The sequence below is a fragment of the Anas platyrhynchos genome, chromosome 5, assembly GCF_047663525.1.
Source record: "Anas platyrhynchos isolate ZD024472 breed Pekin duck chromosome 5, IASCAAS_PekinDuck_T2T, whole genome shotgun sequence".
In the NCBI taxonomy this organism is placed as follows: domain Eukaryota; kingdom Metazoa; phylum Chordata; class Aves; order Anseriformes; family Anatidae; genus Anas; species Anas platyrhynchos.
The window spans coordinates 34,661,382-35,814,814 of record NC_092591.1 but is presented as its reverse complement, the minus strand read 5'-3'; the positions used below and the strand labels follow the sequence as shown (position 1 = coordinate 35,814,814).

Below are 1,153,433 nucleotides of genomic sequence, written 5' to 3'. Positions count from 1 at the left end.
AAACAATTTCTTGTGTGGTTTTTTTTTTTTTTTTTAAGGTAGGTTTGTGGAGACAGTGCCCTGATCTGTTAGCAGAAGCAGCATCAGCTAAGTAATTTAGAGGAGAAGCAACATCTGGTTTTTGGTACTGTCTGTCCAGAAGGTCGCTCCAAAGCTCAATACTAACACCACAGTGGAAGGATTTCTGGACATCTGTCCGGTGCTGTGCGCAGACCGGGTGAAGCAGGAGGTAGAGATTGTTCAGGAAAGGGCAGAAAGGGTTTGTGGGAAAACCAGGCTTGGCTTCCATCCCTCTTCTTAAAATTCTTGTATTTTGTCTCATGTTTGAGAAGTCCAAAGCCACTTTTCAAATGCTCTTGAAATATTCAGGGACTGGGAACCTTTGTTCCTCTGTGGCAGCGCTGCTCTGGCTGTCTGGCTGCCTGGTTTGAGGAGCAAGGCGGGAACATTGCTGGATATCTTCCAGCCACCATTTCATAAGCAGGACCTGCTGTTCTTGCAGTTCCATGGTGGACAGATACAAAAGCAACCTTGCAGTAACACCAGCCTGGTCCTGTGGTTGCCTGTGGAATAAAGTAAGCAAATTCAGTCTGGTGGGCGCTTCAGCCAACGGAGTGAGGGCTCACGCCTTGCTGCATAACATCCTACTTCTTGACACTGCCTGTTCCATGTAAAAGAACAGAGGCTGGCCAAAGCATCTCTTCCTCCCCAGAGAAGAGAATGCATTTTTTATTTCTTAAATGAGCTGAAGCAGCATCACTTTTCCTTGTAAAAATCTCCATATTGAGCAGTGGTGGGAGCTACTGAGCACCGCGCCGACCATCTCTCTGGCAGGGAAGTGGTTTCAGCACAAACACCAAAATCAAACCAGCTGAGGTGAAAATAGAGTGCCCTGATGATTTAACTTGCTTTTGCTTTGACAGTGGTGAACAACACAGGTTATGCAGTAAGCCATAGAGTGTAGTGTTTTCTGACAAAAATAATAAACAGAGGTGCCTGTCATCTGCTGTAGGAAACATTGCCGGTTAAATGGTCATCATAAAATGTCGGAGTTATTGATCTTTCCTGTCTGCCCTGGAGGTTCAAGGAGACATGTAACTTCAGTGCACGTAGTCATGTTTTCTTTAGTGGTTTTTCCTTCTTTTTTCTCTTAAGTCACAAAATTTCAGATAGGAGTTAGCGCTAACTGGCTGGTGCTGGATCCTTGGCAGAAGACAGGAGAAGGCTCCTGCGAGCCCAGCAGTCCCTCCTTGTGTGAGGAGAGGTGAAGGAGTTTCACTGTCTAGCAGGTGGCTATACTTTTGGAAATAGCTTCTTCATAAATTTTCTTCCCCTGGGTTTTTGTCTGACATGCTAATTAAGCTCACTGGGGGAGCGTGTGGCTTGGATTCCTCGCTTGGTCTCAGGCTCCTGCAAACATGCAACAAATGTAGATGTATTTATGCAATTGTGGCGAGGGGAAAGGCGTCCAAATACTTGACCTGTGAAAGTGCTGAAGCGTTTAATCTGAGAGGAGGAAAACAGCGACATGCTGTTCCTGAGGCGCTGCGGGCAGGGCAGGGGTGCTAATGAATTGGAAGAGGAAGACTTGATGCCCTGCAAGCGAGCGGCAAGCATGCGAAAAACAGATTGTGTGAGTAATTACTTTTGCATACCTTCCTGGCCATTATCAGCAGGGCAGGATTTCTGATGAAAAAAATTAATTAAAAAGTTTAATTTTTTTTTCTCTTAAGAAAACTGCGTGCAGGGGCTTGTTGGCAGGTGGAATTTAGGACACTGATTAATTGCTTTCAAGTGATCAGCTGTGTGAATCCTGCTAAGAAGAGCGAAACAAAAAAAGTCAGAGCTGGTGACCTACTGGGCTAGAGGTCCAAAAGCTCGTGCGCTGTTTCTGAAGTAAGCCTTTTCTGACTGCTTCCCCCTTGTTGCTGTTGCAGGTGGGTACCTGCTGGAAGGAGGGACACGGGGCTCTGGCACACCTCAGCTGCACCAGTTTCATAATCTTACGTCTCCTGACGTTCCCTGGTCTGGACTGGAGCTGTGGGAATGCATCCCTCGTGCTGGTTTCAACCTGTCTCCATATCCTTAGGAGCCTTCCCCAGTCCTGCCCCCATTGAGGTGCTGTGCAGATGCCGAGCTGTCTTTCTTTTGCACTAATGTGTGAGCTGGGTACGTGGCTGAGCATGGCAGGGGGCCTTGGGGCCGGAGCCAGGGGCAGGGAGCCAGCCTGCGGGAGGTGCAGCCAACTGGCTGTGCCTTGTGTCAGATGCATGGGATGTGACAGATCTCCAAACGCCAGGCAGAGATCCCCACTTGGAGATCTTGCTGCATAACAGAGGCTTTGAGAGACTGTGGGACACTGATTGCAGTCGTTTTCATGTCTGTATTAATTCTGTTGTAGTAATTAAGACAATTAATACAATACAGTGAGGCAGGACGCTGTATATCGCATGTGCTGTGGCTGCATGGTAGCATCCAGTCTTGAGAATTACGTTTTTTAGTTCCTTCCAGGGTTACGTGTTTGGTTTGTTTAAAACTCTCTGGCATAATTCACTCCTCTTATGGGTTAAAAAAACACGATGTTATAGCACAGTTGGTCTAGTGCAACTTTTTAAATGTTTTTTTCCCCTAGCACAGACAGAAGCCGAGAACTGAAACTTGTGCAATTGTTTACAGCTGCTCTGTTCCATCCACTCTATTTCTTGAAGGCATCTGAAGCAAAGCACAGTTGTCACTGACCTCAAAGCGAGAAACACAAACATTTGGCAGACTTCACACAAAGGAAGTGGCACCTCTGGTCCCCTATGACACTGGTCTCTCGCGTTGCCTTTCAGCTTGCCTAACTGGAAGGCAGCCGCCCCATGGAGGGGAGGGAATGTGAGTTGGCTCCAACTCCTGCTGCTGGTGTTCCCTCCCCAGCTCTGCTTCTTCATCTCTCATCTCTTCATGCCCAACCATTGACTGGCAGCCCTGTCCCTGCCACCTCTTCCATGCTAGGAAGCAGAGCAGATGCCTCCTCTGTTGTACCTCTGAAGGAAGACCCCACCCTATGCTATCCTTTCTCCCAGAGCTGCATTTCTAGAGTTCGCCACCTCCCACTATTTGCTTAATGCTTGATGATTTGCTAATTTATGTTGCAGATTTACGATCAATCGCTGTTACTCCAGAGCGAGGGACGCTTGGCCACAGTCCCACTTTCCTGAGTCTTTCTAAGCAAGCTCTCTGCTGACTGAGAGCAAAAACAGGGCAGCGTGGCCCTGCAGCCAACACCCCCTACGCTCCAATGGCAAGTCAGGGGCTGGTCACTGGCTGGATTAAGCTGTCATGGATTAGCCTAGCTCATGTCAACAGTGGGCAATACCCAGGAGCACATGTTCCTTGTGGTGCCAGAAGGGCAGGGTTCAGAAGATGTGTCTGGGATGGGCAGGGAGAAGACGTGGAATTAAGGTGGAGGAGTGCAGTAGTTGGCATTTCTGCCTTGTGAATAGAGAAACATCGCGATGTGAGTGCTTCGCATGAATGCTGTGTGCTGCTGTCCTGCACGCTGGACACTTATGGTCATTTCAGACATCTTGCAGGTCAGGTCCCCAGCTTCCCAATGAGAACAGGACACGTTACACGATGAATATCATGAAGCAGCAGAAAGGATCACAGGCTGCCTGTCCTGTAACTCATTTCAGCAATGCTTGAAAGCATTAGTAATGCAGCAGAGGTAAAGAATTACAGAAAGACAAGCTTTCTTCTGCTGCTAAACTGAGAAATTCATTATGATAAGGCCAAGAGTATTGTTCCTCAGGCAAGAGTCTCTCTGCTTCCCAGTAGAGAGATTAGAGCTGGATTTTTATTTTTTTTTCAAACTCCTGTGCATGGCTTCTCTGCAGTTTTGTTTTGAAATGAATGTGATTTTGGGATATTAATTTTTTCCTCTTTTCTTCTACTCTGGGAAAGCCTTGCTAAATGAGAGATGTTGTTTAGCACATCACTGTCCTTTACCTTCCTTTGCAGTTTGTGTCTGTGTTTTTCCAAGGCATCCTTCTCCCTGCCTTTGTGACTTGTCCTTTGCCTTCAAGTCATTGTGCTTTCCTTCTTCTGCAGTTACACATAAAGAGTAATAGCGCTCAGGACCCAGTGTGTTTGTAAGGTGAATGCTGTTGCTTTCATATCCTGTCTCCCATCCTCTCACTTGCATTGCTCTAGTAAAATATTGCTTTGTTTGGAAAAAGTTGATAGCATTGGGAAAGGATGTAGTCCATGGTATTCCAAATATTAGAATTATAGTCCTTTTCACTCTTAGCAGTATATGGAAAAGTTAAGAGAATTGCTGTAATGAGGACTAGTTTAAGATCTTAGTATTAAAGTTAGTGAGGTGAGCAGCAATGCTGGGTCAAAATGTATCCATCCAGTATGCATCCTCACCATATTCCTACCTCTCTACCTAAGTTCCCCTCATCAGCCTACAGAATAGACTTCAGCTCTTACACTGGATGAGCATTATTGTTGGTTAGGAGAGCGTTGCTTCCCTCGTTCTGTTCTTACTGATTTACAGAGAGTGTGCAGTATTCTCAGAGCTAAAACTCCTGTGTTTTTAATATATTTAACCTCCTGCAAATAACTTCAAGAGTTTAGCTGATTGTAGGTGAACTCTAGATCTGGCAACACACATGAAAGCTCAGAAAGGCCTTTTTTTGTGGTGAAAGCGTATTTAAATGAACTCCTCCTTCTGTCCTTCTCCATCCCTTTCCCTTCCATGCTCCTTCTCCTCATGATCTGCTTGTTTAGGGCAAGCCTGAGGAGAGAATAATGATTCCCAGTGCTTCGAGGGCTTGATCTGAAATTCTAGCTGCATAGATGCTTGTGTTAATAAAAGCAGCTAGGTTTAAATTCTCTGCAGGATGTCGGATGAAAAGCACATTTCAGTCACGATTAAGGATGCAGTTACATACAGAATAAGTGCACTTTGCCCCCAGATACACGGGGAACAAAACGACAAATTGGCAAATCTCATTGCAGCTTAAGTGGGTTTAGGGAAACAGCACTAAAATAGTAAATCTGGTACCTTCTGGATTATTTTTTTTCTTTTGGATAAATTGACTGAGTTCCTAGCTGCATTTTGCTCAGTAATTCAGGGTACAGAATTATCATAAAAAGCTTGACCAAGTTGCTGTTATCCACAGATACTGGCTAGCAAAGTAGTCCTGAAGATGTAAACACAAAGTTTCTTGTCTAAGACTTGCCTATGATGAAAAGACACGTTTAGGGAAATTGATGCCATTAATGAACTCACATCTGTCAGCACTTTCTGGTGGTTTCCCATGCAGAGAGCGTGGAGTCATTGCTTATAATCCTTGAATTCATGCTCATGGCACTGGGTTCAATGAAAAAACACAGACAAAACAGGATTGGTCCCTACCTGGAAGGAGCTGTGTGTTGACAACTCTCCTTGCAGAGTCAGGTTAAAAGGGGCTTCCAGAAGACATCTAGGCCACCTTCCTGCTCAAAGCAAGACTAACTTCATAGTTAGATCAGACGTATCGGGCAAGACTGAAGAAACATCGACATGTAAACATGTAACAGACTGGGCAACGCTAATATGCTAGCTGTTTGTGTTGTTGCCAGATTACTAAAACCCTGTTTTCTGGTGCTTATAATTTTTATTTCACTTCAGCTATTTAGGCTGAAGTTTTCCAGGTTGACTGTGGGTCTGAACGGACAGATGATTTCTCAAGCCCAATTAAAGAATATTTTCTCTCCCCCATGTAAATACTTTCATGACAAAAGTATTTTCAATATTTTCTTTAGGAACTCTAGCAGTCCTATGCTTTGGGGCAAGAAAATGACTTTTAGCTAAGGTTTTGGTCTTTATATCTCTGTCATCTAGGTAGAAATCCATACAGCATTACGCTATAAATTCACTGAATTTGGTAACTAAGGTTTCATAAGATTGAGCATCCCTGTCCCTACGTCTGCAGCCCTGGGCTCCTGTGCTGAGCCTAGCTCTAAAACCAGCACTGGGGATGGTCTGCTTTGTTCCTAAGCCCCCTGGGATGCCAGGAGGCATCTAGGAAGAGTCTGCCCAACTTGGTTGCAGGCACCACAAGATTTCAGATGGAATTGGCTATTGATTTTATGCCATATGATGGAATCTTTGGGCTTTTTTAAAAATTGCTGTATTAAAAGACCACAGAGCTTCCCAGATTGTTTTGTAGGTGATAAGATAGCCTTAACAGTATTCTTTGGAGCTACAAAGGCCAGTCAGTGCTCACAAGATTATGGAATGCCAGAATGAAGGGTGTCTCTATGACCTTACTTCTCCCCCCAATGTTTCTGATTTGTGATGCTGTCTCTGTAACTCAATGATTGCAGTATGAATTTTCCAATTTTCCACAGTACTTCAGTCTTATTGATTGCACGAGTAGTCCAGGCTAGAGACCAATCGGGGCTGTGTAAGGAGTCTGTTGCATCTTCTTTGTTTACTTCAGCAGCTGAGAAGTCCAGAGAGTGAAGCAGGTGACTGTGGGAAGAAATGGTACGGTGAAGGCAGGTGAGAGCTGCCCCAGGGAACTGCTTTCTGTTCCTCTGTTTCTGCCTGTTGCATCGTTTTCCTGAAGTTACTCAAACCAAACTCTTCACTAGGCAGCCATTAGGAGATCCTTCCTTACTGGATGAGACTTGGGTACGAATTTGCTGAGAGTTAAGTACTGCAACCTCAAGTCATGGAGAAACCAGAGAGAAGATCGTGTCATACGCTTCTCAGCTGGGGTTCCTGAAATTCACCGGGTATCTTTTTGATGTTGCTCTCCCAAACATCAATTGCAAGTATGTATAACATGGATGATAGTGCAAAAACTAATTAATATTTGTGAAGTAATAGGGTTCAGTGGTGGTGGTAAAACAGTAAGGGTCAGCAGGAACTCAGTCCTGCAGGGTGATGAGCAGAACTGGAGTAGTGTGCAGTGAGCAAGACCTGCGGCTAAATGGGGAAGTACGACGGGAAAGCAGTTGTACTTAATAGATGTCTAGCAGCTGCAGAAACTAGAGTTGCTATGCACTCACTGAGGGAAAGATTCTGAAAAAAAAAATATATAAACATATGAGCATTTAAATTTTGTATTCCAAAGTATGCTTTGTAGCTGTATTAAAGCTGCTGAAGCAACTGTAATTCTGAGATGTCTTTAAAGCTTTAAAATGCATGCTTTAAACTTGTGTGACCTTATAATATAGGGTTCTTCTAACAATGTTTCCACATATAATATATATCTGTGAGCTTTATAAAATAATGCTAATAAATTCTGCCCACTAGCTGTCTTCTACCCATCCTAGCTTTTTTTTTTCAGTATATAGACAGATTTTAGTGTTGATGGGTTTAGTTGTTTGTTTTTTCCCACATGTATGCCTTGCACCTTTTGAGACATTTACAGCGGTGCAGATGAAATACATCATGTAAGTAAAATGTTCCTACATCACAGAACAGTTCTTTATACCACTGATCTGCCTTGTGCTGATGTAAATGACTGCAGTAGAGACAAGGCCACAGGGAATCAAGCTCCGCACTTTAGCACAAAACATGTAATTCTGCTGAAAATGATTTACAGGCCAAGTTAGTTTATGCTTCCTCTGCCATAGGAAATAAATAGCAGTGTTCTGGATGCTCCGTCAAATGTTGTTGGAGGTTTGTGAAATATCGGGTGCGCTGTTACAGGAGACAGGTTCTGATTTTTATTTTGGAATAGTCAGCAAACTGGCCTCCTTCACAGATTCATTTCACTGCCTGTCTATACTTTTTATTTAAATGCTTTTTTTAGAAACTTCTTGTTATCTGGAGAGAGAGAAGCAGCTCTTGTTGCGTGTTGTGCATCATCATCTGCTGCTTAGAAAAGGAGACGGGCTTGAGCAGCACTGTCTGCCTGCCTTGGCTTCTCTGAGTACATCACTGCTTCTGCTTCCCATTCGGAAAGTAGGAATTATACTACTGATCTCACCCTGTTTTAAAAAGGCTTTGTTTACATAAAGGTTGGTGATGAAAAGCAGTTCCTACTCTTAATCACTGGCAGTTCCTTGACTGTATTAGACTGGCAGCTTCATGAAAAATCTACAGGCCTAGAAGAAGTGTAAAAAGTACAAATCAATCAAAACAGAGTATAAAATTAAAGGGGCCGATCAGACTCCTTATTTTCTTGTTTGGTCTTTGTAGATAGGTTAGGAGCTTTGGCATCAAGGCCTAGATGTCTTGTGGGTCCAGCTCCTTGTGTTCTCTGGACTGTTGCACTGCTTGCTTTTAGGAGCATGCTAGTTGCTAGCATGTTTCCTTCACAAGAAGTTCAACAAGAAGTTCACAAGAAGAAGTTCACCCATGCACTTCTAGTTGCTGGCTTCTCTTCTCGCACATGCAGAATGTAGCGCAAATATGAAATAAAGATGCAAAATGGAGCATAAAACCCAATGTATAATGACTGTAATGGTTATAGATTCCCTCCTGGTAAACTTGTATTTGAATCTGACACAGAAAACTTCACTGATTCTCAGCAACTCTTCAGGTGAATGGAGCACAGCCTTGGGGTCCAGGTACAACAAGTAGTGATGTAACAACAGGGAAACTTTGGGAAGTTTCTGCAGAAGAGAAAAGCACACTCTTAGTTTAAAATTAGGGCAGATCTATTGACTTGATTAGACCCGTGGCTGAAAAATCTGTCAGAGAACATCAACACAGATCTGTATCTTAAAGCATAATTAAAAAATGAGAGAGTATTAATTGTAAATGTGCCACTTGCAGTGTAAGAGCTCTTTTTTCATATATGCGTGGCTCACTGCGTGAACATGGGACTGAGCTATCTGGTTGGCTGCTTGTGTAGCAGAGGTGAAAAATGGGAATCTCTGGTGTGTCCTTTTGGTGCCTCACCCCGAGGATCGCTGCATCGTAGTGAGGTGGGCAGGGTGTCTGCTGCTGGCTGCAGCAGCAGCCCCGACACCAAGCAAGCCTGCTGAGATCTGGCTGTGCATCGTGCGGTCAGGTTCCTGTCTGCCTCGTTTACTTGCTCTTGTAAGAGCGTTTCTGCAACTTGAACTCTGAAGTTGCATCTGTACAAAGCGTGCTTGCTGGCAAGTGAATGCCAGCAAAAGGAGTTGCTGTTGGCTCTGAGTAAACGTTAGCAGGCAATGCTTGCTTGCTTCTTCTTGTTTGCTTTTTTTGGGTCTGTTCCACAGAATTCACCCAGGTCCCTTGCACAACTGAACTGTAGTTACAGCAGAGCAGAGCAATGGATGGAAAATAACATCACTTATTCACTGTCAGGAAAATGTCTTTTTGCTGAGGCTTTGAGTTGCCAAACCCACTTCTCCTGCTGAGAGTATGGCTGGGCTGTGATTGACCAGGTGCTCTGGGAGGACAAAAACGATCAACAGCAAATGAACGTTGATCTGAAATTCAACTCCTAAACTCATTCATTCTTGCATCTGAAATGTTTTCCTGATGGCTAACAGTGCTGGTTACAACAGACAAAGGTCAGTGAACAGCAGAAGGAGGTGTTTGGCAGAATTGCAGGTTCTTACATTGTAAGCTTTCTGGATCCAAACCTCTACTGCTCTGTTACCTGATTAGACTTAGGATGGTTAAAACATTGCAAGTCCTTCAAGAATTTTATTTCAAGGTGATCTAATTGACAATTCTCCTCAGACCAGAGGATGAGAAATATTTGGTAATGGTGTGTGTTTTTGTTAGTTTGTTTTTAAATTCTCTACTGCTGTGGCTGTCTAACAGTGCCCATCAAGTACCACGATATTTGCTCTATGCTGAAATTTTCCAGCTTCTCCTGTATAATTACAGGAAGAAAGAATAGCTTATAGATGTTTGAGTGCAATCAAGTATACAAAGACAAGTGTCCAGAAGGCCAAAAGGATGGGCACTGTAGTATCTGATCAGTTTTTGGCTGTTGGAGAGAGATATCCATTATTTTACCCCCACTGTTATAAATTATTGTATCGAGCTACAACTCCCCGGTAGGTCTGGGGTCCAGATGGAGCTATGATTCTAGTCGGAAACCTGCTTCTGTTCCTGACGGCTGTGCTGGGGTGCTTGTTTATGCAGGCTGGCAGTGAGGACAGGGTGACACACACTGGTGTGCCCCATAGCAGTGTTTTGGGGGGAGAAGGTGCTTTGGAGGAGAGGCGGTGACAGGGGCTGCGGGAGGCTGGGAGCCTGGGAAGCCCGGCATGCTTGGACGTCCCTGTTTGGCACAGCTCTTCCAAAGTGTCCACTGGCAGAGCTTCCACAACAGAAATGAAGGAACTGCCTCCTGTGAAATGCTGAGTTTTTCTCTGCTCTCCAAGGGGTCCCTGCAGCAGATCCAGCACTTAATCTTCACATGCCATTGCCACTAGAGTTTCTCCGTGCATATCTCTACAGGGGCTCCAGGTTTCAAAAAGTATTGCTCATGGAAGAGGGTTTCTGTAGATGTGCTGTGTGATCCACCCTGTTAGCTCAGCCGGCTGCTTTTGAAACCTCCTGAAACTTGATCATATTTATTTTATAGTAATACAAGATGCTTTAATTACTGAGACAGAAAGTTCACTGGTCAGGAAATGCAGTCAATTTTCATTGCATCTCTATTACAAACCTGGCAATTTTTAAAAAGCTTACTGCCTCCCCTCTTCCAAATGCATGAGGTCTCATTATATTTTAAATACCTTTTGTGGGACGTGACTCAGAAGAGCATGAACAGCACTGTGCCACTGTGCAGTTTTTGTTCCAGCTTCATCTAAGTCGATTTCATTTGGCATGATTTCTTCAATTTTGTTTTCAAAGTTTGATGAGCATCTAGCTAGCCATCCCAGTACATCATGTTAAAACTTTGACCTAGATATAAAATAAAATATACTTGTCTGATCAACTATATTCAAATAAATCAAGATGAGCAATGCAGGAATCTGCTGTGAAGCTTGTTTAGTGTGATGCATGCCACTTTCCAGATGTTCCTCTTCTAATAATCATTTTAATTCTTCGCCGATTACCACTAAGAAAAGAATTCATTAGAACTGAAGAGAAAGAAGGAAAAAAGGACAAAGGTAATAAAAGATGCTGAAACTAATAAGACTTGCTGCTAATGGCAGATTAAGGCATTTTCGTAAACTGCCTGGCTGTGCTCTAATTCTCAGACTGCAGAACAGAAAGAGACATGCTAGCAAAGGTGCCCTATGGAAATAAAAGGGTCTAGCAGGATGAAGGAGGTAGGGTGTCTGTGATCATTCCTTCCCTGTGCTGTCTGCTTTTTCACTTAGGGGTAGAGTAGGAGATAACCTGCCTCCAGCACACACACCAGCTTTCTCAGATGCATTAGTCATGTTCCAGCGCCTGGTCTTGCAAGCATAATGCCTCCAATTATGTCTGTAGTTGCTTGCCTTCTTCATTCCTAGCGTGCATCACTGGAGACTGCTTCTCAGACGGGGTTGCCACACAGCCCTTGGTTTCTCCCAGACCTGGTCTGTTTTTCAGCTCTCCAAGTTCTGCCCTGATGGGTCTTTCCTAGCAGCAGCCTGGCTTGATTTTCTGGAACTGCCCCAAAAACTGCTGCAGAGAAGGTCGAGGAGGGGATGGGTTTTGCTGGCCGCGTGGACCGGCTGGAGGAGGCCAGGGATGGAGAGAGCTCAGAGGGGACTGGAGGCAGGGGAGTGTCTGGATTAGGAAAAATTTAGGATTAAAAGGCTTGAAGGGGTGTAGGGGTGCTGGGTGGAGAAGCCTAGGTTCACCCAGGGGAACCAGCAGGGCAGGGTGTGTATTTTGGGTGCCAAGGAGGTGAGGTGGGTGGAGGCTTTGGGTAAGGAATTTACTGCGCAGCAAGTGGGCACTGCTGGGGGGTGCTGTCCTGGGGCAAGGTGAGCAGGTAGCTTCCTGCTGTTAACTAGTACATGACCAAAAGCAAGTAAAACAGTAAGTCATACAGAAAATTAATAAAGAAGTTTCCCATCTCTTATTCATTGTGGTTGTTTAGGGAATTCAGCACAGCTTCTAAATAAACAAATCTTTCTTGGGATTTGTTTTAAAGGCCATAAAGATTGGAAAGCTCTAACTCTGCTTTGGAAATGGGTAATGAGTCTTCTTTTTGTATTTCATTTTGCAGCACTAGTAAGATGCTTCTTGTTTCTGAACAAAATAGCAAGTTGTGTGTTGCGATGACGAACCAACCGGGATGCTAACTGCGGGGCCTTTTTCTCTTCCTGGTTAAACGGGAGAGTTGGAGAATGATGGCAGGCATGCTGGAGGCTCCAGCAATGGCTTAACATCTCGCCATTGCTTAGGAAATTATTCATGCTTGAATGTGAAGATGGATGGAGCTTGTTAACTCATCGCAGGTCTTGTTTTGGTGGTCTGTTCTCTTAGATGATTATATTGGCAGCTGAGCCGTTCTCATTCCAGTTCTGTGTATTGATGTTGTTCTGCCGTACAGTTTATTTCTGTCAGTATTTCAGATAACCTTGACATAATCCAGCAATTCTGTATGTCAGGCAGCGTCAATGTGAATCTCCCTAGAAGGGCATAACCTATTACAGATTGGGGGAAAATGACAAACCAAAATTTTTGCCCCCTAAAATACAAACCAAACCTTTGGGGGTTTCATTTGGGAAGTATTCACTAACCTTTCTTGAATATTTGCTCAGAAAGTATTTTCCCAAGAAAATAAGATGATTTCTTGCACAACTGGATCCATCCTTCAGCACAGAAATAAGGATGGAATACGTACCGAGCAGTTCATTCATAGTTTAAGTGGTCATGTCATCAAAAATCTTAAGAAAGTAATAGAGAAAAAAAATTCAGCCTTCCAAAGCTGGAGATTTTCAGGTGAGATTCTGTGTGGTGCCTCTGTGTAATCCTTATTTTGCACATTGATTTTATTCTTTATCTTTAGAATGTGTTGATACTAAATGACGTATCCCACATTTGTTTTCTTTGCTGGCTGATGAGACCCTACACAGACATTCATATAAATCTTGCAAGGAAGAATATAAACGAAAAAAAAGTCACCTTCCTCATAATGCTGTTATTGTGACTTGATCATTTACAGCTTGTACATAAATTCAGAAGAAAGGTGTGGAAGATTTATACGTTCCATGGATTTCATGGAGGTTAATTGCTTTCCTTCTTCAAGGGGTTCTTACCATGCAGAAATGGAGCAGTCCCTCTGAATAGCTAAGTCTTTTAGTCTAGCCTAAACACCAGCAGAATGCACAATGTTTTGGATAAAGAAAAATAGTGTGAGCTTGAACTCTTTGCGAGCTGCAGTCAGGCTCGCTCGGAGTAGGTTGCTAACATTATTGATCCACTGATACAGAGATAAATTAGGCTCTGTGCTCCTGCTGCCGGCATGGGCAGTGAGGACGCTGCCTCCAAGGGGTTTAGCGAGCCCAAAGTCACGCTCCCTGTGAGATGATGGAAGATGTTTGCTTTGTGCAGTTTTCAAGCTCAAATAATTGGGTTTAAAAAATGGGCTGTTAACATTTTCTGCTCCAGCTGGCACATGTCACAGGCCATGGAGCTGCATGTAGTGGAACCAAGTAGAGGGTTTGGGGTGTTATTACGGAATGGGGATTGAGGCAGGAGTAGCTCAGCAGCCCCCTTCTCTGCTTCCATACACTCCTGCAAGGCCAACCACAGCATCACCTTTCTGGCTTTAGAGATGGGACGAGATGTTCTTAAGTACTCACAGTCACTAATTTGAAAACTACTGTTTTTTAAAAATACAGGTTTTTTTTTGTTTTTTTGTTTTGTTTTTTTTTTTTTTTAATTGCCATTAGAAAAACATTTTTGTACTTTGAAGCCAAATGAAATTCCATTATTAAATGCATTTGACTGCAGACCCCAGTTTCTGCGAGGCATCATTTCCTTCAGCTGGCTGCAGGACTGGCTGCTCGATTCTAAACATTACGGCTGCTTTTTGTGCAAGAACTTCTAGCAAAAAAAAAAAAAAGACCTTTCTTTAAAAGCTGGGAGCCATCTTCCCACCCTTTCCCCTCCCTGCCGTGCTGTGGATATCATTAAAAAGTTGGAAAAAACACAGTGGAGCTTTTTTTTCTTTATGTACTTGCATGGATTTTTGATTAGCCATCAGCATGGTGTCTTCTGCAGTTCCGGTCATTTTCTGTTTGCCAATTTATTTTGTTTGAGCTCTAAATGCAAAAGGACCCTTGGTCAGGGGAGCGCTTCTGCTCGCGTGGACTGAACTCCGTGAGCTGCCCACCCTGCGGGCGGCAGGAGGCAGAACCGTGTGAGTTGGATTGCGTGAGGGAGGTATTTTTAAGCCTGTTGAACCGATGTGAGCCATATTGAGTGCCTTAATGGAGTCAGGCTGCCAGTTGCTGACAGTGTTTTCAGCAACCTGCCATCTCGCTCAGCCAGAATCATTTAAAATTGACATGGTGCTGAAAATGAGGAGGCTAAGGAGTCTGGATCTGCTGACATAGCCATATGTGGGCAAATCTTAAATACAGCAGGACAATCTTGCTTGGAAGTTGGGTACATCTGTGCTGTGTGTCTGGTGTGTTATGGGAGGGGACATTTGCTGCACTGGGTCACTACTTTGTAAGAGGCAGCAGAACAACCATCAAGTCTTTTCTAAGCTGTTAAGAAGTGCATAAGCTACCCTCTGCTGGCTGGGATGTACCAAATTGCTTCTCTCCAGTGATTATTGAATTTCTGGCTTCATTTTGCTAGGAAGAAGCTTTGGGGGCTAGAGAATCAGTGTTCTGCTCCTGATGATCCCATAAAGTCACCAGCTAAAAAAATATCCAACCTGGGATAGATACGAGGTCATGCACACTTTTGCCAAGCATGTGCGACTGTGAACTTCTTATCCTGTCTTGTGCACTCTTTATTCAAGGCTTGCTTATTTTATAACCCTCTGATTTTTTGCCTGAATACTGGCTTCTAATCTTTATGATGTTCTTATTCCAAAAAATGTGTCCAGTGGGTCTGCAGGTGACTATGGAAGTTTCAGCATGAATAGTTTTCAAAACACAGAGGGTTAAAATAGGCTCTCAATATTTCAGTAGGTCTGAAATAGGGCAGAAATACCTCTGCAGACGTTCCACAGCGAATCACAAATGCTGGAGTTTTTCTTCAAGAAATATTTCCAAGGGAAGCCTGGAGACTTGGGTGACTGATACGCCTTTGCTCATCAGCAAGGGTTCCTAGAAAGGGCAATTCAGAGAAGGACTAACTTATGTTCTGAACTTCCCCTTGGAGCAACCTTCCTCCGTTGACAAGAGGGGAAGCTGGCAGATTGACCGAAGTCATTGTGAATGCATCCCTCTGAGTCCTGAACATGAGAAATTGCACCGATGTCCCTTCGGTGTGACAGCAAGGAAGCTCATTTCAGTTTCTTGGCCATGTTTCATTTGTTATAGCATCATCATTGACTCATCTCTTGTTTTAGTCGATTGAATGAACTTCCTTTCCAGAATGGCACTGAATCACGTAACCAGAAAGCACAGAAAGAGTTCTGGGGTCTAAGAAAAGATGTATGTGACTACCCCTTTCCTGCGCTGTCGGATGAGGGTAAGGAAAAGAGTCCTTTAATCCTTCTCATTGCTTTTGGGGTCAGCCTCAGCTCTCTGAGGTTGAAATTAGAGGATCAGGTGTACACACATGTGGTTGCACTAAGCAAAGTGTAAGCTGTCTGCCCCTGCTCTAGTGCCTGCCTGCTTCTGAGTGGATTTCCTTATCCTCAGTAATGGATTTGAGTTATTTTCCAGTGGAGGACCCATGTAACTGAGCTGCATCCCAGAGGTCCTTCCTTGTTTCATGCTATTCACCTTGGTGCTTGTCTGCTGTCCCGTGTGAGGAGGTGGGAGACAACAAATACTTTAAAATCCCAGAGCGATATAAATGCTAGGTAGTTGTTTATTTAATATTGCTCACATTCTCAAGCAGCCCATGCTGGGAGGTATAAACTTGCCTGGCTTCCCTTTCCTTCTCTCTCCTGATAGCCACAGCCCTTGGACATGTCACCAAGTGACAAAATCAGCTTCTGGCCAAGTTTAGACAGCTCTCATCAGAAACGTCTGCATGCAGAAGGTGGGAGCCAAGATTGCTGAGGGCTGCTGAGCCCCGTATTTTGCTCTTACAGACAGTCCTGTCCTAGGGCCCTTTGGTTAGCTGGGAAGGTGGCAGCCCAGCAGTGTGAAGGGGGTTTGCTTCCAGCCATTGATGAAAGGGCTCTTTGGAAACTTCCCTGCTAATTGGCAGAGCTTGCCTTTGAATTCACTGTCGAGCTTTTCTCTTGACCTTTGGTCAGGTCCTGTCCATTTTCCTTTAGTTTTAGTTAGCTTGTTGCTGTCTTGTATTTATTTCTGTGATGCTTTTAGAAAGAGCAGTGTTCTTTCCCATTGGATTTTTCAATAGGCTGAACCAGCCAACTTCTTTGGTCTGTTTTCCTCAGCACGGACTTTCTGTTCTTCCCTACGCCTTTTCTCCACTGTGTATTCACTGATCCTGGATGTACCAGGATGACCAGAACTAACTGAGCACAGTGCTGCAGATGTGCTATTGCTGGGCGCACAGGTCGTGCTGTTTGAATTCACAACAAGGGAGTTACAAGGAGCTGTGGCTGTAGCAGACCCCGTATGTTAGGTGACCCTGCTATTTATTTTATATTTGTTTGTCTATCCCGTGGCTGCAGAGCAGTGCTTTACCTTCTCCCATCCCATGTAACGCGCTGTTCCTGCAGGTCTGCCTGCACTGCTACTGCCCGCAGCTGTCCCTGCCTTCAGGTTTTCAAGGTTTGTGCAGCACAAAAAGGATGCTCCGTGCTCTTTGAAACAACACATGCCACAGCCTGCTGTGACTTCCGACACATTTCAATAATTAAAAATCATTTTATAGTGATGTTTCTGTCATGTCACAGCTTGATGGTATCTCTTTCAAGCAAATGAGACTGAAAGGGAAAATGAGGCATTATAAACAGTTTATTTGGTGGTTTATAGGAAGGAGATTTATCTTTGCGTTCTTGGCTAAGCAGTTTCCCAGCCTGGTATTTTTAAGGAAGTATTGTAGCAAACAGCAGAATCTCCTGCCTGAAAAGTAAAGCCGAGGTCTTTGATATCAGCTGTTGTTAACGAAGCATCACAAATAAGGATGTTTTAAATCTACAGGTGGGCCTGACTTCAGTTTTGGATTGCTTTTCTAAAATCTCCTGGCACTTTAAATGAGCTAGGGTGTTCTCCAAACCTAATGCGAAGCTGCTGTGTAACAGCACTCCATGTAGCTTCACGCTGCAAGTAATTTATTCTCCTTGAGAGGTGACGTGGTACCTGCACAGCCCTCTCCTTTCTCAGGTATGCCCTGGTGTAATGCCTTTAGATCATTTGAGATTGCAGAAGGAAACTCATCTAGATGTACAAAACACGGTTTTCGTTCTCGGGGGATTTCTGGCAATTTCATGCCATAGATACAGCACTCAGTGCAGTACTGTGACTTTTTTGCTTACTGGACTCTGCAGGTCTGATACTGGGCTTACTGAGCATTACAGCAACAGGCAGTTCTTGTAGCATCAGTCCAGACAGTGCCAGACATGGGGCGGCACTCAAATGAATACAAACTTGAATTGTTTCTTTGATCTCCCCAGACTTCCCCACAGGCAGTTGCAGGGTTTTATTTTTCAAGGTCATCAAATGTTGGGCATCAAGAACATGTTGCTTTTTTCTCTTTCTTTTTGTGCCGGTGGTTGGCTGACTAGAAAACACACTAGTCAATAAGATGATGGAAAAAAAAATCTCTTGTTTAGATCAGAATGTCTTTGGGCATAAGGAAAAATAATTGAGGGCAAACTGCATCTTCTGCATATAAAAATAGACAATAGCAACCCAACTACTGGGGTCTTAATAACTGCTGAAATGAACTGTGATTTCTGGGAATCATGAAGGAAATGCCCCTTTAGCTTTAAAGCTTAGGTGGCCCTATGAGAATAAACATGTTTGGCAATACAGTCCAATTATTTTACTTGTTTTTACAGCCCTACAGCCTCAGCTGAATTTTACCCCTGAAAGAACAGCATGAAATCCAAGGTATTCACGTATTCCCAAACGTTGCTGTGAGATAACTTGTATTCCCAGTTGTTGTCAGTTTTAGTGAAATAGCCTTTTCATTCAACTCAGCCAACAGCCTTTAAGGCAAATGTGAGACTTGAGCTGCTTTATTTTTATAAAAAGCACAGGGACTGTGTCTCAGTGCTAGTTTGAAGGAAGACAGAGTAGTTATGTTAAACCAGAAGGTGATGATGCTGCTGAAGTCCCTCTCACTCGAGGGAAATGTTGTTTCCCAATCGAACCCCTGGGAGAGCTAACCCAGAGGTCTTCCAGAGAGAATGCATCAATAATTGTAAAGTGCTTTGTGATTCCTGGAGGAAGGACGCGTTAAAATTCATGTATTATTATGAGCAGCATTTATTTATGTGCTTTGAAGCAATCATTTGTCAGGATAAGGTTGCTGCAGGGCTGAGTTCGCTGCTGTGCTCAGAGTCATGAAGGGTCTGGGCATCGTCGTGCTGTGCCGAGCCCAAGTGCTTGGGACGCTGCTGCCCACCTCGGCTGCATCGCCAAGTGTTCTGTCACTAGTGAACCTGCCAAGGACATGCTGGTGCAGTGGAAGTGCTCTGCAGGAGGTCTCTTATGTCCTACTGTTATGTGGCTGATGAAATAGTTCCTCCTCGCTTTGTACAGAGATACCTGGAAATAACAAGGCTTAAAAATAGATATTTATGTCTCTCTTCAGTAGGAGAGGATGCAAAATTTAAATTTTGCTCTGATAGGAGAGGATACAAAATTTAAATCCAGAGCTCCCAGTGATTTCTGGAAATGCAGTATTATTTCCCAAGAAATTCTTGTCTCCTTCCCTTCATACAGTTTTCCAAAATCAGATGTAGAGCCTCTGTCATGAAGCATCTCTTACTGCATTATAGATGGAAGTAAAACACCTGACAGGAGACTTAGATGAAGGAAGAATGACGTAAAATGTTTTCTTTGGCTGAAATAATGATGATGATGATGGTAATAATAAGTGCTGTCCTCAGATGTGTTCCTAACAGGTATTTTTGGTGCAGTTATTGAAATAACCTTTTGTGCAGCACATGGACAAAAACCAAGCATAAGCTGCGTTCATCTGTCTTTGGGAGGATCCATAAGCAATAATACTAGAAAGCCAAAGTATATTTGTAAAGCCAAAGTATATCAAAGTATATACTAGAAAGGCAAAGTATATTAAAACACACATTTTAAAGTAATTCTCCAGTCACCAAAGAACATCTTTTCCTTTTAAGGGCATATAACTGGCAAATTTCATCTGTCTTTAATCAAATTCAAGATGATTTCTTCTTTGTTTTTAGTACAAGAGCCTTTTGCGAATGTCAGGAATTGGGAGTGAGGGAGGAATCCCTTTCCTCTCTTCTTCTCTTCAACAGCAGAAATCATGTTTTCTGGCTGCAGGAGCTTTCTCTCAGTGCATCCTGAACAGCTTTTTGGCAGCCAAGAATAGCCAATCAGCCATCTTTTGTAATACGTTGTCTCTTTATTTGCATTCAGCCAGTCTGCAGTTTGCTGCCGTGAGTGCAGCAAATTCTTGTGATGTTAATTCATTTCTCTTGTTCTGTGCAGTTCTAGTGACATGAATTCATTCCTTTGCCCGCTTCACTTCTAATTATGGACTGCTTCTTCCTATGCAGAGATGGAGGTTGAAGAGCTGGGATTTTCTTCCTTGTGAAGAACAGCTGTGCAGTGGGTCAGGAGAGTACTTGCAAGTAAGGGAAAGTCAGGAATACATTTCTGCATCTCAGCTAGTGGCAACATAGAATAGATATAATAAAATAGAGTTTCCTCAAGAAACTGGCTGCTCTTGGCTTGGACTGGCGCACGCTTTGTTGGGTTAGAAACTGGCTGGATAGCCGGGCCCAAAGAGTTGTGGTAAATGGAGCCAAGTCCAGTTGGAGGCCAGTCACTAGTGGCATCCCCCAGGGCTCGGTGCTGGGGCCGGTCCTCTTTAACATCTTCATCAATGATCTGGATGAGGGCACTGAGTGCACCCTCAGTAAGTTTGCAGATGACACCAAGCTAGGTGCGTGTGTCGATCTGCTCGAGGGTAGGAAGGCTCTGCAGGAGGATCTGGATAGGCTGCACCGATGGGCTGAGGTCAACTGCATGAAGTTCAACAAGGCCAAGTGCCGGGTCCTGCACCTGGGGCGCAATAACCCCAAGCAGAACTACAGGCTGGGAGAGGAATGGTTGGAGAGCTGCCAGGCAGAGAAGGACCTGGGAGTGATGGTTGATAGTCGGCTGAATATGAGCCAGCAGTGTGCTCAGGTGGCCAAGAAGGCCAACGGCATCCTGGCTTGTATCAGAAACACTGTGACCAGCAGGGCTAGGGAGGTGATTGTCCCCCTGTACTCGGCTCTGGTGAGGCCGCACCTCGAGTACTGTGTTCAGTTTTGGGCCCCTCGCTACAAGAAGGACATCGAGGTGCTTGAGCAGGTCCAAAGAAGGGCGACGAAGCTGGTGAGGGGCCTGGAGAGCAAGTCCTATGAGGAGCGGCTGAAGGAGCTGGGCTTGTTCAGCCTAGAGAAGAGGAGGCTCAGGGGTGACCTTATTGCTCTGTATAAGTACATTAAGGGAGGCTGTAGAGAGGTGGGGGTTGGCCTGTTCTCCCATGTGCCTGGTGACAGGACGAGGGGGAATGGGCTAAAGTTACGCCAGGGGAGTTTTAGGTTAGATGTTAGGAAGAATTTCTTTACTGAAAGGGTTGTTAGGCACTGGAACGGGCTGCCCAGGGAGGTGGTGGAGTCACCATCCCTGGAAGTCTTCAAAAGACGTTTAGATGTAGAGCTTAGGGATATGGTTTAGTGGGGACTGTTAGTGTTAGGTTAGAGGTTGGACTCGATGATCTTGAGGTCTCTTCCAACCTAGAAATTCTGTGATTCTGTGAACATTTTATCTCTAAAAAGCAATGTAAAAGTTACTTTCTTTGCCAGAGGGGGAAAAGGGCATGGAGAATCAGTTTTTCAGACTAATTGCAAAAAGCATACACAAACATACCAAACATGCAGAAACAACCCCCAGATCATTATGGGTGCATATCATCTAGTGATGTCAAAGAAATTTAGAATCAAGGTAAAATGTGTGTAATTCTGTTTGCGCAGTCCATTGGTGCTCTCCTAAGTTAAGTCTCATGCTTTTAGCAGGAAAGAAACTTGGAGTTTGTCACCTTTATTTTCCTACTGTTCCTGTGCTTGAGACTGGAGGTAGTCATATTCTGCCAAATGGCTCATACATTCTGTGATTTACAGAGAAAAGATAAAAACTAAAGTAGAAAACACATCTTTTAATGAGGTTTCTCAGCCATTGTTGCGATTAACTGATAGGGAAATTAAATTATTATCTTAACTTCATCAAATGACTGTAGCTTTTAAAAGTGCAGAAGATAAAAACAAGTTCAGCCTGCCCAGAAGAACCCGTGCAAAGGTTCCTGCAGTCTTTCTCAACCACATCTCAGCCAGAGCCCCCACATGTGTATGAGGAGCTCTCCCTTGAGAAGCTCACCAAGTGAGGCAAGCCAGGATGGAGCAGCTCTACACAGAAAGTTTGACTGCTGCCTGCTGTGCACCCCAGCACTTGGGGCAGGAGCTGGTAGGATCTCTTTTCTCTAATTACAGTTAGTTTTTGTCCTACTGAAGCTACGCAGTGTGATGACTCACACAGGGGCAATGATTTAAAGTCATACCCCAGATGAAAGCCTCTGAGGAACAATGATGTATGATAAAAGTGTTTTCTCTGGGAGCTGACAGTGGGGTTTAGTACCCTTTACTTTTCCATCACTTGCTTAAAGCTGCTGTAGTTTTTCTTTGACAACTGGTTATACCTGTATCAAATGCGTTTCATGGCTCTCAGCTCCTAACTCATCAGGGTAGTTGAGACTCTTTGAAATTAATTCTTCAGCCTATGACTCCAAGTAAAAACCTTTGACCTGATGTACTCAGACTTGACCACTTGAGAATTTTGACTGCAGATCCTCTTCTGCATCTTTTGTTGCCTTGCTAAGGTTATGCTGTTATCTGTTTAACACTCAGTGCTAACACTATGTTCTGAATTATTATAATGCCATGCTACAGAGTGATGCTGAAAAGCGAGGGCTGTTCAGTTAAAATGCTGAAAGCACATTGAGTCTTGAAAGAGAGAGCTAGTAATGCACAAAGTGTTGAAATATATGTACATTACTGTCTATTTTTTGGTTCTTAAATATGAGAGTAATGCCAGGCTGTATATCAGCAGCAGTTATCAGCTGTCATCATTTGTTTGACAAATTCCTAATTGCTCTATTTCAAGCAAATGTTTTCAGAGTAGATGACATAAATAACTGACTTTTGCTGTTTATTTGGAGGCTGTTTGTTTCATCACAAGTAATTCCAAGCACAGGCAATACTGGCCAGTTAAGACAGTAAGACAGCTGTATTTTGTGTAAAAGCTTTCATGCAGGCTGTATCCCCAGATGACTCGTGGTTTTGTCATATGGTCTGTTTAAAAAAAATAAAAAAGTGAACCCAATCTGAAAGAACTGGGTTTTGCTTTGTGTACCTGTAATGTTGAAGAGGGAGGCATTGGTTCATGGCAGCCGTTAGGAATTTGGGTATGATGGATGACAAACCAGACCTAGGTGCAGTGTTAGGTCATAAAGAAGGAAATTCACTTTCTAGCAAGTGGAGACAAGATATCTGGAAGCCTATCTAAAAGCAAGTGATTTGCTGAAACATATGTAGAAGACGGTTCCAGATGGCAGGATTTACAAATAGAAAGGCTACTTTGTTTAACAGCAACAAGATTAATTGAACGGGCTACCAAGAAGCAAATGTTAAATCAAAATGGAGAGCACAGAGAGACCGGAGGCGCCAAATGCGCAAATTGCCATGAGCTACAGCTTGAAATCAGTGCGTGACTCGTCAGTTAGAGAACTGTGTGACGTGGTTGTGCTTCTGCACAAAAGGAGGCTGAAAGCTGTGTCTATTTATGCATGCAGGGAACTGAAGTCTGAAAGGGGAATAGTAATAGGGAGAGGAGAAGAAGGTTGTGTTAAAGGTGAATGCTAAGACCTGAGGAGGTGCTGATGCATGTAGAGTTGCAAGCGTGAAAGAGGAGAAAATGGTAGCCTTTTGTGTCATGGGGACCTTTGGGAATTGTATCATTTAGCATCTGTAGGTCTCTCTAAAAATGTTCATGTAAGAGCCAAGGCAATGGCAGTTGTGCTCGACTAGGTCAGGGGAATGAAGGTGAGTGAATCCCTCCTCCTGTGCCTACACACACACGAAGCAGAAGCACAGAATTACATTAGATATGAGAAAGGGTTAAACATTTGAAATGGAAAGTTCTTATGTTAATGCCATCCAATATGAAATGCGCAGATGAAAATGTTGTGCTATGACAATATTTGCACTATCCTTGAAGTTTCCTTCTGTGCATTTATTTTGCTGTCTGGATCTATCTGATTTGCTTTTGCTCTGAAAAATGGCTCATCTCGCATGTCTGAACTGGGTGTTCATGTCTAGCTTAGATCCAAATGTTAAGTCAAAACCGTGTACTTTCTTGTAAATTTGGCTTATTAGTGGACCAGCAATTTGGCCTGTAACTGTCAGCACAGGTCTATAAATTACCATTACAGTAATAACAGGAATAATTGCAGGCAGTAAGGCTGGTAATAAACTACCTTTATATGTTACTCAGTAACAGCAGTGTTCTATCGCTCATTTATTGAGGAAAAAAAGACTAAGTAAGTTTCATGCCAAAGGCACAATATGCAATTCACCATTGATATGCAAGTAATATGTCAATTTATAGGGTTGGAGAGGACATGAGTAATCTAACAAAAGAGGAAAACAATTAAAAACAAACCCAGAGTGTAACAGTGGCCTTTGCAAGGATGCAGAGAGCATGCTCCTTTCTTCCTCAGCCTCAGTCTGCTTGGTTGTGAGCTCAGTGTTTCACCTCTTTGCCTTTGCAAAGCGTGTAATGATTTCTAAAAGATGCAACAAAGAAGACTAAAAGCTCAGGGAGTTTGTAGACATGGCAGCAATTTTCACTACAGGTGCTGTGAAGAATCCTGATGGATTTTAACACTCTTGCCCTCCCAGGAACGCTCCTCACATTACAGAATAATGGCTGGCAAGAGCTGATTATAAGCTAATATAAAGGGATTTTACATGTGCTTTTCTGATACATGGAACAAAAAAGCCTATAATATTCATGTGTTTTGCCAAAACGTGGCCATGTTTATAAAGAAAATGTTTTAAGTTGTTACCAAGTTAATGGTCTGTCTACAGAAATAGAGTTTGGAAAGGCATTGTTTGTGGCCAGGCCCTACATCTCTCTGAAAGTGTAGGCTTTGTTATGGGTTTGCTGAATGCATAACTGCAGTGTCAATAGCGAGAACCCAGATAATGAATTAACGAATGCATTTTATGAAAGAAATTATTAATGAAATGTTTCTCCGTGCTTTTTGTGTGTGTACAACTGTGCAGTGAGGAATCCATTCTTGCTTTCCCAGCCCCTTCTTCAGCTGATAATGCAGCAACTGCCTGGTACCACTTGTGTAGAGAGCAACTCCCACACCAAATTTATGCCTTTCTCTCATGGAAAAGCCTTGGGTTATCCACTCCACATTCTGCCTAAGTCATCAGTGCTGTAGATGACCACACATGCTCTCTGTAGGGAATAAAAAGTTGCTGGCTTGACCCAGGGCTTCGTCTTCAATAAATTTCCCAGTATCTATGATACAAGTGCTTACAGACGGACCACTATAGGGACTTCTTCATTTTCCTTTGTCTTTCCATCGAAACAATTGCTTTCTCCTGACTATATCTAGAAAGAGAGGCCACAAATGATAGACGCCATTTTGGACACATTTTGCTCCTGAACAAATATGTGCAGGAAGACCAGAAAGCTGATTAACTAATACCCTGTGTCTTGTGGTTGAGTGATAGCAATGCGTAGCATGGAAAAATTATTTCATCAGACCATGATTGGTGCCAGTCTGATGTTTGAGGGGATGTGTTTGCGCTTACAATAGACGAAGATAATTTTCACTGTGGAAAAGGGGCTCTTTGAACTGTTGGGTCTTTTGAATGCAGATACACTCAGTGATGCACCCCAGCTTAACTCCAAATAGGTTTTAGATGTGTTTCTGTGAAATTACATTAAAACAACAATATTGGGTAAAATCACTCTGGCTTACAAGTAGGGTAACTTCTGCATAAACTGCAGAGTGTGCGCTGGGCAACTGTGACTAATCAAGTATTTGGGGTAAGGTTTTCTTCTATGAGATGTCTGGAAAGGGGAACAGGACAGGAATTTTAAGCCCACCATTGTGGAAATGACAGAATTTGTTGTCCTGAATACAAATGTTCAGCTGTCTCGTAGCTCTGTTGCTGATGCTTTCACTCCTCTTGGCACAGGGCCTGTGCTCCAGTATTCCCTGGCTATATGTATAGTCTATGGGACGAGAGGCTGGAGAGCAGCCCTGCCAAAAGGGATTTTGGGGGTTTCTGGTCAATGGCAAGTTGAGTATGAGTCACCAGTGTGCCCTGGCAGCTAAAAGGGCCAACTGTACCCTGGGGGTGCATCAAGCATGGCATGGCTAGCTGGTTGAGGGAAGGGACCGTCCCTCTCCACTCTGCGCTGGCACGGCCTCACCTCAAGCACTGTGTGCAATTTCAGGCAACACAGTATAAAGAGGACTAAACTGTTAGCATCCAAAGGAGGGCTATCAAGATGGTAAAGGGTCTATAGGGCAAGATGTATGAGGAACAGCTGAAGTCACTTGGTGTATTCAGCCTAGAGAAGAAAAGGCCGAGGGGAGGCCTCTTAGCGGCCTGCAGCCTCCCTCACGAGGGGAGTGGAGGGGCAGGTGCTGAGCTCTGCTTTCTGGGGACAGCGACAGGACCCGAGGGGACAGCATGGAGCTGGGACAGGGGAGGGTCAGGCTGGGGGTTAGGGAAAGGGTCTGCACCCAGAGGGTGGTCGGGCACTGGGACAGCTCCCCAGGGCAGTGAGCCTGCCAGCATTCAAGAAGCATTGGGACAATGCTCTCAGATAACATGGGCTGATTTTTGTGTGGTCTTGTGTGGAAATAGGAGTTGGACTTGATCCTTGTGGGTCCATTCCAGCTGAGGATATTCTCTGTTTCTATGATTTGGTGGAGAAAAAAAAAAAAGAAAAGCAGCAAAGAACTACTGTCATTATAACATGGTAACTTAAAACTACTGTAGGGAGGTGTGTGTTGAGTGACTGAACGTATAGCTGTTCCTGATCCAAGAGGTTTCTGTCTCTTTCCTTCCAGAAAGAAGTGGGATTTCACAGCCAGCACTGGCCCACCCTTCACTGGGAAAAGCTTAGGTCCAATTCCATGTTAACTGACTCTTTCCTGCCTGGCTCCGCCAGCTTTCACTACTGTTTTTTCAAAGTCCTAAGTAAAATTCAGCCTTTGAGATGCTGAACAACTTTGTTTCGCTTTAGCTTGAGCTAAAAATGGGGAAGTGTTCTAAGATGACCTACTTCAGGCTGGAGAGCAGGACTATTTCAGCCATGCGTTCGTCAGCAGAGTTTGACCTCATTTTAACCTGGCAGAGCTGCTTAATAGTGAAACTACACCGTGGAGAGCAGCTAACTGGTAAATAAATGAAGAGAAACCCAGCTATCATGAAACAAATCTACGCAAATGCCTTCTGATGCAAGTTTCATACAGGAAATGGCATTTCTCAAAGTTTTGCCAAAAGCATTTTCCCCATGAGGACAGTCAGGCAGCGAACAGGTTGCCTGGAGAGGTTGTGCCTTGTCCTGGGAGATTTGCAAGGCTCCGTGGGACAAAGCTCCAAGGAACCTGGTTTGACCTTGCAGCTGAGCCTGGCTTGAGCAGAAGGTCATACTGGAGACTTCCCGAGATCCCTTCCAACCTGAATTTTTCTGTAATCCTATAAAATTCTCTGAAGTCAATCATGAAGAATCATAAGAATGGCTGTTTAGAAAGCCATGCATGTGCTTAATGTTCATGAACAGCAAAATTTCTCAGTGACGTAAAGACTTTCAAATCCTTTGATTTCATTTCTAATTCTCTCAAATCTTCTCCAATTGTATTGACAGCAATTCTCTTTTTACCACCCCTTGCAGATCAGTTTATTGCTCTAAGACACGACACAATACTCCACATAGTAGAAGAGCTGAGGGCTACTTTTTAACACTGGAAGTAGTTTAGAAATTCAGAAATTCTCTGGTTTGTACTCATCAGTTTGCAGTACATGCTGACTTGGTCTGTGGTGATTTCCAAAAGTCAGGCAAAGGAAGCTGCCGTGAAATGCATTTTAATAGTGGTTGGAGTTAATCCTTTAGTGAGGATTTTCAGGAAAGCATTTGGAGTTGGAGGTGTGTTGCTGACTTCTGTGTTTAAAGCAGAAAAAAGGGAAAAACCATGTGTGTGTCACCTACAAAGTCCACTTATGAAGCAGCCAGTTGGACCAGATTTTAGAGCTAATGGGCCCTACTACTAGGAAGATTTTCTAAACTGTTTGAATTCTTTCCTTTCTTCAATTCTATTTATATTTTCAAATCAGCATTTATGAACCATTTACCTTCATCCTAAGAGAATGGTCTGTTATGTGACCCTTGTTTTCAGGGATGCGTTAGGTCAAACTTTCCTTGTTAATTTTTAATCTGTCCTTGCCAGTTGATCCTTCTTGTGCCTTTACATCGTTTTTGTTCTTCCAGAATTATCTCAAAATCGCTCCAAAGCTGAAAACTCATACACAGTGCAGCCACCCTTAATATAAGCAAGTGATAAAACTGAGCAAGGCAGCTTAGAAATCCACAAAATATACAGGTTGTTGGCAAAAGAAACAGGCTGACACATTTCTTTACGGAAAATCAAAGTTGCATGGTGTTTTACAGAAAACTTGTATAGGAGCATAAAATGCCTGTTCTGTATTTGTTGCACCTGATAAAATTAGTGAGATGATCATGATGGAAGTAGTACATGATTATGTGCTTTTGCATTAGCAATTTTGTTCAGGAGCAAACTGGCCTTTTGAAAAGCTATTAGTAAACCAAAATGTCCTTTCAGAGATAAAATAAGAGCCACTGTGGCTTAATTTTGAGATACCAGTAAGAGTTCACTGCAAGTTTGCTAACAGTTCATATCATAGTGAAGGGACACAGAGAGATAATTTTCCATAACATAGATCTCGAAACAAGGCTGATGTTGCATACTGTGTTCTGCAGATGCCATTAGATGCTTTGCTTGAATAAGATGTTTGTGAAATCATTGCTGTCTGTCCTGGCTTGAGATGGAAATCAAACCTTACCACTGTCTGTAATGTTTCACAAAGTGTTTATCCTCTCTCTTCTACGTAGACCAGCACAGTTTTCTGTTGCATCATCGTAATCCTTTGGGAGCTGTGTGAGCCCTTACGGGGCTTTCACTTCATACACATCTCGTGTAAGTGTGTATCAGCAAAATGCTTCTCAGAAAGAGTGCTGACAAATCACCATCTGAGAAGCAGACAGTCCTGGGATAGTTTCACATCCTGCTCAGGAGCTCTGATTTAAGTTTCATCATTTACTAGTTTAAGGCATAAGGCATGACATAAACAAAACAGCATAAGCAATTGGGGAAATCCACTTGCCTGCCAACATAATGGGATGGTAAACATCCAGAGACCTTTCTGTCATAAAATATTTTGAAACAATACTCCAGCCTATGTCAGATCAAAGCATTTGTGTATGTCTGTATTTGTATATATATAATATACATATACATGTATATGAATACACATCCAAATGCATACATATTTGGATGTGTTTATATGTTCATTTGGAGACCCATAAAGTAAGAATTATTTGAGTATATAGCAGACAGAGAGGAAGTTTACACCTCCAGTTATAAAATTTTTAATAATAATCTCAGTGGCGGTTGTTCCATGCCAGGTAGAAGCAATCTGCCCACACAGAGAAAGGGCTGGTTTTCCTTGCCTAGAGTAGGCTCTTAACCGAACACACAGTGAAACTTCCACCCGATTTGCTTTGAGCTGCTTTGGAGTGGAACCACTTTTTGGGGAGCTTAGCTTTTTTTTTTCCAAAGAATCGGGTGGCAATCACAGTCAGAAAACGTTAATGAGCGAGAAAAGTGCTGGTGTGCCCCAGTGTATGATTGCTAGGTGCCTTGCCTTGGGATTGGAGCTGTGTTTGGGCTCCGATGATGATGATGACTGCTGACAATTCTGCTGCATGGGGTGTGTTTGCACCAGGGAGTTGGAGACACCTTTGCCCCCCTTTCCTTCCCATCAGACATAGCACCAGCAGGTAGTTGTGGAGATGTTAAACAGAGAGCACTGCTCATTGTCAGGGAGCCCGTGCAGCAGTGTGGTTGGAGTGGGAAGGATGAATTCAGTGGCTGTAGTTGTTGGAAAACAGGCTTTGTTATTTCCCTTACAAAAGTCTACTAGCTATTATGATAGAACACAATTTTCATTTGCATGTCCATTGAGTATAAAATGAGTCATGTATTTGTTTGGAAAAAAAAAAAAATATATATTGTGTAATGCAGAGCTAAAATTAGATATGTTGACAGTGCACTGAAACATGCAAAATATTTTGCTTAAATTCAGCCCACAAAATACTACATTAATAGTGGTAGACTAAAACCCATTAAAGCAAATAAATTCAGAGGTAGTACTACGTACTAGTTGTTACATTAGATCCTTTATGGGAATTGTGTGCCTGCTTTTTATTTTCTCATTTATTTGATGCACTGTTCTGTAAACCAAGGATTCAGCTAGTTTGTCACCTCTAACAAAGATGTCCTGAGCACAACTGTGAGATCTCTGCTAACTACCAGAAGTCCCCAAAGGGCATCTCACTTTTCTGCATGAGATCAGCCTGGTATTTTTTCAACCTGCTTTTCTGCCTTTCTTAAGCTTGTTGGGCAGTTGCTTGAGTGTTCTCCGCTTTTTTTATTTTCTGCACCCATAAAACAACAGTGCCTGCACACAAGGAGGACCAGATCTAGCAAACTTTGGTGTCTCCAAGTGTCAGTCTGTCTGTCAGCACAGGGGAAAGCAGACAGTCAACTGGATATTGCTTTCTGCAGCACCCTAGGGTGCTCTGGTGGACTAGATGCCACGGGTCCAACCCATGCTTATTTTATGGCAAGTTCTTGAAGGAAGAAAAGAGGCAGTCCTGAAAGCACGGGGGAGCAGAGATGATGATAGTAGTTTCCTTTTGTTGAGGACTTCAGCAGTATCGTCACTTCAGAAAGGCACATGTAGAAAGGCTTCAAAACAACTTATTAAGAATGAATGATTTGTACTTTTCTGGCATCTTTAACCTCTAGTGACGTTCATTTTATTGTTGTTCACCCATTTAGCCCCAAAGTGTTTTGGAGGTGTTGGCAAATATTTATTGTCCACATTTTTGTAGATGGGACTCGGACTGAGTTGGGTTTGTTCATTTGGTTTTATGCCCTACAGGAGCAGGTGCCAAGAGAGCTTATGCAAGTTCTGGCCTTGGAGACTTCCAAAGCTGATCTACCTTTGATGTTGGCCCTGCTCTGATGGCAGATTTGGACCAGGTATCTTCCACGGCTGTTCCCCAACATGAATTACTCTGGGCTCTTGTGTAAAAACAAGATCTCTTGGAGCTTGTTTAAGCATGCAGCAACCAGGGCAGCTGTCTACAGCCTCGATCTGGGGGGGTTCAGTGTCCCAGTAGGCCAAAATAAGTCTTATGGTGGTCATTGAGTGTGCAGAGGTGGGAAGGGAGGAGCTCAGGGACAACCATCACCAGGACCTTCTGTGAACTACATTGGCACCTCTTCTGTTTGCCCTGCCTACAACACGAATTGTCAGTTTTCTTTGCAATGTTTCTTGTACTTCAGGGACAAATCCAGCATCAATCTTCCAGTAACTGTTGCTACAATTTCATCTCAGGTCACTGTCACAATCCATTCGTTCCTAAAGACAACACCTCACAAACACGTGTATCTCCTCAGGTAAATTTACATGCTTCTGTTTTCTGAGAAATTCCTGCTCTTAAGTGCACAAGAAAACTGCTGAGGCTTGTTCCTTACAGAACAGTTATGATCTTATGGACTTACATTAAACCAGTGAATACCTTTAGTTAACTTTAAACAATGAAATCTTAATATTCTGAAGTAATAACCGAAATAAGTAGACGTAGTGCATAATAAAAACTCTTTGAAATATAAATTGTTTGTTCAAATGTGTTTCCAGTTTTGATGTACAAAACTAAGCTAAGAGCATGGGACTTTGCAAGCTGCTGTCTCAGAATAAATAAATGTCTTGCAACAAAATGAAGAATTTCATCTGTAGGAGGGGGGAAAAAAGGGGCCCATGCTACTTGGAATGCAAAATGAATGTGCAGTTCACTAATACAAGATCAATTTATTAAATCTAGAGCAGACTGAAATGTTTGGTCCATATTATAATATTACAGTTAGAATAGGGGGATTTATTTATTTATTTAATTCATCTTTGGCTTTCAGATACCTTTTCATTCTGAACTCAAAATCTTGCATGTTTAGCCCATGGAAAATATAATAATAAAAACAGAACCAAATATACCTCTTTCCAGTATTTAAAGGGGACCTTTAAATGGGGAGAGACTCTATCAGGGAGTGGAGTGATAGGACAAGAGGAAAAGGCTTTAAACTGAAAGAGACAAAATGAACCAAAAATTCATCATTTTTCTTCTTTGAAAGTGCTCGGATAGCTCAGTGAAATGTAGGTGTACAGTATCAGAATGCAGGTGAGAACAATGAGGAGTAATATTAGCTTTGAAAGGAGAAGAGGTTTGGGTGCAGATTCTGTTTTCTCTGAACCAACACATGCTAGCTGAGGGTGTGCTCAGATAAGCAGTTCCGTTTTGCAAACACATTTCTGAAATGAGGGATCTGTGCCCTTTGGATTGACACATACATGACGTATGTGGAGAATTTGGTCCAGTGCATCTCAAGCAACTTTGTCAAAGCTATGTTTAGATGCTGGTATGAAAAAAAGTAGTTCTAGTAAGTGAATATTGATTGTAAAGTCTGGTGTTCAAAGGGGTTCAGAAATAAAGGAAGCCAGCTTTCAAGAAGAAGTGATTGTGGCACATCCTGCTGATGTCCGTAGTAGCTGCACATATCTAACGCCTTTGACAGTTAGGCAACATCCCTGGTTTAGAATGAAATTTAGGAGCCTAAACTTTGACATCATTGTTTTACAAATCAAGTAACCTGTCCTTGTGAAAGAAAATTTATCTGAGTGATTTAAAATTAACTCCTTTTGAAGGAATAGAACTTTCTGAAAATTAAATAAAATTTGAAGCACCTGAGAGCTGCTGAAAGAAATATAAGAAATACAAGAACATGCAAGGTACTGATAAAAAATTGACGCTTTAAGTTGCAGTCTAGAAAAATCATGGTTCCTTTGGGTACTTTGGATGTTTAAGTCATTAGCATTCAGTCTTAGGCTTATCTTGTAAACTTAACTTTGGCTCCTACATAGTTCCCAGCTCATGATAATAACCTATTACATAAAGTTTGGAGCCTACAGTCCTGTGATTTTTGAGTCTGTGATCTATTAAGCAAGCATAACTGTAATTGCTATATTAACAAAGATGGTTGTATTTAAGTATTTATTTTGAAAAGTGTGTATTTGGGGGAGGAATACTTGCTGAAGCAATGTTGTGGGAGGATGAAACTACAAAGAAACCAGAGCAGCAACTGAAGACGGCTGTTTTTGTTTTGCTCTTTTATTTTGTAACCTTGCTCTGCAAACTCCTGATATCCTGTTTTGCAGAGCTTGGCAGAGGGAATAAGGCTGCTGTCAGAAAGTGTTATGTGAAGCTGCCAAGCAGGCAGAGCAATCCCTGCTTCCTGTAATCGCTGCCTGCAGACAGCTACCACGGCTGGTCCCTGCCTGGGTAATGTGTCCTGCTGCATGGAGAGCCTCCTGGTGCTGCTGCTGGTTGTTCGGATCACTCACTCGTCAGGGACAAGCTCATGACTACAAGGTGGTCTTGGGAAGTTAGGACTAGTTTTGGCAGATAACACTAGGCTGTTGCTTTTTTCACCTTCCACCTTTAGAACAGGGGAGGAAAAAAGTTTGCTTGTATTGTCTCTGACATTACAAGTTTGTATTGCTGGAATACTTTTTTATTGATTTATTTATTTTCCCAAGACACTGGCTGTCAAATATCTTCTGTTGAACACAGAATCTAATTTTACTCTTGTACAGGTTTATATAATTCCTGTGTCAGTGATGAGACGGAGCTGTTAAGACTGATAATGAGGTGAATACCATGTGAGAAGTAGGAAAACATCACCTTACTATGTAGGGAAAAAGGAAGAGAGGTAGCAGGTATTCGTTATTTGGGTTGAGTAACTGTAATGTAAAATATTCTCGGTTATCAACATCCTTGTAATATGTGGTTATATTTTGCTGTAGTGTTTGAAGTTATGATCACTTGTTAAAGAGGATTAATAAGAAATAATTGCAAGAGACAAAACCCACAGAACCTTTTTGATGGTAACTGTGTAATGATGCTAAGTTTGTCACTCCCTCTGTGCCTTTCCCTCCCTGTGGCACTAATGGGGCTTCCCAACTCTTGCACCTGCTCAGCTGTATTTTCCAGACACACAAACTTGGTATTTTTTAGACTCCTGCCAGTCTGCTTAACTGGGTTGAAATTGGCCAATTTATTGGAGGCCTGGAAGACAGACACAGATACATGGACTGCATTTCCACATGAGCTTTGCTTCCTCAGGAAAAATTAAGTCAGAAAATTACTCTTTCCAGGAACAACGCAGATTATGTACCTCCACTGCAATGTTAATGCATTTGATAAGATATGAAAACAGCTCATGTCCTGTTCTGACTTGCTAGAAGCACAGCCAGTGCAGGGATATCCTTCTGGAATGGGGACATCCTAACAGTGTCAGGAAATGAAACAAATGACATGAGAACAAAGCTTAGCGTTGGGGAAAAAAGCAACAAACTTGGACTTCAATATGAGGTCTGAGAAGCCTAATGGGGAAATAAATTCGCTGTTCTGTTGATACCACCACGATACCACCAGAGTGGTTCCAGCTTTCTCCAAGCTGCGTGTCCTTTGTCACTTGAGTGTGACCACTTCAAGGGGTGGCAGAGGAGGTCTGAGTGTGCCTGGAGCACTCCATATTTGAGCACCCTACGGAGACTGGCAGTCAGAGTACCAAACATGGAGATAGATTCAGAAATGTATCACTGTTCTTGAACTTTGAAGTGCTCCTAAAAATAACTTCTATCCACAAGAAAAAGTCTGATGTCTTGCATCTGGCACTTGCAACCTCGCCCTTTTTTGGGACATGGGCTAGCAGCCGAAACTGGATGCCTGGCACTCAGTGGGAGCTTCTCCCAGACATGCAGGTAGTAAATACATGGATTTATTTTTATTTATTTATTTTACCCAGAAGCTTCTTATCTTTCAGTTTTATACATATACGTAGTCACTTCTGTTTTTAAAAGTTGTCAGTAAGGCTTGACAGCATTTTACTGTAGAAGAGAAAGTGCATTGTTAACATCAGGAAGCCTCACGGCATGATGCAAGGCAGGATATCAGTAGACATAGTCTTGTGCTGCGTGATCACACCCCAAGACTGAAATCAAACTCAATTACTTACAGTCATATCCCTGCTGATATAACTGTAAAGATGGCTGAGGGTGCCAGTTCATTTCATGGGAGGTGCTGAATGGGCAGGGCTCACTTTTCAGGGGGCACATTCTCTTTGTTCATTGCCGCACGTTTCCATCATATGTGGGTACCGTGTACACGTGTGTGTGCACCCTTGAGGATCCAATTGGTATGTAAGAAGTAATGCCCTCTCCATCTCTCTAGAGGGTGGGCCTCTAAACCATTTCCGTAATAGCATTTTAACAATCCATTAAGAGCCTCCAATCTCTTTAGCAATGAAATCCATCACTTGCTCAGCATGTGTCCTTTAACGCAGCAGTCTTACTTAAAATCGCTACTTATCCAATTATTATTTTTTTTTCACTTGGTTTACAGCCAGTGTCAAAAAGTATAATGTCCACTTGCCAAATAAATAGAAAAATCCATCTGCCATGGTTTCCATTTGCCAAGTGTAGGGTATTATCATCCCATTTGAGCTTTTTATTTTCCTGGTAATAGCAATGTTTCAGTTTGCACTCAGGTTTAAATACAGATGTAAATTCCTGCGTTTGCCAGTGTTACTCAGTGAATTCTGTAGTAGCGTCAGTTTTATTCAGCCCAGCCAGCTACCTGGCAGTTAGCAAGCAGCAAACCTTTTCCTCGTAATGGTACCAACAGTTGTTGGAAGAGCTGAGCACCCCTTTTTCCAACAATCACGTGGCCATGTTCTGCCACGTATCTGATGCTCACTAGGCTAAGCCATAACAGCGAGACTTCTCTGATGTTTATCCATGCACTAGGTTTTGATTCTGAGATGGAAATAAAGAAGGGAGGTGGTGCATTTTCCCATTGCTTTGAGGATTTTTTCTCCTGCATGAAGGGGGGAAGAGTGAGTCCCCTTCCAGAGATGTGAGGTAGGAGATGAGCCAATGTTACTGAGCCATCCACGCATGTAGCTGTTGTTTTACAAGCATCTGGGGAGAAAGCATGGCTCAGATTAAGGTTCTGTTCATAACAGGTAAATCCCATGCTTATTATGACGTGTAAACAGAATATCAGATAAATGACAAGGGCTAGGACTTGGGACATAGGACTTAGTAAGATCATGGATTCCTTCGGGCTTCATTAAGTACTCAGCTGTTAAATTGGTTACATTTCCCTGCATCTCTTTGGCATGTTCTAGTGCTGAAATACTGGTGAGATGTTGTCATCCAGTGGTGTAGTCCCCCACCATTGAGAGTTTGTGTCTCTTTTTCCCTGTCCCTTTTACATGTAATGGACAGGGCTGCTAGGAAAGCCCTCATGGCAAAGCCTGGAGTTATTCCTTGCAGCCATCCATCATTTGTTCACTGCTGTCCCCCATCCCAGCTATACACCTTACCTTTGCCTCAGGGAAATGTTGTGGCAGCTTTTTCCTTCTAGCCTCATTCAGAGAAACCCCATTTGTCTCAGGTGGTTGCTTACTAGCAGGGGCTGCCAGGACAAACTGGCAATTTTAAGTACTGCAGGAGAGCAGTGAGCAGTCAAGAAAACAAGGTTGAGTGTATGAATTTGTTAAACAGAAGATCCAAACATTTGGCTTGGAATGCATTTTAACTGAAAGCCAGTGCAATTCAGTATTAACTTCAAGGAAAGCCCAGAGGAGCAAGCCTTAAATTATGACAGTTCTCAATCTGAGGAGTAGGGTAGGTCCAGTAGCCTGCATGTTCTCCTTAATCAGCATCTTGCATAAGTTCCTTTAGATCTGTCCCTTCCATATGTTGAATTAAACATTAAAAAATGACATAGCGTGATTTATCTTCTTTCTTTCACAATATTTTCTTACTGGGTATGCCTATTCATAAGATAATGTTTTTATCTATCAGGTTCTCGTATTCAGACAGAAATCTGGAAGTGAAACTGAGATGCTCTTATATATATATTTATAACACTTGTAGTTTTGCCAGTAATAAAATTAATACCATAGTATTTTGTGCCTCTTTACAAAAGATGTAGTTCTCAGATTTTCATAGCCGTTGGCCATCACGCTTGCTTGTATACAGGTCTGGAAGCTCTCACTATTTCAGATACTATGTGTTTCTTCACATCTCTAAAATGAAGCTAGAGAGAGTTTATTCTGTGCTTCTGCAAAATGCTAAGTGTTGTGGGACTGTGAGTTCAGGGTTTGAAAGCAGGCTACTCACTTGACCCAGTTGCAGATGATCAGTGCTGTGTGCTATAAGCCAATATATGAACCTTCGCGTTTCCTCGGGGTGATAAAACTATAAACAGTGTCACCAAAGTAATAGCTACTGCCTGAGGAAATACAGTGGGAGAGAAAGGAAGGAGTTCAAAGAATCATTCAACATCTGTTCTGGGTGGCAGTCCTTAAAGCTTTTGCTTTATATATTGTGAAGCCGTTCCCTGACTGAGTGTGCAGATACCTTATCTGTGTAGAAATACGAGGTGTTCAGCGAAACATGGGGCAACTCAGGCCATGGAAATGGGGGTGGGAGCACGGAGCTGCTTATGATGGCACATACTCCTTTTTCTAACTGAAAGGGAATTAGAGATTCCAGTGCTTCACTGTTCATTGCTACTTTCTGCCAGCAGTGTCCATTTATCTGTGTATGCTGAGCTCTCTCTCATTCTCTCTTTGAAGTTATATTGCTTTTGTTCTCACATTCTCTGTTTGGCTAGAATAAAAACTGCTCGGCAGTACTTCAGACCATTCTAGGTCTTTCCCAGATCACTTCTGTGGTGATAGGTTGATGTGAAAAGAAAGCCTGGTCTGCCTTGGGAACATTTATTAATGCATGCCGTAAGCCACTCTAATCAGACATGCTATGATTTTTTTTTTTTACCAGACATAGTGCTGCAGGACATGAAGAGAAAAGCAAGGCTTTGCTCTACAGTCACGCAATGGCTCTGAATCCCAGAAATTAAAAATGAGAAAAATCCACTAATCCAGCTCGCCAAGTCCCCTCCAGCCTGTATGTTTTGTTGCACGTGGTCTTTTTCCCTTGTGTTTTCTGTAGTCTCATCCTAAATGCGTCACGTGGTGGGCTTCTGCTCTTTCTCTTGGGAGGCTGGGGCAGAGTTCGTGGGTCTCGCCACTCAAGCATTTTCTCTGGTTCCTTTTGCAGACCGTACAGCATCTCCCCAGCTGGCATGCTCCTGCTCTGAAGCACTGCCTGCTCGTTTCAACCCATAATGGCATTACTTGCTGGTCAACCCACAGATAGGACTCCCCTGTTTAAAATGCAGTAGCAGGGAATGAGCTCACGATATGGGTGTTACACAGTCTGTGCACTTTGTTAAAGGTGGACTTCCAGTGCCACCTTGTTCATTGCCTGGTACAATTACTATTCTGTCGCACTTGTCATCGTCACTCAAAATGATCAGAATTTCACCTTTACTCTTTCTGTGCATAAAGAAGAGGGGCTTTTGGAGGAACCCTGCCAAAGTATCTGTAGCGATAACTGATGCATGTGTTTTGCAGGCAGTCTCTAAAGCCAGATATTGAATTATCTTGTGATGTCAAATGAGTGGAGACTGAGGGAGTACGTTTTCCTTCTCTTTTTGTATTCCTCTAATCTTTTGTGGAAGGAGGTACCACCGAATTTCAGACCAACTGTGTTTTCTTCTTTTGAGCTTTTGATGCAAGAGAAGTGCTTTGTAGTGATAAGGCAGAGTTATTTTTTATATATATTTTTTTCCCATATATTTTCTTTATATATTTTTCTGGGAGTAGGAAAAAAAAAAAAAAAGGAAAATCAGAATGGTGTCATCTGCTTGAAATTTGGATGTGTGTACCACTGAGGAGAACAGGACTGGACTAGGAGCCTGTTGTACTATGCACAGGACAGACACAGAGCAAAAGACAGTCCTTGACCAAGCAGCAACGCATGGCAATTTGGCTGTTGATGCTGTTCTCCACATTAGTTGCTGCAGAAACATCTCCCTGCTTAGGACTGCTGGTTACGGTTTCACCGCTTCCATTCCCTTCCTTTTCCTGGAACTGAGCAACCTGAGGAAAGGCCACCAAGACGTACTCAGATCAACAAATTTTGGCAGACGTTTGTCTAAATTGTTCTTTACAACCTCCAGAACATGTCATCCAAACATTCAGTGCTGTTGTTGCCACTCTTACTCTCCTTTCCATGAGCTAGTTGGTTTTCTGTATGCTAACGATTTGTGAATAATGCTAAATGGTGCTCATAAGCAGTATACTAGGGGCGTAAGAGATGTCTGTGTTTATTACCTCGTATTGTCAGAAGATTATTAGGTAAATCACACTCCCCTAATGCACTACTTTAGTTGAATGAAATGAGCTATAAAACAAAGAAACAAAGAGCCCTTTTATGCAGAGGCCAGAAAGGCAAAAACAAGGTGTCCTCGCAGAAGTTGTGGCTGTGAGCTATAATTTTACAAATTGCATAGCTCTGTGCAAGTCAGCCTTAAAATACAAGAGCATTTGATCAGAAACATGCTACTTTATTCCCAGACCCATGGAGAGCTAGGAGTTTTGTAACCTACATTTTTGTGTTTTGATTTCTGCATCAGTAAAGTGCTCTGGGAGCAGGAAGTGCTGCTGTATTGCTAATACTACTTAAAGCAGGCAATTCACTGTACCTGAAAATACACTGCAAAGCAGAATAGCTCGTGCAACTTTGCCTACTTGTCGCAGAGATTCAGACCCTCCATGATAATGAGGAAAGCCTGTGGTGCGCAGGAAGCGAGAAGCTGGTGATCAATTAGTTAGTCAGGGATTTCCTCCTCTGTGTTGCTAATTACAGGACATGTCGGTCAGCCGGCGTTAAACAAATGCCTCCTACTGAAAGAAATCATCTTTAGCATGCGGGCATAAATAATCCACAGGGCACACAGCCCTGTGATTTATCTTGGTCCAAGTGCTCCCAGCACAAGAGGTCAACGTTTAGTGATGTCCATTCTCACACTTCGGGTGTACTACACGCTCCGAGGACTAAACTTACCTTTTCCATATCAATTGCAGGAATACAAATACTTTTTTGATTGTCTCTCCTGGCTCTCAGAATTGCCATCGGGATGAAAATTCAGCATGAGTGTCTGTTACTTTAATTTGCTGGACAAACTCTTGTCATCAGGGGGCTATAGGAGAGTCCTGCTCAGAACAGCTGACGTCCTGATTTTGGTCTGTTGACCCCAAATAAATTTGTCACAGGATTTAGTTTCATTGCACTTTTTCCTTCAAGAGTGTAGGATGCAGTTCCCAGGTCTAGCACACAGTCTTGTGGATTTAAATGCCCTGGAAAGGTGAATGTCCTTTCACCCGTGTGCTGCCAGCAGCTCAGGAAGGGGAAAAGGAAGCTTCCTTGATCCCCCACCCCCTGCTGCCAGCACCAGTGACACTTGGCAGAGCAGAGATTTCTCAGAGGACAACAGGAAGGACAAGCAGAAGGAGGCTCAGGCCATGCCAGACTTTGGTCAAGATGAACGCTATACATCCCATTTCAAAACCACCAATGAAACAGGTACCATGGAATCCTCCTGCCCCACTCTGTGCAAATGAAGCTAATAAAACGTTGGGTCTAATTAACATTGATCTGAGCATGGACAGTACGTTGTCCAGTAGAGCACATTCCTTAGGTTAGCCAAACAACATATGGCCATATGTGACCTCCCACCTCCTCCTCTCTTCCCTGTCAAAAGATGTCACCCTGAGAAAACTTGCCATCATGACTTGTAATCTTTAATCTGAGCTCTTTGATCAATTTTATGGTCTCTGAGAACAGCCTCTCTGCTGTAAAGACATTTCTTCTTGAGGTGGAGAGTTAGATTTTTGTTCTGTGTAAATGCAGCTTCCCCTGTGTGGCAGGTCTTGTAGATTAAGAAACCTTTCCAGAAAGTCAAAACAACAACGCAGATCGGACTTCTATGCCCTGCAGTCACTGTAAGGGCTGATGGAGTTACCAGCTAGGCTTACCTGTGAGTACCCTAAGGAGAGCACTGAAGGCAGTGTCTCCATGTATGTCCAGCAGCATAACGCAGTGCCAGATGCAGTCATACCTTATCTTATCAAGAGAAGTAACAAGTGCTTGCTTATTTATAAGAAGAATCCAGAGGCAAATCAATCTGTTTACAATGTGTGCTGCGATTTGGTTGCAGTCAATAACCGTGTTTGTTTAACTCCGACATACAGCTCTGGATAAGGCTGATTGTCTCATTAAGGGAAATGAGTCAGGGAGAATATTTATAATCACTTGCTATTGATTTAAGCGGTGTCATTGTTAGAGGGGTAGCTGGTAGTGGTGAAATGAAAGGGTTTGTGAAGATTAAAGCACTTTGGAGATGCAGGGAATAAACAATGGAAACACTCACAGAGTTTACAGCTGCAGGGCTGTATTCACAGTAATTTTTACTCTTACCTGTGAGATGGATTCCCTTGGTGAGCCTGGGTCAACCACTCATCTCTTCTGTGCCCCACCTTGATAGTAAAAGGCAGGTGCTACCTAGGTGGTATTTCTCCTTAAGGTGACTAGTAAGTTTGGTGTAAAACATCTCTAAGTTAGAGAAAATAAGTTTTCATAACACTTTCCAGGCTTTTTCCCCATCTCCTTCAAATGGAGGTTGTTCAAAATGGTGACAATAGTGGCCATCTCTACGACTATTCAGATTCCATGGCACTTCAGTGTTGCGGGAAAGGGTAAATAACAAAAGACAAAGCAGGTAAAGGATTTCTAGGAGAAACAAACCTTTCTGTTTCCAGCATAAAACCATTATCATTCTGATAAGCTAGGAAAGGTTGTTCCAAATGACTGTGCTGATAGCAGAACATGAGCAGGACTGCCAATTTTAGAAAAAAAATCTACATCTTGTCTTTTTTTTTTTTTTTTTTTTTTTCTCCATTTGGTTAGATTTTCCATCTCTATCTTATTTGGAAAGCTGTAGAACTCAGTGTAGTAATATGGAGGTTTTGCTGATTTCTGACTAGGAACAGGCAGCAAAGGGAACGTGGTAGTTTCAACCACTTTTGGTTGTACTGTAGTCAGGATTTGTGTTAATTACAGTATTTCTTTTTGATGAATTTAAGCAGGAACTTAAGTAGAAAACACCAATATCTGTAAATTTACAGTCCTTCTTCCTCTTTAGAAAGGAATGCATATTCTGAATCATACATGTACAGTGCCAAAGTCCTGCTGTTCCTTGCAAACCAATTCCATCTCGCTTCAGTGTTGGTTTTAACCGAGACAGCAGTCTGTGTATAAAGCCACTGTGGCCTTCCTCACCCAGAGGACAACGCATATTCTGTTACATTGAGCGGGAATACAGGACTTGCTTTTTGAAGAACCTGCCCTGAACAACACCCGGCAGCTCCATTCTGCAAAAGGATCAAAGAGCTGTCTCCCTGTGAAGGCTACAGCTGGAAGCTGTGCATTCAGTGGGGAGGAGAGGCCGGGCTGGCTGCTTACAGCAGTAGCACCCAAAGACTTTCCTGGCCTCTTCAGACACCAGCAGCAGTCAGGGAACGGAGGAACCCCACTGTGGCGGTTTCGCCTTCTGCCTCAGCTCCTTTGTTTCAGGCTTAATGAAACATTTTAGATAAGTCAGTAACAAACGAAGAAACAAATACCAACATGAGGCTTACAGACACACAAATCAGATTGCGTGTAACCCTGACCGCAGGGAAACAATAATTAAAGCCTGCTGTCAGTAAGAGTGGCTTGGTTGCAGGAGACTGCAAGAAATTACAAGCTGGAGAACTGCTCTGAGTGGAGGGCTACGTTCTGAGGGTTTTTCTCCTCTCTTCTCATGCTGCAGGAGGAGAACTAAGGAAAGGTCCATCAGTGAGGGCAGTCTGACACCCAGCAGCGCTCAGACTCCCATGTTGATGTCTGCCTGCCTGGAGACAGTAAGGCAGAGCCTGTGAAGGAGAGGTGGACCTAGCAGCTGTCTGGGTTGCTCTTCAGGTGCTGGAGACCACCACGGGATCAGCTTTGTGTGGGGCATCTCCAGCCAGGGAGGGGCAGGAGAGGATGAGGCCAGCCCTGCTGCCTTGGGCTGCAGGAGCTGCTAGCCTTAGCATTGCGTTCCCTCTCTGGAGATGGAAGCTGAGGGGGAAAATTGCTTTAATTGCAGCTTTTTGCACAAATATGATTTGTCTAATAACTCTGTATGTTGTCTATAACAAGCAAATCTTTTTCTCTTCACCGTTAGCTAAATATAAACTTCCATTCCTTTAAACAAAATTCGGGCCTGTGTAAGACTAATGCAACAATTTGTGTAATAATGAGTTTATTTAAATTCCTCCCATGTATTATAAAGTTGCTGCTTTATCTTCGTGCTGTAGTTTAGGTTTTATATTTTCATATATCAAGCAAGAAACTGAATGGGAGAAAAAAAGATCTTACAACGTATTATCTGTAAAATGTTTTGGAGGGCAGATGCTTTCTGAAAGCCACATTTAAAGAATAATGTTTAAAATAATACAGTCTTGTTAAACTTGTATTTTATGGGTCAACTTAGAAAAATCTCATGTGAATTGCTATGCATATATAATGACTGATTTTAGAGACACAGAAAAGCAGAAGTCCTAGCTAAGGAATATGAATAGAAGCAAACTCTCTTGTGCCTCACGTTTTGACAGTCTACGTGAGTAACGCGGGTTTTTGGTCCCCTTGCCTCTAGTTATCTTGCAGGCAATGCTCTGAGCTTTCAGTTGAAATCATAACTGCAACTAAGAAATCATCTTTAGAGACTAATATAGTGGTGTGTAAGCTGAATTATTGCTATAAGTAATAGCCGATGGTTATGGAAAGTAAATTCTGCTGAGCTTGTCCTGTGATTTAGGTTCGTGTCCACAGGTAGTTTGTAACATAAAGTTCCCTTTCCTCTGGAGTCTTCCAAACCCAAAGCTGCACCTTCCCACTGCAAACGCGTAATGCAGGAGAACCAGAACAGGTCAGTCAGTTACTTGCTGTGCATTCCCTTGTACATTTTTATAATTGTGTATTTTCCCCTAGTTTTGCAAGGGAAATGGATATTGTGAGATTTTTTTTTCTTTTTTTAAAAAAGCTCTGGAAACTATTGGCACATGGCTATTGGCCAGAAGGTTTGCTTTTTGCTGGAAAAATGTTAAAGCAACTACTGCGTTAGGACTGTGTGGTCAGTGTTGACAGGGTTTCAAGGTGATGTGGGAGTTTCTGTTGCTTTTTCCAGTGGCTGCACTGGAAGAGGGGGATACAGCTGGGGCACAGCCCTGTGCTGGAGGAAGCTGGGGCGGTGGTGATTTTTGAAAAATACCATTCAGATGTCCTTGTGTTGTGTATCAAACCGTAACATTCCCCCATATTACAGGGATACCCAGCCTGCTCACGGGAACAAAGGGGAAGGCTTGGTGAGTGCAGCAAATTCTTACAGCATGAAATATTTGCCAAACTTGGTTTAGTTTAAAAATAAGATCAGTAAGAGGGGACATGAAGAAAACATACGGTGTTAACTGCAGAAAGGTGTCATTCCTGTTGTCTATAATGCTCCCTTTATAATAAATTGTGGTGTAAAATCGACTGGGTTGAATTGCCTGAGAGCACTCGCTGAGTGTGGGCGCTTTGGAGCTGGGTCTGACTGCGACTTTTTGTGGTGTCTGGCCTCAGTCTGGGAAATGAGATGATCCAAGTTACTGCCAGCCGGCTCCTGCTACTCTGGAGACATCACTCACTTTGTAAGTAGAGGTTCTTTGTATTTCTCTACCCCGTGCCAAAGGTGGAGGTATTTTTAAACAACCCATCCCATACCTCAGGCAGATATCTGGTGACCTCTTCTTGCTCCAGGATTTGGAGTGTGTGTGAAGTATTTGAGTGCCAGCAGTCATTGCAGTTTGTTCACTTCGTACGAATATCCTTGAGATCCTGCCCATCAAATTTTTCTGAGGAGGACCAGTGCTGGCTACAAGCCCGGGAGAAGAAGTCATGCTCTTGAACAATTTTACCTGGGTAAGTCAGCCTGCCTACGGTTACTGCAGGGACCGAAGGACGAGAAGCTCTTACACCTTGAAGACGGGCTGTCAACCACTTTCTTGTATCTGTCCATCAATCTGTGTGTGGCAGCACTGCCAAGATCAGTGCCCATATATAACTTTAAACAGAGTGTAGGAAGAGCAGAAGCTTCTGTATTTTCCAGATATGTCATTATTTTGACATGCTAAAGAGTAGTCGGGCCTGATGATGGCAAGAAGTGAGCAGCTGTGATTATTTCTTAGAGGCATGAACATGAGTGCTGTCTCCTTACAGACATGTGACAAGGAGGAGGATCAGCAGAGCAGGCAGCAGCTGAAGTTGGCAGGACTTTTTAACCCAAACTCCCTTTCTCAGTCTCTGTGCCACCAGCTGGAGGCTCTGCTGGAGGGCACTGAAGCCAGCCGTTCACAAGTGCCTCAGGTGCTGGAGTTGTCCAAATGTGTGAGCCACATCTGACCACCAGCAATAGCTGGTAGTGCTGGTAGAGCAGGAAAATGAAGGTGGCAGTGCCAGCCTCAAAACCTTGGTGTCCAATCCTCCTGCAACCACTGCAACGGCAGCTGGCAAGTGCCTGACTCACAGCTCTGGCCCCATTTCTGTCTGTCCAAGCAACAGAAATCCCCCAGCAGCATGGGAGGAAGCACATTACTTGAAAGTATTTCTTCTGCCTTCCCATAAGAGATTGCCACAGTAAAAGTAACAGGCCTAAACCCCACAGTGACCAGCCTGCGTTCAGCTCCTTGATATTCCCATGCATTTTTCTGAGGATTAACAAAGCATTTCAAAACACTAGCCATGGTCCCTTATTCCTTTTCTTCTTTCTCAGAAGAACCTTCTAAAATACAGAATACAGCAACTGCAAGGGGAGGCTGCCAAAAAGACAGCCCCTATAGGGGGTGGTGACATTTGGGGGTGCTGGGCAGGGGGTGCTGTGGCTGCTCAGTGCTCTGACCATCAGAGCTCCCACAACGCGTCTGAACAGCTCTCAGCATTTCAGCCTGTGCACACAGACAAGTTTTTATCAATATTTTTTTATCTCCATGCGTATACATGCAAATAAATTCTAAGTGCCAGGCAAGGAGAAATAGCTGTGGTGCCTGGTTGGTCATTTACAGTGTTATAGGGCTGAAGGAGCCTAGGATGTATGCACCATTTCCTCACTTGGAGTGCGTCAGGAGGGTGGTTCAGCTAAATCACGTTGCTTGAAAGCGGGTTTATTCAGCATGAAACAGATTTCCTGCTTACTGAAGGGAGGTAAATTCGTTCGTGTTGCCTCTCTCACTGCTTCTAGAAATACAGGCAGAATCCAGGTCCTGAGGTGTGGAGTTTGATGTGTTGAGTCCTAGTTTGTGCTTATGTAGGGAAGCTGAGCAACAGCTGGGTAGAGTGCATGAATTAAGATGCTTGAACTGAAATCTGAAAGCTACTGGTGTTTTTATCAGGGGCCTGTGGCTTGCAGGGCTGTGTCATGACAACTGCTTATCATCTAGTTCCCAGCTGTGGGTGCCAGGGCCTTTTCAGCTCAGACCTTCAACACCCAAAGTGGTCATCTGTAGAGTGATCATCTTGAAAACTACCTGTGCTTGTCTTGTTTTGCATCAGATCCACAAAGCATCAATGTGGTCAGCTGATGGCACTGGGAAAAGACTGACATGACCAAGCCCATGGCAGACTGTTGCATTCAGATGTGGAATTTCTTGAATCCCAAGATTCAAAGACAATGCAGATGGAAGCAGTCAGGGGAACACAGAGCAAAGCTGGGGAGGGAGCTGGGGAAAGTTTGCGTGGATCTGGTAAAGGCAAACGTGCTGGGGCTGGTGGGATTCTGCTAACAGGACCAGAAATCTGTCCTCTGACTAATTTCATCTTATATCTGGGAAACATTAATAAATGGCTGGGAACAATATTTCATTATTTCTATTTATGTTAGTTAATTTTTTCATTATTTTTTTAATTTAAATGGCTTCACATAATTTTTTGTGGTTTTTGAGGCAAACTGACTTGCTTATTTTGAAGCAGTTTACATTACGTTCATGTTTACACTCTGTTTAAACAGCAGTATTTCTTCTGTGTTATACATGCCTAGATATGCTTCAGTCATTCCTGTTTTGAGATTTCTTTGCCCCTTCAGGATTTTGCCTCCAGTACCTGAATGCCCCACAGTCACATTACGAGAGGAACAGAGATCTCACAGCTCACTTCTCCCTTTGAGGATACTTTTTCAGCTAGGCCAGCAGCATGTGCTTCCACCAAGCATGCGGAAATGTTGTGATGTATCAGAAGGTGTCATATTTTAGCAGCTGAGAGTGTTTAAGAAATTAAAGTGTTGTGAGGTCAGTTATTCTTCAGTCGGATACACAATCTTTATATCAACACCTCAGAATTTACTTTTTCTAATACAGGGAGTGTAAATTTGTCAAATCCTTGTTCAGTGTTCATAGCAGCTCACTCAGCTCTGTCTAACAGGTTAGCATGGGTGTTAGATGGTTTTTGTAATGTGTCTGTCCCTGGAGCAACCAGGAACACTGTAAGTAAGGCACCAAATCCCCAGAAATGGAAGCCCCCAAAACCCTTTTATATGAGTTTGCTTCGTCCAGACGTATGGACATGGCCTCTGTTCTGTATCAAGAAAGTAAATAGCTGTGTGTTAGTCAAGAACTGGTGTCACGATGATTTAGTGTATCCCAGGAAAATAAACTCAGAAGTGGCCCATTTCTGCAGTGCTGCAGAGCAGGTTTGTTGCTGTGCACCTCCCTGCCTGTGTGCTCGGTAGCTGGAAGGCACATCTCAGGTGACTGATTTAAAGAAACAAACAAATCCATAAATAATTCAAAATGTTTTTAATTTATAGAATTAAGTAAATTTTAATTCCATAATTACCAGCTTCCTTTTACTTAAGCAGTCTAGGATTCACAAAATAGAAGACCAGAAGGTATGCATGACAGAGGAACCTGAGTTCAAGCCCCTGCCTCTGGAGACAAAACCAGCCAGTGCAGCCTGCTGCCGAGCCCTTTAACAGCACACAAATCCCCCTCTGCAGGATCCCTCCAGAAATCTGGTAACAAACCTCATCATCCTAGGCTCTTCCTGGGCAGACAGGCTGTGGAGCCTCCATCCTTGGAGGTATTCAGAAGCCACCTGGACATGGCCCTGCTTGAGCAGGAGGCTGTGCCAGGAGGGCTCTAGAGCTCCCTGCCCACCTCAGCCACTCGGTGACTCTGTGGCTTGTACCTACCGACCCAATCCAAACTAATCTCTGCCTCTTTCTGCTGTGACGCCCGTTGAGGCCCAGGCAGGCTGGTGGAGGCAGTGAAGAAGGGAGGTGGAGGGACAGGATTTCCACCTAGCCCAAATGCCATCCGACATCCCCAGGTGCACTGCGGTGCCGCAGTGGGCTCGGGGCTACCAGTGCTGCAGGCAGCCCCACAAAACATGCAAGCCATAGAGCATGGCATTGTGCTGTTTTCAAGCCTAATTTATGCAAAGAAAGAAAGAAAGCAAAAGGCATCAGCAGTTTTCTGCTGTGGTAAGCGCTATGTAAAATCAAGCAGCAGCACAAGACGTGCTGGGTTCCTAGCCCTTTAGTAGGGAGACCTGTTGCTCCCAGAGTATGGCGAGTTACCTGGGAGCAGTAATAGCATCAAATGGACTCAAAGAAAAGCAGATTTAATCTAGCAGTGGTTGCTATCCTTGAAGGCAAAGCTAAGGTCAGTGTTACAAAAGGGCAATCTAAACCAGCCAAAGGAAGTTCTCAGTAGCATCGGCAGTTGCTCTCGCCCTGCTGCTGCAGTGGCTGAGCTGGCTGGGGGCTGCTCACTCCATTTTCTGCTCCGGGGCTGCTTTCTTCTCCTCACTTCTCTCTGGGTAAATGTCTTCTCCCTACCTTTATCAAAGGCAGAGAGCCTTTCCTCACTGTCCCGTGTGCAATTTCTTCTGTGTTAATTTTCTGAACCTTTTAAATTACATAAATGCAGTTTTAGTAGCACTAATTTCTACCGTGTTACTCTCTGCTCTTGCAGTTCCTGTTGCATGTCGTTCAGGATAAGTTTGGCTGGGGAGGTTACGGTATCCTCCAGATTACTGCTATCCTTCCTGTACTTCTGTAAAGTATTTTCTGTATCTAAGTCATCCCAGCACCTAATCAGCCTTTAATTTACTTTCAGCTCCTTAAAGTAACCACAGAAAAGAATAGTAATAGGTGGCTTTCTTGGTATTTATGTGTGTTGCAAAAAATATGCCTTCCTTACCATCCCTCTTACTGTTTTTCTGTTATTGCAGAGATCGGTGTAATCCCATGATAACCCGGCTGTCCTGTGTTACCCAGATAGCTCTGCCCGCACCTCTACCAGGACTGAGGAACTTTTCCTCCCAGTTGATCTTTGGTGCAAAAGCAGATACCTACTCTACTGAATCATGCGTTCTTAAGGTTGCGAAACATAAAATGCATTTACATCTTCATAGGTGAGGTCTTCAGTAAGCATTTAAAAAGACCTCTCCTCCCTCCTCCTGCCATGGATTTAGAAGTTGAACTAATCTAAGCATCATCAAAGCCGCCTGGGCAGCCAGCTCCAGGTGGCCTAGCTTGGGCAGTGGGGTGGTCCCAGGTGACCTCCAGAGGTTTGTCCAACCTCACCCCATCTGGTGACCCTGCAGAAAGGCTCCTTTGGGATCAACTGGCTTTTAGAGTAACTCTTACTAGAAGAGGATGTGCAGTGGTAGGGAGTGCTTTGGCTACTTGCATATGCAAGTGACACTTCAGTCAATTAAAATGACACTTTTTTCATTGCTGTTAATTGAATTTATAGCGTAATCGCTATAACTGCATAAAGCAGATGTTGTTTTTATTATTAATTATGTTGATAAAAACTTCAGTTGGTAACAATTGCCACTGAGAATTTGTAGGTTTAAGCATCAGTAGAAGCAAGAAATGTTTACGCCAATTATTTTACTACCAGTTCAGAGATTTTAATGCCTGGATGGTGGTTTGAGAGTTAGCTATTTCCCTCAGTTTATGACTCTGGTTTACATAGTAATTTTCATAACTCGAGGAACATAATCTTGCCAATCACCTCAAAGTGAATCTGTATTTACGTCCACTTGCAATGTATTTAGCTATAAAAAATTAAAATGTTTTAGGCAAATGCTTTAAGATAGAATAATAGCAACACCTTTGTGTCCTGCCCTCCTTGCAGAATGTTCTGTAAGGAGTGGCACGCCTTCATCCTTACAAACTGCATATATATCCCTTTGAGGGGGGAGGTGTGTGTATGTATATATGCTTGCTTATCACCTGCACTGAGCTGGGAGGTAAATGATAAATTCTGGGGGATTTCTTTTGAGTACAACCAATTCCTTTACATCCCTTTGTTGTCCCCTCACAATTTAGCACAGCTCCAAAGAGAGAACACTTGAAAGAGAGCTTCATTTTCCTCTCTTTCTCTGACACAACAGTCACACAACTAGCAATATTACATACATGTATAAACATAGTAGTGGACTGAATTTACATTTTTTTCTCCTAGCAGCTGGTTTTGGAGACTGGTTACCAGCATAACTGATGAATTGGTAAATCTGGTGCACTTACGTGGTAGTTATTATTTATCTTACGTATCGAGTGCCAATGATAACCAGTGGTTCAGCATCCTTTTAAAGTCAAAATATATTTTTTGAGAGCAATACAACTCTTGAAAAACATTTTTACAACTAGAAAACAGATTGTACCCTTTTTATGACATGCCTACCAACTTCCATGCTGCAGTTCTAACAAGGCAATTGTCCCAAAAAGGCCCTTTGGTGGGATCTGGCCTGGCTTTAACTTGGCAGCTTGCTGCTTCAGGACACCCTTTGGCTAGATAAATCTCATCTTTGTGAGCGTGAGCTCCTCCAGTGCTTAACTAGTGACTGGCCAGACCATTATATTGATCATAAAGACCTGAGTCCAAAAATACCAGAGTAGTACAGGTTATTAAAATAGCAATTCTCACCTTGTCATGGAAAGATAATTACATTTTTAAATGTCACAATGTCAGGTGGAAAGTACACAGTAAATCCAAGTATGTTCTCCTTGTGGGGAAGATAAGTATTTGGTAAGATGCTATACGGTGATTAATATGGATGGGGGATTTAGTTCCTAGTTTAAATTAGAAACAAATTAGTGATGAAGCAGTATGTGCTTCCTTATACCACCAATAAATTGTAAAACTGTGAGCACAAAGGACTAAGAGTAAGAAATTACTGGGATTGTTGCTTTTAAAAGCTGAGTCACCTTTTGTTGCAGAGCAATTGGGTTAAATGTAACCTGCCTTCTTCCAGTTAGGGAAAAACAAAGCATTGTTAATTAGGATTTTGAATTTTAAGGAATGAAAACAGTAAGCATCTTCTGATAACGTAATAATTCTGTCGTACCTTTCCATATTGCATTTTAGGTAGAGGCGGCTGAGTGCCCAGCTTAGAAGTATATCTATATTCATGGTTCTCAGTTGGCTGCTTATAGATGCTATCTCTAGGAAGGCTGATGGAAAGCAACTGCTCAGGTGAAATCAATGAGGCTGTTCTGACTGTGCATGTGGCTGAGAGGGTATTTATTTGCCTCTGCTGCTGCTTCTCCTCTTTTTTTTTAAGATGCTCTGTGAACTTATTGCTTTGAGCTGCTTTTCCTGGGACCTGAGCAGTCTGGACAAATATGCAGGTGAGATATGAGGACAGTCTTCTCATTTCAGTAAGCAATGTTCAAGCTCTCAGTTTTTTAATTGCAGTTAATATTTTCATGCTGTAGCTGATAGAACCTATGAAGAGTTTTAGCAAACAGAACAGATGTTTGCACAAAGACTGCCTAAAGTGAGAATGTGAGAAAGGACTGGAAATGTTCCTTTTAGTTTAGGTTGAATTTAATATTCAAGAAAGTCATCTTCTCTCTGAAAAGCTCTTGACTTGCCAGGAAATATATTTGCAAAGCAGCAAAATAGAATCCATTTCACTCAGTAATGTGTAAGTGGTACTATTGCATGTATGTACAGTATTATATAAAGTGTAAAACAACTGTCTTATAAAAAACTTTTTTCATACATTAGTATTATGGAAAGAGGTATGTCAGATGTGACAAAGTGGAGGACAAACTATGGAGAGGAGATGAGAGGAAAAAAAAAAGGCTGTAGGATCAAGTTAGTGTGACTGTCTAATAATTCAGGTAGTAGCACAGCTGTCAGTGGCTGAAATCAGATGCTTTTAAGAGTAGGGCCAAACTTTCCTTAGCCAGAAAGCCAGCTGTTAGAAATGGAAATTTTCAGAAGTATCCACTGAACATCTGCTGGAGTTTTTGCCTCCCAAACCCAGGAGGGATGGTGGCAGTCAAGTATCACTGGCTACATCAATAGAGCTGAACTTTTGTGACAGTAAAACAGTTTGAATTCTTCTGTGTATGAATATCATTACTGATTTCAGCAGTCCTGAGTTAAAACCAGTTGTTATACAAATGAATCTTGGTTCCTCCAAGCCCTTGATTTTTGCGGACAGCCTGGATTAGAACATCTCCTTGCAGCTTTATTTATAACAAAGTACACGAGAGATAATTGAAATGCCTGACAAGCAAGAGAATGGGGGACATACCTCACAGCTAAGGCTCATTATAAGTGACAGTGCCTCTCATTTTGGATCTCAATTAAATACAGGCCATATAAATCTGCTTCTATCCAGCTATTACAGTATCCCATTATAAATCACAGAAGCGCGGACCTGCTTTTGCATTTGTCAGATATGCTTCCAAATTAAGGCAGAACTGATTTTTTTTTTTTCCCTCTGCAAACCTATATTAATGCTTGACATAATAAAATATGGTCTCGTGTCTAAAAATAAGAGAGGATTGTGCTTTCCCCATGTAAACATCAATAGAATGAGCTTTCCATTTTCTGGTTCCCAGCCCCTTACGTTCATCTTTTGTTGCTGGGCAAATTATGGAGTTGTGCAAATAATGTCTGTGATAAATCTGAGTTTGAATTCATGCAGGGACTCTTTTCACATTTTCATTTATTCTTCTGGAGGTATGGGAGGATATAACTTATTTGCAATTTCTGAAATCCAGCTGTATGCAGTTTGTCCTTGAGACTGCTTTCATCCCCTGTTAACCTGCACTCACTGCTGACACCTGTTGCCAGCAGCAGGTTGTCACAGAGAAAACAGGACTAAAGGGAATTATGGATTCCTGACAGGTAACATCAAGGAAACCAGTTATCATTTCTGCCACTCACGTGAAGGCAGTGCAAGCTAACCTTCCTGGTGTCTGCACCTCAAGGAGGACATGGTGGGGTTCATGAACATACAAAGAGGGGCAGCTCAAATAAGGGGAAAGAGCAGCTGTCTTATGGGGAGATGCTGAAATGGGTGGGACCCCTCTGTTTGCAGAGAGGTGGCTGAAGGAGAACTTAGCATGCTTTAGAGACATGAAGATGGGATAAAGTGAATGCAGAGCTGGTATTCACATCCACATTGCTGTAACTTGGTGAATGGTTCCTCTAAGTCCTTGTGCTTTTTTCATGTGGCTCTGCTGCTTTCGTCGCTCTGTGCAGCACCTTGCGTGGGCTGGCATCCTTGGAGAAACTGATGCAGATGTGCTTTTGTTGAAAGACTGTGAAATGTTGCTGTGGGCAGTCCAATGGGAAACAAATAGTGTGAATAGAGTGAGTTTAACTTATGCAGAAGCCTATAGCTCTCTCCCACAGAATGAGATAGTAAAAGGAAGAAAAAAGTAGTAATTTTCAAGCTTCTGAAAGTTTTTCCAATGTGTTTGCTTGTCCACAAAGTTCTCACTGTCGTGTTAAAATAAACTCCACAATCCTCTACAGTTTAGGAGGTTCTAAATCAGTTGACATCCTAATTGTTTTAGGGTAATCTGTGTTTTCACATGCAAATTTAGTTCAAGATGCTGAAAAGGGATTTAAGTAGGGTGCCAGAAAACTCATGGGAAACCCACTGTAGCTTTCCCAAAACATTTAAGTAGAAGAAATTCTCAGGCAGTGAGGGAGAAACTCCCACGTGTATGTCTTCTAGTGCCAAAAAACCCATATCATTGGCCAAAAAGGATATATATATATATATATATACACACAGTGAGAAAACAGTGCAAATGTCCTACCAAAGAGCTGTATATGTGTAAAAATAAAAATAAAAAAAATTATGATAGCAAAGTTGTGGACTAGGACCTTGCATGTTGTCTTTAGTACGTACTGCGAGTGTTAGACTGGTGTAATAGAAGACAGGCTTAATGTGAATGAAGTAGAAAAGTAGGAAAATACGAATCAGCTAGATTTGGCTATGTGAACATACTAAAGCTAATGTATTTAGCCCAGCAGAAGGCAGGCTGTGGGCTCAGCAACGGGTGCTGCAGCCGCTGGGCACCGCTAACGCTGCTTTTACTGGGTGGAAGTTGGAGCCTGCAGCATTTGGGTTCCCTCTGCTGGTTCAGTTTAAGGCCCTGGCTGCTTAGCTTGTGTGATGGGAGGATATTATCCCTGAAAGGCTCTGAAGCATTTCCTTTCCCGCTGTGTTTTGGGATTTTGTGTAGTTGTTGCATCAGCAGACCATCCCTCTTTGAAAGGGGAGGGGCAGGAAGGTAAATATACACCTGACTCCCTAAAATAAGTGATTCAGAATTTAGGCAGATGCTTGAAGTTAAACGTACACCTGTGTGCTGTACCTAGTAGGAGTATGTGTGACTTAGGCACATGCTTCCATGCTTTTCAGGGCGAAGACCTTGGTGGGGACTTTGGCAATGGACAAAGCGGGCTGTGCTTCGAGTGCTTCACGAACCATTGCCTGAGTCTTGTCACCATCTGAAATGTCATCGGCTATACAGCCATGTGGGTTGCACTTATAGGTATAATGTGAAGGAAATAAGAGTCTTTGATTTTTTTTTAGATTTCTTTGAAGGCTTTCTCATCCATGCATTAAGTCGAAGAGTAAGGACAGACAGCAGTTATAAAGCACAATCAAACCCGTGAAGCCATGGACGTGCCTTTCGCTTTCTTGCTGACTTTCATAGCTCTGGGCAAGTGATTCATTCTCCTCAGCTGAGTTTTTTCATTTGTCAAAATAGCTTTATGAGCACAGATAAGTGCTGGAAGGCATACCTTAGTTTTGAAGTAGTGTGAAATTATCAGCTGCAATGTTATTTCATTATGCAGGGCAGCTGGAGCAAGGAGGGTATATGCTCAGTCGAGTGCACACCTGTAATTACGGCCTTCTGCGGTCAGCTGGAGAAGCTGCTGGTTTGTTGGGGTAGGGAAGGGGCAGCAGCTGCCCAGGGCATTTCTCTTTCAGGTCAGTGGGGGAAAAGCAGGAAGGTGCTGGAGGAAGGGGAGCTTCTTCTCTTGTTGTGCACGGCAGGTTTAAAATCATGCAGCCTGCATTCAATTCCCAATCTGATTTTTTTTTTTCTCAATTCAATCACTTCCAAGAGACCGGGTGAGAACTTGCACAGCCTCAGATGGCACAGCACCATTTCCATACATGATGATCCATACATAGTGGAACAAGGTCCCAGATCTACCCACAACCAGGGAACTGAGGCAGCAGGACATGGTGCAGGGCTTGTTTCCTCGTCAGCATGACAGTGCCACAGCTTGACGCCTAGATGACTGAACAAAAATCCCAGAGATGTCAGTGCAGAATAAGCCCTGGCATCCCAGTTTCCATATTGTGCATGTGCCCTAAGTTTTAGCTTGCTTATGCAGGCACAATTTTGGAGTCAGCGAGGTAGTAGTGACAGCGAACACAAGCATAAGCAGGGTCAGAATCATTCCTACCACGTTAGTAACTTTCTGAAACATCCTACCCACTAGGGCAAATAAAAACTGTGTGAGGAGCTCACTGCATTAGTTACTTATTCAACATTCAGTTCCAGAGGAGAAAAATGCATTGATTGAGAGCACAGTAACTTGGATGATGGATTTTTTTTAATATAGAAACTGAATTTGGGGGGAAAAAATAATTAGTGCTCATGTAAGTTTCTCTGCAAAATCCAAACCAAGGAAAAGTTAATAAAAGTTTTCTTGAAGCATGCCATGAGAAGATATGATGTTCTGTTAAAAGAAACTGTATTCTCGTAAAGGGTGACAATAGTAAAAAGAATGACCTTATTTCAGAAACTCTGAATAAGAAAGGACCTTAAAAGGCCTGCCATCCCCCAAAAGATCTGATCTGTGAGCTTTGACAGGTGAAGAAAGAACTCTTAAAAATGCCCATTCTCCAGGAGGTTAAAATTGTGAACGTTTCTCACACAAGTTTCAGAACTGCCAGACTTTTACAGGTGTTCTCTGCTGTCTTAGACTCTGCTGAGTGGCCTCATCTGCACTTTTTTTCAGGAAAAAGTGCCTATTCACAAAAATATGGATGTAAATGGAAAAGCTTCCTATATAACCACAGAAGAAAGAATTGTGAACTTTAGCTTCCCATAAATATGTACTAGGGTTGCAACTGCCAATGCACCTGAAAAATTTTTGTGTGATGTTTTGTGCAATGTTTAGAAAAAGGAGAAGGAGGAATGAGGAATGAAAAGACTTATCAACCATTGCGTTTACCTCTTCCTGAATGAAGGTCACTGGGTTTTTACTGGGTTGAGCCCTAGAAGCAGAACCACAATTCTTGAGCCTGTAACAAATGTAACGTGCTTTATGCTGAATTTTTCTACATTCATCAAATAGCAGCCATTGGGCAGGATTCCCATATACACAGAGGTCCCATGTACCTCTTGTTCTGGGTTAAGGCTTTGAAATGGTTGTGAATTGCTTTCACATCTTCTCTCATTCTCTTTGCAACCAGTGTTACTGTGCAATTTATTTCCTACAAGAGAGTCTTGCAAAACTGGGTCCAAAAACATCTGTAGTAAAAAAAATAAAAATAAAAATCACGTAAGTATTAGTATGATGAGTTCCTTGCACCTAGCACAGGATATTTTTTCCAAATTTGGTCAGGATATGAAGAAAAATTAGGTATTAAGAAAAATTTTTCCCAAACTTCCTCATTTTTACTTACAGATCAGATTATTACTAGCTTGAAGAAAGCCCCTCTCTAAACCTGTAGAGGACTGGAACCTCAGCATCCCACTGTGAAATCCATCTAAACTAACTTAAGTCATTATTTTTTTCTAGGAAAGTCTTCAGAGGTCTTAACTTTGATTTTACGCATGCAAACCTTTTGATGATTTGTAGGATGTGGTGCCAGTAAATAGCCTAGAAGAGCTTTATACAATATGTATTCTCTACTTTATCTAATTTTTCCTGTGAAACTAAAGTACCACTGGAGGTTGACTGGCAGCTTAGGCAGTAACTATGAGTAGTCAACCTTGGCATTCAAATTTTGCTCTTAGTTTTACATTATTGTGCAGATAATCAAGTATTCCTACTGTGACTAATAAGAGCTCCTTGCTATCTGTGCAGTGGTACTGCCACAAAGAAAAGACAGGTATAGTTTTCTGCCCCACTATTTCAAGCACTATTATTCGTGCTTGAAAAGTAAAATTCATTCTTTGAGGTATGCTTCCAATATGGATTTTATTTGTTAACCATTAGGGAAATTGGATAAATATAAAGGATCCTTGTCAATCTAGATTCTTCCTCTCCTCCGTCTACACTTCTGTTTAAAAGAAAAAGTTTATTGTGGCTTCGCAATTTCTGCCAGCACCCAGGACGGGCACGGCTGGGCCATGCTGGAGCCTGGCTGGTAGTGGTCCAGCTAGGAGGGAGACTTGGTTCGTGATGGATCAGAGGAAAAAAATGGATCACTGTTTTGAAGGACAGTGCAGAAAGGAAAGGCATCATTTTATCCACTTCTGAAAAGCTGCTAGAAACCACTTTATGTGATTTTTTTTTAAGCAGGAGCTTATTTCATGCTTGCTCATTTAGTAGAGGAGGAGATCTTCTGTAGCTTTGGCATGGCTAAATCTTGCTTCTTAATGTGAGGTGAAACAAACCTGCATATAAATAGTTTTAATGAACAGGCAGTGAATGAACTCAGGTTAAGTGTATGTTAAAAATAGAAGAGGCAGAGTCTGGAACATTTTTCTACCAATTTTCTGTTAATAATTCATAGAACTTCAGTCTCTTCCAACTATCTGATAGTCTCCTTTTACTTAGGAAGAAGCAAGTAGAGTGGTGAAAAGATTCTGGTAATTCTTATGTGCAAATTAGTGTCCTACGTGTGATCTGTCATTATTTGTATTATTTGTCCTTTGTAACATTTACTTATTTTCCTGTCTTGGAGAAAGGCAAGAACAACTGTTGTGAAAACCTGTGTCAGGGAAAAATGCTGTCTTCGTTCTGCAGGCAATTGTGTTTTGCCCTGAAGCATGAGATTTGATTTAACCTGTCCCATTGTATAAAATTGCATAGCTACAAATTTTATTGAACGGCAGCAGTGCTCGCTTTCTGTACTGCCTGGAAGCAGTTCGTGTCTCCTCCTAGTGCTTTGGAGAACTGGTAAGTCCTGTGTTGTGATGCTCCACAACACTGTATTGTAGTGACACGTGGCCGCAGAGTTTTGGCAATGCTCTGGGGTCATCGCACAGGAGAGTGCTCTGACCGCTTTGTCACACTGTTCCCCAACCCCTGATCCCTCTTTCCACAAGCTACGGTGTGGAGATCATCCCTGGTCTCTGCCCCTCCTCTGCTGGCTGCTGAAGGGTCTTCTCCCTTTCCTGTTTCCCTCTCGCTTCTTCGTATTCTTTTCTTCTGGAGGAGTGAGAAGCACCTTTGTAGCTCTTTTCTAAGGTGTTTCCTGTGCAGTCTTGAATTTCTCATGGAGTGCTCTTTCAATCAGTCCTCTGTGTATTATGTCTAACACTTAAACAGAGGATCACCTGCCAAATGCGTAGGCTTGAAGAGACCCTACTGTGATTGCTCATCACTGCCACTGAAATTATTACATCTCCAGGTGTAACAACCTGCTATATTGAATTTGCCAGTTTCAAGAAACTGAATTGCATCTTACAGAATGTAGGGTCCACAGTTGCATGCAAATAGAATACAAGATTGTTCTTGGCCACAAAAGGTTACAGATCAATTTAAAACAAAAAAAGCAATGCATACATTTAAAAGTAAAAGACATCGGCTGGATGAGAGGAAGATGGGGAGAAATACAGTTATAATTTACTTTGATAAGGGTTTTATGTTTCCTGATTTTAAGTTTTGAACTTTCATTTCCACAAGCAGTCCCTTATATTCACATGAAAGAGGGAGAAGGGTGCAAAAAGGCTTCTGCATCCTCTGCAAACTCTGAGGAAATGAAGTTCCTCCTAACTGCACCCTTCTTCAGGTTGAACTACCTGTGTCTTCTCACTGTGCTACTAATTATTGGTGCATCAAAAACCTGACATGGATATTTGTTCATCAAACACTCAATAAGCAGCACTCCCTAAGTTGCATTAGCGTGGTATTTGTACTTTCCCCCTGTGTATGGCCAGCATGACCAGAAGCCCTGTGTACTACCTACACGGTGAAAAAAACAGTTCTTACTTCATAGTTAATTGCTAGTAATAATTAAGATTGTGTCTGCATACCTGTGACTGGTAGATTTTTAGTTTTTTATCCCCAATAAATTGTAATGCCAGTGCACTGTAACTGCTTTCCTCCTCTTTTTATTTGGGAGTAAAGTTTTTTTTTTTTTTTTTTTGAGTCTGGGGTAACTGCAGAGCTAGTGTAAGGCTGGCACGGGCTTTCTCTGTCTCTTGCTGAGTTTTCATTTATAATATCTTTTCCTTGCCTGACAGTACTTCATTGTTTTGCATTGCTGTCATTTTTTTTTTTTAAAGTGTTAGCTAATAAACCGCAGAGAATACTCCAGTCTCAGCTTTGCTGTCTAGCATCATACACAGTGTGGGGACTGACATGGCTGATATGTTGCTCTCCCCCTTCCTGGCATCTGGCCATGTTTCCCTTTCCTCCATTTCTCTCAAGGTAGGAAGCATTAAGCTTTCCTGCAGTGTTACATACCCAGATCAGATTATCAAATGTGTGCGTACAGGAGGCTTTGAATCCTTCTGTCCCAGGCCTCCCCGTGCTGAAGGATACCCTTGCCTGATGTTGAGATTCACAAGTCATTTGCCTGCTCATACATGAAGAGGGGCTGTACTGCACATGTAATGCGTGAGCCTGGCTGGACGCGGTCTATGCTCAAAGGTGGTGTCTGTCCCAGCTCGTGAAATCTACGGCTGACTATGGTGGCAAATGATGGGTTTTCAGAGCTCCAGCAGGCTGATGGGGCATGGAAATACTCTTCTATGAGCGGTAGCGAGAAGTGGATGATGAACCTCCTACATATGCACAGAGCACAGGAGAAGATCCACATGCGCGTGGTCACCGTGGCTTCCTTTTCCCATCAATTTGTTGTTGTTTTTTTTTTTTTTTCCCGGGAGTGATGGGCACTAGTGAAATAGTACCAGCCTGCCTATGTGATTGTGGGGAGTGCCTGAGCTGATACTAGGAACTATCACTTACCAGGTTCATCCAGAAAGTTGTCAGCATTATTATGTATTTCTAACGTGGATCTGAGTTGCAGAAAGCGAAGAACCTCTGGGAAATCACAGGAAAATTCAAACAAGCCCCATACACATAGTGCTTTGTAGAAAGGTTATACCCGAACGTTTTTCAGTTCAAGGCATCTCGGAGCTTGCTGATGATGGATCTTTTATTGTGATGTGTGTTGGTAATTACCACGTTGTGGATAGGGCTTGTTTCAGTCTCAATGTGTCAAGCGCTGGGAGAGCAACCAAATTAGGTTAAATTGACTGCCTTGCTGTAATGGCCACTGAGGTAAGGTTTGATTGCAGTGCTGTGGGTAACGCTACAGATTGCTGTGAGGTCCGCAACCTTTTCGAGGCACGTATATCACTACAAAATGCCAGCTAAAGCATTAGCTGGGGTTTTCATTACTAGGATCTAAACATTTATTCTGAGATGAATTTTATTGGGAAGAAGCAGGATTTATGCTACCAAAAATGTATCTTCTGGGAACATGGTTAGCAGGCCAGCACGTACACCAAGAGAAGGATTATCAGATGCCATGGGCACTGGAGATAAACGTTTTGTTGTGAAGTCTTTTTTTTTGGCTTTAATTACAGCTAGGAAGACAATCTCAACCAAGGCATTAAATTGGGTCAACAGCTAAAAAGGCTTGAGAACAGATATTGATGACAGCAAGTGGTGTATATATACAGGAAATAACAGCAGTGTGGTGCTGGGTGTGACAGGCCTTTAAATGCTGTAAGGGTCCCATTAACATTTAAGTAATAATACATTAGAGAAAATATGGTTATCATGAGATGATGAATTATTCTAGGATGTTAAGGCATTAGGCTCGGCAGCCTTCTAATCCCATGGGTTTGATTACTCTGTAGTAGTCATATCCCCGGGAATCCTCTTGTACAGTAGCTGCTGTAAAATGTCTTTCTTACTACTGCTGCATGAAACTACGTGGATGACTGCTGTCATCGTTAAAAGATTGCAGGTAAAAGCTTTTCAGACACTTGATCGTCCTCCTATCACTACCTTCTAAAATCTTCCATTACCAAGCCAAATCCTGTTCTGTGGTTAAAAATTAAACAAAAATCCTGTGTCAGTTACTCATGTTCATACCCAGGGCAGAGTACAGCTGTCACTTCAGACTCATGGCACATGGTAACTGTGGGACTGGAAGGTTTGACAAATTATCTGTTTTAAAGGTGAGGAGGAGTCTCGTGCCTTTCAGAGAAATGAAGATAAGATTTTGTCAGAGGTACAGATTTGGAGGAGCCAAGCCAGGTGGGGTTATGTGCTAAATCAGCAGGACTGAGCAGGATCTGCCCGAAGGGTCTGATCCCTGATCCTACAAAAAAATAATTCTGTAAATGCAGAGCACCATGAAAAGCTTTCCTCCAAAATAATGCACGGGAACAAAAGAAGTCTTACAGCAAGTCCTTTAATGAATTTGAGTGATTATTGGGACCTGTGGCTCAGTGCCTAGTCCCCCAGCAGCTCCGGCACCCCCTGACCCGCACCCGATGGAGAACTGGGCCTCTCCTTGTTCTCACAAGGCTGGGCAGCCCTTGCCTCTTTCACCATCACCACTGCATGCCACGCTCTCAGCGTACCCTTTTAATTTGGTTGCTACCCAGTGGGGCCTTTTTTTTTTCTGCTTGCTGCTGATGTGTGTCTAGGGCTCATTAGTAAATGTAAATTTTACTGATCAGTAGAAGAAGGTGCTCAGAGCGATCTTGGAGAATAATAGATCAGGGGGAAGCATGCTGTGCAGAACAGCTTGGGCCAGTACGGCAGCATTCACTGTAATCCGCTCTGCCGTTTCATTTTTGTTTAGGTGCAAGAGTTAAAGGACCATTATCAGGTAATTTCTAATACCTCTGTGGATGCCTCTTGCAATATTTGCAAAACCTGCAGTGTGCTTCGATTTCAAACAGTACATTCATCCTGAAATTACTTGGGGAGGGGAGAGTCGCTTACAATGTTTGAATCAGCCCAGTCACGCTGATATTGTTCCCCAAACACTTGCACTTGTGATGGATTGTGTTATTCATACAAATGTGACTAAGAACGCTGAGTCAGACTCAGTGTAGGCAGCCTATGTGCAAAGCTTCCTTCAAGGCTCTGCCAGTACCTCTTAATCCTCATTTTTAGCTGTTCCTTGTGTTGTTTCGGTTGGAGAACTCCTCCCCACCCTGACCGTCCTCAGGCAACTAAACATGTCCATGTGCATGTGTGTCTCTGACAGTGTGCCTTGGTCACTGTGCCATGTTTTTATTCCAGCCCATGTTGCCAAATTGATCTGCCAGCACAATTCAGATCCGATCTGCAGCACAGCTTATCGCTGGCCATAAATCACTCTGCTGACGTCCAGTTCTGCAGTATCATGGCTAAAGACACAATGCAGATTAGCATGGAGGGGGAAAAAAGGATATAAACTGGTCTTACTAGCCAGTTAGCTGAAATGCACACATACTGTGGGGTTGCAGAATTATAATTGGGAATGACACGGCACTACGTGTGTGATAATAAAGGTGTCCAGGAAAAACTCAATGCTGAAATTTATGCTGATGACACAATGAAGCAACATGGCACTCCTGGAAATGTGCACTCCTGTTTGTTCTGTTACTTATGATCAGTGGCTGTTGCCCTGAAGATGGATGAGTAACACATTGACCATTTACAAGGAAAACAGTGCCAAGGAAGGAGAAGGTGCTGTTGAGTTTTCCAGGGCAATTTTGATGCTTTTTTTCTTCTGTGCTCTGACACTATGAGATATCTCTGTTAGGTATTTGTGCTTCAGTAGTTGGAACTGTAGAGCGAGAGGAATCCTGGTAGACCAGGCTGACTTCTACCAGCTAGTGGTGCCTTTCTTTATGCTTCCCAAGTCTCACTGAAAAACACTGGGTGAAATTCCAGCAGAGGACAAGAGCTTTATTTGCTTGACTATAGTGAGTATTGCCAGTAGCAACAGATCCATGTCATACTCGCTTAGGTCTTTGGTGTCACAGGAAGGTGAGTGTTTTCAATTATCTTTTTTGTTTGTTTGTTTTTGTTTTTTTTTTTTTTTTTAAATTGAATTATGTATTGCACTTAGAAAAAAAGCGAGTCTTTACTATTTTCCATTGGACTTCTTGAGTAGTTTAAAAACATTCTGTGGTCAAATGGGCTGTAGTTTGATAGTCTTTGTTTTGTTGCATATCTAAATACTTTGAAGTCTAATTTAAAACAAGCATACAGTTTTCAAATGCTGTTTCCTGTGAGGAAATGTCCATTACCTATTTGTTGAATAAAGCAAGTGTTGAGGGTAATACAATACATGTGGAAATTGAATTGTCACAGTCTTCCTTTAATCAGTTTTGGCTAGCCCTGAAGTGGTCAGGCAGTTGGACTAGATGCTCTTTGAAGGTCCCTTCTAACTGACCTGCTCTGTTCTAGTTAATCAGTCCCTTCTCCAGATGCTCTCACAGATTCTGCAGTGCTGCCAGACCTTTGCTGGAGGTGGCATGTACGTGGTACAGCAAAGATCCTAGATGTGTGACGTGGTTTGTGGTTGTAACACATGCACAGACCTCTTGTATAAGTTGGGTCAGGAGCCTCGTTGCTTCAGGAAGCAAAGGCCTGCTCATCCAGATCCCCATCTCCTGGCCTGTTGCTTCTCTTTTGCCCTGGGTCAAGGTCATTGTGTACAAGATGATGATGAAAACAGTGTCTGCATTCCTCTGGTTTATCACAAATGGAAATCTCACAGCTTCTGGTGAGAGAGGAAGGGGAGTAACTTCTTGGCTTTATAGCAGCCCTTCTTGTGAGCCCGCTTCATCTGGCGGGCTTCCCCCTGAGAGAGAAGAGAGGTGAAGTGTCCCACGCGGCAGGCATGTTTGCTCTGCCTTGATCTACCCAGACTTCTGAGGTTTTCAAGTTACTAAACTGGGGGGTTTAAGCCACTTGGCAGCTAAAATTAACGGGCTGACTGTGAGTCACTGCTTACAGGCTGGTGTTTCTAGAGTCTCCTGTACAGGAAGGGAACTAATAACCACCACACCTCCTCACAGCCTGAGGAGACAAGAGCTAAGGCTTTAACTGGTAAATTGGTACCCTGGAGGCCAGATCTAGAGGAGAACAGAAGACTCGTACCCCAAAATGGCTGTTTGCCAGCATGCCTGCAGGCTGTGACAAGGCGAGGGTGCCACAGGTGAGCTGGAGGGAGGGGAACCTTGCTAGAGCACCTTCAGGTGTGTTGACTCTAGATGTGAGGCCTGTAGGAGAGACCCCAGAAAGAGGGTGAGCCGTGAGCCCCTGAGTGGCCCTGCAGGACACTGCTGCAGCTCTGGGTTCCCTCACTGTGTCCTTGCCCAAAGTGAAGGCCTGGCCACCCTCTTGGCAGCTACCCCTCACAGCCCCCCAGGTAGGAGCACAGGGAGAAGATATTTAGGTTGCATTAGTTAGGATAGTTGCTATTAATTGAGCAGCGTAAAAAAGCCTTCGTGTAAGGTTCAGATTGAATTTTCCTTTTACACTCTAATGAAAGATACTTTCTAATTAAAGATACTTTGCTTGACTAGGTAGGAGCCATTTCACTCGCGATGTCTGCGCGGGAAGCTGCCTCTCTTTCCATTAGCCATCCCACGTGCACGTCTAAGCCCAACTCACTTTGTCTGCGCTACCTTATGCCGTGGGCTTGAATGGGACTGAGGAGGTGGCACAGCCTGTCCCTGGCTCCCCAGCTTGTCTGCAGTGGGAATAGGGTTTATTTTTGCATAACGTTTTGCCCAGCTGTGAAAAAGTCAATGACTTTTTTTTTTTTTTTAACCTAGCTGTCAACTCGTCTTGTGCACACTTCCCATCTGGTTAATTACAACAAAAATCCAAGGTTCTTGTAAATTTCAGTTAGAAATGTCACTGGACTAAGTTTTTGGTCTCTTGGGGATAATAGTAATGAGTTGCTTTTGTATTTGTAGCTTACTTATGCTTTAGAGTGCTGATAGGCTTGTTTCATAAATGCAATTTAGTGCAATATATGCAGCAGATGTTTGTACAAAACCACATCCTGTAACTTGTGGTTGTGTTAATCACAAGTTATTTCAAAAATTGTGCAGACAGATGTTTTTCTTTCTTTTCTTTCTTTCATTTCATTTCTTTTCTTTTCTTTTTTTTTTTTTTTTTTTTTTTTTTTTTTGGTGTCATATGTATTTACAGTTCTTAGAGATCTAGAATGGCTGCTACTGGTTTAAGAGACCAGATTGTGACCCGAACCTGTGCAGGAAAACAGCAGAAGATTGATCCCTCCACAGCACCTTTTGATAGGGACAGCATCTGCAGTCTAGATGTTGTCTGGGCAGCTCTGTTTTCCCTGCTTTGGAGGGCAAAGGAGGCCATGGAGACAGGGCTGACGGGAGCTGTGGCTCCATCCCCACTTGCCCTCAGCCACCACAGCTGGCTGGCTGAATATGATGCAGGGAACAGAGGGAGAGCATTTTGCTCTCTGCAGAAAGGAATTCTGATAAAGAATTAGCAGGCAAAGCAACAACAAGGCTGGGAATGCAGGTATAAGAGACTAAGTGCAGGCTTTTAAAGATACTGGCCCAGATTTCTCTGAAGCACAGTCTCTTTCAGTGTCCCCCTGAGGCGACACGCTCATCTCTGTGTACATCTGCAGCTGCTGTGCAGGTGTCTCTGTGACCTCAAACGAGGGGAGAGAAGGATATTTTATGCTAGTTCAGTGTTCTGCTCCTAGAGGAAAAACAGAGGGCTCAATCTGAAGAGATTAGGGTTCTATTCTGGCTTTCTTTCTTAAATATGTCCATTTAGGCTTTGGACAGAGCTATACAGTAATGAACCCCTGTGTGTACATCACGAACACTCATTTGTTTTGAGCTCAGCAACTAGGGCATGCCAAGATTTGCCTTTAGCAGCATTCAGATGAGACAAATGCACCAGGTTATACATAACATTTTTAAATGAGTGAAAAGTCATTCAAGTAGTTTCAAGTAACACGTAAGATCTGGAGAAAGCTTTAGTAACAAAAAAGTCAAAAAGCTCTTCAGAGTGATACTAATTATAGATTATTCCACTTGTGTATTTTCATGTGCAGAGCATATAGCAGTGTTGGTTCAAAGAGTTTCATCAGCCAAATCACAGCTATTAGCAGTGGCAACTGGTTTGCTTCACTGATTTTTGCATGAATATGTTTGTACATCTTACTTGTCACAGACCCTTTAAACTTCTGTATTCAGCTGGGCAATACTCAGCATACTCTAAGTGTCTATTTAATTGTTTGTCAGTGTTTTATCAAGAAATTGCTATGAAAGTGTTCTGCAGTTTCTGTTATATATGTAAGATTCAAGTAGGTTGGGGCAGAGTTAAAAGGAGTGAGCAAAGTACGCATACTACTTCAGTGGTATGAATTATTGCATTTTAATAAAAATGCTCCTGAACAAAAATGATCATAGAACTATTTTCTGCAGCTTTGCATGCAAAATATGGACAATATGAGTTACTTTTTAAAAATAACAAAGGCATCATTTCATAAAACATTTTATGGGATTTTATAGAGAAAAACAAATTCTCAATGAAAGTCCCATGAGCATGAAAACACACAGAATTAGGAAGAGTACTGTTGAAGGACACAGTCTGATACATGGCTCACTTGTGGGCAGGAAGGACGGCAATCTAGGCAAGCTGAACAACAGCAAATAAACATACCAGGAAAACAAGCATGAAATCCAATTTATCCTGAGGATGTAAGAGACTGCTGATACTGTGATTGTGTGCAAGCAAACACCGTGTCAGATGTGCTGAAGTGTGCTAGTTCTTAGTCCCAGGAAAATTGGAGAAAAGGCTGCCACTGACCTCAGGGAGCAATGAACCTAGGTGCAGGACAGCAACAGAAGTGCCTGGACCAATGTTGGGTGGAAGATGGTGGTGAATCTTTTGTCTGCATGAGAACTGTAAGTGACAGAAGACACCTGCCAGTTGTCTAGCTTTTGGAAAGGTGATGCATGTTCTACAAGTCTGATAATAGTCCGTGTTTCTGTAGCCAAGTCTGATAATAGTTGGTGTGTCTGTAGCCAAGTTCTGATAACTGTGGGCATGCAACCAGAGCTCCCTGCAGGGAAGAACTAGAACTGAATTTCTGGTAGAGATCGTCTCTCTGCAAGCATGTTGGAGAGCTGCTTGGGTCTGTTGGATGCAGCCTAGGAAGATACCGGTAAATACAGGGTGGCCACACTCACGGAAATGTCCTTGAATGCTATCAAGAGCGCCAGCTTTGAAATCACCATGCAGCATGCACTTCCCTTCTTCATCCCTCTGGCTGATCACACATGTATTATTGATGGCCTTCCACCACCCTCTCTTGCCCCCCTCCTGCAGCGCCCTTGTGCACCGCTGAGCCGAAGCAGGTGCAGAGACCAGTGTGGAGCCCGAGCTGCTGATCTCCAGGCTGCCAGGTCTTGTTTCTTTTCATGCACGCTTCCTAGCACTAATGGGGACCACTTGATAGTAGCACAGAAAGTGAAGAGGATTTGTATATTTTTTTTTCCCTTCTTTACCCACTTATTCAGTAGCTATTCTTTTTCGTTGTCATGTCTTACTGGTCTCCTAGATAAGAAATAAAGAGCTGGATCTTGCTGAGTTGATGTCAGGTGTAATGGTATTCCACCACCAACCCCTGCTATCCCATTAAAATTAACATATTTATGTAGACTTACATTTCCTGCCTTTGCATTTCAGACAACTGGTGTCATAGGATATGTTAGGTGGGTCTTAAGTGTCTGATTTCTGTTGGTTTTCACCAATGTTTTTGTTGAAGTTATCAGCATTAAGTACTAAATCCTGCTCACTCACCTCACTTAATTTACAGTAAGTCAAATAAGTAATACTGACAGGTTTTTCTCTTATTTGAAAGGTATTTTAAGTTTCTCATTTAGTCACATTTATATAGGACATAAAATGTCACTTTCAGTGGAATGCTTTCAGTATTAAAAATTCCTAAAGAGAAGAAGTAGAAGCTCACGATACGCCTTCTGTATTTAACCATAATTGTGGAAATCTGAATAGACACAGCATTCAGACATGGGTGAGTCTAAAAAATTAGTTCACCCGCACTCATTTGTACTCCAAGCTTTGTACAGCTTGTTGTTGTTTTTTTTTTTTTTTTTTACTGTGTGCACATATGCATGCATATATTTCATTAGAAATAACATATTTCATCTGTGCTCACACAGAGGAGAATTATGTGCATCTATGCTTAGAGGACCACTACAAGTAAGTATTCGTAGCTTTATGCAAATTCCAATATTCATGCATTAATAAATAGATGCGCATTTGGTCTTTCCATGTTCTACAGAAGGTGTTATCATGTCAGAGAGCAAAAAAAGTGCCATATTGCAAAGATAACCACTCTTAGATTGTAGACAGCAAGTGGCAGAAAGGAGGAATTGCTAAACATACAAATATGCTGCAAAAGTGAGGGGTTTTGTAATTGTCAAGCGTCATACATGAGACAGGGTGCTTAGTTGTGGGTCACCTCTAATGTGCTGGAGCCTGAAAAAGTGCACATATCATAAGGGAGCTGTAAGGGCTTTTAAATTTTATTTTTCTCATATGGTATTCTACAAGTGAAAATTGTTCAAAAACCATTTAAAAGAGGAAAGACAAATGACCCAACTATCTATAGATACAAGTGCCAGCTTGTGATATAGAAATGGGTAGCTAGCTATTTTACACTCTGGAGGTAGCTTGCTCTGGCTTGGTGCATTCACGTGTTGAAGCAGCTGTAGCCACAGGATGCAGGGTCTTTTGTGCTGTTCTTTCTCTGTAAATAAAGCAGCAAGTAAGCATTATAGTGCCCAGAGACAGTCTTTTATGTTGTCTGCAGGTAGGAGAGGTAGACAGAGCACCTCATGTACACACTAGGTAATTCTGCCGTGCCAACAGTCTTCAGCTCTCTCTTACACAAGCTCCTAGAGAGAAGGTAGCAATAAGCTCCCCAAAGTAAACGGTACCTTAATCTGTAGGATTTCTAACTTTCATTCTACAGTTTGTTTTTTTTTCCTTGAATGAAGAAAAATACTGATTAAGTGTCAAGAGGCAGATGTCTTTAAAACTGGTGTCTCTGGCAGGGTTCACAGAAACTGTACTTCGTAACAAATCGTAATACACAGCGTTAAAAAAGAACAGCAGAGGCTGACCGCATTGGGCAGTAGATGCATTAAATGCCAATATTACAAATGATGTTTCAAGCAGACAGCAACACTTCCTAGCTTTTCTCTCCCTCTAAGTCAATAATGTGCTTGCCTCCTGCAAAAGCTGTTTAGATACAATCCATGGTGGAGTACCGGTGCTGTGTTCAAACTTCTTCCCCTAAAAATGAGAGAAAAGCCAGAGCTGAATCAAACAGCAGTTTGATTCTGAAATGAGGGAAAAACAGGTATGGCATCACTCACATCAGCTGCTCCAAGTTTAGCTCAGGTGATGTGTTATTTGATTCACCATTTAAAAAAAAAAAAAAAAAAAAAAGAGAAGGAAGAAATTCTTCAGGAAAAGAAAATGGACGTATTTCTTTTAATATAAACAATGAAAATTAGTCTTTTTCCAAAGTGTTTTTGTACACAGCTGAAGTATTACTTTAAGTAAGTTGACAAGATTATTGTTACCAAAGGACAGAGCTAATAGAAGCAGAACCACTGAATAAGTCATAAAATCAATTTTGAAGTAAACAACTTCACCAATGGTGAGGATTGAAATTGTGTTCTGGTAGATCCTGTAACTGTTGGTGGATTTGGAAATCTTTTTTGCTGAGGGGAACAAACCAATTGCTTTTAGAATAATAAATGAGAGTTGCAGAGCATTAAAATTTTAATGAATCCCAAAATGATGATCACGTCATGAGAACCATATCATATGAGCATTTTAAATTCATGTCTTCCAGTTAGTGATCTGTGAGGCTTGGGTATTTTGTTTGTTTTTGGAGGGGTTGTACAGGGATGTTCTGTGTTTTGTTGAGTTTTGTGGGGGAGTTTTTCTTTTTTCCTTCATTTTTAGCAATAGCTGCTGTTAAAATCCAGGGTCAAAGCAGTTGAGTAGCTCAGATCAAGAGGCTCTGGATCTTTTAAGTTGTGAAAACTGGCCTGTCAGCATAGTTTACTGTATCTGAATAAATTCCTAAATTAAGGTAACTTTGGTCAGACAGTATCAAATCGAGTCTTACTAATGCTCAAATTTATTTTCAATTTTCTGTAATACTTCTACAGTTCCAGCCTTTCATTTTACTACTGCTCCATATTTGGAGAATGAAGTAGGACATTTCTAATTTATTTTTTTTTAATATTTGCCAAATCACCGGATGTTGTTTCCTCACTATGAAAATGGCACTTATATAAAAAATATATTGGAATTACCATACAAAGAAAAAATACAGTTAGCGGAGGTATGAAAAAAGAAATCAAATTTTACGTTTTTACTATTGAACAAACAGAAATCTTCAGAAAGCCCTCTTTCCTCAGTTCTGAAATTCAGATGAAAATAGCATTTCCTTTCGCAGTGGTTACCTTTAAATCCAGGCTGGCAAACTTTTTTTTTCTCTGTCTCTGCCTATATATATTTATATAATATATATATTTAGATATAAATGCACAAAAATAAGGTGACACTATCATGTGGGAAGGGACTGAAACAGAAAACTTGATCTCTTGAGGATGGCAAATAGGTTTGCCTCTGTTTCCTGTAATTTGGTGTCTGTTCTGCTTTGCCTCTACTTCAGAGCGTTTGGGGAGGGGGATAATCTGATCTTTATTGTGGTACGGCACTTTGCGGTGCAAAGAGTTAAATGATGCATTAAATGACCTGTCACACTGTATTATGTGCCACGGTGTTACATACAGAGGAATACTTTTTTCTTTAACAAAAAAGTCAAAAAAAAACACAATTCTCTAAGTACTTTTTTGTTGCTTTGAAGAGAAACGTTCATCGTATATATATTTCTGCATAATTTACTTAAGTTTAGCCATGGGAGCCCATCACCTACCAAGAAAGAAAGGGATGTGCTGGATGGTTTCCCTCAGCAATTCATTGGGCAAGCAAACAGCTGACATTTGGTGCCTGCCTTTTCTGTTAGAAACAAACCGAACTTCCATGCTTCATACTGGAAGTAGTTCTTGAACTGTTTTCTGAATGGCTTCAAGTGTCCTTGTTACAGTGGGAAAAGTTAGGTGTGTGTTTGGGAAGCCCTGCAAAATGAGGAGAAAATGGTCGTGCACTGCATTTCTGAGTTTATTGTAATAGTTTCCAGTTTCTTACTGTACAACATCATCTGGTTTTGCCTGCAGTTGGTAGTGCTTTGTTGGATCTCAGGTTGAAACAAGAGTCTGCCATGTACGAGTCCTGTCTTATGACTTGCACTGTCCTTGTTTTCCCTACAAATATCTTTCAGCCTATCTAGGAGGGTGTAGGCACAAAACTCTTCCTCGGGTGTGTGACCTGAAGTTTAAAAAATATATATTTCTGAATTAAAAAGGGAGAGCTTGGTGGTCTTTGAGCATCTGCGGTGATTCAATGACATTTAAATTAAATTCAGTGCACAGAATTTAAGACAACAATAGCAATGCCAAAACTCTGATCAGACAGCCACAAGCTCTATCCCCACCTTCTTCTGCTTTATGTTTATTCTTGACTTGTATGCTATGTCAATGAATGATGCACTTAATCAAATAAAATACTTCTAATGTATATATGATACTGGGAGGGTACACGTGGAAGTCTCTTTGACTTTGGGGATTTGGGCTGAAGTATCTCAGGTGCATTTTGTAACCAGCTCTTAATTTGTATCAGGAGTTGCAAGTTCCTTTCTGGAAACGGATCGGTGACCCACTGAAGTCCAACATTTTTCATCCGGAAGGGCCTTGTATTTGACGTTCTAGATAAAAGAGAATTTCCTCTACAAGCACTGCATTTATCACTCTGTAGTTCAACATCACAGGAGCGAGAGGTCATGCATACACCACTCCAGGTTTGGTTTAAAAAATGAATGTACGCTTGGCAGGCAGCAGTGACAATTGGGTCAAGGACGCAGTGGCAGCAGAAGGTCCGATTAAGTATTGCCCATAGTCTGAAGCATGGGCTGTGAGTGCTATCTGCTGGGTGACAAACGGGCATGTCTGTGCTCGTGACAGCCTTATCTCAGGTCCCACAGAGTGCATTTCTGCAGCCTCCTTGCTGGTGCCCCCCAGCCACAGTGGGGAGGGAGTGATGTCCTGGATCCAACGTGAGCCTTGACAATCAATGCCGGAGCCAGCATCTCCCTGTGGCTGTTCAGCTGTGGTGTCGCCTTGTCCGTTGTTTACTTCATGGCATCTAGTGTGATCCTAAAACTCCTGCTTCTAAGCAGGCTTGAAAAACTGGCCTCAAGTCACGTTATTCAGCCCAGTGTTGTTGGAGGGTTTACAATTCCTGGGGCTTTCTTAGTTGTTCCAGCACAAAGCCAGGTTTCAGCACAATTTTGTTTTGCATTAGGATGGTTGGTGCATGGCCAGAACTCAAGGGGATGTTCAGGCTTCAGGAGCTAAACCCCCAAAAGAATCACTTACTGAATCAAAGCTGTTGAACTAAAACTGCTCTTGTTGTCCTAATTGTGGCACTTGCTAATTGAAGTAATTTGTGTAATGTTGTTCTAGATGGCAGCTGGGCCACAGCTTTGCCTTTGGACAGTCCTGAGGTTGGGTTAAGGAGCTTCACCCCAGCGACTAGGGGTTGCATGCACGTGCCTGGAGGGAGTGGGCACAAAAAGGTGCTTTTTCGTGTCGTGTATGGAGTTTACTTCTGCGTTAGTCCACATGCGGGCTGTGGTAGGCACGTCTCCTTCACGCTTTCATTCATCACCGTGCGAACAATCTGGAGAGCTGCATAGTTTTGTTTTAGGTGCAGTGATGCAACAGAAAAGAAAATCTCTAGTGTTTCCAAGGCAACTTGTGCGTCTGACCCTGTCGGCAGTGAGGCAGCAGACTGCTGCCAGTCGCTGCAGTTGGTGACTTCAGTAAAAGCTCGTCAGAAGAAAGCATGTGCTCTTCCCCTAACCCCCTTGGTTATTGACCGAGCTGAATATATTAACATAAGTTCAGCCGTAGTTTCCTAATCATAACTTTTTTCTTCATATCTCATGCCTTGGCTTTGGTTTCATTCAGTTTCCCATCTGCAGATAGTCACTGAAGAGCCTTTTGGGATTATCCAGCCAAATTCTGCTGGAGATGGTTTGCCCATAAGGAGATGTTATTAGGTGCCTGGTGGCCTCTGTGAAATGGTGCAGGAGGTTTGGTGCTGTCACGATCTGACAGATCCCAACATCACAGGTAAGGCAGCACCTTCAGCTCCCCTAGCAGTGCTGCTTACAGGACGGGCGCTGAATTGCTGCCTTTTTTCACCAAAGTGGTTTGTCCAATTCAGCTTGAGGCGCACTGAGAAGCACTTTATAAGTGAGCCCCTCAAAGGGAGGATTATTAGTTCTGGAGCCTTTTGCTGAGTTTCTACAGAAAGAAAGAAAGTAGGGTGGGGAGAGAGATGAGAACAGCATAAACCAGATGCAGTGAACTGGAGAAAGACAACGTCAGTAGTAACAAAATGCACATTCCCATTGGAGCTGGAGCTAAGATGATAACGGTGCAGTGTTGCGCGGTATTTTTCCCGGCTAGAACAGTCTCCACTTTCATGCATGTACCTGTGCATAGGTTTGCTATGTGTGTGCATAGTTAGGAAGTGGCACAAAAGCCACCCATATTCATTACGTGCTGTCTGGCAGTCATGGTATAACTTTTTCTACCGAACTGTGACTTGCATCTCACCTTAGTGATAATTGTACAGCCACTTGGCTTCCAATGTAGTGCTTTAAAATGCACATCATCTTCCCTGGATGTTTGTGATACTTTCCTGCAGTCATAAAAAGCTTAACACTTCTGATTACACAGCAAAGTAAATATTTGATTTAATTTGCAGCTGACCTGAGAAGGTTTCTGATTAGAGTGGCTCCGCTCTACATGGCTCAAGAAGCTGATGTTATACATATATGTGATATTTTTACCATAACTATAAGAAGAATGGTCGAAAATGGATCACTTTCTTCACAAGAAACTTCTGTTATCCTCTAAACTGCAACAGACTCCCAAACATTTATTACTACAATTAAAATTGCATGGTCAATAAGCAAGAGTTCACTTTTAGTATTTTTATGCAGCTTTCAAAGCTACAAAACAGCCTTCTCTTTCATGTGATGATAACTCATGTAGAAATTGAAATCATCAAGGGGTTGTCTGTCAAAATGTTTTTAATGAAAAGTGGAGCTTCGGTAAACATTGTTTGACATCTTTGGCTTTTAACTGTTAACATTGATGGACTAAAAAGCTTGATTTTTGCAGGGGGAGAAAATGACATTAGTTCAAGTCATATGGAGAATTTCTGTTTGTGGAATTAATTTGCTAAGCTTTGTTTTTTTGTGTTTTTTGTGGTTTGGTTTTTTTTTTTTCTGATTATTAAACCATATTTTCCAACTGTGCATATAGTTCACGAGGGGAATAGCTGCAGCTCCTGTTTTCCATGACTACATTTTCTTATAATTCAAGCCAGGGGTGCAGTGCACACACAGCTGATAAAGTAGGCGATACCATGGGAGATGTAGACTGATCAAAAAGCTGTTGCAAGCGTACTCCCCAGACCCTGGTGTTGCTCCTCAGCAGCTGAGAAAGGGTCATAGTTTCTTAAACGTTGGTTTAGATGATCCTGGGGTGAATCCTATCCTTCCATGTGATGACTGCAAGTAGATTCTTGGTTTGGGAAGCTGTAGCTCTAGTAGCAGCACTATACAGACAGTTGCAACAGCTGCCTTTGTATACGTTCCTTCACTGCTACCCTCTCAATCTATTCAATATAGATATATAAAAATGCTGAAGTATACTGGCAGTCATAAGGTGACATTATCAGCTCTGTTTCACCCTCCAATAATATCTGAAAAAAGTAGTTGCTCTTTTCTGGCTTCCCTGCAACACACTTAAGCATGAGGAAACTGTGGCATACTCTGCCTTTATCTGAAAATTAGCTCTGAAATTTACGAAGAAGGAGAGGTAAAAGCTGGATCAGGAAGAGGACAAGTTGCATCACTGCCCCTGCTCTCAACAGCCATCGGAAATTACTCATGTGGGAAAGAGCCAAATGGTCCTGCCAGCTGATGCATCCATGCGCTGCCACACTTCGCTTTTGTTTCAGTTGTTGGGGTTTTGAAAGGTTGTCAGAGATGGGGATCGTATCTTTCACAGTCATGTAGCATCCGATGTCCCAGCAGCGCTGGCACCACTGAATTAAGTTTCAGTGCCCTTCTGTAATCTGTTATTATCTCTGCTGTACAGGAGGGGAGGCTCAGACAAAGACAGATGAAGCTGTTTGCTGAAGGTCACAAAGCAATTCTCCAGCGGTGCTGCTCTGCTGATTTCCAGCACTGTCTCAGAGGCAAGGTTGTCCTTTTTCCCTCGAGGGTGCTGAAGGGAGGCGTATCATCCCTTTTTTCAGTGTCCTTTTCCCGTGGTAGAGCAGAGTGAAATTGTCTGGACAGGTGAAGCAAGTGGGCTTCCAAAGGCTTGTCAAATCAGCCTTCCTCATCTGCCCGTGCGTGGGGCTGCCCGGCAGGAGCCAGCAGGTGGAAGGGGCACGGCAGCACAAGCACTGCCAGGTAGGTGGGCAGAGACACCTTCGGGCCCTGTAGAGGATGGCAATGTGAGAAGCATCATCTATTTTAAACTCATATTTCTGATGAGTAAAAGATCAAATGTATTTATAATTGTTAGCAGCGTGCTGGCTCACAACAGATTGATCCATTCCCCTGTGTATCATCCAGCTCCGCCAATATTCATGAGAGCGCTCATCCACCAGGGTGAAGAGGGTATTTGGCAGTGCCCAGAGCTGTCTGCCCAGCCCTGTGTGTTCGATGGTGGTGCTGATGAGTGATGCTCACACTGTCCTGCCACAGGTTAGCTGGGGGTGGGAATTCCCAAGAGCAGAGTACTTGTAATTAGGAACATCATGGGTACCCAAATACTCAGAAGCAGGCAGCTGTGCGTGCCTGCAGCATATGAAAAGGGCACTGCTTCTCCTAATGGCTCACAGAAATGAGCTGGAAAAAGAGGATTGGGGTGACCTCTGACATCATTAGGAGGTAGCTGCTGAGTAGCACTGAACCATGTTCTCAGGCAGGTAGCATCAGTAAGCTGTTACGGGGGTCTAAGCAGGGGATCTTATGGGATGGGAGCTGTTAGCTTCTCTTTTTTATGTGTTACTTGCTGTTCTGTCAGCATGTCATGGCCAAGGACGGGCTTGATGGTGAGCAGCATGCTTCCAGGGCTCAGCGAGGCTGCGCACACCAGTCACTGCCTTCTGGGTGCCTGCATTAATTTGGTGCTGGGAGAAAGAAAAGCCACTGCAACGTCAAGAGTCACTTTCCCTTTTCGAACAGTAACACTAGGGATGTGATGTGGCACTGACTCAGAATTGCCGGGCTGTGATCAGTGGTATGACTGGCATCATGGAAGTCTTTATTTCCTTCTGGAAACTCCTGAAAATCTTAATAAATAAATATAGAGATTTGGTGTAATCAGTGATATTTTTTAATAGCTTTGGCTTCCTTTTTCTTCAGTTGGTCTCTTTGTGGGATGGGATTTTTCTCAGTGTAGAAACGTACTTCATCCAGGAGCATGGTATAGAGAAATGGTTTATTGTTCCAGAGTCCATCACGGTATCTTTTCATCTACAGTCAGCCTTTTCTGAGATGGCTGGAACCACAATATTACATTTGTTGTTGCATTGCTATTTTTTTTATAACACGTTAATAAAAGTAATATATTATTTTCACCTGCCTTGGAAAAGAGACTTTCCATCATCAGAGCTGAGATGTCTATCACCTGATAAATCTACTTTTTCAGTGGAAAAGAAAGTCTAATACGTACTAGCAAATTCCCCCAGCAGTAGGATGTGTTGGGGATTTAGTGCATAACTGGATGCTTCAGTAAACTCTTATAATCTACATACTCTAGGGTCCTATCTGTGCTGACATCTCACTTATTGGGAAGTGAGAAATAGGAGGAACACCTTTTGCTCATTTCTGCCTCTTAGTGTGATTAAACGAACTGTCCAAGGACTTGTGTCAAGGCCAAAAAGGGAAACATAAGGCTTATTTAATGATATGCAGAAACTCGTCTCCACGCTTGAAGCTCTAAGATGATCACATTTTTCCTTTGTTTCTGTGTTGCTTACTCTGAGAAACATCTCCATACCTGGCTGGGTGTTGGGATCCAGCATGGCAACATCTGTAATCTTTGGGTGGATGCAAAAAACAAGAGGCTGGTGCAGGTCAGTTCTTCTCCTTGTAGTAGATTGAATAGAAACTTGTCCCAGGTTGCTATATGTATATTTATATCTCATTTTCAGCTTGATTTTGAGAAAGGATTAAATGACCATCAAATGTTCCTTCAAGGAGTCCAGGAATCTGCTTGCAAACACCAGCAAGGATTTTGGGAAAGGGAAGGCTGAGTGCAAGCAGAGCCTGTAGCACTGTGGGCTCTCAAGCAACAGACTCCAAATGCAGGGGTGCTGTAGGAAGACACTGCACGTAGTTGCTTCTGGATTGGATGAGAGGACAGGGAGGGAAGAAAGACATGAATAGAAAGGGAGGCAGAAAAGTAACATCTGACCCTTGGACAGAGAGCAGAAGCTGCTAGTAGTCAGGCTGGGAGACACGAGGAAGCAGCAGCTTTCAGAGCCTTTTGGGAATGAGTCATCTCTAGGGCAGTTTTGGTTTGATTTAAAATTGCAATAGGGTCTTATGATTGTGAGTGAAACCCAAATTAGTGGTCCTATTTAAGACACCAGTGCCAACTTGATTGCTTTGAATGAGGCTGGTTTAGGGAAATATATATATTTATTTTATGTATATATACACATAATATAAACATGTTTATTTTTATTCAAATTGAACTCTTCTTATGATGACATAATTATTATAACTTGGAATGAGATAAGTCATGGTTGGTGGTTTATTTGGCTTCCAGTGAGCAAAATAGCAAGAAGTTTATTTTCCTGTACCAAAACAATTATTTTAGCCTTTTTTTTTTTCTTTTTTTTTTTTTTTTTTTTTTTTTAATTATGACCTTTCTACTGGAGTAAAAAAGAGACCAACAACTTTTGGACAAACTGTTTGTGTTTTAAAATCTGTAAGTGTTCATGGAGACGGGGAACTCATTCCAGAGTATTTTCCTCAGAAAATCTCTCTCTGATTGCAATTCAAGCATATCCAAGGGAAGACAGTAGCCTTGTGTAGAGCAGGGTTTGGGACAAGAGGATCTGAGAGCCCTGCTCAGGGGTGCTCTGAGGTCAGGCACGAAGCACTTGTGAAATGCTAATTGTTGAGCCTGAGAGGAGCAGCTGCTCCTCCAGTTGTTCCTGAAGTGGAAAAAAAACTAATTAAATCAACAAATAACCTTGCATAAAGTTCAGGTAAAGGGAAAAAACAATGTATTATTTTTCCTAGCATTTGGGTTCGGGCAAAAGTAGCATTATTCTATGACAAACAGGCTGTAGATCAGACTCATAGATTCACGGGGTGGCTGAGGTTGGAAGGGACGTCAAGGTCATCTGGGCCAGCCCTCCCCGCTCAGGCAGGGTCGCCCAGATAACCCACCCTTCAGCAGTCGACTGAATTTTTCAGGATATTTTTGTCTTTGTGACTTCATTCCTGCTGAGAATCTGCTCAGGGCGTGTGTTAACTTAAAAATAATATGTAAACAAGGTGTGAACAGTTCAGTTATGTGATAGCCTGAGGTTGAAAACACGGCGATCAAATGCAGCGTCTGCAGTTGGCAGGGAGATGTTCTTACCGCCTCAGGAAGACTTGAAGTTAAACTTGTTTGGAAATGTAGGCGTTGAGTCTGTGAAACAAATTTACTTTCACATCTAAATGAAGAACACTCCTCGGCGTTTGAAGGGAGCTGGTGGAGCTCTCAAGCTGCGTTTAGGAGAGAGGGGCTGTGCTCCCCGCACATCTCATCCTCCTAGAGACAGTCCTTCTGGTGAGGTTATGTTTTCACATCATCTGTGAAGAGAAAATCTTTGGGAAAACAATGGGAGGTGTGATCCCTCGGAAGGGCTTTGCTCTCTGTGTGACCGCTGCCAGCCTCTGCCCCAAACGCCTGGGGCTGCTGCCACCATCGGGCAGCGGGCTCTGCTTTGGACCACGCGAGCTAACAGGAGAGCCAACAGCTTCTGCTGTATTTTTGTTGGGTGTCTGAGACCTTCGTGACTTGAAAGCAGAGTTCTCAGACGCCAGATTTCTGCATTGTGCTTGAGGTTCAGCCTTTTGTTCTCCTTGTTGTTGCCTCCAAGTAGATTTGGGGGTATCCTCAAAAGGAGCAAAACCCCTTCCTGTTCTAGAAAAAAGGGCAGGAGCTCACATATTAAGCTCCTTTCCTCAGAAAATGAAAGCCATCTACAGGTCACAATATTGAGAATTCCAGCAAATGTAGGAGAAAGGGAGAAACGGTCCTGGAAGGGAAGATTGTAGTTTAAGAAAACCAGGTGTGGGGTGAGCCCGGACTCTAGCTGGAGTGCAGTCACCCTTCTGGTGGCCGGGCTGCTCACAGGGGCTGGGCCTGGGGCCTGAGGGCCTTTGGCTGACCAAGCCAGCTGGTTGTAAATATTCTTTCAGAGAAGAGAGGGAGGAAAAAAATCCTTCCTCCTGAGTTTTCTGCTGCATGTGGCCTTTTTGCTTCTGACAAGAGGATATCTGTTTTTCTGCTATCAGACTTGGTGATAGTAAAAGCTCCTGAAGCTGACTGCAGTATGGAGTCTAACCTAGTTCACCTGCAGACCTAACAACATGTGTTCATGTCTATCACTGCTGGTCAGCAAAAAAGAATGACTGCAACAGGATTGTCAGTGCACTGGTACCACCATATTTCTATCCGGTCTTGAACCCTGTTGTCTCAGGATTTAGATTTGGGAGATGATGGCTGTTTCTCTAGGTCTGTGTTTGTACAGTAACATGTGCCATATTTAATCCCATCCTATCAGCCGGGCTCCAAAGCAATCAAGTTATATAGACATAACATTCACCATTTTGCATAAACCACTAAGTCTTTCCTTCCTTTTGACAGATTGAAGACATCATCACAAGAATGCAGGATGACAAAACAGGTGGAGTTCCCATCCGAACTGTCAAGAGCTTTCTGTCTAAAATCCCCAGTGTCGTCACCGGTAAGAACCCTGCTTAGAACAGAAGAGTGTGAGCTGGTGCTAGCTGGCTCTAAGCAAACAGAAACTGAACACACATAAAAAGAAGGAATGAAAGAAAAAATTGCCCATCTCTGCTGCTTTTTTCCACACTGTTGTTAGGCATGAAGTATTGAACCAAGATTGCCTAATTGTTTAAGCAGACATTGATATTTCCTTACATTGTGTTATATTTAAAGGTATGTTACATACTTTTTGTCTATCACAGTATCATCGGGCACAGTCATTCCATATGATGGGAATAGGACTGTTTTAGAGAAGAACTGGGGAAAGAAAGCTGAAGCAGTGTTTTCTCACTTATACTCAAATACTTCTGAGATTTGTTGTGTGTACAAGAATGTGAAATATCTTTTGTGCTTCTATGACATTTTGTTAAAACTGTATGTGCAAAAGTGTGGATGGAAATGGCTGTCAGTACAAAAACATTCCTGTCCATATTTTCAGACAGAATAGTTGCTACTGCAACAAAGAATTTTGCCATTATTATGTGCTGTTTATTCAGGGTGATGTAGTGTAAATGGTTGGGGGATTTGTACTTGTGTTTCCGGTACCTGCTTTTGCCAATTCTATAGTAGTATTCATGGCAGCAGTACAAAAGCACTTTCCTTTCTCTCTACCACTAGACTTCTGTCCAATATCCAATACCCAAATACTCCTTAAACTTATCTTATTTATGTTGTAAAGCAAACATAACTGTCACAGTCCTGCAGAGATTCTTTGCAGTTCAGGCGAGGTACACATGGTGATGCATCAGTTTAGGGAAGTTTCACCTCTATTTTCCTGAAAACTAAAGGACTTCATTCTCTGTGGCTGCTACTGTGGCATCTTCACTTCAGTAAAATCAAACAATCACTAAAAATGCAGGAATGCATGTGTGCATTATTGCAAAATAACGCACACCAAAAACCAAGAGACAGCTGGCAGTTCAAATGGATCTTTCTTGCTCTTGGGTACTTTATCCTGTTGTAAAATAATGGGATAATATCTGTAGTCAACAGGAATACTGGCAGTACAGCTGGTGTCAAGCAACTGCAAAGATGGTTCCCTGCAGTGGAGGATAGCTGAGCTGAAGCACTTCAGAAACGTCCTTGCTGTGAAAAATGTTGGATTGGGCAGAGTTTGAAACTGTGTTGATTCATTCAGGAGTGTGATTTGATATCCTTGTATCAGGAAAATAACATCCAACTAAAGCTACAGGAATGGAATACAAATCTGCCAAGCTCTTGGGGATAGGCAGGGAATATGGAAATTGAGGTTTTTACTTAAATAAGGCTCAGTCCAGTTAATCCCTTTTTATTGAGCAACAGGCTCTTATGTCTGAAATTGGTTTCAGGGTGGTGACTCAATATAACTGACAGTTGCAGGATTAGGGCTTTACTCTGGGAGAGAAACATGAATTTGGAATGAGATGTGAAAACTGATAAATTGCAGCTAATGACTAGAGCAGGTATGAGCTGGCTGTTCTTGAAGGTTCATGGGGAAAACAACCGTATATCTGGTTTGCAAATTCATTCCATAAATGATAGTCTACAATATGCAAACTGGATGTCTTGAGGTTTACTCAACTAAAACAGGTTTCTAGTATACCTGTTAATATTCATAACATTGATTAAGTGGTTGATCTAGTTATCAAGTTGCCATCTGTTACCCAAGAGGAAAAAAAAAAAAAAAAAGGAAAAAGAAAAAGAAAGAAAGATGGGAGACCTCACAGCATCTTTGAAGAAGTGATTATTGTTAGGTAGCACCCAGGTTGGCAGTACCCTGCTATGGTGGTGCCTGCCCCTTTTGACTGTTCTCTTGGAGCAGCAGCTGCATCACCTTCAAATGGCTGCTTTTCAACAGCGCAGGGAATAGCAAAAATCTGAAAATAAAAACATAACCTCCTTCCAAAGCTCACAGCAAATTCTTAAATTTGGAATGAACCAAGCTCAGTAACACTCCCTTCAGGTGATTTGAAGGCAGTTCCCTTGTGATGTGCTGCACAGTGCATGAAGCCTCTGAGTTTGAAAAGTATGGGAAAATAATGACTTGGCTGAAAGCCCAAAGGTGTCTCCTTTTCTTACTTCTCCCTTCAGATGCATACACCTGCTTTCTTATTGACCAAAACCAGAAGAAATCTGTATCTGATTTCACTGTTGGCTTTGCATTTGGCCTTGCTTTGAGTAGAGGTGGGACTCGGTGTGACCTCTAAGGAATCCTTGCAACCTGAATTATTCTTATGTCCATAGGATACTCAATTTTAGTGTTTTTCTAGTTTCGTTAAATTTCATGAACACAAGAGAAGAGCTTGTGTTTTCGAAAAATCCTTGGGCCTACCTTTACAGCCCTCCTCTTGGGAAGAACTTAATTTCCTGATTCTGGCATTCTTGCACGCTTGTTTCATTTTTTATTTATTTTTTTTACCTGAAAAGTAGAACAGCAATGTCGAGACATGATTTACTTGGCAAGTTCTCAGTGACTGTGATTAACAGAGGTTTATTTTTGCTTGACACTTCTATTGTAATGGATTCTCACAGGAGAAATGTAAAATCTTAAACAAAAAGAAACAGTACAGCAGCACCTTGGTGTTCTAAACCTGCAGTTCTGTTTATAGTACAGCAAAGTGGGTGTTTGATTTAAAGTTTGAATACTAGGGAAAGAACCACTTGTCTCGGTTTTGCTTTCATCTGTCCAGATGCCTAAGTTATGAATGAAGCATTCTGCAACACAAGGAGAAGGAGCCTCAGGGAATTATCATTAATGGTCCTCTCTAGACAACAGGAGTCTAGGAGAAGGATGAAAAAACCTTTTTTGAATGTATGATGAGTCTGTGTGAGGATGCTGTGCCAAAGGCACGTTTTAATCTGCATTAGAAGTAGATTTGTGTATCCTCTTCCCTGGCTTTTGGCTAAAAGTAGGTCAGTCAAAGGAAGGCACGTCACACCGTTATCGTGGTTCAGTCTTCGCTTTTGCAGGCAAACTGCAGAGAGTGGAACTAAGATGTAACCAGACCGTTTGAGATCTGCGTGCAGGTACCTGAAAGAGATTGCCCAGTACGTGTAGAGAACAGCACTGGCATGATGGACAAAGGGAAGGAAAGGCTGACTGACGGCAGGTATTGAGTAGTGCAGTGATCCATGCACAGACAGGGTCATCGGACGATGTCCATGATGGATGGCAGTTGTTGTCATAGACTTTGACATCTTTCAATAAGAAAACTACTTTCTCAGCAATAATTTGTTTCTGCAAATGAATTAGCAATTCTGTATTGTCCCGGTCATCAGGCTATTGTAAGAACATCTCATTACACTATTCGGCAACAAAACCATCTTTCTAATCTTTTTGATTTCCATACTCAAAACTAACCTCCTGTTTGGTTGGAGGACCAAAGGCCTATACTTCTACCAAAGACTGAGACTTTGCCCTGTGCAATGTTATTGAAACAAGTCAGAAGTCAGTGCTGACCTGTAACAGCTGAGCTTTCCAGTGCAAAAAGCCTCCTTTATGATTTCCAGTCTTCACCCTGCCCCCAACCTCATTCCAAATTTCCCCATCTGATCCTGTGTGCCAGCATCTTTGCTGTTGTGACCCAAGGGATATGTGCAGCCTATAAGTCTCTCACCATCCTGCCTTCATCTCGAGAAGTTTTGATACAACTTCATCGTGACCCATAACGCACTGACCTCAAGCAGTTCTTTCCCCACAGCTCTGTTTTGAGTGATACCTCTGTCTTCCAGCAGCACTCCCCTAGTTGTCACCTCACTTGTGCACTACTCCTGACCCTTACCCTTACCCCAATGCTTGCTTGCCTCCTTGCTCTGCTCCCAAAGCTGCCTGCATAGCTCTGAGATTGATGGGTGACAACCCAGCTGTACAGGCTTGGGTTAAGTGCCATACAAGCTTCATGTACGCAGCCCTGCCAATGCATTTCATTTGTGACCTACCATGTCTTTCGTAGTTAAGTCCTGGACCTCTCTGAGCAGAAAGTGCCAGTATTGCTGAAATCAGCCAGATGGCCTGTCGTTTCTCGAGACTCATGATATATACCAAGTTTAAACTGCCATGTGTCTCTGTCTGAAGAAGCCAGCGTGTATCTTGGCAAATGCTTATAGAGTTGTCCCAGAACACTTCAGAATGTCACGCACTCAAAGAAAATGCATTTGGCTGGGGAATTGAAATCCCACAGTGTCGTGAAAGAGAGGATTTATTATTGATAATGTTCTCTAACCGTGTAGTTCATGGCACCTAAGCTCTGGAATAGTTCATGAACCCATTGTGAGATGAGCTCCTCAGAAGCAAGTCTGAGGGATATTTGCAGCATTTTCCTTTCAGAGGAGCTCAGATGTATCTCTCATCCAGACATGACAGCCAAAGGTGCCAAGGAGAAGAGCAGATTCCTCTCTACAGTGTTTGAAAGGGCCTGGATCAGAAAAACTGTTCCAAGGAAGAGGTTGGTGGTGAATGGAGCAGGACCAGGACTGGCAGGGCTGACGAGCAGCAATACCCATCACCTGTCAGGTCCCAGAGAGCCAGCTCCAAGGCTGAGTGCTTTGCCTTAATGTTCATTCACCTTCCTCAGTGCCTCCCTGAAACTGCTTCATTGAGACCACATAACTCCACGAGTTGGCTGCAGATGGGTTTGGCTCCCCCTGGGCTGTCTGTTGAGCTCCTTTCATCACCTGACCGTAGGATTTTAACTGTAGTACTGACTCTGATGCAGGCTGCATTGAACACTTGGGTAGTTTCACTCTAGATCTAAAATATACATCCCTGGATTTGGGACAGCAACAGTTTCTCAACCTGAGCAGCTAAAACTCTTTTCAAAATGAGTGTGTGAATCAGTTTTAGCCCAAGTCAGCCCCTTTTTTTTCTTTTTTCTTTTTTTTTCTTTTCTTTCCTATGCAGTTTCACTTTGAGAAGCAGAGGACTTGAAATGCAGTACTGGCTCTGTTTCAGGCAAAACTGATAGATAGTCCCAAATCTAAACCAAGTGCAATCTTTTGCTAAACAATAATGAGCCCAATTAGTTAAAACACAAACAAAACAAGAAAAAAAATGTTAAAACTTAATTCAGTATCCCAAATAATGTGAGGTTGCTTACTGGGTCATAAATAATAAAAAGGACTTGCTCTTGAGTAAAAATTAATGTATATTTATATACATGTATGCAGTACTATATCATTTCTGATTGTTTTCCACATTTGCGTAGAAAAGGTGCTACACAGTAAATTCACCAGTGTGCAGTTGCCTTGTGGAAGTTGGCTTGGGAACACTGGTCAAGCATACAAATCCATTTATTTTTCACTAAAAATCAAGTGCTCTGAGCCACTTACATTTAAACTAATTCAAGCCAAGACTGGAATTCTTCATCATAACTTATATTTTCTTCTCTTATGCATCTGTCTTCAAATTGCACCTGATGGAAATGCAATCCATCCTTCCCTCAATAAGAAGGTCGTTATGCCTTTTAATCTAGTATTTCAAAGCTGCTGTGAATCACACAGTATTAGACATGTCAGCTATTACATGGGAAGTGCATGCCTTGCAACTTTTTTTTTTTTTATCTGTAGCGTTCTCTTAAGCTCTGTATTCTAATGCCAGGAGACAAATTAACCCAGTTAAGGAGCTGAAGAGTTATTCTGTCTTCATCTACAGCTCTCCCCTCCTCCCTTTTTTTCTCTTCAAGTGCATCCGGCTTTCTACCTTTCAAAGGGGGGGAATGGAAGAGATTGAAATCAGTTCCCTGCAGTGTTGTAATTCCTTGCCTATTGTTAAGATGTAACGGTGCCCTGTGAATCAAAAGTTTAAAGGATTTGATTTTCAGATCGGGGGATGGTAGATTAATTGAATAGGATATAGTTGTCAAAGAAATAAGAGAAAGCAACCAGAATTAATATTTTTTAAAGTGAACATTCAATATGTCTGTGCATCTGCACAAACCCACAGCGATGTGTGCATGCTCACATATGCATAAAGAGCATGTGATTATTCATAAGAACAAGCCGAAGAGTGGCAAGTGTTGTACGCTAGAGATAAGTAAGGGCAGGCTTCTGCGTTACTTGTCGGTGCTGTGCAGAATGATGAACGCTAGCATTTGTGTGTCACTGCCCTCTGCTGCAGAGAAGCTTCATTTCAGTGCGTGCAGCTTCACGTTGATCACAAGCCACACTGCGGGTGCTGCTCTCCCAGGCCAAATGTAGCTTGGCTGGTAGGTTTTGTGGTCCATCAGTGGTCCTCCCTGCCTGTGGGGCATGAACCCAGCTCAAATACTGCAGGATGTGTGACTCCACAGCTACTTTGACCTTTTTTGAGGAAGAATAGTTTCCATAGCTGGCTCTTGATGCCAACTCTGTGCATCTTATTCATAGTTCTCCCTTCTTGTCAGGGTTGTCTCCACGCAGAGCTTGCTCATGCATCATGTGAAGCTTACACAATCTTTAAAAATATGCACATGGATTATGGGATTAATCCTAAATGACTTAATGAATTTAAGCATAGTTTTTAAGTTGCAAGAACTGGACATTATACATAGCTATGTACGTATGCATGTGTCAGCACCTCAAGTAGCCAGACCTACGGAGGAGATCACTGGAAGAGAAGCCCATCACACAGAGGTGGACGTGTTAAAATTTGGTTTGGGTCACTGCAGAAAGCTTCTGAAACACATCCTGAGAGTTTACTATTTGGTTAGTAAAATGGTCTGTAAAGTGCTATCCAAAAGGCCCTGATACTAGGTGTTATGCAAAATTATAACTTCCTTGCATTAGAATTCTGGATGTCATTTCTGGTCCAATCTGTCCTTGCTGGATTTGGAACTTTGCTTCCATCAAGTTAAGATTTGATAAATCAGAAGCATAAGTTACCATGCTATGTGGATGATCCTGTGGACAATAAAAATACAACAAAAAAATCACCAAATGATCCAGCTTCATCTTTTTGCAGTGACTTATTTGCTCTTCAAGTTACTGGAGATGATGTCAAAAGGAAAAATAAAAACGAGAAAGCCTTCCAGCCACCTGGGCAGTAGCTAGAACAACACAAAACTATAATTTCTCTTGCTGAAGAATATAAGCATAAAAATCAGTGGGCTTGAAGGCATCACATGAAGGCTATGAGCCTGGAACAAAACAGGTCTGTTAAAAATGGTTTCATGTTTTTCAAGAATTGCTTGTAGGCCTTTTAGTCTTTCAGTGGAGACTAAAAGTGGGAGTAGAGACAGACTTGGTGATAAATTACCTGCTGAACTCCAGCATTTAGATGAATTGGTAATTCAGCCATAGTAACAAAAGTTACATATTAAGAGTGTTCTTGTTGCTGACTGCAGATTTATTCTGAAACACAACATTTAGCTGGTGGAATATTGCAGCTAATGAATAAAGCATTAAAAAGAAAAGTCAACAATATTTTAATGCCTGTAGAAATTCATACGAGTGAATGATTAATGCATTTTTGCATTCATCTCGCTATCTTCAAAAGCGCAGCGTTATTACAAAAGTTTATTTCCAGATCTGAATGACACAGCAAAAGAGCGGGGACTAATTACGAGAACTGTGGGGCTCTGAGCTTTGCATGTGACTGGGGGGCAGGCTGCACTCAAGCTGCAATGCTGTCACCTGTCTTCACCTTGTGGCAACCTGGGAGTTGCGTGGTGAAGGATCTACCAACAGAGTTTGTTTTTTCACACCTTTTGCCTTGTTTCTGCCCTGCCTCCAACACTCCTGTGGGCTGCTGATCATTCAGTACACAACAGAGCATCTTTGCTCCTGCTGTGCCTGAGGAGCCATGTACCCACTAAGGCATATGTGGAGATGCAGCCCTTAGGCAAACCGTTCCTGGATGTTCTAGCTGAAGCAGGTTGGAGTACTGCTAGAGAGGACACAGCGTTACCCGGCTTAAGTGCATACCCTGAATGGCTGATAAGTAACTTTTGTTCCACCTGTTCCAGCAGAATCTTTGGTCAGTTGTTTATTTGCATTGAGTACTATGTGAGAATAACATAGATTTGGCTTTAAAACCTTCCAATAAAAAAAAAAATAAAAAAATCAGACTTTCCATACATATCCATCATTAAAAATAACCAGCCTCTTTTTTTTTTATATACACATTTACACATTTTCTTTAACTTTTTTTTTTTTCCTGTGTGCATGTGGATAAATCTCTCAAAATTGCATGCTGGTTTCCCATGGATTTGTTTTGAGTGTGGTGTGAATTGATGAGCTGGGATATTTTTGATGTATGATTCACTACCACATGCAGGGAAGAAAATTATATTTTGGTCCTGCAGAGAAATAAAACTTAGCAATTAGGTCTTCGTTCGGTTAATTCCTGTTTGATGGCTGCTTGGTTTGTAAGGAGGGAATCTTTTTCAGGAGAGCAGAAGAGATGCTAATTCATTACAAGGTCACTTGCACAATAAGAATTTTCTCCATGCAGGTACTTCCATAATATGGCCTGAATGGTACTGTGTTAACTTTTACCCCTAAAAGAATACTAAAACATGCAAGAAACTTTGAGAAGTTTGTTCACGTAAAATGTTGGTTATAACACGGACTGACAAAAACATAATTTTTGTCTGCAGTGGTGGAAGACTGTGTGCTTTATTGTCACTTTTTCTAGTAGTTCTTGGTCCTATTTTTATTGCGGATAGAATTGCTTCCCCACCTACTTTTTTTTTTTTTTTTTTTTTTTTTGACTCCTAAGGGTATCAATTGTTTGCTGGACAATACCAAAATAATTTCCAAATTCACCTGAGTGAATAATTTCTTACAGGTTTTTGTTTTTTAGTACTTCACCTTTGCTCTAAGTATTCAGTTAATGTCATTACTATTTCCTGCATAGGTTAGAATGTCTGAAGGCTGTAATTTCTGGCAAACAAACATCTGCTAAATATTCAGTGTTGTTTTTTTTAATGCTCTGTGCATTTTCCTCTCACCAGACAGAGACACTGAGAGGTGAGAGTGAGAGAACTGGTACAAATGACAAAGAAATAAAGGGGTACTGTACTCTGATAAAATCTTAGTGACTGGTCTATTCAAGATTATGGTTGCTGGAAGTAATGAAATGGACGGTGGCATATAAATCAGTGTTATTTCTTTGCTCACATAGAAAAAGTATAGTCAGAAGGCTGGCTAGTTTTGCATTGTATCATCATTTATGTCATTGCTATATGGATATTATAATAGGGATTTTTTCCTTTAGGTAGGAAGTGTTGAATTTAAACATCCAAAGAGTATTGGGTCCTTGACACAAACCAGTAGCTTGCTTTCTTGGAGAGCTATAAGATGTACTTGGAAATGACACGTGCCTAGAAGATGGAAGAAGTGTAACAACCTGAAACGGCAAAAATAAACTCAAAATGAGCTTGTCAATTTACTGCTTTTAGGAACTTGCTTTGCTACAACATCTTGCTGGTGTACGTGGGCACTGTGTTGTGCCCTGTAGGAGCTGACAGTGATCAGTTTAGATGCAGCAGTTGTGCCCAGCAATAAATAATACAGATGTAAAGGCTCATAAGTCTTGATGCATGTCCTGGACCAGTGAGTGCAGTGCAGAGAAAGGATGGAGACCTTTGCCCATCATGCTGACCTGTGCAGCACTCAGGTTGAGAGGTTGTGGTGGTCCTTCAGTTCAGTCTGCTTCCCTGCCTGGAATCCTCTTCACATTTATGCATCTTAGAAAGTACAAAATTTTTAAAAATACTTGGGGTAAGAAAATCTACTGTAACCTTAAAAGAAGGTAGTGTCACCCTTAAAAAAAAAAAAAATAATAATAATAATAATATACCCCAAATACGTTCCTTGTTTCTGGTCTGATTTTGTCCAGATCACCTGACTGAACCTCATAGTTTTTATGGTTGACAGCGAAGACATCTGTCCTCTCCATAAGGATACTTAATCACTGCAATGATAGGGACGTAGTCACCTCACTTTCTCTTTGTGAAGTTTTCAATAAATTGTGTCCCAAAAAGGATGTCTGACTACAAAGCATGTTTTCCAGCCCTTTAATTCATCCTGTGCTTCTCCTCTGGACAATTTCCAAGTTTTTAACAACATTTTGAACGGTGAGCCCCAGAGCTGTCTGAAGTGCTCCATTAAGTGCTGTGCTAGTGCCAAGCGCAGGGGTAATACAACCTCCCTGGTCCTGCTCCGCAGCCACATCCTCCCTCAGAGGTGGAGCAGCACGCTGACACCTATTGTTACCTGTTTGAAAATTCACAACAGGAAGATGCCTATCAAAAAGGGGCCTGGTAAGCTTTCCGTCACCTTTGCTCTTATCTGTGATATACATGCAAATTAATGAATTTTTGCATTTTATGTAGTGTATGTGGTAGTTTAAGTAGTTAGCATATCTCAGCACCATCTGTGTCAATGACTTGCTGCTTGGTTGTTCCCCATTAAGATACTGCTTTTGTTACCAGCAATGGTCCTTGAGCATCAAGTTTGGAAATGTGTGAGGTTTTCAAAGGTTATTTCATGTCTTGGCTCCAGTAGGAGAGCACATTGCCATGCTGCAATCTTATTTTGCAGACTGTTCTTTCCCATTAACTTGTATGGGCTGTCCCATGGGGACCATCTCAGACATTGGCAGATGACTGAAGATGTCTGTGGCTTCACCTGATTTTTGTGCGGGATCAGCTGAGCAGACACGCTCACAAATATATCCATCTGTATTTGAATACTTTTATTTAAAAACACAATAGAACTTATTTCTCTGCCCCTGTGGAGAATAGCATAAGGGAAAATTAAAATAAGCCTAGCCAGAGCTTTCCTTTTGCAGAGTGCTGGGTTTTAAGGACATCTATTTTTAATAGAAAATAATATTTTGACTGACTCTGGTTAGCTTTCACAGAACCATTCTTAATTAATGTGTTACACTCCTCTGTATTGCGAATGCCTTTGGATTGCACCTCAGTGACAGGAGCTTGTTCAGTGCGTGAACACAGACTCCAGGCAGTAGCATTCCTCCACCTTCCCCCATTTTCTTTCTACAAGTGCTCTCTGGAAATGGGATGTCCCGTGGGCTCAGGTGCTTAAGGCATGAGGGCTCCCGTGGCCAGCAGCCCGAGGAAGCCGCCTGCCTCTGGCCCTGTGGCTCCAGTGACTGCGTCCTCACTCAGAGAGGGTCAGCTGGGGACAGGCCTGAAGGTAAAGCTCCCACCTTGCCAAGCTGCAGGGAAACTCTCTGGCTGCTTTGGTGCTCCCTCGGAGCTCACAGGTGAGGTTCCTCACGTGATTATTCCCTACTGATGCTCTCCTGGCAAACTCGTTAGCGTTGTCAAATTAAAGCCAGGGGAGAGTGGGGTGATCAGAACAGTACCAAGACAAGCAGGCAGTAAAGCTCAAGGACATACCTCTTGCAGTCTCTCAGCTGAATTCAGCCAGCCTGTTTCCTGATCCCTCTGCAAGTTAGATTTGAGTATAACTTCTAATTAGGTATCTGGGTCATGTTTGACACGCTCTCGGTTCAGTGCTGACGTTTCTTTGCTCCTACTTAGTTCTAAATTTGCCAGCTGTTTTCCTTAAATAATTCCACCTTCCATTAAAGGATTGTGTGTCTTATGTAATTACACCCACAGCAGTATGAGGGCAGTTGTAGGGACAAGGAGATAGAAATAGCTCCGTGTTTTCCACCAGTCATGGCTTTCTTTAATTGAGTCATTAAAATCTGGATTCCCACCTCTGCTGTGACAAGCTTCTCTAGCTCTACTGAGCTCTCATTCATAATGTCTAGACTCTGTCAATTTATCTACAGCTCTGGAAACAGCTGTCTTTTGTGCCACTGGTTCCTCTAGTCTTTGCTTTTCAACTGCTTAATCCAGGAATGTCAAGATTAAATTCTCTCTCATTACTTCAGCAAAGGATTTGCTATCACTTTGGATAGATTCAGGGATGAATCGCATGAATTTTCTTCAAAATAGTCTGAGGCTGACAAGCATTTTCTGAAATAGAGATCCATCTTATGCAAATCAAAGTAGTACCGACACTATAACAGCAGAAAGCTGGGGCCCTGGAAAAGTCCCATCAGGGTGCAGAATACCAAACAAAGAAAAAAAAAACTTTTGATGTGCTTTGTCAGGCTGAAGGTTTGTCAATATTTTGTTGTTTGTCGCTATTGTTGTTAAAGTAGGGTTCACTCTGTTAGGGTTGAAAGAGATTATCTAAAAACAGCTTTCTAGTTTTGTCACTACCTACTCCTCTTCCCTGGGACTCCAGGAGGAAAAACAGATCTCAGGTAAAGCCAGCAAATATTCAGTGTGCCTTGGAGCTGCCTTCTCTCCCAGCTTGTGTGGCACCTCTAACCAGTTAATCCAAGTACACAGGTGGTTAGGATTAACCCTGTGCTTAGAAGGCTTGTTGGTGCAAGCTGTGTTTCTAGGGGGATGTGAGGGGCATTGCAGGTTGGAACCAGCTGCAGGACGTGCACTCTGGTGGGCTTGTCAGGGGACAGTTTTACTGAGTTCGGTCCCAGAAGTGTGGGAGGATGGAGATGTGGCAGGCAGGATCCTGGTGGAGGCACGTTAGAATAGTACATGTGTCTCAGGGATCGGAGCAGATGTGTATGACAACAGAGCACATAGAAACAGGAGCTTTGGGGGTATGTGAGGACAGGTTGAAAAGTCATCTTGATTGTTCCGGTCACCTGGCATTTTGTATTTTCACTTCAGCCTACTGCAGAGTAGCAGTGGTCATTAACATGGACCTGGAGGTTTGCACTGTGGCAGGAGGGGACTTCCTTTCCAGGTGATGCTGAGATGCACATTAATATGTTTCCCCAGTGAGCGGTAAAACCTGCGGTGCTTTTGCGTCATGTCTGCGTTGGTCTGTTGAGCCACCTTGCTGGCTTTACTAAATTAAAGGAAAGCAGCATCTGCTCTTCAGCAGCTCTTCGGCACCATCACTTGGCTGGTTGGTAGGGGCTGATCAGCATGACTGTTTCTGCCTGCTTCTGCCTCTCTTTGCTAAGGATGCAGAATTCAGCATTTGTCCTCTTTTGCCATATTGCATAGCAAACTTTATTTCTTGAGAGGTATTACTGGATTCCACTGTCCTCTCTGACAAAAACCTATATAGGTTTATATAGGCTTGCCTATTAACATGAATGGCAGCTACGTTTGGTCTTGTCACACAAACTTATCTTTTTTATTAAACTTTCAGAGTTGAAGACAGATGCCATGATATGTTATGGGGAACACAGGATAGCATACAAGCTACTGTCTATAAATAATTAAAGCTGCCATGTAGGGCTGCAGTAGTGAGGATTATGTGCAATACTGTATTTGGGGGGGGAACTTGCTGAAGGGGCTTTGGAGTCCAGAGGAGCTGTACTGTATTTGTTTAGGGAAATCCTTGTAAGGCACTCTGTTGTGAGGTGAGTTTCTGCAGGACAGTCACAAGAGAGAGACTGCAGGATCTCTGCTGGCATTGGGACACTTGTTTTCTAAAAGGGTAGCTTCAAATGAAGCCAGGCTGCTTTGGATATCCATGCATGTGGCTGCCCTGGGAATCATTATGGTGAAGACGATACATTTGCAAACTCTCTCTAGGTGCTGGGAGGGACAGAAGATAAGATGTGTCCTTGTCAACTGTGTCCCATCCCTTCTGTTTCTGCCTTTTTCTTCGTAACTTGCAGATCCTGAGAGGACTGGTCTCACCTAATGAGAAATAATTGTACAGAAGATTTTGTAGAGGTAGGGCTCTTAACTAATGGGGAAGAAGTTAGCAGGTATGAACTGCAAATGGTAGGCTCTAAGTCAAACCAGTGCCCACCAATATTCTTACCAGTCACACATCCAGTAGTGGATACCTAGGGTTAGGATATAACCAAAAAAAAAAAAAAATGCATAGCAGTATAGTACCGGTATATTCTTCCACCTCCAGCCTTTTGCTACAAGGGACTTCTCAGTGTCTCAGTGGGGGACTCAGACAAATGTTTTGCCATTCTGTTTAGATTTGATTATATTTTCATTTCTTAAATATGCAGAACAGATGTTTTTAGCTTGCAGTAAAGATTAACAACAACAACAAAAAAAAAAGCCTTCTATATAATAGTTTGAAATATGATTGTTTCTTTGGCAGCATTTTGCATTACATAAAATCCTGTGAGTGTACAGATGTACATTTTCCTAGTGTGCGACGTATACAAACGGGTACTCCCATAGAACTGGATTTTAGCATGTGACTGAAAGAACATTCAGGTTAACACGTAGATATTTAAAGTAGTTATTTGCTACTAACCTAACTAAAACAGCAGGTGATGGTCAAGATATTCTCTCAGCTACTTAACTGAAGATGGAGAGGCTGGCTGAGAACATGCTGTCATAACTGGTGGTACTGCTAGCGACGTGTAGGAACCAGCTGCTCTGTGCAGGAGGATCCTGTGCAGAGCAATAAGGACGTCTCACCCTTAGCATGGCATGTGTGAAAGTTTCATCTTTTCCTCTAGTTTAAGGAAGTGATTTTCCCTTTATTATCCCAACACATCCCACCTAGACACACTTGACCTGTTCTGCGGTACTTAGCTTGCTTCCCATTCACTCTTACCTCTATTTCCTCCCCCCATTTCTGGGATGTGCTTAAGACACCAAGTTTTGGCCTTTTACGCTTGATTGGGATCACGCTGCATGGTGCAATTTGATGCAGTGCTTGTTAATTGCTTTTTAGGTTTAAACATGGAGTTATAGATATGCCTGGAATGAACAAAAAAAAAAAAAAAGTCCACTAGGGTCTGAAGTGTGTGCCTTACAGTTATTAGTCAAATATGTGAATTACAGACTGCTTTGTCCCTTTAATGTTGCGTTAGTGAGTACATTCATGCAAGAAATTACCCACTTACACTTAAAAAATAATTTTCATATATCATTGGTCATTTTAGAGCAAAGCTTTGCATTGCTAGAAGACTGATGTGAATTATATTGCTGTTTATTGTGTATGAACTAAAATGTGTACATATTTGGGGTGTTTTGTTTTTTTAAAATGCATAATGACCCATGAAAGTGTAATTGGAGAAAAATGAGCCCAGCCTTTCCCAGAAATGTTCATCTATTTTACAGAGTGCTGACTACTAAATTGTAAAGGGAAAAGAAATAGCCTGATGAATTATGGAGCTTAGTCTGGACTATATGCCAACTCGAGAAAAAAATGAGTGCTGGTTACCAAGGGTAAGGTCCTCCAGTATCTATGTGGCTAGGTGAAACACATGAAGTGACTTTGAAAAAACAAATCTGATGTTAAAAAAAAAATGGCTTTAACTATTATGGCACTGCATCTTCTTTTGATAGTCAACAGGATATAGCCTCTTAAGGGCCTTTCAGTTTTGAAAATGGAATAATGGGTAGGAGTAATTTTGGCATTATTGAAATTTGTGTCCACCATCATCTTTTAAAAATATGGAAGGGTTGCACATAGGACACCTTTTTGTTCCATTGATGTTTTATCTGAGGTTAACATTATTTACGGTTAAATGATGTAACGTATTTACTTGGGGGAAATTCTCAAAAGCGCACATGGCTATTAGGCTGCCATGGCCCAACAGTAATGAGAGAGAAAGATCTATGCCTTTTTGTATTCAGGGAGGCAAAGGGATGCAAACAGCTTGGGAGAAGAAAAGGAGAAGCAGGCAAGGAGGTGCATTGTTTTGCTTTCGGAATTAATACTTTACTGATTACAGACAGCACAGAAATACTCAACAATTCCCGTTCATAAAAGGGAGCAATCTAAACCAGCATAATGCATATCATTACTCCAAAATAGGTTTAAGGCAAAAATGTGCATTTAATAACAAAATGATAGAACTGAAGAGCTCTCCATGGAAGAAAAAAAAAAAGTCAAATGTAAGCCAACTGGGGTCCTGTTTATACCCATTCCTAGTAGCCACTGGTTATCCTTCCTTTGGAAAGGATGAAAACTAGATTATTAAAAAATTAACTATTGCTGTTATAGATCAACTTTTCTTTCATCATTTTTAATAGTAAGGAAGCAATTAAGCCCCATCAACAGTGTGACTGTTTTCTTTAGTACGTACTTTGGCAGGGGGTGTTGTGGGTTTGCATGGAGCATTCAGCCTTCTCAGGGAGGAATTAATTAGTGGTCAGATTGGTCTGTATTTATCGGCAATTACATTTTTCCCTAATACCAAAACTTAGCCCAACCAGCTATTGCTCTCCCAGGACAGCTTGATGCGATGGCAAAGCATTCAGTGGGCTAGCTAGGCAACTCTGGTGCTGCAGAGTAGGTAACAGGATCATGCCAACAGACTGGAGCCTAATAACTAATGTCCTGACCCCATTTTATAAGCCCCAGATGTGTAAGAACTGTGCAAGTGGCACATGGCATCCCATGGTACCAACCCATACAAGAGCCAAGGGAGTAGAGTTGCACATTTCCCCTTCCTTGAATCTTCAAAAAGTCTTTTTTTCTGTATAAATAAATTCTGATAGCTAGTTCTGCTTTGTTAAGGACTCCAAAAATAAGAGGAGTGACTGTTCTCTGTTATGAGGGTAAGATCCTTCATTCTTAGGGTTTCAGCTGTTTACTTCTAACTCTGCATAATAGGTGAGACAATAAAAATAATTAATAAAAAAGGAGAATTAAAGTCACAATTATAAAAAGCATCTCTGGCAGAAACACACGTGTCTTTGGCTAGACCCATATTGTGGGGTTTTGTAGGTGTAATCTGAAGAAAAGTTTTGATCTTTTATGGGTCACAGAAGGAAAACTTAAAATGCAGATTGTGGCTTGCAATGTTAGATACTGGAAAGGTATGTTGAAGGAAGATGAAATGTTACTTGTGTGAGAGTTGTATCTTTACAAAATGGGCCAATAGTTTGTCATGCTGTACTGCAGTTTATCATGAGGGTATCACCTCTGCATATGTGATGTGTCTCTGTGTTTTCAAATTTAAATGGTTGGAAGATCCTCATGACTTTGAGAAGCAAATATCAGCTCCTGTTTTGCTCTCTTCTCTCGCTAGACCGCCTCCTGACAGTAATTTGCTGGTTTTGCCTTAATGTGGGTGGCCTTTGCTTAACGTGTGCAGCACAACTAATGTGGTCATGAAGTGAAGCTGTGAGGCTGCACTCTTGAAGCATTGCGTGCTGTGAGAAGAACGGGCCAAATAAAGGATGTGGTCCTTGACCAAATGAGCTTGGTATCTGTGTGCCCTACAAAAGGGATCTGCCCAGTACTAGACAGGACAGAACAGAACAAATGCTGAGTAACATCTTGTAGTTGTAAGTTACTTGGTTGGGATCTTGGTTTGAGATTTGCATGGCCTTTTCTTAGACTGATCCTGTTTGCACAGGATGGTCTGTGAGTAAACTGGCAAGTGAAGGAGAATACTGGCCTTTTAGTTTGTTATCACAGCCCGGAAACCATATCCTGATTTACCTGCATTGGGATCTGCTGTGGTTTGTTCTGGGCATAATGCTAGCTAAATTTCCAAAGCACTGACAGGCTTAGTCTATGAAAGTAAAACCAGAAACAAGCACTTGCAAGGGAGGGGCTGCACAGGAGAGCAGAACTGGGGAACTCCATTGGCAGGAATTAGTATTAATGTTCGACACGCTGAGGAGCTGTCTGGTGTTTTATGTCTTCAGTGTGCCATGTAAACAGCAACTCATTAATCTTTACAACCCACAGAGACACCTGAATATTTTAATTACCTTTTTTTTTTTTTTTCACTCAGTTAATTGACCTGCACAGACACTATGTACGGTCTTTCCAAAGTTGTACGACTACATACCAGTACTGAAACTTAGACGTGCCTGATGCCAAGCTCCAGAATAGTAGGTGAGGAAGTCCAGATACGATGAGCAGTAGAAAAGGACTTTGTCATCTTTTATATTTCTGACTCACATTTTCAAGGCTTTGCTTTGAGAAAACTTTGAAAACGTTAGCCTGAAAAGGGAGCCTCAGCAAGTATCTGGGGGGTAGTGTGTTAGTGTATTATTTCTGTTTGGTGCACCGCATAGCTTTAGACATCTTAGGGTTCCTGTGGAAAACAGGGAGGGAAAGACTCCTGCAGAAGCTCATTCAGAGTAGGTGGCTAAGATGGGTGTCAAATGGAGGTATTGCCAACACTGGGGCTTACTGTGGAAAAGTCTTTGTTACACGAGGAAACCATGTGATACGTGATTCAGGGGAGTCAGCGCTGCTGTTCAGCAGACACACTAATTGAATTGCTATCCCTAATGACAAATGAATAATGAGTGACTAGTGCATCGGTGTAGGTTCATTAGAGGTAGTTTTGTGAACCTTCCTGATGCTGAAACAGAAAATTTAGGTCACGTCTTCTTAAACAGAGGCCACAATCTTTATTTAGGTATTTGCAGGGAGTGATCTTGTAGACTCCTATTCAGAGTAGCATTTGAACCATTTAGGTTTGGCAAAAGTAACTCATTTTTGCATACCTACTGTTTTCAACATCTGTGTTGTTATTCCTTGTGACTGGGTTTTACATGCATATCCTCTCACTCCTTGCATGTTTTCTTCCTTCAGTTCTACTCTCTTACTCTTTGACTGCAAGAGGGGAACAAATCTCAGTTGCTAGAGAGTGTGTGACTTAAACTCTGTGCTTACTGCATAAGGGACTGCAGGACTCTGCTTTCCAGTACGTCTGCACTCGTCTGTGCGTGTGCAGCATAAGCTACTGCTAATCCCAGTGTCAACAGGATAAAAAGTTTATTTTGCAATAAATCAGTGTAGTACACAGAATCTGCTGAGTCTGTGAGATACCACAGCCATAAATACTGACCAGCCGTGCTTTAGACTGGCATCAGCAGAGTCACGACGGTGTTATTTGCAGTACAGAATCCCAAATGCTGGCCCGTACTCTTCCCAAGGGTGGAGTACCTTTCCATAGAAAATATGAGGCTGTTTGGGAAGTCTTTACAATGTCAGAGTCGATTGGACTTACGATTTTTATGTGGCCTTCAGAAACCATATATTGCATTGAGATGTACATAGTATTTATAGTGTGTATATATATAACGTTACTACATGTGTTCAATGTAATTACACTCAGACCTCGTGATTAATGATCTCCAAGTTACCACGCACTTGTGCAGCTGGATTTCTGGTCCCACTTCTTCCACGCATCACTTCCATGCTCATTCTTGCAGCAGAGACCATACCGTGAGCAGTCCAGCTAATTACTCTCTGGCCTGTGCTCCAGGGGGGGAAGTAATGAGACAAAGACTTTTGTTACTTTTTTTTTTTTTTTTTTTTTTTTTTTTTTTTTAAGTTTATCTATATGGCAAAACCTTTTTTAGACAGAAGTGACTTTTGTCAAACTTTTTCCCTAGGTTTAACATAATGTCTTTTGGAACTGACTCTCTTTACTCTTTCTGTTGTACTGTTCTTTAGATAAACTTGCTGTAGTGCTTTACTTTGAAACTTTTTTTCTTTAAAACTTCTATTTCTCTCAATGCATTTTGTATCTTTTGCTGCTTACATTTCACCCCTCATAAATGATTCAGTTTAATTCATAATGTCAAACCTTTAACCCATTAAAATTTGGGTGGTTTCCTCTGGGAGGAAGGAAAACGTTCACATTACAGAAGTTCAACTGCACAAGTCGTCCTCCTTAACCCAGGCTTTTATGTGATTGTATTTCTGAGATCTGCAGAAGCAACCAATTTTCTTTTACCTCCCCGATAAACCAGAAGTGAATACATTTATAAAAAGCAAGGTCTGTAGCCCGTAAGACCTCACAAACACTTCTGCACGCTTCTGTACTTCTGGGGGCTGTTCCTACGAGGCGCTGGTGACTCAGAGACAAGGGGAGCATCGCGCATCTGAGCCTCTTCCTCCCAACTGCGTGGTCCTGGGGGGACAGTGCGAAGTAAACAGAAGAAAAACAAACCCTTTCCTCACTCTGCCTTTCCATGCTTCTTTTCACGTACCACCCGATGGTGTGACCTGTTGTGTTTGGCTGTGACGCTGTAATTCTGCAGGGTGATTTGTTGGGACCTTTCCGTCTCGCTTCTCTGTGACCCTGTGAGTGGCTTCAGCGCAGACATCGTCCCCTCTCCCCCTCGTGTCTCCCTGGGCAGGGCAAGGACAGTGCCTGCTCCCTCTGCTCCTCTCAGCCTGTTGATGGTCATGAGTCGCACCTGAACGTTGTAAGTGGTGCTGTCAGTCTGATTTGCCAGAAGCTGGTTGTGGTGCTGGGTCAGCAGGCTGGGAGCCCCTCAGGGTGCCCACCAGCCGCCCTCCACCCCATAGCTCTGTGGGCTGCCTGCTTCCACCAGGGGTGAGCTGGTGGGAAGGGGTTGGAGCAGAGGCAGCATGTGCTGGACGAGGTGTCAGCTGAAAGGATCCAGGGAATCATTGTAATCTGGCCTGGTCTGTCCCGTGTCTAAGGCAAGCTTTGCTTTTATTTCAGTAAGCATTGATTTGCCATAAAGCCCACGTGGCGGTGTGTCTGTTCTGTAGTCTCTGCCTGTGACTTTGTTAAACAGGTTTCCAGCAGGTATGCAGGTGTTTGCAAAAGCACCGCTTGCTTTCTGTCACTGCTCATTGAAATTTAACCGCTGCCCTGACGATCTGTCAGTCAGCTTACACCAGGAATGGAATTCAGACAGACTGACTCTGTCTGCTTTCGCACAGTGCTTGCTGCTGGCACCCTGACGATACTGCAGTCTGGATATGGAAAGCAAATACGGGAGACTTGTGAGCACTGGTGAAATGTATTTGCTTTTCTTTTCATTTTGATATTTACAGTCAGCTTTTTTTTTTTTTTTTTTGGTAAAGTATCTTATGCAGTTCTAGTTTCTCTGATTGGTTGTATAACTCTCCTCTGAAGACCTTTTAAGACTTCTCACTCTCAACATTGCAAAGCTTCTGATGAATCAAAATACTTCCCAAGGCATTACACAACGCAGTATAGCTCGCTATTCTTTTTTTCTTAATGTGTTGTGTGGAGAGAAGATTTGAGGTTTTACATATTTGGAAACTAAAAATACTAGAACATGGTTTGTTGCATCATAAGGTTGTTTTTTGTTTTTTTTTTTTTACAAATCTGCACAGGCAGGCCATGCCTGCTGCTAAGCACCACCATGTGGCATGGGAAAGATGCGAGTGAAGCTGCTGGGCCTCACGATGTGAGGCTGTGCTAGACCGGAGACAGGAGAGCAGAAGCGCTGCCTGCTCAGGGCATGACACCTCAAACAAGGCTGGTGGGCACTGCCGGCGTTACAAAGGCTGTGCCAGGTGCTTCTTGAAATCATCATGGCCTCAGAGCAGCACATCAGCTTTGTCAACCCCAAACCCACATTCACCTAGAAAGAAGTTAAATAAAATGCTGATCTTCAGCTTCTTAGTGGGGAATTAAAAGGAAGAAAAGTATTTTACAAGCTAGAGTTGCACTTAGAATAGAAACAAAAACGCCTTTTATAAATCATATAGATGGATATTTTGTAGTTCTGAGCTATGTGATATTTTGACACTGGATTCATTTGTTTAAACTGAATGGCAGTCATTTAATGTACCTTTCAGCTTTTTAAAATGCTGCTTATTTTCAATTATTCAGTAAAATACGCTCGGAGTACTTAACAGAAAATGTAGTTGGGGGTTATTTAAGAGAAGCAAGCAGACTGTTGACTTTAGTGGTTCTGTTATTATGTGCGGCCCTATGAAATCCATCAAACAGGAGAAAGGAAAAAATGATTTACCCATTTTGAACTCATAACGTAATTATGAATACTGACAGATTTGTGCTTGCTGATTTGTTTCAGTGTTATTAAATTGTTCTACACATTTAAAATCCACACTGATAAATGCCCGTATTTAAAATGCACATTTGAATGGTGTTGCCAGCAGAATCAGCTAGCTGCTGCTTGCCAGTACAAACACCTCTAATGCACAGCTTTGGGAGCCCTGCTTGAGTTATGGCCTCTAATGCTGGTGCTAATGTTACCTCTTTGTTTTGTATGGCGCTAAGTAAATTGTCAGCAATTGCTAAATGATCATAATTCATATAGAGTTACCCTTGGCTAGAAGTTATTAGACATGCAACCTTAATCCTGCTGGAGAATTGTCCCTGACCAACCGCTGCACCAGTGCAGAGGTCCAATGAGGCTAACTGCTCTCTGGTGCACCCTGCTTAATGCATGATTGAAAGGCCTGGCAGGCAAACGAGGGGGGAAAGCTGTACAGACCTGATTATTTCATTTTCAGGACGATGAACTCCTGGAGGGAAAAGAGCTTCAGATGTTAGGTTATTTCATTTTCCAGGTAATGTGGCTGTTATTGCATCACCACGAGCACTGCGTGTGGTTCCCAACCTCTCCTGAAGAATGGGAAAGAAAAGAGTAGCAACGTGTCAGGACAAAGCAGGTTTCTTAGAAAATTTGATGATGCTAATTATTCTTGGCTGTAATAGAGAGAAAACGTTGTCATAGTTAACACAGGAGTGTGTGAACTTGTGTAAGAGAGATTTGTCATGGCCTGAGCACTTCTGGAGGCTGAGAATTTGAGTGCTGCTGCAAACAGGTTTTCTGTCAAAATTCATGGGAACCTGGCTCATGCAAGGACAACAGGGTCAGATCTCCTAGCAAACAAATATAGTACCAGAATCATCAAAATGCTGTAGCTTTGAGTGCACTGTCCATACTGTCATAGACAAGTCAGTGACATTCACACCTCTGCAGGGAAACTGAGAACAGTGGCGAGGGCAGGGGGGAACTTCATTTGACTGCATTTGAAACCGCTTTGGGAGTGAGGACACAAAGTGAAGGGACCTGACAACCCCATGCTGAAATACACCAGTCAGCTCTGTGCACTATCGATCTTCCCCTTTCCTTCAGGAAAAGATTTGCTATTAAAAATATTAGTATGATAGAAATGGCAGAGAGATTGCCTTTGATTTGAAGACAGTGCGCATGAATTGCATAAGAGTAAAAATGTTTCAGCCCTAACAAGATCTGACACGGGAGCCTTCAATAGCCCCAATTCCAGCAGTGCTGGAAGTTGCTTCCCCGGCTGTTTTGCTGCTGAGTTGTTTTGACAGCACGGGGAACGGGGTCTAAGCGCTGCTGCATGGCACGGAGCCAAGCTGTGGAGCTATACGAGCCGCTTCGGTAGCTCAAGTAACGTAAAGGCAGAGCAGCCTGAAATGCAACTGTAAATTTATGATAAATTGCAGGTGTAAAGTTATGTCTTAACACATCTACAGTTCTTTGCAATTTGTAAAAGGAGGTGACTTCAGGTACTGTTGCACGTGGTAACTATTGCTGCTGGGAGACCGGGAATGCAGTTTTCCTGCCTCTCGTATACATTTATAATGCCTCTCAAGACAGCTTGCCTGTCTCCTGTGGGTGTTATAGGTACACATTTGAATGACATGGGTTGGGCACAGGCCGAAGTAATGCTGCACTATTGAAGGCCAGGGTAAGAACAAGGCTGATGCCGACTGCCAACTGCTTTGTGTTGGTGCAGGTCAGCTGGAAGAAGACCTTTTGCTGGTTCTGCTTTTTTTCCAGTTGAGGACTCAGGTTAAGCCGTGCTGGCAGACCTCTTCCACTGGGATTAACCGTGTGTCCATTAAGGGGCTCGCTGACACAGCCCTGCTAACGTGGCCACCGTGCGATCACTTCAAGGCCACTGCTCTCAGCTGCTCAGCACGGGCTGAGCCTGCCGTTAGGTGGTGTTGATGGGAGAGTGCTGAAAGCAAGATGCCTGTCTTTGGGTGTATCTCATGCTGCTTTCATTCAGGGTACAAAGCTGAACCACTTCTTGGAGGGCAGCATCATAACGGGAGCAGTCTAGGGCTGGTACCTCCGAGATCTTATGGCCTGGCATATGCCTGTGTTACCCAGGCGGGTCAGCCCACGTGGGTCTGTGTGGCAGCAGTGTGTGTGTTTTGCCAGTCTCACTCTCCCCAAATAGCAGTCCAGGAGAAGGAGCTATTAGCAGGGTGAGCCCGTGGCATTGCTTTCTCCTGGAAATTTTTCCTCTGTCCCTTGCCCTAAAACACAAGTGCCAACCCGTGGCAGTGCAGCTGAGGGTCATTGCTCCCTCTTGTGAAAGAATTTATTAATAGACTTGCTGTTAATTTTGCTTCAGGGCCTGGTGGCAGGAACAGGAACAAGCAAGAGTCAGATGTCAGGGCCATTAATTTTAATGGGGTTTTGATAAATCTGTAAGCAGATTCACAGTGTTTTGTTTACACAGGCATGGACACTCGTGTGACAGAGGCACAGCTTGCTTCTGAAGTTCAAAAGCAACATGCAAACACCTATGATTAGTATTTCTCTGGGACTTATCTCTGAAATATTGACATTTGATATAAGTGGACAAGCATGCAGAACAGCTCTCTGTAGATAACAGTAAAGGAGACAGAGAGGGGCTGAATAAGTGGTTGGAATGGCATATCAGCCCAAACCCTGTGATAAGTAACCCACACTTGTCAGGAAAATGTAGAGGACCTGCAGGTTTTAAACCCATTAAATTTACAAACCTTCTGTTCTTCTTGTTTTATCATCCTGGAGTGCCCATGCACAATTTAGTGCCACATGCTGCTTGCCACCCTACAGCAAGCAGCATCCTTGCTTCACACACGTATTATATTTTCCATTTTTTATTATGAGAAAAATGATTTGTGAATTCAAGCACTCAAAAGTTATGATGAATAAAAATAAATACTTCTTAAAACCTTTAGCTGCTGTGGTCAAAAAGGGGTAATAGTTCTGCTGCTAATGGATGTTAATAATTCACAAATGAATTTTAAAGAGAGCCTAATGTAAAGGGAAATTTCTGTAAGTAGGAGCTCGAAGCTGTTGTAGCTTTGATGATGCTCCTTGCTGACACTGAGTGGTGCAATTACCACATTTTCTGAGTCAGCTGCTGAGTGCTGGGTTTTTTACTCTGTTATTGGTATTTATTTATGTGCGTATCGTAGGCAAGTTCTGTAAAGTGTTTCCCCATTATTTGTAACACAATACCAGGGAGGGAGAGACCCAGATTTTTTATTTTTTTTTAATCCAGTACCGTAAAAACTAGAGCTTTGCATTAAATCTTTATTGTGAGCAGGATTCTGTGCTTCCAACCTAGATGAAATCACTGTGGAAGTCAGTGGGAGATCTGTGTGGGGAAAAATGGTAGCAAAGAGTGCTGAAGGCTTGGAGAAACTCAGTATAAAATCATTTTGCCTTTTACTATGGGTGTCATTTATTTATTTTCACAAACCCCAGTTAATTAGCCTTTTGTTCCTAGACTTACCGAGGACCCAGTGCTGTTGTGGAGAGGAAAAAAGAAAAAAAAAAAAAAAAAGTAAAAAAGAAACCATTTGATCCATTTATTGGTGTGATTGCCGTGTTCGGCAGAGTAGAAAGCAGCTCGAGTGGCTGCTCATACACGTGTGTAGGTATTCTTATAAATCTTTTTGACTGCTTGTGATTTTTTTTTCAGGCTTATTTTTCTGATAGAAATATTTTAAGATTGGTCTGAGTTCAGGAGCAAATTGTTTGGAAAATTTGGTGCTAAAATGGGTTCATCTGTTTTCAAAAACGAAGTGACAGGGAGGAGAACACATTTTCACCCCTGCATCAAAATGCTGTCTGAACCTTGAGTTTGTAGATGACTGATGAAAGAGGCTGGGCACGCAGCTTGTTTGCTCATGTAGCGTGTCATGGAGTGAGTAGATAATGTCTAGGAAAGATCTGAACATTTCACTATTTTTTTTCATATTCCTTTTTAAAAAATACTACTACTAAAACATTAAAATATGTCAAGAGCGCATCAGGGTTACACTAGCACTGACAAAACAAAGTCAGGAGATAACCATGAAATATTATGCCTGCTCCTGGAGGTGTATATATGAGACAAACTCTTCTGTAGCATGATCTGACACTGTTTTTTTAATTTATTGTAAGACCCCACTTTGTTCATTGCTAATATTTGTCAGTGTGCTGTGAGGCCGTGTAACAATCCTGAGGCCCGAAGCACCCTAGTCCTCATGCCACATCTGGGTGACGTGTGGCATCCTGTCCATGCCAGGTCACCGTGGGGCTCCTCTCCACAGAACTTACCAGCTCTGCCAACTCAGGATACTCAGCAAAAAATGCAGTTGCCCTGTTGGGCCTCAAAAGAAATGCAAAGATACACGTTTGCTAAAGCCTTAAAGTCCTCTGGCATTTTTTTTATTTCTTTAAACAGACATATACAACATTCATGTGTGTGTACTTTGTTAGGGACATGCCCAATCCGTTGGTCCTGGCCCCTCTGCCCAGAGACTCAGTCTCCTCTCCAGGCAGCAGATCTTTAGAAAGCACTGGAGGTGTTTGGCTGTTTCACACAGTGAGTAGAAGAGGGATGGCTCTATGTTTTCCGAGTAAACCCTGGATTTTCTGGCAGAGCTAGAACAACTTAGGTTGAGTACAGAAAGTGGTGGTGACTCACGTCATTAACTGCATCTTGCCAATGGCCTCACACCATGTGAACTTTTTTCTAATTTATCTTTCTTTGGCTGGCCAGTCGTTTGTCATGTTGACAGGCAGTGGCCTTGTGAGAACACTGGTTACTCTTATGGGATCACTGAGGCTGAACAGAAAATGGAGAAAATAGCAAGCAGTATAAAACTGCTACTCTGTCTCTAAACCAGGTAGGTGGAAAAAAATGGTCATTGTGAATCTGTTTGAGCATGAGGATATAACTATTCCGTTGGCATTAAGCAACCTCATCTACCTCAGCTTTAAAGAAAACCCTAAAGCAATGAGATAAATTTCATAATAGGTGAGGAGGAAATAGATGTTCCCAGGCTGTTGTCTATCCTTGAACTGAGCATACCGACTCAGAGAAAGCGTAGGTACATAGAGAGGAGCACAGAGAACATGTAAGCCATTCCTCTACCTAGATCCAGCAACACTATGAAAACATGCCCAACTATTTGTTTTCAGAAGATCTCAAATGCCCCATTGGGGTTTAGTGGAGATGTGTCAGGATCAAGGGTTACCCTTGGATGTCCTCTGAAAGCGCTTGTGAAATGTGGGATCTGAAAATCAGCCAGAGAAGATCTTTTGGGGAAGGTGAATTAAAAGGGGACTGTCAGTTGGGCCTAATCTATGGAAGAGATTAAGAATGAATTTTCTGGAAAATTTACAGATAAGGAGTCTGTGTCTTGATCTGATAGAGGAGGGTATTGTACAGGATTCATTCACATCTCCATGGCATCTTAAAAGGCTAGCTCTGAATTTTCTAGTTTGAGAAAGGGCATAAACAGAGTTTGTAGATGGGCAAAACCAGGTTGTGGTGATAGGAACAGCCACAAGCAGAAGCAAAGCCAATGTGAGGGTAACCCTAAAAATTGAAAGTATTGTGGGAGATGTCACCAAAGAGTTTTCATTATGATTGAATATTAATTAGTGACATGGCTATTAATGATGACAGTAATTAACAGAGGAAGGAAAGACTTGTCATTGTCCCGAGGGTGAGTAATCAGTCTTGGCAGGTGATAAATAATGGTTCAGCAAACTCAGCAGAAAGATAATCTGTCTGCCTCGGGACAACAGGAGAACAGCTATAAAATCTTCCAGGCTCTTGGCAACACTCAGGAATGACTTCATATTTTTAACAGAGAGGAATTAAAATCCGTGATCTCAAGTGTTGCCTATATGCTGCAGTGACTGATGGCAGTAGTTCTGGCTGAGCTGATGTTTTCAGTTTGCCACTTTAAACCTTTCTTTTTTTAAACCTTAACAAGCTGGGGAAGGAAGGCTGGTGAAATCTGCTTTCAGCACTGTGTTTTAGTTTGATGCAAATTCCTCAAAAGAAAAGTAGAGCTGGGGTCATGATCACACTGTGGAGAGTTAATTCTGCATTAAGTATTCCTGTATATTTGGAAAGGGATTGATCAGTACGCACTTCACCTCCCTTGCTCTTGAGCAAGACAATGAACTTCTCTAGGAGATTTTCAGATTTGAGCTGTCACATCACTTGAGAATAAAATGACTAAGAGAGTATTGCAAGCCTGTGATCTGAGGCCAAAATCAGAACAAATTGTGGATCTTCTTAGTCTGGGAGAACAAGAAAGATTCTGGTTTACCTTGAACCAAGACAACAATTGTGAGTTTTTGTTTGGTTCCTGGCAATACGGAAGTGCTTGAATTTGAGTCTTCTTGAAATATTCTTGTAGCCCCAAGTGTCTGTTATATCTTCAGGCTATTTTTGTGTTATAAAAGGCAAAAGGGAAAATCCTTCTTTGTTAATAACATTTTCTGTTTTATAAACATGTCAAACGCAACAGTTACTGACTGAATATTTTCCCCATATATTTTTCAGCTCCAACTGTTCACTGGACATGTTTTCATTTAGCAGGTAGTTTTGGCTCCCTCAGAACTCTTTTTCTAAGTAAATTTATTACTAAGTAAATTTTTTACTCAACTCTTCCTGAGTCTTTGCTGCTTAGCCAGTGTAACAGTATGTCTACATGATATTTCAGAGGCAGACACTGTGACCCAGCTGGGCTGGGCTCAGCTCTAGAAAGCACATCTGGGCCAGGGGTACTTCATCTCTGGCTGGCTCAAACCCTGCCTTACATGCTTTTATCTGCCAGCAAAACACCAAGAAAACGTCCCACGTATTGAACATGTAGAACGATGTCCGTGGACAAGTCAGGGCTCACTACAAATCTGGTTTATTGCACCAGACATTAAAGCACAACATTTTATGGGTGAGAGCCAATGCATTCTGTTATTCAATTGTGTAATGTTACTTTAGTGAAAGGATCGCTGATTTCTTGGCTATCTATTGTTTATGCAGGGTGTGAGAAAATGAGCTAAAGCAGTGGTCAGCTAGGACTCTTGAGGTCTGTGAGGCTGTAAATTAGTTCAAATGGGCTCTGTTGGGGTTCCACCATGTGAATGGTTGCAGGTCATCCTAGTTCCTTAGTGCCAGAAGAAGAAGAAGACATCACCAAGAGAGATTTACCACCAGCCCAGCCACGACACAGCGCTCCTAGGTGGCTCCCACCTGTGGAAAATGGCTCTAAGATCTGTCCAATGTTTGTATGTGCTCTGTGTTCTCATGACCATACAGATATTTCTTATCCATGCTCAGTGTGCTAAGCACTGGCTGTTCATATAGAGAGATCCTAAACCACTGTTTATAAGATCGTAACAAGTTTTGTTACTGCTTGATGACCCCTGAAAACCTAATTTAAAAATAGAAATAAAAAAAGGAACTTAAAGACCTTTTTCTCTGCTCCTGGCCACCATGCTGCTGGTGGGATCACTAACAAGTGCCAACTCAGCAGTGGCTTGGTTTCAGACACACTTAGTCCCGCTTTCTAGCACTTGTCTTTGACATGTGCTAGACTTTTCACTGTGTTTTTTTTTTGACTGATATCTCAGTTCTACACGTACAGATGATTGCCCCTGACATTAAAGGTGCAAGGTGACAGTAACTGCTCCTTTGTCCCCTTGCTGGGCAGTGCTTTCAGAAACAGTTCCCCGTATGCTGAGGTGACAGAAGCTGTTGGGGAAGAAGAGGTTACATGGAACCATTAGAGTAATATTTGACTTAAGGTGTAGCAAGTCTGCCATTGCACAGGGGAGTACTTGGGCTTAGTACCTATCAATAAATATATAATTAGAGTGTGGCACTGGAAGGACATTTTGAAATCTCAGTAGAGCTAAAAAGGAAAATGGAAAAAATTCATGTCAGTTCTTTTGTATCTCATCTCAATGTTATCTCTCTCTAGGGCTCTCAGAAACCTTTTGGTCTTGGTGTTCAGTGCTTTCTTTTCTTTTTATATTTCCTTTTTGTTTTGTTGTTACAGGTGCTGATATTGTACAGTGGCTTATGAAGAACCTCAGCATCGAGGATCCAGGTAAGGTGACTACAGCTGGGGACAAACAGACCCTTAATCTGTATTGTGTGTGTGCTGTAGGACAGTGGGTACTGTTTTGCTGCAGTGTATATACCAGAACAACAAGATGGATTTAAGCATTTGAAGAAAAGAAGGAGGAAAACAGATAAGAATCAACAACTTAATTAAGTCTAATACCTTGTTCTACAACACAGAGAAAGCGCTTTGTAGGAGTCCTAGCCTGTCTGTGAAACTGCTGCTAGCTAAGAAAGTCTGATTTATTCTAAGGCTGTTCCCAGACCTGGAAAGGAAGTTGGTAGATGTGTGTGGCTAACCAGGTAAACAGTGACAGGATTCCGTGGTGTGGAGAAAGGTAGCCACGACTAACAGGGCATGCTGGTCAAGGATGACATGGGCACTAGCACGGGATCAGATGGTGGCTGCTGATGTATTGTGTCAGATAGATACATGAATAATGAGCCATACACTGTGATCAGTGCATGGGTGCAGTCCAAATAGTTCACACTTCAGAGAAAACAAAATCACCTCAGCACAGCTGAGAACTATTGGAGAAAGAAAGAAATGATTTCTGCAGGTCCAGAAGTTTCTTTTTCTTTCCTGGAAAGACTAAAAATCAACAACTTATCTCGCAGTCTGTTTCTGCTGTCACCATGTAAAACCTGAAATAGAGGCAGCGTTGTCTCACACGGAGCAACCCTCTCCACACATCCCTTCTCGTGAATCCAGTCAAATCCCAAACCTGCACTTCAGCTGCCGACAATAGATTTATTATCTGCCTGGGCACACATGATCATCTGATGTGTATTTTGCAACTCTGAGAAAGTAGGTGCAGCTTTTGACAGTTGACATCAGTTGAAAATCTGTGCAGAGGTACCTCTGCGGTGGTGAGGGTTGCCTTGGCAGAGCTAACATATGCTAGCACCTCTTACCTCAGCACCGCTTCTTCTAACAAATGGCAGTGCTGCAGCGTTAGGATTTCTCTTTATGAACAAAGATGCTGAATAATGATCTGGTACTGCAGATGTTCCTCTAATTTGGCAGAAGCAAGTGGGGTTCACTGATGGAGCAGGCTTCTTGTCAGCTGTCACCTGTGGTGGATAATCTGTTTTGAAGTGAAATTCAGATTCTAGAGCTGAATTGGTGCGAGACATTTTGTATACACAAAAACAGCAGGTTAAATGTTTGAGTAATGTTTCATCTGTATTGTAAGGCTGCTTTCTGCTCTCCTGCTTTGCGTGACTCCACTGGAAGGTGTAAGGATGCAGCACGGGTACAACGTGGCTTGTGAGCATAAGGTCATATGCAAGTCATCACCAGGCCTGCTGCTGAAAGCAGAGGATTGTATGTTGTACATCATCCTGAGGTATCGCTGCTCTTTCCTCTTTTCCTTCTCGTTCACAGGGGAAGCAATACACTTGGGAAGTCTTATTGCTGCACAGGGTTACGTCTTTCCAATCTCAGACCACGTCCTTACCCTGAAAGATGATGGGACGTTCTATCGTTTTCAGGTTGGTGAGCCCTCAGCCTTCCTTGTGGCCCTTTCTGCTCTCTGCTGGCTACTGCAGAACTGAGTAGCCACCCTTCTGTCCAAAGTAGGCAAGGGCAAACTTTGGAGCGGGACATCTGAGCTCTAGTAGAGCGGAAAATTCATGTTTTTATCCTCTCCTGGTAACAGATTGAGGTGGGAGGGGGCAAACTTCAGGCTTCAGATCTTTTACAGAGGATGTGTGACCTTGTCAGTCACCTTCACTGAGACACCTTTATCCCGTAGTGTCTGTGCCCCCAGATTGGATGCCTCCAATTTTTAAAGCATCCTGTGCTGGAGTTCAATGCTCTTTCCAAAATCTGCTGCTGTCAAGTTCCTCAATAACCGAAAGCTTGTGCTGCCACAACTTATTTTAGACAGATTGGGTAACTTTAAAAGAAGCAGTAAGTTCAAACCTACTGTCTAATCTTGCTGGTTGAATTTGTTTTTCTGTTACATGATCTCTGTCAGCTCCCTTATCTTTCCTGTGACCTTTCTTCTATTCACTCTACCATTCCTCCTTTTCATTTGTTGTTGTTGTTGGTTTTGCTTATTTGTTTGTTGGTTTTTTTTAGCTTTTATTTGAAAATCGTGTTCTCATCTTTGCATCTGCTGCTCAGGCTCTCAGACCTACTGCTAATGTGGTTTTGTTATCATATAAGACCAACAGCACAGGGAAAAACAAACAAAAAAACCCACAGGAAATCGCAGACCTCCCCTTATCTCTGTGCACCTTCTGGTTACCTGGTGTCACTCAGACTAAGATTTTTCATGACAGTCCCCTTGCTTTTCACAAAGTCCTACTCCTCCTATCATGCAAGACTTGGCAGAAGCAGGGACACTGCTGATTGCCTATTTAGTTGTATTTTTGTTCATTTTAAGAGAGATGCCATAGGAAGTTAAGTTATCAAGCTGTCCCGTGCAGCTCTCAAAAGCCGGATTTCAAAAGCAGAGTATCATTTAATTTATTTTTCTTATTTTAAGCCCCTGTAAACAACGTCATCAAGTAGTCTTGACTGCTTATTGACTTTTCTTTTTTCTTCCCTTATCTTTTCCTGCAATTTTGCTTACTGCTTGCCTGTTGTCGTTTCCTGCAACAGTTCTCCTCAGCAGCTTTCTGCAGAAATAACCTGATAAAATCATTTTTCTTTTCCATTATTCCACTGTTGCTGCTTTCTACATCAACATCAGTCTATCCTTTAACAGTTGTCATGTTGTGAAGTTCAGGGAATATATATCAGTGAGGAACATTGAACTGTGTATTGCTGCATCCCTCTGTGTTTTCTCGCTGTGCCTTGGTGCAAGAAATCGTCTTTGTATACATGTGATGTCCTGTGCTCTTTTGTGGAATTGCATCAGTAATGCAAAACACTGTTCTGTAATTTATGCGGTCACATTATTTTTCATTTGTGTCAAAATTGAAATGCAGCTACATGTAATCTTGTAATTAGTTGTAGCAACTGCAATATGGAGACCTGGACAGAAAACAAAACCAGTAAACTCAGCAGGATTTCTGCTTTCAAAACAACTGTAATCAGAAGAGTTTTGAGCTCTGCCATCTGATTTATTTTAAAAGTGAATTGTTTTGTTGCCTGTCAACCACACTGGTAGCTGCTCCAAAAAAAACAAGTGGTATGTGGTGTATATAAAAGGCCACAATTTTATTTTTTTTCTCATGGTCCTAACAAAAAGAAAAAGGTTCAGGGTGACTGTGAATTTCTGGGGAAAGAGGAGGTTCTGGGGATAGAGAGTAAGAGGTCCATATTCAGATAAGATGGCAAGACTGTCTAAAATGTCATCAGGGTGGACATCCTCAATCAGTATTACAGTGCCTCTGCCTTCAGTGAGGAATATTGGTGATGATACCTTTCTGGAAAAGCATCCTCACTTTTCCTCAGACCTGTAGCAATGTTTCCCCTTAGAGCAGAGACTGGGCCTTAGACTTCGTGATTCTTCTGTTTGTACTCAAAATATTTTTCTGCGTCTGATTTGTTTTTCATCTCTTAAATTACGAACATGCATATGTTGTTTCTTAGGCACCGTACTTTTGGCCTTCAAACTGCTGGGAACCAGAAAACACAGATTATGGTGAGGCTATAATTATTTCATTGCAGAAAGTTGGTACACAAAGTTTGAGATTGGGGAAAAAAAATGTCCTTTAGCCTATGAGTTCAGTGGGGCCGGGATGTAAGTACTGTTGCCTTCGTTCTCCAATAGCTCTGTTCGTTTCAGCAAGATTTATGGCAAGCAGAATATTGCTCCTCGGGAATCTTAAATAATATCAGTATTGCTTTTGTGGGAGAATATACTTTGATCTGTAGCTGAATTTGATATGTTGATCAATAAAAAGTTACCTCATTTGGGCACTCATCTGGCTGATCAATAAGCCAGTATATAACTGATGACAACCCATAGTTAAGCTTCCATGATATATGACATCAGACTTATTCCTCCTATTTTTTTTTAAGATTACCAGCTGATAGCTGGTAAAAAGAGAAGACTGAGCGTGGTTTATGAGCTAATAAACTGCAGCATGGGGTATTAAACATGTGAATGCCTGCAGACAGTGATAATACATAAAGAAAATATGTCAGTATTGTTATCTTTAGCTGTCTCCGTGCAATATTGCTGTCTCTTCCAGAACTACACTTCTTTCACAGTTAAATGATAAAATCAATTGGTGCATCCTGGTGTGGCATTGGAAGAGGAAGTGAATCCATGTGCGTGCTCATAAAGCAGGAGCTTCTGGAAATGCCTCTTCTGAAATATCTCATAATCTAAGATCAGTTTATAACTCCTCCCTGAATAATAATTTTTTCTTTCCCAGGCAATAATTACTCACCATTATGGATTCTGGAAATCATTTGCTGGGGTGGGGAAGTAGCTTGCAATGGTGTCTGTCATATGATAGTTCATTTGCAGTCCTGATCTGCAGGGAAGCTAATACAGACTTATGTGTTTATCCCAGTGAGGCGACTGCTTAGGAGAAAATGTGTTGCTGTTCATTATGTGCAAAATAATTTCCAGATTTTACAAGCAGTCACCATATATGTGTCTGAACTGCACTAAACACATTTTCTGTAAATACCAGAATAACAATTTTAAGAGGGGAGTTCTGTTTTTTTCCCGTAGTGTCTGATAAGAAACTGGGTTTCACTGTCAGGTTATTGTGCTGCAAAGCCACTGAATAGAACAATACTCCTCAAAATCAAGCCCTGTATGAGCTGACCCACAGCTGGACAAGATGCAACTGCTCTCTGAGCCCTGTAGTGACAGATTTTCATCTATCCCACAAATCTCTAACATATGCTTATAATCAGCCTTTGCATATCAGGGGTCTGTGCAGATGGAGTCTTCCCAGGAAATAATCCCAAACTAGCAGTAGGCCCAAATAAAGCTGAAATCCCAGCAGTTCTTCCTACTTTTTTTATTTGCATGGATCTGCTCACAGGACAGGAATGAACTTGCTAACGGCAGGTCACTGCCTCACATGAGGAAGTACTGCGAGATGACTGGCTCTCAATTTATTTGATGGTGTAAACGGCTTACAAGTGAAGCTGTTTTTGAGAAGTTTGAAAATAAATATACGTGACCTGCTCCATTCTGGTTACCATGCGTAATGTAGGCTCATTATATGAATGTTAAAATTATAGGAATAGCATAGAGCAGAATTACACCAAAGAACCATTTTTGTCATATTTTAAATAGAGGAGGTGTCAGAAAATTTGCTTTTATCAGCAAATCAAAACTCCATGGTTTTCAAAGCTGAAGTTTTCTGAAAAAGATTTATTGTCGTTTTCTGTAGAGGGAGCTTTGCATTCTGCCCCTGTCCAGTTTGGTACACCTCACCATTTGGTACACTACATGATTTGTACCTGCCACAGCAACATGAGAGAGAGGGCCAAAACACAAGGCAGCTGTACAGTTTACTTCCAGATCCATCCCATAATGAGAGTACTGGACCTCTGTTATGCAATTCAGATCTGCCCGTGTACTCACAGTGTGCTGGGGACCTTGTTTCAGCCCCTAACAGAACTGAGCTGAGCTGGCCACCTAGCTGAGGCTGTCCAGGAGGCAGCCTGGGACTGGTTTGTAATCGTGCACTGGGCTCCTCTTGACCCTTGGGATCCCAAACCACATCAGTTTTGGCAGTGTCTGCTTATGGTGAAAAGGGAGAGGGCTTTTCCTAACAGTTTGAAATTTATAGAATATGTGGATGGGGCAGATGAAAGAATGTCACATGGTACCTTTAAGATATAGCCCATATTTCTGTTTTCATTCCAATATCCTGATTATTTATTATTATTATTATTTATTTATTTTAGGGGAAAAGAAATGCAGAGGTATGCAAGGCTGCTCACTTTGGCAGGCGTATTCCTAAAGTGCTGAAAAGAGCAGGTTGCTAACACTAAATCTTTTACCAGCCCCAGAAGTAATTGTGCCTTTCTCAGACGTCTCGTTAGGTCCTGGCATCTACTCTCAGCACTTTTAAATGAGATATCCCAGATGTTTGAGGCCTCTGAGATTGCTAGTATATAGTGTCAGCTGAGTATTCAGCCCTCTCACTCCTTGGTTTGTGTTGCCTTCTGATGAGAAGGAACAATACATGGACCAACATTATTATTGTTTTATTTTTTTAAGATCTTGTACTTATAATCTGTCTGTAATTGTTTTCTGTTCTGTTTCTCCCTTTAGCCATCTATCTTTGCAAACGGACCATGCAGAACAAAGCCAGGCTGGAGCTGGCGGATTATGAAGCCGTAGGTACACTGCTGCTAGAGTTTGGAGTGTGGGGGTACAGGGAGAGGGCTTTGTTTGCCAACTGAGTCGTGCAGTTTTATGCTTTGGGGTCAGCCTTTCCTGTGTCTTTTTTGTCTTTTTTTTTTTTTTTTTATTTAAGTTGTCAGAATTGTGTGAAGGTTGATCTGGAGACAACATAAGGCAGGTGAATGGGGAACGTCACTGGCTTTGCAGCATCTCCTGTTAAATAATCTGCTGTTGTAGCCAGCCCTCCAAGACTGCAGCAAATAACACAAAAGCTTACATAGGCCTCCTGTTTCCAGTTAACAGGTCCTGGTTTATATTGCAGATACCAACACACAAAATGGTGGATTTTCATGTGCATTACTAAGTAATTAAATTGCTAATGACCTGTAGCATACAGTTGCAGACCTTAAAGGGAAAGTCTTCAGGTAGTAAGCCTGGACTGTGTTTTCAGTGCACTATGTAAGAATAATGAACCAGGCCTATTCAGGGCGTGTTTTCTGTTATGAAGTTATTATCAAAAACAAACAAACAAAAAAAATCAGCTTCAGATAGTGCAGGGTTTGGGTCTATAGGAATAGGAAAATGGAGGCAGGAGGGGTAAGGTTGGAGTGGGTTTCTTTTCATGCTGGCAGTGTAATGCTGACCAGCTGAACTTTCTTTCTATCATACAGCCTTTTTCTTGCTTTCTAGTTCAGTGGTGTAACACTAGAATTTCCAGTGTGGAGTGTTTCAGTGGAGTCTTTGTGTACAAAACTGGTTCTAGTGGACTTGTGTGTTCATGTTTATTACGATGAACACATATTTATTGCATATGTTGCAAGTTGTTTGTTTTTTTTTCCTAGAGTAGACTTTTTATTTCTTCCATGCCTTCTACAATTTTAGGTCTTCTGTACACACAGATACGTATATACACCATTTGGTCCTTCCAGTGAAGAGCATGCAAAAATTGGCACTTGTCTAATGTATCCAGACTTCCCATGAGTTCTAATCTCAAAGTACAGACATAAAGGAATGAATATAATAGTCCATATGCATTTATACCTCATTTTGCTGAATTTTTCCTTCTGCATATTGTTGATTTCATTATTAAAACCATTAAAATTGCTCACAGCCAACCAATTAACTTGTAAGTACTCTAAAGATCTATCATAAAGCAAAAAAAAAAAAAGGCTGTTCAGCAGCACACACTCCCACACACATGCAGTGAGGCTATGACTAAGTACTTTTGCACATCATTGTCTTCTGAGAGTAGCAATGCACCAGTGATGGCAAATAATTAGATCTTGGCAGTCTCTCATTTTTCTTGTGAATATTGCATTGCACAATTAGAGATCGCTTCTGCATTCAAAGTTTGCTCTCTTAATTAAAGACAATCAGATAAGTGCGGCACCAACTCTTCCTAGTCATTATGAGAGCTGAAGCAGACCCAGCAGTGGAGCTGTAGCTGAGCACAAGTGAGAGAAATAGGCATACAGGAATGGGAAGGAATTCCATACTTTTAATGATTGTTTTGGTAATTTAGCGTAGGATGCTTCTCTGCAGGCATCAGCACTGACCTGGCATTTCCAAAGAGAATCACTAAAAAGCATCTCAGGACAGCATCTCATTTGAGGTCCTGCTTGAATCACTCATAGGCACCTACCCCCAGTTTATAGTGCTAAAGCAGGGTTCTTCATTATATGATTAAGCTTGCGTGATTGCATTTAGCTTAGTTTATAATTGGCCAAACATGAGCATGATTCAAATAATGTTTCACTTGGTGATGTTTCATTGGCTTCAGCATGTTTACTCCAGAGGGCACATGTGAACATGATTTAAAATATTAAAAAAATCAAACCCACAAAAAATTGTTTTTGCAGATATTACAAGTAGTTCACAGTAAAGGAAATCATCGCAGCTCAGTGCAGCTGTAAAACATTTGCTTAACTGCTTTCCTCCGTGTATAAGAATGAAACTCTTGAGTGGACTTGATGGTAACTGAATCAAGCTATGTGTTATATGACAGTTCAAAGTGAAAATTGGGAGAGTTCTCCTAGCATTGAAATGCTTGTGCTTAGGCATTTTCTTGAAACAAAGAGAATAGACACAACAAGAACAGCAGTAGAACTAACAATGTTCATTTTCAAGGAAAATTTGGAACAGTTGAACCAGCTGTAATGGTTAAGAGAGTCAGGTTAATGGTCTCGTAGGCCTCTTTCTCTAAGCAGTTGTGGATATGTGACTTTAGGGTGCCATTTGTGCCTGAAATTCTGCCGTGTCCTGAGTTTGACCTTGAGCTGTGAGAATGTCACATCCATCTCCAAATGTGCAGATCATGATGCTCTCCATAATGGATCCAGACCAGAGCTCTTATTTCAGATGCAGAGAAAGGCTGCATCTGGATCTGGTCCCTACAGTTAGCTATTTTCATTGTGGAGACAAACAAGCCATTTCCTTTTGTGAATCATCCTGGCAATTCCCGGACTTGAGTGCTGTGCAGCTGCGCAGTGCTCTCCACAGTGACCAGGGCTGAGCAGAGCGAGGGATGCTCGGGCTTTGCACCTTAGCAAAAGCCTGAAGAAAGCAGAGGGGGGAGCAAGGGAAAGTGGGAAGAGAAGAAAACGTGCAGGTGGCAGCCATCTGCTCTCAGAAATGAAAGTTGTCAGCTTTGCAGATCTTCTCAGTACTATCTTTTGGGAACAACTCCATCATTATTTTACTAATAGAGCTCAGGCTGTCTTCATCACACTCTATTACTTCTCCTGACAGGGTTCTCTTGGCTGCAGACTGAAAAGATGTGTCAAAACCTTGCTTTGCCTATGGGATAATTCACCTGAAACCAATGCTGATTTCCATGTCTTGAATTTTCCAGCTTAAAAAAAAAATAAATTAAAATAAACTCCCAACATGCTAACTATGCTCTCAAGCAATTGCTATAATTACCAGAATTAATTGTTCTCTACTATTTTCATCTTTTGTCAGGAAAACTTAGCAAGGCTTCAGAGAGCATTTGCAAGGAAATGGGAATTCATCTTCATGCAAGCTGAGGCCCAAGTGAAGTGAGTAGTCCTGGAGCAGAACTGCACCAGTATCTGGGGCTGGGCAGGGAGGGGGGCTCTGTGAGGATAAAACTTCTCTGCCACTGTCTTTACTGCAACTAAGCAGTGTGTAGAAATGTTGGTCGGGAGTTCCCGAGCCTGAGTTGTCTGTGTGAGGTTGGGCGATTCACTTGCACATTCTGCTTCTACTTTGGTATAGTATTTTTGTTTCGAATAAATGGAAAGAACAAAACTTCGTCATCTGTCTGTGTAACTCTGTGCTTAAGCATTTCAAAGTTCATAAATACTATTACTTAAAAGTACTTTTATAAAGGTAGTATGTACAGCAGACTGTATTTAGTTTTCTCATTTATACCATTCCCCAGTCAGCTCAGTTGTACGTCTGTTCTCTGCTCTGCAGCTTGTGCTCCTAACTGTGTAGAGTTGGGTGCTGCTTACATGAAACTTATTCATATATGTAATGCTTTTCTTCCCACTTTCTACGTATAATTGAAATCCACATTTTTTTCACATCTTTCTGAAAACAGTTCAATGTTTTTAGCACATTGTCATTAGTGCTGCAAAATGGGTATGGTCCAGGGTTTCTAGAGTAGTCTACTTAAAAGCCTGCATGTCCATTTTGTACATGTAATTGTCACCAGTAAAATTGAAAGGTTGATGAAGAAGAGAACATCAGAACACCAGTACTGACAGTATGTGTCACTAGAAAGAATCTGCACTTTCAGCATCAGGTGCTAAAAAGTTAAGGAATAATATTTCTTGAGGGTGTGGCTGAGGGATCGGTCTCTATCTTTGATTAACTCGTTGGAATTTTGATTAATTCTTTGCTTAATCATCTTGTAATTATGCACTATTTAATCACATGATAATTATCCTCAAAATAACAAGGTAATTAAGGGATTTTTTTTCTGAACAGAATACCAGCTTTCTGTTTAGAAGAGAAAATTAGAAGTTACAATAGCAATTGTACTTTCAGTTACGTAAAGGTTTGTTACCAAGAGGAAAAATAAAATCTAAGTCTAAACAAAATTCTGTATTCTGTCTACAGCACAAATTATCACCTTAAAGACATTTAAATTCCGTGTGTTTTTTTTTTTTAATATGGTCACCGTTACTTATTCATCTTTTCATGAAGAAAAGTTGGGTTGGAATTCATGGTGTAACGCATGGCAGCAAATTAATTAAAAGAGAAAATAAAAACACCTGGAAACCCTTCTCTGTTTATCAAGTTCTGCTCTGGCTCCCACATCTTTGCACACAGCATTTCCACTCATATACCAACCTTCAGGTTGTACACACTAAATGAGGGACAGCACAAAGTGAGGAGAACATCAATGACCACGCAGTATTTTCAAAGCAAAACACCTTCTGAGGGAAACTTGTTGTAGTGCTCCAAAACTGCAGCCACAGAGCCTCTAGATATGTTGTGTCTTTATCATATTTTTGAAATGCGGAACACTGAGTTATCAGTAAGTTTGGGGACAGAAGCCAAGAATCTGGGTCTAGCACAAAGTACCCACGTAGACAATTCTTGGAGCCTCTGAAGAGTGTCTCCACTTCACATGTGCTCTGCAGGGTGATGCAGGCAGAAGGCTTCACCTTCCTCTTTGGTTAGGCACTAAGGCTGCTCAGAAGTGGTTTTGGGCTGTGTGTCTGTGCTTGCTACTCAGCTCAGTACAGTGACTGCTGTCTGGTGGCTGCTCTGTCTTTTCTGTGGGGACAGAGCTCATGCAGAGCTGGTTTCTCATCTCAGCTTATTCAGAGAGGGACAGGTAATTGTGGAGGACTCGAGGTCTTTGTGGGGAGGGAAGGGGTGCTCAGAAACTTCAGTTTGTCCCCCATTTCCTATCCCCTTGATACATTTCTAGCACAGACTCAGCTGAGGATTACTGCTTCTCCAAGAGAAAAACAGGGGGGGGAGAACCTGAGGGTCAGAAATTCTAGATTGCGTGGTGGTTTTTTTTTTTGCCCTCGCTGCTTTCATTATGCCCAGTGGCAGCTGTGCAGGAAGGCAGCACAGGAACACTGTCAGCTTCTCAAGTCTGCTCTGGAGGTGAGGGCAGTTCCTCCTCCCGCGTCTCATCTAGTCTCTCTGCAGGCGGGTTTTGCAAGCGGGTGATGATTTGCTGTGCTCACGTGTAGAGCCAAGCACCAGATGTGAATGGCTAGATGCTGCTGAGACGTAGGGGAACAGATGCTTTGAACAACCTCCAGTGGCCTTTGATGTGTGCGCTTTGAGTGAGCCAAAGTACTGGCTGCATCAGGGCTGAAATTACCAAGTTAGGCCTGTGCCAACCCCATCACGTGTCTTTGGATGAGTGCTGGCTTGCACGGCGCCATGCGGCAAGTTCGGCTCCTGTCCCTTGGTGCTGGCGCCCTGCCCTCTGCCAGCACCGGGACAGGCAGAGCCAGGCTGTTGGAATCCCTGAGGTGACCCCAAGTGCTGCCTGTGCTGTCAGTGCGGGTGATGCCTCAGATAGCTGCCCCATAGGAGTCTGCAGTCATAGTAGTTGTGCCACTGGGTGCAATGGAGCCTCCCAAGGTGGGCCTACACCCGGAATAAAGAGGTGCCAACAGGTACAGACCAGGTGGTGTTGGCAGAGCCAAAGCCAAACGTGAACTTACAGATCTGGGGACAGTGTGTCAGGAAAGGGCGTTTTCCTCACCAGATGGGGGGGGAGGGGGGGGGGAAGAAAGAAAAAAAGAGATACTAAGGTTAAATTTTCCATTTTAATAGGAAAATTTTTCTTGACATGTATTGGAGTAAACATCAGTGACATATTTTGTTCATGACACATGGCCTTGCAAGACAGTGTGTGACATTTCTACACCAAAAAAATGTTTTTTGTCGTTGGGTTAAAAACCCCATCTAGGAAGTATAACAAGGAAGAAAACATTAGTTGTGTGGTGACTCATGTTTATGCTTTTGTTTTCAGAATCGACAGGAAAAAGGATAAAACAGAAAGGAAAATTTTGGACAGCCAGGAGAGAGCATTCTGGGATGTGCACAGGCCTGTGGTAAAGCTCTTTTTAAATGATGAGGCTTTCCAGGTTTTGACAGGAAAGTTTTAATGCTAGTAAACACTGTGCCATGAATTGCACAAAGATATTGCCTTTAAAGTCACCACATGGGTTTTCCTCACAATTCAAAACAAGTTGCCACAAGATTATTTCAGACATTTTAGGTTTGTGCATGCATGGAACTATTGACTTAGAAATATACAATAAATGTGAAGTTTTGAAGATGTTTTTTGTGCATATGAAAAGAAAAGCAGCTTACCCGGTTTGGCACAGGCTTCCTAGAAAAAGCTCTTCTCTTAGCTGAGGTATTTCCTCTTAGTGCCAAAGTTATGAGCAAATGGATTTGATGCTGGGATGCCAACTTTGGGTATATGCACTCTCTTATTTAGCAAGCGTAATTTATGGGATGTAAACTTAAGGAAAGACTTTCAGACAAGATCTAACTGTATATTTTAGGAAGGTAAGGTAATGTGTAGATTGTAAACAGAAAGTAGTAGCATGATAACCATCTTTTTTTAACCATCTCTTTTCAGCCAGGTTGCGTAAACACCACAGAAATGGACATTAGAAAGTGTCGTCGTATGAAAAATCCACAGAAGGTTAAAAAGGTCAGTTTGAGTTTCTGGTTTTCCTTATTTTTAATGTAAATCACACTTAACACCTATAGTATATCAGACTTCCATAACAGAAACGAAAAGTGGTTTGCAAGTGTCAGTTCATTTTTGATCTAATTGGTGAATTTACTATTGCAGTTTTACCAACTGAGAGGTACAGACGGAGTGACTGGCAAAGCTGAGAAGGTTATAAGAAACTCTGTGCCCCAAATGTCTGCTGGCTTTGCACTCCCATAAAACTAAAATCGATTGGCAAAAGTGCCTAGGTACCATTTTTCAGAAATTATTTGGGCATAGGTTTTTCAGAGCTGTTTACCTGTCTTAGTCATTTCAAAGGCTTGATCATTAGCAGCTTTTGTGCCTTTGACTTCCAGCAAGTCTTAGCTTCTAGATATATATTGGTTCTAGAGGTGACACCAGATTAGGGATCTGTGATTAGGTGTCACCAGATTCCTGGTAGTTAAATTGCAGAAGAGCTATTCACATCTCTTTTGAACATTAAATAAAAAGCAGAAGTACTGAATGACAGGGTACTTGGTATTACTTTCAGTGCAAGTCTCTGTCCAGAAAACAAATGGCTACAAGTCAATCTGTAGGTTACCTATAGACACTTGGTTAAGCTCTTTCTTCAATGTGTAGTTTTTTATGACGAGAAATTCAACCAAATGGAAGAAAATGTCCTGTGATTGAGTTCTAGTCCTTTCTTTCTCCATTCATTTCACCACAGTGATCATTCCCAGGGTTCATCCTGCAAATATTGGCAGGTGAAGCCCTCAGAGCTCCTAAAAATTATCATCTGTATCTTAATATTTAAGATAAATCTTTTTCTACTTACTGTGAAACAGACCTATAGATTGCAGCAGCACAGAGCAGCCACCTCACACATAATGGGAACGTCTCAGGTGAGAGAGTTTTGCTGGAAAGCAGGCTGTGCAGGAAGCCCCAAGCATCCCGCTGGCATGCCTGCAGATGTCCCAAGTGCAGGCATCTGCAGCGCAGTCAGATCTGTCAGTTTTGCTCCAGGCTGAATGATTGTTGACCTGCATGAAAATAAACAGTAGGAAATTGTTGGCTTGTTGTCTTACTGTTTTGCGTACTGCAATTCTCCTCATTGCATAACAGGGAAAAAGGCCATAATCTCTTCTGTTTGTTTGCTGCTTCCCTGCAGTCAGTGTATGGGGTTACAGAAGAGTCTCAGCCCCAAAGCCCCGTACACGTGCCCTCCCAACCTGTACGCAAAACTACAAAAGAGGATTTCCGGAAACAGGTAAGAAGATGGCTACATGGCAACTCTCTTGAGACTGAGTGCATCTAGAAAAATCAGACAGCTGTTATCGGGGAGATGGAGCATTAATGTTATTGAGAAATCGGTAAAACCAACTGTTTTTTTTAACTGCTTGATCCTTATGTGCTTTATGTAAAGCAGTAGATATTTAAAGATGCATATTAATTCAGCAGTGATGTGATGATACATGTTATGGGCAGTACTGATCTTTGACTCTAGTATTACTCTGTCTGTAGGCGAGTAGACAAATTCATTTCCAGATCACTGAGGATGTCAGAAAAGTGGACATCAACAAAGGCTAGGGAAGAAACCAGCATGCTCAAAGCACAGACTGGGGGTGGGCAAGGAAAAGCATCTTTCGGTGTGTGACTGTTACAGGCTGTACTGTCAAAGCTTTTGGGGAACTGGGAAAAATCACTGTGAGGAATGAAAACTAAGAATCACCCTGAGGAACAGCCAGACAACTTGTGTGTCCTTGCTCCTGCTCACAGAGTTCTTCAAAATTGCTTTCCTGCAACAAACAGCACTCGCTGAACTATGGGCAAGATTCTATGGGTCAGCATTTAAGTAAAGGCCATTAGACATGTTTCTTAGGCTGCCAGTTTTAGGGAAAACTTCTGAGCTAAGTTGGAACACTACATTTCGTGAGCTTTTACCGTTGTAGGCAATATAGGCTACAGAGGATTGTGAAGAGCTAGTTTATAGCACAGTAGAAACGTACTGTAAAACCATGACTTTCACAGAATCACAGAATTTCTAGGTTGGAAGAGACCTCAAGATCATCGAGTCCAACCTCTGACCTAATGCTAACAGTCCCCACTAAACCATATCCCTAAGCTCTACATCTAAATGTCTTTTAAAGACTTCCAGGGATGGTGACTCCACCACCTCCCTGGGCAGCCTGTTCCAATGCCTAACAGCCCTTTCGGTAAAGAAGTTCTTCCTAACATCTAACCTAAAACTCCCCTGGGGCAACTTTAGCCCATTCCCCCTCGTCCTGTCACCAGGCACATGGGAGAACAGGCCAACCCCCACCTCACTACAGCCTTCTTTAAGGTATCTGTAGAGAGCGATAAGGTCACCCCTGAGCCTCCTCTTCTCCAGGCTGAACAAGCCCAACTCCCTCAGCTGCTCCTCGTAGGACTTGTTCTCCAGGCCCCTCACCAGCTTCGTCGCCCTTCTCTGGACGCTCAAGCACCTCGATGTCCTTCTTGTAGCGAGGGGCCCAAAACTGAACACAGTACTCGAGGTGCGGCCTCACCAGAGCCGAGTACAGGGGGACGATCACCTCCCTAGCCCTGCTGGTCACACTGTTTCTGATACAAGCCAGGATGCCGTTGGCCTTCTTGGCCACCTGAGCACACTGCTGGCTCATATTCAGCCGACTATCAACCATCACTCCCAGGTCCTTCTCTGCCTGGCATCTCTCCAACCACTCATCTCCCAGCCTGTAACTTTCTTGGTTAGGGAGATGGAAATGTGTGTTATAAAATGGGGATCACATTGAACCTTGAGTTGTCTAGCAGCCTCAGCCCCGGCTATGTGCCTTTCCTCCTTTTAAATGTTTCTTGGGAAGCTCCCCTCAGGGACTTCGCCACATGAAATTGAGCCTCCTGGTGGAAGCAGCTAATAAGCTGCTTCTACTACCTAGGGAAGGGTCTTATTTCTTTTTGAGTTACTTTCAAGCTGTTTGGAATGAGAAATCAATAGTGGGTTGGGATATGATCAATGCATGCTGTGGAGTTCCCGGATTCTTAATGTCCTTGTCATCTCTCTCCTCAGATAACTTTTCTGAACCTGCAGATAGACAGGCATTGTTTAAAGATGTCCAAAGTAGCAGAAAGGTGAGTGTAGCCATTTTAATTATTTCCCATTACTTCCTCATCTCAAAACTGCCATTTCCAGAAACAGCAAGTGGGCAGGAACACACAAAGGCTGGTCCCATTTCTGTGCAGCAAATCCTTCTCCCTCATTGCTCAACCATACTGCCTGTCTGCTGACCACTGACACGTGGCATTCACCCTTCTGCCACTGAAGGCAGAAAAAAATTGGTGAAAAATGAGCATGTTGTACTGTAAAAGCAAAAGAAATGACTCACAAAGGAAAGAACCATTGCTGGGCTTTTGTTTCCCACCCCTTCACAAGCCTAGAGCTCATTTACAGAAAAGTCTTTCCTCTTTCAGTTCAAAAACATCCATTTTTCTTTTGTTCATCTCCTGTTAAACTGGTACTGTGTTTGCATCTTGCTGTGTGTGGTGTTCATATGCATACTGGAGTTTATTCCTACCGGGGTTGTAGGGCCAGTTTCTGCTCTCACTTACTCACATGAAACCCTATGGAAAGTACTAGGTTTGTATCTGGACTACCCAAGGCAGGGTTTTATAGAAGTAGATTTCTCACAGAGGCAAATCAAGGCACAATTTGGCTTGCAGAAAATTTAGTCCTGATAGGAAACTATGAACAAATAAAGAACAAGCTCAGATTTAGCTTCCTGAGAATGACTGCTCCTTTACTCAGATAGATACTTGTAAGTTCTGCACATTTGCAGTGAAATTGTTAAGACAGATGTGGGGATCAGCACGGTTTTCAGTAACTGCTTTTAGAGTAAAACGGTCTTGAACGTGATGGGCATGATAAGGGCTGATTTCTTATGGAGAAATAACAAAAGATTTTTTATTTAAACAAATTAAAATGAGATTACCCTATAAAATTTTGTGTTCTGCCATGCCTGCTCCTGTAATTACGATGTGTACACTGCACTAGGCAAATTACATAGCAAGAGCTCAACAGTAAGTTCCTAGTAGCTCATAAAGTTTAACAATTTAAATGAAAATTTATCCAGTTAAAAAGGAAATAGTCAGAGGCTTCCTGAAATCCTGCATACACTATTTTGTTCTATTGAATGTAGTGCATCAATATTTATGTTTTGGGCTTTTTGGTTCTGTTCTGATAAATTTTTCCTTTACCGAAAATGTAATTTTTGTATTGAATTCACTTACAGAGACCTTAATATACTGAGACTAATAATTTCCAGGCTGGTAATTTGCAGGCAAGCGGTTGTGTTTTGCTTGAATTTTTTCTAGGTAGGTATTTTTTCAATAAGAGGGGCTCACTAAAACTCACTGACTTCTGAACATCAGGTCCTGTCCACGTGGCAGGACTGATATAACTTGGACCTGTTGTTCAAGTTATACTGATTTTACAAATGTCAGTGACAAAAAACAAAAAATCCATTCATTTTCAATAAAACTGGACAGTAAATAATTGTCCTGGTCTGGAAGGGCTTGGGGCTCTTTATGCAGTGGCTGTGGGTAGCAGTGATGCTGGAGGGTCCTAGGCTGTAGTGTTGCAGGGCTTGGCATGAGGAGCAGCAGGGAGGGCAGCCTGGAGGTGGATGGTCTGGGAGCAGGAGGGAAGGGGTGGGAATGGGTTGATGGGTCAAGCAGCTCAGCAGTGGTGGGGATGGGTGGGGGGAAATGAGTTTAGATAGCCTAAGTTGATCTGTTGCCTGAAATGAAACCTGTGTGGACTGAAAGCTGCATGTAAAACATTGAATGCACACTCCATGAGCAGATTAAGGAGGTGTTGTTACTAGCAAGGCACTTTTCAGGCTGGGCCCAGCTTTTGGGCCAGAGGCATCCCTCACTTGCTCCAGGCGCCTGGGAAACAGTTTATCTTCCTTCCACATCCTTTCTGCCCATTTGGGAGACTTGGATGCTGTCAGGTTTAGGATTTGGCAATGAGATTTGACAACTTTTGAGCAAAACTGTGAATAAATTCTACCTACTATTTTCCCTGACCGCATCAGGTAGTGTAGCTGCAATCCCAATACACGAGGCATTATAGAAATGGCTGGGGAAAACCTGAGCATCTTCCTACCGGAAGTAATCTCAGCTCCCTAGTTGAAAATCTGTCACAAATCTCTGTTATTCTCACAGTTTCCCCAAATTATTATGAGGGCTTAGCAGGGCCCCCTGATTGCGAGGCAGTCAGGTTCTCAGTGCAAGCTCTGCACCCTTCAGCGAACTCTTAACCACCATCTCTTCTGCCAAAATTACATTGCAGCACCTGAAAGGCCAAAAGTCCAGGTTTGCATTTTGGCAGAAATGCTTTCCCGTAGGATTCCCACTGTAGCCTTGTTTAGACAACGAGACAATGATTCAGCTGCTGTCATTATACTGAATCAGCAAAATGTGTTCAGCAAATCCTCCCTTCTTTCATTTAATGTAGCTTTTTTTTTCTCCTTTTATTTTTGCTGGTACTTTTCTTAGCACCTCTGATGCCGCCTTATTATTTTATTAGGAGCAATTCAAAATTTCACAGCAGATACCTCCTGATTGATCCTTTTTGTTGTTGTTGTTGTTTTTTGTGTTTTTTTTTTTTTTTTTTTTTTAAACCAACCCTCTCTCTCATTGATGTCTCAGGAATTGCTGCTCTCTGAAATTGGACGCTGCTCTCTCCTCCAACCCTTGACCCACAGCAGTCATGAAATGTAATTAATGAAATGAGATGAGACAGCCCTGAGTGCCCTGAGGGGCAATGGGAACCTGCTGTGGTTACAAAAGTGTATGATTTTAATGCCTCATGATACGAGCTAGGACAAATAAAAAGAAATAATTACTGCAGAGCAGGTCAGGGAAACTTTCTGCCTTTTGTGGCCCTTTGTTTCACTGGGTATTTTCGTGCTCTTGCCTTTTTGAGATGTGGAAGACCAGAGGTAAAGTGACCATGGACAATCACAGTGAAAGTAGATTAGTTGTTCAGTATGGTGAGACTCAATTAACTTATTTAATTAGTTGTCAGACAGAGACAGAAAAATGAAAAAGTGCCTCAGAGTATTTCACATGTAGGCTAGGACAAATTTCTTTTGATTCTTTCATGTATGCCATCTACCTTTTGTAAAATTGCCCCCAGGTCCCAACCCCAGTGGAATGCCTGAGTCGCCTGTTCAAGCACAGCCTTTTTCCCAGGAAGCTCTTAGGATTAGAGCCTGTATTTCTTAACCAACTAGGCACAAAGCAAACCTAGTGTAAATGCTAGGTGGTTTTCCAATATCTATATAAGTTACAACATGTTTAAATTAATTATTGTAAACTACCATTGAAGTATATTGCAATAGAGCCTTTATGCTAAATAGTATACCAACACGACAAAACAACCTATAGGGTGAAGATCTGACACTCAGGACTGTGATCCTTCACAGGTGTATGTGTACTCTATTTTGATGAGTTATTCACAATGCATAAAGGTAAGTGGGTGCAGAAGTCTTTGCAAAAAAATAAAAAGGGGGCAAGAGGCAGTAGCGGCATACAACAAATGAAGAGGACACGTTTCGCAGTCATGTTGCTCCCTGCACAAAGTCCTAACATATCAATTCAGTTGCTGCCACATCAAGCTTCTTGTCAGCATCTTGACAGGGCCAAGCTTGAGGAAAATGCTGTAGTGAATTTGTGGGTGAAATCATTGCATACACCCTCCCTGGGAAAAGGGAATCCTGTGGGTGCTGAGAAACTGAACGATCCAAGCAAGGAAAAAAGGAAAAAAAAATCACAAAAAAAAAAGAAAAGGAAAAAAAAAAACTATAGCTCTGTGACTGAGTATTCAGGCACTGATTTTTATTTTTTTTTTAATATGTCAGTTTAATAGCCTACACAGAGCAGTACGTGGAATATGACCCCTTTATAACTCCTGCTGAGCCTTCCAATCCCTGGATAAGTGATGATGCAGCCTTGTGGGACATTGAAATGAGGTAAGAATTGGCAGTTTTAAGTAATATTAGAGTTGTCTTGCAATTTTATTTGTACGCTCTTCCCACAGGATAGGAAGTTGGACATCTGTAACTTCACCAGATACTCACATAGCTCAAGTTTAAACAGAAGCTTATACTCTATTACTTCTTCAGTGGATTATACAGCCCTTCCACTTCCATGTGACTTGATGTGTAAATCAGGTAATGGGTGTTCTCATGCCCATCAAGGACATGCAGAGACTGTACTGTGAGAGCCCGTGGATATGCAGTACTGCTCAGAGTTGCTTGTTCCAGCACACCTCCTGGGACCCTTGAGAGCCAGCTCTCAGGTCCTCCCCCAGTCCTGGGACCCCGTGCAAGACTCCACTGGCAGAACAGGAAGGGTTGGAGTAGTGGCCATACCCACTGCACAGAGGTAGGTTAGGTACAGGTGCCAGATCAGTGCAGCTCACAATGTATGTATGAAACTTGGCATGTCAGAACGATAATAGATTGACAAAGTGAGTTTGGGCCTCACCTCACCTTAGTGAACAAACTGGCTTGTCCCTGTTATGGTGTGTAGTGTTGGAGATGAAAAGGAAAAGGAAGAGCGAAGGACCTCCACTGCCTTGCACCCTAGAGAGTTTCTCCAAAAAACAAAGCGTGCACAGTGCTGCGATTTAGATCACGTTTTGCCCATGTGATGCTGTTGCAAGAGAAACCCAGCCAGCCTCTCTGTCTTGCCATCAGTAACTATCTGCAGTCCTTGTAGTAGGACTGGAATTGTCCCGTCTGCTTTTCTGTCTTGCAGCTATATGACAGCAGACTTGGATGAAACCTAGGGTTTGTCAAAGCCCAACTGATCTACTGGGTTAGCATGCGTAAGGTCAACCTGTTTCTGTGTCCAGCAGCATGCAAGAGAACAGCGTACCTGAAAAGCGCTACCTGGTTTCATTTGATTCAGGACAGTGCTTGCTTATGGCTTCTTTGGCCTTTAGCATAAGCCTAAAGCAAGATGAGCTCCGGGTGTGTAGTAAGTTGCTCTGATTCACCACGCTCCCTATCACCTTCGCTTCTCACTCACATAACCTTTGGCTGACTACTGCAAGTGCTCAGCAGCTTCTCCTGCTGTTGAGCTGCCATTTTTGAACTGAACTGGGAGCTCCCTTTAGCAAATCTTTGAAAATACCAAATCTAATTCTCTCTGTACTTGAATAATAATGTAAATTTTAAGATGCTGATAGCCTAAGGGAGCCAATTCATAGTGAATCAGTGTTCTAGGAAAAGGGCAAGTTATTTCTCTGTGTAAAACCCATGTGATCTGGGATGTGAAAGGTGTTGTCACCTGCTTCTCTGAAGGTCACAGAAGTTGGTAATTCGTTCCCTTATCTGTGCCTCCTTTTACATAAATTCAATATTTTGGATTTCCTTTTTAGTCAGTTTCTCATTTTCTCCATCCTCCCTAGCAGGGTTAGGAACAGATACAACTTGAGCAAAATACTTCTCTGGAGGAACCCTACCTACAACATAATCCAGGCATCCATTACTTCTGGGTCTTCTGAGGTAGCCAGAAATCCCAGAAAATATTTTTGTGTCCCTGAGGAATACAATTTACCCGGTGTCATGACCTTTGTGGGAATATAAAGTAGATGCTTGGCTTCTGCTGTGATTTCAGAGTTAAGGAAGATGATTCTCCTGCTGGTGAAAAGAGAAAATATATTGTTGAGAGACAGGAGAACAAACATCTCTATATTTCTATTTTATTTCCTATTGTAAGAGACCTCCATGCATCTGCATCTAGTTACAACTTGCATGAATAATTAAATGGGCCCCAGGAGCTACGGTAGCCCTTGTGCTGCCTGCAAGGCTGTTTCCTCAGTGAGCAGGGCAGAGCCCTCGTTCAGGAGCAGAAAACGCCTCTCCTTCTGATGGCAAAGGCAGCTTCTGAGCAGGGACAGCTCTGTGCCACTGCAGCTTATCCTTCGTGGCACTGGGGAAATGCCTTGGAAAGCCTTCGGATTTAGACAGCCCTTTGGCCTTTTCAGTTTGTGCAGTGGCAAGCAGAGCAGCTGCTGATCCCTGTGTTCAGCAGGAAATTCCCTGGACTTGGCTGGTGCGTGGCTGTGCACCAGCGCGGCTCTCGTGTCCCCATGTCCAGGCTGGCTCACACAGGAGAGGAGGAGCCAGCCTCAGCGCTCTGTGCCTGGAGTGAGGACGTGCCCATCAATGTTGCTTAGTCTTTATACTGAGAGGAAATCAAAGTGGGCATTTTATTTACCCCTGTGGCTTATTTGTCTTCAGCACAGATCGCCACTGTCCCTTAAGGCTCCCGGATTAGGAATCACTGTGGACATGACAAGACATGCAGTTTAATAGATACGTACTGTTTACAATGGCTCCACTGTCACAAATGTGAGCAGCTGAGCTGTGTTTTAGTGGTTGTCTCATAGTATGACGCCATCATACCAGAAGCTTTCAAACACTTTGTGAATCCAGATTGCACTCTGATGCAGACTGTCTTGTAGGATCCTCATTGTGATTCCCAGGCACTGCCTCTCCCCATAGGCATCTCTGCAACATGTCTGGCAATCCAAACAACAGCTTATGTAAGTGGGGTTGTATTAAGAAATAATGTAGCAGAAAGGTTGTGAGTCATTTTGGGTGCCTCTGCATCTCAGTGTCCCAGCTGAGACACAAAATGGTGTCTGATTATCATGGAGGGGAGGACAGGGGTGCTTTTTAGTCTTGGAGACTCAGGCATCCAAAAATCAGAGGCACTAAAAAATAAAAGACCACAAACCAGTAATCATTTTTAGAACTCTTGTCCTCTCTGCTTCTTAGTGAACCTGCTTTTTTAATGCAAATGTGCAACTGAAAATCTGAAGCCAGTTCCAAGTGACCAGCCAGTGCTGTGTGGGGCACAAGGAGATGCGCTGGAGCTCTCCAATGACCCAGAGAGCACTGCTGGCAAATCTCTGCTTCGACATAGAAGAAATCGTTCTTTATGTGAAACGTACAGGAAATGTCACAGAAAATAATATCATTCACTGTCTCTCTCGTTTTGCCATATAAGCAGCACCCAGATAATACAACTACCTTAACCATGACCTTTATAGCTTCTTTTTGTATGTTATTTGATAAATTGTATTTCTGCAAAATCTTGAGGAAAAAGCCACCACCATCTCCTCGTCTGACAATCTTCTTCCCTTTGCTGCTTAGCAGAAACAGCAGCAGCTGCTTGGACAGCAGGCAGAAATGCACATTCCATCTGTTTTTCCTTTCTCTCTACAAACAGCAAAGAACCTAGTCAGCAGCGTGTGAAAAGATGGGGTTTCTCCATGGATGAGGTGCTGAAGGACCCAGTAGGACGAGACCAGTTCCTTCGCTTCCTGGAATCAGAATTCAGCTCAGAAAACCTCAGGTGAAACCTTTTCTAACTTAAAGTAAACAAATGGGGCTAATCATAATGTCTCGTGTGGGTGAAATGCTAGAAAATGCAGCCCCCCCAGCCTTGTTGGTAACACTGTTTTAAACCCAATATCTGGCCTTAGCATATTGCCCCAAAATACAGCCCCACCAAAGAATTAATAACTAAAAAATATTGGGAGCACCAACAGCACATTTTGTTCTGGTATAGCAGAGTATGCATGTCTCTTTAGCCCTTCCAGATACAAAACTAGGTGCTAAACTCACACCTAACCTGTGCCTTAGGATTCACCAGAGAACCCCTGTGTAACTCAGAACTAACACAGTAAGGCATTTTCCCTTATTGATGCCAGGTACCTTCTCACGTTGACAGAAAAAGAGAGGTCCAGCTAGATACCTGCCATAGATCCTGAGCTAAACCCACAGCCCTACCTACATACAGCCACCTGGTTTGTGGTTGGCACCAGGGCAGGCTGCAGCCACTGACCTGTGCTGAAGGATGAGGGTTTGAGTTGGCGTGGTGTCAGTGCGTCTTGTGCATGTGGGATCCTTACCCTCTCCCCTTAACTGAGGTACAGCAGTGTAGAGGCACTTCACAGAGAACTGCAGTGGTCTTCGCCTACACTTTGTTAGTCTGGAAGACAGAAAAGGGCCCAGTAGTAACGTCATTTGACTGCCCTAGATATTGCAGTGTCCAGTAAAAAACACTTTTTTACACAGCCTGAGTTGAATCCCTGAGGCCATGTTGTGGTTCTCTGGTGCCATCTCTGCACACGGATGGGCAGAGGGCCCAGTGAGGGCCCAGTCCCATTCCAGTAGGCCCAGTGCTCCTTGGCAGATACAGCCAGAGCACTCCCAGTTCCTATTAGTGGAATCAGAATCGTGCTCAGGCGATGGAGGAAATCTGCTATCAGCTGAACATGCAGTTGGGTTTAGTGCTGCTGCTGTAATGAGAAGGTTTGATGCTGTTCTCACTTTACACCAGCTAAGAACTCGAGTGAACAGGCTTTCGCTTTATGTTTTGTTAAACTTCTTTCACTTCAACAATCATACGCATTAGTAAAGCATGTGAAGAATTGCCATTTTATTGCAGTCTGCTAGCCTGTGAGATCTGAAAGTGAAATTCCCCAGAAAGTGACTTTAAATGACATTGGAACTGACTTGTCATATTTATCCTATTTGCTTGCCCAGGGAGAAATACGGAAAGCATGCCAGTCACAAAACAATGAAAAATCAATGCACTTTAATGTTTGTCATTTTTAAAAACCCAAAAGTTACTTTGAAGATAAACAAGGGAGCGTTACTAAATTACATAAATGAACTTGACATTGTGTGGCTGAACAGGTACTGAACTTGTATATACTTACTGCACTTATGTACAGAGGTGCTCATTTGCAATTAAATCATAGTGATGAAGTGCAAAATTAAGATACTGTATTAAAATACTCCTCAAATGGTTTTTCTGAAATATGTGTGGGGTTGCACTAATGAAATCCATCAGGTTTTACCACTGGCGGGTGTCCCCCAGGCTCATCCTACTCAAACAAATGGAGGAATTTTCATTATTACCAAGTAAGCATTTGCCTTTTGTGGTCAATCAGGGCTGTTCCTCCTGCAGATGTGCATTCTTTTTGGTTATGAGAAAGCTTGTAGCAATGGGAGGCTGCAAATTAGTGGGCTGTGATAAAGAGGTTAAATCCCACATCCTTTTTGGAAGATTCTGGTATCATTATTGGTTAATATGGTACCATTACGATCATTCTTACGGTATCATTATCATGGTGTTGGCTAATGTGGTGTCATTATGACCTAATACTGGATCAGTATTAGCAAACCTGCTTAGGGCTGTAAATAATAATTAACAGGACGTAAAGGCACAAGTAGTCATAAAGTAAACTGGAATAGGATGGATTGTTAACAGTGTTGAGAAGCAAAAGGTGGCTCCCTAAGGCCCAGGTGTGGCAGAGAAAGCTCCTGAATTCCTATTAAGAGTGTGTAGTAGAAAGGAAAATAACTGCTGGATGCTTAAACATGCAAGTAAGGATTAATTTATGCCCAACAGCAAGGCTGGGATCTATCTCACCTAAGTAGTCAGCTTGGAAGCATAAACCTTCTACACCATCCACTACCAAGTCTCCTTTTCAAGTGAGAGAAGCTGAAGAGAAGTCAGTAAATTAGCAGGGAAAGTGGAATCTTTAAATGGAAGGTTTATCTTTAAGTGGAAACAAAATGATAAGCAACTAAATTACACAGTAAAGCACCCATCTTTCTCTACCATCTATAAGCCTGACACTAGTTGAAATTAAAATGTCTGCATGGTAGGCTTCTATAGCTAAGTGCAATGTATCCCACCCAAATTCTTGGAAGCTGTAAGGAACTTTCTGAGAGCACAGCACTTGCTGGAAAAAATACTTTTGGACCCTCTTCCCAGTAACTATCCAGAAATATGGGAATTGGTGCAGTGGGAACATATTATTTCTTGGGAATGTCAGGAGACTCTTCATTAATGTTGGCAGCAGTCCTGTAGGCCACTGTGCTATCCTCAAGACAGATCTGTGGAAGTGGTTGCTGGAAAACCTAGAAATTCCTGGTAGTGCTAGAAAAGGGATTTCATAAAGTATGCAACTGAGAGTGTCTTGAATGTAATTCAGTGGTGTAGCAAAGGGACCAAATTTTGCTTTTATTCCCAGTGGTGCAAGTCCAAAATCACAGGCTTGATTGTGGTGGGGTATTTCCATGTCTTCCTAGCCAAGAAAAATTGGGCCTGGTGGGGGTCTCAAGAGAGGCACTGCCTGAGATAGCAGCAGACTCGACTCAGTGACCTCCGAGGTCTCCTTCCAGCTGTGTTTCTGTGTTGTAATAAACTTGCAGGATCATGTCCACCAGTCTCCTGGGCTTGGCTGAGCCCTGCAACTTACTTAGTTACTGGCTGTCCATTATTTATGTGAGAGCAGGAAAGTCAGACAGTTGGATATTTTATGTTCTGTTTTTGTTTTAACTCTTTTTCTTGCTCTCTTCTCTCTTCTGTCTGTATTGCCATCTTTCATCTACAATGTGTTTTGCCTCTGTTGATTTTTGAAGTACCCAAACTATAGCAGAGAATATGCCAGGCTTCAATTAAAAAAAAAAAAAAAAAAAGTCAACGGAGAGTTCTATACATTTTTTATGACCTGGAAATCTCCCGAGACACCTTGAGATAGCTGAGATGTTCATCTAACCGGTGGATTGATTTTTTCCAGCTTCAAAGAGTGTCAGCTGGAAAGAGAAAGCTAGGTGGGAATATGGGACATGCTAATTTTACCCAAAGGGAAAGGAGACTGCACACCTGTTTATGGGCCCAAACAGAGAACACATGATCCTTTATAGGGCGTACTGCAAAGCCTGCAATATAGCAGCGCAGGCGGTGTGCGTGTTATTGTGAACACATGTTGCACGTGGAGTTAGCTGGGAAACAATTTTATCTGCAGAAAGCGTTTGTATCTTATAGGACACCTAATGGCTGAAACTTGTTGCCAGATTGTTGGTTTTTTTTCTTTAGTTTTCATCAGGAAATGAAATTCTGAGACACTGGGGAAAGCAGACCTAGGAAGAAAAAAAAAAAAAAATCTACAAAGCTTCTCCAAACCCAAACCAGTTATGCAGAGGGTTCCTAACTGCTCCGAAAGCCATCCCAAGCGCTCGCTGTAGGGTGAGTTGAGGTGGGCAGCCCTCGCTGCCTGCCCCCGCTGCCGGCAGCGCCCGGTGCCGGTGCCCGGGGAGCGGAGTTTGGGTCCCCGCCGGCCGCCAGGCGGCACGGGCGCTCCACGGCCGAGGGAAGCATCCCCGCTGCGAGCAGCTTTCGCGCTGCTTTGCCCTGGGAAACCGCACACACTCGGCTGGGAGGCAGGAGTGAGGTGGCCGCATCTCTCCGCGCCGGCTGTGGCTTGTGAGCCTTTGCTTCTCGTGCGCTGCGCGTCCTGGCGCGCATCCCGAGCTGTGGGAGCCGGGAGATCCCGGAGTTTGGAGAGCCGTGTCCTCACCCGGCAAACAAAAAGGCAGCAGTACGAGGAGCTTGCCGTTTGGAAGTGGGGTGCACAGCCTCGCTAGGAGGAGGGGGAGGCAGCTGGGCAGCAGGCAGCTTGCTCTCCTTCGCCCCGGCTCTGCAGGCTGCTTGGACGTGCTGCAGCAGCGATGGCCTGGGGCTCTGCTGGCCACTAGCACACAGCCTCACTACCTACCCCCAGCGCTGATGAGGACAGGTCTCAGCCACCCTACACTCCCTGTGCCAAGGATCTGGCCATCAAGCTATACAAGGGTGTAAGCGCCTCCCCTGTCTGAACCTCCTGTTGATTTGTGCTTATTACCTACCTACATTCCCCCCCCAGCTGTGCAGTTAAAATGATGGTTTTTCTCTTACTGAAGTGAAGTGAGAACAAGGTTGTGAAAGGTGAGAGATGCAAGGTGGGTTACTGAGGCAAGGAGAGGGGAGTGTGGTCACATTTCAAACTCTGCCAGTCACTCAGTGACTTTGCTGTCAAACCAGGGGTGTCGCCCCGGGATGGGGTCACAACGCTGTCTAATGTTGACAGTCTCTCCCCAGTCTCCAGAGTCATCCATATTTTGTGTCTTATCAGGTTTTAAAATTCATTTTTGTTTTGCACCGTACCTCGGGAGCAGCCCCGGTGCTTCCCCAGCCGTCTTTTCGCCAAGGGCCATCTGCAAACTGCCCACAGCGATGGAGCACCCCCGCAGCACCCCACGGAGAGGCAGAGCAGGCAGGAGGTTCAGGAGCTCTCTGTGCCTTAAGGAGGCTGCACGGGGTAAAGCACCATTACAGGAAATCTCCTGCAAGTGACAGCAGCTTAATTACATGCTGGATGAGGCTAGAATGCTTTGTGCCTCTGACAACGGTTTGGAATGCCTTATTGCCAGCCTTCTCCAGCTCTAATGTGCTGCTGTGTAAAGGGCAGAGAGCCTGGGATCAATGCTGCCTTCCCCTCAGCGCACACACCTCGTGCTGGTCCTGTTCTCCCCAGGACACCTGCAGAGAGGATGCGGGTGGGCATCTTCCCCCTCCCCTGCACAGGGTGACTGCTGCAGATCAGCCCCGGCACCTTCCAGGGGAAAGGAGGAGCTAGTGTGGTATCTTCTACTGCTAGCTCATGGGCGTGGGGCTAGGCTTGTGCCCCCAGATTTGCAGGATTGACCGAGGGAGTGCATTTGCACTTTGAACACAAATTCCAGGGCAGCTGTTGGTGTGTCTACATCCTTCCCGGGCAGAAATACCCATCGCTCCCTTGAAAATGCTCTAGAAATCTCTATGGAAGCCCAGCTTATGATTGGGTTTGGGGTGGTTTCTCCTGGCAGAGAATTTGCCTGGGAGTTGTGGCTGTGGGGCTGGGTACCCCTCTTTGATGTTCCTTGATTTCCAGATACCAGCTCTAGTGAGCAGCTTTGAAATTTTTACCGAGACAAAACTCCCCTTTGCCTTGAAGAGGCCATCCAGCCTTGGGCACGAATTCACAATTGCTTGCAGTAGGAAGAGCTCGTTCTTGTTAGCGTCAGGTTGGTTTGGTTGGGTGGTTTTCAGATTGAGCCAAGTGGTTATTAAAATGGATGGTGCTCCTGTGCTGGCAAGCTGTCACCTCGCGGCGCGCCCACTTCTCCCACAAGCATGCTTTGCCTGCCCGCCTCCCAGGCTCCCAGGGCAGAAGATACGCCAGCAGAAAATTTTCCGTCTAGCCAAGTGTTTGTCTGAAATGTCCCAGCTACTCTGGGTTGATTAGCATCTTTCTTCTCCATGCCTTTTCTGTGTTCGCTTGTTACCCTCACATCTGAAATTGAACGGTAAAATATTTGTAATGGAAAGACAGCCGCGTACGGTGTCAGATTTTCACTGTGAGCGCCACTCTTAGTGAGCATGTGATAGCTGGGGGTGTCACCGTGTTCAAATAATAAGGTGTAGCGAGGCAGGACATCACGTGCTCCGGGGTGAATTAAGTACCTCGCCTGGGTGACAGAGAGGGACGGCAGTGACAGGGGGAGTGCACAGGACAGGGCTGGTCTGACAGCAGCAGGGGTGTGGGTGTTGCGAGCATCCTTGCCCCCACCACACAGCTGCCCGGCAGGGCTGGAGCAGGGGCTGGGCAAGGAGGACTCAGCCTGGCCTTGTATGCAGTATTCATGTCATCAGTTGTGGTTTTTTGTTGTTGTTTTTTCCCTAAACAGGCACTTTGTATGTATAGCAGGTATGGGATGAGGCTAAACACGTACCCGTGTTTCCGTGGCAGTTACACAGAGCACCAGGAAACCCTGCCGGCAGCTGATCAGGAGACCGAAAGAGCACAGGAGCCACCAGGCTGCTGGCTCTTCCAGCCGTCCTCATTGCCAGGAGGGTTTTGCTTTAGGAGAGGTCGTCTTGTCCTACTACCAGCATTTGCCTCAGTGATAGCAGGCTGGCACCATTATATAATTTGGGATGGGAAAATAGGCTTTCAGTTAAAAGTTCAGCTGGCTTAGTAGTCTCCCCTAATGACAAGTGGGGGACATGGGTTTTTCAAGGTTGTGCAACACGTTCAGATGCCCTGAACAAGCAGCAACCTTGGATCTTCCTACAGAGGGCAATGGCATGGGCATAACTGGGTTCTATTTTCATCTCTTCCTGTGGCATCCATCTGAATGCAGGTCAGTTTACAAATCTCAAACAAAACAAAAGATTTCTTTAAGTGCCAGTGCTACTTCACCCTGGAAATGATATGAATATTAAGTTTGTTCTGCATTTTGCATCCCTGCCAGACGACAGATCCTGCAGGCAGAAATTACCAGCAGATTGCAGTGGGGCGGCAGGAGGCAGAGCCCACTCCAGCTGCATGAGCTCCGGAGGTTTCCTGTTTGTGTGCCTAATGTCACACTTCTGCAGGAATGGTTTGAATAAGAAATGTATCACTTCTTAAAGTCACTTTTCTGATCTTTGCCACGTTATAATGGTTTGGTGTAAAGTCTATCACACCTTCCCCTGAAATCATGCTAAAGGGAGAGTCTTCTGTGAATTCAGCTAGATACTGGGTTAGGCTTTGTCATTTTGGACTCTGCCTGGGCTTATCCACAGTCTTACTTATATCTCCCTTTGTCTTTTCTCTCCACTTTCAATTTTTGTCCATTACAGGTTTTGGTTGGCTGTCCAAGATCTGAAAAAACAACCTCTACAGGATGTGACCACCAGAGTGGAGGAAATCTGGCAAGAGTTCCTAGCTCCTGGGGCCCAGAGTGCTATCAACCTGGATTCCCACAGCTATGAGAAAACAAGCCAAAATGTCAAAGACCCAGGGAGATACACATATGAAGATGCACAGGTTTGTTTTTGATTGTACAGAACTACTGCTAATAAAACTCTCAGTTTTACCGTGATATTCCACTATCACATTGTCACTGCTCACTTGTAAGAAAAAGGAGAGGCACAGTTGGAAGTGACTTTGAGGATATCTATTCAAGCTGGGCAAATGATATTTTCTTTGAATCTATCAGTTATAACAGGGTAATGCTCCTCTGGGAACAGAAAATTTACAAGTCTGCAAGGCGCAGTGAGCTGGAGCCATGTCTCAAAGAAAGCAAAGATGAAAGAGTGCTATAAAGTTCAGTTGGGCTCTCTACTCCCTGTCACAACAGTCTGTCATATTTACAGAATGGTTGATATCATATCAAAATGCTGATTAATACTCTTGTTCTATCATTTATTCCTTTATAACTAATTGTATCTCCCCAGCCAAACCCCAAATGCAGCATCTCACTCCAACACGACTAGAAACTTGTCTGGCAGACAATGCCTTAGAATAATGATAGGACAGTAAGCAATGCAGTGAGCTTAATCCTTCCCTCCTAAGGGCCCTAGATTTATCAGGGAAATTTTACAGATAAACTGTATACAGAAAATGCCTTTAGGAAAACAGATAATCTGTGAAAAACTTTTACAAGCCAGGATAAAGCTGCACAACCTTCTGAAAAAGTGAAAATGTCATTTTATAAAGGCTAAAAATGGACAAAGGAAGAAGGGATCATTTGGCAAATATTACTAGAGACACAATTATAAGATATTCTCCTTAAAATATTCTTTATCAAAAGCATGTAGTAAAACCAACAACAAATGAAAAGAATCCTTGATCTTATATTTTCTTTAAATTTTCATTCAAAGGCAGTTCTTCAAAATACTCCACTAACAAAATATTTCTGTCTCAGGGGAGATGTTGAGGACCATTTATACAAGGTTAGGTAATGAATTTTTCAAACCAGCAACAAATACTATATTTTCCTGAATGCAATCCTGCTCCTTGGGGCCCGTGTAGAAGGAATGTACGCAGAGTCTCAAGGCAATCCCCTGTGAATATCAGACAACGTAAATGTTCTTTTTAAAGCTGAGAAACACAGGAGTATAAACACATTCTGGCTAAGATGTTGTGGGGTTTTTATTTTGTTTTTGTTTTTGCTTGCTGTTGTAGTGAACTAGAACTCCTGTAAATTTACATTACCTGAAAAAAAAAAAAAAAACGGTAAAATGCAGACTAAAGAAGATAGGTGAATAATGGGGGAATTGATTAAATAGATAAGAAGAAGTACTGAGAATAAGATGGATGTTTAGGCAATGAGTATTTAATCAGAAGAAGACACTGAGGATTTAGGCTTGAACCTATCTGTTCACAATGTAATTGCCATTCAAAGGGGAGTTGATGAAATCACGCCAGAGCTCTTGCAGTTCAACTGCAATTTTAGCTCCTTGGGTTAATTTTATTTCAGAGGATTTTTATGCTGACTGATGTCTTCAACTCATCTCTTTGGGTTCGTGGAAACAAATACAAAGCAAAGATAGACCTTCAGGCCCAGCTGTGATTGTCTCAGAGACAGTGTCTGCCACAATAGGATAGCTGGTGAAGGTGGAAGGTGAGCTTGGTTCACCTGCTTGTGCATCGCAGTGGACTCTGGTAGCTCCACAAAGGCCAAGCAAGGTGTTTCTGATTGCTTGACTGGATATCTAAGGCTAACAAAAGCAGAGACAAAATGGACATTGCCAAATTTCCTAGTGCACATTCTCTTTGTGGCAGCCCATGTAGGTCCTCCTAAGTCTCTCAGGTGTCCTTCTGGTGTGTCCCCCAGGTCAGCCCCACTGCCTCGAGGACTCCGCTGTCTCACGAGTCTGCAGCTGGTGGTAGCCCAGCTGCCTTATCTCGGCACGCTGGCACCAGGAGCCCATGGGAGCTCGCACACATCCCACATTCCTAGGGATTCAACCAGACACAACCAGTCAAAACAACCCTCTGTGGGAGGGAAAATATGAGTGTTGTCCCTGTCCTGTGTAGCTTTAGCAAAAAGAGGAAAACAACACAAATGTCCTTGTGAATAAAGGACAAGAAAAAATTAGTTTACTGAACAGCACATTCCTTAAATGCCTGCAACTCTGAGACACGAAGACTAAGAGGAAAGAAAAGGGTTGGCTTTTCCTGAGAAAGGAAATTGCAGCTCCTGCAGTGGAAAAATAGGACAAAGTGATGTTGCACCGTAGCCCTTACGCTGACCTGGGAGACTCACAAAATGCCAGTTGTATATAAAAGGGATTGAGAACGAACACACTGGGAAGGGGAATGTGCAGCAGAGCACAGTATTCTTCAGGCTAGTAACTGCCTTATAGCTCTAAGTTGAAAGCAAAGCAAAGCATCATCTGTTATCAGGTGTTTAACAGTCTGCAAGGATGGGCTGCTTTGCACAACCTTGGCTCCCAGCCCCAGAGAGCTCTCCCAGATGCTGTACATCCATGAAGGCCAACACAGAAGGCAGTAGAGATAAATCTGGTAAGACAACCTGAAGGAAACGGGGAGAAAGGGGGCTCCGGACAAACATGCCTCTCACGTGAAATCTCTTCATCTTTAGGCCACTCAAGCTCTGAAGGCAAATGGTGTCTATAGTCAAAAAAGTGACACTGAAAATCACAGCAGCACACGTTTTTCCCTTTCCCCATCTCAGGGTATGAGATCTGCCCTGTTTGGTGTCCCTTGCTGCTGCTGTGCCCTGCAGCCCTGCACCGCTCTGCTTGCCCAGAGCCACTTTCTCCTGCTGGCCTTGCCACCCCTGTGCCCCCATGAGCTGTGCCAGCCCCCCTGGCCACACAGCCCCTCACACACTCCTCATCCTCCAGCAGCACTGCTCCTGCTGCTGGCTCTGCCAGCTACCTTCACCTGCAGCACCTTCTGTCATTTGGGTGCTGGGCCCCTCCAGAGGAGAGCCTAGTCATTGAGCTGATTATTTTCTGCTCTTAAACAACTGTCCACTGAGTAAAATATTATGATTATCAAACCATTTTCACTTGGGAGTGAAGCAGCTTTTAATACATGGGGCACTGTCGGGAAAGGTCAGTTCAATTAAACATTGAACTACTTAGCAGGACTGGAGCTCCCCAGGGAGTTATCAGCATCGCTGTGCAGCCCATGTGGGGACCTGCAATATGAAGCAGGCACAGCCAGCTTTGGAAAGTAAACAGGCTCAGCTCCATCCAAATGGCCTCTTTCGGCTGATGGAGCTGCTGACAGACCAACTAATTCATCTTTAACATGGGAAACCAGAGCTGTATGATGATTACAGCTTATCTGTACCACATATTAATTTTTTAACAGTTTTTCCTCCCCTCTCCTGAAATATTTTTCTGCTTTTAGAATGTCTTTAATCCCTGCCTCAGTCCCATCAGTCCCATAGACCTTGGTACTGTGAGCTAGTATTGCAGGGATGTGTCCTGTTGCCCAATATTGATGTTTGCTTGTAGGGGCATCACAGCCAGGCATACTAGAATAAGGTAAGCCACGTAGTTGTCTTTGCAATAATTTTTCTACCTGCTTTGTTTATTTTTCTTCTTTAATAAATGAAATAATGTTTTAGATTGATGTTCCTCTACCTGAACTGATCGGCTATGTTTTCTGTGAAGATGATTCAGGGAAATTCAGTTCTAATCCAGGCTCAGTTAGGGATTTTGACTGTACTATGCAGATCCTTGGCTAATTCCAGAGCAGATTTAGACCATAATGCCAAATTATGAGCTGCTCAAACCAGAAATGTAGCTGGCCCAGATCTGGGCCCAGTTTGTGCTCTCAGCATCCCCAGGTGGTGGTCCGGTTGTCCTGGGCTGTAACAGGTCGATGAGCCCTTGCAGGATTTGTCAGCAGTCGGTCCTCAGGTTTCATTCTGGTCTTATCAAGGCGCTGTGAGTGTTGATGTGAGGTGACAGGACACTTGAATTTAAAAACGAACTCCAAGTGAGAGCAAGGATCTCTTGGAAGTGGAATGTCATTCTCTAAGAAGGCAAAATGAGGGGTGACCTTTCTTCCACCGACTAAGGTTTGTTTTCAAGCATGTACAGGATGTAAAAGCAAGCATATACATGTACAGCAGCACATGCATGGTGCCTACTCACTGAGCATACAGAACTCTTTTTGTAGGTCTTGAGCAAACTCCCAGCATGGAAAGACAACACGAAAATAATCATTCATTGTGTGCATCTGTATTACCTTTTGTGTGAGAACTTGGGGAAATGTCAGTGGTATTTTCTTGAAGTTTCACCTAGTCACTCTGGTTACCTGCACGTCTGTAAAGGAAGGTGTCTCAGGATGGCAAACGGAGGCAGCTCCAAGCAGCTCTGCTTGGCAGGAAGGCAGCCAGGAGGGGATGTGGGGCAGACCCAGGTGTCCAGCTTTGACAGATGTCTTGAGTCCAGTAGAGCCAGTGCTACTTAGCGACCTGGTGCTTGTGCTGCAGGGAATTAAAAGGGCTGCTGTGGTGTGGGCACAAAGCTGCAGTGTGGTCAGGTGTCCTGTGCCTCCCCGTGAGCTGATAGCTTTGCATGATGCTCATTCATGTGTCCCAGCAGGATGACTTTGACCTGAGTCTTGCACTGGGTTGTGCTACCATGCACTGGGCCTCTGCTCTGGCCAGCTTTGTGGCTTAATTTGGCCTTTTGCCCTCCTCTGAGCCATCTTAAGATTGCGAGTCCCAGGGCTTGGTGTGTGCTTGGGGCTGAGGCCTCAGCAGCCAGTGCATCACTGTTGCTGTTCGCTTGTCACACGTCCAAACAAGAATGCAAGTTCTTTTCTTTGTGGATTTCCCAGAACAACCTGCAACGAAACTGAATCTGAAACGAAGAGCCCCACAAGTACACCCATAAGAGCAATTAGGTGCCTGCAACAAAAATAGGAAAGCGATCGTGGAGGGTTTTGCTGGTGTGCCTGATGCTGCACAAAGCAGGAAATAAAAGACTCAAAGCAGAGGTCAATATAGGAGCAGGTATTCAGTGTTCCTACTTTACTGAGACTTTTTCCTAAATGTATATACACACCATGCATCGCAAAGTACCTCTTTTATTCTTTCTTTTCATTTTCATTTGTGCTTTAGTGGTCATGTGGTATGAAAAAAAAATGTCCTAACGTGCAGCCTTTGTCAGACATCTCCTAACACCAAAGACTGCCTTTAAATGGATGCCATGGGAAAGCCTCTAGCTCGCTTAAAATTGTATTCAGCACTCAGAGTCTGGTTCTCTGGGACCCCTGTGCCATTAATGTGCACTGTGCTTCTGGACTGCAAGAAATGACCATTTCTTGCAGAGCAAGGGAATTTCCTGCTTGTGTGAGACTCAGGAAGTAGCCGACACTATTCTGCTTCTCAGGCAGTGAGCAAAATGCTTGCAACCGCATCGCTCTCCACCGGCAAACAACAAGTCCCGTTAGTGTGCACAGTGGGTGAGAAGTCCTACAGATAGCTCAGTTCCACACCTGCCAAACCCATGTGCTGCTGGAACGCCACAGTCTCTAATTTTTCTAAGGCTTGTTATCTCTTAAAGTGTTCGTCCTTCTAATTTAAAAAAAAATCCCTGGGGAGATTTATCAGCAGTGCATTTCACTTCTCCCCTTCTCAGACCACAGCAGGTATGGATGGAGTTAATTGGCAAACAGATGCAAGGTTTTGATATGTATTTGTAGCATGGACAAAGAGCTGGAGCTCAATCATTTAAAGGCTTGTCCAAGGTGATACAACAGTAGCTACCCTACAGACAAAATGGTTGTGAGATTTGGAAGGCTGGCTTTGTGTCCAGGATGTATTCTCTTTGTCACCAGGGCTGGTCGCACCTACCTCAGCATCAGCACCTTCACTCAGAAGCTGGATGCTGCTTGCTTCTGTAAGGCTGCATCCTGCTGTCACCATCTCCTAGTGGGCATAGATCACCTCAGTTTAATTTCTGTTGTGGCAGGGATACTGCGTATCCCTACCCAGGGCAGAAGTCAACTTTGTGGCGGAATTTTCCCCAGAGGAATCAGAAAGGGGAAGCTGCAAACAGCTTCACAAATGTCTTAGCCAAAAAGTTGAGTAATTCCATCTCCTGGCTGTACTGCAGCATGTACAGGAGTGCAAAAAGCCATCTTTGTCGCTGTGTCTCCTCGATCCTGTATTGTTTGGAAAAGAGATGCCAGTCTTCCAAATGTTACATGAGCTTGTTCCCTCCTCCCAGGCAAAACCTGTTCACTTGGGCTTTCTGCCAGTAGCCAGGATTTGGCCCACATTGTGAGAATCAGCCTCTTAGCCACGATCATTGTTCTCAAAACCTAAAGCTGCTCATATGGCGTTAGGCTCCCGACAGCCCGCTCTGGTCTCCCAGGATAGCCCTTGCTATATTTAGGACTAAATCCTCCTGCAGTACCAAGCTGACCCCTAAACCGCACAGCGTTCAGCTGGGCTTTGCTTCTGTAGGCTTCTGCAGTGCGTCTGCTGCCACCCCCCCGGCAGCCCTGCAGTCCCGTTGGTACCTCCGAAGGTATGAAGCAAACCACTTGTCTCAGCCATTTCCAGAGGAGCCGGGGCTAAATTGATGTGTTACTTTTATCAATGCATTTTCACAAGAGAGATTTACATTAGGTTTCCAACTCTGTATCTACAGGGCTAAACAAAGGATTTCTGTGTATTACTCAAAATGAGCTCTCATTGCTTACAGTGATTTCTCCTGCTAAAGCTCTTTCTTATGTTACTGTGCCTTCAGCCTGGTGTAATTTCATTTGTGGTCTGAAAAGAGGTTTTATGCTTTTTAGTTTAGCAGGGAGGTTAGTCTATATTATGGTATAATTATTCATCTTTTTTTTTCTGTAGTAGTAAAAACAACTTGGTTGAGTGTGAAGAAAATGCACCAGCTAGAACTGTGAGTGTAAATAATTTTGTCACTTAAATAACTCGAGAGTGGACAAAAAGATATTGCTCAAATTTTCCAGAGCAATTCACACTTAGGCCAAGACCCTTATGTGTCATTTACCAACCTGAAACATTTCTTTCCTAAACTATAAATCAGGCAAGTCCAGCGCTCCAGCAGCAGCAAGAGCACTCGTTCCCCACTAGCCGTGCTAGGTGGCAGTACTGCTAGGTACCACTGGTTTATGCAGGCAGACAGCTCAAAAAAGGCAGTGCAGAATCACTGGGAAGAGTAAAATCCTAAGCGCAGGGACCACAGTAAGCAGACGCAGAGGTGCTTTTAGTGGGGATTTGGAGATGTAAGGGGAATTGGGGTAAAATCCCAATGTTTCCCCATCTCCTCCCCTCACTGGTGTTTTCCCACTGGGTTCAGTGAGGCTAACTATGAACATCTTTTCTCTGCTGGGTGCTGCATGCCTTGCCTCAGCGGTGCCTGCTACCAGCTGCTTTGAATTCCAATGTCAATATGGTGGGGTTTTTTCCACTTTCTCCAAAGGATGTTTTGGCACCAGCAGTTAGGCTGAATGGCAACTGATCAGAATTCCTTCTAAAAGCTGTTTGGAAATGGTACAGGTAACTGCTCCAAAGCAAGAGGCTGCTTTGCTTTGCTTTGCTGTGCTTTGGCATAGACCTTTTGGAAGATCCTGGTGGTGCTGTGATGGGGGGTCCCAAGGACAGGCTGGGAAAAGTATGGCAGAGCGAATAGGGTACGTCTCGTCCAGCCCTTGGCTAGGGGTTGTGCTGCATGCAGCACGTGTGCTGGTGCTGGGGCACAGGATTTGACCTGCCACAGATGTGTCCGTGTAGGGCAGAGGGGCTGGCCAAAAGGCATTAGGCTGCTGCCAAGCCTAATTTGAGGTGCAGCAGTCACACTTTGCGTGCTCAGAACAGCATCTCCCTGCTTTCTCCTTCCTGCATCCTCTGCGTGCAGCGGAGGCATCCCTTTGGCAAACAAACCCCAGGCAGGTCTCAGCTGGCATCTGCTGTCACCCTTCCAGCGAAGGCCACAAGGCATTCACTGAGGCTCTGCTCTCTCATGTGTGAATTTGCAGAAAATTCTCCCCCAGTGCCCAGCGCGCAGGTAGAACATTCATTATGGTTTGCTGTTGTATATTTATTTGTTTAGTCTACTGCTTTACATTGCTTTGGGGCTTTTCTTTGAATGGATTTGTCTGATGTGCTGCAAACCTGCCTTGTAGCTGCCTTGTAGCCAGCTGCCGTGTTTGCCTGCTTGCACTACAAAGAGGTCTCCAAAAAAGCCCTGACTCATTTAATGCCAGATCTTGGTGGCAGGGTGAGGGACGTGCCAATCCAATCCAGAAGATGTGAGTGGGAGAGAGCAGCGAGGCAGCTCCTGACCAGTTTGTGAAGGGCAAAGTAGGGCCATGGGGCTCGAGTGACTCTCAGCAGCTATCTAGCTGCAGTGTAATTCCCCTAGAATGGGCTAAAAATGTGCTAAATAAGAAGCCTGGGCTTGAAACAAGCAAAGAACTGGTGATTTCCTCCTCTTCCCCCTTCCCCCTCAACATCTAAAGCTTACAGCTGTGCTCAGGCACAAAAAGGGAGAACTTTCTATCAGCAAGTTAAAATGTAAGGACTTGCTGGAACGCAGCTGGTGTGCAAAGGGCGTGTTGTGCCTGGCCTTCACAACCCCCAAAATGTTTCAGACCTGTCCCAGAATGGCAGTGCGTAAGACAGAGGTGAGATTAGAAATGGAGATGTTTAACCACCAACACAGCTCTTGTCTCATGCACGTTTCCAAGGAAAGAACCAAGATATTGGGCTGAAAAGAAATGTTCATAGCAGACAACAGGCGTCCTGAGGTCTGCCAGGTGCTTTGGGAGAGCCACTTTCTGCTGATATTTTGTTGTTCAGGTTTTTCCCACATATTTCTTGGATCTTCCCAAGGTCCTGCTTGGCTGCCACCCCGTCCTCCTCAGGGTCACTGCGCTTTGACTGCAGAGGGGGAGAGCCCTGGGATCACGTTGCAGCACATTGATTTGAAGCAGGTGCAGCTTTGGGATGGTTTCTGCTATCTCAGCCACCTCCCACATTCCCGTCTGGATTGCAAACTTTCTTCTTCTTCTTTTTTTTTTTTTTTTTTTTATCCCCCCCCTCCCATTCCCCTTTTGTCAAGAAAATTTACAGAGCTTGTCCTTCATCTCCTTCCAAATATAGGGCTTGTGAATGGAAACAAACCAAGAGATGCTGCTGGAGCTTATCTGGCTTTATTTCCCTGTGCTTCAGCTGGAGCTGAGGTGGGATTTCTTCTTGGTTCTACTTAAAACAGTAGAAAATAAATTTGCTGTGCTTTACCTTTATGGTTCCTTTGCTATCTAATTCACAGAAGTCACAGCCTTTTCCCCTTTAAAATTTGCTGTTTGTCCTCCTTTATATCCTGCGGTGGTGATGGCAAGTGGGACAGCTGTGTTCTCCGAAGTGTAGCTCCCATTGTACAAGACTAAGGACAGAGAGCAGCTTTGGTGCAGCTGCACAGCCCTCAGCCCCTGTGCCTGCTTCTTCCCCCCACAGACGAGATGTGGTTCAGGTGCACGAGGCACCAGATGGCTCTGCCTTTTTCTAACAAGGAGATGCACACAGACCCCATCACCCCTGGCATCTTGGCTCAGGACCAGGGAAGCACCACTGAGAGCTGGCAGGGCTGCAGGGGAGAGCAGTGGGGTGTGTGGGGCCTGTGGACTCCTGGACCAATCTTTAAAGATTTTTTTTCCACCCTTTATTGGGTTTTAAAAGCAGGGTGCTACCTTGTTTAATGGTTTAATAGATCACTTAGGCAATTTTTGTTAGAAGATGTTATGTATTTTTTAATTTCAGCACAACTCCCATAAGGAGGGCTGTCTGAAGGCTAGAGCTGGGACTCTGAGCTCTGCCTGGGAAGTGGTACCCAGAAATGGCTGGGAGCTGCCGTGCTTCCGAGGTGAAATGCTTCTCCTTCTGCTGTGCACATGTGGCATAGCAGCTTCCCATGGCACTCACAAAGAAATGTCAGAGCGATAATTCTGGCCAGACTGCTCGCAGTGCAACAGACTGCGATGTCCAGAGCTGCAGCTGCGTTGTTAAAAATTACACAAATAGTCAATTTGCTTTGTGTATTCAGGGAGTCAATAATAATGAGCTCATTCCCCTATAATAAGCAAGTTTATAAAATGCAGAGTTCTCTCAGCATACGGATAGGAAGCTGACATTTCTTGCCAGCAGCCGCAGGTATGTCAAGGAGCATGCATGCATATCAAGTGCAGTCCTTGGAAATGCTGGCTGCAGTCTTTGGTGAAGTGATGCTCCCTCTTCACCGTGTGATAAAATGAAGAAACAAAAGCAGCTGCTCGGTAAATTAGGAAGTGAGAGACCAGTGGGTTGCAGCGATCCCGAGTGAATTAAAAATCTGTGATGCATGGGGACAAGCCAATTTGCAAAAGTTGCACAGGGCAGCTAAATCCGTGCACGCACCTCTGCTAATATGCCCGTTGCTCAGGCTGTCTCAAAAGATTATCCTCAGTTGCTAGACCTCTGGTGGCTTTCAGTGCATTTAAGAAATGAGGAGCTGCTCAGTGCTAGCCGTAAATTCTTGGAACATCGGAGCTGGAAGGAGCCCATGAGGATCATCCTAGATCCACCACCTCCTAGGAAGTTTTGGATTCCAGCAGGTGTAACAGAAAACAGCTTGGTGATGGAGAGTAGAGGAAGGATAAAGATGAAAATAAACATCCCGGTCAGCAGGGTTTCCCTGTCCTGCAGCTAGGCTGACTGTGTGGCAGCTGGACGCATACTGCGGCCACAGTTTCAGCAGGAACCTTCATGGTGCAGTCTCAGCGGGGAGTTTGGCTGCAGCAGTGTAAGCTGTCCTTTGCTTATTGGTAAGCAGTCTCTGCTGACCTGAGCAAGTGGCTCGGATTTCCACTAGGTGCTTCAGAAATGCAGTGCTATAAAACAAATGATCGGTGCCTCATTTGTGCCTCCAGCCCAGAGCCTCTCAAAGCCAGCCCTTTGAATTCTTGTGATTAAGCAGGAAAGTTTGCATCTGAAGCTGTACGTGTCCCTCCCTTCCCCTGTGCCTGGCCTTCTTTCTTCCTTAGCATTCAAAGCCTAGCAATAGCTATTCCCTGTTTGATTATATCATTGGAGAATGGCTGAAAGGTAGCAGTGCTGCTCAGTGGTTCCCCGATGTGAAAAGCAGAGAAATCCTTCATAGCGGTTACCTAGGGATGTGGCGTGCAGCACTCCTCTTCTTCATGGAGTGGCCTCACCTGAGAAGTTGGCTTGTGGTTTATTTCATCTCAGGATCAAAGTAATTTTTCCCCCTTCCAACAGTCAGCTATTGAGTTTATACTGTTTTAAGGTCAAGTACATGAAGGCATCTTGACTTGAGTAAGAATGATGGGTTTTGCTTGCATGCCGGTGGGTTATATGGCCAGCAGTCTCTGCTCCACTGTGTTCCTCTTTACATGAAAGCAGCTAACGTGATCTGCCTGGGCAAAAATGAAAAGTTAATGTTATTTTCAAAAAATATTCTCTCTGCCTTTCAGAGCAGACCCAGCTGTCTGACCACAGGTAAAGAAACCACAGGGAGTTCAAAGGTAGTCAAAAATGTAATCACCTGTATATCAAAATATCAATCATGATATCTCTGTCACCTGCTGCCTCATCTCAGCCCCACAGCTCCTTCCTCCCCACTTCAGCACCCCATCCCACCGGCACCCTGCACGTATGGGGTGTGGTGGGGGAGGATCACCAGGAGGAGGAAGACTCAGGAGACCCTTCCAGCCCTTACTCCTGATGGGGATGCAAGGTGGCTGCCCTAGTTACTTGTCAGTCACCCATGGGTGGCTGGAAGGAGGAAGGAAAGGCTTATTAGGTATGCAGTTAGGTGGTAAGCTTTTTTTTTTTTTTTCCAATTAATTACAAAGAACTTATTAGGAGGAGATGGAGTCTCCTTCAGAGATTTAAGAGGTAACAATACAGCTGAGCTGTTTGCACTGTGGCTGGGTTTACATCAACTGAATGCTGAGTTTCTACTAGTTGAAGTGCTTGAGAGAGAGCTGATGCTGAAAATCCTTACTCATACCAGAGAAATACAAACCTGTTATTGACCATATCCGTGGTTTGCGTTATTTTCCCTGTCCTTGTCTCAGCTTCTGCTTTGCTCATTCTGTGCTGATAAGTGTGGAGCTGTGCCCTCCCTTCTGTTTGTTTTTTGTGGTGAGAAGGAGTCGTGTTTGCTAAATGACTTTGTACAAGCATTTCTCTCATGAAATGTTGTGCTATCCTTCAGATAGTTTCACAGAAAGGAGGATTTGACAGGTCTGAAAGCAAATGTGGAAATTAAAAACTGTCCCACGCCAGGCTGTGGCTTGAGGGATACATTTTACTGTGAATCTGAGTAACGCTGGTGGCAGTTTTGTCCATCTTAGGGCTGACTCTACACTGAATAGTGCAAGAAAGCTGAATTAAGCAGTTCTGTGTACAGACAGGTCATCGCTAATCGGCCGTGATGGGGACGATAAGGGAATTCTGCTTGGCTTATTAACACCGTGAAATAAGCTTTGTGACTTGAGCCTGGTTTGCCTCTTCCAGAGTTCCATCTGCAATGTCCGTAGGGCAGGAGAGAATATTTCGTGTTGTATAAATCGGTATGGGTAAAACAACTCATAAACTCTATAAAAGTGCTTCCATGGGTAAAGTCTAAGAGAAACACCCAAAGTGCCTGTTTTTCTTTTGAGTTCCCTTAGCGTGTTCTCGGTCCTTACTTGGCCAAAGTATTGTGATCTGATTTTCTTGATGTTTGGTCTAATACCTGTTTACAAATCCAGGGGCAATTAGAAGAGCTGACTCTAATACGGGATTCTCATCAGGCAAGTAAAACTAAGCAAGGCAAATGGAAAAGAGTGGGCATGCAGTTCTGCTGCAGTGAAACACGCCCTCGTAAGACTGAAGATGCACGCCGTAGGTGCTGTACTCTCAGAGCAAACTGGTGAGAGCAGTTTGACTCAGGAGGAGAAAACAGACCCTGTGGTGATGAGGGACTCATCTGATGCAACTTTATACACACGATGCAGACGTTCACGCCTGAGCTAGGCCTATAAACTCCATGTGTAGTCAGCTAGAGATAGAGGCTTTTTCAGGACATGAACAGTTTGGCTTGTTTTGAGTGTCTGTCTTAAATGGAGGCGAAATGTGTCCGAGTATCAGTTCCCCTCTGTGAACTATATGGGGAGTGGTGGGGGATAGCGCAAGTATCTATGAGTGGTAAAATGCAACCCAGTCTATGGGACAAACTCTGACATTTATTTCCTCCTCCTTGAGCCATCCCAGTACTTTCAGTCTGGCTGGACACCTGTTTGTAATCTGGGGACTGGTGAGAGTTGCAGTCTTCACAAAATAACACTGATTACTGAATAATGTGTGCCAGCCTTTGGGGCGAGGGCCATCTTTGTGCTTTGTGTTTATGCAGCCCCAAGCACAGCAGGGTCCTGCCCCAGGATGGACCTCCTGTACGCCACCACAACACGCATAATCAATAATAGCAGACTTAATTAGAACTTTGATCAGTCTCTCTTCCTTCTAATTCATTGTGTTTTAAATCCCTGTGATGTCTAAATGAGGTTTGATAACAATTCTCTGTCTCTCATTTCCTCCCGTCCCACAGGAGCACATTTACAAGCTGATGAAGAGTGACAGCTACGCGCGCTTCCTCCGTTCAAACGCTTACCAGGACTTATTGCTGGCAAAGAAGAAGGTATCTGTTGGAAAGGACATGCTTGCATCTCTTTGCACGTCTTGATTCTCGCCTGCTGCTTGCTGCTAGTGTGAAAATGAAAATATTGTCTCTTCTTTTAAATTTTATTTATGAAAGCAATAAGAACTTTTTGTTTTCCTCACCAGGGGCACAGGGTATGGCATCCGTGTGCACAGCCTCAACATATGTTTTCGAGAAAATATGATGACCCACAATTAAAAAAAAAAAAAAAAGGATGTTTGTCTTGCACAGCTGTTTCCCAAATGCAGTGCAGGCAATTAAAACTGCATTGCCTCTTCCTCATGACAAAGATGGTGTCTGGTACGAGAAGCAGAACCCATCAATCTATTAATTGCAAATTTCACCCTTTCTGGTTTTCACCTCCCCAGCCGCCCCATGTGATCTTCCCTTTGGATGCCTTACCTCTAGACTGCCCTGTAGTGATTTCCATTCTTCTTTTCTCCCTTTCACTTGCTCTTGGCACCCAAGAGATGTTTCCTTTTCCTTGGAAACAAGCAGTAATTGCAACCCATGCAGTAATCAAGACTTTCAGCCACTTTTTTTCATGGGAGGACTGGGTTTGAGCTCTTTAGCTTTTCTGGTGCCCGCATGTGCTCTGCCAGCACCGCCTTTCTGCCAGGACCCCCAGTTCAGAGTAGCAGAGGAGCGGTCACCTAGATATGTGGCAGCTCCTACCCACATCTCCATCCTTCCTGAGGGGCTGGGAGGTAAGCTGCAGCTCTCTGCATTGGTGGCTTTGTTCAAATGCTTCCTGCACCTCCTGACTTCCATAAATCTGCGTGTCCGTGTGTGCATGTGCATGCATGTACACGTGTATGTGTCTCTCTCTTGTTTGATTTCCAGGACCACTCATAAGCTGGCACCTGCAGCCTGAGTGTGGGGTTTTCCATCACCATCTTCCCTGCTGTTACTCTGCTGCATTCTCTGTGTGCTGCCAAATTACATTTCATTGGCACAATACGATGAAATCCCAATGATATTTTTGTCCTGATTGTCACTGTGTGTCCTAAAACCATGAGTATTGTGACAAAAGGAGACAAACCCCTCTGTTCACTACGCCTGGGACTACAGGCAGGTGGATTAGGGAAGGTAACAGGGGGCAGCAGTCAGCCCTGTGTTTCAAAATGTCTGATTTGAGACAGCACAGAGCAGTGCTGCTTACATTTGAAAAGGTTAGACCTGACTTAGAGTTCAGAGGCTGTGGGGAAAGAAGGAAGTGCAAGGCAAAGTCTTGTGATGGTATAAAGCATAAAAACCTTTGCCTTCCTCTGAGCCCATAAGCTTACATCGTGCCATCCCCATCCTCCCCCCAAATCTCTGTTGAACACGTGAGGGTTCACGCGCTTCAAATCAGGAGAGTTTTCTCCTCACAGCTGAGCCCATTCATACCAGAGGCTTTTTTTGCAGTCCTTGTCTGCTGTCAGATCAAGCCCTGGATGTGTCAGTGTGAAATCCTCATCCCCCTGCAAAATGCCGGAGGAGCAGGACTTGGCGTCATGTTAACACAGCCATGAAAGCAAGAATCGAGTTTCGTTTAGAAAGATCTGTGTGTGCACAAGTAAACATAGCAAAGCACAAAAAAAAGGCAGTAGGAGATCAGTGTGGATGTGTTGTGCACCAACTTCACACCATGCAGGAGGGGACTGACGTTACTCTAGAATCCAGCTCTTCACAATCATGCTGCATTGTGCTGAGCACCTGAACATTTCTGAAGCAGCATAGGTACAGAGATGCTAACAGAAAGAACATGACGTTTCTATACATTGAAGTACATGGTAAGATCTTTAGTGCCTTTGGTGTTTGTTTGAGAGGCATCCCTTTAAAGTTCTTCTAAATATCTGGAAAGGAGAAGGAAGGGAAAGGGAAACACAGCGGGCTAGCAGAGCCTGCAGTGGTGCAGGATTTTGTTTAGGGCTTGCACACCATGTCCTGGATTCACTGCTGCAAGTAGATACACAATGCAGTTGTTTAAGACTTGGCAAGTACATCTCTCTGGGGCATGGGTATGCCTTGGCCCACACATATTATCCTAACACTGCCTGTATGCAATGCCAGTATGGCATAGCCTTAGCTTTATTATTAAATATAAGCTTATTGAAGGAACAGCATTGTGGACTTGGGCTAAAAGAGCTGCTTGCACAAAGCAAATGAACTTTGCTTTTGACTGTAGCTTGATATTCATGCAGAAATATTTCATAGGTATGTTTGTATCAGTTGGTATATTTAGTCCTTTAGCTCCAGAGCTGGGCCGTGGCAAGCTGTGAGGGCAGGCCAAAGGAAAAGGTTGGCCATGTGGCTAAAGCACAGGGCCAGGAGCCGGAGAATCCATGCACATCCCCTGGTTCCCCCACTTATTTCTTGTGTGGTCTTGGGGAAAAGAAAGTTCAGCTTTGCTCTGCCTCATATTCTTTTCTCTGTCAAATGGGAAGAATAAGAGTGACCTGCTCAGCGGAGACATTGCAAGGCACTAATGAATTAATGCCTCAAAAGATTCTTGACATTGTTGAGATGTGGAGTTTGGAAGGCACTATAAGTTCTGCATCATACAATAACTGCACATGTGGGAGCTTCCACTCCCTGCTCTGGGAGTGCAGCAATGAAGGGAAGAAAAAGAGGAAAAGTTGTGGGTCAACACTGAGATACAATGACAGAATTATGAGAAGGATCAGGGAGGATAAAAGGAACACATTGTTGACACCACTGATGCAAGACAGTGGAGGACATAGGCTGTGTACAGAGCAGACATACATACTTTGTTATTCCATTTTATTTTATTTTTTTCCCCTTCGTTCTTCACAGTGTCGTTATTACAAACAACCACAATACCATTGGCCTCAGTCCTGCAGATTCATGGTGCTCAGCAGGGAGCATGAGATTGGCCTCCAGCACGGGCGTGATTGGAAGCAGCGTGCTGGAGAAGAGAAGAGCTGGGTGTAACTCCCTGTCCCACACAGAAGCCTTCCTCCCCTGCCAGGAGGGAGCTGAGGGGGATGAGGAAGGAAGGGCCGAGAGCCTGGCCTGACCTGTACTCACTGCCTCCGTGCCAGCCTCGCCCTGCAACAAGGCAGAAGGCACGGGGCTGCTGGAAGCAGCCACCTCCACAGCCAAGGGCTGGACGGTGCTGAGATCCCCAGCCAACTCCTTGCCTTTTATTTGTGTATCTGAACATCATGCCCCTCTTGTGCTGGCAAGCGTCGAGCATTGCCCTGCTCCTGTTTCTGCTGATAGCATGCAATGCAGACTGCCTCGCAGCAGGTAATGGACCTCTGCACTGCCCCTGCCCTCCTCCCTGCTAGCCAGAGTGGTGGCTGAACATCCTGAGAAGGCAGCGAGCCTTGTGCAGGAACGTGTGCTGTGACAAACCGCCTCACTCAGGGCAAGGAGTTTGGGCTGGGCAGCTTGGCCACAGAGCAGGGATTTATTCCCTGGGCAAAGAGCAGTGTAGGTTCGTTAGTGCATCTGGGAAGGGGTGGAGGTGCACAGGGGCTTTGTTACTGGTGAAGGACCAGCCAGATGTGTGCTCTGCAAGGTGCTGGAGAAGGGAGACAGGGCACTAAGGGACATGGCTTAGTGATGGGACTGAGTAGATCAGGCTGACACTTGGCCTTCATGATCTTGAAGGTCTTTTGCAACCTAGATGATTCTCTGATTCTGTGAAAGGAGCAGAAAAGACCTCGAGCTGCTTTCTATTACTGTGCATGAAAGCAAGGTGAAGTCATGATGCTGGTGGGCATCTCCACGTTAGCTGCCAGCTTGAGCAGTAGCTGAGCTGTCACGGCTCCGGTGTTCCTAACTGCCTGGCACGGGGCAGCCTCCTGCAGGCAGGAGAGCATCCCAGAAGGGCTGCAAAGTCACAGGAGTGAGCTCCATCGCACCAGGGGAAGCACAGGTTGGTATTTGCTTGGCTTGGTGTGTTACTTTCCTCACCAGCTGGCTCGGGTCCTGTGTTCATAAACACAGAGCAGATGCAAGCTGCTGTTCCAGCCATTTGGTAGCATTGTCCGTGCCCTTCGCTTCCTCACATTGGACAGGCGTAAATGGCTGCCTGAGAAGCTGGGGACCTGATTCTGGCCTTCTCCTGAGCCGGTGTCAGGGAAGTGATTATCCATCCTTCACTCTTGTGCAGCATCGCCTTTCTGCAACACGCATTTTTCTCCTTCAATAGCCAACGAAGTGAATCCTGGGAGGGAAGAAGGGATTTCTGCAGACCTGCAGTTCAGAAGACCAAGCTCTTGGATGCATTTTCTTACCCTTATTCAAATCCCTGGCAAAAAAAAAAAAAAAAATGTCAGCAAGGCAATGGCTAGGAGCTTCATGCAGTGAGCATTTTTAGCTGCATTTTTAGCACATGCTTTTTGAAGCACTGTTTTTATCCAGAGCCTCTGTCCTGAGTGCTCTGTATTGTCCATTTAGCTTCCTACTGCAGATTCTGTCCCTTCCTCAGTCCCATCAGGGCACACATGGCCAGTTTGATTCAGCGACAGGACTCGGCTTGAATGTTATAAAGATGCTGAGCAATTTTCTCCTAATTACTTTTAGTAATCAGTGTCAGCTGGTTTTCATAAGATTTTCTACTTACGCTGCCCTGTGCCAGCAGAATCTGCACAAAGGAACTTAAAATTGGGATGGTTGGATAAATAATTAATCGTGGAAAAAGGAAAACTCGGAGGAGATGGTCAATAATTAGCGAATGGCTAATTAGCAAGATCTGTTTTTCTGTACCTTCCTGGGCTGAGATGTTTTCATCTGCAGTGGGGGTGGGGGTTTCATATTTTGCCTAAATACTCACGTCCTTTGTCATTAGCTGGTAGAGCTTGTTGGTGTGTTTGCTGGCGAGGACGGCCCCTTTCCTTTCGGCACCCACGAGGACTGCCTGACCTTGGCCGTGCACATGTTTCTCTGCCTGGGCACTTTGCGGTCGCGGTGTGTGCTTGTGCTAACGCTGCTGGTGTGCTGCAGCTCCGGGGTCCGCAGCCTCATCAGACACTTCCTGCACTGGACCCGAGATGTGTTCGCAGGGCTGAAAAACATCTGACTTGGTCTCTTTTCCTCTTTTTCTTTTATTTTTCTCTTCTTTTTAGTTTATTTTTAAATTTCCTTCCCTGTGCTGGAGAGATGCAGGCAGGTGAAGCTGGGGAGCCTGCACCAGCACCCACACCCGGTGCCAGGAAATCTGCTCGTGCCAGCTCCTCGCTCTGCAGCCAACCAGCCTCAGCTGCTTTTTATTTTATTAGAAAATGTCACGCCTTGACTCAGAGCTGGATGCTATGGCAATGGGTTTTCCACACGTTCAGCTGGTCCCAGCCTGCTGTCCCCATGCCAAAGGTGCGGGGTTGGTGCAGTGTGTGCTTGCAGGCACCTTCTGTGGAGCTCCTCAGTGATCTGGGGCAATCCATGCCTGCTTCCCCACACATGTCCTCAGTTGTGGTAGGAAAACAGCCTCAGGCGTGACCACCTGTGCTGGACAAGGTCTTGGCACCCAGCAAGGTGCTCATCATCCTTGAAGACCGCTGCCCTGCGTTACTGCTTGGTGGGAAGCTGCATCACCTTGCTGGCAGCAAAAGCAAAACCACTGAATTTCAGCAGCAGGTGCAGGGGTGCAGCACAGACCAGCTTCATCAGCTTGCTTTCCTTTGTGCCCTGTGCACTCCAAAGCTCCACTTTAAAATACTGCTGGGCTAGATGCCTGTTTTCAGCCTGCAGCAACGTGATGCTGCAGTATGCAAGTGCCTTGGTCTGTCTGGGAGCCTGGCAGAGGCTCTTCTGTCCAGGTGTTTCTTTTCCTGAGTGTAATTGTGCTCTGGTGGCAGCCAGGGTATGTTACTGCCTCCCCACCAGCCACAGAGCCTGCTTTGTCCCTTGACACGTGCCTTGGCTCTCTCCTCAGCATTGGCTGAAGTGACGTCTGCCACACAGAGCTGATGTCAGGTCCCCGTGGCCCCAGAGCCATGATATGGGGCAGCCTGGAGGTGCTGCATCCACAGGGAAAGCCAAGCTTGATCGCGATAACAGCACTGCTGAAAGTGATTGCCCTCAGCTTTTCCTCTAGCTCCCTGACAGAGGTCTCTGCATGGGGCTCTTCCCAGGGGACCTCATCAGCCTCTTCTGCTGTCTTGTGGTGAATTTTTAATGGCTGCTGGTGGTGCAGGTGAGCCAACAGGACAGCACACCCCATGCCTGTGGTAGGGGCCAGGCAGCATTCCCCATTCCTCCTTTCTCACACATCTCTATCCACCTTGGTAGTCAGAGGCAAGGTGTAAGGAGCAGCCCCTCTCCTTTGGATCTGCAGCCGCCATTTTATGTCATCTTTGTTACAAAGCCCTCATCTGACGAGTTTTAAATAGGTTTCTGGAAGTGGTGCTACAAGCCTCATGTGTGAACTTTGGTATCGAGTAAGCTCAGATTACTTCTATCCCTACAGAAATGTTGTCCTTACTGTTAAATGTTTCAGTATGCTTTAAAACAGTCTAATCAAGTCACTCGGCAGCTCTAAAAATCTGTCCTTGTAGCACCTCTAGCTTTCACTTTCAGTAACACTTCTGGGACACCAGAGCTGAAGTTGTGGCTTTCTCAAATGGCTCTAAGCAGGGAGACTGCTTGACTGCTTCTTCTGGTCTCAAAATGGCTTTGTGCTCTGCTCTTGTTTCTGGTGACCCACCAGGCAGAATCAGGCGCACCTCTGCCTGGGCCTTCAGACCCATCTTGTGGACACCAGAGAGGTGCTGTTAATGGCGGCTGTAACGAAGCAGAATCAAAAGGCTTTGCCTAGACTCCCCAGCACAAGTTTTCATCCAATTTATCTGATACATTTCTGGCTTCCTTACATCTTCGCTACCTGTTTGTGCTCGAGTGCTTTCTCTTGGGGGTTGTTGCTGAACATCTGAAGCCGTGGCAGATGTTGTGGTGGGTGGGCCCCTCTGAGGAGCTGGAGTGCAGCACTTATTTCCAGTGCAGTGTCATGCACCATGCACCACGGTGGCTTTCCTTTAAAAGTAGTTCCTTATCCCCCTCATTTCAGTTTTACTTCCATCTTATCATCTCCGTTTCACTGACTCACCATATTCAAATAATTTTCTCTCTTGGAAATTGCCAATGCTCACAGTTTTCTGACTGCAATAAGCTTTTCTTCATGTTATTGAGTTTCTTACTCTTCTCCATAGCATTTTTTTCTATTAGATATGCCAACAAACATGCCAATAAATTATTTAGTTCTTCCTTGTTAGTGACAATTAGATCTCCCTTGTGCCAAATGAATGAAGCGCAGCAGTGAGCAACCTTCTCAGGGATACTTTAATAAAGCCATGATACATACGCTTGTCTTCTCACAGTGAAGTTGAATATCTTCTTGCATATCAATAGTCCCATTCTCTAGATACAAACGTAGCAGTGCCCTAAATTTGTGTGTGTCTTTCCACGGCCTTGCACAGACATACATATGCTGCCTTATGGTTTGAAGTAGGGAAATGTATTGGAAATCTGCTTCTATCCTCTGGGTTAATAGAGGAATGTATAGGTTCCCTGGCAATGAGTTCAGCAGGATTTTCCTTCCAGCACTGTATTCACTCACACATTGCTTTTTAATGTTGTAAAAGTGACTGTGTGTTTTTTCATCTCTCTAAACAAGTAGATGGGAGCCTCCAATCAGCTGTTTGGCAGATGTTAACCAGAATCAGAGGTCCCAGCTCAAACAGCTACAGAAGGAAAATTCAATGAACAAGAAATCAATACCAATAGCTGTGAGACACGGCAATGCACAGACGCTGTTTGAAGCGTTCAAAAAACTCACAGGAGAAAAGGTGACATTCTCCAAGAGTAGAAGTAGTGATGTCTCATTCTGTAGGGGGTTTTGGTTTCTTATGTTTGCTGCTGCAAACATTGATTACTGGTTTTTACTTTTTTTACAACTTTTTCTTCTTGCTGCTTCCTCATATTTTGCTGCTGTTTTGAAAAACTGCATTTAAGCTGAAGGGTTTTTTTTTCTGTATTTTTTTCTCCCCACTTTTTTCCCCATTAAGCCAGAGAATGAGCAAGGTCGTAGAACTTCTCTAGAAAAGTTCACTCGCAGCGTGGTAAGTTCCTTTTCTTTTCCCTCCTCTCTTTCCTCAGAACTTCATTTTTCATTGGGGGGAATGCGGATGCTTAACTTACTTCATCTTTTATTTTTGCAGATAGCATCTTTGCAGCTTCTCTTTTAGTACTGTAGCTCATCTAAATAGCAGCTCTGAAAAGCGGGGGTGGGAGCAGAATTCCATCACGATGCTCATTCTAGCTAATCGTCATTGCAAAAGCAAATTGATTTTTGTCCTGAGTTAAATGGAAGGATGTCTCTTTGCTGCCTTCCCACTACAGTATTTGTTGTGGCTTTTCCTTGCACAGTGAAGTAGAAGAGCATGGTTCTAGTAGTGCCATTGCAAAAGATCCATGTTGACCTCCGTGCATGGTTCATGCTCCCTGTGTATATGCACATACATAGCCACCCACAGCACTGCAGATGCTCCTTCAGCTGCCCACGCTGTCAGTGCTCGCGTAAATAATGATGGGCGATACCCTTTGACTACCATGGTAGTGACACCCAAGAAGGAGTGCAGTGACAGTGAGAAATGTGATACTGTTAAACAGCTTAGATAAGGGGACGGTGGGACCTCAGAGGCAGCAGACAGGTGTCCTCTCCTCTTGTCCTTCACCAGACTCCAACCTCCAGCCACTTGGGCAGTGAGAGAGTTCGTCCTGCTCTAGAAGAGTGCTACAGCATGGGGTATGTTGGGCACTGCCAGGGCTCTGTGTTAGCCCCCAGAGAAGGACCCCAGGTGTGGGCAAGACACTCTCCTCCTGCTTGCTTTCAGGAATTCGTCTCAGGGAACAGATGAAAAAGGGGGCAATGTTTGATGCCTACTGCTGGTCCCAGCATGGTGTGTATATTCTGGGGTGTGCCTGTCCTCCCTGGGGTGTCCAGCTGTGCAGTAGTGCAGCTGGCTCATTGGGAAGGGAGGACAGAGGCAGGGGAAGGGTGCAGGATGCAACAAGCTGTGTGCATGGGGTGGCAAAGAGCTAGCACTGAAGACAGCAGCTGGGTCAGTCACTCTAGTACTGCTCAGTATCAAGTACACTTTGACTTGATACAGCACATGCTTTTGGCATACTGCTTTGATGTTTGTGTATCGCCCATCATTAGCTGTAAGGTGTTACCTGGACAGCAGAGTCGTCATGGGGTTGATTCCTGTATATGCTACTGTACAGAACAATATTTTGTAGAAAGTTCATAAACCTTGTCATGGCATTATAACAACTTTATAATGAAGGTATTGGGCTATATGTATATACGGTACATATGCTTGCATTTGTGGGTGTATTTATGTATGTTTATATATATATACATTTTATATGCACAGACAGTGTACAAATATAAAGCATTTGTACATCCAAATAGAAAAGGGGGAGCTGCACAGGTAAGTGTGAGCTATTATATAGCAGATAAGCCTGGAGGGGTTCTTTCTGATGCTGCCATACTAACTGCACAAGGAAAACAAATGTAGAGCTTTGTAGTATATCCACTGGCAGGCTTCCTGAGGAATGTATTTATATAGCTAATGCATATGCACACATTTAAAATATGTTGATACAAAATATATCACTATGCCCATCTGCATATTTACTACTTTCTAAGAGTTTGCCAGAAGAGGAGCAGACAAGATTTTTTTTTTCTAAACAAACTATGCAGAAATATTTACACTGAGTGGTAAATTCTGCTCCCAGATTCACCAAATAGAAGAGTAACTCTCACTTTACTAGGCTGGCTGAGTTTATAGCAACACTGCCAAGACCAGATTTTTCTCTTAAATTTGATTTGAAGGGCAGCATGAAAGCCACAGTTTGGGAGGGCAGAATTATAATGTACCTGTAAAGGTAATTGTTGTAGATTGGTCTGCCCTTTAGTTAATTTTTGTCGTATTGGCTAGCATACTGTAAACATTTTCTTTCACTTTTCTTAATACAGATATAAAATATCATCCTGTGATGACACAGTAGCCACAAGAACTAGGAACGGTCTGGAATTTTTATACTTTGCATAATGACAGTTTTTCACTACCATTAGATGAGAAAAAAAGTTGCCTTGTTGGCACGTCGTGATCTCCTCAGAGGCCAGCATTACCAAAGCAGTAACTTTATCACCTACTCAGGAGACCCAAATTAAGACAAAGTTAATTCTACATGCTCTAGTTCTCCGAAATGCACTGCAGTCCCCGGCTGCGCAGGAGTGAAGCAATTCAGTTCGTGTCAGGGAGGCTGAAGTTAAGCATGTGCTTGAGGCTGGGCTGGGAGCCCTAAGCCTGTTTCACAAATAGAATAGGTCAGATTTCCTGTGGTGGCTGTCAGCAGAACACCCAAAACAGCCAGGGCTTGAATTTATTTGTCTTTAGAAGCCATCGGCGGGATGTGGTGGCTGCCAGGGTGGCTGCACCATTAACTGCCTGTGCAACCAGGCCGCCTCCAGGCTACGCACAGTTTGGCATGGGGAGACCGTAGTAGGCCCCCAAGAAATTTCCAGATTTGACTGTGGTGTGTGACCCAGCATTTGGGGAAATGACTGAGCTGGGGTCACCAAAGGCCTGGTCCTGTATGAGAGGTCCTGCACCTGGTGATGCTCGGGGCCTGGGCAAACGTGCGGCCTCCTGGGGCAGCTGCCGGCTGCCAGGCCCAGGCCTGAGTGGCTGCACAGGATTCAGCACTGGCAGTCAAAATATAACACAAAATTTGGGGTGGGATTTCAGAGTTCCAGGAACTTTGGTTCTAGATAAAAATGTAAACTTTCAGGTAGGTTGAATGTGAACTTCACAATTTAAATGTGGATTGTGAGAATAAAATTTGAAGACAAACACCATTTAGGAAAAGCATCAGGAAATGATTCGTTGAGTAATAGCTCCCAGATGCTTACAGTGGAGAGTAAAGTGGCCATGCTGTGTTTGTTCTTTCTGCACCACCTTGACAATTAGTAAGATTATAAGGATATTCAAAATAGGTTTTAAAATATGGAGCAAATTCTCTTCCAGCATCAATAAGTTATTGTTTCCTGTGGCACTCTGGCACCTCAGGTCTATTGAAATCTCCCCCAAATAATCTTTACCTCATTGTTCCTTCAAATAAAGCAGTTACTGTTTTTTTCAATCTGCTATAACTTTTTACCTGTGACAAGCAACACAGGGAAACAAATCTTATGATCTTACAGTTTCCTTTTGCATCATTTTACTCAAATTTGGGGAACCCAGTTACACTAACCATGGAGGTGAAGTAGGACCAGAGCAGCCTGGTGGAGGTGGGGTTGGATTGCTTTGGGCCCCTTGTTGATGATGCTGTGTGTGCAGGGAGCTTTCTGTATCAGCTGAGACCTGTTTATAGGCAGAACATGCCAGGCTCCTTAGAAAGTCAATCTTCTCCTCTGAAGTGAAAAAAATCAGACTGACGAACACACCAAGTTTTTGCACCAAATCTTTCTGGGTGCCAGGTGTTATCTGGTTTGCGTTGACCAGGACAGACAGACAGATTTTGCCAGGGAGGCCCAGGGTGGCAGACATGCAGCCTCAGGACCAAATGTCACAAGTGGCAATCTGTTGGGCACTGAAGGGCCGCTTCTGTGTGATGGAGCACAACCCTACAAGGCACACATTGCTCAGCACTGCAGGAGCAGAGGGCTGGCAAATATCTTTTCTTCCCTCTTCAGGCTTTGAGGAATCCTCAAAAATAGGTGGGCAGTGCAATGGTAGAGTAGATACAGCAGTCTTTGACCGCTTCAGCCCTGTGCCTGCTGCTGTGTGTGAAGTCTCAGATGCAGAGCTGGATCGGCTCTTCTGCGTGCTTCAGGAGAGACAGGGCAGGATTGATCTGAGGCAGCTCTGCTCGCTCTGGGCGGCACGTTTGAGATCTGACAGTCTGTTGCACCAGAGCACTTACTAATCCACCTCATTTAAAAAATGATGGCACTGCACATGGTGGCAGGTTTATCTTATTACGATTTTCCTTTTGAATATAGCAAAGATTGACATTATGAAAGCAGAGTTAGTCTGTCTTCTCTTCCAAGTGAAGATAAATGGCATCATAAAAATCAGACATCATGTATCATATATGTTATAAATAATACCTGGTATTGAGGTAATAACTTAATTTTAAAGACACACATACACACAAATCCATATATCTACATCTTCCTCTTCTGTCATATTTGATCATCTTACTAATTAAAAGGAGCCTGCTACCCTATTTTTAGCTATGCAGTCTCAGCCTAGCTGTTTAAACCACTGTAGTTTCCCATCTGCTTTAGGAATGATTTAATAATCAGATAGACAGAAGCTTAGTTCTCATAAGCTGAGATGATCCTTCAGGGCCAAGAGTAGAAGGAAAATATATTTTAATGAGTACATTTAGGGAAACCAATGGCGTTCTTGTCTTGCAGAAGAAGCCACCAAGTCTCTGCCTAACTTGTGCTGGTGGTCATTTACATTTAATGAGTGGGAAAACAGGAGGGTTTATTATTATTTTCCTTTGTCACACCTTGCAGCATGTAGAGGTTTCACTCTAAAGCAGCAATGGTTACTCCAGCAATAAAATGATTAAACCAATTGATACCAGCCTCAGCGGGTACCTTCAAAAGATAAACCTGGGCAGTGATATTCAGACTTGATTTCAAACTTTCCTAAAACTGTAATATTTCAAGGAAGGAGTTTCCTCCGTAAGTAAACCAGTGTCTAAGTTTCCAACGCAGTGTCAAAGCACTAACCCAGTACTGAACAGATTTCCGCATTTTATTCCCAACTCACATTTGTTTATGAACAAAAGGCACTCACACAGCTTTTGAGAGCACCAGAGTTCTCAACCTACGTGCTTTAATGGACAAGAGAGTTAACAGATCAGGCATACAGGGTTTACCTGGAATTTCTATAACGTCTGATATAAGAGCTCCTGTGTGCCTCTTCCACTGATGGAGTATAAAAGAAGAGTGGTTCAGCCTGGCAGAGGGGAGGTGTTTGCTGGCAGAGTCCCCCGTGGACCTCAGCCCGAGCAGTAGCAGGAGCTGGCAGCTCCCAGGAGAAACCAGCAGCTGCTGTGGGGGACCAAAAAGGCAAATGGCAGACTTCTGGCTACAGAATGGAGTCTGTAGGGTACCCTTACCTGTTTTCTTTGTGCTGCCTCCTTCCATGAGCAATAGTAGGCCAGTGCAGCCTATGCTGCGGTGTGATTTGTAGAGGTGTGTCATAGCCGCTTGCATAGCTGCCTGTGTTTTATCTTTCATTGTTACAGTTCATAAGTGCAATAGTTAATAGGAAAAGGAGTCCTCCTGGTACATCCTAGAGGAAATGTGTGTATGTAGTGAGACTAAGAGAGTCGGGAAATTTATTTGAAAGTCAGCACAATAGAAGACACCAGATAGAGAAAAGTGATGCGCTGTGAAATGTACCAAGGAATTGGGTATGAAGAAGCAGGGAGCTTTTCCAGGTGGTAAATTCAGCTCACTGCAGCAAGAGAATAAGGTGAAGGAAGAGGTGGTCTGTGTTTGGGCTGCGTGAGGAGCCGACTGTAGGTTAGGATTACAAGAATAGAAGTTCTCTAATGAGCTTTCATTTAAAGAATCTTGGACATTATGGATGGAGCATTTTGTGCAGGACAGCAAGTCAATGAAGACCGAAGATTGTCTCTGTTCCCAGGCATAGGTGAATAACTGAATCGACAGAGAGGCTCAGCTTCATTAACCATATGAGACAGAACTGCAGTCGGCAACAGGCAGCGGCTGGTCAGCAGGAGCTGCTGTAAGTCCTTGTGCCTGCAGCAGCTGGGCAGTTTTGTATTCTCCTCCAGGAGCCTTGTGGGCAGAGTCCCACACATACATCCCTGGGGACTGTGAAGCCAGTACCCCACCATGGCTTCTCATGCAGGGATGAGTTTTCCAGGTACAAGAATATGACTGGAGATTCCTGTATTTTGATCTGTGTTTGGTATATTTGATATTTCTGCCTGGCGTCTGAAGTGCCCTCCTCCTTGCAGTGATGCAAACTGGCATTTTCACAGGAGCAATTCCTCTGCTTTAGTTTTCCGGTATCTTTTGGCTATTTCATGCTGAACTATTCTTGGCTTAGACCCGTAAGTGCATCATGATTCAGCGTAGTGAACCCACAGTACTCTGCAAACCTGAAGTCCCGTGCTTAGTTTCAGCTCCATGTTTATCTGTGCCCTTGCATTATGCAGCTATGGTAGCCTCAGTGTCTGTCCTGCCTGCATGGCTGTCCATTCCTAGATGCTCTCAGCAGTATTTTCCAGCTCCATCTTGTTACCTTTGTTTCTCCTTGATGCCAATTTCCCCCATTCCCAATTTTTGTTTTCATCCCTTGGCTACTGCTGCTGTCTCCTGCTGTCCTGGTTTTTACATGTATGTCCTCTCCTTTTGTCTGCTGTTGGATCAGAGTCCAAGTCACGCTCTGGCTGTCCTGGTCCCTATTCTTAATTCATGAGCATGGTGTCATACATGTAAAATGTCTTGATAGGATCTTACCTTTCTCAGGTGAACTGTGTGATATTTAGCACTGTGATGTATTACAAGAACTAACCATGAGCATAGTGGAGAAGGCATAAGGCTGGAGGAGGAGCTGCTGCCTGATATCATCAGGACTCTCTTTTTAACTGGGTCCTCGATAATCTCATAGAACTGTGACATACTTACCAGCTTTTCCACTTTTTCATTTCTGCAGCTCTACCTAATTGCATAAAGAGATAACTGCGTTTGAGGGCACGGAACGTATTTATGACCTGCAATGTAATAAAGCCAAAAGTTTAAGTTAGAGAATAAAGTCAGATAAACTGTGGATAGTAGAAGAAGGTGATACCCTGAGATGCTGATGAAATGGGTGTCAGGAACAGACAGCTAGAAGGAAGGATGTAGGGATGGATGCCAAAGTTTCTTAGATTTGGCACCAAGAAAAGCCATCTGGAAAACGGTTATTTTTATCTTTGGATGATACTTTGCTCTAAAAGAAAATTTGCTTGCTCCAGCACTCCAGTCATTAGCTAATGCTGGCTTTTACTGGGAAAGAGATAGCTGTGTTACACGGGGGGGGGAAGCACCAGCATGTACCTGAGGCACGAGGGGATCCAGTCTGCATTCACAACTTGTCATCTGTTGTGTGCAGTAACTAGCCGGTACCTGAGCCTGCGGAGGGCCGTGGGCATGGGGTGTACAGAGCACACAAAAACTCATGGCTGCATGCTGGAATGCATCACGTCTCTTCCTGGTGTCAGTGCAGTGCCCTCCCTGTACGATGCATGCGCTGTACGGGGTTGTGCTGCACGCTCTCGGATTGGGAAACAGTGGGTTGCATGTCCTGTATGCATGTCGCGTGTCTGTGCTGTGTGCAGGTCTCCTCGAAAAGATAAGTGTTCATCATTTCCCATGGATAAGTTTCTCTTCACTTCCCATTCTTAAAACAGTGCTGTGGGGCACTGCTGGTGCAGAACAGCAGCTGCCTTAGCCCCAGAGGTCGCTGCGCTCCTGCCGTGGGTGAGTGATCCCTGTGTGTACAGTCTTTGGGATCCTTCTGGACAAAAGGCACTGTGTGGAGTTCAGGATATACTTACTATGCATTTACTGCCTTTTATTCCAGCTACATGCAAAAAAAAAAAAAAAGGATAAAACTGTACCTTCCCCATGCCAGACAGTTCTAGCTGCAGACACTGAATCACGGCCTTAGCAAGGGTTTTGGGGGGAGAAAGGGCTTAGACCCCGCTGTGATTTCAGCCATGCTTGTTCTGATATCCCAGAGGGGTTTGATACTTCAGCGGTATTTCTATTTTCCTCTGACCATGCACGTTATTTAGACATCTGGTTCCCAGTCTGACTGAAGGGAGTTACACAAACCGAGTCCCTTGCACACGAGGAGAAAAATAGAATCACACCCTGCCCGAGAGCTGGACCAGCAACATACAGGGAGGGTATTTTGTAGGATGGCTTGAAAAAAGCACCTTACTACACCATTGTATCCTAGCTGCAGTGATTTAGCAGCTGAATACTAGGAACAGGTAAAAGGAATTTCTGCTTTGTAGAGAATGTTGCCAATTACCAACACATCGTGTGTGGGACCAAGCGTGCTGCTGGGGATGGCTGTGGGGTGGAAGGGCTGTAGTGCAGCCAGCTCCACAGCCACCCATTACTGCATAGCAGTAGGGTGTTTGCCCCAGCAAAGTCCCGAAGTTTGGGTACTCAGATGTCCCCAGGATGGGAACTGTTCTGGGCTGGTAATAGGGAAGGGAGGAGGCCAAAAAAAGGATGTGCTGACATCTAGAAGGTCCTTGCAAGATAACTGGGGATGGTGCACATCGCAGGGCAGGTTCTCAAGCACCACTAAGCTGCTTCTCTCTGCTGAGACACAGCCTGGGCTATCTGCCTGATGCAGCACCATGATAAAGACCAGGGCTTTGGACCTTGTGGTCTCTTACGGCCATCCCACCATGAGATAAGTTGAAACAGTCCAAAGGCTGCTTGAACTAATGCCAAAATGGGCTCTAACACATTCTCAGACACAAGGGGCCCAAAGTGCCCCTCAGCAGAAGAGGATCTGCCTCCTGGTGCTGTGGGAAGGCGGAGAGCTCCAGCGCTCATGAAGCTGCTCTAGGAGGGGTGAGTACTTGTGCAGGAAGCATGGGAAATTCCCAATAAAATGGGTGTGGATAATACCAGTTTTAGTTGGATTAAAAAAGCACTGATATGCTCCTATCGTGACATAAGGTGAAAAAGAAGAAAGGGGCATCAGTTGTAGGAACCTAACCGGGGGTCGCTCAGCAGCAGCATTTTGGGGGTAACTGGTGGGACTGTGCTGGTGGGAATGAGGCAGCATCCTGCACGCAGCGAGCAGCTGCTGTTGTGCTTGCCCTCCGCAGCCACTTTGCAGCTCCTTGTTCTCAGTCTGTGTCGGCATGGCATCGGTGGTGGTGTGCACCATGGTTTTTGTGTGCTAATTTATGTGATACGTGTTCAGAGCTTGTGTGTCTGTGCTTATTTTGTGTTGAACTAAGTTATTTTCCTTTATTGTTTATGTTTTCAACTCTCATATTTAACTTGGTTAATTTATGTTACTTATTTTATGTTTGCCATGTATCTTTTCATGAAAAAAAAGTCTAATAAAAAAATTTTTTAATTACACAAAAATAAAATTTCCTCAAGATCTGCAGTGTATTCTAACATTGAAAAAAAAAAAAAAAAAAAAAAAAAAAACAAAAGGTGCTGGCAGGGCTAGGGCCCTAGAAATCTTTCTTCAGGAGAGAAGTTAGGTGGCAAGGCATTGCCTGCCCACTAGCATAGTTCTTGCAGTACATTAGCTAAAAGGTACAAAATCTGAGTCTGTCCCCATGTGAAGAAAACAAGCAAACTGAATACTTTGAAGCTGATGGAAGTAAGATTTGCTCACCTCCAGCGGAGACCCAGACCAGCCCCTGGTCTGTGAGTCCTCTGCTGGGCTGTTACAGAGGGGTGGGGATGCAGCAGATGCTTCTGGCTGGGAAAGGGACAGCAGCGAGGGCAAAAGTGGGTGGCAAGCAAGCAGTGGGGTCCTAGAAAGCCCCAAGTCAGTGGGTGGGGAGCAGGGAGGGGAACAGCATGACAGCACTTTGGTCTGTGTTGATGTGGCCAAGAGGGGAGCCTGTGCTGGAGCACCAGAAGCGTCCCGTGTGCTTCCTCTCCCCGCGGCTACAGCCACAGCTCCCTGCGGAACAAGCACTGCTGGGGGCTCAGGTAAGTGCATGGTGTGCATGGCAGTGCCAACCCGTGCATGCTGGTGGTGGTGAGTGGCTGCATGTTAGACACGTGAGCTGCACTCTGGGACTTTGTGTGAAACCACAGGTACGAGGCAAATCTAAACCTTCTATTTAAAATTATTTAAAAAAAAAAAAAAAAAAAAAAAAAGACACAACAGCCAGATGGAAACTGGTGGCTCATACAGGAGGTTTGAAAGTAGCGCTGCTTCCTTTTTGTGTCAAATCCCAGACTTTCATTTCCTCGTATTTGGCTTCTTGCTTATATTAAATTGCTGAATTCTATTTCATTCAAATAATTGCTAATTGCATTTTACATTTTAGTTTAGTAGCTGCTCATCAAAGGCTCAGCCATCGAAGGTGCTATGCAGAACCTGCAACCTGCAGGTTACCCTTCACAACCCCTCTGGTCCCCAGGTGCATGGACCTGGTCCCCTGCCTGACACGTAGCTGAGCAGCAGAATGGGCTACATAACTTGGAGGCCACATTCTAGGGGGAAATTTCACATTTATTAAAAATTCCTTGACATTTTTCTTAGACTACTCCAAATTCAGGTTTTACACTGCCTCTAAAACTGAGGCTCCTGTGCTTCCAGTGGTCAGGGGTGAAAAATTCATTGAGCTGCATAGAGAGGACCAAAGGTTCTCCAAGACATGGTGAACCTGTGTGTGACCCCTGCCAGAAAGCTGTGTGACAGTGGAAATGATGAGAAAAGAAAGTGTTCCTGAATCCAACAGGACACACAGCATATGCCCTGCAACGTATGCCCTTCCGCGTGTGCTATGCTGTTTGAGTGACAACAGCCTGGATTTTTAATTGTTGTAACCCTAATTACTAGTGACAAGTATTTTGCAACTGGAGGACTGGGGATTTCCTCATAAGCTTAGACCCTCTGTAAAAAGTTTTCTCTTTACATCCACTCTAATTTTGCCTTAGGTTACTCAGTGTATGCTTATGGCAGAGTACAAGAAGTGCTGTAGTGTGCCGAGCTTAAAATCTTGTGCTTTCCAAATCCCCTGCCAGCACAGCTTATACACAATTTCTCCTGGAAATAAGGCAGGAGTTGTTGACATTTTCATTCAGTGGGGAAAGGAGAGGTAGAAACGTGGGGGCGGCAGCTGGCTTCCTGCTAAACAAAGACATGTGGAAAGAAAAAATAATTTATCCTGGTTGAACCTTTTTAAAGAAAAGGTGAGGTCTTTGGGCCAAATTTTCACATCATAATAATCTGAAACTTCCTCTCTCTGTCAATGATCTCACCAAAGGAATCCTGACTGAATGTCGGATCAGACCCAAAATGACTTGAGAATTTTTTTGGCACATATTGCACCCAGCTATGAACTGATGTGACCACATCCAGCTTCCTGGAGCAGCCTTCTGCCTGCCCAACCTAGGTGCTAGAGCTGCACAAGCCTCGGGCAGGACCAGCACAGGTGGCCAAGCTGCAGGTCCACCCTCCGGCCACAAAATGCAGGCGCGTGTCTCACTGTTGTTGTCTGAGGGGACACTGACCAACCTCGCCTCTCACCTGACCACTGCTGGTGCAGGTGCCCTTCTTTCCAGATATGCAAAAGCTCATCCCGTGAGAGGGGTTTGGTTTTACATCAGTAATACCGTGGGCCAGCCCCTCAGCTGGTGTAAATCAGCAGCAGTTCTCCGAAGACAACCAAGTTACAGTGACTGCCCTCAGCAAGTGGATCCCATCAGCATCTTCACCTGAGACACATTTTACTCCCTTGCTGTTCGTTTTAGTAACAGGGAACAGACACCAGTTCTCCTAATGAAGGGCATTTTTTTCCTGTTCCTCTTTATTTTTTTATGTATTTTTTAATGTTTTTGTTTCTTTCTTTCTTTTTTATACTGAGGATGTCTTCAAGGAGAGACTCCCAAACCAAATGCCTGCATCCCAGCAACCTCCAGCCTGCAGATGCCCACAACCCCACCCGTGAACATGCCTGTGGCTGGGGCCTCTGTGGCCAAAGCCAAACCTCATATTTAGCCCTTATATACTTATGGCTCCCACTCGTAGCCATAAATTTCACAACATCAACCCACACATGCTGGATCCTCTCACCACCTGCCCTACTGGGTGCTGCGCTGAGAGGGGCTCCCCCTGCCCTCCAGCAGGACGTGTGCTGCAGAGCTGGGCCTTGGATCCACAGGGTGGCTGACGGTGGAGCCCACTGAGGGAAATATTTGCCACAGAAAGCCGTGAGCAGGAGCTGGCATGTCCCCACGCCACCTGCCTCAGGGAAGATAACAGGAGAAACCTGCCTGCCATTATCTGCAGCCCTGGCCGCAGCTCCCAAGCCCCACAGAAGGCTTGGCCACCTCCTGGGGTTGCACCAGGCCCAGCTTCCCAGGGGCACATTCAAAAATAAGAATAACCAGGAATTTGATTTATGGTGAAGGAAAGCAGGCCTGCCTTAAATGGCGGCGGTGCTGTGTGGGCAGCTGGGCCCGGAGGGAGCCGGCCCTCGGCCTAGCAGTGCTGGGCAGGCAGGAGGGCAGTGGCGGTGGCACGCCTGTCCTTGGCGGATGGCCGTGTGACAGCAGTGCTTTTCACAGCAAAAACCCATCTGATCAGGCTGCGAGTGTTTGTGCAGCCAAGCAAATTGCTTGGTAAAGGGCACACATCTGAGCAGCAACTTCAGGCTTCTGCAGGGAGCTGCCGATTCCTCCCGCTGTAGCCCTGAATGAGAAATCAAAGGGGCAGGAGCAGGAGGGGTCCTTTTTTCTTGGAGTGCTAACATCTTAAATAAGGATTATTTCAGATTACTTGCTAAATTTTACATTTCAAATTTTCCTACATTTTGCACATGCTCATTTTCACTACATAACGTTTGTCTTTGCCTGGATCTTTTCTTTCAAACAGCAATTAGCAAGACTCTGGAAGGAAATCTTGGCTACACAGAGTAACACGCAGGAGGTTGGTTAAGATCTCCCAGGTATTGCATGACTCTCTGGTACTCCCCAGATGTCTATTTCAACCAGGAATTTTTATTTTCTGAGAAAAACAGCATTTTTCAAGAGGAAAGCTGTGTAGCACCTGGTGAAGTACCTGGAGCATCTTTACATTGCTGGAGCTGCCATTGCAGAGCCATCAATGTCCCCTGCACTCCTTTCCTACTGTGTGTGAATGGAGGAGACCTGCTCTTCTGCAAAAATGCAGTACCCAAAACACCCTCACTTCCAGCCAGACCATCCCACAGCCCCCATCCTGTGGCGGCAGCTTCACTCACACTCCAGGCTTCTTCTCACTGTCTGTCTGTCCCTTCCTGCAGGGAAAGTCTCTGACTAGCAAGCGCCTGACGGGCCTGATGCAGTCCTCCTGACAGCCGCCGACGGCCGCCCCGCCGGAGCCACAGCGTTTCGGGGAGAGCGGGGTGCTGCGGGGGAGAGCACGAGGAAAAGCAGGGAGCAACGCGCCGGGGGAGAGCCTGCTCATCACCGTTTACATCGGCACTTTCTTACCTGTACAGCCTTGCAAGGACACTGAGCTCGGCACGGGTACTTGGGGGCCTTCTTGCTTCTGGGGGAGCATGTGCCGCTGCACACAGGAGGCAACAAGATAAGCGCACGGTGTCTTGTTATGTAAGGAAACAGACCCAACTGCAGCTTGGAGGAAGAAGAGCTGAGAGAGATCGGTGTTTTTCCTTCACCTCTTCTCTCCCTGGCACAGACACGGCTGTAATAGATGCCACCGCAATCCCATTTGCTCCCTTTCTTGTGGCCATCTGGATCCAGTAAAATATCTGCTGGAAGCTCCTTCTCCTTTCCACAAAGTATCAAATGCATTTCTCCTGCAGATTCATTGACTTTAGCGTTGTTTTTTCTTTCCTATGTCTCTCCTCATCTAAAATAACAAGAAAGAAAGGCACTACTCAAGTTCGTCACTTGCTGTCCTTCCAATGGCATGTAGCATGTCCAAAGACAATGGCCAGATCCTCAGCTGTAGGCAGAAGAGCATGAGTGGCTTTCACCACCTGAGGATCTGCCTTATGGAGTCAGACTCTGATTTTGGTGCAAATCCTCTGACATCAGCGGGATTGCTCTGCATGTACATTTAGTGCAAGTGTGATCAGAGTCTGCCTGATGCTCAGAGTCATGTTTTAGATGTATAACGCACTTATGCACAAACACACAGACACACACATGCGGTATTTAAAAGTGAGTTGTTTTATATTGTATTTGGTTTTCTATTTATTTAAGGTTTTGCATACTTATTCAATGATGGATGTTCAAGTTTTACTGCAAGTACATAGAGTTGAACCACTTAGAGGTAACTCCAGCTCTAATTAGAGCCAAAATCTGTTCATGTGTATACAGGGAAAGGTAACTGCTGTGGGCAGGTGTGGTGGAGAGCAAAATTCAGTCCACAGCAAGGAGAGAACTGATGGAGACGGGCTTGGCAGAAGCAGCTTGAGACTGGGCAGGCACTGGGTGCCAGCTAACCCTCCTGAGCAGCAGCACCCCCGGCCAAGCTGCCACCCTCAGGTATCTGACCCAGCTGAGGAGCACCGCTGTAAGAGCGCACTCACCACTCGAGGAAATGAGTTCCCATCTGAGGTAGAGCCCATGAATACAACTGCAAGAGGTGACCCAATAGCTTGTGTCAAAACACTGGGATTTTGGAGGTCAGGATAAGGACAGAACTGAAGTGACTTGTTTAATGCTAAAACCCACGTTATACTAGCTGCAGATACGGAAAATGGACTGCATTCATATACAGTATATTGCCTATATACAAAATTTTCAAGACTCAGTTGACTTAGTGCCACAAAACCTCCTATATTTTACAAGCCGTTCAGATCTGAAGTGTATGTGAAAATAGACACTTGGTCTTCTTCACTCATGCCAAGCCAAGCTGGCTTTTTGTGCAGGTGGTAGAAATTGCTATATGGCTACAAGTCCGCATTCCTATCAAGGCAAAATTATCTATCTCGCTAAGTAGACAGCTGGCTACCAACAATATCCACTTCTGAGGCAAGTATTATCCTAACATTCAAGGCCTATGTATGCACAAAATCAGGCCAGCATAGTTTCTGTCAGTAAAAGGACTTTCCCTCTTTACCCATGAAATTTCTCATTTTGATACCTCAATTATTTTTCCCAGACAGCTCCTGTTAACAGTTTTACCTAAGGTCCATAGGACTCTCTACACCTGCATGACTATAAGTAGAGTACTGAGTATGATACTTGTTCTTTACACTCCCCTAATTCCCATAATCAGCCTGTTTTCTGAGGTCTTCAGGCCTAATTCATTGGCAAACAAGTGAGCTTCAGGACTGCAGAACCATCGTGGATGTGCCTGAACATTCAGGTGGTGTCCTGCCTCTGAAGGGGACGTTTAGTCCCCTCCAAATGGTCACCCAGCTGTCCTGGCAGGACCCGTTTGTTCTCTGTCAGCCCCCCAGCCACAGGTTCCCCTCTGGCAATGGCGGGGCTTTGTGCAACAGGCCCAGCTGTCCATCCAGGCACATTCATACATGCCCCCTTTTGTCATCCCGAAGAACAAAGGCTGGCTCCTCTCAGAGCTCGCTGATCATAGTGCTATCAGTGCTAAGCCCACCACTGCCACACGTTGCTGGAGGTCTGTAGGCCAACGACTGCTCACACCCCAAGCAGCTCTGGGCCAAGGCACTCCCCCAGTTCCTCTCACGGGAGGTCTGTCTTGTGAATCCCAAACCAGTTTGCAGAGCAATCCTGAGCAGGATGCACACATCAAGCATGAAACTGGTGCATAGCGAGGAGCAGCGCTGGGGAACAAAGGGTCACCTGCACACAGGCAGGGCTGAGGGCTGCCAGCCCCATTGTTCTGTGCAAGCTGCATATGGCAGTGGGATGGATGAGAGCGGGGTCCGGCCCATGCAGAGAGCAGCAGCACCAGGCTTTGACCCAGAGACGTGCCGCTGCCCTGTAAGCAAAGTACCCGGCTCCTCTCCCCTCTCCCCTTCTGCAGGACAGTCGTGTCAGCTGCCGCAGTGTTTTGCCCGCAGGGAACAGGCTGTGTTTGAACAGTTGAGAGCATGGAGGGAGCTTCTAGGACACAGAGAGCATGCATATGGGCGTACATCAGGGGGCCTGGCTGCTGAACAGCTTGCCATCTAAATGCACACTCGTGCAAGCTAATCTGCTCCGCAATGGCGAGCTGAGCAGACAGAGCTCAATATGCTCTGGAGACAGGAAAGCTCCCCTCCTTGTTTCCTGACCAAATTTCTCTAAAACAAACATCATGAGAGAAGACAAGGCGTCCTCCTGGGAGCACATATGAACTGCTCTTCACCTGTCTTTTACTTCACACATGACGATACTAACATATAATGACTTCCACATGAACTGCATCCTTGAATTATTGCTCTTTAATGACATTGCTTATTGCAAGTGATGCTTTTCTTGCACACTCACTAGTACCCCGCTGAGTGCTGCAAGCAGTAACCTGCTGCTTTATAAGCATCCCATGTCTTCCAACTACCTCATCACCCAGAAGATGAGTTAGGAAATCAGCTTTCCACCTCTATTTGTGTTCTAAATGGCATTGTTTCAAGGAAAGGCAGAACTGGAAAGCTTTTACAATCTTCACGCTGTGAAAGCTAGCCACCAGGCGTCCCATGCTTGCAGGGCTATGGCTGTAAAATATGGCTGTACACTGCTATTTGGATAATGGAGTATCCAAAGCATTCATAGCTACTGTGGTGGATCAGCACCGGGATGAGCACAAGGAAGGTTCGACAAGTCAGTGCAGCGCCAGGCTAAGGCAAATGGATTAATACACTCTCAGTATAACTCAGTGCTAGGATCCCATAGAGTACTGTAATAAAATGGTAGCAGGGCAGCCATAAAAAGTCACAGTAAGCTGACATAATACCAGGATAAATGTAGCAATAAGGTAACACAGGCCACTGCAGTGAAGTAGCATTTTGATAATGCAGCAATAAGACAACAGGGCGCTGCAGTAAATTAGTTTGGGGAATAAGGCTGTAGTATCAGCGTGTGTGGACAAACTGTGGTACATCTGTACCAGGTACTGCAGCAATAAAGATAACACGAGGTCTTCTAGTAATAAGTTACTACAGTAACAGCAACATGATGCACTGTACAGCTCTATCAGGATGCTTCCATGCTGCAGTCAAATCCTACAAGACATGGTAGAAAGACAATGAAGGCAAAATGTGCCCCATTTTGGACCACAAATAATGGGTCTGTTTTCTGCAGAGTAACCAAAATCCTGGAACAATCTTGGCAATACTGATCCTATCAGTCCCTGCTTTCAAGGAAGCTGAGGCAAGAAAGTTCCCCCATCCAGTCTATTATTTTGGTCTGAAAATACAAAATCAACTCGTTGTCTCTTTGGCCAAATTGTCACAGGCAGTGGCAAAGTTCTTTGGTTGGTCCTTACTCAGGTGACACCCCAGCGATTTCAGTGGTCCTTTGCCTTGGGAAGGATTTGGCTCTGTCATCTTCTGGCATGGGTGGTGCTTTCAGCCTACAACTCTTTCTGTTTTGGGGCGGGGGAAGGAGAACCCAGGTACAGGACATCCAACTGTACTGGCCTGTTTCCTGAAATGCACAAATAAATTGAGCATCCTGGAAAAGTCAAAGCAATGAGGCCCAAATCTGTTCTGTCTGTCATGCACACACACGTACATGAATAATCCTGCTGGGATCAGTGTGAGTCCCGTATGCACCCGTGGGACCTGTTCTCAGTGTGTCTCCAGCTGGGTGACTGAGGCAGGTTTTATTTCTTATTGCCTTTCCTGCTTTTTTTTTTTTTTTTTTTTTTTTTTTTAAAAAAAAAAAAAAACATCATCTCTATGTGAAATGTCATTAGAAAAAATCAGTCTAATCAGTCTGCCATAAGACAACATGTAGCACAGTGGGCAAAGAGCAGGTGTGTCCATGTGCTGTCTTTGTACCCTTCAGAAAAGGGTAAAGCGTGCTGGAAAGAAAAAAAAAAAAAAAAGCAGAAGCCACTGCTATGCTCAATAATAATCAGGCATAAGGTTTGAGCCAAAGCATCTATGTCAAACTGTGAAGCCTGACTGGAGTGTGTGTGCTAGATAACAAGCTGGTCTCCTGGGGAGGGGATGTAAATAGGGCACCACTGCAAATTATGAATAGTGGGAGCAGCTCACAGCTGGCTCTGGCTCCTTCAGCCGGTCCCAACAGATATGGGTTTTGTGGCACGTCTTTCCAACCCCTCACACAACAGCTTTGCTGTCCCTTGATATGGCTTCCTCTGTCTAGAGCTGACGGAGCTCAGTTCAGATTTTGAGCAGTGCTCTGATACGCCTTGGCTTGGCTTTTTCCTCCAACTCCTTGGCTTGCTCTTATTGTGGTTTAATGATTAAGTAGGATTATTAAAGTAGAGCTCACAGTGGGGTAAGATAGGCTGGGTTATCATGATTTCATAGCTTAAGCTGTGAGCAATTTTGCAGCTTCTCAGCACTGTTTATAACCTGAGATGGAGAACAAGTGAGGCAGCTGCACAGCAGAACAGCGAGCTGTCGAACAATACACTATCTTCATGCCCATATGTACTTTGAACTTACTGGTGAGGAGAAATGCTTTGTAGTGAGAAAAGTAATCTCACGGCAGGAGAGAGTCAGCCCTGATCAACTTTTTCATGTGATACAGATTTTGCTTTGCCAGCCCCTAACATCTGCAAAGCTCACCACTAAGAGCCAGCAACCTTCTAATCCTGCTGCTGAGCATTTGAAAACAAGCTTTTGAAAAGGCTGCCTTAGACAGCAATGCTATTACTCACAGCCTTTTAACGTGAATTTATGGCTATTGCCACAAGTGTCAGTGTGGCTGCCCTCTCGCATTTGCAGTAGGAAGCTGTGGATTCACCCTGCACGGAGGGAGGAAGCTGGTGGGCAGAATTTAGGGAGCAGCTTGCAGGCTCGGGGCTCAAATGTGTTGCAGGCAAAGGAGCCTAATGCTGTTGGAGAAGGTCAGATGTGCCCAAGCCATCCACACGAGGCTGACAGCGATGTCATTGGATTTACCAGTGCATCCTGACTGGAGGCCTACAAAGGTACCCTGGAACTCCTTGTGTGGCAGAAAACAACTCCCCATGGGCAACTGCATTGACCCCTGACTATTGCTGCCTATCAGAGACATGACACTGAGCTTCCATCTCTTGTCTTTGGGGATTTAAACCATGCTGTTCTTTCCCTAAACTGTGGGAGGCAGAGACCTGGCCTGATCCTTCTACGGCTGCACTAGGAAATCCTTGGCTGGGCTGGGACGTCAGGAGTGATCAGTCCCTTTTGGACCCTTGTCAAGACGTCTCACGTCCATCTGCATGCAGGTTGTTCCTGTGTGCCGCATAGCTTCACAGCCCCGTGCTGCTGGGGCCTGATTCTTGTCATACTCAGTGTCAGCCTGATGCCACGTGGGTTAAGGCACACCAGATAAAAACATTCAAACGATGCTTTACACGGCACAGCACTTCCCCTAAAAGCATTTGGGATTCAGAAATGCCCGACTGTGAGGTCATTTGGGGCCAAACACAGAGAAAGGAGTCACTGTGGGACATTTCTCTACAAGGAAAGCGCTCTGAAGGGCCCCGACCCACGTGTTGTGTGCGACTGAGGGCCTGGACACTGGGTTCAGGCCACGGGGACTTGCCCAGCACAGCAGGATCGCTGGTGCCAGGACCCGGGGGGTGTCCCATGGGGTGGTGGGGACGGGGCCTGCTGCAGGAGGAGCACGAGGGTGCAGGAAGGGGCGCTCCCAGGGGGCAGACGGGCTCTGTGGGTCCCTGCTACGGGTGAAATAGCCCAGGCTGGGGAGGTGGGAAAACGCATCCCCTTGCATGACCTCCCAGCACAGTGGGGACGTGTCACTGCCACTGAGTATTTTTGGCCTTGCGCAGGCATGGCAGCCGCTCAGGATTTAGACTTTGGACACTTCTGGGCAGGGCGGGCAGCCAGCTGGCCGGTGCTGGGCCGCAGCTGCGCCCACGGCGGGGAGCGAGCAGGAGCCTGCGGTGCTGCCGCCGGGCTGCTCAGGGCACCGTCAGGCTGTTTAACCCTTCCTCAGGCACCCCCCAGCACCTGTGGTGATTGCTTCAGCTCCTGTGGCTCCCAGCTGCCTTTTTGCCTCGTCACTCCTGTTTTCTCTGGCCCTCTCTTAGGCTCATCCGTGCGGCTCCTAAAGGGGCTGCCAGATTGAGCTTTCCCCGCTGGAGCCGGCTGAGCTCTGTACCTGCTCTGCAATTAAAGAAACAGGCGGAGGGTGATGCATACGTGGGCTTGGACTCACCCCTTCTTTGTCCCAGTTTCAGAGCCACAGGGCAGCCTGGCCTGTCAGCAGGATGGGCTTGTCCTGAGCAAGGGCAGTGGGAACACCTCGGCAAAGGCTGCTGGCTGTGTCCAGGACTGCCCTTCTGCCACCTCCGGGACATTTCTGCAGCTGCACATTTGTCTGTGCAGCCAGCAGCAGTCGATGGCTGATACCAGATGTTAGATCCTCCATGCTGGGGCACAGACATATTTTGGGCATGTGCTGGCTAATTCAAGCTAACTAGAGCTTTCTGCAGCCTAGAGAAAGCTTGCTTTGCCCATGCCAAAAAGGCCCCTCAGCCAGCCCTGCTCATACATACGTACACAGGCACAGATAACACAGGGAGGAAAAACAAAACAAAACAAAACAAACAAAAAAACCCTCTTTGTTCAGCATGACAGATAATCTGCTGTGGGCCACCTGCAAATTGCAGGTCCTTTCCTGGTGCCAAACTCCTGAGCTTCTGCAGGGCTCTTCCCTGAGTTACCCGGCCCCAAATTACCTGTCCTCCCATGTTGACCCACCACTGGACACCAAGCCATTCTGCTGTGATGCTGAAGTTCCCCACTGCGCCTTGCCTCTCACCCTGCAACACAGTGTTCACGGCCAACACCACGCAGGGTTTAGCAGCTCTCTGCAGTCCTTTACTTGAGAGAGCAGCCCAGGGGGAGCTTCGTGGGGAGCAGCCCAGCAAACCACAGGCTTCTGACCATGGACGTGACCGGACAAGTAGCACCAGAGCTACCTGCACCAAATTGAACATGACATTGGTTACATGGGCTTTCTCTCTTACCCTCGGTGTTATGAACGCAGCAGTAATTTTGCATTGCTGTAGCAGTGATGTGGGAGTGACCTTTTGATTCATCTGCCAGCAATTTGAGGTCTCTTTGGGTCACAGAAATGATGTGCCCTGGCTGCAGGTTAAGGGAGCCGGACCAGCATCCTCCTGCTGGCTCCCTGCTGCCCAGCTTACCCTTCCCTCCCTGACTTTCTCTTCTAACTAAGCCATCGGTTCCCAGAAAACAGCCGTGTTACTATATTAAGTTGATCCTGCCCTTGCTGTTTCTTTGTTTCTGGGGAGTCTTAAGCAAATCAAGTGGCAGAGCATATGCAGAGCACCACAGGCTCTGTGTCAGATGACAGGACAGTCCAAAAGGGAAGAGAGGGCAAGAGAGAAAGCTCTGTGTTTGTATTCATCTCTGACATGATGGATTTCCCCTTCCTGGAAGAAGCCTTGGCATAAATAAAACCAGTAAAGGCTTTTGTGTAAGAACTCCCTTCACTACCAATAGTCATGGAGTCATAGATAATAAAAGACCTGGCAGCTAATCTTGCATTGCTCTGTGTAATCAGCAGGATTTTCTCTACTGAATATTCACTGAGGTTGCTTTATGTACCATGCCTCTGAAATCTCCAGGGATGGGACCTCAAAAGATGCCCTCAAGAACACATTTTTCCATACTTGAAACATTCTTACTGCAAGGATAAAACCCAAACCTCTGATCTAAAACATAAAAAGCCATCTCTGAGTGAGTTTAAAAACAGTGAGAGCCATCTGTAGGCCACAAATAGCAAAGGTGTTCAGCACTGTGGATTTTTTCCCCAAGTAGTTCCCGTAATGTATTTTTTTGCACTGTCTTGAGCCTATTGTTCCTTGCACCACCGTCCACTCCCACCCTGCATCACGACGCAGAGCAGATGTTTGTGCACTGTCAGTGTAGGTACTTGTGGGCTATTGTCTTCTCCCCACCTCAGATTATAAATCTGAGTAAAGCTGTTTTCATATGCCAGTTTCTCAAAGATTGCTATCAACTTTGCTGCCCTTCTCTTTGTTGAAAAGATCAGTCAAGAAAAACATAACAAAGTGGGACAGAAGGGCTGTGCTAGTCCATACGGCACAATTACCCCATCATTTCTGCAAGCGAGGTAGCACCCTAGCATTGTGCATCCATGTGTCACACATGTTGTGGTGTAACACATTTTGCTACATCTATGGATTGCCATCTTTGACCACCTTGCCTACCTCCATCCTACACTGCCATCTGTTCTGTGGCTTACCTCCCCCAGTCCACACTCCTCAGTACCTATGGAGGGCTGCCAGGAAAATGGTTCCTCCTTTTCTTGCCAAATTTGGAATTTCAGTTGCAAATTTACCCTAGCAAGAGTGCCAAGGGAAGGCAGAGTCAATGCCAAACCCATTCCAGCTTTCCTGTTGGGCACGTTTTCAATGCTGTCGCAGGAGATGAAAAGGGGAGCAGTCCTGTCTGAAAGGGGCCATGTCCAGCACCACGAGAGGAATCAGCAGTTGTGCCCAGACCAGGAAGAGCAGATTTTCAAAGGCCTCCAAGCTGTAATATCTGTAGGGTCAGAAAAATAATTCTGTGTGACATGCATGACACCTTCAATACACTGTACACTTGTCCTCATGGAAACTAATGTACCTGGCTGCACTGAGTGAAGGTCTTTTTGAAATAGTCCCAAACAAATGTGCTAAAGCTACGTAAATTGCTCCTGGAATTGTTTTTCCACAGGACTGGCTTGCATAATGTACTCAGGGCTTCTTTGTTTGCATGTGATACAGCCATCCTGCAGTCATGTCAGGGAAAGCTTTATACAACGCCGTATTGCCATGCTTGGTCAACACATGCATATGCACACGCAGATATTTCCAAAGTCACTTCTATGGGCAAATTTCTTGTAAAATAAGGCAAATATGTCAGGCATTTTTTCCTGTAGTACCCCCTGCAGGTGCTCTTATCCAGGTGCTCCACTCAGTGCTGTGCTAGCACAACTGCCAGGCATGAGACATTGCTGTCACCTGCTCCTGGTGACCCACCCCAGCTGAGCATTTGGGTGGGAAGGCACTAGAAATGATCCACCTGGTCCCACTGAATACCCCAGGAGCACCTGGGCAGCAGGGTCTCCACTGACAAGGTGTACTGCAGAGGGAGCAGAACAGCATCACACCCTTACAGTACCATCATCCATACCAGGCTTTTTACCACCACAAAACTCCGAGGCTTGGCAATGCATGCAGTGGTGAGGTTACCGCCACTGAAGGCAACTTCCCCTGCCCCAGCCATGTCTGGAGGTCATGCATGGGGTGTCTCACCTCACACCTGGGCTGCTGCGAGGTTTTACAGGAGGCTTCAAAGCCTTGTGCTGGCAGAGGGGCAAAGTCACTCCAACAGGAAGCGTTTCTAGCCCCCGCCTTGGCTAACCTGTGAATGTAGAAGTGAATTAACTGTGACTGGCCATTTTCAACATCACATGCCAAAAAAGTGTCAAGGCCTGTGATACCAGGCAGAAATAGTGCCCAGTGTTAGAGATGGAAAATTAATTTCTATTAGCCCATAAGTCTGTTGCTCCTGGGCAAAGATGTCTTTGACAAATTCCATCTCTTCTTGTGTTAACAAGTTGCCTGCAAGTAGATTGCAGTATCTCCAAGATTTATTCGCTATTTGAGGATACTTGCCAAATATTTACTTGCCAGAGAGTTTATTCCTGGAGGAATTCTTGATCTGCAGCTCATTTGCGAAGCAGTTACTACTGGCATTGGATAGTTGAAACTCAAGGAGCTTTGTTTAGCTTTGCTTGGACATGCAGGTCACCTGGTATGGTGTCTGCCACCCAAAAACATGGATACAAGTGTTACAGTGGGGTCTGTTCAGACTTTCCCTATGATTTGTTTTAATTTGACTGTTTCTATAAACATTTCTCTAAGTCAAATTCTAACTAACTCAGAATATTCCTGGAAAGAAAAGAGGTGTGAACACAGCCAAAGCTAAATCATTGGGTTTTTGTTTGCTGAAAAAACCTGTGGTGTCATTCGCCATGCCTTAGACACAGGGTAGGTGCTTGCAGTATTTATGGAGCTAAAACTTCCATGGCAGTTGCTGGAGTTTCCTTGTTTGGGCAAAACCAGCAGGCCTGTATTCTAGCTTTGCCACCCAGCTGGTTTTTCATTCAGACAGATAATAATTGTATCTTAAGGCTACTAGAAGTAAGCAATCTGTAATTAAAAAGCTGTTGTTTTTAATGTACATAGAAAAAAAAAATACTACTCACTTTAAAGGTGTACAATAAATCAACTGCATTTTCTTGCCACTGGCTAGTATTTTATTTCTTCAGTTCTTAGGAGGCAAAGAGCTGTGGTCCCTGAACTTCATGGGAAATGTCATTGATTATTTTTGAAAAAAGACAGCTCCTTTGGTTTAAAAAAAAAAAAAAAAGAAAAAAAGAAGAAGAAGAAAAAAAAAAAAAAAGGTAACCTTCCAGTGACTTCAGTCATTTCTTTTGTCTTATTTCTTCCATCCATCCATCCCTTCTCTACTTCTCAATTCAGGACAAGCACTCTGGGAGAAAAAGAATCTATTCTCAAATATCTTAATCAAAAGCCTTTTTCCTTAAGTTTCTTTGGAGTTATTACCTCTGCGTTTATGTCTTAAACTATGTGTGTGTCAGGCTCAGAGTCAGTCTGAAGCTATGTGCAAGCACCGTTCATGTTTTACCAGAGCAGACAGAACAAAACGACTTTTGGTGTGCAGTAAATGTCTACTCCCATTTGTTACACCATTCATTAAAGGGCTGTAAGATACAGTTTTAATTAAGGTTGTGCTGAAGCAGCACTCGAGGTCTTGATGTTGCAATGAAGTTAAGCTTCAAGTACGAGGCTGAGACTCAGGGCCCTTCCATGCCACATCTGCAGGCTGACCTAGACCCGCCTGGCTGCAGAAGGACATGGCAAAACCAATACAGACCCACAGTCCCACTCCACTTAGCTGTGCCACTCCTGCTTTTTAGTGTGTTTGTAATTAGGTAGAACCAAAATGGCAAATTCTCCTCTTAATGCTAGAAAGGCATCACCCAAACTCCACGTGACTAGCCCCTTCCTGGAGATGCTGCTGCTCCCCAGGGCTCCCGGCTCTCTGTCAGCTTCATTAGTGAGGCAGTAGCCAGGCATCCTTGTCCTTGGGTTCACTGCTCACAAGCACCTAGAAGTATGGGAAAAATCTTTCCTTCTCAGCATCCCTCTTAGAAGTTGTATATTTAATATTATTTAACATTTATTATTAAACTTCTGTATTTTAAGATTTTCATTGTTAAACCTAGTACGGTCTTCCCTGTCTGTGTTTTACCAGTGTATGCAAAGAATTTCACTCCCTGCAGCCTGTTTTCACCTGGGCAGAGTCTCATGGTTAGCGAGAGCTGATCCCAAGGATGCTGGCTGGGTCCCACACCGCCTGAACTACCAGTCACCCAGCACGGACTGCCCCTGCCACACTCTCTCCCCGGCAGAAGCACTACAAACTAAATGCTGCTTAATATTTTTAAGGTTGTCTCCTTAGGCTAGGCAATGTGTTTGTTCCCGTAGCAGGACCACAGTGCTCTACATCTTCCTGACTGGAGCCTGAGGAACACTGATTTAGGGAGCTCCTTTCAATAACCAACACAGGTTTCCAAAAAGGTGCAGAGATCAATCAAAACCTAAAGAAAAGTCCTGTCAGTGGCACTGCTTGTGCAAGAAAAAAAAAGAATGAATGAATGAATAATAATGATGATGATGATAATAATAATAATAATAATAATTTAAAAATAATAATAATAATTTGTGGTAAATCTCACCACCTTTTCAGCCCCCCTCCAAATCACAAATGCAAGCTGGCAAACCATGTGAGAGGCTGTGCAGGGAAAAAAAAAAAAAAAAAAAAAAGCATTCAGGTGGTGGGCCAGATGGTGCCAATTTGGAGGGAGACATGCAAGTGCGTAATGGAGTCCAGCGCGCCCCGAGGCATGAAGGGCAGCCCGCTGCCCCCATCACTGCCTGCCCAGCTTTCTGTCTCCTACACAGGCATTTTCCTTACAGGCATCTTTGTCCAGCTGCAGCTGCAAGAGAGCTGGTAGGTGAAGGTCAGCATTCACATTTTTGTCTCCTCACAGGAGTCAGACAGGGCATCAGCTTGATCCAAATGCTGCATCCTTCTGTTCCCTCCTCTCTCTTGAAACACACTGCTGCTGCGTCCCACCTAAACTGTGGTGTGGGTCTTCTTCTGAACGGACCATTGAGGAGCAAAGCATAGAAGGCATCTTTGGAGATCACATCAGGGTGGTTTGTAGCCTTCCCCTTCCAAGCAGAAACCCAGTTAAATGAGAAGTCAGTATGGTACCAAAACAAGAACCACCATTTCAGCAGAAACCCTTGTACTTCATTTTGGGGCAAATTTCCAGCAAAATCACCCAGGAAAACTGGAGGACCATCTTCAGTGTACATGCCCACCTCACCAGGTTTCTGCTTATCTACTCTTGCAAATATACCACGTGTAAATCAGAGTGACAAAATTCAGATGCTGTCATTTAGTTTTTGTAAGAAAAAAGGTAAGAATCCGCTCACTATTTTTTCTAGTTTTATGCTTGCTACTAATTTGAAAATTTTTGAGTATTTTTTTTTTTTATTGTGTAAAATAATAAATATGAACTCTTTCTACAATCCATGTTTTTCCAGCAGCAAGCCTTGCAGTCCTCAGCAGATTCCCTGTACCTTTTACTGCAGCATCACAAATCTATCAAATGCCAATGGGACGACTCCAGGGACACAGCAAAGACCTCATATTTTCACTGGGAATCTTTTAGGTGCTGTCATTGCTCCCAAGAACTACATAGCAAATGATATTTTTCACTTGAGGGTAGGAGTTTCATGGTTCAAATATTCTTTTGTTGCAAAATTCAATGAAAAAAAAAAAAAGCCTAGTAATTCTGTTAAGTTAGTAAAAAAACTGGCTTTCATTTTGATCCAATGGTTGGATCAAAGAAGAAACTATTTCATTTTACTTTTTTTTTATTATATAATACAATTTTATATTAAATTATCGTAATTAAGAGAAAACCATTTAAAATATGACATTTAAGATTATCAAAAGTGATCGTTTCAAGTTGAAATATTTTTAAATCAGGTTTTTCATTTGTTTTAAAAGAGTTTGTTATTAATTGTATTGCCGTTTCTCTGTGGAAAATTTCAGTTTTTGAATTATCTTCCAATGGGAAAAAAATAAATCCACTTCCACAGGAAAATGTCCAATTATCTTATTTGTTCACTGAAAATTGTATCTTTATTTATTCTATTGGCAAAGACCTGTACTGCTTTGCAACTTACAATCAGGCATTTCTATAAAAGCTGTTACTTCTTTGCATGTGTATAGATTATCTGTAGTAACAGTTTCTTGGAATGAGGGAAAAAAGCAGAAATATTACCCCCCCCAAAATGCAATAGGTTATTGATAAACTAAATAAAAGCGTTGGTTAGTTTCACTATAATATTGGTGCTGTCCTTCCTGAGAGAAAAAAAAAATAATAATGATGTTGTGAAGCTGGTGTTGACTACAGTTCCAGAATGTATTATTAATTAAGCCCCATTTTATGTGGTTAGGCAAAGGGGAGTGTTGGTAAGTAAGATATGTAAAGGTTCATTTCGACCTTTGCTTCTCAGCTGCATCCCTAGCATAGCCCAGCCAACTGCCATGTACGGGACACTGCAAGCTGGAAAACCACAGCGAGTGCAGTGCTGGGACACCGATGCTCAGGGACCCGGCCTCCCAACAGCTCTACCAAATAACTTTCCTCCATGGGTAGAAGGTCATTTCTGGTCTGAGGCACACTTCTTGTGCTTCCTTCCATGGTCCATCGTGTCTGAGCAGTTAACTCAGGGTCTAGGAGGAAAAGACATTCGGGAACATTTGGGTTTTTTTAAAGGCATTCAAGAACATTTGTTGTTTTTTTTTTAAGTGCCATTCTTCCTTCACCCACCCACCTCTGTTGGATCAGGAGAGATCTTCCACTAGGCTGGACAAAGCCCTACCCTCCACCGCAGCTCAGCCAGGGAAGAAATGGCTCATCATCAGGTTAGGAAGCATTCATTTAACTGAGGTGTTGGTGAGTCTCAGCAAGTTCCTGACAAGAAAAATCACTTGTTCCTCTTCCACCACGGCTCACTCAATCCCTCCTCTCTGCTGAGCCCGGCTAACTCACTTCACAGTCACTCATGACTGAGCAATGATATGGAAAAATGTTGTATGTAATGGAAACCGTGACCTGTCAGCTCATGTGGGCTGGTGCCAAGGGGGCTTCTAATTATAGCCCGACATGTAAATACTCCTGGAAGATGATTGTACTTATTTGGACTACTGCAATATTAATTAAATACTTTGATTATTTTTGAAACATACTTTGGGAAGGAGGGGGAGAGGTTGTCAAGGGAATTAACCCTTTCACTGCTGAGAATAAGGTTGTTTTTCCTGGAAACTGCAGCAGAGGCTTAAATACGAAATTTCCCCCCTCGTTTTGTTTCTCCTCCTGTCTTTGGCATACTCCTGTAAAGCTTCCCATCATCAGCTGCTTGCCCTTGGTGCCCCCTGGCTCTGTGCTGGTGCCAAGTGCCCAGGATCCCCTCACCTGCCTCCTCGAGCAGGCAGAGGCCTGAAGGGGAGGGATGAGGGTTCCTGGCAGGGCACCAGGTGGATCTTGTCTGAGGCCAGAGTCCGCGGCTGCCTGACCTTCTGTGCTTGCGGTATTCCCAGTGGTGCCCATTTCTGGAAAGCCCAGAAACAAGACCCAGCTTCCAGCTCTTACCCCGGGTTTCCCAGCAGCTTCCAAGTACTGACACGGTGTGACGTGCATGAGAGGCACAGACCAAGAACAGGAGCTGCAGAGAAACCGAGGGAAATGCTTTTGGCTTTTCTGTTCATGCAAGAAACAAAGATGAACTCTGCTGCAGGCTCTCCAGGCCTGATGAATGTTTCACAGAGGTGCTGAGCTTGCCGGGAGCCTGGGGCTGCCCTACAAGTGAGGCAGCTCAGGCGGAGGCAGGTTGCGAAAGGCACTGGGCCACGGTGTTGCTGGGCAAAGCAGGCTTCCCAGCCTGGAGCTAGCTTCCCTGCAAGCCTCAGGCCACATTTCAGATGAGCTTCTTGTTACCTCTTGAACAAATCTATAGGAGGTGCTCAGCTATGGAGTCCAGCAACAACTCTTTTGGAGACAGTTTTCCAGCAAAGTAGGTCCTTCATTTCAAGGGAGCCAAAGCTTTGTGTAGAAGGAATCCTTTATGACAGTATATGGCCTTAGGACAGTCACATGTGTACGTCATTTCAGCACAAGCTAAACCTGCTGTTCTTGTGCCTTGCCTTGTAGCCATCGCGTGCCTCAGTTTCTCTCTCCACAGAGTGCCTGGGCACCTCCTCACTCCAAGGAGCGCCTTGCACACAAGCAGCACCAGAAGAGCAGGCGGCATGTGAGGCCAACTCTTGCACTTCCAGGGATTTTGTGCCCTGTGGAGGCCCTGCATGTTTGCACACAGTCAAACAGGCAACCGGCACCAGTCTGTCCTGGTTGTCAACATAACCGAGTGGAGCAGCAAGGGGAAGCTGCATCAGTGCCTCTGCAGGGTACACGACAGCTCTGCTTTACCCAGAAAACAAGGGAATACAACCCTGGTCTCCCCTTCATCTTTTCATTATGTTCTGCAGGGCTGGGGAGTCTTGTCTGCTGTCTGGGGGGGGATGAGTAAGAGATGGCTGTGGGTCAGAACTGCCACTAATGCACTCTCAAGGACTCTCTGCAGCTGGGCAGTGCTGTTTTGAAGATGCAGGGGAAGGACAAGAGCTATTTCTGCCCAAGGAAGGCAGAAGATGTTAAATCAACATAATGAGAGCTGATGAGAAACAATAGAGGCATCAGGACAGCACAGAGAAAGGGAGAGTTATGAGACCTGGATGCTGTGGGCCTGAGGCACGGGGACATGCATGCTAATTTATCCTTGTCCCTGCAGCCCTGCGGGGGACCATGACTCCATAAAAGCAGTGCTGCTTGGAAAGGTGGTGCTGTGTCAATGCCAAACACCCCCCTGCCAGGGCTCTGGTGCCAGGGACCTCCAGCAGGGCCATGTGAGGACTTTCCCCCCCTCCGTGCCCTCGCGGGAGGCACAAGGCCTGGAGGCAGGCACCAGGGGACACTCCCCAAGAGGCAGCAGAAGCTCCCCCCGCAGATGGCAGCTCTGCAGATACCCCAGGCAACAAGCACAGAAGCACCCCCCAGCAATATCTCGAAGGTCTTGCTCCAGCCGCTTTCCCCGGGGTGTATTCCCTGCCGGTTGTGTGCTCGCCAGCCCCCAAGGCACGGCAGACGTGCGGGCTCTTCATGCTCTGCGTATGAGTGAAAACAGGACAAAGCACAGGAAAGCAACACAGGCCAAAGACAAAAGCCTGAGCTCGGAAGGAGGTGAAGAAACAGTGAGATCACCGGCCATAAGCTCAGAGATGCTGTGCTAATCCTAAATGCCTGAAACGGGGAGGTGGAGGGGAGGAGAGGTTTCTCTGCGCAGCTCTTTTTTAAGAAACAGTGGCTTCAGTTCAATGGCTGGACTTGAAGCTAAAGGGTTACAGCTTCACATGAAGGCAAATGAACACACAAATTGATCAAAGCTGCCATTTTTTACCAATAACTTGTTTGTTCAGGGGCACTCGCTGCTCTTCATTCTGATCATCTCGCTACATAATCACCGTCACCTCACCCTCGCCAAGATCCTCTGCATGGATTTTTCGTTTCCTATCGCATTTCCGGGGACGATAAGAAAGTTGCAGCATAAATTAAACAAGGCGCCTGGAGACTCCAATTCAGAAATAGTGTAGATGAATTCATGAGTGAAGGGGGGAAGAAAGAGCAGAGCTAAATGCACTGCCTGCCTGATGGCTTCTCCCTGGCCGTGTTCACACCAATTAGCTGTAGCTGCACTGATAGGGTGGCCAGGAAGGCACCTTTGTGCACACATGCTAATTTGCTCGCGGGCTGCAGCGCACAATTAATAAAAGCGCCGCTCCACACATTCCTGAAAACAAAGAGCTAATGCCACAAGCATCCAGAGGCACAAAACCCCAAAGGAGAATGCACACGGCTGGATCAAATGCAAGCTGCGTTTTGGGGAGCTCTGCACTGCTCAGCCAGCCCTGGCAGCCAGGCTCACCAGGCACCACAAGTGCAGGACACTCTGCTGCCATCCCAAACTTTACATTGCTGGTACCAAGTAAGCAGAGGGGAGACTAAACTTTAGAAGGCAGAAGAAAGTACAGGGGCCTTGAGTTTAAACCTAGGAGAAACAGGCCTTACACCAAGTCCTAATGTCAGTGCGAGGTAGAGAGAGGGCAAGGAGAAATCCATCCTCATAATAAAATGCTGGATTTAGCTGTGATGAATGGATGGAGAGTCAGGTTGCTATTCCTCTACTCCCTCCCTGATCTTTCGCTGTTATTAGCTTAAATGTTGGCTTTTTTAAAGGACAGGAGCAAGCAGAAATTAAATGCTCACTCTCAAAATGAAGCTGACATGAGCCTCTGGCTTTGAGGATGGATTAGTTTTGAAGGCATGCTATGCACAAAATGAGGCCGGTGAAGGCTGGCAGTGGAATTCCCAGTAGGGACAGGTTCCTTTAAAACACAGATTAAACAGGGAGGAAATGCACAGCATATGAATATGAATTGGTGCTGGGCCTTGCGTGGTCTCGCTTCATTTGATAAAGCGCATTTCCTCATTGCATGTCAATTATTTACAGTGTTTAAATATGTATCATCAGGCGGACATGCCAGCCCTGAAACAGATACACAGATGCACACACAAACTCACACGTGCACGTCGGCACCGGGGAAGGAGGCGCACGCAAGTCCGTCGGGCAGATAACGGGAGGGCACCGCTGCGTTCAGTGAGCATCAGGCACCTCTCTGCTGGGTCCCTGCCACGTGTGTCCATGGCACTGCCCTGCCGAAGAGCCGCTTCTCCCCAGGATAATTGGGATGCAGGCCCTGCTCGGCGCTGCGGGAATGTCGGCACCCGGCAGGAGCTGCGCGCCTCGCCGGTGCCACCGCTAATCTCTGGTACGTGGAAATGCTTCTCTGTGAGGGAGTTATTATTCTGCCTTTCATCTGCACGAGTTCACAGCAAAGGAAACGCAGGAGAGCTACATTTAAATTGGATAAAATCCCTGTGCCCAGCAACTCTCCAAAGTTAGTGTTATTAGTAAAGATGTTAGTTGTCAATATCGCACTGTTGCAGCCTCCACCATCATATAAAACCCTGCTCTGATTTCTCCTGAAACAAAATAGTTTTCCTTATGTGATTACCATTCTTACTTCCCTCCTTGGTTTCTGCTGCAGGTATATGGATGTCTTTGTGTGGCACAAGCCACCTCTAGAAACACCAAAGGCTTGAGCATGGATGAATTATGGACATTTGGACAGGCTCAAGAGAAAAGTGGATCCACCTGAGCTTTACACTGTCTTTCCTCTGCCCCAGACTCCTCCCAGCTCTGGGAAGGTCCAGGACAACAGAGGTGTTCACTGTTTTTAACTCTGGTTAAATGTTCCCAAAAGCACAGGTAGGCCTGGAGTAACTGCAATGCATTACACTTCCAATAGCGACACTTCAGTAGGGAAGCAGTTCTCTGGTCAGCCTCCTGTTCTCCTTGGGGACTGCAAGAGTGAAAGAAGAACTAAACATTTATCCCAGCACAAAACCTGATGGGTCAGATTTTTGGCAGGTGTAAAACAGCAGATTTAATGGAGATAATCCAATATGGACCAGCTGAGCACTTACCAGAGGAGCTGACCAAGGCAATTACATTTACTCTCCTGTGTTCTTGGCCTCATGTTGTCCTCTGTGAAATTTCCTAAAGACATTTTTATGTTTCAACTGTAAGAGATGATGCTTCATGAGCAGCAGATGAAATGAAGCATTTTTTTGTATGGCTTTGCATTGCTTATTGGGATTCTCCAATGCCTTTAAGATGCAGGCTCTGATTGCAAATTTCCATTCAGCTGGGGCAATCATAATCTTTCTCCCTCATTCCCTAGTGTTTAATATGGTGTAATGTCATGCTGTGTCCTTTCATTTCAGAAGAGACTAACGAGAAGTTTCTCACTCTCTCTCCCTCCTCTGCTCATCTACGTGTTTTCATAAAAATTATAAGAGCCTAAGAACCATACAGTTTTATCATACTTAGCCCAAAATGACCAAGGAGTTTAGAAAGTATTCACTGGAAGTCGTTGATTTCATAACTGCAATTGGTCTTCTTTCCTAAATAATGGCTAAAAACAGATAAGAAATGCAATAGAAGTTATTTAATAACACTGGTAATATAGACTCTCCCCACATTTGCTCCCAGAGAGATAGGGATATTCCATTTTACTCTGCCCTGCTACCACAACCTGAAGATGATGTGTTACAGAGTGAGTCTCTGGATAGTTCGGGAAAGCTTTTGAACTACAGCTCACCAGGCAAAGCATACCTTCCCATTCTCCTTCCCCTTAATTTTGTTTTTAACTTCACAGACATCAAGACGGCTCAATTCATTTGCATCTGAATTTTGGTGCTGACAGCCAATACTGTCAGTACAACTCTGGGAAAGACATTATTTCCTTCAACAGTGGCAGTAGCAGCTGCATGGGGAGCAGCCAACCCCCCTACCAGCTCAGCAAAACCAAGAAAATGTTGCACAGTGGGTACATGTAATTTGTGTAACTGAAGCAAAGCAGCATCCCACTACACAAATTACCCTGCAGTCAGGTAATCTTCCTCCCCCATCCCCATCCTGCAGTCTCTTCTGTCCCACTTTCCAGCCTGTTTGGCTTCCTCCTACTCACCCATTACCATCCCTCATTCCCACACAGGCCCTCAGCTTCTCTTCACACCAGGAACCCGGTATCTCCATGGTGTCTCTCCATCTCTCTCCTCTTCCAGCCACCTACCTGTCACTCCCACCAGCAGAAAGATCTGTGGGAAGGGAGGGCATTTAACTAGATAAAATGGAAAGGGAGGAAGAGATTTCAGCGATGGCCATCAGCTATCCAAGCTGCCTGTCAAAACACCCAAACAAAATAGTGAGGAAAAAAAAAAAAAAAAAAAAAAAAACTGTCGATGGAGAAACTTACCTAGAAGCTGAAGCCATTGGTTTCATACAGCAGCAAGATGACAGCTGCACGTGGCATCCCAGAACAGGAGGCCTTGGCTGTGCCTGAGCACTCAAGCTGTCCACACAGGTGGCTCTAATTCCAACCACAGTCCTAACGTGGTTTTACTGGGTGAAAATTATCTAAGAAATAGCAACAGCGGCAGCATTTACGCTTAAAATTCTATGCAGTTACTGGCACATTAGGTGTGGAGCCAACATGCATCTCTGTCTACGTCTGTCTCTGTTAACATACATCTCTGTCTGTGCTCAGAGCCTGCAAACAGCTGGTACGTGCCCATGTGTTGCACTGACATCTGTCCACAGCTACCACCTTCAGCTGAAGAAGCCCAGCTCTCGTTCACATATAATTGCCTGACCAGCTGCTGGCAGGCTTTGTGGAAAGGACTCAGAAAGGTCACAAACAGAGCGAATGCATAGCCTGCAGTTGTAGAGCCCAGCACCTGAGCTATACGGACTCCTCCAGGCCTCTTGGGGGTATAACTCCCCTGCCCAGGGCGGTAACATGGCTGCCGTGTGCTCATCTCTCCCATTCCTTGTGTAACGTATGGAGGCAGGGTGGGACATCAGCTTTGCTGATGGTGGTGCCGCAGGAGGGTGGCCTTGGGGCTCCAAGCACCATCCCAGGCCATGCTGTCACCTCCCTGTGCAGCAGGTGCTCGAGGAACCTCAGGAAGACCCAGAAGGGAGGCATGGCGCTTCTTGCCACGATGTGTGGCTCGTGTGGTGACCCACACCAGGGAAGGTTGGTCCATGGTGGGAAGAGCTGCTACCTTCTCATTCTCCCCGGTGGAGCCTCCCTAGCAAAAAGAACGGGAAACATCTACCAGAGTGAAATGTGACCTCTGCTTTTCTTCTCACTACTCTGAACTTTGCTTGGTTCAGACTAGCTTGATCTCCTCGGTGGCCTTTTTTTCTTTCTCCTTTCTTTTAAGAGTGCTCATTAGTCTCCTGCTGCTCAGGGGAGATGCCGTGGCTGCCCAGGCAGTGGGCAGGATCTCACGGTGTTTTCTGATGGGGTCAGGCTGCCCTGCAGGTCCCTGCCCGCTGACTGCATTTTGGGGAGGAGCCCACAGGCCCGAGGCTTTCCTGGGCAGAGCAGATGGAGACCCTTGCTGCCGAATCCCTCCCTCGGGCCTGGTACCTCCTGGACGTGATGCTGCCAGGGGCCGGCCATCTGAGCCGCACCAGGTGCTGCCCAGCAGCTCAGCTCACCTCACAGGCTGTCAGAAGCGTGAGGGATTAAATACGCCGATGTGTGCGAGTCCTGTGTTTAAACAAACAATTCTCTCCGAATAACCAGCAGGCTTTTCCACATGAAGCAAGGCTGACACCTGACTCTTCGCCTGGCTTCTCCCGGGAGAACATTTTAATGAGGCCCACAGCTGTAATATCACACAGAGAACATTAACAATGCTAATTACCTAAAGTTTAGCCCATGAATACTCAACCAACCGTACCTTGGAGACGAATTGTTGTTTTGGCCCAAACGAAGCAATGATGGCTGCAAAGCAAGTCAAGGCTTGTGAGAGCACCAGGCACAAGACACTGGGCACAAAGACCTGGCAAGGGAGCCTCTGCGGCAGAGCTGTTAAACAGAAGAGGTGCCTGGACAGAAGGCAAATCTGAGACTGCAGAGAGAAACTGCCTTGAGGTGGCCAAATCCCTCCTGAGGAAACGCGAAAGGTGTTGATAGGTCTCTCAGCATCGTCTCATACAGGATCTGTGCAGAGCACAAGGTCGGGGGCGGGAGGGCGAGGAAAGGGGGGGTTTTGGAGGAATTCTTCTGCCAGGCAGCCGCAGCTGGCGCTGGCTGAGCCGTGCACGGCGCCGTGAGAAGCCAGCAGTCCACACAGACATGCAATGCGCGAGCGAGCGCTCGCCTGGAAGAGGTCCAGGGCCTCTGCTTCACGCCATATGCACAGTCATTCTGCAGCTCAAGGTCACTGCGGCGGTGCCCGGGCACGCTGGGATGACTGCTCTGAGCTGAACAGCCTTCCTCACTCAGGCTGCCCATGCCGGAGCTCGGTCTGCAACGCAGTAAACATAGTGATGTGTACTTTGCTGCACGAAGCTTAGCTGTCACCTCTTCCTTTGGCTCCTTATCGCCAGTGCTGCAGGGCGATGATGTATGAGAAGGGCCATCGTGCCGAGGAAGGGGAGGCTCAGTCCACCCAGGTGTCTCTCAGAGGGGGGAACGTGAATTTTTAGCAGCCTGTGTTGCTCAGCTCTAATTGAGCACAAAAACATCACATGGCAGGCAATAGCCCATTAGCAACACTGTGTGCTGAGGGGCCTTTTAATTATTTTTGCGTTCCCAGAGGACTACAGAATGCTCTTCGCAAGCATGGCACGGGAATGCCAATTAGGTGGCCTCCAGCCCCACTAGACAAGGTCCGGTCACATCACCTTGCGTCACAGGCTGAACCCTGCCCTCCATTTTCTCCCCAAGTCTGCGGCTCTCTGCCGTGAAATATTTATTAAAGGGAGCTGCCGCCTGTCGCGAACGTCGAGTCCCCTGTCTCCTTGCCAAGGTCAGGCTGCCGGGGAGGTACTTTTGCTCTCCGTAGCTTCACGGCGAGACTGACAGGTCTTTCTGCCGCTCAGCACCAGGCATGCAGCATCGGGGAGAAGGCTGGTTCCCTTTCTACAGATTCCTGCTTTCTGGGAATATGGTGGGCACGTAAAAAAAATTACTGAAGCAGAGATTGCAAAGCAGTGAGATATTGCAGTATCAAAACACATATTTGCACTAGGGCCTTTGGGGAGCACAAAATAAAAAGCCATTAAATCAATTTCTACTGTTGTGAAAGGCCTCCTTCAATCTTTGCAATCAGCCTCACAACTTCCTAGGAAGCTCCTACACTTAGAGATAAAATCCCGTCCCACACAAAGGGATGGGAGTTTCACCCTCGGCTTATGTGGTGCTAGCTTTCCACCCCCTGAATTTAGCTGTGGATTGCCGAGTTTAGACTTATTGTTTCATACATTTTTTGTGCCAGGAAAATGCTGAAAGCTTCAACCACAAGCTGTTTGATAACCTTTTATCAGCTGTGCTAAATTAAATAAGCAGGCACAGCATCACTTGATCAAGAAGGAGTACAGTTAAGGTGTTGAAAAGATCTTCCTCCCCCAGTATGGGCACAAACTAAGGTGACAGGAAAATGTGTCCAGGAATAGATATAAACTCTGTGGGTATAACATGTGAGAACCAAAGTAAAGCCCTATGGTGCCGGGTCACAGGGCCTGCTAGGGGATTCACTTTCCCGTACCGTGACCTCTGAAGGAAGCTTGGAGGCTAAAAACATGTGAGAAGAAAGATGAGCATAGAGCACGTACCCACAGTTGGGTTGTGTGCTGCAGGAATCCAGGTGCTTCTGGGGCTGGAGGTGACGCTAGTTCATGGTGGTGGCTGGTTCCTGGCAAACCTGAAGACCTGTCTCTCATGCTTTGCCATCTCTCTTGCCAGCCCACGAGTCCCACTGCATTTATTCCTTGCATGGAAGCTGCCCTGTAGCTCCAACGCTTCCTGCCTGTGCCTCTCCTTGCTCTCCTAACGGCTACCATAGAATTATGCAAAGACATAAAATTGTCTTCACAATGTCTTCTGTTTCCTCTTCTTTTCTCTCCCCTCCTAGTAATTCCTAACATTTAACTTCTTGTTGTTGTGGGTTTTTTTGACACCTGCTCAGCCTTGACCTGTCATTTTCTCAGAATTAGCGCCGCTGCCGAGATCATTTTCCTGTGCAGTGATGGCTGATCTAGAGCCCCTCATTATGCATGTATAATTAGTTTTTTTTTCCCAGAAGCATTACTGTGCATTTATTGACAGTAGATTTCATCTGTCATTTTAAAACCTAGTCACTGATTATCATGAAAAACTTCTGCAACTCTTCACAATCAACTCTTGTTTTGAACTGTTTTTCATTCTCAGTAAACTTTCCACCTCACTTTTCAACCTGTTTTTCCAAATCACTTGCAAATAGATATTAAAAAATAAAAATAACAATAAAAATAATAAAAATAAAAATAAAAATAAAAATAAAAATAAAAATAAAAATAAAAATAAAAATAAAAATAAAAATAAAAATAAAAAAGAATCCATCCAGCTTAGATCTCTGGGAAATTTTCCTCCTCTGTGAAAACATATTGGTTTTTTACACCTTTATACTTCACTGCTGCAACTACTCTACGTCTTTTATTGGAACTACCAAAGTGTCAATTAATTACACTGTTATTCAAAATAGGTGCATTGGAAAAAGGTCTAAGTGTAGATAGACATTACAGAAATACAAATAACGGTAGGCTCATTTTGAGGACTCAGCAGGCAAGATATATTTGTTTTGACCTGTGTTTCTATGCTATCTTTTGCATTCCCATCACTAAATTTAGTCTTTCACTGTATGTCATGTGCAATTTATCTTTTTTTTTTCTAAATGTATCACCACTTCAGAGTTTATTAAGCCATTCCAGAGCCGATTGCTGATAAAATCCTCATCTGGATTCAAGATATTAACAGAAAGACTAACTCCTCGAGTCTCTGGCACCAAGGCAACGTATTGTCATAAATCCATAGGAAGCCAGATTTCATTAGTACCCTTGGTCATGGAACTAATCGTTTGCTCCTGCACTGGGCACCTGATCATGGCTGTGGGCAGCACAAAAGCCATCGGCATTTTAATGTTGTTCCTTTGCTGTGCTTTACTTGATTTTTGTCTCAGGATTATGAGATGCTGGGGAGGTAAAACAGCTACTCAGAAGAAAACAGCTGCCAGAAGCACGGGCTTCTGTTTTTTTACTTTGAGACGTGCATACCATGTAGAGTTAAAAAATAGTGCTTAGAATAATTTAAAGCAGAAATCTGTTACGTTCCTTCAAAATTACCCGTGCTTGGTTTAATAGATGCTGGATTAATTGCGTGCTGTCTGAGAGCTTTTGTTCCTCTCTGGAGTGGCTGTGGTCTGTGCCACAGAGGTGAATGCTACTCCACTGTATGGCAAATTTGACATTGAAGGGCTCTTTGTAGAAATAAGACTGCCATTCTCTCCCATTGTCCCTTTGATTAAACAGTGCCAGCAAAGGAGACAGTTTTGATGGTTGTTTTCGTATTATGGGCATCTGGGTACTAAGAATTGGGCTGAGATCACCAGATCACAAGCCGCTTTAGAGATGTCTGTTTGTGCACTCTGATCCCACAGTGATGTGATCCAAAAAAGTATTTGGACCAGCACATTTCAAATTTGGAGGAAAAGAAAAACAATTTCTGGGAAGTGTAGTAAGGACCATTTCTTGCCTGCATGTGCAGCTGTTGTCCTGTACCCCTTTTCCTATACCCAAACCCACAACTTCCTAGTACTTCTGAAGTAAGTCTGGGCTGTGGACACTTTTCCTCCTCTTTAACATCAACAGGCTGCCAGTGACTTCCAAGGTACTTTGTGATAAAAATACAAGAAACCTAACATACTGCACAGTGGATGTGTTCATTAAAATTCCCCCTACTTACCAGGGCTTTTGTAGCTCCTCAGGTCCGTGAATCACTGCTAAGTGTTGGCTCAGCATTCCCTGGGACACCTGGGGCTTGTCCAGCTTAGGTGTCAGTCTCAGGGACAGCATGAGTTTATACCAGATACTGGACTAGGCTACTGGCATCTTCTGATTGCTGAAGAAACATTAACATACGGAGAACTTCTCCAGAGTTTGACTATCTTATTTTGTGAAGTACCAGAGCAAGCAGGAAAGATCTCGGGAAGCAAGCTCTCTCCTTCTCTTTCCACACATCTGTTTGGACATGCAACAAAGGATACAGGAACATTTTTGCGTGTACTTTTAATTGTAGTGCTTTAATATAAAAAAAAAGTACATACAAGTTCTAAACTCCTGTTTTCTGCAATCGTTTACACTTTTTCTAAGTTGCAACAAAATATTAGCTACGTAGGTAGTCAACACTGCTAACAAACTACAGTACAAGTTACTAATAACAGTACAAGATGCTTGGAATACATTCTTGCAAATGTGTATGAATACCAAAGAAATCCTGCAAAGTTGAGAGGTTTCAACACACATTGCCCTCTTCTCTCAAACCTCCGTAGGATTTCACTCACGGTTTTCCTAACCACAAAAACACAGAAGGGCTGATCCTTGGCTGGTGCAAACTGGGGTAGCTCCGTTAGCACCCACGGAGCAATGTCAGTTGTCGTGAGCGAAGGGTGTGATTCACTCTGTGCTCAGACAGGTGCCTTCAGGCTGGGGGGGAACATCACGCATGTCTCCACGCGTAACAAACCGATGGGCCTTCTTGATCAGTGCTGGCTTATAGCATTGAGTAACATGTCTTTTTTCTGAGGGTTTCAAAACTGGTCTGTTTCTGCTGGCAGAAGCCAGATCAGGACTACTTAAGAACAGTTGGGAGCACCCTGGATTCTCATACCACTCTGTGCAAAGCTGTGCAAATCTCCCTCGAAAAGCATCAAGTCTGAAGCGTAGGAACCCACCCCATCACCTCTCCTCCCCCACAAAAGGCTGGCAAAGCTATCAAGCACTTGAGAAAACTGAGTGTGAGATAAGAGGAGCAGAGGTCCTCCACACAAGCCATATCAAAACAAATCTCTACATACACACATTGTAACAATACAGTCACTTCAGAGTTCAAAAGAAAGGTTCACATTTACAAAGGAGGGAAAGAGAAAAATAACACAAGAAGCTGTCCTTATGATTATGTTCTGGTTCCTAAATCTGTAACCTTAGTCTGTGGCCACCAAAAGTAAATGAATACCAAGCAGCATCGTGTAAACTCCAATTAGGCCTCACATGGGGTAGCAACAGGCAACCTGGAGGTAGTGTACATAGCTGAAAATGAATTTGAAATAAATGACAGGCATTTTTATCCTATTCTTGTACATTTACATGATCAAAGACACTGTGGCAAATGTGCTGCAGTGAAATGGCTCTCCAGCCTTGTGAGCCCACCTCCTCGCCACCCCAGCTTCAGTCACAGAAGGGTGTTTTGTCTGAAGCAAGAGGGATGCCTGGGGTATTTGTCAGGCAGCAAGCCTTATTTTCTCACTCTGTTGTTCTGGCTTGCATCTGTACTTACCCTGTGACTAACAGGACAACCGGTTTCATCTGTGACTGACAGGTTTTCCTCACGAGCATTGATACAAAACCTCCTTATCACTATTGTCCTGAGCACCAATATTTCAATGGCACTCATCAGTCAGCAGCATCCCAGAACCCCTCCAATCTATCCCCTGACTGGTATTTAGATTATTCTGGTGGGAATTGGCAAACCCATGTCAAGGCCATTTTTTTGATTCATCTGGACATTACAAAAAGACTGAACGCCAATGGCTCCAGCTTGGAGCAAAGACACAAAAGTCAAGTTCTCTTCTGCTGCAAAGAGGACAAAAGGCTATTTAGGGGATACAAGGGTTGGCAGATTGTAGAAGACACGATGGTGGCTCAGGGTAAGAAAACTTTTTCAGCTGTACTGCCTTTTCACTGGCTGACTTTCTATTCACATTAAGTTTTAAGCATTCCTAATTTTCTCCAGCCATTTTGTCTTGGCACCACAGCCAACACATTACAAAAGTCACTGTAATGCAGCCATGTATATGTAGGGGTACGTACAGCCAGGAGGTGGAGCAGGCTCCAGCCCACATTTTGTTGTTTCTGTAAGGGTAGATCCCAGCTAGGTGAAACAGAGATAACCTAGAGCATCCTTCATGTTGAAAACAAGGCTGTGAGTATATAAATAGATAAAAACCTCAAAAACTAAACAGCGCAAATGGGCATTAATAGAACAGCCCCTGCTTTGCAGCTAACTAACCCAGGTGCTCTAAAATATCTCTCAGCTCAAATTATTTTACCTGGCAGAACATACAGAAGAAAGAGGTGTTGTGAATGCAGGGAATGGCTGTGTTTTCTCAGTATTGCCTAGAAATACCCAGTCTGCCTGCTCTTCCCTTGCTCCCTCCCTTTATAACAGCAGCTCTTTTGCTTCAATGGCTAGCTGGTAAGACAAGACTACTTAATTACGAACAAAATCCAAGGTCAAGGTATTAGAAGACTGAAAACAGATACCCTGCTACTTTTCTAACAAACAATATATTGTACACCTAATTCTTCTCTGAATCGTCTCTCCAAGGAGCATAGCATCACAAGGGCAAGATTTCCATCTATCATGAGCTGGCACAACCAGTTCTAAGAATTAAACGTAGATCAGGCCTCCCTCCAGTCTTTGTCTCCTGTGCCAGAAATGCTCCCTGCCCCCCCAGAGATACCAGTTATCGCTGAACATTTGTGTGAGATAGACACTTCTGCACCTGGAGCTCCAGGGTGGGTCATCAATTGCTCTTATGCTGGTGACACACCAGCCAGCAGGATCATTGTTTGTCTACTTCATGTATTTCTTAAACTATACACAAACTAAAATGGAAAGAAACTGCATCCCATACCCAAACTTGGCTATTAGACTAGGAAGGACTACAGGAATGTACTTACTTCTTCAGAAATTCCTCAAAGGTCAAATTAGGATCTTCTCATATTGTGGGATGTATTTTCATCTTCAGGCTGTGTTAAGTTTTAGACCACAACTGTTGTGTGTGTCACTGACCTTTCATTGAAAGGGATTTGCACAAGAAATAAACCTTGATGATTTCATCACTGCAGTATTGAGCATCGTCATGGGTAAGAGAGTCTCTGATGACTGAAAGAGCCTCTCAGGATCATTTGTCTGACACCTGGACTTCAGGACACTCTGGACCTTCCTTGACCCTCATAAAACACCTTCAGTTTTTTGCAGAGGGCTTCCAGGGACACAGTCTGACAGCAAGAGCCAATTGACAGAAATGGGTCATACAGTGTTTTGATGGTTCTGCTCATTCTAATGATGAGAAGCGGGGTAGGAAGAACCCGGCTGGACCCCAGAACTCAAAGCTAGACATTGTATAAATACCTTTTTGCTTCCAAACTGAGGAGACTTGATAGCAAAATCAATAAGGTACTGCAAATAAAAGCCCTTCGGTTACTTCTTGAAGCCATTTTTAAGGATAAAACAGTGCCAGATAAAGGAGCAAGCCTCTTAAGTCAGAACTTAGATGTTTAGCTCCCAAATTGAATTATACTTAAAAGAGGAAGGGAAGTAACCTAAAAGCCTTTACAGTCTATTTTTAAATGAGAGGATGTTTTTCATTTAATTCTCAATAACGCAATAACTTGAAAATAACTGAGGAAACCATGTACTCCCAGATGGTCTGTGTTCTGTGTGCTCTGGTGAAGCTGCTATGACTCCACCGCATTAAAAAAAGACATACATTATTCTGTAGCAATTGTCCATGACACTGAGGCTTACAACATAAATATTGCAATACCTCATCCAGTTTCTGTATGACACACCATGTTTTATTGCAGTAATGTCTCATAATAGATGAAGGTGCTGCAGGGTCCTGTTTGGCCAATTGCTATAGGACCCTGGAGTGCACTACCATAAGGAGGGAATATCTCCCACAGGAAGGGAGTTAAGATGAGGTCTAGATGTCAGGAGAAATGGCTAAAGGCTTCACAGACAATGCTGGGCAAATCTTTGCTGTGCCTTTCCCCCACCCCCAGCCCCTCCATGCAGGGGGAGGTTTGTTTCCTCGCTGGCAGATAGCGCTGGATGCAAGGTAATGGAGCACAGCCCTGCTACGCGCAGCAGAATGCCTCTAAATCAAGAAGCCAGTGTTTTTCGCCAATGTGACAGATTGAAAAATGCTTCTGGTACTTCCATGAGTGGGTTACTAAGCAACACTTTCGCTTCCAGGGAGTAGCCGTGCTGGATGTGATCTCCTGCCATCAGCCTGACCACGTCCCCAGCTGTGCACCGGGGGAAGGAGGGCACGTGTGCCAGCAGCAGCGCCGCGTGGCTTCCCCCGTGCAGAATGGGCTCCCTCGGGATGAGCTGGCACCAAGGAGGGAAATATCCCAGGGGTGACCTCGGGACCACTCATGGGGCGGCTAAAAAGCAAAGATATTGTCAGGAGGTACCACTGGGAGGGAAGGCGTGCTTAAGAGGTTTGCATACCGCTCAGTAAACCTACGGCATATCTCTCATGCAAACTTCCACTTCAGCTCCGTTTGTTCCACGACAGCCTGAAGAGGACTGACTCCAGGGACAGGTGCTAACAATAGGGGCTGGAGAAGATTTCCACATGAGGAGAGAGAAAGGGAGATTAAAAAGCCTGGAACAGATTAGAAATGGAGAAGGGAGGTGAGCTCAGAGCCAAGTGAAGTGAGGCCTGATAAAGCAGAGGAAAATCATGTGCTGTAGTTCACTGTTTGCTAATACAGCAATAAGGGGGTTACAGTAAATCAAAAGGCAGTATACTGGAAACTGAGCAGCAATCAAGTCCAAATTCTATAGAGTTAGGAGGAAATTTACCCTGGTTGCTGACTGCTCCGTAATCATCTGCTGCAGTGTCTCACTTTGCTTTGAAGCCTGTGACATGGCACCAGAACCAGGCTGAACCCAAACCCAAAGTAAACAGACCAGACCCATCTGGAGCAGAAATGCCTATTTTTTTGTACGTGCTGGGTGTTCTCAACTAGCAAGAAATACACATTTTTAAATAAAGACCAAAGACTAGGGCTACTTTGATTGGGCCTTTTTAAAACACCAGATCAGCCTCTTGGCTTAAAGTCAATCGAGGAATGTTGATTGAGCAGGCTGAGAAGCTGACCTAACTTTTAGTGAATTTGTGCTCTTTCATTTGTCAATAAAATCATGTTCCAAATACATTGCGATTATATTGTAAGGGGTAATGTTTTGTCTTATTTTGTTAGAATTCTCACACATCTTTAGCAAAACAAGTAAGATATTCTCCCTTCTTCTCTTTCAGGGTCAGAAACACTTGTTATAGAATTTTAGATCTACTCCTGGTTGGTGAACCATATTTACAGCAAATAACATTAAATACAAATGTATATGTATATGTCTATATACAACTTAAAGTCTTTCTAATTAAAATTAAATACTACAGCATCATACGGTAAGGCTCTACCAATGTATTAATGGGGATGTCACTATTTTGGGATGATTAAGCGAGCATTTCAAAAAGTGCATTAAAAAGCTGATGACATCACAGTTTTATCTGAGAAGCACTATGATGTCACAGATTTAGCCTCTTTCTTTCCCCCCTTCTGAATTGTGACAATGTTGAACGACTGCCAAATAAAGGTTCAAATGCAAAGATCCTAACTCAGTCTCTTCCACCCCCAGTTTTAGTTGATTTTTTTTTTCCCCACTTTTAGTGAGGAAAAAAAAAAGTCTGAAATGGCAGGTGAGGAACAGGTGAAGTAATCGCTTAAAAAGCACACAAAATTCTGGTTCTTAGGAGATCTGACTGTATAGCATAGATGACAATTTACTTGAATGCTCTCAAGCCTCTCTTACATCTGCAATTCAATGAAACAGATTATTCCTGGACCTGTCCCCGTTACTGCTGACCCAGGTTACGGTGTTGGAAGAAAGTCAGAGTAAACTAGAGGACTGTTGATCTCTGCTGCAGCACAAAAAAGGAATGCCATCAAGGTAAAGAGGGAACATTTCTCCCTGCATTTTTAAAGAACATTTTATGACTACAGAGGAGTCTAAAAGAACAATTGTATGACCTTAATGCTGAATTGGAATTCAGTCAGCATGTGAGTTTGATTCCCTGCAACGATGAAGGGTTTGTTAAAAACTTCTAAAGGGGGAGGTGAAAGTTGATGGTTCAGCTTGGACCTCCCTCTATCTCTGAATTGATCTAGACCCTCCATATCAGCTTTGGTACAGACTTTCTCAAATCCAGAAACATAATTCAGAGAAGAAAAAACATTAGGACGAACAATGAAGGATATTCTATAATGAAGCTCAAATGAGAGAACACTTGGAAATTCCTCATACACTTGTGATAGCCTTTGCAAAAGGATGCGGGGGCACATCTCTTGTCCTATACTTCTAAAAGATCTATGAAGGAAGAGTACATTGGACATAGTGTTCCTATGTTTTCCTTTGATATTGAGCAGATACTTCCCAATATACCCCGATGACCATGAAAGAGACTTGTTCTTTATCACCCAGAATACGAAGACTCAGAACTGCCCTTCTCTCACCTTCCTTCTGAAACGCGGGCAGAGGGGGAACATTTCCTGACTCACTGTGGAGGTGAAATCTTGGGTTTGCTGCAATGAACCGGACCAGATTGGTGGCTAGACTGATAGGAGTCTGAAAGAAAACATCTGGACCTGAAAAATCAGCAATTTTCCAGCACGAAGGGCTTTGTTGTTAACTTTATGCACACGCGGGGCAGTAAGCTGATCTGGAAACAGTAGCTTGTTCATTTCAAAATAACAGTACCAATGCATATCCTAAATGTACGAGTGAATACTGTAGTATAATACTTGGCATTTTCACCCAGGGTGGCAGAAAGGCATTGCAAACATTAATAAGCTATTGGCTTGATTCCCCAGCAGCAAAACACCTGGTGTTTTCACTTACATTTGTGAAATAAAGGGGTAAACACTAAAAAGTCTGTCCCTCCCCTGTTCCCCAGGGGAGCAGGAGCTGTTGTTTGCCATTCCTGCAGACACTCAGCTGAGTGCCTCGATGGGCAGTGGTGGTGGCACCTGGCAAAGGCTCCCGTGGTGCAGCTGGAGAGGCAGGACTGCAGCACAGCACTCCTTGGCCCAGGGCAGTGCCACAATCCCTGCTGCAAGTGCTGATGGTGAGACACTATGGACAGGTAAAATGAGATGAAAAGAGCAGCTCACTAAGTGGGGCACCTCTCCTGTCTGCCTGTTCCTCCCTGCAGAACTTATTTTCACAAAAACATGCAACTGCCCTACTGTTAACATTTCAGATGAGGACTTCCTCTTGCCAACATGCAGTCTCCCTCAACAAAACTGACAATTCAATTCATCTTCAATTGCCTCCTCCATGAGATTTGCATTTTCTGTCCTCCTAGACTGGTGCCAAAATGTTCCCAATATATTCAGTGTTTCTTTGTCCATATTTTTATATCCAGGAAAACATAAAACATTTTCCCCTTCTGCTCTAAAGACAGTTTTATAGACTAAAAGTTGGCATTGCTAAATGATGGGATAGACAGACAGACAAGATCAACTGATTAAAGATGTCTCACTAGGGAAGTGTCCCTAGTACACAAAAATTACCATTTGCTCTGTTATTTATCTTCTTTTACTTTTAGATGTATCCAGTCACATCATCTTAGATGATTCTTATTCCTCCATAGATGCTAACTTTCTGTTAAGTAGATACTGTTTGGGTTTTTTTTTCTTCTAATGCAAGGCTTTGATGTGTTGAAACACACAGTTTCAACTTTTCCAATATTTCCCCCATATTTTTTACATGAAATAATTTGTCAGATTGCAAATGGATACGTGAATAACTGTGGTTCCCTCAGAAGCACCTTTTTTTTTTTTTTTTTTGGAAATAAAGTTATTCCACACAGAAAAATCATGCCTAGCTCTACCTGGAATTTCCTTGCACACAATGTACACCACTCCTGCAGCAGTGGCAAGTTTAATTAATATTCCTTTCTACCCCCATCCTGTCCTCACCTCCCAGATGAACCCTGTCAAAATAGATGCTGTAGGCGTGGGGAACATGTACTAGACCCACAGCATGGCACAGGGCAGGAGGCTCTTGCTTTGGGGCAGAATTTACTGAGCCCTTTTTAAAAGAAAGGTGAAGAATAACAATTTCAAAGTTATTTTGAGTAATATTTCACAGAATCACACAGAATCTCTAGGTTGGAAGAGACCTCAAGATCATCGAGTCCAACCTTTGTTTCAGAACACATTTAACGGTGACTTTTCTAGCTCAAGGAGTGTCCTAAGGTACATTTTCTCAAATGCTTCAGATGCAATCTGAAGACTGAGACCATTTCTCTGTCCCTTCTGGCTTCCAGAAAACTGGACAACCCTGCATTCACATACTACGGAGGGAAAGCTGGAACCAAACCACGGTTCCACACAATGCAGGCTGATTTGTTCGTTCTCTGGAAAAGCCTGAGGTAGCTAGCACCAACAGCTGCCATTGAGGGCATGAAGGAGGTACTGCAATATTTACTGCTTTCATAAAGACAAGTTTCTGTAACTGACCCTTTTTAGGTTTACCCAAAATGAGTTAAAAATTAGAAGGGTTTCATGAATATGTTTAACTAACATATTTTAAGGCCATTACCCAGACACATCTTTATTTAAATACATCCCCTCAACTGGTAAACATCTGTTTTTATAATAAGGACAGGAAGAACAATTACATCATCTTGTCTAGCTTCCTCTACAACACGAGCCTTTTCCAGTCAGACATTCTTGTGATTAACTAAAATTGCATTTAATTAAAACATGTCTTCTGGGAAACTGCCCAGTCTTGATTTGAAGACTTTGAGGGATGCAGAATCTACCACCTCCTATGGTAGTTTGGCCTGATTTGTGCTAAAAAAATAGCTTGCCTTGCCTACTCAGAAGAGTTTTGAAATATGTCAGAGTTTGATCACCCTGAGGACTGCCAACGAGCTCACACATGGAGTGTGAACTTCACCACAGAGGGGAGCAGGTACAAAAGATGATTTACTGGGTACATCACTTAAAAAAAAAAAAAAAGGCAAAAAAGAGAAATCCCAGCTATCCCCAGAGCAGATAAAGAGCACAACACCTTGAATTTTGTCTCAGTTCAGTCTGCCAGGCTAAAAGAAAGACCAAGCTGCCTTCACTAAGAGCTTTCCCTGCCCACATGTCTTTGTCAGTGTTCAGGAAAAATATCCCCTTGCTGCCCTGCCCACTGCATGACAAACATACTTTCCAACAAATCCATTCAATTTTTAAAAGCTGATGGGATCTTATACTGATCTCCAACAATATTTTGCTGCTGAAGGTCACTAACCAATACTTACAACCACGAACAATGCCGTTCGCTACAGTGTGGGAGGAGTAAATGGTCAGTGGTATGGATCACAAGGGCAAAACAGGAAAGCAGGTGGGCAGGCAGAGCAAAGCTCCTTTGGTAGTGTCTCCATCACAGGACAGAGAGCACTGACCTTCTGCACCAGCTGGTCCCACCAACAGCCCACAGAGGGCTACCAGAGATTTAGGCGATGCATCCAGGAGGATCACACTACCTCATGGCCATGTCCCCAGGACCACCCATCAAACAGGGTGCCAGCAGACAGGGCAGAGGGAGTGGCACAGAAATCTGAATGGGACCACAGTGATGGGCAGTTCCTCAAACTGTGAGTGAGGAAGATGCTTCGTTTGACATTTTTTCCAGAGCTTTGTCCAACCATGTACCAGACACCTCCTGCAGGCCCATGAGCCTTACCCTCCTTGCATGTGATACTCAAATATCTTTGTATTCTTGGCTCACCCAGGGGGCTGTCACACAGAAACAAAGGTATTGAATGAATCCCAGGTAGCCAGCGCAGCTGCTCCAGAAGAAATTTGGTCCAACACGACTAGGATAAATACTTTCTAAACTCCTTTTCTAACAGATTAAAATACTCCCACTGCAGTCTGAAATTACTTCATGACAGCACATGGGAAAATCCAACAGCTGACATGGCTACTGTGCAAGCTACAAAACACAAAAGGTGAAGAAACTATCTAAATAATGAGGAAAAGTGCATTAGGTCAGTAAAGTTCATTCTAACTAAGTGTAATTAGCAGGAGAAGGAAGAAAAATTAGCTCACTGATATTCTTCCACAATGTCCTTTCAAGCGTTCAGGGACATTTAATTTTGCAGAAAAGTTTCAACCAATATAAATATCCCAAATATAATCTTCAGTGTCCTTACCTACTAGTACAGGCAACCTGAACGACATGCTGCTTGGGACTCTCATAACTTTATGTTTTAATCCCACTTAAATCTATGCATAGAAAGTAATATACATCATACTCAGGAAAATGATCTTTCTGGGCTACTTGGCAGTCTGGAGAGTTGCATGTTTTTAACCTTAAAGATGCATCTGGTAAAAAATGGTTAATGGACTCACTTGTCCTCCTAGCAACGTTGTAAGTTATTCAAAGGGACTCAACTGTAAAAATATTTTTTCCAATGATGCTCTTGCTTAATGTTTCTCCATTTCACATGTAGAGGTTTGTTTAAACAAAGTACAACTATTTCTATTTAAATTTTAAAATAACTATGAAAATCTTTCTTTCCATATTAGGTTCAGTAAAGTAGTCTTTTCTTGAGAGCTTGGGAAGGTTTTTGCCAAATTATCATGTTTGTCAAAAATGCAGTTGTATAGAATTGTGGGGCAAAATGATTAGAACATTCAGATAGATCCTGGTAACTATTTTCATTTAAAAAAAATAAAAATAAAAAAGTACAACTTTTCCTGATGAGACAATACCTAAAATAAAATTTCCATTTTCAATTGCAGAATATTTTCATTTAGAAATTAAAAAAATAGTAATAATCAAAAGTGCTTCATACCACCCTAAGCCAATGTTGCTCCTTTTTTTTTTCCACCTTACTTTACATGGCTCAGAAAACTGACATCTTTATTTTCTACGATCTGCTTAAAATGACATTTTGCTTTCATTCAGTTTTCTGAGCTAAACAGCAAGACAGTTAGATACATAACCATTCACAATTTTTTTGAGCAAAACAAATAAAATGATGAGTCTGAACTGTGTGATGGCACTGCAGTACGACAGTGTGCCTGAACATCCAAAAATACCAAACACAGTAGACTTTCCTAAGCATCTGCGTGTGTTCATAATGGTCCTACTCTTCTGTCAGAAATACTAAAACCAGATGTCTAAAGATCTGCCAAAGCAAAGCATTTGATCCAAGGGAGAAAGTGTCACCCCCAAAAATTTTGATCAGTGCTTCTCTCAGTGACAATGTGTTGTTCACAACCTGGTAAGTACTGAACTAATGCAACGCAAAGCCCCGTATGAATACAGAGTGGTTGCAGTAAAGAGATTTCCAGGCAAGCCCTTGAGGAGTAACTGGTGCTGCTCCCCACCAACGTACTCACCAATAAATCCTTGGGAGATATTTTACTATTCCTCCTTCAAGAAGAAGACTAAACAGAAAGCACAAGGCCACACAAAACTGACTTCTCCGTGTCAATATAACAACCCTCCCCCTTCTATAATGCATGTGAGCCCGTGACAGTAAGCAGCAACCATGCATAGCAGTGAAGAGATTTCATCCAGAGCATCAGGAAAGTACACGATCCTTCTCGTAGAGCCCAGCAGGTTCTGCATCAGTGACAGCGAATACGACAGATACCTCTTCCTGTACTTGAATGTCCATTCATTTTGATGTGGGTTGTGTCTTTGTGTTCTCAATGGGAATTGTGTGCTGGTATGACAACATGAGGAGCAAAGTGTTTCTTGATTGCTGGAGCTCCTCAGGCCTGGAAACCAAAAGCTGATGCTCTTTCTCTGAGCAGCTCCCGGCACAAGTGACAACTCCAACTCCCTGCAAATGAAGAAATCCTTCTTATGACACCAAATCCAGATACTCAGAGTTTATGTCAAGATTGGCTTGAATAGAATATCAAACATTCCTGACACTGGAATTGCCTCTATGCATCTGAAGCAGGCTCTGGTGCCCTTGATGTCATGCATGTAGACTCTCTACACAGCTTAAAACACAGCTGGGATGTGCATTCCTGCTTATAGGTGTTTTATGTCTTAATACATTCAATACACCACTTTCCAGTCCAACAGAAACCTTTACCTAATTATTAGCTCCATTTCGAATTTTTTCCCTCCTGATTTTAGTTTCCCATTTATCAAAGTTACAAACATTTAGCTCCTGCATGCATGATTAATTTGTAATTATTCTTGTCTCACCCCTCATGTAAACTGCAGTCATTTGTACCCAGACATCTCCTTCTCCATTTCTACTGCTCTCTGAAGACTTCAGTCAGAGAATCAATAACAGTAAGGGCCTACTTCTGCTCCAAAACCAGGAGGCAAACTGCAACCAGTAGCAGTATAGTCAGACAATCCCCTTTAGAGGTTTAACTGCATACGAATGTAATAAAGACCATAAAACCCTCACCCTTCCAAGGCAACGACAGGCCAGAGAAAAGGAAGAGTTTTTTTCTCTTAATCCTCTTTCCTTACAACAGACTCAGCTATTCCAGAGAATAGCTTCCCGTCTGGGGCTTTCTCTCTGGGACCTTGACTTCTTTGGAAGTCCAAAGTCACAGCTCACAGGAGCTCACTTCAGCTGCCTAAACTGAGGAGTCCAATGCCATCTGGGACATCCAAAGGTACCCATGACCTGCAGAAGAGCCGTGTGCTGGAAGAGGAAGTAGAGACTAGGGAAGATTGCACAGGACATCTCAGATCACACAGGCCCTCTAGGCCTACTCATTTGCTTTCTTTCCAGAGCTACCTGCCTCTCCTTTCCTACTGCTTCTTTAACTCTGCATGGCCCAGGCCACTTTTCTGAAACTCTTCTCCACGGGGACTTTATTGTGATTTTCAAAGCAGATTTCTAACATATGTTACCTTCTGGGGGCTCAAAGACTGGTGGATTCAAGCAATACATGTGATAGCCACGGTCACAGTCATCACAGAAGAGCAGCTGGTCCTGAGGCAGGGTTGTTGGAGAGACAGAGGGGGAAAGGGAGAGAAGGAGAGGAGAAGAGAGAGAAAAAATGATGCACATTAGTCTCATGCCAAGATGAAAACATAAGCATGGTAATCAGCATTGCTCAACTAGGAGCAAAGAGCTGCAACGTAGAGACTAAGGGGTTACTGGGAATGTAAAAGGATGTAAAAGACATCACATTTGTGGGTCCGGGATCAAGCACCATATTTCTGAGAGGCCACTGAGAGCCCTTCTCATCACAAAGGCAGTTTGGAAATCTCTCTGAGATTTCTAACTGAAATCCTCTGAGATTCCTAACTTCTCTTGGAAGATTAGACTCTTTTAAGAATCTCTACAAGTCTCTTAGATTCTAACTGGGAAATCTCTGTGAGAACCAGAGGACTTTCTCTCCAAAGTGGCCTAATGGTGCAGGACCAAAAGCTCTTAGGTCAGTACTGAGAGAAGAGGACTGGCTTCCCCACTTTGCTGGGCTCCTGTGTGACCAATGTTGGATCTCATTTTTTCAGCGGAATCCTTTCTCATCAAAAGCCTGGACTTTGCCAGTTATCAAAAACTTAACTGAGTAGCATATACTTTGTGAAGGAGATGTGAATAATGTGACCCTACCTCGTGGTCTGCAGCTCTTTCACACACTTTTGGGGATAAATTCTTCTCCAAAGTGCCCCTGGCTCCTAACACAGAACAGCTCCCTATTCTCAGATTTCCTCATTTACCACTAAAATTTCAGGCTTCAAATTCATTCTGCTATAGGGAATGCAGCCTTAACTACTGTCTCCAAAGTTCTTCGGACATGGCCAGTTCTCCAGGTTTCTCACAGACTATCAAGAGCCCTTATAATCAGATTTTAACTGAGGGAAGAAAAAAAAAAAAAAAGTTCAGCTGCAGACTCTGGGTCATGGTCTGGAAATCACTGGAAAAGGTGATTAGGTGACTCATGAGAGGCTCAGCCATCCCAATCCAAATGCTTCCATGTTTCCTGAATATTATATTTAAGATTAAAAAATCATGCCAACAGAGTAAATAAAATCTTGGACCGAAGAAACATACCTGTCATCTCTGGGATTATCACCCATTCAGATTTATTCCTGATTGTAATGTTAAAAACACTACTCTTATGCAGCTCCCTGCAACATGAGTGCATGGCCTCCAGCTAGTTCCTACTGAATGAGCACACCACCATCTTAAGCGGCCCTACTGGATACCCACGGTAATTTCAGCAGAGACCAGAGGCTGAGCGGGTCGCTGAGAGGAGCCCATCCCTGCTCTCAGGAGTATCTCCTCCCAGGAGATGTAGGAAAGCAGCAGAAAGGCAATGACCCACAGCATTGCCACCTGCTTCTCTGGGGCGGGCACGGCAACCCCTGGCTGTGACGCTTACTGGCACGAAAAGGTAGAAAAACTCACATCGTTCTCAGAGGTCCCACAAAGGCTGCAGGATTTGCACTCAATGCACTGCCACTGATAGGTTTTAACAGCCTCAGTCATGTTTGTGGTGAACTGCAGGCAGGTTGGGTGTCCTGAGGAAGATGGGAAACAACCGTCATTGTTAAGGCTCACTTACCCATCGTCAGCAAACCGGCATTATGTTTGGGAACAAAACGCACATGGACATGGACTGATCACAACATGGGCTGCAACTAACAGATACCAAAGAGGAAAGCAGGCATTAACCCTTTCGCTGCCGGGCACAAGAGAAAAATCAGAGTCATCCCCACCCTTTCCCCACTGGCAAAGCAGTTTTACTCAGAGCTCTTAAAAATGGTTTGGCTTTTTGTCTTTGGATTTGTTTTTTGAGATCGGGTTTAGGTTTCTTTGTTCATTTGTTTGTGCTTTTTGTTTGTTTTTGCTTGCTTGTTTTTTATTTTGAAAGACAACAAGAGAAAGGATGAAGTCGGAAACAAACCCAATTTTAGAGGGAGCCCATCCATCTTAATAGCAATTGGACTACAGCTTCAATGAGCGTTGTTTCGACCGGACTGAAGGACCTGGTGGAAATGAGGTTATTCTCCATTTCAGAACTTCCCTTCCTGGTGTCCAGATGGGCGAAGCAATTCTGTAAACTTTGCTTACATGGAAGCAGCAGCATACAGAGAAGAGGCAAGACAGGACGGAGGGATGCAGCTGTCAGGTTGTTTTTTTAAGAGCTCTGCCGCTAAAGTTTGTTGGCACAGAAGAAACCAAATTGCACAGCTAACCTTCCAGGATCAAAACAAGAAACCAAAAGGAAAACACCCCAAGCCAACTCCACAACGAACTAAGTGAAAGGAATAAAGAAGGGAAAGCTAGCAGAACAGTCACATCTAATCGGGGAGGACAAACTGCCAGTTACAACCCCCGCCCCTACATGCGTGTCGACTCCAGCTTTGCAAAACAGCGGTATCACAGTAGCGGGGTCAGCAATGGGCTTTCTGGAGGGGAAAATACAAACAAACAAACAAACCAAAGGTAGGATCAGTGTTCCTTCTGCAAAACAAAACAAGAAAAATATACCGCTGAAATAAAGTGCTGTAGTCCCAAACCACCCCTATCTGGCTAAAGCAGCCTCCTGCAATAAGCTATCGCTCGCCTGCTTGGAAAGCCCTGCATTTAGCATCCCTCTCTGGCACATACAAGCATTTGTACTGTGCAGAGTTGGGGCAGGGGAAATGGGACAGGACTATTCAATTGCTCATCTAAAGGCAGAGAATATCTAGAAATACAGGTACGCACATCCAACACTACTGCACGCTACTTCTAGAAACTTACGCCACCGAGTGTGTGGGCTTTTTTCACCTCTAGCAGATCTGTTCTTAGAAAAGAGCCAGTGGGTAGAAAGCAATTTTTGCCACCTCCACCAGCCTAGGTGTCTTTTTAAGAATGGAGAGGAAAAAGAAAAAAAAGCTGTTTCTCCGATAAGAAGAAAAGGCATGGCTACAGGAGTCATGGGCATAGATGTACTGTCTTCATTACCAGACCTATCAGCGGTACTTTGCTGTGTTATCACATTACCCACCACCAGCCTATAAGAAGCATCTATATTTTCCAGTTAGTGAAGCAAACAGTTGCTGAGAATTGCTGGGTAATGCAATAATGCTGTGGGAAATATATTTTCTTTATGTGCCCATGTTGTTACCAAGCGGTGGAACAAGGATTTTGGTTCTCCAGTTACATTTGCATGGTACTGATATGACAACCAGGCCCAGCAAAGAAATGTGTGTGTGTAAGTTATTAAGGGAATTGAACAGAAGATAAAGGAGATATTTAAGGAAGGAGGGGCCAACAACATTGTTCATGTCGCTTTTTTAAGCCTTTGAGCGAAGTGTTTTGACAGTACTGATGAGCTCAGACCTGCTAAGAAGATCACTAACTCTTGGAGCCCTTGAAATGTCAGCACAAAACAGAAGTCAGATTTTACTGAGATTTACTGAGAACCAAGTCCAAACTGAAGTTCTGGGGACCCTGAAGTCACAACTGTCCAGAAGGCAATTCCGTGACACGAGACCTTTTCTGGCTGAGAGGACCTCATGTAATTTCTGATGCTACCAAACTAGAAAACCTGACATGACAGTGAAACGATCTCCCAGATCTGATTTACAGCAAATGCAGAACCTCATTTCAACACCAGTAAATAGAACAAATGGGCCACACTACACAGCAGGGAGGGATTCATCCCTACAGCTGCAAGTCGGCATCCAGAAAGGTTGTGAAGTGCTGGAATATATCAAAGAAAACAACTCGTAGAGGGGTGCAAGTTAATCAGTTAAATAGCTTCAGTCACATTTGAAAAGAAACAGATACGGAATCAAACTTATAAATAAATCAAACTTTATTTATCAAACTTGATAAATAAATCAAAGTTAAATGCCTACATGCATTCATGTGCTCACTTGCCTGCATACTCCTATTGCTCATTGCAGACTCCAGCTAGAGCCTATCCCTTTCTCACACAACATGAAGGTCAGGTTCTGTTCACTGCTTTATCTCTGTCCCCTCGCAGTCATTCCTGTTCCCTTCCAGCTATCAGTCTTGACTCTCTAGTTCCTCGCTCGCCTCAAAAACACCTTGCACATTTTCTGCACATCTCATATCAGTGGTGCCCCACCCTGAAAGTGATACATCCAATTTTGTAGAGCTGTTTTTGTAGAGCCGCGCCCACCCCAAGCCTAAAAGGAGCAGGATGTTGTGAGCTGAGTATTCCCTAGAAAATATTATTAGTGGAGTGAGGGCCACCGTGGCTTCTTTTTAGAAGCAAAGAGAATATTTTGCAAAACATACTAACTTACTTCTTTGGTCTCTCTCTCCAAATGCTGTGAGTACAAAGAAGTCTGAAAAAAGTGGCCACAGACATGTCTGCATAGCCATAGACCACTCTCTGTTAGCCCAGGGCCCATTACTTGTCCAAAGCAAAAGGAACACTTCATGGACATCTCCTTCTTTAGCCTCCAAGTCAGATCCTCTTTCACATTAAACATGCCATGTGGTACCATGGCCCCAACCTAACGAAGTTGGAAAGACTATTTTTATTTATGCCAGCAGCTTGGTAAGTTACTGCAGTGTATGGCAAGCATGCCAGTAGACACTTAAGACATTAAAATCCTTTTTTTGATGAAGGAGCCTGCTATCCTTCACCATCCCTCTGTTTTCCTGTTATGTTGGTTGAAAAAGCAGTGTTTTCCATAACCTATCAGAAAATTCACATCCAAGACTTCCTGGAGTTGGATCAGTGAGCACCATCCCTGCTCCACATCACGGCATTCCCTCTGTAGTGGAATACCGGAGGAAAAAGCCCTATAGCTTCACATAACATACTTCTGTTGCTAGATCTGAACTCATTTAAAAAATATAAAAGTTAGTTCAGCTTGTGAACAATTTTACTTCACACAAAGAGCAGTCAAAAATGTGGCTCCAGTTACAAATACTATGGTAGTGCACAAGCCCGAAAGCTGGAAAGGCTTTTTAATTTACTTTCATCAGTTATTTGGTCAGGATGAAAAAAAAAAATACTACTATTTTGATAATCTTGTGATAAATTGCATTCAATATGTTAAGGTGTGCAGCAGAGAGTCTGCAGCAGGATTGTGGTTAATTATTTAGGTGGTGCCTCAGCCCTGGCAAACTCCCGATCACTCTCACATGTCTGTATCAGCTCCGCGGATCTAACAGAAGGCAGAAGTAACACATATTTATGGTGTCACTGAAGTCAATAGACAGACCTCTAAAATACATCCAGGGAGTAGTTCTGCTGAAGGAGAAGGTGATATGTTAACATCGACAGTTTCTAATCTACCATAACTATTCTCTACCTAAACTTTTGCTATGCTGCAATAGCTATAAACAACAGAAACAATAAAACTTGCAGCAAGCAGGTTTCCAACAGCTCATCCCTTTGTCTTAAAGCAATATTTTAAAGTATAGATCAGCCCTGAATGCTCCCCCATCTCTGTCAAAACTCTCATCTGGATCTGAACCCTGTGACTGAGACAATATTTTACAGTGACATCCGTGTTTCACATGCCGCTGGCTTTAATTGTACACTGTGTCCACTGGACGTCTGATCTGAGGAGTGGGGGGCAAAAGCATTTCAGCCACCATTTTGTGACTCCTGCGTGCGGCGCACTTGCAGGCTGATGGTACAGAGAATTTAAACAGAAATACCCTAAAAAAATCTAAAAATCTCTTCTGCTTACGCTGGCTGTGTAACACTAAAGACCAAAACTGACATTAAAGGGCAGGAGCAATCTGCTGCTCCCAGGCGCTCTGTGACCAGCGAAGGCCTGCGAATGGCTCATTAGTGCTTCTTCAATAATGGATTCTGCATCACAAGATTAATTGCAGCCATGTGCTCTGTCACACCCGCCACAGACTATTTAAGTTAACAATCCAATCAATAACCTTTTTCAAACAAAGGCAGAGATTATCTTGAGGGAAAAAAATAAGCAAAGACTCCTTTTTGAAAAAACAAATGTGAAATTATTTATACAGAGCAAAAGGAATTTTCACCCAGTTCCCAATTCCTTCCTTTATCTTCACTGTGTAGTCATAGGCTTTTTAATCAATAGCATAATGAACACCCACAGGGCTCCTGGCTATATCATGTCAGAATTTATTCCATAAACTATTCAAGTCTTTAAACAACCATAAATACATATTACAGATATAATGACACAGGAACCCCATCCAAACATGCATGCACAGAAACTGCAAGATTTCCTCTTCGTAAGACTGGATAAGCATTACTATGACCACTGCCATCATCAGACAGAATTATTAGTATTATTCATAAAAAAAGAAGGGAAAAGTAACTTGTAATTCTAATAAGGGATATGTTTTTACGGTTGTGATATAAAACTGTAGCCCTACATTGTCCATCTGAAAATGCAGTTCAGCATGCTTACAGATATCTGGTGTCAACAACCCCACACATTCAAAAACTCTGAGCCAAGTTTGCCAATCAGTAGATTATTAAAAGTACGTTTTATTTGCATTTTAATTCTTGAGCCTTTTAGGGTTCCTCTTTGAAAGGTTCCCAAGCAAATAGAAGGATTAGAGAAGGTCGTTAAAAAAGCAAGCCATCCAACCAAACCAAAAGGCTGCCAGAATCCCAGGGCTCCAGGAGCTGCAGCTCTGACAAAAAGACCAAGCATTTCTAAGGGGTGAGGACACGGAGCTCTTGGCATTTTCCTGGCCCTTCCCGTCTGGCAACACCGAGGCACTATGATGCAGGGACATATGCCTGCCTGCTCGAGTGCAAGTGTTCATAAACAGAAGTTTTTGGAAGTGTGTGTAGGGTGAGGATCCAGTGCACCAACTGCCTCGCTACTTCTGTGGTTTGGGGAAGCCGGAGTACTTCATGCAGAAAAATGTAACAGGCTTCCCTGAGGCCATGGCAGGGGCGGGCACCAGAAGCTGCAGCTGAGGAGCTCCAGCCTCCCCCTCTTCAGAGCTGAGCCCTGCTGAACTCAGCCTTTTAAGAAAAACAAGCAAACAAGAAACAAAGGAAGCCTCACTCACAGGCACCATTGGGTTTCACTACTAAGGCGTAAGAGAGGAGAGGAAGTATTGCCAATGTGAATTTCTACATGGAAATGAGCAAACCTGGCTGATTCCCCCAGTGTCCAAGGCTTCATGACCTGGTGCTGCGGGCGCTGCTATGGAGGTGAGTCCAGAAGGACTCAGGGGCCCTGCTTCATAGATTGGTCTGTCTGATTTGGTCCAAGACCAACTTTCCTCTACTCTAATATGCTGCAATATGCCAGTAATTGTGGAAGAATTAACTCCTTTAATAATTGATGGAGCTCTGAAACCATTCGGCTGTGGCAGAGCTTCTAGCTCCTATCACTTCATTTCCTGGCCCTGGAGCCTTCCTACCCAGTGTGGACAGGGCTGGAAAGGAGCGGGCCCAAGCACGGGGCACACCGCTGCATCTGCACGCAGGAGGCACTGCATCGCTCCTCGGTGCCCATTCCAGCAAAAACAGGCACATAAATTACAGACAGCTCAAATATTCAGCGCTGGTAGGAGAGAACCTGCTTTAATTGCCCACCCAAGAGACAAATAAAACCCCTGTGCAAAAGATACTGGGTAGGTCTCAGCCTCAGTTAGGCAGGTATAATTGGAGTCAATGGGAAAGGAAAGCAGACAAGCCTGGCGTTTGAAAGTGATTACACCAGAGATCTTGATGAAGTTAAAAAACATTTCTGTGTGCTGAAGGCAGCAGTCCCCACTGCAGTCCCCTGCTGTTGCTTTGGCCACGCAAACACCAAAGGGCACAGCAGGAGCAAGGTCCTGCCACAACACCCCGCATCTTGGGGAAGTGGCTGGAAAATTTCTCAGCCTTGGCTGAGAGTTGGGCACCAGTTTCCCCATGCAACTCTCTCCTAGCTCTGACTACACAACACCACCACATAAAATGCTGGTAAGCATCGATAACATCCACTGGGACAAAGAAACTTGACTACAAGAGTGTCAGGAGGAAAGCTGGGTGCAATGCCGGCATATGTGCCTAAACAAAACGAAGGCACTGTGCACATCCAGGCACAGCCGGGCCCACAGAGATTAGCTGAGGCCAGGATGGAGCAATTGTGCCTGGCACAGGGCAGCAGGAGGCACTGGGTGGGAGCTGGGGATGACCTCTATAGGGCACACACATCGAGGAGCAGGAGTGAGGTATGCAAGCCATCCTGAAGGTGTGGTAGTCCAGCTGAGTTATCCCACAGCACCCTATCAGTAGTATATGCCACAAATCTTACAGGAAAACTATTTGAAAAGAGCCTCCCCACGCTGCAAAGCTGCTGGTGGGGCAGAGCTGCAGGCACTCGGCTCCTACCTGAGGGACTTGGCTCTGCTTGGTGCAGAGAGGCTGCGATAAGGCAGAAGCCACGCAGCAAACTCTGCACCCAGGGGGTGCAGAACCCAGGGGGTCAGAAACAGACCCCATGCCTAACCCCGAAGGAAAAACCTCGTGCCCGCTGTGACCCACCAGACAGCTCCGCTCCCTCCTGCTCCACACTGGTCCCTGTCAGACACCGTTGGCTGCCGGACAAAATGGCAATTTCTTCCCTGAGAAGCATAATGTGGAAGCACTCAAATAACCTCGCAGCGAAGCATCAGCTCGTTAATGCACTGGTAAGTCATGCCAGCGCTGTACGATTCCTGGGGGTGAATTAGGTCAGAGTGACCTCCCGAAAACCCACCAGGCTGCAGCACCGCGCAGCTTCATGGGTAACGATCTGCTAATTGCCAGGAGGCACTTGGGCTGCTTACCAACACCAACAGGAAGGCAACCTGCCTGCGGGCACTGCACGGCCTCCATATGCCAGGGACGCAGCTTCTAATAACGAGAATAAACCCATTTATAAAGCACAAACTGGCCGGGAACCCTGGCAACGAAGGCGAGCGCTGCCCAGCAGGTAGGCCTAGCGGGGATGGCCGCCGGAGGCCTTCCCAGCCGGGCAGCCCGTGCCATGAGGGGCAGGTTTGCGCTCGGCTGTGAAGAGAAGCAGGGGTGAGGTAGATGGGATGAAAATGTGGGAGCGGGAGGGAGGAAGGCCGCTCATCCGGACAAGATGAATCACCGCAACCTGGAAAGCCAACATCCCCTTTTTGCCTGGGGGACGTTTTCGTTACCCTTCAACAAACTGCAGTGGAAAAAAACTCGGAGGCAGCTCCGACCTCGTCGCTATGCGCTGCGGGCTCCCCGGCCCGGCCAGCTCACACACCACAGAGCTTTCAATCAACTGGCAGGCTCACTAAACCCTTTCAAAATGAGCAACCAAGCAAAAATACTTGGTCATAAACACTAAAAATAGGAGTGGAGGATTGGGTTTTGTTTTGCTTTTTAACTTGGTGAAGCCAGTTCTTCCTAGTGCATTAAATCCACCTCCCTGGCAGCCCATTTAGAACATCTCCTCCCCCCTGGGAGAGCCAAAATCTCCCGCTATAATGAGAGGAGTAGGGTGCTATTTAAAATGCTAGGGAAACAGCAGCCTGAATAGCCTTCTACTAGAGCATTGCATGAAAAACTCCATTAAGCCTCCCCCCATAAAGCAAGATATAAGCTCTGCCCCTCCTCCCCTTCCTTTAAGGCGAACAAGGACTCTGCTACCTGCTTGAAACCTTCAGCCCCAACTGCTGATGAGACACCTGGTCCTTCCTCAGTATTCCTGGTGTTAAATGGCTCCTTGGCACAACCTGGGAGCAGCACATTTGCAGGGACAGCCGGTGCTGCCTAGCACATCATATTCTTGAGGCAGCACCTGCAGAGACCAGTTGCTGTCCTCCCCAGGCACTAAGGGCTTTGAGGAGAACTTCAGGGGTGACTTCAGCCATGGGCTGCTAAGAGCTACTGCCCATTGGAAATACGGCAGGCTGGGCTAACACAGGTGAGTTAAAGGAGGGGATGGGAGAGCTGAAAAGGAGAGTGGTACTGATCTCTGAACAAACTTTCTCTCTAGAATGATTGAAGAGCAATTCTAGGTTAATTCACTACCAGGATGGTTCCAGGAATTTCAAATCAAATGGCAAACTCCAGAGAAAATATTTGTCATTGTTTTAATATTAAATAAAATTAACTATGCAGAAGACACCATACCATTGCATAGACAGTGACCTCATGGCGATTGCATGAGGTAACTATGTACCATCCAGGTAAAGAAATTCAGCACATGATGAGTAGATGGTTGATAACCCACACAAACACACCACAAATGCAAGAGGCCTGACTTTCCCACATGAGCATAATTTACTCTGTTGCTAATGCAGTTGTATGATTGTATATTCAGACATAACTAGGACTGCCTCACTTAACTAAACACAAACAATTTAAAGCAAGCTACTTCAGTCCCCCATTGATTTAAAGCTCTTTCAGCTACAGAATAGGCAGCAGAGTTTTTTTTAACAAACTCTCCATTGTTTGCAATGCAGTGTTAGAAGCTGGAAAAATCCCACCGAATACTGATTTTTCCCTTCTCCATTTGCTAAACCCTCTGTTTGGTTAGGAATTTTTAAGCTCCAATGGAGATTTCATCAACATGGCAGCCAGTTTTCACTTCCCCATCAAAATGCCAGCAACATCAATACCAAAGGAAGTAGCAGCTCACTACATGCTGCAGAGCATTGGTACATGCCCACTATGTGAAAAAGTCAGCAAAAAGTATGAGTTTACTTTCTAAAAAATGTAATTCCAGGGTGATCTAAATATCTGAGTAAGTACCTGAATTTGAACAAAGTGCTTTTTGTCAGAAGAAAGCCTGAGGCGTTAAAGGGTTAAGAAACAGCAGAGGCAGAAACAGATTTTTCAGAAAGGGTGAGACATTTTGTGCCAGAATTTTACAAACAAAAAGCTTTACTTTCATTTTGGAACAGTACCTTGCTTTAAAAGTGAGCTCCATTTAATTGTTTTTAAGAGAGGAAAAAATACTCACAAACGAAATGTTTCATTCAAGTCAGAGCCCACTTGGCAGTGGGAAAGGAAGGAAAAGGGTCATTCCATTCAGAAAAATAGAACACATTTAGTTTTGAATCAAACCAAAATCATTTCTCCTCACCACGGCACTTTTCAATTCAGTCATTTCAACAGCCCTTTTGAGTCACTTTGTAACAAAATAATGCCAGAGACTCCAAAACAGTAGGATTTTTTTTGTTTTGTTTTTAAGTAGAAAAAGACCAGATAAAAATCCATCATTTGTTTTTGTAGACATTAGATTTAAAAAGCCCAGGTGCAGGGCACTCTTTAACCTGTAACAAGCGAGCAGCATTGCTTTTACCTACACAACCCGTATTTCATAGCAGCTAAATATCACTTCCGATGAAACAAGAAATTAGCTAGTTCCACTGCAGTGGACACAAGTGTCCCTCATTAAACAGTTCACTCATCCTGTTCCTTTTCAGCACCAGAGGAATTGCTTAATAGAGGCTATATGAAAGTAGAACATTATTCTATTTAATGCCAGAAAATGATCTTCCATAGTACTACTGGGATCTGTTCAGTCCTCTGCCCCTGCTCTGAGCTGGCTGCTGTGCTGGCTAGCAGGACTGCTGCTTGGTGATTCTGGCAAGGGGGCTGGGAAGTCCTCTCCTGCATTGCTGGTCTGACCTGGGCACCTTTCACAGCTACTGAGGGCGTTCATCACCTGCAACATTCACTACGAGGTGGCATCCACTTACCCAAGAGCTCCCTGGCAATTCTCAGTGATAGCTGCACTGAGCCTAATCAGGACTAGCTCTTTTCAACATAAATCCAGGTGCAAGCACCTAAACAATCACAGAGGAATCTAATGGGTGTATACATCATTAGGAGATTCCCCTACATTTTCTTCTATCACATCTCTAAATACCTGTAAAATCCCATCCTTAACAGAAGTGAGAATGTGGTCTTGGTGAGCTGAATAAGGAAGAGGCTGACCTGGCCTTGCAAGGGAACTGAAGCTCCCTAGCCCAGGGAAGATCCTCTTCTCCAGGTGAAGGAACACTAAGGCTCTGAACCATCTGGATGGCTGAAGAGTACAACAGAAATCTGAATTGAACCCAGAGAGAGGTTGTGGATAGTTAATAACTCTCCTAAGCCTCCAGGCTTCAGAGATGCAAGCAGAGTCCCTGTGTGCCTTCCTGAGAAGAGCTGGGACCTTCTTTAAGAAGCCCAAGCCCAGGTATCCCAGCAATGAACAAGGCTTCTGAGCCAAGACCCAGCTGCAGAATCCACTGCATGCTAAAATGAGTTGTTGAGCCTGAGGAAAGGGCCGGAAAGACTGTAGTGCAGTTTAACAGATTTAAGCCACTCCCAGCAGAGCACTGATGTGAAGCAACCATGATTTGCACCAACAGTGGAAAGTGAATTTCTCAAACATAGGCTCAAAAACACCCTATGTAAATTCCACCATACAATGTGCTACATGAACTGGAAAGCTAAGGCTGTCTTATGCTAAAATAAAAGTACCCCTCCAGTGACAGCACAGCTTCCAGCTGCTTCCCATCTAGTGATTTCCTCTCAACTTGAGAGTTGGCTTCGGTACTGGCCCCTGAATTCATCATAAGAAGGAGTTAATGGCTGTTGGTACATGAAAGAAATCTAAATTAGTAAGTTAAGTCTTCAGCAATGCTTGACAAAACTCACTCCAGCATTATTTAAAATTTCTGCTCTGATTAAAAACAAGATGGCTGTATCTGAAAGATTTGGTCATGTTCTTTTTCTTCCTGCAACCCACAATGAGCATCCCCAACACCAGGCCACTAACAGCAAAGACTGAAGAAGTGTAATCAGAAGGGACTTCAGCCCAAGTGAAGAATGACTCTTAATAATTGTGCAGTTCTGGAGATAAACTAGAAGGTCTTACTGAGAATTTGTGTTGGAAGATTAACAGCAAGATTAACTGAGAAACAAAATGTCACTCTGAAGAAAAACACTCAGCATAAGACATTAAAGGGAAGTTACGCCTGTTCCTGTTCAAGATGGATGGTCCATCAGCTGGGCTCCCAAAGAGGACGAACCCTTCTGCAAGCTCTCCAGAGCAGCTGCCTCTCTCCAGCAGGTAGCAGTAGTTCTGAGAGCTTCAGCCCACCACCTAGCTTTCAGTGTTCAAAGTATATTGCCTTTTCCATAATACTGAAATATTTGGTTTGTAGGCCATGCAGAGCTACTACAGCTATCTTAGACAACATCAAATAAAGCTGTATCTAGTTATATCCTGAGTGGCAATGACAGCAACAACAAACACTTCAGAAATCTGTACTTTTTAAAGCTAAATGCCATGCTTCTCCCATCATGGTGCACACATCATGGCATCACGAAGAATTATTGAATACAGGAACAAAAGTTCATCACATAACAGATATAATACTTTTTTTTTCTAGATACACAGCAAGAGCATACACTGAAACAGCAAAAAAAAAAGCAGTCAGGTTTTAAAAAATATACCGGTGAAATTAAGATGCCGCAGATGGATGGCTCTCAGCTTTACTCATTAAAATCAAAGACAGAACTAAACTGTTACAAGTGCCCAGCTTTGGTGGAACAAAGGAAATACAATTTTACAACAATTTCCAAGGGACGACAAAGATTATAACACATCAGGCCACAATTTTGACAGGCTCAGCCAAAGCAGAGGGCTGAGAAGTCAATGCTTGTATGCGCTCTTGTTTATGCATGAGGTAGTGGGTGTCCTACTGATCCATCTTCAATACTGGGGATGGGATGGGGAACTGAAAAGGCAATGTCACTGAAACCAGTGCAGTGTACTAGCTCAGGTCAAAGCAAAGAAGCCAATTCCATTGTCAGTTTACTCAGAAAACTCAGGACTGCAGCTCTCGGCTTTGTCAGCCTTCGGCTAATCCTCATCCCAGGGGGCCATGGCTGTGGGGACACCCAGCAGGTGCAGCAGGGTTGGTGAGCACTTTTACTTCCCCCTTCTGCCACACCTGATTCTCACCAGCAAGAGCCCTTCTCCATACAGGAAAATATGGCAACTTCCTAGCCAGCATGACAAAGAAATCAGCTCTGGGGATGCCAGAACAGTGGTATTTTTTTTCTGTCCAGATAATTTCTGCAGAATTAAAATTTTCCTTTACAACATTTGTATTTCCTGGCCCATGGAGAGAGGGGGAGAGAGAGAGAGAGGAAGGGAGGAAATAAACAAAAAGCACAAAAACATTTGAAGTAAGACCTATGCAGAGTTGTTCTGTGGAGTCTGACAGCCTGTAGCAATAGCTCCGCTGTGGTGGGAAGGATCCCATTCATCCAAACAAGGTGTTGACAGCCATCCATAAAGGCCAGTTTCAATGTACCCTTTCACTCCTGGTTACCTTAGCAGAAATGCTTAGCTCTGCCCTGTGTATCCATCACACCGAGAACAATGAATGTGACAACTGAGTTAAGAGTGGGAGATGACCTATTGAACAAGAAAAGTGCTCTGATGCCATGAGCCGCTTCCTTCCTTCATTTTTTCAACTTTCCTTTCTTTGATTTGTCACCATTTGTCCAGCTCTGCCCTCAGTCCAACCTCCATCTGGGTCTCTCTGTCCTGTGCAGCACAGCAGAAAGCTCAAGAGGAGCTAGAAGAAGAACAAAAGCAGCAATGGCCAGGGGCTCAGAATCTGTCACCACACATCCTCCCTTCCAACACTGCCTTAGGGCAGAAAGATTGCTTGCCCCCATCAAATCCCTTTGGAAAAGTAGTTCTGTAGGCATACAGTTTAGATTATTGTAAGAATATCTGAGAGCAAATCACAGAAAGGAAACTGGAAGTTGCTAGGAGAAGCTTTAAAACCAGCAACATCAGCATGCACTCTTCAGGAAGCATCACAGCTACCTTCTCAGCACGGCTCAGAAATACAGCTAGCACCTTATCCCACCTCCTCAGCTGTCTCTGGCACCCCACGTCCAAACCGTGCAAAGGAAAGGAAGACCTTTTTAGCTGCAGAACAGCTCAGGACAAGCCAGCAAGCAGCCCACAAGCTGCTCTACCAGATCCTAAAGAGGTTTCCAAGAGCCACAGTGATGGGACAGCAAGGGTAGCAGAAATGCATTTTAGATTCCTCCTCCTTTCAGTAAATCTGCAAAGGGCCTTGCACAGGTAAAGATAAGGTCTGAAGGTAGGCAGTGAAGTTTTCAAGTCATGTTCTGGCCAGCTGAGTGAAGAGACAAAACACTAATGGGAAGTAAGATTACACATGTGAAAAATAAAACTTCACAGGAAATAGCTAACTCTGCTGTAAAGACACACTCTGAGACAGAAATGTTACAAATCATGAAGGTAGGAGTTCATGTTCGACAATTCTTAGGGGTTTACTATAATTTCTATATTGCCTTATTGGATTCATTTCTGCTGTGTTCTTTAGGACTTATTTGTTGTTTGATCTGCTGTGGTTTTATTCCCCACTACTCTAAAGGCTCTGTACCCACATCAGAAGATCTCTTAAAAACTACATCCCTGCTGCTATTTTTGCAAGCAGCTGCCAAAATGAAAAGGCCCATCTATAGCCACTACTGGTAGCACAGCAATCAATGGTAAGGCAGAGGAAAAACAACAGAACTTCATAAAAATGACAGCAGGTCTATTAGGGAAGAGGAAACATGGCTTTTCTTAAAAAGAGGGCATCTAATCTGAAACAGTATTTCCTCCTTCTCTTCCCATCCTATACAACCACACTACTAATCTTACATGTGTAAAGGGAAAGGGAGATTTCATGCCTGCACTGTGAAATGCAGCAAAGGGAACCACAGCTTTGGCTCTGGCAGGCAGTTACTCCAGTGACTGGATTAGAAGTGTCATAGGTAGGGTCGTGGCTCCGTAAGGTGATGTCACTAAAATCCATACAAAGAGCATCATATAATTTAGACTCTACCTTTGAGTCTCAATTACCTCACTGCAACTCTATTTATCCCATAAAGAAGGTTATTAAAACACAAACACATTGAGAAAGATCTTCTACTACCACCAAGTCACAGGATATACTACCAAAATGAGTCCTACACAAAAGCAGTATTTTATTTCCTGCCTGCCTTCACTATAGCAAGTAACAGGACCAATTTCTAGGGTTAAAAGGAAGTATGTGAGAAAAAGGAAGAGAAGTTTTGGTTAACTTCAAGCTTCATTAAGAAATACAAAACAAAATCCAGGGACAAGAGTCGTAATTTACAAAATGGTAAAGAAAAACAAAATCAATAGAGGAGGAAGTTTTATTTTAAGCTTCAAGAGAGTATTATAAACAATGGAGAGCTTAGAAAAGTATATGTACAAGTACGTTATTCAACAATATCTCTTTAAAAGAAGATTATTTGCACTAAAAAAGACCCTGTGGAATCGGTTTGATAATGTAATATTTACAGAGGAATATACAGTAGGGGCATTGGAAGCAGAACTTTTATTTGAAAGGAATATTACACAAACTGGATACACACCCTACAGTTTGTAAATCTTCATTACAGTTGTGCGTTTTGTTATATTTTGATTAAATAAAATTTGATTTCTTTTTTCCTCTAGAGGCAGCTCACCACTGCAAGCCTGGAAATCAGCAAAATGAACAAAGCAAACCCATTCTGCTAAAGAGCCTGATTATGACATGGATTTTGCCATTTGACTTAGTGGGAGCAGGACTCAGGTTTCCCAAAGATTTAATATGGTTATTTTTGGCTCTATGTCTTTATGCAGGAGGGAGCAGGAGAAGGGAGAGGGAGCATAGGACAAAATCCACTGCTGACACATGGAAATCTCTCAATGAGGTGAGTTTGAGATTTAGGTGCACAAGAAACATGATGCAGGATCAGGCTCTCTGGCAGCTTCACCTACTCAGGATGAATTTTTTGTGACATCGCTTTTTTTCACTCAAAAAGCCAACATAATCCACATTAACAAAAACACTTTTTCTAACTATACACTGGGTCTATCCCAATAGGTACCCCTGGCCACAGAGGATAGGTAATCTCAGAGCCAAGTCCAATACCCTTCTCCTAAGACACAAGGCTATCTTGCATCCTTCCTACCCTGCACCACACATGACAGAGAACAGTCCTGCACTATCTGCTGTGAGCAGATTTGGCAGCCAACAAACTCCCCCAGTGCTCACATGAAGCAGAACTCGTTTCACTGAGAAGATGGCTAACAACCCGGAATGAGGGTTGTGAATGTTCCTCACCGGATAATTTAGGACTGCAGCTGTGGGGACTCAACATTCTTCTCCTGCTGAGCAACCCCTGTTGCTCACTGCTGAAATGCAGGTGCATCTCTATACTTTTCAAAGACCACTACTTCTTAATAACGGGATGAAATACACAAGGTTTCTACAGAGAGCATCATCCTTGACTCCAACAGGAAGCTCCATGCAAGAGCATTTGAACACTTAGATACTTTTCTTACAACCAACTCACAATCAGCTGAGGAATTATAAGGGGGGTAGGGGGATTAACAGAGTTGTTTTCATTTTTTGCAAAGCCCTCTTTCAGCAGAGGTATTTCACAGAATTGCTCAAGTGAAAACCTGCTTTTCTGTGCAGAAGAGACACATCAATCCTACTGGGAGAAGACAGTCCTTTGAATTGGACAAAACATATGGTAACAAAAAAATCCAGCCACTGAGCCTGATCTTTGCTCTTTCAACAGTTTTTGTTCAGATTTGTGCCTAACACAAATACAGCAAAGTAAGTTTTAAGCATCTAACAGGATATTATTAAGGAGAAAGTAAACCAGAACAATCTTCACTTACCACATCCAATTTGCAAAAAACAAAGATACCCAGCACATGTATGAATGGCTTCTTTAAAGTAAGAGAGAGAGCAGAGTTGATCTTTATTTTCGTTATTTAAAAAAAAAGTTTTTTCCTTAAAGTAAATATTCAGTCTTTATTTTACATTAAGTGCTTTTTAAAATTTCATGTCTTCACAAAATTGCATTTAAAATTTGAAGTAAAATGTATTTCAAACAAAAATACTGTGCAACTTCAGCACTTCTTTTCTCTCTTAAATATTGAAATAAATAAAATAGTTAAGTCTTTTTTCAGTTTGTTTGTTTTTCAGTCAGTTCTACTGTAGATCAATTCCAGTTTGACCTGGGTTTATACACATGCTTAAAAGAAAGTGAAATCAAGACTTTAAAAAAATTCTTTGTATTGCACCAGCTTAGGGCATCCCCAGAACTTCTCTGAACAGTTGGCAGCCGGCTTCCTGCAGTCCAGGCTCCTGTGCCAGATGAAACAGGTACAGAAGGGTCAGGGCAAGGAGAAGTATCAAAGCATCCTGGCTTCTCTCGGCCTTCTTCTGAAATGTCTTGCTTGAAGGATGCTGGAGTCCATGAGGGCAGGGCTGACTGCAGAGGGAAAGGCAATAGAAAGTAGAACTAAACAAACTCAAACAGACAACAAAAGCAAATGCTCAGAATAAAACAGAAAAAGCACAAACCAACCTTCCAACACTGTTTGCATTCTAGTGCTTTGAAAACATAGATTTGACAGACTCAGTTTCAACTGACTGGGGGAGCTACAAGTAAATATGAAGCAAACAAACGGGATATGAAGGAGCACATCCAAAAGAAAGGCACCAAATGCTGTCAATCTTTCTTACTGTGAACGTCATTAAATAACCTTCATCATTCAGCTTATATAGCTGTCTCTTCACTAGAGGTTAAGATTTTTGCTTATGAAATCCTGCTCTGATTACACTGCTATATTGCTAATTAGTTGTACAGAGCCATGAGTGTATGCAGCACTGCACAGAAGACATTTTTAGGATTCTGAACCATACGCACAGGGGCAGCAGCAACGTGATAACTTCTGGAAATACGTGAAAATTTGCATTTTGCGTTTAATTTAATCCGTGAATGGACTAAGTTGTATACCACTAAGCTCCTGAGCTTAAAAGAACTCATGGTTATTCCCACAAAATGGGAGGGCCTCCCCCCACACCTTCCCCGCACCTCTCGTATCAGTTCTGGATGACTTGGAGGTCCAAAATCTTAGGAGCTACCAGTGACAGGAAGAATAACTCAATGATATGAACTGGATGCAACCCCTTAACGAGATATCAGAACTTGAAATTGCAACATCTGTGGATTTTTTATTTTTTTCTAAATGTTACTATAACTTCCATCCTCTGAAGTTGGCAACTCAACACTCATGGAAATCATACAGGAACATGAAAAAAGTTCCAACCCAGTTTCAGTACTCTATGGTATTTATACAGGTTGGGCTTTTTCAACCCTGGTAAATATCTGGCAAAGAGAACAAAGGTTGGTAGGGTTTATTGTAATGGCTCAGTCAGCAAAAATTCAGCCTGGCTACATTCCTGCACTGTGAGGGTTTGTCAAAACAACCCCATGCCAGCATGAACACATGTATATGCCTCATACTTTACATATACTCATAGCGACACATTTTATACAAATAAGAGAAAAATAGAAGAAAATACAAAATGGGTGTTTATTGGAAACATCTACATATGCTGCAGCACAAAACACACTGGGCAGATTTTGCAGTTTTTATAATGAGACAACTCCCAGTGGGGTCAATACAATGTTTGCTTGAGGAGTCAATTCAGTAAAACTGCTTGCCATGTGAAAGAGGCAAATTGTCTGAGGATCCAGGTTTTGAAAGCGCCACAGTTTGATGGTATTTGAATCATAATTTCAGGATCCATCTCAAAACATCATTAAAAGAATTAACCAAAGAAAGGCAAGGCAGCCAGGAGAATGCTGTGGTGCCCCAGCACAGCCTGGACTCAGCGGCTCTCTGGGTGCAGCTCTGGTTTGCTCCACGCACCAGCAGGCAGCAAACTGAGTCTCTGTCTTCAATCAAGAGCCTAAGCCGAGGACTGTAAAATGGCACACTGGAACTCAAAATGAATAACTAATGTAAAAGCTCAAAGGCAAAACAATGCGGGGAGGGGATTCTAATAACACATTCTGTTGAAACAAATGGCCGTCTCAGAGCTTGTCTACACCATACTAGCAAGCGTATTAACAGGGAGGTTTCATTCAATAAAAGCAATAGCTAAGAAAGCTCAGTGCTAATCCTTCTGAAGCCAGTGGCAAAGTTCTCTCTGGACCGTGTTTCAGCAGCCCAGGCTCATCATTCACGACCTTACCACATAAGTGCAATGTTATCCCAAGCATATTACATATACAAGAAATAAATATCCAAGCCACAAACCCACAAACCTGGGGGCACCAGGGTGGAGGGAAGAGATGCAAAGTGAAGTAAAACAGATTCCATCTTCAACCCTATTCTGCCACATGCCTCATGGCCTCCCTTTATTGTCTGTAATGTCAGAATCCCTTTTCTTAAAACTTTCTCAATACATACCATCATGCTTAAAATTTTAAACTGCTTTTATGAAAGAGATAAGGTCTGCCCCTGCTAACATGTCCTCTAAGTATCACAGAATGGAATATGCTAAGGATCTGTGCACACAGCCTTTCTTCCCACAAATCGGCTGCTCAAGCAGCACGTCACTTCCTCACTTCCACCTGCTCCCATCTGTGAATCAGTTTGCAGAGGATGGCTCAGGAAATTCTGTGCCTTTTCTAAGATCCTTTAGTATGAAGCAGTAGAAAGGGGCCAGAGAACATAGCTCACATGATTAAACAAACACGGGTAAGCCTGAATTTGGGCCTGAGATGAAACTTTCCTTTATTCACATTCCATATTGGAGTAGTTTTATTTTGGGATGTGGTTTGTGTGGGAGCATATAAGTTTCAGGAGAATCTACGGATAGACTTGTGCTAACCTTCCTCTAATAAGAAGGACATCTTTGGATGTGGACTGCAAGAGCCAGGCTTGTGATTAGTTGAAGGACTGTACCTTCAAAGATCTCCTTCTTATAAAGCTCAGAACAGCAGGTCTCATTGAACTGCTGAAATCGCTGGGGAATACAGAGCATCACAGTTCTTTCTCATTTCAAAGATGACTTTATTTTTCAGGTATGACATAGAATTCACTTTTTTTATGCCTTCCTAGTTTGGTTTGGGACTTACGTGTCTTTGAGGATACAATTGGCACTGTGCAGTTTCCTCATTTCTGACCCGGCTATGCTGGAGTCAGCCCTCCCCCCCCCCCTTTTTTTTTCCTCCCCACTGCATTTATGAAACCTCCTCCTATGTATGTTCTGCCTCATTAACAGTGCCATTTTCTTGTCATCTGAGAGGGTCTCATGCAAGCAGCCCCTCGGCTTTGCTTTATCTTTGACTTATGAGCTGACCAACTTTCTTTCCCTGTTCCCAGTCTTCACTCCAGCAGTGCCTACCCTGACAGTATTTCATTTCCACACCAGCTCTCCGTTCGATATTCACAGTTAACACTGCTTTACAACCTAGTTTAAACAAGTATACCTTTAGCTTCCATCTCTACATCTTCACCTCCTCCTTGTGATCAATGCCTTCCTATGGCCAGTACCACTGCTCAGCCTACTTGATTAAACCATGAGAAGTAGATTTCTCCTCAGGTTGGTTATCTCAGTCTAATATGACAACCTGAGGAATTCAAAGACCACTCTGCTCTCCATAACAACAAATTTATTTTTCCTTCCTTCCTTCCTTTCTTCCTTCCTCAGGATTAGCTTCTTGAACTGTCCATTTACACATTACTACACATTACAGGACTAGCTTGACTGTCCATATACACATTAATGGCATAAATAACAGTAATGGGTGCTTTTGTATGCCATCTGTAATAAATGTCTGCTGGCAGCCTTATGCACTCTGTGAGCTGTGGCTTCTTTCTGAGGGCACTGCGCTACCCAGTTGTCACAAAGACGGGTGGTTAGGTTGCGAAAGGATTAAGACTGTATGCATTGTTATACTGACTGCATTTGTGAAACTAAATCAAGATTTAATGAATTATGGGCATCTGATTATTGTTTGTATTCCAGAAGAGCCCAGAATGTGTTAGGCATGGTTCACAAAAGACAATGGTAAGGACTCCACTTGGAAAAAATTATATTTAGAGTATGTCTGAAATTATATTTAGAGTATGTCTATTCTGCAGTTATTGCGGTGACTGAAGTTCTTCAGAAAGATATATCTGGATAAATTTCAGCTAGCTAGCCCAGGTGCTGCTAGGACAACAGTCAGTGCAGCAGCACAGAGCTGAGAATGGGCTGCAAGAGCGTGCAAGAAGCTGGGTAAACACAGCAGGCAGCAAATGCTGAGCTCTGTGCTGCCATCACTGCACCAGTAGCCACGTGCAGTTGCCTGGTGCCAACTGTGGTAAGTATCCACCTCTCAGACTGCAAAAAGTAGATAAAATTAACAAAACTTGGTGTTCCTCAGCTCATGAAAACTGAGCTCTCTTCAGTTCCTTAATAATTCAAGTGTCTGTTTCACCTGTGTGTCTTTCCATGCCAAAGTATACTTTGGCTGTATAAAATGAAAACTCTTTAACTCATCTGTGTGATATGACTGCTACATGAACACAAGAAATGGATGCAAGATAGATGCTAGAAATCATGTTCCTTGTTTGCTGTGCATTTGGCACATTTCTATGTACTGCTCCCTTTCTATTTTTCCTATTGTTCACATGGCCATGTCACAGACTAACAACAGAAGGAAAAAGAAATTAAGGGAGAGAATGTAATACTAGTTACATCGATGTAAGTGCAGGGATTGAAGGGCAGAGAAAAAGAAGCAATAAGTTTGATTTTTTTTTTTCTTTTTACTCTAAAGTATTTCAGGTTTATGGTATTCCTTTGAAAACTGTGAACAACTGCATCTCTAGACCAGATTCTGCTCTGAGTTACAGTAATGTAAAATTAGAGGAAATCCACTGGACTTTAAAGACATGACTCTGCTTACAGTAAGGTCAGTATGAAACGAGTGAGCCAACATAAGATTCATGCAAGTGCTGATTTCATCTATTCTTGGTTAGGAAGTGTCTTCTATCTTGACTGCTGTGCTCTTCATTTTAATGTCTGTATTGTCAATAGGTGTGCATGTAGCTGTGCACATGTATTTCTGATATATGTTTAACTACACACGCACAAGATGATACAAATGAGCCAACTACGTTCTCTCAGGGATTTTGGCAGATACCTGTATTACTGTGCCTCCCCCCTGGAAATTACCTGAAGTTTGAGCTTTTGGTAAATACAGAAGAATGGCAAAATATTATGAATTTATCTGCTGTATTCTTTCAGAGAAAAAAGAACTGGTTGTGGAATGAATGAATGTTTTCATCAGTTAAAGTACACTTCTCATTGACAGTGTTAAGTCAAAATATCATTGATTTGACACTTGATGGATTATAATACACCAGCAGGAACAGAACAGCAACAGAAAAAGATTGTCAATATGGAAAAAGCTCAAACAAGGCTTTCTCCTCACAGGTGCACATGACTCTTGCATTCCCTATTCTACACTATAAACACACGGAGGTATTTTGTAACATTTTGTAGCACACTTAATTCTGAGGGCAGATTATTAATGTAATCTAAACATCAGTAGCATCATTCTGGACTTACATCTACGTACCTAAGAGCAGAATCTGGCCACTGATTATTCTAGGCCTAAAGTCAATAAAGAATTTGAGGTAAGCTCTATGACTGGATCCCCTTTTTTTTTAAAGGTTTATGGAAAGAAAAAATTGTTGAAAGAACTCTCACAGACAGTACTGTGCCCAGAAAAAGAAGAGGAATCCGTTTGGACAGGCTTCATTCACATATTAGAACAATATGTATCCAAAGTCTTCATTACAAGGCTGAGATTTTTATTCTGGTATCAAATATCTCCAATTTAAGGACTACACACTGCCCATATAAAAGTCTATTTTGCCTTTGATTTAAATGGGGTCATGATTTCACCCTATATACGCATCAGTAAAAACACAACCTTAGAACCTAATTTTGTCTCTGCTCCAGGAGTATTTTCACCAGCATTAGGACAGGAAAACATAACCTACATACTAAATCTTTTTATAGACTTCACTTCTGACTGTAAACAAGGCTGGATCCTGCTCCCACATAACTTCAATAAGTTTCATAAGAGGCACATACTCATATTTTGAATGTGGCACATACTCATAAAACAATTTAATCCACAGGATTTACTCCTACAACAAAGTTCAATCAAGGGTCTCTTGAAAATCCAGGGAACAGAGATTTCACAATCAGTGAAAGACGTTTCAGCTAGGACATACCTTTTGAATTCTGCTGCATGCTTCCTCCTTTCTGGGAAAGTCGCTGGGAAGGGAGTCACTCTTCTCCATTGCCCATGGAACTTTAATGAGTATTGCTTTGGTTTATTTCAAGAGAAGCTATTGAAAAGCAAACAAAGTGTCTCACAAGACACTACAGAGAGAAAAATCTGGGCGACACAGAAAAAAATGCTGTGAATTAAAATTTAAAAATGGAAAGAAAAGTATAGGTGAGGTATTTTTCCATATCATTTCTTCCATGATTCTGCTTCTCCATCTGTTTTGTCTTTGATGTCTATGACTTGCCATTCATATGCCGTCCCTATGCTTGGAAATTGCTATCCATGAAGTGAAAGGTGAAGGAAAAGTAATTTAATAATAATAAAAAAAGGTAGAGCGGAGTGAGGAAAAGATGCAGGGGTGCAGGAAGGAAGAGATCTATTGAGTGTAAAGGTATCCAAAGGACGGATGATGGAAACGTGTTCCCCAAGGTCATGGTCTTCAATGGAGCTGCTTGTGTCTTCAAGCTGTTAAAGACAAGTGTAGCAGATGTACAAGAAGAGCCAAACTCCACATGGTACAGTAAGTGCAAAATGCAGAAGCCATCACACCAAGGGTTTCCTTGTCTTCGGATAGAGTCCGCCCACAGTGGTTCTCTAGAAACAGTTCTATCATCAAGTAGACATCCATTGCTTTTTTGTGTTTTTTTTTTGTATTTTTATTTAAAAAGTATCTTTTTTTTTTTCTAATAATATATAGAATATATAAATAATAATAATTAAAAAAAACTATTTGGGTTTTCTTTCATGCTCTCCAACCCATCTGTATTTTTTGTGGTTTGCTGATATATATATTAAAAGACAACAAAATCAACTCTGCTCACTATTAAAAAAAATATTAAATCCACCTTTTATGTTTCCAGAGAGAAAGAGAAGGGAGGGGAGGTGGGAGAAAAACAAACTAAAATGAAAAAAAAAAAAAAAAAAAACAGGAAAATCAAAACCTTCTGTCTCTTCAAAGTAGTTGTCAAGAGCTTTAAGCGCTTGTGCTTTCAGTGTACACCCCACAGGAAAAACAACAACAACAACAAAAACAAAAACAAAATAAAACAAAACAAAAACCAAGGACCTAAAATTAAAAAAAAAAAAAAAAAGAGAAAAAGGTAATAATAATCCTAGTAGTAAAATGGACAGCAAATTGCTCAGAGTTTGTGCGTCTTTTTAATTATTTTAGCAGCCGCCCTTTTTGTCTGCAGAGGGAGAGCTGCCACCACAGCCACCTCCTCGGCTTGAGAGAGGCTCTTCTGCATCGTCCTCGTCAAAGCCGTGAAAGGTCGAGGTGTCGCTTTCTGACGTGGAACCGAACAAGTCCTCCGTAGTGCGTGCTGGCGCTGCTTCGTCCCTCCTGCCTTCTCTTCCCAAATGAGCTGACATGTATGATGAATATATCAGCACATGGGTTAAGCAACAGGCATCATTATCATCATTTTTTTTTAAGCATCATTATTATTAAACAATACAGACTATCGAGCTCAGAGGTGTGTGCTTGTACGTGCCCACACACCTCAACGTCATAACTTGGGAGAACTGCAGTAAGAAAATAAAAAAGGATCAGTTTCTCTTTCAAAGAAAAAAAAAAAATCTACAAATAACACAGGTGCCCATAGCTATGGCAGCGAAAGGGTTAATCATATTTTCCTCTCTTCAAAAGACATTAAAATATTTTCTCGTGATTACTTAGATCAATTTAAAAAGAATTTTAGACCGTGTAAGTAATTAGACACCATTAGAGCTTCTAAGCACAATGACTGTCCTTCAGACTGGCATCAACTGTCACAAATTTACTGCTATAGAAATGTAACCCATTAGATATCTCATCAGCCTCAGGACTTTTATTCCTGTCCTTCACCTGATCCTAAACAGCCTCTTCTATGGAAAAAATGAAATACATTTTGAAAATTAAGTGGAAGTAAACTAAATAAATGCTTTTATTCCGATTTCATGTCATCTCCTTTAAAAATATGCCCCAAACAAACAAACAAACAAACAGACACAGTTCAACAACTAAAACAACTAAGATGAGAAGTGACCTGTCTTGGGGAACACTGAAAAGTTCAAAAGTGTGCATTAATCCAACTTTCAGTATGCAACAGGAAATTCTCCACACAGAACATCAATGTCAACAACAACAACAAGACTCTTGAAAATAGAAGTCAAATACTGGTATCTGTGAAATTGAGGTTTATTTTCTCCCTCAATCAAACACATTATGTGATTAATAGCATAACCTTCAGAATCCCTCTCCAAGAAAGGTAGAGAAAAAGATATTTCTTGTGCCCCAGCAAAACGAAAGGGTCAGTGTGTAGGGGACAACTGATTTATTACTCGGAAACACTAACATGACATTAAGTAACCGACTGTTTGGTCCCCACTCCAGCTACACCAGTCAGCCATATAACTGCGTGGTTAAGTACACTGCATTGCTTGAGAAACGAAGAATTAAACCCTGTTCACAAAAATAAAATGGATATAACAAAATAATTGGTAGATGAACCACCTTACAGGGATGTGGTATTACTCGTTTTGTGAAGGGAAGAAATAACATAATTTCCATGACCTCTCTTTCAGTATAATGAAAATGTTGCCCATTATCAAGAAAGAGAAAGATGGCAGCCACCAAAGAGTTTTCATTGTTTTAGTTTACAGATTAGTGTGTGGTTGTACCTTAATTGCTTCCATCACACATCAGTCACACCATTGCAGACCCTTACGAATGACCCAGGTGGGTCAGAATTTGTACAAGGATAGCATTTAATGGAACTGATTTTGCACAATTTAGGTTACATGCGGATCTACTTGTTCTATCACACTAAGCCATCAAGGGATTTAATGTATTTGTGTTACATTCTGATATAATCACCATAGCAATGTTTAAATAGCAAAAAATATGGATCTGTCTCACTGCGCCGTATCAGGACAATGCTGAAATGAGTTATATAGAACTACAGCAATCAAGGGGAAGAGGAATGCTCTTCCAAGATGGCACCACAGACCACATGAGCTTCCCCCTTTAGTTATTAAGAAGCAAATGCATATACACTAAAAGGTCCATGCCACTGACTATGCAGGATTCATAAGGATGCCCCTGGAGAAAACCAAAGGGGTCACCAGTGGTCCTCTGGTGACCAGTCAGTATCACTTCAGGATATCTTCAGAGGTCACAACAACTGCAGAAGGCAATTTGTCAGTGAGAGCCTAGTCCTGCTCCCACTGAATCTGGTAAGAGGTTCACTATGAATCTCAGCAGGAGTACGAGAAGGCCATTCCTTCATCACGAGAACACTTCACATAGCATTTCAGCATCACGCAACAGACATCTTCCAGTGACCGCAGAACAGAAGCAGCAGTGGCAATACTGAATTTCAAGGTCTCTTTGGTTTTCAAATTTATATTTTATGGTTTTATCACCACTAGTATTACCACTGTCCAGAAATATCACAACTGGAAACTTGACCAAAGCTGGAATATGCAGTTATTAGAGGTCTCCCATTCCCTCTACCGTTGCCACCACCTCCCACACAAACTCTGAATAACTGCTCAGCTGGGACAAAATTAAAAAAAAAAAAAAGAGAGAAAAAGAGAACAAAAGGGAAGAGGGGAAGGAAGGAAGGAAGGAAGGAAGGAAGGAAGGAAGGAAGGAAGGAAGGAAGGAAGGAAGGAAGGAAGGAAAAGAAAGAGAAGGAAAAGAAAGAGAAGGAAAAGAAAGAGAAGGAAAAGAAAGAGAAGGAAAAGAAAGAGAAGGAAAAGAAAGAGAAGGAAAGTGAAAGAAGAGAAGAGAAGAGAAGAGAAGAGAAGAGAAGAGAAGAGAAGAGAAGAGAAGAGAAGAGAAGAGAAGAGAAGAGAAGAGAAGAGAAGAGAAGAGAAGAGAAGAGAAGAGAAGAGAAGAGAAGAGAAGAGAAGAGAAGAGAAGAGAAGAGAAGAGAAGAGAAGAGAAGAGAAGAGAAAGAAAAGAAAAGAAAAGAAAAGAAAAGAAAAGAAAAGAAAAGAAAAGAAAAGAAAAGAAAAGAAAAGAAAAGAAAAGAAAAGAAAATAAAAGAAAAGAAAAGAAAAGAAAAGAAAAGAAAAGAAAAGAAAAGAAAAGAAAAGAAAAGAAAAGAAAAGAAAAGAAAAGAAAAGAAAAGAAAAGAAAAGAAAACTGTCCAGAAATAAAGACAACTAGAAATGGGAAAGACACAACTGCCTACATTTAAAAAGAGAGAAGAGGAGAAAATGGAGAAATAAAAACCTCTTTAAACAAAATTAATGATAGTCATCTTGTAAGAGGATAATTCCTGACAGCTACCCCCATCTCTACCCTGTAATTTCCTCCCTCTTTCTTTTTTGGATGAAGAAATGCATGAAATGTGTAATCAATGGAAATGCTTGTCATGCAACTTTCATAAATCTTGTAAGTAATTTATAGTTGTAATTGCAGCATTTGAAGACAGAGCCCATTCTTTAACATTGTCATAGGATTTTCTCCTTCCATTTAAAGAACAACTAGTACATGTACCAATGTTCACAGAAGCCAATAAATACATTAAAACTTCATTATTTCGTAAGAACCCCATTAGCTTAAAATTGTGAATCCAACAATGGGTTTTACAACAGAAAATTTCCCAATCATCCATTCCCACAAATACAGGCAAGAGGTAAGACCTCACGTCCTATTCCCTCCCAAATGTGCTGCCTTTCTTCAAAATTTTCAGGAGGAGAAAAAATGAAAACACACAAATGCTTTTGTACAAGAAAGTTGCAAGAAGGAGTCACCTACCAGAGCGCCCACAGTCTGAGCACGATACAAGTTCCTCAGGCCGGCCACTTTTTTTGTTCATATTGGAGCCTCCGAGGCAGAAGTCACAGTAGTTATTGGGAATGATGACCCCGTCTGGTCCTTTCTGGGCTGTAGTCGGGTTAGAAATCAGATTTACTTAAAGAGAATTCAGTTCGGATATTTCCCACTTCTCTTTGATATAATGCTAACTGGGTGAGTTTGCAGGCCACACAAAATGTTGTCAATTAAAACAAGAATTAGGCTGTATAAATCACCTCCATCTTAAGTACACTGTATGCTGTAACTATTTTGCCTGAAATGCACTTCACCATTTCCCTTACAATGCAGCTGAGCTGGTCCCTCACCAGGACATGCTGCCAGAGATCCCTGTGCAGTTCAGGGAATTCATAATACACACAAGCATATAAACATACCCTAATGCAGAATCAGGCCTAAGCTGTTGGTAAGCCAAGCCTGCTTTTTCAGACAGCAGCCATAAATGTAAACACACAAAGCACAACTTCAGAAAGGAAAAGCATGTTCCCCAAAACTCAGAAACCTACAGCAGGGAGATGGAGGAAGAGGCACCCTCACTGGTTTTATTTCACATATTTTCTAAAAAAAGAGGGAGGTTAGGTTCTTACTTTCCACCTAAGAATATTGGAAAGGAGCAGGCACACAGTGGGGCTCAAGTACAAGGGAAGGCTTTTCCTCTAGAAGGGAGAAAAGGACAGAAGTCTTCAGCATCTCTAGTTGAGCAGAACATCACTTTTTTTTTTTTTTTTTTTTTTTTTTATCCTCACAACTGCCATTTTCCTCCTTTGCTTTCCAGAGAGAGAAAACTTCTTGTTCCTCCATAGTCTGACCAGGAACCATGAAAGGGTGAGGGAAATGGGGGAAATGGTTGGTCTTGGTTTTTCCTTTTTTAAATTAAAAATAAAAATTCCAACGGTATACCTGGCCTAAGCCTACCCCATGTGGATTGCTACAAACTAGAAAATGAAGACCTTTAAACTGTGTCATCTATATTTAATTATCCTTTTAATGCATATTTTGTAACTTGCAGATTTTTAACAGATGTTTTGACAGCCTTTATTAATGATCTTTTTGTCCACATCCAAATTTCCCCCACAGAACAATGACATTCTAAAGGGCTTCTGGTAGCAGTCCAAGACATACAGTTAAAATTAAAATTTCCTCTGAGTTCCATCGTTTTTTTCTGGTTTGGGTGCATCTAGTTACTCATTCCCTTCCAGCTGTTGATTATTTGAGCTTTTTGAAGATTGGTAGCTGAAAGATTGCAAGTAAGGTGAAATTAAGAAGAAAAATAAATAAATAAATAAATAAATAAATAAATAAATAAATAAATAAATAAATGAATGAAACCATAGCACTGCAAATACAGCATTATCTTCCTACATGATCATCAAGTCCCTGATGTATTTACTAAACAATGGGTTTTGCTCTGAAGTGGTGGTCAGCAGATCCTTGGTTCTCCCAAAACCAGCCATAAGCTCTCACTGTTAGGTTAGTATCCTGCCAGTTAGCAGAGAGGCATTTAATACGCGAATGCAAGATAAGCAGAAAAGAACTGTAACCAGGTGGAAGCCTAGCACACAGACTCATTTTAAGAGCTGGAACAAAATGGTCATAAAGTTGTTACTTGTACTTTTTTTATTTTATTTTTTTATAAAAAGCAGATCTCTCTAACATTTATTTTTCCCACTGCAGCCCCACTCTGAAAAAGTTAAGTCATTATTTCTGTATATTTTGCTGCATCTACAAACAGGTCAAATGCAATACAAGCTCAGCAAGCCCAGCATCCAGTGATTTTTTGTTCCTTATTACTTCACTTTTCATGCGAGTTTCTTAAAGCGCCTTGCAGCTACTAGGAACCTAATATTAACCCTCAGTGAAGTCCAAAGTGCTTTTTGCCATCTAGCCAAAGTATTACTGGGCCCTAATTAAATTTCATGGTGAAGAGGCACCATGGCATTTTACAGCTGGAAAGACTTGGTAGTAGGGTCATTAGCTGGCTTCCTCAAAAGCACAAGAATTCTGTGGTGAGGCCACAAATAAAAACAACCATTCAAGGTGCCTGCCAGTGTACTAAGCAAAGAGCTCTACTTCTACATGGTGTAGGATCACATAACTGGTTTAATGTGCAACATATACTGACTTAAATTTTCCAACGCATCTCACGAACCTAAGACCCACTAACAGTCGAACTGGAAATGGGACAGGGGAACTCATGAAAACACGTACACCGACCAATTCATCTACGGCGTGTGGCACATGTGGAGGGTTTTCATCGGCTGTGATGAAGCTGAAGGGATTCTCCTAGACTACTGGCAAGGGGAAAAGCACACTTTTAATCACTTCCTTTTACTTCTTTTTTTTTTTTTTTTGTCTTCCACTTTCATTGAATTTTTAATGTCAGTGTCTATGTGCTCATCTATTGCTTGTCACTCATAATATGCACCTGGCTCAGCTGACTCGGGTAAGAGATGTCAGTCCTGAAAAGCTGTACACAGATTAAAATTCCTGAAGTTACACCAATGTTGTCTTTAGTGATGCATCTTCACAGCCAAATACACCAGTACAGGCAATGTCTCCAATGCTTTTTCATTCTAATGGGTACAAAAACTGGAATGAAGCCTAACTCAGGCTTATTTTCTTGATCAGTACTGTACAGCGAATTAAGCCTCAGGCTAAATAACAGAAGGCTTAAGAATAAAAAGATTTGCAGATGACAGTAAGCAGAGTTCTTACTTTCAAAGGATTTTTTGTGTATGTCCTCAGTTTTTACTTCAATTTTCCTGTAGTTCACAAATGTTGAGGAAATTAAGAAACAAAGCAAAGACAGAAAGATACAATGTACAATATTCATGAGAAGCATATCATACACCAAAACCCAACCCTAATCCCTCCCCTTTATCAATAAAAGTATTTACAAAACTATGGGAATGGATGCACAAGTGAAAGCAAGTAAATTACTAGGGACTAATGTGTTGCTGCTTTTCATCTGAGACAGAATAATTAACTAGGTATACACTTTTTGCACACATTAATCACAAAGTAGAAAGTGCTTGCTTAAGCCACATGATAGCTCAGCTAATGAGAAGTAACTCGCCAAGGTGTGCTAGCTAAATCATTTTGCTCAGGTGATTACAACCAAGGATTTTGTCTGAAAAACGTTCACCCAGAATCAGAAAGAGTTTTAAAGCAAAGCCGTGAAAAACAGCTATGGTCTTGTCCTAGCTTACACAAAACTCCTCTGATTTTCTTTTACATTACAAACTGCTACAACAGATCAAAAGCTTTGTGGAGCTTTGAGGAGTACTGCCTAAGCTAAGGTGTTCTCATAGGGGGGATACTTAAATCGCCGCCTCTTGCAGTTTCAACTTGGTCTCACTTTCTTGTTTCATCAAAGGCCCTGTCTTCATCTACATCTGCCCCCAAATAAGCAATGTATACTGGCTTTAAAAATCCTTTTAAAAATGCATTGAGTAAGATCTACACTGGTCAGATGATGGTTTAACCGTACCTGAAAGCTGATTCATGTGAAGATAGGATGCAGACTGAAAACGAAGTCAGTATTCCCAAATAACTTTGGCTTGCTCTTATTCTGAAATAGATTTTTTCTTCTCAGCCTAATCAAGTGAATTTCAAACTATATAATGCTAAGCTGAATAAATTCCTTATTAAAAAATAGTAACATCATTCACAGGAGTTTTCCTACAAAACAAGTATTGAAAATTAAATTAATGTTGTAGTATATTACAAAGTAACTTTCTTCTGTAGACAAAACCTTAAATGCTAAACAAATTGACTGCGTTTAAATATTTAAAATAAGTTCTATGCCTTCTTGATTTTGCAGGTAGGTGGTCTAGCCAGAATTCTAGCTTCCTTTCTTCCCTCTCAAAGTAATCAAAGAATCTGGAAATTATTTTCTTGTTTTAATGATAAAAGAAAGCTGCTTCTAGTGAAATAACATCAAGAAATAAGGATTTTTATTTTCTCCTGGAGCCACGTGACACAATAAGAATCTCAGGTTCTAGCTCTCATGGCTGCAGAGAATAAATAACCTGAACGGAAGGCAATTCTTGTCCTTGAAAGGAAGGCAAAAGAAGCAATTCTTGTCCCTTTTTTTAACCCAAAAGTTCAGAACACAAATATTTTCAAAAGGTTTCCTTCTAAATGACACTCTTAAAAACAAACAAAAGCAAAATAAGTAGAACACTGTATTTTCTCAATTTTCTGATTTCCAGCTGAAGTTATTTTAATGATTTGGATAATGATCTTTAAACACTTGTAGGTGGAAACAGCACTGAAAAGAAAAACTGGTTTCTCTGCTCCTTAGTACCGAATCACAGCCACATACATTTCTTCAGCCTGTGGGTACAGCAGCTTGATACTGAGCCATGGTTTAAGTGGTATATCCAGGTTTGCTAGCACTTCATCTCTATTTTGTATCTTGTCCACAGGACTGGAAAGGCAGTGGAGGAGGAGGACTAGAGCGTGTGCCTCAGGGTCAGGGTGGGGGCTTGTGCCTTGTTTATTTAAATGATTACAGTGAATTGGCTACAATCAGACATAAATGCGTTCCCAAAGGGATTTTTCCTAACACATTTTGTCCAGCTCTTACCTTTTTCTTCTGGGCTTGATCCAAAACCAATAAAGTCCATTGGAGGTTTTCAATTCAATTTGAAAGGCTTTGAATGAGGTCATTTACTCTGTTTGCAACAGAAATTTCCAGAGCACAATAGAGACCACGGGAACCTGCGTGCAGGCCTGAATCAAGTCAATGTGCTTTGCAACAGAGAAAAAGGGGTGGATTTGCTTTTTTTTTTTTTTTTTTCTTTTTAAATCTACAAGACCCTTTGTCTGCAGCTGGGGCCCAGTTTTCCTTTCAGACACCTCCCTTCTTGAAGTGCAAGCCCAGCGCTCTGCCGCATGTGGCCTGCCTTGGCGGAGCCCCTCGAAGGACCCACCTCATCCCAAGGCACTGCCATCCCGTCCCAACCCACCACCCAAGTGCCCCCATGTGCCTGGGGCTGCCTTCCCCCCCTGTGCTGACAGAGCTCATCCCTCGCAGTTCTGGCCCATTTCCATGGTGACCGGCGTGCCAGGCCGGGCTGCCTCTGGTCTTGCCACCTGTTATGACTCCAGCTCTCCAGCGCAAGGAATCTCCGCGTGGCCCCTTGGCCTGCTGCTCAAAATTGCGATGAAGTAATAACAATGAAAAAATGGTACTGAGGAGAGGGGAAGGAGAGTCGAAGCGTGGACCCTGGCCTGTCTTGAAGCATAGCTTCTGAAGGAGAATGGAGGGCGATGCCTGGCTGGAGATGCACCCACATCTGCCTCATCATTGCTGGGGTTAACGAGCAATGGTGGAAGTCACAGAGGTGGGCCCCAGAGGTGCTTCTGTGCCCAGCACCCAGGCCCAGACCCTGCCCTGGAACCACGCTATAAAACAAAAATATATAACCCCTGGTGTGGTGAGGGAGAGGCCAAGCAAAGCTCAGCTGCATTCAAGGCTCTTGCTCTCACTTGTACGTGGCCAGGCAGAGATGTGCACAGCCATTTTTGCACTGTCCTCACCAATGAATTAAACACGGGGTTTTTTCACTGCAGTTTTTCAGGAAAAAAACATAAATCAAATTGAATGAGAGGAAATGGCGAGTCTCTTTGGGCATGTTTCCTCTATCATTAATAGCAGAGATAAGCATGTGGGCTAACCCCAAACTGGGAAGTGTTGGGGCGCTTGATACAGAGACCCTCCATCTGGCTGCAAGCACAACTGATAGTTGGTAGTGACACAGCTGTGCTGATGTGGCACAGCATTCAACCAAATAACCTCTGCTCAGTGTGTGTGAAGCGGGGGTAGCACTGGGAAACTGCTGCTGTTGTGTTCCCGGTACCAAGCTAATCGTTCTGCACAGCCCCATGGGCCCCCAGGGGCCCCACCGCACATTGCGGTCATGCCCTTTGCTGGCAGCCAGAGCTGTGCTACTGCGAGAGGTGCTGCAAGTTGCCCACTGCAAGTATTGCCAGTTCTCCCTAGTAACTGGATTTTGTCTCCTCTTTGGGTTAGCTGGTGCTGTGAGGAAAAAGGAAGCTCTCGCCTTCACATGTTTTAGCAGCTCTGACAGGCTGCCTTTCCTACATACCCCCTGCTCATGGGGAGGCACAGCCAAGGAGCGCTACAAGCTGCAAGAAGCGAATGCTACCAGCAGCAGGTACTTCTGTAGGAGTCAGAGGAAGCCTCTGATTGTGGGGGGAGGAATAACATTCGATCACATCTTTTACAGGAATTGGTATGGCCCTTTAGTTGAACAGCTAAGGAATGAGTTGGGAAGCAGGCAATGGAAGGTAAGCCAACGAAATACAGCATCAGCTATTGAGATCTAGCAGATTTGGGGTGTCAGTGTTCCTGCACCATAAGGCACACTTCATACAAATGTCTGTGTACTGATCTCAGAGGGTCTTCTGCAGGAGCACATAAGACACTAGCCAAAATCCCACTGCTCACAGTAAATCAATAATAGACCATACTGTAATTGTCCAGCACCCCATGAGAATTAACAGTAGGAGATAAAGACTAGGCAAGCAGACAAAAAGTCCAACATGTTAAAATACAGATTTCCTGATTTTGAGGGGCTCCTCTCCTGAGGCTTGGCTTCTGGCCATCGAAGTGCAGCATTCCTGTCGGATCAGGGAACTCAAGGAGGGGTCATGCTGTCCAATATATGGGGCAGATCAACAGCATCCCTCAGCATTCATATGAGGATGGCCATTGTCTTCAAGTTGGCCCCTGTCACATGTTGTAGACTTTGGCTCTAGAAATTGTTCACGGGAGGAATGTCAGAAGGCAGAGCACCTAAGTTCAAATTGAGTCAAATCTTTGAGTTTTACTTAGTTTAAAATCTACATGAGGACAAAAAGCATGGAGATAGCACCTCCACAATAACAACACAATAACAACAACAAAAAACACAACTTCCAACAAACAAACCAAAAGACCCCTATGGGTTTCTGTACATAGGAGATAATTTTGAGATTTTCCAGTATTCTGCCACTCTAAACATCTGATTTATTATTTCCTTAACATCTCAAAACACAGGCACAGAAGTCTGAGAAATTTACAACTGCAAACAGAGTTTGAGTGGAAATCGTTATGCATCTCCAAAGTCTGCAATCATTACAGCTTCTTTTAGTATCCTGACTTTTTTTTCTTCATTAAAACTAGCCCTGGGAAAAAAAAAATAGATTAAACTAATGAGAAGTCAAATCAAGGCAATGTACATATTTTCACTGAAAAAGCACCTGCTGCAGGGTGTCTTGTCACAAGGTGAGCATTGATGCACCCTTGCACTCAGATGTGGCTCCTATCATGGCCCCAGCAAGGATCAGCACTGAGGCAGGGAAAAAGTAGGCCTGATGTAGCTTTCAAATTGATGCTGCTTGTGGAGAGGAACAAACAGCTCGTCTCCAACTGAGGGGCTGACTCTCGTCATTTATTCATGGCCAGCCCCCTGCCTGGATGGAAATAAAAATGTTTCAAAGCTGACTGTGTGGGGGAGCTGGAGGACAGCTTGGAGGCACACTGAGGTTAGCACATTAATTTTTTATCTCTGGAGACTGGGTATCCAATTATGCTTAGAGTACACAAACAACTTTGGCTGGTCTCTCCAGTAGAGATTTATCCACATCATAAAATCGGCGATGCAACTGGGCACAACAGCCTGATGCCACGGAACAACATAAACAGGTGGTTTTATAGGTCAGATGTGCAAGCTCGCAGAATGACAGGAGCTCGCAGACCTGCATGCTCATTAGCTAAGCCTACTGCAGGTATGGCCCAACTTGCACACCACAGCTAGGCCAGCAACAGCCAGCACAATGTGCTTTATTTAGGAACGTCATTGGCCAAAGTGCTTGTGGGCATAAGTTCAGTTGCTGTTTACGACACAGCTGCCATTAACCAACGTTTCACACAGCAAAATACCACTGAAAATTCTCCTCCTTTAATGGGGAGGAAGTTTTTCTCCATGTAGACAGACTATCCTATTCTCCTGGGAATTAAGGAAGCGCATTTATACTCATGCACTCATTCACACACACATTTCAATAGATAGAAGTCTAATGTAATTCCTATATCAGAAGTGTCTCCAAATTTGAGCGCCAGCTGCCCCCAGAGCTGGCCTGTACCCATAGAGTGAGATGGAATAAAACAGCAGGTGTTTTGTGGCAGTCTTGGATGCACCCTGGGCTCACAAATCTCACGCTGTCAGTGCCAACATGTGGAGGAAAAGGCAGCAGAAAAAAATAAAAAAAGGCTGAGAATGGTGTAGGATCCTTCCTTTTCATTGGCGGACTTGAGGAAAGGGGAGTTGCCTTTTTAAAAGGTTTTCTATAATCTCCTTTTCACAAGTCTATACTCATGCCAAAAATCAGAACGTATGTCAGCAATAAATGGGTGTGTAGGCAGAGGCAAGACTAGGCACCGAGGAAGGGCTGTTTATCTGTGTCAAAGAGCTAGATAAGACATCCAAACAAAGCAACTAGAGCTCAAACAAAGCCCAGGCTGAGGTGTTTTAGGAAAGGCAAAGGGCAGAGAAGACTGTCAAACTATCTTCCCTGATGCAAAAGATAATCTATAGGAAGAAGGACAGAAGGAGAGCTGTAAATAAACAAACCATCTACACCTGCCAAGGACAGTGAGACGTGCCAGGGAGATGAGACCTGGGGCTTGGGCCAATCCCCTTCTTTGATACACATCTATTCAGCGGCTCTCAGTTTCAGATAGATCCCTCCTATCTAACTCTCTTTTCCAGGATAAAAAATTCCTGGATAATTTACTGAACTGCCTGAACTAGTCTGTGCATGAGGAGAAGAGCAGAGGTAAAGGGGTCTGGGTGTGCAGCAAGACACAGAGCCATCAGCTCCTTAGCTGGCACCAGCCAGGGCATCTGTAGCTGTACCCAGTAGGAGCCATGCTCCAGAAAGCTCGCTCCTGCATCAGCAAGGCTGACATTGCTGCGGGTACCGCAAGGAGCAGAGACTGCAGAGCAGACGTAGGTACAAAGGAAGGAAGTTCACACTGCAACTGCCCGCCTGAACTTCACTGACCCAGTGCTCACCTCCCACAGCATGAAAAATTCCAAGCGGCTCGTTTGAATTTGCCTTGCTTTTGCTAAATCAGGCTGCTCATATCTCTCTGACACACTGCTAAGCAAATAACCAGACCCTGCTCTATACCATATCTCTGGTCCTCCTGTGCAGTAGGTTGCGGATTAGCTGTTTGGATTAACATCCCCCCTCCTCCCTCCCTTTCCCCCCAAGCCCATGCAGAGAGGATTCTTGAAGCCCGAGCCCTGCGACACTGCAGACCTGTCAAATCTAATTCATAACACATGCCTAGCAGTTCTTAGGGGAAAGGAAAGATCTGATGCTCTGGCTCCCCACCATCCCCCTGTACAAAGGGACCATTTAATGACTGCACATTAGCAATGTGGACAATTAGCATTCACATGGAAGATAAATGGCAGCATAAATTAAATATCGCCAAGTGAAAGAGCAAAGATGCAAGATCTGAGCTCAAGGCTGTAAACAAATAAACAGGCAAAAAGGAACAAACAGCCACTGCGACAGCTAAGCCATTTGGGAGAGTTACCTTCCGGCGTCTGGGACTTTCCCCAGGGGTGATCTTCACATTCGCATGGCTGTTGCCTGTACCTCACTGGCTCCTGGCTGGTTATTAAGCAGATTCTTTCCACTCAGGAGGCTAGATGTCAGAGGGTTTTACCCCACTGCTTTTATACTTCTGCCTATTTGGGGATCAGCATCAGCAGCTTCCCTCTATCACACGCATTACATGGGAGCTCTGGGGGAACACAAGCCGAGCAGCTCCCATTCTACCCCTTCCCATAGTACGTAACAAACCTTTCTTTCCACGGGCCAAGTCCTGCTGCTGCTAATCTCTCCACAGCTCTTCTAGCTCTTCTTCTTGCTAACTTCTATCAATTCCTAAGCACCAGAAACATGAGGGCTGAGACTGCCCTTGGCCTCTGTGACAAGCTGAAGGGTAATGGATGCTACCTTTCTTTGTCAGGGCCCCTGTGCAAGGCCGTTATGAATAGTAACTCAATACAGACTGGCAACACACCTCTCAGAAACGCAACTATTACTAAATACTGCAGGCACCAAAATAATAATGATGACGATGATAAACAACAATGGCAAAAATCAGAGGTAATATAAATGCTAAGTAAACAAGAGCTACTGGCTGAACACTGACAGTCTCCAGTCTGCCCAAGCAGTCACTCTTAGTGCATTGACAGCTCAAGTTTATCAACAGCTGGAGGAGTCAAAATTACCTTTGCTGTGAACCTACCAAACACATGAATAACTGAAAGGTAGAGCATAAAAGTGACAGAAACACAGAGACTGCCAAATGGGATCACACTAAGTGGCCCTTCAAGCTCAGACAGTGGCTAGAAGCAGATGCTTTGGAGGAAGGAAGCCCTCCCCCCCTCCATCCCTGGGGACAATTATCAATTATCCTCCTCAGAAACAAAATGTTTTCCTACTTCCATATTTCTTCCAGTTCTTCTTAATATATTCTAAATGTTTGTCTGGGTATTTTTCCCCATAAACATTTTATTGCTTTGTCTGCATTGTTCCTTACTTTGAACTAAAATGACAGTTCACACAGTGATCTGAAAGGACTTTTCATAAGTGAACAAAGGTATCAACACAAATCCCATGGTAAAAGCGACTATCACATAGTATTGCACACTGGAAAACTGAGAAACAGGGGCTTAGAGACTTGTCAGTCTCACAAAAATCAGTAATAAAGCACAGTCTCCTTGACCCTTCATTCTGTGCCTAAGAAGCAGGGGAAGGACAGTCAAACATGGCCATCTGGGCTATACCTTTTCTTTCAGCCCTGCATTGGTGTGGAGAATCTAGGCATGTAACTGATGTCATGCTCCAGCATTCCTCCTTGCAGATGAGAACTGATACCTTTTCATAGATTTTTTCAAAACTGTAACTAAGAAGTGCATTTTGGTAAAGATGAGTGTAAGCCTTCTGAGGAGGAGATGCACGGATAAGGCAGACAGATGCTGTAAATTTCATAGCTAAAAATCTGAGGCATGGATAAAGGTGTCTTATTCAAAGGCAAAACAAAGACAGCCCCCTGAAACAGAATGTGTATTTCCTTGACATCCCTGCTAACAGCCACTGGGAGGCTGCTTGACGATGGGTGGGTTGGGCATCTCTTCCTTTCCCCCCCTCTCCCTGCCACCTCCTCCCCACAGGAGCTGTAATGGAAAAGTGACTTGCTGCAGAGATAATGCTGGGTTTGAAATGAATTCCTGACTAGCTGAGCCAGCACTGGTGTGAGCAGTGGCTGATTAGCTCCAAGCATCCAGGTACCAATCACTCACAATGGAGCCAGGCAATCACGCCAGCTTCCGCAAGGCAAAGAGCAGGTGGAGGCAACATCCCTGAAAAGGATCTCAAAGGCAAAGAGAAAATACTACTCACGTTTGTGGTTTTCATTTCTGTGGACAGGGGAAGAGCGGGTCTCCTGCTCGCGGGCTTCATCACCCTCTTCGCTGGCAAGGTGAGTGTGGGCATAGTGGTAGCTCAGCCCGGGCCTGTTCTTGTAACGCTTGCCACATACTGGGAGGAAAGGAAATACGAGGGAGGGGAAGAGAGAATGGAAACATCAGAACAACCTGCAACAATGACAGCATCCTTTAAAATAGCACTCCCTTCTCCCCTGGCAGTAGCACCACAAACTCCATATTCCTGCTTGAAATGCTACCGATGGGTGTCAGTGAAAGGTGACAGATGCCAGCCCTGCAGCCCCACGGCCCCAGACAAGCGCTCTTCCCACCATGCTGCCAGCAGCCCTTCCTACTGGCCTAGACAAATGCACATCCAGTCTCCGCAGCTCATACCACCCTAATCCTCTCTGCTGAGATTACTAACAAGATTGCCCATAAAATTAAATGAAATGCCAGTTCTGATGTTGGTGCTGCACAATGCACAGCAAGGGGAACTGGACCAAGAAGAAAGGGCATTATTTTCTTGATTACTGATCTCTCAGAAAAGGAAACAAAATTACTTCTTTTTTCTTTTTTTTGAAAAAGAAAATAAAGTCTTTCTTTAAAAGGGCAATAAATTGCTTTATTCACAGATTGCCAGTCAAGACAAGGAGATGGAAATCATCCATAGTTTCTTCCTAGAAGAACATTTAACAAACTTCACATTCAGCAATCGCAATAAATAATACAAAGTGTGACATGGAATCCTCCTTCTGAACATTTGTTTGCTTTAGGACTAAGCCAACAGGCATTAAGAACAGGATCAAACAATTCAGGCTGATAAAAGGGCTACAAAACATAGAAGCTCAACACAAGGGCAAATTTCATCATAACATTCATTACATACAAATTCAGCTTCTATAAAGATTTTAATTCATGGTATTGTTTCTAAAAGTTCTCTCTTTTCATCTTCAAAGCAGTCTCTGAATCAATTATTGCCATTCTAAAAGATTAGGAAACAAAAGCTGAGAAGCTTAGTGCCCTTCCTGCAGATTTTTTCTCCCAGCCACACTTTCAGTTGCTGTACTGGCTTCACTGACCTCCAGGATATCACACAGAAATAAGTGGTACTATGTCCCACGTGGCTTGCTTAGGAAGGTGTGTCAGAAGATAGAGCAGAACCCAGCAGCCTCTAGTTCTGTCTTGATGTTAGATCTCTTGAAAAGATCACCGGGGGGGAAGTAACCATCCAGTCCTAAAAACTTCACTCAACTGTGATACCTAAAACGTATCTTGCAATATATATAGATTCCATTCCCCAGACACCTGAGTCTGGGAATGTCATTAAGCTCTATAAACAAAAAATCTTAAAAAGACCCACTGCAATTATTCATTTCCAGCTAAGTTAAACTTCCATTATTTCACTTTTCTGCTATTGCTCACAAAAAGCTAACTGGTGGTCCACGTTGTGGAACAGAAGAGAGAAAATTGTAAATCAAAGCCTAGTATGGTAACAGATTTCATTCTCTGTCTCTCCTAACTGATTTGTAAACTCCCTCAAGGAAAATACTTTGCCTTATTATAAACGTGTAAAACAACCTCATGATATGAATAAAATGTCTGATCTGGAAGATTAGATACTTTTATCCCAGTTTTCTCCATTCTGCAAGATGATGATCATACAGTTACTGTAACAGAGCAGATTTTTTTTTTTTCCAAATGTAATGTGTCCTTAGCACAGAGTCTTAAGTCTTTAAATTCCCTTGATTTAGAAGTGAAAATTCCTGCAGGAGACAGGGGAGAAGTAGGAAGGATTAAAACACGCAGATGTATACGCTCACCCATTCTTTGAAGCATCTGCCTTTGTTACCTATGTAAACCTAACTGTGCTGCCTGATATTTTGAAGACCTGTTCTTGGATGCACACTCTCCTCAGAAGTTCAGTTTGGTCTCCCTTCTTCTGGTACCAACCATGTATTCTTCACTGCATTCTGGACTGGGAAACTACCTACTGCTCATCTGTGGTCTTACAAAGCACAGGACAAGCCATGGAACACACATTGACAAGGACCAAAAAAAAAAAAAAATATATATATATATATATTCACAGTTAAGTACAACTTTTGAATACTGGAAAAAGTGTAACTCAGAAGTAATCATCAAACTAGAGACAACTACACAATGTTCACTGTTAAAATGATTTTGGAAGGATAAGTCCCTCTAATTAAGCAAACGTAATGTCATTTTTTTAGAATGGTGAGAGAGATTAACATTTTAACATTCCTAGCAGATGATTGGAGCATCACACTAAGTGTCGTAGCCTATCCACCTTACTGTGTTTTTGAAAATGGAAGTTAAAAAATTTTACTTTTGCTAAGAATTACTGATATTCTCCAAAACTTCTATCTGGTTAATTTATTTTCAGAGCACTATCAGATGATCAGTGCTGTACTGACAGTGGAGGAGGCACCTGGAGCTTGCAGCTACACAATATATACTATCTGACTCTATCTTGCTCTTATACAGCTTGATCCTGCATTACTGCTAATGTAGGTGCAAAATCAGATAAGCTCTAAATCCCAGTCCCATTTACTTCTTGTTTTGTCTGTTTTAAATTTCAAAACAAATTATGTCTAAAAATTCTAACACACTACATTTCATTTAGGTCTACCTGAAAACAAATACACAATTCTAGCTCTATAGGTGCTACCTTGTAAAAGCACAGCATCCTTGAATAAAGGTCTCATACAGCTTTCTCCCTCAATGTACAAAAGGAAACTTGCATTCCCTGCAGAAATACCCAAGGTTGTGGCCTTGTCTCCACTCCCTACAGGATCCTGCAGGGATTTTAGCTGCAGAGTTTGGGATGGCATAGGAAATCAGGTGGGTTTGCAGACTTTTTGGGATGGCATAGGAAATCAGGTGGGTTTGCAGACTTTTCCTTCTCCAGAAAAAAAAAAAAAATCCAATAGAAACAAACAAACAAACAAACAAACAAACACACAAACGAACAAAAAAAACCAGCAAGTATCAATATAAGCTAAGGCAGTAGTAATTCTGCAGCTGGGCACTTTCCACTGGCAAAACTCTTTGAGATTGCTTTCAAGGGTGGCAGCAAGCTGAGACATTCCTAGCTACAAATGAATTTAGAGGACTTCATACCCAGAGCTGAGGCAAAGAAGTTATGTTTACAGAGTTCTAGCAGATCCTTTGTAGGACCAAAGATTTGTAGCTTCCAGCAGCCTTTTTTCTGGGTGTCCAGACATTTCCTCCATTCAATGTTCTGACATGGAAAAAAGTCTAAAGCAAAACCATGAGTTGAACTGCTGGGATTTCCTATTCCCCAAGCAGATCAGACTTTTATAGGGGAAAAAGGGTATCATGATATTACTCAGGCAAAAGAACCACTGGCTTCAGTGACAATTTCCTAGGATAAAAGCTAAGTCAGAACTTCATGGTTTCTCCAACAGACTGGAATCTTCCCAAATTCACCCTAACTTCTTATTTTCCAGATAGAGCACATTTTATTAATCTACCATATCACTGTGCTAAGAAGGAGTTTCTATAAAAGGGTGATCATTAATAAATGCTTAGCTCTTATATAACTCTTCCTACTGCAAGACTGGCTTTTCAAACATTAATTAATCTTCCTCCACATTCCTGAGTGGGAAATACTACCTTCATTTCACTTCTGAAAAAAGAGAACCACAAAGGGGTTAAGTGGCTTGCCCACACAGTGATCTTTCATCATTACCAGGATTAGAATTCATGAGTTCCAGTACCAGACCAGTGCTCACACCACATCTTTCTCATTCTCGGAGCTGACAAAAGCATAATGGGAACTGGTTCCCCCAGTCAGAAATGTATGCTGGTGGTTATGTTCTAACACTACACAGCTCATACATAGCAAGTGAGAGTGTGCCTTCCATAAACTTTGCTGGGTGGCCTTGCCTTTCTTTCAGTGGCTTTGGCTGTTCTATCTTTAATTTTCCATGCTGGGTAGGCTCATCATCCTTGCATGTGTTAGATTTCACCCTGAATCTCAACACTGGAAAGTTGACAATCTTTAATTAGGTAGCCAAACCCAATGAAAACAGCAGGAGTTTGTAGAACATAACCTCCTCCATTTCTGCATTCAAAGGAGATATTTTGCTACAACCTGATGCGAATGCCATCTTAGAAACAAGCTGGGTAATTAAAAGCTAACATGGCAGTGCAGATCAAACAGCACAGATGAGGAAGATTTTATTAGGCCACCAGACGCTCTCCTATGATGAACCTACATCCCTTCCAGTTTGAAGACTGAAGTGAAGAAGTTACACAACTATGTTATGGGGAAAAACCACAACTTGCAGACAGCTTAATCACAACCATTGAGCACTTCATAAAAGAGAGCTCTGTTCTAAGTTATGGCCTGTAACAGCCTGTAACTCTTTGGATAAGCAAATTTTCTCTCTGTTTACGTTTCTCTATGAGTAAAATTAATATAAAATACTTCCCCTGTTTTCAAAGGAGGTTTGAAATCTATGACTTAAAAGACTTCCTCATCAAATATTTAATAGCTGTGCTGCTGTCATTTTCAAATTGTTACACATTTGGTCCTTGGCAGGCTGTGAGGTATGTTCCAGCCAGCTCTCCACATACATTTTACACAATCTGTCACCAGTATGACACAGAAGGAAACAATCCGTGTTTTCAGTGGCAACCGGAAATTGGGGGAGGATATATGCTTTTTTCTTTTTTCCCTGGCTGAGTCTTGCCCCCTCATTGTTGTTGCTTTTCTCCTTTGCCTCCTGTTCTTTCTCCTCAATGGGGCTGTGTCAAAAACAAAGCTTAAGTTAACTGATGGCGGGCAGTCATTCCTCAAAGTTATCTTCCTGTCCCCCCATTCACTCCAATCCAAAAAAAAAAACAATAAAAACATTCCTTATTTTGCATTGGTTTGGTAATATAACCTCCACTGTCACAGTTATGTCCACTCTCTGGTACAGAGAGATCTCAAACATTAACACAGTGTATATTGACCTCCACAGATGGAAAGGCATTACGCTTGTCCCTCTTTGATCAGTACTGTCATGTTATACACCTCTTTTATCAGAGCAGTTATTTATTAACCCATTTCTTATGGGATTTTCTGTAGGTAGTAAATAGTCTTTGTTTCATTGCCCCCAGAGGGACAAGTTCCAGAATCTATCTTTTGCATTAAGATCACAGGAAGGTTGAACTCCAAAGCAAACCACGCACAGGTCAACAATGCACATATATCCAACAATATGTACATCTACATTTCAATAAATAAATTGCTAGCAGGAGCAAAGCAGAAAACAGATACCCTGTAGGATTAGAATCACAATTCTATTCCCCTCTTAACCATATGACCCACTCCACAGCTGTGTTATTCAATATTAAAAAAAAAAAAAAAAAGTGTTTTTGCCTCTCTTATGTTGGCTTTTCTACCAGTAATATAGTCAATGAATGGCAAGTACAGCAGCTATGGTGGGAGAGATGTTTGTTGGGTTCATCTGAACAATCATCTTATTCTAGATCTTACTGCTTATTACCTACTTAGAGATTCACTAGAAAGGATAATACCAGGAGATGATTTAGGGCTTATGCTGCTAATAGTTTAAAGGGAAGCTGAAGACATGATGGAGATTTATAAGAAGCAAGTAAAAACATAATGCTATAATCAAAGTATTTTAAAATAAGCTTGCCAGCGTGGTATTTAACCAAAGGTCTAAGAAGCAGCAGTAACAGTGTTAGATTCATTTGTATCTGTGAGAATTATGATAACAGATTAAGTCTTGGAGAACTGGTAAAAATCAGCCTACATCATGACTTATCTTGCAAGCCTTTGGTACTCCAGCAAACCTTACAGAGAACAAATGAGTTGTTTCTTAAAATGAGTATGGCAGGATCAGGTCATACTCAGAGGAGAGGAGAAAGAAGGCAGGTGAAGTTATTAAGCTAATTACTTGACCAGTCACTTCGTGAACATATACAGGAATATAGTTCCTAAAGAATAGGCCACAAGGAGTTATAGTTGGCAAGTCATGCTAGAACAACATAAATTAACTGGTTTTTTGTTTTTTGTTTTTTGTTTTTTTTTTAAGGAACTTAAAAGAGAGAGATCCTCAATTCCCATTGAAGCTCAGTGGAATCTGTTCATCTTAAATCACTCAAACTATCCGAAGATTCCAGCCTTTTGTTGGCAGAACCCGTGATACATTTACTGCAAAAAGGGAAAGGAGAAGAAAAAATTAACCTTAAAATAGTGAAATTTCAATACCGTGCTGGATGATGAACTCACAGAGAAATCCAATTGTTTCAAGCTCTAATGATTTGAATGTAGGATGTTCTGATTAATTATTATTAGTTCAAAGTCAAATTCAAAGTGTTCAATAAGGCACTAAACCTTATACAATCCAGAAGGCACAAACAGATAGGCTGGGATATTTACAGAAAACAGCTTAAGAGGTTACCTTCAGCTGAAATCAGTGAGAACTGGGAGCCTAATCTTTTGAAAACTTCACATGGCACTTTTCTGCATCTTCAAGCACCTGAGAGTGTATTTGGGGCTCAACATTTGCCTCTATTTGTACAAGTAACTTGAAGGGTGGAATTGAGAATAAAAGAATCAGACATGAAGAGAACTGATTCTTGGATAAAATATTGGAATACTAATAAAAATATACCATACAAGTTTCATCAATCAAAGAATTTTTTTTCAAGCAGCACCATAATTTGTAAATATTAAGATGACATCTTGTGTAGATCAATAAAACATGGTATAACAGGGGAGGACAGTATAACGAGGAAACTAAGGATGACAGATATTCAGCCTGGATAGAAGCAGGTTGAACAGGGAAGGAACAAGAAGTTACAGCAAAGGGTCTATTAAATATGAACTCGCATGTCAGACACAGGTGAAAACTGTTGCCACTGGAAAGGAGTGTCTTGCATTGAAAAAGGGTTTATTAGGCAACCTAATAGATCAGCCACCTCTCACAGATATATAACAGATCAAGTTGCATACATCCAATTTATATAGGTAAGTATAAATTACATATAAATGTAACAGCCATTTGCCTTTCTTCGGAATTGTTTCTATCTTCAGAACAGCATCTTCTACTTAGTGCTGGCCACTGTTGTTCAAAGAAGAATCTCTGAGGATTTTTCAGAGAAAAGAAACAAGCTTATTAAAAAACTGAAGAAAACAGAGCTGAAAGAAGCCACAGTAACTGTTTTCAGACATAGAGAGAAGACATTGTTATCCACTAAGAACAGAGCAAGGACTTCTGTTCTTAGACTGAAGCAGAGGAAATTCACTATAAGTAACTGGAAAAACCTGAAAATAAAGTTTTTGACAAAAGAACCAGCTTCTGCAAAAGACTGTAGGATCAGTGTCTCTGGGTACATTTAAGGTTGCATTAGTCACTGATCCAGCAGAGATCATAAGACGGTTTCGGTCGATTCTCATTTTTGGACAAGGAATGGATCTAAATACATATCTCAGTCTCAGAGGGACCATGAATAAAGGATACAATGCAAACATAAGTTGTTATGCTAACATTGCATTTTATACAGGAATAAAACTAAAAGGAGGTAAGGACATATTGGTTAAAGGAAAAGAGAGAGAGAGAGAAGCAACTCATTTAGAGATGGGCAAGGGAAATCTCCCATAGATGGAGGAACAGAAAACAAAGGTAGAAGTAGGTAAGTGTGTAGGGAACTATCACTGGGAACATGAATAAAAGTAGATACATGTAAATAAGAATGGTCATGAATGACGTTAATAACTCCTGGAGATTCAGGACGAACTAATGAGTCTGGCTGAAGGAAGTAGACATCCAGAGTCATGAACCTCTGCCGCTACAACTGATTGCAATTTTTAAAACAGAATATATTTCTAGATAAAACTTCACATAAGCTCCCCCTGCTTCGCCAGAATGAATGAATAATAATAATAATAACAATAATAATAAAGTAAATATAAAAATAGCAAAATGATTCTCTAAGACTGCAGACTAGCAGGATAGTTGTTCCTCAGCTGATCATTTGACAGCCACATGACATCACCACACAACATCAATTCTTGTTACATACATAGGCATTCATACATTCATTCACTCTGTTCCTTCTTTACAAACCACATGCCAAGTTCATCTTGAGCAGTATATTCAGCTTCTCTGGAGTAGCATCAGAGGCCGTGCTAGCCAGGTACTTAGGCTACATTTGGGGTCTGCTCTGATACAGTAGCTGACCATCCCGCTGTGATACCATCTCCTGTCTATACTCACCTTACACCAGGTTTCCCTGCCACTTTTCATATCAAGGCTTCTTTCCCAATGGAGCTCAAGGCACAACACTGACCAAAACAACTGGGTAAAAATCTGGCTAACCCATTTCCATTTGCCAATTTAATGAAATAAAGCATTTCAAGATTTTATTAGCAATTTTATTAATGCTTTGAATGGCCAAATATTTCATTCTGAACTTCTGATACAGTATATACTCAATAAAACCGACTGAAGTATGTTAGAATATTTAATTCTACAAAACAGGCAAACAACCAAACAGAGGTTTCGTGCTCTCCTAACACCATATGACACAAAATTTGAAAGCTTTGAAAACATCCCTGAGTATAGAGGTTCCATATTTCCAGTCAGCTTTAATACTGGGATGAACTTTAATATTGGTGCATAGCTGAATGTTTCTTCCACCAAAGGCAAGCCTTTTCAGAAATAACGTTGCTATTTTACAACACAAGGGGCACTGTCAGCTGGATATAACTCTTGCATCATCTTACTGACACACAGGCTAGGTATTTCACATAACCTTCTTACTCCTGATGAAGCCTGGTGATATACTAATTTCCTACAAATATGAACGCACAACTGTGAAAAAAGGGCATTCTTCACCACAAGTCATTTTTGTGGTCATACACTTAAATACCAAAATTAGTTTTAGATATGCTTATGCATTCTTGTTTGTGGTCACATTCCAAATTCAAATATCAGAACACATGCAGAAAAGGCAACCTGGAAGTAAATTAAACAATATACAGAAAAAGTAAAGTGTCCACCTACTAAAGTAATTATTCATACCAATAACGTAATTGTAGGAACCATGTTCTCCAAACCATGGAACAGATTCGCTATTTTTGACCTGCATATGGCCATGTAAAACTAAACTATCTGCCCAAAACACCTCTACCTGGAGTACTGCAAACCAATATCTAACCTACCATGATCAGATTGATATTTACTTATAAAATTATTTAGCAAATCATTTCAAATAAAAAAATCATTAAAGAAATCCTTTACTGGCGTACTGATCACCCAAGCAGGAAAAAGGTCTCAGAACGGACAAGCTAATTATTCACTATGAATTGTATGCAATATTTCTACAGAAAGCTAACATTGGCATAGTATTATTTCAGGAGGATGGCACTGCAACTGGGACAGTTCTTCTGCTCCACAGTCAGGTAAGACTTCTGCTATCACATAACCCTCTTCTCAGCTATCTACAATGGAAAAGGAGGAGTTACTGTGTAAAGTCTGGATTCCAAAACTCCTTATGACTCACCCTCTGACTATATGTTTCTTAAAAATGAAGGGTATCAGCCAAATGAAATAGGAAAGTTTATACTTCCAAAACCAAAGAGGAAATTTATGCTCCAAAATGTAAGCCAAGGCAAAATTCCATCAGTACAACAATGTACCAGAACATAGACTTCAGCTCAGATTTCTGCCGCCTGCTTTGGTATCTTAGATGTTTTATCTACTCTGTTCAAATCACTACTATGCGTGTTGTGAGTTCTCTGTAAGATCCAAAAGCAGAGCAAGATCAGACGATAAAGAGTCATTATGTTCAAAATGCGTACATCATTGGCAAGTGTCTTTGGATTTAGAAAGATGTTCCCAAAAAGTGATTAAGGTAATTATGCATATACTAGCAGAGAAAAACTGTGTCTTTCTACAAGATATACAGTGGCTCCTAGATAAGTCTTAGAAGACATATTTTAGTTCTTCCAACATGGAACGACACCTATATAACTACAGTAGAAGTCTCCCAACTCTTCAAATCCTAAGGAGCTCTTCATCCTTGATTATGTTTAGAGACTCCCATTCATCTGCAAGTCTCCCTATATCTACTCATTCCCAGCAGCCCTTATAATATTCACATTGCTGAAGTAATATACCAAACATGTCATATTGTGCTATGCACGGTCATCTGGTCTTGCTATAAAAGAATATGATTTAATCATATGGAATATAATTTTCATTTACCACACATGCACCATATTTCTTCATGTTTTTAAAAATTAGCAGAAAATACCCAGAGATTGACATAGTAATGGTTGGTCTTTTAAGGTCATAGAATCATTAAGGTTAAGGTTGGAAAAGACCTCCAAGATCATCTGGTCCAACCCTCCTCCCCCTACCACCAATACTACCCACTAAATACTTACTGTGTCAGTAACACGGTAAAATAGTTAAACAGTGGAGAAAGGGGAGTTCTAACTTTCTCAAAACCACCAAACATTTTTGGGTCACAGAACTGAAAACTTCCTGTTATTCTCCTATTTCTATTATTTTTTGTTAGGTTATTGTCTTGTAGTATAGAAGGCACTCTAATAATACTCTTCGCTGCACAAACACACTGCAGTAGGCCTTAAGATAGGAAGTCTCAAAAGCATGTAGGTAAAGATGAGTGTCCCTCATGGAAATGACATAGCGAAGCAAAAAAAATGAATATAAAAAGAAGAAGAAATGCACCAAGTAGTAGACCTTAAAAAATACAGTGTGTAACAAATATTGTACTCCTTCATACTAGGACTCTGATATCTTTTTTCGGTTTGGGCAATGCTTTACTTCACCTGCAGTCCCACTGAAAGATGTCAGACAGTATTGTCATACTCAAGGGGAATATGTATCAAAACAGAGCATTCCAGTTTTGTTTGTTTCTTAGGAGGGCTCATCTCCTGATGATGCCACAAGAGTCCTTTCTGAATAAGGGATGAGAATAAGACCTTCAAAATTTAGCCCAGTGAGATTTTAAAGGACTGAAGGAAAGAGAATCACCAAATATATGAAGAGATACAACAAGGGTGAAGTACCTTTGTCGGAGATTTTTGAGTTATGCTTTTGTTTGTAACTATCTGAAACAGAGAAAGAAATAGAGGGTGAATCTTACATGGGGGAAAGGATGACAAAAGGCCAAGAAGCCAGAAAAAAAGGAGAAGGAGAAAGAATGTAAGAGATGACTTGTTATAGCGCAAAGGGAGGTGGAGTCTTGCCGAGGACTTAATTATATTTCCTTCATGCAAAAACACCAAGAGCAGCAGCAGCAGGTTGCAAACATGCAAGTCAGAGAGCAGCAGAATACTTTGCTGGAAAAGAAAAGATGAACCCTGAGTGCACCGAGCTGGTAGGACCAGGCTGGAAGCAAAGTCATTTGTCTGGGTGCTACTTACTGTCACAGACATAGGGTTTGTCATGATCATCCTGGGAGGCAGCATCATTCCGTCTCCTGCCACCTCCAGATCCCCGAGCCTGCAAGGACAAGAAGAATGTTAACATTATTCCATTGCCCCTCGGGTCTCCTTGTGCCCCTCACCCTCCTATGAAAAATGTGCAACATAAACTAAATAAATCCTCAGCTTCCACATAGGTTTATCAAGGGTAGGCTTGACCCTTCAACTCCTAAGATATGCACTATGCAAATGGATCTCATAATGCAGCAGAGATCCCCTCCACAGATAACCCAAACTGTTCATCCATAGCAGTATGCTACTGCCAGCACATATTCAGTCAAGTATCATCAAACTTTCATTTCTGAAGATGTCCAAATACCTGTCATACTGAATATGAATGAAAAAATAGATGAACAGGTGGTAAGGGATAAATATAACCTTTAAACCAGCCAGAAAGCAGTTAACAAACAAAGCAGAGGTAAAATGACTACCGTATTTTCAGAGGTGATGGTGGGCTATTTTGTTTTGTTTTCTAGCTGGAAAGCAATGTTTCAAGGGCCTTCTGACTGGGACAACGATACCATGGTTCACTACAACATGGAGCTTAGGTCAGTTAGTGGAAAAGATTAGGTAGAATGGCTACCTGCAATAGTGGAGAACTGGAATTACCCAGAAAGGTCTCTGCAGTTTTGTGTTCCTAAAACACAGCAAGTTGGCAGCCCTGGAAAACCTCTGTCCACAGCCCACACTGCTCTGTCTGAGCTTGAGAGGTAAGAGTGGAGACTTGGTTCTGACCCTTCTCAGGCCAGACAACAACAAGGGGGCAGTTCATATCTATCCAACAGCAGCAGTTTTGATGTGGAACTGGAAACTGAGCCTAGGCCTTCAATTCTTTAATGATAGTTAATGTACAGTCTGCAGATGACAATAATTTTAGACTTGATCTTCATATGAGGAAAGTGATCTGGAGGTGGATGGCTACATAGCCCTTTAGTAATTCTGCCAGCTAATCTATTTCCTGGCTAAAAGCAACAAAATTGTTTCTGCTGCACATCTTATTAAACTGTTGATGTCTCTCACCCTAGGCAAGGCCACCTGACTCAAATCTTTCAAGCGTTTGCATGTGAAAATAAGAAAGGAACAGAGCTTTATCAAGTAAAGCTGGAGAAGATGTAGAAATTCTGAGAATATCAGTGCCCCAGATACTAAGCAGTCAAATAATCTCTGTCCCTCATCTGTGGATTTTGGACTGAACTAGCAATATTTGAGCTGCATTCCACTGGACATCTAAAGAGAAGGAATAAGGAACAGTTTTACACTCGCCTACCACAGTCTGTCAAAACAGGGATTTACAAAAACATCATGTATTATTTCCTCGGGATTGCTCAGGTCTAACTCTTAACACAGTCCTGAAGGAGAGACATGGATTTGCAGCTCTCTGGATGGTGTAAATACTATTAGGTATGACAAGTACAGCTTTGCCTTCTGCCAAGACCTCTGTGCAAATCAGTACACACATGCAAAGTGAGATTTGTAAGGGTGAACTGAAAAGCAGTTTCACCCTGGAAAAGGACCCATCAACAATTGTTTGTTGGAAGCTACTTCACTGACCATATCACACAAAAATCAGCTTATTAGTCTACAATATTTTTATTTCTGACTGCCAGCTCTGTAAACCCCCTCTGAGCTATGAAATCAATCCCAGGCTAGTTCCTTTCTTCCATCACCACTACAAAATGTGCTGCAAGCTGAATTTAGGTCTGTGGCAGCTCCTGTACAACCCTCAGCTCATCACAGTTTTCACAGAGACAAGTGATTGGCCCTTAATAAATATTTCTGCTGGTACCTGGATTAGAATCCCATTTCCTTGTCCTACTAGGCTGCATTGGCTTTTCAGGGCTGTTAAAAAGCTGTAAAGCTTGTGGGTTTTTTTGTCACTAGTCAGTAGGTTTGTCTGTTTATACACTGAAAACAGGTCTGTTGAGTAAGAAGGTACAATTTTTACATTGACACCTCTCAGAAGAGGATGGCAATTTAAAGTCTGCTGCTCAGAGTTTCACTAGTCTTGCAGCCAGCTGTTTCCCTTCAAACAGTTCTCTACAGAAAGGCAAGGGTACAGCATTCATGTCATGACCACATGTCAGATATACTTTTTCATGCACTGAACACACTGGGAAATTTTTCAAGTCAGTGACTTTCACTGGGAGCTGGGCTCCTAAACACCTTCAGTGCCTTTGAAAATGTCCTATGGGATATTCAGCTGAGGAACACACAGTTGTACAGGTGCAGCTGCGTTCCTCTCATACCACCTAACAAACTCTCTCTCCTAGCTCCTACCACATTTTCCCTGTCCAGCAAAGATACTAAAACCTTCTGCAAATCCATCTCTTCATCTTTCAGTGTCCTTTCTAATGCTCCCATGGTCTCAGGTCTAGCTTTGAGAGGGTAGCTAACTTAGCAGCTGCACCAAAGGCTCTCAACTGAGTGCCACGTGCTTGCTGTCGGCTCTCCAGTCCGTTGCACTCAGTCATCTTCATTCTCCTGAATGAAGACTGTCTTCATTCTCCTGACAGGATGCAGCAAAGACTATGAGACTTGACATGTGAGGCCTGGGAGCTATGGCACAGCAGCCTTGAAGCAGTCCTGAAGCAGCCAGAGAGAGTAGCCAGAGGGACAGATGGAGAAGTTGAGGATTAAAAATAAAATTATGCTGTAGGAAAAGGAAGAGGCATGTGCAATTTGGAATGTCCAGAGCAGTAGTTCTGCTGCATTCATTCTAGATCAATGCCTCCAGCCCTTATTCCTTCTCTGAATCCCCAAAGGCCACACTCTGCAGGATCTAGTTTCCTATGGACATCCTTTCCCCACTTTTGTTCTCTAAAAACACCCTGACAACCTCCTTCCCAGAAACGGAGTGCTGCTTAGGTTTCATATCCCCTAATTTGAAATCCTCAGTCACGATTCCCTACACTGAGTCAGGCTAACATTATAAAAGGGTTGCTTGAAAAGCTGCAAAACACTCATAACCAGACGCAATTCAGGCTTCAGCTCAGGCTTACCAGTTTTCAACAGCTAGGGTATCTGGCCCTAATTTTGAAATCCTAATTTATACCACATTTTACTTTGGTTATTGATGCCATTAAATAAAAATGAAAATTGCTCAAAGTATTTGGCACTCTTCAAACTTCTCTTTTTTTTCTTTTTTTTTCTTTTTTCTTTTTTTTTTTTTTTTGTACTGAATGAAGCCAGGGCACTAGCAGAGTGGGTGTTAGTTAGCAACAAAAAAGGCTGTTCCTGTTCTTAATAGGGGGCCAGTTCTAGGGCAGAAAATAAGTAGTAAATTTACACTTTAAAATGAATGGGACATCTACTACCCTCCAACTCCTCTCCCTACAGTAGCAGAGAAAAAAAATGAAACAGTTTCCTGAGCAGGGGAGAACAACATTGCACATAACAGTAACTTCAGAACCCTGTTTGTGTAGGCCTGGGATATCTGCATACTGCTAACTCCCTTCTCCCAAGTAGTATGTTTCTTCTAGCTGTTCACTCTCCTTCACTTACCCTAACCAGCATGCGCAACTTAAGTGAGGGCAGCTTATAAGAAAAGAGTTGTTAGCCTGGAATATTAGTTGATAGCTACAGTCAAGCTTGTGTGCACATATCGACTCTAACTCCTGGTTTTGGTTACTGGTTCATACAAATTTTCTGAAACTTACATTTTTCTGGAAAATTTTTTTCCAGGTGGGGGTCTTTGGCTAAGAAAGAAAGAAAGAAAGAAACTGGTTCAGGTGATTTTGAGAATAAGGAAGGTGAAATATATACTTATCCAGTTATTAAAGTGCTTTGATCTTATATTAAAGGACTTAAGCTCCAAAATAAAGAGGAGCAGAAAACTGAAACAATACAACAACAGAAGAAACCAAAAGAGAGGGTTTGATGCATAAGTACATTGTAGGTATTCAATGTGGTTTCATGTCTCTCTCTTATTCAAAAGCTATTATATCCTGCTCATTTGGCCTAAAATGTGGCCCTTCTTGCTTGACTCCTATAAACACATCAAAAGGTACTTCTAGAGCTCCTGTGCCCCTGCAGCATCCACTGGAACCAAGGAGAGATGAAAATGCTTGAAACTTCTGAGAATTGTGTTCCCTTTTATTTAGATGCCTAGCTTCAGGGGCCACAATTGAAAATATTGATTCCAAGTATTAAAATGTTGATTTCATTACTTAACTGGCACCCTACTGAAATTGTGAAAAGACATCTTAGGTAAGAGAAGGGACACGGACTCCCCTAAAGATAAAATATTGCCCATTTTAAGCAAATGGATTATTTGCCATTGGGTTCAAGAAGGCCAAAATATCAGCCACAAAGTGCTACCTTAGAGAAAGCTGCAAGACATAATAACACAGTTCAAGTTACTCTTACTAACACTTTTTTTTTTTTTTTGGCTCTTGTGACTGAATATATTGCTTTTTTTTTTGTAATTAGTAAATGCTGTTTTAAAGTAAGAGCATTGTAATAGCAGGATGTCACCATAATTGTTACAGTTCACATTAAAATTATAAATACAGCACTATAATAAATGCACCCCAACTTTTTACTCTCAAAGAAGTCTTTTTACTTGATAATTTGCAAAAATAAAGTAAAATATATTTAAAAATCTTTGATGGTATGCCTGAAAATTATCTACATGATTATCATTCTCATATATCCATGGATATACACTTTGCATATATAATACATGTGAAAAATAAACACTAGAAAGCAGAGGTTTGCTCCCTTCCTTCCTATTCCAGTACATTCTCAACATACCCGTCCTCTAGGCCTGTTCTTTCGTTTTGGAATATCTTCTTCCAAATCCTCTTCCTCATTTACTTCATCTGCATTTTCATCGTTTTCTAAAACCCTCTGTGGTTGAACAATAAATAGGAATGGTTAGAAGAAAAGAAGATGACACATACAAACAACTGCTGCTTTTTACCACAGAGACTGTACATTATTAAATTACAGTTGATTAATGATATAATGCCAAATCAGATCCCAGAACCCCTATTTCTTTCTGCTAAAGCAAAATTTGCTTTCCCTTCCACCGTCAGTTCTCCAAGGAGTTCTTATTAAAAAATACCACTGATATCAGTCAACCAAGGAAAAAAGGTTCCCAGGAAATAATAGTGGCATTGCTGAGTGTTGATGCCCCAAGACAGCACAAGTAGTATCCTCATGCAGGCCCTTTCTGGGGGATGGTTTGCATGACTTTTTGATTTTTGTTTCTTGCAACTTAAATTGTTTTGTTTTCCTCTAATGTTGAGCATGCACTTTAAGAAGGTAGAAGTCAGTACTTGTTCTCTCCTTGGCAGCTTAGAATTTTATCTGTTTTGCAAAAATAGAGAAAATTCCTCTATATATTCCATCATCTTTAGTGCAACTAGAAAGTCACATCTTTCAGGGCTTACACCATAGGCTCTCTAACCTGGAAGCAAGGGTCTTGCTGTATGAGAAGGCTGAGGAAGTATAGGTCTCATTGAAGGTAATAGGAATAATAGCTTCTTCAGTTAATTATTTAATAGGAATAATAATGAAAACAATAACAATAATTCATCATCTCACATAGCAGTCAGGGAATTTCAACCCTTTTCCCTCAATCTTCTGAAATGTAACCTCTAGAGAACAAACCCAGGCCAGACACCCTGAAAACATGCACAAATCGGACATAGCACAGACAAAGGAAGACAGACCATCACAACACTAATGTGGAAAGATGTCTTGCTGAAATCCTCTCAACCTTTGGCATCCCTGTAGCAAACAAAGAAAAGGGCCCCAGCCACTCCTGCCATTCATGATATGGATGCCATTTCATAAGGGACTACTCTGGAACCACTGACTTATCTTTGCCACGACACCATCCAGTTAAACCACAACAACATTTAGCCAGGATGCAGATTCAAAAGTGTAACTTGAAACTGATGGGGAGGTGTTGCTTGTTTGTTTGTTTTTTAATCTTTCACTGTGTTTGTCACTTCCCAATAATTTCTAGTTAACAGATATTGGAGAGCCAGCAGAGGGAGAACAGGAGCAAATCATAGAGGCTTTGTCTCCTTCCTACATACCTCAAGTACTGAACTCTGCATTTGTGGAAACAAGAGAGACTTGACTTAAAGAAAAAGCCTGCACTTGGAAGACCAGCCATAAAAGTTTATTCTTATTTTATCAGCCATGTTTTTAAGACTAATATTGGACAGTGTCCTTTTTAAAAAGAATAGGTAGTTCTTTGAACCTGGTAGAAAATCTTCAATTGATAAAAAACAAAAAGAGCAAAAGCCAGATGAAGAACTCTTCATTTGAAGAGTGAATAATTCTTCATCTGGCTTTTGCTCCTTTTATTTTTAAATCTCGGGAGGCTATTAATGAGATTAGACCATCATGAAATCTAATTTCACATAATACTGGACTTCTAAATACTAGAGTGTGGAAGAGTTAAGCAAGTTCCAGTTCTACATACAAAAAATGTTTTTTCAAAATTAAGGTATTTACGTACATCGATCAACTAGGTCTTAGAAAACTGGAGCACTCCGGAAATGTTGTACATGAGGAGACAAGTGCTATGTAAGAGAATATGCAAGCTTACTGATATGAATTTAAATTTTCATGGTGCTTGATGTCCTAAATGTTCTCAAAAAAAAAAAAAAAAGGCCACCACCATATTGCATGTGGAATAGGAAAGAACTAGTTTATACTAATAATGCTACACAAGAGCAGTTAAGAAAAATATCACAAACCACTTTCTTTATTTTAAATTCCAGCATTAATTTGAGACATGGAGAATAAGTAACCATGTGTGAATTTGATGATACTGCCAGTATAATGGCTTTAATTCTCAGTAGAAAGGGCATAGCCTTTCTGATGCTTGGTCAAAAGGCTATTCTGTCTTCTCCAGCAAATGATGGAGACACACATTCAATACTAATTTATAGCAGGACAAAATCCTCAACTCTGTTAAATACCAGCTGTACAGCAGACCCCAGTGACTGCATCTATTTAGCAGGGGCAACCCTTACCGTTTTAGCAAAGTAACTGTTATTTTCCTATTCTATCTTTCTAAAAGAGTTTCCCAGCCCAATGTACTTCAGCACAGCTAAGCACCAAGTCTTCTACTAACAGATACTGCGAGTTTGAGGGTGGTATGTGACTGGGACTGAGGTGGGAATTACAACTGTGTCTATCCCACCTGCTCATGTTACCACCACTGAACCTGGGTCCTTTCAAGTTACGGCATAGAAGAGCATGCAAAGTAACAAAAGAGATATCTGTATTCTCTATTTGTGATATGGATGAAGGACCCTGATCATGAGTTTGATCTGTTACAGTCTAGCTGTCAAGTGATGAAATACACACCGAAAGCTGGCCACTAGTAAAGGCTCCAGTAATCATTGTGCAGACTGAATCCAGCTAAGCTGTGCTTGCATAAGAAACAACAGCAAGACATGCCTTTTGTGGCTGTTCTGATGAAACTAGTATATGGGTGACAGGTCACAGCTTGGGCAGTTTAGCGAAAAACTCATGGTATGTTGTGGTATCCCCTCTCTGCTCTTTAATGCCCAGACTTGTGCTAGTTCTACCATCTCTGAAGTCTCTTTCCTTGGACTGATGTTGGGGATAATTTGGGAGCTCATTTTGCAAAATAACATCCAAAGGCACCTGTTGATCTCATAATGGTGCTGCAATGTGACTTCTTGTGACTTTGAAAGTAGATATGAACAGGGCTTTAGGGCTCTCACCTCATTAGAGCCAGATACACCACTGAGAAAGGAAACACATATGGCACCTTGTGCAGAACTCTTCCCCACTCAGTGAACATGGGACACTTCTTCTCTGATGGTGCTCTTTTACCTGTGTTACTGGGAACAGGAGACCTAATTTACTGCCCTTACATATGTGAAATTTCAGTGGAGCAGGACTGATCTCCAAGTAATATCGATTTGAAGCCCCACACTCTTCTGTTTCATTTGGCATGGGGTTGGCCACTCAAAATTTTACTAATTCCAGGTATAGATGCCATATCTTAAACTAAATGGTCCTAAACTAAAGACGGTCTTAAACTACAAGAGGATAGATTTAGACTAGACATTAGAAGAAAATTCTTCACTGTAAGGTAGTGAAGCACTGGAACAGGTTGCCAGGAGAAGGTGTGAATGCTCCATCCCTACAGGTGTACAAGGCCAGGCTGGATAGGGCCTTGGCCAACCAGATTTAGTCAGTGGCATCCCTATCTGTGGCAGGGGGAGTGGAGTTAAATGATCTTTAAGATCCCTTCCAACCCAAGCCATTCTATGATTCTGTGATTCTATGATCTTGTATTTCAGCCAAAATAACCAAGTTTGATGCATTGCCAATGGTTCTTCCTAAAAATCACTAACAGAGAATCAAATAACACAGTGGTGTTTTACCATCACCAAAGATTTGCTGCTGTTCCCATGGGAGAGGCCTGTTTTCCCATCAATTTAAGATGTCTTTATAAAGTAAGATGCCCTTATATAAGAAATATTTATATTAGCTGACTTCATTCTGTGACAGACCCACAAATGTGTTTCTACTTTTAACAGTTTTAAAGGATGAAGTGGAATTTTGACAAATGTAACTTTCAAACCATAATGCATGCAAAGAAGCAATAGTTCTCGTACCTGCATCACTAATGATAACTGAGATAATTAACATTAGCATATTTTTAATTATTTATTTTGTTTGCATACTTCCTGAAGACTTGTCAGTGTAAGCAAAAACAGACACAGCAACAACATATTTTTCTTTATAGTCAGCAGCTGTGAATACAACTTCAAACCCATGTCCAAACTCATTCTAAATCTGAGGCAATAAAACTCGGTTTATGGTTGTGACCCATCTCTGCTTGGCCATTCCATGTGTTACTGTCTCATACTGCTGAAAATCCCAACACACAAGCCACGCAGAACACAGCCAAGTGACCAAGATTCTTATGACAGGAGAAGTGTGTGAGATCCCAAGTTCATTTTGAGCATCACAGTATAGCACAATGGTTTGATAACATTTTGACAGTAGAATGACACAACTATCAAGAGATGAACTATTCTGTCACAGGACAAAAATTGCTAGGCTTAGAGACAAATTGTAAAATTCAGCACTGCTGTCAAGGCACAGGGATCTCCTTTACCTGGATTTCTTGTATAGTGTCTTCCTCTTTAGTGTCCGTTTTTTTCTCTATTCCCTCTCCACGTAGCAAGGCTTCCAGAGTTGTACTTTCTGATGTGAACCCATCTTTTTTCAGAGGCAGATCAACTTCTGAAAAACAAAACACACTGACTGTATGTATCTCCCCCGGGGCAGCTAACAAGCAGAAGGACAGAGCTGGCAAGCAGAAGACTGACAGTCCTTCAAGCTTGTTTCTATCTTGAAGGAGAATTCTTCAAGTTCTTTTTTTAATCTCTATGGATCCCCTTATAGGATTCAATTCTATTTTGCTGAAAATTTGCTATCTTTTCAATTACTGTTTGCTTACAGGAAAATAAGGCTGGGAACATTGTATCAAGAGGAAATAAAAGGGGGAAAAATGTTTTTCCTTTATGTAAACTCCTTATGCTTCAAATAAAAAACAAAACCAAGGCTTTCCTAGACACTGAAATAACAAATATGAAGATCTGATCTTTTGAAGTTATGAAGTAGTTTAGTGCAATTTAGCATCTGGCACAGTTTATATAGAACAGCTACAAGCAGCACTTCCCTACAGCAGGGCATGTTCTGCATGTGGCGAACTGGAAACCTAGTATGTGGGGCTAATGCTGAGAATTAAAATTGAAAAAAAAAAAAAAAAAAAAAAAAAGACAAACAAACAAACAAAAAAGGATGTGCCTTGAATTTTCATTGAATATCGACTCCCATACCCGGGTTGATTTAAATGGGATGACACAAATGAAAAACCATCAGCCAACACAGTTACAAGTGCAGAATGTAGCCCACAGAACAGGATGAACCTCAGCCACTGCAGTAAGAACCCAAGTGTGGCTCGGGGGGAGGCTTGGGGCATGGGACTTTAACTGGCAAAGAGGGTTTATGAGGAAGCCTGATGCAACTTGCCATGCAAGTGAAGGAACAGAGCATACCTCCCCTTTGGAATTCTGTCACTGGATTATGAGACGGTGCAGTAGGCATGCAAATACAACATGTTAATTTTAGCAAGATGTTAAAATACACCCAGGAAAGAATTACATTTTCCTTGTAGATCTTGGCTTCTATCCTACTTGTGTAGGTGTTCATTCAGAGCAATCCTGTGGTAGGGAGACATCCTGAATGTCTCTGCTGACAAGGCCAAGGTGTGGATTTCTCATGTACTCCCTCCCTTCTAAAATGAATTCCTTCTTCTTGGCCAATAGATTTATAAAGTAATAATGCACAGGATCAATGCTTACAAATCAGCATCTGGTGTGCTGATTTCACAGCTCTGTCCACTTTTCATCTTTTAGAACTGTCTTGTGTTCCCCAGTCTGCTTGAAGCTCCCTGCTTTTCTATCACCTTGAGTTGTAAACTCTGCAGGGCAGAAATTCTTGTGTTTATAAAGCCTCAAATCACTCCTGCAATCCAAATAATGAATGAACACTTCCACCTGGGACAGTAAAGTGTAATCTGCTTCCTGGGGGCAATTGTGTCCCAGGAATATGTTTGCTCTATATGTGAAAACCTCTAAGCCAGCAAATGATTCAGGGTCCCTGATCAGTGCTTCCACAACATGCTTGCTCAAGTCTTCTAAGTGAGAGAACACTGCTCAGCCAATAACCACATAAAATCCAGCAAAATTCCAGCAAAAGCTATTCTATTCATGGAGGGAGAGGCCGAGTAAACCCAAACCACTGGGATTTTCAAAGGAAACTCCCAGGACAGCCAACACAATGGGAAGGGGTCAACAGTGAATTGACCCCTTCTCATTGCAAGGAGGTCTGTGCAATCAGGCCTCTGTTTTTAGCATCAAGCTCTGCACACCTTCCTCCATTATGCCACTTTCTCCACTTTTTCCCCTTTCTGAGCTATAAAAAAACTGACAGAGAAGTCAACAGAGAATTCCCTGTATGAACACCTAGTACCTCCCTCCGGATGCTAAATCCAGACATTTCAATAGAAAGAAAGGGTTTTAGACTCAATTTATGTGCAAGTCACAACATTTGAATCTAAAGCCACTAAGGAACCTCCAAAATCATCTCTAGCTGCGTGTTCACCTTTGTTTCAAAGTCCTGTGCTTAGGTGCAAAAGGGCATTTGTTTTGCATTGTGAACCTTGCAGGACTGTAAAATCCAACAGGTCATCATACATTCAGCAAGAGAAGAAGCTTCAAGCAAGCTCAAGGGCATCAGTAACAAACATTGCTTCACTGTGACAAGCTATGCCTGCCTCTGATATACTCAGCAAACAAATGCATTTGCAAAGGGAATGAGCAAGGAAGGGAGGGGATAAGTAAAACATATATGAAAGGAAAACTAGTTCCTGTTTCTTCCAGAGATACTGAACATTAAGTCAGGGGAAAAGGTAGGCTTAAAGATAGCTGCCCTTTTTTGACCTTAAAAAAGCACAGTTGTTCTGTGTGGTGCTGCCACCTCCCACCAGCAACACTCCAGGAGGCTTTTCATGCGAAACTCTCAGAGCATTTTTTAATTATTAAATTTAACATCCCACTGACAAGGCAGTATAAGGTAATACTTTTATTCCCAGTTTACTGTTGAGGAGATTGAATAACCAAGAATTAAATTAGAAAGGAGGAAAACTGGGGAAAAGAAACTCAGGGCAGTTGCCTCCCATCTGCCCACTAAGCTAACAACTATTCAACCGCTTTATTTCCTTCTCTGCTGGTAGATTCTTGAGGCCATTTTCATTCCTAAGCAGCTCTACAAAGTGGGAAATGGCACAATCTCCTCCCTATCTTATCTGAAATGTAAACTTTACAGCATATAAACCTACAAAGGTCCATAGACAACACCTTTGTAATGAATTCAGTCTCTGTAATGAATTCAATCTTTCTTGGAAGATGGCTGGTCTATAAAAGGATACAGTAATGAAGTCAGGAAATTTTATTTCCAAAACACTTTTTGAATCCTCAGAGATAAAAACCTCCAAAAATCTAAAAGACGGTTCAGTTTGCCTAGAGAAATGGTTAAACGCTATCTAATAGGTCAGTCCTGAGGGATAAACACAGTATCACTTCCAGTTATCCTAAATCTAGGTCCTTTGGAAATACACAGAATAGCCCATCCCTTTCTGAATTTTGATACACTTTTGTTCTCAATGTCCTCCTACCAGAGTGAGTTCAACAGTTGAACCATGGCTTGAAATAAGGAGTGTTTCGTTTTATTTATTGCTTGCTTAGCAGATTTATTTATCTTCTTGCTGTTAGATAGGGAAAATAGAAGTTCCTGACCGAACTTCTTTTCACATTTCTTTTTATTCCTCTCCTTTTGAAGATAAACAGTCACAATCTTTTCCATCTCTCTGCTGTGAGAGCTTTTCCATATGGCTTTGTCATGTTAGACCTCTCTGAACTTCCTCTCATTCTTCAATAATCTCCCCAGGATAGACCAATACTGCACCTGATATGTTCAGATGAAGCCACAGCCCCCATTTAAACAAATGTATTACAATATTCTTTATATTACCCACAGTATTATCCCTCGGGCAGCATCCAGGGTCTTAACAGTCTCCACAGCTGCATGCTAGCCAGGATTATGAACCTTGTAACACGGACAAAAACTTCCAGCAGGCAATACTTTCAACACACAGGTAACAAATTAAAATGTCTCTCCCACTGCCCATTCCCAAAGGATATTCAGATGCCCCCCAAAGAGGCCAGCACAGACCTCACTAGCCACGACTGCTCAAGAAAACTTTGCACTATGTGCAGACCTTTGTACTTTACAACGTACTCCCTCTCTCTCCAGTTTTTTCATTACTATATTGCACAACACTGGACTGAACACCAAACCTTGATGCACCAGCTGCTAGCCTTTTTCTATAAAATTCTTTGTTTCATTTTTTCTTTGCTTCATATTTTATTCTAGAAGTCTTGATCTGCAACAATGCTTTGTTCCTCTTTGGAGAAGACCAAAGGTTTTCAGAAAGTCTAAGTAAATTGTCAACCTCCTTATCTATTAATTCTTTACATGTCATGTAAAGAATTTTAAGAGAGTGGTGAGACATGATTTTCCTTTTGGAGGGTGGGGGAAGTCAGTAAGAACCTCCTATATCATCATTTCTGAGGTGCTTTACTGCTTATACCTAATTACTGTTTCAATCAATTTCTCAAATGTTCACGTAGAATTTATGGCTCTTTAAATTCTTGAATCACATCCAAATCCTTTTTAAATATAAGTAATAACATTTTCTACCCACAAATTGTTCTAAATTCTTTCTATTGTAACTCCTAGTTTGTACCACAAGCTCTTCTTCAGACATTGCAATTTCAGAGAACATAATCTTTATTACAAGTAATAACTACTAGTAAAAGCAATATAACTAAAAGCTCTCTCTTTTATACATAACAATTTCAAGACAGCTTGTAGGTAAATTTCCTTTTGATTAGTATTACAAATGCAATAGCACCTGGTTAGTGTAGGAGATGCAGGAAATAGCACAGACCGAAAGCCAGAACCATACAAAATAGGAGTCAAATCACCAAAGATCATCAATGAAAAAGAAGACGTTATTTCAGAGTCCTTCCTGTTTTAATAAACCAAGCTATTATTGGTGTCTCAGCTAAATGTTGTGCATATAGTATAATTCGAATATGTGTGTACATATAATTAAAATTTATGTTTCTTAACTTGGCAGAGTCCTTTCCATAGTGATTAAATTAACGTGGTTATTTCTGTTTACCAGCTCAGAGCAACAATCTCTCTATTTATCAAGGTCCTTAAACCACAGTGGTAGGATCTGAACAAGCACCCAGGCCGGTACCATGCCAGTATCTGTTTTCTATCGACATGCTGCCTCCAAAAGAATCACATTTTCGCAAATCCTACAAAATGGTGGGCTTTTGCAAGTTTTGATTCACCGAAATAGCAGCACATGCCTGTCTTTAAATATACCACATTTGGTTTACAACGCATTGGGAGCTAAGCAACTTTTCAGTGTCTCTTTGAAACATAAATTAAAAACAACCATCCCTTTTTCTATACAGTGAAACGTATTTGTTTTACAATGGATCATTTCCATCTCCACAGTAGCAGCTGCCACCCAAGCCATCATCTCTGTGCACTCGTAAGCAGCTCCATTTCCAGTTCTAATTGGGAACAGAGATACTTATTGGGTGAGTTCCAGCATGATCTATCATGCCAGAGACAGCTACTATGCAAACCAAAGCAATCCGGCTTCCAAAAACCCTCTTAGACAAACACTGACTTTGCACATAGATTCTTGTGTTTTTGTTTCTTGGTTCTGTTTTTTTGGAACATAAAAAGCGCCAGAGGAAACTATATATTAGGAGTCCATGAACTGCTCTTTAAAATGGACAAATCCAAGGATATTTACCTTAAGAACCGCTGGCTCTTTAAAATCATATAGGTGGTCTGAAAAAGCCACCTAATTCACAGCAAACAGAACTACTGCTGAGCGAATGCAGCCACTAAGCTCATTAAGAGGATGTGGCAGGATGTGTCTGAAAGTGCAGTGCAGTGGCTCAGCAAGCAATTAAATCCCATGACAGTTTAAAATGAGAATCTATCAGTGTCACAAGAGTGTGAAGCCTCAGCATCTCTGCTGCTCCCACCCCCAGCGTTTTATTTATGATGGTGTATTGGGAACATGGGAAGTCAAAAAGATTATAATGAAATATGCCATATAAAAACCAGATTAAGCCTGCTCTTCTTTTGGGAAATATGCAGAGAGAGAAGCTGTCTGTTAGCTGTCGAGTTTGCAAAAGATACCATCTTTTGGGATGGTGCTCTCTGCCAGCAGACAGAGTGCCCCGGGGGAAATGGTGGTGAAAAACCCAGACAAGCAGCATCCATCCATCCATCATATGCTCATCTCCACATCTCCAAGGCACAAATATAGCGTTAGAGTGCAAAGGGTGGGGGCAGGGGGGATGGAATCCCTTAAGAAAAAAAGAGGAGACAATGCTTTACGTTGAATAGCTGGATGTTGTAGCTTTTCTGTGTGCACAACCAGATCCTCCTTAGCACGTTTCCTTCCTTGCTTATAGTGATATGTTACTGCCCTTGGAAGGGATGCTTTCACAGCAACCACCAGAACCAGGTACACTACAGGCAGGGCTCTGCAAGCTTTTCTCTTAAGCATGCATCTGCCAGCACAGCACAGTAACAATCTTCATTCCTCCTGCAGACCTGGATCTTCAAAACTCTTCTTTCCCTGCACTGTCACCTGCTATCCCAGGAGCAGATGCTACACGTTACTGCCATTACGCTCTAATCTTCACCTTCCACGGTCCCTACTATCCCAGCCTGTTCTCCCAACATCACCGCAATTCAGCACCCATCTGTAGCAAACTTTTCAGTGTCAGATCTACACTTAAGAGTCCTCTGCATCCCCAATCCACAGGACCTTCAGCCATCCCAGCCCTGGGTGTTCCCCAAAACTAGACTGCTGATAACATGGATTCTCACAATGGGTCTGCAAAGCCAAACAAATGACCCTAGAGGCTAGTAAACATCAAATTTGCTTTATTTTTAATTCAAGTCAGATGCAATAAAGCCATGGCTGGACTGGAGAGAAGGCTACTCCAGTAACCCTTTGTCTCCCCCTCCAATTCCACCCTCAAACCTCATGCCTAATATTGCAATCTCAAGGTAAATGGTGCCATGGTGAGAATGAGAATTAGGTTAAATAGAAAGATAAACATATTTTAGAAGCAAGGTTACTTGAAAATGAGAGGTTATTTGTTTCTCTGTAACTAAGTCATTTTGCACAGAAAGAATAGTTTGGAGCACTATCCTCCACTAAGTGAAAGCTCCTCTTTAGGGGCAGAGCATACCTCTGCTCTGCACCCACACAGTGCAACAGACTGAAGCCATGGGATCCTATAATGCTCCAAAATGAATCTTATTAAACACTTGTTGCAAATGTTAGAGCTTACTGAGGTTTGTCCTAGGGAGCACTGGGAAACTGAAAAATCCCAATGCCTCCTCAGCACCTCTTACTGCAAAGCTGCCACTCTTGTAAGATTGGGGGAATGGGGCAGTGGCAGGGAAAGAAAGTGAAGAGATGAAAGACAAGAAGCTGTGGTATGGGGGGGACTAAAACTTTCTTCAATCTGAGCACAAACTGTAGAAAAAGCAGAGGACAACTTTGAATTTTAAAATCAGGATCCAGTGGAAAGATTCTATCAGCTCCTGGCTAAAATATGTCTCAGGGTGCTTCAACACAAGGGAGAAATAAAATTGAAGAAAAAAAAAAAAAAAAAAAAGAAAGAGCAGAGACCCTCAAACATAAGGTTAGGTATTGTTTAGCTTAACCCATCATCAAAACATGGACTTTACAAGCAGCTGTATTTCTTTGGCAGACTAGAATGCCTCTATAAAATCTCACAGTAAAAAATAAAAATAAAATAAATAAAATAAGATAAAAAACAGCCCTCTTGTTGGTTGTCTTTCAGAAGTTTTTTACGGATTTATTTCTCAGCAAACACAAATCATTGTCACATACAGTTATACTGTACCTGCTTTTCAAAGCCTGACAAATTACAATATCAGGCTAAATGCTGGATCATATAACTACCCTCAGTGTTCAAATCATAAAGGAATATCTCCTGTCAGTAACATTATTCTAGCACTCCCTTGCATTCATGGTCGCTCTTGCATTTGCGCTCTAGATCGGCTCAAACCACAACCAGGACTTAGCAGAACCAGAATGAGCAAACACAGTAGATAGCATCAGGGGACAGAGTCTGGGTAACAACTACAATTTAGAGAAAATTCCTGCTTATCTTTCCAGGCCACGCATCACCCTGACATGGCTTCTGGCCTGTATGGCATAAGAGAGTAACTTGGTCAACCTATCTGCACGTGGTCATGTAGATACACTCACACAGATGGATGGGCCTTTGGCCTCTTGACCCATCAAAAGAAGCAAAACCCACTCGTTATCCAGTACCAAGAAAGCCACCAGAAAACATGAGCCACTTCGACACAGTACAGTCTGCAAACTCTAGCAGGGAGTGGACCTCCATCGCAATCGACTCTACCATTTCCATACATGACAGCACCGAATCCAGCCTCATACATAAACCATACATAAGGCCAGCCATACCTTAACCTTGCTACAAATTCTGTGGGTTTTTTGCATAGCTTCTCCTCTCCCTTATCGAGGACAGTGGAGGGGATACCTTTAGCAAGAGATAAATCTCTGTAATGCAGTTATCTCTCAACCACAGTGCGCAGGCATCCCAATTAATTCAGACTGGGCCTAGCAGAGCCGGCACCAAGCCAGAGCTGATAAACCTGCCAAAGCCAATCTGAGTCCTGCAGTGGTTCCTGGGAGCCTGCACCGCACTTTCTCCTGCACCGGAATGAGGAGGGGGATTTGCTTGAGCGCAGTACTGAGCTCTAGCTGCCTCTGTATGCTCGTGCGATGCTGCAGCTCAGTTAACGATGCCCTTCCAACACCCAAAGCATCAGGGAGCAGGCAGAGGCACCCCGGCAGCTCTAAAGGTAATAGCACAGATGCGGCAGGGTTTATTAGTGCTGCACAGCCCGATTACAGGTGTCCTGGCCCTCATCCTGCATTTGTGGCTGTGAAGCTCCCAGTTGCAGGAACAAAGTGCTCTGCAACCCAGGCAGTGTGGGGAAGCAGGACAGCCACATTTGCATGGCACAGTGTCTGAAGAAGTCAGCCACGCCATGCCAAGCAGAACTGGCTCATCATGCAAGGCTCAAACACGTATAAACCACTGAAGAACAGAAAGGCCACAGCAAAGTGATCAACGATTTTAGCAAGGATAGGGAACAATCATCCACAATCATCCTAGACGCTGCCCTTGGCATTGCTGCTGCCTCCCTATGTGATCTTGGGCCAAACTCTAACAAAGGTACCCTCTGTGTTTCCATCATCTGTCAAAAGGAGATAGCCTTCATCTATCCTCTAGGGTTTGGTAGGACTTGTTTAATATTCATAGGCATTCAGACATTCGAATAAAATGCACCAAAAAGCCAAGGTGTTCTCACAGGTTCTCACAAAAACAGGTTTAAACACTTTTTTTTTCTACTCAAGAAAAACACTGAACTATTTTCACAGATACCAGGCTTCATTGGCCAATTCACAAACCCCAAAGAATAAGGATAATATTTACTCATACGGTAAGATGCATCTGACAGATGAAGCTATTTAATTGAAAAATGTTATTATGGGAAGGAAGGCTTGTAATAGAAAATGGCATGAGATGCTAGTAGGTATCCTTTCAGAAATGGGAAAGAACAAAGCAAATCATGTACTGAGATGCTCAGATCTGTTGCCACAAAAAAGGCAAGAAATTCCAAGAGGCCTATAAAGCGTTTAAACAAAAAGGTGAACTCCAGAATTAATAACAGAATGGTAAACAGGAAGATTAATGGCACCAGAGAAAATGCAGATGGTGAAGCCCAGCCTGCAGGCTCAGCAAGACTCTGAATAGGGAGGGGGAAAAAGGCAAGGTGTAAACAAGGTGACCTTCAGAGCCACTGGAATGCCTGCCAATAGGCCAGCCAGAGGGCATCCCGAGACACAAATGTGCCATCTGGGGTAGGCTGCCTCATGACAACATGAACAAGATTTGTCTTTCTCGAAAATTGCAGGGAAGCCGCAGAAAATCTGAGCATTCGTTTAAAAGGGACACAATTAAATACACACATTGGGAAATGATGCTATCGCTATATAAGGAAAATATGAAAGAAGGACTGTGAGATTTCTCTGAATATCCCCACTCAAAGAGGTCTTGTGTCCACTTGTAAAGCCTACACAAGCACGGTGTGGGGGAAGAGAAACTGCTTTTCACCAAATATATGTTTTTCTTGAGGGTTTTTGCTTCAGGTTTAGAATAAAAAGAAGACAAAAAAAAAAAAAAAAAAAAAAAAGCAGCCCAAACTGCAAAGCAGCCCTTTAAACCCATGATGGTATAAATTTTCCCCATCTTGGCATAAGCCTGTTCACTCCAGATGGCACATTTGGGTTGAAAGCAGGTAAAGACTCCTCAGATAGATCTCTGAGTCCAGTATCTGCTTTTACGGAGTTCCCTTACTCTGTCTTAGTGCTTAGTTGGGTCTTGAATCTCCTTATAAGCTTTGTGCACAGCTGGGAGATCTCAGTTCTTTGCCTCCAGTAAAAAGTGGGAGAAAGAAATCTCCTACCACAGTTCTGCAGGGGAGCCTGGCTCTTTCAGACCTGGTGCTTAGATCATTGGTGTTAGCCAGGAAAATTAAAAAGTAAATGTAATCACACGTTTATTAAATACGTCAATCACACACCACACTGGGCAGTGCTAACAGAGCAATGCTATCTCTAAATAAAGCTTCTACAAATTAAGCCAAACATGTTCTGCTATGATATCCAGAGGCAAGATTTTTAGGGGAAAACAGTGAAAGCAACCAGGTTGCAACCCACCATGGAAAAAAAAATCAGACCATAGCTCTGGGAATCCAGCACAGGCAGTGAATTCACATCCCTCTTTTCCTCCCAGCCTGGCTCGAAGTACATGAAATCTGAGGATTTCAGGCAAAAGTGGCCCATCTGAGTTCAGTGCTGAATTCAGTTAATTCAGTGCTAGGTTTACAAGCAGACATATCTGAATGGTTTTGATTCTGACGGGCCGCATACCAACAGCAATGAAGACATTGTCATGACCTCCAGTTTCACAGCATGAATCACAGGTGCTGGATGAGCTCGGGCAGTTTGTGCAAAGCTTATGCAGCCCCGGCGCTGTGGTATCAAGCAGGCAAACTCAAGTGAGCTTGCATTTGCTGACATAAGCTGCCATCATGGCTCTTGGATGTCAGTACATACCTTTTTCCAGACAGCCCCATCACAGAATCACACAGAATCTCTAGGTTGGAAGAGACCTCAAGATCATCGAGTCCAACCTCTGACCTAACACTAACAGTGCCCACTAAACCATATCCCTAAGTTCTACATCTAAACGTCTTTTGAAGACTTCCAGGGATGGTGACTCAACCACCTCCCTGGGCAGCCTGTTCCAATGTCTAACAACCCTTTCAGTAAAGAAATTCTTCCTAACATCTAACCTAAAACTCCCCTGGCGCAACTTTAGCCCATTCCCCCTCGTCCTGTCACCAGGCACATGGGAGAACAGGCCAACCCCCATCTCGCTAGAGCCTCCTTTAATATACTTATACAGAGTGATAAGGTCACCCCTGAGCCTCCTTTTCTCTAGGCTGAACAAGCCCAGCTCCTTCAGCCGCTCCTCATAGGACTTGTTCTCCAGGCCCCTCACCAGCTTCGTCGCCCTTCTCTGGACCCGCTCAAGCACCTCGATGTCCTTCTTGTAGCGAGGGGCCCAGAACTGAACACAGTACTCGAGGTGCGGCCTCACCAGAGCCGAGTACAGGGGGACGATCACCTCCCTAGCCCTGCTGGTCACAGTGTTTTTGATACAAGCCAGGATGCCGTTGGCCTTCTTGGCCACCTGAGCACACTGCTGGCTCATATTCAGCCGACTGTCCACCATCACTCCCAGGTCCTTCTCTGCCTGGCAGCTCTCCAGCCATTCCTCTCCCAGCCTGTAGCTCTTCTTGGGGTTATTGCGCCCCAGGTGCAGGACCCGGCACTTGGCCTTGTTAAACTTCATACAGTTGACCTCAGCCCATCGGTGCAGCCTATCCAGATCCTCCTGCAGAGCCTTCATACCCTCAAGCAGATCGACACACGCACCTAGCTTGGTGTCATCTGCAAACTTACTGAGGGTGCACTCAATGCCCTCATCCAGATCATTGATGAAGATGTTAAAGAGGACCGGCCCCAGCACCGAGCCCTGGGGGACGCCACTAGTGACTGGCCTCCAACTGGACTTGGCTCCATTTACCACAACTCTCTGGGCCCGGCTATCCAGCCAGTTTCTAACCCAACGAAGCGTGCGCCAGTCCAAGCCAAGAGCAGCCAGTTTCTTGAGGAGAATGCTGTGGGAAACGGTGTCAAAAGCCTTGCTGAAGTCAAGGTAGACCACATCCACAGCCTTTCCCTCGTCCACCCAGCGCGTCACTTTGTCGTAGAAGGAGATCAGGTTCGTCAAGCAGGATCTGCCTTCCATAAACCCATGCTGACTGGGCCTGATCGCCTGCTTGCCCTTCAAGTGCCGCATGATGACTCCCAAGAGGATCTGCTCCATGAGCTTCCCTGGTACTGAGGTCAAACTGACCGGCCTGTAGTTCCCCGGGTCTGCCCTCCGGCCCTTCTTGTAGATGGGCGTCACGTTTGCTAGCCGCCAGTCAGCTGGGACCTCCCCCGATAGCCAGGACTGCTGATAAATGATGGATAGGGGCTTGGCCAGCTCCTCTGCCAGTTCTCTCAGTACTCTTGGGTGGATCCCATCCGGCCCCTCTGTTGATTGCTTTCTGAATAGAACGGGAGTGAAGAGATGAAGTACATGCCTGAAAACACTAAAGTGGCGTGGAAGAAGGAATTAGGAGGAACAAGGAGGAAAAATAGCAAGATGGAGGGAAGATACTATATTCCTTCCCCTTGCCTATTGCAGCTGTACTATGGCAGGCTTGTTCTGAAAACTGCCACAGTAAACTGAAAAATGGAGGCTCCGGGCCTTGAATTATGCCTTTTCAATATCTCCCTCCTTTCTCCTCTCTGCTAACAGAGAAATGCTGTAAACTTCTAGATCCTAAAAATGTATATTCTGGGCCTTCTCCACACCTTACAAAATATGGCAAAAATAGATGATAATGGGGGAGGTGGAGAGAGAGAGCCATACGAGGGGAAAATAAAGTGAAATAGAGAATAGTTGCTCTTCTCTCCTTTCCCCCTGCTCAGCTTTAATTTCCCTTTGTTCATCTAATGTTGAGCCAAACTAAGCCAAAGGAGCTGCCGTGCTGGGCTACAAGATTGATGGCTGCAGGCAGACTCCACAGTGAAGAGACGGATGACTGGTCATTTCCCCTGATGCACCGAGAAACATCCATCCTTGCAGCCATGCTGAGCCCATTCGTGCTCCTTTTGAAAAGAGAGATAAACAAAGACAGCCGGAGGCACCTGAGTGTCCTTCTCCCTCAGAAGGACACAGTTACACTCCTCTGGGTTCCTTGAGAAGGTCGCTCTGTCCATCCCTGAACATCTGGTTGTGGGATTTGCTAACTCTCTCCCTCCCCCAGCAATCATCCATCTATTAGAGCACAGTGCAGGTCGGAAGAAAACGGTGAGGAGAATGGTGTGACAACCTCATCAATCTACAGCTACATGCTTGGCTATTTAGGTTTTTTTATGCTGTTCCTAAAGCGGGGAGGGGAGGTTGCCACTGGTATGAAAGAGTGAACTGTGGAAATGGCAAAGTGGATTGGAGTGAGTCCTTGTGACTATTAAAATGTTGTACATGTACTAAAGCAGTAGGGAACTAATTATGATTCAGGATTGAAAGGCAAAACAAAAAAGTTGGATGCACTCTGGTTCCATCTGTAGCACTTGCTGAGAGATCAGATGTACTTGGGCATCATCTTTAGCAGACAGAGGCTAATTTTTTTATTGTTATGATGATTTTTCCCATTTAGATATAAAAAGAAAGCTCCCTGGAAGAATATACTGTAAGCATATTTAAAGTGCCATCCCTGGTATAGCAGCTTCAGAGACACAAAGCACTTAATCCTGACTCCTTCCTATTTAGTTAATAGTTTCTTTGTTTGCTGATACTGTCCCGGTCTATAGTATTGCTCTCAGACACAGGCTCCGCATTGCCATTTCTCCTGCCGTGCCGCTATCTCACTTAGGCAATGAGCATTGCATGGCAGACGTACCCATCGTTTACAAAGGCAACATCGCTCTGAAAAGTCCTAGAGCTATGAACTTCACTTTGTCAGAGTAGCACCTATCTGTAACTGTCATTCACAGGCACTGCACCAAGGGTATCGTGAGAAGATAAAAGTCTTCAGCATCTCTTAAAAATACAAAAAAAAAAAAAAAATAGCCACTTGCTTAGTGTTTAAATGTAGTTTCAGTGCACTAACTGAATGTCCCATCTTTGAAAATTTGTCTTTTATTCCCATCATGCCATGCTGTTTGTTTTAGGCCAAGAACAAAAGAATTTTCTCCACAGTGTTGGAGGACATGCATAGGATATTAATCATGACCATATGTGTTTCTAAGACATCCACTCCATACTTCCCGAGGGCAATTACATGCATTCAGAAGTGCATCATGAGTGAAGTTTTCATCCTTTCTCCTACATCAAGAACTACAGCTTTAGCTGATGGAAATTGCTGCTCACCGTAGTCTTTAGGGAACTGCATCCACCTCCAGCAGCTAAGGTACTGGCCCTAAGTCACCTTGTTAGTTTAAGGGGAATCATGCTCCAAGTGCATCCTAAGTGAAATCTCTGGTCTGGAAGAGGTTGCATAGAAAAGCCATATATATCTGTTCTGTACTTTATCCCCCACCAAACATACATTGCATTGACTCTCCTTCCCCCAAGGAGTTTATTATTGGGAATGGACTCCATGGCAAACACCAGCGGTGTCTGAATTCTAAAGCATAAAATATCTGTGGTTTATCAGACAATCAAATACAAAATGCAAGAAATACTGAAATGAATTGAAATCCAGTAAAAACACACTTAATACCTCTCAGATATACGATGGTGATTTACAAAGGGGTAAAATGTTTACATGAGAATGAGAACGACAGACAAAACACCAACCAGGAAAGATGGTGGAAGGTACAAGGATGGGGGAGAGGAAGCCATCACACTCTTTATTCTACTCTCAGCAAATCTGTAAAGCTTGGCTTGTAAGATTTCATAGTGGACTTTATATTAACATTTATTGCTCTTTTCTTTATATATGCACCAGAAAAATATCACCTGCTATAAATTTTATAATATTTCAGACTACAAAACAATTTAATTTTCTATGTGTCAGAAGAACAATAAAATTAAATAAAAGTTTTTTAACAATATTATTTTGAATGCAATGACATTCCATAACCTCTGCTATTTTTTGTTAATATTTTCTTGTATAAAATGGTACACAGGTTCTCCTAAATGGTTAATCTAGTAGCCTGGTGAATTTACGGGGCTCTGTCTTGCAAGATGCTCAGGACCAAACCTGCAAGTCTGGTCCAACCAAGTCCTTTACACGTGGATTTAATTTTAAGCATGTGCCAATTCCCATTAATTACAAAAAGATCACTCATGTTCTTAAAGCCCAAGCTCAGGTGCTTTCCTTGTCCGGGGATAGACAGCTTGGCATCTTAGAAGACTAAGCCGTGGGGACTTGATCCTATAAACTCTTGTTCATGTGATTACCAAAGAACTACAAGGATTACTTACACAAACATACAAAATAGAAGCATTGCATTAGAGAAAATATACCTATTTCCTAGGATCCTGTGTCCAGCACTTGCATCTAAACTATTCTTGTGCTTTACAAAAACACTTTTGCCAATACAGCTTACTCTTTTTAAGGAATTGGTACTGCTTACACCAAGAAAAGTGCCAGGAGGCTTGCTGCCAAAGCTGCTTAGGCTCAGCTCTAGTTGCAAAACTTCTACGGGGCTGCTTCTCAGCTGCCCTCCCCCTTTTCTGGAGAGCAGACAATTTGTGCCTTGGGGAAAACAAAACCTCCAGGTTCCAGTTGTTCCCCCATACACCAACCCCTGGCACTTCCCCAGGAGTTCCCTTACCTCTTCCTCCTAACAAGCCTTAGGGGGACTGCTTTGACAACCCACTCCTTGGCCCCCCAAGGCCCGCTCGGGGAGCACTGATGCAGTCTCTCAAAGCCACCTTTCCTTGAAGAGGAGAATCCCATCCTCAGCCCACCTTTCAATGTTAAAAGCTGTTGATTTCAGCAATAAATAGTTCTAATGGTTACATACAGGCATCAATGTTAACTTCATAGAAAGGGGATATATTTCACATCACTTTACCTCTCCAGTAGGAATAATGTCTCCTAGAGACATTGCATTCACAGTCAGGCCTTGGCAACTTAGGAGGCACATGTTGAAAAACCTCTTCTCAAAGATGCTTCCTAGCAGCCAGACATAGGTAAAGACAGAGAGTGAAGAACAGGGAAAGAACAAAACAATGGACTGGATAACACAGAAAGGGTGATAAGACCACAAGAAAGTAACCATGCAAGCAGCCTCAGGTATTTCAAGCCAACACCATCTCAGCTGCCTGAGCCCTCCAAACTTTCCTCATATCTTGCAGATCAAGTCCCAAGAGATGACCTACAGACACATTGCAGAGGCTCTGACTAGTCCATTGGCACAGCTCGTTCCTTTGATTTAGTGGCCTACTACAGTGATACAGTTGCCCCAGATCATTTTCAAAATGGCCTGGCTTCAAAGTTACCATAACTCTGTTTTCACATGTACATTAAATACAGCTGAGACTACATGCCAGTGGAAAAGTCACCTCCAGGTGGCTGCATGGCTTCTGAAATTACAACAGCCTGGCATGGGGGGGTCACTGTACATGCAGTCTACATCCTCATTCTCAGGGACAAGACCTGGAGAGCTCAGAAAGAGAAGAAATTAACAGTTTCCAAAACTGCTTTATCTTGTTTAGTTGTTACTTCTGCTTTAGTTTGACCACTAGAGCCAGAGGGGTTTGGCTTCAATAGGCTTTTGATCAAAATCCAGAGAGATTCCAAAGCACAGTGGCTTTTGCAAGCAGCTTTCTCCCAATTATGCAAACTGGCTCAGCCACACAAGAACCAAGAGTAAACCCAGGTGATTCATATGAGCAATCTTAGCTAACCAACACAGTTCTCATGGTAAAACTGTGCGTATAAAATACTTGTAGTGACCTGTTCCAGATCCCACAAATGAAAGAGAAACTATTTACACAAAGTTAATCCTGTAAATTCTAGTAGCATGACGGGAGTGAAGCAGCAGAAGCAATGTTTTTGTTTTCTTGACTAGACTATTTATAGAAAATTATTTGCTTTTCTAGAAAGGAGTGTGTTTTATTTCCATACCTGTGAAATCATGTAATCCCATCTGGGAGAAAATACACGTTTACTTTTATCCTTGAGCTGACTGAACTGAATTAGTCTAAGAATTTGCACCTTAGCAGACGTAACAATACCCAGTGCCGGTATGTGAAGTAAAGGAGGAGTTAGAAGTTACCACAGCCCTGTCGGCCACAGCAGTTACACAGGGAATATGTAAGGCCAGATTGTCAGGGGCCAAAATGAAACAAGAAGAGTTAGTTGCACTGTGCAAAACTTCAGATATCTTTCTAAAGTTTACACTGCTCAGCTAGCCTTATGAAATCTGACCCAACAACTCACCTATGTTGAGTCTCTCTATTTGGATAAATGGGTGTGTAATAAATTACTTGTTGTCTTGGGCACCATGGGGCAGATAAGTCCAGGTTTTGCACCAGAGTTGATATACTTTCATACCACTTTTGCAAGGCTACATGATGATGGCCAAAATGTTTAAACTAGCACTTTAAAGTCTTGGCAAGTGTCAGGCTTTATTCAGACATTCCGTTTTATTTAAAGATACTCCCCTACTCCTCCCAGGCTCTCTAAAAAGATTTATTAACTAACCGTTAGGCACTTCTCTGAGATAGACAAAGTGAGTAAGTGTTTTAGCACCTCCATTTTACAGACTGAGAAGCAGAGAGAAAAAGAAATATTCCATTGGCCTTGTGCTGTGTAGTCTTGTATGGCACACAGACAATATAATTATGTGATAGTGTGGCAGAACATTAAATGCAGAGGTTGGCATCTCTACTGTAGACTGGTAATGGGACAAAGATATTTCACTGCAGGACTTCCACATTGTGATTCAGTGCCAGTGAGTACATGCAGAAAGGAACAGGTTGTCTGGTTTTCTTAGTGTCACATGAGAAAAGGAAAGCAAACTTTATCTGACCAGAGATTCTGACTGCAGAAAGTCCCCACTGTAGGAAGAATTTAAGGGTGGTGAATGAATAGAGTCTGGTTATATATGTGTGTAAAAGGAAGAAACAGATTCAGAAGAAGATCCCACACTTACATTTTTTTTCTTGGTAAGAGAAAGTTACTTTTTCTAACCTGAGTCATAGCTCGATGTGTAAAGGCCGCAGAGCAGCAGCACTTTCCTGTGCTGCCATGTCCTGCTGTGAACAATCTGAAGGCAAGATTAGTGGAGAATTGGAGCCCACTGTTTTGATTCGGTAGCATTGATGGACTCATCTGTAAGCTGCAGGCTTATCTGATGAATAAACACCTACTTAAATTTAGGACAATACTTAGGTACTTTACTGGATAAGAAGCCAAAAAAAAAAAAAAAAAAAGCCCAGCAGAAATCAGTATTTACTTTGGTATAAATAAAAGCTAGAGATGGTTAAAATAAGAATTTTTCTCCCAATTTTCATGACAAGTTCCCAATTTGCTAAAGAAATTATAGGGAAAAAAAAAAAAAAGTTGGAGTGTTTAGGGATTCCTAAAGCCATGATAAATGTTCCCTTTCTCTTAAATAGTGAAATTTCTTATCTAACCCTAATTTAAAAATAACATCAATAAACCACCTTTCCAGAATCTCCACTCCAAGATTTGGATTCACAATGTAAAGCTTTGGTTTGTTCCAAAGTGATACAGACGCGTGACATATATAGGTACATGTTACACCAGCCTCAGGATTCAGCACTGCCGTTGTGCAGATGTGCACTGTAACACATCAATTGAGAACTGAACTTTATCCACCATCCCTGCTACAAAATGGTAAGTACTTTTTGTTTTCTTCTACATGAGGTACAAAAAATAAAGACTGATGGGAGTAGATGAAAATGAGATCTGCTCCATTTGTACCAAAATACATGTGGGAATTGCTCTGTAAAATTCTTTTACATGGGTTATGCAGCTTCTTCAAATATGAAGGTCATCATTGTCCACACTTTGTAAGGTTATTTGATATTTCACCTTATATTTGCCTAACACGTGACCTAAATACAGCACACAACTGTTGCTTTGGCACCACCTACCAAAAATACAATCCCGTTTCTAAAAAATGAAGAGTTAAAAATAGCCTATTCCTGCTACAGAAGAATGTTTCTTAAACGTTGACTCATGCAGTAGGCTCAGTCCTTCTCCTCCCCTAATTTTACACCTACAGAGCTCCATTCATTTCTGCAGAGGTAACTCCTGACTTACTTCAGCTACGTGAACCGGAGTCAGGCCCTGCCCTTGCAAAAAAAAAAAAAAAAAAAAAAAAAAAGCACACTATTCAATGCTCCCTCTGCTGGCCTTGAAGCACCATCTGCATGTGCAGATGCCTGAATACAGAAGCAGTTATAGGCAGAGCCCATTTCCAGTCCTCCCACAACTAAACATCTAGCAGGTGGAGTCAGGAATAACTATGTGAGAAGGAAAAAGAAAATCCTAAATAAACTAAATTTTAAAGTACTATAGAATATATTATAAAAGATGGGCAGTGCTATTTTAAAACCCAAAGTACTTAAGAAAGCAGAAGTATTTGAATAAAAAACAGATTTTCAAAAACATTTTAATTCCAAGACTTTGGCAGGAAGACAGCAAAGGACACACAAGCTGGTATCAGCAATGAAACTGTCTTACACGAGGAATCTAGACCAAGTCATCAGACAATAGAAGTTCCTCCTATCTGCTGGCTGTTCATGTCACATCTGCCCCAAATTTAGGTTTCATCACAGCAAATGCTTATAAAAGCCATGGAAAATAAAAAATAATAATAATTAAAAATAATGATTCAGTTCTTCACAGAAATATCTTTGGTTATTCAGATATGCTGAAGCCTGTGCAAAGCCTGAACAACTGATATATTGCTATTATAGACCCTTCAGGAATATCTTATCCAATTCATCTAAACTTTACAGAAGTACTCTTGTTTGGCACCAGAGTTATCCTGCTGGTTTTGATCCTAAAACAGTCTTCTTAGATATCAAAGAGGTACCATTGGCACAGGTTCCTGTGACGATAGGAACCAATTTTTCCCTTAATCACAGAGAAGTTTAAATATATGTTAAACAGTAGAGCAAAATTTTTTGTTAAGAAAAAAAAAATGTGTATTTCCATACAGAGCACATAGAGAAACAACACTGCTGTCTTGTAGTACTGAACAAGAAACAACATGTGATTTTGTACAAAATGGCTGAAATCAAAAGTGAAACTAGACAATATTAATAGGCCTGTTTGACAAAAATGCTAAAAAGAAATTCTCGTGAAATTAGTGTTTTGAATTATTTTTAGGGTCTAATATCTTTGAGTGACAATAGACATATCAGCCAGGGAAAGAAAAAATAATATGGAACTCGGGAGAACTGAGTTCTTTGTGTTCTTGGGTTCAATTTCCAGCTCTACCACAAGTCTCTGATCAGATCTTCATACAGGTAATTTACTTTGTCACTGGTTTATCTGTTTTGGAACAGGAGGAATTCCTTTATATATTTTATATATTTGGGCTGTAATATATGCTACAACACAAGACTATAGCAGATAGTAGAAGGAGACTTCACAATGATCACAATGATCCCCGGGATAGTGGTCTAACTTGAGTCTCTAGATGCTATCATATAAGTGATACTAATGCTAATTCTGTCCTTTGCTTTTTAATTTCATCTTAAGTTTATCTTGGTGAAGTGCCCCATCTTAAAGAACACTGATTTCCATGGATATGCTGAACATCATCCACAAGAGCTGGGGGCACTCAGCACTTCCCAGGATAAACACCGCACTTTGTGCAATCAGACACAGTCTCTACAAGGTAAGTCAAGATGCTTTGGAGAGATAATAGCTTATCTGTAAGGACTCCATTCATTTGTTCACAATCACAATCACAGTGGTCTGTTCCATATGTCAGATTACAGACAGATCAGGCACTGTTTAAGGGCCATCTAAAAATCTGATATTGGCACTTGCCTTGAACAATACTACCATGGTCCATCACAGCAAATGAAAAATAATACTTTTGTTTATTTTTACCGCTTCAAAGCTGGTAACAAAACAAAACAAAAGCCATTTCTGTAGTCAGCTGAACACTAGACTGCCCAGAGATAAGTAACAGAACAAACTCTAGCACAGCTCATTCTCACCAGAGTGGCAGCACACACAAACTGTACTCCACACCCACAAAATGGGTGGGAAGGCCGCCAGCTCTGAGACCTCGCTGTTGCCTTTCAGTTCAAAATCAAAGGACAGCAGTGAACTGAGACAAGAACTTTCCAGTCATATTCTTCACACTTACATAGCACGTGAAATACTTGAAAGCTCTGTGTGTATTTTATGTACGTATCTATATTTAGCCATCTTGTAAATTTGAAGTGGGACACTACCAATTTAAATTCCACCAGAGTTTTTGGCCATAGACATCCTATCTGTTCTCATCCACATAGTTGCAAAGCTTCTGTAATACCTGATTGTCAGCAGGGTTTACTGTAGGTAATACCACTTTCACAATATTGATGTCTGACCCAACGCAGAAACATGCTATCACCCAGTACCACAAAACCACCAAGCATATTGCACAGGGAGCAATTAAGATTTCCAAGGTACTTGTGTGTAATCAGGATGTAATCTCTCTTCCATTTCTAACCCTCATCTTTCCAGCTGCTCTGATATTACTGAAGACCAAAACCTTACTGCTTGCCTTTGTGGCACCTGCAATTCAAGGTGCTGGTAGGAGAGTTGGGGAAAATTTTCCTTCTCACTTTCCTGTAGAATAAAAAGCTCCGCAGTCCAGCCCAACTCTCTCTCACACCCATGCCCAGACTCACAGACCTCCCATGCACGGGAGCTCTGCTCTGCTCTTCCTCTTACTGGTTAGAAGGAAAACAGCCAGATAAGGAGTGAGTGTGGAAACATGACCGGCTTCCAGTCCTTCCATTGTTCCACAGTGAGACCCCATGCAAATACCACTGCCCAGTTTTGCAGGGAGGCAGGCTTGCCCATACTTAGTTGAACAGAACAAGGCAGAAGTCCAGTTTCATGAATATCACGGAAGTATCAACACCTGATAACTTTAACAATCTACCTAGAAAATCATAGTATGACCAAGATATCAATATATTGCCCACAACTGGGAATTTGCTTCAGATCTATACCACTGTTCATAGGAGTCTTGGCTGCTACACTACAATGATTCATGTAACAGATCATATCCATTACACTGATGAAAACTTGGCTGCTCTTGAGGCATAATGTTTAGTTGTGATGATATGAATGTACCACTGAAAGATGAAGACCAGTCCATGTGAAATTAAATGTCAGGAATACTTAGTGTAATTCCTAAAGGTCTGGTAATAATATTGACTGAATTGTCTGAGGCAGTTATCATAAGTAAGCTTGGGTGATACTTTATTTCTACCTCATATCTATTGGAATGGGATGGAGGATGCTTAGAAATAGTGCTAACATGAAAACTGCTAGACCCTTGATCAAAAAACTTTACTAGGGCAATCCATGCACTTAACTCGGAGTACAGGGGCAGAGGAAAATGGACGTCTAAAGGCTGCATCAGCAACCTCCATTCCACTGTTCTGATCTTTACAACTTTAGCTGTAACTATGCTTAAAATGGAACACTTCACAAATAAGAGCAACAGACCAAGACAGTAAAAGCAGCATGTTCTATTAAGAAGCAGGCAGCAACTGACCCCAAGAAAAATATTATAGCGCACTTGCATCTTACAAAAAAAATGATTCTGTCTTGGAACACAATCTCTTGGAAACAGAAAATGTTGAGATATTTTCTTCATTAACTTTTGGTATTACCAAATATGAAACTCTCAGGCACTGAGCTGCACCACATACTACCTACAGCTGCAAGGTACCAACACTGCAAAAGTGGGTTACAGCTATGAATGCTGTATTATTGCTAAATGATTTACTACACCCTTAAGTTGCTAGCAAGACAATAGTTTGATTCTGCTTACTGACCAGCTGCTGACTAGCTGTAACTTACATAGCCCTAGGATTTTTGTTTTGCTATCCCCAAAATGATGTAGAAGTCTTGAACTTCTGGATACAACTTATCTGTATAATAAGCCACTCCAGAAGCCCAAGCAAGCATTGAAACCCTCTTGTATTGATCCCACTAACTGCTGGATTGGAAAAATCTTGGAGCTAAGATCCCCTTCTGTGCTGTTGCAGTGGCAGTTTTACTAAAAGTACTTCTAAGAAATTAGCAAAAGTAAAACACAATAAAAATAAGGTTTAACCCTAATTTGATGTTATAGAATTGTACTGCTTGCATATATTGTATAACATATACCCAACTCAACAGACTCCTATATAAAAATCAGCTACTCTCATATTAAGCCAGTACAAGCATGGCAGACAGTAGCTAGCTGTTGAGAACAGCTCGAAGCCCTGAGTCCAAGACCTAGGCATAATGAAACTATTATATATTTAAATTAGAATTTTGCCAAGTGTATTTTATATGTTCTATGGTTGTCATCTCTGTACTTCTCAAGGGATCTTAAACTGCCGTATCTGTGCCCCACACAGACACCTAATGTTTAACTGCAGAACAAGGAAGACAGCATGAGGTAGATTCCTAGGTTCAGCACGAGGCTTTCCCATAGCATTTTTCACCAAAAATGAACAGTATTTCTACTGTCCATGTTGCAAATAACCTAAACTATCATTTTCTAAAATCATCAAAAGCTACCTTTAAATGAAATTCCAATGTTTTCCGTGGCTTTTGTACTTTTAAATCCAAGACGGGAAAAATCCCATTTTTTGCTAGTGAGTCTATTCCAGATATGCACAGATGGAGTGAAATTATTTCGTGGTGTAACTGATAAGGAAAGTTAATCACTAGATAGAAATTGGTTGGAAAATAGATTTAAATGGCAGAGCAATATAACTTGCCTTATTTGGCTGCCACTGGCAATGCAACAAAAGTAGCACTCCTGAGATGCAGAAGAGATGTTTATAGCAGGGAAAACAACACAGAGACAGACATGCTGAGGTCTCTTTATCTGATAACTTTGTGGTAATTGCCTTTCATGCCCTGTGGCATGTAGGATGCACTAATTTGGCATTCAGTGAGTACAGCAAAGAAGCATAATGCAAACAAAGAAGCATCAAACTCAACATTACTGCTTTACCTTACTAAACAACCAAGGCACAACAGTTTTTGGAACATCAAAAAGTCTGAGGTAGAGATTTCTATGAGCTAACACCATCCTCTTCCTCGAGTCCAGTCTCACTGACATCAGAGTAAACTGACCGATTTTAACAGTTCTTTCTGACTGACTCAGCCACGAGGTCTGGTTCTATCTGCTGCCTGAGACTTTGTCCTTGGTCTGCACCCCAAATCAGTGGTTACAGGCATCTCTTCATCTTGTACAATAGCCTGTTGACATCTGCTGTCTTGAAGATAGGGAGCTTTCAAAAACCTGTTTCTACCAAAATCAATGAGAATTTTGCCTCTGATTTTACATCAGTATTGCTGAGTATAGCTCAGTTCCCAGACATCTCGTTCCGTCAAACAGGTTTATTTTTGTTTTTTAAAATATCCTTAATTTACATTTTGGGGTTTTCTTCTGTACTTTTTATACTAGCAGTGTCTTGCCTCTTAAAAATCACATACAGCTGTGTGTGCTCCCTCTTTCTCATAATAGCTGACCACAAAGACAGCAAACCTTATTACTAACTGCAGGGAAGAATGCACAGCACTACACTCTACCTGACAGCTGCAGCTCCTCCACATCTGCTTCACAATCACTCGCTCAGCATCCAGATTCATCACTTCACATAGCTTAATTGTGGGGGAAGATTACCAAGGACAACAACACTGAAAGAAGAGTGGACTAGGATACACATATAGGCATACACACACATATGTGTGTGGCATATCCTCACCAATTTTTAGTATTTGGTGTTCATAATCTGATCACACCTCTGGTCCCTTTACGAAAAATCTTATCAGTGTACTATTCTCTACACACAGCAGTCTTCACAACGACTAGGCAGCAGATGCCAGGGTGAGATTATGTATTAATAACAGACTGAGGCAGTAATTAGTAATAAATCCTTTACATCCTTATAAATTTGTTTGTAGATGCCGGGATTCACCCCTGCAGAAGGTAAATTCAGCTCCCATTTCATCCAATACAAGCCGTGCACATTTCTGCAAGGGGTGAGCTAAGTACAGAGAGCTTGGTGGTTACTGTTACAGCAAACTGAGATAAGATGCAACAGATGCAAGGAGAAATGGATAGACAGGGGCAAAGATGGAGTCCAAGGTCTAAATGCCAGGCCTGCATGTATGCCAGCTGCTCTGCAGCACAGGAGAGAGAGACAAACAAATACGTACCAGGTTTAATTTCCAGCAGCTTCAGCCTGGAATCCTCGGGGGGATGCAAACGCCTCTTTTTGCGCCAGCAACGTGCCGGGTACGTGTACAGCTGACCTGGGGCCAGGCCTGAAGATTAGAGGCAAAAAATAAAATATAATCACATTTCAGTTTGTAAACCACAAGCACTGTCTCTAGCGTCTTTGCTCTTGTCCTTTCAGCATCTCCTTGTCAGAAGGTTCAATCCTGCAAATTGTGAGGCAGAACTATGCACTCCAGGCATTCAGTGCTCTGGAGGCTCCTAAGTACCTCTTGGGATCAGGCCTACAGAGAATCTAGGTCTCACTCATACACTTCACTCAGCTCACTGAAACCAGAGCTGCACATAAATAATTTGTGATTTCTTCAGGGTAAATAGAATTTCAGACTCTCCTGGGTCACAGGGGCGATGCCTCCTCCACAGGCAGTGAAAGCCCCCTGGGAGAGAAGAGATGAAGTTCCGACACACAAATCATAAGGCCCTGATATGCAGACCTGCTCACAAAATTTGTCTTCTGAGTGGAAGCAAACAAAGATCCATGAGGTTTGGTTATTGGGACACTGCATTTTTGCCTAAATTCTGGATTTTTGCTTAAAGACAGATTCTTCATTCTGGTTATTACCTTCCTCATGCCCACATCCTGAATGAGGGAGGAGATACGGCAGTAATGTTTATATTGCTGCATGCTCCATTGATTCACATTTGGTGTTGCTGGCTTCTGAGCTGCCCTGGCTCTCCTGGCAGCCCCCCTTAGCCAATGCTCAAGCTATGCTTTGTTCTCTAGTACTGCAAACGCAGCAGGGCATCATGAATGCATTACTACTAGGGGCACAGAAGCACACTGCCAAGTGCTTCTAAGTATCCTCAACTGCCCCAGCTATTCTTGATACCCAGAAAGACCCAGAATTGTTGGAAGAATGTCATTGTCTTCCTCTGCTTCCCTGCCCTCTCTGTCCACCGCTTCTGCTTTGACTCTTCTATCCTTCTGCTGCCGCTATTAGTCTTGAAGAGGGTACAGAGCATCGGTAAAGCTCCAGACTCAATACCCTCAGAAAACAGGTAAGACGACATAAGAGAGAGGACAGGAGTAGCATTACCATATCTGAAATAGCACCAACAGTGAACAGCTGGACATCATTAAGGCAGTGTGAGTAAAGCAGAACAGCTTGAGGACAGCAGGATGGCCCAAGTGCTCTCTGGCGTCCTTTCTGAAACAGCCAGGAGAGCACAGCAGCTCGAGTACAAAACTGGTTCACTGAACCAGACAAGAATAATAATAATAATAATAAAAACAATATCCAGTTACTAGGCAAAAAAAAAGAGGACACAACAAAATTATTCACCTCAAGGGAATGGGCTGATCAAATTCTGTACGCTCATGGTTTGAAATAGTTCTGCTGTTGGGAATGCCAGTGCAGACCCCAGCACTTTCCACCTGCTTCCAGGTCTTGGTGCATAAACGGAGGAACTACAACGTCCTAGCTAGGTATGGCTGAGTGATGGAGTATTCACAGAGGTCCTGGCTGTTCTGGGGCACAAAGCACTATTGGCCTGGGGCTTTTCACACCCTTCTTTCATTGCTGCACAGCTTGCTGGGCATTATGCCCACAACAAGAAGGATATATTTTAGAAAGGGGCACATGTGACTGGTTTATGAATAAAATACGAATAACCAGTACTTCTACAGTTCTTGACACACTTCTTCATGACACTTTGCAAACATTAACCACTGCAAACAATTGCTATTATAATGGGGTAGATTTTGCCTGGCTCTGGTGTGAGTCATTAAAGAGGTGGAGCCAAGAAGCCTCACCCTTCAACAGTAGGTCCTGTGCAAGACCTTGCTCACAACATTCAAATGAGGGGTTGCTAGATGAAAGAAATAGGACAGAGGATCAGACTCCCATTGAACAGGCCTCCATAGAGGAGTCATTTGCATAAAATGGGCACCACAGCTTTGAATGTTTGTCCCAGACAAAGAGAAGCAAAGATCCATTGTGGTTTTGGCGGAGTATCTGTTAATGTGGGTTCAATTATTGAGAATTCACATAAGAATTAGCAATTCTGGATTCTGCCAGGACAGTGAAAGCCAACCACAGCTGCTGAGAGGCCAACAAGAAACAGAGCAGGTATCTTTGAAGAAATAGAGGTGGGAAAGGCTCTTCCCTAGAGGGAATATAGCCCATGCAGGTGGCAGATAGGCTCTTAAGTTCCTCCAACACCTATGTCTAAACTGCTTGAGGCAAGCTCTCTATTCCTATTCACAATACCCTTGCTCGTTGATATGAAGCTATCCCGTGAACTTGAGACAGATATTGAACCTCCACTTGATCCAAACCCATTGAATACTATCTTCAGTCCTCTATCCTGGCCCCCATCTGTCACTGTGCTGGCTCACACGAACTGTGCATCTTTGATTGTTTACACAGAAGAGAAGCAATGAGAAAAGGCTCTGTTCTGGACGCTTTCAATCTAACCCCCACACAGTTGGTGCATGTGGAAATAACACATATACAGGTCTTACTGTCTTCAGCCCTGGCTGAGCTGTCTCTCCCTCTGGTGCCTTATAGGGCAACCAGAGAAGGTTCCAACCATTTGCTTACAGAGGAAATAGCAGAACCTGCAGTGAGTTATGTTGTTTATCTCATTAGTGTAGGAGAGTCATAACTCAAAGCTCCTGTGAAAGGCTGGGGGAGGAGGGGAAAAGAGGGAGGGAGTTCTGTGCAGTATTGTGTGAAATTAACCCTGAACTGTTTATCAGGAGATGCAGTTTTCTGACTCCTTTAACAAAGAGGACAGTGAGAAACCAGGTTAACACACTGAGATCCTGGCTCTCCTCTGTTTTCCAAACCCTCTGTAAGTAAAAAGAGGTCCTGGAGCTTTGCCATTTGTCTTTATACATTTTTTCAGGTTAGAGATAGTAAATGGCAGTGAACACAGCACACAAGACAGATACCAAGGTGGTTGGCAGAGAATTTTTGGAGATGTTCAGTATGGACATAAGCACATTGTGTACAGCCTTAAAACAGGCATGCTGAAACTACAGAGGGATGGTCTGACCCACCATAATGATACTACAAGAAATAGATGATGCAAAGAGACCCAAGGGAGCACTAAATGGGCTAATAAAAATCAAGAAAGAGCAGAGCAAATATGGGGGAGGAGGGCTGCTTCATTTCACACTGATTATTCTAATTCAAAATAACAAAGGCATCAGATTTGGTGGCTGAAGCAGATGCAGAAGGCCTGATTCACTTAAGACTCTCTATGAAGAATGTTCCACCATTAGTCCCCACTGCAGCCCTGCAGGAGAAATGCCACTGATCCTCTTTTGCAGGGGAAGCTGCAGAACAGGTCAGTATCAGAAGTGAGGAAAGAAAGATTTGCACAGTGAATTTTCTGAAGGTAGTCCAGAGAACTAGTGACTGAGAGAAGCAAAGTGTTAAGACCTCTCAGTTCCTGGTGTGATGCCATAACTCTTCTATGATGATTCCCTCTGTAAGTGCAGAGACACCAGTGAGACCCATTCAAGACTGTCTGTGCCCACCTTTGTAGCAGATGCTCTTGCCAAAACATTACTTGTGCATATAGTGGACGTATTCTTGTTTATGACTGAGTTCAAAAGGATAAAAATAGCATCTCACTCATAACCAGATGCTACAGAAATTACATAGGTAAACTGATTAGCAAAAAAAAAAAAAAAAAAAAAAAAAAAAAAAAGGAAAGCAAGCTAGCTTTACCAAAGCATAACCTCTTAGGAATGCAGAGTTTTAAATGGAAAAAAAAAAAAAAAAAAAAAAACGAACAAAAAAAAAACAACTGTGGTCATGAAGGAACCTTCAAAAGAAGGGTTAGCCCAGAACCTCATAAACCACATTTAGCAGTCCCAGATTACCCAAATAGTTTTGGCAGATGAAACCTTCTTAGGGTATTTTTAATGCTGGTAAAACACCTGTTGTCTCCTGCACCAGAACTGGCTGCATTTTACTATTGAAAGAGTTTTCTGGCCGTATTGCAAGACAAGATACTACATCTATTTTGGATTCTTTAGGATTAGGAGCAGTGCAAGGATCTGCCCCTCAGTAAATCCTAGGAAAGGGAGAGGGAATGTTTCAGCTAAGCACTCTTCAGAGACATCAATTGCTTTCATAGTCTGCCCTCAGGAGGGGAGGGAAATGTCCTCTGTGTTCCTCCCACTACAGCTGTTGCAAACTGGCTGATGGAGGAGGTAACAGCAGCCTGCACCTTCCCACAATTCCAGATCTGGATTTTTTCTTTGGCTGCTTTTTTTTTTTTTTTTCATTTTTTTCAGTATAGTTTACAGGAACTGCCAACTATATATATGCACATGTGTACACTGTGCTTCCAGTGTGTATGTACACTAGCCCCTCCCTGCCTGGATTCTCTGGTATGCACTAGAAAACAAACAAACAAACAAACAACAGAAATGCAGTTTGGTGTTCTCAGAAAATCTGTGCAAACTGTGGATCAGATACTGAGCCATACTCTAACAAAATTTCCATTGGGTTTCAGGAGGAGTTCTGTCTAAGCAACGTCTCTAGCATTTAAACTGGTGGTTGTCCTTCACCTTCCAAATAAGCACTTCAGATGAATTTACTCTAACAAAGGAAAGACTGACCAAAGTGTACAAAAATGATGGTGGTCTTTTCCCTTCAGCTTTGCTGAGCTCTGGAAGAGACCTTAGCCAAAGCTCTTTAAGGACACGTTATCAATTTATTTTTTGCAACTGAAGAAACTGAGGCTCCGGAGCTGGTATCCAAGTACCTTGTCCAAATCAAAACTGGAAGTTATACCTACATCTCTAATCATCAGAACAACGTTCATTCCTGTAACTGGACCCTCCTGAATTTCACCTCCAGTGTATACGCTTCCCAGTATAATCCTTTATTTTCAGCATTCACCTGAGACTTCCACTTCTACCTCTCCACCCTGAAGATAATTCCAGTCCTACTTAGAGCAGGGCATTGTGTCTTCTGCTACAGACTAGGATCAATAGCATTAAGAGAGCTACAGTGATACAGTCTTAGAAACTACCATGTCAGGCACTTCTTTGGGTAGAGAGAAAATAATTAGGATCAGCTCTCTGCAGTTACCAAAGGAAATCCCCTGCAGGCACAGAGGTTTAGGCAGCTTCTCTTCTGTGTGGCCTGTAGCAGGTTTGAGTTCCTATTAATTAAACCCCATGAGGGTTCAGTGGCCAGCCCTCCATACATGCACATGCATTCACAGACATAATGCTACCAACCTGGTCCTCTGTGCCGCTTCTCCATCCAGATGTAGCAGTTGTTCTGAGCTACACCAGTCTGCGAATCCAGGAAGGGAAGGCGGACGCTCCGTTCAGCACACAGCCGAGAGTTGTAGCTGCGACAGTGCTCAATCGCTTCTTTGTAGAACTGGTCCCCAAGTCTGCCAAAAGAGATAGGGCGGAGATTAAAGAAGACTGCATTTTCCCTCAAACAAGACTAGGAAAAAAGGGGACATGAGGTTGGTTTAAAAAAAAAAACCTAAGAACCAGAACTACTTTCCCTGAACACATGAAAAAGGCTGGCTGATGCATGACACTGCTGAAGCGGATCATGCAGAAAGTGTCATCAAAGGCTAAGACTTGCAGAAAGCAGACACAGATCTTTTCAGTAGGCAGAGATACTGAACGAGCAAACGGTGCGACCACACTGGCCATGACCCAGGGTCAGCCAACTTGTGCACCATGGTGACCTCATTCTATTGTTTCCCTTTCCCCGTAGCTTGTTCAGCCAAGTTAACAAACCAGTCATTTCAATTCTATGCTATAGGAACTCCTGCAGGATATTTTGAGCAACCAGAAAGGCAGCCAAATTTAGAAGAACTTCACTCCAGCATTTCTGATGTCAAAGAACCCGTACGAGCAAAGGACACGGTCTTCATATTGTGCGCTTCTGAGGCACGAAAACACACACATTAACAGCTAGGGCCATGCCTGCAGTGACCAGATGTTTTGTCTTTACCCTTCCAGAGGTTTCCACAGGCAGGCTTTGGGCACCAACAGCAGCTGGTAAGATCCAGCATGGCAAACTCTTTGTTCTGGGGCGCAGTGGGAAGAACAGTCAAATGTTCTGAAACAATGCCACTTGCTTCAGAAATATTTGTTCAAAAATTCTGTAGAATCTTCCTACTCCCTTGAGAAAGGTTTAAAAACTCTGCCTGCTGGAGATTACCAAAATCCTCCCTCCAAATTCTTCTAAACAGGGAAAAGCATCAAAGTAGAGCTACCCTGAGGACACAAAGCAGCTGTCATGCTGGAATAGTGCAAAGTAGGTGGGCCACACTGCTCAACCTCATTCTTGATCTATTGTCAAGGTAAAATTCAGTCGTGACATGAATTGCTAGGAAAGCTACCCATCAGGGGTAAGTTCATTAGAAAATAGGAGTAGAATGATATATCACATAACTTGCTCTGACTCTGATATTCATTAGTGTGCAAAAAGAGTATAACATGCACAGCAAGGGAGCTGAAGGGATGCATGCACAGAGATAAAAGAGGCTCCCTTCCCTGCTCTGTTGTTTCCCCGCTACCCTCTTGCACAGACACAATTGGCATTTTAAAATTATAATCTTTTTGCACACTTCTGAATGTCAAATTGGTGTAAATTGCTGATTTACTGTGTCTTTTTCTGACTCATATCTTTTAATTCACTCCTCAGTTTCACCTCATGACTTCCATAGGAGCCATACTCTTTCCCCATGGGCTGCACTGGCCCAATGTCCTCTTGTTGGCAGGGGCCAATAACAGAGGCTTACTGAGAAACACCACTACAGAGGCAGGCATCTCTAGTTCCTCCTTCTAGCTTCTGATAATCAGAACTTAATTTCCCTAAGCCTCAGGCTACCCAATGGTGGGTATGTTGTGTTTAAGAGATCTTGATGAATCTTTCTTCTGTGAATTTATCCAGCTGACTTCAACCCACCTTTATTTTTCACACCTAAAAAACTGTAAAGCAATGAGTTCCATGGCTAAAATATAATTCAAGTAAAGGAAAGCATTTTTTTATGCTTGTTTCAAGCCATATCTCATTTATTTACAATTTTAAGTCCTCCACTAAGCTTCCACCAGGTCATTTCTCTAACAAACAAAGGTGATCCAGCACACCGAGGCTCTGGATGCGGAATAAGCATCACGGATGAACGCTGAGCCCACTGGCTTCCTGCTGTTCTCAGCCACTGACTTCAGCTGCTGCATTTCAGAGCATCCCCAACGGGGAGGACTGGGCAGCCCTCAGCAGGAAGGAATTACACCCAAGAGCCAGTGCGTCCTTTGGCTTCACAGATTTTCTAAAGGTCATTCAGCTGTTTCGTGCAGCAGAACTCAGTGTGAATCCGGCATCTCACAGACCTGCCCCCCCCCCACTGACCACCGGGCAGCAGCTGGTGCAGGGGGGAGCTCTTTGCAGGGCAGCTGGAGGAGGGAGCTCTCGGGGCTGTACAAGCGAGCAGAGGGCAGAGCTGCGGGCAGGGACATTGCAGAGGGGTGTCTCTGGACACAAAACCCCCCACAATGACCTCAAACCACTTTTTCCATCAAAGGCAGGGGGGAAGGGAAGGGGAACAGCGGAGAAAGGAAAAGATAAGCCGCACTACTATACAAAGAATGTGGCTAGGAAAAAATGAAAGCTTATTAAAAGCTGTAATTAAAGTTGTACACTTGTGTAATCAAAGTCAGTAACAAGGAGACTCCAGTTGATCAAAGATTAACAGCTCTTTCCACAAACACTTGAGCTTCCGCAGAGCTAAGTCAGATTCCCCCTACATTAAAGCAGAAATGCTCGCTAACTCCAAGGAATTTATTGACAAAAACAGTACATCTCAGCAACCTGGATATAACATCTGGCTGGAGGTGGCCACAGCTTCTGTCTTCTAAGACTACAAATAAGTACAAATCTTCAAGTGTTAAATATTTGGCTTTAACATTATCAAGTAGGGTGTCACCATCAAGTGGCATGTACAATTAAAATTCAGATTTTTCTAAGTGGGAGAAAAGGGTTTTTGGAATCCCAATGTGTTTAACAACCACAGAACCTGCCAAGTTAACGGTCAAATTCATTCTTCACTCAATTTTGTACTCTGATTTGTTATATTTATTTTAAAGATTATATATATGCACCTTTTGCCTTAAAGAAATAATAATTTAGGAGAAGCATTTAGTCATTACCATACTTTAGGAAAACTTGCTTTGGATCCACTACAGCAAGCACAATCAAAAACCCACCCCTAAGTATTGACTGGGAAGGCCAGTATTGAAGTACTGGGTCCTTAAGGGCTTGCCCTGACTTTAATTTTGAATGGATTTTTTTTTTTTTTAAGTAACAAATAATCAGATATTGGAAGATTAAGAAACATTATTTCCTTGTGATAGTCATATCCCAGTGGAAAACAGCTTCCCTGCAACCATTTTTGGAAAGTTCACTGTTTTGTTTTATCATTAGTCTTCACTGGAGTGAATCTCCATCAGTCAAAATTTCAGTTAATATTTTAAGGAACTTTAGATAAATTTTTTTCTTTGTTTTCAGTGTGGTGCTACATATCCAAACACAGCATATTTTATCTTGTACAGGAAAAACAGAAAGTGTTATTAGAATCCAAGCAAAAAAAGGAAAGCATGGTACCAATGCACTGATCGCTGCAAAGTCACAGAGGTGGGATAAGACCCAGCCCTCTCCCAGGGAACTGGAGAACACACGAGGGCAGGAATAAGACTGGAGAGGACAGGAGTTCAAAAGAAACTCAAACAGATCAGCTGAGTTTGGCTGAATGAAGCACATGAAGAGACAAAAAATAAACAGACTACATTGATAGTAAAAAGTGTATCACATGTCAGAAAGATTAATTATCTGGTGCTACATGCTTCATAGTTTTCCCAAGCTATGTTGCCATGGAAGACTTACACTTCACCTCCTGAAAAAATATCTGTAAAAACTATGGGGAATTTCTGCATTATTTCTGTGAGAAGTATGTATGACTCAGTGCTGTGCGGCAACCCACTGCAAGGGTCGATTCTTCCCTTTGGACATGAGAGCGAAAGGTCACACTGACTTGTCTGGATTTATATTAACGATACAAAATCACCAGCATATGCATAGATTTCAACAATACCGGGGAAAAATCAAGGGGCTGATGTTAATAACTGCCGGTCAAGGGAGGCAAACCATACTGAAAATAGCCCGAGTGGAAATACAGAACAGAAGTTGTCAGCGCAGTGCAGAAAGAGTGCAGGCCGCCAGTGCAGGTCCGCAGGTGAAATCCTGGGGGCTTGGGACCGGTGGGACAGGTGACACTGCTGGGAGAGGTGCAGGCTCCGCATCTGCATTCCAGCCTGAGGACACTAAAATAACCCAGTTCTGACTAATAAGAGCTCTCTGGCTTGGAAAAGAACAGCCTACACTATTAAAATCTCCTGCAAGACTGCACATAAGCAGCCCCTTTTCAAGAGGGGTATAGCTCCAGAAGGAGCTAGGGGCTGTTTTGGTGGAAAAGGGTGGGACTGAAACTGAACAGCAGGCTTGGAGCAGCTGAAGTGCAGCAGGAGTGGGGCGAGCACGCTGAAGGATGCCCAAAGCACCGGCACCCGCCGAGTCCTGGGACAGTGATGTGAGACTGGTGCATACCTTTGCAACTTTGTTGGTAGTCACTGGCGAAAAAGCATGTGCTGGACTGGAAGAGCAGACGGTGTGAGTTTCATTAGGTCACTCTCCTTTGACACGTTAAGAAACTGAGGTTTTCTGACAAAGAATCAGGTCAACTTACAACAAAGTCAGTGAACAACCCTTCCCTTTCTCTCAACATTTGTCTGCCTGCTCTGCCTAGACTGTAGGATTTCCAAGCAGACTCTGACTTATTGCTTTTCTCTACCATACCTGGTGCCATCCCTCTGCCTAGGCATGCCTTAAACCAAAGCCAACAAGAATTGGCCTGATTTATGAGCAGCTTACAAGTCAGCTGCAAGGACTGAGAGCCTTGCTTCACTTTGAGACGATTGTGTCTCTGAGACTTCTGCCTACGAGGTAGCCTCGTGGACCTGAAAGCAGTGGAGCAGCTCTCCACCACCTCTTTCCAACTCAGTCTGCAAAGTCTAGGCTATTTGAGTGCACTACACCCATTAAAAAAGCTACAAAATGCGCAGAACCTAGTGCACCCTTCCTCTGCTGCCTATCACTTTTCAGATTAGGATCCAGAGAAGAACACTCAGTTAAGACATATAACCAGCCAACCTCAACCATGGTTACAGGCCCATGCCACCCCAGAAAAACTCATACAATTAAGGGCCAGTCCTCCTTAAGTGCAGCTCTTACATTTTCAGCCAATACTATGAGTGTGAATCTGGACTGTCTCCGGTTCCAGAGGCCAGGACCCTTTCATTTTCCTCCCAAACCAGGCTCATTACATGACTAGGCAAGTAAAAAGCTGATAGCACAGAAAGAAATGATTAATCATGTAACAGAAAGCAGCAGACTTCCTTTGGAAGTTTACAGTGGTCCCCAGCTGATCAAAAATGTGGAACTTCTCCCCAAGACTAGGACGTTTTCATTTACTATACTTTTAGCCTCTAGTCTTACATTTCAGATCATTTGATACCGGGAGGAACACTGAGGAAAAGTGAAATACATTTTAAATAAGAAATTGTTCTTCAGCAACACAACCGTCCAATTTCAAACTGAGTAAAATCTGGGAAGCGTGGTAGGTAAAAGCAATGTGATGCTGCTTCAGAAGACATTCTGGCCTCTCCTGCTGGAGATGTTCATGAATGAGCCTGGAAATAAAACATGTGGAGTGTTGGGCCTTCTTACAAAGATGGACAAAGACCAAGTCATGCAGATGCTACCTGAGCTATCAGCTGCCTGTGATACTGCCAATGATGAGGTACTGCTGACCAACTGCACATCTTGGCAAGAGCTGAGAGAGCTGCACCAAGCAGCTATACTGGATCCCTCTAGCAGATCCCACAAGGCTCCTGAAAGGCAGCTGCTCCTCCTCTCCGTGAGCCTTGACATGAAGAATACCACGTGGTTCAATTCTTCCAACACTCCTATTTAATATCTATGCAAAACCTCCAGGGAATATGATGAAGTGGTACAGGCAGCAATGCCAGACAGTATGTTGACGACACATGGATCTGTGTGCCTTTTTCCCCTCATGCAGACAGCACTCTCCCAAACCTCTCAGTGTTGAAAGCAAGGGTGGCATAGCTGGCAGAGGCAGAAGTCAGAAGAGACAGCAAGGAGGCTGGCTAGAAGTGGGAAACGTTACAAACTGTGAGCTAATAACATTTGTGATTCAAAGACAGACCGCTGTGGACAATCTAATAGAGGCAATCATCACAAGGGCCTTTCTCTCTCTCTCTCTCTCTCTCTCTCTCTCTCTCTCTCTCTCCAGTCAGCATAATTCTACTTTCAAGCAGTGGCCTTGCCATGTTCATGTGTGTTTTTCACATCTGGAGTGTGCTACTATGACTCTACCTTAGACTAGATAAGCAACAGAGATGGAGCTAGTTGCAAAAATGTGGTATCGACCCTATCACAAAGCAAGCCAAAGAGATCAGTACTCCCCAGCCTGTGCTCGTCCCTTTTCCTCATGCACTCTAACATCACATTTATTGCAAAGGGTGCAGTGAGCTAAAGTCAAGCCACTTGAAAAGCTGCTTCTCCCGGAGCTGAAACAGCAAATGCAACTGGAACTCTGTGCGTAACAGAGCCCAGCATCCGCCAGACTCCAGCAGCACCTTTGGACAGCAGACGCACAACTCTGGAGCATCTTCCCAAAAGAGATAAAGAATTCTGCTCTGCTCATCCTCACATTACATTGCAAGATGGTCACACAACATCCATCAAAAGACTGAAGCAAAAGAAAATATGACTCTGGATTTTCTAGCCCATAGGGAGCACCTAAATGCTACAATCGCATACCCTTTGTGACTGTAGAGAGGTAGGGTAACAAGATGCAACAGCAATACAGAACGGCTTTCCTGACGTTAGGTGAAGCAGAACAGTGTTCCAAACCCTACCACAAACTCCGAGGGCAAGCCAGAGAGTGCAGGAATGTGCAGATTCAGTTCTCTCACAACGGTCAGTTGAATCTGTCCCTGCACAACATCTTCTAATGATGTAAGGGGTGTGAACATGAGCAAAGGCAAAACAGGATTTCCAGATGGGCTACAGAGTGACTCAATTTTTTTTGACCTTCATTTTTTAACATTAACTTGTCAGCTTTGTGAAGACCCACATACACATACCCCTGACTATCCTAAACTCTCCAAGACTCTCAAAGAATCAGAGTTGCTCATACATCCATTTTGTTTCCATACGTATCAAATAGTTTTATCTGGTGCACAAAACAAGGCCTGTACAACTTTCTCAAGCATGAGAGTCAGAAAAAGAAATGCTAGCAGAATCATTTCAGTAGCAGATAAAATACACAAATTGGATCACAAAGCAGTTTACAGACGCAAGCAGAGCCAGTGTTGCTGAAGTAGCAATGATCTGAGGGTAAACGCACTGAAAGGCTTGTAAGGATAGGTAATGCCTTTCATTGGAAGAACTGACACCGTCAAGTCAAAACAGACAAGCTTTCAAGCATTTGTTCAAAAGTACTGTGCCAGGTGCATAGACTGTATGTGGCACAAGCGATTAGGAGCCATCAGAGAGCTGATGACAAGTTCCTGAGTCAGCACTGGCACAGCCCAGACATTACAGCAGTCAAGGAGATGCCCTGAGCTATGAGTCTAGGTTTAATCATAGAGCAGCAAAAGACTAACGTGAGATCTTCCAGCATTCTCCTATGAGCACCCAGCACCAGTCTATCCCCTGCATGTAGAAGGCAGAGGAATCCCCTTTTGCCAGCTATTTATCAGCAGACTTCCCCTTGGTGGGGGTGGAAATCCCTAGTGGCGATTTGTGGCCAGAATCTACTGACTTCTCACTGCTTGAATCATGGGGTGATGCTGAATCATAACAGAGAGCCTGGCCTCACTGAGTGAGCTAAATTCACTACTCTGAAAACAGGTTTGGACTGTAATTTAATCCAGTGTGAACCTACAGGCATCTCACGAAAAAAATCTGACTGAATAAAAATGACAGAAAGTAGGCATACCTTACAAATTGGGCAAAATTGATCTGATTAGTCCCATCCTCACAAGTATTGTGGAATTACAAGAGCTCTGCCAGCATTTCCATTTAAAGAAAAGAAGCATCAGCAGAAGCTACCACTGCCAAGAAGAGTGTGGTACATCAGGGTGCTTCAATAACAGCAGCCTGCTGGCCAAACCTGGCTTTAGGGTCAGGAGCCGCTGCCATCTTTGTGCAGGAAGGAGCAGAGCTGGAGGTGCTCCTTTTTCTGCAGCTGCACATGGCCTTCGCACAAGGCCCACAGCAATATTGCTGCCCTCACAGCCAAAAAGGTTCGTGTTAAGTGTTGGGCATAGAGATCCCAGAGTTGCTGGCTAGATACAACAGGAATCTGTGTATGGTACAAGATGAAGTGTGTAAGCTTATCTCAGAAGATGAAATTCTTGGCCCTATTCATGTATATGGGGCTCTGAACAATCATATTATGGTGCTGGTGGTTATTTGCCGACTTCTCCTCTTACTTTTCCTCCATTTCCAAGGAGACATAACAGCAGCAGTTTCTGTGTCATACACCTGACCATCTAAGGTGTTTCCAGAGTCAGACACTGCATGCAATCTCTATTAGACTCAGCACAGTGACCAATTAGGTTAATCTCAGAGGCAGACTCCTTGGGGATATCACAGAGCATCTATTCTTTCTCAGGCCAGGGTTTCTGTTTTAAAGAGATGCAGCATCATCCAATTAAATGAACAACAGGTGCGAAAGGTAATAACCTAGACCTCTTTTTGTATCTGAAGACAGCAGTCAGAATTCAGCTTGGTCCTAACCTCCCCCAAAAGGTCAAAAATTCTCTCCAATTACTAAAAGAATGAACTAATGAAAATTTCAGCAGTAATACTAGATTAGACATGACAACATCCAAGAGATTTTTTTATTTTTTTTAAAGAAGTATCTCAAGCTGCTGTCACTTGGAGTCACCAGAAGCCTGTTTGGCTTAGAGCATTCTTGGCTTTAGGGACAGATGTAGCCAAAGACAAAATCTATCCACTCAGCTTTCAGGCCCAGTTTCCCACAGTGGGACTATCTTTTGCATTCCTACACGTTAGGGGAAAGGCGGATTAGTAAAATCCATGATCTATTGCCTGACCTGGCACCTGGAAGCCGGCAAATGAGAGTTCTCCAAATGACTCTGCCTTGACTCCCTTCTTAGCTTTAACAGCTCACCTGCACGACAGCGGTAACACCCAAGACTTACCTCACTAATAAATTGTGCAGATTACTTTAGGCACTGTCTGTACTAAAAGATCCTCAGATCATGAAGAGGCATCCTCTCCTCACTCTAGCTGTGCTGGCTAAAAATATCGTCCTTTCCCTCCTACCCTGCTGCTTTTCGCTGCTTGTCTCCTACAGCTTACTGCTGCTGCACCTCCTGCCAGTAGCAATAATTGTGTGAGTGCTCCCTGATCCACTTCGGCAAGGCCATTCGATGTGTTTGAGCAAACCCAGCTGACATTGCCTGGGGGAGCTGAGAACAAGCTCGCACAACCCCTTCTGCCACCAGAGGTAGTCACCAGCAGCACAACCAGTTTGGGTAAGACTTCAAGAAGGACGCTTGTTTGTAATGGGAAAAAGCCTGCCCACATCATGAGCAGTAGGGCTATGTCACTCCTTCTGCACAGCCCTCTATGGAGGCACAACGTATACAAACAGAAGGAGTTTTTCCCCACCACCATAATTACATCATCTGCTTAAACAACACTACCTAAGCTGCCAAGAGCATTCCTCTTCATGAGTCTCCATGCAACTTGCCCTTCATGAAGTCATGCATCTCCATCAGCTCTCTACAGGCAGAGAGATATCAGGAAAGAGCATGAGGGTTGTGCATGTTGCTAGCCATGTCAGAACTGTACCTGTGAAAGCTCTACAGCATGGTCCTAGTCAGAAAGACCTTTGTTAGCCCTCCTGGAACTTCCCAGGCTGGGATTTCCCCTGTGCAGTTATTTAGTAGACAAATATAGAGTGCCATTCAATCCAGATGGCACAATTTAGAAGAGACTGAAATTAACATGCAAGTAGAAGAGTAGTAGAAATGATCCTAAATGACAGGGAAGGCTTCCCCATCACACAAAACTGAAATTACATTAACATCTTAGGTATTTCCTGTCCTTTGACTATAAAGAGTTAATGAGCTAACTGACTTGCCTCTTTTGTGGGAACCTTGTATCGCCTTTTGCAAAGGAAATCCCTATACAGGAAACAATCCATTTTGCTCAGGTGACAATGATCACAAAAATAGCAAAGCAGAGAGAAATTTATATAGATCTAGAATAAAACCACATAATTAGTAGAGTTTACTTTGCTTCTGAGGTCAACCTTGAAAAAAAAAATCTCAGCAATAGTCAATATTTAAAAGATAACACTACTAATCCTGAATGGGTAGCACTTTCAGTTCCTCAGTCACAGTATGTATGACAAATAGACCTCACATAACAAAATATAAAAATCTACTCGACCAAGTTAATAATCATTAATCACATAAAAAAAAAAAGTCATATTTTCTGTTCTCTACAAAGCCATCCTGAGTCTAGATAATTAAGGTTATGCTTCTTTGAGTTGTTATTACTATTGAACACATAGGAACAATCATTCTCTTACTTGTATAAACCTACTGACTTAGCAAACATACAGCAGGGATACACTTGACTCATGATATGTAGGGGAATTCACAAGAGGACTGTGAATTTTATTTCCTTTTTTCACCTCCTTCCCCCAGTTCTACCCGCAAATGGAAGCAGGGCAGATTACTGGCTTTCCTCTGGTAAAGTATCATTATTACTGCTCAGAAGTTAGAAGTAAGAGATGAAACATGCATTGTGGCCTCCAGCACATCATCTTACAGTTCCCTTAGCATAAAAAATACCCTCTATTGGGAGTGCACTTCAACTAAGTGAAAAGTCTAGGCACAGGATCTTCTGCATGAGGAGCACAGCCCATGGAAACAGAGAAAACCACCATTACGAATAGACACACTGCTTTAACTCTACAATGACATGTTTCACACACCTGTGTCCTTGCTTGTGCAGATACTTACGTAGTATCTAAGAGGAACTGTCTGATAAAGTCAAGAAAAAGCACACACCACAAGCTTTTAGAAATTCAAGTATCTGATGGTTGTTCCCCTATACGCTGACTTTCCTTGTAAACGTTTTTCTTCTGGATTCCCTTCTGTTCTCAGTACCACCTTAACTCAGTTATCAGATCGGGGTGGTTATTACTGCAGAACAGCTAAAGGGAAGAGAGGAGTCTTGTAATTCACTTAGCAGTTAGCAAAGATTGCAGAAATGTTTGCTGCGATTATCGCTGCGCCATAAAAATCCTCTGTTCTGTTCAAACAACTTACTCTTCTGGCAACAGTTTCACTCTGCTTAAGACACCAGTTGTTTAATGCACATCCCAATCATGCTGAGGCAAAAGATCTCAGATCCATCTTTAGCTCCATGTGTTCACTGAGGTCTTCAAAGACTCTTGATGAAAGCCTGCCTGGGACCAACCATTAGATCCCAATTCAGCAAAGCACCTCATTGAACGTGTAGGACCCCTTCAGTTCAAAGCCCTGAAGATACTTGAATGCCTTCCTGAACAGAGATGACAGCTGAGCAGACAGCACATGCTTCATCTCACTGCTAGGATGAGGTCTTAGAAGCATGTGGGCAAGCCTGTTTAGGTCAGTCTGTCATGTTTTCCTAGCTGGAACTAGCCAGAGCCAACACTTCCATTTTCTTTCTGGGATGCAAAGCACTGCAATAGTTAAAGCTGTAGGTCACGAAAGTGTAATCAAGGGATCATGAGGCAGTCATTAATCAATCAACCAGTGGAAATAGGAACTGGGTAGATATCATTATCTCTACATTACAGATGAGACACAGACAGTTTGCATAACAAAGACAGAGAGAAGCAGAAGGCCCTTTTCTTATTTCCCAGTTTTGCTCCATCTTTTCTTCTGAAATTTGTTATCTCACACTTCAAGATTTCCTTCTCCAACTGCAATCCAGCAATTTTCTTCATTCAGAGGCAAAGCTAATTCCATGTCATCCCTGAATGCTAGCTGAAACTCTTCTACACCCAAATCAATTGAAGAAAGCTCCAAAGAGCAACCTTTCTTTTTTCCAGACACGCTGTAAAAGCTACCTGAACACCACAGTGACAATGGCGAGCAAAGACAATGACTAGATTCCAAAGAATTTAGACATGGAACTAAACTGCATAGTGAGTCTCCACTTCTCCTCCCCCAAATGGGGCCTAGCACCACAGCGGTCTATAAACAGGACCACGATAAGAATGGCAAGCAGCTGAAGGAAAGGAACCGAGGGAGTCAACTGTCAGAGCAAGGGAAGGTTACAGAAAAAAACGAGACAGAGAGGGTAGCCCATTGCCCTGGAGTAATGGCTAGCCTTTAACACATGGCCTCTGCTCCTGTCAGTATTTCTTCTTGGACAGGTTATCTCAGGAATTTATGCTTTCCAATAATTACCTTTCAGAGGGCTCTCACTTATCTTGCAAGAGGAATACACCAGTAACCTGACCTGCATTGCTCATGCAATCGCCATCCACCCCCTCTAGCCTTTCCTCCCATCTCTCAAAGCAGGAGCGAGCAGTTCTTCCCATACTTCCAGTGCTGCATCAGCAAGGGCTGGGAAGTTGATAAAATAAGAGTTTTAATGCTTAATGCTACACAAATATCGATGAGCTTGTGAGCAAAAGCAGTAAAACATTACAGCAAGTTAAAATACCTCAGGTACTCATGGTCTATTATCCAGAGCTGACAGATGAACACTAGTTTTGCACCATCATGAGAAGCATTTTGTCTGAGAGCAAGTTTTACTATTTTATTGCAGCAGACATCAAAGCCAGTCAGTATTTGTTTTAATAAACTTCTGGGATTTGCAGGGCCATCTAAGTTCTTTTCCTGTTACTCTTCCAAACTACCTTTGTTCCACTACGTGAATTGCTTTTCTTCTTGAAGCATCAGTGCCAAAGAGAAGCTTTTACTTCTTGCACTCGCTCCAGAGCCATTTCAGATGAACTTGTCCATCTCTGCTAAAGCATGGGTTATTACACTCAGTAGGTTATTACACTCCCACTCATGCTCTGATCAAGGCCCTCCTAGGTTGGCTTTTTCTGTAAGGGACTCCATTACATCCAGTACAAGCGGGCTGGCATTTATTCCCAGCACCACAGCTGGGACAGGGAGAAGGATTCTTATTTTCTGTTCTGGAAGTAACAAGACATCTCTTCAGCCAGTCACTAATCATAACGAAATACTTCATCATGAAGGTCCAAGAAAACATCAGGCCTGACATGAGGAGTAAAAAGTCATATATCATCCTACATGGGACCCTGTCGATCCAGAAATGGATGGTCAGAGCATGTGGACATGCCTCAAATGGGCTTGCAGCCACTTCTGACAGGTACCCAGAGGAATAGTTCTTTTTCCTGCACTGGCAACACAACTATCTTTGCCCTGGGAGAACATCTGTGCCTCACTCTAGCTGTATTAGTTTAAAGGAGTCACACACTGCTTCAGTCCCGTGAGAACTCTGGGCCAGCACGCACACTCCGCCTGGAGTTCCCATACTCCCATCCGAAACAGGACCATACCACAAGAAAGTGCTTGATGTGGGGAGAGCAGAAGAGGGGAAGGCACGAGAAAGCCGTTCTTCCCTCATTAAACTTCAATAGGTGCCTAGGCCCAGCAGTGCTGCACTACAGTTTGGATTTATGTTCCCCAATTAACACATTTCACAGCATAAAGTTCTCTCTTTCTGTTTTGAAGGGGGAAGAAGAGGAGAAAAACCACATTCCAAGCCTTTGGCACAGCAAACTTCCCCAGCTATCCTCTGGGAACAAAAAGGGAGGAAAAAAAGGCTTGTCACCACACAATTTAAAATAACCCATCTTTGCTGGCTCCACTCTGTCTCAGGGGTAGATCTGAGCCATAGCCCCCACCCTTCAGGGCTGCTGGCCCAAAGCACTTGACATTCATCAGGAGAAGGAAAACAGCTCCGAGGCAATGGAAGGGGAAGGGAAGAGTCGCTCCACTGGCAGGAGTTGAGATGGGAAGAAAGAGGAAGGATCTGCAAAAAGGTTGCAGCATATGGAGGGTATGGAAGCCTCCTGCTTCCAAGGAACGACCACAGACGAAACATCTTGGTGCAGCTGCTGCTGAGCATGAAGCAGGCAGGTAAATGTCTCCTCTGCCCTCATCCAGGGGTTCTCCACTGTGGTTAGCTTAAGAGTTGTTATTCTTTGACACCCACGTTGTTGGCTCTATCACATGCACAACAGAATGACTGTCTCCTTTCTCTCCAAACGTCTCCCCTCTTCTTCCCAAAGAGAACCACAAGTCATACGCATTGAATGCTAAAATGTATTGTCGTCTTTGAGGAGAGTTATGAGAGAAAAGCCCTTCAGAGATTCTTTGTTCGGAGTTTTTTTGTGTGACATACACAAAACAGTCATAAGCTGAATCGTTCTCTGCATAAAGAAAATTGCTAGAAGAAAGCACTGTGTGAGCCAGTGAAACACAGGACGTTTTCCCAGAAGTCAGAAAAAAAATCTAATGTATTACATAGCTCAGCAATGCTCAACTTGAGTTCCTTAAAACACCACATGTGGATTCTGGAGGAATCTGTAGGCTTGATCAGAGCCCCGTTGCTCAACAAACAAGAAGACTTAGCCAATATTTCAAAGCATTTGGGATTGTTTTTTATTCTTTGATGCAGTTGAAGAGAGGCAGAAAGACGGAAAGATGGGAAGCAACTCATTTTACCAGTGGTCAGAGTGGGTTAGAAAGAAAATACAATTGCAGAGTTCCACACGCTAATCGTGGTGTGATGGATCTGACACTACACTAAGGCATCTGCTCATAGCTTACCATCAACATGCAACAATGATGACAAAGCAACAAAGCACATCACAGCATAGCATCAGGTTTCCACACCCTGGTGATTATGTTGCTTCCCTCTGAGTCCATTCCAGAACCAAACTTTTCAGGTTTGACTGTCACTGATCTATAGTGATGTCTATACATAGACATATTGGATATTCTTACAACTGAGTCACTGCCACATTGAGATTCTTGGTTATAAGACTGCAATGTATGACTTGGAATGGAATACTTTATAGCTATAAGAACTTGAATGTTTGGGTTTTGAAAGCAGAAAACGCATTTATTTGTTTATCTGACATTTTGTATGTTTAGATACAATCACTTACAGGGCATTCTTGTTGTGGGGGCAATGAACAGCTCGAAGATCCCTTGTCTTGCTTCCCATGTGACATCTCTCCAAGAAGTTCAATTAAAAAAGAATGATACACTTATATGAACTGTAAGTGCATGGCTCTCTTTCTTATACCCTTTCTTTTCGTCTAACAAGACAAAAGACTTAGGGAAGGAGGGGAAATACAAGTATAGAGAAAGAAAGGAAAATGAACCTTCAATCTGAAGCCATCTGATAAATTCCTAGCATCTAGGTCTTCAGTCAGTATCATCTTGGATGAAATTCTATTTGTTGCCACTTCAGCTAAGCAGCTTCTACTTAGGTCTACAATTTTACCCTTCATGGATTTATCCATCAGCTGATTAACTCTCTCAAATTTGCCTGGTGCATCCAAAAGTGGAAAAACTGCTAGACACTGCTGCAGTCACTGCTGCAGCATCTGGTAAGCATCTGTGGCAAGAATTCCTTGTGGATTTGAGGTGATAGCAGGTATGGTTATGATTTACTACAGGTTAATGTCCAAAATCTCCCACTTTTCAGAATATTTGTGCTGCATGCTTTTGCTTAGGTTTGTTTGCTTGCCTGTTTTCTTTAATTCTACCTACACAAAAGAGAAAATCTTGATGAAATACTGAAGGATGATCCTAGGGCTCGTGGTTCTGCAGAAAGAAAATGACCCAATTCTAATGACACCCACTTTTTAGAGAGGTGTAAGTGTTAAGAAAATGACAGTAAAACTATAGCACTTTATTTCTGTAATTACACGCTTCCTTCAGGGTCGTATGTTGTACACTCACTTGAGAAACACACTTATGGTATGTCCTGAAGGACCAAATTGGCTACTGTAGTAATATCTTTCCATGTGGTTGCGACTATCAATACATTTGAGTACAGCAACATCACAGAAAAAAGTGGAAGCAGGAAAAGTACAACTTGGCATATGAAAACACTGCAGTGTTTTAGATACTGCAGTTCAATAGTGCTCTGACAGGTAAATTAAGACAAATTATTTTTTAACTGCAGTCTGGATTTAAGGCCTGAATCTAAACTTCAGAAACATCATTTCCCCATGTGATCTCACACTCAGTTGCCATTAAAGTTTGCATGTACTGAGCACTCCATTCTCATTTCTACTAGTGTTTTACATTCCCATTGCTCAAGGAAAAAGACTGCTCGAGGTGGAAGAAGAATGATGCTATAGCTTCAGTGTTAGTATTTGCCTACATATTGAGGGATTTGTTCAAAAACTGACGGGTTGAAAAGACAGGTGTCAATCCAAGTCAGTCCAATGCGGAAATTATTAACAGCAGCTCCCACTGAACAAAACAGTAATACCACTGGGAATGGGAAATTTGAATATGGGAGGAAAGATGGCAAGCAAAGAGTGAAAAGGGAGTGGTAAATGGAACAGCACACAGCAGGGACTGTGAGTCTTTGAACAAGATAGGACTGGAAATGACAAACTGAAATACTGAGCTCAGACTCCAGCAGCCCCAGGAAACAATGTACATGAGATTTAGCTAAAAGAGATCCACAAAAACCTGGGTGCAAATTCTTAGTATTTTTTTAAAACAAACAAACAAAAACCAAAAAACCTTAAGATCTATACTGAAAAAGAGCAGGAATCTCAAGTACCTCCCCAGTGTCCTAGGGCATGCAGAATTCCAAGGGTTTCATGGGATGAATGTCCCAGGAGGTGACCCATATCCTCCTACTGAGAAAGACAAAGGAAGAGACCAAGAAGATAGCTGACAAGAATTTCTAGGGCTATGGATTCCTCCTATGTATCCTTCTTTTCAAATCACAATGTATACATGAGATGATCAGACCTCAATACAATATAAAAAGGCCCAAGTAAATGCTAGAGCTGAAACATCATCATAGAAGGAAAGGGGAAAACCCAGGTCAGGCATGACCCAGGTCAGGCATGACATTTCCCTAGGTTCTGGAGCTTCACGATGTATCCTTTGATTGAATTCTTTACCAGTAGATCTCAACTTAAACTTTAGATTCAGACACATCTCTTATTTTAACAAATAATAATAATAATAGGAAGGGGATGAAGTCCAAGTTTAAGAAGCTTAATGCTGAATTTATGATGGAGAAGTCTTACTCTGATATTCCTGTCTTCCTGTATTCCAGCCACTACCTGCACCTGGAACTGCAGGCTCACAAACACCTATATTTCCAAATCAAAGCACTCAGAAAAATCATGACTTAGGTCCTGTTACTGAACTGATAGACGATACTCAATTCCTATTTCTACAGCCAGCAGAATCAACAAAAGCTATAGCTATCAAAATGAAATTTTCATGTAGTTCCTGGCTTCTAGGGCTGGAGTTGCAAAGAAAGCAACACATTTTGAAAGCCTTAACAAAATCACTATCAAATGCCTACAGAATAATTTTGGAATGATACCAGTGTGCTAGTCCCTAACACAGATCTTCTCAAAAGTCGGCAATTTGAGTTCTGTGAAGCTTCTTTCCCTACAAGCCGGGTCTCCCTTAATTAGGCAAACTCTAAACACAGCCCGTTTGTCTCTTGTGAAGAAAGTGCTTTTCTGGAAGAGGGCTGACTGTTCCTGCCTACCTCAGAGTACTTTTGAGTTCCATCAGTGCAAAAGGAGAATCAGGACACTTTGTACTGTTCTTCCTATAGTTTTGTAACAATGGAAGATATTTCAGAGGGGCTGGCAAGACTTTAAAAGGAATGTATTGAAGAAGACAGTTTAGGCTACTAGACTTAATAATTAAGTAATTAATCAATTGAAAGGTAATTCTCATCATTTAGCCTGTTTGTTAAGTGTTTTGCCTTCCTGGGTTTGGCAATGAAACAAATAATAAATAAACAAATAACAATTTGCAACCTACTGCAGTCCCTGGAGCTTGATTCTGTCTTCAATAAATCAAAAAAACTATGGGCAGAGACTAAAGCAGCACTGGGAACCCTTCCTGTCCCCACTTTTATTCAGCCAGCACACTCCAAATCTGGCTGATGAAATGGAAGTGTCAGGACACAGCAGAAGTCACCTCTCAGTACACCCACCAATTACTTCTCCCAGGCCATAGAGTCAAGGCTGGAAATAAAAATGGCTGCCCTATTGAACAAAAACAGGTCCTAAATTTAGAACACAAACATATCTTTGATTTGCTTTCTCCCTTTCTTGACTTATCTCTAAGGGAGAGGGTCTGAAAATATGAGTCACCCCTCATTGCAAATCTAGATTTTCCCAATTCTACCCCACTAAAAATCCACTGAATACCACAGGGCTAAAGCAAGGGTGGACCTTGTCCTACCTTTCTGCTACAGATAGCATTTTACTGTCACTAAGGGAATAAAATAATCATAACAGCATAATGATAGCATGTGTTTTGTTAGCCGCTGTTCTTCACGTGGGGCAATCACTGGCAATTCTCAGATTTAATCTCTCTCCTTCCCCAACTATGCAGTTGATTACCGCTCTCGTTCCCAGTTAAAAATCCTTGATCAGAGTAAGGCACATAAAGGAGTCTCTGACCCTGGCTAAGGGAACAACAAGAGATGACATTTGGTTCTTTGAGAGAGCAGTAGATAAAAAGCAAAAATGACAGCTGGAGTCAGGAGGAGCTAGTTAGTGGATTGCAGACCCAGGAGGGTGCGGGGTGGGGGCCCATAAAAGAGGAACAACAAGAGACTGCAGCCAGGCTGTTCCCTCTCCTTCTCTAGGTGTCCTTTGCATCAGTAAGAAGGGTTGCAGCAGATGTCAGGGCCCATGGGGATCACTCCTTTGGCTATTGTATTTTTTTTAAAAAGGTTACCTAGAAAATAGAAGAAATAGGAGGAAAAAAAGAAAAATGAATCAACATTCATACTTAACATGTGGGAATGAATACAAAGGTAAGCGCCAACTTGTAATGACCTGTGGTATGTAAATACGCTTAAGCCAGAGGGAGGAATTTTTTTGGGTCCAGTCCAACAGTGCCAATCATTTACAGGATTTGACTGGGATTAACCTGTGATTTCCACTTCAGGATACAAAGGAGAAATACAATAGGCAAGTAGAAGGCAAGCAGCAGTTGCGTGGAGCATCCCTGCTCTTCTCCAAAACACACACCACAGTCAGACCTGGCTTGCAAATACACCTGGCACGGCTGTCTCAGCTCTGGGAACATCCCCAGACAGCAATCAGTGCATGTGCACATATACACACGTGTGTGTGCTCACACATGTCCATGTGCCTCAGCACACTGCACAAACACACAAGATGTCATCTGTTTCTAAAGCATCAAATCTCATTCAACATTACTAGAACGCCAGACACTAAACATTTCAGTCAAAGGCATTTTAGGTGCAATTCACTGCCACTGGTGTAATTCCCTTGAAGTCCATGGAATTACACCAGGGAGAAAGAGGTTGGCTGTTCAGTGTTTGCAGCTTGCCAATTTGTGCATCTGTGCTGGTTCTTTTGTTTTGGAGACACGGTTCTACAAATTATCATTTTGAAAGATTAATTTTTGTTTTAAAAAGATCACATTCTAGGGGTAGAGTGAGAAGCCCACTTTCATCCACAAAGTCCCTTTTTCTCAACTCCACACAGACGGATGGACATTACATTTGTTCAGATTTGCAAATCCACAAAGGCACACAAAAGTGGGCAAAGACATTGCAGACGTTAACGGCTTCACAATAGAAGTCGCTTTCTGTGGCAGAACAATCCAGTAATGACAGTGCTGGATAAACCTTCCAGGTTGTCTCCTTTCCAGGATTCGTAGAAGGTATTTCAGAAGAGACATTCAAATGAAGACTGCGTGTTTTGGCTTGGTACATCTGGATCAAGAGGAAGCCCAAATGCTGCAGAAGAGACGAAAGAGCTCTGACCTCGGAGAACACTTTTGTCCGATTTTCCAGGAGGGAAGTTGCATGTACTTGAGGCACACTCAATGCTAGCTGAGGTTTTTTAATACAGATTTTTGCAAAATCTGTAATTCCCTCCTTTACAACAAAAGGTTTTAAAAGTGCTATCGTTTGGAGATTTCCCATTTCATTATTCTGGTAAACCCACATTCAAAGAGGAGGAAGTTGTGTGAAGTCCTGAAAAGAAAAAACACCTTGCTATGGTTCTCCTTTGATGGGCTAGTCAGGAACCATCTCCCCAGACCACTTGTTTGACTCAAAGGCAAAAAGTAGTTTTCAGCAAAATAAACAGCAGCTAATCAAGATGAACCTATTTGCTTATACAGCTTCATTGGCTAAAATACAACACCAGCCCTGAGTGTTATTTATCTTGGAGGTGGCAACAATAGAAACTGAGCAACTGATTACACAGCTTCTCAACCAGTTATGCACCAACATTTATCTCCTGTGTGCAACAATGGAGATTTAACCAGCTCTTCAGCCTTACTTTAAGATTTTACAAGCACCCAGCGATATACTTAGCACCTTGTCTAGCAAAATAATAAAAAAGCAGCAAAGCCCCAGCACCAGAAACACTCAACGGCAGTCTCCCACACCTGCACCTGGAGGGCAAAGACGAATGCTGTAGTAGAGAAACGTGTGAGCATTCAGAGGCAGGGACTATGTTGGTACATGTTTATGAAGTGCCTTGTGCAGCAGGGCCCAGAGTGGAGACTGGGCTCAGCATAGGTTTTTTCCTTCTTTTTGAGTCTAGGGAAAACCAAGCAAGATAATAAAAGAGACTCAACTGATAAGGTTTTGGGAAGAATGATTTATCTGTTTTCTCTGTAAATACCAATTGCTTGTTTCTTGGCATTCGTGTTATTTTCATCCAAAAGGCAAACCTGCTGTAATATGAACTCAGCCAAAACCCAAAAACAGAGTACTGGTGTACCTGGAAAAAGAGACCGACAGTATGGGAAGTGCTTAGCATTCACTAAAGGACTGAAAAAATAAAAATAAAAAAGGAAAGAGAAGGAAGAACACAAATTAAAGACACAGTGTGGATGCAGGAGAACACACAAAGATTCCCCCTGCTCACCCCTGCATCCGTATGACAGTGCAGCTTTGTGGAACAGAACAATAGGTACATTATGCTAACCTATAATTATCCCGAGAAGAATGATAGCAAAGTCAAGGCATTACATGAACATTGGAATATTGGATACAATCCCATAAGAAGCAAGGGGGTGGAGGAGGAGCACTTTGAAATGAGATTGAAACCTTCCTAGCACAGAACATCAAAGGAAATTTCATGTTCTCTTCACGTTTATTTGGGTGTTCCTTATCCTTGATTTGATGATTTAAACACAATTCCCTTTTTCATGCACTTCTCGGCTTTATGCTGCAATTGGTTCCAGCACTGTAACACCCTCCTTTGACAGCACGGTGGATTTGGTGCAAGCAGGAGCTCAGCCCAGTGCATGCACCATGTGCATAAGCCGTGTGAGACAGGAAAGGAGGATGGAGATGTACTCCAGCGCTGGACAAAGAAAAGCGAAGGGCTGGCGATTCAGTGAATGCATAATCAAGTGTTCCCAAGTGAGCACAGGCACTCGATACCTGCAGCCTCATTCCAATCAGATAGCAGGCACTGAAACACAGGAAGCAGTGAGGCACAACTCTACACCTGCTTAAAACATGCTGCTTGCATTTGTAGTATTATGCAATGGTGGGGAAATGCTGGAAGGAAAACTCAGAGTTGGAGATTTCGCTTGTTCTGTTTAAGACACGTTACGTTGCTTCAGACACTTCGCTCTCATCCCAAAATAACAGAAAGGACTGGAGTAGCCTACCAGTTCTACAAAATCTGAATGGTCTTCCTTGATTTTTTTTTATTTTTTTTTTTTTGCAAGAGTAGGTAACTATGACAACCTGGTGTAAGCAACTGTATCTCTTCATCCACAGACTGCCCGGTAGGAGGCAGGGAGAAAAAAGACTAAGCACCTTTTCATTTGCTCATTCTGCTCCTTCCTGTAGGCAAGAACCAGCCTCATGCCCTCCAGAAAGCATGGCCAAGCGCCCCAGCACACCGTGACTCCAAATGATGAGCAAAGATTAAAATAAATCCTAGCAAAACAAAGATCTGCCTCTGCGGGCTCTTGCCGTGTCACTTCTGGCTCCAGCCCAAGTGTTCCTAGCAAAGCACCCGCACCTGTATCACGGGCAGCCACACTTCCTCCCAGCTATGAGAAGTTTGTGCTGCATAGATAGGAGATGCCAATTTGAACAGTTATTAAAGTTATTTACGGCCCAGTAGTGTCAGACTATTGCTGGCCAGCACTCGGAGCGCTGCTCCCTAATGGGATTTGGACCTCATCTAGCGTTCAAAGGAGCCCAGGAGCCCCCGCTTTACACAAAGCAGGCTACCTCTGATCACCCAGTTGGTAGCATTAACCTCTGTGAGGGAGCTCAAAACAGTTGCCAAGTTCATGTGGGCCCAGAAACCTCTGTTGCAGACTGGAGCGAGATCCGAGCGAGATCTTAGCAGGAAATACGTGGCACTGCTGCACGCAGGAGGCGGTCAGCAATATCTTGCCTTTGTGAGAGAGGGGAGGAATCCAGGCAACGGGAACTGGAAGGAATTGCTTCGCGTGGAGGCAAAAATCCAATTTGCCCTGTTCGAGGGAGGAAATCACAGGCTGGAAACAGCTTGGGACTGGGCCACTGGCTCAGAAGGAGCAGAATACTGCCCGTCACCTGCGTGCCCACCAGCTCTCTGCCTTTGCAATGGTGCAGCAGCTGCTGAGCCAGCCCACTGCGAGGTCCTGCAAGGGAAGGTAAGAGAAGGACTCTGCCTCAATCCAGACACTGCTCTGAAAGCAGTCTTTGCACACCAAAAGCTGTCAAAGCGGTAACTTAGGGAAAAGAAAGCAGAGGCACGCACTCTCTCTGCATATATCCTCACTCCTAGCCCTGCCTGCAGCCCCAGCCAAAAAGTCAGATCCTGTGCTCAAGAAAAAAAGGCAATTATTACACATTCCCCCACTCGCTTTGCTAATGAGTCCCTAGTCCCCTCTCATTTTTGGCTGCCCCAAACCAGTAGGGAGGGGAATGGAAAGGATATGGCACATTCCTGTGCTCCATCGTGCCTCCTCACGCCGAGGAGACAAAAAGCGAGGAACATCTGCAGGAGAGATAAGCGGCTGTCTGGCTCTGTTCAGCAGCACGTGGGGCTCCCTGTTCTTGTTAACAGGTGTTAATACAGCCAGTGACCAAATCCTGCTTACGGTTGCACCAGGTTAAAAAAATCAGCAGATCACCGTTGACTTGGGAGAAATCATTCCTGGTGTCACGATCCTGAAGCTGAGAGCAGAATCTGGCACACAGGCGATTACAGAAATAAATTAGAGGAGGCAGGACTTATCCAAGACAGCCAAAACAACGGGGCATAAATACTGCTTATTTACACAGAGTGCTGGATAAGGTAGTGCTGACCCTTTTTGTGCTCTAGAAGAGATAGCCTCAATAATAACAACCATTTTTATTTGAACGCTGTGTAATGGAAAACTTACCCTTGCCATTTCACACTTCCCTCACTACAGACACCCAGCTGATCTCATAACCCTCCTCCCTCTGCCACATCCACACATATCCAACTGTCCTCCCCATGCAGCACAGTAACTCGTATTTCATCTGTACCACGGGCTTCGTGAGCTTGTAACCCTGCCCACAGAGCGTTGTCAAAAAGCCACCAGCTGGAAAGGAGACTGGAATGAAATCTATGCGGCTCTGCGGCCTTCGGAGTGATTACAACTATGACACTTAAACCCGCTAATGTGCTAAGCATTTTCTGGCAAAGCTGGTGGGTTACTATGGTATTTTGGGAGGGGGCAGGAGCTCGAAAAGATGTCTTCCCCGGGGAGGAGCAGAAGGAAGGAGACAAAACGTAACAAAGCAAATTCCTCGGCAGTCTGCTCTTCAAACTCCTCAAACTTGCCATAACAGGGGTTATATTTCAAAGATCCAAAAACAGCTTCCCAGGACGAAAATAAACTTGTGTGTTCCTGCCAGGTGGATGCACAGGACTGCCTTTTGATGAATGTGTTCTGATTTCCTAGAAGAAGTAGCAGCTTCCCTTCCTCCTGCCCCTGTTCTGGCTTTGGTCAAAGCACTGCCTGGTAGTTTTATTCTCAGGCTTTCCACTCTTCCAGCAGAAATTATTCTGTCCCTATCCCCTTTTTTTTTTCTTTTTTTTTTTTGACAAAATCAGATGAGAACCAGAGAGGAAGTCGACACAGGAGTGCCACAGGCTTTGTTGTATGGAAAACCTCAGGGCCAAAGTGCTGACCAAATTCTCAGCATTCCTACTAAAGTGGGGGCCCAGGCAGGTTTGGTGGGGAAGGCACAGGGATCCCAGCAGCACCCCAGGCAGACGCCTCATGTGGGATGTCCCACTTTTCTGCTCCCAGCTCCTCTTTCAAGAACTTCTCTGTGTTTGCTTCTCATCTATTGTTCCTTCACCCATGTAAATCGCACTCCAAAAATGCCATTAGAGTAAACGATGTCAAGTGCCGTCATGCTTACAACCTGAGGGTGAAGATATTAAAACAAGTTTTTTCTCAACTAAGGCCATCTTGGGAACTACTTCAAAATAGTGGTAACAGGTTCTTCCGAGCCAGAGCTATGACTTAAGTTGATACTCTTATAAGAATCAGAACAATAAAGAAAAAGTACTAAGGATATAGAGTTATGACAGAAATGAAAAGCACAGCAAATACTGTGCTATTTGACATCCCCTCCACTCACCCATGCATAGCACTGCAAGTTGGAAACACCTCCAGAACAAAAGAGAGGTAGACACAAAGCCAGATCACACTCAGGTTACACCAGCGAGCTGGACAATTTTGCAAAACAATTTCATGCTTATGATATTGTTATGGTCTCCTTGACCATGGAAAGATAAAAATGTGTCTGTTTTATGCCTGGTAAAGAGACAAAAAGTAATCTGCCATAAGGAAGATAGTTTATGACAATCAACATAATGTTTAAGAGCAGTTTTTGAACTAATAATATGTTAAAATAGTAAAATGACACAGGACTTAAGATGTATCAGTAGTTTTGGAAATACAAGGAAGCAGACTGAAGAATCAATCTTCTTTTAAAACATAAGCTTCTGCTTTTGTTCTTAACCTGGCAAGTTCATGGGCATCTAAAGAGAGCAAAGAGAGACCACGAACAGAAACAGATTTAAGCAAAATTATTGCATAGTGTTATCAGAAAGATGTCTGCTTAGCAGAGCTATGAGGAAGCAAATGAGAAGTAGGCTCCCTTCTCCAGGCTTCTGTGCACTTCCCTTAATGTTACAGTAGCCCCCATTTTATAAGAAATTAAACACCACCTCAACAAATTTTCCCTGCTGTCGCTGTGGCTTAATCTTCCCCCTCTGGATGGTGTGGAGAATTGACGGCACGGGGTATATTCCAAAAGGAAGTAGCGAGGAGCACTAATGTAAGCAGCAAGTTTCACTATTAAAGACCTTTCACATAACATCCTGCTCTTGTCCTCCCAGCTGAGAGGCTGCTAGATAATTGCTCTGCACCCTGTCCCCTGCTGTGCACGTGCAAATGCTACCCGATATAATCTCCTTATGGCTAGGGTCTCACTGGAAGTGAACACTCCGCAACGTACACAGGGACATGTGCGAACAGCAGACGTCACTAAGGACAAAGTGCCACTTCTTTCCCCGCGTGCACTGTCACTCTGAACGCATACAGCTTTCACCCTACTTCCCATCACTGAAGGCTGCCAGGCAGGACACACAGCTCAAACCCAACGTGACAAAGCTGGGACCCCCATTTCTGAAGGAAGGCTTGCACTGAGCCAGAGAAACTTGTACTGCCCCAGACAAGGACAAACGCTGCAAGCTTTGTAGGTCAGTGCAGCCACCTGGCTACTATCTACCAACACTGCCTATCTCTGTGAACCTCCCCTCCTGAGGACTTCACTGAACTGAACCCCCCAGGAGCCCCTTGAGGAAGTTATCTGCACTTCTGCTGATAGAGAAGCTAAAGGCACGTGGAGGACACAAACCCTCTCCAAGCACGGGACCTGCTACATTAGCTGTAACACCTGCACTATTTTAATCAACCAGACATGCTTTATCTCCTTCCCTGCCCACTACATGGCCACTCCATGCCATAGTCCCACAATCAGTTTAGGCCAGCAATAGCTAACACTGACCTTAAAATAAATGTCCTCTATCCTTCTCTTGCTACAGGTCCCAGCTTCACACTGTTCCCCCCTCATGCCAGCAAAGCTCTTGCATAGTCACAAAATGTAACACAGTAATGCTAAAGAAATGTTTTAAATCTGACTGTTTCTCTGGCCTGAATATGGCTGGTACAAGGAAAGGCAGGATCACAGCTGGGACACGTAGCCAGGGACAGCCAGAGGACAAGACTGCAGCACTGGCTAAATCCATTATGGAACTATGCCACCACTCAGCCAGTCTTACACTTTCTTCACTGAAATTATTATTAGTTATTTTTTTCATATTTTGAAAGAGGCAGAAACCAGGAGGTTATAAGAGTTGTGTCTATTGTTTCAACAGATCTGATGAATGTTCACCCTTGCCCGCAGAAGTCACGAATGTTATTTCAGTCTCATTTTACTCTGTTAGCACCTTCTAAGTCACTGCCATCCACACTGGAAATTAATGTGATTGTATGAACACTGAGGAGGAACAGACAGTTTTACCAGGAACAGACTACTCTGTATTGCTGTGCCTGCTCCGTTGGGCTTTCCATGAGGCCACATCGTGCAACTTTCCTCCAATTCTTCCTGCAGCACTGTTACTCTATCACCATCTTCACCCATCCTGCATTACCAACCATACATCCTGCTATCCACCCTGTCCAGCTTCTGTGCTTGGGATGCTATCAAGTCGTTAATGTGCTTTCTGAGAAGTCTTTTCCAACCTGAATGAGTCTACGATTCTATTTACATTTACTTTAAAGGAGGTTGTAGCAAGGTGGGGATTGGGTTCTTCCCAAGCATCAAGTGTTAAGATGAGGAGAAATGGCCTCAGGTTGAACCAGAGGAGGTTTAGGTTGGATGTTAGCAGAAATTTCTTTACTGAAAAGGGTCTTCAGCACTGCAATAGGCTGCTCAGGGCAGTGGTTGAGTCACCATCCTTAGAGGTCTTCAAGAAATGTGTAGATTTAGAACTTAGTAGCATGGTTTACTGGTGGACTTCACTTAAAGGTTGGACTGGATGATCTTAGAGGTCTTTTCCAGCCTGACTGATTCTATGATTCTACTTTCACACACAAAGATAACAAAAAGTATGGATAAGTCTCCCATTAAGAGATTAAACTTGATACAAGTCCAAATGTAGTTCCCTGTTCACATAATATTATGAAGATGTCCCAATAGAAAATCCTCCAAACAAGAAAAAAAAAAAGCAGTGTTTAGTGAGAGAGCACCACCTGAGAGACAGCACAGAAATTCTTTCCCAATGGATAGTCTACGTGTAACTCATAAACCATCCTGTCAACAGGAAGCACAGTTACTCCCATGCATTTGCCAACAAAACATATCAGCAAAAAAGGGCCCATCTTTCAAAAAGATCATAACATCAGCGAGCATAACTCTCGTGCTGTTATTCACACCAGATACACCATTGCAGGACACGATGTAGCTTCATTCTGCTTAGAAGCAGAAATGCATCGCCTTTGACTTCTCAGCCCCTTTGCCTACTGCAGAAACCCATTACACTCATCCATAATGGTGATTCAGAAGGAACAGGTTATGAACAGTGCATTCCAGTTCAATTAATGCTGCTGCCAGTGGAGCCTACTTAGGCAAAACAGGACTTAAACAAAGAACTATGAAGGGGAATGCCTTTGTCACATGTCCCAAGTGCCACCATGGCACGTGGAGGGTCTGCTACTTCCCACCTAATCCCCAGCCTCCCTGCCAGAAGCCACTTTGCCACTAGTCAAGAGGCTTGTGCAAGCATTCCCTCACCTTTACCAGTTGCAATAAACCCTAGCAAAGAGACCTGCTGTTTAAATTCTTTGTTTATGCTAATCTTGAATATTTTTAAAGGGAGATCTAAAAGGAGAAGCATAGCTGGCACACCAAGGGGACATTAACTTTCAACAGAGAGGCAAAGACAAGTTGAAAGAGACAACTGCTTCAGCTGTACAAGTGCAGCTCAGAGTGCGTACATATATTGCCTTGGCCTGCAGCCATCCAGCGGGAGGCAGATAACTACGGAGTCACATGTTCAGTCCAAGTGTAATGAGTTCAGCCTTTCATCAAGCTATGATATGTAAACAGCATGTCTATAAATAAATAAATATTCCTCTCCAATGCTCTTGGTAGCCTCAACAATCTTCTGTGATACATTAAAACAAACAGACAAGACCTTTGCTCCTTCTGGATCAGCTCACACTGCATCGGATACAACCACCAAGTACCATTGGTGCTATCTCAAGCATGACACTGGCAGGAGGAGGGTCTCAGAACATGACCCTAACTGCGAAAGCCCTGTTGGCTCCAGAAATACATCATAATCTCGCGGGATGCACCACAATTATAAAAGATTGTTCATCAGTATGGTAACAGGTCTTCAATATTTGTCATCCTTACACTGCTGTATTGTGCGCTACTTGAACGCATATTTCAAAGGAGGGCTGTGTTCCTGTGACTTAGTTTGAAACCCCAGGCAGTACAGAGCGCCTGGCTGGTAGTTCATGAAGCAATGCTCTGCCCTCAATGAGTCACTATTGAATTAAAGCCCAAACTTGATGTTAATGGAACAGTGTGCGGGTGCCCAAATCTGCTCTGATGTGGAGATCCTGATGGAGGACGATTGCTGGAGATCCTATAGAATCTATCATGTGGGTAAAATACACGCTAGGGGCAGATCTCACACTCCATTAAAATTGCAGTGTATTTGACCTCATGAAAACAACAGAGAAACTTATTCCTGAGGGGAGAAAGAATAGGAGTTGTGTGATGATTTTGTAATACTTGTGCTAGGCTGTGAGCTCTCCTGGGAAAAGCTCTCACCTTCTGTTTCAGCCACAAGAAAAACCTTACAGCACTACCAGGTCTTTTTACCATGGGATGGAAAGGCTGGGGGTCTCTTGTAGCAAAGCTTTCAGTAAAAGGAACATGACTGACTTCAAAGTCACATTGTTATCAGAAGGTTTTTTAACATCCTGTTAACACACATCTACTGAAGGTCACTCTAAGGAAGACACCAGGAAGAAAAAACCTAATGCTTCTCTGTTTGCTTACACTGCAGATTTGATTATTCCTTGCTTATCTTTGGACCTCCCCATTTTTCACACCTTTCATAGAGAACAGATGAGAAAAAAAGTGTATGAAAAATAGAAATAAATAAATAAATTTAAGTATAAGGCAAGTGTAATGTCAGTCTTCTACTGAATTCAAGTTTCATGCTGGTAGTCCCTTTAATTCCTCCTATTCAGAGTACTTTTCCATCTTCTTCCTCCAACACTTGTGCAGCCAGAAACAGACAACATGTTTCCATGTTGTAACCATCCTTATAAATACTTCATAATGTACATATACTCATGCTTTAACAAGCCCTATATAGGAAACACATAACTAAATTTTAGTTTGTAGACAGCTCTGTAAGCTAACATGAACAGCTTCCCCTCAAACATCTGCATTTGAGGCAGGCACACAAAGCAGGCTAATAGTTTCTGAACTCAGGCACTGCTTTGGGAAGCATCCTACAATCCTCTAGCCAGCCACCTTGGAATCTCCCTAGCAAATCTGTTCAGTTCAGGTTCGGACACAAACTGCCTGGTTTGGCACAACTGAGCTAAGATTCCACTTGCGCACAGCTCTTCTCCAGAACAACAGAAACGCCCGCCTTCCCAGCTGGCTCGCTACTCCACAAGAGCACTTTCACTCTATTTTGGCTTTCCTATTCCTTTTTGCAAGCTGGAATGCGGAAGTGACAGAGAAGGAAATCTTTACTTTGCAGAAATTTGTCATCCATGTTGCTTCAATCCTGGAAAGGCTCAAGTTGCTTCTTATTAAATCTGAATTTGTTTGTACTATTCTTACTGCGACTTCTTCTGATGTAGAGTGCATTAACCAGAGTTTGTACAATTGCTTCTGAATGTAACTTTCGTTCTTTATTCCAGTGGGATAAGTGAGGAGCAAACGTGGAGTTAAACTTCTTCAGTTATATGCTAGATTACCATCAACTGCTGCAAGGCAGCCTACAGCTTTACCATTACGTGTTCTCTATGAGGTTCACAGATAATGATGAAAATCCATCAACAAAAAAATTATTGGTAAGTAATACCGCTCTTGTGGAGTTCTGTATTATTCAGATCTGTAGTGAAGACTAACAAAATTTCTGTTTTTCTGCCACATTTTGAAATAAAGGGGTATGGGGAGAAGAACCAGAAACACTTTGAGAGAATTTCATTAAACTTGCATATTAACATAGTGGCATGGGAGCCTAAATTCAGTCAACAGTGGTCAGATGTCAATCTCATGAGCACCGACACCCCAGTGAGCAAGTTTTTCTGAGTCATACATGCCAAGAACTTTCCTGAAGAGCAAATCACCTAAGGAAATTGTATGGATTTCTGCCATGCACAGAAATTCTCAGCTCAGCTCATCTAGCTTCATCTGGAGTGGTTGCAGCACCACCATATCTGAGGTTACTTCCCAAGTTTTACCGAAGAAGGTTCCTAATTTGCATCAACCAAAAAAAGCTGAGATAGCTTAAATAGATCAAATTGGTGGTCAGAACTAAACTAGCTAATTTTCCCTGAAATGAAAGCAGTGGGACACAAACTGCTCTGTTTGGAGGTTGGGGCAACAGCAATTTCTGGAAGAGGGGAAGTCACAAGTGGCTTATAGTAGCAACGTCACTCATCGAAAGCTGTCCATTTCCAGACTAACTACACTGAATAAAACATGTATGTGTTTAACTCAGTGTCTTTCTATATGGCTTGATTTTGCTTTAGATGAGTAATATACTGATTTACATTAAATTCCTTATCATTTTACTTCCTAACTGAAAGAATAAGAAGGATCAAGCTGTCTCACACAGTCAAGGACTAGAATTGGCATAGATGGGCAGGAGAGCCTGTGGGACAGTTGCATTGCTGCTGGCAATGTTGGACAGGCATCAGGAAGGAGATTTAAGTCAACATAACTGGAAATCCAGCAACAAGAACTAAATTCAGAAAGAAAAAAGCCTCCGTGGCTACTATAAGCCTACAGTAAAGTGTGCTATCTCATTTATCCTAATGAAGACCTTACCTCTGATGTGGAAAACATTTACAGGACCACAGGGTATGAGACATTCTAATTATAAATCTTTGATCCATTATTTGGTTTCCAGAGACAAATTTGTTTCTGGTGTAACTCCAGCGAATTCAGAGACATGCCAAAGATGAATTCTGTAGTTAAAAACCATTTGGAGAAAATCTCATGTTGCAGAAACAAAACGAGTTCACACAATGTAACTGGTAGGTATCTTTTCTTGCAGGAAAAACAAGATTGTAGAGAAATTAAAGTGGCAGCTGACCTCGGGAAGAAAATCAAGCTTCGTGTTACAACCTCAGCACTTATTTTGCAGACTATAAAAGTTGCTGTATTTGTTGTATTGACCAAAAATATTAGGTGAAAACACTGTAACAGACCCCTGTACTCTCAAGAACATGAATTCTTGGCAGTTGGAAAAAGAAAGACACCTGTTCATAGCAGTTAAATGAATGGACTACTGATGGTTCAAAAGCAACAGGAATGAAACCAAGCCTGTATTTTGCCTTTGCTGTAATTCCCACAGTGGTCATTCCCTTATCCTGGGCACAGACTTGTCCTGGAGACTGTAACTGACTCCCACTAAATCTCCCACATAGCAGTCCATCCCAGCCTGGTTTAACATTTTACTCACTCCTGTGATGCCTTCTGTTCCAGAGGAGGTCCTAAGGACTGACAGCAAGTGAAGCTGTTTCTCAGGCTCACACAAACCCACCACGTGGAGATCCCTGGCTTCCCAATCAGCCATCCAATGCCTTCACTAGTATCCTTAGAAGACATTGTACGGCAGCATCTTCCTGCCATATGTCCCTGCCTGCAATCCCCCTTCAGCGTGATTCTCATAGGCTTCTCTATGCTTCTGAGAGATGTTCTGAGCTTCCTGCCTTGAACTGCTTTCCACCATCACTTCTTAGAATAAAGGATGCTAAGAATGGTCTAAGAATTGACGAACAGAGGATTTCTTCTCCAAGAGACTTGTTTGGGAATGGGATAGATGAGGATTTCTAGCACAGAAAAGACAGGATAGAAATAATAATTGCAGAATAGAGGATTGATTGGACTGTCCTTTCATTGGCCTTAGCAAAAGGTGGGAAATCAGTCACTTGCAAAGTAGATTCTTTAAGAAATGCAAGAGTTAATGTGTAAATGTGAAGCATTTTGTTTAAGTATATATTTCTTTGGCCAACCTTGTGCTGTGCCCTGTCATCTAGGAAAGATGGATCAGATTCCTGTCCTTTTTTATTTTTTTGGTTGGTTGGTTGGTTGTGGGGTGTGTTTTTTTGCTCCCTGGAGTGGCAGGCTAATTAAGGAGTGGCAGAGACAGGCTCAGAAAAGTCCTATTCAAATATCAAAGAAACAGATGCAGCAAGACAGACAGACCTTCACTGCTAGCTGATCCTCAGAGCAGCTCTCCCACTGCACTGTGCCACCACTGGTTTGTCACATGACATGAAAGAGACTGGTTTGCTTTTATCACCTCTCTAAACTACGAGGACTGTGCAAGTTGTAAGAATTAAGCCAGTGAAATTCAGGAGCAAGAGGAGATTCATGTCTTTGGTGTTTTAGAGTGAACCATAAGCAAAGAGGGAAAAAAAGTAGTCTCGTGCATATAAGGCAGGAATGTTGGCTTTGTTTAGCCAGTGACTTCAGTAAGAATTAAATTAGCTTGTGATATCCACAAAATAAAATTGAATCCATTTTACCACTGTAATCAGGCAATATCAGAGCTTCATGCAACTTGAACGCAGTGCTCTGTGCCTTACAAAGGCCGTGGGCCACTTACTAATGAGCAGAGGGGTAGAGATGGAGTCATGCAGCTCCCCACGAAACCCAGCCTGCTGTGTTCCCCCCCGCCAGTTCCAGCCCCAGCTGTACACAGCGCTTCTTGCCTGTTTCATTTCGGACATAACCACCACTCAACACATCATTAGGGCTGCCTGGACCAAACCCAATGCTCTCCACAAAACAGCAGCTACTCTGAAACATTATGTCACCAGGACAGCCTAGGCCTTTAAGGGTTCACCTGAGAGGCTGACAGGAGATAGGAGACTGGAAGAAAAAACACATGCAATGACAGCTTCTCTTCTCTCATAACAGGGAGCCAAGGTGTGCACTTGCTGAAGACCCTACAGAGGTCACCTCTGTGTGTGTATTTGTGTGTATTTTCACAAGAAGACTACATCTGACCATTCCAGGGATTTTAAGGATTTATACCCCTCAGCCTGGCAAAGATACAAAGGTGATGAATAAAATGTTCCTCCACAGGCTTCTGTCCTGCCCCTTACTGTGGTCATTGCACACCCCGTCACCCAGTGAAGCTGGACTTTCCACTGCCGGTCTGACCACTGCTCAGAGGTTTCCTGTTTGGTACTGTGAAAAGATAGTTGTTTGTTTGTTTTTTGTTATTATTTTGTTTTTATTGTTTAAACTGGGTAAAATTGTCAGAAGACTATACCTGCTCCTTGAATAACTACATATGCACAATGCCATAGGTGGGCATACCACACTAAGGAGAAATGAAACAGGAGGAGTCTGCTGTGAGGAATTTACAATCTCCATTAAGCATAGCACAGCGAGGGTGACAAAAACAGTGGCACAGGAGGACACATACCACAATAGTGAGAGCTCACAGGATGTGTTCAGAGGGTGTAATGAGCTTAATGACTCCTCTTCTTGTGTCCCTTCATTCCCCACTTCCCCCTCATTCATAGCATTTAAATCCGTAGACAGTGAACGCAGTCTTCATCTCAGTGAGGCAAATGGCAACATTTCAAATGACTTCAGTAGCGTCAGGATTTGGCTTCATATCTGGCATAAAAGACAAGGGTGGAGAACAGCAAAGGAAGGCCAGCCTAAAAGGAGTGGATTTTGTGAGTGGTTTGGAAGAAAGTTGAGTACAATGCACAGGGTCAGGGGAAACATCATTATATGATACGGGAAAATGCACAGAGACATTTATGGCAGGAGAATGCTGGAGCAATGCAGCAAGCTGAATTAGGAGAGAAGCTGGCACAATTAATAAAGCAAAGACAATCAGATACACAAGGTGAAATTCTATTCCGTGTTTCACCAATATAAAACCACCAAATTATAAAGAGCATACTATACGGTAAGACAGAATCAGAAGGGTCTGGAGAAAGAAACTGAGTGTGTTATAGACAAAGACGTGGTGCTTGAATCAGAAAAGGAGACTGAATGCCAGCACAGGGAAAGGTGTGGGCAGCACACATCGGGAGCCTGTTGGAGAGGAAGATGATTTTTAGCAAACATCCTGTTGTATATGTATAATACAAGAGAGTGGGAGGCCTGAAGTCTAAGAAAATGGGCACTAAAGAAGGGGCTGATTAGAAATGGCAAATAGCGGTGCTTCAGGCTCTGAGTTAAAACAGAAAACAATAGCAACCCTTGTTATATGGAAGGGTCAGAATTTCTGCTATAAAAAAAATAAAAAGTAAATAAAACCACAGTTGTTTACAAAGGTAAATATGTTGTGGATAGGTGTCTGTAGGAATGCAAAATAATGTAACTAACAGTAATGAAAAGTAATTTTTCCCAAGTGAGATGGGATTTCAGACCAAAGATCTTCGGGACAGGTTGGAAGGTGGAAGAGAACAGCAAAAAGAAATATAATCCTAATAGGATCTTAAAAGTCATAAACAAAAGATAATAATCAGCTGTGTGTTCTCTTCTCCAAAAAGACCACAGGGAGTTTCCATGACACAGTAGAGGCATCAGGGAAGAGACCTCAGCTGCATCAAGAGTCTCCATGGGAATTAGCACCATCTGCTCCACACGGCGGAGAAGGAGGGGGAAAGGGAAGGGATGGGCAGCGCACACCAAGACGCGGTAACACGCCGCATCTCTGCCGGGCAGAGCTGCTCACCACAGGTCAGCAGCGCCACTGAGAAGAAAAACAGGCAGCAAAGGATTTCCTCTAAGAAGGAACATCAGGTGCACATAAATACTACACAAAAATATACATGGTGGTGATCAGGAATACAGAAGGAGAATGATCCCACTCGTTTCCTGGTGTACGCTGGCACACTTCCAGCAAGGTCCATAAGGTGACCAAGATTTACAACAGCGTGAGGATCTGATCCAATGAGCTAATTTTCTCGTATTGCTGCGTTATGAATTTGGCAGAGTAAGTTCCCACTAAGGGTGCTGTCACCGTGACTTTATTTGGAATCAGCAGCACTGGTACAGAGGTTCCCCAGTCGGTGTAGACGTGGTGTTTACACCAGAAAAGGAGAACCTACAGAGGTCACATTTTGTTTAATGGAAAGAACACAACTCTCTACACACAGAGCCAAATGTTATTAGCCTTGCTTACTTGAGTAGTTCCAGGATTGCCAATGAGAGCAAGGCACCCCAAAAATCCTAGTCTTGCTCTCCTGAAAAGTTAATGCGATTAGTCACATGAGTAAAATATGCAAGATTTGTCCCTTAATGCTGAGCAAGCTAGATGAACACTGAGTGCTCATCCATAAATTAGTTACTCTGGATGCTATTTAAATACAAATAGCAAATAAGTGATGATAACAGTTATGTATCTGATGCTGGGTCCCAGCTGCCACGTGGGAGTTTGAGCATTCTTCACTATCAGGCATCCGACAGCCAAACACTTTTGTTTGCAATTTTAAATGGCTGTACTGTGTTAGGACTGTTAGCATCTCCAGATAGTCCAAAGAAACTTGAAGAAGTTATAAACCTGCAGAAAGATCTGCTCATTACTTCTGTCCCCTGAATGTCTTTCTGTAAGTATCCAGTTAAAATATAGATCTTTCTCATCTGTTTCAGGAAGCGCGCCAGCCTGCACAGACCAAAGTCTGATTCAGCTTAATGTAAGTCATGTGAAAGGAACAGAAAAAGTAAAATGTCACAAAGAACTTCATTTTTGGAAAGCTTGATGGCACTGCACAAAATACCAGCCTGGTCATTCTTTGAATTTGAGTTACCAAATACTAATTAAAAAAATAAAAACTAGATCTCAGTTTCAAGAAAAGGCCTATGTCAAATAAATAAAAGTATATGCACAATGGACCTTGCTGCATCTTGTTGACACATCCCTTCTTCATTATGGATTTGAAAAATGTAATGTTAAGCTAAACTATCCAATTCTACAAGCCATTTCTTGTTGTTTTTTTTTTTGAATTCCAAATCCAACTACCACTAGAGTCTGTAGAAGGGCCAAAGGAGACAACCTGTCCATTCAAACATGGCCACAGGTTGAAAGAGCACTTTGAAACACCATGGGTTGCTGCAGGGAGAGCAGCAGTGCTCAACGGAGCAACAGGAAGGCTGCTGGAAGTGGAGTAGCTGCCATGCCAGTCAGCGTGTCTAGGTGGGGATTGCTTCCCTAGCCACTGACAGCGATCTTAAGATCAGGTTTTCTCTCTGGTGTTAAAACACCTATGGCTCTGAGGGAAATAAAACAGGATGTAAACACACAATGTGCCGAAATCAGCCAAGGGATCTAGAGAATGGTTCACATGCCAAAAAACTCTAGTGCTAGAAACCAAGTGAACGAGGGAAAGCCCTCGGGCAGAGTCCGGAAATTGAAGCATACCAACTGCTTTTCTCCCTGCTACTTCATATCTTACACAAAACAGTCTCTCGGCTTAAAAGACAAATACAAAGACGGCTGATACTGGTAATTTGACCAGCCAGAGAACTAAACTGTGCTACTTGCCATGTTTGGGTTGCTCTGAAACACTTCAGAAGCAGTTATGAAATCACGCTAAACTTCAAGGAATGCCAGAAATGAAACTTCAGGTTGGCCCCAGTTTTCCAGGCTGGCCCCAGTCTGTGCAGGGGGAGAACCCAAGCCCTGCTAAAGAAGCGAGATACTAGTACTACGATTCAAGGTTATCTTTAGCTCCAGCAAACTGAGAACTATTTTCTGGTTATCAAAATAGTGCATGCATAAATGAGAGAAACAGGATGTGGCAAAACGACCAGAATCGTTTAAATTTTATTCTGAATCAGGACTCTGCCAGCCTCCACACCGTATATGGAACATTTCCCCTGCAGGTGCAACAAGTTTCTGTAGGATTTGCTCTTGCATGTAGCATCCCACATACTAATATTTTAATAGATGCAACGGCTGATTAGTTGAATTGTATTTTCCGGTGTGGGGGGCAGGGAGGAGAGAAGGAAGAAGAGGTGGAGAAAAGATACGTAAACTGCAGGTTTAGGGGGGGGTTCTTCCCCTCTTGGAGGCCCAGCTGTGCAAACCATATGTGGTAATATAACAAACCACCTGGCCAAATCATAAGCAAGTTAGAGTAAGAGTTTGAGGGAGAAAGGCATGAGACATTTCACAAGGGAATAGACCATTCTCAAAGAGGGATGGGAGAATTGATTTTCATGACAGGAGATAAAGCACAGCAGATAAAAGCAGATACTGTTTGATCTGCCCAACAGAAAACACAAACTGGAAAAGTGACCTAGCTGAAGGAGCCAGGGAGCAGGCCACGGGAGCGACAGCCAGGCAGGTGCCGCTCCAGCAGCACAAAGCGAGGAGATCCAAATGGCCTCTCCGAAGGGCACAGGGGCGTCACTCGCTCTGTACAAACAGTAGGTCCCCACCTCAGTCTCCACAGAGGACCTAATCTTTAGCAGCCACTCTAAACTAAGTTGCATGCAGTGGAGTATGTATGTTCCTAAGAGAGCCTTGTCAGCAGGAAAAGGACATTAATCATTTGTGTTCGCCAGACCCAATGTAAAAAGTGGATGGTTTCACAGACAGCCCTTTCCACAGGTACTTCCTCCGTCCTGCCAGGCATATCTGAAGGTTTTACTTCCATGACTACTGAAAAGCTTCTATAAGCCCAGGCCATGTGATGAAGATTTAACCGATTTGTTGATCCATAAATGATTTAGCTGAAGGCAGTTATTCTCTGCCCACTAGACTCCCTGTGACCCCCTGCCCTCAATGTAGTTTGGGTTCATTTGGGTTTGGAAGCAGGATTGTCACTACCGTTATGAAACACTCTGTGAACAAATGCCCCCTTTCTGATGGCTTTTGGACCAAATGACAAAATCTAAGCAGGAGATTCCTGACTACAGAGAGGACTGATTTGTACGTGCTGAATGGGGAAAAGGAAGAAGAGGATAAATGCTGCTGGTCCTTATTTGCCTGACCATGAGTCTGACTGGTCTACAGTACTAAACTCAGCTAAGCAGATAATTCAGTGGATGACCTTGTGTTAGCCACTCATCTTCCTTGCATTTTTATTTACTCATCATAAAGTGGGGCAAAGCAGGCACCTTTCCTGAAAAAACAAACAAGCTAGCTTCCAAACCAGGTGAATAAGTTATGGAAAGATAAATATATTCTGACAAACAAGAAAAAGCCTCACTTGTTCCAGTTTGAGGCTATCATCACAGGGAAGGAAAAAAAAAAAAAAAAAAAAAAAAAGGCCCAGCTAATAAAATCAGCACAAATCACGTCCTCTTTGCAACTTCAGGGAACTCTGTAACCAAGAGTTCACTTTCACATGACGGCTGTGTAGTCAATTGTATTACATCTGTTCCACAAGCAGGGATCTGGAGCAGTCAAGCTCACACCAAGATTCTTAGAAGTTGCCACTGGTTCTCAACTCATTTGCAGTATCACAAATGATGAGCTCTTACCAGTTCTCATAGTTCAATTGCACATGTATTGCAATGTGGTGTTCTTCCTCAAAGTTCCAGAAACATGATTTACACAATAGGAGCATTCATAGGCATTGAAAGTGTTTCTAACTCTTGGATTTCCAGAAAATACCTTGGATTGGTACCCTATGTGCTCTAACCTAAAAAGTAAAGACAGGCATTCAAAAAGGTACCATTAAAAACAATCAAATCGTAATTTTTAACCTTTAAGAGGAAAAAGCATTTGCTTATATTGCGGTTTTCAAGATTAGCAGCAGTAGTCATAGCTATACAGGGCAGGCTTCTGATTTGTTCAATGCAGCACAGGCAACTATGATTAGAACTTCTGGGGCTGACATCTCTCACTTGCTAAATCTTATTGATTTATGGTTTCCTCACCTTATGTCATCTGGAGGAGATCTGTTGTCCTCTCCCATAACAGCACAAGAATTTAAAAATCTTAAAAATACGCATAAACTGACAATATATCAAAAACAGTCTTTAAGTCAATAACGGGGCTTCACTTTGATTTTAACCTTTGTGGTCTTTTGAATTATTAAGTCATTTCCACATAAAAGAAAATAAATTAGAAAATACTAAATGTTCCTACGCGCTCCAATGCTTTTCTGGAAAACAACAATTCACTGATTTAAGAAATTAATCAAAAATCTGCTGAGTTCTGTGAACTGGATTGATTTTGATGAATTTGCATACTTTACCCCAAAACAATTAGTCAAAAAATTCCCCTATCTTCTCTAGTTTCCATATCATTGCCCTAGAAACTTCCTTTTCCCTCTACCTACCTTGCCAGTTGAGCCTACACCATTCTGCTTTTGAGCAACAACTTAAACAGAGTCAAGATAACTTTCTTCAATTAGAAGAGCCAGTTCTGCATTTATATGGATCTTAGACTTTCTGATTATAGACACATGGCTAGCTAAAAACTCCAGGTAAAAAAATGTTTCACTGAGATCTTCATTATCCTTTCAAAGAAGCAAGAAAATTAAGAATGCATGGGAAATCCAGAGAAGGACGAAGCTGCCCTACTGAAAGACTTCACCCTCATCCACACTAATCATTTATTTTTACTTCTCATCCTCCCACCCAGTACAACAGAAGGAAAGTCAGCACATCTCTGTTAAACATCTATTGTAAAACTAGTCATCAAAATTCACCTTTACCTTTTTCCACACAGCTCTTCTTGACAGTGACCTACTCTTATATGTACATCGTGGATGGCATTTATGAAGGGGAGAGGGGTGGTGTTTCAATTCGGTCTCCCGTGGACAAGCTGCCATATAACTTGACACACACCATAGAATTACCACCCTTGGAGAGAAGCCATAGGCTTTAAAGTGTTGTAGAGCATAAAATATCTTCTCATTCCTTTGAATGAATGATCCCTTGATCTTTTTAGGCAAGATGAGGGAGTCTTGTAAACTCTTGCCTATAAACATGCTGAGATAAAGGAAAGACGCTGTAACCACCAAAATACAAGGAAGAGTACTTATTTTCCTTCTTCACCACCACCCCCTTCCCTAAATTTAATACCTCTGTAAACAGCAACTCCCACTGAAGCAAGTCATTTAATATTAGCAGAAGACTTCTCCTCCACCTTCCAAATCTAAGAACTCCTTTGAATCCACTGTTGGTGAGGTGCCCTCAGCAGACTGTGTACCCAAGTCAGTTGCGTGCACATATATACACACAGAGAAGCAATCTCTAGTAATCACGATGCATATGTCATAATTACAGTTTGTCACTCAATAAGCCCTTTTAAGGTTTTTTATGAGCATTCATCAGCTAACCCTGAAAACACTCCTCTAGTGCACGTAAGATTTATTGTTCTCCTTATACAGGAAATGAAAGAGTTTCTGAGTAGTTAAACAACCTGTCCAAGGACACTCAGGATGCAACAAATAAATGCTGGGTGTTCTGACTCATTATGCCTGAAAACTAACTGCAAGGCATGCTTCTCATGCTTGTTTCTCCAGGCAGCTTGCAGAGTTCATTAACATTTTCAGGAACCATATAATCTGAATTGTCAAAAGGACTTCCCTGCCCAACTTGACTAGACAGAGAAGAGGAAGGAGACTCTTCTTTTATACACTTATATCTCAGCCTCAATCTTCCTGTCCTAATGGCATTCTCAGAGTTGAATGAGAAAGAGAGACAGGTTACTAAGCTTTCTGGAGCCTCAACCTAGCAAAGGAGAGGTATCCTATTACAGCTTCAGGTGTTCTGTGATAAGTGGAAAGTCTCGTGTTATCTGCCTTTACCAGGTGTCAGGTGAGAGGGTCAGAGGTTCTGTTTCAGCTAAAAAGCCTCATCTTCACAGAAAATGAGAACAGTTAAGCAACATGTTCAACAGGTGACACCAAGTAGGGTAAAGAACTGTGAAGGGAGGGGTGGTAAGGGCTTCGTAAAGTTCTTCTCATATTAGAAGTTTCTGACAGAAACCATTATCATTGCATCATTACCTACAGTGTCTCTAGCTCAACCACTATTGCTCTATAAATGCCAGGAAAAAAAAAAAAAAGTACAGCATGTTTTTCTTAGATTATTACTATTTATTTCTCCATACAGTTCAGTTTTTCCTAGAAAAGCTGTTTCAGACTGAAGTCTTGGCACTTCAGAATAAACGATCAAAAATGAGAAATACAGTATTCTATCCCACACAAAACCTACTGCTTCCAGCACTCACTTTAAGTAGCTCTATTGACACAGTATAGTGCCAATAAATCAGCAAAAGTGGAGTCTACAGTTCTGAGCAAAGAAAATCTAACAAAGTTAAACATACTGCATGTGTTCCTTACTCTCAGGAAAGGGTGTTAAGTGATTAATATTAGTCTGTTCCGAAAATGTAAGACTTGCAAGCACTCCATTATTTTCTACTTAGTGCTCCCATTAAATATCTCTCCAGAGCATATTATAAATTCCCCAAACAAAACACGTGTGGCCTAGACAGCCTTCACTTACCATAGTCAAAAATATAGTTTAGGAAAGAAATTGCTTCTTGAGAATGTGTATTTCATACACCACAAACCATGGTCACTGGAAGTAACATGGGTTATAAGCAAAAAACCTGTGTGCTCTACCTGGAGAAAGGAACTGTGAGGACCTTCCTCCAGCTGTTGCCAAATCCATGAACTGTGATACAGAGTCACTCCAAGGGCAATGCTTCCACAAGAAAAGAGAGAGAAGGGGCAGAGTGAGCTAACTCCCATTGACACTAGTAGGAGTTATGTGCTGTCTGAAAGAGATTCTTTCCTCTTTACAGCTGTGAAGAGCTGAAGGAAGCCCTCCGCATTGCTTGTTCTGGGATACAAGTTTGTCACCAAGCCTTTACCACCAAGCTATTGTGTTATTTAAATACGTACTCCCATTACAAAGAATGAGACAGAATTCTTTCAGAAATAGAGAACTTTTTACTCTAGCATCCCTGCTGTCACATTTGTTCCATTCAGATTCCTTTCCATACCTTGGAAAGCGTTCTGAAAATTCAATATGAACACTAATTTGCAGCATGCCACAAAATATTGCATAATAATCCAAGGATAATTCAGGTTGGAAGGAACCTTGGAAGGTCTCCAGTCCAACATCCTTCTCAATCCAGGGTCTGCTGTGAGGTCAGACCAGGTTTCTCAGAGCTTTGTCTAGCTCAGCCTTGGAAAAATTCCAAGGATGGAGGCTGTACAACTTCCCTGAGCAGCCTCTATCCTAACGATCTCACCCAATGATACTAGATGGTGATGTCTCAGAACATTGAAAATAATTGTTTCTCTTGTTCAGTATTACATAAAAGAAATTGAAGAGACAAAATATCAGTAATGCCACCTTTCAAATGAGGGTAAACTCTGGCATATCCTAGGTTACCAGTGAGGGAGGAGCAGCTACCTGTAACAAAGGTCACAGAGAGGGCCAGAATGAAATGATGCACACAGGTGATTCTGTATTAGGAACATCTGAGTATGACTCTTATGGAGCTGTGTCTCCAAGAAGACTAACCATCATGAGGAATCGTAATACACACACACATCTACATATAGCTTTAGAGAAACAATATCCAGACAGGTATGTTCTGTCATGCTTAACACAAGCATAGGGGCCAGCAATGCCTAAATGTTATGTAAATCTTTCTAAAGTCCCAAGCCTGTGACTTCACCCCCCTCTCTCAGTTCCCTAATTTCAAAAATGGGAATAATGTCACTTGGACCCATCACAGGAATTTCCAGTATTAGCACTGATGCAATGCTTTGAAGATGTGAACTGCTATTCTGTGCACCTTCATTCAAAGCATGGAGACTGGACAGTGAGGTGTATCATAATTACACACCTTTTTGACTATTTCTGTACTACACAGTCACACAGCAGTGATTAAACATGCAAAATCCTGTCCAGTATGCACTGGATTCAGTATAAAGCCTGGTAAGTCTCTTCATTGGCTGCACAAAATTCCTCAGCGCTGTTCTTTAAACTAGAGCTCCTTTCAGGAAACTTCTCTCCCACCCACAGCACCAGCGTAAGTACTGAAACTCCTGGTAGGACTTAAGCTGTGACTGTAAGACAGGGTGCCTCCTTACCACCAAGTCTGTAATGACCAGAAGCAAATATAAGGCAGGTTGTGGCTCCTTTCTTCAGGAGGTATGTCAGGCCAGTGGCAGCAGAGAAAGGAGTCTCTGCAGCACATTATGCAGGATGCAAGAGGCCTCCTGCTGCAGAACCACCCTGGCCTTCAGCAAAATGTCCAGTGCCAGCTTTGAAGCCTTGTCCTGAGCAGAGGACAGAACAAAGCAAAGTAGTAAAGTCAGCCACCAGATTCCTACAAGGAATAACATAGCATTTCCTTGTACGTTTTTTGTGCACAATAGACAAGCACTACTCCAATTCATAATTGAAAGGGGATGTCCTTATGACATTGCAACACCAACTGTAAATGCTGGCCTTCTAGAAAACTTTTCCTGCCACTGAACTGCTTTTATTCTCCACCCCTCAAGATGAACAGTGTGATGTCTGTGCTCTACTTCTACGCACTTGTGAGTCAAGGGCTGGGCTTTTACATCATTTTGTCTCATATCTATGATGTGAAAGGAAAGAGGATGTTTGCCTTGTATTTTCTACTCACTGCTGGAAAAGTGAAAAAGCAAAGGTGAAACAGTCGTTTAGGATGACATGAAAGATTCTTAAGCCTATATTGTATATGTCAATAAGGCCCAAGGCCAGTGTGCCCTTTTGGCACACTTCGTGCTGTTGTTAACACCTGGTCAAAATGTTACACGTTTTAAACAGGAAGATTTTACGTGCTCTCTTGGTGAGCAAATCACCATATAGGGAAGACAACAGAGGCTGAGGCTCACTTACTGACTCCTCACTTGTACTGATCAATTCAGAAAAAAAAAATCATAAAATAGGAAAGTACTCAAATTACTATAGTACAGATAGATTGACGGTAAAGGTGGGAAAGTGCCTTTGTTTTATTTGGGGATGCTGTACGTTGAGAGCTGTTGAGCAGTTATGACTAAGTGCTTTCAGGTCATACAAAGGCTGCAAGAACTTTAAGAGAATTTCTGTCAGAAAAGAGCAGGGAGGCAAAAGAGGTGGTCAGATCAGTTTAGCCACTTACCCGTAGGCAGGCAGGCACAGAGGGAGTTACCCTTGCAGGCTTCCCCTCAGTGCTTCTTTGCCAAATTCAGTGGGCACAGAATCCATTCTGTACCCACAAGCAACATAAATAAAGGGATTACATTTATCAGTCCCTACACATTCCCAAGAGAATTTTGGGATTCTGGGAGCGGGAATAGCACTGGAAAGTGGATCTGTTGGAAGCGAACAGCACTACTGAGGACAGCACACAGTCTGTTCAGCCTGTGCAGTTGAGCTGTTGTGATAAAGCTTCTGCTGAAGAATCCTAGAAGATGCTGAAAATCCAGCTTTGAAAGGTGTTGCCAGAACAGGATTCTGAATGAGGCAGATAAGAGGTCTGATCTGGCATGACAAATCCTGAGTAGCAAGCCAAGGGTTAAGTCTATGAGCCAGAGCAAAAGGATCCTTGCTTCTGCTTCCTCCCAGAACAGTAACCCACAAACTTCAAAGTGACAGTTGTGCAATTTTTTTTTCACATTGCAATGCACTGGTGCAGAGGCATCCCTGACGCTGTCTCTTGCCCTTTCCAGCAAGGCTGCTACCACCTCATTTCCTGCCTCCACTCTTCATTGGTGGGAGGAGGAGGAGGAGAAGGGATTTCTTTCTATCAACAGTGGGAGGAAAAGTCACTAGATCCCCTGAGCAGCGTAGCCTCTAAAAACCCAAACGCACAGAGGGGTCCCATCTCACACTTCTCCCCTCGGGAACAGGGATACAGTTCTCACCAGCTTTGGCACCCACAGACAAAGCTGTATGTCATTCCCCCTTGCCATGAATGCCCTCCTGCTCATCCTTCCCAAACTCTCCCTTACCACGTCTTCGCCTTGGGCATGAAAAGTCACTCTTGTTCTGCCAAGTCTAAGCCTTCTCCTCCAGCAACCTCCCAACATGATCCCCAAGGATGTCACACCAGGCCCACAAGCAAACCTCTCCTGCAAGGAAGCCTGTGGATAGCCAACTGCTCTCATGCTCCTCACTTACTATCAGTGCCCATCCTGCTACTTAGCAGTGACCAGGGCCAGCAGTTACTGCCTTCACAGCTGCAGGCCTTTCCTCTGACTTGCTCTGAAAGCGAAGCAGCACACACATCACACGTGTACACACAACATAATTTCTTTACAGTGCTTCTCTCAACCTTAACCTCTTAGCCTGCTTCATCAGTGGTAACTCATCGCCTCACTTTGTTGGGGGTTTGCTTAGCTTCTCCCATCTCGCTTTGGCCTTTCCAGGAGGTAAAGAAATAGAATATCCTAACAACTAGAAATATTTCTCTCTCTTTTTTTTTTTCCCTTTTTCCCCCCACTAAAATAATATCAGTTCAACAAAAAATGACACTGAGCTAGGAAAACTGGCAAGTCACTCTTGTAGAATGTCCCTGGCCCCCTTAAAAGAAGGATTAAACTGCAGTTAACACCTTCACAATGCTATCAACTACCTTAAAACTGCCAGAAGACAGTTTGCAGATACCCAAAGGGTATAGAAAATCTTTAACTAAGACCAGAACTGGGACTACACACAGAGAAAGGTACAAAGTGGAACTAAAGCACAATACTGCCATAAGCTGAAATACTGATATTGAATTAGTTTGTTTTCTGTTTTAGTATAACATATTTTGCTGCATTTTCACAGACACTTCAAGCGTTCGATACACCCCTCAGTATTTTGCTCTAAAGGTGGCATATCTCAAACTGGACTGGATGTTTTCTTCCGTGTGTTGAGAGTTTTTGTTGTTTTTTCATTTGTTTGTTCATTCATTTTCTAAAATCAGTTATTCTGTTTCTTAACTGGCTACCTTTGGTTCCTAGGCAGGCAGAGCAGCAATGCGACATACACAGACAATCAGAAGTAAAGTAAGGCTAACAAGGAAAGTCTGAGACAGGACCACCCTCTGAGCATCATCACTGACAGCACAGGCCGGGGTAAATGCCCTTTGGCCAGAGTTACTGTTTGCATTGCATAGGATAACTGTTTGCTGAGCCGTGTTTAGGTACCTCTCCACACTTATGCAAAGAACAAAAGGACACAGTGGCCTTCACACGGAATTTACAGAGAAACTACATAAAATCAAGACAGAGATGGCCGTTTTCAAATAACTGTTTTTATCCCAACGAAAAATACCTGTAACCAGCACGCGAGAGGCTTAGAGCGTAAGTGGAAACAAATTCCGAGATGAATTGCATGAATGAAATAGAACCTGTGCGGGGGGTTGTTGTATTAGATCTGGACCGCTTACTAATGCGATCTTAGATGCAGAGCACTGGCAGAATTCACTCAAGCATTATCCTGAGACGGGCAGGGTTTACTGGGGGTGAGAATGGCATTTAGGGACTGCCAATTAACACTGCCCTGTGTGCATCTGCTCCATGCCGCATGACTCTGCGGCTCTGCAGATCACGCCTGCAGACAGCCCTATCTGCTGGATGCCATTTCTTCTTTTACTATAAGCCTCTCCTTTCAATCCACAGACTTCTTCTTAGTGGCCATCAGTGATGGTCCTGAGAACCTATCAGGGAGCGTTGGAAAAAAAGTAAAATATAAAGAAGCAATGACACAGCTCTTGCCTTCACATTTGGAATGGAGACTTGCATTGATATTGTAACTACACCGACACCCAACAGGACAATTCTATATACAAACACTGAGCAGATACATTAACAGGAGCTGCTACTTTCTTTCACTGTAGTAAGGTTTTCTGTAGGAACCAGGCAGTGCTAGTTACTTCATGGGAAATGTGTCTGGAAATTTATTAGTGAAACTCAGAGAAGGTTTGCACAAGCACCTGGGTCTTCTCCCCCACTTCCTGACCTGTAACAGCTTTGAGGCAGAGGACTGATGCAATCCCAGCACTTAAATCCCCATAGTAAAGGGAATCATGTAGGTCTTCTTGGTTGTACTGCCAAAGTTAGTGTTTCATTTCCAAAGAGCTCCCAGAAATATGATGTCTAAGAACTCAAATGATGATATACGAAAGCAGCACCCTGGAGCATCCTCCTGAACAATGAAGTGTGTTAACACCCAGCTAGCACACTGACGGTGGACTTTTTCCACATCTTCTAGTGGATGTGTAGAGTGTCCTTGAAACATCTACAGGTGCCTGATCAAGGGCCCAATATGTGATTATTAATCATTCTGTAAACCTGCAGCAGCAGCAACTCCTGCGTAAGGACAGGTCTCCCGCAGAGGAGCCCCGCTGTGGGAGCACAGCAGATGAGAAGGCTCCTGCCCTAGGAGCAGGAGTGACACAGGACTTGCAAGCAGGGAAGAGGAGCTGAAATATCCCCACACCCCAACCATACCGGAGCAGCATGAGGACGACAGCAATCAGATGTAATAGCAAACAGAGCCAGGAACCAAACCACTTCCCAGAAATTCAGAAACCAAGCAGACTCAAGTCACCTCCTTGCCAGATTTTAGTCAGTCCAAAGGAGGAAAAAGCCTTACATAATCCATTGCAGTTTTACACCATGTGCAGAGAAGTCAGAGATCACAGTGTGAATTCACAGTGTTCACGGCAGCACACCTCCCTGCTGAAACTCAATTTAAGCAGGTAGCGTTTTCCTGGGACACAGTAACTGGACACCAAGAATTTTTTCCATGTCTCCTTGAAATCTGGTACCATCTAGCTCAGCAGCAAGTGCCGAGGCAGGTTCTAGGGCCTTTGATATGTTTAATTTTGAACAAGAGCATCTCTTCACATTCTCATCAGGATTCAGGTGTGCTACCACACAGCAAAGGAGAGGACAACCACCTTATGTGAAAGTGCCATCAGCTGCCTTTCATTATAAATAACTTATACAACACATCTGCAAAAGGTCACGGTAGCAGAAAGAGAGCAACATGGAAGTGCAAAGGTCGACGGTGACTGTGAATCTGAGACATGACTTGAAAATTCATCCCATAAACAGCAACCTAGTGAGAGCACAAAAACAAGGAGAGACTGCAACAGGACAGATAGGACAAAAAATGATGTTTCTCCTAGACAAATCAGGCCAGTGCATATTTCCCATGTGTTAACCCTGCCAGTATTGACATATATACCCCCAAGCTAATGAATAAATAGTAAGTATGGAAAACAATCAGATTTTTTCCTTTGGAATGAATATAGGTTTTACTTCCTACCCAGTCTGAATTAGAGGCCTATAAACAGACACAGAAGAGAACAAGTTGCTGAACTACACTGTCCATTAAACAAAGCAGCATCAAACAAAGTTTGCATTCACTCACAACTTTTAGCACTTACTTAGCACTTTGCAACCATTAATCTCAAGCTGCTCTTCAAGGGAGATAGGAAGGGTTTTATTCTTTGGCATAGAGAAACAGAGGGACAATAAGGACTTGGCTAGAAACACACTGAAAGTCAATGGTGTAGGCAGAAACTAAACGCAAGTCTCTGCATTACCAGCCTGGATCATGCCATTTCCTCTGTATAGCAGCCAAAGCATATGTTTAATAAACAGGTTGTCTCAGGTTGTTGCAAGACCTGGGTGAACTGGCACACAGATTTACCCCTAGGGTTGACATGAAGGAGCAAACCTTGCAAAGAGCAAAATAAAGCTCTGGTTACTTAGCCAGTAATCCTAATTCCATCTTGCATTTCTGGGTCTCTTATTTTGAAACTTCTCAAGGCCTTTCTTGCAACACCAAGTACTGTGTGACTGCCAGAGCCCTTGAAATATAAAATCGGCCATACCCGGTCCGACCAAAGGTCCATCTAACCCAGGACCCTGTCTCAAACATCAGCCGAGAAGGAATCCCTAAGGAGGTGCAGCAAATATGGACAAGATAGAGTGATATTCTGCAGGAAATACACTGATACATCCTCTCAACCTCCAGAAAATTGCAATGCAGACATCTGGTATTCAATAGCCATTGAAAGATTTTTCTTCCGTGAAGCTGACACTTTTTGGATCTGGGTTCACTTTAACACCCTGTATATCCCATTCCGCAGCTTTATTTAATATTTTGTGGAAAAGTGTCCTTTTGTTCATTTTGAATCAGCCCATTGATAATCTCATTAGATGTCCTAACTAGCTTCAAGGGAAAGAGAGAACATTCATCCCATTTGCCTCTTCCATGATGCCCCTGATCTTATAAATCTCTCTTAAGTAGCCCTCAGAAATCTTTTTACAGACTGAAAAACCCAAATCAATTTAGTATCTCCTCATACAGAAGTTGTTCCTTTTGATCATCCTTGTTTCCTCCTAAGCACATCTTTGAGCTTTTTGTATCCTTTTCAAGATAAGGAGATCAAACTGCTCACGCTACTTAACATGCAGCAAAACTTGGGTCTATATAGTGTCATAGCAATGATGTTAGGAGTTATTATGTAAAGGAAAGAAACCAAACATTCAACCTGCCTCTCCTCCTTTCTTTCTTATTACCTTATTATTATCTTTCCCAGCTACGGAACACAAAGCTCATGTATTGGTGAAACTATCTATTATAACTCCCAAACCTTTCTTTTCAGTGCCACTTACTAGTTCTGTCCCTATTGCTGCGTATGTTGAGATTGTTTTGCCCTGCATGCACTAATTTACATTTATCTAGCCTGAACACAATCAACCAGTTTCATTAGCCCAATTATTCAGGTTCATGAGGTCCTTTTTCAATACTTCACAGCAACCCTATGTTTTTCCAACCTGGAATATACTTAGTGTTACCAGCTAAGATTGTTACCTCCCTCTCCACTTTCTTTTCCAGACTGCATGCCAATATCAAGCGGCACAGCCCCATTCACTGAGCCAGCTGGGCATCCACAGGTGACCTGAGAGAAACAACCAGTTGTTCCTAGCCTGCATTTCCAGGCTTTTAACCAGCTACTGTGCCTCTAGAGGACTTCCTAAGGCTGTTTAATTTCTTTAGAAGTTTCCACAACATTATTTGGAAACCAGCCTGAGTGTTGTGGTGGCTGCTGAGAGTGGCGGCCACTGGAGGAAAGCTCTGGCCCCCAGCTGCCAGAACCATTCCCATCCCTCCTGTCCTCCCAGCAGGTAAGGGAGAAGCAGGCCTCATTCTCACCCTGTTCTCCATCCCAGCTCTTCCTTCTTTTTCCTTCCCCGTTACCAGAATAGCACTGGCCTTGGCCCCTCACCCTCAGAAAGGCAAAACGCAGCATTACCTGTAGCAGCATCAAAGCTCAGAGTGCAGGCATCTGCGGTCCCAGCACTGGTGCAACGAGAGCAGGCAACACCTGTACTGCTCTATAAATGTGCCGCCAACTTAAACCAGAAGAACAAATATCTCACACAAGCACTGTCCCCCACTGCTTAGCTACAATTTATTACCTTCCATCACCGTTCAAACAATCTCCAGCTAAGCAAAGGTCTACCAACCCCAGGACTCTATTTAGCGGTATCTTGGAACAAATAAGGGCTGTCATGCAATTTTATAAGCATGGGTCTCATATCAGTCGTGACAATCAAGTTCACCGTAGCATTATGTTTATAAATATGTAAAAGGAAACACTGAGTGAAACTCCAAACAGGCCTGTCAGAAAACAAAACCACTCCACGTAGCTTATAGGTAAATGGCACTTCTTGGGGACCAGCTGCGCTTTTGGCTCCTCTCTGCTTTGATGTTCTCCTCAGGGTGAAATCCCATCAATTCCCCACTCTGGGTTCAGGTCCTAGTCTGAACACAAACTCTTGCATGTTGATTCACTCCTACCTACTGCATGTTTCTCCCCCACCCTTGAGAAACCATTACAGAAGTAAATACAGAAAACAATAACAACCTTCCTAAAATAAAGTGTGGTTTTATTGTAACAGTAGGTACGAGGCAGAATTCAAAAGGCTTTGAAATAAGATCTATTTGTGCCTATTCCAGCTGAATTCCAACCTTGTGGGATGATGCAGCAGCAGGTATATCTGTACATCAGCTTGTTCCCTGCTCGTAACTACCCAAGGGAGCACCATTTGACCCGGGGAGAGTTCTTCCCTCCTCCCATACTTGGCATCCTTGGTTTTGTTAAACCAAAGCTAGTTTAGCATGAGCCAGTGGAGACTTCCCTGCCAGCTGCCCACCTGTTACTACGTAGCACTACTTCCAGTGTTCATTTATGGATGGATGCCCTCAGTCTTGTTTTTGCCCTCATGATTTTGTTTCTTTTTGAAAATCAAAAGCCTGCTATAAAATTGAACTGAGAATTATACAATAAGCATCCATCACATGCAGCAAATAACCAGGGAGAATATACAGCATCCAAAACATTGCAGAGTAGCTCCAAATCTCCCACTAGGAAGATGAAAATTTCTGAATAGCACCATCCTGAAATGGCTCAGTGAAGCTAAGTGGCTATAACAAACTTCTGCATAGGAATGTGCTGGAAAATTTACAGCAGCTGAAGAAAGATTCCCGCTGCCTATCTCAAGACTGCTCTTTACCAGCTCAAAGTACAGAACCAGCCAGGATGAGCACAGCTTATCTGGCAGCAATGGCTTTGCAGGTATCCCAAAGTGGGAAGTAACTACCGTGCATGGTTGTAGGGCACCGGAGGATCATCTGAAAGCAGAGACTTAATCGTACAGTTGGTATTAACATATGGATGAAACATTGCTTTAAAAAGTTCAAACAGCAACTGTCAGCTGAACAAAGTTGGCACAAGGGTGACAAATGAGTTTTGCAATTGTGCTATTTTTACTACGTAATACCGATACTGTATAAAAGAACAAATGTTGTGTATATGTTCAATGCCAAACCTAAACCGTTGCTAACAGTGTTGTTATGATATGATTAAAATGTCACCGTCACTACTTGCTGAAAAGGATTTTATCCCCCCCTCCCCCCCCACAGCAAGTGTTTTCATTACTGGAGTTTTACCAGACATGTTTGTGAGAAAGAAAGGTGAAGGAATAACCCAACTCAAATATTTAAAAGCATTTAACTGTTCTGGCTCATTGACAACTGTACTCTCTCCCTGCGACTTTTAAGAGCTGCTGACGCCTCATGGAAAAAACTTTGAAAAACATAGTATTGAAAAACAATTTTGCCAATGTGTCATATTTTCTGTCTTATCCCTTCCCTTGCTTCTCACCAGTAGATGAATCTAGATGAAAACAGAACCTTGATTCTTTAGGTAGACAAAATTTGTATTTGAGCTCTGCCAAAGCATGTGGGTGTTTGGATCCTGTCCATTAAAGACATTTAACTTCAGATCCAGGTTCAATCTTTGAAGCTTGCAAGAAGTGCTGAGATCCAGGATTTTGTTCAGACCCATCCCTGTTACTAAGAAGTCATCTTGCTGCCTGTCCTGCATGTTAAGCTATAGACTTCTGCTAAAGATCTCCTAGGTGGCAGCTAATGGCAACAACTGCTGCCAAATTATAAGCAGTGGGCGCTGCTGAATATCCTACAGGGAGGGAGATTCTGAAAATTTAAGGTGGAAAAAATTTGAAAAGATTTTTTTCCTCTTAGTTCTAGTAGCAAGGCTGTCTTGAAATAACATGTACTTGATTCGTCTCTCATACTGGCACAACTTTCTGGACTTCAGTGAAATCACATTGGCTGAGTACAAACAAAAACCATAGTCTGTATGAAGCCAACCTGTTTTTTTTTTTTCACATTCAGTGTCCTGAAACAACACATTCCAGTCCTCCAGTCCAGCCACAGAAGCTCCTGCTCCCTTGTAGGCACAGAAAACCGAGGTTCATCCCAAATCTCCCACTGCAAATTACTGTGAGGGGAGAAGGAGAACAAACCAATCTTCCTCAGGTAAAAAAGATGCCAAACTTAACATAATCACAAGAAGAAAAAAGAATCTCCTTTCAGCATAGCCTTGGCTCTCGTACCTCCTGATTTAGCTGCACTGGGCAGAGTACTGGAAATGCTGGATAGATACCTTCCTTGGGAACGTGCAGGAGGACATGCTTCTTACGTGACCTTGCCTCTCCTTTAATCAGAAGACTTCTCTCACTTTCACCGACATTTACCCCATGGACATCAAAGCAAAGCATGATGGAAAGGTTAGAGAACAGACTGCCCATCTGCTCAAGTAAAGCTTTTCATCAATGGATTTGCCAATGACCAGGCTATTTGAGGAAGGCTGACAGATTCATAAGTGCCCAGGGTTTGTGTTTCACTGTTGGTAAGTCACAAGACAAAACCACAACTCTAGCAGAGGACCAAAAAACTACAAGCTTATGAGGGGTGAGCTAACACCTACTCTCACCTACCCAGTCCTCTCACACTGCATAGTATCACAGGATGGCACACCCCAGCACGCAGACTTCAAAGAGGCTTCTTAGTCTGAGCTGAGAGAGCAGAATTCGCTCTCAAAACACCACAGTCCCTTCTGCCGAAGAATCAGAGACAAGCAGCAATTGCTAGATGAAATGGAAAAAAATAACCAACAGCAATCCAGGCCCAGATCTCCACTGTCTTGCACTTCATGTGGTCATTTACATCTGGGCAAAGTGAACACGAAGCACTTCCAAACCACAGAAGCAGTAATTTACACTCACTTCCATTGCATAAAGCATGAGATTGGTGAATCAGGCCCTCTTCTACAAGCAAAACGTCCCTGACAATGAACGATGAATAAAATATAGGATGTTTAATTCCACTTGTTTTGGAAAACAGTCAGTCAATTAAAAAAGGTTACCAAAAGACAGCAGCCAAAATCTGCTTCTGAACTCCCAGCATTCTCAAGCCACAGCCTTGTCAATAGCATACAGGGTGCACAAGATTATGACCAGCTCAGGCCGTTAGTTTCCTTTCTGGGCAGGAATCCCAGCATAACAGATACTTATGCATATTCTGTCCTCATTTTATCTAATTACAAATATCTCTCTAGGGATGGGGAGGGGAGAAGAGGTTTGATCACACAATTTTAGGTCATTTGTGCAAGGGATTGCTGGGATATGCATTGATCCAAAGAGTGCTGTAATACTGCAAAAGTTCCCAGAGCCTTCTCTCATTACAAACAAACAAACAAAAACCAATTTATATGAGGTTTTTGAAACTGTCCAATAGGAAAGAATTGAATCACATACTGCTATAAATCAGTAGGAAGTGTATGGAAATGTTTAAAATGGCAAGGCATTGACTAACAAACAGTATCATGTTTTCCTAAACACCACTTATAGGAAAGAAAGAGTGGTATCTATATTATACAGACAAATATTTTATATATATATATATTTATATATATATATTATTCTGCATACACACAATTTTCTCTGGATAAGATCAATAACATCAGGGGAAAAAAAGTGAACAGTCATTTAAGAAAAAATTACTTTATGTTGCTCATTTGGGGTTTTTACTTAATGGTTGCAACTCTGCTGAAAGAAACAACATAGTTTTATATTGCTGAACTTTTAAAAGCCACATCTAGACATGAACTAATTAAGTGAAATACCTTAATATTAAACAGAATTGCTTCTGCTTGCCCTAGATCAGCATGGCCTCAGTCTTCTGCAGTCCAAGAATAGGTACAAAATTGTACACTTCCCATCACCAAAGTACTCTGAACCTGGTTTTGAGTGCTTCAAACCTGCTCTTTAAGCATGGGAGAAGTGGAATACAGCAGAACTTGCGGAATTTCTTTAAGACAAAAATGCAAAAATTGTTTGAAACTCGTATGGAAAGACTGGAGAAGTTATTGGCTGAATATTTGGAAAAGGACATTAGAATAAAACATACACCCTTCAGGAACAGAAAGCCGTAGTTACAGGGAAAAAAAAAAAAAAAAAAAAAGATTTTAAAAGGTCAGGAAGTAGAAGTGATAAAGGGAGAATTGCCAAAGTCAAGAGCTGGAACTTCAGAAAGCTATTAAGAAACAGTAATATTCTTCATACATCAAAACAAAAGTGATCAAAGAAAGATCAGCTGTTTTGCAGTGAGAACGGTACTTAGATTAAACATAACGTAGGTACGGGCCAAGAGCTAAAGGAATGTCGTGCTCGTGCTTTAGTGGGATGACTGAGATAGAAGCCACAGACGCTTGTGCAGCTATAACACAAACACTGAAAAATCTTTGAGCAAGAACTGCAACATGAAATCATACATCTACGGGCAAGTTCTTTAGGCAGATACTAAAAATTAAGGTTAGTACTATACTACTGTAGCATAGCAAGCAAAATAAAATGCCTATTTCTTTGTTAAGTGTTCTAAAACCTTGCAAGTTATTGCAGCAAAACTAAATGAGCCTGAATTTACTGACATAAAGTTCTTTAATTACAAAACAAGGAAAAAGAAACAAAAGAAATTACCAGAAACAGAGAAGATGAGGATGAGCACAAAATGATGATATGACTGAAAAACTACTGAGAGAGGACTGGACACAGTTAACATCCTGAGAGAGAAAGTAATTGGCCGAAGGGAGGTTACTTACAGAGTTCCAGAAAGGATTGGTCTGGGGACTGATCTTGTTCAATATTTCTGCTAATGACCTTGGCACAAGAAGTGCGTGTGCTGATAAACGTTAGCCACTTCCACAGGCTGAAGGGTCATCCAGGAAGTTAAGAATAACGGGCAAGAATTAGATGGAGTGAATTTAGTAAAAGTTTCAGTTGACACCCTGCAGATATCTCCTCAACAACAACAGTTGAAAAAGGACAGAAAAAACAGAACAATACCAGTCTTTCACGGGATGACTTTGAACGACCAGCACTATACAACGGCAAACAAATGCAAAGGCAAAATGCTTCCAGAAGGGGTAAAATTAAAGTTCTGGAGAGGAGGGCACTGGCAAAAACTACTCATGTTCAGGCGAGTTAAATGGGAGTAATCCAAGCTGAAGTAGAGAAGGTAAAGGCAATAAATACTCTGGTGATCAAAGGAAAGGAAGAGATAGTGCAGATAGTTTAGCTTAGCAAAGGCCAAGAGGGCTTGTAACACTACCATACAAATGCACAACAGTGGAGAGGAAGACTTGGAGGGAGCATTACTATTTAAACTAACAACTCCATGCTGGCACCAGAACAAATGGGTATAAACTGGTCACAAGTAGGGCTAGGCTAGGGATTAAAATGCTATTTCCAGCCATCAGAGCAGTGGGTTCTGGAACACTCCCAAGAGGAGTAATGGGAACAAACAGTCCAAGTGGGGATTTAAGACAAGGACTTTTCAGTTTATGAAAGGGATTATCTGACATGGTACCAGGGGACTGGACATAAGACCCAGGAACCTTCTTTTAAACCTACACTTCTCTTAATTGAGCCTCTGTGGCCAATTTGGTCTTTGTCTTCTCATCTGAAAGCACCCACATAGGAACCAATTAGTGCCAACTGGGATGGCAGCTTTTATGATATAGATACCTATCCACCAACTAGGATCACCCACACACTCAGGGCAACAGATTAAGCACAGTGTCTTACTTTAAGAGGCACTCTAGCCCAACCTGAGCTTTGAAGACAGCACAGCATGCAAGAAAATCACGTTCAAGCTACTGCTGTAGTCCCCTGAGCACTTTGCCAAGAGACCACCAGTGCCAGTGTCCAAACTATTCCTCCAGCCATGGAGGTGTGTGTGGGATGCCCTTCGGAGAAAGTCTACTTCGGAGCCCATAGGCGAGCACCTCTCAGGCACTTCAGCCTCCAGGAACATGCTGCTCTCCTGTTCTGCCTGGCCACCCACTCAGAAGAGGTCTCTAAACTCTGGGTGCTGCCTGCAACACCCCATGAGAACTACTGGTCAGCCTAATGGGGCTTTTTTGACAGGCAAAACCAAAACCCAAGGGAAGCACAATGACAGAAACCAAAAGAAATATCCACGTTCACCAGAATCCCCTCAGATTAAGACAGAAATTTTCACCTAGCTTTTCTATCAGCGTAAAGACGAAACGCTCAGCATTTGAGCTGGCCCCTCTTGGAAAAAGCAGTATTTATAAAGACAGAAGCAAAAGGTCAGAGTCCTGCAGCCCTGAAAACAGATGCATTGGCGGGAAAAACCTGACAGGTCCTAATTGATAACCATGCTTGAGGGAAGCTGCTGGAGGAAAACTGCTGCAGCAAAGGCTGCAGGGAGTTACTGTTCCAAAACCCTGCTGCAGCAGAAAAGGCACACATGTGGCTGCTAGAGCGGGAGATGGACATGGTTAATTGACTGGGAAAGTTTAGCAGAGATGGAATTAATGCAAAGAGCTCAGAGCCCAGGCGTGCAATTCTGTTACCAAGGGAAGGAACCATTCGGCTGGAATTGCAATCCATTTTCAGGTCAGAGCCTTTCCCAAAGGCAGAGTGCTCACCCCTCATCTGCTCCTCCTCTTCCCCTCCGAGGGGTGCACGGAGAAGGTAGCTGCTCACAACAGCCTGGGAAACAGACTGCCTTGTGAGGGCCAGACGGGTTTTGACTTCGCATGCTGTGCGTTCAGCAGTCAGGAATTCAGAAGACATTATCAGGAGAGCCAGCTTCTCCTAGCCCTTGGATTTTGCGGATAAGTTAGTTATGGAAACAAAGCTAGAAAGCTAATAAGAGGGGAAGAGGGAATTTACTTTCAGATCAACTCAGCAGAATGAATACCTGAAGCAGACACATCTGCAATCTGGTCAGATGAGAATGCCAGGAGTTAGTTACTGAGGAATCCCAGCAACAGCATGGGAAAAAAAATACACCCAAATAATTACTTTTTAAAATTAAAGTGTACTGCAGAGGAAGACAGAACAGACACAAACCGCAGACCAGATGACATACATGATCTTATGCAGTGATGCACTGCCAATATTTCCCTAAGTAGCACCAACGATCGTGATCCTCCCAGCTAGCTCCTCGGAGTTACCTTCCTCAGTAAGAGAGGACTAGATCTGGGAACCTCTTCATTTCTTTGGCCATTTTAACAAATAGGCTTTAAATACACTCACACATATTTATAAGTAACCTTGTAAAATAAATTGAGTCAAACTGTTCTCACACCAATTACTTTGAATTCAATGCACAAATGATACCGAACAGGCTATGTGGTGTGCAGCATGTATATTCTGCACCACAAGGGGAATATCTTCTTAACTACTTACCACTTGCTGTCATCTGGTTTGTTTCAGTGGTACAATCTTTGCACCCCAAAAGATGCTTTTGCTCTAGGCATAAACCACTTCCATAAAGGATGGCTTAGCGATATTTATCGGTGGACTCTTTCCATCAGCACCAGGCAGACAGTCTGAAGTCACTTTCCTTCACGCCCCCAGTTTCAGCTGGACCATCAAACTGCTACCCAGGAAGGATTCCCATGCACTTTCAACACTCAACACCAAAAGCAAAGAAATGCAGCTACTGAACATCCAGTTCTGTCAGTGGTTGTTGGTGCAACCCCAACCAAGTCACTCAGTGCAAGTCATTCCTCCCATGAGAGGAACAGAGAAAATGATCCCACAAATGGGATTGTGATGCTACTTTGAGCATGATTATAAAGTGGTTTCCTCCTCTGGCATGAAAACGCCATACTTAATATTATAAATAGCATTTTCCCTAATTCTTTTATCCTGGACCGCCTGAAAGCTCACTGTAGGATACGTAAACAGAGAATTCCAGGTGGGAGAAGTTTTGTATAGCTGCTTTCTGATCAGGCTGAAGAAATCTCACTCGGTAGAGTTACTCACAGTAGGCAGAGTGGTTTTGCTGGTAAACAAGGACTCCCATTTTGACCTGTACTCACGCACAGGAAGCTAACTACATTTTAGCAACAGTTCATTCCATTAGTGCCTCCTGTACTCAAGCACGAGAGTCATACCTGGCTGTGAAAATTAGCTTGTGACTCTGACCATGACAACAAGTCAGGGGTCAGATTTAATTTGGTAGGCTCTGATCTGCCATGCTGCAACCACAAAACAAAGCTGCCGCTCCCTGCGCACTGAGGCACAACACTGTAGTGAGTCCTGCTCTGAGACAGCACCAAAATGCATCACCTCAAACTCCCCATCCTCCTCCAAAACACCGTGGTAGACCATAGGGAGCCCAATTCTCCCAGTCCAGATGCCATTAAAAACACTCCTCCTCATCCCGTGTGATGGAACTGAAGCAAATGCTTCATTTTGGGAAATGACTCAAGAAGAACATGTGAGGAAGCAGAGCAACAAACAACACATAAGGTGGATATAAATCCAGATAAAATATTAAAATCATTAAAGGGTTGCTGCTCCCTGAAGGTTGGAAAAAACGAAGAGAGTTAATTAAAAGCAATCTCCACACAGTGCTGAGCTAGCCTGCCCTGATAAATCAACAGCTAGGGCTGTGCTCGTAGAGGTCAATGGGGGAAAGAGGTTGAGAGGCGGGGGAAAGGAAAGCTAAGGAAAGATAAAACATTTAGCTGAGCTTATCAACAACAATGAATCAGAGCTGGAGACATGAAATTGAGAAGGGTTTTCCACATATTTCCCCATCAATATTTTTTGGTCGGATTTTGACCTCAGGAATGCCTGTTTGCCACCAACATAACACCAGCTAACCTGCTGAAGTTCCTATTCCTCTCCATCAACGTAAGAGAAGAGAGAAAAGGGAGAGGTCTTTGGGGCCCCATTCTGCCTGGGGAAGCATTAACGTCACATTCATCCACGTGCCATTTGATCCTTGGGGACTAATGTCACCAAAATGAACAGAGGGACACGTCCCTTTTTGGAGAAGCCCTTCTAAAAGCTGAAGTCTGGGTGTCAGTTGGATATGAGGAAGCAGTAAAAGAAGTATCTCAGTGCTGCAATCAAACCACACCTGCAGAGAAACTTCTCACTGCGGAGTCTTCCCGGCACGTCTCACATGCCTGTTAGCCAGCACTAGCCCCAGCCCAGCTATAAAAGGTGCTGAGCTACGAATCGGAGCTGTGCTCCTGATCTGTTCCCTATTTCACATCAACAGGTACGTGTGAATGAACAGGAAACTGCAAGGATAAGGAGTCCATAGAAAACACAGAAACCTACAGTCTTCAAAATCCATTCATAAAAAAAAATAAATAATAATAATAAGCAGTAGCAGTCAGTGCAACTTGTAGATGTAAGTGGGTTCGTGTTAAAATTTCTGATACTGGATTCTGTTCTTATTCATGGCCAAGACCAAAGGAGATGAGCAGTAAAACATCCTTCTGACACACTGTCTCCATTATTCTTTATTCAGATTGCATAGGTTTTAAAGTAATCACAAGCATAAAATGTGTTTGTCCCCATCATTGGCTACCCACAATCTCTCAGGAAACCGTACGGAGGCCAAAATACTTGGAAAGTCACAAATCCATGGATTATTTTCTTCAGGACTGTTCTTGAAGAAAATGGAAATATGAATATATTAATTTTCCCTTGAAGAAAAAATATTAACTCTGTTGCCTCCGTTAAGTTTCCCAACAACACTGTTCACTGGATAGCAAGCTATCTGAGATCTAACTCCAGACATTTCAATTTTTCTCCCGACTCTGACTAATCACTTTAGGCTGTGGATCCACAAGACAACAAACACTAGGAACTGCAGAATTGCTAGAACCAGACCAAAAACTCCAGAGCTGTGTGACACAGGCACTGAACTGGCAGTCACTCACTCTTCCAAACATGAAAAACACTCAGAATGTTTCGAAGAGGTAATTTTGTTCCAACAGGCATAATCTATCTTCCTGTGGCTAGCATGAAGCCAACCCAAAGCATAAAAGCAGCATAAGCACTGTACTTTGTGTTTTGGCAGGAGTAGCATGCCCGCATCTGATCAGATCAAATCAGCACTGCCAGCTGATGCGGTAGGGCAGGCTGGAATTAACCAACTCGGGACATGGCCTTATTTCACTGCTCTGCACCTGATTTTCTTTGCACTGTCCAACCTATTTAGATTTTTGAGCCCTACGAGGCAGGAACCATTAAGCCATGTGTTTGTAGAGAATTTAGAGCAATGTCTTAACCAAGACCTTCAGGAGCCTAAATAACAACTGATCATTGCCCCAGCCAGAGCGCCCTTTACAACACGTACAGGAGCCAAAACGATGGGGGATCTGGCAAGAAATGAGGGGGAGAAACTAAATTATCTGGAGTTGCTTTCTTTTTCATACTTAGATTTAATATGCACCCTATAGTGGACATTTTATTGTGATTTATAACAACAAAAAAATATCAGAAAGCAAGGGCAGCGTTATCAGATGCCGAAGACTGATCCGACTCACAGCGTTGTGTGAATGGTGAGATGAGCCTCAGTTAGGCTGGATCAGCTCTGTCAGAAGGGACTGCAGTATTAAATGTCACTTCCAGTCTTTCTCCCCAGAAGAACACTGATGTAGTCAGTGTCCCCACCAGCACCTGAGCAGGGGACTCTTCCCTGGCTATAGCTCAGCAGAACAAAAAATGAATGAGTCAGGTTTTGGCAAGCACATGCTGCTGATCGCAGCCACCCAGCGCACGCTCATCAGCGCCCGTCCCTGCCCTGCTCTCGCTGCTCCGGTGACTCCCTGAGAAGCCTCCCCCCAGACAGCACTGGGGTGCCAAAAAACCTTCCATGCAGCTGGAATTGCAGCTCTCCTGCTGCGCCCAGCTCAAGCAGGTAACCTGAAAACCGAGACACGTGCTGACATAGCCCTGCTAGTCCCATGCTGGAGGAGATGGGGGTGTGAGAAGGATATTTGCCAGCAGCTATTGAGACACTGCATTATTCTTCTCCGAGACATCTGCTGGGAATCTGTGGTTAAAATATGCTCTTCTGGGAAATAAACCATATATAACAATAGGAAAAAAGAAGTATGGTATTTCTAATAATTTAGGCCATTAAAGATAAATAAGAGTTTTGAACATTCAGTATTCAAGCCATCACTTATGTTATTTGTTGCATGTCACTCAGTTTGGACAGTAAAAACACAGTGGTCAGTTTTCTTCTTTCTTTGGAAAGTAAAATCACTTTCTGCTTTTCACACAGTGCTCCAGCATATTTGGGATTGTTCCACAAACTGCTGAGAAGTTTATGAAGAGAAGAAAGGAGCACTTCCACCTGACAAAAAGTTGCTAAAAATGGGCATTAAAGTACGTTTTCTCCTAGATTGTGTTAATGATATTGCTTTTCTTAAAAGAAACAAGCCAATGGTAAAACTGGGACCGGCACTAAAGAAGCAATTAACACACCTCAGTCTGTGCACCCTGGGCAAAACTCCCAGGCAAAGCCAGAAGAGCAGCACAGTCCTAATGAAGCCCTCAGAACAGGCCTTGAGCAATACTGCCTCGCTGCCGCTTCCCTGCATGAGGGAGCATGCCACCCAGGCCAGGGAATCCTCAGATCAGAGGTCTGTTTGTCCAACGGGAAGAAAGCTTCAGCTCCCAAACCAGATTCGTTCTACTCCTACAAGTCCTCGGGGATAAACAATACAGGAATTGTTCTTGCTCAAGGCAACATCACATACAGAGACAACACAGTGATGAGCCCAGAATAAATACCAAGATTGTAAAATTGATCTACCAAGCAAAGAAATTCAGCTCTGACATGAAAGGCAAACCAGAGTGAGAAAACACCAGTCTCAGCAAATGATAATCCTAAAAGATGCATTATTCCAGACAACAAACACACTGGGATGTCTCATTTCTGGACAGCAGTGGTACAGCCAATGAGATGGACAAGGTCTATTCTTGAGAGCAACCCCAGAAAACCACACTTGCAGTTTCAGGAGAGCAGAGGAAGAAATTAATTTTCATGAGGCTGCACAACAGATGAGCCGCATCACCTTCGCTGGAGTCCACCACAGCTCCCTCTGAAGACAGAACCCCACTGTGCTTCATGTGCTGCACTCGTGCATGCTCTGGTAAACTGTTCCCAGTCATACACTGTGGATCCAATATAATGGGCATCATGAACCCAGACCACTGGACACATGCTTACCTTTAAACGATTACACCCTCCAAAATAAAAAATAAAAAAAAAATTGGCTCTTTGTAGCCCACCCCAGATAGTTCAACATTGCTTTCACACACCACAAAGAGCATGTTTTAAAAATCTTTTTTTTTTTTTTAATGACAATTTTATGGCACAAGCTCCATCCATCCACACCAACAAAACAAAATTACAAAAGACCTACAACAACTAACCATGTACAAGTTACTCATGCAACCAGACAAAACACTGTAACTAGTAACATATTTATCAGACTCTCCCATATTCAAGCCAGCATATCCTCAGGTCTTCATAACTTGGCTTCTCTATTCCCCCTCTCACCCCCAACAACTTTGTTCTTATGCTCATGTTTCCCTGCATAAATACAAAAACATTCATCCATCATTTGCTCTGAAGACTGGTGCTGGGATACAGAAAAGAGAACGTTCATGTGGGCAAGAGTTTTGGCTCAAAATGTGTCACAGTAGGGTTCATTTATGTTTTTAAGTGACTTCAGAGCCATACTGGAAACATTGTAGAGATTATGGTACATGATTTAATGCGTCCAACAACCCTGTTCTGTCAAGCAGAAGAAAACTCCCTTCTGCAAAGCCATATTAAAATCACCTTCACATCACTTGTAAACACTGAACTGGCAACCTAACTGTCCATCTATTTCTCTGCTTCCACCTGCTGATAAAAGCACAGCACATTATACTTTCACTTTAATACTAAAAATTAGCAACCAGATGCTTATGCAACAACATTCAGGGGAAAAAATATGTATATGTATTTACATATATATATATATATATATATATATATATATATCAGTCTTCACAAGCACTTAATCACAACGTAGGGTTGTTTCAGGGGTGGGTAACAGGATGTGGAAACAGTTCTGAGTCCCTAGCTTGAATTCCAGCCCAAGTTAACACTTACGAAATACTCTTGCCATACAAGACCCAAAGACCTACCCTGGTCTGCTGCTGACATTAAGCAAGGATGTGAGCACCGAGCCTTTTTTCCACAGGTGCCTCATGCCACAGAATTCATCACAAGGATGGCCAACTGGCAGCCCAGGGGCCAGAGCGGGCTGTCAAGGCAGTTTTATCTGAGAAGGCACAGCAACTGAAAAACCACCCTCTGCTGACTCTTTGCAGCAGGAGCGCAGACACACAACAGGCCTGGTAGAGTTTATAAGGTCAGCTCCGGCGCTGTACACACCACACCGCACTGATACGCTCCCCGAACACCTGGCTGGGAACAAAACTCCTCCCGCACATCAAAGCTGTCCAGCAGCACGGCCAGCAGGTAGGTGACCCAGCCTCACAACGGGGGCGCAGCTCGCCTCTTCTGCCCCACGGGCTGTCTGGAGCGAGAGCACAGGAGAGCACCGGCACTGCTACTTACTCTGAGGCCAGGCTACGCAGCGGCAGCAGCTCCTCTCGTGCGCGCTCAGGCAGAGAGCTACAGCATGAGGGAATCTCGCACGCAGAAAAGGCAATAGCCTAACATATGTTGCAGTGAGTATGTTTAATTGACAACCTGAAATAAAAGTCAGCTGTGGGAGTAAAGACAGAGAAAGGGTGGGGGGAAATCAGCTCCGCTTCTAGATAAGACTCTGTAAATTACAAGATCTTAATTACATTAAATGCATTATGGAACCATATGCACATCACTAATAAGGCAGAGATGGGGAAAACGTGACAAGGTGCTAGGGCTGGAAGCCGAACTGCTGCGTTCTAGGCTCGATCTTTGAATTAGAAAGTTTCTTAACCACTCTGTCCTAGTTTAGTTGCCCATAAAACAAAGGCAATAATCCTTTCTTCACAGGGGTGTTGAGAGGTTTAATTAATTAATGTTTACAAAGTCCACTGAGATTTCTGACTGACATTTTAAGTCACTCAGAATACTATTTAACAGCATTTGTTTCTTCTATTGCCCTGCTCAAATATCTCCACGTTAAGATATTCAAAGGAGTGGAAGATGGAAAGAGAAAACACTGAGATAAGTACTCAGGCTACTGGAAAAAACAGCCCAGCAAATCCAGCATTTCAAACCCGCTGCTGCCCCACTGAAGCCCTCTGAGTACTGCCTTTTCCACAGATAAAGAATGCATTTGTCCAGACGCTTGCTGCCTTTCCCTTGTTTCCCAGGTCGGTTAAACTTAGATCTCCAATATTTTTGCCTGTAGCACTGTGTTGGTAAACCAGGTATTAAACGGCAGAAACAACAGGCAGTTGTGCCAGGTTGTTCGGATCACTGGAAGAAGTGAAGAGAACAGCAGAGGGAGGAAAGCCCCGAAAGAGAAGTGGCAACTGAGAAGAGGTAGAGAAAGAGGCGAGCTGAATGTAGGGAAGTACCCATCATTAATAGGGACTGAGCTGTTCTACCTAATGCATTCCCCCAGATGTTCAGGTACACTGGATTACCCCGAGGGACTAGCCTAGCATGAACGAGGCCACATATGTGTCCAAGTGCCGGAGAGAGACTGCATATTGGACACACTTAAATGCACAAGCACACACAGGGAGCTGCTCGATACCTGAGCTAGGATTTCTCAGTCTCGACATTGTCCCCCATCTGAGAGCAAAACCTTTGTGTGGCCAGTTTCTGTAGGGGGCGTTTGTGGGTTTTGCGATACAATCAAAACGCAGACAGAGGAAATGCAAATGTCATTCAGCTCCCTTTCATTGTCAGGAAGGACACATGAGGATAAAATACTGTACACTGCATCCTTCACCCTATTATGTGTCCTACCGCTTTTGTCCTAATTTAGCCCATGCATAATTTATTTACATGTGTATTGTTTCCCGATCAGCAACTTTCAAGAATAAGTGAAAACGATAAAATGTTTTATTAAACAACTTGTTAATAAAAAATGCAGATGGTGTCAGGCAGCCAGCACCAACTCCCCCACGCGCACCCCGCGCGGCGCCGGTACTTTGGGAGGCGCGGGGAGAAAAGCGACCCCGGCAGCGGGTGCCTATTGTTCCTCCTCTGCCCCCCGGGGAGGAAGGGGAGCGGATGGGACCCGGCCTGATCCTGCCCTCCCCGACCCCAGCGGGGCCCGGCCGGGGTCCCCGCGGCCCTCCGGGGGGGCAGCCCCGCAGCGGAGCCGCCCGCACGGCGGCGCCCGCTCCCCCCGGGGGCTCCGCGCCCCTCGCCGGTCTCCCTCTGCTCCCGGGGACCGGCCGGGCACTTCCGAGGGCCCGGGGCCAGCGGGCTGGAGCCTCCCGGGGCGGAGCGGCCGGGACGAGAAGTTGCCGGCGGCTGCAAAGTGCGCGGCGGGCCGGGACCGGGACCAGCGGGGCCGGGGCCGGGACCGGGGTTGGGGCCGGCAGAGCCCGCTCGGGACCTGCGCTCCCGTTCCCCGCTGGCCGCGGTGCGGTGCCACCGAAGGGCCGGGCGGCAGGCGGGAGGGCAGCTCGCTGCCCGCCGGGGACCGTGCGAGCCCCTTCCCAGCTCCTGCCCTCCCTTCCCTCCGCGCTGAGGCAGCGGCAGGAATCCCTGGAAAAAACCTCCGAGGGGTTTTCCAACTCCAGCCGGAGAGACTTGAGTCAAAGAGAAAAAAAAAAAGAGGAAAAAAAGAAAAGAGACTCGCAGCCTCAATTTCATCTCTGCAAACTCAAAGGCATAAAAACACCCACTCGGTGCAGCCGGGAAGTGCAAACGAAGCGGCCCCGGCAGGTACTCCGCTCCGCGTCGTTAGCGAGAGCGCTGCCCCCGTTGGCGAAGTGGCTCGGGCAAGGCTCCGGCAGCTCCTGGCCCCACGGCCGGGGCCAAATCCCCCTCTCCCTAATGCCGCCGGGGATTAGCGGTGCGCGCCGCGGACCACAAGGAAAATAAAGGACGCGAGCCAGAAGACGGCGGCCGTCCCCGTTCGGGGCTCGGGAGGCCGGCGACGGCCGGGCACCGGCACCTGCCCCCGTCCCCGCCGGTGTCCCCGTCCCGGTGGCTGCCCCGGGGCGCTCCCCGCCCGCTCTCGCCGCGACCCCGAGCCGCAGACGCGCCCGAGTCCCCGCCGCTCGGGAAAGCGAAAGCCCGGCATATGCAAAGCAGCCCTCCGGACTTCCTGCCCCAAACCCGCCGGCGGCGGGCCCGAGTCATTCATTTAAGGCGAGCCCGCCGCCCTCCCTCCCTCCGCTCCCCGCCTGCCCTCCCGCTCCCCTCCCGCACAGCCCCGCGCACACCGCGCTGCGCCTCCGGGGCGAGCCCCCCTCCAGCCCCAACTCCTCGGGGGGGGCTGCAGCGGCGGAGCCGAGCCCCGACCCCCCTCCGGCTCGGGCCGGCCCCGCGGGACGCTGTCAAGTGCGCGCAGCCCCGGGGCCGGGCGGGACGCGCCGAGAGCCGCCCGGCGGAGCCCCCGCAGCCCCCGGGGAGCGCAAACTCGGGGGTCGGCGGCTCCCGCGGGGCGCACGCCGCGAGCGGAGGAGGAGGAAGAGGAGGAGGAGGAGGGGGGGGGGGGGAGGCGGGCGGCGGGCGGAGCGGCGGGGCCCGGCGGCTGCGGGCGGGGGGCGCTGCGCGGGGCGCGGCGGCGGCGGGGGGCGCCGGGCGGTACTCACGCTTTGAGGGGGTTGTGAATGACAGTCGCCATTTTGCTACAATGTAACCGAATATTGGGGCTCGGAGTTCTAAAGCTTGGCTCAGGGCAAGCGGCCGCCCAATGGGCGCGCGCCGTGCCGGCCCCACGGCCAATGGGCGGCCGGGGGCGGGGCCGGCGGCGCGGGGAGTCCTGCGGGGAGCTGTCAAAGCCCAGAGGTCGCTCCCTGCCCGTGCGCCCGGCGGCCCTTAAAGGGGCAGCGCGCCCCGGAGGCACCCCCCGGCCCCCCCCGAACGGGAGCAAACTCGAGCCGAGTCCCGCTGCCAGGGCGGGAGGCAGCGGAGCCGCTGCGAGCCGCCGGGACCCGCCGGGACCCACCGGGACCCGCCGGCCGGAGCCAGGCGGTGCGGGAGCCGCAGCTCGGCCGCAGGTGGGCGGCACAGCGCAGCGCCCGGCGCTGGAGGGAGCAGGGAGCAGCGCAGCGCTGCCCGCTTGGTAAATTCCAGCACGAGTTGGCAAAAAAGTTCAAATTCCTAAAACGTGGTTTGCCCGAAGCGCTGCCGGCTCCCGCGCCGAGCTCTGCCCTCCGAGGCAGCCCACGATACTGCTCCTAAACTGATATCGCTGCGTACAGCAGAGCCCGGGTGCCACGGGAGGCAGCGTCAGCCCCTGGCGTTAGCACCCTCGCAGCGCTCACAGGAAAGGCTCACCGCAAAGTGCCGAGCCCTCGCAAACGCGCAGCCGGTGCACGGGCTGCACCTGAGCTGCCGCCCCCCAGCCAGGGACCTGCACCCCGGCCCGCTATGGGGAGGGTTCCTGGTGGGACTCGCTGCCCTGCTGCAGAGCTGTGCTGCTGGGAGAAGGCAGCACAGCTCTGTTCAGTTCAGTTGTGCTCTAGAAAGCCCCGAGACGCTCCGATGCAAAATGGTGACGCTCTCACAGAATCAAAAAAAAAAAAAGTTTGAGGTCAGTTTTAGAAGTTTAACAAGCCTCTGATCCTGTTGGGCTGGGTGTATAGGCCCATTCCTGCTCAGCAGGCAAGGGGATCTTGCAGCTTTGCGGGGAGAGAGGCTTGATCCCATCTTGGCAAACACGCGTACTTCCCTCGCTGCCCCTGTTATTCACATGTTGGGCCTTTATCCGCTAGCAGCAACCCCAACAAGCAGCGGTATCTGCCACAGGTGAGCCTGGAGGGTTGATGAGCCTTTTTCCCAGCCTGATCCCGTGTTACCGGCCAGGAGAATTTATCAGAACTGCCTCGCTCAGAGAAATCTCCCAAAAGCCCAAGGCCAGAGCTGCCTTATCAGCACAGTGGGAAGTCTCACCCGTGAGAACGAAGACATGCGGCGCTGCTCATACCTGGTTTTCCTTCAGCGTGCTTCCCGGAGAATTCCACAGCGTTTGGATTACTGGTCGAGCCGTAAAAGAGGCACGGAGCACGAGTGGCATTTCCTTGGTAATGCCCTACATAACTTATTCGTGGATTCACCATCTGAAAGTAAGGGGACCATCACAAACTCATGTTAATAAAACATTTAAGTCATACCACAGAGAGCTCCATATCCACATACACACACCACTCCAGCATCAACTGATCATTTATGATTTTTATTCTGGTTTTAGGTTACCATAAATCACTAATAAATACCGTTAATGTGGATTTACACCACACCTAAGCAGCAATTCAAGCCCCACACATCTGAAACACACTCAGTTACACTAAGTTCCAAGTTTAGGAACTTACTTTCTCACTCAGCTGCTGATAGTTGTACTCAAACCTACTCAGAACATTAGAAGTAAGCTGCAAGAATATAAGTCTACCCTAAAAATGTTAGGTGGGCATATTTTTAATAAATGGTTGCCAACTGTTTGGACTGTCAACATTTTTTATTTTTTTTTAGTATAAAAGGAAGGCAGGATTTGACATAAAACTATTGCAGTAAAATCTGAGGCATCAACACAAAGCCTAAGCATTCTGCCCCTACGGGGCTGGAGTGAACAGGGCTTTAGAAGATAGAATCCACATCCTCACCCCAGGCCCTGCAAACACAACTGCAGCTGATCTCTACCCAAGTAGAAGAAAAACAGTGTCCTTTCTTTCCACTGTATTGGAAGTGTCATGTCGCATACATCATATTGTTACCATCCTGATCCACACTTCTGTTATTTACATAATGCAACTACATTGATACTTTCTGTGAGGGGTCAAAAATATTCCTGCTCACCCTGCAAAGCTCTATTTTGGCTAAGGACCTTTCCCTGTGAAAGAGTTTTTACCTTCTGCTTATTGTCTCCTGTTTTTCCTTTTATCTCGTTAAGTTTTATCGTAGAGTTGTGCTTTTCTGGAGCGAGGGAAGGTTAGGTTCTTGCTTACACATTCCACAACTCTTGTGAATTGGAAAGTGAAACAAACTAGACAGCAACACTGAAAGCCACTGATCTAATTTTGCTGTGGAGGGAAACATAAAAGAAACAGTTGGTAGTCTACCAGAAGCCACATGCTTTTTTCAGCTTTAATATTTCCAGATATGTCCAGTAATATACAACTGTGTTTTGTCCAAATACATTAATACTCAAAGGACCAGATTCATACAGATAAAAGTGGTCAGCATGCTCTGTGAAAGAAGCTTTAATTTGTTACAGCAAAACAGGGCCCCACTTTCACAGATATCCTGCAACAGATTTGAAGTCTTAACCCCTTTTTATTTATTTAAAGCTTTGCAGGCATCTCTCATACACTGTTTCTTGTCAGCCCTCCTCCTCCTTTTCTTTGATCTTTACCAATAGTTGAGTTAGCTGAAAGGGGAGGGAACAATATCAGAGTGTCAATGTTACAGACTCAACACCAGCTCTCTACAGACACATCACCAAAAATCTTACACAGTCAGCATAACAAAGATAACCAGGGAGCTACACAGCGTAAAAATTGGCGCCAATGATTCATTCTTTGTAACTTTGGGAATCACATTCTTAAAAGGTGACCTCAATTTCTTTTTTTCCCCTCTTCCTCCTTTCCTAAAAGCAAAACTCCCCTCTACAGCTACAGCAACAGTTTTCAGATGCCTTCAGACTCACTTCATTCCGGGCCTGATTCTGACTACCCAAGGTTTTCATTTTGTATTCACTATTCAGTTTTCTATCATATTACTCCTGGATTACATATTGCCAAGATATGGGCTCAAGCCTCTTTATTTTTAAATGAAATAAGTGACAAAAGAAGTGTATTTTTCACACTAAAGATGAGTCTCTGCTGCTAGATAAGTACACTAAGGTCTTGTTCTGAAGTTTTCAAAAGTTTGGGGAAATGGAATTTGTTTGAGGCTCCAAGTTTTAGTTTCCGCTCTGACAGAGTGCTGAAAATCTATTTAGGGTGGTTAGAAAATCCTTTTATGTTATTATGGATTGTTCTTTAGTTTCCCCCAACTGCCTAAAACAAGCTAAAGAACAAACTGACTCTGAAGGAAAATGCATATCTTTATCTCCTGAAGAATGCATATCTTTATCTCCTAAAGCGCAAGATTTAATATCCATGCTCACAGGTTTGTCTTCCTTGTAATTCCTTAAATGAATAGCTAGCTAGGGAAAATAAAAGAGATGTGAACCATTTCAGTGTCCTTTTCACTCCCCTCCATTAAAAGGCAGGGAAAAGAATTTCTACATCTACATCCATTAGTGGGACATGGAGATGGTCCTCTAATTCATCTGAGATAATGTTATGCCTCCTGCCTCCACCTATTCCTGGTGCAGGGCTAAAAGCAGTTTATAAGGTGCCTTGAATCTCGGAGGTAGCCAATGGTACACATCAGGGCAGGTGCAGGCTGTCCCACAGCCCAAACTGTTGCCGAGTCAGTTGGACCAGATGCTACAGGTCTGGTACCCGTCTGGTAACACGGATGAATCTTACCTAAGTGACCTGAGTAAAGGAGTAAAGTACATAAAGTCTGATTTGACCCTCCAAACAAGTTACACATCACCACTGTGGATGGAATCAGGAGGGTCTGACTTCATACAGTTTTAACCACTTTTTTTTTTTTTTTTTTAATTGAAACAGATTTCAGCTGAGGCCAAAGAGCACAGTAACATGATGACCTCCTCTTGCCCAGGAGTAGAAAACAGAATGTATTACCTTGCTGCTCCATCTTATCTCTAATAAGCACTGAGCACACACCGTAATTCTTATGATTCTAAGACAGGTTTAACATTTGGATTGAGCATAATGAATAGTGATAGCGTTCTACCTGAGAAAATTAACAACTCGGAGAAAAAACAAACTGCCACATTCATTCAAAGAGTGTTAACTTTGAATTTTGCTCTTGATCTGAACAGCTTCACCTTCATTACTAATGGGACCACCTCGAAGAAAGGAATGAATATTTCACTGACTATCTGGTGACTCCACTGTGGAGATTGGTATTTTTATTCATTTAAACTGGAGGCAGAAGCGAGCTGTGCAGACACAGCTTGAGAATAACAACAACTTTTCTTTCAGTATCCAAACTTCTTTTTTTTATAAGATGTATTTCAGATTTTATAGGGCCAAGGGAACAGATGTTATCATAAATACATTAAAACAGGTTACTTTTGTAGCACACAGACTACTTATACAGTTTATAATAAAACCAATCTATTTCAACTACATTAAAATTAAACTTACCCAGAAAATTTCCCACCTGCTAATATTTTTAGTTAACATCTGTCAAACATTTATTTTCAGTATCTTAATTAATAAAATCTTTAATGCTTTCAGTTCATCTTCCATATAAATATGGAAAAAATACCATGCCACTTTTTTTTTTCCTTTCATTCTGTTTTGTTCCATTACTTTCAAAACAAATTGGGTACAAAAAGATTAATCTTGCCAATCTATAACTTAAAATATCTTTCACTTTGTAAAAGTTCAGAATGAGAAAAATAAAACCTGAAGGGTTGGTCGAGGTGGAAAGAATAAAATCCATGTAAACTGCAGACTGGAATTAGTGAGGGGATAAGAAGGCACTAGTTCATTTCATTGCGCTGATTGGCCAAATGCCAGAAGAAAGCACAAGTAAGGGGGAAATAAAATACTTCGGGTTTTGTTATCTTTTAAAACTTGCGAAATAGAAACAGCTTTAAAAGTGTCATGCAATTGTTTTTCCATTTCCCATCCAGCTTTACTTTGGTAGAGGAGAGGAACAACAAAAAAGTACTGACTGACCTGCCTAAAATACCAGGTTTGGACAAGCCTAACTTTAAAGTTGGCAGACTCCTGGAAATCTCAGTGGACACAAGGTACTGGTGTAACACAGAATAGATCTTGGGAATTTATTAAAGTAATTGCAGCCTAAGTCACAGTACAGCCAGTCCTGATTTACTTGCTCCCCCAAGTCTCCTCAATAACTTGCAGTTGTGAAGCTAATTTGACATACATTTCCCTAATCCAAACAGGCTCTCGGGCCAGAATTCTCTCCTTCAGAATTTTGCTGATACACTTGAACAGAGAGAGCTGCAGTGGTCAAATCCCTTACACAGGAACAGCTTCACCCAGGGTGGAGTGCTGGTTGCTGGGGGGGTTGTTTTGTTGTTGTTTGGGTTTTGGGAGGTGGGGTGTGTTAACACCCCAAGGTGTTCCAAGGGTGGAACAGCTTTGCTGTCAAGGCCACCTCCTTCTAACACAGAGGCCACCTCTCCAGCAGGAAGCTCTGCCATACAACTCTTGCTCCATCCATTTCTGTACCACATCTAAGCCTGTGCGTCAAATCTTCCACAAAAGCTGAGGCTTTTGCCTGAGTTGACAGGCCTTTGCTAACACTGGTACTGTGCTGCCTCAACAGAAAGCAGCTAAGAAGAACGTGTCAAAGATTATTATGAAATTCCAAGCAAAGAAAGTGGCTGACAGGATAATGCTTGATTCAAAGCCCATATTTTTGCTGTTACTGATGCTACTTGTTAGGCTGTTTCTAGGACTATCCTCTAGAGTCCTTGTGCAACCCCAAGAAATACTGCCTAGTGCAGGATTTGCTTGTGTGTCTGTGTGTGCATGTATGTGTCTGTATCTATATATACGGAGCCAGATTCTCATCTGCATGTGTGTTGCAAATATGGGACTACTCATTTCATCACTACTACTGCTTCTGATTTATACCAATATCTACAAGTGTAAGTTTAGACAGGCATTGTCCCAAAAATCACAGTTAATAACTGCTACGAGTGATCTCAAGCAGACAATAGAGGCTCAAGCTTGTTCACTGGTATGCCTGACAGCCACATACTCTTTCCCCTACACTGCTACAAGTAGCACTCATGTACACTACATATTTAACCCATCTTTGGATCTTGGTAGGAGATAGAAAGGATTGCTACCCAAGAGCTGAGAGTAGAATGCAAGTCTAAACATGGCATGATCACAGGAAGTTTACAGTCTATCATGCCAGCTGTGCCACATGCAGAAAACCCAAGTGCCCTACCTTGCTCTTCTTTCCAGTGTCTTTTCTGTTGTAAAGGTCAACCAGCTAGGAGCATTCCAGCATCTCTTTCTGAAAGAGAAAGCACAGGCATCTTCAACATCAGAAAAAAAAAAAAAAAAAAACAAAAAACAAACACAGCATGCCACCAGATATACCTGAGGATACCTTGTAACATTTAGAATATTTTGCTGCCTATCATGTTCAGGAGCAATCAAGCACTACCGTTTTAAACAGAGCAAAACTCTGTAGAGTTAGGGTAAGACCAGTCACCTACTAAGGTCAGTGTCTTCTACGTGCTGAATTCTACACTCACTTGCAAAACCCAAAGGGTTTGCCCATCTCACACATAGCAGAATGCTCCCTCCCATCTGGTGTCTATTATGACTAAAGCCCTTATGAAATACGATCTAAAGGCATTAGAACAATTTTGTTAAAGTAAAAACATTTACAAAGAACAGTATTACAGCTGCTGCTGCAATGCTCCAGCCTGCACAAAGTAGACTAGTTTACTAAATTATTTTCTTAGGGAAGATTTTCCCTGCCTGGCTCCTGCAGGCATCAGCATCTCACCACCAAACATGAGCAGTGGGAATCCAGCTTCCAGGACCTCTATGCAGCCAACAGCTACAGAAGAAAGCCTTAGGACTGATCCTTACCTGATTCTCTGTACAACTCTTCAGTAATTGTACCAGCAAGCATAACTGACCTGCATTCTTTGCTGCTCCCTTTTGGCCCTGCAATAGCTTCTTACCCTCTCCTAGCCACTGGCTAGTTCTTCCTGAATTCTTTTATTAAAACATTTTCTCTCCCTATGTAGTAATAATTTCTCCTAGCAATCATAACCATCCACTCTCGTCATTCTTCTAGACAGAGCCATTGGCTAAATCCATTTAGGGAGAAGGGGAAGGATAGCACAGAATGGTCTGAAATATACTTGCATTTGCTGTGGGTGAGAGGTGCTTATTGCTTAAGATCATTCTCACATCAGACAAGCGATGGATTCCCTTACTCTATTTATATACTTGGAATAATTCACCAGCTAACACTTTTCCCAGCTAAATAAATGCCCACCTCCTGAAATGGATTCAAACTTCTGGAGCACTGAGGTTACACAACAAGGGTCAGTATACAAAGCACGGTGCCAGAGACATGCAGCTGTTTCCCTCACTCACGCTCCCTCCTTCTGATTATTGAACATGAGAATCCCACTTGTATTCCAGATACAAACGTAAGCATGTTATATTCCAAAGCTGGGCGCTATTCCAGACCGGAGTGCTGGGGACATCCAAGCCTGGCCTACTTGTCAGCACAGCATCAAGGAATGCTGGGAAAATAGACATTCATTTTGCAATCACTGCATATTTAAATTCCACCCCACCCCCAAAACATACAGACACACTCTAACCCGCTAGCAAGGTTTCCTTTCCAGGCCCTATCCTTACACAGATACCCTAATTCTTCTCCTTAAATGAATTTGGAAGACCTACAGTGCTTTCAGGGAAGCTGTATCAAGAGAACACATTTGTCTATGCATAGTCACTGACGCCATTCATTCGCTAAAGGTGAGCTATACTGTCAAAGACCTTGTGGGAAAAAAGATGAGGAGAAGTAGCCCTTCAGGTAACTTACAGAGAGTGCTGGGGTGCAACAGGACCGGGGCATAATTTAGGAAGCAACGGCTGCTAAAATCAGGATATTTGGAAGAAAGGATCTAGAATCAGAGTGGGATTATATAGCTAACGTAGAGTCACTACAGACCAAGAGCGCACAACTACAGGACACCCTGGAAGAGCAGACTGAAGGACTTGGTGTGCTGCAATACAGCTGTGTAAGCCACGCAGCCTACATTCCCCGCAGGTCCCTACGCCTGGTGGTTCCTGTTGGGTAACTCCGGGAGTTAGTGGTTTTAGGGACCTAGTTTTAGTCTCCTTCATGCTGAACGCCTGGGCTACAGGCATTAAAAACAAACAAGCAAAAACCTCTGCCGGTCAGACTGCTCCCATGTGAGGTGCGCAGCTCTAACCCAAAGGCTCGGCTCTGACGGAGGGCTGTGGGGCTCTGCCACTGGGTTTCACCCCGCACCTCCTGAGGTAAAGCAGAGCCCTCTCAGCGCTCAGCTGGGAGCTGGCAAAGGCGTGCTTGCTGCTCGGAACTTTCTGCGGACCTTTCCCCGCGTGGAGCCTTGAGAGAGGCGGTCTCGCCTCAGGTCAGAGGTCCCGGTCCCAGAACCAGCATTTCTTCACGTCCCCACGGGCCTAGGCCCACACGCGGTGCGCCTTTATCATTGCGGGGCCTTAATTACCAGGCACCGGGGGCAGGCAGCTCCGAGGGGGCCGCCTCAGCCCGCCGAGCCCCCCGGCTGCCCGGCGGCAGCGGCCCGGCCCTACGGCGCCCCCTGGCGGCCGGCCCCGGCCCCGGCCCGGCGGGGCGGCTCTGAGGGGACCCCGCGGCTCCCTGCAGCCCGCCCAGGACACGGGCCGGGAGGGGAGAAAGGGGGGCAGGAGGGTTTGACGCGGGGCAGTTCAGGCATTGCAAAAGCAAACGTGATGTATTAAAAGAAAATCTGATGAGTTTGAGTGACTGTACGCCTTCACAGCTTTGAAATTCAGAAGACTCAGTCAATTTGGTAACAAGCTGTGTCTTCACAATTTTTTTCCTGTATAAAAAACAAACAAACAAGTCACACAACTGCGTGGTATGTCACTGAAAAGCACCACCAGAAAGCTGTGGCGATGAAGCACCTCAGTTCCCCAGCAGTCCAGCAGCTTGGCGTGGTTCTGTCTTTCAGTAACAACCTCTGGATGAGGGACTACTACAGCAGGTAGCAGGGAGGAAGGGCCGGCACTCCTCTGCATTTTCTCTCCCCATGCACAGTGGAAGGCAGGGCAGAAGACAGGAGAGTGGGAGAAAGCACTCGGCCCTGCAACTGAACATTATGATAATGCAATCCACATAAAGGAGCGGAATTCAAACTCTGAAGAAAACCTTTGTTCTGGCTTCTCCCACTTTTTGAGGGCTTGACTTTGCAGCCTTAATACTACTTTTATTTCTCTTTAATCTATCATATATACACACGATATTAAATGTACATAGCTGTCACGGATGGCTGTGCGCCACTCTGCTTTTCCCAGAACACTGAGCACACGTCTTGCTGCTAGGACAAAGAGGTTACGTCCCAGGACTTTTATTTTGACCATCCTTGGTACACATGCAAACACACAAACATGCAAACAGAGTCCCTCTGCGGCATCTGGGCATGCACGTGCAAGCATGAACACAGACCTACCGAGTCTCATTTAACCTTTGAAGTCAGGCTGGAAGCCCTGGGACAATGTCAAAACTACATCCAAAAACAACTTAAAAAGATAGTGCTATACACACAGCATTATTAGTTTTTCTTTTCACTCTGCTTTCTTAGTACAGAGATGCTTCTCAAAAGGCATTTTTTGAAGTGCTTTATCTACTTTTGCTCTGTTCACTTGAAATCATAGTTCTGTTTGTACTATTTTAATTATTCATACAGGAGCCAAGTCTGATTTTATAGGGATGATGATGATGCTTCAGGTGAAGAACAAAACAGAAGGATCAGAGGAACACCTACACAGAGGTAGTGCTTTCATGCCAAAATTTTTAGTCAGGAAAAAAATCAGGTAGGCGAAGGATGAAAAAGCATGCAGGAAGTGTCATCTACATGAAGGTTAGCATTTCTTCACCATACAGTGATCTTTCAGGAGAGTAAACCTGACCCCAGTGACTGATTGTGAATCCGTGTGTGTCTATCAAATAACATGAGACTTGTTAAGCACAGCCTATAGAGCCAAAGAAGCATATGAGACATTTACTTTGATAGTCTTACAACAAAAAGTCATTTAAGTAGAAGTATTTAAACAGATTTCTTTCATAAATGCAAGTATCACTCAGTAGCTTGCCACGCTCCAAACAAAGCCAAAGTGGACACCCTTGACAAAAGCAAACTGAGAATTTCAAGATCAGATATTTCTTGTGTTAAGAGCACATACATTACGGCATTGTTTCCATTTGTCAAACTTAAAGTACGTTTCAAGCTTATTACAGATAGATCTCTCCTTATAGCTGAAACAAAGATCAACAGGTAAGGCATTTCTTCAGCCTACAGAAAATGTCCTCCTCCAAGGAGGAAGCGTAAACATAACACTCAGCCCAAGTAATTGTCTCCAGAAAAAAAAAAAAAGCCTTTAGCAGCCTAAACATCTTAAATCCTTCCACTTAGCCCAACTTGTGCTGAAGTGGAAGGAGTTTGATGGATTGCCTGGGAAAGGGACACAGTGGCGAAATGGTTTGTCACCGGCCTTGGCATCAGTGCACCCGACATTACTCTTGAGCATTTTGAAAGCGGGGCAGGACGCTTCTGCTGCCACACTAACACAGCAAATTCCCACTTTTCCACCTTAACCCATCCAATCCCTCACACCACACCCAGCCACAGATGGGTGGCAGGGCAGAATGGAACAGCCTGAAATAAGCCAGTGGCAGAAGCTAATACCAAATAGCTGCCCATGAACAGAATGCACACAGAGAGCCTCCTACAAGAAAGAAGGTGCTGTGGCAGGTTGAAACAAAATGCAGTGGAAAAGCCAAATAAATGAAGTCTTATAATTTATCCATTACCATTAGGAACATTAAAGGACACGATCCAATTGCTACACCCAAAATTAACAAGACTCTGCTTGTTTCATTCCTCGTGTGAATTTAGGTAGTCACATCACACATCTGATCCAGAATACTTATAAATAACCAAAAACTCTAACAAACATATTTTGATATTTTAGGTCAATGGCTCAGCAAGAAGATCCAAAAGGTGTACCGGAATCTCTGAGGGAAATGCAAAAGGTTTTTAGGTAAGGAACCTTTAAATACCTTTCCAGGATTTAGCACCTAATCCAAATTCCATAAAAATAACCCTACAGACTTAAATAGGCTTTGCATCAGATCTTCTGGGTGTGTCTTTATACTCCACGGCCAGTCTTGCCTACCTGGTAGCTACATCATGACACAGTCAACCTGGAGCTGTCTGCAGCTAGCTTGGGTAAACTGGGCCAAATTACTGCAACAAACTACACTAGCCAAGTGCCATGCTTACTGCATGCTTTACAGGTGAACAAAGCTGTGCACAACTTGGCATGAGAAAGGAGCTGCTGGGCCATCCTACAGGACTTGGTGTCTCAGGCACTGTTCCATGCAGGTGAGGCATTACAGCTCCTGGTTCTGCAGACAGCCATGGACGCTGACTTGCAGCCCCTCTACAAGCTCCATCATTACAAAGCTTTCACACAAGCACACCACAAATGCTGGTCACAAGTCTGAATTTCAGAAATGGAAGAGGAAAGATAGTTTCACAAGGCAGCATAGTCTGTCAGTAATGTTTTTACAAAATACTTAGGAGGCTACTTTGAACTGGAACACTTACGAGTTCACTCCTCCTAATGGGTAGGATACATCTAACATGTTAAGACTGGTACAGTTTAGATAGATACAACAATCTCTTAATGGCATTGCTTATATCCTTAGATTATATCTACTATAACACAACCAATAGAACCTATCTGTGGCACACATTCAGCAAGCATTTGGCAAACTATGCATTTCTTCTAAGCCACACCTTGCATATCGTAGCTTGACACAGGCCAGCAGCAGCACAGACCCCAGATTCTGCAGCAATAGCCAAGCCCTAATAAATTAATTTGTAACTGCAAGTACCAAGCTCTTGCCCTCATTAGGCACAGCCACATCCTTTGTGGCTGTGCTGCACACAAAACTTTTAATAACATCATTTCTAGTTCCTGTAGCACTGCTTGTCACTAGCAGCAACATTGAGAAAGAAATCGGGGCCACTCAATAAACCCTTTCCATTGAAACTCTTTCATTGCATCAAACCATCTTGCACTAATTCAGAAAGGCTGTAACCATTGACTATCAGACAGTACATTTCTAGTGCATTCCAAGTCATTTCATCAGCAGTAAAATCGAGGATCTGGAAGTAACAGATTTTTTTTCTGAGCTCTGCCCTGAAGCAAGGTCCCCTCAGTCCCCCAAACGAAAGGACATTGAAAGTAAGTTTTCAGGAAGGTCTCTGTGACAGTTTCCAACCAACTTGCAGAGAAGCTTTTTTAGGAACTGAACTTTATTGTTCCCACACAACTGAACCCAGCAGGAGAGACGCTGAATCATAAGACACTAAAATGGCAGGTAAAGCATGTGACAGACATGGAAAAAAGCCTAACTTTCCATATACAACTTTAGTCTCTGAATTACTTATTATGAGTCAGGAAAAAGATTTTAGGGTATAACCAGGAGCTGCCTGAGAACGGCAGCTTGCTATTCAGCCACAAGTCAAAGTCAGCACACTCTAGGCACCATGCCACAATGGAAGAATCTATGGTGTGCCTGATTTCTCAGTACTCTGTACGGTTTGTTAGAGCTAGAAAAGACACAAATAAGGATATCAAGGATGGTCAAAGGTATAGAACAACTTCTGTTGTTTGTACAAACAAAAGGACAGGGCAGGGGGGTCAAATGTTGGAAGAGATGGAAGAGATGGTCAGGGTGAGATACACTAGAAGTCTATGGCAACCACCAGAAGGAGCATAGCACTTGCAACCCATCTTAAAATAAAGATGTCACGTGCCAAACAATTTCTAAAAGGCAGGTTCAAAATTAACACCAAAGGGACTTCTTCAGGTTGTTAACAATTAAGTTATGGAATGCCTTGTCAGTTTATTTTGAGGGGGGTAGGGTTTTTGTTTGTTTGTTTGCCTTTTTCTTTCCTTTTTTTTTTTTTTCTCCTGGCTAGGCAACTGTGGTTTTGATTATTTCGTAATACTTTTAAGGTTTTCAGTGATTTTCTTCAATGAAATTGTCATTACCCTTCAGTAGAGCCAGTTTACATTACTTAGTCTATAGCTATGCCTGCAGATTTCTAAGCAATCTACACTTGATTGCAATGTTTATTTTATCTCTAATGTCCTGCTTTCAGCCATCTACCCAATCTAAGCTTTTTTTTTTAGCCTCCTGTCATAGCGTACTACTGAACAGTAAGCATTTCTCAGGTACAATTATCCGTGGACTAATTATTCAATAACTTGGCCAATCTGCCTCAAAGTTCAACCCAAAGAGATGATAATAAGCAGGTCAAAGGATTCAAAAAAAAAAAAAAAAAAGACGACCCTCAGAATATTTTCTGCTATTTCTTTTACCTCCATTTAACATGATACATTTATTTTTAGAGGAAGAAACTTGTCAAAACAGTATACTAGGAAATTCTTACCAAAAAGGGGTTATTCTTCATTTCAGGGGGCTGAGACTGACCTTATATTCTTATCTGCACAAATGCATGCAACTGCCACGTAACGCTGGCATCCCTCTTAGAAGCCATGTTTAGAAGACGGACAGTCTCCTCAGGTCAGAAGTACTTCTCTGTTGGACACTGTATACATACCACGTGAAAACATTCACCACTTATTTTAAATTTATCTAGAACCTACAGGAGCAATTTTACTTTGCTTACTTATCATCATACAATTCCTCCTCCCCTTTATGTTGCTGTTCTCAGAGAAGTTCTCCTAGACCTTGACCTTACACACATGCACACACCACATGAATTTTTCTCTTCTTTCAGACTTGGCATTCTGAACTGAGGTGATAAAATAAATTCAGCATTCAAGGTGAGGATGCTCTACCAGCTGACATAATTGCACTGTCTGTTAGCTGTAGGAAAGCAGGCACATTTTATAAAGAAAGAAAGTAAATGCTATTAGTCAGCATACACTCAATAGTTACCCAGGTAGAAAGAAAGAGAAAAAAAAAAACACAACACTACATCTTGCTGGGTAATTAATACAGCACAAACCCCATGGTCTGGTAGCATCTTAAAGTCTGTGGAAGGTCTTAACCATTTTATATTGAGGGCTCTGTCATCCTTCCTGATTTCCCACAAGGTTCTAATACACAACTTGTATTATCCTACAGCCAGTTACTTCAGTTATTCTTTCTTTGCAACCTGCAGAACTTTCCAGCTCCCAATTAGGAAGTGCTTTGCTCAGGAAAATGATAGCTCAACCAACCCTGTACACCATCTTCTATATCCTACTTCCTCTTTCAATTTCCATCCAATTAATCTGAGAGCTAAAGTTTGCCTTCTTTATTTTTTTTTTTTAAATTTCAAACTGATAAATTTGTTCTTGTATTTGAAACAATTACAGTTTCAGTTCCACAAAGAAGACATGCCATTTCAGTTGTCTTTATACTTTTTGAAGGCCTTACAAAATACTGCTAGGGGTAAGAGACTATCCTCATCTGCAGTTTTGTTTTAATTCAGTGATTTATGTAGTATCCCTTTTCAGAAATAGTTAAATATTTCCCCATAACTGTTGTATATCTCGGTCTACAATACCTTTTTTTTTTTTCCCCAGCTACAGTGGAGGTGACAGATCACGGACAGCACAGAATTCTATTAGTTTGTAGATATGGGACAGATCCTGCAATGCCATTCCCATGGGCAGACTTCTTCACTAAGCGTATGTACTGAAATAAACAGGCTGACATCCACACTGATAATTACAACTGCCCACAGTTCACTGTTCCCCAGCTTCCATGCAATGAAGCAGAGTGTCTGTGGAGCCATCTAGGAGATGTGAAACAGGCACCCCAGCAGGGTGAAGGCACTACCAAGACCAACCAAATACCAGTGTATACATGCAATTAAGATGACTGAAGGCACAGTGGTCTAAGAATAAAATTTAAGACTGAGGCCACAATGATAGCTCTGGAAGTATCCAGAATAATGAAAGGGTGTATAAATAGTAATCAAGACATGAGTAGAAGATACATATTATCATTTTGAGCCTAGGTATCTGCAGATTGATCTCTTACTTCCCTTCAAACCCTTATCACCAAAAAAATCAAAGAACCCACACATGCCCTCTACAGAACGTACTGATATATGGAAACTAACCTTCCCTCCTCCCACCCTTCTTCCTTCAGGATATACTCCTGAAAGACCTCAAAAAAAGCAACAACTTACTCTTGATACTTTACATCTCAAAAACCTCCCACGCTAGTCTGTAAACACTGGGCTGAGCTTCTTCCTCCTCCTGCTCTGTTCTTCCCGAAAGAGGATTGAGAAGCAAGAATTCTTACTAGATAAGACTTTCAATCCCTTTTCTCTCTTAAAAAAGAGACCACTTGAAACAAGAAATTCCACCATACATCTTCATAAACAAGAGAAGCAGGGTGGGGAGAGACACTAAGCAACTAATTTTCGTACTGTTCAAACAATACTTTTACAAGAGGGTACATCTACAGCACAGAATACAAGATAATTGAGCTAGCTCATGCTCCAAGACAGCACTGTTCATTTACTGTGCATTTCTGAGAACCACACTCACATGATTATAATGCTTCCCGCACTCAAGTCTTACAAATTACTTTCCTTTGGATGCAAGCAGGATATAGACTGAGAAATGAAGCATTAGCAGCCCTGTGACACTGTGTATTTAGCTAAGTTGCTATGAACTTCAAAGATAAAGCGTTGCTTTCTGAAAGTGAACCACTGTTTCCAGATTGACATTACTGGAGATATGTTGTTTTTTTTTTCCTCTGCATTATCACAGGTCTCTACATCTGTTCAAAGCCTTTGTATTTAATATAAAAAAATCCGCTAAAAAGATGATTCCTGTGGTCTATGCCACCAATTTTTCCTCCAGTGGGAAATCATCTGTCAGAGACCTGACATCCACTATTGATGCGTAAAGCAAAACAGTTCACATCTCTGTATAATAGTACAACCTCACATCCAAAGCAGACAGGGGAGAAGAAGCAGTACACAAGATTTTGACCCCAAAAGAAAATACTTCCTAGTAGATTCTGACCAATGCTTCTCACTGACACATTTTTAAATATGACACTGAAAATCAATCTTGTAATCGCAGCACTTGTGTATTAGATACCCATAAACTGAACAAATTAGTCTGGGAGAAAAATGAAAGAGCTGCTAGCTGCCACTATTCTAGAAATAACATTATTTATACCATGAACTTAACCTGCCAACACAGAATCCTATTTTTTCCCCTATGAAGAGGCAGAACAGCAGTATTCAACACAGCTTTCTTGAACAACCACACCATAGGTATACTGTATTCTACAATGGCTCTGCAAGGAATAAAAAGTCCAGTTCCAGTTCTGCGTTCTGGCAGTGTAAAACCTAGTTACAATCCTTACCTGCCTGACAGATGATTTTACCACCTACAGACAGGATTTTTATTTTTTTTTAAACCAAAAAAAGTTCACAAAAGCACTAAAATTATTAACAAATGGGTCAAGTTTTGTTCTGAAGTTACAGACATAAGACCTACAGCACCACAGGAAAAAAGACAAAGCAGTCACTTCTGCCCTTAAAAGCACTTGCAAATCCCATGCCTTCAAACCAGCACTCTCTCTATGCATACACAAAAATGCAGTATGGAAGTCCTGGGTTTGTAGATTGAGGTATGTTCATATATGTGTATGTACATACAAGGTACATATACCTACATCAGGATAGGTACACGGACCAGGAATCTCCCTGCAACCACCCCCTTACTGAAGTCAATAGCTGGGGGAGAATCTTAATTTTTTTCTCCTTCTCCTTTTTTTTTTACCCCCCTCCGCAACCAGCTCCAAGTGGAGGCAGCAGCACCGCAGCTCTGTGCACTGGGCTGTTGCAGTCGCAGGAAGCAATCTGCAGTTCCTGAGGCAGCAAACACAGCCCAGCCACCTGTACTCCCCACAGGAGAAAGTGGAAGGTGAAAGTGGAAGATCTCAGAAAGGGGCTTTTACCAGAGACCACCTCCTGGAACATACCGGCCTATTTAATGAGACCCATGATACAACAACTCCATTTCTACCAATATAAATTGTTGGTACCTACCTATGCTTGCATAACCTACGGTAAATCTTCTGACTACACCAAAACTCATGAAATCCCTCCACTAAAATCATCAAAAGTATAACCTAAATATCTTCACTACTGTCTTTTGGTGAAACCTTCCTGTGCACGTGTGTACAATACTAAGGCCTGACAGATGCAGAGGCTACCACGGGGTTTCCAGGTGCCACTCACTGGCATAGAAGTACTTCTTGCCATATTAACAGCCAAAAGTATTGGAGTTTTTTTTTCCCCATTATTCTTTAAAATTCCTCTTAGTAAATGCAGTGAAGGACTGTGAAAGTGCAGGTGCATTGCCAGCTTTCCAGTTTTAGCCACCCACTCCCTCACGACCTGCAGGGGAGACAAAGCTGGTATGTCAGGAGAACAAAGTTTCTCCTTCCTACTTGGAGAGAACTCTGGTTAAAATATGTAACATCAGCGCCCCTGCACCTTACAGCTATAAATACAAATAAACAGACTAAGTAGCATTGCAAAGGGATTTGTTGGTGTACTTCTGCTTTTTAAATCGATTTTCATAGAAATTCAATACTTGCTACAAAGAGATCAAAACGAAGTGTCCTACAGAGCCGAGAGGCTGCAGTTTTGTGTAAGTGCTCTGCTGCTCTCTGCTGGAGCTGATCAGATCTTCTCCCCTATCTGTACACCACCTAGCAGACCCTGAAGGGAGTTGCATCTCTAAAATCATCAGGACTGCTTTGGGAGCTCCAGATTTGAAAATAAAATTAACGTAGCATATTATTAATCCTTATATAAATGATAATGATTCATCACCTCAAATGCTTCAGTGGTACAGTGGTTTGTTCCTTCCTCCATGATCTGATGCAGGAGAACCCAAAAACAATTTTCACCATGGACAGCAGATCTACCCTGTGGGACAGCAAAATATTCTAAGAACTAAAATAAAGTCAAGCAGCAACTTTCATATGCAAAAATATCTAAAGCTCTCAAGAGTGCTGCTGCAGAACTACTGCAGCACATAAGGCAAAAGGCATACAAGGTTACACAGGATCTTAATGTAACTGCTTTGATTTCACTGGAATTAAATTAAGGCTTAATTGTACCATTAGACAAAATCCTGCTTTTGATTACCCTACACACTCGTGGGCCCCTGTACACATTCCAGTTACCATAGCTTAATGAGTTGCCTTGAGTAAGCTAAGCTATAACTAGCAGACCACATATATTTAGCCCCCAACAAGTATGAGATAAAATACATAGCTTAATCCTCAGCACAAAAGACATTTGTGCAAACTCACCCTAGTTCTCACAAGTGACTATTAAAATGGACACAGGCTCAGGTATTGCAGCTCAGCTGAGAGACAACACACTGAACTGCAATAATCCAACCCGATGTCTGAAGCATAAATTCCAATGTCAATAACAAAGTTTGTTTTTTACAGAATGTTTTAATGCAATTTACAATTATATTTAATTAGCAAATGAAGTACAGACTGAAAGCTGGGCTACCCAGGTATAGCTCTAGTCCCAAGTGACATAAATAGAAAAAACACCAGAGCAAATGGGGGACAGAACTTGAGGTCAGCCTGCATGCTGCAGAGCAAGACCTGGCTGAAGAAGAGCAGCATTCAGTAGCAACAGCCCCAGCACAGCCAACTGCACAAAGTCAGACTGAAAATAACCGCTTGTGCTGTGCTTCTCAAACTGAAACTTTCCCCTACTTTTTGATCGTTAAGCTTTGTGAAAGTTGGGCCACTATAAAACATCGCAGAGCTCTCTACGTGAGTACAGGCTGCAACACAGCCAGCACTAGGAAAGCCTTTGGGGGAACATGACTCAAGGGAAGTTGTGTTCCCTGTGGAAAGGGTCCAAAAGAGGAAGCAAGAATGACTGGAGCTGGGAATCGTCATCCATAATACCTGAGTGAACTGGCATTCTTTAGCCAGCATTTAATCTAGAGAAAGACTCAAGTGGGACACCATAAGCAATTTTCAGATATGTAATATGGTTGCAGACAAGAGGGAAAAAAATGTTTTCTACATCCATGAAAGGCAGAAGGAAAAGCAGCAATGATTTTAAATTGCAGCAATAAGCACTCAGGTAACATCTGAAAAATCTTTCAGTGGGCGATACAACAAAATAACCAGAACACAGTGAACCAAAAGGCTGTTTCTGTTAATCTGTTCTTAAAACAGATTAAACAAACAATTGCTAAGGAACAATGGAGGGGTGGTAAGCGTATGTGTGGAAGGGGGTCTTTTATTTGTTTTATATATTTTATTTGCATACATACACACACAGGGCAACCCAGTGACCTCTGAATTCTCTTCCAGCCTATTTACAAGTACAAGCTTCTATAATAAGCTTGCAATACAAGTGAGAAAACAGATCATTTATCATACTTCTCCCCGAAGGTAATTCTATCTTGGTGGAGTCAAACCCGCAGCTTACAAACAGCGCATTGGTCACAAAACCTTTAACACTGCTCGCTGGCATCAGAAATTAAAAAGCTGAAATAAGGCTAGCAAAAAAAAACAAAAAACAAAAAAAAAAAAAAACAACACAGGTATAACATTACTTGTAAAACATTTGATGTTCTGAAATACTATGTACAAGTCAGAAACACCAGGGAAAACTGTATTTCCTAGACTCCTGGCCACAGGCATATCATCAAATTTCAGATGATCAAGTATCAATACCTTCGAACCTGTCATTCTGGATCCAGTCTACGGCATTCGCAGGATTAATGGCTTAACAGCTCCTGTTCATGCAGCTTTCTCTGGGCCTTTTACTCTACCCTCCAGTTAATGTGTGCAAGTTCAGAATCACCTTGTGGAAGCTGAAAAGCCGGTATTGCTAAACCACCTTGAAAAACAGGCCTAATCGATGAAAAATGCCTTAGAGCCAGACCACACTGGTCCTCTGCCTTTTAAAGAGGCAAATAAACAGAGTTCACAAGCTGCACGAGCTACAAAGGAGTTCCCTGACTGTTCCTACCCCTAAAGGTATATTTTCACTGGCCACTTCTATTTCTATGCATTTTGAACTTAAAACACAGGCCGAGTGAGAGAGAGAGGATTTAAGACCCACAGAATGGTTTGGGTTGGAAGGGGCCTTAAAGATGACATAAATCCAATGCTCCTGCCATGGTCAGGGACACCTCCCACCACACCAGGCTGCCCAAAGCCCCATCCAGCCTGGCCTTGAGCACCTCCAGGGATGGGGCACCCACAGCTTCTCCGGGCAGCCTGTGCCAGGGCCTCGTTGCTCTCTGAGTAAAGCATTTCCTCACAGAGCCTAGCCTCAGATTGCCCGTATTTAGTTTGAAGTCATTACTCCTTGATTACCTCACCAAAGTTACTCTCACGTCAAGCACCATAGCAAGCTTGCTATGTAAAAGTAAAGTGCAACCGTTCCAGCTGGGACGTCCCCTCAGAGCCAAGCCTCCCAGAGCTGAGGAAAGGGGCTGCTGCGGCGCCCAGCCCCTCAGAGCCCCCTCAGAGCCCCCTCAGAGCCCCCTCAGAGCCCCCTCAGAGCCCCCTCAGAGCCCCCTCAGAGCCCCCTCAGAGCCCCCTCAGAGCCCCCTCAGAGCCCCCTCAGAGCCGCGCGCGCCTCCCGCCGGCCGCCATTTCCCTCCCGCCCCTCCTCGAGATGCAGGCAGCGAGGCAGGCGGAGCGCTGCCCTCCTATTTGTTGAGGGAGCTGCCTGTCAGGCGGCAGGGCCCGCCGAGAACCAATCAGCGAGCGTCCACCGGGGTGGGCGGGGCGCCTGTGTGGAAGCGGTGAGGGGCGGCGGGGGGGGGCTGCGGCCCCGCGTCAGGGCGTGCGGCTCCGGGCCGGCCCCGGCCCCGGCCCCGGCCCCGGGGCGAGGCGCTCCGCTGGGGCTCCCACCGCCGAAAGCCCCGGTGCGGAGGCGGGCTGGCACGGCGGGCACCCCCACGCGTGTGTGTCCGTTGTCTCCGCAGGCAGCCATGCGGGGAGGCCGCTGGAGAGGCGAGGAGAAGTGGGGCTGGAGCGGCCGCGGGCACAGGCAGCGGCCCCGCGGGCGCAGGCGGCCCGGACACCGCCCCGACAGGCGAGTGGGGGCGCGGGGGTGGGGGGGCCGGGCCGGGGGCTGTGTGGGAGCTGGGGGGGCCCCCTCCGGGCCTGCAAACGTGCCCCCGCTGGGAGGGGGCTGCGGGGGGTCTCATCTCCCCCACAGCCCGTCAGCAGCACGCAGGGGGCTCAGGGAGAAGAGAACCGTGGGTAAGCACTTCCCTGCCATCCAGCTCGCGCCTCAGGGACCGCCGGGGTAAAAACGAGCCTTAAATCGCCCTGGAAGTTTAAAGACACGTGAAGTATTGGGGCGATAGTGCCGCACATAGGTCAGGAAACTGGGACGAGGTCTTAGGAGTTGTGTTGCCTTGAGAGCCGATGCTTTCAGAAAAAGACGTTTTAAAGTTTAGAACCTCTGCTTACCTGTGTTAGGGCTATGTGGATGGCTCTCGTTCTCTGCTGTGTTCTGTCATTGGTCTCTTACAGGAGTAAAGCAGGCCAGGCCTTTAATACTACAAGCATTTCTTGTAAAAAGGATTTTCAGGGAAAGATATGCACACGTGTATGAGTTGCCCCATTAATTCTAGCTGTGTAAAACGTTAGAAATGCAAATGGCCCCTAACTCACAAATATAGAATAAAGTATTTCACTAATAAGCTTTAGACCCAAGTGCTAGAATTCAGTGGTTCCCCGCCCAATATATCAGTTACATTCTTTAACAATTGCAAACTTGTATAACTGAACAGCAACAGAGCTGGTATTAAAACCAGAATTGCCTTGTTATTTTGTTTCAGTAAATTATGACTCATGAAAAACATTTTGGCCTAATGCTTTTAAGATGACCTGTCTCAAAAAGTGAGAATCGTAGGGGCGATTCAGAAAACATCCCAGTGGAATTTCACCCCTCAGTACTGACTGTGCCTGTTTAAATGGCTTCTCAAAGAAGAAAGCTGCAGTTACTACTTCACTGTGACACTGATTACATTTTTTTTCTTTCCTAGAGTTTTCCTGAATTTTTTCCTTGGTTTGCATGCTTCTGAAGCTCCTTCATGAGCTTCCTGTCATGAAGACAATAGCAAAATACTTCTGACCTGATGTCATTTTTTTTATCCATGCCATTTCTTTCACTTCATGCTCTAAAGCGTTATCCTACTTTCAAGGACGTGCTTTTCTTTGAAACAGAGGGTATGGTAATGTGCCCAGAACTAATCTTTTGCTGCAGAGTTAACTACACATAAAGAAGCAGCAACCACCTCTAATGTTTTAGCAAGTAATTCGGACTTTAAGATACTGTTATCTCTTGTGTTCTTGAGAGGTTTTAAAGCTGAGTGTTTGTACTGTTCCTTTTTCATTGGTTGGCATACAGTGATACACACAGTGTGCTTATCACAGACCTGCAAAATTGCACTCTATTAATGTGACTAACAAGCTGCTTTAAAGAGGCTTTGCGGAAAAGATGTGTAGGGCAATTGTGGGCCTGTCTTGAAGGCAATGCTATTATTTTTTTTAGGTCTGAACAGGAGGAACCACAAACCTCAGTGAATGCAGACCCCAGCAGCAGTGGAAATCCTTCTTCATCCAGTTTGACGCAGAACTCTGTAGTACCAGGTAAGAAAATCAGTGTCTGTACGCTGATCTTATGAAAAAAAATGTGGTAGCAGCTGTGTTAATAGTATGGTGTTAAAGGATGGATATAAACAATAAAGTTCGTAGAGAAAATTAGTATCTGAAAAGGTGATCTAAAAAGATGTAGTAAGTGAAAATCTGGAGAGCAGGAATAAAACACTTTCAGGCCCAGAACTCCATCTTTTGTATGAAAGCTTGTGTGCTTAGCCAAGCTATTATAAACTGACAATAATAGAATTTTGTTTTTCTCTCCAGAAATCTTGGTTTGGGAAGCATATGAACTTTTTTCTTATCTGTGATGAAGATGTTATATATCTTTCAATAAAAATAAAAGGACAGCATATAAAAAAGTAATGTAGATCAAATTATTCAGTCTTCTAAAAGACACAACTATCCACCACTTTGGAAAAATACAAACTCATCTCTATGCCTTCAGTGTGTTTATAATCTGTAAGAAATACTGTCTGGTTAAATCATCTGTGCATTCGTTATTAGGGAGTCAACTGGCAAAACCAGACTTGATGCAGTAGCAATGCTATAAAAGATGATGTTCCGTTTGCATTCTGGTTTTCTGACTCATTAAACATCCCTAGGAAAAGCTAGGCCTGTGGGAACATGCATAGCTCCACAGCAGGAGAGTCCTGAAACACCACTGACTCTGCAACCTCTTAGCAACAGACAAAGCCAGAGCATAAAGTGATTTTTTTTTTGTGTGTGTATCACTCTTGTGCTTAAGAGTTTGTGAGCCTGTTAGGAAATAATACATATCATTCAAAACATTTATTGCTGCGTAAACAGATTCCGTATACTACATGCAGTGTACTCTTACCAACTAACTTTAAATTTTTTCAAGTTGAATAAATCTTGGTCATTTATTGCCAAGCTGAAACCTAAGACATACTGACAGGGAGATGAATTATAAGCAGCAGCAAAAAGAGGTTACTTCAAATGCAGGTTATAGTAGTAGATAAAGGTTTAAATAAAAACCCTCAAAGATGTTAGTGTTCACCTCTTCTGAATAAAATCCTTTTTTCCTCTAAGTGGCTGCCATCTATTCCTGGTCTGCCTATCATGCTTGGGACCAACTAGGAGCAAGAACTTTGAGCCTTGTGAGCCTGACATTTCCATGAAGATGTGGGATGTCAAAGAGTAACAAATAAATTTGGCTATGCATCTGATTTTGTTTATTTTTACTACCTTTTAGAACTGCCAGGATTTTACTATGACCCAGAAAAAAAACGCTATTTTCGCCTACTGCCTGGGCATAATAACTGCAACCCACTCACCAAGGAGAGTATTCAGCACAAGGCAATGGAGAGTAAAAGACTGAGACTCTTAGAAGAGGAAGAAAAACAAAACAAGGTACGTTCTGAAAGAGACTGCAATTATCCTTTGTTGTGTTCAGTCTGAAGACAGATGATGAGCTAAAATCCTTAGGTTTTTTTTGACTGTAGTACAGTCCCATAAGCTGTCTGAAGAAGCAAAAAATTCTTTTTGCTGAGAATTTATATTTCTTGAAGTCTTTTGTTTGGTTGTTCCACACAGGAATGAAAGGAAGTCACTTTCAAACAAACAAAAAAAAAAAAAAAAAAAAAAAAACTTGTAAAGAGACAGGAACTCTCAGAATAACAAATTGTCCAACAATTACGGTTGAGTCAGGACATTGGATGCCAGGTTTCAGATCCCTGCTGTGAACTGGCAAAGTGGGATCTCAATTGTAGGCTTTCCATGTGTTTAATAAATATTTAGACTGTGTACCTAGACCCTGAGGAAATAATACTAACGATGTTTTGGGGAAACAGTGTTGTAACAAAGAATTTCCTTCGTACAGGTGACATCAAATTTAGTCTTATCTTTATACTTTCAAGTTTACAATGGAAAGTATACAGGCTTTTCAGACATAAAGTGTTACAGCAGAGTTGATAGCAATAGTACACGTCTGAAACCTGAGTAAAATACCTAGGGAGGGTGGTTTTAATTGCTTGAAAGCCAAGTCTTATAACTTAGCAAATCAGTGTCTGAAGCTCACCTTAAATATGCTGTTGTTTGGGAGAGGAGTATAGTATATTTTTCCTTAGGTAATAAAGTTCGTTCTTCAAGCAGCAATTCAGCTCTTCCATCTTCATTATGAAAGTGCTGGTTTTTGGTGGGAGGATGGTGGTGGTGGAGGGTTTCTCTTAAGCTGTTTCCATGAGAAGTTTAGTTTTCATAGTTCCTATACAGCTGCCGGCCATGTAATTGTTAATGGGAACTGTGAAGATACATTTCTTCTCAAAATCTGGTTATAGAATCAGACATCTGAATCAGCCTCCTGGATATGAATGTTCTGACTCTTCAATACTTTGACAGAGCATTATCAAAGAGATTTCTTAATCCCTAACACTGCAAAGTTCTCTATCCTTTGCTCTCCCTAGTATTTATAAAGTGTTCACATGCAATTTTAAAAAGTGATGAATGGAAAAGAAACTTAGTGCAGCAATAAGACTGCACGTTAACAGCAGTCTTGTGGTGATAGAGCTTTGCTATATAATAAGTTTTAAGGTGTCAGAGTAAAAACACAAGGTGACTTCACACCTCAAGCTAGTACCATTGATTGTGTTAAGCAAAAACAAAAGATTTTTTCCCAGTTTTTGTATTTATAGAAGCACTTGAAATTCGCAAGAGTAGATTCACAAGAATACTTCTCTTTCTTGTGTACTTTCTGTAGTAGACCAAGGAAATGTTGCTGAAATGCATTTTATAGACTTGAAAATATTATTATACATAGGCTCGAGGAAGAAGTTACCCGAATATCCCAAATATCAAAGACCAATGGCCACGGTTGAATCATAAACAAGAAAATAACTGAGAACACTTTCATTTTATTCTCTTCCAGAAAACAACAAGGCCTGGACTAAATTCATCCATGCTGTTACAGAAAAGGCAGCTAGGTTTGCTCAGCTCCACGAGTTATTGCAGGTACAATAATCTGAATTGTCTTCTGTTTGCAATATCAAGTTCTGCTACTCGTACAACCATTCCTGTCAGTTGTTGCTTTTTTTTTTTTTTTTTTTTTTTGCATCCCTCACCCTTCCACGTAGGACAGAGTAATGTTATTTATAATAACAAAAAAGTTATATTCTTCTATCATTTCCGAAGTGGTGAGAATTGAGATGAGGAAGGTATGTCCCGATCTCAGATAACTGGAGTTTGAACTTTCACTTTTTTTTTTTTTTTTTCCAATACATGCTGTTTTACCACATTGTGCTCTATGAACACAGTTCAGCTTTTCTTTGGATCAGTGCTCTTCAGCTGATGTGGTTGTTTTCCCCACCATTAGAATCTTTATGCTCAAGTACAATAACAGTGTAGAAAGGAAGTTAGTGGCTTGCTATGTTGTTGTTCCTGCTACTTGAGATGTGCTGGGGTTCAAAATGATGGGATGAAATTCAATGGTTATGTAAGTGAAATTGTAGCATGCTAATTTTCAGGCATTTTATCTTCTGTGACTGAGAAGCAGTTCTGACTGTCTTATCAAAAATTCTTAAACATAGGCTTACCTGAATTCCTTCTCTCCTCCTGCCCCACCTGCTTTTACAGGATGGTCCATGAACTAAAAGTGAACTGCATGCAGAGGAGGAAGATAGAAATTCACAGTCCAGATTCCTCGGTTGCTGGAACCAACAATTTTAAAATAGTTGTGGTACGTTACGATAACTCTTAAACTTTTAAGATACAGAAAGTCTGTCTTCAGTGAAAACTGAGGATCTTGAGATCAAATCCTATATGTCACATTTTGCTTTCAAAGGTGCATTATTCCCATTGGGTCAGGTCTCAAAATCTGAGCTCAGTAGTTTTTAAACAGGTAGGAAGAGGGTGTCCTTCCTTAAAGAGGAAAATGATGAAAAGGTTGGATATGTAAGCGATTTGGGGAGCTGATCAATTTGTCCTATTGGAAATAAACAGGAATTGAGTGGATAATTAGTATGGTGGGTTTTTTGAAGGGGAAGAAGAGGAAAATTGAAGAGAACTGGGGAATAGCAAAGCCTGTAGTATAGGGAATCTATGTAAATGACTGTAATGATTTTACACCTCATACTCTGAAGGCAGTTTCTACTGGTTTTGGTGGCGTGTTTGTGCAGAAAAGGTTTCTGGACCAAATATAATTCCTGTAGGAGGCTCTCGAGGATCAGCTCCTAGGCTTACAAACAGAGCACTGCATCGGTAGCTGGAGCCAGAACAGGGTTGGAAACTTAGTGTTATAAAAGTTGAAATACAGCAGCATCCTTTTTACTGTGACGTGATCCAGCAGGAGGAGAATCTCCTACACTTAAGCAGCATAGGAGAATTCCACATTCATTTTGATAAGATTTAATTACTATTTTGTTCTTTGAGTCCTCTACTGATACCAGTCTGTGCTTACTAATAACAACCAGAGAAGTATCTGATATAATGGGAAAGAGTTTTTATTATTGTGTAAGGACTGAATAATTTTATTTTTTAATGATAATTTTTCTATGCCTGCATTAAAAAAGGTGTTGACCACTGTTTTAAGGATGAATGGAAAGTTGATGGTGTTAAAGTGACTAATTAATGTTTCTCCATTTTAGATCTAATGCAGCTGCCTCAAGCCATTTTTTCCAGCAAGTTTCCACTAAGTGCAACGATGCTTTTATTTTACAGGCAGATGTTGCTTGTGAGCGGATATTCACCGTGAACGACGTAGAGCACGGAGGGTGTAAATATGGAATCATCAACCTCAGTGGTTTGGGGAAGGAGTCTCTCACTGTAGAGATGTATGACAACCTCTACTTCACAAACCGCAAAGTACTGTGTTCTGTTCCTGCTTCCTTCAATTGCTGCATTCTCAAAACGCTGTTGCTTGGTAGGCACGTGGGGAAATGCATGAGGGGAAGGGGCTAGTAGGAGAGAAAGGAAGAATCTAGCAGCGTGATGTCACAGAATCGCAGTAAACTTGCCTCGGATAGTCCTGAGGACCAGCATTATTTATCAGGAATGCTATGCTGCCATCGGAACAGAAGACCATGTAGACGTATCACCTTCCAAGGATAGCGCTTCAGGGTTTCGTTCAGCCATAGCTGAAAACACTATGTTGAGAAAGTAAGATTTGTATGCTTCTTTCTTTAAAATAACTTCGGGAAAATGTGTTTATCTGTATACATGAAGAATATTTAAACCAGATTTGTGTAACCTCTTCATGCTCAGATTCTAGTAAAGATGATCCCTTAAATAATAGGATGTGCTTGGTGCCTTCCCAGCACTTCCCAGTGCTGCCCTCTCTTCTGTACACCTAAGAGGAGAATAGGGATAAACTGCTCGTGTGCTGCTACCACGCTATTGCATGAGCTAAGGAAGTGTGCCCAGTGCGTAGTTTCATGCCATCTTTGCATGGAAATGCCCTTTCGTGAATTGTGTATGAGGTCTACACAAACACCATGTCTTCTTGTGTCTGAAGGTGAATTCTGTGTGCTGGGCATCACTGACACATCCAGACTCTCATGTTTTATATCCTTTTACAAAAGCAAAATGTCAGTGCTGCTTTGACTATTCTGCATCATGCTGCACAGAACAGAACATTTTCAGAAGACATCTCACGTAGTTGCCCCAGAAATGTTGTTTTCTAGAAGACTGGGAAAGTTGTCCAAAATGAATTAAATTGGAAGCTGTTGGGGCTAGTGAAACAGATGTATCATGCTGTTACAGATGTATGGAGTTCTGTTCCAGTGTAATAAAACAACAAAAGAGAGAATCAAGACAACTAACTTTCTTTTTAAAAAAGCGGAGCTCTTTGAAAGGGGGTTGTTTGGTTTCTGTTGTAAACCATTGCCATGTTGACTGGAGGGGAGGAGAAGGGCAGCAACTCATTGAAAGTGGCAGAGCTCAGTGCCAGAGCATGTCCTGCAGCTTTATCTCAAAAGAAAAGAAAAGTTGATGTGTAGTAGAGGAAGCACAAATGGATGACACAAAGTCACAAAAGAGAGGAAAAAAATGGAATTTTAAAGTGGGAGATGACAAGCAACAGAAGGTCTATCGAAGTGGCATTAAAAGTGGCTATTAAAAGAGGAAGGGATACTGATAGTTATGTAAGTTATGATAGTTATGCAATTCAGAACTGATCCAGAAGGTGGCAGGATTTCATCAGTCTTGCTTAGAGATGGTTAGGAGTTGGAGATTGCTTGGTTATTCAATGTTTTTCCCTATCTATGACACAGATTTACCACACTAAACTTGAAAAGCAGTTTCAAAACCTATTTATACCCACTATAATTTTGTTGAATTATTTCAATGCACTCTAAATTGACTCTTGCCTCCTCAGTGTATGTAACCCTTTCTCCAGCTCATCTCCGTCAAAACAATTCTATATCAATGCAGTGTCATCGGCATGTATGGTGTATTTACATATACACAGTCATGTTCTTTCTAGCTCATCCTATGAAAGAAAGGAAGTGTCAAGAATTAATTGTGAAGCGTAAGGCACAACAAAGTTCTTGGAAGACATTACTGAACGGGAAGCATTATGAACTACAACTGTGTCAGAGCATCTTACTTTTCCCAGCTATAAATATTAGGCAGCCTGTTCCATTCTAGGAAGAAATTTTTGTTTTCCTTAACTCGCTCCAGCAAGCTGTGCCTCATGGGAATTGCAGAAACTCCAGGCTGTGCCAGTTTGCTTCCAGCATCATTGTTCAGCAGCACTAACCCAGGTGGGATGTGTTGTTTTTTTCCAATTTTGGATAGTAGTTATGGTAATGCAAAGAGCACAAGAGAAAGATGTCCACATTTCAGTAGTTGGTTTCAGTAGTTGTATTCTTGTATAAAAAAAAAAAATAAAAATCTAGAATGTCCTGAAGAAGTCCAGTATAAGAAATGAACAGATGAAAGAACTTACCTTAAGAATTAATTAGCAAGCAGTATTCAAAGCACTAGTTTATTTTTAGTTCCTGCTGATGTTGCACTTTGGCAGGAGAACGTCCTGCTTGTAAAGTAAACATTTGAGATTATTCATATGAGTAGCTTGGCCTTTTAAGTAACATGCAGAAACAGCACACAAGAAGTACTCAAATTTCCTTATAGACTCCCTAGAATCATTGCAGGATATTTTATCACCGTAGGTACTCCCTGTGCTTAGTGGATTAATCATAGGTGGAAAGCTGGTAAATGTCTCAGCCCATGGCTCCTTGTACTAGACATCATGCTTAGTTTTGTGTAAGCATGATTGATTTAGAAAATCCTTTATCATAAATCTGATGGCTGTAGCTGTATTATCTATATATTTTTTTCTGTGTTCTTGGAGACAGCAGTCAGGCTGGTACCTTCAAAACAAAAGTAAAACTTCCATCTGCAGCATGGTTTTAGACATGTCACCTGTGCTGCCTGACATCTGTATGATTGTGGCAGACATGCCATAAAGTGAAAACTGTGCGGTTAAAGTACATGGGTTGGTAGGCCTCGTGCAGGAGCTACATGAGTAAGAATCAAATCTAGAGTGCTGTTACTTCACTGAAGACTGTTTTAAAAACACCGATGGGCCAGGAGAAGCAGGGAAGAGACAGTATTAATTTGTGTTTTGTTTTTTTTTCCCCTCCATACTTTTTTTTTTTTTTTTTTTTTTTAATTCTTCCATCTTCATTATTTATAGAACTTCTAAGTTAGGCTTTGGCTAAACTACAGCTTCTAAAGAAAATGTTTTGTGTTTCCAGCCCACTTGTCTTTAAAAAATGGCTTACTTAGTGCTGTAAAGCACATGTTACTTTCCTCTTCTCTGATCTTTACTATCATGGTCAGACCTCTGACTAATGAATAAATTTCACAGTCGTGTATATGTGTAGGCTGTAAGTCTTCAGCTTACAACAGTGAAGTCCTGCTTTTGTTTCATGTCTCTTGAGTAGCACAGGAGTATTAACTGGCTATCATTGTCTCTGCTTCTAATTACAATGTTCAAAGAAGCATGGAAGTCCAGAGAATCTTCCTGAGTTATCATCCTGTCCTTACATTTTATGGATGTTTCATGTGGTATTTATTTCTCCTAGGAGATCGACCTGGAATGTTGTGCAGCTTCAAGATATCTACTGCCTGGTCCTGTGCTTGGTGCCTGAATCCACAAGCAGACAACTGCTTCAGCACAGGTGATCTGCAAGGCTAGCAACCACTTTTATCTCAGCAGGAAAAACTTCTTGCTTTAATCTCCCACCTGCAGCTCAAATTACAACTAAATGAACATAATCTGTCTCTCTTAGGCCTGACACGACGAGTTCTCGTGACCAATGTAGTGACAGGGCATCGACAGACATTTGGAACCAGTAGTGATGTCTTGGCACAACAGTTTGCCACTCAGGTAGAAAGAACCTTCATTTGTGTCAGAGCATTGTCATTAGTGGGTACTAAGCCTTTTCAGATGCTATGCAGTGCACCTCTTTCTTTTGGATTCTTCCAGACCCCAATGCTGTACAATGGCTGCCGTTCAGGTGAGATTTTCAGCATCGACGTGCGTCAGCGCAACCGCAAGGGCCAGAGTTGGAAAGCAATCCGCCTCTTCCATGACTCGGCAGTTACGTCTATTCGGCTTCTCGAGGCTGAACACTACCTGATGGCAGCAGATATGGCTGGGAAGGTAGGTTTCTGCTGCTGTGGGATACACAGTTAGTTCCTTTAGGTATCTGGGCAATGACAGGTGCTTACTCCAGACCTGAGGGTGGGTGGCTGTTCTTTGGAGAGCGGCACAGAACTGGGTGGTATTTCCCCACTGGGCTGTCTTTGCTCCTCACTACTAGATCCACTTATTTACCAACCAGCAGGTGATCTCTGCTTTGTTAATGTATCCTCTTGTGAAAAAATACTTCAACTTTCAGATAAAACTCTGGGACCTGAGAACAGTGAAGTGCGTGAAACAGTACCAAGGTCATCACAACGAATATGCTATTCTCCCTTTGCATGTAAATGAGGAGGAAGGACTTCTTACAGCAGGTGGGTTGACTTCTTCCCTTCTACTTGTAAGTGCAGTGATTTTCTTATGCTTGAAGGCTATTTCTTAGCTACAGCTGTTGCAAACTGGATAGCTGTTAATTCTTCAAAATTCATCAGAACTTTTGCTTTAGATGTACTGTAATCAACTACTAAAACTAAAATGTTATGGATGCACACCTACTGTAATCGCTCCTGCGTATCTCTCAAGTGCTTTATCCACTATGTTCAGGAAGTCCCATTATCCTTTCCACAGCGTGGCCCAAAAGTAGAGCAGAAAATAATGGATTTTGAAGGTCAGGGAAGCAATGTATTAACAGGAGACTTGAAGTAATATCTCTATATAGAGACCAAAGACCATGTATAGGCTTCTTTGATGCTACAGGGCGTAGTGTGGTGATGGACTGAAGTGCTGGCACATACGCTGAACTCCCTGTAAAGTTCCTGTCACTCGGGTTATTTTGAATACTCATGGCTACATCTTGATTTTTTTTTTCCTAAAAGGAAAGGTAACAATAAATGAAGCAAAATTCCTAAATCCTTATAGTATAGCTAGACTTATTGAAGTTCTTGTACGTGTAGTGTCTGCTGTCCTTGGGTTTTTCAATGAGTGATGGAATAATGAGAATAATTCTTAATTTGACAAGCTGTTTTTTTTGCCTGATAACGAGTAAAGCATTCTAAATACTGATTTATTATACCTCTTATAACCTAATAAGAAATATGTATTCTTGCCACTTTTGCAGTAGTCAGTATTTTACATGTATATCTTGTTCTGTAAAGTATTGATAAGCACTTTGCCCACAAGATGTATAGAAATGTTTACGCTTTGTTCTCTGTAGATCACCGTCTGCTTCTTTGATGATAGTCTTGCAGAGCCACGTAAAGTACTTCTTGTATGATGCTGACTGCTGGTGTACTTCCTTTCCAGTTGGTCAGGACTGCTACACCAGAATTTGGAGCCTCCAAGATGCCCATCTGCTTAGAACCATCCCTTCTCCCCACCCCTCCTCCAAAGATGCTATCCCCAGCGTGGTGTTTTCTTCAAGACTGGGAGGTAGACGAGGAGTCCCTGGCTTGCTCATGGCTGTCAAACAGGATCTCTACCACTTCTCCTATAACTGACACAATTGATACTCTTCTCAGAACTGGCCTACAAAGCTGCTAGCCTATACATGAATTCAGAATATTTACACTGATCACCAGGGACCTGTTTTAGTGGGTGACAGTGGTAGTAGGGTGATGGTTGGACCAGATGATCATGAAGGTCTTTTCCAACCTTAATGATTCTATGTTGTTGAGTCACTTGTGCTGCTGAATCTGCTTTACCCATGAACTTCCAAACCTCCAGTAGGTTTGGCAATTTTTGCTGTATATACGTCAGACATCTTGTAAATAAAAGGTGACTGCTGACTACTGTCTTGTTGTTCTGCATCTGTACTGTTCTCTCAAACCCTCGTGGGTTTAGGGCCAACTGGGTGCTAAAAGGGGGTCAGGAAGGCATCATGCAGCAGAAACAGGGGAGAGAAGACCTGCATCCAGGCACAGGCTGGGGATAGTGGTAACCGTAAGTATGCTGAAGAGCAACTGTACTGCCATTGCCCAAAGGCAGTGATGGATGCACTGCAACAGCAGGCAAAGCAAGCCTGTCCCTGCCCTCAGGGAAATCTTCACTACCATTCTAGGCATGATGCAAAGGTTTCTGGCTTGTCTTTCTTTCTCAGCAGAAGTTATTAGTCTTCACCCAAAGCTTTTAGCTCATCAGGGTTGTGGTGGTGCAGCCAACACATCCCTCTGCATCCCTGCTCAGCCTGAGCTCACTGAGCACACTCTGTGAGCGAGTCTCTTGGCTTCCTCCAGAAAGGAACTGCATTCAAGCATCCCACATGCTCTGCAGTACACGTCTAGTACAGGAAGATTCCCCTCCAGGAGCGATATGCAAACCTGAGCATCCTGTAGTTTTAAAGTTTTAAGGTTTTGTTTTCTTGGGGGAAGGGAGGGGAATGTTTCCTTCCATTTTTTCAAGTGAATTTGGGTAAGAGGGAATTACTCTGAAGTACCACAAAGGGTCCTGCAAGGCTCCACCCTCACGTTTCCTGTCTTTTCACAACTTTCATGCCTAAGCAATACACTGTTTAAACTGCCTCTTCTCCTCAGCAGCTCCTTTTGTTCATCACACTTAATTTTTGTGCTGTTATCTCCTTGCCTTTTTTTTTTTAACCTATTAATCAATACAAAAGACAAAATTATAGCAGGAAAACTCTCCTTGTGGGAACACTTGTGGGAACAGTGTAACATCTTTTCATATAGAATGTATTCATCTTATGATAATTGTTGCAAGGGGAGTTAAGATACATCCCAGCAAACACCCAACACAGTTTCTTCCCTGAGTATACATTCAACCAAATCTTTCCTGTATCCCATCAACAGCCAACTCCCCTTTCCTCAGACGGGAATTGAGCTGTGAATTCCTTGCAGTTATAGCTCCTCTGATGCATCTGGCTTTAGCATTTCTCTGCAGAGCCTATTTTAACCCTCTCACAAGGCAGAGCAGAAGCTGCTCACAGCATACTCTGTGCTGCCACTTCTTTCTACAGAACTTGTTTATAAGGCTGAGGGGCCTCTGTTCCCAGTGGAGGGCTTGCAGTCTGACACTTACAGGCTCTTCTCATTTGCTTTACTACCCCTTGGACAATCAAGGGACCAGCTTGGTTAGCATAGTCACCAATTCCTGGCGTGCCTTTCTCTTTAATTTGGGAAAATACCCTGTGATTTATGGTCATTTAGGCCATATTACGTCACACGCACAGTGCTTAGTACCTACAGCACCAGTTGCAGAAGAGTTTGCATTGGCTTACTTAATGCATGCTACAACTAGCATCTGGTCACAAAACAGAAACCTAACCAACCCCCATCCCACCACAAACCCCAGATGTTACATCAGATAATCAACTCAGAGCTGGACAGGAACATACTTTATATCGATATTCTCACTAGCAAACATATGTGATTCAAATGCTTACAGGTAGCAAAACACATCATAAAGTCCCTTTATTAAGAATTAATTCCAGAACGTCAAGTTAGCATTTAACCTCTCTGATACTCTTAACCCCAGTAGTGCATGTTCTGTGAGAACAAGACCCTGCAATAATTGTGCCCAGTTCCTGTGGGAAACACAAACTAAGAATTGTGGTAGAAAGGCATCTTACGTAACTAAAGACAGTTTATTTTCTTTGCTCCTTTTTAGCCAAAGCTCACAAAACAAAAGGATACTCATTTGCTTTCTGTTGTTTTCAGGAGCCAAACACACACGTCCTTGCAAACCCATTTACCCAACTAATGCTTTTGCAGCCAATGCTTCTAATTAAGCCTGTAAGAGCAGTATGAAAGGAGAGGGGGAGCAGGGTAAAAAAGGTAATTTGGCTTCAGTGACAACCAGCAAGCAGTACGCAGGCAGTAGCTGACGTATTAAATCAACCATTTCTTTATGCAGCAGTAGCTAGGACCACAAGGTAGCTTAAAAAACAAACAAACAAAAAGGAACTGCACGCTCCCTTCCCTTGCTCCAGTATCAAAATACCCTATTTCTTTGCCTCTGCTTCTCAGCAAGCACTGAACCTAGTAGAAAACTTTCGAAAGGCCAAATCTGCACTCCAAGCTAGGCTGCAGCATCCTTCACCCAGCAGGCACAATTTGGTCCTTTTTGCCCACTGGAGCAAGGCTCAGAGTGGACAGCCAGGCTCTCCTTACTGACAGGCTACAGAGGAAAAATTTCAGGGCTGTGGAAGAACACTGAGCACCTTTGTGCTTTCCCTATTAATGCCACTGGAGACGTGCTGCACCTTTTCTCTAGAAAGCTTGCCCAAAACAACTACTGAAGAATGCTCATGTCCTGGACTAGTTATTATTTCTTCATACACGCCAGTTATTTGGGTTTACCCAAACACTGGGTTGTTTACCGTACATGCAGATCAAGAGCTCAGCAACAGGCACAATGAGGTTCCTACAGCCTAGGAAATCAAGGTCATCCTGAGCTCGTAACCTCCCTCAAGCCAAAGTACAGATCATTATTGACTCTTTCCCACAGTCGAGCAAACCTTTTACTTTCCATCTGTTGTGTACAGCCCTTTACTGCTGTCCCTCTCTGTTGGGAAGGAGGCTATTATGTTACTCCTCTCCAGTTAAAGCAGGATGGGACCCATCTGCTGCATGAAAGAGCAGCATTTTCCTTGCTCCCTGCCCCCAGGGAGACACAACAGTGGTTTTGCTCTAGTGGGAGTCCTCCAGGATGTAAGAGAAGAGAGAGGAACTGGACTGCCTTTCTGTGCTAAGAGCAGAAGCATGACATTGGAGAATCCCAAAAACAGCCTGCCACATCCTTCTTCCCTGCTCCATTGCAAGAAAAGCCCACAAGTATTTTAATAAGTGATAAAAACTTGCAAATTGCCAGTCCCTCTCATCACCATGGGTATTTCAGAAGCCGCAGTGTCTCAGCCTTCTAATTGTTCCTCCTGTCATTTCTTTGCACCCTTTAAAAAGGCTTCTCTAACATGGGACCTTGTAGGTCACACACGGTGCTTAGATGTTAACAGGTGGAAACTTAACCTTGTATAGGTCTAAGTGGGAGGGGATTCACTTTTGTCCTCCTGCTACCCCTGATTTACTGCAATGCATGGCTTCATGGCCATTCCTCCTTTACCAGCCCGATGAATACTGAACTTTAAGACGCTAAAAAAGCGAATCATCAGCCACAACTCCACTCGGATATTTTTACATTTTGAGTTCAATTGTGACCTATTCTAACAAAACCAGGAAAAAAAGTATTTTGTTGCAAGGAAGTGGGATTTTAAGATGGAATGTGTACATAGTCTCCAGCTGTCCCCTTACAGCAGCTGCTTTCAGAAAAGATGTAATTTGGCAGTGAACAGTTCAGACTGGGTCCCCAAATCCTGAGCTGTTGGTGACTGCCTGCATGTGCTGCCTTACACAAGTATCTCCATGAGCTGGAATAAGCAGTCAGTACCAACCCAAAGAACTTTCTAGGCAGGGATTTCTGGGGAGAGCAGCTGGAGGTTGAAAGATAGTTGTCCAGAGAGTTTAAAACATCTTAAAAACTGGCTTCACTTTTCAAAAATGGAAGCAAAGGCACAAAGCAGATAAATCATTTTAGGTAAGGCCTGAAAATATCATCAAAATCACCTGCCTTTTCTTGTTCAAACAACTGCTTTCCTACCTGAAGCTCTATTAATACCACTGTAGCTGTGAAGCGTTCTGATGCTGTCTTGACAAGTCATCTGTACCTTATCATACCTACACCGCTGCTTCCCCCCAGTTCTGCTGTAAAAGTGCCTTTTAAGCAGAAGCAGAAAGATTTAGCCTGCATGTCAAAATGTTAGAAATCAACTCTGAACGTTCTTGTATTAGAAATTCTCTAGTACTGCAGTTGAGACACTCGCTACGTGAGGATTTGCATATACATACACGTGTGCATATGTATGTCCATATCCACACCCTTTATCTGTATTGCTTTGTGTCAACTCAAATTATACACAACATAAGTGAAGTTAAAAAGCTGCATGCATTTTAATTTTGCCTTTAAATAACAGACTAGTTGTCATTCTGCTACCACAGTGGCTTTCTTATTGTCATACCACACTGATCATTTTGAAAGCCCTCGTAGTAAATTTTATTTGTTTTGGCATTGTCATGATTTCATGGTTGCCGTGCCAGCGCTATGAACAAAAATGTTCTATGACACACTACTATGTGCTGTTCCCACAGAATATACATGTTGACATTGCTTTACCAAGAAAAAGTGCTCAGCTGAAGCAGCAGGGAACAAAAAACAGACAGCTCTATCGCTTGTCCAAATCACTCTCTGTTCTCAAATTACTGGCAAAGACGTATCTGTTAGTGCCAACTTCTATTACAGCCATCAGTGGCAAATTAAATGCAAGGACAAAGCCACAATATGTGGCGCTAGAGAGACTGAAAACAGCAGTCAACAACGGAACATGAAAACAAGAGGCTGCAAAATCTAAGTGAGACACTAGTACTGAAATCTGGTTATGGCTGGCTCTGCTGGAAGGCAAACGGACCAAAAAAGGAGCACAGTCTGTATGAGCAGGTGGGAAGCCAGACTTCTGCAATGCCCAGGTTCCCCAAAGCAACAAGGGAACCGGTGAATTTCTCAGCAGAGCCACAGCAGACAGGCATCTTACATACATGCCAGGCAGATGTAACACGATGAGGTTTTATTTCAACAAAACCCCTTGTTGCCATCAAAAGCTACTGACGTCGTTGTGTTTTCCAGATCATGAGCAAAGGTCCAACTGAGAAGCGACACAAAGGGGAGCACACATGATAGACACACTGGCAAACTTCTGCAAGTGCAACTTCACCTGTGAGGAACTGGGCAGGAGAACAAATGAGCAGGAAAACCAATAGAAGATAAATATTTAGAGGGGAGAAAAAAAAAAAAAAAGGTGAAAGACAAAGGCAGTTTCCCTTGTGCAAACCCCCGGCAGTAGCTACACGTTACAGCTCTGCTGTTCAACCATCTGTTTCCCTAGCTGCAAATCTCAGGTGCACCTGGTGTGCATTTAAGCCAAGTCTGGCCCAAAGGTTTTGGGTAGAGAGGAACTGAATCGTGCACTTCTATATGAAGCTCACATATATCTGCTTCAAAGGAGAAGAAAACACACACCACAACACACACCACCTGTTTGAATGGGAATCTTTCTGCTGAATTGTCATAGGCATCTATAATGGGCACAAATCCATCAGAGCAGTCATATCAGACATTTCTTCCCCTATAAATCCAGATTTATTTTGTGGTGTTTAGGAATTAGTTTTTCACCAGGGAGTGCTTTGGGGAGGATTTTGCACATCACTTAATTCCCACAATTCATATTTTTAGTGTTTTCTCAGCACAATTTCTAGTCAGAAGAGGTGCAGATGCTTGATCTACCAATGATCAGTCTGACATCATTTTTCTGGCAATAGATTTACATCAAACTGTCTCACTCACTAACTCAGAACACGCTTATATCATGCCACATCTCAGACCAAGTGAAATCGTTATCTTCCCAAGACAGTGCACTTGTTTTAACTACAGATATATTAACACTGCAGTGAACTCCAGTTGATCCAAATGACATACTGCCACCTTGACTGACAGGAATTTATTGGTATGTCATTAATTTGTCTTCAGTTAGATACACAATTATCTTCTAGAAATTTCTTGGAAAACAGCCCCCCACCGGCAACCCCACCCTTGGTAAACAAACAAAGCCATTTTTCCAGCATTAGAATTTCTTTCCTCAGTTGCATCTTGCTAAATCTAGCAGTCTTCACATCTCGCACAGAAGTTGCATTAAAGTGTCAGATCTGTCTCATAACACTGTGCTGGCATTATGAAACACTCAGTCTGGGCTTCTGCAGAGCTCCAGAAAGGAGCTGTTACATGCAGACAGATTTTGCAAAGACTCACTCTGGTTAGATGCTACCAATACCTCTGCAAGTAAAGCCTCTCTCCTAAGAGTTCAGGAATAAAACTGCCACAGGTTTCTACTGCTGCTATTAATCTTTGTCTTCAGGCTCGGTCCCACTCTGAACACAAGATGTTGCCCTGTTAATTGCTTTAGTGAATACCTCCCGCGGATTTCTATTTCCTTTATTTAAGTTTCCTGTGCTTTCTATCCAAAGACATTGTTTAGAGCCTTTTTTTCCCCAGATAAAATCCTGATAACCTTAACACGTCGACATCAGGTAGCACTGCACTCTGCAAAAACGTGCAGCTATCCCTCTTAACTAATCCATGCAATACCCATATTCTATGCTTAGTGTACTCACAGCACCCAATACAAGCAGAATAAGGAAAAGCTCTTGTTTGCAGAAAATGGCAGTGAATTTAAGCCTCAGAGATAATTTTTTCCCTCATTCTGGGAAACAAAGAACCCACATAATCCTCTCAACATTGTCTGGAAAAAGTAACACCAAGCCTGCTGCAGGTTAAGCACAAAATAAGATTTTGTTTTATCGAGCAACAGCATAAAAGAATCAGCTCCAGGATAATCAATCAAGAGTGGACTCTGCATACCAACAGGCTGCTAAATTACTAAGGCAGCATATACACTAAAAATGTTTAGACAATATTTTCACTTAGACTTGGTTGTAAATATGTCTGTGACAAGGAAAAAGTCAGACAAGGTGCTTAAACAGATGCCAAAGATTTTATACAAGGAATGTCATGGCTGTCTTCTTTGTGCATTAACATGGTAGTAAAGCCTCATGCATTAACAGCACACAGGGCACAGCCTACAAACCAAGAACACGTTGCTCACCTGTTAAAAAAATAAAAAGGCTTTGAAGCACAGAATTATGCTGGATGTGCAGAGTGTCTTTTCAGAGAGAATTTCTACCTGCTCATGCCCACCCTTGGGCAACTGTCAGTTTATGGCAGACTTTGCGTATAAAAACATGAGATAGTCCCCAGCAAGCTCGGCCAGAACAGAAGGTATCCTGGAATGTCTTCCAAGTCTACTTCCGTGTGCAGGCTGGATGTAGTTGTGAAGGGGCAATCGCTTTCTATGGTCTTTCAGAAACCAAGTGAGAACTACATGTTACAAGGAAAAAGTCGGTACACTTGCTCAGAAGATAAAGTCTTTTATAGTAGTTAATTTAATAATACAGTCCTAAAACAGGGTCTTGGGCACTCGTCTACACAAGAGCACATTTAATAAGCTGGGGAAAAAAATACCACAGTTCCAGGACATTGCATCAAACTCCAAGAGGAGACAAGCCTCCTGTTGTGGAAGAATTCTTGTCTATGTAAGCCAACAAGGGAGAATTTTAGGCAGTTCAATCCACAATGGTCTCTTCTTACAACTGGAACCACAAGTCCACAGTACAAGGCAGTATTAGTTAGGTTAAGTGGTGGTTTTGATAATAAAAAAATAAAAAAAAAAATCAATGAATTCAATGCAGTCCTTTAATAAAAGGATGAAGTCCAGTGAATGCCAGTTGCTAGGAGCAAAGAAGAAAGGTTCCCATTTTCCAGGTGGATTTGAAAGTTCTTATTATTAGAAAAAAAAGAAAAGATACGTCATATCTGTGCAGTTTCTACGCAACCATGTCTGAGAACACAGAGGCTCCATACACTCAGGGATCACTTAAAAAGTGGGAAAAAAGAAAAGTCATCACAACCCAAGCAACTCAAACTTATCTCAGAATTGCCTACACAACTTGTCCTCTTGTTCTGCTCTGGACAAAACTTTTAATTGCAACAAGCTGGCAAAGGAAGCTGAAAAAAACCTGAGTACATGAGAACATTGCCAGGGAGATGAAGACCCTGTTGTTACCTTTTGATCTGGTATTGAACTTGAAATGGCAAACTCGGAATGCTTTGCCTTGTGCCATGATTTGCTTTACCTTTAAAAACTCTACTGGTCTATCCCAGGGGGTTATTTCAACTTAATACCTCTTGCACTGCAAGACCACTGTTCATATGACAGTTCAAACAAACTTGCTAAAGAATCTGAGTTTAAGCTTCCACGGCCAGAAGTATGGCACCTCCAGATGTAGGGCTGCTCGAATTCCCAGGTGTAATTCGTATAACCAACACTGGAGAGGCCTGTGGTTTCCTGGCAGCACAGAGTCCAAACCTTCCTCACAGGACATCATGATCAGTGAGACATTCCAAAAGAAGAATTAGAAGGCCATAATTCTGATCCAACATAGCAAAGAACAACACTATCCATCATTTGAACTAGGAATACTCAATGCTTCACTAGCCACCTGCATTCTTAATATACTGAATTATACATAGATATATATATAGATATATATATGTACTTAAATTGGAATAAAATACACTGGATTTTGGTTCACTCATTTACAAGGGAGTTCCCTCCCTTCTCCAGTTAATTTGAAATTAAAACCTAAAGGCTGAAGTTAAGCTCATTCCCAGCGTTCCAAGATGGATATAACACGAGAGGAGGCCAGAAACTGGAAACATGCACTCTGGCTGCAACAGGTTAAGAGGTGAAAGGGAGACCAGATATTTTCATTTGTAACCCTGAGAACATAAGGAATTGCAAAGATTTGGAGAAGAGCCTGGGGTTAAAGGTCACCAGGCTTTTTATTGCAGTTAAAGCAAACTCGGACTGGGTGATCCCATCCACGAGAAGGAACCGCTCTGCGGTCATGTGAGCACTCGTCACAGAATCCCTGGCCACAGGCCCGACAGTGGTGTTTGGAGAGCTTGATGCTGAATTCCTTCCGGCAGTTGTGGCAGTGCAGGATTTCATGGTCTGGCACCCAGTATGCAGGTCGGGCAGCATCTTTTACCAGACCTATGGGGGAAGTGACGGGGCAGGGGGAGAAAGATGAAGAAAATTTGTGAAAACGAGCATGTCAAGAACGTCTACATTCCTTCAAAGTTCCTCCAAAGGTGGAAGGCCTCACGCACAGCAAGCCGTAACACTGCCATTAAGGGGAAGACAACCTTCTGACAATACTTCAGCGTAACAGACAGACAGAATGGATGAAATGGGTAACGGCTTTCTCCCGCATTCTGCCTCTCTTCAAAGGAACAGATTGTTTTTCCTTAAATTGTGGCATCTTCCCTTACTCATACTCTTCCAGAAGGTGAGTATGATGAGACAGTTGCTCTTTGCTACCTCCAGTTTCAGCTGTGGCCAAGAAAACACAGTCACCAAGCCACACATTCAGAAACACTGAACTGAGGAAGAGATTTATTCTTCCTTTCATTGAGTTGTGCAACAAACAGCCCACAGAGGTGATGGTGGGACACACTGCAGGCAAAGCAACAAAACAATGATCTGAGCAACGAGGAGTTCAGCTCCAACAACAGAAGGTTCAGATGCAAAGCGTTTGCTGACATACCTGAACTGCTACCCAGCACATGAAAGAGCAGCAACCTTTCCCTGTACTAATCTCAACATGAAAGATAACATTACTGATCATTTTCCATCAAAACCAACTTGGACAGCTTCAAATTCTCAGCTCTTCCTTGCAGAAGTACCAAGTGCCAGCAGTCTCCATGAACATACACAAATGCACTCAGCATCTCTGGGAGAAAACCAAGCCTGACAAAATGCTTTCTAATCGGCCAGTCCTTAGGGAACTTCAGCTGGTAGGTCACTGAGGTGATGCATCAGGGCAGCATGAACTACTTGCAGTTTGGGGCACACAAGTTTGAGGAACAGGTAGAAAATATGGAGTGCAAAAATAGCATGCTGAAAATCAAGAGGAAACATCAGCTGCAGGGGGCTCTAGAACTGTCAGCCAATGGTGGCATCATAGTGGAGTTGACGGTCTCATCATACAACCTCTTGAAGTTCAGTCAGAAGTTTTGCCCTGTGAAATCAAAAATACCTCTAGGCAAATCCATCAAAAGAGAGCACAGCTCACCTAAGGGAATGTCCATGGCTGTCACCACTGCTCCAAGAGTGTTCTGTACGGCTTCCCCCACCTTCCTGGCAATAAGCGTCCCCCCTTCTTCATCTGAAGGCAGCTCAGCCACATCTGCATGACACAAGAGTTAAGGACTCAGCACCTATTTCCAGTACAATTTCTGCCAAATTTATTCTTTTGCATCAGCAAAAACCCAAAAGCAGCAAACCCAAAAGACAGATAGGGACCTCTCCTCAGCATCTATCTCCCACATCCCCAGTCTTCAATTGCAGGGTTTTCACTTCATTTCAGAAATTAAGGACAAAACAAAGGTTGCTGCAACAGCAGCATCCCTGCTCTGATGCCAGCTCCACACCACCAACAGGCATTGGGAAAAGAAAGTAGAGACCCAATTAGAAAATAATCCTATCAGGGAGTCAGATATCTGTTAGATCATTGCAATCTTCCTGCCCAAAAATATAAAGCTCTTGAGCTTCACTAGAAAAAAAAAAAAAACCTCTAAACCAAAGCCCAACTTGATCATTGCTGTCTACACCCACGAGCCAAGGACAAAGACTCCAGACTACTACCCAGAAATAATTCTGTCACAGTCAACTCGAAATTACCTAACTGGATGCCCCTGTTTTCATAGCAGTTGTCACACACGCGCACTGGTGCTGGTCCCCAGCCTCGCTCAGGCACAGGACGGGTCTTGGAAGAACAGCCATCACAGAAGCCCTCTCCACAGGCCCGGCAGTGATGTTTAGTGTCATTATCTTTAAAAGGCGTGTTGCACTTATTACAACTCTGATCAGGACAACGTAGAAAGAAAAACTGTTAGCTTAATCTTCCTTAATGGTCTCACGGCAGAAAAATAGAGCAGAATTCCAGGCTGGCATCACTCAGACTGAGATTATGAAAACTACAGTTACACCTGAGACTAGGGTGATACCACCCCCATACCTTCACCCCAAGGAAGTGACTCAGCTGGGTGTGTATATAACTATACGCAAATACGGGGGTTAAGCCAATAGATTGCTGTGATCCCTTCAGTCCCAATCACCAATAATTACAGCCACATCATATGCAGGACTGAATGGTGGGTATTTGGTCTTGGTGGGGTTTAAGATTTCAGAAGGCTGCTTTCCCTGAAGATGTATCTGTTTCTGCCAAGACATACAGAATTCCTTTCTAGTTCAATTGTTGGGTCCGGATTTTGGCATCTGGTATGAAAGCAGAGTTAAATCTCTGCACCTATAAAAGTACTACTATCGACCACAGAAACCAGACTTAAGATGTAGATTCATGGCTTCTAAGAGCAAGTTCATGCAAGCCAGGATTTTCAGTGGTGATACTGCTGGGAAAAGACGTAACAAGAAGTAGGGAGGGAACAGTCTATTTGGCAGAGCTGGGCAGAGTCTGTTCATTCTTACTCTAAGTCAAGAATGGGAAAAGCTGAAAACCATTCAGTTCTGTCAAAATTGTAGGAGAAGGACTTGCTGCAATAAAACAAGCATTTAGAATCTGCAAAATCCTATATTACTTAAAGGGTAAGGAAAGATTTTTAGCTATGCAAAGCTTTTCTCTACAGTATGGAAGTACAGTAGCTGCTATTTACCAGGATCTGAGAGTTGGGTCTCCAGTAAGCCGGGGCGATCTGGTCCGTCAACCAGGAGGTCACAGCTTTTGTGGGTCCCAGGCTAAGTTCAGATACTGATTGTGCCATGAAATTCATGCCATCCAACAAACGCTGGGCTGCATTGTTGTTGTCTTTCAGAAATCCATCAGTCTGAAATAAATTTCATTCATTTGAGAATAAAAACAGGAAAATCTGATTTTTCAAAAGCCGATTGCTCTGCGACCCTACTGCTCCTTGTTAAACTGCTAAATTTCACCAGCCCTCCTTTGAAACACAGGGGTAGCTTTCAGTGATGTAATATTCACACAGAGATTTCATGAAATGGCTGAATTGCCAGTTTAAAAAAGCTAAAAGATGACCAAAAGCCCTTGCAAAAGTTGTTTTAAACAGCAGACAGGGGACCTGCTCGAATCATAGTCAAACCATTTTCTCCATCGGTGTCTCAAATAATTGACACGCTTGTGTGGATGCGCACATACACAAGGACTATCCAGCAACCAGACTTACCCCTGGCCAGACATGCTCAATTTCTGTCCTCACCACAGTGTTCACAGGATCCTGGTTGCCAAACCAGTACTGTCGGCTGCGGTACACCACCCCACAGTTGGGGCACTCAATCACATATCTGCAAGAGAGGATTAAAGGAAGACAGCTCGCCTCAGCGAGATGCTGGAAGTCTAGAACACTAGGTGGAGTAGAAGCAACAGAGAACAGAACAAAGGTCGTAGCTGCAGTACTCACCCTGACCAAGCATATTTGGCAAGGCCCAGCCAAGGGGAGTCAGTGGAAGCAGAGGTTTTTGGCACCACGCTGACCTCCATTCCTCGTTCATAACAGGCCTATAATATAGTAACAAAAAGGATCAATTAAAAACACATTCTTCGGAATCCCAGGCTCCAGGTCTCGCAGCTGTTTGGTGCCATAAAGCATGCAATTGGCATACAGTGGTCTCCACAGCAAAAAGCCACTCAACAAAACCAAATAAAGAAACCACTACCAATAATTACATCTGGTAAATATTTCTACCATACTGAATACCATGACAGTGGCTGAAAATGTTCCTGTCTCCTGCATACACCCCATAGAAAAATCAGCTAACATCAAGCAATAGGCACAGGCAATTACAGAGAGTAACTGCATCCAGCATGTAGAAAGTCAACATCAGCCAAATTTAGAGCAGCTGAGCTCACAATTTAGCCAGCGACACACAGCACATAGTGGAGAGGACATCTCCAATCAAAAAATGTAAGTTCAACAGGGATTAATTTTTCTTGCAAAGGCTAGAGCACCTCTCCCATTTGAAAGAAAGCAACAAAACAGGCACATGCCTGTGATGTTCCTCATTCATTGGGCCATCCTTTCCTTTCTTCATTTTTCAGATCTTGTCCTTGTGTGTCTCTACTCACCTTACAAGTATAGACTCTGTTATCATACTGGTGAGAATATCTGCATCGACTTTTGGATTCATGCGGGATTCCTTCCTTCGCATGATTCATGCTCTTCTTGCAGCCACACCTGAGTATGCAAAAGCAAGCCGTGAGCTGGTACTGTTAGATATGGGACAGATGTCACTAAGAGTTCATTTATATTACTATCTTGCCTTTGCGTAGGCGTTCTAACCCCAACAACTGTACATAAAGCAATGATGTCACCTAATACTCAAAGGCAGGCTCTTTGGAAAGAGTCGTAGCAGCTGTTTCATAGCACAAAGCAGCACTACAAAACAACTCAGCGTAGGAAGTGATCACTGTAGCCAATTTAAATTTCACAGAAAATTTTAAGTAGGACTAACCGAGCTTGGAAATTTGCCAGAACAGCGTTAACACTGCAGCCGGTACAAGAAGCTGGTAGGAATTTTCTAACGAACACGAAAGAGTGTGAACATGGCACTACAGCGTATTTGGGAGAGAATGTTTGCAGAAGCATAATCAGCCCTAGCATCCTGCTGCTGGAGCACTTTACAGACTCAGAGCACTTGTGGGCTCAATCTCTGTGCTCTTCCCACAGAGCTACAAACCAAGCTCTAATCAAACTTGGGGGTACGCTTGGAATTAGCCACAGGGCACAGTCCAGGCCCATAATGTGTGCTTTAGTATTGTTCATGTAATAAAAACAGCAGGTAGATATCATCATACAAGGCTTCAGGGGATTTCCTTAGACATTCCCTTCTTCTAGCTCTGTCTGCAATTCTCAGCCAAGTTATTCATGAGCCATCCAGGGAAAGGATATGGGCAAAACAGATTCACAGCAGTACACAAAAATAGAGTAGGCAAAGGCCACGTATCTAGCTGGGACATGACAATAACAGCCATCCAATTCCACATAGGAGTCTAATTTCAAAAAAAACTCTGCCTGGAAGTACTACCTGATGATAGATGCCAGGTGTCAAGACATCACAAAAACTTTGTTTTACTGCTGTAGACCAGAGCAGCACTAACTTCTAGAAGGATGAAGGTACATTTCTCGTCCACTTACCCACAACTGAGGCACACAGAGGAACACGTGAAATATTCATCTGGAAAGAAAGAGCTGTGAGCCATCTGGTCATCAGGGATCTCCCCACTAAACCGATCACTTAGAGCCTGGGAAACATAAAAGAATCAATGAACTGAGAGCAACGCAGACATTTTATGAAACCTTTTCCAAGCAAAAGCATGGGCTCCTCTTCTGGAACCAGATGCAGAAAGAGGGCACGCAGCTAACAAATGGTGTCTTGCAAACCTGGAAACCAAGACAAAGATTAGAAGTTAAGCAAGACAGACAATCTTGCATTTGTACAGAAATGACCTGAATGCTTGTAAGATACTTTTCTCCTCTCCTCCTGCCCCTGCCTTGAATTTTACAGCAGAAATGGGTGGTTGAATTTCTTTAGGCAACCTGTGCTCGGTCACCCTCACACAGAAAAGGTGAGGTTTCCTGATGTTCAGATGAAACCCTGTGTTTCAGTTTGTGTCCATTGCCTACTTAGCTAAGAGGGGGTTGTATTCTGGAAACTTCTAGGAGTTGAAGAGCCATTTCACACAGTACACAAGGACACATTCTTTGCCCTTCATTGAGGAAGCGCTGCCGAGTGTTCCTCTGGCTGTGTGAACTATTGTTCTTCTCTAGGCTGGTGAAACTGCAAGCCTGAGACAAAGGGTTTTGTTCCCCTTCCTGGGAGCATCTGTTCTTAGATTAATCCAGCCCTTAACCCCGGCACACTTTTTCAGTTCTTCTGTGTGTTATGGTAAAAACAAGTAGATTGGTAACCACTGAAACACTTTTTTTTTTTTTTTTTGATGGAGATCTTTGAAGGCATGAGGTCTATCTGAATCTCTTCCTGCAGTCGAATGAACTATAATTACTACCTTTCTGGCTACTCTTCCCTTTTCCCTTCCAGGATAGGCAGGGGGAGGAAACATCTCTGCTGTCTGACAGGGATTGACAGTGTGTATGCACACACATACAGATCTCTCTCACCACAGCTTCTCTCAGCTAAGACCTCTACAAACAAATCTTCAAGGAAATTATCTTTAAGGTATCTTTCAAGCTAGGCTGATACTGGCCAATGGATTCAGAAGCCACATGGGATAGTCAAAGATGCCTAGCAAGCCTTAAGTCCCCAGCAAGAGAAGCTAAAATGTTAGTTTGCATTCAGTAGTGATCTGAACGCAGCATCCACCCTTCTGGATGTGAGCTCACATAGAGTGACAGCTGTATCTGAAACTTCCTTACTTGATTATTGTGGTAAGTGTGCGGAAATTAAACCTGAATTAACCACTCCAGCTGTTTCTTCCACGCTGCCTGTCTGCTCCCAGAGCAAGGAACGGTGTACCCACTACCCCAACACTTTCTTCTGGGCTTCAGTTACCCCAAATACAGAGCAGCTGGAGTCCTCTGTTCCAGTGGCTGTGACCAACATCAGGAAAGACTGCTAACACTGCCACCTTCTGCAAATACGCCCCTGCTTCCCGCTCCCATGGTGAGGCAGATGTTTTTCCAGGCCAATGAAAACATGCTGCTAATCAGGTAGTGGTAAGCAATGTGTAGAAACTCAGAGGATGGACTGCAATTTTTTAAGACCTGAAAATCCCTCTGACATTCTGGCGAGGTAACCTTAAAAAAAAATCACCAGCTGCTCTCTCCACCAATTCCTTTTCATCAGCCTTCTGATCTAATGCTGCGCCTCTGAAATGATACATCCTTTGGCTTGGTCCCATCTGGTTCCCTAGCTACCAACACATCTTTCTTCTTTTTCACCACATAGCCCTTTGGCTACACTACGCTCAATGCCAGGTTTGCCAACCATTAACTCCCTCCAAGTCTTTTGCATTCCTTTCCCTTGCACTGAGGGGCCTCCTGTTTGTAAATCCCTCATCAAGTGCTCACCACTCACAGCATTAGTTACATTTTCTTCCCCAGTTAGTTTCTTCCCAACTCACTTTTTTTTTTTTAATCTGTTTTGCTCTTCAACTTTTCTAGACCTTGCAATCTGTTGTGTTTTTTTTTGTCTGCTTTTTTAAATGTAAAAATTATCCAAGCTACCTAGTTGTTACACAAAATCATTGTCTTTGCCAAAACTTGCTTGATTTCCAATTCTGTGTCACTGGTTCACTTGCTCCAGCTTAATTAGCCAGACTGACAGTTACTAGCAACAGCGATACAAATACAGATTGTACCAAACTGATTTCCAAACCAGAGGACTTACCTTTAGTGCTTTGTAGATAACCCCAGGCTGTCTAGGTGACCGAGTTGTATTGTTCTCCAGCTGCTGCTCCACAGCTCGCCGAAGTCCAGAGAAATCTGTTGGAGGATTGTATGTCCTTGTTCCCTTGTAGTGGATTGAGCTGAAAGCCTCAGGAAAACAGCTTAGCTTCCGAAAGCGATCCTGAATGAGCTTCTCAGGAACCTCTGAAGGATGATCTGTATGTAAGAGTATCAGGAAGTATATAAAAAAAAGATGGTTTAAGATAATATTTAAATTGCACACTGCTTTCATATGCTACCTTGTGCTAGTTTTCTTAATTCTTCTAATACATCCGAAATGCAGCTATCATTATATTTCACAAGCAAGGAAAGAAATACTTTTTCCAAAATGCAGTCTTTTTATTTTTTTTTTTTGATATGTAGCTTTAGATCCTAATACCACGCTTTGTAGAGACTGCAAATCCACAGGTAAAGCTGGAAACATCTGGGTTTGGAAATATAAAAACAATTTATAACATAAGGCAACTCCACGTCAACACACTAGCTAGCTCCTCTCAGCAGACCAGAACTTGGTATAGTTACTTCTAACACCTGATAAGTGGAGGACACAAACCTTACATGGGCTGCTTATTCTGCACGCCAGCTCCATAGCGAGGAAGACCAAGTTTGTTAGCCCCTTGTACAAAGGGGAGAATTTTAACTGGCCACGTACATTTCAGAATTTCATATACATTTTAGAATAACACAGGCCTCTCTTCTTCCCTGCCCTAAAACTACACAAATACATTTATCTTGCCATTACCTCCCAAGATGGGTAATTGCAACTTGATGTAAATCCACGCGCTAAAAGGTTTCTTTCCTATCCATACCATGATCAGGAGGGATCATAAAACAGATTTTTTTACAACCCTGACTTTGAACACAGGTGCCAGTATCATTGTGGGTCACAGTCTGACTTGCTGAAATAGCAAATTTCAACAGCTACAGAAAACTCCCCATTGCTGATCAGCAAATTGCTATGGAAGAAAAGGAACTGCCATGGCAGGTAAGTTCAAAGTAATTAAGAAGGCACTCTAATAATCAGCATAAAGAATGCCACATTCTACTAGCTCAAGATCTCACCCATTAGGAAGGCAAGAATGAAAATATGGGCCAGCAGGGTGCTACTGTGGCATTACACAGAGGGCAGGACTGAACCTAATGCATTGTAGTCCATTCATTAGGGCTTTTGCTCATCAAAGAATCAGACAGAATGAAGGAGGGTTTCACCGTGCCTTTTGAAGCATGGAAAAAACAGGGCCAGGAAAGACATTTACATCCTGTATAGTCAAAAACAAAATTTGCTTTGACTTCCATAGGACAGTGCCTTTCACTCAGACGTGCAAATAAACCACACAATTTAAATACGCATAATCCAGTACGACATGAGCCAAGTTAAAAATGTTGGTGAAGAACACTGAAAGCGATGGGAATAATACTGTGCCAGGCCTGCTGCTTTGTCTGCATCAAACGTGGCTGCAGAGAAAAGCAGCATCAGCCCTGTGCCACCAGTCTCAGTCCCAACCTCACACCAGCCTCAGAACAATCTTGGTCCACAGAAATTAAAAGAGTTGGTTGAGGGTACCATGAGTACTGATGTTCATCAATTTCACTGTTCTTGCTCTTCCTATTTCCTACATATATTCTGTTTCTGGTTTTTGTTTGTTTTGCTTTGCTTCTCACCTCCTCCCCCCTCTCTCTTTTGCAACAGGACTCTCTATATCCCTGCCAAAATCCCAGGGTGTCTCAGTTTTCACCTTCGTCTGCCGTATCATCCATACTCCTGATCCTGTGCAGTGACCCTCCCTGTGGCTGGCACAACTCCCATGGTGACCACTCAGTGCCACCGCTCAGCTGGCTAAGAGAATCATTCCAGCTGACCTAGGGTAGTCAGACCACCATCAGAGAACGCTCTGCTCCTTCCACAGCCTGGCTCACAGACTGGGACAAGCACGAGCAAAACTCAAACCACATCTCTTACACAACAGCAAAGAGCACTGAACAATCAGTGCAGCCTGATAACCTGTAGGCAGCAGTTACACAGCAGTGAGCAGTTTTTACTGCCTACTTACCAGAGCCCAGTAGCTTGGTGTACACAGTCTCGTGGAAGATGATGACACCTGGACCCAACGTTGACAGAGGAACATCTAGGCCGCATCGGGCTGTCGTAGCTTTTAGTTCCTTAGTGAAATGTTTTAAATAAGCTTCCGAGGCATCACCAAGGAATTTGAAGAGATCATTGTGGAGCCTGTCAGCACGAGTACGGTAGATGACGAGGTCAGAGATGGCCAGGACCTTCAGCAGCAGCCGCGTTCTCTGGCTGAGGTTCACAGTGGCCCCCAGAAGGCCCTCTGTGTCAATCACCACCACTTTGCGCACAGGGTCGTACGCTGCCCAGACTCCGACTGTGCAGGACTCTTGTGCTGGAGATGTCTTGAAGACTTCCCGGCCATAGAAGAAAGTGTGGTTAAGGGTGTGAGACTTGCCATCCCCCGTGTTCCCAAAGATGGACACCACCTTTAGATGCTGGTCAGGACTGCAGTCCAGTTTCTTGATAAATTCTTCCTCATTCCTTACCTTGAGGAAAAAAAATAAATATTATAACCATGCAATTAGAGTAGACAACTCAGAACACAGCTGGCTTCAGGAGTCATAAGATTAACGAGAGCAATAACTTCCTGTTCAGATTTTGTATGAAGTTTTTGAAGCACCAAAGCAAAATATTAGAAAGCAGCTTTATAACACATACACATCAATGGGATGCAAGCTGGTCCATCACGCAGCCATTCTGGAAGTGATGCCTCACCGTGATTATCTGTCCAGTGTAACCTCTTCTATAACATTACCCAATTCCCAGAGGCAATCCCTTTTAGAGATGAGAGCAAAACCTTTCTCCTATGTCTGCCAAAACGGCTACTTGCAGCGTGGCAGACACTCTCAGCAGCATTGGTCTCCCTGGCAAGTCTCTGAACTCAAGCACAAAACAGGTGAGTGCTTTTGTCGCCTTAACTTCATCGTGCACAGAGTCTGAGCACCGGTGACTGAAGAAGGTCAAACTGTCTTTGACAGAAGTGCCACAACAACCTCAATGATTCATTTCATAATTTACTGTATCGTGCTTTCATTTAAAGAACAAAAAAACACACTGCACACAACAAAAACTCCTCTTCCCCCAAAAACAAACATACAGCCAAAAGACAGTAGACAGACCTCAGCAGATCACCTTTCTTTGGCTTCACATAGATTAAGTGACAAGCACCGTGCTATTTAGGGTAGAGAACAGGGCATTTTCTGTTTGGATCAGAGAGCAACAGGGAACAGATACCAAGCAGTGCAACAGGGTAGGGCTCTGCACGAGGGCCTATCTTGCTTTCCTTGCAGAATGCAGCCTTGGCTATCAAAGGTTTCATGCTTCTGGCTACAGTTGCTTATCACTTGGTGTTCTGTCTCCCAATGAGTTTTTACCCCACACGTTATGTGACAGAGAAAAACAGGACAGACACTTCTTGAGAATAATTCAATCTACTCCCTCCACCGTGATCCCCTCGTTGCAGAATCCCTGCAGCCAAAAGGAAGGGGGCTTCCTTCCCCTCTTGGTGGCTAGAGGCAGCTTGGCTACTCGCCCTCTGCTCCTCAGAGAGCACTGCTGGCAGGTCTCAGGATACAAGATCCAGAGAGGCCACGGGGTAGCAAATGATTTCTTCGAACAAGTTTATTCTTAGATCAGTAAATTAGTTTAAGGCTCATCCTATCTCACTCGCCCTGGTCAAATCTAGCAGCAGCCTCCAGACTTGGAAGGAAAATAAACAGCCAGCACACCGGGCTGTGGTTGGGAACAGTGCTCAGAAAGAAAGGCTGGGACTGCAGGGCTGCAGCACCTACTCGCTGGCTCAAAGCATTCAAGGCAGCCTCACAATGCGGAGAAAAACAGGAAATACAGAAATCAGAATGCTTTCAATAGAATCGTTTGTGGGAGACCATCAAGACACTCTCAAGACCTATGTGCACAAGAAAGGGTCTGCCTTTCTGGCAGCTGTGATTAGCAGTTTGTTGTCAGGAAGGTGGTTCAGATGACGGACTCAGTCTCATTTAGCGCCTCTGGAGATGAAAGCAAGTTCTTGGTTCATGGGATGGCTGCTAAAAGCAGCCACTGATTACATAATGATGTTGCACATATGTAAACACAAAGGAATATGATTTTTTCCTCCAGATTTTTTTCTTTATTCTACTGCCTCCCAAACTTCTTACCGTAAGGGCAGCAGCAGATTCTTTGCCAGAGTAAGCGCCTGATCAGACCCAATCACTCCAGTTATTCACTCTCGTGACAGTGCAAGGAAGTATCAAACAGTTGCTCAAGCATAGGCAGGGCAGCTAATAACTAAGGTTGTTTAAGCAGCACTGGTTGATATTCTGGTATCAGTTTGGGAGAGCATCTGCAAGGGGTTGAGTTGGTATTGGCATAAGATACAAAGTACAGTAGGGAACACAGGGATAAGGGTAGCTCTGCAGTGCGTTCCCCCCAGTGAGAAACAGGAGTCAGATCATACAAATTCCACTGAAATTGTCCCAGGCTGAGCTTCCCAGGTGAATAAACCTTCCTTTTGTTGAGGATGCTGGTATCTCATGAGGTGGTCCTTGCTCTTGTGAATTTGTCTTCTTTAATTACTGCGGAGCACAGGGATGACACACATAGAACCATCCACAACAACCCCTCTATCAGTGGCCAAATATACTTCCCTCAACCAAGTTTATTTAAGACATTTAAAGACAATTAAAGACAGGCTGGGAGTGTGCTGAAGCACTAAACCATTCGGGGTTCATGTCCTGCTTCTTTCCCCTGTCTCTACAGCAGTTTGTTTGGTACCACCTTCTGCTATACACGCCAATGATTCACATTTTGCCATGTACATTCCTGTGCTGCCCAAGAGCTCCACATCTGACACAAACTGCAAAGAGTAGATATGAAGCTTTCCTTAAATCATGTAGCAGTGACGATTAAGACTGAAAATTTTTGAACATCTTCCCTAAGAGACATCTCTCTCCAGCTCCTCCTTTATTTGCCAGAAGTATTTTGTCATTTCTAGTATCAGAGACTCATTTACACTTGTGTTATGGATCTTAGAAAAAGACTTCCTTCTAGAAATAATAATTTTTCTCCACCACAGGTTAGAATCTTGACTAGATTCATTTTCCAGTTTTAGCTACGTTTCTGTTAGCAATGGTCATGCACCCTCCATACAGTCAGTCACACCACTTGAGCTGAGCTGAACTGGAGGTGGAGGCTTTCAGCAGGAAGAACTAAAAGCTTTGCAGCTAGAGTCCTCTCTGAAGAGGACACAAAAACCTCATACCACACAGCTCTGGAATGCATGTGGATGTCCAGCCTCCTCATCACTCGTACTCTGAAATGTATCACTCCTAACAGAACAAGTTACCTAGATCCAAGCCATAATAAAAGTAGAATTGTTTAGGAAAAGTCTGGAAACGAGAACTGATAAAAATGACATTCCTGCCTATGAATTTCTTGGAAACAACGTTATTCAAACAATAACATTTAAAGCTTAGAAACAAAACCCATAAAATAGAAAGGGGTTTCCAATGAGCTGTACTCATACAACTTTAACTTTGCCTCCAGGCAAAACAAACACATTAAATGAATCACTTTTTTAACCACAGTTTTCTTCTTTTAAAGCTATCCATGAAGCCTTGAAGGCTGGCTAGCATTCATGGAAGCGGTGCACAAAGCTAGAGCTGTGCCATGACACAACAGCTGAAAACAAAAACCCAGAGTGCTTGGCATAGGATCCCTCAGTGCTTTCATTTGTTAGTGTTACACCATCACTGTGAGTTATGGTGGTACTTTTGTTGGTGTATTTTGAAATCTTACTCTTTGCTTAACCTAATTTTAACAGAGTGTTTTTAATAACAAAAATACATTTTCTGCAATCAAGAAATAAATATATCATTATATTAATCATTAAACATATGAGTCACTAGACTTGTCTGAAAACCAGAACACCACACTATCTGATGTTTTGTATCACAATGTACACAGCCACTGTACACAGCCATAACTCCAAGGGAAGGCAAAGGAGCACAGCTGGCTTATCCCAGAAACTCAGGTGTGATAGGCTATTAAAAAAGTTGCTGGAAACAACCCACTTTTGCTCCAGGAGAAACCTTTGCTGATACTCCCAAATGCTTCTTGCTACCAAGTGAGAAAAAGGACTGGATGGCTCCCTGTAGAGAAGGAAAACTCCTATGAAACCCGTCACATCAGTAGAGGCACAAGAAGTGCCTTAGACTATCTCGATTCAAACCCTGTTTCCAGTACGATCCTAGACTAATTCAGGCTGGAAGAGGTCCCTGCAGCAAAGGGCAGGGGCTGCCCACAGGTGAAGCCCGCGTCTATCATTTAGAAAACTCTTTCCTGAAAGAGACAAAGAGATAAGAGTTAAATCCTGTTTCTCAACCCTAGCTAGGGGAATAGACCCTATGTCAAAGGCTATAGGGCAGAATACCCTGGGAGGGGTGGAACACAACACAGGTGGATGGGAGGTAATCTACTGTGAGCCCTCCCTAACCCAAGAGACAATACTGACTGAAATGTTTTTATTAGCAGATAACCCACCCTTGTAGATGACAGCCAAGCTGAATGAAATTGCTGAAAGCAGAAGACTAGACACCTCCCTAACCTCTTTGCTAGCTGAAATGTTACATTTTCCCTTCTTCCTTTTGCAAAGTCTCAAAACTAATACAGACTTCAAGGTAAATGCAAGTATAGTTGTCCTGCTACTTCATTCTGAGGACAGAAAACCAGCGCACTGAATTGTAGGAGAGGGAACTGCAAAATTGGTAACAGTAGGATGGGCAGAATACTCAAAACTAGCAAAGTAGTAAGAAAAATAGTCCTGGAGTATAAGACAGCAAAGTACTTTGGCAAGAAAACCTCTCTGAAGCACAAAAAGGAGGAAAACTCATCAATAGCACAGCAACAGGAATCAGGGGCAGAAATTACAAACTCTGATCCAACAGACCACACTGACCTAAAAAAACAAAAAAACCTTGGATGTTTCAGCATTTCTTCTTCCTCCTTTATACCCATAGAAAATATACCAGCTGCAACTCTTCAGGCTACAGGGATACGGAATAAAATCCCACAAAATTCACAGGAGGCAGTAAAAAAAAAAAAAAAAAAAGGCACAAAACAAAAATATTCTCCCAACAGCAAGTCAAGCAAGAGTGTCACAGAAACTAGTAGTCTTTGTTAGACAACTGCTTTTTTTTTTTTTAAGCTACGGAGGCAAGTAATGAAATTTAAGAGATTGTGATCTTCTCTTAGAAGACATACATTAGCTAGCATTGACCCACAAGAAACATTTAATTAGAAAAAGCATTCCTAGTGACTCTCCCTTCTCTCATCCCTAGACTTGGGCCAAGCTCACGTCAGCAGGTAATAAAGAAAAAAACCACAGCACTTTCATCAGGCTTACAGAAGTGACAGAAGCAAAGCAGCTACCAGTCCTGAAGAGTTACCATTCTGTGCATAGAACTTTTAAAAAGAGGTGACAGAGGAGGACATGCAGGCTGTTACACTGTTAGAGGCTGCTTATTGCATCAACTGCTCTGCGTTTCAATAAAGGCAGTGGGTCATTCTCAGCCATCCTGGCTGACTGCAGAGCAGTGTATAGATCCTGCTCAGTACTGGCTGAGGGGAAGAACTAATAATCCTTCCAGTGTCTAACCCTGCTAACCTTATTTTCTTCCTGCCTCCATGATAAGACAGGCTACAAAGCCAGTTTGTTTTTATTTTTCTTTGAAACACAGAGAATGGATAATTTCTTGTGACAGGGATTGTTTCTGGTCAAATATCAGTGAACTCAGAGACAGCCTTGTAACTATCAAGCATTTTCCCTGTCTGCTGGGGTAAATGAAAGACTTCCTCTCCCCTTGCATAGATTCTATGTGCTAAGTCCTCAACTACAGCTTTGGACAAAGCGTTATCATGGAAGCCACTGATGCCACTAAAGCGGAGTTCTGATCCTGTGTAACCCTCAACATCTGGTCCCCAAGATAACAATATCAAATTGTGATGCCTCGTTAAGCATTTCTCCCCTGCCTCAGAAGTAACAGCAAATAGAGGTCACCACACAGCTGATGGGTAACTCTCCACTCCGCTGCAAAGGTTGTGTAACAACCAAGCAAAGATGGCTGCTGCTTCACTAACTGAATAAACATTAAGTACATCAAAATGCAAAGGCAGACATAGATCAGTGGAAGAATTCAAGAGTATCAGGACCCGAACCAACTATCCCAACCCTTGTCGTGTTTTCATTGATGTGTTTTTCTTAACAGGTCCAGGAGTAAAGGAGAGTTTTAATGAGACCAATGAACTGTTCTCTAAGTTCCTGCGAGAAGTGCCTCACACATGCAAGGGGCAGCATTAGAGATAGCACAGTCGTGCTGGCTTGGAAATTCAGCAGGTTTGAGGTAGGAAAGGAAAGGTGACACCTTCTCAGAACGAGATCAGGAGATTCAGCTGGGGGATTTACATACATAAGAAAAGAAGACACAGTGCTGGGTTTTGGCCTACCATGGCAAAGAAGAGATGTGGAAGACTAATAACAGCAGTGACGAGACCAAAGCAATTGGCTGAGGAAATAATTCCTGCAACATCACCCTGAGTAGAGATAAGCAAGTAAGAACGAATATATCAAAACCAATTAACAAACAAATGCTGCTGTTATCAAGAACAATTTGAAGTTTCAGCTTCAGATAGGTGATAGACAAGGCAAAAAGTTTAATATTGTGCAAAGAAAAAACGTAAAACTGTAACACAGCCTGAGAAAAGGAACATAGAATGGGATCTAAACTGCAAGTGATGTCAGTTTGTAAAACACCAGCAAGATATTTTATTTTTTTCAGTCCTGGAGGAAGTGAAGGAAAAAAAAAATATCTGTGGAGTAGGTCAGGATGGCTGGGGACTAAGTCACAAGATGCCACGCTGTGTGGTGTGTGAGACAGCAGCAGTTGGACCTCCCTGAGGAACCACCTCTCTGCTTCTTCCACAGCCTTGCAGTGAGCTTGGATCTTACCTTTAGCAGCATTTTTTTACTGAGATAACGTCTTTCTGAGGTGCTCAGATAAAGTGCTGCGATGAAGAAGTCACAGAGAAGCCTGCATTTTACAGGGATAAGCTTAAGCTGCTGTCGGTTCTCTACAAACAACTGCTGCACAACTGGTGGCTTAAAATGGGACCTTTCCAACTCCAAGCAAATCTGAAACAAGCCTAAAAAGTCCTCAGCTTTTTCAGCTTATGGCTATGTCTGCAAAGGGCAAAAAGCTCCAAGCTAGCTCTGAGCAGGCCAGCGCATCTGTGCAACGTGGCACAAAGACAGTTATGAAGATCTTGGAATTATCACAGCTCTAACAGTGCAGTGCTGAGCCCAAGCTAAGATGAACACCTCTCAGCTCAACTAATTTGCTGAGGCCCAGCTCCTTATGGGTGAAGCTACACTGCTTCTGGATTTGAAGCCAGCTGCTGTTGCTTACACACTATAAATATCCTCAGGCTTCAGAATCACCGGCTCCTAGAAGCCAAAGGGAATGATGAGATGGGACACAACCACCTGAGCTGAGCAACTTCAATTTCCACAGCATAACAAAAAAAAAAAAAAGTCTTTGTCCCATATTCCCATCTTATTGTACTACTTCCAGGTCAGATGTTAGTAAGCCTGTATACATCAGCAAGTATCTTGATCCATCCCATTTGTTCAGGAGCATAACCTGTTCTGCCCAATTTTGTAGGACTCGCATTTAACATTGGTAGGGCCAAATGTGCTGCTGAGAGCAAATCAGCAGCTTTCTCTCTGCTTTCCTAACCAAGATAACAATCTTCAAGTTCCAAAGGTCAAAAATCAGACGCCTGAGGACAGCTGCACTCTCTAACTCTGATCAAGCCTTCTCCTGGCTGCTCAAGCTTAAAAAGCCACATGCCCTCAAACCCTGGATCTTCACATTTCAGGTTATTACTGCTTTGGTATTTTTTTTGGACAATAAGTTGGTTTAAATAAGGAACTAAAGATTTCTTCTTAAGTAATCAGAAATCATCTTGCTAATGATGAGCACAAAAGACTTCAAATCTTTCTTATACCTGCATTGTCTGTTCAGTATTATCAAGGGCAAAAGATGCTACAGAACATGTCTTGAGAGCTCATAATCTGACAACGCTCTCTAAATAAAGGTTCTCGTGCTCACTAGCAGAAATATCACCATAATAGCAAGAACTCAAAGTTTCAGCTGCCAGAACATCCTGTAATTGAAAACTCTCAGACTGCTCTGAGACTGGCTGTGAGTTGTCAGGCAAGCAGTCAGCTATGAGGAAGAGAAAATCACTTGAGATGGAAGAGCTCTTGACTCAAGATCCCAGTAAGAGGAAGGATCATTTTCAGAGAGCTTTTCCAACCATGTTCAGATCTAATTGTTATGATCTGATAAAGGACCATTGCAGTCCCAATAAGGAAGCTGGCTTTATCACCCATGATATTGAAATAGTAATGCACTTGCTCCCAAGAGGCAGCCAAAAGTCTGCCCCAGTAAGGCTTACAGATTCTGGAGTATAAAAATAACTTAAAACAGTACAAACACACCCAGGCACAGCTTGTGAAGAACTTTCTAGGACAGCCATGTTCTGAAACACTTCAGAGCTTGCTCTAGTGGCCAGGTGAAGATTATTGAAGAGCCTGCATCTTACAGCAATAGCTGCATCTGACATGCATTATATGGCAACACATGTGCTGAGGGAAAGCATACCAATTTAGGACTGCTACCACACCTGAAACCGTGATGATAGTTCACAGTCACTATCATCCTTTCTCCCCTTTTGCCTCCGTACACATCTTTTTACCACCAGCAGCATGAATATGTCAAATTAGGGCAACCAGATATTGAGCCATCAGGTGACTACGTTTTCTTTCAGTATCTCCTGAGCAAGGCTAAACATGAAAGCTGCAAATTGGAAGCCCAAAGATGAAACCAAGTTTTTAGTTGGATAACTAATCTGCCTTGTGACTTTCACATGTTGCTGCTTTTGTATGCACAGAATATTTTTACATTTGTAAAGTGCTTATGCTTACCAAATATAAAAGCCAACAGAAAAGTTAAATAAATGCACATACTGCATGCTAGACTCTAAAATCAAGTCGGAGAGGCTGTTCCTGAGAGACTGCCAACAAATATTTAAATCATTATTACCAGCAAACCTGTCCCAAATTGATGGCCAATCTCCCCCTCTTTGTGTAAAAGGCTGACATAGAACAGTATCTGTGACTAGCAACACTGCTTAACCACAGTGTCTGTAGGACCTGGATGGCACACAGTTATGATTTTCCCCACAAAACCCTTATTTATAGTTTATCCTGTTCCTAAAAATCATATGGATTTACTGGTGGTGAAGGAGGGTAGCAGGGGGCTTCAGTTTTCCCATTAGCACAGCTTGGTACAGTGCCCACTCCCAGTCATACGGTAGGAGATTGGCAGCCAGCACTCCCATTGCAGGATACCTCCTGCAATCCTCTCGGTTCAGTTTTGTTCAGGAATGATCAGCATCCCGAGCTCTTATCTTAGTTGTGCGTGTCTCAGCACAGTCCATTCCTTCACCAGCTTCACTTACCAAGCCTCTGAAAGTAGGCTCTTACCACACAAAAGGTCTTCGTGAACTTGCCCTTTGAGGAACTGGTGAGCAAGGCCAGCCTTAGGCTCTGTCTTTTTTGCCCAAGATACTCACTGAGAACAGGAGTTCCTGGCCCTAAATTTGTTACTGTCAGTTACACTTCAAGAATTAACCATGCATCCCAGCACTATGTTAAACTAAGGCAGAACTGAGGATCTCACCTGTCAAAGAGGCCACAGCAACTCTTACCTGAATCTCCTCAGTCTCATCCACCAAGAGGAAACTCACAACTTTCTCTGTCATCTTCCTTCTCTTGGTCTCCTCATCCATCCCCTCCTCCTCTTCCTGCTCTTGGGCTTTGCCAGCATGGTACACGGTGACAGGGTGCTTCCTCCTGTTCCCCCCAGCATGTGTTCTCTTCTGGCACTCCACGCAGAGGTTGATTTTACACACCTGGCACCTCACAGCCGCTATCTGTCTCGACCCCGTCATGCTGGCGTGCATTATATTCCCATTGGCACCTTTGCAGGAGTCACAGTAAGGGACATGGCCAGGTTTTATACGGGTCCGTTCGTGGTTCCGTAACCTTTCCGGCTGATGCAGCTCTTCTTCGCAGCGCTGGCACTGTAGGCTCCTGCACTCGTCACACTCAAAGATTGCTTCATCTGTCCCACTGCAAACATAGCTTTCCTGGCACAGGAGTGTCGTGTTTTGCCCTTTCTCTGCAGTTTGTGTGTGGGCGCTCATCTTCAGATTTCTTTAAAGCAGCGTTTTTCCCCTCTGCTTGTGCTTTACTAATGATACGTGTAAAAGTTGGCTGCAAATTTAGTATTTTTCACAGGAGAAAGAAACACAACAGGAGCCCTGTCCGTACTTAATTTTAAATAATTAAGAGATGTCTCTGTAAAGTTTACAGGCTGACAGCACCTTGCTTGCTGCAGGTGAAGGTTTCCTTCTGTCTCATATGCTTAAGCAATGTGGCTGGTTCTTATCGTTATACCCCAGTGCCAGCATCCATTCCTCCTCCGCTCAGCCGTGCACTGTGCCTTCGGTGGTGAGAAGCAACCAGCCTGGCGTACTCCAGCAGCTCAGGGCGCGTTGTTTTCCTAAAGCGGGGCACAGACAGAGACAGTCGGTACCGCAGCAGGCAGAGAGGCACCACAAACACACACAGACAGACAGAGACACACACACAGACACACACTCACGGGATTGTGTCAATACTAGAAAATTCTCCGCTCGCACCCCGCGGCCAGGCTCCTCCCTCGGTGTTTACACGCGGGGCGCTCCCTCAGGGGCTCCCCCCGGGTGCAGCCGGCTCCGGCCGGGTCCCCGTCCCCCCGTCCCCTGCCCCCCCGTCCCCCCGGCTCCCCCCGCACCCACCTCAGCGGCGCGACAAAGGCGGCCCCGGGCCCGGCTCCGCGCCCAGGCCGGCGGCCGCCCCCTCCCTGCCGCCGGCACCGGTGACTCAGGGCTCGGGGCCCGGCCGCCGCTGCTCCCTCAGCCCCGCTCCGCCCCGCCTGTGCGGCCGGCTGGGCCCGGCTCTCCTCCCGCAGGGCCCGACCGGGCCGGGCCGGGGCCGCTCCGCCGCCCGCTGCCGCCGCCGCCGGCCGGGCCCAGCTGGGCGCCCCGGGGGTATTTGCTTACCGCGGAGCCGGGAAGGCGGCGGCGGCGGCGGGAGGGGCCGAGGGAACGCTGGGAGTTGTAGTCCGCGGGGAGGAGGGGGTGCGCGGCGCGCTACCTCGCCGCGGGGCCCGCTGGGAGATGGAGTCCGCGGGGAACCGACATCTTGGGGGCGGCTTGGTGGGGGGGGGGGGGTTCAGCGCCTTTTCCTGTCTGAAAAATAAAAATAAATAATTAAAATGTAAATAAATATTTGTTTTCTTTGCCTTATTTTCGTTCTCCACCCCCAGCTGGTGGCTCTCCTAGGCAGCGGGAGTCCCAGCAGGGTGCAAATAGCCCCCAGCAGGTGTGTGAGGGATAAAACCCAAGCGAAGCTCTTGTCCCTGCCGTTTCTCGCAGAGCGAAGCTCTCGTCCTTTTGCTTCTTGAAAAGCCACCTAGGGGACATTTCGAGGCCTTGGAGGCCCATCATCCACCAGGGTGCCGTCCTAGCCTGGGCCTGGCACTCTCTGAGAAGAAGGCCCAGCAAGGAGTACCACCGTTCATTATAATTCTTGTCACCCCTTTTATTTATTTCTTATGGTAGTTACAGCTAATGTGTGAGCCACCACCACTTATTTTAGTGGAAAGAGACCACGGATCCAAAGTACATGACTGCCAAAAAATGGCAGACAGGCAGTGAGAAACCGGAGCTGTGGAAATGGGTGGTGGAGGCTGTGCAGGGCGTCGGAGCAAGAGGTGCCATGGTGAGGCAGTAACCTCAGCCAGCCGCGGCCCTGCGAGGTTTTGGCTTGGGATACAGGCTGGAAAGGGCAGGGTGCTACATGGAAGGCTAAGTCATCTTTCAATGGCTGCGTATTTAAGGAAGGTATATGATTTAGGTAACATGCAGAAGTATTTTTGTAGTATTACAGCCAGCACACCAACAATTTCTCTTTCTCTTTTAAAAACGTTTTTGGCTGGCTGGTTGTATCACGTGCTAGTGGCTGTCTCACTGGGGGACGATGTGCTGTTTCACTTCAGTGGGTTTACACATCAACAGACATAGAAAGGCAGCTAAGAAGTGCTTTGATATTTTGTTCCCTGGTTTGGTTGTCTACCAATAACTTCAAGAGGGAGGCAAATTACTTAACTGAATATCTGCGAGACAGCAGTGATAATGAATTTACATTTGTAAGATGAAGTACCTTCATTTCAAAAAAACTAAGTCAGCAGGTCCAACTACCACACAAAAAAAAAGAAGCATTCCTTAAGTTTCTAACACTAGGAATAGACAAGGCCTTGTCAGAATTCAAGTATATTGCTGAAGTACTTTTATTCTACTAAGTATTTTTGCATAGCTAGGCATATATATGTTTTATCTATTTCTCTTCTATGCAGTTTAGTGATGTGAATGACTAAAGATTGGCATGGTGGCCGTCTTCCATATTCCCTATCACACTGTTACAAAGATGTATTTTTATTCAGTACTTTGCAGATAAGAGTAAGCAAAAAGATTAAATAGACTGATGTCTGGAAGAATAAACTGTTGTGAGCCAAATTTCTTCAGAGTAAAAAATTTCTAGATAGTGCATATAATCAATACAGAGGAAGTAGAAACTTTTAAATCTCACAGTGCTATTCATAGGGAGCCAAGGAATCAAATCAATGAGAGCTTGGCTTCTAAGGGATCTTCCTCAAAGTGTCTGTATTGAGACTGGTAATGTGAGAGATGGAGAGATTAAGTCCCACGAGGAAGAGAAGACAAAATAGTTTGGTAGTATTAAGGAAAGTACATTTGAAGACATTTACAATACTACAAAAAGTAAGAAGTTATACGAAGTCACTTTGCACAACATTTTTAACAGTCTTTTAATGTCTAAATGCTGGAAGTAGATCAGGAAAACTATCAGAAGTAGAGCAGTGGACCAGAATTCTATTCCACCCATAAAACATTTAAAATGTTGCACACTCGAGAAACAATCTGACCTTTGTACCCTAAAATTCTGCCTAGCCTGTTTGGAATGATTTCTCTCGCTTGAAATGCAGAAAAACTTGCAGACACGAAAAAGGCCTCAAAATGTTGGGCTTAATTTGAAAGCCCACAGACCAGACTTTTCTTGACTGACTTGAGCATGAAACTTTGGAGACAGCAGTCAAATCAGGTTAGCTGGGATCAATGACTGGAAAGTAGCATCTAAGTTTCATAACTGAAGAGTAAAAAGAAAGCACAGATAGGTTCAGGGACAGTTAATTCTAAAATTCAACAGCAGATGGAGTAGAGATGTGGAAGTAACTACTTTCACTGTATGTTTCTGATGTTATTCTTCCTTGATTAGGGATAGTGGAAGCTAAAGTTCAAGACTTGCATAAGGAGAATAAATGCAAAATGGTCTCTTTGGCTAAACAAAACCAGATGAAGTTACATCAGGAAAGCTTTGGTGATTTTTCCTTTAAATAAAAGGGCTAGTTACCACAACATTAGTGACTCTAGATATCACATTTCTTTTTTTTTTTTTCAAGCAGGTAATAGTTTCAATCTGAGAACTGTGTAGAAACAGAAAACTCAGAAGATTCTTATTCTGCCTCTTCTCTTTTCCTTGTTTTTCCTCCAAGCTGCAAAATGAGTGCCATTTTTATCCACATAGGTATAAAGACTTATAAATTATTTGGAAGATTAATAATAGTCAGTATTATTGAATCATAAAATGGCTTGGGTTGGAAGGGACCTTAAAGACCATCTAGTTCCAACCCCCTGCCATGGGCAGGGATGCCACCCACTACTAGTACTGTAGTTACTCAATTTGTATTAATTGAAAGGACAAATTAAAGATTTCGTCTTCTTTGTATGGAGAAGTCAGTGTTTAGCTTGGATGTTTTTCTTTCCAGTACAGGTGGCAGGGATTGCGTGTCATTAGACTCTGATCCCTTGAGTATTTTTATTTTTATACAGTGTATGTAAACATTGGAAAACGTGGCATAGATAGCAAGATTTTCCTCCCCTAGCTGATCCAAAATGTTCGAAACAGCTTTGTTCACATACACTCATGTTGTGGTCTCTACTGCAACCATCTGCGAGACCACCTTTCTTTCACTCAGTTACTTCCTTGTTCTGTTTGCAACAGCTTGCCATCATTGTGGCAACGGCAATTACTCTCTTATACGTAACCTTACGTATGGGGAGGGGAACCTGTATATTTTAAACATTTTTTTAATGTAATTTAAATGCTAGAAGTAGACTGGGGAAACTACCAGCCACAGACCATGCCTAGACCCAGTTTTTGTACAGCACACATACGTGTATATATATTTTTTTAACTGAGGATGTGGCTGCCTGAAGCACTGGCACTTCCTCTTTTTATTCTGTAAATCCTCACGAATTTTTCAGGTGAGACAGTCTTTACATGTACCGACTGCTCTTTGTTTTAGCTTTTTATGCCGTTAACGCTCGCCCAGCTGCAGCACACCCAGAGGGAGCCCCGCTGTGCTCTCCACCGGGCCGGGGCCAGCACCGTCTCCGCCACAGCCCGGGCGCAGCCAGCGGGGCCCGGCGGAGCTGCGAGATGGCGGCGGGGCCACGGGGCGAGAGGAGCCGCGAGGCCCCCGCCGAGCCCCGCCACCCGCACCTGACCTCAAGATGGCGGAGCCCCGTGCTGCCCGCACCAAAGATGGCGGCTGCCCACACTGTCTTTGCCTCACGCTGCCCTTCTAGCCGCCGCTCTATGCCCTGGCTCCTTACTATCCAAGCGCGGGAGCTGGGAGGGGAGGGGGCGCTGCGTCCGTCCCGTCTCTATGGTAGGGCGGCGCGGTGCACGCCGGGCCGCTGGCGGAAGGGGCGGCTCACGTGACCCCGCGCAGCGCGGCGGCGGCTCGGCTCGGCGCGGCGCCTTCGCGGCCTAGCGGCGCCTCGGGGCCTCCCCGCGCGGCCCCCGGCGGCCTCCCCACGGCCCATCCCCGGCCCGCGACCCCCGCACGGGCCGCGGCGGAGCTCTGGACGCGGCTCCCGGCCTGCAGCGAGCGACGGTGAGCGCCTGGGGGGGCGGCGGGAGCGGGCGGCGAGGCGATGTGAGGCGGCGTGAGGCGAGGCGAGGCGCCCGGGCCGCCCGCTGAGGCGAGGAGGCCGCGCTGAGGCCGCGCCGCTCCGCTGAGGCCGCGCTGGCGGGGCCGGGCCCGGCGGCCTCAGGGAGGCGCTCGCGGGGCCCTCCCGGGGCCCCCCCGCTTCCTCCGCCGCCCGGCAGCCCCGGGGAGCGCCCGCGGCTGCCCCCCGGCCGCCGCCGCCTCGGCGGGGTGTTGTGCCCCCCTGCCGGGCCGCTCACCGGCTGCCGGGCGGCCTCGGCGTGCCGCGGGGATCCCGTCCTTAAACACGTGTCGGGGGGCGGCCGGCGCGCTGCAGGCGGCGTGAGCGGTGTTGGCGTGGCTTCCCCTGATCTCCTTTTTCCTTTGTGGCCTGAGACTTTTGTCTGCCCGAAGGAAAATAGTTTTGTTGGATTCTATTTTTTACTTTAACTAGAGGCCAGCGAGCATTGTGATCACGACTAGCTTTTATGTATTTTTTTTCTCCTTTTATAGACCATTTTACACGGGCTTGCAGAAACTACAATCTAGAAGTTGTATAGTCCTCATTCAATTCCGATTGAAATATTTACTTACTGATTTTTATTTATTTATTCTTTATTTTTTTTCGGGGCAGGAAAGCATTGCTCCAAGTATTGCATCAGCATTTACAGAAGGTGGTCCAGAACAGACTAGAACAAGGAAGCACTTGCCAGTCATACGGTGCCCATGAAGGAGCTGCCTCGTAGGTAGTGCTTCACGTTTCTCAATTCTGTCTCTGGACATTCACTTAAATTTTGTTATGACACAGCCTTGTTTGTGTTTTGAGAAGAGACAATAGCAAAGTTATGGTGGAAAGCCTCTTATATGACTGACTGGGGCTTTAATGGGCACAGAATTAGGAACAGAATCAAAGATATTAAAGTTTTGGTACAAGTTCAGTACAGCCCTAGATAAGGAGTTTTCAGGCTGAAGCTTTGATTTGGATAAGAAAGTTACTTTTTAGTTGCTACGTTTTAGTAGTTTGGGATGCAACTTGATAGCACTTACTGAGCTTTCAAAAGACCATCAAAAAAAACAGACTTAAACATGTGCTAGTTTTGTTCAGAAATATGTTTACAAAAATCTATATATTTTCTTCTCTCCACATGGCTGTTGTGTTTTCTGATGCCTTGCTTAGCTTGCAGGCCATTTTGGAGAAAACTGTAGAGCTTTATATTTTATATAAAATACTCATGTAGAGGATCTATTAGCTTGAAGTGAAAGACTTCTTCTAGGCACCTGTGTATCTTTTTATGAGGTGCAGTAATGTCAGCAGTATCTCCAAGGGGTGACTAACTGTAGGGTTAGTTTTACAGTGGAATGGCTTAAAAGTCCATACACCATATGGAGACTGAGGTAAAAACCCTGTGTGACAGCAATGACTCTAGTAGGTTGGTTTAGTGCATATGTTTTCTCCAGTTGTTTCTGAAAATGTTTCTGTTGCTCAGCTGCACCTGTCTTGACACAAAATACAAAATAATTTGTCATGAATTAGAGGCAATTAATACCTAGGCAGCAACAAAGAGTGAGCAGTAGACATTCTAACCAAATGCAAAAGCCTCATAAGACTAACATGGAATACTCTCATCCTTAAAAAAAAAACATTGGAAACACTAACGTTGTTTATTTTTTGAGTATGCAGGTTTTTCTGTAGGGAAGTTTCAGTGAAACATAGTAACATGGGCATTCAAATCAAATGTCTTAGTGTAACATCTCTTTAACTGGGGTGCTACTAAACAACACAGTGTTACCTCTTCACAATAGGCATGGATTTTGTTAGTTATTTTGTACTCATCTAAAGATTAAGATTACAGCCAAAGCTACATTTTAGTTAACTTTTTAAAACATTTTTTGCTTAATGCTCCCTTATTTGAGGGACCAGCCTGTGTAGCTACTTTGTACAACTGTCTAGAATAACTGTAATGATTTTCTTGTGGTGCAAAAGAATGGTATTAGGAAATGTAGGTGAGTTGCTTTCAGACAAACTGAAATCAAGCTAGGTCAGTCATGCAGTTGCTGCTATGATACGGCATGTATTTGGCCCTAAAATGCATTAAATTTATGCATTAATCATAACTTTGTTCAGTTAATGGTACTTCAACAGTAAATATTGTCACTGTTCCATGAGGAACGTGATTGTTTTGAAAATCATTAAAACATTTTGCAGATTTTTTAATAAATGTTATAATTTGTAAACACAGTTATAAATGCTAAGGAGATTAATTCTGTGGCTCGTAGGATGCTGTTCTGAGTAGGTGGTACAACTGTCAGTTTGAAATATGTTACTTTATTAAAAGGCACTGGTAACTAGTGTTCTGTATAACTTATCTTTTCATACCCATATTAAAAGAAAAAAGAGTAAATCAAAAATAGGCTGAAAGAATGCTATGGAATAGCTTTTAAAAACTGCCGTTCCAGGGCAGTCATGCCAAACTATCTTCTCATATATTTACTCCCCTGGTATGGGGAATTGTAGGAGTCAGAGATCATTCAGATCCATGGGGCAGCAGTGTCTGAACAACAGTGACTGTTTGTTGGCACTGCTGAGCTGTGGGGGTTCCAGGCACTGGGGTCCCGCTGCCCTCAGGCCCGCCCCGGGCACTTGTTGAGTTTGGTGTCAGAGCTAGCGCGCGGCTGGCGCATGGAGCTCCGGCCCGGGGGATAGCACTGAGTCAGATTTAATTAGTTTCAGTGGAATTTGCCAAACCTTAGAGCCATGAGGGTATTTCTGTGCGTGCTGCAGGTTTCAGAAGGTTGGGGCAGTCGACTCTGCTTGGTGTTTGGTTCTGCCAGAACTTAGTAACTTGGAAGAGCATTGAGTGAAAGCAACTAAGCTCCTTCTAGGCCAAAGCTGAACCCGAAATATTAACGCAAGTGCTAGACAAGCACAGCTCTAGTTAATAGCTTGGGCAGGATTTGAGCTGGGCCTGCTTAGAGTAAGCTGAAATGTTTTGCTATCCATGGCGTTGTTAATCTGCAGCTTATAAAAACTGTCTGAGGGTAATCAAGTGTGTGTGGCCAGTACTGGGTTAGCTCAGATCAGGACTGCGCAGTTAAGGCAAGTCTCGCAGTCAGCCCTGCTCAGGAAACTTTCTCACATGGGTTGTACTGCTGCAGTGGATGAACTGGATTCCCTTCAGCTGAAAACACACTGAACATTTCCCTCCTGACCTGTAAATGGGCATTTGGCCCACCGGCGTGCACCTCCTCAAGGTGTGCAGTGTGGGCATCGGGCTCTCAGCTCCTGCTGCAGCTTGCTGACAGACACAAAAATGACTGCACTTCCAGTCTGATGCAAGGCCATCATTTGGGGTTTTGTAGATGCCATTATTTCAGCGTTTTTAATAGTGTCAGGCTAGATGCTCCCTGTTTTCCTTATACCTGTGTTTTTGTGGTCACTGTTAAACTCATACAAATGAACGCCTCCCTTGAAGTGCTGCTAGTTAAGCAGCATTCTTGATAGCTGTGTTATACAGCTGACTTAGGGAGGGAATAATTCCATAAATCAAATAAGAATTTTAAAATATTTCAGGACCTTAGTTCTTTAATTGCACATTTGAATATTTGGGGGAAATCTGAAAATCACTGCCTATAATGCTGAGACCACAGTAAATAGACCAGGCAACAATCGCTGAGCTGAACTCGTGGGGTTATAAGACAGTCTACAGAGAAATTAGATGCTGTTTCTGAGATCTCTACAAGAGTATTCTCCATAGGCCCAGCTTAGAATCTCTTTATTTCCCATACTCAACTCAAGCTTTGTCGTTGGTTATAAATTTGAGACCCCTCTGAGTGCTGGAAGAGCGTGTATGTTCCTTGTTCTCCAGCTGTTGAAAGAAAAAATGTGCTATTTGGTTTCCTTCGTTGCAGCACCTCGGCTGCTGCAAGGAACTGGAGGCATCTTCCTCTCTCATCTGGCTCCCTCACTTTTCCAGCAAGCAGTTTGTTGGGCTCCCACTGATTCTCAAAGTTTTCATAACGGAAACAGAACTGAACAGTTTTTTCTGGTGGTTTCACACTTGTAGTTACAATAGGAGAGAGCCCAAGGCTTGCTTTACTGTCGATCTTCAGTGTCACAGACAGCAGAGGTACTAGCACTGCTTCATCCAAGATTTAAGTCAGCAGCAGAGCGGCTTTCTAGCTGTGTTGTGAATAACCATACAAGCATGGAAGAAAAAATGAGTGCTTCAAGTAAAAAAAAAAAAAAAAAAAAGTTTTTGTAGCTCTGCAGGTAACAGTATGTTCCCATCTGACTAGAAGACAAAGACTAAATTTGATCCATCTTACAAACTGCCTTGTTACTTTTATGCAGTAATGATTACTTGACTGCTAATTTTTTTCAATTAAATAAAAACAACTTAGTTCGTTATGTTTCAACGTTTTTTAATTCAAGGAACTGTTTCACTTCTTAGTCTTTTTTTTTTTTTTTTTCTTTAAGCTTCCCCAAAATGGTGTCTCAGATTAGTGCTTCTCAGAGCAAGAGGAGGGACTGCACCTACTGGCAGCCTGGAAAATTACTTCCCCAGTTCGTTCTTGTTTTACAGCTCACTCTTTAATGTCTTGTGGACCTCAGATTGTGTAATGCTGCTGTAGCCCCTCTGGAACCTTCTCAGGGTTAATTGTACCACAAGTTAATTGTGCCATCCTGTCCCAAAACTGCTTTGAGTTTTGTTTAGGTAGCTACCAGTGTGCAATATAGATAAGGGCTGAGAGCCTTAAAGATCCCAATTTCCTGTCTTTCCTGTGACCCTTGCCTGGTTTGGTTTTTGTTGCTGTCGAAATGTTTTAGAGCAGTGGTACAGAGGTGGGCCAGGGAGTCCAGGTCTCTTCTGTACCACCCCAGCTTCAGATTCTTGAGGAATGTCAGCTGATGTGCACCTAGTGCAACGAGACTAGAAACAATGTTCCTCCAAATCAAAGCTTTTGGCAGTACACATTTGCTGCTTTTGCTTGCCCATTCAGTTTAAAAAATCAAGGGTGACAGTAAGGAGGTAGTGACTATAAAATACAAAAAGTCTTTCTGTTTATTGTATAAAATCTTTATTGAACTGTTGGAGGAAAGCTTGCATTTGCTGTCTTATCTTCCACCAACCTAAGATGGTGGTTAGACTTTGTGTCCTTGTGACCCTGCGTCCCAGGAGTGTTTCTCTTCTCCTGGTGAGATGATGAATGCTCTTTGGGCCCAATTAATGAATGCAGTCATCATGAACCTCTTGTAACTGATGTAATTGTAAATCTGTCTTTGGGTGAATTATGCTATAGGATCATGTATCCATTGTTACATCTAAATGCATAATTTCTGCAGTTCAAAGGCATTACCAAATACATATGGGCTTCCCTTTCATCCTCTCCAGTCCACTGTATGCATTGATCTCACAGTTGTTTCCCTAGTCTGTGGGAATAAAGTTTTGTGTTTGATTGTTATAATTTTTGAACTTTTTCAAATGCATCTCCCGTTACGGCACAGTACTGATACTACCTCTTAGCTCTAGTATTGAAGATGTCATTGCCTACTTGCTGTTGTACATATAAGGAAGGTACATCTCTCTCCAGCAAAGCTCATTTCCTGTTCCAGTTGTGCTTGGTGCCAGGAAACCAGGGCATGCATCATCCAGTCTACAGGTCTGTTTTAGTTGTCAGAATTTTATTTGTAATAATTCTTGTACTGAGGGCCTCGGTTTTGATTTGTGGTTGCCTGTTTGGAAAAGAGCTGCAGTGAGGATGCAGACTGTGCTGCATCGTGCAGTACTGTATGGTCCTTTGAGAAGGGAACATGTCTGCACAGAACTGCCAACTGGGCTATCGGTACTCTCTGATACTCATTGTGATTTGTATCTGCATAAACCAGCATCTTTGAAGTTCCTCTCTGCAGGAAGAATGTACCTATGCACTTGCAAGGAAATAACAGCTATGCCAAGTTACTACAGAGTAATTTGGTGTGTTTTCACAAGCCGAACTGCAAAGATTTAAGCTGGGTGTGACCAATTACGTGTATTGGTAACCAGTGCTCCATTTCCTCTTTAGAGCTGGGGGCCAACCATTTTTGAAAACTTGACTGTGTAAGGTTGCTGGAAGCAAGAACGTTAATTTTGTTCAGGGTGATCTTGAATCTTATGAGGCAGTGTCTGTGACAGGGTCCGTAATATCTACGTAACAATAACCATTTGAGCAGCAAGTGGTGTTAAAACAGCTCTTACTCTGTGATAGCATATTGACCCTTAGCTCATGGGCTATCATCCAATCTGAGCTCTAGAAGATGTGTGAACTGGGATGTTAAAAATAGATCAGATCTTCTGAGCGTTTAACTGTCTCCGTGCTGGAGTTTGGGGCTTTCCCCAGTGTCTGTGTTACAATCCACAATTCCTGCCAGTGCGTGAGGATGGATGTCCCAGTTCTTTCCCTCAAATTGTTCCACAGTTAGATCATGTGTGATCACTTCTTGTTCTGGAAAGCTACTTTATTGAAAAAAAGTTACCAAAATTAAATAGTTCTGTTTCCAGATACTGGAAAAAAAACCCACACAGCTTCATTTTAAAGAAACTGCCAACTATCAAATGCCATTTAATTCACATTCTTTGCAAAATACTGTTATGAAGAGTCAGGTATAGTTCTGTTTTTTTAAGTTCCTTCTGAAACACTTTTGTAGAAGTACTATTTTTTCATTGTGAGGGAAGGTTTACTATGGAGGAAACTTAATGATCAGCTGAGGAAAGAGGAAATCAAAAATAGTTTTAATTTGTAGCTGAATGTCCATATAAAGGTTTAAAGTCATAGATACATATAATTTGCACCCCTTTTGTAATATGTGTTTGGGAATTGACTAATACAGTTCTCCTTTTCTATCTTTTTTGACAGATTACAACTGTAAGAATGTCTTTTCCACCTCATTTGAATCGCCCTCCTATGGGAATCCCAACACTACCCCCTGGGATTCCACCTCCACAGTTCCCTGGCTTCCCTCCACCTGTGCCCCCTGGTAAGTTACATTAGCGCATCAAGCTGCTGTAGAAAGCAATTCCTCATTCCTCATTATTCTAAGCTGCGTTATTTATAAAAGCTACTGGGTATTAATGTATTTCAGTAACACTGATCCATGTACGTTGCAGTTGAGTTTCTAGTGCGCCCATGCAGGAATTCATGTGAACAAACTGTTTGGTCTGCCAATAGCTGATTACTTCTGACCAAAAATTAAACCATTAGAGTTAACACCAGATTTTTTGTCCTTTCTTTCAAGACTGGACCTGTGTAGTGATTTTTGTTAATCTGAGGTATTTTAATAACCACTGCTTTGACACTAGACAGGTTTTAATTCCTTTCAAATAAACATTGTAATAGCCTTTGAAAAGGCTTGTCTGCACTGAGAATGTGTGGTGTGAGAATAGAGGAGCAACTTCTGGAGAAGCTCCACCTTTTCACATTGTTTTCTCTCTTTCTTTTTTTAAATCCATTTCATCCCCTTTTTTTTCATTCTACTTTTTACATGCTTTACTCCACATGTCTTAACTTATTTTTCTTATTCTTTCTAATCTTCCCCAAACTAATTCTACTTTTTCTCCTTTCTTTATCTCTAAGCTTAGGTTCTGTTTTTGTGTTGAGACTTTAATTTGTTGGTCTGGAACCACCTTTTTTTCTGTATATTGCCAGGATTGAAAGTGACTGGAGGCAGGAGATGAGGGAGAGTGAGAGAGAGGAATACTTTAGAGAATTACCCCTTTAAAATTTATCATAATTTAGAGGGCTGAACAAAATTTCTGACTGTACGGTCTTGAGCTGTGTTGTGCACAAGTATTTTGTAGACAATAAAGGCTTTCAAAAACCAGATAGCTGAACTCAGAAATGGTTTGTGCATATCCATTCATGCTAACATCATCGTGCTAAGCCTTACTTGTGGGTTCAGTTTTCCCTCCCTCCCCCAAGATCCATGAGATGTTATCTGTACCTCTGATCTTTACTAGTTATGATTTATGTAGACTTCTGTGAAAAGCACTAGATAACTTTTAAAATGCCTTCCTGAAGAATACTTTAAAAGGCCTGATACAAATTTCTGCTCTGAACACTTAATTCTTAACACATAAAACAAAGATCTTTTTGTGCTGTCACTGTTTGACTTTTATAAAAGTAGTCTTGTTTTAGTATTAGTAATCCAAATAGATGGTGGATTGGAGGAGCCTGGTGTTAGGAGAGAACTTAATTTTTCTCTGCACACCAGAAATTTGATTTGCTTGCATGTAGAGATAATGTCTTATGGCACTTGGATAAGGATCTCTCATTTCTCAGCCCAAGTGTGTGAATAGAGTTGAAAATGCCACAATGACCTTTTGAAAATCTATTTTGAAGTTACTCCATGTTATAAGATCACAATTTTACTAGTTTAAATGTTATCTTTAGCTAGCTGTTGGGCAAAAAATTGTGCCAGTTATCCAGCCTCCATTTTTTTATTGAAGAATTTTGGCTAGAACAGTGTGCTTGTGTAAGAAGTTAGGAAAATGTTTTTGCTTTGCTTAAAAATATGGTTGTTAAAATAAAAATTTTGGTGGTTCTGGTATCTCCTGTCATTTTTGAAGATTAATCAGATACCATTAAGATATAAAACTCAGTTTTTATATGTAAGAAATGCTCTGTTGGGTCAGACCTGCAGTCCACATAGCCTGATGTTTTGTCTGGGCAGTGGGATGATTTTTAGGGTGCATGTTTACACCTAACTGCTTTCCAGGTCTGTTCCCTCATATAACTGTGGTTTTCACAGCCGATATGTTAGGGATGTGTGATATCCTGCACTTCCTTTTTTCTGCTAATGGACTTAGGATTCATGAGCATTTTAAGCTTTTGAACCTGCTGATACTGTTGCCACTGTCACCTGCTGCAGCAGATTACAGAATTTCATTACCATAAATACTATTTACTGTGTAAAGTGCTACTTTTATGTCAGTCTTTAAACCCCCTGTCTCTCTGAATTCTGATGTGGGAGTTTGGCAAATGTCATTCAGTGGTCTTGTAGACCTCAGTCAGGTTCCATGCCTTGCAAATGTCCCCATTTGAAGAGTCTCAGCGTGAAGTCTTTTCTTGTAAAGCAGCTGCCTCAAAACTCAAGTTATGTAGTTGTCTTCTCTAAGGCCTCATGCTCTTCCTGCGTTGCAGAGTTTTGGTCTCTAGGCACTAGCAAAGATACGGGTGCACTGAGTTTTTATATAGCAGCAAAATGATTTCCATAGTCTTGATTGTCAGTATGTTTCCTGACGATGCCCAACATTTTATTAGATTTTTTTTGTATCAGCTGGCATGTAAAGGTAAACAGCCTTTATTATGACTGAATATTAGCTCACATTATAGTATTTAAGGCCATCGGTGAACGTTGTAATAGTGGGAAGGAGGATATGGCATGACTTCACATGATTAAATACTGTTTTAAGTTAAGTTTTAAAGATTTCAAGTCAAGTGTTAAAAAAAAAAAAATTCATCTGCTTTTTTGTCTATGGAATTTCCTGCCTCATTTGTCACATAAGTAGAGCAATACTGTGGTTTGAATGTGCTTTGAAAATAAATTTGTTTGAAGAGCAAATGTGAACATGCTGAAAGTGATCAGGACGTTTATGTTTTTTAGTGTGCTCAGAGTGTGTTTGAACGCTTAGAGAATGACTGGTAATCAGTACACTAAAAATCTTGTGACCACTGGTTTGCAAATCATACCAGCAATCAGTTCATTTGTATTTATCAATAATCTCAACAGGACAGATTGATTGATAGCAATGTCTTGTCTTTCTCAGGGACCCCTATGATTCCTGTGCCAATGGGCATTATGGCTCCTGCTCCAACTGTAAGTATTACACTAGGGATGAGAGGCAATAAAATGGAGAGTAAAAATTTCATAGGTAGTAGATACCAACAGTGGTTTTATTTTATTTCATCAGAATTCATACTGTGAAATGAAATACATAGTTTTTATTGCTGCTATGTCAATATGCTAATTGAAGCATGACGGTTACTTCTTGATGTGAAGGTGAATTACCGTTCCTATGATTTTGCTTAAGTGAAATCTCCCCAGAATACTGAATACTGAATTTTTGGATAGCTTGCATTATTTATTACAGGAGGATATATTCATGATAATTGGTGTATTTAAGATAAACAAATGCTGGAACAAATTCATTATTCACTTTCCTGATAAAATTATTTTTAATAGAAGTTACACATCTTGAAGGGGTTTTGAGAAGAGAGACTCAGTGCATATTTACCATTAAATCCTAGGGTTAATTTTAGGGTTTTGCTGCAGAGGTGCAGCAAAATGGAACAAATGATTATGCCTAGCTCTATACACTCTATTTCACAAATGGTTGCTCCTTGCCTGAAAGCAAGTGGCTAAGAGCTGTTTATTGACTAAAACAGTAGCATTTATTCACTCACTCTGTGAAAGCCTTGAGACCTGTCATTTGTCCATTGATGCCTTCTGAGGTTTGAGTCAGAGTTACTTTTCTATTTGCAGCTTGTTGTTTTTTTTAAGAATACAGTACACTGTTAGGTGAGATGCTACCACTTGTGACTCAAATGTTGCAAATGCGTAAAACAAGTGATACTTAATGTTTCTGTATGCTCGCCTTGCGGCCTTCCAGTAGCCATGTTCAGGTACACCTTTTTTCTGTCTCTTTGCCAGAAAAAGGCATTCTCTTTGTGTTGTATGAAGTATTAAAGTGTGAACTACTTATTGATGTCTCACTCCATAAGCCTGACTAAGGTTCATCTGAAAAAATATTTTTCAAATACATGTCTATGTGCAATTTTTTTTTGTCTTAGAGATTTAAACACAGAAAAACACAACACTATTTTATACCCTTTTCTCCTCTTTCTAGGTATTAGTTCCTACCACAGTGTCTATGGTTGGAAAACATTTAGGAGCCAGAAAAGATCACCCAGGCTTAAAGAACAAAGAAAATGATGAAAACAGTGGTCCCACTACCACCGTTTTTGTAGGCAACATTTCTGAGAAGGCGTCGGACATGCTCATACGGCAGCTTCTAGCAGTAAGTACAGTGGGGCTGCTTGTTAAATTTCATCCCTGGCTAAAGAATGAGGTTGTGACCCCCAAATAGTGAAAGTAAAAACAGAATCGGTCTTACTCACTGGAATAACAGTCAATTAGGTTTGAGTTTAAAGTCAGTAATTTAATGAAGAGTAGATCTTTTTTTAGTTGTATGTGTCAGTGAATGTAGACATGTAGCTTATTTTTAGTAATGGTTATTCTTTTTACCTGTCTTCCTTTGCAATGTATTAAAGGTTTTGTAGTGTTTAAAATAGTAATATTTAATAAATATTTGAAAACAGTGGTATTTAATAAATATTAAATATATATAACACAGTAATGAAACGTGCTAATACATAATGAATATTAAATATAAATATTTAGTCAATTTTAATAATGGCAAAGGAAAAAGATCTGGGGGTGTTGGCCAATGTTTGCCTGGACATGAGCCAGCAGTGTACCTAGGTGGCCAAGAAGGCCAACAGCATCCTGGCTTGTATCAGGAATAGTGCAGCCAGCAGGACCAGGGAGGTGACTGTTCCTCTGTACGCTGCTTTGGTGAGGCTTCACCTCGAGTATTGTGTTCGGTTTTGGGCCCCTAACTACAGGAAGGACATTGAGGTCCTGGAACGTGTCCAGAGAAGGGCTATGAAGCTGTTGCAGGGCCTGGAACACAAGTCCTGTGAGGAGCAGCTGAGGGAACTGGGGGTGTTTAGTCTGGAGAAGAGGAGGCTCAGGGCAGACCTTATTGCTCTGTACAGTGCCCTGTAAGGAAGGTGTGCGGTGTTGGGGGTTGGCCTCTTTTCGCAAATAACTAGTAACAGGACTAGAGGGAACGGCTTCAAGTTGAGCTAGGGGAAGTTTAGGTTAGAAATTCTGAGGCATTCCTTCTCAGAAAGAACAGTCAGGCATTGGAACAGGTTGCCCAGGGAGGTGGTGGCATCACTGTCCCTGGGGGTGTTCAAGTAAAGGTTGGACGTGGTTTACTGGGTGATATTGGTAGTAGGAGGCTGGCTGGACCAGATGAGCTTGGAGGTTGTTTTCAACCTTAATGATTCAATGAAATTTATCTTTACTGCAGAAATGTGGCTTGGTTTTGAGTTGGAAGAGAGTACAAGGAGCATCTGGAAAACTTCAAGGTAAATGTTCATGCTTTCTGAAGTCTCTAGTCAGACTACTGTTTTTATTACTTGACGGATTTTCAAATGTCTGACACATTGCTATCCTACTACTTAACATGTTAAGGTACTGCATACAATACTTAACTGATAAATGCTTCCTGATAAAGAGTTAGTATTTTCTGTCCTTGGAATCGAGACAGAAAAATAAATGCAAAAAGTTTATTTGGTGGACTAATATTCGTCACTTGTCTGTTCTGAGACTGACTTGAGAGTTTATAGACCATCCCCAAGAGATATTTACTGGTCTGGACTTAAGTGTTGCAAATTTGCTCTTTTGGAGAGTAATTGTCTATTCTGTTAGTATATGTTATTCATACTGTTAAGGAGGTTTTCCAGATTTAAAATTTATCTTGTTTCTGTATCCCCAGATTGAAATGATTTATTTCTACCCATAAACTTTCTCTAGTGGATACAGGAAATAACAGTGAAGCCTAATAAAAATTATCTTCCATAGATTGCTTTTTTAAGATGTAATTTTCTTCATCTTTGTCATATATCATTCTTTCTTTATTTTGCTCTCATAAGGTGTCTGTCTCACAACTTTATGTACTTGTTCTGAAGAACCTAGTTTGAAGTGCTCTCATTTAACAATGAAGTGTTGATTGACATCCTTGGTCTTCAGACAATTGCAAATCTACCTGAGACATGTCTTTATATAGACTACATTTATTAGTTAAGGTCATGTCAAAAGCCATATAAACATAGTGTATTCATTGCTTATATTTTATTCACTGGGCCATTAATTATTCCGAAGATTCATGCAATGAGTTGTCTTGCTGTTTCTTGTGTATTCCTGGTTTTAAATAGTGAAATGCCTGTGTTCAAAATGTATTGACTCAAAACACATGGGTTGTTTGTTTATTTAAAGTTAATTACCTGAAGAGTTTTAGTGCTTCTGTTTCTCATTTCAATCATTCATTTCAGCCTTTGGATTTTGTGAGTACAAAGAGCCAGAATCCACACTACGGGCATTGAGACTACTTCATGACCTCCAGATTGGAGAGAAGAAGCTGCTAGTCAAAGTTGATGCAAAGACAAAGGCTCAGCTAGACGAATGGAAAGCAAAGAGAAAGGCCTCTAATGGGGTACGTATATAATGTATGATTTGTATTATTTTGGCAGGAGGGCTAAGTAACATACTTGCTAGATCAGACTGTGAGCAGGTCTCCTGATTTCCTTTCTTGTCTCTGCTGTTTGGTTTTGCCAGAATCACATGAATGAGTCTAAAAATAAGTTGAAAGGCAGTGAAGTGTAAGATCTTAGTTCAGCAGCACTCTTGAAAACTTTCACCATGTTTACTACAACTGTTTGAGTTACTCTGCGTATGTGGTTAATACATTTTAAATAGTTTTCTCTCTTCCACGTAAACTTACAGAGCAGTGTATATTTTAGAATGTCAGTGCACAAGTTAGCTTCATTTAACTTTTATGATCATAGAATTGTAAAATACCCTGATTAAGAACAGACACATGAAGATCGAGTCCAATTCCTGATTTTGCACAGGGCAACTTAAGAGTTAAATTATGTATCCACAAGTGTTGTACATACAAATACTTTTTCAACACTGACAGTATTGGGGCCATGAGCGCTTCCTTTGAGGAGTCTGTTCCAGTGCCTTCCCCACCCTCTCATTGAAGAACTTCCTTTCCTAGCATCCGATCTGAACTTTCCCTAATGCAGTTTTAAGCCATTCCATTGCTGGTCACCAGCAAGAAAAGATGTATACCTCCTCCTGTTCTCCCACTTGTGAGAAATTTGTAGATAGCAATGAGGTCACTCCTCAGGCTTCACTTCTATAAGCTGAACAAACCAAGTATCCTCAGCTGCTCCTTCATAGCAATGCCCTCAAGTCTGTTCATCATCTTTGGTACCATCCTTTGTACGCATTCTACTATTTTTTATGTCTATTCTGTATGGAAGAGAATAAAAGTGTGAACAGTACTCGAAGTAAGGCTGCACCAATGCTGATTATAGTGGGATAGTCGCTTTTTCTGAATGGTTAGCTAGACTGTGCTTAATGAGCCCCAGGTTGTCTATTGGATGCCAGGGCTCATTACTGATCATGACTGAAGCTTAATTTATTCAAACTTCTTTGTAAACTACTACTGGATATCTAGAATTAATTTCTAGTTCATTCTAAAGTCCAGTAATATGTGCCATCCCTTATTCTGTTGCTTTAGTTTGGTTTAGAAACTCTTTAAAAGTTTATAAATGCTAGAACTAGTTACTCTTCCAGAGTTAGCAAAGTAGTTGTTTGTTCTTTCCCCTCTGCTGATGATCTTCTGGAACAAACTAATGAAAAGGAAAGGAGCACATCGTTCAGTAGAAGATGCAGTTACCAGGCAGTGGGCAGTCAACTGCCAAATTTCTGTTAAAAAGAATTCTGTCTATTTTTGCTGAAATAATGTATCGCACATCACAATCAAGTTGTTGAACTTTAAAATAGTTCCAGAGCAAGCCCTATGGATGCATTAAGGTATTTGGTACTTAAAATAATTACCGACTGTAAAACAAAAGTGAGAAGAAGCTCTTGTTCAGGAAAATGAAAATACTAATTACACTAGCAAGTCAATTTTTAGAAGTCTTAGACTTGCTTATAATGGTGTGTAAAGTATAGTGTGAACACATGTACTTTCATTTTATTTTATTTAGCCAGAGCTAGAGGCATAGTGATGACTGGAAGCGCTTCGTGCTTTTACCCGTGTACCCAGCATATGGTATTAAATTCAGTACCTCAATAAAGGAGAGTGCTAACTTCATGCATTTTGAATGGCTTAATATATTAGCTGTTAATCTAGATAGGGGTTTGATTTGGCTGCAGGCTTCCTTTTTTCTTGTTGGCATCACTTGTAATACCATGCTTCACAGCTGAAGCTTAAAGCACCAGTGAAGCTTTTTCTACATTTCATGAACTTTATTTTCTGTGAGCTCCTGGGGGTTTTGGGGCAATTGATATAATAAACTGGAGGCTACTGTTTGTAGCTTTGAAGTTGTATTTTGCGGAAGACATCAGTGGATGGTGATTGTATGGAAATGTAGAATTAGAGTGAGATGAGCACCATCACCATCAAAGAGCCATTTGGAGCCAGGAAAGGCTGTGAATTGCTGAGGAATTTTGATAAACGTGTATTTTAATCATCCTGCTTGTGGTTCCTTTCATACCATCATTAGTATCCTGGTGCCACACATCCGAAAGTTGCAACATTTTTCTTTAATCTATTGTTTTTTAAAGAAATAAACGTATAAAAAAACGTGATTTCTTAGAACCTTTATCAAATTAATTCCTCCCTGTGATCACTTCTCCGTGGAGCTCTACGGTTCCACACCCTGTCACTGCCTTCTAGCTCTTTTCAGCCCCGTTCTCCTTGGCCTGGCAGCCTTTTAAAAACCAACTGAACCCTCCCTTTCCCCTCATTCTTAGCTGCTGCTCTATCAGACCTTTCCCTCCCCCTCACTCCATCTACCACCTGTTGCTTGACAAGATACCCAGCTGGATTCTCAGGTGAGATTCCATTTTTTTGAAAGGTTGAAGGGATTGAGAGGTGGGTTACCTTACTTGGTATGCAGATCGGTGTTTTACCCTTTCAGATAATGTTTAGTGAAATGCACGTCTTGTTTGTTCCTTTCCTTGCTACAAGGTGGAAAGCATCAAAAAGATGAGAGAACCTATGAAGTAATTGATCAACAATACTAAGAAAACTGTTTGTGGAGGAGTAGTTTCTCTAATATAGTTCTCCATTTATAAGTTGCAATTTTAAAGTTACAGTTAGACATTTGTATTGCATGGTGCTTAAATAGCAGGCATTGAGGAACTGCTATTGAAATAACTTAAAAGTTCTGAAGGAAACAGGGCAGAAACTTTTGATCAGGAGTTGGGCTATAGTCACTGCCTCACTGAGTGTGTGCGCTCTCTCCTCTTTTCCTGTCTTCCTCCTTAATCTGTTCTGTTTTAGTATGCAATCCTATAGTTGTTTTCTGCTGTCATTCCACACGTAAAGCTGTGTGGTCCCCGTGTTACTGCTTTTGTGAAAATGTCTGAGTAAAATAATGCAATTGATAACTACTTGTAGAGTCTTTAGTTGTTCACCTATAGCATTTGCTAAATAATGATGACCAAAGGTGAACTTCTGAAATAAAACTAGTATTATTCTTAATTTGTTGATTTCTGTTACTTTGCTGTTTTTCCTTAGAACACCAGACCAGAGACCACAAATGATGATGATGAAGCACTGGATGAGGAAACGAAGAGAAGAGATCAGATAATTAAAGGGGCCATTGAAGTCTTAATACGAGAATATTCCAGCGAGCTCAATGCCCCCTCCCAGGAATCTGACTCTCACCCCAGGAAGAAGAAAAAGGAAAAGAAGGAGGACGTATGTGTTTTGATTTTGGACAAAACAGATTTTTTCTTCAACTCACCTTTATATAATGGCCAAACCTTGTTCAAACACTTTAACCCTAAACTTCTGATGAGAAAACAAATCAACAAGCTTTGATGTCAGCAGCAGTTTCATGTTCTATGCTGAAAGCTAGTCAGTTATAGACACCATCTCTTTGGGATGGTTTAGGGATCTAAGCAACTAGCCTTCTTGGACTGCCAGGTTTGAATCTGGGCAGGTTTGAATCAACCTTTCATCCCTCTGAAGGTGGAAATGCTGAATTTAGTGCAGTTTAAACTGTATGTGCATGTAGGCTTTTCAGATGAGAACTTTACAAAAAACTGTAAAAAGTTTCTGCATACCTTGTGTTTCCATTGAAAGATGCCAGGGCACTTTCGTAATGGCAAGGATTTGCTCTGGTAGTTTTTGATGAAATTCTTCCTCTCTTGCTTATAGTGTGCATTCTTGTAGTGCGCCTTGATCCAACTGCCTGCAGCTGTCTCTCCAGATGTGGATGAACTTCATTAGCTGTATATATGTATGCCTCACAGACTTTGGAGGGATCCTTCAGGGATGAAAGGCATATTGTTATCTTGCTACTTTACAAAATTACTTTTACACGCATGTGTCAATTTGGCTGGATTTGATCATCTGGTTTTCCTATATTGTGTAATGCGAAAAAAATGTTAAGCAGGAATGAATGTTCTGGTTTAGACCTGCTTCTGTGGGTGAGATTTTTATGGATGAAAACAAACTCTGGAGAAGAGGGAGTAAGAATGAGCAAACTCAGACTTAGCTTTTCCAGCCAAATTTCTAACCGTGGGAAAATGGGCTCTGACACTTGCCATTTGCACCTAATATGAAAGATTGGACAATTCTTTGACCAAGATATTTACTCACTAAAGCCTTCTGCAAAGTACCTATTCCAAGGCAATAATTCAGTTTCAAATGCTTATGGGGTTTAAGCATGGTGCAAGAAGCAGTATCTCCCTTAGGGAGTGAGTGTATCTGCCCCACAGCATTGTTAGCTATGGCTAACCTGAAGTACAGGAGTGCTGAGCTGAGAATTTGTCTTTCTTTTCTCTCCCTTCCTTTGGGAGAAGATGCTTTCTTGGTTGAGAACTTACAAATGAGTTGCTGTCTAATGATACCAGCTGTGTTTTTTGTTACAAGCATTGTTAAAATGTTTATTGTTCTGTGGGTACATATATGGCCATGAATGACAGATAGTTACATACTGTAAGAGGCCATCACAGTTTTGAAAGAACTGAGTGCTGAGTCACTGGGATGGAGAGTTTCTGCTAGCTCTGTATGATGTAGAATTTGACCAATCTGAGCTAGTCAAGTAGACAAATACGTTCTTAGCGAATGTGGGTTGCAATTACAGCCCATCATCCCTCCCATATTGGGAAGGAGGAAAAGGAACTTGAAAGTTGCCATCTTTGGCCTGTGTGGATAGAGGTGGGAGTGAAGAGATGGTCCTAGCTCATCGCTCTCTTGGCCATAATGGGGAGAGGAGAGAAGGACTGTGGGGTGGGGGGAAAGGGAAGATGGATGCACATATATATGTATGTTAGGGGGGTGGGGAAGCTTGCTAGCTTCGGGGCTGTTGTCCCCTGAAGGGCTTGGGGGTGAAGAAGACTCCCAATGGTGTTAGCAACTGAGTCTGTTGTTAGTTCTTCTGGATGAAGGCATGACTGATGTGGGGGAGTTGAAAATGTGTGCGGGGAACAGAGTGAGTGGAATCTGGTCTTCTATTTCAAGCACGGGGGAACCTCGCTAATTCGCACTATTAGTTAGTAGGTGCAATTTACCAAATTTTGCGAATTAGCGAGTAAATAAAATCAAGACTTAATGCACCACAAGTATCCTGATTGTTTATATTGGCAAGTGTAGTTTAGTCTTGCTTGTGATGTTCTCATAGCATACTAATATCCTCTAGTATACTTCACAATTCAGTGAAGTCTTCCTAATATGAGACCTCACTATCTATTGAGGTAGTTCAGAGAAGGGAGAATTAGCGAGGTTCTTCTGTAATTTTGTTGAATCAAGAAATAAGGTCACAGCAACACAATATTGCTTTATAGTACAAACATACAAAACATTGTTTTTCAGAGTAGTGTGCAATCTATTTTTAAAAAAAAAAATCTCCGTGGATTTTTCCGCAGATTTTCCGCAGATTTCCAGTGGCCCCACTGATACCTTATCCACTCATCACCAAGGTTCGTTTACATTGTAGGCTTTGACAATGACTATGTTTACTGCTAGTTGCCAGATTTGTGACTCTTGTCCATCTGATTTTTTTATTTTATTTTTTTTTCACTCATTAACATCAGACTGTCAGGTTTGGTACTGCAGAAGGACTTTATTTATCTCTTACAAGACTGGTTGAAAACTTCTAACCTTCAGCTTTTCTCTTGTTCTCCTATGTCTTTACAAATGGCTCTTAATGCTTTTCCTCCTGTCCCCCTTGTTTTTTAGGAGGATATAAATGCTATAGAAATGGAGGAAGACAAAAGAGACCTGATATCAAGAGAGATCAGTAAATTCAGAGACACACACAAGGTAGTATTCTTGTTTTTGCGCTTAATACAAATTAGGCTTTTTCAAAATCCAAAAAACCACTATTATAAAAATTTAGCCGTACATTGCAATGTCACTTAAAATGATGTTTATATTAGGTTTAATATACATGTAGTTCTTTACCAGTCAAAAGACAAATACCACGTTAAAGTGGCCCTTGACATCTTTATGCTAAGACTTCTGATTGCTACTGATTATTTTGCAGTCTTCTCACTTTATCATGAGTAAAGGCGACTTAAGTTTCTACACATACATTAAGTCAAGATATTTATAACTAAAGGCTAAACGGGGCTGCAGTATAAGACATACACTTGAGTGTGTTTCTGTAGGTAGATTTATAACATAATCCAAGATTTTATGAAGAATTGAAACTTGAATAAATTTAAGTCTTTTATTTTAATAGTTCTAAGTGTAAGAGTGGGGGAAAGATTAAAAGTAGGTCAGTGGTTACCAGACTTACCAAACTTTAGATGCATGGAAGAACTGTAAATTCCCATAAAGCTAATCTATTCATTGACCCCCACCATTATGATAGAGATCATATGGTGACTAATGCAAGATGAAACTCACAGCTTGGAAAGTAACATGGAATAGGATGTAAGTATGAGCTTCTGTTTTTTATTATACTTATGGATGCCCCCTCAGAAAAATATGCAAAGGGGTAACTGGCTTGGAAATGTTTGTGCACATCAAATCCCACCTCAGTTCCCACGTACAGAAGTTTCCATTAATGCTATTGCATCTGTGAATGTTTCTGCTATGGAAAATAGTACTTATAGGTAGTAAGGAAAATATGCATGTAATGTTCTTGTTTTAATGTTCAGCTTAAAGTTGGTATTATTTTTTCCCCAATGAGACTGGAATGGTCCTTGGTGTAGGGAAATATCAACAAGCTCCTCTTTTGAGCACGTGCTTTTATTTGAAAATATCCCTAAATCAACGTTAATGAAAACCTTGAAGCTACAGCAAGGTGGAGTATGCCCGTGTTATTCAGCTTTACCACATGCAGTCACTGGGGATGGTACCATGTTTTCACGCAACTTTATCCATGTAAACACAAGTGACTACACATTGTTGGATGTATACTTACTCAGTTTTTCACTTGACTGAAGTTGTTGGAGATGAAAATGTGGGGAAAAACTCTAGAAGAAATCATCTGGAGAAGTTCAGCAATTGAATGCAAAACTGGTTCATGGTGAAACTTCAGTAGAATTGTGTTAAATTCCAAGCCCCAGCAAGTCACTGGTATTGACATACAAACAAGTTATATGCTTAACAAAAACAAGCAAACAAAAACAAAACAAACAAAAACCAAAACAACAAAACATGCTTCATTGTTTCAGAAGCTTTGGGGCATTTTACTGCCTTTAATCTTTATTATTATTGGAGGGGTATTTTGGGGTTTCTTAACATCAAAAAATCAACTGGAAGTAGTCATTGTGTATATTGGATATGTTTAAAAGGGGCTGAATCTTTAGCAGCTGGCTAGTGAGCACAGTGAACCTTTGCATGTTTTTGGTATGAGTTTATAAAACAATAACCACAGACTGTCAGGGTATCAGCATTGCAGGGGGCGTCCATTTACAGCACGGACGAGTCTGAAGAGAGCTCAAGGTAAGATTTATAATTCTTCTACCTGTTCATTTCTGTTCATTACTTCAATATACCTGATACCGTTCCCATCCCATTACCCTTTCAGATCCTCTTGTTTAGGCTGATAGAAGTTGAGGTCAGATTTTGATTACAAAGTAAACGTTTTTTTATTGGATTTTAAGAAAGCAGGTCTACAAAATGGATTTTAATTCAGAACACTTTGTGTATTTACACATGTGTAAATATATTTTTTAAAAAGACAAACAAAAACAACCTCTCTTGAGAAATGCTTTTCTCACCACAAAGTTTTTGAATGGCAAAAAAGCAGGAGTTCTACCAAAGAAATTTCTATTGGAACACCTAAGATAACCTGTAAGTATCAACGACTTCAGTATATAAACTTTTCTTTAAAAGTATTTGAAATTTGAGGTAAGTTGTATTTTTAAAAGTTGACAGCCTAGGTTAGTATCTGACCGTATTGAGGTTTAATACCGTAAAGCTCCTGTAAAATACAGTCCTTTACAAATTGGTTTTCAGCCCCGTGTACCTTGTAGAACCTAAGTTTTGTTTTTCATATCAGTTTTCTACCAATTTCCTACCATTTTTAGTCCCTTTTTCCTTTTGTGATTTCAATGTATCCAACCTTGGTTTGCCTGTATTGTTCTATCAATGCAGTATAGTTTCACTGGATACATTAATCACTAGTGAATTAGCTTTATTTCTGTAATCCTTTGTCGGTTCTCTGGTCCCTGTGCCTATGGCAGAAGAACACTTATCAGGTAAGATTGCTTTTTAAAGTTGTCTTAAATGCTTTGTTTAAAGAAAAGAAAAACAAAAAAACAGAGAAAATGCTGTATGATTGTTCCAGTTTTTAATTTCATTTCAGTGGTGGTAAACGTGGAGCCAAAGGGGATAAACCTGTTTATTCTGCTCAATATGTGTTCAAAAAAAGTGGTATTCTGGCATCCGTCAGGTTGAAATTTGGTATATTTGGTTGTTATTTGGTATATTTGTGAACCGTGTACTTGCTCTTCCTCCCAGAAACATAGCTTATAGGCAAGGTTAATCCAGTGTTGGCGGTCCATGTCCTAGCACAGCATCTGTAAGTTAACACATAACAATTGCTTCCAAGGATGGATTTATCTATCATTCTGTTGATGTATTTTCTATTGTCTTATAGGAATTCTGGTCATAGGAACTGTTTCTAATTGAAAAAAAAAAGTTGCAATTTTGTACAATTTTTAGTAAAACTGTAGCAGGTAACCCTTTAGTTTCTGTGTTTCGAAAGAGCTATTTCCAACCTTTTTTTTGTAACTCTTTCCATCTTGCAGTGGTGGAAGTTAAGGATTCCATTCTGCAGAGTCCAGTTCTTACCAATGAACTGTTAGAACTTTTTTAGGGAGGGAAAAGGGGAAAGGTTGCAGCTCTCTTCACTGTTAAACCACATGCACGATGTGTAAGTGGATAAATTTCTTTACCCAACTTTTCATATAGGATAGTTTTGGTCTGCCAAGACTTCTTGCGAAAACAAAACAAAAAAACCCCACACTGTCCAGTAAGCATTCCACTGAAATATATTTTTCTAGATGAAAGTTCACTTTGTTTGTACCCAAGTGGCTTATAGGGCCAATGGAATTCGTGGCCCACTTGAATCATGACTGGCAGTGCACTGTGTATGTGCAGTTTAGTCAGCTTACAATAAGAGGCCAGCCCTGCTCTGCTAAGGTTGGAGATTGCTGGTCTGTGTAGATCTATGCTTTTGCACGAAATCTAGTCTTGTGATTGCTGCATTTTGATTTCATACTTATGAGTTCCAAAAGATACCCACCAAACCCTATTTAATATTTTAAAATCAATGGGCGGTTTTGGTATTTCCATTACCAGCCTTGTGTGTTGCGCCGGGAAGATCCAGTTCCTATAACTGCAAAATTAACTATGAAAGTTCTCTTGTTGGTTTTTAGAAACTGGAGGAGGAAAAAGGCAAAAAGGAGAAAGAAAGACAGGAAATTGAAAAAGAACGCAGAGAAAGAGAAAGGGAACGAGAGCGTGAACGAGAAAGGAGGGAGCGTGAAAGAGAGAGGGAGCGTGAACGTGAACGAGAGAAGGAGAAGGAACGGGAGCGTGAACGGGAGCGAGATAGGGATCGTGACCGAACTAAAGACCGGGACAGAGACCGTGAACGGGACAGAGATCGGGACAGAGATCGTGAAAGGAGTTCAGACCGCAACAAGGATCGGAGCAGATCAAGGTAAATACACTTTAATTGCTATCTCTTTCATTTTTTTCACTAGTGTTCTTTTCTGAATGTATATAGTTCACGACAACAGCTGCCATTCAAAAAAAAGAATGGTCCTTTTGGAAGATTAGTGTAAAAAAAGGAAATCAAGATTTTAGGAAATAATGTTTTTATACAAATCAGAAGAATACTTTATTTCCTGCACAGCACAAGAATATAACAATTGTAATATGCAGTAAGCAACCCTCCAACTATGGCTTGGATGCTGGTTTTATCAATAATTTTTTTATTTGTCAGGAATTTATCAAGATTTTTTTTCAATTTGTCAAGATTTTTTTTTTAAATCTTTTGGTGGGTAGTTTCATTTCTCCTTGAAGTTCTCCAGTGTCTTTACTTCACTTTTTTCTTACCTTTTTCTTGGGTGTATTTTTTTAATGCAAGGGTATTCCTCTTTCAGTCTTAAACTATGACTAATTGTGTCGGGCTCTATATGCTGGTTTTTTCCCTCTTCAGTGTAGGAAAAATAGCTGCTTCATGTTAAGTTTTCTTATAGGCAGGGTTCATGTTATCATGCAAGCCATGAAGGACTTACTTAAGCATACCCTTTTTGTGGTATCTGTAGCTGTTACTTGTTATGGAGAACTACTAACATAATGAGTTGCAATGTGCTCATGCTTAATTTCTGTAGATACTTGTATTTAATGGTTGCAGTGTTCAAACAACTACGTTTAGATAAAATAGGTACTAAATATATTAAAATATTGATCTGTGCCTATTGCTGTATTGGCTAATTATAAAGTCTTGTATAATCTCACAAGACTGCTCACAAGACTATAGCGTATTATGCATTTGGAGAGGCATCATTAGATTGAGTGGACATTGAGGGCTCTACTTAAATTCGGTCTTTTTGCTTCCTTCAGAGAAAAAAGCAGAGACAGGGAAAGAGAACGGGAACGGGAAAGAGAACGAGAGCGGGAAAGGGAACGTGAGAGAGAACGGGAAAGAGAACGAGAAAGAGAACGAGAGAAAGATAAAAAGAGAGACCGAGAAGAAGATGAAGAAGATGCCTATGAACGACGAAAGCTAGAGAGGAAACTGCGGGAGAAAGAAGCTGCATATCAAGAGGTAGATTGGAATTTCTAAGATTCCTTAAGGAAAAAGAAAACTTCTGCTGGGTGACACTAACTGTTCTACTGTGAAATACACCATTCCTTCTCTCTTCTTAATACGCTTTTAATCTCTTGACTGTATGAACTGGGGCAGGTGTGTCAGTTAATCAGAACAACATTGGACTTATTCTAGGGTCTTAAACTATAAATAACTAATTTTACCAAATTTTAATGTAAACTTTTCAAAACATTAATTCAAACTAACTTCAATGTAGTAGTGCTGTTTTTAATGTTGAGACAAGTGTGTGTCTTTTTCTTCTGTTGTAGCGTCTTAAAAACTGGGAAATTAGAGAAAGGAAGAAAAGTAGAGAATATGAAAAAGAGGCTGAAAGAGAAGAAGAAAGGAGGAGGGAAATGGTAAGGCTTGGTTTTACCTGTGATTTTTTTTCTCCTTGTTCTTTGTGTCCTATTTAGAATAGAACAGTCTGCTGGTATCTTTATGGATAGTGATAGTGTCAATCCTGTATACATGCAGATTTGTTTTTATACAAAAATATCAGTTACACTTGAAAAAGATGTCAAACAAAAGCAGGAGTACCGTTGAAAGTCTAGAAAACAAAACCTAGCAGCTTGATCTTATGAAGGCAAAAGAATGAGAAGTAGGCAGCTGAAAATGCTATGGTTTGATTACCATGTACTACTCCTTTTGTAACCTGTATTTTTGTCAGATTTTTAGCAAAACCTACTACATTTTCTATGCCATACCAGTGGAACTAGAACAGTCTTTATTTCTAACCTGCTCGTGTGCCTGAACCTTCTATAACATTTAAGCACTGCTAAATTTATGGGTTCAGTTCATTAGTTGTGAAATTACCACAGTTACCAATTTAATACTTGAAAGTCTAGTCTGAACTGACAGCTTTAAAAAATAGATGCTTCTGTAGGCTAACAGGTTTTTCCTGAAGATATTATTTTAAATGATGGTGTTAACATTTCACTTCATAATTGTCCTAGAGAAGGGGAGAAGATATGAGAGAGTTCTAAGTAGGAGGTGGAGTGGGAATTGCTGCAAAGCAGAAATTGGAAAGAGATATGGGGAAGAATAAAACAAAAATGAGAAAAAAGACATTTGGTTTACATGCAATTTAACTTTTTTGCCCTAGAAGCTTGGGAGGTGTTCTGTTTTAACTCCAGAAGGCAGCTAAACCCCACATAGCTGCTTGCTCCTTCCCTCCCAGTGGGATGGAGAAGAGAATTGGTAGGGTAAAAGCGAGAAAACTCATGGTTTGAGATAAAAACAGCTTAATATATAAAGCAGAAACTGCAGAAGCAAGCAAAATAAGGAATTAATTTGCTGCTTCCCAGTCGTAGGTAAGTATTTAACGTTTTCCAGGGAAGTTAAGCTTCATCATGCATAGCAGCTACTTGGAAGACAAATGCCATAACTCCAAAGGTTCCCCCCCACTGCCTTTCCTCCAAGCCTTTAATGTTGAGCATGATGTCACACGGTATTTCTGTGTCTGGAAAACTGTACTTTGAAGCACAGCAGATAGTAATATTAGCAAGTTAATTTATTACTAGATTTTAAACCAGAAATAACATTACTTATGCTTCAATTTGTTGCAGGCAAAAGAAGCCAAACGGTTAAAAGAATTCTTAGAAGATTATGATGATGACAGAGATGATCCAAAATACTACAGGTATGTCTTTGTATAGATTCCAGGCAAGAAAATATTAATTGACCATTTTAACACAATTGTGGGTTTTGTTGGCAGAGGTTCATGAAGCTTACATTTGAGTGATTAGGTGGTGATGTAAGGGACATTAATTATTTTGTCATTACTTGATTAAGGGGCAGAGGGAAAAGGAAAAGACCTTTTATTGCTACTTGCTAATGCTTGGGAGCAGCTGCTCCTTCCTGCCACTTCAGTGATCAATTACAAAATAAGGTGGAGAGGGCAGGAAGAATGGATGAAATGTCTCTAAATAGTTCACTACAAGGAAGCTCTGAGTTGTATCAAGAACAAGTGTATTAAGGATGGGGAAAATCCTTCAACATGGTACTAACTAAAAACTTGGAACAAATTAGTCTTACAGAAATACGTACTTGTCAAGAACCAATTCTGATAAATCTGATTCTTTTCCTGAGGTGATTGGCAGTCATATTTTCTCTTTAACATGATGAGGTAAATTCCGTATAGTAATGCAGGGAACTTGTATTTTTGCAACAGAAAAATACAGGACAGTAGATGCTCTTAAAAAACTCTTGTTTTTAATTAGTGGAAGACCTTTTTATCGGGTGTTTCTTGTATTGTCATATAAGGTTCACATTTGGAATGTTCTTTGAAATGCCAATTCTGTATCTTTTGTAGGGGTAGTGCTCTTCAGAAGAGGCTACGAGACAGGGAGAAAGAGATGGAAGCAGATGAACGGGATAGGAAAAGGGAAAAGGAAGAACTAGAAGAAATTAGGCAGCGCCTTCTGGCAGAAGGACACCCAGATCCAGATGCAGAACTCCAGAGGGTAAGTAGCTGTTGATCTGACAGGGGAAAACATCCCTTAGTATTCTGCTGGTATTCAGTAAAACAAAAATGTATTTAGCAAGCAAAAATTTGTAAGAGTTGAAGGTTAATATTTGTTGTATTTTCTTTCTTTAAAAAAAATAAAAAAATCCAGGAAAGCAGTAAGAATATTGGAAATGAAAAGTAACTTCAGATCTGTGCTTAGATGGAGCTCAAAAACAAATGGTGGATTGACTTTTTTTTATACTAAAATGGCAGTAGTTGCATGTATTTGTTAACAGACTGCCAGGGAAGCAGTGGGCCTTTAGATTCTCTTTAAACAGTGCTGGTTTTGAGAGTTTCTTTTTTTCCTAATTCTATTTCATTGTAGATGGAGCAGGAGGCTGAGCGGCGTAGGCAGCCGCAAATCAAACAAGAGCCAGAGTCTGAGGAAGAAGAGGAGGAAAAAGCAGAAAAAGAAGAAAAAAGAGAAGAGCCAGAGGAAGAAGAGGAGGAGCCTGAACAAAAGCCCTGCCTTAAACCAACTTTACGACCAATCAGTTCTGCCCCATCTGTTTCTTCTGCTAGTGGAAATGCAACCCCTAACACACCTGGTGATGAATCTCCCTGTGGCATTATTATCCCTCATGAAAATTCACCTGATCAACAACAGCCGGAGGAGCATCGGCCCAAAATAGGACTTAGTCTCAAACTGGGCAAGTTTACATATTATTTTGATTTTCTATATGGGTTCATAATTAAAGAAAAAGCCAAAATGAGCAGTCACAGAGTTCTCTAACTATATTGAACATTTTGGCATATTCTATCAAGTTGTTGTTATCCTGATGATCTGATTGATTTCTACTGTCCAGTAGATACCTTTTATGGATCACTTCTAAAATCTAGGGGGGGAAGAGAGAGGGAAGTTCTGTCATCCTCAAGGCTTACTATTTTTTTTTAAGGAAAGCTCTGAGTTGGGATTAATAATTCTATGTGAAAGCTCTTTGCTACTCTTCATTGATGCAAGTATGTTAATTAAGGTACTAGAGGTACCTTAATTAAGGTACTGCCTTTATTTATTCGCAAATACTATTGATCAATTTTCAAAGAAGAAAACTGAAAATGAGTTTTTTCACCTCTTAAAGTAGAATTGATGACAATTGCAAATAGAGCATGAGTGCAGAGTTTCTTAGCAATTTCCCAATGTTCTTAAAAAAAAAAAAAAGTTCTGAGTAGCAGAATTAGCGATATTTATTTCAGAAAGCTTGTGCATTTATGATTTCATATTTTGATTGAACGATATCAGGGCTGCATTTGAGCTCACACTTAAATCTTGAATGAAGAGTGACTGTGTGCTCTTAGGTTGACAGATGAACACTTTTCCTAGCATTAGATTCAGAGTAACCTTTCATCTCTGTGCTTTGCCTCTGGTAGAGTTTGAGCTCGTGCCGTAGTCCCTTTCTCTTAGTTAGGGATGCTAATTGGTTTCAGAGTAGAAAAGAGCAGCCTGTTTTTCCTGGAATCTTGAAGAAGCTCAGTTTGAGCTTGGCATTTTTATAACAAATTGTGAGAGATTAAAATATTTGTTGGCATTCATAGATACTTATATAACACAGCTACTCCTTGAGAAATACATGAAGAGCAAACTAGCTTCAGTTGAATTTTATGAATATGTAATTCTGTCTTATGGTTTGTAGGTGCCTGCAATAGTCCTAATCAGCCCAATGCTGTGAAAAGGAAGAAGCTTGCTGTGGATAGTGTTTTCAATAAATTTGATGATGAAGACAGTGATGATGTGCCCCGGAAAAGGAAACTCGTACCCCTGGATTATGGAGATGAAGATAAAAGCAATATTAAAGGCAGTGTCAATACAGAAGAAAAACGCAAACATATTAAGAGTCTCATTGAGAAGATTCCCACAGCAAAACCAGAGCTCTTTGCATATCCTCTTGACTGGTCAATTGTGGATTCAGTAAGTTAATTTGTTTTTAATAATTCACAAAAAGCAGAATTTTTTCCAAACAAACTTCTGAATTGCATAGGAACACCTCATTCCTGGGACTGCAGTGGATTAAGTAGCACCATCAAATGGAATCAGACTTGAGTACTATATTTCTTTTCCACATTTAATACTTATTATGAGCATGCCTATTGTTTTGGTCTCTCCTGAATTGTTTAGTAGTGTTATAGAAGGTGTCTAGTAATGACTCAATTTGTCTAGTAGTGTTATAGAAGGTGTATGTGTGTGGGTCATCTAGAAACATTTCCGATCGGATATCAGAAATACTGATTCTAAATCACTATGGGTTCTTTCTAAGCTAGTAGCAAAAGGTATCTTTCACTAAACAGTAGGGTTTGTTCTAGCTGCCAGTATTGTTTCAGGGAAGTAAAACTTATGGATTACGGTGTGCTTTTTCTTCAGACACTAATGGAACGTCGAATTAGACCGTGGATAAACAAGAAAATAATAGAATATATTGGTGAAGAAGAAGCCACGCTAGTTGACTTTGTTTGTTCAAAGGTTAGTATCTTCTTGGTCCGTTGTTCCCTTTTTAAGCTACAGCAATGATGGCAATACCTATTTTTGAAGGCAGTCTGTTATCTTCTCTATATATAATACTGGTGTGCAGTTGTCAATGTACTTGAAGTTAGTATGTACTCTGTTTTACAGATCACCTCCTTTCATGCTTTCATACAATTTGTGTGTGTCAGATGCTGTTCTCTTAGATAAACATATGGACTGGATTGGATTGATGAAATAAAAGCAGCTCTTATGCTTGATAGTTTGACCATTAGATTTCAGAGTTAATAATTCATTTGCTGTTAACACTTAACTTAAAAAAAAAAAAAAAAGATGCCTGAATTCAGGGAAAGCCCGTAGGCTGACTTTGCATAATTTTTAGGTTAACTAGATTAATTTCTTAAAAAGCTTTTTAGATGCTTTGTTTCTTCAGTATTAAACAAATACTGAGGCTTTAGACTTAGAATTAGATGTCATTCTGCCATACCTTTTAGCCATTACATGACTTGTTTAAAGTTAACTCTGCAGAGATTATTCCATCAAGTTAGAAACTAGAAGTCTAGTAACTTGCTTTCTTATACATCACAACATCTTTATTGATGTTTCATAGATAGGGAATTTCAAAAACCACTTTTGTAGCATGGGTGGTTAGTAGAAAGTGAAAAGCAGAAGCTGAATATTTGCAAAATTTTAAATTATATTCAAAAGAAACATAAAAATAAAATTGTTTTCTAGTATTAAATGATATATTACGATTCTGAAAAATGAAAATACTATGAAATGCTTAAAAAGACAGATTTGAAATTCAGTTAAAGTGATACAGGGAGAATTTTGCTCAAGATTTGGCTTTAGTCTTCTATCAGGAATGTACTGTTGGATAAAGGGGAGCTTACTTAAATTAGGAGAGCTTAACTGATGCACAGATAGCCAGCAAACAGAGGTCCTGTTGAATCTCTGAAGCTTGCTGGATCATAATCCTCAGTAATGAGCAATAAACTAGTACTCACTATGATTGAATCTGATGTAGTTTAATATTAATGTTACCCTGGCTAATACTAGAAACTAATAAATTGGAAACACTTCCTCATGTACAAAGTATTCAAAATCCTTGAAGTACAGACTGATTTTTTTTTTTCCCCCAAATATGTTCAAATAATTTACTTTGAGTTTTCAAACTAAAAATATTTGTTCCTTTCAGGTTATGGCTCACAGCTCACCACAGAGCATACTGGATGATGTTGCCATGGTAAGCAAAAACTGTATAACTGAGATAGCTTCTGTGATATGCAGAAGGTAGCAGTCAGTGTGTGAATTAGGAGTCCATAACAAATACTTGGTGTTCATAGAACGTGTATATTGTAGGGTATTATGAAAGCTGTTTTGATTAAACATGTAATGCTAAAACAGACATGACTTTGTAGTTGTGGCATCTAAATACAAAATACTGATCGCTGCTGAGGGCTTCTTTGTATTTGGAAGTGTTGAAATTCTGTCCCTAACATTAGAGAGAGGTTTCTGGTACAGTTCTATTACTGTTGAATCTTGAACTTCTATTTATTCTCATTCTTGTAACTTGATTTTTATAATTAATGTTATGGTAGGTTTATTCCTAATTAATGAGTAAAAGGTGATCTTCTGTAGACTATGAAAACTTGTGGGTTTTTGTTGTTTGCTCGGTGTTAGAAGGAGGAAACTTTATGAAATAAGGCTACTGCTTCAGCTTGTCTTCATAGATTGAAAGGTGATTAAGTAGTGATTGTTTCCTCTCTTCTGGAAATAAAATTTAGAGGCATCAAGTTGGTAGGAGTCAGATTCACAGCACAAGTCAGTAGGTGGTTTTTGGTTTAATATGAGAAACTTCCTGAGAAGTTTTGTGTGTGTTAAAATTCTGTAAGGACTCAAAAGAAGCCTGGATAGTAAGCTCAAGGAAGAGAAACCCATCAAGGGATTTGTTACTAAATAAAATAGGATCCAAGGAAGTTCCAAGCTGAAAATGAGCAGAGACTTACAGAGAATTAATAGAAAATTCCATGTGTCCATTTTTTTACATTCTTCCCAGGCTTATTTCTCTGCCTTTTCCCAAGCCATTATTAGGAAGTCATTAGTGGTGCTTTTATATCTTTGTGCTCAAAGCTGCCTTATTCAAGTACGTAATTAAAGTCATACTAAGGTATGAAGTATATAAGATATATACTTGAAGTCAAGCCAGGTGATAAATGCAGGACAGACGAAATGAATAAAATCTGATGCCACACTCAGATGCTTAACTTTGATTTGATCAGCTCTACTTTGATAAAAATGGTATTGTCATCTTTCTTTTGACTACAAATGGCAGACTTTGATATGTCTACTAGGATTAATCTTTATTACTACAATGCCTAACCTAAAAAAATAATCTGTGAAATGTGTATTTCCCACAGGTACTAGATGAAGAAGCTGAAGTTTTCATAGTCAAAATGTGGCGGTTGTTGATATACGAGACAGAAGCCAAGAAGATTGGTCTAGTGAAATAAAGCACTCTCCTTGCTTCTAGGGTTCCATTTTTCAATTTTTTTTCCATCGTTCAAAGACTTTGAATTTTCTCTGTTCTCAGAGACTTGAGACCTGTATTTTTTTATGTAGAAAATGTGAATTTTTTTGTCCTCTGCTTTGAGGCCCCTTTTACCCTTCTCAGTTAGTTATCTGAAATCCTGCATTGGTTCTCTTTATAATTCACCAGGTACAATTACCGGTATGTTTTATAAGCTGCAGCTACTGTACACGCTCTCTGGTAATCTTGTTATGTTACTTTGATTCTTGTAAATATTAAAAAAAAAAAAAAAAAAAAGGCCCATTTTGCAAAACACTTGCACTTAATGTGGAACTATTATCAGTTACGGACGAAGACAGATGATTTTACTGCAAATTTAGCAGCTTTTTTTTTTTTCTCTATTCTCCCTCTTTTTATTTAAGGAATGATCAGAATACAGTTTAAAAAATAAGCGGCTTGAGCTGCTTTCACAGAACAGCTTTGCGTGTTCTTCTGGTCCCTTACCTGCCTCTGGAAAAGAAGTTTCCTTATACTTCTGATTCTGACATGAACCAGAAGTAGTCTTGGTACTTCATTGCTCATTTAGAGTTACTAGTAAAGCTGGGAAGTTAATCTCCTGCAGATGCTCTGCTTCTTTCCTATGAAGTGCAAGTTGCAGGAAGTTTTTTATTCTCAGCTCAGTTAAAACAAGAGCAGGACCGTAATTCAGTAAGTGCTATTTAATTTTTTTAAACCTAGCTTATTTTCTGCTGAATTCATTTTATCCCTTCTCTATTAGCCCTTCTGTCTCCAAAGTAATCAGATTTTTTTAAAGTTATTTTTAAAAACTTTTTTTTTTTTATAGAACTTAAGGAAGAAAAGACACCTACTTGGGAAGCTTCAGAGATGTAACTGAGTGTAGCAGTTGACAAGAACTAAACCATAAATTTTCAAACAAAACTGAATTCTTGTTTTTATCCATACTGTTAAAACAAGCCCTGACTTTTGTTTTCTACTGTAAGCAGTCTATTGTCCACAAAGAGGGTGATATTTTCCTGCATCGTTTGTATGGATTTTTATAAATAGGCTGATGTGATACAAATGATGAGATGTACTGTAAACTGCATTTTTTATCTCATACCCAGGTAAGAAGACAAATCAATAATGTGCTATGAGCTGTCTTGATTGCAGGAGGACTGTGTTCCAGGGAGCAAACTGTCAAACATTTTTAATTTTTAAACACAATTCTTAATAGCAAACAAATTAAGTAAAGGTGTTCCAGTATCTCTGTATTGTATTTAACTGAAGGATACAGGTTGACCTGTTCAGAAAACATAACTGTGACCTTGAGTTACAAGTTCTTTGTATCTGGAGAGGACACTTGAAAACACTGTTCTTAACAAACGGGATCGTGTAAAGGTTCCACCATGTAAATATTTCAGATATTAAAAATGTATATATTTGATTTAAGGACTGACATTTTTTTGAGTCTTGTGCAGTACAGCATGCAATTTTAATTAATGTTTGCTTTCTGAATCCAATGAATCAAGAAGTGTTCACAAATTAGGGGTGTTTCTTTTAAACTTGCCACTTTGGGTCACTAGAAGCCTGCAAATACAGATGTGATCCCAGTGTGTTCGTTCTCATCCCTGCAGCAGAATGCTGTTTACCTTGAAGTCTAATGCTTGGATGTTCCCTTTATGTTATGCTTAAGTTTGCATGAAGCGCGCACACTTACATGCTGCAATCTTCCTTTTTTTTCTGCAACTTCCCCATTCTCCCCATAGTTTTGGATCAGCACTTACCAAAAAAATATGCAAAATTCTAAAGTAGTTCAAAATATGTTCTGTTTTTAGTATACATAGAGAAGAGGTGAACTTCATGGGTGCTTTTTGTTCTAATGCATCATTCTCTGTCATAATTGGTATTTAAACAGACTAAAGACAACAGATGCTTTCTAATGCTACTGTGAGACAGGTTGCCTGATGTGCTTGTTGAGATTCTTCAGGGAAAGTTCAAGTCATGAAACTTCAGCTTATTTTCTTTTGCCCTCCATTAAAGCTGTATATTTATCTTCTACTACTATTTATGAACTGGACATAAGCATGTAACATTCCTAAGGAGACCAAAGGAAGAATCTCTGTGAGGAAGACATCTATGAAATTAAATGCCCTGTTGCAACATACTAAAAAAATTAACATTCCAGTTTAAATTTTAGAAGTTGAGGCTTTCATCTGTAATGGAAGGAAGAAGGAATGGTCACTACACTGTCTGGTTTTTGCAAGTACTTCAACAAGGTTTTCCTCTTTTCTAATGCAAGCTGTTGCTTTAAAAAAATCACATTTTGGTGTCAGCTATTACTCAAATTAGTGTTACTGCTCCGCATTGATAACAATATAGTGTCTGTGTGTGAGGTTGCAGGGTAGAATACAAATCTGCATACTGCTGAGAGGTTCTTGAACTAACTTCCCTTTAAGTGTTTTTTCTTTCAACACACAGGAACAGAATTATTTCAAGATTAAGTTGAAAAAAAAAAAAACAAAAACAAAAAAAAAAAACAGACTTGCCAATTCTAAATTACAACACTTTACTGCCTGAATGTGCAATTTAATATTGCTAGTATGTTAATGCACAGAAATAATACTGGTATAGTGAAAACAAACCATTAGCAAATTGTGTGTTCAGTGCAATATGCCACAATGATTCATTTTATGATAGAAACTAAGTATCTCAAAACTTAATGTACAGAGGGGGAAAATACCAGTTTCCACAACAGAACTAGATGTGCTAGTCATTGATCTGGACTTCATTGTTGTGGAGCTGGGCTTGGGAGTTATACCATAACTGAACTTGTCTCATAATCACGTTGTGCAACTGCCCTTCTGCATACTACATACTCTAAGCAATGGTATGTCACTGAAGTACTGTTTCCCTTGGCGTACACTGAAATGAAGTGAAGAAGCCTTGAACAAGAAACATTAATTACCAAGAATGATGTATTTTTACATTACTGTTGTTATTTTGGGACTTTTTTTGTTCTCAGAATACTTAACATGTTCATGTAGTCTTTTTACATTTCTAATTTAGGGCTTCCTGTCTTCTATCTGAACAGGAGCCTCTGCACTAAAAAGCATCTAGCTACACCATTGTGGCTCTAAATGTGGGCAGGGGGAAGGCCCTAAACTGTAAGTTTAGTTTCTCATTTAATTTGTATTTCTCACTACTCTAGAGCTTTCCTATTACTAAGAGAGAGAACACTTGGACTTTTTTTTTTTTTATGCTTTTATTAACGGAGTTGCTAGATAGCTGCTTGCAGGAGGATAGCTTGCTTGTAGGTGGATACACTTAAAACTAGAAGCTCTTGCCTTATACTAGGGTCACACTTTCCAATATTCTATACGTTTTCCTATGCAGGAGCATAGGATGTCATACCTGCAAACTTACAAATTAGTACATAGTCCTGTAGCATAACCAATGTAAGGTATTGGTAATAAGCATTTTATCTTAGGTCTAAATGATATTAATAACAAACAGAGACTTGTGTGGTGCAGTTGAATGCCCATGGTATTTTTCTTGAAGTCAGAAGTTCTATTGCACAATTCCAACATGCCACCTCACTTTCCCATAGATCGTCCCAGAATGTGGTTGAATAATAAGAAATAGAGCTGTTTTAAACATGCACAATTCACCTGGGTCTCTCGATGGACGTTATGCTTTCACAGTTGGAGTGATTGCAACGATCATAGCGTTTCCTATATGTGTTAGTTGCTCAGTGAGGTTATGTGCAGCTAAAAAGGAAGCATCGATTTCTTGTCAAGTACCAGGGACAGCAAGGTAAGTTTCAAGGTTGAAGTGTCTATTTCTTCTGTGAGTCATAGTATTACTGGCACCTTTGCGAAAAGGTTCCATGTAGCTGAAACAAACCAGCGTTTGTATTTTGAGGTACGAAATACAATTTTTTTTCATAATCTTTTTATTGTGGGAGCACATTGAACTAGAATCACTAGTTCATGCCTTGACGGGGTGCTGGGGGGGGGGGGGTGCACCCTTGAACCCCCTGTTTGCTGAGCTGTCGCCTCCTCACGGAGGTAAAGGAGCCCCCGCGGCGGGCTCGGCCCGCGCTCCCCTCAGCGCCCGGTCGCGGCGCGAGGCCGCCCCTCAGGCGGCGGCTCCCCCGCTGCGGGCGGGCCGCGGCGCTGCGGCCCCGGGGCGGCGGACGTGAGGTGGCGGCGAAAGGCGGCGCCTGGGCCGGAAGCGAGCGGGGCCGGGCTGCGGGGCGGCGAGGAGCCGGTGGCGGGGCCCGCGGGAGAGCGGCGCCCTCCAGGTGCGGCGGGGCCGGGGCCGGGGCCGGAGCAGGGACGCGAGGGGAGCGGGGCGGCTGCCGGGGGGTCGCGCACGGCGGGGCCGTGGAGCTGGGGCCGGCCCGGGAGGCCCCTCACGGCCGCCTGTTGCGTGCCGGGAGGCGAGGAGGGGGGCGGCGGCCCCCGGGCGGTTGGCGGCGGTGCTGCCCCTGCCTCTGCCCCGGCCCCGGCGTGAGGGGACGGAGGCGGCCGGGGGCGACGAGCACGGGGAAGCCGCAGCGCTGGGAAGGGGAGGGGAAGCGAGAGGGAACTTCTTCAGGCAGGCTGGTTTTAAATCACGGCTTCGTTGGAAAATTAGATGTTTTTGAGAGTCGCTTCTGAGGTAAAGGTGGTTAAAAACTCGATCTGCTCCTGCCCACGCGCGGCTTGCTTGTAGGGCTTGTTCGTTCGTAGGTAAATTTCAAACTTGGGGGCGTTCATTCCTTTAAAAAAAAAAAAAAAAAGGTCTTTGAAGATGTCCTGAATACAATTTCTGAGTTCTTGAGTTTTAAAAAGGGATCATTTTAGCACGCTATAATTTTTGTCACCTCTAAGACACGGCTACTGAAGCTGTGGTGCCCCTCTCCTGTCAGTTACCTCAGGCGCCCTTCACTTTCTCTCAGCCCCTCAGTGCCTGGTTTCGTTGGATGGCTTTGTGGTGGTTTTCTTTACCGGCCTTTAAGCAGGATCCTGTGGTGGCATTTCTTCTTGTTGTTTTCTTTTTCGATTTTTTTCCCCCCAGTTTATTTAGGATTTTGATATGATGCTATGTGGAGGTCTCGTTTTGCTAATCCACATTTGGATAAAAAAATACTTGAACTTTTTTTCTCTGTAGCTGCCCTGTCACTGAGGGTTTTCACTGATGGCAGCCTTAAAGCAGCACTGTGTATGTTCTGTAGTCCAACTAAAGAATCAGAGCAAAAACTTTAAAATAAGAGCAATGTAATACCTTTTTATTTTCTTCTAGCCTTACATTTCATTAGATTTTAAACTAGACACTCTGTTTTTAATTAGAAGCACAGAAGAGAGCCATTCTCCTAGCGAATGCTATGTTGCCTTTCCAGACGGGTAGGATGCTCCCACTAGACCTGTTAAATTGGTGTTGCCTCCTAATGGCCCTTGAGCGTAAGCTGCATCCCTGCAGAAGTCAGTAAGCACTGCAAGCTAATCTTGTAAGAGATTTACTTACTTGTCAGTGAAGAAGCAGCTTCTGTGAATTTGTATGTATGAAACTGAGCTTAACTCCCATTTGAAGTAAGATGCTGTCTCGTGGCTTTCTGCTGCCAAAAGTGAGAGGCCTTGCCTTGTGCAGTGTCTGCATGTCCTCCATTAATACGATTTTTTAGATCCTTCCATTAACTGGTTGAACGCACTATAGCAGCACAAGAAGATTGTGTTCTTTTCCTGGGTTTGCTTTCTTCCATTTTATTGAGTTAAACATACTGCAAAGAGGACTGATGAGTGCTGGAGTTGGCACAAGGTAGGAGAAGGAGCATCTTGGCGTGGAAGTGGGGACTGGCACTTCCCTCTTAGCAGCAGTGGCTGTTATTTCAGTTCGCTGTGTTTTGTGCAACCAAGCCAGTGATTTATGCAGGCCTACTCATTGTTTCTTTAAACTACTTTTTTTTTTTTTTTTTGAAACTTGCGCTTACATCACTCTTCTTCCTTTTTCTGCTATAATTATTTATTCTCCTTTGTTACAGAGCAGCTGCTTAGTTCTGGTTTATTCACATTTGCTTAGGAAAATATTAGTACGCAACTTTTTTGTGTAAGGACACTTGAAACTATTAAAGCATAAGGAATTTTAGGTACATTTAGCTCATACATAAAACCTACTGCTAGGAGAACGCATACTAGTTCTTCAGGCTCAGATGAAATACTGTTTTGTGTAGCTCTAGGTCCCTCTTTGGGTATTACAGTGGTAAGCAGGTGTCATGCCCAGATTTTAAATGATCAAGTGTAACTTGATCATCGTGATCATCCTTGCTTGAAGATTGCACTTGTTCATCCAGAAATGAACGACTTGGAGCAATTGGACTCTGAGATAAAGCACACAAGGTGTGCTCTGAGAAAGTATGCAGTACTTCACAAGATGGAGTGGAGAACTGTTTGAATCTTTGGTTTGTTGCTGACTGACTTCCGTGGTTGATGAACTATTTTGATAACACCCAGACACTCTTATTTTTGTGCTGGAAAATCCCTGTTATGACCTCTCAGTAAACACGTGATACAGTTTGGTAACATTGTGAAGAGAGAAGATGGTTATCTTTGGTCTGTGGGAACTCTAAGAATTGAGGTAGGGAGGGGATGGCAAATTTGCTCATAAAAGAAAAAAGACTATTCACACATCTTTTTCCTTCCAGCATCTCAAGAGGAAGGATCCATTTTGTATAGAAACAAGTGATTTCCAGAGGACAGCCTCAATGACAGAACTGTCTGCACATTTACCCCAGTTTCAGCATGGGCAGCTGACAGAAAACTTCCCTGATAACCACCTCAGCAACACCGTATGTAATAAACAATTTTATTACCTGATAGCAGTTAAATTGGGATGAATAATCAGTGTGGATGAAAATACAGTTCAGAACTATAGAGATCTGTTTGGGAGTAATTTTCTCCATCTGACTGTTGTGATAAGCAGTGCTGAAAGAAATACTCTGTAAATTATTTAACATCCTAAACTTGGGTAGACTTCTCCCAGTTTAAAAGGATGCTGGAGTGACTAGGCCCTCTAGAAAAAAATTTAAAAATGAGGTGGGATATTCCCGTAACAGACTTTGATTTCCAGGTGATTTATTGAACTCCGGCCATGGTCTGCTTGATTCAGGGGGTTCAGTCTTGGAGTTAATTTTAGTCTAGGTAGAGCTTGGGTTTTGTCATTGTTGTTACCGGAATGCTACTCCTGTGCAGAAGGAGCAGAACTGTCTTGTCCTAATTTTGAGTAATTGTCAGGGTGTTCTCAGAGTTCTTGAGGTTCGGGGTGTGTGGGGGAAAAAAACAAACCCTAAAGCTCTATATCATTCCTTAGAAAGTGCTAATTGTGTAATAATTGCTAATACTATGCTTATTGTAGCGCTTGTGTTTTGATAAAACCAAGTTTAGTTGGTCTACTTGGGTGTGGTGCCCAGGCTCTTGGATTTGTCATGCCCAGTTCCTTGTTCTGCAATAACTGTTGAGTGTCAGGTTTCCTTATGACATAGAAATGCTCCTGGGAGATTGAGCCACTAGTAGGTGTGTTTATGACAGATTCAAGACAATATTTTGATCCCTGTTCTAATTTCACTATGCAATCCAACAGGTTAAATGGAATTTTGAAAAATTCTTGTATTTATCTCAGGTCAACATCCTGTAAAAAGCAAAAATACAGAACATTTGAAAATTATCTTTGGAGTTTAGAAGTAAGACTGATTTAAGACCTTACTGATTATAGAAACTGTTGCTAAAAATAAAAAACTGCAGCAGGAGAGTTTCCATGCTTTATGCTTCTACATCAGAGGGAATGAAAAAAGTTTCTTTTCATCTTGGACAGGTGGGAGCTTAACCTTTATTGAACGTTTCTGCCGGATTAAAAAGGCAGAGCTCTATGATTAGCTCCAGGCTCACTGTCCTTGAAGAAAGCTTACCGGAGCTACTTCCCAGCAATGGGGGGCAGACTGTTTTATTTACTTCTCACTGACAGATTGTACTATTGCTTTTTCTTTCAAGTGTAATTCTAGGTCTAGCTTCAATACTTAGGTGTAATGATTCTTCTGCCCTACATATGTCCGCTGTTTTTGTACAGAGGTATGAAGGTTCTTTCCTGCTTAGGTAATACCTAGCTTCTGTCAGCTAGCACTCAGCATGAGAAATCACTAATCACTGGTATGGTTTGCAGTCTCTTCTGGTTACATACCAAGAGTTCAGCCCAGTCTTCAGTGCCCTGTCACTGTATAACAGCCTTTAAACATAAATGGTGTATGTGAGAACTGATGAAGAAGCCTATGCCCACTGTCAGGGTCTGCTAAATAATACATCAATTTGCATTCATTAGGTAAAAATATTTTATCAAATACGCTGGGTTTTTTATCTGTTGATTCAGGGGCTTTGCTCTGGGTTTGCTATTAACTATTTTCCTGATAGGAAAGAAACCTATCAGTTGCTTTTGATGTTGCTTATTCACCTGAAAGCGCGTAGTTCATAACTTACGTTTGCTTACGGTGTTACAACAGGTGTTACTGACTTTTTAGCTTCAGAATTTTCACTTTTAACTATGTCTGAGGAAAGTGAAGAGTCTGTTCCTTTGCTTCCACTTCAGCAAGAGTCCATGGCCTCTGCTCTCTTTAATACTGATCAGGTAGGATATGAGTGTACTTTGTTCTTTTAAGCAGAGGGGCACATGCATGTCACATTTAGCTACACTTCAGTTCACTAGACTGATGGTACAACCTTTTTCTATTTTTGAGCGAGAGATTAATTCTTATAACATCTTACAGTATTTCTTGATGCTGTTCTGATTTTCTTGCACTGTGCTTTAATTGTGTAAAGACATTTTGTGATTGTGTCTTTGTTCCTAACTGGTGCAGGAAACAGAGTGGCACGCATTGGTCTAATTTCTTCAGGTTTTCTTTGTGTTAAATTTTGCAGTTTGTCTGTAGTGATGTGCTTAGCTAATCAGGCTTTTCCTTTCCTGTTTTTATATTTTCACTGCAAAATTGTAGATTTAGATTTTAGTTTTTGTATTTCTGTGGGTGAGAGGGGTAAGTGCTCCCTCATGCAGAACTGCTTTTACAGCAGAGAAAGAGCAAAACATTCCACAAGTGTGCAGAAACCTACGTACTAGGTCTGCTTTACTTGTGAACTGTTCTAAGACTCTCATCTTGTGTAATATTACTTATGGTCATCTTAGGCAGTTTATTTAGATAGATAAGCTTATTGTTGTCTTGTAAGCTGAGAGAAATGGAGCTCTTTCACTAAGAAAGTGAAAAAATGTTAAATTTGAGCTATAATCTGTACAGAAAGAAGTTCACAAAGATGCACACAGCCTTTACAGAATGATTAAAGTTTCAGAACACTGCATTCTCCAATATTCCTGTTTCTATCTGGCTTTCAGTAATTGTATGTGAAGATTTTATACGAAATATACCAAGTAGTTTATAATGAATCTTAGATTTAGTAAGAAATAATCTCGAATCTGAAATCTTTCTTAGGTCATGCATTAAATTTGTCATATTAAATTCCATTTAAGGCTAAAATTGAATACTAAAAATCTGGTTGCTTGCTATTCTTATTTGCTTAAGACAATTTTAGATTTTTTTTTCCTTCCCCTTATACTCAGTTTCCTCTTTGAAAAGTAAAAAAAAAAAAACAAAAAAAAACAAAAAAAAACCAACAAATTTTCTTAGAGGGCAGTTCTTGAAACCCTACTGAGCCTGATCCTGAGGATACAACAAAGAAAGAAGTAAACAGGTAAAGCGTTTGGTATGTATTGCTAGTGTGTAAAGTTCTGTGAAAGTAGCTTTTTCATGAGTTAGGGAAGCTGTAAAGCATCAACCAGGATTTTAGCAGTGTCAGTGTTTGCAGTTCGAAGTCCAGGGACTTGTACTCCTTAATCACTTAAGTGCTTTTGAAACTATGAGTTCCTGACTGTGTGTTTAACGTCTTATCTTTTCTGAGGGTGGGGCTGAGACAATTCTATAAAAAGAATCTCCAAAATGACTATGAATTTATCAAAAAAACTTCAATTGAGTTAATTGGACACAGGCTAGCAGTTATGTTTGGAAATGCTGTTAAGAACAGGTAATGGGACTTTAACATAGCATGTTTAAGGAGGAAAAATTACCTGTGTAACAGTTCTCAAGTAGAAATACATTTGGTTATTTTTAATGTCTTTTCCAATGTCTAACGCAATTTTACTAAATGATATTTGAAGGCATTACAAAAGATATCTCCCCTCAGTTTATTGTACTTTTCAGTAGTAAGCTGCTTGAGTGCACTTACTCAAACTGAACTGTTTGTAAATGAAGTAATTCTGAAGTTGTAAGGTTTATTTTGCAAGGAATCAGAAGTCTTTATATTACGTCTCATTTATGTTGACCCTCTTGGGTGGAGTGAAGGGAACAGTACAGCATCGACTTAAACATGATAATAGAGTGGGGAAAAAAAGACTAATCTGTATAAGCTTTTGCATTTTATGGCTTGTTTAGAGTGACTGAGAAACGTAAAAGAATTCTGTTGCTATGTGGTCTAGAATAGGTGAAACGTAGCTTACTCTGCTGCTGTGTTCTCTGTATGTGCACACAACATAAAATGTTAAATGCCCCCGTTACAGAATGTAGGCTTGATCATTCACTCACAGACAGTATTTCAGCTCAGAATTTTGTAAAAGCTGAGTTCGTAGATCATTTTTGCTTGTGGTTAGTCATAATTCTTTTGAGGGAGATATGGAAAATCTACCTCTGTCCTTGTGTTTGTATTATAGCCTTGATGTTTCACTCAGCAGTATCAGGAAGGCCAGGAGGCTCTTACATTTTTTGACAGGGGTGGTGGAATTTCTTCAATGTCAGCAAAAGGACGTGGCTCTAGCATCCTTGGGAGAGGAGAAAAGGAATCTGCACACTTAACTCATCACAGTAAAACTTTGCGATCAAATCTCAGTGTAATGAGCAAGAATTATCTGAGTTTGATCACTGTTTCTGTGTCATTCTTGCTAAAAATGTGTAAACAATGCTTTGTGAAACTCAATTTTATTATATATTCTAGTTAGTGTACTGTAGCGGGAGTAACATGGTAAGGAAAATAGAAATTTTCTTTGGATTTTCATGGAATTAGTCTAATAAATGTCTCTGGCATTACTTCTGGAAGTAGACAGTTAATTGTTGTTAAGCTATGAGTAATCTACTGTCATGCACCCTTGTATCAACTGTAGTTTGGACAAAGAGAGTAAGTTGTCTTTTTTTACTTAGCTTTTTCTTCTGTTTGTAGAAAAGATGGCATAGCAATGTTGGTTGCATCTAACAGCCTGCTGCTGTTTTAGTATAAGTGCTTCTAATATAACCCTGTGCTTTTATTCTTGTGGTAACTATGTGAAACACTTAATGATTCCTGTTTATGTCCTCAATGTGAAAAATGTTTTTGACAGTAAATATTACCTTACACTTGCCCCCCTCAAGACCATCTTAATACACATTAATATGATTATGGATAGTTTCTGATGGAAGTGTTTTATATATTGCAGAATGATAACAGTGAAAGACGGCGTCATGATAACAGTGAGCGCAGAAGAAATGACAATCCTGGGTCTGAAACCAATGGGCAGCCACAGAACAACATTCAGCAGGTGGTGGAAGATGAAGAAGAAGATGAGGAGCTGACACTGAAATATGGGGCAAAACATGTGATTATGTTGTTTGTACCTGTCACACTTTGCATGGTGGTCGTTGTTGCAACCATCAAGTCTGTCAGCTTTTACACACGCAAGGATGGACAGCTGTATGTATCAATTTTTTCCCCTGTCTTTTTAATGGACCCACTTAGATCATTTTCTTTAATCTCAATTTCTTCAGGATTTTAATTGAAACAGTGAACTTCCTCATCTCCCTTTTCCTCTTCACCAACCTAGAGATAGCTTTATTTTATTCCTTCCAGAAACCAAACTCTATCATGGTACTACTCACATTTGTTTTATATCTGTCAACCAGTCTGGATGACATCTTACTTGTAACTACTTGATTCAAATCCTGATCCTCTTTTTAACACTTTGTGCTCTCTGGTATTTGCAAAATAAACTCAATCAAAATATTGATACTAATATTGCCAAAAAATAACAATTTCAGTGAAAGCTGTTTCAGGAGAAAGGAGACAGAAAGAACACTGAGCCTGTCAGAACCTGAAGCAAATCAGTCTAAATGTAGCCCCATAAAAACATTTAGACAAAATGATTCAAAGTGTGTTTGGCTTTGAAATATTTGTGTAACGTAAGAATGTCATAAAATGGTAGTGAAAAGGAACTTTGTGTTTTGATGAAACAAAATTGTTGATCAAAAATATTTTTTCTTGGGATTTTATTTATGGTAAGTATTTTCTTTTTGTCCTGTCATGTAATGAAGTGCTTTTTTCCTCCCCACCTTGTTTTATTGATGTAAGAAAGAGTTGAGCTCATGCAGTGTTTTTGTTGGAATCACTGGGGGACACTTCATTGTAAATCCACTAGATGGTGTGCTTATAAAGGTCTAGCTGCAGTAATAGTCTAATGAGTCATAGCACGTGAGCAAATTCATCAAACAACCTAGATTTCTTAGTTGTTTGTTTTACAAAGTGGAAATTAGTTGTAATCTAAGAATATAGGAAATGCAGGTCTTCTATTCTTCTAAGGAAGAATAATGTTTTTTTATTAAAGTTTGTCTGATACAATACTGTGCTGCCTTTCAGGTTTTGGCTAAGTAGAAAATAGCTGTCACTCTGAATTGAAAGATTATTGCAATTTCATTTCATGTTGGCCTTGCATATCACAAACATTTGTGGACTCTGCAGAGGCATTTCAGTTGACTTTTTGTTGTTGTAGCATCTACACTCCCTTCACAGAAGAGACAGAGACGATTGGACAACGGGCCCTGAATTCAATTCTCAATGCTGCTATCATGATCAGTGTCATCATTGTCATGACCATACTCCTGGTTGTGCTTTACAAATACAGGTGCTATAAGGTGAGTGTAATTGTGAGTTGAGTAATTGTGCTAGTTTTATTTATTAGTACTGATTATCAAGGATGGAACAAAATGAAGGGTTATCAAGGATGAGCGAGCAGAAGTTACAGGATTGGGTATTTTAAGTGTTTCAAATTTGTGGCTTCACATAATAGGGAGACAGTAACCCCATGCTAACACTGCTGGCTGTTTTATCAGCTAGAATTAGGGTGGCATTGCTTCTTATTCCTGTGAAATGTACTATGGACTGAAATCTTCGTGTGGTCAAGAACTACGAAGCACAGGCCTGGTCCTACACCTGGAAAGCTGTTCAAGACTTCAGGGGCTCTTCAAGGGCTCTGCTCTCCCCTGCCCTACCTGCAAGTATAGAAGTCTCCCAAGACTGATATGTGCATGGCTATACATGCTAGGTGATATCCTTACGGCAAACACAGAGGCTCAAAGGCTCTTTTGTGAAAGACTTCAATCATACAGTGATGTAATCTGGGCAAGTCCAGGCTTAGAATAAATAATTGCAATGTCACCTGCCTGGGAGCTGTTCATGAAAATTCATTGTTGTCTTTTGGTCTTAATGACCAATTTGACAAAGCTTGGCATAACAAAAATTCCCCTTTACAAAGTTTCTGTGGAATGATTTGGGCAGTGATTTCTGCATGTATCTGTATATGGCTTGGAATAGTGCTTTTTTAGGGATAGAACACCATTTTTATCACAGTGTGGTGGTAACTCTGAATCAACTAGGTTTTCTAACGAAGAAATCGACTATGTCATTCTAACAAAGTCAGATAATTGATGTGCTTCAGCTAGCTTCCTTGGCTGCCACTCAGTTCTCAGGTGCTGAAAGCATCAAATCTGTTTATATTTATATTTATAAGTTTCTCACACTTACAGCTTTCCTCTTGACCTTGCAAAGCATGGGGAATTCTTTTTACAAAAATAATTATTGTATTTAAAAATTAGAATGATTAAACAACAGAAATTTCTTGTAGTTTTATGTTAATTAAAAGAAACCATTACGATTTTATTTTAAAAATTGTTTAAAGGGTATGTTTTTATACCAGAATGCTGTAAAATCTAGTTACCTGTACAATTTTGTCATATCAAATTAAAGGGATTATGTGTAAAGATTATTGGTAGAGGATATAGGAATCCTAATATCAATGAATTTATAATTCTAGCAGATAAACACTGAAGATCTTCTATGTTTTAATATTTAATGCTGTAACTGTGTTCTGAAAACTATTTGAAATGACAGCAGTGGTTTTATTAGCACAGAAATGAACCATGTTTTCCATCTGTGTTAATGCTTTATATTTCTGCTATATTACAATGCCGTTGTTTTCAAAGTGCCCTAAAAATAAAAGTAGTTTGCATTCTATATAATCTCTGTTGAAGGACCACAAAGCACTTAAAATCCGTAAGTATATAGGCTGTGTATAGGCTAAATATGAACTTAGCAGCTACCAAAGAGAGAGGGATCTGAGTATCATTTTCTCACTCTAATCAGAAGGGAAAGTAGCATTGAAAGCACTTTTAAGTAGACATTAACTTCAAAATATCAAACCTTAAATAAAGTCTGTGTTGATATTTATTTTTCCAGGTGATCCATGGTTGGCTTATCATTTCTTCTCTTTTGCTGCTTTTCTTTTTTTCGTTTATCTACCTGGGGTAAGAGAACTAAGCATTAATATGTTATTTTTCATGTATGATGTTATTTGCTTGCGTGTTTATTTTATAACTAGCCCTTGAATCTTAACAAGAATGATACTGAGTAAGCTATTGCTAGTGAGGTAGAATTCTTAGTTTTATATAGCTTAATAGAGAGATTTATGGGTTAGTAGTGCATCTGATAGTGTACTGCCCATGGCAAATAAGACATCTTTCCCAGGGCACTGTATACTGTTAGCACAACTTCTGATGTAATTTTTCATAACCATATGACTGAAGAACAGCTGTTTACATCATGGCTTTGAAGCTAGACTTTCTTTGCAAAGGCTGTCTGTATGGGAGTGGTAGAAAAGAATCAACTAAAAAGAATCTGCTCTGTCACCAGAATATACCTCCACTACATGTTTCAGTGTTCTTTTAAAATTCCGAAGCATGTCATTAACCAGACTTAAAGAAAAGTTGTACATAATACTCAGAGTTCTCTAAAACAAGCAACCTGACCAGGGCTTGTAACTCGAGTTATGCAGTGAAATTATTGTAGGATGTGTATTTTTGCACCATTTGATATCAGATACACTTCTCTTTGAGGAATCTTTTTTAACTTGGTCTCCAGGGATAGAAAATGGGGTTCTTTCCGTCACTAATTTTTGCCAGAAGTGGCCTGTGGTGCCTTTTTTGGTTAGTGTTTTCTTCTAACGTTAATAACGACTTTCCTGTAACTTCTGTAACCAGGCAATGTGTGCTGCTCAAAGGCAGTGTAGACTGGGTGGAGGCAAGTTGCTAGACTCACTTCCTTTGGGTTTGGGTTGGTGCTGGCACTCCTCAGTGAGTATGTGTGAGCAGAGGGACTGAGGGGTTTCCTGGCCCTCTGCTTTCGTTCACCTGTCTCTGCCGCCTCACAGTGCTTCTGGTTTCCTTTTGCAGAGGACCAGTGAGGGGGGAGTTTGTAGACAAATTATAGTTGATGGCAATAAGGGCCATCACGCTAACACTGTACATCTCAAAGGCTAGCTAATGGCTAGGTAAGAAAAATTTCCAGGAGGAAAGTATCATGCAAATTATGCAAGGTTCTTGGTGACTTGATGAAGTGGTAGTAGCAGAATTTGCAAATAGCCATTGCAGCCACTTCTCCCTTGGGTCAGTGAAAATCACCTGTGTCTTGGTGACAACATATTTCTCTGTTTTGGTTTATTACTTACTGAAGGTCTTAACTGGTTTATAATATCAGTGTGACAGAGTGGCATGGCTTATCTTAAAAGCAAGGGGTTTGCTTCATTGTTTGTGGCAAAGAATAGAATAATGACGTATATTATACTTGGGAATTAGCGAAGTGTTTCCATTCCATGGGATACAGGAAAGTAAGGAAAGATCAGTTTGTATGGATTTAAAGATTCTTTATAACCTCATAAATTTTTATTCTGACTTACAAATCATGAGCATGGTCAAAATGACTGTTTATGCAGTAGTGTCCTCTCCTGTCAGTTTCTGATTAAATTGACAAGGTAATAGAATACAAATAAAAATTTGCACAAGGATGAAATAGTTGGTATGAAGTAAACATCGGTAAAACTGTCTTCTTTGTGAACAGTATTTTTTAATTAAATACTAATCGGAGATAAACTTTACATTTGGGTCACTACATTGAGCAGTAAGATGTAAAAAAATCTGAAGGTTGCATCTATGACTTGTTTCCATTGTTTTAAGCAAATGCAGTCCATAGTCTTCTCCCTTTTTTTTTTTTTTTTTCTTCAGTGAGGTTTTTAAGACGTATAACGTTGCCATGGACTACATTACGGTGGCACTCATGATCTGGAACTTCGGTGTTGTGGGAATGATCTGCATTCATTGGAAGGGCCCACTCCGGCTCCAGCAGGCATATCTCATTATGATAAGCGCTCTCATGGCGTTGGTGTTCATTAAGTATCTTCCTGAATGGACTGCGTGGCTTATCCTGGCTGTCATTTCAGTGTATGGTAAGGTCTGGGGCAAGTCGTAGAAACAGAAACCATGTTGGGAATTTCTTCTATTTCCTGATAACTTGTTTTCCACTGGTCTGACTAGATCTTAAAAAAAGAAGTGTATGTGGGGGGGAGGTCATACAAAGTAGTGGATAAGGTGATTACAGATTCAAAAATAGCATAATTACCTAAACTAAAATAAGTGACCTGCAGCTAAGGACTTCATGTGGCTGTGTGATGCCATCTTCCTTTGCCTTTTCTGGACTTCCAGGATTCTTTGAGGAGGAAGAAAGGTTAGAATTTAAGTAATTCAAGAAAGGAGATAAGAGGCCTATGTTACCAGCTTGATCTCTTCTATGAATGTGGAGAGACTTTGTACTTCCCATTTTCCTCAAGAATCCCTGGAAACCTACATACAGTGTATGTTCAGAACTTAGGACTTCATTGTTTGGGTGCAGTCCTGTATAGGTATAGATCTGCCCAGCCTACAAATTACTCAGATTTGAAGACATAACACCCTCACCGTGATCCATGTCTAATAATGAGTAGCAATTCAAGGCAATTTTCATTTGTTTTCAGAATGCTCAGTCGTTTTCCATATAGAAGGTTATAATTTAGAGATCTGTTTCCTTGTTCTTAAAATAAAAATAAAATTAATCTGAATTATTGCATATTATTTTTTTTTTCAGAATAGTGACAGAAATAGAATTATCTAGATGTAGTTTTTTCATAGAGCTCTAGAGGGCACTGGATGCTCGAAAAAAGCTGCTGGTTTTGGTTTTTGTTATACTAAATGTGCTTTCAACATCTCTCATCTATGCAAACACAGCTTTTTTTCTGCAAAGCTTCATATGCCAGTTTTTTTCCTTTTCACTCTCACACTCACATTTTTCTTTTGAGTGTGAATAAACTGGCAGTTGTTTCTAATCCTTAGAAGTTACGCGTAAGCTCCCCTTACCTATTGTCTTACAATTTGTTTTAGCATTAAACTTGGGTTAAGAAAAATCTTTGGCAATAGAAAATAAACTTGGTTATTTCCAGTGTGTAAACTGAATACTATTTTTTGTGAATTAGTTTTCTTTCAACTTGCAAGTTGACGTAGTGACACAGCAACATTTGCAGTTGCATAACATCTTAAGTGAGGAACTTCATACTTTATTATTTGTATATTACAATAACACGTGAAATCGGTTCTACAACTACAAATATTAGTAAGCTCTTGGTTTCATACTGTTGCTGTAAGACTCCTTAAATTTCCTCCTCTGATTAGTACGCATCTGATTGAAGTGATGAAATTGCGCAAATGGCTGTTTGTTGTATTCTTTCTCAAAGCTGGTAAACTTTTTGCAGAGAAAGCCTTTGAAAATCAAAGAATGAGTATCACAGCAGTGATATTTTTGGGAGTTCTTCATGATTACTGAAACCAATATTGTCAAGTTATATATTCTTAGAAACTAAAATACTTAATCTTTACCTCAATTAATTTTATCTGTAAACTTCGTGGAGGGTGACGGAGTACTAAAGTTCCATGATAAGGTGGTGTTTTTTCATTTGGCCTGAAGACAATTAGTTCATTGCTTCGTGGTCTGCAAAGGTGTGTTCTGTCTTGGAAGAAAATGCTGAGGCTTATTGAGGTGATTCAAGCCCATGAGGACTTGCATGTAATGGAATATCAAACTAAATGTCTGTAGTGTGTCTTCTAGATTTCAGTTTGCCACTGAACTTCTTACTACTTGGGAGAAAGACCAACTATTTAAGGAAAGGTCAGCATACCTAGAGGACGTGGACAGGATCAAATAAATTAATTTATCACCTTAAGTTTTATACGGTAGTCTTTGTCTACCTGGAGGCCAGGTATTATAGGTGTGCAAGACCTAAGACTAGGAGGACATTCAAGTGTTGGTAAAATATTGCCATGCAGCTAGGAAGGGAGAAAGAGGTGAAAAGAGATGAAGAAGGGTTTTGAAGAGTAACAGTGGTCTGCAGTGACATATTTATGCTAAGACACTTGGTCTAAAAGTAAGATTGAGGGAAAAATTTAACTTTCTATAGGATGCTGACCTGTGACTGGTTAGTGTCTCTCTCAGAAGTCTCTGTTCATGGTAACATTTTACCTTATTACTGGTCTCTGCAAGTGTTATATATTAAAAAAAAACAACAACAACAACAAAAAAAACTTATTCAAAGTATGTCTACAGTGATGTAAGACCTGTTTACTTTTCCTTCCAGATTTGGTTGCTGTCTTATGTCCTAAAGGTCCTCTTCGTATGCTAGTTGAAACAGCTCAAGAGAGAAATGAAACTCTCTTTCCAGCACTTATTTACTCCTGTGAGTATATTCTATTAAATACTTTAAACTTACAATCACCCACTCAGCTGAAGTTATTTTCTCATTTTTCTCTGTTTTAACATGTTGCTTGCCAGCTGGAATTCCCAGTCTGTTCGTTTGGGTCTCAGTTTTCCTTTTGCTGTTGACTCAAAAATGTGAAACATCTTCTGGCTAAGATTTTCAAGATAAAAACCAGCATGTTTTGTTCTTACAAAATAGGAACAGAAAAAAAAATGTTAATACACCAAAGCAAATGTCATTAGGCTGTGAATCAAGCATTTCAAAAGGAATACTTTTTCAGAAAATACTTATCAGCTTTTTATGCTTAAATGTCCTTAAATATCCTGTGTGTTACTGAAAGAAAAGGGAGAAATTGCCACAAAGAGATTCATTTGCAGAGCTATTTTTGCAGGGCTTGTCCTCTTTTCATATGTTGTTTCTTCTTTCAGTTGCAAAAAAATAACTTACTGAATGCATGTTGCTGTTATGACCTGTGTATCAATCAGTAGATAATTCCACTATGCACAAGAATAAAACTTGTGTTCATCAAATTCTGTATATGCACGTTGTAGCTGGTACTGGCTGTGTTCCAGATTTCACTCTTGCTGTGTTTTACTGATACTACTCGTACGTAGTTGCTTGACTGTCTTTTTTGAGGGAGGAAAGGCTAATGCTGAGAAACCACAAATTGAATTAAAATATACCATTTAAGTGTGACAACATTTAATTATCTCAAGACTGGAGAATTCTTGGTGGTGGTGGTGGGGGACACAGAAAAAAGAACTTTGATGCAGATGCTGCCTCTCATTTGAAGTTACCTTTGCACCGGTCTTAATAGACCTTTTCACTTGTAGATGAAAGAATTGCTTAATGGAAAAAAGTAAAGAAACCATTGATTCAGACTTTCAGAGTGGGCTTCATATGTAGAAGTAATTTCTCTAAAGCTACACGCAGCTGCTGCCATTTTTTCCAACATCCAATAAAAATAAAACTTGTGTTCATCAAATTCTGTATGTGCATGTTGTAGCTGGTACTGGCTGTGTTCCAGATATTACTGTGATTTAATGAGAGTAAAATTGCCTCATGCGAAAGATAGCTGTACAGAAAGAACAGAAAAATAATGGATTGATGCCAACACTAGCTCAGAATTGCATGCATCTGAAGATAACATTAGCTATGCTGTTTGTTTTTAACAGCAACAATGGTATGGCTAGTGAACATGGCTGAGGAAGATCCAGAAGCGCAAAGGAAAGCTTCTAAAAACTCCACCTATGATAAACAAGGTAAGTTTTTCTTTGACAAGTTTTTTTTTTTTTTTTCATAATTATCATTTTATTGGAATACATGTTTATGGAGACATTTTTTTTTTAGCTTTTTAAGATTACTGGCTTCTGTAGGAGAGTGAAAGAGTATAAACCTTATTAGGAAAGATGACTGAAAAAAATCCATGAAGACTGAAAATAATTCCTCATTTACTGTGCAATTAGTGTTCCTGCATTCATCATTCTGGAATACAGGATATTGGTGGTGAAATGATTCTTGGTAGACAACTATTGACTGAGCTCAATTGGTTGTCAAATTAGGTTACTGTAATATAGTATCAACTCACACTTACATTGATATCACATGGAAATGCGTCTAGCCCTCTTAGCTATGGAGTTAGTGTTTAAAAACATGGTTTTGTTTGTTTATGTATATATCTGGGAAGAGCAGAGTTTCTGAATTTACTATGCTTGGAGGGAGTGTATGTATAATATGTAACGTTCAATAAAGTTCTATGTTTTACTGTAAAATCAAACTGTCAGTAACTTTCTGACTAGACAAGCCAATAATAGATGGCAGTTAAATCTTTAAATTAGGTCACCACACCATCCTGTTTCATCAAGGTACTCTTGAGTACTAGGACTTGCATGCAACATGTAGTTGCAGTGACTGCAGAGTGCATGTTGACTCCCAAGTGTTTAAAAAAGTATTAAAATGGTGAGAATCTCTTGTAATGGTGTGCGCCAATATTAGATGTTGCTAAATAGCACAGAATACCTCTTTTCTATCACTCTTCAATGATGTTATATGTGGACATAGTGTCATTTGTTATAAGATGTATTTTTTTTAAAAGTAGATTTTAAACATTTTAAATGCCTTTATTATTCCAGCAAACCAGACTCAGAATGGAGATGCTGAACCAGATGATGGTGGCTTTAGTCAAGAATGGCAGCAACAAAGAGACAATAGAATAGGGCCCATTGAATCAACACCTGAATCACGAGCTGCTGTTCAGGCTTTACCCAGTAACTCGCAAACCAGTGAAGACCCTGAAGAACGTGAGTATGGAGTAATCTCTGAAAGACTCAATCAGTCTGAAGCTAGTTAATCTTGGTCATTCTGACTGCACAGATATGCTATGCTGTGAGCTAAGAGCAGCTGAAGAGTACTCTTGCTCTTGATCAATACTGACATGCTTTGCAGAAATAGGTTTTGGTTTTGTTGCAAGAGTAATACTGGCCAAATTGATCTCCCATTTGATATGTAGATTCAAAACTTTAACTGCCAAACTGTTTTCAGACCATTATGCAGTCAGTTGTATTAGCTTCTGTCTCTTTTCATGCAATGTTCTGCCATGTATCAGCCCTTTTGGATCTGGGGCTGTGTAAATGCAGTCATTAATGTTTTTTTGCTTCAAGAGTAAATGACTATAATCCGCTCTGGACAAAGCAGCGTTTAAAGACCTGTTTGGGGACTGAAATGAATTTAGAATGCTACAGGCCTGAGTATTTTTCTCTAGCACCTTGATGAAGTTCAGTATCTTTGGAGCACACATGACATCAATACTCAGATACTGGTTTTAACAGACTTAAGATTTCCAATTCGAGTTTAAGCTGGCATTGGATTTTAAGAGCTCTAAATAAATTACGATCTGCCTGTCTAATGAACTGTTCTCCTTATGTGATGCTGCCATATTTATTTAGCAGGTGCACTTGCTTCCTCTGATTCCTAGGTGTTTCTTTGTTTAAAAATATAGGCATCTACTTTAAGAAAACTTCAATTTTTGAATTTACCTCAAAAATTCCAAATTTGTTTCAGCAATTAAACTGTATTGTAATTCTTAACAGCTTTTAGTGAATGCACTGTCACAAAATGGATATTGGAGGCCTGCTGAAAAAGAGTAGGGTTGCATTTGTTTGTTTATTAAATGATCAACCAGGCATAACCCTCTGCTTTGATGCTGAGTTCCTTGCAGAACTCTAAAGTGTGAGTTTGGGGCTGGACTGTAATCAGGTGACAAAGCAAATGATAGGCTAAATGAAAACATCTGGTGACCTAATGTTTGCCCTCTCTAGCTTAGTATCTTGGACTAAATGCTCAGAAACTGAAGTGGTGTTCAGGAAATCATCATTCTTTTGTTTACAGAAATAATTGAATATTGTGCTTTCACAGTTGTTGCTATGGTGGCAATTACTATTTAAGAAATAACACATTAGCTCATGAGTTTTAGTTAGACTCATATCTTAGACTAAATGTGTCCTTTTTGGCTCTAATTTACTCTGTAATTTTACGCAAGTGCTTTTTAGAACTACCTTAGTTAAGACTTCTGTAGGAGAATTGGTAAGGAGGTGGAGCATTTTGCTGGATATAGATTTCTAACTGACAAACAAAACATAATCTGCAAGTGACTCATTTGTTTTCCCCCTGTGATGACCAACTTGAAAGAATTATATTTCCATGTTTTGCTGAAGGACTATGACACAACAATCAGAAGTGGGAAAGAGAACCCTACAAAATATAATTAAAAGTTCTGAGTTTGTATATACTGCATCTGTATTTACAGTAGACTAGGAATACAGAAATCTTATTACAGGATAAATTAAGTGGTTTAATGTTCCTCAGCCACCTTGTTTCATAAGAGTTTTTCTTTATTACTTGATTCAGGAGTGGTATTATTTTTGAAATTATTATTAATATTTTTATTAGTAAGTTTTGGTACTTAACGTAAATCTGTCTTATTCTCTGACAGTTACTGATACTTGACAATATTAGACTGTGTGATGCTTAGCTCTGCCATATATTCACTTCTGCAGGAGGAGTAAAACTTGGTTTAGGAGACTTCATTTTCTACAGTGTCCTGGTTGGCAAAGCCTCAGCAACAGCAAGTGGGGACTGGAATACAACTTTAGCGTGTTTTGTAGCCATATTAATTGTAAGTATAATGTGACAAGATGATAGTGATCATTTTTTAAGTTCATCAGGGACAGAGTTATAATCACAACTGCTGTGTTTTTGTTGTTGTTGTTGTTTGTTTGTTTATTTTTTTAATTTGGAATTTGTTAATTTGCTGGCTTGACTAAAAACTGATGAGAGTTTCAGCTGTGATTCAAGTTGGCTGTGCATCCATCACACCTTTTAGTTTAGGAAGGCATTAAAATTCCTTGTATTTCTGTGGGATTAGTGCTTTTATATTATAATCTTTTGTGTGTCAGAGTTCCATAATTTCTCCCTATCTTTTTTTTTTTCCCTCAGGGTTTGTGCCTTACACTTCTGCTTCTTGCCATCTTTAAGAAGGCCTTACCAGCTCTTCCAATCTCCATAACTTTTGGGCTAGTTTTTTACTTTGCTACAGATAACTTGGTGCAGCCTTTTATGGACCAGCTAGCATTCCATCAGTTTTATATCTAGCACACTTGATGCTCACATTCTACGGATATTTGTATTTGTAGCAAATCTGGGAGGAGGAAATATTATTTCCCTCAGTTCTCAAGTGAAACTGAAGCTTAATACTCAAGATTCCAAGCCTGAATCATTACAGCTTCCTCCATATTTTTTTTTCTGAGACAACTGCTGCACTGGGCACCATATGACTTTTCCTGTTTGAAAGTGGTTTCTTCCTGATGGCTGGTCTAAATTGTGTGCTGTTATATCAGAGGTAATCTGATATACATATCTCTGGTAAGGACCACCTGTGTGAAATTGCTAACGCTTCCACCAGCAATGTGATCTCTTAGCACAGGTTGATTATTTCGAAGCATTAAGGGTGCTCAGGATTTCCTTCATGGTGACGGAGGAAGCTGACAAATCAAATGGAACTTGTCCCTGTAAGCCATTTGAAGAGAGAGAACCCAATTCAAACTTCTTCAACATTCTTGTGACAGCTGAATACGACTCTGCTTTGTGTAAGGAAAAAGGACTTTGTAGCAATTCAACAAAGGGAGAAAGTACTGTCACTCTTACAGAGTGCTCCACCACTTCATAGCCTCTGTGCCTGAGTGTGCTTGGTTTAGTCAGTTTAAAAGCTTTTTTTTTCCACACTGGAACTAGAGCCTCTTCTGACTTTCAATACTTGGTATTCTCAAGCATGGAGTGCACCTTCTGTGCATCTACTCCAGTTTATGTAGCTACTTAGACTTGGACTGAATTACATGGCATAAGGGATCATGAAGTCCCAATTTGGACCCAAGATTCTAAAAGGTTGGTAAACTACACTAAAGGCAGTTTTAGGACTTACTGTTTGTGCTCTTGCAAATGGATTTGTTATAACACCACTTCAAACCCTACATTTGAGAACAGCCACTAACAGCATAGACTGCATTATTACCATATATTCATTTTGTTGAAGTTTTCATGAAATAAGTAGACATTCACAACAGTCCCAGATGGATTTTAGCCTGCCAGATCTAGAGGCCGAAGTACTATTAGTAGCACTTGTAATGTTTCACTGAAATTTTTCTCTTCAAAAATTTGCTTTTCAGTTCTGACCTGAAGTGTTGGTCTTTCAACCATCTAAGACCCAGGTTAGGCAGGGACTTTTTTTTTGGTGTAGCTACTGAAGTTAGGTGAGATATTACTTAATGTTACAAAGGAAAAAGATCTGTGGCCCTCTTCAATTTAATTACCTCTCCTGTGAGGAACAGAAGACTGGAGAAATGAAAGACAACTCAAAATCACCAAAAAAGAAGAAACAAGATCTTGAACTTCTTTCTAACAAGATAAAGAATTGATTCTAACCTTCAAACTGCTAAACTCTATTTTGTTCTTCATTTGAAAGAACTTATTTATGCGTAATTGCTTGGAAATGAGATCTGTATGAGATTACATTGTTTTTGCTGTAGGCTGTTAACTCTGTACAAGTCTTTTCTGAGGGAAGTGCACTGAGTGGATACTCTTGATGGGCATTCCGTTTTACTTGCATCTTGATACTGGAGTTCTTGCTGAGTAGGACAACTGTCAAAATCCCAACACAAACTCTTTTTGCCCTTTTTTCTGTGCCTATAGATTCAAAGGACTGAGACACCACAGATGCTCACCAACCATTGCCCATGTAAGGGAAGAAAGACTGTGATGTATAAATCTGTTTTAAAACCAAGAAAGGTTTGCTTTCTTTGATTGTCCTTGGCAAAAACATCTGTCTCTTTCAGTATGAGTTGCTAACTGTAATGTTAGCACTTTTGTTTGCATAAAATATATTGTCGTCTCCTCTAAAGTACTTCTATTCATCTCATTTGTGTGCTTATTCATCATGGATAGCATTAATAAAGTAACCATATCAAAATTCCTTACACTGACTTTTCAAAGCAAACTTGCTTGTGTTTTCGAGCTTAAATCACTATTCCATGTTTTCCTGAAATGAAGCCTGACTTAAAGCAGGCTTTTTTTTCCACTTACTGAGACTCTGAGGTTTTTTATAGTATTGTAAGTTGTTCTTTTCCCAAGCATTTTATCTAAGAAAATTTCCCTTGTATGTTTTATTGGGGATCCTAACTAATTTTATTGTGTAGAATAGGTTTGCTAAGAGTCAACGCCACTAGCACCTGTTTGCATATCTGAGACAAGTCTCAGTTAAGAGTTGTTGAAATGCAGAAGTTGTCTTCATTGTTTGTTTTTATGGCTTAAATATGTACCATTGGAGTATTGACTCCAGTAAGAGTTGATTTAGAATCCATAGAAGTATGCAAAGGTCTTCCCACATACTTGAATGGGAGTCAGATGCACAACCCAAGGAAGAGCTTGGACTCTTCAAATGATAAATTAGTCTTCCTCTCCCTAGAACTGTTTCTCCTATCCTGAAGTTTTAATTTCTGAGCTAGTGTGACATTACAGTGCTGGAGATTAGAAAATGTGTTTTTACAGAAACTGTTGTTCAAGTTTATGTATTTGAATTTCAAATTAAAAAGGGAAATCTGCTTTTCAAGCCAAGGCCAATGTATGTTACACTGCTTATTAGCAAGTCTTATGTACGCCTTTAAAACCAGCAACATCAAAAAACGGTTGACATTTTCGTCCTCTTACAGTGAGTCCTGGTACCTTGTATTCCAAATGAGACCTTGCAACTAAAGATCATCTCAAGTACTTGGGTCCATAAGGTGCAGTTAGGGAAAGTGATTTTTTGCATTTGGATTGTTTCCACATAAGTGTGAAGGTTGTGTAACTTCTCTCTCCTTTGTCTTAAAACACCAATCTAATTTGAGGTTGTGAACCATTTCAACTTGGTTAGCTTGGTTTAAATGAAAGAGTTCTGATATATGTAGTCTGCATTTTTTGAGAGAGTAGTTTGCTATTATTAAATTAATACATTGATGACAGCACATTAAGCTGTAGCTCTCAGTGAACTACTGTGTAGCCCCAGTAGCTAGATTCATCTCTTTTGTGCCCCAGGTAGACTAACTGATAACTGTTGTGTGACTTCTTTCAGTAGTCACTGGGTATCTTGATACCTTTCTCTCCCCTTTCAGCTTAAATTAATGATTAGTCTCCTTTAGCTACGTTTCTGCAAATAAAAAAACGTAGTACTGAGTTACAGATTTGACTAAAAAAAAACAACCACTTTTCATTTCTCCTTTTTTAGTGTTGAGGATTTAATACAGCAAAAGAGAAACAAGAGATCCCCAGAAACTGTTCCTGGTAGCAAAGGTGCATGACACTGCCATGTCTATGTATGGCTATTAAGATGGCACTCAAATTCAAGTGTGATCGATGTGAGGTGAGTCTTGAAGGTGTGCACTTGTATATTGCATCACATTCAGAATAGTTCTGACTAGGCAGATAGTTTTTACTTTGAACCAAATATTCAAGGGCTGTGCTCCACTAAAAATGGCTGATCTCCTCAAGGTACAAAGCAGACTCTGGCTTTTTCAGGCATAGGAGACTGGTGCTTCTTGGTTATATAGATACGTACCTGTACTTACATATATTGTATGCACTCTGGACCTTTAGATGACAGCTGTTCTGCCATTACTGCAGTGAAGAATTAAATTTGCTGGAGTATATTTTAGGTGGACGGTACTGTATGAAGAAACTTCTCAAAATGCTTTATTAAAAAAAAAAAAGTATTACTTTTGGCAGTGATGCTATTGGAAATGAGTATAAAAGACTGTGGAACATGTCTGCACTGTGATTGCATCTCAGTGGTAACGTAGTCATTGGGAGCTCTGAAACATGAACTAGAATGGAATTCTTTTACACTCAAAGCATTTGCAGTTTTCATTTTTACAAACACTGGTTTGTACATAATCTGAATTGAATGTGAATGTTTTTTAAACACCTTTCCGGTTCTTGATAAGATACATTTTTGATAGATTATTGCAAAATTTCCTGTATTTGTCTAATTATTAAAATAAAAATTGCATGGATCTTGACTTACCTTGATTTTACTATATTATTTTAAAGCCTTCATTTAATGCTATTAGAGGCCCAAACTGTAGCTATTTAAGAAGTAAGATTTCTGTCAATACAGTTAGGTAGCTTCTTTATCTCCCAGTGGAATATCTTCTTAAAACTGGTTTCTATAGAAGTACTTCCTCCTAAATGCTAATTTTCAAGTTAAAAGAGTTGGTCAAAACTTGTTGCAAAAGCAACCGTAAGTTATAATTAAGGCATGAAAAAGCTGTATGAGATTATATTTAAACACTACCTTGCACAGTGAAGCTTAGTGTTACCTAGGAAAATGCATAGGTTTTTCAGACAGAAAGCACTTAGTGAACTGTATTGTTATTTCGGTGCTGATTTCATACCAATGCTATAGGAAAAAGTTCTTTACCTTAAAAGAATTTTTTGTTTTATTTTGGAGAAATATTCACTACAAAGTTAGACTTGTCATAGCTGACTGACCACTGTTGAAGGTATTTCTCTGGAGGATCGCCTTGTCTCTGTGTAGAAGATCAGCATGGAAGACCTCAAGGTCCATCTTGACAAGCAGAAAATCAAGTACAGGAGGCCTGTGGGGATGAGCAAGGAGCTCCTAATTGAACTGAAACATAGAAAGGTAGTGTACGAGAAGTGAAAGCAGGGGCAGATGACCTAGGAGGAGCACAGAGTTGCTGTCTGGTCTTGCAGCAGTAGGGTTAAGAAAGCCAAGGCTCATCCAGAGTTAAATCTGGCAAGAAATGTGACAGGCAACAAGGAAGGATTCTACAGCTATGTAAGTAACAGCAAAAGAAAGACTGAAATGGAAAAGAGGTGGGCCCCATGATGAATGGGTCGGGAATTAATGACAAATTAATTTCTTTTGGCCATGTCAATGCCTTTGCCCCAGTCTTTTTTTTGGTAAGACTGGCCTTAAGGAATCCCATACCACTGAGACTACAGGGAAAGTCTGGAAGAAGGTAAACTTCTGATCGGTGGAGGAGGAGGAGCAGTTACTGGATGTGCAATCTGAGACCTGGCAGGCTGCATGCATGAATGCTGAGGGAGCTGGCTGATGTCACTGCAAGGCCACTCTCTGTAGTCTTTGAATTGTCTTGGCAGCTGGAAGAGGTTCCTGAAGACTGGAAGACAGCGAATACCAATTCTATATTCAACAAGGGCAGGAAGGAAAATTTGACGAGCTACAGGCCAGTCTGCCTCTCCTCAGTCCTTGCGAAGGTGATGGAGAAAATGATTTTGTAAAGCATTTCCAAAAACATGAAGGGCAAGAAGTTGTTTGGGAGTAGTTTGTATGGACTTCAAAGGACAAATGTTGCTCGAGTAATGTCACTGCCTTCTACAGTGTGGTGGCTAGCTGCTGGATGGTGGGAGAGCAGTTCATGTTGTTAACTGACTTCAGTAAAGCTTTTGATGCTGTATTCCATAACATCATCACCAGGCAAGCAGACAATGGTTTAGGTAAGTGGATAGTGAGATGGACTGAAAACTGGTAGAACATCCAGGTCCAGAGGGGTGCAATCAGCAGCACAAAGCCAACTGGAGGTGAGTCACTGGTGGTATAACCCAGGGCTTGATTTTCCTCCAGAGGAGTGGGTGATACACCAGATGACTGTGCTGCCATTTAGAAGGAACCTCAACAGACTGGAGAAATGGGCCAAAAGGTACCTCATGAAATTCAGCAAGGGGAGTTGCAAAGCCCTGCACCTGGAGAGGAGGAATCCCAGGCACCAGAACCTGCTGGAGGCTGACCAGCTGGAAAGCAGCTCACACAGAGGGGCCCTGGAGTCATGGTGGACAGCAAGCTGACCATGAGCCTGCAGTGCACCCTTACAGCAAAGGTGTCAGGTAGCATCCTGGGGACTGCATTAGGAAGAATGCTGTCAACAGGTCAGTGGAGGTGAGCCTTCCCATCTGCTCAGCACTGCTAGGCTGCATCTGAAGTGTTCAGTTCTGGATTCCCCTATACAAGAAAGATGAGATTTACTGGATTGAATTCAGTACAGGGCCACGAAAAAAGGTTAAGGAACTGGAACATCTTTAATTTTATGAGAGTCTGAATGAGGGAGTGGAGAAGAGAAGGCTCAGGGGGATCTTACCAGTGCATATTAACATGTGATGGGAGGCAGTGAAGTCAAGGGAACCAGGCTCTTCTCAGTAGTGCCCACTAACAAAAGGCAATAGGCACAAATTAAAAAAATAAATCTAATCTGAGCATAAGAAAACAGAACTTTTATTATTATTATTATTATTATTATTTTTTACTTGGAGTGTTGTCAAACACTGGAACAGATTGCCTGGAGCAGTTATGGAGTTCTTGTGGAGGTGCTCAAAACCCAAGTGGACACAGTCCTTGAAAACCTGCTGTAGCTTGACCCTGCCTGAGCAGACAGGGTGGGCTAGGTGATCTCAAGAGCTCCCTTCCAACCTAAGCAAATCTGTGATTCTGCATAAACATGATTCCATTATATGATAACAAGAACAGAACAAATAATTGTGAATCACCTGTCATGAACACAAAAAGGAAGCTTGTAGTTTTTCAAATTGTATGAAAAAAAGTATTCAGTAAAGATCTGCACTATTTAGATAGTTTCCTCAAGTCAAGCACGTACTCAACAATTTGGTGATGCAACTGCCTTCGTTGGGCACTTTATTCTAGGGAATAGATAAACCCTAAAAGATTTTTAATAGATGAACCCTAAAAGATTTTTAAAAATACATTGATTTTAAGTGGTTTCTTCCTTTACTTACTGTAAATTTTAAATGCATAGTGATTGAAGGACACAACTGCATTTGGATCACAGTGCCAGAATATGTGGATTGCTTAATTTATCTTACTGAGGTTAATATTGAACTTCAAGATACCATTCCAATATTCTAACTTAATTACCAATTTATTTTCTTACTTCATTACGTTTTTAATGTAATCTTTTAGGGATAGGTAAGTAAGTTTCTTTTATTGACAGCATTGGCTTGCATGGAGAATTCAGCTTGGTCTGAGTATTAGTATTTTTGAATTACCTATAATTTGCAATTGAAAGTGTGTTTAAGGACAAATTCTGGTCTATAAATGTCAAGAATTTGTGAACTCCAGGGAGAAAAGAACCAGCCTTCATTGACTGGAGCTAGCAACTGTTTTTCAATAAAGAAATGATCTATTGCTTCCTTAGTCTTAAAAGCTGAATTTGATCTGCTTTTTTTAAAGTTTTATTTGCTATAGGAAGATGATTTTAGCTTGGCATCAAGAGACACTAATGGATGGTACCAATGTAATTGGATTAGACTTGCTTTTTCTTTGTTTTGAAATATGTTTTTAATCCGAACTGTCTAGAGTAATGAATAGGCTTCTGTATTCATATTAATTTTCTGATTTCAGTTGTTTTAGATAAGGGTTACCCACTTTGATCTGGGTAGTGTTGCAATCAGAATTAAGCATTGTACTTCTTATCGTTTCATTGTACAAGTCAGCATGAACATACTCGGAGAATGCCTTAGAGCTCAGCTGGATGTTCATCGTATGTAGTAGCTGCATATCCAATTGAATCCAAACTTTATTTAGCCATGCCCAACAATAAAATGCTAATTACTGATAGAATAGCATACTCAAATGGAGGCCATCCTGGTACCATCAGGTTATTGTTAGACTTCAGCCCTCGGCACAAACTATTTGAGAACAAACAAATTCTCCATTCGGTTGCAACCCCTGAGGAGGAGCTAATTTAATGTGAGATGCAGCAGAATACCTGCAGATGTCAAGGGGAGGATGTGTAAGAAGCTCAGAAATGGCTGGTATCTGGCAGCACCGAGCATGTGGGCTGGTTGGTCCCCGATGCGTTCTGTTCAGTAAGGGACTGGGTACAGTGAGCGCAAGAAACAAACACCAGATTGGGGCAGAAGTGAGAACGCAGTGCCTCTCCTCCCGGTGTCTACAGCAATAGCACTTCTAAAAGTGTGATCAGAGCCACATGGCAGCGCAGTGCCTTTTTTACCACTTTCTATTCTTAGCGTTCAGAACAACGGATTAAAGAGCACGATAAAAATATGTGTTTAAAAAAAGTAGGCTGTTATAAAATATGATTTCCTTTTGGAAGACTGTACTTAGTACATGATGAATCCGGCAGGAGAGACGTACACATTTTCAGTCACTGCTAAGGTTTTAAAACTATTTTAAGAACAGTGGGACCTGGCTGTTGTCATAGTAGCAATAAACCTTTTAATCCCACTTCCTGTGGAGATGAAGCTGTTGTGGACTTAATCTACTTAAAGATGGTCACGGCTGTTTGTATGACAGGGAACTAGGGATACAGCACTGAAAAGATGCTGCTTGTTCTCAGAAAGTTGAGTGCTTTTGTCCATTTAGATAGTGCTTGATTAGGATTTGCTGAGAGATGGATCTCATGATAAGCTAATAGGAGGACTGTCACCTGGGAAGCTAGCCTTCATTTATATCAGTTTTTGGCACCGACACCTTGTCTTGGTGCCTAAATGAAAGTGTTCCTAGGTTGTTCTGGGCAAGAGCTTGCTGCTATCATGGATCTCCCATAGTTTGAAAGCATCCTTTTTAAGAAAGCCCTTTCAACCTGAATGCTTCCATTCCTTAGAGTCTCTGAGGCTTTACAAGCAGTGCTGAGTCATTTCTGTATACTGCTGTGAAGTCTGCAGCCCTTGAAAAGGTAATGCAATTAAAAATTTCTTGAAGTATTTGGATAATACAAACTGATTTATCTTTAAATACACAATTAGCAGTGGTGTCAAGAGAAACCAGTGGAAAAATGACAAATTCTTCAACTTTTTTTTGAAAGTCATTCTAGCTAGGTAGGGAGAATTTTAAATGTCGTGTCAAAATAATCATTTTAATAGAACTTTACATTTGAAACCAAAAATACTGTGAAAGTGTTCGTATGTATCTAGAAGTAAACGAGACCTTCCTTCTCACCAGATCAGATTTCCCATTAATTACTGAAATCTCTTCCATTGCTAATTTATTTGGTTTAGTCTGGCTACAGTACTGGATTGCATAACCTCACCTCCTAAAATAAGAAGCAATATGCATGTTTTGTTTGAGCCAGTATTTTGATTCATACGTACTGAATAATAGCAACAGTTTGGAGATTTTTGTTTGTTTTCCTCAAGTCCACATGTTCTGGCTAGATGGACCCTCAGTATTTAGGACAAATTACATGGCAGAGTAAATAAAAGAAGGTTCGTTAGTTAGTTGCAAGTTTAAAAGAATAAATATTTGATATTTGATGGCTCCTCTACAAAATTTTGATCATGGGTGATAGGGTTTTGCTCCTTTCCATTACTTCGACATGACATGGAAAGATGTGTTTAGACAAACCATTGACTGTTATTCGTGTTTCTCTGTCTATGGGTGACTTCTTCCTATTAGAAGGAAGACAGCCAGTTTCCACAGAAATTCAGCAATACTCTCTTGAATGAAATGCCACCACGGTTTTAGCAGTTTGGAATAACCAAATACCACTTTGGTGATTTCTGTTTGGTGCGTGGTGCTGTCACTGAGCCTTTTGGTCGGATGTAATTATGCCTCAGGGTGCCTCACTTGCTGAGTTACCTGACCATGATTTGTCTCCTGTGCATGACTGTCCTTGCAGGCTTTGGAGGTGCTGGCTGGCCCTCATCCACGCTGAGGCATGGAGGAGGATGGTCCCTTCCTCTTTCCCCTGCCTTTTCACAGCGTTTGCCTCAGGCACTGTGGGGAGGGGCACAGCTGGGGCACAGGCCAAGAAGCCTGGTGTGGTGCTATTTCTGGGGATGAAATCCCAAAAGCTGGTTTTCTGTGGTCCCTAGCCTAGCCCTGCACTCCTAGCCTCTGTAGGATCCCACAGCGCTTCCCTTTGGCCCCATGCACTATCCAACCTCTTCTCCTATACCTGCCTCATGGAGCTCCTCAGAGCTGGCTGAGCATTGTCACCAGCAGTATATGCTTTGGTTTGGTCTGTCCTCCTGTCTCTGGGTTAGGGTAGCCAAAAGAGTTTTTGAGGGGTGCTGTGCATGCTCTCAGGTTGAAGGCTGAGGCATGCAGGGATCAGCGCTGGCCTTCACAGAGGTGAAGTCTGCTAAAGATTAAAACTGTGTTTTTACTTTTTTCTTCATGAAGAGGATTTCTTCAAGCTGCTTGTAAAGCGCTGGGCAAGTGGGTATCCAAATATCCCTCTCCGGTGGCTTTGCAGAGTCAGAGCAGGAGGCTGGCTTGCTGAACGTGTAATGTCCTTGCCAGAAGACTGGTTGGGTGGGATGGAAGATGCCTTCCCACCAGAACTGTTTGGAGGGGCTTGAAACCTTTCCAGTTTGACACTCTGAAGAAAACACTTATTTTAAAGCAGCTTTTATTTTTGAAACATCCCTAATGTATTCAGAAATAGTAATTCACATTTTTCAGTGTTTCATTTAATCTGAAGGTTTCAACACTTTGACCCAATTTGGATTTTTTTTCCCCAAAAAAATCTTCAATAGATTTTTGGCATGATATGACTTTTTCTTCCTCTTCTTAGATGGTAAAAATGCTGGTAGAGTGGGGTTGTTTTCAGTTTATAGAAGCAACCTGTCATTGTTAAGTATTTATTTACATTACCCAGTTGGTTTCTCAGATGCCATTTTGGGGATAGCTCTGTTAAAGGTATCATGTTTTTTTTTTTTTAAGTCAGCCATATTATGCTAAATTGAATTTTAAATGTTTTGTTCTGACTGGTGAGTAGATGGGGGTTGAATGGAAAAAAGTTCTTCTGTATCCAGTAAATCTGCTCTACAGACAGTTGTAAAATTGAGGCATCCTATTCTAATTTTTGCTGAGCATTTTGGTCAGAATTTTGGGTGGGTATCCATTTAGTACAGTGCTTTAAACCAAAGTCTGTAAATCATGTAATTTTACATCAAGCTCAGCACAACCTCTGCCAAATACTGCGAGATATGATTAATACTTATAATAGTAGCTAAAATTAAATCTCATGCTTTAATAAGAAAGCAGATTTTCTCAACAGCCTTTAAGCTCTGCAGGGTGAGATCATCGTTGTATCAGTCTTGCACAGTGAATATTTTGACACATTCAGTAATGGTGTTTTTCTTCTCTTAGAAACAAATGGAGCAGCTGGGTACAAATGTCTCCCACTCCCTTACAGGAATGGTCAGTGTCTCCAGGTGCTACTTGCTGTTTAGTGTTGTTGTCTGTTGGTTTTTTTTTTTTTTTTTTAATGGTTTTACTATAATTACAGAGATGAGAGCTCTTTATACTTAATCTTGTAATGAGTTTGTTTGCGTAATGCATTTACCCAAGTGGACTTCCTAGGTGGTGAAGCACAGAGCTTACGCATACTGTACCGGCTGTGAGACGGGTTGCTGGGGATAAAGCAGGGATAAGTGAAAAAGCTGCATGAGAAAACAGTATTGAGAGCTCTAACGCTATCACTAGAGCTAGTGATATGCTGAATGCATAAATAAAAACCGCTAAAGTAGTGATCATTACTAGCTGGGGATGATAAGCTTAAACCAGCTACTATGAGGCAGTAAATTGCTGTCTCCCACTGCAGCTCTGTGAATGTTGCATTGTTGTCTGGGGCTGATAAAAACTAGAAGCAGAAAGAGTATTATAAGGGTGTGCCTGAGATGATGAGATGTTAGTTTGTAGCTGTACTTCTTATTCCTCAGGGTTTATACTGAGTGGTTTGCTTTGTCAGCCTGAACAGACGTTTAAAAGCCTTCCTTGTTGGGGTTAGCTGTTTTTTCTTCCCATTTAAAAATCTAGGTTAGTGAGCTGTCCCCCTTCTGTTGCTGAGAAAACCCTGGAGAGTGAGTGAGATAGGTTACTGATTTATTCCACAAATGTTCCCAGAACCTCTCTAAAATAAGCTAGAAACTGGAATGTCTGCGGTCTGATTTCAAACAGATATTTAAAGGGTATGCATTTTGCATCTCCTCCTCAGAGTCTGTCAGAGGTGTGCACATGATAGAAACCTGCATTTCTGGCTTGTGCCTGCCTCTGGGTAACAGGAACAGTTGGTTCTCTGGCCCAGAGACCTGTGAAGAAGACACAAGCATGCCTCGTGTGAACCATGCTCAGCTTGGCAACCTCATATTCTCACTTGCTTCTAGTGCTAAAAGCAGCATAGTCAAGTGTGGTATGGCAATCAGATGTGGTAGCTCCCAGCCCTTATGGGAAAACACCATCGTGCTTTCTACAATTTTCCTGCCCAAAATAGCAGGAGTGTTCCCAATGGTTGATCCCCTAGTTTGTTCTCAATTATCTCTGCCTTTCCTGCTTTTGTATATCCATGTGCATGAGGGAATAGTGGAGTAGAGGAAAACATGCAAGAGAGGGTCAATAGGTTTTAGGAACGGTGTCTATCCATGTAGTCTATACTGTAGTGAGAGGTTTAACAGTAAGTTTTCCTGATTTAATATGACTCTGAAATAACCAGACAGGCACCATTTGGCTGAGTGCATAGAAGTCACTGGTGCTTTGATAGTGCTGATTGCACAGTCAGGCCCTTAATAATTGCAGAAGCATTCTTTCAGTGGAGCTATCTTCCCTAGAATATGCAGAGAACCTGGGCATGACTGGAAAACTGTCCTGGAAATACCTTGTCATGAAGTTTTCAATCCTTCTTTCTAAACCTGTTTCCTAGCATCCCCTGATTTTTTGAAATCAGCATCTGGTCACTTGTCTCAGTTTCAAACTGTTTTGTTGCCCCTTATAATAAGATGTCCAGAATGGAACATTAAATTTCCTCTCCAGTGGGGCAGAGAGAGGGAGAAGATGATGGGACTTCCACCCCCTATGGTGCAATGCCTCTGTATAATAGAACCTAGCAGTGCTTTATTATTTTTCCCTGATACGTTGTATCATAAATTACCATCTAACATGTTATTTCCCTCTACACTCCAAACTCTGCTGTTTGCTGTATGTGTCCTTGTGCACTGAATTCTTGTGGTTTGAATTGTTTTTCCCAGGTATGCTGTTCTGCATTTTTCCCAGATGAATCCACTCTTATTGATGTTTGCCTCTGCCTCCAGTTCTTCTGCAAGAGTTGAGTCCAGCATTGACTAAAGGTAAAAAAAGAAACCAAAAAACACAAAATCAAACAAAAAAACACTATAGTTAGAATCTCATTGCTGTATTTCTCTAGCTCTAGTGATTTTTCATCGTTCTTCCATTGCAATTTACATGAGCATGTTTTTAATTTCTATTCTTCCTCCATCAAAGAATATTTTGAATCACACCAATTGTAATAATGATTTCCATCTTTCTTCATTAGAAACTCCTCTCATGCTACTCCTTGTTTTCACGTTACATTGTTATTTTGGTAGTGTCTCTTACCCAGATTCTGTTGCCAAGATTCTGTCTGTATCCAAGGCAACTTAAATAATTTTGAGAGTAATATAGTGTGAGGTGATGTATCAATTACTAATATCCAAGTAAATTATCTCTATGGCACTCCCTTTATACATCATTGTAATTCTGCGTGATTTAAAATGTTTGGGTGCCGTGCGTACAGTTGTGTAGACAGGGAAAATTCTTCCCTAATGAAGACCTGCTGTTTTGTAATGCTGCAGCGTGTTCCAGCCTGTTCCAGTGCCATGTGCATCACGTGGGACCTGGGCTGACAGCCAGTGCAAATGTTTCTTCAAGGACTTTAGGACATACTCTAATTACGTTTAGAATCTTCCACTCTCTTTTCATCTGAAGGATGTCACTCTTTCTGCTCATTTCAAAGTGCAGTGCAAAGCCCTCCATCTGCCATTATGAGAGGGCCCCACTGGTGCACTTGTGTGAGAGGCAGTAGGATGGCTGCCTTTGTGAGTGACTCTTTAACCTCCAGCTGTGAGAAGTCCCAGGCCTTTGAATGCTGTCAGAGCTGGCCAGTGTCCAGCAGTGCTTTCATCCAGTGCTGGAGATGTAAAATTCCCTGGAAGAAAAAGCTTCATTTCTCTGAGCCTGGCAGGGGACAAGGAGGGAATGAGTTGTGGGATGAAGCATCTGAAGGTCTCTATACTTGAAAAGAAAACAACAAAGCCTTGTGCCTAAATACTAAAAACTGGAGGAAAAAGGTATTTGTGGGAGCTATGTATGTGAACATGTGTATTCTCTATCAAACTGGTATTGAGTATATATGATCGGACTACAGGATCTTACCTAGGGGTCTTTTTTAAGGGAATTGCCTGCAAAAAAGTATGGAAGAATAAAGGCCCTCATGCAATACTGTGCACTGGACTGCAACTCCTGTGAGATGAGGACAAGTCTGTGTTTGTGTGTAATATATGGCAAATGAGCCTGCATTTGTGTATGTATATAGAACAGGTTGGGGGCTTTTGAAAAGATGTAGGCTCAGCTTGGAGTAAATGTTCCTGATGTGGGGAGAAAGGAGAGAGCCATTCTTGTCTGGCCTGCCTTAGGCTTGCACTTGGACAATTTGCTGTCCTCTTCTCTTTGCTGTGGTCTGCACCCTCTGACCAATCAGTGCTTAATTGCATGGGTTCTGTCTCAGAGAGCCACACACGATAACACCTTCTTTTCAACTGAATTAATTGTTCAAGAATAGCATTGTTACATCAGATCTCTGATGAATTCATGAGCCTTATTGTCTAGGCAAGTACATTAATTAAGTGAATACAGAAGAAAGTCTGGGTCAAACTTCAGAAAGTCAGACAGACTCTCTCAATCCCTTGTGGCTGCTGGGATCATCCTGATGCCTGGTGTGACCTGAGTAATCAGTGTATTGCCGGGCTGGCATGGCTCAGTCCTAATTCTCCCAGGTTCACAGAGCAGTGTTCAACAGCAGTTTGAGGCTGCTGTGGGTGGCGTGTGTCCAGGAAGAAATTTGTGTGCGTTCAGGCTGCACCCGGCAATGTCTTGGAAGTAGCTTGGGAGGTCTTTTGGTAGGTCACTTGGCATGCCACCTTGGGGGCTAGGGTCACTGATAATGCTGAAATGACTTCAGGAGAGGAATGAAACCGGAGTTGATTATTTCTAGCCTGCATGACATTAGAGGAATACAAGTCACCTTGAAGTGGTACACGGCTCAGCTACTGATGATAGTGGTAACTGGGGTAGCCACTGATTGTGATAACCAGGAACATAAAGTTCATGAACTCCTTTAATAAAAGATTGGATACAGGCGCATGTGAAGTTACTTGTTGGACTGAGCTTCTTCTGAAAGAAAGGAAGCCCATTTTTTTCCTTCCATCTCCTCCAAGTTTAGGATTAAGAGCAAGGAAAAGAAACTGACACTAATTCTCTTCTTTGCCTACACTTGGCTTATATTGCTGTAAGCTTGCTTATCTCAATATATGTAAGATGAAAGGCAGGCTGTACTCTTGGGACTGACTGTGCAGGACTGGAGTAGGTGTCTGGCTTGAAGAGTTCTCTTTGTACTTTAATGGGCACTACAAGGGCTTCCCGAGAGAATTCTTCAGATGAAAGCTGTTTTTTCTATGGCAGGCTGTGTGGAGTCTCATTATTGCTCTGGCTTTTGCTGCACAGCACATATGTTACTGCGGGGTTGTCAGCCCTTCTCCAGCGCAATAAAAATAAGTAGATTAACGAAGCAAAGAAGATTAGAGACACTTTGGGGAAGGGAAGGGAGGAGGATGAGCGGGAGGGAGTATAAAAAGAGAGCACAAGACTGAGAGCTAGGCTTCCCCAGTGCATGTTACACAGGGTGGCTATCTTTGTCCCTTTTGGGTTTGGGTTAGGCCGACTGAATAGAACTGATCCTGACACCATGTCCAAAGAGAAGCTGGAGTCACTGGTCAAGAACATGGAGATCATGCTCTCTGAGGTAGAGCAGCTGAAGATCCACTGCACCAAGCAGACGGAGGAGGTGAACCAGGTGGTGCAGGAGCTGCGCCGAGAGAACAAGGAGTTGACAGAGAAGTATGAGCACATCTGTCAGGACCTGAAGGAAGCCAAGGAGGCGATTGCCCAGTTGCAGGACACCAAATTTGCCTTTGAGGCAAAGGAGCGGCAAGCACAGAAGCTCAACCGGCAGCTGTGAAGCAGCAGGAGAGAGAAGGAAGAGATTTAACCTGGTCTAAGAATAAACAGAAACCTTTGACTGCTGCAACCAAACATCCCTGGACTGGTATTTTAAAGCAACCTTTTCCCTTTCTCCTCAGACTAAACCTGTGCACTGGAAAAAAAAATCTTTGTGGAGGCAAGATCTCAGACACAGCTGGAATTCTGCCCCAGAAGGCTCTTTGTTAATGACTAAATACCTCATTATGCTGGGAGGGAAATCTCATTCCAGAATCCGTTGTCAGAAACATGAGCCATAGGCGTAGAGCAACAGCTGCCAGGATCTGGGCACCTTCTCATGCCCCATGGGGGTTGCACAAGGACAGAACCTGGGAAAAGAACTGTTTCTGCCTTGAGGCACTGAAGAGCTGTGCTGTGAGTGTCTGTCAAGACAGAGAGAAGGATCATCATCATCTTGACAGCCTCTGTTGCTCTGTTTCATTGCTAGCTTTTCTCTGTGCACAGCCTGGCTGTGATGCTGCCCTTAGCTGGGTGTCAGCTTCCTTGCTGCCTGACACTGGAAGACCTTGATGAGAGCTAACATTGTGCCTCGTGCTTCCAAGTTCTTTCTATCAAGGGCATGTTGGTCCAGAGGATCTTTTAATGCTCTTACAGTCAGTCCTGTCGTCTTACAATTACAAAGTGAAGTATAAGAACTGGAAAGGTTTCTGTCTCAATTTCCATTTCAATAGAGCTAAATCTTAATGACTCCATGTTTAGCATGCTAGAGTTAAACCTCTGCTGAATATAACAGTTTTTTAACCAAAGAACATGTTTTGGCACTGGAATTACTTTTCTTAAGCAGAAATAATGTGTATAAATGGACTGGGAGTTAGAAGGATAAATGTATTTGGGGCATGGGGGTGGGAATTGCTTGTCAGAAGTTTTGCTTTCAACTTTTCTCTTCTGTCTCTCCTAAATGGCATTTGGGGTAGTCAGTGCCAAGCCCAGCTAAGAGCAGGTGACTTTTGACTGCGCAGTGAATAGCAGGAGATCTCTGGGGGGAGTCTGGAGAGATTGCTGGGAGAAAAAAGCCTGAATGTTTAAACAGAGGAGAGCTGGAATAGTTCCAGGAGGATTTTTCTTCATGTTAGCTGTGATGTAGTCAGCTTCCTTCTTCCCTTCAAAGCTTTGCTGTATTGTTATCTCTTCCCGGCAAGCTCCCTCCCCCAGCAAGGGCCAAAGTTTGGGAGAAGCAGGGATGCTGTTTCTATTTTTGAGGGACTCAGGGTCTGTGTTTCATCAGGAACACAGGCACACTGTGCTGGAGAGGGGGAAGCTAACTGTACTGAGAGCAGGGAGTCATCACCGGGGGAAAAGGAAGCCTGGCTGCTTTGGTTACCCTGTAGAGCTTCAGGCAAGGGCAGAAAAGTTTAGCAAGACCTTTAAGGATTCAGTCCACCATTAGAGAAAATATAGAGAATACAGTTTTGTCACTGATTATCAGACCAAGATCAGGCCTAGAATTAGCTAGTTATTGTTCCTTCTCTGCTCTGCCTTCTGCCACTTCAGTCTGGGCCTGATCCAAAGCTTTTGAAAATGAAAATCTTCCTATTAATTTGACTGAGCTCTGGGGCAGACCTGAGTAGAGGGCTGCTTTTTGTTTGGCAATCAGAGTACTGGGACATCCATAAGGAACACCTTTCTCTGTGAATCGCTGTAAGTAGGAGCTGTGACAATGTAATTTGTTACATCCATGTACTCTAAACTTCAATTTTTGCTTTTTTGGGTAGAGCAGATTGGAATATCTATAAAACATTTGGGAGATCAAAGACTGTCCTTTATGTTTCCAAATCTAATCTGAATATAAATGATCAGCCTTGACCCCTTGCTCCTTGCTCACCAGTGACAGCTTGGGGAGCACAAGAAATAGTTCATCACTATGTTTGTTTGTGTAAGACCTAAAAATGTTTTCTCTGGAAATTAATTTTCTAGCCCATATCTTTTTACCACCTGTGCTTTCTTCTACTTTTTATATATAATTAACATGTAAAATCAACAATAAAAAGAAAACAAACAGCTGAGGGAGCGTCTGTTCTGGATAAGGCATTGCCTCAATTAATGCACGTATGTGTTATTTTATGTGTGCATGTGTATGCTTGCTAAATATAATTATTCCAGTTTAAATCCTCTGCAGCAAGGAGTGGACTAATGAAGACCCTCCAGATCTCTCTGTGTCCTCAGGTTAATCTCTCTAAATGAGATTCTCTGTGTGACTGCCAAGTTCGCCCTACGCAATATTTAAATCCATGATACAGAAAAAGAAAATGAGATTACAGTGGCCTTCTAATGAGTTTCTTAATAATTAGCAATGTTCTAAGTGTCTAATTTTAAGGAAGGCTGTGATTTTATGTAAATATCCTAAGATCTGAGGTGAGACTTTGGGAAAACAGAGGATGCATTATCCAATGCTAGAAAAAAAATAATATAATCCTATACACCCTTCCAATAGACTCAGTTGTATCCTGGATTTGCTTACACTGGTTAAACTTGGGAGCAGTCAGGCTGATTTGAAATCAGTCTAAGTTCTATTATGTGTAGGCCCTCCATTTTTATATGCAAATCTTTGTGCATCCAAGTACAGTCTTACCAATGGATCAGTGCCTTTGCTTGGATCCTGAGGTGCAGCGTATTGGAGTGTCTTTCAAAATGGTTTGTCTGGAATTAGTCACAGCACATGGAAGCTGTTTTCTTTTTGAACACCAGTGTTATCAGTGTGTGCTTCTTTTCTTCTTTAAATGGCCTAAGGATGAAGAGCTGGAATGTGTGTGTAGTATCATCAGCTTATTCAGAAAGTTGGCCTGAATAGAAGCCATGCGTGATTTGGATGAGAATAAAAATAAATACGAAGTGACAGGCTTACCATTTCCTTCATCTTGGAAAAGGATGAAGAGAGGTGCCTCGTTCTTTGAATTCAAAAAGCCAATTTATCTTAAATCTGCCCTGGAGAGCACAGAACAGTAATTGGCTTAGTTGTCAGGAAGGGACTAAGAGAAGGGCACCCATCAGGCCAAGCGTCTGTGATCAAGTGTTGTTCTGTTCCTGGAACAGATTATAGCAAAATACTGATGACTGCATTGTTTTTCACTGTTCTGGGCTGTATTAAATGGAAGTGCCCGAGAAGGGTGGCTGGATGGGAATGAAGCTGGTACCTTAATGACAGGAAATCTCTGACAAGGTGAGTGAAAAAATGGCTTGGAGAGAGTGTGCTTGGGTGAGGGGGAGGGAGCTGGATGATTCACATGAGTACATAAACTGATAGATGGGAATCCTGGGCTAGCAGCTCGCACTGAACAAAAAAACATGTTGCTGAATAAAAATCAAAAGCTAGAGGTAACCTGGGATTTTTAAGGTGTACAAATAAAGAGGAGCACAAAGTTGTTGCTTACTGACCCTTAGGGCAAGGAAAAGTGGGCTTCTTCCTGGAAAACATGAGGAAAATCTCTCAAAAGTCACCTAGAAGCCCCCAAAACTTCACAAAAGCACAGCTCTAAGACCTTTGTGTGAAAGAGGTGGAAGAGCCCTGTATGATACTTATTTCATTACATATCAGCATTTCACGAAAACCTGCCTTTGGAAAGATCTCCAGATTTCAGAAATACAGTGTCTCTAGCAGAACTTGTGCAGAACCCAATGCTGGCAAACAACAACACAATTATTTCTGCTAGTAGCAGCACCTGTACAGAAGATGCACTGGATAATTGCTCTACAAAGTCCTCAGAACTTGAAGAGTTCTTGGGTCTCTGGAGAGGAGAGAGGGAGCAGTGCAAGAGTTACTGCAAGGGGATGACAGGCTTTGATGCAGCTGAGTTGTACAGCAGAGCTGACTGGTGTGTAGCCTTGTAATGTAATTTCTGGCTTTCCTGTCAGGACCTCACAGTGTCTCTTGGACATGAATTTGAGCCTTCTTTCCTGAGGGATTAGCAAGGGTTTTCATTCTATGTACCAAGAGGCTGTGATTCAGAGGGTTAAACAACATGCCTATCCTGTGATAGTGAGTAGGAGGCTGGGAAGAACCGAGTTACTAGTGCTCTATTATTCAAATTTGAAAAAAAAGTTCAGATTGAATCAAATTTGTCTATTCTGCCTTTTCTTTAAAATATAAGAAGAAAAGAATTTAGTATGTCAAGAGATGCTTTCTTTTCAGAGTGAGCTGAAGCCTCTTGTTTTCAGCTCCCTGTGCACTCGATAGGAGGAATGACGTGCTGTGGTGTCCCTGATGGCAGTGGACTTGGTTTGACATCCCTTTGGCATTCAGGTATCAGCACGCTTACCCGGAATGTCAGATTACAGCTTAGTGGTATCACGTGCTCAAAAGAATTTGAGGATATGTCCTGAATAAAATGCCCTACAGCACTAGGCCGAAGTATGTGAGTGGCTGTCAGTTTCCTTTGATTTGGCTACAGCGCTTACCTGAGAAACTGCATGTTAATTTGAAATCAAAGTGGAAGCAAATATCCTGTTCCTAAGTATGTGGCCTAACATAACCATAACATCACAGAGCCTTTCTCTTTGGCTAAAGGACTAAAGGAGAGATCAAGAAAAACAGTTTGTAATGTGTCTCTGTGCTGTGGTCTCCTGATCACAGTAGTGTCCTGGAAGGTTCAGATCTCTTAAACAAACTGAGCACCGATCCTTCACTTCCTCAGTGGCCCAAGCCACTGAGACGAGCTTCTCTTCTGAGGCTTTGTGAGTCTCATATGAATTTCTTGGGTAACAGTGCTTCAGAAGCCAGCCTGAACTGAATTCACATTATCTCATTGAGAACCAGCTTCTCTGAAAAGTATTTTGCCCGGTAAGTTATGGAATACCTGAGAATGGAACCTAAATTTCCTGACTTGAATCCAACTGGGTTTCTAGTTGAAAAAACAGAAATAATGCTGCTTGCAGATAAAATAAAACCGATGATGCTGTAAAAGTGCTAGACAGCCTTAACTAGTTAGAGAGGAGCTGTGTCCAGCATAGCAAGATAGGTATCTTTAGATATTCTTTGAAAACAGCCTCTGGCAGTAAGGAATCTTGGTGGTTTCTTTCTGTGAAAGGTAATTCTGGAGTATAATAAAAGAAAGCAGAAGTCTTACTGCTGACCTCTGTGTAACTGTTGAAATTCCAGCATCACAACTCCTGTAGAGATTGCTTCTTGCCAGAAGCACTTCACTGCTGGGATTAGGAGGGATATCTTGGTCAGCAACACCTATTTACTGTGCATTCACCTTAACTGATTCTTCTGGATGATCTCATCCGTAACACCCAGATGCCATTGCCTCTGGGCTAACCCCTGGCTAGAGCTAGTGGCAAGAGGGAAATGCCTTTGGTCCTGCCTGTGTTCACTCCATAGAGAACTGTGGGTGTCTTATCAATTATCAAGAGACAAGAATGGTCCTGAATCAGTGGATTATCATACATAATGGCACATGATGAACTAATTTCAACACAGGGATAATGTCCGTTCTGACAGAGAAAAGGTACACACGCAAAACATTCTTTAGAGCTGCAGGGCAAAGATTTACTTCGTATTTGCATTGTCTTTTTCCTGATAAGGACGGGTCTTGAGTTCAAATCCCTCCTGAATAGGTTCTGGTTTTGTCATGTCTCTGCTGGAACCAGGAAGTATGAGCAGACTTTTCCATTTCTTCCCTTAATAAAAGGAGTTTCATCAGTGTTTCATGCTGCTTAGTTGCAGTAAAACTCTGGTCACTTCTTGTTATTTTAGCATCTTAGCAGGTTATCTATTAAGGTTTTATGGGGTTAAAAATAAATCCAGATGTGTTTACGCAGTATCTGCTTTAGTGCAGTAGGCACAGCTGTTGTTCGGATGTGTCCTGGCTAGATTTCAGCAGGGACAGTCACATTTTCCCTGTTTCTAAACTCCTTTGTAGCCTTATAACTATCAGCAAGAACAGGAGAACCACAGGGACACTGCTAAACTTGGTATTTCCAAAAAATCGTTCAATAAGGGTCCTGCTGCTGCTAGAAGAAATTTTAAAGATCAGGTTTTTATAAATTCATCTGGAGTTGTGGTTTTTTCCCTATTAACTTTCAAAGCTTTAGGATTCAATTTCAAGTCTTTTCTTCCTAATGATACACGCTAAAAGCTTTGAACTAATCTGAAAGCGTGGTTTATTCGTATCAGGCCAAGGGTTCAGACTGCTATTTGTGGGGGCTGGATATCATGAACCTTGGAATATCATTGTGACAGCTGGCAGCATGGCAGTAGCCAAGAGCCAGTTAAGAGTAAAGGGTGGGTAAAGCAAAAGCATAAGCTGCTGGAGTGTCTTTCTGATAGAAAGGAAGGGCCCACAAAAATTTTTCTTATAGAAAAATCTGATTCTAAATGGGAAAAGCAATAGTTTCTATATTCTTTGTTAGATGTTAACTGTGTACAATTGTTGACTCTTCTGACAGGGGGAACATAGGTAGCCATGCATCAGCACCACCATTAGACACTCCTCTGGGGTATGTCATATCTTTAAAACTTTGGAGCCCCCCTTCTTGTTGTTGGAGGTACTGACCTTTTGTGCTGGTTTTCCTGTTACGGGTTATCCTGTAGGCTTTGTTTATTGTGCCAGAGCTAGCTGGGGCAGGAAAGTACAGGGTTGCTTTTGCATGTGTAAAAGATGTGACTTTGTTTGAACTCCGTCCCACATGGCATGTGTAACCATAGGATCTGAGTACTTTTTGTAGCTTGTACCTTTTGTAGCTTGTTGCCAGACAGGGATTGACCAGCAGGGATTAAAACAGCTGTAGCCCTTGAATAAAATTGCTTGCTGTAGTGTGTGTGCTTCTGTGTCACCTGGAGCATTTTTAACATTGTTAGAAGCTTCTTTTCAGTTTGGAGCTGTCTAGGCTTGTCAACAATTGCCAAGGTTATTGTCTCTTTTTATCATTTAAAGTAGTAATGTGGTCAAGAAGAGAGCAGTGATACCAGTTCTGGATATTTCATTGCACGTTTGATGTCTTCCTTGTAGATCCAGCATATGGAGTTACCTGAAGGCAGAAGCTTCAGCTTTCCTTTTGAAAGCAAGGTTCTCTTTCTTACAGTTTCAAATGAACTGCTGACGAAAAAGGACTCTAACACTGGAAGGCAAGCAAAAAAACAACCCAAGAGACTTTAAAGATTTTGTCATAATCTTGGAGACTTCTGTCATAGTATTTTTTTAAGCAGGGTTGAAATGCTGACAGCTGTTATAATTGCTGGCCAGAATCTATTTTTATAGATCAGTGACCTTTGTATTTCAATATTTTATACTAAGCAGAGGAAAAAATCAATAGAGGGGAAAAATAATCTGTTTTCTGGATAAAACAACAACAGCAACACGTAAGTTGTTATGCAATGATTTCTCCACTATCCACATGATTAACAGCACAAGTTTTTCTTGTAATGCATCCAGCTAGATTTGTGTTCCCTGTACGGTTTTTCTATTGCTAAATTGTTCCTTCATGGGATTTTTCAGAGGGTATCTGAATTGCATGGCATTTGTTAGAGGCAAAAACAGAGAAACCTGAGCTGCCATTGTCTTTGGTTAAATTCATATCTGTATCCAAAGTGCTGGTATTTTCAGACCTTGGGAATCTGCTTAACTCTGCCTAGAGCCAGATCTAGCTGTGAATTGTATTTCAGTTCAGACTTTCTTTGGTCAAAAGAGTATCTGTGAACTGTGAGTCTGGCTTTAGTTTTAAAGGAAATGTTAAATTAACTAATAGAGTTAGGAACTTACAGAAATGAGTACCAAAGGGATCTGTAGATAACTGTCTCACTTTTGATATGCTGCCTGCAGCTAAAATACAACTAGTTATAAAGGGCTCCACCCCTTTAATAACTTAAGGCACAGTTTAGAGCCAACGTGTGTGCTCACAACACAGACTACAGGAGCTAGAAACAACTCCACATCATGCATGCACACATGCATGATTACAACTCTGGCTTTTCCAAGCAAAAGAGAAAACACTTGTGAAGAAACTTAGAGGCCGAAGGGGTTAAATGAAACCCAACTCTCCTTTTCCTGTGCAGTAAGGATTAGTAACCAAACAGAAGCTGGAGAGAAGAGCATGTTAAGAGCCACCGTTTGAACCAGAACGATAAGAAAGTGGTTTTTGCAGCTTGACTACAGTGGTGTCAGTCCCTCCAACTTTTGCACTCATCTTGCACAGGTACACACAGAAGGTAAGAGTTGACTTTGTGTCCTGGGCTGTCTCCTGATTCTTGTCCCTGGACATCTATTTTGTTTTCAGTCTTTTCAGTGCTGCTTTTTTTTTTTTTTTTTTTTTTTGCATGTGTTTTTAATATTATTTATATATATATGTTTTGTTCTTTTTTTTTTGTTTTGTTTTTTTTAAACTGTCTTCGATTTCCCACCATTTTTTCCCTTTGATTCAAACACGGGAGAGGACAGACCAAAGTCCCTGTGACTGCAAAACTGGATTTCCTAGTAGGGAGGGAAGAAGACACTTCATGTATTTGGTGAACATTAATCCCTTTCACTCGCAGTTAATTATACTGCAACTTAATGTAATCCAAGCTGTTCCTGACATTGTGAGTGGGCAGAGCAGGAGGTGGAAGGGTCAGGTAGCAGTTTGATAGGATGCAGGAGAAGCCCGCTGGGGGGCAGACACATGTGCTCTGCCAGCAAGAATGCAGAAAGACACAGGTAGCAGGGTATTAACTGGAGAAATATGACTTTTGCTGATAGGAGTAAAAGCCTGTCCAGGTGCTAGGACTAAAACCCCCTAACTACTACTCCTGAGTGCTCAGCTGCTTCTGATGATGTGCTAGCAGGGCAGGGTGCTGAGGGGAGGGATGTCCTGATTAGCCAGCATTGCTTTCAGCTGGGTGAGGCAGGATCCATTTTGGAGGCCATCTCCAACCAATGATGCTGTCCAAATCAACGGGCCTGCTTGTGAAAGGGGATGTTTATAGGACTGGATCTCTCATCCCTGAGGACGTTTGGCATGGGAGGCAGGCCAAGAAGCTGCTTAAGGGATCTGTACTGGCAAGGAGATGGTAACGGGTTGGCAACAACGTGGCGGGACAGTAGATTTGCCTGATGTCCAGGTGTTCCTTGGGGGTGGCCAGGTGGAGGTGAGTAGCTGTTGCTTACAAGCTCAGTTTCAAAGCTTTGACAAAGTTAATGTTGGTCTCGAATTGAGTTCCTAGGGCTAGGAATAACTGCTGCTAGTACCAAGGTCAGGGAAATGGTAAATTTATTTAGGTCTGTCTGTAGAGACCCTAAAGAGGGCTTGTAAACACCTTGTCTATTACTTTTTGAAGTATCTTCAGAACACTTTTAAAGTTGTTTTTTTGTTTTGTTTTGTTTTTTAATCTCTTCTGCTTTGCACTTATGAGGGCCCTTCACCAGCTTCTCTGCTAGCTGGCTTGCAACTTTTATGTTCTTCTCCTGGTCTCTTAGAGATGTGCCATCCTCCGTAATGCCGGCACGTTTCCTAGGCTCTGTAAATAGAGCAGCCATGAAAAAAATTTCTTTTGGAGGTGCAGCTTGAAATGCTACACAGTCAAATGTGTATTGGACAGCCTCATACTTGAACTTTCAGGACAAATTTTTACTGTTACTAGGAGCAAAGGGAGGTGTTTGTGATGTGCGATGAAAGTAGATAGGACCATGCATCTTTGGCATGGCACTAGCTTAAACTAATGCTTGTTCACATTAGTAAACAGAATGATTAATAAGATGGAAAAAAAATATTAAAGCATGTAGCGTATTTGCTGTCTTCAGATGTTTTGCTTTCAGCATTTTTTCCTTGTCCAGTGTGAAATAATTGAGGCTTCTTTTTTCATGTGCACTCTCAGGTTCTTACACCCTAGGGATCATCCTGGCACCTCAGAGGTGTTTGTTTTTAAAATATTTTCTGTAGCATGTGCATATTCTGTTCGCTAGTAAACTGTACAGTCTGTCGCTTTTGAGAAAAGGTTTTTGACAAAGGATTTGAGGTGACTTTCAAGAAAGGGGATTGGCTTTTGTTTGCTGCTCTCTCCATGGTAATATATTAAAAATGATATTAAGTATAAAACAAATGAAGTTGCTTTCATTTTAAGGGGAAAGAAACAATCGTGGATATAGAATGGGTGATCTTAAATGCTGCTGTTCAATGAGTGATAACCTTCTGATGCTGATCCTCTGTCTCTGTTTTGGGGATTCTCTCTCTCCCCCTCCTCTTTTTGATCCAGTCACTTACCAGCTTGGTAAAAGATCTAGTTACTTAAGGGATTACTTGCCTCACAAAGTTGGCACCGAGATTCAGTTGGCATCTCTGAATGGTTGTGTCCTGACTTGTTGGAAAGGTTTAGGAAATGGGAAAGGAAGTACGTTGTTGCAACTGTTTTTCATGGTAATTGAGTTTAGTTATTAAAGTATTTTTTTTTCCTAAAGAAACATGGATGTTCTTTTAAAAGTGGGAACTTGCAAAAAAAAAAAAACAAATATATAAATAAAAATCCAATCTTGATTGAGGTCCCCTTCTTCTGAATGTAATGTAAATAAGGCAAAATAATATTCTTTGTCTTAGAACAGGTAGGGCTTATGCTGGCAAAAGTCCTTCTCTTTGTTCAGAGGAGGGTTTCAAGTGTTACCCGTTTTATTAGATCTTGTATGTACTTTGACTCATTGGTACACAGAATATAATAGTTTTTTTTATAAAGGGAGCTATTTTATAAGGTCTGCTATTTTGTATAAGGACAACACCTAGAATCCATCAGATACAATTTCAGGTGTTCTCATGATTCATGTTATAGCCTTGTCATTAGCTGATCCAAGGGGGAACTGTTCTTCTAGGGGCATACTGATGCTGAGTTGAACTACAGAGGAAATCATTTGCTTTGCTCTTAGGTCTGTGAGAAGTATCATATAAAACTGACGATGAACTCCTCAGAGTACCTAGCATAGCTATGAAGACTAGACAGTGATGGGTGATTGCTCTTACCTAGTACAGTCATTTGTGGTTATGCCCATGGTGTGATGGACTTGTCAGAATAAATTTCACATTTCACAAATCATTTCACTGGAAATGATACTCTGTTGGATAGTTTCACTGTCTCATTTTTTAATCTCTGCTGTTGGATTGGAAATATGATTTGTTGTGGTCCAGTATCTTGTCTTGGCTGATGACTAACAGCAGTTACTAGATGTGTGAGGAGGGCCTTTAATACTAAAGGATTTGAGTGCGTAGGTAGTCATACGCATAGTCTATGTACAGACCAGTTGTTCATGCTTTCTCACACAGTAGCAAGCTCAAACTTTCTTGACATGCAGACATGATGTATGGAAAACAAGTACTGTCAAAAGATTGTTTATTTCTCTGCTTAGCTCTTAAAGCAGTAATTGGAGGTTCTGGTTTGGGTATCTGTGGGAGAAAACAGCTTGAGAGCAAGGAACCAATTTATTTTTAGATCCTACTGTTGTCATTTTGCTGTGATCACACAGTTGAGCATGTGCTTCCTTTCAGTTCTCTCCAGGCACTGCGGTGTGATCACACTCTCCTAAGATCATTTTTATGAAGTTAATTTTTAGTGACAGATGAAAGATGCTTGGCTATGTCTTTAGAGACTGCAGCCCTAATTCCCCTAGTACAGGTTCTGCTTCCTAAGTTTGTTAGTCAAAAGTTTTTTTGCCTTTTTTTTTTTCCCCATTTCTTTTGGTTCTACTCACTTTCATCATCTTTCCCTTGCATAGTAATGTAAGTAAGCCCACTGACTTCTCCGGGGAATTTCCTGCTTCATACAACTGAAGATATGTCTGCATCACAGTCAGCAAGGTTGGTTCCTTCAGGAACAGTTGTACCCATGCTAGTTTTGCATGCTTGGCATGTTTGCAGATATTTACAGGTAAAACCGAGCTAGCTTTTTCTTCTTTCTTTTTTTTTAAAGTAGATTAGATGTGGAGGCAGCAGCAATCAAAACATGCGTGAGGGTCAGGGTAAATATTCTCATGTTTCCTTACTTACACTGTTGTTAGTCCTCAAACAAATTTATTTAAAGGTAATGCAAATGTTCCCTAAGTACACTGCAAGCATACTGTTGAATGTGGCGCGTTAACATACTTTCAGAAAAGAGAAGCATATCTTGCAAAAAGGCAATAAAAACTTTGTATTGTTTTACAGATTCCTTTTAAGATAACCCTGGCTTTTTTTTTTTTTTTTTTTTTTTTTTTTTTTAAACAATCGTACAACTCAGAAGATCGTCACATTGTTTATTTGGGATGGAATGAATTTGAATAAAATTGAAGTAGTTCTCCAGCATTGAAATCCCTTGCTTTCCTAAGAAATTCTCCAAAAATTCAATTTGAGGGGGTTAATATCAGCTGGCTAGTGTGCTTATAAACAGCAGTAGTGCTCAGTGTCAATATTTCACATCAGGCTAAATAATTCATATAAGCAAAGCCTGAGCTTTAACAGGGCAGTAGTTGATCCAGAAGGTCATTAGACATTCCTCTTCAGTTGTTAGTGTCTGGGTTATTATATCCTTGTCATGTGTTTTCCATAGGCAGAGTGTGGCTGCTTGTTGCAATGTCTAAATCAGTCTGCATGCACTTGTCTTTATCCCTATTTGCTCACACATTTAATTAACAAATAAGGACAGTGAGACTACCAAAATAGAAGGCAGAATCCTATCTTCTTACAATGAATTTCTATCTGCAAACCTAATTGGGGAAGTCTGGACGCAGAAAATTGAATCTCAACTGATATTAATTGGTACATAGCTGTCTTTATGAAATACTTCATTATTTCCTGCAGAGGTCTAGTAGAGTGACTGCGTTTACTTGGAAGATGCAGCTCCAATAACAAAAATTTTAGATATTTCATTGTGGATTTTGGAGATTGGGAAAGAAGCAGATGTACCTTTTCCCCACCCCCTGATAGGGTGTGGTGTGATACCTTGCTAGAGTTTGTGTGGTTTGCAGTCTGATCTCTGCAGTCTGATTTTTCAGCTTCTGTGATTTCCGTATTCAAGATAAAGCCATATGGCACAGGCTACTGTAGCTTCCCTGGGTGTTGCTGAACTTGACATTGCTTTAGAAGACCTCTGTAAAAACAGTTGGTCAGTCTGAGGCAGTGACATTAAGCAGTGGCCCAGTGCAGGTTTTATGCCTGTTCTGCTTTAGGCAGACGGCTGAGACAAAAGTCTATTGATAGAGCAGTCTAGAAGATGCTTGTGCATTGCCAGTACTCTTGGCTGATGCTCTGCTACTGTGCTCAGTATGTTTTTCTCTAACTTTTTTTTTTTTTAATTTAACAAGGTAAATTTTAAAGTTATGCTAGCTGAAATTTTAAAATGCATAATATGGCTGAAAGTATATCTCAGCAGGAATACTCTTGATGAAGTTTACTTAATCCCTAGCACATGTTTGGAGTGAATTAATAAATTGGTGTGTCAACGATAAAGATATCTCTGTAAAACCTTTACTCTGCTTATGTTGTGTTTTTCTTTATTTTCCCTCCCTTCCCATACCACGAAGCACCTTCAACTAGTCTTGTCTTTAAACACACGTTTAATAAACATTTATCCACTACTTTGTATATAAATGCTTTTTTTAATAAATGTGGCTTACTGTGTGGTCAAGACAAAGGAAATTCAGCATCCTCCCACTTTAATAGGCATATGCACATTAATTAGTTTATTCACTGTAGCCCAAAGGGCGTCGGGCCCAGGATTTTCTTTGCAAAAATGTCCGAAAAAAGATGGTTCCCTGTAGTCAGGGAAGAAAACAGGCAGTCACCTTGGTTAGAATTATCTTGAATGTGATGTCCTCTGTCTAAAGGCATTACCAGTTTCTTTGTTCCTCTGGACTTCGTGATGTGGTCCTCATGCTCCCCCAAAGCTGCTCTCAGTATAAGTAAAAGGAGCTTTTTCCTTACCCTTGGGCCTTACTCCATTAACATCTTTTCCTCCTTGCTTTATGTGCTTATTTTTCATTTTTAACTCTTCCACCACAAACTTAAAAAGTGCTTCTCAGTAGACAAGGATAGTAAGAGAACAAAAGCTGGAACCAAGCTATGCTGGATGTTTTTAGAGCAAAGCAAAACCCAGTAGCATCTTCAGAAAACATTGAGTCTTAAGAACTCATCAAGTGACTTTGAGTCAGTGACTAAGAAACGTGATGCCACTGGAAAACTGGACAATGTAATATCCATTATGATTTCCCACCTCCTTCATCAGGCTACTAAAAATAAAGTAACTGAGTAAGATACAACATATAAAGGGCTAGGGGTAGCAGTAGTGGGGAAGGGGGAAGGAAATTCGGAAAATGTGGGAGTAGCAGAGTCACAATGACAACTTCTGCTTTAATGCTAGATATGCTAAAATTTACAACAAGTAATTTAAATCTATATTGCAGTGAACAAATATTTATTGCAATCGCTAATGTGTACCTCAAGCTGTGAAAAGAGCTTCTGTCAGGGCTACCTTGGATGAGAACAGTAGATCTGCATGGGGAAATTCAAATCCTCATCTGGAAGATGAAAAGAGCTCTAAGTGGCTGCTCAAGCTAGTACTGCTGGGTGGCTTATGCGCTTAACTGCTTGCTCAGCCTGGCTCTACCTTGTCTGGCAGTAGAAAAGTGGCAACCCTGAAGGGGTTTTTTATCTCCCACCTATGAACCACTTCCAGAACAGTCCCCATCCCATGTATGTGGTGTGTGCCTTTGGCCAAAACGTTATTTAGAAATGCAGTTCACAGGCAAAAGATTGTCCCATCTTATGTGCTAAACAGAGAAGAACCACATAGCACTGGCTGTTCAGTTATGCCCCCCAAAAAAGTGAGAAGCACATGCACACAGACCAATACATCTGTGTGCAATGGAACTAATGAACCCAGTTTTCTTTGGACTGCGTGATTTGATGCTGTAGCATCTAAACAGCTTAAGCATTCGTTTAAACAAGGCTGGGTTATTCATAACACCACTTTCAAGTTTGGATTCCCTCCTGTTGAAAAGAAGTCATCATCTAAATGAGATAAAAATCTAATATATCTCTTCATCTCAGCCCTGTATTTATTTTCCCTCCAACAAAAGTTAACTTTATGATTTTGAAACCTTGAAATTAGCCAGCTGTTTCAAAGTTATTTTTACACTTACACGCACACACAGGCAACGTAGGTCTTGTTTCCCTCGGAGCATGGATGTTGAGAGGTGATTTGGAAAAGAGGCCAAGTTGAAGTAGGCAATCCTGAATGTTGTTTGTGTGTTGCAAGGCAGGATTTGCATGCGTGAAGAAAACAGAGAAGTCATTAAAATTGTCCTTTATTCTCTTCAGTTTGTCTCAAGTGTACTCCTGGTCTTAATGAATAATTCACTGATCTTGCTAAGCCTGCATGGCCCTGGATAAAGACTTTGTAACTAAAATATTTTTAAAGCAGTTCACTTGGCTCCACTATAGAGAAATCTCCAAGACTGCCCATCTGGCTTTTCCAGACTTTTTATTTGTTAAGGCAAAAGTTTATTTACTGAGTAGGTTCATTGTTAAGCCCCAAAATGAGGATCCTTATCCCAGTTTTCAGTAAGGTCATTATCTAAATAAGTTAAAAATCTAATATATCTCTTCATCTCAGTCCTGTATGCTTCTTTTCTCAACCAAAAGTTAACCGTATGTGTTTGAAACTTTGAAATTAGCCATCTGTTTCAAAGTTATTTTTACATATATACATATACATACATACATACATACATATATATATATATATATACATATACACACACACACAGGTGATGTAGGTCTTATTTCCTTAGGAAGGTGGCTGTTGAGAGGTGAGTTCTGTCCAAGTTTCTGAAATTCCAGCTATCTCCTCTGTAGCACTGTGGCCCTCCTGTCCACAGCACCAAGCAGAAGTAGGTAGAAAAAGGGCACCAGAACATGCTTGATGGATATCGTCAGGCAGAAGTTTCTGAAACTTCCACAAAATATTTGATCCATATTGTTTTGAACAGAAGTAAGGATTCTAAGTTGCTAAATTCAGTTTCAGGGTTAAACTTCTCCCATGTTAAGAGCAATTTGGGTTGTCCCCATTAGAGAGAAGAGCTTCATAGTTCAGATGTCTGCACAGATGGCATGAATGGTGATGGGTTCCAGCTTTTTACTCACCTAACCTGAGCAGTTGATGACAGATGTGGATGGCTAGAAAATTTTAATCTCTTCCAGTATATTGAACTGAGGTTTCAGCTGTGCCTACCTCTGGTTCTTATTGAAGATCCAGGTTGCTCCTTACGTATTGTGAAGGGATTTTCATAATTCTTGATATAAATTCAGATTTTAGCACTGTGGTAGGAATTCCTACACGTGAGCCTTCCAGCAGCTGTTCCATCTTGAGTCACCATTTCCTCTCGGATCCTGCTGCTGTTTCAGGGTGGAAGGCAGTGGAGGAGCTGTTCTAGCACAGTACGAAACAGAGCTGGGGAGTGTTGAAAAGTGTTAAAGGACAGAGGGCACAGAGAGCAGCAGCTGGTGTTGTCACAAGTGAAAGCACTGCAAAACACTGTCCTTTTCTTTCCTTCCCCCACACACCCAGGCTTCAGTGAGAAGAATGGCAAACAGAATAACATATGCTGCTGTGTCCCAGGTCATACAAGGAGAGCAAGAGCCATTAAATCCAGAAACAGACCTTGACCCCTGTTTTGTGAAGGTTTCAGATTCACCAATCCAATCTGTGTTGTTTCTGTTTGACAGGGAGGCAAAAAGGATTAATGCTGAATACTGCATCTGGGGAAGCTTTTAAAATAACAAGTTTGTTGAAGCTCAGAGAAAGACACAAGATTTGTTTTGCAGTGGAAGATTTAATAGGCTGCAGAAGGCCCTGTTCCTCCTGACCATTTTTTCCTGGAATCTGTTGACTAATTTAAGGGGGCTGGATGGTCTAAACTTTTTAATGCTAAATTTAGGCCAGATGTTAGACATATGACAGCAATTTCCAGGCTAGTGCAATGGCACAAAAATGCAAGTGAGCACCAGAACCATAACCTGTTGCTTTTTGTAGGGGTTTGTCCCAAATGTTTAATGCTGTTCCTCACAGAATGTCTTCATCCCATCTGGCTGAAAACCTCCAAGATGCTAATTACTTGGAGACTGGGAGCACTGCCAGCTCTGGTGAGCTGCTTGCTTCTCTAGCCTCTTCTTCAGGAGCATCACGAGGTTTGGGCCCAGCTCCTTATCTGCCTCTTGATGCCAGGAGTTGAGTGGGCAGTACGTTACCAGCAGCAATAGGCTGTTGGAGCAAGGGATGTGATTCCCACAGCTGTCTGTGAACCCGAGAAGTGCCTGGAGTGGGAGATGTGAGAGAGGAATGCTAGGGAAGGGAGAGTTTTTCTGGGCAGTGGGAAGAGGAGACAATCAGTCTCAAAGATCTACCTCTGTCTGACACCAACACCACCCAAAAAAGATACTTTTCTTACAGCTTACCGCTTTGCTAGTGGTGTGAGGATGTTATAAGCTGCTTAAGAAAAGCTTTGCTGTTTCTGTGCATGGAACTCATAGCAAAAGGGTTGTTTCCTCATTTCTTGTGGCTGTCCTACCCATCTGAAAATCATTTCACAGTCAAATAGGGCTGTGACGCAGATCTAGCCTATGTTTCGGCTGTTGGCCTCAACTACATAGAGAGTGTACTTAACCTCTTATGTAGGGCAGCACTAGATTGTTTCTTCCTTGACTTGACTTGAAAGAGAGCTAGTAGCACGGGTGTGTGATAGAGGCTACGTAGTCTTTCCTCAATTTCTTCGGAAGGCTAATCCAAAGTGAATGAAAGTCTTTTCATACAAAAAGCTCCTAAAGCTTCATTTTCTTATGAGTCACATGACTGGCATTCAGTATATAGTGACAGAAGCTTATCTCCCCTGCTCCTTGATAGTTTGCACAAAGAATTGGGTGCAGCTGGGTTTTTAGCACTTAGTGGGTTTTATATCCAAAAGGAAAAATAGTAAAGAGCAAGATTTTCATCCCTAGCACTCGGGATACTGGGAATGTCAAAATATGTTGTATACGGACTTACAGAACCGTAATGAGCTGTGTGGGTTCAGTGAGGCCTAGCGCTATGAGGGAAGTGGTTGCTTGACATAAGGTAACCTGAAATATCCAAATGCTATATCAAGCGTGTTTCATTTCAAGTACTTTTTATTTCTGATCTGATATTCTCATACAACAATGATTTTGTATCAGTAATTAGATTGTTATCAGTGATATACATTCTTCAGTTCATTTGGATTTAATAGGCCAGGCCAAAGGAGCTGTATATTAAGTTTTAATATTAAATAGGGGTGTTGTTACAATGACTATTAAGATAAACATTTAATTGTTGATGCTTTTATTTTATGCACTGTGAAAAGAAAGTTTCTCCCTCTTTTCCTAACTTTGAAAGAAACTTGGACTAGATAAAAACTATGCTAGGAGTATCTAGTCTCTCTCTTCTTTCTGGGCTCAGTAAACAGGTCATGAGGTCATGAGAAAGTGGTCATGAGAAACAGGCAGTTTCTAGTGACCAAAGCGTCCTTTGTCACAGCTATAAACTTTGGTGAATGGTGCTTCATGTGGGTTCGGTTGCTGCAACTCACAAGAGGAAAGATAAAGTAGCAAGAGGCAATGCACCAGTATAGAACTGTGGTCACAAATAAGCATAATGGCCCAGTTTTTAGGAACTGTTGTATCCTGTTGTATGCTGCCTTTCCAGTTTGTGTGGCCTAAACTCCTTTCTAGCTCTGCAGAAGGGCTGTAACTACTGGTGGCTGAATCTAGTGATATCTGCCCAGGACAAACGGTAGGATTTTAAACAAGCACAATCACACAAAGAAAGGCACAACGCTTCACCAAGTCATGAAGGATGAATATAGGGTACAGAATGTTAACTGTGGAATTTCTTACCTTGGGTCGGTTGAAGTCATTACAATCTTCAAGGTTTTGTCATGTGTATAAGTAAAAGGGTGGGAGGGCAGACAAGCAGCAGCATGCATCTTCCACTGTGCCCGGGGATGGTGTTCTCATAATATCAGAGGAAAGTTCAGGGAAATATTTGTGCTCAGTAATTACATTCTGGCTTTCTGTGCAAGGTAATTTCAGTCTTTGCAGTTGCCTTCATCTATCCAGGGAGTGTAGTGATAAAATCGCTTTTCTTCTCTTGCCTTCATTTTAGTTCCCCCTCAATTTTTCCTTTATGGTATCTTAGCTTTCCAACCTACAAGCAGCAAAGAAGTAAGTAATTCTTATCAGTAATTTTTCTATTCCCACAAACAGAGATGAAGAACTTGTTCCTTCTGCTCATGCTAGCAGTGATGCCACCTTCTGCATTTTCAGTAAGTAAACTTTTCTGAATACTTACAAGAAATTAAAGATATTTTTGCTAAGGACTGTCAGCATCTGTAACTTGAGTATTTTGTAGAAAGTACATGTTATGAAAAGTCTAATGTGGCAATTAAATGAGAAAATTTGTCTCTAGGGTTGTTATCTGCAAAGTAGTAATCACTGCTTCAAAACTACAGTTATCACTTGAAATAAGATGAATAAATCTTTGCTTGACTGATTTAGACCACTAAGACCACACAAAAGAGAAAAGTCAAATGGTTTAGCTTTAATTGGGGAGGTGATATTTATATCAAACCAATTCAACAGAGGCAAAAAAGGAACATAGCTATTAGGAGCTGGGGTTCCTGTTCCTTTCTGAGAGAGATGTGGGATCTTTCTGAAGTAAATGCAGTTTGAGAACAGTTTCCCTGAATTTAACTTCAATATATATATATTTAACTTCAATTATATTAATGAGTTGGACAGTCTGAGATAAAATGTGACCTGCTGAGTAGATGGGAAGTGTTAGCAAAGAAGAAGTGATACATTATGTGTAAAGGAACAGAAAGGAGGAAAAAAAAATAAGGAGAGGTAATTATCACCCTGAGTAAATGTTTAGTGGGAGTAGTGAGGAATTATAAATATGTCACTGAAATTAATGAGTCCACAACTTTTATTCACCAGTACAGTTAGGAAATTATATTCCCATATTCATCATTTGCAAATGCTTTGTAGGCCGTCTTTTGAAGATCAAGGACAAGAGGCCAAGAATCAAGCAGAATTCATTAGCTGTCATAGACTTTGCAATTTACAAATGGAAATATGCTTAAATAAGATCTTGCTATCTTGCATCTGATAGAAGATGATGCTGTACGTTAAATGAACCAGAATATACTATATTCAGTTCATCTTTTTACCTGTCTGTTTGCAACCTCATGTTTTTTTGGAAGGGAAGGACTGAAACACCCTGCAACTACAAAGGCTGACATTTCTCTGTAGCATTAGACTGTCCCCTGCATGCAACCAGTAGCTCCTGTTGAAGGCATGCTGAATGAAGGGAAAATATTTTGCTTGGCCGCTACTTAATTTCAGCTTCCCTGACATGGTGTCCCAGCCCTGACATCTGTCCAAGATATAAAAAGACAGGATGATCTAGCAGCAGTTAGGCATTCTGCTATGGTGATTCTCCATTTTTTTCTGGGAGGGAAGAGAGAAATGGTTTAGGTTTTGAATGGGCCATTCTTTACCAGATGTTAATGTGTCTGGGCTGGACTGTAGTAAGAAATGGTCAGCTTGTGAGAATTGGAAGGACTAATTGTAGTGATGACAACTCAAGTTTGTGCTAAATTGGGTTATGCACCAAGCAAACAGTGGGGCTGTGTGAACTCCCACAGGTGGGATAGCTGTGGAAAAGCAGTACCTGCATGCCTGTTTCACTGCTACAGAGAGGAGTGGTAGCCCTGCTGCTATAAGTAGCACAATTTTGCACATAGATGATGGAAGGAAGAAAGAAAGAGAAAGAAAGGGTGAGACTGAAAACTGAGACAGGGAATACTACAAGGGAGAAAAATAAGTTAGAGAATTGCATACGTTTCTGCACTACTATGTACTCCTTAAGGGCTTCACCTGCAATGGCAGACTTATTGAAGAGTAACTTTAATTCATGCCACATAACATTGAAAAAGTCTCTTCTCTATGCCTTCCTTTTATAATTCCTCGAAGCAGAGGTATGAGATTATTAAGTGGCATGTTACATTTCCCCACAATGAAGGGGAAACACTTCCTTTAATGCATAGGAACATTTCTTTGAAAAGGTGAGTCTCTGTCACTTTAATTCTGTTAAACATTGGGCCCAGAGCAGCCTTGCAGCTGAGACAGATGAATTTTTATATCAAATGAACTGCCAGTATAGCAGCACACGGGTGAAAAGGTGGGTCACCTCCAGGTTTGCAGTGAATAGTGTACACCCCAGGAAGTGTTTGGTGGTGGAAGAACTGAAACCAGCAGAAAAGGCACAGGCTAGCATGTGTAGGTTGTATTCCAGAACGAGACATTTACCTTTAGATCCATCCTATGCACTTATACAAATTATTGCTTCTGGACACCTTTTGTCCCAGAAGCAGGAAAGCATGACTTTGTAAACACACAGACTGATAGTGATAATGGGAGTACAACTATAAATGTCTGAGCTGCAGGTTTACACAAGGATGGAGAAGATAAGTCTACAGGGATTCGTGTCTGCTTGTGATTAAAGGGTGTAGATGGATGCCTGCTGTTTTTCATCTCTTTTCCTATTTTTGGAGTGGAGTTGCTTGTTTTTGTTTTGTTGATTGTTAAACTAGGGAGAGCAGCAAGTGAAAGAAGGGAAGAGATGTGGACAGGGCCAAGACTGTCAGAGCAGTTGAGGCCATTGCCTGAATCTGCTGTGAGCTTGCAGTCTGAGAGTGGCTGTTTTTTCTGCCAGACATGACAGGCAGTGTTAAGGGCCAAAAAAGGGACTCTTGTTTGTAAAAGCCACGGGCTGCAGAGGATTTCCACCCCAGTGCTCCATCCTTGGTAGGATTCACCAGGCTCTTCTTCAATTCTTTACTGGTAGAATATGGAGAGTGTGGTACAAGGCTGCCCAAGGAAGTTCTGGAGTCCCCATCCTTGAAGTTATTTAAGAGACGTGTGGACATGGCATTAGGGGACACGGTTCACTGATAGAATTCAGTAGCTCAGGTAGGTGGTTGGAGTTGGTGATCTTAAAGGTCTTTTCCAACCTAGATGATTCTGTGATTATTGTGCAGCACCTGTGGTGTCTGTCCCTTTACACCCGGTTTAAAGGGTCTAGAAAAGGAGGTCATCTGTAACATGTAGCTCCTTTATTGCTTCTGCTGTGATAGTACCTGGAAACTACACCTTGATGGCCAGGAGGAGTTTTGTTAGTGGCTGTTACAGACAGAAAGCTAAAACAGAATAGTCTAGTGCAATTTCAGGCCATCCTGTCGTTGCTTCTAAGAAAGTTGGGAACAGTGGCAATGGAAAATGCCAGGTTCCGGTGTTTTTTTCATGGCTCCTATTGTGTTTTTGCAGAAGGACAAAATGATGTAAAGGTAAAATTGCCTGGGCCCTGCCTGATAGCGTTACTGCTGAAGGAACAGTGCCTCTGGTGATTTAGAGAAAATGAATGCTGAAGATTTTCCATGGGAATAACTTATTTTTTTTTTCTGTTGTGTGCATGTATTTAGCATGGTTGTGTATGTATGTTGTATAATTTGGGGTTGCTTTCTGTTTAGTAAACATGACATTCATCAGATTTCTCTGCCTCAATTTCATTTTTACAAGTGTGGTTTCACATTGGCAAATTTTTACAGCTAGAATTCTTCTTTCCAGATTTGAAATGTCTTAGCCACACATATCATGTTACTATTTCAAGGAAAAGCTTATTATTATTATAAGGGAAAGAGTTTAAATTAATGCTTTGTTATCTGTATGTATTAGTTGTTAGTTAGATCGTGTCCAACACTTATATTTGTTCCTAGACTGTACTGCAGGTGTGCTTAAAGTGAAAGCTGGTCTGAAGCTTGGCTGAAAATCATATTCAAATGACTTCCATCTGGGCAACATTGCTTTCTATGGGTCTGCATTTCTAGGTTAAAATACCGTTTTTAATTTCTTCTGAAGCAATGAAGGTTGTTATTGTTTAACCATTGTTAATCTGTTGATTAAACTTCTAAACCCTTGACCAGATCTGACAGAAAGGTCGAAAGGTATATAAGGACCTCAAAGTTAAGGTCATAAAGAAACAGTGAAAATTACTGTGAGAAGAGAGAAAGGAAAGGAGATTTTATTAATGTTCTCATTGAGGTAAAGGTAGAAAATAATTGTACTGAGTAGGACCAAAGGTTTAGTTTGCTCTATATCCTGTCTCCAGCTACATCATAAACAAATGTTTAGAAAAAAAAATGTAAGAAGAATGGCAAATATGTACAGTTTTCCCTAATGCACTTCCAGTCTCCAGTTACTTGTGGATTATGAACCCTTTGAACTGGAATCTATTTCACTTCCCTGAATTTGTTCTGTCTCCTCGAAACCACGTAGACTTCCAACAGCACAGCATTCATATAAAGACAAGATCCTGTTCTTGTGATTAGTTCATACATCATCATTTGATTTGTCCTACATTTGTTTTTATCTTTTGGTCACCTATTTGTCATCCATGCAAGGACTGCTTAGCTTCCTTCAAAGCTTTAGGTGAATGATTTTGTTGAAAGCTTTTTGGAAATGTGAATGTATCAGACAGGTTACCTTTGCTCACGTTTGCTAATCTGTCAAAGAACTGTAGTAGCTTTAGAAGGACATGCTTTTAAAAATGCCTGGTTGACTCTTTCCCAAATATGCTGTATTTATGCAGGTGTCTGCTAATTCTGTTCTCTGTTATAGTTTCTATTCATTTATCTAGTAGCTGTCGGTTTTATAATATGTGGGTATACAATTCCTTGGGTTTCCCTGGGATCCTTTGGTAAATTAGTGCCAGACTTTCCGCTTCCCAGTAATCACATACGGAAGTATTTTTAGCTGAAGGGGTTGTCTGCCAGTATGTAATAGTTTATCCATTTCAGTCTTGAGTTCCTGCTAAGTCCTTTGGATAAACAGTTTCTAGTGACTTCGTACTGTTTCTTTTGATCACTTTTCCAAAATAAGTCTGTGGTTATAAAATGTTCTCACAATCCCCTTCTTTGTGGAGTTTTCTGAATGCCTCCTGTTTCTTCCACAGGGATTCCAAGATTTAATGTAACTTCTCTGCAGTGGCTGTATGTTTTTAGATTGCTTTTTTTTACACACTAGTCAGCTCCAAGCCACCCAGACCTGTGGACGGCTTTCAGTTTCTGAAAACTATTACCTGCTCTGTCCACTAGCCAGCAAATGAGCACAGTCTAGTGAGGAAGCACCTTCACAGTTCTGCGGTAGGTGAGGCAGTTGCTGCAGCCTTCCCAGCTAACAGGAAAGCAGGGAATGTGGAAGGAGCCAGCTATATTGTGTGACAGTCCATAACAAGGTAGAAAGAGTGAGGAGTGGTAGGGAGTGAACATAGGAAGTGTGGGAATGAGTTGAGAACTATGAGGGTGTGGGTTAAGTAGTGTAGGGAGAACCTGAAGTGTTTTGGGGAGCTGAAGATGTAGGGGAACTGATGGATTTTAGTGAGTTTGCTAGAGGGCATATACTAACAAGCCAGGGCTAAGGTGGTAGAGGGGAGTGGAAGGAGATAATGCAGTGAGTGTAAACCGCAAGCCGTTAAAACTAATGAAGCCTTGTTTTTTCTTCTCCTCTTTGTGAAGCAGTTTGTCTTAATAAGCTCTCTTCTCCTGTACCATTTTGTGGTTCGCTTCCTGCTGTCACCATCTTATTCACTCTCATTCTTGTTTTTCTAGGTTTGTTCAAATGCAGTTCTTTGATTGCTTATTCATTATTCATAAAAAATGGTACTTGGCATTCTTCACCTTCAAAGCTCTTTGCGAGCCTGCTGTGTCTGAGCCAAGATCAATGGTTAAGACAGAATTATAAAAAATGCTTTGTTCATGTGGTTCTGATTCATTCACCTATTTTTTTTGTTGCATTTTAGGCTAATAGCGTAGCTGGTTACATATAGATTTATCTTGAAAATACTTCTATTGAATAGTAGCATACATCTACATTACAAATGGCTGAGATACACTGAATGTTCTCAGCTCCCTGACAGTTAGGTACAAATGTTGAATACCCCATCTTGCTGGGCTTAGCTGCGTGGAAACGTTATGGGTGGTCATCCTAGGAGAACAGGGCAGGTCTTCTGGATAGAAAAAGAAGGAAGTCGTTCACATCCTGACTTAAGCATATGCTCCAGGCCTGTTGTTCTTTCAGGGCCGCTAGGCTTTACTGGCCCTGGCCAACCTCCCTCCACTCTGCACGTAGCCTGGGAGGCCATTTGAGCCCCCAGGGTTGTCAGCCCTAACACAGTGACACCACAGCAGGGCCAGGCTCCAGCTCCCCACAGCCCTGCCCTGCCTGGGTGCAGGCCCAAAGAACCAGGCCCACCCACAGGCCCATGTCTTGGCCTTGGCCTGTCCTGTCCCTAGGGATAGGCCCAATGTTTGGGCCTGGGCTTCCCCTGGCCTGCCCTTCTCCCTGTTTGGGGAGGTGGGACAGGCCTGGCTGTCAGGCCCAGCCCTGCCCTGATGCCCCTAGGAGCCCTCACTGCTGGCCCCCTGCCCACAGGGAGCAGCCAGCTAGCCTGGCACCTTGACAGTTTTTATTTTTTTTTGCCTCCCTCATTAACCTTTCTGTTAGCAATTAACTATTCTCTAAGCAATTATTATTCAAACTTAGCAAAGCTGCATTTTTCCCTGGAGACTTCCTATTAGCAAAGGCTTTGGCAGTGAAACCATTATGGAATAAATGACCGCAGTGATAACTTTCTTTTGTAAAGCATTTGTTTTCACCCTTCTTTCACAGATGTTTCAACAATGGGGCTACAATTCAAGGGTGTGTTAAACTAAACATAAACCTTTCAGAAACTGTAAACCACAGAAAGCTGATGTTTATCAAGCAACAGTAGTGTAGTGTTATTTGAGAAACAGTGAGAAAGATTGAAAAGACGCACTCTATTTTGACTATAGTTTTAAACTACAGAAGTGCCGCATAAAATGACAGAGACACTTAGGGAATCGATTCCATATTACTCATCTTATCATAGGCAGCTGTATCTATTTTCAGTGGGTAACAATTTTACAGGGCCTTGTACTTCCGATAGAAAGAATTTCAAATGTTAACTTGCAATGTCAATATTTTCCCACAAGTCTTGATGTTGGCACTGAGATTTGTTATCGTATCTGAATGGAATCTCGTAACTGTGTGATGCATTTCCAGAAGTCAAAATAACAACTTTTCAGCATACAAATAGATGCTTCAATTGCAGCTCAATGGAATAAAGGTATGTGAGCTGCTGGGCTAAAAGTGGGCACTAACCTCATCTAAAACCTCTCAGGCATAGCATGGATATCAGTAATCATGTGCTTTTAGCAGTGACCATTGGAATGGTATAACATGATGTTTTATTGATGCTTCTCAGTTTGGAAAGGCAGCACAAAGAGTCACGGAATAATTTAGCTTGACTATCTCTAGGCCAGTAAAGGTGCCCACTGAGCAGGGAAAGACTGGGTGGAAAAACCTGGCTGAGATTTAGTTTGCTTGTACCTGTGACTACAGACCTTCACTGCTCGCTTTGGACTGTACAGTAAATTGATGTTTGTTTTCATAGCTTAGTGATAGCATTGGAGTTGTATAAAGTTATTATTTTAAAGGATGTATAAAATTATTATTTTAAATTATAAATTATGCTGACTTGGTAGTCCATGTTCAGGTATATAAACTTCGTAGATCATCTCATCCCTGCAATGCATGACCGGGATGCGCAGTCCTCTGTCGCGTGTAGTTTCTTATCCATCTCATCAAACTGACTGAGAAGTGTTCCAAGGGCCCTCTTTGAAGTGTTTCTGCATACTGCCAACATTTTTAGTCAAATCCCATTCACAGCACCTTTTCTAGTGCATGTTTCATATATAAAAATATATATTATATCCTATATATTCTACTATTTAATGCTATGTTTAGTACTGTTAATACTGTTTAGTACTATATATTGTACTATATGCTGAGAATCTCTTTAAAGGCAAAGTCTGTGGTTCCAGTGATTCAGAGGCACAACTCTTTTATTTGCTTGTTATATCAGATTCAGTTGGCCTGATAACTGCAGATGCTCCAACTGTATCAGTATTGTATTTATCAAGGAATTGATGAAAACAATGCACTGTTCATAAAAATGAAATCATTGACCTTCTAAACTTTTGGACCACTACAGCCTGTTTACTAAAGAGCACTGAGAGCATGCGGTGCCAGGGTCACGTGTCTCATCAATGTTGCCAGAAGACAGACATTTCTGTTGTTTTAAAAGGCAGTAGAGCTAGACGTTAACTGACTGTCCTTTCTGAGATTTTCAGAAGTCAAGTAAGATGCTTGTGTACTTTGTCTGGCATTTCCTGAGACGTTAGAGTATATACTTACTGCAGATAAATAAATGGTCTGCGTTCTTGTATGCATGCAAAGTTGAAGTGAGGGGAGAATGAAGCCAAGTGAATTGGTAACAGTCATGACGTTTTTAGACTTTTAGTTCCAGGGTCCAGCAGGGCCTGGGATTTAGTCATACTGGCTGACAATGGATAAAAGCATTCCAGAGTCTGAGCAAAGCAGAAACAGAAATTAGCTGATAGCGTCTGAAAACATCTTGTTATCAGATTAAATAATAATAGATTTCATATGTATTATAAATATTCTGCTTTATATTTGCCTGTACGTGCAGGCATGCAGTTCCTGAAGTAATGAGGACTCTGCACAGATTCCTAAACGTGTGAGTTGAGTCCCTATTATAAAATGTTTCTAACACCATACAGCTTTGGAAGTCTTCTTCTGGCTGACACTTCTTTTGGGGTGTACATAAATGGAGTGATACTGAGAAAATGATTGTTCCTGCACTCTGCTTATGCATAAGCCTTACAACAAAGAGTCCCTGCAGATTTTGCTCTCTATAGAAAAATAAAGAATGCTACTTCTGTAGGAGGGATATTGGAATATTTATCACTTCGGTGTGTGTTCAGGGAAGGGTTTTCTATCCTAACTGCCTTCCAGTAATCTGACTTTCAAATGCTCCTCCTCTGGATTTTTATCTGCATGTTTTCTTCTCCCTTATGCTGACTGAAAGGTTCCTTGTTTCCAGGGTGAGCTAATACTGCTCCTAAATCAGTCAGCTGATATAGAGGAGTAAGACTGCAGAGAAACGGAGTGGTAGCATGTTTCATTCTTCTGGGAGTAAGGGAGGAGGGATTACAGGGGGCAGAATTAGGTGCCTGAAAGAAAAACTTGGGAAAATAAGATGCTTTTCTGAAAGCTAAAACTCTATTGATGGGATTACTCCCGGAAAGGCAAATGAAAATGCAGAAGACTAACACTGAGCTGAATATTTGGAACAAAAGAATGGGAGAAAGGTTTGGCAAGGGGTCTGGGAGATGTTGACATGGCAGAGAGAAGGTATGTGGAAGTGGCTGTAACCTGGGTAGTGCCACTGAGTGAGCAGGGTGAAGGCAAACAGAGTTAGTCTGAACCAGAAAACTGGTCCTGAAGGATTTTGCCTACAGGGGGTTAGAAAGAATTGCACAAAACTTGCAAAAAACAAAAGGAAGTCAAATAGCATGAGCCAAGAAGAAAGTGCTTCACATTAGAGTAACAGAGGCAGGAATAATAGGGGGTGGATCTGGAGCTAGATAGCTGTGGGTATTGTGGTAGCAACTGCATAAATATGGTAAGATGATATCTCTGAATGTGTTGCTCTGCCAGCAGCAGGGAATTACTCCTGAAAAGAAAGTGAGAGAAATTAAAAACAAGGCTGTAACTCAAGGACTTGGAGTCAGGCAGGGAGCATGTGCAGAAAATTACAAGAACTGTCTGAATGACAAGGGAGGGTTAACCCATGCATCTTGCCCAAGCTGGATTCATTGGATAATATATTAGGATAGTTCCTATTTCTAGCAGAGACTTAGATGTCTTATGGTTAACTGAAGTAAAAAATATGTTTGAAAAGTGAGGAGCTTACGCTCTGCAAATAGATGTTGTGAAGTGATGCCTGATTGCAATACCCACCTCTCAGAAGCTGATACTTAATGTGCAAGAAAAGAGACACCTGGACCTACCAAGGCCACGTGCAAGTCTCACTGCACAGAGTTAACAAACTTTTGCTGTCTTTCAATGCATGAATAACTACTGCAACTAGACGACCACATGGATTCTTGTTTGAATAGATAGATTCTTGTTAGTATAGATAGAAAACTGATTAAATTCCCAAATGTGCACCTATCTTTGTAATCCTTCTACCAGAGCAGAAATGTGGCTTGTTGTCCATGATGTGAGTTCTAGAGTAATGTACCACAAGCAATATCTACTCTGGATCCTCACATGTTACTGGAAGAATTTCCAGACTGTTAAAACGAGAGGAAAAAGGAGAAGGAGATTGTAAAGGTGTATTTTCTGACTCCTTTCTGTGTCTTCCTCTGCCTTTCTGTTCCATATTAACCCAAATACCTAAATGCCCAAATGTTATGCATTACCTTCTCAGCTGTATAATGCATAAATAAATTGCCCTAACTGGTGCAGCTACACAGCAAGCCATGTCTACAGCAAATCCCCTGCAGTGTTGTTCCCCGAATTTACTGTCTTTTTCTAAACATTGCATCTTGCAATTTTTTTTTTTTTTTTTTGAGACAAGGATTTGAGGTTCAGGGGCTCTATTGATATGGTCTGGAGTGACAATGCTCATGGTCCCTGAAATAAGTTTGTTTCTACTGCCTTGCCAAGAGGGAGATGTTATCCTTTTTCAGATGGCTATTCCGAAGTGCTGAGATTCTCTCTAGGAACAGACAAACAGTTTAAGAGAAATTATAAAGTTGGACGTGCTGTATGGCTTCAGGAAGCTAATACTACTAGTTGTTAGGGGCTTGGCTTTTCTCGTGTATTGTTCTCTGCCATCTTTCATACCTAGGAATAGAGCTCAGCAACACAGTGTCTTTTGTAAGAGAACAGATTGGAGCTCTAGTTCATTTCCATTGTTTCTGGTTTTCCTGTGTTGCCATGTCTGTTTGATATGTCTATGTTTTGTGTTATTTATAGGGACGCAGGATGAAACGGCAGACTGATGTCTGGGGAAGCTGGGGTGAATGGGGCAAGTGCAGTCGGAGCTGTGGTGGTGGAGTCAGCTTTCGTCAACGGCGCTGCTATTCCCAAAGGTGAAAGATAACCTCCTTTACTGAACTCCTGCATGTATGGTCCAACATACATTCAGAACCAAAATCGCTTTGTGTTTGGTTCCAGAGGAAAAAAGTCACCTGCGTCCACTTTACATGATCCTTAACTTCAGTCACGTCACTGCTCTTTTGAAGACACTCTTTGATATGTCTTTGCTTTGCCTCCTTTGCTAGAAGACAGTGGTCTCTCTGTGAGATCTGAGGCTGTATAATTGGTATGGCAGCAGCTGTTCAATCAGGTCTAGTGTGGAAAGCCTGGGGGAGTGGGGAGAGAGCTCAGAGCATCGTGTTTCTCTCCCAAGAGCCAGTGGCTATGCCAAGGCTTTCTCAGACTTAGCATTTCCAAGAAGGTAAATTTCCCCAGGAGAAACAGAAGAGTGGAGTTGTCTCAAGCAGTGATAATGCAGTGCCGTCTCATTTGCAGCTGGGTTAGATGTAGTGAAGACAATGACTGGGAGCGCACATGTAGGGAACAGCAGATGTGAGAGCTCCTGTTGTGGACAAAATGCAAGAAAATGGAAAAAAAAAAAAAAAGAAAAAAAGAAAAAGCCAGAGCCTCAATAACACCTTGAAAAAAATATCAGCCCCTTTATATTTAGAGAAATTAGAGGGGGGTTGTTTGTCTGTTTGTTTTTTAATAGAAGAATTCAGTGTTATCCAGAACTGCTTCTTCCCATCCGACTTAAAGAAAGGTCTTTTTTAAAGGCTGTCTGTCATAGGATACACCTATGTCTTGTTGCCAAGCCAGAATCCCATGGGACCTGTCTCTTCATTTTAGAAGTGCTGAGATATTAGACATTTGTTGGCTTTTCAGATCAATTTCCTCTACAGCTGTTATTTTCCATAATTGTCAGCTGGAAACATTTGACCAGAACCAGGGTGTTGCACATTTTTCATGGGCATATTTCTCTTCCCTACTAATGGGTCTAATATGTGCATAAACAGCATGGTAAGTGAAGTGCATACCTATTCTGAATTGGCTACTACTCTCCTGCTCAAAGCACGTGTCTGGGTCAGGTAAGGACACATCAGCTTGTGCTAGTGGACTAAGGACAAAAAGCTCTGCTTCTATTAATTAGCAAAAAAATAACCCTGAAGAACTATCCTGCAATTGTTCTTGGTGAGTGTCTCATTCATGCCAGAATGCAAACCATAGCAGAAAATACCACTAGCAGATATAAATTTGTTTTAATAAAAAAAAAAAGTGCATTTTAGTTATATTATTATGCTACTTTGGGAAACTGTGTGAGTACGATATGCTCAATGTGAAGGTGATTTGTATTGTCTACCATGAGATGATTTTTTGCCTGTATATTCTTCAAAGAGCTTCATGTTTTTTTTCTGTCTTTCAGGACAGAAGGCGTTTCCAGTTGCATTGGACCAACTCGAAGCTATCGCTCATGCAATATTCAGGTACAATACTTGTTTGTAGTCTGTGGTTTTTTGTTTGTTTTGTTTTTGCTTGCCTGTTGCTCCTTTTCCCCAAACAAATCGTTCATGTTCAGAAGTAATTGTTAGATTCTGTCTCTCTGGCATCACTGAGGAATGATGTTCATCAGCAGTACCTCATCAAAAGCATATTGGTCCCAGACAATGATTTATGCTGCCGATTTTATATGGGAGCCAGGAGGGACAGGTTTTAGTTGTACACTTAGTTGTCCTCCTTTTCATAATGGCCCTGAGCAAGTGTTTTCTCCTCCAAACAGAGCTGTCCAGAAGGCTCCAGGGATTTCCGGGCAGAGCAATGTGCAGAGTTCGATGGGACAGAATTCCAAGGAAAGAAATACACGTGGCTTCCGTATTACGGAGGTAATAAGTCTTACAAAGTAGAGTTATTCTTCATCCCTGACTATCAAGTTTGTTATGAAGTGACTGTAATGTATTTGACTATACTTTTGTAGTAGGTACTTCCTCAGCTGGAGTAGCAGGAGGGTTTGAGGCATGGAAAAATCTTTTTGCCAGCTGCAAAGCGTTGCTCTCACAAAGACACAATGGGCCAAGAGACACAAACCACTGCAGCAGTATATAGTTGTCTATTGTAACAGTCGTTCTTTCAGAAACATTGCACAAGAAAGCTGGAACTGCCTGCAGCTAGATCCTAAAATAATAAAGAAGCAGCAGCTCTGATGTATTTTTCAATATTGGTGGAAATACCAGCATGACAAATGAGAAACAAATGCATATGATTAGTAAGTCCTTCAGAAGACATGACGTATCTTGTAATTGGCCCACACTTTATGATGAACCAATTCAGAAGGCAGGTATAGGAAGCCAGAGGTCCTTGATCTGAGCTTTGATATAATTAACAGTGGCTTAATGAATTACGAGGGATTTCAAGATGGATTTAAAGTTTTGCTTGTTGACTGTTAAAGTAACAGCTCTCTTGTGTTCTGTACCAGCACTTGTTCTCATCCTAGAAAGCTTTGTACACAGAACTAAGGAACAACCAAATATCTACCAGGCCCAACATCTCCTCTCCACCACTGGCCAAACAGGGTGCCCAAGGAAAAGGATGCATGTCCTTAGGCTTTTTCAGGGTACTTTTCTATAATCCAGCAGTTTGTGACCCAAAAATTCACTCAATATCTGTCACTTAATATTAGTCCACCCCTCTGTTTCTGCTCTTGTGATATAATACTAGGCTCCTGATGTATTAGCAAGCTGTGGTATGTAATGTTTGTTTTTTCTCTCCTGCCAGCACCCAATAAATGTGAGTTAAACTGTATTCCCAAGGGAGAAAACTTCTACTACAGGCACAAGGAAGCTGTGGTAGATGGGACTACCTGTGAACCTGGCAAGCGGGATATCTGTGTAGAGGGAGTTTGTCAGGTGAGTCATCCTGTTGTTTCCTTCCTTTACCATTGCTTCTGTAAGTCTTTTAGGTGCTTTCCTTTGTTCTTCTTGGCCCTTCATAATAATACCTGGAAAGTGCATTCATTCAGTTTCTGAGGTGCTGAGGGACATGTTAACAGTTCTTATCTCTCTGTCTCTGGAAGCAAAACAGAAGATGCCAACTCTGTCCTTCCACTGACAGCTCCTTCCCTGACTTCCCAGACTCCCTAGACTCATGTTTTCTCATTAAATCAGTCCAACATTTGACCATTTTTTCTTTCTTTCCCTCATTGTTATGGTTTATTCATATTGATGCCCCTGTGCTCTGACAGGCCGTTGGCTGCGATAACATACTGGAATCTGCCAAGAAGGAGGACAAGTGCCTGCAGTGTGGAGGAGATGGCAGCACCTGCTATGGTGTGAAGGGCACTTTTGATGTGCCCAACCTTCCCAAAGGTACAAATAATCTGGGTAGTTCAGGCAGGTGACAAGGGAAGAGTTAAACCTAAACCGAAGCTGCTGCAAGGGCTGGTGGGAACACCTGCTCACATTATTGATATCGGCAAGCTTGAGTGTTCACTTGAAATGTTAGTATGGCACGTGGCTCTTCAGCTGTTCTACCATCAGAGAACGCATTGATTGCCTCACCCTGGGAATCACTTCCTTAGTCTCAGTACAGCCTAATGTACTTGCCATGCTGCCGGTGTCTTTCCCTGTTCCAGCAGGTGCTATAAATGTACATATGAATATTTCTATATATCTCCTTCATAAGACTACCCCCCTACCCAGTGCCTTGACAGTCCCACTGGAATTTCAGCAAGGCTAGAAATGGAACTGCATCTTCTGCATTTGGCCAATTTTGAGTCATTTCAAGACAACAACTGCACCGTGCTCAAATCTCTCTGGGATGAGCTCCAATATAGAACTTGATGAAATGCTAAAGGATTTAATATATAAAAAAAAAAGACTTTGCACTAGCCCCTGTGATTACTTTTCTGAGGTGAAGTTGCAACTTTATGCACATGAACTGGCCTCTTGAGACTTTTTGGTGAAACTATTCAGAATGCAGACAAAATGGCAGCTGAAATGCTTCAAGCCACCACCATAAAGCTCATCCAGTTGTTCAGGCACTAATGAAACTTGGAGAATTATTGGCACAGAAGTGTAACTTTTTGATATCCGCAGATAGATATTGAATAATCCCTTTCATTTTTCTTCAGGGTACAATCAAATCTTTATCATTCCTGTGGGAGCCACCAGCATCCAAATTAAGGAGGTTATGCCCAGCAGGAACTTTTTGGGTAAGTCTGATATCAGAACCTGTGTTTCAGTCTGTTTGGACTTCAGACTGCATTAAAATTTGGTTTTCAGGTACAATGGGCTTTGGGCCTTGAGAGCTTGATACAGCAGAGGAAAAAATACTTCAAAAATCATGATCTGAATATTGAGTATCTTTGATGTTACAGTGATGCTCAACTCTGAGCTTCAGGTTTACCTCATTTTCAGTGACTAAATGGTAAAGGTAGAGACAGGACAGGAATATGCTGAAGGGATTTGGCTGTGCAGCAAGAGACTGCTTTCTCTGCAGCAGAGCTAGCAAGAATTGTCTGAACATGGAGCTGCTTCTGGCAAGAAAGCACTAGAGGGCTTGATGTTAACCTTTATTTGCTGTGTGTGTGATTCAATATTAAGTAAAAACAGAAGCACACTTGTTGAATTCTTATAGTCCTCTTGATATATGAATTTTTGCTGTGTTGGTAGATGCTGACATATTAGACTGTCACCACACTTTAGAGGATTGCAATACTGTTGCAAAGGAGCTGGGGCTCAAATGGTGGAGCTGAGAGCTCTGCGGGTTGCCAGTACCCTGAAAGTCTAGAGCAGGCACTGTCTTGCAGAATCTAGAACCAGGATTCAAGTTATAGGTGTGTTAATTTACTTCTTTTTCTTCTCTGGTATGTGGGTTTGTCCAGCTGTCAAGAACGTGAGAGGGGAATATTATCTGAATGGGCATTGGACGATTGACTTCAGCCGAGCTCTGCACATAGCCAGCACAGTTATGCACTACGACCGTGGCTCAGAAGGTGATCTGGCCCCAGAGCTCCTCCATGCCAGGGGCCCTACCACAGAACCCTTAATCATTGAGGTAAGTGGCTGTGCCTGTCCCCACTGGTACTCGCTCTCTTGCTTTGCGTAGCAGCCCTTGCTTTGTGCCCTGGCTGTGCATTGGTGGGGACTACATGGGAAAGACTACAGAAGAGTAACTGGGCCCCCAGGAGTCTTGCAGAGCTGTAGACCCTTAAGCTAGGTGTTTTTCTTGTAGAAATCACACAGTGTTCTGCTCTTGTTCTGTTGCCCAGTAAGGAGACGTGCAAGGCTTGGTGTTGGCCTCTTGCCTGTTCCCTTGGGTTCTGACTTTAAGAGAAGAGTCAGCACAGAATGGGGTTGGGGGAGGGATAGGCTTTAGGGCGCTGCATGTTATGGTGTGCTGTAGGCACATGTGCTGTAGGGTCAGGGTATTACTGTTACAGAGCATGTAGATCTTCTGCCTATGAGAGAAATAAATGCACTCTTCTCTGAAACATGATGCTCCCTAGAGCATCACAGAAGGCAAGGAGAAAATACAGTCTAGAGAACAAGTACTCCCTGTACTGGAGGGAAGCAAGTCAGCTTGAGCCCTCAGGAACGATGGGGAAATGCTGTGAAGGGTAAAAGTGCTGCTGCTGTTTCTTTGACTTTATCCCATGCTTTCATAGCTCATCAGTCAGGAGCCAAACCCAGGGGTGCAGTATGAATACTACCTGCCCGTGCAAGGACAGACCTCGGGTTACAGCTGGAGTTACAGTTCATGGAGTGAGTGCAGCTCTGAGTGTGGAGGAGGTAAGGGGACAGCACCTGGTCGCTGTCAGCTTGGTTCGGGGTTTATATCCACGCCCTGAAGACACTGTGTGACTGTGTGCTGCCCTCTGCAGCTGCTTCTCAGCGGTTTCCTGCTGGAAGACAGCACAGATCTCTACAGGGGGCCATTAAGGTTTTGTCAAGGGAGAGTTGCATGTGGAATCACAAGAGGACTGTGCACCTTGCATTGTCCTGTCTTATCTCACATCTTAGTCCTCAGACTGGTTACTAGGATCTGTTAAGACTCTTCATGAGTTACCTTTGTTTTGTTTTGTTCAGCTTCACTTCTCCACGTCCTTTTCAGGCCTTTTCAACCACTTGAGAGGTCCTCTCCAAAATGACCTGGCCTACAAAACCAAGTTTCATCATAGCTCTATACCTCTGTCATAGCCTGAAAGATTCCCTCTCTCTGAGGGGATAGATTGTTGGATCTCCTGGGGTGTCACAACATGTTCAGTTTGCAGCTTCTTCTGTAAGCCAAGCTTTTAAGCTAAAAAACAAATCAACAAACAAACAAAAACAACAATCAAGCCAAAATCTCCAGCTAACTAGACTGTAGAGCTGCTCTCTTTCTTCTGGTCTTCCGTGCTGATGGTCATTTCAGTAACTTTTGCCATGCTGTGGTTGTAGGAGTTGATGTTGTCTTTGCTGGGTGCTCTCATCCTGTAGAAAGCGTGAAGAGTTTGAAGTTTTTCTCCGGTGTCTGCTCTTTACAAGATTGATCTTCTGGGTCTAACAGGAGGTCCACAGATCTGCCGCTGCATGCTGCACACACCAAGCAGCATTCCTTGATAAGCAATGTATGGATGTGGCACTTCTCTTGTGAGTCACAATCCACTCAAATAACAGGGAAAGGCCCCTAAGCTGCACAGAACTATTTTGTCTCTTCTGCATTTCCTGTGGACTGAGATATTGTGGGTAGGCATCATTCATACATCTAGTGACAGGCCAAGAGCTGCACCTGATTTTTTTACAGGTTGATGGGTGCAGGTGTGAATTCTGTACTACTTTAGGATCTTGTCTTGGCAACACCACTGCATTTCAAACACAGGTCAGGATACTCTCTTGTTTCTCCTTTAGGATTCCAGTCCCGTTTGGTGTTTTGTACCATTGACAATGAAATTTATCCAGACTATATGTGCAGGAATAAACCACAACCAGACAATAACCGGACATGTGGCCGTCAGACTTGTCCCCAGACAAAACGGTAAGGTTTCCTTTCCATTTGTGGGCTCTAACTTCTTCCTGAGGTGCTTTTGGAGCCAGGAAAAAGAATGACCCTCCCACTACCATCCTCCAGCATGGTGCTCTCCAAGGAAATGTTTCACTTCTTAGAGAAAGCCCAAGACAAAGGATAGTGATGTTAACACTATAACAAGCGTTTTTATGTGCAAAAGGGCTTGGTATGTCTTATGTTCATTTCACAGATCAATTACATTTTCTTTCTAGCATCTGATTGTGGAAGATAGTCTGCTAGAGTTAATGTGCTACCCATATAGGATGTAGGAAACAGATTCTGAGATTTTTGTTCTCTTCAACTGGAGCTTACAAAAAAAAGAGGAGTAGGTTTGAGCCAGTATAATTTCATGTCATTTCTACATTTTGAGTGTCCTTGCTCTTCAAAAGGGATGAATCCTGGAATCTATTCCATCTCTAGCGTTTTCAAATCCCTTTACTGAACCATTTCACCTTTGTCCCTTGCTTACATAGCTTTGCAGTTGGCTTTACTTGGCTCTTATGGGCATCCAGACAGGTAACCAGAGCCTCAACTGCATATCTCACTGTGTACCTGGTGTGTATTGTGGAGGCCTGTGAGTGTTCTGTTATGGGCCAGAGGGCACCTGAAAAACTGGGAGCATTTCTGAATACGATAGCCCATAGCTACTTTCTGTAAGTGCTTTAAATCCTTTGTTCTGTGTATAAAGGACTTCTTACATCTATGCACCACAAGCCTGGAGCCACAGTGGAGCACGGAGCTCTCAGATGAAGAGGTAACGAGGAGACTTTAGAAAGCACAGGAAGGCAGCTGCTCTCTTCTGCTCTCCACCTAGTTTCCTACTGGAGGATGTGGGGGCTTTCCTCTGGCACTGGTGCTAGCAGGTGGTGCTTTGCTTTTGATTCTTGCCAATGAAAATGATGGTGGAGGGTGCTGGCTGGCTAAGCTTTGCTTAGGTGATTGTGAGTGGTCCTGGTAACCTAACTTTTAGGGGACAGTTTCTTCATAGCTTTTGGCTAGATAATTATTGCATTTTCTCTGGAATTAGTTTAGAGAGGTAAAAAAAATGTTCTGGAAATTTTTGTTTGGTTAATCAAGATAAATAACAAAGGAAAAGGAGCATGATGGATTAGGGCCATTGAAACATTGGCCAAAATTCCAGTGTGCCGTGGAAAAGCCTCAGAGTTCTTCAAAAGCTCTTCTCGTTTTGGCATAGGCCCCATATGACACAGAAAATTGCCTTTATACTGTGATGAGCGCAAGGATGTGACAGACAAAATACTTACAATATACAGCGAGGTATTAGAAGTAAAAAAGATCAAAGGCAAAACAAGTGCTCCCTAGCAAACTGCTACTAGCTTATGACTTGCCTGTGATGATGGCCCTATCCTTATGGTTGACCTTGTCTTACAAAGGACTTGAAACACGTGTCGGAGAAGATGTCTTGGCTGGCAATTGAAGCAAGCTGTAGGTGAGTCCATCCAGTTGATGCAGCCTTTCTAATGCTGTATGCTTGCTTTACAGGAGGCAGAATAGAGATGTGTGGACTTTTTTAGCCCCTTGGGCACCTCTGAAAAATCTTAATTGACGAATTTGTTTTGAGCCCAATAACCATACCAATCTAAGTGGTTTGTACTTGAAGTAGTAGTTCCCTTTCCAAAGGGAATATCTTATTTTATGTTAAATGGTATTCAGTTCTGGTACAGTATGTGCATCGTTAGCAGTAGAGGAGTATCTTCAGGAGATGAACATCTGCTGTGGAGTTTCTGGTAGGGTGAGAATATGAATTGGCTGCCTGAAACTCAGTCCAGGAGTGATGAAAGCAGACCAAGGCAGGAACTTGAGAGGTAGTGGAGAAAACACGAACTGCCTTCACTCTCTGGCTGGGGCTTATGTGACGGAAAGGGAGGATAGCAGACCACTATGGTGTCTCCTTTGCATCTCCAGTGCCTTTTGACTGCACCCCACACTGGAGTCTGGAATGAAACATCATGCTGTCCCTGAAGCCAGGCCACACAAGCTGTGCTCCCAGCCACCTGGGCAGCACCAAGACACAGGAACAGACAAGGGCGGGTATTATAGCATCCAGCGTGATCATTGTATGGATATTTCACCTTCTGTTAGCAAGGGTGTAACATTTCCATAACAGCTTCAGTGACCAAACACAGAACAAAATCTATTTAAAGGATTTTTTTTTCCTTTTTTTGGTGTGCTTCCATTAGATAATTTAGCCAATGGGTGGAATAGACCAGCTTTCCATTGGTCAGTCAGTTTGGTGATGTTTTATCTTTCTGTTAGTGGCTGGAGTACAAATGGGTAGTTATGCTGCTGTGGACTGCTTTTCTTTTAGCTGATCCGGATTGTTTTCCTTTTGTTTGTTTGTTTTTGTGTTTTTTTTTCTTTCCCTTTGGTGTTCCGTTCCAGACCTAATATTTTTGCAATTGTCAGGAGACCAAAAGCCATGGAGAGAAATCTTTCCCCTCATGGAGAGCTCTGCAATTCCAAAGTAACGAGTGCTTAGTAGTTGGGGATTTGTCTCTGGGGCGAGACTACTCTGCATTGCCAATTAAGCTGGGCAGCGCTTGGTGAAATGGGAGCTTGCCTCTGATTCTCTTTTGCAAAGAGATGTTTTCCTTGTCTGACTGCAACAGAGACATGACACTGACTTCCTTTGTGCCTCTGGGCAGTTTGGCTGGGCCGTTATTTGTTTGCTCCATTCTGTGACCTGCAGGTGGACAACGGGGGAGTGGGGACCCTGCTCAGCTACCTGTGGTGGAGGCACCCAGACTCGCTCCGTTTACTGCGTGGCGTTTGATGGGCAGAGCTCCCAAGGGGTTGTGGACAACGCTGAGTGCATGGCCTTTGCACAGCAGCCTCGCAGCAGTCAGCCCTGCAACATGAGGCAGTGTGCAACCTGGAGCACAGGTCCCTGGTCAGAGGTGAGTTTGTGTGGGGGAGGCGACTGCCATTTAGCATCTATTGGAGGAGGATCTGCCAAAGCTTGGGGGTAAAGAGGCAGGCATCTTTGCTGGGACTGTAAAAGGTGTGTGCCCCTGGGTAGGTAACGGGCAGAGGTACAAGATTTGTCCCTGCTATCCTCAAAACAAGTTCTCCAGGTTGCTAGTAGCTCTGCCTTCCTATAAATTTGTTTGTGTTCCTCAAAGCTGTTCATGACCCTGCACCCTTGTCCCTCTCATCACATGATCTCTCTCTCCTCCAGTCTCCCAGTCCTTTCCCCACTTCTGTAATTTTATCAGATCCACCAGACCTTGCTGAGTTTCTGAGCCAGGCCTGGTGAAGGTGGAAGGCAGGCGTAAGAGCTGCTCTCCCTGAGCTGATGATGTGCAGTAACTCTCTCCTCTGTAAAACAGGAGCTCACGGCTCCCACTTGGGCTGTTTATTTCCATGCATATTGCTGCCTCAGCATTACTAGCCTCTGGACAGCAGTGCTAAATCACAACAGTCAGTAAGCAAGATGCTCCTGAACTGCCGGTGACCTGCTGTTTGCTGTAGGCTCTGCATCAGTCCAGGGCATCTCTGGACACAGCTGCAGCGTGTGTTTTTGATGCCTGTGTGAATTTGAATCTACAGGAGAGGAAACCCTTCATGCTGGATGTGCTCAGTGCTGCCAGCCATGCACATAGAAGACATCTTGCATTCAAAAATCTTAGAAAGTAAAGATAGTGTGTATGATTGAAGTGCATCTACTCAGTCCCTAAGGCACAAGAGAATTTTGGTCTTTTGAAGAAGTACATGCATTCTTGCAACATTTGATTTACAATCTTTTGGTACTTCTATGTCTGAGTAGTGCAGAACATAAAATGCAACTCTGAGGCACTATAACCTAGACTGCAAAATCTTTTTTTTTTTTTCCCCTCTCATCAGATGTGAGGTGTGAATACTGAGATGGATTCAGGGTTGTAGAATGAGAGCACTGTTTGAGGAAGGCACAAAGTGACATGCTCTTACGAAGTAATTCCTAAGTGATTCATTCTGGGGTTCCCAAAAGCAATCGAGTTTCATGTACCCTTGGAGATACAAGGTCACTCTAGTAAATGACTGATGGAAATTCAGCTGAGAAGCTCATATAAAGCAATTCAGATCGCTCCCAAGTCTTCTCTGTAGGAGATCTTAGTAATTCATGGAGAGACAGGCTGGATTCCAGCCAAAACCACTGTAAATTTAACAGGGCATTGAAAATATCACATTCCAGTTACCTTTATAAAAAGAGTCTGTCTCACAGCTACACAGCATAAAAAGGTGCACAAGGTCTTCAGGAAAAAGACGTGAGCAATACAAGAACTTAATCTTTTTATTTTCCCTTGAATTGTTTATTTTTAGCTGACTTTAATCAGGAGTAAATATAGTTACATTAGAATCATAGAATCACCAAATGGCTCTGGTTGAAAGGGACCTTAAAGATCATCTAGTTCCAACCCCCCTGCCATAGGCTGGTTCCAGGTATCTTCTACCATGTATTGTTCTCAGTGTATTGTGCAGTACTGTTATTTTTTCAAAATTATTCTCCATGACTTCTTCGGTAGAGAGCAAGAGAAATCATGTAACTAGGCCAAAATCATCCCGTGAGCTCTAAATACCCTAGATCTTACCCACCATGCCTTATTGTCTCTTCTGCAGCCTAAACAACTACTCTAATTCCCATCCAAGAAGATGATTTTTATGATGGTTGCTTGTTTTAGGCGTTCCCAAAATGGTATGCTGCCCTAATGCTGGGGACCACAGCCTGGGAGTGGAAGCAGAAGTTATGTGCTTTCTTTCACCTGTTGTGCCCCTTTCTGCAGTGCTCAGCCAGCTGTGGGGAAGGAGTCCAGACCCGGACTGTCACCTGCAGAACGCAGCAGGGCTCTCAAGCTCGGGACTTCGCTTGCCTCATGGAGCCAAAGCCACCAGCCACCCAGCCCTGCCTTAAGGAGAACTGCATCCAGGAGATCGGCTGGCACATTGGAGACTGGGGCCTGGTGAGCATCACACTTCTACGGTTCAGGGCTCACTGATTATATCACTGTGTTCCTTGCAAACAAGCTTTAATCAGGCAGTGTGCACATTGGCTGAGGCTGGGAGTATGTACTGCTTCATTACCAGTCCCTTGGCTCACGGCTGCATTATAACTGGCACTAGTAATGCTCCAGTTAATCTGTTGCCTGCTTTGTTTGCAGCTGCTACAAAAATAAATCCTTCTTGAAGGGGGGAGATTATAGTTTCTGAGACAGTAGCAAAATGCAGCCAATAAACAGAAACAATCCCCTCCTGCTGCGTATTCCCAATTCTTCGCGCCATCGATGTGAATAGCAAAGCTGCTCTCTGGCTGAGTATGGCTTAGAGCCACAGGCTTCAGGACTGGTCATCACATTGGATGAAATGTTTCAAACTATGTTTTTGTAATTGTTCAGATAAACTGTTCTTCAGCTGGATTAGTCTTGTCTTTGTGGAGGGAGCCAGACTGTTTTCAGCCTGGGAAAAGTGCTGGGAGAGAAGAGATAGGGGCAGATCCAGTGCACCACATTACTTCCAAACACGTTTGTCCCCTTCTATGCTAGTCAGACCAGCTAGTTCTGAGTTAAAACATGTTACATCTGGTTCTCTGTGTGATGTAGGCTGTTTTAATAACAGCTAAAAATGCAGCATACCTTAATCTGATCTTTCCTGGCCTCAGGCTTTCCAATATCAGAAGGGCTCCTGCCTGCATCTGAATAAAAGAAAGAAATACCTCCCCAAAGTTCGTAAAGCTTGCCCTGAGCAGGTTGGCTACCCAGTTACTGCATCCTCTTCACTGCCCTCCCCTCCCTGAGGTTCTGCTCATCCACAGCTTCCAGTGAGAGGAACTGCAGTTAGCTGCTTACAAGAAAGTCACCCATTTGCTTTCCTGTTTTAAAGTGGTGCCTGCTGTTTGGAATGCAGAGTTCAGAGCTGACCTCACAGCTGATGTATCCCAGTAGTACTGGAATGCCTTCAGGCCAGGCTGAAACAATTCACTCCTGCTGCTCATTCCAACTCCTTGCCATAGCACTGTTGGTAACAGCAGCTCATCTGGATGTTACAGAGTGAGCATGGCTTGGAGCCTAATGCTTCGGGGCTGAGTGCAACATTTGGTAAAATGGTTTAGAGTAACTGTTCAGATAAATCCAGCTGAAGTGTTGTTTGCCTTGTCTTGCTGGAGGAAGCTGTGCTCAGCCTGCAGCTAATCACACAGCTGTTCCACACTTCGGGGCTGTGGGGTTTCTGCATTCTGACTCTGGTTCCTGCTCACTTGCCTTGTCTCTGTGCCCAAGTGTTCGAAGAGCTGCAATTCAGGCATCCGGACGCGCCAAGTTATCTGTGCTGACGGTGACTCCAAATTCTACAGTGCTGAGATATGCAAAGCCATCCAGCCCCAGAAACCAGCCACCCTGGGAAGCTGCAACATGCAGCCCTGCTACCTGCCACAGCGTGAGTGGTATTGATGGACAGCCAGCTTTTTCTAAGATGCTTCTGCAGTAGGCATATAAATTCCCTAGAGTCTGCACAAGCTTGTGTTCTTATCTCCCTGCCTGCCTCTGTCCTGTACATTCATGTTTTACACACGTAACCGTAGCATCTTCAGTGTCCTAGTACCTGCACCATTTGAAGTGTATGTAACAGGCTTAATGTTCATGTGTGTCCATTTTGAATTCAGTATTTGTGATAGCTCTGTTCTAGTTTGTACTGCAGACTGACCCCAGGACTCCCAGAGTTAAGAAGGATTGACACCCTGGGCAGGCTCAGTAGTTAGAAACCATAGCCAACTCTTATCCTGTTGTGGACCACCTAAAAAGGAGGCACATCTGTTCAGAAGACTTTGTTTGCCTGTATCTAGTCTTCATGCCAAAGCCAAAATGGCAACTTTTGCCTGCCTGCATGTTGCAAATAGCTCTCCTGACAGTCCAATTGAATCCAAATGCTGATTGACAGTTGCTCCAGAAGAAGAGATGCATTTTCCTCAACTTTAGTCTCCTGTTAATTTCTGGATGCATTTGCAATTATTTGAGCATCATTGGACTAACTGCACTTACTTTGTGTCTGTCTCTGTTTGCAGAGGTCCCCAGTATGCAGGACACTATGGGATATGATGTCACTCGCCAGTCCTTGCTGACTCGTTACAACCCAAACAGCCCTGCCACAGGTTCAGAAGAATTTTGTTTGTTTGGGGTTTGGTGATGGTGGACTTGAAACAGGGTGTGGTAAGGGGAAGATTCCTCCTTTTCTTCCTTTCTCTTGTTCTTTTCACGGGCTTCTAGAAATTCCTGGAGCCAGGGATAAATTATAGATTCTTTTACACCCATAGTGACCAACATCTGATTCTGTGCATGCAGCAGACTCTGTACAGTATTTACATCCCAGGTTCTGACAGCATGATGTAAATGCTGCCTGAGAGAAATGCTGCCCAAAGCAGATTACATGTCCTGCTGCAAGGGAACCACAGTAATGTGGCAGGTGATTTCTCATGGGGCAGCAGGAAGAACACTCACAGCAGTGAGCAAAAAAAACCCTCAGGACAACCAAATCCAGAAGGCTGGGCTGGAAGACATATATTCAGGTGAAACCCTGATACAGAAAAGCTTGCCCCGTAGCCTTAGACAGGTAAAAGGAAAAAGAGCAGAGATGAAGAAAACTGCCCGGATTTTGTTGCTTGCCTGCATGCTCTAAGGATTTCTCTTCCCAGATTCTGGACGGATGCTCGCTGGGAGCTCCGCAGTCCACAGTACCTCTGCGAATCACCACGTCCAGCCCACTGAGGACCGTGGCATCAACTTGTTGCCTGTTCGCTGGGAATCCCAGTCACACCCATCACATTCCCAGCAGCTCAGCTTCCCTCAGTACCCCACTGCAGGGACTGGCTCTCAGGACTGTCAGCGGAGCCCACACGGCTGCTGTCCAGATGGACGCACTCCGGCTTCAGGCCCTTTGGGGAGAGGTTGTCCCTTCAGCAGCTGTCACCAAAACAGGTAGCTGGAAGTAGATAGGCCTGAGCAGGGAGGCGCTGCCTTTCCTGGAAGGCCTATTGAAATTTACAGCCTGTGCCTGTTGAGCCAGGCAGGTCAGGTATTGCTGCAGCCCTTCTGCCTTCTGTCTGTAGGTATGGATGTTGTCCGGATGGAGTAACAGCTGCTCAAGGTCTGAACAACATGGGATGCCCACAGTACAACCGTGAGGTTCAGATGAGCAGAAATCGGCCCGCTGCAGCTGCTCCAACAGTAAGTACAAAAGCCCTTTGGGTTTTAGCACTCCATCAGATAGGAGGATTCGTATTTGACCCTAATTACTCAGACCGTGGGTTTCTGTTGTGCTTCATCTCTGCCAGTAGTGCTGGAGAACCAATACTCCATGCATGGCATCTGGCCCTTTGGCCCACTTCATTCCTGTGCAGTTTGGGGCACCCACTTGTGATCCTCCGTCAGCAGGGGACAGAGTAGGTGGTCGGGAGCTGTCTGAGAAGGAGAGGAACATCTTGCATAGAGCTGGTTGAATAGTCATGAGTAATGAGATTTCTGTCTGTCAGAAACTTGCCATCCAATTTCTAGGAGAAAAAGCAGGACAGAACGTGCCATTAATAATTGCCCTTGTTAGTCGTCTCTGCAGACTAATTGAGGGTAAAATATTCAAGGAGAAAATTCATCACTAATGGTTTGGGGTGTGTGGAGGGGCCAGATGAAAAAGCTGGCCTGCTGCTGGCTGGCTAGGTGTGTTCTGCAAAGAAGTGCAGCGCTGTCTCCATGGCCAGCAGCCAAGTTTCTTCCCCCTTGCCAGCAGGAAAGCCTCCAGGAGGCAAACAAATGAGTAGCGGTTCCTCTAACGGCTGCCCCTCCGCAGCCAACAGCTTGGACACTGTCTTGCATGTCCTTCCGTCCTCATGTACACATGATAACTTTTGGCTTTCAATTCCCATCTCTAAGGCAAGCCAAGCCTTGCTGCAGCAGCACCCCTCGGGCGAGTGCCGCAGCTCAGTGTACGGCTGCTGTTTTGACAATGTCGCTTCAGCTTCGGGTCCTCAAGGGGAAGGATGTCTCAACAGGCCCAACTACCGTAAGTGATGCTTTGGTTTCTTTGGTTAGAAACATAGGAAGAGTCACACAGAATTCAGTAGCGTACGGAAGCTTCCCGTGTAGAGGTTTTGCTCTCTGTAAATTGTAGTAAATGGTCTCCTTGAAAAGGAATCCAGCCTGGTGGCTGGGAGAGGGGAATGTAGAAAAGCTGCCAAATGGTTCAGTTAGCTACCACAGAAATTCTTGTTGTCCTCTTTTGGTATTTGGACAGAACTCTTTGTGTGTAATCTCTGTCAGACTGTAGGATTTCTGGGGAGCTGTTTCCCCCTGGGAAGACAACGTGATACAGCCTTGAGTGCTCCAAATTCATTACCTGGGCTTAGGTGAAGTAAGGCCTTCTCTGAGGAACTGGGGCTGTGCTCAGCCTTCAGACAAGCTTGTCTGCCCAAGGCAGGAAAGAGAGCTACAGCTAAGGATGGCGGCGTTGGTCAGGGCTACATGGAGGCTTTCAGCCAGCAGCGAGCAATAGGGAACAGTGCCTGCTCTACTACCAGGATGCTGGAGCTGCCGGACAAAAGCACCTCTGCTCCTTTAGCTCGCAGCTGTATCTTTTGCAGGCTGATGGCTGCTGCATTTCTTTCCTCTTTTGCTACAGCACAGGGATTGCTTGGTCGCCAGCCCTGTAAGGCTGCCTTAGGGGGAAAGGTCTGAGTGTCCTCTCTGCTCAGCCACAGCTCTGCAAAGGAGCTCTCAGTCAGAGCTCTGCATCCGATGTTTGTCAGCATGTGGCTGTAATATGTGTGACTCAGGGCACAGGGGAAGGTCTGCAGACAGACTGGGCTGTGCTTCTCTTTGTTTACAGCAGTAATCTGTAGTGTGTGAGTCTTCACAACTGGGTCTAGTCCCCTTGCTCTCTGGGCTGGCAATGTGCAAATGACAGCCACGTGCCCCTTGCAGCATCAGGATTCCCTAGAAAGGCCGTAAAGTGTCAGTCTAGCATTTAGGCTCAGAAATGTCTCTGAGGTTGGCTTCTCTCCTACCAGTAGGAAAACAAGGGCTGAAGGAGACATCAGAGCAGCTGCCCAATTTAAAAGCAGAGCTGGATGCAAAGTTCAGGTGTTCCCACCTTCCCACCAGCACTCTGCCCACAAGGCCCATCAGATCATTTGGGTAGATTGTTGCAGCACCTGGACCTTTGTGTTTCACAGCCCTCACCTGTCCTTCTGTTCTGCTCTTTCTGGTAGCATATCCCATCATATGCCTGCTGCCCAGCGCCCATGGCCCCTGTGCGAACTGGACCACTCGCTGGTACTTTGTGACTGTCGTTGGCAAGTGCAACCGCTTCTGGTACGGCGGCTGTCATGGCAATAAAAACAGCTTTGCCTCGGAGGAGGAGTGCATGAGAGTGTGCCACAGCTCTGCGGGGGTCAGTCCCCTGGCGCACCAGCCCTATTCTGGCACAGGAGCCCTGCAGCAGCACGACGCCAGCTCCAGCTCTCACACAGGGAACTCTCGGGGTCAGCAGCAGCCACCACCGAGAGAGTCTGCAAGTCAGAGCCAAGAAGGAAGAGCCTATGGGGCTTTACAGCCCACACACAACAGACACAGAGGGGACAGCTGGAGGAGCGAGGTGCTGCCAGAGACCGTGCAAAGGACTGGCGTGCTGGAGAGCCAGCGCTGGGGCACCCAGCAAAGTCGATTGAACAGCCTGAGCCAGCTGCACTTGGTGTCAGAAACAGCCGCGCCTGGGCCCCCAGAGAGGCAGAGCCAGCAGGTGCTGCCACATGAAGGCAAGCTGTGGCATAAGGCTTTTGGAGCAGATGCTTCCATAACGGCGGGCTTGGGCCACCAGGTGTCTGCAGACTCACTCCCAGCAAGGGATCTGCACAGGTGATTTTTTTTTTCTTCTCTTTTCTGCCTGCTCATTGTGAAGCACCAGTGTAGCTTCCTCTGCAGTGGAAGCGTAGACCCAGCCAGGACCAGCTAACCACGAAACAGATTGGCTGTAAATGTGTCCCTCTGGTAAATCGAGTTATCCAGGCCCTGGAGTTAATCTGCTTTCCCAGTCCTTGCACTCTCATTGCTCTCTGACAGCACTGGAGGCAGCGTGTGTGAAAAGACTGCAGGATGCTGGGGCCCTTGTTCGGGAGGCATTCCTGTACTGTAAATGAAAATCCATAGGTGGTTTGTTTGTTCTGACCAATAAATCTAGCTGACTCTCTGACTTCAGAGCCTTTATGGGTCAGCAGGGGGTTGTTCCAGGAAAGACTTTAAAACGAATCGTTTGGGTCAGGATCCAGGCAGCATCACCCTGAAAATCAGGATTGCCTAGAGCTAGATCTGTTTGTGTCTGCACTGGATCTGTGTCTGTCTGCTGAGCTGAACGTAGTTCTCAGAAGAGAGGTTATACGGCTGGGTCTGTCTCCTTGGATTTCATGTAGCATTTGGTCTGTCCAGACCAGCCTTTGTCGTGTAGGAGAGTGCTCCCCATGTTACAGGGTGCATCTGTTCAGAGCTAAATAGGCATCCAGTCCTGCTTTGCACTTTAGTTTTGACTCACCCATCACCACATTAGGCAACCCAGAAGAGAGAAGGGCAGCAGAGCTGCTAATGGAATCACTTTCTCTTTTAAAGAGCCATCCTGGAGGAAGCCAAGCCCTCTCTTGTGACAGCAGTCCTGGGACAAAACATCCAGCTGGTCTGCAAGACAGGCACGTCCCCCTTCTCCAGAGTGGAGTGGATGAAGGATGGCCGGCCAGTTTCCTCTGACAGGTGAGCTCAGTTCCCTTTGTCATAGAGTTCACAGTCATTGCTGGGTAGAGTGCCAAATACGCTTAAATGTTTGCCCACTTTCTTTGTATTCTCATTGTTAACATTCTTTGGGGGCGGACAAAAAAAAAAAAAAAAGGAAAAAAAAAGAAGAAAAAATGAAGGATTAATAAAGGAACAAGCTCATGTAGTGACTTCAGAGCACTCTGAACATGAGCTGATGAGCTGTCCACCTGGCCTGTGCACGGCAGAGAGATGCACTCTGCAGTAATATTGAGGCACTGGGCAGTGCTTTGGGCAGCACTTGTTCTGCCCCCTAACAAGGCGCCAATGTATTGCCTTGTGGGCAGTTACACAGAAAAACGTCGGCTGTGTAGGATTCTTCTTGGTCAGCACTAAGTAGTCCAGGGTGAAGCTCATAGCCAAGTCAGTTCCTCTGGCTGGAATTTTCTGGTACTGTCATCTAAAATGCAATGCTTTTAAAAGCATTTTTAAAGCCTTTTGTCCTGGGAAGTCTGTTTCCTGCAACAGTTTGGTTCCAGAGAGTCACTTTTTGTTATGAAAATCACAGTTGTTAAGAAAAGCCAAGTTCTGCTTTTATGTTTGCAAATGACTGCTGGGGCTCGAGCTCCTGCCTGGAAGGGCAATTTCCCTCCTCATGGGAGAGGATCACTGAAAGCAGTTCCCTATTTTCCCATCTCAGTTTCCTCTCTGTTCCCGACCTCCTTTCTGCTGCAGTCATTTCCCCTGCCTGTGACCCCTCTGTGGTCAACAGTTTTGTTGTTTCTAAGCCGGGGAGGGCACTACATGCTGGTGCTTTATGTAACGTCAGCTCGAAGGGCGCTCTGCCTTGGCCAGGCAGAGGCCGTTAATCCCTGCTCCTGTTGCAGGCACACCTACCAGTCCGACAGCTCCTTAGTTATCAGCCACAGCAAGCCAGAGGACGCCGGGATTTACACGTGCCTCGTTTCTGATGGGAGGACGGAGAGACGGCAGATTCAGCTACAGATCATAGGTGATTTATCTTCTGCTTGAGACCAAAGAGGTAGCTCAGGGCCCCCTGATAACAGACACTGACAACAGGGGCAGTAAAGCCAAGCGCAGGAACAAACTTCCTCTGCTGCCACGCTGCGCTAGTGGCGTTGCCTTCGCCCCATGGCAATGGTGTCCCGAGGTCACACAGCCAGTCTCCTCTGCTCTACAGGAGCCAAGAGGGAGAGCAGAGGTAGCAGGGATTTTTCTGGCATTGTGTCATGATAAAGCCCTGGCCATAAAGCGCTTCCCGCCTTGTAGAGCCACCCCATGCCTGGAATTGTGGTTTGCCTGTGACCTGCCCCACTTCCAGCATAACAAGCATGTTGTTCTCCCTGAGAGCCATCAGTGGCCTCCTGATCCCAGGCAGGAGGCCACAGAAAAGGGCTTTCTGCAGTTTCCTGTGCCCTCCATCTCTCTCTGTAATGTGACCAGTTTGCCATAGCTGCCCTTGTTGGTGCATTTGTGTTTTGTGTTTTGCCAAAACAAGTCCTTCTGGGTAACAAATTATTCCCTGTTCCAAGAAAGCCGTGTCTTGTTTAAGAAACAAAACAAATACAAAAGACTGGTCTAAAAAGAGGGGTCAGCAAGCCACCCTTTGCAGCCTTCAGTCCTGAGATGTACCTTGTCACAGCAATGGCTCAGAGGGCAGAAGGCAACGTGGCCTAAGGGGTGCTGCAACGTACTCACTGACAGGGGAGAGAAAGGCGCCTACAAGTGCTTGCCTGCAGGTCTGCGACTCTCATTAGTCAGCAGCACAGGCTCACTGCACTAGTCAGTCGGAAAACAGATGGCTGAAGGGCTCCTTGGCTCCAGTTCAGCAAGCTCTCCCAAGCTCCCAGAAACCCTACGCAAGAGGTCACAGTAAGAAGGGTCTTTTTATTCACATATGGCATTTTATTTTGAATAGAGTACCAGAGTGCTGTTCTGGCAGAGGGTGAGAGAGGTCAGGTCCTTCGCAAGGAAAATCAGCAGCACCAAGAGCTACCCAGAGGCGGGAAGGTTGTGCAGGCAGCCAGCTCCTCCGTGCAGCCACAATTCGTGTATAGGTGAGTTCACACACAGCAACAGTTTGTCCCCCGTGCCCAGCTGATGAACCATATGGCATCTCTTCATGTAGAAAAACTGAGGATTGGAAAGGTCCCGGGTCAGCTGTTCTGGGGCACAGTTGGGAGGCAAGGAATACTGAACTGTTGACAACGGGAGCAGGCAAAGATCCCGGTTGCAAGCTGTCTTCTGTCCTCCCAAGAGTCCCTTGAAAGAAGCATGTCCTGAGCAAAGATGCCCAGGGAAGCTGACAGCAAAGGAGCCAGGTTCAAACAAATACAGAAATGTCAGGGGCAGCATCTTTAGCTGTTCAACTTAGTGCAGCTGGAAAGAGAAACCCCTTCTGGGAAAAAAAGCAAAGCAAGTGTGAACTGCCTAACTAGCACCAAATATACATATGTATATATATTTTTAAAAAGCTCCAGATACTTTAACCCCCACCCATTTACTTTAAATATTTTGTGAACAAACCAGTTTGACTCAAACTATCTTCTCATGTACTGGGTGGAATACTTTGTAGCTTCCTGCCTGTTTCTCAGATGCTTCTAGGTCCTGCAGAAATAAGAGTTAGAGCTGTTTTTGCCTTAAATGCAGCACGTTGGGGCTCCAAACTAAATGGGACTGTGATTTGATCCCTCTCTGTTTTTGACTTTGCAACCAAAAGCCCAGCCAATTTGCTGAACTCTCCAGTAACCTCCTTAGCTGCTTCTGCCTAAAAGCAGAAAGAAGTGATTCATTGAATTAAGAACATTGAATTAAGGCTCTTTGGTATTGTTTTTTGAGATCAAGAATTCAGGTCAGAGGATGGGGGCTGGGGAGATGATGTTTTCTTTGACTCTGGGAACATGATGGCTTAGTTCTCTTCCAAAATGGTGTTTATCTGCAGTTAAAAGAGAGCAAAGAGCATGAGGAGATGAGTGCTGTAAGAGCCTGTGTCCAGCCTTTCAGCTGCATACAGTGGATGCCTTTGCATGCAGTCAGACAGGTGATTGCAATGGGCTTGTCATACCCCTCCCCCAAAATATTTGTTTTTGTGTGCCAGACAAGCACTTTGGGGGAACCCTGCTTGGTGCCCTGTTCTCAGGGGCTTTGTGCCATTTGCTGTGTGTTTATGCTGTTAATGCTTCCAAGGATTTTAGCCAGAGAGATGCTCTGGGTTGCTGTCCCGCAAGGGTTAAGTTGGCTGGCAGGAGCACAGCACCATGCTGTGCTGAACTGGAGCAGGATTTGATAGAGGCTGCTTTTTTCTAAGGGTGGTGAGTGTTGTTTATGGCAAGTATCGGAGCTCTGATGGGAGCAGGGAGACCGCCCTTTCCCATTGGAGGCAAAAAATAAGGTTTGTGATTAAAAAGGCCTTGTGCTGAAGGTCAGATGCTGAATGGAAAAGCTGATGCATCTTTTACTGTGCTTGTGGACTTTGCAGGTTGAAAATGGATAAGAGCGAGTCCTCGGTGGTGGAGGCTGGCATCGGGGAGAGGGTCAGACTGCCCTGCACAGTGGAAGCATCACCAGCTCTCACCATCGAGTGGCAGAAAGATGGGCAGCCCCTCTCCTCTCCCAGGTGAGCTCCCAGATGGCTCTACCATACCTACAGGCAGGTTTGTGGGGAGGACAGCCCCAATCTCACCTTCCTTCCTGTTTCCTTCCCCAAGGAACAGCTCTGCTGGCCATGCAGTAGGGCCCATTGTGCTTTATGCTGGGCAGCTTCATTTGTTAGGCCCAGACAGTACTGCCTGCCTGCCCTAGCTTCAGTCACAGGTCAGAGCCTGAACATTGAGCTCGCAAGCGAACAGCTGTGATAGAGTCTACAGATGAGCCAAAGCTGGAATTTGTTTGCCTACAAGATTAGCAGAAAGAGGAAACTTGCCAAGAAATACCTGTTAGGCAAAACACAGCAGAGACTTGCAGCAAACAAAGAGATCAGGGTGCCTGCAGTGAACTTCCAGAGCTTCTTATGCTGCTGTCCTGCAACTTCCTTCACCGGCTGCTCCTAGGAAACCAGCTATAACCAAAAGCTTTTCCAGAGGTCACAGCACTGGTGATGGGATTTCAGGGGCCAAGGTTGTATTGCAGATTGAACTGGGCTGCTGCTAACCCTTCGCTCAGTGTTACTACAAAGCTGTGTCCAAGGCACAGCCTCAGTTCTGGTAGCTGGAGCCCCACCCTGCCCCAAGCACAGGCTGAGGGGATTCTGCTTTTGTCCCTCAGGCACAGGCAGCAGTCAGACGGAGCGCTGGTCATCAGCCGGCTCAGCGCTGAAGACGGCGGCTTCTTCACCTGCACTGCCTCCAATGGACATGACCAGGACCAGCGTCAGGTCCTGCTCCGGCCCCTAGGTACCAGACGGGTGGCGGCATGGGCTGTAAACTACGAGCTTCCTTCAGACTGGTGGAAGCTTGTAGTTCACAGCAATGTGTGTTGGATTCATCCCGTGAGGGAATGCATGGCATTGTCTCCTTGCTAGTGATGATTTCCCTTCTGGCCTAGGAGAACTGAGGATCTCTGGCCTTACGCCAAGCATTACGGTACCTGAGGGAGGAACCGCTCAACTTCACTGTACGGTGACTGGCAACAATGTGAATATAAGGTGGTCAAGGTGAGCAAAAAAACAGAGCTGGCCTTCCCTTCTCTTCTTGAGCCTCATCACTAATCCTCCAATTAATAATGCAGGGTGCCTGCCAGGTAACGGAGAAACCCATGGTTCTCAGCCCCAGCTGGCATCACCCACCCTTTCCTAATCAACTTGACTGTTCCCCAAAAAATCCTAGGCAGATCCTAGGAGAGTGGCTGCCAAGTCCACATTCCAGTCAAGTGAGGAGGAAAGCAGACTTTAAGCTAAGATTATACATTAACAAAATGTATATACATACACATTACAATAGCAAAAATTAAAATTAGAAACCAGAGGATGATTTTTGGTTGGTCTTTAGGAGACTCTCTGTGGCTAACCATAGCAAACATTTTAACCCCTACAATAACAGCATCTCTTCTCCCAGCTTTGTGCTGTGACAATTCTCCCCCTCTACTGTCAGGTGGGAGCAAATGGGAATTTAAAGGGTTTTGGCAAAGGTAAGGGTAAAGGCTGTGTCCTCTTCTCATGATGTTTTACAGTGAAAATGAGTTTGTGCAAGTATGTGGTGGGTTGGGTGGTGTTTTTTCCCTATTTGAAAATAATCAGTTCCATTTTAGAGCTTTCTTGCAAAGGCTCCACAGAGATGGATTAGTAATTGTTTCAATCCCTCTAGTCCCAGGGGTAGGACTGAAGTGGGCCATCTCACAAAGAGAGCTATTCTTCCATATGTGAGTTTGGTATTTGAGTCAACAAAATGATGCAAGTATCTGTATGAATGAAACTCTTTTCAGTGAATAAAATTTACTTTCCGTGGTAACTGGGAGTCCATAGATCAGGCAGTGTTCTTGCTGTGCACAGAGTATTCCAGGAGGAGCAGAACAGATATGATCTTGCTGATATTTTAAATGTTTTTAAACAGACTTATAGGGGAGAGGAAAGAGGTTGCATTGCTCGCTGCCCTGTACGTTCCTCAGGCACAGCTATCAATGCCTGCCAAACAAACCCTGCCAGACCACAACCTGGGGAGAGGGAAACGCACCCTGGATTTTCTCTTAGTTCCTCAAACCTCAAAAATGTGTCATACTGGAAAAAGCAAAGGCTTTACACAGAGCACACAGCTAGCTGCCTCCCACGGAGGCAGAGGGCTAATAAGCAGACTCACTCAGGCTCAAATTACTACCTAATCGCAGAGCCAGGTTATGGCAAAAGAAGAGGTCTTCCTTTGTACTGAATTTGTAACAATTCACCCCATTCACACAACATCAGTTTCCAAACAGCACAGAGGTTCCCATGGGTGGGAGCAGTGGTACAAAATGGTGGGAACAGAGGTGTACAAAACACTTTTCATTACAGGAATGGAGTCCCAATGCGGGCAGACGGTCACCACATCCACCTGTCCCAGGATGGAAGCCTGGTCATAAGCAATGTTCAGTTGGCTGACGAGGGATCCTACACGTGCAGTGCATACAGCAGCAGCAACTCCGTCAGTGCCAGCACCGAGGTGAAGGTGCTGAGGAACAGGCCCAGTCGTGAGTACAACTTGTCCTCCCTGCTTCTCCGGCACAGGGCCTGCCTCTTGGCCATGGCTGTAAGGCTGTGTCCCCATCCACCACCAACTGGGGAAGCAGCAGGAGCCTCTGGGTGAGCTCAAAAGCAGGGTGGTGGAAACAAATCCCCACCAGGGCACTGGGAGCAACGGAAATCAGTCCCAGAAACTGCATTCTCTTTCTTTGTCTAGCCAGAGGTGTCAGTTTCTCTCAGCCGTCCTTGATGCTGGACTATATTTAAAATAACACCCTTAGAGCTGTCAGGGTGGAGAGAGCAGGAGCCTGCTGTGTTTTTTCAGCGGGAAGTTAAACCTGATGACAAGCTCGGGGACTGTTTTCAGCTGGCTTTACCTTTTGCTTGGCTGCAGCAGCTGTGAATCACGTGGACCTGAGCAGAGAGTGCGTGGACCAGCCACACCTCGCCAACTGCGACCTGATCGTGCAGGCCCAGCTCTGCAGTAACGAGTACTACTCCAGCTTCTGCTGCGCCAGCTGCTCTCGCTACCAGCCGCAGGCCAGCCCTCCGCGTCACAGCGGGTGACAGAGACCTCTAAGGCCACAGGAAGGAACAGGTGACTGATTACAAGACAAGAACTCTGAACTCTGTCCTTGTACTGCATGAAACTGTTCAGGGAGGTCTGGCCTGCTTGAAAGCTCGAGAGGGTGAATGTAACACTGTAGGGGGTGTAACTGTGAAAAGGTGGCAGAACCACCATCCTCCAGCTTGCTGCAAACATCTTCCCCCTCCCCACCCCACTCCCTTATAGCAATAGCTAACCTGTGCCTTCACATAACAGTAGCTGTTGTTGTTCATGGAGCAAGGCGATACTGGGAATGTAGGGATGTGACTTTAGAGAGGGCAGATAACCAGCATAACAGAGGGAGAGCCTGATTATTCTTCACATAATGAAGAGAGAATAGTGTTAAAAAGAAAAAAAAATATGTCTAAAGTGTCTGTAGGCGGGCCTGAACTGTCTTAACTAAAGCGCTAATGATTGAGGAACATTTATAATCCTGGGGAGCATTTTCCATCTAAATGCAAAGAACTCGAGCCATTAGAAGCAGCTTGATGCATATAAAATTCGTGTTCATGTCCTCTGAGGTTACAAGCTCTACTGATGCAGCTGTAATGTCACATACTGTACCTTGTTATCGCAGTGCTCAGATAAATTTCTGTTCGGGTCAGTTTGGGTTCTACTTGAATGTGTTCAGCTTTGGATTGAAATGCAGAAGCGATGTTTCACAGAAAGCTTAGGACAAAATGGAAGAATACTTTTAGCCCTTTCTAAATTGTAGGGACAATTTAGATGGATATAGGATCATTATTGTCTGTTCTGAGATGCTGCAATTTAAATATCAATATCTCTGGAAAGGATTATCAGGTTTTTTTTGTTTTTATTTCAGAGGCAGAACAGTGCTGTTGAATTTAATGCAAAGATGGGCTCTATGATAGCATTGTGCTGCTTGGAGAGGAGAATGATATGCACATATAAAGAGGTGTGGAGGTACTTTACTTGCTGGAATAAAGTTAGTCTCAGTTAACATCAGGAATGCCTGGCTCTGCATGGGTCCTGGGCTGATTGTTGCTGATACGTGCTAAGAAATGAGGACTTCCAGATGCAGAGCAGCTATAGCTGAAAAGCATCTCTCACATCTGCACTAAGACAGAGCGGTAGCTAGCTAGGTATGAGGCTCTGAAAGAGAAATTCTCAGGCTTTAAGATAGGTGTGGGTGTGAAGGGTGATACTATATGATTTGTTGACCCAGGAAAGGCATGTGGTGTCTTCAGTATCTCAAAATGGAATTAAAACATCCAAACAAAACCATTTTTTTACAGCCTCCAGAAATACGGTTTTACCTGTAGCCCCAGCAGCAAATCCACTTTCCTTATGCCACACTCCCTGCTGAGACTTGGACAGGTTACTCATAATAATTAGCACCACGTCCCATTTATTATATGTATAGACGTAGCTGTACATCTATGCCAGTACACGGATGTGTAGTGTTGGTGTTGCAGGTGGATGGTGAGGATTTGTTTTGTGTGGTTGGGTTGTTTTTGTTTCTTTCTTCCTACTCTGCTACTTTAATTTACGGCTTCTATGGAAGGAATCTAATTCTGGGCTGTGATCACACCGCTCTCCGTGCCTTCAGCCCAGAACCAGCGCTCAGGGCAGCAGTAATACATGGGTGTAAATCCCCAGGCTTGGCAGCCTAAAGCTGGCTTGGACGCTAAATCCAGTAAATCAGTTTAGCTGCATCTAAAAATAAGAACTACTAACCTAATGACTGCACTCTCTTTGGCACAGGTGTGGCTTCAGGACTGGACACCACGCTTTAAGATGTGAGCACACCGAACAGTCTCGAAGCAATCCAGTAAAGGAGCAACAGGTGACACGGTGAAACAGCTATCTGGGGCATTTTTTATTTTACTTTTGAGGCCAATGGTGGAGTCTGCTTGCTAGAAAAGGCAAAACTTATTTTCAACGAAGACCCTTCAATTTGGCAATTAGGAAAAACTTTCTCTGCTCTAAGTCATAGAATGTTACATTGACAAGTGGTGACGGTGCAGTCATTGACAACTTGAGGACAACTCAAGCCCTGAGATAAATTCTAATTGTATTTGTACATAAATTTGCATTTAACATTGCAAAATGGCACTCTGTACAGGATGTTTTGGTATATAGTATAACTGCCTTTAGAGACAACAGACTAATATAAAATTGTGTAAATTCCAGTCATGCGTGGCAGGTGTAGAAAGGAGTTAAGGTCTGTGAACCTTTTCAGGAAGATGGTTAGCCGTTGGTTATGCGTAACATCAGATCCCTTTCTCCCAGAATAAGCAGTTGTTTCTGTAATAAATCTCTTTCTACTGTGTCAGAGGCTCTATTTTTATACTAGTTAAATAGTTAGCTTTCATCTGAGCTGTATGATTATATACCACGCGGCCAGGGAGTGCTATCTCAAGCCTGGTGAGGTCTGTCATGGGCACCTGTATTCTGATGGACTGGACTTTACAACTGAAGGTACTTTTTTTTTTCCTTGTTTATTCTCTGACCTCTTTCAGATGTGTAACCATAGCAAAAAGGATGGTGGTTGAAGGCATGTAGTTCACTGCTTTAAAAACATGCCATGACTATAATAGTTAACTACTGGGTGTTTGTATTCTTTCTATTTAGCAAGCTGAGCTTTTCCTTATATGTAGCATCACTTAACTTCCTAACTGTTTAATTTTTGATTTGCAAATCAAGATAGCTATGACCTTCCTACAATCCATTGTTTAGGGAGGAAAACTGCTATCTCCTTTACTGTTATCTCCTAGGCAAGGGAAGGGTGTAACTGCACTGGGCTATTTTCATCTGATTGCTGGACACTGCTGTGAAAGTCTAGGGAACTGATAGGTAAAACCAAAAGCAAACAAACAAATGTATAACATTTTATTATAAATGTTAGACCTCTAAACATGTATGACTAAGTATTTGCTTGCTATTTGACAGCTGATTAAGTATTGAGAGCAATTCCAATACCGTAAAGAGTGTTGGTCATTACTATTAATGCCATACTGAACACAGGTTGCTTAATGTAAGAACAAACCTGTGCAGGACAGAAGCACCAGTTTTCTAGACCGTGTCACCATGAGAATCACAGTGTGTGTCTAGAAATGGAAACTCCTGGCAAGCTCAAATGCTACGGCCACATCACGGGAGCATTTTTCCCCTTTCAGGTCTGACTTCTTTTTAATGTCTACAACTACGTCATATACATAAGACTGAAGTAAAAACCAATCATACTAAAAGAAAAGGGATCGACTTACTGGTAGAACAGCAAGGAGTGAAAATACGTTGTTTTCTCTGGTGGCTGTTAGGGTTTCACTCCTCTTAAAAGCAAAGGGAAGAAAACCAAACTGAGTTTTCCTTTTTTGACTGTTAGTGTGCTCATCCTTGTCTCTCTGTAAATTAGAAAATTCAGTGATGCAAACCCAGAATCCAATGTTTTCAGTAAAGCCCTCCTTTGCAGAGCTTTAAATAGCTATGGGTCAAAAGGATATTTGCAAGTTCGGGCCTAAAGTTCAAGGTACGATACCATGGCATACAAAATAATACATGTGCAAATACCAATAGCAAGCTTACAGGTTGGCAGGCAGGGCTTGTCTGCAGCCACCTAACAACAGAGAAGAAACCCAACAGGGCAAATCCTGAAAATTAAATAGAGAGGGTGGGAATAAGACAGGGCTTCACAGACAAGGTTTCTACCACCAACATTTATTTCTGTTAAAGCAGATTATAAATCATCAGTACAAATATATATAACTTACATTTGCTTGTAAGGCCAAAGTTTAAAAGTAAAGTTAAAATGAGATGGATTTCACGATTCACCGGAGGCAGAACCTGGACCAGCTGCAGCCTTAACCACAAGGTTTCACAAATCAGTGGAAAAAAAATAAAAACAAAAGTTAAAAAAACTCTAAGATCTATAGACAGACAAACAAAAAAATGGATTCCTAGGTAGCCCCAGGATGTAGATATGATTACGGTAAGTTGTCACAGTAGTGTTAGAACCAATAGATTAAGACAAGAAAACTGCAGCAATACATGAAAGAAAAAAACATACTATATATATATATATAATATGTAGCTTGATTCCAATAAAAAACAGTTAATTTTCCCCATGGTTTTCAAACCATGACAATACTGTTCTTTAATTTTATTTAAAACTACGATATAATGACTTACTGGTTGTGATTGTTGTTGCAATATGCTACTTACAATGAACAGATAGATACAAGAACAAGCTAGAGCCCCTTTTTCCACCCCCTGATATTACTTACAATAAGAATCAGAGATAAATCAATCTTATGTACAATTTCTTACATCCAACCCCCCCCTTTTTTTTTAAACCTTTGGCAAGATTACTTACAACTCATACGGCTTTTAATATCCACTATTTAAAATATCCTAAATGCATAAAAATAAAAATTTTGGCTTTACTTTATTCTTTACATATAATATTCACTTTGTTACTCAAAATGGAAGCTCAACTTTTTCCACAAACCTAGCTTTTGCTAAGCAGGTGACAATCTCCCACCCATAGTTCCCCCCCCAATTTTTCCACCCCATTTTTCCCTGAGGGGGAATGTCCAGGACTTGCAGGGCATCAGAAGGGCACTAATATAAGATCTGCCTTCCTTTCTGTGAGATAACTTGTTTCTGCAGAACAGGCTTCAGGACTGGGTGCCCACCTGTGCTGTGTTTGATGTCCAGCTTTCCAAGTAAGGAGGGAATGCAGACAGGGGCAGCTGCCAGATTCCTTTTATACGTTAAACTCTGTGTCTGTTTATACCCTCCCCATAACCGCTCCCTCTTTCTAACCCATTTTCACTTGAAGGGACCTTTGGGATTATCAAAGCAAACTGATCAGAAACAGTCCCCTCTGCTCCCTTTATCCCTCTAGCCTACTGTACAATTTATCTACCGCCGTAGGGCTGCTTAAAGTTCGATCTCAAACGTCTTCTGTAAATCACTCGAGAAGGGGTTAGTCGGAGAGGGATTAGTGCGCTGCTTTGCCTTGCCCTCGAGTGCTGCCCACTGTGCTTCAAAGGGGTCTACCTGCGGAGCGGCTGCGGGAGGCTGCAAATGCTTGTCCTCTGCAGCCCATTTGCCACCGTCAACTCCATTGAAAGCTGCAGAGCCATTGTGCTGCGCAGGCGGAGTGAAGAAAGGGCTGCTCGTGGCACTGCTGCTTTCGTACTGGGGGAACGTCTGCTGTTTGACAAGGCTGGGCGACTGGTGCGGGTGGGCGGCTGCTGGAGTGTGGCTTGCCGTACCGAAGACATTGGCTACCATCTGGGAAGGCGTGATGCCCACCACAGGTACGCTTGGGGCTGCGTAGGTCATCCCATTTGCTACAGCGTAGGGCTGAGCTGGAATAAAGGGCGGCTGCATGGGGGGTACCACGCCGACTGGCACGGGCTGGGGTGCAATGTAGGTGCTCACGGGGAAGGCTGGTGCCGGCTGGGAAGCTGCTGGAGGAGGCTGGAGTAGTGGCTGTGGGGCTGGGGCTGGGGCTGGGGCTGGCTGCTGCTGGGCTCGGACAGTCTTTGAGACCTCTTCCAACCAGCGGTCTGCTTCTGAGGGGGTACGTCTGTGATTTCCTTGGAAGAGACTTGGAGAGGCTGTACCCGAGGAGGTGCCGCTCCATTCAGTGCCTGAGAACGGAAGCACAGGAATGTCATTCATGTTTCTATCCCTCGCCCTTTTATCAGTTAGAAAAAATGGAGGATGCACACAAGGTCAGTTGGGCCTCCTCCCTCCACAGCCAGGAGGTGGTTACCCAGAGCCGGAGCACCTTTCTACAGCTGGTGCACTGCTCTGTCACAGGGAACGTTGGTCAAGAAGGGATGGGGAAGAGTTTCCTCCCTAAAGTGCAGATTTTTGTTTTGTGATTTTTTTTTGTTATTACTTTGTTCCATTTTGTTCTTTTGTTCTTTTTTTTTTTTTTTTTTTTTTAAATGACAGACATTTGGAACTTTAGGGCATGAAGAAGAGCTGCCACCTCCCTTCATTACTTAGTGGCAATGACCTAGTCCATAACCTCTAAAATTCCTCTACTGGGGAGTTTCAGTTTATGCATGTATAGCTCAGGAGTGGTGGACTGTTATAACACTAAGCTATACAAAACTTTTTAAGGCTCATTTGCCTTAGTTCCTCAATTAAGGCTTTACCCTTTGCAATACAGCAATGTGATGGTATATGAGTTCAAGGCAACATTTCTTTTTCTGTCCCATACGTGTTGAAGCAAATCATGAGCACTCGCTACTATATACATGAACATTTAAGGCAGTACATCTGATCAAATTGCCATGTAATATATAAACTGTACTTACTATGACTTCCTGTTTATGTTCTTTCTCCATCTCCATTCTTCCCTTAGTCTTTTCATAACTCATGCTGCGCACTTCTCAAATTCGTTTGCAGTGCTTAGTGCTTAACATCTCAGATTTTTCTTCTACAACTACAGCTCTATTTTAACTCATTTATCTTCAGTGATTAAAAAAATCACCATCATTCCTCCCATACTTTCAAATCCATCTTCCACTAGCTGAATTCTACAATCTTCCTTCTCCCTACGGTTTTATATTCTCTTCCCTTCCCATAGGACCTCATCAGCTTTTTAATGTGATGAGAGAAGCAACCAGGAATGCTCTGCAATTCACGTGTTATTTGGTGTTTTGGAAAAGTAGAAAAGTAACAAGAAAAGAAGTTACTGCTCAGTACTCTTCATTTAGTCTAATCGTAACAACTAGTTCAACTCCACCTAAGATCAGTTCGCTGTTGTTTTTTACAGTGGTAACTCGAAGACAGAGCTTAAAGTCTCTCTCTTACGGAGGAAGACTGACTGGTAATGGGCCTGGTACTGTTACAAGGACAAACAGAACCTATTTCACTAGCAAGGTTGTTTCTGGTGACGCTTGCACCAGGAAATGTTTGTTCATAGCTTTCTAGCGTATTTGTCCATACGGGTTACAGCCATTAAATTACCACCTTACATTGGATATGAATATAGACAAGGACTGTATGGACAGACTAAACTTATTAAACAAGAAATGAATTTCTAAAGTCTTCAGCCACCCAACTTAATCTCTCCTTATCTACGTTCATAGCAAGAATGCAAAAAATCATTTTGGGTAAGCATACAGACTCTTTCCTCTTGATTCTCCAACACGCTATTTCATTACTTCCTTTTTTAAGCATCAGATTTTCTAAAACACTGCCAAAATAAGAAACAGTCTAGATTGCAGACCCAGGACCAGTCAGTTCATAGCTTCCCTCCATCCACTTGTGCAAAAGGCTACTACTTCCAGCTTTTGTTATTGTTCCTTCCACTTTTCATTAAGTGCCACTGACAGCAATCTCAAGGGCTCAATTATGCTTTTGATCTGAGTTCTCATAGCAATGCACAGGATCTACTTCCAATCTTACCGGAGACCACGGCTGCAGCTCCAGTATTAGCAGCAGGAGCATGAGCCCAAGGATTGGTTTCACGAACTGGCATAGCTGTGGACACAACAGCAGCTTGGGATGGTTTAGCAGCAAGCACACAGAAGGCAGAGGCAGTGCCATTAACTAAAATGGGAGCAGACAACATCAGTGCAATTAATTCATGCAAGGCATGCACATGACTGGAATATTAGTGGGCCATGTCGTAACTATTAACATACAATTTTAAACACTTCCACATGACAGCAGTTTGTGTAAATTAGCCAAATTGGACTGACAGTTGATGAAGCTCGTAAATTCTATTTCACCAAGGCAACTCTTGTTAACAGTTGTGGGATGGTGGGGTTTTGTGTTTCAAGAGGCCTTCTATTCTCCTAACTGACCAAAGTTAAATTTGTTGGTTTTTAGAGAAGAGATATAGCTCACCAGAAGTCACAGTATAATTAATTTTAAACTCCAAAGAACAACGGATTTTGGATGCAAAATAACAACTACATTTAACAAGGAGAGGTTCCTTCCCCACACTATTTGTATAAAAGCACATCAGTGGAATGAAGATTAGAGGCTACTAAGAGTTCTATAGTTTATAGCTCCATAGGTTATCTGGGAGTTTCTGTGAACAATGGTAATCATGGTGGCACAAAATCTTCTTCCTGTGCTGGATTTGGTTTCTATGATGCATAATAGTTAAGATTTTTCCAGTTCAGGAGGCAGAATGATTAAAATAGCCATTCATCTTAACGCCAGTCCCTTTTACAGGTAACTATCGTGTGGTAGGTGCATGAACTTTTTGTTAAAAACACAGAAAAACTGAACAGATGAGATGAATAAAGCAGGATGCATGACCCCAAAATACTGATACAGAAAATTAAGATACAAGACCAATACAAGAAATTAAGACCACGTGTTACTGGAAAGCAACATTCTGTGCATTCAAGCCTCATCCAGCATGACCACAGCAACCAAAGAAATGACAAACCTTGAAAGGCAGGAGACTGTGGTGCGACTACTGTCACTGGTTTCGTCATGGGGGCTGAAGAGAAAGGATCTTCCGATGGTGTGCTGAAAGCACTGGTGATCTGAGAGCACAGGGCACTAATGCTGTCTGCTTCCCCTTCTACCTCAGGGACTAAAATGTAAACAAAATTCATTAAATTATGTTTAAGGGATACAGAAACAATTTATAAATACAGATGTTAAACTGAAATATATTTAGTTTCTTTATCTCTTAGATGTTTCGAATACTGACTTGGATGACAGCTTTTTTTTTTTTTTTTAAATTTAAATTGGGTGTTGAAGATGTGACAGAAATAGAAAGAACGGTAGAAATAGAAAAAACGGTAGAAATAGAAAGAATGGTAGAAATGCAAAGCCATATCACTGTATTTTACGACATAGTCAAGAGGGTGAGGAGATCAGTGTTCCACATTTCAAGTCAGTCATTACATCTTCTCTATGTTAATGCAAGAAAACGTTCATTTCATAAAATAAAAGGTTTTTCTATAGCTTTTAATAAGAGTTTTAATCTTTCAGTATTAAACTGTTAAACATACTGGGGATTTGGCACTAAGATTCGAAATTTTGTGAAATGAAAGTACTTATGATAATTTAACTATTCCAACACTGTACTCGTACAGAAACCAGATGAAGTGTAAACATGTAGACAGCAATACATGGGGGCAAGTTAATTCTAGAGTGTCAATTGCTCCAGTTCAGTGTAGCTGAGCTCACTAGCTCCTGTGTTAAAATTATGAAAGCAGAAGTTGAACGCACAAGTAAAATGGACCCTCAGTTTTAAACCAAATATCAGTACAGTGCAGATAAAGTAACAGTGGAGTAAAACTACTGACTTACCAGCTGTTCTCCTTATTTCTAATTGCCCAACTTTTCAGAAGTACTGCTCATCAGTCCTTCATTGCACTGAACTGACACGAGCAGGCACAATTAAGCAGAAATGGAACAGTACAAAAACCACAGGATGGGTGGATATGACATGCACTATATTGAACATATAGGGGGAGGCGTGCCCAAAAAATGATTCTTTGAGGGATGTTCCAATATAGCACCTATCGTGTGACATTAAACAGCACCGGCAGCTTCATATCCAGGAACATGCATCAAATGCTCTGAATTAGGAAGAATTCAGATTGTTGTGTGCTCAGCCAGCATAAGTCTAGTAAGCAGCACACCACTACTGTTAAACTGATAAACTCAACACTGGTCTTAAAGCACAGGTCACCAAATAAGTATTTTAAGAGAAATCAGATTAGGTATTTTGGTGGTTGTTTTTTTTTTTTTCCTTTGCCATAGCGATTTTTATTTTAAAGCTTAAACCCTAAAAGTAGCTCTGTTGCCAAGTGAGAGTACAGCTGTCCTGCAGGATAACCTAGCTAAAGGGATTCCAGGCTCTTATGCAAGGTACTGATCACCCCAGATGTTTATGTTGGGATGACTCTATAAAACCCCACTACCACCATGTGAAACCTGTACCACGCATTATTGGGGCAGCCAGTTGTGCCACCTAAACAGAAAAGTTCCTTTAACGCGAGGTGGAAAGCAGTTTTATTCCTGTCAGAAAGAAGAGCTCAGAAGGGCTGACAGACAGAAAAACGTCACACAAATCCACGACCTGTGGTTAAGGCCTTGACAGGATTTGACTCTCGAGATGCCCTGGCATTAAGAGGAGGAACTGGTTCAGTGACTCAGAGGGAAGTGCAGCATCTACTAACTCACCAACAGTGTTCCCGGAACACTTCAAGCTGTGCTCCAGTATTTCAGATAATGATTACAGCTGCTTGCCTTCTGCATGCGAATACAGTATTTGAAATTCTTGCATATTCCAGAAGTAGAAGTATTCTGACCTGACAATGTTTGCTCATGAGAAATGATTCACATGAGGCAGGAAGAAGAATTTACTACACACAATGAGTTATTTGAAGCCACAGACAAGGAAAGGAGGAAGAGACAATTTAAGGAAATGTTTCACTGGAGGCATTTGATTTTACCTGAGTTTTTCATGGGGAAATCAGTCTTCCTTTGCACTGTTGAAGGCAGTTCATTTATTCGCAAGGACAACTGGCGCTTAAAAGGAGACATCTTTTGACTAAGGGCAGGGAAGCCCCGGAAAGAACCTTGCCTGGCAAGCTGTTCTATAGGGGCATGCCTTCGTGGAATAGCGTGGGGATTGCTCATTTCTTTATCCAGAGAGGCAGCAACATCAGTAGTAGGAGAGGCTGGGGAGCCAGGAGAGGGGGCAGTATTGGTTGGTGCAGCACCTGGTGCTACTGTTTTCATTTCTGTTTCAACTGTTGGAGGAAATACGGTGAGGTTAGATGAATAAAGCAATATATTGTTCAACTGCCTGCCCCTACTCCCATTTGTTCTGAAAAGAGAAACTGCAAGAATTTGCATAGCTAGTACTCTTCCAACAAACAGGTTTCTAATGCCACTACAGAAAAATTATTTCTTTGTACTTTCATAGGCTTCACCGTGTCACTTTACATATACCCATTCTCCAAAGCAAAGCTTACTAAGGCTTGCCACTTCTTAGAAAAGACGGCCTTGTCTATGTAGTCTTCCTAGCTGTTCCTGAGACCACTGCCCTAGAAACACCTGTAATTGACTTATGATTAAGACTGAAAAGTGTACTATGTGTCTGAGGCGTTTATTTTGCCTCACATAGAACTAGAAGAATAGATCACGGCCAAAATCTTACTACTAACTTTATTCAGTTAATGAGGGTGGTGTAGCTCAGCAGCTGCAGGGAACAGAGCAGCCCTAGGAGCTTCTTTTAAAAGCCACCCTCCTACCCCTGCAGAATCAGCAGCAGTGGCCAAGCACCCTGCACAAGCTCCGGCAGGCCAGAGTTAGCACTTAACAGGTTAGGCCGCATTCAGTGCTCCAACAGCAGCTCCTCAGCAACCCCAGGGAATACATTACAGAGAGGTGGAAGTGAGCTGCAAAGCAGATCCAGCCCGAGCTGGCAGGCCTTGCTAGCACCAGCAACGCTTACAATGCTTTCCAAACTTCATACAAGAAACAATGACTGTTTTTGTTGACACATCAACAGAAGAACTAGAAGTCTGGTAAAAGCAGAGCTGCAGTGGAGATTTCTGAGGAGCTGGAGTGGTCAGAGGAACTAATTATGTTGTCTTGCAAGCTTCAGTACCCATGAGCTGCAGCTGCTCGTTCAAGTGAAACTTTTCTAATCAGTCTTTCTTGGAAGGGATTTCACACACCTTCATTGAGTCAAGACTTTGACTCATGCCCTCCAGTAACAAAGGCCTTGTGTTTAAGCTTCATTTAGCACATTCTGAAACTAACGTATGGGAACAAGCAGATGGATGATGAAAACGAAGATTAAAGTTTTGCAATAGAGCGGCAGAATAAAACTTGCTATGGAAAGTTCAACTCCACTGTAAAGAGGACTATAGACAATATTTATAATACTTACTTTTTGTTAGTTGTAGAATGACAAGCATAACTGTACTGGTAATAAAACCCGGGTAAGAAGTTCTACTTTCACTTGAATTTGAGAACACTGCCATGTTTTAAATGGCTAAGTAGTAAAAACTAGCTCCTCTCAAAACAGCCAGTTACTATTTTTGAATATAACTAGTACGTGATTTTTGGTGGTTTGTGTTTGGTTTTGGTTTTATTTTTAGAAAGCACACTTGTGATCGACCTGTACGTCCCTCATGCAATATAAGTATACAGAAACTTTGTAACACACTCTAAAAAGTGAAATAAAACTACATTGTTTTCTAAGAAAAACGACACCACTTCCTATTCATTTACAAAAACCTTTAGACAACAAAAAGGATTACTTCAAGTCTGGCAAAGTTCTTACATTTTTATAACATTTCTCTAATAAGGCCCTTTAGTACAGTGCCTATGATGCCCTCTGCCATAAAGCAGGCAGACAAAACAAAGCAGAAGCAGCTTTGTCCAGTCACTTATACATATGAAGCCCCTTGCACTTTTTTCTTGAGGAAATAGGGAAAAACGCCCTAGGACTGAAACTGGGAGCACTTTTCATCTTGCAAAGTGACAAGTGTCTGGAAATATGATTTGTACGTAACCAAGTTCGAGAGAGGGAATTTTGTGAGGATGGATGTTAAGCCCTGTCCTTGCAGGGGCTCTACTGCACCTCAATGCTTGTTCTGCTCACTATGGATGACTGTGTAAGTTGCACCCCGTACCTTTAGCATCCGGCATCTGTCTCATAATTTCCTCTCTTTCTGCTTGTTCAGTAGCTGTAGTGACCCTGAATGACCCTTCTCTAGTGAATGTGGTTCTGCTGGCATCAAAGGTGGCAGTCACTCCACACTCCTTCTCTCGCTTCTGCTTGCGCTCCAGGCACGCTGCAAATGCACAGCCCACGGCATGACTCAACCTTTCCCCCTGTACAAGACAATATTGCATCATACAGTAACTGGAACAGCAACATCCATGTGCTTCAAACATTGCAAACTGATAACCTGCCTTTACAAGAGAGATCTAATTAAGGCATTAAAGAGAACTACTGTAATTGGCCACCTTGTATGGCTCTAAAATTAAACATGATAGATAAAGACTCACAACTATGAATGCACAAGCACAAAGGCCACCCAGAACTGAAAGACTGTCAGACAATCTGTTTAGCTCAACTGCTACTACAATAGTAGTGTGATAATGTGCCTGCACCGATCCCTTGCCTCTGGATACATTTGTGCACAAAGGAACTCTAGTGAAGCCATTTTATGCAGGTTTAAGTCCTAAAGGATAGTAAATGCTATTCTCAAACAGAAAAAGTTTACAGAGGGTGCAGGGAGACAATACTGTTGTGTGCAAGCATGAAACTTGAAAGTACAACTGACTATTAATATCCCTGAATGGCCCTGACCAAATGCAGACGTTAGTATTGAGAGTGCCTTCCAGAAGGCACTTCCATGATTAACCAGTGAGGTCAAAAGGATCCACTGCCCAATAACTGCAATAAGGAAATGAAATTCAAGTCAGAGGAAGTCTGGCACTCCAGCTGATACAGAGGCCGCAGCTGAGTCAGAGGTGCTATTACTAGCAGTAGCTCACCTCATCTGCAATAATCGGTAAACAAACTGACCTGCTATGCGCAGAAGGAAATAAAAATGCTCCAGCTCTAACATACATTTAAATGGGAATTTCTAACTTCATTGTTTCTCTTTAAAGAAAGCCATTGTGTAGTAGTCAGGATTCCATAAAAAGCCACATAAGTAAAAGACTAGATATCAGGGAGATAAATGACTTAACTCTACACAGCAAAAGACTGATATAGGTAACTTGCTTTCAAACCTTCTAATGCAAAAATCTCTAACATTTAGAAGGAAATAGGACCCTAATTCAATTCATTTTAGCTCCATCCCTTAACATTTGCATACAAGAGGCTACATTCATAACCAGTCTGTATTTACTCACTATGATTTTATCCTGGAAAAACTGTCACTGCTGTTTCAGTTTTTGGCTGTATACATTTTCAGATGAGAGTATCTTCTGTCTATTTTTAGAAGAGTAGTTCCCTTCTGCTACAGATATCTGAGGCTGACTGCATTCCATTTACACACCATGCTGGGCACTGTTTCTCTCCACAAGAAGACATCACAGAGAAATGGCAAACAATTCAGATATAAAGAATTAGAACTAAAATAATTTTAAGGAAAAAGTAATATTTTAGCTGAAGTCAAAACGTATCGCAGTACTCTGTGCAGTTATGTTTTCTCCATGTAACTTCCAGCTTGAAGCAGGAAGACACACCGTAACAAAACTTACCGTGTCCTTTACGGCCATAAAGCAGTGGCATATCCAGCGTCTCGTAGTGCCATCTCGACAAATGTATGAGAATGCCCGGTCAAAGTTCCTGTCTGGTGCGCAGAAAGAAACCTTCTCTATTGTCTGATCAACTATAAGATCCTAGAGGATCCCCAAAAAAAGAAACATGAGGAAATGTGGAGAAACAATGGAACAAGTAATTTTCAGCGTTAGCTGCAAAATGCATTACATTAAAAAGATGATAACCTCACTTGGCTACAATTATCTATCAAATGAATTTGCCATTCAGAAACTATTCCCAGTATGAAACAAAAAAGGACAGACCTCTTTTTCCACCAGCCATCTTTGGTAAACGTGCAACTAGGCAACCACTTAAGAACTCAGGAACACAATTCTTAAGATCTCTCCTCTAGACTATGGAGCTAGCATGGGGAAAAGGAGAATTTGTTTCATTTTATTTTTATTGTGCTCTAGCAATCAAAAAAATCTCTACTGTGGTTAAAATACCATCTTGAAAATTAATGGGGGAAGTCTATAAATGTGAAAAGATCTAGCAGCTACAACACAAAAAGCAAAAGCTAACATGCCAATTACCTAAGCAAGGATAAAATGGAAAAGCACCGGCAGTACTCGTGGTATCAAACACCCCCTATTTGTTCCTACAAGCTGATGGCAGAAGTGTTTGTATAAAGGAGCTAGTATAATTTAAGAACTATGCTATCTTCATTAAAAAAAATATTTTTTCACCGTTTTTCGGAATTGTTTCTTTTGTTTGGCGGTTAGTACTTGGTATCTGTGCTAATGTACTCAACCACCAGGAGGCAATATTATATTCTCTTTTTTAAGCCCTATGCTTTTAATTACCTCCAAGGTCTGCACATCTTATTAAAATTAATTTTAAAGGATGAAATATACACAGTAACATTTCTAAGTATATATATTTGTTGTTTTTTAAAAGGCAATCAGTAGACCAAATTCACCTGCCTCAGTATGTTTGTATTTGATACTAAATTCTTAAAAGAAACTCCAGAGCTGAGGAAGCATACCCTAACAACAGCCCCGGAGATGTCTACCCACAGAGCAGGTGTTCATTGGGTAATTGTACTGCAGAAGGATATGAATTATCTCTACCCGATCCTCACTGTTGGCTTGCAGAAATCATCTTTTAGGTCAACAAAGTAAGCATTAAAAGACGTGAATATCGAACAAATTAATTTCAGACTAATTAAAATTGTTCTGATTGCCACGTCATCTTTTAAAATAGAAGTAACATTACAAAGGCAAGCCTAAAGCTCTTATTTCTAATTGCCTACATCTAGCTAAATCCAAAAATTGTTTGCTTTTACCTGTACACAGGCACTTTTGTGCTATACATTGTGCTATTTCCCAATGAAAAAATCTAAAACAATCTAGGAGGAAGCCATGAATACATTAGTCTTCGACTTGAGACCAACAGCTTAGATACTAAAATTAGGAATTACAGAATTTGATATCCATTTATCTTAAATTTGAAGGGAGTTTAAGATGTTTAGTATAGAGACAACCCTATTTCATTTATTCTCCTCCTCATATTTCTAGAAGCTAGTTCTCATTTATTCAGGCCTTTTCTGGGATTTGAATGCATTGAAATTATATCGATTAACATGAACTTCCTCATGTATTTCTCTCATGGCCTTCTGAAGCTGTACAGAACAAAAGCCAAGGGACTCGCTACAAGTTCACTGTCAACAGAAGTCATCAGGAAAAACGGTTCTTCAGGCAAATACAACAAAAATAGCTCCAAGCTTCTGCTACCTGCCACATTTTATCAAATGTGGTTTCAGAGTACTGTGACATTAATAGAGAAACAAAATTAACAGGCATACGTATGTTTACTAAGCAAGAAATGATTAAACCAACTATACACTTAAATCTTTCTTTCAGATACCAACTTTTGCATTAAGACAAAGGTTGATGGTCATTTAAAGTTATAGCATATATGTAATTATAAAGAAACTTTGAACTTTTGTCCAGGGAAATCTAACCTTTGTTTTCTCATCTACAACTCTGAGTCCATCCGCCGAAACCCATAGGACTGCTTTAACCGCCTTCTTCCCAGTCTTTCAAAAAAAGAAAAAGAAAGAGAGAAAAACAGTTTTATGTCAACAGTATCAGACTGCCACTCATTCCCCCTTTCCAAGAACCATAACATTAAGTGTAGATGAAGTCCACGTTCAGTGGGGTGCCCAAAGCCAGATACTCAATCCAAGTTGCAAAACATTCAGAGAACCAAGCCAAAGCCAGTATTTCAGAAAGAGCACATCATGGGGATGGGGAGAGGGCACGGAACAGGTGGAGTCAAAAATAGGGTGTATATCCATGTACAGTAAAGGATTCAAGACTGACCAAGTGGGTGAAGAGTTCCACTAAAGAGTCAGGTAACACTAATTCATAAGGAGTTACACCCCAGGTAGCTTGAGTGAAGTTTAAACACAGGAAAATTCTTACCTGGTATTTCCAACAGCCCTACCCTCTGCCCCTATACTCGCATGGCAGAACCATGGCATCACCTTAAACCAGTGTTAAAAGCACCCAGAAATCATTGGTTATGGTGTTACGAGCTTAATGTTAAGATCAATCATCCAAACACATTTTACTAATTTATTGAGAGGTGAATGTCACACCTTGGAGGAGAGGTAGAAAAATGTGATTTGTTAACCATCGGATGCGTATCTTGGAAAAGCAATCGTGTGGCAGGCTGAAGCAGTGGAGGAGCACTCTGGCTGTTATCCAAGATCTGACTGTGGGAACTTTCAGCTGCCACAAGCTGAGGGTGAGTAAAAGTGGGAAACACAGGAAGGCTTCAGGAGCTGTATCAACTACAGATTCTTTCTGAACTGTTTATGTTTTAAGGGAGAGTTGCAGAAAACAGTATAAACACAAGACAACATTCTTCTGAAACGAATTCATCGGATAGGCACAATGTGTCGACATATTCTGTGGGTTGTTACAGAGAACTACTACCACCAAAACCCCACTATTTTTAATGTGTTACTTTGATTCAAAGTCCCATACTCTCTCTCTGTATTTTTTTTAACCTTTAAGTTAATAAACTATTCTCCCCGTAACTTTTTTTGAAGCAGTAGGTTTAGTTAGTTTGGGGCTGCTAATGGCAGCTGCCACTGACCACTGCTGGAAGAGAACAGAGCAACAATAACAGAAAAAGAAGGGTGATCAGGGGGATATCAGCTAGTGGCTTTGTGCCAAAATTGCATTTTATTTTTAATAATTCACTACAGATGCATATAATTTATAATCATATGGCACTTAGCTGAGCAAGGACACATTCTGGCATAAACTACTGCATGTTCCAAATTAGCAACTCTGATTTTAACATTGTAAGGATGATTTTTATTATTATTATTACCATCATCATCATCTTGGGCTGATAAATCACCTGCTGTATCACATTGGTTTCACTCTCAGAGAACGCAGAAAGTGTGAAGAAAACCAGCCTGGCAGGACTTGTGTTTGTTTTTGGGGAGGAACTATCTGTCCCAATTTCTGAAGCAGCAATGACAACCAGAGCATTTTCAGACAGCTTGGTGAGAACAGAACTGCACTGACTTGTGCAGAACAGCGAATAAAAGAGACAGGAGAGAAAGCAAGCACAGTATGAAAACAAGCTACAGAAGTGCTTGCAGAAGCAAGTTTCTAAACGTCCATCCAGCCTGCTGAATATCCCAGAGAAGGTCTAAAGTAAAGCTTTCAGACTCTGGAATGCCTAATGGAAAGAATATTGTTCACAAAAGAGGATGTATTTAAAGTTACCATCATACACACAAAAAAACATTTTAGCATTTAAAAGTTGCCTGTAATTTTTGGTCTTAAGAGGCAGTAAACATCAACGAGCATAAAATACAGTATGTATTTTCAGTGCTTGGGTAGTTTTCATAGCCTAAAAATCCCTGTTAATCCTAACAAGAGATGGCTTGTAGAGATTTGTCTCAAACTGTTTTACAAAGAAGTACCAGTTTCTTACAAGCCATTAGTAGTCCTAAAATCCTCATTTCAAGTGACATGAAAAATTGCGAGAAGACAACGCCTGTGGGTAACTGCTCTGTTTGGACTACCATCATATCCATCATTTGGACTACCAACAAACTAGGATGTCTTTTCCCAGCAAATAAAACCAACCTTCTCTCTGCAGAGTGAAACATTGAATGGTAGCTGAAGTTTGCATTGAACAAGCTGGGTTTAACTCAGATGGATGCTTCATAAAGCAATACTGAACTTCTGCAGAGCTAGTCCTCATCTGCTATTTTACTAAATGAGGACTTAGAAATAGCTAACGCATGGAACTCCTTATTTCTCAGAATAAAAATAAAAGGCTAAATAATCCTCCTCTTGTACTGGAAATGTAAGCTTCCTCAAGCAAGATAATCAAATGCAGGTTTGTTACACTAAGAGAAAGCCAAAGCAAGTCTACCTTCCAAATCCTTTCTTCTAGATTTATGGTGGATGCAATGCTTAGAATAAATTCTCACCCTCTCTATCCTAAACCCACAGCTACTACCACTGGGAAACATATGATTTCTCCATCTACCGAATCCTCATTTTATCTGTGGAGAGATTGATGCATTAAAGAACACAGCTTCGCCAAATTAGTTTATATTGGCTACATAAATCAATGTACTACTCTATTAACGTGGGATATTGCCAAGGAGATCGTGATTAGAATGTAGATGTCTGCACTCCTGATATGGATAAGTGCATATCAGGACCCATCTAGCTGTCTGTATCAGTAGGCTGTCCTCACATACATGCTGTTGGATGATGACGCTGCTGGAGGGGAGCCATTCAGGGCACCAGCTCCCAGGAGCCTGATTTGGCAGTGCTGAATCAGCCACGCTAGGAAGCTCACTTAGCATTTTCTGTGAGGCTGCTAATCTGCTCCAGCACGAGACTCCTTCTCTTACTCCTTTCAGAGCCCTCAGAAGCCTCAGGAAGGCAGGTGAGGCACCCTCAAGAACAGAAGGCAAGGCTAAAAACAAAGCGTGATGGAAACCTCTCAGACAAGCAGGCAGCACCCTAGCCACGGGCATCAAAGAAAAGAAAATGAAGCTGACTAAAACTGAAACGCACAGCTCCTGAACTGCAGTGCTGGACGTGACAATTGGACTGTCAGAAGTGATAGGACATGGAATTAAGTAGCAGCTGCACTCCAAGGTGGAAAGTAAAGCTTTAAGGATACCAGAACAGAATGAATGCTGCCCAATAATGCATTTTTAAATACTTTTAAATCGTTTCTAGTCTTTTGGCTGATTATGGAGTTCTCGGTATCTGCCTATTTTGTTCTGGCAAGGGACTTAAAACCAGCTGTAAGATGTTTCTGGAGCCTGAGATATACAAAAAGAAAAATGTTCATCTCAGTCTCTGAACAAAACATTGCATGCCAAGAAATACATGTACTCAGGGGAAGCAAAACATGAGAAAGATCATTGAATCTGTACTACTATTCATTAACGCAGAAAAGGCTTAGTTCTGAAACACAGAGAGCTGCCTAAAAAGGCTGCTGATTCGGTTACTTTCTGTACACAAAACGAAACAGCAGAAATCTAACCTGGAGCTGGCAATGGACATCCTATTTTTATTTTAAGCTGCAGATGAAGTATTTTCAATGTCAGGTCCAGGACTAAATAACACTTCCTGACACAACTCATTCAGATTTACTTTTCTGGCAGAGAAAAAAAGTGGACAGGGAAAGAAGCAAATCTATCTGCATGGACCTTCTGAAAACCAGTAGCGAATTTCAAGCAACTCTGTGGTTTGGAATGTTATATTAATCCCAAAGCAAAGCATCTGGGGAGAAATTATAGATGAGACAGACAAAAGCTATTAGTTATAACTATTCCTCAAATACTAGTAAGAGAATAACTTTTTTTCTTTTATATTTTTCCCTAGATTTGGCCAGCTGTTGTAGGCTGAAGTGGTAGTAAAGACATACCAACATTGCAGGGATATCTAAACACTATGGATTTCAGTGGTTTCAGTACTAATTAATGTAACTTCACTGCCTGAAGTAGAAGTAGGTTTCTTTTTGGCAAAATGTTATAATAAAAGGCAAAAAAAATCTACAAGGCTATGGCAAAGTACTGGAGTTCATTAAAAAGTGACAAAGATGTAAAGAGAAAGCTGGCATTTTTAACAGATTAATTCCTAAAAAAGTAAAAGAGATTTTCAAGTGCTATGCAAACTCTGTCCTTTCATATCATTACTTTCAAACACATAATAGTACTATGTTGGCTTTCTTTTTCCTAACTGGTATTCGATCAGGTTGAGGTGGGTCTTTTATGTTTGTTTTAAACAAATTCTAAGAAGAAATTCATATTTTCAGTTGTAAAGCAAACAGAATGTTTCGCTCCAGTCTTTGTAGATCTCAGCTCTTAAATTTTGTTTCCATGTAGGAATGATCAGATCAATCTGACAGATTAATCTCCTACATACGGTATTTTGATACCCACTTCCACTCCCCTCCAAAAAAGAGCTTACTTCTTCACTATCTCTACACATCACAAGAGTGCTTTCCCAGACCATAGGAAGAAACCTGAACTGAGGAGATGCCTGTCCCTCTATGACACGCACCACAATCTGAGTGAAAAGTGAAAAAGGTGCAGCTGAAAAAGCTCTTAGTTACTTCTCAAGCAAAGCCAAGACAAATGTGTGAGCAGAGAATAACCCGCTCTGAAAGATTTTTGTATGTAAGTTACAAGCTTGTTAGTTTCTTTTTAAGCCAAGATTCAGCTTATAAGAAGATGTTTCAACAGCGGTATCTTAGATTTATTCCATACAAAAACTACACAGAAACATCCTACAAGAATTTTAAATGCAGAGGCAGTTAACAGATGGGAGGTCAAAGAGCTCTTTTAGAGGTTTACAAACACTGCCTTATGGAGATGTAGACAGCAGGAATAAAAAAAATAATAATCCAGTCTCCAGTACAGCACATTCTTAATAAGGACAAACAGTTGCTTCCCTTCACGTCTATGACACTGTCCGCAGGAAAACAAGAGCAATGATAAACAGCAAAGCTTTCTACTCTACAATAGAATTGCAATTAGAAAAACAAACAGCAGGTAAATGCCTGGTCTCATCTTCACGCATCTTTGAATTTGGACTGTGCTCCGAAAAGAAGGGTTTAGGAGATGGTACGTGTGGGCTCACTGCTTTCTCCCCACACTAACATTTGGGCAAGCGTGCGGTGCCAGGCAGCCAGTCCTGCAGTGCTTACAGGCACAGACACCGACTGTTCTGGAGATGTTTGCCCAGGTGATGTAGGCTGGCACAAATTTAAGGGATTAAAAGGAAAATTCACCTTTTTTTTTTTTTCAGGAAGACCAAATAATTTCAGAACACTGAATTTCTGATACAGTCCATACAGAGTTAAGTTTCAATTTCAGGACACTTTTTCAACCATGTTCTTTACTTGATCAATATACTTCCAAGTCCGGGAAGACTTGGATTTTAGAAACAAATATTCTGAAACAGATTAAGGAATTCTCAACACCCTAATTTTATAGCAGTGCTATACCAGGGATGTAACTCCTTATAGTGCAAGCACAAATGAGGCGTTAAACTTACTTTTCCAAAGAAGCCTTTGAAGAACTTCCTTTCCTGGAGGAACAGGGGGGACAAGTCGAGCGCTATTACTGAAGGTAGCTAAAATGTCCCAGGGTTTCAAACCAACAAGCACACACAAGAATAGGGTTTGGAGGGAAAGGAAGGGGTTTTTAGAGTTATCCATGAGAAGGTGCGACAGGCAAATGTGAAAATAATCCCATGAAAATGCAGATCAAAGGACACACACACGATTCTAATAAGCTACTGCCCTGAAATTGGTGGAAAGAAGAGAACCTCAGCCCCAATTTCATGCAAAGTGGTTACTTTATTTTCACTCTCCCTTGTTTAGTCCCCTTTAGTTGGGTTATAAACAAAACTTGGCAGCAGACATAGTGGTTAAACAATTAAAACACTGTGCAGGCTCTTGTGAAATGCAAAGTTCTAACTCCAGAGTTACGGTCAAATTTGCTCTGTATTGATCGCTTTTTCCCAAAGCAAGTGGAGAACGTAAGCTGGAGAAGCACATATGGTAGCTGGGATAACACAATGTTAAATGCTGAAAAAGCATTTTTGGTGCTTCATTTTATTCCACTTATTTCTTATTTTGGTTTACACGCTACTCTTACACTTTGCATTTTATATGGCCTTCTCTGACCAGTAAAGAATTTTTTCTTACCTTAACTAAAACACAAATGAGTTCCTTTTCTCTTTCAGTCTTTCAAGACTTTAAACACATTATGCGACTACTGGACATTCATTCTACAGCTCTGGGTTTATAGGTTGAACAAGAACCCTTGAAAGTCAGCTCTGAGAAGGAGTTAGGCCAAGGCAAAGATACAAAGAGCTGAACTACAAGTTCCTGAATTTCTTCAGCCTGAAAGTGATTATAATGATTGCCCAATTCATATTCAGGAAAAAAACAAAACAAAACAAAACAAAAAACAGGACTCAATTTTAAGCATATTTGCATGCAGTTTAGTTTACTAGCTTTGTTTTGTTACCAGACTGTGAAAAGAAAACTGCAAGATCTGTCTGATCTGATGAGAGAATACTTCTCTGGGCCTGGCGTCCTGCGTGCATCGCTACACACTGCTCAGTACTTGATGGAAGCCAGTGCTGAAGCGTATCACTGCTCTTGCTATTTTTTCAAATTATTTAGCTTGCAAGAAAACTGTGGTAGAGCAGTAACGGGGTGGAGGTGGAGAATTCCACATGAGACAGAGCGCGGCTTTCTGACAGCCCTGACCTCAAATTACCACCATGTCACTCCAGCATGTTGCTCGCTGATAACAGTGCTATATTAAAAATATTATTGCAAATATCCTGAGGCAGTGTCTCCAGAATTGATTGATAAACAAGGTTATATTTAAAACAAAGCTATGGTTCTGACGCAAGCCAACAAAAGCCAGGAAACAAAGTTAAGAAGGGAGTGTCAATCTCGACTTTGCATTTCCTGACTTTTGCTGCTGAGTGCTTCTCTCTGCCCGATGTCCTTCCACAGAGCTTCTCAACAAGTATCCATACGATATTTATGTCAACACAGGCACTGTATAAGAACATCTCTAAGTGTAGTCAGCTGAAATGCTTAACAGTTTTTAGAAACAAGAACGGTCATGTATATTTGGACAGGATATGCTGAACACTAGGAGGGGAACTAATGGATTAATCACAGCGTTGTATACATAATGAGAAGGGGCTGGATGCTGCTGCCAAGTTGAGCAATTACGCTAAATAACAGCTTTTTAAAGATAGCAAAAGCTAAAGAGATTCACCAGAAGCTACCTCATTTTTAGATGATGGTTAATTTTGCTCTCAGCAAAATGCTTGTTAAACAAGATTTATTTATTTTTAATAAACTAGAAATGTTAATGGAAAAGGCATCATGCAAAATGGGTTTTAAACACCACTAAGTTAATGTAGTTTAGAGATAACTAATGCATGTTTTAAAATATTAAATTATGTCTCTTTACCTGCTAAAACAAGAACATATATTAAAACAAATGCATAATTTAAAACAAAAAGTGGCAAGTTAGAAACCAATACTACACACTAAAGCTGATTTAAAAATCAAAACATGACATGAGAGAGAATACTTTTGTCTTTATACTATGTCCCCATACCTGAATCAAATACGTTTACAAAGCTACCTTACAGTGTCCTTACAAAGTAATTTTCCAGTAATTCAGGGAAATAGTTCTGAAGAAACCATTTAGTGCTTAGTATCAAAATATGAGGATCCTACCAGATATGAAATGAATATACAGTTAGTAATATATCCTAAGGGAAAAATGTAAGCTTTTTGGTAACATAAACTAATGTTAATAATAGACAGCGATAGCAGTTTCTGATCTATTAACAAAACTGCTGTATCATTTCATCAAACAGCAAAAGTGACATAACTAAAGTTTGACTTCATTCATTGTAAGCAAAATTGTAATCTGCACATCATAGTGCTGTTGGAATGCAGTTTGAGAGCTATAGAACTGTAACAACAGAATTGAGGATGGATGAAGGATTCTCTAGCTAAAAATGTCTTATTTTACTCAGTTATCAATTTAAAAATCCCTGAACAAAATGCTTACAATTATTTGGTTTTAAGTTCTGCAAGATGCAGTGCTCAAAAATAATTACGGCATACTAAACCACCAGGTAATAAAAAAACTGGAAGAACACTTCCCCACAATAAAGAGAGAAAATAATTTGTTTGCATCTTTTCTTTCAAAAAGCAAAGCAGAAATAAAGGTATTCCTAAAACAAAGATTAATAGTTTTGTATTCTTCTAGACAAATCCCATAAAATGTTTTATAATCAAATAATCAGCCCTAAAAAAGAGCATATTTCAGTTCCCCAAGTGAACTGTAAACTGTTGGAGAACAAGAATTAAGAGGAAAAGGTACCTACTGAAAAAAGTACAGGCAGACAGAACTTAGTTTTAGAAACTACAAGTATTTCAATGATTCTGCCTCTATGAGAACAGAACTATTATTTACTGACTGATTTACAAAACCTATATGTTACCTGTGAAGAAAATAATACAGATTAACATAGGCCACATACATTTAAAAATGAAGTCCAATTTTCCTTAAGCTAGTCTTTCTGATTGAGCTCAAACCTGTAGTCCTTCCAAGACCAAGAGAAAGCCCCAACAAAACAACCAAGCACTGTGAAAGGAAGAGACTACCAGAAGAACAAACTGTTTTCTTATTGCATTCCTTGTATGCTGAAACAACATCTAGTGGTCTGGCTTTTCCTAATTAAGAGAATATACTGTACAGAAGAGAACTTTAAATAAAGGTAGAATCCTAAAGAAAAGTTCCCAGTTTAAACCTACATGCTCAGGGTGGGGAGCTGACAAGGGGGGGAAAAGGTTTGAATTGCAATAAGCAACTCCAGACAAACCCTGGGCCTGATGGAGGCTAGCAAGTGAAGTGCACAAAGTAGTTTCAGTAATCTGAATCTTCCTCTTGGGGCCCACTGAGAATTTCACACCTGCTTCTCAACTTCCAGCACTGGCAAATGAGACAATGCAAGGAGCAATCTTAAGAGACCATTTTGTAGATAAGCAACAAAAAATTCAAACAGCAGAAGAAATTAAAATTATCTGGAAAAAACGTTGAATTTATGAGAATGGGCAACGAATTGATGCCATCCAGAATTTGGAATAATCACATAGCACAGAATAGGAAACAAAGCGATTTACTTCCAGAGGATGCACTATGGAAGCTAGATTTCTCACATCTGAATCAGTAATTCAGATGATCAAGAATCACAATCCTGGGATTATCTGGATTCCAGGATAAATTGGGTGCTATGCTTTCACTATGCCTCAGTATTTATAAGCTTAGCTACACTTAACTGACTTCTGGGCTTGAAGTTTATAAAAAGCCTAGAAAGCAAATACTTCACAGCATAGCTCCCCAGAGAAGACAATGAAAGAAGCTGCACAAAGTAAATACTGCAACATTATTTGGTGTGCTAACAGAAAGTATCCTGATACAATGAAAACCAGAACAGGACAAAAACGGATGCGATTCATTATGTGGTCAGTACTAGCATTTTAGCTACATAAACTAAATCCATAGAACAAAGAAACTCATTTATATTTTGTGTGGTCCTTTTTAATAAAAATCAATCACTAATCACTGTTGTACTCAATGGGAACAGATGGTATGCGGCTTTAACAGGTTGCTATACATTAGCTGAGAGAGAAAAGAATGAAAAGACTTGATTTTAATCAGAGCAGTAAACTAATTCAGAAACTTTGCAGCACAACAGAAAGAAGAAAAGATAATCTATAATCCTCTGTTATGTGCTAGGCAGAAGGAAAGAACAGGTTTAGCTGGAAGCCAGTTGAATTCTCACATTTGGTGAGGGGAAAAAAAATATATCCAGTAGCAGAGATCTTAAGTTAGCAAAGGTGCAGAAGTATTTGATTTACCTCCAGTAATTTTGCTGTGATAGGAAGATATAAGAATTTCTTCCACTAAAGGCATTACTGAAGACTGTGTATAGATAGCTATGACACATAAGAGAAGTGATGAAAAGCACAGAAGTTCTGTATCTTCATTCAGACTTTAAATTCAAATGTCCTTTCTCCTCTTCTCTTCAATGCTGTTTTAGCCTTGGACCCTCGATAGATTGATCTCTGACTTTCTGGAGTTTGCTACTTCTACAGGATTTTGCAATATTAATACTACAGGAAAGAGATGACAAGACCTCTTCAAATGAGCCATAGAAATACAAAGAGCTCTGAACGAGTGCCATTTACCCGAGCAAACGTTCACAGAAGCCAAACTAAGAGCAGCCCAGTTCATGACATATCAGAATTAGGCAGCCTCCAGGCCACTTTGAGCAGATGCAAGCCAGATTATTTCATGCATAACTACGATGTTGCAGTGCATTAGAAAAAAAGCAGCCTAAATCAAGTAATATTTTGTATAATAAAGGTGAATTAAGTCACTATTAAAGTGGCAGGCAACAGAGGGAGAGGGGGAGAAAAGAGAGAGAGAAAGAGAGAGGGAGAAAGACCTGTTAAAAAACAATGGCTGAAGCCCCATATGGGTACCAACTTAGTCTGAAAGGTCACAGAGGATTTTTACACATTTGTTTTGCAAATAGTTTCTGCAAGTAGAAAGAACAGTTGTAACTCTCTCCCTCGCATCATCAGATTAGCACGTCCCCCTAACCACCACAGCAGTGCTCTCAAACCAGCCAACTGTTCTCCTAACGTGGGTCAAAAGTTCAGGCTTTAGCTGGAGCACTGCTGCCGAACGGACCTTTTTGAGTAACACTCACAGCCCCAAAGCCAGCTTTGTCATGAAACAAATGTACATACAGATTTTAGTCTCTTCACAGCATCTTCGCAGATATGCATTCCTCTGGATTCGTCCACTTCGACATGTCCCAAGTACTGCGGGAAAGAGAAGAGGAAGGAAAAAAGCTTAATAGTTTTAAAAACTACCAGCTTCTGTATATCTATATTATCAACCATTACCTAAAAATAAATAATTCATTAATTGAATAGAAACTGCAAGTTCTGAAGTTTTAAAATTAACAACGTGACCCAGAATAACATTAGCCCATAGAAAAAGCATTTTCAAGAAATACACTGGAGTGCAGTAAAACTCAGGAAAAGCTCAGGAAACTTTGGGTACTTTCATTTTACATTCTGGGAAAAAAAAGTTCCTTATGTTTTCCAGTTTCCCCCTACCCTTCCCAATTGCAGTTCTTTTCGATAAGGGAAGGAAATGTTCTCTCAAACAATTGTATCCTTATTGAAAGTACTTAACTCCAGAAGAAAACTATAGGAACTATTAAAAGCATTCTGAAGTTTTATAATGAAAGGTAGAGGGCAAATAAATTTGCCCCAATTTACATAGCACTGTAAGAATTTTATGCAATTTGGCATTTGTATTGTAGAGTAGCTAGAGAGTGAAGAAAGGGTTTTAAAATACCAGAACCAGGACTGGTGACACAATTCAGCAGTAAACCTAGATTTTAAAATGTACAGAGAAGTTCCACTCCACCACAGAATATTCTGCCATGAGGTATCTGAAATTTCCCGGTACTTGCTTCCTTAATTAGGATACCATGCTTAATTAGACAGACAGAAAAAGACTTCATTTCTTCATTTCTTATTGAAGCGCTCTACCAGAATAACATAAGAGATTTCAACCTAGATTCCTTATATTCAACTTAAAGACAAACTTGGAAAGAGATTGTTTTCAAGACTGAATAGCACACAGAGTTGTTTGTTGTTTTTGTTTGTTATTTTGTTGGTTTTTTATTTTTTTTTTTCATGCAATGCAAGATGCTCCAAAAGAACTGTCAACACATCACCCTACTTAACATAAAACTTCTGAAAGTGAAAAGACCTTAAGTGACAGAGGGCTTTAACATTAAGTCTCAGTATGTGGCATGTATAAAACAGAGTAGATCTAAATCTAGATGGAACAATTCTGCAAGAATTTCACTTAAACCAGCCCTCACAGCTGGAGAACAGCTTGAAGAATAAATTTCACAAAACCTACAAGGTAAATAAAAAAGATCCGACACCTTACAGCTTTTTCAGAATGACTTCTATAGGGACTGAAGCAGTATAATTGAACGCTGAAGCTGCCAAAACAGCGACTGTACTCTCTTAGCTGAGCTTTCTGAACACTTGCATAAGATGTTCATTTCTCCATGACACTCCCTAACAAGAAAATTTTAATCCTAAAAATACACAAAGAGAAACAACTAAAGACGTATTTACTCTGTGTCTGGAAGCACATGTTTGCACCCACACCTACTGCAGATGGATCTGCAGTTCTGCCATATCTGTGCTGAAGTGCCAGAGATGCAGGAATCCTCTGCTTGTGCATCTCCCATGATGGGAAAAGTTTGGTGTCAGTAACCTAAGAAAGTTTGTCAACTTCTCCTTAAGAGGAGAGATACAGGCAAGAACAAGGCTGAGGTTTAAAGATGGAGGAAAAAAAAAAGATATATGCATGTAATGAGCCATCTAGCTTGCATTACTATTAAGTTAGAGGACACCTTCCAGATTTGCTGAGCTATCTGCACATCTCATTTACCCAAGTGTAGGCAAAACGTTTCCAACTGAAGATCCAAACCATTCAGTCCCTGTACTTGGCAACCTGCCTTTTGCTTGCAAAAGGGAGAAACAGAGCAGGGTAAATATTGCCTCTTGCCACACTCCAAAACAGACAACCGCTTTCCCCTGTGTTGCCAAACCTCTATTCAAGTCACATGCTCCAACTTTCAGCAATCAGTCATGCCTCTGCTGCTAGAGACAGCAAATTCTGCTGCAGTTTTCAATGCTGCTTCCACTCCAGTGAATGGGGACATTATTGCACATATCAAGTGCATCTACCCACAGCAAAAGGGTACAATCCCCAGACCTCATCGAGCATCAATCAATTCTGATTTATAAAAGAAATTACGCTGCCACACAATACTTCTTTATGATGAGGACAAAAGGTGCTTTGTTGGCAATTACACTTTACACTTAAAGCCCTTCATAAAAAAACCTTATTCTTCCCAACGCACCATTTTTGCAGAAGCCAGAAGCTCATAGCTATCAATATCAATGGCCTTGTACGTTATATAGGTGGTTTCAAAAGTCTTCCCTGAATATTGTTCTTTTTATTTTCTTTTGTGGTTGTGGGTTTTTTGAGTTCCCTATAGATCCCAATATATTTTTAAGTATCTTTCTTATAAAAATAACTTCCAACTGTGTAATCAGAATGCTACAGTCCTCTCTTTTTTTGCAACACCAAGTCAAGTCTCCTTTAAGCAGCTGATCCTTTCCATATCTTCAGGTTTATTTCCAAAACCCTTTTTCCCATCAGGCTATGCATAGATATACGCAGCTCCTGTATTGAAGCAGCACTGCAATAACTTCTACTTATCTGGCTTTTAGCTGGTACTAATCAAAGGCTCAAGTATTTCAAGAAACTTGGCAAACAGCTCTGCCACAGACTGAAACCCTGCCAGTAGCCTTACATTTTTAATCAGAAGCGTTAAACTGTAGTTATATCATTACCTACCCTTAAATTCGAAACATTAGCTGAAGTTGCTAGTTAGAAAATGCTAAGAGCATTTTACAAATGACAATTTAAAATTTAATACAGTAAGAAAAATACAGCTGCTAGTTAGATTAAGACATGGTCTGCTCCTTACAGCCTTAAGTCCTGAATTCTGGTGTTTAACGTCCACGCAACAGAAAAACAAACCAAATTCTGCAGTTCTGTCACAGCAAAGAGAACACGTGGAAATCACTTTAAAAAGGCAATACATACACCCCGCATTTCTATACACGGTTTTTCAACATCTCTGAAAGAAAACTTCCCTTTCAAAGTAAGAGAAGAAAAACACACTGTGAAGTGCCTGGACAGAGACTGCCAAGTATAAGCAAAACGTCTTCCAAATTCCAGCATGGCATATTACCACGAACACACTCAGTGACTGGGACACAGAACTACTGGTTACACAGAACAGATGTGACCTGCATAAGCCATACCATGGCAGCTGATGACATTGCAGAACAGTAAGGAAGGGGAACCCTGGACATATTTGCACAGAGCTCTCCACATCACAAGAATCACACTGCCGGCATTCCTGGAGAAAGCAAGTATATTTCCATCATGGAAGTGCAAATAATAGGAATGCAGTATTAATATTGAATGCATTCCTACTTAATTTCCATAGCAACCATTGAATGATAGCCATACTGGCGATTCTCAGCCATGAGATGTTCTGTGAGAGATTTAATTGTTTTATCAGAAACGAACAATGCTTTTACAGAAGGTTAAAATCCTTGTGGGCAGAATCCACATAAAGGGTAACACAAAATAAAAGCTCTAAACAAAATACCTTCAAGTTGTTGGGAAACCCCTTAACATAAACATTTTTAAAGAAAAGTTTTGCTTATATTAACATTTTCAGGAAAAAAAAAAACACACACCAAAGGATGATATGATAGTATAGTAAGTAAAAAAAAACCCTTCCCTCTCCACCTCTAGGCAACAAACTTTCTGTTCTCTTTCACAGATGAAACACCTCTTTCGGAGGTATTTGGTATCACTCTTCAGTCAAACACTACAAAGCAATCAACACAGGAACAAGTCAAATTGGCACACAGCAAAATGCCCTTGGAACTTGAAAAGTGCTTGAAAAACTGAATTCTTTTTCAACATTTTAAGCTTTTCCCAATTTCCGCTAAAAGTGAACAACCTGAGTTATCACAGCAAGTATTTTTGGTGAAGCTGTCCTACTGACTTCCCCCAAACATATGCAATGGAAAGCATTCCTAATTAAACATCAAGGGCTGATGTATCAGGCCACAAATGTTGCTGGTCAGAAAATTAAATGAAACTGCTCTACAGTTTGTGTCCTATTACAAAAAATAATACCTTGTACTTCTTTGTTTTCTTTTCTTTCACAAATACTTGGTTATCCCAGTTTTCCAAAATGCAAAGTTCAATAGCTGCTGGCAAAAAGAAAAGGTCCTTCACCAGAATTTCTTCCACCTGGCCAACTGGCTGGATCTATTTGCAGTTAAGGTCTCTCTTCCAAACAGAGGCAGATACACAAATTACTGTAGTTTTCTCTACATTGCCAGATGTTCACTTGCACTGTTTTATTTACAATAATAGATTAGGCTCTTCAGATTATATTTTAAACTACATGGACACAAGAAAAGAGCTTACCATAAGTCTTGGCCAAGGTGTCCCATGTTAGAGAACTAACTGCTGCTGAGAGCAGCACACTACCATTTCCTCGGTATTTTTCCTGGAGGCAGCAGCATTCCTCTTTCTTCCTCTGTGTAAATACTGTTCTCTCTACTGCTATAAATAATACTCCATTTGAAGACTGAATACTTGGAATCTGTATGCATAGATACTCTTCTAGAACAGGTGTTCTTAACTCGCAGTTAAGGTGTACTTAACTCGCAGTTTCAGGGTGAAATCCTGTCTTGCAACTAGATACCAGATTAAATCCAAGAAGCCTGGATGCATCTCAAAGCTGAGCTAATTTTCCACTGGCCTCAGTAAGATTTACATCCAAATATTCAATACGTTACTTCTCTCCTCTCTCATATTCATGCTGATGCTTTTTAATTTATTGGTTTGAAACAGATGTTTGCTTAGAGCTGTAGAAGCACAGATAATGACGAAAAAAAAAAAGAAAAAAGGCATGATTAAGCATCACCAAACAAACTAAGCTAAATTCTGCTTATTCAGAACTACAGGTTAGTTATGATGCTATACATTCCCTTGGGGTCTGATTTCTTCCACTTCCCTAAGTCACCAGAACAGAAAACGTCTCATTAATTTGTTAACTCCTCAGCAAATATGCTCTGTAACTGCTATCACCACTAAATGTCTCTGAATAGCATGGGCCAAAACAATTTAACTCTAAGAATGAAGCAATATCTGTACCAGTAGTTCTCAGTGTCCTTTCACACCACACCCATCTAAGAATCACGCTGTACATTTCTCTTACTGATTCTCACGTTATACTTAGCAGTGTGAACAGAAAGAACACTGTGAGGAAATAAAAAACATTTCCCGTTAGGACTATTGAAGATGAAGTAGCAAAGTTCAATGTAGGATACACAAATGCTGTATTCTTCGTCGTCTCACAAATCCCTGAAATGTGGCTGAGAAGGAACCCAGGAGGTTATGTAGGACACCGCTTGCCTCAAGGCAGGATCTACTTCCACATCTACATCAGAGAAGTCAGCCCGGTAGCACTACAACATTTCTGTAGCTGGAGATCAATAGGGTATGCCATCCACCCTGTAGCTTACATGACATACTGTTAGAAAGGGGGGTTGATTTACTGAGTTATCGTTGTGAATGCCTATCCAAAATTTCCCTTGATGAGGCTTAAAAGACCCGCTATTTTCCTAGCCCCTTTACAGCTTTGTGCATGTTTAATTTTTCAATCGTTCACTCTGATGTGCAATTCCTACACTTCTGGGAACTCAGTATTTGTAAATAAACTTAAAAGTCTGTTAAAAAACAAGTGATGATAACACAATGCACAGGTGCACATCGTACCTTTTCTTCAAGTCCTGCAAATAAATCAATTTCCACTTATGACATTGGAAATCCTCTAGCTCAGCAAAATAAAAAACAAAAACTCAAAATTAAAAAGGATAACCCAATAATAACTTTTTTTCTTTTTAATTTCCAATACTTAAATTATATTTAAAAGCTAAATTTCTACAAGGACATCTAAACCATTTTTACGGCTCTAGACATAAATACTCGTATCTTTAAAACAATTTGAAGTTTATTAAACAATGTAAGAATTTGACCTTGGCCAAAGACAAGCGGGTTTTTAAAATGAGTAAGAAGTTTCATTTCAAACTTGTTTGCAAGGCTATTCAAACTAAAGGCTATATACAAATCTGAAAAGTTTAAAGATTATGGATTGAATTGCATTCCTTTAGTCATGACAAAAGTGCATAGGAATTTATTTAAGATAAGTCTTACACCTTCTGTTACAATTAGCTGTCTTCCTGGGATCTGAAACGCTGCAGGAATTAAAAAAATTACATGCTGCTGGGTTATCATGCCATATGTATGCTTATTGTTCACTGCTAACATCAATTCATGCCTTAAGAGGTTGGGATTTGTAGTGTTTAACGTGTAAGGCTTTGCGACGTTTCAGAAATCAGCAGATTTGTCACTTTAACTTCTTAAAAATGCTTAACATAGTTCCCAAAGACTGTTCAAGCATCTCAAGCCTCCACAGTCAAAAATACCACAGGCCTTACTTAAAGGCACTGCAGCATCAGAAGCAAGTAAACTCCTTCACAGCTATTATTATTTCAAACTAAAAGTGTATGTATTAACAGGTGAAATAACAGCCAGTCACCTGTGCTGACTACCAGCCTTTCTGATCTGGAGGAAGGGAATGGCATGCAAGCTGTGCTTATAAACTAATTTAAAATATAAAAAAATATTTTTAACATGAGATTTGTATCTTAGACATTAAGCAATAAGGCTCACTATGTAAATTCCAAAACTAAAAACAACAACTGGGCAGCTATGAGTGGTGTGAGAGCACACAGCAAAGGGACAGCTGTGGCCTATTTCCTACTGAGGGAGGTTTCAGTGGGCTGCATACACACTAATTACGTAAGACACTGCTCCGTCACAGGGATCCCAGAGATGGAAGCCAGCACTCACAGCCACATTGACCCAGTGACAATATTCTATGAGGCCTAGAGCAAGTCATTCCCTCTTTTATCCTCTCTGCGCTTTTTAAAAATATTCTTTATTATTATTATTAATTATAAACATTATACTAAGTTATATATTAATATAAAGTGTTAGTGTCTTCCAAACATCTCCCATCAAAGCAAGAACTAGACAAAACAATCGAAGAGTATTTGATCTGAAAAGTTAATTCTCTTGTAAGTGAACGTACTACTGTATCCATTTGATTTCTATCTGGCAACACTAACATAGAAATCAAGATTCAGTGGAGAGGCTAATTCACATGACACCATGTGTTCAGTGCTAAACTCCGGACTTCAGACTCAAAACACAAGTGTGGTATGTTACTCTTCCCCACTGACTTTATTCATTGATATATTTAGTTTTTCTGTTGAAATAAGTGGAATAAAATACATACACAAGCAACCTTGCAGGCTACAGGCAACAGTAGCCTTAGACACATTAAGGTCAAAAGAGATTGACCCCCAGAAACTTGGAAGTAAGTGACAGAATAAAACTAATCCAATTAATCCAAGCTGCATCTGGCTGTTGAGTCCTCTAGAACCACAGGTAGGAATCAACTGTAAATGTTCCCTTTGATACATAAGTTGGTTAGAAGAACCAAGAACTTGCAAATGTTCAATTTGTTTAATTCTCGTAAGTAGGGGGAAATGACCTAATTTTCCTGATATAAATTTCACAGGCCAGTTACTCTACAGTGCACTTGTATGAACAAAAACTACTTACCCAGAGGGACATTCGGAAAGGCATTTCAGACAAAAGAAGCCCTAGTGTCAAATATTTTAGTCATTAAAACATAGAACAGCTGCATGGTCTCAGTGAGGTAGTGTCTGGAGCAAGAAAGCAAGTTGGAAAACGTGTATGTCAATGAACTTCATTTTGGACAATTATAATTTATAGAGATTGTGTAAAAATAAATTATAGCACTGATAAGAGCAGCTTTAACGTCCGTTAGAATAATTGACTTCTGAACAGTTGTAAATGCAATGTCTCTATGTAAACCTTTTATATATTACATAGGTATGGCACATTTTTTTCTCCTCAGAGGGAAGATTCACTACTGAAGCACAGTAGTTACTTTTTAATTTTCTAGAACAGTGAAAGAGAATGGTCCTGTCTGAGACCTGAATGCCTGTCGTATTTTCTGCAGCGACTTTTCAAGAAGTATTAACGGTTCCACACTTCATAAAGAGGCAGCTCTGCATGCATCTATAAAGGATAAAACCTATCATGCCTCCATACCACAAAGGTTAATAGAACCTTACAATTCTGTGCCTAATGGGATAGTAAAAGTCTGCAAGTCACACTTGCCTAAACACAAGTCTAATACCCTTTACATACCTCTGCTGACAGACGTGCACCTGTCTCTCTGCTGATGTGGTGGAGTGCAAAAAACCATTCAGTTGTATGTTCCAGTATCAAGGCTCTTCTTTCAATGCAACTTTAGCCAATTCAAAAGAGTTCACATAAAAGAGCAGAGCAGGCAAGTCACTGCCCATTCAAAGGCCCTGTTGTGAATGTGTCAGATTACCTCCTCAGGTGTGGTTAGATTTCAAATACAGCGAAGGGCTATGTGTAAAATCCTACGCACACTGGGATGACTGAGAAAATACAACCAGCAGCTTGTTACATACGACACAGACATCCTGCAAACAGTAGATAAGCAAAGATCACTAAACCAAAAACTGAGGAGTTATTGCCGAAAATTAACCGTACAAACCCAGAATTATGAGCTCCAAATTTATGAGCACAGCACTGAACAAACCATACAGCAAACCCACCTCCCTGAATTTTAAGGCAACAACGCTACAGGGATTTTGCTAATATTTTTCACAAAGCATTACCTCTACCAAACACAGATGTTCCTTAGATGCATCAGGTTTGCTCAAAATTCAACACCACAGTTAGAGACTGTAATTAACAAACAGGATCAGCTGAGGATGTAGCACAGGAATAGCTTCAAGAACAGTGCCAATGCAGAGAACCTTTAAATAATGTTAAATTTGTTTTCAATACAGCATCCTCAAGGAACAATGAATGAACAGCTACTGAGTCCCTGTCCAACACTAACAGAACAGAGCCTGGAGGCAGGATGAAATCCTATTTGCAACATGATTTTCAAAGTGGTTCCACATGTTCTGTAAAATCTAAAAAAGGATAAATCTGTGCTAGCACTCTACAAACACCCCAACTCTGGGCAAAAAAAAGAAACGCCTGAAGGGAAGAAGTTAAACACACCAACTTAACGCTACTTTTAACAGTGACATATCTTTCTTCCATCAAACTTTCATTATCTCTCTTTTACAAGAGAAACCGAGAGCAAACATTCCCTACTGTGTTTGCACTAGTCTTCTCTCTCTCTCTCAAAAAAAAAAAGAAGTCTTACCTGAATAAATTAGCAAGCATCAGAAGAAACAAAGCCCTCACAATGGCATCTATTATATTATTTTCCTGTATTTTTATTTCATACAGAATATCTTAAAGACAGTGTTAACAATTCTTGGGTCTTCACCAGCTATACAGCTAAAATCTTGTTCATCACTTCCAAAGGTAGACTTCCACTCTGTTTTTAATAAATAAGGCTGATGATTTTAGAGAGAGTGCAGGCAAGGCAGACCATAAAGAATAAGGTCAGATTAACCCCCGCAGACACACATTAAACTGTGGTTGAGAAGCCACACTACAGGCAACCACAGGACCACACTGGAATACCAAATAGGGATTTACAAAAAAAGATATCTTCACTGTTTCAGACTTGAGAGCATTCCTATGAGTTCACTATTCTTAGCAAGATCTGCTTATTCTGCTCCACTGAGAATATCAGGAAGAAAAGATACCCCATCAGATATTTAAGGTCACAGGTAGCAGCATACTTTTCCTGGAACGCATGTATTTTTGAATAATGCCCAAGAACTGTATGACAGGATACTCTCCTTCAAGAGCACAAAGTGCTATTCTTTTTGTGAGCAAAATACAGTACCACCCACTAGAACGATGACTCTACATCTGGTTTATCTTGTTCGCTCACAATGCCATACTTCCTGTCTATATCTATGAAACAACAGTTAACACCCGCCTGGCATCTCAAGCCTAATAACACTTTTCCCTAATGACCATCTCAAAGCACAGTATTTTGGAAGATAAATTAAAATTGAATAAACTAAAGTACCTCAATGCCCAACTGCTCTGATTTTAAGTTTTCATCTAATTGTGAGATTGCTAAATATTAGCAGTTGAACATCCGGACTTCCTGATATTCTCAGTGGAGCATTCTCATAAGAAGAAATGAGTTTACTTTGGAGTAATTTTTCCAACGACCAAATTAACTCAGTGAATTCTAATACAAAGCAGGCAAATAAGGCTAACAAGTCCCAGTGTGAGGACAGGATGCATTTCTATGCCTTTTCACCGAAGAATGGCCCCAAACCTTTTTTATTTTGGGTACATGTGCCTAGAATAGATGAATGCTTCATTTAAATACAGGAAGCATTTGTCACTATAAGTACAAGTCTTGACCGGGAGTTTAAAAAAAAACACCTCAGTCTTTAAACAGCAAAGTAGTTCACATCCTTTGTGTTCCTTGCAGGTCAGAGAGTTTTGAGTTAAACTAAATGTCTAAAAACTGGGTTTGATATTTTAGATTTTTGTAATGGGTAAATAATTAAAATGATGATCCTCAAGCTCACAATTCTGTTACCTTCCAGACACTGCTAACATTTTAAAAAGTCCAATCTAAGTTCAAGCTTCCGCAAAGCAGTTACTCAGTTTCAGAGTTCTGGCACAACACCATCTCTTTTTAGTATTAAATTACAATTCCTTCATTCTAGCAGAAAACTAACATAAGACAAAGACAAATAAGCAGCCAACCATAACAAACTAAAAAGCTAGCTTCCACATTGTATATCCTAGAGCATGCATAAAAGCACACACAAGCGAGTATGGTAGGATAAAATAGGGCATGAACATAGTGTGAAAGTTATTCTAAGTTGATGGCGCATCTGCACATACCCACAGGTTTACAAAAATATGCAATAGACAATTTCAAGAGTTTCACCTAGCAACATCACCTGTTTAATAACAGACTTACTTTAAGTATAACAGATAAAAACTAATAAAGGATTCTTAGGTGTCAGAACCATAGACATTTTCCTTGTGCACAGATATTTAAATGGTTAGCTTTCCATAAATGTCATCTGTTTACAGTCTACTGTAGAATTAATATTAGCGTACCTTGAAGAAGTGAGCTTTTGATTACAAGGTGAGCATATTGGCAAGACATCTTAAATTACTTGCTTATCTACTAATATTATACATTATTATAATTTTAATATTTATTTTATGTTATTTCTGAAAAAGGTGGAGGAGGAAATGGAAACAACAAAAGAAAATACCTATTCACAGTACTCAAATAATCTGGAATTATTTCTAGGAATCAAAAAAAGGCCATTTCAATTTCTTATGCATTAATAATCAGTAGCATACAAAAATAATAAATAAAAAAAATAACACAAAAGACATCCAAAATTTAACAAGTGCTCATGCATCAAGTACTGGAAGGAAGCCCATGTGTTTCTTCGCAACATTTTCAACTGTCAAAAGGGAGAAAGAATTCCTTTCCCAGTATAACCCACCACTTACCTTACAAGCAAAATTGTAACCATAGCTTCACTTTTAACAGACATAACCAAGTACATTTCCATGCAATCCAAGAGGTTTATCATTTCTGCCCTTCCAGAAAAATGATGTCGAGTTATATTACTCCTCTGCCTACCTATATGATTTATTTCAGCTAAATAATAATATAGAATATATCAGACAAGGCATTTGTTAGATGATTCATCTGGCTTTAAAAAACAAAAGCAAAACACATCCTTTGTAATGAGGGCTAACTGTAAAATAGGTCAATGTGTAATGGAGCATGCTTCTGGCTTATGCTTGCCAAAAAATAAACCAACAAACAATAATTCATGGCAAGAGTATCTCATGGATATCCAAAAGAAAGGCAGAAATTCTTACCTTAACAGGGAAGCTGCACTTGCCAGTACGAACACCTTCTTCATCAGTCTGCCACTGATGAGGCCTACTGGCCTCTGGGACATAGACATCTTTCTTTCTCCTAAAGCTTTGCCGTAATTTGTTCATTTCTCAGATCTTCACGTCCTAGAAGAATTAAAAAAATATTTTGCCAATAAGCACCAAAACACACATTGGGTTCACTAGCATCACCACAGATATCCCTGTAAAATATTCAGAGCTTCTGCAAATATGAATGGAGGTCCCCGTGAAAGGAAAGTATTTTGGATATAGATTGAGAGAAAGAGGGATATATAGTCAGTTCGAAGTGGAAAACACAAGTCCAACTTACTAGTTTAATATCTTTCTACAACAACTGAATAAAGCATTAGACCCAAAAATAACTGTTACTCTGAGAATAAAATTACCTAAAATAGCTGATGGAGAAGCTCTGAAGAGTGATGGGCATGAAATCCTGCCTCCCTGAATTTAAACACCTACAGCAATGAAGAACAGGATATGAATACCATAGGTTTCTCCAGCATCCATGCAAGACAAAGATTCATAGTCAAAAAGACGTCCCCTAAAATTAGGTATTTGCATTGTTCTTTAATTATGGGGTGATGGGCTCACGCTTTTTTAAGCCCCATGGAGGTAGATGATGCTGGTAGATAATGTTGGGAACATCTACAGTTGTGTTACATGTAATTGTGCCTGCATACCTACAAGAAGCCACAAGCTCAAGAAACAATGAACCCAAAGTGTAGCAATGGCAAGCAGTGAGTAGGAGATGGGAGCCCAGGTTTTGAGGGGCACAGTCCGGTTCCAGCCTAACCTACTGGTGCAGTACCTTATACTAAGATGAGAAATACATTTGAGGAAGGCACTGCATTGACTTCCATGTCCTGGGAAAATCTCCAAAAAAAATTCCTCTTCGAAGGGGGAAGAGGGTTCTCTAATTACACTCCCAAAGCTTAGGTTTAGATGTTTTTTATACGCTATACACTTATATACTAATTTCTGTATGCTAGCTAAACTACAGTTTAGACATGCTCACTTCTACGAGATTCAAACTAGCAAAGAAACTATCGGTGACAGTACTAATAAAAAGATCAATATTCAGCTACAGAAGTAAATTACATATGATACAATGCGGGGAATATAGAAAACTTGCCAAGAGACTTTATTACTCTTATTTTCTGAAGAATAAACCTTCTGACAAACGTTACATCTCATTTTGGCATACAAAAGATGATGCAGAATGCAAGGCAGCAAAATCTAACTGGATTATAAACACTTCTTTCCCATTACATTAACTAAGCTGCAGAATATAGATGTTTCTGGATGTCAACAGGTGCACTTAGAATGAAAGCATTTTTAAAATCAGTTTTAACACTATTTTAAACCCTGAAAAGAACTGCATTGCTTTCCAGTTAAAACTAGTTGGCAACTAACAGGTGAGAGAAATGAGTACATACGTATTTCTAGTACCTATTAAAGAAACTTAAATTCAAAATGCAACAACTTCAAAGCTGAATACAAATCAAAAATGAAAATCATTACAGAAAACACTGACTACTGATCAGCCAAATTAAAAATATTCAAGTGTTTTCATATCTCGGGAGGCACTTTAGCTATTCCAAATAACAAGTCTGAGCTTTGTCACCATCCCGCCAAGCTTTCCTTCAGCAATTGTTACTTTACTCTTCACATTGCAAGTCATTAGGCAAGTCAGTTCCCATTCATCTCATGGGCACAGCACTGGGTTATTCCTCTAGAACTCCCATCTCTCTGTACCATCTATTAATTAAAAGCAATATTGTAAAATACATGTAAGTGATGATTTAAAGGTAGGACCATGAGTAAAGAGAACAGCATTATGTCACTGAAATTGGGAAAATGAAGTTTGCTGAAGCTAATACTTGAAGTGCAAGTAAGTGTGCAACTTAGGTCAGGAGTTCAGTGACAAAATAATGCAATGCTACCTGGACCCACAGCATCGTGAGGCACTCTCTGAGCACGTGATAACTCACTGAGTATTTCTACATCAGCAAACAGCCAAAGCAAACTCCAACTATTGCAGCAACTACCTGTGCTCAAAGCTGCTTGATGTGTGTTTGAAAGCAGTAAGGTATAGCACCTCAAGCAATCAAAATCTCTTGGAAATTCAGTGAAGGTTTTTAGACATACTGCAAAGGCTGGGCAACTGTCCTTAGAAGAGAATCAAGGGCTTCAAATAGCCATGACATCTAAATAACAGTATTTTTATGAAATTTACTTCATAGGACATACACACGCACACAAAAATTAAAAGTATGCATATTTCTTATCACTAAACAAGCTGAAGCAGCTCCTCTACAACCACGGATCCTTTGGCTACCGCCATTTTGAAATGTCTGCACGTGCAAAGAGAATTCTGGAAGTTCTGCTAAGAGGAGCTGCAATTTTCCATTATCCAGAGAGTCATTAGAGCATTATTAGTTATATATTTCGCTTTACAAATTGCAGACAAAGGAGTCTGTGAGCCTCTCAGTCTACAGGAAGCAGAAATTCAAGCGGGCCTAGCAGTTACCTCAGGCAGGCGGCACGTTCTGCAGCAGATCTACACAGCGTACCTCAGCTCGGCAGGACAGACAACCACTCCTGTCCCTGCTGAAGCTTGGTAGTCCCACAGCCCCACAAGGAAAACCTCTGCTCCAGCTGCTTCAGTGCAAAGTTCACAGGCCTGGCCAGCTATGTAGCTTACAGTGCAACCACCAGACCTTGCACTCAGGTGACTGAGAAAGGGGCACACGTACTGTACTCCCTTCCGGCTGCTCTGCCAAAAACAGCGGCAGACTCTTCACCAGCTACAAACACACACAGCAAGGCTCATCTGCCAGCATTCTCAATATGACCAATGAAACAACATTGTTTCAAACCTACAAATGTCTAAAAACAACTTGTGGAGAAGTTTTCAAGGTACTCCAAATCTCAAAAGCTCCAGTAAGCAACAAAAGTTCAAAACAACACGCAGCCACTGTGCCACTTCTGAAATCACAGTTTCCTCACCTTACTGTAACACTTACATAACTAATATTTCATGGGAGATGTCCAAGGCAATATGTATTTGCCCATATGACTGGTATATTACCAGCAATTTACTCCTACCAGGAATCTCAATCCTCAGAGAAGCATGAGAATAAGAGTTCCTGAACTATGCTTCCTATGATAAGCTCAAGTGGCATTTTGCCCAAAAGTATTTCCTTTTTACTAAAAACCAAACCCATTTTCCTACTTGTTCTAATTTTGTGGTCACACTGGCAACAAGTAGTTTAAAAATAGCCTTCCTATTTAATAGAAGTGCTGACAAGTGGCAAGATTAACTTTCTCCAATTGCCATACTTGTATTTTCTGAAACATCAGACTGTTTTGAGTCAGTTGTCAAATAGTTTGCCTCACAAACAACTACTTTGTTGGTAATGTGCATGTCATCCCAATATAACTAGAACTGCCACCTGACGCAAAAGTGCTAAGTAAAACAATTCACACAGGCTGCATATTTGAGGATTCAGGAAAGAAGCACATGAAATGCTACAATTAAATGCTGAAATTCCTACTAAATATACCTAAGCTCAAAATCCTTACCCAGGAATTGTAGAAAACATCCAGAGTGAGCATTTTCTACTTCAAATCCCTGCAGAGCATTTCACATTTTCGCTTAAGTGTAGCATGTCTGCAGATACAATGACAGATGTCAACTGAGGCTGCGACAAGCTAGCAGAGTATTTTCCACTACACTGACAGCATTACTGACACCAAGAAGTATTGTACTCTGTTTTAGGATTATGAAAATTAAAAGTTCTGGCACTGAATTTTCTATATTTAGCAATCAATTTTTGTCCTATAATTAAAAATATTTTTAAAATGCACAAGAAGAAATAAACCAAGCCACTAACAAAAAGCTATTTCCTTTTCACTTTTACGACCCAAAATCCAGCTTGGACTAAGAAAAAAGACAGTGGAGGTATAGTATTTGAAGACAAACCTAGTTAAAAAGCAAGATGAGAAACTCAAAAGCTAATTAAAATAAAAAGTAACATCACATGAGAGTCAACCAGGTAACAAAGGCTGAAAGCACTGATCCTCTGGTGAGAGGAGGAAACATCCACTTCAAGTTCTTCAACACCTTAAGGTTATGTTTACCAGAAAGCTTATTGCAGGCAGCTCAGCATCTGAATGGTCATGCTTGTTGCAAAAAGAAACAAACAAACAAACCACCACTACTTTTGCAATCTAAGAGATTACAACATTAGACTAGTTCCCAAAAACACCACACAAGCATCTAGGCAAAAGTTATTCACCTAGTGAGTTTATAAATTTATGTTGTCATTTATTTTTATGCAAATTGATATATTTTGATATTCTGAAAACACAGCTCCAAAGCTCTTTTTCTGTAGCAAAACAATTTCAGGAGAGCTCTGGCACCATTGTTCTCTCGACCACCTAAATAAGTCTCATTTTAATCCATAGCAGTTCAAGGACAACTAAGGGACAGCACAATGACAGAATCATAGAGAAAAGTGCATTCTGAAGTGTAGAAAAATGCGGAGTTTACAATAAAAAAGTAGAAAGCAATTCAATTCAATTGGTTTAATTGCCTTGTGCATCATCAGGTTATGGCTACAGAACAAATTACTGCACGATAAACTAGTATGTTTATTCATGTCTTATTAGCTGCTCTGCTTTACAAGTGCATTCACTTTTACCCTTCTGTAAATGCAAACCAGCCATTTATCCTTCAGTAAGGGCCGGGTAAGCTTTCACATGCACTGAAGTTGTATCATGCAGGAGTTGCTGATGATGCAGATTTGGAGCTTAGCTTGCCTTTCAGGAGTTTACTCGTGTACCCATACCTTCAGATAAGCAGTTCATTTACATTTTGCATAAACGTTTCTCACAGAGCTAATTCAAACTACAGGATCTGCAGGCAAAAGGACACCGCGGCACCTGAACTGCATTCACAAATTGAAGCAGTTAGATTTTAGACTTGCTGTACTACAAATTTTGCACTTAGAGCAACCACTTACTGTTTCAACACTGAAGACAATAAAAACAGTACAAAACGATTTTTAACATTTTTCTGAACTTCAGCCTTAACAAAGTTTATTTAATCTGAACTCAGTTAAATAGATGGTATCTTTTTGTTGTTGTTTGTGGTAGAAAGGGATAAAAACAAATTTTAAGCAATTCCTCAGTTCAGACAGATCTTTTTGAAACCATTCAGAGGGCTTGGGATTACTTGCTGCGTTCTCTGACAGCTGAATACAGTTTCCTATTTACTTTACCAATAAAAAAAAAAAAAAAAAAAAGTCATGGGTCAAACAAGGGCAAAGCACTCCTGACAGCCTGCAACAAATGGAGTAGCCAGGGTATAGGAGAGAGCACCCGCCCTGCACTCTTCCTGCTTTGAAGTTCAGGTCCTCCCTACAAGCATAAAGCATGAGGAGCAGACTGAATTCACACATCTACAGAATTCCTGGAAGTATACATTCCAAACAATGGAGAAATCTGGGCTTTAGAACAATGTGCTATAGGTATCGTTCTAACATTTTAAAATAATTCATATAGCCTCCACATAAAACAAATTCAATAAACACATTACAGACTATTTAAAAAAAGTCTTGTTCATACCTCTGCTGTCTGCTGGCCACACACAGGTGAGGCAGGAGCAGCTGCACAACTATCAACTCCTACAGGTTTTTTCCCAGCGAAACTTATCTAATACTGCTAATACAAAGGACCACAACAAACAGAGCTCAAAACCCAGAGCAACAGGTTAATCATCTCTGGTTTTTGCCTAAGAAATACCAGGCATTTCTATATATCATAGGTTTGTGAATAAGAATGTTCCAAAGTTACCCAATATTTCAGATCTAAGAGAACATGTAAATTATCTGTCTCATAAAAGAAAATGTTAACTTAATTACTAGGAGAATACTTAACACACACTCCTCAGCGTGGCTGTAAAGATCTGCATCCTCAGAAAGTTTATGTGGCTTTGACTTCTTGTGCAAGTACAACCTGGTCACATCTGTCCGAAGACCCATGCCTAGCAGCCATCTTTTAGTATTACTAAAATTTGAATTTTACTATAAAATCCGTAAGGGCCCATCTGTACCCAGAAGTACAAATAACTCTAACATCCATATTTCAAAATAGTATTGCATATTATTATTATTTTTTTATAAACATCAGTTCATTGCTGATACTTTAATCTTATTGTAAATCTTGCTTATAAGCAGGACATGATGACATCAATGAAGGAACATGATTATTTCATTTTCTTGACAAGATTTAGTTTTGGCAGTCATAACTGCAGTATGAGTGCAAGTATGAGCAATAATTCAAAATATTAAGATCTGTTCTGGTTTCTAATGCACCACTTAAATCTCTACATTTATGACGACAATGTAAGAAAGTTTCACTTAAAAGGTGAGCTAGGTAAGCAAGCATATTGCAGACAAGGTAAATACATGTAGCATGTCATTGTCTATTACAAAGCTGCAAGAATAAAGTTTTATTTCTCTGAAAAATAAAAATCCTTATTATGCACTGCTGCTGAACAAATGCTCTCCCCTCCTCTCCCACTTACACAGCACAAAAACGTGCAATGCCCTATCTCTTCAAGACTACTGTAAAGGTTAGCCAAAACTTGCTGCAATTGCCCTGCAACAGCTTCACTGCAATTATTCACCAGCACAAGAACACAGAGTACCTTTATCTACCAAGGAAGAAAAGGTCATCCCACGTGTCAGGTTTTGAATGCAGAACTTTGAGCCTTTTTGTAAGTTTAGATCCCATAAAATCTAATTAAATCCAGCACTGTCACACTAAAGCAAATGAAGGCATGTAACCATATGAGCATTCTCACCAAAATGTTAACAGTTCAGCTTACGCAATACAGTATGACTAACCACATTATGCACCACATGGCTTTCCAACCCATTTACCCTTTCATTACCCAATTAAGATCTAATAATACAATACTACCAGCAAGCATTCTAAGACGTCAAAATACATGAGGGTGAAGCATGAGTTCGTTTGTTGAGCCAGTAAATACATTTCATCATTATTATTGTTGTTAATTAGAGCTTAAGTTAAGGGTTGATGCAGAAAAATAAAGCATTGGATACATAATAGAAAGACCACTAAAACCAGTGTATCAGCGGTAAAAGATTGCACATTTCATGGTTTGGGAAACTTGTGATGGTTTCTAGTGACCCACCTTCTGGTAGTGAAAGTAATGTTTAGACCATAGCTTGAAAATACAGCAGAAATTGTTGCCTTCACATGTTTACACAAAGAGGTTAGAGCTATAACAATAATACTAATTGCTCTGAGGCTGTTCTTAGAAATTGTGATGCTCTGACACCACACGATGCAAGGTACTCACTATCCTCTCAAAGTTGACGCTGGTCTGGGGGGGTGTAGAAGGGGGCACATTTAAAGGTTAATCCAGTCAGATCAGAAACACCTGTAGAAACACTGAAGATGTTCTATCTACCAGACTTCATGTGGTCTCATACCTGAGCTAAGGTAACTGATCATGTGAGCACTCCACAGCTGTTTCCCAGCACTCACTAATTTTTATCTGCATCACAGACAGGGGTGGAAGACATTGAAAAAATGTTAACACAACAAGGTCTTACTGGCAAACAACCAGAGTTAAACAAAAAATTGCACATAGATTATGAAATACCAGGAAATGAAATCATGAATTGTACTCCAACCCACTATTAACAGTTGGTGGCTGAAACATTCAGCTACCATAAGCCCTGTCCTAAAGCTCAGAATTTTTTAAGTTATGCCAGCCTGTTCAAACAAATACTCACAGGCTGCAGCAATTAAACAGTGTTCAGTATTCCACAACTGTATGCAACAGACGTAGCAGCACAGCAACCCCATTCCAGACTCTTAAAAGTTAAACTGTCAGAAAAATACATTTGATCATTGTAAGGCTGAGGTTATTCCTAGTAATATGTAATGCTCTTTCTACCAATCTTAACAAACCACTTGTCCCTCGCAGTGCAAAAATTCAATAAATACAAGAAAAAAAATCCTCATTTTCCCCATCAGCAACTATTCTAAAGCAAATGTCCCAATTCATCAGACTCCACAGCCATTACAAGCTCTGACTACAGTCCCATACAATTTGCTGCTATGCTTAAGTGCAGAGATACAAGGCAGTAAATCCCTTTGTTATATGGGCTCACTCTAAAAATAACCTGCAATGATCATCAACCAATAGCATAAAAGCAGGTCTCCTAAACACTCTATGTGATACAAAGCCAGTTGAGTTATACCACCTAAACCAACTGAAAATAAGCAGAAGTTTTCTAAAGAAACACTAGCAGTGCCTCACAGAAAGCAGTTCAAGCAATTCTGCTTTGCAGTTCATCTGGATGCATGTGACGAATGCTAACTAACCGAGCCATTCCGCTTCCAAGTGAATCATTTATTTCTAGGGCAGCTAATTCTTGGATAACTAAAGTTTTCAAAAATTAGCCTTTCAGGTTTAAAACTCATCAGTCCAAATACATGTTCAATTTAGAAAAGATCCTATTAAAAAAAAAAAAAAAAAGGTACAGAAAGGGCTGAAAGAGTGCGAAAAGATTTCCTTTAATCACCCAAATCCAGGAACCAAAGCTTGAAGTTAAATGTCAACACTCACAAAAATAAATGCATTTTCAGAACTGAAAGAAAATCTCTTTCACAAGTAAAATAAGCCTACTTGTTTGGTAAATCAGTCACACAAATCTAAGGCTTTACGCTGGAGTTACTTCACTAATACCTGTGAGCGTTTCATAACCAAGTAATCAATTTTTGAATAGACAAAGAACTGTATCCAGAATGGCAAACATCTCCTACTTAAGAATAGAAAAGACCAAATAAAAAATAAATAAATAAATCATACTTCCGTGCTACTGACCTGATCGTTACCTATTTACTGTTAGGTCTGAAACATATTGAGGAGGCACATGCTCATTTTGGTTCTGGATCTTAAGTGACAGCAGCAAAAGCAGAAAAACAAGCCACAGATCCAGGGCACACATTTCAGGAACCAACATGCACTCTAATCCAGATTATTTGGAGGGTCCATTTCAGGAAGAAAAAAAAAAAATAAAAAAAATGTATTTGTACTGCGGGGTTATGCAATGCTTTCTACATAATGGACATGACCAGCACAAAGGTGAAAACCACAGCATTTTGGACAACTGATCTAGCAGCGATGTTCTCCACTGAGAACATACAGCAGCCATAAGTCTAGTCCACAAGTTTGCATGGTCCACATTCTGAAAACATTTGGAACAATAAGCTATACATTTTTATCAGCTTTCTGAAAAATCGTCAGTGGAAACAGACACCAGTGTGGACAAGTCTGTCAGCAAGTATGGCACATAGAGAGAAACTAAGTAAATCAAACTAGGTAAATCTACAAGGACAGCAGCATACTGGGATGCAGCACAGGGATCTCTGCTGCAAACAGTGATTTTTATTTTATTCACATATGCTCTCAAAATGGAAGAAGGGTAAGAGAATGACATTAACTATAAATAACAATGAATATGATTTCAGCTATTACTATTGTTTAGGAAACATCATGAGTGACATGTTTAGTCCTCTATAAATAGAAAATGTAGCTGTCAAATAATCAAACATTATTAGAAGTTACTATGAAAGGAATAGAACAAAACCAGAAAGATGCCACAAGAAAAAATAGGCTGCAATCATTTTTAATACTGTGCAGTTCTTGTAGATACTCCATCATTTCTGAAATGAAACAAAACGCTGCAGAAGGGTAACAAGGACAGTTAGAACTACTTAACAGCTTCTGTACACGGAAAGGTTAGATACAAAGGTATTTACCTTGGAAAAGCAACTTGCTGGTGGGTAGAGCTACAGAACATATAGTACCACAAGCATCAGAAAATGAACAGGGAATGATGATTTTCCAGTTCTTACATTCTAGAAACCGGGGACAAACAACCGAATTCCTGAGCAGCCCAGGTTTCAAAATAAAAGAGTATTTCTCATATGATATGCAATTAACTTGCACAATTCCCTGCCTCAGGATGTTTTGCAAAGTACAACAGGATTCAAAAAAAAAATAATTTAATTATTTGATCAGAAATTCCAAAGGCTATTAGAAACTGCGATGGAGATGTCCAGTCCAAAATGACAGGTTGGCAAGGCTTATTTCATGTCTTCCTCCACCTTACATTTTTTCCTGGGATCCACTACTGACCACATTAGAACAGGGAGAATACTGTGCTGCAAAGCTCGTGTTCTGAACCAGCACAACTCGGGCTGGTCTCCATTCACCACAAATTCAGCTGGCCAAGATCTCATGCTACAGTTTTCACAGCATCCCACCACAGTTGTTGCCATCCGGCTGCGCTGTGACCTACAACAGCTGGCTCGCTCCATGCGGTATGGATCTCTCTTCCCCAAGCCCACAGAAGCTGAAGTTTCCACAGCTAAAGACATTTAAATGAAAACCAGCCCCTGAATTTGTATATTACAGATAGCTCACCAAATCTGAATTACTGTGGCAACAAGCCATGTGTGCACTAGTCAATCTCAATTAGAAAATCAAAGTTTGCTTAAACTACCATGAAGTATGTACGAGGAAAAAATAAGCTCAAAGTATGTTCACAAGATGACAGATGACTCCATTTTATACTGTTACTGCAGCACTCATGTCCATTACTGCTTGGCAGCTGTTATGTAGCAATTCAAGACACTTCACTCATTCCCATCCTCCAGCAGTTGAATAAATATAATTAAGGTCCTTTTATCTCTGCATTTTCTTCAGCTTGTTCACACTAAATCAGCCACACTTTTGACTGCAGCCAATGGAAGGAGAAGACTAAGTGTTACCAAAGGCATTTTTAATATTAATTTATAACTCAAAGTGAAATTGTGAAGGCTTTGTGTCGAGCTTTTGAGAGAACAGTGAGTTTGATAATGAAAACAACTCTAGAGAAAAAGTATAGCAACTTCTTCTGACAGTCAGAACATTTGACCATCCCTCAATAAGCTTAGCAATACAAAAAGTTCATTTTCATATGTAAGATAGGTAAAATCTTCTTAGAGAAGTCCCTGTGGTGTCCAACATAGCAACTGTGGTTGACTTATAACAACAAATCTTTCTTCACCAGAAATATGATTCTTATTTACTATACTAGGAATTAATGTCAACATTTGTACACCTGTTCAGAGCCAGTTTGAGTTGTTTCATAACAGTTTTCTCATAATAGCTCTGCAAAACATCATCTGGAACTAACAGTATTATTTCCTAAATCTGTTTGTTTTACACAAATGTAATCAAATCAGAAGCTAGCTTAATGAAATAAGATATGAACTATACGTGTTTTTAAGCACACAGGATGCAATGTTTTCTGAATTCTTCCTCTGGTATTAGTGAGAGAACCAGTTAAATACATTTAAAAATATTCTTCATCCTCTCTAGATTCTAATACAACCCATTATGTTCCTTTGCCAGAGAACTCAGAAGATGTCTAAGAAGTCTGTCACCGTAGTCCCTGTAAGAAGTGTCTAATCAAGGGATTCTTTAACACAATGCCAGCTTTTCGGTACAATTTTGTACATACACAACTTGTATTCTTTATGATTACACAGCATGTAAAACCTCATTTCATGCCTCATGTTTCTCACATCTGCCTACTGTGATAAATATTAAATCCAAGCACAACTTCAATGGTGCACTTAGTAATTTTGAGATTCAGATATAGCAACATAACTGAAGAGAGATGGTATCTTTTAAAAGTATTTATCTTCATAAAATTCTGGTCTACATACTTTATGGCTAAAACAACTCCCCAAGCCTAAGTACCATAGAATCAAAATCAACAAAATGTAACTTTCCTACAGTAGTAAGAATATCTTGACTTGGTGACTTACGTTTTTTTCCTCAGGTCCTGCAACAGTGCTTTTCTTAAAATCACTCTCGCAAAATTCTTCTCCCTTGGAGCTATAACCGTGACTCCATGGATACACGAAAAGATGAGAACCTATGGGCTGAAAGAAAACAGAGATGATAAAGTCAGATCCAAAATACATGTATGCTAGAAATGGCCAAGTGGCAGGGGGCAGGGAGTTATTATCCAGAAAGTACTATGAGATAGAAAGACAAATCAATCAGACTGCATTTAGGGTTGTGGGTTTTTGTTATTGTTGTTTTGTGTTGTTTGGATTGGTTTTTGTTTTGAAGAATTCCATGTCAAGGTTTTCAGATTGCCTCATATAAACTGATACATTCACCTCCCTACTCCTTTTTCCTATTGCTTGGCATTAGAAGCCCTCTGCTTATAAGGATAGTAATGTTTGTGTTTATGGATGCCAAGAACAGGTATTTAACAGCTCTTGCTACAAAACCTCACTGGCACTATTTTTTGAAATACTGACAGCACTCTCTCATTTCCTTTCACAGAAGCTACCAGATTTCATTATGATCACTAGAATCAGTATCACATTATTGCTGATGAGCAATAACATACTGTGAATCTGCAATTACATACTCGCTGAGAATTATCAAGACAGCTTGAGATGTCTATAAATCCAGGGGTCCACATCCGACTGGTTATTTAGACTCCCTTTAGCCTCAGTGGGGAGAAAGAAAACAGAGTTGTACTGACCTATTTTAAGTGTATCTGACAATGAAAATACATTTATCTAAATAACTAACTCAGTATTTAACATACAAATATTATTAGATCATTTCCAACCTTTTTGCCCAATACCAAATTAATAATTGAAAACTTCTCCATGATAGTGAAGTTGTTCTTTAGAAGAAAACATTAATCACAAAATGGGAGCAATTTAACAGTCTAGTCAAAATACTTTGCCTTTCCAGCACCACAATGAGAGCTTAATTCCAGCCTGTAGACCACATTGAAACCAATTAGTCCACTATGACATCCCCTAGTAAAAAAAAAAAAAAAAACAAAAACATTTCATTACCTGAGACAGACTGCTTCAAACGAGTAAAACTGCCTCACCTGCTACCTGCACTGCAAGTGCTCACATCAGCACCTCAACAACTTCAAGTCAAAATTAAATCTACAGTAACTTAGCACAGAAGCCAAGTCCTTGGCTTAGAGTATAACATATTCAGCCTCACCATGCTGCCTTCCTAGTCATAAGATAATGGAATTTTAATTCAGCTTTTTTCTGTTAGCTTTCCCTTGCACTTACTTATTCCATCTGTTAACATCCAAGCTTTATTATCTCTTTTGAGATCAGCATGGACTTTCTGCTACAATGCAGACAATTACTACAAACACACACATATGAAAACCAGAACAAGCCTCTGCATGTTTGTTTTCCTTGCAAGAAGTACTCATATCAAAATGGATTTTAAGAAAAGACTGTAACGTGCCCCCTAACATGAGCAGTTTAAATTAACCTTCACGTAGTAACAATAAACAATCTTCACTGGAGTTGTCTGAAGGATCTAGATATTAACAACAGAAGTGTTATTGTATTCTTAGTACAGTGAGACACTGAGCACTTATTAGTGTCATGAAATTTAACAGCAGGTCGACCGTAGATTGAAAAGCAAGTAGGATATGCACCTCAAAATGCTAGCGCTACCTTTCAGTTTCCCAGTCTACCATGGAAATAGCTGAGACAACCGCTTTCTTCCAACAATGCTGCCTTCCCCTAACCATGGATGTCCACAAAGCTCCTCATCCCCCATTACCCAGGAGCTGCTCTCCCATCTTCCAAGGGTTCCAAACTACAGTGCCTATTTTTCCACTGATATACAAGTAAATGGTCAATTTAAGGAAGACAGCAGAAGAATATAAAAAATGCCTTCTATTTCAGCAAAATCCTCAAATGAAAGGATAATTACAAGCAATACTTGCTGTAATAAGTGAGAAATATCTCAGGCTATCAGTAAAGATTTGTCAGCAAGGGCCAGGTGAGAGCTACAGAAATATAACATATTAGACTGCAACTGAGCACCTATCAACTTTATTTTAAAAAAGATGCCAGCTGAGACAAGCAAAAAGGCAGTCTTCAGTGAAGTGAGATGAACTTTTGCAGATTTTTTTTCTCCTTGATGCTAATTAAAATAAAGGTGTATGGCCTGGCCTAACCTGTTAGTTGGGAGAAGTGGTAAGTTGGTTGAAGGTATCAGCATTGTAATTGTCTAGTGTTTCAGGTCTCAATAATTACTACTGAACCTAAAGGAGAGATAACACAGGCCTGAATAAAAGCTGATTGAAAATTAGACCTCTAATTACTTGTTCTTCCCATCATTTCTCTCAGAGCAAGCCAAGGCACAAAGTCCTGGGGAACTCAGGTGGGTGCTGTAAGTAGACAGTGCTGGACAAAAATATACTGCTCGAGAAAGAAAAACTGGATTTATGGTTAAAAATCTCAACATCTCACAGAAAGTTAACTAATTTCAGCATCACTACATTCAGGCAAAAAAATACCATTAACTGAAAAACATATCGGGACTCAATTAATCCACCAAACCTGCTTCCAATAAAATTTAAGTTAAAGTTGTACAAATACCAAATATTGTGAGCTCTTGGCTTTCTTGTTTCTGCTGTTCAAATCCAAGAAGAAAGTCCAATATTAACATCACCCTGAACTACTGAGGTAAGTGCGGAGATTACAGCCCCCTAAAGCTGTCCTCGCGTTAGTTATGCCACCAGCACAGAAACTGCCTCCCTCACTGACACAATCTCAGGGAAAACAGGATCCCATTTACCACCCTGGGGATCACGCTTCCATCCCTTTCAGATGGTTAAACACATCCCACAGCCACGTGGCAGCTGATGTTGTCCCAGAGGGGGGTCAGGCTGCCCATGAACCAGTGCCGGAGCGCAGGCCGGGCTGCCAAGAACAGTGGCAATACAGCAGCTCCACGGATGCCAACAGCCCTCATGAGGACATCAGTGCCTGAATGACCTCAGCCAGATAGGACAGTGAAGTCCCAGATGCCTCTAAACTTTCTAAACCAACAATTTTTCACTTCAGTACAGCATCAATAATGATCTACTTCAGTATAGAGAGCACCTACCCTGCGCTGCTCGGAGCTTGGTGGCAGAGCGCGCCAAGAAACGCATTGCCCAGAAGTAACGCCTGCTGAAAAATCATATGGCTGCTGTAACCTCTTGAATCATACAGATAGCTGTCATCTGCCCAACTTTAAATTGCTTGGCAAAGGAACAAGAGAAGTCAAACAGGATACACCCAGGAAAATTGCCTTCCTTCTCACCCTGTCTCATGCTCATCAGAGCACTCAATGAAGCTTCAAGCTCAGCACCGACAGAAACATCACCTGACGATCCTACAGCCCTGCACCCAGAGCAGCCTTTCCATGCCTGCTGCTACCAGCCACCTTCCCTAAATCAGGCACAGCACAGAGCAAGGAGCAAATCAAAGCAACCAAATCACTGCTCTCAGAAGCTTCCTCTGAATATCTGAACGTGCAGGTCCTGTCATCGCCGTGTATCACGTGTTGCCTGCTGATGTATGACTGCAGTTGCAAGCAACCTATTTCACTCCTGGTACTAAGGTTTGAAACAGTTTGGGCTGCTGCTGTGCAGGTGGGAAGATGAAATGTCACATGCCCTGTTCCCAGTATCAGACAGCCACACATCGCCTTCCTCAGAAGACAGCTGCTTCCTGGGGTGGCAACTGAGCTGGGAAACAGAAAGCAGGATGAACAGGAGAGCACTCTAAAAATGCCCGCAGTGTAACAGCTGGCACCCAGCACTGGGGCAAGCATGATAGGAACGGGGTGCAAAGCCTACTGGATGTTACACTGCCAGATTCAAACCAGCATTAAAGCTACAACTGTGTTACCTTCACCTGTGACTAGTCACAGGTTTACACAGTGTAAATTGGTACAATGAACGAACTCAACTATTGTGGCAGGTGACCCTAGCATAACTACTCTATACACAGATCACATTTCTCAACAGTGCCTTCTGCCTTCCTTTTATTAGTCCAGAAACCATACAAAATTCTCTATTCCTTGCAGAACATGCAGTTGTCCTTCATACATCAGGCATTGATAACATAGATACCACCATTTACAATGTCATTAAAGTTAGGTGGAAAACAACACTGCCTTCCCTCACAATTACACATTCCTCAATTATCCTGTAATTCCCCCACATACATTACACTTTACCTTACTACATTCACAGGAATGAACTTAGGAGCAGGGGATGCACACAGTCAGCCAGTGATATAGGTACTGAACTGAGATAAAAGCCAACTTATGCCAAAAATCAGGTCTCCTCAGGAAATCATAATCCATTCACATTGGCAAGTTCCACAAGAGCAGATCTTGACCACAGTCCCTGGGGGACCAGCATCACCTTACATCCCTTTGACATTAACTATCACTAAAAACATAAGTGCCAGAAAACACAAGTGCACATGACAGAAAGTCCACTCAACCCACACCACTGTTCACCCCTGGTTAACTCATGGCTGCTACTGTCTTGTGACCATACATCACCAAGCACCGAGTTCAACCTGTGGTTGCCTACATCAGTATTTGTGGGCTCTCCCTAGGTGCATTTCCCAGCACAGATGGGTGTGAACACCTCCTGTCACTTCTTAAAGGGTAACTTTCATCGCATCCAAGGTTGATCATCTCTCAGGAGCCGCATTTATATTCCAGTGTCATCCTTCTGCCCTGCTCATGGTTTGTTCTTTATCTTCTCAGCTCCAACACACTTGGTTGCAGCAGCAGCGTACCATCCTGGCTAATTGCTGGAGCAGTCCCCAACCTGAAGACACAGTTATGTGTCTGAATTTTGTCTCCAAGCTTTGTGTCCAGCTACTGACTTTGGGAACTTCACCTCCTGAGTTCATCTGTGCAGCAGCACCTTCCCTACCATTTTCCTGGGCTGCACACATCACACCAGACAGCTGCCACTATTCCAGGCAGTGGTCTTCTCCAGCAGTATTATTTTTCTGGAGAGGAAAAGGGTTCTCAGATGAGGACTACAGAGCTTGTCATCTTTCTATAATAGTCTTCTTTCAGCATTTGTAGCAGCCTAACTTACCACTGTAGACAGAGATGCTGACAGCATTTATATAAAGCCTTTCCTTCTAAATATAAGCATTTTATCACTCTATTTTACCAGCATCAAGACTGAGAAGTTGGAATCCTACTTAGAAAGAGCAGCAGCAGAGAACTGGCATAAATTAAGAGAAAAAAAAAAAGCTAAGTAGCTATTGCATGTATGTTTCTTTGTCCAATTTAGCTTCATGACAGCAAAATTATGCAAGTGACTACAGGCATTTGAATTACATGCCTCAAAAAGACAGTTGGAAGCCACAAACCACCTTTATTCAGCCTTCACACCAAGGATATTTAAGAGTTATGCCAAACTGTTTTTTTCCAGTGGTTAGGCAAAGTGGTAAACTCACACACATCACACAAAAAGATCATTCATCTATGCAATAACATGCTCTTCAGTTATTTAGACTCAACATTTTCCAACCATAAATAAATTTCATTAAAGAAGCCTTAACTGAAAAAGAAGAATTTGCAAGGGCAGCCTAGTTTAGTCACTCAATCTTCCCTGTTATTAAAGAGCTTAAGTATTTGAATGAGTTTTATTTTTTTGTTGTTTCCTCACTGTCTATGAGAAAATACCCTATAAAGAAAAATGGCACATTTGCAAGCATCAGATTCTCTTCTTCCACCTCTCTCTTGCTCTCGCTCACCAAGTAAGAGCGCTGGAAGTTGACCTTCAGCACTGTTTATACAGGGATTATATAGAAACATTTCTATGAAGTACACAGTGTCTGACAACACAAACTTTCTTAGCCTTTGCAAGTCCTGAGTTTGAGCGATACCAACACTACGAAGTGACAACAGCTTCCAGCACACTCATATTCACGTTGTCTGTTGGGAGTTCCCTGTCATACGACGGGGCAGCAGTCCGTGCGTCATGTTTGACAGTTACTGGGGGTTTCCTTTTTCCATGCTCATTCCTCATTTGCTTTCTCATACTCGGTCCTTCTGCATTCAGTGTTAACTCGCAGCTGAGTCCTGTGCTGGCCGACCAATTTGCATTTTAGCTTCTCAAGATTAAACATTCACACTGGCTGAAAGTAGACCATTCATACCAATATTGGAAGATGAAACCTCCCAAACCCATAGTAGAAAGAACAGAATGAAATTCAGCATAAACAGGATTCTGAACCCTGAAGCTGAAAAGCAGAAACAACTATGTCCAAGACCAAACTTCTGCCTGTGACTCACAATATTTAAAAACAAACAAAAAATAGGAGTTTGTGAACTACACCAGGCCTACAAGTTACTCATGTAACTTCTCCCTCTCAAATCTTACCAAAAATAAATAAATAAATTGAAGACAAAGGTGACAAAACATTTTCAGTCTGGAATGAAGGGCTTTTCGCTGCCTATAATGTGAACCTCTATGCTGTGACGGGCTGCTGTAACAAAGCCAAGATAACCGAGGCTATCTTGGATTGTCCTACAACCACACCCAGGAATGCAACGCATGCCAAAACCCAACAGTTGTTCACTGACGTAGGCGCAAGAGGAATCACAATACGTACTCAATCAGCTTCTCACCGCTGGAATAATGTACTTAGGCTGGCTTGCTATAAATATCCAGCTCTGTAGATACAGAAGGAGATTGGAGCCATATGCAAAAGACCCAGATAATAACTGCACATAAAGCTACAGCAATATAAAATGAAGGAAGAGGAGGAGATTCGGGAAGCGGCCTACGCTGAGGCCCACGCACTCCGAACTGCCAGGAAAGCAGAGCATGAGCTGGATGAGGTTAGGGAAGAGATCAGGGGACGGGGCTTACAGGCAATTTTCCCTGTATATTACATACTGATGTCTGCAATCCCATTGCTGAATTATCTTTTCCAGACAGAAGAATATTTGTGAAAAAAAAAACACATTAACTGGCAATGGAGTGACTGGTAAGACAAGGCACGAGGACCAAGTCAGAAGAGGTGTCTGAGTTCAGGGTTTTGCACTGCAAACCCAAGTCTGAAGCAAAAGGCAATCCCACAGCTGCTCCACCTCATTCCTGCCCTGCTTCTGCTGTAAAAAAACCAAGTATAGGTTACTAACTTGACAAAGCACTCAGACTGAAGACATATATTTTATTAAAATGAATGTCTACAATATTTGATCTAGTGGCAACTTCCAGAATACTGAATTTAACCTTTAAAAGTTTTCAAACAACACAAGTTTAAACTTGATTTGGGCACTGATTCCATCCTTCCGTATTTACCTAATACAGCAAAACACCCCAAAAGATTTGAGTGACCTTATTACTCAGTTAACTTTACAGAACATACTTATATCTGCCCATACTTAAAAGATTCTACTCACAGACAAATATACATCTGATCAATGTTTGCCTAGTCTGTTTTTAATTTGTTTGTTTTTTATTCTCAGGGATGCTGTTCTGTCAAGAGTATTTTTACCGTTCAAAATATTCTCAGTAGTTAAGTGAGTTTTCTACTAACAGGGATTTTTATAAAATTTGTTACTGCTAAGGCCCTCTCTTAGAAACACCTAGAATTAAGAAACTCTTTCTAGACGTACAGAACAACTAAAATACAAATAGGAGGAAAAAAAATAATCTTACATTTCACAAGAATCAGGACATCTAAAGCAAGCTTGTAAATTTTTTTTCCTAAGTGGGTGGAAGGGTGGGGATTGTGCAAAACAGGGATATTTGACATACTGATTTCCCTGATGCTGGAAAGAAGGTCAGAAAGCATTCCTAAAACATTGGCTAGTCTGGAGGTTCACAGTAGGAGGGTATATTTCCTGCTGGATAGTAATATTACATTACACATAAAAATGGCCATGTTGGTAAGATTAAAATAGCTACAACATGTGAAGTTCTCAGCATTGCTGCCCTTCTCTCTGAAGGGGCACTCTGAAAGGGGCTATGAGAAACGCAGTGTATCAGCAAGGGATGACCAAACACCTCCATAAAACCTAAGCATCCCAGATTGATGCACTCTATGTAAAGTGAATCCATGCCCACTCCGGTGCAAAATCAGAGCCAAGTGCTCTAGCTTCAATTCTCCTTTATACAATTATTTTGGGGGTGGCGAAAAAAGGAAATAAAGTGTTTTTTGAATCTTTAAAATATACATTACCCATAGATTATGGAAGTAGCCAATGTGTGTCAGCATTATTGACTTTGCATAACATCCTAGGTCTGAGGGGAAAAACACTACAGAAATACAGACTGAAACAAGTTTTTTTAAAAAACAAACTACTTTATAGTTAGCACAGCTATTACTAAGTGCACCTTATCTAGCTTTAAAGTAGCTAATTATTGACAGATATCACAAAAGAAATGGATTTTGAATTATGGATCAGTGTACTGAGAATATTCCGTGGTGGACAAAATGAAATCCAAGCAAGGCTCAAGTTTTCTAACTACGGAAACATTTGAGGTTGCTCTACTAAATACAATGCTAAGATAAAGCATTTCTTTAATACATTTCAAAGAGTCAAACTGTTTCAACATATCAGTAAATAGAAAAGGGTTTTCTGACTACATTGTAAGTAGTTGAAGATTCCCGCTATGAGTACAGCAATAAATATTATTTAGTGACCTCATTAAATAAAACTTTTAGTAGAGATGAGTTCAAAGAACTTGAAAAGCATTGCTACATCATGTCCTCAGCTAGATTAGGATGCACATTTAAAGAAAGGAATAAACTTCCTAAGGGTGCCTAGAAATTCATGTACAAACTTTAGTAGAATTTCTCAAACTTTAAAACTCCCACAATCTTAAGGTAAAAAGATCTGGCATTCAGTTTTTCATAAATAGTTCACAATAGTTCACAAGTGTAGATCAGAAAATGAACACTCAACTGGTCAAAGAAAGCTAAGCAAAACTGAGACTACATGGTTGTGTCTATTTCAATGAGAAGTGCTAGCAAGTATCTTCTTTAGCAATTTGAATTCAGTATATCCAGGATTTGAGAAAAAAAAGCCTCCCATGAGCTCTCACTTTTACCTATAAAACGAAGTCCTGGGTTTCCATAGCACTTAACTTACCATGTGAAAAGTGTCTGTTGTTTTAAGAAGTCCCCACACAGTCTTGGCCGGCTGCACTATACACAAATAAAACCTGGTAATACAATTCTCAAAAATTCACAGAACAAAATGGGAAACCCCTGCAACAGACAGAGCAGAACAGGAGAATGCAGCTCTGAGGCATGCTGTGGTAGACAGCCTGAGACACTCCCTACAAATTCCCTACACCACCCACATCCCCTCATGCTAGGTACACAAGCGACACAACAGGAAGGGCCTTCACAGTCTTCTTTCTGGGTCAGGTACACCAAAATAGTTCTGGGAAACCTAAACAAACTGGACGTGACCCCAGGTCAAAATAATAGCTGCACTGACTATGCTACTAGCTATGACTAGCTGCTGCTTATCTCAGATCTCCGAGATACCGTGACACACACAAACCAAAGTCATCTTTGGCTGTCTGCTTTTACCTAGCTTTTGGTAGTGCTTCATCAGTTCTAAGACGCTTGACTGACAGGCAAACTTTTTCTAAGACACCGTTACAACCATACCACATTAGGACATCTCTGCTAGAAGCAGTAGCTATACCCTGCTATGAGAACCAGCAGAGCTTACTGTGACTGCCACTCACTACATTCCATCAAAAGCAGCATTTATCCTGTCTACCTTAAAACTAAAAATAATATGTATTATGCCCCTTATTTTTGTTTTGCAGTTAATATGCTCATAAACTCCATTCTTCTGTGATGGAGGGTGGAAACCTGTGTTTTTTAGCAAGCAACAACAGTCCTCTTATTGAGTAGTACACCCTATGAGAGACCTTCAGTGCCACTGTGCCTTTTCTTGCAATGCAATGATCAGCGGGAGAGGCCACTACAGGTTACCTGCTCTCTACGCTAAATACCTCATTTCCCACTGTGTCTTCAAGTTATGAGCAAGATTCAGCCAACTCCAGCTGTGCTCACTGATAGCCTAAGAAAACTCACAAAAAAACCTGGCAAGGAGCAGGGCAATGTACGGAGCAAAACATTTTAAATCAGGTCTCACAAAACAGAGTATGTTTACTTTTATAAACTGAGTCAAGTGTTATTCATGAATACTTCTTTCATCTGCAGTATCCAAGTTTGTCGTATGACTGATAAAGCTACTTTTATTGTTCAGCATGCGCCTACCAAAATAACTGCAGAAGAAAGGATATCTGGGTGCACTAGTAAAATAGTTATAAGCCTAGACAGCAGGAACCTTCAGCCCACTCCAAAGGAGTGTAATACTTAATGGAAGCAGAGAGGCATGCAATTACCCAGTTAAGTCCCAAAGTACTTCTTTACAAGATTACAGCTGGAAAAAAAAAATTACCTGTTCCAAGAAGGAAAGCAGTCAAAACACAGAAACAAGATTGAGATAGTAGGAGTAGTCAGGTAGATGTTCCCAGAATTTCCCATATCAGCCATAAATTACCAAAGTTAGGGTGTTTTTTTTGTTTGTTTTTCATCCCCAATCCCCAACCTCCCGCCCCAACAAATATTAATTCGACATGGCTTACCTAGACAGCAAAGACTGAAGCAAATATCTGCACTAAATACCTCTGGAATAAAGAATCTGCAATGTCCCTAGAACTTACAAATACTTTTTTTTAAGTGTCAGATGTAACTTTTAAAAGTAACTACCATGATTGTTCGATATCAGTATACATCAACCTCTGCATTTTTGTCCAGTTTTCTTAAATAAACTTATTCCATCATGCCAGGTGCAGGATAAGGTCTGTACACTGGATTAAAAGCACAGGAGTAGATCCCTGCATGAATGTATGAACCCTGCATGAGCTGTTCATCTAATACAAGAGAGTAGATTCATAACCTAGAAGTTACTTGTTTTAAAGAGAAGTAACAACGTGCACGTGTCCTAGAAGAGTTGGAACTAACTATCAGAACTAACATGCTGCTGCCATCCACTGATAATAGGCATCACCCTTACTGACAAACACGCTGCAGCATGGCAGAAAAGACACAACACGTAGCCCTCTTTTGCTACATATATTTTCTGTAATATATCCAATATATTCCAATCGCATACACAACTGTTTGATGTTAATACCACTACCCTGGATTACTATTTCTCATGTTAAGACATCATGCTGTCCCAAATTAGCAAAATAGTACAGCTCTAATTGGAGAACTCATTTTGTCTTATAATTGTATCAAACCTAATCTTTTGTAAGAAGCTTTAAATTCAACACCTCAACTTTGTTTCTAAGTAATGATTCAGACCCCAATCTTACATTGAAAAATGAATTCTTGCCACCATATGCATTAAAAAATAAATAAATAAAAAATTACAGCTCCCTAATTCTGAAAATGTATCTGCAGAAGAGTACACTGACATAAATTTATACCCACACATAAAAATAGGGAAGTACTTTGACATAGTGCTACATTGGGTGATACACTACATCTGGAATCTCAGGCCCTTTGAGAGAGTTGTCAATATTGAAAAAACAGCACAGAAAAATGCACGAGCTATACAGTACCAAGATACTATTCATAAATTGAGGGAGTACTGTGTTGTTTTTTCATATCCACAATTCTTCATCATCTACTGTATACTCCACATCTGGTTTATTTGACCAGTTTGCTTTACTGGCTGGTACAAAAATGCCTTATCCCATCTGCATGGTACAAAAGGCTTTATTCCATCTGCACCCTTTCCTGCAAGGAGGAGACACATCTTTATCTAAACTGAGCTAAGCAGGATGAATGGGATTAAAAAGGAAACATTACTCAGCCTTCCTGGTATTTTATCTTTCAAGATCTTTCAAATAGTGATCTGAAGTTCATCATGGCATATTAAACCATATAAAAAGACTGGCAATCCACCTTGAAAAAAGTCTGACAAGCTTCTGTAAAAATCTAATATAAGTCTAAAATGCTCTTTGCTATGATAGGAAAGAGTGTAATAGGCAAAACAACCATCATCTTCAACTCATGTAAAGGTTGTGGAGGAGGGAAAGGGGAGAGAGTAAACTGTGACGTTCTCTGATCCCAATACTTCACTGTCTGTCACTGGAACGGAAGTACACATAGGCACCAAGTTAATCTATAAACTGAAGAATGTACATTACTGTAAGCATCATCAGGGCATGAAACAATTCATAAGTCACGAGGAAAAAAATCCTTCCTGCAAGGTTCACAAAATGATCGCTGCCATGGGCACAGCAGAAGGTACCTGGTCAACCTCAAAGGAAAGTTTTGAACTCGAACTGAAGTGTCTTGTATTACTTACATATAGACTGCCATTGTGGTTGCCAAGGGGGGGAAGGCAGCAAGTATTCTTTAATTTGAGAATCTAAAAGGAAATCTTATAGTTACAGAATTTAAGCCAGGTTTTAGGCACCACAGTGTGACCACCTCCCAAAAGCTGGGGAAGTAGAGGCAACTACTCCACAACATAAAGCACACAGTACCCGCATTCCACTACTTATTCTATAATTAAACACCAGAACAAGCTGCCATTATGCACATAATGTCCCTGACAACATACCACATTTAGATGGACACTGAAATACCTTTAAAACATTTTTAAGATAACTGAACTCGGTCTAATCTGGAGTTGGTATTTCCTGACCACTGATGACTAACTCTTTTAAATCATCATTAAGTATCAGGAAATACCCACCCCCAGCACCAATTACTATTTAAACATATACCAAAGCGGTACGCTTAGAGCATGTTCACTCAGAGAGAAATATCCTATAGGCAAACGTGAGGGTAAAAGAACTTTATACCAGACCTGAGGCATCCAAAGTGCTGCTATTACTAGCAAAAGGTATGTTAGGGCCAGGCTTCTACCTCACTTGACTTGTAACCTAACGCTGCACTGCGGAATAATGCTGAGCTCTTAAGCTGTTATCTCCCTCCCTTCACCCCCACATAAAAAGGCTGCCTGAATTAAATCAATCCAAATTGCTATCATGCTTGGGGTTATGGGTTAAAGGAGAACTTGGACTGGTACTGCATGTACATTATGGTGAAGACAAAGGTCTTCAGAGCACCCAGGGCTGCAGGGAACGCGGCAGAGGAGGCTCCGGTGGGCCCTCGAACCTCAGCACTACGCAGGCCGCCTTCGGTCACCTCAGCAACCCACGCGACGGGAGGACAGAGCGAAGGGCCTCTGTGCAAACTCCAGGCTCAAGAGAGTTCTTTCATCTCCATTTTCCCTTCCATTAAAAACAACAGAGGATAGAAAACACTTCTCAGCTTGAAAAAAAAAAAAAAATAGCATCAAGCCAGTAAGTGGAAGGCAACATTTATATTCAGAAAAGCCCAGTCGTGGACAACTGTCCTCTTCACTTCTGCACAAAGCAAAATTAAAGACTCAGTAGGAAAGTCACAGCTATAATCCCTCCTTCCCCATTTCCCTGAAGGTACTAATAGAAAGTTTTCATCACAGTAGCCAACACACCACTATGCAGTGAATATTAAAAGCAATCCAAATAGACTACCCATCCTGTCTCCCATGGTTTCCTCTCCTATCCTTTGCCCACTTCCCTTTAAAGGGAAAAGATTTGCTTTGCAGCAGCTGCAAGTGCACTAGAATTATTTCTAATTTACCTAGAATTACTTACAAAATCATGATAATCCCTGCCGAAGCTGTTATTATTTTCTGCATCCCTTTTCTATTAGAAGTCTGTATGTTAGCTTAGGCCAGCATGTGGCTTTCTGCAAGTCAGCAACTTAATTAAATCCTAAATTCCTAGTAAGCATCAATACCAAAACCTTCTGCTTTGAAGGAAATCTATAGCTCTGTATCAACAATGATTTTATGCTTCAGAGGACATTATTGTCTACTGCCTGAATTGAGCAGCTTTTTTTCCCCGCATGAAAAACCTAACCTCTTACAAAATTGATATTCAATCGCAACACCACTCCCAAAAGAGCTAACCACTTATCAAAATACCATTAGATATTCTTGCAGCCCTTTTAGTTATAACCAGCAATCACATTTACATAGAGAATTTAGGGGAAAAAACATAGCATAACAATCCCCCACAAAGCTTCACCATTTCTGCAAAGACAGCTCCTCCTCCTCCCCATCTGAGAGCCTGTTATATGTCACAGGCAAAATGGGATTCAGCTTTTTTGAGGAATATTTTCAGGACAGATTTTCTATTCCAACACCCCCGCAGCAGAACACTACGCGTAAGAAAACCATTCAGCTGCTGGCTCGGAAAGCAGTGTGCAGATGTATGAGCAAATAACCCTGACGTTCATTAGCTGGCACGATACCTCCAGCATTCCTTGTGTCCAGTAGTTCTTGAAATGTTACATCCATGTCACTGAAATTAAACTGGTGACGCTGCTTCAAATTGGGAAAGCTATGTAATAAGCAGTAATAATGTAAGCAATCCAGCAGCAGTGCCTGCTTAGCACCGACACACATCTCCATCATGACAAAGGAAGGGAGGTGCTCGGCAGTAAGTTCACGATGAGGGTTTCAGCAAAAAACACATTTTAAGAGTAAAATGTACAAAACCCTTAACCCTCTAATTCTACTATGAATCTGTTTACTAGTCAGTCTGTATGGCCTATGTAAATTAGTCATGATTTGAAAAAAAATCGACGTTAATCTTGCTGTGCTTAAAATGGCCGTGTCACACAGCAAATCAACCTGCTAAAACTGTATTTGCAAAGCAAGCGTAGAGCTTTAAACTGACTAGTACAAAGGTCTTCAAGAAATCGAGCTTTCATAAATTACAGCTTTGCACACATTCCAGATTACAACATGGACTTTGTAAAGATTTGAGACCTTCAGAGTGACGTGTTTCTGAGTAAGCAACAATATGAGGAAGTGTTCGAGCTGATACCGCTCGTCTCTTCAGACAATCACATATCAAAGGTGCATCATTGTTTAAAATGGCTCCAGTTCTTAAGGATGAAGATCCGTTCCCTGTCCTGCCTTGACCAAAAGGGAGGGACACACTGTCCTACAAAACATCCTGTCAGGAAAGCAGTACAAGTGGGCAAATTTGGAGATCAGGATAATAAATAGTTTTGCTAGCTACTGACTTAGCCTTCCAAAAAATAATTATTGCCTAAGAACATGAAGGCAAGTACTGCCCACTTCAGAAATCCCAGTGAACAGTAGGAACAATATATTTGATAAGCTCTGTAGGGAATGTTTTAATGTGAAAGCTTTCATTTATTACCAGTCTGTTATGAAGTTACGTGTTTCCTGAAATTGGCTTAGCAGAACAAAATATTTATTTACTATTCCTTCAATATAGAGATTAGGAATTTATCAGAACATAGCCCAGGACTGCTCACTAAGAAAATTGTATTCCTCTGTTTTAAGAAAGAAGGTTGTTTTTTGTATGCTTTTATGTTTTTTTATGCATTTCCTTTTTTAGGAGTAGGTCCTCAGACCTGCAAGGAGATGACTAAGATGTAAGGAACAAGTATTTTGATCAGGCTTATTTTCCCTGTTCCTGAATTCTGGCACCGAGTCCTGACAGAACAAGCTGTTCGATGGGTCAATAACAAGCTGCAGGGCTCATAAGTGAACTGGCAATATTTATTTTTACTCATTCCTCCCCTTAGGTAAAACTACTGCTTTCCTTATGAGAGAATCTATCTTCATGCACACAATTACAAAAAAGACTGTCCCCGATCACATGATTGGCTATGTTAAATGTAGTTTAATGTGTTTTTAAATATTAGAAGTTGATATTGAGTTAACATTTCTCCCCAGGATGGTGTGTGTAGAAATCTCTGCCTCTTTCTTGAAGCTTACGCAAATGAGTAGCATCGAGGAAATACGCAAAACAACACCCATTTTATTTTTATTTGTTTGTAGGAAAACTACTGAAAAACACAAAAAAGTTTCACTCAGTGAGTTGTGCTTTAGTGCTACAAACCTTTAAAAGGTTTACTTGAATGAGAGTTGGATGAGCCTTGCTCTTGTATTTAGTTCAATCGGCAAGCGTCAGCAGTTTGCATTTCTAGGTGGTTGCATTTGAAACTGAGATGGGGAATGAAAAGATCTGGCAGATGATATCTCAAATAGTTATATTTTTTTTTTTTTACAGTTTAAGTTTTTAATGCATTAGATAAAACACATTACCTGATTTTTCAACACTGGATTAAAACGACAGCTACAAATTTTTGAAGAACAGAATGTCATTTTATCAAATACCAAAGAATTGTATAAGTTACAGACAGTAAAACAGAGCCAAATTACTGAGTCAAATTTGAGCTTGTGATATTAAATCCTAGTTCAAACTGTGAAATGCACTTATATGCTGTACTTTTTACACAATGACAAAGCAAATTACAGCTGGTTTCTTCAGTGTGGATTATGTGAAGATTCACAAATTCCATTTAAATTCCTGATAATATATACATTCCTTACAATAAAGCAAGGTAAGATTAAAGACCTGTTTTTTTCAGAAACTAAATTTGCTACATTCACAGATGTTATTATAAACAGTGATAAAATGTTACAATATGAAAGAGATCCATAAATACATTTTTAGAAAGTACAGTTAAGGTACAAGCTGGTACTTGGGCTTTGTACAAGCTTGCAGCAACAACAACAAAAAAAATCACTTCTTCAAAGACTTGCTAGAAATTTATTTTGTTTTCAGTGTATGTTTAGGGTTCAGTTTAAATTGTACAGAGCAAGATCTAAGAGAAAACTTTAGCTTTCAAGGACCAATTTCAGGTTGAGCAGAGTTTATCAAACACCTTCAGGTGAATTTTTATAAACCTCTTGGACCTCCTACCTACTTGCAACACTATGGCTCACACACTGCATTGCGCCCCTACGTTAAATGAGAAGCCAACTCTGCTAAGATCATGTTAAAATAAGCAGTATTGTAACTCGGGAATCTTCACCAAATTCCATCGCAGTCATTCTGCTGCACATGTTGGGGAACTAACTGACTACAATCCCTTTAAAAATGAAATCAACTCCATTTAATTCCTGCTTGGATCTGGACATCTGGAATCAAGTACATTCATGAGCAAGAACCATAGAGTTGCAACTGTACACATATTTTTCTTATTAATTCCTTGCCAAAAGCATCTCAGAATTCAAAGATCAATTTCATAGTGAAAAAAAAAAAAAAGGTCACATAGGCAGACTGGCTTCTTGAATTCAGGTACTCAAATTCTGGGTATGCGAGAGGTATTACAGGACCAACATAACAGTCTCATCGTGGATCAAATTTTCCAGATTGTTTCCTATGAACTTCTGGGGTGGAGCTCATGTCTCCTCAAATTGGCAGAATGATTATCACTGATTTTATCGTAAGAATTTCTGGCATCCACTTCAAACAACAACCAGCAGACAACACACATTCCAGTTTACATTATTAGGATTAAAACAGGAACCTCTTTCCATTGATACATTCCTTCCAACAAGGATTATCTAAGAGATTGCCAAACTGATTGCAATTGATTGCAGCTTGATGTATAGACATTTAAGTGCATTTGTCACCAAAGTGCTGAAGCAGATTTAAGCCTTCAGAAATCTGATTTTTAAATCAGCTTGAGAAGTTGCCTTTAGAAGTGGTTGTAGAACAGTGCGTTGGAATCCCCACAGTCCGTGGAATACTATTTGAAGATTCAGCATACTAGAAGAGATATTATTTAGTTAAACCTCCAGCCAGCCAGCCTGGCTTCTACCTCCTCAGACAAAGATGTGATACTGTGCAATTTCACTACCTAATTGAATACATGTGGACATCTAACACTGATACACTGTTAAAATTCACTCTTAGCTGTACTGAATCTGCCAAGCCACCGTAAGTAAAAACATAACCACAGATGCCTGTGATGAACCTCTGCAAGTATTAATGGCACTGAGTTTGGATTTTTCTTCACCTAATCGTATTAATCTACATGGATTCTCGTCACTGTTGTTTTGGCTTAACTATGTTGATTATCTCCATTCCAGAGACTGACTAAAATTTAGATGCTTGCGATGTTTGTTTTTCAGTCTTATAACACTGTTCAAGAAAGAATAAAACCATGGAAAGATGTCAGTCTCAGACTGCGATGAAGATGCACTACAGACTAACAAAATACTCCAAGTAATACAAATTGATACATTGGACTTTTTAGCAGAAAAGAGCATTATTTATAACATATAGCTATTCCAAACTTTCCTCCTGAAGCTTGTGAACTATTATTACCCGCTTTTAAGATCTGGCTCAGTGCAGATGCAATAGAAGTGACACTTGCTGCTCCTACATGCGACTGCGGTCACATTAGAATTTTGCTTTAAAATGTTCGTGAAATCCTTCCAGTATTCACACAACCCCTAGTTACTGTGTAAGTTTGGGTGTGCCAATCAATCCAGGTCATGTTCCTCAAATCTTTCCTTTGGCTTCCAGTTCCTTGCATCAAACTCTTTCCATGGTTACCTGTATGTATGTATGCTTTATATACATCCCAACAGTTCTGTTAGGGCTCTTTTGGTTATTCACCACAGACAATTTAAGGAGCCTGCTCCTAGAACTCCTCTTAGCCTTCATACACAAATGCTTTGTCTCCTCACAATCTACTTTTCATGTAACCATAAGCTCCAGCTAAAATATTTCTGAAGATGAGAACTGCAAACCAAGACTTTGTGAACATATGAAGTCTTGGAAAAAGACACGCTCAAAACAACAATAATGTAAAGTAGCAATACTAGTTCTGAAGACGTAAAGACAGCTGGAAAAAATGCTTCATTTTCACAAAGAAGTAACTTACAAACTGCATGAAACTTGTGCCAGCAGGGCTGCCTGTAACAGAAAGTGCAACATACTGTGGGTTCAGCGCAGGACCAGACAGCAGCGACCCTGTAACTTCTTCAGCTTGCAAGTCATTGCATAAGTTGGGCATTAAGCACTTTCACATTCCTTCATTCATTGAACTTTGGCATCAAGTTACATTTAAATAATTGTCTAGAGCTGTAAAAATTGTTTCCTCAACACTTCAAGTACCCTTAAAATAAATGCTTTAGTTTTGTTATCACATTCTTCTGTAGGACTTTGATAGCTCTCTCCAAACAGCTTTGCATATTTTTCGTCTAATCACCATGCTTAAACGGCACTACATTGTCCAAGCCTGAGTACAAGCAGTCTGCCAACAGCAGGCAATGCTAAGAACAGTGCAGCACGGGATGACAGTGCTGGAATGCAGGCACCTGCTAGTAGGTTTGCTTTGCAGAACCTTGATGAACATGAGGTTCCTGTCAACCTATTTCTTCAGCCTGTCAAGGTCCTTCCGAAAGGCAGCACCACCATCTGTTGTATCATCCCTTCCTCACAGTTCTGTATCACCTGCAACCGTGCTGATGGCGCACTCTGTCCCATCCTTCTGCACACTGAGGATGTTCAGTAGCCCGTGCCCTACTAGCAACCCTGAGGGTGCACCACTAGTAGTGGGCCTCCAGCTGGACTTTGTGCCAACACTCACACTTCTTTAAGCCCAGCAGCTCAGACAGTTTGCAATCCACCTCACCTAGCCTGTAGTTCATCACTTTGTCAACAGTATGGGGGAAGGTGTCAAAAATCAATGTCAAGAAAACATTAGCTGTTCTCCCCCATGGATAACAGTCTTTGCATCACAGAAGGCTACCAGGTTGGTCAAACATGACTTCCCCTTCATAAGCCCATGCTGACTACTCTTAATCACCTTGACCCTAATGTGTTTGAAAACAGCTTCCAGGAGAACTTGCTCCATCACCTTCCCATGGATCACAGATTGGTTTATGTTGGGAGAGAACCTCTGGAGGTCATTTGGTCCCACCTCTCCTGCTCAAGTAATTGAGGCTGATCAGTCAGTAAATCCCCAAATCCTCATGTGCTTCTTGATGGGGATACTGACATTTGCTTTCTCCCAGACCACAGTAATCTTCCCCAGTTGTCATAATCTGTCAAAGACAGTTGAGAATGGCTCTGCAATGACACCACCAGCGAGGTCCCTCATTATTCCAGGTCCTACAGACTTGCAAAATTTAAATGCTCCCTTACCTAATCTTACCCTACCAAGGCTAAATCTCCACTGCTCCAGACTAGTTGCAGAAGCCTGGGATTCCTCGAGGCAAATCCTTCTAGTAGACACCAAAGCAAAAAAAGCATCAAGTACCTCTGCTTTTTCCATGTCCCACATTTTCTCTACTCTTCCTCTGGCTGGTGATATACTTGTTGTAGAAGCCCTTCTGGCAAGAATCATGAAGGGCAACAAGATTTGACTTTGCAGGCTTTGGCTTTCCTAACCCTGCCTCTGCACACCTCAGGAGCTTTTTAAACACTGAAATGAACAAACTGCTAATGCAAACTGAAGAACAATAAAAGACTTGAGCATCTGATCTAGGAGAAGAAAGACATGACTTACCCTTCTACTCCTCTTCCTCAGTTATTAAGCACTAGGTAGAACAAAGTTGAGAAGTAAAGCGTTCCGCTGTTATCCAAAAATGACTGTAGTTTAACGCACCTTTTAATCAGGTTTGCCTCTGCAAACAGTACTCATCCTTCCCTCATTCTAGCTGTTATCTTCTACCTGCACCACTTTTTATGTACTAGCAGCCTCAGCATGTGCAAGGCTGCATGGTGGAAAGGAAGAGGGACACCAGCCAGCTAAAAAGCAGCTCTCTCCTGGCTTAGTACAAGGGCACTGAACAGAAAGCTGCTATTATCAGCAGCAATACTGGCTCAAATGCCCATCAAAATCACTACTACAACCAAGGAAGGCTCCTCCTTGTGTGATCTTAGACCTAAAATACTTTTAGAAATAAACACGAAGTTAGACTACTACATGCATGCTGTTTTAAAATACTTCAGCATTAAGTAAACCCAGCCCTAAGTGCCTGTATGGTCCTTTGGATATACAACTGCTTTCACTCTACTTCAGTGACCTCTTCTGATCTGCAATTGACTTACTGCTTGGTTTGAAGAGTATTACTTCACCTCACATTTCATTTAAGTGAATGCCTTCAGGCACTAACATAATATGGTCTTACTACCTTTGTTCTAAGCTAAACAAAGGGACCCTAAACATTTTGCTTAGAGTCAACAGTTATGTCAAAGCAATTAATGTATGCAGCCATACTAGATATATCCCACACAAGAGGACAGGAAAAGAGCTGCAGAAGTAGTCTTGTTTTTTCCTGAAGCCTTAGTACAGTATTAAGTTACCTCCATAAAACTGCAGCCACACATGCAACTGATGATTAGCAAGAAGCTTATGAAATACTTGCAATTAGGAGAATGTGATGAAAACACAAAAGTCTTGCTTTTACATCTCCAAACTCCAGAAAGCATCCCTTACATCCTTTGGCCACCAATCCTCAGGCAGTGAGTGGCAACACATTACTCAGGAGCAGTATTTCCCTCCCTTCCCTAGCCCACAGTGACACAACAGTTACCTCAACATGGAGGTCCAAAGACTCTCAGTCACACCTCTTCCACCCTCTGTTACTGCCATTCCTCACACACACAAGAAGCAGGTGCAGTTAAACACAGATGCAAAAGGTACAAAACAAGGGAAAGATTTCTTCCTGAAAACCTTCTTAATTAGTGTATTGTAACAACCTTTGTAATGCAATACAAACCTTAACCAACTGTTTAGAATTAGCTGCAAATTGCCTCTCTGCCCTGCTTAACCTTACAACACAAATATCACATTAATGATGGCTCCGTTTGCTCCTGCAGTCAAAAACAGAGAGCCTGACTGACAGCTGTGATATGCGCTGTAATGAACATGATTAGGTAGCAAGACAGCTGTCTCCCCAACAGCAGCACAATTTCCCTGTTTATAACCACGATGAAAGTGAAATTCTGACTTCCAGGAAACTGAAACGATGCATCCCAGTGGTTAGACATGTTGGTGTTTCAGAACATACAGCTCTTTCATCTTACCTGTCAACTCACACCTTACAGCCTGCCCCACATTTCTAGGGCACAGCACTGTCACACATGTCAAGAGGTGTAATGTTAGAATAATACAAACAACTCACTGGGTCCAAACAACATGCATTAAAGAGCCCTGACTGTACAGAACAAATGACCAGACTACTAATGTGAGCATGCTAAAGCCAGCTTCTATGCCAGAGGGTAGTAAATGTTACACTAACATTTAGAAGATGCTAGGAGCTGTTCTAAGAATGACTTATGAACCCTAATTTAGGGTGATATGGTGGTTTAAACAAAGCATTGTGAGCAGACAGCAGCAGTAAGAGCTTCAGAGATGCATAGGTTGGCTGACATTAACACCTTGGTAACTGTCAAGACAGACAAAAATGAGAACATCTTTACAATTATAGAAAAACTATTCCCATATTTTAGCCTCTTGAAATAAATCATTCTGATCTTCTGAAGTAGGACAAATAAAAATTTTTTGGAAAAATCTAGGTAAACTTTAATTTTCCATCAGAGTTTGTCAATTCCATTTAGCTAAGTTGTTTAAAAATTTAAAAAAAAAAAATGAATTTTCAGAAAAACTCTGACAGAGGCTGACAAGAAGTGCCATGTATCAGAAACTAATTCTTAGGGTAACAATCAGTGGCTGTCAGACTCCACACAAGAATCTTCCCTCCCTCAAGCTCACAAGCAACCCACCTACACGTGTACATAGCTTCCACTAATGCAATGAGTGTTCCTTTCCTACTGTTCATCTTCCTGCTATGTGTAGATAGAGACACCATTGCCGTTCTCTTGGACAATCCTCTTCTGACAGAGGCATCACAGCCATTTTTTAAACTGTGGGTCTTATGGTTACTGTTAAGGGGAAAAAGGAGTCTGAATGCCTGCAGAAACAGCAACAAAAAAGGAAAAGAAAAAAGCAGTATATCCTTAACCAGTTCCCTTCAAATCATTGGCTCCCAAACAGATTTAACAAGTTTACCCAAAAAGTCTTTGAACAAAACTTTAATTAAGTCTATTCCAAAACAAGCAACCACTTTGGCTCAGTGCTCTAGGTAAAACTCCAGTGCATTTACAAGTATAATCAGTTCAGTGCAGTCCTCCCTATTTCCAAAGTAAGTACTGCTATTTTTGTTTGACCCCAAACCACACAAACTGAAACAGCTAGCAGGCAGCTGTTTCATCTACTTCAACTGATTTCCACAAGCAGATGAACAAAAGTAGCATGCCAGATGAAGAAATGTTGGGAGTGGTACCTTCAGAAACGAGTTGGTGAGGTTTTTGTGTCTGCTTAAGTGTGCTGGTGAATACAAATTTATGCTCGAGCAAGTAGTTTTACTAGTGAAAATGCACCACAGCTGCACAAATTGATTTTTTTAGCCCATCAGATTCAAAACAAATACCAAAAGCAGAAGAAAAAAGTGTGGCTCTACAAAAAGTATCATTTATTAAAGTGTATGAAGAAATTTGCACTAAATACTATTAACTTTTCCTACTTCAAAAAGCAAAACTTACTTCCCAATACGAGTGAAAATCCAGGTATCACCATGAGAACCGTGACATCCAAAGTCTCCCTAAAGGCCAGCACACCCAAAGCTGTGTGCGTATCAACACCATTTTGAGTAAGTATTTGAAAACCTGACTCAATACACAACTATTGATCACAACACCTACGTCCTATGTCAAAAGCAGGCATTAAAGCATGGAAAGCAGATTGCTTTGTTCCACTAAAAGCTTTTACACACATTCACGGAAAAAAAGTGCCACTGACTAACAAGAAACACTTCATTAAAAAGATTTTAACAGAACTATTTTCCTCCAGAAGCCTGTAGCACCCAGTAATTTAGCAGATCCACAGCTCTAGTAGACTCACAGTATTGAGTTTCTTAGCAAAACATGCATTCAAAAAAGCTTCAGCACAGCAAAGCAGAATGCTTTTACCCGTGTGTCTCATGAGCTCTCTCTGACCTGGGGACAAGTCCACCTTGTCCTTTGCTACTCTGACTTCTAAAGGAATGGCATTTAGTTTAGAAAACTGAAAAGGTTAGATTAACTAGCATAAATGGTCACCTCAATGCTGTGAACCATTTCCTAGAATTACATCTCTTTTCCAAAGCAAGTCTCCACGTTTGCTACCAGATCTCACTCTATTTAATAGCCACTGCTAGCAATCACGAACACAAACAAGAAAGGTACAGCCTATCTGTTTGTGCTACGCAAGTCTGAAGAAAGACCATGGTACCTGAAGCTTGGGGAATGCTTTTCCTGTGAGTTGGTGTTAATTACAGCATTCCTGAAAACAGAACTGGGACAATAGGTTAAGGTCCTAATATTAGTTTCTTACTCTGTCTTACAGATCTCAGTATATACAAGGAAAAGCAGAGTATCCTTAACCGGGAATTTCTCCCCAGGGCTAGAAATATCATAGGTTGGTCTTCGACATGAAAGTCAGCCACAAGCTCATCATAGCTCTCCTGAGCACTACCAGGGAGCTCTGCTAAGTCACATTTCTCCAAGTGTTATAGCCATTGTTTTCAGGAGCACTGATAGGATCAGAACAATGCTACTGAACACCACAGTTTAAGTCTCCGCAAGGTCACCTGTCTGTATTCAACTGAAGATGAGCACACTGTGGTTTGTGTGCACAACTGATGAGGAAACAAACAGCAGCAGACACTCATAAAGAGGAAAAACAGAAATAAGAGGTCTTCACCTGCTGAATAAGGGAATTTTTCTGCTAGCTTTCCCAAAGCATATTGTTGGTTTCATTCCAGCTTTACCGTTTGAATTGTAAAGATTGATTTAAGCAGCGCAGCAAAACTTAAAACAATCCCCCAAATACTAGGTTACAAAGGAAAAGAAGGAACTGCAATGCAAATACAGATATTTTACATTATGCTGGTTACCTCTGAACAAGAAAAACTGGTTCGCTCACATGGACAAAAGAAGAGCACAACTTGCCCAACCAACGTTTCCCTAACTCAGCTTTAGTCAAGTGCACAAAATGAGTAGTCCTTCTCAGGAAACCCCAGTGACTGCAGAGGGCACAGCACTTCCAGCACTCCATGGCTTCTCTGTCTCAAGATTCAAAAGGCAGCAAAGAGAAGCAGTGGCCAGCAGAGGCTATACAACAGATCAGACTGAAAAGCCAATAAAGCCAGCTTACCACTAACAATGTGAATTTCATGCAGCTGAAAGGGTTGTGGGACTGCTGGATATTTGAAAACCTTTGGCCACACGAACAGCTTTGCAAATGACAAGAGCCAGCAAGATGCAGCACTTACCCAGAGGAGAGGAAGCCCCCTTAAGAATTTGAGCGTTCATGACAATTTCCTACAGAAAGTATTTTGATTTTTTTTTTATTTTTTTTTAATATTTGCCATCACTTAAGAAGCTATGTCTCAAAGTAACCAGATGGCTTTTCACCATCAAATTATTACCTATTTTGTTTTTCAGCAGTGCTGTCACTAGAGATAATAGCTACAACTGTAAGGCCATTCATGGATGACAATTTCCAATGAGTAAGAGCACAATGACGGCCAGAAACCTGGCTCCACAGAGATGTATGCAACCTACAGATATAGAAACATTTTCTTTTTATAACAAGCACCTCAATTACTCAGTTAGAAATGAATCGTCTGCAAGATTCAATGCTGCTCTGCATAGATGGACCCAAAACCTGCAGGATGCTGTTATCAGATATTTTTCTGTCCTCCCTCCAGACCACAGAGGCTTACAAAACTTGAGAAACTGCAACATTCACAGCACAACAGTCACCTCTCAACATTTCAGGCAAAAAATTTACTGTTTCATCCTAACAAGGGTTAGACCTACTTTCTACTGCAGGCATTACATAAAATTTGAAGAGGATATAAAAAGGAAAATTAGTATTACTGCTTCTGTCCCATTTTTAGACATTTTCGCTGTGAAAATTCAGCTGATTTGCTTTGGTTGTGAGGTTTCTTCCCCCCCCCCTCCATTTCTCACATCAAAGATAAAATTCTTCAGCCTCAGATGTCAATTGCCATAGGGAAATATCTTTAAAGCAAATCAATACTAACTTTATAAAAACAATTACTTGCTTAAATATTAGCCCTAAACTACTTTAATATCTCCTTAAAGGAGAACTTTGCTTTTTATGAATCCTTTTTAAAAATGTAAAAAAAAAAAAAAAGCAGCCTAAAGATTAATCAAGCTTTGTAATTACTGTGTATGTCTATATATAAACAGAGGCAGAGGGGAAGAGTTACTATCTGTTTGTTTTAGTAACAACCACACATGTAAAATTCCAAAGCTGCTCATAAAAGACCTCATGTGCCTGCAGCGTGTGGAGCCACCCCTGAACCTTGTTAACAGGGTTTTGCATATGACAAGCTTATAGGAAGCCTCTAAAGTATCAGTTCATGGCACGTAACTGTCTTTACTTTCAGCTATGTTCCAAGAGGCATCCACAGCTATAGGTTTAACTTCAAAAACATGTTAAAAAATTTCACTGTTCTGCCCCAAAAACTCATCCAACAGACTGATTTTTTTGAGTAAAAATTTGGAACAAGTTCATATTTGCTAAAAAAAAAAAAAAAAAAAAACAACAGCATCACAGTAGTTTTCATCACTATCATACACTTGTATTGCCATGACAAGTTGTTTTATGTATATACACACACACATTTTTTAAAAATATTTTTTTAACCCGCTGTCATCTTACATAGCAGCCCATTCTCAAACGAGAAAAACGGCACAAACACACACACACAGCAGGCACAATCAACTTTCACAGCAAATGTTTCTCAGCTCTGCTGGGTATTGGTTACAAAAGTCTGGGCAGTTAATTTCCTAGAGGCTGATCCTTCAGCTTTACTATATTTGCTCTTATTTAAATAGGAAAACAGAGCTCTAATTCTGCATATTTCTGCAGTCTGAATTTATGGTAACAATTTAGAGTTACGTCAAACCCAAACTCAAGTTACAGTTTCTGAGGTCTGCATGCGTACAGCATTTCTCTTCAAAAAGCAGATGGAGAAAGACAAAAGCTCTCGAGTGGGAGGAAGCAACAGAGAAAGAGAGGAATGTACCAGCTTGCCAAAAATGTGCCACAGCCTCTACAATACAATGTTAATAATTCTGGCTAATGCAAATGCAATAAAGGTCAGCGTTTTATATCCAGAGTCAATCCCTTTTCCTATTACTAGACAAAAAGCACTAAGGAATTTTTTTGTTGTTGTTAAAGCATGAGTCACTTTACTATCCCTTTAAATTGAAGAGTGCCATCTGAGGTTTCTAACAACATTTTTCATAAACTGCTTTCAGATGTATGCAATGAAATATTATTTTAAAGATTCTGGCTTGCTGTTTCTGGCTTTACTGCCAAAAGTTTGGACAACACTTTGCACTAAAAAAGCAGACAAGTACAATAGGTTTTTCAGCTTCTCTGGAAAAAATAAGCATGTTTTAACATTCAGATGCAACACTAAACTCCTTTTTCCTAAAAACTACTCTCAGGGAAGTTTAGATAAACAACTTAAAATAGACTAATTTGAAACATATTCTATGCATTACTTGGAGTAAATATGAATCAGTTCAGATTTGGTAGAGAGGAAACAACAAGTTTTGACTTGCACAATTCAGTCAGATCCACACGACAAATTTTATATCCTGCTATTTCTCCTGTGAGTCCTATGACATTCAGAAAATACAGTATTTTTAGAAGGAATGCCCCACAGATGTTTGCTTCACATTTTGGAACCTCTTGCCATGGCCATAGCAGCTACTCAGCAAATTAAAGGAAGTGCTTCAAAGCTCATTGTTATGCATGGTTTCTTATATTACTTACTTAAAAATGAATCTGATCATACAGTAATGAAATCTTTTTTCCTCTATATTCAGAAGTTTCCTGACCTCCATAATATTAATTTAATTACTACTACTAAAGAAATAAAGTGCAGTTTCACTCTTTCAAAAGCTCCAAGTTTGTCACAAGCAACCTCATAATCGCAAATTTGCCCTCATCATCACAATTTCACACAGTTAAATAAAGCTAGCATCCATAAATTTTAGCTGCACAATCTTCCATTTGAGTGGGTTAAATGTTTACTTGTGTGACCAACTAATTGGATTAAAAGGCAAAGAGGAGCCCACTAGGGAAAGGGAAAGAAGGTGCTTCTATTTGTGTCCAATGGAGATTAGCTTTAGGCTTAACACTGCTTGCATTGTACTTATGCCTGGGAAGAAGTAATTAATGGTAAAATCTGCAAATATCAGCAACTGACAAGTTCAGAGGTAGTAAAGGCCTAGTTACATTGACAGATTCCTTCTTAGAGTGATTTTTCAGTATGTGTTATGACAAATCAAACATACGATGTATACACTCACGAAAGAATATAAAGTAAGTTTCCATTATAGGGACTACCTTGGATTCCAGTTATACTGAGAAGAGAGCAAGGACTAGGTGAGTACAGGATGCTGCAAGTGATAGAAGGAACATGTGAACAGGGTAAGAGCTATCAGCAGCACAACCATTGTGTCTCCATCACGTTTATCACTGCAGCATTGCTCACATTGCTGGTATCCATGTTTTAAAGCAAGCTTTGTAATATTAAGTCTTCATTCCACATACACAAAAACCAAGTCCTTATACTCAGGATAATTGACTTATGAAATATGTAACAGAAAATTAAGTAATAACTTGATCGTAATCTAAATTACAAAGACTTCAAGCTTCTTTTCATCTTTTTTTCTTTTTCCCCCCTTCTAGATCAAGCTGTCATTTGATACTAGACTTATACTTGTAGCATACTTCTGGCCACTGAAATAATTTGCAACAGCATATGAGGTGAATCAAATATTCGAAGTTTTAATAAAAAGAAAAATAAAGCATAAGCTACAGTTCTAACAAAACATGGCTTTGCTGATTTAGGTCTATTTTGTGTAAGCTTTTACCATAGACGTCACCAAAAGAAACTGTATAGCATCTTATTTCTAACTAGAATATAGGTCAGCCTAATAAAAGATATGCAATTAGACTTCACTAGTGTGGTTGGAAATGCTACCACATAAGGAAAGACAGCAAAAGAAGGGAAAAAAAACACTCGACACCGGCATTATCTAAACATCAAGAAGGGAAATGCAGAGACAGGAGTGGATGTCTGCACACCAGAGACAAGACTTTGGAGTCACATTTTAAAGGTGCCTCCCTTCTCCTTTCTGCTGGGGTGGGGTGGCAAGCAGAGACCCATGCTGAGATAACAAACCTGGTGCCCTAATGCCACTAGGCCAAATTCGGTTTGCCTTTACATATGACTAACTCTTTTCTTCTCTCTAAGCACTTCTTAAGCATTACTCCTCAAAAAAAAAAAAAAAAAAAAAAGTACTGTAACTGGCCAGGTTCTTTAAGGACATCTTCCCAAACACACTTGGACCTTCAGATAAGAACTTACTCTATGCATACCAGGGTCCTTCTTCCAGACAACACGGGAACTCTGTACCTTACTATCTCGATAGGGAGTTTCATAAAGGCCAGCACCTGAGATGTGTTCCGTACAGGCAAAGGGCAAATGTGCACCTAGCACAGCACCTGTACTCTAGCCTGAATCCCAAACATCTGAAACAATGAGAGGTGTTAATTATATCAAATTTTGATAAATTAGTACTGCAGGTCCCACAAAGCTTGTAATTAAACAGAGCCTTACCCATGACTCAAACGCTGGACTAAAAGACACTTCACTAAAAGTCTAATGATTTGTTTTTGCTGCTAGGCTTTTGTTTGCTTCTGTTGTTGTTGTTTTAAAGCTTTAGTTACTTAAAGTATTCTAGAAACAGATTACTTCAATTGGAGATGTGCTCAAGTACATATTCCACACCACAGAGCTTTACAGAGCTAAGGAAACGAGTGCTGCAGTGCTCTGCCAGTACAGAAATACGACTCCTTTAAACTGAAGGAGCCTTTAGATGAAGAGGAGATACCACAATGCAAAGTTTGTTTTCTTTCTCCAGCAGAGAAGGGAAAAGTGTTACAGCAGCTGCACCATCTGAGAGTGGACAACGCTGTAAGCTTGGGACCCACTTTTACACAGTCACTGTTTGCAGACTGAATCAATACAAAGAGACAGACTCTCATTACCTAGGACAAAGGCAGGCTGAGCTACAGCAGCATATTAACCCCGGCAACAAAGCCTGGGACCCACCCAAGTCGAGTCAGCTCAGATCCGCTGCTCTTAAAGCCCAGGAGCTACAGAGGCTCCCCACGCCTCCCTAGGGTCTCAGGGGATCAGCAGGGTGCAGCTCCAGCCCCATGCTGAGCAGCAGTGCGGAGCCAGCAGGGACCCAGCACAGCACACACCTCAGCAACAACCCCTTCTCGCCTCCCCCAGCTCCTGCAAGGAGCAAAAGCAGGCAGGGAGCCCGGTGAAAAGACACATCCAGAGCAGCTCTACACAAGGCAGCAGCATCTCTGTGACAGGCCCAGCGCCGTGCAGCAGCTGAAGAGGACCAGAGCAGCACCACAGCACACAAGTCTGCTCTGCACACAACCAGCTCTGGGGGGAAATTGTAATTCTGCACGGAGCCTGAGAGCAGCAGCTGTGCTTGCACAGCCCAGCTGGGACCTGCAGGCATCACTGGTCTGGAGGCACAGTAATAAGCACTAGCTAATAGACTTGCAGCATTTCAGTTGACTTTGCATCTATTGCTCAGCAATCCAGAGAAAGTCCCAACAGAAAAACAAGTATTGGCTATATTTAGCCATAACAAAGGTTCAGAAGAAAAAAATAAACAATTTTTTTTTAAAAAGGAGAGAGAAATCCATCTTAAAGGCTGGTTTTGGACCCTAACCTAATAGCTGGCTATCTTTGCTATAGCCAGCAGGCTTCAAAGTACAGCAGCCACCGCTAGCTTAACATACCAGGATTAAACGACCAGTAACCTACAGCAGATTTTTTTCAGAAAGCACAGAGGATAACCTACAGCCTGTAAACTCAGACTTTTACTCCACTGCACCAAAAACATGTTAATATCCCCAGGAGAGCAAACAAAATCCAGATCTGCAGGGTTTGTTAGTGCTGACAATCTTTTCCACTTGGAACCTGAGAAGTCTGTCCTCCTTTGTGCGGTTTGTGACTGCCCTAGCACCAATAGTTTTTCCTAAAGCCAGTAGTTTTTCTACTAGGTAGATTTCATAAAAAAAGCTTAAAACACGTTACCTCAATTACTATAAACTGCATTTCACAATTTCTTTTGGACTTTGGCAACAACCTCCCCCGGTTATTAGAACAAACCTTTGAAAGACTTGAACCACCACACAGTTTCAAAGCAACTGATGTCTGCCTTCATTAAGATAATTAAGGCAGAAAAGCAGAAGAGATTGCTTTAATATGGATTTACGTGAACACTTGTACGTAACTGGAACGTGGTACTTTTTATTGCGTTACTAGTAATTGCTAGGCCTTGTCTTAGTCCTTCATTTGAATACACATTTTAAAGAATGCCTAGTTTAACAAAGCAAAGAAAACCTGTGAGAAACTCAGCCTCTTCTGTTCTTGACACCTAAATTGCCTTCAAGTTTAAGAGCACAATGGAAGAGATGATGACTAAATACAACCAGTTCTGTACCTTACTAGTCAAGTACGTCTCAGCTATGTTACAGATTACGTTCCTGTAAAGGATAATCTGCCTCCATAACCATTGACTGCAAAAGCAAGGAGATCCTCCACAAGTCTACAGGACTTAGGAATTCAACTTCTAATGGTAAATAAACATTTTGCGAATTGCTTGTTCCAAAAGTGCTAAATGTAAGAACAGCAAATACCATATTGTTTCAGTATCGGTTATTACCCAATTTCCAGACATTTCTATTCTTTCTACTATAGCTATTTTTTTTTATTTAAATTTGTTTTGTCACTGAAAGCTGCACAAGGAATGGAAGTCTGTTATAAAACGTATCCAGAGACAAAGGCTTCATGTTTGTTTACTGGTACTATTAAGACAAATATGTGTCCCTAAAATCATCTTACTCATCCAGAAAGAAATCCCTTTTCCTGAAAGTTGATGTTGTCAATGATGTTGCCTATTAATAGGCTAGCTCTCAAGTCTGCTAATAAATACCTTCTCTTGGGAGTGTCAGCTTGCATCCATTCTCCCATGGTCACAATGGAAAAATTATCACCACACACCTTTTAAGCATTTCAGGCTGGTGCTTGTGGTTAACACTGCTACAGTCCCAGCAGAGTTGAGGCTCAGGAGAGAAACTGGAAATGGCCATTTTTCCATCTCTGCCACTAACAACTGACCCAAGGTTCTCCTAGCAACTGTGTTGAAATTGCCTTTAAAGGGTTCCTACAGACAAGGCTTCGCATTTTAAGTTGTGGCAGTTAAAAAGCATTACTCATTTTCCATCATTGTTGTTTTCTAGCTTACCCAGTTTTCATGTTGTCTGGTTCAACGCATACATACTCGCTCTCAGCAAAGCTGCAGTCACAGGGGATTTTAGGTGTTTAAATCTACGTATTTTAACACAAGTTCTAATGGTTAGATTAATCATGAGCACTCCTAAATTTACAAGCCTGAAGAGCTTCAGCTGGCATGGCTGAAGTAATTGCAGAATTAAATTACAGACTTGTGACTTACCAAAACTGTGAGATCCTTCCCTCACTTCTGTATCCAGAGCTGATTTTAAAAGCATCAGGGTAGACCTTGTGACTCCAGGATCCATAAAGAATAAAACCACACAAGCTTAGCAAGTTACTTCTGTTTAAATAGAAAGACTTCACTGCTTACCTATAACCTCTAATTATTTTATTTCTTGTGTTCTTTATTCCTCCCTGAAGTGTCTTCTGGACACACCCTTATGTCTCGAGGAACAAATGCATTTTTTTAACCCCCCTAAATTAAAAGAGATCAAATTTAAAATAAGATCGTGGGAGGAAGAAAAAGCTCGTCTTATATCTGCCTGCTTCAAGATCATTTTTTATACTAACCTACCTTATGACCGAAGAACCACAAGGTAAAACATCCTTTAGACACATTGCTATTCAAGATAACACATTCCTCCACTTGTGTTGCTAATAACATCTTTGGTGTATAAACCAGTACTTCTGTGCCAATAAAAGAAAATGCCTCACTGGAAAAACACCTGTGCAACGAGACAATCTCGTCCTCCAATGCTTTTGCAGGAAGATCTTCACTTGCACAATTCAGTCACAGGCTTCCTACAGGTTATTGATTGCTCTGAAAACAGCACCTGAGCTTTAACTTGCAGCAGCAGGCAGCATTTGTGGGACTGAGAGGAAGGGTGCTGATGTAAAGGGACAAGAGTTGGAAGTCATATCCAGGAAAAAAGCTTCCTCTTAAGCCCTACCTGTTCTGAGCAAGCATTTCCAATTAAGAAATGAACAGGAAGTGTTGTTTCATCTACTCAACACAAAAGTGTGTCTTTCCAGGATAAGATCTGCCCTTTCAAGTTGTCTAGAAGTTCATAACTCTTAAACTTTCCCATATGAGGAATAATGGAAGACTGGGTTTGACAAGAAAATCAATTTTAATCATGATTAAGTCTTATGAAATGAGTAGAAAAGAAAAAAAAACAACTTTCCATATCAACTTTAAAAAGGTGGACTTTTTCAGTCCACACTATTTCAGAATCAAAGAACTGTTCTCCAAAAGCCTTCACACATTGTCTCTGCTAATATACATTATTCTCACTTTGAAGGTTCTCAGCCTTTTTTCCTAGTTTAATTTCTGTTAGACACTTCACTTTGAAAGAAACCTGTTCACATTCATAGTGAACAGCTTGTTCTGAGAGAAGTAGCACCAAAACAAGTCAGAATCTAAAATAACTGCTGTCAGAGTTAAACAAATTGGATAACCAGCTGGACTGAAGGCAACTCGTGGAAGACGATTCATCCTCACTATAATTTGAGAAAATCAGATGAGTTACACAAGTAATCATTGCAGGATAGAGGATGTCAATAAATAGCTTGGATCATCAATCACTTACTTTGTCCTAACACCTCCTTTGCATCAAACAGTGCTCAAAGGCATCCATTATTCATAGTTCTCCCCAGGCTCAGGCTTCTCTGCAGCCACTACCTAAACACAAGGCTCATACCTCACTTTGAGGCAGCTCACTGTGGCACCAAGCAGCAGAACCCTTGTACCCATGTATATAAACTATGAGGACATCAAGGCATGTAAAAAATAATAATTTTTTAAAAACTCAGTTTCATGAAACAGTGCAAAAGCTATTTGCCACATTCAGAAAGAATTTTGAAGTTTGTATCCAAAACAGGGACAGGATACCTGATTCTGCTTTGCTTGGAATTCATGTCTCTGATACACATAGGGACTTACAAGTTATTTGAAAAACTGGTAGAGCTTTTCTAGAAACACTAGAACATTTAATTTTGAAGACACCATCATACAAATAACCCCTCATTACTTCTGCCATAAAATAAGCTTTACCCAACACATATACACAGGTTATTGGATCTCCTTTACAGTAATATCTTGTAGGAAAACGGACAACTCCTCTAGACAAAAATCACAGCTGTGCCACAGCAAACAAACTGCTCATTTGGTGTCATGCACCAGAACAAAGAGGAGAAAAAGTATATACTCTTATTTCTCAAAATTGACTATAACTCAAGCCCAAATAGTATCCTATCAGTAAATTGCTAATACTAACAAATTTAGAGGTTTGTAGAGCAAAGAATAGGAACAGATGACAATGTTTCAATGGCAAAAGCACCTGGACTTTAGTATGGATGCAAAACCATACACACCATGGTTAATAACCTAGAACAGTTATGTTGGGAAGTTTGGGGCAAAACCAAACCTTATAGCATATATAACCCAATTAATTTTCTAGACTGACCATTCTCATGGCAGAGCTAGACAAACTGCGAACCTGCATATTTTGAACTCCGCTGCTTGCTGCCTATTCAGCAAGGCAGACTTGCACACAGCAACACTCAGTCACCACTCAAGAAAAAGAGACTACGAACTAACGGAGTGGGAAAATTCCAGGCAAATGTTAAGGATCAAGTGCTAAGTTATAGCTGAATAAACAAAGTAGACATCTTTACCAGGGAAACAGACCAAAGTGCACTTAATATTCAGTTTCTTCTGCTAAGTTACAGGTATAATGCAAGTTCACTTTGAAATAACGTTTAAAAACAGTGATTCAGCTTGGCATTTGGCAGCACAGAGTATTACAGAAAGTTGGCTGGAGCAAACTAAAATTAAACACTTCCTCCTACCCAAATAAATCTTACTGAGTCTATAATCATACAACATTTCTTTCATGGCTAGAATTCTTTAGCTCTTCCATAAATACAAAGGTGTTTACCTCATAATAACTGGTCCATGCAGTGCGTTTTCAAATTCAGTTGAGCTCAGCTACACTTCAGGTTTCCTCTCACAGGCTGCTGCAAGTTAACAGCTCTTCAGAAATCCCGTGCTCTCGGCAGAGCTGTTTGGGAACTCAGAGCCCTGGCGAGTGGTGACAACGTTCCCAGGCTGGATGTGGCCCCTGGCACTGCTACAGCCTTTTGCAATGCAGGGAAATGGAAATTAACTTTAAAGGCACTGAGTTCATACCTCAGTAACACGGAACACAGTGACAGAGTAACTGTGTCACAGCCATAGCCTGTAATGCATTAGATAGAAAATCTCAACGATTTCTCACTTCTAAGTAGTAAAACACAGGATTTTACAGATCATACTCAACAATTATGGAAAGTAACCGCACCTGCACACACAGTACCTCGGGGTTTCAAGCACGGAAATACAAATCCTACCAAGATGCAATTCAGTCTTCCTGAAGGCAGGAACCGATTAAATCAAGAACATTCAAAAACTCCTATATATTAGCACTTGTTTCCATTACAGCACGTCTCAAAAATCGATGCTCACTGAGCTCAGCATTGTAAGGGGTAGTTCCTGAAATAATTGAGGTCTCCCAGGCAGGCTACACAGACAAAAGGCTCGCCTCAGGTCTCGTCAGAAACACAGAGAATGGCAGCCAGCAACAGGGGGGAGATGAAAACAGACACTCAGGGCCCACAAGCAGTAACTTCCTTCCTCTCATGGCTTAAGTCTACCATTGCTCAAGGTTTTGTGTAAGTGAAGTTCTCTAAGCCACCTGGCTCCCACAGGCCTAAAACTTGATGGCTTTAGCCATGGCTAACGAGCTCAGGCACCTGAGAGATCTCCTCAGAGCTGGCACTCACTCACCACTCCTCTCCTAACATCAGCCCACCTTCCACATGACCAAGGAACCCGCATTCAAAAATGAAAACCCACGTGCCAAGTATCAGTGATACACCCATGCACAAAGGGAAAAAGAAGCCCATATCCAGTCCCCAGGACTTCTACCTTCCCCCAGTCAGAAGTGTCCTGAGAGACAGGCCTGAAGGCCATGCTTGCCCTTTCCCGCCTCTCTAGTCCAGCAAATCTTGTATTACATTTCTGCAATGAAAAACATCCTTGAAGAACTGACATACAGCACTTACCTCTCAAAGTTGAAACACTGTACTTTTGCACAGGCAACTCCGTTTTTGTTTACTGCTTTGTGCAACTTCCTCCCCCAAAACATAAACAACCTTCTTGGTCTCCAACCGCCCCAAAATCAGCAGCACACCCCTTTCACACAGGCATCAGAGCTAGTTTCAGCTACCAGCTGCAAGTGGTCTTGTTGATTCCCTGCACTGGAGGACCTGGCCTGAAGGAAGCTAGGATCCTGGTCATGTTTAAGACCAGGTTGCAGGAGATGCCAGTGCCAATTCAACTGCCCATTGCTCCCCCTAGTTCCCTTTTTCCCTTACAGCAGCATTTACCAGACAACTTAGAGATGATTTTGCTCTTCACACCAGCACAAAAGATTCACTTCTTTTTCTGTTTTAATTTCCTGCTGGCTTAATGAGTGGCTATGGTTTTATCAAGGAGTCAAACAACACAGGTGCTGCAGAAACGTGATCAGCAATGAGACTGCTTCTTCCAGTGGTGGCAAACAGGTTGAAAATTCATGAGACAAGGGCCACCCTTGGACTTCCCGAGTAGTGTCACTGCCAGGATGAAAAATACTTGTTAGCCAACAAAATTATCCGGGGAAATTCAATTTTGAGCTTACAGCTCACATTCTGGGCTGTTTCTCTGGATGTCATAATGCTGCCTAGAGGCTCATCTACTACCTCCTTCTGCGGAAGTTTAGAAGGAACGACCTGTGAACCACAGAAATGTTATAAACTTCAAATGAGGCTTAAACCCATAAATTCCAGGGGTTATGGGCATCTTGCAACTTACAGTGTGGCACCTTAACCCTAGAAAGCACTTGAGTCTTGTCTGGTTTATTTGCTAGACTGATCAGTAAATACTTTTCAATGTATTCAATGGCCTTCTCGCACGCATAACTTTCCACTGTGCATCAAAACAAAAAAGACTCAGACCTGAGCCTGACATGCCAGGAACCTAAAAGTGAATGAAGTAGCAGAATTTTAAGTTTTTTAGACATAACACCAAATAACATTACCAAATAGGAGATGCGTAGAACAAAATAAAATAAAATCAGATCTAAAAAAGTTTGTCTTTTACTAAAAAAAGTAAAATTTTATCTTTCCTCTTGAAGTTCTTGGGGACAGAATAGAAGGAAGATGCATCAACCAGTTTCCCCTTCAACAAAGCTGTTCCATACCACAGAGTGTTATTTTAATTTGCAAAATAGACTAAGAATTTGCAATTTTCTTCAACAGTCTTCACAACATTCACATCCTTCTTAAAACGTTCTTCACAAGAATTCTGTTTTGAATCAAACCTACAGACTGGATTTATTTCACTGACTGAACAAAGAATTATAAAGTCTGCTGCAGTCCTGCCTCTCCCACTTCTTGTTAGCCTGATTTTTTGATCTTACGACATCTGCTAGTCACAGTTAAAGAGAAGTTCTGCTACCTGGTTAAAGGCCACTAGACAATGTAGACTTATTACCAAATAAAGGAGAATTTCAAGCGCATTAGAAGAAACTATTGTGACGCCTTTCAGATAAACAGTAAATGATATCTCTGTTCCAAGAAGGATGAGTCACAGAAAAGGAGTTAACTGTGAAGAGCTACCCTAATTTTGTCTGGACAGCACAGAGTAAAGAAGTATGTGACAGTCTAAACAGTAACCACCGCACATATTTTCCAAGTATCTGAGCTTAAACGATCCAAACTCCACTAAAGAATTATAACTGTAGGAAAATAATGTACATTAGAGACACTTGTCTTGGGTTTTGCAAATGCTGGGAATACAGATGTATGAGGGTGGTGACAGGCCATGAATTCCTATCTTTTGAAAGAAATAAAAACAACTTCCAAATTGCATGGAAGGAAAGAATTAGAATAAAGATCTAGGCTCTCCTGTAATCCACTTCCAAACTTAAAACAGCAGATAATGAGGTCCCTAAAGTAAACACAGAATAATGTGATAACTAACACTACAGAAACGGGGCTTGCTTTAGCACCTAAGCCTACATGAGATGAATGCCAATGCCATACCAGAATTATTGGAATGGTATCTTTTCTTATTATTTTTAATTAAAAAAAAGAAGACTACATTGAATTTGAACACATACCTCGTGAGTGACACCTGATACGGTAACAACTATTTGTTTGCCTTTAAAAGGGGAGAACATTTACTTTGGTACTCTGAGGAAATAAAAAAAGACCATCCTTGCTACTTCCCTAAATTGATCATCTTCAATCATTTTGATGTGTCTAAAAGAAACAAAGAGCAAAGAATGACCAGGATGCAACAAACTGCTTTGCTCATGCCTTATGAGCTATTAAGTCCTGAGCGAAAGAGCTACTCACAGTTCCATGAAAACAGCTGTCTGGAGAAGCAATTCCCAGCATATTTTGTACTGGCACCATTCCCCACTTTCTGTAAACAATATGTCCCAAGAATTATGCCTGCAGCTTTAGGACAGTATTGTTTTAAGGCCTCGCCAGCTGTACCTGCCTTACGAACACCACACCACATGGTAAACCAAGGGATGCACAGTCCAAAAACAAACAAAGAAACAAACAAAGGTTTTGCTGGTGATATTCACAGAAGTAACAAGGTATATCTGAAAAAAAAAAAAAAAAAAAAAGTTCTGGAAGAAGGAATTAATTCCAGCATGAATTTCACAGTACCGTGGCTACAGCTATTTTACAACAGATCAGCAGTCCTGGGGGTGATACGATGCCAGCCCCTTCCCACTGAACAAACAGGGGCAGCAAATCACAGCAGATTGATCCAGTATCTCATTGCACAGAACTAGACCGGATATAATGTCATCTCAAATAGTCGAGTAAATAAATCGTTAATTATTTCATAAAGCTAAAAGGCAAACAGCAGAAAGACGCGCGTTAGAAAGTTGAAAGACCGTCTTTGAAAGCAGAAAGGGAGCTTACGCAGAATTTACCAAAACCAAACACCAAAGCAGTAAACTGGATAACAAACAATCATTTATGTAAAAGCCACATTAAGGAGATTGGAATAAGCATGTTTGTACATTTTCAGATAAAACTGGAGCCAGAGGCAATCACGTATAAGCGAGGGGGATAAAAAACCCAACACCACAGCCTAGCTCCTTTAAGCAATGAAGTTTTCCATTCATTGTTGAAGATCTAAAGAAATTAAGATTTTAGGACTAGATTTTTTTTCCCCTAAGGTAACCTTATAATTGGCAAGATGCAACTGTATCTTCACAATCACCTCATCAAACATTTCAGCATTTGCCTACATTCTGGCCACACCGACTGGTTCCATCTCCCACTTGATCTAACGCTGCAGAAAGCAAGACGTCCGTTCAGTTACTATCAGTTACCTGCGGTTAGAGGGCTGGGCAACCTTTACTTGCAGAAATCCCTACTTTTAAGGTTATTACGTGAGGAGGTTGAACTAACGTCTGGCCATTAGATTGTGATACACGATAGCGGGAGCAAGGAGCGAGGCGAAGAACAGAATCCAGTTGGTTCAGATAACATCTTGCCATCTACTGGAAGCATAAAGGAAGATAACGGTGTAGTAATGACAAGATCTACATTCATGGATGAATTTGAGACCTCATCTCATTTATGAGTTGTGTCCTCATCATACAAACACATTTCCTACAGCAAGACAACCCGTAGCTGACTGCTCATAAGACCAGAGCTATAGACCCCTCTCTACTGAAGAGGCACCTGTACCAAGTTATTGGTGGCCTCTCTCCTATGCAGAGATCCTTTATGCATCTAGAAGAAACTCCATGTAAAGAGCTCCCAAATGCACAATCTTCACCTCAGGTGGACCCTTGTGAGGGTGAGGCACGCAGGCAGGACCACTTCCAGAACAAACTAGCTCACAGCCTCATTGGCAGCACGCACCGGATCCATGTCACTTCCTTTTAACAACAGCACAGCCCCTCTGTTCTTGCTCCCCCACCCAAAGCTCCAGTTCTAGTGCTTGCAGAAGCAGAAAAAGGGAACTGATCCTGTTGAAAACAAACATGGAAAAAAATAATACTTTTTGTCAAGCTGAGCTCCTAGATCTCAAATGCATGAGATGACAACCCAAGGTGGATCCTTACTATTTAGTCAGGGCCTTACCTGAGGAGCTGAGTGACAACTAACCACCCAATAATACCGGTCTGGAAAACAAGCCAGCCTGCAAGAATAGAGAACCATTCTGGGCAAGAACCAATTCAAGGAAGAAATATACACTCCAACAGTCCTGGGATCCTGAACTGCAACTGAGCAGTGCAAGAAGGTCATCATCAAGCAAGACGGGAGATCAGTGACAATCCAGCATCTTGGACCACTCCACGATACATCGTATTTCCACAAAGCTTCCTACCTCTACATGGCTAAAATATTTTCTTCTGAAACATGGGAAGAAAAAGAGAGCAATAAACCAGCCAATCAACCAAATTCCCACAGATCAGAGACAACATCTAATAGGAGACGGCAGGCCGTTCTGCAGAAAACTTCTTTCCAACCAAGTGAACATGCTCGTTCACAGCAAAGCATTGCAGTTCATTATTAAGAAATTAAGACAGGAAATTGAGGAATAAGGAAATTAGGACTGACTCAGATTTTTTGCCCTAGATTTCATAAATAAATTAGATCATCATCTTCATTACCCTTAGTATTTTTAAAACAAGGGTAACGCTTCCACAGTTCACATGACCTCACCGCGTTCACTGCATCTCTATACTTCAGCTCTGCCTGCCTCAAACAGAAAGAGGGAGGAACTAAACCTACAGCATTAAAACACTAATTTAACAACTGCTAAGTTGCCACGTGCTGGAGCCAATTTTTTTTTTCCACTTGAATGACGAATACTGTTTACTCTGTAAGATTTGCAGAATTGGGTCCTTAGCTTAATTTTAACAAATCCTGTAGGCAGACAAGCCACATGGATTTTTCCAGCCCAAATTATATTCCTAGTTTGTGCACAGGCAAGATACTGAAAACACTATCTGTATGCAATTATGTTGAGAACAAACTCTCACATGCAAAGTGAATGATGTCCATTACACAGATAATAAGTTAGCACGACTGAAAATACAACTGAAATATAAGACTGTCTGAAACACAAGGTAACCAACATCAAAGGGCATTATGTCTGTATCAATGGCTAGCTAAGATTGTGCATTCGAGCAAAAATTGTCATTTTTGAGGTACAAATTCTGTACTTCAAAAAAAATGAGGAAAACTTTCACCTAGTACTAAGTACACACCTTTTTAAAGAGGCATATGCTACCTCACAGGTCAACAAAGAAATATATAAATATTTTGGCTGTTCAAATTTGTGCCAAACTAACCTTTCAAGCTCTCCTTTAGTGTCTTTGAACAATCACGAACTTCAGTATCACCCTATTGTGGAAAAAATAACAGTGACCTTATTCGGAAGGCTCTCAGACTGAGCACTGCTTATGAAAATCAGAGAGAGAGCATTCAGGTTGGTAAAAGGCCAAGAGAAAACCTACAAGTTGTTGATGCACCACTGCACCCTTCCTGGGGCCAGCACAGGAATGCCCTAAAGCAGTGACTGTGCCATTCACTACAAATGGGTAGAGAAGTCCCTAGACCACCTCAGCCAGCTGGTCACAGTTTGCCTAAACAAAACCTAAAGAGAAAATTGACTCTGCATAACCCTATTGCAGACATGTAAATGAAACGATAAGCAGCTCAGATTTTATCGTAACACCATGCCCTGAACCAAAAGGCAGCCATGGGGTTTTCCAGAGAATTCAGACACTCCCATCTATTCACCAATCGCATGTATTAAATCTAAAACAATGCTTAGATGACTAATATATGATCAAATACAGAAAGGCTCTTTTAAAACAAGCATTTTATGGAAGGATATGGATAACTATCTGGACAAAAAAGATGTAGGCTGATTAAATTGCAATCCTTCCCTCCCTTGCACTTTCTGCTACCAAGAAACACCTGGGGCTGACCACTTGCCCAGGCTGAATGGCTTTTTACAGGCCACTTTCTTTACATAGGCATAGCACAGTTGAAATGTATTTACATTCTAAACCATGTATTTACATACATGCATAGCACAGTTGAAATGTACCTTTAAATTAACAAATTGCCTCAGAAAAAAAGAATAAATTCATGCAATTCAAGAAAACAGCAATTCTAATACGTAAATACTATAAACACAAATGTCATGACACTTTTGAAGCTACCCCATGGAAATCCAGATAAAAAAACACAGGATAACACATGTTTTTCATGTAGATATGTTAACCCATGCAAAAAACACCAAAATTTATGGCCCCAAAAAGAATTGCACATTTAATATTAACCTGTGATAATGCTCAAGGGCTATTAAGAGAAGATAGTGAACAATTACCTCTAACCATTAACAAGACGACTGATAATTTGCTTTTGGGGGAAGGAAATCCAGAAAATCCCCTGTATTGGTAATTATCTGCCCAAACCTGAAAAGCAAAGCCAGTACCACAGAAATCTGTAACAGCTGGTCTGTGTGAGGTCCTTGAGCAGACTACTTCTTAGACATGATGCGTCCAGCTGGGTGAAGGGACTGCACAGCAGTGATGTGCTTGAACCTGACAGGGACAACCCAACGCAGAGGCAGACTGCATGGATGGGGAACACTGGGAAGATCCATGAAGGACTCTGCATCAAGCACAGACCACTGAACCATGCCTACCACCACCCTGATCATGATTAACTTCTCTCTCAGGCATTTTAGACGAAGTTAAGCCTCACAGGCTTTGTACAAACAGGATCCCTTCTCATCGTAAACAAAAAACAGGCAGCAGAAAGATCAAATGAAGCAAGCTTTGACAGCAACCAGCCTTAAAAAAAATAAAGGTACTTGCTTTACAAAAACATGTTAGTAAAGCCATCCACACCAGGGGAAAGGGCTGCAAAACACATGGCTCCTCTCAGTACTGAGGCACCGGCTGGTCGCATCCCCAGCACAGAGCCTGTACAGCTCCGTGGCACCACAGCGGACTGTACAATCCAAGGACCAACTGTTGTTTTTATGACAAAGAGTATCCAGTGATTATTCTCCACAGAATTTAGGTTATTACCTTGAGAAAGAAACACACATTAGAGGAAAAAGGAAAGCCAGTAATGAAGTTTCTAGGGACCGTGTATTTGGCAATTTGCTTCAAACTGTCTGAATGCTATAGAGTTCCAGAAAAAAATCCAAGAACAAGATTAGATGATTTCTGTTAAACATATTAGAAGGAAGGTACATGCTTTCTTTCCTCTCATACCATGCACACGAAGTAAAATACAAGCCCAATGCTTTTACCGTTAGTTACTAAAGAGTGAGGCCTGGCCTACCTCAGCTGGGAACCAAGCTCCATTTGTGTCATTCCTCTGTACCAGGAACTAACTCCCATGCCTCCACAGATCTTTAACAGTTAATGAATTAATGCCTTTGAAAGCAGACTATCCTCACTCCAAGTCTTAGATCAATGCACAAAGACATTAGCTAACCAAAGACTCAAGAGTAGCAGCCACGAAGCACTGGCTTGCAAGGTAAACTGAGTAACTAGGGACTTTGGCACTTAGATGCTCAGTTCTGCCACTCAGCAAGCAGCACAGCCTCGGAAGAGTCAGAGCATCTCTGGTCTTAGCAGGTTACAGAAATTAACTTAAAAAAAAAAAAACACTAAAAAATCAGTTCCCTGTTAAGAGTGAAGCCCAGTCACAGTCTAGAACAGTGCTAATCAAGTTTAAACAACATTAGAAGTAGAAGAGGGACCCTTAACATTTGTTTTTGTTTTTTCCCTTGGAAAAAATAAACTGAATAGAAGTGGTCACATTCAGATCAAGTATGGTTAAAATATGGTAGAAGTGGTTCTGGCCAAGTGCATCAGTATACGTTTTTCTCTTAAAAGCCTCCATAGTACTCGTAGTTCCAGATCTGTGCCCAATAAAGAAGCCCAAGCCAATGACTAAGTACCTACAAAAAGCAGCTCTGATTAATCTTTATGTATGCCCTGGGAGTTTATTAGAGAATATTGTTTACAACCCAATTCATCAGGAATTTCCAGATTGTTGCTTCCTAGAAAAGGAAAAGTAACCAGAAAAAATTCCAGACAGCTCAGTCCAAGCTTTAAAACACTGTATTTGACACCAGCATTTCACTTAGAAGGCAAAGAACTTTGGCTCTGCCTTCAACACCAAAACCCAAGAACCCTACGGATTGAGCACTCAAGGAAGCCAAGGAGTTTTTTCTGCCTCCCAAACTCTGCCACGGCTGCACATTTTCCCCAAGAGTACCTTCACATTCTGACAGCCCTGCTCCTGCTTTGGGCTCATACACAAATCGTTTGTCCTGCCACACTTCCAGTCACAACACTGCACCAATAGAAGGCGTGTAAATCACTCTCCAGAAACATCAGCTGTGATCACTGCAGAACATCACGGCTCCACACCGAATTACTCTGTAAAGACAAGCGCCGAACGGAGCAGTTCAGGTTTTCATGGATGCATCTCTTCCAACTCAGTTGAAAGGACTCTGGATGAATGTGTAACTGCGCTTTCACGTGACACAATGCCATTTGTAGTTCCACACTGATGGCAGCCTATCAACGTTCGTGAGTTTATCAGCTCAAGTCTCAATCAATGACAGTGAAAAAAGAGCACTGCCTACTGCACAGCGGAATAATCCTCCTGATCTTGTTTGTTACAAAAGTTTTCTTGTTTCTGATGCAACATCTGCTTTAAGTGCACGCTGAAAAGAGTATCAGTTCAAAACGGGTATTTGATGGATGCCACAATTAAGGTGAGAACAAACTTCCTCTTCCAGACACGGCTGTGTCAGTCCAAGGTTACTGCCCTCAGCCTGGCCCTAGCTCCTCACCCTTCCCTTGTTACTGTCACCACCCACACCAACATGTCAGCTGAGAAAAACAGAAGAACACTCTCCAGTTTGAGTTTTTACCAGCCAAGCCAACACAAAACAGCTTCCTAGAGGTCTTTGTTAACCCAAAACATTTGATGGAAAGGTACAGTTCCAGAGAAGCTCAAGCAAATTTAGGTCAGAACTACTACGGCCCCATCTCCCACCCTATTCCTCACCCACTCAAGGGGCAGCCAGTTCAGAAACATGATCCAGCCAAAACCTAACAAAGCAAAAAAGCAATTCATTACACCAGCCCTGTAACTCCCTGACATTAACTCATGGCTGCAAAGACTCCCATGCCAGCAGGGGAAGATGCATAGGCAAGGAGGAGGCAGTACCACTGCAGCCCCAGCGTAAACTGCCAAGATCTTGACAAGCTTCAGCAAAACTAAGAGAGCTGCTTTGGAGAAGAGTGGTCACAGCCTCCTCCTCCTGCACGAGCAGTAACGCTTGCATAGCCACAAAGCCAGCCAGTTCAGGCAGTCGATCCAACTCAAGTTCAATATTTTCTGTACCACCATTCTCAGCTGGATCAGCAAAGAGGGAGTGACAGAGAATAATAGCTCTTTGGGGGGAAAGCATTGCCAGAGAAATCAAAGCTGCTCTGGTGGTAGTGCAGTAACATGGCTGTGGAGGACATGTTAAAGTCTCAGCTTGATTGACTTTACACTTTGTGTTCTGCAGAAAAAGAAAGACAATATGCTCTAATTTCAGTTATTAAACATCCAGATCCCTGGACTGAAGAAGTATCTATTATTTTAATGCATTCACCAGTCATTATAGACTCCAAAAGCAAGACTAAAGCCACAGTTCCATATTAGCTTAAACCATGCTTGCTTGATAAACAAGCAGAATAAATAATGTTTAATCCCTCCCTAAATTAAAAGCAAACAAGGTCAGAGTGTCAGGTGAGTGAAATAAGCACAGTAGGACCCCAAAAGTTACCAAATACATGAGCTGCTACAATACATAGGCTGCTACAAGAATCTCTCACCTTAGAGATGCTGTAGAACAGCTTTCCTAGAGTGCAGGAAATAAACTTTTTTATTGCATTAGGAAAAAATGCTGTTTTTTTTAAATATTATGCAGCTCCACCAATATTAGTGGTGGAATAAAAGCAGCTACAGGCAGAATTGAAGAATTCTGTACAGTGCTGTAACAGGCTGCTAAGAACACGCAACTAAAACCTCACATTTGTATTCCTCCTAGCCCGTTACTGGGGAGGCAAGCACTTTTGGACTGACTTTTATTTCATCAAGTTCTTAAATCTGCCACTCTCATTCTGGTAGGGAAGAAAAGTGCGTAAAGATCATTCCAGCAGCAGGCAGCTGTATTGCGCTACAAAATATAGCGCTGGCAAGTCTTGGGAGTTTTGAGAGCCCAATGTGGCTCGCTGGGTTGTTTTTCTTCTTCCTAAATGCATAACGCTGCCAGGTACTAGTACAACACCAGAAGGTTTAACAACACCAGAGTAAGAAGATAAACTTGTCTACTGTCTAGTTTACACGCACCTTCAGCTTCCACACGTTTAAGAGAAGTAATAAATGCAGGGAAGTGATTCCCAGGCTGGGAAAAAGAAAAAAAAAGACAGCTAATAAGCATAATAGATGTTTGATTTGAATTGCATCTCTTATTTAAGCTTTAGGGAAAAAAACTTCTTTGAGGTGTTCTGCTTAGAGCTCCACAAATCAAAGTTTTGCTGAGGCTTAAAACCAGGGCTTTATGGAATTGCAGATGAAACAGAGCTTGCTGTAGGATAACTCCAGCTATGAAAACAATTAGAGAATCACCAACAAGGATGAACACGGACTCATTTTTTTGGACTTTACTCGCATCATCTTTTATTTCCTCCGTGAGATTTTCGCTAGGGGGAAGAAAAAGCAGCACGTCCAGCGAGGATTGCCAAGAGATGAAGAAATGGAAAACCCACACTAATGAGCCGAAAAACAATACCGCTTCTCTATGGCAACAATTAACTTCTGCATAAGCATAGAGCCCATTTCAGCAGTAACCACGGATCAATAAGTCAAACAGCAGCGATGAGTCAGGAACCCATTTAAATATTTACCCTTTTCCCTACGAGCCGCGGCCGGAGTAGTATTATGGCCAAGCAGCATGACTGCGCCTTCCATTTTACCCTCTCATTCAGCAGCCTCGCCGGCGAGGCAGGAAGACCGAAAAAATGAGGGAAAACCACCAGAAAACCCGAGCCGGGCCGACAATCGGACATTGTTCGGGGCCGGGAGCATCTCCCAGCCCTGACGGCTGAGCCCAGGCGCACGGGGCACAACCGGGGCAGGGCAGGCTCCCGGCACAACCCCCCCCCGGAGCCCCCCGACCCCCCGGGCCCCGTTCCGCGGCGCTCCCGGCACGTTCCGTAAATGAAACCCCGGCCCCGGGGGAGCCGCAGCGCCCAGCGGGGACCCCGCAGCCCCCGGGGGGGGGGTCCCGGGGCAGCCCCGGAAGCGCTGCGGGGGCTCGGCAGCGCCCCGGCCCCACCTGTGCCGCCCCGCGGGGCCCCACCCGGGCGCTCCCCGCCGCCCCCTGCAGCGGGGCGGGGACCGGGCGGCGCCCTCCGGTTCTCCCCCGGTTCCCCCCCACCTGAGGCATCGCCCCCCGCCGGCTCTGCCCTGCCCGGCCCAACGCGGCTCGGCTCGGTTGGGCCCAGCCCGGCCCGGCCCGGCGGCGCTCACCTGCTCGCCCGCCGCCGCCGCCGCCTCTTCAGCCGCCGCCCTCCGCCACCGAGCAGCGCCGCCGCCGCCGCCCCCCCCCCGGCCCCGCCGCTGCTGCTGCTGCTGCACCCGCCCCCGCCCATCCCCGCGCCCCCATTGGCCGCCCTCCCCGCCGCTCTGCCCGCCGATTGGTGCGCCCGGCTGCTCGTCCAAGCGCAACGCCCGCCTCCCCCCCCGCCCACGGGCCCCCGGTGTTTTATTCACTCCGAGGCTTTGGCGCCCCCACTCTCCAGCGGCCGCTCCTGATTGGGGGAAGGGGCCGGAGGGGAGCGCTGCGATTGGCTGCGGGAGCTGCCAGCTGAGGCGGTGGGCCCGCCCCCCCCCTCCCCTCCGCTCGGGCTTAGGCTGCGGTGGGGCGGGGGCGGCCGCGCTGCGCGGGGGCCGGGAGCGGCGGGGTCCGGCCCGTGGGGTCCGGCCAGAAACCGCGCCCCGGGCCCGGGGGCCGCCCGCGGAGCCCGCCCGGTCCCGGTGGTCGCCCTCACGCCGCGGTGCCCGGTGCCGCCGCAGGGCCCGGTGCCGCTCCGTTACCCCAATGGGGGCCCGGGGCGACGCCTCTGGCCCCCGGGGATCCTCCCGCAGCTGCGGCCGCTCGGTCACACGCTCACCCCCGTGCCCGGAGCTGAAGGCGCTCCGCTCGCCTGCCCCGAGGCCCCGGGGCAGGAGCAGGCCGGGCGGGGGCAGCGCCAGGTGCCTCGCAGCGCCTCGCCCGCCGCCAGCCCTGTGCCCCGCGGCGCTCAGCGGGCTGCCGAGCAGCGATTTCAGCCGGAATGCAGGCCAGAGCCCTGCTGGGGGCTGAGAAATAAAATAAAGAAATCAAATCAGGAAGTTGAAATGCAAAAAATTACGTAAGGTTTCGCTGTGTCTTTATCCTCGTTACCTTCTCCCTGCGTGCACCTCACACCTCTTTGTCTCTAAACCAAGCAAAGGGACAGAACAACAAAGGCCGAGTGTCACCCAGCGCGCATCCAGGACATACGGGAACTGGAAGCCGTGGTCATGTCACAGCGTCGCCCACAAGGTCATCTACCGAGTTCACGTGGAGGTGCTGGGGCAGAAGCAGGAGGCTGGCACAAACCCCAGCTATCAGAACGATGCTCTGTCCCCCCAGATCCCTGCATGTTCAAGGATTAAATTAAGAAAAAAAAAAAACACAAGAATTTACTTTACTTACCTTTTTTTTTTTATTTATTTTTTTACGTCTCTGCGTGTCACTCTGCTTGGAAAGCAAACCCAAAGCAGATAGCTGCCCTCCTTCTCACAGCTGCTTCTCAGAGTGCTGCTCTCAGCCACCAGCACAACACAGTTATGTTGGAGCCAGTGTTGCAAAATGACTAGACAGATATTTCTACCAGTCCTGAGTTTTCTTCTGTTGTTATGAAACCCAGAGTCATTTCTGACCTCGCATAGGTCTTAGTATGTTGCATGCCCAATATCTTTGGTTTCACTCTTCATCTTATTCATAATCTCCATATTTTTGAGTAAACTTTTGACAAAACATGGTGCCTTAAGCCTTAATTTCCAAGCAATAATCTTTGTATTAGAAAGATGCTCTGCTTCCAAGTGAGGATTTGAGGGTGGGTAAGGACACACTATTGTAAATGAAATTCTAATACATGCTTCAGCTATATATAGCTTTCACAAATATTTGCTGGATATTTAAATCCATTTGTTGCTATTACCACTTTTCTGCTGGACTATTTGTATCTCCGTAACTCCCCATGTAGTCGTTGGGAACCAAAGGGAAAGGGGGTTGTGGTGGGAAAGGAAAAGGACCGTGACCCTAGAGGTCACCTAACTGAACAAACTGAGCATGCAACACAGCAAACTGCCCATTCGCCACGCTCATCCGCGGGGCGCGTTCTGTGTAGTCAGTCTTCCTGTGGAGAGTTTCCATGAGAGGAGGCAAATGAATTCTCCAAGGCCTGATATTGGAAGCAAAGCTTCAAGGTTCTTTAATCCTGATGGATAATGGAGCACTGGGAGAGACTTCATAGCACACCCAAGATATCCAGCCCTTGGCCCTTTTCCACCTTTTAAAAGAGAGCTCCAAGACTAATACGCTGGATTAACAGCCCTGGCTGTTTACATGTATGTGTTGCCCACGTGCACCTGTCACTGGTGCTGTCTTAGACAAGAGATCCTTTCTGGTCTCACCAGGACAGTAGGATAGTATGCCATCCCCTAAGGACCTGAGAGTACATTACACGCGCACTCATGCTAATACAAACTCCAAGTCCTCAGTGCAGGTACCCGGAGGCTTAACATCATTCTTTCCTATTGGCTATCTAAAACAATGTTGGTGATTAAATCTCCCTTCTCTAATCACACTGTAATACTATCCCTTCTAGGAACAAGCCATACCAGTATAAATACTACAACATAAGCATTTTTATGCTGCTATGACTGTGCTCACCCCAGAGGAATTCCATCTTTTTGACAATTGAGGTAGAATGTGAGAGCTTGTGTGTGTGGATGAGCTCTAAAAATGTTTAAAAAATGTTTCAAAAATGTGCCTCTAGTAGCCTCTAGTAGCTACACAAATATACTACAGGAAACAAATACATAAGTACTACGTAGGCTTTCTGCTGTCATGCTCTGAGCAAACCTGAACAATATGGTTGCTAAACCAAGACATCCTGTTTGAACAGATATTTCCATCTGATATGCTGCGTCAGAGGTGAGCAAGCGATTTCAGAGTACTTCAGAAAAAAACACAGTGTAGACAGCTTTTTTGCCCACTTACCAGGAAAGGAGAAAGTCTTTTGCAACACCTCTGAAAAGGAGAAACGCACCGAAGAACCAAATGCTGAATGTCACAGCTGTATGTCAGAACTGCTACGTGTTCATTTTGAAATAGATGGCATGCATGTAGTTAATGAGCAAAGCTGTGCACTTGCCATAATTAATACAGAAAGGATATGAATAGAAAGAATCCTTTACAATCCTTCTGCCCTGGAAAAGCCTCACCCAAACAGCCTGTCAAGAGCCATCTCTGCATATCAAAAGCATATTCTCTACCACCAGATACACAATGCATGCGCAACAGCCTGACTGTACCTTCTGTCTTAATTGTCAGTATGTGAGCAATCTCACAGGGCACGTACTTCACTCAGATTCTTTTTGCTTTCGTTTTATGATGTGGATTTTCATGGTCATTTACCTCTCTCCTTCTGCTGAAAAGCAAGAAGGCTGGAGCCGTGGTGTCTGCAGCTTTGTGGTTAGTCACTGCCTACGGAGTCACTGCAGATGGTATCTGCTCAATGCTACCAAATGCTAGATGACATATATTAAGAACACAAAAAGCCCTCATAAAATTACTTTTGAAATGCCTACAAAGTAAACCCTGCGATTACAGTGGGCATGAGGTGACAGCTCAGTCAAGGGTCCTACTCAAATATTTTATGTAATTTCAGCTCCAAGTTACAGAGCTTGTATTTTAGTGTCACGTAGGACAAGAGGAAACGTCTGTGCTTCCAATTCCTCCAAAAAGATAATTTCACAGGGGAGCCTGGACCTTGTAATTATTATTTTTATGAATTTGTTTTAATTGGACTTTTGCATGGCAGGAACGGCTTATTTTCTCAGTGGGGCTCTGTGTGCCAGATAACCAGGATTAAAGACTACAACCAGTCACTGAATAAGAAAATCACTGAGAAGAGAGAAACAGCTGGAGACAGGCCAAAAACTCTGCCAAGAGATGCTTCAGTGAGTGAGTGCATTCACTCTGATGAGGGGGCCAGAGGATAGCTCTTGAGAAACAGTTCCTGAATTAGCTTTTAGTCTTGTTATCTGGCAGTGAACTTTATAGCTTTCACAAAGAGGAGCAGGCTTCACAATCCTGCCCAGTGTCCTTCCAGTGATGACATCCTGGATGTCACTGGGCTGTATGAGAAAGACTCTCAGGGCTCTAAGCTGAGGAAACCTGTTAGTAAAGGCTTGAAATGTTCCTTTTCCTTACCGGGTATTGCTTTTGGCACGAGAACAAAACTGACAGTGCGAAAGGAAGGCTGCCAGCAAAGTAATCATGAGAAAAAGGATTAAACCTAGTTTAACTTTCTAAAAGTGACCGATTTACATTAGTGGTTTTTCAGGAACTAAGAGAATGTGCTGGGCAGCTTGCACAATGGTGAACAATTGAGCATCCAATATACAGAGAAGTAAAAAATGTGGATTAGGCCCAATTGTGCAAATAATTTTGCCCTTTCCGCTCCTTAGTGAATATTGCTCATAGCTTTGCAGGATCACGCCTTATACAAGCTGTTCTTTAAACCCAAGATTTCAATTCCTTGAACCATGAGTGGAAAAAGGTTAAAATATCAAATAAGCCCTGCACCTCTTTGAGGTGCCATTTACTTATTTCTTCTGAAGTCACTTGTGGCTCTTTTATAAGTTGTACTCACCACATTTTTTATATCCTCTTAAATAAAATGTGTGTGGCTCTTGGCAATGCAGCTTATATGCTCATAAAATCTGAGTAACTTTGTGCTAAATTCTAATTAAGAAATTTAATTGAGCCTCCAGTTGCTACTATGTCTGTGTGAGCAGCAGCTGGGGACCACCTAATCATTCAGAGATCTGTGCTACTTTCCTTTTGTTTATTTAAAGAGTTTTATGTGACGCTCTACTTTCTTTTCAACAAATTCCCTTGAAATATCGGACAGTGAATGAAAACGGCATGTAAACCTCTTGGCTATTCCTAGAAAACCATCTGAGTACTCTGTAAGTGATATGAAAGCTCTCTCTTTGCGCCGTAGGTCAAAATCCTTTCTTGTGTGGCACAGAAAAGTAGCAACGTTCTTTATTCATGAAAGCCTTTACCATTGGAAAGGCTCAACTGTCAAAAGAAACATTTTGTTGTTGTAGAGATTTCACCACCATTATTTTCCACCATGTCCTTCACTTTGGGACTTTGGTATACATCAAGAAATCCAGTGTCAGTCATCTATCTTTCAGCAGTAGAAAGTGGCATTCGTACCAAGATCAGAGCCCCAGAGTGGGACTTTGAACCCACTGTACTGGTAAACACCCAGGACAGCACTGCTGAACTCATTAGAGATATTCCGGAGCAACTCGGGTCAGGCTCTGTACCAAGCTCTCAGCGTCTAAGAATTGGTTGCACTCGAGTAAATTAAACAGTAACACGAATAACACCTCAGAAGCCCAGAGTTTTCAAAGGTCTTTTTTCCCCCCAAAGCCTACTTAGCCATGCTTACATGCAATTCAAGCATACAATAGTCGAATTTCTACCCTATTTCAAAGCGTCTGCCTCTTGGTTTTGTTTAGGGCCCAGTTCTGCTGAAACGGTTTCAGCTGATAAGATTATTCGGGTAAGCAGGGCTTAACCTTGGGAAACAAAGAACGGTTTGAAATGCAGAGCTCACCCTTCCTTCTCTCCCAGGATACACACGAACACACAGCCTGCTTTCACTTTCCTCTCATTTTAAACCCCATCCAGAGCAGAAATCCTGCCAAGAAACCTCCCCATGCCCATTCCGGCATCTCTTCCAGCCTTCCCCAAACACCCTGCGGAGGAGCCGGCAGTGCGGGAGCGCCGGGCTGCCTCTGCCACCTGCTGGCAAGGCCGAAAATGCTCAAGAAATTAAACCGGAGGCAATAATGTTATCCACGCACCTCTAAAATGAGGCTTGCAATCGAAAGATATCTTAAGACAAGCCAAAATATCTTAAACCTGTAAGGTGTCTGTTTCCAGTTAAGACTGAGCAGCTGAGAGCACCCTTACTGGGCCGGGCTGGGGATTTCTGCTCCTGCCTCCTGGTACCACGTAAATGTAGGTCGGGGCTGAAATCCTGGCAATGCTAAAGGTGGAAGAGGCCAAGACTGGCTTTCCAGCTCCCTATCCTAGGCCCGTTACACTAAGTGGCCCACACGACAGATCTGCATGTGTCTTTGAATGTTAGCTGCTTACTTTATGTTAAATACATAGCTGTGTGAAGCTGATATTCAGATCTGTGAGAGGTTAATAACACCTTTGTAAACCGTAAGCTTCCTGAGCACACTCGGGTAATTGCTCCAGTTACATGCTCTGGACTAACAGGAGGTAAAATGTCCATGCAAAATCCATTCCCACAAATGATGTCAGTCCACCAGAGATTTTTCTCACACGAGTATTGCTCAGTGAATTTCTCCTATTGAAGCTTGTTCTTGATCAGGAAATCACCAACATAGCCTAGTGCCTGAAGCAGCAGCCTCGGAGGGGTCAGCTCCGAGTACCATGTACCCAGCACCACGAGGCTACACCCTGTGAACAGCGAGACGCCCCTGCAGCCTGCCGGGCCCTAGGCAGCACCGGGCTCGTTGAGGCCCCACGGCGGGACCGGCGCCGGGCGGCGCCACCGCGCCCACCCCGGCGGAAGCGGCCCAGCGGGGCGGGCCGAGATGGCGGCGGGCGGCGCGGAGGAGCTGCAGCAGCAGCAGCGGCGGCGGCTGGGCCGGCTGTCGGCGCTCTCGGTGTACCGCCGGGCGGCGGGGGCCGAGCGGCTGGAGCGGCGCCGCCGCGGGACGCCGCTGCCCGCGGGAGGCAGGCGGGCCAAGGCGCGGCCGAGGCGCGGCGCGGCGAGAGGAGGAGGCGGCCACGAGTTGGCGGCGCCGCCACCGCCGCCGAGCGCCGCCACCGCCGTGCCCGGCCGCGTGGAGCGGGCCGAGGCAGCGCCCGGGAGCGCTGAGAAGAAGCCGCCGGGGGGCCCCGCGCCGAGCCCGGGCGCCCCGAGGGTGCGGGCTCCGGTGGGGAGCACCGAGGCGAAGCCGCCGGGAGGCCCCGCGGCGAGCTCGGTTGGCGGCGGCGTGCCGGGGCTGCTGCGGCGGCTGGGGCTGCTGGAGGACAGCCGGCGGCGGGCGGCGGAGCTGTTCCGCTGGCTGGTGGCGCCGGTGGAGCCGGGGGAGTTCGCGGGGCGGCACTGGGAGCGGGCGCCGCTGCTGGTGCGGCGGGGGGACCCCGGGTACTACGCGGGGCTGTTCTCCACGGCAGACTTCGACGCCATCCTGCGCAGCGGCGAGGTGCAGTTCGGGACCCACCTGGACGTGACCAGCTACGCCGAGGGGGTGCGGGAGACGCACAACCCCGTGGGCCGGGCCCTGCCCGCCGTCGTCTGGGACTTCTACCAGAACGGGTGCTCCCTGCGGCTCCTCAACCCCCAGGCCTTCTCCGCCACGGTCTGGCACTTGCTCTCCGTCCTGCAGGAGTATTTCGGGAGCATGGCGGGGGCCAACACCTACCTGACGCCACCAGGCACGCAGGGCTTCGCCCCCCACTACGATGACATCGAGGCCTTCGTGCTGCAGCTGGAGGGGAAGAAGCACTGGCGCGTTTACAGCCCCCGGACAGACACCGAGGTGCTGCCCCAGTTCTCCAGCGCAAACCTGACGCAGGCTGAGCTGGGCAAGCCTGTGCTGGAGGTGGTGCTGGAGGCTGGGGACCTGCTCTACTTTCCCCGGGGCTTTATCCACCAGGGCGATTGTCTGCCTGACGCGCACTCGCTCCACATCACGGTGTCCTCCTACCAGAGGAATTCCTGGGGCGACCTCCTGGAGAAGCTCCTCCCGGCGGCCCTGCAGATGGCCCTGGAGGAGGATGTTGAGTACCGGCAAGGGCTTCCCATAGGCTACCTGGGGTACATGGGGGTCGCCAACTCCGATGCAGCTGACGCTTGCCGAACGGCTTTTGTGGAGAAGCTGCAGAGACTGGTGAAGAAACTTGTTGACTATGCACCCATTGATGCTGCTGTAGATCAGAGAGCCAAGTCGTTTCTTCATGACTGTCTCCCCCCGGTGCTTACCCAAAGTGAAAAACAGCTAAGCGTGTATGGCTTTCCAGCCCAGTGGCAAGATGGAAGTCCCCGCAATGTTGACATACTAATAACAAAAGACACAGAAGTTCGTCTCCTCCGTCATGGCATCATTAGGTTGTGCAATGAAGAAGCAGGTGTGATGCTGTACTACACAACAGAAAATTCAAGAGTGTATCATAAGGAAGAACCCAAGTACCTTGAGATAGATCCTGAGTATACAGACAGTATTGAATTTCTTCTGTCTTCCTATCCAAACCATGTCACTGTGGATACCCTCCCATGTGGAACGTTGGATGACAAGATTTCTTTAGCCACACTCCTGTTTGAGAAGGGCATTCTGACTACTAAGAAACCACTGGTGCAAGTGTAACTCTTGTTTTTGTACAAAATAAACATACATTTGTTTAGAAAGTATTCTCTCTTGTTTTCACTTTATACCTGCTTAGGTGTGAATGAGCAGTCTGATCACAGTATCTGATCTGAGTGAAGAATGACTTTGACCTGGACAGAAAAATCAAATGTTCTTATTAAAACAAGGATCCTCTCTAGAAGCAACTCTGCATGGCTGAGTGACTGGAGAGGTTTTTCTTTATTTGTTTTGTTTTTTCATTTCCCCTTTTGCCAGCCATATGCATCCTAGCTAACTTCAGGAAGCTAGTGAACTTTTTACAATCTGTAAATCTTCTATGTTTACCAAGTATTGTAAAGCAGCCTGCACTACTGTGGGATGTACTCTTATTACGTACAGACATACTTGGTGATGGGTATTTATGATCCTGGTAAGCAAGGCACTTAGACTCTGTGAGGTAACATTAAAAATGCTGTTAGAGCTAATGTTATGAGAAGAGAATAGCACAATCTTAGTTCCCTTTCGATGTGGAGCATCAAAGTGGACTCTAACACACAAGCACCATGCCATGCAGATAGCGCACAGCAGAGATACTCCCCTGCTGGTTATTCAAGCTATTACAGAGTTTTCTTAAAAGGATACAGCTCTGAGTATCTTGTCTACAGTCAAACAGAAACGTGCATGAGAACTTGCTGCACTGTTAGTATCTAACAAGACACTTGCTGCATTGTCGATACTATATTAGGAGGAGCTGTTGACTCCCTCGAGGGCAGAGAGGCCTTGCAGAGAGATCTTGGCAACTTAGAGAGCCGAGCAATCACCAATGATGTTAAATTTAACAAGAGCTAGTGCCAGATTTTGTACCTGGCTATATGTACGGTCTGGGGGATGAAAGGCTGGAGAGCAGCCCTACGGAAAGGGATCTGGGGTTTCTGGTCAATGCCAAGTTGAATATGGGTCACCAGTGTGCCCTGTCAGACAAAAGGTCCAACTGTATCCAGCATGGCTAGCTGGTCAAGGGAAGGGATTGTCCCACTCTGCACTGGTGTGGCCTCACCTTGAGTCCTGCATGCAGTTTTGGGTGCCCCAATAAGAAGGACATAAAACTATTAGAGTGTCCAAAGGAGGGCTACGAAGATGGTGATGGATCCATAGGGCAAGATGTATGAGGAGCTGCTGAAGTCACTTGATTTGTTCAGCCCAGAGAAGAGGCTTAGGGGAGGCCTCATGGCGGCCTGCAGCTCCCTCATGAGGGGAGAGGAGGGGCAGGTGCTGAGCTCTGCTCCCTGGGGACCAGTGAGAGGAGCTGAGCAAATGGCATGAGTCTGTGACAGGGGAGGATCAGGCTGGATATTTGGAAAAAGTTCTTCACCCAGAGGGTGCTGGGCACTGGAACAGGCTCCCCAGGGCAGTGGTCATGGCACTGAGCTTGTTGGAGTTCAATAAGTGCTTGGACAATGCTCTCAGACATGTGGCCTGATTTCTGGATGGTCCCATGTGGACTAAGGAGTCGGACTCGATGATCCTTGTGGATCTTTTCCCACTCAGGATATCCTGTGATCCTACCATAAAGGCAAGGCCATGTGGGTGGCATGATTGCCAGTACCGACTGGGAGCTGCACACAGGCTCCTCAGGTATGAAAAGTTTCCTGAGCTAATCCTGAGGCCACAGGATTTCAGCAGCACAGCACAGGCCTGGAGGCCATGCTCTATGCACAATGTGGCACAGGCCTGGTTGTGCTCAGGTTAACTCTTCTGTGGATCATTGACTCGATGTACAATGATTTTCTGATCAGGATCACAACACTGACTTCCACTGAGAAAAATAATGAGATGCCTAAATGTTAATGAAGACTTAAGACCTAGTGACAAACTGATCTCTCCCTTGCAACAGTGAAGTTGCCCTGCCATTTAACATTTCCCTGAGCTGCTCCATAAATTTCCTTTGCAAGCTTCCTGAGCCCCAGCATAGGGTGGCTGGTGCACTCTTGCATTTGAATCTTTCCACATCAGCTGGAAAATAGCTGCATAGGACCTGATTTCATTAGCTTATTTGAAATTTCTCTGGTCAACCTCTGCTCACAGGTGCACCAGTACAATACCACCAACATCCAAGGGAGGGGGACTGCAGCTGTGCCTTCCTCTGAGTCTATTCCCCAAGGATAACAACCAGCAAGCCTGAAGGCAGATTGTTATCAAGAACCTTGTGCCATGTGTTTGCACTTGCTATTTGGTAACTACCCCTGTGGCATTTGGCCTGACAGGGTTGGCAGGTACCGCCTGTTTAGCAGTGGGACACCAGGCCTGGGCAGAGCTGAGTAGTCAGGCTATTTCTGCAAAAGCAAGTTTTTTGTTAATCAATCAATCAAACAAAAAATGTCTACAATCTCAAAGAAAGAAAATGCTAGGCATGATCTCCTCCCCTTTGTTGCACCTTTCTTTTCACCATTGAACCCAGTGACAAAGAGTCCATTTTGAACCTCCTCGCCTCCTGAGATGTGGAATGAGGCTCACAAAGCTCATTCAGGTGGCCAGGAAGATGCTTGCAAGAGGTTTAGATTTTATTCTACCCCAACAGCAAGCACACCCAGGTCTGAAGGACCTGACTTGACAGGTGCTTTTCCAATTATTGAATTAATGTTTTTCTTTCACACCTGCATCAGTATAGCCCAAATAACATGGCTTCACATACCCACAGCTGTCAGCAGAATTGCATTCATATTTCCTGTAATTTCCCTGATCTTTTTCAATCAGGCATTGAAAAAAGGAATAGCATTTGAACTGATCTTAATTGAACACATCATATGCAATACGCTGTTATCTCCCTGGTGGTCAGTGAACTCCAGATAAATGTCTGTACTTTCCACATAACTGTGGTCTCCCCACGTAGATACCATCTTCGGCCCATAGATTAAATCAACATCTGCCATACCCACCTTTTGGTACAGAGATTTCACCACATTTACAGTGAATGCTTCATCTCACATGGAAACATCTCTAACTAAACTGCAAAAAGTACACAATGTGGTATGTTAGAAGTATACTGGTGTCCCAGCTTAAGAGCTCTCAGGCTGCTGGGAATGAGATTTTCCCTCTGGAAAAGCTGTGTCTTCTGTGCCTTGCGTTCACCTACCCCCAGGAAGGACATGCTCTGACTGGTAACTTCCACTTCTGGCCTGAATACGCTCTGGCCATCCAAGCTGTTCTGCTTTCTGTAGTCTCCTCCCAAAGGATTTAAGTACGTCTGCAGCTTTGTGTTTGGATTGAAAAATCTCTCTTGTATAAAAGAGATCAGAACTGATAGAAGAGAATTAGTAGCAAATGAAACACCCTTCCCTACCTAGTATATTTTGTAATCAGTGCTCCCAACATGTCCAGCCAACACCCATGGGCCCGCCCTTGTGCTAATAAGGTGCTGGAAGGGAGGAAAGGGAGGGAGAAGAGTAGGTGGGAGTGTGGGAGGGATGAAGGGAAGGATGGAACCTTGCGGCAGTGGCACACCAGATGTTATCATCTGGTGAAAGGTTCAAGACTGTCTCCATGCCTGCAGCTGGCTGCACATGATGATGCCGTTTTGGGTGCAGGATCATGTTGCTGGGGCAGCAGCTCATTGGAGTGGCAGAGCAAGCTGACAAAATGCTCCCAGTCTGTGGTGCCAATTGCGTGCAGGTCTGCATGCAGAAGAGCAGTAACCTTTCATGTTGGGAACCTACTGCTTGGCCAAATTTGGGAGATGCAAGTGAGAACCTGTGAGAAGAACTTCGGTATAGAGAGAAGGGCTGCAGCTGAGCCTCCTTCTTGGTCCGGTCTTGCAAGGATCAATAACAAACAGCCCTGGTTATGAGGACTACCAACACTGCACATATGCACACTGCTAACCAACAAGTGCCTGGGCAGAGGTGATGTCCCTTGGAAATGCTCCTGCAGTGCCAAGGAACTGACTGCACTGAGACCACCCTGCCAGAGATGACAACAGGGCTGCAGCCACAGCTTGAAGCAGCCTGGATATTTCCCAGCCCAGCGTGAGCCCATGCAGTCCCTGCCCAGCATTCTCCTCCCTGTGGGTGGGAAGCAGCATTTATACAAGGAGCTCCAGCCCACATGTAGACACTGTGAAAAGATCCAGGGCCATGGGACAGGTCGCTGCCTTCTCTGTGCGCCAAGTGAGCTCCCGCTGCTGGCAGAGGCAACACTGCTGGCATGGCCCCAAGCCATTGCTCCCACAGCGCTGGAGCCCCCCATGGATCCCCGGTGGCCTCCCAGCCCGCAGCCTGTCCTCCATGGCCGCCAGCATCCGCTTCTCGCCGGCCGCCCGCAGCCTCTTCGACGAGCCGCTGGGCATCGCCGTGCAGGGCCTGGGCCCGCGGCAGCAGGTCACGCTGCGGGCATCCTTGCGGGACGAGGCGGGCGAGCTCTTCGAGGCCCACGGCCGGTACCAGGCGGCGGACGACGGGGAGCTGGACCTGGCCCGCTGCCCCGCGCTGCCGGGAGGCAGCTTCAGCGGCCTGGAGCCCATGGGGCTGCTCTGGGCTCTGCAGCCCCGCAAGCCCTTCTGGCGGCTGGTGAAGAAGGACGTGCAGACCCCCTTCCGCCTGCAGCTGGAGGTGTTGGAGGGCCATGGGACCCCCCCCGGGCAGCTCCTGGCCCAGGCCGAGCACGAGCGGCTGTTCCTGCGGGACGGGGTGCGCAGGGTGCCGGTGCGAGAGGGGAGGATCCGGGCCACGCTCTTCCTGCCTCCCGGTGAGTACTGGCTGTGGCCATCCTGTTGTTTTTCTAAAAGAATCATGTTTAGTCAGTGCAAGCTGTTCTATGACCTGCATAAAGAGGAGCCCATGAAAGCCCCCATCCTCTCTTCCTCCTATCTGCTGCTCCCAGTGACCAGCCTGATCATTGTTCCCATTCACCTGGCCATGCAGGTGCCAGGACAAGATTGCAGACAGAGGAATAATCCATCTTTCCCAGAGCTTGAGGCCACTAATGTGGAGGAACTCTCAGCAAGCAACAGCGAGTGTGCCAGGAGGTGTCTGAGGCTGAGATGCTGAGGCAGTGAGTGGTGCAGAGAGGCTCTGTGCCAGCCCTGCCTTGTTGCCCAGAGCTGGCTTCATGTGAAAAATTAGGCAGTCCTCCTCCTGGAGGGTTTGGGGGAATCTTCTGTCTCTCCCTGCACAGCAGCCACTGTATGGTGAACATCATTCACCATGTTCAGGTTCCTTTGTTGGCACATGTGCTCTGTGGACAACTTCAGTAGGTGAAAGGCAGAAGAGGAGGGGCTAAAGAACTTTTATGGAGAATAAACCTTTCCAGACGGAAAAGACAAACATTAATTAATTGCTCTCAGAAAGGGTTTCCTCTCTGAGATGTATGATGTGCTCAAGAACACCACCAGGCTGCAGTACCTGCTAAGTAGTTAAACAGAGACTTCCCTGCCGGAGTCCATGGTGCAGAATGGCTGATTTCTCGTGTTCAGCATCCCCCTCGGCAGTGTGGCCAGGACTCCCTCCCCTGCTCCACCTCTATCCCTGCCTGCTGACCAGGAGATGAAGCCACTTGCATGCATTTTGTATCCAAACCTCCCTGCTTCCCTTCACTTGAGATGCTTATAGTAAATCAAATGCTGGCTCATTTTCTCAGGGTCCTTAGACACGCTCCTTTAACTAGGGTGTGTTTTAAAATTATAGACCCTTGCCACAGTCCCTGGTTCTTTGAATTGTTTCCTAGGCACAGGGAGGAGTTTATTCTCATCCCGCAGACACCACAGCAAATCTTTAGCTTCACAAGACTGCAAGCATGATCAGTATTTCTGTTGCACAGCTTCATTTGGAGTTGTATTTCCCCACTGTGATTTCACCACGTTCAAATTGTCTTGCACTGAGATGTCCCAGTCATGATTTTCCATTCCTGGCAGTGCTCTCCATACAGGACGTCTCTATGTTATGATTCAGAAGTTGGATACCAATCAGAAAACAGCCTAAGGCCATACAGAGATGGAGAGCCCAAAGAGCTTTTGCTACAGCACTCTCCCGCCTCCCCTGAGCACCGCCACAGACAGAATCACAGAATCATAGAATGGCTGAGGTTGGCAGCGACCTCTGAAGATCATCCAGCCCAACCCCCCTGCCGAGCAGGATCACCCAGAGCACGTTGCACAGGATGGCATCCAGGGGGGTCTTGAATATCTCCAGAGAAAGATGCTCCACAACCTCTCTGGGGAACCTGTTCCAGTGCTCTTTAACCCTCACAGTAAAGAAGTGACCCCTCATATTGAGCCAAAACCTCCTGTGCTTCAGTTTGTGCCCATTGCCTCTCATCCTGTTGCTGGGCACGACTGAAAAGAGACCAGCTCCATCCTCTCGACACCCTCCCCTCAGATATTTATATACATTAATGAGGTCTCCCCTCGGTCTACTGTTTTCCAGGCTAAACAGGCCCAGTTCTTTCAGCCTCTTCTTGTACAACAGGTACTCCAGTCCTCTAACCATCTTTGTAGCCCCCAGATTCACTCCAGTAGTTCTCTGTCCCTCTTGTACTGGGGAGCCCAGAACTGGACACATTACTCCAGGTGAAGCCTCACCAGGGCTGAGTACAGGGGTAGGATCACCTCCCCCGGCCTGCTGGCAACGCTTTTCCAAATGCAGCCCAGGATGCCATTGGCCTTCTTGGCCACAAGGGCGCATTGCTGACTCATGGTCAGCCTGCTGTCCACCAGGACTCCCAGGTCCCTCTCTGCAGAGCTGCCCTCCAGCAGGTCACCCCCAGCCTGTACTGGTGCTTGGGGTTATTCCACCCTAGGCACAGGACCCTGCACTTGCCCTTGTTGAACTTCATGAGGTTCCTCTCGGCCCAACCCTCCAGCCTGTCAGGGTCCCTCTGAATGGCAATGCAGCCCTCTGGGGTATCAGCCACTCCTCCCATCTTCGTGTCATCAGCAAACTTGCCGAAGGCGCTCTCAGTTCCATCATCCGGGTTGTTGATGAATAAGTTTAACAAGACCGGATCCAGTACTGACCCCTGGAGTACAGGCCTCCAACTAGAATGGACCTCTGAGCTCTGCCATCCAGCCAACTGCCAATCCACCTCACTGTCCCCTCATCTAGGCCACACTTCCTGAGCTTGTCTATGAGGATGTTTTGGGATACAGTCTCAAGAGACTTGCCCATTTTTAGGACCTTTTCTGTGTATGCTCAGTGTAGGCCGACAGTGCTCTGCTACACAACTGAGACATGGGTACGGGCAGCTGCAGTCCTGGCCTCTGGGGTACACAGCCACTGCTTTGAATCCTCACAGTCTGTGTAAAGCCAGTAGCTGTGCTGTCACCTGCATGCAAACTGCAGAGGAAGAGTCTTTTTTATCTGCCAGCACTACACAGCTGAGTGACTCGTCATGTCCCTTACATAAAATACACTCTTCTGCAGTTCATACTGTGTACCTGGCTTGATGCATTCTAAACCAGAGAAACATTTAAATGAGTCATTTCAGGCAATATTGCTCTTGTCTGTTCCAGGAGAGGACCTCTTTCCAGGAATCATTGACATAGATGGACTTGGAGGAGGCCTTCGTGAGTACAGAGCCAGCCTATTGGCCAATCATGGCTTTGCCACACTGGCCCTGGCTTATTACAACTATGAGGATCTGCCCCAGGATGTGACCAAACTCCACCTGGAATATTTTGAAGAGGCAGTGAACTACATGCTGCAGCACCCACAGGTAGGAGCACCCTCCCTGTCCTCTGGGATCCAGGGAGTACTGCTTCTTCAGAGCGTCTGTCCCTTCACCTGAGTGATCTCTGTGGAGGTGTCTGGATGCTTGCCTGGCTCCATGGCTGGCATCTGCAGGGTTTTGGGTGTCTGAGCTCTAGAAAGTTGGAAGGGTCAAACAGATATGCACTGGAACGTCAGTGGAGAGAGATCACAAAGCAATCTCACAGGAGACAGCTGAAATGTAACACGGTGGGGAGGCTGTGCAGGAGAGAGCCTTTGTGAATTGTCACCTAATGTCCCTCCTCCTTCGGGGCAGGTGTTTAGCACTTGTCCAGCAAAAAAAAACTAATTGTTGCCATCCCCTCCTTTGTACTGTCATGTAAACTATCAGCATTACACAATATCCTCCTCCGGTAATTAGCTGTTGTATTTTTCAGCTCAGTACTGATGCTTTTTTGTTTGTTTGTTTTTGTTTTTGTTTTTCTCCTGTCCACCAGGTAAAGGGGCCTGGCATTGGCCTGCTCGGTTTCTCTAAAGGAGGTGATCTGTCTCTCTCCATGGCTTCCTTCCTGAAGAACGTCACAGCCGTTGCTACCATTAATGGCCCTGTGTCCAATACAGTTATTCCTCTCAGCTACAAGGATAAAATCATCCCCCCTTTGACCCTTAAGCAACAGCATACTAAGGATTATGATGACAACATTCTTGATTTTTCTGATGCCAGTTTAGACCCCTTTCAAGTCCCTGGCAACCAAAGCCTGATCCCAATAGAGAAAGCTGAGGCACATTTACTGTTCATTGCTGGTCAAGATGACCATGTTATCAAGAGTGAGTATTTTGCTACTGAAGCCTGCAAGCATTTGCAGGCTCAAGGGAAGGAAAATTTTCAGATACTCATTTACCCTGGAGTAGGGCACTGCCTTGACCCTCCCTTTTTCCCTTTGTACCCGATAGGAAACCACCCTGTTTTTCAGAAGCGGGCAGTCTTGGGTGGGGAGCTCATGGCTTATTCTAAAGCACAGGTTCATGCCTGGCCACAGATCCAGGCTTTTTTCCACAAATACTTAAATGACAAGTAATGTGGAAGAAGCAATGTACAAGTAACACACAGTTTTGAACAACCAGATCTGATGAATTCTATTACATTTATCAGGTCAAATCCCATTCACAGCTGTACCAGTACAGCTACGGTGTCTTCCATGACTTTGCACATCCACTACTCAGAAAAGAAATAGTTTTCAATTTTCTGGTTTTCCCTCAACATTTTTGCTCAAGTGTTAAGAAAAGGAGTGGAGAATAGTTTCACATTAGCCCTTGATAAAATAGGTCAAACAAAAAATCCTCGTTATTTTTCTCACCTGTTTTCTACTTTAATATTTGACTGCACTTTGCAAATTACTGCGGTCTCCACATGCATATGCTATCCACAGCTCATACTTAGAGCAAAACCTCTCAAATACTAATTTTGGCACGTGGATTTCACCACAGTTATGGTGAATGTCTCATCACAAATGGAAATATCTCTGACCTCTGAGCTGCTGTAAGTGTGCAATAATGGATGTTATAATAAGGATGCTGGGGTGTCTCTGGTGAACTTTCTAGAAGAGTTGTTTGTCTTCTGTTTTCATCTTCCCTTCAGAAGAAAGGGCTCTGGATCATGAATACTTCTGGCTCCAAGATGTCATTGGAAAAGCCAAATTTTAAATGACTGTGATCTCCCACAAAATGGGGAACTATTAGAGCAATAATTTAAATAAAGAGAGAATGAGATTTGAAAGCCATGGAGTCATTTGCTGTGCTTTGTTTAGAAACAGGGATCTTTGCATCTGGGCCACCAGGCTGGAACTTGCAGGAGCATCGGAACCAGGGTTGCCCAGGCGGGGAGAAGAGATAAGAGGAGACTGACGTGTCCCTGTCACCTTCACTCCTCTGCTCTTGGGATACCAAGTGTGGAGGAGGAGTTGCATATGCCTTCAGGGCCCTCTCCCTTAGGATCCGCTCCTGCACACGATCAAGCTTGTGATTACACCCAGCACTGCATGCTGAAGGGTGTCATTCTCAGCAGCAGTTCTCATGTCAGACAGCAATACAGTAATGCTAGATGACAAAGCACCTGACCTGCTCAGGAGAGATGGAGCTCCCACCATGGGGAACAAAAGACTGCTGAGACTCTGCCTAATACCTCTGACATTCACCTTCTCTTTCAGAACTTTAATTATTGTAGAACAAGGCTCCTGCAACTGAGAAGGACTCTTGGCTCCACAGTGGTTGCCAGTTTCACCCAGATTCTTTATTGTGTTCTCTGGATGGTCCTTTGGTCATGCCTCACTCCATTTTACCCTGTCGTGCTCATGTGTCACACTCCGTGGCTCACGATAGCCAAGGGGGTGTGATTGCAGTCATACAGTGAGATTGGTTTGCTCCAAATTTTTCTGTGAAGCTCGGCAGTATTGTACCACTTGTCCCATGTGCCTAGTCCATAACATAGGCCGGTATACAGAAACAACCCCTGCAGCACATCTCTAACCTTGGAACCTGCAAATAATCTGCAGATATAGTTTCCTCCAGATGGCTAAATGTTGTAATCCAGAATATGTGTTTGTAATCCACTGCAAGTTCTCAGGATGGGTTGAGGCTTATCCCTGCAAACAAGCTCATGCCACTATTGTGGCCAAGAAACTTTTAAGAGACTTGATACTTTGATTTGGCATTCCTCTTACTACAGATAGCAATCAAGTCACTCATTTCACAAACCAAGTGATTAAAAATATTTGCACAGCTTTAAACATTAAGCAACACCAGCATTGCGCCTACCATCTCCAATATAGCAGTACAGCAGAAAGAAACTCTGACATGAGAAGTAAATTAGCTAAGGTATGTTAAGAAACAGGCCTAAAATGTCCAAAAACACAGCCACTACCCTTGCTGTACATGCAAAGCACAGCAAATAGGAAGCATGGCTGTTTGCCTCATGAGATCCTTACGGGATGGCCTACGAGCCTTCCCTGAAGCACTGCACAGACGACCTGCAACTGACTGATGTTTTAACATTAAATTATTGCAGGCCCCTAATGAAACATGTAATATCTGTACATTATCAAGTAACGCAAGATCTTCCAGAGCTTTCCTTCAAACTGTGCCACGCTCTGGAACCAGGAGACTGGGCTTACATCAGGGTGCACCAGAGAAAGAACTATGGAAGGGAGCACACCAGTTACACTGCACTACCCTCACTGCCATCAAAAGGAAAGTAATTCCCCACCAGGTATGTGAATCTCCCTGTAGGAAGGTACCACCACCCAACAACACAACACAGAGAAAGGTGCCCCCTCCAGAAAACACGATGCCGACCCTGAATCTTAAAACCTCTGCTCCAGGCCGGCTTTGTGACTGGACTGTGGTCACAAGGATGCACGACCACAACATGGTCTCTGACCATGATAATCAGATCCATCTTCAATTGCTCCTTTAACCTCTGAAATTAGTTTTACAACTATTTAGAAATATTATTACAATTAATTTGTATAATTTTACTTTATTCTAAGCCAAAGGTTGTTTATACATTAATAACACAGGAAATGAGGTTCCAAATTCTGACGAAAACATTTTTAGGCTACAGTCTGCATGGATTAGGAGCCTATGGAATATGGAGAGGTATCTCTCTTCTTAACCTTGCAGCTTAGGTAGCTGTTGTGGCAAACCTATCCAAGTGGTGGATTTGCACGTCATAGAAATCACAGAATCGTTAAGGTTGGAAGAGGCCTTCAAGATCATCTAGTCCAACCACCCCCTACCAATGTCACCCACTAAACCCTGTCCCTAAGCACCAGGTCCAACTTTTCCTTGAACAACCCCAGGGATGGTGATGCCACCACCTCCCTGGGCAACCTGTTTCAATACCCGACTGCTCTTTCTGAGAAGAAATGTCTCCTAATTTCAAACCTGAACCTCCCCTGGTGCAACTTGAGGCCATTCCCTCTACTCCTGTTGATTCCTGGAAGCACTCTACAACTCAAAGCAAATGAGTTATACAGTAGGTACGTGGTTTACATGTATTTCGGCACAGGACGTGTGCGTGATAGCTCCCAAAAGCATACGCATCCCAACATGGCAACTTGCCCTGATTATATGCAGTAAAGTGTTACATATATATGAAATTTCCCATTACGCCTATATATATGCATAACCTATCCCTGTTTTAAATTAAAATTAGCTCCAATAAGTCATTTCCATAAACTTCTCCCATCTGTGCTTGTGCAGTGCCTTGTGGTGGTGCTGGTTCAGGGGGCCTGGGGATGAAGGCTGATAACTCCTCTTCACCACCACTAGCTGACCCCCTGCCTTTGTACAGACTCAGCTGCTCCTTGGCTCTTGTCCAAACCACAAGGTCGGTCTCAGCTGGTTTTAGAGACAGGTTCCCCATTTCTGTCAGGAAACATCCCCTGTGAGGGGGCCCCGAAACTCCTCGTTTCGGGTGAATTTGCACAGTAGTAAACAAAGACGATCAGCAACATCTATTTTAATGCCTCTACTATGGAATTTATTTAATTTATTTAATTATTTAATCCACCTATTTCGGCCGCCTCACAGCCAAGCCCAGCCCCCCGGCCCGGGCTCCCGCGCAGCGCCCAGGCCCCTCCCCGCGCGGCGGGCGGGCCGAGGGCTCCCCAACCCAGCCCAGCCCGGCCCGACCCGGCCCGGCCCGGGCGGGCAGAGCGGGGCGGCGGTGCCCGGGGGCGGAATCGCTGCGGGGCCATGGGGCAGGTCGCTGCCCTCTCCCTGAGCCGGCTGAGCGCTCGCTGCTGGCAGAGGCTCCTCTGGCCCGGCCCCGCGCGGATCCCAGGTGCCCTCCCCGCCCGCAGCCTGTCCTCCATGGCCGCCAGCATCCGCTTCTCGCCGGCCGCCCGCAGCCTCTTCGACGAGCCGCTGGGCATCGCCGTGCAGGGCCTGGGCCCGCGGCAGCAGGTCACGCTGCGGGCATCCTTGCGGGACGAGGCGGGCGAGCTCTTCGAGGCCCACGGCCGGTACCAGGCGGCGGACGACGGGGAGCTGGACCTGGCCCGCTGCCCCGCGCTGCCGGGAGGCAGCTTCAGCGGCCTGGAGCCCATGGGGCTGCTCTGGGCTCTGCAGCCCCGCAAGCCCTTCTGGCGGCTGGTGAAGAAGGACGTGCAGACCCCCTTCCGCCTGCAGCTGGAGGTGTTGGAGGGCCACGGGGACCCCCCCGGGCAGCTCCTGGCCCAGGCCGAGCACGAGCGGCTGTTCCTGCGGGACGGGGTGCGCAGGGTGCCGGTGCGAGAGGGGAGGATCCGGGCCACGCTCTTCCTGCCCCCCGGTGAGTACCGGCCCTGCCGGGCTCCTTGCCCCCTGAGTTTGTTTCAGTGACTGCTGTTCAGCCCGGGCTCCAGGGTTGTTTTCGGCAGGGCTGCTGCTCGGGCAGTCACTTCCCAAAGTGTGGGGTTGCATGCGATTGCTCTGCACCCAGAAGGCACCTTCACCCTTCTCCATGGGTGAAGACTTAATGACCTGTCTGTTAGCCCAGTCCTTAAATTCACCAGAGCCCCCCTGGACTGAAGCTCACCCTCTGTGCTCTCTCACATTTACCCCCATCCACAAACCCAATGTCACGGTACTAGTTGATACAGAATCATAGAGGAAAAGCTCAGAGGAAAGTTTGTTTTTTGCCAACAGTTGCGTGTGAACACGTGTTTGTTTTCAGATGCCGTGGTGGCAGCGTGTGGTGCTGGCCGGCCCTCAACCTACCTTTCCCCTACCTGGCTGCTCTCCAGGGAACTCAGCTAGTCATTCTTAGGGCTGAACGTTGCTGTCCAAAAGTCTCAAGTCCTAACTGTGCTGCTGCCCATCCCAGCCTTTCCCCAATTCCTGAACTCAGTCATTTCAGAGTTGCTGCAGTCCAAGATTTTTGCTGCCAAATCTGCACCATTTCTCTCCGCTTCTGAGCAGAAAGTCAAGTAGAGCATTATACAGGTTTGCCCTTACAGCCTTTCTGTCAGCAAATTATCGGGAGGGTCTCAGAGGTTTCCAGATATCCTGAAAAATGCTGTGTTGTCCCAGCAATTGTCAAGGCTTGTGCTAGTTGTCACTAGGAAGCCTCATCTCTCGCCTTGACTTGGTCAGGTGCTCTTTAGCAGTCACGATCCCCCAACACATTCCCATCTTCCCTTCTCCCTGTGACCCAGAGGCTCTCACCAGGCGTGTCTCTGGTTTCATGCTGGAACCCCACAGAGTCAGAGAGCACTTCTACATAGCGTGCACTTTTCCCTCCCCACCTCCTTCCCTGCATGCCCTTGGTAGCTCCTCCATGAGAGCAGTGCAATCATACGTGCTGTCCCAGCCAGCATCCCTGCTTATGATTGCGTTGTAGCCCTGTGGCTGGTGGTGAGTTTCCAGTTCTTGTTGTTTGTTGCACAAGTTCTGCGCATTAGTGTGTGGACACCTGAGATTGCCTATATTCAGAGCAGGAATGAAGAATCTTTATGGCCTTATCCTTTCCATACTTCTTTATCAGTTTGTAGCCATCCCTCCCAGCTCTGTTCCATCCCTGTCTCCTGATGAGCCTAAGGTAGAGTTTCCCTCAGAGGGTAGCAAGACCAACTGCAAATATTTTCTTCCCTTAGTGCCCTGGTTAACCTGCTGTAGTACATTGACACAGGAACTGAGAAGCCCGGAACATCAGAAGATGAGATTTTTGGGTCCATCTTTTAAGAAATGCAGTGAGGAGAATCCTCCTGGGTATTCCTGAAGTAGAGCTTGATATCTTTGCAGTGAGTTTACATTATATAGGGAACTAGATGTGACTGTCAGGGAAGCCCTTCCCTTCTAGCCCTGATGTTCACTAAAACATTAGCAAGACTGCTGTTTTGTGCTGTCTTGTTTAATCTTGAAGCAATTTATCCATTTACTGAAAATTGGCACAGAACTTAGGATGCTTAGTACCATTCTTGATGCTTTTTTTTTTAAAAAAAAACCAAAAAACATTCTCAGTCCTCTCAATTTGGGATACAAATGAAAAGTGATGGGTCAAGGTAGCTGTCTTGTGGTCTGTTGCAGGAAATGGCCCCTTTCCTGGAATTATTGACTTGTATGGAACTGGAGGAGGACTCCCTGAATACAGGGCTTGCCTGCTGGCCAACTATGGCTTTGCTGTGCTGGCTCTGGCTTTCTACGGCTATGAAGATCTCCCCAAAGAGATGAAGGAGTTCCACCTGGAATATTTTGAAGAAGCCATAAACTACATGTTAAAACACACCCAGGTTGGCTTTTTTATTGACTCTTTCTCACTACTGGTAATTATCATTAGTTAGGTCCTGTCAGACTGCACACAGGGCAGAACTGCTTCATTTAAAATAGCATCTCTGCTCATGTTGGCTGTAAATAGTTCCTTTCATATCTTTAAATCCCATTACAGTGGCTCTCTGGCAGAGTATTCCAGTTTTTCTGAACTGGCCGGGTGACACAATGACATGTGGGTCACATACTGGTAATTTCTGCTTCACTCACCCCAGTGTTGTAACTAGGGAACCAGTAGCCTTGAGGCTTATCAGGCTTCCAATAGGGCTTTGAGGTTTATGCTCTGTAATATGTCCTTGAGAACTAAATGTCCTTTCCAGCCTTGGAGCATGTGATACGCCTCTGTGATCCAGGGCTCAAGAAGTCCATAAATACCCATTTGTCGCTGTGTATTGTAATAAGGTGTTGTAGTCACTCCAAATGGTGGTATGTGGTGTGTGGCTTTTAGTAGCTGGCTGTGAAGTCAGGGATCAGGGTTTCTGAGCTGGCATCTCCTGGAAGAGAGCGAGCTCTGCTTAGGTCTGCATCAAGATGGCACCACTTGGAAGAGAGCCCTGCTTAGTTCTGCGTCTTCTTCCAAATAGCTGTAGACAGCAGTAGTTAGAGTTGCACAAGGCAGTGTCTTGCCGCTCTGGAGAGCTCAAAATAAATACCTTCCTCAGCCTCAGAAAGATGAATAATTGTTAAAGGCCTTGGTTGCCTTTCAATTGCCTTTCCCCTAACTGCTTTTGCTATTCCTCTGCCCAAAAACTACTTTTCCTTTTTTTTTTATATCTCCCCCTGCCAACAGTATCTTAGCCTCTCATTAACACCTTCACTGATAGCTGCCACCATGTTTTCAACATTTTGCCAAGTTTGGGCTGTATTTTCTATTTTTCCCCTTTTCTGTGCTTCAGAGTCAGTGGGTGTGGAGCCTGTCATGCTGGTGCTAAGGTATGGAAGGTATTAAATTTTAGTGCTGTCTCAGAGCCTTTTTAGCCCAGAGAGGGTCTTTGGATGTTGGAGCAGTTGTGTTATTCACTAACCATCTTCCAGTGTCCTCTGTTAGGATGCTGCTGCGGTCTCTGCAGGGCTTGTGGCAATAAGTCAAGCACAGAGCAGTGCTCCAAGGTCCTTCAGACATGGGCCTTGCACACAGGACCTTAGATGCCTCTGCCTGGGTTCCAAATTCAGAACAAGGACTGCTGCGAACGTGGCAGCACTTCAAAGAAATAGCAAGCAGTGGTTTATTGATTGTGGCTTCTCTTTCTCTCCCATCCAGGTGAAAGGTCCAGGGGTTGGGCTGCTTGGATTCTCGAAGGGGGGTGACCTGTGCCTCTCCATGGCCTCGTTCCTGAAGGGCATCACGGCCACCGCTGTGATCAATGGCTCGGTGGCGAACGTGGGCGCAGTGCTCCGCTACAAGGATATCACCATTCCCCCCCTCGGTGCCGATACAAAACGCATCAAGATCAACAAGTCTGGGATTGCTGATATTATCGATGTACTGAACAACCCGTTAGAAGGGCCCAACCGCCGAAGCTTTATCCCTTTGGAGAAGGCCGAGTGTCGCTTTTTGTTCATTGTTGGCCAGGATGATCACAACTGGAAAAGTGAATTCTTTGCAGTTGAGGGGAGCAAACATTTGCAGGCACATGGGAAGGAAAAGCCTGAGATAGTCTGTTATCCTGGAGCAGGGCATTATATCGAACCCCCCTTTTTCCCAATGTGTGCAGCCTCAATGCACCTGCTAGTTGGCAAGCCTGTGATGTGGGGAGGGGAGCCCAAGGCACACTCTGAGGCACAGAGAGATGCGTGGCAGCAGATCCAAGCCTTCTTCCACAGGCACCTCAATGGCAAGCCCTCTGGAACAACTAATAAGCTGTGATGCGAGTTAGGTTACTTTCCAGAGGAAGATGCTAGTGTTTCAGATTAGTTTTGTTATATGGCTCTGAGTGAGAGCAAAGAACATCAGCAAATAAGTCGTTGAGTTTCTTCAAGGAAGATAGTGAGAGCCATGAAAGCTGCTTCCTTTTCACGCTGTCCTCTAACCTCAGTGACGTGTTGGCCTCCTTACTGTGTGTGGTTTGGGTTTCCAAGCTGTGGAAAAATGGTGGTGGCAAGGCTGGGTCTGTTCTGAATGAGCTTAAGTGGAAGGTAACTAAGTTGAGCTGAGAAATGGGATGAAAATTTACCTTGCAGGGCTTCCTTATAGGAAACATGTTGGATGCCGTTGTCCTTACCAGAGATGGTTTCTTGCACTATTCTTTCTAGAAGCAGCTTTTCTTTCTGCCTACCTCCAGTGATCTTCCCCTTCTCCAGGTGCACTTTCTTCTATTGTACTGCCTGTTCATTTCCCCTCTCCCACATCTCTGAAATGTATGCATCTGCCTTAACACTGTCAATTTTGAGATCTAATATTAATACGATTTTCACTTAGAAGTGTGGCAATAGCGTGCCAGCGCCCCGAAATACCAAATTAACTCATTTACAGATGACAACAGCCCGTTGCCTGACAGAATATTCTGGGTATATCCAGTAGAAAGGAGGAAACTTGGGGGTTTGGGAACATTCAGAAGCGTAAAGGGAAAACAGAAGTGGCGTGGAGGTGTCGGTGGTCACACCTGGACCCGCATTTGGTCACCTCAGCAGGTGACGCCCTCCCACCTTATGGTTTTTTCTGAGGGGAGAAAACGCGCGGGCCGTTAGCGGGTCAGCGCCTCACGGCTCCGAGCCGGGCGGCTGCACGGGACGGGCCGCCCCCCGCCTTGCGCCCGGGCTGTACTCGTGGCCCTCATTAAAGCGAGCCGGGAGCTTTAATTGCGGCCCTCATTAAAGCGAGCCGTGGGCCGGGGCGGGCTCCAGGCAACCCTCGGTTTCCGCGGGGCGGGCGGCGGGGGCGAGGCCGGGGGCGGCCTCAGTTCTCGATTGAGGCTGCCTGGCGGGGGCGGCGGCCGCCCGGCCGTTATTGCCGTGGGCGCAGCGGCCCCGCCACCGCCGTCATGTGGAGAGCGGCGGCCCCGCTGCGGGCCCTGTGCCGCGCCCCGCTGCCGCCGCCCCCCGCGCCCCGGCGGCGGGCCGTGAGCGTAGCCGTGACCCCCGCCGCCGGGCTGGCGGACGAGCGGGTGGACACCCGCGTGGCGGGGCTGGCGGCGGGGCAGGCGGTGACGCTGCGGGCCGTGGTGGCGGACGAGCGCGGCTGCCTCTTCCAGTCGTGCGCGCACTACCGGGCGGACGGCCGCGGGCAGCTGCACCTGGGCACCGACGCCTCGCACGGCGGGGACTACACGGGCGTGGAGCCCATGGGGCTCTTCTGGAGCCTCGCCCCCGCCGGCATGGAGAGGCCGTACCAGCGGCTCGTCCCCCGCAGCACCGGCACGCCGATGAGGGTGGAGGTGCTGGTCCACCAGGGCCACAGCGGGCCCGGCGCCATCCACGGGCCGGTGATGGCCAAGGCCGAGGTGCAGCGCTGGTTCACGGCCCCCGGCGTGCGGAGGATCCGGCTGAAGGAGGGAAGCGTCAGGGGCTCCCTGTTCCTGCCGCCGGGTGAGTGAGTGCTGCTCGGGACCCCGCGGCTCTTCTCCTTTAGAAGCCCTTTTTCCTCCCCGAGACGCACGTACGTGCCAATCAGTGGAGCAGCAGGGCAGATGCTGGGCAGTAGAAGTGTACAGTAGGCCGAGTTAATGGTTTAGTTAGTTCGTTTGTTCCGTGGGACAAATGCAAAACAGAATTCTGGACGAGTTCTACCTGTTCTGCTTGTGGGATGGCTGTGTTTTATGAGCTGTGATATTCCGATGGCCTGCTGCTGTTGCTGGAAAATGAAACCTTACCCCAGTGACAGCATTTGAACACTTGAGCCATGATTTAAGCTTCTGTATTCTCCTTGGTGTTGTTCTACTAGACCTGCAGCCCATATTGTCCCTAATTTATAATAGATCAGTTCTCCAAATCCTGCAAGTTATTAATCCCTAATAACTACAGTTATTAGGGATTAAAATCTTCTCGGTGAATGATTTCCAAACCAATAATTGTTTTTTATCCATTTAGATACAGATCCAAAGTCCACTGAAGAAGAAGAAAACAGCATAGATTGAACTTTGAATTTTGGATCAAATGTTTAGTCAGCATTCTGGAATTTCTACCACTGAGACGTGGTTATTTTGATATATCCCGTCTTAGAGAGTGAGCTGAGTTTCTGCTGAGCTCAGTGGGAATCCAGAGATCTGCAAGCTGGAACTGCATTTATCCCTTTACAAAGTCTGGTGTTGTAATGTTGTGAAAAAAGTCTGGGATTATTGCTTAAATGATGCTGGCATCCTTCTTGACGGAGGATCCAGTTACAGCATTACCACCGTATCTTTCTTTGCTGCAGGGATTGTTAAGACAGGAATCGTAAAGGTCAGCTGTCCTTAGTAAAAGTGAGATTACAGAAGGGGGCTTACACTGCAGTTATAATGTGTAAGGGATTTCACATTTCAGGCACAAAAGTTAAAGGCTTTAGTTGTGGGTTTGTTTTTTTGTTTGTTTGTTTTTTAAAGTATTGGTAAAGTTGTCTAGCATTTCATCCTACATTTTAGTGAACAATGCAGAATCTATACTTGTACATGTGCAGGCACTCAGGAAGGCAGTCAAGGATCCTTCTGTAAGTTGAAGTTGTATTTCTCTCAAGACTCAAGGCTTGACTGTGCTTTTATCAAACGTACTTGCTAGAAAGCTTTCCACGTGGGGATGATAAATAGAGTACTTTTTTTTTTTCCCTAGCCATCTAGGCTGAGTGTTCATAACTATAGGTTACTGCTGATCTTGGCATTCTGAGAAATTTGTCTGGACTGATCTTCTCTCACACAGAATATTGAATTTCAATGAAAAATTTTAGAACTGAAAGAAAAAGAACCTAAAAGCACGTTTCAGTGCTTTTCCAACTTTCTAATGCTTTGTTAGGAGGTTTCCATCTAGCATTTCTTTTCCAAAACTTCCTTTTTTTCAAGCACCTTGAAATGTCACAGGTCTTGTCTTTGCATATAGATGGGGACAGAGAGTTAATGCACTCTTGCACAAGCAGGTACCTTTTTGCCAAACTATTCTATTTCCATTCTATCTGAATGCATCAGTGGTGACATCTGGTGGCCAGACAAAAAATAATAATTGAATCACTTGGAGTCTTTATGGTTCCCAGAGCCTTTAACCTAAAATCTGCTAGGACGACAGACAGCAATAACACAACACAACCTTGGCTGCAAAGCCTGCTTGCTTAAGGTTGTGGTTCTCAATATTTCTGAAGCTTTGTGGGACTGCTGGTACACGTATATGCACGTTTTATCTGTGCATCGGTTGCACACATGTAACCGCACCCTGACAGTTTGATTCTGTCTTTTCACACACGCAATAGCAGGTCTGCTGGCAGCTCTTACAGTGCTGATGCTTTGATAGAGCTAGGAAGTTCAGCTGATTTCATCCAGCAGTGGGTGTCTCCGCTGTTCTTTTCTTAATGTGCCTTATTTCAGAGTTTGCATAAGTTTGATTGAATTTATTTATAGGCCTCTGTGCTATTGCCTCATTAGCAATGTGCTTGAACTTGCTAATTACAGTATGACTTCTTGGTGGGAAAACAGCTGATTTAAAGTATGATTGTTCCAAGGGTAGGAGGTTAAGACCATTGAGAAATACGTTTAGATTGAAATAAATAAATAAATACATTTAGCTGCATACATATTTTAAGAGGAAGCTGGGGATCTGTTCTTAGTTTGAAATAGCTAAAGTGGAATAGAGCACTAATTCTCTAATCTCAGCTGTGCAAATGGAAGAGTAATGAAGTTCTAGGAATAGAACATGTCTAATGCCTTTTATATTTTATTTTTCACTCCTAACTAGATACTTTTTAGTGTCTTGTTGATAACTTGTCCTTTGTTCCTCTTCTTAATCCAGGCGATGGCCCCTTCCCAGGAGTGATTGACATGTATGGTGACGAAGGAGGTTTGATTGAATTTAGATCCAGTCTCCTGGCTACCCGTGGTTTTGCTGCACTTTCTCTGCCATATTTTGACTTTGAAGATCTGCCCAAGGTCATGAAAGAGTTTAACCTTGAATACTTTGAGGAGGCAGCTAGATTTCTACAGCGTCACCCAAAGGTGAGTGTAATGAGAGATCTCTCCAGACAAGGAACTAGGAAAGATTTCGTAGTCATGCCCAAGGGTGGCTGTGATTTTCTTGGAGTGTCAGCTTATGCTGGGCAGGTTTAGGCCAAGTAATGGAAAAAAGTGCAGGTCCTGCATAGGCAGCCATGCGTATCTCCGCAGAGTGAATTTCTTCTGGCACAAACAGGCCATTAAATAAATTCACACTGGAAACTAGATGATTCCTGATCGTTAGGGCAATGAAGTGCTGGGACAGCCTCCAGACAGGAAGGAGCAGTGGCGGTACAGATGCTTATAGAGCAATAGTCTGTACTTGAATTTCCTGCTACCTGTTTTGGGAAGAAGAAAATAGTTGCACCAAAATGTGCAGTAGGTGAGGTCCAGCTGACTGTACTTGTGTCCAGCACAAACACGGCACCAGTGTTATTTGATGAGGTCTGACACTTGTTGCTCTCTGAAAAGTAAGACCCTTGAACAGAGGGGGAGTCTGGATCCAGGTTGTAGCTTTGCAACAGGCCACATCTATAATTATTATATATATATATATATTTTTAATAGCACAAGTCCAAAGGCTGATGGCTAATTCTATTCTATTGCATGTTTTCTTTATTCCTTTCTTCCTCTCTTCCCCACCCCCCTATCTTATCTGAAGGTGAAGGGGCCAGGAGTTGGAGTAATTGGGACCGGGAAGGGGGCAGAACTAGCGCTCTCCATGATCACCTTCCTGCCAGAGGTAGTGGCTGCTGTCTGTATCTCTGGCTGTAGTTCCAACACAGTTGCTGACCTCCACTATGGTGAGATGACTCTGCCTGGGCTGCGTTTCGATATGAATAAGGTCAGTGTTTCTGACACTGGTGTGTTTGACACCTTTGAAGCTCTGGATGACCCAACGAATCCTGCTAATTCGCCCTGCACGATCCCCATTGAAAAAGCAGAAGGTCACTTTCTCCTAGTGGTAGGGGAAGATGATCGTATGTGGAAGAGCTCCTTATATGCTCAGCTGGCAATTGGGCGGCTGCGCCAGCATGGGAAAGAAAACTTTGCACTTCTGAGTTATCCTGGAGCAGGTCACAGAATCGATCCTCCTTCTACTCCCTTTTGTCAGGTGGCCGTGGATCGTGTTCTGGGGGTGCCCGTTCTGGGGGGTGGAGAGAGCAAAGCACACGCCCATGCCCAGGAACACTCCTGGGGAAAGATTCAGGAGTTTCTGCACTTGCATCTGGGATGAACACTTAAGCACCTGTAAGTTGTTGCTGCTGAGCTTGAGCCACCAAAATGACTGGAGGGACTGGCTGAGAAAAGGTCTGAAATGTGAAATCACCAAATGACAGTTGCATCCAAACACACCCAAACAGGAAGGGATTTATTTGGACTAGCCAAAGTTATTTTAAGTAGGTACACGGAGGAGAAGTGACCCAACCATAAGTAGGCTGCATTGTAGTACAGATTTGATGGCCTGAATTGATCGTGGCACCAAGAAACAAGTGTCTGAAGAGAGGGGTAGGTACCGTCTGGCTTGCAGTAGCAGAGATTCACAGAACTGCACCGCAGCCTGTGCCTGTAGAAGTGACAGACCACTTCCGCCTGGCAGAAAACGATGGCAACCTGTGGATGACAGACCTGGACATCAACATGATGAATGGTTCTGGCTGGGGGCTGTCAGTTACTTCAGCCTGGAACTGATTTATAGCCCATCCCCTGGAGGTGTTTTCCATTTGCACAAAGCTGGAGAGCTGTATTTGTAGTGAGTCTCATGACCTCAGAATGTGGTCTTCTGGCAGCAGCTGGAAACAGTCTTGTTTTTGTCCAGCTGCAGTTGCCTGTTAAAGGGGGGGAAACAAAGACTACTTTCCCTGGCATCTAGGGGGAATCTAGGGGGAATGGCAGCACTAGTGCTGCCTTGTATTAGGGATGTCAATATCTGTTCCTATAATGCCTTGGATTGGCAGTTGACAGAGCATGAAAATTCTGTTAGGTAGCAGAGTTAAATGCAGTTATGCCATGTGCAAGTCTTACTTCTCTCTTCACCACTTGTTTTGAACTAAGAATAATTGCCATTATGTTAGGGATTGTGAAACTCTTTGATAATGATGTCAACATATGGTGACAGCTGTTCTTGGGGAGTTGAGAGAAAAGCTGATGAGTAGAAGACTGGAAGGTAGGCTGTAAAAAAAAAAAAAAAAAAAGCTGTCATCTTGTGGTGATGATTAACTTACAACAGTAATATGAAAAAACAACAACTAGGATTTCTGTCCCAGGACTGCCCAGGGTTGTTTTTTGATGTAATTTTTAGCTAGTGCCTTATTTTTCCCTACCACTCAGGTACAAAGAAACATTTCTTCCCAAAAGACCTGATTTCTTGCAAGGGTCTTGTCAGTGCTGAAGGCCTGGTTAGCAAGGGTTAAACTGATGCAAATCTCCTTCAAGGTCACTTTGTCAGACCAGTTTGAGAGCTGCCCAGGAAGATATAAAACCTTCACTTACGGCACTGAATTTTGCTTTGCTCTCAGGGATCTTTTCTCTCCAGTTGACTGCCAATTATGCTCAGGTCTCTTTAGCTTTCTGCAGCTCATGTTACTCCTAACCATTTGAGTGAAATCACACTCGCTCCGTACACCATCACTGCCTATTGAATAATTGATCCATCCACTCCTTAGAAGAGACGCTCCAGCCATTTCACTCCACACACAACCTCTTCACACCTCGTCTCACCTCTGCCTGAAGAGACCTTCGCAGAGCCCTGCCTGGTGCTTCAGCCTGCCCTGGTACTGCCCGCCCCAGGAGCCCTGGACCACAGCCTGCTGTGATGCGCACCTTGCTGGTGCTCATCCGTAGCACCCTGTCTTTTTTCCAAGTTGAAGCCATAGAGGAAAGGGTTGCCTGCAGGCGGTTTTTGTTTTGTTTTTGTTCTGTCTGTCTGTGTCGTGTATCCACAGCAGTTGGACCTCTGGGTGTGACTGCCTGGGGTAGAGCAGCGCTGCCTGTAACTCTTGTTACCCTCCTGGTATTGATAGCTGTCTCCTTATCACTGTGCTACCACACCGCATCCACTGCTGTGCAAGATGGCAAGCTGCAGATTCAGGAAGTAAATGCTGACTGGGAAATAACAAAAAACACGTAGCCTAAAAGTACCTAAACCTTTAAAAATAATTGTTAGGTATTGTCAGATATCTGCAGCTTGAAAGTAAACTGCCAAAAAGTTATTAAAAAGCAAGCCAGTGTAAGAATTCGACATTGGGTTTTTGTTTCTGTGTAGGTCACTTGTTTGGAAAGCTGCATGTTTTTTATCATCTTATTTTATTTCTTTAACATCTTTTAAACAAGGGAGGGAAAATAAAGTGTCAACAGGTGAGGATAGCCCTGGACGGAACAATCCAAAAACTGCCCTGTGGGAAACCGACCGGCTTTTGCACGGGCACTCTGTGTGTCTGTGGTGCTCCCGGGAGGCCGCGGCCGGGCGGCTGCTCCTCCCCAGCCGCTCCCGGGGCCGTGCCGTGCCGGCGGGGCGAGGCTGGTGTGCGGGCGCGGTTGTAAGCACGGCTTCACCTCCCCCCCCATTCCCCAAGCGATGAAATAAAGCGTGCGGACCCACGGCGTCATGCGGCTCTTCTTTCCCGGCAGAGCGCGAACCACCCGCTGCCGCCGGGGCCGGGCCCCCTTCTGAGGCAGCCCCGCCGCCGCCTCCCACAATGCCCCGCGGGCCGCCCCCCGCGCCACTTCCGGGATGGGACTTTCTCCCCGGCGGCCTCCCCGCTCTCTATGGTCGCCAGGTGCGGTCGCCTCCGTGCTCTCTCCCTCCCCTCCCCGCCCTGCCCCGCCCCGCCCCGCCGGCGCTGCGCATGCGCGGGAGGCGGCCGTGCCCTAGCAACCGGAGCGTGCGGGGTAGCAACGGCCATGGTGGGTGCGGGAGCGGCCGGGGGGGGGGGGGGCACGGGAGGGAGCGGCCGGGGCCGCGCTGAGGGGGCCGGGCGGGGGCGGCGGGGGCAAGCTGAGCGTGTGCCGGGCAAGGCAGCGCCCTGCCGGGCTCAGTGTGGCGGGGGCATGCGGGAAACAGCCCGCTCCGTGCCCGCAGCCGCCTCCTGGGGCAGCCAAACGCTGCTGTGGGGGCTCCTCGGTGCGTGCGTTGCTTTCTTCCCCTGAGGCGTTCCCGCTCCGGCAGCCTCTGGCGGCTGCTCAGGGTGAGGATCGCAGCCCTCGGGCGCTGGGCGTTTTGAGCCCGCGAAGCAGCAGCGCTTCGGCGTAACTGCCCGCAGGACGCTGCGCGGTGTGCGCCTTGCAAACAGCCTTCCCTGAGGGAAGTCTCCTCACACTAACCTACAAACCCCTCCCTGATCCATGTTCTCGTGATAACCCCCTGCTGGTTTTCCCATTTCCACCAAATTGGCTGTTACAGCGGGAGAGACGTGAGGGGAGAAGCCGTTCCTCGGTGCCCATGGGTCACTGCCTTCAGTCTGAGCTGGCTTTAGGCAGGAATCCGCAACAGGGAGATGCTGGGACTGAGCTCACGCACCCCGGGGCTGGTACAGACGGCTAGCAGAAAACTGTGACAAAACGTGAGGAAGTTCCATCAAAAAATAAAGATTAACTGGAAGCCAGGTGTTTTTGCTGGCACCCTGGCAGCTGTGGCACCGTCAGCTTCGTCAGGCTGTCAGAGCGTGGCCTTCTGGACAGCAGTCTCTGGGGTTTATCCCCACCAGGCTCTAAGCAGGCACTGTCCTGACGGAATTTTACCAGGTTAACTGCACTGGACCCGGAGCCAGCTAGCACGTGATATGGATGGGACTGAAACGGAGCTGAGCCCTTCCTCTGGTTGGGTCTCAGGCTGTTGCTGGGTGCCTGCAGCCGTTCTTCTGTTTGCAGCTGCCACGACCCTTGTCTTCTGCCTTTGGGTCCAAAATTTCCAGGGGTTTCAAGTACCCAGCAGTAAAGCTTTGTGACCTGAGGTGACTACCTCTGAGATTTGGAGCTGAAGTTACTTTGTTGGTTTTAACTTTTACGGTCAGTTTTTTGACGTCTGATTACCTGAAAAGCTCTGTGTGTGCTAGCGCTGCGGTGAAGGGCTGCATTGATTTTATAGGCAGGAGGCTGCTGATTTGTGAAAGATCGGTCTCTGGGGCCTTTTTAATTTGAAAACTTCTTGGAATATGTTTAATGCTTAGGATATAGGAGTGTCTGTATATACGAGTGTGCGTATAACTGTCTGGTTATTGTCATTTTGTGTTGACGGGACTGATGAGACAGAAGACTTAGAATTAGTGACGACTGAAGGTTGATCAGTGGGTCAATCCTTAAAAAGCCTGGCACAGGAGCTCTCAGATTTTTTTAACTGAGTATTATATGTATCCACATCTCATGATGTGACTGGACATAAAACAACCGGGGAAAAAAAAAACTAATAGTTTCAGATTGCTTTTGAATTTTGGCAAGAGGTACCTTATTTTCCTTGGTGGATTTTAACAGGCTTTATGTTTCTGTCTATTCACTGAGTCATTTTCAGAAAAGAAATTGCTAATGCACGTTAATAGCAAGTGTGTTTTTCTCAGAGCATTAGACAACATTTTTCAGTGCAGTAACCCCAGATGCCTTTGAGTTCAATTGAATTGAATTGTCAAAGCTAACAAGCAGTGCCCAAACCCATGGTGCAGGCTGGGCAAGAAGCAAGGTCAGGAAGATGATGTGCTCTTGTGAGTCCAACTGATTCCTTCTGAAAATGCCTCTGAGTTCCCCAGAAAATAAAACGGAGACACCTGGTGGGTTCCAGCTTCTTAGAATCGGCTAGAGGGCAATAAGGCTCTAAAGGGGGAGACGAGCAGGACTGAAAAAGGGAAGGGGGAGGAGGAAGGTTTGCAGTGAACGTGTTGGCTACAAAATTGCAGTGAATATTCATTTTAGTTTGTTTTATTTTTAGGCAAAAGCAACAACTATCAAAGAAGCTCTAGCCAAGTGGGTAAGTACTAGAACAGTATCTAGCTGCTTTGCAGTACTCGGTGGCGTGGATTTTGACTACATTCAAATAAACTAGTTTTTCAAACTTACTGTAACAAATATGTTTGCTTGAAACATCTGCCATACAAAGTTCCACAAAGTAAAAATTCTATTCCAGTAATTGAGGAATAATCAGTTGTGTTGGATTTTCTGCATGTTCTTGGTAAACTCATATGGTTGGTAAAGACAAGTCTGTTTTGCTCCCTTGCCTCGTTCTGCTGAATATGCATTGACAGAAGGCCCAAGGCTACAGAGAAATTTATAGTTGGGGATGTCATGTTTTAATTATGCCCTGTTTGTTTTACCTGAGTACAGTTCTTCCCACAGAGTAAACAGGTATGAAATGCTGACGGTACTGAAGTCAGTGAACCTTCTCCTATCGTTTGGTAGCAGACTGTCCCTTATTATATTGGCTGCTTGTCCCAGAGTTTCTTGTTTTTCTTCTTAAAGTACTCTGTTAATACAGTTATTTGGGGCAGTGACTGACCTTGTCATGGAGCCTTCTAGGAAGCTGTTTGTTGGAAAGAAAGTGGATATAATGTCAAATGATGGCACAGGATGCCTCTGGGGTTCAGTTGGCTGAACCCAGTGAGGATTTTTCCCCAGTGGCAGTGAATTTGAGATGAGGGCACACATGGTATATACGTGCTTGCACTCTCTAATTCTGGACAGCAGCTACAGTGAGAGCGAGAGTTTATAAATGTTTTTGTCTCTAGAAGATCAGGATATGTATTTCTGTGAACAGGTATAGCTGGAAGCCACATGATCTTTAGCATGTGTTTAGGGTACCAGTCTGCAATTGAAGATTACCTCCTTTGGGAATTTTGCTGTTATTTAGCACCTTCAGTATTTCACATTTTATTTTCAGCTATGTTGTTATACCCCGCAAACTTCACCCTTGCTCCCCAATAAGAATTAGAATGTAGCAACTTGCAGACAGTAGTGTTACCAGAGATGTGAGCTGAATTTTAAAAAATGCTATCTTTCCTTTTCTTCCCTCACTCTTTCTGCTCACCAAAACCTCTACTCCATGTTTTCTGTTAAAGATTTATTTTACATTTGCTCCTTTGTCACATGTTTCTTAGAAATAATGGATCCGTGTCAGTGAGTTTCCATTAATGTTAATTACAAAGTGCTGAACGTGCTTTTCTGTTCATGTTTTCTGGGGGGAGTTAAAGCTTCCCTTTACCACTCCTAATCTGGGTCCATGTGACTTGTAGAATTAGTTCTGCTGTTGTGTTGCATTCCAGCTGTATTTCTAACCCTTTGGCATAAGGGTTTACCTATGCCCTACAGTCAGGATGAAATTAATTAAATGAAAGCAACTTTAACTCAGCAAACAGGTAACTTGTTCGTGTCAAGTGCCTGTTCTACCTGTGGTTTCTCTGTGGCTTACTGTGGTATTTCATCAGACCTTCCTTCTGCTGGTGGGTGGCAAGCAGGATGAATTTTCTTTCTGCACGTTCTCACTCCTGGCCATATTCCATGTTAGGAGCTCCCTCTCTGTCATACTTCAAGAAAAAATGTGTTTATATTTGTTGGTTTAAGATGGTAGATTAAAAGTTAAGCGTAAATGCAAATAGATACAGCGTTATCCTGGTTCTTAGAAACGAAACTTGAAGTTTCACATTTGTATAGTGACTTAATTTTAATGCATTCGCCATGTTCTAGCAAAACATCTGACATGCTATTTACTAGATTGCTAATTATGAATAGAAATATTATCACACTGGATTTGGACAGAAACTGGAATATAAGTAAATGCATGTAGCAATGTAATGATTTTCTATTCAATTAAGTTGTCGGAAGTATTTTGGGCACATAAGAGAGAAAATAATGTTATCAAAACCTGATCTTGTTCTGTGGTATTCTTAAATGCTTCTGGGAAGCAATTAATTTCACCCAAAATTAGAGATATAAAAGAGAGAAACCAGGCCGAACCTCAGCCCTCTCACTTTTCAACAGCTGCATAAATGGGGAAGAAAACAAGACTCCTTGTTTTGCAAACTCCAAATAGATTTCTCCTTTGTTAACGGACCTCCAGCCCTCCCACTGAATGCTGAGGGAATCAACAAAATGTTCTCTTTGTGCTGGCAGGGAAGCAGCTGTCAAAACTAGTGTTATTACTGAAAAAGAGACTTGGCCCAAGTGTTCAGTCAATAATTACCATCACTTCAGAATGTGAAAAGATTTAATAGATTGTATTTTTAAATAAACACACCCAAATGATGATGTTATGACTGTTTTTCTGAATCTCTGGATTTTATAAAGAATATAATCTAGAAAATTATCAACTTAGGTTGTAAATAGGAAATTTGTCTTTTACTGGACTCTCTGAAGTGTGAAATTTTCTGCTCCTTTTTAATGACTAACTAGAGGTGATTCTTTTTCAATTCCTCATTTTGCGAATGGTAAGGATTTATACTTTTCTTTAAATTACAACTTCTCCATTATTTCTAACTGGGTTTTGATTCAAAGGTAGAATACAGCCAGTCTAGACTTGGAACTCCCTCTTTGTCCTATGGTGTGTTCTGTTTTTTTATTTTATTTTTTTTCCATTTTTCTGAAGAGTGTAAGATGTCTCTCTTTTCATGTACATGTTTGTTAGGAGGTAGAGCTGCCATGACGGAGTTACCAGTTTGCGGCTGGGTGCAAGCTATCACCTCAGACAGAGGAGCAGGAGTCACAGCTCTGACTTAACAAGGAGGAATATCTAGGGGCTATTCAAAATGGTTAAAAACATGGAAAGATTTGAGAAAAATGCTGTTGAGACTCTTCCCCCAAAGTGCACTCCCCTGCATTCTGAGTTTGTGCTGTGAGCTAGGCGTGAGTTCTGAGCTTTCTGGTTGAAGTAGGAAGGAGATTTTTGTGAGAGATTTTAAGAATGTGCTTCTGTTTCAGATTGGCTCTAGTTGAGGCTCCTACATGTCAGTCTCTGTGACAGTGCCTTGATGCAGACTTTCAGACCTCCAGTTATTCTCCATTTCTTTTCAGGAGAGGATGCCTGAATGAAATTGCTCAAGTGTAACACATCTTTAAAGAAAAAAGCTTATGTAATGTATACATGCTTTTAGTACCTTAGAATGAAGCTACCCTTCCCCTCTTCATGCTGCGCCAGCTGGACTCTATATCAAAAGAGTATTCAGAATGCTCCCTCTTTCCAGTAATTTCTTTTAGTAATATATTGGAATTACCTCTATAGTAATTACTTTTATAGGAATATTATAGTATAGCAATTCTTAGTAACTGCATGTAACAGTGTGCACATTCTTCACCTTCTCTTGTCTTTAGGAAGAAAAAAATGGCCAGAAGGCTTCAGAGGCAAAAGAGGTGAAACTGTATGGCCAGATTCCTCCTGTAGAGAGGATGGATGAATCTCTCTCCACCCTTGTTAACTGCGAGTAAGCTCAGCTAAAAACAATTGGAAACTAACCATTGTCTTCTATTTGTATTACTTGTTATTTTTTCTGCTGTCCACTATGTAAATACGTTTGCTATGTTTAAGTGTGGCCTTCTATGCAATACGTTTCTTTTCTTTTTTCTTTTCTTTCTTCCTTTCTTTTTTTTTTTTTTTCCTCAAATAAGCTTCTCTTTCTACCAACAGTCCCTGTTTTTGACTCCAAGATCTCTGTCACTTAATCAGGAAGATGTTATGATAGATTCTGTACTAATATTTGTCCCTAGAAAATTGCTGTATTATTTATCAGTATATAATTACAGGTCTATGCTTGGAATCTGTCAGCTAACTGACACATTTATGATGCATTCCAAAATTTATGCATGCCTGTTGCAGTTTAACATCAAAAAAAAAAAAAATATATATATATATGTAATATATGTATATATATACATATATATATATATATATATTATTATTATTTCTTTGGTGTTATAAGCCAAAGTCTGTAATATCCACTTGCTCAGGCTTTTTCTGTGTTGATTGGCAACAAATTAGAGTTTCTTCCTAAAATTCTGTTCGTATCAAGTCCTACAGCACTAATCTCATAACTGTACAACGCGTTGCCTTGGTTAATGTGCCCACGTGTCACAGTATAGCGGCACGCAGAGTTATCTAAGTAGCTCTGGGTACCAAATCAGTAAGGCCATTGTGTAACTGAGGAAAATGTAGTACTGCCTATGTAGGAGATGGGAGAGAGAGAAAAAAGGGGACTTCTGGAAGGGATTTCGAGCCATTTCAGAAATGGATGTCCATGTGTTTGTTAAGGCTAGGCATAAAAAGATAACCCCCTATGTGATGTTAGTAGCACATAGTACTATCCTAGAAGCTGAATAAATTTACAGAAATCATGAGGGTTTGTGGATATTTTGAGTCTCTTCACACATACAGTTTGTTCACTATCTAATGAGAGAAGAATAGACAGTTATTTCTAATGCAATGGTGTTTGGATGTGGAACTCTCCTGATACAGTGATTCCCTTTATACTGTGAGTTGATTGTTTTTTCTTTTAAAGGAAATTGTCGTTGTCTACAAACTGCATTGAAAGAATCGCCAACCTGAACAGCCTAAGTAAGTGACATACCAGTGACTGGTTGTATTTGTTTTCTATGGCTTGGATAGGACATCTACCACGATTTGTCATATGTGTCCAGCTTTATACCTATTTTATTCTTTTTAACTCCTTCCTCTTAGAAAATTACAACTGACTTTAAAATTACCAGTCTTCCTGGAGAATGCATGTTTAGTAGTACTGCTGTATTCAAACATGTACCTCTATGCAGTCTTGCCAGTTGTCTTGCTGTGCAAGCTTAACAAAACAAATCCATTCAGAAACACCTTTGTAACCTCCAGTGCCCTGAGTTATGATATTCAACACCTAATTGATTCTAGAATGATTTAACAGCCAATTTCCACACTCATGAGGGAGAGAGTCTGCAGTTCAACAGCTTTGTAATTGTGGTATTGTCTGCTGCTGAGGCTGGAGTGTTGCAGAGCTGGATGCACAAATGTCATTCCATTTTGCAGAGGGTTTGGATGTACTTATTTTGGCTTTGTTCTTGCTTGAAAGGTGTGTGCCAACTGACTAGAAGGTGGAACTGAACACCTCTGGGTAGCTGGCTATGAAACCCTGAAGCTCACTGGGTTTCTATTCTACTTTTGGACAGAAATCTGAAAGGTCTGTCCTGGAGACTCTGACTCGGTGGCATGAATGGCAAAGAGCTGAAGGTTTTGAGCTAGAGATTCCAGGCTTTTTTGGCACTATCAAACTGCCAGGCATACCGATAAGGAATCCAGAATACTGTCCTCCACAACTACACACTGACAGGGATGTCAAGGAGCCTGAGGACCTTAACTGTCTTCATAAATTTCTCAGACCTTCCCAGTCAGGGAAAAAATATTTCAGTAGAGACTTCCCAAATAACTATACTGTAATATTTCAATGTGGATAACTCTGTCACAAGCAAAAAATAAATAGGCAGTTATATAATAAAGGTGAATCCAATCAAGTCTTAAGTGGTTTAAAACATAACAAGTCTTTCAAAGCATCTTAAACATTTATATTAATAAAATATAGAATCAAAACAAACGTTCTGTGCCAAATATTTGATCTGGAGGCCAGACAAAATAGAACTATGTGGTCTGTCTCTTAAAGGTATGTGAGGACCTCACAATTTCTGTTGGCTTCTGTGAAAGAGAGAGAAATCAGCAAACAAGTAATTACTACAAATTTGCTTTTATTCATTGCAGAGGGGAAGCTGAGAAATCTGTTCAAGTTCTGATCACTCTTTTCAAACAGAAAAGATGAATATTAGTGTATATACCTGATACAGTGATTATGCTGAGTAGATTATTCTGTGTGAAGGATGACAGCCCTGTGTCCATACATGTGAGGAAGATGTTTTAGATAGCAACAAGTGCTGGTTATGTGTTTTAGTGTGTGTAAATATTCCATGAGGGAGATCTTACTTCTTCTAAAATATATAATATCTCAGAACAAGTTTAATAAAGAGCAGTAACAGCAGTTAGAAACAGTTTTAAAGCGTAGGTTTTCAAGTAATCTGTCATTTTTGTATTTGTAAGTATCCTCTCATCTCTTAGAAATTTCCAGAGCTAGTGCAAACTTGTGATTTCTAAATGTGAGTTACAAAGGGAGTGAGGATAGCTGGCTAGACCCAAAGGCTGTCCCATGTGGATGGGGATCCTTAGGGATATTCTGGAGAATATCAGCTGTGGTTGACTTTAGACTTAAAGATTATGAGTTTCCATATTTTGAGCCTGGTTGTGTTATAAACTTTTTAAGAATTCTGATAGTACCTCAAATTTTTAATGATAACTAGTCTTCCTGTTTTAGAATATTTGCCAGGTGTGCTTTTACCAGGTGTGGTTTCATCCCTACATTCTTTGAGATAGAACATATAATTATCTCTTCTAGATCAGCCTTGAGTCTTCATGCATAGCAGTCCCCAGCCACTGCATGTGCTATGAGTGCAGCCTGTTGCTACTTGACTGGAACATTCATTGTTCTTGCCATTAATTATTGCACAGTGTATTTTCAATCATTATACATACAAGAAGAAAACAAGATCATTAAGTATTTCATCCTTCAGCTACTGAGAAGTCTTGACATATTAGTGAGAAGTATTGATCCACACTTAACCCAGCTATATCCTGCAACTCAGTTTGCTTATTTATACCATCAAGAAAGCTTGTGTTAAAACTGAAAATGAGTTTTACAGAAGGACTGCTATTTTGTCATGGTTTGAGTTTAAAAATCCAGCAAGAACAGCTCACTTAAAAAGCTGCTTTGTCTGGGTGCTAGACTAAGTTGAGGTGTTTCTCACCAGACTTCTGTAAGGAAGCTTTATATTCTGTCTCTATTTTAAAAATCAAATCTGCTGCCTTAAAATGAAATTGGAACAAATTTTTACTTGGAGAAGAAGAGATTTTCACTATGTGAAATCAAACCTAGCAAGCTAGCAGTTAAGAGTTCAGATGCAAGATGATTTTTTTTTTCCCCCTAGTATTTATCTGGACTGAAATTCAACTAAATAACCAGCTTTGTATTCATGAGCATGTTTCTGAGCTGTCCACTGCGTCAATTCCTGTTCATTGTCAGGGGGTTTTGTTTCTCGTATGTCATTCTTTCTTAGGACAGCCTATTCAGAATGTGGAGTTTTTTTTGTTTTTTTTTTTTTGTTTGTTTGTTTGTTTGGTTAGTTTTTAGAAGTAGAATATGGAGTTTTACCTAACTTACAGCACCTTCTTACACTTTATAAAAAGTCATTTACTAACAAGAAATATTCTTTTATCTATTTCAGAAAATTTGAGAATTCTGTCTTTGGGAAGAAATAACATAAAGAACTTGAATGGATTGGTACGTGCTTCTTAATATTAAGTCTTTACTAACAAAACAGAATGCTGTCTAGGATGTGGATTAATTTCCCTATGTTCATAAAAGTCTGGCTTTATTTTGAAGTAATTCCTAGAGGCTTCTGTAAGGGTTTTTCGTCCAGAAAATCCATACTTAGGCTATGGTTCTTTACTAAAAATATTGGCAGTCCTGTGAACACACGCTTCATGAGAGTCTGTCCCATTTATGTTACCTGGCACACTGAGCAATAGGGCTTTGGGAGAGAAGGTGGTGGAAGAACTAAGTTTACCAGGCAGAGGAAGAATTGTTGGGGAAAAAAAATGGGATCAGTTTTGTTACATTTGTATGAAGGCAGAGCTTCTGTTCAATCAACTTTTTTTTTTTTTTTTTTAAATGAATGTAGAAGTTCTTTTCTTCCTTGAGAGATATTGTATGTTGCCCCCACAGAATATTCCTCCTACAGAATATTCCTCTTCAAAGCTATTGCTGCCCTCTGAGATACCTTATCTCTTAATTGTAAAATGCAGATGTAAAATGTATAGTGGTTGGTTTACAAAAACTCTTTTTTGAGGGTTATGAGCAACTTCTGTTCTTCAGGTACAAATGAGGTACAAATGTACATGCGCTTGAAATGAATCATTCTCTCATACTGCATAAAACCCCCTGAGTTGTTGAATTGTAGTTACTTTATGTATATTTGCAGTGCACAAACAGCCAAATTTGTCTCCTCTGTCCCTATGCCTTAAGAACAGCTGCTTCTGCCAACTATTCCTTGTCTTGTTTTAATATTGTGATTTCAGTCCTCCAAAATATACTTCATATCCTTTGCTCTTAATTCCCACTGATATTTGTAATGCTTAATTAGGGACCTGCTTAAAAGGAAATAAGGACCACTATACTTTAGTAGTTTTGTACGTGAGGTGGCCTGTAGGGGTGAAGAAGAGTAAATCTGAAGAATAAGCAAGACTTACTTCCAGTTACCTGAGTCGTCCTGTCATTTTCCAGGAGGCAGTTGGAGACACGTTAGAGGAGTTGTGGATTTCGTATAACTTCATTGAGAAACTGCGGGGTATCCGTGTAATGAAGAAGCTGAAGGTTCTTTATATGTCAAATAATTTGGTGAAAGACTGGGGTAAGCCATTCCTGTCTATTTAGCTTCCTATGTAGTATAGTGAATGCATGAGCAAGTGAAAAATAGTTCTGTGTGTTCTGGGGCTTAAATTTACTGATAAGCTTGCAGAGCTGCACTGAATCCCTAAACAGTCACTCATTCAAGAGATTAAAAGTAGTTAGAAAGTTGAATTTAACTTCTAAGCCTGATGGAGTTTGTTCTTTGAATCATTTTGCTTGGACTTATTTGAAACGTGTACCCATTCTTTAACCTGCTACCAGTTCAAGCCCCAACAATCCCTGTCCTCTTGTATCTCATGCTATTTATGTTTGCATGGAGTTTGAAAAGAAGGTTTGGTGAAGTTGTACTTTCCATGTTCCACAATCTGGTTGGTGTTTTCACATTTGTGGTTGCAGCAGAGTTTGCGAGACTGGCAGAGCTGCCATTACTAGAGGATCTGGTGTTTGTAGGCAATCCACTACAAGAGAAATACGCCTCTGACCAGAAGAACAATTGGATTGAAGAAGCAACCAAACGGGTGCCCAAGCTGAAAAAGCTGGATGGTGAGTTTGGGGTGTGAGGCAACTGATCTAAGTGAAGAGATTAATACAAAGAAGTCCACAAGGAAATGAATCACAACCTCAGAAACTCATCTGTGTGACCATGTAATGTTTCTCCCTCCTCTCTGTGGGGTTATTCAGAAGTAGGCTAACCTGTGGCAGCTGAGTTTTGCAGCACTAGCTGCAGGATCTTCTGAAAATGTCTGATGTGTTTTTGGACAGTTAAATCCAAGAAGTCTTGCAGTCAGCCCGCAGTTGGGCTTTACTCTTAAAGCTATCCAGTGAAATAGTTTTAGCACATAACTAGTAGGTAACTGACATATTTATACACACTTAATAGTGGTTTGAAGTTCTCTTGTGGAGTTCACATATTGATTTGTGAAATTATATACTTAAGTATTTGTCATTAAGTAAGTTAACAAAGCTTTTGGTCAGGCAGGATGAATTACAGTTTTCCCAGCAAATTTCTTTTTTCTTTTTTTTTTTTTTTTTCCAACAAAAGATGGTGATTTGGGAGAATGAGGGTGGACAGGGATATATATATATATATTTTTAATTTCTTGTACAAAGGCAGCTTTTCAAAGCTTCATGCAAGTTTCCCAAATGCTGGAGTATTTCCCTCTCTTTGTTTTGGTAAGCCTGAATTTATGGCCTCTCCTCTGCTGCTCTCCTTTTTAAGTCACTGACATGAAAATACATTAAAGAACGTCCTGAATCGTGAGTGGAAGTGAGATAGTTTTAAAATCTATTTTACATATCCTATTTTCTGCTAACGGAGTTGTTAACTGTTCTCTGTTAACCCCTGTTTGCTAAAGCAGTGAAGAGGAGAGCAGGGACTGGTAACGCTAATAACAGAGTAGCAGCAGAAAAGGTAAAAGAGGACAGCATCAGTGTAGGGAGCAGCAGATGGGCCATGAATTTTTTTAGGAAGTGGAAGCCTGCTGAGAGAAATATACTGCTGTGGAGGATGGCCTGCAATAGTCCATTTACTACTGTAGTACAAACACTTTGAGAGTAGAAAAAAACATAATAGGGCAAGTATCTATAAAGGCAAAGGGTAACCTTGTTCACATGAGGCTACGCCGTTCATTTCTTAAGCATCCCTGCATCCTGGAGCAATGGACAGCTCTGAATTAGGCAGGTGCTTTTCCTATGCAGTTTAGAAAGAGAGAAAGATACTTAAGAATGGAAGCCACAGAAAACAAAGATGTTGAGTAAAAGAAAGGTCAGAAATGCTAGAACTGGATGTAAGTTTCTTGCTGTTACACTGTCCCAAGATCCTGCTATTTTTATACACTTTATGTGAGGCACCTCAGAATTGGTGAAATGGTTGAGTATCTTCTGGACAAAAATAAGTACTGAAGGTATTTTCCAGGGCATAAACTGTACCTTTCCCTGCATAATCTAGTCATAAATCTTTGCAGATTTTTTTTCTCTCTCTTTTTTTTTCTTTTTTTTTTCCTCTTAGGTATCCTAGTTATTAAACAAGAAGAAGATGAAGAAGGAGGAGGAAACTGATGAGACTTTCATTCTGGGTATTTAATTATTTAAGTATCTCCAGATTGCTCAGCACATAGAACTTTGATAGAAACATTTGTTTTGAAGAAGATCTTTGGGCAATTTTTAGAAGACCAGCTTGTCTCCACCGTCTCTCACCCAAAGAATTATTTACCAAAATACAGGCACACCAATTTTGTCAAGCTTATGACATCTTCTGCAGAGACCAGTGGAGCTGAGTTTATCTGCTGTTTGGTTAGTAAGTAATCTTTACCTAAAATAATACCTAGCTATTCCTAATCCCTGGTTAGTGGTGCTTGTTGTCCACTCTCGGGTTGTAATACAACAATTTTAGCTTGTTAGGTGCAGCTGGCCAATGTTCGTTTGAAACACTGAGGCTAAACAATGTTGTGTTTTATAGATACATTACAGACTTTGTTAGGTTTAATTTTCTCATGGGAATCCCTTAATATTTTAAGTATGTGAATTTGCCTTTTCATCCCCTTAACTATTATGCCAAATAGGCCCAGTAGTTGTGGACGTACGCACAAAAAAGGTATTGGGCTCATGATCTCTTGTTACTGGCCTTAAGTTTTGAACTGGGCTTCTTGGGAACTCTGAGCTTCGTAGCTTAGAAGGCCATGTACAATGTGTATGTTTATTTATTTTAAAGAGGCAATGGGAATTCTTTGCATGGTTGCAGTGAGACTAAAATGCTAGCTTTTCATTTCTCATTAAGAAATTATTGTGATTGGAAAAATGTAGTTATTAGTCTACAGCTGGTTCCTAGTTAGTTTTGTTTTGGCACACTGATGGACATAATCCTTCTCAGCTCTGGAATTTTCCTGTAATTTCGTAGGCTAGTACTAACTCAAGCAGTGAACAAAGACCTGGGCTTGGGATTTAAAATTCTGATTTTGAGATACTCATTAGGTTTTTTTTTAAAGCACAGATGTAAGCAGTGAGTGGATTGTGTATGTAGTTACTGAAGAAGGTGAGTGGAGATGAGGTGAGATGAGATGGAAAGCGGGCACTGGAAAATAAGTTTTGAAGACATACTAAATGTGCTGTATTGCAGGTTAACCAGTTTTTATAAAGCCCCCTTATATGACAGGTAACTATTTTTTAGTGAAAAGCGTTAAAACAATGAAGACATTCCTGATTGCACTACTGGATGCCAAATGTTTTTTCTCCCTGTTTTTTTCTCCCTTTTTTCCTCTGTTTTCTTTAGAGACTAGATCAAGTGATCTAAATAGATATTTTGGCAGCTTTTATTTTATTTCATGTTATTTTATTATTTATTTATATTTTTTAAGGTTTTCTTCTAATTCTTGGCATCATCTTTGTTTAAATTAGAATGGCAAGAAGCATGCGTCCCAGTTTTAGAACAGGTATATAAGGGAAGGAGGCAGAATGCCACTTTTATTATTTTGTTTGTGAAGGTATGGCAGGGGTTGATATCCTGGAAGTCATGGTCAGAGAGAAAATGGTGGAATAGGCCTAGGTGACAGTGATACTGAACTCAAGCTCCAGGTATAATTTTAGTAGAAGATAGAAATTGATTAGCAGTAGAATTAAGTAAAAAATGTGAAATAGAAGATAACAAGGAAATCATCATTTAGTTTCAATATATTCTCTCTCATTGGTCTTTGAGTGTTAGAAAAATTTGTAAGCATTCCAAGTTAAGTTGGCAATTGCAGATAAAATTTGAGTTTGATTTAGAGCCCTTTCTTAATAAAAGGCCAGAAGAGCAATGGTGAATGCTGTTGGCATTCCTCACCCAGCATAAACCATTTCCAGACAGCAGCTCTGGCAAGCAGAAGCTGGTTCTTAGTTAACTTGATCACTGGATTTATTTTACAGGTTTTGTACCCACATGTAATGATACGGAGTCAACAACCATTTCACATTGTCCTCTTTTAGAACTAATCCATGAAGTTCACTAGCAGCCACTTTTGGAAAAGTGGACGTGCTCTGAAAACACCTATGTTATAGCACACGCAGTCTCTGCTGACTGCAACTTTTGTGTTAGGGTGATAGGGGATTGGCACGTGCTCCTGACTACTGCAATTAAAATGTGTTTACCTTGAGTCAGAGCTGGAATGGAATAAAACCTGACTTCTGGCTAATACTAACAAAAGGAGAAGTCAAATTCATATATGTGTGTGGAGATAGTTCCAGGATAGAATCACAGAGCTTGGCTGAGAAGCAATGCATTCAAACCTCTGTAACTGTGTTCTCCTAGTACAGTTTCTAATTATGGTATGTATGGCTTAATTAGCTACTGAAATGAAACGAGAGAGTAGGGAGATAGAGAGAATGTGCTCCAATGCCATGTAATCCTAGTGGCTGATTTTTTTAGTACCTAAATATGGTCTAAGTGCGTACGTTCATGAAGGCAGTATTAGATAGAGCAAAGACTCAGGCTATTTTGGGACAGTCTGAGAACAGAAGAGAAAGGTAAGTGTCCTGTGTGGTGACAACTGGAACAAAGCACAGCTCCATTGTCAAGACTTGAGGGGTGAAAGAATGATTCCTGGCTCTTGTAGGTGACAAGGAAGGGCTGGAGGTAATCAGGCTGGCTTCCGTAAGTGACAAACAGAGGCTATGCGTATGGTGATCAGTCCAACAGTAACTGGTGCAGTTGTTAGGTGGTGGAGCTGTGGGTATCATGTAGCCCACTGTCATCAGCTCTTTTAATGGATTAACAGCACAAATGCTCTAGCTCTTATTTTGGGCTACATTATAAATACTACACACACATACACAAATCATTATTGAAGGAACAAGGCATCCAGAATCAGCACCATTGTAACAGCAGTAAGGTACGTTTACAAACTTTCCTATACCATTCACCCTTCATGCTGCAGTATCTTAGTGTAGAAATTAAAGCCCTTTTGAAGTTTCAGCTTAATGCTGCTTTATCTGATGAATTGTGGTTACTGTCAAGAACAAAGCTAAACCCCATTAACTTTTTCTCCTCCAAAATAAGAAAAAAGTTTTCATAAGTTTTTAAAATTTGCACTTTAAAATTATGCACTGGATGTGGTGGAAGATGTATGCAGACGACAGAATTAAAGCAGCAGATCTGCATACTAATGGTGCTGATGCACCGTGTCATTTATAAGCTAACATGATCAGACTGCATGCCCCTGAGGCGTGGCTGAGTAGGATGTTGAAGGACTTGTCTTTCTGTATTATTCTTTGCGCTTCCATATCTCACCACATCCATTAAAGTCCTAAGCACATTATTAGTCATGGATGAAAAGAGCACCCATGTAAAACTTGCAAGCCATGTGGAATTCTGCTTTTCCCACTGAAATTATGGAGGATTAGCATCCACTTTATTCCTTAGAAAAATATCTAAAATTAAATTAGAGATAGGAAATAAGTATTTTACCTACTTGTTAGCACACTGATCTCTCTTCAAAGAGCCGATGTATGCGGTGATTATGTTGCGAATGGCTGGAAAGAGACCTGAGAACCAGCAAATGACTCAGGTTACACTAGAAAGTAGACTCATTTGGAAAAATCTTCAAGCAAGAGAGCACTTTTAACATCTACTTTTGATTACCTTTTGTATACAGTAATTTTGTAGCATGACCAAACTGTTAAAATTGCCGTGTTTAAATTATTTAGGCCTATGTTTATAAATGATCTTCTGTGAAACTTGTATAAAAATAATAGAATGTTATTTTATACAAAAAACTTTGGCTGTTGTGTAATGGAATAGTTCAACTTCTGAAGAGCTTTCAGAAATTAAATGTTGTTCTCATTAAAAACTTTCCTAGCTGCTCAGGGAGCAATTTAGTTTGTAAGTGCTGTCCCTTATTGCCTCTATATTTTAGAATAGAAAATAACTTAGACTTCAAAAGCATTGATATATTGTGATTGTTGTCATCTGATACATGAATATTTTTCGATCTTTTAAGAAAGATATTGGTTGTCAGATTTGTTCTTAGGTCCTAAGAAAAAATGTTTACTTTTCTATAGGGAAAAAAGGCCATGTTATGTTAAATAAAGGGTAAGTCTTACTTCAACACAAAATTGTTAATTTGCTTTGAATTTAAGCTGTGAATAGTAAGTATTATACAGTCAACTGCATTCAGCCAGGACAACTGCTCTGTACTAAACTTCTGTAACAAAAACTAGCTTTCAGTAAGCAGCATCACTGAAATACATTGTCAAAACTCAGCTATAAAAGAAAAAGCTTTCTACCCCGCAGTCCACAGCAGTCTCAATTACAAGAATATCATCCTGCAACAACAGCTGTAATTCTATTAAAAAAATAAACAAACAATACCACCTATATGGAATTACGGCAAAATTCATCACAATGCCACTATCTCAAAATGCATTTAAACTTGCTAATCTGTGAAGCACTTCGTAAGGTATTTCTATGCAGTTGAAGTGACTTCTGTAAGCTTGCACTTGGATCCACCAGTTAAAAAAAGAAAAGAAAAACAAACCACCCAAGACGTGTGGCTTTTTGCATTATCCAGACTTAGTTTACATGGCTTCACAGTTCTAGTACTAAGTAGTCAGCCTGAAACACTTCTGCCAGTTGGCTTTGCTGGTGAGGCCAACACATTGTCTGTGCCAACTATGCAACGTGCTACTTACTTACTGCCCCAACTGCTGTTGATGATTAACATCCACATCTGCAGGAGTAAATTAAAGCAAGGGCTCTTACACTGAGCTGAAAAAAATAAAAATATCTTCAGCTAAATCTTTCTTCTTTCAGCTTTGTCAGTCTTGGAACCTAAATTTGTCAGCATAAATGAGCAACTGAAACAAAAGGAATTATTTTCAGGTGAGCCACCTTTGGTCCTACCTGAAAGCTTGTAGGAAACCAGTCAGACATCGATACACATTTCTGCAGTATGCTTAACGTAGCAAAACATTTGCAGCTTTTAAAGACTTCATGCCCGCAGGTGCCAGATACAGTCGGCTAGTTATGTATGAACAGCCAACTACCAGAAGAGAAGAAACCTTTGCTTTGAAGATGGAAGGAAGTATATTAATATTTAATACCCACAGCAAGACATCCAGCTGCCAGAAGAAATTGGATTAGTGCTGTATTACAAAATTCAAAAAGAAAAAAGATCCAGGGTAACAGACAAGTGCCTTTAAGACAGTGTTCAATAATGTATGTAGATATACATACTAAATCCACCATTGGAAAATATGAGTTGCCGTTGTTTCTACAACCAGCAGGTTCAACTACTAAGCAGCAGGAAAGTGTTACCTCCTTTTCCAGCGGCTCTAGATTTACTTCAGTCCCTATTTTCTATCCCACCCAACAGCCATTCAGGAATTCAGATTTGATACAGGCCTCAAGTGCTGACTGACTTCATGCTGCCTTGAGGTTGTTTCAGAAGCAGAATTCAGCTGTCCTCATTTGCAGCACAGAGGTGGACCAAGGAAGCGTTCCTTGCATATTTCTAAGAACTCTTTCAAGACTCTTCCTGGCTTCTGATGTCTTCAGGGAAAATATTGAGAAACAGCCCTGAGGGCTGCTATGGAAAATATAGAGGTAAACGTGATCAGAGAGCAGAAGAGCTAAAAGGAACTCATAACAGAACCTGCAATGCTTCCTTTGCACAAACGTATCACTGCCAATACCCACCCCGAGCCCCGCAGCCACATCAACAAAAAAACTGGGCTATGAAACTATTTTTTAAACCTCATTTAATAAAAGGTTTTTTAGATATATAGAGGATATTAAGTAAATAAGTTACATAGTACATTACAATCACATCAGCAAGATTTCCTTTAGTGTATTAATATTTTATAAAAAAAAGCACACAAAAAATAAATTCAGTCCAGTCTATCACAACTGTACAGCAACAGGTAACTATATTTATATATGTACATTTTTAACATGTAACAGTCTTTTAGAAGGTGCCCTAGGCAGCAAACACACAAAAGGAAGTGTCTGCTCGCTTGTTAAAATAAAAGTAATATACTTTATTATAAAGCATTTATACAGTAATTACAAAGGCTGACTGCTCCTGTACAGTACACGAAAGCTTTGACTAAAAATTTAAAAACAACATAAAAAGAATGAACACAAAAAAAACCAGTTTGTATCAAATCTGAACTACGAGGGGAAAAATACATATGGAGAAGCTGCAAGAAACATTTTTTTTAAAATATACAATTACATTTCTATAAAAATATATGCTGTTTTATAATCTTGAGAAGTTAAGGATCTTTCAGGCTCAGCTGTCAATGGAACCCTAATCTCTGAACAAAAAAATCCTTAGACAGCTGCGGGTTCAAAGTTTGTGTCTTCCTAACACTTGACATTGGAGAGACTGAGCGCAAGTAAAGCAGCTGAACCCAAGTCATAGAAACTCACCCCCACGAATATCAAACACGGTTTGCAGACACCACTTCTTTGTCTCTTTAAAGCTTTATAAACTTGCAGACATACATTAGAAGAAAAAACAGGGAGAAAGATTACATGGGAAAACATGGCTGAGAAGGTGGTTTGTGGCAGAGGTAATCATTGGACTAAAAGTGCCGTTGTGTGAAAGCAGACAAGACTTCTATGGCTGTTGTCCTCCCCACTCGTGTTTTTTTAAAATAGAAAACATATTAGGACTTTCCAAGTCCGCTGCCCGAAAGAGAGTTAAGCGGTACATAATAGCTAAGTGAGAACGGGCACTCTTTCTGGTTTCGCAAACAACTTTTTTGTACATTGACTGTTAAGATAAGTTTGCTGCAATACACGAAATGACCTTAAGTATCAGGTTTGAGAAATGAGATGTGTTGTTAGCTGATTTGGACTTTGTGTTACATCACTAGTATGGGAGTAACAGAGGAGTTACCTTTAAGCTTCAGCATGTCCTTTTTGCCCAGTCCCACCAGGCCCCAGCTCTCAACACACCAAGTCCTGCAGAGGCAGGTCTGGGGGCCTGCAGCTCACAGAGGCGAGTTCCCTACGACACCGCTACCTGGTCAGCAAAACCGCCCGTGATTTTAAATGGAAAAACATCCAATAAATTGAGATGTAGAGTTGTTCTCCTTGCAGCTGGACTGCAAAACACCTGTAGCTATATCAGATATGCATCAGAAGTGCATGCATGTATCTAGTAATTATATACACACGGTCTTACAAAACTGAGATGCTATCCCATGCAGAGCACAAACCTGAAAGGCTGAATCTATCTGTAAAGGGCAGACAACACAGGCAGAAGGGCAAAAGCACGTGACCAGGCCAAAATGTGACAGTACAACCTTCTATCGTGGCATCTCTGCAACACCCAAAGCTGGCATCAAGACTCAAAACAGGTACTTGTTTGGAAATGCAACCACCTGACTACTGGCTATATGACCACATGAAGCCTGGTCTTGCACTATAAAAGGCAAAAGACATCAGCACACATTTACAGACCTGCAGTCTATACATTTTCTGTTTGTTCCCATAGAAAAGACAGCTAATGCAAAGAGACACCTTCCTTGTTCACACTCAGCTTGGTAAGGAAGCATACAGCGCCTTTTTCTAAATTAATGGCAAGAATGGAGAGAATGGAGATCTGTCAAAGTGCTTTTAAACAATGGAAAATAATTCACACAGAGCTTGAAAATGGACAAGTCATTAGAATATAAAACTTGTTTAAAAAATCGTAATTGGAACAACACAGCCTTAAATTACCACTGTGCTGCAGTAAAGAGCCACTCAAGTAATTTTTCCCCACAAAGAATACCAGAATTCATCCCTGATCAGACAAATTCAGTTCAAATGCTTTGTCTACAGTGACTGGGGAATTGTTTTTTGTTTTATTTTTATTTTTTGGAAACAACTCTGCCAACTTTTGATCTAATTCAGACATATGATCAATTCCAAACTGCTACTGTAAGCAAGTGGACAGCAGGTTTGGTTTTGCTTGTTTAAACAACACACTCGAAGGAGCATTTTTCCTTATTATCATGATAGAAAAGAGGTCTTTCGGTGGCTACTAGCAATATGTAAGCATGTTCAAAAACATTTCCAGACTAAGCATTTGTTACCACTCACTTGGAATACTTAAGCAATTTTGGTCAGCCATGCTAACCCATAGTTTTTAGTGGCCATCCTCAGAAAAAGCCCCTTTCTGATTTTCTTCCAGTAATAACCTCTCTGCATCTAATCTTCCTGTTCTACTTGTCAGAAACAAGACAGAACTGGTCATTACATTTGTCCCTACAGGAACAGCCTCTTGCCCCCTCGCCCCCCAAAAGGATTAAATATAAATTGATTTGCACTGTTTTATCAAGGATAGCGAAAGCATTTTGCTAAGACAGTGTGATTAGCCTCATTTTAGTCTCCATTTTTGCCCTGTACCAGGTCCACTCTATCTCTGTTTCTTTGTTCTGTGTCTCTAAGCCTTCTCAGTCTCTTAAGTAAGTGTGCGCTACGCTACTGCCGAGACCGGTACCCCAGGGAAATGCTTTCATTACAACAGCATAACAACATCTAGATTATTTAAAATCCTTTTTAGCTATACTCACCAGCCCTGCTGAATGGTTGCCCTGCCTTGCAGTTCTCAGGATCTGGGAACCACTGGCAACTTCCCAGAGACACACTTCAGGACTTTAATTGCTACATTGCTTTTTACTGGAATTAATCCCAGCACTACAAGTGAGCTGTGAGTTCCAGCTGCTTCACCTACTGTCTGTCCTGGCACAGTATGCTACAGCTTCTGCTCTCTCTAAGGGCCCTAGGATAATTTAATGGTAGCCTTTTCTCCAATTTACACAAAGAAAAGGATAATCAACACTGAGATTCTTAATGGGAAGACTGATAGGCTTAAACTTCTCTTTAAAAATATGTAGCTTTCAGTTCTCTGCAGTTTTTGAATGGATTTTAATAGTTTGACACGCCATCTGCTTCCGCAGTCTTGTCAACAAGACCCATACGAGCAGGAACACGGAACAGCCATCCAAATGCCAATAGGGATGCCCAACTGTGTTAGGAATGAAAAATACAGCACTGGCAGACACTTGCAGGCAAAAGTGTCAACACCGAAAAAAGTGCAGTCCTTAATGATAACGCTACTCATTTTAAGAGTAGTAACTGTTTCTACCAAGAAAAAGAAGTCTATGCAAAAGCATATACGTGTCAAAGAAAACGTGGTGCAATACACAGCCTTGCCGACATGGGCAGTGAAGTAATCATGGTTGCGTGAAGTTACCTGGGGCAGGAAAAGAAGGTGGCATGCTGGAATCAGATCCATTTTCCATGGATAACTTGACAAGTATATATTACCTGGAATTCATTTGGCAGCTTGAAGGGCCAAATTTTAAGGAAATCAGCCAGTTGGGAACAGCTGTAGTTCATGTGCAGTAACCCACCTAGGATTCCTGCTTGGTGCTGCAGGAGTGATCAGCTTCTTCGAAACTGCACCACGAGAGCAGCACATGCGTGGTACGGCACACTGCTGGCACCGGGGATGGAGGAATCGGGGCTGGTTGGTGTGAGGGAGCAAGCTGGGCAGCCACAGTACTGGGCTGGGACTGACGGGCCACAAGGAGCAAAGAAGAGATCTGATTCTTTACATCATTATAAAATAATGATAAACGTGGGCTACAAAGATGTGCAGAACAATCCTGTGCAGATCTAATGTGTCACCTGGACTACTTCTGCACGATCTTAACTCTCCTTCACCAGGAGGCTAGATGTTTTTTGGCTATTAGCATAGGTCAGTTCTGAAGGAAAGGTCACTGCGTCAGCAAGCTGAGAGGTCAGAGGGACAACCCAGCAGGAACAGCTGTCCAGCCACTTGTGTCGAAATAAGCAGAAAGCTCCCACTGCACACACAACCACACACTGACAGGAAGTTCTGCAAAACTAGGGCTCTGCCTAATACAAGCTCTCAATGATGGCAATTTCAAGGAATAAATGAGCACTGCCACAAGAAAGAAGTGGACGTGTTGAGAGGTAAAAGCCACTCGCCGAGGGATTTAAGGAGCTGGGTAGAGATGAGAGTCTATTCCTCCCATCTCTGGGGTGCACACAGTCTGACACACATACAAGGTCCTGGTTCATTTTCACTAAACAAGCTTGCTTCCCTACAACCAATGTCAAAACCAGCAGTTTTCATTTCAAATTGCACTTGTGAAGCCCAGACTATTTTCCAATAAGTTAATCAAAGGCTGACTGTTTCATTTTCCATGATGAGACAACCCGAAAGGCCTGTGGCTACTCTAATCCCACAGGATATCCTTACATCTATTGCTGCATTCGTAACAGCATAAAAACAAAAGCACCTCATTGTTCCTTTGAAAAGTAAATCTTCCTCTCAAAAGGAAGAAGCGTGTCTTGCTCACCCCACTTTTCATTTTTGTGAAGCAGAGGCCAAAAGTGCAAGCCATCTTTCCACAAAACTTGTTGGCAACCTGAATAAATGCTCAGAAAGAAAGGCAGGATAGTGTAACAGGAAGAACAACTTGCTAAGAAAGAAAACATCTAGAAATCACCAGTGTCACAGTAAGTGGATACAGTTAGCTCAGAGCAGAGCATCATTTTCTTGCTCTGGTCTGGAAAGCGTTATATCCAAGAGTCCCATTATCATGATTCCTGACAAGCACAAGAAGAAAGGTCTGATTGACCTGAGAGAGAACTTACTTCCACTGCAGGAGACATTGTTCTGTTATGTACCTTAGGTATGGTTATAAATAGAAATCTTGTTTAAAAAAAAAATCCAAGTTGAAACAAATCTTTTTGTCCACCATTCTGGCTTGGTCAGTACTGGCAAGGCAAAATGGAACATGTGGCATGAGGAAACTGCAGCACTGAAACTGATGGTTCAGGTAAGAAAAGTGCAAGCAAAATAGTGAAATCACTGAGGGGGAGATGGGTCCAGCCTTGCTACTCCCTCCACTTTGGGCCTGCTGCTATATTTCTCCATCCTCATCTGAGCTCCCGCTGCTACTTCCACTGCTGTTGCTCCCAGTCTCGCTGCTCTCTTCCTGCTGGGCCTCGCTGTGGGCTGCTGCTGCCGCTGCTGCTGCCACTGCTGCCTCTCTCTCTTGCTGCTTCAGTGCAGCCGCTTTCTTCTCCTGCTCCGCGTGGCTCTTCATGTGGGCACTGCGGCTCTTCACCTTGTAGAACACCCTGAGGAAACACGTATGTTAGTGCTGGTCTCTTACAGCCTCATTTCTTTCATGAATTCTCCCAAAGAGTTTTCTACAGCTCCAGCCTCAAGTTTGCGAGCTTCAGCACAGGAACCCACGCTGGCATTGCAACAAAGCCTTACAGCAAACACCGCTTCTGACTGGATGAAGTGCTAGCAGGAGGTGCTGAGCACCCTCAACCCACTCGCTTTGTTCCTTAATACACCTGCGGCTCCTACATTTTCTAAATTCAGGGCAGCAGTGCTGGTACTGAAACATGCATGTGCTGCTTAACACAACATGGATCCACTTTTTAGGTGTTCCCCCTATGCTGCAAAAATACAATAAAGAGGTGAACAAAGGCCAATTGCCACTCCTGACACTTGTCCACACAGCTATAAACACGTGAGCTCTTATCTCCCAACTCTGCACTTCCACAATCTCTCTCTCTCACCATTAACTATTTGGACTTGGCACCAAATGTTACAGGACAAGTTTAGACACCATTACGACTCCTTGCCTGGTTCTCATCTGCCAGTGACCAGGACCAAATTTTGATTGCCTGCCTTCTCACAGCTCTGCCCTTTCCAGTGCCACACACTCCCTGAGGACACAGAGACAGGGTAACTTGGCAGGGCCAAGTAAGCACCAGCCACAGCAGGAATTTGTCAACAGCTCTGATGATTTAACTAGATGGAGATCTCGTTTTCTTGCCATCCCCTAGCTTTGTGTCTTTCTTAAATAAAAGCACAGCCACTGGCATTACAAAACTCACTATTGTTTTAAGAATAAGCAGTTTATGTTTGGAACTGAATTTTCTTGGCATTTGTGAATCTGTTGGCAACAAGCCTACAAGAACTACTAGAACCTTGTAAGGAAAAACAAATGCATTTTATGGACACAGAAGATGGATAAAGTTTAACCAGATGAACTGTAAAATCACTAGCCTAACATCTGCTGCTGTAACAATGGTAGTGTTCCGTATTTCTCTATTTCGGTTCATGAGTAAATTTCTTAGTATGTGAGCTAGTAAATATATAGAAATCAATTAATACATAAATGTAAATGTTAGAGGGGCAATAAAGCAGATGTTTGAAAGTGCAGTTTAACACCAAATACCACACACAGTTGAAATGCAGGTGGCATCTCATTCCTTTAAAGAAAGTCAGCAGAAGGTAATTATCCAAGTAGTACTATCTTAATATCAATATACCCCTGACATGAAAGACATCTCAAAGCTGCAAGTTATAAAAAAACCAACGTAACCTTCCCTAATCTATGACATTTGTTATGGTAATAAGGGTAATAAAATCATTAAAATTACTGTCATTGTCTCTGGCCTAAACAGACAGAAAGCAAGCTTCCACGGGAAATGCCCTACTGTAATTCGGTGACTATTGCTGGAAACTAAGTTGCTCTTACCTGCCGCATTTTTTACATGGAAATGTGTTTTCTGTGTTCTGAGTTTTACTGGTAGCATCTGATTTTATCTTCTGTTTTCGCCGCCTCCTCTGCACTGGAATAGCAATAGGCTTTCGAGGCTTCATGGTTGTCTCCCTTGGCTTCCTTCCAATTCTGCCTGTGGCAGTTGCTTCTTGACTCCTAATATTGGCATCATTGGCCTTCAGAGAGAGGGAAAGGTAAGGCAAACAAATTTAAATTCACTTCTTACCATGGTCCTATGCATACATCAACCAAAATAACTGTATGGGGTTTCCTCGCCTTACTCATCCCAGTTCTTCCACAACAGCACAGTCTTATTGCCAGTAACGCTCTAAGCTACCTCAGCCCAGTCCCTTGCTCTGGGAGGAGTTAGAGGTAGAAACGTTTACATCTGAAACTGGTATTTTCTAAACTACATGTAGAGAGAGTGTGGTGTAGAAAGTACAATATGCACAATGCAGTACTTACTGTTACACCAGCTTGTAGTGTCTCTGCATCTTTGAGGGGAAGTGTGCTCTTCCTTCTGTTATCTTCATCTCCCTCCTCTTCCTCCTCTTCTTCCTCTTCCACGTGTCCCTGTTCTTCACTGAAAATGTCCCTTCTGAGAGGAAGAACACGTGCAAACCTATGGGAACTCTTCACCAGAAGATAAAGAAACTGTTAATTTTGGTGTCTGCAAGTAAATGTTATGTGACACAGGAGACAAGCTTGTTTATGAGTCTTTACCCCTCCACACTGGCCAGACTGTGTCTGCTCTTGATTTTACTAGCAAACAAGACAACACATAAAATCGGACTTAGCACCATAGCTCAAGAGAGAAGACACATATTTAGGAAATTACCTTGATGTCAACTTCAGCTTCATCTCTCACAGATTTTTCATTAGCACCATCAATGTCCCCAAAGATTAAGGTCCCATTCCGACCAATTTTCACTTGTTTCTTATATGTGTAGTAGAATTCCACGCACTGAGCCACTGTCTTGGTTTTTATCTGGTATTTAAAAAACACATCCAATGGATTACTTGATTTTAAAAAAGGTTTATAAATAATAAAGGTGCAGTAAATACACTTTGCATTTTTTTTCCCCAGAAGCTTCTACTCCACTACAACTGCTGTTAAAGCCTTCTTTTCATGTCATCTTCTCCCGTGTGCCCCGTCCCACAGCCCATCCCCTACTGCCACTGTTACTTTGATAACTACAAGACCAAATTTCCAAAGAAAAGCTGGTCAATGTAAAGGTGACAGAACCCGGCACTCTGTAAGCTTAATGCACCTTTTAGCCTCTGAAACATTGCAATTGAGCTGTCAGGCTTGAGAGCTGCCTTTCAGTTTTATGGGGGAGCTTTATTTTACAGCTGCACTTAAGAGAAGACCAGAGCAGAATACCGTTCCAAAAATGGAAAGGAAGGTTTGCAGCACTTTCCCATTTTGGCCACATGCATTTCATGCATGTATGGTGACAGAAAACTATCAGTACAGACAGACCGATGGCCATCTGCATATTCTCCATCAGTGATTTTACTTTCATTTTTTATGTTTGGGAGTATATTCTTTCTTTCTGTGCTTTTGCAATTTAAATGCACTTTGGTTACTTATTCAGAGGAAATATACATGCAACTCCCAATTGTGTACTTTAACTCCCTCAAGTGCTTTCCTCCTACTGAAGTGCCATGCCTCATGAAAATAAACAGGAGTGGTTGCTTTTACTATCATTGTCACAGAAAACTGGGAACAAAAGGATGCATCATTCACATATCCTTCTTTGGTTCTTTTCATCAGCAACAAGGATGTGTTTCTATTTAGTTTTATAAGCAAGCCATTTAAGCTGTGCTGGAACATTACCAGCACTCTATAAATATGCTCTGTGGAAGTGATATCTGTGCTGCATGGACTAATGGAAGTAATGCACTAAGTACAAGGGCTGAGTAAACAACAACAGCAAAACAAATACTATTGTTCTGGCTATCTCTAGTGAGATTCTATGCTTTGCTGGATAAAATTTGTCTAAAATCTGAGTGCAGGTCTCAATGCTTAATACTGATGTTTGAGAAAAATCAAGTTTGAACTTCCTGTATTAAATGTTTGAACACAAGAACATATTGCCATAAAAACCAACCAACCAAACAAACAAAAAGCATTTAAAAGAAGTAACTTACAAGCTTTTGGACCAAGAAAAAATCTTTCTTGTAGATTGCAATGCCTTTGTTGAAAAGTTTCTTTTCAGCAACTTTCCAATTGTCTGATCCTGTAGATAAAAAAAAATTATAACTGAAGCCCTTGCAATTCCAAATGTTAACTCTTTTATGTACTTTTCCCTCAAGTTCCCGTTAAATAAAACCAACGCACACGTACAAGGGTACAGCCTCACTGTATACCTAATCCTGCTTAGCTGCCAGCTGCTCTTCCCTACTGCTCCACTTTGGCCCTGCTCTCCTCCCTTCCTTTGTTAGATGTACTAGTGCTCATCACAGGTTAGCTCAGTTCAGCTTGCTAAAACCAGCTGGTTAGAAGAGCTAAAATGTGTTCCAACAAAACAGTAAACTTAAGAGACATTTTTGGGTGGCCCAGTCATCAGATTTGATAAAAGGGAAGATAAAAGGCAGGAGAACAGAATCTTCTCTTTCAGAAGCAATCCACAATAATACTAGATCAGGCGTAACACCAAACTGTACCTGAAGATCTATTACCTCCCGAATACGCTTACTATTCTAGTGCCCTTGTGTGTAATAATAAACACATTCCAGAATCTTCTCTTATCTTATAGATACTACCCAAGCAACAGCACTATAGTAGCAGTGTGTAATAATAAAGAAATACAATTTCTATGCTTTATGGCAGCTGGTATTAGATGTCACTCTACTACCTTGCATCAGGTCTCGGGTGGCTAGGGTCATTGAAGTTAGCTAGCACCATACAGCTTAATATTTCCTAATTAGGAACAACACTACAAAGGCAGTCTACAGCATTTACATTTTGCAGAAATAATGACCATCAACAGTTGGCCAAGCTCTGCATCTCTTAGCGTTATTCAGCAAGCTTGAAAACACTTCCTACAGAACCCCTCTTAACTCCACCACCTAGAAATCCATGGCAGAGAGTCTGTGGTTCTGAGGCTACCAGCCTGGTTGTCTTTCTGCATTCTCTCTGGCTTAGTACAAGGGATCAGATTCCTTTATCCTAATAAAGGAAACCAGAATACACATATGCAAATACACACATGCATATTCTGAGAGATGCAGTGTCTTATATTGTGTTATAAGTGTCATGTTTTGCACAGGCAAAATTCCTGGCAAGTCATCATCTGATTTAACAGACAGAAGTGTGACCTTTAAATCTTACTGTAATATTACAGAGTTCCCTAGAACGGAAGATGATGGAAGAATTCCTGTACGTCAGACAAGCAGCACAAAGTTAATAAAGTTTGCAAACCTGTGTAGTGATAATCTGCCAGAGGATGGGTAGGTGATCGTACTGGCCTCTTCAATAGCAGCTTGGTCAAAGCTCCCTAAAATAAACACAAATAATTAATGTTTGGGGTATTTAAAGCAAAGATCAGGTGATTGCTAATCCTCTCCTTTCTAGTACGCTAATTGAAAAGAAGCTCTTTCCCATAGCACAATTAACACTTGGGATGTGGAATGGGATACAACTTTAAAATCACATTCTTGACTGTCCACTAAGTTTTGGCTATCTTTGGCAAGTGGTAAGCCTCTCAGTACCTCAGCACCACTCTGCAAATTGATGCTTTCCAACCCAATCACCACGGTGACAAGAGAGAGTTAATTCCATATAGACAGAGACCATGCAGCAGTTTTGTCTCCTTTACTGAAAGCCTAAGTTACATATTTTCATCCAAAAACCCTGCCCTAAATGATGTCTGTCAAATATCCAAGTCATTAGGATCTTACCTCACTATTTAGAAACAAAAGACAGCAGTCATGTGACTGAAAGATTCTACACACATACACAAAAAAATCTTCTCAATGTGCTTTTTACCCTGCATTTAAACTGCAACTACTTCCAAAGCTAGCAGAAGAAAAGAACGGAGCCACAGTTCCACCGCAAGCAGTTTCTGCTTAGCCATGAGCTCCAGCTGCAAGGGGCAGTCCTTTCCTCCCTAAGGTCAGCAACAGCACTCACAATGGAGGGCTGGTTCTGTGAACCTATCTGGAAGAAAACTAACACAGGAAAAAACGTTTTTAATTTCTTCCTCTTTCCCAGGGCAGGTCAATATAGAGTCTCACAAATGCCAGTGCTGGCACAGTAGAGGGGATGACCAACAAGCAGCCAGGAAAAAGGGTGGGCTACACCATCTGACCACAGGGCTGATTTACGGCAGGTTCAGTCAATCACAGAACTCAAAAAGGCTGATGATCCTGTGCTGAGTGCTATGCTCTGTTCTTTGATAGTACCTCCCAGGAGTGTCAAAGGGCATTAACTGTGTGTCATATCTTACAACACTGGTGCAAAGTTAGTGAGCACAGCCACTTTATAGACATGCACAGAGAACTAATACGGATTTGCCAAAAGTAAGAGAAGCAAAACACTACATGTTAAGTATCAGCTTCAGCCCCAGCCTCTCATTTTTAAAAAGCCAATTATGTCAAAGTTTGAAATGTGCACAAGGAGTGAGCACGGCTGCACACACCTGGCAGAACACGTTACAGACAGCAACATCTCCAAAGAACACTAAACAGTATGAGCTAGATGCATAGGAAGGAGTTCACAAGGCTTTCCTTTCATTAAATAACAGGTTATCTGGCCTTTATTAAAATCTTTTATTAAAACCAAGGTGAAAAGCTGGGAACACTCACCAGAATGCTTCCCTTTGCTTCATGTAAGAAATGCAGCGCCAGCTCCTGGTTGGTTCCAGCCCCAGGAAAAATGCTTGAACAGGCAGCAGCTAGCAGGTTTTCCACTATTTCCACAGAGATACCAAACATATTTGGATTAGAATATTAAAATGGAGTTTCCGACATGATTCACATGATTAACTAGCCCTTCTGAAGCAGAATTAGACATAACAGAAGCTAAAACTGACATGCTGAATGTCACTGCAAATGTATCTGGGTCAAATTTGGACATTAGAATTTATTAGACTACAAGGTCACGTAGCACAGCGCTGCATCCAGCACTATTTACATGTGGTGTTTCTTGCTAGCCTCCTCTTTTCCCCCATGTAATGTCTTCCCATCTCCATTCACATCAGAGATTTCCTGAATCCCCCCTCTATTAGCTTATGATCTTTAAAAAGTTTCCATTTCATAACACCCTTTTTTCTCTTTACTCAGAACGATTTCTTCCAGGCCTGCCCACTTCCTCTTTGCTTTAGCGAAAGAAGCATTTGTACATGCCACAGCCTATGTGCACCAACAGCAGACAGCTCCTCAATCTGCTGCTAGCTGCCACAGCTCCTGTTTCCTCATCCTGACTTCTGTCTACAACTTGATTTTTCCAAATATTATTATGTTTAGAACATCTCTTGAAAATATAGAAGTTGACTGCATGAGGCATTCAAACATTACCAAAGACAAGGAAAGCCTTGCTGAGCTCAAGGCTGCTCCCTCCTAGCCTGACCAGGCCCCCTTTTATCTAAAAAAAATCCTATTAACCTCCCTGCCACCACACACAACCCCCCATACCAAGTTTTACTCCATTTAAATATGGAGTATTCAAGACTATTTAAATATACCACGTGACTTGCAGCTTTAAGACATTTTAAATTATGCCTCCAGTAGATGCATGGTTACTTCCACTAAAGCTGTGACATTCAGTGCTCTACTGACCAGCCTTCCACATTCTTACCATTCTCCTGGGTGACTTTGTTGGTTTCCAGGTCACCCCATGGCTGCCACACCAGCTCTGCTTTATGTTCATCAGCTGCTGCCAGAGATCTATCTTGGAGTGATGGGATTTCTGCTTGGAAGCGAGTTCCTACGTTTATCCGCCTGCAGAAAAAGTAACAAGTCCTGGTCAGGCAACCTCTACAATATCCAGACATCCTTCATGTCTGCTAAAAGCAACAGTTATGAAGAAACTGAAATGCAGCAGGCTGTGGCATATAATAACAAGAACAGGTTTCAGGTGTTGTTGGTTACATTAACCAGTATGACTCGAAAGGTGAGAGGTTTTATGGCCTTTACCAGTTTCCATTGTCTTATTGATCAACAACGCTTGGAATTGCATTTAAATACCGATCTGTTAACTGCTTAAAACACTTCCTTCCAGTAGGAGATGAGGAGATGACATTCAGATACGGCAAATGTAGCAGGAGAGCTTTAGACATGCCACCACATACTGTCTGTCATTTTCCCCAAAACATCATCTCCAGTTTCTACCAAAGTTTAAGTGATAGGGACGTTATATGTCTTGTGGCATGGTATGGGCTCGGGAGAACTAAGGCAGTTGAAAATGTCCTCCCTCTGATGCCAATGGTTTTAACTGTTTCAGCACATCTCAGAAAACAGACTTGACACAATAGATACTGCTTCTCAGAAGTTACTCAATTTCAAATATAATAAAAGTGGAAGTCACGTGGAAAATGAAGAACCCCAGGAAGAACTCGGTTTTGTTGTGAGCATTTCACAGGTACAAAAGTCTATTAAACCTGTATCACTCCATAGTGTTCCACCTTTCTTGATTATCTTGTTGGACAGAAATAGCATGATATTGACTGACTATCTTGTTAGGCAGATAGAGCACGACAGCAAAATAAAAGCAAGAGATTTCATGCAAGACTTGCTAAAGACCTTGCTAAAAAAATACAACGCAAAACTAAAAACGCTTACAGATTCAGCACCGTGAGGGACTGCAGAATGATACCAGTGTGGAGTCTGCTGCTCACTGCAATTAGTCTCACCTACAGTTACAGCATGCAGTTTCACAGCGGTGGAAGGGGTTCTAGATACTGACCCCCTCCCCAGAAGGCATGACTGACAGCAACTGACACTTTGCTGTCAACTGGAAACAGATAAAAAGGTTGTTAATGTTTGGGACACGTGGGAGGTTTTATGTCCCAGGACAGACTCCTCTGTCCTCACTTGTGAGATGAAGGGAGGTATCTGGACAAATTGGAAAGAAAGAACGTGGGCTTGAAGAGATACCTCAGAAATTGCCTTTTATTTTCAAAGTAAACTTCCAATATGGTAGCCTGAGGCTGGAAGAGCCTAAGAGTTAGATCTGGCACATGCAATGTCCATATAAAAACAGATTTTCATTGCAAGAGCTCATCACTTACCAAGTAACTTGATCTAATTTGTCCTACTCCAAGCAAGGACTTGGACCAGATGACCTCCTAAGGTCCATTCAAGATAAGTTATTCTAGGATTCCTTTAACAAGGAAGCCTAGATTTCAGTATGGCAAAAGCTTTTTCCTGTAAGCACTGACAGTGCTCCTGGGGTGCCCTGTGGTATGGTTAAGTGTGGCAACATCCAGGACTGAGGCTATGAACTGGGAAGGCAACTCCCAGACGATGCACCACAGCTGTACTTGTGGCTGGCTAGCTGAGAAGTGACTGAGGCTTGGAAGCAACTGAGCTCAAGACCCGCAGAACACAGATCTGTGACACCAGCTGCCTATTAAGCTACTTCACAAACAGAACAATTAAGCTTCATTAGCACTTTTCCTATTCTGAATCTCTGCAATGCAATGACCTTTTGAGAAGCATTAGCAGAAGGTCTGGCAAAGAACAAGCAATTAAGAATACAATATATGGCAATCACAACTTATAGACCACTTCTGACAAAGTCAAGAACGCAAATTAATGGATCAAATTAAACATTTTCTAAAAAAAAAATCAAAATTTAAAAAGAAAATCAAAAATGTGTTTCCTGCCATCTTTCTTTGATAGAAGATATGCCCACATAACAGACCACAACAGTGTCACACAAATTAGCATTAAAGCAGCAAACTAATTACTTTGACAACACAGAATGACAACAGTCTTAATTTATCCTGGTTAAAATCCAAAGTAAACTAACCTGCACAAGCATCTGTTCAATGAGCCTAAGATGATAGCAAGATGGATGGCTCTTTGCACATAACCCCCTTTTGGCAAAAGAAAATGAACCTGCATTACTGAGTCACTATAGTTTGAATTTTCTAGTGACATATTTGAAAATTCTCATCCATGACTGAATCGGTAGCTAACATTATGCCATTGACTTCAGTCATTTAAACCACCAGACACAACAACCAGTCAATTGCACCATGCAGAGTTCAAAGATCAAGACCTGGTGTGAAAAAAATCTGTTCAAGAAGAGGCTCACCTGGAACTACATGAAATGAATGAACAACAAAACAATAAATTAAACCATTGTCAAGACAGATTAAAACTAACAAGTGTGCTTCTTTATTTCCATGAATGGGCTTGAACAAGTGCTGGTGCAATACAGGATACAGGAGCAGGAAAAATAGTGATTATTTACATCTGAATTGTCATGGAACCAGAGACTGGTCCTGGAAGGAATCTGCAAAGGTGACAAGAATAACCTGGGTTCATTCACAACTGCAATAGTTTTCAGTTGGCTCAGGGCTGTCTGCTGCCAAAAGTGTACAAAACCTCAACATCAAACAAGGCACAATGGGGAAAGGGGGAGAAGTCCTATAAATTGACAGCAAATGCTCCAGTTAATCTTTAAACATGGGCAATTTGGGAAGAAAAGTAAAAGAGGCCTGTTATTTATTTGGGGACTGTGAATTAAATATTTCAAATGTTAACAGGATGTGCTGCAGAGTTAGAGCTGAGATTCCTTTCTGGCTGCAGTCAGGAATGCAGAGCCACATGGGTGTTTGTCATGACATGCGTCTCCATGAATAGATTTCGCAAGAATTCATTCTTATAGACATAACACTGGATTGGAACTACTTTGCTGTAGTTGTACAGCCCTTAAGTGTGGCTGATAACATTCCCAGAGGGTTTACAAAGGCTGTGCAGGGACGCTTGCTGCATTGCTTTTCCTGACAGGTTTAGCAGGACTGGCACCAAACCTAAGCTCCTAACTCCAGCTTCAGTGTCTCCAAACTGCGTTCCCTAGTGCCACTGGGTCCTCATATGTCTGAGCTTTCCCAGCACATAACCAACTAAAAAGTTTAATTAGGCTTATTAGTTCAGACTACACTCTGCATGCAAGTGGCTACAGTGCTTTCAGTCTGCACCAGCTCACAAGGGAGCAAAGCCACCTTCCCAGTTGCGCTGAAGCTAACACACCACATGGATAACCTGCAACCTGACCAGTGCATGTGAAAGCTAACTACATGTACATTTGTCCATACTCTGTTTTGGCCTTCCTCTATAGGAGTATTATTTTTCTCACTCTAAAAGAAATAGCATACAAAGGAGTGCTCATATACAACAACACAAGACATTCACCTTTAGATAATCAATGCTATTTCAGCCCAAAGACAGATGCGTTGTAATAGAAAGTAGGTAAAATCACCAGAAGTAAAAGGTGCATTTGCCCAAACAAATGTTACTTATTGCACAGAAACATTTTTAAATAAGACAATTTATATTTTGAGTCATTAATAGGAATACCTTCAATGTTTCTAAGAGACATTAAACTGTACAGAGAGAGCAGCTTGAAGGTTTAGCAGCATGAAGAGAAGTAGGTTTACTACCAAGCTAAGACTCTGCTGGGTACTTACGGTTCAATGCTGACCGGTGTGGCTTCCCCTACTACTGTGAGAACAGGAGGCGTAACTTCTGAACTATCTGCAAGGCAATGAAAGAACTGCTCAGACTGATCATCTTCACATTTGAGATATATTCTTCACAAAGCTTGTAAATCTATCTGAGGTAGCCACCTCTCAAAACAGGTACCCATATGCTAAAGGAGTTTAAGATGTCCAATAACTCAGCTTCTAGTCAACATCTACATCTTAGCAATAACTATATCTGGACAAGATACTGACGGTCTATTACAGAAGAGGAACTGACTTTTCCATTCCTGAGAACGTCAGTAGGGGGTGACAGAGATTACTTTTGAACACATCGTAACATGCATGGCCAGATGGAAGGAACACTGCAATTCCTCCATCCTAGCCGCCCAGACTTTACCAGCCAGAAATCCCAGTTCCACATACCCACATCTCCAAAAGTCATGATTTTCCTCCTATTGCTCCATAGTTTCTTATCATAAATTACCCAAGAAGGAAAGGAAAAAGTGGAACTTACTTGATCTAAGTAGAGTTCTGTGAGCACTTTTAGGAGTCATTGGAGGTGGAACTGAATGACCACTTGAAGAGAGGATAGCATTAAAATATAGCCCAGATCCTTCTCTCACTGGACTAAGAATTGGTGGAGGAGTGTAAGGAGGTAGCTCGAAGTTCCTGTCTGAAGGATGATCTGCCAGACGGACAGGTGACCGTAAGTGGCTCTGATATGGAGTAATGTTAGAATAAACAGGTGGTGCAATAAAGGTGCCAGCTTTTGGTGGTATGAAGAGTGGCTCAGGTCTTGGGCGCTGCTTTGGTTTCCGGGCAAAACCCTCTGCTTCATCCTTTGGGACAGCATCTTCATGCTATTAGAAAAAAAAGTTATACATTTAATTTCATTTTAAAACTTCAGGTCAGTTGAAGAATTTCCGTGAGATAACAACATTCTTTCACGGCAGCTCAAAATCTAGACAGGGTAGCTGGGGAGGGGACAGGTCTCAACAACAAGCAGAAAGGGAAAGCAGGAGGAAGATGATGGGGAATGGAACACACAAGAACTATTAGGTAGCAATGCTACTTCTGAGTGCTTAGGAATCACGTGTCTGGTCCAACCTTTGTTTGGAAAGATGATAATGACCTCATGGTAGCTAGGAAAAGGGACATATAAGTTCAGCAGAACTCTGATACAGATGCAAGATGACACCAGATACTGATTAGTGAACAGAAAAAAACATAACAGTATTATCTTAGATGGTCAAGCATGTAAATGCACAGAAACCTCCTTAGATGCCTGCTGTTTCCCGATGGTATCGGAATGTTCCACTGCACTTCTCAACAGACAAACAGAAGAAGACAAAAAAGTTTAAAGAACACAAACCCTGAACTTGAAAGGAAACACTCAAATACCGATCTTCAGAACCTCAGTAAGATTAAAATTCCATGTGAATGAATCTCCACTTTGGATTTCACTCACATGGAGATACATACACTACTCACAATTTGATGTTATCAATGTATGGATGGAGAAAACACTCTTTACTCAAGGAGAGACAGAGTATTTATTCTAGTGTTATTGTACGTCTGGATTTCTTTACTGTTTAGTAGTTGGGAATTGCCTGTCAGTACTTGTAGTAGCAGTAACAGTCCATGAAATATGACATATATGGCAATACTATGAAATGAAAAAAAGAAAAACAAAAACCACGGTCCCCAGAGTGCATCCATTCCAAGTTCAAGCCTTGAGATCCAACTACTTTAATAGAAGAACTAGACCACATTTCTCAAAACCCAATCCAACCTGCCCTTAAACACCTCCATGGATGGGGAATCCACAACTTCTCTGGGCAACCTCTTGCAGTGCCTCATCACTTCCTGAGTAAAGAGTTTCTTCTTTATATCTAATTTAATCTACCCTCTTTTTGTTCAAAGCCGTTATCCCTTGTCCTATCACTACACTCCCTGACAAGAGTCCCTCCTCAGCTTTCTTGCAGGCTCTCTTTAAGTACTGGAAGGCTGCTATAAGGTCTCCTCAGAGCCTTCTCTTCTCCAGGCTGAACAACCACAGCTTTCTCAGCCTGTTTTCACAGGACAGGTGCTCCAGCCCTCTGAGCATCCTGATGGCCCTTCTCTGGACACGGCCCTACAGGCCCACGTCCTTCTTACACTGGGGACCCCAGAGCTGGACGCAATGCTCCAGGTGGAGTCTCACAAGGGCAGAGCAGAGGGGGAGAATCACCTTCCTCACCCTGCTGCTCACGCTTCTTTTGATGCAGCCCAGGATGCAGTTGGCTTTCTGGGCTTTAAGTGCAAATTGCCAGCTCATGCTGAGCTGGCAATAATTAATATATAACAGATTTGGCTCTCTTTGGTTTCTTTGCCTGCCCATACCTGATTTGAGGTTTCCATGTTAGTATTACGATTAGATCGCCTCCGAGTGACTATCACAGAAGGCTTGCGTTCACAAGGACCTCGATCATTTGTTTGGCCTCTTTGGAGCTTCCCATCCTCAGACTTTTCTTTTCCAAGGTTCTGCAAGTCAATTTTTCTCACTGGCACAGATACAGGAATGATAAGAGGCACAAGACTGCTGTCCTCCCGGGCTTTTTTAGGAGCTGGTGAAGAACTGGCAAATTCCACCACGCTTTTAGCAGCTGTAGGTCCTGGAGCTGCTATCAGCACACTTTTCTTCTCTTCTGAAGTATCCAGTTCCTGAGAAGAAAGATAGATTCCTTAGAAGTTCTGTAGCACTTGCAAAACAAATCAGATCTCTCACACAGTATATTAACTCTCCCTATGCAATTTGCAAGCTGAAAGGGATTTAGAAAATGTTATTGGAAGAAAAAGAATATTTGACAAGAGTATTAGCACAGTTTGTTAGAATTAGTTGAGGGTTCCCTAAAATCTCAGCCACTAGAAAACTTGGACTTGTCATCCGTAAGAATCATTTTACTACCTATGGTTTGACATTTTATTTTGCAGATGAAATTGTGCCCTGCCGCTTAACTTCCCCAAAGGTTCTCCAGGTTTAGTAATGACTGTAAGCTGCAGGTTATTCATTTCAAATATCACACTTCTGTTCCAGAGAACAGAACAATGGCAACGTTAATTAAATCTCTCATACAAAAAAGAAAAAAGAAAGAAAAAAAAGAAAAAAGCTAGGTTTTTATCAATTTTCTTCCAATTTACGTGACAGAAACAGCTTTCCTTTTTATAACTGGAGCCTTTGAGGTTTTCTGTCCAAACAGCCTGAAGAACTTCTCAGCAGAATCAGCAAGGCATAACTGCAAGCCAGCTCAGTTTACATTGCTCTTACAGCGTCCATGTCTTTGCTTTTACTCACACAAACCCTAGAAAACAGCTCCAAGGACATAGGACAGGAGGCTGAGTTACTGAACAAGCACATGCATACTGGAACACCAAATGACTTCAGATAAGTCATCACTAGATAAGTGATTCCTGCTGCTTCAAACGACTATCCGCATGTTCATTCCACTCTTGAACCAACTTCAAAGCAGTTGCCAGCTCACTTGGAAGCCGGATGTCAAAGGACAACTTTCAAAAACAGTCCCCCTCAGGGATGCAAAGGCCTTCTCAAGCTACAGTGAAGTGCAATCTAGAAGCTGTAGTAGATGCTCCTTTCAGTGTTTCAGAACTTCTCTCAAACTTATTGCCCTCTTTGGAAAGCCTTTGGATGCAATTAGGTATGCAGACCCTGTGAGTGACAGCCTACTGAGGAATTTACACAAACAGTTCTGTGATGTGGAAACTAAAGCAACGTTATCTCTCAGGTACTATGAGAGGTCTCCAGCATGAGCTTCACCAATTTTGCAGATTTACTTCAAGTCTTGAAAAAGAATCTATTGTGTGCCACTAAGAATATCTAATCCTGACAAAAATATATAGCATAAGAAGGTTCTGTTGTAAGGTTTCAGACCTCTCCTGTCATCTCACTGTGGTTACAGATCAAGTCAGCCAGCTTCTTCACTGATGAGCAAGAGAACATGCTCCAGCTGGCACACAAACAAACAACGATAGCCAAAGGACTAAACTGAAGTCTCACTTCAGTACTACATTTATATGGAAGGAAGTGCAACTTCACTGTTACAAGATGCCTCAGCCAGAGCCTGAAGCTGGGGCTCTGGCCTCTCCGAGAGACCAAGTATTTTTTGTTGCTTTTCAGAGCAAACAGGTACACTCTGAAACATTAAGCCTTCAAAAAAAGCTAGGTGCCAGGATTGAGCAAGTAAAATCAGTCATAACAAGAAGATTGAGGACTCCCCCTTTGCAAGATCTTTTATTAGAATAGGGCTAAGTGTGCACAGAAATGTCTATCCCATAAGCAGTGCTGTAGTTTGGAAATTTAACTGCTTTTACAGACTGGAAATGTCATCCCCCACTCCACAACAATGAAACCTAGAACTGAAGTCACATTTGGCACCAGTTGCCCCAGATTGTGCCGCAGAAGGAATTCACAGGCTTTGAGAACCGCCCTTCACTCCAGGACCTGCACTTTTTCCCCTGAGATTACCTGATAGAACAATGACAGCACAAACAAGCAGCGGCAATACGGATATGTGAGAGAGCATCAGCTCTGACCAAAACACAGACCTCAGATACTTCCTGCGTGCTACACAGATCTCTGTAGGTCAAGAAACATGAACTAGTTTCCTGACTGCAAGGAGGAAATCATGGCAGCTAGTCACACACCAGATGCCACGTTTCTTTGGCAGTATGATGGGTTAACTATGCCCCCCTTATTTCCAAGGCTGGGAGGTAACCAGCAAAGAACTCTCATCCTTGATAATGGGAGAGACGACGGCTCTTAGAGAAAAGAGGAAGGAGGAGACCAGAACAGTAGAAGAGAGAGTGAAAAAGCACTACTGGGAAATTAATATCAATAGCTGAGACGGCCTTGAGGGTGCTCTGATCCACAGCACTGAAAGATCACACATACACACATCCCTGCTGTTTACTAAGAGGGGACACAACTGATTTGGGGGTCAAGCCATTTGTTTCAGACCCCTAACAGTTTTCTCAACTCATGGTCAGAGGTAGGCAGAAAGGAATCAAACATGGGACAAGAGCTTCATGTGCAGAACTGCTAGAGGTTTTCAGGCAGTTCTGCATTTCTGTTACAGAACTGCTGGCAGGAGGGCTGCTGGACAACTCCAGCACACACAACTTGTTGCACTTCTAATCAGACTCCAGCATAAATATTGAAGGATGCACTACTGACCTAGAGCCCTCCAGTAGATTCACAGAAACCCATCAGTCATTTTATTATTGACCATCTCTACCCCTCAAGTAGTCTCTGAAAAATTTAGATTTCAGAGGAAAAACCCAGTCATGACAGCTGGAAGAACTGTTCCAAGGCCACTGCTGTGAGCAATCAAAAAAAAAACCACGCGAGCCTTAAGAACTCCTGCTAACAGTAAGGCAGCTTCTCTCTGAAGTCAAACCGAAGCTTGCTCATGAAGGAGATGAGTTCAGAACTGAGATTCCGCAATTTTATTTTTCTGTTTTGTTTTGTGCATGTGGCAACCGGTCCTCTGTTTTAGAATTGGGACACATGCTAAAGCCACATGCAAGGGAAAGGAGGCAGGGTCTACAACGGCTCTCTCTTTTCCACAAAAGAATATTTAAACCCAGACATCTCTGAGAAGATCATTCCAGATCTGAGATTTTTTTTCCCCATTGTTATTAAAGAAAACAAACGACACCACCTTTTCACATGCAACAGAGTTATATGTGAAATGAAACAGTAAAGCTAGGGTAGAGAATTTGCTGTAGTCTGTAGGCAGCAATAACCTTGCACTGCCTGAAAAAGGCAGCCACAGTAGATGGGCTCTGGTGCAAAGTGTCATTTGTAACACTGCACTATGTATTGACACTGCTGTCCAAAATAACGTTCTTGCAGAAGGTACACAGACCTACATTGGAATGTTCAAACTAGTTCAAATTAGGAATATATCTTCTTTCATCAATAATTTAATCCTATGGCTTACTTATATAATCCTCACATAACATAGACTAAGGAAAGCTTCTAGGTTGTTCGTATCAGAAAGACACTGGTAAGAGAAGGACACGACTCTTCTGTAACGGTTCTCTTTTTCCCCTCACATAATATGCAACCCCCTTAATAGATGTACAGTTCATCAGACACAGGGTAAGAAATTTAACCTCTCTCAAAACCTCATCCTGAAAGCCTGAAGAGATCTGAACATAAGTTCTTCGGCTGGTGCAATCATGGCAGCAAACAAGCTGCCTGTGAAAACTGCAAAGAGCAAACGAGCATCTGTCAAGACTTGGTCTTTACATTATGAATCAAGCTAGAAGCAGCCATGCCTTCAAATGAGTAATTTTCACCTGTCAGGCCTTTCTAGATGCTGTTAGCTTTCTCTTGCCACTGTGTTGATCAGACTGCAGTGCTAATTGTAGGCCTTCCTGCAATATAAACATGCAATGGCTGGAACAGAAGCAATTAATAGTTCACACTGCTAACTACTTCTAAGTTTCATATCAGATCTTCTGGTAGACAGCCTGTTCAGCTAGACTTAGAGCAACAAGGACTGAAGACTGCATCAACAGCCACTGGTTGCTGTGCAAGATGTGGAGTAGGCTATGGATACTTGTCTTGGTGTTTCTCAGCCCAGTTCTTTTATTCAATCACCACATCCCTCTAAGGAAAAGACTGGAAAAAAACAGCCACAGACAGATTAGGAAAAAAAAATAATGAGGAAAAAAATTCCCTTCCCTTTGTTGTCTGACTGGGCAGCAACTCAAGTGGCAAAACTGTAGGTAAAAGCAGCTCACACTAACACCCCTATTTCGTCACTCTCTGGCAACAGAACTTCCAAAGAAAAGCATATCTTAACTTCTCATAAGAGGCATTCACTGAAAGATTAGTCAAACTACACCTGAAAGAAAACCACAAGAAACACCTTGTAAACAAGCAAAAACCAACTCCAGAATCCTGTCTCTTGCCTCTGCTGTGCTCATTTTGACCCTTGCCATCTTGTCATGGCAAGGGAAATGCTGAACCTGCAAGTAGCACAATTTAACACAATTTAGAAACACTTCAGCCTCTAAAAGTGAAAAATTAGTAGGTAAGCAGCAGTCTTAACATAAAAGGAGGAGAATGTTAAAACGGTCAAAAGATAACAAGTGAACTGCTTATGCTTGCTGCTCTGAACTCCTGATCAGCTTGAGGACTAAGCAGAAAACTTCTGACCTCAGTCCTGGGCTAAAATCACATTCGGTATTAGTGAAGTAAAACTGCCCTTAGGTGGTTTTGCTGCACGAGAGCTATTCTCCCACATCTGCGAGTTGCAGTAGCTGAACTTACATCCCACAACTCTAGAGCTGCCCTTGCTGCACTACAGAACTTCCTGAATCGAAATCCCATCCTATCCTGCTTAAGTACATTAATTCCTTTGCATATCGGCCCTATTGCCTAAACCAGTCCTCATACTATATTGGCTAGGATGTGTATCTTACCTTGACATTCTGAAGAGAAGCCAGCTCCACAGCTTTTTGGGCCAAAGTTAGCAAATTGGCTTCTTGAGAAACACGCCGTCTCCTTCGTGTACTCTGGATTACACCTCCTCTAACACCCTGAAAGTCATTAGTTCTCGGAGCATTTTCTTCAGCTGCTGCTGTCTGTTTCTCCCCATCTCTACCATTCTGGGCCACGGCTTGCCTCTCTGTTTCCATCTGACACAGTTCACTGTTGACCAGGGCGTCCTTCTGCCCCAGATCCATTCTCTTGGGGTGTGAATAGCTACTTTTGTTGTGGGCCAGCGATTCAGGCGGCTGCTGCAATGGGACCTCTTGCTGATGCGTGTGCCAGTGATGGAGAAATAAATTGCTAGATTGTTCTTCTGCCTGCTTGGAAGCCAACACGTCTCCTGCAGATGTCATCAGGACACCTTCTTTGGAGAGTCTCCGTGACCTTCTTGGAAAGGGAATCTGGGTCTGAGGTAGCACTGTCTGTTGGTTCTGCTCTGTTAGAGCCTTGAATAGTTCCTGGTTCCTCTCCGTTTGCTGAAACTGGTGTGCCATCATGTGATGCTGTGGTGCTGCAGCTGCCACATGAGGCTGTGCTATGGAAGCAGTTTGCTGTAGACTGAAGGCTTGCGTGGCAGCCTGTTGCTGCTGCTGTTGAGGATAGAAATTTTCAAACAGCTGTAGTTGGGGAAGAGCTTGCTGTTTTTGCTGAGCAGTAAATGCTGGACTGGAAGAAGCTGGTGCTTCTTGAAAGACATGCAGTAATTCAGGAAGACCTTGCTTCTGGCCTTGGTGACCAAATGCAAGTTGGAAAGGCTGCAGTGGCAGACTTTGATTCTGCTGCTGCTGCTTCTGCATCTGATGAAAAGAATTCATTTGTGCTTGCTGTCTAACCAGGGCTTGCTGTTCCAGCTGAGCCTTCTGGGACATCATTTGCTGGACAGCATCTTCATACAAGTCCAGCTGTGACACAAACACTCCTTTCTCTTGATTTCTTTTAAGGGCTTCGGGGTGGCCATAGAACCCTGGAGCACCAGCATTGGAGTGGGGTCCTTTAGGGTTGCCCCCAAAAACCATACCGTGGTTCCACATTGCAGGTGGAGACTGCCAGTGGGCATCACCTCTCTCTGGCAACCGGTTTCCCATTAGGGAATTCTGCCATTTGACAGCTGTCACTGGCTGGGACATCATCATTGATTCTCCCCTATCTTGATTGTAAACAGAGTTCATCAAAGCAACATTGTTAGGGGCACTTGTTAATCCTCCTGTGTGAGGAATCTCCATGGTTTGGGAGACTGGTATATTCCCTCCGTGACCATAGTACTGGCCTTCTTTAAGCTGCTGCTGTGGTTCTTTTGATGACACAGCTATATCCTGTTCATTAAAATAAGCAATTCGTTTCCCAGTCCTTTTGGTTGAAGACTTTTGCTGAGTCTGAAGATTCATGATTCAGTCTGTTCTACCAGCTGCACACACTGTATTTACAATCCACCCATCCCTGAGGTTGGGGGAGAAAAGGCACGTAAGTCTGTCTTTTCCATTCAGTTTTAATAATAAAGGGCAGGAAAGAAGTCCAGATGAAAGTACAGCCACTTCCTTTTTCTTCGCGTGCTTCTCAGACTTCTTTTCACTCTTATCCTTTGTGGTTCAGAGGTCAGCAGGGTCCACTTAGTTACAGGTCCTGAAACAGAGAAGTAATTGCCATGAATCATCAGCAAACAACTGGAATACAAGCAGTCATGCAATAAACAGTGATGTACATGTCTGTCCCGTTTCTGACGGAAATGAAGATCGGTGCAATGTATGTCAGAAACAATAGATATTACCTGCTAAGAAAATGTAAGACAACTTAGTTTTACAAAACAGACATATTATATTTACATGATGCACACAGACTTCTGACTCATCCCTCAAGCTTATTCTTCATTTCTCTTAACATTTCTCTCTTCTGGCCAATTATTTCTATGTCTTCCTGTAGCCAGGATAATCTGAACTCAAAAACACACAGGAAAAAAAGTAAATTAAAATAAACTGATGACTGAGCAAAGAGAAAAATGATGTGTCAGGCCACATTTCCCAAAGACATTAAAAACACACACACACGCCAAGGTAGCACACACAGCAAGATGTTACATTCAGCATTTTGAAGGAAACAGTCCAGCAGCAGGCCATCATTTCTTCCTAGCCCCCAATCATTACAGTTGCTTTCCAATTTAGAACTGCCCATCAGGCATCCAATTGCTGCAGACAGGGCCTGCTCAACCTGTTGCCCTCTCAGATGCTTTTTTCAACAGCTGAAAGCAACTGCTCCTGTTCAGGTCACGCTCATGGCAAAGTAGCTCTGGCAGATTATCACAACTGCTCCTGAAAATCATCAAACATCTGTTGTTGTAAAGCTAAAAACGTAACAGGAGAAACTTTTTCCAGAACAAAGAGCCTAAGACAATTCCACTCTTTTGTTCCCTGGAAAAAAGCTAGCCACAAACTCAGGCTTTAAGATCCTAATTTACAGGATTAAGGTCTAATGCATACATGTAATACACATACTAGGGTTTCTATTAGGACACCTATAGCCTTTTAAGGAATTTAGTTTTAAATTTAGTGAAATTGTTAAACTAATAAAACCCAAGTACCAATATGCAGGTCTCTATTACTAACTTTTTTCAATACACACTATGTTCCACTTCAAGTCACACTGTGCACACACTTCAGAAAGGTTTTAAGAGATCATTAAAAAAAATCTAATTTTATTGCATCCGCTTTGCTATAAAATCATGTTTCCCTTGACTACCAGGTATAATTCTCAAGCTTCAGAGGCACAGGCATGAACAACAACTATAGCAAGGATTCTTCAGGGATTCTGCAAAACCTGAAAAAGTTTAAGGACTCCCTTACCTGAGATGAACTGGACACAGACAACTGTGAGAGAAACCCACCAATTGTAGGCATGGACTAAAAGGCCTTAAATCTCAGAGAATAACAGCAATTTAAAACAAAGAGGAACGTTTTTCTTGACTGATAAAATGAAAGCAGGTCTGTAAATTCACTAATACCTACTACTAAAATAGTACATTTCATTCCGGAGTCACCAAGTGTTTTTAGAAAAATCTGCAATATAGGAATTGACTGCAGAAGTCCCTTCTTCCTGTATATGAAAAGGCAGGAGGTTTTCTATTTGTACTGTGGACATACCAGAAAATTCTCAAGAAAGAGCAAGGCCATTTCTTATTAAAAAACTGCCCTTGAATTTCCCAAGTCTACACAAAGCAGGGAAGACTAACACATACACATGCCACTGAAGCCTGCAATAAATCCTTTCATCTCTCTATAGAAAAAGAAAAATAACAAAAGTGTGCAGCTCACTAAAGTCCTGTAACTTGAGTCTCCTCTAAACGGATATGGCTATGGTGCAGATTTTAATGCTGGGGTGGAGTTGGGAGTGTGATGAGGAGGAAAAGACAAAGGGTTTAAATTAACTTACGCAATTTCCACATTGGAGGCCAGGCTTGGCTTCAGTGCTAGTGGAACCATGGGCCTGTGTTTCACAGAGATGTGACTCACTTCCTCAGTCTGTTACATAGCTGTTCCCCCCCACGCTCCCTCCCCCTTCGCCCTGGCTACAAACCATGGATCTCTGCCACCCCGTATCACAGAGCCAGGGCGTTCCTTCCTTCTTCAAGCAAAACTTCTCAGCTCATTTACCAGTCCTCTTTCAACAAGACAAAAATAACCCTAAGAGAAATTGTGGACGCATGAGATGAAAAAAAAAAAAAAAATCTTTAAATTGCAACTAGTGCACGCAAAAAAAAAAAAAAACAAGGAAAAAATTATTTGATGAAATCCTCTGTCAAAATGTCACAATGAGAGGAAAAAATATCCCACAACAGGAAACTTGATCCCTGGTAGCATAAACGTAGAGGTGACAATGTTGCTATATGCCTCTCGAGAATGTTAATATTATTCTCTTGCTTTTTGCAGCACTGCTAGGAATTTCACAGAGCTAACAGCTTTACCACAATACCTTAGTAATGCTAATAATAATGGTTAATGATATTATCTTACTTTCTGAAATCATCACAAAATCTTTTTCTCTCCAAATCAGACAACCTCATACCTGCTTTCCTTCCATTGATGTTTGTGTGGTTTTGTATTGATCAATCCCCTAATTATCATAAAACAATGTATTTGTTTTCTGTATATCAGAAGACATTATCACTAGAACAAATTTAAACCTCTAACACAACCTTTAGATCTCTGCTGAAACAGATTTGCTACTCTTAGGCAGCACTCAAAAGGAAGAACCCCACAGCTGGCAAACAACTTCAATGATCCTTGTATTTAACCCTTAAAAATGAAGCAAACAAACAAAAACCAACCAACACAAACAAAAAGGTGGTGACTGAGGTCTGCAACCACATTCAAAAGTATCCAAAACACCTTTAGCAAGACCTCTCACAGCTTTCAAAGTGTTGCATTTACACAGCTCTCCAAACCTTCACTTTTGTGGATCCTCCACTACTAGATCAGAAACCATGGATATTACAAAGTCTATCTTGGGCTGGTTTAGAATTACCCCTGTCTAGAAAAGAGATGTAACAAAAGTATTATGAGGCAAAGTTTACCAAAAACAAGTAAGTTCTGAGATAACCTAAAAGAGGAAAAGGAATATATATGTGCGCGTTGCATAAAGAGGCTTCTAAAAATATTGTGTGCCTCTTACAGAAGTTACCTTGTTTGTCACTTGAGAAGACTGTAGTCATTGACCAACTGAAGTTACAACACAAAACCCAAGACAGTAAAAATGGCATTACTGGGGAGGAAAGGGATTTAAGGTACTTTGAACAAAACACAAGGAAAATCCCAGCTCCCCCAGTTGCATGCAAAAACAAAGAAGTCCTAACTGAGAAGTCTCTTCTTGGGAAGAGAAAAAAGAAAAAAGATTTAGTGCATTTAGTGCTAGCTAATAAAACATCACAAAATTAACGTTTTAAAATTTCTTTCAATATAGGAAACAGCTGGAAAATATTTTGAAAGTCATCATAATAATAAAGTCCATAGTTTAAGCTGAAGTTATAGATGTTCAAGCTGCAGCATGACTATGCTCCAGGAAAGCTCACACTTGGCAGCTTCATTGGCTGAGCGCTGCTAGCTCTATGACTAAGCAGGCTTCCCTCCCTGAGGTCAAGGGACGAGCTCACATTATCATCATCCCAGCCAATTATCTGCTTTGGGGTTTCTTGTTTTGTTTTACTTTAATTTCAGCACAAGAGTCAGCCTGAAGTTGCACAGTAAAATGGCAACACACTTTCAGGCTTAAATGTGCTTTGGAGCAGTGTGCCTCTGAAGAGTTCTTACCTTCAAACAAAGCACAGTGCCAGGTATGATACCATAATTCCCAGAAGATAATGTGTCTTGCCTCCAAATATACTGAGGTGTTACAATACTCTGCATTGCTTTTACAATGCACAGGGAAAAAAACAAAACCTAACATCAGTACATTTAATAACTCTAAGGTTTGGCATGCACCATACCAGTTACTTTCGCTTCCAGTAACTCCTGGCACGTAAAGAACAACTCAACCTTTCTTCAGAAAAATATGAATTGAGTATCACCTCCTTTAACACTGCAAATATTTTAAGACTTCTACGAACTCTTCTGTGGTGCAAGGCTTTCTCTTCTAGATGAAAAAGAATGAAAAAGAACAAATGAAAAAGATGAAAAGAACAAATCAGATACACGTAGAGCCAACTGATACTTATGCAGCATTTCCCAGAATGAAAAAGCATAAGCAATGTAATCTATGGCACCTTACTGAGAGAAGTTAAGGTTAGCATTTTTTAGCTAAAACTTCTTTACCATATCTGCACTAGAGCCTTATCAAAGAAACCATAAATACAAAACGAGGCTGGGATTTCAGAAAAGTCAGCTGAAAGACTTAAGTATATAGCATGACTAAAAAGCTCCCTGCCAGCATCCAGGATGCTGTTCTCAACTACAGTAATTTCAAGACACAGAGAGCCACCGAGAAGTGCAGGGCACAGGCATTCAGAGCCACTCGCGAGGCAGGTGCCAGCCCTGAGGTTCCTTTAATAGATTTTACTTAACTGAAAGCAGTTTCTGCAGAACTGATCCCTTCCCACTGCAACCAACTTATCTCAGTTTATCATTAGCCTAGAGAGTTTGCTATAAAACCTTTTTAATTTCAAGTATTTTTCTTAACTTAAGAATAAAAAGTCTATGTGATTTGATAGACAAGTTAAAAAACATTGCAACCATTTCCTATAGAAAAAAAAAATCTCCATATAAAACTTTTTGCCTATATATTTAACAACCTCCCACCATTATTTCTTCTCCTTCTTTACATACTGTCTTCCATCAGGCATGCACATATTTCACAATTCCACACACCAAGTTCACGACCTCACAGGCTGAAGTAACGTTAAACACTACTCTTCAGCCCATCTGTGAGGGTTGTGAAGTCCTGTCCTTTGCTTAGTTCATCTGCTACGCCCCCTGTACTTGGCACGATAAGCAAGTTTAAATGGTGCAGATTCCTAACATCCTTTGAGATTGTTTCTCTGAGAGAACTGCAGAAGTGATTTCATAAAGACCCTGACCTCTCCTCAAACCTTGACAAAGTCAAGAATGTAGGAAGCTATAATGAATGGTAGCAGGCATCTTCTACTTCATCACTTTAAGCTTAGCTTTTAAGTGTTTCAATTTTAGCTTTTTTCATGTGATAAATTAAAAAGAAAACATGTTCATGAGTGCTAGGTAATGCACCTTCTCAGCCTTACCCACAACAATGTTGTCAGTTCCTTGCAGGGAATCTGTCAAATTAGAGTGATGAGAACAAATTCCCACTAAATCCTCCTGCTGCTAGCAACTCAAATTACTGATCTTCCTTTAAGAAGCTCAATCACTTAGTGATGATCAACAGACTCCATAAATAATTTTACCACTTAAGTCAAATATAGCAAGCTAGTCAGTGTCCCAAGAGAACAAGGTAGCCACCACCCTCCCCCCCCCGCCCTTGAATTTGCTCATTATTATGGTTAAATCCCACATTTATGAAACAGGTAAAAATCACCACACACATTTTAGCCATGAGGAACGAAGAGGAACTAACTCATCTAAGATCATGCAACAAACCGGGTCAAAAATCAGAAAACAGATAGAGGACACTAGTTACCAGTCTCCCTCCAAATCAAGAATAAAACATTGTTTAAATCTACATGCAAGAGGTAAAAATTGGATATGCTATTTATATTCACACAGCAAGAGGAAAGAAAATTTAATTCCTCCAGTGCAATGGCAGGACACTGACAGTTCAGCAATGTAGGTTTTGGTTTTATTTGTAAATGGCCGGAGATTTATCATGCATCACAAACAAGAAACTTATCCCAGCTAACAGAAATTGGCCCCTATGAAACCGCCACCACTTATTGCAACAGTCTCAAGTACAAACCAAGGAAGTGATGAAAACATGGGACAGTTTTTGCGTTTGGTGGAGGATTTGCAATGCTTTTGCACAGCTTGTTCATACCCTATGTATATGACAACAGCGACAACAGCTTCAATCTCTCCCTCAAAAGCCTCTCCTACACACATAACTTTGTCACATTTTCTTCCAGACAGTTAGCAACATCAGAATTCCTGCAGATTGTTTGCAACCACTCACTCACCACCTTCAGACACCTTCAACAGGAAGGATAACAGCACAGCTTTCCAACAGATCGCCCCAGGACAGAACAGAGAAAGCAGAAAATAGACCGTGCTTGTAAATTCCATGGAGCAAAGCACAGCAAGCTACCCAAAGGACAGGGAGGGGAAAGCTCAAAGCAACGGAGAAATGCACCATTGTTCAAGAAAGCCAAAAAAGTAAATGGAAGATGAGGGTTAGTGTCCCCTTCACGTTATTCTGTATTGTAGAGCAGTTGCCACAACTTAGAAAGCCTGTCTCTCCAGGGAGAAGTGTATTTTCCAGGAGCCTGGCACCACAGAAGAGCAGCAAATGAAGCCCAAAGTGAGCAAGCAAGAATAATCAATTGAACGGTCTCCAGCTTAAAAGAAGGTAAATGCAAAGCACTAGAAGCAAATATCAATCATTCTGACCCCACCTGATTAAGAGACTAACCCAGTGAACCGTATCAGATGGAAGTCCTAGAAATCAATAAAGCAAGGAAATGGGGAAGGCTTACTCGTTCAGATGGCATTGCTTAGCAAAAAAGGAATTCTACAGCACACCCATAATTGGGATGAATATATCAAAGGAAAACAGCTCCACAGACAAACAATAACAAAAAGGAAAAACAATCCAGGAAGCTTGACAACTTCCACGGTTGCCTAAAGGTGCCTGCCTGCAACTAACAAACACACACCTAAATTCTCAAAAAGGAAGTTTCCAGACAGTTCAGGGAGTTCAGTGCCTTCAAGAAACCTGCCAAAAATAAGCTATACGTTTGAGTTGCCTTCCTCAATTCAAGCTATAAACTGAGGAGGATCGCTGTCAATCTCTAGGATTTTCCACCAGCCTGGCAAAGTCTGGCACAAACAAAAAGTTCCACCAGAACAAAACCAGCATGGATGAGGAAGAACAACTATTAAAGAAACAGACGGAAATTCTAAAACTCAAAAAACTTAAAACTTAAACAATGAAGGAAAAAGATAACTGATTTATTTTTAAACAAATTGACAATGTTGTTTCTAGCAGCTGTTGAAAAGGTATGACACTGAATACAAACTAGACTCTCAGTTTAATTTATCCAAGCAAAAGTATGAGTGGTATTTGCAAAATAACTGAAGTTTTGCCCACCCCTCATCTTGAGAGAACTCAACCTTCAAGATTTGCACCAGACTCTTATCTTTGTCTTGCACAGTAACAACATGCAGCTCTTGGAGAGAACTACGAGACAGAGACAGCGATGTAAACCATCCTTTTGTAAACAAAAGGGCAGGAAAGCCCATCTTTACAAATGGCTTTAAAACAGAGTGCAGAATTATACTTGAACCAGTTAGATACACAACACATTTCTAAAATTAGTTAATGTTTATAAACTGTGCTGAAGTTTTGAATATATTTTATAATCTACTATCATGGCAAATACTGTGATCTGAAAAGGCTTAAGCAGAGAGCGCAATTAAGGAGTATGAAACACTGCTTTCAGTCTGAAGTTATGTGAACATCCTATTCTTTCCCACTGGAAATGGGTTAACTGTTCTAATTGTAAACTCTTGGATAGCTATTTTAAGCTTTTTTGTTTGGAGCTGTCAGGGAAGGCAGTTGCTAGCAACAAAGAGACCAACCAAGGACTCAAACATACAGGAATTACAGAAGGCTCTAAAGTCAGAACAGCAAAGAGCAAGCCAAAAGCTTCTCCCTGCACGCGTATTCACATAGCTGACATAGCCACAGCGAGTCCTTCCCTCTGAACGCCTCCCCTGCCACAAACACACCAGCTGCACCATTGGGTGGACACATCCCGGAGACAGAGCCAACCTCTCTGCACTTTTGCCCTGAAAAGAAAACACGTTTGAATGTGATAAGCTGCAATAAGAAAGATTGCTGCAGGTTCATTACTTCTCCCTTGACCTCACCTCTCCAACACTTCAACACAAAGGCAGGCGTGTGGGTGCCCTGAGTACAGAGTGCTGAGCTTTGAGTGCTTCAGATTCCCTCATGGCTTTGCAAGAGGTAATGGCCTACAGACTTGGTAGAGGAAAGTGAAAGGTCAGGGAGATGATGATACTTTCCATTCCCAGAGGTTTCTTTGTGAGATATACAAATGCCCTCAATACCTAGACCACAGCTCTCGGCAGAGACACACTTGACACCAACAAGCAGGCATCAGTCGCACGTGGCTGGCTGGAGAATAGCTGTGACTAAAGCACAGCGAGAACCTGAGAGCAGCTGGTATCAATTTCCAGCTCTGCTACGGACATGCATCTTAAGCAAGCCATTTCAGATTCATTCATAAAATGCAAATAACACCTGAAACCCAGCACACTGATATTCATGAAGTATTTTGAAGTCATAAACGTGATATTAACAGTATCCACTGACATGCTGAACAGAGATTCTTCCACAAAGAGCTTGAAGTCAAATGAGAGACGCGATACAAGCAGTGATAACCAAAGAAGAGGGAGGGGTCCACAAAACTGAAGGAGGAAGGTCACACAAATATTAACATCCAGTTGTTCTTTTGCCATATGCCTCACTCTGCCCAGGAATATCTTCCTGTTTCTCCACTGTTACCTAAGCTGAAGCAGTGGTGATCATGGTTTGTCTGCATCTACGTGTGCAGCCAGCCAGATGCCAGGACTGACTGAGCTCATCTGTTCAAAAACTACTCAAGTAGAAAGTCTTTAATAGCAGAGACAGGACTTCAGATTTCTAATATGACATACTTCTTTAAAGAAGTCCTGAGGCCACTGTTGAATATAAAAGAGTCTTCTCATTGTGCTGGTTCTTTATGCCAGGTTCTTTGCCAGCTATGGAGAATGAATGTTGGTTAATTCTGGGGGTAGGAGCAGCAAAAGACTTGGGCAAGCATGACCATCCCAGAATTTTAAGGATTCCAGGGGCCTGGAGCATAGTCCAATTCCTTCATCTTTAACTGAACAATTAGAGCATCCTTCAGGCCCTTGGATTCAGAACTCCCTGCCAGTTACCTGCCCAAAGCCACACACCCTTCCTTTCAGACTTTTGGGGATTTCAGTGAAGGAAGGGAAGAGAAGATGGTTGACACCAATACTGAATCAAATGCCAAGTTTGTTTCTTCCATTCCTGTAATGGCTCATCTGAATCCTTACTGACCAGTGCTATAAAGCACTTCAACAACTGGGTGTAAGCAACATCAGCCTTACTCAGAGCAAAGTCAGCAGCTTCCTGAAAGAATCAGCTCAACAATCCTACCTGGCACCAAACAAGCCACCTGCCCTGCACTTCATAACCAATACAGAAAAATGTCATTCAATAACAGCACAAGGAAAATTAAGAATTTTTACAAAGCTATATTAAATTAAATAAAGGACTCAGTTCTTAGTAAAAGACAAAATCAAGGTCACACTGATCACATTCGATATGACAGAAAACAAAAGAAAAACCACCAAAGCTTCTGCATTTATCCACCTGCACGTGGAATTCTGTGAGAGTTAAGTAGATCAGAAGTACAACACACATTTACATTTCCTTCTGCACTTACACAGTTCACTCCACAAGTCCTGGAACAGTATTAATACATTCTAATTGAAGTGACAACATTCTAGGTCACTAACCCCCATATTATGCTTTAAATAGCTGTATTTGCTGCAGATACTAACTATATAATTGCCACCAACAGCAACAGCAAGTCCTTCCCACTTGAGAGAAAGGCCGTAAATTACTGGAAAGTCACACAGCACCTTACTAGAAAAGCTGATAAGAGGCTCAGTTCTAAACACTTTACCACTTCCAAAAGAAATTGCTAAGCATTAAAAATAAAATCCCTTATATAACAATTTTCTTCCTCAGAACAAAAGGCTGATGAACTAATCAGCCCTTCTAGTGTAAGGATTCAATTAACCTGATCCTCCTACACTGAAGAAGGAAATTAAGAAGGAAATTCTGAGACTGATGCTCCTTTACAATCTTAACACGTTTATCCTCTAAAGGATTTTTTCACCAGCTGGATAACACTTAACTTCAAACAATTTACTGGTTCAACTTACATCCCACGGCTTCTGATGACTTTACTATTTTTAACACATCTCCAGAAAATCAGGAAGAATGGCCAGCCTCCTGTCAGCAGGCTGACATTTGTTAGACAGCTCTCACCTGCTGGAAAAATGTCTGGGAGCTACGATTCAATTGAGGCAGAAAAACATTTTCAATTTTACATTGTACAAATCTTTAGTTTGAGGAAAGCAGTAAAAGGAACTTGCCCACAAACAAACTTGCAGTTATTGGACTACTTATTGTTTATATACTACTTTGCAATGGCAAAAGCAATACGTTAACACCAATTCACCCAACCTCATTCCGTACATAACACGCAACATTCCGTATTTTCAATAGGTAAACAGAGAGACTGTTTTGCACTGATGGGTAGCCAGCAATTAGCCAATAAAAAGATTACTCTTGGAATTTCTTGATCTCAGTTTTGTCCTCTGTTCACTCCTTCATTCTGTGCAACTATAGACTGCATTTGCAAGATGGCAGGTAAAGCATCTCCATTTTGATCAGATGCACTAAAATCCAGAAACAAGTACAGAACACTACTACTTAAAATACCCTCTAGAACTCGCCCCACCTTCGTGTAAATATTAAAGCTATTTTGATATAAAATTATAATGTCTTCTAAAACACATAAAAGGCCACCCACCCATATCTGTAGGAAAGCTCTAACATTAGTATATACAGCAACATCATACTAGAGATCTCTAACCAATACTCAGAGCAGGTGCAGTGTTCTGCAATGCTGGGGTGCAGTCCAAAAGCTCTGCCTGAAACTGCACGTTAAGGCAAAGTGCTCTGGCATTTCTGTAAATTGAACTGAGTGTTTTATTTACATATTTAGGAAAATAACAATGCTAGTCAGGTATAATCCCTTATTGTCCATGGCTTCTTTTCATTGTCCATGGCTTCTCTTCTTATGCTGTAGTACAGAAACTGAATTACAACATTTTCTATTCTATGCAGGTGCATGGCCCCATAAACACAGTATAACAGCACCACATACTCTTTAATGTGCTTACTCTGGCAACGCCTCAGCAAAGGAGGGAACTATTATTCCCTTTTTATTGAAGAGGAGTAAGTCAGAGAGAGGCTAAGAAATGACTTGTCTGAAGATGGCTACAACAGAACAGGGAACCAAACTTGGGACTTGCAAGTCTCAAGCTACTGCCCTACCCTTTTAATCATCTTTAATCTCTTATTCAGTTTGAAATCCCATCCTCAGGTTGGCTAAAGCGCATATGAAATCTACCTGAAATATTTCTATTTCAGTCTGCCCATAAGATTCTGTGAACTGCCATGCATAATAATACATTCAAGATTATATTAATAATATATAGCAGTCAATGCAGGTTTATCATGGATCTAAGAATATTTTTCTGGCTTTTATTAGAGCTGTCATCTCTAAGCCATATATGCATAGTGATATGCTCGCCTTGGCTGTATTAGTGCCCAGGACACACACACAGCAGCAATTCAGGAATACCAGGCAGACCTATTCAGCTGCAAGTGTGACGTTAAGAGTAATTTTGTCTAGGGCTTAGGTGACAGTGCTGAATAAACTCCTCACAACCGTCTCTGCATGCAGAAACGAGTTAAAATGAAGAAAGAAGGAAATATATTGATTTATACCTGTAAGTTCATTCTCCTTCATATATTTTTTTCATCTATTTAAATCACCTATGATCACCATGACCATAAAAGCACACTTGGGAGTCCAAGAATTAAAAAAAAAGGAAAGGGAGCTCTGAAATCCTGCAAGACTTTTACTTTTAGCAACTATCACGAACAACATAATCCTCCTGTCTTCACAACCTCCTTCCTGCCAACCTCTCCAAGGGGAAAGAAGATCGTTCTTTGTCTCCAGCCACCTCATCTGAGGTGCCACAAACGAGCTTCCAAGCCCTCATGTTGCCCGCACACAGCAGCTGCACCCCTACAGGGATGAGCATCCACCTCCTCAGTTCTCCAAGAGTTTTGCTTAACCCCAGCCTCAAAGAAAATAGAAGTGAAGCTTGTGGTGATTTTGGGAGGAAAGCAGAACAGACTCTGCTGTCACAGGAAAGGTCAGTGAGACCCTCACTTTCACAGGCATTTGGTTGTGAGATACAAGGAAGTATCACTGTATGGAAAAAAAAAATAGGGACAAGGGTTTAAACACAAACACGAGAGGAAAGTGCAAGTCTTCTTTTTCCCCTTTCCATAAAAAGCTATGCATTTACAGCAGCTGTTCACAAAAAAAAAAAAAAAAAAAAAAAAAACACTTGAGAGTTATGCATGAGGAATGTTAAGTCACGGCATTACTTAGAAAGAAAGAACAAGTAATAATTTGGACATAAGCGTGATGAAATTCACCTATTACATTAGATTAAGTTGTGTCAATTCTGTTCCTAAGTCTCTCTCTACTTACATTCTCGGCTTTATTCTCTCACCCTCATTAAAAATCTCAAATCAGCATGAAAGGCTCCCTTGCAGATGAGACATGCCAAATCAAAGTACCGCCCAACCAAACATCAACAACAACAAAATCATGCATAGCTACCTGCATGTAAGACCATTAAGAAAAAAAAAATCAGATGACAGAGGCTTCCAAATTTACACAGATCCTATATGTAGCAGGCCATGTTCATATAAACATATAGCTTTGCTTTAACTAATGAGATTTCTACTCTTCAGGTATCTGCAGCTCACCTTCTGCGAGATGCACGGTTCTGGAGTTGGCATCAAGCTTCACACCAGCATCTGTGCAGAGACAGGGATTTCTTCATCAAGCAGTTTTAGAGGCCCACGGCTTCTGGGCTTCTTCAGGGCTGAAGAATTTATCACTTCCAATTTTTAGATTGAGACCAAGTACAATGCTTCATTTCTATTCCTGTTGTAACATGTAGGAACATGTAGGAAGCTAACGTGAGAGAAAGGTGAGAAGATAACTAGGAGGAAGAATGAAATACCTCCTTTCTGAAGCCGTAAGCGTATTAGTCTGCAGATGCACTCCCTCTTACACCTACATTCCCAGTACATTTTGTCCATTTGCTAGAACAGGATGCTTTCCAGCTAAATACACTTAGTACCACAAAATACTGTGGTAAATAAGACAAACTATTTCAAAAGACGAGAACCACCCATCCAATTAAGCAGCTGTAAGAACTTGTCACTTTGATTTTTAAGTAGCTTCCCACAATTGTGTACTTTTTATTTTTATTTTTTTCTTCTACCTTATCTGACTGTAATAGGACAGACTTGGACATAAAACAGCTATAACCAATAAAAAGAAGTTATATTTAATTTTAATTATGCTCTTTATCTCCCTCCCTTAAAGAAATAAAGGTTTTTTTTTCCCATACATTTCATTTATATTAATATACACGCTTTATTTTTATACAGATATTTGCTTCATGAAGAGGAATATACACTTTTTTCAGATATGTAAAGAATATTGTGCAAAATTTCTCCATTATCACTATAGAAACTGTTCATAATTTGAAAGATTTGTTACAAATGCTTGGAAATACTGAAAAAAAATCATACACATACCTCCCCCCAGCAATCATTGACATTGGATTTAAAGTTTGGGGTTTTCCCAGCAGCAGTAGGAAGGAAAAAAAAAAAAAAAAAAAAAAAACAGCTGCCAGTTGCTCAATTTCCAGTATCGTTTCACTAGCTCCCTAGTCAAATTCTAAAATAAGCATATCTGCAACTCTAATGTTAAAAAAGGAAATTGCTTACCACATTCCAACTTTTAAAGTTTTTTATATCTTAAGCAAGTAAAGTGACACTTCTGGTGGTCGTTAAATAAATAGCTGAAGGTAAAGTCCACAGCAATAAGGATATTTGCTTTCCTAGCTGCAATAGTAAAACATTCATCAGCAGAACATGAACACATTCTTTTCCTGTTCATTATGGAGAAGCAATAATTCTGCAATAATATCCTCCCTGCTTCTTGCTAATCTGTGTGTTTACAACAGCCTCTACTACTGAGAAGGATGTAGCTGTTTCACTAAATCTGCCGGAAATTATTTCCACAATCATTCTGGGGAGGAATGAGAGGAGATGTGCATTTGTAAGTAGTTAACACTCTTCCCTCCTCCCCCAGACAAAAATCCTAAACAAATTGCATACAGATGCAAAAAGACAAGGGAAATGCTTAACCTTCCAATTCCTGAATTTTGGCTTCAATTTCCTGATGTAGTTTTGTACACAAAATTGACATGCGGAAAGAACAATCTGTGGTGACCAACTTGCTGAGAGTTGTGGAAAACTGGCCTGCAGCAGAGCACAGCAACTTCTGCCAGAGAACTGCTGTGGTCTCTTCTGCTGCACAGACCTCAGGGAACATGCACTGCAAAAACAGCGCTGCATCCTTCCCAGGCTCTCTGGAAAACCTCCACACTTAAAAGTGATCACTGAACACCTCTTCCTTATTTTTTTTCCTCCCCCCAAAAAGAAAGAAAGGTGTACAATTGCAAATGTATGTACCAGATTAAAGTCATTTATTAGTCTTTAAGGCATGCGACTCCATCACGTGGCCCTGAGGCTTCCTCTGGACACTGGCACTGTATCAGGAGATACAATCCATTTATTTTAAGACACAGAAGGGTGTTGTTTTAATTTCCATGTCTCTGCTTTAAATTTGAAGTTGCTTTTTCAAAACAGAATCCCATTAGAAATAAGAATACCCACTTTATTGTCTTAGTATTTGAAGTAGTGAGGAATACTTCATTAATGTGTTCATTAAAGACAAAAAAAATTATACCAGATCCACTACTTATGCATCGTAATTCCTTCCTGAAGAATCCTATCTTCCGCAATAGCTCTCATAAGTGCAGTACAATATAATTTTAGCTCTGCACTTTGCTCTATTTCAAATATTTTAGGAAGTATATCTGTAATGACTAAATCTCTTCCAAATTTGCATTTTTTGGAAGAAAACAAAACACAATCCATTTTTATATTCAAAATACATTTGGGTAGGCATCTGTGGACCAGTTAATTGTAATGTACATTCCAGTTGTATGTCATGGCCTGTATCTCCCTAACTTCAATTTTTCAAACTCCCTAAGATGCCTATCTGGTTTCTACTAGGCATCTTGTGGAAGTATTCTCAAATTGCTGCTGCAGGCTAATGTAAGCACAAATTTCCATTTATAGCTCTCCTCTAAGAAGTTTTTTCTCTTGTTGAGGCAAACACTGGCCTCAGTGTGATTACAATCCATCTGTGCATATATCTGGTAGAAAAGTTGTTTCCTCTTACAGAGGGTTATATTTGTTTAGCTGTAGTACAGCTGCTTCAAAGCCACTTGGAGTCTAAAAGCATGCTTTTTTGATGTTATGTTTCCCAATGAAATGCATCAGCTGCTGAACAAGAGCCCAAGTCCTAGCCTGAAGAAATAGTATCTCTCAAAGGGGTTCTGTCCACCCCGCAGCTGAACTCACCACTCTCTGGGGTCAGGAAGCACAGGATGCCCTCAACACCAGGCACCCGGCAGTCTGCATGCCGTGACCTGTGCCTGTGGCTGCTGGGACTTGCAGGGCCCTCTCCAGTAACTTAGGCCCCACCACCTGCCCCGGGCAGGCACTAAACACCCTGCAAAGACAGGCGAGGTGACAGACTGAAATTAACAGCATAACCATGGATTCCTGCACGGTCCTGCAGTGCGTGTAAAGGCATCCAGGAATACAGCTCATCTAAAATGCCAGACAAATGAGTAAACTATAGATTTATTAAAGTTAAGTTCAAAAATAGCACTGAGGGTACTGAAATCTAGTAAACATTTCAGAAAAAAAATCTTAAAATTAATATCACTGCCTTCAATTAAGATGTGAGACTAAAGACATTTTTCCAGCAACTGTATTTAATGATAATAAAGGGCTGTTGCTGAACAAATAAACTGACAGTTGACATTATTCTGCATGTATCATATGAACTTTTTGGAATCATTGCTTACTTAAAGGAAAAAAAAATAATTGTTCATATTTATAAAAAAGGGGTGAGGAAGAAGTCACGTTTAAAGTAATATTGACTCTAGCAAGCCAAGTATTAACCTTTGCTTTTCCTTAAGCTGTTTTAAACTGTTCATGTTAACAGAAAAATCAAATCAGTGTCTCTTTCCCTTCAAAGTGACTGGTAAGTCATCTGTTCTCAAAATTCAGCATTTGTAAGAAAATCTGCACTGCTGCTGAGAGACCACAAGTGAATTGTATGAATAAAGGGATATGGAGTGATTAAGAGTAATGAATGCAGCTTTAACTTTTCAGCAAGACAACACCAAGTAACACTAAGTGCAATAAACTTTGAAGTAACTTATTTCCAACAATAAACCAATTTTGTTTAAACAGAAAACATAGTTGAGGATTTGACAGCGTAGGGGTACAGAATATCAAAGGCCAAAAGAAATCCAGCTTTCTTCCAGAATAAACTCCTCAGTTATGACCGTGTATCAGCTCTCTATAACAGGACTATAGCAGTAGCAGCAGCTACGAGGAACACACTTCGAGGAAGCTTTCTTGTTCACAGTCTTTCTTATGTGTTATGCTAAGTGGTAATAATTGTGTGCAAGGCAGTCACGTGCAGAAAACTTATGATAGGAAGGGCAAAGTTTCCGCAAGACTTTGCAGTTGTTACTGTCAGTTTTCAACCCTGTTTGCTGTGGTCTGTATAGCCACATAGAGCAAATGAGTATCAACCCCACACAACATACAGTTGTGCTTTTGTGCATAACAAAGTACTCCTCTCAGCTCCTTAGTTGTTTACAACCCAATAGCACATGCAAGATTGCTATATCCCTTCCACTTCAGAGCAGTTTCTGCCCAGGGCCAATTTCAAATCCATGCTACAACTATTCCCTACGAAGGTTTTAACATAAGGGGTTACAAAATAGCAGCCTACCACCTAAACATTTTCCTCTCTTTTTCAAAGAGGATAGCCTCAAAGTCTTCAAATCTATTATATTATGCATTGCGCAATTTGTTGTTTGCAGAGCAGTATCATATTTCCATGAAAACATACTGACACCATGCAAAAATATTCACTGGGAAAGCAAAGAGTTAATCACTGTTAAAGCTGGAACAAAGAAATAGTAGCAAGGAACTCCATAAAATATTCACTAAGTTTCCTGCATTCAAAGTCATTACACTTTTCTCCTTCACACAGGGTCACTATGTCCTGCCAATTCATCAGCACCCAAAAATAAACTAGTTGAGTAACTAAAGATGTCAATAGATTTTCACATTCCCTCCATGCATCCAAACTGTACGGCTCAGAGCAGTACTTGAAAACACCCTGGAATTCTACACTTCATCTAGAGCAATTTCCCAAGCAAATCCTGTCACTTGCAATAACTCAGTTATAGCTGTCACTAAACACAGAACACCATTCCACCTCCAAAGCGTGCTTTTCTCTCACAAATCAAGTCACTTAGAAGAAACTGTTTTCTTAAACATACTTTTTAGCAGACAGCAAAACTGAGTAAAAGTTAAAGTTCTCTTCATCTTCACAACGCAAAGGGCCCACAGAGGATGCATATATGTGAACACGCACATGAGTGAAAAAAAGGTTGCTATTCTACCTAAGGTTTAGGTGCCGCTGTTTTGTACAGGTGACCTCCTGCACAAACCCTGCTAACAAAACAATCACTTGGACACAGGAGATGAGAATTCAGACTCACGTATCAGACCTTCCCCTAAGGACACCCCAACAATCAGCTCCTCTGTGGCAGGGCAGAACCTCCATCCCTACTGGTGACACTGTGCCACTACTTGGTAGGTCAGACCATGGCTCTGTAGCCCCTTTACTAAGGCAATTACCCCACCTTAAAATTAGGATGATAAGGCACAAAGAATGTAAATTACCTGTCAGCAGTGAGACTGCAAGAAAAGGAGAAAGCTGGAAACAGTTTTGCTGCATGTGCTATGGCATCAGACAACACTTCCTCCCTGTACAGAGCTTTTTTTTTTTAATTTCCCTTCTCTTTCAACTGTGTCTTTGTATCTTTGCTCATAGTTATCCCTAGTTGCTCAACAGCTTGTAAACGTTAAGCGTAGGCTCACATATTAGATCCAGCAAATTCCATGACTGGAAGACCTTATGGTATTCTGCGTCAGGGCAAAGAGCAAGGCTAAGTTCCAAGTACATGTTTCTTGTTGTTCAGTGTTTCAGTTTCAGTATAGGCAGCTTGTTGCATCTGTAGACAGACAGAAGTCTAAATGAAATCATAAATCCCCCCTGTCCCCCAGCCACCTATTGTTAACTAGGAGGTAAAAAAATAAAAGCACTTCAGGCTAATAAAAGAGACCGCACCTAAGATTTTACTTCACATTATTAAAGGCTAAACAATAGCCACTGACTCCTTGGTAAAGATATGACTGTGGCATCTTGAGCATTTTAACCTAATTAATACATTAGAAAGCAGCCCTTAACTTCTATTTCTAGGCTGTATTTTTGCAAACGGACCTCCGTAAGAACTACTTGTACAGATCAAGTCACTGCACTGCAACCATCACTAGCAGATCACATCCTCAAATGGGCTTTCGACAAAAGGGACAACTATAGTTCATCCAAAAACCTAAGCACAATCCACAACTTTGTTACATATTATTCAAACTAAAATGGTGAAAAGAAGCAGTAAAACCATATTGGTTCAGAATCGGAAAGAAAAATAGTGCAGCTGTAAATTTACCTATACCATGTAGCTTGAGAATTAGGTGCTGTCTTTTTTTTTTTTTATTAGCACTCATGATGTGAAGAGCAGGAGAAGCATCCTATCTCACAAAGATCTGAATTATTCTCACAGACATTCATTAGTAGATTTCTGCTCAAATTTTTCACAAGACCATAGAAAACCTGAAAATTTTGTTCCTTAAGAAGTTATTTTTCTGCATTAGACAACAAAGAGTTGCTGTCAACATCAGTGCCATTACTGCCCTTTGGCTGAGTCATGTGTGAACCGGTTTGAATACTGAGTTTTCTTGTTTGCTGTTCAACGTCACCCAAACCCAGCACTGTAGTCAGCACAAAAGAAGAACTTGCTAACATGGCTCTTTTCCTATCAACTTCCAATCTCAGCTATAACGTCCCTTTAAGAAAACATCCCAGTGCACAAGGTCAAGCAATTGTTGATGTTGACAAGCATTTGGGCACTGCCTTTGGTCTCTTACTTGCCTAATGACACCTCTGACAGAAGTGCCTTGTGGAGAAATTCATAAACTCATTAGAAATCAGCTGTGCAACCTGAAGCCTGGTGAAAGGTCTCTAATCTTGCTCTATTGCCCCTGTTGGAGAGAGGCCTTGCTTCCTCATAAGCAGTCTGCCAAAGTTTTTGTTTTGTTTCCTGTGCTGTACAATTTAACAAATACATACTTAAACAAACCAACAAAAACCCTGCACCTTTGAATACACGTGCAAGCAGGCAGGCAGGCTCATTTAAAATGCCAGGACAGGTTACCTGAATGAGGAAACCGAATCTTTCCGTGTGCAATTTATTAACAGTTGTTGTTAATATTTAAGAGCTCATCCATCTGTAGAAGAAAATTTTACAAGTCAAGGATTCAAATCCGCATTTTATTTCCTTTGTCAACAAAACTCTTTGTATGTTAATTTCCTCTGTTCGTAATGGTAAGATAACTAGGTTTGTTTATATTGCAAATGAAAAAAGTCATTACGCTCATACAGATAAGATTTGTTCATTTTTTTAAAGAAAAAATATCAAGCACTGAATGCAATTTTTGTTTGCTGTGAGGCAGCCCATTATTCACATGAGTATACTACCTAAGCACAGTATCACTTATTCCAAACTTCCTAGTTTTTTAATACCTCAATATGTCAGATATTTACTCTTTGAATCTCAAATTAAAATTTAAAATTAGTTGCTTGTAAGCAGTTCCACATTCTTCTTTTTATATTTTAGGCAGTAAAAGAGCATTTTTATGACATTATTTCTAAAGGAAAAAAAAAAGTAAAAGTACATATTCTACAGAAATAAATAACATTATTAGCAAAAAAAAAAAAAAAAAGTGAGCTAGTACATACCTGAAATATTTCACATTTGCCAAAGAATGAATAGCATTAAAGCCAAAAGGTAAGGAGTCAAAATTGTTCTCATACTTAAGTAGGAAAGAAGTTTCTTAAGTGTATTTCGCATTCCTGCATATTTTTTAAAAAATCATTGTAACAAAGACCACTTAAATACTAAAATTAAATTAGAAAAATGAAGACCATAATCAAAAGCAATATTTTGCACAAATGTTCACTTGCAACAATACCCTTTATGTGCAAAAGACTTTCCAAATACCCAAGGAGGTCAGCTTAAACTATAAGAAGAATGCTCAACAGTAACACTTTTAATTCGTAACTTTGATTTATAGCATTCATGTATTTCTTCCCTGGCATCTCAACATTCCTTAAAACATACTTGTTAAACCAATATGGTTGTAGAAAGACTATATGATTTACTCATGCTACATATTTAAAAAATATATTTTCCAATAATTTTTAAATAATAGTTTCCAATACGTATTCCAAATAAATTTGTATTTTTAATTCAACATAATAACAATTACCTCACAAATATTCGTAAAATTTAGCATGTCTTATGCAGGATAACATCTAGAGCTTATCAAAAAAGATTCGAGACAGTATTTCAACTTGGAATTTTCTAAGTCATGAAATGAAACGAACCCATAGTGACAGTCAGATTTCTGTGCCAGTTTCACATACACGAGTTTTTGGCATGCTAAATTCTCATCATTGGAATCTCCCATAGCAATCAGAATGCCTTAGGGCTGTGGCTCTTTCTTCACACCAGGAATTTGGCAGCGCTGGGATTCTGTTCTGAAGTGGTATAAAATCAATTTCAAAATAGGAAAAGGCTTGATAAATTCTTCTCCACCCAAGTGTAGTAATTTCCCATAAACAGAGCAAACTCTTCTTTCAGGAAGTGCTTGGAAGTATGAACAATACATTACATAGGAAGAAGCAAAATCCCAAGAGTATTTTTAACACATGGCACTTCGTTTTACTTTACTTTTCAATGATCTAAAGGATCAAGAATCTGCATGGTTAAGGATACTGCGAAACTGCAAGAACAGTTGACTCACATTATTATAAAGCTGTAACATAACTTATCACAGATTGCTAAGAAACAGATGCAGGAGTATAAAAGGAGATGCCCAAGGAATCCTAAGTATGCACAAAAATAGCAGATTAAGTTTGCACACCTAAGCGTACGTGATTATGCAGAATTTGAAACCGCACAACATCCTCAAGCAACCTGGGAACCAAAGAGAAAATGCACTTTCACCGTACAAACCCTAACAAGGCAATCTGGAGATTATTCAGAATTTTGCAGCTAGTTGCAACTTTAGACTCCATCACAATGCACACCACAGCCAAGATGAGGAGCATTTCAGCAGGTCTAGTGCCCCACAACACGTAGCTTCAGAGAACAGATTCCAGTTTACCCACACTGAAGTGATGCAGCTGATCTGGTAGATGAGAGTCAACCATTCAACTCTGTACCACAACCAAACTGCAAAGCCAAATCAGTATTTCTAAAGACTTCTCAGTTAAAAGCCCTTGATAAAAAGATAAGAACAACAACTGCCATCAAAACTAATGCATGTCTTGGTCACTATAGCTCTAACAATACCCAAACCAATTAAACAATAGATTAAGATAAAAAAATAGCATGATATTCAAGCTTGAAAGAGTAGTCCTTTACAAATGGTACCCTCTAACATTGCAGGAAAAATAAACCTTTGTTCTCAGGGAAACAACTATAAGATGATGAGAAATTTAAGGGTGTGTAACTGAACGGTTTGTGTATGTACACAAACATACAAATTTATTTCCAAAAATCAGAAAAACATGATAAGAGGATGTACCATATATATTATCCAATTATATCCTCTCCTACTAGTAAACTACGATGAGGAAGGCCAACAAACTGAGAAACAACTTTCAGGTGAGAAGATGCATTGCAAGAAAGAAATAAGACACAAATACTGATTTAATTTCACTTGCTACCTCTTTATATGCCAACACTGAACACACAATGGATAAGTAAAATAATCAGCAAAATGTAATTAAATACAGATACCAGAACTGTTTCACAGTTCATTGCTTCAGTCATTTAAGTACTGCTGAGGATTAAAACAATTCAAGTGAAACAATATAGGACTGCAAATTTAATTCTAAATATCCAAAGACTACAAGGGAAAATGTTATTCCATGTTTTGCTGCAAACCTTTCAGGATGCCTTTAAGAAAACAACAAAAATACTAAACACTCTGCCACCATCCCCTTCAAATCTAGCTTTTCCCGGTTTTTAACTTCTTAATCAACACCAGCTGTCAACACATCAAGATGCATTCATGTAATTTGTGCACAAAAAGAGCATTCATTTCTTAAGAGATGCAAATCCAAAGAATATCTGTATATCTTTCAGGCTAAATACAGATTAGTGAATTACATTAATTCAGGCCTGGTGATGAAGTTGCACCAAACTTGATACAAAGCGTCAATGCAGAAAAACAAACAATTAAATAGTGAGATTTATTGCTGCGTCCCCATTTGCTCCTAAACACTTGAACGTTAGCTCCTGGCAAAAAGCACACATTCACTTTTTTTTCTTTCCAGGGGGAAGTAGACAGCTTTTTCTGATAACAGTCTGTGTATTTTTCAGCTGCTAGAGTTGATCAGCAGAGCACTCTAGAAGGGCTACAGTTGGAGACCATTCAGAAACAGAAGTTATGCAAAACGCTGTGCAGTGCCTATTGAGCAGCCTCATGCTGGAAACACATGCCATTTGTGCACTGGGAGCTACTGTAGCTGCCAAGGAGCTTCCACGCGGCATGCAAGCTGCTGGTATGCAACTACAAAAATTTAAATTATTACTTGAGCAACCACCTCTTTCGGGACCTATATCGCACGACAGGGATTTGCTGGTTTGAATGCTGAAATCGCACTAGAGGGAACGCATGACTCAAAGCACGAACAACTCCCCTCTGACAGATAGCTCTGTGCCACACTATTCCAATTATTAGGGGAGGTGCTAAGGATGATATTTCCTTGAATTAGCAGTACAGCCCTCCCATTTACAAATTGCTCGGTGACAAGTCTTCCATTTGGAAGCTGACTCATTAGCCTTGGCTTGCCTGTGCCAGAATTTGCCAGCTTTCTGGACACGTGTTGCAAAACCTCACCACCAGAGCGCCTGCCTTCCACCTCCCACCCCCCAGCATTTTGTATGTTGAGCACTCTGAGAAAAGCAGTTTCTTCTCTCCCTTCATGTTACTTAGAATAGAAGTAACTGCACTGGAAACAATATGCACATTTATTGTATTTCATTTTAGCAGAAACTGTAATTTAATGCAACACCTTGAAGAAACAGAAAACCTTTTTTTTTCTTTTAAGACAAAGGAAACAACCAAGATAGTTGGTTAGATGTAGTACAAGTCCTTTCAGTATTCTCATTCCATGATTTGGTCACAAAAGTAGCTGTTAAATGTTTACCTGAGCTCAAGGAAATACCAGATAAGTTTATTGAGCAGAAACTCCTCCAGAATTACTAAAGCGTGTTGAAACCGCACCCACCTTTGGAGATGGGACCGCAGGCTAGGCTACCCATTCTGATTCATGGCAGCCACTTGTCCCCTTATGTGTCCAAGCCCCTGTCCTTTCCCCACACCCCAACCGCTGCTACCATCACCAAGGTGGCTGCTTCTAAAGAAGGGCTGCAGGTCCTCCATCTGAGGCACCACGAAGGACTGCCTGGCAGCTTGACATAAGAGCATCACAGGAGAGACAACAGGCTCGACAATATCTTCTGCAGTTCTGCAGCTACCACATATGGGTGGCAATAAGAAGTAAAGTGTAAAAGCATAAATTAACCCCTGGAACGAGCATGGCTCATATCGTGCCCCAGACATCATTTCTTATCACCGCTACTCTCATGCGCCTTGGTGGGTTAAAGGCTAGCACAGCTACTCCTTCCTTTTGCTAATATGCAATAAACGTATGGGTATGACTAATTGCCCTGAGTACCACAGGACAACTCACAGACAAAAGTTACACGCTCCATGTACGTAAGTCCAAAGAATCCTGGTCTAAAACATTTTCTCCCACCACCTAGGCTGTGCAAAGCAAAAGACAACATAAGGAATGACTGTTGCATCACTACCACAATGATTCAAGGAATCCTTAAACACTGTTCCTGTTTTCCCCAGAAGAGACTGATATTAGAACACCAACTATGACATCAGTCAAGAACAACACAAAGAAAAATATCTACAGATAGAACACCACAGCAATGCACAGACTAGAGTATATTTGCTAATTTTGTGTTAAATGAAATGCTGCAATAAACTTACAGACGAATCACTATGAAACTAAGTTTGTCATGTGGTAGGTCTAGTGCTGGGGTTAATTAGCCACTCGCTAGAGTTAAAAAAAAAAAAAAAAAAGCTTCAGCACTTCACCATGCTCTTCATTAATAAAGTTATATACATTTTACATGAAGCGTTGCGTTAACAATCTAAGGAGACTAACAACAGTAAGACAATCTGCAAGTTCAACTAAAATAACATGTTCTAGCGTAACACCAAGAAATTTTAAAGCAGCTTTACATTTTTATAGTACTTTCCAGCACAGTGCTCAAAACAAGACTTCACCATTAAGTCCTCAGCAAAGACGATTAAATATAACATTTCCAGAAAATTGCCTCTAATCTTGGAAAGGCCAATTTCCAAATGGATAGAAAATTACAGGTAGCCAGCACCTTTGAAAAACAAACCTTAGGTACCTTCAGTTGTATCCAGAAGAGCTTCACCCATAATTTTGATCTTCCAAAGTCTTAGTCAAAAAGCTCGCTACTAGTGTCCATGGCACACTTCCAATGCCTTGTCCTATCAGCCAGCAGTGCAAGATCACTGAACAACATGCTGCTCTTCACAAAAATCATTGCACTTTAAACCACACATTCAAAACTTACGCTTTGTCTAGTATTCCTTTCAACCTCATATTTTCTATGTGCTGACACAGAAACTCTCCCCAATGTTTTTCTCTCCATTTCCAGGCAAGATAGCTGAACTGCAGTTGCTTATTTTAACACAGGCATTTTTCTCCACACCCGCATACAAGGAATTAGATCAGAGCAGGAATTACACTAAACTTGCAGGGCTATTAGCAAATCTGACTGCTTCTCACTTGCTGCATAATCACTTCAGAAACACGAACAAGCTTTCTGTGTATGCTGTGATTTTGGACACTACAGGTGGCGTTTCTGCTGAATATTTCATCTGTGACTTCTACGATAAGCCACACTCCACTTCTCCTTCCCCCCCCTTCTAATTCTTCGGTAAAGTCAAAGAGGAACATGGCAGTTCAATACAGAATATATTCTCATTTTACCATTTGCAATGCAAATCCAGGTTTTGTTCAGTACAGAAATCTTGCACAATAGCCTGTGTATACGTATTCGTTCCAACAATGCTGTCCTATGCAATCACGCTGTAATTACACACAGTCATAAAGCTGCTGCTGTTGCTGCGTGGAACTGCAGTCTCGCCCTCTAAACAACCTAATATCAGTCTCTGCATTAGGACATTTCTTTTCTCTCTTCCCCTCCCTTGAATGCCTACTGCTTGCTCCGGTACGGAGAGCCCTTCCAGTGCACTCGAAACCTGGTCAGGAGGAAATCCAATTATTTTGGCTATTATCAAAAAGAAGCTCTCTGTTTTCAAGCGGCAGCCGAGTAAATCTCTGTCGAGCAAAGAACATTTCTTTAGTTCTGAAGGCTGCAACCACACACGACTTTACAAACCAAAAATAAATCCTGCTTACGCCTGTTAAAAAACCCGTAAGTATTATATAAGACACTCACATACGTGCGTGGGCGTATTGTCAGCTTTTACTGGTAAACTGCAAAGAATCCGTCCTTTTCAGCTGCTGCCAGAGCAAGAGCTGTACGTTCGGGAGCACGGGACTTTCAGAAATTATCTAATAAATTCCTCCCCACCCCCTCCGTTGCATAAATCCCAGCCGAGAAACACAATCCGTGCAAACCCAGCCGCTGCGCCTCGACGGGCGCCTGGAGCCCAGCGCGCTGCGCCCGCAGCCCCGGGCACACGCGGAGCTGCCCCGGCTCGAAGGGAAAACCCCAAAAAAGCCCAAGCCCGGCCGGGCCGAGCCCCCGACCCCCGATGAACCCCGAGGAGCCCCGCTGGGCAGCTCGGCCGGCCGCAGGCACATCGGGAGAGCCCTGCAGGAGCACCGGGCCGAGCCCCGAGCCTGGCCCCGCGGCGGGCGGCGAGCGGTGCCCCGGCCCCCCTGTCACCGCCGCAGGGGTTCGGCCGCCTCATGCTGCGGCCCCGAAACAAGAAGCCCCGGGAAAGGAGCACACACACGCACACACACACACAGCCCCCCCTCGCCAAAATGGCAGGGAAACGGAAGCAAACCGCGCTCAGCACAGCGGCCCGCGGCTGAGGGACCGAGGGGCGCTTCTCACCTGCGCAGCCAGGCGCGGCGGCCGCCCGCGGGGACGCGGGGCTGCAGCTGGCGGAGAGGGCAGGGAGGGCCGGCGACGAGAGAAAAACCCCAACAGCAGCAGCAACAACAACAAAAAAAAACTTTGTTTCTTTCTCTCCGGGACTCAGGGAAAGCGTCACTTCCTAGTGCGGTAAGCGGGGAGGCTCCCGGGCCCGGGCTCCTCAACTCCTCCTCCTCCCGCCTTCCTCCTCCTCCTCCTCCTCCCGCCGCAGCCCAGCTCCCCGCCGGGCCCGGGCCCCTGCCCGCAGCTCGGCTGCTGCTGCTTGCCGGGAAGGGCTGGAAAGCCCCGGAAAGCCCCAAAAAGTAAGGAGCGGGGAGAGGCTGCAGCGCTGTTTGGGGAGGGGAGCCCTGCAGAGCCGCCTTCAGCACCTGGCCAAACTTGCAGCCTCGCCGCCCCGAGCCCCGCGCTGCCTGGCGCCCTGGCCTGCGCCGAGGGGAAAACAGGCAGGCAGACCCTAAAAGGACTTGGTTGTTAAGAAACCTCTGGTAGCAGGAGAAAACATGTTGTTTTCTCTCCCCTTTTATGGTCATTTTGCTCTTCAGGAAGAGCTGTAAAGCAGCGGAAAAACGGGGAAGAGGGAAAGGATTTGTTCCTAACACAAATCTGTAGGTTTCCTCTGTGCTGGTGGCTGCTTAGCACGCATCTGAAATTTATTTTCACAAGAAAGTCGTTCTTTCCACGTAGAGCATGCACTGCGGTGCTGCTGAGGTTTTTAAAAACGCTCAGCTCGTCTACTGGAATATGGCTTCCTCTCGTGTTGGTCTGAAAATAAAAAAGTGTGCTGGCAAACGCAGGCACACTGCTCCTCTTAAGGCAGGAAATAAAGCAGCTGCTTCGTCACTGCTCCCCCTGTAGACTGCCACCGATACTTGAGTTCATTAGCCATCAAGAAAACTTTCAGAAAATAACATTTAGACAGCACTCAAAGATTAGGCTCTTATTTAGTGAAATGTGCCAAGCAGCACGACAATACCAAGCATTTTTCCCCCAACGTGCACACGGCCACGTTTACCTCCATGCAGCCTTAGATCATGCAGCACACGCAGACCAGCAGGGCAGCTTCACCTCAACCATGCATATTTCACCAGAGTGAAATAGATTAACAATATTTTTGCACTGCTCACTCTGGTTTGCATTTCTTTCACAATAGTTCCTGGCTTCCGTGCAGAACTTTTTACCAGGGAAGCTGGAAGATGCATGGAAAAAGGAGCCCGGAGAAGTGACTTACCCATGACTACGAAGCGTATCTGATGCATAACCAGGTTTCTCTGATGAGTCCCAGGTCAGAAGTCTAATTACCACACCCAATCTTTTCCTGTCATGGTGCAGAGAATAACAATGAGACATGGAGGTGAGGAGCAAAATAGTAGCCAGAGGTACTTTTGGTGAAGGTTTTTTTTTTTTCTTTCACAATCAAAGGTAGCATTTGATGTAGTGCTGGCCCAATAGGACATTCAAGGAAAACTTCTTTATAACCATTAATACACTTACTCTTCTAAACTCCTGAACAGATAGGAGCAGTAAGTTAATAACTATACGTGTTCACAACTGTTCATTAATTACCTAATACATAAAGCAAACTCAAAGTAATCAAACATATAATGACCAAAACTGAAGCCAAAGTCATACAACCCACCAGTTTAACTTGCTCTAATAAAGACTAAAAGGACAAATTCCATAAACTGAAGTTGTTTCCTTCTCTGTTACAAGACATTAAGCAATCAGTGTTCTCCATGAAACACATCAGATATTGATAAGATTGAAACTGCTTATCTCAACTTCCACTGGGGCGAGGGAAGTCTGCCATGACTGTAAATCATGTTGTAACAGCAAAGTGTAGCCCTTCCAGCCAGCCAGAACAAATGCGTATCATACTTCACCTGTTTAGAGTTTGGGAAGTGAAATGATGAGCAGCATCTCACGTTTCACAATACATAATCACGTAATAGCAGCAGACAATGGCAGAAACGTCATCATCTGGCTACAGATGCTAACATTGCGCAGAGCAGGGAGTATGCTTTCTATCCTTGTCTAGGAGACATCTTAACATTGTCATCCTTTGTCTCCTGAATAATGTATAAAGAAGATGGGAATCCATTCTTTACTGAACCAGAGACAAAATAGTAACAAGGTCAAAGCTGAAAGACACTGTAAGATGCAAGATCTATAGGAAGGCATGGTAATTCCTAAACATACAGGCAAGCCTGTAGGTACACCAGCCAGTTTAAATGTCTGAAGTAGAAGAATCAGACTTCAAAGACACCGTAGCATGAGGAGTGTTTATAGAGCAGTATGCTATTATTTATGTTACTGAGCAATAAACAAGTTTTATGAAGTGTTTTCTAAAGATTCTGCCATTGTACAGTCTTCATTTTTTTCCATTCCTCACACTATGTGGTCCTCACATCTCCAGAAACAGACATCAATTTTCTTCCTTGCAGCAGCAGCTTTGGCTAAGCTTTTTTATTTTTTTCCTTCTTTTTTTTTTCAACATATGCTGAGACTGCATGCAGGCTGCATTTCTATCAATTTTACAGCAACAAAATTTAGTACACATATATTCCCTAGTATGTCATTACTTTATTACTGCATTAAAGCAGGATATTAGATCTCCTAGCTATCATAATATAAAATCTTAGGTTTCTTTAGCTTGTACAGACACATCTTGTGCTGTAACACCATTGACTCATATCATTAATAAACTGGATTGCAGTGAGTCAGAATTTGGATTAAAGACTGTGCTTTACATACTTCTTTTTGCAAAACTGGATGATATACACGGTAGGTGGCACTCTTTTCACCGAGTCAGGAGTAGAGAGAACGTTCCATCCTCTTTCTTCCTGTCATAGTTTGGACTAGTCTTCCAGCACTATGTGACCCCACATGAAGCTATTCATTCTCCCTGAAACTAGGTATGAAATGAAAGCCCTCATCACTATAGCTAATAAGAAAATAATTACACTCTTTGTAATAGGAGTTTTACATTCCAATAAGCCTAAAACATCTTAATTATATTGAAATTTCCATTGCATGCAGCATTTTTCTTCAAAAATAAGTGATGGCATAAACCAGTAAAAAATAGCTGCACTGTTTATCCCACAAATATATTCAATGCTCAAGGGCAGGGCTGCCTCTTGACAGGCTAGAAGAGCAGACTGACAGGAACCACATGAAGTTCAACACAGAGCAGAGCCCTGCACTTTGGCCAGACAAACCCTTTGCCATTTCACAGGCTGGGACAGACAGGCCACTCAGTTCCACTGAATAGGAGCTGGGAGTAGTCATGGGTAGTGGGGTAAAAAATAGAAAAGGGAAATGATTATTTCCTTTAGTTGGCATGTGTTAGACTGCATCTGGAATACTGCATCCAGTTATGAGCACTCCAGTACAAGAAAGCAGTTGATAAATGTGAGCCAGCAGAGGCAAAAATGGTCAGGGGCTAAAGCAGATGTCCTGCGAGAAGAGGCTAAGGGAACTGGACCTGTCTAGTGTGGAAAGGAAAACAGGTAGGGGAGACTTAATAACAGTCTTCCAGTACCCACAAGCCTAGATCTTTACCTAGAAGACCTAGAAAAAAAGGTAAAGTCAGGCTCTTTATTGTGTGGGGTCATAAGAAGAATCAGTGGCCATTCCAATCAGCTAGTGAAGATAATGAAGCAATACAGCAGGTTGCCACAGGAGGTTATGTAAATTGTGGAATTTCCTTTCTTTGAACTTCCCAATACTGACTGGATATAAAAAACAAAAACAAACAAGCAAACAAACAAAATCACAAACAAAAGCCCTAAGCAACATGGCCTGAATTCGGTGTTGAACTCAAATAATTCTATAATTCAAGAAACAAATCCCTTTAGTTTACAGAAGAGAAACTTTAATTAAACTATGATAGTGTTTTTTTGTTTTTTTGGTTTTTTTTTTGTAAGTCTAATAGGAAATACAGGCCATTGTATGTATTTAGAGTTGGTAGGGTTTTAATTTCCAAGTTGAGAATGTAGAAGACCATCAGCATAAATACAAAATAATAAAAAAAAATCCCTATTCCCAGCACTTTTCATCAGCATTATTATAAGACAACATGCTTATGAGATGTTTTTCTTTCTTTTTATACAAGATGAGTTTATTACTAAGAAATTTGAATTTCCCCCATATTAATGTCTTTTCCCCATGTTTGTCAGAACTAAAATAAACTACCCAAGATGCTGCACTTGAAATACTATTCTGGGATACAACTTCTCTTGAAAAACTTACTGCAATAATATAGAATGTTTAAAAATAAAGGGTTTGCATTTTTTAAGAGTTTGAAAAAAAAAAACCTTTAATATTTATTTTAATCTTCATATCTGAAGTTAAAAACTGAAAGTTTAAAAGTTGAGGAAGAATCAGCTTCTTTGATTTTCTTAGAGAGAAACGTGTGTTTATAGAGTGTGTGTAAATATACACATATATAAACACCTAAAGTGTCATGAACTGGCTCTCTGAGAACCAGGATGAGACCTTCTTACATGAGGGAAAAGGAGGGACATGGTGGTTTAGAGAAGAAACCACATGTAAGAAAGTTATTCACATTGCTCGAACACTAGTGAAAGAAGCCCAGACACCATAGTGAAAAAATATAGTGTAAGTATTTATGAAATACACAATTATATGGCATGCTGAACCAAAAACTGAGAGTTTCTTCCTAATTTTGCTAGGTTGAAGCCTTAAACATATTTTGCAGCCTTTCTGTGCTTACTATCACTTTTCCCACAAACCTACATTTTTTCTTTTAAAAACAATAGTCTGTGGAACATCATTCCCTGTTTGTAACTGAGGAAAAAACAACATTTGGAGAAGCTGTGTGTGCACTTGAGGGTCAAGATCAAGGGCCAGGCATGGCTGTGATGCAGCTGCAATGTAGCCACATGCAAGAGTCCCAGCTTAAAGCAGCTCCCAAGTAAATATGGCACAAGCCCACATAGAGGCTTATTTTTGTGGGTAACTTCCACTAAGTCTTTCTCTATCTTCCTCCCCCCCAAGACACCTAGCTGTGCTATCTTTAAGTTGGCTTTGAGCCCAGGCAGACAGACCCCCCAGAAGCACTCAGAGCCCTCGGAGATATGCTTAGGGCTCCAACAACAACACACCAACAAGAAAAACAAATATTGAGAACATTTACTGCAGGGTAATATTCACAGCTTCATTGAATTCAGCATAGTAACAGAAGACTGGAATTAGGAACAATGAGGCAGAACATTCTTCTGTCTTTATGTAACTTTCATGCTACATCTCAGCAATTATTTTTATGGATGACAATCTAGGCTGTTCCTTTAATAGGAAATAGTCTGAGTAGACCAATTTATTATTGAATGATAGATTAGTTATTGAAATTGATAATTAGTCTATTTAATACCTTAATCTGCTTTGGTTCAACATATTTCATTTTCACATACGTTACGTTCCTCACAGGAACACCAGGATGAAGGCAATGCTCTCTTGTTCTCCTTTGGATGGAGAACATCACCAATGTTGAGCTCTAAGATCTATTTTATTTTTTAATCTTGAATAAAAAGGATTTCTATTTGTGCAGGAAGTCACAAGCTGTATACTGCCTGAATAGTTCCTACACTATCTAGCTCATTAATAGGAACCGTCAGAAGAAAAAGGATTTAAGATTTCCTCACATCCCACTGTTTGTCCCAGCTTCTGACTAGGAATAAAACAGCAATCCTGAAGGTTGATGCTAAGAATATTTTTGCACACATTCCCTCACAGTGGCACTAGGTAGAGAAAACAGAAATGCAACTGAGTTACAGGAGTCCTTTGTATTTCTGTTCTTTCAAACACATCATTTTACATATATATATATTTTTTAAATTAGGGAGCTCACAATGCATTTTTAAATTTAAATGCATTTTGTAAAAAAGCATTTCTGTTGTCAAGCATCATTAAAAATAGTATCCATTCCTGCAGAAGTCTATTCAATCTATCCTTTGCATACGAAAAACCTCTATCAAATAATGAAGAAACTAGCGATGATAGTTTGCTAAAATCTTTACAAAAATGTAACAATTCTACGCCCACAGAAGTAAGTAGATTATTTACCCTACAGACATCAAGAAACAACTCATAATCAACATCACATGGTATAAAAATACCTTCAGGATTTGGAGCCATGTTCAGTATTTCTGTTATGTATACTTTTAAGGTACAATTCATAAACACATGTTTATGAATATGTGGGTAAATATATGTACACATACAGCAGCACATCCTTAAGTCATCTCTTATGGAGAACATCAACAGGGAACTTCTGAGCTTCTGTAGCTGACAAGTACCGATCTCCAAGCCCTTTTCAAATCATTTGACACTGACAATTATTCCAGGAGCTTTCAGCCCGACCAGCCTGTAGTGTCACTGTAGTGACAATGACTCAGTGCCACTGCAATTAAACTGAAACATGCAATATAAATCCAGCAGCAAGGGGGAAATCAGAAAGTAAGCCTTTCTTACCATCAGGCTCCATATTTAGCATATGGTGCACTGTTCATTGGGGACTCCATTCCTATTCCATCCCATAAATAAATTATATAAAGGGAAGGGGATATAAATCCATCACAATGGGAGACACCAACATGTGTAAGACTTATATGACAAGACACGTACCAAATATTAAGAGTAATGTGAAACCACATGATTATATACCTTGATGATCTTAGCTGCCTCTCCACTCATTAATCCCTCTTTATTGACACTCCCTGCTTCCGTGCTGGCAGTTGATAATGGTACAAACCAGGCTGCAGAGGTTTTACTATCATCACTGTTATACTGCAAGGTAGTTGGTGAAGTGCTGTGCATTTTTTATTCTTCTAAGATTCATGAGCAAGTTACATCATATTGATTTTCATGCCTGCACACTGGATGTATTTTGGCAGTCCTCCAAGCTGTGTTCCAATGCAAATTTGTGCCCTACCGTGCTCTTAAATCTGTTATATAGCACATAGCATGTTCGATAATACAGAAAGTTAGTTCTGTTCCTCTCTATATATTGGTCAGTACAAAACTCATTTGGATTTTCCTCTCTTTTACTTCCTTTTCTCTCCCCTCATTCCCCTTCTTATTTTTCAGTAGAATCTCATGTTTTTTTTCTTTCCCTTGTCAATGGGAAATTAAAAAAGACTCATGCCCAAAGTACAAAGCACAACTAGAGCTATTTTTCAGTATCTACAAAGAGCAAAAACTACTATTTCAAGGCACTAGCCCTGGCTAGGATGTGGTATTCCATGGCAGGAATGCTTCCTAACTATGGATGTGGCTATATTACTTCTTATTAGCCACTAATGATTTGAACTACCAGAAATACACTAACAAAGTGTCAACAAACACATACTTTCATGGCTGTCACAAGACTGCTAGCCTGTTACAATGCATCTTAGGCACTTTGCACTTACTAAGCATTTTGCATGTACTCTCAAAACCGTTCCCTGCCCAGAAATTTAGTAGTACCATTCCTTCCTTGCAAATGCATGCTCCTTCCTTCTCTCCTGTACTCCTGCAGGGCATTCTCTAGCTCCTCAAAGCCACAGTGCACCAAGAAAGCAAAGGCAACCACAAGAAGCTAATGTAACTGAGACCTGTGGTAGAACAGACACAGGTATACCCATAATCTGTGAAGGTAAAAATTGGAAAAGGTAACAAAATGCCAAGCAAGAACACTTGCTCTAGCTTTATATGTCTGCTGGATTTACCACAACCTCCACTTACGGGTATTGTAAGTTAGTTTCTTTGCTCTTTCTTCATATGCATCAGAGAGGCCTCCAATACCATGGAAAGTAATGGTAGTACTGACAGTGGGTTTCCCTGGTTTTAGATTAGAGAAAGATTAGCTCTTGAAAAACACAGAGTGGCTGAGCAGTAGAAGATATTCTTCCCACTCAGGTTCAAAGCAACACTAAAGACAAGAAAGAGAACCACAAGAAGACCTCCTAACATCAAAACATTGTCACGATGCACTACAAAAAGATGACTTTGTAATTGCAGGGTGGAACTTAAGTCGCACCAGAGACACACAGAAAAAATGACAAGGACATACAAAATTAGATGGAGCTAAACAGGAACATATTTTGGGAGCGCATTTGTGAAAATTGCAACTCTCACATAATCCATGAACTTCAGTCTTAGATAGTCATCAGTGGACACTCAGCCACTATTTTTCCAGCTTCCCATGTTCATTTCTCTGACACCCAAACAACATTATGTCATGCCATTTCATCTTCCAAAAAGTAGCCGTGGGAACCATGAGAAAATACAAGTCATCATTCTATTTAAAATTAACACACTTTGCAGTGTTTGCAAAGCCACTACCCAGCACAGTCACATTGATGACTATCTCATTAGTACTCTCGTATGTTAAACCACAGAAACATGCACAAAGAACTACGAAAGAAAGGTATCCAAACAAGATCTCATTTCCTCAGCAGATGTGCAAGTGATCCCCCCAAATGCCCTTAGATGCTGTCATTTAGGTAGCCTCATGCATTGCTTAGAAATCAGATAGCACCTTGACTGCTGCCAACCAGCCACGCTGAGTAAAACACAGCATGCAGTTACAATCTGAAGCAGGTATTGCTTAGCTGACTCAGACCTGCCAGTTACCCGCTGTCAATCAGCCTCTGAAAGACAGACCCCATTGTTACCCTGCAGTTGCTGAGCTGAGAGTCAAACAGTTGTCATCCAAGTGTCATATGTCCAATAAAATACTTTACCACCCATAATAACAGACGGCAAGCACAGCTTTGTAGAATAGTCACTGACACCACTGATTCCTTCCAGGCCAGTTGTGCTCACTGATCACTCTTCTTTTCCTTAGAGGAAACAGGTGAAAGTCTTTGCAAATTCTCATTTCCAGGCCAGTGGAATACAGCAGCTCATTTGCTGATGCCAAATTGTTAATAATTGAGTGATAACAACCAAGTGCATTCCAGAAGGGAATGTCCATATGCTGAATGGATGAGGAGCATTCTGCTAATATCCAGTAGCTCTGACACAAACCTTGTGCAGAACTCCAAAAGTGTGCTTTTGGTTATCATGAGGCTTCACAAGTCTTCACAGACTTCTTTCACAAAGCACTACTTGTTTTTCAGAAATAGCACTGCATAACGTGATGCTAGTGCAAGACAGGTTTTTTTCTGAAGTTTTATCTCCTTGTTCACACCTGTCCTATTCTCCTTTTGTCAGCTTCCTTCCTCCAACTTAGAATGTCTTGGATTGGAAGGGACCTTAAAGATCACCTAACTCCAACCACACTGTCCTTGTAAGTAACAACTTACAAAAGCCACAAAAACACAATGTCAAAGTGAGAAGCATCTCTGTTCTCTAATTAGCAGGTCCAGTTCCTGGCTGAAGGTATGTGAATTAAAAGTGACAGCACTAGGTTTTATGCCTTACATACTGAGCAATCTCATTCCAGCCCCCCTTCCATATTTTTGTGCTTTGAGATACGTCCACACATGAGGCTACATGGACGTGACAATCAGCAGTGCAACTCAGAAAGCTGTTCTACCACAAACTGGTTTATAGGAGACTGAAAACAACACAGCTAACTGAGAAATGGGTCATGGGATGCAATAGAAGAATATAAAATACTTGCAGGGGGTCTAACCTCTGAACATGAAATGCAGTGACTAGCTCCTTCTGCCTAGCTTCTGTTCTTATGAGTTACCAAGAAAAAAATAAAGGACAGATGCATCTGAAATCTCTACGTTGTATGGAACAGTACATGTATAATTTAATCCAGTGCTGAACCAATGCATTTGAGGCAACATCACAAAAGCAAAGGTTTATAGGGATGGAGGTAATGCAGTTAAAGAAACAAACACACATGCAATTACTTGGAAGAATCCTATTTCAAAACAAATCCCATCGCATGCACAAGCCTTCTCTCCAGAGTCCTTAACACTCAGCAGTTGTGGTTCAAACAGCTGTTCCCCTTTTTAAAAAAATGACTTAATTTTTATTCTTTTTTCTCCTCAACAGCATTAAGAATAGTTTTCTCAACTTTTGAGGTTAAGACTCAGCAATTTCAGTCCTGCACTGTGAGAGCGTTATGCTCCACCCTCCTTCAAAAATTTAAGAGCTCTTGTAGGAGAGTCTGCAAGTAAGAATTTTTCTGATGATGTAAAGCTCTAACTTCCCAAAGGTACTTTGGATTCTCAAAAGTCCTGGAAGGTCCAAAGGTAACAGCCTGAGAACAAAAATTCAACAATGAAGCAAAGTTACTTGGGTCATTTTTAGGGGATTTAATCCATCTCTGCCTCGGGTATAGTTTAAGCCTTACTACGTCTGAAGGTAACTGTAAAAATTACTTCCAAAACTAAACTGAGAAATCATTTGCAAACTTACAAAAGTAAGTAACACTACTAAAATGTGCTGAAAGACCTCTTCAGGGTGACGTTGGCCGTAGTTGCTGCCCATGTTTACAACTCCAGAGGAAGTCATAAGACCCTGTCATCACCTCTGAGCCCAGCAGTGTACATCAATAAAAGCCATACATGTGGGTCTGGGGTATGAGGATTTGACTACCACTGTCCCCCTCTTCTTTCAAGGCCAAAGGAGTGAGCTGAGCCCCCTTGAATCCTGAAGAAGGGCAGTGGCCCTTCACACACAGTATAGAGAAACTTTTCCTAAAAAATAACTAAAAGAGGTTGGTTGGTTTGTTTCCCCAGCCCCAGAATACACAGCACTCTTCAACATGGTTTCAGAATAGCTTCATTAACACTGAAACTTTACTGGTAATGGGAAACACTACCATTTTGTATTCCACCCACTATCTTTTAATCTAATACAGCCCTGATTTATATGACATTTGGTTATGATATAGAGTAATAGTCCAGCTTCTTTGTTGCTTTTCAAGTATATTTACTCTACATACCAAAAGTGTTTTTTCCCCAAACACACAGGTTGAAGTGCACAAGATGGGACATTTCAATTCTGTTTGATCAAGGATCAGCATACCAAGGAGTCTTATGTAGAATCAAGACTATGTGGAATTTCACACATCCCCAAAAATACCTCTCATATGAACATTTTCTTACTTTATTGCAATTTTAGACCCATTTCTCTCTGTGCTTCTGTTAGCTATTAGCATTAGCTCTTCTACTATTAGGATGCATAAGTAAGAAGACAGGGCAGTTTTACAATGATTCTGATTTTTAAGTATGAAGAAAATAAATTCTGATGTAATCCTCTATTTATATTGGGATTTCCTTGTGCAGCACATCATTACCTACCCACTGCTGCCTTCTGCTCTGGTGCAGCAACTGGTAGCATTTTCAACAAGTGATGCTCATATATATTCAGTCTGCAGTTGAGACAGAAACACTTGTCCTGACCATTTGCTGCCAGCACTTTTAAACTGAAGAAATACAACTTAGCATTACTGAGATTCTACAAAGACCGTTTTGTGTGCTGCACAAATCATTTGAGCCTGCGTGACCACATCTTCCCTCTCCCCATTTTCAGAATGGTCTAATATCTTGGATACTCACATAATGCAGCTTCATTTATGATGACCTCAGCTCTTCCTGGGTTTCAAGTTTTAATTTCCTTTTCACCAAATGTTCCCAGTTTCCTTTCACATAAGCAACAAGAAAAAAATGAGGGATTGGTTAAATTTAACAATTTTGTTTACAACCTCTCAGTATTTTTTTAGTCTAGGTGGAGAGATACTTTAAAGGTTATCTCTATTCTTCATTTAAAAATCTTTCAACCTTTAAACTTCCCAACAGATGAGTAGTGATGCTTTATATTAAATTTTGAAATAAATTTAAATATATATATATATTTGTTCTCATATGGAAACACATGACCGAGTCTTGGAGTGGGAAATATCCCTCAGAAAAAAACATACTTCTATTAGTACCTTACTGGTAGCATATTTCTGAAGAAATATTAGTACAACCATTTATTGCATAACTGACATATCATTAAATGGAAACAGCAAACACAGTAATAGAAAAAGAAGCATTCTACACAGAGGCTTATGTTTATCTAGCAGTGTGGTTCTAAAACAGAAATTCCTAATTTCCTAAACTGTTCTGCCGTAAAAATTAAAGATGAAATCCTGATACAATTCTGCATAATGACAGGCTAGTTTTAGTCTACAATACTCTCAGGTCATTAATAAACATTAAGTAGCTAAACCAAACTATAACTTCACCACATTTAATAACTTGCAAGTTATTAGAACATCACATGGAACTCGTATTGGATTTAAGAAAAGTCATCAACATATTAAAGACAACAGGAAAATTACTCTCTGCAGCAAGCACCTCAGTATTTTCTTTCCTATTCTCTTAAGGTTGAAAAAAGCACATACAGAAAAGGAAGTAAAACTATGAGTAAAGCCTTGAGATAATCACAAAGTAATCACCCTATTAGATAAAAACAATAACATATCATGATCCATTTTCATACATTTCTACAAAATACCAAACAGTTAAAGAACAGGCACAACAACTTCTGTGTAAAAGCCTTGCAAGCCTGGGTTTTCCTTACAAAAGTCAAATATAAAGGTGTTATTGACATGTATTTTATTTTACTAACAAATTATTTACCTTAAAATGAATGTGATTCTTCAAGATGTTCTACAGATGGTCTCCTGCGTGAACATAAATCAAACCCAGCAGTTTAGACTAGCAAAGTCTGTTTATACAGCAAATCTTCCTTACCATCACAAAAATCGTAAGCGACAGAGCAAATCCAGATCCTACCTATGCCCTTTGGCCTGTCAGAATACAGATGAAATATCTGAAACAAAAAGAAAGATGGGTTGGGGCATTTCCAGACATAAAACATCAGAAAAAATAGCAGTTACTGTTAACATCAGCAATTGCTTATCTGTATGCTTCCCTGAACAGATGGAGCCCCCTTAGCGATTAGCTAGCAAATAGCATCAGAAGGCACTAGTCTCATCTGACAGTCAAGTGGCCACCTGCAAAACTTTACCACAAATATCTCTGCCTTGAGCTAATGCTCAATCTATCAGGGACCCATTGTGGGGTTTGTTTCCTACTGTAAAATGGGACCTGCAAGAATAAAACCAGAAACATTTCAGAAGTGGACGGCATAACTTAAGCTGGATGATAACTTGTTTTCCTCCAGCTGTCTACCCTTTCCAACATTTTTGGCCAACAGGGAGCTGAGCTGCTCGCAAATCCCCTTTAAACTGCACCCTACAGCATGTTATGCCTCTGATATCAAGTCAGCTAAAGAGCTCAGTTCAACCTCAGCAGCAGTCTATAGTTGTGCTAAAATTTGTGCAGAGCTAAAATTTCTCAGTTCATATATTATATTGCCTCCACTGACTCAAATAGTCACTGCAAACTGCTGAAATGGCCTAAGGTGTTACTGTCTTCTGCTCAAGTTATTGCATCCACAGCTTAGCTGGAAGAATGAATCATCTGAGGTCTGCTAATACATTTCATGCAAAAATACGTGGGTTAGCTCCAATTACACTCAGCAGCACTTCGGGCTGCTAGCTGACATTGCACCAAATGATCAAGGAGCATTCTTACTGTCTTTTCTGCTGGGTCAGTGATGAGGGGCAAGAAACTTAACTGAAGGCTTATACTGAAGCTAACAACTGAAGGCTAATAAACAGATTAGAAAACCAGAAATATCAAGCCTACCACAGGTACTTTTAGAATATTCCTTTCTTATTTCAGCCTGAAATACTGTCTTAGAATTTGTAGGGGAAGTGAAGTATTTTTGTTACCGTATAACACAGGGATATCACTCACCAAGTTCTCTTCCATAAAGGCTGTTTTATAAATGGAGAAGACATATATTCCCACAAGATACTTCCAGCAGCATTTCATCAATTTCTTTGAAGAATATTCTGAAAATTTCTCTCTAACTTTCTCTACCCTTAGAGAAATGCTTCCCCACAGCAGATGACATCTTACCTTTTTATACCAAAAAGAAAAATTTAAATTTTGTCAGGTTTGAGTAACCTAATCAATCACTGCTGTCTGCAGAATCCATGAAATATGTTTCTTGAGCAGCCCTTGCTCTCCCTCCTGAGACGTCTTTCCAGGCCTGTCTACTGTGTTGACCTGTTAGATGCTCTAACAGGTAGAGATGCCCATGTGTTTTGGAGTCTCCTATTGTTACAGTCGACTCATACTTCTAAACATCTCATCACAGTCTTGACTTCCCATGTGCACAGCTGGCAAGTCTAGCCTTAGCACCACAGAAAGTGTCAGTGAAGCTGTAATAATTTTTGTCAAAGTAATTATAATTAAACCACAAAAGGTTATTAGAAGAAAAACAAACAACAAAACACACACACACAGGAAAAAAGAAAAAGAAAAAAAAACAGTAATAGTGAAAAAAAAAATAAGGAACTGTCTAAAAAAGTCAGAGAATGTGAAGTTATTCTAATAGTTATTCTGTCATATTAAAGATGGTGAGAAGAAACCAAGGACCCCACAGACTGCCTAAACACACAGGCTAAGGAATCTTGTGTTGTTCAGAGCTCATGCATATCCCTGAGGATTTTTATGGCCAAAACACAGCTGCACTTCAGTTACGTAAGCAGCATCTGTATTATTCATCTATGTGGATTTAAAAAGACCACTTATTTTAGTGACAGTAATTAACACAAACAAAGAAAGGGCACACATCTGCCAAGACTAAGTTATCCATGAACAAGGAAATGTGTAAAAGGTGAATTATTTTTACATAATCTTATCAGTATGATCCATAAGCCCAGTAAATATTGGGAAATTAACAGAACTACTTTGTACTTTAAAAGCAATTATGTGTCACAGTTTATGTGGAATATACGAGGTTTATTGTTTCCACCTTAAGGGCAGGTAAACGGACAAAAAGATTATTTACAATCAGCTAAACAGTCAATTAGTCTTAAAGAAAAAGGCCTCTACAGCTTGATTTTTGAGTTCTGTTTTAACATAGATGGCCACAACCATTTTCCAGCACAATTACAGCCCTGCTTGCACCTCTGCCCTGTCTCTGATTGAATGCAGAATAAAGACACCCTGGTCAATTTACTCGTGTTTGTACATGGTGACAACCCCTAATATCTGCTACCTAATAGCTATTCCACAACAGCTGCCTACACCAACAGTTTTGTTTGACACTGAAGGTGCCTTTGTGTGGTTTAGCTTAGTCTGAGGTGGATTAGGCTAAACCACAAAAAGGCATTCCTAGCGTAGAACATGTATCCATCCACAAGGCAAGCCAGCACACAGGGGCTACTGCACTGTAAACTCATACCCAAGCTTATTTCACAATCGCTTCACTTCCATGTAAGCAGTAGTAAATGAGAGAAACAATAGTGAGGGAAAGAGGATTATAAGGGTTAAAACTAAATAGCAGAGGACTGCTGCATCCACCTTTCACAATAACCTTGTTTGCAGAGGATACAAAGCCACCACATGCTAGGCAAGACAGTGGGCTCCTACAGAGATTTGGACTGCTCCTTAGATATCTTACATAAATACAAAAGACATGAAAGCAATATTGTCATTATATAATATATGGAAATAAAATTATGCATGGCTTTTCCTTAGTTTTCTTTCAATTATTACTGGTCATTGAGATACACTACTTCTAAATTAACAGGGACTTCCCCATTAATACACTCGTTTCCTGTTAATTCATGGCATGTAACATTACAAAAATAATTATTTCAGAAGCCAACACTCTTCTCTTATATAAGCATGAGACAAGTCAGTAATATAGGCCATCTATGTACAAGATATGCTCATTTGAAACTATGGAAACAACTTCAGCCCTGAAAACTTACTTTCAGTGACAGTGCAAATAAAAAGTTGATCTTTCATTAGATGAACTGCTTAAAGCTGGGGAAAAAAAGATGGAGGTGTAAGTCTTGATTAAAGTACCTCTTTTTTTTCTAGACCATCCTGGTACCAAATATGTTATTTCAACTAATGTGAAACAGCGTTTTGGATGTTATGGTGGCACAAACATAAATCATTCACTTAAGGCACATTAAAATGCCATGGTTAAAGCTGGGCCTCGTCAAAGGAAAGCCCCAGCTCTTCACTAGGTCATCCTCTTACTACAACTAGTCTTTAAGTAACGATGCCTCTTCATCATGTTACACCTGCCTTTTTATCAGGTTAGAAATGAGGAGACATTTCTTCTCAGAGTGGTCAGGCGCTAGAATGGGTCGCCCAAGGAGGTGGTGTCGCTGCCCCTGGGGGTGTTTAAGGAAGGTTGGACTGGTGCTGAGGAACAGGGTTCAGTGGTAGCAGTGGCAGTAGGGTTGGACCAGATGATGCCAGAGGTCTTTTCCAACCTTAATGATTCTGTGATTCACCTTATTCACACACAGCAGCGTATATATATAGTACACACAGAATTATATTGTATACAGCCGTGACTTCACTGGCATTTTAGGCGTGGCTACGAGGCTATAAACCAGCCTTGTCTTGCACCAGTGAGCAAAATCTCACCCGCTGACACACACAACGAGCGAGTGGCTCTCCGCGTTATCCTTAAAAGACAAGTGAAAAACACCAAAACTCTCACAAGCAGCAAGTGCCTTTCCCCTGCGCCTCAGGAGGCGAGCCAGCATCGCCTCACGCCCCTGGGCTGAGGGCGGCCAGACCCTGCACCAAACGGGACGAGGGGGCCGGGGCACCGCCCGCCATCTTCCCGCGGCCGCAGCGGCCGGGGCCGGGGCCTCGCCTCCGCCTCTCGAAAGAGCGCTCCCCGCCGGGCACGCGCCATGCATGCGCGCGCGGGGGAGGGCGGGGCCGCGCGCGCGCGCGCCCGCCCGTTGGCCCCCACAGTGGAGGCGCCGGAGCACTGCGGGCGCGGCTCAAGGTGAGCGCGAGCGCCGGGCGCGCGCCCGCGGGGGGAGAGGGGAGGGGGCGGGCCTGAGGGGCGCCTGAAATGGCGGCCAGGAGGGAGCCTCAGGCGTCCCGTCAGGGGCAGCGCCTCCACGCAGGTCGAAAGGGGCGTCGGGGGTGGCTCAGTTGCCTGAAAGGGAGCGTGAGGCGAGCTTTGTGGAGTCCGACCGTCAGGCAGTGGCCCAGAGTCCTGTTTTAGACCGTTTTCAGCCACTCCAACACAAGTTAATTATTAAACAAAAAAAGTTTATACAGTCCAGCTGTGTGTAGGTATGAGTCTGTATGCCTGCTGGAGTTTTAGATCTGTACGTCAGTCAAAAGCTCAACAGTATTGGGTGTTTCTGGGCATGTCAAATAAAAAGGAAGCTGGATCAAGATCCTACTACTTCTTTACTTTTTTTTTTTTTTTTTTTTTTTCCGATTTCTTTCTTGAGAGAAAGACTGCAGCCTGAGCCCTTACTGTATCCCTCCTACATGGCACTTCATATTGAGTCTGGCTTCTACTTTTTGAAAACTTTGCAACTTAAGGTTGTTCTAATGTAGAGCTTCTAAGGGGAGTGGTGAACAGAAAACTTTGGTGCCTAATCCTTTACGTTCACTTTTCCATTTCCATCTCTTCATTTTACCACTTATAGTTACTTTAAAAAAAAAAAAAAAATTCTTCCCCCCCCCCCGGTCCTAAGCTTCTTGCCCATCTTTCCTATCTCTGTTTTCTTGGCTCCACATCCTTACCCATCATTACCATTTTCTCCAGTCCTCTCTCTCCATTATATTTCTTCTCTGCTTTGCTAGCCTTTAATTGCCGTTCTTTTTGTTCTCACTGATTTGTAGTGCCAGTCCTTCCTTCCTGCATGTTCCTCATTCCAAATCGTTCTTCCTTGAAATTTCTGCCTTTTTATTTTTTTTTTTTTTAACCAGCTCTTCCTTTTTTTTACCAGAATGCACCTGGCATGGGCTTTGACAGCTTGAAAGCAGCTGAATTATTTTGGCAAAAGTATATGCAACTGAAAACAGTGTCTCGTGGGCAATCTCAGAAACAGGTAGTTCTCAGAACCAAGCCAAGGACAAACAAACCAGAGCATTTTAGTGCAAAGGAATCTATTTATCCTTTTTAAAAGGAGTTGCCATGTGTCTGTTTGCAAAATGGGAGAAGAAAGACAAGGGGGTAAGAATAAAACTGGGCTAAAATGTGTTTGATAGTGCCCTGGAGGTACTGCCGTGCTGTGTAATGCTCCTCTACTCATAAAGTGGGTCAGGTAACTTTGGCATAGAAAGCCGATGTTAAAACTCATGACTAATTTTTACTCCATTTGGTTTAAAGAATAAAACCAGCTCAGTCTATTTTTTTTTTTTTTTGAAAAGCTAGAATGGTAGTACATGATTTCTTGTAGGTCTGTTTACAATTAAAAAATAATAATAATAATCCCAAAGTGTCCTTAATATTTGCATTAAACATATGTCAAAAAGGATTATCTATATGATCCAGATCTACTTTATTTCACTTAAAAAATCTGTGCTCTTTCTCCAAAAGCTTTCCTAGGTCAATGGTGCTAAAGGATGGTGCCTTTACTTATTTTCTTCATTCGCTTCCCAATTGTTTAAGATATGAAGAAAGTCTGTTTGTTTTGTGTTATGTTATGCTATTGGTGTCAACATTTGCATGTGAAAGATGATATTGACTTCCACTGTAGCGTAAGTGCAATCACATTTATAAGTAAATGTCCATCTCCAGTGTTCTATTTTACTGTGTCAGCTGTCACAGAATGAGTGGCAGTTCAGTTGCCAGCCTCTGTTTCTTTCTGTCCACCCACTCGCAGTATCTGGAAGATGTTCAGATTGAAATAGTACACAGGCTTCTCAACCAAAAGGTGTGAAAATGGCCCAGGAAATCAATAGCATTGTTGTTCCCTCAGAACTTCTGTCATTCAAAGAAGTACTCTAAACTTACATTGTGTATTTTTCCACCCTCATCTTCCTGTGCCAGGCTGTGTTGCTTTTCCTTTGTTTTAATTTGTTAATAGTTTTATTGGGCTTTTTTTTTCTTTTTTTTTTTTTTTTTTCTCTCTCTGTAGTGTAGTAGAAAGCAGATATTTCATGTATGTGTTAGGCATAATAAAAATGCTTTTCATGATCTGTTGTTCAGATTGGGTTTTTTGTCCTTGCATAATGAAGGTATTTAGTTTCAGGACAACAAAAATAGAGTCAGCCGTGTGGTTTTGAGAGTGGACCGTTCTGTAAGGCAGGAGCTGTACAGCAATTCTGCCTGTTCTGCATAGTTTATAACCGGTGGATCAAACTCTTAATACCACGGATAGATTTGAACTGAATATGAATAGTGTTTAGAGGAATGATTTGCCCAGACTTCATGTGAACTGTCACATCGCTGTTGGTTTATATTCACTGCATTCTTCACTCATTGTTTCTGCACAGAGCAATGTCATTAGTGGCCATAAACTTACCCCAAGTTCTGTATGTGCATAAATCATTTACTGGAGGGTTTTAAATTGCACTAGATACATTTGGCAGTTTATAAAATGCTCATTGAATTAGCACAGATTCTGAGATACTAAGACAATTGCTCTGAGGATAATAGCTGGACCGCTTGAATGTAATTTTGTTATGCAAATATTATCAGCTTGGCTAGTCTAAGAGGATTCAGGTACTTAACAATGCAAAATTCAACCATTTACCTTCAAGTTTACTCAGAAATGACATGGAATATAAAGTTAAAATATGCAATTTGATATTTTCATGCATAATATAGCCAGATGAGGCCATTGTGAGAACGGACCTGCCCACTTCAGTGTTTTGAAGAGGAATTTAGAATTTTATTCTGAAAAATACTTTATGAAATAATTTAAAAGCAAATAACCCAGACCACACAGGAAATCTGAACATGGAAGATGGCGCTGAATGCACAATTTGCCAAAGTTTGTCTTAGGCCATCCTTCCTTCTAGGATTTTAGCTAAGTATATGCATTACAGAGATTGTATTAACTGTGTGGATATGCAGTTCACAAGTTAACTTTTCATCTGCACTTGTTTTATATGACTCTTGGGCATGAATGCTGAAGTCACTGAGACCCATATTTTGTCCCCTCTTTTCAAATTCACAGTGAAGCCAGTATGTGGCCTGTGCTTGGCAATTGCTTTGACAGGATAGCAGTCCACATCAGATAAATCCAAATACAATAGAGCAAAACCATCTTGTAACCCACTGTGCCTTTTGGCTGAGCTATCTGAAAAGCATGGGCTGTGGCAGAAGTCAGAAAAAACAGGTGAAATTCTGGCACTCTGTAAGTGTCTCTGCAGGATTTCACATGTAGTGAAAGTGCATTTCAGATGAGCTATTGCATTTACAGTGATTTGGTGGTTTGTTCTTTCTCCTGCCATTCTCAGTGGCTGGTAATGAGGTTGCTGTTGCAACCAATTCCAGCAGAGCAATGGATGAGCCAAGCGGTGCCTGGTGGGATGCTCCTGGCTGAGCAGATGCTGAGCTCTCCCTTACTGCTGCCTAGGGCCAGGGGGCATGTTATGTTTCCCATGGGATTTGTAAGCGGTGTCGAAACATTTGCGTTACCTAAACCCTGTCCCCGCATTTCCAGCTTGCTAAGTACTTTGCCCTATATTCTTTCTCAAGGAATTTTATGTTTCAGGACTTCAACAATGTTTTCCTTTGTAGGAACCCAGTGTGAAATTGCTGCAAAAGCAGGGATGATTATAGAAAGAGTAGTGCTGAATTCACGCCCTGGTATGTATTTCTCTGCCATCAGGGAGCGATGTGTTTGTCTTGGTTGCCTAATACTCCAAAACGGTGAGAGTAGAAAGAGAAGCTAACAAGATTTGCATATCTTAATATTGTATGCAGCAATAAAAAAAGTTTACTGTGAAGTGTGTCTATTTAGTTTGTGTATAGAGGCTTCTAAACTCTTGGGTGAGAAAAAAGGGATAATGCATACATAATATATGAGAGAGCCCTAAGAGTAAGAGTCAAAGTGAAGTAAGTTTTTGAGGCATTGCTTTTTAGTTCTGACATTTGTTCTTTTTGTAGAAATGACAACAGCATTTTGTAGCTGTTATTTTTCTTCTCTTTTAAAAGTATTGAATTTTTCATCCTGCCATGCTTCAAAATGTTTGGCTTTGAAATCCACAGTTTGAGAATGTCTGCTTCCTTGCTTTCACACTTGTGTATGTCAACACGATTGTTTGAATAGTGAGTTTATAAATAGTCAGCTGCAGAAGAACCACATGTGTGTGTTAACTTTTTTTTGGAAGGGTTGTATGTTGCTTAATGCAAAAATAGTCATGGGAGGTAAGAACTATTGTGTATCCCGAAAACACATCTTTTCTAATGCAAATGAAATTTGACAGCAGTAGCTTTCCTTTTTAAAACATAGATGTGTGTCTGGCACACTCCTTATAGTGCCAGTGGTTCCAGCTGTGTGAGGTTTTTTATTTGTTTGTTTTTTGATTTGACTTAATTGTTCATAAAAATTATGTGCAACAAGCAGCATGGAAACTGTTGGTTCAGTGCAACAAATGCAAAAAGCTTCCTTTCAAATGGACTAGGCTAGACTTTAGGATGTCCATATATATTCATAAGTAAAATGCACAAAATATAAATCAAAAGGTTGCTTGCAAATCAGAACAGACATGGCAAAAACAATCAGAAGAGTGGTTAGTGTATGCCTCTGCGTGCTGAATACACTGGATGATTTGTAATTAGATAGTAGCCTCTGGAGTTCCTTTCTGTATAAATTAGTCCTCAATAGTCAGGAGAGGTTAACTAAGCATTTTGGGAAACCAGAGAATTAGTCTGTTTTGGGGGTGGGTTTTCAGTTTGGGTGGTGGGAGTGCACCTGTGTAAATCTAAGCCTGTGGTACAAAACCCAAAGTTTGTTGGTAGTTTTATACCTGCCTCAGCATATAAGGTAACGTATGTTAAAAAGAACCACCTTAACAAAAAAAGACCTTCCCTAGTTATTAAGGGAAGCTCTACATTCAGTATATATTTGTTTCATTTGAAAATACTTCTAGGCAAGAATGGAGTGCCAGTGGCCGAAAACTTCCGACTGGAACAAAGTACAATACCGGACACGGTGCAAGAGGGCCAAGTACGTGTTAGAACCCTCTATCTCTCCGTGGATCCATACATGGTAGGTGATGAGCTTATGGCTAAGCCAGAATTTCCTTAGAAATTACCTTAAACTCTGTTCCTGTTGTGGTGTTTAACATCGAAGTTAACAATTGTAGAACAAATGTAGCTCTGGTGTAACTAAGTAATTCTGTTCATTCCACTGGAGTTATATTGGGAAGGAATTTCGAGTTAATGTGCTTGTGATATATATAGGAATATGACTTTATGGGACCAGAAAGAGACTCTGAGCCCTGATACATTGTTACAGAATTGTTTGTGTCAGCTTTATCTCAACTGTGACTTTTGTGATGCATGTTTTTTACTTTTTTTTTTTTTTGCCCCTCATGGAAGAAAGTGTATTTCAATGAAGGGAATGAGTTTGCAGAAGGAAGCATCTGTCATGATGAAGCAGGAGGGAGGAAGAATATGTCATGGAAAAAATTCTAGGCAAAGCATGTAAATGATTCAAGTTCAGTGTTACATAGATATTGTCAGTTTTGCTTACAGATGAAAGTCAGATTTTCTCCTTTAGTGGGTGATGGCAGGGCAAAAATGTAGCAGAACTTTGTAAGCAATGGAAACAGAGAAGACTGTTGAATGAATCCATAATCAGCACTTGCACCTAATTCTGCAAAACTGTGGAAATCCAGTGTTTGGGAGAGCTGTGGATTGAAATGGAAGTAAAGGCAGGGTAGGAGGAGAACTAGACAGACCCCTGTCTGTTAGTATGTAAAAGTTTGCTGTACAGAAAATGGGGATTATTTGTTCCCTACATTGATGGAAATAGTAGAAAAGAAACACTCTTAATTTCAGGTAAGTAGATTTAGTTTGGAAATTAAGAAAAAATATAAAAATACTGAGGTAGTAACTTTGGCTATATGGAGAGATTAAAGAAAAGATTTCAAATTTCAAGATGTTTCATTAAACAGTCCTTTGTGAGGGATACTCTAAATATATTTTGTGTTCTCCAGTACGTAGAGTCAGACTTAATGGTTCCTAAGTGTTTTTTTTTTTCTTTTTCCCAATCCTACATTTCGATGATTCATCCAGTTAAGGAATGGCATTTAGAGGATTCTCATCGGGTCCAAGCCAGTTGTCTTTGGTTACGAGACTGACTTTGAGGCAGTGTCTGTAGAATGCATTTGGCTTTGGTAACACTGCTGAAGGAGATTAAAATGATCTGTCCTTTGTACTGAGTGAGCAAGAGGGGAAAGAGAGATCTAAGAGAAGATTCTGAGTATTTGGGGCTTATTGAGAGATTTTTGAGTAGCCCATTGTGTTTGATGTTTTAAACTTATCTCATCCCCAGCCTCATCTGAACTTCATATAATCAAACCATGTGTTGCACCAGAGCTTCTCATTAAAGCCTTGTCTTTCAGCGCTGCCGAATGAACGAAGATACAGGCTCAGATTACCTCCTGCCCTGGCAGCTGTCTGAAGTAGCTGATGGTGGGGGCATTGGGGTTGTGGAGGAGAGCAAGAATAATAACTTTGCCAAGGGAGACTATGTAACTTCCTTCAATTGGCCCTGGCAGACAGTGGCCATTCTGGATGGCAGCTTGCTACAAAAGGTAATGTAAATGTAATGCCCCAAAATCCACATTGTCACCATTTTATTTTTCTACAACTCATTTTAATTAATTTATTTTTTAGTAGGTAATTATACTGTTTCTTAGTCAAAATTAAGTTGGTGTTATTGAAGAAACCAGTTCTCAGAGGGTAGACGTGCTCACAGGTGGCCAAATCTGTATCAGTTTTCTCAATCGTTAACAAAGAAAAATGTGAATGCATTTGCTGGTCGTCAGGCATGACAGTATTATTTCAATTGTTGTATTTTTAGTACATTTCCGTGAAACTGCTTCTGTTAATTGATTCTGTTAGCTATCCTAATTGTAGGTAGACCTACTCCAGGTCCATGGGAATATATTCAAAAGACATGAAAGGCCTTAGATATGTTTAATTCAATTTATTGCTCTAATGTGTTAGTGAAAGCTTCTACTTGGAATTTTACATCCAGAGAAGAAAGGATATTCAACATTAAATTGAACATAGGGAGGTAACGGTGGATTAGGTATGTTGTGTTCATCCTCATGTAACACAGAAATAAGTTGAATAAGTTTATTGGAAATTGTACTTTTCTACTTTAAGACCCGTTGTGCCTCTAATCTGCAATCCTAATGTTTGACAATGTTGCTACTTCATCCTATATATTAACATCGGAATAGTTTACCGTTGCTGAAAACTTACCTCCCAATCACTTTTTGCTTTATGGACACTTCCATAATTTAAGCTCTTGTGAGTGTCTTTGCTTAAAAACTTTTTCTAAAACTATGTAAATATAATCTTTGTTTCATTCTGTATAAACTTGTTATTAAGGTAGAGAGTTTATAGCTAGCTTGTCCTGGCCCCTTGAGCTCGCTTTGTAAATATTCTGAGTTAGTCGTGTATCAGTAGACAACCAAATAACAGCAAAACTTCACCTTAAAAAGAAATCCAACTCCACTGTGTGTTTTTGTTTTGTAGCTTGTTCCACAGCTAGTGAATGGATGCCTTTCCTACTTTCTTGGTGCAGCCGGAATTACAGGACTGACAGCCCTGCTGGGTATAAGAGAGAAAGGACACGTGACTGTAGGTGCAAATCAGACGATGGTGGTGAGTGGAGCAGCCGGTGCCTGTGGTTCTTTGGCTGGCCAGGTAGGTTGGTTGAAGACATAGAAATGATACGTGCTCACTAAGTTTGTGTTCTGAAACATGCTGGTTAGTAAACATACAGATAAAAATCATTATAAATATGATTAAGTATAACTCCATCGAAAGGGCCAGGTTTGCAGATCTGGCTCACACTCTCACTGAGAGAGACTGGAGGTTTGAAACTTAAGTTTCCTGCAGCTGAGATAGCAGAAAATGGTCCAAGGTAAGTAAAATAGATGTTACAAATGCATGTGTTCACTACATGTTTATAGTCTGCCATTTGAATGGTCTTTGAGTTGACTGGTAACTTTCATTTTTTTACCTTAGCAAACGTAGTAAACCTTCTTCATGTTGTTTTCCTTGACATTCTTTGTATTTTGAGATTTACGACCTTTTTATTCTCTCAGCTTTGCAGAACATGTTGTAGGTATGTTTGTGTGCATATACCAACATTTATATATCTATATGCACATACAAACACAACGGGTATCAAGCAAGCTTAAGACTTACTAATAAAGAGGAACTATGAAACAACTATTTGTGAGCAAATCTATAAAGAATGTATTTAACTTGGTTACTGTTCAATCTTTTCAGCCTTTTTTAGCTCTGATACTGTACTTTATAGATGGTGATTTTATACTGTGTTTGGCTCTCCTGTACTTTCAGGCATTGGTAGTCCTACAGGCTAAAGCTCCTGCAGTCAGTGAGTTTGGAAAGACAGCATATTTCTGTTGGGATCTGCCCCTTCTCCATGTGTGAGGAGGGAATGGCAAGAGGCTCTTTTGCTGCTGTTGTCACATGAGATGGGAGTGTACACTAAAATTTGCCGCCTGGGTTTTAATGGGATGGGGGATAAGTGTACCATCACTTAATGTCCCCCCAGTGGCACTTTTATGCATGGGCAGATGAACAATCTAACTTCTCTGTATTGTTTTTTTTTTTTTTAAACTGCAGATTGGCCGTCTGGAGGGCTGCTCTAGAGTGGTGGGTATTGCTGGCACAGATGAAAAGTGCTCCATTTTGGTCTCAGAAATGGGGTTTGATGCTGCTATCAATTACAAGAAAGAGAATGTGGCAGAGCAGCTACGCAAACTCTGCCCAGGTGGTGTGGATGTTTACTTTGACAATGTTGGTGGAGACATCAGCGATACAGTTATAAGCCAGGTGATTATGCCAGCTGTCAGGTTTATTCTCATTACTCTCCAAGGTCCACATGCCAGCTTTGAATTAATTCACACTGGAGACTGGCCTACAATACAGCAGAACAGGCTTTCCACTTCATTGATCTAACCCTGGTGCTGATCCTTATCCTGAGGAGAAATCAAATATTTGACATCAGTGCTTGTCACTTGGGCTAGTCTGGCAGTATAGCAATAGGAACACAATTTCTGCTTTTGATTTCTTGTTTCTTTCAGGCCAGGAGTCTTGGTAATGTTCTTACCTTCTCTTAGAAACCTTCTCTGTCAGTGCAGTAATCTTGTGTTTTGTTAGCTTTGGTTTTCTGGCTTCACAAAAGAGCAGCTCTGCTGGGCCTCCTATAGGCTCTCAACCAGCCCTCTTTCTTGTCAACTCGAAACTATAGTTTCTGTCTCATGGCAGGGAGGCCTTGGTGGCAACCCCTTCTTTGGGATCTCTAAATCACAGTCCGTATCCAATAGCTGTATCCAACTTCCTTTGTCCTACTGTTCCCCTCTCCTGAAAAAAAAGGCACATATTAAGATAACAGATTATTGTATTCCTCACATTTAATGCCTTATTAAATGCTACATATGCTGTAGAGCATTTAGTTTTCCACTATTGGCCTGCATTTATCTAGTTAAATGTTGTGACACGTTGAATGGGACTGCATGCAATTCTCCCACTCTTTTCTAGGAAATGTGACTCTCAGTAAGGACATTTGTGTGAACATTTTGCAATATATTTTAGTGCATCTCTAGAAAATGTGTTTTTTGAGACCAAGGAATGTAATTTATCTCACTTTGTGCTGTCCCAAACAGATGAATCAGAACAGCCATATCATCCTGTGTGGACAGATTTCTCAGTATAACAAAGATGTGCCTTATCCTCCCCCACTGCCTCCTGACACAGAAAAAATACAGAAAGAAAGGAACATCACAAGGTACAGTTCTCCTTCAGAACTTGCAACCAGGTTCCAGGTGGATTGCTCACATGACTTTGTGAGTCTGATGTTAGGAAGATATTTTGCAGATCCACAGTAGGCACATGTAATAAGAACAGAATGGTGCCATACTAAAAGAGGAAACTGAAATCAGTGTCATTGAATTCTTTCTTTTCATTTGCCTGTATCAGCCTAAAATTGGGAAAGGATATTACTACAGTTTAACATAGATGTCTGATGTTGTGTTTTGTTTGTGATTGCTTAATTTAGTCTTGGAGTCTCTAAGAGATTCTTCAGGATGAGGGAAGGTGTTGCCATGGTTCTGTTCTCAGATGTTTTGCCATACACCATCTCTCCAAGTGTAGTGGTCCAGAGAGAAAATCAAAAAAATTTTTTTCAAAGTAAGGATGCAGCTGATGCAGTGACTGTATTAAAATCACATTTTTATTGTCTGGGTTTTCATTAGATACAGGTAAAACATTGAATTTTTGTTATGACTCTTGGGATCACTGGATCTCTCATGAGGGTTCAGGTGGAGCTAAGGTAGACATGAGGAGCAAAGCCTTATGAGACTTTCCATTCAGTGCATTGTAGTACAATTTTCACAAGATTTAGTAGAAGGCAGTGGAGATTTTGGTCAATACATTGCTATAATTACCATTTTTCATGTTCATTTCTGTTTCTCTTGGTTGCTATGGGCAGACGTGACAGCAGGATATGCAAAAATCTGGATAGCCAGAAAGTTAATTTATACTTGTCATATAGTTCCAGGTTTTGAAATACACTTACCAATTTCTTAACTCAAGGTTCATTCCTTTTTTTCCCAGAGAACGTTTCTTGGTGTTGAACTACATGGACAAACAAGAAGCTAGTGTGCTACAGCTCTGTCAGTGGATCCAAGAGGGTAAACTGAAGGTAGGAGTTTTACATATAATCTGTGGTGTTTGATATTTTCTCCTCAGATTGTGGTCTGCCAACAGGAAGTCCATCTCTTACCATGCCTCAGGAATGAACAGAGATTTTCTTAAGAATGTTTAAGTGTACCTGAAAGCTTATTAGGTAGCACTCTTATAGCAGATGGCTACTGAGGATGGTGTGACTGTAGTATGACTGACATGCTGCTGCTGTCTACATTCTTTCTTTCAGCATAGGGTGCAAGTACTTTTTGACTTAAGGGATCAGGCCTTCAAAAATACTTATTTATTTAGTTTCCTGAATGCTTTCAGGGATCCTGTCTGAAATTTAGTTTCAAGCTTTGCAATCGCTATTTATTATTTTGTGACAGGTAGGTTCTTGCTATTTTTCTCATAAGGTCTTTCTAAATTAGTTTTTGATTCTTCAGGAGACCAATAAATTTCCCTAAGAAAATCCTGAGATGTGAAATTTTGGCAGATGCACAAATGTTCCAGTTCTGATGGAAGGACTAAACTGCCTGCAGGTTTATCAGAAAGTATTTGCCTCTCTCTTGATCAAAGAACCTGGCCCAAGTAGAACACTGTTCATTGTAGCAAGAGAATCTTTTAGATTTAAAGATTTCTGTGTCAGTATCATTGAACGTTCTTAAGTAATGTTAATCTTGTTTGAAGAAAGCTAAGAGGACATTTTTGCATTGGCAGGTCAGAGAGACTGTGATAAAAGGCTTAGCAAATATTGGTGGTAAGTTTTTTAGATCATTTTCTAAAAATAAGGCTAAGTACAATGGCAGTAGAGGCCATTTGCCAATTCAGACTTCTTAAAATCTAAAACATGATTTTATTATTATAATAAAAATGTATTATTTTTCACAAGGTATTAAGATGTTCTGTGAGAAAATTATTATATGTTAAAAAAAATATTGAATATAAATTTTGAGATTTTTTCACCAGTTTTATTATTTGGGGAGGGAAGAGGAGGGTTAAAGTGTAAACCTGCTACCTAAGCAGTTCACAGTCATACTGATCTTACAGATTTAATGGGCTGCCTATTTATTGGAACTTGTATGTAAGAAAAGGGTATTTTGGAAACTTCAAATTTATGCTTTAAAAAAACTGTCTCTAACAGTACTTGATACTCTATGTGCTAAAAAAAAAAGAATACTGAAAGGTATGCACAAAGAAAGGGAAAGAACATCAGACACGTCCAAAAAAAGGTCAAAATTAATTTCTTTGAAGCCTGTACTCTCTTCCAAAAATCTGTAACAAATATGAAATACAAGGGAGTCTTGTGACTACAGTGAGACCAAGCTAAAGAGCTAGGTGACTCAAGATGTGCTGTAAGATTGCATTCTTTTCAAGTAACAGGATAGAGTATGATATAGCCCATTTAGTCATTAGTCCAATAAGACTGAAATAGGCATTAGCCAAAACTTACGGAGTTGCGTTTATTTCTAATTGTTACTACTTAGTGGTACACATATGTATTTTGAAGGAATCTGATTAAATGTAGCAGTCGTATTTCATACTTTATTTACTCAAAAATTTTTTATTTTGCACCAACTTGTCAAATTCATTGTACTACACGGAGCATTTATAAGCCTTTTTCCTTCGCAAAAAATTGTGAAACTAACACTATTTGTGGGCTCTGTGTTCATGCCTTATCTTTCTGTTTGGTGTTTGTATGCTTGCCACAAAAGCAACAGATGTAATCATTAAATTGTATAGGGCCAGAAAGGTAATTAAAAAATATATTTTTAATTATTACACAAAACTGCCTTTTGCAGTTTATTACAGACATTGGCATGTTTTTTGTTTTCCTTAATTTGGCACATGGTTAAGGATAAGTATGTGGTTGCTCCTGTTTGGGGAACTGTTTAGTATGTTTCTATCATTTTGTTAAAAAAGGAGTTATTTGTCACATTTTGCTTGGCACTAACTTATTTCGTTATTTCTCTTGAAGCTGCTTTCCAGTCCATGATGAGTGGAGGCAACATTGGAAAACAGATCGTCTCAGTTTCTAAGTAAAAGTTATTACTTCGGGAAAAAGAATTTGATTTTATCTCTAGTAGTGAGGAAGTTTTACTTAGAGTAATTTCTACTTTATTAAAAGAAATACTAAGTTGTTCTGTATGTACTGATAGCGGAGATTCTGGGATTCTAAGGCAGAACCCATGGTAATAAACCGAACAGAGCAGGAAACAGGAATGCAATCATTTATACTAGAAGCTAGTTATATATTTGACAATTGTCGGCTAGCAAAATTGCAAATAATTCATGGATATAATTTTGAAGTTAGATCATCTCAGGAACTATTTCCAGTAAACAATTTGTATGTAGCCACCTGGATTTGGACATCAGAATTTACTAGTGTAGAGGTGTGCCATTCCTACGCTAGTTTGTCTCAGTGCCCAGGAACTTCTCTAGGAATTTCTGATTTACTAGTATAAGCTTAGTCTAACAGTCCAGTTAATCTGGCTAATCATCTTAGAATTTAAGTGTTCTCATTTTTTCAGATAACTGCAATAAAAAAAATCAATTCCTAGAATTCAAGCTCTATAATGCCAAAGATGCTTCCTTTTTGCCCTCTGGAACAAATATCCACTGCTTACCTTTCCCATTTCTCTGTATTTTATCATTATATACCCTATTTTCTGAGTACTTGAAGCCTAATTCATTTACAATTCCATCTGCACACCACCTGAGACTTTCATTGGAGGTAGGTTTGGCCCTAGGGCTAGCTTGTTTTGGTGTAAGAATGCTCTTTTACCATTGCAACAGGGAAACTTGAAAAAACTAAGTCACCATTTTCAAGTTTGATTAACATAACCTCAATCCAGATGAGAGTGATGCGACTAAGTGTGTCTTCAAGATGAAGGAGCAGAAAAGGGAACAGATAATTATCTCAAGGACATGAGAATATGTACATTTAGAAACATTGACCCATTTGTTTAGTGAATAGGATCATGATGCATTTTGACTTACAGGTTTTGTTTTTAATGTTTGCCTTTAATGAGAAGTGCCTCCAAACAGCAGGGTCAGCTGAGTTGTCTGGAGGATGGATCCTCTAGATCTGCTTGAGTCACTGCCTAGGTTCAAACTAAATGGAATCCAAGAAATCGGAGAGAAACATTATCCAAGAAGTTTGGCATTAGAAATCCTTTTGCATACTGTGTAAGGTAAGACAACAGATATCAACAGTGCCTAATATAACTGTAAGCAACGTGAAAAACAGTCCCTTGATTTCCCAGTGTTGAGGCTGACCCTGAAGGAAGAAAGCATTTTGCAGTGACTGATGCTATAAACTTTGAAGAAGTGACAGACACCTGCAATATGGCATTAGATAGTCTAAAACCTTCAAGCATGTATTTTTCAACTACCCAACTACTCACTTTCAGCTAGATTCTAAACCCAGCATCAACATAACTAACTCAAGCAGCATTTACAACAGTGTCACATTAGGACAGAAACCACATTTTTTTTTGTGGAATAAAATCAGTATATTCATTGTTGACAGCGACAGGTGAATGAAATTCACTCAATTCCTGCTTATTGACTATTTATAGGTGGTACTCACTCTTGAAATTTGGGCAATGCAAACTTATAAAACTTTATAATTTGTGCATATATTAAATGAGAGACAGGAGAAAATACAATGATTCCGAGCACTATCTCTAGGCTTGGATTCCTGTCATCACATCAGCTAGATTTAACTGGGAGGGAGCTAATGGGAATACAGCCTTTTCAAAGGGAACCAGCTGCTCTAACATATGTTGATATACCACATCACGTCGTTTTATTGTCACCTTTTCTTCCTTCTCACATGCACATACTTCAGATTGAAACAGCATCACCCTGTAGGCTGTTCTGCAACGCACACCTTATTCTGCAGTAAAACTTCTGCCAGGCAGCAGATTGACCTTCATGCACTTTAACACACTTTGTCTTTCTGAATAAACTTCCTACACCTAAATCCTAGTTCATGCCCAAAGCAAGTATCTAAATGTAAAAGAAAACAACCCACTTCGCCACACAGGTGACCAACAGTCCACACCCCAACTGTGAAGCTGGTCCTACCCCTGGATCCATTGCTACTGCTCCTAAGAACTGTATCAATGCAAGAGTATTTTTTACAAGTGATAGTAGCATTGCCATTGCTGTTGAGCTGAAACAGTATCAATTTTAATCAGTAACAAAGTCCTCCTTTGATCAGCTCTTTCAGTTGTTTGGTTTTGGTGTGCCTATTTGTACATGAAGGTATATGGCTTTTTAGGTGTGTGGTACTATCACGATTTTTTCCTATTTCCTTCCACTTCTGAAGATTAAGTGCTTTCTATACACAAATTTCAACATCCTCTAACTTGCATTTCCCTATGTTTAGCTTCCTCCAGTCTACCAATTTTATTTCAGCTTCAACAGCCTGTATTGAGAGACATACCTTCTAGTCTTAAAACTGAGAACCCTTCTGATTTAGTTCAAGCCTGCTTGAAAGGAAGTATATCATATGGTAGTACCCAAAGCATTTCAATTTCCTTACATACCCATGTATTTCAGAAGAGACTTCAACTGTGAGCTGAGGTGAACATGTGTTGTATGAATATAAGAAAGCTATCATAATAACCACTACTGAAAAGGTGTTAAATTGCTTTCCTCTCATATGCTGTGGGTGAAGGTGTAAGTTTGACATATTTGTGTTTCCAGAGTTGCATTTGCTTGTCCAAAGTACGAATTTTGTACTTTTGACCAGTTTGCTAAAGAGCTACTCCAAAGTGAGCTCATATCTGGCACTATATGAGCTGACACACCTTCCAGGAATGACACTCCTCTAGGAGTTTACTTTTCACAACTGAAAATGAGAAAATATAATAAAAAAAATAAAATTCCCAGCACTATTATTTTTACAGCAATTGCTTAGTAATCCACGTGTGTTGGAAGCCTAATAAAGTATGATGATGTGAGGAGTGATTTAAAGTGAGATCATGCTGAGATACTGATTCTTACAGAAATGAAGGCAGCTTGATTGCTGCAGCATTCCTGTAGATTAGGTAAGCTATAGACAGGAATAGAGGTTCTGTCAGCCTTGGTTCAATGACTACAGGGAAGAAAAAAAAAAGATGAGAACAGTCATAGTAGACTTTATCATGGTACCCTCATTACTTAGGATTCTTTTAGAAGCTTTTCTGTATTTGTGAATCCTAGTTCATGTTACATTTCCAGAATAAATACAAATCAAAAGGGAGAAAACCTTTTAAACTAAGTGTCTATATTTGTAAATATATATATATATAAACCTTAATTTCTTAGTTACTGTAACATTGCAGCTCTTCAGCAATCAGGTATTTTGCACTGTAGGAAAGGTCTCGTTTAACAGAAGATAACAAGTAAGTGCTAAGAAAAATCCCAGCCGCTTTGGATGTAGCAGATAGTCAGACTGCAGAAGGACCAGCACCTGTCCCTGAAGCCTTACCTCAGCGATGGCACATGGTAGGGCATATTTTTTTAAGCAAGGGCAAACATGCAGTCAGAGTGGAAGGCGTGTGACCACAATAAGGTACTAGAAGTTTGACTATGCAGTCTTTATAAATAAGCATTTCTTGTTGCAACTAGCAATAAAATTCAAACAGCATTGAACAGACAGATCTTTAAAAAATATTTGAGCCAATCTTATGCTGGTTTATATTTACTAGTTTTATGCACTCCCATTTCCATCTCTTTTCCTTTTATACTGTGAAAAATTGCTGTTGGCTGTGCTTTAGTGCTAAGCCATACAGTTTAGCATCAGCATTTCATGGAAAATACCAGAAATACCATGAAGAGAGCTTAGCAGCCCCCACATAGGTGGTTCCCACTACAGTTTATAGTAGCAGTTTAAGCAAAAGTGGAGACAGAAGGCAGATGCCTTTCAAAGAGCTTCATCCCTTCCTTTTATTTTTTAATGCATTGATAGTGGAAGAAGCAGATGCAGGATTACTTTGTCCCATTGTTTCTAACATTGTTCTCCTCTATTACTACATTGCCTTTCACTTTGCTGGCATAATTTCAAAGGGGGATATGTTTATGTAGTCCATAAACAAGCTGTCACAGGATGAAAGATCACAGGCAGAAAGCATTATCCTGCAAGGCTAACAACAGCTGGAATTAACTCTAAACCTAAAAAAAATAATTTGTGACATGCAACTGGAAACTCTTTAGGAAAAGCACAGAATGAAAAACAACTCAAGACTGTTTAGACACATGAATTTTGCAACCACAAAGATAAATTGGACAGCAAAATTCACTTGTGCAGCACTCTGCTCTGAGCGAAGTGGCGGTAAGGGGGTGGCTGAACAGGCCAGCAGCAGTAAAAGGACACAAAGTAGCTAAGCAGTGTTTATATAAGAAAAGGGAGGTGCAATTTATTTTATAGGAGACTGTTTGAGGGCAAATGGTGAACAGAAGTAGTAAGGTTTTTATAAGACACTGGTCTACCTTCTGCTCCCGCCTCTTCTGGGAATGGCTTCTTCTCCGTATCTGTGAGTACAGCACCCTCAGAGACCCTCTCTCCATCCCTACTCCCAGCTCTGGAAGATGGAGCCTTTCCTCTTCACCCCTACCCGGCCCTGCCCACTTTCTTTGCTTGCCAGGCTGGGGAAGGGGCCAAGGACCCCCACTGATGGGGGTAAAATCTGAACAGATGCCAACACAATGGTGTTTTCTTCTGGTTCTGGGGGTGACTGGGGGAGGGCAGGACGCTGTCTACTAATGCTCTTCCTACTGGGATGGTGCTGCCTTTATGCCCCACTACTACTTCAGAGTAGTTATCTACACAGCAACAGCAATCCCATTAGGAAGCTACATGGGCTGCAACCAGTACTTCAAACTGGAAGGGCCTGTTCTGTATCCTCAGGACAGGCAGCCTGAGCAAGCCTTCGGTGCCCTGCAGGCAGCTGTCTCCATTCTGGATATTTAAACCACTCCAGGAAGAAGCTATTTCCTCTTCGATTTTATTTTATTTGTTTTTTTTAAGACATGCCACAGAGACAGTAAGAAAAGCACATGGAAAAAGTGTCCTCCCCCATCCCTGCACATTCTACCAGTGATGGCCAAGAGCTTTTTATTGGAATCACTGGATCAGACAGGTCTTCATAATGACAGTTACAGGATATTATGCATGGCCATGACATTCCCCTAGGAACTTCCCTCCGTGGGTTTTGCCCAGATCTTAGAGCACTGGCAATGCATGTAAAATAATTGCCTTTCCCTATTTATATTACTCATTTCACAGCATTGTGTACATTGTTCACTGAAGAACAGAATTCCTTCATAAGCACATAGCATCATGAAGAACAATTATATATGCTTTTTATAAAACTTAAAACAAAAAACACATTAAACAAACAACAAAATGTATTTGAGAAGTATTCTCAGAACTCTTCCTTCCAAAAAGGAAAACCATTTCAAGTGCACTTTTAGAGTAGTTTCAAATGGGAATCAAGTATTTCAAGTCATCTTCTCCAAGCAGATTAAAAATCAAAAACAAAACAACCCAAACCTGCAGGGTATTTTAAGAGAAACCTTTATACTACAGAAGTTATTTCTTTCCCCACAGATCTTACTAATGTCTGCTGGCAACATATAACATATTTTAGTCTGATTCCATGATGTTCCTTGCTTTGCTCACTCAGTTTGTGTAGCTTTTATTTGTCCTCTTAACAAATAGCTTAAGAAAGGATACTCTTGATTTCAGAACACCTCCATATTCTTATGGGTAACCCCAACAGCCAAGAAGTACTATTTTAAAAAGAACTATATGCTAGAATTAATAAACGCCAAAGTAATTTTCTTCAAGTAAAAAATATAAACTCTTTTCATCCAGAATTCATCCATAAACTGGAATAACATGTCATAAACCATGCATAGCACATTTCATGCACTATGAAATTTTTCTTACACTAATGCTAATTGATGTAAAAGTTACAATACACATTATCTTCTCATGAGAAATGCAATATATCGGGGAGCAAAAGAGCTTAATTTCATGAGAGGACACAAACCAGGCAATTAATTGGGTCAACATAGGGCCTGTTATTCCTGGAATATCTCACTTTAGTCTACAACGTTGATTAGTGCCTTTTGAGCATCACAGGGCAACAGAGGAGCAAAGGTTTTTTTTTTTTTTTAATATAGAGTAGCTTGCAGATTTATTATAATAGCATCTATATGTGTGTCAGAGGTTATCACTCGTTCCCTTAAGTGAGTGGTGATGTGTTCTGCGAGATGGGCTATGTTATGAAACCCATATATATATGAAAACATAAATGCATAGAAATAAAATCTTAAGGGAAAGCTCAAATACTTTGTGATTTTTGTTATTCACAGTTAAAGTGGGCAACCACATGCTTTTATGAATAAGGACACCTGAATTAGAGGCTAACCCCAAGGCTTGTACTTTAAGAACTTCCAGTATTTAATTTATGCAAATGAGAGCTGTTACTCTTGATCCTATTATATTGTCAATCACTGAGGAATTGGAATTATGGAATAGAAAGATTGTCAGATTTTAAAACTAACAAAAGTCTTTGTTGTAAGTAGCATTTCCTTACAATTCAGTTTGCTCTTTTACTATTTTTACTGTTTCTAGTAGTCACTGTCTTTTCTAACATACCAAAAACAAGTTACTCCGTTTTCTTAATAAACCAAAAATAAGTTACTCTAAATTACACGAAGTACTTCTGATGTTCTACTCACAGCAGTCTTGTAAAGCAGGACAGAGTTCTCCTTACTTCACAGATAGGGAAACTGAGGCAGGAAGCTTAGCCATCACCTTAAGGTGTTGTTATATAACAAAGAGCTATTGTTAAAATTAGGGATTTCACATTTTACAAGAATATACTATTAAAAAATGGCATTTCCCCAGAAGAGTTGAGAAGAGGGGCAGAGATTTGTAATTACTGAAGAGCTCTTTTGGCTCTGGGTCATTAAGCTCTTCATAAATGTAACTGCTCTATCATTTTTAGACTTAGGAAAAAAACAGAAACAAAGAAATGAGTTTCCTAGGTCACTTGTCTGCGTATTTGACTGAGACCCAGAAATACAGTCCTGAGGCCCTAAACAAGGCACAATATAGCCATTAGATCACAGGATTCCTTCTGTCTCTCCCAGCCTTATAACTTTATCTTCATTCTTTGCTTTAAAGCTGAAGTCTGACTACACCTGGGAGTTGCAGCAACATTGATCATTCACAGTCCTTTCACTGGTCGGAAGTGGGAAAATTAGCACCTCAACAGTGGGAAAACAACTATTTCCTCGCAGAGAGGGAGTATGTTAATTAACCAGCACTCTCAGGATAAGGCTAACACCATGGCTCAGGTAAACATACACAGAAATACACATACAATCACCTAGTGGCCTGTAAACTGCTCATAAAAAGCATTATGAACTGAAAAAAAGAGTGTGTAAGCATATGACTTACTGGGAAGGCCACACAGCCCATCTGGTCTGGTCTTGTAGTTAAGTCTCATAGAAATATATGTAAATCTTGAAATCAAAAGCAAAGTTATGCATAAATCTTGGAGCTTCTTATCAAGATATATTCACATTTTTCCCAGCATTATAAAAATCACGAATGTTATGAATAAAAGTAAGTATTAAAGCAGTAATGAGCAAAGAATTCCATTAGTGATCCATACAGATCTACCTAGAGATTATTACACAATTTACTGTATCTTGTTTTAATGTATAACTGTATTATATAACATGTATTATACAGTATACTGCCTATGTATAATACAAGCATATAATACATATTGTTATACATTTACAATTTATTACACAGCTCTGTAGCGATGCAGGTGCAGCTTCAGATCTTACCACTTCACGGTTGGGCTGTATGGAATTCCAGCAACACAAAACTATAGGTCATGTCTTGACAGTTTTAAAGTTGACGTACTTGGACTACTGTATTGTATTTCAGGAGCTCTGACAGTTTTTCATTTCTACTATGTAAGTTCTGAGCTCAGATGTTTTAAGTGTCCAGGTTTTATAAATCAGAGCTGAGGTCAGCACCACCAGCCACGTTCTCATTGGGGAGAAGAAGAAAGCCAAGGTCCCATAGGTTCGCTGCAAGAAATAGCAGGAATAGACCTGCCAGGCCAGCAGGAGTGCCATTGCCAGATGAATAAGCACAGCCAAGAGGCGTTGGACATGATGGATATGAGAATGGAAACTGTGACCCTGGCACCGTAGCAACAGGCACCAGCACAGATAGGCCATCAATGGTATGTTGAAAAACAACATCTGAAAAGAAGAGTAGAGGAAAATAAGACAATGACCAAGCCAAATATCCTAGGCAACACACATCTGTGCATAGAAAAATAGACAAGCACATAAAACTGTCCCATTCTAAGGGCTGACTGCAGTTTCTATAGCTGGAATCTCAGGATGCACTTCTGGGACTCTGCATCTGATACAACTGGGTCTGCTTGTGCCTCAGTCTTGGGCCAAGTATTCCTGCTCACTCCTTTGCAGTGCATGGCACTGACATGCATCTGACCCTTCTTGGAGCTGGTTCAGGGAGCTTGACTTGGCAAAATACTAGCACAGTAAAAAAAAATGAAGGCCTCTGTGTGAGTTTAGCTCCCTGACACAGCTCACTGTGGTGTAAAACAAGTGTTAGCACTGGCACAAGGGAGGGACCCTGAAAGAGGCAACACTGACTCGCTCTGGATTAAATACGTCTTTCAGACTAATGGCCATAGGGAAAACCAGAAGGTAGCCAGGTCAGATTGGTGGGAAAACCAGACTCAAGTCTACTTATAGAGTGACACCTACTGATCCTAAGAACTATTGAGTGCGTGAGAGCTGCCCAGGACACTGAGTCCCTTTTGCTTAATCACTGAAACTTGTGTGCAAATACCGCCCCCCTCCCCCCAAAAAAAAAACAAAAACAAAAACACCACAGAGAGGAGTAAACCTGTAGAGATGGTCTCTAATCCAGGCATCCAGAGAGTCCAAAGCAGTATCAAACAGAGGAAAATAGAAGTTTGAGAAACCTATGCAAAACCTCCTTCTGTTCTGCAGTTTAAATTTGAAGATAGATTAGAAACAGCTTGCCATAGTCAGGCATGGCCTAATGCTGACTAATCATCTCTATTCTTCCAAAACTCCTTTATAAAAGTATAAAAAAAACAAACAAGAATTCCAGAAGTAAGCTGTTGGTCACTGTTTACCTCTAAATACACACCTGTAAAATCCCAACCACGTATGTCAGACTGCCCTGTAAGAAGAAACCACCAACAAAAATCCCAAAAGAAAAACAGGCCCCCAGCTGGCCATCTACCAGTTCACCTACAAACCATGGTCCTGAAAGAAAGGAAAACAAAACAGAACAACATCAGAAAATACAATATAGGCATGCCTATTTTTCACTAATCCTTAGTACAAAAGGCTTAACTGGGTAAAATTATTACTCTATTGCTTGTCTATAGTAATAAATCTTATCTTTCACTAACAACAATCTGAAGAACATTCTTGATGTGAATGAATCATGACCTCTTGGTATGGTCCATCAATGAGTTGTGAAAGGCAATGAAAATATTTTTGATTTCATATCAGTGACAATTTGTGACACCACAGATAATGTTTTCCTCATGAGAGAAGTGAAAACAGATCCTTTCAAATGCTGGCCCTTCCCCAGAATTAAAATAAAACTTCTGACAGTCAGAAACAGTTCCAGCTTGGCTCAGTTTACAAGTCAAAATGGGCAACCTGCACTATGGTATGCATACTATACTCACTTCCATGAAAGTAGCTATTTTAGTAACATATTATCAAGAATTTTAGACTATTTCTCCTCTGATATCAGAGCTGAGATGTATTAGTGACTTGTCAAATGAAACATACATTCTGTACGCTCATTTTATACCACTGTATCCTGTTCAGTAAGTGAAACCCGAACTAAACTCAAAAATACTCACTCTGTTCTCAGGGTAGTTTAATAACTTAATTCATTTTAGGATTTTAAGTCCATCTCTTAACAAGCAAACTTATTTTCTTTGGACATTAACTTCTGAAGTTCCACATCAATTTCATAACTTAAGTAGCTCTTCCCCATTCTCCAAGATGTCAGAAGTTTATTTTTCCATCAAAATCTGATGTGTACTTTAAAAATAGTAATGTTACGTCCTTCAGTACTCTAGGTTACTTACCCAGAATAGTGTATAAATTCAGAAGCAGAATTGAGTAATAGAAGATGTTTGTTTTACTGAAGACGTGAAGGGAAAATGAGGTCAGACTCAGTAGTCCTGGCTTTCCTAAACAGAGGCAACATTTCAGAAAAATAAACGTGATTCAGGTTGCAACACACATCATATTGGTCTTTCTAAACAAATCTGCACAAGTCACCCACTCAGTCTACTTAGAAATATAACAATTATATTTAGTATATCTACAGAAAAAATGCAGGGTAGTGCATTTCTATTACTGTGATAATTGGAAATAAAAAATTGGTAGAGTTAACAGTCTTTGTTAATAAGAGTAGAAAAAGCTGCCATTCTAAATGAGTAGTACACTTACTATATGCAAATAAAACTGCATGACATCTATATACGCAGAAAATAAAGTTAGCTAAAATGAAAACCATGCAGAAAGTTCAAATTAAATAAAAAATAAGATTTCAAAAACAGTAGATGTGCAAACCCAAAAAAAGCAGGTCAGCATGGACTAAATTAACTGGATATTCTTTGATTAGATCTGCTTGGTACTTGATGAAATCTGATAGAACCTCAGATAAAATGAAGACTAGATCTTAAAATACCAACATTTGACAAGAATGTCACACTAGCAAAAGATATCACAACCAATATTCGTCTAACCACAGCATGCAATTCATAGATCAGGGAAGGCTCCAAAGAGCCTTTCAAATGAAGCTGTTTTTTAGAAATTTACCTATTACATGGCTGCCCTTCTCACAAAGTATTGACTCCCAGAGGACATACTTGAACTTTGGAAATGAAGAGCTCTAAAATTTGTTTACTAATCTGTGCGACACTTTTCATGTTCTACAGAGACCTAGCTGATCATGAAGTGCTAGGTCTTTTCATTTTTAGCTGCCAAATCCCATAAATATAACTGCAAACTTTTTCTATGTGAGAAGTTGCTGTAGTTACCTCAGGATGCTACGTGACTATGGGTGTAAAGGAAGGGAAACATACTGACATGAATAGGAAGGGAGGTGGTTTCCAGAAAAATCTCATTAGTAAGGTGTGGTTCAAACAACTGTTTCAAGGATAAGCACTAGCAGCTTAACAGTATTAATTTTCAATTATCAGATTTATAATTAACAAAATATCAGGTTATGATAGAACTGATCTTAATTTTCATTTCAGAAAGACACAACCCTGCTCATGTTGTTTGCAAAGATCAGCAGAAATTGTTCTTGTAGCAGGAAATCTGTTTCTCTACTCAGGTGACAGCAATACAGACTGAATTGCACAACAGCTGTAGTGAAACAAGCACATTCACAAAGAACTGATAGAAAATAAACTACTCTTTTCCCAATGCATCAGATTCTTCAGTGAGAAAATGAAAGCTTTGGACTTCAATTGATTGATTTTTTTTTTTCCAACAGATATCTGAACAAGTTTTTAAACTCTTAATTGACTTTATTTGCTATATTGGAGGTTTTCTCAGAAAAAACAGCATCTTCAAAGAACCTAACCAAAACACACAGTACTGGATGCAAAATGCATATGGTGAAAATCTACAGTTATTTATATATTGTTAGCGTCCAGATAAATAGTGAATAGTTTTAGGGAAAATTAGATCTTCTAAAAAACAGATAGACATTGATTCATACCTCTGAGTGCTGGTTTTTGGAGGTATCTGAAAACAACGAGCAAGGCAATCTGAATCAGCACAATCAATCCAAACAGCACACGAGCCTGAAAGAAACAGTTTTTAACTCTTTGCCAATGCTGGAGTTTTTCCAGAGTCGACCCATGAGCATGCCTTTTGGACACTGTCAGAATGATACAGAGATTTCTAATGAAACACATATTCGAAACGTCTTGGTACCATTGCACTGAGGAGTAAAAGAAACTTAAGAGTTTCTAAAAGTTACTGGACTTGCATCTTACTGACTTGGAATGAGTTGGATGTGTGACAGCAACATAACCAAATCTTTCAAAAATGGTGCTTGTAAAACACATCCATTGAAGTAGTGTAAATACAATTCCTATATAAAACATTTTCTAAATACTGTCCTGTATAGAACTGCAGTTAGGACATTGGAGAGAATATAGTTCATTGATTAACAAAACCAACATAGTATTGTAATTAGCTCAGAATTACTATCTACAGTAATGTAGCCTTTATTATGTTATTCTATTCACCTTAATCATTATGACATTCCTTCTTTCCACGTACATATAACATGTCTGGATATAATCTGGAACTTACTGAATTAAATGGAAATTATGCCTTCCTCTTTGCTAGTTATAATGGCAGCAGCTGATGTGAGCTGATGTGAGACTGACATTCTTGCCAGTACGCACATTACAGAAGATCACGATGGAGTTTTCTTTAACCTAATGTTTTTCCATTATCTCCACTACCTTGTTTACCATTTCTTGCTTGTACAAAATGCATGTATACTTGTGCCTCAAAATGAACAACTGTTGAAACCACAGAAGGCAACTGCTTGCATGAACCACTGTGGCACATTCACATTTGAAGCATGCACCTTGAGAAAAGAAACTTGAAATACTTGTGAAGTTCCAACAACATCACATCTGATAAAAGCAAAGCACATTCAAATCTTGTAGGAATTTGGAAAATGCTTCCTGAAGTCTCTGGGGAAACCAGCACAGAATGACACATGTTTTGCTGAAAATACTTACTAGAACATAGTGGTCAGTAAGAAGAATAACAGATGGCAAAATGCCAAATCTAAGAGAAAGGTTTTCTTCCATAGAAAATATATGACCCCGTTTGCTAACTCTTCCTGAAGCATCCTAAATTGAGATGAGATAAGAAAGCAATTAGAAACCAGTAATGCCAACATAGCAGATATTAAATAACACAAAAGTCAAGTTAAAGTAGCTAGTTAACATCTACAAGTTTTCTAGAAAGATCTGATTAATATGGTAGTATGCCAGGCATGCACTTGGCAAATACTTCTACCTACACAACACTGATTATTGACAATCTGGTAATTTCAAGTAAATTTGTGATCATGATATTATACTCTGAAAGTGATGCATATGAGACCATTTCAGAGATTCAGTAGTTTGAAGGTGAGGGTTGGTGAGGCACTGGAACAGGTTGCCCAGGAAGCTGTGGATGCCCCATCTGTGGCATCCTTTGGGCAACCTGGTCTGGTGGGAGGTGTCCCTGCCCATGGCAGAGGGGTTGGAACAAGGTGACCTTTAAGGTCCTTTCTCACACGAACCAGTCTGTGATTCTATGATTCCAACTTGTGAAAGACAGTGACTATTGGCCACCACAAACACCTGCTTTGAGAAGGCTCAATTCTAGCTAATAACCTGTCTTAAAACATTTTAAAGCTTTGTTGTACTTAGTTTCAAGCATATTTGCTAGTTATAGTACAACTGACACAGTATCCTCAAAAACGCAATCCAGTAGGGCATTTTCACCCCCACTTGTTATGTTTTCTTTTCTGATTTCTTTTTTTATTTTTATTTGTTTTAAATTAAAAAAAAAAAAAAGAGTTTTTACATTTGTGCATGTATAACACTGATACCTTATCTCCCAGGACAAAATAAACTGTCTATTTATATTAAAGAATTTGGTATGTTTACTGTGATTACACCCAAAACAACAGCATTTAGACAATCCCAGAAACAATGTAAACTAATCAACTGTTCTTATTTTCTCTACAGGTAATCAATACAAGTTAAGACCTCCATCCTCCTCTCTTTCACAAAATTACTTGTTAACTGGATGTAATAGTGGCTTATGGCTGGAGAGGAGAGGAAATGAATTTTTTGGAAATTCCATTCAGTTATCTGAAAACAAGCACATATTTGCAAAGTATATTATTGCTATGCAGGCCTGTATAACAGTCTTCAAAAGTTACTCAGTTTTGTGCATGTATTTTCATCATCAAGTAAATTTGACTATAAAATCCATCTTTCCTAAATAAAGCATCACAGAAATCAGTAACAAGCTAGGAGACAGAATGCTGACAGCACAGAGAGGCCACAGGGGTCAGGAAGGAGAAAAGCATTATTGTCTTTGTCCTGTGAGAAATAATGCCTGGCTGGGTTCCACCAGGCAGGACAAATCTGACTTTTCCATTACTATTGTGCAAATGTGCAGAATGTTAGAACAGCCTGATTGGGTTCTTTGACAGCCACTTGAAGGGACAGAAAAAAAATCTGCTCCACAAACAGAAGCATAGACATACAAATGCTTTTTTCCCCGGCAACCTAATAGCAATTAGGTTTGATGTTCAGGGAAACAGAAACCATATTCAGTAGCAGCCTGTAAGGAAACATGAAAAGAAATTAAGCAAACAAAAATAGAAAAAGACAGCATTATCCCAATACTTTATTGATGTTTTAGTGCTCAGTAATCAGTCAATTTCATTTAATAAAAAATCGACTGGTTTTTATAATCAATCAGATGCATACGAAAGGAAGTCTGTTTCATGTATTTTGTTCCTAGCTATGCGATGCAGAAGGGTGATGGAGCACACATGACAACGTAGAGACTCACACACAATGCCAATGGGTATCTTACCTGGACAATCACATCTATTTGATGGGACCCTTCACTGTAGTTTTGCGGGTTCCACTTCAGCACGTAGAGAGGGCCAGATGCCTGATGAGCATTCCCCAAGTGAACTCCATCTATATAGACTTGGACAGAGGTAATAACAGCAGGAGAGAAGGCCAGAACTCTAAGGATTGAACAAACAGCAAAATAAACAGATTTGTTACAGGACTTGCAGATTTGTCATACTTTACTGAAGAGAAGTCCATAAAGATAATGATACCTTATACTTAAGAATCCAAAGGAGATAGAAGGGAAACTGGTAAAGCATCTGTAAGCAAAATGTAATATGCTAACTCTTTCTTACAACTAAGAAAAGAAGTTCTATAAGGTATTGTGCAAAAACAACAGGATAAAAAACTAGGCTGTTGAACAGAAAAATGGAGATCCCTGGGTCTCAGCAAAAATAATCTTAGAACTCTTGCTGTTGAAATGTTTGCTAACATTAGCCAGATGCATCGCCCTACACACATACAGATGAGCACTCAAATAGCTGGAGATTTCATTGAAAATTGCCAGTCTGAAGTCTTTTGTTGAATGGAATACCTTTTTTCTTTGCTGTTTTTGATTCTTTGTTAGTCAGAGTACATTACAAAGACCTTCCAGTCTTTGCAATGGAATTTATGAGAAACAGAGTGGAACGTAGGATTGGTATTACAGATTTGAGATACCAACAAACGTGGTATCACTTAACAGCACTTATACCAGAGAAACAGTGATACTAACATAATATATTGCACACCTGTCTTTCACTTCTGCTAATACAAAAGGTATTGGGGAGCACATCAGTCAAATGAAGGAGTCTTACTGTTATTGTGAACTATTCTACCAGTTCTTATATTAAATATAATCATGAGAAAATTCAGATAGTATACTAAATAGGAAACGGGAAAGTAGGCAGCCTTAGTAGGACACTACTTCCTGAACAGAGAAGTATGACAAAAGTTATTTTGAGTGTAATTCTATGTATTCAATATGCCTGTATATTTTATACCTATTGGTCTAATAACAAATATTAGGTATTGAAAAGTGCATAAAGATTTGGAACACAGAAGATATAAAAAGAAAAAGATAGAAATTAAAAAATTGAGACCTTTAAAACAAACAGGAAAACTGGTAGAGATAATATATAATATTTAATATCTAATATAAATTTTTGTAATATACCAGGGTTGTAAAACTGAAAACAGAAGAAAAGGATAAGAAATCTAAAGTGAACAGAAAAATACATAAACAAAATCCTGAAATAAAGGAAGGCAATGTGAACATGTGAAATTGATGAAACAGATTAAGTATTAATCAAACCCTACGAGCTTTGGCCACACAAAAAAAAAGGTTTCAGTGGAAATAACCACACAAACAAAACAAATAGCAATTAGTGCTATATATTCTGCTTTTATCACAGTTACAATACAAAGTGAGTTCTCAGGAACAATTTTACAGAGAAAAGCAGTTTCTGAGAATAATGGACATTTTTTAAGGCCTATGTTATCATATAAATATATATACACACCATGACCACAAAAAGACACCAACTATTAAAATATACTAAAATACTGTCAAATATTGTACAAATCAGATTACAGGGTACCTGATATGAGTGGAGTGAAGAATTTTTACTAGTGGTTCATGAGACGAACTGCTGTAAAGGCGGGATTTGGGATTGGTGATGAGAACTGCAGGCCATTCTTCAAAGGTAAGATCTGTGAAACTAAGGAGGTCATGATCAAATGCAAGGATTCGGTACCTACAAGGGAAGAACGATAATTTTGTTGATATAAGTATTGCATGTGTAGCTGATTCACATGCTTCTCAAGTTCCTAAACAGAATTTGTTTGATTTATTTTCCATCTATTCTCTTCTGTACTTGATCATATGTTGTCACAAATAGATTTCTACACAACTTTGATTTAACAGCAATTTTAGATTTATTTTATATTAAATAACAAGATTAGATTATATAAGTCTTAACAGTACTTAATCATCAACCAATTTAACATAATGATTCAAAGGAAGTTACTACAATTAAAATAGCAACTTAGTTAAGGATTTGAGAAGGGCAAGGTTCACACGACAGTTACTACATAGCTAAACAAACTTCAGCTGACTGCCATAGTAACTGCACAGATACTTACCTCTGATGAAGTTTACCCAATCATAGATCACTGAAGCACTACTCAGAATTGGAAATGCCAAGGTCTGTTGAATTTTGCATATGATTCAGATGAATGTTATGTTAAAGTATTCAAATAATGTCCATTTCTGCAGTGTAAGGGCAAGTACACCAGTCACGGACAAAGACCCGTGTGCTTTCTCCTGTACACACGAGTATCTTTCGTTGCATTACTGCAGAACAAAAGCTAATATACTACCATACATCCCACATAGAATTATATGCTTTTTCACGTGCTGCTAAGGTAACAACAGAGGTAGATTGTTTTTATTTCTAGAATTCCAACAGCTAGTTCAGAGCATGGCACTTTGAATTGTTGATGCTAAATTTTATCAGTGTTTGCCTACTTTGAATAATAAATACATATTAGATGGCATGTTTAGATGCTATCTTTTTAGTTTATAAATATCAAGAATGAATCAAGACATTAGTTTGAGTAATTTATTAGCTGTTGCTATCAGGAAAAAGATTCCCAAAATTACATAGAGATATTTTTCAAAAACATTAATAGTAATAATTGGATAGATAGACATAATGCTTTCTTGAGATTCTCCAAACAGCATAAAAGGGAATTAAAGTAGGACCAGGTAGGTTCCACATAATAATTTCTTCACAAAGGATTTGCTTACCTCCTATTATCCATCCAGTCTCCCAGTTCCAGTTCCAGAGTGCCACCACGGTGTTGACTGTGCAAGGCTGGCATCAGCCCACCCATTGTATGGAGATGTCCACATAAATAAGCTGTGGCAGAACTAATAAAAGAAAATAAGAATTGTGATTATTTGGGTGGGGAGGAAATGCCACTGCAGAAAAACCTATGAAGTGACCAACATATGTGAAGAGAAGCAAGAAACATACTTTACACTAAAAAAAAAAATCTTACCTCATTAATGTTCGTATTCCTGGGGCTGGGGAGATGATTGTTGAGGTGGGATAGTGGCCAAACCAGATAGTATGATTGCTGTAGAGGCTTTCTGTTGCCATCATGGACAGCTCTTGCATTTGACTCTGAAAAAAACAGGTGTTTGGAAAAAAACACACAAAAACAGAACAAAAAGACAACTATTTACCATTTAGGTTACTTAGAAAGAACAGCAGAAGAAATGCAGGAAGAAACTAACAAAGAATGCAATTAATCTGTTATCTATAGAGAACACCCACATTTGCTTCAACAAACTGCACTGTTAACTGTACCCTAAAAATCTATGTTGGAAAAAAATGAAAAGATACTCAAATGTCCTGCAATTGATCAGAAGAAAGGTGGGATATAAAGACCAACTTTGGTAAATTATATTTTTATCTTTCCTACTGCTTGTTTATATAATCCAAGAAGATACACTTGAGATGATTTTACAAATATATTTACCTTGCAATTACTCCCCTATTATCTCCTGACTTGCTTAACAGCCTTTTTTAGGCATGACAGATCCCAGAACCGCACACCTTACGATTCAGTCATTTAACTGCAGGAACTATGATACTGAATCTTGAAAATATTACTCAGCCATTGCTGTTAATGTTAACCAAAAATAACACTTCACACATCAGGTAGAATTTATTTTGCATTTGTTTGAATTCCAGTCTTTTTGACATCAACCAGTTCAGAGAGACTTCTAATACCAGTAAGATCTCAAAGACTTAACAGAGGAGGCATGAAAACTAAAGCCAAAGAACATAAATCTACTCCTTCACCATTTTGGAAATCATCTTCTAGTATAAACCAGAGAAGAATCAACATACTATTCTCCTTCCTACCTGAAAAGCAATGCTGTAATGCATGGATAAAGGAAACAGAAATAAAAGCTATATTAAAAACAAGGATTTGGTATAACATTCTGAGTTACTGCAACAGGTTTATGAAGTGAAATTAATATTTCACTTGCCTTTATGAATTTGGACTTCAAGGATGTTTTTACATGAGGTATCTATTAGAAACCCAAGCTATACAATCAAATTAATGATATAAATGCTGTTTATTTTTCAAATTCCTGGCAGAGGTTTAAACCTTAATACAGTTCCAAGTACCTACTGCCCCATGGCTACCTTTTCTCTTTACCTTCAGATTTGTGCAAAAATCTGCAACTTATATTCTCTGGACTCCTGCTGCTGGTTAATTAGCAAGCAAAGGCTTGATTTATTGCGGCCAAGAACTGGAGCTCCACACTGAACTGCACTTCTCTCCTTGAGAGTTTGTCTGCAAAGTTACTACACCCTACAGACATGCCTATGAATTACAGTAAACAATGAGAACACTACCATACTTGGCACTCCTACATCATCTTTCATCTAATTATCACCAAGTACTTTACAAACATTTAATTAAATGTTGAGTCTCCTTTAGACAAGATTAGAAGAACATTTTACTTATCATTGAGGCAGTTACCACAGGCAGAATATGACACCTGTTTACCAGAACACAATTACTATGCAATACTTCAGGAGAGTATCCCTAGAACAACAAATGTACGAGCAAACTGCAACAAAAATCAAAAGGGGAGCAAAATGTTACCTAAACTGATATTTGATTTAAAGATCAGGCTTAGTGTTATTATTTAAAAAAAAAAAAAAAAAACAAACAAAAAACAAAACAAACATCAGAAAAACAGTAATCTTTACAGTCTTGGAAGATCAGGATCTCACTTCCTTAAATGATGTATTTCTTTTATCAGTGGAATAACATGGAATATAATGCTATGAGTTAGTGCAACTCTCTCATCTGCAAACATTAATAGAAAACAGGTGTGAAATAGGATTTTTTTTAAAAAGCTTTACAGCATATAAAGAACTTATTAATAAGCTTGTCTAAACGTTAAGAATCTACTGGCAGTACCCTATAAAACAAAAACCTAATTCAACATTTTTATACTGGATTATTTCTTGACAGAAAACACTGAAACTCTACATGTTAAGAGAAACATTCATTTTTCTAAACAAAAACTTCATGTGCGTATTAACTTTAAAACATAGCAACTCTTTCAGATAAGCACAAATCTTTCAGACAATTTTTCTTTGTAAAAGACAAGAACACAAACAAACAGATTCATACACTATAGAAGCACCATAGCAAAACAGAATGCTAAGATTTCTGAAATACCATATTTAAAATCCCAAAGAAATTGTAGGGTCTCTTTGGGCCTGGGCTGAGTGTGGCATCCACACAGATGAATGAATAGTTCCCAAAAGAGGTGGTGTGGATATAATGGAAAGAGCCATCTTTGCGCCAGGCAGAGTATTTCCTGAAAAAAAATAAAATGAAAATATCACTGTTAGAGAAGCTTGCAGCAATGACAAAGATGACATGTACAAAACATGCAAGACTTCTTGCATTAGATCTAACCCCATTACTTCAAAGTCTCCTCTTAAAAATCAATGGCACTGAAAAGCCTGTACTTCAAAGAAGATGCATTATACTTCTAATGCCCTAAAGACCCTTTCACAATGTTTATTTTTGCAAATTAACGTTACTTTTAAGAACATCAAGAACTTTAAGAGAACTGGAAACTCAGTACCATAATCCTAAGATTTCAGTCTTGAATCCCACTTAAATTATGTACAATAGTTGAATTATCCTCTGCTCATGCTGTGGAAATAAAATAGGAACCAGTGGTTTTGTGTAAAAACATTGTATTCTGATACAAAAACTACTGCCTTCTTTAATTTTACTACATAATGAACAGCAGGATGGGGAGTTGAACAACTGTTTTCCCTAGCCTATATTTTCACCTCTGCAAGCAACAGTGTTCTGGGGTGTGCAGCAAAGAATGACCAATTTGTTCGTGTATCACATAGAGGCAAGCAGACATTGATTTTCTGTTGTTCAGACAAAAAAATATATATTTTTTTGACTGTTTAACATCATGTGGTGTTGGAGAAGAAAAGGCTTTCACAGAACTCCATTTCACTCTGCCATCTCCCTTCTCTGTCCTTAGAGTGTGGCACATTAAGAGAATTTTTAGGTAATCTTTGTATTTTATTCATGCATAGGATTAAATATGCATTGAAATAAAATTGTTAAGACAGTTCTACCTTTTAATAACACTTAATAGCTTTTGAAGATTCTTAGAGCCTTTCTTCAGTCCTAGATACTAAGTATGATAAGCCTCTAATGAGTTTCTTTTATCTTATGATGACTACAGTGAAGCAAAAACCATAATGAGAATACATTGGTTTTGCAACAGATTTAAATAAGCAAAGACTTGTTATCCTCACATTTGCACTCAAATTCTTATGGTGAAATTTCATTTTCTCTCTAAGGAAAATCCCTTTTGCTAGCACTGCATCTTTAGTGTGGACTAGAGGAAGGTGATCCATAGATCCTTCCAAACAGTAAAGATGTTGAGGCCAAATCCCAGCAGCAGCACTTCAGGGATGATCCTGCAGATTTACTAATGCTACATCTTCCCATGTGATTCACTATGGCTTCTGATAGCAGCCTTAAATTAAATAGACCGGAGTATTGATAGATACTACACTGCTATGTTGCCACAATTGCGGCAAAAGATACAGGGACGTGCACTGAACTAGCCCATGCAAAAGCTTCATTAGTGCCACACATTCCTCCCTTCATGGTAAATCCACATCTGAATTCCATGTTCTCCTGCAAGTAAAGCTATTGTAGGATACCATCTCCGTGAATTTATGGGAAAATAATCTGCTCCTACTGGGCCATGAGGCAAATTGGTGAACCATCTGAAACTGAAACTCTGCTGTTATTGTAGATTTAATAAGCTAAAAGCCTGAATTCAAGGAGAATTTTGATTTTTGATTTTTAAGTCCTCCCCCAATTCTAAAGAGTGAAAACTAAATGTGCCATCAGAATTAGTAGACAAGATTTTATTTAGAGGTGTCAAGGGCAGGAAAAACCGAGGAACTAAACATGAGTCACAGGTGAGGCTACCTACACAATGTACAAAAAAAAAAAGAGCCAAATGACAAGGTGAAAGCTTCCTGATCATTTATCATTAAATCTCCAATGAGATATTAAGTATTTAAGTTCCTCAGATTTAAAATTCCTCAGAAGATTTGTCCACCCATCATACTTTGTATCCTTGCATCTCTATTTCTACTTCGGTTTTTCTAAAAAATCACAAATCACTCAGATGTGAAGAAATGGCTCAGATAAAATTTAGACCCATATGAAGTGAAAAGCCCTTGAGCGTACAGAAAGAACCAAAAAATGTGTTTTGTTGCTTTTTCTTTTTTTTTTTTCATCTGAGGATGAAAAGACTCTTAAAAAAAATATTAGTTTTACATAAATGTCAAAATTGTACACATAATGTGCAGAACATTTCCTAGACATAGGGATACTTACAACACATGCAATTACAAAACATACAGGGATAAGAAGCCTGAGAAAAGAATTCTTTATTCTCTGAATCTATCCTACTCTACTAATTGGCAATGGGAACAGCAAATATGGTCATGGCTGTAAAAAAGTCAGTGAGAAAGCATTTGTGACAACTGAAAACAGAATATTGTTTAGCAATTTTGACCTTCAATAATAAAAGGCCACGTGTGGTAAATAAAGTACCTGTAGTAATTCTGAACACTATCCAGGTGTGGAATGTTGAATGAATCTGTAAGGGAGAGAAAAAGGAAATGAAGATACTTTCAGATCAAATTGAGTAATTTGTATTTTTATGTCCTGATGTTGAGATAAGTGTCTCAGCAGAAAACGGCAAGCTATATTAAAAAAAAAAGCATAATTGGTAAGCAGACTATCCAGGTGTGCAGTGAAAACATTACATACTTCATGCAGCTGACCTAAAAGTGTGAATAGTTTTCTCCTTCAAGTTTCATTTCAAGAACAGAATTGTTGTTGAGATGTAAATTGTTATTTAGTGGCTAAGATCTAGACACGTGACTACAGTTTGGCCACAAACCTTTTCTGCAGCTTTTCAAGTTCAGTGGGTTATATAGAGACCTAACTCATCCAGGGAAAATAAAGTTGCAATATCATCAGACTAGCATATGTTAAAGAATAGTTGTACTGTACACATCTCTGCTATGGCTGGTAACAGAAAACTTCTAGGGAAAGGGGATTAAGTATTATGGGCTATATATGACAAAGGATGTACTCCTCACCCACCACCCCAGTACTAGGCTTTCTAGTTTCACCTTTCCTGTATAAAGCAGCTGTTACAAGGTTATTAGCTTGTGCTTAAATGTTTAGAATGACAACACACAAACTTCCCTGAGTTCTTTCTACTAAAAAGAAATTGATTTTATTTCAACTGCTGAGCATGTGCTACTTTTTAAACTGAAACTGTTGGAGGAGGTCTGTGAGAAGTAAATTAAAACCATTTCTTCAGTAGGATAAGGTTACAGGTTGCCCTTGCATTGAAAGATGGGGCATACAAACTCATGACTAACATCTGAAGCTACATTCTACCACTCACCATGCAAAGCAATAAACGAAGAGTCTTACTGCCCTCTTACCAGAAGTTCAGTAAGTGCCTGTAAACAAATGTGCCCTTGGTGGAGCAGATACTTGGATGGCAAGTCTTTCTACTGACTCATAACCACCACTAATATGCTAGCGACTTCTAACAATTTACCTCCATATTATAACTTACTTAAATGATCTCTATAATCACAGGAAAGGAAAAGATGTTTCATTTCCTTCTTACCATGATTGCCTTTGATGTCTATCCACTTGGTTTTTTCCATGACCCTTGATCTCTTCAGAATTGACTGGTAAGTTTTCCATTCGACTTCTACCTGCTCAGATCCCAGTTTATCTTTTGTCTTAGCATCTGTCAAGTCACCTGCAAGCGTACAACAGAGATATGTAACAAGAGGCCTATGCAGTTCTCACAAATGCTGTAACTAGTCAAGAATGCAATCCAAGCTTCCTAGTGTAAGGCCGCAGGCCTCCTGTGTACAGTCTGGACATTCCTGTCATCTGGTTACTGTAAGGGTAAATGCCTTCTAATGAAAGTACAGGAGGCTATTCAAGTGTCTATCACACGTGTCACTACAGCACTTTTACTGATGCCAAGCTAAAAGATGCACTCCTTCTACTTGAAAATTCTAGTCATAGACTTTAACTTCACACCTTCTGTATTCCCTTAAGCTCCAACTGGAGTTCAAACCATTCTCAGTTAGTCCATATCATAACGCCTTCCTGCAGAGTTAGTTAGAAGATGAATGCTAACTATTTCTGAGCTCTTAACTTCAAAAGCAAGCAGCAGATAAAGAACTGTAGAAACAGAAGAAGTCCAAACCTAGCACAAAAAAAATCTAAAACCTCATGTATAGCAACAGCTCAAAGGTCTTTCGATTTGCTTGCCAAAACTTAATTGATTTCAGTAACAGTAGCAAGGTATCAAATGAAACAGCAAGGTTTATTTCACCTGTCTTGGTATAACGTGTTCAAACAGAAACCGTCAGTAAAGTCTTATGTTGATTCACAGCTCTTTTCTACACAAAAAAACACAAGTTGTTCTGATACAGAATACCTGAGAGATAAACTGACTCTTAATGACTAATCAGAGAGACTGCTCACTTCTCTAACTTCACATGCAAAGGATGACATAGAATCACTACTAGGAAAGAAGATAACTACTAATCACAACCAAGGTTTAGTGACAAATATGGGGAGAAAACAATAGCTATATTCCATGATTATATCTCAGTTATACATAATATTCTAAATTCACCACCGAATTCAAGATAATTAAGCAAAAACTAACCCCATTACATTTACAAGTTAATCTCTTCTGCTGCTATCAATCTACTTTCACCTGCACTTCTACTTCCACTGCTTAAGATACCTTATAACTTTAAGGCTCTATTTTGAGATCAGAAAACTTTGCTTTTTTTGCTCTTCCTTTGGCAACACATTCAAGAGGAAAATGACACTTCTTAAATGCTTACCTGTTGCTAGAACAAGTGCTGGCTGAATTACATCAATTGTTTCAGAACAGAATTTTTCAAAGTCAGTAGCACGTTTGGGATCCCGAAATCTACTTATATGAATATCTGACACCTGGAAAAGAGAGAAAAATGACACCTTGTCCCAAACAGCAGTTTACTGCTGCCCATTATTGTCTAGAATGCCTATTAGGTACTATGTAAGAAAAGCATTTTTCCTACAACAAAGGTGAAAGAGCCCTTAATATAAGGTTATAGTACAGAGATGGTAATTTAGTTCACATTCAGAGGAGATGTTCCTGTGGATGAGAGGAAAAACACGGCAGGAACTGCTTGGGGAAGAACTTGATCCCATGGCCTAGGCTAGACCTGTTGAGTCACCAGGGAGCTCGAAGCCTGTTTCCCACAACATAATCTGGCACAATGTTGGATTTAGTGCTTGATTAACTTCCAAGTTAGGTCAATGATAAAGCAGCTGTTAAAGGGCATGTCTGAAAGAGAACAGAGCCACTTGAAAGTAAAGCCAAGTCTCAAATTAGCTGTGCTGTGACCTATCCTTGGGAGAACTCCACTGGATGTAACTTAACCAGAGAGAAGATGGCAAGAGGAGTACGGAGCTGGGCATGCTGCTTGTCAGTATAGCTCTGGAGCTGTTATACGCTGCCATAGTTGACTCTTTAAGATTAAAAACTCAAAACAGAGGCTTTATCTACCTTAATTCAAGCATGCCTCTCATTTTGAAATCTGTTCTGCAGTAAAGATAAGCCTTAAGTCACTTAAGGAAAAATTACTGGAAATAGAAAATACACAGCAATTGGAGAGAACAAAAGGACTAATAATACACCGGCTTACACGCTGAGTGGTGCCTGCGGCTAATACATGTAGAGAAAGTGCTCTTGAGTTTTAGAACAGAAGGGAAATAGCAGAAGCAGCCTATTTGTTAGAAGGAGCTGCACAGCAACTTCTGTGACATCTCAGCAGTCAATTGCCTGCAAATATGTAAAGGCTTATGATTAGTTATACACTAAGTGCTCGAGGAATGCTGTGGGGAGCAGAGTCAGGCAGGAGCCCACAGAAGCACCCAGGTGTGACAGTTCACTTCCAAGACCATGCCAGATTAACAAGTATCTCACATCCAACCTGGAAACAAGGCTATGTGTGTGTAAAACCAACCAGGCATCACTCGTGTACTGGTCCAGCACGTCTTGATGCTAAAAACAAGAAACCACGTGTAATATTTTCTCCATCACAACTTTCCTGAACTTTGGAAGAGGAGAGCGGCAAGCTGGATTTCCTAGTAAAACATTATATAATGCAGGGTAGGGTACTGATGCAATATAGGAGATAACGCAGCAATTAGGAGAGCTTTAATAACCACATACACCTTACCTCTCGGGCAGCCTAGCAGGCTGGCCGGACACCTGTGGGACAGCAGCGGGGCGGAGGTGCCGCAGCTCCTGCTCAAACCGAGCCCAAATCGAGCCGTGCCAAGCCCAGCCGAGCCCCTCACAGCTCGGGGGGCTCGGGCAGCGCCCTCCACCACCACAGAGCCCCCTCAGCGCGGCGCCCCCCGCCCCGCCGAGCCGTTACCCGCCCCCGCTGCCCGCTCACCTGCACTGCCCACAGCAGGTTGGCCACCTCCGCGCCGGGAGCCGGCTGAGGGGCTCGGGGACGCCGCCGTCCCACCGGAGCCGGGCGCGGAGCCCCCGCGGGCGCGTACCAGTCGAGCAGAAGCGCGGCGGCGGCGGCTGCCAGCAGCGCGGCGGCCACCCTCAGCATCCCGCCGCCGCCGCCTCAGGCGGCCTCCGCTGCCCGCCGCCGGGCAGCGCCGCTGGCTTCAGCACTTCCGCCGCCCGTCGGGCCGCCCCTGCCGCGCCTCTATGGTTGGCTGGGAGGACCCGTGCCGGCCCCCTCTGTGGGGGGAGCTGCCCGCTTCCTCCCGGGGTTTGCCGGATTTGGTGTTTTTAAGGGGAATTCCGCCCGCCGGCGGGGCTGTCGCCGCAGGGACGATAGAAGCGCAAGGAGAGGAGATGGGTGGCTCGTCCCGCTGCCCACCCAGCCCCGCACACCGACACTCTCTCTTGGCTTTCTGTCACCGCGCAGAAAGCTGACTGACTTCTTTTGCTCCTGACTTAAAAATTCATTTTAGGGCCTTTAGGAGCCTTTTTTAGGGCCTTTTTTTTTCCACATACACCATGTTAAACCTTGCCAGGGCAACTACACGGTTTCGTAATTGCTAATTCACTCTTTGCTCTTTCACTAACTGTCTGCGTTTGCTGTTTTCTTTTTGCCAACAGTCTTACCAGGAATTTAGCTGAAAAAGCTTCTGCCACATCAGTTTGCTATTTAATGTAGCATTACAAACTTTTCAGACTTAGAACTTTCTACTTTGGTATTACTTTTCATTACCCTGACACTCCTCATTAATTTCTTTTAGGACAAAGATTTAATTTCTTAGCATTGATCAAAGAAAACAAAACACCAAGCTTTATTAACATATTACACCCTTTTCCAGATGTTCTTGCTAAATTTGCTCTTTTGTGGAACTTAATACATATATATATTTAGTTGTTTTTGTTTGTTGGTAGGTGGATCCCACCTTGTTTGTCTGTGTAATGCATCTCAACCCTCCAGACATCAACTTGTAACCCAAGAGTTAGCAATCGGTCCTCCTGGTAATCTTCCTACTTTGCTCAGTTTCTTCCTGAAGCTCTACCATTTTATTTCAGCTCTAGCAAACAGGAGTGCCAAGCTTCAGCATTCTCTCTATTACAACTTATCTGAATTCCCATTTTGTTCTTATTCCCTCTATTATTTTAGTATCCGTTGAGATTTTACTGTTTTGTGCCATTTCTGCCTGTGTATTAGTGTAAACTTGTTATTTCAAAGGTTTATTGTCACTTAGTTTGCTGTCTCCTACCTAGCATAAGTAAATTCCAGGTCTTCCTCTTTTTTTTTTTTTGTTTAAAAGTCTATAGTCTTGTTCATCTAAAGCAGGTGGTTTATATTAGCATAACTTCTTCTAAAAGTCTCATAGTTAAACAAAATTGTAACAATAGTTCAGCTAAAAGATGCAGCCACACAAGATGTTTGCCTCACAGCAGAGGGGACTGCCGGCAGTCCTCTTGCTGCTTCAGCTTGTTTGTTGCTATCTTGGCATCACAGCCTTGCTTCTCTTGCTGGACTACATCAGAAACTTGATTATACAATTGCTGGTGTTGATACTAAAACATGAGGAGGACTCTTCAAAATCCATAGCAGTTGCAGTCTAAACTTGGCTGTTGCACAAACAGCACTGCTGGTTACCAGTCAGCTGTGCTGTCAGATAGGGTTGGGTACAAATTTGCAATACATTCAAAGAAAAAGAGATGAAGCTCTGTATTGATTTTTAATTGGCTCATTGGCAATGAGTAAAGCTACAAAATTCAGTCAGTTTTTCATATTCTGTGGCTAATGCTGACACAGATACAATATATACACAGTAATTCTAAGTGACAGATTTCAGTAAGATAAATAAATGTGCAGTGACTTCTCATAATTACTCCCAAGATTTCTATACACCATGTTAATTCTTCAGTTTACTTTAAATCTGCTCTGTTCAAGACATCTAATTCAAATTGGGCTCCTCTATTGGCCTTCCCCAGGTACAATAACATAATTGTTACTAAATTAATATTACTTTATGCCATTTTCATGTACGTTTTCCTAGTTGTTTGACTCTTTTTGGTATAGAAGACTGACCACCTATGTGTCACCTGCTTTGTCAGTGGAATGTACAAAGGAGAATTGGTAAGACTGCTTCATCCGCAATTTATATATCTTTGAAATCATAAGTACTTAACAGACTTTCTGGCAAACAAAGATTCAAGACTATGTTTTCTTGAATCTTTCTCATCTGGTAGCATGATACAATTTTGCTAAAACGTGCCCTAACATATGGTTGTTCTCGTCATGCCCCTTCAATCTGCTGCTGACTGTATTTTAGAGCATTTCAATAAAAAATGGGTATGAAGCTACCATGGAAAGGTACAATTATGTGTTCCTACGACATAAGAAAAGCTTTGGGAGTATCTCTGGCCCGATGCACTGAGGAAAATCTAACAAATATACCTGAAATGTTCACCTGAAAATGTTATGCCATCCGCAGCGGTATTTGAAGAATGTGCGAGTTGCTTGGAGGCTTGAAGCGGTAAGGCTGTAATGAAATAAGGTAGTTTTCTTCAGAACAGAAATACTAGGCATTCAATAGGTTGTTAGTGTGTATGCCTGTAGGGTCCAAAGCCATGGCTATTTGCCTATTTTTTTTCTGCAGCCCCAGAAAGGTACAAACAGGGGAACGTGCAACTGAATTGTTTTGTGGCAATCTGGAAAACGTCCAGCAGCGCTTAGGTCAGCTCTGTCACATACGGGTCAAGTCCCTAAATGCCCTCATCTTGTCAGAGAAGCAAATCCGGAGTACACTGAACAGTTATAATACACTGTAACAGGAAGGTGGGGAGGAAAAATTTTGATTTTGGAACAAGGTATGTGTCTAGAGATACTGAGGTCTCCTACACTTGTGTGAGAGAGTTTGTAAAATGTTGCTTTTCTGTAGCCCAAACGGGTGACCTTAGTCTGCTGAAGTAAGAAGAACCTACCCAAATGTATTTTAAGGGAGCATTAAAATTACTAAAACCGTTCTCCTCACAGTGCCGACAGATCCAGATCGGCCTCCCGCGGCAGGAAGCAGGCTCCCCGCCTCGCCTCGCCTCACGGCGCCCCCCGGGCTCCCTCCTGCCGGGCACCTCCTGGCCCCGGGGCAGTGCCGGGCCGGGCCCGGTGCCGCGGCGCTTGCGCAGGGAGCGGGCGGCGCCTGCGCGGCGCAGCCGAGCCGCGGTGAGGGGCGGGCGGCGAAGCGGGCCCGGGGGCGGCGGAAGCTTGAGGCGGGCGGCGGCGGCCGCGTCTTTCGCTCCCAAGATGGCGGACGGAGGCGACGGAGGGCCGGCAGCGGCGGGCGGCCGCGGCCCCGCGCAGCCCCAGGAGCGGGTCTCGGTGAGGCGGCTGCCCGGCGCGGTTCCCCCTGCCCCCGCTCGGGGGCAGCCCGTGCCCTGCCCGCCCCGCCGCTCGCTGCGGCTGCCCCGGTGGCTTCCGGCCGCGGGGGAGAAGCGGAGCGGGCCGGGAGGCGCCGTTGTGCGGCGGCACCTGCCGGGGGGCGGCCGCGTAACGGCGGCGGGGAGCGGGGCGGGAGGGCCGCGGCCTGCCCCGGCTCGGCCCCGGGGAGAGGAGGGCTCGCCGCCGGCTCGGGTCGCGGTTTGGCCCGGCGGGGGTTATCCCAGGGCTAACTGTGAGGAAGCCTCGGGGCTTTCCGGTGTCCCGCAGACGTTTTGGGGTGTGCGTGTGCCTCCTGCCCGTAGCCCGGGGGGGGTGCGTGGTTAAAGGCTGCGGAGCAACCGAATAAACGGCCGGTGTGGGGCGGTGGGAGTGGAGCGACAGAAAGGGAAGAGGGGAAGGGGTGTGGGTGCAGGCAGCGAGTTGTTTCTGTGCTGAATAAAACCATCCCCTCTCTTCTCCGTGAATTGCTTTAATCGTGGATTTAGCGTTCGCTGAGCGCTTCTCAGTGTTGATCTGTCTGGAGGTAGTAGGTAAAGGGCCGTGTGGGCTTTCCTTTGCAACCCTGCAAAGTAACTGTAACTGTTGCAAACGCTCCTGCTAAAGTAGATTAAAATCTGGTGGCTTCCAATTTGCTAGCAGAAAGTCTGGATTTATATAGAGAATCTTACGTTTTATGTTACTTTCTCCTGTTTTCCTAATAAGAGCAACAAATAACCTAAATGTGTAGTCCAGTGTTGAAACTCTGGGTATTGGAAAGCTGGGCACAGGAAAGTCCCCAGAGTCATGGCACCATTTAGTTGGAAAAGACCTCTGAGATCGTCTGTGCCAACCTTTAACCTGGCATTGCCCACTGTGAGTGAAAAGAGGAAGATGTAAATAGGAAGATACTCTGGGAACTGTTCATGGGGGCAGCAATGCTAAGCCACCAACTGTCCTGTGTCTTACCTTCCCTCAGAATCATAAGGATCAAATCTAAGGGGTGCAGCCTGTGCATCCAGAGCCATTTCTGAGGAGAACTGTATTTTGTGACTGTAACAGACCAGCACGTGGATTTCTTTCTGCATTATAAACAGTTTGATTTTAAACTATTAATAACGTAATCTGTTTAAATTATAATGTCAAAAAATGAAACCTGAGTTGAACTTGCTAAGCCTGAGAGCCCCATATAGTCAGAGAGTTACTGAGGGCAATTGTCGCAATTAGTGGCAAAGCAATAAGCAATCTGCAATGTGCAATTGCGTTATTTGGGAACATATGAGGCTGAGTTAGCCCCAGCAATGAATGAAACTGATAATACTGGTACCATGAGGAATGCGGGGGAAGATGTTGAAGAGCTCCTCAGCTGTTCAGAGTTGATACTGGTCCACTCAGTTGTCTTAGTTTTTATGTGGTTTCAGCCAACGGAGAGTCTCTGTGCCAGAATTGCAATTATTTCAAGTTCCAAGGGAGTCTGTTGGCCTTGCAGGTGACCGCCCAGGCTCCATTGCTTGCCACATGTCCTAGAGAGCTGCAGGAATTTTCAGAGTGAGTATGGGGTGGAGATATTACCTCAAGGGGAAAGCAGAGCTAGGAATTTGGACTTAAATGGGGCCTGACAGCATTTATTAAGTCAGATTGCAGACATGGTTATAGTGGTGCTGGAGACAGCTGTAATCTGGAAGCAGTGTGTCCGGTTTACTGCTGTATTCAAGGTGGTACTAGTTAGATGGAACTAACATATCCTCTCTGACATATTTTCGCTGCACAGAGCTGGTCTAAATGTCCTTTTGCTGTGGTGCTAGGATCAGGAGCAGACACAACTGGCTGAATGGGGCAGCTTAAGTCTGACCAAACACATCAAATCTGTCCCAGTGTCAGTACAGTCAGAAAGACTTTTGCTCTTCTCTCATCTCCAGCTTTGAGGCAGGTGGTGTTTGTGGTGCTGGGTTACATGTGGCTGGGTGACACTTGGGCTAGTAAACCTTCCTGGCGCGCTGGGTGCTCAGTGCAGAATTACCCGAATGGTTCTGCAGGAGCCAGCCTGAGGCTGGCATGGATGGGGATGACTCAGGTAACCAGCTCTTCTGCACCCAGCCCAGCTCTGTGGTTTTGCCTGTGCATTTAACTCTGACTCTTCTGGTTGGGTGATTGTAGTTGGGAATACCTGAGCTGGTTTTTCACTGCACTGGCTGCAGTCTTAAAGGTCCCATCTGTGCCTTTCTCTTCTCTGTAGTGGCTGTATTGCTTCTTGAGCTGAGCTGTCCCTGAAAAAGATACAGCTGCATTTGCGATTCTGGAGCTGACCTAGTTGTAAACCCTGTTAGCCAAACTTCAGTTCCTTCAGTTTTCTGTTCCTAGCAGTATCCCCAGTTTGCTTGTCTGACTGATGGGCTGGACTTGGCTCGTCTAGTAGCTGGCTAGCAGGCATTGCCAGTGGCCAAATAAAAGCCTGCTCTGCAGGCTGGATCCAGCCCTTTGGTTGTTTGTCCATCTGTATTCCAAGCAAATTCCAGTTTGACTCCTACCTGCTTTGGTGGCTGATCTCTGGAATATATCACTAGGGTTTAGGTACTAAAATACTTAAAAGATTTTCATTCATACTAAATCCTCAATTTTTCATGTATGAGTAACTTCTCAGTAATACGTGTGAAGAAAAGGGATTTTTTTTTCAGAAGTCTTTTGTCATCAGTCAATATTTATATATAAAATGTAGATCTAAGTGGGATAGCTTTGTAAAGGAAGAGCAAAATTTTGTTATTAGGGTATCTCCTTGAAAGTCAGGAAAATAACTTGATTTTTAATTTTAAATTCATGAAGCAAAGCGCCTTCTAAAGTATTTCAGATCTTTTTATATGGTTCAAAGCTATTATGCAGTTGAGAGTGCGCATGTGAGGAGCCTTGTGTTTGTAGCTGTGTTGTACTCAAGTACTAATAGAGAGTGGATGTTCATATGCAGATTATTTCTTGAGACTAATAAAGTGTCTGTCAGATGGCTTATTTTGGAGTTGCAGTGACTTCTTTCAGTTTTAAATTTGACCTCTCCTGGACAGAGTTAACAGGCTTACACTCGATGACATGTCCATATAATTTTACATCAATTTATGTAAGGTAAATTAGTTTAAAACCTCATCGCTAGGTAAACTGGCATATCTCCAAATTGCACATAGTCCAAACCACTACTTTTAGAAGAGTGCAGGGTATTAGCATGCCCACAAAGCAGAGGCTGTGAAGTTGCGACAGGTAACTGGAGCATCACCAAGGTCCTGCCCGTGTCCTTGTGTGTTTAGCATTCAATTGAAGTGCTTCCTTCTTGTTGTGGCATTGAGCAACGCTGTGGTTTTTCCTTCCTTGTCTGCTTTCATGTTTGCTCGTATTTCTTGGTAATTTTTGTGCCTTTTCTTAGTGCAGAAGTGAACTGTGATTGTGCAGGTACATGAGTTTTCCTCAAGTTATGGTTGCTGTATGCTGCTGTGAGGGGTATGTGACTCCGGGAGAGCGGAGCTGCGAGTGGATGTTGCTGGTAGCCTGTGACTGCCTAAGTGGCTTCTGGATCCCAGGGCACTAGAGGAGCTAGGGATAAACAGATCGCTTTGAAAGGTGCTGTGTTATTAGTGCTGAACATTGATGGATTCATCTGAATGCTATAGCACATTAATTCAGTGCAGAATGAAAGTACGTATACAATGGATCCTAAAATTCATGATGTTTGGGAAAAATTGAATGAATGTACCACAAGTCTGAGTACACAGGAATTAATACAAAAACCTAGTATAAATAAATCCCCCACCCTAATGTAACAATACTAATTGGAATTGCTACTTTATAAATATCCACTGTGGCTACAGTCAATTCTGGTGCTAAGAAATTCATTAGATATTTTATTCCCCCAGAGGGTAGGACACCACAGCAAGGATGCTAAGAATCAAACAAGGAAAGGAACAAAGCCTTGTCTTTGTTTCTCTAGAAACAAAGGGATCTTGAGTCTGTCAAACGAAGAGTCAGTACTTAATGAAAAGGTTCTATTTTAAAGCTTCTCCCAGAATACTACAAATAACTCTGCAAATCTGATTTTGCTATTTTTCCAGGGAGAATAATTATTTTTCGAAGTATTTGTTCTACATATTGTTTTGCTTTAATACCTGATACAGAATTCCTGTTCCTTGTTGTGTTACCATGTAATTATATATTGCTATCTGCCTAACTCAGGTCTGACCCAAAAATTGGCAATGTGAAAGGTGTTCTGATTCCATGTCTCAAAGATTTGGGAATTATTTCTAGAGTGTCTTGCAATTTTGTTTTGCCTGTGGAGCCTACTTGGTAGTAGCCTGCTAATTTTGCAGCCTCTTTAAGGTAGTGTGCCCAGTTGGCAGGCAGTTTGATAGATAACTACAGGCCATGATTTCACTTGAAATAGCTGCTTGGGTGCCTGTCTGCATCCAAGTGCTTATCCCTGGGAAGTGAAGCTGTCCTCGTGCAAGTTTGGAAATGAGCGTGATTTAAAAGTGCCACGTGAGAGTCGGGGAGGTTGAACAGCCCAAATCTGCGCCTTGCGTCCCCTGAAGGTGACTTTAGTTTTAGCTGTCCAGCAGCTGAAACAGTAACTGATTGTGCTGCTGGTTGATTCTGTTTCTCTGGTGGTTCGGCCAATCTGGTAGGTGTTGGAGACTACAGGAATCAAGGTAGGTTTTGCTGTAGACCAGGCTTTAGTACTCTGCAGTGTTATTAAGAGCCTTGTTCCCAGTGGGTGAACACCTGCATCATTAAAGCATCTTTTAACATTAATTGGCACCCTGCTTTGGCTCAGGGGCCGAGGTCTAAATGAATGTAGAGATCAAACACTTCTTTCATGTCTTCAGGTCAGAGTGGATGTTTTGTTAGGACAATGTTAAATAATTCTGAACGTTACCTGTGTTGTGCCAATAGAAAATAACATTTGAAACCAGACTTGCTGTGTTCAGTGTAATTACTGATATCCAGAGCAGACGAGGGTTTGGTACGTGGCTGGTTCCCAGCTGTGTTATGTAAAGGAGGCATGTTACTGACGTGTCAGAAGGCAGGTGTTCTGTTCTAAGCAGTCTTTTTTTTTTTTTTTTTTAAACAAAACAAAACACCTTAGATTCTCCACTAACCCATTGGCTATACTTTGTGAGAGTAGATGAAACACATCGTGAACAACTACATGGTGCTAGTATGACAACACTGGTCATCTTCCAGTTTCATTCCCTGAACAGTATTGAGTGCCTGTTCATCACCTTTCATGATTTTTAGAGAAATTTTTCTATTTGAATAGTACACTGGACAGAACTACAGTTGTGTAAGTATTTTCTCCAGGCTACTGGAGAAAACAGTACATTGATTTGTTTCCAGCAATTGAATATAAGGACTAAGTGCAAATTATTGCCAGCTGACATTTGTATAATCTGCTTGGTACTTCAACAGTTTGTTTTGGACGTGTGGTGTGGTGACATGAGATGATTTTGATGGTTTTGTGCTGCATGATGCATTCAGGGTTGTTTATTGTATTTGTCTTGTTTATCCCCCTATCTTTACGGATCTGCAAAAATGAAATCAGGAAGAAAAATATTTTATTTTTTTTTGTCAGATAGTAGAACTTCTTCACCTAACAGCTTTTAATTTGACTTGAGGCAGGGAAGAACAAATCTGCTAATTGGTTTCTTGTACTTATTTGAAGCTTTTTTTTTTTTTTTTTTGAGAATAAGTATCTTTGAAGTTGAGATTAGTTGCCAAGTCTCCTTGTTATTTTTACTAAAATAGTGCTTAGGTGGTCCATACTGCAATTGGATCCTATTTTCAGTGTGTTAGAAAACTGATAATTTTAAACTAAAATAAACAGGAAGAAAAGTTGCTCTAAAATATTAAAACCAGAAGCTCACAGGAAAATGTTAGTTAAGAATCTCTTAAAGTTTGCTTTCAAAGGCAATTTTCAGTGGTCTGCAGGTTTTAAGAACTTGTGCCTGTTTATCCTTTTGAAATGTCTCTCATGACTGCTTAATTAGACACTGTCAGATTCGAAGTTTTGTGGGATCTGTTGTTTTGCTAATCTGTTTAGTGCCAACTGTTCTATGCATTCAAGTAAAACAGCCTTTTACATTTGGTATTTCTGTTGAATGGCACCTGCTCAAAATTAGCATGTTCCCAACATTTTATACATTTACTTTTGAAATGCTGCTTGTCCCTGCTGTTTCGACAGGCAGCTGGTATTGCCATCTCTATTGCTTCACAGACTTATGCTGTGCACAAAGTAGGCTTTTTTTTGTCTGCTTCTTTAAGCTGGAATATTGGAGCAGGTATGGTTTTTAGTTTGTGCTACTGGCAATGTTTGTTCCTTCAAAATTTGCTATTTAATATTTCTAAGTATTAATATTTCTTCTTTTCACTGATGACATTAATGCATATTTCTAAAAATGTAGCCTTGAAATTTATGCAGTGAAAGACCAGCGTGTCAATCAGCACAGTTAAAGCAGAGCTGGTCTTTATAGTATCGCCAAATGCAAATGGTTAGTTTGAAAAGGCTGGAGAATTCAGAGAGAACTGTGCTTGGAATGGAAAACAAACTGTCACGGAGGTGATGGCTACTGAATTAACTAAATAAGCCTGTTGCAATGACAGAGAAATTCCCTCATAGTGGTGTGAAATCTCATTTGACGCTTGATCTATAGGTGAAAAGTGACTTGAAAGAGTTTACCTTTTTTCCCCTTTTCATTGCATACTTGGTTAGCTCTCATTCCTATCATTTGTGGTGTTCACAAACTAATGCATTTGAAATGACAGATATTCTGCTCTTTTTATAGGAGTATTTGTAGGCAAATAGAATTCTTCATCCTCTGACCTTTTCTAACGTGATCCTGCTGTTTGGAAAAAGCCTGCAAACTGCCCTTTCAGATGTAGGACAAAACTGCGTGTTTGGCTGGAATTGATGTTGGTCAATTCTCTGTGTGCTTATACATGTGAAAGGCATATTAGTAGCTTGTCCTCGTGGAGGAGGACATCTTTTGATAGAAGATAAGGGATGATCCGTTAAAGATTTTTATTTCTATTGTATTGTAAGGTATCACTTCTGTATCACAGTCTTCTAGAAAGTCATTTAAGACTACAGATAACTGCTTTTGTTACAGAGTAGTTCAGTTACTTGGACTTGGGAAAAAACGGATGTTATCTCTGCTCTTTTGACAAAACTATTCACATTCAAGAAACGTGTTTTTTCAGCTCCTGGTTCCCATCATCTCCCTTTTTCTCATACTTTGAGAATTGTCATCCTAAGAAAGGTGGCTGTGACAGGAGCAAGTGAATAGAAGAGGAGAAAAGATGGGGCTGGGGAAGGTTAGAGATGCAAAGTGGAAGGGAAGAGAGAGGTCAGGAGTGTCTTTGACACACTCTTCACTGGTGTCAGGTCCCAGTGTGGCATTTGCCTGCTGTTAGCAGCACCTGATGGATGCTGTGCGTGTTTGCTGTCTCCCCAGGGATGCTGGTATTGTGTTCCTGCCATGGTTTCTCCCCCAGCTCCTTCTGGTGGTTGGCTGTGGTGGTTTATTTTTGGGTCACGTCAGTGCCCCCATGGTTCCACGGTATGTCCTGTCTGTTCCTTCAGGTAGGTCTTCCTAAAAATGAGCAAATGAGAATGCACAACCTCTTGGGACCCCCTGTGCCAGTGCTGGGTGGAGAGCTGGAGGGAGCGCCTGCTTTCTGCTTGCAGCTGACTTGCACGTTTCATGGGCTTTTAGAGACTCCCAGCCCCCCTCTCTCCATGCAATGGGAGGAAATTAATTTAAGATGATACACTATTTTATGTTCTCTTCAACACCCAATACATGGTCAGTTAAGAAATCGTAAAGAATTTACTTCTAGGAGATACAGAAGGAATGGGATAGATTGAAATTTAGCCTGGTGCAGCTTTCAGAGTTAAGAATATTCTTATTTCTCTTTCTGAACATGACGACTATTTCTTGGATGATGTACAGGTTGAGTATAAATTAACGTGTTTACCAGAAGGCAACCAGCCCGCTTGAGAGAGTTCTCTTCCCTTCTTTCCTCTTGTTCCCTACTTCCTGTCTTCCATTCTCCCAAGAACATTTAAATAGAACTAAAAGCTTTGCGTAGGAATACTTGAAATGTTTTTGAGTTGGGCTGTGAGAACCCACTCTACGCTTCTGGCAGATTTTCAGGAAAGCTTAGCCCCATGTTTCTTGGAGCTATTGTGTGTTCTGTTCCAGCAACACAGAAGCTAAACTTGCAGCATCTCTTGGGAACATTGCTTATTAAGAGACAAGAGCAGCAAGCTGGGAGTCTCTTGTGCTTTGGAAAAACAGTGTGCTGAGGGGTCACCGTCCCCAGCTCCCCTTTGGAGCAGATGCAGTAAGCAGGTCATCTCAGCGTCTCTGGCTTCTCTCTTCCATCAGTGTCTGCCGTGCATTCTTCCATAACTTTGCAGTCAAGGATCACTGTGATAAATCAAATAATGAACTACCTTGGGGTAATGTTAAGGTAGGTTGGTGGCCAAAATACCAGTGGAAGCCTCAGGCTAAAGCTAAACATATTAGAAAAATAGTGTTTATTATTGAAGTTGTAAGGCAAATGTTTCATGTGATTAGAACACAGAACAATTATCTTTTGACAGACTAGCAGTGGGTAGTGGATATTATTGTAAAGCTAGGCAGTCTTAGTTTGATATCTTGTTTCTGTTTCTTTTGTTTTGGATTTTGTGTGGATAGGTTTTTTTTTTTTTTTTTGTACCTGTCTGTATCAGCTAGACACACAATTCTTCAGAAAACAAATGCAATTTCTATATAATATTTTGCAGATCTGGCTTTAAGAGTACTGGAGTTGCAGTGCTATGGATTGTATCTATTGCAGTTTAATTTGTTTTGGTGTTAAAGAACTGTTCTAATGCAGGTAGCAGATCAGAGAGCTCTAGACTTATACATCTGGTATTTAATCCTTATCTCCGTTGATGCTGGGGGTAATCCATCGATTTGATTGATGTAGGTTTTATCGTAAGTCAGAAATCAAGCTTCTATTTCTTGCCTTTCACATATAATGTCATATATTTTTGTCCATTAAAAAAAGTTGAACGGTCAACTTCTTTGAGGTTTCTCTCCAGTCCACACTCTTCAATGGTTGCTTTGCTCATTTTCTACTTGCTGGCCTAGAGGAAGCTCCGTTTAGAGCTATTTGTGAAGTTGCATATATATTGTTTTCTTCAAAAAAAAGTCTTTGGGGGTAAGTCAAGGCTGTGTATGAAAAGAGTTTGCCCTTAGAAGTCTGGATGGCTAAATTTGTTATCTGATTTGAAGGGGGGGGTAGAGGGAAGCACTTTTTCTAAGTAATGGGAATAATGTGAAAGAATATTCAGACTTGACGGATGAATAGGTCAACTGGAGAGAGCTGTTCAGAGAGCTAGAGTAGTTGCATGTGAAATTAGGGTCTTAGACTTTGGTCTGAGGTTTTTAACTTTCCTAATATAAGTACAATTATTATCTTAAAATACAAATTAATTCCTTCAGCTTGGTTTCCCAAGGATATTCAGTTTCTAAAATCAATTGTTTCTTTCTCCCTCAGTAGCTTTTTAACCCTGATGAGCAGTTCCAACAAAATTTTACTGAAGTGTAACAATTTCAAAGACAATTGGATATGTTTTGTGGCTATCAGCAGGCTAAGGAACAAATCCCAGATTTACTTACCAGCTAAGACAGGGAGGCCTCTGCTGCTGCTCTTTGCTTTTGTTGGCATCTGAACAAACATCAAGATTTGTGTATTGGCTGACCTGTTGGCATGTGTGTAGTTGAAAATTAATGAAGTACACTGGTAGCTCCACAGTAGCATAGCACTTGCCAACTTTTGCCTCATGGTATCCTTAACAGAAGACTTCAAGGAAACACAGGTTACTGTGGTGGGCACTGAAAGGTGAGCAGCAGGGACGTTTTTGGGAAACCATGCTTTGTTGAGTTTTATTGCTTACAGAACTGACTTCTGATATGGAAAAGAATTTTGGATTCCCAGTAGAAGTGCTTAATCCTATTTTCTTTATGTGTTTCTTTATGCTTATTTATGAGTGTACTTTTTTTGCAGTGGTGTGATGAAAGATTCGACTTCCAAGCTACATTTTTACAGTGCTTGGCAAAACATGTGCCAAATATTTACTCAGCTGAGATGGACCCCTTGCTGGAGAAACAAGAAGAAATGGTTCAGGCAGCAATACTTTACCCCCTGGAACGTTATTTGTTTGGGGAAGACCCAGAGACATTTCTAGAGAAACTACAACAGAGTGGAACATCACAGCTCTGTGGAAAGGTGTTCAAAGGAGGGGAGACAACATACTCTTGCAGGTAAGAATTGAAGGTATGTTATTATGAATGCTTTCTTGTGAGGTAATGAAGCAAGTGGATTTAATAAAATTAGTTGCTCTGCTAACTAATTGTTGCCTGTATCATGGTAGGTCTTTATTTTTCTGAAGCAAATACCACCATCAGTTTTCAAATCAGTGGAAAAAGCAAGCAAAACTATGTGTAAAAGCAGGCTCCAGCAGAGGAAACGAGAAAGGAAATGGAAAGGATGCTAATGATACTGAAAGCCATTGATTAGAAAGATTGAATGATGGGGTCTGATAGGGGTCTGTACCTGGGACTGAAGGATAACAGTCCCTTTTTTATTTTTTTTATTTTTTATATTTGCCTGCATTGGAATCCAGCATTTCTGAGCATCCTCAGTCCTCTGCACAAGCAGTATCTGTGTAAACAATGGTAATTTCTCTCCTTGGTTCTCACTCTGGATTATGTTAAAAATGGCAACATACTGATTTGGTATTATTTTATTCATTTATATGTCAGAGATCTTTGTGATGGATTTGAAGTTTGCAACTATTCTGGCTGTTCATTAGTCTTACTATGATGCAACTGTCATAGTTTGTAGTTTGCGTTTTATTTTCTGCCTAGAAAATTGCAGCAGAAATGCCAGAAGAGTATCAATAAGGGTGAAGAATATTGATATGAAAAATAAAAAATAAAAATTAAAAGACAAAATGAAACTCCAGCCATTAGAATTTAGGAAATGTCAAAAAGAAAGCTCTCTGTAAAAATAATTTGTGAATTATACTGTTGGGTTTTAATCAGTCACGTACTATTATGCTTTTTCTATAAATAAGTTAGGCTTGTGCATGAAAGGAAAGTAGTCTTTGAGTAAGTTCTCATGTATTTGCTAGATGTGTACACTTAATTGGGAAATGGATTGTCGGACAGCACAAGAAGGACGGGAAAGTATTAGAATGAGTCCAGAGGAGGACCACAATGATGATCAAGGGGCTGGTGCACCTCTACTGCAAAGACAGGCTGAGGGATTTGAGCTAAGGGATCAACCCAGAGAAGAGAAGGCTCTGGGGAGACTATAGCAAACTTTTGGGGCCTAAAGAGGGTCTGCAGGAAAGCTGGGGAGGGACTCTTTGTCGGGGGTGTTGTGATAGGACAAGGGGAAATGGCTTTAAACTAAGAGAGGATAGGTTTAGGTTAGATATAAGGGTGGATACCATGAGGATAGTGAAACGCTGGAACAGATTGCCCAGAGAAGCTGTGAATGCCCTGTTCCTGGAAGACCAGGCTGGATGGGGCTTTGGGCAACCTGGTCTGGTGGGAGGTGTCCCTGCCTGTGGCAGAGGGGTTGAAATGAGGTGATCTTTAAGGTCCCTTCCAACCCAAACCATTCTGTGATTGTTTGATTTTTCTGAAGGAGAAGGATGGTCAAGGCATCTGTTTAGTATTGCTGAAGCAGAAATAATCCTGTTAGTACCTGTGCAGGGCTCTTGGATGACAAAAGGCAAAGTGACAAAGATGTATCTCTCAGGGGTTCTCTCTTTTTTCACTTCCTGTCTTGCAACAGTGTGGTAGTACTTATATGAGGTACTGTACTTAGTACTGCAACTGAAATATGTTTACTTTACGCTTCTAAAATGCTAAAAATAATATGCTCTGAAATATTAAAATCTGAATGTATAGAATTGGACGTTCAAATACAGAAGGCATTTCTGGCTTAATTTTTATGTCTTTTAACTCACATTGCAGTTGGTTTACAGTAATGAATGGTAGTGAACCATTAAACTGTTGTAGTGAAGATTATCACCTGAAGGTTAGAGAGGAAATTCATTCTGTAATCAGAATTATACTATTTTAGTTGTAAGGAAGGCTTGAACTAGATAGTGAAGAATGGCATTATTATCAAACACCTATCATTCATATTTTGCTTAGAATGACACAGCATTTAAAGAAATTGTGATCATGTTTGAGGGTGAAAAAAGCAATATAAAGCTGACATGCATATGGAGCACAGAAAAAATTAGATTGCATACATGAATTATAATTCTGTTTTTTGTTTTTTTTTTTAGGTATAAGTGCTTCACTGAAACTGTTAAAATTAAATTTTAAAGTATATATTCTTCAATTCAAATTGTAAAGGAATCCTACTTAGATATTAACTCGTAACTGTTTATAAAAAGTTTCAGACCTAACCTGGCAGAAGTGTAGCATAGCAAACCAGCTACAATTGTTGGAAACCATAGTAAAGGGAACTTGAGTCAGTCTCATTTTTTTAAATAGCTGTTCATTCCTAGTGAAGATATATATGTTAACAAGTTTTTGAAAGTGGAAATAAAGCATATTTCTAATGGAATTTGAAATAACAGGTATTTGGTTCAAGCCTACCTGGCTTTCATACTTCTGTGATGTGGAATAGCCAATGTTTTTTGAATTTGAATCTGTTGTTAATCTCAGTTTTCAGAATAACATTTTCTTTTGTGCACAGGAATTGCGTGTTTGTTTTAGAAAGTTTTCCAATTACCTTTCTTGTTGCAGAGATTGTGCAGTTGATCCAACTTGTGTACTCTGTATGGACTGCTTTCAGAACAGCATTCACAAGAACCACCGGTACAAGGTAGGAATATCTTAAGAAATTTTACTCATAGATTTAGAGAAGATTTTACTTGAAGATACAGGAAATTGCATATAAACTAATGATTTTCATTCAAAAAAAAAAAAACAAAAAACGAATTTACTGATCAGTTCAATCTTTCTCACATTTCTAACTACCTAAAGCCTCTTTAAAGAACAGTACGTTTATAAGTTAAGAAAATCAAAGGGTAGAAAGTGTTTATGAATGTGTATGTTTTTCTTCTCTTTGGCAATATCACATAGTATATGCCAGAGCAAAAAGCTGTGACTGAAAATGACAGTCCTATTGCAAGTCCCTTTCAGTACTGTGTATACAAGAGTACATTCTGTTTGGAAGTTTAGAATGTGTGTGTATGTACAGAGACCACTATTTCATTGCTTCTGTCAGTGATGCACTCTCCATGTTTCCACTGTTTCTCTGTTTCAGTACCCATAAACTACTTTGGGCTTAGAGCATGGACTACAGAAGTTAAAAGGAATGTTAAGCATAAGATTTTTAAGGAGTTTGTTGTGGAACTTGGTCATCTCTTTCTGATATCCTCTTGATTCTGTTTGCGACAAATACATGTTATCTTTGAGAAAGTCCCATGCTTTAACTACAGAAAGATCTTTTAAATAATTCTTCGCTAAGTCTCTGCCTAAGCTGTCATCTACTATTTACTTTGAAGGCCCCTTGTTTGTTTGCCCTCCACACTGATACCTCTAATTTTAATAGTGTTGGAAGCAGAAATAGAGAACAGCAGTGTCATTTTTAAAGCTGGTCTAACTCTGCTGCAAGGAGTGAGGAAAATGGTCAGAAACATTATGTATTCAATTATCCTTCACCACTGAAAAGTGGGCTAGATTTTTTTGCATTTTTTCATTTTATTAATTGACATTGTTTCAGAGATTTGCCCTACTTGAACTGCTAATTGGTCATAAATCCCCTTTAAGCAGATATTTTTCAGTGAGAGTTTGGAAGAACATCCCAGCAATTCCAAAATTATTGGGGAAGAAAAAATATTCTGCCTCTCTGTATAAGTCTACTGATCTGAAAATGTGTTGTAAATATGTATTCAAAGATGTACAAAGCTGCCTTGCATATGCAAAACTTCCATATACCTGTGTGCACACTCACAGTTTATGGAGGAATAAGATGGTAACTCAGAACAACAGCCAATAATGATGACAGAGCAATTTGGAATCACTGCTGAGTTGAGATGCCAGTTTGGTATCCTGTTGTCTTTTCCATATTTTTCAGTAACTTAAGACTGTTTCCTTCAGGCAAAACAGCAGCCTGGAAGTAGTAGCAGTTGTGCTGCATTTTCATTTTAAAGATATGATCTAAAGAATGTGGATTGTATTCTTCAAGTGTTTATAGAATAATTTAGGTTGGAAGGGACCTAATGAGGTCACCTAGTCAACCTCCCACTTGAAGCTTGTCTAATTAGATCAGGTTATTTTAAAACACATCAAGTAAATAATGAATTTTTGAATGTTTTTTATTGGGTCACTTAGTGTTTTTATAATTATTTTAGAATTAGGGTTTTAGAGTAAGCTATGGATAATTATTTTTGCCTGAGTTTCATCTGAACTTTCTGCCAAAATGAAGAGTCAGTATTTCTGCAAGTGTCATTTCTGCAAGGTTAAAGTTGCAAGAATGTATTTAGATACTGATTAGGTCTTGTTTCCTTTGGTTAGGACTAGATGTACTACTAAGCTGTAGTACCCGTTTAATACACATATCCTTGTAAAATTATTTTTTAACTTTTCTGAGCAATTTGTAAAGATGATGTTGAGCATCACCCCTATAATTCTGCTAATAAGCCCAGAAATAATATTTTGCCATTTATGAAATGTTTATTCGTTACTCATGTTTTTTCACCTACCTCTTGTTAAATTTGTTGAAGATGCAATAGCAGCTGTATTTTCCCATTTATTTCCTGTTCAAAACGTTGCTATTTTTTCCCTGCTTCTCTGACAACTTTTCTAGCTTAAAAAAAAATAAATAGTTGTGGTAAGCCTACACATGCACCCTTCTATTTTGTAGGTAGGTATTTATACTTGTGTTTGACATAAATAATACACATTTCTATTGTCTCACTGTTTGTGTACATATTTCATAACTGAAATTTGTGCCTTTTACAGATGCATAGTTCAACTGGGGGTGGATTTTGTGACTGTGGGGATACAGAGGCATGGAAGGCTGGACCAGTGTGTACTAAACATGAGCCTGGAGCATCAGGTTCTCCAAAAGAAGTAAGAATTTTGCTTGAAGTGAAAGAATAAATATTGTAAAAATTAGGAATTCCAGGACTTATACAGGAATAATCTTTTTTCTTTGTATAAAAGCACATATTGTATGATTCATGTGGCAGGTGCGATTGAGTTGAATCAGGATTTCCTTGGTGAGGGTGTTTATTGGGGTAAAACGTACTGTCTCCAAACAAAAAGTAAAAGCAATAGAGCAATTCCAACAGCCTATTTCATCCATTGCTGTCTCTGATTCTGAATCAAAATGTTTTCTTTGGCTATCTGTGCTATTCAGCTATTATGTACAAATAGTTTACTATTGGATAGTTTAGTTACAGTACTTGATTTTGATGATACTTTTTTCCCCACATTACTGTATTACTGAACAGTTTTTTTTTTTCTCATTTACTTCTGGTGAGCTTTCTGTCACTAGGACTGGAAAGTAAGTCTCCGTGGTTTAAAACCAACCTCAAACTAGGATTTCTCATGCTTATTGTACCTCAGAAAGCAGTATGTTAAGAATAAATAACCTATCTTGAAAGCAATTTTCAAAAAGAATGTCAGCAAATATGTTGCTTCAGGTATCTTTTCCTGAGTTTTGCATTCTATTCTGACATGATTAGGAGAAAAAATTAGTTATGATGTGAGGTGTGCATTAGTTGAATACAGATTTAATTAGGATTTTTGTAAGGATGAAAAGTGTTTTCAATTTTACACAGCTTCTTGGCATGTATGCAATATGGCCTCAGAAAAGCAATCCTTTTAAGAGTCATATATTTCCTATTTATTACAAATTATTGTCTTCACTATGCCAGAAATAATAATAATTAACAAACAAACCAACCAAAACAGACAACCAAAAACACTTTAAAACACTTTTTGCTTGAATATATCCTTAAAATAACTCCATTTTGAAAGATTTGTCAGAGATGAGATTTAAAAAAAAAAAACTACTTTTCTAGGCAACTTTGGTTGAGATAATAAATTAGCTGTGAGTTATTTTAAACTTTACTTTTCTGAAACATTAGTTGTTTGTTCTTCCACAAACTTGTTTCTTGAAGTGTACTTGAAGCATGGATTATTATGTGTTTTGGGGGCATAATCTAAGCAAATTCTTTTACCCTTTCAATTTACATTAGAGGTATCTTAATTTCATTTTACTGTGACATTTATTAATAATAGATTTCATTGGAGATGGCATTTCATCAATTAACTGTTCACCTAAGAGAAAAGTATTTAGACAAGGTATTTGCAGTCTTAATTACAAAGATATATCACGAACATATTCAAAACTAGATACACAGTGAGATTTATGGATCAAGATTTCATTGGCAGACCTTTTAGATTATATATTTGACCACAAATTTTTCTTCTAATGCTTAGCAGGTCTGTTTTTCAGACCTTTGGAAGCAGTTGGTCATGTTAATTTATACTTCTCCTCTAGTACATTGCATCATATGGACACAACAGAATTTTACTTGATTTTTTTTAACAATCATAAATTAGTAGATGTCACTGCATGGTTGATTCAGGAATTTTTCAAGAGTGTTATTCTTAGATATTTCTGGAAGAAACGGAGTTACGCTTCCTCAGATGATTCTGTTCAAGGAGTATCTAGTATTTGGGAGAAAACCAGTAAAAGTAAGCAAAGCACGAAAAATAGTTTTGGATTGCAAACTTCATAATATCATCAGGTGTATAGAAAGCTTTTTATCAGCTTTTTAAGAAAGTGAAGTTTACTAAAACATTTGGTGAGGCCTTTCACAGCCTAGATTAAAAATGAATGAAATGAATGATGAAAACACTTGGAATACTAAGGAAAGCCCTTGGGATGAAATCATTTTAGAAAGAATTTAGGTGAGACAAATTTGCCTGAAAGTCACGAAAAATATTATTTCCTGAGATTTTTCTAGTAATAAGGTATTCTACCAGCCCTTCTTTAACTTTTAAAATTTCTTTTGCATATTAATGTTATCTTCTGTTTTACAGAATTCTGAATGTCAGTTAAATGAAGAAGTTATGGAACACTCTAGGAGGGTGTTTCCCTCCGTGATAAAATACATTGTAGATATGCTTATATGGGAAGAAGAGAAGGAACTGCCTCCGGAGCTCACAATTAGGTAGGGAGCATTTCAAACTTTCTCTCTGAGGTGTTAAAAACTTTGATTTTTTTTTTTGCCTGTTGGGGTTACTACATTCATGCAAACTTATTAGCGCCTAAAACTCTGTAAACAGAGGATTTTTGATGTACAATTGTGTGTGTGATTGTGCTCCATCAAAATAGAAAAAAAGACTGTTTTGTGTCAGGTTAAAATGACAAATGGGATCATAAAATGGCAGAGGGAATAATAATAGAATATTCAGGTAATGTAAATCTCTTTTGTACTTGGTACATGGTTTATGTGGCTTATTCTGGTACAGATGGTAAGGGAGTCTAGGGATGTGTCTTTAACATGAAGAAAAAGCTTGATTTTGTTACAGATTTCCCTTGAGCTTTAAAGTAAGATGTTGCTTATATTGGATAGGATGCTGTTTACATGTCTATTTTCGTTTGTATGATGAAATATTGACTTTTTCCCAGTAGAGAGAAGGTAGACAGCTACTACTGTGTCCTTTTCAATGATGAACATCATTCTTATGATCACGTCATCTATAGCCTTCAAAGGGCACTTGGCTGCGAACTCAGCGAAGCCCAGTTGCATACTACTGCCATAGATAAAGAGGTTAGTGCATTCTGGATGTGTGAAAAGGTCACTTTTTAATTGTTAGGAAGGGCTACTATAATCTTTTGATCATAGAATCTTCCCTTCTGGGACACGGGAGGTTGAGGAAAGACAGTCATGTTGCAGAATAATTGTTAATCAGCACTTGTAGAAGTATGCCTTTCTTTAAGAAAATTTTAAAACTACATTATTTTTTTCTTTTTGAGAAGGGGAAGAGCTGATTTGCCTGAAGTTGCTCCTTTTGTGTTTGGCATATTTTCTTAACACTTACTCTTTTTCTTCTCAGATAAGAGATCTATGTTTTTTAGACAAATACTGTTAAAACATTAAAGACAGTAATATGCATATTCAGTTATATTTATTGAGAACTCTTGAGACTAATGACAGTTTTGCAAGGCTTGGTGTTTTTCCTGGCTCAGACTTTGTGTGAGAATCTTAAAGTTTCAAATTAAGCAAATAAAGCTAGGAAGAATCCATGAAGGAATGTGGGTGAACCTGTCTATTTTACTATTTTGTTTTTTAAACCAATGTCCCATTTAAAAACTTTTATGTAAATATTAAGGTTTATTCACACCTCTAGTGGAAGGTGTCTGTGCCCATGGCAGGGGGGTTGGAATTTGATGATATTTAAGATCCCTTCCAACCCGAACCTTTCTCTGGTTCTTTGCTATTTTTCCTCCTGGGGTGTGGGAGGGAAGCATGTTCAGTGCATGACTTAACTGCAGCTGTATTTTTTTTTAACCTCACAATATGTAATATGTATTTAATATGTATTTAATGTGTATTTACCTATAGAAGGTCTTACTAATATTAGAATCCTTTTTTAGTCTATAAACAATGTTTTCTTTTTATCTGTCTTTGTTCAGGTAATGGAAATTTAGTTGCATTCTATTTGTAGTTGCTTTGTCAGTCCTATGTAGTTACAAGGTTTGTTTTGTAGTTACAAGGTTTGTAAGATATGTACCAGGTATGTAACCATATACGATTTACAGAGAAACTTTAAAAGTTACATTTGATGTTCCTTGAGTTATGAAGGTTTGTTTTGTTTGAAACCTAAAGTTTAGATTGAGTGCTGATCAGACCTCTTACAAAGCATTTGTAAGTACATAGCCATTGGTTGTGGAATTTGATGACTCGGATAGACATTGAGTGGAATTTGAGGACTAAGCTCATGCTGTTCTTGTTTTTATCAAAAGAACTATAAAACCATAATTTTAATATATTGTACTATCCCTTTTACAATAAGAATTAAGAAATAGTAGGAAAGATTGTAGAAAAGCAATTCAGGACTGAGTGTATTTTGTGTTAGGAAGAAAGTTGATCTAGTTTCTACTTAAGGTAATCTGTGGAAATCCATATTGTCTGTTTTACTCTGTATGTGCGTTTTCGTTATCAAATAGTATCAATATACCAAAACTTTACTTTAGGATGTTCCATTGCTGCTTCAAATAGCTATCTTTAGGGGGAAAAAAAAGCTATGTTAATTTTAATTTGCTTCTAGATGTCTAAAAGCCCTGTAAGTGATGTTGGTCCCAGTTTCTACAAACAATAAAACATACCCAGAATCAGGCTTGTAATGTTGTGGTTCTGTTTTAAATTGTTCTTGTATTCAATATTTTCTTTAAATAGGGTCGGAGAGCTGTTAAAGCAGGACGTTATGCTTCTTGTCAGGAAGCAAAAGAAGAAATCAAGGTAACTTCCTAAAATATTTACTCATTAAAAAAAATAATAAACCTCATCGTTATTACTGTCAAAGACTTGTCTGTTGTACTGTCTTCAAGATAGCATTTTATAGCCTGTGAATTTATTAAAACTGAACTTACCCTACCATGTTTGTTATGGATACATGTCTTCAGAAAAGAAACACGATGATTATTTTTTTTGCTAGAGTTTGCCATTAACTTGTGCTTGGGGGAGGTAATGGATATTGGAGACAAAAATTGAAATTCGTGTTACCTTTATTTTATATCTACTAATTCTTACCTGATTCCTAGAGGCATTCTGAAAATGTTTCTCAACGACCACTTCATGTGGAGGTTCTGCATGCTGATGTTATGGCTCACCAGAAGTTTGCCTTGCGCCTTGGCTCTTGGCTAAATAAACTCATGAGCTATTCAAGTAAGTATAAGTAACTTTGTTACAATGATGCCATGTCAGAATTCTAGTTGAGTAATTTTTTCAAAAATTTCTCTTCAGCACTGTCATATGAGATACCCCCTTATTAAAATACGAGCCTTCCCTTTTCCTCTGGATTTTTTTCATCCCCAGTTTCAGCATCACATGCCCTGTTCTGGTGACTTATAAAACTTATTTTCACCTTACAGGCATGCATAGATTAAGCTCTACTCACTGCTTTGATATGTTAAATCTGGGGGTCTGTTCTAGCCTCTAATGTAATGTTAGATAATAAAGTGAATTTTTATCTTTTCCTGAATACTTTCTTCCTTTTCAGTCTTTCCCTTAAAATGCAGATACCAAAATTGTATTATTTTTTTCTTCTCACAATATATACATATTAAAAATGTTAGCTATTTTCAACTATACATTTATTTCTCTGATTGTTTTGTTGCTGGTTTGAGTTCGCCAACCTGTTCTTTTGATCAGTACAAATTCCTGACTCTGTAATTGTTTATTTCAAGGTGTCTAGTGAAGTACTCTGAAAGCTTCTTATCCACATTTTTCTTCCTAGATAACTTTCCTTAGTTCTGTGAGGTTACTGCATTTAAAATACTAACTGACAGATAGGTGTTGACTCAACAGTATGAGTGTAGACAAGTCAATGTCAGTGCCCCAGCAAATCCTGAGAATTTTATTTTTTTTGCTGATGAAATGAGCTAAAATTGAGAAGGAGTCTTCCATGTTGTTTGCTGCATTTTGGACCAGGAAATTGTTGTAGGTTAAGCGGTGCTTTAATATGTTTTATGTAAGTCTTCCTGTCCTTGCTCTTCCTGTCCTTGCTCTTCTGGATTGTGTATGTAAATGCTTGGAGAACCTGATGTTCTGTACTCAGCTGGAACTTTTTGGTAGTCTGGCTCCTGTTTCTTTCCTGGTTTTGCTTCATGTGGTAGAACAGGGACTGGAAAACATTCTTTACTATTTGTTTCCATGCTGTCAGAATCCTGATTCCTGACACTCCATTACCCTTTCAGAGCTCATTTCCAAACTTCAGTAACACATGGGGACTCTGATGTGTTGATCCAAAAAAGTGCTTCAGCAAATGCTGTATTGACTGATAGGTGAAAAAAGTGCAAAATACTGTCCTGAAATCCTAGGAAAGACTGCATTGCAGGGACTTTGGCCTAGCCTGTGCATTTCTGTGCTGGCATAATGAGAATCTGCTCTGCAAAGTTGTCTAAATGCTTTTTGTTTTAAAATAGTCTTCTTCACTGGATCAATTTAATAAAGTGAGCCAAAATAATAGGAGAAAATCACTAAAGATAGTGTATGTAGGAATATGTCCGCTGAGAGGGCCAGTTAAGAACTAATTTATAATTAAGTGCCTTTTTTCCTCTTTTCCCTTTTTAAGAACAGAATTCCATAATTCTCTTCTTACTGGTTTGTATCAATTATCAAAGCATTCTTGTACAAATGACTCGTTTTATCCCTGTAGGTGACTTTCGACAGATATTTTGTCAAATATGTCTCAAAGAAGAAACTGGATCTGGAAAGCCGTGTTCCATAAGCAAGTTGATGCTTTGGGATGCAAAACTTCATAAAGGTTTGTGTATCCATGTTCCTATAAGCTGAAGAGGCAAACTCATCTTTTATGTATTAAGCCATTGTGTAAAACTAAGCGTTATGCATGTGGTGCTACTTTTCTTTACAGTTTTCATAATATGCTTTTTGATACTGCCTTTATTTTCAAGGCTGAGATAATTGATATTTTGGGTACTTACTTGCCTTCTAAATTTTTCCTGCTTTATGTATTTTGAACAATCTTTTACAAAATGTAGTTTAAATATGAGTGACTTGATGCATGATGTATTATAAATAGATACCTTTAAGTGTTAAGAGTAAAAGACATGATATGAATGACTTTGCCCGTATACTTCATAACTATTTCAAGGCTTTTAATGATTTCTAATTACTGTTCCCTCAATCAGTTTGTCCTTTCCACAAAAAGCTACTTTTTTTTTTAATAATAAAGTGAAGTAAGGTATATTGGTTCTTTACAGGGGCAAGGAAGGTTCTTCATGAACTTATCTTCAGTAGTTTTTTCATGGAAATGGAATACAAAAAACATTTTGCTGTGGAGTTTGTAAAGGTAAAATGTTGTTCGCTTCTTATGCTATGAGTTTTTATTAGATTTGTAAAATTTCCCCAAAACCTAATAATTACTTCAATAAAAATAAGTTATGAACAAGCAGAGCTTCAACTACTAGTTCAGTGTTGAAGTGTATTAAGTCCTGTGTCATTAGTTTGTTGCTTATGATCATGCAAGTATAGATGCATATTATGAATGCAGTATTGTTAGTGTTATCTGTATAGTTTGAACTAGCAGTTATAGTGCAACTGATCAGTCTTTTTATAAAATAGATGCAACAGTTAAGAGAGACAGAATATAAGACCATTTTTTTTTATTGTTATGAGTTTTTAATTTTAATGAAGATGACGAACACTTGATGGTTTTCCCTGGACTGAAACAGAATAAATGAAAACTTGAATTATTCATTGTACACTTCTATAGACAGTTGTTGAGTAACTGTCAATGCAGTTCACTAGAAAAGGAGGAAGACTTGGTTTATAGTAATTCAATGTCTTCATTGATCCTTTTTTTCAGATACTTAATTTCTTGGAGAAGATTAGTTGTAGGAGATTAAAAAAAAAAACAAAAAAAAACCTTTGCACTCTGGCAGAGCAGTTAATTTTGTGCTTATCTTCAGTGCTAAGGGCACATGTTGAATATGCTGTTGCATTGAGAACACTGGGGCATTTTTGTTTGAGCTGCTCCTGGTAGAAAAGAAGAAGGACACTTGAAATGTAATTCCTGCAAATAAAAAGTGAAACATTTTAAATTAAACCTGTTTTATTTATTTAACTTCCCAATATTCTCTTTTCCCAGTATTACAAAGCATTGCAGAAAGAATACATCAGCGATGATCATGACAGAGTTCTCTCTGTGACAGCACTCTCAGTTCAGATGTTCACTGTACCTACTCTGGTATGTGCAGCCTGTCTACTCTAGGAATGTAAAGTACATGTCAGAATTGCTAGCAGTGCCACATTTACTGTGATACTATACTTGACAGAGTCTTTATACATTGCTGAGTTGAAAATGAATTATTTTGACTTGTAAGGTCAATATGAAAGCATGAGCCTGAGTTCACGTGAGAATCTATTAGATATCAGAAGATAGAGGGAATGCAAGTAAGTGGAAGTTCTAGGCAGCAATGTTCTTTGTATTAACTTTGTATGTTGAATTTACTGTTCCTGTTAACCTTCTTAAGTAGCATTAAAAACTTTTTTGGTGTCCTAAAATGATTAAATGCCTTTTTGTGTGAGTGAAATATGTTAAGCCCTCTGGGGATAAAAATATCATACCTGTATTTTTAAACGTTTTATGTTTCTTTCAGTCCTTCTCTAAGTGATTTCTCTAGAAAGAACGGTATGTCCATTAGATTGATGCTGTCAAAGCAAATAAAACATGCCAAGTTGATACAAATCATTTTCATACATAAGTAATTACTATAAGAGCTTTTGCAGCTTTTACAAAAATCTTAGTTGACAAATACTGGATTCAAAAGAAAAAAAAAGGCCATTCTTTCCAACAGAAATAGGGAAGAAAAATATTTTAATTCTTGCAGGCCCGCCATCTTATTGAAGAGCAGAGTGTAATTACCACTATTACAGAGACACTCCTAGAAGTCGTTCCAGAGTATCTAGACAAAAATGACAAGTTCAACTTCCAAGGTTACAGCCAGGACAAAATGAACCGGGTATATGCAGTAATATATGACCTAAGGTAAGCATAAAGTCAGGAAGCTTGAATAATTCTTTAAAAAAAAAAAAAAAAAAATGGAAGTAGGATGACGTGTTTCAGTTCAGGAATCTGATGATAAAACTGCTTTTTTTTTTTTTTTTAAAAAAAAAAAAAGCAAAACCAACCAACCCCCCAATTCCTCTCCCTAGAAAAAAAAAACCACCAACAGTGGAATTCTGAGGTTTTATTTTTAAGTGGAAAGCTGAACATTTTTAAATACTAAAACTATATTTTGTATAGACAGTTCTTTTATGATTTTCACTGATATCATTTCAAATAACAATTCTGCTAACAAAATGCATCTACTGTAAGACAGTATGGGAAACTTGGCTTCTATTCACTATCATTCTGGGAAAGTATAGGTATATTCTGTGTATATTCTTCATCTGCATGGTGCTCTCCAGCCTTAAAGGTCCTAAGTTACTCTTGCTCAATGAACTGAATGACATAAAAGCAAAACATCCGAAATACCTTGGACTTCAGAGTCTGTTAATTTGAAATAATGGAGTTGGACCAAGCACCTCTAGTATTTGGTGAAAACTAAAGGAAGAGTTTGAGGTGGGGAGAGTGATGTAATTTGATGGTGTTGAATATATTAATACAATTAATACTTTGAATTCAAAAATAAGCAGAAGAGAAATCTGAGCAAAAGAAGATAATGTTTTCTTTGGGGACAGGTATGTCTTAATCAGCAAACCTACAGTATGGACAGACCGTCTGAGGGAGCGATTTTTAGAAGGATTTGTTTCTTTCCTAAGGATTTTAACTTGCATGCAGGTACAAAAATTTACATAATATCTTTTTAATTTGCTGTTATAAAGATACCACAATGCTTTTGTTTACTCATCTTTTTGTCCATAGCAATATTGTGGATGTAAACATATGATTAAGATAATAAACTCTTGGGTGGGTGAAAAAGTAATGTTTACTTTATAGAAGTAATGTTCATTAAATTTAGGTACATCTGAACAATCTGTATTTTACCATTTGCTTATGGGATTTTCTGTTGTTTTTAAGCCTGTGATCAGTGATCTAGCTTGAGTATTTTGTGGCATCTCTATTTCAGGGAATGGAGGAGATAAAAAGACAGATTGGTCAGCACATAGAGGTGGACCCTGACTGGGAAGCAGCCATTTCTATACAGATGCAGCTAAAGAACATTCTCTTGATGTTCCAAGAATGGTGTGCCTGTGATGTAAGCAAACGGGTTATCTGGGGTTCTTACACACATGCCTTTTATGAATATTACCGAGGAGTTTTTAAGTAGTAGTTTTTTAAAGAAGCTCAGTGTTGTACAATACAGGCTTCCACAAAAAAAAAAAAAGGCTGAAAGCATTATCTGTGGTATGACACTGAGAAAGGGGATCCCAGGGTATAATCTGGTTGACAAAACTGTAGAGTATCAGACAAATCACAAAGAAGGAAGTACTTCTCATCATTCAATGCTTTGAACATTAGGTTCATAGTGAACTGTCAGTTTGAAAACTTTGAAAGCATATGGTGTTCATTTTTAATTGCTAAAGTGGAAGGCAGAAGCTTTGCAGTAATTGCATGATTACCCTGTAAATTGTCTTACTCAGTACTGGCATTGATCCCTATGCTGTGGGAAAGGAGACTGTGAAAATCATATTTTTAAGCTGTTTTGGGGTGAGTTGCTATTATTTTTAGTATGGAGAGAAAGGAGGAACTACAACTACAATCAGGAATTTATGATGCAGTTTGACTTACAAACTAGGCAAATTGTTAAAATTTTTCAGCTCAAATAAGTGCATAGACATCAGAGTGTTTGACAGAGTAGCTCTTAGAACAGAAGCATATTCTTAGTTAGCTTCAGGTGATGCTCCATTGCTCCAGTCCAGTACTTCTCAGTATTAGGAAACAGTAGTAATTATGGTGTGGATTTGTAGTAACTGTTTGCTCCATCAGAAAAAGACAGGCAAGCAATTTTAGTGCATGTTTCATCATTTTTTAATATAACTCTATGCATGTGTTTTAAATTCTAGGAAGAGCTGTTGCTGAGGGCCTACAAAGAATGTCATAAGGCTGTGATGAGGTGCAGCACAAACAGCAGCCGCTTACGGGAAAAGACAGCATTTCATTTGTGTGGCCATACTCTGGAGAGCAGACCTTACAGAGTGTCTTTAGATCCTGTCAGCATACATTTACCACTGTCTAGGACTCTTGCAGGTAGGTGATGTTTCTTTGTTTTGATAGCTATTTGAATTAGGCTTCTCATCCCCCTCATTTCTTTTTCCTGGAAAGCATTTAAATTAAATGCTTCACAGATCAGTTGCTATCTGACTTTGACATTTTCAGTCAGGTGACCTTATTCCCCAGATATCCCCTAAGGGAAAAATTTTTTGCAAAAAAGCACTTGCTGTGTGGGTTGGAGGATATTTTTTTTACACAGGAGAGAGAAGAAAGCAGACAAGAAGGAATCATTTTATATTCTAATAATATAACATTAGTTTTCTCTAAACTATTTGAATTAATTTCTATTCCTACTTACAATGCCTAAATGAACAGTCATCACTTCTGTATCTCAAATTTATTTTCCAGCCGTATATATTTTAAGCATGTTAAAATGCCCTTTCTAAAAGACATATGTTTGCAGCATTTCAGGACAGATCTCCAGTCAGAATACAAAGGACCACAGCAGTGGGTGATCACCACTTTCTCTACAATACAAACAAAATCATACACTGTTGTTAAGCTGCAGATTTTTTCACATCATTTGCTACCAAGAATGTAGCAAAGATGGTAATCTGTAAAGCCTTGTAGTCTAGAAATTCTGTAGTAACTGACGTTAAGCAATTTAAATGTGAAATTAAAAGCTTGTCAATACTATTTATCTTTTCTGTGTAAATGACTTTAATGAATTCATTAAATGAATACATTTATTCATAAAAAGAATGAATTGTAAGACTAGTAAAAACTGTTGTAATAATGTAATAGATATTCTGTGTTAAAAATATATATATAATAATGGAAGTAACAAATCTTTCCGAAGTAAACTTTAACTTTTTCTTTTAGTTCTCTGAGTTGCAGGCAGTTTAGCTAAGTTTTGGAATTTGTTGGAAGACAAACTTGAATGAATTTGATATATTTTATATTTTTTTCCTATTTGTTTTGTAGGTCTTCATGTGCGATTAAGCAAGACTGGAAGCATATCAAGATTACATGAATTTGTTTCTCCTGTAAGATTTACTTATTTATTCAAATGCTGCTTGTGATTTATACTCTGGGAAGGAGAAAGCTTAAAATCATATTTTAGAACTTTCGTAACAGGTCATTTTGCAACTTGGAACTTGTTATTGTTTAAGACTTACACTTAAAAATCACTGACTGACTTATTTTTCCTTCCTTCTTTCTGTCCATTTTTATTTTACTTCTAGGAAGAATTTCAGGTGGACCTGCTGGTAGAATATCCTTTGAGATGTCTTGTTTTGGTTGCTCAGGTAGCTGCAGAGATGTGGAGAAGGAATGGACTCTCTCTGATAAGCCAGGTACTCTCTAGGTTATACAGTAGTGACTTGGTCCTAATGGTGTATGCAGGTATATCTCAGTATTGTTTTCAATGGTAGTTTCATCCAGTGTAGAAATAGGTCATGGGGGTTACTCCTACGAAAATTTACTAAATAAAATGATTTCTAGATCGGAATTTAGGTAACTTGGTTTTATTTCCAGTTTTATCAATGGCTTTGCCTGCCTGTATTAGAAAACTGTTTTGATCTCTTTTAGTACTGCTTCTGACTTCTGTGAAATGGTAACTTTACTGACGTCTACTATAGACTACTTTCAGATTTGTTAAAGAAATTGTTGTATAAGTACTGTTGCTTACAACAGGAAAACTTAAATATTTAACTATTTAATCTCATATCAAACTTCTGAGTACTATATAGCTTGAAATAACAAACATTTAATAATACTGGTGGGCTTTTTTGTTGTAAGAGTCTACCCATAAGTACTTGTATTGTTCCTCTTTTGACTTCACCATTTTTGTATTTGGCAGATTTTTTTTTTTAAATTTACCTTTCACAGAACCCTTTCGTGAAATCAAAGTAAATATTGGTAGCCCCTTGCAGAATTTGTGTGTCAGAACTGGGGTAGGAGAAAGAAAATAAGATTTTTAATACATAGAAGGCATTAGAATTACGTTGTTTTGGAGTGTGGCTGTGAAAAAGTTAATATGGCATAGATTTTCTCTGAAAAAGTGAAAAATCATTTTTCACTTCTATCAAAGTACATTTGTTCTGAAAGAGACATGGGACTTTCCCTTACCTTAATAAAGATGCTTTACAACTTGAAAAAAGTCTCAAACAGGCATTAAATGGTGCAGATTTGGTAGTGCATTACTTCTCTGCTTAAATTTTGTTTTCTTATTTCTCAGGTGTTTTATTATCAAGATGTTAAATGCAGAGAAGAAATGTATGATAAAGACATCATCATGCTCCAGGTATAATGGTCTGAATCATTTTTTGCCTGACTCATAACATGCTCACGCCTTTAATCTTAATTAAATACGTATTGTTGCAAAATGAAGAATTGTAATGGTAACTGATATTCATATTTGTCTCTTCTTAGATTGGTGCATCTCTTATGGATCCAAATCATTTCCTGTTGCTCATACTACAGAGGTATGAGCTTGCTGATGCTTTCAGAAGGATCAAGCCCACCAAAGATCAGGTAAGTGTCAAGTATATCTGCTGATGAATTTGTTTACTTTGAGTGCATGCAACATCATTAGAAAAAGTAGCTACTGTTGATCACTGCATTTTTTTTGACCACATTAAGTCAGTCAACGCAGGACCTAGCAGTTAAACAAATCACACACAATCACAAAATGATTTGGGTTGGAAGGGGACCTCTGGAGGCCATATAGTTCAATCCCCAAGCTCAAGCAAGGCCACCTGGAGCAGGCTGCCTGGGACCACATCCAGGTGGCTTTTGAAATATTTCCAAGGAGGGAGAATGGGGAAGCCTTATCTCCAAGGATGAAGACTCCACAGCCTCTCTGGGCAACCTGTTCAAGTGCTCACTCACCTGCTCAGTAAAGAAGTGTTTCCTGATGTTGAGACAGAAATTATTTTATATCAGAGGCTTATATGGAGGCTTTCTTACTCAAAATTAGAAAACTGATTTTGCTCTCTTTGGTGTGCTTTGTTCAAAGTAGCAATGCAGTTCAGAGAACAGCACTACTGGCACAGCGTAAGATTGAATAAAAAGACCAGACCAATGCCTGTCCCATCTAGTATGTGCCTTCTCTACATATATTTCGTTAGGTTTTCATTTTTCTTAGTGTTCCACATTCACAAGGTAAACTGGTTACTGATTTCCTTGTTAATGTTTTCGTAGGTCATCTGCTAAAATACAGGCAAATGACTTCTCTACAATATTTATGTGTGTAGTATTTGTGTATTTTTGATGAAACTTGCTTAATTGTTGTGCTACTTTTTGAGGCTTGAATTTCGATATGACCCTTCCTTTGGGATACACTTTTATTTCTTTTCCTGCATGTGAACCTTGCTCTTCAATTGCAGAATAATATCTATATCTTTTATATACCTATAATATCTTTTTCTAACTCATTAAGAGGGAGGGTTCTTCTCACAATATGATGCTTCACTGAAGCAGTACATCTCAATACTAAACTCCCTCACTTACAGGTTTTCCTGTTAGTGTTTTTTATATGATTTCTCTCATTCTTGTAGGAATTGATTAAACAATGTAACGTACTAATAGAAGAGATGCTTCAGATTCTCATCTATGTTGTGGGTAAGTTTGTTTTTTCTCTCTACTCTGGTAGTAATGGATAATCATAGCTTGAAAGAACAAGTTAGATTACTTTAGCATAGAATCTGATATGGAGTGTATACTGGAAAGTGCCTATTCTAAACAGATGGTTTGATAATACAAACATCTGTCAGCTGGAAGCAATACGTTTTACATGGTGAAAAAAGCTAATAAGATAATTTAATAATTTAATAAGGTGGAAAATGAGAAGAGACTCAGCCCATTTTTTTTTTTTTTTTTAGGAAGCTAGGTTAAAACAAACAAAAAACAACAAACTTTCTTGTCATCTCTCAGACACTTGGGATAGTTAGTGTATGTTTACATTCCCCAGAATTTGCTTTGTAACTGTCATATATGTGATTCTTTTCCTTTTGATGTACTCTGGTAGGGGAAAGATATGTACCTGGAGTGAGTAATGTGACAAAGGAAGATGTTACCATGAGAGAAATCATTCATCTACTATGTATTGAGCCGATGGCGCATAGTGCAATTACCAAGTCCTTGCCTGAAAATGTGAGTCCTGGGTTGCTACTTTTCTTCCTTACATTTTTCAATTTTTATGTCCTTCTCCTGTTTATCTTCCATATCTTTATATGGAAGTATTACATCTCTGATAAAAAGCTCAGATGTTGGTTTGAGAATTAAAATATAGCATTACAAATGCTGCTACCTTACTGATGTAAAGGTAAACATAGGTAGAAGCATGGTCTCATCTGAAGGGGTTTGTATGGGGATTGTGTGCTTTGATGAAAAGATGGATTGAATAAAAAACAAAACAAAACAAAAAAACAACAAAACAAACTAAACTATACACACCTCTTCGAGATTCAAGAACAAGTTTTAAAATTTTCTTTTTTGGCCCAGTTAGGACTAGGCAGAACAGAATCTAGCTGCCCTGTTTACCATCAATAAAAAACATTATCCTCTAATTTGATCACTTCAACTTGTTCATTGAAAAATGAGGTCATTGAAAAGTCTGTTCAGCTTGTTCATTGAAAAATCATGGCTTTCAAACCCCACCATTCTATTCTAAGTGTTGAAAACTTATGCACAAGGGAGAGGTGTGGTTTAGATTTTATAGTCTGTGCAAGCTTTCAGGGCCAACAATCAATGCCCAAAACAGATTATTTGAAAATATAATACCCTGGATTATAATCAGAAACGAGTAACACATGATCCACATGGACTATTTTTAGGGAGTGAAACCTTTTTTTCCACTCCGTTGAGGTTGGGTAAGGCACTGCTGTGTTTGGGGAGATCAGCTTTGTTATAAATCAAATTTTACACGAGCAGATGAAAGTATTTGTTATCTGTCTTCGGTATTTTCCCTGTAACTTGCGAGTTACGAATATCTGCTTTCTGAGTTACCAAATGGCCAAAATAATTAATGAATTAGAGAATTGTTCTAAATCTGCATGTCTGTTTTTGTTGTTCATAGTATAGTACTGAAGATATTTGAATCATTATATACTTATGCCAAACTAAATTTTTTACCAGGAGAACAATGAAACTGGCTTGGAGAATGTAATTGATAAAGTGGCTACATTCAAGTAAGTTCTTGATATTGTTTTATAAGTACCTTAAGCATGAAATCAGATAGCTCATATGGGCTAAACAAGCTGTACGACATTCTACATTCAGCTAATGTTTTCTGTCTTGAAATATACACGCTTTAAAATATATGTAAGAAAGAAAACTATATGGAATATCTGAAGCTGCTGCTTCTCTCCTTTTATTCCTCTCTTCAAATTCAGTTTGAGGAACCGCAGGAGTTGAGTGATTTCATGTCCTACTGAGAAAACCTTCAAAAGTTCATTTAATTTTAAAGATGGTTGGGAACCTTAACAACTCATTGTACTTCTTGATGATAACCTAATCATTGGTTTAATGTCATTTATTTACTTACATGCTACTTGGTATAGCTACTTGGTATATGCAAAAAAGGAAAACAATTGTGACAGTTAAGAAAAACTAGTTCAAATGTCTGCTTTTTTTGTGTGACAGGAATGTCTTGTAATTTTAATTGTTTTAGTATACCTTATTTGAAATCTTATATTGGTTATGTTTAATCAATGGCACCTATAGGTGTACCTAGAAATTTTGCTGTGGGAATTATATGGAAGGTTCAACATATCCATGTAATATGGAATATAGAATATATGATAGTCAACAGTCTTCAAAAATAAAGACTCAAAACTGTACCCACTCTATGCTCTTTAAGTTAACAAAGTAACTGTCACTATTTCTTTAACTATTAGCATTTTGTCAGAAAATAAATCCTGTTACTGGTTTGTGTACATTCAAAGATGTGGTGAACATATGTTATTAATCTGTATATCATGAAATATTTCTTTTAAGGAAACCAGGAGTGTCTGGCCATGGAGTTTATGAACTGAAAGATGAATGCTTGAAAGACTTCAATATGTTCTTTTATCACTATACTAAGACCCAGCACAGTAAGGTAGGCAGTGTAAGAATTACTCTCAAAGGTAAAAATAGCACATGATTATCACCGTCTAAAGAGTTTTGCTGAATCAAAGGAGTTCATGGAATCTGAAGAAACTGATATAGGAAGGCTAACTTGTATAAAGCTAACTTGAGAACTAAGCTTCTAATGAAGTTAATGTTGATATAAATTCATGTGGTGTGGCTTGTAATATTTTTCCCATGGTGACTTCTGTGTTAACTCCCTTAACTGCTAAGAATAGAATGTGCTGAGAATTGTCCTTGAATTTGAAGAAAGCAAACACTGTTTCTGTAATTTTTTTTAAAGAAGAAAGTATGTGCTGCTGTTTCTTTACTACAAAATAAAATGCAAATTTCAGTATTAAACAGATTTCATACAGGATTCTAGTTGCATGACCAAATATTGACTATGTATCTTGCCACATTTGATAGATTAGCATTTCTAATTTTTTCACTGCATACTCCTGTAGACACGATGATAAAACAATACTACCTTTTCTGTAGGCTGAACATACACAAAAGAAAAGAAGAAAACAAGAAAACAGAGATGAAGGTAAACATTTGAAACTAATGTCTCAACAAACATAATTCAGTAGTGCATGTAGTTTTTTTTATATAAAATGAGCTTTGAGATGTATTGTAACTTGCAATGGATAGCCGAGTTCATACTACATTTGTTGTGATTTGTGGTAATTGTAATTAATTAACACCTGACTTTTTTGTAATATAGGAATTTTTGAAATGTTAGTTTAATTTCCAGTAGACAAATCAATGTGGCATAATAACCATTGATAAATTAAACAATTTAGTCTTTATGGTGAATAAATAGGAGCCATAAGTTATTTTTGTGAGTAATTTCTGTAGCACGGATGTGATACACAGTAGTGTCCTCTAGAGAAGGTTGCTGCAGGAACTAATGCTCGTTACCCGTTATGTAAATAACTTGTGTTTTATAAACCAAAATTTGCTTATTTAAAAGCTGCAAACTTTTACTAACTACATGCTAACTACAAACAAAACTACATTTTTGTTGTAACACGAACATTATTTTCCATTTTATTTTTACCCACTAAAGGCATGAGCATTAGTTGAGTTGATCTGAGGAAGACTTTGTAAACAATTAAGTAAAATAAACAATTTAATAAAAACTATTGACAACTTTTTTTAATCTGAAAAGATAGTTTTTCTCTTCCCAGATTGCCATTTCAGTTGAATATCTTAATTTTTGCATCTCATCCTTGTTTAAGTTTTAACTACTTAGAAAATTTATCTGATGCAAAACACACTTCATGCATGTTAGTGATACACAAATGACAAGAGGCAGTGCAAACTATTAAAGAGTTGCATTTAAAGATTGCTTGTGTAGCTAAGTTTGCATGTGTTTATATAAGAGCTTATTAGAAGTACTTCATTTTACTAAAAGTAAAACCTGACTTAGGCAAACAATTGATTTGAGCATATTCTTATTAATTGAAAAGATCCAATTGTTCTTTCACTGGTAGTAGTATGCTTCCTGTATCTTTTTGCTTGAACCTTTGAGATGCCAGTACATTTATTAATATATTTACATACCCACATTTTCTAGCATTGCCACCACCTCCTCCCCCAGACTTCTGTCCTGCGTTCAGTAATGTGGTGAGGCTTTTGAACTGTGACGTTATGATGCACATACTGCGGACCATCCTTCAGAGAGCAGTAGAACTCGAAACCCACTTGTGGACTGAAGCTATGATCCAAATGGTATGGTTAACTTTATTTTTCCCATGATAATTACACTAAAAGCTTGTGATCAAAATATCCAGAGATTAACTTGGAAATATAAGAAATGACTTTTTGATCCCCAAACTTGTTTTTATAGATGTTTATAGGTTTGTATGAATCAGTAAAATAAGATTCATGTTTTAATAATATGTGCAAAGTTTATTGTAGTGCAAGAAGTACACAAGACAGTTTATTACACTCTGTTGTTATATGTCCTTTCATGTATGACCTTTGCACTTATTCTTGTTCCTGTGTTTTATCATGGATATAATAAGTCTGTAGTAGAAACTGTATTAAATATCCTTATTTCATGTACTGATTTTCTAGCACTCTAACAATGAATGAGAGCTAACATTTTTATCTTTTTAGGTGCTTCATCTCCTTTCTTTAGGGTTACTGGAAGAGAAGCAGCAGCTACAGAAGTCTCCGGAAGAAGAAGTAACCTTTGATTTTTATCACAAAGCGTCAAGTATGTTTCATTTTCTTTGAAAGAGCAGAGTAAATCAGACTAGCTTGATTTTCTAAGGACAACAGTAAATTAGAAGAAAGTATTTAGCTATTTCAGTCAGAAAGGACTCACTGTTTAGAATTTAAAACTGCTGAAATATTTATTTGAAATAATAGAGAGACCAAGTTTGGAGTAGCTTACTTTGCTCCCATTTGATAGATATATTGAAGAAAAGATGTGTTTCTCTTCTTTTGAAGGAAACAAAAGTAATATGGGTGTTAAGTACCACATGGTGGTTCTTTCACAGAAGTATTGTTAAAATAGAAATTAAGAAAAGAGAGTGGATTGTAGAGAACTGTCTTGATCTTTCAGACACTTGAGCTATGCAGTTATTGATTGACCTGCAAGTTAGTCTTTTGTTAGGGTAGTGATAATAGAAGCAAAACTTAATGGCTATGTGGTGTGCTTTTGTGCTTTTTCTTTTCAAAGTCCTTAGAGAGCATTTCCAAATCTAACATTCAAGTCTAGGGAGTGGGAGTTGGAACATACATTTTCTAAATAGTTTTCCATTATTCATCTTACCTAGTTTCTGCTTCATTGCGTAAGAAACAAAAAATTCCTTTATGAAGACATAATTGTCACTTGAGAGTTGGAACAGAGATAAGAATTGTGAAATATAGCTTCTTGAACTGCCTTTATTTAGTTTTTCAAAAATCTTGTGTAAAGAGGTGTTACTGAGTCTGAAAGAGACTCTCATGTCACTTGTTTGTCACTTTTTTCTTATGGAGCAAGAAGTAGTATCACCAAACCGAACGTATTTCTGTTTTAAAAGCTTCATGATCATTTTAGAAGTAGACTAAAAGTTTTTATATCTAAGTTGTTAGTGAGAAAATTCTTTATGAGTTTTATTTTTGCTTTTGACAACACTTAGAGCCAGTTCTGGTTTCCTATGTGTAAATACCAGACTGTGACTTTGTAGGTTTCTTCTGGACTCGGATCAATGTCCATGGAAGACAGCATGTGCAAGGTTTCAAATGTACAAGGCACTATATTTTAATAATACTGTAATAAATTTATGCCCTGGTAAAAGTAATTTATTAAACATAACCATAAAAAACACAAACACACACACACACACATACATTTCTATAACATATATAGAAGTAATCAGTTTTTTTTGGTAAGAAAGTCCTACCGAAAAGGGTTTAAAAAAAGTTTTTTTTGTTACATTTTTGTCTTACTTCTAAAAATGTGAAACAAGTTCAAATGGAAAGTGCTGCAGAGGAAATCTAATTGAAGAGAATGGTCCAAATTTTAAAGCATGCTTATTTTTAAAAATGGCTAAAAAAATCTTATGAAATGTAACATGCTGTGAAGAAGAAAATTAGCAGAATTGTACTTTTGTGACAGGAATTAGCTTATACATAATGAACTTTTTAGCAGACTAGTGTAAAATACAAGAGCTCCACTAATTCTCTTCAAAACTGAAGGCAATTCTCTTTTTTTTCCCCTATAATTCTACTCTTGGAAATAGGAAAAATTATTAATGTACAATGGAGAAAGATTATATACTACATTTATCTGGAATGAATAGGTGAACTTAAGACAGAACAGTAACTACGGAGATTATGTTCATAAATGTGTGCTATATAATTAGGAATGTTTTAATGCATGCTTATGGTTGTAGACACATTAAGATGTTGTCCTCCCCACCCCCAGCCCCAAATCCATGCATTTATCTTTCTTTGTAAAGGAATGGGAAGCTCAGCTTTGAATGCTGTAAACATATTAATGCTTCTGGAAAAATTAAAGAGAATTCCTCAATTAGAGGCACAGAAGGACATGATCAATTGGATACTGCAGGTATGCAGTGGGGAGACAAGCATGATCTCATTTTGTAATTTAGAAAACTGTTATGAAAGATGTTATAATTCCTGTATATATATAATCTATTAGTATTTGCAGTTGCAGCAGTTTCTTAAGAAGCCTAAACTGTTGAAACCTCATTTGTGTATTTTTATGTATAAACATTATTCCTTATATTTCTGTTGTGAAATACTAGCAGGTGATAAGTAAAAGTTTATAAATCAGGAATACATTTTAGGGGCAGCTTGTATTAAGTTTTTAGTCAATGACCTAACTAATGGCCACATTATACATTTAATCTATGGTATTTTTCCAACTATCTCACTGCCTTTCCCCCCAGTAAGAGATGGGAAAACCTTCTAGAGCAATGACACTGTGTCCAACATAGAAAAGTGGGCTGCTGCTGCTTCTTAGCAGTATCAAGGTCCTTATCCGTTTGCGGCATCAGTGGCCTTAGTTTAGTTGGCAAACACAGAACTCCTGGAAAAAAAGTATAAAAGAAGGTAAAAATCCACAGCAAGAATTCCAAAACTGTACTACTGAAATTGGTGCAAATTTACTACTGAATAGGGTGGCAAATTTAAAAGATCTTGGAGAATTTTTTCTTCTGAAATTCAAAGGGCAAAAGTAAAAATATACTTAACATATACTCTTTTTAATGATATGCAAATTTAGAATATTTAAAATTATCAGAATTTCAAGTTTCTTATTAAAGATAGTTCGAAGAATAGAAAATGAATTTTTTTAGGCTTGGTTTTAACTAATTGGGCATAAGCTAGAAAGCTTTCTGTTCTAGATGTTGATTTATACTGACTGCAGACTATTTCCATGGGATGGCCATGTCTCACCTGCATGAAATAAGCTAGCAGTCTGTCCATTCTGATGTACAGATGTCTTTCTGATGAAAGAGCTTTATTTGTTTAGCAGTATTAGTGCTGGAGAACTCGTAAAGTTGGGAGAATTTTACTTCATGCTGAGCACTACTCTTTGGCTACAGGACTTTTTCATAGTTTAAGAGTATGGCAGTTGATTTCATCCATTTGACAATCTGAAAAAAAATGTAAAATTAAAAATCAGGAGCTCTGCTCTTACCTATAATAAAGTGCAACTTGGTTGTTACTACCTTTTTAACATCTAAGCCTCTCACCCTAGATGTTTGACACGGTGAAGAGAATGAGAGAAAAATCTAGTTTGACAACAGTAGCAGCTACATCAGTCTCAGAAGCTACAAAAGGTGATGAGGTAATAATTAAAGTTCAATAGAAATCTTGTATGTAATATTTTTTAATGGCGTTTTGAAGTAAGTACCTAATTTTATTGTTAAATGAAAATACCATTGTAGGTATTACTTTATAATATATTGTCTGCAAATAGCATTTAGACTCTAAGAGGATGGGAATTTGTTTTTATTTATTTCTGCTTTTATCTTTGTGGTCTGATCACCTTTTCTATTATGTTGTCACTGTGCAAATACAAATACACTTAAAATGCTGTCTTGTAATTTACATGAGCTAGCAAGAGGCTAGTTTGCTATGCCTTGATCATGTGATAAAGAAATCAAACTTAGGTCATTACTTTGTGCGTCAGTCTTTACCCTCTTCCCTCAAAGTAATCTCTTAAATCCAGTGATCAAGTGAGACAGTGGAGATCTTAAAGTTTACTGCAGCATTACCTATTTTTTTAATAATAGGCAGCTGAACAGAAAAGAATTCAATTACCTTTAGATAGTGTGCAAAGACAGGCCAGTTTGCTCTTATACATTGTGTTTGGCAACAGCTTGCTGCCAAACAACCTCTTGTCCAGTCATCGCATGTGTAGCTCTAAACCTATCAGAACATATGCCATGTTTCTTTTTTGAGAAAGGTGTCATATGGTAGTTAGAAAGGTAAGGGAATGAAACACAAGTTGGTAAGGAACCAATCTGTTAGGTCCACTACTTACAAAGCAACTTCTTGTTACTTCATTTTCTCAAAAAATAATGGCATCCTGAATGGAAACTGCATATAATATTGAATTTGTGCCTAAAGTAGTTGAATAAGAAGAATTAGGTTTCATATATTTCAATTAAATCTACCTTTGTTTTCAATTTTCATGTTTCTAAAGTATATAAATTTTGTGATTATAATTTTTGGAAATATGATAAATGAAGAAACACTGGAAGAAGAATAGTGGTCCATTCTACGATGAAGAAGTAGTAGGGGAAAATACTGTACTCAAATACATAAAATTTTGCTATAGAAATGAAGGAACAATCTATTTGCTGTGATCTCCACAAATAGTTCAAGATTAAAGTTTATTAAATTTCTGTAAGGGATATATGGAGTACACAGTAGAGGCTTCATTTAAAAGTTTCATTTATGGTGGGAATAACAACACCAGTAAACTTGATGTTCACTAAAGTTTCCTAAGATGTAGAAGGTAAACAGAATGCGTCAGGTGTCATTGATCTTATCTTTCTGCAAGTTACGGTTCTAGTGACATCTTGCAGGTCTATCAATCTCATTTTTTTCTTAATAATCCTAGTCAACACTTTAAATTTAGGTTTTAAATTTTTCAGTGTTAACATGTTTCAGTGTTCAGCAATTAACTTTAAAACAAACAAAACCCAAAGTGTTATCAGTTAAGGAATTTGATGTTAGTACTATATATATGCTTATAACTGGGGAAAGATTCTTCTAATTTTTGATGTTCTCTGTTGCCTGCAATTTGGTGTGTGCAGACACAGAGCTCTCAGGATAAAGAGAAAGCTGAGAGGAAGAGAAAGGCAGAAGCAGCTAGGCTACATCGTCAGAAGATAATGGCTCAGATGTCTGCTCTGCAGAGGAATTTCATTGAAACCCATAAACTCCTTTATGAAAACACATCGGAGGCACAAGGGAAAGAAGATGCTATTATGGAGGAAGAAAGGTAAGAAAAAGCAGACATCCAGAGCTCTGGTGGGGAGAAGAGTTCATTACCTAAAATGTGATACTGCCTTATAAAAATACTTATAGTATGGTAAGATAAATTGTCATCCCAGTCAGCAAATTTGTTTCCCTTTTTAGTTTTAAGTCCTCTGTTAAAGAATCATATCAGAAGTAGTGCATGTTTGCTGATGTTAGAACAATGGATTTGCTTTTTGTAGATCAGCATAAATTAAACAGTAAGAACATTATTTCTTCAAATTGTAGGTACTTATGTAGCATTTGAAAAATATCATTAGAAATCTGTGTAGTTGACATCACTGTAGTTTAGGAGATGACTGACTGCCTTGTACAAAAACTTAAATTTGTAAAGAATCTAATGCATGTTGGCTGTGGTTAAGTTGCAGTGAAGAAAACATGCTTCTTGTAGCTCAAGTTGCTGCTATTTCTGTTCACTTTTTAAAAATCTGATTTCATACTGAAGATGTTTGGATTACATTGGTGGAAAGGAAAGATAATTTGAGAGTGAATTGGTGTTTTGCAGACTGGATAACTTAGTTCTGCAATATCCTGTAGTTATGTATAATATAATAATAGCAAGTGAATCCTTTATTGTCATGCAGGTCTTATACAATTTAGAAATGATTATTTTTCATCCTGTGCTGCTTTAGGTGGCTAGGTGTATGATAAGCTTTTCCTTTTTCCTCTGTTGAGGCTTCAAATATGTAACTGCATCATTGCTTGTGTTGGACAAACCACTTACCTATTATGATAAATCCTAACTTTAAAATCCTAACTTTAGTATATATTTACAGCAATTTATGATACTATGTTTATAATGTCTATCACACACTTCATGTCTCACTCTCAGTTACTGTGCTGAATTTATTTGATTGGGTTTTTCATTATTAGGTAACTACTCTTACAATGTTAAAATTTTTAAATGAGTCAGTTCTGGAGGAAAGACTGCATTAGCAGGCAAAGAATTGGAAATGGAAGCCAATTACAATTGAAGGAGAGAGGACCTTTTTTCATGAGTGGTGGATAAGGAGGGTAGTGTTGCTATGGTAAAAATAGCCAGGTGCAGAAATATCTCAGTTTTATACCATAAACTTCTGTTGATGTGACTACTTCAGTGGGCAGGCAGGGTGACACAGTACAGCTGATAACCGATAACTGCTCTGATGCTCAAAGCAGAGCTTTGAGTTTCGATACGGTTTATCATTTTGGGGGGAGAATAGTTTAAGGGGGTAGCTATGTTTATCTGTTTTAGCAGTGATACGATTTTGGTCACGTGGATTGCTTCTGTTCTAGAGATTCTTCAAAAACATACCTAATGCAATTACAATTTTGGTCTAATTGAGGCTGCACAAAACTAATCAGAAAAACAGAGATCCGAAAAACAGCACCAAGAGGATTCATATCTCTTTTGTGAGCTTTGGTTTTTAAAACAATCTTTAAATCTTTGCCGAACTTTTAAAATAAGAAATATTTTAAAATACAAAGTTGTATTATTAAAGTTGTGTCACAAAACACTGAATTCAATAAAATTATAATGCATCTGCAAGATTAAAATATATTTAATTCAATCTTATTGAATACAGTTGCCTGAATGTACTGCTGTCTGAACCTATATCAATGTGATAATTCAGTATTAAGTGGCTACCACTTTCTTTAAAAAAAATAGAGCATTTTAGTGAGAATTGAAGTGTTTTTTCATCATTTTGTCATCACTTGATTTTGTAAAGCTCTTTGGTATAACACTGGAGATGCTTGCAGCATGATAGGATTTTAGATGCCTCAAGAGTAAGTCTGTTTTGTTAGAAGAAAGAAATGATTATTTTTCATCTGTTATCGTTATATTCTTACAGCATGTCTTCAGCAATTGATTACTCCCGAATTGCTTTGGGTCCCAAACGAGGTCCATCTGTTGTTGAGAAAGAAGTTCTGACATGTATTCTTTGTCAGGAGGAGCAGGAAGTAAAGCTGGAAAGTGCTGCTATGGTATTATCTGCCTGTGTCCAGAAATCAACTGCCTTAACTCAGAATAGAAGCAGAATTGTTGAACTCTCAGGGGGTAAGCAATTTTCTTCTAGGACACAAGCAGTTCTGTACCTAGAGCTTGTTGTCCAATGAACCTAATTAAACTCTGTATTCTGTCAGATGGCTAAATGGACAGCTCTTACTTGGAACAGTTTAACATTTTTCACTTTCCTAAAATCCATGCTTTAAAAATTAAGAATGAGAAGTGTATGAAAATTTATTTTTTTCCCTAGGATATCAGAAAATGCTTTAGTTATTCTCACAAGAAGATATATAAAACTTCAAGACCTAGTGGGAGCGGTCATTTAGAGGGGGGAAAAAGAGAATATTAACAGTTCCTGTTTATTCGAGTACACCAGTAAAATTTGACAATACGGAAGAAATACATGAACATTATGAGAGGTCTGTATGGTAGTGTCAGGTGTTTTTTCATGTCCGTAAAGTAAAAACTACACTTAAAAACAATAACAAAAAAGCATGAGCAAGGATCATATAACATTGTTCAAGAATGAATATAAAGAATCATACATAACTAGAGCTGCATAATGACATATTGGAAGCAAGAAACACAAAGACCAACCAGAAATTTTTGTAAGTAACAGTTGATTAAGCATGAGAGAGATTTTGGTCAATTATTTAATAGGAAAGAAAGAAAATAAATGCAAGGAAAAGGGGACTCTGACTTTTTTGCTCTCTTTTTCTCTTTTTCTCTGCTTAAAATTAGTCATAATTCAAGATCAGGTGTTCTGCTGTTGACTTTAAGAAAAGAAATAGTCTAGAACAGGATAAAAGGTATTGCAACGTTATGTAGATAATTTCAGTATATTTACCTTGGCAACTATTAAAATAATTTTGAAAGTACTCTCAGAACTTTGTCTTCAGTAGAAACTTTGATTATCTTTTAAAATGCATGGAAGATAGTTGAGATCTCAAAGGGCTAAGAAGAGCAAACAAGTATTTGTCTTAAGAAAAAAAATGAAACAAGGAAGTACTAAAAAGTTCTGACTTCAGAGAGCTTAGATGCCTAGAAGTACGTTGAATGATAGTAATTATTACAGGTTATAAAAACTAGAAAGAAAAAGGGATAAGAATTGTCAGACATGGATTTGTTGAGAGAAGGTCCTACTAAATCACCCTAATTCTTTGACCAGGACAAGTGGTTTTGAAGGTATGGAAAAAGCAGCTAACTTATTCTCATTTTTATTATAATTTATTTTTCTGTCCTACTTAATAACAGTCAAGTCAAATATTTAGGTGAAATTACCCCAGGGTGGATGTACAACACATCATAAAGCTACAAGTGTGATTCAAGCATACTATAATATTAAATAATAATTTAAGGGGGTTCTGTCTTGTGATTACTTTAAAGTGTTGATCTGCAAAAGCTCATGAAATGCATAATGTGACTGAACTTTAAAAAAGAAATAAAATCTGAAGGCTTGTGTTCTGTGTATGCTGTTGTTCATTTCTATTCATATTGATCAGAAGTTACGTCGCTGTTCTTTCAATATATTTTCTATTGTGTTTTTCTAGATACACTAGATCCTCTCTTCATGCATCCTGACTTACCATGTGGAACCCACACAGGAAGCTGTGGCCACGTGATGCATGCAACCTGCTGGCAGAAGTAAGGATAGGTCTTTGCAAGGTTTTTGCAGTTTTTCATATTTATTGATCTATTTTCTGAAACATTTAATTGCACGCAGAGAACACACAATAGTAAGTGGCTATTGAATTAAGAATTCAGGCTATGTACTCATCTAAAAATGAAACATGGCACAAGAGAAGTTTTTAACCAATGAAGAAAAGCATCATCAAAAGGTATCAATCTACTTCTATGACCCAAAGAAGAATATGTAAGGAGTTACCAATTTACGCAAATAAAACTGATGGGGTAAAAATGGTCAAGAATAAGAAACCCTATCTAGCAGATGTCTTTTTAACAGTCCGATGAGGACCAGTAGGAGTCTTCCAGATGGGTGTTCTACAACAACACTCCTTTGTCTCTGAAAGCTTGTTACCTGCTCACTGCTTAAAGGATGAAGCTGAGTTACGCCAGTGAGTCTTTAGATGAAAATCTGGCATTTAGTCTAGAATATAAATGGTTAAATCTACCAGTGTAGAGGTTCCTCTCCAGTGGTGGACAAACTCTTAATAAAAAAAAAAAAAAGAATTGATACAGTAGTTAAAAGCTATACTAGATATATATTGTTTGCAGGTGCTCAGTATTTAGACAAAGGATGTTGGATTAGAATATAGCCTGAACTATTAAAAGACCAAATTATTCAGCCTGCATAATATGGTCATCTTTGTTGCCTCTAGCTACATGCATATGATTACAGGCAGTAAAGCTAATGTTGAGCATTTTGAGTACATGTAGATTCAGCAACTCTAAAAAAGGATAAATACTGTGAAATAATACTAGAACTTAAATACCACTGAGGTGTTATAAACAGATAGAGAGTTGGGTCATGCAAGGGAAGTTACTTCATGCTGTCAAATGATAAAAACAATTTCAGGTGGCTGTTTTTTTTATGCTTGTGCCATTTTACTTTAAAAAGCTTGACTAAAATTCAAGTGCTTACTATTTACTTTTCTGTATGTATATTTTTATTACAAAACAAAACACAGTACAAAATAAATAGGTACACACACTTAAAATGATATGGAATTATGTTCCTCGAGTATAATACATCTGCTCTTGGCAGATCCATCCACATCTACGTAGAATCTAAGTAGTGCAACACTGGAGCTCAGTTCCCTTGCTCTTTTTAAGAAAAGATGACTTGCTGTATGGGTAAATGGGATTAAAATGGACAACAGGCTCTTCTCATACGGGATGACACAGAAGGTTTGAGTATAGTCTTTTACTTATTACATAACAGACATTCTAACTTACTAATATTCCTCCAAATGATGCCTGCCACACTGTGCAGAGTATCTGTGCAGCCTAAAAATACTGCAAACATACTCTATAAAACAGTACAAGTAAAAATTAATGGAATATCTTTGTAGTTGCCATGTATGAGAAAGAAGAGTTGCTTGCAATAAAATAATTGTTTGAATTTGGGGAAATGTATATTGTGTGTATATGTATGTAATGAATACTTTCATAAATACTCTGTAATTATTATGACTTCTGTTGATCACCCCTGTAAACAAATTTTCTCTTATTAGATAAATAAGATGCTATTTTAAATCTTAAGATGTAATACTCAAAAGCAAAATAATAACTAGTAATTACCTTAGTGTGAAAGTTCAGTAATTTCGTATCTGTCTTACAGATCCTACATGTCCAGTCCGGGTGTTAGTACTAAATTTAATTGCTTATATTCAGGCAAGCAGATTTGAATGTTGGGTTTTGTTCCTAATAACGTCAATACCACTGAGACATTAATGAAATCGGAAGGATTACTTCATTCACTGAGGGAGCAAAATTATATAACAAAACCTGTAAAAAGATCATAGTTACTTCTCAGTTTCCTTTTGAGTTTAAAGTAGGTCGTGTGATACTGTAGTGCAAATTACCGTCTTTTCTAAAGGAAGTCTGCAGTTTTGTTGTCTAGTCATGAGACTTGGTCATTGCCACAAATAGTTGATTATTCATTCATGAAATGTTACCAGTAGGTTTTCCTAAAATTGGAATGTGTACAAATGCTATTTCAATTGTTTTCTAATGAGTTTCTTATGAAAGATATTAGATACTGTCTGTGTTTCATTGCTTTGAAGATGTGACAGAATAGTAGAAAACTTAAAGACTGCTGTGTGTAAAAATTTTAATAAAATGCATTTTAAAGGATCTTAACAGCAAGAAAAAGTTACCATCATTTTGACTAAGTTGGTATACCACGCTTTTTTTGAATGAGTTCAAATACGTGACCAAAGGCTTTATTTTACTTTCCAGTATAAGCATATGAAATAGTTATAAAAGGAAAAGACTCATTTGTTGGCATGGATAAGTACTTGTAGGTAGTAACATTTTTCATTACTTGAGCATTTGTTTTCACGTCATGTTTGAGCCATTCCATTTTCTAGTAATCCCCTTTTCAATGTCATAGGTACTTTGAAGCCATGCAGCTGAACTTTCGACAACGTCTGCATGTTGAACAGATATTTGACTTGGAGAATGGAGAGTATCTTTGTCCACTTTGCAAATCTCTGTGCAATACTGTGATTCCTATTGTTCCGTTGCAGGCTCAAAAAATAAACAGGTGAATTTCCAGATTGCACAGCATTTAAATTTCTATATCTCTATATATTTGTGTATGTGTGTGTGTGTGTGTATATATATAAAAATATATATACAAGTGTGACCTTGGGTTGGGTTGGCTTTTCAAATTTTAGGAAGGAAAGCTCAGGCTAACCTTCCTAATTTGTATAAAGGACTGCTTATCTCATTGACTACTCACCCAAATATGCTTCCTCTCAAAATCCTTTTCTAAAGCATTTCTGGACTAAGTACTTCTGGAGTGTACACCAAAAGAGAAAATACAGCTACTAGTACAGTATAGCTAATGCTTGTTTTTTGTAGCATTTGCTCAAAATTTACAACGCGTGCAAATCTATGCAAACATGGAGTTAATGTGTTTTGATCTATGTGTATTTTGCTTTTAAAGATTATTTATAAAGATCCTTTGAGTGTTGAAGTAACAACTTATTTGCATTTCTTTTTCTCAGTGAGGATGCAGAGGCAGTAGCTCAAATTCTGTCCCTAGCTAGGTGGCTGGAAATTATCCTCGTCAGGATATCAGGCTACAGTGTGAAAAATGCAAAAGGTTTGTTTGTTATCTTCCTTTTGAAGCTTTTCTGTGGGGTATCTGATATTCCAGTGCATGTTTAAAGTAATGTCAACAGAAAACTTCAAATAAAGGGTACATTTTACTATCAATCAATACAGTATAAAATAAAGTTGGTGTTCAAGGCACAGCCCTTTCTGAGCTGATACTTTGATTTCAAAATGCTCTCCAGAAAACTCACCAGTTTCCTGATTTCTATTCATTTCCTTCTGTCTTCCCTGTAGAAGAAAGTTACATATATTTGGAGAGGACGATTGGCAATTAACACTCAAAGTTAATTATTTTTTTTGCCTGACTAATTTGTAGTGAAAAGGAGAAAAATAAATTAAGAGGGCCAAAATAAAAATATTTATGATTGTTTAGGAAACTGAAGTTCCAAAGAATTGGTGCTTTCCTTGTACTCCTATGGTGCAGGAATGTTCTGTTCTTGTGGCTGCTGCTGTATTTTCCTCACCAAGGAGAGGAAAAAGTAGTAGCAAAGCACTACTTCTAATCTCCATGTGTTTGGGAGTAGAAAAAAATGTTAGGGATGATTAGAAGACAGTCTTGCTTATGAAGTCTGTTAATTATTTTCAAAACAGTTAAAAATACAAACCTCACTTCTGTTAGACTACTATAAAAACTGTTAACGATTTCTTTGAATTCTAATGTGGATCTAATTTCTTCTTGTGGAAGGAGAAAAACAAAATGCTCTGGCTTTCGTCAACAAGGGATTGGGAAACTCTGCTTTAGAATTCAATTCTATCCTTAGTTTTGGAGTTCAGTCTTCGTAAGTATTACCAGAAATTCTTTCTACACTGTATTAATTCTCCCTAAAATAGCCTAACTATGTTTCAGGATATGTATTGAAGGAAAACATTGACTTTCTTGGTCTGAATGTGGCTTTACGTGTAATTTTCCTTCAGTATTCACTGAACATCAGATCTATATACAGCTAGATGGACCTCTTTTTCAAACCCAGTCTGGCAGTTCTTATTCTCTTAGTACAGAACTATGACTCTAGAATCTTCTAACCCACAATTTCAGTGATTTTCACAATTCTCTGTGCTTCTAGGCATGTTAGTTAAACTCTGTCTTCTTTAATCTTTCTGCTGTATGTCTGTTTCAGGGGTAGCTTTCGCTTGTTTTCAGATGCTGTTATATCCAGGTATTTGTTTACTAGTGGATGCTAGTGATTTTGTTTCCTCTATACAGACAAGTGGTCTTCGTATTCAATAATTCTTTCATGAATAACCTTGATTTTGTTAGTGATTAACTTATAAGTAACAAGCATTATTAACAAATTCAGACTGAAATGATCTTGGCTTACTTTTGCAGAGCCAAATACTCAAGCAGTATCAAGGAGATGCTTATTCTGTTTGCAACCACCATTTACAGAGTTGGACTAAAAGTTGCTCCAAATGAAGCTGATCATCGAATCCCTATGATGACCTGGAGCACATGTGCTTTTACCATCCAGTGTATAGGTAAAGTGTAATTTGAGTTTGCTTCTTTTTGTGACTCAAAGCTCTTAAGATTGTTTGAGTTGTAAAATTGTATACAATCTGATAGTATAAATAATAATGATAGTTCTATATAAAGAAGAACAACATGTAATAGATTAATGATATTTATTGTATGTAATTACATGGATAATAACATGATACACTTTAATCCAGTGTAAGTAATAGGATGTTTTTGTTAGATGGTAGTTCATAAAATATCTGATTAATGTATGTAGTGCCAACATTTGTGAGTTTAACCTGTGAGAACTGGGAGCGATCGTGTTCCGTGTTACTAACTGCATCATTAAGTACATTTGAATATCTCAAGGCTGACAAAGATCTTAGATGTGCATGCATTTTCTGCGCAGTGAAATATCTAACAACTATGAAACAGCGCTTCCTCTTTTTGGTTTTCTTCAAAAAAAACCCAACACCTTCTTAACACTTTAATATTTTGAATTATCCTTGAATCAACTACACAGTAGGGTTCATTATTTTCTTTTGTCTTTATTCTTAAAGAATTCTCATACAATTTGTAGAAGAAATGTGGTCTTTAATATTCTGAAGTTGCTAACTATACATGTGGTGGAAAAGAAAATAATGTCTTATTCAAATGAATTACCATTCCTTTAAATCCATAGTTAGGAAGACCTGAAAACTACCACAGTCATTTATGTGGCAAGCCAATTTAAGCTGGATTTTTTCAAGAAAAATCTAAGGGAGTTACTTATCAGAATTATGCTAAGCTTTAAAAAGAAAGATGTATACTAAGAAGAAAAAGTATCTTGCATTAAGTTAACATGTGTGAGACAAACAGAAATTTTATATTAATTCCTGTAGAACAAAGCAACTTACTTTTTTTCTGTGTTTTAATTTTAAGAAAACCTCTTGGAAACAGAGGGCAAGCCTTTATTTGGATCTCTACAAAATAGACAGGTATGAGCAAGTAGATATGCAATACATTTACACATATGTTGTTGAAACTGCTGACATCAAGATCATTCTCTGTTGAGAGCTATCTGAAAATACTACAGATTTAGTTTAGATTGATAACATAAAAAACATACTAGACAACATGCTTCTACTTCATATTTAATTCACTTATCAAGATGTTTTCTATTTGTAGGGGTATGTTCTTACTGATTTGTTTCATTATTATCTCTTCCTGTCCAACTGTTTTTTCTTGTGCTCTAGCACAGTGGCCTTAAAGCATTAGTGCAGTTTGCAGCTGCTCAGAGAACAACGTCACCACAAGTCCTGATTCAGAAACATCTGATTCGTCTTCTAGGAGGTATTGTATTCATTGTGTTTCCTATCTTTTGTATCACAGAAGTTTCTGTTAAAAGGTAGTGCATGCTATTAATACACCATAGAAGGAAAGGACAGACTACTGACAACAATGCTAATTTCAATTTCACTTGTGTTCCCTTGCATCACCGAGTTTTGCTTGAATTAAAGTAAATGATAGCTCTGACCCAGCTCTGTGTTGCTGAAGTTGACAAAAAAGTTTAAGATATCTGGATTTCAGGTAGAACTGGGTTGAGACGCATACCTATCCTCCATGTTTCTTGCTAATCTGTTTAATGTGGTGGCCTTTGTGAATCCCATTATCTAACGTGCCTTGTATTGGACAGGATGCTTAGGTGTGGTACAGGTTTTGGGATTCTGCTCAATTGCTTTAACATGGTGTTAAGGGTGAGACGAAGAAATAAATGAGAGATTTTTATCTCAGAATTTTGAAGAGATTGTCATGAAAATCTTGAGCTGCTTGGGCTCATGGAAGTTGCTAAATAGATGCAGTCAAGTAAGTGATAAGCAGTGAAATAGCTAGATACTCTCATCATTGCAGAGGCTTAGCCTCTTTTTGATGAAAACACAAGTGATTCAGGCTCTGACACCAGATTCTGATATTGCGGTTTGGTCTGAAAGAGGAAAGCGCATAACAAATATGTAATTAATATATTTATTTTGTAGTTCTTCTACCAAACTTTAAAATGGAAGACACTCCATCCCTCTTAGAAGTAGATATGTTCCACGTTTTGGTAAGTAGGTTTATGTTATTCTTCATATTAATACACTTTTTTAGAGTTTAGATTTCTGTGTAATTTTACTATTTCATTTACAAATGAAATGTAACCATATAGTGGGAATGTAAGTTATAATAATTCATATTACCCGTGTAATTATTACCAAATTTTTGTTACTTCAATATTTACTTCTTCCCTTTCACTGTAGGTGGGAGTTGTGTTATCATTTCCATCTTTATACTGGGAGGATGCTGTAGACTTGCAACCTTCATCAATTAGTTCAGCCTATAACCACCTCTACCTCTTCCATCTGACTACGCTAGCACATATAACACAAATCGTTATCTCTTCAGCAAAAGGTAGGGGTGTATTTGGGTTGTATTATTTTAGCATTTTACAAAATTTCTTAAAAATAATAGATAAACATATTGATAGCAACTACTGGTGTCTTCCAAATATGAACTTTCTCAGAATAGATGACATTTAGTCCTAGGTAGAAATAACTTCTTGTTTAAAAAAAGTAGCTCTATCATTTTCAGAGCATTTTATTATATCATTTGTGTGTTTTGCAGAAGAAAACAGAATACTTACACGTTAGTGCTTGATCAAGTCAGTCGTGTAGGCAGCTTCCTATACCCTTTGCTCCTTGTAGAAGAAACAAAGCACTACCCCGGGAGCAGCAGTCTGAGCTGCACATTGAGAACTAGCATGGATTTTGGAACTATACTTTCCTTTACCCTTCAACCTATTTAATACCCACATCCAAAGTATGGAATCTTCTATAATAATAAAGAGGAATTTCACATTTCTCTATATTTCATATTACTGTTAAATACTGTCGGTAACCTACAGTTAGTCCTAGCTACAATTTCCCTTTTTCTTGAACATGACAGGACAAAAAAAAGAAAGCAAAAAATGAAACAATTTCCTGTAACTTAATCCATATAGGACAATAACTTCAGAAGATCATGGGAAGGAAGCAGTGTTTACATGAGGCTGAGCAGAGGGGCACTAATCAATATTATTCTTGATAGCATGCAGTTTTAGGAGAACGCTTCTTAGGTTAAAAACAACAAATAGTAAAGAATTAAGCAAAATAAAGTGGAAACATTTCTGTAATACAACTGAAAAAAAAAAGATGTCAGATTATATAAAATGAGATGTGTGTCACAAATGAAGTGCGTTTACAGTGTGATTTATCTTTGTGCAGAATCCCCTACAGCTCGATCACATGACAACAGTGAAGAGGCATGTTCTGCTCAGTCTTTCTGTAGAGAGGTTTGCCAGTACACTAGTGGGTAAGTAGCAGTTCAGTTATAGTATTGTGTTTTCTAGAAACACCCTAGGCAATAACTTGTAAGCAACAGAGAAAATTCTTAGTCTTAAGGATGAAAAATTACCTACATCCATTCTGGAGGGTAATGCAATCACAAACTGTGTAAGGTAAAGTAGGGGGAGGTTATTTTTTTGGCTTTGAATTTTTTAGATTTCTGTTACAGATTTTCCTTTCAAGCAGAAGAAAATAATTCCACTATAAAAGGAAGGGTGAATAGTGTACAGCTAAACAAAATTACTTATTTGCTTGAGCATTAGTGCCTTTCCTACCAGACCTTCTATGGTTATAGCTACAGGCTCTTGAGTGGTTTGTTATCTAGATGACAAAATAAGCTAGAAAATGCGGGTGCACCCTCTACAAATTCTGCTTTGATTTATTTTTGTGGAATCTGTGTATGTTTTGGGATGGAAGGAATGCTAAAGATGATCTAATTGCAACCCCCAAAGGCTAGTTGCAAAAATGTTTTTATAGGATTGACAATGCTGTCACATGTCTAAAAGTTTAAGTTTAAATTTAAAATTTGGTATTTAAGTAATAGGAGTAATTTTTCACATGCACGATAGTTGCTGTGCATTTTGGAAAAACAGGTTACCAAATACAGAATTAATTACTGCAGATATTTCTCATTTGTGTATTACAGTTGCTTTAGTCAGGATATTCCAGGCTGGCTTGTATGGGATTGTGTTAAAAAAGGCATCATGCCTTACCTTCGTTGCGCTGCTTTATTTTTTCATTATTTGCTGGGAGTGTCTCCGCCTGAGGAGCTACAACAAGGTAAATATGAGAAAGCAAATGTATCTATATCCTGAAGTTGTTTACTCTTCTCCTGGAGTAATGGGGTTTTAAAATGTTCATGATAACAACAGCTAATACATTAAGACTTGGAAAGAAAAGGAAATACTTATTTGTATAGGAAGGGACAGGTATGAGAAGTTTGGTGGTCTAAACCTCTTTTTTTGCATGGAAAAGAGCTAATTCTGAGTGTGTGCAAATACATGAATTATCAATGATGTATAGGTAGTATTTGTGGATACAAAGACAGTAAGGGTCATTTATCTGAGAAATAGCCTCGAGTATATTAAAAAAGAAAAGAAAACCTTGTTCAGTTGCTAATGTTGGTAAATATTAAGACAGATGTAGCAAAATAAAGCCTTGTAGAAATAAAGCATGTTGTAGAGCTTTAACGTCTTCCTTAAATAATTCTAATTCATTATAGATACTAAAACAAAAACTTTTTTTTTGTCAAAATGCAGGGAAAAACAGAATCATCAACTGCTTGGACAGGATGACCCAAACTGTTATAAACAACTGAGACACAATGTAGTCTTAATTTATATAAACTGAACTAAATTTGAGTTTGATTAGGATATGCAAGTTAAAATCTCTGCGCTTTGGGATATGATCTTGTCATTACTGTCAGTCTGGAATTTTCCTTCTGTAGGAAGCATTCTCTCTGGTGAAGCCACAGTTCCGTTTTCTGCAGCTAAAAGCCAATAAATAACCACTCAGCAAACTATTAACCTTGCACAACTTTGTGTGTGTTAACATTAACTTGATCATAGCAAAATTAAATATCATTGCAGGCCCAAAGTATAGTGAAAAGATAAAATATGATAAATAGGGAAATCTGCTGTACCAACATCTTATATATATTACGCAGTGAAATGGAGTTTAAGCAAGGAATTCTGTTTTAATTATGACTTATTCATGACTTAATATAATAACGATCAATTTATTAACAAATGTAAAGCAGATATTCAGGCCCTGATTAAGTCAATGGAGTATCAGACAATTATACTGTCTAAGGAGCTATGTTCTGGCTGGGAGATGGGTATTCAATGGAAGAAGAATCACAAGAACTGTAGTTTGAGTGAAGTATTCAGCAGTGTGGAAACATTTTAACAATTGCTCATGTATTTTTTCTCTTGCAGTTTCTGAAGAAGGGCAGTTCAAGGCACTTTGTAGTTACCTTTCCCTACCCACCAATTTATTTCTGCTCTTCCAGGAATACTGGGACACTGTAAATCCACTGCTTCAAAGGTACTAATTGAGAATGGGCAGGCCATGTTTCTGCAGTGTAATGGCTTTGTGGGAATCAGGTCAAATTTCTTAATAATCAAGCTCAAGTTCATATTAGAGTTGTAAATGTTTGTTTGATGTGCATAGGTATACTGAATTTTTGAAAGTACTTAAACATAAAACATTATACATTTCTCTAGTAATTTAAACATTAAATTACCATAGACTACAGAACTACTGTTTGCAGACATGAGTGAAATTGGTTCATGTACAGAGAAGTTACCATAAATCTTTGTGTTTGGTGTACCATTTGCTGTTTTTTGGTCCATTTTTGTCAATAGCAAAACTGCTGATTACATGACCTATGAAATGAAATTTTATAGCCTTCCACATGAGGTTTTGTACTTTGTTGTCATTGGATTTCCAAAATAAACTGATGACCATAGAAATTATCTTAATGGTTAAAAGGTGCAATTTTAGTATGTACATTGCAATCTGACAGTAAGGAGATAATTGCTAAAATTCTATATTCAGAAACCCAAGTTAAAATAAACAACTACCCACCACCCCCCAGCCTTCATCTCCGAGAATAATAGAATAATCCTGCTTTATTGTTTTGGAAAATGTCTTCATGTATTTACTGTGACTGTTTTAGCACATGGTAACATTAATTATTATTCTTGATTCTTGTCAGAATTCCCTAGCTTACATTAGCTTTTTGGGTTTTTGCCTCTGTTCTGCTTTGTTGCCTAGCTTCCCTCAATTAGCTGCCTTAAATAGCTTCCTACATAGAAGTTTGCTATAATTGCATTTGTAGTGTGTACAACTAATTATAAATTAATAGCATGTTAGCAAGTGTATTATTAAATAAGTTTGTCTTAAGTTCCTACATGTCTGCACAAAAACATCACAGATCTTGTAAGGGAGCACAGATCTCTTGCAGGTTCTTGTGAATGTTAGAAAGAGAATGCTAGAGGCAGGGCTAACAAATGCATCAGTGTTCCCAGCCAAAAACAGGTTTTGAGTGAGAAACCACCTATTTTATGTAATACTAACAGTTTTCAAGCCGTCCTGTGATTTCCCCTATATTTTCTGAAGGAATCTTATTTCAGAAGACTAAGATAAACAGTTGTTGAGAAGTGTGCTAGATGAAGATGCTAGATTGACCATCTCTTACAGTTCTCTTTGCTTTCTCATGTTTTATAGAAATAATATATTTTAGCTACCAATTCCTCTGTTTTGTAACTTGCCAACGTCTATTTTTTTTTGTTAGATTTGTTTGGTCATTCTAAGCAAGAACATTAAAAAAAAAATCTCTAAATAATGCATTGTAAAATAATCATTGGGTAATGGTTATTAAATAAAATATACTGACTACTAAGAAAACATTTGATATTATACTGTATATTCCAAGAGGAGCTATGTACTGTAGCCCATGTTTACTTCATGAGAACTCTATGTCAATACACCAATAAGGACTGCTCGCATTTGTAACTCAACTGAGTTTTAATATGCAAGGAAATACTGATCATTTTAAGCATTGTGTTTTTCATGTAGTTTTTTTCTTTTGCAAGCAAACTTAAAATATTCTTTTCCTGAAGCAAAACTGCAATGAGCAGCAGGTTTTCCTTGCAAAGTTTAAGCTAAACTATGGACATGTTATCTATGCTCTGTTCTTCGTAGTTTAGTTTATGGATACCAACGTTGTATTATTATCATACACCGTTTTCTACAAATGTTTGTTTGAAATAGGTGGTGTGCTGACCCAGTGGTGCTAAGTTGTTTGAAGGGGAAAAGCATTGCAATAAGGTTAGTGGTTTTTTTCTTCCTTTGTTTTTGACTTAAAACTGTTCAAAGAATTAAGTGCTTGTTTGTGAGCAAGTTAGCAGTACTTCTGTTCTTTCTCATGCTGTGCTACCAAAAGTCATTTCTCTTTAAGTGGCTTTATATTATTCCTCACACAGTGAATTTTCATCAACAATGTACAGCATTCTGTTAACTAAGTTATATAGCTTTCTTTAATGAAAAAGAAAAGCTAACTGAAACTTGAAATTTCTGTGTATATATGTGTTAAATATGCAATTTAATTTTGTCATCTTTGCTGAAATTGCTGGGATGTACAAATGGTGAAGCTCCTATGTGAAGACTCATTTGGGCTTCTAGGACTGAAGAGCTGTTCTGGAACTCAAGCTTTTGGTACATTCTGCAAAATTCTGAACAGGATAGTGATTTATAGCTGTTGATTATGTTTTTTCTTTTGCTGTGATAATTTTTCTTGTAATCTTTTTTACTTACACAGATACCCTAGGAAAAGAAATAGTTTAATAGAGCTTCCTGAAGACTATAGCTGCCTTCTGAATCAAGCATCTCAGTTTAGGTAAGATTTGCTGTATTTAGTTGTCTTGCTGGGAGTTTTGTCATTTTGATGTTTGTGTAGTTAATGTAACTGCTGTTAAAACTGTATATAGAAATGATTTTGTGGAAATTAAGGCAGTGTTATGGTTATACTGGTCCATACCGTAATAAGTGTTTTAAGTCTGCTGTACAACATCTTGCTAAATGAAGTCCCTTGTGTTTGGTAGAGTAACACATCAAATTATTGTACCTTAATCTGCTGATCATTTTTCACCAGTGCAATGTAGGTTTGATTTGGCCCATAAACCTGAAAAGTATCGTTGCACTAGACACAAGAAGCCCAGCAGGTTAACACTGTTTTATGCCAGGAAGAGTGGATCAGGATAATTCAGATGAGGAGGGACTTAGCAGATCATCTAGTCCAATGTCCTGCTTGTAGGAGGTATTTTGCAGCTGAAATCTTTGAAGCAATGTAAAAACAGAGCCAGAGAAAGCAGATATGTGAAACATGGTTATGACATAGTATATGTCTTACGTGTGACTTTTTTTTAGGAACATTATTGATTGTTAGCTTTTCTTTGGAAGATAAATTCCTGAATTAACATTCTGGTTATGCTTTATCTAGATGCCCACGGTCTTCTGATGATGAACAAAAACATCCAGTATTATGTTTGTTCTGTGGGGCTATGTTGTGTTCCCAGAATACTTGCTGTCAAGAGCTTGTGAATGGGGAGGAGTTGGGAGCCTGCACGTCTCATGCTCTTCAATGTGGAGCTGGAGTCTGTATGTTTCTCAAGTAAGTAGCTAGCTAGAATTTAACTTATTAACGAATAAAAGGAAATATTTGAAGGTTAAAAAACCACAACAGTGTCAAAGCACTTGACTTGTCTGAGGTGAAAAAACATTGCTTTGACGTAAAATGCAGCATACCAAAAAGTTATACCGCTGCTGGGAGTTGTTGTGTGTTCCCTAGGTTCTGAGTCAGATCATATACTTTATAGAAAGAATATACAGTTCCAGGTATAAAACCAGTATGCCTGTTTTCCAGGTGATGTGTCTAGTTTATCCTGCATGGTTTAGTTGGGCTAGAATTTTCCAAGTATATTGGAATTGCACATACCATTCCCTTAAACTGGGATTTTCAAATGAACAGTTCTATGAATTTAGTATCTAGAGATTATCTTCTGTGATTAAAACCAGTCTATTTTTAATACATGTTTTTCTTTTTACTACTTAATGTGAAAGAAAGAACTGATCTTTATCTAGTTACTTTGTTCTTAGTTCACAAAATGGTTGAATTTCTACTTCAGCATAGGATTAGTTTCAAGTATATCAGGAGCTATGTGGAGCTTCTGTGTGTTTAGAGGATTATGTATTGTAAAGTTTTTAATAATGAGATTAAATGGAAACTGGGGACTTAGAATCAGAAGATCATAATTATGGTATTATCTTCCACAGGAAATAACTGTAATTCGTGCCTGTTCTTTAAGGCTGTGTAAGTTTAAATTACACTGTAAACACAGGCTCAAAGTTCTAGGATTGATATTTTTTCAGCAGTCTTTATCTGTCAAGCCTACTCTACTCTTCTCTTGATTGAGGTGTCAGAGGCAAAACATCTGGGACTCTTACTTATTACTTATTTTTCTCCACACTTCAAGGACCCTCAATAGGAATAGCAATCCAGAGGCCTGTAAGTTGGCAAAACCAGAATATCTTTGTAGCTTGAGCTTAGTATTGTCCTTCACAATGTAATCAGAGAGAGAGTTACTGTAAATTGACTTTTTTCTCATTCTATTACTTCTGAAATATAGGCTTGTGCACACATACAGCTGTAAATGGAGGGAAGTACATTCTTAAGACTGGCAAGCTAATCAGTTGAATAGTGTTTGGTATGTTTCTTGTGTGACTCATGGCTGCTTAAGATAACCACAGAAGTGACTGTAACAAGAAAATTCAAGTAGAGTCATGAAGTAGCTAAGCACCCAAGCCCAAAGTAGGTGTATTTAGGTACATACCTGCTGTAAACTCTGAAGTTTTCCATAGCATCTGGAATTGCTAGCACAGGCAAATCGCTGTAATGGGATGTTTGTTTTGGACTGGAGTTGTTTTGTGCCTTGGAGGGTCGATAAATCCTTTGTGGATCTAGACCAGAGCAATGCAGTGTTCAAAATGGAATGCATGCCTTTGGGATATTCTTCAGTTACCTGAACTGGTTCTGGTATGGAAAACTATCTAGCTCCAATAATTTCAGGAGCTTTGTACAGGTTAATTCACTGTTTTCCTTACCAAGAGCAGGACTTCTACTGCCTGAAGATTGCTTCTGGTACCTATTATAATTCTCATCCCATTACCCTACAATGTAGTAGGGAGTGTAGATATGTAGATACTGCCTCATAACTCAGTAAAGACCTGTGGAAATAAGGTCCCGTTATGGCTATCCTCACGTTACATAATAAGCTTGATGTTTCCTCCTTTTATTAAACTCTTAAGTGCTAACAAGGATTATATATGTTTAACTTAAATCAATTTTAAAAATTGACTTGTAGTGATAGGTAAGTCTCCTTGCTGTTGGTATTGAGACACTAGTTTAGATCTGGTTTAGCTCTACTTAAGCTAAAGATAATCCATGCTATTTAATCTATTGTAACTCATACTATTCAACTACTAGGTAAAATAACTCTACTAGGGATTGTATGCAACAGGGAATTTGTTGCAAAGCTACAGGGATAATAAATCCATGCTTACATCATGTATGAAGTCGGAAATAATTACATGTGGTATTTAACAAGGAGTTGATGCAAAGTAACTTGTAAAAATCCTAGCTAATTGAATCTACTATTGATTTAGATCCTACCTAAGCTATCAAAAGTTGTAGCTTATAGAAAAATACTGTAAATTTCTGGCAATGTTGAAGATTTATTTTAAATGAAGCTATTTTTCCTTAAGAATCAGGGAGTGCAAAGTTGTCCTCATAGAAGGTAAAACCAGGGGTTGCTTATATCCTGCTCCCTACTTGGATGAATATGGAGAAACAGATCCAGGACTGAAGTAAGTAAATATTTAGCCTTCCTGATTTCTTCATTTCTGTTTTGGTGTCTGTCTTATACCTATTAGGCACCATGTTCTTCCTGCTAACATGTGGAGCACAAATACGTATCTTTGTCTGGTGAACTTGTTTAACTTCAAAATCCTGATGATAGTTTCTAGTCAGGAATGGGTCATTAGTAGTGGAAAAATCTACTTGGTTCTGTTAAATTTTCTTAATTTTCACAAGAATACTTTCTATACTTTTAATCTGAAATTTGCAACTGCCATTACTAAAATGTTGTCTTGGAAATTACAGTCACTGTTCGTTGCATGTGAAACTTTTTTTTACCAGTAGACCTGTTGGAGTTTCTGTTCATACAATTATTTAATTTTTACTGTCTGTTGTTACTACCATTAATGCTAGACTATTCATGGAATAGTTTGTTAGTTGATATTCTGATATGCTTATTCATATATTCTCCCTTTCCTTCTATGAAGAAGAGGCAATCCCCTGCACCTATGTCGGGAGCGTTACCGGAAGCTCCATCTGCTGTGGCAGCAACACTGCATCATAGAGGAGATTGCCAGGAGCCAAGAAACAAACCAGATCTTCTTTGGATTCAATTGGCAACTGCTTTGAGTCTCCTGATTTTAGGGAAATCTCTTACCTTTGGCAGTGCTTTGGAAAAGGAAAGAAGAGTGGCAGTAAATAATCTACTCTAAAGTGGATACTGTAGTTCAGACACAACAGATGAATTCTCTAGGTTTGATGTAGTACTGATACATTGAAACAGAATTTCATGTCATATGTCTTGCTCTTTTTTTCCCCCCCAAAAAGCCACCTTGTATAATTATTATTTGAACATTCAGGTCCAGAAATATTTTCACTTCTTTGACAAGTTGTAATTGTTTCACATGTTTTGATGAGGACGCCTTCCCAAACCTTGTGCTTCAGGGCACACACATTCTTTTCTTGCCTCAAGAGTATACTTTTAAATGATATTGTTAAGGAAAAAGTTGCTTTACTTTCTTTCTGCGTTTTTTTCCACGCTTACTGGAACTTTTTAATAAGTCAAGATCTGTGGCATAATGTTGGGGTGGAAGTGGTGCCAGGTCTGTAGTAATCTGTAGCAACAGGTACAGCAAACATGAAGCTGTGCAGAAAAAGCCTGCATTCTGCTATATCCTGGGATTTAATGAAGAGTTTATTAAAGAAAACTCTTCAAAGGAGAAGTGTGCATAGAAAGTGCATGGGGGAATTACCATCTTGCTTGTTGCATCAAAAATAAAGTCTGTGCTTTTCGCATTGCCAGAACTGCACTTTATCTAATGAATTTGTCCTCTATTAATGTTGTATATCCTAAGAGGTTAGAGCTACACTGTTTGGTTATGTTGTGATTAGTTTTACTTCTTTTAGTTTGTCCCCTGAGGTTTTCCCTGAGAGACAAGCAAGAAAATATTGTTAGGTAGTTGTAGTATATCTCTGCAAGTTATACAGGAGCCAGAGACTTCAACAGACTAAATCTTCAAAACTATCACTAGACTAAAATCAAGTCCCTAAACCAGCAAATTTAAGAATTGGGAATAAGTTTGCCCATGTTTGGGGAATTTACCACCTTTCATACTCTTGTCACAATTGGAGTCCTATTTGCATAAATGAATGTGTTTTGGGGGTCATGTTCAGTGGTTCAGTGCTAGTTAGAGCAGAAAAGAAAAAGAAGGTTGCTAAGTTGTCCCTTTTCCCTTTGGTAGTTATTAATACATTGTGATTGAACTCTCTCAATACTATGTGAATCTATTTCAGTTCTAATTGTTTGTTATTCTGTTTTCTGAATTTCAACTATAATATACTTGAGGGAATTTGTAAGGCGATGGGTGTAAATGCTTTCCTAGGATATCCCGTTTGTGTCCAAGCTTGAAGTTATCAGTGCTCTAAATTTCCCCTCCCTTTGCTATTTGGATTTTTTGTGTAAGTTAATAAGGCTCACAAGGGGAGGTTTTCAAATTAATAACTGAGAATGTGTCTTTCTGTGATTTTTTTTCTTACTGGCTATACGAGAGTAGAATCACAAATTAATGAGTTAGATATAAATATAGCTGTTCTCCTTGTTTCTTAAAGCTTTTAGAGTACATGTGAGTGCACTGAGCAGTACCAGAACTCTCCTGAAAATGGAATACAGATGGACTCAAACTTTGTTCTGTTTTCAAACACTTGTTAAAAATAACTTTCTCTGTAATCCTTCCCTGGTGATACAAATAGTTGGCTTCAGTATGTTTTCCAGGTTTTGTTTTCTTGCAGTTAAGACCATTCTCCTTATTTTGACTTTTTTTTTTAAACCTGAATATACAATTCTTTAAAGACAAACATCAGTTCTGTATACATAGTGAATTTAGAAAAGCAATTGTGATGAAGACTTGCATGCACTGGAGATTTCTAAGGTCATCAAAACACTTCTTACCAAGAAAATCATTTTAAAACTAGCAAATGTATGTCTCATTGATACCAAAACTGTATTCACTTTTTCCCCTCTGATATTTACCCTTTCATTTATCAAAAACTTTGAGTTACCTTGCACTTCACTGATACAAAAATCTGATATATATGTGGTAAGATCACTCTTACTTTGATTTGTCTGAACTATAATATATTTATAAGGACATGAGTTGGTTTGATCAGGTGAGCTCCTGTTTAAAGCTCTAGAAATATCTTTGTATCTGAAGAAGTGAGAGGAAGGGGCAAAGTTGCATCTCTCTGTATGTTTGCACATACTAATGAGCAAATGGGCTCCGTGCCATTCACTGACTAGTGTGGTCATCTTTCATTTCATAAATTACTATGCAGTTTTGTTCACTGTGAGTATAATCTGTATTTAGTGATCGCAAGATGCTTATGCCACTGATTTCCGTTCCATCCAAGCTGACAGAAGAAATTTGATAATGCACATACTGGTATCTTTAATTGCAAAAATGTAAATTTGAAACTTGTATAATGTTCTTGTGCTTTTGAAATAAAATATCTTGTATATGTATATTTAAAAAAGGAAATAAAGTAACTTCTCTTAGATTATTCAATTTTTATTTGGAGACACTTTGACACTTCACAGCTGATCTAACAGGAGCGTTATAGCAGGGTCAGCATGGAAAAAGGGAAGAGTTATTAAATGACTAGTAAAACCATATGAGTTATCACTGTAGTCCATATCATCATTGTACCAGTGAGTACTAGTGGAATGATTTTTCTAATTTAAATAAATATTCCACTTGAAACTTGTCCTAGTATTTCAAAGATGCAGCCTCCTGCAGTGTCTCTCTGTTTTTAAAAGAAGTCTTCAGTACATAATGCAATATTCAGATGGCCTTTTACTGATTGGTTAGTGATTCTGGTTTCATAGCTTCTCAAAGACAAACTTGCTGCATAGTCTGGCAGATACTTAACTTCTTGAAAGTAGAAGTTTGTATTTTGTCTAGTGTTCTGTGTGATACATATGGAGAAAAAAAGCTTTAGTCCAGTGCTACACAGACAGACAAAATCTTACATGTAAGAGGTAAGAAGTACTGGGTAATTCTGTATTTTAAAAGCTGCTGGCTGGTATTTCTTTTGTTGTAGCTTCAGGCACCATTAAGCTTGCAGTGTTTGAGTATTAATTCTGTTGCTCTCTGTGCTTCTTCTTAATTTTTAGGAATTAACCCCTGAAAAGCTCAAAGGTAGGTGAAGTATACTAGCAGAACTGTTCTGAAAAAAAATTCAAACAAGAAGCACATTAGTTAAGAAAAAAGAAAAGCCACAACACCATTTCTCTAAAAGATTCTTAGAGAATTAAGAGAACTATTAAAATTATGTGTAGGAAGATTTCAGCCATCATGCGCTTTCATCAGAGATGAAGGTTGTTCCATTTCTGTGGCACAATCCTAATAAATTTTAATTATTTTTTTATCCATGTTTAGCAGACAGAGGCTAAGTTTTTTTTTTTTTTTTTTTTTGATACAGAAAACAAATGGACAACAATGAAAATTGACTCCTGCATAAGTCTCTTGAATCCAGTCATTTCTAGTCCTAGCTACATCTCTCTAAGCTTGTATTGTTGAAAGTGTAGATTAAAGAGGAGCTGTCATGGAACATTGCAAGAGAGGGCAAGCTGAAACTTAGAGGGATTATATGCATTATTCATTGCAATGGTGAGTAAGAGGAGAGGTCAGGTATGAGGTTAAATTGAAACATCAAAACTTGAGTTTGCTCTTGAGTACAATGCCAAGAAAAACAAGACTCTAGTTTGTATAACTACAGGTTGTTAAACAACTTCGAATCTATTAGACTTCAGAGGTTTCTGGGAATCATGTTTGAATGAATGAGCCTGCATAACACATTTTGAAGTAGGTACTGGGGCTGTGAATTTGATGAATATTTCAAGTCCTTGCTTTATCTGTGAGGAGCTGTGGCTGGGCTTTTTCAGCAGACTACAGAATATAACATATCCATTCTCCTAAAAATACCTGAAATGCAATAGAAACGTAGTAGAAATGCTCTTTAGGTACAGGTATTGAGAGAGTCTAGCGCTTGGAGAAAGACCATCCCAATCCACCTTAACTTCTGCTTGGAGGTTTTGCTGAACATACTGTGGCAGCCTGAGAAATCCATCATAGATGATATAAAAAAAAAAAAGACTCCAAACCTCTTTCATCCACTTTTTCTTTCTGTGAGTCATGCTTTTATGAGAAGTTACAAAACCTAAGTATTTCTGTCTTGTGATATTTTCCCTATTCAGACTTACATGGAACTTCCCTGGGCAGTTGAATTTACCCAGACAGACTGTGCACAACAGAGTGACTCCAGGCAGTCTACCTCTGTTACTTGGCATGCGGGAGCAGAGCAGGACAAGAGCATCCATTTAAGTGATAGTCTCCTCATAGCAAATAAGGACTCTACCTAGGTTACGTGAGCTTCATGCCTCTATGATTCTTGTCTAAACTACAGACTTCCCTATGCAGAGTCTAAACTGTTGCCACAGCTGGAAACTGATAGCAGCAAATGTGTACCAAATAATTTGTCAGATTTTAAATATCATGGATTGTGTTGTAGACAACTGTATGATCCATATACCAGTTAAAAAAACAGTTTGCAGAAGGGAGGCTTCCAGCTTTTAAGGAAATGTACTGTTTTCATTTACTTTGATACAATGAAATTCTAAATACGCTGCATTCATATATTATTCATTATATTTTTTTATGATCAATGTAAAGCAAGCGTCTTCACTGATAATCAAAGCTTTAAGGGAGCATCGTAACTGCAATTTCTACAGGAACTGTCATAGTGTTTTCACCAGAAACTGAACGTATTTCTTATGAAGAAATTCATAAAGATGATAGTTTTATATAGAGGTGAGTTCCTTGCTGTGGAAATTGCTGGAGCTTGTTGCACAAATGTATTGTTATTATTTCTGACTGGATTAAGCATTGATAACAAATAGGATAAGAAGTGTCCCACAAATCGTATTTATTTCTGTATCTGAGCAGATGCTTCGGCTTACAGGCTTTGCTTGCTAATGCCATCTTTGTCTTTATAAACTGCAGAGAATTAAAGACAGAGTCTGTGCTGCTACCTGAGTTTATTTTCTGGATACAGTGGCTGTAATTTTAAACACTCCAGGAAACCCAAATGATTATGACAGCTGCTATAAAGCAAGTTAGATATTTAGCATGCACTTTTGCTGAGGAAAATGATACATAGAAAGCAAAGAAGAAAGCACTTATTTTAGCACTTATATTGAAGTAACAATAATCAGTCAATATTGCTGAGGTTTTCAAATTGATAGATTTAATTTGTCTTCAGTTCTGTGAAATGAGCTGTTATCCTTTCATAATACATCTGTGTCTGTGGACTCTAAATACCTAGGCAGCATAGAAATGAGCAGTCTAATGTCTAAGTAATTACTAGTAATAATCAGTAATAAGACAGCAACTGTTCCCTGTGAAATACATCCTGATACTCAGTTAATTTCATAAATTTTCATACAGCCAGTCATTTCATCAGCTTTTGCAGTTCTCTGAGAGAGAAAGGTTAACGTAGCAAATATTACTTAGTTTTTTATTGTAAAATGTGTTCTCTTCATATGAAAGTAAATGTGTGTGGACCAGGGGAGATGTGTAGCCAGGTATTTATACCACTGCTGTTCATGCTAATGTGTTACAGCACTTGCTGCATTAAATGTGTCATTTTATAGAGATACTCAGTCTAGATAATCATTTTAATTCACTCTTCTTATGAATCTATTTTTCAGAGCAGATTCTTGACAAATAGGGACCTCCACTAGAGAGTTATCAAAGGAGTAAGCTCACAGCTGTTATAATTCTGCAAGCTAAATAGACAATCTAGAGAGATTTTAAATGGCACAGGATGTCAAGTTTCATCTGCTTCCACAGGTAAATGTGCTTTTTCCACCAGGAAAATTTTCCTAAGATACAGAGTATTATTTTAAAATAACATGCTTTTATTTCCTGTCTTAAAACTATTTTCATCAAGCTGAACCATTTCTCACTTTATTTTTAAAGTATTTTATTTTTTTATTATTCCTACTTAGTCTTTTTGAATCAAATTTTCCTAAAGAAAACAAATCTTATTTGTTTTTCTTTTTTTCTTCTCTGAGCTATTTCTGATTATCTTACACCATTTGTTTATTAAGCAGTCTAGAGCTGCTTTTCCAAATGTAGATGGACTGAAATCATACTAAGGAAATGACTGCTATTGACTGAAGCATGTGGCACTTTGCTGATCTGAAAAAAAAAAAAAGCGTTTTTATCATCTTCCATTGAAAAGTCTGTCTAATTTGCAGTCTAATATGACTACCTTTTCTTGTGGTCCCTCAAAGTACTGACTTTTTCTATGTTAATTCTTTTCCAGTATTGTATCGGCTAATTTTAGTGCTTCTAGTAAGGCTCAGGAAGCTGTTGTGCTCAGTGTTCTGCAGCAACAAGAGACCACACCTGCTTCCTTTTGGATTGCATTTCCCAGAGCCACTGATGTTGATTTCCTTTCATGTTCTAGAAAGAAACAGGAGTTCTAAACATGAGACAAATAATATTCTTTTTAGAACATGAGACAGATGGGTTTCTCTTAGTTGAATGAGAAATAAAAGCCAGAAAAAAACAAAAATAACAATCTTACAATATAGCTCTTTGAAATTTTACCATTATCACATTGAAAGATAGGAAAGAAAGGGAAAGAAAGGGGGTCAGGATCGAGCCTAAGGACATTAGGTAGTCTTAGAAACAACACAACAGACTGGTGTGGAAATAATATTTTTGGCTCTCAGAAATAGTTGAAGGAGTGATACACCAGCTTATGCAAAAACTGACATCTCACAATAGGGCTTTATATTAGTATCAAAATTCTCTTAACGTTTTCACAGAACTATACATAAAAATACTATCTCAGTGCTCAAACAGTCAACAAAAGCAAGAAATAATGGGAAATCTTAGGAAAAGCACAGAAGACCTATTTAATGCATAACGTCCCCAGTTATACGCATGCAGTGTTACTTGTTTAAAACTAATTAATGGAGAAGAGTTACAAGAACTGTCAAAGGTAATTTCCATAGAATAAAAGATTTAATCTTTTATTCTTAAATATCAGCTTCTTCCACTTAGAAAGGTATGACCAAGAGAGATTATAATAGAGGATAGTAAAATCAGGAATGGCATGGAGGAAAAAAATACAGAATGACTATTGGTTGCATCTTACAGCAAGATTTAGGGGATACCTATTAAGTTGTCACAGAGTCAACAAGCAAAGATAATCACTTTTTCAAGAAATGCAGAATCAAATTGTACGAAACTAAAATTTCAAGCTCATTGATGTATTTTGGACATCAAAACCATGAATGGGTTAAAAAAAAAAAGCTATACAAATTCATAAGAAAAGTCTGTAGAGAGCTATTAAAACACATTGATAGATATATAATGTTTGTCAAACGAAGCTCACAAACTGCTGTTTCCAGGAAGTTAGGAGACTGTCAGAGAGAACTATTTTCTAACAGTCTTGCTTCTCATGTGCCTTTTGCAAAACCTTTGCTATGGGTTACTACTACAGACAGAACCTATCTGTCCATTTTTATTTTTAACAAACTTAAATATAGGCCTAAATTTTTTCAGCAGCGATGTGACTGCATTTGGAATAACAATCATGCGTATAGCTTGCTTGACTTACAGTATAGATTTTTCCATTACACTGTTTATTTACAATATATTCTTAAAGCATTATTCTAGTGTCACAGAAAACAACAACGTTTGGACAGGTAAAGGAATTTTTACTGTTATTTTTGTATGATTGCAAAAGCAAAGTAGTTCTGCTTTGAGTATCACTGTGACAGGATAACTCCTTTTACTTCATTATATACAAAAAATGCATGAGCTTTCCAAAGTTATATTCAAGCAATGTATTATTCACAACAGTTAGCAAGAAATATTTTTTATATGGTCTTCTATCCTCTGTCCTGTATGTTTTTTCTGCTTACAATCATACCATTAATGATGAATTAGTCATATGATATCCTGTAACTACAAGTATAGAAATGCTTTTGCTGCATACACGGACATAAAAAACTTCGAGTGCTATCCTTGGAACACGATGGGAGAGCTTTCAATCTGTCTTTGTCTTTGTTGGTTCCAAATAATCTGTGTTTGAGCCTATGGATCTATGTAACTACTTTTGAAATTGAACTCTTTAATCATCAGGGATCATTAGCATTTGTTTTGTATCAGGTATTTGCTCTTCTTTAAATGTGTGTTAGCACATTGTACTTGGAATTTTCATAAACTTAGCATGAGCTGTCAATTAGTTTTCTTGAGCAGAGGGAACTAGCTCTCTTAGAAGCACCCACTAGCTTTCTGGGGATGTATGGCAGTTGGCTTTCTCTAAACTATAGGGAAAAATTAAGAAGTACTTCATTTATTTTTATTTTTATTTTTATTTTTTTTAAGTCAAATACAGTCTACTAACTAACTTAAATTGGCTTTAACTCAATTTCACTTAGCTATTAAGTTTTTAGAAGGGCAACAACGTACATGTATTTGTATCCTAATATGGACTTTTTAAACACAGTTTTCATTTTAAAGTTTTTGCTATTTTAAAGAATCTCTTTTTATCCAATGTAGTAATTTCTTTTGAAATTTCCCTGCTGCTGGGATTTCAATAGAGGTGTCATTAATGACAAACTTTGTTGATATAAAGTAGACCAATCCTATGTGGAACAGTCTGATATCCAAACTGATAGTCTTTTTTGTGCATAATCATTATTCTGACATATTCAGATGACAGAAATATCTAAGTTGGAAGAGACAAAGTGGGAAAATTTCAAAAGATTGTTTTGTGAAGGTATGAAAATCAGGGATTTCACAAGAGAAAATACACCTGGCCAAAGAAGTATCAGTATTTTGTTCCTATGACCAGTTTATCTTCTTGTCAGTTGTCATACCACTTTTTCTCTTTTCCCCACAAGTAAAACAAAACAAAATGAACGAACAAACAAAAAAAAAACCCTTGTATCAAAGGTTGTAATACAGCAAAGAAACACTTGTGACATGATTTCTCTGAATGGATTGTCTAGCTAGCTTCAGGGATAGATTTTGTTGCAACATCGTTTTTGCCACAGTTTGTGTTTTGAACATCAATGTTGGGATCATTCAGGCCTGAGACAGTGGAGATCTGGTTGGCTTTGCCAAGGTTCTTAATGATATTAATGTTGTATTTGGCCGTTTCCACAAAACTGTTTTCTAGTAACCAACCATCGGATTCACCCTCCAGGTCTCCTAGCAAAAGAACATTCTTCATTGCTGTTTGTAGGTACCGGACACCAGTAAGTACAGAGAGCTGTAAGAAAACATCAGTGGTTAAACAGAGCTTAAGTTACAGCCTTGATCCTACCACAAAGTCTGCTTTCTGACTTGTGTATTTACAGGCCAATTATTTAATATTGAGTGAAATAAATACATTCTTTATCCCAGCGTTAGAGCTAACCAATCTCACAGTTAATTATGTATTTTAGAATGAAAAATACCATGTAGAGGTTTTTTTCTTTCCATTCTTCAGGTACCATTCCCACTTGCATGTTATTAGTGTATAAATACCTAGAAATACATCGGAATGCTGCAGGCTCAGAGACTAGTCATAAAATGAATGATCACTTAATGGAGCCATCGGTGATTAGGGAGGGGAGGTGTTACAAAAAACAAAAATTTTTCTGTTCATTTCTATGGAACTTTTTCTACTGACCTTCATTAAATCAGTATTGCCTTCAAGGTTTTTAATCATTCCTGCGTAAGCTATATGTGTCCAACATGCTAATGCATAAATGAAGAAGGATGCCCTACAGAAGAGGCTCAAGTATAAGTTTAGGGAAGAGCTGTGCTTTCAGTGTGCTCAGCTTGTCAACACTGAAAGGAGCACAGAGCAGGCTTGCAGCTTTTTCCTGTGCTGCCAAATATCTCTTGTTTTTGCCATCACCACCCAATCCAGCACTGCCTAAGGACTATTGTGGCAAACTATTTTAAATAGCATTAATATTTATGCAATAGAGTAATAATCAGGAAAATCTAACTATTATTAAAAATAGAAGAAACAGTATTTTAGCCTATGCCATTGGGGTTATCTGCATTGCGTGCAGATTACAATATCCAGACAGCTTTTTTTTTTTTTTTTACGGCTGTCAATAGAAAGACTGCACCTTTGAAGGTGTGTATGCTTGCTTGTGATATGCTAATTTGGACTGCATAACAAGCAATCTGATCTGTATCTAAAATGTATCCCATGTTTGCAAGTACTGTTTATATGGTAAAGCAATGTAATATAGAAAGGAGGCTTTGAGATGTTAATATTTATGCGTAATTCTTACTGTAAATAAAATTCATGTATTCACCAAAGGCCTGCCTCACATTTCTGATATTCTTTTCTAAAACTGCCTCAAAACAACCTTATGCCTTCCACCTAATTTCCTTGCTGTTGTGTTACTGCATGTGCTATCTTGCATCTGGTCCTGTAAATGCTTCAGGAAAGTCAATGTGCCATAGTCTGTTGAAAAAAGCTCTGTAAACATACAGAATCACGTTAATCGTTTCTAATAGTTCTCATCTTCAATAGATTCGCTTCTACTCTGGTCTTTGAGAAACTGTACTAGAGAAAGCTCTGCAACACTCCTGAAGTGCTGATGGACTTGTTCTAGATACTGAGGTGCTTCTCACACTCGTCATACCATAGTTGTGGTATAATTATGGTATAACACCATTGTTATTTCCCATCCCAGAAAGCAAGCATGTCCGATGCATCTGACACAGACTGTTTTTATAAAACTTACCTCAAACAACCAAATAAGCAATGCTGCAATACCAATGGATCTCATAATAGCTGTGTAGTAATCCAGCAGGGCCTCTCTGCACCCCTTCACCCAGATATTGAGCTCCTCTGTCAGGAAATCATAATTGTAGTGAGCACTGTTGTTTGTCAGCTGGTACTGGATACAGGGCCGTGGGGAACTTGGATTGCAGCAGCTGAAGGGTACTCCATCCACCAAGAACTTCCCATCAACATTACTCTTTAGACGGCTGCAACAGGACAGAAAGTTTGGGCATTAAAAATCTGGTAGCAGCAGCAGAATGTGTCCATATTTTTTCTAAAAGGATGTAATGAAAGTCAGCTGCAATGCGGGCCTCTCCAATGTAACAGAAGGAAAATGAGAATGTATCTGCAACTGGAAATGTTGCTCACTGCAGGAAAACTAAATTTTTTGTTTGCAGTATTTTTATGTGTGGGATCAGTGCAGTATCTCTTGATTTTTGGTATTGTATGTGTAAGTTGCAGATTTGTTGTTTATGGAGATGATGTCTTTTTAGACATATTTCCGCTGAGAATATTAAAGACAATTTTAGAATTTGTCTGTCTTGGCAAAACATTAATGGAAGTTACAGTCCTTGAAACCCTGTGTCTTTACTTCTGGCTTGATTCTGACTGCAAACATTTCGAAAGAGAAGCTAATGCAAGAACAATTATACATGCCACAGGAATCACTAGAGAATCACTAGAAATTGTCCACTGGCTAGAATATATGAAAGACAACCTAATCCCAGATACCCAGCTTTCACTATTTCCTAATAGAATTTTTAATGTTTTGCAAGACATCCTCAGTTGTTAATCTTAATTTCCTTTTCTGATACAGATATCCAAAATTAAAGGGAAGGAAGGCATCACAGAAGCTGTTCAGGTAAACAAGAAGCAATGATCACTGTGGTACAGTGTTTTTCCAGCATTTGAGGACTAAATGCATCCTTCAAAAGAAACATAAGCTGAAAAGAATATTAGAATTTGTGGCTGTCCTGAGATGGCAGAATAATCACCTTCACTTTATTGCTGTGGGCCTTCTCTCTCTCATTTTTGTTTGGTGTAATTTTCTGTCAAGAATATTTTCTTCAAAGATATTTCCAAATAAATAAAGATCTGCTGTTTCCCACCTAGGAGAAAGTTAGGCATTAATTCCTCCATATTTTTAATGTCTAGCTCTTCACTTTGTGGCCTGGTAACAGCAACTGGAGGAAAAAAAAAAAAAAAGCCCATATAGTCCACAGAAAGCAGAATTAAGTATGCCCCCCTTGCCCTTTTGTTTGGAACGAGACATTAACCACTATTCATTGCTGTAATTCAGATATGGCATTGTAAAGCAGAACTTGCTTATGAGACTATATAAAAAAGATGTTTTTTATCTAACTAAAGCAATGATAGGATTGTGCTGCCGTAAACTGCTTCATCCTCATACCATTTCCATTGACTGACTCAATTTCTTGTGACGCTGTGATGTTGGTAATGCAGAAATACAAGAGGAGAGGGAAGAGGATTATGAAAGAAGGTGAAAAGTTCAGTTCTGCAGAGATTCCTTTTGAGTTAAGTATGAATTTTCAGCTTTGCCTAGTAATCTACAAAGTACTAATTGACATACAGTACAAGATGAAACCAAGAAAAATACTTGGTTTCTTCTGCTTCCTTTCAGAATGTTACAAGCTGGACTTTGATCCTAGTGGTTTCATATGAAATGTTTTACTACTAGATTTTGGAAATCATAGTATAATTTGGTTACATAGCACCAATGTTGATTTTAGTAATCAAGATGGGATTATCTAGTTTATATGCAGTAAAAGAAATTCTGCAGTATAATTATTTCCTTCACATATTTTTCCATGATGTCTTCTGTCTGTATGGGGCAAAAAATAAACGACTGTATTTCCAAAATGAAGGCAGAGCACAGGAGACCCTGCAGATGAAATCTATGTTTAAGACCCATGGCAAAACATTGCTGTTTCTACGTGGCTCACAGAAATACAAGGTAATACATTTTACCTTTGTACTTACAGTAGGATACTACTGTAATAGTGGTCTAGAAAAAGTGTCACTTCTGCTATTAACTTCTGCTATTATTTACTAAAAGTTGTTGCATTAATTAAAGCACCAGAGTGTGAACATGCCTATGATCACAGAAACGTTAGCTCTTGTTGAGGTAGCCCTGTTAGCAGTCATTCAGAATGATCTTTGAGAAGAGTCTTCTAGCCACAGGGTGTCATTTTAGTAAGGAGGAAAAAACACTGCTTGAATTTTTGGCAGCTGGCAGAAAACAAGCAGTCTTGTATTCTCTTTAAAGTCGATATGTCTCAAGTTCTTCTGACACTACTGTTACGTACTTTCTGTTCAATACAAATTCGTGTTGAAGGAATTTTTTTTTTCCCTAGAATTTTCCATCAAGACTAGTAAATACTTACTCCATAACTTCCTTGGAAGCCATATTCAGGTAACGAGCAGATACCCACTGAACTTCAAACCAGTCTCTAAAGCCATTGTTTCCACAGCACTGGAATCCAATTTGCAACATATCCACTGTTTTCTTTAAGAAACATCTTCCAGGTATGTCAGTGTCCTTATAGAACTTAATAGCATCCCTCAATCCCAGATAGAGAGATTCTTCCAGTTCATTCCTCATGGTATAGCACATGAGAGCACCCATCAGGATGCAGAAGGTAAAACAGAAGGTACACACAATATATGGGAGCATAACTAGTTTCCATCGAGAGAACTTGTTGGCATCTGAGCAGTCATAGCAGATTTTGCCACCCAGAAAGTTGATGATACATGCTATGACCCCTACAGAGATCAGCATGTTGGGGACAGAGTTAATGTCTCCTTTTGCCATCACTTCGTTGCGCTTCTTGATCTCTATTTTCAGAAAGAGGCCAAGACTGAAGAGAATGATCCCACTCACTACAGAAACCCAGTTGAGGATCCATAGGATCTGAGCCAATTTGTCCCTCTTAGTTTTGGTGAATTTTACTTTGAGGACAGCCATAGTCAGATCAGCATTAGGAAAAGAAGCGTAGGTCAAGGAAAGCCCGTAATCTGCTTAGGAGCATGTATCCAAGGCATGCAGTAGAAATCTGAAGAAGAGAGAGAGAGATTACTGTCTGTTTGACTGAGTATTTATAGAGCCTACAGAGAACTTCCTGTACAGCCTCATGCACTCTGAGATATGCCAAGAGTGTGTTCCACATCTTGCTTAAGTTTCATACAACATCAGTCTCTTAGAAAAATAATTCTAAGAGCTGACTGTAGCAATTAAAAAACAAGTGAACCATAGGACTAATGAACTCTGCCCTCCTATGGACTTCTGTCTAAAGAGCAACTTTCTGTACGAATTTTAAGACATCTAAAAGTGAGCTAGTCTGCTGTCTTTCTCTTCTTCTCGTTGCTGGTATTTTCTTGATGATTCTAGGAATTTATCATTTGTAGACTAGTGTGTCCTGGTCATATTTAAGTTTAAAAGCTGCTAAGCTGAACAAGCAAATTCAGCATAACCACATAACACTTTTTTCAGGGAGTCTGCGGGGGGGGGGAGGGGGAATAGCACCAGAAACACAGTATCTTATGTGTGTTTTTAGACATTTCATCATCTATCTTATTTTCCCCAGCTATTAGCCAACCTAAGAAACCATCTTTCCCAACATTTTATCTTACTTTTGTATCATACGGTTTCTGCAAGACTACTACTAACTTTTCTTTTGCGCCTATTCAATTATATCAAAGTCAAAGGTAGATGCAACTAATAACTGCTTTACATCCAAGATATAAAACCTGTTAGTGCTAGAGACAATGCATTTTCAGTCCACATGATGTGGATTTAGAACTATGCTGCAGTACCTCAGGATCAAGTGATGAACTTCTACCCTTCTTCACAGCTTCTGATGCTTTGCAATTGCCTTTCCTTAACGCATGCAAGAAAATGGAGCTCAACATTCTGTACTCCCCCCCAAAATTGCTCTCAGCATGGCTGTGTTATTTGGTAATTTTCATTACAGTGATTTTATATTATACAAATGTACATATTTATATGATTATACACTCATCTTTGTGGATCTAGTTCTACTAATACAATGATAAAAATAGTAAAACATAATCCTGTAAATGTGGGGAAAGGAAGTATAGGTAGCTTTATTCATGCATAGTTGCTTTAAAGCTAGTAGGCTCTACTACTTAACTTCACCTAATTAAAACTGGTATCAGCTAAAACAGCATGAAAAGTACCCACAGACAAAACTTCCAGAAGAATAGCTGCATGCTACCCACTAAAGGATCCACAGGTGCAATGAGGCTTAACATTAGGTAAGCAGATTCCTGTAGAGTGCAGTTAAAAAAGGTAATTATATCCTGGTGTCTTCATCTGTATATGCTGGAACAAATCAGTTCTGTTTGGACAGGTGAGGAATAGGTTGTTCTTCTATTCAGATTAGGATATGGATAGATATCTTCATGTATTTGATTATTCAAACAGTTGAATGCCTATGAGATCTGAATCATTCACATTGCGTTAATTTTATGTTGCATTCAGAGAGGAAATTGATTCCCTTTAAAATTACTCACTTCTGCTTGTCTTTTACATAATACACAGAATGTCCAACATACGTGGTATTTTTCCTTTCTGGCCTTATTTTCAAAGGTGCTGAGACCAGTGGCACTTTTTGAGTTGAAATACAGGGGCCTAATTTTAATGATTAAGGCCGATTATCGGTTATGGTTGAATGTTGATTGTGATCATATTGTGATAACCATTTTGATTAACATAATTAAATACTAATTTCTGATAAACACCTCTGTACAAAGAAGTCCAGAGAGCAGTCATAAAATGACAACACTTTCTTCGCACTGTTCTTCTATTGTATGCTTCAGCCCTCTTTCAAAAGGATCGTGCTCTGCTGGTAGAGAATTAAGCCTCCATAAGAATTCAGCTGACAGCCTGTCTGCTAAGCCCGGAGACAGTAGCTTTGATTGCTTCACCAGTTAAGCAGTTCATGACTTGAACTTAAATAGCTGTAGATGGCTGCTGCAAATAAGTTTTTTTTTTTTGTTTTTTTTTTTTTTTTTTTGTTTTGTTGCTCTTGATACTCAGGTCTCAGAGCATGCAATGGAAAGAATCTGTTACTGTGAAATTACTGATACACAGTTCACATTCAAGGGCTAGCATATACATCACTCTTTGTTTCTGTGAAATGTACGTATATATTTGCCTTTAAATTCTTAGGCATATTTGTAGATAAGTGTCACTGAGAATCACACCGAATGACACCAACTCGGTGAATGTCTTTTGCTTTAACATTTGTACAAAATTTGTAGACAGGCCAATCTTCACTTAAAAATCATCTACTAAGGAGGCACTTGACATTAGAAGATATAAACTTGAGGCTTCATGTTGTATTATTCTAGCCATGAAGAAATTTGAGGCTGAATTTCATAAACAGTGATACAGTCAGTCTTGTGTAGTTATTCTGGTATAGATCCCTCCACCATTCTCAGATGCCTAATCTTAAAACATGAAACTTCTCTGTGCAAGAACAACTCTCCTAGTAAATCCTTGCCTCTGACAATTCTCAAATGCTATTTCTAGCTTCTTTGATGCAATTTTATTTACAAGACCAGCTTCATGCAGTATTCACATTCATCTACAACAGAGGTACCCACACCACAGACTTCCAGCAGTAGAACATCTGCCTAGCACAAGCTATTTTGTATGAGCTATGCTGACAGAGGAAAGCAGAGGAATAACTGGTTGCTGTAGTGGAGCAATCACTCCTTGACTGACCCTACAAAGATTGCACAAAGAATCTTTAGGATAAATGCTTGAACAATGTTAAATGCATCGAGTCTGGGATAGAAGAACAATTAATCTAATCTGTTCCTGAGGAATTAGTCTCTGGGAAACACTAGGCAGAAGATCCAGTCTTCCCAGCTTCTATGTGAGTATTTCTCCTAAGATAACTTTTTTACAGTAATAATTTATTGAGTTTATTTCAGATAACATGAAAACCCTCTTCCCCTTATAACAAATTCTGTAAATATACCATATGTTATTCATTCCCTAACTGTTCAGTGAAGCGTTGAAAATATTTATTCAACACTGCCATGTAGTAGCGATTTTGAGCACTATGAAGAAAGGTCTTCCATCTGGAAAAACTGAAGCGCAATTTTGAGCTAAAAGTGTCATTGTCTTACTCTGCAGGCTGTATATATTCTTTTTCAAGTTATATTTGTGACTGGGATTACTATAAAACCGCAAATGCTCCTAGTAGTTGAGTGAAACTAATCCCCCCCCAAGTTCTTGGAAACACACCCCACACATGAGCCACTCCAGTGTTACAAAGCATACACATATAGGCTTCCCCTCCACCCCCAGCAATGGGAAAGAATGCTGGATTTTATTTCTTTGAACAGAAGAAGCCCAATATATGTGAAAATCTTTCCCATATTATCCATATTGTTCTTGAGCTTTTCTTGGCTAACTTTGAACACAGGGCTTCCCTCAGCATACTTGTAGCTTTTTGCTTTCAAGATGCCACTTATCATTTCCTTTGCTGTCAAATATCCCCAACTACATAGAAAAAGACTTGTCACACAGCTATTTATTTGTTTATAAAATTACTTATTGGATGCAAATTATCCCCCAAAAATTAGCTTGCAGTTTTGTCATAAACAACCTATATCTTATCTCACCAGCTTCAACAAAATTTGCCCTTTTAGCTGGACACACGTTCTTATCTGTAACTTATTGTAAAAGACACTACTAACCTGCTTCAGAGGACAGAATGAGATCTCAAAACTGGCACCTTGCTGAATACAAGGCAGAAAATACCAGGAACAGGCATTCCGAGGAAGAGCGAAGTACTGATTTCCTGATGTCCGTGTAGTTCTGTCTTTACACTGACTCACCAATGGAGATGGAGAAAAAGGCTTCAACTCTCCTGCCTGCGCTAATCTCTCCTGCATCTCTAATCGTATTTCGAGGTTCTTATGCCACCAGGTTAAATCCTGCAAAACAGGCCAATTAACTGAGTGTGAATTGAGACCTCACTAGCAAAATGGATTTAAGTTAACATATCTTACCCCTCAGGGGCTTGGGCTAGTAATCAACAGAGGCTGTTCTACAGTATCTCCTAATGTTGTATTAGTTCTTTTTTTGTTCTTATCAATAAATACAGGTCCAAGAGAGAGAATAATGTAACTGTGGTTCTGGGGAAGGGAAGAGCCATCTTAGGCAACCACCTTTGTATGCATCAGTATTATCATGCTTATTGTCAGGGAAAGGTGGAAGACTAGTTATCAATGCAACTTGGTTTATCAAAGTCTTGAGTAAAGCAGAGAGTGCTATATCGAACTACAATACTAATAACTACAACTCTCAAGAAGAAAAAGCAATTAAGATGTGAAGCTCCCAGCTAAAGGGAGCTTATAAAAAAAGATGGATGACGACTTTTTACACAGGCAGGTAGTGATAGAACAAGCAGAAACAAGATGATCAAATATACCCCAAGTGAACTGAATTTGTCCTGTGCACATGGATCATTCCTGGTTTGGACTTGTTGCACTTGTGCAGGCTGCAAGGAACGTATTACATCTGTTCAAATGTGCAGCATAATCACCAGATCTTATATAGTCCTTGTGGACAGCACAAGTACACAGATATATACATTGTCCTGGGATTTTTGAGCTATTGCTCTGGATGGATTATGTTGTATTAGAAATCCTGGACAAATGTGTGAAGCCCTATTTTCTGCCCAGACAAAATTTACATGTGGAAAAAAAACACATCTGTGGAACTGTAGACTTGTGTTTTCCCTGGGTCTTAGGTGACAACATTATTGCTTCAGATACCTACTAGTCAAGGAACGCATCTTACCTGTCCTCAGTATAAACCTACTACTTGCATGCATGAAAGCAAACAAGCAGAAGGTGGCAGTGCTGCTGTATGTAGTTTTTTCTACTATGCAAAGTAAGAAGCTTTTTCAAATTTGTGCTAGAGAGATGAGATTAGAGGTCACTCAACCAACTAATGGAAGCTCAGGAATGCATCATTGTAAGAAATAACTTCAATCCAATCTTAATGAAATTAGGGTTCAATGCTACTTGTATTTTTCATCCTGTCTCATATTGGGAAGTTGTTTCAGCTGTAAAGTTAATATTCAAAATTGAGTTACTGTTTTGTGGTCACCTATAACTAACCATAATGCACTTTATTACAGGCCTGCAGGGAAACCTGGACACCGAGACCACAACGAGAGCAGCATTTTGTAACCCAGTGGGTGAGGTTGTACATGTGGGTCCGCCAAATATCACCCAGTGGTGTAAAAAGAAAACACACACTTCCTACTAACAGTGGAGATTGGTGTACTGTGGTTTTGGATCTGAAAGAGGTAAATTTATTAAGTGTTTGGACAATTACTTACCTGCAGAGTATTATTCATATCTATGTCCACAAGGACAGATGTGTTACAAATTAGCCCAATTAAATGCTTTGTTGGGGTGATGCATGCAGTCAAATGGCATTTCACATTTAGTTTCCAAAAACTGGTGTTTCAGTTTTATATTAGGGTGGCTTTCCATTTCTTCCTGTGTTTAATGCAAACGATAATTCACAATATGAACATTTGGAGTAACAGCCTTAGACTGCAGGCCACTGAGTAAGTTTGATACAGGCAGGTATTATGCAACCTGTCTTCAGCATGTTAGTGGTTTGGTGGGAGAGGTTGTGTGCAGGAAGAGATTCTCACCAACTTGTTGATGTGGAGAGGGTGTGAAGATGAAACGTAGACCATCTGCTTTTTTTGGCTTTTGTAAAGTTGTGAACCACATGGTATATACTGATAGGCATAAATTGTTAGGCAAATAAAAGCAATCATTTCTTTACAGGATGTTCACCTCAGTTTACACATTTTTGAACTTTTAGGAAGGAAGTTTAGTGGTATCTAGATGCTTATGATTGCTGCAGTTAGACAAAGGTATCTAAGTTACATCACAACATTTGAAATTCTTAAGGAATTGCAGAAATGGAAGAGAATGTCAAAACTCAGCAGCAAGAGGTAATGGGGATAGATGGCAATTTGAAAGGACCCCATTTGTACACTAGAATGCCACATAGTTTATGGAAAACAAAATCAATTATAACAGACTGTAACTCATTTCATTGCCTGAAAAGCTTTACAGATGAAATGAATCAGAGAAGAAATACTGTAACTTTCATTGTTCAGATGTTTAAAGGTTATAACTGCATGGATGCAGGAGCCAATTTCAGGCAAAGGGGAAATCATAGCAGACTTGCATGAACTGCATTGCACTTAACTGCTAGTCCTCAGGGCTCCTGTATATTCTGGGAAATGCCATGCAGGTACCTATCAAGCTGGCTCTGATTTCAATCCATAGTAGCTGCACTGTCCATAATGTCTGAGTCATTCACTCCTGACTCATGGTGAGTCATTACAAATGGAAAACTAAGGCATTGAAATAGCCTTAGTTTAGCCATAGAAAAGCTGGGGAGTGGACCTGTATTGTAGGTTGGTAACCATCTTGTCTGTAACTATTTTCTGAAGACCAGAATCAATATTTACAGCCTTATTCATAATAAGACCACGCACCTTCATGCCTTATTCACTAGGTACTGTAACATCACAAGCCAGTCATCAGGAAGCTTTTTGCAAAATGGAATTATGTACATATTATGAGGGCTCAAAACAAAATTCCCTTTACATAATGAGGTAAAATTTCCTTTTCCTATTCCATAACTCATAGCATCGGTACTTTTGGTGCACTGCACCACTGCCAATTAACCCTTCTTCTCCTAGCAGAATATTAAGACATAGAGTTTTCACATTTGTCCTCAATTCTGGATCTCCCATTCTAATCAGGAAGTCTCCCTGTTCTCATTTTATTATATGACTGATGTTGATGTCATTTCTCACTCTCTAGACAACATTTGAACTAAACAACATTAATCAGGACATCTTGACTTTCTTTTCTGATATTCTTTTAGAAAGGTATAGAAAAGAGACCATTACAAAAAAAAAAAAAAAAAAAAAAGACTCCAAAAAGTTTCTGAAGCTGTCGAATAGACAAAAAACAATGACTGGACACTGCTCTTAGAGCTCTTCTGAAAAAGATCCAAGATCCTTCTGTCCCTTCAGTGGCGACTAAATGCTTTATTGACAGTCTGTGTCTAGAAATCATGATCTATGAAACACAGTAGGAGCTCAGTTTTCTTACCAGCACAAGTAACTTTTTATCTCTTTTTTGTTTGTTTATTTGGTCATAGCTTTCCATAAAGTTTTGTTCGGTATGCCTTTGGAATTTGGAATAATTTATGGCAATAATCATCTTACTTTCCAGCTACAGAGTTCTGGACTGCAGCACTTTGCTTTTGTCTCCTTGCAATCTATAGCCAAGTTAGACATTTAGGATTGAACTATGACAAGACAGCGTGCTTTTTACTTTGCTCTTTTGACCACCTGAGATACTTAAAAATCTTCAAAACAAATCCAGTGATGCCCATTCGTGGTGTTTTACAACAGTTAACTAGGAAAACTTTGCTATATAACTTTATTTCCCCTCTGTTTTGGAAACAACAGACTGTCTGCTGATCTAATCCTCTGGGCTTCAGAAAAGTTGAACTAGCAGACAGTTGTTTCTAGTACTTGTTCTTTTGCATTCCAGGGTGAAATTCTTCTCCGAGAAGTATCTGAAACTTTGCTGATGCAAATCATGATCTTCTCCTTCCTGTGATTTTAATCATTGAATCTATAAAAGTGATATTTTCAGAACAAATATAAAATGATAAAAATGTTAGCTTAATTTCAGTGTAAGTGTTTCTCAGGAATAATGAAAGCGATGTAACAGTTTTTAAAAGAAATATATAAGTATACTGTTAACAGGCAGAGACAGGTAAAATGTACATGTGAGAACTTGCCCTCCAGAGAATATCCATAGCAGAAGTAGACTGAGATCTGCAACAGATTGAAGCTCCTCTTCTTTCCCCTTTTCTTTCTACAGAAGAACTAGTAAAGAAAGATGACTAGATGAATTTGCAGCTACATCACAGTTAAATGTTTATCTTTGTTATGTTTTTAAGAGCTTTCTTGTATATGAAGATCTAGAACGCTCATTACCATTCCATGCAGATACAGAGGTGGCTCTTACCTCACATACATTTGATATACCGATTCAAAGGCTGCATGACAAACTCCCATACAAAAAATCACAGTACAATCTGAAGAGAAGGTGTAGGACAGTTTTTGGCTCAGGGTAGCTTTTTCTAGATCCAGTCAACCCTATGCATCTAAGCTTAACATATTGCACTACAGTAAAAAAGTCTAGAGTAGCTTAATTCCATAGTTACATAAAGATTTTATTTATTTATTTATTGTGGTGAAGATAATTCTGCAAGTTTGCGCTGAGAGAGGAAATGCTGTTATCTGTTATATTTACCATCATCTTTGTACCAAAAATAGTAGAACAGAAAGCCTTGAAGAACCTCTTGGTATATTTCTGGAGCAGTGAATTCAAGAAGATTAGATCCTTTCTGTAAAGACCTCCTGCGCTTAAGTGGAAACAGATTTTCCTTTTGAGAAGGCTCAGTTTTAGTTTATTTTTTCCCTGCTTGACTTTTATTTGAACCATGCAAGTTTTGTCTACTTATGAAGATTCCTTGGTAATTTGAAAACGAGTGACATAACAGATTGCTAGAACTTGAAAGCTCGCTGATGACGAAGGGAAAGAGAATTTGGTCTTCTAAAGCTTGCAGCATGCATGCTGACTAACAGTACACTAAGAAGATGTGTGCTAATGATGTGATTTGCATGATGCTGGGCATGACAGTGTGGTTATATTAGACAGTGAATTAACATGCAGAGTTACAAACTGAAAAACTATGCCCTTTGGTTTAACAATGATAAATAGGTAAACAGACAAACCAGATAAACAAGCTTGTTAAGGCCTTTCCATTCTCTTTAATCAAATCAGAAAATTTTCCTGAAGAATTGTACACCTCAGGCAACACATCATTATTTGGGGAGCAATAAGGAAGAGGTGGATTCATATTTATGAGCTCCCAGTTACACCTAGCACAAAGGAGGTTTTGCTGGCATTATTTAAAACAAGAAGTGGTTAGGGAAGTCATCTACCTTCCACTGGAATTTAGGAAAGGCAGTGCTGTCAGGAGGGAACGTGAAAAAAATTATTTGTTTAGCACGTAAGAGGAGTGGGTATAAAGAACAGATCTATCCTTGACAGAGGTTCACCTTTGCAGTCACTTTAAGAGACAGGTTTGGAAGAGTATTTAGGTCCAGTAGAATATTTTTCATCAGAGAACTTGTAAATGTCTGTCAAAGGTAGGCAAAACTCCATTTTGCAACTGGGGAAAAGTTATGCTACTGAAGAAAATAAAAGCAACCCTCCTGACCCCATTCCTGAGTATGTAAGACCAGGGTTCCTTCATTTCCATTCATAAGATGAACACTCCTTCATGGTTTTAGCTTTCTTATTAAAATTTTTCTTACTTTAATTGTTAGGGGGAAAAAAAAAAGAGGAAGATGACATTTAAGTAGTTGAACATGAAGACATTTAAGTAGCTGAACATTAGTTCAGCTGCTGGGGAATGGATGGTAACATTAATACCTCCTGATGTTACTGATTTCAGCAGTAAATAGAAAGACTATACATATTAAGCATTAACTTAGTATCCAAAAGAGCTGGAAACTTTTTTCCTTGAAAGTTTAGATCCAGAGTGTTACATGCAAACACCTGGGGACTAAGAAAGGCATCAGTTGTGGCCATGATACCTGACGTGATACACTTGCAGATGTTGTCTTCAGAAAAGTAGCACGAATTTTAAGAAATGCAGTTTCTTCTTTTTCCAAGCCGGAGAAACGTTAGCTCTCTCTGACGGAAGAAGCCCCTTGGTGGAGCTGCCCCTGAGCAAGTGCCAGCAGTCAGGGCTGGCTCGGCAGCCCCAGGGCCGGGTCCCTGCTTTGTGCCGAGCTGCAGGCACCCGCATCCCGCTCCTCCTAACGCAGCTGCCCTGCCGGCCGGGCCCCCTGCAGCCGGTACGTGGCGGCGCGCACGTATCGGGGGCCGAGCACCTGGCCGCAGCCCCCCGAAGCACAGAGCCCTTCTCCTCAGAGCCCCAAGCTCCGGGCAGCGGGGCCGGCGAGGAGGCGGCTCCAGCTGCAGCCCCGCGGCCCGGCCGGGCCCCGCCGTCCCCTCAGCACCGCGCGGGGGCGGCTGCGGCGGGGCTCCGCGCCGCTCAACCAACCCCGGCCCCGCCGCCGCCGCCTCAAGCCCGTCCTCCTCCCTCCCCGTGATTGACCCCGCCGCCAGCCAATCCCCCCGCGGGGATCTCCGCCGCCGCCCAATCGGCGCCGCGGGAGGCTGGAAGGGGGCGGGCCCCGGCGGGCAGCGGGCTCGGTGGCGCGGCGGCCGAGGAAGGGCGGCGGAGGCGGCGGAGCGGGCGGGCTGCGAGCGGCGGCGCCGCGGGGATGGCGGCGGCGAGGGGGTTAACGCGGGGGGGGGCCGCGGGCCGCTCCGCAGCCCCCTGAGCGCCCCCGGCTCGGCGCCGAGCCCTCGGCCCTCCCCGCGGGCGGGCGGGCCGGCTCCGTCCCGGCCCCGCAGTCGCCATAGAGACCGCGCCGCACGCCATGGGGCGGAGGCTGGCCCGGGGGCCGCTGTAGCGCCGCCGTCCCCCCACCCCCGGCGCCTCGCAGCCCTTCCCCGGGGGCCGCCGGGCTCCTCAGGGAGCCGCCGGCACCGCCAGCACCGCCTGGCCTCGGCGCCGTTCCAGGTGAGGCTGCGGGCGGGTTGCGGCGCTTCACAGTCCCCCCCCCCCCCCCTTCCCCCTTATCCCCCCCTCGTCTCCCCTCAGCGCCGAGCCCCGGCACGCGCCCAACGGCCGCGCGCGGGCAGGGCCGGCCGCCTGTCCGTCTGTCCGCCCGCCCGGCCGCCTGTCCGTCTGTCAGGCCGCCGGCGGCATCGCTAGGCGAGGCCGGCTGCGCCCGGCTAGGCCGCGGGGGGGGGGTCCTCGGCCCCGGGGGGGGGGGGAAGCGGCCGGGCTGCGCTTCCAGCCGCACGGCGACACCGCGGCTGCCCCCGCGTCCTTGCGCTCCTCGGCGGCGGGAGGACAAAGGTTGGAGAGGGGCCGGGGAGCCCCCGGGGAGCCGCGGCGGGGCTGGGTGCGGGCAGGGGGGAGCCGCGGGTGTCGGGGACGCGGGTGTGCGGCCCCGCTGGGGGCGCAGCAAAAGCCCCGGCCCTCCGCATCCCGGCAGGGGTTGGTAATTCCCGTCACAGGGGCCGGAGGAGCCGGGTTATGAAATGGCTCGCGGTGGCCGTCCTCGGCTGCGCGTGCAGAACCAGTTGAATCGGAGACGAATCCTTCACAACTAGGAAGGGGCATCGGTGGGGAGGCTGAGCGCCCTGAAACTGGGCGTGCTCTGGGTTGGGTGAAATCGCCACAGCCTTGAAGTGGCCGATCGGTTTCCACAGTGTGGTTGTGGAAAAAGCAGCTCGAATTTTATTTGTTCTGCATAGTTAATGCCCTGCCTCTCCTCAACGCACGCTATGCTTGTATAGATTGTTAGCTGCCTTTTAGCTGCTGCTTCTGAGAAAACCAAAGGTTGGAGCTTACTTTGCTACTCCATTCATTCTGGGTTTTTTGAGGGTGGCCCTTACAACATGAACTCTTGGAACAAGTGTGCCTAACGGTGTTATTCTGTGCTAATTTGCAAAGAAAGCTCTCCCACCGATGATTCCTTTGTCTTACAATGTAAATCACACATAAAAAAGTATTGGAACTTTATTAACTTTATAAACAAGAAGTATGTTTGTATCTTTTTACAAGCCAAACAAATACAAATATAAGAAGGTCTGACTGCAGCATGCATGTATTCATTGGTGAAAAGTTACTTTGGAAACAATGCATTAAGGCAGTTCTAAAAAAAGCAAAGATGGAATCAGTTACCTCTGACAGTATCACGTCAGTACACTGAAACATCACTGTGCTCTTGAAATCCAGCATCTTTTAACACTTGTCATTTTAGGGGCTAGACTGAGAAGAGCAAATTGAGAGGATGAGGTAGCAAGATGTTTGTTATGTTTAGTATAGTCGTAGTATTATTTCTGCATGTTGCAGTTTGTCTTACCTCTAACATCACAAATTCCAGCAAGGTTTTTCCAGTGAGTGATTAAATCAAGTAAGGTTTCTGAGTGTGATAAAAGAGAGAGGTGAGTGAAGCTTTCACTGTTTGAAACTGATTTCTAAATTACCGGCTTCTACCAGTTCTTTATATATGTGTATATACTGTTAAACACTTACTTAGCATGTGAATTTGTGCTCTGTGGTATATTGATACACTACCATGCTTTCTGTTTTAGCTAAGCCTTGTTTAATTAGTGGGAATGAAGTGATACTCAGCAACAGGAGATGTATAGTTAACTGTATTTTTCTGTGTTTTGTGTTGTGTCTTTCTCCTGCTGTGTTAAACCACCACACAAAGCCTTTGTGTTTGGCTAGAGGGGAGGAGAGCAGCTGCCTCTTCAACGTAAGATAGCAGGATCCTCAGTGGTCTCACAGGGATGCGTCTGACATGGACCAGCCTCTGTGCTTCCTCCCCCTGCCTAACTCTTAAAGCACTCTCTTCCCATGGAGGAGAAACCTGAGCTTTGTTTGATTGATCTCAAGGATCAATTATTTCGCCGTGCATCTAGAAGGTCCATCTGACAGGCTAATTGTTCAAGTAGAGATGTGCAAGAATTAAAATGAGCCAAATTGTCTAAATGCAAGCTGTACCGTAAGGAATCCAAGAACTGCACATCAGGTTTTGTTTAAAAATTACTTAGCATCAACTTGATTTCTTGTCAGCGATGAAAGAAACTTGTTCAAATGCTTAATCTTTTATTTGTTTTCCTTTAATAGGCTCGTGTTTGGTCTACTTAAATGGGAATTAATATATTTAACTTGAAGAAGAGGAAATTATTTCAGGCAGTAGAGTACAAATAAGTGGGGCACTTTAATTTTCTGCTTTTCATACACTAACAGAGCGCTTTAATGCTTGTCCTGTATTCCATGTCAGATAGTGATGGAATAAAAGTTAACTTCCCTGCCTTCGTTGGGAAACACTAACTAGTAGAATAGTGTGGCTGGTAATAACCATATCTTGTGTGTTCCTTCAGAATTACTTTTTTGAAAATATCATCCAATCTTTTATTTAATCTTTACAACTTTATTATATTTATTAAAATTTTAGAATTGTAGTCTTTTTTCTTTCTTTCATTTTTTTTTTTTCCTTCAGTGCTAGCTGCTAAGTAGTGTACTCTGATGGGAATCAGGTACTTTTTTTTAAGCTGATTATGGAATTGAGATGCCTTTCTTGGCAGTTTCAATTTATAGTCTGTTTTCGTTGTTGGTGGTGGTGGATGTTTTCTCCTCTCTATTAGCTTATACTTCACTGATTTTGAAATCTAAGTAGCAGAAAATGCAAACAATAAAATTTGACCTTGTGACCCTTCACCTCTTTATCTAGTTGAATATCTTTTCTCCACTCTTTAGAAGTCCTGTAAGTCGTAACTTCCAAGAACTTACTCTTCAAAACTGTTTTTCAAATATTTTTCTCCATTAATTTAAAAACTTAAGGAGTTTTAAGAAGGGAAGGATGGAATGTGAGAGGAAGGCATACAAGGAGGGCAGAGTGGGAGACTGAAGGTGTCCTTGTGTCCTTAGCATTTTTAACAAAACCATATGTTGTTAAGACTTCAAAAATGTGTTCATCTTTATGTTCAGGCGCGTCTTTCTGTGCTTCTTGTACTGCATGGTTGATTCCATGGTTCTGTGATGGAAAACATTGCTCAAATGCTATTTCATGCTGTTGCTTTGTCTCTGAAGAGATTAATCAATTATCGAGAATTAGGTTATTTGCACTGATGAGGAATTCCATCCGGTAAGTCTTCCTCTCAGAGAAATGTGTGTACGTGCATTTCTTGTTAGCCTTGAGGCTGGTTACAGAGGAAGCTTTGGAGTTGCTGGAAGAGGCGAAGGCCGGCTGCTTCCTTGTGGGTGAAGTGCCCCAAGCTCGCTTATGGTCTTGGTGACAGCAGTCAGATTTTCCAGTACAAAACCGTCTCATATATAAAGAACGAGTAAAATATGTTGAACTCCCTTCAAGAGCTTGTAAAAGATGTGAAATCCTTTTAATACGAGGCCACTTGCTTATTTCTGGACATCATTAAGGGATTCATTAATTGGTGCAGAGAGAAGTTACTCTCTGGAGCTGAAATGGGGCAAAACCAGTGGTCGAAGTGGATGTCCTCCCAATCTGCGTGAACGGAGATAACATTAACACATTTTTGAAGCCCTTTTCTTGCAACTGGCATCACGCCATCACTGTGTCCTGTGTTAATGGGCTTGTTTCAGTGGACTGGTCCACAGCTGGAATTGGTTTTGCCTCATGGATTTTGCCTCTTCCCAGTGCTTGGGAACTGTCTCCAGTCAGCAGCCGCTTACTGGTTGTGAAAGAGGGCTTGCTTTCTGCTCTCTGTTGCTTCCCAAATAATTTTCAGATAAGGTTTGTTGCTTTTGTCAGCAGTCTCTCAGTATATTAATTTTTTGCAACATTTCTAGCGACAGATATTTGATACAGTGTTCTTCAGAAATGTAGTAAGAATTGGATTGCTTTGTTTGGTGGACAGCAGGATGTGTTTTGTTGCAGCTGTTAAGTTTACTGCTACAGTAATGCTTCAAATGCCGCTCTTGGCTAGCCGTGCTGCTTCTGAGCAAATTAAGCACGTCTGTTTAGCTTCAGTGTTGATTATTTAAAAAAGGGGGGGAGGGAGAATCTATAAATAGTGTGTGCTTCTTTTCAGCATCAAACTGGTGACTTTTTAGAACATTGGCATTGTTATTTTGTTTTAAACACAATATGTCCAGTTATCTACTGTCTTGAAATAGTTTATTTTCCTGTCTTCCCATTTGTCAGCATTCTGCATTAAATAGATCCAGAATGTGTGTTATCAAGTGATTAAAGCTGTATTAAAAGAGGAATGCCTGTGCTACTTACTGAGTTTCATTGAATGCTCAGCATTCGTATGTGACACTTTGACTTTCTGTTTCCAGTGGTCTAGAAAATCAAGGTATAATTCCCAAAGAGTCGGCCTAGGACAAACCGATGTGTGGTACTCCGGGAGCTGAAGGAGTAGAATAGATATTGGATCAGAATTCTTTTTCTGTATAAATTTGATCTGCTGTAAGGATTGTTGTGATGATCATGACGATTTGGGTGAAGTGATACTTCTACAATGTTGAGTAAGACAGTATTTCCATTGGGAACGCTGTTGAACAGTCCATCTGGATGGAGAAAAGTAAAGAAAGAATCCCAAGGCAGATCAGTGTGAAGAAAGTATTTATTGGTCTTGTGGGAGGTATGTGCTAACTAACCTAGTCATATTTTGTCTTGACTAGGCTAGGCAAGATCTTAGAAATTGATGCTGAAATTGAGGAGCAAGTTTAAGCCTCCCGCATTAAAGCAGATGTATACAGGAACGAAGCTCCATCATCGGCTGGTGTTTGTAATTTATTTATAACTGTATATACACATAAACATAGTTTTTGTGTGTTAGCTACTGCGGATGAAATTGCACGTTATTGCTGAACCAGTCTAACAGCTGGCTGCTGTTTAAAAGTGGAAGATGATGTCCTCTGCTGTGCCTTTTCTAGTGCCCATTGAAATCAGCTGTGTTGATTTAACTTAGAGACTTGACAGTGAATGATTTCAAGAAGGGGGTTGTTTATATTGCTATTTTGCTGATATAATTCTTACTGGGTCATGCTGTTACATGCAACCTCACTCTGAATGTCTAGCTGAGAGAAGTAGCCATAAGCAGATCCTCTCTGTTACAGTAGCTTGGGTACTTGGTTGGTGCATCTTTCTGCCTTTCGTAACCCAGGAAGAAGGCAAGAGAAGGAGGAATGTTTTACCTAAGAGACAGCATTCAAGTCATGCTCCACTCTCTTCCCTGTTGATTAGGAGAAGGAAGTTTGGGCTGGATGCCATGTTCTGTCTGGACACTTGCCCTTGTTGTTCATATTGTTCTTATGTATTTCATTAGTTTTGAGCCTGGGATGCCTTGGCCATTTGGCTGTGCTTCTGTAAGCACACTGTGCTCCAACCGCTGGACTCACCTTTGAGTCAATTTTTTCTTGACCTCCCTCTGCAGGACAGTTCCATCAGGGAGCAGCTGTACGTTGGCTGGCTGGTTGAGCTGGTAGGTAATACACCAATTCTCTTGTGAGGAACTGCATCGGCATGTTGTAACAGCTTCCTGAAACATTTGTTTTTCCTAAAGTGAAGGTTTGGACAGAATTGATTTACGGTCTGCATCAGGACCAGGGCCTGCCACACAAGTAGCCCTGTGGTAGATACTGCTCATATTCGATGCTGACAAATTGTAATATGCTCTCATGTTCCTTGCTCTGAAAGAGGTAAGACCTGGGGTCAGAGGAAGCTACTTTTGCTGTTATGTTGTCAGGTGTTACTGTTTTCATATCTACAAAATTAAACCCGCACTCAATCATTCTGAAATAAAACTTCTAATTGTAGAGATTTTTAGTTGTATAGAGTAAGTGTTTAGACATTCAAAATATACAAATATAGCAGAAAATATGTCAGCAATACAACTGGAATTATTTTTAAAGTCCAAGCTTTAATTCTTAGAGACTAGGTATTGAATATCTTTTTTACATACAGACAGTATTTCTGAAGACATGCAATACCGTTATGTAATGCTTTTCATTGTTTAACTGGGGATGAAGTGAAAAGCTATAATGTTTTTTGGGAAATTGCAGTTGTGTTCGTGGGGCTAGTTTTGCATTTGTTTGTCAGCTAGCTAAGCTATAATCTGAGTTTGTACTGTAGGTTTTCTGATGTGTAAAAAATTGATACAACTTCTGAGTCTCTTGATCCACATGCATATAATATATAAGCTTATTTTTAAGCAATATTCTGTGATACCTTTTTTTTTTTTTTTGACAAGTTTCTGGACTTATGGCGGAGTTTTAGTATGCTAAATGTACATAAGATAATACATATCCGTAATGAAATATATTTCTGTATTTAGTTTTCAAAGATTAAAGACTTACTGCATATCTCAGTCTGGCTGCTTTAAGACCAAGTGAACTGTTGTAGTTATTGAGGCCAACTTTGTTCACAGCACCAACTTCTCTGGGACTTCTCTAACTCATGTTTGTTATCAGTGGTTGAATAGGAGCATATGATTTAGAAATTCATTCAGTTACTTCTTTTCATCTTTTCAGAATTAATTTTAAGAATTTCAGAAATTATTTGAAATCATCATGAAGCGTTCTAGTAGTACAACATCCTTATTGACTAAAGTTAAAGACCTTGGATTTTTTTTAATTTTTGTAAGCGACCTAAATGTTCAACTGTTGACTGTTATGATTTTGTATATTAGAATACAGATTTCTTGTAATTACTTAGGCTAAAGAAATTTATATTTAATAACCTAAAGGAATTGTGCTTCATGTTTTTGACACTCAACACATATTCTCCAATATTTTAATATATTTTTTTCTGCATATTTTCTTGAAATGTGAACACCAGCACTGGAAATAATACTCCAGCAGCAATCCTAACACTAGCAGAGAGATTTTATGATCTCCCTTAATATTTATTTGCCTACTCATCCACAGTTGTCATAGCCTTAACACTGCAGTAGATGTGTTTTATTAATAGTGACTGATGATCTATATATCATGTTAGATGGTGTTTCCATGTACAGCAGGGAGCACAGAATATGATGCCCTCTCTTACTGGGGCAGACCCTGCGTCATTTGATTGCAGGACTGAAAAACTGATGTAGTTTGTTCTGTACCACTTCGCAATCTAAGGATCAACTATACTCCTTCTAAACTATTTTTCTTACGCTGTTAATTAAAACACCTGTGAATAAAGAACTGATTGCAGTGGGACAAATTAGAGATGCATTAGTTCTGAGACCTATTGTTTAATGTGTGATTTTTTTTCTGCCATTTTATTTTCTTAAAACCAGGCTGCTGTGTGCTGCTTAGATGTCTTAGAGCAGTATAGGAGCCACAGCCTTGTCACCTTTGCAGGCCAAGGATGTGGGGCCGGGGCTGGGCTGCTGCCTGCCGTGCTGTGTGGAGCTGGCCAAGGTGCTGAGCCACTGCCACCAGCCCCTGCCCGGCACCGGGTAGAGGCTCTCATTCCCCTTCCTCTTTCCGTTCCCTCTTCCTTCTGCAAGCAAACCCTCCTGCTGAAGACATTTTCCCAGAGTGAGCATGTCCAGCTTTCTCACTGCCCTGCTTGCATCGTGTTCAGCAGCAGAAGCTCCGAAAAAAATTAAACCTTGTGCTCCAAATTACACCAAACATATCTACTACAAACCTTGAGCAAGAGATACAAACCTTTCCAATGCGATTCTGTTAGTGCCACTGTAATGTGAAACTTGAGCAGTCACAGCACGTCAGAATGAACTTTCAGATGGTGTATAAAGGGCAAAAACATTAATCTGCCTGGAATTTAGCACTTGTCACAGAACAGCTGTCTTGTGACCTCTTGGCCCTGGTACTCAACAGCATCCTACAAAACAGACTCCAAAGATGAGCCTGGAAAATAACACTAATGTCTATAAACAGCTTTCAGGTTATTACAGATGTTTGGCTTGTCCATTTCCCGCAATGTTCTGTCTTCTTCCCCACATCACTCTTTTCTTTCTTGATGCACTTTAAACATGATTAGTGATGGCACCATTTTCAATAAATGCTAAGTACATGAAATACTTCCCACCCCCATTTTAGTAATTTACAGATACTCACTTCCCTCCCCAACAGTTATCCATTTAGTAACCATTAGGGCACATTCATTTGCATCTATGTATAGTTACATTGCCAAATTTGCTACCATTTTAGGTAGGCAGGTATGGTTAAAAACATGAATGCTCATTGATACAGTTATGAAGCACTGCATTTCCATATAAGTTAGTTGCATGTGATGTAGTACACATAAGACACATGTAATATATATAATATAAAATGATGTACATGGATGGATGTAATTCATATATATTCACTATTCTACATTACAGAGTATGTTAGCGTAACAGTATTGTAAAGAATACTACATTTCTAATTCCCTGCATTAATTTTTATATTAATGCAGATATATATCAGAGAATTGATGCAGAGCAGAAACTACTAAGCTTGCTGGGCTTATTTACCAGCAGTTATGAGAAAGTAGTTACATGAACTGGGAGAGAAGCAAGACTAAACTAGATATTTTGAACATCTGGCATCTTCCTTCTCCCCTCTTCCCATCTGATTTATTTTCCTCAGGTCTTTCCTGGCCAGAGGTTTGGATGTCTTTATGAGGATGCCATGGTTCTTAGGCAAGAGCCTCACTTTCTTGGGGTGACCACAATTCTGTGCAGTGTGACTAAGCGAAGTAACTGAACTGAAGGAAAGAAAAAATGCTTTTTACATTTCAGTACTGCATCCCTCAACACTAAAATAAAACTTCCGAGAATGCATCTGAGACTTGAATCTCGTCTTGTTTTTCCCATCACTAGCTGTCTCAGCTCAACCAACTTTCCCAGGGCAAGTTGTCCTCCGGTCAGACCTGACAGCTGATAATGACTGACAAATGGATTAAAGAAATGTACTTCTGCCCTGTTTCCCACCTACCCCCCTGAATGTTAGTCTTGTAGGGTTTTTAATATTTAATAATGCAGTAAAAGCCTAGCCCTCTTAGGGGAAGAAATTCTATGTCAGCAAAACATCTGACTACTTCTGTAGAAAAGGATGTACAAATCTTTCTGTCATTCTGATTTGTAGGCAGGTGGTGCCCAACCAAAAGTAGGTGTATATGTCCTGAGTGTAATTATGGGAAAAAGAGCTTAAGCCAATGGTAAGAACTGAATAATAATAATAATAATAAAAAAAAGCCTGAGTGCATTTATTCAGAATTTGCCTCTCTACTATGTTATCTATGAAAAAGGTTGCAAAGTTAAGATTAAAATGTAGCTAAAATTCAGAGTTTCCATTTGACATTATGTTAAGGAATATCCAACTGTAAAACTATGAGAAAAGTGAATTGTATAAGATGACAACAGAATTACAGGAATTCTTGTTCTCCTTTTCATCAGTTTCATATTGTAAGGGCATTATATATCTTCCCAGTTGTTTTATGGCAGTCATTTATGTAGGTGCTACCTGAGGTAACAACTGATCATGGAATAAGTTTTTATTTGAACTCAAAACATAGCATTGCTGTACCTGGCCTTCAGTGAGTTCGGATTCATTCCATGAATTTTTATTGCTAAAAATCTGACCCAGGGTGCCTGCACCAGCTGCATTAAGAGAAAAATAAATTTATGTTAGGAGCTGTGTCTTAATGTGTTTGTTCTGTGCATCTGACTTATAGAATTATTTGAATGTAATGATTAGAGGCATTTCCTAGTTGTATCGGAAGCCATATACTGGAAGGAAAAAACATCCCTTGTCTATTCAGTATCTTTGATCAATGAGCTACGGTCTGCTTTTATCATACTGAACTTTGTGTGTAACAGAGTTACACGATAACATGGAAAGCAAAGATGATTGTTGTCTTAGGGTTGGCATAGATTCACTTGGCCTTAATTCTTTGGCATCTGTGGGATAAAATAATGGGAAAATTGTAAGTAATGAATGAACTCATGTCTAAGACACATTTGCTGTTTTCAGCAGACTGCTGTGTGGAAGCCGTCCATGATCCTCACATTTGTGAAGCAGTCCATGATCATCACTGTTGAATCACACCATACTTTAAAACTCTACTGGCTCAGTTCGTGCATGTGTAATTTTCTCTACTTCCTGAGGAGTGTTTAGTCCTATTGAGGAGAACCATTGGCTGTGTGAAAAGTCGGCAAGGCATTACAAAAGTAAACATTAAAAGCTGGTTGTGGTGTGATTATGGTTTAAAAGATGACGATGCCTATATGTTTTTCCATGCTTTTGGTTTAAAATTATATTGAACTGCAGATTCCACAAGTTTTTGTTGTTGTTAAGATGGTTCTAAGTAATCAAATTAATATTTTGGCATAATCTCTCCCTGTTTAGGAGTTTTTTTTCTTATTAGAGTGGAGAGGAAATGATTGCACTGTGTAAAGCAAGGCTTTTAGCTAGAATAGAGAGGAAAAAATAAATTGTTAACAGTGGTAATGTCCAACTAATCTAACATCAGCTATGCTTTACATGTACATGTAGATTTTTAAACTAGCACTGCCACCTGGAAAGCAATTCTACTCAAAGGGAAGTGGGGAAGATAAGAAGCAGAATAGTGAGGTTAGACTAGTAGAGGAGTGTAATTCTATGGACCTGTAGTAGTATCTCTATGTTTTGTGAAGCAAATCTCCAGTTTTAGGAATGTTTTAGCAAATTACTTGTCTGCTGCTAAAATTTGCAATCAGAACCTCTCTGTCATGTGGTGTAATTTTCAACTACGTACATGGGAAAAAATAGTACTTCCTAAAGCAATCTTGTTTTTTTATTAATCTAAAGAGCTGTTGTAATTCAAGTAGCTGTAGTCAGCTGTGATATCATTTGAGTAAGATTACATGATGTTAAGTGGTTTTGATAGCACTGTACAGTTTAACATTTGAGTCTTTCACTGTAATAGCATATTCTGTGAATAGCTTAACTTTATAGCAGTAGGTATAATTTAAAACCTTACTACAAAGGATTTTAGCAAAAGCAGTATTATAAGAGAATATTTGATACTTATTTAAGAATATAAATATGGTCATAACCACATCACATAAGGAGATGAATGAATGAATGTAACCAAAAGTGAGATGCATTTAATACCCTGTGAATGGTTTGATTACTGGTATATTTGAAATTGCTTCAAACCCCACACTGCTCCTTGACTGCTACAAACCATGCTTTCTTTAATCTCTCTTTTTTTTTAAAATATAAGCTAATGTTTACTAAAAGATACATAGAAACTCATTTTTAAGAGTTAATATTCTGTATTTTCTAAATATATATATCTTAGTAGATTTTGATACTTCATCTGGAGAGAGCATTTCTAATTGTAGTGTTTGACAGAATCACAAACTTGCTCTGTGTAGGGGTACCAAATTTAAAAGGGAATATTCCACTTCAATTATAATTAAAAAAAAAAACATGAGCAAATATGGAAAATTGTTGAAAGTTACAGGACTGTAGTATAGGTGAAAGTTATTAAATCAACATAATTTCATTGCTGTCTGCAGCATGGCTTGATGCACCTTGATTAGAGGTGGAATTTATGCTTATAATATTAGTGATTAGTATTAGTTTTTAATGTGCATGTGAAAATCTGAATTTGAATGAGAAGCCTGGTAATGGAGGGAATGGGAAATGTGTCAGTTGATGGGAAGAGTACTATAAATAGATATGTTGAGACTATTATAAACTAAACCCAGCCCAAAAAGGGAGAGACAGAACTTGGAAAATAGAAGGTGAAATGATGGATCAAATTGTACTTGAAGATCCTGAATGTTTCTTGCATACAAGAGTTTATATACTTTTTTTTTTTTTTTTTTTTTTTTTTTTGGTCCAAAATAACTGCCTTACAGAAGTGCCAAAAAAAAAAAAGTTTACCTGAGTTGAAATTTCTGTCATTGTTCCCACAATGGGTAGTTAATCAAGTCAGGGCTTCTTTTAAGCAATTGACAAAAGATTATGGACAAGAATCTAATTCAAATCACAACTTGCCAATTCAGATCATATGAATTAATGGTGTTATAAGAAGCAGAATTTCTCTTTCCTCTCTCCATCTTCCCAGACATATAGATGGCCAGTCTGGGGCAGACTAGTGGTCTGTATTCAGCAGTGGTCTTAAGTGGATGCCTAAGAGAAAAATATGAGAACAGAGAGCGCATAAGAGAGCGCATTATAAGCTCAATTTTCTATTCAGGGACTTCTGAGCTGGATATGGTTAATAAATATTTTCAGTAACCTGTGACAGTTTTCTTTTCCATGTAGTTGTCCAGTGTCCCTTTGAACCATTGTAAACCTTTATCGTTCACAGCGTCTGTTGGCAAGAAGTTGCCACATTAGCTACTACTTCATGAAGAGCTCTGTTCATGTGTTTGTTCTGAGCCTGGCTTCTGCTTACGTCTTCTGTTTTATTTTATTTTTTTAATTTCCTTTATTGAATAAGATAATGGGTAGATGGTTCCTAGCCAATGTCTCCATGCCCCTTATGATTCTGTAGACCTCTGTTGTGTACCCCTCTATTTCTTATAATCTCATTTGAAAAAAAATGTCATTCATTACTTCAGGTGGAAATTATCCTGTATCTCTGATTATCTTGTTCCACTTTCTGAAGTTACTTATTTTAAATTTTTAGATAGGAAGAATTTGAACTGCATACTGTACTCAAAGTATCGGTGAACTATGGGTATATAAAACACAATAATAATCTTCATGCTGTTGTCTGTTTTGTCTGAATTGCTAACATTTCATTGTTTTTGACTGCTATTTATCATTAAGTTGCAATCTCTTGTAACTGTATATCATAATAACTAAGACCTTACTTTTGATTGCAAGGAAGAGAAGTTAGGATTATTTTTCTGGTGTACATGAGTTTAGATTTATCTACACAGAACCTCACCTACCATTTAATGCCTCTTAACCAATTGTTTTGTGTGTGTGAGGACTTGTCCTTTCTTGCCATGTCTGTTTAGTTTCTTTAAAAAGGTTTTGTCAAGTGCTTTTTAGGAAGCCAAACAGACATTATTTAGATCCTTCTTGCACACGAGGCTATTACAGGAAGCTGTGCACTGGGCACAGCTCAATGAACATAGGCTGGTGGTCTGCCAGCTGGGCAGAGCTTGTGAGTCACTTGAACACCATCAGTGGGGACGGCAGTTTGCTGTTCACGTCACACTGCTGATCATCTCACCAACATGCCTCTGCAGATTTTTGTATTTTCAAAAAAGTTATTCGCATTTATATTTAGAGTTTACCATGAACTTTACTTGATTGGATTAAGTATTCAGAAATTGATAGCTATTAATTATATCTATTCCCTTTCTTGCCCAGTCTTTAGCAGCAGCTTTTTTTTTCTCTGTAACTGACTATTCCAACATTTCAAAATGCTGTAAGAATTGTTATTTTGAGATAAATCCAAACTATAAGTAGGCTGATATTATAATACCATGTAACTATTTCAAATCATTGTTTGATTTCAAGCTTTGTATCAGTGTTGAAAACCACGTGTAATATCACTTCACTCTTCTTCAATTTTACAAGGATTTTAAAAACAATTATTGTAATGCTGTATAATTTAGGTAATTGCAGAACTACCTTTCTATTTGTGTGTTTAAAATTTGTTTTACATCATGTAAGCGATCAGAGAAATAGTTTCTGTGAAGGCTTTTATGACAGGTAAAATAAGTTCTTGTCATGCAAAAAATACTACTCTAGTTCCACTCAGGTTTGTTGAAACTGTCACAGTTATAGTGGATCAAAGATACAGAAATATGTATTTTTTAACAAATGACACTTATTTTTTAATGGATTTTGGGGTAATTAATGAGGTTTCACATATCTTTTTTTTTTTTTTTTGGAACTCACTCTTGAGTTGTGAGGAAATTGAGAATAATATAATTGTAATGAAATTAACTTCTCTAAAGGTTTATGTTTCCGTTTCTTCAGTTTTAAAGGCTCTGCACCTGAGTCTGTAGTTCAACAACTGGTTTGAGTTGAAAGTACCACATAACAGTCCAGCCCTTCCCTCTCCCCCACAGCTAACTTCCACTTTTTCCCTTGTTCTGACATAAGTCTTTGTGCAATTGTGTGACAAATCAAATAAGGAAATTAACTCACTCAACTGAAAAATACCATGGCAAAACCACCATGGTTTGAATAGAGTTTTTGTTTTATGATATATTCTAGTTCTCCCTGGCCAAAAATTTCCGATTTTCTGTAGGTACTAAATTACATCCTGCATTTCTCCCAGGAGCCATAACCTTATAGTCTTTCCTTGTCACATGCTTACCTCAATGCTTCCTTTTTATTATTGGAAGGTCTCAAGTACCTTTCTTCTCAGTTGCTCTAATCAAGCAACATAATAAAGTTTATTTCAGTGCAATTGTTTTCATGTTAAACTTAATTTTGAATTTGCTGCACCTATTTGGGCTTGAAAAGGGGTTTGTGTGCCTAAAACTTGTATGTTTTTGCTGCCTGTTTAATAAAAGATCACATAGTCCTTCCATAAACTTTGCCTTTACTTTTTTGTAGTGTTCTTGTGCTGGATTCTGTTGCAAACTGGAAATAGTGTGGTAGCTTGAAATATGTGTTTTTGAAATAAGGCTGTTATCTTGAAACTAAGTGTTATATATTTAACTTTGTCTTCAAACTGAGGAAAATATTGCCACTTTTGTAATAACAACATAGCTGAATGTGCAGAAGTTGCCAGAAGGGAATCTAGACTCTTTGGCAGTAGATCACAAGACAGTTGGGAGCTTTTCACACCTGGAATCTGCAAGTGGTGATGAGAATTTTGGCACCCAAGAGCTTGAGATAGGAAAACATAAAATGGCATTGGTTATGTATAGTTTTTTTTTGTTGTTTTTTTGTTTTTTTTTTTCACAACCAGTACAGTTGGAAATTTAGGTCAAGGTCTTAAATTTAGCTTTCTCATTGACATGCTGGATAATGATTTTCAGTGATGTTCAAGAACCTCACTTCCAATGAATGCATGCAGAAAGTATTCTGATTCTAAGTGTAAGATAGCTTTCTAGTTTGGGTGTTCAAACAGATGCACTTAAGGCATTTTTGGCCTTAGAATTTGCAATTTGAAAATGAGTTTTAGGGTGTCTATGGAAGTAGACTTTACCATAAATTAAATGGAGTTAAGACCTTTGAAAATGTCCTGCCTTGGTTTTCTGTTTATACTGACTTTCCTTTCCTCCTTTAAATTCTTCTTCTGCTCAGAAGTAGAAAACACAGAAGTGGAAAGTGACTTTGGAGGATTCCAGTTATTTAAATGAATGAAGGCAGCCAGATAGAAATAATAACACAGAGAGTTCCTAATAGCAAAGCATTGATATTATTCCACATGGGAGGCCACAGGACTTATATTTTTCCTTTTGTGGAACAGAAGTAATATTCTGTCCTTGTTTTGTCCTGAAATTTACAGTACCGGCCTTCAACCAAAATTGTCTGTGCTATTTTCTCAACCTTGGGTCTAGATTTAAACATTTATAAGGACTGGTAAGCAGAGATTGGCTTCAGTTTAGGGTGATCTCTAAAGAAATTCTTACATACACAGTTACATGTGTACATGCACCCAAATCACATTACATGATTGTCTTTGTGTGCTGAACTACACTCAGCCCTTAGAAATGTGACTTCTATTATCTGTAAGTTTTGCATTGTTATCTGATAGCATATGATCTTTTCATATACTTGTTTGGGCTAAATTACAGAAGTCTTTTGGGGAAGTGATACGTAGTTAAATGCAGTTTAAGTGAGTACAAGAGTTTTGAATAATTAATGCTTTGTGTACAATATTATGTTTTGGATATAAGGACCAATTGTCCTTTAACTGTATTATACTGTGATCGGTTCCCTGGCAAAGGAAGGCTTATGTTATGGAAAAATTCTGTACTCATTTTGTTGTCCTAGTTATTCCATGAACTGTCACCTGGAAATAAATTTGCCAAAGGGCTAATTGTCTTTTGTCAAAGGGCTAATTGTCTATGGTAATTCTGTTATCCTCTCTATTTCCTCTCTTGATATAAACTGGTCTGATAGGAAAACTGATGAATGTATAATTTTGTGAAATATGTTGCAATTAAAATGTTCTTTACTTGTTTAGAAGAGTAATAAAGAAAAATTCCATGTGCAGAAAATGACCTTACTGCCACCTGTAGAACTGCACTGCTGAGGGACTCATCCCTTGAATGTGTAAGGGAAAGCTTGCACCTAAACTGTATGGCATTAACTATTCACGTGCTTCAGTGGGATACAGAGCATGCTGGAACCTTAAGTTCTTTACCAGCATTGCAAACTCTTCAGTTACTATGCTGAAAGCAATAGCTGGCTGTATTTCTGTAATAGAAATGGGACTATCTGAGTTTTTATGAACTTTTTATTCATCTGTGGAGTTGTGAATGGGTCCAAACAATCTGAATTTAAATCCTCCAGAATTCAGAGAAGTTTCAGTTTTGGTTTTGTTCTGAGCACCCCCTCTGTAAAATGTGTATATATGTCTGTCCAAAAAGTCCTTTATTGTAGAATCAGAGAACAGCTAGAGTTGGACGGGACCTTTAAAGGTAGTCCACTCCAAAAATGTCATTTTATTCCATATGAATTTGAAGAAGGTAACCTAAATTGCACATACCAGATTATGTTTTCTATCATTAGATAAGGAGTATCAAGATATTTGTCCACTGCAGTACATTAATAAGTCTTAACAATTTTTCAGTTTCACTGTGTTAAGGTCATTAGAGTACACATTAGAACAATGAAAAACAATCTATAACAGACTGTGAATAAAAGCTTTAAGCAGTGCATGAGATGTAAACATGCAGGGTGTATAAGCATCTGATACAGTTGTGATTTAGCAGAAGCATAAATCAGCTTTAAACTTAGGGAAATAAGACTGTGAGCAGAAATAAATGGAAAATCCATCTTTTGTCCATATTAAGCATTGGTACGATCAAGTGTAATTCAGTGTTGGTGTCTCACTCATGGTTGCTGCCCATCCTGCAAAAAGAATGTGGAGCAAGGAGAGGCGTTTCAAAGGAGGACCACATAAAAGACTCGTGGGATAGGAAGGAAGGCTTAATTTAGAGGAGGTTAAAAATGATTTGATCCCTGTGTTTAGATGCTTAAATGAGGTAAAATTACCAGGAATGGAATTCAGTTCTAAAAGTGTGACAAAGTCCTGTAGTAAGAAACTAAAATTAGGCAGATTAAACCTTGAAACAAAACAAGTCCTGCTTGCTGTGAAGGAAAGGACTTGCTGAGACATTTTATCAAGGAAGGCAGGGGACTTCTCGTCATTTGGAACCTCATGCATCAAGTACATCTGCGTATTCACTGAGGGGGGTGGTGGTGAAGGGTGGCCTGAACAGGTTGAAGTTCAGGCTAATTTCAGGCTCCCTGGCCTTGAATTCTGAATACCTGAATACTGAGGCTCCTTTATCTGGGGTCTTGAAGAATCAGGTTGTCCAAATTAACCTCAACATGTTCATAAAATTTGTGTTTCTTAAGTAAAACAGTGCTTGCTATTCTATGTGCACTGTAATAGGGCTAGCTTCTTAAGCTTCAGGAGGTGTTTAGCACCTTGCCTTTGGGGCTCAGGAGAGAACTTTGGCTTCCTGTGTGTGGTTGTTTAATGCGTCCCGGGATTTTGGTGTTTTGAATATCAGAGTATGATGATGTAGAATAGATTTTCTTACTTTGTAATGATATAGAATGTCAAGAGATTTAACAAACAATTAATATACTGGAATAGGATTGAGGAATTGTGCATAAATGAAGATTTTGTTATCCTGGCCATGCAGATGTTATTCATAGCAACAGTATTTTTACTGTATTTCTTAAAATATGGCATGGTTCTGTGGGTGTATGTATTGTAGCATTGCATTCTCGGCTAGTTACTGATGCTCCCTTAGTGTGCTCAAGCCTCCATGAATCAATAGCTTTCAAAAATGTTTGTCAAAGCTGTGACTATAAATTGTCATTTGAAACGTATCCAGAAAAATAAAAATAAAAATCTAATCAGATACCAGATCAAGGCTGATAGCAATACTGATACAAAACTCTAAAACCATTGTTGTCATATCTTTGCTTTAGCAAAGCATTTCCTTTTTCTGCAGGTGATGTTAGTTCACTTGTTTGAAAGCTTTACCAAAATTCATTGTTTCCAGTTTTAGATTTTGCTGCAGTGAAATGAATACTTTCTCCATTACTTTTTATAAACAAATGCCAGGAAAGAAAAAAAGAGTCAAAAAAAGATAAGAGAGTAAAAGTAGTACTTAGTGAAGACCACCGCATAATTGGAAGTGGTAGAAGGATAAACAAAGGTTTGGGCAAATAGAAAAATCATTGAACATGCTGTAAACGTGTAATTTTAGAAGTGTTTAATAGACCTTTGTCCCTTTGTTAATACTGTTTCAATTTCTCTTTGGCCCGCTTAATTCTTGACTGTGTTATGATAACTCTATTACTAAGGTCAGTAATTATGGTCAGTGGTTTGTAATGCTGAGAGTGTTAACATAAATCACCATGGCTTTCTTTAGAATTTTGACCTTACCTACAGGGGAGAATTTACCAGCACCAGTACAATTGAAATTGGTTTAGTTCAAGATGATTCAATTCCAGGGTGGACACTCTTACTCAGAATACACAATCTTAATTTGGTTTCACTTCATTCGTTTAAATTAAACCAATTCAGGCTGTGTATTCATAATGAACATGCTTTCACAGGTATTTAATCCACTCTAACTAATTAGGTATAAATTCAAATCTTCAGCTAATTCAGATTAATTTTTCTCCAGAGGTTTCTGCTTTGTTGGAGTTGGTTCGAATGTCAGAATTTACAATTCAAGCAAGAAGGACATAAATTAAATAGAAAAAAATAATATGGAAGAATATGAATATATAAAAAAAAAACACAACCAAAACACAATCACTGTCACATCAAATCTCTATCTTTAAAACTAGGTTTATTAAACAGTGATTTTATTTTATTTTATTTTAGGGTTTTGTTTTTGCTTTAAGTATAATTTAACCACAGTAGTAAATTTGGCACTTCAGTGTATAAAAATGTATCCTGTTAATTTAAACCAGAATGGTTTTATGGATGTTGTATACCATTGGTGTGCTGAATCAGGGGTAAGAGAGCTTTCCACTTTTAGTTAATACTGTTTTGGCAGTGATTGAAATAACTGACGCAAATACACTTTTTAAGAGTCTTACATTGAATAAGAGAGCTTGTATCATTATATCAATCTAACAAGCACAATTCTAGAAAAGCTCATAGCAAATGAAATAAGCTTTTTGACTGGTTGGAGTGGGTGCTGATGAGAGTCATTATGTGTGGACTAATCTCCAAAGTAAAAAAATTTATATTGCTATATAAAATTTGCTTAGATATTATCACCAAAATTGAAGAATTAAAGTGAATTACTCAACACAAGTTTTTTTTTTTTTCTTTTTTTTTTTCCTTTTTTTTTCTTCTTTCACCTTTTAGCTGTTTGTACCCTGGCATATACCAATGAAATTGCACTTTTAGATATATTTAATCATAAATAATACTAGCTATGTGAACTACATTGTAAAACATGAAGTAGTTGGTAGGCATTACAATAAATTAAATATAAATTAGAATTTCGATATAAGTATTTATTTCTTTAATTTTGAGGTTAATATTTTTTCAAGCATGTTATTATACATGTATATTACTATTATTTAATCAATTATCTGGTAAGGTATTAATTATTTCATGGTTAGAAAGTTATTATTAAAATTGAAAAATGTAATTATGGTTTACAACAATTTGAAGCTGCCAGCATATTCTTACTCACAATATAAATTTGAAAACGTTTATGTTCACTGGTATTATTTGGAGGGTGGGCTTGGTAGTTTGAATGTGAGCAGGTTAAAACAATTAAGGAACAATATACTTGGATTTTTTTCTGTACTGAATGTTGTCTATAATTCTGACATAAGTCTCTATAGGATATGAAAAAGCTAGTTAACATGCTAGGTGAGAAGCACAACTATTTCTGTATTTCATGTCATTCTGTTCATCACTGATATCCTGTGTTCTGTGCTGTTTCTTCAGGCAGTGGTTAAATGGAAGCCACTCCTGGGATCTGGATGGTTTTTGCTGACCCAGACTTCGCATAGCAGTTCCCGCGCATCAGGAGGTTGCAATGAGTGGAGGAGGGGAGCAGCCTGACATCCTCAGTGTGGGAATCTTGGTCAAAGAAAGATGGAAGGTGGTGAGTATGCCTTCCTGCAATTCTTTTTCTCCTTTAAAAATATTCCTGTTAGGATACTGAATCCAATCAGCTAGTGATTATCTCAGTCCATTTCGGAAATCGCTCAGGCATCTTCTTGAAACTAGTCAGATCGTGAGACTTGTTACTTCTTATAGAATGCTCTTTCAGGACCTTGCTGCTCTTCCAAGTAGAAATGAATTTCGTTTGTTATATTGCAGCAAAGATTTATTCATGACTGATTTATATCCATTTGATTGTGTGCCCATATTGGCTTTACCGTAAATAGCTCTGTTCCATTTTGGTGTTCATATCCTTTATTTACATCTAGAGAGTCATAATATCTGTTCTAAACTATTTTTGCTGGGAAATCAAGCAGAGTTCTCGTAGTTCCTTCTCCACTCTCCTGATCATTTTAGAATTTTGATGCATGCAGATTTTTTTGAGATTGAAAACAGAACAAAACAAAGAAATCCTTGTCAAGGTAGAATATATTGAGCAGATGTGGGAAGAAACCAATATGAGTGAATAGGCAGCTGTTGTTTGAACTCAAAAGCCAAATGGAAGTGACCAGAGGGTGGAAAAGGGGATGAGCTGTTCAAGAGGGAAATGGAGACAATGCCTTTGTGTGTCGGAATGAGTATTTAGGAAAGCCAAAGCTCAGCATACAGTTGAAACTGGTGAGGGATATGAAAAGTAACATGAAAAGTTTCTGTTGGGACACTGGCAGCAAAAAGACCAAGGAGAGTGTGAGGTCATTGCTGAATGTCATGTGTGACCTAGTGACAAAGGTGGAAAATTCTTTTTCTGCCATCAGAGGTTCATTTGTGCCTGGAATTATTGACTGCCATCATTATTGGATGTATGTTAATGATTCTGGTGTATTTCATCTGAGGATAGAAATTGATCTGTTTATCAATGTGGTGGCTTGTTCATTTGTTATTTTAGTCCACAAGCCCAAAACAAAAGAACTTTCAGAGGCAGTATTGCTCAGTCTGGCCATGTCTCAAAGCTGGTAAATTGAAGTTATATGATAAATTGCTATAAGTCTGTCCAGTGAGTGGCAAGGATGGCTTTGTCATGTCTTTCCTTTTCCTCTTCCCCTTTCTCACCATGCATTTTCACTGTCCCCACTGTGCTTATACTAGTGCTTATGCTGAAAATCACAGTCAGATCAACATCTGTGTTTAGCTGTTTGAACACAGACACTCGCTCAGGGCTCAGGAAGATAGCGGTATTACCAGACCAAGTGGTAGAACATTACCAGACCAAGAGGTGCAGGCCAAATGGCCTGTCAAGTGGCTGAATCAGTTACAAAACTACATGTTTGATTGTACAACTTGTACATATAAGCCTACGAATACATCTATATTGAATACCATCAAAACCTGCTAGATTTTCCAATGTTTAGATGATATTTGTTCCCTTTCTGTAAGGACTAATGGTCTGCATATGTTAAATACATTTGAATGTAACCATGTTGTACCAAGTATTTCATGGGACTTGAAAATACCCTATTTCTTATAGTTTGTTGTCATTTTAGCGTTAACACCAGATTCTTACCTGAATACTACCTAAAACAAATCATGTCCAAAGATACTAACTTATTATTCAGGGTTTGTAATATCCTGTAGCTGAACTTGTTAGGTTTTTTTTAAATGTGCTGGTTAAGGAGTAGTAGCCTTAAGCCTGTGGTTGTGTTTTCATTACCCTGCTTCAGAGAACGTATACAGGCTGTCTGAGGGGATATTGAATTTGTCAGCCGCTAGTGTGTTTTTTAGAAGGAAGTGATCATCTGAATTTGCAATCAACAGATGTTGCAATAGGAGCTGATATTTAGGTGGGTTAGTTAAGTTTTAACTTAGTGTGGTGTCTATCCAATGCACCTTTTTAAAGTTGGCAACGTAAGGCCAGAGGAAGTGAAAAAAAACTATCTTGAAGCCTATTTTCCTCATCTTAAGAATATTGGAATAAGACTTGCTTGCAATGGTAAAAGATCTTCGGATCAGAAAATGAATGATGAAATACTGAGTATTGTTGCAATCTTACAGAATAAAAATTTCATGTGATATGACTTGGATTTAAAAATGTAAGGAAAAAAGTGAATATACCTTATTTGATCTGTTTCCTTCTTCTTAGAGGTCTAGGCTATTTTTAAAAATGTGTTTTGCTTCTCAGTCAGGTGGCTGATTGTCTAGATTAGGAGACATTAGATTCATTTTCAGAATCTGAAGACAGGTCAGCATATTGCTGATCTCTAGATCCTCGGAATGTTTAGACAACATTTAATATGGTGTAGTCTTTTTAAAGTGACATTTAGAAAATCATGTCAGTCATTTCAAGGTAAAATATAATTAAAGATAAAAAAGAAAATGAAGTATTGTATATTCCTTGGGTTATGTTCATTTTGTCTCTGTTTCTCTTTTATCAATAGTAGGTACAGGAGAGATCACCATATGAAAACATTATGAAATAACATTGACATTTTGATAGTGAAAGAGACAGGTCATTTTCTCCTGTGAATATTTAAAGCAGAGTGAAAACACAACTATTAATATTTCCTCTGAGTATAGCATAAACTAGTTAATATGCCAGGAGCATTCTTTGTACCTCCTCCTAAAACAGATGCATGTTGCAGTGGTGCCTGTTTCTTTGGAATGTCTGTTAATAAGAGTAGTGTTAGTGAACCATAAGTAGATGAGCAACATTTAATATACATATTCAAAGATAATCTTAGCCACTTTTTTTTTCATTTATGATTTAGCTTTTGTGTGAGTCACTGCACAGAATAGAAATTTCTGGCTTTTTGCACTAAGTACAAGAAGTTGTATACCTTTAGTATTCTGTATTTCTGAAGAAAAAAAAAGATGGCATATTTTTAAATGCCACTGTGCATTTGTATTTGAAGGTCTCTGTGTAGCATATGGCTATTTGAGGAAAGTATATATTCAGCATGCTGACTTTGGTCAGTTTCATGCTGGGAATTGTACTCTTATAGTGTATTAAATGAAGGAATTTTAGTGCAGATGGACATCAGGTATATTAACTTGTTTTCCTATGATTCTCTTCCAAATTGTCTGTGGTTAACCATACCTTTTTAGATTTTTCAATAGTTCTTTTACTTACTCAAGGATACAATTATATTCATTTAAAATCTGTTAGTAATACAATAGTGTTTTCAGTTTGAAAGACAGAGCAAGGAAGTATTGATGTTTTGTTTCCTTTTTTTCTCCCCATTTTTTAATCTGTTGTTGTTTGTGTTTATTTTTTCAATGTAGTTAAGGAAAATAGGAGGTGGAGGATTTGGAGAAATTTACGATGCACTGGACTTGCTTACTCGGGAAAATGTTGCATTGAAGGTCGAGTCAGCTCAGCAGCCAAAGCAAGTACTGAAAATGGAAGTAGCTGTGTTGAAGAAATTGCAAGGTAGGACTATACCCTGGATTTGGAGGAGGTAGCATGTCATTTTATACTTTAAAAAAAATCACAATAATCTCTATTTAGTCATAGTTCAAGTTAATACTCCCCATATTTTCCAAATTTTTGATAAATGGTTGTTAAGAATGGAATAGAAGCTCATTCAGCTTCTGAAAGTTTTGCTACTATGAACTTTTACTTTGAAACAGTATGACATAAAAATAAAAGGAACAACAAAAAACGAAATTGCTTGCAAAACCTGTGCTCAACTGTAGTTTATTCTGGATCTACATAATCTATGTTTTTTATTCTCTTATTTGTTGGTAATACAAAGAAAGGAGACCATCTTAAAAAGAGAAAACAAAACTAAACAAAACAAAGCTATCTAGCATTGAATATTTGAGTGTCCTTAACATGCCAACAAGGATAAGAATATTTATATTTCTTCTTTCTTGGCAACACTTACAAAGGCTACTTTAAGGTTGAAATGGGAAGCATAATAAGACAAAAATAAACCCCACAATTTAAAAATCCTTTATAGAAGAAATAATTATTAGTATGTAAAATCCTGAAATACTTTCAGGGTTCAGTTCCTTGACCATTCAGGATCATAGCTTTGAATAGTCACTTTTGATGCACCTTTTAATACTTCAATATCTGAAGCTATTAATACAGAGAAATATGCAGTGGCATCTCTTCACTGCTGTATGCATTATATATAAGATACACGAGTATAAGATTCAAGATAAAGTTTCAAAGGTGACTTTTTTCTTTAAACAATTTATGTTGAATCTGGAAGATTTGACTGATATATCAGTCCCTGTCAGCAGTCAGATTTTTTTCCAAGTTCGAATAAAACAAAATCTGCATGACATATGGTGCTGCCTAATCAGCTATAGAGGTTAGATTGCAACAGAAATTGACAGCCTCTATATATTTAAGAGGGCAAGCATGTCACATGTGATAGTGTTAACAAACTGTTCCTATGTTCATGTGTTTTTAAAGACTTTCACAATAGCATCTAATATTAATTACATAGTTGAGCAAGGAGCTTCAGGGGGGTCCATATTATCTCTCTTTGAATTGTAGCTTTTCCAGTCCAGAGACACCAATCCTAAATTTAGAAAACATTGGCCACGGTTGCTGAAAGAAATTATTTTAAGAATTGTGAGTTTTGAAGAAACAAATACCTTGTAACTCCTAGGTTTTTAAATGCCCAGAATTAATTTTTCTACCTTTTTTTTTTTTTTTTTTTTTTTTCTGTATGCATGAGTCTCATTCTATTACTAAAAAAAAAAAAGAAAGAAAGAAAAAGAAAAGTCTCTAAGAGGGTATAGATGAAACAGGAGAAAAATAATATCTGAAATAAAATTGTGGAATTTGCTTACTTTACGATGCCAATGTATTTGTAAAAACGTAGCCCATATCCAACTGTGTACCTGAAGTCCTATTTACTTATTTGTGGCATTCATGTTATGGCATTCATGTTGTTCAATTTGTATTTAAAATGTTTCATATAACATTCTACTTTGAATTCAAGTGTAGTGAAGTTTGAGTTCAAAGGTTGCAAATGTTATTTTTCCTTAAAAACTTACCATCTTTTTACCTTTTGGCTTAGACAAGCATTTATCAATATTCCTACAAAGCTTTACAGAAGCTATAATATTAGTATTGTACTTCCTTTGGGAGTATAACTCTGAAGTTTTCCTGTGGAAAAGTCTCTAGTTCTGCTGAATCCTAGGAAATGCTGTCTAGATGAAAAGAACGGAATAATGAGGCAAATAATCCAAATAATGTAAAATTCAAATAAAGAACTGTCACTTTTTGTTATTTATTTTCTCAATATAATTTTTTTCAGAGAAAGTAGTAAATGGAAGTTTTCATGTAACTTAAAACCTGATTTCTTTACAAGTTCTTTGGAAGGTGCTCTTTTGACAACCTTCCTTATGAGAAAACAATCTAGAGTATTCCTTAATTCTTCTCTCTGATCATTCTCTTACACATTTTAAAAATACAAAATAAATAAATAAACAAATATTTGGGGAGGGGGAGGAGAAGAAAAACCAACAAACAAACAAAAAAAAAAGAAAAAGCCTGTGCTTGTATGACAGTAATGCTAGCAGTGACTGTTAGTCACACTTGCTGTGCAAGTGTAACTGCTGTGGCTTTAGATAGGGAACATTGTGGATGATCAGGAAAGTGGCTTCAGTAACAAATGTCACCCATAAACTTCATGGGTGTATTGAGATCTATGGTTTGCACAGATATTTTTATCCACGTTTGAAGGATTTTAATCAAATAGGATGTTGGATTATGGTAGAAAAAAAATGGTTCACATAAAATCTTGGCTCCTAGAAGCCATTTCTATTAATTTATCTACCTTTGCACATTTTTAGAGTGTAAGAACTAAGAATCTCTTGCAGAAGAAAGAAAAATAGACAAAGTGGGGAGTAGAAAGAAACTTTGTCCTTGCTTCTTGAAGAATATTTTTTATTAAATGCTTTATTTATTGCACAGTGGTTTTTTTTTCTTACTTTTGATATACACATATATATTTTCTGGGGACTCACAGGTTCAGAGGAAGTGAAGATGTAGACAATTTTCTTAGGTTATTTTTATAACTACCTTCTAAAAGTGTATGTCTTCTGATACCAATTTTTATCTTGTTCTAACCTTTTTTTGGTGTGTATTTATGTAACTATGTATGTATATGTATATAGTTCTTATTCTGTTCTCAAAGGGCTAACGTTCTCTTACTTTCAAGCTGTTCTAGTTTTCTTGGACATAAATCAGAGGAACAAAAGTAATTGTCATAAAAATCCTTTTCTTGCAAACATCGGGCAGGTTTGATCTGTGAATATTACGTAATGAAAGATACGGTGTTTGCCTCACTGCTGGCATGAACTGACAGTATTGTTCAGAATTCTCTTGATGTGTGGAGCTGACTTATTTAAATATATATATTTATTATCATATATTACTTCTGGGGAATTTGTGAAGAAAAAGGCTTTTAGGGAGGAAATAAGCAGGTGTAATGTGTCCCGGTAAAGCAAAACAGACCTTTCAGTGTTTCCTAGAACTATGCACATTCTCATGGTTATAATCATACTTTAGTGTCTTTCTGAATTAGAATCTTATTTCACATAAACTGTGAAACTGAAGTGAGCATAACTTTTGGCAGAAGTGCAGGGATGTACTATTTTTTATTATTTTTGCTTTGAGAAATTTTGAAAATTAAAAGTGTGGTCATTCATTGCAGGGGTGAAATGAGTCATAACTTTATAGGTATGCAGTGCAGTGAATAAAGAAAAACTTCAAAGAAGCTCTTTTAAGACCCTGATCTATGCTTAAATATGTGAGTAGCTGTATGACTTATCTGTTAATTATGAGGGAGGAGTATGTTAAGTGATATGGCCATTTATTATAGTTCAGTCATTGATCGCATCCTTGATTTATTTGTTTATTTATTTTTTCCTGCCAGTGATTCTGTCTCCTAATTTTTATTATCAGAATACCATTTAACTCTTTAAACACTGCTTTTAAAAGAAATCTGCTGCAACAGATGGTTATTTTATTTAATCATGTTGTTTGGCCATCTGTTCACACAGTCAGATCAGAGAAGACAGATTTGTCAAATCTCACTCAGCAAGAGTGAGACTCCCTCAGTTGGTTTCTGTCTCACACAACCTTGACGACTTTTATCTCACTCATTTACAGCTCTGCAGCATAATTCAGTGATGGGTTGCTTCTGGTGTGGGCCACAGAGCTAGCTGTAGTGATACAGTGCAGTTTGAGGAATGGCTTTTAGTCCTCATGCTCTCCCTAGGAACCTTTTCAAGGGCACAGCCACTTACTGCAGGCTACTACTGTCTTTTTCTCCCCCTGCTCTACAGTTGTGTTACACACTGAGAGAAAAGGACCTCAAGGTATTTACAAAGTTGCAATAGGTATGTGTAGCCATGCTGAAGTGGAAGAGAATTAGGTTATTTGAATAATGTGTACATTTTCTATTTTTGTCCTTTGCCATTTCATCAATTCTTAATGAAAGTTAGTTTCCAAAGATTTTACCATACAACTGGAGTTGTTGATTCAGTTAAAATGGGCTTTCCTTGAACAAACCAAGTTTTGGTTGCTTACTGAATTTCTTAGATGAAAATCTGACCACAAAAAAGTGGACTAATATGTGTTTCTCTGAGCGTGTTCCTTCAGCATACCCACAGTGACTGTAAAATGAGTCATAAATATTTGAGATGAAACTTCATTAACTGGAAGCTGCAGCAATGAATATACAAAATTTCGTGTTGAGAATTTTGCTGCAAATCCTTCATAAAATAATATTGCTCATCTCACTTAAATTGGTATTACTTATAGCTTAGCACTTACATATTTGCTGGAATTGTAGAGGTTTCTTTTAAAAGAATGTTTTAAAATTATTGCAATTAATCCTTTTTTTTTTTTAAAGACAACCTTTTTTAATTGTGTGGCAGGGAGTTTCCTAAGGAGACAATAAACAAGCAACCATTCTTCTGTCAAGTGAAGTGAGAATATTTAGAAGCTATATGACTAAGTTCTAGGGTTTTGATGGAGATTTTCTTGTTGCTTGCTAGGTATTTAAAGGAATAAAAACACAGAATGTCACTGTTGTTGCTGAAGTTGTTTCTGTTTATTCCCTCAGGAAAAGATCATGTCTGTAGATTCATTGGATGTGGAAGGAATGACAGATTTAACTATGTGGTCATGCAGTTGCAGGTCAGTGTATCAAACAGGACTCAAAAGTTTTCTGGTGTGTTTTGTTTTATTAGCCAAACATATGAAAATACCAGTAAAAATTTAGAGAATGACAAATGAAAAAATCAAACAGAGATCATAAGCAAATAGTACGGAGCTAACCTAATTTGAACATCTCCTTATATCCTTATCCTTTCATATGCTTTCCGTAATACTCTCAGAAGGGAGAAAGTTTGTATCCTTAGAAAGGCCTGACTATTGAAAGGAAGGTATTTACTGAGATAATAGACATTTCTTTGAAGACTTCAATGGAAAATAATGTAAACCAGCATGTTAGTCTGTTCATTTTGTTTACCTTTTTGCATGAAAATAAAAATAAAAAAAACAAACGGGGGTAGGGGAGCAGGATAAAATCATAGAATCATAGAATGTCTTGAGTTGGAAGGGACCCATACGGATGATTGAGTTCAACTCTTGGCTCAACATGGGACCACTGCAAAATCAGACTCTATGTCTGAGGGCATTGTTCAAATGCTTCTTGAACTCCAACAGGTTTGGTGCTGTGGCCACTGCCCTGGGGAGCCTGTTCCAGTCCCCTACCACCTCTCAGTAAAGAACCTTTTCCTAATCCCCAGCCTGACCCTCCCCTGTCCCAGCTCCATGCCGTTCCCTTGGGTCCTGTCGCTGTCTCCAGAGAGCAGAGCTCAGCGCCTGCCCCTCCGCTCCCCTGGTGAGGGAGCTGCAGGCCGCCATGAGGCCTCCCCTCAGTGTCCTCTGCTCTGTGCTGAACAAACCAAGTGACTTCAGCTGCTCCTCATACATCTTGCCCTCTAGACCCTTTGCCATCTTTGTAGCCCTCCTTTGGATACTCTCTAATGGTTTTATGTTCTTCTTATATTGTGGTGCATAAAACTGCACATAGTGCTTGAGGTGAGGCTGCACCAGCACAGAGAAGAGTGGGACAATGCCTTCCCTCAAACAGCTAGCCATGCCATGCTTGCTGCACTCCAGGATACAGTTGGCCCTTTTGTCTGTCAGGGCATACTGGTGACTCATATTTGACTTGCCATTGACCATAAACCCCAGATCCCTTTCTGCAGGGCCTCTCATCCCCCAGACCATACATATAGCCAGGGTTGTTCCTTCACAGGTGTAGAATCTGACACTTGCTCTTGTTAAATCTAATACTGTTGATGATTGTCCAGATTTCTGTAGAATCACTATATAATGGATGATTAGAATCTAAAAGTATGGTATTATTGCCCTTTATCATCTTGGTGAATACGAATGCTGGATAAAGAAGGGGCTCTAGTGAATATGCTGCTGAAGAAAGAAGTGAGCTCCATTTCATGTTGTTTGTCATCTGTTAATGAGATAGACCAACAGTTCTGTGGTGTCATGGGAGCATATTTCCTGAATTGTATGTATATATTTCATCTGTTTGGTTAGGTCACCTCAGTATAATTAAATAAATTACATACTTTTCCATAAGGAAGTGAGTATAAAGAAGTCTTTGTGAGTATTTTCTCTCTTCTAGTGTGCCACAGATATGACATTATCTAATGGAGAAATGCATTTGTTGTTAGTTTGGTCCATGTTATTTAGGCAAAGAAAGATACTAAAATGCATGTCTTCAAAAATAGGTTCTAAATTTAATGTTGGAGATCCTTAGGGACATCTGTTCATTAGTTGAGATGTGTTATCCCTGAATATGAAAACAAGTAATGAGTATTCCAACCATTAACAGCTGAAGAAAGGATAGGAAAACCATGCTATCTGTGGATGTTGGGATTAGTCTTGTTTGTTTTTGTTTCTTTCTTCTGAAAATGTCCTTTTAATTTGACCAGGGTCGGAATTTGGCAGACCTGCGTCGGAGCCAGTCTCGAGGAACGTTCACGATTAGTACTACTCTGCGGCTTGGGAAGCAGATTCTGGAATCTATTGAAAGTATTCACTCTGTGGGATTCTTGCACAGGGACATAAAGCCGGTAAGTCTGCTCATTACAACAAAAAAGGCAAGTAATATATAAGCATTAGATGGCAGCAGAAACAAGGATGGGTTATATACCACAAGATAAAATGAAAAAATGAGGAAGGATAGAAAACTGGATGTTTATTGATCAGGGCAGAATTTTCCTATTAAAACATTGAAATGGCAACCATAATAACCTTGGTCTTTGTCACATTTGTCTTCAGGACTTAGCCCTTCTTGCAATTTCATTAAGTTGGAAGCTAACACTTCCAACTCTTGTCTGTAGCATCATGCAAGCACAAGCGTTTGCATGTTGATCACACATATTTCAATTCATAGGTTCAACTGGTTTTTATCCTCAACCTTTGACATGAAGCAACTGCTCTAAATAAATCTAAGTATACACTTTGGTGTTTTTAGGAGGAAAAACCAAAGCAGTTTAATTTACTCTCGCAGCTTTGTGTTTCTACTGAAAGAGATTTTATATGCTTGAAACTTTGCTTCAAAATTTTTATCTTGCAGACTATTAAAACAGTAGTGTTTTAGGACATAGTGTATTATGTTCTTTGCATATTTCTATTGAGGAGCTGGGAACAGGCATTTTACCTTTCTGTGGTATTGCAGAGATGATTTTTCCAGTGTGGACCTTATCTACTGTAACCTTTGGAATCAGTCAAGCTGAAGCATAGACTGTATTAGAGGATATTTTATAAGTTGTTTTCAAACTTCTCTTAATATGTCCCCTATTAAAAATATCTGTGTTTATCTATATAAAAATAAGATATTTTGAAAAAAGCTCCTTGTCCAAAGCCATATTTTTATTTCAATTTTTAAGTTCTGAATGATAATCCCAAAACCCAGATAGCGTTTCCCACTTAGTTTGTTGTCTTTCCTTAAGTAAGGAAATGCTTTGTAGCTAGTTAGCAGTTAAGAACCTGACAAATTGTATATAGGAAAGTGGTATATCTGTCACTTATACCCAGCAAGGAAATTGTGGTCCACTGTGTAGCAATGTAATATGAAATAAAAGATTCCTGTAGAAGTGCATATTGCCTATTTTCTGAATTCTCTGAAGATTGTAAGGAATAATGATACATATAACTTTTTTGTAAACTGACTAGTTTAGAAAAACAGCCTTTTTCTTTTTGTCTTTCACAGAAGTGGTAGATTTAGTTTTGAGTATTTGCTATTACCTTGTGATATTTTCCAGCGTATTGTGAAAAGTGAAATAACTTTATTGTAAGAACCTAACCTAACTACTTGCATAGTTTTTGTTATTGTTGTTGTTTCTCTGAACCACATGTAAGTTTGTGACCTCTTTCAGATATTATTCTTTTCAGACTTACCTGATGCATTGTTTCCCTAGGCTCTGATTTTCCCAAAGATGAGTGAAATCTTGTCTGAGTTGCAGAGAACTTTGAGTACCACTGATTCCCTTAGCAGAAAAACAAAAGTGTTTTTTTTTTCTGGAGTTAGTTCTGTTAAGCTTCCAGCTTGCTCAAATGTGTAGTTTCAATTGCATTTCATGGAATTATTGTTTCCTTTCTCTTTTTTATATTTTGTGATCCATTTTGAGGAGATTTGGTTAGGGGGAGAAAATTGAACTGATTCAAACACACGTTAAAAAATCATAGACTGGCAGTTTAAAAAAAAAGAAAAATTACAGGGTTCATGTGGAATGTTAATGCACTGATGCAAATAAGAAAACTTATTGTGTGTTTTCAGAATAAATTACCTTCATAAGTCTTCACTGACTTTCCACCTCATACTGTGTTCCTTAGGTACTGTTTTTCCTCCACTCATGTAGGAAAAGAAAGTTTGCACCCCTTATTCTGTGTTCTGAGTTTATGTTATTAGTGCATTTGTATAGATCGGTAGTTTTTGGAAACACCCAAATCTAAAAATGTGAGCAGGTGAGATGGCAGGAAAGTTCTTGCTAGAAACGAGTAGATTCTAAATCATAAAAGTAAGATGACAATCTATTTGGGCTATGTAGGCAGCAGTTCAGATATGGTAAGTTCAGTGTCTGATTTTCTTAATGTTTTCTTCAAATTTATTGAGAGTTTAGTACAACTGAAAATACTGAAGGAACCATAGAGAAGCAGAACATGGGTTTTCTATGATTGTGTAACTGCATTAATATGTACATAGACTGAAGCATATATATATAAATATATAATACATCTGTATCTGTATTTGTTTTTCTTCCTAGTCTAACTTCGCTATGGGACGTTTTCCTAGCACCTGTAGGAAGTGTTATATGCTGGATTTTGGCTTGGCACGACAATTTACCAACTCATGTGGGGATGTCAGACCAGTAAGATATTTTCACAATTGTCAATGTGATTAATTGAATGCAGTAACACAGGCTTTTGTTTGTTTCTTTTTTTTTTTTTTTTTTTTTTTCTGGAGAGGTATGAGATCCACATTGAACTCATGATTGATCTAAACTTGACAAGCATCATCCCAGATCAGAAAAGCCAGCTGATTTATTGATTAGATTAAAAGATTGGTAGTCGGAAATGAATCTGGTTTCTGGCTTGAGGCATAGGTCTACTGTATAATTTTTTATGGATAATAGGTCTTTTAATTTGGAAAATTGAGTGAGAAATAGGTTTTCATTAAATATCAGAGTACTCTATTAGAGCTGATTTTCACTTGGTATTATATATTACTGAAAAAAATCTGTGCAGGAGAAAAAATAAAACTGTAAACTTCATACAATCTTCTGGAAGAGAAAGCTTTAATAATTAAAACAGTGATAGGACGCTGTAATTATATAACAGGACATAGCTTAGTGTAGTTGCTGTGTGCCAATGTGATGCAGTCTGAAGAAAATAGTAGCGAACAACATATCAGTGAGGTCATTGCAATTCTAAGTACAGTAGAGCCTCCCTAATTCACTGCTGGGGAGTCCCTTTATTAATTTCAAGTCAGTACCATTCTACATGGTAATGTCTAAATAAATGTATTTTCTTTATTAAACAAATTTAATTTACATTTTTATGGTAATAATGAATAGTGTACTATTGAATGATTCATTGACTAATGAGCAGTTGATATTGTGTAGCATATTTAGCAATATGACACGATTTGAGAGGTTGAAGCCATCTGTACAGGTTTTTCAATTAGATTCTTCCTAAGAAGTTGGGAAAGTGGCAAATTTTTCTGTGCAAATTATAAGGTGTGTGAACTAGTAAGGTAAATTAGCGAGGTTCTGCTATACTCTATTCCTTCAGCCATAATGCTGGACAATGCAATGAAAGCAAAGAGCAGGGGAGACCAACAGAGTGGCTGCTGCTGTTGGAAAGGTGAGCTAAACATTTTAAGTAGTTTAAAATTCTTTTATTATTTATCAATGTTTTCGTGTTCTGTATGTTTGGCTGCTTATAATGTTTTTCTAACAGACCTGTAATTTTGAAAAGAAAACAAATCCCAAGATTCTGTAATTTCAATATATATATATATATGCACCCATACCCACACATTCCCAATCATAGTATTTTCAGAAAACATAGGTGATAACAACAGAGAATTTAATATTTCTGCTATTTTTTCTTTTGTAACAACTCAGCTCTTGCCTTTTGTTTTTCATTGCAGTGCCCTACAATGTAATGAAAGTAATTCTTCAGTTTAATCTGTTTAGAATTTTCTGACAATATAATCCATATTAATAGAGTGGCAGCGAGAAGAAAAAAAAGATGAGTTGTATTTGTATTTAATAGTCAGATATGACTCTTCTATAGATAGTTAGCAAGGACAGCAGTATGGTTGCTAATAAAATTTGTTAATATTTTCATGAAATGCCCTATGTGCTTCTCCTTTATACTATCCTTCTTCTTTATTAGATTTCTTTAGCAGATAATGCAAATAACCTGGAATATGTTAAAAATAGTACTCCATTGGTTAAGGACTCGTTCCTTAGTTAAGGTTGATTACCAGATTTCCATGAAAAGCTTTTAATATAACAAACTTATGCAGAAAGAATCCAGTCCAATTAAAATTTTACAGATCATCCCTGAATCCTAGAACTTCCATGACAAGTATTCTAAAAGAACACTTGTTCTGCTAAGAAGATAAGCTTTGGAAACTCTAGTATCAGGTTTTAGTCCATTTTGCAGCTTTGTATGTCACCCAACATTAAGGAATTCCTTGTGGCCATAAGTCCTTTTGTTCAGATCAGAAACATTTGTTGCACAGTAAGACAAAATAGACAAACACAGTTTAAATCAGGAAAGTTTGACAGTATTTCCCTCCAGAAATCACTAGCCAGCACTGCACTGGCTAACATGTAAACCCTTCAGTTGTTCTACATTTTTAGTGCTTGCTGTATTTTTCATTACATTGGGGTGTCATATGTAGGCTGTTTACAGAATTGAGGAATGAGCAATTTTTTAGTCCATTTCACTGTTTTATTCTGCAAATCTGTGGGATTTGCAATAGCATGATTTTCATCTTTGGATTAGATTACCTAAAATGACCTTCATTTGGTTTCCAGCAGCAGATGACAGTTTGACTGACTTTTTGAAGGGAAAAATATGACTTGAAGGAGATCTGTTGTGCTGTTTATCAACCAAGAATATTATGGAATCTAAGGATTTACTCCTTTAATTTTTAACATCTTCTTTATTCTCACTTTTTTTATCCATCCAACCCCCTTTTTCTAGAATAGTGCAGAACAGTCACAAAGCTTAAGCTTTTGAAGTCAGTAGACAGTGGTTTCCATATGCACTACTGCTACATAGTGTGCTGATTTCACACATCTGAAGGACAAATGCTTTACGTAAGGTATCTGTTAACCTTCTTAATTATCAGTTAGGTTTTCCAGAGACCTACCAAAGATATTTTGCTTGGGTCATTCATTCCATTTATCCTAAGGTTTCAGTGCAAAAGATGCCATGGCATTAAAATCAGAGGTACTCCACCAGTTTCTAAAATTAGGAATAAATTGCTATAAACATGGAACGCCCACAGGCAGTGTCTAAAAAGAAAAGTCAAGTCTCTAGTATCGTCCGTTCTAAACTGATAAAAACCTATATAAACAAGTTGCAAATACACCATTTTCCTCTACAACTGTGCAATTGTTTTCAGTGGCTTGAGTCCTGGCTCTTTGTCCACGTTATTTTTGTTTGCCTGGATTGTATTTTAATTACATATACTTTTGAGATATGTGTGTAGCTGGGATTAGGATGAAGAATATGGAAATTCAGAAAGTAATCTATGTGTCTATAGGCTTCTGAAACAAAATTTTTCATGGTGGGAACAGTACTAGGATGCAGGTATTTTGGGTAGATGCAGGATGAAATGCTAGAATGTAGGTTAATAAAACAGGGGCTGATGGGAGGAGCCTTGTTTGGTTACTGAAAAGATCAGAAGAGAAAAAAATGTGTGTGGGGAGGGGCAGAACAAGAACTGCTGGAGATGATGTAGCTTATCAAGGAAGGAGTGAAAAGGGGTGTAGGGGAATAAATTGCTAGAGAAAGAGAGGAAACCAAAAATTGAATCAATAGTATACATAAGAATTGATTACTGCAGAGCAGGGTAATTACAATTTAATTGTGGGAAGACTCTCTTATCATCAGGCAAATACATTTAACAGGATGCAAATTTAGTATGTTTATGAGAATTCATGGTCTACTGTTTATTGCTTTTGAGGGTGTTGTCAGGGCTGGTATTTTTTGCCACCACTTTGTTTCCTGTTTCCTTAATGGTAGCTAAAATTTCAATTTTAATTTCAGTAATTTTTAATTTAATTTAATTAATTATTACGTAATTAGTTATATATGATATAACATATAATTACATCACACATTATATATCACATTATACATAATTATACATTATATAATAGATACTTAATAATTATTTAATTATTAATTGATAATTTTTAATTTTAGTAATTTTAAGCACCTGTTTTTTCTTGTGACAATGAGTACATGATTCTTTCTGAATATAAACTGAACTTCATACAGACTTCAGTTTACATGTCTTTATTTACACGGTGATAATGGAAAGTGAAGGTGTCAGCTGTGGTGCAGAAATAGAAAACCTTGAGAGAAAAAATCTGAAGGACAATCTGAATCTGAATTTGCCTTCTTAACATCTCTGAGCAACAGCAAGTGTTCTCTGAGGTACTATTAAAATTAATATGAAGAAAACAAAACAAGAACAAAAAGAAATAACTAATCTTTGCTTTTAGACAGATTAACCTTTCTCATATTGAGCACTTAAAAATGAATTTATGAGTTCATAATTCTTTTAAGATCTATAAATTCAACCATCATATATTATCACAGATCTGATTTTTGTGTTCTTTTATTTATGCAGACCATAGCTTACAAATAACTCAAAATAAATTGCATTCATTTAACAAAGAAGAGGGTGTAACAGGCATGCAAGCAGAGTTGAAAAATCTAGGGGAAAACAATTTGAAAAATATCCACGAGAAAGAGGTGTTTAGGATAAAACCTTTTCGTCTCAAGCATCTGTGTTTTGTCTTCTCGGTATACATCTTACTGACTGGCAGCATACAACTTATATACAAGCAAAGTATACCTTCTATCTCTGTATTTAACTGAATTACAATAGCCTTGCATAACAACTCCCAAATCTTCATAAAGTAGAACATAAAACAAAACAAACACCCACAAAACTAGAGGATAACATATACAAGCAATGTATACCTTCTATCTTTGTGTTTAACTGAGTAACTCTTCCTTTGGCCTAAAAAGCCTATTTATTGAAAATATAAGACCTCCATGGGCAAAACAGGTGATCTGTAAGGTCCCTTTCAACCCAAACTATTATATGATTATATGAAAAAAAGTGTTGAAAGTGGTCCACAGACAATATCAGCTAAAACTGGTAGTGTTTTCTTTATTTGCCCCAGTGACATTGATGATTTAGAGTTTGTGTAAGTAACTACTCCTGGGTAATAGCTTGACTGCATGCATTTATAATAAATAAGAGACTATACACCTGAAGTTGTTCAAGAATAGTTATTGAACTTTGTATTAGAGTGAAAGTTCAGATTAAATTGAGAAACACACCTGCATGCACGCACATACACACTATTGGATATAAAGAATAGGCAGTCAACTCATGTGAATTGTAAAATTTATCAGATTTCAGTTTTATTTAAAGAGCAAGAAAATACATGTACATATCTTCAGCAGTCCTTGCTACATAGATACATAGTCCTTAATCTACATAGATTAAAGCAAAACTCAAGAACAACTGGGACATGTTTTAAGTACTAAATGGCAGTAGATTGTAAGGAAAATATATTAACTAATACAAAAAAGTTCCAGGGAGCTTTTTCAGTTGATAGTACTCCATATTAGGCATATAATAAATGGCTAAAATATGTTAACTGGTCTAAAGGACCATTCTTCCCAAACCTGACTGAAACTGTTGAAAGCCAGAAAGCCAGATGCTTCAGGGTAATGGTCTGTGTTATTTTGTTAAATGTACTGTTCAGCCATTGTTTCATCCTATCAATAAGCATTTCGTTGCTGGCATTTACCTGATGCTATCTTTTCCCACTAATGTTGTCTCTGTCTCTTAACAGTACATTCATTATACAGCCATGTATAATGTCAGTCAAAGATTGAATGTTTCATATTTATTTTTCCACTTAAAATCTTCATATTTTCCTCAGTTCTACTGCCCATCTTTAACATGTGTTGTCACTTTAATTTGCAATAAACTTTTGAGTTTTTCTCCACTTCATTTAAAGTTAAGGTTGTTAGCAAATCATATTATTTTCTCATTGAGACTTCCCTAAGTTTCATATGCATGCCTTCTCCCTTCTGATAAAATTTTCAGTAATCTCTTGGTTATTTCCTTATCGTATAGTGCAACTTCTTCTGTTTTAGCCTCCTCTTCTTCCTGCCATTCTGCTGTGAGCAGGGGTTACTGGATTCATGTCTCACTAATAATTGCACTGATGTATGGTAAGGCTGTTGTTATCCAGGCTGCAAGTGACAAAGGTGACAATTAAGTGTTTCTGCAGTTGTAGGTGCTATGGTATTACACATGATATTACAAGGAGGAATTTGAACATTAAGATAATCCTATTTTATCCTTCCAATTTTACTCTTTTCCTAGCTTGTTCATGAAAAGCACAAGAACTTGAATAGCTTTGTGTGTATTGTTGAGCATGGAGGCAGCCTGTGGAATTGAGCATGAGCTACGTAGCCCTTCAGGCCTGACTCTCTGGGGTTTTCCAGTGCTGCCACAGAGCTGATTTGCTCAGGCTCAGCAAAGGTTCTGTTCATTACTGTTCATGTACCTGACTAATAATACCGTTACCCACTCCTCCTTACTGTCATAGAAATATTCAACTTGTAGGAAGAATGATGGAAGAAACAAACTTTGTTAATAAGGTCCTATCTGTATAATAGTCCTCCGAGGCTTTTATAAACGGATATACTTCAGAGTAGTCCCTTCATAAGTTTTCCATCTGAGTGAATAAGCCATTAGCTCAAAACATATTATTTTTTTTTGAGCAGAGAGGTGATAAATTTCCTCCTCAGCGTTTGCATGAGAGCTGTCTACGATGAGCGGGACTCATCAGCATTAATGGTCACAATGCAAAGATCTACTGCGCATGTTAAAATTTGGCTTGAAAATTTCGCAGAATTAAATGTTCATAACTGGGCAATCCTAAAACCAGAACTCTCATTAGGTAGTTCTCTATTGTTTGTATAACGAAGATGGAAATTAATGTGAAGAAGGCATTGAAAACAGCAAAGCAATGTCAGGCATGAAAATGGTTGCACAGCTTACAGTGGTTTCTCCCTACCCAGTTCTTTAAACCTGTCTGCCAAATGCTTCTGTGGGTTCCTTTTATTCTTGACAGATTTCCTCTTATTCCCTCTCATGTCTGTGAATTAGATTTCATGAAATAGAGGAGTGGAGTGTATGAGGTATCAGGAAATGCAAGGCAAAAACAGGAGGTGAAGGTGGGGGGAAAAAGGTGACTGAGAATGAATACGATTTTCCTGCCTCATTCCCTGTCTACTACAGAAGTGAAGATAGCAGCTACTGAAACAAAGAACAAGAAATATTTGGTAATAATCTCAGAGGTGTCATGTAAATGCCTCAATGAACTTTAAAACTAGAAGTAGTTTGATTGTAGTCGTGTGATACTTTGAGTGGGCTAACTAACCTGGGAAGATCACTATGCTCTAACAGGACTGAAAGTTGTATGCGTCTCTATAGCATCATGCTGAGTCAGCTGCTTCTTGAAACATTTTCTAGAAATAGTTCTAATCTATATCAAGGGAGGAAGAAGACACAGCAAGGAAGTCGGATGTAATGCAGCAAAGCTAAATTACATCCAGTTTTCATTGTTGCATGTTTATAGAGGAGTTTGACATCATGGAATGAATTAGTTGGCAAGTTGCAGTTTAGCTTGAGCCATAGGATAGGTATCTTAACCCATATAGTTTGAAATCAGCCTTTTTACAGCCATCTCTATTCACTGCTCTTCAGCACTTCTTAGGAAGATTCAGAGCTGAGGCTCTAAAACATTAGAAATACGTGATAGCTTTGTATGGAACTCTGATCATCAGCAGACCTTTTTGCAAAGGGAGTCCTGGTGTGCTGTTTGAATGGCACAGTACAATTATTTCATCATTCAGTTCCTCGGTCTGTGTCTCCTGGATACCAAGGATGTGTGTTTTCAGTGTATTGGGAAACAATGGTAACTCAAATTCAAAGGATAACTTGTTTATTGATATAGGCAATATGCAGATACTAAGTCAGTCATGTGAATCTTGTACCTTCACTTTATTTGCTTAGTGAATAATTATTTGACCTGTTTTTCTGGTAGCTGTTTTCTTTAAAGCTGTTACTGAAATATTTTCTAACTTCTTCAATTTTTATATATCTAACGAAAATCCTTCCAGAAAATGTGACGTTCTGAGACAGCAATTGCTTTATTTTATTAAATATCAGAATGTCGTAACCTTCTGGTTTGTTTTGCAGTTTCTTATCTGCAATCTTTGCAGTATTAGGATGCAGAATTAGAACTAGACATCTGCCTTCTCATTAAGGCCATGACTGGAGATGAGCAGCCATGAGAAAACAATGCTACAATTATTTATTTAAAAATAAACATTTACTTTGAATAGTCTTTCCTAGGATTTTAGATATACATTATACCTTTTGAGACAGGGTCAAAGCCCACTAGTGTCATTAAACTCCAATAACATAAAAATAATTTTATTTGTAAAATGTATTTTTAATAAGATTTTTACCTTATAATTTAATGTTAATTAATTATAATTTATGTGAAGAATATATTTAGGAAGCTGGATAGGTAAACTGTTTTGGAAAAAACATATAGCAGAAAAGCATAGAGCGAAGAAGAGGTGACAAAATAGAGGAAAATTTAAAATCTGTAGTGTATAAATCTTGATTTCTTGGAATATTGTTGTATCGATTGCGTGTCTCTACAGCAATTAGCAAAAATCTGTTCAGCACAAATAAAATTAAAAGAGCAATAGAGATTTACGTGATGTATTTCAGCTGCCAAATAGAATGCGGTAAGCTTCTGAAAACAGAGTTAACATTTTGTTACTGTAGAACGAATGAAATGTTAAAAGAACAAATAATTAAAAGTACACATTTGGATTTTCTTCACTAAATCTGCATCAGTCAGGCTACATTATATAGATTTTTGGAAGTAGATGAGGTTTGCAAGATTTGCTTCTAAAGTTTGATCTAATCATTTAATAGCTGAGAACTACTTAAAAATTAACTACTTTAAAGAAAAGTTTTGTTTCAGTAAAATGGAGATCTAAGAGTCCAAGATGAATTATTACAGCTTTATATCTTCTTTATAGCTCAGTTCAGTTTATAATTCAGTTCTGTAGCAAAGGAATTATTACATAAAACCAGAGCCACTGAAAGCAAAGCATTCTATTATTCTATGAAAGATGTGAACATATAGCTTCTTTTTTAATATCCTATACATACTCCTTAATTTTTTTACTACTCGTGTCATCTAAGCCAATAAAGATCTACAGTCTAATTCATATATATATATATTTTTTTTTTCTTGTAGCTCAGGAGAAATGGATAAAGATTTAGATTTGTATGTCAAAATGTCCTACATGGAAATATTTTCTAATAGTCATTTGCTGGAGAGACTAAGCCAAGAGGCTTTTTTTTTTTTTTTTTTTTTTTTTCCCTATAAGGAAGAATCTACATGAGTTGGAAGAATCATGACCTTAGTCATTTGAGGCTTCATGTCTGAATTAGCGATAACTTGACAGGGAAGACAAGGGTTTAGTTTGGAGAGTTTTGTGCAGACATTGCTTTTTGTATAGAAGACATTAAAGACAAAATTAGATTGTTAAGTTTCAAAAGTTTTTGAAGTAATGCATCAGATAAAGCTGTGTTGTACCAACCAGCGTAACACTATTTATTATGTTTGTCTGCCATAACCTCCTTCAAGGACATATAGAAAGATTATTTAAGGCACAATCTTATAATATAAATATATATATATGCATTTCTAGCATCCACTGAACATGATCCTTGCAAGTTTGATTGTATTACTGACAAAGAAGAAATGAAGGAAATCAGCTTTAGCCAGCCAGCTGGTGTTGAGTGTGACAGTACAATGTGAAAAAGGCAGGCAGTGAGTTAATGTAAAAAAAAAAAAAAAAAAAAGTGGAAAAAAAAAGAGTACTATGAATCAAATTAAAGGGTGACACAAATAGATTGAATATATGAATTTCATGCAGTGTGATATTATTTTGTAACGTCTCTATGGAATATTCTTGCAGTAATTAAATAAAATGAGAGCTTTAAGAAAACCAGGTATAGGTATTGCCATGAGAGGAAGACTCTTTGTGATTTGGTATTTGGATTTTTTTGGGGGTGAAAAATAAATAGAGCACACAATCTATTAATATCCTGCCCAAAGGAAAAGTTTGATGAATAGTTGAGATATGAAAAAGATTTAATTCTCATAATACAATGCTCTGTAATTTTTGGTGTATATTGTTGTGTTTTTTTTTTTTTTTCTTTCTTTCCTGTAATGTGCGGAACACTGATAACATATCCAAGCAATCAAAACAATTTAAATTAGAAATTCAGGTGTGTTGTATGTCGTATATCTGTTCTTTATTCTGATGTAGCAGTTCCTTTATTTCTATAGAATGGATAGGTGCTCAGGGCAGTGGGCTACAATGTTCCCAATAAGATTTTATTTGGTATTATATTTGTAAAAAAAAACCACAAAAACAAACAAGTTATTTCATAAACGGTGACATTTACTACCTTCCTATGGTTTTGTATTGTACTTCCCATATGTCTTCCAAATTTTAGTATTTTAATCTCCATACTACACCCAGCCTTTCTGACCAGGATCACAATAGTTCATCCTTGCAGTTTCAGGGCTACGCACATGCTAATGTTCCCCCTAAAATGTGTGCTGATCCACCAGCTGAGTGTTGTCTGTTGAGGGAGGTGGATGTGAGCCATTTCTGTTGAATTGTAACTGTCTGTATCACAATACTAATTTAAGTTCTGTCTCTAATTACCGATTTTCATTAAACTTGAAGGAACTGAAAGTTTTTGAGAGCTGTCATATTTGGTTGAAATTAAAAGCTATTATAGTGGAAAGACAGATGGTTTCTAAAATTTCATCAGTAAAATTTGTTTCACATTGAAAGGAAAAGCAAACCAAAATGAAAACGTAATTTCTAGTTTCTAATTCTTTCTGAGCTATGGATTAACTTCTTTGCTGAATTAAGAAAAAAATATTTTGAATAGTTTAAAAAGAAAACAAGGAATGTCTTTTTTTTTTTTTTATATAAATGTCAGTTTCTCATCCTTAGTTTAGCAGTCTTGAAATAAGTCTACAACTGGATTCATGAAACTTTGTAATGTGTGGTATTATCATTGTAAGTAGTAAATATAATAAGTACAAAGCAAAGGAAAATTAATTTCTGTGTTCTACAATCTGCTAAGAACACGGGACTTCTGATAATGCAGAAAGACCATAATATTTTTGTTTGTGGAGATTAAGTAAAACAATATTTCTGCTGTCTGGAGAAATCCTTTGCCAGTGCATTAGCTGGCTAATGTAACTAGTCTTTCTCTTAGAATAATCTCTGCTCCAGCTCCTGTTATAAGAGGGAGAGATCAGGCAAGGCAAAGCAAACACGCACATGGCAGATACGTTCTGTGGGATTTTTCACTGGAGTAAATTCAGGTTTGTGACACATACTGTAGGTTGTTAACACCTCCAGCCCACCAAACTTCTTGTCTGATCGTGAATCAGCTTCGAAAGCATTGCTGTTTTCAGCCAATGCATCACATTGCCTAAGCAAACACTCCAGATTGAAAACTGAGCAGCTCAGAAACTGGTTTGTGCATCAAATATCTCTCTCTTGGAGGCAGCGATGCTCTTTATAGCACAGTCAGTTGGTGCTAAATTTTGATTTGTCACCACATGTCTGTTAGAATCCACAATAACATAATTTAATTGTACTGTTAGATGTTAGCTCAGCTTGTTACCCAGCTTCTGCTGGAACTGGGTAGCGCAGGATCAGACAGCTACAACCAGTTTTTGGAAATCACAGCTTCTGTTTATGTAGAACTGAGTCCAAGTAGTGTATTCTACTGACAGTAGGAGATGGTTTGATAATGACTTCTCAATGCAATTATTCCGGTACTAGTGACCTACGTGCTTTTTATAAAGAGCTGAAAATGTGGCTTTGAAGAGCTGTATATACAGTGATAACTAGTTGTGATGTACAATATATTGTAAAGGCAAATTTCAGCCGACTGATCTTTCCTTACTGAGGTGATCCTTGAATGTTTCATTTACTTTAAATGTGTGCTAATGCATGCTAGACATTGAATGAATTTGCAAATCCTATAGCCACAAAAAGGGGGGTTGGGAATGCAAATTGTTGAAGCCATTTGGTGTAAAGAAAGGTAAATCCTGTAATTATATTCCCATTGGGTGGAAAAAAAAAAAGATTAGGAGATTGATTTTTTTAAGGGAGAAGAAAGGAGGATTCAAAGGGAAGTAAAGCAGCTGCTTCTCTACCCCTATTAGCTTTAGAATTTGGCTTTAGAGGCAGTGTTGAGAAGGTGATATTCACTGCTTGAGCTGGTTTCTCAATCTAAAAATCTAAAGATGCTTAAGTAGTAACAGTCATTGCCTGACTGGTGGGAAGAACCTTGGTGTTTGACAGGTATAATATATGAAAGTCATTATAGTTTTATTTTTTCATGTTTATTATCTAGTTTCTATGATTGTAGTTAAAAGCTAACTTTTTGCTCTATGTAGTCTTTTCAACATTACCCAGAGCAAAAGGCCCAGAGCATTTCTCTAGAGTTACTGAACTGAGTTAAAGAAGTATGATTTTCTTCTTCCACAGACCCTCCATAGACCCAGCAGTTGTGGAAAGGTTTGTAAGGTTAGTGTCTCCCATGAATCTGCAAACCACTGTGCTTAGAGGCAATAACTCACTTTTCTAGGGATTCCTAATTTCCTGCATGTAGTTTATGATACTTTCATATGTTTCCAGGGTGTGGCAACCTTCAAAGAAAACTGATGTTACATTAAAAAGTACCTTTACATGTAGCAAAATTATTCTTAGTCAGTGGACCTGCTTCATAGGCATGTATTTTCAAAATAGTTTAAGTCACATTTGAAGAATTTAGTGATAGTAATCAAATCTCAGAGAGCTCTGACTTCCAGGTCACTGCCTGAGCAGTTCACCAGAAACCCTTTTTTATATGAACTGATCCAAACAGATATGCTTTTATAGAAGATTTGCAAAGTATCTCACTGTTGCTTTTGAGATATTTTGTGTCAAATACATTACCAGTATGAAATAAATGTATCCTTCTTAGAAATTATATTCCTTATTCTAATAAAGATCTAACTCACGTGATCCATATACCCATTACCACTAGTTTAGTTCCTGGGATTTGGGATGAAATTTTGTAGGGATTCTTTTTTTTTCTACAGAAAGTGTGACTGCAGAATCTAAAGACTCTTCCCTAATTTCCCAGTCGTCCATATGCCAATTTGAGATTTGCTTGATTCAAAAGCTTTCTTACTCTATTTGAAGGAAAAAAAAAAACAAAACACAAACACATAATAACAATAATTGCCATAAATAAATAGAAATGAATGGAAGCTAAATAAAGCTGTTAAATTATGGGAGAACTGAAGAATAAAATTTGTTACTGGGTGTACTGAATCTTCTGAGAACTGTTAATGGATCCCTGTCATTGAGGCAGCACCTGGATGTGATGGTTGGTCCTCATATCTATCATTGATAAGAAAACAAAACAAAACTACATTTCAAGTAAAAAAAAAAAAAAAAAAGACAAGAAAGAGTTAATTGTTTCATTTGTCCTAGAAGGGAACATAATGTGATCCATTTTAATCAAGGGAATTCATGGATGTATTGAAATGTAGATTTCACTGTATCTTTACTACAAATGCCTTCTGTATCTGTATGTTCTAAAAATGCCCTAGATTTTGTTGGTTGTCTAAATAGGTCACCTTTAATGACCAATAAAATTGGACTTACTAAGCTTTTTTTTTTTTCCTCCTTCAAAAAGTAAATGTACTTTGCTCTAAGAAAGCTCATTTGCTGTGGTAGCAGGTTTCTTAGATAAGGGATCTAGAAGATGAGATTATAAACAATGCTTCTGCAAGACTAACTTGTTTTCAGTTGGTGGCACATGAGCTCAGATAGGAAAAAAAGAGACATATAAAAAAAATTAACATGATCAGTAATAGCAGAGAGACAGTTTATTTGAAAAACTCAGTGAATCATTCAGGGAGTTTCTATTACTGCCTGTAATGTTTTTCTGTGTGAAATGTAAGGTGCATGAAGAGCTCTGCAAAAGTTTCAGAAGATTTGCAAGTGCTCAGAAGTCTATAAACTCTATGCTGAATTGGGCAAACATGACTTGGGCTACTAGAACCATCATTTATGTTAGTCACACAATATAATTAATTTATTGTTGTTGCATGCCCTTGTAATATCACTATTCTGTAGTAGTCAGCTGCATTACTAAAAGGTTATTTCATTGTTTCTTAAAATGTAGCACAGTTACATATGCTCTTAGATCAGATTTATACTACTACACTCTAAGGCAGTATCTCTTCAGATTGAAAAAGGATTTAGATATCCTCAAAGAAGTGAAGAATCCAGAATTCATTTCATGATAAACTGATATGTAGAAAGAGCATTCATGCATTTTTTTTCCTGCCAGGTGATTCTGAGATAATTGAAAACATTGGAACTATCTCTTCCTAGGGCATATAATTTTATGGGTGTATCTAAGAATGGCAGTGACTTTAACATTCAAAAGCAATTGAGTTGATACGCAATGAAATCCTTCCTATAGACTTATCTCCAAGATAGTGATGGAATAGGTCAGAGTATCAGTTTCTGTAAACTGAATGGAGTCGTTTAGATTCCACATGCCAATCCTTATTCTTTTTTATTTCCTTATCAGGCAACTGTTTTTTTCCTTGTGATTGTCAAGCAGAAATTAAAGTTGTCACTATAAGAATATAGGCTTTAGTTCCATCCTACTATTCATCTTTTTCATTATTCTTAGAATAGAAATACTTAGCTTGGTAATAGTGAATATAGTCCTTTCTTTTTACATTCACATCAGAGGTTGAAGACAGTATGTGTATGGTTTCATCTTCTGAAATTTTATCCTCTTGGGATTTACTGCATTTGTATTTATATGTGTTTTAAAGTTATAATCTTGGTGCCCTTCTAAACAAATGCTGTTCCTCAAGCTCTTTGGAAATGTACCCCTGTGTTCTGATGGGCTTGGCAGTGATGCTGTATTATTCACATTCGGATGACTTCTGATCTTCAGAACTATTGGGAAGGAGATTTTTTTTTTTTTTTCTAAAAATGACTGTATTTTATCCTGAAATTTGGCAGTACCACAAAACATTTCGAGCTATTCTGTTTATTATTACACTGTGCCATGAAGTTTCTGCAACTGCAGTGTTATGCTTTGTTTCTGGGTAATGTTCGGGGTGGAATGTGATGTACTCGCAGGATTTAAGATAGCAACTCAATTGTCTGTCTTGCCTGGACACAAAATGTATTCCAAGCAGCATTTAAACTTAATGAGAATGCGTGAAATCTGTGATAAATCTATATACAGAGCATTGTCTGAGAACCTGTTCATCTTAAAAATATACTAGAAAATGCTCTCCTCCTTACTGACACTGATTCAGCTCTCGTTGTACTTTTTTTTTTTGTAAAAGACATTGATAATACGGGCTGTTGAATCCTTTTAAAACACCTTGCTGCATAATCTCGTTGGATTTAATTGATAGGGTTACTGACAGTAATGGCAGCTGCTGGCATACTTAAATGACAGCTGTCAGTGTTGCTTGTCTTGGTGGAAAAGACATTATACCTATACTGTGGGGAAAGACTGAAGGCTTTTTTTTTTAATAGGGTAATTATTTTATATTGTGATTATCTTCATGTGTGTATCAAACCAGATTTTTCAATGTATTGTGCATTTCAATGTATTTCAATGTAATGTGCATTTTTTTTAATATCTGAAGAATTATTATGGGTCTGGGTTGGGCAGACAGATCACTGATACCCTCTTTAAGTATAAGTCAGGGTGAGGAACAATTTAAGTTTCTTGCATTCAGTGTTAGAGGAGACAAAAAAAAATATTAATTGGGAAGAAAAGAGTACAAAAGAAAGCAAATAACAGTTCTGGTAGGTCTCTCTGGTATATATGGAATGACTGGTCACAGAGGGCAGAAAGGATTGGTTATCTGTCTTAGGCGAAGTAATAACACTTCTTTTTGATTTTTTTTTAAAGATGTATTATTATTATTAGTCATATAGTTCTTTTTGTAACATTTTACTTGAAGGAGAGAAGGCTGGAAAAATATATTCTGTGCTTATAAAACAGCAATTGACTTACATGTATACAATACTTAGCATGTTAGGGAAGAAAAGCTGGTATTTGGAAACTAGAAAAGAAAGAAATATTTTTAACTGGTGCCAGTAGTGCAACCCTTGCCATTTATTTTCCAGCCTCAGCTTCCCATGCTGTGGCTGAGAGACATACCTGTGGCTTTACTTGCTCTTGGAATTTCTCAAGAAGTGTTTGGTTTGCTGATTCAGAAAATAATTTGTGAAAATTTTGCCAGCACATTTTGATTAATATCTGGTTGTCTGCTTGTGCCATCTCATATTGGTGCATTTGAGCAAACTGGAAATAAGTACTATGTTTAAGATCCTGTCAGAACTTTAAACCTTAGACTTCTACTAGTTAAAACCAAGAAACATTTCATTATTGGAGAAAAAAGAGGAATAGTTCTGGCATACAGGGTTATTTTTGTTTGTTTATTTTTTGAAGGATGAGGTAAACAGGACCTGATGCTTCTGGAGAATGAAAACTGACATAAATAGATGGTTTAAGAAACTACAACATATGTTGCTTTCTGATGCCTACGTAGATTTCCATTGATAACTCGTAGAAATAAAATAAATTGAAATAAAACAAAGTCTTAAAATAATATTTGTCGTGGCTCCATAGCCACTCTGTAGATGCCTAGTAAAATAATCAGAGGGTTTATTTCTAACAAAATCTTTTTATTTTTTTTATTCTTTGACAGCCACGAGCTGTCGCTGGTTTTCGAGGAACAGTACGATATGCATCAATCAATGCTCATAGAAACAGAGTGAGTATCTGAATCTGTATCATGTCTGGAATTTGTATCATGTAGCTGAAAGCAAAAAATGTATTTGCTATTGATTTTGGGTTTTGTATTCTTATACGTCTTTCGTAGAAATTTATACATCTAAATTTTGGGACAGGATAATAAAATTTACAGTAGTTGAGAGTAAAAATGTTCTTCTTGTAGAAATGAGTGATTTTAAGGATTACCTTTGTTCAATAGCCTTGCAAGTTAATAAATCACAAGGTGTAATTACTGAGTTTTGTAAAATACATCATCTTTACTACTTTTCCTTAATATCAAACAGCTCTTCTGGTATAGAGATTGGCAAGGCTATTTTAACACACTTCAACTTTTGTTTTTTTCTCTGTATCTTTTATGGAAATTTATTTGTCTTTCATACTTGAAATAGGTGCCCAAATTTAATTATAAGAATTTGTTTTACAGTCTTGATTATATTAATTTTCATGTATAGCAATGTAAGTATCCACAGCAGTGCAGTATCTATCTTCACTTTTGTGTTATAGGTATTTGTAAGCTGCATTAAAATAATATTTCTTTTTCACAGGAAATGGGCCGGCATGATGACCTCTGGTCCCTGTTTTACATGTTGGTGGAGTTTGTGGTTGGGCAACTGCCTTGGAGAAAAATAAAAGATAAGGTAAAAGTGGAAGTAAAACTGAAGAGCATGATGAATATTTACTTCTGAACTGCAAGCAAATGCTAAGATAAAGATTCCACTAAGAATCACTGGTTCATTAATTTTAACATTATGTTTTCTGGTGTTTTCTAGTATTACTTCTCATTCCTAATGTCAAGGTATAAAATGCAATCAAGTTTTATGAACTGTTTTAGTGGGAAAGTATAGTGTTCTTCTGGTTTTAAAATGTTTTAAAAAGCAAATGTAAGTGTATACATACCACTTACTTTGTAGGTCTGTTTTCACTTGAATGTTTTTTGAGTTCAGCTGTGGGACACCGAACATTTCTTATCTATTTTGATTATTTGTGAAATGGACATTTCTTATTTGCTGGTGAACAAAAGTTAATCAGTCAACGTGCAGTAGTGCTTTTAGGCACATATCATAGGTGAGGTATACAAAGAAAACAGTATCTGATTAGCCTATTATTATTATTACTATTTTCAGCTTCTTTTGAAATTATACTGAAACAAGGTTACTTGTAGTTTATGCATTAATAGATGACAATGTGGTGTATAGGTTGCTTCTCTTTTTTTTGGTTTTGATGTACTCATCTTACACAAAGCAAGATTTACTAATCTTCCGCAGCATACTGTGATGACCAAATATACACCAAAAAGTTACTGGACTTTGGATATTTTAATCTTTAAAACATGCTCTTTAGAAGGGTTGGAGTGTCTAATGATAGTCTTCGGTGTCAGACAGCATTCAAACACAGAAGGAAAGCAAATAGCTTTTCATATTCAATTTGAAGTTCATGTGTTATTTTTGCATATGTACTGACAGCAATGATAGAATCTCTTATCTTGCTATGTGATGAAGAACTGCCTTCCTCAGTACTGTTCAGTGCAATATATGCACCCATCTTCCTGGTCAGTATTGCGTTGAATGGCTCTGGGATGCAATGTGAATATGTTGTAGCACAGAATTAAGGTGCTAATATTTGTTGTGTTATTTGCTCCTAGGAGCAAGTGGGCTCCATTAAAGAGAGGTATGAGCACAGACTTATGTTGAAACATCTTCCTCAAGAATTCAATGTCTTTCTGGACCACATTTCTAATTTAGATTACTTTACAAAACCCGATTACCAGGTAAATATTTTTTACAATTTTATATCTCAGATTTTAAATAGCAGAATTGTATGCTGTTTTGTCTTCAATTTCCTTTGATTTCTTGATAGTGGTTATGGATTGTTCCACCACAACATTATTTTAATGACCATCTAGTACCATGGTAATTTTACAGATCAAAGATGTCATTTTTCCCCTTTTGGGAACAGTAAGTTTTCTAAAAATTATTGTCAGTTGTTTTGCAGTCAGCAACCTGTTAGGATTGGATACCATGCTGGTATTATTCTAGGCTCCATTAAGTGCTCCTTAAGTTACATTGATGAAATTGTTTTCTCAGTGATAGTCAGGCAGTTTTCCAAAATCTTGAACTCAGCACTCGCAATATATACAGCTGGAGCACAACATGCAACCATGCTGCCTTTTTTCATGCTGAAGTATTGCCTACAGAGATCACTAGAAAACTAAATAGTGATTTTTCTTTTTTGAAAAGAGTATTGCCTGCTGAAATGGACAGCCTTAGTTCAGTGATAAAGTGGTGGGTGCTGAGAGAACACGCTGTAGAATATGTGCTTTTATTCACTCAGAGTTGACCCGTGTTTTAACAAAAAATAAACCTCAAAATTTCACTCTGATCTATGTAAGTATGTAAAAAGCAGCATTTGTATTTGCATCATAGCAGAAGTTGTAAGAAAGATTTAAAGAAGAATTATCTCAAAAATTACTTCAGAGAGAGTGCTAAAGGTGTAAAGAAAGAGTAAAGGAGAATGGGACAGAGTGAATTATGGCTTTGTGTAGTTCAATATGTTTTTAGAACTGACTAAGATAGATAGCATTTTGAGGGTTCTTGAAAGTAAGGATAAAAGGGATACAATCATTTTGTGCAAGAACAATGATCTAAACTTCCTATCATTTAAAGTTGCTATAAGATACATATTTTTAAAGAAAGACAGAGAAGACAAATACGCAGCAGCATTCATTGGAAGAAAGAATGAAAACCAGTTTTAGCTTTTAGAAAAAAAAAGGTAAAAAAAGTTTGATTTTTTGAAATGTTATGAAGTAAGACATGATGTGATATAGACACAGCCTTCCCACCAATGAATGGAACAAGACAAAGTTTTTCCAGAGCAAGAGGAATATAGATGCAGTTTCCTTCTTTCTCGTGGACACAAGTTGATCTACCTGATTTTTCATAGCATAAAATCTGAGACTAAAGCTTCTAGTCTGAAGTTTCTGTGGGATGGTTGTCAGCATTAGATATCGTATATGATACATGGTTCTAAATGACATAAATATATATATTAATGAATCAGTATCATTCCATATATACTCCTGATTCATTTCCTTGTTTTAATGGTGTAGCCGAATATATTCTTTCATTCTTCACTGTTGTAGAGCCATTGGATGCTGCCTTGCAGCAACTTAGTCATGTTTGCGTGTGTGTGTTTCTGTCTTTTTTGCCTCTTTTCTGCTGGAAACACAGGGTTTATTTGTTTGCTTGTTTGCTTAAAAAAAACAAAACACAACAACTAACAACACAAGTTTGCATATCTAGTCTTTGAAATATTGGAAAATGAGAAATTATAAACATAAATTACTGTGTCCTTTTCTTAGAAAATTGTTGTCAGTTGAAATCATGAAGAATAGGCATGCTAAATTATTACTGGAAGATATTTCTAAATTGCTAGTTCTCAGTGACAAAAATGAAGCTTATTAACTTTTTCCTTCATTTTTAGCTTCTCATGTCTGTGTTTGACAACAGTATGAAAACATTTGGGGTTATTGAAAGTGACCCTTTTGACTGGGAGAAGAGTGGAACTGATGGTTCTCTGACAACAACAACAACTTCAACCACACCTCAGTTACACACTCGTCTTACTCCAGCTGCAATTGGGTATGTATGCACACTGTCTGTGGTCACTAAAAAAGCAGTCACAGAGTGCCACAGGAAAGTTATTATTATTATTATTTTTTCTGTTGGATGCTGAATTAAAAGAGGACTGTGCACATTTGAATAATCTCCATTTTTCAGGTTCCTGTTTATACTATCCTGAAATATCAGCACTGTAGTTTGAAATTTAAAGCATTAAAAAATGGTAGCACAGGAAATTATATGTAAATTTGCTAGTCGATCCTTTGCTAAATCATATTTTCTTAAATTAAATGATGTACACAAAGTTTAAGTGCGGGAACCCATTGTCTTCTGCAAGCCTTGAATGGGCTATTACCTGCAATTTCCTTGTAACTCGGAAAAATGAGTGGATCATTGCAGGAAATTTGGAAATAGATTTTCCAAATGTATGTTTTTCATATGACATTTAATATGGTCTTTGAGAACTGTGGTTAAGTAAATTGGATGAGATATAATGCTTAATAAAACACAAACTCATCTCGGGGTATTGGAGAACTTAAATGTTGTTTATGGATGAGGAGGAAGAGTTTGTGCCTGTTTTAGGTGTTGGGTAGATCTAGTTTTATCTAAGACTCACAGAGATCATGGTGTGGGGGTTTTGACAGCATCGTGAGGCTAAGAAGTGCCAGAATTTCATGTAGAAATTTAATATCTTTGTTTTTTTTGTAAATGTGCACTTATAAAAAGTTATTTGAATAGCATCATTAGAACCTATAGAGTATTGACTGAGCTATGGTTAAAATTGCACTATTTTGAGAGGGAATATATTACTTTCATATATACATATGAAGTATGTGCATGTGTAAGATATTTTCAGACCTTACTACTTCCTTTATTTTTATTTGAACAGTCATGAGTTTGTCAAACTGTGTTTAAACTTGCAATCCAATCCAAAGGTAGATCTCCTCTTAATAAAAAGAGAAACTGGAGAAAACAAGTAGAAAGATCAGACTGTAGAAAATAGCATTTGCTAGCATTTGTTTTTCATCAAGACTAGTCGTTGAAGCCAGGTACTATAGCTTCTAAAATGATAAAACTGATTAACCACATTTTATATACTATCATCCATTCATTGTATTTCTGTACAGTATAAGAAGTAAGACATCACAACTCTATAAAAACAGCCCAGTATATTTATCAATCAAAGAGCCTTTTTGATTTTAGGAGTACAACCTATATGAAGGTCTTCATAGACCATTCCTATTCCAGAAAATATTAAGAGGAGAAAATTATTTCCAGTTACTATAATTTGTTATATGCTGATACTGTGATTGTTATTCTAAAAAATAAAAACATTTTTGACCGAACAGTGTTTATTAATGGTTTTCATTGAACAACAGAAGAAAACAGTATTTATCCAGAGCTTCATAATAGATATGATCTCTAACAAATTAACTCCAGAAATTGCTTTGAAAACATACAGGAAGTAGTCTTTAAGTGATTATTTGTTGGTTTACTCCTTTTGTTGTGTGCCTAAATTAAAGAAACAGAAATTGTGAAACCTCAGAATTAGTTTTTTTTTTGTATTGAATAAATTACAAAGTTTAGTTTTCTAAAGAGGCCTGCTTGTGCTTGTAAATTATTTTTTACCTTTTATTTTAATAGGATGGAAAATCATTTAAATGAGCACATTAGAATCTCAAAATTTTCACCTTTCCAATATTTTTTTTCTTACTACTTCTGTAGAATTGCCAATGCCACTCCTATCCCAGGAGACTTGCTGCGAGAGAACACAGATGAAGTGTTCCCTGATGAACAGCTTAGTGATGGAGAGAATGGTATTCCAATTGGTGTCTCACCAGAGAAACTACCGGGGTCCCCTGGCCATCAACGTCCTCAGGAAAAAGATGTTTGGGAAGAAATGGATGCAAACAGAAACAAAATAAAATTGGGGATTTGTAAGGTATTTACAAATCTGTATTGTAAAGATCTTCAGTTTCCTGTCCCTATGATGCACATAAGATGTAATTAATAATGCAGCTATGCTAGTATGAATCTAAGAAAACTTGTCTAAGAAAACAAGATTTATGGCAGATTTATGGCCATCATATTCATTTAGACGTGATCTCAATTTTTTCTTTCTGAGTGAAACCAAAGCAGATTTTTTGCATTTTGTATGTGTAAAAATTAGATACAGAATATACAAAAAACAGTTTAATGTTATTCTTCAATTGACAAATTAAGATTAAGTGTGATTAGTAGTATCCATTTAATTCATATGTTGTTTTTGTCTCCATAAGATATGATACCTTCCTACTGATTCAAAGAGATTCATGGCCTAATCTTCTGGAGAGAATGTTGTTTAAGTTTGAAAAGTGATCCTTTGAGAAGTGGTTCCTGTCTCTCTTGTTCAGAATCACAACATATTTGCAGACACAGTCACTACACTTCACATTCAGAGAATGTAGCCCTTTTTCTTGATTATAAAAATATTTTGCATAGCTAAAGAGAGATGTGTTACTGAAAAGTTTTTTAGGTAGCTGTCTAGTTTTAAGGCAGTTATTTCCTGTTTGCTAGAAAAAAATGTACTGTGTGAGAGAGTATGACACAGGTGCCTATTTTCAAAAGTGATTAACTTGTTTACATTTTATTTTATTTTATTTTATTTTATTTTATTTTATTTTATTTTATTTTATTTTATTTTATTTTATTTTATTTTATTTTATTTTATTTTATTTTATTTTATTTTATTTTATTTTATTTTATTTTATTTTATTTTATTTTATTTCATTTCATTTCATTTCATTTCATTTCATTTTATTTCATTTTTACCGAAGATGGAGAAAGCAGATTGCTCTGGTTTAAACAAATACAATTTTTATTAGTTGCACCTGCTGAAAATAAAGATGATCATGAATTCCTATCTCTAGATTGTGCTAGTTACTATACAAGATAGAACGCAGTTGGAAAAATAGTAATTCTAAGTCACAAAAATATCTATTACATTTAGTGTATAGGAGTGTTATATGCTCCAGAGGATCATAAAGCCAGCTTGGAAACTAACTTTTCTGTAGTGAGAGCTCTTGGCTCCAATGCAGACTCCAACGCTACTAAGTGACTGGCTTCAGACTACTGCTGAGGAAAATTTTTGAGACAGATATGAAAAAGCAGTGTATATTTAAGCACAGTACTGAGTTTTTGCGACTCCTGTTCTCAGACCTACTGAGCTACTAATACAGAGCTACTGTATTACTAGTAGTATGTTACTAGGCACTTTTTATCTTTGGTAGGTATGTGCTGAAGTAAACTACCTTAAACATGACCTAAACTACCTTAAACATAACACAGACTTAAGGAACTTCCCAAATACAAATTGGCTTACCAGTGGATAAAAACTTGGATGGTATTCACCATTACAATACTGTGTCTTCCTCTGTTTTGCCATTCCTAGTGAGTTACATTTTTACTTTACTTTCTGCACAGGCTGCCACAGAGGAGGAAAACAGCCATGGACCAGTGAATGGAATGCTTAATGCACCGAGTCTTGGTTCTCCAATTCGTGTCCGCTCAGAGACTACCCAGCTAGACAGAGATGTCCCATTAGTTCGAAAGTTGCGCTCAATTCACAGCTTTGAACTGGAGAAGCGTCTGACGTTGGAGTCAAAGCCAGACACAGATAAATTTCTTGAGACCTGGTAAAGAGATTATTTCTATTTTATTTTTATGCTTGGATCTTTTCAGAATATGTAGTTAAGATAATATCATCTTTCCTCTATTACTGTATCAATTAACAGTACTGTGTGAAAACCAAAAACAGTTGCTGAGTAGTGCTTATGCAAGCTACAGCAAACGGTATTCAGTATGTTCATAATATTGCTCAATTAATGGATTTTGCCACTAGGCTTCTGCTTTATTTAAGAAAAAAAACCCACAATGCTAGTCTACAGCTAAAGTCAGACTTATACTCTGGAGATTTTTTAAATTTCAGGTCTTAATGGTGTAATGCTGGTGTTTTTTTACATTTTTCTTTATTGGGATAGTCTTGACAGTACAACCCATCCTAAATAAGAATGATGACATCAGGTGCTCAATAGAGCTAATAGTAGAGCTACTTTATATGACATGAGAAAGACAGTTTACAAGAAATTTTTATATAGATCTAGTTTTCCTCTACTGAAGATAATCAAATGTAGCTTACATCATTCGTAACTAATTCAGATATTAATTTATTTTCTTAAGTTTGGAGAAGATGCAGAAAGGCTTGAATGCTTCGGCAGAGACTGCGGTTGCTGCTGTGCCTCCTATTTCTCAGAAAACACCCAATCCTGCTCCTGTGACTGCACGTGTGGACCATGTTTGGCACTATGATGAAGAATATCTTCCAGACGCTTCAAAGCCTGTGTCAGCTAGTTCTCCAGAACATGCTGATGGTGTTGTTAGCAGTGGATTTGTAGCTGTCAACTTAAGCTCCTGCAGGCAGGAAGTTGATTCTAAAGAATGGGTGATAATAGATAAGGAACGGGACTTGCAGGATTTCAGGACAAATGAGGCTTTAGGGCACAAAACAACTGGAAGTCCCTCAGATGAAGAGCCAGAGGTACTACAAGTTCTAGAGGATTCCCCTCGAGAAGAGCAGCCCAGACAGGGTGGTTGGTCAGGAAACAGTGTCCATGCCAAGAACCAAACCTCAGGGGTGGAGTTTGTTCTAGCCATGGAGTGTCATCCTGCTGCTTCCGAACAGCTTACAGATAAATTGGAACTTCTGACCGGAGCTGCTGGACAGCTTCTTGCAGCCACCCCTACAAGTCCTATGGAAGCTCAAGCAGAAGGAGCACTCACTCCGGTAAGAGAAACAGTCACTGTTTTTATTAAATCTCTCTTTATTAGAAATTCTATATGAGGAGATAATAACTTATTATGAAACTTACAGCCAACTCAGTAGAAAAAGAGAATTCTGACAGGCTACTTGCTGGTTATAAGGTGCGGAATATCTGCTACGGTGAAAATAAGCTAGTCAATGTAATTAACTATAGCTGTACAATGAAACTTCAAATGCACTTATGTTCTCATAGAAGATACAAGATACTATATTTCACACAAGATTATATTTTGATGTCATACATTGTGAATTTTCTAGATTACAGATTCATTTTGTGTTTTTCAAATTAGAGAACAGTGTTGAACAGCAAGATTTTTGACACTTTAATTCAAAATACCAGTTGCACAAGAATTTTTGGTATGTTAGAAACTTATGAAGACGAAAAGTTAATATAAATTGCTCATTTGTTTTCAAAGTTTCAATTTCTATACTTGAATGCTAGTTTTAGTAAAAAACAAACAAACAAACAAACAAAACAACACACAAACAACAGAAGGAGCAACATGTAATCCTGTAGAAAATACAAATTATCAGATGCTTTTATGTCTAAAACCATTAAAAGCCAGCTTGCAATTTTGTATGTAAATGTAGTATCTCACTGTATACAAACTTGGCTCATTTGGGGAAAATGGCTACCTTACTTAAAACTGAAAGCAGAGGTGATGGAAATGAATAGTACATGACAACAGTGCAATTAATGGACAATAGGATTATCTGGAAAGGTAGCAAATACTGTGCAGAAAGAAAATACAAATTGTTTGGTTGATTTATAAACTGGAAACAGAGTGTGTCTATCCAGTGTGTCTATTCTGACTGTGATTGCAGTTTGTGGTACTCTTTCATCTAATTCATTAGCTCTTGAATTAAAGCCAAAGCCCAGCAGAATATGTTGGGTGTCTTCTGTTGATGGTATTCCACTTCACAGAAAAAATAGCTAAATATTTCTTGAGGTTGGTACTGGAAGCTGCTTTTATAGGTGAGTGTCCTAGTTGCTTTATAGAGAGACATTCATATATATGGGGCTTCATGTAGTAGTTCTCTCTATTGCAGAATCCTGGTGACTTTAGGAAGCTGTTTCAGAGAGTCCTTTTACTTCTTCCTCAAAGCGTTTGCCCACCTGAAACTGTTATTTGAATGTGATCCTTGTTCATGGACTTTGAGATGACTGAAAGATTGTCTGCCAAAAGTTTTGTTTCCAGCAGAGCTTTATCTGAACAAGCAGATTATTTTAGTTGTCAAATATTTATAAGTTGCAAATGGTAGCTGAACTCTCTAGTATATCATCTGCTCAAGAAGTGAGCCAAATTATGTGAAAGATCATATTCTCCTCAAAGATCTACACTTAATGTTTGGAGGTAGCATGAAAGGCCATTAAAATCAGGCAGAAGAGACTTTCCTAATCTTCAAAATATTTGTTATGTGAGGTTTAAAAGTTGCTATGGATTTTTTTTAAACATTTTTGTTGTTGAACTAGTCTTATCTGTATTATATATTAGAAATCCATCTGACATCCCCTACAGAAGTAAAGCATATTAATGGTAAGTCATGGTAAATTTCATGTGATGCTATATTTTTTCTGTAATAGCATCGATTTTTTTTTTCTTTACCACACACAAAAATGTCTACCACTAATCTCCTGGGGCTCAAAGAAACTGTGCTCTGCCTGCTGGTTGGTTTTATTAGCACTCCTGATGTATAACTGCTGCCAAAGCCATAATATTTAGAGAAATGAGTCTCCTTTGAATAGATACAAAGATAACTTGTACAGATACCACCAACCCTTAATAAAGCCTGATAGGCCCAGAAAAATTTATACTTCTCATACTGCATGGTTTGGTTCTTCAGATGCTTCTTAACATTGGACCACAGAACGGTTAGATCAGACTGGGGAGCAGAGTCAAAGTTACTTGATATCAGTGTGAAATGCCTAAGATGATATGATTTCAACAATAAAAATGCTTGGAAAGACTTTGCGCAAGTTGCATAGTGAAGTTAGTTATAGAATCATAGAATCAGGAATTGGAATGAATGATCTAAGATCATTTAGCCTTTTACCTAGTACCAACCAGTTCACCAGTAAACCATGCTACCAAGTTCTACGTCTACACGTTTCCTGGAGACCTCCAGGGGTGGTGACTCAACCACTTGCCTGGGCAGCCTATTGCAGTTCTGCACAACCCTTTCAGTAAAGAAATTTCTCCTAACATCCAACCTAAACCTCCCCTGGTGCCACTTAATGCCCTAAGTGTTTACAAAACTGTAACAACCTTAATTACAATCAAATGGTTTTGTTCTTTAGTAGTTTTGTCTAGGTAGTACCTTCCTGACAAACAATACAAATAATGAGCAAAGGGTTGCGTTTCACTTTTCTGCTGATTTTAATTATATTGCATCTGTTACTAAGAGCAAGCCTGGATCCAAGCGTGTAAGTTTGGGACCATACATCAAATGACATAAAATAAGTATTGCTAAAAGGGTTTAAAAGTAGATATTGAGATTACAGTAGTATAGAATAGTAGCTTTATTTAATTTCTGAATAGTTTACTCATTTCCAATGGCTTGCAACTGTAGGACATTGGCATTCATAGTTATCATGCTTATGAATATACCTCCCATATGCATTTCTAGTGACCTACTACATTATCACTTAGTAGAAGGTACAATGAATTATGTTCTTTGAGCTTATTCTGAGAACTTTAGAATTCTGATAGGTTTGTTAAATATGCGAACAATTAATTAATTTAATGTTACAAAACATGAATAAAATATTTTTACTGTTGTAAATACATTTTAAATTTTATTCTTCTTTTTACGGGAACAAGGCTTTATTGCTCACTAAGTAGTAGCAAGGATGTTTCTGTATGAGAAACTGAAGGTTCATATACTCACCCCAATTTTATTTTCTCCTGAAGGAAAGAAATCACTGGTCTTCAGTCCTTCCATTTGTAGATAAATGTTCTTCTTGAAATCATGTGTGTATGTGTATTTCCTGTAATTGATGATAACATTTCTTGCCTCTTTCAAACAGCATCAGCACCCCTAATAGGAACGTAAGGTTACAGTAGTTCAGGAAGGAAACCTGAACTCAAAAAAAAAAATAAAAAATAGAGGAAAACATGTAAGTTATTGGATTGGTGATTTTTTAAGCTTAAAAATTTACAGCAAATTGTGCTATCTTCTGTGAAAAAGCCTGGCTGTAAGAGAACTAATTTTCATGTTATCAGTCATAATAACAGATTCTATGTGCTATAACCAGATTACCCAGCACATACCAGTTTGATCTGGTTCAGTCATGTGCTCCTGCTCACATTTCTGTTGAATTACTCGTAGCATGCTATGCTGACTGTATGCTTTCATGTTGCAAAAGGACAGACAGTACTTGGTTTGCTGTAACATCTTCTGGAATGAAGTTCATTTGACAAAATAATTTGAACTGATCTAGACTGTTCAGGAATTTATATTGGGGCAGCACTTTGCATCATAGTGCTCTCTTTTTTTTCTTTCTTGATCTGGTTCTAAGAGCCAAGTGCTGGACCTGCTGTGTTGTTGAACCATGGCCTCATTAATGTACCATGTTTGGATTGAATTGCGATGACCTTTATATTGTGCATGTACAAAACTGTTTGCAGCATATATTTTGCAAGCAGATATTTTATCAAAGAAATAATAACAGTGTTAAAGTAATCCAATAGATACCAACTAATGCCATTTTCTTCAACTTCAGTTTAAATTAAACAGCTGTTTGCTCTGGTCACACTTGGTTGGCAACCTAATATAAAATATATATGCATGGTAATAGAAGTTGTTTGACTGTGAATCTACTTATTTTTTACTACTTGGTAATATTTTTGAAATTAGGATTTTATAGATTGAGGTGCTACTATGTTGTATCAATGAAACTGCTCTTAAACTTCCATTTATTTCATAGTTCTTAGCTGTATAATTTTCATGTACCTTCTACCCTCAGTTGCTGCTTATGAGATGCTGGAAATCCTTTTTTTTCCTCTTTTCTAAATGCTTGAGTGATGGACATAGTTCAAGATGAAGCAATTATTGATGGATGCTTCAGGCCTGTGTCAGTATGTCCTGCAAGTTCTGTCCCACGTTTGGGAAATTTCATCAGAACTGTTTAGTGCTAATCTTACTGATTAATCCTGTAAGCTATGGTTCTTAATATGTACTGCTATAGCCATAGCTGTACAGTCATATTTGTAAAGCATGCAGTGGGTACATATGCTAAAATTGTAGTCGTCACAGAAAACAACACTGCTGCATGGATGTGCTAAGCATTTTGCAAGGACCAGCCAACAATCAGCTAGCCTCTGTACACAGTGTCCTTGGAACAGACCGTGTGAGTTTATTAACTGTGCCCTAGATTCTGACTGAATGACAGGAGCTAGCAAGAGAGCAGATGATCTCTTCTGACGTTGGGTTTTTCAAAGTTGATGGAAAATCTGACAATTAGACTTAAGATGCCTCTTAAATTATCAGCTCCAACCTGAGAGAGAGTTTTCAGTGGAAACATCTAGGAAAATGCATGTATGCAGGACATAAACAAGAATTATTTAAAATACTGATTTTTGAACCTTATTTTTCCTCACCATGTTGTTCTCACAGCTCAGCTCATCTCACATGCTGCATTTCTCCACTCCAAGAATTTCAAGTCCCCTCCTCCGCACCATGAGCCCTATAGCCTATCTATCCATCCACTCGGACCCTCTGAAAGAGGCTGGTTTACCAAGGAGTCAATCAGCTGAGAGCCACTCCTCTTCCTCACGCTCAACTGGTCGTAGGCAGCTTCCTGTCATTCCCTGTGGCAACAAGTTTCCCCCTGTCATTCGCATCTCAAAAGCACAACTTCAGCAGGTGAATAAGCCTCATCTTCATAACAGTGACTGCATTGTAGCAGTCATCTGCAAAGTTTAATTTTTTTAGTTGCTCTGCACATTTCGGTAATATGCATAGGCTAATCATACTGCTGTACACAACATCTTACAAAATATTTTGAAAGATAAGGTCAAGTTAGGGAATCTCATTAAGCAATAGAGTCAGGAATATTTTTACGAGAATATATATCGTCCCATTTAGAGGAGGTAAAATTAGAGAGAAGAATATTTAAAGAGATGTTGTTTGGGTTATCATGATCTGGAGCACCGAACATTTCTGGGTGTTCTGGAAGATAGATTCACATCCTCAGAGGTATTTTCTCTTGGAAAAGTTAGGATTAATAAATACAGAAAACAAAGTTTTCTTTTGTTCAGAACTAAAAATAATTTTTAAAGGTGTTCCTATAATCAGTACTAGTTAGATTTTTAAATTGGGAACGCATATTAAAATTTGGAGTACTGTAAATGATTTTAATGTAAGAAAATAGGATTTACAGATAGTCACATTGCTACTTTGGCATCAAGAATTCATTAATTGTTTACAGTATACAAAGCAAAGGTGGGAATTAACAGGAGTAATGGCTAATGGAAATGTCACTAAAGAAAGTAAAGTTTTCATAGTTTTGTGTTCCCAGTTTATTTACACTATGAGAAAGATGAAAGCTTAGAATCAAATTGAAGTAAACCATAATTTGTGTATTAGCCGTAAAAATTTGCTAAGCAGTATCAGCTCACATTGACTGGTGAAGCAGTATGATTTAGCATCGATGCATAAGACCGTAACATATCATCATCATTTTACCATTAATATTTAATTTGGATTATATTTTATGTTGTCTTTTATTTCCAACCTATTTTTCAGTATAACTATTTATATGTGAAAGACATTTTTCTTCTATGAAGCATGCACAGGAGTATTGCTTTTTTAAAAGTTATCCATCAACATTAGATTCTTTCAAACTTCAATATGATCAGTGATGAGTAATAACAAGGTAAAAAAAGCAGTTAGTGTATTTATGCCAGCATTTGGTCTTCCTACCCAGAAAGCAGTATTTTTTTCCACAACAGATCTAGGCTGTTTTTTACCTAAATACAAAATCGTAGTAGTTCTGCCCTCAATTTATGGAAATGGACCAACACTAACTCACAAAGGTTCATTATTGTGAACCTGATGGGGATATGGGATGCCAGAATACCACATTCTTCATGATGACTGAAGTATTGACTAGGGAAAAGGACTTTGTAGAAATTAACTCATTAGAAATTAAGCTTCAGCATTTGTATTCTGGGATGCAAAATGACTTTTTTTTTTTTTTTCCTGTATATCTATGATCTAAATTTTTCAATCCAAATGTATTGCAGGTGACATTAGCAAGCTCCTCACAATTCTCAAAGTAGGTTTTCATACAGAGTTTTCTCTGGCTTCCTTAGTACTCAACAGATGAATACAGCTGCAATATTAATGGGGGCTGTGAAGTGATACACTCTTTTGTCATGTGAAAAAGAATAGATATTGTACCAGGTGCTGCTACTGAGCAGAGTGGAAAAGGGAAAGGGAGAAGATTATATACAATATTCAGAGCCTTCTCTTTCTTTTTACCTGGTAAGTCCCTGACTGCTGTGTTCCTTTTCAAGCTGTGATTTTTGACAGTCCGGACTCTACTGAGAATGTACCTTCCAGTGTTTCATTTGCTATGGAAACTACAAGCACATGAATCTTTAGTTGATTCCAACAATGAAGGCCTTGCATGCTTTTTGGCTCACTGAAGAACCGACATACTTTTATATGTCCTTCTATTTTCTACATCACAGTAATGTTAGGTACCTAGCAAGTATGAAAGATAAAGATGCATGTTAATGACATGAAGCACTTCTTCAATTAAATACTAAAAATAATTTGAATACTGTTATGTATTATCCTGTATAAATATTTGGTATTGAATATATTTTCCTGTATTTCCTACTGTTTTCCATTTAGTTCAACATTGATAATTAATGAATTGCAGAGGTCAGGGATATTTACTGTTGAATTTCTCTTCATGTGCTAAAAAGTAAATGATAACATTTGTTCCTGAAATCAGGCAAGGGAGTTTTCTTTCCTGATTGTTAATGAGTGAGGCTTCAGGAGCTGTAGCCCAGCCTTCTTTAGTTTGACATTATGTAGGAGAGATCATGAAATTTCTGTATATTCTTCACTCACTAGTGCATTGAAGGTTATAGGATGTAGGTCTACTTTAATTTCTTCTATAAACATAACTCCTCTCTTGCCATACATATATGATGTAAGAGAATTGGAGTGGTTTGTTTCACCTCTCCTTAGTTATTCAATTTGCAGCATTAGAGCCAACAAAAGACAGAATGAATTCTTTGACAGTACTTGAATCTGAAAAGTGGGGTCACAGTGCTATTAGCATCCTTTTCTTAAATAGAGTGGTCAAATTGTACAGCAAATCCTCCTGAAACATGACGGTTTTTTTTCTTTCTGTGAATTTTTCAGCCAGGTAACTTCTCTGAACTTTGCTCATCAGAGGAATGCATAGAGTGTTGAGTGAGATCCATGGAAAAGGTGATGTGAGTGCAGTAACAACGGGCCAGAGCTGTGTAGGAAAAGATTGCTTAGGTAGATGTTGTGCTAAATATATAACTGTTTCTTGAGAAACAATCAGAATTAGTGACCTTGGATTTCAGTCTCTTGGTTTCTCAGATCTAGTTCTCTAATAAGATATAAAAACTTTTTCTAGCTGTGGCAGCCATCTAGAATAAATCTAAATTGGCTGTCTGTTTCAGATTCAGCCCTGAAAAAAGTGGATTCCAGATTTGTAGGTCTTTTTTACATATCTTCAGTTTTTTAAATACGTGATGAGACATGTACAAAAGGGATTAGTTTTATTTTAATGATTTTGTAGTTGTTCCTTCTCAGGTAAAGCAGTTGGAATTGGTTAGCACTTTCACAAATACTTTCTCATAGGTCTTATTTTTTCCCAGTAATCTACCTTACTGCAACAGTTTAAAAACTATTTTATTGGTATATAGTTATGTTATTAGTTACAAAATGCTCTGAAATCTTTCCACAAGAGATGCTGTGGAAATACAAACCACCATGTACTTATTCATACCCAAGATGAGAAGTAATATGCTGATCTGACTTGGAAAAATTACTTTAATTTTTAAGCATCTCACTGGAATTCAGGTGCCTATGGAAGAATAAGGTAAGACTTGTTGACATGCTCAAGGGGTATTTAGAAAATAAATTTATACCCCTTGTAATAGTTATTCTTTTATGGATATTGTAGGCTTTTCAGTCAGGAGTGCATGTAAATGTAAAATTTTGCTGTTTTTCATGAACTGATTTTTGGCAGGTTATCACTAGTCTGCAATCGCAAGAGATAAATGTTTACGCTGATTTCCACATTTAATAATTGCTTTCTTACCCACAAAGAAACAAAAAATGCAAAATGCTCCTCTATTGTTAGCCTATTCTTTTAAAATTATTCTTAGTTTGTCAGTGTTATTAACTTGTCGCTGTCATGTGCATTAGGATTGAATTAGAACTCAACTAGCTAAAGCATTGGTTTAGCATTCTACCTGTCTAGAAATGTCAGTAATGGATATATTTGTCCAATTTAGATATATTACGTTATCAAATAGTTTTGTTCTAGAATGAAAAGAGGGAAAGGTTTTTCTCTGCTCAATGAGTCTGATTTTTAATGCTGCCATCATGGAAGTTGAGTGTGGTAAAGAGGGTTTGGGTTCCAGGAACTACAGAGATGTCATGCCCTACCCTATCCTGATGGAATCTGTATTGAGTTGGCATGTAGTTTAAGTATTTTCCCAGGAGCTTACTATTTGCTATGATGTTACAGCTGTTACACATCCTCAGTGAAAGCAGTTGTTTGATAACGCTTATGACCATATTCAAAGGCAATCTTAGATTCAGCTGTTTTCAGTTGTTACTGGTTGGTACTTGGAAGGGCAATCAACATATGATCTCTAGCGATAGTGTCGCTGTTTTCTTTGTCACTAAGTTTCTCTGGAGTATGTGGATTTTTAATACAAAAACACATATTAGGAATGTTAGGAAGCATTCAGGAATATTAGAAAGTGTTATTTCATAAGGAAAGAAAGGATTTCCCAAAGATGCCCATAAGCCCACAGGTTACTGATATTCTTTTAAGCAATTGGGTTTCAAACTGGTAATGATTTTTTTTTTGGAACGTTTTTCATCTACAAATTCTCCTCCTCATGCAAAGAAGTATTTATTTTTTTTCCTATTTATTGCTTTTGCCCAAGTTGCAGAGGCAATTGCTTGACATTTGGAAATCTAAATGCTACCTACAGTGCTTGGTAGGACCTTCTATCTGAAGGAGAGAAATTCTTTAGACATTCTTTTTTCACGTCTGTCTTCAGTGTTTTAGAATTAAAATTAAAAATTACAGAGAGTTAGGTTAGCTGTGCTTTCAGTGGAAGCTTTCCAAGGTACAAATTATGGAATGGACAGTGGAGGAAAACAAGCAGTCAGTAGGAACCTGTTAAACTTTTTCAAATAGTGTGTTGCCTGTGGAGAACAGATCAATTTTTATTGACAGGATCCTCTTGGTCATTTCCCTTCTGCAAGTTTCTCTATCAGCAGCAGCAACAGCAAAGTTACAGTGAAGATCAGGGCAATAAATTAGCATTAGTAAAAGCATTCACATGCACTGTTAGAATTCTGCAGTGAAGGATGGGTCAAAAATAAAATGAGAGGAAAAAATAGAAAGAAAATAAAACACCACGAAAGTTGCTTTTTTAACATATGTGTTTTGTGGAATCTGCAGTACTTTTAAGATTCTCAAAATTCTTAACCGCATGGTTCATCTATTCTTGTCTGTCCTTGACATGATCAATTTTTATTATATTTTTAAAAATTGCAATATTATCCCAAACATATGTTGTTTAGTAAATTTTTTCAAGCATCCAAATTTCATTAGCACAGGACAAGTGAAGGTGTTTCAGGAAAGCTAGATGATCTGCAATTTCCCAGAGTGAGCTGATTAACTCTTGTGTCAAAAATTGGCTGTTATCATTAAAACGAGGTCCAAATAGAATTACAGGGGAAAAAAAAAAACAACAATCTTTACTTGAAGATTGTGAATTTATCAGTATCCTAGCATTTTCTCCCAATTAGCTGGTTTTTCATAGGGAAGAAAGAGAACTTTTTGGAAAAGGAAAATTTGAAAACACTAAAACTGGAACCAGTGGTAAGAAGGAGTCTCTAATATTTCTAAGCTACAATTATATAATTTTTGAAAAGTGGTTCATTTTCAAATTACTATTACAATTTCTAGATTTTGATGATTCTACAATATTGCTCTGCATAAACCACAGGTAGATGTGTTTACTTATTAGCTAGCTACTAAGCTATAACTGCTCTGACTGCTTCTGGCAACAGTTTTTAATCTCTATGTTTTTTAACCCTGAGAAAATAACCATGATGAAGTAGGAATTTGGTTTCTGTAGAGACAGAAATAAAAGCATGAAATAGAAATGTGAAATACGCTTCAGTTACCAGGTTTTTACTCTGAACTCTGCATTAAGGCAAGCTGATGCTTTGTTAGGAAAAGACTGTCTCTGTGGAACTCAGAAGTATTATGATACTGGCTCATTTTTAATTGCAATGTATGTCAGGAGTATTGTATGAGTGTTAGGAAGTAATTATCTGTAATTGCAGCTGCTTCCCAGTTCTCCAGCAATTCCAACAGTTCTATACAACATAAGTAAATTTCAAGAATATTGTTCAATTGCTTTATATGTTGTATAGAAGAAGCTTCAAATTAAATGAGTACTTGTTTTGGTCACATTATTAATAAACTAATTAGCAACTTATTTCAATGACAATCATTCTCTGAAAGCAGTTAAAGTTACTGCTTTTAGAGTAGTTAATCTTTGCCCTATTGGGTGTTGGATATGGGTTTATGTTAGAATACGGTAAAATCTTCCTTTACCTGGCAAGTGGTGTAGGAATAACTGAAAAAGGGAAGATAATTAAAAAATACTGGAATTAAGCAATGGTTAATAGGTACACTTAAATAACAAGAGTCTGTACACACAGATATGCATGTTCTTTATCCTCAGAAGATATCTTTCACCTTAGAGGGTATGAAAATACAGCTGTCTTGTACCTTCCTAACTCTGCATCTTTGTTCCCTCCTCTTCCTATTCCTTGCATCTCCCAGCATCAATATAAGACTGATGTACAAATTATTGTTACAGAGTAGTAGAAAGAATATATGTGAAGAGCTGTGGAAGGCAGCATGCTCCTCCTTTCAGATGGATATAACCAAGCCTTCATACGCTATTTTCTCCAGTTAAGGATTAGGGCTATGTGTGATTTTTTTTAACAAGAGTGCATATTATCCAGGGGACTGCCAGTTTCTACAAATGCCTGCAATGCTTGCAGTACTGTATGTATGTCAGAAGGGATTCATTATCAAGACTTACAGCCATCTCTGGTCTTACACTCCATAACTCCATGAATTACAGACATATACTTCTCCTGTTTATCCACATATTAGCTTATTTGTAGAAACAGCCAATGTAGTTTAGTAAATCTATAATTAATTTTATCTTTTCTGCTAGACTTTAATCTGGAAAGGGAATGTAAGGGATACAAAGGATTAGACTGTAAAAGGTCAGAAGGAATGATAATAGTAGGGAAGGAGAATTTTGAGAGGACATGTACTGTTAAGAACAATAAGCTGGGTATGATATCTACAGTGTTTGTTCATGTGACAGTAACAGTAGCTGTAAATTACAGGACAGTGTGCTAACATTCCCTTTACCCTTTGATACAAATTGCAGTTCAGATTTTATTCCAGAGGTATACAGTTGTGCAAGGAAAATTAAGTGACTTAAGGAAAGAAAGAATCATGAAGAGGAAGCTGGTGAACTGGAAAGCCTAATGGAAGTTGGTTGGTATTAATGAAGCTGCAGACTCACATTAACATTTGTCATATTGCTGCTAGGCTGTAGAGCTAACTGGATGAAAAGGGGAAGAAAGGCGAAGAGAAAAGATACGTGAGGTTTGTTCTCACAGACACACAAACTTTTCTAAGATAGGAAAGAAGTTCTAAACAATAAAATGATTAGGCTGAAGCGTCTTCAGAATGGCGATTAATATGATTAAGGCTTACTGATGTTACAAACAATGTAAAGAAGTTACAAACAATGATGGGATTAGCATATCAACAGGTATGTACACCATGTTTTTGAGAGGTCTGGAGTCCTAATGGCGCTTGACATGCTTGTAGAAGTAGCAGGCAGCACGAGCAGAGGGAAGAAGCTGTGAGGTCACATGTTCACCTGCTGGTGTTTTACAGTAATCTATATTCACACCTTTAGATCTTTCAGACTTAACAGCTTTGACAACTAAAACCAATATTTCGTTCCTCTGCAATTTGCTGTATATATTCATAGAGAATTTCATCCAAGCATATCACTTGCTATTGCAGCTTGTCGGAGGTTTAAGGAGAGGAAAGTTTGTCAGATGTCGTAAAGGATGTCTAGAAGATATTTATGTTATTGTTGTTTTGTTCTTTTTACTTCTTAACATTCCACTCACCATACTGTAAAGCTACTTGAAGAAATTGCAGTCTCATTTATTGCCTCAGAAATCAGAAAAAAATTAAGAAATTACTTAGGAAAGACTAAAGGATTCAGGACTGTGGTGGTGGTAATTTCTTCTAAACATTTCAGAGTGAAAGGAGAACTTTGTAGTCATTTTTCCATATATTGTTGCGGTCCTTTTCAGTAATCTGCTGTATCATACCTTCTTTTGAAGTGCTGGAGTTGTGATAATCAGGTACATAACGTTACAAACTGATTACCAGAGTACACTGTGGGTCAGCATTTTAAATCTATTCTCTGCAACTTTCTTCTTAGATGAGGTGCCCATGTTACATTATAATCATTTTACATCAGGTTCAGTATTTTACAACATTGATGTGGTTAGCCACAGAAATCTTACAGCATAAGATTTTAGTTCATGGCACGAAAAAGGAAAGTGTGACGATTATTTCTGATGCTTGAGTTTTAGTTCTACATAGTAGGTTATGTAGCATTTGTTTTGTAACTTGGTATGCATTTGACAAGCTTGAGATTTCTGTCACCCTGATTTAGACTAAATAATAACCATTTAAACTGGTGTTAAATAACCATTTAAACTTGCAAAAGCAAGTGACAGGATCAGCCCTCCTCAGACTCCTTGATTATGCCTTCTGTCTTGCAAGGTTTCACAAAGAATATGACTATGGGATAATTGGGGTTACAAAACTGTACGATTTTTTGAAGTTGTTTTAAGGGATTTTATTTACTATTCTTTAAGGTGTCAGGAACAGTTGAGGCATGAAGCAAGTCTTTCCTGACTCATAATGAAATGTAAAAGTTAGGATGGAATCTCCTTATCCTGCCACAGTTGCAAAAAAACAAAGGAAATGCTGCCGTGGTGTACATCTCATCCTTCTGGCCCCATCTCATTGAACAAGCATCCACCCTCACAGAAATGAATCTCCAACCCTTCCAGGGAAATTCCTATGAACCTGCAATATAAAAACAGTAGCATTTGGTACATACATAACAATGTGTATCCCTTCATACTTTCAGCCAGTGAGATGTCAAGTAAGATATCAGACAATGTTGATAAGCAGTGCCTTTTTAAATCCTGCTTGTTTCTTTTTGGTCTTGCTCTTTTATTTCTCTCTTGAAGCTACACCTGAAGTTGTAACAACACTTGCATGAGAGGGACTTCTGCACAAGTTAAATTTCTTGCACATATAGATGAAATGTCAAGCCTAATAGGGGTATAATTTAATCTTTGTGCTTTAAGAATAATAAGAGGATTATTGACCATTTGAGAAATCAAGCTTCTGTTTGCTAGTGAACACAAATCAAGAAAGTGATACATGCATTCAATAAAGCCATTTCTGAAAATTTGAGCTACTCAGCAGTGCAGTCTTTAATGAAACTTACCCCATATGCTTTACTTCCCTTCTCTTGTTCAATGTTTTTCTTCCACAAATATCTCCTGCTTGCTATATTGTGGATTCTTCAACAAGTTTACTTGTTTATTTCTTGGGTGTAAGGGTTAAGTCTGGATTGGTCAAGAGAGGACTAGGAAATTCTTTTTCCAGTCATGGCAAAGGAAATGAAGTCTGTTGAAAACTGTAAACAGATTTCACATCAGAGCAGGTTTCACTTCAAAAGGAGTTGACACGTAAGAGACATGTCACTAGGAAAAGAGTTTCCATGTAAATGTATTTATGCAAAAGATAGTTTAAATGTAATTGCAGCCCTTCTGGAAAAGTATCGAGAAAAGAAATATCTTCTGAAAAGGAAGTAACTAAGGATATTTTACCTCTGAAAATTGAGAGAAGACACCAGAATCTATGCTATTCTACAGGAAGCCATCCTTCTTCAGAGATGTGTGGTTGGTTGTTTTTTTCACTCTGAAGGATTCAAATCAGCAGCTAGAGTAGCTGATCAAGTAAAATGTTTGTTCCTCTGTTCTTTCTGTGGCCAAACTGGTGTGCGTTGCCAACATTGGAAATAGGCTATCACTAGTTGTCTCTTCTACCATCACTGAATCACTAAAGTTTTTAAGTCCAAACCCAGTCTCCAGTCTTTTTCACTTCCTGCTGAATTCTACAAATGCAAACTGTGACAGATTCATGAGACTAAAAACATGAGGGAAAAAGGAGCTGAACTCTATATTCATGTGGAGGAAGATGTAAGGATAGCCCCTTGCTTTTGTTACAGGTTATTCATTTTACCAAATGACTCAGTCCAAAATGTATAACCCAAAATGTAGGGCTCACCTTGTCATGAGCATGTATTCCTCCCTTGGCCATAGAGGTTAAGCTCATACCACTTGTGTGGGTTCTCACCCTCTGACCTCATGACTTGCATTTCTTACTGTGCAGTGGCCTGACTTCATGAAAAGTAAAGAAGCAGTCCCCTTCTGGTTCTGCACATACCTGATGGGAAGTAGGGGAGGAGGGCTGATGTCTCTCAGAGTGGGGAGAGACACAAATGCAGGTTTCTCATGTTAGGTTAGACATGCTCTGACCTAAGCTATGTTGATTAAGCTATGTACTAGAGGCAGCAATCGCCATAACCAACTGTTTTTTCACAGTGACTCTGACTCAACACTATCTATAGGATTTAGGGGTGCCTTAAGCATATTTACTGGATTAGACCCACCAGGGGATTTAGGTGTGTGAATATTTAGTTTGTGAATCTCCTAATGACCTTAGGTAAGAAGTCCTGGCCTGCTTGCTTAATTTAAAATAATAATAAAAAAAGAGAAAAGTTTCAATAGGGAAGGTAGTAGCTAAAATTTGAGCACTCAGAAGTGTTTTCTTAATGAAAAGTAGGTATTATGGGTACTAAAATATTTAATTTTGTAGATAATGTTTTTTATTAGTTGTTTTGTTAACGAAGTATATACATTCTGCCTAAATTGAAACTTAAGTCGGTTTCTGAATCTGGACCTCACTGTTTTCTTTGTCTTCTGTACTTGTCTAAAAAGTATTGTTGTGTACTTGTTAAAGATTTTATGTTTTTATATAACTTATGCTAAAAGTATTTGAACTCATGTAAAGTAATAAAACGTGGACTTCTTAGGCTGTGTCTCTTTTCCAGGAGGTTCCTTGTCAACTGCAACATTTCCAACTGAGATTATGTTTGTGTTACACGTTTCTGTCTTGGGATGATAGAGTATTTTATTTTCCTAATTAGCTAGATCGAATTTATGAAGTTTAGCTATTTGAACATTGTGATTCCTACAAGTTATTATATAATGCATCTTGGAGACATGGAATAAAAAATGCAATATAAAGAATGTTATCTACAATATTCCTGAAATTTTCACCTTTTCCTTCTCTAATTTTCCAATGCAGGTAACAATACCCAGGCCCTCAGTGGCATCCACACAGTCTGCTTCAGAGAGTTTTCAGTATGGGCACCAGCTAGAGAAAAGAGAGCATGATGTGCAGTCTATGGAACACACAGTGGAACTCCCGTCTCCAAAGGAAGGCTTGCCAGGTTTGGTTGTGACAGATGATGCACTTCCAGGTAGTACCAGCACACCAGATTTGGTACTTCATATCAGCCACGAAGAGCTTGAAAGGGAAGGACATGTCAAAGAACATGTCAGTGTCCCAGACAGTGACCAAAAGGACCTACCTGAACAACATAGCGGGAGACAGGAAGAGAAAGAACTTGAAAATCTTCCTGTAGAGACTGAGGAAGAACAGCTTCCAGTAGTTTCTGAGGATGTCCTTGATATGCTAAACAAAGAACAGAATTCTTTGCCAGGAAATTCAAAATCTGCAGAGGAAGAACTTCTAACTAATACTGAAGCTGCTGAAGAATCAAAGCCAAGGCCTGTCTGCTTGGTGCCAAATCAAGATGAAGTTGGGAAGTCCATAACACCTGAAACACCAGAATTTTCACCCTCAAGACTTATCAACTCACACACTAATAGACAGGCAAGCAAAATAGCACCAGTTCAGGAAAATGGTTTTCATTCTAATAAGGAAGAAGTCCATATCCAAGACTTGCAATGCCACCAAGTGGCCCTTACTAATTTTTTGCACCAGGAGGACAAGAAGGAGAAAAATACTCCCAGAAATGGAGAGTTATTCCACTGCATTTCAGCGAATGAGAATTCTCATCGATCTAAGAAGGACTTGGTTAAATCTCCTTTTGTATTCAGGCAGAGCCGAATCCCAGTTTTAGCACAAGAGATAGACTCAACGTCAGATTCCTCTTCTGTTTCAGCAAAGGAAAAGCTTCTGCTAAAAAAGGCCCATCAGACAGACTTGGTCAGACTACTTGTGGAAAAGAGACAGCTCAAATCTTTCCTTGGTGACCTCTCAAGTGCCTCTGATAAGTCACTGGAAGAAAAAATGGCTGCTGCTCCAGTACCATTTTCTGAGGATGATGTATTATCCTCATTTTCTAAATTGACACTAGACTCTCATTTCAGCAAGCAGACGGAAGATAGTTCTTTATCTCCAAGTAGCCCTCAGTCCAGAAAAAGCAAGATACCCAGACCAGTGTCCTGGGCTACCACTGATCAAGTCACCAGTTCAAGTTCAGCTCAGTTCTTTCCTCGGCCACCACCAGGAAAACCGCCTACTAGACCTGGGGTAGAAGCTAGGTAATACGGAGAAAATAGAAGTTGGTTTTCAGGTTGAAAATGAATTTGAGCTAGATTGCAGTCACTGTACAACTGTAATTGTGTAGATGTTCCATCCTTTGTTAACTCTGCTCTTTAATGCTGGTCTTGAATTCTCTGAGAAATCTTACATTGTTTGAAAATGAACGAAGATAGGCTGCTGCAGAAGAATGAGTCTGCTTCACCTGTAATTCTTATGTATCAATAGATGTGTAGTCAAAACTGTGAAACCTTTCAACCTATTACTAAATCTTCACACTTTTTTTTTCCAAGTGGGATCACTTTTTCTGAACTGTTGATTATTCACAAACCTGTAGAAATCAGTAGGATTTATCATATGCAGTCCCTTTGAAAATTAACTGCAGAAGCTTTAAGTACTCTGGTTTGCAGATTCCAGCCATCAATATTCAGTCAGTTAGCTATGCTCTGATCAAGGCTAAGTAAAAACAGTCAATTAATGGAGGGCAGAGTGAGCTCTAGAAACCTTCCTTTGACAGATCTGTGTATAGACAACCATGATCTAGTTTCTTCAGTGTCTAGATTACCAGGATAAAGGAAGTTATGATGTAATCAGTAGTGTGAAATCCTCTGAAGGAAGTTGTGGTGTGCCTTGTCATACATTATTTGTGTATAGGAGTGTATTGATGATGTACGGGAATGGATGTACCCCATCAAAACAGGTGGTAAGTACTGCACTTCAGTGCACTTCAGCACCACCAGGAAATTTCAGTTTTCTTGTAAACACTTAGACTGTTCATGTGAGTGAGTTCATGTGAATGTAATTATTGTGTTTTGAACAAGACGGAGGCCAAAACCTAGATCCAAACACCTCTATCTTACAGGAAAGTTCAGATCCAGATATCTGTTCTGAAGTGTAAGCTTATCCTTAGTGTCCAGTGATACTGTGTTTCTATATGAATTTCGGTGAATAGATTGGAAAAAAAAAATAATTTTTCTTCGTTTCTTCTTAAGGTTACGCAGATACAGAGTCCTAGGGAGTAGCAGCTCGGACTCAGATCTTATCTCTCGTCTGGCTCAAATCCTACAGAATGGATCTCAAAGACCAAGGAGTTCTACCCAGTGTAAGAGTCCAGGATCTCCACATAGTCCAAAAACACCACCCAAAAGCCCTGTCATCCCCCGCCGCAGTCCCAGTGCCTCCCCAAGGAGCTCATCCTTACCCCGTACTGCCAGTTCTTCTCCATCACGGGCTGGGAGAACCCATCATGATCAGAGGAGTTCCTCCCCACATCTTGGGAGGAGTAAATCACCTCCTAGCCATTCAGGCTCCTCATCTTCTAGGAGATCCTGCCAACAAGAGCACTGCTACAGCAAACCAAGCAAGAATGGTCTGAAAGGATCTGGTAGTTCCTTCCACCATTCTCCAAACACTAAGACTCCCACGGGAAAAAGCAAATCAGCCACTAAGCTTAGCAGATAGGAACTGGGCCTTGACAGGTATAAAGCCGCCTCCTAAGTCTGATGCATGTTGTGTCTGTGTACTGTGTATTTAAAAAAATAATCAAAAAAAAAATGATATAAAAAAACAGTGTTGAATCTGCGCTTTTTAAAGAACGTAAGCATCATAAACTATTCATGAGAAAGCATACTGTGTAAATGAGTGGCCAGGCATTGCCTAGGAGCAGGCAGCAAGCAGATCTAGGAAAGGGGAGGTAGAGGCCAGAAAAAGAATGACTAGGTAGTCAAAGAGGTGCAATGTATTTAAAGTCAAAAATATCTCCAAGGTGAGTGTTTTTAAAAGGGTATTTATTTCTATGTTTTCAGTTTACCTAGCTTAGAAGATTAGGCCTAATCATTTAGGGCCTGTCTCAAGAAGTATGCAAGAAGAAGTGAAACCCATTATTCCCAAAATCATGTCACCACTTGGGAGATAAGTACTGTTCAAGCACGTCTCTGTCGTTTTAAAAAAGCACACTGTTCAGAGGACAATGGTATTTCTACCTTATGAGTCTCTTCAATTTTGAGTTGCACACACCTGAGTCACTCAGTACTTATTTTGTCCCCTGTCTACCATAGCACAGATTTGCTTACCTAAAGAAGTATCATGTAACTTGCCCCTTCTTGATTTTGTTGACGTTTTAAAAATGAATATTAATGGCTGCCAAGATGTTTTGTAGTGGTATTCTGTAGAAATTTGCTTAGTACTAATTAGGATCCAAGAAGTATTCTTGGTTCCATTTTGTATACTTCTTCAGGAGACAAAGCGGGTTTTTGAAACCTCTTTATGTGGAATAGAAAACCATTCTCATCTAGGAGGTGAGAGAAAGGAGATGTCTGCAGTTCACCGAATGTCACAGATTTACAATAAATTGCAATGAATGTTAGAAAAGTTAGAAAACAGGAGTACCTGTTTTTCGCCAACTGAACTGTAAAAAGAATCCTTGCTACTATTGGCTTTTTATTTATTTTATTTTTATTTTTTTTTCCCAGTGGTTATGGATCACTGAAATCACTGATCTTACATTGCGGAAACAATTACCAACCAAGATTATTTTTTTCGTGCTCATTCTTTTTGTAAAAACATGGAAGGTGAACACCTTGGTAGCTTCTAGCTGACAGAAATACACTTAACACCCCTAACAAAGTCTTTGTAAGAGTATTAATCAGCAGAGCAAAATATACAGAAAACAATCATTTTTGATGTTGGGTCCTTGTCATTCTTTTGCCCAAATGGTTCTTTGATAGCCAAGCTTTGTTGTCTGCCAGTGAAGTCCATTGTGTCTAATTCCTCCTACTTTTTTTAGTAGTTACTTAATAATCTCTTGTGGTCTACTGGATCTCTGTAAAAAACGTAACGGTTCAGCACCTTTTGCTATATTCAAAAGAGAATAGTGGGTTAGAACAGTAACACACAAGAATGCAAGCTTAAAGAAGGTGCAGCCAGCTCTCCCTGGTTATACCTGTTGTGGGGATACTGGATGTGCAGGAGACTTCTCAGTTGCTGATCTGCTTGCTGTAGTCATATGCCTCTCCAGCCAGCATCTGTGCTTTTTTATTTAACCTCTGCCAAATTAATACCTTTGGATTAAAAGGGAATATTTTGTCTCTGAGTTAACACATTCTAATGCTGCATTAAAGCTGCCCTGGAGCTGCACTGAATTTCACTTGCTCTGTCAGACTATGTTGATTTTTTTTTCTTACTATGAATATGTGTATTGTTCCCCATATGTAATGTAGCACAGTGTGGAACCTTAATTTCATTCAGGTTTCAAGCACTACAGATGAATGCAATAGGTAGGATATACCTGCTTTTTCTGAAGAAACTGTACCATTGGAAAGTCTTACTCCTTTGTATTATATTGTATAATAGGTACTATAACAATAATTGCATGTCCTCATGGTAAATTATATAAATATTTATATATACATATATGTATATGCTTATATAAACTCACTCATTTTTCACTTGTAATTTATGGACCACAAATAATACAGTTCCCTTTCTGTTAGTCCCTGAATACTCCTGGCGTTGCATCTCGTATCTCCCCCCCCCCCCCCCCCCAAAAAAAAAAAAAAATTCTGGAATGCACAAAATCTAATAGCCTTTATACCTTGGTACAAGATTGAAGGACTGCTGATTTCTCAACCAGCCGATGTTTTGTCTTGCAGCTTTCTTTCTTGCTTTAGAATTGTGAGTACATTTGCATATGAACAAGAACAGAGACTCAAAAGGTATTTTTATTTTTTATTATAAATAGGGCTTATTGATTACTTGTTTTTATTTCATAATGTGAGTTCTTAATTGTTATGAATGCTCATGATATGGGAGCAGTAACAGTCAATGAATGCCTAGTAGGTGAATGTGACAGTAAAAATTCCATCTTTCCTTCCTGTTTTCCTTGTATGTTTCGTTATGGTATACCAAAAGAAAAAAAAAAAAAAAGGAGCAGAAGAGCATATAGTCCCATTTATACTATTTCTGCCTTGGGCACTGCTGGAATTATTTGTTAAGGTGGTGTGGCAACTTATAATTATTTTTCCTCCTCTCTCCTTTTTTTTCCCATTTTTTTAGGGTCTTTTGAGCTCATTCCTACATTAATATGGTCAGTTTTAGTAGATACCTACTTTATGCACCCTCCCTTGAAATGCTGAAGTTGAGGTGTTTGTATTTTCTCTGCAGTGTAGCAGGATCCAGAAACAGGTAATTGTTTTACAGGTGAGAAAGAATATAGCACCTAAGGTTTTTTTGTGTTCTCTCCAAAAATACAGACTTGTCCATTGTTGCACTTTACTATATATGGCAGGGGGGTTGGATGAGTTAGTCTTTAAAGGTCCCTTCCAACCCAAAACGTTCTGTATAAAATAAATCAATGTGGTAGAAAATCACCTGTACTTGAACTACTTGCCAATTGAAAAATAGTAAACTATGCCAAAATAGAGAAAGAGATATCAATCATGATTGATGACCCAGGCTTCTTTCAGTGCAATAAGAGGTAAAAGGCCTGTATATCACTGATTGCATTTTCCTGTGTATTCAACAGGATTTAGTGAGAAAATCATGAAAATACAAATGGGGGAGTGATTGTAAATAATATGTCTTGAACTACTTGCTCTTCTAGAGTTTTTCATTGCTTGATAGCTTCCCTCCAAAACTTGCAGAACTGCATACTATAGACTAATGTAGCAATCAGTTATGTAGTTAGATAATGGCCAGCTAATCAACTAATATATAGATTTTACCTTAATATTTCCAGAGGGCCTGTATGATCTAGAGCTCTGTAAGCTCCAACACTTGCATATGCAACTGACTGCATAAAACTGTCAAACCTACATGTGTGTGGCCCTTGTGCAGAGGGGGAATGAAGTGTTTATGGAGGGTATCTTGCCACAAATTTTCAGGGATGGGAAGATTTTTCTTCATCATTTAGAACAGCTGTAGATGTTCTGCATAGCATTCAGCAGCTTGTACTGTGATCTTTTAGCTGGGAAGCAATGTAATTCAAGGAGCTGTTGCTTTGTGCTCTTCAAGCCTCCATTTCTTTGGAGTGCAGTGCAATGGAGCCATGGCATGTTGTGGACTCAGATGCTGCATGTGTCTTTTCTCTTTATGGTGTTTCCTGTGCTGCTTCCTCCAGCACTTTGAAGCATTTGTAGAGACATTGAGGCATGAGGCCTTTAAACTGAAATAGAACTTGAAAAGATTTCACACAGACTTTTGTGCTACAATTTTGCATGATAGATTGAATTTGAGTGACAACCTCGGAAATCTATGTTACTATCAATAAAACCCTTTATTAATTGCAAATGCCAATTACTGTTTAAGTAAAACCCTGTTAAAAGTAATAGGTGTCATCACTGGCAAGTTGTATGATGGTAGGCACCTATCTAGTATTTAAGCAGGATCAGTAAGCATAAAAAACATCAGTGCTCAAAGGCAGGATCATTATGAGGTTTTAACTGCTAATATATACAATTATTCAGGAAGTGCAGACCCCTGGGGAGTGACATGGGGCATTCATTACAGCCACCAGCCACATCCTATCTTGGGAAATCTGGACATATTCTTGCCTTGAAGTCTGCATGTTTGAGATCAAGATTTCTATCATATCCCACTAAACAGTCTGGATGTGGAAGAGAGGATCTGGTCCTATATATTTAAAGTAGCTTGAGTGATTTTTCATCTGAAAAGCCTTGCAAGAGCTCAACCGCTTACAATTTGTGATTATTATGGCATTAACCATAGCTGGCAAAACACACAATTTTGATTTTATATATATATAAATATACATTTGTACATGTGTGTATATACACACTTATATAGATACTGTATACTATATAGAAACAGACATATAATATATGTGTATATATATATACACACATGCTTATGTGTGTATATATACATATAGGTAGCAACGGTCTCAGCTATTGCATCCTGTTTACTGAAGTTCATTTGCCAGAGTGAGCTGAGGCCTGTGGTGCTTTGACTTGGTCTGATCTCCTCTTTATCTACCATAGTTTTGCTATGCCCTAATTCTGATTCTGTGTCTCTTCTATTTTACAAGGCCTGATCCTCCAGTCCTACTTCGGCAAAACTCCCTTAAGTCTTTCTTATCGCAGTAATATTTATGCAATGGTTGACTACAGTGCTCCTAAAAAATAGATTGTTTTTCCTCGTTGATGAGAATGTAGACAATGACAAACGTACAGTACAGACTTTCCTGTACACAGAATTTTTCCATAATGAAATAGACATTCTGTAGAACATTAAGAGGCATACATTCTGGTAAGAAAGTGGTTATTTCAATGTTTTAAAAAGGTCTAATTGCACATTAGGGATTCTTGCCTCCAATTTTTATATATATGTTAAATCAGAGAGAACTTGAATATTTTAGAAAGGAATAACAAAATAGAAGAGAGCTCAAACTCACTAATCAGCTCAATAATTAACCCATAATATACATGTACTGGTCTTGGGTTTTTCATGCAGGGATGTTCCCGTGATGTGATCAGAGCCATGCCTCTCTGTTCAATTCCAGTGAGGAAGGGGGTTTTCAGGTGTCTAGGTTAACACCGTGATGCCATGCAGCACGTTCTCCATATGCTTTTCTACTACAGAGTGGTTAGAGAACTGTCAGCTATAGAAAAAAAAAATATTGACAATTATCCTTTAGATGCTCATTCCTATTTCTGAAAGGTCAAATAGCAAAGAGTATTTTTATTCTGCTTTTTTAGCTAACCAAGTAGGCAGTGAACTGAAGGTTTTTGTTTGCTGTTTTGCTTTTGGCTTAGCTGTCTTGCCAACAATTTGCAGTAAGCAGTAACTTTGGTAAAAGGAAGCAAGGCTCGTTGTTTCGGCTACAGGCAGTAGGCGTGGGTCATACTGTTCTTAGCTAACACATGCAATCACATAAACACATGCACCTCACACAAGAATACCTCAGCTGTCCACTCGAAGCTGGTCTTCCTTTCCCCTCCATATAACATTTGTAAAAGAGAAATCATATAACAGCCTAGATTGTGTATTAACTACCTGGAATTATGTTAAGATATTGTCAACTGCAGACAAGTTTATTTAATCACAGTAACAACAAACCTCATTTGCCTATGGCTTAAATAATTGGTTTAAAATAATAATAATTGGTTTAAATAATAATAATAATAACCTCTGAGGCTTTTTGTTTTATTTTGTTTTTTAAGGAAGAATTGAATAGGAATGTATTGTTTTAAAGTCTAATGTATTAACTTGACAATTGTTCTAGCCATTCAGGTTTGAGTACATAGGCTAATTTTACTCTCTGTTGTTGGTAACACATCCTCTCTTAACAGTAGCAGTGACAAACCCTCTAGTACTTTATATTTTTGTGGGATAATAGATACTGCTTTTCCCCAGTTTCTAGCTTTCTGAAATGTTTGGCATTTATCGGGGCTGTCTACAGGAGTTATGTATTTTCCTTTTAAGAGGCTTTTGAGCCTTTTGAGAGGCTTCTTCAGCATTATATTCAGAAGCAATGTGGCTGATGCAACAAATTTAGCACAGAGCAAATTATGACCTGCAGAGCTCAGCAGGGAACCAGAACTTGGGCTGCGGGGTACCGAGAACTTCTGGGCACTGACCGGTTTTCTCCAGCCTTTTATAGCTGAGAGAGAGAAAATGTCTTTTGGAGAACAGGATTGTAATCACAGTGCTCTGAAACAAGCCTGTGTATCCTGTTGTTCCTTCCTTACCACAGGAGAGGCCCAGCTGACCGGTTAATCTGCATGCCAAAAGTTTTGGTGAGAGTCTCTCTGGTTTTGCTTCAGGTGCGTCAGGATTCCCGTTAGTGTAGTGCAAAAGTAAACGCACAAAATTTTACATAACAGTAATGAATGTGGATTTGAAGTTTCTGCTCTAGGCTTTGAGCAATGCCTTTTTTTGAGTGCAAATGTTAGCATATGTGATTTATGTGATTTATGTGTTTTGCTTCTGTTTTTCCTCTGTCCACACGAATAGCTTGGATCCTTGGGAATTCTTGCTGTTCTTGTGCACGTGAAACTTTCAGTAAAGTCAGTATAAGGTCTTGTGATTTTTTTAGCTTTTCTTTTTCCCTGCATAGGGACTTAAGGAATAAATTCACTCTATAAATACTACATTTGCAATTACTGTATTTTAAATTGGAAAATGCATATTTTTAATTATCACTATGGCATTGCATGCCTTTTGATCCCCCTTTTCTTTAAGAATTACTGCTGAGAGTCAGCTTTGGCCAAGAATCCGTGGTTTCTTCTAAAAACAATACCATGGGTGGGCTACTCGTAGAGGTCCTGATCATCCCCAACTGCCTGTGAGAATTCAGATGGAATCAATTTGTTACAGATCTTGTTTTTTTTTTCCTTTTTAGACCACTTGATCTTTGACCTAACTCTTATGTAAGGGAGCTGTAATAGCAGCAGACAAGCTTGCTCCAAAAGGTACGGTATAATAAGCTTGGTCTGCCTGGCTCCGGATTCTTTTATACCCCTATCTGCTGTGTGGCAGGCAAGGTCGTAAATGTTTAACACAAGGTGTAGTGGGTTTTGTTTTTGGTGTATTTCACATCTTTTCCTTATGTCTGACTGGAGAACTGGATTGATTGCCCAGCAGCCTTCTCTGCATCCTCTTTGCTTTCTTTGGCTAGAAAGCCAAATTTCTTCCTGAACTTCTAACTGTCTTTCTATAGAATCAACCCAGAGACAAGCTGCAGTGTGTGTGTGAATGATGTTAATTTTCAAATGCTTTCCTATGAATATCCAAACCAGTAAATTAAGGAAATCACCAGCAATGCCTTCAGACAAGTACTGACTTCTTGAAGCTGCAAGCCTATGTCCATTAATCTAAAATCTCTGGGCAATACCACAAAAAATGAAATTGGTATGTTAACTACAAAAACAATGTTGTCACTCCATAATGAATTAAGCATTCAATAACACAATCTGCAGCACAATTAAATTAAGTAGAAAGTTTCCGACGTTGTTTGTTACTATTGAGGAAGACAAGCGTTGAGTCCTTCAAATTCTCTTGCTCAATAATTGCAGTTCCCTTTCCCCTTCTTGGGAATCTTCTAAGCCATTCTTTTTCTTTTAAGTTTGCTCAGGCACCCAAGAACATAAAGAGTTTATGCCCTTGTAATGGTCATTTGTACATAAAGGTGTAATTATTTATTTTCTCATTTGTACCATATCAAGGCTTTGTACAATGTTTTAAGTTTTGTTTTCAAATTATTTTGTATTTTATTTTTATAAACTGGTTCTAAATAAAATATTCATTCAGCATGCAAAACTTCAACCCTTGAGTGTGTTTGTATGATGATTTTACTAATTATAAAGTTGAATTTACTTATTTTTTACTGCTGTACTGTAAACCCTGTACTTTAAACAGAGAAAAAGCTTTGATTTTGATTTTTTTTTTCTGGTACAAGAAAGCAAAAAGCAAATGTCTGTTGGTACTACCATATCAAAAGTCAGATGCTCATATTGCAAATCAGAATGATTGGATCAATGGGAGTTCTACTGATTTGGCTGGTTGGTGTGTTCTATAATAGTAGGATTAGAAAAAAAACACTCAACCTTCCTCTTCAAAATCCTCCCTTTCTATTTGCTCTTGTTCTTATCCATACTCTCTGTATTCAATGATTGCCATGGCCAACTCAGATCAATTTTAATAACAATATGGTGGATTTCAGGCTTGTTATTCTGAAAGGCCAGCTACATATTTTTAAGAGACAGAATTGCAATTTCTTACTTAGTCTGAGGCCATGCTAATCAATTACTTTGGAGGTGACCGGTGTCTGGACGTAGTCACTCTGAGTTTTTACAGCCTCTTGTAAAATTTCATCCTCTGTGCAATAGTGCCATACAGTTTAACTGCAGATAGCAGAGAAATTAATGAACTCAAGTTGTTACTGAATCTGAGCATTTATCCTATGTGGAGATGCAGTGCTAACCAGTTGCTCTAGTTCCCTCCAAGATCCTTTTATTTCTCTTTCTAATAATACTAGATAAAAGTAGTGTCATCACAATTTATATGTGGTTTATGTGCATGCATGTCTTAGTCCTTGTATGCTGTGGAAAATACTGCTCGCTCTGCGCAGCAGAATGAGGTTGTTAGTGAAGTCCAGAAGAACTGGAGGAAATTCCTTGGATCTTTCTTAGCATTATCACTGTTATGCCATGTATATGAAACAAATTAAAGGCCAGCTCTGCCCTTGTTCTGTTAAGAGCAGCCAGAAATGTAATGGCATGCTTCTGGAGGGTGTGTGCTTTTGGCATTCTCAGCAAAACCATCATTTGATCACAGAAAAAAGGCACATACAGAATGAGAAAAATGGACATATTCATTTGAAGGTGAAAATAACAAATTTACACACTCTGTGCTGGAGACAGATGAGACAGGTAACTCACTGAGCTTTCATTATTTAATAATGAGCTTTCATAATTTAATAGTTCATTATTTAATCTAAATAATCTTTCATTATTAAGAACACTGTAAATGGCGATCATACCAGAAATGGAAGATTGGTCTTGACCTGGCTCCAGTATACCGTAGCAGTACAATTGACAGACTGTGGGAAAGATCCAAGACTGGAACAAAAACACTGCAGGAGGTTGGTGTTGAGGTCTGGTTGTTGTTTGACTGTTGAAATGTCTTTTAGCATTACCTGACTTGCCATCTTCATTAACACAGGAGATCCAGTCCACTCACTCTGCTCTTGAGATCATACTGTACTTTTCTGCCCTTGGACTGTAGCTTCCTCTCATTTAGACTTAAACATGAGAAAGCTGTGTAGTACACACGGGCTAGCTGTCCCTAGAAAGGCTATAGTAAATGAAATGCAGGAATTAACAATTGGAGAAAGAATTGAAACACCAAAAGAATGTTGGACAGGAAAGAACTGGCTATTGCAACCCAGACAAGCTCAAACCACTGCCCAGAAATACCAGGTAAGCTTCAGATCACATCTTGCTAATCCAACCTGGAATGTCACATTATTAAGTGGCTGCCTTGTTCATGAGAACAAAACACACATGAAGGGAACGTGTTTCAGTTACAGGAAATACTGCCTGAGTGAACCCATCTGTACTAAAGGGAGAGAAATAAAAATGTTTCCAACAGGTTAACATGGAAAGCTTGTAACAATGCAGACTCAAAAATCACATTTGAAAGAATTCAGTCTTTCCTGTTTTCAGAGCCAGCAATTTATGAATAAGATAAAGATACCTGTCACCTACACCCTCACCTTTTGTTAGGGATACCTGAAAATGAGAATCTCCTTTTCTTCAAGGCATAGCTCCTGCATTAACCACAAGTGCTTAGTTGATCAGCAAAATATTCTTGTCATTTTATAGCTGTAATTGAAACAGTACCTGGCTGAGCTTTGGGATTTGACATCCTCTTCCCTCATTTCTTTTTTAGATAGTTCTTTTGAGCCACCTTAAGAATTTTGTTTCCATTCTTCGCTCAGCAATGTCTCAGAAGAAACCTGTTAAAATTCAGCTGTCCTAAGCGTGATCACTCTTGTACAGACTTGAGGTGAGATAACAATTTGAGGTAACAATTCTAAGTGTGTAACTGGGGGTGGGAGCATTCCTTGTATTATTCCTTCATGCTTGCAGCTAGTTACCTCCAAGGTTTATCACATTTTAAAGTAAATGGCCTGATACCCTAATAAATAAAGGAAGTGATCCTCTAGTTTTGTATAGATGGTATAGTGCTCTGTCAAAGCTGACCACAAAAATGACATATCTTACCTAATATTTGTGTGTTCTTATGCTTCTGGGAGAGTAGTAGTTGGGTTGCCATTCTGTCAGTACGTCACTTGTTTGCTATGTTCTTGTGGCAGGAACACTTGCACTAAGTCACTGGAAAACTAGAGGCAGGTGGTCATTATAGGCATAGGTCAAATTTATCCATAGAACGTGAATATTGGTGATAAATGCTTAAGAGGAGGACCTGAATGACTTTTCAGGTGATAAAAGTGCAGGTGAGAGGGTTTCTGTTTTAAGTCCAATAAGTGCACTGCACATATGAACACAGCACCACTGGTAATTTTGAATTTTGCAAAGTAGAACAAGTAGTATACAAGATTTAAACACAAAAGCCTTAAACACATTTCAAGAAAAGCATCAGTGACAACAGTTTCCTCCTATTTAAGTATGAAAAGATGTTTCTTCATCACATTAGGAAAAAATAATTCCTTTGAGCTTGTTTCAGGGTTGTCACCTAACAGGTTACTATTTGCTCAGATTTTTCCTTTTCTTTCTTTTTCCTTGGATGTATAGTTAAGAGAATGGCAGTTTTTCCTAATCTCTCAGATAGGTGAAGATGAAAGCATCTCTTCATAAACTATGCAAGAGCATTTGTTCTATCTGAAGTCAGCCCCTGCCTCCTGTAATTTGTTTAACAGCAAGTCTAAATTCTGTTTCATGTAAAACAATATGGAAACTTTTTTACTTTCAATATTTCAGTGGATGTGGTACCGATTCCAGAAAGTTTGCAAGACCTGCTGAAGACACAGCCTGCTTCTAAGCCATACCAGGAAAAATTATTCCGTATCAAAAACAGGCATCACTCATCAGTTATCGTTTTTGCTGTATTTCTCTATTTTAATCGTGTGACAAGAAATAGCCTACTCTGCTAGTGAAGTAAGGCAAAATGCCTCAGAGAAGGTGCATTTGACAAGCTGGGAATGAACAATAGCCAGGTGGAGCAAAGCTGTATGAATTCTGGGAAGTACATTCACGAATCAACAGCCCAATCCTAAACTATTCCTAGAGGAAGCAGGTATGCCAAACCCTTCCTGTGATGCCTCGCACAGCTCAGACTTAACAAAAGTGCAAACAAAACAAAACCAACCAAACAGAAAAACATAACCAAGCAAACAGCCTCAACATTCTAAATGTTAGGAAAAGCAACTACTTTTAAACATCAGCTACTTTTGCCATTTGTTTAATAAAAAAACTAAGCAACTGGTGTAAGACAGCTCCTGCTGGCCAGTAACCTTAATGGTACTTTTTCACCCCTCTCACGCCTTTTATTTTCCCAAAAGGTCACATTAAACAAAGGATAATACAGACAAGAGTCTTAGTCAAAATAAATCTGTGTTTTTGTTTGTTTTTAAGAGAGTAAGAGGATAATGAGTACAGAAGAAAGACATTAGCCAACTGCAACAGAGTTAACAAACAGGAGATTGGTAATTAGTGTTTAATGCCACCTATAGTGAAATGTTTCCCACTGGGAAAAACGTGGGAGGCAAGTCCATTTTGCTCCTTCAAAGTCACAGGCCGGAGCAGAACATACAACAGCACCTAACACCACAGTCACTGTACATATATTCAAGTTTTTACACGTCTGCAAAGCAGAAGTAGTAGCAGCCATTTGGGTGTTCTTTCTTAATGGTTCTCAGGGGGGGCCTAGGGAACTCCGAAGGACCTGGTTCTTGTGACATGGAACTGGAACTGCAGCTGCTGCTTCTGCTGCTGCTTCCCGCCACTTGCGCTCTGCCTCTGTCCTCAGTGGGGGAGACCTGGGGAGAACCCGGGCTCAGGTACCCGGCTGCAGTCTGAGTAGAGGCGGTGGCGTACGTGGTTGGGCCAGTGTTGTTTTTCACATACACGTTTTTGATAGCAACAAGTGTCTGCGCCATGATGCTGAGGCTGTTGCTCAGATCTTGCATGCCTTGCTGCAGCAGCCGAAGATTGTGGTTGACACTGTCAAAGCCAGCCTGGATCACCTGCATCTGGGTCTGCTGAATCTGCACTAGGTCTGCTTCAGTTATTTCATTTTGGTCTGCCTGGGGCCTGCCTTTTGTTTTGGCTTTTACTTTCCCAGAGGAACCACTACCCGATGTCCCCAGAAAAGGTAGTTGTTCTTGGCTAGGCGGAACCACTGCCATGTCCTCAGAGCTTTCTTCTGGCTCTACCACTTTCACTACTATTTCTTCTTTTAGGTTCACCTTCTCAAGACCAGGTTGATGAGATGGGCCAGGATCATCGTTAAATCCTAGAGGAGTTGGGGGGAGAGGAAAAGCAGAGGAGAGTCAGTGAGGAACCTCATGGTGAGATATGTTCTTATCCACTAAACATAAACATTAGCCCTTGAACTGAGACTCCACAGCAGTGACTTGCACTGTGTTACCTTTGACGTCTCTAGAATATGCACTACCTCTGTAGGTGGGGAAGGAAACTGTAAAGATGCATTCACCCGTTAACTGTATCTTTGTATTCTACAGTTCCCTCACTGTCCCCACCACAGGTGCCAAGTTCTAGGTTCCAAAAGACAAGTTCCACTGCAAGCTCATTTCACCCTCTGTTGTGCGCCTGGTAACCCGTAACAGTGTGGACTAAACACTGGTTGCAAGAAATCCCTCGGTATTGAAGGTGATCATTTCAGTGCACTAATGCCATGTCTCTTGTAGGCATAAGAACTTATGTACTCACAGGGCTTTGGACAGCCTAGCTCTGAGGGCTGGCGTTTTACCTTTGCAAGGACAGAGCCTACAAGCGTGGATGCGAGCGGCTGGGTCTAGCGCCTCACGGCCAGGGGGTCTACTCTGATGTGCTGCTTCGATGCGACTTTGTCCGCCAGCCCCACGCACGCACTGTGGGCATCCAAGGGGCGAAGGCAGCGCCCCGCACTCACCCATCTCCCCCACGGCAGCGCCGGGCAGCTCCAGCGTGTCGATGCCGCCCACGATGGGCACGGCCTCGGCGGGCAGCAGGGAGCCGTAGGCGCGGTGGTGGTGGTGGTGGTGGTGGAGGCGGTGGAGGCGGTGGAGGTGGTGGCGGCCGGGCGGCGCGGCGGCGGCGGGCGGCAGCTCCTCGGGGGCCAGCAGGAGGCCGAGGCCGAGGGCGGCGGCGGCGGTGGGGCCCGGCGGCCCGCAGCCCTGCGACAGGCGGCACAGCTTGCTGCGGTCGCGGCGCTTCAGGTCCCGCCAGCGCTTCTTCAGGTCCTCCACGTCGCGGGGACAGGCGGCCACCGGGTTCACCTTGTGGCGGATCAGCTCCCACACCTTCCGCTTCTGGCCGGGCGACGCGCGGCCCGGCCCGGCGGCGAACAGCAGCTGCTCGTGCTTCAGCACCTGCTCGATCAGCACCTCCGTCTCCGCCTCGTTGAAATTGGCCTTGCGCCGCTTCGGCGAGTCCTCGGCCATCATCACCGGCTGCTGCCGCCGCTCAGGGGGGCCGGGGCGGCCGGCGGGCGGGCGCGGAGCCGCGGGGGGCGCCGCTGCCGCTGCCCCTTCCCCCGCCCCGGCCCGCGGCCGCCGCCGCCGCTAGGCCGGTCCCCGCGCCCCGCCGGGGAAGGGAGCACCGCGCATGAGAGGAAAGGACGCGGGCGGCCGGCGCAGGCGCCCCGTGCCCCGCGTGTTGACATGGGGAGGGGGCCCGGCCCCGGGCCCGGCCCGCTCCGCCCCCGCCCGCGCTCCCCGCCGCCGGCCCGCCCCTGCTGCTGCTGCTGCTGCCGCTGCTGCTGCCCGCTACCGCCCGGCACGGCCCGGCCCCGCCGCGCCTTGTGCGCCTGCTCGGCGGCGGCAGCGGCCGGGAATGGCGGCGGTTTTGGAGCTGCTGCTGCGCGAGGAGGTGGCGGTCGGCGCCGTGCTGCGCTGGCTCCGCCAGGGGCCCGGCCACCGCCCCGCTGAGGTAACCGCGGCCGGGGCCGGGGCCGGGGCGGGAAGTTTGCCCGCGGAGGGGACCGTTAGGAGCCGCCGGGCCCGGGGCCTGCAGCTCCGGCCGAGGGGCTTGGGTGGGCTCCTGCTGGGCCCCGGCGCCCCGAGCTGTGCCGTGGGCGTGTGTGTGGGGAGGGTTCGCGTGGTTCCTACCCACAGAGCGGCCCTGGGCGCTGCTGCTTCGGTGGGAGCGTAGGGGAAGGGGTCTGTAGTTAAAGATCAGAGCCCCTCGGAACGCGCTGAGGTAAAATCAGCCCCCGCCGCTGTGCCCCCGACCTGCTGTGGGCAGAAGCTCCGTGGGTCGTCCCGCGATCCTTAAAGGCGACTTTAAGGAGTGGCCCTGGTGGCTCGGGTAGCGGTGCCCAAGGCTGGGGGGGCTGTGCTGACTGACTGGAAAGTTTGGCCCTGGTGGGGATTTGCTGCCTGCCTGTCATGGCTGGGTGCAGCCCGGGGTGAGGGAGCAAGCGGCAGGCTTGCGGCTGGAGCCGTTGACAGGTTTCGCTTGTCCTGTGGTGGAGGATCTGCACCTCTGTTGGCTTGCACAGAGAGAGATGAGTGAAGGCGGGTTGTGCTCAGAACTGGTTGAGAAACTGCCTGACCTTGTGCACGGACTGTAATAATCTTACCTGTCAGCCTCTACACTAAGCCCAGGTGGGCACCTGAGGAATGACAGAACATGTCTTGCCCTAGCTCGTGCGGCAGGTTCTCTCTGGAGCTGGTAAGAAGTTGGGTCTTCAACCACCTGTTGTGTTCTGACCCGTTTCTCGCAAGCATGAACCCCGCTGACTGGGGCTGCCTGCCCGTTATCGGGTTGTGCCAGTCTCGTACTTCTCTAGGAAGCTGCACAGGTTCCACGCTTTCAGATCAGAACTTCACTGCTGCTGTCAAGCACAGCTGGAGGCAAATCGTGACCCTGCTTTCACTGTCTCCTTTCATAGAAGCAGTTCCTTCCAAAATAGTGTTTGTCTCTTTTTGTATAGTGGAGATGTGAATATAAATGAAGTGGGAATGCACCTGCTATTATTTTGATATTAGTAAGGAGTAAGTTGCTGTCTCTGAGAGCTGCTTCTGCTATTATTGCAAATGTTGCTGAATACCATTGACAGGAAACATAAAAGTATTAAGAATAAAATAAATATTACCCATCATACAAAGCTTTGAACTGTGCATGTCAAATGAAGTCTTTTTGACTAGTTTTACTCTGGTAAGATCACCATCTATTTTGATTTTTACATGTGTTGATTCTGTGGTGATTTTTTTCGTTTTGTTTTGTTTGGGTTTCTTAAGTATAAACTTCATGTACCTTGAGGTTGCGTGGTCTCTATTAGAGCTCTGTGGGGTCTCAAACAAATAAATTGTTTAATTGAAATAGAAGAGCAGTTTTGGTCTTGCATTTGGCGCTGAAAGTGCTTAAATGTTTGTTATTACAGCACCCCTCTGTGGGAGCGTGAGGTATTTGTAGATGAGTAGGTAACAGAGAAATTGCAGATTTTATTTTTTTTATGTTAGAATTATCCATCTTACCTTGAAACATTGGACCTAGAGGTGCCAGTTGCTCCATGTTCTTGCTGGCTGTAGCTTCAGTATTACGGGTGTCTCCGGGAGGCAGTTCTGCTGGTTCCCAGTTGGAGACCAAAGTGAATGACAGCATCTGAAAACTCCTGCCAAAATAGCTTGTGTGGAGGCTGGGTTTCAGATCTATGACTGGTGCTATGGTCACTTGAAGTTTAGTGGCCTGCTTTGACAAATCATATTGTTTTTTATGGTGTATCACATTCCCATAGTAACTACTAAATGAGTGAAAAGAAGGTATCAGGTAGCATCTTTATGTTAATGCTTTGTGCTCTTTCCTTGCAGGAGAACCACATCCATGACAAGCTGGTGTCTCTCAGTTTACTTCAGAAAGACTTTGTGCCTTTTCTGCTGAACTTTTTAAGGGAGCAAACCAGCCAGATCCTGACTAATGGACCCTCTACTCCTGCTAAAACTCCCAATTCCAAGGCCCATGGGAGCCAAAGGACAGGATCAGAAAGGAGAGCAGGTCATGCGACTAGCAGCCGAGTGCAGCTCTTTTCCCAAAGGACTTCAGTGACCTCTTGCACCACAGATACCAGCTTTTCCCCCGCTGCTGCATCCAGTGGCTCTTCTTCCTTTTCAGGGTCAAACCTGTCAAGCCCTTGCAGCGACTTCCCGAGCATGGCCTCCAGTAGCAGCCCGAGCTTTGGGTACAGCCCTGTGCTTAACCACAGCGAGAGGCGCTCATCTCAGAAGGCCAGCCTGGGGAGCTTCCTGACAGCTACGCCCGAAGCCCTGCCAGCGAGGAGAGGCAGAAGGAAAGGTGGCAGTGCAGTCAGTGCCTCTGGCCGGCAGGTGCCTCGGGATCTGGGGCGCTCCCTTGCTGAAGAGGAAGATGGAAAGAATGACAGTCCCTCGTGGAGTGGAGGGAGAAGAAAGCGGAGTGAAGTGCCTCTTGTTTCTGCTAGATCCCCACCCAGCCAGCTAAATCTTAACAACCTGGAGGAGTTTCCACCTATGGGTGCAGCCTCTGGCTGGACAAAGTAAGAGCAAGTATTTCTCACTGCCTCGTTTGGGTTGCGCTGTAGGTTACTGTTCTTGACTAGCTCATCCTGTTGTGCATGTGAAAATACAGAAGATGCTGTAATAAGCAGTACCTGGGGGCTGGCTTCTTGTTCTCCTTGGCCAGGAGAGTCTTGTAGCAGTTGCCACGTAGGGGAGCTGACAGGTAGTCAGCTTTCTGCTCTGAACTCACCTGGTTGCCTCTTTAGCTTTGCGATGTGCCTGCAGCTTGCCATTGCACAGGCCAGCTGATAAGAGGCTGAGCACATCTTTGTCCTTGCATGTTCTAACAAGTCAGCATTATCTTGGCTCTTCACATTTCTTGTTTAATGCAATAGCAATTGGTAATGAAGAGCAGTCCTGGAAGGTTCTTCAGCTTTATTGATGCTAGGGAGAAAAGCTTTTTGGCTGATGTTCTGTGAATTCTGGTAATGAACGTTTATGTGCGGCTTCATTTGTGTAATGCGGTTATGGGCAAAGTAGTGGGCCAATGCCCATGTTCTTTTTGGTCTTCAGCTAGCCCTGGCCTCCCTGGTGACTTTGCCTTTTCTTTCGGGCAACTGTTCTGTTGTTTTGGTGATTTCAAAAGAATCCCTTCTCACTTTTTCAGCAAAAGTAAGCCGTCAAGGAGAATCAACCCCACTCCTGTAAGTGCCGAGCGCCCCCTTTCCAAGCCAAAGACGTGCTTCACTTCTACGCCTGTCAGCCAGTCTCCAACTGCTCGGTTTTCATCTGGGTCAAGCCTTGAGGCCTTTAGTACTGTCCAGGAAGGAAACCTAACTTCTGCGATAAGCAGCAGCCTTCAAGAGGAGAGAGAGATGCTGAAGAAAGAACGGTACTGTCTGAGCATGGTGGTGTTAGGCTTGTATTAATTTTTAATTCTCTTGTCTTAAGATGGTACCAAAGTGAGAGTGGAAATGAAGAATATCCAAAGAATATCTAAACCAGATAGGGGTAACCTCAAACTATACTTTGCCTAAACACAACTGTGACTCTGGTGTTAGACATATTTATGCATATTAGACACATTAATGCAATTAGCTTGTGCTTGTTGTTTTGAAGGTGTGCTGACTCTGGAACAATGACCCTTATTTTATCTTCAGGAGTCTTTACCACTTTCTTATGACTGCCACTTCATGGGTTTGCACATGTCATTATTTCCTGTTTCTGTCCTGCTGATAGCATTTAAAGTGATTGTTAAAGATTTTACTTTTAAGACAATTTGGGTGTAAGTGGGTGTGCTGTTGCCAGCGTGGATGTTCCATAGGGATCTTTAACGGTCATTTTATATTGCTATTAATGGCTTTTTTTTTCCTGCTTCTCATGGATCTTACATATGCCACTCTGCTCCTGCATTTTGGATGACCTCTGAGGCATTTTTTTTTAACAATACCTATATGTTTAACTGAGTAACTGTTACTGATTTAGAATCCTACAACTGAAGTAGTTCATTCTTTCTGTTGTTTAACTTGTCAATATGGGATTTCATCAGTTGTTGCATTGCCTTTCTATGTAGTGGTATTAGATCTTCTCAGAGCATCATTTAACTTGTAAATACAGCTGAAAGTATGTATGTGAACCCTATTTTCATAGATTTTGCAGTGTCTAGCTGTCAGAAATTATACATGCAATATATTTCTTTTTTTAGGATAGGTTCGATGTCCTTAATGAATACTGGTTTAGGTGAGAAGAAGCAATAGCAAAGGCTAGTTAGATAATTTTGCCAAAGTGACATGGTGTGTCAGCAGAGTAGGAATCGGTGGTTCTTTTGAGTCTTTTGATTGTTAGCCACAGGATCCTGTCTCATTAAGAAAAATGTGTTAAATTACTGTCATGGTACAAGCAGCTTTAGGCAGTATAAATGATGAGTTCAGTTATTGCAGGATTTCCTTCATGCTCTACTGCCAGGGAAAGGCCTCTTCTGATCACAGGGCTGCTGTGTATCATCTTCAGTCACATGGTGTGTTGCTGTTCTTGAATTTCAGATGCAAGTTGCTGCACCAGGCTTCTTCTCCTGCAGGGATATCTCTTGATCCTGGTACTCCCACTAAGCCTAGTTACACTCGCAGTGCAAGCCTTCCCGCTGAAAGCCATCTGGTGACCTGTGCGGATCCTGCTAAGGTTTCTTGCAAGAAACAGTTGGAGTGTCTGGCACAGCTCTACTCATCGTGCATAGCAGGTGAGGACTAAGATGTGAGACTGACCTTTCTGTGAGCTTGAACTTGCATGTGCGTTGCAAGGGAGAGGTAGATGAGCAGTGAAAGTTGTGGGATAGTTACAGTGTACAAATAACATCTGGAAAAATAAACTAAGTCGACACAGTTGTTAAAACAGATGGATTCTAGGTAAAAGTTTAGGGAAGGAGATGAACCTGATACAGTACTCTGACCTGCAGGAGGCTGAAGCTATATAGTCTTAGCTGATGAGGTAAATTTGAGCAACCAGACCCTTCCCTATCACATATTTCCTGTAATTTCCATGTTGATGTGCACTCTGGCTGTGTGTGGGGAGAGAGTTATTTACTGACTATGCCATAGAACAGTTCTCTATCTTTTTTGCCTTTATTTATTAAAACAGGTTAATACTAAATATTCATCTTTACTATCTCATTTCTTCTCTTCCAGAAAACCTGGTACCAAATATTTTTCTGGAGCTTTTTTTTGTTCTGCAGCTGTTAACATCTAAAGGCACTTCTACTGCAGAAGAAGAAGAGGAGAGTGACCTTGAAGTCAATGAAGGAAGTAAAAGTAAGCAATAGAACTGAGTGGAAAGAATGTCCTTCATGGAATGGTAATGTGGTATAGATAAGTTGTCCTTAGCTTCGACAGTTAGTTGTAAATCTCATAAATAAAGCTGTGGGACTCAGCTGAGATGCTGACAAAAATTATGCATGCATGGGCAGTGCTTCTGCAGCATGATAGAGCAGAGTTGCTAGATAATGTTTGAATCTACTTTTCTGCTGTTGTGTGTGAATACCCATAGCTACTTGCTAAAAGAAACTTTCAGAGAGAAAGATGGATATGCTAGAGTCTCTCTTCCATTGGTCCTTGCAACTCAGAAGGGCTACTGACCTGAGAAGGCTGAGCAGGAATCTTTTATTTTCCATATAGCATTAAACAATTTGGTTGCCATTACTATAAGAAGGATAGGGATCTGTCTATTGAGGTACCAGGAAATACGAACTTCTGGAAACTCGATACTGGTCTGGAAGACTGTTTAGCTCTTTGGATATGGCAATTCCTGTGTTCCTTGGGAGCTATTTGTTGATCATTTAGTTTATAAATGGTGACAGGTGCTGTTGTCTCATACTTACTTCTTCTCGTTAGATGCAACGGGGAGACAGCATTTCCGAAGTGTGCACAATTGTGTTTACTTTGCTGTTCAAGTCTTGGATTATCAATATGAGTGAGTTGAGGCTTTTTTCTCTGCTCATGTCTACAGATGTGTGTGAGATGAAACAAGTGTGCTTGTATTTTAGAGCTTTACTACTTCCAGGCATGGAGTTACTAATTTTCCCTCAAAACACATAACTCAGCCTGAATTTGGATGTGTCTTTGAATTTCCCTTATGCTGGTCTGTCTGCTGAACTTCAGCGTGATTGTGCAAGAATGGGAAAGTCATGAGATGAAAGCAATAAAAAAGTGTCCCTACAGATGCCAATGGGATTTGATCCTGGGTGCCTGGGGCTTAGAACTTTTTACTTGGTAGTTTCATAAAATCTAATTAGATGTAAAGAAATGATTACGCTTATGGTGTTATGTCTGTATGTCTGTGGGTTTTATGGATGTTGTCTTGGCAGAATTATTTCCCATTTAGAAAAGGGAACACTGAAGTTCTTGGCTGAAAATGAACGGATTGCATCTTTTTCTCCTACCTTGCATGAGAGGCTCAAGCAGGCTTATGAAAGCAGCACAGCCAAGGTGAGTATTGGCACACCTCACCTGATGCTATCTCATACCTTTGTGGTAGTGTTATTTATGTTGGCCTTAATGCTTATGCTCATTCCTGCTACTGTTGTCCTGTCATGTCTTCTTTGGGAAGTGTCTGAAAGTGTACTTTTTTTTTTTTTTTCTTTTTTTGGCCACGGGTGAGTGAATTGCAAGTTGCAGTGACTGATAGCTGTGAATCACTGCTGGCTGGCCATACATTGTGCTCCAGGTGCTGACTCAGCCAATGATTTTGACAGGCTCGGGTTTTGCTTTTGAGATTCGTATTTAATAAACACAGATCCTAGAACAATGGCCAACTAGATGCAATATCAGAATGTAGTTTGGGAGAGGTGGATTTTTTTCGTAGCTACAGACTTATTCTTTTGTATTTTCAACAGGTGTCTCTCCTGCTGCCATGCTCTGTACAATCTGTTTCTTTCCAGCCAGAAACAGACAATCGCTCTAACTTTCCCAGTGACAGAGCATTTCACATATTTAAGAAACAAAGGTAAGTCTCTTTTGCTGTTGTCATATGGCTCTCAGGGTATAATCTTTCCATGATTGTAAAAAAGGGATATTAGGAATGTCTTGTGTATGCTATATAGTCCAGAAAAAAATTGAGATTTTCACTCTTAATTGAAAAAAAAAAGTGTTTGTCCATATTGACTGCAGGGGCTAAACGCTTAGTGTCTTTAAAGAAGAACAGCCTAATTCTTCAGGATTTATTGGCTTCTGGTAAATGCCAGTACAATGTGTCACCCTACTGGATTGCTTCTGCATATAGATCTGGTATGCTTCGTATTCTTCCTGACACCTCCCTCTGTGCTTGCAGCAACAGGGCGAGGGAAGAATGGCAAGTTGTCTTTGTCCTTGTTTTCTCCTCATAGGTATTATTTCATGTGGCTTATTCTTTCCTGCTTCTCAGTCTTCAGTATGTCTGGTAATGGGTGTTTTGGTCATTCCATCTGAGCTTGGGCATAACAAGCTTAAACACATGCTGTCAAAGACATGGAAAATGGAAACTTGCTGAAGTACTGCTAACACTAATGAGTTTTGCAAAGGTATCTGAATGTGTAGAAGCTTGAGTTACTTAATCTGAGGTAGAGTTTCACTGGGAAACTTAGGAGCAATTGAATATTCAATTGTTTTTACTTCAAACTTGAAGAGGAATTTATACCCTTAAACATCTTGATTCACAGGGATATCTTTTACGAGCTGCTGCGTGAATGGGAGGATAACCATGAAAAAACTGGCTGGGACTTTGAAAGAGTTCTGGGCAACAAGATAAGGTAGGAGTCTTGTGCAACTCCAGCTAGAACTGAAACTTTTGCTGCTTTAGTATAGGTGAATTACTGGTGCAGCATACCAGACTCAGCATCTTAATTTTTATGTTCTTTCTAATGGTCTTCTACACTGACTTGTTGGGGCCTGTGCTTCTTGGGAGATACTGTCTGTGTAAAGTCACTTCTATATTTAACATTTTCAACTGTCATTGTAAAGAAACAAGGCAAAAGTGGCAGTAGCGTATTTTGATTAGTCTTGGTCTAACTCTTACCCTGCTCCCAGTCACAGAAAGTGCCATTTTCACAACCTGTGCTGTGATCTGGACATTGTTATTGGTTGCATTTCTCTATGCGGTTTGTGTTTCCAATGCCCCACTCCTTTGAAGCACAGGGAAATGTGTTACATGTTCAGAAGCTCTTATCTCTTCCAGCTATTTTAGGGGCTTCTGGTGTTTTGGTTCTGAAAACAAGACAAGTTGGGCTCTTCATATGGAAGGCAAACTTTTATGCTTATTGTTTTATCAAAAATGGAGTATATACATGTATAAAGAAATGTATGTTTTTGAAAGCAGTTGCCTTGTAGGTTTCTGTATTAGTCTTAACCAGGAGCCTACTCAAGTTACACATATGAAGGGGGCTTTTCACATCTGGAGCAAAACAAGGCTGAGATTTAAATTGATTTAAATTTTTGTCCTGTTTGGGCATCAGAAGTACTGGTGTTGCTGTTTTCTTTCTTACATCCACATGGGCTCTCAACACAGTGCTCTGCACAGGGGAGAATGGGAGATGAATGAGTTAATTGTCTTCCTAAATAAATGTTATTGCAGGAAAGGAAGAGAGTCTTTTTATCTCTAAAGCTGTGTTCTTCAGGTGCTAAGGGAGAATCCAGGGAGAATGTTTGTTTCCATGATCAGCAGATGAGGCTCAGTGTTTGTGAAACTTGGTTATAAAGATGTTGCTTTTTGCAATGGCCTTTGAAAAGCTCTGGAGATTGTCTTCTTAAAAGCAGTTATTTTGTGCTTTTGATGTGATTTGAGGTTAAACCACTTTTTAATACTTCAGAGATCTAGTCAGCATTTTGTGATGCCTTCCTTCACAGGGCCATGATGGCTCACCTGTCTGCAACCTGCAACCACAGCCATTTTGCCAGGCTCTTTCAGAAACAGCTCATCCAGGTAAATTAGTTGATTTTGTTTTCTTGAATGTGCATCAAAAGTGATTTGATCCTTCCTCAGTCTGAGAAAACAAACTGTCTTGCAAGTTTGAGATTTTCCTTATTGAAACTTTTTTTTGGGGGAGAGCCAAGTCTTCAGGAAGAGAATTTCCTTTGTTTTCTGGAAATATGAATCAGTGATAAATTATAGACAAGCCCCTTATCTCTATTAGATATAAGGCACACTGAGCACATCGTGAGCTGTAAGAATTCATTTTTCATGGTTATTTACTCTGATCTAATTTTAGAACAGTTAATTTTTAGAAATGTAAATGATATATTTCAACATATATAAAATGCAGAGGTTCCCAGTTCCATTCCTTAGCAACATGAGTATACTACCTGCAAAGAGTCTCAGGTTGTTCTGTGTAACAGCCCAACAGACTCTTTTTGATATAGTATTGCTGTTGTAGTTTACAGGAGTTTTTCCGACCAGTTTCAAGCATCATCTGACTTCACTGTAGCTGAAGGAATGAAGAAAGAAAGGATGCTTCTGATTGAAGTATAAATTTTCACTGTATTCTCTCTATAAGTGGCTGGCATATTGGTAGGTTCCTTTTGGATAGCAAAATAGACACCAAAAATACCCTTAAATGTTAGCCCACATGCATTTCTGGAAGATGCAAGCTGTTGGAATATAGAAAATTCCTCTCGTGTCCAGTCTGAATTTGCATCAGTGTTGTGTCTGTAGTTCATGAAGACCATACAAGTGATAGGTGTTCTCTCCACACATGCAGATGTTGGCTGCTAGATGTGCCTGAGTTAGTTGCATATCATCCATCTCTCAGAATCTTTAGGCTGTTTGTGGCCAAGGTGGGTAGCATGTTTTGTTGTGAGGAGAAGAGATCTTTTTTTTTAATGTGGGCTGGCTGAAAAGGCCATGCTTGGATTCCTCCTAAAACAAAGTCTCATGCAGAAGGGAGAACGTGTGGGGTAATGAAATGACATGTTGCTTTATTATGAATTGTTCACCTTCCTATTCTTTCTGTCTCCTGAAGATGTGTAAAGGTCCCGTTGGTGGTGGCGCAAGCTGGGGAGACACCCCAGACCAGGATGTCCTTAATATGCTGGGTCCTGATAATCTGAGCCGTCTGAAGAGGTTGCAGGAAAGATTTGTAGTTCCCCAGAGCATCAGAGGACCTTGCCCACCCCCTTCATTCCCAGGGTGCCAGCAGTTCTTCAGGGACTTCATCCTCAGCGCAGGAAGGTTGGCTGCCCATTTCCTTGTCAAAGCGTGGGTGTGTGGGGGGCAAAACCAGCACGTCGCTCTTGTAGCGGGGGGTTGAGAGCCTGGGACATAGCAGTTACCCAGGCAGAGCATATCAGGAATGATTTAAAACTGCATAATACCACACTTAGTGTCCTTGGCCAGTGAACGTGTTAATAGGTTCTGTCTGGGGCATAGAGTGCTACATCAAGCTAGATGGTAAACTTCCTTCTGTAAAGCACAATATCTTGTCACAGGCCACCAGCATTTCCCAGTGCCAAGGAGGGCAGTGCTTTATAGCAAGGGCACTAGACTGTGCAAACATTCCTTGTGTGGTAGTGCATGAAGCCAAGGAGTTAGAGGATGAAGCCATATTTTTTTTTTTTTTTAATGAGCTTTTCCACAGTCCACAGCATGGATGTGTTGTGATAGAGGGGAGATTTGAATCTAAGTTCACTTACTTTACAGCTTCCTGCCTGGACAGATCCGTATTATTAATGTTTTGCTGGGACTTGATAAATAGCATCTGTTCCAAGGAATGCGAGTGGAAAAGGCGGTCAGCCACTGCTAGTTTTGTCATTGTTTTCTTGCCTGTCAGTCGGTTACTCTGGTTGTCATCTGATGCTTGATTAACTCAAGACACCAGCTTGAAATTTTGTGGTATGTTAGTTGAGGTTTTACTGCTGTTTTCAGCCCAATCTGACTCATCATCTTTTGCTGAAGTTATCAGTTCAATCAGCACCTGGTGGATAGCCTGTGCCTGAAGATACTTGAACTAGATGGCCTTACTCTGGTAGAGCATGAGCACAGTGATGGGGAAGCAGATATGGACGAACAGGTAAGCTTTTTTTTTTTTTAAACAGACATGTCTGGCAGTTTCCCTGAACTGATACTGTACCCAAACAATTGTTTTGGTTGTGAGTAGTTTGGAGCTTCTGCCACTGTATTTATGGCAGAAGAGCTTCTTCATTTGATTTTATCAGGGCTCTGCAACAAGTATGGATGTCTGAGCCCCTTTGCGTTTACTTGTGTGCTTCAGGATGCCTCATAGAACTGTGTCTGAAGAGATAATGCGCCATAGTTTGAAAAGCAATCTCCTGTGAGGGAGCCTCATTTTAGATTGTTAGTACACGTGCTAGATCTGTTTCATCAATGAAGTAACTGAGTTTAATTGTTGCATTCAATTGCAATAGATCCTTGCTACTATTCCACATAGAAAGACTTTAGTTAGAAGTAATTTGTAGTCATGTCTGTTCAGATATTCCTTTACTCACCTGTACCTATCACAGGTGTCATAGTTTGTAGACTGTTAGCAAAGTAGCAGCAAAAGCTTCACAAAAACTCACAGAGCAGTAACACTATAAAAGAGGCATCATGAGGTCAGTTCTCATTGTCCCCAAAGTTGTCAATATGAAGATGTGACTGAGCAGCTTCTTGTTCTAGAAAGCTCTTGCATTAATTCCTTACAGTAAATGAAGCAGTGGAGGCAGAACCAATTTAAAATATGCCTGACAAATGCGCATTTTGAAACCTATATTAAAAGCACTGATGAAGCTATATGGCTGCCTTTTTTCCATGAAGGGATTGGAAGTTTAGTGTAGGTAATGGCTTTGCCAGTTTAGGATGATATTGCCCCACCTTATGTTTTTCATTTCAGGATGAAAAGAAGCGTTTTACTGTGGTCTTATTAAGTCTGAGACTCCTCGCCAAGTTCCTGGGGTTTCTTGTTTTCTTGCCATATCGCACTGTGGAACAGCCAACTAGAGACCTGCAAGACTCTGCAGTAGCATTAAGAAACCAAGTAAGAAACCAAACATTAAAAAAGAAAAAAAAAGTCTAATGTGGACTATTGCTTGACAGTCAGGTTTCCTCATCCAAGGAGTGTATTATGAATAATCAATAGTCATGCCTGTTCAGAGCAAGCCAGTGATTCTTGGGAAGATGTTACACTGTTCTGTGTCCCTATCAGATATTCTGAAGTTGGGAACAGAGGACAGAGGAGTTTGTATGATGTAGAAAAGAGGGAGCAATGCACTGATAGTGAGGTACTCAGTCTTCTATTATTACTGCTAGTCTGTCATAGCAAAACTCTGACCTAGCTAAGACTTGTCTTTGTAGTGTAAAATCCAGCTACCAGGAATGTTTTTGTTAGTTTCATGCCCTCTTCCTGCCAGTGTGATGTACTGAATGCAAGGAGGCAGGGGTTAAACCTTGATTCTGCTTGCACATAGTCATGCTTATAGCCTTACAGCCTTCTCTTTGGAAGTCCCTAGTAGGGATTCTGGTTGCTGTCATAGTGCGTTTTCTACCTCTGCTGGTGTGTAGAGGAATGTTTTCATTAGCCAGAAAGTCAGCTCATATTTGTACAGAAGATGAAATCCTAGAAGGAAAAGTCATGATATAGAGAAAGATTTTTCTTTAATTATCAAAAGGTAACTTCAAGCTTCTGTTTTAACTTGTCTTGTTCATTAAGACCCTGCCCGTACTGGACGTACTGAAGCTTCTGAGACAATCTATTCGGGATCACCGTTCTATCCTCACTGTTCCATGGATTGTGGAGTTTCTTTCCCTTGCAGATCATATCGCTCCTTTCCTTGATTACTATAGGAAGGTATTTTGTCTCTTGCTGCAGGTATACAGGTAAGAGCCTGGGAAAGTGTATCAGTTCCAAACCTCTTGTGTAAATGTTTTCTTGCTTAGTTCGGAAGTACCTAGTGTTTGAGAGTGCATGCTGGCCCTAGATTGAGATTCTTAAGAAATTCTTGGTGCAAATCATGAGCATTTCTTATCTTACATGAAGCTGCAAAAGGAGCACATTCTAAACTTCAAGAATAATGTTTGATTTAAATATGTGTTTTTCATCAAGTAAATATTCTTCAAATCCCCATTCACCCATTCTACATCTGCAGTTGAAAAATTTTAAAAATTGAATTTAAACCTTAGACCCATAGTGTGGGTCTCATGCCTAAAAAATGCTCTACTGTTTGTGCTTATGTACATGAGGAAAATTTGAAGCACGTTCTAGAGAGTTATTTAGCAATGGCTTTTCCAGCGTTAAAGCAGCATGTTATTCAGATGGGTACATGCAAAAGGGTAGAACTTGCTCTCCACTCTGTTGATAGACAAGTAGGGAATGTGTACATGGTTACAAATAGTATTATACTAAGTGCTTTGGGATTTTTTTTGTTAATTAAATTTGTGCTAATGAAATCTAACACTGTCTCTATTTGCTTTTTCTGCATGGCAGGTTAATGGTCCTTTCTGAAGATAAGGAGATGAGTTTCCTGAACAAGCTGCTGATCCTTGCAGTTCTGGGATGGCTTTTTCAGGTAGAAAAATTAGAGTACAAAACTCAATAGAAGATAGTATTGAAATGAGTTAACACACTTGAAATTACTACTTTGTGGTGTTTTTTTTTTTTTGTTTTGTTTTTTTTTACACTAGTTTGGGGTTCAAACCATCCTCTGTGTTCTAATGGAGAATTACTTTCCTGTAGTCGAATTGTGTGAAGTATCATTTTTTTCCAGTAGGAATTCTAATTGCTGCTTAAACACATTTTGTCCTTAAATCTGCATCCTTGTAAGCAAATTGACAGCAAATTGTTGTTAGAACTTGGAAGCTCTTGTCACAGAGGTGGAGTGTTAGCTGGCATCCTTGAATAAAAGGGGAAATTTTGTCTGCGAAAGAGATGGTGTGCAATGAACTTTTAAAATCCTTTTGTTCCTTCCATTGGAAGTAAGGTAATTTGTTAGCAGGAACTTGCTGGAACGGTGAAAGATACCATATGGGGAGGGTAAGGAAGGTGGCATGTGTTACGTTGATGTAACAAAATCTTTAATTTTATGGGGAAAAAATCTCTTTATGTATCTCTTTATGATCTTTAGTGTTTTTTTTTTTTTGTGGGTGGGTGGGTGGAAGCTTTTACTGTCTATCAGAAATTGTTCAACTTATTGACTGCTGTTTGGGTTGTACCTACTGGGGTTTCTGTTTCAGGTTCCATCGGTCCCTGAAGAGTTGTTTTTTGCCACTGATGTCAGGCAGGAGGGAGTGATGGTGGATACTGTGACCTCTGCTCAGGCTTTGGTGAGTTAGTGCAGCAGCAGGCCCTCTGAATCTGTGGATGAGAGCAGGCTTACAATGGCCTCAGGAGTTTAAGATTAAGATTATCAAGAACTCAGCTTCAGTGCAACAGCATTGAGCAGCGAATATGTAGGCCAATGGATGCGATGCTCCAATTTATCCAAGTGGCTAGATTGCATTGCATCCTGGATTATAAACTATGCGTGTTAAGAGCTCAGTAGGTTTTGTCAGGCAAAGGCCAACTGCAGCAAGAGCTTGTAGAGTAGTTGCCAAGTTTTGCAGGAAGATCAGATGCTGTTTTCCTGCTCATTGATTATGCCAGTACAAGGTGAGTGTTCTCATTAGAAAATTCTGTTTAGCATTGTCTTTTCAGTGGCAGAGATGAGATGCAGAGCTGATCATTTTGCAAATGAGCACAGTATACACTGCCCATGTGGATGGGATCCAAAGTTGTTTCTCCTTCCATGGCTCTGGCTGCACTGTGTAATACTGGGATAACACTACTCCATAGTGTGGTGTTCTAGGAAGTCTGAGAGAAGACACCTGTGGAGTTGTAATGCTTAGCAGATGTTCCTTACTTATTCTCCTCCATGGGTAGGTTTCTCTTTTACAAATAGCAGCAGTGTCAACAGTCCTGGTTATATTCTCTAATCATCATGGTTCAGTTGGGCTTTGACAGCGGTCAGAAGCAAGGACTGAGCTACACTGACTGAATGTAGAGCAGTTGATTGTGCATTACTGGGCTGGTCTGAACACTTGGGCTGCCAAGTGTAGAATTTTACTGTGAATTTGGAATCCAGTTATTTCTGTCCTTTTCATGGAAAGGCTGTTCTGAAACCTGCATGTGACCATGTGTATAGGATTTCCTTCCTGCTGCATTGCTTCAGCTTTTCCTTCATTTTCTCACCAGGACTCTGTGCCCTTGGTGGATCAGCAGTTACTTTATACCTGCTGTCCCTACCTTGGTGAGTATTTTATTTATATTTATCCTAGCATTCTCTAGAACTTTCTTGGATTGTCTTTCTTAGCCCTCCTCACAGCTTCAGGTCTCAGCTGTGTATAAGTGAGCCTTGATTAAAGAGCCTGCAGCTGAGAATAGTTATCTGGTGAAGTTGGGGGAGGGAGGCTGCACAGTCAGGATAGTTCACCTGCAGACATTGAATACAGAGGAAAAGGGGAGTTCATTCTTCACAAACTGGAAGGAAACACAATAAGGGGTAAGTGTACAAATTTTCCATCCTAAGTATAGTGTAGTCTGAGTTGTGAGGAATGTCTTGATCCTTGAGCATGTTTCTGCTGCTGAGGGAGAGGGGAAGAATCCTTTTGTGTCTGATGCTTTGTCAGGTTGTTGTCTGAAGAATCTTCTTCATGAGATCTGATTGTCGTTGGTTAAATCTTTATATGTGGAGAACAGTGCCAGACGGTGGGGTGCTGTTCTGCTTCTTGGGACTTAACTGCTAGGAAAACTGTATGTTAACCCAGCTGTTCTTTCAGCATCAAAGCTTCTAAGGGTTGAACTGATGTTCAGGCTTTTCCCGTTGTTTTCTTCTGATCCTGTTAGAATTTTGTGCGGTTCTGCTTGTCTTACTGTCCTTGTATATTTTTTTATGGTTCCTGCTTGCTGTGTTAAAAAGGGATCCATAGCAATGGTTGCTCCGTGATCCTTTCGAACAAGCCCCAACATGCCAGGGAGCTTTTTGGAAGCCTGTTTTATCTTTGGTGCCTTGCCCTGCTAGTTAGATGAGTGGGATGCCTCTGCTCTTCTGAAGCTTCAGCTGTGGAATTTCCTGAGTTTTTGATTTGTTCTGTTGCTTATGGGGATGGTGCATGTTTATCCATGCAGGTGAGCTGCGGAAACTACTTGCCTCTTTTGTGGCTGGTAGCGGAGCAAAAAATGGTGGCTTTATAAGGAAAATCACTCCAACAGCTGCAGAGTCTTTGGCACCCAAGGCTTCCGTCACACAACGGAAACTGCAGGTAATGAAATTCGGGAGTCACAAGTGGAACCAGGGCAGGAGGAATTGCCTCCATGGGATACACAGTGATATCCTAATGTTTGGGAAAGAAAGGTATGGGCCTGGACAGCAGGGAAAGTTGTGTTTGACAGTCAAATATTCTTACTTCTTGTTATTCTGGTTAAATTGTGTGGCTGTATTACCACGTGAGCGTTGAAATCCAGAGAAATTCAGTAAGCATTCTTGTGATCAGAACAATTAGCCTCTCCCTCTCTTTTTTACAGAAAATGTTAGTACATTTCTCGTAGGCTGCTTTTAGTTAGATTTTAGCCATGCATTCCACAGAAGATAAGAACTGCATAGGAGCTGCCAGAACTCTCCCATTCTTCTCTTTACTAGTCATTTGTTTTTGTAGTTTCATAAACACTGGTGATGAGCTTCAGGTTAGAAAAAAAAAATAGGGAAGATGTATCCTATAAAGGTGCTGAGTGTTACTGTAGCAGAATATTCTTGTATAGGCAAATTGTCTGCCTTTTATCTCAATTACATACGGTAGTTCTGTCCACTCTTGTGAAGAGAAGAGGAGGATCTGAGTGGAGCGTTCTAATCAGTTGTGGCACTTTTCTCTTGACCAGGTGGAGTTGGAGCAGGCCTTCTTCCACAACCAGCCTCCCTCCCTGCGGAGAACAGTTGAATTTGTGGCAGAGAGGGTGGGATCCAACTGTGTTAAGCACATCAAGTAAGCACTGGCTATCTGTTATGTGACTGAAGAACATATCCCTCTGTTCCCACTTCATCTTCTCTTCTCCAGGCTAAATGAAGCTGTCTGCCCCTGTCTCTCCTTGTAGGCTGTGAGTTCCATCATCCCAGTTTAGGGATATTCGGTGCAGCTTCACAGTGGTGAGGAGAGCAGTAACTTTCCTTCACCTGCAGGCTGCACTGTTGGTAATGTCAGACCAGCACGATGCTGCCCTTCTTTGGACTCTGCTGACTTGTTCAGCCTGTCTGCATGGAACCCAGATCCTTTTTTGCAGAGCTGCTCCATAGCCAATTGACCCCAGCCTGTATGCCCATTACAGGTGTACAGTCACCACTGTTGTCAGCCCGTTTCTTCAGCTTCTGAGGGTCCTTCAGAAAGGCAGCCCTGGTCTCCAGCATGCTGTTCATTAACTTGCTGTGGATTGGCTCTGTCCCATGTCCAACTTGTCAAAGACATTAAATAGTATCAGCTTGTGAAGAACACTGGTTGTAGTGGGCTGCTGTTGACATCTTTGAATTTCTGACCACAAACCACTGAGTGTAAAAGTACTGGTGCCACAAAAGTTACCTGTAACTATGTTTCTATTAATACTTAAAAGCTTTTGACTCTTGAGTCTTAGTACTGTTCTGAGATCTCTATTTGCTTTTTTTTTTTCCATGTCGAAAAGAGCAAGGAAATGGTGTAGTAGTGAACACAGTGATTCTTTTTTTTTTTTTTTTTTTTTTCCTACCAGAGTGCTACTTGCATCTCTCTCTGAGAGCAACAGACACCCTCCTGAAATAGGGCAAACAACTGCTTTCAGTTAGTGTGCATTTTTTCTTGTATCAATTTCAGTGTGTCTGACTTTTTTTTTTAATCTTTATTTTTACAGGGCAACACTGGTAGCAGAGTTGGTTCAAAGGGCTGAAGTCATGTTGCAGGATAAAGTGAAGGAGGAGGATGCTAATCATGACAAGCTGCTTGAAGAGGTGTGCGCTCATCTGTATGAGGAAGGGGCCCAGGCACTCATCAAAGGCAGAGAGTAAGGAGGAAAAGTTATTTAAACTTGTGCCTTCCCTTCTCTTCTTATTGTGGAATCTATAAGCCTCATTCGGCTTGGCCTGTCTTGCTCAGGTTCTAGTAATTATAAACCCTGACCTCTGCTCTTCTTAGGGTGACTGTCTGCTGTGCCTCCAGCCAGTTAATGCCGTATTTGTAGGAAGGAATAAAGGTGCTCTGTGTCCCTCTGCATCCAGCTCCAAACGGGCATCAACTGCAGTTATTGTATTTCCCTTCTTTGGAAACTGAACGTTACAGCCTGGGGGCTTGTAACTGATTTTTCCTTATCTGGTTATTTTGGTTTGACATACTTCACTGCAGTCTTCCAACTAGTTTTGACTGTAAGAGAGCATGTGAAAATTCCTACAGTAATGAACTTCTGACTGTTGTCCAAGAACTTTAACTAATACTAAGGCACGTATTCTCTCTTTTCTTGCAGATTTTGCAAAAAAAAAGGTCCTGAGGCGGTAAGGGTGTTGTTGCCAGAAGAAACATCTGCAGCAGTATGTATTTTCACTAAAACTTGCTAAAGACCTTGACTTTGCATCTGGATTGTTACTGTTTTTCTGTTGCCACTTCACTTATCACTGAATAGCTTAGGACAGTGGAATCTGTAGATGCCCTGATGTAGAGGCTGACAGCTACAGAGAGTCACCTCTGCCAGGCTATCTGGGATGTTCTCGTTAAATTGGTGCTCTAACCAGTAGCTAACTCTTGAGACTAGAGTGGTAGGTAAATTGCATTCATCCTGCAAGGATAATGCTTTTGGTTTAGAATCAACTTCACAAAGAGTTGAGGGTATTTGTATGGGGCTGATGGGGTTTGGGAAGTCAAAATGGGTTTGTCTTATTGCTCAGAGTAGCAGCTCCCACCGAGATGGTGGTGCTCTGGTTAAATGTTGCATGCCCATATTAAGCCCTTTCCCTCTAGACTTCTGATTCCTCACTGATTATTAATGTTGTGACTGGAAGTATATCACTTCTTATCCTCCCTGCAAAGGTTTTAAATAGTGCGGAAGACATTGCAGTGGAACTAGCTACTGAGAAGGCCTGTGGCTGGCTTTCTGCCAACATTGCAGGTGAGTTTCCTTACCTTGAACTGGGCTTCTAACCTGTATATTGTACTCTTTCTGAGATAAAGGACTAGAAGTTTATTCTAGTGTCATGAAGTACTCAAGGGTAAAGAGGGGGGGAAAAAAAAAAAAGGACTGGCACTTTTCTTTTAGTGGGAAGTGTGCAGTTGCTCTGTCCCTTCTTGTTAAGGAATAAGAGGAGTGATTCCTAGCTCCAAGAACCTTCTTCAGGGTTTTTTCAAGCTTGGCCCTTGTGATTTTTAGCTATGGAGATGTTTAGGATGGTGAGAATGAATGCTGTGGAAAGCTTCTGAAAATATCCCATCTGAAGTTGTCATAGCACTTCAAATATAGGATACAGTCTGCTTCTGTCAGGCCATGTTATGGTCCCTGTGTACAGAGAACTTCTGAAGACTTCTTCAAAGTGAACGCTTCTCTGACTGGGTATGTTTTCAGCAGGCTGCAGGTGACTGTACTCCTTTTAGTCTGTAGTAGTGCTCTGGCAACTCTTCAGAACCTCTCAAAACCCATTGCTTCAGGAGGTGATGCCAAGAATTTGGGAAGGAATACCCAGCACCATTTTCAGCAGCAGGAGTTCAGTGTTTTGGCTGCTGCTCAAAATTTATTTTGGTACAAAACCTGTGTCTTTTGTGGGCACAGTGGTTCAACTGGTATGGTCATGCTGATTCAGCGTTCTGCTTTGGCATTGCTTCCTAGTTCAGCTATTCTGATCAATAAAGCTACTGAAACATTTCTGATGGGAAATGAAATGGGTTGCCACTGGTACCTGGTAGTGGTAGCTCCCCACCTGTGCCTCTGGCCGTTAACGTGATGGGAGCTCAGAGTCAGGAGGGTTTGAAAGCATGAACTGGCCTTTCCTCATTCACAGGGGCTCTCAGAATAGGAGGCTAGTAAGGGTAGCATTTTAAAACAGTTGTCTGCCTCTATGGAGGGAAGAACTGAGGCAGACAGGATTTGTTCCCTTTTTCCCTTTGCAGCACTAATAAAAAGAGAAGTGAAGGCAACCTTCAACAGAATGCTGAAAGTCCCAGGGCTTCCCTTGCCCAGCGAGGAAGCTCTGGAGTTGAGGAGGGACTGCCCACCAGGCTGTCAGCACCGTGCCCCATTTCCCTCCCAGATCATCAACGAGATTAAGGTACATAATGTTCACTTCCTGGCTTGCTGTCTTTCCCTAGCTCCCTTTTAATTTTTCACCTCTGTCATAGGTCCAAATATCTGTTCGTGGAAATGCAGACTTGGTAGGTGAATCCCTGTTGTCTCTTTCATCAAGGATGTGCTCTGCGTTGCTGTGGGCCCACGGGATGAAGGCGAAGTGATTGACCATGACTGGCTGGAGTCCCTGCTGGGAAGACTGAGTCAGACGCTTCGGTGCAGAAAGGTAGAAGTAAAAAAAGCAACAACGAAGTTGGACCGCTTTGAGCCATCTTCATACTTGTAAACTCTGTAGTTTGCTTTGTCGCACAGTTGAGTTCAGTTGAATGTTTTTTTCCTGAGCTCAAATGTGGCCAAGTTGCATTGCATTTTTTACACTCTAGATACACTTGGCACTTGCATCTAGCCTTTGTGGAACCCTTTGTCATGCAGGATCTCTTCTTGTCTTTCAGACTTTCTCCTGATTACACCTCTGTGCTTCTTGCTGTAAATTGTCTACTCTTTTATCCCTTGTGAAGCCGTGTTTTGTCCAGTTTGCAGGATGGGACAAAGATAAAACTTTTTCTGTGTTTTCTAGTTCATGTGTCCGACATCAGAGCAGCAGCTGGCAAAGTGTACAGTTGAGTTGGCTTCTTTGCTGGGTGAGTCAGTCATGATAAGCTGTTTAAGACTAAAAAGGGGTGTGAAAGTTCTCTTAAATCCTTGGGATCAGATATTTCACTATTTAGAGCTTGTGGATGTTTAGTTCTCTTTGTGCCTTGAAGTCTAATTTTTCCCTCTTCGAAGCTTTTTTTCAGTCAAACTTGAATGGTCACTATTATTCTGTGAAGGTTACTAACTGTCTTTCATACTTGGTGTTCTTGTAGTTTTTGTAGTCTTTGTAGTTTCCTTTATTGATACCTTCATTTAAATGTCATACGTTTCTCTGTATCACTGCCTCTGAAAAGTTGCAGCAGACTTTTTTTCCCCTGAATATAAATTATGCAATTATGTTTCTTAGTCTCTTTTTAGAGAAAGGGAGTAACTTGTATTCTGTGTATTGTGACTTCTGTGAGCGCTTTCATTTTTGCTTCTCTTGGTCTAATGTGTTAAATGCAAAGCTTTTATCAGTGTGAGCTAGTGTTCTGCATGCAGATGCTTTCTCCATGAGCACCCTTCCAATTTTTTTTTAGAAGTTTCTTAAGGAGATTTTATATGGTTCAGGCTGCCGTCCGTGCCTAAATATTGTGAAATGGGGAACAGCAGTGTAAATCTGCCCCTTTTCGTTAAATTGTACCAAGGAAGACCTAGTATCTTCTCTCTCTGTGTGTTTAGCTGCAGTTAAGCGCTGTACAACTTCACTTTCACTTGTATAAAGATACGCAGCTCAAAGCTATGAACAACTGTTTAATCTATTTGTAGATTCAGATGATGTTTTACTGTGTTACTCTTTTTTCTTTGGAGTAACACCTACGTCTTCTTTTATTAAATGTTAGTCATTATTTCAATTTCTATTCAGTCTTCTGTCAGGACTTCAGGCTGCATGCCAACCAAGTGGCATTCTTTATCTCGGAGCAGTATAAATCTATTCCTGTATAATAATACTTACTATAGTTTTAGAACTCATGTTTTTGCCTGTTGCTAAACTCTAGTCCCCTTAAGTTCAGTGGTTTACACTTAAGTGTTTTTACTTCGGTGATTTAGTTATGAGCTATACAAAATGTGCTATTGGACCAGGCAGATAAAAGTAAAAAGACAAATTTGCAGTATGGAAGTTCACCTTTCTTGCTTTTCTTAGTTTCAGATCGTGTTCCTCTAAGTGTTGGGATCAAGCCCCAAGAGAAGAGCTCTGAGAGGCTGCGAGTAAAGAACAATCCCACATATGGCCTTCTGAAACTGCTGCTTTCTGTCTGGAAGGAAGACTTTGGGACGCCTGTTCCCGTGCAGCTGATGTTCAGCAGGAAGAACATCGGTTATCTTTCGGAAGTCAAGCAGCGGGAGGTAAGGCTTGTTCAGCTGAGGGGCTGCCAGTTACCTGCTCCAGTCCCATATGTTCACGTTAAGAGTCCCCTCACCTGCCATGTTAACTGATGGCTTGTGTGAGTGAGGCCTGCAGCATTGGGTCTGCTGTCTGGGTGGCATTGTTTGAGTGTGGGTAGAGGGATACGCGCTTGTCAGCGTTCTGTGTTTGCCTTGGGGCTGTTAGGAAGGCACAGATTACTTAAGGAACAACTGGCAAAATGGCCAGCTGGGCCTGAGAGATCATAGGACCAAACACACGATTTTGTAGTTGGTTGCCTTTGTATTTTCAGCTTTTGTTTTTGCACACACGTGGGTGTTACTTAGAAGATCCCCAACTACCAAGCTGAAAATTGCCCTATTTAGTTGCAGGCTAAACCCATAAATAAGAGTTTTTAAAGCTGTTCCTGAACACGCATGAATGAAATACTTGGTGTGTTTTGGAACTGAGGACTAGAAATTTTGAGATTTTTATGGTGGAATACAGTGTATGAACTCGAGTAATTGTTTGCTCATTTTGTATGTTGCTCACTTCTTTCTCCTCCCGCTCCTTTCCTGTGATGTCCTGCCTTCCTGGATCAGGACAGAACTGTGTAGGGATAGGGAAGCAAATGCAAAATCCATTTCTTTTTGAGATGTTGATATTTTTTTCTTTTCTGCAGTGGGACTTGTTTCTTTTCATGCTTCACGGTCTTGTAGAACATGATCTTATGAGAACCAGTGAAATAGAGAGTTGTTTCCGCAGCCTCAGAGAGCTCCCTTGGCCCTCAGTAAGTAACTAGATGTGTGTGAATACCAAGTGAAATCATAGGTTGTCATAGGTCCCCTGGGTTGTAAGGGACCTCAAAGATCATCTAGATCCAACCCCCCTGCCGTGGGCGGGGATGCAAAATAAGTAAAATAAGAAATAAAAAGTAAAGCTACAGAACAGTAAATCTCTTTCATGTAGATGAGGCCCATAACCCTCCTGCTTAATGCAGCAACAGGGGCTGCCTGTCAACAACCTTGTTACTGGTACTACTGCCTTGATTGAAGTCTGTCCTGGTGTGAATGTCAGAATGTCCAGTGCAGTGGAAACACTTCCAAGAAAATTGTAAAACAACTTGTGTGATGTGGTCTTTTTCTGAGAAGGATGAGGGTCTGGGGGAAGAACTGAACTCACTGGCCTACAGGTGTTCATCTTCCAGTCAGTGTTGTAGCCTCAGATTTTACTCTGGACAACCATCAACGTGTTTAACCTTGTAACCTTTTCAACTAAAAATAAGAAGCCTCTTTGACGCTTGCCAATAAAGGTTCTCTGGTTTGTATCTGTTGCAGGATTTCCTCAAAGAACTGGAAATGCTGTCCCAAGTATTTACCTCCGAACATCATATAGAAGAGCCCAGGACTAACCCTCATGAACTGACAAGACAATCGCTAGGTACCGTGACAGCACAAAGTTAGTGGAGAAGGACTCTTTGAGGATTAAAAAAAAAAAGTACTAACGAAGATGCAAATGGAATTTTTAGAGTTTCTGAATGCATTGTGAGGCCCTTGCTGGGAGAATACTGCGTATGAGAGGTCTGTGCAAAAACTGCACCGGTCTTTCTGCTCATAGACACTTTGCAATGGTGACTATGCTGAAGGATTCACATCAGCAAGTGGATCACCAAGTCAGAAATCCCTTAAGCACCTTGATCATGGCTCAGAGCAGCCATTTTTTAGACTCACCAACACTTTTGTATTTGTACTGTGGCCAAACCCAGGGCTCAGTTCAAGTGGAGAAGTTAATCTGTGACCAGAGCTTGCCTGGTGGCTGGCTCTTCTCTTTCTGTCTTTTAACAGACTGAACGGTCAGGAGAGGGAAAAATTAAACCCATATGACATGGAGATGAGCCTATATTTATTTTTCACTGTAAGCTCAATTTCAGAGGATTGATTTTAATTTTTTAAAGACTCATTTTAAAAGTAAAACCATATTAAATATATACACCAGAACATTGATGATAGTATTCTTAAAGGATGTAGATGCTTAAGTTTTTTTCCATCTCTTGATGGAAATGGAACTTGTAATTCCCTGTTTTTGTTTTTTAATAGAAACAAGGGGGATATCTGACTATATTTTTTACTGAAGGCAGATGGCAGTATTTTTAAGACTTTTTTAAAGTATGTGAACATAAGTGGCGTGTAGCTGCTATTCGCTGTTGTTATAATCCTTGCCTTGAGTTTGAGTTTTATCAGACAGGAAATGCTCCAGCAAGAAAACTACAGCCTGGAAGACCAGACAAAAAATGTAGTGAAAAAGCAGTGTGACATCCTCTGGAGAGCTGGTTTGAGAGGAATCCTTTCTGTGGAGGCCAGAGGGCACTTCCTGCCCTTGTGGATAGATCTTCGCCACGGGTGTGACTTCCGTGCACCCTCCAAGTATCTCTAAACTGGAGTCTGGGGTAGGGACTGCTGGTGGTTAGCAGAATATTAGTTACTCAGTAGATATCTCTTAAGGAGTTTATTTTTTTCCTGCAACAGGATGCTTTTTCCTCTAGCACGTCTAGGTGTGTGATGTTATGCTGGTTTTTCAGAAAGAAATACTGTGTTTCGGACTAAGTGAAGCCCAGTGCTCTTTCTCTTGCTACCTTACCTCTTTCGTGTATAAAATGGGAAAAAGTATCTGAGTCAGTTGAGGAAAAAGACAACCAGGACTAAGTGAGGTTACTTCTGTTAAACTGTGTGATGTGGAGAGAGAAACCACAGAGGAAGGTCAGTCTGAATTGTACTGAGATGTTTTTGATTCGGTGACTAAGCATTGTATTGAAAGCTACAGCAAGTGCCATCGCTGTGCCTTTTTTAGGGATTTTATTTAATGACATGAATGAAGCAGAGGTTTCCTGAAAGTGGGCATGCCGTGTGTATGGTAACGACATGGTAATACAAACGGAAGTAGCAAATATACCATAGCATTTCATACCTGCTCCCTGAGGCTATTATGTGACATTTTGCTGCAGCCCTCACTTGAAGTTGTTGTTTGTCATAATAAACATGATTAAATGTCCTGTTTTGTGTCCAAGCTGGTGATGTACAACCTCTTTGTACTGGGGTAAGGTACAGAAAGGTACGCTGCCATGAAGCGTCGTGCAGAGAACATATGGTAACTTCTGTCCTGCATGCTATTGCTTTGCTTATACTGAAGTATATTTTGTTATATGATGGGAGGTGGAGGGAGAAGGTTGAAACAATAATGATAAAAATGTGCTCTTGTCTCTAGAACTGACTTTATTTGGGTATTATATATAAAACTGTTTGCATGGATACCCTAGCCAGTACTGGTTTCATGAACTCAACATACCTGAATAGTCCTTCTCTAACACAACGTGCCTGGAAATCTTCCTTTGAAAGGTGGCCAAGCCTGAGGACCAGTGTACTACTACCAGAGCGTACAGTTGTGCCCTGTGGGGCAGAATCCAGTTCTTCAGTGGGAAGCAGCAGGTAAGAAATACCTCTTTTTATTTCCTTTTATCTTTGTGCAGTTAATACAGTTCCTGGACGTTCTGTGGTTACTATGTAAAGGCAGACACATGACTTTATAGACAGCCTTAGAAACAATTGCATAGCACTGGAGGGACAGTAGGGACAGGAGTTCATTGCAGGCTAGGTAAGAGCATGCAGCCTTCCTTGAATCTGTCTTTCCTACTGCAGACTATTCCTCATTATCTTTTGAGAGATAAATTGAACTGTATTAACTCCCTTATAGATGTTCAGGTTGCAGGAGCTTTGTAACCAGCCTCAATAAGATGCTTCAGTCAGTGCCTTGTTTCAAAACAAAACAAAAAACCCTTTGCTTGGACTAGGCACCGAGTCACAGAAACCAAATTAAAGCAGTGATTAGCTGCTTGGCTCATGTGCCACAAATTCCTACTTGGAGAAGTAGGACCCCTACAACATATATCACAAGCTAGCCTTTATGTTTTTTCCTTAATCCAGTGCAAATGTCCACTTTGGACAGCACCTTTTCCTGTGTAAGTACAGTTCCATAGACAGGTATCTGAACTAGAGGAAAATACCACACGGTGCATGTTCTTTCTTGTGTAGAAAATACCATTTATTGTGAATATGAAAATAGCAATCTTGATTAAGAGCAGAGATGCAACAGTAGGTGGTACAAGACACTTGGTCTGATCATCTACTGCTCAGCAGTAATTTACAGGAAGTTGGGTTTTTCCCATTGTAGATTAACAGATTAGGTATCTGCTAGGTTTTTATTTCTTCCTTCCAAACAAACCAATGCCATACGTAACAGGTACCATAAAATGTTATATTTGCAAATGAAAACATTCATATAAATAGGCTTTTTAGTATCAAGTGAAGATTGTATTAAAAAAAAGTTACATTAATACCGATAAAAATAAAAATTAGCTTTGATAGCATATAAAAACGTTTCAAAACAAGCATATATAAATAACTTAATTTGTAAACATAGAAAAAACAATCTTATGTATATATAAAAATAAACATCTGATGCACTGTACAATAAGACATTATCCTTCATAGGCACTGGTATCAACCAACAGGAGTCCCCCTTGATGTTTTTCCTACAAAACTACTTTAACACTAGTGCCATGTCTAAAATAAAAGAAAAGAAGCGAAGCACTGAGCAAATCTCCTGTAGAATGTATGAAGACCTCCCTCACCTCTGCCTGAAATCTGTTGGAAGCAGCACAGGGGACGGAGCCAATACCCTGTGCTGCAGTTTCCACTCACTTTTTCTAGGGCTTTTATATATTGCCTTATACAATCTTCTTTTTTTTTTTTATTTTATTTTTTTATTTTTTGCTTCCCACAGAAAGGTATGACAGGTCCCAAATGTGGAAAGCTGTCTTTTTGTGCAGCTGCTGGGGCCACGGAAGATGCATAACGCTGGAAGCAAACCGTGCCATGACTCAATTTGGCAGGCTTTTAAGAAAAGGCTGAGCCTCTTCAAAAGGGCATGGTAATATAGTGGTGGTAACTTTTAACCAGGACCACCTAAAGATGAAAGCAAAGCAAATTTATAAAGTGAAATCTATTTTCCTACCTGGTATAGTCTGGGGAAGGGCGGGGGAAAGAGCCTTGCTGGTATGCCTCAAAACTGCTATTTTCTTAAATATCAATTTAAAACAGCTACCATCTTCTGTTTTAAAACTTAATCTATTCATGACAGGAAGTAACGTAGAAGCTGAGAGCCAAAATTACGCCTGTGCAAAGTTATAGTTAAAAGTAGATCTCGGCTTGTGACACAAAGGTGAGAAGTGCAACTAGCTTCATTGTGTGCTGGGGAAATATGTCTCTTACTGCAAGTGTGTTAAAGTAGCAGAGGCCAAATGGTAAGGTGGATGCTTGAATACACATTTCTCACTTGACAAATCTCAAGTGCAACAGCTTCTTGAACTATGTCGGCTTTTCTTGAACTAAAGAAAGAATATTATAGCAGCTTTTATTGCTTAGTTATCTAAATGATTCTTTACTGTTGTGCTGAAGAACTAAATGAAGTTATTTAGATATTTGATTGTGGTTTTGTTTCATTTTAGGAATGTGTGACCAAGCATGTAAAGCCTAACAACAGGATTGTTGGACAAAGCTCAACAGAAATGAGGTAATTGAATGGGGAGACTCTATTCGCTGCTGTGAAGACAGCTGTTCATGTTGTGAACAGAAGCGTGATGGTAAGAACATGGTCTGCGCTAGATTTTCAATTCTTAATGCTTCTGGGTGTGCTTAAGTATAGAAAGGCAGGTGGAAAAAGCCATTATGGAAAAGTGCTGGAGCTACTCTCTTTGCGGGATTGAAATTCTAGCAACAAGCTGATTACTCAGTACTATTCCCTATTAATGACAAGGTCTTATTGTTCACAACTGTCAGTTTGGTTTCTCTACTTCAAAGCACCTAAATCTGCAGTGCAGTAGAACTGTGTCCTGAGGTGTGGTGATTTCCAATATTGCTGCATAGTGTAGTGGCAATCTGAAACAGCCTACGCTGCCTACTGGAAGTAGTCAGCAAACTAGATGAGAAAAATCTAGCCAGGGTGTAGGGTGGCTAGTGGATATCGTGCTGATTTTGACCTCCCTTCAAAGGGAAGTAAATCATTTAGCCTGGCAAGTGGACTATATCATTACTGTTTGAGGAATTCCGCATTTGATACTTAGCTCAGTGTCAGTAAGTGGCCTTGCACTTCTGCTTAAGAACTTGTAAAAGCTCTCAAGCCATGTGTGTACTGTTTGAAGTTTTTACTGTGTTTAATTGTTTCCATTGCTTTTTTCTCACCACTGCTTAAACTTCCTTGAAGAGAGAATATTGATCTTTATAACAACTCCTCAAAAACTAAAACGAAGTAATACACTTCTGTATGTAAGGTCCTGGATATTGTAAACAGAATTCTCTTCCTCTGCTGTGGGTAGAGGCAGCACACCTTCCTAACTGCTCCAAAGGGATTTCTTCCACATCTGTCTCCAGAAAGACAGGTTCCTCATTAAAAACTTGCTGGATTTCTTCTAAGCAGCATTTGCTAAAACGATCCTTTTTTTTCCAAACTGTACCTTTGTATAGTCCAAAGTTACCAACGAGACTCCTCAAGTAAGGTTTGACTGTGCCTGTCTTATGAGCCAGTATGTTACATTACCCTTATGGATGCTTGCGTCTCTTGATGATCTTTCACATGTTCTTAAATATTCTGGTTTCTTCTAAATGCTAACTAGCAAGAAAGTGGGCTAGTCGAGCAATGACCAGAGGCTGGCGCTTTGCAATGGAACTCAGGAGCCTTGCTGGGATAGCTGGAGCACCAAGATCCACCTGTAGAAAGTAGAAGAAAGGTATGTGGTTGTGGCTGTGTTGTACCCATTTTTGTACAAAACATTTATCCTGCCTGGAATAGCTCTGATGCTGCAATTTGCATGGTGGTTTATATCTTTTCTTCCCAATACTCTATGGACAATCAAAGCTTGGCATATTCGATACTGCTTTCCCACCCACACTGGTTTTGAGTTTGAGCTTCGACCAAGTATTGCTAGTTTGAAACAGTGGTGCTGAAAATTCTTATGCATATATTAATTAAAGAGCAATATAAAATGTATATTGTAAAATGCATATACATTACATATATGCATTTCAAAGGCATACACTAATTATTTAAAGCTAATATTTTAAAACTTGTATCAAAAAATCCTATAAATGGAATTAATTCTTTAAAGTTAGCTCTAAGTTGAGCCCTTTAAAGTTAAGAAGAGCATGGTGTTCTCTTCTGGATGTTTCTAAGTGATTGGAACTGCTGTCTCAAATGCAGCCTACTTCTCAGATGACTGTATTCTAATTCTTAACTGGAATCCCTGTCTTGACTTCTCTTTTATATCTGTTAGGTGCATAGATTTAATGACTTTTGTTGAAGAAAGTTAACAATAAGCATTGTCATGCATTTTGAAAACAACATAACCAATGTACATGTACATGTATGTTTATAACAAGATGAAAATGCGAACAGGATTCTCCAGTCTCTGTCACTGGATGAATAAGCTACTGGCTCACCATATGAGAATGTAACATACTAAATTGCAAATAAGCATTTATAGAAGAGCCTTGGTGTCCAAAGATGCAGGTTGAGGTGCTGTAAAAACATGGGATGAAGTGCTTAAAAGCACTGTCTTAAAACTGGTATCTAACATGATGTACAGTAATTCAGGGCATGAGGTGGAGGTGAATTCTATGGTCACTTAATACAAGTCTTATGCTATGCTCTGTGTGTATACATACATACACAGACAACATAATAGAAATATATTAGTATATATATTATATATATAGCATAATTATATATATAACATGTTTGTATATATACATATACACACACAATATAATAGAAATATATAAAATATATATTTCTATAATATATAATTAAAATATAAAATAAATACAATATACAATAATATAATATATATAATATATATTATATGTGTGTATATATAATTATACATATTATAAAATTAAATATAATATTAAATATATATTTCTATTGTGTGTGTATATATACACACACATTATATATATACACATAAAATTATGCTATATATAATATATATACTAATGTATTTTATATATATTATAGTGTGTGTGTGTGTGTATATATGCACACACTTATTTATTTATTTATTTATAAATAAATAAATAAATAAATAAATATCTTTGGTTACTTCCTACCTCTGAAATGTAACAGCTTTTCACATCCAGAGTTGGACATACTGCAAAATCCTACCTGTGCCATGTAAATAACTCTGGTGATCTCTCTTCCATTCACTACATCAGGTTCCAGTATCCAGGCGCTTGGCAGAATTTCTCCTCTCACCACGTCTTTACAAGGGTGAGGCATTGAAGCATCGTAGACAGACTGAATAGCCAAGACAGACAAGTTCTCCTGCATGTGAGAAAGTGTAAAGAAGACACTGAGTTTTTTTTTTATACGGACAGTAATGTTTTGTTTACTGTGACACATATTTCTCATATTACTTATTAAATAAGCTCTTGTTTTCATAGAATCCTGTTTGTTTGTGATCAGAATAAGCTGTAACAATTATATTACTACCTCATAGGACTTGATTCATGATTGTCACTTGCAAGTGGATTTTATACATAAATCACTTGTATCATATCAGCATAGCTTTTTTTCTTCCACTGCCATTTCTGGAATTATCAGCACTAACTTCTCTTCCTTCTCTTCTTGAACCATGAGTTTAGAAGAGTTACTTAGAGAAAACAGGCAGTTTACCTCTTTGGCTTCTACAGTGATGCAGCAGAAGTCCCGGGGTTGCTTTAGGTAACACAGGGAGGTATCAGTCACTAAATACACTGTGGAAAAAGCATCCAAGAAAGAAAGAAAGGAGGAATTAGGCTTGGACAACTTTACCTTGTCACAACTTCCCTTAACTGTACGAATGCGTTTTAACTCTTTGTTGCAGCTGTTCTAGTTAATATGCTATAAACAATATGTGTCATTAAGATACTACTTTTTCAAGTTACTTAAGGTTTATTCTACTGATCTTCTGACTTTTAAACTACTGCTTCTATCTGTACTGCTGCAGCGTCCATTTAATACAAGCTGTACTTTGAACAAGTCTTGCAAAAGGGAAGTTCCCTTATTAAATAATGAAATCATTTATTCAAACTGGAAAAATTGTCAACCAGGAAGAAAGTTAGAGACATCTTATTTCAATCTAAGCTGAGAAAGTACCTAATGATAGTGCTGGTCAGTTGGTTGTGTTGGTACTCACCCAGCTGGATGTGGCTGGTTACCTTCTTGTGTATTCGAGCTGTGTTGATGGTTCTGTCATACAGATGCCTTTTCCCAGGATCTCTCACTAGTCCCCACACAGATGGGAGAGGTCTTTCTATCACTCCTGCTCCCAAGAATCCATGCTTTGTTGCTGAAGGGAAAACTTTGTAGTAAACCAGCACCTCTTTTTCTGTACACTGGTATCTGTCAAACACAAATGAAAAGTCTTGGCACAAAAAAGGGTAAATTGCATTAAAAATCTCCCATTATAAAGACCTGCCATAAACTTACTTCCAACCACCTGCTGCTTGGCACATGTAGAGATTCCTCAGGTTATGAGAGCATGCTGCCATTACCTTAGAAAACAATGACAAATGTAGAGGTAAGAGAAAGTCATATGAATTGTCTTCAGCTCTTGCGTGCTGTTACAGTGTCTTCTACTCACTTGGCTTTACAATAAATACTTAGCGTTATAGTGCTAATAGTCTTTTGGGAGTAGTAAGAGACAGCCTGACTTGCTCTCTGCTGAAGGAGGATTTATATGTGCCTAATATACAATATCCTAGGCTATTGTGAGAAAACAGGGAGTGAGGAAGCACATGTCTCCAAATCAAGTGCTTCTATCCTGAAACATGAAGTTTGTATGCTTTCCTTCTGGCTACACCGTTGTACATGGTTACACAGATATATAAAACCTGCACTGCACAAATCCTTGGGAACTAGAAGAGTTCAGTTCAGCAGTTTCACCATATTCACTGATGCATTTCAGCTAACATGCAACACTCTCCTGAACTGCTCTTCCACTGTTGCAGCCTGCCTCACCTTCCTCCACATTTAAAACTGATCAGTGTCCTCCTCTGTACCTAACAAGTAGCAGCTGGGAGCGTAAAGTAAGTCTTGTCCAACACACTTTCAGTACAACTTCCAGTAGGAGGTACAAGAAAAAGCAAAAAGTGCTTATTTACTCACCTCAGTGGTAGCATTGGCTAAGATATGTTTGGCTAAATCTTCGTATCCTTTTGTTGAAGAGGAGCTGACTGAAATAGTTAATCCATGGGTGAACCTACAGCTGATGCTACTAGAAGGAAGGGGTGGCTGAATTCTGCTGGCTTCTGCAGGAGACAAAAAAAAGTTGTAAGTGGAAAATATAAAGAGGAAAACAATCACTAAATTGCTGCAGAAGGTGTAATATTAAGCAGTTTACAGGGATTTAAACCCTCTATTACAGCAACTGATCCACACGATCCTGATGAACGACTGACAATATTATTTGTCTAGACAATCTATGTGTTGATAATTACACCGCAGTTATATTTTACATCACTCAACTTTAAAGGTTATTAACCACATACACGCTAACAATTTGAAGAAGAATAGACAACATGAATTTTGGGAATAAAAATAACAACTTGCATGTATGGTCCTATATTCTTTGCAGCCTTAGCCTCATGCTCTCTATACAATTATGTTCCTCCCAGCCTCTCTATACAATTATGTTACAACAACAAAAGAACCAAATCTGCATTTACTTTTCCAAACTCTAGCTACTGGTGGACAGTATTTTTCTGAATTCATGTAATAGAAAGACAGCCTCAAAATACTAGAATCAGATTTGGACTTCCATAAGTAACAAATATCATTAGGTTTTGGGATACAACTCAGACATAAGCAAATGTATGATTTACTTACCCAACGTTGAATCCTTCTGTAGTTGCTCTAACATATAAAGTTGACTGTTTCTAACAGCTGAACGACCTCGTGCATCTCTTGAAAGCAATACATTTCCAGAAGAAACCTGGTTTAGGAAAGAGCAGAAATGGGGGCTTTTGGTTTGAACCAGGAAAAATAAAACATTACACAGCAAGTGGAATATTCCTAACAAACATGCTTTACAAGATTGTAATTTTCTCTATATCATAGGATAAGTCCTTTGCCTTTGATTAGGTTAAGAAAGGGTAGCTCAACTCTGGAAGTTTAGCAAACAAAGTGTGACAAGCTAGCATAGGTACCTACTCTAAAAAGTACTTTACAAGTTCATTTTTACACACACACAAACTCTCAAATCAATCTGTGCATCTTTCTTCATTGAGGGAGGCACAGTGAAAATACCAGATTCTGGTTTACCACAAGCAAATGCTCCTTCTTTCTAAAAACGTGACAGATAGCGGCATTGATGTCAACAGTACACACTGGCTCTTACATTTAAACAAACAAAAAAAAATCTCAGAAAAAATGAGAGTCACTGTATTCTGGCAATTATGTGGTAATACTCTACCCCATGTAACCCGTCTGTGCACTACTGACACAAACTTGCCCTGCTTGATAGCTGCAACAGAATATGAACCATCAGAATAAAAGGTTTCTATCCTTGTTCTCTCTCTCTGTTACTGTGGAAGCATTAGGAGACATGAGTCTCACAAGGCAGTTCTTTCTCACCTGTCCATCCCAGCTGCTGAGTTTACTGGCAGCATAGGCAGCAGTATTGCTACTGTTGTAACCAGACGTTGGGCCAGAGGAGAGGCTGAGGCTGGATTCTGTACATAAAGTGCTTGTACTTGCGAGAGTCTTCAGCCTTGCTTCTTCCTGTAATAGATGTCACAGAGCCACAAATCAAACTACACAATCTTACCTTGCACAACGCCTAGTCAAATCAGTAACAGCACTAAAAGATGAAAGAGAAATAAGCTGGAGTCCGATTTCTTTCAAGGTGTATTGACAGGACAGACACTGTTGCTTTTTGCTTAATACAGAAGGTATTAAACAAGCAGGCTCATTTGAACCAGTAAGATTATATGACCTACAGGGCAAACCACCATGTAAAACCCACCAGTCTAGGAAAATCTGGATTACTCTGCCATTGTTCTTTAGCTACAAGATTCCAAGCTATCAAACCAATTCTAGGATGTTTAAGGGGAAAATAATATTTAAAAGATCTTTTTTTAGTCCCATTTGTTACTTTTTGCCTGGCATAACTTGCCGGTCAAAAGTAGTTAATAAATACTGAAGGTTTTATTGCAACCAATGCAACAACTCAATGCCAGCCCAAGAGATTAAGAACAAATTACTTAATAAGAAAATACTGAGAACTGCAAGAAGATTTATACTTTGAAGGGTGGTTTTAAGTTTTGTTTTTCAACATAGTTGAAGTACTTTGATGTTTCATACAACAGATATGGAAGCAGATAAGATCTGGTCTAAAGTAAATAGCAAGATCCAGTCATCTACTGGAGATGCCTGAATTCTAGGTGCCTTAAAGGGTGGACAGCAATGAAATGAGTGTTCACCACATATGCACATATGAGGAGAGGAAGTCTGCAGCTATGACTAATGCTGCATTTTCAGGCAGTGACAAAGATTAAGGCATGAAAGTATAGTCAATAACTGGGCAGAGGAGGTACCTCCCAACAAGGTATTGTCCTTGAGTAATGATGAAAAATTCACACACTCAGACAGTGCGAAGTGGGTAACAAAATGCAGAAATAAAAGTACAGGTTAAACACACATACACAGGACAGTCTAAAAAGAGAAACAGGAAAAACAAAACAAAACAACAACAACAATTATGGCGTTTCTGTTTAACTATATGCTGAAATAAAATCAAGATTACCTTTTTAAAGTTTTCCAAAGACTGGGCATATGCCCAGCAGGATGCCTCTGTAAGCTTGATCCAATGAGAAAACAAAAGTTTCTTGCAGAAAAATTGTGCTCAAGAAACAACAGCTCCAGAAAGATGTACTTCAGAAGCATGAACAGTACATCAATTCAGTATTACTGAGATCGTTTTAAGCACAAATTTGGATTTAATTATTTGGTTTTTCTATGCATTATGTCAAACAGGAGAATTACTGAACCACAGAAGTTTCTTTAAAAAACATGCATCGATGTATACAATGCAAAAAAATTTCCTCTGTAACGCTCACCTTCTGTAACTGAGAAAATATTTGCTCCCTTATACGTCTTTTTTCTTGCTCAGCTCTCTCCCGAAGTTTGTCCCTAGCTCGTGCAATCTCTGTTTTGGTTTCCTCTCGTGCCCTCTGATAGTCTCTGAGCATCAGTTCAATCTCTGAAGGGTGCTGAATGCTTCTTCTTTTTGGTTCTTGAACTCTGTAAGGATAGGTAAGTGGGAGAAAACACACATAATATAACAATAACAATATAACAATATAATGGTAGACAGCAAGTTGAATATGAGCCAGCAGTGTGCCCTGGCAGCCAGGAGGGCCAACCGTGTCCTGGGGTGCATCAAGCACGGCATCGCTAGTAGGTCGAGGGAGGTGATTGTCCCGCTCTACTCTGCGCTGGTGCGGCCTCACCTCGAGTACTGTGTGCAGTTCTGGGCACCACAGTATAAAAAGGACATGAAACTGTTAGAGAGTGTCCAGAGGAGGGCAACGAAGATGGTGAAAGGCCTGGAGGGGAAGACGTACGAGGAACGGCTGAGGGCACTGGGCCTGTTCAGCCTGGAGAAGAGGAGGCTGAGGGGAGACCTCATCGCAGTCTACAACTTCCTCGTAAGGGGGTGTCGAGAGGCAGGAGACCTTTTCTCCATTAACACCAGTGACAGGACCCGCAGGAACGGGGTTAAGCTGAGGCAGGGGAAATTTAGGCTTGACATCAGGAGGGGGTTCTTCACAGAGAGGGTGGTTGCACACTGGAACAGGCTCCCCAGGGAAGTGGTCACTGCACCGAGCCTGACTGAATTTAAGAAGAGATTGGACTGTGCACTTAGTCACATGGTCTGAACTTGGGTAGACCTGTGCGGTGTCAAGAGTTGGACTTGATGATCCTTAAGGGTCCCTTCCAACTCAGGATATTCTATGATTCTATGATTCTAATATAACAGTGTATAATGAGTCGAGACTGAATCCTTGGCTTTCCTATATATTATATGTATAAATCAGGTTCTTGTTATAAACTGAAATAAACTTGATGGAAGATTTCAATGAATGTTTGAATAATGGTACATGTTTCTCCTGAGAGACAACTGAGTATCCTGAGACAACTGCCACAGGAGTCTCATCAATGCACTCACATTGCGAGCACTGTTAATAATCATCAGGTAAAAGGGAGGTTTCTAATGCCCTACCTTGTATTTTCCACCACATCTCTTCTCAGCTGCTGCAGATACTCTCGGCGTCTGCTAGGGAGCTCTAGATCCCTGTGACTTGCATCCAGTGTTTGCAACAGACTGAAATGCTTTTGAGGACTCAGACTTCGGCTTCTGTGGTATCTTTGCAGCCTTTTTTCTCTTTCCTTCCTCAGGGTTTCAATAGTCCTCATGTGTCTGTCAGAGAAACACAATTAGAGTGACAAAGTGCACCCTGCAAAGTTACAATTTCTGTTCAGTTGTTTTTTTAAAGCCTTAAATACTAGGTAGCTTTGTAATGTAAGAATTATAGGAATCTAATAATGTTCACTCCCCCTGCAGGTACGCCCTTCAGTCACATGCTAAGAGATGCAGAAATTCTGAAACTTCACAGCTTTTATAACAGTAGGAAATGCATACAAAGGTCTTGGTTAGGGCTTGTAATGTCTTAAAAGGAAAAGTGAGGAAGAAGAATAATGTAGCTCCTCCTGTTTTGTTTTGTTTTTTTTTTTTTTTTTTTTTTTTTAGTTACGACTTCCAAAACATTTCTATAATCCAATCATAATTTAGGAACTTATTTTTTTCATAATTCATTCTGCGTATTTATGGGTATTTACATGTTGGTTTTGGATATTCACACAGCAACATCTATTCACAGAAGCAAGAGATGTGTAAACAGGATGCTTTGATTATTTTTACACTGCAGTAAGTCAATGAAATACACTTGCATGGTCACCAGGTATGCATGACCACTCTTAGAGCTACTGGAAATTTTAAAACTGGGGTGACATTAGATTTGAATTACACTGAATCTTATACTTGTCCTTGTTTCCTTTAAGTAACCTCTAAATTTTCTTTTGAATGCATTATTTAACTATATATAAAACAATTGCAATACTTATTTCTTCACATATAGTTCACTCAGTGTGACCAAGTGATTAAGTGCCCTTTACTGTGTATTATTTATCCTGCATGAAGTTGTACATGAAATGAATTCAAAATACTTAATACAACTCTAAGTAATTTACCTTTCATAAAGCTGTTGCTTTACTGGAATGGCCATCAGGTCATCTGCAGTTCCACTCTGCAGAACCCTCAGCAGCGCGTCCGTTTCCCCAATGCCGTAATTCAGCTTTGCTTCGGTCAGTTCCACACTAAGGGGATGCTGATGCAGATCCAGGTGTATGCCAGACATAATCTGAGCACGTTCTCTCTGAAGTCTCTCAATCTCTCTGCTTCTGCTGTCACACAGCTGGGATTTCCCTTCTATTTCCATTGCTTGTTTGCTTCCAGGCTTAGTTTCTGCCTGACTTTGTAAGTCAGTTACACTGCCACTCAGGCTGAGTAACGAAGGAGGAGGACTGCCCTTCACACCACACCAGTTGCTGAATTTATTGTGTATGGGTAAGTCACGAAGACTGTAGCTCCGAGGCCTATAAGGCTTTACAAAAGTATTTTTGTTCAGAGGAATTTCAGTGTCACATTCAGTTTCTGTGACAGAACTTGTATTGTCATCTTGGAAGGAAGTTTGCACATCACTCATATCAGAGAGGAGAGGGCAGCTGCTTTCATTTTTCCAGAAGTCACGAAATTGTAGAGAAGATGCTTCTACCAGAGGTTCTGAGGACTCATTAATGTTTGCCTTACTTAAACACGTGGCACTACTTTTTTGATGAAAAAGTAAGTCAGATTTTGGAGGTGAGTAGTTGTAAATCAAAGCAGAATCAGAATTACCAACATAATTTTCATGTCTAATTCCACCTAAAGAGCCTCTTCCTCCCCCTGTGACGTACGTGCAACGAAGTGAACGTGCCAGTGGATTGCAGTCTCTAACATCACCTGTTAAAACCTCCGTATGGCCAGAGACCTCTAACATACTGCTGGAGTGATACAGTCGTTTTGCACAAATTGTAGTGTGTGCGCCAACAGTGTATCTATGCTGTTGTTCCACATCTTCTGAACCATCCTTTCCTAAAAACTTTTTGGCTGCTTTTTTATCTGAGAAACCTCCAGATGTGTTTCTTACACCCTTGCTGTCTCTAGAAGTGCTTGATTCGCTATCTGTTTCAGTCTGTGAAAAATTGTCCACGTGAGGTTCTATGCCAGACTGCAGACCTGACCTTTGCTTTCTCTGACTGTGAAGGGGACTTAAAGCATCACCGGAATATCCCAAAGGTTCCTTAATAGAGCAGGCAGGCTTACTGAAAGCATTCTGGCTTTTGGGGCTAGCACTAAGAGTAAGAATAGGAGAGGAGGCCCTATCCACTAACAGTGTATTTTTGTAACGAAGTTTTCTTTCTACTGGAACCTCTGGTTCATTAACACTTCTTTTATCCAGAGTACAAGATGCTGGAGATTGAAAGGTGCTATTAGTAGGGCTGCTAACAACAGTGCATGAAGAATCATCTTTCCCTGAACTCAGTGAAGATGATGTGACAGATGAAACTCTGGTACTAGCAAAAGCAGCATTCTGCTGTGTATTTAATGATGTTTTTTGAAAATCTAAGGTTGGAGTAGATGCTCTGGGTAAGAAAGGCAGACGCATAAAGGAATCTTCTAAAATGCTGTCAAGACTGTCATGGAAGTCAGGATTGTTCAGATTTCTCATCTCTGTTTGTTCTTGTGCTCTTTCTTCAAGAGTGAGAGTTTCCTCCTTCCTTTTGGGAATCTTACCTACATCTGCAACTACTCCTTCCAAATCACAGTCTGCTGTTTGAGCTGCCCTTAATTCGTTTTCCATTTTTACCTGCACTTGTTTTTCTTCATGTTTACTTCGAGGTTCTTCCAAAGTCTCAGTTTGAGTGCCTATATCTGCTGTAGTTTGAGTGCAGCTATCCGATCTAGCAGCTTTTGCACCTTCTTCAGTTTTTCTTTGGCTTATTTTGGCATTTTGTTCATTATCTATAATATTTTGTTGGGAGAGGTTTCCCAATAGCTCAGAAGTGTTCTGGATAAGCTGTGACAGGTGCATGGAGAGGTTCTGCATGCTTGTCCAAGAAGAATGTTGCTGAAGTAAATCTCTGTTTGTTTCCTGCTTTCTGGCAGAAATGTCTGTGTAGCTTCTCTGGTGTCTTCTCTGCCTTTTATACCTTGCTGTAGCCACTGTTTGTGTTCCCTGCTCACATGTAATCCCTGGTGATTTTTTAGAAGACCTTTCTGACTCAGAAGGATATAACAGTACAATTTCATCAACCTGCATTGCAGAGTTACCAGGCTGCACTGAAGGATTCTCAAATTCAGCAGTGTTATTTTCTGTGTTAGTTTTCGGTGTTTCAATGGATACATTGCTATACTGCTTGGTATTGTCACTTGAGTAAGCAGATTCGAAGCCTTGTCTGACATCCCATCCTTGAAGGCCTTCAATGCTGCTTAAAGTGCTCGACAAAACTTTTGCAGTAGCATATGAACTGAGATGAGAATGAAAAGGAGAATTCTGAGAATTCAGTCCATTGTCCACACTGGAACATCTCGTAACTTTACGACTGTCCAGGTTTAAAGGCATTTGATTGCAAGACACATCACTTGCACTTCCAAAAACATACTGCTTCCAACCAATCTTGCACAATTCATCTTGTTGCCACGGATGAATATATGGGTTGATATCACTTGAATTAAAATGCATTGCATCTTTATTGTCTTGTGAAAACTTATCTGTTCCTGGCTGGTATCCAGCTTCTTCAGCTCTCCCTTCACTACACTGAGCTACAGAACTGCTCTTTGAATGGGTATTTTCTTCTGCACCCACAGCGCTGTGAGCTGTGTGCAGTAAAGATGGAGAATGAACAGTCCTGTCTTTTGAAGACTGGCTGCTTTGGGTTCTTGCTGCATAATGTACATTTTTTAGATCGCAGTTTGCAAGCTTCTTAGTCTGTGTCATTCTTTGCTGAAATCTGGGTTTAGATTTAACCTGCAGAAAGTTCTTTGATTCCTGCTTTGAAAATCTTTCAACTCCATGAAGATCATCTTCAGTTGGTGATGGAGGCTCTACACTCATATTTAAATCTTGTAATGATTTAGATGCAGAATATAACAAAGGATCTACCTTAGATGAAGCTTCAGAAGTATAATCTAGATCAGAGAACACAGCAATAGCTGGGGCTGATAGTCTATGACTTTGTAGGTAAGGTCTCTGTTCACTTCGTGTACAGCTGTTTGTATTCTGGATAGCAGACCATGACCTTTTGCTCCTGAATTGTACCAATTTGGATTCTTGCGTAGGCAAATCATGGTCTTCTGTTAAAAATTTTAAGGAGTTTGTTTCATTATTCATTAAATAAAACTTCAGTCTTTCTGATTTCAGAGTCTCATTCTTCATTGTATCACCTCCTGTTGTTGAACAACTGTCTGCATCAGCATCAATACTTGAACCTGCATTATTTTTGCAAAGTACAATCCATTTTCTAGCATCTGTATTTGTTTGACCTGGATTAGCACCACCTGTAGGCACATAATGACAGTTGCCTTGCAGATCTGCAGGACTTTTTTCAAAACCTAAAACAGTGTGATACAGTTGTCTGGGATCACTGCTTCTGCTCTTTGCTGGACCAAATGAATCGCACGTGTGTTCAGGATCCACGTTAACATCTCCTGGAAAATCTGTATCCGTTACATCTTGTGGGTCTATTAATTCACTTGTAGAATCTGAAGATACTGCAGTTTGCTTTTCAGCTTCTCTATTTACTGTTTTCCTTTGCTTTTTCTCTACTACAGATTGTTTAGCCTCAGTACTTGAATGCAGTTGTTCCTCATTTCTGTTAAGTATTTTTCTCATTTGTCCCTCTTCAACCAGAATTGACCTTCCAGTATCCCAAAGAGGTAATGATGGTAATGACAGAGAATCAGCGTCATCTGAAACTTTATTTGTGTGTTCTGTACAAGCTTTCTGCGCTAGAACTTTACCCCAGTGGTGCTGATCAACTTTGATATCATTGTCAAATTGTTGACAATTACTTCCATATACAGGTTCCACATCTACAGTGGAATTTTCATACAAAGTAGGGTCTGTGTCTGATACTGGATAATGCCTGTTTTCTTTTGCAAGAGAAAGTAAAATACTTCCTGAAGCATGTACTGGTTCATCAAATACCACAGACTTATCAGACTGAGTGTCTTGCATTTGTAAAACAGCAAATGGAGGGTGCTTTAATATACTGGTATGTGAAATACCACATGTGCCAGTTACACCATGGTCTATATCTGCAGCTGAAGAAGATTCTGAAAATGCTGTTAAGGACGGGTAATTAACTTCTGCACATGTTTGGGGAAGATCTTCTTTTACAGACTGCACATCTGCAGAACCTGAGGATACTTGCTCTGTCAAAATGGGGTCCTGAAGTGAGTCCTCAAGATGACTAAATATTAGAGATTTTGAGTCATCAAGTAAACAAGTATTGAAAGCGCTGAAATTTTTACAGCTTTGAAACAGTTTATCTGTTGGAGCATCTTCTGCAAAGTAGGCTGGAAGACACTTTGATTCTTTACTGCCAATCTCCCGTAGGCTTTGAACAGCAAGCATGCCCGATTCTGGTACAGTCATACTAGAAGTGTTACTGTAGTGCTCTAAGTACTCGTGCATTTTGTTTTCTTTAGTATCATTGCAATTCTGGAAAGAACCTTGAATTATTTTCCCATTTTGATCTGTTCCCACAGCTTCGTCAGGGAGTTTTTTATTCTGAGCATCTGTGGCCTCTGTTACTGCAGAATTATTCCTTTCATCTCCTTTTTGAGGAACATCAGGAAAAGTTACAGATACGCTTAAATCAGTTGACTCTCTTTCAAAGTATTTCGTTTCTTCAGAGAGAACAGCATCATTTTTACATTTGTCTCCATTGCTGTCAATCAAAAATTCTGCAAATGATACTGGGCTATGCATGAGACCAGGGCTGCTCTTGTAATTTAGAAGCTCTTTATTAGAATGTGGATTTTCCCACAGAGAGTTTTTCAGACTTTCTGAAAGGGTAGAAATGTTCTCAGAAATGGCACTCTCTGGACAGTCTACACAGCACTTTTCTGAAGTCCTGTGTCCCTGATTTTCTCTTGGCTCATGCTGATACCCAGATATACCAGGAAACCCTGCATTATCATTTTTACTGCTTGTTATACTACAACTTGTGTTTAAGCATTTCTCCTTGTCATCATGTTGTGATGGACTCCCTGAGTGAAGTTCTTTCTCAGTCATATTAATGCTGTGAAATATTTTTTGAGAAGAGATTTCCTGTGTAGAATGCTTTGCTTTTTCCCCTACATCTTCCATCACTTCTTTCTCTGAAAAAGAAAGCAGGTTTGAATTATCCAAGTGCAGTGAATCAGGCATGATGGTATCCTTTTCCTCTTGAAATCGTTCTTCTATGGAATTAAAGCAGTCTTTTGATATGTTGTTAACCATTAAATCCACACTGGGTTCTTCATTGGAGTTGCTATTATCCTGAATTTTATCTTCAGATGAATCAATTTTTTCCACAGAAAATGGATTTTCTTCTGCTCCTTGCTTAAGTGCAACAGTTTCAGATTCATCGCCGCCCACACAATAGAGCACAGAAGAGCTGTTCTCACTGACAGGTTGCCCAGGTGCAGAATTGGGTATATTGTTACATACAACGGGTTCTTCCTCCTGTCTGTCCAGAGCAGTCTTGTTTTGTGGGAAAGCTTCGTTTCTACTTTGAATTTTATCAGAAAGAGATGCGTCAGCTCCCTCTTTGTTGACTGTTTTACCTGGAGTACTGACACAGACTTCATTCTCCACTAGTGTTTCATAGTAAGGAAGAACCGCTCCCGTTCCAGCACAGCTATTAGATGGTTTTGTATGCCCTTCCAAAGTAGTGGGATCATCTGGAACAACATGAGAATTATCAATTACTCCAAGATAGAAAAGTTGATTTACAGACTGGCACAGAGAGTCTTTATCTGAATCTTCATGGATGTTTTCAGTAGACTTCAGTGTTGCTGGTGGATTTTGCTGCTTGCTGGTATCTTCATTGCTTCCAGAAAAGCTGGTAGACACCCACTGGCTTTCTCTTAAGATTTCATCTAATCTGCTGTCATCATGGCAACCATCTTTGTTTTCAGGGAATAGTTCACTGAGGTTTTGTAGAATGATCAGTTCTACCTCCTCTGTGTTTTCTAAAAACATCTGCCTTTCTCTGTCTGTTTTGTCCATTTGTTCTAGATTCATCAAATGCACTTTCTCATCACCAAGTCTGGAGCCTATGGAATCCAATCCACAAATTTCACGTTTTATAATGATACTTTCATTCAATTTTTCTGAAGTGCCATGCTCAGGATATTGCACAGAGCAACTCATATATGTGTGGCTGTCCTCTTTAAAGCGGAGACGTTTAGATTCTTGCCCAATTGTATATTTGTCAATATTAATATTATCATCAACTGAACACTCATATACATCAGTATCTGTCATCACCGTGTTTCTTGCATCTGTAGCAGGGTCCGCTGAGCCACCATCTTCCCTCATTTCAGTAGGATCACAGTACTGTGAATCATCTACTGACGGTACATTGTCTTCTAGTCCTGAAGCTGTAAGGTATCTTTCAGGGATCTCATACTGATTTAAAATTTCTTCTTCATCATCTCTATCACAATTCATCTGATGCAGAGCTGAAGACTCTTCAGGAAATAAAACATTTTTGTCTGCGCATATGACTTTGTGCTTCATAGTTGGTCCCTCAGTGTTTGTCATGATAATTTGTTCTTCACTCTCAGTCACTTCACATCCACTAACCTTGTTTTCCTGGTCAAAGTTTGCATGGGGTAAGCAATTTGGTATAAAATGTTCAGGTAAATTGCTAGACTCTACTTGCTTTTCATTTTTTTCTAAACTATTTCCTTGCCTACCTGTGATTAGTACTGTTGCAGCTACGTCCTCCATATCAAACACATTTTCTGTCGTTCTGTTTATCTGTAAAAGCCCTTCACAAGCATCAAGGAAGCCTAACGTATCCTGTGTAACATCTGTTGTGTGGGAACACACAGCTGAAGGAGCGTTTTGGGGAGAAACAGAAAGCTCCGGTGAATAAATAGCAATTTCTATTTTCTCACTTTTCTTTTTTGGACAAAAGCTGTTTGTTTTCAGACAGCTATCAGAACACATGAATGCTTTTGATTCCTGAGTGTGTTCCACATCAGTGCTACCTACCTGTGATTCATCTTTCTCTGCCTCTTCATGTGTCAGGCACAGGTTTGTATAAACCTCACACTGAACTTCAGAAGCTACAATATCAATAGGTTTATTCTCTGCACTCCTATCTGCAGTTACACTTTGGGCTTTGGGTACTGGGTAGTCAGGTAAACTTTCTACCTGTCCAGATTTAATTTCCAACATGTTTTTTTCTAAGTTGACTGCACTATTCATCAACTTTGTCTCTTCTTCATCAGTGTTGGCTTTTGCATTCTGATAAGGAAACATAGCTTCTTCTGGATCAGTTTTTGTTTTTCTTAAAAACTTGTATTCTTTGTTTATATACAGACTCTCCTCTTGAGAAACAGTAGCCAACTTATTTGTGTTGTATTCAAATACTCCGAATTCTGAGTTTACATGATCTTCAACAAGTAAAATGTCCTCTGGGCAATCACTTTCAAAACAGGCTTCTTTCTCTACTCTTGATTCAAGTGAAGATTTATTCTTTGTTTTTGTTTCCAATTGAATAGTTGCATCAAATTCCACAGAAATGTCAGTCAGCTTATACATACTGTTTTTTTCCCCTGGTGATTTTGAAGAACATGTGGTACAAAGGTCATTGGAATCTATGTCAGAACAACTTTTTGTGGTACCGACTTCCATAGTATGATTAGGTGTAGCATCACCATCTCCTTTCACTATTGTGGCATGCTCCAATAATTTATCACAACTTTCAGTCTCAGAAGCACTTTGAAAAAGATTAACTTTTGGTGAAGCTTGGTAAAATACACTTGAATTGGATTCTGGGAGCAAATTATTTGTACTCTCACAAACAGCAGCAGGGAAGGACTCAGTGTCCTTCCCATTTACATTCACCGTGAGGTAACTTGCTTCATTTACCATTAGGTTTTTATATTTGGGTAGAAAGTCCTTCTGAACTACAACCTGAGAATCGCTTTCACTGCTTTCTGCTCTTATATTGTCAGTGCACAATGTAGAATTTTCTGAAATATGTTGGGATAAGCAGCCTACAGGACCATCTGCTAGCACACATTCAGGGGAGTAATTTTTTGAAACAGGTTTGCTTTTGAATTCGTAATGATTCGATGAAGACAACTCCGGATCCTTTGGTTCATATTCTTCATCATCTCTGAATGAAGGTGCTTCTGACACAATCTCTGCCAAGCTATCCATGCTTGTTTCCATACAGATTTTCTCTTTTTGAGACAACTCTACTGGTGTTGCAGATTGGTCATAACTTGCACTGTAAGCTAGAACTAAAGGGTTACATTTATATGTTACCTTCTTTGAGGAAAAATCTGTGTCTATGGTTATTTCTTCTGCAGGTATTTGTTCATAATCTGTATCTTGCATTGTTTCCAAATTACTCTCCCCAGACCTAAGACCTAGCGTAACAGCTGACTCGGCTCCTTGTCTAGCCAATACCTGAAGCTCATAAACGCTTCCTAGAGAGCAGTTCTGATTTGTTAAGTTACTGAGAAAGAAACCTTCATCACAACATGTTGGTATTTCCCTTCTTGGAAAAAGCTGCACATGGTTTCCAAACTGAACTTGTTCTACTGCAGAACTCTGTGTTGAGGCCATGTTATAAGTAAGTCCTGTGGAAGATTCAGCAGCAGGTGAATTGACAGATGCACTTCCAGTGTTCAAATCTGTTATCTTTGATTCTGTCAAGTTATTGTAGTCATCATCTAGGTCATCTTTTTCAATAGTTCTGAAGAAATCATCTTCTAAATCTGAATCTACACAGCCATTCCTCTGCTCCAAAACATGCACAGGCAACACAGAAATAAAAGGTGCTTTTTCCAGATTGTGATCTTTTGGCAGCTCTGGATGAGTTGTAGGGAGAGAATCCTCTTCTTTTCCAGGTACCAGTGACAAGCAGTCTGCAGTGGAGGTGCTTTCCAAACAGCCAAATGTTTGTGTGCATTCAGTGGTAGACCTGTAAGAAGATAATTCATTCAGTTGTTCTTGTTCAGGATGATTTGACGTTGAATGTTCATAATAATCAGGTTTTGCTGAAATGCAAACAAACGAAGAGCTTGGTCCTACTGAACTAACAAATGAGGATGTTATGTCTTGAGATTCCAAAGGAGAATTTTCATTAGCATTTGTCCATTCCTCAGTAATCCTATTTAATGATCCATTCTCAGAAACTCTGCTTGCAGCTGTTGTTTCAGGTAAAGGTATTTCTGATGTGTCAGAGGAGAAAGATGAGTTTAATTCATTTATACTATGTGATAAATGAGTAATGCTGTGTATCTGCTTAGAGCCAGAAACAAAAGAAAATTCAGCAGCTGACTGTTTTAGGTCATCTTTCTTCAGCCAACCCTCTGGTTTGCTCAAAGAGTAGAGATGAGCGTTTTGAAATTCCAGATTTCCATGGGAAGAAGGTACTGTTATTCTGGGGCTGCCAATTTCAACCTTTGAGTCACAGGAAGACTGAGCAGCCACAGGAAGACCATAATATAGCTGCCTATCAATTGACCTTTCTTGTTGTACAAAAGAGACTGTTGCCTCCTTCAGAAACTGCTTGCAAGCATTACTGGAAGCAGGCTGTGATTTAGTGTCCAAGTAGAAGGAACTACTCAGCTTTAGGTTGTACCTTGTTCCTTCTGTATCTCTATCACAGTTTCTGGACTCACAGTCTTCCTCAGTCTGTATAGTTGGTGATGTTGGAGTTTGTAACTTCCAAAAAATCTCTGCTGGCACTTCATCAGATGAATCAGATTTGGATTCTTCTACTGGGTCTTCTGCTGGTACCTCTTCTCCATCACCCAAGCTGTCCAGAGAAAAGCTTCTTTCGGCCCTTCCCAGCCTCCTGTGTGATGCGTAGGATGTCACCAGAGATGAAAGATGGTGTTCAGTTCTGCTTTTGTAAAGCCTAGCTGGCTGATGGGGAGCCTTTAACTTGTGAAACTGGCTTTTATTTCGCATTTTGACTTTATTTTCCTTTTCTACCAGAGAGTCTTGTGACATTTGACTGTCATCGCTCTCAGAATCTTCTGGGTTGGCAAAACATTTATTTCTGCTGAAATCTTCTTGTTTCAGTTTCTCTGCAAAAGCTTTTGCATAAGCACAGGAGAGCGAATCTACAGAATAGGAACTGTCAGTATCAGAAATCTCATTTTCATCATCTTCTTGCCAGTTCCCCAGCATATCTGTGGCTGTTTTGGACACTCCAGCACTTAACAGCTCAGCACTGTGCCATTTCTTTTCAGCATAAGAAAGTGGTGTCTGTGTGTTTATCTTAGTGAGATTTCCAACTGATGTTGCTACCATCAGAAATTCCTGCTGTTCCACTGACGATTTCTCATGATTTCGCAAGGCTGAGGTTGGTTCTCTCTTCAGATTCTTGGCTGTTTGGTTTAGATGTGCTGATGGCAGGTTTCCGTACACTACGTCTTTCTTCATTTCTTTAGCAAAATTTTCTGGAGAATTATGGCCCTTCCCGTTGATATCCATTCTAGTCTTTTTATTGGATACCTGAGCTCTGTTTTGTTCTAGATAGCTATTTGCAGGCTGACTCAAATCTCCCGGCACCTTCGCTTTTGTCATTCTTGTCACTGTAATGAAGGTTTGAGGTTCATCTTTCTCCTTAAAATGATCGGGAGAAGAGCCCTTAGAAGTCTGATTTTGACATCCAGCTTGCCCTGTGCTATCATTCAGCTTTTCCATTTTTTGATCATTTTTATTGATATGAGCCATGATAGCTGAATCATTAGAGTCCCTTTCTGCTCCTTTTTTACTTCTAAATGAGGATGCTTTTTGTTTTTCAGTTAGCTGCTTCTGTACTAAAAAGGAGGTACCTTTTTCATCATTAAGGTCATCATCCCTGGAAACATCTTTAACTTTTCTGAAAGGATGTTCTACAGATGACAACTTCTCAGATGTATTGCCTTCACAGCATTGGTCGGTATTTGGTGAGGTAGATAACTTTGAGATAGTCTCCCCCTTCAACAAACAGCTGTGGGAATAAATAAGAAATATAGGCCAATACTTGCTTGAATAACATACTTTACATTTCGACATCAGTAACACCTTGCATTTTAAGAGTAATGACACATGAAGCAAGAACCTCAATGCCTTTCAAACTCAGTTTCTAGAGAGAATTAAAAAAATGCATATTCTGTCAGTGACCATACAATCCAGTCCCGTAGATATCCTGAAATAATTTCTATAAAGCAAAAGAATAACTTGATGCTGTGTTGTATAGCTTGGTATTTAGTCTCTATAGTCTAAAGTAGCTGCAAATGTTAGTTAAAAGTAAAGGATAGCTCTTAAGTCATAGTAATTCACTTAGCAGAGTTAAGCTAATTCCTGCTTCTGGGACTATGCCGTGATAATGACACTGTCACCCCAATTTTTAGCATTGTGTAGAGATGTTCATTTAGCTTGAGAATCACCCTAATGATAAAAATGCTCAGAAGGAATACTTTGACTCTAATTACAATAAAATAATGGAGAAATTATTATTTAACAGTAATTTGAACAAGGTAAGAACAAAAAATTAACTCACTTCTGGAAAACATTTACAATGAGGTAAAAAATGCAGAAAAGCTTGAGAGAGGAAAGAAACAAAACACTGAGAAAGACTGTGTCAGAGAGGTAAGCCATGAATGCACTGTACAAATCTAAGGAAAAAGAACAAACAACTCCAGTGTGGCATACAGTATAGTATATTCAGTGATATTACAAGTTTTAGCATTGTATCAATAAACTGAAAGGCATTCTGGATTACAGGTGGCCAGTGAAAATACCTTAATTTAAATTATTTTTGAGAGTGCAGAGGAATTGGTAGATGTTAACTTACCTGGGTACCCGGGGCAGATGGAAGTTACAGAACGAATGCTGCCTGTGTTGCAAGGAACTTGAACCCAATGACCTCCTCCTCTTTTGTAACGGGTGATCCCGAGAGGCCTGTACTGCAATATTTTGGTTTAGGACTCGGGGTTGTTTCACACACACTTCACTGAGCCAGCAGCTAGCTTCTAGCTGCTCTAGATTTTGTTTGGCTTCCAATAATTTCTGCTTCTTGACTATCCTTTCCAGCTGGAATTTGACCTTTTTCCGTCTAATGTTTCTTTCTGCCTTTTTTAAGGAGTACCTTCTCAAGAGCTCCAGCTGCACCAGTGTTTTCTTGTTCTGCTGCAGCAGGGAAGGACAGATTTCCTGCCCAATGCTACTCTGCACCTCAGCCTCTGCATACAGTGTAGATTCTGTTTGCACTGCAAACTCCCTCTGTTGTTGCTGAAGGGCAGCTAGTCGGTTATTCTCATTTATAAGCCACTGTTGGTCTGTAAACAAAACAATGATTGAAAGAAAGTAAAAATCATAGGAGAAAAATTATTCATTAAGTTAATTGTCCATGAGAGCCATTTCAGAACAGAATTCCTACATATGTAGAGCAAAGCCTTGACAAGACATTTAGAGAAAAATGTATCATTAGTGTACTGAAAACCCATTGGGAGAAACGCTCAGGTAGCAACTAATACTGCAAGATATGAACAGGGGGTTTGGCTGACACAGCTAAGAAACTGGTGAATAAGACCTTGTCTGTAAGCAAAAAGTTTAACACTTTCCAAAAGGATAGAGACTTAGATATTCAATTTCTCAGAGATTACACTCAATTATCTCAATGTTTTTTCTTACAATACAGAGGACATATTTCAGTGCCCAAGTTTCTTCCTGCACAATTTTCAGTCATGAGGAAGGTATCTGCAGTAGTGAACTATGACTTGATCAGCTTTTATAATGTGAAATACACTACTACTTTTGCCTTAACTACTCTGAAGTCACATTTTAAAGTTCAAATGCCTTACATAGGGAATGAACATATGTGCACTGTGAGAGGAGTTAACACGGGAACAACTACAGCTGCTTCAGAAGCACTTGCAAAAATGCCTGATCAGAGCCCATACATCTCGCACATGAGCACATTAGCATGCAATGTACTTGAAATCAATGAGAAATTCCTGTGGCAAGGACATGGGTGAAGGCAATGCAATCTTTAGTTATAAGATGAACACACCCAAAAAAGGCATATCACCAGTCAATGCATACATGTATTTCTCAAAAAATCTCCAGTCTACTCCATAAAGGGAGTTATATTCTCTCTTTTAATGAATGTCCCCCATATTTCATAAATGCTAAACATGCTTCTCTCACAAACCAATTGATTAGCCTCATTTGATAACAGAGTATTTTACATCTGCTTAAATTATTCATCTTTTCTAAGTATTCAGAGAACCTGATCTTTGCAGTCAATGGGGAGGCAGTAGAGGACACAGAATACCACGTTGATTTGTTTTTAACTCTTGAAGCAAGACCACTTTACTCCATGCAGGGGAAGTGCTTAGTGGTTTTTCAGCATTTAGGCATGTTCTCTTAAAGAGTTTGTTCATTTTTAGGCTAGTATGAAAATATACATATTCAGCTGCACAGTTAACCAAAAAACTAAAATAAAATCCTTAGCTGAAAAAGCAACATACAAATCACAGGTAAAGTTCCTTCGTAAGTAGACCATTTCTCAAAGGACAGAAGCTTTTCAAAGCACTTCTAGCTTCCTAGCAGCAACACTTTTTTTGGATGGGTTTATCTTCAATCTGCAGCCTCTTACTGAAGAACTACCTTTAGTTGCTCATTCATGGGGTTAGGAAATCAGAGTTATTTAACTTTGATATGGTGAATGAGGGCTATCTGTAGCTCTTTGTAAGACAGGTGAGTGGCAAGAGGGGAATTTTGGGCTGTGGAAGTTTCCCTAATTTAAGAAATGTAGCCATCGTTATCCATAAGCATTGTGAGCATTACTTGCTTGGTGACTACAGATCTTGTTAAACATAATTCATTAGTGATCCCCACCTCTGTGATTCTCCTGTTCAGTTTATGTTGGCAGCTATGCACACAGTACATGCGTAGAAGTATGGAAACTACAGGTAAGTACAGTTCCTCTATGAATAAAAGGAAAGCATTTTAGTCATAGTTTTAGTTATTTTTTTCTTAATAGCATCTTTAACTTTTACATACAAAACAGTTTTCCCAACTCTTAATTTCCAGATCTGTCCTTTGCAGTGTGTTTCTACCAAGGAGAATATTTGGCAGATGAGAGTGTCCCTGTAATAGAGCTGCAAGCCCTAAGATGCTAATTAACGTCTACTCACTAACTTGCCTCTGTCAGGAGCTGAGAAAAAGATAATGCAGAAAAGGCTTTGGTGGGCTGCCAAGTGAAGAATTGTATTTGGCTGGCAAAAACTGCCCGTCTGGCTAAGCTTTGCATGAACACAGATAAACAGTGAAAGTAGATTGGAGCAGAGAACAAGTCTAGATTTGAGAAATTAAGATATTTTGGAGAAACTCTGTACTGTCTACATACCTTAAGCCCACCTACTTCCTACTTCCACAATTTTCTCTTTAATCTTTTATTTATGGGTGGTGTAATTGAAAGATGGCAGACTGTGTAAGTTTGGCTCTGAGAAACCTCAAAAAATTCAAAAATCATTCCTCTTCCAGGAACCAATAGCAGGCCTTGCCAAATGGAAATGGTGTTCTCTCTCTGTTGTTCCTTATCAAGAAACTTGGACCAAATCATTCATTAGAAGGTAACTAGAAGAACACAATAGCAACCCTATTCAGTGGTCAAGAGCTTCTCAAGGTTTAAAATGTTGCCAAATCAGTCTACAAAATCTTTAACAGGCAGTCACCAAGAAAAACCTTGCTGAATATATCTGCATGCAAAGCAGCATCTCTCGGGGATGGAAGCCACTGATGCTAGCAAACACTTCTCCAAATAGGCTTTTCATGGCATAGTTAGCGTAGAGCTGAAGTTTGTGCCAGACCAGTATCACCAGTATTTTATCCAATTACTTTCAGTTTAGGAAGACAACAGTTTCTCTGCTGAATCTGGCCTATAGGATGTATATGCAATATAACACTGATCACTGTAGAGTTCCTGTTGAAGTTAAAATCTCAACAAAAACTAGAACTTTCTCACTTCATTACACTTCCATCTGGAAAATGCAAGCAGACAAAACACCATAAAGCTTTAATCTGAAATGAATTATAATGTGTTTCAAAATCTTCTGCTGAGAACTAAGCATGAAGTGAACTTTAGTGTCCCACCTACTTCTCAGATGAGCACTGCTTAAAACTCACAAAGCAACCACAGTTTGAAGCATGGTTCTATGCCATGGGCCTTCCCTAAAAGCACATGAATAAGGTCTGCACTGTGCTACTGGTGAGATCATCAACAAACGCATAGACAGAGCACGTTAACCAACACATGTTGCAGTTCCAAGGCATCAGCTCTCTCAGAAGTGCTGCTAGGTTCCTATGTCATGCTGTTGTTAGAGCAGTTTCCCTTGAAAACTTATAGAACTACCATGGCCATCTGAATTTCAGTCTCTTGGAACAATGCAATGGATGAAGCACAGATAAATCAAAAGAAAACTGTGAAATACAATGGAAAACTCAGTCTATGAGTCTCACATGGGAGAGTTGCACTACAGATACAATCAGAGCAAAACTGCAGGGAAGCAGGATGGGGAGCAGCTGGGGAGATGAGAGGCTCAGTGCCACAGCAGGAACAACGTGTTGGTGCTGTCTCTCCCAGCAGTGACCTGCAAAGATAATTACTGCTGCTGGGGCACTGCAAAGGAGCCCTGTTAGTCCTGTTAATCAAAGCTTGATAATTGTTCTCAAGGGAAAGGCAATAATAGGAGAAAACTAGTAATAAGCTGTAAAAATAAACTTCCACCCATAACACAAAGCATAACTAAGACAAAAAAAAAACAAACAACAAAACATGAAGAGGATGAAAGAATTCAGTAATGGAAGGGAAGTGAGAGAGGGCAGGAGGCGGGTACCTACTTTCTTGGATCTGCTGGTTGATGAGTGCTTGGTCATTTTCTAGTTCCTGCTCTGCTTTGATCTGTCCTCTGAGGATCTGCTGCTTTAAATCCTCAACATAGAGTTGCTGCCGTTGAATTTGTTTCCTGTGGAAAGCTTCCTGGTCTCTCAGTTTCTGCTGGTACTCTTCATGCACAGCATCTATCTCTCTGCTGTTAGAAATGTTGATAATGAATTTAAACCAGAAAAAAATACCAAGCATTTGTAACAAAACAAGTCATCTTACTGAAGAAACACAGACAACATTCAGGGGATTGTTTTGTTCAGTAAGGGTGCATTACACAAAATACTCATGATGGTAAAGTAGCTGAGTACGTGTGTGTCACAGCAGGCTGCAGTCCTGTAAGTATCAGAAATGCCAGCATTCCTAAAAGTTGACATGGTGAAGCAGAAAATTCCATCACCAGAAAGAAGGCAAAAGGAATTTAAAAAATACTGTCACTTGTCATTTTGCTGAAGATCTTCCAAAAAGGAAATTGGAGGGAGAAGGGGGTGTTACTGTTTTATAAATTTATAACCAGTATTATAGGATGTTTTTCATGTGAGTACTTCAAAGAGTTTTTACAGAAATGTAAAACATTTTTTGTAATGTAAAAAATGTAAAACATTTTTTCTCTTCTTACAGATTAAAAATCTTCTACCTCGAAAGAGTTACTGGAATTACTGAGATTACAGTGAAAGTCTCTGAAAGTATCAAGGAAAGAACTTGATCATCCAATTCTCTCTTGGACGCAGCTTTTCCATTAGGTTACTACTTCTATACATGGAGCGTGACTGTGACCAGAAAAGTGACTAACCTGTGAAAAACTCTACAGTCCCTCCAAGAGGCTTGTTTCCTGACTGTTTGCCAAAAATTTATACACACACACACTATCTAAATAATATCTATTCTTAGCATGAACCACAACAGCATTGAAGACCTACTAACCCTATGGAAGAAAGGAATATACATTGTACCTATCTGCACATCATCATTAGAAATTCTTAACATTAAAGATTTATTATGTGCGAAGGAGATATATGATATTTACTTGACATTTTATTTCTAAACACCACATTATACACGCATCAGAAAATTAAATATTTAAGTCTTGAAAAATATGTTAATATATCTTACTAATGTATTAAATGATGTATTAAAATAAATTTATTACGCTTTTTAAAAGAAGCAAAGATGTCAAAACTCTAAAGAGTCCTTGAAGGTCAAAAGAAAAGAAAAATATAATATCAAAGGGAATGCTCTGGAAATGTCACGTTGTTTATAAAATCATTACAAATACAAGGTCAGATGAGCATTTGCCCTTTGCTACATTTGAATTTATTTGAAATCTCTATCTAGGACCATAAGCATTTGTTTGAAGCAGCCATTTCTACAGCAACAACTTCGACTCTGTATGCTAGATTGGCCAACAAAACAGATGAAACAATTAAGCAGCTAAAACCTACATGTCTTCTGGAACACCTTTAGATGTAACATCCATTTTCACTTTCTTAAGAAGCAGCACAAAATCTTGACTACACAAAGCCTTAAAATTCCTGATTATTTAAAATATTACTGACTCTTTTCCACTCACCTGAGGAAAACAGAATTTGTTTATGTATACATAATGCTGATGAGAATAACTGAAGAGGAGCATCTTCTATTCAATTATCTGTTATTGCACGGTGCAGTCAAAGTAAAAACTTTGTCATTGCCATCTGCTAAATGGCTTGTGTCTATTTGAGACCTACAGAAACAAATCACAACAATAGGCAGCTCCAAGTTCCATTTGTCCTTGGCTTGACTGCTAAGATGCCAACAGTCTGTGATTTGTATTTGTTTCTCTTGGATGAACAGTAATCAATGCCCAGGAAACAGGACTGGGACACCTAGTTTCATATGCACCTGAAACAGGTTTGAATTGACATTTTACTAATGCCCTGTAAGGCTCCTGTGGCTGTTTCATACCCAGGCTGTTTGGTTGTTTCTACTGACACCAACCGCTGGGGGACAAACTTAGAGGTTAAAGGTGGTCTGGTTAACTAAAGAATCATCCCTTTCTGAATATAAAATGAAATCTGAAGAGTCTATTTTAGAAAAAGCTCCCATGTTTTTAATAAAAACATGGGGAAGGCTTTCCATAAATGAGGATTCAAGGTTATGTTCTATATTTTCCAATATATACGCAGTAGTTAAAGTACTAAATCAGTAACTGAACTACCGATCTGAGACAGAAGACCCCTCCGATTCTGGAGCACTTACATCACCTCTGTGCTTTCATGCACTTAGGTTGCAAGGTCTTCATGGCAAGGACTGCCTTTGAATACTTATGCGCTACTTATCCTAAGAGAGCCTTGATGTCAGCTCTTGCCGATACATTAGAAGTAATAAACCTTAATAGCAATTGTACATGTGAAGTCTATGCACAATGCTGACGATGGGGTAGACTTCAGCCTCTTTTGCCAACATATAAAAGCTCTGAGTCCTATGGTGGTAGGACAGCTGAAAAATCTGAATCTACATTTGTTACTGAACATTTGCATGACCTTGGGAAATCACTTAGTCTGAGACATGTGAAAGAAGCAAAATACATTCATCCAAGAGAAGTGAGGAGAATCCATTAACCTTATCAAATATTAGAAAGTCAAGTATTAAAAGAGCTGATTTGTATTCATTTAACATTATCAGCAGCATTCTGTATGAGATTGAGGAAACAGAGTAAGTCGTTGCCAATAAGGCTGAAAAGCGGAGTTTGGTAACAAAACAGTAGACAAAGAATTCTTGTTCCACATCTGTTTACTAAAACTACATAAAATTCCTTTTACAAAAACATCTTCTGTTCTTAACCTGAGTTTTTGCTTGCAGTCATCCTATCATAATTCAAACAAATTGAAAAGCAGAACTTCGAAGTATGTGAAAACTCAATGCTGCATTTCAATCGTAAGACCTCAAAATGCTCATGGGGGCAGTTAGGTAACACCTATTTACAGGCGGGAGAGAGTAACAAGCTCTTCCCATACTTTCCAACAACGTGAAAAACATCCCACAGCCATTATAACGAATCAGAGAATAGGCATTGCAAACAACGGACACAGAACTGTGGTGTTTGCTGTTCTCAGCAGCACTAGTGTATTCCCTCATGTATGGGATAATAGCTTTTTGCTGATCTGACATGAAATTGTAAGATCCTTTCCAACAGGCATGTGTGTTTGCACATACAGCAGATGCTGGCCAAACTAATGTTATTACTGACAGCTCCATACTATGACTACACCCCATACGAGCCAAGAGTACAGATGCATAGCCATACTTCACTTTAGATCTTGGAAAAGACACACATCACCAGCAACCACAGCAACCATTACCATATTATTACTACCATGTTTTGGTAAGGTAGCTGGATGGAATGATTCTCTCTCTAAGACTGAAGTTTCTGTAATAAAAGGTAGGTGGATTGTCCCACTGCTGCTGAAGGTATATATAGAAATTGCAGTTCTGCTGCTATTTCAGTGCCTCTTTGCCTCATCTCCTCATTTTTAATAGTACAAAACAACAACCAGGCAGGGTGGTAGGGACAACTCTGAATACCAATACTGAGACTGAACATCCATGAGCTTTTTACAAAGTCGCTTCTTAAGACGATTTTCTCAAGTGAAAGAAAAAGATAATGAAAATTGATGCACAGCCACTTACATAATACAGGTATTATGGCAGAAGATGGAATGTTTTCCCCCTGGTTGTGAGCTTACTGACCATGAGAGTAAAACGAATGATTGGCTTGGGGTACAGATCTGTCTCTCACAGAAACTGCTGAAACCAAGAACACGAATTGAGAATGCTTCCTCCTTTCTACCTCTGAACATGCTATGTCATGTCAACACATCCTTGCTAGTTTGTAGAAATACCACCACAAATTAAACTCAAAAAGGAGGTGACAACGGCCCTAAAAGAAAATAATAGATTCACACACACACACACACACAGTGGCTAAATCACCTAGTAGGCAATGTAAAGAACAGTTTTTGTAGCACATATTTGAATGATTAAACTAAAAACAAATATCAATTCAATTAACATAAGAATATAGTCATATTCTGAAAATGGTGAACAAAATCACTCATTTCTTTCATCTAAAATGTCTTAAATAAGATGTACTATTAAATTAATACTTGAAATACAGAAATCCTATGATAAAGGAATCAAGCACAGATCAATTTCTGCTACTGCGTATGTTCCTCCCTCCCCATAAAAGCAACCTGCGTTCAGTACAGTTATAGCAGGAAATAACCTCGGGACAAATGTAAGACAAACAGCTTCGTTTCTGTAGACACAGACATATATAAAATCTTGGTTTCATAGGACCGGTATACTCTGGCATACAGCATATAAAAAAAGCAACCCTGCATAAAATTTCATAAAAGCATGCAGATTTCTAGGTGTACCAAATGCAGCAAGAAGTGTCAACAGTTACCCCTCCTCCAAGTAAACCTTTTAAAATAGCAATTAAAATTACAACAGCAAGATAATAACCTTAAAATAAACATAGCAAATTACAGAGAAAAAAATAATCGTATTATACCAATATTGCTGGATTGTTTTTCCATCTCATTTTTCTCTCCACAAAGTTTGCATGACGCATGCTAAATGAACCATCTGTAAATCCACATTTTTTCCAGCCTGTTTTGTCGTCAGCTCTCCGGGATCCTATTGTGCAATTCTCCTCCCCTCTTCCCCAAACACTTCTACTGCTGATGCAGAGGCTGGCGGCTCCTACAGCATAATGCAGTTTTCAGTAACTATGGCAGCAAGAGCTCTGTGGTGAGGCAGAACGCTTTCTGCAACAAAATCTTCAGGCTCAGACAGAGAAACTCAAGTGAAAAAAAATAAAGAAAAAGCAAGGAACACTTGCTAAGAGTTGTTACTTGTCATTTTTCCCTAAAGAAAACATCAGTCAAGCTAGCATCCCAGTCCTTCTGTCTGCCTAGTATTGAAGTCAATTTTTCTTTTACTAATGATTTTTTCCAGGGGGAAGAAGAGTTAATAAAGCAGAGGGAAAAAAAAAAAAGATGTTGGCAAGACCTTTTGCATATTTGCAAATCCCAGCATTGTGAGCAATCACAAACCAGGGTTACAAGCCTATCCACTGATATATATTCCCCCGCCTTGCTCCATCCTCCCCCTCTCCACACGTGTCCAATCTGGGGCCCTTCCCGCAGGGTCTCAGAGCATCACAGCAAGCAGCTGCACGGGACCAGCAGAGGAGACTGAGTACATCTGCTTCTGCCTAGCACTGAGGCTCAAACCTCTCCCTTCTCTTCCCTAAAGCAAAGGGAAAAATGATGCAGGAGCTACGAAGCAATGCCACTGGCACAATTCAAAGCAAAAGTTGGGGGGTGAGGGGCAGAAGTGGAAACCAGAAATTAGTAAGAACATCCAGCAGAGTCAGAAAGCTTTGGAAGTAAGGGACCTTCAGAAATATGTACACAGAAGAATCCCATTCAGCGCAGTCACCATCAGGCAAAATATCATTCATATTTTTGATTAGCTTATTTGCTTACAAGTTTTGCTTGTTTTTTAGCTTTTCCACAAAAACAAAACAAAACAAATCAAAACCTCCTTTTTTTCTTTGCTTAAACCCCAAAACAACAGTAAGGCAATGACTTGGTTAAGGCAGTCCTTTAAATACACTTCTAAAACAGACTTCTCTTTGGCAAGGAATCACAGGCACAAGACACAGATACACACTCCAGTAAAGGTCACTGCTGCATTGCTAAATTCCAGTTCAGCTGTAACTACAAGCTACCACAGGCTACCCCTTATGATTTCATTTATATTTAGAATTAGTTAATGCCCCTGCTAAATCACCCTTTTGCTCTAAGTTCTGGAGCTGCTGTAATTGACATAGTGACATGCTAATATGAGAGTGTAATAGTTTTGTGAAATATTTGGGATCTTTTAAGGGTTGCAAAAGCCTTCTTTAACTTGCATTTATACAGCAGTTTGAAATTCTCAAGTGATAGTTATTAGTAAGAACACGAAGTATTATTTTTACAAATACTAATTGGACTAGCTGCACTGTACCAAATTAGCTGTTGTGTTCTCCAGTATCAGCCTTATCTATGGACACTATTTCCTTTCCAATCCAGTAGGATTTCCCACGTTCTTAAAAGCCATTTTGTTTTGGGTCTTGGTATTTTCAGGGGGAAACCTTAAATATATTCTAAGAAGCTCCAATTCATTCTGTGTACTGCTGTATCCCTGGACTCTAATGGAACTACTCCATTTTTTTTATTATTTTATTTATTTCTTTTTAATCAGACTAGCAAGACAACAGAAATAGAGTTTATAGTTATATGCAGGATGGTATTAAGGCAACAACAGGAGCAAGAACCTCATTATCTACTTATGTGTGGTGATGCTGTCACATGATTGTTGCCAGTCACAAGCCTTCCATGTGTTTGCTGGCCTCCGATAAGCATCAGAAATATGAGGTGCTGGGCTCTTTTGGGAATATGAACAAGTAGCCAAGTAACAAGCACATTGAACCCTACCTCTTTTCAAAGAAAGTTCCATGCTTAAAGTTTTAATACTTGGGTTCAATGGTAAAAATGTGTTCCCTCTCTCGTTTCTGAAAATATTTTAATATAAAATTAGAGCTTGAACAGGCAATTCAACCTAATGAAAGCAGATGAGAAAAATAATGTAATCATACTGACAGCACAAGAAATGAGATTATAACTGATGATTATGATAATGTGTATGTCAATATGTACTGAAATAAAAATTCCAGAAGAAAGCAAAATACCACCAGTTCCTGATTAAAGAGTACTCAAATGCATGGAAGCCCAACAATTTCAGAATGATTTTTGTGTGCAGTTGCCATGCCTCTTTGCATAAATTGACCACATTCTGCACTAGGAATTCCTTGTTTGGACTCTTACATAAAGCTATTTTCTTCTCAACAGTAGAGAAACCAATTTATCTAAGGAATTTTTGATATACTAATGGGTAAACACAATACTTACCACTGACATCAGATTTATAGTAAATCCCATGGCAGTTGTGATTTTAAAATACAGATTACATGTGTGACAAATGTGCAAAATATTTGCACAAGATATAATATGAAAAAAAAACACGGTTGCAGAGACTTGCTTGTCATTCAGCTACAAGTACAGATTCTTGTTTCAACATAATAAAATCAAATTAAATTTTGGAGCCTAGTTTGCTTCTTCTGGAGGAAGTCAGTGTAGCACAGAAGAAAGGCAAAGCTAGAAGGGCCAAAAAAATTCAGCACGATTTAGACACATCACTTTAAATAGTTTTCTTACCTTATTTCAGGAGACCATTTGTTTTCTTTACAGTTTCTACATTTTTGACTGTAAAAATAAAAATAGGAAATTACAAAGAGATTCAAACAGAAGGCAAAAGAACTTCATTGAAGACTATTAAACGCAGAGATGAAGTTATATTTTTCAGTGGAGGAATGCTCTGAGATACAGGCCGCTAGCAGCTGGTAAAACATATGAAATGCTAAATGTGCAGGTGCGTGAGTGTGTGAAATACTAGGTGGAATTTTATTTATTTTTACTGTTTCAGCAAATAAACACTCCATGTAGTGCATTCAGTGCTATATTACTGTTCAAAGTACCTCAGACACACCTTTTAGTACTTGATATTGACTCTTTGCAAAGCCTAGACATTTTAAGTGACTTCATTTTATTCTCATATTACAGATTTTAGGCTAGATGTCTTCCTCATAACTAGCTCCATAAGCAGAACTACTTGTCTGGACAGAAAGACAGGCTTACTGGTTATTGTAAGAGAAGAACAAGTAGATCAATTCCATTTACATTTGCTAAAAAAGTAGTCAAGGGAAAAAAAAAAAAGACCAGTGGATTATATCAACTGAAAGACGACTATTTTTAGACGTAGTCTATAGCTTATTTCTCTAACAGACGGACATTTGTAAAAGTAATGTGAATATGATACCACTATGCTTCTCATTTTCATTGAAGTAATCATTTGAAACACTCTGGCTAAGTCTGAGCATAATGTTACATTATCTAATATTTTTAAGTCCTGACCAATGATTAAAAAACAGATCAATACAATCTGAAATGTTCTTCAGTCCCATCAAGTTAAAAAGGGCAAAATCTAGTGCACTGCTATGCTAAACTGTTCACACACTTAAGGATTTCTGCATATTTTTCTAGGACCAAAGTGCTATAATAAATGCTACACTTCTGATGTCTGAATTCATGTACGAGCAATGTGGTATCTAATTCTGACTGTCATTAGAAAATGACTTAAATTCTTCATCATTTTTTCAAAGAAAATAATAGGATCTATGTGTATAAAATGTAAGTCAGTAAATGAATAAACTGAAATAATAAAATAAAATGAAAACAAATACCATTTTGTAGAAAGGTACCATTGCAGTAAATCAAAAAACAAATGCGGAGATTAGGCATGTTAAAGAGAGCACACAAACACACTACCCAAGGTGGAAAGCAAGCCACTTGAACAGAAGGATGAAGAGATGTTCAAAAACAGGGAAAAAAAATTATGCTTATAAAAATGACATGAGATTCTTCCCCCAGAAAGAGCAAAAAGATTCCCAGTATGTAACCACACCAAAACACTCGAGCAAGAAGCAGAACTATCAACAGATATGAGTGAGAAGATGGCTGTTTCTTGCCTTTGACAGGTCAATTGAATGTGCCAGGCTGAGAGGAATTAAAAGAGAAAAAGAACCCAATTACATTTAGTTCTCCTATATTCTGTTAATGTTACAAGCTGAAACACAAGGAGGTATCTTAACTAATTTCTCTGATATACATTAATCATTGTCTTCTTCACACCTACCCTCTCCTCTTTCAGGAAGCCTCTCTCATTAAAAACATACATTAAATATCATGGATATGACCACTTCAACACTTCGGAAGCTGTCTATGCCTTATTTACTGCTCAGTTTTAAAAAACAAAAGAGAATCACCACGGCACTCTGAGATGAAGGGGTCAACATGGACCTGAGCTGCAGGGAATTTATGAGCTAATAGATCTTCTGATTTTCACAATTAGCAAGGAGACTGAATTGATAATTATGTTGGCTAAATCCTGATTCATAACTAGAGAAGTCCATTCTGTGCACTGAAGTAATAATATTGCAAAAGTTATAGATTAGCTTGTAAATCAAAACAGTTATAATGCAGATGTACAAGTGTACTGAATTAAGGCTGCCTGACAGTCTTGACCAAGGCATTTTCTTGATAGAGCATCAATATTCATTGTGCATCAATAAATAATTTTGAAGTTTATTGCTGGAATATCATAATATTTCAAAATTAATCAGTTGGCTAATGCCTTTTCCTGGACACTTTTGATTTTGAACAGCTGGAAACGTGATGGGACTTATTTTAAATACAAATCAGTTTTGTCTAATTAAAGTCCTGTCCTCAGACATCATTCCACAAGAGAAAGTTTTGTTCTTTTTCTTTTTTTAAACTTACTTTTCAAGGGAAGAAAGGATGTAATGAGGAGAATGGGTGCAACTTCCATCTAAGTTGAGCCAGTCCAAAGCTCTGCAGCTCAGAATGGGTGGGATATCATTAATCTGCAAAACACACAACACAAGAACAGGAAGAAAAAAATATCACAGCAGCCTAGGAACTTTCAACTTAGCAATAACACTGTTGCTGCTTACTGCTGTATGAAATGCTGTATAACATGCAGGATATGCATAATAATCTCCTCCCACGTGAACTTACAATCACACGGTTCTTAGTCTTTATTAATTTGCAAAACTATTAATTTGTTACTGAGTACACTTCTTTCTTTAGCTATTTTTTAATGTATAGCATGTTATATTAATCAAGAAATAAAGGATGAAAGCAAATGGAAATGAAGCCCTTATTTCAACTACAAAGGTGAGGACAAAAGGACAGTTGAGCAGAATGTTACCACATTAAAATCTGTTTCAAAAGCAATTTTCTTGCCAATATCAGTTGTTAAAATGGTTATGTCCTAAATCAGAAAACATACGTTATTTAAGGTAGCTTTTTGAGCTATGTAGGGTGGTTTTTTAAGAACTATGTTTTATTTTTATTTTTATTTTTTGAAACATTATTAAAATAGCTGACCAAATAACATCCTGCAGTAGTTAGTTCCTGTGATCAATGTATCAAGAAATATTTTATCTATTTCTGATGTATGTAACAACTAAAAGCTTTCAGGGCTAACAACACCCAAGTAGTTAATCCTTTAAATTTTCCATTTTTGATAGTAAACATCATTTAGAATGGTGAAATGACAGTATATAGAGGATAATTAAGAAAATTATCAAACGTGGAAAGACTCTCAATTGGTCTTTTCATTGCAGCCGTCTGCCTTTCTGTTTCAATCCCACTTTTTGTCATGACTAGAAATAGGAAACATTGAATTATTCAGGAGATCTGCAACACTGTTTGCTAAGCACATCTGAAAGAAGCAATAGTATCCTCCCACAAAAGGTTTAGTGTCATTACAGACCATTAGATGAAGGAAATAAAACAAGTGAATATGATGACATTAAGAAATATTATCTACACCAGGCAGGCTTTTAAGATGGAAAATAATACGGAAAAATCAATAAAGAATTAGGACAGAGAAATACAAATCCTCAGAACTTACTGATCTTCTTTGCCTTAAGACAGCAGCTTCTGCTGGGTGATTGAATCTAAACTTATGAGACTTGCCAAGGACAACAAGGGCCCCTGTAAACAAAAATTAATTACAAATTTACAGAGACACAATGCATCAAGCAGTTAGTGCCCTGAATATATAGGTTTCTAAACTGCTGTGTACTAACTACTGTGTATTCAAACCACTACCGAACAGCCTGTTAAAGAAAAAAAGAAAAAAAAAAAGATGTTCTGACCAACAGCTTTATGACAGTCTCAGAGCAGAGGACTGTTTTTAAAATTTGCCACTATGGAACATCACAGCTATCATTCTGTAATGACAGCATCCAAACAAATTAATCTTGGGGACCTCTGCAAATCCACCATGACAGTAAATTCCCCATTCACACTAAAGACCAGCATGACTTTGTACAAAAAAAACTAATGAATACATTGCTGGAAACTTGTTTTGATACTATTTTTTTTAAGAATCCAGATCAATCCAAGATTTCAGTAACTAGCTTTTTTTATATATTATTTTTTAAACAACCAAAAATATGAGAGCCTGATTTCAGCTGAGCTTATTCACCATATCCTATGACTCTATGGTTAGTGCTGGAGGTCATTTCAACCATATTACATAATTGCCCTAAAACCAACCAGAGATCTTCTGGCTTAGAGCCAATCTCTACTACTTTCCACAGCACTACCTCTGACTACAGATCTTCACTTTTCGGAATGATACAGACTACTGCAGCCAAAAGGCATCTTACTATGCCTTCACCTTTGTCTTCATTTTTGCTTTCTGTGTGTAGGTTCATCTGCTTGTACCAGTCTGGAAGCTACAGCTATAGCTCAAACCCTGTGGTGCTAGGCAGCTGCAGGAAATTGAAAGATGCATTTCTCAGAGCTGCATAAGCTTGGTAAATTCTTATCTCTAAATGCCAGAAATAGGTTGATTACAATGCATCACTCACAGAAAAAGCAAGCCTTACCTTGTGATAGACGACATGATCCAGTGACTTCGCATCCGTTCACAGTGCAGTGTGCGCCTTGAACTGGTCGTAAGGTTACAATCCCACAGATGTTGTCTATAACACAATGGTCCTTTTCAATCCAACGCCCCTGCAAAACTACAATGTATAGTTCATTTTATTTCATCTGTTGAAGGAGTTGAGTTCACACTGTTTTCCTCAGAATGCAGTACCACGCAGTCTTACCCTATGGCTGCATACTTGATACTTCAAAGAACTATTTCACTTGCAAAACAAGAGCTGCAAATTGTTGTCTTTGTTAGCCATGTACCAAATCACAGAAAAAAACAAACAAACAAAAAAAAAACAACCTTGATTGAAACTGGAATTCTCTTTAAAAGTATTTCCAGTTCTGGAAAATGATGAGCTATTTTCTGACTTGTAAACTGAAGCATAAATTCTTCTATTGTGCTGAATTTCCTTATTGCTATTTGGCATTCATTGTTTATATTTTGCTAATCCATTGGAAGAAAATCATCAAACAGCCAAAGTTAACAGAATTAACCAAAGCAGAGATTCCAGATTTTCCAATTTCTGTAGAAAGTTTCACACTCTAGTATCATTTGTGGCTCTTCAGATTATGACTGTTTAAATTAAGGCTAAAAAGGAAATGAAATAATAAATATTCTGATTGTTTAGATTTCATATGTAAAATACTCTGTGTTCAAGGAGAGTTAAAAACATTTTGAATGTACCCTAATGACCTATGCCATTAGTTTATGACAGAACGTACCAGGATTTGGATGTTGGACATAGATATTTCTAACTCTAACACAGCATTTCACAAGCATAAATAAAATTCTACAGAGACTTCAGTCATTTTCATTGTTTTTTTTTTTTTACTTCAGACAGCAACAAAAAAATAACAAAGATCTTAGCCAGCTTATGTAATTTTTCTTCTCTCCTTACCTTCTTCAATGAAGAGAAATGACGAAAAGAAACATTACCTAGCTATTATACAAACGAATGTAAACCACCTGCTTTGAACTGACTATATCATAAAATAATCTGTAATATCATTCTCTTACCAATGTCTTGATCTTGGTCTGAATCACTCCTTCCAATTTTGGTTGTTCCTTCCTAAAACAAGAAAACCACTAATATTAAAGATGAATTCTATATAAGGATAAAAAAAGCATATATATATATATATGCTTTATATATATATAATACATATATATATTCTGTGTATATAATATATATATGCTATATATATATAAATAAAAGAATATATCCTTAATTCTATATGAGGATTAGATGTACAGAAACTTAGCAAATACTTTAAATATATCACTTCTGAATGTTTGGACTGTTTAGAGCAAACTGTAGAAACTACTTTGTAATACTTCATCCTGCTGCCCCCCATAGAAATGCAATTACTTCTTATCCTGCAGCTATGGCAGCTTCTGTTACAAACCCAGTAGATGGAGTAACCCTCAGTGGATGATTTCTGGAATGTGCTTGTGACAAATATTTCGAATGTGAACACATGTCCTGATGCTTTGAACTTTTACACTGAGATTTGTTGTTTGCAGAAATGAGATAATTCTTTTTAAAAATAAGTACTCATGCATGAAGAAGAAGTCACAAAATGACTATTCAGTTAATGATTTTTTTTTCACAATAAAAATCAAGATATAAAAGTAACTGAATTCCTATTTAACAAGGCAACCATGTCAGAGAATGTGAATTCTTCAAAGTAACTACCTAAAGGTGAACTTTTTTCCAAAACATAAATAACATTTATAAAAAGTCTTCTTGGTGATTATGGCATATGGACATGTTCCTAAACTTGAACATTAAATAACTTCACAGGAAAGGACCACACAGGCACAAAAGTCTCAAGAACAAGCAGATCAAAAGCACATTATCAGCCAGTGATGGGAAGGAGACAGTATTCTTATGGTACAGTGCAAATATCAACAGAACAGTGTCATTTAATCAATTCTATGAGAACATACTACCAGTAAAAGCAATGAATTTACTACTTGCCTATTATGTTACATTACTGGTTCTACCTTTCTCCTCAGGAAAACAGAGCAAGACCATTTCCCAGCCCTGAAGAGATACTATACTTGATTGTTATAAACTGATTACTGTATGCACTCTGAAACGATTTTAGTGGCAACTCTGCAAGTAATAATACAATTAATTATAGTCATTAAGCTACTTGGTTTTTATACTCTTATAAGAATAAATTAAATATGCTTTCTGCTCCAAGCATATTGTAGCCTAGATTTAAACATAAGTAAGAAGTAATCATTGGAAGCCTCAAGACTGGGAAAAGTGAGGATGATGCAGTTATAGGTAATTAGGGGTAAATCATACTCATTTCTTGCATTTGAAGGGAAGGGAAGAATTACCTTTCAGCACCTCACAGAGCTTGAATCTCTGAGCAGTGGGGAACTGAACCAACTAACAGAGCCCTCTGCTGCAAACCCTGCTGAGACCTCCTCCCTTTCTGGAGAAGCTGAAGACTGCATTGTACCCAGTGCCTTCATAAAACCAAGTGAGCTAGCACCACATATTTTACACAAAAAGAAGTAAATTAATTCCCAGAACACCTCTTCATCAACTATCTTATTGACTAAGGAAGAAGATAGTTACTGTAACATCAAATATATTTTTTTTTTCTCCAATATGCTGAAATAACCTTCTTGTAATTCAGAAAAGTATATTACGGTTGCTCATGAAATTCACAATAGTTAAATGCATCACAATTAGTGGAATGAATCTGGATGAGATTAGGTACAACTGAAAACTGCAGCTAAGAGCAATGGTGCAGATAGTATGCAAGCAAACTAACTTGTTAAAGATAAAGCAGAACTAGCCATAAATAAGACCCATTTCAAGGTTTTTTTCAAATGCTATTAACTGAGCTAATAATTTAAATACTCATAGTCTTTCCTAATTACTATTGAACGTTCTACCTAAAAAACTGAAAGACAGATGTTTCAGAACAAATGACTGCATAACTTCACCTTAATATACTAAGGTACATCTTCATAACTACAAGTAATTTTATGTTGTTTCTCTCTTCTGCCAGTGTTTCCTGACTAAGGGTGGAATTCCCAAAGCACTTTAGAGAAGCATAAAGAGGGAGATGACTTCCCCCCTTCAGTTTTTGGAGCACTCTTATTTACAGAAAAGTGGAAAAAAAGACAAAATGATCTAAAATTATACCAACAAATCTTTATTTTTAAGGTCAGTTAGGCTATAGAAAAAATACTTAATTTTGTTAACAAAAGCCAGAAAAAAAGAAATAGAAGCTAAGAAAGAAAGGTTCATTAAGCACCAGCACAGCATTGATTAATGGAATTAACATTATGGAATAATGAGAATAAAAGATTAACAATGTCTGCTTTACATGATCTGAAGGCTGCTTCTCTCAAGAAGTACAAAATAAAGTGCTGTAATACATTAAAGTCCTAATATGTAAGGAACTGCTAGTGTTTTACCTTCTTGCTGATCAGATGAAGGTAATAGACACCAGAGTCTAAAAGATGCAAAGCACAAAGAAAAGAAAAGGCAGCATCTAGAAGCAAAGAAAGAGGAGACAAAGACATTAGTCTGACAGAGACACTGGCTAATGACTTCGGAAGGTGACTCTTCAAACTAGGCTTATCCATTAAAATTAGTATCTTTAAATTACTTCAGGTGTTGTTAAAATTACTATGTGAAAATATTTACTGTTTCCACACTGACACAGAATGGAAAAACGTTTAAACTGTAGCCATTACTTTAAACTAATATTTCATGTTAATATAAAATGGAGTAGTAAATTTTAAGCATGTTGATCAGTGCAAGATGTTATTATTTGGTTCCTAATTATTACCTGGTACAGTTTCTTTGTGCTGACATAAGACAAATTAGTAAGGTTTCTCTTTCAACATAGAATCATAGAATCATAGAATATCCTGAGTTGGAAGGGACCCTTAAGGATCATCAAGTCCAACTCTTGACACCGCACAGGTCTACCCAAAAGTTCAGACCATGTGACTAAGTGCACAGTCCAATCTCTTCTTAAATTCAGAGAGGCTCGGTGCAGTGACCACTTCCCTGGGGAGCCTGTTCCAGTGTGCAACCACCCTCTCTGTGAAGAACCCCCTCCTGATGTCAAGCCTAAATTTCCCCTGCCTCAGCTTAACCCCGTTCCCACGGGTCCTGTCGCTGGTGTTAATGGAGAAAAGGTCTCCTGCCTCTCGACACCCCCTTACGAGGAAGTTGTAGACTGCGATGAGGTCTCCCCTCAGCCTCCTCTTCTCCAGGCTGAACAGGCCCAGTGCCCTCAGCCGTTCCTTGTACGTCTTCCCCTCCAGGCCTTTCACCATCTTCGTAGCCCTCCTCTGGACACTCTCCAACAGTTTCATGTCCTTTTTATACTGTGGTGCCCAGAACTGCACACAGTACTCGAGGTGAGGCCTCACCAGCGCAGAGTAGAGAGGGACAATCACCTCCCTTGACCTACTAGCGATGCCGTGCTTGATGCACCCCAGGACACGGTTGGCCCATATAATAATATAATATAATAATGGCCCACATAATAAAGAATAGTGTGATTTCTGTTTCAAATATCTGTTGCTGTTTTTTAAGAGAAAAAAAAACCAACAACATCCCAAAACTGTATCAAGTGACATAGAACCTAGATTTGGATTCAAATATTTTATTAGTAGACAGATATACAAGATCAATTTCACAAGACAACTTCATTTAATAAATTGTTTGCTAATGAATGCTTCTCTGAATAGGTGCCCATGCACCATTCTTTTTATGTTAAAACAGCATCAATATTTTGGTAACTTCTACTGGCTTAAACAACATCAAAAAAAAAGCAAAAAAAAAAAAAAGCCCAGTTTAGCCCTTACTTATCCCTGATTAAAAAATCCCCTGAAACTAGCTAGCCTGGCCCTCACATCTTAAGCTACAACCCAGAGTAACACACGTGACGCTATGAAAATTTCTTAGTGATGACAATTCCTTAAATGAGCAGCTACACAGCAAAGCATTTGCTATGAAGCCAGGATGAAGCCAGGACTTCCACCTGACCCTGGAAAATCTCCACTCAAATAGGATTACAAGTAAGTAGCATTCATGCTACACACCTAGAATCTACTTTGTGCACCTGATAAAGTGAAAATAGCAATAAACAGAAGTCACTGCCAAATTGGTCTAGTCAAAGGTTACCTTTGTACTTGATCTACAAATATACAAATATTCCAGTCTCAAGTATACAAGTACCTACTAAAATCTAGAGCAGTAAATCTGGTACACTTTACCTTTTTACAGATACATACCTGTCCTTATGCTTTGTGAACAATCTACTAATTTTGAATTAGGGTATTTCACTTTGCTTACCACACATTATCAATTAGTTTGCAAAGGCATTCATAAGAGGTGAACTTATTACTCCATACATGAATTCTTGTCTGCCTCCTCCATTTTCATTTGTCCTTTTCTGCTACTGTTCTCCTTTCATGTATGTATTTGTTCTTTTTGTGAATTGTGACCTTCGTTTTTTGTTAGCTATTGTTGTAAAGTCACCTTAACCATACTTAAATTCTTTTTTAATTTTTCCGCAAATAAAACATGTTTTTAAATTAAAAGGAAAAACAAGATAAGTGACATTATCTCACCCTGAGATGATATAGCACCACTCCTGTGCTGAGGATATCATCATCCATGGCCATTAGATGAGGTAAACTGGAATCTATTGTTACTCCAGCTTTTTCTTTGTTGATGTCCACACTGTATTCTTTCATGATGGCCTTCCTGTCCATCCACTTACTTGTCCAGTCTTTGGTCAGTTGCTCAATCTTAAATGAGAACAGGAGGAAAAATTCTTTCATTTGATAAGTAGTTGAATGTTTCTCATACATAAATTTATTTAGGAAAAAAACAAACAAACCATAGTTTTCCAGTTACTGTACGTAAAATTTTTTCACCAGTTACAGCGCATGTGTATTTCTAATTGTAGAACATTTCTGTGGCAACAAAAATAAGTTAAACCTATGCTACTACCTAGTGAAGCAGGCTAACCCACTGAATACTCATTCCCAAAACATCAGAAAGATTTATGATCACACTAACTACTTATTTTTCCTGTCCTGAGAAGCTTAAGCAAATCCTAAAACCAAGATCTCCAAAACCTCTGCACATCACTGATGACTAAATCTTCATCATAACTTGGTGACTGTGCAATAATTTCCCTTAAATTAATTGGAGGAGTTTAAACTTGGAAGACAATGGAGTCATATAACGAATTACTGAGATATACTTAGACAGTTTTCAAACTAGAAATAGATTGTGCAGACTTAGTAAAATGCAATGGACAGCATCCCATTAGGGACACAAGAGACTCACCACAAATTCCTAGAGAGCATGCAACATGCATTAAAGATGGCAAATTCCTACATATTCAGAGCAAACATGAAAGGATTAGGGCAAACACATTTTCACTGTTATTTCAGAACTGTGGCAATGCTATCCCTTCCAATCCTGTGGAATGTAAGAGGGTTAAAGCAGCATGTAGATCATACGCACCTTCATCTCATTCTGAAGAACCAGCTCGGTAAGATTTCCATCCCTGTCATCGCTCCAAGAAGGACTGGAATTCCTCTGTACAAACAACAATCACAGAGATCTGTGTTGGTTTCCTTATTAACAACTGGCAAGCATGTTCTTTCAATCTCCAAATTTCAAGGTGAATTCAGGAGAAGGGAAGACAAAAAAAATAGACATGCAATGCTGCCTACTCCTCTCTTAACTATTGCATGCAAGTTTGGGGGGAAAACTGGTGAAAGTGCATTAACAGAAAGATTTCTGTGTAAATAAATCCTGGATTGTGGTTCTAGTGGCTTTCAGCAGAACATGCTCCCTGTAGCATGGAAAGCCAAGATGATGTTATTCCAAAGGCAAAGACATAGAGTGCCAGCTGTATTGTGAAGTCTCAGAAACACTGAAACACTCATAACCTCATTTGGAGGATCAGAGTGTGCAGGCAGGATGAAACCTCCAAACTATTGTTGAGATCTACTAGTTCACTTTTTGGGGGGAAATAGGATTGCAACAAACTGGCAGAGAAATTAGAGATTAACACTTTGCTGTCTTGGTGCTTGTGTATCCCTACAAAGAAATATTTATATTTCAAGGCATTGGTATCAATGCATAACAAAGCCAGCCAACTCTATGAAAGACAGCAAGGAAATCCTTTCTAATCATCACATAAGTGCTTATACTTCAGGATTATCAATATAATGCCAGAAAAAGAAGAAATGTCCAAAATGCAGTTAGCCTGATAATTATCAGGAAATGATGCAGACATTTAATTTAATTTAAAATAACAAACTATTTAATTTGCCTCCAGACACAATAGATATGAAGATAAACAGATTATATGAAACTAAGTTACTGTAGCTACCTAGAATACCATTAAAGCTCATGCTGGGAAGCGTTCCTACATACCAGTTCAAAGCTTATCAGCATAGTTTTCAATCTGTCAATTTCTTCTCTCAGTTCTCTAATCAGTCTTACATTTGCATCCTGAAACATTGAGACACAGATATTGGAAAAAACATTGTTAAAATAATTATAGCTAAAAAAAGCAATGCAGAGCTGTTCCGAGAGCCCAGAAGAATACTTTCAGAATAAGTATTGCTGCATAGGCCGTTGATGGAAATGAGCTTTTTGCAGACAGTTTAGGATGATTGTCTCTATGCTGCCAGTGACATTTTGACTCAGTTCAGTTTGCTGTAAGGGGAAGAAGGCAACTACCCAAAGAGATGGAGTTAAGGGGCTACTACAGACTGTGTGAAAGAGCAGTGGGGAAGCAAGCTGGGAGGCTGAGAGGCTCTATGAAACAGAAGGCTGAGCTAGGAGGACCATATTTATTCACATGTGGCCTGTCAGAGTTGAGACTACTGCTGTGAAAAGCAAGCTACTACTGCTACCAGTGCTGTCTAAAAACTAGTCATAAGGCACACTTTAAACAGAGAATGGAAGCAGTCTAACTCAAGAAGCTGAACAAATAGAACTTCCGCACAGAAGTCATGTCTTTGAAATTCATGGTATACAGAAAAAATACAAGATAATGCTTTTAGAAAACACAGCCCTAAAGAATTTTAGTGTAGTAAATATACAAGGTTGCTTGAGTCACACAGGGGCAGAGACAGCATTCAGTTACCCAAGGCAGCATCAGACTCTTCCTTTAACACCCTACCACCTTTTAACTTGTGCAGTCTGTGTAGGACTCCTGCACAATCAAAGAGATGAATTTACCATACAGTCAGAGTTCACCCCTGGATATTCTGTGCAAAGAATGAAGCTATGGTTCTGTGACAAAACTTCTTCCTATGTATTTAAAAGCTTCATCATGTTGTGTACTGAAAAGAAGACAAATTGAGACTACATAGGCTACCTTAAGCCTGGCAAAATTTTTGAATTCTTGACTTTGCAACCTTAACATTGTTCCTTTAACATGCCTGAAGGAAGTGCTGTAAGGTTACACGTTTGTATTAGTACATTAAATAGTAGTGAATAATGTAATGGATCTGTAACTCCACCAATATTTAGGATAAAGACACAGGGTGAACATGCATGTCACAACAATTCAAAGGGAAGAAAGATGGAAACTGATGGCATAAATATGAAGAATGTAAAAAAGGTGTGAAATTCTAAATTATGTAAGCTGCAAGGAATCAAATAATTTCTGTAATACCCAGTCTCCCATTTTGCTCCAGCTATCATGAGACAGAGGTATGAATTTTATTCAGAGAATAGGTATATTGAATAAAGCTTACAAAACACACACAACAAAACTGAACAAGAATGAAAAGAGGAACTCAAGGCCTTACCTCATTCACTCTGGGCTTGTTAATAATATTTTTGGCATTTGAAGCATATCTCAAGGTACTCATGGTCTCGTTGTAGCTGGAACTGGCAGGAGAAATAGCTGCAGATAGAAAGCAAACACTGATTTTATTTAAAAGAAGTAATCAGTTTAAGCAAACACTTCAAAAATGGGGATGTTTTTCAGTTTGACTTCTTTATAAAACAAAACCCAAAATATCCTTAGGGATTCATCAAGCTCACAGAAAATGACTTTTCAAACTTGTATTTATAAGTGAGTAAATCACATTAAATCAAAACTATGACATTGGAAAGACTCTTATGCTTAACTTCATGAACAATCAGCACACCTTTTTATTTCCTGATGTATCCTATGAAGTATTTATGAAAATCTTTATAAGGTCAGACTCAAAGTGACATAGCTGACTTTGCACCTCAAAAGAGATGTATTTCAGGGGAGTAATGTAGTGCAAAATGATAACAAGGAAAAGAAATCAAGCTCACTGGCAATCATAATGGTCTTGGAATTGCCCCCCAGACTGTCCTTCAGAAGCCAGGTGAGGATGGAGTCACGGTATGGGATGTAAGCTGGCCGTCTGGTCCCACTGACACTGCCCGTGGAAGGGCTGTCCACATGACTGCTCTCCCCTTCACTTGTTAGGGTGTTTATGCTCTGGCAGCTGCTGAACATCTGTGAATTTTGTGCTGAAGGAGAAATGCAACAGAGCTCAGGAAATGAGTTATCTTTTTCTGTCATGACCATTTAATTTTCTTAAATGTCATTGCAGTTTATGAAGCCACACAGCTGTTCTGTTCAGCTTTTTATTGTAAATGTAAAGATTAAGATATAGCACATCGTGGTTGAGTCCTATGCTTTTATTGCTACTCTCGAATATAAAGAACTACTGTGCACTTACCTAAAGTGGAGATGACAATTCCAAGTGTAACCAATGACTTATTAATATTGGCACCTTCTGTAATTCGATCTTTACAGTAGCTGGGATCGGCTCTTTCACTGAAGCACACAAGCATGGGAAAGACAATGCAAACCAAATAAAAACGTTTAAGTATTAACACACAATATGAAAGCATCACACATTTTCCTTACACACAAGAAAACAGAACTAGCAAAGTGTACAATTAAAACAACACATTTTGAACACTTCACATGAAATATCCCTTTCTGGTTCAGAAGTCCAAACAACCATCAGAAGAGGCCACTGGAACAAAATGCTGCTTAAGACCCACCAGAACTTAAATTCAAGACTGAACTGGGCAACCAAAGTTTAGCAGGGGTTCCAACTAAGAGACAACACACATTACACAACCTTTAAGGGCTCAGTCCATAATCTATACATCCTCTCATTACTACTTTCTCTGCTCAGATGTGCACGGGGATTTATGTTCTTCAGAAGGAAAAATGTCATGTTTTCCAACTGCTCTACAACTCTTCAGCACAACTTCTATCCTAATATTCTCTGTCACATCCAGCATAACTACATGTATGATATCATAGAATGGGGTTTGGGTTGGAAGGGACCTTAAAGATCACCTAGTTATCACCCCTCTGCCATGAGCCCAGTAGATCAGGTTGCTCAACACCCCATCCAACCTGGCCTTGAACACTTCCAAGGATGGGGCATCCACAACTTCTCTGGGCAACCTGTTCAAGCGCTTCACTATCCTCTCAGTTAAGAATTTCCTCCTTACACCTCATCTAAATCTCCCCTCTTCCAGTTTAAAACCATTCCCCCCTGTTCCTCATTGAAAAGTATAACTAAGATCAGAGACTTAGGAGCTTTTGAAACACAACCTAAGTAGAGAAGATAAGAATACTTTCCCATGCTAGACAACCATAAAAAATATACTCATTTTTTCTCTTTTCAAGCTCAGACGTGGTAATTCCACTAACAGCTATCAGAAAACAAAACAAAACAATTCAAAATAACTTAAAAAGGATACAGGGTTAAGTGGAATTACATTAAATGTTTGCAACAGCAGAGTATTGGACGTTAGGACACAGGAATTTCTTTACCCAATGAAATCCAGTACCCAGTCCAGAAGAATGGATGACAGAGATGACATTAGTTCAATATTCCTTGTTACCATATACAAAAGATGGACTTACTGTTGTGTTATTGAAGTTTTAAAATATTAGATTTCATATTTTAAGGCAGTACTACAGCCTCTTCAGATAAAGTTAGCTTTTTGCCATTTGGTGCATTATTATTACCTGCCTGCAAGGTCCACTAAGTTGATCTTGCTTGCAATTTCAGAGGGGAGATTGTTCTCCAATATAGCCTGAAGAAAAAACATAAATAAGGAAGATTATTCCTCCTAATGCATTAATGACAATAAAATAGGTGCCCTCTTTTGTTTGTAATTGATTTGCACTTCTGACTCTGTCACTGCCTTTCTTTGTGACCTTGACTCACTGGCCATGTTCAAATCATTAGCTCAACAGCTTTCTCAGCTGACAGAGAAACTATGCTCTTACGCGGATTTCCTCTTGAAAAAAAAAAAAAAAACAAACTTTACTGCCTAGCGACTGTGAAAGCCTTTCTCGTAGATCTTGCACAGTTATTTTCCCCTAATGTATTCCAAAGGTCTTTTGTGAAACTACTGAAAAATATCCCCAAATGTTTTGTGATTACAGGATGTTAGAAGTGTGAGATAGAAAAGGTCTATTGGATCACTGAAAGACTTCCCTTCCTGGGAAGGATATAATTCCTCCAGAGAAAGGGTGCATTGTCTCTGAGAGGACTGGATGCCAAATGCTAAAGAGATGAGCACATCTGAAATGCTGGATAGATACAAAACTTTGGCATTAAACTAATGCCACATATACTTCAGTTAAGGATCCTAAATGAGCATGACAAAACATAACTTCAAACACACCCACAGATCATTTTCACAGCATCCTAACAAGGGATAATGCATTTCAAAGGGCTGGGTAAAGCTTTAAACATTTCTTTTTACAGCAAGTCTTTGGCATCACTGCTAATTATGAGCTTGTATAAAGAAACAAGAATACTTCCGTAAACATAACACATCAGGCAGTGTAGGAAGGGTAATATATCTGCAGTGTGATCCAAAGGAAATCAGTAACAGTTTCCACCGAGATTATTACAAACAGCACAAAACAGTGACAACTAAACAGTGCTCAACACATTGAACAATGCTTTTTTAGAGTGAAAAGGAAGTTGGATTATTTTTAGCTAACCTGAGTATAGTGGATGGTGAAGATAGCATGAGATCTGCTGCTGGCATTGTGGATATGTGTAGCTGCTGTGATTCTAGAAAGAAGAGCAAACCATTCAATTACATCAGGCTTATTTCCCTGTATTCAGACAAAGCACAAATAAACAGAGCAGAGTTGATGAAGATGAAGGAATGTGAAAATTTGATAATTTGGTATGCTGCATTCTTGGATCTGATCACACAGACACAGGACCTGATGGATAGAAACCAACAGTGAAGTTAAAGGTGGTTTAGCCCTCCAACAGCACTCTGAAGAAATGTCCCAAAGTGTCTTGCAGTACAGACATAAGGGGTTGCAGGAGGGCAGAACACAGCAAAGAAGTACAGACAGTCATAACCTCACACAGCTCACCCCAGACATCACTGAATGTGCCGGCTCAATACTTTTTTATCCATATTGTTCTTATTTTTATTTCTTAACCTTTCAAAGGATCCAAAAAGCTTCATATGCCATTTTCGGGTATCTCTTCTGTCACAGGGCTGTTGCACCATTAGAAGAGGCCAATGAGATTAGCAAGCCTACAAGTACCAAATGAATATTGTGATTCACTTGCGTAGCACTTGCTTGCCTTTCCCATATGGACAGGTTAGACCTCAGGTTCTAGCCCTCTGACCCATGCATTCTGGCTAGCAGGTACCAGATGCAGGAGGAGGAGCAACAGTGGCACTCTTCCACTCTGTAACAAACTTTTGGAAATTCTACTTTCCTTGTCTGTCTTGTCCTTGTTTGGACAAACCCAATGAAAGAAAGGTTTTGCCCACAGCTGAAACAAAGTCACAGATCCTTTCCTTTGTCACTCTTGAAGTTTCTCTTGAATACAAAATTACTCATTATTGATTATCAGTTACATGTGCAGCCTTCAGCGTCAGTTTTGTTCATCTTACATTGACAAAAGCAGGTACTTTTAGTAGCGGAAACAATTACTATGGGACCATGTCTTTATTTTGAGCCCAGCTATCAGAGTACTTCAAAAATAAACTGCAGTAGAGCACAGCAGCTGCGTGCCTACCACAGGAAGCCAAAAGCAGAACTCTGTTTGTTACTTGTTGCTCCCTGCTTTCTACAACTTCACAAACGTGACCAAGCACTGCCAAAAGCTACAAGTAGTCTAGTGCATCATAACTATAAATGAGCCTTAACTGAGGAAGCAGAAGAAGGTGAACTAATCTCCAAGATCTTGGAGGAGGAAGACAAACAATTAGGTAAAGGGCAGAAAACAGCAAACAGTTCTAAAAGGGGCAGAGAGTACAGGGGAACAGCACTGAAGTTTATAAAGCAAAAGTGAAAGGCACCAGCCATATGCAAGGGCGTGATCTTTCCTACATAAACCTCCAGGCCATCATGCCCCATCAGCTCCCCTCCTGCCTACAGCCATGTGAGACAACTGCAATCTGTTCCCCACCCTTCTCCCCCTGTAAGAGCTTGCTGATTTACATGGGGCAGCATAGGCCAGGCTGCAGATGTTTAAAATTAGCCAGACTGCATTTATAATGTGCTAATAAATACTCAGCAGAATATTTCATAAAAATAAAGACCATAGGTAAATAGGAGTATAATCCAAAACAATTTTTTAAAAGTTACCCAGAAAGAGAAGTTGCCTGGCTTCACACAAGTGACAAGGTTTGAAAATTCAGCATCAAAGAAACCTACACACAAAATACTGAAATTCTGATTTTGTTTTCTCTGTTTCTTCTGTTTCCTCAGCAATGAGACCACTGTAGGACAACACTAGCAGACAGACTGGAATTTTGCAGTTATTACGAAAAGCTCCCTTCTTATCATAGAGGTACATCTATTGATCACTAAAAGCAGAAGCAGCAAAACTTAATCCTGCTGTATATTCTATGTTTTTATGATAATGCAGCTTAGTTTTTATTTACTTCACAGTGCCACTAATATTCTAGTATCTCAACACTTCTTATAATAAGAAGTAATTTGAATCTTGGAACTGTGATTTAGTTTTGGGGGGTCATTTCAAATTATACCCTTTTCTATCACTTTAATGGCAATTGTACTGATGTCCAAAGCTGCCTGTAAAAAAAAAAAATCAAACAAACAAACAAAAATCTTGACTAATGAGAGCCAAAATTGTCAACTTCATTGGTATGCCAATTCCCACACTCCTGTCCTGGCAGATGTTTGTGATTTGGAGTAAGAACAACAACAAAACTATAAAATTCTAACAGATAATTATAAAACAAATACACTATCTTTTCAGCTGTTATATATCGTTAAGTTACACTAACAAATGAGTTGAAAGCTATGCAGGCTACATAAGGAAGTGGAGAAGAAATAAAGCCTGTTTACAACAAAACATTTTCCTGGCATGCATTTTTTATTCCAGACAGATGGCAGAATATTGTGGGTAAATCAGCATGGGTTCAGTTATGAAGAAATGTGAGAAATTCGTTAAACAACTTAATGAGTCCTTGTAACTGTTATTGTGGATAATATGAAGATATGTAGCATCACACATGCTATCTGACATTGTATCACAGACAAAGCATTGGCAACACTGGATGTAAAACAAAAATAAAAGAAATCCAAATATGGTGAAAGAAGTGTTAAATAAAGATGGTTTGTTTTAGAAAATACCTTTTAGCTATTCCCTCTTCAAGAAGTTCTACAACTTGCTTGTAGTCTGTAACTAAATGTTGAGATAATCCTGCCAAAGATTATAAAAGAGTTGAATGCATATTTTTGTCAGGAATTTTCAGTCAGTTCATCTTATTAATCGCTGGGAAATAATAATAACAATTCATTCAAACATCAGAAGCATAACAATACTACTGAGACACCGGCCTGTTTTATGAGTAGTTGCTCAATTAGTTATGATTTAAAAAAATAAAATATAGCAGTATACCTTTCTGATGCAGTGACATCAGTATAAAAATGCCTTGTACCTTTAAAGTACAGACCTTTTCCAACCTGTCTGTAGAACAATGGTATTTAAAAATATGTATGACTGAAGCTCTGTAAGAAATCTTCAGCTATGTCATTGCTACTAATTGGGTTCACACCCTGTAAAGAAGCTTTTGGTCACTGCCTCTGAATAATGGTTCTGCTCACATGACTAACAGAATTAGGAACCATCTACTGCGAATATTTACCATTTATTTAACTATATTTGAGTCTGCAACACTGAGGAGTCTTCACACTGTTCTCCCCAGAGGGTACTCAAATATGAAACCCGTGGCCTTTTTACATCTTCTGCTTCCTGTACATTCTGTAGTTGATTTTATTATTATATTATTATAGGGGTAAAAAAAAAACACAAAACACAAACACAGAGAAAACAAATGAAAGAAATACTGCATTGCAGAGCCAACTGAATCAGTGATCATTGTGACTAACATGGCCCCAGTGGAGGGCAGCACACTGCTATGCTGTAGTGGCATTTTCAGCACCTTACAATATGCAAATTCTAGTAGACACACAAAATTAATTTCAACAGGCTTGTATTTCACATAAATCTGGTTTAATGTGCCTCATTTGCATTTTACGGTGATGATTAGTTATCATTTGTACTGCAGCAGCTCCTAAAAAAAACCTCAAGTTGTGAAGAAAGTCTTCATGCAGTCCAGGGATAATTTTTTTTCCCCTCATGACTGCACTGATTCAGGTTTTGTTTTATTGCAGACCACAGAAGTGTGAATGAAGGCAGAATACTGAAAAAAAAATAATTTATTTGGATCAAATAACATATATGGTGCTAGAACTTGATCCAAGACGAATATAAAATTCAACAAGACTTGAAATGGGTATTTCTGACATTGTCAGAGCGTCCATCCTTAGATATTAACAAGTTACATAGCTTTAAATGAAAGCAAAATCTAAGCCAAAGATAGTTGTTAAAGAATTAGAATATATTCTGACATGAACAAAAAAACAAAAAAAGAATCACCCACACTTCAAAAAAGCCCCTCACACACACAAAGTATAGGATGATTTTCAAAGCAAAGCTTTTCTTCTGCTCTCCAGTGTTGCTTTCCAATACAATAATTCCAGAAGTCATCACATTTTCCATTTGAGAAAGAGGCCTTATTTTTCCAATAGTTCTGGGATCTTCATATCTCAGAATATGGAAACCATCATACATTGTTTTCCCCTACCATTTTTCAGGGTTTTACTTAACTAAAAATACTTTATATAATGACAGCATGGAAGAAATTGTTGCCTATCCACGTTTCCCTAAGTAATGGAATACTGAATCTAACACAGCGTTCTAAAACATTTTGTTTTTCAATAAGGTAAATTAAATTTGTAAATATTGCTTGAGAAGGAACAACAAAGTGTTTTTTTTTCTGGGTGGTGGAGAAAGAAAGGTCATCTTCAAGTCCAACAGAAAGATCAAAACCTCTTGCTCATATAGAAATCTGTCTCAGAGTAAGACTGAATCTCCCCCAGAAATCCGTCTCAGAAACAAAATAGATTGCATCATTTCCTGATTTAAGAGAGGCTGATTCCTTAACAGTGCAACCATCTGTGAGGGAGAAGTTTGAAACGATTCCAATCTAAAGCACTGGAACACTTTTAGCATTTTAAAGGCTACAATCTCACAGCCCTTACGTGGAAAAATGATGGGCTGGAAACTATTCAAAACACTTAGTGTTCAGAGCTGGGACTTCCTGACTGGGCTTGCAAGTGGAAAATACATTGCCCATGATAATGTGAATATCAGAGCAACTAACCATCCTTAAAAGGGTTAAATTCTGATTTTCCTCTGCCTGTTCTTCATCCAAGTGCAAACTGTACTCTGGGTATCATTGACACCAACCACACAACTGACACACTGTCAATACACTGGAGGGCACCTCATCAAAGTCTGCAGACTTCACAATTACTGATAGCTTGCAAGAAGTATGATGCAAATACAGATGCTAGTCCTTAACAAATTGGGTATTACTTAAGTTAACCTTTTTGCATTATCCTTTTCCCTTACACTACAAAATTAAAAAATCTAATCAAAAGGAAACTGTTACAGGATATTTTAGTACTCTAACACAGAACTGTTTTACCCAGCATTTTTAGATTTGTTTAAGTAGTAAGTCCTGACTCAAAAGGGGTAAAACAAAATAAAAAAAAAAAATCAGAACTGGAGTAGAAACGACAAACTTGGCCTGGAAGGTTCCAGATGAAGACAAAATAGTGACAAAAGGCAAGCCAGCCCATTGGCAGAAGCTATAACTTCATTTACTTTTGAAACAAGGAAACTCCATTATATGTAGCCAAGGAATCACTGGAGATACAGTGCTGAGAAAAGGGATGAAAATTGCCAAGGAAGGAAGCAGTTTAAAGACCTTTTCTTGTGTGGTGAATGAGCAGCTGCAAAAAGAAAATAATTAGTATCTGTACTCCACCAACAGTAATGTTCTCTGATAACGAGCAGGTAGAAAGAGAATCTTGGAAAGGCCTCAATAAGGGCCAAATGTCTATGGATCTGCTTTTCAAAGAATGATAAGTTTGCCATACTAATGAGACCATCAATTCATCTATTTTCCAACTCTCCTCGAACAGGATGCTGATGTGCTGGGAAAACACAGCTGAAATGACCAGAATGCCAGATAGTCTCTTGTGTATAGGACCATGCAAGTTAAACACTTCCCAAATGCTCATTTCAAATTTTGAGAGTAATCAATAACAACCGTCAACTGTTAGATGTACTGTTACTGATATGCAGGTGGCCATTCAATCCCTGACTCAAACAAGTCACCCTAGCTGCTGTCATATCTCAGCTTAAATCTCTGAATTGAGGATAACAATATGACACGTAATGATGTGATAAAGAAAAACAGGAGACAACTGAACCAGGAGAGAAAAAAAGAATTTACAAAATGAACAGAAACAAACTCTGTATTTAAAAGACAGAACTAATCAGTATTTGATCTCATGTGATAGAACCAATAAAATTCTGTGTGATATGCATTTTGCTTATTAAATGTATACCTCCCAGGTGTTACAACCCATTGGTGGCCAGCCAAGCACTTTCAGAGACTCTCATACCAGAGGCAAGTTTGGAATTCTGCACACTGCAGAGACAAGGCAGGCTGAAATGTATACATTTGGTTTCTAAACAAACTTGCCAATTTCTGAAACTTGCAACAGTTCAGAAAAGGTTCTTCCTTCTGATCTTGGCTGTAAAGTTATGCTGTATGATTGGCACTAGTGCACTGATTTTGAGATACGGTACTTTTTCCAGACATTGGTCAGATAAACTGCAATGTAGCAGGCAAATTTTATATCAGTGATAATTTACAAAGGAACAGTGGCCAGATTCCAAGTTAAAGCTATGCAAGACCCTGAAGAAAAGGTATCAATCAAAAGTGGAAATGAACTGGAAGTACAAAAAATATGGGAGAAGATAAGAACTAAAAATAAGACAGACATCTGAAATGGAAACATAAGTGATTTTTGTTTTCATCCAGTCTCTTCTGTCACCTGATTTGAAAGCTATGATTCACTAGAAAACACAAAGACACCTGAGGGACTGTAGTTGCAAGTGTGAGTTAAAAAGTATGTGATATTTTTGTTTGTATAACTGACTTTTATAACCCATCCTGTGCTTTTTGAGTTTTAAGAATGGAAATTAAGCATATTGTGTTCTCATTTGGGTAATACAGATTTTAATTGCTTCTCATGGTGCAGTCTAGAACATCAAGCAGCTACTTTTTTTATTGTTATTTTACAAATATACTGCTGCCAAGGACTGAAACAGATACTAAAGGGACCTTAGGCTGGTCTGTACAATCCATTTAGAGCTGATGTTGGTGGATCTCTTGCTCAAGTTAGATGTGAAACAACAAAAGCAAAACACTGTGACCTACACCTGGAAAGACAAACAAAACAGTGTGGGATATACAGTCCATGGGATAACAGAGGCAAAGGTTGCAGAATATTATACATGTTCATATTAGCAAGAAAAATATTTGAGGAAAGTAACTGTGGAAGAGTGGAAGCAATTAGAATCAGGACACAACATACACAATACTTAAAGACTTGATACACATTTACATAAATTTCTGATGCTAGTAGTGAAACCCACTCTCACCTTGTACATATGGTCCTGTTTCAGGGTGTTCTCTGACTCTGAGTGTGTAAGGTTTCTTGTGGTCTGACTGTTTTAGCAAATCTCGGACGCGCTCATTATATATTTCTAGAAAACTGAAAAGCAAAAAATGCAATGTTAAGTGCACACAACTGGAAAAAAACACACACAGAAAAACAAACAAACAAACAAACAAAAAAACAGAAAGAATATACTTAGTGTAACTACCTGAATCTTGCATTGACATTCTTGACAAAGTTAATTAATTCATTATCTCTGTTACTGTTCCTTCTTACAAAGTGCATGTTAAAGAACTAAGAGTAGCAAACTTCCAAGAAGCAAGAGGCATCAGGCAATTTAAAAATTCACAAAATCTGCTTTTTAAACACTAGTAAGCTTAAATCCTCAAGTTTCTAGCTGCAGTGCTTAATTAAGCCAGTGGAAACCATGGAAGGGAATGGAGAACTACGGCTCAAATTTAGGAGTTAAACAGGAAGCAAATTCAGCTGTCTACACAAAAGTGAACAGACAGATCTATACTGAGATGGAAAACTAACACCAACACTTTCTCATCATTCCCCTGTGTTCTCCCCCATGTTCCAAAATTATTATTATCTGAGAAAACAGAAACAAAATAAACTAGTCTCTGCTTTGTTTGACTACCGGAATGTATTTTTGAAAGCATCCATAGGATTCCCAAAATGATGACAAACTTACCTGACCTTTACTCTGCAAGATGCTGTCTGGTCTGAGTAATCATCTTTCCTTGAAAAGAGGCCCTGCACAAACCAGTTGATGTACATTTTAAATCCATCAAGAAAATCTAACAGCTTAAACAATTGCAGGTGAAATAAAAAATAAGTACCTCACATATACGAGGTGTCAGCCCAATGGATGCCTTCAAATAACAACACAAAAAAAAAATTAAACAATATACTTTTTATCATTGTTGCAAAATTAATTTTTAAATAACACCCAAATAATATGAAAAGGACAGAATCATGGCACAGCACTGCAGTTATGACTGTATGGTAGATTACAACACAAACCACTCTGTATTGCAGTTCAGAACAGCATGGCGGTGCCCTACTACTCCAGCTGAAGCATCTAGCATGGGACTAGTGTACTGTGAAACGTCACCTGTCTTAGCTTCAGTGAAAATGCTTCTTGTAGCAAAGGTCATTTAAGAACAATTACACAGCATCAATACGAAATTTAGAGACTTCTTGGGTTAGATCTAAGCACTGTTCAATGTGAAGATGCTGGGCATGCCTTTGTCAAAGGTGTTGCAATACAGCTAAAGCCAGGAAAATACAGACTATTTTGACTGGTTCCAGTATTTTGTTTTTCCTTATTCTACTTTATTTTTTTGTGCTATGGCATCACAGAACTTTCAGTTCCAGAGTTATAAATATGGCCTGTCAGAGAAAAGGTATTGGCTGCTAAAAACACTCAAACTACCCAATTTAAAATTTGCCTCAACAGGCTACGCAGCTCTGCTTTTGTGTAACAAGCTGTTCTGACATGATTACTCACACTTTGGTGACTGCAACACCCTGAGAAAGATTCTCAGCCTTAGCTGGAATCTCCTTGCTGAACAGCATGAAAAGCTTTTGGAGGGTATGCTCAAAGAGGGTTGGGGGTACAGAGAAATTCCAGATTCTTCAAGTAAATATACTTCCATGGACAAAAGTTCAGTTTAGACCAAACACTTGATTCTTGCTAGTTATGAACACTATTTCACAGTGAATGCATATTACTAAAGATTAAATCAAAGCTGGATTTCATTAGAGAAACAAACCTCTCTATCAGCCAGAAATATCTAAGAAACACGACTACCTGGAAATTTCCTTAGAAAGAAATAATGATAATTTCAAGAGTTGGCTATTTTGAATTGCTAAAATATTTTCAAAATAATTTAATACAAATAGCCTAGTTCATCTCTTCTTAACTTTTATTTTAACATTTCACAGAGTTAAGCTTGATTTAAAACAAAACAGAGAATCAGGTCATGATCTGACAAAATTCAATTGGTGATGTCTGTGGGTTAAAAATAAGTAAATAAACCCAAACTCTTGTCAAAAGCAGAAACCATGCTAGAACAGTCTTTTTGTATCTCTGGAGCTTGAACAAATTTTGTTTGTATTTCACTTTATAAGTTGAATTAGCATAAGGGAAGTAAATAGCTGCCCACTCAAAAAAAAAAAAAAAAACACAAAACAAAACAAACAAACAAAAAAAAAAACACAAAACAAAACAAAAAAAACCATTAAATAGAATTTCTCCTTTTAACAGACAACTCACACTTAACCAACAACCAATAACATTTATGGATAGAGATCAAATCACCTTGTGTTGCAGCCAAACACAGCAATTCCTCAACTGACTCCCATCAAACTAAGTACCAAGGATAAAAGGGCACTGTAAGTGGTTCCTGATAGCCAAGTAACTTAAAATGCAACAGTTTCTAAAAACACCATTCAATTCATTTCAAAGTTGTAAGCAAAGCAAATAGTAGTTTCTACAGGCCAAAGTATAGCTTTTGCAACAGATAAATGTCTCAAGTAGATAATGAAGCTTGTTATAAAAGCATTTCTTTGAATTATTTCCAGATTTTTTGTGAACATAATTTAATTTCAGCATGGCTAAGATTGCCAAAAAAAAAAAAAAAATCCATGAGAGGGAATACTTAGCATTATCTTGAGCTATACTTTTCTGAAAAGTAGAACCATTCAGGGATATAGATTTTTTGTCTCCTAAGACAGCAATAAGTTTCACAAATGATAAGATAAAGAAATAAGAAATATTTCAACACCACCACATTTGCTATTTTTTTAGCTGATGCTACATTATTTACTTAAGTGTAAAGGCTTGCCTCTTATTTTATATATAAAAAACACCAAGAAAAAACATACATAAGCATTCTGGTAAACCAGCACCGTAATGACAGTTTAAGAATAAAACAATGTTTCTACATCCCATCCTCAACTGTAAGTGTAAAACAAATGGTGTAACTCACAGGTGTTCCCATCATTGTGTAAGTTTTTCCTGAGCCTGTTTGTCCATATGCAAAAAGGCAGATGTTGTATCCTCTAAATGCACCTGACAACACAGAAGTGCCAAGGTCCTGGAACACCTGGAAAGACCAATAGACACAGAACAGACCATGAGTAACATACCTCCCTAGAAACATTCTGCATTATTTGTGAAGCTTTCAGCTTTAGCAACACCATATGAACAATGAGCTTCATAGCATTTGTATTTCTAATTTATCAGGCACAATGTTAAGTGTCCAGCATTCGCCCGTCAGATCATCCAGACACTGGTACGACAAGCACAAACCGAGCACTGTTTAACTGTGACTTCCTGCCTGCCTTCTTTTATTTTATGCTTAAAACAGAAGACGTATAAATTCTTGAGGATCCTCTTGCCCCACCCACCCATATTTTTATAGCCCTCACTATAAATCTAGCAGAAAAGTCACACACAGTGATGTGCCTTCTGCTGCTCATAACACAGAGCCAGGTATGGCTACTACCAAATCAGTATCAGTGGCTTTCAGACCTCACATTGGTCTCACTGCAACTGCAGAAGTTGGGCTGTGACAGCTAGACTAACCATACTGCAAGGTTGGGATAATGGTTCATTTTGCTTTCCCTTTCCTTTTCGGAGACCCAGCTGCCCCAAGTCGTGGCCATGTTCTCAGAACATCAAAGCTTTGCCACAGACCAGCTGAAAGGACACCTGGCAAGGTTTTCTAGGAAGCACACATTGGATCAAAAGGTTCCAGTAGGCAGGCCGCCAAGCCCTTAACACAGCATTAGCCTTTCAAAAGAAACGTTGCAAGTATTAACGATTTTGCCATTCACATAGTAAACTAGCTAAGGTATATAGAATGATGCATAGGATTTCCGTTACCAGGTCATTTGGTTCTCCACCAGACAGATAAATATATTAATTTGATATACAATTCCATAGAAAAATGAACTTCATAGTTATCACCGCTCCATCTAAAGTGCCCAGAAGAGATTAAAATCCCCCTCCTGAGACTTTTATTTTCAGATCATACTTCAACTCAAACTGAGGCAAGAAGCTGATTTTCATCTGAAGAATCAATCATCCCCATTTGGAAGAACTTGACTACCCCTGCCTATACGTGTAAAGGTATGTAGAATGTGGATGTATGTAGAATGTAGAATGTATGCAGAATCTGCTGCATTCAGATTATCAGACTGAGGACCTTCTCAATTCAAAGAGGCCCATAAGTAACACCGAAAGTAACACAAAACATATGGACACAGACTAGGTAAGGGTCAACAGAGGCAGAGACAGGGTCCAGTAAGTCTCTGGTGGGCCACGAAGAAAATGACATGTAGCTTTGGAGAGGGCCAAGCTGGACTTGTTAAGCAACAAGCCAGGGGAAATAAGAGGAACAGCAAGATTTGGGATACTTGAGGTGCGACTGCAGGGCTACGCAAAGCTTATTAAGTATGTTTAAGGGAAGGGGACTGGGGAGGAGGAAGGTGTGTAGAAGTGTCTGGACTCACACGAGCAGCAGATCAGTACGCTTGTCTGACTGAGCCCCATACCTGACCACCACAGTCAGTCCTATTTTTTTATTAAATAATTTCTTGATGTTCCCATGTAACCACGCACTCTACCCCACGCATGTGCTGTAAGGACCAGATGCCAGCAGCTGGCGAGACTGGAGTGAGTTTGGGGCTGGTGATGGAGCCAGAAGGTGAGCAAGCATCACACCAGCAGTGCCAGCAAGTGGAGTGAGTGAGTCTAAGTACCAGCAACTGAAGCAGGACTGTGTACCACAGGGTCTATGTACCAGCAACTAAAGGGAAAGAGCAGGTTGCGTGTCTTGGTATCAGCAGCTAAAGAGGGGACCATGGGTCACAGTGCCTGGGTTCCAGCTGCCAACTACCAGGGTAAAGCAAGCAAGGGTCTTGGCCTCAGAGCTGAGAGCCTGGGTGCCAGCTGGTGGCCAGGGAGGCGATGGGAAGAGAGGGGTTTGGAGGGCTGACATTTTCTCTTAACACAGTATGTGTTGATGTGCATTTGCGCAGTTCGCTGGTAAACTTCAAACTGGATGTGCCAGTGAGCAGAAGGTCCACAATCCAGCCAAGAATATTTAACAGACAGAAGGCCCATGCTGGTAGCTGAGGGACTCAGCACAAATGGGGCTTGTGAGCACAGGCACGCCTGCTAGTGAGCAGCAAGCTGGGGTACCAGGTAAGTAAAAGACCCGCACAGCAGTTAGTGCTGCTGAGGCTCTGGGCAAGAAGACAAGATAGGCCCACGTGGTGCTTCTGTGGCAGTCAGCAGGGGTGGCTGCATCAGCATCCTGTGGCCTCTGCCCCTGCCAGCAGCTGTGTTGTTGGGATGCAGACCGAGACTCATGCCTGGTTAAACCCACAAAGTGGAAAGCAGCTGCCCCATTCATCAGTGTGGGATAAAGACAGCTCCAGCTCTCCAGGCACATAGGGCTGGCATCCAGGGGATGGGCAGGAGGGACCCCCAACTCCAGGAGTCCACAGGAGTCAGTGACCTTACATATCCTTCCTTAACTGGATTGTTTATTATTATGAACAACTAATTGTAGTCTTAAATAATTAAATGGAAGCACAAAGTCCAGAATACAAACAAAGAACTCCTAGTTTGTTTGCAACACATGTGGCTAATAATGCTTTATGAGGAACAATATACCATAAAAAGGTCAATTTTTAAAGACAGAAAAACTAAAGTATATAATAGCAAAACACATCGGTGGTGCATAATTGAAGGATGAGTAAAAAAAATAACTGACATTATAGTGCAATGGTTAAAAGTTATAGTGAAATTACAAATACTGTCACACTACTTTACAAATATTTGTATATAGAGGGGCATAGAAACAAAATATTTGCCATCACATCAGTTTAGAAGCTGTATATAGATCACACAAAAAGAGAGAAGGGGCTTAAGAAATGAATAGTACAGAAGCAGATGAAAATGTGAATTTTAAGGTGCCACCATGTAAGGAAAGTGCATAGTTTAAGAGAAGAAGTGAGAAAAAGAAAGTTCAATCCCAGGAATTAGTTTGAGTGTTAGCATCAGAGTACACTTTTAGTGGGCTAGGCAGAAAGTGAAAGCTGTCCATTCAAAGCACCAGACTAAAAAAAGGTGAAAAATCCAGAACAACAATTACAAAGTGGGTTCTGAACCTTGTAGGTAAGTAGGAAAAGTTGTACTTGATATGGTAAGGGGAGAGGAAAGTTTCTTCTTTCCAGCAGCAAAATGGAATTACCACTAAAAATCCTCCCAGAGTTTTTACAAAAGCAGTTATTCTGTTACGCTCTTCAGATCTAAGTGTCTCCTGATTCCACAATCAGAACTGAGAGAAAAATGTTCCTTATAAATCATGTACATATTGGAAAGTATAAAATAAGATCACAGGCAGCATTTTGTCCATGAGACTTGCCTTCTGAGTTGTGGGAAAATACAAAAGCAGGGATTAAGCTGGGGGTTGGGTTTTCTCAGATGTTGCTTGTAGCAGTGCTTCAACATCTGTTTTTACTTACAGCCCATCTTCTATATGGAAGCTCCACTTAAAAATAGTAATTGCATAAATATAGAAATCTGTGCAATTAGTTCTGTTGCTTTTTATTTTACTTGATTGGTGGGATTCAGCAGGACTGAGCACAGTGGGATTTCTTACATGAGTAAGGGCTGTGGAACTTGACCCTGTATTTGTTTCAGAGAGTTCTTTCACACCATGTTCTGAATCTTCCACTGCTCCTAATTCACTGTTTATCACATTTTATACCTTGATTGAATTCGGCCACATGTGGATAGTATGTGGTATGTCCCTATGCTGTCCCAGCATAGTTTCTGCTTCTAAACTTAGTGATGATTTGTTCCAGGGACCCTGCAATAGTTGTAACAACCTGCTAACTAAATAAGCAATCACATCTAACACCTGGAGCTGAACATCATGCAACACTTGACCATAATCATGTCATTGTTTTAGACTGCAGTGATAAACATCGAGCGAGGTACATCTTAAACAGCAATTCTGACCTTTCTTTTCAGTAATACCAATGTAATCCCCCCGTTCTCAGTGAAGTTGTACTTAAGGAAGTGATGCTGTAAATATGGTGCTGATCTCTATAACAGATTAATGTGTTTTTCTTCAATAAAGTTACTTGGAAAAGCATCTGAGAATTAATGACAGCACTGCAAATCACTGTAACTGATTCTTGGCATGAATCATCCATCAACACAGGCTATAAGTCACGTTCCTTGACATCGTACAGCCTATAGATCAGTCTCATGAGTTCAGAAATCTGCTTAAGTAATCGCTGACAGTAAATCTATACACCAAGGACAAGACAGGCACTCAGAACTGAAATGAGCATGGAGGCCAATAAAGACTCACTAGTTACAGATACCAGTTACTCATCATGCAAAATGATTGTAATACAGTCCTTGAGCCACCACAACTGTTTCCCCAAGGCCTGCAGTGAACCCTGAACTTTCATTCAGTAGAAGCACTATTAGGGTACCTTCCCTACCCAGCCAGCACACAGAACTTGTAGGAACCTAATATCCAAGATCTCCACCCCTCTTTCAAATCTGGTTCAACCTAGCCAGTTTGTTCAAAAATTACTGGGAAATGTGGGTGAGAAACAGACAGCCACTACAAAATTGCATTTCTTCATGAAATTGGGATAATAGATTGCAATTGCCACATATTCAGTAGAAACTAAGATTTCAGTAGTTGTACTTGATCCTTCCCTTCTAACTTGAGATATTCTATCATTCAACAACTAATTCTCTTGTATATTCTTCCTGCTCTGGACATGCTCCAGCTCATGAGCTGAGGACTTCCACTGAGCTTCCAAACTGGACTGCTGTGATCCAGAACACATCTAAGACAAAACACTTAAAATCAGAGCAGAAGGAAGCTCCTCTTAAGTGAGCAGCTCAATGACGTTCAGCGGCTGGGAATGTGAACACAGGAAGAAGGAAAGAATTTGAGCTAAGTTCAAAATGGCAAGAGACAGATCTGAAGATTGAGAGAAGGTTGGGGAACAACTAGGCAAAATGACTACTGAGAACCAGTAACAGTGAAGGGAAAGAATGGAAAGAAATTGGGACTGATAAGATGAGGGTGATGGAGCCAAACTGGGCAAAGTTAAGGGATGAAAGGTGGGAGTCATGTCCACTGAAAAAAAAGTATTAGTGGGAAAAATGAAAGAAAGGTTGAGTTTGGAAGCCAAAGCACGGGAAACCATTTGACTGAGAACAGAGAACGAAGAACCTCAGTGAGAGAAGTGTAAAAGTCAGAAGTTTTGTGGATCTGAAGTCCAAAGGGTAGGACTTGGCAGCAAACAGGATGGAATTGGAGTCAAGTGGTATAAAGGAAAATAATAAGAAAATATAAGGAGTATTATTATCTCGGAAGTAACAGAACAAGGCGAGTGTGTGCTCCCTTCCCTTCAAAGTATCAATATCTAACAAAATCAGGAATTTTGCATGTCTCATGGTATACACAGAAGTGGCCTATAAGAGCGTGTGTACTCCATTTTGGTTTAGAAACCTGCATGTCGTATGGTAGAACCTCTTACAATTGAAATAAATGTAGCCATTAAAAGTATCTTAATTTTACAATAGTTTCCTCATTAAGAAATGCATTTCTTTCTGAAGGTTTGCCACAGATCTTTAGGAGTTATTAATTGATCTATTTATAACAGAAAATCTTCACAAGCTGCCAAACCTTTGGGATAGCAACACTAGCTATGTCATCCGCAGAAAGTTAGAAACTTGGAAGAACCTCATTTTATTTCTAGCTTTGTTGTTGAAACTTTTGCATGGCATTGTGCAACTCACTTAACGTTTTTATGGTCCAATATTCCTACAGGTAAAATGTAAGTAGAAAATTGTGGGATGTTCTTGCTAGTGTGTAGCAATCTCCCTGGGATCTTGGCTTAAATTGCTGTGGAAGTTCTGTGCCAGTTATGGTGCTCTGTATCTCTCCAGCTACACTGCACTCTTTGAGAGAAGAGCACTGAACTCCGAAGTCCCAGGTACGCTACACTCTGTTACATTTACTCTCCATTAAATATACAGAGCTATTTAGATGCTTTAATTCGAACATGTTCCAAAAGAGCCCTTCTTGAATTGGAACTTAAGAGAAGATATATTACTACAAACAAAACTGGGTTATTCCAAAGACAATGCCATAACCCTATGATGATAAATGAATTACAATTTCAAAAAGTATTTATTAAAATCCTACTAAAAGCTGAATTGGACTGTTTTGTATTTGTTCTGATAAATTACCCTCCCTCATTTGTGAGTAGAAATTACAATTAGTTTAGTTGAAAGTCTCAATTTAGTCAGAAAAGCCTCTTAGTTTTAGTGTACTGCAGATAAATTGAGAAGCGAAGCATAGCAATGAATTTATGACTTGTTTAAAAATAAAGAAATAACCCAAATTAAAGCTTTTTCTGTGCTAATATCAAAGGCATTAGTCCAAATATCCATCAGCATCAACAGCTGCACATTATACAAAATGCACTATGATTAATCACTTTGAGACACATGCACTAGCATATTTCAGAATATAATGAATGAAATCATGGGTTTTGTTGATCATTAGGATAAGAAGAAAACAAAACATTCTTCTTGGATTCTCCCATGTCTTGCTTTTGAAATTAAACTTTAAGACAATAAGAACGTGTTCTGGTCAAAGAACATGAGTTGGATTTAGCTTCCTGCAGAGAGCAAGCCATTTAGCCGAAAAGACTGTCTTCCATACGTGGCTGCTCTACGTGATTGGCACTGTTTAGTTTGTTCCACGCAAGAATGTTTCTTTCAGTAAAGCCTTAACTGGCTTTGCTATGCCTTGTTTCTGCACTCCTCTGGCTGTATCTGGTACATATCCCATGGTGATTTGTGAAACAAATGTATTACCTTCCAGCTATGCTAACAGTGAATAAAACAACGTCTTTCTGAAGAAATCATGAGAGGGCACTAGGACAACTGTTATCATTTAAGGTATTTTGCTGGCATGCTCATTCTGAAACAGCCAGGTTCCAGTTCAAATACAGTTAATCCTGATTCATACAAGTCCTCAGTATAGGAGTTTTATTACTGATTGGAGAAAAGGGAAATGGTCTAAAACTTAGCTAAAATGCCTTAAAAACTTGCAGCTCAGGCGTACCAAAATGCTGTCCAAATTGTTGCAATATGAACATACTTGGGGTTGAACCTGTTTATATAACAGATAAGAATCATTTACTTCAAGCACAAAAACAGATCACTGAAACAGTTCAAAATGTACTTCAATACTCCATTAGAAATCACAAGAAAACAAAGAGTTAAAGAAGAGTACTTGCAGAACAGGGAAGTTATGCCACTCACTGAAATCTTACGTTAGCAGCTGTACTGTGTTAGAAGCACACACAAAGATTGTAGTAGGAGTCCTGCCTCTCAGAATCCATGGAGGATCATATAAAACCGACTTGTTATCTACTGAGGTACAACACTTACCAATTCTTAATCAGCAGCTAAAGTTTTACAGCTTTTTTTCTAACTCAGATAATGAATCACAGAACTTAATTTCTCAAAAATTACAGCACTAGTCATAGCTCATCCATACTAGAAAAAAGCATTTAAAACTTTTTTTTTTTTTTAAAGTTAAGGTTTACAGGTTTATGTCAGTGAGGCTACTTCTCTTTTCATTCAGTTAAAAATATTACTATATTTGGTTTCATCTCACCTGTTTTCTTGAAGATTTTTGGACCCATTTATTTAGACCCTTTAAATACAAATAACTCTTTTTCATTCTTCTTTGGTTATACTACTAGGCTGAAATATAAATTGCACTTGTGCATATGAGGTATGTAATTGCTACTCGGGTGAAGATGAAAGCTTTGGAGAGTCCAAGCGCACACTGCATCAGCTGATGTAGGAACTTACAAGATCCTAGCCCAGAAGTGCAGAAGGACCTTGCAATCATCAATGCCTTCAACTGTTACACCATCTCTCCAAAGCAGAGAAACTATTTTCCAAATGCATAGCCAGTGCACAGGAATACCAGTGATCTGATCAACATCTTTCTCTTCCCTCAGTTGCATTCTCTTTAGATTAGTTATTTCAACAAGCCTTCGATACAAGGCCTTCTCAGCTATCTCTTGCTGGCTTCAAAGTCAAAAATATTTAAGAAAGAAGAAGAAAAGCTACTACAAAGAGCTTTTAAGGCACTGAAAAATATGCTATTTAGCAGCCTGAGTATATCACATTTTATCATAAGACTCGCACGTGTGCCTACAAATATGCATACCAGACACATGATTGCATTTTCTTCTGGAATGAAAATACATAATTTTTGTGCTAGTGCCAAGAAGAAATAAAACTGTTGCATGGAGTACATCCAACCAGACACTATAAGTGGCAGACATTTATTATCAACAGTGATGACTTGGGACTTTGTTATATTACAACCTTTCTATGCATCACACACAAATTAAGATAGAAGCATGCTGGCTGTCAGATTACTTTTGATCCTGACAAACAGCTGGCAATCATTAAACTCTAGTTTAATGCATACAAATCAATGCTAGTGAATAGTTAGCACAAGGCCCAGTTAATATCAACATCTTTGACTTTTCATTGAATTAATTATATGCAACTAGGACAGTTGTTGATAGTAAATACGTATTTGACATTGTAACTACAATCTCTTTATTGTGTGATAACGTCCCTTCTACAGTAAGAAATACTTTAATTTCAAAGATAATGGGTGCATTCTAACAGGAATGAAGTTTTGGCAATATGAACTTCAAGAGTATAAAGCTGTCCTTTCTTAATCCAATCAGGATCTGAATTGCAGAAGGAAACAAAAAAAGAGTTGTTTTAAACTACAGTAAATTGTCTGTTATGCCTTGGGGTTGAATAATTTGGGAAAGTGAAATATATGCCAAGTCTCTGAGTGACATGGAAAAAAAATCCAGTAAACCTCCAGGGACAGCATGCAATGCTACGCTTGCAAATTTAAGGGAACATCACTGATAAATTACTTTTGTTAGATTTTAACCTTAAATAACTTCTGGAAAGCAATGTCTGAATTTGGCTCAGACTACAATGAAAAGGCCAGAACCAACTCTGACCAGAGCAGAGGTGGAGGGAGGAACGAGCTACACCTTTTAGGAATAAAAAAACCAAACATCATAAAAAGGTTTATCATGTCTTACTGGTACAGTAAGTGCTTCCTGATCTGCAAGTGTCTGAAATAGTCAATATTTAATATCATCATCAGGAATCTAAACTTGTCTTGAAAACTTCAGAAACTCCAGGGGAGTGTGGTCAAGGAAAAAAAGAAAAGAATAAACACTTCTGGTAATTTAAAAAGAGAAAAAGGATTTGAATAAATAAAATTACCACTTCTTAAAGTCAGAGTCCACAAACATCAACATCAACAAACAACTCACTAAAAGAAAACGGCTTGTACTATAGAACATTAGCCTAAACTTAGAATACTAACATTAAATTCCCATTGGTTCATAACCAGGGCCAAAACCAGAAGATTATCTTCTTGCACAGCACAATTTAAAAATAGCCTTTAAAAATACCACTGATTTAATGAAAGAGGAAGAGACTGAACTTAAATAGGACCATTATGGCCAACAGCTGCTTTTCACTATAGAACAATTGACTTTATAACTGCTGAAAAAACTCATCTGCTCAATTTCCATGGAAGACTTGCCATGCACACAAGCAAAGATGCCTCACCCGTAGCCAGAAAACTTCAGGACTTGATCAAAGCAATTGCAGCAGATGCTGGTACAAAATGGGCTTATTAAAAAGACTACTGTTATTTACACATAAAATTGCTTTCAACATGTAGGTCAGGACAGTTTAAGCAAGTTTCTGAACAATAAGACATAGGAAGCTCAGTTCTGTAGTATCTATTTGCTACCACCTTCACTATGAACTGCAGATATGCAGTACCTCATATTTCATATGGTTTCCTTACAAAAACTGGCCCACCTACAGCTGTTATTGTCTGTGCCAATTCTGTTTTTAAAATTGCTTCTCCATCTGATATGCAGCATCCAAGACCTGCATTTAAGGTGAAAAAAATCATGAAATAAGATTCATAACTGAACATTTCCTGCCAAAATAATGAGCACCTCTGTTCCACAATCTCCAAAAAATTCCAAAGATTAATTTCAATAAGAAAAGGCAGAAAGAGGATTCAAGGAAGAAATATCTGAAAATAAATCTAGGATTTTGCCCCAATAATGCAAGGCTTCTTCTGCACGTGTTTTCTCTTAAAGAATATTGAATAAATGTTAGCTGATGGGCTTTTGCACACAGGAAACACAAGCAAAGGGAAGTGCATTATGCTGATCAACTGCACAGAAACCTCTACTGTGACATTAGGATTACTTCAGCAACATTATCCCATTCAAATCAAAGAGAGGAAGGAAAAAAAAAACGAGGCATTTGTAAGTTAGTTTGGGAAAATTTCTTCCCTCTTGTTAAGAGGCCACAGCTTCATAGCTAGGATTACTTCTTTTCCTTCCCTCTGTCCAGCCTTTTCAGTCTCTTTTCCCAGTCGAACAGGAAATAGCGGAGTGAAAGAGCAGGCTTCCCTCCAACTCAAGCAGTTTGGCCTGTGGCAGGGGCATTTGCAGGAGAACTTGAGAGTGCTCAGGTCTTGGCTCTGCCAACAGGCTTCCTGCCTGTCCTTAAATCCCTTTGTGCTTTAATTCCCCTGTGGAACACAACAATGATTTCTTTGTCCATCTTATCAGCTGTAACTTTTTCCAGTGCAAAAGCTTTTTATTGTGTGCATCATAATGTACTTACACACACATTATATTCAACAGCATGGAAGTTCAGGCTTGGTTAAGGTATTTACGTAAACTGTAAAGTGCTAGAAAAAGTCATAGACAATGTGACAAGTATATATTTTTCCTCTGGATGGAGGGTGGGAGAATGAGAAACTATTTCTGCTGTTTTGTCATTGAATTACACAATCATGAAAATAGACCTTATCTGATTATCAAAAACCTCTCTCATTTTGAGAGAAAAATAAAAACTATGTTTACTACATCAATCTAATTTATAAATGTTCTGACAAAAATTTGAAATTTTTATAACTGCCAAAGTGCTTTAACACCATGGGCACAACTCCCCCCTCTTTTTAAAAAGTTGCTGGTGTTCTATTGTAAACATCAACCTGAAAGATCAGATACCTACCCCAAAAATACCACCTGGTATTTTCATCTCCCTTTACAAAACCACACACTCATCTCAGATCCCTCTTTTCCTGCCCAGCAGGGATTCCTACGTTATCACTGGAATTATAAAACAGCAGCCACAATCTGAATGCAACAATGATGCAATCCAAAAAACACAGCTTATGATACTGTACCATTATCTGACTCAGTCCGCATACAGTTGTGATAAACCTTTCCACACAGAAAACAACTTACATAACTTCAGGCGCTATTAATGGATACTTCAAGATTTACACATTATATCTTGCATTAACAGGTGGGTTTTATTCTGCTACTTCTTCTGCCTACTGAATGAGCATAGGAGCATCCTATCCATTAGCAACCAAGTGAAACCCCTTTGATCTAGCTTACTGAAATACAAGGCAGATGGTAGGTTGGTAATTCTGTCCAGGAGAACAGCAAACACTTGCTAGGAAAACTCGCTGCAAGCGTCTGCCATTTTTCCCCCACAGCTAATGGTTATTGCTATTTAAGGACACAGAGCATCGCTATTTAAGGGAAACTGCAGGAAAGAAACGGTCCCCTAGGATAACCCATCCTTTTCCTGATCTAAATCTGCAGATCACCTGGCAGAGGTCCAGCTGCAGACTTAAAACCACTTTCTATATAGAGCCTCTGTAAATTTCTGCAGGTGCTCTGTTTTTCCAAGAGCCCTGTTCCATTTATTTAATATGGTGCCTAAAGGTACAGTTACTTAGCCACATGCAAGTTCTCATATGCATCAAAAGGAGAGTCAGAAGAGTTGAATAATTCTGGATCGCCATCCGAGACTTCAGGCAGACATCTCAGCTACAACCCCACTACAGAAAACTTCTCATTTGTTGCGAGGCTGAAGAGCCAGCAAGTCTTCCTGTGATACGGGAACTTCTGCCATGGTACTACTGCAATAAAAGATAACTGGGGGGTGGTGTCAAACTGATGGCGTGTTAAGAAAAAAAATTGCACACCAAAAGGTGAGACATGCTCAAAAACCAGAGGATTATTTTTTATTAAGCCTACCTCATGCAAAAGACTGGCTACTCTGTAGTACCACTCCACAGTCTAGTTCCTTAAATCATCTGTAATTTTTAGAGGAGGAAGGAGAAAATTACAAATAGCTACACACAACTTGCAACGCTGTGTCTACAAGCAGCTTGGTGAGCAGCTGCTTTTGTTGCACTGTGCCAGCAATGTGGGGTTTGGAGGTTTGAGTGCTGTTCTATTCCCACAAGCACTTTTTGCTGAGTTGATGGCAGAGTTCACCTCTGCTTTGTGCATCTTCACCAGCACACAGCAAAGGAAAAGGTTTCCTGAGTGAATTCTGAGGCAGAAAATGTGAGAATGATATCACAGGGGAAACTACAAACTTCACTTTTTTTTTTTTAAAAGGTCTAGCAAAAACTAATCGCACAGGGGGAAGAAGCAGCATAAGCTGCCCACAGTCACACTGTTTTACTTCACCAAGAGCAGGAAATGCTTTAGATATCCTAGTTCACTGGCCCAGCAGTGACTTCATGTCCTTTACTGTCTTAAAAGGAAAAAAATCATGGGATTTTTAATCACAATGCTTAGCGTTTGATACCATTAGAAAAAAAAAAAAAAGAGCACTTATACTGACATCATCTTAAAATGAACAAAGTAAGTTCTGAGAGAGCTGTTAGAACTCAATATTAAAAGAAAAACCTCTCTGTTTTGCAATAGAAAGAGTAAGGAATAAATAACGGATAATAATGAAGTTATAAATATCTTGCTTATTCTCCCACCGCTGCTAGCTCTTGGCTAGGCTCCCAGGTCATTAGCGGATGTCTGTGATTTCATGTGATAGAAAAGTAAAGAACAACAAAAAAATTAGTAAGTTTTATTGTTTAAGGCAGCAGGAACATGTATTGATTCTCATCTGTCTCTGAAAATAACTGCCCATTAATTTTGGAAGAAAACGGAGGATGGTGATGGAAAAAACGGTTGTTCCTTGATTTTATTACAAGGAGAGGGAAATAAAAGCAGCAATGCAAATTTTTCAGTAATTCAGTAAGAGCTAAGAATCTTCGGTAATACTCAAACAGCACAACTTTATCAGAATAACTATTCTGCATTTTCTCCCTTCAGCTGGAAATGGGTATTCTCTTTTCACGTACACGTATCAACTAATTCAAGTTAATGTTTTTGTTATCAGATCATCAGCTGTTAAATTACTGCACTGGAGAACAATTCTTACAACTAGAATACATTTTCTTCAAAATAAGCTCATTTCTCTATTCTCATATAGCGTCGCTAGAAGAATTGCTAAGTCTAGGTGATCCTTGCAAGTGTTCATGGAGCTCACCTGTGCTTGGCCTCAACTGCAGCTCAAATGTCAGTTTTTGAGGATTACAGCTCTGATTGCTGGGGAAGGTGATTCAAGACACTATTGAAACAGTGACTGTATATTTTCTACATAAATATTATAAGCTACTAAAAAGAAAAATCTTGAAAAAAAAAAAAAGGAAACCCAGAAGTACCAATTTTTAAAAGTTGCATTGAAAATTGACTCAAAGTATTCCATGAAGACTTTAAAGAGCACAAAAAATGAAGCTCTAAAAAATTGAATGCAGTTTCATTTTTAAATTATTTTCCGCTCTCCAAGTTCAGAGCATGAAAAACCTAATGAAGAGCAACTATTACAAAATTCTCCACTTTTATAGTAAACAGTATTATTACCAGCACATATGAAAAAAAACAAAAACAGGCATGAGATTTCTTGCAATAATTGTGCAAGAATTGTCCTATAAATTCAAAAGCAAAGGCACTTTCACCTGTCAAGGTTAGGATTACAGAATCTATATTTTGCATGTCATCAGCAGCAATTAAGCAAAGAAGAGTAGCTTACCATGGTGTTTTAGTCTAGTACACTGGTTGTCTCATCTAATTTGCTGAGTGAAAAAAATTCTCTCAAACTTTTACAGATGAATTAAAGAACCAACTTTTAATCTGATTCTACAACACACTTTACATCTAAACATGTATTGTGTTTATAATTTGGAATATAAAACAAGATGTATCAGTGTTTGCTTTTTATGACGTGACCACATTAAATAGAAATGTTGACATTTTAGCCAGAAGTTCCTACATTCAAAATAAATTATGGCTCCAAAACTGAAGGGATGAGAAGGTTCAGAAGATAGTTATTTCTAACAGGCAGCAGTCACTTCTGACTTTTGCTTTTCAAAAAAAAAAAAAAAGGAAGAGTTAGAGATTACTTAATTCCTACTTTTAGGCATTAGACCTGGGAATAAATCTGTTTTAATCATTAGATGGAATTTTTTTTCCCCTGTTACTTGTTTCCTGAAAATAAAGCATTTCAAAATATACAAGATAGTAGACAAGTCTACATGCTTTCTGTTAGGCCATCTTGGCTAGTTTTTAGAATACGTGCAGGGCATATTGCCAAAATAACAGGTTGAAGAATAGAAAACCTATCATCCTTCCTCGCACACATGTAGTTTTCAACCCAGACTTCACGGAAGGACCAACTATCTTCATGAAGTGTAGTTCATAATGGAGGAGTCTACTACCACTGTTCTCACAGGTACTGAGAGAAGCAACATTGCTGCTTCCACTGAGTTAAGCCATTTACAGCAACGAGACATTTTATATCATGTTCTGAAACTACCTGAACACTGGGAGGACAAAATGTACAACTGACATCTACAAAAAGAATAAATGTGATAGAAAAGTATACATACCCATATGAACTCAGAAATCACTTAGATGTCTACTGAGAAAATTCAAAACCAGCAGACAAATCCTCCTACAATTATCTTAATTTGGTTTAGCTATTCAATGATGACTATTATTGAAGCACTAAATTTTATTTTTTAAAATCACATAAAAAAAAAATCTGTCTACAACACTTGCCACAACTATTTTCAAGATGTGTTTTGAAGCTGTGCAACATACTTGCTAAATTAGTATAGTTTTAGTAGTTTCCAGGACAACCCAAACAACGGGAGGGAATTTAAGGTCACACGAGTTCAGGCAGAGAGCTCTTGGCATTTTATTCTTAGCAATATATTAACAACAAAGTTTTCCAGGACTAGTGGTTGAGTAAATTGTCAATTCCACTCTTCTGCCAGGTCAGCTGCCCCTGTTCATTTCCAGCTTACAAATACTGAGGAGCAGTATATGAACAGCCAAAAGGTGCAATGAACGATCGTATCTCACCTAATTGGAAATATTACATTAAAAAGGCTGCAAGGACTGCTAGTTTCTTCTATATTTGCTCCTCCAGTGACAGGTGTTGCTTAGGCTGGACATTACTACTACTTCATGCAGTCTCTCTCTTCCTCCCTTACTTCATATCACAGTAACCTCAAAAATGGGCATGATGGATCATGAAAACTGCCAATGCTTTGTTCTACACACATTGTTAAATAGACAGAAGGCAAAAAGGAAGCTGCTTTTCAGCACCTGTAAAACATCTTAAAAGGAGCTGGTAAAATACCTATGAAATCAATCATTTGAATACTTCCATAAAACCATACCACTACATACATTTTCAAATAGAGAGCCATGCAAATCTGCTGAAGATTAGAGAACAGGCATGAGAACCAGGGGATTCTTAAGTCCCAATCAAAGTCACATATTTCTGTGCCATTGCAAGCTCAGTAATAAACTACTTCTTTGGTATTACCAAGACAAACAAAGACCCATTGGCAAAATGTCAAAAAACTTTTTTTCATAGTATTATTACAAGCCATTTCCTGTGAAGATAATACTTGTGGTTCCCTGTAAGACATGATATTTTCCAGGAAGCAAGGAAGGAAAAAAGTGCCCTAAAACTATTCAGAGGAGCATATTTGATTGCCTAAGGAAAACAGCATAATTTCATCTATGACTAATGAACTACATTAAACTTTTTTTCCCCCTTTTTCTTTTTTTTTTTTTTTTGTTTTAAATGAGGTAGAAGACAGAAATTTCATCAGCTTTTAAAGTTCTCCCAAACAAAGGATACATTAAGTTTTATTTCTTTACATATTAAAACCTCTTGCAGAGCAGCACATTAAAACAGGCATGAAGTGGGCAAAGATTTGGAGGTTCAGAAGTATGACTTAAAAAGGAATGAACAGCAAAACATTCATATATTTACATGAGGTTTAAGTAACTACACACCCTCCTATATTTGGTTTCTAACATGTTGGTACAATACTTTTTACAATGAGGTATATATTTTGTCACTTGTAGTTTGCTAAGTATATAATTTCTGCTCCCAGATAACTGAGCATATGCTAAATCAGTATGTTCTGAATAAATATTATTATTATTATTTTTAATATAACTGCCTTACTATGATAAACTGATACAAAAAAAGACAGGTTCAGACAACCTGAGGGTGTACTGAAATAAAACAATAAAAATGCCTATATATCTACTTAATCTGTTTCTCTTTCATGTAGAAAAGAGTTGCAGCATTCATCTAAACAGAAATAACATTTCCTAATAACTGAAGTTCAGTTTTAGAAAATTATCAAATACAGTAACTGTGAGCTGAAGTTTATGGGTGATTTTCAGGCAACTGTTCTAGTTAAGATGACAACCTCTTTGCAAGTAAATTCACCTCAGGCTTCTCTCTTTCCAGTGTTTATGACTTAGAACAGATGCATAGTGCTTCTTACATCCAACACCTGTATAGTCTGCTCTCTTCAATAAACACCTCAAGCAAATTCTCTTGCTTTAAACATTGCTGCCAGCTTTGATCAAGACTGCACAAACAAGGAAAAGCAATACAGTGCTCTGTATAACTCAGAGCACAGACTACAGACTCAGCAAAGGGATTTCTATAGAGTCTAATGGTGAGAGGGGCTTCAGTATCTTTCTTCAAGTGTACCAGAGCACCAGGACAACACCACAGTGCACATCCTGCTAGACATCTAGTGGACAGCACATTAAAAAATGGTTTAGATAAAGCATTAAACAAAGACACTACACAATGTATAAATTCCCAGTCCTATATTTAACTCTGCACACTCAATCCCTCTGCTGGGAGCAGAATTCTTCACCTCCCATCAGAGCTGCTTACATGCTGCTGTCTCTCTTCTACCCCACAGAGAAGCAGTCAGTTATGGTGCCAATGTAAAAGGTCACAAACTGCCCCTCAGGAATGGTTGCGGGCCCTGCCAGTTCCTGAGCTGCACATGGAAACCCTTGGGAAAAGTACTGGCTATCCCAGCCCAAACGGGAGCAGGAACTACTCTAACAGCCCAGCAGCACAGGTGACCAAGCTGCAGTGCTCAGGGAACATTCCCTGGCATTAAGTAACACCGCTCAGTTTACTTACATAGATGCAGCCTGTATTTGCTGTGAGGAAAAAACATCAACTCCAATAAAATGAGGAAAAAAACATCAACTACAATAAAATGAAGTGTAAAAGATGACCTCCTGATCTTCTTTGCTCTCTATTTCAGCTCAATGTGCCAATGACATTCAACTGTGGAAAGCCACTTACATTCTCAACAGATGGAATAGAAAAAGATTACATTCCATATACTGTAATGAGCAATAAATTTATGCAAATTGCATGCAGTAGGATGTAAGACAATGGAAGCCTTGTGCTGTACCAAGCAAAGACAAGCATACAGAATTTATGTAAAGGAAAACAATGTGAGGAGCTGGAAACAAATTTCTACAACCCTCTGAAATCTGTGTTTTCAGACTAGAAATATCTTTAAAGCATTCTTTCAAGTTTCTACGGAATTGAGTTTAAGTTAAAAACAGCAAAAGATACATAAGCACAGGGAGCACTTAAGCACGGAAGTTCTGCAATACAAGAAAAAAATCTCACTGAACGAAATTGAATTCATAACAGTTATTCCTCTGGATGCTTAACACGATTCCACCTTTATCTATCCAACTCTATTTCAAAGCAGCTATGAAAGTGGCTTGGTTCTAAAATGAGTTTCAGAACCAAAAGGAGAAACTCACACACAAAGATAAAAACAATTAGGTCCTATGGTCTGTTTAGCTACTGAAAAGGCCAGGGAATTCAGAAACTCATGCAGTTTAAAGTAGAACTTGTGTTCCATTAGGAAAGATGTCATAAAATTTAGCAATAAAGAAAAAATATTAGTCGCTCATAAACTTCTCTGGCCATTACTTTCACTCATTAAGAAACAGGAACGCATGTGAGAGCATCAGATTAAGATAGGCAAGAAAAAGGGCCTCAGAGCAGCGTCTCTTTGGACAGCATGAGGCTATCACACATGACATGCATGATGCAGGGTAATCCCAGTTACCTGCAATAACACTGCTTTTGTACAGAAAGGTCCCGGAGATGCTGCGTGTCCCTGGAGAGAGGGGTGCACAAGTTCAAAGCATACATGAGGCAAGTTCAAGTTCATTAGAAGACCTCATTCTTCCCCAGTGATGTTACCAAAGTATTACCCATGAAGCTTTCAACATTTTGGTTCTAGCCAAAAGTAGTTTATCTATTGTTAACTCTATCAGCAGTTACTGAAATGCATTTGCTGCTACCACAGCAGAACACGCTAAACATAAACTAACACAAGATAAGACATGTCTCCTTTCATTCTGTTCTTCAGAGAAAATGCTTCTTTCTTGGATGCTGCTCTGCTGAAGTCTGATTTAAGCACATTAAAGAAACTTCTGCTAAAGTTAACATCTGGGCAAAACTTGTAAAACACGGTCTCGGAAAAAATAAGCTATCAAAACAAAGCAGTCTTGCACCAGTAATTTCAGCTCCTCTTTTTAGTCATATTCTTAACAAAATGTAATCCTACAAAGGCTGATTCTACACATGAAATACAAATACATGTACATCCTCCCTGAAAGTATGCCTACTTTAAATTGAATAAATATGCCCCCCAAATTTTTCTCTCTCTACTTCTCTGACACTAACTAGAGAAGGCTTTCCTTACCCTCTGACATCAATACATTGGCCTCTGCATGTGAAATCATCATGAAAACAAAAATAATATAACAAAAAATGATGTAGGACAAATTAATCAATTCTGGGCTGGATCCTCACAGTTCCTGAGAGTCATTTAGTCATTTTTCAGACCTGATGTTTTACTACTTAGGTCTGTCACATAGGATGAGACACATACTTTTTAGAGAACGACTCTTCTCTCCATAAGAAAATCCACCAACAACATTGTAAGGCACACAGTATCGATGATGCAACCCTGGAATATACTCTCAAAAATGTATGCGTATGCAGGAGAGTCATGTCTGAAAATCCAGGATGGAACACACTTGGAATAACATTAAAACAGAAGCTGAGATATATATATAAAACTTCATAGCTGTAATTTCAAATCAAGACGATCCTCACAGGCACAAAAAAGAAATCCAGGAAAACTTTCATTGCCATTCAGCACTTCGGGAATATGACTTAACAAGTACAGATTGATTCAAATATTCCATTCTAAAACTTATTATTCTGCAACTACTTCACTTGACAGTGATATAGTCTAGTAAGACATACTTCAAAATATATTTGCCAGCCCAAGATACAAAAAGTTATGATTTGTGCTTCGGCTGAGAACGTCCTGTCTTTAAAACACTGAAGTTGTGATGTTACATAGTGAGAACATATCCATAATAGCATGTGAACTTGGGGGGAAGAGAACCTAAACTAACATTCAGAATTCAGATTTTACTGTTCTAAGGCTACAGTAAGTGTTTCTACAGTGAAATCATTTTATTCATCTTCACTCTTTCTTATGTAATTTAGGAGTGCTGCCAACAGAATCTTACTTTGCAGAAAAGCACAATTGAACAGAGATGTTAATTTTGCTTTTCACAACTGAGCTCTCAGGGGCAGACTTTCTGTTGTTTAAAACCAAAACAGATTTGAGAAGTCAACATGCAGGTGCTCAGATCCAGCCAAAAGGATGATTCATTCAGTTTGTCTTCAAGGCCACACACGCTTCTCTCTGAGGCATATCTCAGTTAACAGAGAAGTATAAAAGTTAGCTACTAGCACAGATAAAAAGAGAAAGCACAAATTAAAAAAAGTCTCTTTTTGTTGTTGTTATAACGGAACAGTTGCTATTCATACCCAACATTTAATAAAAAGTCAAACAGGGCACACACACATCATTTAGGTATTTCAGTCTTTAGCTATTTATGTATGCAAGTCCAATCTCATTGCTGCAACATGTCAGAAACATGGCACGTTTTCAGAAATAAACAAAATGGCTGTGTTGATCTTGACCACAGCTGCTGCAATAAATGCATCTCACTATTCAATGCTAGCTTAATCCTACCCAATAAAATCTTTCATAAGCCAGCCGCCTGCTAAAGAGGAAAAAAAAAACAACAAACCCCATGAAATAACACCCCCCCCAACTTGTTTCAGTCTCCTACTATAAGTCTATCAGTAGCGCACCCTTCAATCCAATGCTTACAGAACTTGCACACCAATCAGATCTTGGATACTTTGTTGAAACTCAGGCAAATTTTTCAGTAATTTCAATTCCCCAAATACCAAACTAATTGTGAAGTTATTCATACAACACTACTAAAAGATTAGGAAAAACCAAACATTGTATGTTAAAAGCTAGTCTTGGATCAATCTTTGGAAGTTCCACAACTGTGACCTTCAATTGTGTGTGCAATCGTGCTGTGGAAACACTTGCAGATGAAGAGATTTTGTTCACAGAGAGATGAGAATAGGGAATGGTCTTCATTTTAGATTAAGAGAGGCAAAGATCCTGTTCTGTTGTAAACAAGGAAGAAGAACTGTACTGTACTTACTTACACAGGGGAATTGAAATTGTGAATATTCCTCTCCAAGTAAGAAAGAACAATCAGCAGCTGCATACAGCTTATCTATATTACAGATTTAAAATATATTTGCCTCTATAATAAACCCATAAGTTTAAAAATCATCCTTCTAAATAGTTATATGCTGGCATGTGACTTCAGGAAGTCTGCAGGTCACCAGTGCCAAGTTCTTGCTTTCCACTTGCAAGAAATGCACGGTTACAGAAGAACTGTAGATGAAGAACATGCAGGCTCACTGTGAGATGCATGGCAACTGGCAACCCAAAGAAGTTTTTTTTTTTTTTTCCTAAGTTGCTGTAAGCAGTTAGAGATCCTTTTAATGTTACCTAGTGAATTACGCTGCCTGCCTATTGTAAACAAAGTGCTCTATGTATGCAGGGAGCAACATTTGGTGCCTATCAGGGAAACCAAGCAAGTGTACATGAGTACCAGCAGATACAAAAAATGGCTACATTCAGAAAATGTCTTATTTCACTATTTGAAGTAGGCTTTTTTTTGTTGGTGGTGGTTTTCTCAACTTTTTACCAATACACTGCTTAATCCTTCTTTATGTATTTAGGCTTCATCTGTGAAATGGACCTGCATTAGAGTTGTATATGACTATGTATAACTACGTAATTATTTATTTCAGTTAATTCAGTGCCTTATTTATTCACAATCAATGGGGTTATATATTCGGGAGGCAAAAAAAAATAGTGTTACTCATAGCAAATTGAAAATACAATTGATTTTTTATGTCCTCCAAGGAAGCCTGCTTTGACATTTACAGTTACTCGATATACATGTAATTCCCGTACAAGTTTTCTGCAGAGCAAAGTAATCTCAGTATAGCCAGAAAGAATGACTTTATCTGATTGTGAACTGAACACAGCAGCTGTGTTGCTGGCAAAAGATCCATAATATGCGCTCATGGTGGTTTCCCTTCCCTCCTCACAACCCTTTATATACCAATGCAGTTATTACACAAAAAGCCTTTTTCTTGTAGCATGATCTCCTTTTCTCTTCTGTCTCACTCTGGGTTGGAGAAAAAAAAAAAAAAAAAAAAAAAAAAAAGGTTGTGATGGAATGCTTACTGCCTTTGAAATATTTCATGAGAAAATGCCATTTACACCCACAGCCTCTGCTGCCACCTTCTTCCTTGTAATAGAAGGAGGGAAGAGAGAAGAGGATTTGAGGGGAGGCTGAAGAGAGAAAGAATTGAGAATATTAAGAAATTTAAGTTAGCACTTAATCCTAAAAATTATAATAAAGTGCATATGCCAAATAAAGGATTTTCAATTTGTCTCAAGAACTGACAAGACAATTAACAACTTCAGTATCACGGGGAATACGTGGAGGCATAAAAGTGTCACAAACTTCCATGAGAGAAAGGAAAGGCTCCTCAATTAAAGTTCTTCAGAAGTGCACTTTGATTGTATTAAAAAAAAAAGTAAATAAACACCACACTGCAAAACAAGAAGCCAACACAGTGACTGTCTCATGAATGGTCCTAAATTATGTTGCAATGTTTCAGTTCCTAACAGTACTGTTGTACAACCTTCTATACTCTTTCAACTAACAGGCAAAAAGCAAACGTTAAATTTAATATCACACTGAAGACCTCGCTTATTAAAACAAGCACATCAGTTTCACCTTTTGTTTGCTTTTCAGTTACACTCTGACAGGGGGATAAGAAAATCATCTGCCCCTCTGCTCCTTTCCCCAGCTATTGTTCTTAGCAAGAATTAAAAAAAAAGAAAAGAAAAGAAAACACAGCAACAAACCAAATACAATAGAAAGTCAAATGTGATGAAAAGCAATTATGATACATTAAAAACAAATTAGAAATGGAAAAAGCTGTTTTCACAGGTTATCTGCGTTCAGTCATTGGAGCCTCCTTCAGTAAACCCCATTTCTGGGCTTGAAGCACAGAAATAAAATATCTCCCTCATGAAAAAAATATAAACAATGACAGAAATAATTATACAATCAAGCTAAATGGTGTGTCTGAAAGGAAGGGAGTTCTCCCTAGCATAGTATACATTTGTACTGGACATACATAAAGATCCTGTATGACTTGTTATATAGAGTTTAGAGATAAACTGTCTTGAATTTAACATGTTATTTTGCTTTTAAACAATCTGGTAAAACCCTCAGTGGCTCAACTGTACAATGTAAACACACACACAAAGAATCAGTCTTTCTTTCAGTTCACAATTATATTAGTAATTTAGTTATATTAGTAAGCCAATGCTAGTAAGGAGCAGTTTCTGATATTTGTAGTAGGACCTGTTTGCATACCCCTACTGCTTTCTCACTGTAAACCCCATAAGATCACCCTTTTCTACGTGCATCATATCACAGTGCAACCTCCATACACAGGGAAACCAATATTAAGTCATGAAAACAAGGTTTTGTTGTGTAGATAGGCAGACATCTCTCTTCAATATAATCTTTCAGGGAAAAATATCTAAGACTGTATCAGCACTCAGTTGTTTACAACAACCTCTGAGCTCTTGCATTGCTTTCCATCTTGTTCTTTGGCCATTAAATTTTTGCCTAAGTGTTTTTATGATTCCAGCATGGGTCACAAAATTACGGAAAATGATAACACTCAGACACTGAAGGAGTATTCATACCTGCATAATCCTACTGTGCTACGTCAAATCAAAACAAAATCCTCACCAGCTGAGGCCCAGAAGTATGAAATACCCTGACTGATGTGAGTATCATGTGTTGCTTCCTGAAGGAAGCCTGAGGTAAAAACGCTAAGGGTCTAAATTGTTTATCAAGGAGATCATAATCTCCATTTAACCAGTGCAGTAAGTCACAAAACCTAAGCTTAGAATCTTCAAAAGTTGTTTCAGAGACCTGGATGCTAGTGAAATCAGTGCTTAAACCTTTCTGGGTCTCACCATTACTACCATTCATAGACCATTAGTCATGGGATGTATTCCTCTTATCAAAAGGAACAGATTACTACACATCAGTTATCTATGGCAACTGCTGTGTTTAAATACCTGCTCTTACATCCTGTGGGTCAGTCTGCCCACCACAGTTACTGTGGATACACAATAACCGGATGGGTAGGATGGCTGGAGGGAAGCTGAGGACTGAAGTTTTAATAAGCAGCTAGAAGAATACTAAATACTTGCATAGACTTCTATAGTTGTGCAGAACATTCTCAAGATTTTGTTCAACGTTTTTGTCTGCGGGGTTTAAATGGGTATTTATTTAAGTTTTAAAGAGGTTTTAAATAAGTTCCTTTGCTTGGTGGAGCTAAACCAGACTTGAGGAAAGGTTTATTAAGAGCTATTTTAGGTACTACAAAGGAAATTTGAGAGATTGAATCAGCCTGTTCTATGCCAGATAAGAGCACTGCTACATTTAAGTAAGTTTACATTTAGATGGTTATTTGTGGGACAACTGTAAAAGTTTCAAAGCACCTAAAAATTAATTATTATACTTATCTATCAGAATGAATCACCATCTTCGAATCTGCCTATTAGGCTAGAAATTATAGCCCTAAACAAATACCATTACAATATCATTACCAAACAACATTACTGCCTTACAGGTTTGCAGACATTTTTATTGCAAAATGGAAGCATGTCATGAATCTCTATTGAGGGTAATCCCCTAATTACACAATTGCCAGAGAAATAACTTCCACATTGTCTTCAGAAAACAGTCATAAGCTACACACAGCTTCCTGAAGACATTTGAGGAGGAAGTATGAGGGAGGACAAAGCAGGAGTTACTCTTACTAAAGTGTCCCCCTTTACTCAGACAGGTTTTGTACAGCATCAAGTTCACCTTCCAAAAAATGGTTAGTACAAGAAAGCAGGGAAATGTGGAGAAGTTCTTCTTCACTGGATACAAATGACAAAGTTTAGGTGCAGGCATTCAGCATTCTCCCATTGTGAAGCCAAACTAGTTCTGCAGCGTCAGGGCAAAGAGAAAAAGGAACAGAAAAGTGACAGGAAAAGGAACATGGACAGAAACATTGCAGTTGCTTGAGTCTCTTTTATTCCCCTCCTCAAAAAAAAAAAAAAATCTTCACAGCGATTTGTATTTGACAGTGACTGACAGGTTTGGAATAACCATTCCACTGTTCATAACCATGGAAAAAAAAAAAAGTAACAGAAGTTGCAGAGGTAAGATCAGAAAAACCATGCATAAGCTTTTGCTCTTAGATGCTTATGGTCTTTCAGAGTTATCTTTTGTTTCTTATTAGCCCATCAAATGTTCTGTTCCTGTCCTCTATTCATGCTTATTTGTTACCTGTACTTTCTCCACTCACACACAATCTTTTGATATTCATTTTTCTGCTATGTAGCACTAGTGCCTTGTTCACCCCTATGCACATTGAATGATTTAGTGTGTCTGCTTCATTTCCTTCTTCCTTTAGTGACAGGTTGATTTAGCCATGACTCTTTCCTGAGGTTATTTCTGTTCCTCTGTTTTGTTTATGTACCAACAGATCCACTTAGAATAAACTTGTCTTTAAGAGGAGAAAGTAGACTCCCCTTTGTAAATAATTGCACTGTGAAGGAGATGAAAACCTCAGCTCTACATCAATGGGGAAGTATTCACCTGCCCAGTGAGAAAGCAAGTGACAGGCTGTGTTGGGTCTGTCTGGGATGGAGTCACTTCTCCCTGCAGCAGCCCCCACAGCGCTGTGCTCTGAACTTGTAGCTGGAACAGCACTGATATCACTCAAGTGTTGTGTCTATTGCTGCACAGTGCTGGCACAGCATCAGTACTCCTTCCAAGCCCCCAAGAGGGGGTGGGCAAGTGATGGGGAGGGGACATCACCAGGGCAACTGATCTAAACCAACCAAAGGGATATTCCATAACACCTGATGTCACACTCAGCAATAAAAGGGGTTTATGATCTTTATGTAATGCTAATCAGGAAGACTTGTATATCCCTGAAGTGAGAATTATTTTTTCAATTCAGCCCAAAAGAAACACGTAGGCAGTAACATTTAAAAATAATTTCTATTTTTGAGATTGCTATAGCTTGTTGAAGGGAAAAGGACTTCCAGTTAGAGTGCTACTAAAAAAAAAAAAAAAAAAAAAAAGAAGAAGAGGCATATAGTCTATTACATAGGCATTAGTAATTTGGTTCAGTTCCTCTTCATCTTACTGTATTACAAGGTTTGCTCTCCCCAAACTAAAATGAAAAATATCTCTTCCCCTCCCCCCTTTTAAAGTAAATAGGGATAGAAGAAATATTAACATGAACATATCAGAAGAAACAAACAAGGCATGCAACATGTATCCACATTTTGGCAAATAGAAGTGGAATACAGGTAGGTGGCAGAGAAAGCACTTTTTAAAAAATAAAAAGAACAATAAAATTGAACTTTACATCTAAACTTTTGAAAGTACTTACATGTGTACTTAAGTACTTAACAGAATACTTAGCTCTGTCACAATTGTCTGTGAAGTACGCAATCAAAATATATAGGGAATAAAATGCAGTGTGTAGTCATCTCTAGAATTCAATTCAATTTCTGAACAATTCATTGTTCAGAACCTGAACAACGTTAACATCCACATTAAACTCTAGGACATATTCAGAGAAACAGATCTGTATCTTCAAAATCTTATTTTCATCTGGGCACTACAATTTGCAGCCCTCCCACTACAGTTGTTATGGATTCTGTGACAATAAAACAAAAAGAGCTGCCATGACTTCATTTTTATATCTCAGTCCAGAGGATAAAATAAAAGGGCAGTTTACTGAAAGACAGTGTTCTGCAAAAGTGAACCTGAAGGCAGATTCTTCAATCTGCCTTGCTTCCTCAAACAATACACCTACCATTTATGATAACAGTTGGCATGACATCTTCAAGGAAACAGTAATCCAAGGTCAGCTCATGAAAGAAAGCTTTTACTGGAGGAAAACGTTACTGAACCTCCTGTGGCTGCCAATAGCATTATTGCTGTAAGGAGGCTTAGAAACTTTGACCTCAACACTGAAGTACTGATGAAAATGTGGAATTAGTACAATAAACTTCATTCATACTGTGTACGGGGCAGATAAAAGCGGACAAGCACAGTAAAGTTGCAGTATGCCAGCAGTCCTCTTCTAAATGAGATTATAGCAATGCTTTACTGGTTTTACAATCACCGAGACAGGTAAAAAGCCCAAGGAATTCACTCATGACTCCAGGTCTTACTCCGAGTGCTAGTCCCTCTTTAAACATTTCTTAACCCATGGGACAGGTCTATCCAAGGCTCGGCAACTCAATTACATGCAGCAGAACAGATATCCTTTTGCCAGCAGTCACATTTGGCAGCTATGCCATGAGTAAGGAAACTACAGCCTATTTACTTAATTTTCTATGGCCAGTGAATTCATGCTTCCCTTTTAGTATTTTTATTGGATAAAACTATATTCTATGTTAATGCAAGACTCCCTAAGTATCTGAAATACCTACTCAGATCCAGCAAGGAAGTTGTGCTGTTTATATTGTATTTGACATTCTTTTTCAGTTGCACATATATTTTACAACAACTATTACACTTTCTAGCCAATATTTGTATTTTCCATTTGGCAGCTCCAATCGCTTTTCATACTGAGTAGAGACAAAGCTGACTTGGCAGACTGCGTTTATCAACACTTCATTTGCTAAACCTTGTCAGTTAGAAAGCCAACTGTATTCTCAACAGTTCTAAAAACTAGACTTCTAGTTGTATAAAAGAAGCTTAAGAAGACTACAACACCCAAATAAGCAAGTCAGAAAGCATAAAGCGGTTGGGGAGAAAAATCAACCAACATCAAGAAAAAATAACAAACAAAAAAACACACACAAAAAACAGTTGAACACAAAGATGTTATTTGCAATCCCTACAGTGGAAGTTTATCTAGTGCTTTGTACTTCTTTAAAGAGAAGAGTTCCTTTTTTTAAAACAAACAAACAAACAAAAAAAAACAAAAAACAAAACCACGCTTCATGAATTCCCCAAATCTCTTCCATGTTGCTGTGCCAAGCAGGAAGTCTCGCACAGTCAAGAATCTGACCCATCATTCTGATATCGCCAAATTTAATAGTTATTCAAATATGGACTCCTAGAAGTAAAACAATTCTGTGCCCATCACCACCAGAAATAAGAATTTCACAGGACTTGTTCAGTCTTAAGTGATACTTTCTGAGGAAAAGCTTTTTTTTTTTTTTTTTTTTTTTTGTTGAGAAAGAACACAGTTACACAGGTTGGAATATTGGGAACAACTGCCCTGACAATAAATTGAAATAAGATACAAGACAAAGGTACAAGACAAAAAAAGCACGGTGAAAGCCCATTTTAATACTGACATACATAATCGTATGCACTCAGAAATATATTTGAATAGCTTTGCAATGCATGTTATTTATTTAAAAATAGATTTAATAATTATTTTTTAAATAACAAAGAAAACATATTTTAATACTGAATTCTTCAACCTTCTTAATCACACACTGGAACTTCAAACTACTAGGAGTTGAATTTAGTTAAGAGATTTCTGATAATTTAGCAAGAAATAGTGTTCAAAATAAACTGTAAATAAAATTTAATACTGTTTTTTAAAGATTTGATTACTTCACTATTGATCCTTTTGGTAGAATCACTTTGAAACTTTTTGTCTAATCTTAGAACTTTTCTTTGAGAAGATTCCTTTCAGGCCCCCTGCAAAATTGTCATTGCTAAGCTTGAGTCTTCAGAACATCACAATTAATGATCATTACCAAAGCTGACAGACCCAATGAAAGCTTTCATTGGTTGACAAACAAGGGTGTTGCAACCAATATAAGAAAATGATGGGGGCAGATAAGAAAATGAGATTTCATCTAACATCTCAATCACTTACTTTAAATGTGAAAATAAAGGACAGAACAGAGTGGAAAAATATATGAAGAACAGCATCACTTACCATTTCCTGAGATGCATATTTTGGGTCTTCAGGATCAACTGACCAATAGCAGTAATCAAAACTGAAGGCCACAGTCTTTTCTCTTGAGTCCCAAGTGCCATCAAGCCTACTGTCAGCCTGACAACAGAAGGAAAAGAGACAGATTTCACTTCGATTTTGACTAAAAAGTAAGCATTTTAAAAAATAATAGGAAATTTATCTAGGATCTGTATTGTAGAAAGGGAACAGCAAAACAGTTAATCCTCTTAATTCATTTTCCTTTGTTTCACAGACTGATGCAGGGAAGACCTGCTGAAGGGTTCAGTTACTATAGATAAGGTTCTTCAGCCTACATTAGCAGGAAGGCTCCACAACTCTTCCCATGTTTCTCAGTGAAACTGAAAAATGACAAGAGAACTGCATCAGAGAAGTAAGGCACAAAGTGAAAAGAACAAAAAAAAAAAAAAAAAGACTTTCTCACTCTCTATTTAAAAACACAGGCCTATTCTTATTTCCCCTTTGCTTTGTTGTGTTGGCAAGCTAATACATCTTTTGCTGTAACTGCACGCTACAGTGGCTAACCTCTTCCAGTTAACAGCAATGAGAGTGAAGCCTTTCTAAGCAGAGAAGTCAGAAATAATGACTGAAATATTGAAAATGAATCTACAGGCCCCTCTGACAGTTTTGCACATGTGTTTTGTTTTTTTATTAAACCAAGAAAAAACAAAATAAAATAAAAGTAATTTAAAGTTATCTTTAAATTAAAGGAATTTAATTTATTTTAAACACCACTTGATTCTAAAGTTGTTACATTGATACAAGTACAACCAAGATTTCCTTTAGCTGGACTTAATGCATTAATGAAACTATTGATCGTCTTCAGTAACAATGTTTCCACCATGTTGTGATTCAGAGCTCTTTTTATGCAGTTACCTTTTATTTCCTTAGATTTTCTGTAGAAACAGATAAAAATAGCTTGCAGCACTGCCTTCCCATGACAGCATGTGAAAAACAAATAAAAACAAACAAACAAGAAAAGCCCAAGATGCGCACAAAAAAAGATACCTCTTCACCTCAGGAAAATACCCTCCTGCCTGACAGAAGCAGATCTGCCTGTACCTTGTGAACCCTGGGATCTTCACTGACTTGCAGGGTTTTATTTTGTTTTGAACTAAAACCACCAAGTACCCCAAATGCAATGTCAACATTGGTATATAAATATTAGTTTATGCACTAGGGTAAACTCACTTGGCTTCATTAAAGGCTGTCTAAATTTAGTTTACACAGAAAACAAACTCACTCCCTTTATGAAACTCACCAATTATGTAACATCATGAGAGAAATGTTCACAGTCTGGCTCTTGTATTTCCAAACAACCCTACCTGGCCTGTTGAGCCCACTTTATCTTCCCAGCACCCCAAGGCAGCCCAAAGCTCCTCTTTAAAAAATAAAATTATAACCCACTAGGTCTCACAGGGCCCAGCTGGGCCCAATTACCCAGTGGCAGGACTGAGGCCTCCACCTGCCTGCAGAGGCCTTCCCAGCTGGGGCCTGCAGCGTTGCCATGGCAACCAAAGCCTTCCCAAGGAAAATAAGGGACAGCTTACAGCTGGAGAGCTTTATCACACATACAAGGAATTAGGGAAAGTTATTTCACGAAGCAGTGAATCTCAGACTCTGCAAAGACAGACTTGCAGAAAGCAAGTGGATCTGAGTGGTATTTTCACACCTGACTAGCAGGGAGGAAATGATCACGCACTACTTTTAGCCCTGTTTTCAGAGAAAGTGTTGTCCTACCAACAGCAACTCAGTCAGCCCAAGTGCCATAATTCTGACTGAGAACTAGCAAACCCTCAAAGCACCAGTGCCAATAAACAAATGACGTATACAGATCAGCAACACTTCACATCCATAAGACCTCCTATACCACTAATGCTTTTCCTTCTTCTGTCTTCAAAAAAAGGAACACCCACAGTGAATACCACAAAATCCCCAAGGAAAAAAAAAAAAAAAAAAAAAAAAAAAAAAAAGTAGAGTCCAAAACCATTTGTTCTATTTTTGCCTGGGTTTCTCTTCAAAACCTTATGTATTTCTTGAGTCAGCCTGCTAGAATAACTGGGTTGCTCACAGATATAAAGAAAAATGCAAACTGCATCTATCTTTTAGAATTCCCACTATCACCTCGGTAATTTCATCTATTTGCCTTTCAAGCAGACAGACGTTTCACAACACAAAATTGCTTGGTTCCCATTCCCATTGATTCAGTGAAGGAACGTGGCAGCATTAAATATTAGTATCTTTAAGGATAAGAGTCTAAAACACAGGGTTGATTCCCATGCATGTGAACTACAATGCTGTCAGTGGAAGACGGCTACATTAAATTTATTCTTAAAGCTCTTGGTCTTTTACCAAGGCCTGAAGCATAGAGCAAAAAATTCAGCTATCTCATGCAAGTCAGTTACACTCTGAGTATACATATGAGAGGAGGAGAGAAACACGGAAAGAACTCAACCAGATGTTAGTTACAGTAAGATAAGTGCAAAATCCTAAACAATTTACTAACAGCTTTGAATAATGGCATGCAGCCAGAGCACAGAAGCTTTGATAAAAGCAAAATACAGATAACAGTTAGATGCTACATTCCCCGTCTACAAACAAAAAGTAAAAACAACTTTCAATGCAAATCAAGTGCTGTGCAAGTTTAAATGTCTCCCTTCGTATTTCTTTTAAAGTGATCCAATGGTCAAACAGAAAAGCATCACATCAGAATCATTACACTGAGAAACAGAAGAAAACAGAAAGCATACCTTTATATTTCTTACTGTTGCTACTTTGTCATCAACTTCTACAATCACTCTTCCTCCTTCTGCACTCTCTCTGGAAACAAAACACATTCAAAGATTCATTTAAAATATGAAGACACAGAAAGACGCATTTCAAGCTCATAAAGCCCAGATCCATGCATTTACTTGAAAGACCTTCAGACCAGATATAAAACAAACACTTTATAAGCCAGTATAACAGGAAGTAGCATTCGCAGATCTGCATACAGGTATCAGAACAGCAAGAGGGAAGAGAAAACAGCACCGTGGCCAGTTTCAAAGTGCTTGTCCTCAAAAATAGAATAAAACAGAATTGTATTTCAGATTAAGAGTTATTATTCTAAACTATATTTATAAGGAAAAACAATGTAGGAAATGTAATATCACTTTTTAAAAACTGCACTGGCATTGCTACTATGAAGTAGAGCACAGCCCTTGTGGACTGGCAGTGTTCTGTAGCGTATAGATCCACATCACAGACCCACAAGCCAGAAGTTTTCATCAAGTAACACTAATTTTTACCACATAATCCAAATTGTTTGCTATAGTCCTCAAACAAGTTATCATTAGCAAAAGAAAACTGTCCTGAAATGTAAACATACAGGATTGTTCCACAAGTGCAAAGGACCGCGTACTCATGTATATACTTGCACAAAATCCCCACTGAACACAGCTATGACTAGAATCTACCAAATACAACTTCTGCTTCCAAAGATGAGTTGTATTAGAAAAAAAAATGAAAGAGGATGTGGAAAGAGTGAAAAAATAGAATGTGAACAAAACAAAAAACTTCACCAGCCAACACCATTACAGATACTTCAAGTTGTGTGTTCTTATTTACAGGAGCATTGAGTCTTGTCCTCCTCAACAATTAGCATGGATTGTTTCTATACATAATAAGAGATATGAGAAAGAAGAGGTCGGCAGCCTGCTTATCTGACAGCAGAAAATAAATACACACTTCGATGCTAAGAACAGAGGAAAGATGTTTTAGCTGTCGTATTCCTTCTATAGTGCAATTCCTTCACACTCTGATATTGAAACAGCTCTGACAAACTTTGTAAGCTGCAACTTTATCACAGTGTTTGTTTTGATGAAGCCTAATGCCTTTGCAGAGCTGGAATAAAATTCAATTAGAAATAAAATCAATTTCATCCCTAGTGCAGTTTTATCATGCTTTGTTTAAAATTAAGCTGAAGGGACAGGCAGCATCCGTGGTGATAAGCTGTGTATGCATCACTTGGTAAACAGCTGGTTTGGTATCATCTGGTCAATTAGAAACCAAATAAATTGAGAGTTAGAAAATTCATTTGTGGCCACAAAACTCTCTTTTAATAGATTTCCTTAAATTTGTATGTATAGTACATACTGTCTGACCAAGTGCAAGCTCCTTTCATTGACAGCTAACTTTCAGACAGTACATAGCACACCACAGCCTGCCTTTGGAGTCTCAGTGTTTCCCCACATTCAAAACAACATTCAAAATGAACCCTTAGGACACTGCTTCTACTTTTTCTATCAACTCTTCAGAGATGTTCACTGTGGAATTTGAGAGCTTTATAAGCATGAAGAAGATTTGTATACATTTTAATCCATATGCTGTCCCCATTTTACAGCTAGAAAATTATGTTTTACCTTAGCGTCCCTGTGCCTCGTTTTACTAATTTTGAGCGTTGAGACACACAGAACTTCGTAGCTTTTGTAATATGTACTTTTGCATGGCACTTGACATAGAAAATACATATGCTGTTCAAGCACAGCTGCCTTAGGTTTCAGTCAAGTTGCGAGCATTCAGTACTTCAACAATCACTAGAACACCCTTTTTAGATCCTAGGAAAATAAATGCTCCTGGGAGTTGCCTTACATACAGCTGGGTACTCAACAGTGGCATTAGAAGGTTCCCTAAAGAACATTCCCTAAAGAACAAGTGAGGAATGACAAGTGCCTAAGGATGGAGGTTTGGGTTTCTACAATAGAAATCTGCAGATGCATTTAATCTGTATGCATGCAATTTCCTAGATGTTTTGAAAAGCAAGTGTTTTCCTGCACAAGTAAGTTTGGGGATTTTCATACCCATACACAAACCTCTGCCAGCTTAGACAATGTCTCTGCTCCAAAGTCACACTGTCCTGCTCTCCTTGTCAGTTCCTTCCAGTCTCTGCCCCAAATTTACTCCTATGCTCCAGAAATGAAGCAGTTTCTTCCTGGACACCAGATGAGGTCGGCAAACATCGATGAGAATAAATTGGAAAATCTTGCTATCGGTTCCCATACACAGGCTTTAATTGTGAGCTGGACAACACCAAGCTCCATTTATTAAGACAGCGGTCAATGGATGAGTTTTACAGGGACCACGCAAGCACAATTTGGCAAAAACAGATCCCTTCAAAGTTTTATCCACTGTGTTCTTGCAAGTCTTCACCAAGCTTGTTAAGAGTTTTAGTTATTTAGACATACGAACTGAAATGGGTGGATTTAGATGGAGAACTCAGAAAATACACACCTGAGTCCCAGTTTTAAATAATTGGAAAATTCAAATAAAAGGTCACCCTAAGTTGCTTTTAAATATTTTAAAAGCAAATTTTCCCTCATCTTCTGTAGCAGCTGAACTGCTCTGGATGAAATTTAAAAATATGTAGCCTGAGGCAGGTGTTCGCGCACGGAATAATTTCAGTACCTTCCAATAGCTTTAAATGCCAGGGTATTCTCATTACGTATACATAAGGCAACCTCAACAACGAGCAGTGCTCCCAGCCCCACCAACAGTAATTACACAAAACTCACTGCCTGCAGCCCATATCTGCTGTACAAACCCTATGAACAAGTGACTTTACACAATGGGTTCTAATGACTAATGTACTCCCAGACCAAATAATTACTGAAGACTCAAGCTAAAGAAGAAATTCCAAATACAAGACTTCCAAGGTATGAAGATTATTCACACATAAAATTATTATGCTCACATTTATAAGCTAACAAAAATAACACAAATAACAGAACACAACATTACCACATCACCTTACACTACAGTGTTATGATATCTCTTTGCAGACAAAAAACTTTATGTAGCAAGCAAGTAGCTTTGTTCAAGTTTCACACAACAAGAAAGCCTTCAACAAACAAGAACAGAATAATGTCTCCCATTGCTCTGGGCACAGGTTCACAGCCTTCTTTATGTGTCTCAGCTGCAGGCTGTTGTTGCAACGGGCAATTTGTCTTCTCTCCAAAGCTCCACATGTGTTCTCACTTCATTTTTTGTATCTGATCTATGAATCACACCCCTATGTAATGACTCAAATCAGCTGTGATCAGAAAACAAACACAGCAAAATAAAAAAATCAGTGTACCCCAGGGCCAGCAAGCTGTTTCAGAACATTTGGATACAGCGGTCACACAGTTGGTAAAGAGAAAATGAGAAAGGGCATGAACATGCAGTGATGGGAATGGAGACCACTCCCTTCTGCAACAATTTACAGCTTGAGAGCATTGAGCATACAACAAGCCTGGACCTGTAGCTGCCCCCAGTCCTACAAACTCCTTGTTCAACCTCTGTGTAAACGTGTTTATTTCATACTTCATTTAGGTACAAACCTGGGCTTCCTTTCCCAAAGTTCTTTGGTTAATATTTGAAGTCCAACAGGTAAAGCACACTTCCAGCTGTTGTAGATGTTCTGACCTTAACTCCTGAGTACAGACACTCAAAAAAACACATTTGTCCACACAGCCTTATATGTGTACCATAGCATGCGGTTGACCAATAAAAACAATCTTTCATCCTTAAGAACGAATGCTCTGCTCCACAGGTATGAAAGCTGTATGACTTGTACCAATAAAATCAACCCCAAAGTACACTTCTCTTGTAATATGTTTGACTTCTACTGCTCAGAAGTCACAGTGATCTTAACACTCAGCTTCCCTATCATCCCTTCTCTCTCTTTTTGAAAAAATGATGCTGTGTGTGGGAAACGTCTCTCCTTCTAGATTACTTTACTTTGCACAGACTACACCACTCTGCGTGAGAACAAGTTAAGACCATTTCATGGTATGTGAACCCAGACAAGTTCTGGATCTTCCCAGAAACTAAGTTTTAGCAAAATGCAAACTCAGTGACAGAACTACAAAATGCAGCAGCAGGGCTGTAACAGGGAGCTACAACAGAGACCCAATGGAAGCAAATTGCTGTGGCAGTCCAGCCAAAAAACAGGGGAAGCTCAATGGAAAATCTCCCCTAACAGTTGCTGGTCCAATGACAAATCATTGTTGCAGCCCACATATAAAGCTAACGCAATCCCAGAAGGACAGCAGACACTCTGCAAGACCTGGAAGAACGAGCCAGCAGAAAAGAATCAAGGATCAAGCCCCTTGAGAGGAACGTTGCCACATCTTGCTGGATCTCACTGAAACTAGGTCAGATGCAGTGTGCAAGTAGGTATACAGAGCTGGAGGAAGCAGTGGGTGGGAAGAAGGGCAGTTGTTTAGTTTAGGCTTTATAAAATTTGCCCCACTCCTCCTCCATCCTCGCAAATAAGTCAGGCACTTAAAGAACAAAGGAGCTGACTTTTGAAAGTTGCCTGTTTAAAAACACATTCATGCAGTAACTCAAAAATACTGGAATCATTAACAGTAATCATGCCATACAACAGAACAGCTTCTACATATACTGACCACCTACTACTCAAAAATAATTAAAAATATTAAAGCCAAAATATACCACTCAAATATGAGAAACACTAGATAATTCGAGAAAGAATGGGGTATGTGTTTACTCATAGAAATTTTGAAAATAATCGTGCAAAGCAATTGTTGCATGCATTTTATGCCTTTCCTGCCAATTCCCATCACCCAAACTAACTCCAAAACCCATCTCAGCCTATACTGAGACAGAGGTGGTAGTGCCAGCTCGAAAGCAGTACAGCAACCATCACTCTGCCCCCTCTGGCAGAGATTATCGCTGGTGTGGGCAATCCCATTGGTTCTATTTTTTTGGAACACTTCACTTAAATATTACTTTCCAAACTTCTCTAGAAATATCAGCTTTGCACAGCCCTCTGTAACAGAGAGCATTTTCACACCCTGCTTACAAATACAATCAAAATCACTCCCACGACGTACTTGGCAGGATGCAGGCCAGCACTCACTGCTACCATCTCTGGGACTGTCACTTCTCAGTGCATGATCCATTGCCATGACAGTCTCTAAGTATGGTACAGCAGTTACCAAACTACCTCCACCTGTGCCTGGGACATTTTGTGTTGTCCAGTGGCACCCCCTGCAATCGCCACACCAGGAGCTGCAGTATAATCCTGTGGCAAATCTAACCCAAGCTTTTTCTTGGTCATAAAGTCTGAAGGTCTGTATAGGAAAGCCTTCAGGGGGTATTCAGATTTATCTTTCCATTACTAGTATATTGTACAGTGCCTCTGCCTCCTCTTTATTATTGGCCTTGGCAAAGGTATTGTTGAGAACCTGCTGACTTGCACCTCCTGAGTGGCTGACCTTTGCCATGGAAACTAAGAAATAACCAACAGGACATATTTTCTAAATTATGCTACTGTTCAGACAGAAAAGACACCTGAGACAAAACAGATTGAGGACATGCCTGCTAAGAGGATGCAATGAGAAGAGTAAGAGTCTCTTCTGCTCCATCAGGAATTGTAGAGGAGAATGTCAAAGCCTTCAGCCATTGGAGCTTCTGCACTCTCCTGACAAGCTGAGGTACCTGCAACAACAACTTTCCCAAACACAGCATCCCTCCGTGACACCAACATAATCTGTATCCTTAGCCCTGCTGCTGAAACATGGGAAAATCACAAGCTGCGAACAGTCTGAACACATTCCCTTTGGCTAATGCAGGAGTTGTTTTTTATTTTTGAAGTATCAGCATTCAAGATAATTTACCTAAAGCTTGTTTCCAGTGTTTTTCATTATGCAGAGCTGCCCAATACCACTGTGGATATTTCTTTTTAAGTCCTAATTGTTTTACTGGGTCTTGCAAAAGAGGAGTGCACACCCAGTCAGCAATCTTCCTACCAAATTCAAAACAGATGTTCATAAATAATTTAAAAATCCATATTGAAGCCAAGTACACAAAGTTCACCAAGACAGCCCACTGCTGTAACAGACATGTTGCTCAAGTTAGCTTTCAAGGCTACTTCCAGCTGGATAAAGCTTCCACTAGCTCTGGCAACAGCTGACACAATCTGATGGTCAAAAAAAATAATCACCTTTCCTAGTGATCACCATCATCCTAGTGTGGCTTCCTCCTATTCTTCTTTGCAAACAGTATACAGCAACAAAAATAGGAGTATTTGATGCAGAGATAAACACAAGACATTAGCAGTGCTCTTTAGGGATACAGGCCTGCTCAAACAGTTAACGTTTTCTTGATCACACTCAGGCTTTTGCTATGCACCTCAATGAGCTCAGAAGGGAAGCACAGGATGGCCTCCTCTGGTGTCCCTGTCTGCACCATCTTTGAAGCCTTCTACTGCTAGAACAAGAGCGTCAGGCACCTTCCTTGAGCAATCCAAGTCAGAAATGCTCCTAATGATCCACCAGTGCTTTGAAGAGCCTTGTATGAAAGAAAGCAGCATTATTCCAGAGGCACTGAAGGGAGGAGAGAAGAGGAGAAGAAAAATTCCTCTCATCTGTCATACCACCAGCATTTGAGAAGCATGAAATAAGGACAATTTCAACAACATTGCAGACCAGTTCCATCCAAAGGAGATACTCCTCCACCCTTGATTTCCCAGCTGTTTACTGAGTAACAGGACAGTACAATTAAAAAAACTTTTGCAACAAAGAAATTCTGTGCAAAAGCCATGTGATTTCCATGCAAATCAGAATTTGGATACACTGGTCAGTCTTCATTCCACCAGGACAGAGCCTCCATCTGTGATCACAGTTAAATAAATGACAATTTCACTGAATGCTGCAATGCACTCTCATCCCTCTTGCTTAGTTCTCTCTCCCATTGTACCACAATCAGCTCCTACAGTGAACCCTCACCTTCTAAAAAACAGAGGTGCAGAACTGTCTTTTTTACAAAATCTATACTACAGAAGGAAAGACTGCAGGAAAAGTTTAAAAGAGTAGGATTAAAAAAAAGGAAACTGGGGAGCACCTAGCCAAAGGTCACATAAATCCCCTGTGCACAGTGTCAGTATCTCATCCTGTACTACACACAGGTCCCACAAGACCAGCTTCCAGCCTCTGCACCATGCCCCTGGGGAGGTGTGCAGCTATCTCCACACATACAGTCACATCATCATACATAAATACAATTTTTCTTCAGACAGAATATGTGGTCTTAGAGAACAAAACTGTCCATCACAGAGATGGTTTTACAGGTTATTTAATTACAATTTTCCCCATTTTTGCCCTACATTTTTCCTATTTTTCTCATTAAAAAATCTGATCCCTGCTCCAAAACATTCTGATGTTTGTAAAGCATTTCTAGGACTCGGGAGGAAGTGTTTTATGATAACACAAAGCGTCAGCTAGAAGGGCTTCAAAAGGCTGCAGCAGTGTTGTTGCAGCTGCATTTACACAGGCAACACGTGAGAGAAGAGAGGACGGTCAGCCTCTTACTTCAGAGAGCAGACTGCCAGAAGTTAGCGCCTTGTGCTCCTCCCAGCTTACATCAGTACAGGCACAGCATTGTCACGCATCATTACAGAAGCATCACCTTCTGTGGAATGGGTTTTGTTAGCCTTGAAGCATTTGGTCACTCAGGACATGCAGAGTTTTACCCTTTTAAGAAGCTACGAAGTCTGTCCTTTAAAAAAAAGAGGTAGAAAACTTGCTCTGTGCGACTGCAAGAAGAATACATCTGGGAGAGGCTGCTGATGCAGTACCCTTACAAAAACCACAGATGTGGCTCATGAAAACCACCTGACAGTGCCAAGTATAGACACTAAGAGAAAAGAGCAGCCACCTCAAGGATAGTTTACATGAAACTTTAAATAATAGACTGGGCAAAGGAAAATAACTAATTAGAGAGAGAGAGGAAAAGATGTCAAGATAACCTTAACAATAGACTAGGTTACAAAACAGGATACACAAACATTAAAATACATTTCTTTGGGAAAGGGACCTCCTTTAAAATAAAAAAATTGACCCTTAACTTTTCTTTCAAAAAACCCAGTTCTTATGTGGAAAAAAGCTTGAAATCATGAACAATGCATAACCAATGGAGTTTGTGTAGATTTTCAGATGCAACTCTTAGAGGCTGGAAACAGTTCTTTTCCACCATCAGGTACCAGGCCCAAACCCTTTTTGGGTTTGAGAGTTCAACTACAACCACCTGAAACGAGGAACTGTTAAGTAACAGGACACAGAGGAACAATACTCATTTAACCATCATAGAAGACAGAAATAGCCTGCCATTTGTCTGGGTGTGAGAGGATGAATCACCAAAGTAGCAAGGAAAATATAAATTATAATAATCCTATTGAGAAGTGTAAGGAGATAGAGTAGAAGACAGACATTTCGCTACACTGTGTTCAATGGCCAGCCTTACTCTCAATTTTGTTATAGCATGAGAAGTATCTAGCAGTACTAAACTGACTAAAAGGTGTTTTCTACTCTTGCCTGTTACCTGGTATTTCCTATATTTATACCTTTTCTTTTCACTGAGACTTTCCAGTCCCTTTGAAATCTAGAACAATTTTGCCATTTTCTTGAAAGGATGCAGTATTTTGCCTTACATTTGAAAGTTACATCCATATGAAACATATATTGAATAATAAAACTAAATTATAATCCATCCATTTTCCAGAAAAAAAAAAATCACTTTTTTTTTTTTTTTTCCTAATGTAGAACATACCTATTTTTAGGCAAGTTAGTTCTGTACATATGCAGTAGAGAAGATCATAGAGATAATGGCAACGTTCCATTAACAGAGAGCTCATTTACCCAACACACACTTGGGTCTCGGAGCAAAATTTAAGTCAGCTAGAGAAAAGTATCAAAAAGAAGAAAAAAAAAATGCTCACATCAACCTTTATAAGGAAAACAAATGCTCTCTTCTTACTCACCCTGATTTTTCGAGTTAAACAAAACCAAAATCTTCTTAAACACTATTTAAAAAGTACAGAAAAGGTACTTTAAGCAGAAGTTGAAATTGTAAACAAAAATAAACTGCATAAATATTCATGATGCCAACACTTTGTGTCATTACACAACTTCAGATGTATTTGATGCAAACACATATCACAACAAACTGAATAAACTAGGGTAATGCCTTTTTTTTTTTTTTTAATACAATTTGAAGAGCTTTTGAAATAGGAACCTAAACGTTTCTGGTTATGTTTTTTTCAGAATACATTCTTCTTAACAATGGACTTGTTAAGGAGTTTTAAGATGGAGGTACAAGAACCAGAACAGGGTTGCTTCAAAACATGCTTGAAAAGGACAACAGCAAGCAACCAGTGAAGAATACATGCTGCAAAGGGAACGTGCTTGTATAACCAGGACAAGCACATTCATTTTGATGGGGTAGGAGGGAGAGCAACAATAGCCTCCAATCTGCTATTGCTTTAATTTTATTTTGACACAAATTTTAACAGCTGTTATACACAAGATGCAAGGAAAGTTTTTTACCACAGTTGCTACAAGTTACCACTCTTGTCAATAGAAGGCAAGATTGCTGTATCTAAGTTCTTGTAGTTATGCAAAAGCATATAAAACACCTAATATCACAATCTCTAAAACTGCCACAAGTCCTTCTTACAAAAAAATATTTCCTTCTACTTACCATGATGTGCTTAGAAATAACAAACGAGGTGGATCACAGCACAGAGACTAGTTAAAGAAGCTGATCCTGCAGCAGATTAATAAAGGCATACCCAACATCATTTCAGAATGATTTTTAAAGCAATTCTGTTTTTCCACATAGTTCTCCTTTTTAATAGAAATTATTTTTAAATATTAACATGATATCACGCCAATCAGCATAGCTCTTCTCCCACCTGTTCACCACAGCTAAACTCAACATACTGCCAGATTAACCTAAATACACTGAGCATTTTTCTGGAAATCTTAACACAGAAACTTTCCTTACTACCCCAGGTAAATACCTCCCAGCCTTAGGCTTGCTCACAGCCATCACCTGTGGTCTTAAGACCTCAAACTGAACTCCTCCTTCCCTATCCCACCCTCAAGCCTCATTACCTACTGCACCACAGGACAGCCATCAGAAGACTGTGCCACAGAGAACAGCAGCAGCAAGGAAAACTCCTACTGAGGCTCAGACTGTGATGGTAAACACCTGCACAGCTGGAAACTGGGTTCAGCTCTGCCACCTGGGGCTACCCAGACATTTCTTGGAAGCTCTCATTTGCCAGTGTGTGGAGGACAGGCTCCAGAGCTCACTCATCAGGGGACTGGGAAATAAACAGCTGGCCAGGAGGCCTTCAAGCCAGAACTTAGAGACAATACAAAGCAGGAAAAAAAAAAAAAAAAAAAAAAAAAAAAAAAAAAAAAAGGACAGTTTTCTCATTAATTCACCTATTTAGTGACTCTTTCAGGTGACATGTCCATGAGGTTCATGGAGAATGGGAGTTCTTTTGTGAGTTAATAAAGATCCCAGAAAGACCCTTTCCAATAAGAGCTCCTTGCCAGTCTCTCCTTTTCCAGGCCCCAGAGGCAACTGGAAAGAGATTTTCAACAGCAGAAAACACCTTCTGATTTGCTGCGTGCTGCACAAGGAGCCCTCAAACTTCAGGGCCCAATGAAGTATATTAAACTCTCAGAAAGTGTCACAGGGAAACTTGCATGCCCTACTGTCAAGCATTTAACTATCACCGCTATCGTTTTACAATTTCATTAAATAAACTTGCTCTGAATGATTTTACTCAGGCCACAATCCGTGAAGGAATGCAATGACTTCTAGTCACTGGTGCATGCTAAGAAGAGAATCCTATAGTAAGGCATGAGGCTTCTCATTGTGGTATAGAACACTGTTTTTTAAAAAATATATATTTTTTCCTATCTTAAAGATTGTGTACATAGCAGTTCCCAAAGTCCATTGTGAAAAGGGAATGCATCCTGCGTAGGGATCATGGAGGAAAAGGCTTGAGGCAGCTGTGCTCCATCCCAGTCATAAAATCATAGAATGGTTTGGGTTGGAAGGGACCTTCGAGATCATCTAATTCCAACCCCTGCGGATGTTCAAAAAGGGGCAAATGCAGTTATGGAGAACAAGTATTGATGTGAATACAATGTAAATTTTTTTTTGGACTTATAATTGTAAATGTATAATAAAGATTTTTGGAAGCAATGCCACTCCATGGAACATACTCAAGGGATTTTTCTCCCAGGACAATGCTTTGATGCCAAAAAATAGCTTAGTCTGTTACAGAATGACTGATGGCTTTATGAGGAACATTAGCCACAAGCTATTTAAAGTTCGGTTGAAGGAAAAATTTCTGCACTCTGTACAACTGTATGTGCTTTTTAACCATGGGGGATTATTACTGCATAGGAGCCGAAGAGCTGGCACAGTGTATCAAAGAATACATTGTGATGGGTGCTGAACAGGCACAAAACAAAAAGACCACTCTTTGACTTATGCTAAATAGCAAGTAACAGATGTGATTAAAATGGTTTATAATAAATAGATACTTTAAACAGGAAGTAGGATTTTATGCCGTCTCATATTAAGATATTTTAACTTCCAAATATTCTGTAAACTTCAAGATGCAAAAACAAAGTTCACCTGCCCATGTAAATTAAATGAAGCAATAAGTACGTTAAGTTTGGACAGTCTAGAAATGACCAACTAACACTCTGGTGCTAGCGTTTGCTCATAGCTCCTCCATTTTCAGGACTCTTAAAAAAACAAAGTTTAATCACTGAAACTGCAATTTCACATATTACAGTTGTTCAGTTTAAGTCAAACTCTTTTTTTGCAGGTAGCTTTTCCTTTTGAAGCACCTAGGAGATCCTAGGAGTTCTGGCAACACGGGTGCCTGTTAATGGCCATCACGGCGTGCGTGTATAGAGAGGGTGAGAGGTATAGATGTATGTGACCACAACATGGAGGTGGTTTAAGGAACTGAAATAGATAGAGTAGGCCTCTATTCTCACTGAAAGCTTTAGGCTTTCCAATCTTTATCAAGGTTATGTTAAGTGTTCACATATGTGGTATTTGCCTTGAAGTCATTATGTTCAGGCAATTTTGGTCAAGACCATAAAGCAAGTTCAGAGCATTCACAGACAACATTTGATCACTTCTCCTTCCCCATTATGAAAAATTAAAAGCCACATGAATGCTGACCTCAGCTGTGGCAACACAATGCAGGGAATAAACAGCAATTGCCTTTGGGGCCAAATACCACAGGACTGGTCTCTGCCTGCCCATCCCACCAGTTATGTTGCCACAGATGGAGCAGGTGGAATTATTTAACAGTCTCTGCCCATTTTATCCCCTGGGTTTCTGTTCTCCCCTTTGTACAAACATTTCCATTTCAGTGTCAGATTCATTTCACCCTTGTGCACCAGGCTATGTTTCTGTTCCCACCCACCGTCCCAAACTGTACCCTCTATCAAACTGCTGGCCCATGCTGACTACATCAAAGGTTTTGCTGTTTGTCACATCCTACCTGTCACAGTTATAGGCACCATTTAACGCTGTAATCACATATGCACTGTTAAATACTACCCATCGGGGAAGAAACATTAAGTCAAAAGCGATGCAAAGCCAAATGCTATTGTGGGGGAAACAAATCTAATTGGCTGCACAATGAAATACATCGTCAAGTCAAGCTTGGAAGTATTTGCAATCTCCAGAGAACTCTGCAAGGCTGAAACAAGAGTCCTATGGTCTGAACAACTTGATCTCATTAAAATTGGCATTTTAATGTTAATACTTTGCATTTGTGTACTGCTTTTTATTTCTAGAGAGTATAATGGCAATTTATTTAACCAGTCAGTGCTAGGAATGACTAACAGTACTGAAGTAGATTAGAAAGAGAATATCTCCAACATTAAAGCAACACTAAGCAATGAAAGGCAAAACTTCGCTTAATTCCATGCTGCAACTCTTCTTAAAATATGCCACTATCTATCAAAATCTATTCTATCCACAGCTGTGTTATAGATCAGAATTATATTACCCAAACATCTGTTTTTTTAATGTCATTATAGCTAGAATATTTTTGGATCAGTTGGTTTTGAGCCAAAGGTAAAATTTATTGAACACCTGTACATTACTTTCCACCTTTCCCTTTTCTATTATTTAAGACTAGCAGTATTTTTGTTGTTGTTTTGTTTGCGTGTTTGTTGTTTGTTTTATTTTTGTTTGTTTGGCTGGTTATTTTTTAGTTTGTTTGGGATTTGTTTTTACATTATTTTACTTTATTCAGCATTCTCTGGTATCTTCCTGCAAGAAATCCACAGGCACCTCTTCCAGAATCCTTTTCCCCACACCGTGAAAGGGTTATTTATCACACAAGGCACTGAAGTCGGAAGGCAGCGTGGGACTCCCACTAAGCAGAAGGCAGCCTCCCGTCTCCGGGACAGCCCTCTGAGCAGTGCTGCCCGGAGTGCGACAGCATTCCTCTGACAGGAGGCGTAAATTACAAGCCACTAAAATCTCCTTTTCCTTCCCTTTCCTCCCCAAACTTCCACAGCCCGCAGGCTTTCAGCCACACGTTAGATCCAGAGCCCACCAGCGCGCTGTGCTGCGGCACCTTCTTGTTTGGGGGAGTTGTCCTCAAGCCGTCCTGCCTGCCTGCCGCCCTGCCCATCGGAGACCAGCAGCCGGGGGGGGGGAGCGGAGCAGCGCCGAGAGCCAGCGGCAATGTCCGGCTCTGGGAATCCCAGCAACAAGGGAGGAGGAAGAGAACCCTTCCTCACGCTGGATGACAGCCGTCCCGTCTGGGGGAGCTCAGGAGGAGGGACGCCTCGGGGTCCCCAAGCAAGCCCCCCGAGCCACTGGGCGCGCCGGAGGGACGCTCTCCCTTCCCGTCCCCCTTCCCCATCCCGGCCCCGCCTCGCCCCGCAGCTTGTCACGGAGCCTCCCCGCGGCGCCCCCACGCACCTTTTGCTCAGCGGCCGGACCCGCACGGCCACCTTGACGTTGGCCATGGCTCGCCTCACGCCCCGCCGCCCGCGCCCCGGCCCCGCATCGCGCCCCCGGCCCCGCGCCCCGGGGCGGAGCCGCCCGGCCCCGCCTCGCCTCGCCCCCGGGGCGGGCCCGGCCCGAGCACAGGCCTGGGCCCGCTGCCCTCACGCCGCCCTCCCCGGGTTTGGCGAGCAGAGGGGTGGCGAAAGGTAGCCCTCCTGCAGCTTTGATATCTCCAAAGATCAATTTAAAGCAATTTTCATCTGTTGCGTCGACAAAGGTTTTACACTTAATGTTAAACCCACCAAAACGTGAACAATTTGCGTTTAGAGTAGTGTCCCTGTCAGCTACCAACATGACCGAGGAGATGTGAGAGCAAATATCATTTGTCAGCCACGACCCGGACAGCAGGCCTGTTAGGGAACTTCTGACTGGCAAAAGAAAACAAAAGGTGTTACTTCTACTGCACTTGTTTCTGGCTTTGGTATTTCTAAATATTAGAAACTGGCTGCATCTGAATACTCAGCTACAGTACTTTTACACCAGATAGGATCATGTTATAAAGCAATCTATGCTTACATTTCCATTTAATTACACTATTTATATATACTTTAAGTATAGACCTCCCCATTAGGTGACTTGACTTAAGCTCCAGAAACATGGAATCTGATAAATAGTATAATACAGAAACCTTCCAGAATGAAGTCCATGATGAATCCTTCAAACTTCAAACTTGCTTTTCCCAATTCATGACCCACCACAGCGATGTTAAAACAAATACGACCAGCTGTGAACCACTGTTTGATTCAACAGATTTAGCCCTTCAGTCACACTAAAGAAAGAATCAGTATGTAAATAGCAAATTGCATTAGCTAAACCCTGCCATCTCCACAGACAGCTTTCCAATATTGGAGTAAAACAAGAAAATATGCTCAACTCTTTAGCTATGGCAAAAGAATAAAATAATCTTCATTTCAAGGAATTATAATGAATAATCTAACTAGAAGTGTTTTCATCCTATCTCTGAGCCTTAGATTACAATATCTTTAGTTTACCTGACTGATCTAAAGAATCATTGTAAGACAATTTGAGAGAGAAATTAAACCAGCAATAGAGACAATGGACCATAATTCCAGAAGTCTGGATTTTGTTTCTTCCAATTTCACAGAATGTAAAAATTGCAGCTACTCTGCAATTGCATAGAAGACCATGATTTCCAAAGTATGAAATGAACCACAGGGGACCTCAGGCTCAAATCCCACAATGGGATCCTATTCATGCTTACAGGACTCAAATTCCAGTTTATATTCTCAGATCATGCTCTCTCTTGACACTCTGCTTGACTTAATTCAAGTCATTTGTCTTTTTAACATGTCCCAGCAGCAGCAGAGGGGAAAATCAGCAGAGGAAAATCACCTGTACTTGCATACTATATTAGAGAATTGTTAAGCTATACCTTTGACATCACACCCTGTAGAATAACGTAGTCTAGAAAGATTAATAACATGATTCTTAGAAAATTTCAAACATTTAATATTGAGTTGAGCAATTACAAGTAACTCTGATCAGAAGGTGCTCAACATAGAATCAACTATTTCTTCCTTAACTTTACTTTGTTTTAATGCACCTCTCATAAGCTATGGTGAAATTTGTGTGGTACTGAGCCACCTAGTGGTTACTTTCAAAAAATAAAGCGCTCGTTTTTAAAAGTAGAAATCAACACGTTGTAGTAACGAAGAATTCAGATAACTGACAATGCAGTAACAGAAGGCAATATATCTGCATGTTTGTTCCATTTCTTCAATACAAAACAGGGTGTCCACGAAAGACAACAACTGTCCTGGTTTACAGATGTCCTGGCAGTAACATTTTACGAACACATCTTTTCAAAACATAAAAGTTCCTGAGACTGTGAACTGGTACAAGTCACAGTTGCTAAGTTGTTAGTCATACGCATGGAAAAAGTTATATTCTAAGGAGGTCATTGATACAGGGCAAGCAATAGAAGAGGAAAGACTGAAGAATGTATTTATCACTATCATAGAAACATAGGTTACAAATTTATAGAACTGCTATACATCAAGTAAATTCCCAGCTTTCCCAATCAACCACATCATAGCTGTAATAAACTGTAACCTAAAACTAATTTAATTCCTTGGTTTGAACTGTTAGGTTCCTGTCCATGCTTCCACAGCACTTGGAACCACTCTTTGGTTTTTAAATGTGGGATTCCATAACAAAATGAAGACCAATAAACGTGGTTCTTAAAATCTAGTGCGTTTATTGAAGTTTTATAGGTACATAAAAAATACAGTGTATTATCAAAATACTTACAAAAATGAATAGACACATTGCAGCAAACACATGAGAAAAATCAAAACAAAATTGCATCGAAGATACAGGCTCCAAGAGAATCCTGCCCAACTATTTCAAAAAAGAACTCTTAAACAGTCTTTTCAGTAGTCTGCCTTCCTATGAGCTACTGCTCAAAGGTTGTTGTTTTTTTAAATAGTTGGAGAATGGATAATCATTTAACTATAATGTCAGAACATAAATATAACTACTTACAAAATCCCCGCTGTATTAAGGCACAACTATGTTGTACTTTTCACAGGCTTAAATTGCAATTTTTCAAATAGCCATCCCATATGAGGAAAAAAAAAAAAAAGCTGTGCTAGGTTAAAGATAAGCCAAAGTCCAATTCGGCAGTATTGCAGATACCATCAGAATACACTCCTTTTTGCAGTTCCCTCCATTCCAATATTTGCTCTGTCAGCTCCTCCAAGTCTGTCACCAGCACTTCTGTTTTTGTCAAAGCAACGTCCTGAAGAAGAGAATTAGATTTTATCTCTATAACCTGTCAGGCTGTTAAGCTAGCAGGAAACAAAGATAATCTAAGCAACTAAACAGCATTGAGAAGCTCTTTTTTTTTTTTTGCTACTCACCACGTTCTTCATGAGAGTTGGTATCTGAGGGATACTTTTCGCACTCTGCAAATGACTTTCAAGCTTCTCAACGAAAGACACAGCCTCAGTCAACAACTCTACTACGTACCTGTAGCCAAGAATGAGCTCAAAAGTTGTGCAAACACAGAACCTAATACTTTCAAGTGTTCCTTTCTTTCCCACTATGGGTTTCCTTAGTCCTCTTCTCTATTTTTATAGTTCCTAGTCATCTAATGAACTTAAGTGCAATTACAATTCTTTTATGGTTCTCAACAACAAGTAGGGCAGAAGTTATTGAAGTGCATAATTCTGTAACTGGACTAGATTTTTAGAGCATGAGAAACACTATTTTTTAAACATTTACTAAGGATCTCTGGGAATCACCCACACGCTTATTCTGAGCAAGTCATAGTGGAAAGAAGACACCAAAAGCTACAGTACTGATTCCTACCTACAGAGAAGCAAAAGGAATCAAGGATTTAACAAATCCATTTAAAAAGACACATAATCAATTGTGTAGTCTTCAGAAGGCAAGACCAACCAATTAGGCAAATATTCATTAAAAAATTTATGCTTCCATGAAATTAGCAATAAGCAAACTTCTACCTTTTAGAGGAGGTTTCACTATCACTTTTTGTTTCTATTCTCTAGAGAAAAGTGAATGAAAGCATCTGATTTTTCCTAAAATATAATTAGCTCAAATTAATTTGGACTCAAAGAAAGAACCATTATTTTTTGTATGCCTACTTGTGGTATTCAGCCTTAACAGGAAGGTTCTCTTGACATATGGGCTTCATCAGCCTCTTCCTGAGTTTCTTCTTCTCTTTCAGTACTGCTTCCAAGTGTCTGTTCATATCTTGCAATATCTGGCATTTTTTGTCTGTAAAATAGAATTGCAAAGTTGAAGCTGTTGTCCTGCTAGAACAAGAACAAAGTTTTTTGTTTAGAAAGGAAGTAAAAGTCTGATCTATCACTCAGGATAGTGTACACTCAGGAAAGATATCATTAGTCAGAATGACTTGTGTTGATTCTGTAGGACTTAATATCAATACACACCTAAAAAAAGTCCTATGTACTTTTGAAGTCATACATATGTTTTAGATACAGCTTTGTTAACTGTCTCACATCATCTATAGTTCTGAGTAAACTGTCTGGAAGAGATGAAACCCACTTCTTAGAACTATGCCATAAGATTGAAATATTACAGTGTACTTCACTAGCGTAATGCAGTATTAGCAAACTAGAATCACAGAGATTCTACTTCATGTCCTTCCGATTAAGTCCATATATTACGCAAACATTCTTTTGAGGAAGGTTAATAATATACTTGCCACCTCTAACAAGCTATGCAGTGGAAACAGCTGCAATAATTTCTAGAAGTGCGATGTACTTAAATGAAAAAATCTGCTAATGCAGTCATTTAAAATTATTTTTTTCTTTTTTTCTATGATACATAGAAAACTTACCTAAGTAAAAAGGGTGAACAATGTCTGCTGTCTCTCTCTCCAGCTGCAGAATCTCAGTTTCCAGTTTCTTCTACAAGAATAAAAATCAAAATGAAAATGAATTTTTAATGTACTTAACCAAATATTGCTGTCCCTCTTGGGGCAGGGAGAAGGTGAGAGGGAAGGAGAGGTAAGAAGAGGGACAGTGCACTTGTGAGAGTAGCCACATGCGTAAGAGCATACTACCAATTTCCCTCAAGGTGTGTGCCTTTTTTGTTGGTTAATAGGAAGAAACATAAAAAAACAAAACCACACATACAAAAAAAAACATTTTGGTGATTTATTGGGTACTTGTGCTGCAAGAGACCGATCCTGCAATTCATTCTTAAAACACAGATGCTCACATGTCCTACAAAGCAGTTTCATAGCCTATATCCTGCAAAAGTACCTCTCAAAGCTTCCATCTCCTCCTTTTGGCAAACACTGTTTTGTGATATTAATTGTTTTAAGCTGAGGAAGAACCAACCTCTCAGGTTAACCTCTTAGCTTTAATTCTTTTCAAAGACAAATGAGCACAAGAGCAGCACACTTACTCCTGTGGCTTAAAGTTGTGAGCATTTTGGCTAGACAGGAGAAGATTGAAGAAACTACAAAACAGAACGACATAGTTTTTCAAGACACAAAGCTGTTGCTTTGCATTCCTTGAAAGGAGACAAAAATTAACCTCTTTCACTGACAGCATGTCAAAGATTTGTCCAAGAAAGAATTTGTAAGTATAACCTTCCAACAAAGGCAGCAAAACATACACCTCACTAGGAGCCGTAATTCTTCCTTCTGCTACAGGGTGATGCCCACTTACTCATTCTCCAAAAAATTAAGTTGTGTGAATTTGAACTTTGCAGTAACACTTTGTAGCTGCTGGAGCTTACGCTAGTGAGCAAATGCTCAGAAAACATCAACATAAAATGCAAATCAACCATCAATTTCAGACAGTAGGAAATGACTGAGGTAACCAACAAAATGGTCCAGAGTCTAAAAAAAAAAACATTTTTTGGAATATAAGTGAACTACAAACTCTTATTTGTTCTTCAGTTTCTTCAGAAAGCTTCAGGTAACACTTCAGTCAAAGATGCAAACTACTACATCTCCGCAGTTGCACTGAAAACTTATTTAATCTTGGTATTCTTGGCTTTATGGCAACTGAGCCCACTGGGAAAAAGCTGTAAACTGTTTAACAACTAAAATGTTACAAAAAACAAGCACAAGCCGCCCCCCCCCCCCCCCCCCAGAAGCAAAACAAAAACATGAAACAATGGCATTTCAGTTCGCTGCCTCATGGGGTAAAATGTATTATCTTTAAGTATGAAGCGTCAAGAGTACGCTGACAGAAGTAAAGGCTGTACCTCATTGATTTCTGCCCGAATCTTCGCAATTTTTTCCCTCTCAGCGAATTTGGCAAAGCATGTGATATTTTGACAGGCTGAATCCAAAGTCTCCTGTGAAAGCAAGGCAACAAGAAGGTCAGTCAGCAGCCAGAAGGCACCAGGCAAGCTCTCAATATCAGCGCGGCAGCGCGCTTCAGCACTTTCACCACAACCATTATTCCAAGCCACACAGCCAGACCCGTAGCAGATAAAACACCAGCTTGTAAATCCCCACAGCTGCTTTAAGGCTCCACACGGACAAAATCCCCGCGGCAGAACGCCGCCCTTTCTGCGGACAGAGGCGGGGGGCTTGCTCCCGATAACCGGGCCCCGCACCTGCGTGACGAAGCCCTCGGCCAAGCACTCGGCCAGCAAGGCCGCCGCCGCCGTGGGCCCCTCGGACTCCCAGGGGCTGGGGCCGGCCGCGGCGGCTCTCCGCGCCCTGGCGGCCCCCGCCGCCCCCCGCTCCCGCGACCCCAGAGCCGCGGCCAGCCCGGCCGCAACGCAGGGCCCAGGGCTGGCGGCTCTTCCGCAAGGCCCGGGGCTAGCGGCCGCCGTTGCCGCGGAAACCGAGCGGCGCCGTTCCGCCATAGCGGCCGGATGCAGGAGGAGGCGGCTGGGAGCGGCGGGCGGGCGCCATGCCGGGCGTGGCGGCCCCGCTGACAGCGTTCCGGTTCCGGAGAGCCGGGGAGAAAGGGCGGCCGCTGCCCGGGGCTTGAGGGAGCCGGGGAGGCGCGGCGGAGGCGGCTCCCTCCCTCTCTGCTTCCGCCGGGGTCGGTAGGTGCCGGTGCGGGGGCTCCCCGAGCCGCCGGACTTGGGGAGCTGGGGTCGGGGAGCCCCCGGGAGCAGGAGGGGTGAGGCCGGGGGAGCGGCGGCTGCTGGCTCTGCCCCTGCTAATCCGCCGGCCTGGAGCTCCTTGAGCTCTGCTGCTGTGACAGGAGAGGGGTGGCAGTGACTGCAGGGAGAAGGAAGAGAAAGGAGCCCTGTCGCTGAGTGCTTCCAAGAAACTGAACGAAACTGTTGGATAAAAAGCAGCGCTGTCCTGGTAGATGCTACTGAAATCACGGAGAGTCTCCATAAACAACAGCCTTACATAACTGGGCCCCAGGAGAGCAGAAACGTGGGAACTATAAAGTTGTCCCTGTAGTTCTAACCACATTCATTGCATTATTTCAATGTGCAGGCTGCAATAAAGAATGCATCTTAAGCTGGGTAAATATTTATCCAAAATTTTAGAGAGGTGACAATGCAGCAGCAAAATGGTTTGGTGTATTGAGAAGCTTTTAGTGACACTATGCATAAAATGACTTTTTACATTTGCTTTATAACAGAATTTCTATTGCAGTCCTCCAGCACAGAACAACAGAAAAACTGGCTGAAACCATCGCTCAGACAAACTCTGTACGCTTGACAAGGAAGTGTGAGGATGGGAAATAGTGCATTAAAAGCCCACCTGGAAACAGCACAGAAAACCGGTGTGTTTCAGTTAACAGGAAAGGGACTTACAGAGGTAATGCAACTGTAATAGAATCCTGGCTATTTGTTTGTATGACTGACACATCTGGAGGCAAATTCTCCCCTCGTTGTCATAAAGCACTGCATACGCGTGTTTCGCATAAATAGTGATCAATCGTATTTCAATATTTTTTTTCTTTTTTGCAGAGAAGAATTTTGCTTGCATTGTCTTCTCAGGACACTTGCATGCTTCTGATCTTATGCTTTAGAGTGAATGCATGTTAAAGAAGTATTAGTTACAATGTTGTGCTTTAAAAAAAGAAAGGCTAGAAACTTGGGACAAAATGTAAATTTTATAACTGTATTATTTTCTAGAAAGATAGTCCACAATTTGTCATGCTTAGATATTTTTGCTGTATTTAGCTGTAGTCATGAATAGTCTATACTTCCTTCTCCTTTTTTAAAATTATTTGGATTAAAAGTACTCTTTCTGGATGTTAGACTGTCTCCTTTATATCTTTTTCCCTTTCCTGAGAAAAAAAGTATTAAAAATACAGATTTTTTTTGTTAAAAATCTGTAAACTTAATTGCAAACTATGACAGTTGGACATTGTGATACATATTATACAGCATGTAATATATATTTCACTTAAAATTTCAGAGCTACATAACATGAACATTTGAAGTTGTATCAAGTATTTAGATGATCTTTTTTTTTTTTCTCTCTCCTAGTTTCCTGAAGATCTGCAGAAGCTAACGAGCAACTTAAGGACAATAGATTTGTCAAACAACAAAATAGAGCTCTTGCCACCACTCATTGGAAAGTTTTCCTTTTTGAAGAGCCTTGTTCTAAACAACAACAAACTGAGTATGCCTGCTAATTATTATCTCCACAGATTTTTTAAAGTCTATGACTTCTCTGATCAAAAACTAAATGTAATGATTTAACTCTCACAGGATGTAAATGGAAAGTTTAGTCACCTAAACTGAAATCTTTGGAATTCATGTACAGGAAAAAAAAAACAAACAACAAATCATAAATTCTCCAAAAGTAGTTGCCAGCTTAGTTGTATTATCGGTTTAACAATGACATGTAAGTACTTAAAACCATATGGTTTGTGTGCTGTGACTTGTCTGATCTGAAAGTTTAAGTGTCAGATGGTTTAGTACTTGCATAAAGAACAGGCAATTAAGATGGTCTGTAGAAAAGGTTGGCCATTGAATGGTTGTTGCTGCTTCTCTTGGACAAACATCAGTGGAAGTTCAAAAATATTGAGGTAACTTTATGCTATGAGAGATGCTGTCTTTTGGATGAGAAATACATTTCTTGACTCTTTATGGAAAAATGAGGATGAGATGAAGAAGCTAACTGTTGTTATGTGTTCACTGTGTATTAATTGCCTGTTTGAAAAACAAATGTCATTTACAAATTTGTTTCCGTAGTGCAGCTTAGGAGTGTTACAGATGTGTGTAGACAGAATGAGGGATGGATGAACCCTAGGAGAGTTTATCTAGTGAGACTTATCTGATATGTTACAGATTGGTTGAGAACTTCTGAGTGAGTTGAGTAATACCTGTAAAGGGCTGCAGGAGACCCGAGGCTGTAAATTGTATGGTATAGCAAATGTCATAGAATACATTGGCAAAGTGGTTAGTAAAGGGTGTAGCTGATGGTGTAAAATTCTCTCAGAGTAGTGTTTTCAGCTAGAGGTTTGAAGATTGTCGTTTGCAGATTATGATTATTTTTGAGATATTTATGGAAGACATTTAGAAACCATGTGTTGTCAGTGGGCTTCTGTTTCTGTGTAAGGATTTGTGCCTTCACTGGAAAACATGGAGGAATCCTGTGGGAAAAACTTTTCCACGCAGAAGCCCATTTGACATAAATGGGTATGGAATTTTACTGTTCTTTGTTTAGGTCATTCCCTTTGTTCTGTGATTTACTTCTAGCTGCTCTGCCTGAGGAGCTGTGTAAACTGAAAAAACTGGAAACGCTGCATTTGAATGGCAATCACTTGAGGCAGCTACCAGCTGCGTTTGGACAACTTTCAGCTCTCAAAACCCTGAATCTTTCTGGAAACCAGCTTCGGACTGTGCCGACACAACTCTGTGGTCTTCGTCACTTGGATGTGGTAGATCTTTCCAAAAACCAGATCCAAAATGTACCTGACACTGTGGGAGAATTGCAAGCTATTGAACTCAATTTGAATCAGAACCAGGTCTGGTAACTGAGATAGCATGTGGATTTGGGACAGAGCCATTTATATTATGTTTTGTGGTCATACTAAGTCTAAGCTGACATTATCAAAACTTTATAGCTGAAAGACATATCTCTTTCACACAGTAGAAATGAAGGATCATAACTAGAATTTATGGTCTGAAATGTCCAACTGCCTGATTTGACTAAGAAATACTGACTTTAATCATACAGAAAGTATTTGAACAGTTATCGAGTAGGAATCTGATAAACTGAGGTGTAGATTGCCTGTCATCACAAAAAAATAGAAGGTTACTTGGACTTTTTACCATTATTATTGCTTCTTACACACTGTTAAGTAGTTAGTTAACATAATTTAGATTTACAGTATGACAATCATTCCGTATTAGTTTGAAACACCGATCACTTTAAGTAGTCATGGATAACTAACATTTTAATCCCATCTGACTTTTCTCTTTCTTAAATTTATTTCTACCAGATTTCTCAGATCTCAGTGCAGATCTCCCACTGTCCACGCCTCAAAGTCTTGCGTTTAGAAGAAAACTGCTTAGAACTCAGCATGCTTCCTCAAAGCATCCTCAGCGATTCCCAGATCTCACTGCTTGCAGTTGAAGGAAACCTCTTTGAAATCAAGAAACTTAGAGAACTGGAGGGTTATGACAAGGTTTGTATGATTATTTTTTATTAAAGAAATTTCTGGTGAAGTCCTTATCCAGTACCTCCTCAGAATTCTTAGACAGCTGTTATGTTGGTGAATGAAAGCATACAGAGTCTATTGATATTGTCACTTGTATTGAATTCTTAACATCTGAAAAAGAATTTCAAGAATTTGTCAAATATTACCTTTCTTACAGGATTCTCTGTTCTTTCATCAGCATCTTTTGAAGGGTAGCTAATGATAAGAGGTGTGTTGCAGCAAGTCTTTCCTTTGATGAGATGGGAAAGCAGGATTAAAAAAGGAGACTTCCAGTCATACTGCAGTCTTAAGGGTTCAATATCAGTTTATCCTTAACACGTCAGATTTGACTTCTGCACCATATGGACTTGCATTCTAGAGTATGAATCAATTATAGCAAATGGCAGAAAACTTTTTTATTTACAACACTAACAGTTGCATCTATGAAATAAAGTATGCTTTAGGTGCAGAGTGCTTTCGAGTCTGAAGCAGAAATGTAGCTTCTTTCAATAGTTATGAACTGTGTATTAATAATTTCTGTTTTTTTTTTTAGTACATGGAACGCTTTACAGCTACAAAGAAGAAGTTTGCGTGATCATTGTTCTGATCCTGTGTATCCCTGATAAGAAGAGTTAGTGACTGAGGCACCTGCTTCACTGACCTGAAGCAAGACTGGTGAAGGAGATGTTCAGAGTACTCCGCTCTAGTAGTCGTACAGTCTGTTAAGGCCATATTGAATAAACTGGAATAGAGTACACGGGTACTGAACTGATAAACCTGTCTAGGGGCCAGTTTTGATTTTGAGCCATGATAGCTTTTAACACAATATATGTTCTCCTTTGTCAGGGCTCATTCTTTAGTAGAGAAAGGGAAAGAGCATTTCAAATTTGCCAGTTCCCCTTCATCAGGAAGCTGTGTGTTAAGCTATAAGAGTCATTTCTCCTGGAAACATTTTTCCATGCTAGTACATGGAAGTTTTGCTATCAAAAGGAGATCTGAAAAGTTGTATATTTTGCAGTAAGCACTGTTCTACAGAGAAGAACTTTCACAAATAATGTTTTAGTTCTTAACCTCTATGAGTTTTTCTAATGAAGCACAAATAGTTATGGCTGAATTTATATCAACTGCTTTCAGTAAACAAATCATGGTTTGAGCATCCTTCATAGACTTTTCCCCATAAGCAGGAATTGCACTACAGTTCTATTCTGCTTGAGCTGCATCAAATAAAAGATGATGTTTACCTTCAATGTATTCGGTAAAATGTATATTGCTGGAAAATATAAAATCCTTGCACTGACTGTTTGTAAAAGTCTTAGCTGTCACCCTACTGCTGCTGCCTTACTATCAAAAGCATCTAGAAAGACCTAAAAATGTATGCAGTTATTTAACTTATACTGAAAATGAAAACATACTTGTTTATTTTAGTAAATTGTTTTCAAAAATGAATTTCAAGCTTATTTGGTGTAGCTGCTGCTGTTGTCACTTTAACCAATATTACAAAGGTATCATTAAAAAAAATCACTTCAGATACACAGTTCCATCAGCTGCTGGTAACAGTTGTACTTCAACTGCTGTGAGACTGCAGAGAAGTCCAGTATGTCAACACTGTGGTAGTAATTCAGTTAAGATGTACTGCATCCTCAAAACAATGAGGTAGGAAGAACTGTATTAAGTGCTTTTCTTGGCAAAATACATGTAAGCATGGATACATCTATTCCTAATGAGACTCTTACAGTCTCACTGAATATATTAACTAGCCTTCTATACCTAACCTTTCCTACACAAGGCTAGAAAGGCATCTATACAGTCAACTCCTGAAAGGTGCAAATATAATTATTAAGTGTACTCACTGTGGTTGTTAGCTGCAAACAGAAAGAAAACATTAAGAAAAATGAAGTTACCTCTGTGTCAATCTCTATAACTATAATTATGATAATGTGTTTATTTTATAAGAGTTCTCTGAGAATCTTACAGAGTAATACTTATTAAGTAATAACACTTTAGGGAAAATCAGTATTCAAAGGATGGCTATAATCCATTCTTGAATAGCCTGTGGGTATGCAAAGATAGGTTTGTAGAATTTCATAATATACAAGGACACAGATTTTATTTCTTACATTACTTTATTACAGATCAGTACAAATAGCCACTAGTAAAGCAAGTAGGTATTGATGATTAAGGACTTTATACACACCTCTATGTTATGTGAAGTGTTATGATATGGTGTAGCATTTGCCAAACTGCGTCCAGGATTGAGGGTAGCTAATAATAGACAAAGTTTCATTTTCTGAGATGACCTGTATTGTGGAGTCCAGAATCAGCCAGATGTTCCCAGCAAGGGTCCAGTCTGTCCCAGAAATCTCAAGCACAGAAATTCTCCCAGGAGAGCTTCCAGAGAAGCCCCAATTTGTATAGACATTGAGTTATTTTTGGATTGTTAGAGACATCACTATCTGTTCTTGCTAGCTTTTATTTTCCTGCCTAGAAATAAACTACCCTGTTTATTTCCCCCTCAAATCAACTTCTGCTTCTAGGATTTTTTATTTATTTATTTTTATAAAGTTTGGGGATTAATTTCTACTGTTTGCAGGAGGACAGTTGTTGCAGTTTGTGTTTCTCAAGGACATCTGAGGATGTCTCAGGCTCTCAGCCACCCAGCTGCACTTCAAAAATGCTCTGGGGTCCCAGGCTGGCAGATATGCATGTATCAAGTATTATTGTTATAAACAGGTTGACAACAGCATGGAACCAGTTCTACTTAAACTCCTATTCCAGGTGCTATTCTACAGAAAAAAAAAAAACAGTAGCTTCCAGTCAGAAGTAGCTGACAGCAGGATGATGTTTTTAGGCTACTTTGTTTTACAAGACATCACTAGGGGAATGTATCAAGAACACTCCATGTATGTCAGCATAACTGCAGGGCCTTATAGTCGCAAGGCAGAAATTTGTTCAGCTCCATACAAACATACTTCAGAAGTTACAACATGTACAAATCTGGCAGTGAATAGGTAAAAGCCCCATACTTGTTTCAAGTTCAGCTCCTTCTATTTGATACTTAAAATCCCATTTGAAATATTAGTTTTCATCCTACAGATTTGCAATGCTTAAGACATCCATAGGGCAAAGCCCCTCATTGGGCAGGTTTCCCATTGTATAAGAAAGGAGCAACTCACCAGGTCAGACAGGCATGAAAGAATAGGCCATCCACTTTGCAATATTATGCTGTGGTCTTTTTGTTGGGTAAATCTATGCTCAGACATGCTACTTCTCTGAAGTAGAACGTTTACTTAGCAGGATTCCTCTGACTAGTCAAAAGATACATAAGAATAGATGGTGTAGTTAAGTATGGGAATATCAGCAACAGAACAGTTGGAAGAAAAAGATGCCATTAGCATTGCTATAGAAAATAAAGCTTAATGTTCTTAGAAATATTGGAGTTAGATACTAAGTCAACATTTGTTGTTTACATAACCATCAGTGCATATGGAAACATTTCAGCTACAATGTTAGGCTCCTTTGCTACCTTGCAGTTAACAACAGCTACCAAATGTTTTGTAAAGCAAAGGGGAGAAAACACCATGCTGAATATTGATTGCTGGTGAATTAGTCCTGGATTATCCAACTCTCTATCAGAAACAGAAGGGTATTTGTCCCAAGGGAAAAAAAAAGCTGGTTGACACCCTCATGTTTTAGGTCACAGCAAAAAATATGTTCAAGTCATTTAATATAACATTCTGTACACTTCAGCACTACACTTAACCTATTAGTAATTGTGCATTACAGTGGGTGTGGGGAGATGGCAGAAGTGACAAACTGCTAATTTTCTTTTCATGTGTAACTATGCTTGCATTTTAGCTTGGGAATTACTGAGGTAGAAAAACATAACCCATTTAGCAATCCATGCGTATATTTTATTTCAGATTGATTTCACTTGCTCTCCATTTTTTTCATGGTATTCACATACACTTCATATATTTATTCAATTAACATTCAGATAGTGCACTGCTGTTTCAAGCGCAGCAAAGGTGAATTAGCATCTGCAAGTCACTGCATTGTGTTAACCACAAATTGTTTCACAATAGAACCTTCAGAGGAAGAAGTTTTGCAAGTTACTGCACAAGCAACATGTGCTGCAGCTCATGCTGTATGTAGATGTAGCCCTCTGTTAACAGGTTTAAACTCATCTTTCATCTAGTACGCTAGCTTGAATTTCATGGTTCACCATAAGCTATCATGGTCTAAGCATGCCCATGGGACATAGAGTACTTGCTCAGTAATTACATGCTCAGGTGGTCTTAAATATTTTTTCCCTAAGTTTTGGTAGAAATATACTAGGGCAGCTCCACCATTGTACGCAGAGCACTTCTTCCAAGCCACTCCCAGATACCACTGTTCTTTCTTTCACCTAAAAACTGGTGCAAGTCTGTATCCCCCCCAGCCCTTAAGAGTGTTATGTGAATCTAATGCTCCAGTACAGAGAAAATACAATCCTAAATTGCTCTGCAAGTGAAATGGCATTGGTAGAAGGTTAAATCACCAGATCTCATGTGACTAGATAGATGCCCAGCAAGTATTACCAATACTCAACAGGAAAGCTTTATTTTGCCTATTTCCTTTAATATCCTCAAA

The 1,153,433-nt window shown here is 40.9% G+C and overlaps 25 protein-coding genes and 5 long non-coding RNA genes across 97 annotated transcripts in view; 19 read left to right on the top strand and 11 right to left on the bottom strand.

The window, feature by feature from the left end:
* Positions 1–180,105, top strand: part of RGS6 (regulator of G protein signaling 6) — a 275,173-nt gene extending 95,068 nt beyond the window's left edge. The window contains exons 7-23 of one of the 2 annotated variants that reach the window (XM_072038829.1): positions 80,365–80,464; positions 110,252–110,302; positions 111,704–111,810; positions 113,864–113,915; positions 116,523–116,587; positions 119,556–119,632; positions 122,569–122,650; positions 123,187–123,261; positions 124,436–124,534; positions 126,335–126,396; positions 130,191–130,301; positions 133,576–133,701; positions 140,481–140,615; positions 140,851–141,037; positions 154,609–154,698; positions 162,735–162,788; positions 175,789–180,105. In XM_072038829.1, the coding sequence (XP_071894930.1) occupies positions 80,365–80,464; positions 110,252–110,302; positions 111,704–111,810; positions 113,864–113,915; positions 116,523–116,587; positions 119,556–119,632; positions 122,569–122,650; positions 123,187–123,261; positions 124,436–124,534; positions 126,335–126,396; positions 130,191–130,301; positions 133,576–133,701; positions 140,481–140,615; positions 140,851–141,037; positions 154,609–154,698; positions 162,735–162,788; positions 175,789–175,839 (1,524 nt within the window). In that variant the 3' untranslated portion in view covers positions 175,840–180,105. Of the gene's footprint in view, positions 1–80,364; positions 80,465–110,251; positions 110,303–111,703; positions 111,811–113,863; positions 113,916–116,522; positions 116,588–119,555; positions 119,633–122,568; positions 122,651–123,186; positions 123,262–124,435; positions 124,535–126,334; positions 126,397–130,190; positions 130,302–133,575; positions 133,702–140,480; positions 140,616–140,850; positions 141,038–154,608; positions 154,699–162,734; positions 170,718–175,788 lie in introns of those variants that run through there. The other variant, XM_072038830.1, reaches the window with a different exon arrangement.
* Positions 180,106–213,122: 33,017 nt separating this feature from the next.
* DPF3 (double PHD fingers 3) lies at positions 213,123–395,818 on the bottom strand. Of its 14 annotated transcripts, XM_072038821.1 has the most exons (17): positions 395,059–395,818; positions 393,173–393,268; positions 381,439–381,507; positions 377,273–377,444; positions 376,355–376,487; positions 307,092–307,252; positions 301,807–301,914; positions 276,539–276,666; positions 272,167–272,262; positions 271,071–271,109; positions 267,355–267,433; positions 266,998–267,039; positions 255,871–256,008; positions 244,315–244,443; positions 216,824–216,936; positions 215,317–215,398; positions 213,123–214,273 (listed from the first exon to the last, which is right to left on the bottom strand). In XM_072038821.1, exons 6-17 carry the CDS (start codon positions 307,114–307,116, stop codon positions 214,203–214,205), a joined length of 1,050 nt encoding a protein of 349 aa, XP_071894922.1. In that variant the 5' UTR covers positions 307,117–307,252; positions 376,355–376,487; positions 377,273–377,444; positions 381,439–381,507; positions 393,173–393,268; positions 395,059–395,818; the 3' UTR covers positions 213,123–214,202. The 14 variants fall into 14 exon arrangements, 10 of the variants coding, with proteins under 10 accessions (XP_071894922.1, XP_071894924.1, XP_071894923.1 ...); XM_072038823.1 differs by lacking the exon at positions 377,273–377,444; XM_072038822.1 differs by lacking the exons at positions 393,173–393,268; positions 395,059–395,818 and adding an exon at positions 382,095–382,110.
* LOC106017735 (uncharacterized) lies at positions 329,404–343,689 on the top strand. 3 transcript variants are annotated; one of them, XR_005266086.2, is made up of 4 exons: positions 329,404–329,930; positions 337,284–337,436; positions 340,519–340,660; positions 342,120–343,687. It is a non-coding gene; the product is annotated as an uncharacterized lncRNA (long non-coding RNA). The 3 variants fall into 3 exon arrangements; XR_002403135.4 differs by lacking the exons at positions 340,519–340,660; positions 342,120–343,687 and adding an exon at positions 338,648–340,506 and having other exon boundaries at positions 329,459–329,930; XR_001191378.5 differs by having other exon boundaries at positions 329,461–329,930; positions 340,519–343,689.
* LOC106017734 (uncharacterized) lies at positions 382,831–393,624 on the top strand. Its single transcript, XR_002403137.4, has 4 exons — positions 382,831–383,000; positions 386,247–386,315; positions 389,886–389,990; positions 392,128–393,624. It is a non-coding gene; the product is annotated as an uncharacterized lncRNA (long non-coding RNA).
* Positions 395,819–396,126: 308 nt separating the features above from the next.
* On the top strand, positions 396,127–408,393 carry DCAF4 (DDB1 and CUL4 associated factor 4). Of its 2 annotated transcripts, none has more exons than XM_027457635.3 (13): positions 396,127–396,433; positions 397,904–398,001; positions 399,224–399,381; positions 400,895–400,977; positions 401,599–401,701; positions 402,682–402,825; positions 403,475–403,524; positions 404,644–404,723; positions 406,050–406,145; positions 406,257–406,354; positions 406,454–406,630; positions 406,869–406,983; positions 407,823–407,971. In XM_027457635.3, exons 1-13 carry the CDS (start codon positions 396,330–396,332, stop codon positions 407,840–407,842), a joined length of 1,326 nt encoding a protein of 441 aa, XP_027313436.3. In that variant the 5' UTR covers positions 396,127–396,329; the 3' UTR covers positions 407,843–407,971. The 2 variants fall into 2 exon arrangements, with proteins under 2 accessions (XP_027313436.3, XP_027313435.3); XM_027457634.3 differs by having other exon boundaries at positions 396,128–396,433; positions 407,912–408,393.
* A 7,238-nt stretch (positions 408,394–415,631) lies between these two features.
* ZFYVE1 (zinc finger FYVE-type containing 1) lies at positions 415,632–438,244 on the bottom strand. Of its 2 annotated transcripts, none has more exons than XM_027457633.3 (12): positions 438,081–438,244; positions 436,683–437,539; positions 426,835–427,339; positions 424,725–424,939; positions 422,513–422,619; positions 421,444–421,552; positions 420,779–420,876; positions 420,545–420,662; positions 420,017–420,187; positions 419,025–419,205; positions 418,417–418,530; positions 415,632–417,335 (listed from the first exon to the last, which is right to left on the bottom strand). In XM_027457633.3, the coding sequence occupies exons 2-12, from the start codon at positions 437,178–437,180 to the stop codon at positions 417,103–417,105; spliced, it is 2,349 nt and encodes a 782-aa protein (XP_027313434.1). In that variant the 5' UTR covers positions 437,181–437,539; positions 438,081–438,244; the 3' UTR covers positions 415,632–417,102. The 2 variants fall into 2 exon arrangements, with proteins under 2 accessions (XP_027313434.1, XP_027313433.1); XM_027457632.3 differs by lacking the exon at positions 438,081–438,244 and adding an exon at positions 437,817–438,068.
* Positions 438,245–441,861: 3,617 nt separating this feature from the next.
* Positions 441,862–475,220, top strand: RBM25 (RNA binding motif protein 25). Of its 4 annotated transcripts, none has more exons than XM_072038814.1 (20): positions 441,862–442,057; positions 442,725–442,832; positions 448,985–449,105; positions 451,894–451,943; positions 452,974–453,144; positions 454,225–454,282; positions 455,249–455,409; positions 458,515–458,697; positions 460,872–460,925; positions 461,185–461,268; positions 464,841–465,127; positions 466,036–466,240; positions 466,552–466,641; positions 467,851–467,924; positions 468,597–468,747; positions 469,117–469,441; positions 470,423–470,697; positions 471,148–471,246; positions 472,445–472,492; positions 473,667–475,220. In XM_072038814.1, exons 3-20 carry the CDS (start codon positions 449,000–449,002, stop codon positions 473,757–473,759), a joined length of 2,514 nt encoding a protein of 837 aa, XP_071894915.1. In that variant the 5' UTR covers positions 441,862–442,057; positions 442,725–442,832; positions 448,985–448,999; the 3' UTR covers positions 473,760–475,220. The 4 variants fall into 4 exon arrangements, with proteins under 4 accessions (XP_071894915.1, XP_027313742.1, XP_071894914.1 ...); XM_027457941.3 differs by having other exon boundaries at positions 442,725–442,836; XM_072038813.1 differs by lacking the exon at positions 442,725–442,832.
* Positions 475,221–477,919: 2,699 nt separating this feature from the next.
* On the top strand, positions 477,920–501,354 carry PSEN1 (presenilin 1). Of its 5 annotated transcripts, XM_072038811.1 has the most exons (12): positions 478,325–478,438; positions 480,459–480,602; positions 482,390–482,428; positions 485,309–485,562; positions 486,635–486,776; positions 488,377–488,444; positions 490,197–490,417; positions 492,632–492,730; positions 493,927–494,013; positions 494,884–495,051; positions 496,807–496,925; positions 497,246–501,354. In XM_072038811.1, exons 1-12 carry the CDS (start codon positions 478,415–478,417, stop codon positions 497,399–497,401), a joined length of 1,521 nt encoding a protein of 506 aa, XP_071894912.1. In that variant the 5' UTR covers positions 478,325–478,414; the 3' UTR covers positions 497,402–501,354. The 5 variants fall into 5 exon arrangements, with proteins under 5 accessions (XP_038035068.1, XP_071894912.1, XP_071894911.1 ...); XM_038179140.2 differs by lacking the exons at positions 478,325–478,438; positions 482,390–482,428 and adding an exon at positions 477,920–478,079; XM_072038810.1 differs by lacking the exon at positions 482,390–482,428 and having other exon boundaries at positions 478,416–478,438.
* Positions 501,355–509,732: 8,378 nt separating this feature from the next.
* Positions 509,733–530,723, bottom strand: LOC140002644 (uncharacterized). The gene is made up of 3 exons (XR_011809687.1): positions 529,564–530,723; positions 528,473–528,563; positions 509,733–510,418 (listed from the first exon to the last, which is right to left on the bottom strand). It is a non-coding gene; the product is annotated as an uncharacterized lncRNA (long non-coding RNA).
* On the top strand, positions 510,346–571,330 carry PAPLN (papilin, proteoglycan like sulfated glycoprotein). Of its 9 annotated transcripts, none has more exons than XM_027459177.3 (29): positions 510,346–510,424; positions 532,608–532,666; positions 543,390–543,505; positions 544,876–544,936; positions 545,230–545,332; positions 546,222–546,352; positions 546,688–546,811; positions 547,576–547,656; positions 548,329–548,501; positions 549,112–549,235; positions 550,334–550,460; positions 551,179–551,244; positions 553,201–553,408; positions 555,272–555,448; positions 556,760–556,916; positions 557,542–557,628; positions 558,169–558,451; positions 558,583–558,700; positions 559,400–559,529; positions 560,734–561,379; positions 562,124–562,261; positions 563,149–563,273; positions 564,201–564,339; positions 565,761–565,898; positions 566,546–566,673; positions 566,825–566,933; positions 568,263–568,438; positions 568,825–569,028; positions 570,763–571,330. In XM_027459177.3, the coding sequence occupies exons 2-28, from the start codon at positions 532,610–532,612 to the stop codon at positions 568,995–568,997; spliced, it is 4,095 nt and encodes a 1,364-aa protein (XP_027314978.3). In that variant the 5' UTR covers positions 510,346–510,424; positions 532,608–532,609; the 3' UTR covers positions 568,998–569,028; positions 570,763–571,330. The 9 variants fall into 9 exon arrangements, with proteins under 9 accessions (XP_027314978.3, XP_038035065.2, XP_027314982.3 ...); XM_038179137.2 differs by lacking the exon at positions 510,346–510,424 and adding an exon at positions 516,546–516,567; XM_027459175.3 differs by lacking the exon at positions 510,346–510,424 and adding an exon at positions 521,059–521,553.
* A 1,364-nt stretch (positions 571,331–572,694) lies between these two features.
* Positions 572,695–668,355, bottom strand: NUMB (NUMB endocytic adaptor protein). 10 transcript variants are annotated; one of them, XM_072038804.1, is made up of 12 exons: positions 668,209–668,355; positions 620,070–620,186; positions 608,106–608,249; positions 596,171–596,245; positions 590,857–590,934; positions 585,261–585,335; positions 583,237–583,377; positions 581,652–581,853; positions 579,456–579,755; positions 577,430–577,579; positions 576,433–576,576; positions 572,695–574,658 (listed from the first exon to the last, which is right to left on the bottom strand). In XM_072038804.1, exons 3-12 carry the CDS (start codon positions 608,229–608,231, stop codon positions 573,940–573,942), a joined length of 2,010 nt encoding a protein of 669 aa, XP_071894905.1. In that variant the 5' UTR covers positions 608,232–608,249; positions 620,070–620,186; positions 668,209–668,355; the 3' UTR covers positions 572,695–573,939. The 10 variants fall into 10 exon arrangements, with proteins under 10 accessions (XP_071894905.1, XP_071894906.1, XP_027314984.1 ...); XM_072038805.1 differs by having other exon boundaries at positions 590,857–590,889; XM_027459183.3 differs by lacking the exon at positions 668,209–668,355 and adding an exon at positions 655,452–655,474.
* A 6,252-nt stretch (positions 668,356–674,607) lies between these two features.
* RIOX1 (ribosomal oxygenase 1) lies at positions 674,608–676,466 on the top strand. The gene has a single exon (XM_005021698.5). The coding sequence runs from the start codon at positions 674,644–674,646 to the stop codon at positions 676,420–676,422; it is 1,779 nt and encodes a 592-aa protein (XP_005021755.5). The 5' UTR covers positions 674,608–674,643; the 3' UTR covers positions 676,423–676,466.
* A 4,033-nt stretch (positions 676,467–680,499) lies between these two features.
* LOC110353087 (acyl-coenzyme A thioesterase 1-like) lies at positions 680,500–685,868 on the top strand. Its single transcript, XM_072038802.1, has 3 exons — positions 680,500–681,141; positions 683,903–684,105; positions 684,596–685,868. The coding sequence occupies exons 1-3, from the start codon at positions 680,532–680,534 to the stop codon at positions 685,175–685,177; spliced, it is 1,395 nt and encodes a 464-aa protein (XP_071894903.1). The 5' UTR covers positions 680,500–680,531; the 3' UTR covers positions 685,178–685,868.
* A 2,887-nt stretch (positions 685,869–688,755) lies between these two features.
* On the top strand, positions 688,756–693,827 carry LOC101796694 (acyl-coenzyme A thioesterase 1). Its single transcript, XM_027457776.3, has 3 exons — positions 688,756–689,430; positions 691,167–691,369; positions 692,668–693,827. Exons 1-3 carry the CDS (start codon positions 688,854–688,856, stop codon positions 693,271–693,273), a joined length of 1,386 nt encoding a protein of 461 aa, XP_027313577.3. The 5' UTR covers positions 688,756–688,853; the 3' UTR covers positions 693,274–693,827.
* Positions 693,828–693,977: 150 nt separating this feature from the next.
* On the top strand, positions 693,978–701,113 carry LOC101796891 (acyl-coenzyme A thioesterase 5). The gene is made up of 3 exons (XM_038180549.2): positions 693,978–694,931; positions 697,311–697,513; positions 698,172–701,113. Exons 1-3 carry the CDS (start codon positions 694,388–694,390, stop codon positions 698,745–698,747), a joined length of 1,323 nt encoding a protein of 440 aa, XP_038036477.1. The 5' UTR covers positions 693,978–694,387; the 3' UTR covers positions 698,748–701,113.
* Positions 701,114–701,215: 102 nt separating this feature from the next.
* DNAL1 (dynein axonemal light chain 1) lies at positions 701,216–723,090 on the top strand. Of its 7 annotated transcripts, XR_011809684.1 has the most exons (9): positions 701,223–701,416; positions 703,428–703,466; positions 706,796–706,905; positions 707,977–708,032; positions 710,783–710,838; positions 711,841–711,967; positions 712,363–712,509; positions 713,975–714,258; positions 718,748–723,090. XR_011809684.1 is itself a non-coding variant. In XM_038180551.2 (8 exons), the coding sequence occupies exons 1-8, from the start codon at positions 701,279–701,281 to the stop codon at positions 714,022–714,024; spliced, it is 669 nt and encodes a 222-aa protein (XP_038036479.2). In that variant the 5' UTR covers positions 701,216–701,278; the 3' UTR covers positions 714,025–718,043. The 7 variants fall into 7 exon arrangements, 6 of the variants coding, with proteins under 6 accessions (XP_038036479.2, XP_038036478.2, XP_027313583.3 ...); XM_038180551.2 differs by lacking the exon at positions 718,748–723,090 and having other exon boundaries at positions 701,216–701,416; positions 712,417–712,509; positions 713,975–718,043; XM_038180550.2 differs by lacking the exon at positions 718,748–723,090 and having other exon boundaries at positions 701,218–701,416; positions 712,366–712,509; positions 713,975–718,043.
* Positions 719,678–772,086, bottom strand: MIDEAS (mitotic deacetylase associated SANT domain protein). Of its 4 annotated transcripts, none has more exons than XM_027457771.3 (13): positions 771,927–772,086; positions 743,703–745,392; positions 738,594–738,914; positions 736,726–737,071; positions 736,197–736,263; positions 732,356–732,498; positions 731,365–731,468; positions 729,980–730,055; positions 728,707–728,795; positions 727,391–727,540; positions 727,018–727,185; positions 726,529–726,728; positions 719,678–725,107 (listed from the first exon to the last, which is right to left on the bottom strand). In XM_027457771.3, the coding sequence occupies exons 2-13, from the start codon at positions 745,155–745,157 to the stop codon at positions 724,888–724,890; spliced, it is 3,339 nt and encodes a 1,112-aa protein (XP_027313572.3). In that variant the 5' UTR covers positions 745,158–745,392; positions 771,927–772,086; the 3' UTR covers positions 719,678–724,887. The 4 variants fall into 4 exon arrangements, with proteins under 4 accessions (XP_027313572.3, XP_071894897.1, XP_071894898.1 ...); XM_072038796.1 differs by lacking the exon at positions 771,927–772,086 and adding an exon at positions 771,300–771,627; XM_072038797.1 differs by lacking the exon at positions 771,927–772,086 and adding an exon at positions 758,116–758,274.
* A 16,596-nt stretch (positions 772,087–788,682) lies between these two features.
* PTGR2 (prostaglandin reductase 2) lies at positions 788,683–802,364 on the top strand. 3 transcript variants are annotated; one of them, XM_027457778.3, is made up of 11 exons: positions 788,713–788,819; positions 789,784–789,885; positions 792,528–792,596; positions 793,883–794,001; positions 795,362–795,553; positions 796,506–796,676; positions 797,628–797,837; positions 798,671–798,792; positions 799,620–799,707; positions 800,409–800,448; positions 801,667–802,364. In XM_027457778.3, exons 3-11 carry the CDS (start codon positions 792,560–792,562, stop codon positions 801,729–801,731), a joined length of 1,044 nt encoding a protein of 347 aa, XP_027313579.1. In that variant the 5' UTR covers positions 788,713–788,819; positions 789,784–789,885; positions 792,528–792,559; the 3' UTR covers positions 801,732–802,364. The 3 variants fall into 3 exon arrangements, with proteins under 3 accessions (XP_071894902.1, XP_027313578.1, XP_027313579.1); XM_027457777.3 differs by lacking the exon at positions 789,784–789,885 and having other exon boundaries at positions 788,684–788,819; XM_072038801.1 differs by lacking the exons at positions 789,784–789,885; positions 800,409–800,448 and having other exon boundaries at positions 788,683–788,819.
* A 4,306-nt stretch (positions 802,365–806,670) lies between these two features.
* On the bottom strand, positions 806,671–831,322 carry TMEM62 (transmembrane protein 62). 3 transcript variants are annotated; one of them, XM_072038799.1, is made up of 15 exons: positions 831,212–831,322; positions 830,635–830,719; positions 826,528–826,639; positions 825,279–825,416; positions 824,180–824,225; positions 821,744–821,885; positions 819,533–819,657; positions 819,279–819,401; positions 818,068–818,223; positions 816,444–816,603; positions 814,580–814,693; positions 813,538–813,622; positions 811,889–811,993; positions 810,925–811,043; positions 806,671–809,978 (listed from the first exon to the last, which is right to left on the bottom strand). In XM_072038799.1, the coding sequence occupies exons 4-15, from the start codon at positions 825,316–825,318 to the stop codon at positions 809,652–809,654; spliced, it is 1,542 nt and encodes a 513-aa protein (XP_071894900.1). In that variant the 5' UTR covers positions 825,319–825,416; positions 826,528–826,639; positions 830,635–830,719; positions 831,212–831,322; the 3' UTR covers positions 806,671–809,651. The 3 variants fall into 3 exon arrangements, with proteins under 3 accessions (XP_071894900.1, XP_071894901.1, XP_027313575.1); XM_072038800.1 differs by lacking the exon at positions 831,212–831,322 and having other exon boundaries at positions 830,648–830,719; XM_027457774.3 differs by lacking the exons at positions 830,635–830,719; positions 831,212–831,322 and adding an exon at positions 828,136–828,403.
* Positions 831,151–892,865, top strand: UBR1 (ubiquitin protein ligase E3 component n-recognin 1). Of its 2 annotated transcripts, none has more exons than XM_027457769.3 (47): positions 831,151–831,555; positions 841,681–841,937; positions 844,449–844,527; positions 846,672–846,782; positions 848,766–848,896; positions 849,361–849,499; positions 851,129–851,191; positions 851,494–851,617; positions 853,110–853,217; positions 853,675–853,763; positions 854,562–854,660; positions 855,304–855,461; positions 856,157–856,256; positions 856,546–856,674; positions 857,483–857,666; positions 858,615–858,676; positions 858,875–858,985; positions 859,870–859,935; positions 860,064–860,165; positions 861,191–861,254; positions 861,661–861,785; positions 862,770–862,822; positions 863,631–863,733; positions 864,243–864,291; positions 865,324–865,478; positions 865,869–865,968; positions 867,701–867,810; positions 868,966–869,055; positions 870,533–870,720; positions 872,588–872,793; positions 874,293–874,386; positions 876,818–876,970; positions 877,437–877,534; positions 878,231–878,324; positions 878,873–879,021; positions 879,920–879,975; positions 880,234–880,330; positions 881,014–881,081; positions 881,275–881,425; positions 882,277–882,364; positions 883,043–883,176; positions 884,334–884,442; positions 886,174–886,230; positions 886,721–886,798; positions 887,402–887,572; positions 889,723–889,824; positions 890,302–892,865. In XM_027457769.3, exons 1-47 carry the CDS (start codon positions 831,166–831,168, stop codon positions 890,441–890,443), a joined length of 5,586 nt encoding a protein of 1,861 aa, XP_027313570.3. In that variant the 5' UTR covers positions 831,151–831,165; the 3' UTR covers positions 890,444–892,865. The 2 variants fall into 2 exon arrangements, with proteins under 2 accessions (XP_027313570.3, XP_027313569.3); XM_027457768.3 differs by having other exon boundaries at positions 849,358–849,499.
* A 5,206-nt stretch (positions 892,866–898,071) lies between these two features.
* On the bottom strand, positions 898,072–908,101 carry LOC101791108 (photoreceptor outer segment membrane glycoprotein 2). The gene is made up of 4 exons (XM_005021668.6): positions 907,940–908,101; positions 903,592–904,260; positions 901,146–901,392; positions 898,072–899,665 (listed from the first exon to the last, which is right to left on the bottom strand). The coding sequence occupies exons 2-4, from the start codon at positions 904,170–904,172 to the stop codon at positions 899,399–899,401; spliced, it is 1,095 nt and encodes a 364-aa protein (XP_005021725.1). The 5' UTR covers positions 904,173–904,260; positions 907,940–908,101; the 3' UTR covers positions 898,072–899,398.
* Positions 902,403–909,674, top strand: LOC140002643 (uncharacterized). Its single transcript, XR_011809686.1, has 2 exons — positions 902,403–903,161; positions 909,391–909,674. It is a non-coding gene; the product is annotated as an uncharacterized lncRNA (long non-coding RNA).
* Positions 909,675–910,115: 441 nt separating this feature from the next.
* Positions 910,116–915,829, bottom strand: LOC140002593 (uncharacterized). The gene is made up of 3 exons (XM_072038394.1): positions 915,813–915,829; positions 913,975–914,978; positions 910,116–912,192 (listed from the first exon to the last, which is right to left on the bottom strand). Exons 1-2 carry the CDS (start codon positions 915,827–915,829, stop codon positions 914,024–914,026), a joined length of 972 nt encoding a protein of 323 aa, XP_071894495.1. The 3' UTR covers positions 910,116–912,192; positions 913,975–914,023.
* Positions 914,625–998,910, top strand: TTBK2 (tau tubulin kinase 2). Of its 6 annotated transcripts, XM_072038795.1 has the most exons (17): positions 914,625–914,972; positions 935,041–935,200; positions 938,476–938,623; positions 943,290–943,363; positions 945,190–945,330; positions 947,527–947,631; positions 963,988–964,053; positions 964,619–964,711; positions 965,716–965,841; positions 967,554–967,711; positions 969,416–969,632; positions 971,153–971,364; positions 971,909–972,512; positions 977,166–977,414; positions 988,366–989,630; positions 990,621–991,106; positions 993,279–998,910. In XM_072038795.1, exons 2-16 carry the CDS (start codon positions 935,132–935,134, stop codon positions 991,087–991,089), a joined length of 3,996 nt encoding a protein of 1,331 aa, XP_071894896.1. In that variant the 5' UTR covers positions 914,625–914,972; positions 935,041–935,131; the 3' UTR covers positions 991,090–991,106; positions 993,279–998,910. The 6 variants fall into 6 exon arrangements, with proteins under 6 accessions (XP_071894896.1, XP_038036103.1, XP_027314394.2 ...); XM_038180175.2 differs by having other exon boundaries at positions 990,621–998,910; XM_072038794.1 differs by lacking the exon at positions 914,625–914,972 and adding an exon at positions 915,209–915,314 and having other exon boundaries at positions 990,621–998,910.
* A 3,290-nt stretch (positions 998,911–1,002,200) lies between these two features.
* LOC101791601 (hypothetical protein) lies at positions 1,002,201–1,004,990 on the bottom strand. Its single transcript, XM_027458594.3, has 2 exons — positions 1,004,263–1,004,990; positions 1,002,201–1,003,623 (listed from the first exon to the last, which is right to left on the bottom strand). The coding sequence occupies exons 1-2, from the start codon at positions 1,004,774–1,004,776 to the stop codon at positions 1,002,965–1,002,967; spliced, it is 1,173 nt and encodes a 390-aa protein (XP_027314395.3). The 5' UTR covers positions 1,004,777–1,004,990; the 3' UTR covers positions 1,002,201–1,002,964.
* Positions 1,004,886–1,030,599, top strand: CDAN1 (codanin 1). The gene is made up of 29 exons (XM_072038793.1): positions 1,004,886–1,005,260; positions 1,007,144–1,007,844; positions 1,008,474–1,008,698; positions 1,009,849–1,010,042; positions 1,010,488–1,010,610; positions 1,011,190–1,011,268; positions 1,011,663–1,011,783; positions 1,012,191–1,012,300; positions 1,012,992–1,013,081; positions 1,014,175–1,014,250; positions 1,015,287–1,015,495; positions 1,016,219–1,016,333; positions 1,017,153–1,017,296; positions 1,017,969–1,018,135; positions 1,018,743–1,018,824; positions 1,019,489–1,019,578; positions 1,020,486–1,020,540; positions 1,021,419–1,021,552; positions 1,022,166–1,022,269; positions 1,023,162–1,023,311; positions 1,023,768–1,023,831; positions 1,024,328–1,024,406; positions 1,025,399–1,025,556; positions 1,025,692–1,025,799; positions 1,026,151–1,026,214; positions 1,027,351–1,027,553; positions 1,028,234–1,028,341; positions 1,028,889–1,028,991; positions 1,029,792–1,030,599. The coding sequence occupies exons 1-29, from the start codon at positions 1,004,937–1,004,939 to the stop codon at positions 1,029,845–1,029,847; spliced, it is 4,236 nt and encodes a 1,411-aa protein (XP_071894894.1). The 5' UTR covers positions 1,004,886–1,004,936; the 3' UTR covers positions 1,029,848–1,030,599.
* A 1,823-nt stretch (positions 1,030,600–1,032,422) lies between these two features.
* Positions 1,032,423–1,138,740, bottom strand: STARD9 (StAR related lipid transfer domain containing 9). 6 transcript variants are annotated; one of them, XM_027458584.3, is made up of 35 exons: positions 1,134,545–1,134,659; positions 1,134,331–1,134,396; positions 1,124,559–1,124,628; positions 1,121,773–1,121,889; positions 1,092,824–1,092,940; positions 1,090,670–1,090,702; positions 1,090,522–1,090,583; positions 1,089,808–1,089,920; positions 1,085,355–1,085,424; positions 1,082,721–1,082,793; positions 1,081,731–1,081,798; positions 1,080,415–1,080,512; positions 1,080,002–1,080,202; positions 1,079,503–1,079,600; positions 1,078,115–1,078,192; positions 1,077,194–1,077,268; positions 1,076,287–1,076,466; positions 1,071,682–1,071,733; positions 1,070,615–1,070,752; positions 1,069,630–1,069,712; positions 1,068,471–1,068,574; positions 1,066,290–1,066,337; positions 1,058,940–1,059,130; positions 1,054,888–1,055,371; positions 1,042,951–1,054,041; positions 1,041,923–1,042,120; positions 1,040,757–1,040,940; positions 1,039,273–1,039,419; positions 1,038,526–1,038,631; positions 1,037,806–1,037,948; positions 1,037,128–1,037,192; positions 1,036,835–1,037,040; positions 1,036,333–1,036,412; positions 1,035,823–1,035,981; positions 1,032,423–1,034,369 (listed from the first exon to the last, which is right to left on the bottom strand). In XM_027458584.3, the coding sequence occupies exons 4-35, from the start codon at positions 1,121,773–1,121,775 to the stop codon at positions 1,034,268–1,034,270; spliced, it is 14,850 nt and encodes a 4,949-aa protein (XP_027314385.1). In that variant the 5' UTR covers positions 1,121,776–1,121,889; positions 1,124,559–1,124,628; positions 1,134,331–1,134,396; positions 1,134,545–1,134,659; the 3' UTR covers positions 1,032,423–1,034,267. The 6 variants fall into 6 exon arrangements, with proteins under 6 accessions (XP_027314385.1, XP_027314381.1, XP_027314382.1 ...); XM_027458580.3 differs by lacking the exons at positions 1,134,331–1,134,396; positions 1,134,545–1,134,659 and adding an exon at positions 1,138,618–1,138,740; XM_027458581.3 differs by lacking the exons at positions 1,134,331–1,134,396; positions 1,134,545–1,134,659 and adding an exon at positions 1,134,747–1,134,806.
* LOC140002642 (uncharacterized) lies at positions 1,034,276–1,036,740 on the top strand. Its single transcript, XR_011809685.1, has 2 exons — positions 1,034,276–1,034,389; positions 1,035,873–1,036,740. It is a non-coding gene; the product is annotated as an uncharacterized lncRNA (long non-coding RNA).
* A 2,162-nt stretch (positions 1,138,741–1,140,902) lies between the features above and the next one.
* On the bottom strand, positions 1,140,903–1,145,095 carry HAUS2 (HAUS augmin like complex subunit 2). Its single transcript, XM_027459510.3, is given in 7 exon segments — positions 1,140,903–1,141,465; positions 1,141,587–1,141,695; positions 1,142,334–1,142,466; positions 1,143,053–1,143,122; positions 1,144,435–1,144,527; positions 1,144,792–1,145,050; positions 1,145,052–1,145,095. Coding segments are annotated over 7 exon segments (858 nt in total). The 3' UTR covers positions 1,140,903–1,141,315.
* LRRC57 (leucine rich repeat containing 57) lies at positions 1,145,094–1,150,051 on the top strand. Of its 2 annotated transcripts, none has more exons than XM_027459511.3 (6): positions 1,145,094–1,145,232; positions 1,145,801–1,145,965; positions 1,146,643–1,146,778; positions 1,147,861–1,148,129; positions 1,148,607–1,148,792; positions 1,149,358–1,150,051. In XM_027459511.3, the coding sequence occupies exons 2-6, from the start codon at positions 1,145,882–1,145,884 to the stop codon at positions 1,149,397–1,149,399; spliced, it is 717 nt and encodes a 238-aa protein (XP_027315312.1). In that variant the 5' UTR covers positions 1,145,094–1,145,232; positions 1,145,801–1,145,881; the 3' UTR covers positions 1,149,400–1,150,051. The 2 variants fall into 2 exon arrangements, with proteins under 2 accessions (XP_027315312.1, XP_027315313.1); XM_027459512.3 differs by having other exon boundaries at positions 1,145,100–1,145,232; positions 1,145,787–1,145,965.
* Positions 1,150,052–1,153,433: the final 3,382 nt, after the last annotated feature.

What these genes read in the sequence shown, in the direction of transcription:
- ZFYVE1 (XM_027457633.3), bottom strand. Translation starts at nt 437,180, where the DNA reads ATGAGCGCCCACACACAAACTGCAGAGAAAGGGCAAAACACGACACTC. An exon ending in GACCCAACTCTCAGATCCTG is followed by an intron (nt 419,206 to 420,016) that starts GTAAATAGCAGC and finishes TGTCCTGATCAG; the next exon opens with AGTTGTAATAAGTGCAACAC. An exon ending in AGCCATGGACATTCCCTTAG is followed by an intron (nt 417,336 to 418,416) that starts GTGAGCTGTGCT and finishes CTTCCCCCATAG; the next exon opens with GTCTGGTAAAAGATGCTGCC.
- RBM25 (XM_072038813.1), top strand. Translation starts at nt 449,000, where the DNA reads ATGTCTTTTCCACCTCATTTGAATCGCCCTCCTATGGGAATCCCAACA. An exon ending in AGAGAAAGGCCTCTAATGGG is followed by an intron (nt 455,410 to 458,514) that starts GTACGTATATAA and finishes GTTTTTCCTTAG; the next exon opens with AACACCAGACCAGAGACCAC. An exon ending in TTGACTTTGTTTGTTCAAAG is followed by an intron (nt 471,247 to 472,444) that starts GTTAGTATCTTC and finishes TGTTCCTTTCAG; the next exon opens with GTTATGGCTCACAGCTCACC.
- MIDEAS (XM_027457771.3), bottom strand. Translation starts at nt 745,157, where the DNA reads ATGAATCTTCAGACTCAGCAAAAGTCTTCAACCAAAAGGACTGGGAAA. An exon ending in TTTTCTTGGTCCAAAAGCTT is followed by an intron (nt 727,541 to 728,706) that starts GTAAGTTACTTC and finishes TTTAAATACCAG; the next exon opens with ATAAAAACCAAGACAGTGGC. An exon ending in AAGCTGAAGTTGACATCAAG is followed by an intron (nt 727,186 to 727,390) that starts GTAATTTCCTAA and finishes CTTCTGGTGAAG; the next exon opens with AGTTCCCATAGGTTTGCACG.
- LOC101796891 (XM_038180549.2), top strand. Translation starts at nt 694,388, where the DNA reads ATGTGGAGAGCGGCGGCCCCGCTGCGGGCCCTGTGCCGCGCCCCGCTG. An exon ending in CTCCCTGTTCCTGCCGCCGG is followed by an intron (nt 694,932 to 697,310) that starts GTGAGTGAGTGC and finishes TTCTTAATCCAG; the next exon opens with GCGATGGCCCCTTCCCAGGA. An exon ending in TTCTACAGCGTCACCCAAAG is followed by an intron (nt 697,514 to 698,171) that starts GTGAGTGTAATG and finishes TCTTATCTGAAG; the next exon opens with GTGAAGGGGCCAGGAGTTGG.
- DPF3 (XM_072038816.1), bottom strand. Translation starts at nt 347,645, where the DNA reads ATGACTTGCTTCAGTGGGAGTTGCTGTTTACAGAG. An exon ending in CTCAGACTGTGGGCGCTCTG is followed by an intron (nt 216,937 to 244,314) that starts GTAGGTGACTCC and finishes CATCTTCCTCAG; the next exon opens with GACACCCAACCTGCCTGCAG. An exon ending in GTGGGACCTCTGAGAACGAT is followed by an intron (nt 215,399 to 216,823) that starts GTGAGTTTTTCT and finishes ACCCTGCCTCAG; the next exon opens with GACCAGCTGCTCTTCTGTGA.
- TTBK2 (XM_072038795.1), top strand. Translation starts at nt 935,132, where the DNA reads ATGAGTGGAGGAGGGGAGCAGCCTGACATCCTCAGTGTGGGAATCTTG. An exon ending in TGTGTTGAAGAAATTGCAAG is followed by an intron (nt 938,624 to 943,289) that starts GTAGGACTATAC and finishes TTATTCCCTCAG; the next exon opens with GAAAAGATCATGTCTGTAGA. An exon ending in ATGTGGTCATGCAGTTGCAG is followed by an intron (nt 943,364 to 945,189) that starts GTCAGTGTATCA and finishes TAATTTGACCAG; the next exon opens with GGTCGGAATTTGGCAGACCT.
- LOC101791108 (XM_005021668.6), bottom strand. Translation starts at nt 904,172, where the DNA reads ATGGCTGTCCTCAAAGTAAAATTCACCAAAACTAAGAGGGACAAATTG. An exon ending in GCTTCCAAGGAAGTTATGGA is followed by an intron (nt 901,393 to 903,591) that starts GTAAGTATTTAC and finishes GTCCTGTTGCAG; the next exon opens with CCGTCTAAAGAGTAATGTTG. An exon ending in TGCTTATTTGGTTGTTTGAG is followed by an intron (nt 899,666 to 901,145) that starts GTAAGTTTTATA and finishes GTTTTCTTACAG; the next exon opens with CTCTCTGTACTTACTGGTGT.
- CDAN1 (XM_072038793.1), top strand. Translation starts at nt 1,004,937, where the DNA reads ATGAGAGGAAAGGACGCGGGCGGCCGGCGCAGGCGCCCCGTGCCCCGC. An exon ending in CACATATTTAAGAAACAAAG is followed by an intron (nt 1,012,301 to 1,012,991) that starts GTAAGTCTCTTT and finishes CTTGATTCACAG; the next exon opens with GGATATCTTTTACGAGCTGC. An exon ending in TGAGTTGGCTTCTTTGCTGG is followed by an intron (nt 1,026,215 to 1,027,350) that starts GTGAGTCAGTCA and finishes TGCTTTTCTTAG; the next exon opens with TTTCAGATCGTGTTCCTCTA.
- DNAL1 (XM_027457782.3), top strand. Translation starts at nt 701,279, where the DNA reads ATGGTCGCCAGGTGCGGTCGCCTCCGTGCTCTCTCCCTCCCCTCCCCG. An exon ending in GCGGGGTAGCAACGGCCATG is followed by an intron (nt 701,417 to 703,427) that starts GTGGGTGCGGGA and finishes TTTTATTTTTAG; the next exon opens with GCAAAAGCAACAACTATCAA. An exon ending in TAATTTGGTGAAAGACTGGG is followed by an intron (nt 711,968 to 712,362) that starts GTAAGCCATTCC and finishes TTGTGGTTGCAG; the next exon opens with CAGAGTTTGCGAGACTGGCA.
- PTGR2 (XM_027457777.3), top strand. Translation starts at nt 788,726, where the DNA reads ATGCGCGCGCGGGGGAGGGCGGGGCCGCGCGCGCGCGCGCCCGCCCGT. An exon ending in ATGGCAGCTTGCTACAAAAG is followed by an intron (nt 795,554 to 796,505) that starts GTAATGTAAATG and finishes TTTGTTTTGTAG; the next exon opens with CTTGTTCCACAGCTAGTGAA. An exon ending in AGGCTTAGCAAATATTGGTG is followed by an intron (nt 800,449 to 801,666) that starts GTAAGTTTTTTA and finishes TTTCTCTTGAAG; the next exon opens with CTGCTTTCCAGTCCATGATG.
- RIOX1 (XM_005021698.5), top strand. Translation starts at nt 674,644, where the DNA reads ATGGCGGCGGGCGGCGCGGAGGAGCTGCAGCAGCAGCAGCGGCGGCGG.
- LRRC57 (XM_027459511.3), top strand. Translation starts at nt 1,145,882, where the DNA reads ATGGGAAATAGTGCATTAAAAGCCCACCTGGAAACAGCACAGAAAACC. An exon ending in CAGGAAAGGGACTTACAGAG is followed by an intron (nt 1,145,966 to 1,146,642) that starts GTAATGCAACTG and finishes TCTCTCTCCTAG; the next exon opens with TTTCCTGAAGATCTGCAGAA. An exon ending in TCTAAACAACAACAAACTGA is followed by an intron (nt 1,146,779 to 1,147,860) that starts GTATGCCTGCTA and finishes ATTTACTTCTAG; the next exon opens with CTGCTCTGCCTGAGGAGCTG.
- PSEN1 (XM_072038811.1), top strand. Translation starts at nt 478,415, where the DNA reads ATGTTTTTGAGAGTCGCTTCTGAG. An exon ending in ATAACCACCTCAGCAACACC is followed by an intron (nt 480,603 to 482,389) that starts GTATGTAATAAA and finishes CTTCCACTTCAG; the next exon opens with CAAGAGTCCATGGCCTCTGC. An exon ending in TTTTCGTTTATCTACCTGGG is followed by an intron (nt 488,445 to 490,196) that starts GTAAGAGAACTA and finishes TTTTTTCTTCAG; the next exon opens with TGAGGTTTTTAAGACGTATA.
- LOC101796694 (XM_027457776.3), top strand. Translation starts at nt 688,854, where the DNA reads ATGGGGCAGGTCGCTGCCCTCTCCCTGAGCCGGCTGAGCGCTCGCTGC. An exon ending in CACGCTCTTCCTGCCCCCCG is followed by an intron (nt 689,431 to 691,166) that starts GTGAGTACCGGC and finishes GGTCTGTTGCAG; the next exon opens with GAAATGGCCCCTTTCCTGGA. An exon ending in ACATGTTAAAACACACCCAG is followed by an intron (nt 691,370 to 692,667) that starts GTTGGCTTTTTT and finishes TCTCCCATCCAG; the next exon opens with GTGAAAGGTCCAGGGGTTGG.
- TMEM62 (XM_027457774.3), bottom strand. Translation starts at nt 828,303, where the DNA reads ATGCTGAGGGTGGCCGCCGCGCTGCTGGCAGCCGCCGCCGCCGCGCTT. An exon ending in CTTCACTCCACTCATATCAG is followed by an intron (nt 816,604 to 818,067) that starts GTACCCTGTAAT and finishes TTCAATCCTTAG; the next exon opens with AGTTCTGGCCTTCTCTCCTG. An exon ending in TTACTGACCACTATGTTCTA is followed by an intron (nt 813,623 to 814,579) that starts GTAAGTATTTTC and finishes TGTTTCTTTCAG; the next exon opens with GCTCGTGTGCTGTTTGGATT.
- LOC101791601 (XM_027458594.3), bottom strand. Translation starts at nt 1,004,776, where the DNA reads ATGATGGCCGAGGACTCGCCGAAGCGGCGCAAGGCCAATTTCAACGAG. An exon ending in CGCTGCCGTGGGGGAGATGG is followed by an intron (nt 1,003,624 to 1,004,262) that starts GTGAGTGCGGGG and finishes CAACTCCTCTAG; the next exon opens with GATTTAACGATGATCCTGGC.
- DCAF4 (XM_027457634.3), top strand. Translation starts at nt 396,330, where the DNA reads ATGCGGGGAGGCCGCTGGAGAGGCGAGGAGAAGTGGGGCTGGAGCGGC. An exon ending in ACAATTTTAAAATAGTTGTG is followed by an intron (nt 401,702 to 402,681) that starts GTACGTTACGAT and finishes TTTATTTTACAG; the next exon opens with GCAGATGTTGCTTGTGAGCG. An exon ending in TCTACTTCACAAACCGCAAA is followed by an intron (nt 402,826 to 403,474) that starts GTACTGTGTTCT and finishes TTGTGTCTGAAG; the next exon opens with GTGAATTCTGTGTGCTGGGC.
- NUMB (XM_072038804.1), bottom strand. Translation starts at nt 608,231, where the DNA reads ATGAACAAATTACGGCAAAGCTTTAGGAGAAAGAAAGATGTCTATGTC. An exon ending in ACAGATGCCGGATGCTAAAG is followed by an intron (nt 579,756 to 581,651) that starts GTACGGGGTGCA and finishes TTCCTCCAACAG; the next exon opens with TTGAAACAGAAATGAAAACA. An exon ending in ACAGTCTCCTGCCTTTCAAG is followed by an intron (nt 576,577 to 577,429) that starts GTTTGTCATTTC and finishes CTCCCATTTTAG; the next exon opens with TTAATGGCACTGCCTCTGCC.
- STARD9 (XM_027458580.3), bottom strand. Translation starts at nt 1,138,664, where the DNA reads ATGGCCAACGTCAAGGTGGCCGTGCGGGTCCGGCCGCTGAGCAAAAG. An exon ending in TCACCATCCACTATACTCAG is followed by an intron (nt 1,081,799 to 1,082,720) that starts GTTAGCTAAAAA and finishes TTTTTTCTTCAG; the next exon opens with GCTATATTGGAGAACAATCT. An exon ending in GATGTGGTGGAAAATACAAG is followed by an intron (nt 1,040,941 to 1,041,922) that starts GTAGGGCATTAG and finishes CTATCCTTACAG; the next exon opens with AGTTCAAGAACCAAAAAGAA.
- UBR1 (XM_027457768.3), top strand. Translation starts at nt 831,166, where the DNA reads ATGTATTTTAAGGGAGCATTAAAATTACTAAAACCGTTCTCCTCACAG. An exon ending in GACTCTCTCTGATAAGCCAG is followed by an intron (nt 858,986 to 859,869) that starts GTACTCTCTAGG and finishes CTTATTTCTCAG; the next exon opens with GTGTTTTATTATCAAGATGT. An exon ending in GCTATTATGGAGGAAGAAAG is followed by an intron (nt 870,721 to 872,587) that starts GTAAGAAAAAGC and finishes ATATTCTTACAG; the next exon opens with CATGTCTTCAGCAATTGATT.
- LOC110353087 (XM_072038802.1), top strand. Translation starts at nt 680,532, where the DNA reads ATGGGACAGGTCGCTGCCTTCTCTGTGCGCCAAGTGAGCTCCCGCTGC. An exon ending in CACGCTCTTCCTGCCTCCCG is followed by an intron (nt 681,142 to 683,902) that starts GTGAGTACTGGC and finishes TGTCTGTTCCAG; the next exon opens with GAGAGGACCTCTTTCCAGGA. An exon ending in ACATGCTGCAGCACCCACAG is followed by an intron (nt 684,106 to 684,595) that starts GTAGGAGCACCC and finishes CCTGTCCACCAG; the next exon opens with GTAAAGGGGCCTGGCATTGG.
- PAPLN (XM_027459172.3), top strand. Translation starts at nt 522,388, where the DNA reads ATGGTAACGGGTTGGCAACAACGTGGCGGGACAGTAGATTTGCCTGAT. An exon ending in ATCGCTCATGCAATATTCAG is followed by an intron (nt 544,937 to 545,229) that starts GTACAATACTTG and finishes TCCTCCAAACAG; the next exon opens with AGCTGTCCAGAAGGCTCCAG. An exon ending in CGGAGCTCTCAGATGAAGAG is followed by an intron (nt 551,245 to 553,200) that starts GTAACGAGGAGA and finishes TGTGACCTGCAG; the next exon opens with GTGGACAACGGGGGAGTGGG.